Source organism: Choloepus didactylus, chromosome 13 (genome assembly GCF_015220235.1).
Source record: "Choloepus didactylus isolate mChoDid1 chromosome 13, mChoDid1.pri, whole genome shotgun sequence".
In the NCBI taxonomy this organism is placed as follows: domain Eukaryota; kingdom Metazoa; phylum Chordata; class Mammalia; order Pilosa; family Megalonychidae; genus Choloepus; species Choloepus didactylus.
The window spans coordinates 20,772,074-21,925,506 of record NC_051319.1 but is presented as its reverse complement, the minus strand read 5'-3'; the positions used below and the strand labels follow the sequence as shown (position 1 = coordinate 21,925,506).

The following is a 1,153,433-nucleotide window of genomic DNA, read 5'->3' as shown; positions in this document are numbered from 1 at the left end:
CTCTCTCTTTCCCTCTCTCTCTCTCTCTCTTCACCTAGTTTATAAAGAAAGGACTCTAGTAAAAGGATTAAGACCCACCCTGGGTCATGCCTTAACTGAAGTAACTGTATCAAAAGGCCCTACTTACAAGAGGTATACACCTACAGGAATGGATTAGCTTTAAGACCATGATTTTCTGGGGTACACACAGTTTCAAACCACCACACAGACTAACTCTTTACAACATAGAGGGTAGGACAAAAGTTGTTATCACTTTATGTGTCAATTCACAAATCTTTATATATGTTGTACAGTCACTAGCATTCCCAAGTAGAGAAAAAAGATGTGGTTTTGTCCAGATGATATACAGCACAACTAAAGCCTATTTCGTTTTTGATGTCTGACAAAGGTATTTCATACTTTAGCATTGACACATTTTCTATTATGTTTTTAGCCATTGTTAAATGAGTTAAGAAATTAAAAGTTCCCTTATAAATGGCTTTACTTTCATCACTTGGTTCCATGTTGCACTATTACTTTTCCATTTACACTACATTGCTTTTATTTCTCAAGTAAAAATACAGTTTCCACTTTTTACACAGTTGAGTTAGGTCTGAAACACATTCCACTCCACATCTTCAGACACAATTAGTAGATAATGTTTTTTATGTTATAGCTACTACTTTGATTTTTTTTTTTTTTTTTTAGTGTCTGTTGAAATGTGAAGACAATTGCAGTGATAACTATGCTTAAAAAGGAATTCTTGAAATCTTTCCTCTCTGTGTCTACCTTTATGATAGATAGAAAGGCTGAGAAATTTGATAATGGTTCTGATTTCTTTTTTTAATTCTCTGAATTTGAATACTGAGTTTTTACATTACAAGTAGTGAATATATAGCAGTGTAAGAATATTTTGGTCAGCCAGAAAACATCACTGATATCCTTTACTCTCAATCCAAATATTAATATGTAAGATCTCAATCGAATGAACCATTGCTCTGATTACTAATTGACCTTCAAACAGTGCATAAAAATTTTGATCCAGAGCTGCTTCAACATCAGCGAACAATTAAATACTTATAACTTGTAATTTGAGTGAGGAGAAATGTCAAGTTTAATTTTAAGGAGTCTAGTTTGATAGGACTTTTGACATCAATAAAAGAAATCTATAGAATAATTTCAACTTCTTTCACTCTTTGTCTGTATACTTCAAAAGAGGAAAATGTTCTTTCTACAAATTAGTTCTACTAACATTTTCATTGAAGACTAAATTATGCATCTATTTTACATATTCCTTTCTAATGTTTCCTTTCAAAAGTTCCTCCTTTCTCATTTGTTTTCCTGAATGACTTTAAGGTTATCTAGCTTTTCATAGCATTACGGTTTGGAATACATGGCTCTAATTGATATGTTATAAATGGCATATTTATGCATTCTCAGAATTTTAAATCTTAGAAGTTATCTCATCTTTATTTTATTGTCTGTTGCTATGTTTCTGCTTCCCAGTGCATAAACACATTTTGTTTATTTGTTTCTTCCCTCTGCTATCATGCTGATGGACCATGCAGTATGTTCAGAAAGAAATAAGCCTTATTACAGCTATTCTACTAGAGTATTCTGTGACTTACAAAAGCCAGGTAGATGAACCAAATTCAGATGTCTATGAATTACTACACATAGATGGTTTTATCGCACTTGAAGCTTTATTAAAATGCCCCTAATTAGCATCAGATAACTGAAAACATACAGTAAAATGAGTTTCCTAAACCTTCTGCACCATGGCACACAATGAGCTTCAATATCAGTTTATACTTTCTTTTCTCATTTGAACTCATAATTAACCTGAACAAGTTGACTAAAAAGGGGTAGTTCTAGTTCAGTCTTTCTCATGCTGTCCTCCTTAAAAGACTTCAATCCAGGGACACCTACTTCTTTCCTTATTATCATTATCACTCATCAATTAGGCTTTACTTACGCAGTTTCTCAATGTTTAGTTTTTGTAAACTGAGTCATTGATTTCTCTGAAAAAACATTGCTTCCTTTGAAAAAAATGTTTCATATACTCTTGCTTTGCCTATGTTAGTCCTAGAAGGGTTGAAGAATACTGATTCTCTTAATATATTTGAACCTGAGCTCTCTGGGCCTCTACCTTTCAGCATTCTCACTGCCACATTTGGTTACCTATCTTAGTGACAAATAGGACAATGTAAACTCCTTTTGAACTACCTTAACCACCAACCAGTGCCATTAACAGTAAGGTACTCAGGTCCCCAAATGATTTACCATTTTCTCAGAAGCAATAAGCAATAGGTATTAGCATTCAATTGTCTCTTTTCCCATATTTTGAAGGTTACATTTTAAACAGCTTTATTTATAAAAACTTAACTCCTTGCTTCTATATTGTGAACCTCTGTCATATATTTCTATAATTAGTTCAATTCAAATGTTATTTCCTCTTTATAATTTTTTTTCTAGATCTGAATGAATATTCTGAAGCAGTGGTTTTCCCATGTGAGCTGGAATAGGTCTTTGTGGGAGGATGTTAAAACATGCCTTGATGGGTGCCATCCCCAGTGTCTGATTCAGTAGGTTTAGTATGATGCCTGTGCCGGTTTGAATGTATTATATCCCCCAAAATGCCATTATCTTTGATGTAATCTTCTGTGGGCAGACATATCAGTGTTAACTAGATTGTAATTCTTTGAGTGTTTCCATGGAGATGCGACCCACCCAACTGTGGGTGATGACTCTAATTGGATAATTTCCATGGAGGTGTGGCCCCGCCCATTCAGCATGGGCCTTGATTAGTTTACTAGAGCACTAGATAAGCTCAGACAAAAGAAGCAAACTTGCCACAGCCAAGAGGGACACTCTGAAGAATGCACAGGAGCTGAGAGAGTAGCTACAGATGAGAGACAGTTTGAAGATGGCCGTTGAAAGCAGACTTTTGCTCCAGAGAAGTCAAGAGAGGAAAAATGCCTCAACAGGAACTACGAGTGACATTTTTGAGGAACTGCAGCCTAGAGAAGAACGTCCTGGGAGAAAGCCATTTTGAAACCATAATTCTGGAGCAGATGCCAGCCACGTGCCTTCCCAGCTAACAGAGGTTTTCCGGACACCGTTGGCCATTCTTCAGTGAAGGTACCCAATTGCTGACGACTTACCTTGGACACTTTGTGACCTTAAGACTGTAATTTTGTAACCAAATAAGCCCCCTTTATAAAAGCCGATCCATTCTGGTGTTTTGCATCCCCACAGCATTAGCAAACTAGAACAAGGCCCAAGAATTTACTTTTCTAACAAGTTTTCACATAATGGAGATGGCACTGGGCCAGGAACTACATTTTGAAAACCACAGCTCTAGACGAAAGACAAGAGAAAATTTCTACTAACATGTAATTAGATGCTTCTTCCTTATACTTACAAAACTTATTTTTCATACACTATAAATATTCATAGGCTCATAGGGCTAAAATTTATCTTAGATATTATGTTCTCTTATTTACTTGTTTTGAGTAAGAAAAATAAGAATGCTTAAGAATCCAATGACAATGTAGAGAATAAAAGGTTTCTTGACTCTCAGATAACTGAATTTTCCCCTAAATATACTCTATCTAGTTAATAATATGTAATGTAATAAGATATCAAATATATCAAACACCAATTTATTTTTTTATATTTTATTTTAGTTGCTTAAAACAGAACAAATCTATTCTCTTACAGTTCTGGAAATTGAAAGACAAAAATCAATTTCACTGGGCTAAAGTCAAGTTATCAACAGGATGGCTTCTCCTGGGGACTCCATGGAGAGAATCCATGTCCATGACTTTTCAGCTTCTAGTATCTGCCTGCAACAGTTATCTATTTTAATTACAATAACACTTTGTTTTTCCAGAGCTGTAGCAGGCAGTTTACTTAGCATTTGTTTAGAAATTTGTGTATCACTAAAACACAAGATTTATCATAACATTTAAAGTTTCAAGTGATAATAAAATTATGGAGGTTTACTACAATATCTTTATATAGATTTTTTTTTTTTTGCATGAAACGAAAGGGCACAGTAAAGTAAAATCACTGCACAGGGAGTCAAGAAACCAGAGTTCTACATTTGGCTTTCTTACTAATTGGTTGTGAAAGATAGTGGGTAATTAAATCCCCTTTCCTGCGCAGTTTCCTTTTTAGACCCTGCCATGAAGTACTGGATCAGAGGATATTAAATGCCTCAAACAAGCCCCAGGGAAACACTTCATCATGTTTTTTGCCCTATGTCTTTAACACAAAGCAACAATACTCAAATTATGTGAAGCTGTGTGGGTTGTGCCACTGCCAAAACGGAAGATGGACACTGCTTCAGAGTGTACAGAGCATTTGAATGGCAAAAAATAGATAAAATACAAATTAACTTGTCAAATGTTTCCTTTTAGAGTATGAATGCAATAGCCGCTTCCATAAAGAATTGTCATTTTGTAGATGTGCCCATTTTCTTGCCTTTCTTTTATGGTTCTAGAAGGACTAAAAATTAATGCAGCATTCTCAATGGAAAGAAGATGGCTAAAGAATATCGGGTGTTAAAATAATTCATACTATTCTTAAATTTGTGTGTATATATAATGTGCATGAAGAATGATACCCGTGTTTACATCAGTAACTGGGTGAATACTGAACACCAGAATTGGGAACAATTTTACTTTATATTTAATAAAACTAAATTCAGTTATGAAAATAACTTTAAAATCTCAGTATTACTTAAAATAAATTAAAATATTGTTAAGGGCAAGCTTAAGACTATCATTTATTTGATTGGCCTTTTGGTCCCAAATTAGAAACCTTATGTATTCTTAAGGTTATACATAACCTTGTGTGTGCATGTGTGTTTGTGTATGTGCCTGTGTGTCAGGTACAGGCATACCTTAGAGATGTTGCAGGTTCAGTTCCAGAATATCACAATAAAATAAATAGCATATAAAAGTGAGTCACACAAATTTTTTGGTTTCTCACTGCATATAAAAGTTATGTTTACACTATGCTGTGGTTTATTAAGTGCACAATAGTGTTATATCTTTATAGATATAAAGCAAGATATACAAATTAAAAATAACTTTATTGCTATAAAATGCTAACCAGGATCTGAGCCTTCAGTGGGTCATATTCCTTTTGGATGGTCTTGCCTCAAGGTCGACAGCTGCTGATTGATCAGGGTGGTGGTTGCTGAAGGTAGGTGTGGCTATGGAGATTTCTTAAATTACTACAACAGTGAAGTTTGCCACATTGACTGACTCTTCCTTTCATAAAAGATTTCTCTGTAGCATGTGATACTGTTTGATAGCATTTTATCCACAGTAGAGTTTCTTTCAAAACTGGAGTCAATCCTCACAAAACCTGTCATTGCTTTATCAACTAAGTTTATATAATATTCTAAATCTTTTGTTGTCATATCAACAATGTTCACAGCATCCATCTTCACAAAGAGCAGACTCCATCTCAAGAAACTCTTTGCTCATCCATAAGAAGCAAGTCCTCATCCATTCATGTTTTATCACGAGATTACAGCAATTCAGTCACATCTCCAGGCTCCACTTCTGATTTTAGTTCTCTTGCTATTTCCACCACAACTGCAGTTACTTCCTCCACTGGAGCCTTGAACCCCTCAAAGTCATCCATGAAGTTTGGATCAACTTCTGCCCAAATCCAGGTAATGTTGAGATTTTTACTTCCTTCCATGAATCAAGAATGTTCTTGATGGCATCTGGAATGGTAAATCCATCCTTTCCTGAAGAGGAATCACTCTCTATGGCAGCTATAGCCTTATGAAATATATTTCTTAAATAACAAGACTTGAATGAAAGTCTAAAGTATTCCTTGATCCATGGGCTACAGAGTGAATGTTGAGTTAGAAAACAGCATTCATCTCATTGTCCATCTCCATCAGAGCTCTTGGGTGACCAGGTGCTTTGCCAATGAGCAGTAATATTTTGAAAATATTGTTTTTCTGAGCAGCAGTTCTCAACAGTGGGCTTCGAATATTCAGTAAACCGTGTTATAAACAGATTGCTGTCATCCAGGCTTTGTTGTTCCATTTATAGAGCACAAGCAGAATAGACTAGCATAATTCTTAAGGGCCCTAGGATTTTCAGAATGGTAAATGAGCTAGCTTCACCAGCTGCATTAGCACATAACTAGAGTCAGCCTGTCCTTTGAAGTTTGAAGCCAGGTATTGACTTCTCCTCCCCAGCTATGAAAGTCTAGATGGCATCTTCTTCCAATAGAAAGCTGTTTCATCTACACTGGAAATCCATTGTTTATTGTAATCACCTTTATCAATTACCTTAACTAGATCTTCAGGGTAACTTTCTGCAGTTTCCAGAATCTGCATGGGACTCTTCCTCTCACTTGAACACTTAGAGGCCATTGTAGGGTTATTAATGGCCTAATTTTAATATTTATTTTGTCTCAGGGAATAGGAAGGCCAAGCAGAAGGAGAGAGATAGGGAATAGCCAGTAGGCAGAGCAGTTAGAACACACACAACGGTTATCAATTAAGTTCACTGTTTTATATAGGTGCGGTTCATGATGCCCTAAAACAAGTCTAATAGTAGCATCAGAGATCACTGATCACAGACCACCATAATAGATATAATAATAATGAAGAAGCATGAAATATTGTGAGAATTACCAAAATGTGACGCTTAGACAGGAAGTGAGCACATGCTATCGGAAAAATGGTACCCACAAATTTATTCATCATAGGATTGCCACAAACCTTCAATTTGTAGAAACCTCTGTATCTGTAAAGTTCAATAAAGTGAAGCACAATAAAACAAGGTATGCCTGTACAGCATTTAGTTTAAATTTGCTTCTAGGAGATACAGTCTCAGTTGTGCCTATAAAGATAATGTGGTAGGTTAAATTATGTAACCCAGTATTAAGACATGTTCTTAAACTTAATCCATTCCTGTGGGTACAAATCCACTGTAAATAAGAACTTTTGAAAATGTTATGCCTTAATCCTATTACTGGAGGCTTTGGGGAGAGAAAGACATGGGGAAGTCCCAGAAACTGGAAGTTAATGGAATTGGAAGAGACAGGAAAGAATATCAGTATGTGATGGGAGAGCAAGTAACTCAAGGATTGCTGGCCTGCAAGAATGCTACCAACTCCAGGAGGATGTATACCTCCTAGCACTGGAAACTGTGAGCCAATACATTTCTGTTATTAAGCCAACCCATGCTATGGTATTTGTCACTGCAGCTGCAGAACTAAGACAGATGGGACTAGGGGAATAATTCATTTATACACACAGTGTACTTTGTATCCTCTCAAATATGAAATATCTTAATGAATAAAACACCTATCAAATTTACCTCATAGGCACTCTCAGATACAAAATAGGAATGTCAACTAAATGGTGTTAAAGAAACTTGATTACATTTATCAAGATGCATAAGAAAATTCCCTGCAATGACTGACAATTCTTAGTCAAGAGAAAAATGTGAATTTTGTACACTGTAAATGATGCTCCTTGAATAGGAACTGTTGCTTGCTGTGAATAATATTATTAAAATAAAGCATAAAACAACAGATCTACATTTGGCTATCTTACTTAAAATAATTCTTCAGAGAAAAAAGAAATTTCTTTAAGAAAAAAATAGAGAAATATGTTATGAAATTAACCTCCCAATATAAAGTAAATACAGCAAGGAATTAAAAAAAAAAACATTTGTGTGACTATGGAAGAGAAGATTTTCATACAATAATTCTGAAACTATTTTCTATAGAAATACTATTTTTACCATTAAATATCAAGGTATATTCCTGATTTAAGAGAGATTTGAACAAAGGGTCAACATGCTCTTTTCAAATTTTCTTTATAATATCCCAGCATTGAAAATTTTGAAAGAAGTTCAGAAATATTGTATAATTCTTTAAGTAATATAAAAATTATATGATGAAATTGAAATATTTTGTTTTCTTTGATAATGAATTTGTCCTATATATGAACATTACAATGCTTGCATGTAAATTTATCAAATTAAAGATTTATTTCCAATCCAAGAAGTATTACCAATTTTGTTGATACCTCCAGTAGTCACTGCCTCAGCAGAGTGAAATTTTCCTACAATGACTCAAGAAAAGTTTTCTAATTTGGTAGTACACTCAACAGAGCACAATTTAAATGAAAAGCTTAATTATAACAACAGAAATAGTGATTTTTCTGAAATAAAAGGAAAAAAAAAACCTTAATTTAATGGGAAATATAAAACAGAAATATGAGCTATAGATGTCTTTATTTTATTACTCATTCAGACATCACTAGAATACCCAGACATGAGTTTTGTTTTTTTTTTTTTACTATTTTACCAAGTTTAATTCATATTAAAACCACAGATTTTCAAATACTTTTTGTCATTTGTAAATTATTTATCAAAGATGGAGGATAAAGTATATTTTACTTAAAATATCTGTGGATACTTAATAATTCTTACAGATTTTGAAATTGTATGGATCTCTACTCTTTGGCTGAAGATCCTGCCAGTCTTAGGAGCAGGGTCTGTCCCCATGCCTGTTTCCTCAGTAAGGAGGATGAGTTTGATTATCCCTGAGGACATGGTATAAAAGTTTCTACATTCAAAAAGAAAAGTTCTCATTACCTGTACATGTATATCTCTGCTTCTGCAACATAGCTTACTTATCTCTGTACAATTGCCATTTTCCCTGGTAGTCATGCAGTTAATTAAATAAAATGTAAGATTGCAGCTAATATATTTTTCCAAGGAAGATCATGGTTAAAAACTCTGATTTTCTGTCTTGACATTGTCTCTTTAACTAGACTAGAATTACCTTGGAATATTTTCTTTAAATCCTCTAAGTAGTCTCAAAGCATTTGTGTTTGACTTATTTCAGATTCAATAAGCCAAAACGTCTCCAGATTTCTGCCCAGTGTTAGGCCTGCTGGTGATGATTATATGTAGTAGAACAGATTATAATTTCACTTAAGTATTTTACTACAGACAATTAGGACAAATTTGAACTTTTGCAGCTCAGGGACAAACAAGCAAAAGGAATACTTAAATGGAGTGTTTTCTGTGAAAGACTGAGTCTCACTCTCTGCCTTCCAATTCTGGAAACAAGCAAATAATCGATGAGCCTCCCTTCTTTGTTCAAAGTAACTGTATTCTCTTGGGATGTATTTGCATAGTTTTACTATCAAGTGAATTGCAGGAATGAGCCATTTTCTTTGAGAATGTCATCAATAGAGAAATAAGTAACTTCTCATTGTGGAATAGCTTTAAAACTCTTCACACAAATGGAATTTTCTGATGTGCTGCCAAGAGCAGAATCCCCATATTAATAACACCCACTGAATGGATCCAGTAGTTGCAGATTTTTCTATTTTTATTATTTTTATTTTTAATGGCATTAAGAAAGTATAATTTTTTTTTATTTTTTCTTTAAGATCATTGAACTGTTTTGATGATTGAATTCACCAGCATGTTAGCCTCCACTCTTTTTGATATTCTATGAGACAGTGGAAGGGGCTTGTTGTCAATGTCCTATTGCTCAATTATGAAACAAAGCGAATGCTCTTTCCTGAGTATCTCAAGAACGAAATGGACTTATACACAGTAAACAAGGGTACAAGTCCTACTGGTATCAGTAGAATTTACATGCTAAAGAGAAATCACAGGTTGATTTTTTTCATCAGAGAACCTGTACTTTTGATTAATTCATTTTGAAAATAAGAAAACCGATACTGGTGCTAAAATGCTGAGTAGGTGCATTACTTAGGAAAAGGAAGCTTAAATTAAGAATTATGTCCACTGAAGAATCATATGAAGAGAGAGGTGAAAGAGAAAAGCATTTTTTAAAAGGTGAATTCATGTCTCACTTTATTGAATTACAATAAACTACATCACAAGTACAGGCAGACTCTCAGCATAAAAGTGATAACCTTCTAAATTCTGAAATTCAGCTTTACAAAACTACCTAGGAGAAAAGTTTTGGAGAGGAATATGGTCATCTTTCAATTAGTTCTTTCCATGGAATCACATAAAGTCTTATTTATTACCTTATTATTGCCTGTTTGGCCTGAAGCAACCTCCAAGAGAACAATTTCAGCTGATTTTTTTTTTCCTGTCATGTGCAAAGAGATAATGAAAGTCTCTTTTTCAGGCATGAAAATTACTATAGACTGCAGGGGTTTTTTGGCCTGAAAGAAATTAGGACTGGCTCAAATGAATTATAAGCTAGAAAAGTTACCATTACAATGGGCATCATCACTCAGGAATCTTTATTCAATTTATCAGTTTCTTTGCTTACACACCTTCAATATTCTAATATTAAGTTAGGCTTGCTGTAACTGACAACCAGCATTTTTCCCCATAGCCATTATCAGAATCATGTTCATTTTTTATTTGTTTGTTCCTTCTTTGCCCATACGTTCCAATAAAATGTAACTCAATGCCTCTCCATTCATATCTTTTCTAGGCACTTACCATACTGCCTGGCAATGAAATTTTGAATAAAGGGGCAAACAGCCCTGTAAATACTTGGGCGAAAATAATATTTTCTTTAATTTTCAACAATTTCATTATACTCTGATTCAAAAGCATCTTTTGCTTTGAGAAGCTGATTCTATAGTTTATTTTTGACACTATTCCTAGATCATATAGGCTTCTTTGTCTGAGTATTTACAATTAAACTGTTTCAAGACATTTTACAAGGGGAAATTCACTTGTCCTGGTACTGCATGATAATGAGTATACGATGGGGAGCATAGTTTGTTCCTGCTTAGCAAGACAATACCTCCTTTTATAGTGATGCAAGGGAGTGAAACATTAGAAATTTTTACATTTCTTTTGTTAGAATTTGGAATAGTGGGACCTTGGGAAGTTTTCATTTATAGAATGAAGCTTTTGTGTCCCACACAGATCAAGCATAAGTGGCATTAATCAATGATAACAGTACAACCCCAAACCACTAGTTGGATCTTCCACTTGAGAAAGAATTCTCTGTAATTCTTGTGACCACCAAGGTGAAACCCATACACCACTCTAATCAATTAGCTCATCCATTCCATTGGATATTCTTAACTTTATCCATAAACTCAGATAGGCAATTAAAGAGCTTTGGATTTGGGTTGTGCCACTTGGGCCTTTCATTTAATTGCTTTTATCAAATTGAGCAAAGGAAAACAACCATACAAACAATAGAATGCTGCTAAAATATATTAAGGTCATATATCCAAACAAAAAATTTATCTGCCCAATTTCTGACTAAACAAAATTGAAATTTAAAAAATACAATACTTCTTATTTTCATTCTTTTTGGAGTAAGGAAAATGTTCAAAAACTGATTGGGGTGATGAATGCACAACTATATGATGATACTGTGAACAGTGGATTGTGCACTGTGGATGATTGCATGGTATATGAATATATCTCAATAAAACTGAAATTTTTAAAAATACTTTATTTGTGTATGTGTACATGTTTGGAATGTTCAGAATTTAGAAACAGGCATAAATTCACAAAAATATAGACCGATTCCATCTGTTGCTAGGGTTGTTTGATTATCTGGGAGCTAACTACCATCATACTAGTTATGTTTAATCATTTTAAAAATTTGATGTAAGTCATTTGGCTTTGGCCCAAATGTTAGTGAACAAAAATTTAGGGCTTTAAAAGCCAAATTAAAGACTTTGTGCAAAGTCAATAATTTGGTAGAAAGAAATGATGCATGTAAAGATAGATCAGAAGGTTTCTTTCTGTAGACTATCCCTTTCTGCCCAATTATTCTGATTCCCAAAGATTGCCAGTATTTCTTTCTTCAGATATGAATCAGTAGATGAGATCATGATAGGAATTTTTTCACCAAGAATTTTTTTTTTATTTTAATAGCATTCCAGAGAGGCGTTGGTATGTAACTTAATACTACTACATGTTGAAAACCACTGAAAAATCACCTTATAAGACTTGACTTTTTATCATTGTGCCACAAAATATGATTTTTAAAGCTTTCAAGGTATGTAGCTGTCAGACTCTTCTGTTCTAAAGAATACTCCTTCAATGATCTTAGTCATGGCTTGTGATATTATATAATTTTATATAACCTATATTCAAGGGATCTTATGGATCACTGTAGTCTAAACCCTTTTGTTAATATCAATTTCACTGAGGTTCAGATAATTAAAGTAACTGGCCAAATTTTAGATAGATTTTACAGATGTGAAAAGAAAATCATTAGCCTTAATTTTGTAGCAGAATACTGCAACTCCATTCTTAGTTCTTATGGTATTATATTAATAAAACTGCATCTTATGTGCAAATCACAGATGTTATGCATATGTAATTAGAGCAATAGAAGGAATAATAGAGTGCTAGTCTCATTGACACAGGATTTACATTTTATATGTAGCAATTATTACTAATATATGAAAGGTATGCATGTAGAGGCTCTCTTCATTTTTGCTAGAATTAATGATGTTCAGTGTTTCTCTTTTGGGTGTCTCTGTTCTTTGAAAATTGAAAAACCCAGGAATGTAATTGAGAATGTCAGTAACTATTAAGAACACACAAATTGAAACATCATTTCTGGTAATAGATTAAGTAATTACAAGAAGTATAATTAAAGAAGTTAATAGATTAGAGGATTAAGGCCTGTATAAAGCATTTGAAACTAGAAACAAATTACATAGAACAACTCCCAGCATCAGTGCTGGTCTTATATGTCTAAGTACATTTTTCTTTTATTCCTTAGGCTTACTAGAGCCATTGCAATGAGGTTAAGGGACACTATGAACATGAACTTCATATATTTGTAAATTTTGTGTTAAAAATATATCATTTTATATTTAAACATTTTACATTTTTAAAATTTGAAATCAATATGTTATCTTGAAATGCCCAAAAATTAAAAAGAAATTCTATGTATAGAGACAGTGGAAAAGGTATGGTTAGAAGTTTAGCATCTGAAGGAAGCTTCAATAGGAAAAAAATAGTCAGCTGCAATAATAAATTGGGCATTGTATACACCGAGGTTCCAACATTCTTATCTCATTATGTTTAGTTGTTTAGAAAAATTATTGAAACAGTCTTTAGGTTTTGAACTTCATGTACAAAATAGAGAGGACATAATTTGGAAGTATGATGAAACTATATATAAAAATAACATGAAAAGTATAGAGAAGCAATTTATTCTACACACACACTCACACACAATTTAAAATAAAAAAAGAATACAGCATCAAATATATATAAATGAGATATAAATGAATGAACAAATAAATTTGTTCAAATTATTTATCAAATTAACCAAAGAAAAAAAATCTTTATAATTCCTAAGTGAAAACTTGAAATTTTAGGTAATTTCAACTTCCCCACAAGTAATTAGAAGTTTTTTAATTCAAATGTCAAGATGAACTGTTTTTTTTTTAATAATTCTATAAATTAATTTTGTTCCCGAGAAAGATTTTATTTTATAACAGGGAACTCTGAAAACAATGAACTCTGAAAACAATGCAGACAATGAAAGAAAATGAAAAATAAAGTGCTCTCTGATGAAAGGGTGGTATTTAAAACCACACTTTCTCTGACCTCTTGTCTTTCTAATGCATGTTGGCAAGTAGGGAAGCTCATTTAATAGCGTTTAAAATCTCTTTCTCACAAATACTACTGGTCATTTTTTTTTTTTTTCATTTTTCACTTTGCAAATACATTTGATACCAAATGCGTGCTGTAAAATGTGATAATAAAAGTGAAACTTCTAATGATAGTCTGTAATGGAGGTCATTGCTTCTAAGAAAATCTTTCACATTTTTAATCTTCCACTGTGAGTCCCCTGCTAAGTGACTTAACTAGTGCTAATACTTATCAATAAGTTGAATTACCTCAAGTTAATAGAGTTTTCTTGTATCTTTGTCCATTTATTTTCTGTATAAAAAAAAAAAAAAAACTTTTCTTCTAAACCAGGGGGAAGCACACACCATATTTCTTATTGTCTTTGCTTTCCTACTTTGGGAGTAAAGTGCATCATCAAGACTGGGATACTTACAAAGGTGTAAAGGGGAAGGAAGTGGCTTTCTAAAAAGAAAATAAACCTGGATGCCTGAAGGAAGGTTGCAGAAGAGCCCCTATCTTCTAGAACTCTTTCTTCCATATTCTCAGAATGCAAATTTGAGGAATGCAAACTGTTTCTTGATTAATCAGACATCCCCTCAAGAAATATTTAAAGCCATCCTTTACCACCATTACCAAATCATTAGAGAGGACTTACAATTCCCAAGCCTTTATCTAAAAGCCTTGGGCCACTTAAAGGTACTACTGAGAGTGAAAGTTTAGCATTAAAATATTCAGTCACAGATGGTAAATGGAATTTCCATTGTCTGCTGCATCCCAGACAAAGAGACTAAATCTTTCTCTTACATTTCTCTCCACATCTTTTAAACTATTTTTATTTTTTTGTCTTTATGGAGTTTATTTTGTTCAGCAGCAGTGTTAAATTTGAGCTACTGAAGAGATTGATACTTTCTCATTTTCTGAGGAGGGAAAGTGATAGATTGCCTTTGCAAACAAAGACACTGTTATTGTCTACAGTTCAGAATAGTCATGTTAGATTAAGCAGCATTCTGTTTTGGCCCCTTTATTAATTACAATGCTTCCTGCTGCTATGCTGATCCTTTTTTTTCCCCCTGATGGCTCTGCTTTGGAGAAAGAAGCACAGCTTCCTTCAAAGAAGCCCATCACAATGCGAGCAGCTCATTAACTTCAGCCTTCCTCCCAGTTTCCTATGACAGCCTGAAGAACCTTGCCTAACTAACTTTAGAGAGAGAGATAATAAAATTTTATTTCCCTTTCACAACAATTCAAAGGCAGTTTATCATGTTCCTTACTTCCAGAAAGAATTTTGAACAGAAGTAGAGGGACTCAGAACTTTTTTTTTTTATGTTCTGAATGTCACTAAATTGGAAGCTACTGTAAACGACCAACAGCTCCTTACATTTAGCAGTTTCCATATTTTAATTCAAAAGAAAAGTGCAGGCATGTTTATATATATATTTGCTTCAGAAAACAATGAAAATAAGTGCAATCCTCATAGCTGTCTTCCCAAATTCAAGTCTTTAGCTGTTTTTTATTGTTATTGTTTTTGTTTTTTGTTTTTTTGTTTTGTTTTCTTTTGTTTTTTTTGTTTGCTCACAGGCAGTAGAGTGTTTGCCTAACGTGGAACCCTTCAAATATCCCTCAGGTCTCTCAAATTCTAAAATTCCATCATCATAAATTCCTTCCATTAGATTGTCTTCCCAAGCATTTTCTCAAACCCTAAATATCTTTGAGTACATATCCTGGTGATTTAATGAATGCACTTGATTCAGTCTGCATAGGCTATATATTCTACAGTAACAGATAACCCCCAGAATCTCAGTGGCCAAACACCACAAAAATGCATTTCTCTTAAGCTACAAGTTCCATGTAGGCTGGCAGGGGTCTTTGCCCATCATGAACACAAAGGAACCAAGGCTGGTGGAGACTCTGTCTTTATGTGTCTCCTTAACAGCTGGAGCAGGAAAAGGAAGGCATTAGGTTGAACGCTGGCTTTTAAAATTTCTTCCTCGAAGTGACACATGTCATTTCTCACAAAGCCAAAGTAAGTCACATGACCATGCCTAACTTCAAAGGGCTGTCTGGTGGTTTGAAGTTGTATATGCCACAGAAAAACATGTTTTTAATTTCAGCCATTCCTGTAGGTGCAAACCCATTGTAAGTAGTACCTATTGATGAAGGTACTTCAGTTAAGGCATGACCCACCTGTGAAGTTGAAATGCTAAATAGCTTTACTAATACTTAAACTCCCATTTTACTCAGGAAACTACAAAGAAGAAACAAAAAGCAACTGAGGCAGGCTGACACGCTAAAGTTCTATTGCAGTGCTAATTAAGACCCCTGCCTCTATGGGAAAGAAGGAATTGTGATAAACAAGTCATGCTGACACCAGCAAGTCTGCTTATCTTCACCAGATAGATCCATTCCTACACAAACATTCTGCCTGGGCAGCTTTTGCAGATTCTTGGTACCCAAAGATGCCCTGCCCCAGACAACTCACATGGCTCATGTCCTCCTTGCCTCCCTGTCCCCATTCCACCATTCCCTTCTTGTTGTTCTAAGCAGGCAAATAAACTGTTTCCCTGCCACTTTGCTTTGAGCAGTAACTTTCTTTTAGTTCTGTTTCCATTTGTGCCACTTAGCTCAATGAACTTATTATGAACCTTGGCTTTCAGATTCTGTTTTCAACTTAACACACTTCATTCAAGACAGGTCTTAATGCTATTACTGGACTCCTTTATAAGAGAATGAATTGAGACATGAGAGAGAGAAAGCCACAGAGGGAACAGCCAGAAGCTGGACTTCAACAGAATCTGGAAAACAAGGGAGAGATTGGGAGACTTCTCCGTATATGTAACTTAGCATGTGACAGAGGAGCCAAGGATCAACAGCAGCTAGCCCCAGAATGCTGGTCTTTGGGAGGAAAGCATCACCTTCATGATGCCTTGATTTGGACTTTCTTTTAACCTCATTACCATAGCAAATAAATTGTTTGTTTAACCTGACTCATTTCATAGTATTTGCTTAAGCAGCCTAAGGAAACTAAAACAGGGTGGGAAAGTGCAATCTTACCCAAGAGAAGGCATGGAACACTTGTGAATAGTCCCAATGATCAGCAGCACACTCTTGTAAATTAGTTCATTATACCATGTTCCAGCTGACAGCTAGCTCATATGAGAGCTGGAAATTTCCATGAGAGGGTTAACAAAAAATCATGCTGTTGGAACTTAACTAACACTGAAAGCACAATGCAGTGAAAGAAGCAGATAATTTTCTAAATAATAAAATCTAATGCACTCTATCAATAGAAAATAATCTATTAATTAGTACTTAATAAATGCCACTTATGAGACTCTTTTAAACCATGGATTTCTTAAGAGGAAACACAGTAATTTTTGGTAATGAAATGGCTGGGAACTAGTGATCCACAATATTAGATTGACATACTCTAGGGACAGAGGCAGTGTCTACATGTCTCTGTGTTCCTAGTTGCTAAATTACAACTGACAATATTCATTGTAGGGCATAAAAATCATAATGTGCAAACTAAATGACCTGAGTTTAAGCCCTTACCTGATCAGTTAGTTACTGAGTAACTATGGACAAGTAATTACACTTTTTGCCTACTTGGTATCCATTTCTCTATCTTGTAAGAATACCACACTCTCCTCCTATTCTCTTTCCCTGAACTTGGAGGACTCCAACCCATTTACTCAGTCCATGTGAATCCACTGGGATTCCATCTCCCAGCTTCTGGTATGACACATATCTAAATATAGCCTATCCCCATGGTCACAGTGATTGGATCAAAGGTGGGTACCATATTCAAAGTTTTTCTTTTTTTTTTTTTTACAGAATTTGCATAGAAAGATATTATTTTGTTAATCAGTAGAATACAAGTTTTTTTTGAACATTGGTAAGAAAAGTTCTATTTTTAACTCATGGCTGCTGAGAGGATGTAAGTCTTTAGTGGTTGTCTGGCATATTGTCCATAATAGGGGAAAATCTGCCTGAGAAAGGAGCTGTTTTGATTCGGTTGAGCTGACAAAGTGCAATATACCAGAAATGGGTTGGCTTTCACAATGCAGATTTTTTAACTTACGCATTTACAGTTCTAAGGCCAAGAAAATGTCCATATCAAGGCATCAGCAAGATGATACCTGGACTATAACAACTGGCTACCTGAGAGCTTGGGCTCCTCTATCAGATGACAAGGCACATGGTAACGTCTGCTGGTCTGCCTCTCCTGGGTTTCATTACTTCCAGCTTCTGGCTTTGGTGGCTTCCTCTCTCAGCTTCTGCATATTTCCTTGTCTCTCAGCTCCTCTGTCTCTCTTAGCTTCTCTGGGGCTTTTTTCTGTTTGTTATCCTCTTATAAAGGACTCAGGTAAAAGGATTAAGACCCACCCTGGGACACGTCTCAATGAAAATAACCTAATCAAAAGGTTCCACCTAAAATAGGTCTATACCCACAGGAATGGATTAAAAGAACATGATCTTTTCTGTGGTAAATGACAGCTTCAAACCGTCACAGGAACCAACACAAAGGGAGAGAGAGGGAAAGAGAGAGAGAAAATAGACTGATGATGTTGTTTGAGCCCCACATGATTCAACTTTTAACTTTAGACTTTCAATTATAGAATCTAATTAAATTCCTTTTGATTTAACCTAGTTTGAATTGAGGTTTTTGAAACACCAAGCATCCTGGCAAACAAATCTTCCTGAGCCTGTTTCCACATTTATAAAATGAACTATTGTCATAATAATATGTGGATTTCCCTAAAATAACTCCAAAACTTTAAAAATGCTATATGCTGTAGGTTGTGGAAGATTATAAATTCTCTTTTAGAAATGTTGAGCTGAGATGTCTGTGGTGCACTTCAGCAGAAGTAAACCTTTCAGAGTTGGATAGCCTTGTCTGGATTCCAGGAAATATATACTGGAGGGAGATATAGATTTGAGAGTTATCAATGCAGAAATGGTAATCAAAGCTCAGGTGATAAATAAAAGTGCCCCTTCAGAGTTGAATATACTAAAGGCAGAAGAAGCAAATACTGCATATTTTAAATTTCCTAGAGCATCTACTGCAGTGGGGCTAGAGGCAGAGGTGTGTTTTGACTTAAGGTTGGCAAAAGAACAGAGTGGTCAGTTTATGCGGAACCTGGAGTGAGTTGCTAAGGAACTTATCATTTATCACTTGGACAAATAAAGGGGAGTCAATGAAGGGCTTCCAGAAAGACAAGATGGCATTATAACTTTTATTAAGATTACTCTTGTGGAAGAAAATAAGATGGACTATAAGTGGAAGTGAATGATGTCAGAGAAACTAATCGATTATTTCAATTCTTTAAACAAAAAATAACAAGGAGGTAAATTGAGGCAATGGCAGTGATAATTAAGATCAGAATAAGGCCTAGAGGTAGGCTGAGGAGAAAGATTCTATAGAATACATGATTAAAGATATTTAAGGACTGAGGAAGAGAAAGAATTTCAGTAAAAAGTTTTCATGACTAGAAAAATTGAAAGAATATTCACAATATGATCAATGGAGGCAATATAAAATGACAAATAAGTTTGGAGACACACCTCAGTTTTGAACATTGTCCTAGTTTGCTAATGCTGCGGAATGCAAAACACCAGAGACGGATTGGCTTTTATAAAAAGGAGGTTTATTTGGCTACACAGTTACAGTCTTAAGGCCATAAAGTGTCCAAGGTAACACATCAGTAATTGGGTACCTTCACTGGAGGATGGCCAATGGCGTCCGGAAAACCTCTGTTAGCTGGGAAGGCACGTGGCTGGCGTCTGCTCCAAAGTTCTGGTTTCAAAATGGCTTTCTCCCAGGACGTTCCTCTCTAGCAAGCTTGCTCCTCTTCAAAACATCACTCACAGCTGCACTGAGTTTCCTCCCCCCGAGTCAGCTCATTTATATAGCTCCACCAATAAAGGCCCACCCGGAATGGGCGGGGCCATGCCTCCATGGGAACATCTCATCAGAATCATTGCCCACAGCTGGGTGGGGCACATTCCAAGCAAATCCAACCATCACCAAAATGCCTGCCCCACAAGATTACAAAGACAATGGCATTTGGGGGACACAATACATTCAAACCGGCACAAACATGATGGTAGTCTCTGTGCCGGTTTGATGTATCATGTCCCGCAAAATGCCATTGTCTTTCATGCAATCCTGCATGGGCGGACATGTTAGTGTTGATTAGATTTTGGAATCCTTTGGGTGTTTCCATGGAGATGTGACTCAATCAACTGTGGACAAGACTTTTGGTTGGATAATTTCCATGGAGGTGTTGCCCCACCCATTCAGGGTGGGTCTGAATTAAATTACTGGAGCACTACATAAGACCAGACAGAAGAAGTGAGCTTGCTACAGCCAAGAGGGGCACTTTGAAGAATGCACAGAAGGTGAGAGAGGAGCTGCAGATGAGCGACAGTTTGAAGATGGCCGTTGAAAGCAGATTTTGCTCCGGAGAAGCTAAGAGAGGACAAACGCCCCAAGAGCAACCGAGAGTGACATTTTTGAGAAACTGCAGCCTAGAGAGGGATGTCCTGGGTGAAAGCCATTTTGAACCCAGAACTTTGGAGCAGATGCAAGCCATGTGCCTTCCCAGCTAACAGAGGTTTTCTGGACACCATTGGCCATCCTCCAGTGAAGGTACCTGATTGTTGATGTGTAATGTTGGACACTTTATGGCCTTAAGACTGTAACTGTGTAACCAAATAAACCCCCTTTTATAAAAGCCAATCCATTTCCGGTGTTTTGCATTCCAGTAGCATTAGCAAACTAGAACATATCCAAAGCCAAGAGAAGAATTTGGGGGGGTGAGGGAAGTGTAATTTGCCCTTAAATAGTTGTTAAAACCTGTGAAATAATCACAAAATCCAATGACATGGTATAAAATGAGAAGGACATCTAAAGATGGAACTGTTAAAAAGGTAAGGGCTCTGAGAAGATCGAAAATGAAAGAACACAAAGGTAGAAGGAGAAACAGAAGAGAGTTTGGATGCCCAAAAAAGAAGAGAATATCAAATATGAGATAGTAGCTGTTGTTTAAACATGCTGAAGAGAGTAATAACAGAAACAAATTGAGAAATATCATTTGAATTTGACATTTGTGAGGTTCCTGGCACATCTTCCAGGATAGTTTCAGTGAAATGATGGGAGATGGAATCATAAAACTTACCTTCTTGGATCCTCACAAAATCCAAATTAGTTTCTTTCAAAATCCCCATTTTACAGATAATGTTACTAATAAGGAGACTGAGAAGCTGGCCTTGGAATTCAGTCTTTCTTTCTTGTTTGGTACTTTTCCCTATAATCTTCAGGAAGAAGGACAAAGAAACAAAAGATGATTCACAGATTATAAGCTTTTCCTACTCTCAATTTTATCTTAAGCTTTTCCTGTCAATCAGGCTAATAATATAGGACTTGCCACACCCTAACAGGCAGGCCTACACCCACAAGATCACATATGCTCACTAATGTTGGCCTGAGAAGAAGTAGACATGATATGATTTTAATTAAGGAAAATTGGAAATTTCCTCTACTCCAAAGAGCATGCCACCTCTTTGTCCTTCTGTTACCCTTGGCAGGTGGTCAAGCAGGCTAAATATTCTAGAATTCTTTCCCTTAAGAATTATGACTCCAGAAGTTCCACAGTAAGTATGCATATGACATTTATAAGCAGAAATTAAATTCTTCTGAGTTAATAAGGACTTCATTTTAACAGCAAGCATTTTATGGACTACAGCAGAGGACAAACTAGTTTGAGGAAATGGTAAGGGGTAGAGAAAGTCTATAGCATCATAGGCTATATATATATAATGGAGGGTGATAAGAAACCCCTGAACTGAGGTCATTTGTTGTGATCACTTTGAGCTTGGTTCATGATCAAAGATGGTCAGGTCTTAGAGGAGATGCACTATAAGAAGGATTAGGCCAGTAGAAAATTGAGGGAAAGGTAGAAAATTGAAGAGAAGAAAAGAAGAATACAGAAAAATTTCCTGTCCAGGGTTGTGGTGGTTTGAAGCTGTTATGTACCCCAGAAAAGGCAATGTTCTTTTAAACCATTCCTGTGGGTGGGACCTTTTGATTAGGTTATTTCAATTGAAGAGTTGTTCCAAGGTAGGTCTTAATCCTTTTATTGGAGTCCTTTATAAGAAATGAAATTAAGAGAAGCTTATAGAGAAAAGACCCAGAGAAGCTAAGAGAGGACCCATAGAAGTTCAGAGAGGAAGCTGCAGGAACCAGAAGCTAAAAGCAACAAAACCCAGGAGCGAAGGACCAGCAGATGCCAGCCATGTGCCTTCCATGTGACAGAAGTGTCCCAGATGCCAGCAGCCTGTCTTCAGAGTCCAAGTACCATCTTGTTGATGCCTTGAAGTGGACATTTTCACTTCACAGTCTAAGAACTGTAAATTGTAGGTTAATAAATTGCCTTGTAAAAGCCAACCCCGTTCTGATATTTTGCATTCCAGCAGATTTAGCAAAATGAAACAAGGGTTTATACAATGAAGCTTCCTAAGGTTGGCCTGGATTCTGAATAAGGTAAAAATTGGAAAAATTCTCTGAGGACTAAACTTTAACAAATAAAGCGATGAAGGTCTTTTTCAGAGCATTAGTATGATTCTCAACTAAATTTATTCACTGTTTAGGGAAATTTCTTTGCAGTTTTAGTTAATTCTGCAAGTCAGTAAGAAAGGTTTTTACTTTTATAAATTGTGAGCATTTGTATCTTATTCTATAAGATACTGCTCAAATCTTAAGTCATCTTGAAATCCTCCTCTTACTCTTCTCTACCAGGGTGTTAAATGTCTTATTTTCTGGGCTCTAATAATAATCTGTGCATACCTCCTTCTTCACACCTACAACCCTCCATTGTAACCAATGATTATACTCTTTTCCTTTCCCACTAGAATATGAGCTCTTTGAGGACAGAATCTATGTTCCTTTCTCCATGTTTTTGTAGACATGACCACCTAAGCCTGGCTCAGAGGAAGGTTTATTGAATGTGTTACCCTCATTTCTACCATTCTCTTTTCTACATGTGATCACTAACCTATCAGTCAAATAGAAGGCTTAATTTTCCACTTCTCTTGCATCTATGTCCTCTGATGCTTTCCATAGCATAAGCCACCCCCACCACTAATAATAACCACCTGTTTTCATGTCGTAAATAATGGAATAGGTCGGCATCCCTTATCCACTGAGCTCTGAAGGGAATCTGGTGGAGCAGAGCCAAGATATTTTATCATGTCAACTTTAACAACATTGATACATTTTATATGCATTTACATATGCAATTCATATAAAAAATTCATTACTAAAAATAAATGTCAATCACAGAAGAGAAATATAATATAGGAGGAATTAAGTGGAGATTCTAACTAACTTGAACTTTTCCTTGTACCGAATAAGGGTAGAAGACTTAAGACAAGGGCCCTCACAAGAAGGATAAACCTTGTGGATTCTCCCTCCCTTAAGTTTCTATGCTTCTACGTAGGTATACCCATCTCTTCAAATCTCTGTCCAATAAAATACATCCATTTCCTTTAGGAAAATGTCTGCATGATCCACAGGAAAAAGTCTAGAGTCTGGCCTGAATCTTCATCCCCTGGAATTTGGCTGTATGGGAAATGATATCTCTCTCTACCTATCTCACAAATTCCAGTGAGTTTCCAGGCTGTGAGCAAGAAGAAAATGGGATCACAGACAGGTTCTAGTATAATTTTTTTCGCCAACAAAAGTCATGAGTCATTAATTTCTCTTCATGGAAAGTAATTCACTTTCTCCAAAATATATTGTGTTTGCCTCTGAACCATCACAATCTAATTCCATATTTAAAAAAAAAAAATGCTTTCTTCATTGACAAAATGCTGACGTGCTGTAACAGAAAAAGGAACATTACTGGGTTATTGTCTGCTGTTCCTGGGACTTCACTAATATTTAATGTCCACTTTATTTATTGGCTAATTTTATTTATCAAAATTGGTTCAATTAAATATTTAAATTTAGAATGTTACAATGATGTGAAAGCTGTTGCCACTTCTACCTACTGAGAATGAATGAATGAATGAATAAATAAATCTTGTATATTTTGGATGTATCTTATTATATGAAATGTCTTACATAATACATATATTCACTCTTCTTTACAATGGTAGCATAGAGTAGTGGTACATCTATAACTCACTTATTCTGTAAGTGCTCTGTTTCTAATAAAACCAGGCTTGATTCCTTACACATAATGATTCATTGGAAGGGGGCATTTATTACACATGCAAACATACTTGCTTGCTGGGATTAAGTAATTAAAAGGATGAAGCAGTTGTAATTGTTTGCATGCTAATTTACCGTGAACTCTTTCCCAGCCCTAGGGACCCAAAAGCTTTATATTTAATGTTTTAGTCCAGTGTAACAAATAATTTCAAAAATCATTAAGACTAAGAAGCATTTTTTTTCACTTCATTAACTTCTTCATATTTATTACCACCATCATTGTACCAACTCTTAACTATAAGACAGAAACTTAGAATTTATCATTGGCTCTTTGCTTTCTTTTTCCATGCCCATCATTTAGTCCTGCTGATCTTACTTTCTTAATGTCTCCAGTATGGGGAGCCTTTTTCATGATCACTGTCACTACTCACATCTGAATTATTATAGCGTACTTCCACTTTTTGCTTCCTTGCTTCCAATCTTACACATTTCAAGGCATTTTTCATACAATATAATGTCACTCAGTGTTCTGGTTTGCTAATGTTGCCCTTGTGCAAAATACCGGAAATGGATTGACTTTTATAAAGGTGATTTATTAGGTCACAAATCTACAGTTCTGAGGCCATAAAAGTAACAAAACTAAGGCATCAACAAGAGGATACCTTCACTGAAGAATGGCCAATGGCATGAGGAACACCTCTATCAGCTGAGAAGGCATGTGGTTGGCATCTGCGGTTCCTTTGCTCCTGGGTTGCATTTCAAAATGGCTTTCTCCAAAATGTCTCTGGGCTTTTCTCTCTTAGCTTCTTCAGCTCCTGCGCATCTAAACATCAGGGTCCTCTCTTAGCTTCTCCAGAGCAAACTCTGGGCTACCATCTCCAAACATCACCAAGCATCTCAAAGCATCAGCAAGCATCTCTCCAAAAGTCTCTCTCAGCTGCTCTAAGCTCCTTCTGTCTGTGAGCTCTTTTAGAGGACTCCAGATCTAAATACAACTCACCCTGAATGGGCAGGGTCCACATATCCATGGAAATAATTTAATCAAATGTTTCTACCCTGATCAACAGATTAATCAGTTTGCCCCCACAGGATTGCATTAAAGAATATGGCTACAATGTGATGGAATGAATGTATTTTTGCATCTAGAAAGAACATGTCTTTTTTGGGGTTCAGGGTGTGGAATGTGATGGTTTGGATATGTTATGTCCCCCAAAAAGTCATATTATGACTAGATTGCTTTGAAGAGACTGTTGGTAGAAATATGGACTCTAAAGATAGCTCTGATAAGGCCTTGAACAGAAATGTTGAATGTGTCATTGCAAACTGGGAGAAGGTGTTCCTTGTTTTAAAGTGGCAAAGAATTTTACAAAATTGAGTCCTGGTGTCAGATGGAAGGCAGAATTTGAAAACGATGAGCTGGGATACTTAGCTGAAAAGATTTTGAAACTGAATATGGAAAATGCAGCCTGGCTTCTCCTTGCAGCTTATAGTAAAATGTGAGAGGAAAGAGATAAGCTGAGAACTGAATTCTTGGGTACAAAGAAACCAGAAATTGATGGTCCGGGAAACTCTGAGTTACCAGAAAGTGAAACACCAGTGGCTACAGCCCCATATGCGGATTTAATGAAACCTGAAAACAGCCAGTCATTTCAGTACAAGCCAGGATTGGAGATGGAATTATTCAGAAAGAATTTGTGGAAAGTCCTGTCTGATGGTTTTGACCCTGTTCTAGTTTGCTAATGCTGCCGGAATGCAAAACACCAGAGATGGATTGGCTTTTATTTGGGGTTTATTTGGTTACACAGTTAGTCTTAAAGCCGTAAAGTGTCCAAGGTAACACATCAGCAATTGGATACCTTCACTGGAGGATGGCCAATGGTGTCCAGAAAACCTCTGTTAGCTGGGAATGCATGTGGCTAGCATCTGCTCCAAAGTTCTGGGTTCAAAATGACTTTCTCCCAGGACATCCCTCTCTAGGCTGCAGTTCTTCAAAAATATCACTCTTAGTTGCACTTGGTATATTTGTCCTCTCTCAGCTTCTCTGGACAAAAGTCTGCTTTCAATGGCTATCTTCAAACTGTCTCTCATCTGCAGCACCTGTGCTTTCTTCAAATTGTCCCTCTTGGCTTTAGTAGCTTGCTCCTTCCGTCTGATCTTATATAGTGCTCCAGTAATTTAATTCAGACCCACCCTGAATGGGTGGGGCCACACCTCCATGGAAATTATCCAATCAGAGTCATCACCCACAGTTGGGTGAGGCACGTCTCCACGGAAACACTCAAAGAATTCCAATCTAATCAGCGCTAAAATGTCTGCCCCACAAGATTGTCTGAAAGAATATGGCTTTTTCTAAGGGACATAATACATTCAAACCAGCACAGACCCCTGTATGTTACATGCCAAGTTAAAACATTTTTTGGAGGGGGAGGGATCTGTATAAAAGGAACCACTGCCAGTCTGAACTGGAGGGGACAGAAAAGGAACAGATTGAAGGAAAAGTTTCTTCAAAGACAGAATCATGGAAGTTGAGGTCTGGAATCAAGAAACCTCAGGCCAGGAGACTGGAGCTGCCCATGCATGTGGAAAGGGTAAATTTGCCCTGGAGGCAGAGGGTGAGCCTTCTGCCTCTATGCTCAGGAAGACTGCTGCCACCCCAGGCCTCAAGGAGGGTGGAACATATTCGCTGGAGACTGGGGCAAGTCTGGCCATCACCTCACTGTTCTGAAGGGGTTGAGTGTGTGCCCCAGAGATGGAAGAGTCAGGTGCTGTCCCAATGTTTGAGGATGGTAGGGCTGAGAAGAAACTTGTCTCCCTAATGCATGGATATGTTGGAGCACTTACTCTAGCACTTGGAGAGAAAGGCCCTTGGAAAGGGTTGGACTTCTGCTCTCTCATGCTCCAAGAATAAAATGTCATTCTGTAAATGACTCTCAGACTTTGAAATCTAATGAAGTTTGCCCTGTGGGTTTGAGGAATCGTTTTGGTCCTGTGAACCCTGTTTTCTTTTCAATTCCTCCCTATGACAATGGGAATGTTTATCATGACTGTCCCTTCTTTGTATATTGTCAGCAGATAACTTGTTCTAAATTTCAGAGTTCCACAGCCAGAGGGGAATTTTGCCTTAGGACAGACCAGGCCTGTAACTGATTTTGATAAGAGCTTGTACTTACCTACTGTTACTGAAATGATTTAGGCTTTTGTGATATTGTGATGGAATGAATGTATTTTATATGTGGAAAGAGCATGTCTTTTGGGGGCCCAGGGTGTGGAATGTGCCAGTTTGGATGTATTATGTCCCCCAAAAAGCCATATTTTTTAATGTATTCTTTTGGGAGCAGACTGGTTAGTCTGTTGATCAGGGTGGAAACATCTGATTATATTATTTCCATGGAGACGTGGACCCCACCCATTCAGGGTGGGTCTTAAATCACTGGAATCCGAGAGCTAACAGAGAGAAGGATCTCAGAGCAGCTGAGAGAAACTTGGAGAGATACCTGGGAGCTCCCAGATGCTTGCTGACACTTAGAGATGCTTGGAAATGCAGATTGAAGGATGTTTGGAAATGTTAAGTTAAGAGCTGAAGCCCAGAATTTGCCCTGGAGGAGCTAAGAGAAACCCAGAGACATTTGGAGAACACCATTTTGAAATGCAACCCGGGACTAAAAGGTGCCAGCCACATGCCTTCCCAGTTGACAGAGGGACCACATCTGAGCAACAAAGACATACTCAGGGGGAGAATCTTAGGCACAATTTTAGCCTCTCCTTTGCAGTAACGAGTTCCATAAGGGAAAGTGCCAAGATAGAGGGTTCTACATACCAAACTGCCAGTCCTCAATGTTTGTGAGAACATCAGCAACAACCCAGGTGAGGAAATCCAACACTTCTGCATTTCCCTCTGGCTCCTCAGGGGGACCCTGCATATAGATTTTTATTCTCTGCCAAAATTACTTTGGGATGTATCACTATTTCACACTAAACTGTACAAACCTACCAGGTCTCACTTCCTATTCAAAGTTCCATGTAATTATGGTATTTGAATATACTGTATGAGTTTAATTGTTTAGGAAATATAGATCCTGCACCAAATAAACATCTCCTCCTTTGGTCTCATATGTTAGCTGAAGTTTTTAAAACACAGTCAGTATTGTCCTTTACCCTTTTGGCCCCTGTCTTCATTCTTTCACCTCTGCTTAAGCATTAGACCCTTTAGAGCATGAGTGCTCTATATAATTCCACTGTAAATCACAGGTATTAACAGAAAAGTAGGTATTCAAAAAATGCTTATGGATGAATTAATGAGTTAAAGAATGAAGACATGAAGTGATTTCTTTTTTTAAATTTTTGTTGTAATTTATCAATGCTAAGTTGATGCAACATTTGTCTTAACCACTTTTAACATTCTTTCTCACTCTCACTAGATTTCCATGAAGATGATCTTATTTGAGGAAAACAGACCAGAAGAAAGTAGACAGAATTACCCTGATTCTATGATGCTTTCTAATATATTTTATATTGCTTTGAATTCATCCTTCCATATCCTGTGAAAATTCAAAACTTGTTCAAGATTTTTGTAAATTGCTGGGTGCCTGTATCCTTGGATCACCTCTACTCTTAAATGCCTCCTTCCCCTGCCTTAGAAATTATGTATGTTATATCACAATCCTAAGTGTTCTGTCTCTATTTCATTCTTTGTCAACAAAATGTAAAATTTAGGCATGATCTCAATTTTTTGAAAAAGTCCAGCCTCCTAGGATATTTGTGATAGAACAGATTTACTAAAGTTTGTTTTTGCATGTGTATATGTGTGTACTGTGGGGGGGGGAGGGCAGTGGTGAGGGGTGAGAAGAAGTTTTTTTTTAATTAACATGTAGAAGCAGATATTAAACACGTCCCTTGTCCAAGTTCCTTCAGCCATCCCTCCACTATAATATTTAATCTTCAACTCATTTCACTCCATTTCTTCTCCACATTTATTCTATTCTGTTAATTACCCAGGAAATTACAATTCTTTCTTTGTATTATGGAGAGTAATTAATCTTTTCCTAGTTCCTACTACTAAACTCTTTTTAGGACACCCTTGCACATATTGAAATCTACTGAGAAGTTCTGCAGAAGCTGGAGCTTTTCACTTAATAAAGTCCATCCTTGCATTAAGTTCAGGGTCAGAAATAGAGCACTAAAAATACCCTAGGTATTTTAGGCAAAGAGGGATTTAATACAGAAAACCAGATACTTCCAAAATCATTGGAAGGGATCAAGAAATGAGATCTAGGTTGAGCCTCAGGAAAGACTGAGAACTGTACAGAACTAATGTATCAGGGTAACATCTTAGAACACTGCTGGAATGAATCACTGAGATGTACTGCTTAGCTTTGGTCTTGGGGTCCTGGAGTTCCAGTTGGGAACAACTGTTGCCTATGGCATGTACCACAATTGTTTCTTGGCACATATGAGCTGGTAAATAGACACTGGAACCTGAAATCCTACTGCTGCTTTGCCTCAATTGCCTTTTAACACACAGGACAGGAACCAGAATTCTGCCACAATATCCTATCTTCACAATTTTGCTTGTAAGCAGAAAACAGACAATAGTAGAGAGATGAGAGTCCATTTTATTTCTACTATCCCAGATCACTTAAGAGCATCAAATTGGTGGTCAGTAATTAATACCTAGAACTGTCACCAAAAAGGAGATTTTTTTAAAGCTTTCTGGTATCTACGACACTAAAAGAAAGGTGAAATGGAAAATAACCAAACCAAACTACTGCTTCCATTGCTCAAATCCTTATATACCCTTCTACATTTCCTTAAACTTCTAACCCACAACCACGACAATAATAATATGCTACCACCTTAACTAAGATAGTATATATCATTTAAATAAAAACATTCACATTTCTCCAAAAAGTACTAAACTAAGTCCCCCAACAGTCACTTTATTTATGAATGATGTTCATTCCTCTTCTGTTTAGTCACAATCATGCCTTTATATACTATTACTTAAAGAATAAATTATTAGTTTAACTACCATAAACACACAGTATTTAAAACACAGGGGAGGTAAGTAATTTTAAATATACAAGAAGAGTTAAGGAAGGAAAGAAGCCAAACAAGGAAGGAAACAGAGCAAGGAAGAAACTGTTCAGTTGTTAGTGAAAGTCCTCATTTTTGTAAATGGTCTTGGGCATATAGCCCAGAGTTGGTATTTACAATGTGCTCATTCCCACCTCCTCTTTGTTGTTCCCTTCACCCACTGATCAAATTCCTTACATGACAGCTGATCTACTTCTTCATTCTTAAGAAGTATCAGCACTTGGTGTCCTGCCAGCACTAGACTGTGATAGTCTTCCTCAAAGATAGTCTTCTTGAAATTTATCACTGGTTGTAAACACATGAGAGGTTTCCCAGACAATCACTCAAGTCCCATACATAATCTTCTCTGCCCCCATTGTGTAGCAATAATCATATTTCTCTTTAATAATTAGAAGCAATCACCCCAGCCTAATTTTATCACCATTTTCCCCTGTGCTGTCAGAAGCATAAGGAACTCCAAATGGGCAGATCCAATAATTGTTGTGCCCCCCTTGAAACATCCTGCCTTTGAGTACCAAGATCTATAAACCGGAAAATCCCAAAGTCACAGAGACAGATCTCTTCTGTGAATAGATCATTAGGTATAATAGCATGAGGGAACACTCTCACATCCATCTAGAAACTGCAGGATCATTTATCTGCAGCACCTATTCTTATTGATATAATCTTTCTTACTTTGTTGCTGGTTGTAAAACCAATTACAGAAATTGCATGCATATTACCCCGGCAATTAAGCCACCACTTGTCTTCTAACACTCTAGAATTCATCAGGCCCATTGAAATAGGGATGCATATTTCAGTGGTGGCATCATCTACCTTCATCCCTGGCCTATAGAGGACAGACACTATGGTGCTATTTAAGGATGGGGGACTCCCTTCACCAGTGTATTTTTTCAATGTATTGGCAAAGCACATGACCTTCTTGGGTGGTAAATTGTTAGAGAGGTGCACTGCATTCTTAGCTCCCTAAATCTTTGAACTTTTTCATCTACATTAAACCTAGGAAGTTTTAGGATCTGAACTTCATTTAGCATAGGATTGGGTTCAAGTTTCAATTAACCTTCCAACCAATGACTCCCAGTTACTCTATTTTGACATTGAATCCAGATTTCTGGTAATCTCACCCATACCAATACAATAAACTGAACCTTATATTTATGTGCCTTTTCCCCTAGAATCCATTCCCATATACATTCCTCAGCATTCTGCCAATATATCGTACTCTTGCAATTCTTCAGGAGTTTAAGCCTTGCTTCTCTCATCATGCTTGAAGATCTGATTCTCTTTTAAAATGTGGAAGAAATGAAGCAAGGGAAGGGCATAAAGATAAATGGAGTTTCTTACAAGGTAGTCATGTCAGGTGTGATCACTAGAGGATGTCCATGCAAGGCAGGCCCAGCTTCATTATACTGGGCATGAGGAATGTGAGTGAGAGGCTGCTTCTGCTGGCAAGAGAGAGTCCACTGTTCTTGAAAGGTCAGACTATATATATTCACCTGAATCTACTCAAATATTTCCATTCCTTTCATTTCTCAGGGCTTCAGTCATTTCCAGTCAATGCACTAATTTTCATGCAAGAAACCTGGGAAGACTCTGAATTAAACTTATCTGATTGTCAGCTACATCAGTCTCTGTGACCACAGAGGTAAGAGATTATATTAATATAGGCATAGTAGCTCCTTGGCCCTCTGTGTATTTCTTGAGCTGAGAACTTAAAATCTGATCAAGCCAAACATTTCCATCCCATTCCACATTTCTTGTAAACATCATTCTCACTCTTAATGGTCTGTCGTAGCTGCCACTTGGTTCACCAATGCTTTCACTTTAATAGGCACTTCGTTCCAGGCAATCACATAAGATAAGTTAAAAAACTCATTAACCTTCTTAGGCCATGGACTTCCATTTTCTCATGAAAAGCAAATCAATATGGTCCCGTGAAGAGCAAAAGCTGCTAGGAATAATGTCTGGTATCAAACACAGAATAAATCAAGTTTTTCTACAGAAGGCATGAACCACTTTAAATATTTAAAGAGAGAGATTAATATTGGAGTTAAGTATTTACAAACACATAGAGTGGCTGGAAGATTGAGTTCTAGCCTGAGTTTCACACTGTCTACCACAACCCTTTCTAGGGTATATAGTTATTTTAGGAACAGGTCCCCTCCTCTTCTCCACCCCTCAGTTGCGTATTTTAACATTTCCAATTGTGACACATCACTTTCTGAAAGGTTGCTATTAAATTGATGTTGTCTTAGAGTCATGGAGATGTAGCATTTATCATCTAGTCATCACTTAATTTCTATTCTGTTCTCAGCAAGGCTGTCTTAAGCAGCATTCATCCTGGTTTCTCTAAGAGCCAGTTTGGTTAACTTCTCCATCCCAGCCACAGTCCTTAACTCTTTAGTCTTTAGATGATCTGTTTCCTCAGGCTTTCTCCATTCAGCCTCTTGTCAGATGTCTTTCCACATTTATATGAAAATAAAAATGGAAGAGTAATTCCTTAAAATCTCACCAAATACAAGAAGAGTTTCATTTTAATGTGGATAAATGCATAAAGTTAAATTTTAATCATAAAATATCAGGTGACTTTCATATACTTCTAAAGTCATACCCTATGAAAATTTAACTTCTCTAGCTAACACAAAATAAGTCATGTAAATCTCATTATATTAGGCTTTCAATTTTATTATAGGTTTCTGGTGTGAATATTGTTTTGCTATTATTTTAATGGCTGCTTCAAGTTATAAAAGGCAATGAAATGAAAGAGCTAAAACCCTATTTATTAAGATGATTAAATAGGCAGGGATATGAATGACAAATGCATGTAGAGAGTAAGTCATTAGGAAACACTACTTTGATCATGACCCTTCCTTATTCAGAAGCCTTCAGTGGATCCCATTATTTTGGGTATTTAGGAAAGAACCTGGATCTGTAGACAGAAGAACCAAGTTCAAACATTAAAAGCGCTACCACTGACAGGTCACAAAATTTCTATAACCTTCAAATTCCTCTTCAATAAAAATAGTAATAGAAATATCCAACTCTGAGTATGGTTATGAAGATTACATGCAACAATCATTGTTGTGGCTAACTGCATACATAGCTCAATAAGCTCAGTATACAGAGTATTTGTGTTCTCTTAGCCAGCTTATATTTTTAATACACACCCCCAAAAAGTGGAGAAGAGGAAAAGTAACTATTTGCTACCTATATGAGTAAGATACTTAATGCTGGTCAAATTTTATAAGAGGTGTATATTTATTGGAAAACATAATTTCCCTGTGATGTACTTTTTATTTGTACTTGCATTATGAACCAAAATTCTACAAACAATAAAGAGAGATCAAAGGACAGAGAGATAATGTTATTTTGAAATTTGCTTCTTGACATTGTTCCATTAATGAACAGGGTGAATCCCACAGCTTTAAAAGACTGACACAGGGACATCTCCTTTCTATGCAAATTTACTTCATGAAAGAAAGATCAGTATGGCTTTCCTATTGTGTAATAAATTTGTTAAGTGGAACAGAATGAAAATATCATAGCATTTCCCACAGACATAGGGCATGTAAATCAGCTTGCAAACTGAATGGGATCACTAAGAGTCATTTGAAAATGACTCCGAAATTAAAGGTTGGAAGACACGAATATGAAGTGATGGGTAGGGAATTAGTGCCATTATTCAAGTGCTATTACTCAAGAAAATGATACACTGATCCTCAGAAAGGCTCTGTGCCCAAACAGATCAGGTGCCTTTGATGTGGCTGGGTCTATAGTGCCTCTATATTGAGTTTGTAAGAGAGAATAACTTACATTAAATTATTTGATATTCACAGTCATCATATTTTAGAATTGTATTAAGAAATAATTGTGAACTACATTCAACCAACCAACTAAATTAATACTCTGAACCAAATCATTTTAGTGAATTTAATTTGAGGGTGGTGAGAGAAGGTAGGAATTATTTCTTAATTTCGTAACCCAAAAAGAAAGAATGCTCAGCCACTGGGTTTATCATTCTGCTAAAGCCAGATGCACAGGGTGCTGGAGTCAGGAGGGCCCCACAGTAAAGGGGTCATTGTATTTGACTCCAACTCTCAAGCTGAGGGTCCACCTCCTGACTTGAGTCAGATGACAAAAGAATGAAAGCCTGCCTCTGAGGTACTGCACCTCTGATTAAATGGGTGATAAAGCAGAGAAGAGCTAGAGGGACTGGCTTTTAGTCTAGGACAGTTGTTTACTATTTGTATTTAATTCATGGAATTTTTTTTTATTTGATCTTGGGGGTCACAGAGCCCAGTGACCTTTATTTACTCTGGCAGTAACTCTGGTAATAGAAACTCCCTTACTTGTGAGAGAGTCTGTTCAATAACCAGAACTTTCTAATTACTCAGAACCTTTTCTTTGTATATGATCTACTTTCATATCACATTTACTCAGTGATTATACTCAGATATGCACAATCACACACACACAAACACACACTTACTCTCAACTTATATCTATAGACTTTCAAATGAGTATAATTACTATGGTCTTTCTAACCCTCTTTTAGCCAAGCCAAACACTCTCGAAATTAGTGAAATGATTATTTCTTTTCCCCAAAACAACAGCAGCAATGGCAGCATAAAATATGACCAGGAATCCGTGCTGTGTTTGGTTTGCTACATATAATTCTCACAACCGCATCTTACAGATAAGGGAACTGAAGCACAGAGAGAGGCCAGCCACCTATCTAAGATCACACAACTGAGTATTTGTGCCAGGATTTATTTGCAGACATTCAATCTACAGGATTTATGGAGGCTGTGCTCTTAACTACTTTATTTTACTGGAAAAAAAAAATCACTTTCTTTCAAACTTTGCATTTTCCAAGCAGTTAACTCAAAATTTGAAGAAAGGAAAAGAAAAGATGAGTGGAAAGTCCTTAAAAAAGAAATTAGTAGGGAAATAAAACTGGTATACAAGAAATCAATAGATATGTGATATTTATCACTGAATCAGTATCTTATTAATGAAATCCCCCAAATTTAATTGAACTCAAAAGAACAGGATGAAATTTGGGGAAATATCCATCTAGGCAAGGTGTAAGGAAGTGATTAAATTTCCACATTTTTATTTATAATTAAGTACTTCAGTATCTTTTGAATCAATTTAAATTGGCGATACCTAGGACATACTCATTCACCAAAATTTTCAGCATATGGAGAAATCTACCAAAACTAAAAGAAAAATTGCATTACTCTTACAGATGAGATTAGCTTTATTAGCTTTTGACTTTAAGCCCCTGCAGACTTCTCAAATGGGTTCCTCATCTGGACTACAGACAGAGGAAATGTTCTCAATTCTGCCAAGGGATGGTATATAACTAGTACTATTCTAGATTCACAGTAGAGAAGTCCATTCACTGAAAACTATGTAGTGAATTCAGAGTGCCTCCTGTGGAGAAATAAATGCTCTTTTAGATCATTTTTGCCATGTGCCAATACTTAAAAATTCACAATCAAGGGTTTAATAATAGAATAAAAACCTAGATGTTAATCTAAGAGCAATTTTTGTATGCCAAGAGGAAATTCTACTTTTGTATTTGTGTTTTTCACCATTTTGCAAACCTTCTAAATGGCTTTCTATACAATTCTCTCCCTTTGGATGAATAGTCTCTGACTCAATGAGATATATGAGATATATGTAAAACAGTTCTGATCACAAGCTACAAACTCATGGTATAGACTAAAAATGGGTTTTAAAAATAACAAAAATAGAGGAGAATATGCTAGCTTTTTTTCCCTGATGAAATGTTATCCATTATTTCAGGCTTTTGACAGCCAATCTCTAATTATATTAGGTAACACTTCCGGGTGACTTAATATCTCTCATTTATAAATAAATATCTATGGAAGCTGCATTAATATTTTCACGTGGTCATCCCACTGTTGATTAAAAAGAAGCTATTAGTTTACCACAAGAAGCTCTCAACTGGTGATTCTACAAATTCTCATTGCCCTCTTGAGCCCTGTCTTCCCTAATACCATTAGTAGCACCAACATTCTGAATAATCATCTACAAGTTCCAAACTTGAGAGCTATATTTGCCTTTTGTCTTTCAATCATAATTCCCTACCATAATACCTCACCCATTTACACCAATCATGGCTTCATTAGAGCTTCTCCTCACTATTCCCACCCAGACCTACCCATTCCAAGTCCTTAAACAATTCACTTGCAGACTATTCTCATTGTTGCCTCAATGTTCTTCTGCATAACCAGTCAACTACATGTTCAAAAACCTGCAATAGAAAGCTCCACTGATTTTCTATTATTGAGAAGGACTGTGTTGATAATAAATAAGTTAAATGATGACAAAAACAATGTTTCAAATGTATCCACATTTTTCTGAATGCTATGAATTTTATTGTTTGTTAGTTACACTTATTTGTTGCTTCATCCTTTATTTCTTTGGTTTGTTATTTAAATTTTTTTCTTTTTCTCCAATTTCTTTATAAACATCAGTGGATTATATTTCTGTTATATTTCCCTAATACAGTTTGATGGGTGAGTAAATGCACAAATTCACCACAGATTTATCTGTGACTCAATTTCCTCATCTTAAAATAAGGATAACATTAATACCTATCTCACAGAATTATTTTAAGGATTAAATGAGTTAACACATTTTAAATATATTAAAACATATTAAAACAGTGCTGGTACATGATAAAGGTTCAATACATATTAGTTGTAATTATTATTATTTTATTTGCATAATTTTATTTGCATTTTTTGTAATTTACAGAAAAGTTGGGTTAGGCAGCTCTCTTGTTGTCCTTTCCTTGTGAGAACAATCAACAGCACACATGGATTTGAGCCATGAGTGGATCACTGGTTCTGGGAGATCTGTTGATCATAGTTAGGGATTCCAATTGTCTTTTGTGGTGGATTGAATTCTGTACCTCACTTTGGACATATTCTTGGTCTTGGTCTGCATTCTGGTGGGTATGGACCCAGTGTAAATAAGATTTCTTTAAGATATGACTCAAGTAAGGTATGGCCCAACTGAATCAGGTTGGGCTTTAATCCAGATTATTGAAGTGCTTTATAAACAAAGTGAAAGTCTGACACGAAGAGGGAAGCCATAGAGAGCACCCAGAAGCTGGAAGTCAGTAGAGAAAGGAGAAGATGCTGCCATGTGCATTGTCACGAGATAGAAAAGCCAAGGAACCCGAAGATTGCTGGCCAGCCAGAAGATACTAACACTGAGAGGAAGCAAGCCTTTTAAGCCTCTGAAACCATGAGCCAATAAATTCTGATTGTTAAGCCATCCCATTGTATGGTATTTGTTTCAGGATCTGAGATATTAAAACACCACTCCAGCATGTCTAACCCAGACATTGATTAGGGGTCTTACTTTTGTCAATTGAATTAACTGGAGATATAACTTAGCCCAGAGCGTAATCCACTGATCAGTGTCTGGATAGCACAAAAGAAGTAAAAGGATTTTCAATGTTGCCTAACATTGAATAAGTGAAGAATTTTGGAAATAGGATCATTTCTTTTATTTTTCCCTTTTGGCAAATTGTGCCAAGTTCCTGTGGAAAGATGAGCTCTAAAGAGATGATTCATATTTCATAACAACTGCCTTTACTTCCAGCCAAGATGGAGCAACAGGCACCAGATTTACCTCCTGCCTGAAACAACCAAGACATGGACAAATTGTATCAAACAGTAGTCTTCATGATACAGTACATCAGGCAACAAAGGATAGTGATTCCTGAGAGACAGTAAACAAACCAAGTGAGCTCTACAATTGCCCCAGTGATTTCCCTTTAAAGAGTTCCCAGGATATAGCACAAGGAGAGGGAACCCAAGTGGGGGCTGGTAGACTCCATGAATTAACAGAGCTGAGAGTCCATAGAGTACAAGCCTGAGAAAGTTCACAGTCAATGTACCTTAGAAAGAGCTTCATTCTGGAGATCTGAAAAGAATATTCAGCTGAGTACTGATCAGCACATGCTTGTGAGGAAACTACCCAAGGCAGAGGAGTAAGCTACCCAAACAATTATATATAATTGTGCCTGGCATCCACATAGACTGGAAACACCTATGATTCAGGGGATTAGGCAAAATACACAGAAAGAAAGGTCTTGTCTCAGTAGTGGGGAATAATTAGACCCAGATTGAGCATGATTTCTGTTCCAACTAACAGATTCTAAAAGCTAGAACTGAAAGGATCATACTGCCTCCAAATAACTTAGCTGTACCAGAGCAAAGCTACTTAATATTTATAGGAATGCAAAAACATACAGGACCCCAAAAGTAGAATTCACGATATATAACACTGACCAAAAATTACCAGGCATGTTAAAGAAGTAGGAAAGTACATCCATGATGAAGAAAAAAGTTGATCAAAAGTGAGCCAGAACTGACACCAATGTTAAAATTAGCAGACAAAGATATTAAAACAATTATAACTGTATTCCACATATATAAATATGTAATTGAAGATATAGAAAATATATAAAGAGACCTGACTTGAACTTCAAGAGATGATAGTTACAATTTGCAAGGTGAAAAATATGACAGATTAACAGTTGATTTAATAGTAAGAAGAAAAGATTTGTGAACTTGAACACATAGCAAGGAACAAGAAAAGGATATCTTATGTCACCACTTTTATTCAACATTGTAATGGAAGTAAGGTAAGTAAAACAAATTAAAGGCATGCAGATTAGAAAGGAAGAATTACAATTGCCTTTATTCACAGAAAACATGATATTCCATGTGGAAAAGGCACAAATAAGCTACTCAAATTAATAAGTGATTTTAGCAAGGTTAAAAGAAGACAAATACAAGATCAAAATAATATATCAGAGTTCTAAATACTAGCAATGAGCAATCAGAGATGGATATTAAGCAATTCTTTTTATAGTATTATGAAAAGTCTGAAATATTTGGATTTAAATCTGACCAAAGATGTGAAACACCTGTACATTGAAAACTATGAAACATTTCTGAGGAAAATTAAAGACTATGTAAACAAATGGAAAGATACACCAGGTTTATTGGCCAGAGGACTCAATATTATTAAGATGCCAATTCTCCCAAATTGAACTGTAGATTCAACACATTGCCATTTCCCAGAAGATTTTTAGGTAGAAATTGGCAAACCAATTCTAAAATTCATACAGAATTGCAAATGATTCTAAAATAGCCTAAATTTTTGAAAAATAAGTACATATTTAGGAAATTAACACTACCTGATGAGGACTTATTATAAAGTTACAATTATCAAGACAGTATGGTACTGATGCAAAGACAGTAAATGGAACAGAGTCATCCAGAGATAGTACCCCCCCAAATAATCAAATAATTTTGAAAATAATGCAAAATCAATTATTGACAAAAAATACTCTTGTCAAGAAATGATGCTATAAAAACTGGAAATCCAAATATCTGATAAAGAACTTGTATCTAGAATATATTAAGAACTCTCAAAACACAATAAGAAAAGAAGCAACCCAATTTTTTAAAAGACAAAAGGTTTGAACAACTATTTTACTGAAGAAGATATATGAAAGACCTATGAAAAGATGCTCCAAATCATTAGTCATCAGGGAAATTAACCACAATGAGATACTAGTACACACCTACTAGAATGGCTAAACTTTAAGACTGACCAAAGTCTTGGTGAGGAAACAGAAAACTAGAACCCTCATATACATTGGTGAGAATATAAAATGGTACAACCACTTTGGAAAACAGCTTGGCAGATTCTTGGAAAGTTAAACAAACACCTACCACATCACCCAGTCATTCCATTCTTATGCACTTATCCAAGAGAAATGAAAGCCTACGTCCATACAAAGATTTGAACACAAATACTCCTAGTAGCTTTATTTGTAATAGCCAAAAACTGGAAACCACACAAATGTCCATTAACAGGTGAATGAATCAACAAATTATTGATCATCTATACAATTGAATATTACTCAGCAATAAAAAAGAGTATCTATTGATACTTGCAACATAGATAAATATCACTTAGGTACTTATGAATTGAGCTCACATTTTAAATGCAATATTTGCATCTGTTGCAGGAGGAGGAATGAATATGGCTAATAACAGTTTGTGATGGATCTAATTTTATGACACTATAAGAAGAATTTTATGGAACGGTTTACCATCTCTCAAGTTTCATTCTTCTCTCTGAGCCCTTTTAATGCTTAATTCTTTTTCTTTACTTCTAATCATCCATTCCAATCCTAAGAACAGAGGACACCAATTTTTCTTCTTGTTTTCTAGTATCTCATAGTTCTCATTTTTCATTCCAAGTTCAGTTTTATTTATATTGCCTATAATGAAATTACATTCATGAAAAGAATGAAAACCTTAAGATTTATCTCATCATTTTGTGTTAAGCAGTCTGGTTATCAAGGACCACTTTTTGGATTCTAAAATTTTACTTTTTAAAAATTTGGAGCTAGGACCTAATGTTGTTCTTTAAGTGTCTTTTACAGTCTAATAATTCAGAACAACTCTTTGGGTTGTTCTTTTTACTGACCAAACCTAGCTGACAATGGTCTTCTCTTCTTTCTTTTTATAAGTATCAAAATCTAACCATTCTTATTCACTGAAAGTCTCCTTCGAGAAGAAAAAAAGGTACCACAGCATTCCTAATTTAAATTATATAAAAAAAGAAGAAACCTTGAGTTGATGTCCCCAAATATTCCACAGCCTAGGTTATCCTTTTCTAATTAAATGAAGGAAATAGTATAAATGCCACATGTAATACTGTTATTAAAGTGCCATTAATTTCAATACCTCTAGTGTCTTATTCAGAAGCATAACGATATCACCTTATATAATAGAAAGCAAATCTCTTACCACAGAAGAACTATATTCCATTAAGTTTGAAATGCCCTTATTTGTGTTTCTTTGGGTTTTAGCTCATTCCTCAGACTCAGTTAAAGGCTCTATTCAATTTCAAGCATCATCTATTATTATGAATGTTTTACCTGATACCAGGAGCAGAGGATCTGAGGTTCATGGTAGGTAGGAACTGCTGGAAATATAATGGAAAACTTGGAGCTTGGATCTTCAGAAGGGAGTGAAAGGAGTGGCTCATAACCCTAGACTGGGCAGCTACCAGACAGCATAAATGAAGGGGAATCAAAGGAATGGTATAATTCATGGGAAAATTGGGGTGAGAAACAAGGGAATGAAAGAGGGAAGAAAGGGGCAGATAAATGATGCAAAGTGTCCAACAGTAATTCCAAAGTCAAACTTCTGTTCTTTCACCATTTTTTCCCTCATATTTTTCCCCTTTATTAGAGAAGTTGTGGGTTTACAGAACAACAGTGCATAAAATGCAGTATTCCCAAATATCACCCTATTACTAATATCTTGCATTGGTGAGGAATACTTGTTATAATTGATGATAGCATATTTTTATAATTGTATTATTAATTATAATCTATGGCTTAAGATTCATTTTGTAGTGTACTTTCAAGGATTTTTTTAAATTTATTCTGTTACAATATAAGCAATGTCACATTTCCTTTAAAATCATATTCAGATATATATTTCATTGCTGTTAATTATTTTCACAATGGTGTAAAAATATCACTACCATCCATTACCAAAATATTTCCATCATTCCAAATAGGAACCCTGTAAATTTTTAGCTTTAACTTTCCCTTCTATATCACCACCCCATCCCCTGATAACCTTTATTCTAGATTCTGACTCTGTGAGTTTGCTTATTCTAATTATTTTAAATCAGTTAGATCATACAATATTAGTCCTTTTGTGTCTGGCTTATTTCACTCAAGATGATGTCTTTGAGATTCATCCATGGTATCGCATTTATCAGGACTTCATTCCTTTTTACAGCTGAATAATATTCCTTTTTACAGCTGAATGATTTGAGTTGTAAGCATAAACCACATTTTGTTTACCCATTCATCAGTTGATGGACACTTGTGTTGCTTCCATGTTTTGGCAATTGTGACTAATGCCACTATGAACATTGGTGTGCAAATATCTGTTTGAATCCCTGCTTTCATTATTTGGGGTATCTACCTAGGAGTAGGGATGCTGGGTCATATGGTAGTTCTGTACTTAGCTTTCTGAGAAACAGTCAAACTGTCTTCCACCATGGCTGCACCACTTTACATTCCCACTAGCAATAAATAAGGGTTCCTATTCTCTGTACCCTCTTCAACACTGGTTATTTTCCATTTTTAAAATATTAACCATTGTAATGGATGTGAAATGGTATATTGTGGTTTTGATTTTCATTTTCCTGATTGCTAATGATGCTGAACATCTTTTCATGTGCTTTCTGGCCATTTTCATTTCTTTAGAGAAACGTTTATTCAAGTCTTTGCCCATTTTTTAATTGGGTTGTGTGATGGTTAGGTTCATGTGTCATCTTGGCCAGGTGATAGTACCCAGCTGTCTGGTCAAGCAAGCACTGGCCTAACAATTGCTGTGAGGATGTTTGTGGCTGATTAATAAGCCAACAGGCTGGTTTATTAAATTATCAATTGGCTGCAGCTGTGACTGATGACTCACCAATGAGGGAATGCAGTTGGCTGGATTTAATCCAATTAATCAGTTGAAGACTTATAAGCTAGACAGATAGAGGACCTTCACTACTTCTTCGGCTGACCAGCAAAGCGTTTCCTGAGAAGTTCATCGAAGTTGCCAGTTCATTTCCTGAGGAGTTCATCTGACATCTTCCATGGAGTTGACAGTTTGCTGACTGCCCTACAGAATTTGGACTTGTGCATACCCACAGTTGTGTGAGTGTGGGGAGCCGCTTTCCGGGTTAAGGCCTGGTGGACACGCCGCGACCTGCTCTAGAGTAGCCCCCCGCCCATCGTTTGAGCCAAGATGGCGCCCGTATCCTGCTTCCGCATATGACGCATGAGGCAGTGGTTGCTGCTAGCCTATTGTACACGCTTACGTAGTGCCAGCACATTGGTTGTAACTGTTGTATATAAGAAATTGCCCGGGCTAGCCTCGGGGAGACAGCCCACAGGGAGCCGTGCCTGACGGCCGCATAGAGGTTGTTCTCCCACGGGGTGTAGGGCCTCGTGTGGAATATGTAACAGAGAAAGTTTTCTTCCTGGCTCCAGTAAAAGGCTTGCATTTACTGCCATTGTGTGCCTCAAGTGTCAGTTTGTCTGTGTCTCTCCCTCTTTCCCTCTGTTCTCCTTGCCGGCCGAGGACAGGACGCGTGGGACCGAGCGAGAAGGCGCGGGACATGTGAGTCACTTTTATAAATCTTACATTCATAGATACCTCTCATTGATTCTGTTTCCCTAGAGAACCCGAACTGATGCAGGCTGTTTACCTTTTTTGTTATTAACTTGAAGGATTACTTTATATTTTCTGGATATTAAACCTTTATTGGATATGCGGTTCATACCTATTTTCTCCCATTGTGTAGGTTGTCATTTTACTTTCATGATAAGGTCCTTTGAAGCACAAAAGTTTTTAATTTTGATAAAGTCCAATTCATCTATTTTTTTCTTTTGTTGCTGGTGCTTTGGGTGTAAATTCTAAGAAACCATTACCTCACTCAAGGTCCTAAAGATGCCTCCTACATTTTCCTCTAGGACTTTGATAGTTCTCTCTCTTGGATTTAGGTCTCTGATCCATTTTGAGTTGATTTTAGTATATGGGTTGAGGGAGGGGTCCATCTTCAGTTTTTTGCAAATGGAGATCCAGTTTTCACAGCATCATTTGTTGAAGAGACCATTCTTTCTGAAATGAGTGGTCTTTATCCCTTGTCAAAAATCAGTTGGCCATAAATGTGAGGGTAGATCTCTGAGCTCTCAATTCAATTCCATTGGTTTATATGATTGCCCTTGTGCCAGTACCGAGCTGTGTTTATTACTGTGACTTTGTTATAAGTTTTAAGATCAGAAAGTGTGAGTGCTCCAACTTCATTCTTCTTTTTCAAGATGCTTGTAGCTATTTGGAGCACTTATCCTTCCATATAGATTTGATGATTGGCTTTTACACTTCCGCAAAGAAGGTTATTGGAATTTTTGTTGGTATTGGATTGAATCTATAAATAACATTGGATAAAATTGACATCTTAATGATATACAGTCTTCTGATCATGAGCACAGAATGTCCTTCCATTTATTTAGGTCTTCTTTGATTTCTTTTAGGAGTGTTTTGTAATTTTCAGTGTATAAGTCCTTTACAACTTTGGTTGGATTTGGCCCTAGAGATTTGATTCTTTTAGTTGCTATTGTGAATGGAATGTTTCCCTTGATTTCTTCTGATTGTTTATTGCTTGTCAATATAAGCACTGCTGATTTGGGGGTATTGATCTTGTACCTGTCAATTTACTGAATTCATTTATTAGCTCTAGGCACTTTGATGTGGACTTTTCAGGATTTCCTTTTCCTAGGTTGATGTTTTACATCTTTCTTTCCAAATTTAATGCCTTTTATTTCTTTTCCTTGCCTAATTGCTTTGGCAAGAACTTACAGTACAATGTTGTATAACAATGGTGACAGTGGATATCCTCGTCTTATTACTGTTCTTAGAGTGAAAGCTTTCAGTCTTTCACCATTAAGTAGGATGTTAGCTGTGTTCTTTCATATGTGTCCTTTATCATGTTTAGGAAGTTTCTTTCCATATCTACTGTTCTAAATGTTTTTATCAAGAAGGGTGCTGGATTTTGTCAAATTGCTTTTCCGCATCAGTTGCAATGATCATGTGGTTTTTCTCCTTCATTGTGTCAATGGGGTGAATTACATTAATTGATTTTCTTATGTTGAATGAACCTTGCATACCAAGGATAAATCCTACTTGATCATGGTGTGTGATTCTTTTAATATGCTGTTGGATTTAGTATTTTGTTGAGGACTTGGCATCTATATTCGTAAGAGACATTGGTCTGTAGTTTTCTTGTGGGATCTTTATCTGGCTTTGGTATGAAGGTGATGTTGGCCTCATAGAATGAGTCAGGGAGTGTCCTTCCTTTTCAGTTTTTTCAAGTGCTTGAGCAGAATTGGAGTTAAGTCTTCCTGAAATGTTTGGTAGAATTCCCCTGTGAAGCCATCTGGTCCTGGATGTTTCTTTGTTTGGAGGTTACTGATTACTCATTAAATCTCTTTACTAGTAATTGTTTTGTTGAGATCTTTATTTCTTCTTGAATCAATGTAGGTAGTTTGTGTATTTCTAAGTTTTTATCCATTTTACCTAGTGTATCTAATTTATTGGCATGCAGTTGTTCATAGTATTCTCCTATAGTCTTTATTTCAGCGGTTTTGGTAGTAATGTCCCCATTTCATTTCTGATTTTCATTATTTGTATACCCTCCCTTTTCTTCTTTGTCATCCTAACTAAAAGTTTGTCAATTTTATTGATCTTTTCAAAGAAGCAACTTCAGGTTTTATTGATTCTCTCATTTGTATTTGTTTCTATTTTGTTTATGGCCACTCTAATTTTTGTTATTTCCTTCCATCTGCTTTCTTTTTCTAGTTCTTCTATTTTGATTTGGTGTTTTGATTTGAAGTATTTCTTCTTTTTAAATGTAAGCATTTAGAGCTATAAATTACCCCCTCAGCACTGCCTTTGCTGCATACCATAAGCTTTGGTATGTTGTATTATCATTTACATTCACCTTGATGTATTTCCTAATTTTGCTTGTTATTTCCACTTTAACCCATCATATGTTTAAGAATATGTTTATAACCTAGACAGTTCATTTGTTCATCCATTTATACATTTGCCAGATCTGAGTACTTACAACTGCCAGTTATACTATTCTTAGCATTCCTATCTATGGAATTAATTATCTAGTGAGGGGGCAGGTATTATGACCAAATAAATTACAAGTGTTATTCTGGAGGTGGGCCAAGTACTATGTAAGCTCAGAGAAGGAATTAATAAACTCTGGAACATTAAGGAAATGCTTGTAGAAAATGTGATATTTAATGTTAGTCTTAAGGGATCATTACAACCTTGTTAAGTGGAGAAAGGAGATATGTAGTATCCAGCCTAGCAATCCATGCATGTGGGAGAGACTAATCAGGCTCAGTGAACTTGCCATAAAATAAAGTCAGATATGTGGATTCTGTTATAGTTTTCACAGTCAAGCTAAATAGATATTTAAATAGGATAGATTTCTGGCCTTAAATACTATTAAAGTGCCTTGGCCTAAGATGTATAGTTAATCCTGTGGACATTAAATAGGATCAAAATCTATTAAAATGCTAAAACTTAACATTTAATGTACAATACAGCATTTAACATATTTTAATGTTCCCCATTTAAAGAGATCAAATATCTATATCTTTGTATGATGAAGGATTGCTCATAGTCAGGCAGGCATTTTCTACCCACAAATTGTGAAAGTAGATTCTTTACTAACACATTTTTATTATGTGGGATTCAAACTGTCTAGATTAATTTTGATTTTGCCAGTTGCCTAGATGTTTTAACTCAAGAAGAATGAGAAAAAATAAACATTTTTTAATAAATAATTTATATCCACAGAAATTGTTTAGTTATGGGAATTCAGTGTTTAAAGTTTAAAATAAAGTATTTTTGTTTATATCATATTTGTTTATATCTTAAATGTTCTCAACTTAACCAAAAGACAATTTGTTAGGTTTGCATTTGAAAAGTCCATTATTAAATACTCAAAAATTCCTAAACCTTCTCCCCTTCACTAGGAATTGGTTTGTTGGAAATTACAGGAGCAAATCTGGTACATGAATTCCGATTCTCAACCTTACATTGTCATGCCCCATTAACAACTTCAGAGAGTTCAATAAATTTTTTAAAATTAAGTTTTTGGAATACTTTTTTATACAAGTCAACCTGTCCCTCAAGCAGATCATTCCAATTATTCATGCAATTCAAAAATTGATCCTCTATGTTAGGGACAGGAAGAACATGAGAAACTTTTGCCATACTCTGAACTGAAACTATTTCTAAGTTCAAAAAGATTATAAATCTGCTCTCCCAATTATAGGATTTTTAGACTGAATTCTGTCTCTCTCTTCACTCACTTTAACTTTCTTTATTCCTTTTTGTATACTACATCCCTCTCTGTCTTAACAAACACACACACACTCACATGTACAATTAGGTTCTAATTTTAAATTATCTTCATTTTAGCCTTATTTATCTTCTAAAGCATGCATAATATATCTTAAATGCATGTATTTAATAGAATCTATGCTTACAGAATCATATAGTAAGACCCATATTTGACTTGAAGGCCGTTCTTATACTGGATGTTGGTGTTTCACATTTCCTCTGTTAAATGTCAGCACCATCCAAATTATTTCATATAAAAGTTTGACAGTGTTAACACTGAAAATATCAAAAACTAACAAAATCCAAAATATATTATGCATGAGGAGTTGAGCATTTGAAACTAGATTGATCCTAATTTTATCTGTACATGTATATTACACATATAATATATATTACAGTGGGAGGAAATGAAGTGGTGAAAGGAAAGGAAAATGTCTAAAATTCAGAAAATGATAAAAAAATTATTAGCCATGTGTGCTTGCGCTGGCTGTATTTCAAAACTCTTCTTGATAAATTTCAACTGCAGTGAATATAATGCTGTCTCCACATCTGCTTCCCTCCCTTCAAATGAACATGTCTGATTTTGCATTTAAAGACTGAAACAAGCTTCTGGCTTTAGTGGCTTCCTCTCTGAGCTCCTGTGGGTCCTCTCTGAGCTTCTCTGGGAGTTTTCTTTATGAGCTTCCTTTAATTTCATCTCTTTCAAAGGACCCCAGCAAGAGGACCAAGACCCATCCTGAATGAGGTGGGTCATATCTCAATTGAAATAACCTAATCAAAGGGCCCCACCCACAATAGGTCTACACCCACAGGAATGAATTAAAGACCATGGCCTTTTCTGAGGTACGTAACAGCTTCAAACCACCACACTGATTTTCATGTGTAAAGTGAAATGGCTATAGAATATTTAGAATACTTTACTATTAGCAATCTCCTAATAGTCAAGTATTTACTGTCTTTCTTCTTCCATCTCTCATCCTTAATACTTTTGGTCTAACCAGGCCTCTCATTTCTTTTATCCTTTGCTTTTTTTCTTCTTCTGGGAATTAATCTTTCTTCTACCAGCCATTGGCTAAAGTCCAATTTAGTTAATAAGAACATTTACTTTATGAAAATTCTAAATCATTACTCTCCTATTTCCAGGTTATTTTACACACAGCTCCATCAGTGGCCCAAATCGCACAGTTGGTAGGAAGAGGTAAAAAGTTCAAATTAAGAGGAAATTTTGTTTTTGTTAAAATGGAAACAATTTATTTTTAAAATATGCTTTCCTTTACCTGAACTTGCTCTAGCTCATTTGTTTTCCAGGTTTTATTTAATTTGCATATTTATTGGGCATAAAACATCCCTCCTTTTCTATCAAACCAATTAGGTTTTAGCAGTAAAATAAATAAAAAAATCAAAATACCAAGAGCAGATATGTCCTTATTTTAAGACCATTTAACTGTAATTAGTTGAAGTGGAAGAGAAGCAACAACTTTTATCCCCCAAACACATTTCACTCACTCTTTGGAGTTGACACCATGGTTCCTAGATTCCAAATCTGGAAAAAAAAATTCTCCCAGTATCCCCTGTAGGTAGTTTCTTTTAGAGAGGAAATAGTTTTTTCTTTTAAGATATAAACATTTCCTATTATAATATCTTGGGGTTGTTGAGCCAGTTGTTACAATGGTGTATCATGGGAACATAAGTTCAGGGTATGACAGAAACTTTTAGCAAATGATTTATTTATTACTTGCACAGCATGAAGAGTCCAAAAGAGCAGGGGAAGAAGTCCCATCATGGTTGGTGTCCCAAAACTTCTCCAGATTAGGGTAGGTAGATGGCAGCCCCACACACCTCATTTTGCACTGGAAAAGAGACGCGAATATATAGTTTGTCTTTTGTTTTTATCCACTTTGGGAAGAGAGAGCCCTGCCACAGAGATTTCCTGCCTTCATTAGCCTCTGAGGCTACTTGTTCCTAGCATCCAGGTTTAAGGTCTGGTCGGGACTTTTCATTAGACTTAACATCTCCCTCAGATTGTAGAATGAAAATTCTTGCACAATACAAGAGGAGACAGGAGTAAGCAAGGGCTGGGAGACAGCTGCTGAGCATGTGTGCATGACTTCCCCAGTAGAGGTGACTCAAGCATTCTCCGATTTATTCATGGATATGAAAGTATAAAAATCTGGGTGGAGAGAACTCAAGGTTAAAATTTCCTTCTCTCAGCTCTAATTATAGAAATAACTTCACTAAGTAACAAGTGAATACCATATTATTCCTCCAATCTAAACATTTAATATTTCCAAAAGAACATATATAAGAAGGAAACCAGAGTTATACATTTAACTCCAAGGCCCAAAAACTCTAATGCCAACCTAAACTTACAGGAAGGATAATAAACATACTTTTACTTACAGACTATCTTAATAACAAAAGCGGTTTATTATTGTCAACAATATAAACACAAAATGAGCCAGAATCTAAAATCTTTTTACTTACAGACTATCTTAATAACAAAAGCCATTATTATTGTCAACAATATAAATACAAAATGAGCGAGAATCTAAAATCTTTTGCTAATGGAAACTCTAGTCCCCCAAATAAAGACACCCAGCAGAACATCACTGGCTACACACATGCTGTCTGCTCAACTCTGTGAAGCATCAAGAATGCATCTGATTCCTATTTGTTATGCTAGAAATGTAGTACTCTAAACATTGTACTCATTACGGCCGCATGCTGTAGCTTAAATAATAGGTGAGAATCGTAACAAGGGGCTTGCTTTTCATAGACAATAGTAATTGCATGCTTCCTGCTGATACTCAATCTACATATTAACCATTCAAAATTACAGATCAACGTGTACTTCCTGGAAGGTTTTGATACCTGCTATTGTCATATTCCTGTCAGGAATAAAAAAGAAAACATCAACAAAACTCAATGGAAACAACTTCTCAGATGTTTGAGCTGCCATTCAATATTTCCCTACAGTTTCAGGAGAAAGAAATTATGGTAGAGCACAGCAATATTTTTTGAAGAAATACAAGAAGAAAAGAGAGTGAGAGGAAAGAAGTGAGAGGGAAAGAGGAAGAATCAAGGAAGGTAGGAAGGAAGGAAGAAAAGAAGGAATGAAAAGATAAAAATAAAAGAGTAGAGAAAACATATTATTACAATATTGTATCATAGTTGTAAAATATGCCACCTACTATCTACTACTATTTTAAAATATTCTCTCATCATTTAAAGGCCGTTAGTTTCTTTTGCTCCTTGATCATTTTTGATCAGCCATTGGCCATTAGAGAAAGGCTTAATTTTAGTAGCTTCTAATCCTATATATTTACACCTGTCACTGTAGTAACTGAGTTGCTGCCCATAAAATGTTCAGTTTTGAACCAGGATTTTCAACTGGGCATTAAGTCCCACTGAAGGCTTGACCAGGAGAAACAGATTCATCATTAAAAAGGAAAGTTATTTAACAACCACAGAAAATTGTCCAATTGCATCAACATTACAGCAAAGCACAGTAAAAGAAAAAGAAATAATAGATCTCTCAAATCGATGCTTAACTAATCCATTATTGTATTTTTTTTTTTTTTTTTTTTATTTGGAAAATAAAGACTGTCTTCAATCTCCTTACCTCCTTTTTATTCCCTCTTTACCCTCCCTTCTTTAATAAATTGTATAACCAGGGCCACTTCGCTCTCCTTGCCTCCTTCTCTAAGATTTTACATGTATTCTTAGTACAAATTTAGGAAGTACATGTTATCAAGAAATTTTCATTTTTAAATCATTTTTTAAAATTGCATTATGAAAGGCATTGTCTGTTCAAGGATTCCAGAGTTCAAGTTAGAGAAAGGGATGAATTTTAGGTACCCACATAACGTTCCTGTGCTTCCTGAATTCAGATCACAAAAGCAATCCCTTTCCAAGTGAGGGCCACTCATTCATCAGCTACACTCATGGAATTATGTTCCATATCTAGGCCTGTTCCTCAAAGCAGCAGGAAAAATCATCACTGATTCAAGTGCAGCAAAGGCTCAGTGAAGTTCTGTGGAGACCAGAAGAAGAACCCCAAAGAATATGAGGTGGGATGTTTATTACTGAGGTGCTTCATGTTTTACCTCCCTTCTACTACGAAAACACCAAAACCCTGCAGAATAGGGGTGTACCCAAAGCAAACCGGTGATGAGACAGTAAGAGGGAGACAGTCTTTCCTCATTAATCTAGTTGTAAGACAACCACAAGAAGATGCTTTGCAGGCAGCATCAAGGAAATGCCTCTCCAGGTTATTTTATGCACCTCCTTCATTTGGGCTCCAAACAGCAGAAATAATAGCCTTACTGTTAAAAATGATTTTACAAAAATCACCATTTAGCTTCTGTTCTAGTTTGCTAATGTTGCTGGAATGCAAAGGACCAGAAATAGATTGCTTTTATAAAGGGGGTTTATTTGGTTACACAGTTACAGTCTTCAGGCCATGAAATGTCCAAGGTAACACATCAACAATCGGGTACCTTCACTGGAGGATGGCCAATGGAGTCCGGAAAACCTCTGTTAGCTGGGAAGGCACGAGGCTGGTGACTGCTCCAAGTTCTGATTTCAAAATCGCTTTCTCCCAGGACGTTCCTCTCTAGGCTACGGCTCCACTTCAAAATGTCACTCTCAGTTGTTCTTGGGGTGTTTGTCATGTCTTAGCTTCTCTGGAGAAAGAGTCTGCTTTCAACAACCGTCTTCAAACTTTCTTTCATCTGCAGCTCCTCTCTCAGCTCCTGTGCGTTCTTCAAAGTGTCCTTCTTGGCTGTAGCAAGCTCTCTCCTTCTGTCTGAGCTTTTATAGGGCTCCAGTGAACTAATCAAGGCCCATGCTGAATGGGCAGGGCCACACTTCCATGGAAATTAATCAGAGTTATCACCTATAGTTGGGTGGCTCACATCTCCATGGAGACACTCAATTAAAGAATCACAATCTAATCAACACTAATACATCTGCCCACACAAGATTGCATCAAAGATAATGGTGTTTTGGGGGACATAATACACTCAAACCGGCACATCTTCTGTATCCCAAAAATCTTTTTTATGAAGAAAAAACTATATGGGAAGAAAGTATGCCTCACACTTTACTTAAGGGAGGCCTATATCAAACATACAGAAATCCATATAATCTGCTCATAGCAATTTTTCCTCAGAAAATTCACAGAATATGTTGCTGATTTTTCCCTTTATTGACAAAACCCATTTCTGAAAGAACTATGAAAGACTAAAATGTTTTCTAGAGTAGACTACCTGATTAGTTGCATTATATTTCCTCCCCACTTGGGAACTGCAGAAATCACATTCACCTCTACGAAATTGGAAGTGACGAAATGCTAGAATATTTATAGAATAACATGGGTCATCACCATTATATCCAAATATTTCAGTCACTATTACACATTATGTAAACCTCTGGAAAAGTAAGTGAACCTGAAAGATTTTTTCCTCTTTTACTGTGTACCAACAAGTGTATCATTAATATGTTAAGCTTTATAAATAAAGGAAATTTGACAAGTTAAAACATACCATAATCTTAATTAATAAGCTCAAAATAAACAGATACTATGTGATGTGTTGGATACAATGTCCGTGCCCTCAGGTTGCAGGATAAATAAGCAGATAAGCAAAATATTGACTTCCCTTTTTAAAGAATAAATTTGTGACAATCATATTGACAAGATTACAGGCACCATGGACTAAGTCATAGAAAATAATCATTTTCTTAAATGCTTACTTTTTTTTACATTTTTTATTGTGAAATATAACATATATACAGAAAAGTAATAACATTCAAAGTACACTTTAAGGTTTTTTTTGCTTACTTTTTAAAATGCAATTTTATTGAGATATAGTCACATACCATACAGTCATCCAAAGTGTACAGTCCATTGTTCAGAGTATCATCATATAGTTGTACATTCATCACCACAATGAATTTTTGAAACTTTTCATTACTCCAAAAAAATAAAAATAAAAATAAAAGTAAAAAAGAACACCCAAAACATCCCATCCTCCATTCCCCTATTATTCATTTGCTTTTTGTCCCCATTTTTCTACTCATCTGTCTATACACTGGATAAAGGGAGTGTGAGCCATGAGGTTTTCACAATCACATGGTCACACAGTGTAAGCTATATAATTATACAGTTGTCTTCAAGAATCAAGGCTACTAGATTTCAGTTCAACAGTTTCAGGTATTTCCTTCTAGCTATTCCAGTACACTAAAAACTAAAAAGGGATATCTATATAATGCATAAGAATAACCTCCAGAATAACCTCTCAGCTCCATTTGAAATCTCTAAGCCACTGAAATTTTATTTTGTTTCATTTCTCTTCGCCCTTTTGGTCAAGAAGATGTTCTCAATCCCACAATGCCAGGTCCAGGTTCATCCCCAGGAGTCATATCCCACATTGTCAGCGGGATTTATACCCCTGGGAGTCATTTCCCACATGGGGGGAAGGCAAATGTTTACTTTTTTTAATCTGTTTTCTGACATTCAAACAAATTCTCCAATTAGGAAATTATATTATGACATACCATTTTAGAATTGTTGCACAGGAAAGAAAAAGTTCTTTTCCCCTAATTATTCAAGTCTAACTCAATTATAAATTAATGATACTGAATTACTGAATACAACTAAATTTGGCATTTATTTTATTCTACTACAAATAATTGCCAGTTTTAGTTATATTTGAATGCATTTGCTTTAGCAATTTATTAAAATTTAATTTTAAATTAAAAATATGCATTCTTAATCTCTGCATGCTTTTGTTTCCTCCTTAAGGGAAACTTCTTTCTTGCATATTCAGGTCCAAAACTTTGCTATAGGAAGCTTTTTTTTCTTTTTTTTAACTTAGATTTAAACAAAGTTATCTAGCAGTTTAAAGGCAAATCTCATTAGACATTAAAACTATTCACCATGACTTTTTCTTGTCATAGCATATTACTTTTGTGATTCTTGATCATTTAAACAAAGAATCTCTGCTGTACTTTTGAAACAGTACCACTGGGGTTGTAAATAATGGTCAAAGGCAGAGCATATTGAATGAAAGAGAATCCAATTTCATATTTTTGTCCCAGATGGTTGTAGCAAGACCACATTTAAATTAAGGCAATTTCTTTTTCTACTCTGATGCACACAACCTTTTAAAATTACTGCAACACAGATTGGGTTCAATATGAATTGCAAATGACCTTTTTAAGGTTTAAACCATTGCTTATGTGTCTTAAGCCTCTGCAAAGTTTCTTAATAGCAAAACTTTTGTTTTCCAATGTTCTTTATGCTTGAATATTTGCATTCATATATTACTTTGCCTAATACTCACATGTACACATGAATATTTGTATTCATATATTACTTTGTATGAAGTATATCTAATACTCACATGTACACATGTGCATGTATTCCCTTTTAAGGGAATATCCAATACTCACATTTACACATGTGCATGTATTCCCTTTTAAAGACATAAGCATCAGGTTCATGGAATTAAACTATAAAATATTCTTTAGTGACTTTTAGGTGCCCAACTGAATCTTCAAATTCTGATGTCATCCCTAGAGGGTCTCTTCAGAAAATCACAGTTAGATATCAACAAAAACCAAAAAATGTAGATAGAAGCTGGTTAACATCTGCTGGATTAGAAGTAACAGGCAAACTCACATGCTTCAATTAGGATACAAGAGAAAATATGTATCTATTCTAGGCAGAACCAGAGAATACAAAGTTTGAAGAGCCAAAAGGAAGACATTCCCTCCTGTGGTAGGCTGAATTATGCACCCCACAAAAAATGTGTTCTTAATCTTAATCCATTCTTGTGGGTGTGAACTCATTGAAAATAGGAATGTTTAAAGGTGTTTTCTTTAGTTAAGGTGTGGATAACTGAGTCAGTATGCATCTTAATTCTATTACTGAAGGCTTACAGAGAAATCCACAAGGAGGAGCAGGAAGTCAGTGGGAACCCAGAAGAACAAGAGAGGACACTCCAATGTGACCCAAGGATTGTGGACCAGCCAGGGGGATCCCAGTCTTCCAGGCCCTGAAATCATGAGCCAATAAATTCCTGTTGTTAATCCAACCCATGGTGTGGTATTTGTCATAGCAGTCTGGAAAATGAAGACACCTCCTTCTAAGAACCAAAAATGAAAAGATATTTTTAAAAGTCATGTATAAATGACTGTAGGTACATGAAGTATAATATATATAAATGGTCTTTAATACTATCTTAATATCAAAGGGTCAAAGATAGAGTTTAAAATATATTTTCGCCAATTATAACTATTAATTAACCATGAGGACAGTTGTATAACCTTCATTTTTGTCATTTCCTCATCTGTAAAAGGGAAATAATAATGATACTTCTCTCACAGTGTTATTCTGAGGATTAAATGAGATAATATATATGAAATTCTTCTACCAGTGGTGACTACAATGTTTTAATATTATCAAGTATTTCCTCTATTTCCAGCAATGCCAGTTTTTTTATTGTTAATATTATATTAAATAAGGCAGTTGCAGTATAAATTAAAATATTTTTAAAACAGTGTAATTTCTGTATATCGAATGAAAACTTAGTATCCTATTTATGTGATGCTAAATAACAAAAAAAATGCACAAAACTTTTTAAATTAGATATTTTACGACAGGTCATCTTATTTTAATTTTATTTCCCTAATGGAGATTTAAAAAAAAATTAGTAATCTGACCATTTCTGTAAGTTGTAGTAGAGGAACTAGCAGAGTACAAAAAACTGGTATTGTTGGAAATAGAAGAAATACTTGATAATATTAAGAGAAAACATTGTACTCACCACTGATAGAAGAATTTCATATATGTTATCTCATTTAATCCTCACAATTACCCTGTGAGAGAAGTATCATTATTATTTCCCTTTTACAGATAAGGAAATGACAAAAATAAAGGTTATGCAACTGTCCTAATGGTTAATAACTGGCAGGGTAAGGATCTGAATTCTGGCATCCTAACTCAGAGCCCATGCTCTTCACCTCTACACCACATTCATCCTGAAAGCCAACATAGAAGGGGGGCTCAAAAGCACAAAAGTGGAGAGGGGCAAGGATACAGGCAAAGCTTTAGGCTTGGAAGGAAGAGGACAGTTGAGCTCTCCTTGGAAAGGAGATAAGAAATGATAAGTAATGATACATAGATATTATGAAAAGCTATGGAAGGGATGCTGATTGCTGTGGGTGATGAAAATATGGCAAATCAGGCAGAATGACTCCAATCATCCATGAGATTATTCTCTGAAAAATGAATAAAAAAGATTTAGAATCCAAGACCCCTGATTCCACACTTAATTACTGTCTGAAAAAATTTGAAATGGCTATGGTGGGGAATACAATAATGAGAAAGAAAGAAAAGAATACCTGGGAGGTACTTAGGATGTAGTTGGGGCCGATTAGCATGACACATAGTAAGTGCAATATGGATTCCTGTGTGACCCTCCAGCAACTCTTATCAGCGTTGAGGTGCTGTGGGTTGCTAGCTATAGATAATTTGAAATGTTCTAAATTTTTTAGGAATCAATGGTTTTGATAGTTTAAAAATAGGTTTTATTAATGCATGGTAATAAGAGGTATAAAGTTAGATCTTAGGGTCTGAATCTTTTAGAAAGAACTTGGAATCAAGATGCACAATTTGCTTTCAGTGTGAATGACACACAACCACATATTATAACAGACAGTAAAGAAGAAAGAGAAAACGGAGGTAAAAGGTTTATAGTCATGGAGGGAGATAGAGGGACACAATAGAACTTAAGGAAATGGTGATGCAGATGTAGGGAAGGCTGTGATGCTCACCTCTAATATTTAGAATCTGGCTCCATGATGTATATGAGACTTCAAAACAGTGAATCTTTGAGGTATCAAGAAGACAGAACAGAGATCTGGAATTGATTAACAGAGTTCTGCTCATTGTGCCTTCTCTTTTGTAAAGGTAAAGGCTATATGAGAAGGTGAAGCCCACCCCCCTACACCCTAACCCCCTTGAGAAAGGTTCTGTGATAAAGTGTTATTCTGGAAGACAGCATGGGTTTCAGATAAGGAAATGGTTTGGATAATGGGAAGAATAATTCTGGAAAAATGTTGTTCTCCTAGAAGGAGAGTTGAGGTGGAAAGAATTTGCTCATTTAGGAAAAGGAACACCTTCACTTATAACAGAGAAAAGTGATGGAGATGCTTATCAAGGAAGAAATGGTAGTTCAGGGAAAACAAGACAGGAAGTGTGCAAAAGGGCAGGTGTAGCCAATAGTGAACAAGTGCAAGTAGAGATGGGAAGTTGGCTGAAGACAGGAGAAAAACAGCTCAGTCAAAATTTGTTCATGGAAAAGATTTAAGGATGATTGATTTCCATTTAACTAAAATAATTTCAGTTAGAGAGGCAGAGAAAAGTGAAGGACAGCACTCTAGAAAGCTAGGTTACACTGGTCCTGGGACATAGCAAGTTACTTCAAGATACTTGAGTGGGAAGAAGAAAGGCAGCTCATAATAGTATTTTGAAAGTATTGTGAGCTACAGAACTTGACTTTCCTGCATTTCTAATGCATCAGAGAAGCAAGGCCTAGCAAATAATAATTTTGGAATTCTTTGAAATTATCATTCATATTCATTCATGTTTTAAATATTTTAGGTCTAAGGACCTAAGTGCAAGTTACTTCTGATATTTATGTTCTAAAAATTTCATTTGTCCCAAAAAATAGTCAGTGGCACTATACCCTATCATATGTGGTATCAGTAAATATCTGACCCCATTATGAAAAGGTTGCTACACAAATCCTTTTATAATCTTTCACCTCACACAGTATATAATCCTATTGGAAGTAGTTTCATACAACTACAAGGGAAATTTTACTTTGAGCAGCATTATTTCCACATTTTACTTACCTCTGTAAAACATCAAAGGAGGAATTTTTCATCATTGGTTCAATTTTGCTGTATGGGCTGTTTCTATGTTTGCCCCCAAGGCTCTTTAAAGATTTTTGTTCCATCTCTGCTGATTTTTTGAAATTCTGTGACTTCTGTCACCTAAGCCATGTCTACATGACAGCAGACAAATGCTTCAACAGGAATAATTGGTTTCTAGAGGAATGGAAGTCAGAATCTGATACCCAAACAATATCTTTAAAGCAGTTCTTTGCATTTGGAAGAATTTAAAGGATTTCTGGACAAATATTTTCTAGCATTTCGATAGTCAAACATATTATCTAACCTAACCATGAAGGTAAACCAGTGCCCTGCAGTGTTCCAGGCTTTCTGAATCTGCCCACACCTAACACTCCTCCCAGATCTACCTCTAGCACCTTTCTGGAGACACCTACTCCTCTTCCTCCCACTTCACATCTTTCTGTATGATCTCCAATGCTAAACTCTGCCTCAGAGCGTGAATTAACGTTTTAAATATAGTTAGTACGAACAAATACCATGAATTTTCCTTTATTTTGACAGGATTGAAATTGCTTTGGTGATTCATTAATCAGCTTATCAAGTATGGAGTGGGATAGTGAATAAACTAATTGAAAGTCAAGAAATAAAGCTTAATTGTTTAATGTCAAAAGCTCAGGGACAGATTTCAGGTAATTGCTAGGAAGCCTGTTCACATGAGTTTTTAAAATACAAGCACTTATCTAGGTTAAACTAAAGGTATTTTCTAATTATTTGAAAAGGGCTTCTCAGGCACACACTTCAAGTTGGATTAAATAAGACACTTAAATAAAACCATTTACCTGATTGTGAATAAAATTTTAATTGACATCTGGTACAAAATTAGAAAAGTTAAAACAAATTACATTTCTGTAAAAAGAAAAGAAATTGCATGGCTAGAAACACACATTAAAAACAAATTATGCCCTCAAAAGAAAGCAGTAACTATTACTTATTTTTAGGGTATAATTTGTTTTTAATATATGCTTTAGAGCAACTATTTATTTCAGCATTGGTAGAACATACAAAAATTATAATGTCTCTAAACTTTCAAACTGAGCAGAGAATTTTAAAAATTTTAGTCTCAATTTGGGGAGACTCTAATCTCTCTTAAAACACATAAAAATGGCCTACACCAGTGGAGGCAACTTTAAATACTTTGTTTTTGTTTTTCTTCAGTCATAAGTTTAGGAAATGATAACATATGCAGATGAACCTGGAGCACTTTAAGGGAGGAGCTTTAAAATGCAAAATCCTAAATGACTTCAATAGTTACTTCTATTGAGAATAACTTCCATATTATCTAGTTCTAGTTCAGATATATTTCTGCAAATTGGGTTTCACATTTTCAACTGTCATCTAGGCCTTCCCACCAAAATGTCTTGCCAGCACACTAATTTCAACAGGTCCTAAACTAAACTTTTAATACAGCTTTTCTCAAACCCAGCCTCCCACCCTCTTTGAGTCAACAAAGCAAGATGTAGAATTTACATAAATTATTATTCTTTTAATGTATATTTAAAACATGCATATTAAAATAGTAACTATTTCAGATATAGGTAAACAAATAACACATCAAATTCATGAAAGCAATTGCTATTAGCAGGGTGGCAAATAATGTGACCTTAGTTTTATTTTGTATTTCTTTATTTTGAGAAGATAAATTTGAAAAGATTAGTTCTCTATGTTAAGAATATACATGTTTAATATATTATGCAGTATATTTTTCTGCTTTTTAAAATCATTTCTTTGACAACTACATCAAAGAATAAATTAAGAAGAACAGAAAAAGGAACAGAAAGATGGGAAACTTGATCAATCCAGGAGAAAATTAATACACTAAGTATACAGCATAAACCCTGGACAGTGCTCCCCATGTCCCTACCAAGTTCTTTGTCTGTGGTATGTTGGCTTTTGACTGTTCTCACCATTCCCACTTCCCCCATTCTGTTTTCCAACCTCATTATCTCTGTTATGTGGACAATGGCATAAAGCCTTCCAATGGGTCACTCTGATTATAATCTCTTTTCAACCCAATGCAATTCTTACGGTCCCAGATTGCTCTTTTATACCTTTTTAAAGCCCGTATTACAAATGGAATGAACATTTTAATTGTAACACGATATTCAAGATTTTTGGTGATCTGGCACAGCCAAATTTAAATTCTTTCATCAAATTCTCCCACTCCCATCCTTTCAAAAATGCTACCATTGCTATCCATGCCCACCCTATTTCCTAATCTTTCTCTTCTTAGCCATCCAGCGTCCTCAAACTTGCATGCCCTGCCTTACATCTCCATATCACACAAACCACCCACTTTTTATGTTTTCAGGGTTTGATTTTCTACTCAAATCTCATCTTCTCTGTAGCATCTTTCCCAATTTCAAATAATAGAAGTAATATCTCTATCTTCTGTTTTATATTATAAATTAATCTATGTTTGGGGTTTATCAGTTTCTTCTTCATATCATTGTTAGTATGTTGAACTTACCTTTTTTTCCTAACATGTAAGAACTTGTTGAACAGTTTGCATACGTACATATTTACATATCCCCCAAAGTGCATAACACAGTCTATTGTACATTTAAGTAATACAATAAAATTACTAAATATATGTTAATTACTGAGAGGTGTTAGGAAATATTTCTGGATTCAGAAACATGTCATGCTTGTAATAATGCCCCTTCTCATGACAATTCAAATGACACATTGAGCTTTGTCACCAAGAGAGTTCACTTAGTAAATTCCCCTCAGTGGAACTTTTTAATCCTTTTCTGCTTATTGGTGTCAGGAAAGACCATCCTTATCAATTAATGGCAGTGAAATTGAAGGCAGAATGTGAGAAACTGTCAGCCCTTTTCTCCCAAGGGGCAATTTGGTCACCATGCAAATTTGCCCAGAATGCCCCTTTGAGACTAGACTACTCATCCCGATTTATGGTATGGCACAAATTTTTGCCACATCAAAAACCCTACCTGGTCACATGATGATTTTAGATACAAGTAGACAAATCAAATTTTTTCATAGTAATTATGCTAATCATTTCATCTTCTATCTAGTATCCTTACTAATTAAAAAAATTGATGTGTTGGGAATTAGGTTTTTGGTCTATGAGCAGAGAACAGTGAGAAGACCTACCAGTTGACTATCATCCTTTCTGCATGTATTAGAAGGGTAATTTCATTTAAGCAAGAGATCTCAGGTTCACAATCTGAGAAATAAAGCTGCACAATTCAGTTCATTTCTCTTCCAGGATAGTGTTAATAATTGCATCCAGGTAACATAAACAGCTTTGATTTTTGCATGGCACTATTTTGTGTGTGACCAATCTTTATCATCACAACAACACCATGAATGAGGTAGAGCGGAAGTGACATTGACAAATGAGGAAGTTCACAAAAAAGAGAGTTTGTCTGGCTTGCCTAAGTTCATTAGTTGCAGCAGGGTCAAAGGAGAAGACTGTCTGCTCACATCTAAACAACAATACTAGATTCCTCTTAGAACTTTGTTCTCTTTTCTTATTAGTATGCCAGCTTCAAAGCTGAGATCATTTTTATCTTAAGAACAGAGATTTTTTTAAACTTAAAAGCAGAAATTATTTTTTATCTCTGTGCATCCCCCAAAGCACTATCCACATAAAACTGTTCATTAATTTATTATGTTAAAGAGAACAGATACAACCAGTATCTTTCTCTCACATTATTCTTATTTGATTAGGGAAGATAAATGTGGCCCTGGGAGCTACCCCAGAAACCCAGTATCATCACTGACATTATTTCAAAAGTATTACAAAAAGGATTTCACAAATAAGCATATATAATTAAATAATTATTTTGTCTTTATAAAAAGGTAACATCTATTCATTACAGAAAAATATTTTTAATTATATATTTTACAAAATAAAATAGAAGTAATCATATATATAAAAGAAAATAAAACAAAATTTGGTTCACACTCTGCATACTACTTTTCTACATACTACCTTGCAGACCACTTTTTCACTTGCTCAGTTAATATTTTATAAGCATTTTCACACATTATTAATTATATTACAAAGAAAATATTTAAGGGCCCTATGGTGGGATGGAGTTATATAACCCAGAAAAAATATGTTCTTAAACTTAATCCATTCTTGTGGGTGTGGACCCTTGTAAATAGGACATTTTGATGAGGTTACTTTATGGAGAGAGTTGCTACATGGTGTGTTGTTGGAACACAGGCTCAGAAACAACAGAAACTTTTGGCAAATGGCTTCTTTATTACTTACCCATCACAAATGGTCCAAAAAAGCAGGGGAAGTGATCCCATCATAGCCAGTCTCCCTGAGGCGCCAAACTACTCAGGTCAGTGTCCATGGATGGCAGCTCCACCAGCCCCACTTCACATTGGGGAACAGAGACATTTTGTGCTGCCTGAGGCAGGTATTTATCCACCCCAGGGGGGTGGCAGCCCTGCCACTGAGCGTTTCCTGCCCTGAAAATCATCTGGGACTGCTTGTTTCCAGTTTTTGGGTGTAAAGGTCTGGTCAGGCCTTTTCATTGGACCTAAGGTCCCCCAGGTTGTGGAATGGAAACAGACAGAAACATCATTGCACAATAGAATAGGAGACAGGGGCTAGGCAAGAGGTGGGAGCTGGCTGCTGAGCATATGTCCGTGAATTCCCAAGCAGAGGCCAAAAATGACTCAGAAGCAAAAATTCAAAGTGATAAACAGTTATCAAACTGATGGCTGACCTGGGGCATTGTGTGTTGATCCCCAATAACATGAGCCTTCAATATAGCCCATGAGAGCCACATGGATATCAGAGAAAAAGGCTTTGGTTCCTATAATGTGAAGAATTTGAAATAAGCCCCTGATTAGAGCAGAATCTACTCAGTAAAAGGATAGTCTAGGGGAGAAAAAAAAAAAAAACTGCCCTTAAGGAAAAAACACAAGAAAATGTGATTGCCTTGGCCTTGGCACTAGGAAGAGGATAAAAATTCTCCAAAAATATTTGTAAACATAGACTGTTACTAACTCAGGTTTGTTCAAATTCACACTGCATCAAACACTTTTATCAAGAAAAAAAATTTTAAGCGACCGTATTTGACAATGCCCTCAGGTGCCTTACAGAAAGAAGCAGGTGAAAATCCTCTCTTGAGGAGACTTCCTCAACACAGGTTTAATGGAATATTTATAGATCAAGTGTAAACCAACATAAGCTAATGATGACAACAAATCACATGTTCTAAAAGCCATCTTGATGAAAAGTCAGCAGAAATAGCCATTGCTAAAATTGCTGTCCCCCACTCCAAGATTTCAAGAATTGGAAGCTTGAGATACAAAATGAAAAAGTTTGCCAATATTTTAAAATAATTAAGTGAAGTGATCAAAATGATAAAGAGCTTTAAAAGTTATGGAATAAAAGTCAAATTATAAATTAATAGGTAATTAAACATATGTTTGAAACAGCTCAAGTGACAATTAATGAACTATAAGGCCTGAAGACATTATACAGAAAAGTCTAAATACCAAAGCCTTAGAACATCTGAAAGATGGATTGTAAGACTTAGAGTGATAAAATCTAACAAATGAGGAAGGGGAAATAATTTAGAGATAATGGTTAAAAATTTTTAGAAGATAAGAAACATACACATTTTCAGACTCAACAAACACAATAGAACCACAAAGGGTAAGTTAAAATAAATGTACCTCTAGCTATATCACTGTAAAACTAAATACCAAAGGCCTAAGAGAAGATGTTCAAAGTGGCCAGAGGCAAAAGATAAATTAAGTAGAAAGAGTAGTTCTTAATAACAAAGAGTAGTTCTTAATAACAAAAACAGAAATGACAATGGAATAACCTATTCAAAATGCCAAGTGAAAATGTCCATTGACTGAGATTGATACAAAAAACAAAATTATCTTTCAAAAACAAAAGTGAAATCAAGGCAGTTTTAGTCATATAAGAACCTCAAAGAGTTTACCAGCAAAAAATCTCACTAAATAATTTTCAAAAATATGTTTTTCAAGGGTAAGAAAATGTTCAAAAGGAAGTTGTGACATTCCAGAAAAAAATGGCAAAGTAAAGAAATTGTAAGCATATGGATAATTCTGACCATATATTGACTACAGAAAAAAAGTTATAATAAAGTCTAATCTACTTAATTAAATAGAGGGGTGTTCTAGTTTCCTGGCTACTAAAACAAACACCAAATAATGTGTTGGCTTAACAAGAATTTATTGACTCGGTTTCAAAGGCTAGAAGGCTTGCTTCCTCCCAGGGTCAGTATCTTCTGACTGGCTGGCAATTTTGTGTTTCCTTGGCTTTTCTGTCACATGGCCATGCACATGGCTGTGTCTTCTCCTTTCTCTCCTGGATACTGTCGACATCTAGCTTCTGGCTGCTCCCCATGGCTTTTTTTTTTTTTTTTTTTTTTTTATAAGAAAAATATTATGAGGTTTATTGAAGGCCATTGAGTAATCTGAAAGTCATGACATGCTTTTGAATTGAAGTCTCAGTAATATAAAATGTCAATTATAACAAATCAATATATACATGTAACACAATTCCAGCTAGAATTTCAATGGAATTTTATATATATATATATATATATTCATTTTTATTGAGATTGTTCAGATACCATACAATTATCCAAAGATCCAAAGTGTACAATCACTTGCCCTCATACAGCTGTGCATCCATCACACTTAATTTTTGTTCAGTTTTTAGAAACTTTTCATTACTCCAGACAAGAAATAAAGTGAAAGATGAAAAAGGAAAAAAAGAAAAGGAAACTCTAATCCTCCCCTATCCTTAACCAACCCCCCGCAATTATTGACTCGTAGTATTGGTATAGTATATTTGTTACTGTTTATGAAAAAATGTTGAAATACTACTAACTGTAGTATATAGTTTGTAATAGGTATATAGTTATTCCCTATATGCCCCTCTATTATTAACTTCTAATTGTATTGTCATACATTTGTTCTGGTTCATGGAAGTGATTTCTAGTATTTGTACAGTTGATCATGGACATTGCCCACCATAGGATTCAGTTTTATACATTCCCATCTTTTGACCTCCAGCTTTCCTTCTGGTGACATATATGACTCTGAGCTTCCCCTTTCCACCTCATTCACACACCATTTGGCACTGTTAGTTATTTTCACATCTTGCTACCAACACCCCTGTTCATTTCCAAACATTTAAGTTCATCCTAATTGAACATTCTGCTCATACTAAGCAACCACTCCCCATTTTTAAGCCTTGTCCTATATCTTGGTACCTTATATTTCATGTCTATGAATTTACATATTATAATTAGTTCCTGTCAGTGAGACCCTGCAATAATTGTCCTTATGTGTCTGGCTTATTTCACTCAGTACATTGCCCTCGAGGTTTTATCATCAACCCATTTTTTTTTTTAATATGGTTTTGTTCACTCACCATAGATTCCATCTCAAGTAAATAATCGATGGTTCTTTGCATGGTCATACATTTATGTGTTCAGCACCTTCACCACTATCTATATAAGGGCATCTACATTTCTTCCACAAGGCAGGAGGGAGAGTCAAAGAAGGCAGAGAGGCAAAAGAAAGAGGAAAAAAAAATGACAGCTAGGAAGCAGCAAAAGGAAAAACAACCTTAAATCAAAGTAGAACAAAGAATCAGACAACACCACCAATGTCAAGTGTCCAACATGCCTCCCCCATCCCCCCCCTCTTATCTGCATTTACCTTAGTACATCACCTTTGTTACATTAAAGGAAGCATAATACAATGATTCTATTAGTTACAGTCTCTAGTTTATGCTGATTGCATCCCTCCCCCAATGCCTCCCCATTTTTAACACCTTGCAAGGTTGACATTTGCTTGTTCTTCCTCGTAAAAGAACACATTTGTACATTTTATCACAATTGTTGAATACTCTAGATTTCACCAAGTTACACAGTCCCAGTCTTTATCTTTCCTCCTTTCTTGTGGTGTCTCACATGCTCCCCACCTTCCTCTCTCAACCGTATTCATAGTTACCTTTGTTCAGTGTACTTGCATTGTTGTGCTACCATCTCCCAAAATTGTGTTCCAAACCACGCACTCCTGTCTTCTATCACCCTGTAGTGCTCCCTTTAGTATTTCCTGTAGGGCAGGTGTCTTGTTCACAAAGTCTCTCATATTGTCTGTTTGTCAGAAAATATTTTGAGCTCTCCCTCATATTTGAAGGACAGCTTTGCTGGATATAGGATTCTTGGTTGGTGGTTTTTCTCTTTCAGTATCTTAAATATATCACACCACTTCCTTCTTGCCTCCATGGTTTCTGCTGAGAGATCCGCACATAGTCTTATTAAGCTTCCTTTGTATGTAATGGATCGCTTTTCTCTTGCTGCTTTCAGGATTCTCTCTTTGTCTTTGACATTTGATAATCTGATTATTAAGTGTCTTGGCGTAGGCCTATTCATACCTCTTCTGTTTGGAGTATGCTGCGCTTCTTGGATCTGTAATTTTATGTCTTTCATAAGAGATGGGAAATTTTCATTAATTATTTCCTCTATTATTGCTTCTGCTCCCTTTCCCTTCTCTTATCCTTCTGGGACACCAATGATATGTACATTATTGTACTTTGTTTCATCCTTGAGTTCCCGGAGATGTTGCTCATATTTTTTCATTCTTTTCTCCATCTGCTCCTTTGTGTGTAGGCTTTCAGGTGTTTTGTTCTCCAGTTCCTGAGTGTTTTCTTCTGCCTCTTGAGATCTGCTGTTGTATGTTTCCATTGTGTCTTTCATCTCGTGTTGTGCCTTTCATTTCCATAGATTCTATGAGTTGTTTTTTTGAACTTTTGATTTCTGCTGTATATATGCCCAGTGATTCCTTTACAGCCTCTATCTCTTTTGCAATATCTTCTGTAAACTTTTTGAACTGATTTAGCATTAGTTGTTTAAATTCCTGTATCTCAGTTGAAGTGTACGTTTGTTCCTTTGACTGGGCCATAACTTTGTTTTTCTTAGTGTAGGTTGTAATTTTCTGTTGTCTAGGCATGGTTTCCTTGGTTATCCAAATCAGGTTTTCCCAGACCAGAACAGGCTCAGGTCCCAGAGTGAAGAAATATCCAGTATCTGGTTTCCTTGCGGGTGTATCTTAGAAAATTGCTCCACCCTTTGATGCCTCAGGTCACTGTGCTTTTCTGCCTAGCAGGTGATGCCTGTTATCCTATAATTCTTGACTGGTGTAAGGAGGTATGGCCCTGTTCCCCCAGGCTCTGGGGTCTCATTCTGAATGGAAAGGGCCCCACCCCTTTCCTCCTAGAGAAGACAGACCCCTCAGGTGGAGGTCATTAGCATTTCAATGGTCTCGCTCTCTGCTTGTGGTGTCTCCACCCTTCCCGGAGTCACAGCCCTGGAAACTGAAAATGACTGGGGCTTTCTCCACTGAGCCAAAAAAGAAACAGATAGTCCCCTTCAGACCCAGTCCAAGGCAACCCTCCAGCTCTCCCAGGTCAGTCGTCACCCAAAGCCTCTCTCTGTTTTTTGGGGATGCGTACCTGTAGTGAGCAGTTCACGCTCGCTACTTAAAACCCCAGTTGGAGCTCAGCTGAGCTGGGAGAGCTTCTCTCTGGCACCACGAGGCTTTGCAGAATGGGCTATGGGGGAGGGGGTCTCGCAACTTGGATCTGCAGGTTTTACTTACAGATTTTATGCTGTGTTCTCGGGCATTCCTCCCAATTCAGGTTGGTGTATGATGAATGGATGGTCTCGTTTGTCCCCCCGCAGTTATTCTGGATTATTTACTAGTTGTTTCTGGTTTTCTGTAGTTGTTCCAAGGGGACTACTTAGCTTCCACTCCTCTCTATGCCACCATCTTGCCTCTGGAATCTATATATTTTTTTATTTTTTTAAAATTGGATGAAGTGATTTTCATGAAATGACTTCAATATAAAAGAATGAACCACAAACATTAGCTGTTTCAGTTTCCTAGGCTGCTCAAGCAAACACCATGAAATGGGTTGGTTTAAGCAATGGGAATTTAATAGCTACGATTTTGATGTTAAAAGAAAGTCCAAATCAAGGCATCATCAAGTTGATGCTTTCTCCCTGAAGCCTGTGGCATTCTGGGGCAGGCTGCCCACAATCCTTGGCTCTTAGTTTGTCATATGGCAAGGCATATGGTGGCATGTCCTGGTGTCTCCCTTCTCTTGCAAGTTCTATTGATGTCAGCTTTTGGCTACTCCCTCTGTGGTTTTGTCCCCTCCCCATGGCTTTTTATTTTGCATCCAATTTCCTTTGCTTATCAGGACTTCAGCCATTTTAGATTAAGGCCCACCCTCATTCAGTTTGAGCACACCTCAACTAATGACAACTTCAACAGTCCTTTTACAAATGGGTTCACACCCATGGGACCAGGGGTTGGACCTGAACATACTTTTTGTGGGGAACATGATTCAGTCCCCAACAGAGGGGAAGATCAAACTTTGAAGTCCATTGAGCCCAATAACTGTTGATAATCAACTTTCATGAGACTCAGCTGAGGCTTCTTTGTAATCAAATCGGGCACGGCTTTGCTATATAAGGCACTCCTCTTCCTCTTGTTTGTGTGGATCATTGATTTCCATTTCCCAACCAGCTGTCATTGGGAAAAATCCTCCTGTAATTAAGTCCCTAATTAAAACTCATGGGTAACTTTTTGCCTGGTGTGTTTTTTTGGTCTGGGGTTGAGTCACACTGCAGCACCTCCCACAACTGTAAAAACTAAATACATATCTAGATAGATAGATAGATAGATTTATATATACAAAATGGTAACATATATAATATTATATTGCACATGGAAATAATTATATGTCTATATACACACCTTTAAAAACAATATACATATACTTGTATTTATTTTTATATACTATGTAGTATATTTATAGGATAGTATATGTGTATGTGTATATGTATGTATATATTTAGTTGTGGAGTAAAAGTTATGAGAAAACAGCCAAGGTAACCAGAACTTGAGGCCAAGAACAGGGAAAGGAGAATACTGAGGTGGGCCTTGCATTCTCCTTGGGTTCCCCCCCACCCCCTCTGGGGCAGCTGCCTATTTGAAGTAAGTGCATAAAGTCAGAAAGAAAAGAAGCAGTGACCTAGGCCTTTGTGCCAGTTTGAATGTATTATGTCCCCCAAACAGCTTTATCTTTGATGTAATCTTGTGTGGGCAGATGTTATCAGTGTTGATTACATTGTAATTCCTTGAGTGTTTCTTTGGAATGCATCCCACCCAACTGTGGGTGATGACTCTGATTGGATAATTTCCATGGAAGTGTTGCTCCACCCATTCGGGGTGGGTCTGAGTTGAGTCACTGGAGCCATATAAATGAGCTGACAAACAGAAGGAACTCAGTGCAGCTGTGAGCGGCATTTTGAAGAGGAGCTGCAGCCAAGAGGGACACTTTGAAGAAAGCACAGGAGCTGCAGATGAGAGACAGTTTGAAGACGGCCCTTGAAAGCAGACTCTTGCTCCAGAGAAGCTGAGAGAGGACAAATATCCCAAGTGCAACTAAGAGTGACATTTTTGAGGAACTGCAGCCTAGAGAGGATTGGCCTGGGAGAAAGCCATTTTGAAACCAGAACTTTGAAGCAGACGCCAGCCACGTGCCTTCCCAGCTAACAGAGGTTTACCGGACACCATTGGCCATCCTCCAGTGAAGGTACCCGATTGCTGATGTGTTACCTTGGACGCTTTATGGCCTTAAGACTGTAACTGTGTAACCAAATAAACCCCCTTTTATACAAGCCAATCCATCTCTGGTGTTTTGCATTCTGGCAGCATTAGCAAACTAGAACAGCCTTGCAGCAATATTTTCTGTCAGAGGTAATGGAAAAACTAGAGTTCAGAATTATTATGAATTTAGTATTTGAGAATAAAAACCTTGAGAATTTGTGTGCAATTTCCCTCTGAGACACTTATCAGTTTCTAAACAAAATAATAACTTAATAAAAGAACAGCAGAAATTAAAAGTGCACTTCCAAATAGCTAACAGTCAAAAAAGAAATAATAAAAATTAGAACATTCTTAAAATTGAACATAAATGAAAGCATTATGCATAAAACAGATGGGATACAGCTGAAATAGTACTTTAGAAGAAAACTATAATTTAAGTGCTTGTATTAGGAAAGATAGAAACTGAAAAATAATGACATAAGTAACCAACATAAAAAGTTTGGGGTTTGGGCAGAGAGGTATAAATCCAAAAAATGTGGAAGGAAATAATAGGGTTTAAATAAGAAATTAATGAAACTGAAAATAAAAATAAAATAGAATTAACACACTGAAGAATTTTCTCTGAAATGATGCATTGTATTGATTATGTGAATGCACTTCCCATCTGGAGCAGCGTATTGGACCAGAGTTATAGCTGCTATGCTCTGAAATCCATTGTGATGTTTGTACCAATGCCACCATTTCAACGGGCCCCTTCTAGTCAATGTCTAGGCACAGTAGGCTTATGAATGCAAGCCCATTTCTGGGAGGCACGGGATTCCTCTCACGGTGGACCTGAGCTCAAGAGTCCCCCAAAGGCTTTGCCATATCTTCTTTATACTGCACTACAGTCTAGCATGATCTCCTCCAACTTTCCCTTCTTTCCACTTTAACTTGGGATCAGACTTGTGTTGTCATCTGAGAGCTCTCTCCGTTTCACCAGCTCCCTCCCTATTTTCTCTTACACAGGCATTTCCCTTAATAAAATTCTTGTACATTTAATCCCATTTGGTGTCTGTTTCTTGTAGGACCCAGACTAATGTACAAATTAAATTTCTTTCAAAATTAACAACAAAAAAGAAAGAAAAGAAGGCATGAACAAGTAGTACTATGAATTAAGACATGATTGCAGATAAAGCAATCCACAATTTACTGAAACGTAAGAGAATTGTGGATAAATTTATACACATAAAATTGAAATTTAAGGCAAAATGGATAAATTACTAGAAAAATAAAACTTTCTAAAACTGACTTAAGGGAGGAAAAAAAAAGGCCTGGTTAGTTGTAAATAGTCAGGAAATCAAACAGTTTTAAGAATACTTGCTAAAATGAGAGAAAGAAAACAGAACTAATTTTACTGAGAGTTCTGTCAAACATTCAAGAGAAAGATAATTCCAATATTATAAAGAATATTCCAGACATATTTGAGGGATGATGGAAAAAAACTGAAAGCACATTTAAAGAGGTTAATATTATTTTGATGAGAAAACTAAACTAGAAAATAAAAGAGGAAAATTACAAATTACTTTCCCATGAACTAAAAGAGAATTGAAAGGAAATTCCTCCAACAGAAAGAAAAATGATTATTGATGGAAGAATCAAAATACAAGGGATAAAGATCACAGTAAGAAGGAAATACCAGGATAATTATAAATGGATCTTAGTTGTTTTGAATGAAAATAATAGTGATATATGTGGTGTGGGCTTTAATATATGGTAACAGAAACACAAAGGGCAGAATGGAAGTAAATTTAAGTGTTGCAAATTTCTTGCAGTGTTTACTAAGTGAAAAAGTACTAGTTGAAGGTAGATTTAGTAAATCAGGGATATATATTGTAATATCTAGTGTAACCATTAATATTGTAAGGTTGACAAATAATTTTTGTACCAATTAAAAAGAAAATAAAAAACAATGCAGTCAGTTGACCATGGCATAATGCCTTGAATAGCATTTAGATTTTTTTAAACTTATTTAAATGCTTCTTTTATTTATTTTTTTTTAGTCAAAGAATCTTTTCATATATCACTTTGGTGTATTCCTATCAAAGGACATGTAAGGAAAAAATGCCAGAAGGACTTGGTGTCAGCCCCTTGAGGTCTGCCTGTGCTACAGAGAGCCAACTTACTGGATGCTGGTCCTTGGTGGGGGTGGAGGACGTGCAGTATAAAGGCAAGGCCATTTCCAGGGACCTGGGACTAAGAGGCAACACCCCTCCAGAGCCCCCATTGGAGTGGACGAGGCCTTACTGACCTGCATTGCAGCTTGACTTCCACTTTTGTCCAATCATGCTTCCTTTTCTTCTGCTCACAGTTGTTGATCTCCATTAAACACCCTACCCCACCCCTAAACTCTGTCTCAGTATCTGCTTTCCAAGAATCCAACCTGAAACACCTTATTTATGTAATAAATATTCTTTCAATTGCATTGATCTTTTCCTTTTTTAAATTATTCAAGGACAGGTAATTTCTCATTTGTGTGGTCAAGTACCAATGTCTACCGTGTTTATTTTTTCCCTAATAGCATTGTCACTAAACAAACTTCTATGAACTTCTGCAAACCTTCATCTATATTTCTTGGTCCTCAATTTCTGGCAATTATATTCAAATAAAATGAATTAGGGCATGTGGCAAAGCATCTGAAGTTAATGATGCTCTTTGTGAAATGTCATGGCATATTTCTATATTTTATTTCATTACACAAGACAATTTTTCTCAGATATGACTATAACTGAGATAAACAGACCTATCTCAAAATATTATAATGCACATAATATTTCCAAGTGGCTTCAAAGATAATTTTCTTGCTACATCTCCATCTTTTTTTTTTTTCTCTTTAAATGACTGATAACAAACAAGACAAAGTATTTTGTAAAATATTTCTGGAATAAAAATAGATACTAATAAAATACAGCTTATTGATTTTAGTTTATCTTCTGTGAATTAAAGGGACAATTCCAGTATTATTCTATTTTTGTTCATGAACACTTGATTCCAGCATGGAAGATACCAATATCACATGGAGCATAATTTTAAGAATCACCCAAGTTTTACTCATTTTTCTCCCTAAGTCTTGTTCTTTCAAGGTCTACTATTTCTAGAGCAACTGTCTTGTATTGCCTGGGACTGAGGGGTTTCCTGGATTGGGAGACTTTCAGTGCTAACTCAGGGACAGTAGCAGACAAACAGGATGAGTTGGCCACTCTACAAACTCAACTCAGACCTTTATCTTTTCTTGCTTGATTTATTTACCAGTCATAATTTGTCTTGTCAAATAACCTCTAAACAGCCTCTAGGATAATCCTATCAAAGCTCAGGTCTCCATATCCCTTTGCTTACACATGTTAATGGAGCACTAATGCCCACAGGGTCAGGCATATTTTGGCACCTGAATGTTGTATGCATGGACCCTCCACAGTCTCACCCCTGCCTCATGTTCTGACCTTATTTCTGATCATTGAAGCTTCCCATTGCACACACTAGCAACATGTGATTTCTTGCAAGGCCCTGTGTGGTTTCATATTTCCCGTGGAGGCTTAGCTCACCAAATTCTCTTTGAAAAGAATACACCACCACCACTACCAACCCTCATTGCTTTCTCACCTGAAAAATTCCTTTCCTAACTTCAAGCTCAGACACCATCTTTGGAAAAAGCATTTACTGAATGCCACATTCCCATTCCCACCCTAGTCTCTCCTCTACAGTATCATAGAAGCATAAGCCAGCATTCAAAGAGTTAAATTAATGGATGGTATTCTTGTTGTGGAACATAGCAATGGAAAATATCTTAGCAAAGGTTTGACTTTCGTATCACAGAACAACTTCCTAACAACCTTAGCAAAGGTCTGAGTTCCATATCACAAAATGCGTCCCAACGTGTTTTTTAAAACAAAAATAAACCTCAGATCATGTTGCTAGTCCACCTTAGAGGAAGAGTTTTGATTATTCCCCTAACAATTTAGATTTAATTTTATATGCTATTTAGAATTAACTGTGCTACTATCTGATATTATAGTTATGTTTAGGCTTATTGGATTATTATTGCATATACAGAATTTATGATTTATAATTCCAATATAGTATACTTATTTACATGAACAATAGTATTTTAATCTTATATTAAACTACATGTATATATTCAATACATATATAAAGGGAATTTAAATTTTAAAAAATTATTCATGCAGTTTGGATCCAGCTTAATTATCTGTGTATTTTGTATGCCAGGGAATGTTAATTATTTATGCATCAGTGTCCCAGTTAACCTATAAGGTACGTCAGAAGTTTTCTCTGTATCTCCAATGTCTACAACACTATCTGGTTCATAGTATGCACTTAGTAACAACTATTGAACCAAATATCGGATAAACCACCGGGAAGCCACTTGCATTTATCCTGTATTCTGGTAAATTCTAATAATGTAGTCTAATACGCAATCCTAGGTTAAATTTATTGTTCTGGTTTGCTAAAGCTTCTGGAATGCTAAATACCAGAGATGGATTCGCTTTTATAAAGGGTATTTATTAGGATACAAATTTACAGTTCTAAGGCCATGAAAGTGTCCAAACTAAGGCATCAACAAGAGGACACTTTCACTGAAGAAAGGTAACTAGCGTCCAGAACACCTCTGTTAGCTGACAAGGCCCGTGGCTGGCATCTGCTTGTCCTTTGCTTCCGGGTTGCATTGCTCTCAGCTTCTGATTCCAGTGGCTTCTCTTTAAGTGCCTGTGGGTTCTCACTTAGCTTCTACAGGGCAAACTCTGGGCTTCAACTTTTAGCACAGCAACTCCAAATGTCTGGTTTCAACAGCTGTCTCCAAAATGTCTCCGGGCATTTTCTCTCTAAGCATCTCTCTGAGCTCTCTTCAAATGTCTCTACCTTTTATCCTCTCATAGAGGACACCATTAAACTAATTAAGACCCACCTGAATTGACAGGGTCACCTCTCTATGGAAATGATCTAATCAAAAAGTCCTATCCACAATTGAGTGGATCACATTTTCATGGAAACAACCTAATCAAAAGATCCCACCCAAAATAGGTCTGCACCTACAAGATTGGATTAAAAGAATATGGCTTTTCTGGGGTACATAACAGTTCAAACCAGCACATTTATCATCCTATGCATAGTTTACAATATTATACATAAATTTTTAATAATATGAGCTTTATCCTGGACCAATAAAAATAAATTTCTGTTTGTTCTCTGGGAAAGGCAGTCAAAATGTTTGCTTTTTATCATTTGCCAAATGAAATCAAGCAGTTTTTTTTTTTAAATTCCTGTTACTTTCAGTATGTGAAGATTTCTAGATCTATCTTCCTTTTGATAATGTCATAAGATCCTTTATTTTTTAAGAAAAAATGTTTAGTTTTTTTTTTGTTTGTTTGTTTGTTTGTTTTTTACTTTATACTGAATTAGGAAATAGGAAAATCTTTCAAAGCCAATGGATCATACAGCCACTTCATAGAGATTGCCTTGTCACAGGGCTTCATAGCTGCCTTTCCATTATTATGTATTCCCATTTACAATGCAGAGCTGAGTGTATATCACTTAGGCTCATATCATGTCAGAAATGACACTTAAAATAAGTGTCCAAACATTGGCAGTATGTATAGACTATTTCCAAGGTGAGAAAAGTGCTATATTTTGACCTATTTTTATCTAGCACACTCAAGAAGGGACAAAAAGTAAATATGGTCACACTTAAAAGGGTAGTTTCTAAGCTTAGTTGTATTATATAAAGTAGAAATCAAATATTAATAAAATAATTAAGATTTTATAAGGCATTATTACATACTTTGTATCATATTTTTTAAAAATTTTCAATTATAGGTAGTATTCAACAACAACTTCAATAATATACATCATTGACGACATGACATTAACCTGATGGTCTGGTTAATGTTTGCTCTCAATATAGTTCTCAAAAAACAACAACAAAAACTCCCTCTTTGAAACTTTGAAGAAATGTATATTTCAGAATAGTAAAATTGATACATAGCTCTGTGATTGTTTGAAGCTGTGTATATCCCAGACAAACATGTATTCTTAAATATACTTCATTCCTGTGGATTTTTTTAAAAACCCATTGTAAGTAGGACCTTTCATGGAAGCTATGTCAGTTCAAGTGTAACCAGGCTCACTTAGGGTGGGTCTTAATCCTATTATTCCTGGAGTCTTTTACAAACAGAAAGGAGAGAGAGAGAGAGAGAGAGAGAGAGAAGAAACAGAAGATTGCCAACAGCCAGTCTTCAGGAAGAAAGCATCATCCTGACGATGCCTTAATTTGGACATTTCCCCAGCCCCAAACCATGAGTGAATAAATTCCCATGATTTAAGTTCACCTCTTTCCTGGTATCTGCTGGAGCAGCCCAGGAAACTAAAACATGCTCATACATAAAATGATTTTTTTGTTGTTCTCCCCAAACATCACGCAACCTCTCAGATATTTATCTCCATTATATTTTAACTTGTTTGTATTAATTAATTTATGTATATATTTTGCAAAATAAATTTAAAATTTGATAGCTTTGATCTAATGATTGATATGAGTGCAACTGCATTAATTCATTCAACACATATATATGGTTAGCCAGAAACTTTAAGGAAGACTTTTTTTTTAAACCTGAATTTTTATCAAATGAAAATTATTTGGGGACAAGAAGCAATAAAAGAAGAAAAAGAAAATAGAAAAAATCAGAAGAATTTATAGTTAAGTAGAGGCATAATTTTATAGAGTTGAGATATAAATTCATTATTTATGCTGATTTTTTTATTTTTTTAAATTCAATTTTATTGAGATATATTCATATACCATACAATCATCCAAAGTGTACACAATCAATTGTTCATAGTACCATCATATAATTGTGCATTCATCACCCCAATCTATTTTTGAACATTTTTGTTGCACCAGGAAAAGTAAAAATAAGAATAAAAAGTAAAAGTAAAAAAGAACACCCAAATCATCCCACTATCCCACCCTATTTTTCATTTAGTTTTTGTCCCCATTTTTCTACTCATCTATCCACACACTCAATAACGGGAGTGTGATCCACAAGGCTTTCACAATCACACTGTCACCTCTTGTAAGCTACATTGCTATACAATCATCTTCAAGAGTCAAGGCTACAGGGTTGCAGTTTGATAGTTTCAAGTGTTTACTTCTAGCTATCTCAGTGCATAAACCTAAAAAGCATTATCTATATAGTGCATAAGAATGGCCACCAGAGTGACCTCTCGACTCCATTTGGAATCTCTCAGCCACTGAAACTTTATTTCATTTCATTTCGCATCCCCCTTTTGGACAAGAAGATGTTCTCAATCCCACAATGCTGAGTCCAGATTTATCCCCGAGAGTCATATCCTATGTTGCCAGGGAGATTTACACCCCTGGGAGTTGGGTCCCATGTAGGGGGGAGGGCAGTGATTTCACCTGCCAAGGTGGCTTAGTTAGAGAGAGAGGGCCACATCTGAGCAACAAAGAGGCACTCAAGGGGAGACTCTTAGGCACAATTACAAGCAGGTTTAGCCTTTCCTTTGCAGTAACAAGCTTCATAAGGACAAGACCCATGATAGAGGGCTTGGCACATCAAACCACCAGTCCTCAATGCTTGTGAGAACATCCGCAACAATCCAGGTGAGGAAGCCTGACACCTCTGCATTTACCCCCCAGCTCCTCAGGGGAACCCTGCACATATATTTTTTATTCTCTTTCCAAATTGGTTTGGGATGTGTCACTATTTCACACTTGCCTATGGAAACCTACCACGTCTCACTTTCTATTAAAAGTTCCATGTAATTATGGTATTTGAACAAACTGTATGAGTTAAACTGTTTAGGAAATATAGATCTTGCAGAAACTAAACATCTCTTCCTTTGGTCTCAAATGGAATTTGAAGTTTTAAAATGCATTCAATATTGTCCTTTCCCCTTTGGCCCGATTTGCCCTAGTCCTAATCACATCTGTTTCATTCATATCTCTAGTTGAAGTTTGGACTCTTTTATAGCATTTTTAAGAGTTGCTATATGTGCTAATACTGACATTCAAATCTGCTGAGTTCTAGCTCTGAGTTTCAGGTGTCACACAGATACCCAAAGTTCCAGGGATTGATCAGATTATGCACCAAGGGATCAGCATCTCGGAATCTGGAGATAACCATTACAATTCAGGAATAGATGTGACTGCTCTAAGACCTTACAATCTAGGGACCGTTACAATAGGCATTGCCCTGATAAGTTGTGCTCTAAGGCTGAATTCTGAGTTTACACACTGTAGATAGTCCATATTGGTGAGGCATTATAGTTTTTGCCTTTATTTCTGGCGTAGTTCACACCAAGTGCTGTCTACAGGATCCATTCACCTTGTTGGGTGTCTCATAGCTTCATTCCATCTCAAAGTTGTTCAATATTCCATTGTATGCACACACAACAGTTCACCGTTCTGTTCCTCAGTCAATATACCCCTAGGCCACCTCCACCCATTGCAAATCATGCATTTTTATGCTGATTTTAATTCTTCATTATTCTTGCTGTGCTGGTTTGAATGTATTATGTCCCCCAAAATGCCATCATCTTTGATATAGTCTCGTGTGGGCAGGAAATGTATTGGTGTTGATTGGGTTGGAGACTTTTGATTGGATGTTTTCATGGAGATTTGATCACTTAGCTGTGGGTGAGAACTTTCATTGGATAATTTCCATGGAGGTGTGGCCCCACCCATTCAGCATGGGCCTTGATTAGTTTACTGGAGCACTAGATAAGCTCAAAAGAAGGAATGAACTTGCTACAGCCAAGAGTGACACTTTGAAGAATGCACATGAACCAAGAGAGGAGCTGCAGATGAGAGACAGTTGAAGATGGCCATTGAAAGCAGACTCTTGCTCTGGAGAAGCTAAGAGAGGACAAACACCCCAAGAGCAACTGAGAGTGACATTTTAAAGAGGAGACGAGGCCTAGAGAAGAATGTCCTGGGAGAAAACCATTTTGAAACCAGAACTTCAGAGAAGATGTCAGCCACGTGCCTTCCCAGCTAACAGAGGTTTCTGGACACCATTGGCCACCCTCCAGGGAAGGTACCCGATTATTGATGCATTACTTTGGACACTTTATGGTCTTAAGACTGTAACTGTGTAACCAAATAAACCCCCTTTTATAAAAACCAATCCATCACTGGTGTTTTGCATTCTGGCAGCATTAGCAAACTGGAACATTTGCCCACCATTTACTCTGAGATTTTTCTTATTCATGATTATAGTCAAATCACCTGAGAGACTGGAAAACTCTATATGTATTTTAATGAATTGCTTCAGACATATCAAAGACATGGATAATAAAATATTGAGCCTACCATATGCTTAAGACGTAAAACATTAAAATTCATAGGTAGCCCTTAACAAACACATACCTCCTTGCCAGGTAAGTATAGTCATACTCTTTTCTAGGGTTTAAAATACCATAAGGGTGTGTTTCAGTTTGCTAAAGCTGCCAGAATGCAATATACCAGAAATGGATTGGTGTTTACAATGGGGTTTATTTGTTCAGAAATTTACAGTTCTAAGGCCATGAAAATGTCCCAGTTAAGGCATCAACAGGATGATACCTTCTCTGAGGAAAAGTCAATGGCATCTGGTGTTCCTCTGTCCATGGGGAGGTACCTGGCTAGCTTTTTGATCCCTCTTTCCAAGGTTTAGCTTCTGGTTTCAGTGACTTTCTTCAAAATGTCTCTGGGCTTCTGTCTCAGCTTCTCTCTTAGCTTCTCTCCAAAATGTCTCTGCATTTTATCCTCTCATAGAGGACTCCAAAAGGGTATTAAGACCCACCTTGAAAGGGAGAGGTCACATCTCCATGGATACAACCTAATCAACCATTCCCACCTACAATAGGTCTGTCCCCACAAGATTGGATAAAAAGAACATAGGCTTTTCAGGAGTACATAACAGAATAACAACCCCAAACCAGCACAGGGTGTAAAATATAGAGCAGCTGCTAAAATAAGTTTAGACCAAGAGGAGAAGGAAATTCTCTGACTTCTTTAGGAAAATAATGATACCTTTAATGTACATATATAATGACATTAGAAAAATACTTCTTTTATCTACATAAAAAGTCACCATGAGAAGTTTTGTAAGATTGAAATTAGTCTGTACATTTGCCATATTTCATTCTATCATGATTTTTAATCTTTCTCAGAGTATTCCCACCAAGTAACAGTTCAATTTCCCCAGAAAAAAAATTGGTGTCCAAATAGTTTATTAAAAATATAGTAAAATAAAGAAAAATTATTTAAAGTTTTATAAAGCAAACTGTAGGCTATCAATGTGTACTAGAATAGAAAGGACAAGGGATAGGAATCCTAATGCAAATGAACTTTATTCCCTATTTCTCTCTCTCCATGTAATTTAACCCAAGTGTTTTTTATAATTCCATTATTGATATTTCCCTAAACAGTATGCCATTTAAAGTCAAGATAATACCTTTTTCATGCATCTATTCATCATTAATATCATTATTATATTCATTAATCATTTACTATAACTATCTATTTTCTTATATAATATGCTTAAAATATGACCAATTCAAGCATAAAGGCATACTAAATGTGTATTACAGCATCATACTCAGGCTTCCACCAGTCACTGACAAAAATAGGTCTAGCCAGGTAAGGGAAAGCCCATTAGGGCAACCAAGACATTAACAAAGCTTTTACTAAGTAATAGCTTAAAGTGCAGATACCTGTTACACTTTCCAGCTTGTATTTGAGTAAGCAATGTCATATTGCACTTAAAGTGTTAAGCAGTATGCCGGTTTGAATGTATTATGTCCCCCAAATGCCATTATGTTTGATGTAGTCTTGTAGGGCAGATGTTTTGGTGCTGATTAGATTTGCTTGGAATGTGCCCCACCCAGCTGTGGGTGATGACTCTGATGAGATATTCCCATGGAAGCATGGCCCCACCCACTAATGGTGGGCCTTGATCAGTGGAGACATATAAATGAGCTGACTCAAAGAGAAGGAACTCAGTGCAGCTGTGAGTGATGTTTTGAAGAGGAGCAAGCTTGCTAGAGAGGAACAACCTGGGAGAAAGCCATTTTGAAACCAGAACTTTGGAGCAAATGCCAGCCACATGCCTTCCCAGCTAACAGAGGTTTTCCGGACACCATTGGCCATCCTCCAGTGAAGGTACCCGATTACTGATGTGTTACCTTGGACACTTTATGGCCTTAAGACTGTAAGTGTGTAGCCAAATAAACCCCCTTTATATAAAAGCCAATCCATCTCTGGTGTTTTGCATTCCGCAGCATTAGCCAACTAGAACAAGTAGTGTGAAGTATTTGTTTAAAGCTGTTATCAATTTGGCAGACTAAATGTCCCCTACTCTATTTAAATTTATGTTTCTGTTTATAAAATCAAATCATTATTGCCTACCTTTTCCTTGTCATACTTGCCAAAATTAAACACTAATCATCTATAAATGTATATTGCATATTGCAAAGGTTCTAAGAAAAACAACAAAGAAAACACCATGTAAAAACAAAGGGGTCTTTACAGTTTGATCAATTAAGTCAGTTATATTCTCTCACTTGGCCTGGGAAACCAACAGCATATATTTTTGAAGTTATATTGTAGCTAAACATCAAATAGTAACAGGCCATGAGTTATTGTGAATGTGCTTTTAAACTAAGGCATCTGGCAAATCTTGGACCTATGGATTTCACTTCTGCCTATATATTATCTTTTCTTAAGGACCACAGAATTCTCAAAATCAAGTTGCAATCAAATTAAGGACTAACTTCATACATAAAGTCAGTGAAACAAAGATACCAATGCCTTCCCTTTGTTTTCCTTTGGCAAATGTGCCATCAAAAAAAAGATCCAGTATCTTCTTTCACATTGACTCCCATGGCCCTGCTACCTTTAAGGCAGCCACACAACATTCAGAACTGTGGTGAGGGATATGCTGCCAAAAGTACAGAGGGCCTTGGCAGTAAAGAGCAACATTTTGCATATTTGTACTATGTACATCACAGTGACAGCTGCTGAGACAGATTTCAGTCCTTTACACTGCCCGTTATCCACGTATTTCTATACTTGGCACCCCTTTCAAGAATAGAAAATACCAGCTGTTCCTTCTGGCCACCATTGCAGTGCAGAGAATTGCTTCCTCCCCCAAAATAAATAAGTAAAAATAAGTTACAGTGACAGGTAAATCTAAGCTGAGATGAGCGATAACCAACAAAAAAAAGTTTCTATTTGCACTTCCAACTAGCACATCAATAGGTTTGGTTCACACTTTACCCAAAACATCGTGCTGCTCCTGATCTTTCCTGAAAATGCAACAGAACTCAAAAAAAAAAAAAAAAAAAAAAAAAGAAAACAAGAAAAAACACTAATGGCTTGGATGATGTGTTGTTTGAGTGTTTGGAGACATTTCAGCATGTTCCTTAAAGAATGCCAGAAAATGCCCAAATCTCATTGGTTTCACCCAACAGGTTTTCAAATAAACATGACTATTGCATAATAATTAAAATCAGGTTAAGGGGGAAAAAACCCCAGAATTTTTCAAGGAATGTGAGAATGACCTAGATACCTATGAGCACATAGGCCCTTTCTTATCAAACATAAACATAACATTGAAAAAAATAGAGGATAGCATCATGTTTGTTAAACCTTAAAATATTCCTCTATTATTTTTAAGGCCTCCAAAAATATTTGATAACCTTCCTGGTCTCCTTTTCACAAATATTATTTTTCATACTTTTTATCTTTCTGTTTAAAACAGAATCATAAATATATAAGCATAATATTGAAAAATCTATTCTTACTTAACTCTTACTGTGTCAGTAAAAGAAAAAAAAATTGTTAAAATTCCCAGTGATATTTTAAGTTCTATATTTTATGTACATAAGTTTTGCAATCATTTGGATAAAATTTCATAGGGAATATTCCAATATTTGTTCAAATTAAGTTAATAAACATTTTTAAACTTTCTCATTAATAATTATGTATGATTTTGGTAGGATGCTATTATGGGTTGAAGTATGTCCCCCAAAAAGTGAAATGCAAGTTTCAACCCCCAGTCCTGTAAATGTGGCCTTATTTGGAAATAGGCTCTTTGAAGATGTGATCAGTAAAATGAAGTCAAACTGGATTGGGGTGGGTCCTTATTCCAACGTGGCATGTCTTTATAAGAAAAGGAGAGGAGACAGTGGACAGACACAAGGGTCAAGGCTATGGGGGGACGGAGGAGGCAGAGTGATGCATCTACAAGCCAGAGAACTCCAAGGATGGCTGGCAATGACCACAAGCTTAGAAGAGACAAGGAAGGTTACTCCCCTGCAGGTTTCAAAGGGAGAAGGGAGCATGGCCCTGCTGACACCTTGTTTCAGACCTCTAGCCCCCAGAATTGTGAAACAATACATTTCTGTTATTTTAAGCCATCCAGTTTGTGGTTCTTACTTATTGCAGCTCTATGATACTAAGATAGACATTTATTATTAAATGTGATATAGCCGTGCATACAGTTTTAAATTCTAATTCCTTTTTTTCTGGTATGATAAATCATGACCAGAAGCCCACTTTTGTTAATGACCCAAGAGTTTACACTTCAAGAACTTGAAGGAAAGTTGTGTTGTGTTCTGTTTTCTTTTTGGTACAAAGCACTTTTCACACTGGTCCTGGTTTTTGCTCCAGAGGTTCTCTGTTGGAGTGAGCGGGCCTGTCTCTTAGAGGTATGTGATTGGCCACTTCTAAGAGTCGTTCTGGAGTCAGGACATCATGAAAATGTGTCTCTAGCCTATTGGTTGGGAATGTCCAACTAACCTTACTAAGTCTACATTCCTTTGTTTCCAGGTCAGAATCTGTGATTTGTCATGTTGTCCCTGGCTTTCCAAAACTTGCATTTTATGGTTTCTTTAATAATTACAGCTGTCTATTTAGCACCTAGTACATAATAGGTACATTACCAACATCATGTCTAAAAATTCATTACCACCCTGCATTTTACAGAAATAAGGCACAGAAACTCAGAACCTAACAGATTTGCCCTAGAACACTAGCTAGTAATTTTTAAACAAGGATTTGAATTCAGATCTACCTATTTGCACAAAGTGCATTTTTTTTAACTTCATTTCTTTGTCTTCCAGTTTATTATTATATTTTTTAATTCTAGATTTGGTGTGGAGGGGAAGGGATTAGGTTTAGGGGTTGTTTATTTTAGGAAACTTTAGCCATAATAGTAATAACTATTATTTATTAAAATGAATTAAAATATGTGCTTTTAAATGCTAGCTGTTCTCAGGGTTTATAAAAAGTTACCATTTTAATAACTAAGTTAGAAAAAAAAATCCTTCACCATAAAACTCTAGAAACAGAATTAATTATCTTCTGGTAAATCATATTTTAGCTATAATGATCTGTTCAATGTGGCAAAGCTGAGATCCAGCTTTACCTTTTTTTAAGTAGAGATTCTGCCTTAAAGGAAAATGGTGTGGAAGAATGTGTTTTTTCTTCAGTTTGAAAAATAGGAATAATCAATAGCCTTTTTCCCTTAAGGAAAATATAATTTGAGACCTAAATTTTTGGTGGGGAGCTTTTCCTGCATTGGTAACCCAAATCATACTTCCAAGTTTTTCTCTACTCAGAAGCTTCTTTCTATGCACATCTAATTCCCTGGGGATTATTGCCCAAAATCTTGGGCCTATTTAGGCCATTAAATCTCTGTGTGTGTGTGTTTTCATAAGGTAATTTTGGTCTTATTGTTTGATATGGATTTACACTCAACCACAAGATTTTTGAAGAAACATAACAGTATAGTATTAAAATCAGGTTAATGAATGCTTAATTAAAGTAGAAATTGTTTGAAACATCCTTTTGGATCAGTGTGAAGCTTCAACAATATCCAATCTCTCATTATCAAGGGTATTCCATATTAGAAAAGGTTTCCAATGCACATTTTCAGGGGCAGGTGAGGTAGATAAAATCACATGGCTGTCACACTAACACCAAATTTTGCCATTAATCCCCTTATGGAAAAATTAATGAGTGCATCAGTCCATGTAATTTTTTCAGAACAGAGCAAAATACCAGATATGATAGATTTCATCAAAGCAGAATCAGCAGGTAGTAGACAAAGTAGGCACAGTAACCAGGAGGGGAGTGAATTATAGGCTCCTGGCTTCCTTACACACTTGCTCTACTGATCACTGGCATTCAAGTATCTGGTATACCCCTTGGGTTGGAACACACACCCAAAATCAGTACAGGAATTTTAACTATGATTGGTGGAATCAAGGGAATAATGAAGGGTAATCCAGATCAAGAGTAAAGCATATCAAGACAATATCAACTGTATCTCCAAGTTAAAAATTTAAGAATATGAGACTTTTTATTACTCTTAATATTATTCAAAAACAGCTTCTGAGGTTTTCAGTCTTCTGGGCAAAAAAAATGTGGAGAATTATTTTCCTTAGGTGTATGCTTTATTTTGTCATAGATAATAAGTCACACAATGGATTTAATATGAATATTTGAAAACATAGATTTACTTATCTTCTATCTAAATATAAACAAATTCAAAATTTAATGCATGACAAAATAAAGCTGAAATTTGAAAATCTTGGACTAGATTTTCATTTCTCATTATTATATGTTAAATTTATCTGGTAAACTATTTATTTGTTGGTTTTCCTTTAAGGATGTGACTTAAAATCCAAAAAAAAAAGGGGGCTTTTGTTTGAATTTTCATCATCAACACTTGTATTACTACAGCCCAATTCACATGCCATGAACTTTCCATTGATTCAGTGATAGAAAGAAGATAGCTTGATTTTGTAAAGCTAGACGATTGAGCAGCAAAATAGCCATGCTCTAGCTCATGATTGCATCTGATGGAATCAGCAGTTAGAGAATAAGGAAATCAGACTATTTGTCAAAGGGCAGCCTCGAAATATTCACCTTTAGGCACCCTTAGATCACCATGTAAAGTCATTCCTATAAAAGGCCAGGTTTATGTCCTTGAGAGCAAACTATCTTTGGTTGTCTCTTACTACGGCATGCAGTGACATTATGAACTCACAACATGTTCATTAAGCTGCACATGTGGTTCATTTTAGAGGTTAATGTAGTAAGATTAAAGGCAGCCAAGGAAATAAAATGAAATCAAACAGTTTCAAGACCTTTGACTTACAATCTCATAATATAGTAGTGGAAAATCAAAGTGATTGTTATTCCTGTTTGGCATACATGCATATTTAATAGGAACATCTCTCCCCTTTATACATCAACACATTAATGGCTATTATTCACCAGCTAGTCTTATTTTAGCTTTTTAGCTTTACCTTGCTTACCTGATGACTTATTAACAAAAGAAAAAACTTGCTATACTTAGCTTCTAGGCATATACCTAAAGAAAGTGAAAACAGAGTCTCAAACATCAATGTTTCTAGCAGTATTATTCATAATAGCAAAAAGTAGAAACAACCAAAGTGTCCATCAACAAATACATGGATAAATAAAATGTAGTACATACATAAATGGAATTTTATTTGGCCATAGCAAAAATGAAGTTCTGAGACATACCACAACATGAAAAAACCTTGAAAACTTGACACTCAGTGAAATTTGCAAGACACATTAAGACAAATATCATGTGATATCACTTACAAGAGATGTCTAGAAATAGCAAATTCAAAGACAGAAAGTAGATTAGAGGGCCCCAGGGTATGGGCGAGGGGGTGTATGTTTGGTAGATATGGAGTATATGTAAATAAAATTCATTATTTTAAATGTTGGTATACTTGGAAAGTTTCAAACAATATTTTAAGTTAACTAAATTTGGGTTAACGTAACTAAAATATCAATGACATTGATTATATCTTGCCTATTCTAAGTAACTAAACATCCAAAATAGTAATGGAGCCAGTGAAAGCCAAAATGAAGTTAGTATTCATAGAAATCAGGCAAGAGTTCCTGTGCAAGTCAATAAGGCAAGGCAGATGGTGAGAAAACTAGGAAAACACGAATGGACTAGAAGTGAACAAGCACTTAAAGTTGCAATGTTATAGTGCAGCAGCAACTGGATTGACTGCTTTTGAAATCTATTGTGCATACAAGAGATTAATATTTGTCCTCAATTCTGTCTTCATATTATCTTACGTCGTGTGTCTTCATATTGATTTATACCCACTAAAATATATCTCAAATTAGAAAGTGGGAGGTCCAAAAAAGCATGCAGAGGTGCAATGGCGATTATGGAAGCCACAGATTGAATTGGCACATCCCTCAGTAACAGGAATTTGCAATTTTTTAATATAAAAATATACTTGAATATATGATGGATTACATGAAAAATTCCATGGAATTTTAAGGTAAGATCTTAAAACAACTTGTGCTTCTAGAGGACTCACAAATCACCTGGGATTAGTTTTAAATCTCCTTGCTATTAGTAATAGTTTGCAGGGGAATTTTTAGTACACAGTGTGCTGTTCACACTGTTTTGTTGTTGTTTGGTTGGTTGTATGTGTGTGTGTGTGTGTGTGTGTGTGTGTTTATGGGGGTGGTGCCTTGTTGTTTCTCTCAAAACTAAACTGCTGAATCCAAAAGTTTACTTTCAGTTGAACAAGTTTTACTTCAGAGTTCTTGAAGTGAGAAGTAAGAGCTACAGAATTCTGGAGAAGGTAGTAGTCAGACACCACGTGAGTTTAAGGGAAGGAGTATTAGGTTTTCAGCAGCAGCCACAGCAACCCATGAGTTCAAGATACAGAGGGAAAAAAAAAGGAACCCTACAAGCAGCAAACTCAGATGTTCATTCTCAGAGATCACCTTCAGTGAACTGGTCTTTACCCCTGCTACACTAATTTGCACATACAATTTGAGAAGAGGTGTCTTTGTGACATTACTGATTTTTAGGTGTTATTACTTTATTTTGTAGTAATTAAGGATTCTCACTCATTAGGTAAGGTACCTGGAGAAAAACTGAAAGCAGTGTGGCTTCACAATTAAAAAGCATGATCTGGTTGGAATATTAGCTACTGGCACTTTCTGGCTATGTGATTAAAGTTATTTAGTTTTTCTGAGCATCAACTTCTTCATTTACAAAATGAAGATATGTAATAGCTAACTCAATTTTCTAAGTGTTAAGTCAGAGGTTGTATGAAAAAGTGTTCAGCACAAGTCATGATATAGATATTCATACTAAGTGGTAGCCAATATCACTAAAGTATCCATATTATTAAGTAAAGGAATTATTATCATATCCAACACAGAATATTGATAACTACCTTTGCAACTCAACTTCAACACTTTATACTAACCAACTCTTCCTTTACATGGATTATTTAACCCAAAACCAAAGGTTAATAGTATATTATTAATATTATATTAATTCAAGGAGATAGGATGGTATATTAAAAATGGAAATGTAGTGGTTGTCAGGAGTACTGATTTGTAGCTCTGATTCAATCTGAACTATCCATTTAATCTTCAAGAAGTCAAAGACCTTCTCTGGATGAAGAAGGAGTTGGACAAGGTCAATAGCTCCTATCATGAAGAAGTGAGATGCCAAGAAGTTCATGAAGGTAGTAATGGATATTTAAAACTACTTTCAAACATGAAATGGAAACTGTAAATTTCCGTATGATTGGGATTACTAAACTGAGAAATAGTTGGTTATAAGCAATAATTGTAATTTATGTGGTAAACCAATTCTTTCAAAATATGAATTCCAGTATTCTTTTCACTATACCTTGTTATCTCTATATTATTATCCATATTTCTCATGCTTATTTGCTTAATTGTATGATTCAGCTCTGACTCATCCCCTCTACATTTTTCATAAATATCCATATTCCACATCGAAGCAACTGAGGATGTTGCCACATGCTGGGGAAAATATTTCATTGACAGACTCTGCTTCCAGATTATTGCAAATAAAACAAGGCAATCGTCTGGTAATTTTCCAGACAGATTTCTGATAAAGCCAAACTTGTGAATCTGTCAAATCAGATGTGCTACTATTTTAACTTGTATTCCAACCCCAAAGTATATTCCTACTCTTAGGACTTCAGAGTATGTACAAACACAGAGACTAAAGATTCAGGGAGTTGTTGGGATCACTAACTCTCAATAATGTGCAGTTATTTATTGATGAACTTCTGTCAACTTACATTCTACCAATTATTAGTGAAATTGCTCTTCAATGAAATTTATTATCCAATTCATTTTTTCTCTTTCAGTTTAATTTCTAATTCTCTTTCAGAATACTGTTTGGTCCCTTCAAGGGATGTTTTATGGCATATATATTCTGATTTACTGTCTTTGGGATTAGGTTTGCTTCCCACTTCAGTCTTTCTCCAGACAATGTAGAGATGGATGTTGTTGACAGTATGAAGTTGTATTCATTGCAGTAAATAGTACTTTTAGGACTCTGGAAGGGAAGCAGAACAATTGATTCATTCTTGCACCTACAAAATATGTTGATTAAATATACATGGTGCAGCTGCATGAGTGGAGAATATGAAATTTGGTAGAACTTGGTTTGAGATACACGGAACTGCAGAACTTAACAACAAAAAAATAAGGAGGCTTGTAAAGCTGTTAAATAATGCTAAAGATGTTGTTTGCAATGATAAAAGAAAAACAAGATTTTAAATGACATATTGAGATGTTAATACATAAGGTAAAAATCAAGAAAATCACTGGGCTCAAAATTCAAAGTGGGTGTAATGCCAGTTTGCCTTATAGCAATGTACGCAAGTGCTGCTACCTAACTTCAGCCCCCTACCCTTAGAAAATATCCTTTTATGGTCCTTACATTTCAATGTCTATTTGTTTGTTTTTTCTCTTAAAATGGAATAACTCCCCTTCCTTTTCTTCTCTTCACCCTCTCTGATTTTTCTTGTTAATTCATAACTTTTTCTGTCTTCCACAGGAACATCTTCTGATCTCTGCTAGAGTACTTCTCGGAGTATAATGCAATTATATTCATGAGTGTCTTTCTCCCTTATTTGACCATGAACTCCCCAAGAACCTGATGATGTCCTATTTATAACTACCTTCTATTCTCTCATTCTAACACCAAGCACAGGGTCTGGAATAAAAGGTCCTTCAGTAATATTAGTTTCTTTTTCTCCATAAGGGGAGAAAGTTGTGAATATTTCTCTTCCATAGAGATAGTTTATAAAATAATTCATATTATAATTTCCTATAATATATAAATACAAAAAGAGACAAATGAGTAGTTAGAGTCTGATGTTGGTGGCACTATCTGTTTTGCTTCTTGGCCTCAGTCTCCATTAAAATCCTGCTTTTTTTTTAATGTAATATCCAGTGGAACAACTTATAAAACACCCATAACATGATTTCCAGTCATAACCTTCAACTGAAGGCAGAATGCCCAGGATTTGCTGTGAATTAACAGTGAGTCAACTCAGTACTGTACCATCAGGGCACAAATTTTCAGGCCCTGATCAGAAAGACTTCTCAGAAATTCTACTTCCTTACTAAGAGGGAAAAATAAGAAAGAAGAAAATTTAAAATATATTAAAGTCTGGTGAATTGAGTGAGTGAATAGAGTTTAACCTTCTACAGGAAGATTTCTGGGAAAGCCAAATCTTATTTTAGAAAAGCTAACTTTCCTAGTAACATAGCAGAACAGAATCAAAACAGTTTAAATATCTTGGTTTAGACTACAGTACAGTTAATTTGATACTGTTTAAGAGTAATATATACTAATATATCAGTAGGGGCTTGTTTTACAGAAGTTCAAATGGATAGTGGAAAATAAACAACAGGAAAAAGTCAAAATATTTTAGAATGTTTCCAGCCTTTCTCCTTGCAACCTCTGAAGTAGACCTGATCTGATCTAACAGTTATGATGATGCCCAAATTTTATTGGAAATAAGCCTTAAATAATATATTTTTTCACTTTATTCCTATAATACACCATTGAAAATGCTGTCTGCTAAAAGCAGATGACAATAACATTATAAAAGAAAATAAGAATTTTGACCACTGAATTCTTTGTATATTTAACATTATAGTCTTTGCATTGTCTAAAAGACAATCAGACATACGAATTTTAAAATATATCCTTATCTATTTTCCCCCATGTCTTCTGCATAGAAATATTAATACCAATTGTTAATTGATAAATTTGGTTGTCACAAAAGAGCTTCCAATTCCTACAAAGCTGTTTCTGAAAAAAGTGACAGATACCACTTGGATTAATAATTGGGTGAGATGGAAATATTTACGACTCCAATTGTATATGTCTATAAATACATTTTCATTAAGATTTATTTACAAAAAGCTATATATTCTAATATCCAGAATTTTCTCATAGTCTACACACACAGACAATTTAGTTGAGGATGAATCTAAATTCATTTACGTTACCACTTATTTGGAAGTAAGCAGTTTAATTAAGCAAGATTGCTAAATATTTATGGTTTAGATTGCAAATTTGACTAGATTCAAACTTGCCTTTTTAAAATTAGTTGATTCATGAAGACAGAGCCATAATTTTGCTTGTAGACAAAAAAAATTTGTCTAAGCATAGAAAAGATTTAGTAATCAATAACTTGGCAAAAGAAAGCACATCCTTAGTGAAGGTGAAGCACAAAAGAAGATACATTTATGTGAAAGAATGACAATTCATAATTAAACGGTATTTCTAGTGGTATTAAAAAATTCTGAAAAAAGAAAGAATAAAATACTGTCGGGCAAAATGGGAGGTCCTTATGAGACCCATGAAAATTGAAAGGATAATTAAAAATAAATTTAATAAGTACAGCTCTGAAAGGTAAGTATGAATTCCCAATTTGTGGATTATAAAACAGGCTTTACTTCGTTAAACCACTATATCATGGTCAATATTTAACAAGTGAAAGGATCAGGATTTGAATCCAAGTCCTTCTAATGACAAAGTCCATTTTTTATGCTGTATATTCACACCTCTCCAATACATGGGTCCTGGCTAAAATATAGAACTTCCTGGAAAAAAAAATAGAATTCCCAGCTAACACGTGGAATTACCAAGAGAATATAAGAGGTACTACATGGGGAGGAATAGGCTGTGCAGACCAGAATGAACATTATCCGGATGGGATATAATACAGAGGTCATCCTACCTGAAATCAGGGGTGCATACTAGGGAGCAGTAGGTGTTAATTTTGATACAAAGGACAGATATGCTGCTGAATTTTTTTTAAATAATTTGTGTTTTTAAGTGTATCAGTAAAATATGCTTTAGTTTCTGTGCCTCCATGAAAGTAATACTTCCATTTTGTTTTTGGACTTTATAGTTTAAAATAGTTTCAGGAGATCCTCAAGCTGAAGACAATGGCTTGTGTGTGGTAAGCACCACCCAAAGATCCTCTACAAATGGTACAAACTAACTCCAAAAATAAGTTTTGAATTTGAATACATAAAAAAACTAAAATAAAATAAAATAAAAAGATTGCATAACAAAAAAAAACACCATAAACAAAATCCAAAATCAACTCACAAACAGGGAAAAAATATTTGTAACATATACTAGGAACAAAGGGCTGATATCCTTAGCATGGGAAGAACTCTTAAAAATTCAGGGCAAAATGCCAAAGCCCCAAAAGGAAAATGAGAAAGGCATGAACAGATCATTTATTTAAACAACAAAAAATGGTCTTCAACTGTATGAAAAACATGCAAGCTCACTCATAACTGCAGAAATGCAAATTAAAGCAACACTGAGATACTACTTCTCCCTTGCAAATTTCTTTTTAATTAAAAATATGACAATTTCACTGTCATTCATTATTGGTAAGACTGCAAATTGGCACAACCCTTCTAGAGGGAAATTTGGCAATATCTAACAAAATTATATATGACTTACCTGTCAACTCAGCAATCGCCCTTTAGGAATCTGTCCTAAAGATACAACGCCATCAATTCAAAGATACATATCCACAAAAATATTCACTGTAACATGAATACCAATTGCTAATTGATAAATTTGGTTGTCAACAAATTTATCATATTTTGTTAAATTTGATACAACGTAAATCAAATGTTTTATGATTTGAAAACATAAACAAACCCCTTAATATCATGCATTGAGAAGAGCCCAATATCATTATTGTGATATTTTTGCCAAAATTATATAGCCTCATTCCAACCATAAAGAAGCGTCAGACAACCCCAAATCAAGGGTCATTCTACAAATTAGATTATAAATACTCTTCAAAAGTGTCATGTCATAAAAGATGAGTAAAGACTATGGAACTGTGAGAGGCTGGAAATGACTAAGAAGAAATAATAACTAAATGAAATCTGGGATCCTTGACAGGATTCTGGGTTAGAAAAAGTTATTAAAAGAAAACCTGGTAAAATTTGAATAGGGCCTACAATTTAGTTAATAATATTGTAACAATGTAAACTTCCTATTCTTGATTATTTTATTATAGTTATGAAGGTGTTAAAATTAGTGGAAACAAAGCAGTTATAAAAGTGAATTCTGAAGTATGGCAATTTCTGTAAATCTAAAATTTCATAAAATTTAAAAAAAGTGAAAGAAAAAAAAACCTCCCAAAGTGATCATAATACCAGGTGTTACTGGCATAGAGCAAATGTTTTCTACAATGGCTCTCAATGACTCCCCCTCCCCCCATCTCCTGGTATTCTCTCCTTTGTGGAATCCCCTCCCTTGAACGTGTGCTAGACCTAGTGACTTGCTTCTAATGATTAGAAAAAGGCAGGAAAAAAAAAAAAAAAAAAAAAAAGAATGGGATGATACTTCCACTCCTGAGATTCTGAGATTAAGAAATAAAAGACTGTGACTTTAATCTTGCTGTTATCCTTTCTCTGGCTATCCTCACTTGCTCTGATGGAGAGGTCCACCTAGTAAGGAACAGCCTGCAAAGAAGGAATCCTCCCAACAAATAATGGGTGAGCCTAGAAGGGGATCCTGACCCAACTGAACTTTAAGATGACTGCAGCCTGGTGAAAAACCTTGGTTGCAGCCTTATGATTTCCTGCACCAAAATATCCATCTAAGCCATGACTGATACCCTACCCACAGAAACTGAGATAATAAATATGTTGTGTTAAGTTGTTAAGTTTTGGTGTAATTAGTTATGCAGCGATAGATAACTCAAAGAGTACCAATTAAAAAGAAACAAAGTAGGAATCTGAAGATTTTGAACCTGAATGTGAAGAATTTGCAGTGGGAGGATTAAAATAAACAACAGATTCCAAGGGGAAAACAGTAGCATTACTTTGAGTACAATTTCAAGAGTACCTGGAGGAAATTGAGAAAACAATATTCCAGTCTCTTTTTACTCCCATAGTTTAAAATGGATTCAACCAGACTCAAAGAAATTATTGTATATAATATACACTTTGTTATTTTAAACTATTAATGTTGGGGTCATATTTGAATGATCATCTGTTTTTACCATAATGAAAGAAAATGGATTTGGAGTCACACATGCTTAGATTTGAATACTGGTTTTGCGGTAAACAGTTTTCAATTTGATCCCAAAACAAAGAAGAAGGATGGAGAAAAAGAACCTCTTTTTAAAATCTTAATTTATTATATATTTCAAATTCAGTTTCTTGCATTTTTTTAAAAATTTGGTTCATTCTCTTTATTTCAATTTCGTGTTATCTCTAAAATGTCTAGATTGTTAGGATTCTACTTCTATCCTAGGTAATAATAATCTTTTCCAGGTTAGTTAAAGTTCTACATTATATACATGGAATCTCTATTATTAAATTACATCAAATAATGGATAAGCTAAGTCTTCATCAGAAAAATTAAGGGAAAATACCAAAACAAGCCAAACAGACAAATTTTCCACATAATATTCAGTCTTGCTGATCATCAGTTTTTTCTGTTTGTTGGAAAAATATGCTCCTAACTTGGGCTAACAATTTTATAGATACATCTTCTAGGATATTAGAGAAATAATGAGAGAGCACATGGCTGTATTAGCACAAAACTGCCCCCATTTTAGAAAGTCTTGCTGACAATAGGCATTTGTAAAGGGCGGGGGCGGGGGGGGGGAGATATAAAAATAGTATGCTTTACTCACCCTTCACTGTAAACCTTCTTGAAACTTTCTATCAAACTATAAACCTACCTTGAATCCTCTTATGGCACTCCACCCAGCATCAAATGTAATCCTTGAGAGTGTTCAGTATGACACAGAACACAGAATTGTGACTTTCAATCACAAAAATTAAGCCATAGCAAGGAATAGCTCCAATTTTAAACATTAATTTAAAAGTTAAGCTTCTTCTAAAATTAAATCAGCTGGCATTGGACTGCTTGAATAAATGCCAAACTTTTTCTTTAGTCATTCTGTGCTCTTTTTGCATAATACTATTTAATTGTCCACTAAAAACCAAAAATTTGCTGTTATTCACTCTTCCAAATTTAGCAAATATTTGATTTGCTTACACTTTTTTCATTTATTTTAGACTCTCCTCACTTTTTTTTTTTTTTTAATTTCTAGAAAAGGCCTCCACTGATCCCATTATCCCCATTATTTCAGGAGGAAATGCCCTGTAAGCACAACTTGTTCCAATCTTCTAATTACAGCTGATGAATTAGGTTTGGGGATGTGATCCAAACCCTAGCAAGGAGGTCGTTCCATGAGAATTTGAATTTGTTACTCAGAAAGTCAAGTGTGTCTCTCTCAGGGATTCTGGACTACAAAGTAGAACAGTAGCAATATGAAGACTTTCAAATCAAAGGGTCTGAATTTCTTTTCCTTCTTTATCAGTTCATAGATGTACAAGCATAGATTAATTATTAAGCTCTATATGTCTTAGTTTCCACAGGTGTAAACTGATGATAATAAAGTACTTATCTTGCTGGGCTCCTGTGAGGACTGCACAGGATAGAAGATGCCTGGCACTTAGTTCAATAAAATATGGGTACTATTGTTTGGTTTTGTTTCCTCAGCTACTCAAAGCAAATTCTCAAAGCAAATGAAATAGGTCAGGTTAAACAATTGGAATTTATTTGATCATGGTTTTTGAGCCTGGGAAAATGTCCAAATCAAGGCATTATCAAGACGATGCCTTCCTCCTGAAGACCGGCAGCCTGCCATCCTTGGTTCACCTGCCACGTGTTAAGGCACATGGCAGCATCTGGTGGTCTCTCCCTTCTTTTCTAAGTTCTTTGATTTCAACTTCTTGCTTCCCTGGCTTTCTTTCTTGCATGTCTGAAATGTATTCCATTTATGAAGGACTCCAGTAAAAGGATTAAAACCCATACTGATTGGACTGGACCACTCCTTAACTGAAGTAACCTCATCAAAATGTCCTACTCAAAATGGGTTTATACCCAATGGAATGGATTAAATTTAAGAACATGTTTTTCTGGGGTACATACAGCTTCAACCCCACCATGCTGTTATCCTTGTTTTATTGTTGCTTAGTTACTTTATGGACCAAAAATTAGAGAAAGCCTACCCACATTTAAGGACAAGAGAGTCAAGAAATCCCGAATGGCACTGAAGATGTTGCCTTCAGTTGTCTTTGATGTCTAATGAATTCTTCTCTTTGTTTCCCTGAGCCACTCCACTAATCCTATAATGGAATTTATTTTTGCTTAATTTATTTGAGATATATCTACTTTCAGGCAGAAGAGCTATACCTCACATGAGTATTGTACATATACTCACAATATTCTCTACATTATTTATTCATCTTTTATTACATTTTTATAGAAAAATAATGAATAGCTTGTGAATTCTTAGAAAGTTTTATCACATTTTAGTATGATTCAATTGAATTCACTGGTAACAGTTGTCTATGGCATTGTTTGAATGTTCCCTTTGATAGTAAATGTATATTTTATATTCAGACACCACAGTTACTTATCATTCCATCTACCTACCTTCAAATTTCATCCATTCAGTCTCAATGGAGCTGCTAATGAATGGACACTTGTGATGGTGAGTAATTATTTGGTAGCCTACATAATTTTAATAAACACATCATTTTGGACCTTTACCATCTGTCCTTTGCTCTAATTTTAGCTGTAAGAAGAGTATAATTCTGAATCATGTCACAGAATAAGGCACAAGTGACTTACATGCTTTGCATTTTCAATTAATGATTCCCATCTAGTATATTTTATTCATTTTTTTCAGAAGGAGAAAAAAAGAGCCTAAAATGGGAATGATCTCCAATGTCTCACAAAAAGGGCAGTGCTTGAATACTTTATTCAAAAAGTAGAATAAAAGGAGCAATTAATAATGATGATATAGATAGATTTTTAAAAATCAATCAAAATATGTTAATGGTAAAAACAAACAAAACCTTGTCACTAAAGAACATATATACTATGATATGTGTGTCACATATATATACATATATAACATATATACACATATATAATATACGCATATATAATATATACAAATATATAATATATACATAATATATATGCCTATATAATATATACATAATATATATGCCTATATAATATATACATATATATGCCTATATAATATATACATATATATGTATATATATTTATTCTGGGATCCTCCAAAACCTCATTCTGAGAAAAGGATTTGGGTACATGTAGTAAATTTAGAAGTTGTATTATTTATCTATTGTGCAACAAATTACTTAAAACTTAGCAGCTTTCAAAGCAAACATTTATTATCTCAAGCAGTTTCTGAGAGTCAGGAGTCCAGAAATGAATTAACTGGGCAGTTCTGATTCAGGGTTGCTCCTGAGAGTGTAGTCAAGTTGTCAGCCAGGACTTCAGTCCTCTAAAGGCTTGACTGACTGGAGGTCTGTGTCCAAGAGGACTCAAGCTATAGGCCGAAGGCGTCATTTCCCTGCTGTCTATTAGCAGGACATACCCTCATTTCTGCCACATTCTCTTCATTTGAACTGCATAACTCATTCCAGTCCACACTTAAGGGGAGAGAAATTAGATGCTACCTTTTGAAAGGAATATCAAAAACTGTGGGCATATTTTAAAAACCACTGCATTAATACAATGTAAGGAAACAGTGGTATGGGAATAGGAAAATGAGACATGAAATGGAAAGAATTCAAAACAGGATATGTTGATGTGCAGGGTAATAATCGTTGTAGGCAACTGGGCTCACTATCCCTTAGGGACCTCTGCGAGATGTGGAACATGTCTGTGTTAATTTGAGTACTCTGAGAAGCAGATCCTAAGTCATAGTGCAACACATTTACTGGGGGGAAATGCCTGTGAAAGATAAAGGGGAAGAAGCAAGAATAGACTGAGAAAGAATTTATCATGTAAAGCAGGATTATGAAAAGAGACTGAGAAGGAAGGAAATTTTAACAAGAAGAATCTCAAATGGCAGTGCAGTTCTAAGAGTTTCAGCCAGGTCAACTGGGAGTCTGTGAGCCAAAGATACCCATTGGAGGGTATTCCTCAAAATCCTGCAAAATGTGTGGACATTAGTACCCCACCATGCTCAATCATTCACTGGGAGAGGCCCTGGGGAAGTGTGTCTATCGTACAGATGCAGGGGTGAATCCAGAAAGGTAGCAGCTGGAGCTGTCAGTCGACTGCATCCTGAGATCTCCGCAGTATGTTTTCATGGATACTGCATCCACTCATTGCACTGCACAAATCTACTTCTCAATGCAGGTTCAAGGAATAGCTCCACCATTGTCCCCATAGTCCTCACTTCTTGAGAGGAAACTTGGAAGAGAGAGACTGGTGACACGAGCTACAGCACCCACCACTGCCACTGGTCTCAGGGTCATAGGTTTTATGCATCCTCTCTCTCTCCTCTACTATCCATTCTAAAATCCCTTCAGACTCAGCTATCACTTTGGTAGGTTTTAGTGGCTAACCTGGTGTTGTGATCCAACCTTTCATTCTTGAGGGGCTTAAGCCCTTTGCAATCATATGTGTCCCGGGCCAAGGTTGTTGTAAATGTCCATTCATAGTTCCAATGGGCATGAGGGTACCCAGAGGAGCCTAAGAGGAATACCTAGTTTCCACATTTATTTCTACAAAACCAGTTTTGTAAAAGCATGCCTACACCCTCCTGCTGACCATCAACAATTATTATGGTTGAGATGGTGACTTCTCTTTTCATGTGGGGTCCAAAGTGACCTGTAGCTTATAGTTTAATGGGTATCCTTGTCATGCCAATAGCAAAAGTGTACCTCCCCTGGGAACTAGGACCTCTAGCCTTGAAGAGCTTAGAGTTGTAGGAACAAGAAACACAAAGTGCCCTAGTAGATCACTGGGACTGAAGGTAAGTGGATCCACTCTTGCTTTCACTCTTTGGCTTCAAGATGCATATTTTCTTACTGTGGGGGTCATTTCTCTGACATTATACACACACACTCACACATACACACACACACATATATATATGTGCATATATATATATACACACATACATACATATGCACTGCACCCTGAAGGATGGCATTTTATCCCTTCAAAGTACTGCTTCCAAGCTGATACTTTAACCATGCCTTAAGAAGCCCATTCCAGGCCTCCATGATACTGACTGCTTCTGCATGGTGCAGTTCATGATAAGACCAATGGATATCATGGTCATGTGTCCATTTTCATACCTCCTTCATGATAAAATGGGTCTTGTGGTCAGATATTACATTGTGTGGGATTTTGCATCTCTGGATAAGGCATTTGTAAGCCTCTGGAGAATGGGGTGAGCAGAAAAGGCAAGTCTACATCTGGAGATGTCCTCTACCACTGTGAGGATGAACCTCTGGTACTCCAGGATAAAAGGGTGTGGAGTGAGTTGCTATAGAGTGTGTCATGAGAGCACAGGCTCAGGCACAACAGAAACTTTCAGCAAATGATCATGTTATTACTTACATAGCACAAATGGTCCAGAAAGGCAGGGAAACAGCTTCCATCCTGGCTGGTCTCCTGGGGAGGCCATCTGTTCCAATCAAGGTCGATGGATTGGCAGCTCTGCATGTCTCACATTGTGTCAGAGAGGAGACCAACCTGTGCTGCTTGAACGTTGATTTATACATCCCAGGGGGAGGGTGCCCTGCCAAGGGAGTTCTCACCTTAGAAACATTTGGAGCTACTTGTTTCAAGTTTCTGGGTTCAAGGTATGGTCAGGTCTTTTCATTAGGCCTAATATCTCCCCCAGTTTGTGGAATGGAAATAGATGGAAACAACTGCAAACAAATAGAAAAGAAGTTGAGTGGGAGGGGCTAAAGATGGGAGATGGCCACTGACAGTGTGTCTGTGACTTCTCCAGCAGTCCAACCCTCAGCCTTTCAACCAGGCATAGCCTCCTCCTTCACATTAGCCTTCACAACATAAGCCCTCCTTCCACCTCAGGCACAAAGGCAGACAGGTCGGGCATATAGGCCCATAGCTTTCAACAATATTGTCAGTAAAGGTTTGGGAAAACCATCAGCTACAGCTATGGTTCACCTATGCATACCATTACTCCAAGCAGGGCAATCAGGCCTGTCTGAAGTAATGGATGCATCCATGCCCTCCAACCCCCTGGGAGAGAGTTGAAGAGGTCCCACATAGAATCTGTTTGTATACTTTGCAGCCCATGGACTCTACTGGTGGATTTCAGTCACCTCCTGCTCCACTTCCACTGAGGTAAAATCTATGCATAGCAGGAGGTATGAGCACTAGCAATATGCCTCCTTGTTGAGCAAGGAGGAAAGCTTAAGGAAGTTCAAGTCTAAGTGGGATGATACCCTGATGTGGCTGAAAAGGAAAGTCTCAAGTTGGTGTCCTTGGTACCCCTTTCAGAGTCAATCCTCATCTTGATGGGAGTAAGGGTGAAACACGCAGCAAAGCCTGGGCTCCTCCCCAACCCTCATCTCCTCCCAGTGCTAGGAAGCAGAATAAGGTGTGTTTTCCTTCCAGGGAACTGTTGAGTTCAGCTTCTAGAGGACCCAAGTAAGGCAGACAGTTCAACCAGTAAGAAAGTGTCAGGGTGTAGACACTGAAGGTCCTTTATCAGTCAACCATTAGAATTTTCCACAATGCTGGCTGCCCGTGGGTGGTAGGTGGTGTGGAAGATTCACCTAATTCTGTAAGTCTGGGCTCATCATTGAATGAATTGCACAGTAAACTGGGGTTGTTAAAGAAGATGCCATCTGTGTATCAGAGGAGTGGAGCTGCTTTTCCAAGGTATTCTATGTATGGTGTGTCACATGACAAACTGGAAAGGGAAGGCCATAGCCTGAATAGGTGTCTACTGTGACAAAAGCATAGGACACACCTGAGTATGGCAGGAGTGGGCCAATGCAGTCCACTTGCCATGAGTGGCCTGATGCCACTCAAGCCAGATGAGGTCCCACTGGGAATTGCCCTTAAATGACCTCTATGGACTTTGGCTTGTGGTTGACATCAGTTACACTGGCATATGGCAGTCTGTGTTCCTGGGTCCATAATTTCATGGTGTAGGAATTTCCATGTCAAGTTCAGTGGTAGATCCCCCAGTGATGGAAGCAGTCATAGGAAATTAACCTATTTCATGGGTGTCACCAAGGGTAAATTCATTGTCTTCATCCACCAGGCAGATCTCATCCTCTGCCTCTCTCTCAGGAGGATCTCCAGCCTTGCCAGGCACAAAAACCAGCATGGTACATCCTTTATGCACTAGGTCATTCCAATGATATTCATTGTGATATGGCTCTTGCCATGTACATCAACATGGGTAACACAGATGGTGTCTATCCACACCCCCAGGAGTTTCCAAATGTCCCTTGCCACACTGGGGAACCTTTGATATTCCAATCACAATCCCTCCATGAACCTGACCAGACTGCTAAACCATTGGTTATGGCCCATGAGTTAGTAGCAGTTACATGGGAGTGTTGGATATCAATTTCTACAATGCATTCCCTAGCAGTAAACACAACCACAGGGGCAGCCAAAGGGTCATATGGTCCTACCCCCAAGGTAGCAGTAACCTACCATCCCCATACCCGTGTAGAAATCCCTAAACATCCAAACACTATTCGCTGCCCCCACCCCTCTGCATCTTCAGAATGATAGTGAAGTAGGTACATGTATCAAAAAAGCTCCATAAAGAGTGGTTCACTGCCCACAAATTGTTAATGCACTGGGGCATATGTCCTTCAGTCCCCAGGTGTCGATGTGACCCTTGTCCTCACCCCTAAGCCACTTTCAATTTATTCAAGTCTGGGTAAAAAGAGGCCCCTCCCAGGGTCCAGACTCCTCAGTCAGGGCCGAAGGAAAAAGCAGGAGATCTACAGGATTCTCCTCCTTCTCTATTGCCCATATTTGGGGATTGAAAAGAAGGGGGCAGGCAATGGCAGGTTGTTCCTGTTAAGCCTGTGACCCTCTTTCTAGTTTATAATTTTCCCAAAATTCTCTATTGGAGATCACATCTATTGTGTCCTTTTGAACCCTTTACTCTAGTAGCCACAAGAACATAGCTTAGCAAATGAGGACCCCAAGAGGAAAAAGTGACTGCCAACTCATCCTGCTGGTCTCAGGACTTACTGGGTTAACAGGCATGTGCTACTGCCTACTGACCTGGCTCCTTTGTCAATTACCACAGTGGCCACCTCCTGCTATGGGAGCCCTGGGGTGAGGAAAAGAAACAGCTTGTTGCCCCGCTCAGGGAGACCCTTTCTAATAAAATCATCAATGTACTCCCACGAAATGGGAACCTAGTGAGGGGCTAAATCCTTCCAGTAGGGGTGGAATATCTACATGCCAACACCTATGGCATGACAACGGCTTCCTCCTCATTACTCCAAGGCTTATTTGATATCAAGGGAGGTCACCCAGAATGGGGTATGCTCAGACTCCCTGAAGGATCCAGTCAAACAGAGGCTGGGGAGGAAGTGTCCCTGCAGTTGCACCATCAACTTCTCCCTCCCCATCACAACCCTAGCCCCACCCCTGCCTCCTCTTCCCTTAACTCCAACTGACTAAGAGTTTGTTGGAGGTTGGGGTTGGATGGTAGGCAGCTAAGACTACTTCATTTATTCTGGTTGATCAGGGTGGTAGTGGTTCCCTCATGGTGAAGTTGGGATAGCCATGAGAGGAGATCCTCTCCAGGCTTCTGTCCATACCTATCTTTCATATCTCACTTTCATTTTCACTTCTGGGTCCCTGTCATTGTTTCTAATAGTTTCCTAAATAATAGCTGACCTCACACTAATCAAAAAATCAGTCGGATGGCCTGAGTGTGGGTCTGCTGGTTCCAGAATGAAAACAGATAAAAGAAGCAACAAGCCAGGGGAGTGTGTGCTGGGTGGTGGAAGTCCCAACCTCATTGATTTCAGCATGGAACCAGCTAGCTGACTCCTTGACATTCATGGGGGGATTCTCCAAGTCCCATTTGATGGATATTTTTCCTCTTTGGAAAACTATCACTGAACTTAGTGATGCTGGTACATTTGTCATTACTGAATTACTGATGGTCTTGGTGTATTATCTGGGTCCTTCCATAGAACATACCTCTTTAATAGTCTTCTGACCTTACACAATATCTTCATTCTAGATTGCAAGCTTCCAATACCCTCTTTATTCTTCCTCTCCTGCCAACCAGGGCAACTAACACATATCCATTTTGCTCAACATGTACTATCATTCTCTCCAGTTTTCTAAGGGCCACCCTGGAAGTAATTTCAGTTAGCCCTTGAAGTCCTTGCCACAGTGTTAAATGCTATGTCCTGAGAAAATATCCCCAAGTCAATGAGTTTTTTTCTTATCCAGTTTTATATTACAGCTCTCTTGATCATACACTCTCAAAATCCAATCCCATCGGTACTCTACTTGGCTCCTGATAACACATGCAAGCTAATTCTTCAGTGGACATCTTTCAAATGCCTGAATCAACATATCTGCTCCAATGGGATATTCTCCACATGAAATTTTCAACAATTGGGCTACCACCTTGTGCCAGGGCCTATCTGTGCCCCATATATGACTCAGGATGACATCCTCTTTGCCCATTGGGTGATAAATTAGCCAGTCCCAAAATCTATCTTACGTCTTATTTTCACTAACCATTCCTGGCACTACCTGTGTTAGTTTTTATTTTCTGGAAAACAGCCAAAGTAGTACTGGGGAAAACGCCTGTGAAGAATAAAGGGGAAGAAATAGCAATTAGAAGTTAGAGTCTTCAGACATGATGTATGTCTGACATTTATAAAAGAAGAAGGGGATAGAGCAAAAAGTAAGGGTATAGGAGAGGGACAAGATGGCAGCATAGAGAAAAGTGGAAGCTAAGTAGTCCCCCTGGAACAATTACAAAAAACCAGACACAACTAGTAAATAATCCAGAATAACTGCAGGGGGACAAACAAGACCATCCACTCATCATACACCAACCTGAATTGGGAGGAATGCCCAAGAACACAGCATAAAATCTGTAAGTAAAACCTGCGGAACCAAGTCGTGGGACCCCCTCCCCCATAGCCCGAGCTGCAAAGCCTCGTGGTGCCAGAGAGAAGCTCTCTCCCAGCAAGCAAATATAGCTCAGCTGAGCTCCAACTGGGGTTTTAAGTAGCGAGTGTGAACTGCTCACTACAGATACGCATCCCCAAAAAACAGACAGAGGCTTTGGGTGACGACTGACCTTGGAGAGCCGGAGGGTCGCCTTGGACTGGGTCTGAAGGGGACTATCTGTTTCTTTTTTGGCTCAGTGGAGAAAGCCCCAGTCATTTTCAGTTTCCAGGGCTGTGAAGCGGAGAAGGGTGGAGACAGCACAAGCAGAGAGAGAGACCATTGAAATGCTAATGACCTCCACCTGGGGGTCTAGGAGGAAAGGGGTGGGGCCCTTTCCATTCAGAACCAGACCCCAGAGCCTGGGGGAACATGGCCATACCTCCTCACACCAGTCAAGAATTATAGGCTAACAGGCATCACCTGCTGGGCAGAAAAGCACAGTGACCTGAGGCATCACAGGGTGGAGCAATTTTCTAAGACACACCCTCAGGGAAACCAGATACTGAATATCTCTTCCCCCTGGGACCTGAGCCTGTTCTGGTCTGGGAAAACCTGATTTGGATAACCAAGGAAACCATGCCTAGACAACAGAAAATTATAACCTACACTAAGAAAAACAAAGTTATGGCCCAGTCAAAGGAACAAACGTACCCTTCAACTGAGTTACAGGAATTTAAACAACTAATGCTAAATCAAATCAAAAAGTTTAGAGAAGATATTGCAAAAGAGATAGAGGCTGTAAAGGAAGCACTGGGCATGTATACGGCAGAAATCAAAAGTTCAAAAAAACAACTAGTAGAATCTATGGAAATGAAAGGCACAACGCAAAAGATGAAAGACACAATGGAAACATACAACAGCAGATCTCAAGAGGCAGAAGAAAACACTCAGGAACTGGAGAACAAAACACCTGAAAGCCTACATAAAAAAAAAAAAAAAAAAGAAGAAGAAGGGGAAAGAAAGAGTCTTAGGCAGGAAGAGACTCAACAATCTTTGGCCAGACTGATAAGGAATCCTCCAGCTTTAGTTACCCTTTGGAGGGTATACCACATCTCACAGGCCACCACAATGTCTTATGTTCATTCCACCTGAGTTTTGAGGAAGCTGAGCTCTTCAACTTTTAACTCCCATCATTTTTAACCAAGGGCTCTTCTTGGGGTGTTGTGCCAGTTTGAATATATTGTGTCCCCCAAACACCATTATCTTTGATGTAATCTTGTGTGGGCAGACATTATCAGTGTTGATTAGATTGTAATTCTTCGAGTGTTTCTGTGGAGATGCGCCCCACCCAGCTGTGGGTGATGACTCTAATTGGATAATTTCCATGGAGTGTTGGCCCACCCATTGGGTGGGCCTTGATTAATGGAGCCATATAAATAAGCTGACGGGCAGAGGAAACTCAGTGCAGCTGTGAGTGATGTTTTGAAGAGGAGCTACAGCCAAAAGGGACACTTTGAAGAAAGCACAGGAGCTGCAGATGAGAGACAGTTTGAAGACGGTCATTGAAAGCAGACTCTTGCTCCAGAGAAGCTGAGAGAGGACAAATATCCCAAGTGCAACTGAGAGTGACATTTTTGAGGAACTGCAGCCTAGAGAGGACTGTCCTGGGAGAAAGCCATTTAGAACGCAGAACTTTGGAGCAGACGCCAGCCATGTGCCTTCCCAGCTAACAGAGGTTTTCCAGACACCACTGGCCATCCTCCAGTGAAGGTACCTGATTGCTGATGTGTTACCTTGGACACTTTATGGCCTTAAGACTGTAACTGTGTAACCAAATAAACCCCCTTTTATAAAAGCCAATCCATCTCTGGTATTTTGCATTCCAGCAGCATTATCAAACTAGAACAGGTGTTGATTTAGCAGCACTTCTAGCAGAAAGAAAGTTCCCAGGAATGGCAGCATGGGTAATTTCCAGGGAACATCATGGGCATGTGCCAGTGAAAATCTAAGGGATATTTGTGCGGTACCAACAATATTTCCTACAAATGCATATATATTAAAGATACTCTGAAACCTATATATATAAATATTAACAGTGATGATACCTGAGTCATTAGATTTTGGGTTTCTGTTTAATTTTTTAATATATATTTTTTGCTTCTCAGATACCCTTATATTTTTAATATAATTTAACTATACAAATTAGTATTAGTTGTCTTTAAAATGCTCTAGAGTAAAATGGAAACTCTTTACGATATATTGTTAATGAAAATCAGGAGAATACAAAGAGCATGGATTACATCCATGTAAAATATATTTAAGCAAATGTATAGGAAGGAATCCCACAAATGATAGTGATAGTTATGTTGGATGATTATGGTTATCATTTTCTTTTCATTATCACAAACTGAAAACTTCTTAGCACAGATAAACAAAGAAAGAATTTATATTAAAAAGTTTTCACATTTAGCAAATCTCAGATAAATCCATATCTCACACGTTCTCATCATTACCATTATCTTTAAACTCAAAAATTCAATTTGGAACTAGACTTGTCCAGTGAAATGTTTTAAAAATTGGTTATACTTTAAATTGCAATATTAACCCAAATCTCCACAAAATACTCACATTTGGAGAAAATCATAGAAAGAATTCAACTGAAATAGGGTAGTGTTGATGTTATTTATAAAACAACAACAACAAAAAAAAAACACTGTAGTAAACAGCAACTGAATTAGCATTTCAATAGTCACAGAAGAAAAACATCAATGCAGAATACTACAGAGGCAACCCTCCTGCAGAACACCGTGAAGGCTATTTCCACAGTAATCATATTTCTCTGCAGGAAGATGAAGTTAAACCCATTCCTCCTCTCATGCAAGACTCTGCTCCTTTTCTGTTAACAAGAAAGGGGGATGGGAGAGGGCACTGTGCTTCATGATGCTAAAAATAACAAGTGAAATAAAAGAGAATGAAAATCATCCCAGATGTAGATGGGAGACAATTCACATCAAAGGACAAAGCCTTGGCCGCCTACCAAGACTGAATCCCCAAAGAAGAATTTTGGACATATTTGACCTTTTCTTCCCACTTGACTTTGTTTTGGATTCTAACTTGACTAGAAGTTAGCTACCTTTCTTTGAGCTCTAGCTATTTTGCACTTAGTCCTAACCCCAGCTTACCTTCAGTTCCACACTGCTCTCCTAACAGCATTACCCCTGAAATCAACACTGCCTTTGTTTCTTTTTTCTCCTTTTTCACAAAGGTAAAAATAGAAGTATCTGCATTGTAAATTCTGTTACAATGTAACAGCTGTTTCATAGATTTCATTTTTATAAATTCAATTTGTTCTTTTATAAATTTCTTTTGTAAATATCTTTCTTGCCTTGACAATCTAACTATATTTGGAGAATTTTCCCTATTGTTTTTATTTTTTGGTTTGTTTGCTCTACTTTTGTTGTTTCCCTACACTGACATATTTATATATATATACTCCTATAGGTGATAGGCTTTCTTTTTTTTTTTTTGGTATTTGTTCTGTGCTTTATTATTATTATTTTAATTTTTTTATTTTTAAGTAGCTTCAGACATAATTACTTTTTTAATTACGGAAGAATACATATAGAATCTCACATTGGTCATCAGGGAGGGAAGAGATTTTGTTTTGTTTCACTTTTTATATCTAGCTTTGTGTTTTTGAGTATTCATATTGATTACATGTTACATTTCCTAATAAAGTTATTTTGATATAATACCATATCACAATGCACAGTGGTTAAAGATTAAATGACACAGTGTATGTAAAGCCAGTGCTTGGCATTGCTCAATAAAGAGTGTTTATTATTATCACCTTGCTATTGCTGATCTTAAAGGGTGAAGCTTGGCAAACCAATTTAAAGGGTTCATTCCTTTTATCAACTCAGAGTCCAAAGGTTTTCCAGGAGGTTGATCTTTATGGCAAATGTTGGCTCCCACCCTCACTTGTGATGAGACGCTGAGCCTTGGTGTCTTCATATTGTTGTGCCACCATCTCCCAAAATTGTGTTCCAAACCACGCACTCCTGTCTTCTATCACCCTGTAGTGCTCCCTTTAGTATTTCCTGTAGGGCAGGTGTCTTGTTCACAAAGTCTCTCATTGTCTATCAGAAAATATTTGAGCTCTCCCTCATATTTGAAGGATAGCTTTGTTGGATATAGGATTCTTGGTTGGTGGTTTTTCTCTTTCAGTATCTGAATTATATCACACCACTTCCTTCTTGCCTCCATGGTTTCTGCTGAGAGATCCGCACATAGTCTTATTAAGCTTCCTTTGTATGTAATGGATTGCTTTTCTCTTCTTGCTTTCAGGATTCTCTTTGTCTTTGACATTTGATAATCTGATTATTAAGTGTCTTGGTGTAGGCCTATTCAGATCTATTCTGTTTGGAGTATGCTGCGCTTCTTGGATCTGTAATTTTATGTCTTTCATAAGAGATGGGAAATTTCCATTAATTATTTCCTCTGTTATTTCTTCTGCCCCTTTTCTCTTCTCTTCTCCTTCTGGGACACCAATGATATGTACATTATTGAACTTTGTTTCATCCTTAAGTTCCCAGAGACGTTGCTCATATTTTTTCTGTCTTTTCTCCATCTGCTCCTTTGCATGTAAGCTTTCAGGTGTTTTGTTCTCCAGTTCCTGAGTGCTTTCTTCTGCCTTTTGAGATCTGCTGTTGTATGTTTCCATTGTGTCTTTCATCTCTTGTGTTGTGCCTTTCATTTCCATAGATTCTACTAGTTGTTTTTTTGAACTTTTGATTTCTACCTTATATCTGCCCAGTGTTTTCTTTACAGCCTCTATCTCTTTTGCAATATCTTCTCTAAACTTTTTGAATTGATTTAGCATTAGTTGTTTAAATTCCTGTATCTCAGTTGAAGTGTACATTTGTTCCTCTCACTGGGCCATAACTTTGTTTTTCTTAGTGTAGGTTGTAATTTTCTGTTGTCTAGGAATGGTGTCCTTTGTTATCCACATCAGGCTTTCCAAGACCAGAACAGGCCCAGGTCCCAGAGAGAAGAAATATTCAGTATCTTGTTTCCCTGAGGGTGTGTCTTAGAAAATTGCTCCACCCTGTGATGCCTCAGGTCACTGTGCTTTTCTGCCCAGCAGGTGGCGCCTGTTAGCCTATAATTCTTGACTGGTGTGAGGAGGTGTGGCCGTGTTCCCCCAGGCTCTGGGGTCTGTTTCTGAATGGAAAGGGCCCCACCCCTTTCCTCTTAGAGAAGATAGACCCCCTAAGGGGAGGTCATTAGCATTTCAATGGTCTCTCACTCTCTGCTTGTGCTGTCTCCACCCTTCTCTGAGTCACAGTCCTGGGAACTGGAAATGACTGGGGCTTTCTCCACTGAGCCAAAAAAGAAACAGATAGTCCCCTTCAGACCCAGTCCAAGCGACCCTCTGGCTCTCCAAGGTCAGTCGTCACCCAAAGCCTCTATCTGTTTTTGGGGGATTTGTACCTGTAGTGAGCAGTTCACACTCACTTCTTAAAACCCCCAGTTGGAGCTCAGTTGAGCTATATTTGCTTGCTGGGAGAAAGCTTCTCTCTGGCACCAGGAGGCTTTGCAGCTCGGGCTATGGGGGAGGGGGTCTCACGACTTGGATCTGCAGGTTTTACTTATAGATGTTATGCTGTGCTCTTGGGCATTCCTCCCATTCAGGTTGGTGTATGATGAGTGGATGGTCTCATTTGTCCCCCCGCAGTTATTCTGGATTATTTACTAGTTGTTTCTGGTTTTTTGTAGTTGTTCCAGGGGGACTACTTAGCTTCCACTCCTCTGCATGCCGCCATCTTCCCTCCTCCCTGTGCTTTATTTTTAAAAGGTTTAATAGTCCATACACTAAGTTCTAAGGCTCTCTGGAAGACTCCAGATATATTCTTAGGGATCCCTGAATATTCAATAATAAACCCTGAAGAAAATATTTTAAGTATACATTGCCTCATCTGAATGGCTAGGACCAAATATCCCTGCATTTTAGTGTTTATTATAGATTTGTGTTTACTATATAATTGAGTTGGCAATAGAACTACTTTATTACAAGTTAATGAGGAAAGAACAGAGTGGACACAATAACACAATTCATACCAAAAGAACAGTAAACACTGTCACTGCTCTACACATAAAATTGTTAGTAGAGTTTGAAATTGAAAATGTTATGGCAGTTTGGTTGGAAGGCTCTTTGCCTAAGATGCTAGTATTCACATCATGAAAGGCAATTCAGTTTCAGCAAAACAACATTATTTGTCAACCAAAATTGATATTATTAATTTGAATTTTATTGTATCTATAGTTTATATTTAATTTGTAAAATTGTTTGGCTTTATAATTTTGTGATAGTTATAAGCATTTGGGACATATATCTGGTTTTATTTTTCTAACATTTTAAGTTGCTTTGTAATTAAAATATTTTACGTCAATACTGTGGATTAAAGATTTTTTTTCTTCAAAAGTAATATGCATATTTTTCAAGTACACGAACACCAGACTAGGGCATTCCTATAACTGAAATATTCTGAATTCTCCAAGTGGAAATAAAGTAATGAATCCAGCAGTGCACACATGCAAATTTAAGATGTTTCCTTCTACTTTATAGGAAATCTGAGAACACAGATTTCTTGACCCTAATACCTCTTTCTGATATCTTGGGGACGCTGAAAGGCGTGAATTAGCTAGCTGTCTAGCTAGTCTCATAATATTTCCAGTTATTTTTGTCCTATTAATGACTGAGCTTGTACTTTCATCAATAATCCCTTTATTTCTATCATGATTTCAGATTATTTCCCAATAACCATTTCACATCCAATTTGTCTCTTATCCATTCACTTATCCAGTTACCTCCGTTTCTTTTCTTAAATATTGTTTGGTGATGAAATAGCCATACCTTAAAGATATTCATGTTTATTGTACTTATCCTCTGTTAAGGCTTCAAGGTTATCATATTGTTCATTCATAGCACTTAGAGAAACATTTTAGGGTATAATTGACCTCCATTGTTTTTCTGGAAAATCAAGAATAAAGAATTATTATTCTTCTAAAAAATATGCATTGATACATTAAATAATTATGCTATTTTCCAAATACTATAAGGTAAAGGATACATATCCTCTAATGAGGAAATAATATAAACAAATGGTAGCATTTTTTTTATTACCAGAATTGGATAAGAATGGCTTTGAAAGAGTAGATTAACACAAAATACTGCCATCATTGTAAACCCATTAGGTTCAGTCATGCAACAGAATACTACTGTTTCTTTTTTCAAAATATTTTCATCTTGAAAAGCACACCTCATTGAATTTTTCTTCATTAAACACAGAGCATACATCACTTTTAAAAAACTTCAGCATTGCTTGCTCTAAAAGTCATGTTTCAAAAATATAAAATTAAAATAGAAAAAAAATGGCATCATTACCTAAATCATTGGTATCAATGAATGATGCTTTTATTCTCATATTTCATAATCAATTTTTATTGGCACCAATGTAAAATTAAATTCAATGAACAAGCTTAGTGGCAAGAATCTTATCCATTTTAAAGCATTATTTCAAAAATGAGGTACATACATAAATGTAAAGTTGTCCCCAAACTAGAAATTCCTTAAAAAGGGACTAAATTATTTAAAAGGCAAAGTGGAAAATACAATCATGAAAATGAAAACTGTGAAACTTCTTAAGAAATACTGAAGTAGAGAGGCAGTAAATATTAGTACACATAAAAAAGATTTAAATATTTCTATGAAGAACTATATTTTTGTTTCACTCTATAGACATAACAGTAAAGCAAATAAATGATAATCTATTCAGTCCCATCAAGGCAAATCTCTACATCAATATGTTGTATAATAAGAACTCAATAAATGTTCTCAACTGCTTGAAAAATAACTAGATAATTGATATTTATAATAATGACCCGTAAAAGCTCCAAGAGCTTTAACTGTACTCCCTTTAACACAATGTTACTTTTGATGCTATAATTTTAATACTAAATATATTTTGTTGCATTTCTAATTATGTAAAAAAAGCATTAATATATAACAGATCTATACACTAAAATAATTGATTAGCCATTAACTCTTTTCCCCTAATAATTTCAGTTTACAATAATCTTACTTTATTTGCAAATCTGGGAAGGTAGATGGAAAATAATACTGCGTTACTGAGAAAACTGAAATTCCAAAGATCTGAATAATATATTTCCCAGGATTTCTTTTAAAAAAACTAGAATTTCTCCAATTTAGTCAGCATATATCCAGCTCCCATTATGTGCAAGAAATTATTTTCAGTGTTTTTAAGAATACAAACATGAATAAGGCAAGGTGTTTCCCTTCCAGAAGGTTGCTGAAAAATGAGTGCAACTACATGTTTAGATAAGAGCAGGTAAAACAAGGAATCTGTATCTGCCCTAGGTCTTTCTACACTACAATTTGCTCCTACTGCCTCCCAAGGTCACAGGGAGATTCTGTGAGTTTAAATTAATGTAATCTAAGTAAAATTTTACAGGACATTTGCAATTAATAATCCTTGGTGAGACTGAAAATTTCAGTTATCAAAAAAGAGAGAACAAATAGAGAACCAAATGGTAGAAAAACCAAATACATGGCACACAACAGATAATTACTGTAACTAGCTGTTAGTTCAGTTTGTTAGAATAAGCTGATGGGATCAAGGTCAAAGATAGACTCTTCCTTATATTCCAAAGCCAGACTGACACAGATGAATAACCTTGGCAAAGAGAACCATGTATGGCATGCCAGGCCGTCTTAACCCATCACTGATTGCTGAAACATAGAGCACATGCCCTATTACTTGTGTGCTGGAAATACCTTCAATTAAAACAGACATCACTTGCACATTGTGGTAAAAACAGAAGATTGCCATTGCCTTGTCAGAAAATAGAGAACTAAGAAATTCTGATGCACAATGAGAAGTAGCAGATAACATAAAAATGTCAGATATATATTTTTAGATTCTTGGATGTGGAAAATATCCATTCCATATAGGAAATAATTTGACATTGGTAGGCTAGACATCATGATTCTTTTCCCTTTTTTTTCTTTAGGTTGGTGAAAGGTAAAAAGATAAGAATATTTTGCTATCACATTTTCTTCAAGGAAATACAAAACAAGAATGACAATCAGATTCTGTGCCACTATGCTATTTCAAAAAACTTAGATACTTACCATTACTCTGTGCTTCTTTTGAAAACACTCTCATCTACTAATTATTAACACAAAGGTTACCATGGCACCTTTGGCAACAAGTCACATTTTCCTGTCTCTGGGAAACTGATCCACATTTTAACAGAAATGTTGGCACCTTCAATACAAATATTCTGCATATATCCATTTGCTCTTTCACAATTTTTCAAGGCAGCTATTTGCTGGTTTTATGCCTCAATTTTCTCCATACCGGTTTTTCTCTGTCTACATAACCACGATGTTCTAAGTAACATTTGTCTTCAAAATATAACCAAGGGAGAAATGAGTTATAATACAAAGGGGTGGAAAGGGTGCTAAATGAGACAGATGGAATAAATGACATTCTTCTTTCCATTTCTTTGCCACTATTACAAACAGAATAAAGGGACAGCCTACTATTTTGAAAAGCTACTATAACAATGATATCATCTTTTCAGTGATGAATACTTGATAAATTTGTGATATTTTCATAACTTTGCTTATATCTAATGGTATTACAGGCATAGATTTTTCTAGTGTTAACAATATAACTAATACACTTCAACTGACAATCCAGTGCATTCTTGAAAAAGAGAGACTGCTGAACATGGAGAAAGCCATAGAGAAAGCATTCTCAGAGGCTGTCTTTCAGAATCAGAAAAGGCTGTGATGTGTCATGTACAGAAGCCTAATGGTTTAGATCACTGCTGAAAATGCGTAATTACCACAGGAAGCATGATTCACCAAGAGTGGCGCAAAGCCCAAGAGAAGTATATGGTTATTTTTCAATATATACTCCCTAAAGCCCAAGATATGTATATGGTTATTTTTCAATATATACTCCCTAATTAACCATAACATAAGTGACAAATCCAGTTAGACTTTAGCAGTTGTTTTTTATTTCATAATAAAAGAATTGTCTCTCTTTCAAAACAATTTATGGTGGATATTAAACATGTTTAGTCAAATCATTATGGGCATATATAGTCAGTGATTTAAAATAATTTTTTCAAGAGATTCTTCATTTTAAGAGAAGAGAATTTAAATAGGGAATGCTGCTTATACTTCTTTCTAAAACTAACAGGAAAAGAAGGAAGGGAGGGAGAGAAGAAGGAAGAAAGGAAGGAAGAAAGGAAAGAAGGAAGGAAGGAAGGAAGGAAAGAAAGAAGGAAGGAGAGAGGGAAGGAGGGCAAGATAAGAGGGAAGGAGAAAGGAGGGAAGGAGAGAGTGAGGGAGGGACAGAAGAAAGAAAGCAAGTTTTAAAATCTTGTTTTCCCTGAGCCTATAAACCTCGCAAATAATGCAATTACATTTCAAAAGCCAAATAAAATGAAATAGATTGCCAGCAAACTTCATCCAATACACACAGTCAATATTCAGTTGCCAAAATGAATGCTAAAATCAGTAATGTTCAGGAATCTATTAAAAATCTCCTACCAAATCTCCTGCACCTGGGGAAACCAATGCATAGGATATTTCTTTATTTTCCTTTACTACCACTAAAAAACAAACTAAATTCTATTATTGAACAGAACATTTTACAGGACAATATAAAAATAAAATAGACACATGTTCTATCCTCATCCCAAGTGCTATCTGATTTTCCTTTGTTTTCATCTGGATAGAAGAATAATTTCAAATTTTTCCTCAAATAGAAAAGTTGAATAAGAAATAAATGAGAATCACAGAAAGACTAATTTTTTTCTAGTTTTTGCCATATATTTCACATCAAAGTTCTCTTGGTTCTCTGAAACTACATCTCAAATCTATAAAACAGTAATAACTGCAATTTTTATCTACTGCATACTTTCTACAATTTGCCCTCTTACCTTATAATTCTGCCAGTTATTTAGCCATATGTTCACACTACCTTCAAGGGAACATTCTGGCTTCACTATCTGAATTTCAGTCTTATTCCTGCTTTCTTTTGTTCTACCCACAATGGATTTTACTTTACCTGTGGCATTAATTATCCATTTAAGAGTCTTTTTTTTCTCTTTTGTTTTATTCATCTGAAATAATGATAGAAATTAAGTCATAACAAAGTAGTTGAAAATAACAGTTTTCCTTAAATTAGAGGGTGATAAAGTATATTTCTCATCTTTCCATGGGGTTTTCAGAATATGTTAAATGTTTTATAGTTCTCACAATATTAGCTGACCTAGTTACTACATTGGTCCAATTTTATACATGAGAAAATTGAAAACAAAGTAATGATATAATTAGTTTTAATTGCTCAGCTCCTAAAGTATGGAGCTGGGTACTAAAACCTGCCTGTGTGACTTCAGAATTTGAGATCATAGCACAATGTCTATTGCCCCCAACACTTAGAGTAATGAATGAGCTCATCTAATTGTGTGTCCCAACCAAACCAAACTCAAATGGTGGCATACAAGGATCATGCTTTCCTTCTCTTTGCACACCTGCCATGGTACTTGACTTCTGGTGTGCAAAGGTGTTCAAATGAATGAATGATTAGATGAATGATTCCAATATACTTACTTTTCACAGCAGCTAAATGCCTTCAGGAAGCTGCCTTTGCAGATTTTATCAGGCATATTTTAATACCTCCTAGATTATATGTTGCCTGTCTAGAGAACTTGTTTAAATACAAGTTTCACAAACACCTAAGGCTCAAACAATAGCAGCAAATGGCTCAGAGCAGTACTTGATATGTTACATCTCATCTCAACCTAGGGAATGGAAACTGACTTTTATTTCACAGTTTGTTTTATAAATTTGTATTATAATTTAAATGATCTTAAATATATTAAAGGCCACATTTTTATAAGCTAGGTGTTTATGTAGAGCCATAAGGGGTTAATTGAGCATAGACAACACACACTTGAGACTCCAAATTGAATAATTTGATTTGTAAACAGGTACTTAGTGTACAAGAAGCCATTACACACACAATTATCTATCCTCAATTAATTGTGTGCATCTCTAAGGAGTAACTTAAGAAAGTTTGTTTCAATTTACTGGCTATAAGGCCTGATATCCATAAACATTTATTTTACTTATGCTATAGCTTTCAATTTGGAAAAGTACATTGCTAACAGTGTTCATCATGTGCCTAGGAGGAAAAAGTTGGAATGTAAATAATCATAGACAGGTTTAAACCCCTCTTTTTCAATCACCTACCTTTCTCCCCACACACAAACACACATGTCCAGAAAGAACATCAAGTTCAGGCTTCTCACTAGAATGGCAAAGCATATAGTAAGCTGGAACCAAGGTAAAATACAATCTAGGCACTTGAAGATGACTCCAAAGCTGACATTTTAGGACTGCTTTTAGAGAGGGCTCTCCTGTCTCCCATCTCTTCAGTCATGAAAGTACATACCTCACTTAGTTATTAAGAGACCCCATTGCTGTCTACGCTTTCTGTTTGCCTAGGAATTTAGTCCCATTAACTAGTCCTTTTTCTTCTCATCGTCTTCCACCCTACCTCCTTAGTCATCTCCACCTTCTTCTTCTGCTTCTTCTCACACCCCCACTGTGTTAGGTTGAATTATGTACCCCCAAAACATATGTTCTTGGTTAGTCTGTGTTCCTGTGGGTGTGAGCCCATTGCAAATAGGATCTCCTGAAGATGTTGTTTTACTTAGGGTGTAGGTCAACTGAATGAGGGTGGGCCTTAATCTGATTATTGAAGTCTTTTATAAGCAGAAGAAATTCAGGCATAGTAAGGGAAAACCATACAGAGGAGCTGGAAGCGGGGAGTCAGCAGGAAACCAGAAAAGAAAGGAGAGAACACTGCCACATGATGGGAAACCAGGATGCCAGCCAGCCAGAAGGCTACCAGCCCTGGGAGGAAGCAAGCCTTCCAGCTTCCGAATGTGAGACAATAAATTCCCATTGTTTAAGCCAAACCACTGCATGGTATTTGTTGTAGCAGCTGGGAAATGAAAATATTCACAAAGTTGGCAATTATAATTTTGAAACAGCTAGGAGAAAGACCCCCATGGGCTACACAACCCTCCTAAGCAGGGGCTGGTCTTACTTATCTTTCTTTCCCCAGTTTTTAACTGAGTGACTGGCACATTCATAATAATCAGTGAATTATAGCTAAAAAAATGAATACTTTTTCATTTAAACATCAAAATGGCAATACTGTTCTTAAAGTTCTTTCAAAAGCTGCCAGTCTGTGCCTACTGCCTTTCCATTTGCTCTTCTATTTTCTTGTATTTTCACCTAATGTATGTGTATTCCACTTTTGACTCTGGATTATGACTAAATATCCATTGTCTATCTCAATCATATATTGAGTTAGGAAACTGTTAGAAGAGCTATGACCAAGAAATGCACAAATGCTATAGAATCCTTGAACAAATCAATATTAGATTTAATTCTTATAACAATGACTGTACTACTGATATCCTAAAGAGAATTATTTATTCATTCAACATTTTTTTTAAACATCTACCATGTTTTAAGCATTGCTGTAGATGCTGGGGAACCGAAAGTGAGCAAAATAGACAAACATTCCAGTTCACATAAAGCTTACATTCTAGTGGAATAGACAGAAAGCAAATCAAACAAGTATGCAAAATATGTATAACATTCTAGATAGAGTTGAGTGCTAAGGAGAAGGAAAAACAGTAACAAAGGGGGACTGAAATACTAGATATGCTGTTCAGAAAAGGCCTCACTGAGATGAATTTTGAGTAAAGACTTGAAGGGAGAAATGGAGATAATCATTCAGAAGCTGCAAGGAAGATAATTTCAGGAAAAGGGAACAGCATGTAGAGGACATGGGTGGGAGTCTACCAAACCTGCCCAAGGAAGTCGGTGTGGTTGGATCAGTGTGAGAGAGGGGGAGGTACTAGAATGTGATGCCGTGGAGGAAAAGAGTTGGGGGCAGTGGATGGTCTGTTGGACATAAGATTTTATTCTAAGTTATATGGGAAGTTTCCAGAGGGTTTGGAGTAGAGAGTCTCAACATGATCGATTTCTGCTATTGAATTCAGAATTGACTGCAGGAATGAAAAGGGCAGAAGCAGGAAGGACAGCTAGGAGGCCATTGCTCTTCCAGGTGGGAGATGATGGTGGACAGGATCAAGGTAAAGTCAGTGGCGGTAGGGTCACCAGGGGTAATGAGAATTTGTCAAGAGTTCTAGATATATTTTTAAATAAGACCTACCAGATTTCATGAAGAAGCTAATTTGGGATGTGAGAAAAGGAGAAGAATCAAGTCACTTGGGATCTTGGCCAGAGCAACTGGGAGAAGGCAGTCATCGTTGACATTGGAAGGACTCCAAGTGGAGCTGTTTTATAAAGTGTTAGTCAAGACTTTTTCAGAAGTAAGTCATGAGACAAGGACTTGTACACAAGTAATTTATTTGTGAAGTTCAAGTAACAATACTAGGAAAGTGAGGAGGTAAAATTAGAAGAAGGTTGGCATTTACAGTTTATCTATTAAGCCAGCTGCTAGAGGAATTGACTCATGCTTAATCCTGTAAGGAAACTCTGGAAAACAACATAATACATACCTGAGAATTATCCCAATTTAGCAATGAGGATGCAATGGTATTTATCAATTCTTAGAGTAGTGTTAATTCCTTAGCACTTTTGGCCTCCTAGAGGGTAAAGAGCCTTTATTCACTTGGGGAGAAAAGACTCCTCAGCCACAGAGATGCAGATATAGACAGTTGGAATTGGGAAGTGAGCCAGAGTTCTTAAATGAGTTTAAAGGAGTGAGTGGAGGGACGTGGGAGGGGCCATGGCACCATTTGCTACAAGGCACTGTAGGAGCTTGTACTGACCATATGAAGTTTGAGATTTCTACTAGTCATCCCATTAGAAATGTCAATAGGGAGTCTGAATTCCATGGGTGACTGCTAAGAAGAGAGTGAAAGCATTGCCAGCATGGCACAGTGAGGCCATTTTAACCCGAAGGACAGAAAAAAGAAAGAACTAAGAAAGTAGCCTCCTTGTATGGTATCTGAATTTGAGTCATAATGCATGGTGTTTAACTAAGGTAAATCAAAGTATTTATTCCACATTTACAAAATGAAATATCACTTTGGGCAGTAATCTCAAAAGGGCAAATTCTGTCATCTTTATTCAGGACTCAGAATTACAGCCATTAGTCCTCTCTCAATTGTCAAGCTTTAAATATTATAGCCCACAATCTCAAAATGATTTTGTTGAGTATTTATTTATTATTTTATTAGAAGGTCAGCTGTTTAAAAAATGGATTAATTATAAGGACTCGAGTAAAGTTGTACATAAATCCCTACCATCAATACTCATAAAAGCATGACAAGAAAAGAAGTCTGAAGCATTGCATGGATAACTAATTAAAAGTGAATCTTTCTCCAGAAGGGCTCAAAAGCCTTCATTTTCATGTAGTTGGAGAAGTGTCCACAGAATTATTTTGTAAATATCATTAAGGTAAGAATATTACTTTTAAGGATGGTTGAATGGGTTGAATTGTGTTTCTTCCGCCAAAGATATGTGAAGCCCTAATTCCCAGTGCCTGAGAATGTGACCTTATTTAGTAATAGGGTCAGTGCAGATGGAATTAGATAAAATGAGGTCATTCTAGGGGGGTCCTTAATGTAATATGACTGGTCCTTATAAGAAGGAGAGCAGACACATGACTGACACAGGGAAGAATGCCATGTGATGACAGAGGCAGACATTGAAGTGCTGCAACATCAAACCAAGTACAACCAAGGATTGTCACCAAACACCACAAGCCATGAGAGGCAAGGAGGGATTCTCCCCTGTAGGTTTCAGAAAGAGCTCGTGTCCCATAAATGTAGCTGTGCTAACAAACCAAAAGCAGATTGAAATCCAAAGTACATATAGCACTTGAAAGTCAATCCCACATGATTCTAGTGAGTGCTCAGTGCAATTTATTTGCTTGCTTAATTGCAAGCTGCCAATGCAACCAATAAACAATACCCATGTCAAGGACACAAAATACATTTAAAAGTGGAGGGTCTCAGAGTCTCTAAAGTCTCAGTTTGAGGGCTAATGGACTGTGGGCAATACCTACAAGGAGGGGTCTTGGGAGACAGGTCCAATGCAGTGTCCAGCCGAAGTTCCAAAGCTGTACAAGTAGCAGCAAGCTTCTTCTCAACGCAGCATGTGTTAGTTAGGGTTCTCTAGGGAAACAGAACCAACAGGAAATATCTGTAAATATGAGATTTCGTAAATGTCACACTACTGCGGGGATGCGCAGGTCCAAATTCCGTAGGGCAGGCAGTGAACTGGCAACTACAACAAAGGTGTTTGATGAGCTCCTCAGGAAACACTTGCTGGCTAGCCAAATAAGTGAAGATCCTATCTCTCTCTCTTCCTTAAAAATCTTCAACTGATTGGATTAAATCCAGCTGATTGAATTCTCTCATTATGGAAGACACACTCTGTTGATTTGATCAGTCATAGATGCAATCAATTGACTGAGGATTTAATAAACTAGCCTTCTGGTTTATTAACCAGCCACAAATGTCCTAGAGTAATGGTTAGGCCAGTGCTTGCTTGACCAGACACCTGGACACCATCACCTGGCCAAGTTGACACATGAACCTAACCATCACACAGCATAAGCATTGAAGCCAAGAGTCGGAGTGACCAGGTGTCCATCTGCTTCAATCTGACACTTGCAGAAAGGGCATCTGCACTAGGTTTTTATAAGAAGTTCCCATCTGGCTGGCATCAAGCCATTCCAAATCATTTGTTGTAATTTGAAGCTGTTACGTACCCCAGAAAAGGTCATGTTCTTTCAATCCATTCCTGTGGGTGTAGATCTATTGTGGGTAGGACTCTTTTGATTAGGTTATTTCATTTGAGATGTGACCCACTCATTCAAGGTGGGTCTTAATCCTTTTACTGGAGTACTTTATAAGAGGCTAAAACCCAAAGTGATAAAATTAAAAGAAGCTCAGAGAGAAAAGCCCTGGAGAAGCTGGACAGTTGGGTGGGGTGCATTTCCATGGAAATAACCTAACCCAAATGTTCCAACTTAATCCCCACTAATATCTGCCCCACAAGATAGCATCAAAGAATATGGCTTTTTCTGGGGGACATAATACATTCAAACCAGTACATTAATTGTGGTCAAAATTTTTACAAGTGTTGGGTTGTTTTCTCAACTTGTTTCAGTGTTTTTTGGGATTCAAGATCATTAATATCAATTCAGTACCCAATAGCACGGCCCTACCAATACCTTGATTTCAGACTTCTAGACTCCAGCACTTTGGGAAAATAAATTTCTGCTGTTTGAAGACAATGAGTTTTTAGGACTTTGTTATAATAGCCCTAAGAAATTAAAACAGTGGTCTTCCTAATTCTTCATGGAAAACAACGACAACAACAAAAACATTCCTAGAGTTAGAAAAAAATCTTCTGGAACTGAATATTCACAGGCACCAAAAATGTAACATATATTTAAGCTTACTCTATGCCATAGAAAACCTGCTTTTCCTTATGGATTACATTTCTATATCATGCCTATTACCATCCACTCAGTCTCTCAAACAAGCAAATAGGAAGGAAAGTTTCTCCCTTCCTTGTCTCCCTCAGTAAATGGCACAATCATCCATCCAATTACTATAGTCTAAAATCTAGGAGCTCTCTCATTTTCTCACATACAGTCCCTCAGTATGCCCTGTCAATTTGACCTCCAAAATGTATCCCCGTCTAAATCCAGAACATCTTCCTCTTTTTATTTGCACTGGCACCATCCTTGCCAAGTTACCGTCATCTTGGATAAATTGCTACAATATCCTCCTAATTTATCTCCTTGCTTTGGAGACTCCACCTCTTCTTTTTTAAAATGAAATCAGTTCATGTTGGACTCCCCTATTGCAACTCTCTAATGGCTTTCCACCACACAAGAATAAAGTCTAGTTTCTTACAAAACTCCACATAATCTGGCTCCTGGCTACCTCTCTGAAAGTCTGGCATAATTTCATAGCACTCTACCTTTTACTGTTGTGTTCATATACATTGGCATTTTTTTTTTTTTAACCTCTTTAGCACACTGGCCTCTACCCACCAGATGCTAGGTGTCCACTGCAGCCTCCCTCCCTAGTTTTGTTACTCAAAACTGCCTCCAGGTATTGCCAAATGTCCTTGGAAGGGTAAATGGCCTCCAGTTGAGAACCATTGCCCTAGAATGTACCTCACATATAATAGGTGTTTTATATTTTTTAATCAATAAATAAAACCTGCTTTATCCTAATTATTTTTATATTTAGAAACTGAGATATAAAGTCTCATATATTGTATATATATATATACCCACACAACCAACATGTGGGCACATAGCCAAGGCATGCTTGAAATCCAAGTCTCTCTGGCTACAGAGTTACAGCTCTTAAAGCTTGTAGTGGTTTGAAGCTGTATGTACCCCAGAAAAACATGTTCTTCAATTTTATCCATTCCTGTGGGTGTGGAACCACTGTAAGTAGGAACTTTTGATGAGGTTACTTCAGTTAAGGTGTGGACCACCTCCAACAAAATGGCTCTTAATGCTATCACTGGAGTCCTTTATAAGAGGAGTGAAATACAGATATATATAGAGAAAATGATAGGAAGCAAGAGCCTGGACATCGATAGAACCCAGAAGAGAAGGGAGAGACCAGGTGACACTGCCATGTACCTTGCCATGTGCCAGAGGAACCAAAGATTGCCAGAAGCCAGCCCCAGAACACCAGTCTTCAGGGAGAAAGCACCGCATTGACACCTTGATTTGGACTTTTTGTTATCCTCAAAATCATAGGCTAATAAATTCCCATTGTTAAGCCAACCCATTGCATAGCATTTGTTTGGGCAGTCTTAGGAAACTAAAGCAAAACCCATGCTATGACATCTCTAGAATCAGACTCTGAATTAACCCCTGCCTTACCATGATAATTTACACATAGCATCTTTCTTTGCATTAATCATGCTGTTTGCTAATTATTTGTTTCTGTATTCTTCTACCTCCCAAACTGAGATATGCCTGGGTGAAGGGGTAATAGCTTTCTCACTGATTTTTGGGCCTAACAGTCTTTAGCATAAAGGAACTGTTCAAAATATATTTGGTAAATTGAATTAGTGGTTATTCAACCAAGGATGCAGCTTCATTTCCAAAATCCACCATTTCGAAGATACACTGGTAAGGCATCTTTAAGTCTGGAGGGCTGTAAGAGTCATATTTCCTCTTATTCTTGTCAACAAATACAAAATTAGATTTTGGTTTATCAAACAGGTTAATTATTGACTAAAACATTTTGGCAACCTCAAAAAGTCATAACAAAGAAATGGTGTACAGGGTTCATTGTATTGGAATTGTAGAGAAGGAACATGGAATCCTGAAGGAAACCTCTAGATGAAGTGGGAACCCAGACAGGAGAAAAGTGCGCATAAAAGTGGGAGAACACACTTGTATAGCATTTAATACTCTATACTATAGCATATAATACTCTATACTATGTATGTATAGCATAGAATACTCTATATTATTTTATTGGTATGTCAGTCTCCCTGATGGCAGTGCTAGTAACTGCAAGGAAGTGACCATGCCTTATTCAATTGTATATGTCTGTTGCCTTGTACAATACTAGCCACTCCTTAGCTGTAGAATAAGTGTATATACCTGAACTGGAATGAAGTCCTGGAGTGGGAGGAGTAAGGGAGAAGAAAGTGGTCAGGAAAGTTTCTCGTAAGTTTTGTTTGAGGATGCCTCCAAGAATGAGGACTTAGCCGGATAACATATAGGAAATTTGCAATCAAAAAAGCATCACAATCCACGTGGTTACTAAGGGGACAGCCATAGTGTATGCTGGGAACTTAAAGCAGACTAATAAATAAATAGAGAGTAGCGAGAAACAAGGCTGGAAAGGTAGCAGGAATAAGATTACAGTCCTTGTAGGCTCTGTTATGGACCCTGGCTTTAATAATTTTGGTGAGAGTGGGTGACCAAGATTGCTTGTAGAATCTGATAAGAGCAGCATACCTTGTCAAAGAGGGGGAAATCTCATAAAAGTATTTTAACACAATTTCACATTCAATTTCAGGGGGTGTTCAGATCCCCTGAACCCCATTCTTGGACTGGGGTTAATATCCCATTCTAGAGTCCTTTGGAGCCATTGAAGGATTTTAATTGGTGTGGCAGTTTAAGTAATGTTTATATTAAACATATACATTGCCTTTGTCAATAGAATGCATGTGAGAAAGAATATTGAAGATACGAAGAACAGGCAGGAAATTATTCAAAAAGTCCAGAAATGATGAGAGAGGAAATGATGGATTTGAGAGCCATATTATTTATCCAATGACATCCTTAGGAAAAGTGATCCATTTTATGTGCAGAGGATGGAGAGAGGGTAGTAAATGTCTATCACCAGGTTACCAGCCTGTGTTCCTCATACACCCTGTTCCAGTTTGTTAAACTGCCAGATTGCAATATACCAGAAATGGATTGGCTTTTATAATGGGGGTTTATTAGTTTAGTAATTTACAGTTCTAAGGCCATGAAAATGTCCCATTAAGGCATCAAGAGGACAACAACACCTTATCTGAGGAAAGGCAGCTGGCATTCAGGGTCCCTTTGTCACACAGGGACGTACGTGGTGAGGTCTGCTAATCTCCCGACTTCTGGTTTCAAAATGGTTCTTTCAGCTCCTGTGGGTCCTCCTTGCTTCACCTCAGGGGGAAACCCTGGATTACACCTCTTAACTTCTCTGAGCTCTTTCCAAAGTATCTCTGCCTTTTATCCTCTCATAGAGGACTCCAGCAAGGGGATTAAGACTGACCTTGAATGCATGGGGTCACATCTCCATGGAAGCTACCTAATCAAAAGTCTCCACCCACAATATGTTTGCCCCAAAAAGATTGGATTAAAAGAACATAGCCTTTTCCAGGATACATGACAGATTCAAACCAGCACAGACCCCATTCCATTTTGACTTTCCTCTGGTCATCTTTAACCCTTATTACGGATGCACAGTAAATCACATGCTGTTATACATTATTTTGACTCCTCAAACAGTTTGAAAGTTTTTGAATAGAGAAATTATCTAGGCACTTAATAAATATCTTTTTTATGATTCAATATTTTATGACACAGAAAATAAAAAGAATATAATAAATCAATCCCATTATACCCAAGACCCAAATTCAACAAATATTAAGATTTTGCCACAGTTCCTTTATTCATCACTTTTTCTCTGGTTATTTGATGAAATGCTTCAGAGCAAATTCCAGACATCATGTCATTTCATTCCTATGCACTTCTGAAAAAAATACAAACATTTTCTTATTTAACCATGATGACATTATCACATCTTTAAAAATTAACAATAATAACTTTGAATCATCTCGTGCATATTCGGTGTTAAATTTCCTATTTGTTTCAAAAACATCAATTCATTCCAATCAGAATTTTAAAAGAGTAGACCACAATTGTCCTATAAAAAGTCTCACATTTTTGGTTTTTTTTTCCATTAGCTTCTTTGTAGTGTCATTTGAGATGTCCTTTACCTTAGTACTACTTAAAATGTGGATAGGAATCAGCACCATGGATTATAGCCTGAGAGCTTATTAGAAATGTGGAATTTTGGGTCATTCCCCAGACCTATATTAGAATCCACATTTTAACAAGATCCTCAGTTGATTTATATGCACATTCAAGTTTGGAAAGCTCTTTTTTCTATGTCCTGCATTTCCTGTAAATATAAGTTAGCTCTACATCTTGATTATATTGTTTGACAAAAGTGGTTCTCAACCTTGGCTGTATATTGGAAACCCCTGGGGAGATTTATAATCCCCTGAAGCATAGGTCTGGCCTCCAGGGATCTGATGTAATTGGTCTGACATGTAGCCTAGGAACTTTCTTTCTTTCTTTTTTTTTTTTAATTTTTAAAACTCCTCATGAAGCTCTGCTGTGTAGCCAAGGTTGAGAACCACTGTCATATCAGGAGAAACACAATGTTTGGTTGTCCCACTCCTAATGATGCTAAGAATTATAAGTGGTTTCAAATCGAGGGACAGCCAAATCCCTCCTTTGCAATGTTCCCCATCTACCATTGATTAAATGCAATGAATATTTTTTTAGTTGAATTGAATTTAGGATCTTAAGTCAGAAATGTATGAGGGCAGCCACCAAACTGATTTATTAGTTGTTCCCTTAGTGCCTTAAAGTGCTCATATTCTTTTCCCAAAATTCTTACTGTAATTACCAATGTATTTAGAAAATCAAAGTAAACATTTAAAACAAAGTTTGAAATACACATACAATTTGGATTACAGCTTATAGAAGAGTGCAATGTTTTAAAATACGGAGATGAAAATCGGCCTACTAAGAATATTAAAATGCAACATCTTTTTAACTTGCATGCTTCAGTTTTGCATTGTCTGTGACAATCTGACCTAATTTAAAAAATATATATATTTTACTTACCTTTACAAACTAGAAATTAAAGTAAAACATTTACTTTTATCTGTGGACTCTATATTGTGCAGTTTTAATTTCCTGAAGCAAAAGAGAAACTGTGAAAGACTTTACAAAGCAACCAAAACACTTTAGAGATTTGTTATTGAGAAACCTCACATCTGTTGTGCCTTCTTACCATATTCCCAGAACTTAATAATTAATGAAATAATAATAGCTCATTTTATTATTGTATCTCTTTATCTATTACAGTCTCTTTCCAGTGACTTATGTCACTTGATCCACCCAATAATTTATGGATTAGAGTCAGTATTATTATACCTTAGGAAATTGAGGACTGTTTGACTTACCCAAGCTTGTATACTTTGAGACTCATCTCACTAGTAAATCAAGAGTTTTGTAATGTGATTGGTGCATAGATGAAAGGAGCCAGGCTGATGGTAGTGCCAACTGTATTTATCTTTTTTACATTCAGAGACAAAAGCTATGCATAGCAAATATTCTCAGGACTCCCTATCTAAAGTTTCCATAAAGTGGAAAGAATCAAAATATAATCTATAGGGAAAGGACATATAAAACAACCTATGCACGAGAAGGTAGAAATGCATATATAGCCATATAATTCCTCAGGAAGAAAGAAAAAAGAAAGCAGAATGAGTGTGGGTTACAGGCTAGTACATGGTACTAAGTAATACAATTTAATGAAACCATAAATAAAAGCAGCATGACCTGTGGATGCAATTATCTCTGCCTTGGAATTCTAGAACATTACCTATTCTTAAGAAATACGGCTCACTTTCTTCTAATTGAATGAACCTGCATCACTGGAAATACTTCTCTGACAGTTATTCTGTTGAAGTCCCACTATCTTTGTCAGTTAACTGAAAGATGATCCTAGAAGAATCAATAAGGCAAGGAGAGCCATAGTATAGGAAAGGAAGCGTGATAAGGAAACAAAACAAATAAAATATAATGTCTATACATATTAGTAACTATTGGGCCAGGAGAAAATATAAACATTTTGAATACAATTTAGAAAGAATGTAATAACAACAAATTCTGACTGTTTTATTGCTCTGGATAGAGAGAACTTCAACTTAAGAAGTTTTCTGTCTCCATATGCTTCCCCAATAATTCCTTCTGTAATTTATAGGTCTTAAAATGATAGTTAGATTGACAGATCTATCTCCAGCCTTTAATCAAGAACTAAATGCAATTTAATTAAATTGAAATGATACTTAAAGAAAGTTAAACATGCCTTAAATATCAAAATAAATATATTAGTAAACAAGTATCAATTGTATAGGAAGACCTCTATGAGGGGTATTAACAAAGACAACTGAATAATGCAAATGTCTCAGGATCAGTGAAAAACAAATGCAGAAAAGCAACACTGGGTTCTATCTAGTGATAATGTATTATCTAGCTACCACAAGAATATACAAATTAAGATAATTCAGTAATTCAGGACCTTGTTAAAGTGTTGTATCATCATATATTTAATTAGTAGCTGGATAAAACAAACTATTTTAGGAAGATTTTTAAATTGCAGTTTGTAAAAGAGAAAAGTTAAAATTTAGACTTTGGTTCTGACAGACATTCTGCCTCTTATGTGTTGTAGGGGCATTAAGAGATTCATTTAACTTCTGTGGTCCTCGGTTTCTGCCACTGTTGAATAAGAAGGTTGGATTAGAACTGGATGATGCATTCACTTCTTTCCAGCTATTAAAAATGTCAAAATTGGTGACTGCAAGATTATAATTATGTTTCAAAAGTAAAAGTGCACTTCATTGTATTACAAGCAAATCCCCTATTGATGTTTCTCCCATTGATAAAATTTTTTTTAAACTGAAACACATATTCATAAGTTAATTTAAGAAATTCTGATCATTTTCCTGCTGTAACCAAGAGTAAAGAGTAAACAAATGATTACAGTTACTGAATCATTATATAGATGCTTTTTACTTTATGATATATTGTAGAATAACCAAAATAAATACCTGAAACTATAGAAACTCACTGAACTGTAACCCAGATGCCTTGATCTTTGATAATGATGCTTTATTATATAACTATATAATCTTTGCCTTGTGACTGTAAAGCTTCGTGAGAACTCATGACTGATTCTGCTTGTAACCATTTATCTTGTTTTACAGCTTTGAAGTCTCATGATCACGTAGACAATCAGTTAATGATGGAACTTGAGTCAATCTAGACTAACCCACCCCAATTCCTAAGCTATTTTATTAGACAAAGCTAGTCCTAACCAAAATTGGCCTGCCTGACATGTGGGGTAGCTGAAACCTTTACCTATAGGTGACCTATACCTCATCACAATGCTGAAAATCATGCCCATCATCTTGTTAAGGCCGTCATTTTCTTATATACGTTCTGTAACTAAGAATGTAATCAATCTGCACATGCTCAATAATTAGACTCTTTCTAACTTCATCATCTCAAGCCATTATACTCATTATCCTAAACCTGCCAGGTCTTTGAATACTGTAAAATTCTCAGACTTACTGCAGTTCAGGGAGATAGATTTAAAGCTCAAAGGCCTTCTGTTTTCCTTGCTTTGTGCTTTGCAGCAAAACTCTTTCTCCCTTTGAAACCCCGGTGCATAGATTGGCTGACATGCACATTGGGCAGAAAATCCCCATGTTGATTGGCATTACTGTTTTTTTTATATTTCAAATATGTTCCCAAATTGCTCTATTTGTCAACTAACAGCACACATAATTCATTTGTTCATTTAACAAATACTTATGAAGCAATGTCTATGTTCCAGGTTCTGTGCTGTGCACAGGGCATATGGTGATATACAAATAAACTGTATTCCCTGTTGCCTAGAACATAGACTAAGTAGAAGAAGCAGAGATTAAATAAAGAAAAATACAAAAATGTAGTTATGCATAGTAAGAACTGGTTAGAAGAAAAGAACAAGGTGCTTTGAGAAGTAATAATGGAGAGTCTCCTTTAGAGTTGGAGATGAGGGAAGGCCTACCTGACCAGGAGAAGAGACTTCCAGGCAGCCTAACTACAGGAACAAAGGAAGGCCTGAGGTGGGAAGATTGAGAAAGTGACAGCACAATGTGGCATAAGTGTGATGAAGAAAAAGAGGCAGCCAGAGTCTAGAAGGAAAGGCATCGGAAGGCATATAACAGAGTATTGTAAATCTCCTTCAGGGATCAGGGTGTTGCTGAGGGCAACTGAAAGTTATTAAAGGCTTTTAAGAAGGAGAGTGACAGAATATGATTTACATTTTACAAAGAACACTGTGGTTGGTGAAAGATTAGATAGATAAGGGGCAGGGCAATAGCAATGGTTAGAAAATACAGAAGAGCTTCAGGAAAGAGATATTCATGGCAATAGTAGAGTTGAAAATGGAAAAAAAAAACATTACTAATATTTAGGAGGTGATCATGCATTTACAGCGAAACCACCACGACTCCCCCCACCAAGTGTGGGGTTTTTGTTTCATTTTGTTTTTACCAGATTTATTCAATTCATGGGTGAAAGGATGAAGGAAGTGGAGAATAGAAGGCATTTAAGAGGATATTATAATGGATTATGAAATATAGGCGGAGTAAGGAGAACAGTAAAGGCAGGAGGGAACCGACAAAAAGTCATGGGATTGATCATGGACCAGCGGTCTCAAAAAGGTTGTAGAATTACAACATGGGTATGGAGCATTCTCTAGCCAGTGAACTGAAAGGATAAAATATGTGTTCAGAGAATAGATTATTTTACTGAGAGCTTTTAGAAATGGCCCATGACTCCCCTGTGGATGTCATCAAATAGTGAAAGTAATTGGAGAAAACTGGGCAACACAATCTTGTATGCATCAATGGATGAATAAATGTAACATGTTACTTATACCAGCGCATTCATAGCATAGTCTTTGTAGTTCAGTTATGTGCCCTATTGATACCTGAGCAATTTATAGAAATGTCATTTTTTCAGGAGATAGGCTTGGGACTTTTTAATAACATTGACATGTGATTTATATTAATTTTATGGCAACATCACATTACTGAAAAGATGTTAAAACCAGTATAAATTAGTGTTAATGCAGAATTATCTCAGAAATTTAATAACACCTTTCCAATGATCTTTTAAATCAAACAAGTTGTTAGCAAGATTCGCAATGTACTGGCCTATCATTTAAAAAAACACAAACAGTGTGTTTGAGTATTAAAGGGAAAAAACTTATGAAGTTTGAAAATATGATAAAATGTAATAATGTGTATAAGAAAAGCCTGACATTCAAAAGTTCAAAAGTCCCATTCCATAATGCAAATATGCTGACGTTTGTAAATGTAAATGCACAAGTTAGTATGTTGAAAATTGCAGTTCTTCTGCCCCTAATTTACCAACTCTGAAATATAAATATGTAACAATTATCTCTGACCACATTTTAGAATCTGCATTCATGCCAACCTTTAATATTTAAATATATTAATGTATTTAAATATATATGTGTGTATTTATGTACTATTTTTTTTTGTTTTCCATTTACTTTTTTTAAAATTCAGTTTTATTGAGATATATTCACATATCATATAGTCATCATGGTGTACAATCAGCTGTTCACAGTACCAGCATATAGTTGTGCATTCATTATGCCAATCTATTTTTTGAACATTTTCCTTATAACAGAAAAAGTAAAAATGAATAAAAAATAAAAAAGAACACCCAAATTATCCCCCCCACCCTATTTTTTATTTAGTTTTTGTTCCCATTTTTCTACTTATCCATCCATACACAGAATAAAGGGAGTATGATCCATAAGGCTTTCACAATCACACTGTCAACCTTTGTAAGCTACATTGTTATGCAATAATCTTTAAGAGTCAAGGCTACTGGGTTGCAATTTGATAGTTTCAGGTATTTACTGATAGCTATTCCAATTCATTAAAATCTAAAAAAGGTTATCTATATTGTGTGTAAAAGTGCCCACCAGAGTACCTCTCGGTTCCTTTTGGAATCTCTCAGCCACTGAAACTTTATTTTGTTTCATTTCGCATCCCCCTTTTGGTTAAGAAGATGTTCTCCCATCCCACGATGCCGGGTCTAGATTCCTCCCCAGAAGTCATTCCACGTTGCCAGGGAGGTTTTTACACCCCTGGGTGTCAGATCCCACATAGAGGGGAGGGCAGTGAGTTCACCTGCCAACTTGGGCTAGCTAGAGAGAGAGGGCCACATCTGAGCAATAAAGAGTATGTACTATATTTTTAGTGAAGTATATAGCTATACTAGTTGTGATTTGGTTGCTTCTGTAAAGATGTTCAAAAATGTAAGAAAACGATTATGTTTAATGTGAGACTAGACTTAAATTAGAATTGTATTTAATTTAAGAAAAGATTTTTTAATATCTTCTATGTGCAGATGTCTCGCAGTCTATTAAAGAGATATTTATTTAACTTAGTCATTTATTTCCTTTAGTCCTTTAGCATTTTTTAACTTGGACAAATGTAATCTTATGATGTTTATAGTGGTTCAATGACTTGCCTTTTAGTTTTGAACTAGGAAGGAATATTCAAGGTTTACATAAAATATGACTTACTTTTGTTAGAATGGTATTTTCTTATAAAATTAATGAATTATTCATAAAATGTATTTTAAAACACATTACAAAAATATTATAAAGATTGTCTATACTGAGAAAAAAACAATCATTTACCAATCTTCTGAGAAAGCAACTTTTTGGCATCCTTCCAAAAGCAACACAGATAAATCATGCACTCCTTTTGGTACAAGTAGGGGAGGGATCTTGAGAAAAACTTATGAGTGCTTTTATAACCTTATCTCTAGTCTGTGCTCTTCATTCTCCTCTTCCTTTATTCAAAATACCCGTGAACAATCAGCATCAGTGTCATCTTTTTCTAATAAATCTTTTTGGGCAACTCTAGCTCATTCAGAGTGGTCCTTCTTCTGTGTTCATAGATATTTCTGGACTCACTAAGCATGAAATATCATGTATTAAATTTCACATTTCAAAAATGTATCTCCTCATAGCTCACATTGTATTTCTATAATTAGATCAGAAATTTTCTATGGTGCCATGTATCATTTTTTGCTTCATCATGGTTTTCAGGATCAGTTTGATTGGGCTTGAACAACCATTCTGGGATAGCAATGAGCCCATTTTGCAGGTTCTCTTCCACTTCTTCCTCTCCCACTATAGTTCAGCTTTCACCTTTCCATTCAATTGGCTAGTACAACAGATTGAAGTATGTAAGAACAATAAAATACAAGAATCTAGTTGTTGAAAAATTCCACTTCGTATACAGGCCTTCACAAAGAGTACCTAAGGCAAGCCGTTTTTACACAAAACTTCCTGGTGGCTAGAATAACACACTGCGGCCACTGCTTCCTGCCCCAAACCTCCTTCCCCAGCTATATACATTCCAGTCCTTAAGAGGGCATAAAAACCCACCATTCACTTGTCCATTTGCTCAACACCATTCCTTCTCAATTCCCCCCCGATAGACCCCTAGGCCCAATCACCACTGGATCCTTCAGCTAAACAGATCCCTGGTTCCAATCACCCATCAGCTAAACCCTTGTCCATCTTTACCAAGCTAAACCCTTGTCCATCTTTATCAAGTCACCACCCCCAAAAGCAAAGCATAAATATAGCTCTCCCTTTGTCTCAAGTGGGCTGAAGCTTTTCTTCAGACCCCCACCATGCTGACGGTGCCTTTCCTTCCCACCCCCACCATGCTGCTGCGTGAATAAACCTTTCCTGCCTGAATGTCGGCTGGTCTCTATGCCCTCCATGACTGTGCACCCCAAAATTTCTAACACTAATAATTAACATTTTTGTTAGCATTTGTCATTTAGTTATTACAGCAACTTCATGAAGTGGGATTTTTAATTCTCATTTAAGGGATATGAAACCCGAGCCTTAGGTAATTAAGTATCCTACTTGAGGATACACTGCTAGTAAGTGGCAAAGAATGGATAGGGTCTAACCTCCTCAGCTAATTCTACTCCTAACCCTTTTCTATTGTCTCTCCAATTAGAACTAATTTCAGCAAAGAATTTCTCCTTTAATTCATAAAGGTCTGACAATGTTGCTTTAAATTCTTATCCGGACAGATCATGTGGAATAGGACATTTTCCTCCACCCCTAGGAGATGCTACATTTTTAAACAGGTTTCAGTTTTTAACTAGTTGCAATGACCTCTTCTCCAAATATACATGAAGTTCATCAAAATTCTTTGAAATTTAGATTTTTGCTTGAAGTTTTTGACTCTTTTAAAAGCTGTTAATAATATTTTAAAACTAAACCATATGATTTTATTATCAAGCAAGAACAAAATTATTGGCTTTAATTGTTCCAGATGTACTGTTGAAAAGATCATTAAAATATTTATATATAATTGATAACATTTAATTAAACTGTAGACATAACCTATGCCTTAGTCCTTCAAGTCTCACTCTATGTTCCTACGTATTCTCAGCTTTGGCAGATACTGCTCCTGTATTATCTATTCTCTCCTTCCAAAGGAACAGAATCTCTTAATTTTTATTTTGAAGAACACATTTCCCCAAACTCTCTGGCAGCTAGATGTGTTCATGTACTACAATCTGGACAATGAGTCATAAATAAAAGAAAGAGATATCCAGCAGTTTCCAGAAACCCATCTCCAGACACAGCTGGGTGCATCCATATTTCTGCTGCTGCCATTTTTGACCTGAGGCTAAGGTCATCCCCTGCAGTAATAGGGAGGCTTGAGTCCCTGACACTGGGATCTAGTTTACGTTCCCTACGACTGCTTATCTGACTTTTAATTAAGAAAAGAATAAATGTCTTTGTTTAAGCTCCTCTTATGTTGGATATTTAATTTAATTTATTTTTATTTTTTGTCACTTACAAACTGATTACCAGTGGCTTGTTTCAAAACTCGACAGGTGGACTGCTTGGTTTTGCAGGACTGTTTTAAAGCATTCAATTGCAGTTCATATTTTCTTAGGACTGGAATATTCTAGGTCTCTTCAGAATTCACAGGGTAGTAATTAGGATTCAGGCCTTCCTACATTAAAAAAATAAAATAAAATAAAGTGCTAAATTATAAGGTATCTTGATTATTAGATTAGAGACAATAAAAGAAAGTGAAAATTAAATGTAAAATCATGAGACATTAACTTTTCCTTATATGTATGCAATTCTAGCTGGTGAGTATAGAAGCAAGTGCCTTCACTGCAAGGAAAGGGTTTTATGTGGCTTTAAATTCTAAGCTCCCTATGAATTGAATGGGAATGTGATGAGAAGGCATCTGTTTAGCAACTTGCAGTTTGGGGAATATTCTTTAGGAATACACATTAGCATCAAAATGGTAATGTGCAAGATTGGAAGGATATTATAATGGTTTGCAAAGTCTCACCCTCTCTCCTTTAAGAACAAGAAGGCAGAACCAGAAGCCATCTGGCTTGGGAGCTGTTGGTTGTCTATGTTCTGATATTATGCTGCCTATTGCAAAGCAGAAAGAAAAGGAAAAGAAAGAGAGGTTCAAAGCCCGCTTAGTAAGGGGTTAGTACTGCCTCTTAAAAATGTTGCCATGAGTTCAGTGCTCTATTTGTGGAAGAGAAATGAAGACTAACAAAATCTGCTCAGTAAATGATAAAAATTAGGAAACCGAAAGTAAGGAAAAAAAACCTAGAGCAACAAGACAAGGGAAGTTGGCTTAAGGCTAAATCATAACTTCCCTTTCATAACATGAAATGTGTAAAAGCCATTTCTCAATATCACTATACGTAAAATGCCACTTACTAGCAAACTATACACTTACTATCAAAGGAAAATGTAACACGATGATAATGGGATGGTCTTGAAGTCTTCTGCACTTGGCATCCCGTAGGAACACCTCCAATTTTGAGCACTGGTTAACAAATTAGAATTACCTGGAATATTGGTGCTCATAAATGCACTGTTCTTCCCCACCCGGTCTGTTTATTCTGTGGGAGCAATGATTTTTTTTCTTGTTATTTATATAGTAAATACACTGGAAACTTTGGGGCAACTTCCCAAAAAATCTGATTTGCGGGTCAGCCTTTGGACTCATCTTCCTTGTGCTTTTGGTTTTAATCATAATATAATTCCATCCAGGTAGCTCTGGGTCACTCCCAACAGAATGAGTAAAAGCAGTTTCTTACCACTTGGGGGTCAGGCTGCATCTTAACATTTTAAATCATCATAACACATTTCAATGGGGATTTATTTACAGTTCACAGCGTGCAACCATTTGCATTATCTCAGTTGATCAGAGGCTGGTTTGCTCTCATGTGTCTTGCATTTAATAGGGACTCAGGAAGTATTTGTGGATTGATTAACTATATAATCTGCTTGCTAATGTGAGCAGTGAAATGTTCAGTAACCCTGGTTACGTAACTACCTCAGCTGTCTGGTCCATCATGACAATTTCCACAGGGAAACAGCCTCAGAGTGCAAACATTACATCCTTACTGAAAAGGGGGAGAGGTTGAGCCTGGCAATTAGATAAGGGTGTGGCTTTTCTGTGTTGTACAAAGACAAAAGTTGCTTTGTTTACCTGATGTACCACATTCTACATCTGCAGCCACTTTGAAGCCATGGTTCATCCCATTAATATCCCAGTCACAGTGATTTGTTCTTAGAACATTTTTCATCATGCTAAGCAATACTTAAGTGTGCTTTGGCAACAGATCACTTTTGGGTTTTGTTCCATAATGTTTTCATTAAATGTGTATGCTAAAAGACGAATGAGTCAGGGAATAGAATTTACCATTGAAAAATTGTAGCCAGGCAGGCTTCATAAATAATGCTTTGTTTCTGCTACTGATGTCAATCCAGCCAAGCTTTTCAATGCCTATCTTTGTTATTTTGAAAGCAGCAGTTGCTTGCATTGGAGCTTGCTCTCTGTCAGTCTTCCTTTTTGAAAGAAAACACAGTTAGAGAGATTATAGATGAAACCATTACCAAAGATCAAAATTATGTTGTTTTGTTTTTACAAGGGAAGAAGACCTCAAGATATGAATAAATGTGAAGTGGTATGAATTATAAATTTATTTACTGTTCCTATAGCAAGAAAAAAGGAAAGAAAACAAAAAAAAATAGAATTGTAAGCCAAGTGGAATTTTATTGTCACAAAATGCAGGAAATACATTAAAGGTATTTGTTTCTTAAAAAGGGAAAAAGTATTAGTGAGAACAAAAGTCCTTCATATGTCCTGAACCATTCATATGATTTATTCATAAGTTATCCATTAATAAAAACTCACAAACAATATGGGAAAATACATTAAGTAGCATGTGTTTAGTTCTTAAGGATGCCATATCATATCATCTCATCATGGGCCTGGGAATATACTCTTTAGCTAGTATGGTGGACATAACTTAAGGTGACCCCCAATGAGTGTCCTTGTACAATCCCTTTACCTGGAGTATGGGAAGAATCTGTGATCTGTTTCTAGCCAATGGAATTTGGCAGAAATCATGTATGTTTTGTTACATAAGATTCTCCTGCTGGCCTTGAAGAAGAAAACAGTCCTGTTGTGAACTGCCAATGGAGAGGGCCACATGTCAGGAACTGTGAGTGACTCTAGGATCTGAGGGTGGCCTACAGCCCACAGACACTAAGAAGCCAGAGCTGTCAGTCACACAGCTGCAAGAAAATGAATTCTACCACTAAACTGAACAGGTGTGAAAGAAGACTCTTCCCTAGTCAAACCTCCAGACGAGAACACAGTGTAGCTGATATCATGACTGTCACCTTCTGATACTTTGAGCAGAGGACCTAGTTAAACACATGCTGGAACTTTTAACCCACAGAATCTATGAGGCCATAGATGTATATATTTTTAAGCCCCTAAGTATGTGGGTGGAAATTTTCTAAAAAGCAACAGAAAATTGATACAATCAACGTCACCAAATTGAACAGAATTACAACTTTTGCAGTAGCTGTATAGCAATTCTACTATACAGCAGCAGAATTTGGTGAATGGTCTTTCCAGAGCAGACTGACTTCCTGCAGAGTAAATTAAATGGTAGTACCATTTTGAGAATAAAGAAGATAAATTCAAAGAAGTGGAATTACTAAATAGTTTTCAGCGAAGTGAAGATAAAAGTCTTGAGTTATAAATTATATATTAAATAATGATCATATAATGTTACTACTTTGAAAACTAGATTGATGTATTATAAAAATCTATATTATTAGAAAGGAGAAAATACACAAAAGCAACATGAACTGCTAGATGTTTGAAAAGCATGATTGAGTAAAATTAAAGGCAATGGGATCTTGAGACTAGATATGGATGCATAATAACTCAGAAATATTGAATTATCTTCAATATCCATTGTATAGGAAGGATTGAAAAAAAATCACTAAGCAAATATTCCCAGTTTTCAGAAAGGATAGATATTAAGCATATTGTTTTAAATTTTTCATGAAATAGAATTTGGTTAGATGTGGGAAAAACAAGCCTGTTGACAACAATATTTGCTAAAAATTGCAGAGCTGCTGACAAGGGTAAAGATTGTTAAGCCTGTTGAAATGAACAAATGAATCAGTTGCCATATATCTTAGGTGATATATAAACCTCCTTGGAGGAAGTGTTTTGGATAGAAACTTTCTAAAATTGACACAAATCTTTTTGGTAAAAAATTTCAAAGTATACTTAGAACAAATGGCCTTTAAATGAAAAATTTTCTTTAGTGGACATTTTTATGTTTCTCTATCTGTAAGAACACTCATGGATTTGAATAACCTTGCTGAACTTCTCTTCACAGTCTCCTTACTCCCACTCCCTGTCTTGATCTCATAATTTGTCCCATATTTTCTTAGCTATGTTATCTTGGATAAATTACCTCTCTCATGTCTCTTTTCTCAAGTACTTCATCTGTAAAATGGACTACATCTCACAGAGATGATATAAGGATAAAATAGAGTCATAAATACACAACTCTCAACTTTTTTAGCTCTTTTCTCCCATAAATATATAGGTTCAACTATTAGCCATGTTCTCCTCAAAGGGTCCAAATGTTTATCCCTAAAACTGTTTGCCACAGCAACTGTAGTTTTCTTTCAGGAATCTCCAAGAATAAAAGTTTTATTGTACCACAGTAAATTCAATAAAATGTGAACTCTCACATACTTTCAACACTGGCATGTTTCGCACTTTTCAACAATTATCTATAAGCCTACAGAAACTGCTGTTGACCTTCACTTGTACCTTAAATTTCGAGTTAAAGGTTTGGAAGGTCAACATTCTTTTATTTTTCCATCTCTTACATTTGGCCACATGAACTATTGAAGAGGTCTAAAAGTGGTAAAATAGCAGAGCAGTTTAAAGCATCTGATACTGTTCTGATGTGCCAAACTTTCACAAAGCCAACATACGAAAAACTGGATTTAGTTGAAAGGCTAACTGTATCACCTCTTCAAAGCGCTCACTGTCCTTCCCTCTCTCCCTTTCATTCTCTTAAACAAATGTTCTCATGAGTGTATCCTTTAGTCATATTTGGTTTTATTATAGTTCAAATTTTAATATTTTCCACTTTTATCAGAAAGCTGGTGACAACATGATTAGACAACAAAACATTTTTTTCCAAAAGGGTAAAGACAATTAGACTATCATCAACCAACTAAGCTGATTTTGAATAGAGAAGTTAATGTCCTATACCAGTGGAGAGTTTTATTATACAGATTCAGTTAATGAAATTAGGAACACACTTTTCCAAGATGTAATTCTGATTAGATAAAATCAGTGAAAATTATTGTTCTAATCTCATTGGATTTTCCTAAGACAGCCATCTCAAAATTCTAACAAAATGCCTCCAAATTCAGTTGGCACATGATTCCAGAATTTTTCCACAACCTTACCCCATGATTTTTGATTGGCTTTTGGTAGCTTTTATCTGGCTGGAAAGCTCTGACAATATAATTTCTGTAATATAGAAGAGGAAAGAAATATATAACATAGAAAACATCTTACTTTCATGTAATTTAGAAATAATTTGTTTATTTTCTCCTCTCAAATATGGTTTCTCTCATGTTGGATTTAGTCATGAAGTTGAAGCACAGACAAGGAATGACAGAGAATAAATTGCTCCATGTTTTGGACATGGCCATAATTTGGATGAGTAGGAAATGGACCACCCTAGAAATACTTAAAAGACTAGAATGAGAAGGGCAGTAACGGCCAGGCTCAAGTTCTGATTGGTGGTTCTACCTCCCCCAAATCAACTCTTTCTTCATTATTAGAATACTCAATCTATGAATTCATTTTTTCTATTTTGAGCCCATCTGTTTTCCTGGCATTGATTTTGCCTATCTTGTAGAAAATAAAACCATTTTTCCCTACAATATAAACATTTTAAAATTTGAAAACAATATTCAAGCTCCCTAAATTTTTTCTTCAACAGATCTTTTAACTCTTTTAACTATTCCTTTTCTGATATGCATTGTATTTTCTTTCGTATCTTGATTGGTTTTAAATTTTTCCCCTCATAAATCTACCTTGTTTCCCAGTTAAATGAGGAGAGAGGTTTGCGAAAAAGGGCAAGAAGAGGAGACAGAGGGAGAGAAAGACTTTGTGATCAGGGAGATGGAAAAAGAAATAGAAGATTAAGTCTCTTTTTAGTTTTGTATTTATTTGTAGTAAATATTACCCTTGAATTATATTGTTGGAGGAGAGTGGATGTGAATAACAGATTGCTATCTCACCCAAGGAAATAGAACAAAAAAATGAGAAAAAAAGGTAAGGAAAAAGGGAGATGAAAAGCAGATTTGGCAACGTGGAAGGGAATGGAGGAAATAAAAGAAAGCATGGCAGTCAAATAATAACACTCTTCATTTACTGAGGTTGGTCACTTATGTTCAGGTCACTTAATGTTCACAACAATCCTGCAAGCTCTGCATCTTTAATTTTGCAGATCAGGACACTGAGTCTTAGAGGATTAAATAACTTAAACATTACATATGCATCACATGGTGAAACCGGGATCTGCAAATTTAGCTGTCTGATCCCAATGTGCCAGACTGTCATCAGCAATTATAACATATTGTCTATTCCTGGACTCTTAAAATTTCTGATTTTCTCAAGAACTTTTTCTTGGATCTCATGATAAATACAGTTCATAATACATACAATTTCATCAGGAGTAAAGAAGCACATAGCTTCCAGGAATAACTGCCAAGGCACATTCATGAGTGTTTGACAATTCATGTAACCCTGGCTATACATTTACGTAGAGTAACAGCCCGGTTCTAAATTCTTAAGAATTTTAGTTTGATAAGCATTAATTCCTTTTCACACCTGAATGTATGCTCATCATTTTAGGGAAGAGAATAAAATTTTAATCAGCTGATAGACCTTAAAATGTTAGTAAATAAAACATAATGAGTTTCCTATAATTAACATTAAGACAACTTAAATGCTGTGGGCATTTCCTGGACATTCTGAAAATGTTAATTCTTCAAGTGAACCACAGGGCTAAATTAAAACACGCAATTGGAAATAGGCATTTTAGAAGTGCGTAATAAATTCGGCTTTTGAGATATACACTGTTATATCTGTATTAAGCAATGAAGTGTAGGTTTGCGGAAGATTTTAGATTTATGAAATGTCTATTAGTTGATAAGTGAATAACTGAAGATTTCATGGAGTTTTGACAAGCATCCAAGTCTTCTAGAAGTTATTAGAATTTTATCTCAAACCAAATAAATTTTTAGTTAAAAAAAAGAAAGACTGAATATCCTATGAGACTAAGATTTAGCATATAAATTGTGGTCTTACTCCCAGTTGGGAGGACAGATGCTTTTGGTTTTGGTAATCATTCATATACTCATTAACGCCTAAGTACCTATCATGTGACTAATAAAGCTCAGGCAATGGGGTTAGAGATATATAAATAAGACGTGGCCACTTCCTCTCAAATAGCTCACAAGCTCATAAGAGATATGGCCATGTGAAAATTAATTACACGTCTGAGAAATAAGGGCTAATAGAAGATACGGATAAAATGGAATCTGGAGGATGGCAGTTCTTGCCAGGAGTTGTGATTGAGGAAATGGCATTAGCCAGGAAACGCTTTTGAGAAGAAATGGCACTTCAGCAGGGTTTTGAGTATATTAGTTAAATAATTCAATTTTATCCAAATTCCTAACTCAAGAGCCCTTTGTTGTTTGGTGGTATTCTCAAAATAGACTCCACTCTTCCCCCAAATACTGCAGCGTGGCATTCTATGAAACACTTTAAAAGCTCTTTTGTTTTATTTTGTTTTTTAAATGGGATGACCTAATCTTTGCATTATTTTCCGTGGAAAAGCCATTGTTTTCTTGAAATGTGATGGTTTCTTTTTGTTAAATAGAGCCTCTGAGACAGGAGGCACGCCCAAGCCACAGAAGAGCACCCAAGAAATATCTGACCCTGAGATTTGTCCAGCAAGGAGCAAGTAATCAGTTTTCACCTTCACATGAAAGAAGCATTATGGCATGTCCCCACGTCTGTTGAGGCGTATTTAGCTTCCAGAACTACCCTGTGCTGCTCTTTCCTCTAAATGTTCATCTTTACTCCCTTCAGCCTCCCAAGTTTACAACCTTGTGTTTTGTCTCTTGAAGCTTGTTTCAGCTCAAGAGACTAATAGAATTTCACCTCTAATGCAGTTTCTGATTCCTATAAATTCAGTGAGACTGTCCTAGCTTTGTAGGCAGGACATGGACTTAATGCTGGAGGCTTGAACTTCCAGAATTTTTTTTTCTTTTATTTTTTGGCTGAAGGCACATTCAGAGCTGCCTTTAGCATAGACACAAATGGGACCCAGATTTAGAGTCTTCAGAATTATGCCCTTTAGTTTCACTTTTATTTCTCTGGAAAGGACACTGTAACCAAAACACATCTGCTTGAAAACTTTCTTAAAACTGTAAAGAAGGAGTCAGAAGAATTTCACTGTTTTCAGCATTTAATATAGTCAGAAGAATAAACCTATTAGCAGAATCCTGGAACTTGAGAACTTGATAAAATCCAATATCATCACTTCCAACCCTTTATTTTGTAAATGAAGAAACTGAGACTCAAAGAGTCTCCTTACCCAGATTTTTATTCAGTGTAATTTCTTTTATTTTTTTTAAAGTCAGCACCTCTATGTTCATATCATAATTCTCAACATTTCTTTGAATATGTTGACTTGTTATAATTCATATTTTTATCATAGAATTGGTATTATTTTCCCCTGAAAGCTCTTGAAGCTTTTTATTTATTGGCAAAACAAAACAAAACAAAACAAAAAATACACACACCAAAAAAAAAAAATAATGATTTTAAGGAGCAAATAGGATTTTTTGCCTTTTTATAATTAATTACTGAGTACATATCTATTTTACTCATAGACAGCTCATCAACAACAACTGCATGGTGAAAAATAGACAAATGCAAAATATTTAAAATCTGTAGATGCATCTTGCATGATAACTAAGCTCTACCCTCAGTAGTTTTTATTGGATGCCCAGGAGGAGTAAAGAATATGTTTCCTCAAGTCTTATTCCAAAATGGTTTGGAAGGAGCTCACTGAAATATGTGGAAAAAGAGAAAATAGCTTACTAAAATTCAGTACATGGAAAAAGAGAGAAAGAAAAGAGGAAAGCAGATTTCTGGGAAAAATGGAGCACAAAATACACAAAGTCAGGAATAAGACAATTTCACATAATACATGCCTCGACCTGTTGCTGTAGCTGAGAGCCACGTCTCCGAGATTCCTTTATTCCACTCTTTGTAACATTTACTCCATTCACCAGCAAAATCATATCAGATTGTAATGCAGTCCAACAAACAATATTCTTTGAATTCAGCCTTCTGCTATTTTATTGTTAATCAACTCTCTGGGGAAAAAAAATTTCCTTGTTCCCTTTACCTGTATGTCCTGCAGTTTTACTCACTTTTTAATATGGAAAAAGGAGAAATTTTCTTACTGAGTGGTGAAACTTATATAGAGAAAAAATTTACATTGCTCCCATAGGCAGTCAACAAAGAAAACTAAGAACAGCAGTTTATCAGAAATATTATCTGAGAAAAAGAATAGTATTAATTTATTTAAGAAATATAATGCCTCTGCATCAGTATGACTGCTCCAGCATGATTCTTTCTACTTTTTAAATTCCTAAAATCATTATATATTTTTTATGAGTAGATACCAACCAGAAGAACAAATTGACCAAATGGCAAAGTATTTCTTACTCTGGGAAGTGATGGAAAAAAATCAGATATCTCATATTTTATTTACTGAAGTCCATTTTCATAACTAGTGTTTATTAAATAGAAGTGTCCCATGCATAATGACAACTTCAGAGTGTTAACATCTTTTTGGTAAATATGATGATTTATCATTTGAAAATCCAGGAAAATGTGCTTTGTGCATATATTTTAAGTCTATTATAAAATAGATTGAATCTTTTTGATAATCCACCAACATCTTTGATGTTCATTACTAAAAACTGAATGTGTTCTTCACATTCCCTTCAGTAAGATCTATCTATACTATCTTGGAAATGGTACGTAACTGATAATTTTCATATAGAAAAGCACAATATTTCAGATCAATAAGATTAATTGGTTCATGGAAGGCCACATTCCATAACTACATGCCCTACACATTGGAAATATTTACATCCTTTTTCAAAAGTGGGAAAAAAAACGTGAGGAGAAAAATATACCAAATACAGAAGCACTTGAACATACTAAAATAAACTAGTTTTTCCACATTCTATACTAATCCATATATTAAGAAATTTTTAAAGAAGAGATTAACTTACTTCCTAAATATATTTTTAAATGTTAGAATTGCATTAATAAAAATGTAGAAGCAATTATACAGAAGCAAAAATATACAGAAGCATTCTCTTCCTAATCCCAAAATAATTCAATATATCAAATGTTTTGCTTCTAATTTATCCTCCATTTTGGTAACATTTTAAATTAGTAAAGTCCATATAAAAATATATTGCTACTAATGATTCAACTACAAATTTCATGTATTTGTGTATGGGGTGGGAGTGTTTCCAATATCAATGACAATTTAGGCCACATTCCTCATAGGCTATTACTTTGTGTTTAATGCTATGTGAGTACACATGCTTCAAGTTAACTAGTCAGAGCAGCAATCTGGTTTTGAATTAAAACAAATTGAAGACCTAGAACCTGTAGTACCAATGTTATTAGCATTTCTCTCTAAATAGGATAATTTCCTACTATTGTTTTCTGGGGTGGTCGGAAAAAAAATCCTAGAGAATATTCATTATCAGAATTTTCAGCAAAAGTACCAATGAAGTAATTTAAAAGTTAGACTCAGAGCCCTAGTACTAAATGCTACTTAAACATTTTATAAATAATTGCATCTTAATCTAAATTCTCTGAAATCTTTCTCATTTCCTCCTTTGACCTTGCTGCATAAAAGATGTTCAAAATTCTAAAATTACTTCAATTCCTTATAAAAAATTTGATATAAAATTTTGGCCTATATGTTTCTAGATTTTTATGCTTATTCTTTGTTATCATTTCCCCTTAAAAATCATAGCTTGGAAACATTTGGGAAGTCCTGACACCATAAGATATCTGATCATTACCTACGATCACCTGTGTGTGGTCCCAGTTAATAATGATCTTCAAGAATAAAGTTCTTGCTGGTGCTGTGAAACATTTTCACTGGCTTGGTGACATCATCAACCTTTCCTTTTTAGCCATCATTCACTTTATATAGTGTTATCTTGGTCTTTCATATGATAGGAACACTTAAGTTTATTCTCTAATTGAGTTTTATATTTAGCTTCTAATGTGAAGCATTTTTAAAGCTAGCTTATAAGCTAAAAGTTTATTGGAGAATGTGAAAATTGAAAAATATTATCAAAGAATAATGGCTTTCATATTAAATCAACATCAACTGGTTAAGATATCACTTAGTCCTTCTGAAAGGATATGCAGATAGGAAGAGGACCTAATTTATTTTTTATGAGAAACAGGAAAATGTGTCAGAAAGTGTGATTAAAATGTAACACTCTCCTATTAGTGAGACTGTGCATAATAGATGGGAGCTTGGAAAATAGGTGCTAGGTAATAACCCATGATGCATATGCTCTCTAATTTGCCATGCTCCATCATTTTCAAATTGTGATCACCCAAAGCAAAAATGGAACAGCTGTCATTAGTATCCAGTAGGTGGTGTGAAAAAAAAAAAAAGAATACATTTGACCTCAAGTTTGAGGAAAAAAGATGAAACTTTATAAGTTAAAGACTCAAACACATCACTGAGGAGGAAAAATTTTAAATGAAAATACAGACATAATTTACTTCTCAGAAATAAGACACATGATACTGAATGGATCCACAATATTACCAAATAACTATTTTTAATGCTGAGAAATTGAAAAATAACACTATACATTTAATCAGTAAACTAAGACACACTTCAGAAAATAAGAGAAGCTGATTCTTCTATTTCATATAAAATCTAAATTGTGTTCATGACACAATAAAAATACCAATTATTTTATAAGCATCATAGTAATAAAATATAGGTGTATTCATTCAACACATATTTATTATGTGTAACAAATTACCACAAACTTAGTAGCTTAAAAAAGCATCCATTTATTAATTCATGTTTTTCTAGGTCAGAAGGCCTGGCATGGCATGAATGGATTCTCTCCTTAGGGTCTAAAAGGCTTAAATATTGTTATTGACTTAACTGAGCGCTTTCCTGGAGGCTTTGGGGAAGAGTCTTCTTCAAGCTCATTCATATTGTTGACAGAATTCAGTTCCTTGCTTTTGTAGGACTGGTCCCAATTTCCTTACTGGTTATCACTTCTCTCAACTCCTAGAGGACACACTCAATTCTTTGTCATGTGGCTCCCTGTATCTCCAAATCAACAACAGATGTTCTCTTTAGTGTTAAATCCCTCTCACTCTTCAAATTTCTCAGACTTCCTCTGTCATCCTGTCTTTGAATTCTATACCCACATTTAAAGGACACATGGTTAAGTCAGGCCCACCCAGATTTAATCTCCCTATTTTAAGGTCAATTGATTTGGGACCTTAATTTCATCTGTAAAATCCCTTCACTTAAGTACTTAAATTAGAGTGTGATTGAATAACTGGAAGATGTATGAATACCAGGGGCCGGAAATGTTGGGAACCATAACAGAATTCTGCCCACTACAAGTGCCTTCTATGCTTAGTCCCTCTTCTGTGCAATAACAACAAAATAGTTATAGTCCCTCTGCTGTCATGAAATAGGAATATTTCAGTAAAGATAATTTTTCAAATGTAAAGTTAATTATAGTATACATTATTTTATACATTGTCAATAAATATAATGCAATTTTTAAAATTATATGTATTTAAAGATGATAATGGTAATGCAGAAAAATAAAACAGGAAACAGGCCAAAGGGGTTTGGAGGATAGCTGAAATTTTAAATAAGGTGTGAAGGGAGGCATAACTGAAAAGGTGACATTTGAATAACTACTTTGGCAGGTGACTGAGCAAGATGTGCAAATAACAGAAGCAAGAACATTCAAGAAAAGAGGGAATGCAAATACAAAGTTCCTGAGGCAGGAACATATCTAGGGTGTTTGAGATGCTCTAAGAAAAGTGGGGAGAACAGTCTAGTTGGCACAGACTGAATAAGGGTGAGGAAATTAAGAAATATGTTCATAGAAGATAAAGGGTTAGATGGTGGAGGTGAGGCAGAAAATTGGTTAAAACCTTGTAGGCAATTGAAAAGACTTTGGCTTTTATTCTGAGTGAAGAAAGTCATTGTAGGCTTTGAGCAAAGGAGTCGTAAGATTTGACTTAAGTTTTAGCAGGATCACTTTGGCTACTGGGTTAAGAATCAACTTTAAGAGAGGCAGGTTTAAAAAAGGGAGCCTGGTTCAGAGGATATCAAAATTATTAAAATGAAAGATGATGGCGACTCAGTCCACATTGGTAGCATTTGATGTCCTGTAAAGTAATTACATTATAGATAACATTTCTAATGAGGAGCAATAGGCTTTTGACCATGGGAATATGAGGTAAAAGGGCAAAATAAGAATCAAGAATGATTCCAAGGGCAACTGGAATGATGAAGTATTCAATTATTGAGAAGGAGATTTTATATAGGGAGTAGATTTTGGATTGGAGGAAAAACAGGACTTGAATCTTGGGCATATTTATTAGATATTTAACGAGAGAAAGGTAAGCATTAGCATATTTGAGCCTTGTTTGATATATAAGCTGTAGCTATAATTATCTTGTATCTTACCATTTTATTACTGGTATTTAAAGCCATGACACTAGATGAGATAACCAAGTGAATGAGCTCAGAGAGTACAAAAGGAAATATCAACAAAAGATGGCAAACGATTCTGAGAACTAATGACCAAGGAGGTAGGAAGAAAATCACAGTGTCATAGGTGCCAAATGAAACAGATGTTTCAAAGACAGGGCTATACTCTGTTGAATGCCCTTGATAGGTCAAGTAAGATGAGACATGTGAACCAACTATTGAATTTAGCCATGTGGTGAACAAAATTTACCTTAACAAAAATTTCAGCGTGGATGGAGTAAGCGAGAAGAGAAACTGAAGACAGCATATGGAGACAACTCTTTTTTGGGAGGGTTTTGCTGTGAAGGAAATCAGAGAGCTCGAGTATTATCTAGCAGAGAACCTGTTGTCAAACTGTTTGCTTACTTGCTTGTTTGTTTTTAAAGGGAGAAGCAACAGCATCTTGGTAAGATGATGAGAATGCTCTTCTAGAGTGTGGAAAACTGATGCTTTTGAAGAAATGGTATCCTGGAGTAGGTCATAGGGGATTGGATGTTATTCACAAGGGAATAATCTTGTTTTAACCTTGGTAGAACATGGAGAGTCCATCCATAGTAACAGGAGTGAAGGCAGAATGTATGGTACGCTGGTGTACCTTCAGAGGCTGGTAGCTGGGTCGATGTAGTAGGTGCTTGTTGGAATTTGTTTCTGATTGTTTCCATTTACTCAGTTAAATCATAGTATCAGTTAGTGTTATGAAGATTTAAAAAAAAAAAAAGTGTAGTATAGAAGAAAGAGCACACACCAAAGACTCGGAGGACTGGATTATCATATTGTACTGTCCTTAAATAACCCTGTGGTTACTTTGGATATCTGCAAAATATAAGGATTTAACCAATTATCTTCACATCTCTCCTCATGCTGTAACATTAATATTTAATAATAATATTTTTACTATCTTGTGTTTTAATTCTTAACGACAAGAAGAGTACATTTTACTTTTCTATGTTTGTCATATCAAGTTAATGAACAAGCAAGGTGAAACACAGAAAACTCCATCATTCCAGATGAAAGATGGTTTTCTAATGGGGACACTGCATTTCTATTGCAAATTGTCAGGACTGGTTTTATTTTTAACACAATGGCTATATAGGTCAATTCCTTCCCACTTATATCTACACAAAAAATTCTACAGAATCTTTGATACCATTATAAAACTTGCTTATCTAGAAATTAAAGAATTTAGATATCGAAGAGACCTTATATGTAATAGTCCAAGGCCTTCACTTCTCAAAGGAGGAAACTGAGGCTAGAGAAAATGAAGTAATTTGCCCTAGTGGCACAGCCACATCACCAGCAGACCAAAGAGGGCCCAGGTGTCCTGAATAACTAACAAGTGGTTTAGCATTATGCTGGGTGATAGACATTTATTCCTCAACTTAACTATGCATCTTTCTTTCTGGATTTGGATTATATTTCCTTATGGTTTAGAACCATAGTACTATATTCTGATAAACACTTTTCAAGTCTTTGCTAATTTAAATAATAAGATGGTTCTTCCACCCACTCAACAATCAACAAATATTTAATGTTTTGTCAACCCCTGTTTTAAAATTAAGGATATAACAATAAACTCAATTGATGATATCGTTGCTCTCATGGAGCTAAAATCTAATAATATAAAGTTATCCTCATTACAGGGATAGATTAAAATCTGTTCTCAAGGAACATTCTTACATCTGTCACTCGTTCCAAGTACACTGAGCAATCATCTAGGTACAGGGATAGAGAGAAGCATAAGTTGTTGTCCCTGCTCTCAAAGATCTGGTAACATATAGAAGCAGAAAGAATACAGAATGACAACTGCAGTTAACATTGATAAATGCTGGGACAGAAGTGTGCACAAAAGGAGAGATCGTAAGTAAGACTAAGAAGTCAAGCTCAGCTTTCTGTTGTAGCTGATTCCTGTACCTAACAGGATTAAAGATGTGCAAAGGAATTAACTTGCTAAATATAAGGAGGTACATGTCATTCCAAGTTGAGCTCAAAGCAAGAGAGAAGAAGGTACAAGGTAGGAAATGGAAGACTGTGGGGGAAGCAAGCAGACCAAGGAAAAGATGAAGATGGTAGGAGATAAAGTTGGAGAAGTACATCACTGAGTGCAAGTCTTGTGCATGTTTGAAGCAGAAATACAGTGGAGAAGGGACTACAAAGTTGATCAAGAAATTGTCAGCATCATCCAAGAGAGGATGAAGGCCTGTCAGTAGAGGGAAGGCAAGAGCTACCAGCAGAACTGTGCCAAGGAGCTGGAGCAGTTCACTCAGGTGGCAAAGGCCTACCACAACCGACCACTATCATGATCTGGGCACCCATTATTCTGCAGAACGATATTTTGGAAGGGCCTTTTAAAAAACTCTAAAAATAATGAAGCAAAGTATGCTGGCAGACAGAAAGGCTGCTCAAAAGGCCACTGCTGCCTGAGGCAGCTCAGAGACCCCTCCTGGAGACTTTTAGTGTATTCCTTAAAGACTAATGAAACCTAAAAAAAAAGAAAAGAAAAAGAAAAGGTAGCACAAGGGAGTTCTGTATATTAGGTTGTCTCTATGTACCAGGATGGTGCAAATCTCTTCCTATGCTAATTAATTTTCTTCCCAAAAATCCTATAATTCTTTTCAGTCAGTGATTTTAGCTCCATTTAACAATGGAGAAAAATGAGGTTCAGAGACTAACCCACCTACAGTACAATATACATGAGAGTTGAAACAAGGTCTTCCTAAATCAAAGGCAGAATTGTTAACTATTGCCCCCAAACATGTTTCAAATCTTACTTTCCATCATTGGTTTTTTGTTTTGCTTGCTTTTGCTTGTTTATTTACTTTTTACTAATGGTAAAGGAAAGCCCTTGAATGGTTTTAAGTAGAGGATTGACATGATTAAGAATATTTGAGGTTTTAAAAATTTTAAAGTAGCCTACCTATGCAATGGATTTAGAAAGAATGAATGGGTGGAAGAAGGCAATATTGGAGGCAGAATGATATTTTGGAAGGGCCTTTTAAAAAACTCTAAAAATAATGAAGGCCCAAATTTAAGTAATATAACCTGATATGGATAGAATTAGAATTGGACATGTTCAAGAAATACTAATGATGCTATATTGGCAAGTCTTAGTGTCTGAATGTGGCATGATGGAAAATGATAAGTGAATGAGTGTTCCGTTACTAACATTGTGAACACAGATGGCAAGCAAAATTATGGATTGGAGAGGGGAAGGGTATTACTAATTCAGATGTTCATTGTTTAAATTTGAGATCATTGTGGAGAAATCCAGAAGACAATTGGAAATATTAAGTTTGGAGATTAGGAGAGAATCTGAGCTGAATATGTAAATTGAAAATATTCTTCTTAAAACTTTTTCTTCTATTGACTTTAAATAGTAGACTTTTGTTTTATTCAGTTTGCAGTTTAAATATCATTTCATCACAGAGACTTTACCTGATCATTCACTCTAAAGTAGCTGTCAAATCCTAAGCAAGAACTGCCCAGCTGAGCCCATTCAATCCATAGAATCATGAGAAATAATAAAGTTTTAAGCCATTAAGTTTTGGGGTGGTTTATCATAGATAACCAGAGCATGGACTTTTTTAGCTACTATCTCAATTCAAGAATCTTTAACTGTTTCAACTTAAGGACCACTGTATAAATAGAGATTTTCCCATCAAACTCACTGTTTGTCTGGGACTCCAACCATTTTATTGGGTTTATGAGTTGGTTATCCTCTTATGTTAAGAAGGAACATCTATAAAATGTAACTATGAAAGGAAAAATAAAACTTTTTGGCAGAGACATATGTAGCTTTTGCTGGAGGGAGTAAAGGAGGGATATTAGCCTCTTGTGAAGTGAAATTCCCAGCTTCTGCAGCTTCTGGGAATGGGATATGTGTAGTTCTTATGCACTAGCAACAGGCAGCTAATTCAAATGATAGTTAGGCAGGGTAATAATTAGGGGGGTGTGCCGGTTTGAATGTATTGTGTCCCCCAAATGCCATTATCTTTGTGGTCTTGTGGGACAGACGTTTTGGTACTGGTTAGATTTGCTTGGAATGTGCCCCACCCAGCTGTGGGTGATGATTTTGATGAGATGTTCCCATGAAGGCATGGCCCCACCCATTCAGGATGGGCCTTGATCAGTGGAGCTATATAAATGAGCTGACTCAAAGAGAGGGAAGTGAGTGCAGCTGGGAGTGATGTTTTGAAGAGGAGCAAGCTTGCTAGAGAGGAATGTCCTGGGAGAAAGCCATTTTGAGGCCAGAGCTTTGGAGCAGATGCCAGCTGCCTTCCCAGCTAGCAGAGGTTTTCCGGACGCCATTGGCCATCCTCCGGTGAAGGTACCCGATTGCTGATGTGTTACCTTGGATGTTTTGTGGCCTTAAGACTGTAACTGTGTAGCTAAATAAACCCCCGTTTTATAAAAGCTGATCCATCTCTGGTGTTTTGCATTCTGCAGCATTAGCAAACTAGAACAGGGGGGCATATATCTTGATAATATGATCATTGTAGTGATAATTTAATTCCCATTTGCTCTTGAGCTGTCAGATAATGCTCTTCGTAGTCACCCTTTGATAGGTTCAACCATCAATCATTCATGTGCAAAGTGACCCTTTCTCTCTCCTTTTTTTTTGTGTGTGGCAATTTATTTGGACTCATCAGTGGGATCTAATAATCCTTTTCTTTCCTTTTTAGTTTTACTTTCCTTCCTCTGACTTCAATTGAATCTTAAGGAAATCGTCCTATTCTTTCCCATAGTGGCATTTTCTTCCTCTACCTACTCTTAAATCCCCCTCTCACCAATCAAAAATCCATAACTGTTGCTCTTTCAAAATAGATTTTGATGGCTATTGGTTCCATAGGCTGAATCAAACAGAAAATTAGCTTCCATTTGCTTCAGAGCAGACAGTAGCTAATCTTAAATTCTTCTAACACATCAAAGACAGGAAAACAGTTGTTTCTATATTAAAATGGTATAAACATTTATAACCTAGTATATAGTAAAAAATCATGAGGTAAATGACCATAAATAACTTAATTTTGTATTTTTTGTTATAACAAAAATAAAACCACCTTTTATTATAGGACCATAGAATCCACATTGAACCTTACTTTGTGGGAAAAGAGGAATTAACAGGTATTTAAATCAATGCCATAATTTCCTTACTTATAAAAAGCCTCAAATAAATTCAAGATAACTAATAAGTAAAGTGTAAAAGTTTTCCAGTTCTGGATGCTTAAATGAGTTAGAAAAACCAAGAGTTCTTAGTTAAAAAAGTTTCCTTCCAATTTATAATGAACACTTTAGCCTTAAGTAAAGTAAAATAGAAGGCTGAAGTCTGCCCTTACCTGTATTAGTAATGTGCAACTTTCTTCCCCTTTTCTTGTTGAATTTTTCTGAGTTTCCATTCACAAGTAGAATGTTTTGTTGGGTTTTCCAAGAGGGGATAATTCCGTAGCTGAAAAACAAATATTTCTTTCACCCCCTCTTGGTTGACATCATGAATTGGTTTGCTTGTTGTTAAAACAGCTACTGAATGAAAAAGGGTTCAGTGAAGGGCTAATGATGTTTTCTTGTTGGGATGTGAATGACAGCCTTCTAACCATTTTGTACCTTTACACAACACTAAATTAACCAGCTCAAAATTCAAGAATATTACATATCAAAGTGTGGTTTTGATTTATGAAATACTTTGCTGAAAGACTGAGTTAATCAAGATAGCTTTATATAAGATTCTGTCTACTCAGTGTTCATTTAGTACATTCAGGTCCAGGCCACATGATGATGTGATGGTTTGAAGATGTGTGTACCCCCAAAAAACATGTTCTTAAATCTAATCCATTCCTATGAGTGTGGACCATTGTAAGTAGGACCTTTTGATGAGGTTACTTCCATTAAGTTGTGGTTCACCTCAATGAGGATGGATCTTAAACCTTTTACTGTAATCCTCTACAAACAGGATGCACATGGAAAGAGAGAAAGAAAGCCGTAGAAACAAGAGCTGAAAACAATAAAACTTGGAAGAAAAGGGACAGACCAGCAGATGCCACCATGTGCCTTGCCATGGGGCAGAGAAGCCAAGGATCTCCAGCCACCAGTCTTCAGGAAGAGAGCATTGCCTTGATGATGCCTTGATTTGAATATTTTTCTCAGCCTCAAAACTATATTGTAAGCTAATAAATTTCTATTGTTTAAGCCCAACACATTTCATCTGCTGTATGCAGCCTAGGAAATGAAAACAGATGGTAAAGTCAAATGTAAGCTAAAATGGAATCAATTTCAATACAACCTTCTCTGTGAGCAAATTTTATTCAGTCCCTAAGATAACTTGACACCTAGTGGAGGCAACTTAAGACAAATACTATATATTAGTTTCAGGAAGAATGATTGTCAGGGAAAACTAAATGTAGTTAGAGAACCATATGGTCCCTTGTTAGAATTCACTACCACGTCTTTTAGACCTTACGTTTATGGTCTTTTAAAAAACCCTATATCACAAAGGTTTGTTACAAAAAAAACTTAGCTGTAGATGTTATAGGGAAATATTGAGAAAGTGGCAAGCCAAATCATGAGACTCTGGTATTCTCTTCTATTGAGAATTTACACAAAGTTAAACTTCTCATAGTTTCTGTATTGATCTGCACTAGAAGTGCATTTCTTTAATAATTTGGATTTGATTTTTAGATTAAAGTAATGGAATATTGTAAAATTTTATAAACCTGGGTGCCAGCCTTTTTCTCCTAGCACTTCTTACTGGAAATACTTTGTATTTGGGGCTGAATATTTCCAACTTGCTATTTTGTCTGTATAGATCCTGTGGAAACCTGAAATTCAGTAAAAATTAATAGGATTCTAGCAACAAAATCCTACCCCACATGTGGGCAACTAAATTATACCACCATTTTGGAATCAATGTAACTTGCATTAAGGCCAGAGGTGTTGGTGCATGTGGGATTTCTTCTTTTAAATATCTACTACTGTTAAAAGGTTGGGAAATGGTTGCTGGTATTAACACAAATCCCTACCAAAAAGCTCTAAGTCTTAATTTATTACTAATTAGTTGTGTGATTTTAGACCAGTCACTTATACTCTTTATGCTCCAGTTTCCTCATCTGTAACAAGAGGGAAGGATTTTAGATAATATCATTAATGTAGAAATCTCTTTTTTAAGTTATCAGCAAATATTCATTGTTCAATATTATTGAAGGCATTATATGAAAAAAAGCTATGTTGTTAAAATAAGCCCACACCAAAGAACATTAATTAATTTGTCTTAAGAACAGTCCTTACTCAACATCCTGTCCACCTCCATACTATTAGGCTCTGTGCCTGTTTTTTAGAATATGTCAATTTCTGTGAGCAATCTCCCCACAACTATCACATCTAATGACCTATCAACAGTTATCTTTAGAGTCTGTGTTAGTTTAAAAAAAGTGAAACCCCATGTAAGGTTTTCTGTCTGATACTGAAGTGGTTTCAATTACAAAATTTCCTTGTTGTTGCTTCTCCTTATCTGCTAACCACTTAACATCTGTTCTGCCATATTATTTGGCTCTACAACACCTTTGGATACCTTGATTCATAGGTTCTCTTTTTTGTGTGTCTCTATCTACACATCCAATTGTTTTGCACACAAGCTGAACATTACTCTTTAGACTTCTATTCTGAATTTAATTCTGCCATTATTTCAGTGTGATGTTCCTGAATTTTCTATAATTGTAATGCTATATTTTGAGTATAGGAATGGCATACATGAACATCCCTTTGGATCTCTGCACAATCAATTCCCTGACAAGAAGTTAGAATCTGTAGTCCTAGAAACAATCTTCAGTCTGAGACTCATTTTATAAAGTCCTGGCACACTAAAGTTTGTAGGATCTCATGCACCATTAGTTATTAATGTCCCCTTAGCATTGTTTATTATAAGCAAACTATGAATTTCAGTATAAAAAGTAGATTTTCAAGGCTTAAGTTTACAAGAAATTTCTTTAAGTTGGTTAGGTAGGCAAATGCTCTTATATTGATCTACATTTCTCCTATTAGAATACCTTAACTTAGGTCAATTTCCTAATATAGCTCCCTATACTCTGAATCCTTCCCTTTTTGCATGATTCCAATAAAACTTACTTCCTTATAAGGCACTGGAATGATCAGTCTAGTCCTCAAGATGCTCTCCACCTTCTTAGCCTATTTTTAAAGCAGCTTTCTTGAGGTATAATTGACATGCAATAAACTTCACATACTTAGTACGATAAATTCCAACATCTGAATACACTTGTGAAACCACCAAGATATTGAACATATCCATTACCCCTAAAATTTCCACTCCTTTGCAGTAGCTCCTTCTTGTATACCTTCCTTCACCCCCAGGCAATCACAAAGCTGCTTTCTAGCACTATAGATTAGCCTGCATTTTCTAGATGCACATAAAAATCATGTACTATTTTTCTGCCTCACTATTTTCACTGAAGTTATTTTGAGTTTGATCCATGTTTTTGCATTCACAATCTATTCCTAAGTGGTTTCTTACATATGAACTATCATGTTGGCCATATATATCCATTCATCCTGGGCTAGTGAATGAACACAAAAGCTCAATTCATGCCTATGGATGGCAATTAATTTTCCAGACATTGGGGCACTTGAACTTGAAGTACAAAGAGAAGTGCACAGTTAATGGCAGGAGCAATACATACAAGAAACATGGGAAGGAAGACAAGTTTTTCCTGAGTCCTCATATTGGCAAAGCAATAAGGTGAGGTCAATAATCTAGCTCATAACTCAAAGGCTTGGCACTTTGCCTTACTTCTCATGGATTCTTGAGGAATTTTGAAAGCCAGTCCTTCCATTGAAAATAAATGAAATATGTATTTTAATTCTTTCTTAGCTTAAATATAGGCTTAAAAATATTACTCAGGAGCAACTTGTTTCTTCTACTACTCTTCAAGTCATACTACAATGGTTAACTTATATATAGGGCCATATATTTCCTATGAAAAATCTTGCTGACTCATTTAGGACTAACAAAGTAATCATTTATATCTGTAGCTCTTGACCTGAGTTTTCATGGCTGCAGCTGTCTTGTATTTATAAAAATCTACATAACTTCTGCTCTCTATCAAAACTTATGAGTCAAAATTTTCTCTCCTTCCTTCTGCAATTCATATTTACTTTCACAAATATTTTGATGTCAAGAATGTCACCATTCTTCACACTTTTCTTTCCTTCCCTATTTTTCAGCCTGTCATCAAGTTTTGTCATTTTCTTTTTAAAATATCTTGTGAGTTTGTCTGTCCCCTCCATTTCCACCGACCACATTCAGTCTTGTGTTAGCTTAAGCCTAACCATTCCCATAGTCTCTAAACCACCAAAATCCAACCTCCTCATTCATCTACATATCCCCCAAACATAAGTTTATATATTATTTGTGTACCAAATTCACACAATGGCTCCCTACTCTTTCATACAGTGATTTAAAAATGTATTTTAGCCAAGGAAATCATTCTTCAAATTAAAGCTTATTTTGTTAACATAAAAAATCTAGTGGGCAAAGAGATAAATATGTATATGTCTTGACTAAATGCAAGAGTTCCAGAAATCCAGCTGCTTCTCTCTCAACAGTAGTCCCTGTCAGGGGTTCTACAGAACACAAGTAGTAATAATCTGCTACATTTTCTGCATCTTTTTAGGTCCAGGGGTTATATATAATTGGAAAATACAGTCTTAACCCTCAATTATTTCATAAAATGTTTGAGGAAACAAGTGTAATACACATGAAACTGTTAGCTAGCAAATTATGCATGCCTAAAAATTAATGAAACTGGGGCTCCAAACTACATGGACTTACTCATTACTTAATCATTTGATATCATTCAAAAGTTTCATGTCATAATGAATTACTAAATCACAGATAAAAAGCTAATATTCTAGGACATTAAAAGTGAGATATGTATGAGCTAGAGGAGTTTGGGAAGATTTAATCTACACATGTAACAGAGTATCTGATAGCTATGTTAGGTCATAAGTAAATATTATTTACTTATTGATGGGCCGATTGACAGACTGAATGATACATGTCTTGGGAAATTGATGAAACAACCTGTTGGGAGCAGTGTCAAGTAGTCAGAAAAGTATTAGAAAAGAAAAGAGGACTGCATACGAGAAAAATACATGGAAACAAAAGCAAAGGAATTACAATTGGTAACATCCATGTGTTCAAAATAAGTATAGCACCTAAAGCCATCCAAGGAAACAGAGTGTGTTCTATACATTTGGAAAATAATACAGAGTGACTGGAATGGTTCTGGTTTACAGAAGCTGATATTCATGTTTAAAAAATTACATGAATCTCAGCTCTAGAATAGATTTTCTGTTAAATATCATTCAATAGCTTTCCTTGACTTCAGAGTCTAGAAAAAATGTAAACAAGAATTACAAAAAAGAGAATGTACATTTGCACTGAACCTTAGGTTAAGCAAAGTTAAGTCTGTGGGACTTTTCTGTGTCATCACTGGGTTCATCACTAAAGCACATTGCAAATCTCCAAAAGGAAGTTGAAATACAGAACAATACAAAGTTAACCAACCATATCATCCATTTGGGGGAGGAAAATCTATTAATTGTTTAGTGTACTCAGAGAGGAACTTGGTGATCCTCTCAAAGAGCATCCACACAGTGTTGAGAATCCAAAGAAGCATTTTGACCGCTTTCTGAGATAGGCAACTCAGCCAAGCTGGCTGGCTGTAGCTTAATGTAGATACCAGACAAGGGCCTGAAACCAGCCCCATATATCTGTATTTTATAAATTGTACTTTATAACTGGTCTAACCCAGCTCTTGAAGGGCTCAGTTCAGTGCAGCCCCAAGACCAAAGAACACACTAGGCGAAGAGTCAGACATGAGTTTTATTAGGACTCACAAACAGAAGATTTTTCCCAGTGGTGGCTGTTCGATAGAGCTCTACAAAGGTGGGAGTGCAAGGGGAAGCTTGTAAAGGTTTAGGACAAAGACAGTCCATAGGCTGTGAGAACAGAGTTTTAGCAGGGTCTTATGACACAAGGATTTGGAGATTTGCTATCTGCAGTGATCAGGGGAGGGGAGTTTCAGTGCTTTAAAAGATAAGTGGTTTATGATACCATCTGTACATCTGTTCCTCCCTTGAGGAGGTCTGTTCACCCTAAACTTCTGTCCCAGTTATGCAAGCTGATAAGTGCTGTGGGGCCTCGTTCTGCATCAAGGAGGGGGAGCCTGGGCACTGGGTCCTCGCAATAACTTTTTCTTTCTATACAATTTTTTTTTAAGTTTCTCCTTTATTTCTTTAAAAATATTAATTACATTAAACTCCTAAAATATTTGAAGGTAAGTTTTGTCTTCTGCAGGTTCTGTTAAATGTAACTCATGGTGCCTTGTTTCCTTGTGAATTTTGTGATTATTCTTAGAAGTTTATCTGTGGGCATACTTTGAGGGATAGATTGAAGTATACTTTCCTTAAATAACATTTGCTTCTATCAGTCATCTTGACAACATAAATAGTCTATAGCTTCTTTAAAATTTTCATTTGAAAAATTTTAAACCACACAGCAAAATTACTTACAATGCAACTTTAAAAATAAGTGAGGAATGTGTGCATATAGTGCCATGGATTCATCTCCAAGATATATTATTAAGTAAAAATAGTAAAGTAAAAATATCAGAACAAGATGGGACAATTTGAAAATCAAACAGAATAATGATGCCTGAATTGAAATGCATCTAATATATGAAAACCTATACAATCATAATGATACCAAAAGTGTTTGTCACCATTGTAGGTTGCAAAAACACCAATTTTCTCCTCTGAAAATTTATAGAAGTCAGAGTCAGTATTTATTCTACCCTCTCAGTAGTACTTTATTCCAGGGTAATAAATTAGTCAATGAAGAAAGGTTCTTAATGAAGAATTTCAACTATTGAAAGTAAAAGAAATGATAGAATTAGAAAATCAACATTTTCAACCCTTAATGAAATAATCAGTCTATGCAATGAATTTTAGTGAAAATTAAACATTGTTTCATCTAGTCAATCAATCAATCACTAGCTTGTTAAATGTAACAATGTCATGTTGTTTATGTAAGAAAGTTGCTTTTCCATCATCAGAGATGGATACTAAAATATGTATGAGACAAATTATACAATGTCTGGACTTTACTTTTAGATTCCACTAAATCAAACAAACAAATTTGAGAACTTGAAATAAAGGTTAGAAAAATGGTAATAAATATTGAAGCTGGTAATAAGTGTACTTGTGTTTATTGTAGTCACAATTATTTTGTGTATGTTTGAAATTTGAAATTTTCTATAATAAAATATAAAAACCAGTTTTCCTTTATTCCCGGAACTGAGCTGAGTACTCAGTGAGCTCTCTTGACCCTCTAAGGATTTGGGGCATGTCTCTTCTCTCTTATGCCCTTCGTCCATTGGTTATATGCTCCCCTGACTACCCAAGTGACAGTTTTACTATGAGGCCCATTTCTAATAAACTCATGAATGTCTCTATCTTATAGTCTTTTTTTTTTTTCTTTCCTTCACTATAGATATATTCTATTGTGATTTACTATTCTCTAGGACTCCCAGTCATTTTTTTTTCTTAGTGTAACAAAAGCAGCAGCTCCTAGGATTATAGACTATTAACAATTAACTTTTACATGTACCTTAGTTGTTTAATATATGTGTTACATGTATTAAGACTTTAATGAAATATGTATAAATTGGTTTATTTACTATCATAATGAGTATAGAACACAACTAAAATAAACACCCTATTTTAAGTTAGTCAGTGAGTCTTATAAAAGTCAAATGCCAGGATCTTTTTTTTTTTAATTCCACAGTAAGAAATTGCTGACAAGTATTTGAGGTCATCTAAATCAAAGTCTACAGAAATGTGAGACAGTCACTAACTAAATAGAACATAATAGATTAATTGAAACCTACTTGAATTCTAGTAGCCTTTTGTACCCATCTCTTTATAGTTTTCCACTTTAATTTTCATAAGCAAAGATATTTGAAGATTCTTTGAAAATTTATTTCAAGCTAGGTTGAGGAATGGTTACAAACTGAAGTGTTTATTGCTGCTTATTTTAGACATAGGCATTTTCATCCAGAACTGCTTCACCTGTTTACACTGCCTAGTGCAGATAGTTTGGATATTTGCATATCTGTTTTGGATTAAAAACAGTGTTAAATCTTTGTAAGATGCTCTGTTAAATCAGGAGTTATATTGTTATTTTAAATCACTGTATAACATCCTTTATTGTATTTGAAAATACAAGCATTCCTTCCTGCTAATAGTCCATAAAATGGTTTATATTATTACAAAGCTACTTATTTCATTTGCAGACATAAAGCAAAATCAAATGAGTTAAGGAAATATCAAGTCTCTTATGTCAGCACTCTGACAATATTGATAACATTCAAAGACCCATTTTACTGACAGAGGAAATATCCCTTACAAATACAGTATGAGAGTGGTTTTTTCTTTGCTAAATTTTAAAAAGCATAGCAGAAAAGGCTTTTGAGAGGAATACAAACTTCTCACAAACTGAGAAGAACAAAAGAATATTGTGAAGAGTACTTCAGAAGTTAGAATGGATGCAGTTATGTTGGAGAAGCCCAGTGCTGATGCATATTTCTTCCACAGACGTGAAACACTGTAACTCATCCAAGTTCCCCCTCATAACGAATTTATAATAAATTCAAACAATGGAGGAACTTGAAGTAGTCTTCTGAGAAGAGCTATTAGAAATAGCTTTTCTTTGAAAGGTGAATGATTCCATGAGAATTCAAAAATATTGTTGTAATCTTCAGTCATGTGCTGCATTGATATTCAAGCATGTTTTGATCATTAAATATTTTAAAACAAATTGTGATTCACAGATCATCCTAAATCCATGACTTAGCCTTGATGTGATATTTGTAGCTAACCAAAAAAGAATACATGAGATTTATATAAAAAATTCAATGTCAGCCTAGACATAGAATTGGTCCAGGCTGGCAAACCTGTCCGAAATATAATTTTAGTTCAATATCAGATATGTTTTCAATTGATGTATAGCCTTGACCGAGTTTACAGAGAAACCATAAATAGTGTATTTCCAAGCACACTGCTTTATTGAAAATTACTTTTGGTATGATTAGAAGTCTCTAAAATCTATTTTATTGTATCTTAGTTTACATTTTAGATTATACATATGCAAAATGTTCAAATATTGAATCTAGTTATAATTAGACATAACCATAGTGCGAAAACAAAATTTTCCCTGAAGTATACAAAGGAATTTTAAAAGCATATTAGTATATGAAATTGGTCAATAAAATTAGCAAATTATATAAATGTTAATTCATAAACTTGAACTGGATGTATCTATTTCTAATATTATAGCCTAAAAACCAATTTAATATGAAGAAAATTGTACAAACAGTAGGGAATGTTTAAATGTTTAAAGCTATGCTTTAAATATTAATATCTTAATTCATGTCATTGTAAAAGAAAAGTAGAAGCAAGAGTAGGAATATACAGAAATAATAAAAATCTCCAAAAGAGAATGTAGTAAATAGAAAATGAATAACAACCCTCTTAATAATCATCTAATCTTTTTTCCTCAGTGTCATTTTTCTTCTTATTTATCTCCACCAACATAATTAGCTTTCTTTTCTCCAGGATTGATTCTCATTCCTTTACTTTTTTGTTTGTCTGTTATCATTATTAGAATTCTTATCAAGGGCTTCTGCTGTGCTAGTTGGTAACGGATGTATTTTTCTTAATCCTTACAATAATCCAATGAAGTCCAGATTGCAACTGCAATTTTACAAAATAGAAGCTAGGATTTAAAAAAGTTGAAAACTTACTCAAGAGCTCAAAGCCAATGTGCTGCAAAGTGGGGGTCATCTTTCACTCCAATGCCAATGCTTATTTATTCTAGTAGGCTGCCATTGCCTATGGACAGAGGATTTACTCGCTCACTCTAACTACATAATCATCTTTGGCAAGATTTTGCTTCATACATCTTGGCTTTTGTTTCCTTATCTGTTAAAAGAAAGTTGGATCGGATGAGTTTAGAAATTTCTTAGTGTTATAAAATATGTTAACATTCTGACTCTTTCCCAATTATTAATGTATGAGATTATTTAAATCTTTGCATAGCCTTGGTAGGGATTAACATTCTATATTTAATAGTTCATAGATTATCTGATCATTGTTAATAAGAGATTATTAGTGTTGTAATGGGCACTCAAGGTCACTCAAACCCTTTTTACGTTCACTCTCATCTCGCTATCAAAATCTGGTACTTGTATTCCCAAAAAGATGTTTTCCACCTTTAGATTATTTAGACAACTCTGATTTTTAGGAATACATTCTCTTCTGGGGAATTAAATCTGTTTCCCAGTAGTATTCACTCATTTATTCTGTTTTATGTAATGGGGCCATGCAAAAGGGATGTAATTTCTATTCCATTTGGCAGTCCTGAACATTTATTTTTTCGTGCTAAACAACTTGTTGAATATTCCTAGAGTAATACAGGTTCTAGATTTTCATCCTCCCATTTTTTTCCTTCTCTGAGGTGTTTTCAAATACCTGAAATCATTTTGACATGTGACTCCCAGAATTAAAAATGATATGCTTAGCCATAGTCAATAGCCCATTTATTTCAAGTGATATAAATGCAATGTTGCCAAGAACATTGCATCAGAGGAAAAACATAGACATTACCCTGAAAAGTTTAATATAATGGTATTCAGCTTGCATTTCAAAATAATTGCTAAAAAATTAGAAATTAGAATAAAGTCTAAGATATTATACCTGAGTCATAGCTTCAACACCAGGATGTTAAAATACCCAAAAATCTGTGTTCTGCTTCTTAAAAGGAAACTTTACCATTAGAATGCTCTCATTTATCTTCCTAATTATTAATATGCTGAAAACAGATGCCTAAACTTTGTAGTATAAAATTAAAACATTTAATCAGAGTAATTAATTTATCTATCATGTACTGTATCATCTTTTGTTTGAAAAATACTTTTGAAACACATTGCAGTATTATTAAATATATTATTTCATTTTGTTCAGAGTCTGAGATACACATTTTGAAAACAGAGTCAAAGAGAATTTAGACAAATCTTTGTGAATTGAATTTATAAAAATCATTTGCTGATGGCAAATCATGAACCAAATAATGGTTCAAAAGGAGATTTATATACAAATGATTAAGTTTCTATTTATATCACCTCCAACATATATTTTTTGCCTCAAATAAATGCTTATTTATAGCTCAATAGATTTTCTGGTGTTGCTCCAATTGTTAGTATTTTTATCCACTGGAGAATAAATTAAATGTTATTGTCTTAGTTGATCTTTGCTACTGAATCACACTACCTAAAAGAAAAACATGAATAAAAAAATTTCTAATCTAGTCTTTTCAATCATCTTAACATTAAAATCCAACCCATTGCGTTGTATTTTATCAAATCCCTAAGAATCAGCTTTTAAACCTGGCAAAATTATCTGAAAAAATAATCCATATTATATGGACAATTTAGAAATAACATAGCATGATATGGCTAAAAAAAAATCTATGCATTATTTTAGCTATTTTTTTCCTATAATATTGAAAAGTGTTATTATAAATTTTAAAGTCTGAAGAAAATTTGATAATTGAGACCTGGAAATGCAGAAATGGAAATAATCTTGGTAAATTCTATAGGAATAAACTCACTTTTCTAATTTTCTTTTTCTAATCCTGCATATATCTCAATACTTATTTTCCTAACCTTCTCACTGAAAATCATCCAGTTTTCAAATTTACTGAACATTCAGTAATTTTCCATTCCTTTGATACATGATGTAACTGTGCTCCACATATAATTTATTATTCTTGATTATTTTAACAAGATATTTCCTTACATTTGTATCAAGAACTTTGAGTTTATAGCCTGTATTTCCAAAATTAACTATTGTCTATTGAGCTTGTCTGAATGACTCCAAAAGACAGTTTTCTAAGATGATTTTCTTTTTTTTTTTTTTTAAGGGGAACTTAAAAGTCAGAAAATAGGTGGAGAGTAGGAAATGACATTTGTCTGAGACACCAAACCAGTTTACAGATATCCATAAAAGGACATGGAAATTGTGCTCCACTATGTAGTCTGCAAGAATACAAGAAGGTATGGGCATTAAATAAATAATTAGAATTAGAATAAATAATTGTAATGATTGAACAAATAGCAGTACATTCGATGTGAATTTTAAAATTCAATAAGATAATTTGTAGGAAATAGAGTCCATTAATGAAATTTGATGAAAATGTGACCAGTATATAGGTGATAAAGTTGAGAAAAACTTCATTAAAATCAGCTATCAATATAATAATGATGAATATATACTTAATGCACAGTCTCACAGATTGGAGATTCCTATTTAGCCCAATTGTAAAGCAAATCAAACCCTTTTCTATATGTCAAAACACTGCATTACCAGAGTAAAATGTAAATATATCATATTCTATGTTTAATGAAAGCTCTGCATATAGCACTATGGCTTGAAATTATATATAATCAACAATATTGATGGAAATTGTGAAAGAGGATATTTCAATTTTAGCTATGGTGAATTAGTTTAAATAAGACTAATCTTCCAGCAAAGAACAACTAGAAAAGCAAGAAAAAATATTAGAAACATCTGTTTGAAACTATGAGAGAGGCAATGGTAGAGAGAGTTAAGAGATCAGAATCCAAGAGAACAGAAAAGTTCAAAGCTATCAACCCAATATTCTAAGCCACTTGTCTCTCACCTCACCTTAGAGACATTCACCAATTTGCTATCTCTGACCCAAAGGCTAAGGATTTGATTAGAATTCTTATACATTGAATGGAACTAGAGAGACAAAATTAGAATTTTGGACTTGGCAAAGGGAAAGGGCCATGAAAAATATTTCAGGAAGATAGGAGTAGATCAGCCTTCATAAAGACAAAAGCATCACAATAGGAATAAGAGCTAGGAATAAGAGTGAACTGTAGCACAGAACTGTCTTCACAGAGACTGAAGCCAAGTCTTAAAGTAATTGGATTAGGATGATCTTTCAGCATAACTGCCTGCAAGAAACAAATAAAATCCTTTCCAGAGAAAATAATTATCAACCAAAGTCTTAAACTATTTCTACAATTTTTCAGACACAGCATGCTACATTCAAGCAAATATTATTGGACATACCAGGAGATGAGATGAAATGGCAGAAAGCCAAGATTTCAAATTGAAGAATAGAAACAAACCCACTGAAGCTGTAGATACTGGAGTTATCAGACATGAACTTTAAAATAACTGTGATTAATATATTTAAGACAATAGAGGACAAGATAAAGAAGTTCAATAGAGAACTGGAATCTAGAATTTTAAAAAAACTAATGTGAATTCTAGAATTGAAAAATAAAATAACTGAAATTAAGACCTAGATGAATGGACTTAATAGCAGCTTAACCTAGGCACATCATAGTGAAAGTGGTAAAACCAAACACAGAAATTCTTAAAAGTAGCCAGGGAATGAAACACACTAACTTCAAAGGAATAACAGTAATGCTGACTACAACCTTCTCAATAGAAAAGAAGGAAACCAGAAGGCAGTGGATTGACACTTTCAAAATTTTGAAAGAGAAAACTTCAAATTAGATTGTAAAACTAAGCTAAAATACTTCTCAAAAATGAAAAACAAGTATATTTTCAGAAAAAGAAAAACTGAGAAAATTACTAAACAAATTTCTTCAAGCAGAGAGAGCTGGTCCCAGATGCCAACATGGAAATAAAGGAAGGAATAGAGAGCAATGCAAAGGGTTAATATGCAGATAAATCTAAATGAATATTGACTGTATAAAGCAAAAACAACAACATTTTGCAGAGTGTAAAATATTATGTTGACTCCAAACAAAAATACATTGCAGAACCTAAGTATCTATCACTTGGCAATAGAAGTGAAATACAGTGGGTGTCAGGGCTCAGAAATACTGTAGAATATATCATTCAGTTAAAAGCAATGGACAAGATGCACATACAGGAATATAAATCATATAAAGACAGCTTTGAGTAAAAGGGAAAAAAAAAAAAAAAAACAAAAAACAGAATGAGTCCTAAACACTAGATTCAGGAAAAGGAAAAACACTAACATCCAATTGCAAAGTATATATTTTTAAGAATAGGTACATCTTCAAGGATGTAACACATTGGAATAGATCTCACTGGGAGGAGCAGAGCGGAAGTGGTGATCAGGGAAAACTGAGAAGAAAAAGGGAAAGACCGTCATTGTTAGACATCATCTGAATAACATTAATACTATTATATGAAAGAAAGAGAAAATTACAATGGAAACAACAAAGTATTTTAAACCAAATGTTAATGAAAGTGTTATTTCCTAAAATTTTCTGGGTTTAACTACTGAAAAATTTTTTAAAATGTAAAAATGTAGGATATGTATATATATGTACTCTTCATACAAAATTGTTTTAATAATTTTGCTAGAATTATTTCAAAGTCACAAAAGGTATTATCTGATTGGCACATAATGTAAATTTAACAATTCAAAGCATTCTGACATGCACTGCAAATCTTTCCAAAAGTAATTATGACATCACCAATACCATTGAGACTCATTTTTTGCATCCTCAGATCCATTTCCAAATTTTCTTTCCTACCTCAAGATCACTACTATCTCGGAACAAGGATGTATTCTTCTAGTCTATAATAAATGAATATGACTCTAATTCATTTATAACTCTTTTTCATTTCATTCATTTATAACTGTTTTTTCAAAATGTGTATATGTATTATATTGTATTATCTTTTCAAAACCTGCTTTCTGGCTCAATATCATCTTTGATGTTTACTCATTCTGAAGAAGTATCTCTGGTACTGTATTTTAAATATTTCCTTGTATTAATATTAATTAATAATAATCAATTTTTATTCCATTCCCAGTTAATTAACATTAAATTAAATTAAAAATTCTACTGGAAAAAAATATTGCAAAAGGATAGAAAGATAAAGATCTTGCATTATTTTGGAAGTAGAAAAGTACTAATTCATATATGCATGATCACTAGAGGATTAGTAATAGAAAAAATAAATTATGGGCAACTAGAAAAATAAAATAATAAAAATTCATGATTAATCCAAAGAAGACAAGAAAATTAAGCAATAACTATTTGTGGGACAAATGGATATAAAAGAGAGTAAATAAGTAGATTCCAACACAAATGTATTGGCAGTAGAATTAAATGTAAATGGAATAGCTATTCTAACTAAAAGACATGCATTAAAGATTGTCAGAATTACATATAGAAAAAGGATTACCATGCACTGCATGTAAGAACCATGCCTTAAACATACAGATACAGAAAACTTGAAATTAAAAGAATGGAAAATGATTTACCAAAAAAAACAAAGCAAGAGAGGGCTGGTGTATGTAATGAATTAAATAACAGAGATTTTCACACTTTAATGTAGCCTCAGCCTCTGCAAAGTCAGTAATAACATAAGGGAATTTTGCAGTCATAATCTGTCAACATATTAGAACCTGTAGTTAGATTCTTCAGTGACCACTTCTGACTCCTGTTTATACAAGAAAAGCAGCTTTTCACTCATGGTAACTGGGTTCATGTCCCCACAGAAGTCATATAAGGTCCCCAATCCCCACTCTTGCTAGACCAACTGCTATAGTCCCACCCCTGTAACACAAGAAAGGCACAGTCCCTAGGTCCACTGTGAGCTTTTGCCTCCCATCTGCTTGATTGAGCCTATGCTCCTGACATGTTTCCCTGCAACCCCATGAGGCCTGACCCTCCTCTCTGTCCCAGGACCTATGATCACTAACAAACTTTTCTTTCATATATCTCTGGCATCATCTGACTCTCTCTCGATATATAGTGTACTCTTCATACAAATTTATTTTAATAATAATTTTGCTAGAATTATTTCAAAGTCACAAAAGGTATTATCTGATTGGCACATAATGTAAATTTAACAATTCAAAGCATTCTGACATGCACTGCAAATCCTTCTAAAAATAATTGTGACATCACCAATACCATTGAGACTCATTTACATTATCATGTAGTTATACTAAAATCAGAAAAATGGACTTCAAAGTAAGAAGCATTACTAGAGATAAAGAATATTCCATAGTGATAAAATGTTCAATCCACTGAAGAGATATTATAATAATTCTAAATGTGTTGATACTGTATACATAGACTCAAAAATTTAAAGCAAAAACTGACATTAATAAAAGGAAAAATAGACAAATATATAATTATGGTGGGAAATTTTAACAAAATTTCTCAGTGTCTGACAGAAAGAAAAGACAAAAAATGAATCCATAAAAATACAGAATTTTTGAACGCAATTAAGAAACATGTTCTAATTTATATATGTTTACATATAAACATATAGTTTATATATATGTTTAATTTATATATATTATATATATTATATATAATATATAATTTATATATATGTTTATATATAAATTTCTATCCCATTTAATTGTGGAGCGATTGTCCAGTTGTCTAATGATTTGCAAATAGGGGGCAAATTGTGGGAGAGAAATATTTTTCTTTTTATTTTCCACTGGCCAGAATTTCTGTTTCCAGCCTGGTTCTCTTGGCCTTGTAGTCAGTACCTTTTTTGGACATGGTCAAGAGAGACCCCTGTCCTGGGTGCCACAATTTAGAAGAAGCCTCACTGACCTTCTCCTAGATGTTTCTCCTCATAGACGATGAATCTGCAAGATCAAGGTGAAATGCTACCTGGAGCTTGTGCCCTTCCCCACTCTCTGGACCATATTTAGGGTACCTGTAAATCCCTGCCCAAATGGTCCCAAGCCTCACTGCAAAGCCTGTAAGACTTCTTCTCTAGGTCTCACCACCCTCACAGAGTGGTGGCCCCAGCTGTATGCAGGAGGGGGAAAATGTAGACAGAACTTGCGTTTATGGGCTAAAGCATCTACAAATGTGTGCGTGTGTGCATCAGTTTCCTTGTGAAGAAGAAGGGAGCTGAAACTAGCAAGAAATGGTGGAAGCGGCCCGCTGGTGCAATGGGGGTAGAAGGCTGGCTCTCACCTTGACTCTAAGGTATACCCTGGAACTTCAAAAGCTTGAAAATTTTAAATTTAATTCTGGCCTTCCATGTCGTTATGAAATTATTATTATAATGATAAGACAAAACATTTAATAGTTTGTTAGCTTGATTTGTAATTTTAAATATTTAGATATAGTTTATCCATTTTTTAGCTATTGCTGCATAACAAAAAAAACAGTCTTAGTGGTTTATGCAACAAGTTTCATTATATCTCATAAATCTATGCATTTACTGAGCAGTTTGGCTGATCTAGGCCAAGATTTGCTGAATTTCTGTCCATGGTCAGCTAGCTGGTTGACTGGGGGCTGGCCAATTTAGAATAGTCCTAGCTGGCATGACTAAACTATGCTCCATGAGCCATCTCATCCTTCAGATGCCTACTTCCACCCCCACCCCCGCAAAAGAAGTGCAGACATGTGCAAGGTCTCTTGCAGCCTAGTCTCTATATTATTCCGTTTCATTATTTTAGCAAAAGCAAGTCACCAGTTCAGCCAGGATGCCAGTGGTGGGGGAATACAATATCACCTCTTAATGAAAGGAGCTACAAATTCACATTGTAGGGCTGAGAAACTAGGGAAGGGTGGAGAATTGGAGACATTTTTGTAATCAACCAACTATAGTCTGTGAGTCTCCATTTGTACTCTTGCCCCCGACCCTCATATGTCAGGGTAGTCTGATTATAATCAGTGGAAAATCCTCCCAGAATCTGCTAATAGGCTTATTGTCAGTTCTAGCCTTTGCTTTTTCCACTGGGATTCCTCTATTTTTTGTCTTTATGGTCATTTTAATAAAAGTTGAGTGTCTTTATCTAAAGCAACTAGTAATAGTTTATTTTAAACTAGGTAGCTATATCTGTTTGTTAAATATGAGAATCCAAGTACAATAAATAGAGGAACAACATATTTCTTGTATATTTTATATTATTAATAATTTTTAAACAGTTCCCTATTTCTATATTGATGTGGTTATACTGCTGTTAATGTACTTTAGAAGTAAATTTAATTTAAGTCATGCATAAATTTACCTTAGAACGCTTTCCATTCTTCTTGTGTTCTTACCAAACAGCTCTTTGATGTTAAGCTTCGAGAAATTCACTTTTTGTATTCGTAATGGACATAGTAGAGTAAAGGTCAACACAGGTGCTTTGCCGTAAGGGGATGCAGCCCAGGGGATCAGAGGTATAATTGAGTCTGAGAACACAAATCAGTGTCACAGCAGAAATTATTCCCAAGGTGGTGGTGTTATTACAAAGACACTTCCATTTAATAATCCTTTAACTTTATTTTCCAGTGTCAGTCAAATATGAAAGTAGATAAATAATGGAAAAGGAAATAGTAATGTGAGATGCAATAAAGCAGAAAATACAATCAACATTTCCTGCAGCCTAAGAAAATACATCTTCAGGAAGTCCTTAGAGTTCATTTAAACAAGTCCACGTTTTTGAAAATCTCCCAAGCTATTATTTAAAAATGTTTTCTTTCTTTCAAAAACCTTATCATCTGTTAGCTATAAAAGACTTTTAAATAATGTAGATCACTACCTTTTCAGAGACTAGTTTTATTTGACTATAAAATCTGAAGGGAAAGTTCAAATAGTAAACTTCTAATTGCAGTTTTTTCCCATCAATGTTCTATACTATATGAGATTAATCTTATCTTTTTTTATTGGAATATTTTAACAAATTGTATTTTACATAGTAAGTTGTTGGTGTTCAGGTGCAATAAAAAGACATTTGCATTTGCTTTAGTTTTTAAAAGACATTTACTATACCATAGTAAATGGATTTACTATTGTTGGAAATCTGTAAATCTAGTTTATGAATCTAGTAACTTTTAATTACAAATCTGGTATATTTTAATCACTCATTCTAATAAACTTTATAATATTTAAGGGATATTTATAACTTGATTAAGTGTAGTTACTTACACATTTAAACTATGTTTTTAAAGGAAGATATATTCAAATTACTTTTAGGTATTTATATACACTAAATAAGAAACAAAACATTCTCAAGTTTTTCAAAAATCTTTAGATATTTAAGAAATTATACTGCTGGATAGTATATCTTTTAAACTTTCCTAAATATTCATGTATTTTTAACAAATAACATTTTCTTTAATTTTTCAAATAAAATTGCAATCTATATTAATTAGTCAATTATGCACTTTAAAATTGGGGTTAAAAGTATAAACTGTTAAATACTTAACTATGCCAAATTCTCTTAAGTACTACAAACATACTTGTGTTTAATTATTTCTATGCTTGATTCTAAACCTTCTTACTTAACAAACTCACTGTGGAACAGTAAGAACATCCCAAGCAAACTGGACTCTCAGTCATAGCTGTCTCAGCTGTTATCAGCTAGAGAGCTGTTTGGCAGGGGGTTAATATTTGTACTGCTCTCTGTTCATTTTCTCTGTGCAAAGATTCCATATGATAACAAAGGGTTGATCTCACAGCTCACTTCCCTTGGAGTTGATTTACATATCACCTCATTTTCATTTGGATCTTCAACCTCATTCCTAGATTAATGGCTATCATTTTTTACTGATTGGTTAGACTTTTTAATATAAATATATATTTTTGGCTTTTAGGATATTATAATGCTTTCTTTTACTTTAAAGACTCTTTACCATTGTATACTTCTCATGCTTACATCATGCTTTCATATCGTTTTTGAACTCTTCTGCCTCATTTAATTACTTTCATATATATATATATTTTTTTTCCTATCTGATAAATTCATAATTTTTACAGATATTAAGATGACTTCCAATTGGATTTCACATGTATCTAGTGACTTCTGATTTTTGAGTCAAACTCCAAAGTCAAGCCATGTTGATAACAGTAACAAATATTTAGGCAGGGTTGCAGCTGAGCTTCAATTTCTATTTGGAGCTTGCTTGTTTAACAGGCACCCTCGCAAAGGATACTCTGCCAGAGATTAAAGTTGAATTTTTTTCCTCTTCACTGAAAGAATTTTCAGAAAACTATCTTGGAATCATTAATGCTAGCATGTCTTAGAATGGTGGAAAAGCAAAGGACATAATTAAATCCTTCGTATTTTGAAGGTCTAACATGAATATCTTTAAAACCTCTAGGTGCAGGTTGGGAATGGGGGTTGGAGAAGTGGAAACCTAGTGAGTAAATTCACGTCTGGGTCTTTTGAATGGGATGTTTCTGGAGGCAGCTGGTGCCTTTAGAGGTGACCGTTTGTGGTAACTAAAAAAAAAAATCTATGTATTAAAAGTTGCAACACTGGTTACGGTTGGGGAAGTTCCTTTGGCCAGTGGAGAATGACATTGTGTTCAAGGCATAGTGTTTAAGAGTCTGGTTAGTTATGCTGGACCATATGCTACACAGCAACACATTTTGGCATCAGAAACAATATCAAGGTAAGGCTGATCAGATTTCAGAGCTTACTTCATCTGTGGAAGTTGGAATGAGCACTTTGGAACTGTTAAAGCCATAAAAATATTTGAAAATTTAATGGAGTTCTGGGAGAGTTAATGGGTTCTTAAGCAACAAATCAGTAAAAATGAAAAGGAGGTAATCCTCTCTGCCTTAAATTTAACAATTCATAATCATTAGAATTTAATCTGAGAAACTACTATGTTCATATTCCCTAAATATCTATTTTCTTGAGGTGACATGAATCTTGGGAATAAAGCCTTCAAAGTTTTGTGATGTGGCCAGTGTGTCACAGAAGAAGGAAGATGATGACAAATAAAGTGCCTTCACCCATACAGATCCCAGAGATTAAGCTTGGCCAACCACTGTAAACAAAATAAGGTCCAGAGGGTGAAGAAACTTTTCAGGAAGGACCTTTTGAAATTCTGAGACAAGCAATGCAGAATCAGAACCTATGTGCCAACATATGATGCACAGTGGAAGCAGCCATTTTCCTCCACTCTGCCCCAGGTGTCAGCACAGTTGGAGCAGTTCAGGAGGCTGGCATGTCTACCTTAGGAGGGGAGGCATTGCACTGGTGGGACAGCACTGAACAGCACCAGCCACTGGCCTGGCCAGCAGAGCAATGTTGTGATGGAATGCAGAGCCCAAGCAGACTTCTTTCTGATTCTCATCAGACACATTCTAGGACACCCAGAAACAACTGGGAGAGATTTTGAAATGGACATTGATTCCCTGAAATTATGCAGAAAACAAGCCAGCAATATTTGGAAATTTATATTAACGTGACCTTACTCAGACCTATACAATGGGAGGCATAAGATATTCTGGTTACAAATTGATTATTGAATATGTATTCAGAATTCAAGATGTACTTGATACTTTTCAAGGTTAAATAAATGTTTTGTTGTGCTTTGACTTTTTAAACACAATTATTAAAAATTGATTTGAGGGGTCATATGTGAATAGTTCTCTATGTGTTCTACTCAGCGTCATGAATATTCCCAATGCTGCTCAATAAATGTTTGCTATACTGAGCTGGAATAAATCAGAAAGGTGAAATTAAAATCGGAGATTCCATGGGGAAAATTCCCATAGAGGAATTAAGGGAAAAGAAACAGGGTCTTCCAATAACAAACATTTGGGGGAGAATTTTCAGTTTTGTTTTTATAAGAAAAGAATGTTGTAAATTATATAGTCCTACTTACATTAAAGTATTGTTGGTATATGATGCCTAAATGATGCCTAAGGGTTGCATAATACCAACTAATGCTTGTTGAGTACTTGCCATATGCCAGGAACTTTCAAACCTCTCAACAACCCTGATGTAGGAATATTTTTATTTTATAAATCAAGATATTGAAGATCAGAGAAATTTAATAATTTGCTTAACATATCGTTAAGAACAGTGAAGAGTCTGAGATAAGCAAACCTGCTTGGCCTTTGCTCAGGAAGGGAACTTTGCCTTTATTTTGCTGTATGGTAAGCAATCCTACTCTTCCTTCTGAAGAGAGACTATCTCTGTATTCCAAGACTGGTCACTATACAAATATCCTTGAAAAGTTTGGAATAAAGACAGTCAGTGCTTCTACTTGCAGGATGTGCAGAAACAAGAGAGAATCATTGAGAATTGAGTTAGCTTCCTGAAATATCTACTCGTTATTTCTATACCATCTTGCCTTCTGGTGAAATTTCCCCAGGAGTATGCTACACCATCAGTCAATCTGATCAATACCCAGTTCTCAATAATGGAACTAGTATTTAAACATGGCTCTATGAGTATATACAAACGTATTGAATAAGTAAGGATCTAGTTTGGCACTAACCAGCAGAGAAAGTAACCCAGACTTTAAAGTTAAAGGGTTGAGAGGAATTAATTATGCAGAAAAAGAGAACAGAGTGACCTAGAAATCAGAAAGTTAGAGCTTCATTTCTTAATCTATAAAGATTTTCCCAGGAATTCTTAAGTATCTCTGTAAAATTCAAAACTATGTCTTAGTGTTACAGGTGAATTTGCTTGACAACTATAAATTGTGGCATATTCCTTTGGAAAAGATCTATTTCTTCATTCTACAAACATTTAGTTGTTGTTGCTCAGCCATTTAAAACTATCTACTCAGATATGAACTGAAGGGATTAAAAATTCTGGTTATTCATGCTAATCCCACTAATTACCCTAAATTTTTACTCTCTATCCTGAGACATAATTTTAGAAAGACATCAAAGCTTAGTGATTATATGTATGGATAATGGAATAAGACTACCTGAGTTTTAAATCTGAGGTCTACCACTCAATAACAGGGTTAAGCATTGTAATAACCCACACCACTGTATATAAGATAGAGGGAACTCAAGAAGATTGCCCCAAGAGAACAAACAGAAAGGACTGAGGTGACCAGGGCTGTGATGGTCCTTCATCCTCCAAGCTCTGCGTGCTGGTTTGAATCTATTATGTCCCCCACAAACCCCATGTTCTTTTTTATTATTATTCATTTTATTGAGATATAGTCACATACCACACAATCATACAAAACAAATAGTACATTCAACTGTTCACAGTACCATTACACAGTTGTACATTCATCACCAAAATCAATCCCCGACACCTTCATTACCACCCACACAAAAATAACAAGAGTAATAATTAAAGTGAAAAAGAGCAATTACAGTAAAAAAGAACACTGGGTGCCTTCATCTGTTTGTTTGTTTGTTTGTTTCCTTCCCCCATTTTTCTACTCATCCATCCATAAACTAGACAAAGGGGAGTGTGGTCCCTATGGCTTTCCCAATCCTATTGTCATCTCTCATAAGCTACATTTTTATACAGTCGTCTTCAAGATTCATGGATTCTGGGTTGTAGTTTGATAGTTTCAGGTATCTACCACCAGCTACCCCAATTCATTAGAACCTAAAAAGGGTTGTCTATATTCTGTGTTAAGAGTGCCCACCAGAGTGACCTCTTGGCTCGTTTTGGAATCTCTCTGCCACTGAAGCTTATTTCATTTCTTTTTATTTCCCCCTATTGGTCAAGAAGATGTTCTCCATCCCATGATGCCAGGTCTACATTCCTCCCCAGGAGTCATATTCCACGTTGCCAGGGAGATTCACTCCCCTGGGTTTCAGATCCCACGCAGGGGGGAGGGCAGTGATTTCACCTTTCAAGTTGGCTTAGCTAGAGAGAAAGGGCCACATCTGAGCAACAAAGAGGCATTCGGGAGGAGGCTCTTAGGCACAATTATAGGGAGGCCTAGCCTCTCCTTTGCAGCAACAGTCTTCCCAAGGGCAAATCCTGTGATAGAGGGCTCAACCCATCAAACCACCAGTCCCCTATGTCTGTGGTCATGTTAGCAACCATCGAGGTGGGGCAGGCCAATACCCCTGCATTCTCCAACAGCTCCTCAAGGGGGCTCTGCATATTTTTTTCCTTCTTATTTCTTTTTTAACTTTTTTTTTTAAATCAACTGTATAAAAAATAAAAAAATAATAATAAATTTAAAAAAACATACAATAAAAGAACATTTCAAAGAGACCATAACAAGGGAGTAAGAAAAAGACAACTAACCTAAGATAACTACTTTACTTCCAACATGTTCCTACTCTACCCCAAGAAAGTAACCTAAATATAGCAAGTTCTGTGAACTTGTTCCTATACCCATCAGAAATTAACAGACCATAGTCATTCCCGGGCATTCCCAGAATGTTAAATTTACCCACAATAGCTTATCTGTTCTTATTGGATTATCATTCCCCCTTCCTTAATTGCTCTCTATCACTAGTTCCCCTACATTCTGTATTATAAACCGTTTGTTTTACATTTTTCAAAGTTCACATTAGTGTAGCATATAATAGTTCTCTTTTTGTGCCTGGTTTATTTTGCTCAGCATTATGTCTTCAAGGTTCATCCATGTTGTCATATGTTTCACCACACCGTTCCTTCTTACTGCCGAATAGTATTCCATAGTGTGTATATACCACATTTTATTTATCCACGCATCTGTTGAAGGACGTTTGGGATGTTTCCATCTCTTGGCAATTGTGAATAATGCTGCTATGAACACTGGTGTGCAGGTATCTGTTGGTGTCACTGCTTTCCGATCTTCCGGGTATATACCAAGAAGTGCAATTGCTGGATCAAACAGTAACTCTATATCTAGTTTTCTAAGGAACTGCCAGACTGACTTCCAGAGTGGCTGAACCATTATACAGTCCCACCAACAATGCATAAGAGTTCCAATTTCTCCACATCCCCTCCAGCATTTGTAGTTTCCTGTTATGGCAGCCATTCTAATTGGTGTGAGATGGTATCTCATTGTGGTCTTAATTTGCATCTCTCTAATAGCTAGTGAAGTTGAACATTTTTTCATGTGTTTCTTGGCCATTTGTATTTCCTCTTCAGAGAACTGTCTTTACATATCTTTTGCCCATTTTATAATTGGGCTGTCTGTACTATTGTTATTGAGTTGTAGGATTTCTTTATATATGCAAGACATCAGTCTTATGTCAGATACATGGCTTCCAAAGATTTTTTCCCATTTAGTTGGCTGCCTCTTTACCTTTTTGACAAATTCCTTTGAGGTATAGAACTTCTAAGCTTGAGGAGTTCCCATTTATCTATTTTTTCTTTTGTTGCTTGTGCTTTGGGTGTAAAGTCTAGGAAATGGCCGCCTAATACAAAGTCTTGAAGATGTTTCCCTACATTATCTTCTAGGAGTTTTGTGGTACTTTCTTTTATATTGAGATCTTTGATCCATTTTGAGTTAATTTTTGTGTAGGGTGTGAGGTAGGAGTCCTCTTTCATTTTTTGGATATGGATATCCAACTCTAGCAGACCTATTTTTTGAAAAGAACATTATGACCCGGTTCAGTGACTTTGGGGGCCTTATCAAAGATCAGTCAGCCATAGATCTGGGGGTCTATCTCCGAACTCTCAATTCGATTCCATTGATCTGTATGTCTATCTTTGAGCCAGTACCATGCTGTTTTGACAACTGTGGCTTTATAATAAGCTTCAAAGTCAGGGAGTGGAAGTCCTCCCACTTCGTTTTTCTTATTTAGAGTGTCTTTAGCAATTTGAGGCATCTTCCCTTTCCAAATAAATTTGATTACTACCTTTTCCAAGTCTGCAAAGTAGGTTGTTGGAATTTTGATTGGGATTGCATTGAATCTGTAGATGAGTTTGGGTAGAATTGACATCTTAATGACATTTAGCCTTCCTATCCATGAACATGGAATATTTTTCCATCTTTTAAGGTCCCCTTCTATTTCTTTTAGTAGAGTTATGTAGTTTTCGTTGTATAGGTCTTTTGCATTCTTGGTTAAGTTTATTCGTAGGTACTTGATTTTTTTAGTTGCTATTGAAAATGGTATCTTTTTCTTGAGTGTCTCTTCAGTTTGTTCATTTCTAGCATATAGAAACATTACTGACTCATGTGCATTAATCTTGTATCCTGCTACTTTGCTAAATTTGTTTATTAGCTCTAGTAGCTGTATAATCGATTTCTCAGGCTTTTCCAGATATAAGATCATATCATCTGCAAACAATGACAGTTTTACTTCTTCCTTTCCAATTTGGATGCCTTTTATTTCTTTGTCTTGCTGGATTGCCCTGGCTAGCACTTTCAGCACAATGTTGAATAACAGTGGTGATAGCGGGCATCCTTGTCTTGTTCCTGATCTTAGAGGGAAGGCTTTCAGCCTCTCACCATTGAGTACTATGCTGGCTGTGGGTTTTTCATATATGCTCTTTATAATATTGAGGAAGTTTCCTTCAATTCCTACCTTTTGCAGTGTTTTTATCAAAAAGGGATGTTGGATTTTGTCGAATGTTTTTTCAGCATCTATTGAGATTATCATTTGATTTTTCTCTTTTGATTTGTTAATGCGTTGTAGTATTTTGATTGATTTTCTTATGTTGAACCATCCTTGCTTGCCTGGAATGAACCCCACTTGGTCATGGGGTATGATTTTTTTTTAATGTGTCTTCGGATTCTATTTGCAAGTATTTTGTTGAGGGTTTTTGCATCATTAGGGAGAAAGTTTGGTAGAATTCTCCTGTGAAGCCATCTGGCCCTGGGCATTTAGGTTGTTTCCAAGGAGATGTGACCCACCCAACTGTAGGTGAGACTTTTGATTATATGATTTCCATGGAGGTGTTACCCTGCCCATTCAAGGTGGGTCATTATTAGATCTCTAGGTTCCTTTAAAGAGAAGCTGAGAGAGACACTTTGGAGAGAAGCTAAGAGCCAACACAGACCCAGATGCTTGGAGATGCTGAGAGATGCAGGCAGAAGGATGTTTGGAGATGCTAAGCTAAGAAACAAAACCCAGAGTTTGCCCTGGAGAATCTAAGAGAGGACTCCCAGAAGCTTAGAGAGAAATGTCCTGGGAGAAAGAAGCAAGGATGTACAGGAGCTGAGAGAGAGGAGTGAAGACAGAAGCCCATGGACATTTTGGAGAAAGCCATTTTGAAACACAACCTGGGAGCAAAGGACCAGCACACACCAGCCATGTGCCTTTCCAGCTGACAGAGGTGTTCCAGAAGCCACCGGCTGTTCTTCAGTGAAGGTACCCTCTTGTTGATGCCTTAGTTTGGATACTTTTATGGCCTTAGAACTGTAAATTTGTAACCTAATAAATTCCCTTTACAAAAGCCAATCCATTTCTTGTGTGTTTCATAATGGCAGCAGCATTAGCAAACTGGAACACTGTTTACCTCCTCAAAGCTTATCTCTCAACCTTCATTGGCTCCTCTGCCCTTCACTGGCAACCTCCTGCTCAACAGAGAAAATCTCCTCCAATAGCTCCCGGCTTCCAAAGTAATTCTTTTCAACTGCATTGAACTGCCTCTTCATTGTCTAATGCAATACCAAAATGCACACCCAGTGGGAGCAGCTTCCTGTCCTGGTTGGTCTGTCATATCAAATATGGCACGATGATGTCATCATCTTTCATTGTCAGAGACACTGCCTGCGTGTTGGCCTCTACTTTCATCTTTAGTAACTCTCCTGGCAACAGCTGTTATGCTCTTTCCACCCATTCATTTAACGTTGGTTGTGTTTTACCAAGGGTAAATATCAAATATAAGGGAAAATACCACATATAAGGGAATAAACAAATAAAAAACAGAACTTTTCAGAATCCTGGAGTTAGAGATAATTATATCACGATCTCTTTAAAGCACAACAGAACAAAACAAAACAAAAACCTTCTCCAAATCTCTTGCTCTATTCTTTTTCATATTTCTAATTTTATGTTATCTTTTCTGTTCCTTAAATATATTTTCTTGTGATTTGACCATTTTATTAGTTTTCGTAAAAGAACCAGCTCATGACTTTTCTGTTCTGTATTTCTGCTTTCACATGTTGTAATTCCTTAATCTTGGCTTTTATCTTTCCACAGAGTTGCTCTTTTTTAATCTAACCATTCTAGAATAGACTTTTGGTTGTTGTTTAAGGTTGTAGCACAGTTCCCAGAGTATTTAAAAGGAAGACAACAATAAATAAATATAAGTATAATATAATATAAATATATTTAATATATTCACATTTGTTTATGTAATTAATATAATTATAATCTATATAAATATATTCACATATTTACTTAGTATAACTATAAAAATATAAATATATATTTACTTATGTATTCTTTAGAAATATATGTAGTTTCTAAGAATGACTAAGGAGAAAGATTTTAATGCCCTTAACAAGTTAATCCTGCTATTCCTACAAGGGCTAGGGTGGGATGGATTACACATGAGCAAACATTATGGAAGTTTAAGAGAACAAATTGAGAAAAAGAACTTTATCAGGGTGATTCAGAGGGGAAGCATTTCTTCTACTTCAAGGAGTTTTGGAAGATGTCAGTCTTCAGAGGCTTTGCCTCTCTGGAGTCAAACCTTAGGAGTTTTCTAAAGCTGACAGATTTCTGGGGTTCTGGGTGTGGAGAAGACTTTGCTCCCTGCAGGATAACCATTTAAATAGAATCAAACAATTTTCATCTTTGTCTCTTGGCCTTTTATAAAGCCTTTTATGAAAAAAGGGAATGTTCTCTGAACACAGCAAGTGTTCCTTAATTCTTTGGGGATTAGAAGAAGAAGAAGAGATACACTGTGTTTTTTTCAGTTTTCTAGGCATCTTGATTTGATCTGAAGTTTGATTTTAGGTTGTTTCATGTTTGATATATATTTTAAGTCAGTGAATACATACACTATTTATTTATGGTGTTCTGATTATTTTACTTACCATTGTGTGTGTGTGTATATATATGTATATATACATATGTGCATGTAAAATGTATATATTTTGATACAGTTGAGAATAAAATCTAAAATGAAACATGGATTGTCACAGAGAAGGGAGATGAAGCATGTTCCTCTCAATATTTTAAAATACCAATGGAAGGGGCAGATCAGTTTCTGAAATGATGTACACCCAGTGATATAGATCAAAAGTATTTTGTTTTACAACACAGTTCCTAAAGCAGGGATGAATTCTGAATACCATAATTTAAGTTTGGTAAAGTAGTTCTAACTTATACCAACTGTCCTTCATATAACAACTTTCTATCCATCCAGAGGGACAATTCTCTAGTGCCACAAATAAGAGACATGTGGAGATGACTTATAGCTGTGAAACTTATCATTGATACACAGAAACATGATGTGGAAAAGGAATATACTTCACCAGCCTCACAGTAAAGAAACGCTATTCCTCTTAACTGTTGGACAAAATGGGCTTAATTAAAGCAAATGAAACTTAGCTCAGCAGTCTTTGAGACAGCAGCCTTAGTGCAGCAACCTCTAGTAGCAGGGATTTCTTTGTTTGGGTTTGATGCAAAATAAACTTGTTTAGAAAAAATTCAAGTCACCTTCAGCCAAAGCAGCATTCTCTAGCCCCATTTCCTTGGACTAGGGAAGAAGTGGGCTACATATTCCTAAAAGGGAACACTATGAGAGCAATTTTAGGAAAAATGGCAGGAGTGGGGCATGGTGGAGTGGATTTTGGTTGCCTCTCCTCAAATATCAGCTATGAATGTGGCTGACACCAAGGATTTTCTGGACTTGTCTTTTATTCCATTCTATACACACATATTGGGAGAAAAAGGGAGCCGTCTATTTCTATATATCTTTACCTATATTTATATCTATTTTTTTTCCCTCTTCAGACATGGAAAAACAGACTATTCATAATTTAAGATACCTTTATATTAAAACAAAGTGATGTGGTATGGATAGTCCCCTAAAACCTTTAAGAAAATATTTTAAAGGATTCACAGTTCTGTAAGTTTCTGAAAGACTACCTCCTCGGAAATTTGGGTTCCCAAATTTTAATTCTGAAATTTATAAAGTCATACATATTCTTCAGAAAAGAAATGCAATGATGTAAAGGAGTACTATTGACAGTAAGGGGACAGTTAACCAAAAATTCTCAAGACTTTAAAAAAGCAGACATTTTAAAAAAGCAAAATTTCTGAAAAATACTGAACCTTAAGATAGGCAAGATAACTCTGAAATTCTTTTAAAAATAAATTTCTAATGTTTAAAAAGCAAATGAGAGACACTTTCTTTCTAACTTAAAAATGGAAATAGATTTTATTTATAATGCTTGAGCTCCTCTGTAGGGATGTCTTTTATGTTTTACAAAGTTAGGACCTTAAATCTTTATATTCCTTTAAGTTGCTAAGAACAAATGATTCCTCATGTAAAGAATAGCAGCTTCCATGATAACCTTTTAAAAGGTGAAGGTATATTATATTTTTAGGTGAAAATTCTATTTATCTTTTGTTATTTTCTTTTCAAATTCCCCTGATATTGTTTCTTGTCAATTAGATATCAGTTATTATCCAACTTGCTACTCATCCTTGTAATTTGAATAGTTGAACTTGGGGTTCCTCCCAGTTAATTAGAATCTGTCAAATGCACTGACATTTGTACTTGTGCATCAGTAATCTCTTTGCTATCATTAAGCCTACCCTCTATGTACAATCCACGCTTCTAATTCCTAGTGAGAAATAGCAAAGATTTAATGACCTCCCAGATCCTCAGGAAGGTACTCAGGGACTGTCATCAAAATTGCTTCTTCTGTAATTATTCAACATACTCTTTTTGCGTCCCTTGCATACTGCAAGCATTGTTATAGGGGTTCACAAGTGACTACAATAGAACCTCTGCTCTCCATTGACTAAAGAAGGAGACTGGAGTTATCATCATGAACTTCCAGACCTCCCCTCCACAACCATCCCACCAACAACCCTAACATGAACACATCCTGGGAAATTCAGACTTTTAAGGAATGAAAAGAAACACTATCCTTGAAAAAAATGGAGATCCCTGTCTCATGTTTATTTTTTTTTACAATCATCTTTAGAAATTGGCTTGAATAAGAAATAATTTAGCAAGTACTTATTTTGGCAAATAAAACTTGAGAAATATAAAAAAGAATTCAGTGGAAATCCTCCTCAACTTCTTTGCCCCCAGCTACCCACACAAAGGCAAATGGTATCCATCCAAATACAGAAGGATGTATCCTTCCAGAGTTATTTTGTGCATATACAAATAAATCCTTTTCCTTACACAAATCTGAGCATTGTGGTCTTAGTTTGCCACAGCAGGTATCATAAATACCACAAACTGGTTTGCTTAAACAAGCATTTTTGGCTCATGTTTTCAGAGGCCAATCAAGGCACTGGTAAGATGCTAGTGCTGGCTGGCAGCAGTCTTTGGGATTCCTCGGTTTGTATTTCTGCCTCATGTCACATGGCAATGGACTCTCCTTACAGGCTTTGTGACTTCCGGGTTCTCTTTATAAGGCTCCCAGTAATTCGAATTACTTGTTCAGTTCCCCACAACTTAACCAAAAATAACAACTTCAAGAGGTCCTAGTTATAATGGGTTCACACCCACAGAGAAATGGATTAAGATTAAGAACAGGTGTTGGTGAGGTACGTAATTCAACCTGTCACAGGCACGTCGGTCAGTTAGGCACCATACCAGTTTGCTAAGAGCTTCTTCAATCTTATTGCGTTGTGTCGGTACACCACAATTTATTTAATTAGTACTATATTGACAGGTATTCAAGTGTTTTGTTTTTGTCTTTTTACAATCTTTTGCTATTATGAATAATGCCAACAAATTAAGTGAAAATGCCTCATTTCACACATACACTAATATATCTGGAATTACTAAGTCAAAGAGTATGTGTACTTGCAATTTTGATAGATATTGTCAAATTGCCCTAAGGGGAGGCAGTGCTAATTTAAATTCCTGTCAGCAGTATATGAAAATTATTTTCTGCACACCCTAGGCCAAACAGTATATTACTAAATTATTTTATATTTGCAAATCATGAGTGAAACATGGGTGCAAAGTTTAGTTTTGATGTGCAGTTCTTTTATTAATCATGAGGTTGAACATCGATAATACGCTTTAGAACTATTGGTATTTCTTTGCCACTGAATTGCCTGTTTATATTTTGCCCATTTTTATTCTGTAGTTTGTCTTTTCTCACTGATTTGCAAATTTAGATACAGAAATCCAAATTTACCTAAGTGTAGTATATTAGGGATATTAGACCTTAGTATACAATATGAATTGTAAAATTTTTGTCAGTTTGTTCTTCTTTTTTGAGTTTGATTACGGTATGATCTTTGACATTTGTATCTGTCTGTATGTGTGACATATGTGTCTATATTTTGGTCAAATCTATCAATCAGTTATTTTTTGGGGTTCTGCATGCTGTGCCATTGTTAGAGAGGCCCTCCTGATTCTGATTTTATAAAGTAATTCTCTAGTGCTTTCTTATTGTACTTTCATGGTTTCATTACATTCAAATCTCTGAAATTTATTCATATGGTAGAAAGATACATCTACAGCTTCATTATTTCCAGATGGCTGCTGAGTTGTCCAGTGACAATACTAGGAAAAAGGCTTTTCTTCACACTCAGTTCTTGTATGTATGTGTGTCCATTTATGGACATTCACCCTGATATATTATGTATTCTTAAACCACAATTTCAATTACTGATAGTTTATGATTCAGTTTAATATTTGTAGAGTTATTGCCCTGTCACTACTCTTCTTTTTTCCAATTTCCCTATCTACTCTTGCTCATTGCTTACTTTAAATTTTAGAATTACCTTGTTTAGAACCAAAATGTATGGATACTACTTTTATTGATCTCATGTTAAACATAGAAATGGACTCAGAGAGTCTTGGTATCAATGATGTTGAGAATAGTATATGTTTTTCTAATTGTTTAAACCTTAATTTCCCAGGCTGCTTAAATCAGATACCATGGAATGGGTTGGGCTTATACAATAGACATTTATTAGCTTACAAATCATCATCAAAGTGATGTTTTCTTCCCAAAGACTGGCTGCTGGTGATCTTTGGCTCCTCTGCCACATAGCAAGGCACATGGTGGCATCTGCTAGTCTCTCCCTTCTCTTCTGGGTTTTGTTGCTTTCTGCTTCTGGCCTCTATGGCTTTTTCTCTCTTTGTCCAAATTTCATTTTCTTATAAAGGACTCCAGTAAGAGCATTAAGTCACATCAAGAATGAGGTAGCCTCATCAAAAGATCCCACTTATAATGGTTTTACACCTACAGGGATGGATTAGATTTGAAAACATGCTTTTCTAGGGTACATACTGCTTCAAACCACCACAAACATTTTTCTGTCTCCCATATTATCTTACTCCTAATCAAAACTCTGAGTAATTATTGTACAGATTTTTCCAAAACACAAAAATCAAATCACATCACTCCTTTTCTGTCATGGTTTGTCTTTATGTCCCCCAGTAAAAGCCATATTTTTAAATACAGTCTTGCAGGGGCAGACCTATTAGTGTTGATTAGATTGGAACGTTCTGATTATTTCCATGGAGATGTGACTAGTAACACCTTTGATTAGGATGTGAACTCTTGATGGGATTGTTTCCATGGAGGTGTGGCCCTGCCCATTCAGCTCTGGGTCTTGATTTAATTACTAGGGGCTTATAAAAGCTCAGAAACAGAAGGACTTCAGAGAAGCTGCAGCTTACAGAGACATTTTGAAGATGGCTATTGAAAGCTGATGCTGACATTTTGGAGAATGCCATTTTGAAATGCAACCTGAGAGCAAACAGACACCAGCCACATGCCTTCTGAGCTAACAGAGGTTTTCCAGATACTATTGGCCATCCTTCCGTGGAGGGACCTTATTGTTGACGTCATAGCTTTGAATACTTTTATGGCCTTAAGACTAACTTTGTAATCAAATAAACCCCTTGTTCTGGTATGCTAATGCTGCCACAATGCAAAACACCAGAAATGGATTCACTTTTATAAAATGGGGTTTATTTGGTTACACAGTTACAGTGTTAAGGCCATAAAGTGTCCAAGGTAACACATCAGCAATTGGGTACCTTCACTGGAGGATGGCCAATGGCATCCGGAAAACCTCTGTTAGCTGGGAAGGCACGTGGCTAGCATCTGCTCCAAAATTCTGGTTTCAAAATGGCTTTCTCCCAGGACGTTCCTCTCTAGGCTGCAGTTCCTCAAAAATGTCATTCTTAGTTGTACTTGGGGTATTTGTCCTCTCTTAGCTTCTTCAGAGCAAGAGTCTGCTTTCAGTGGCCTTCTTCAAACTTTCATCTGCAGCTCCTGTGCTTTCTCCAAAGTGTCCCTCTTGGCTGTAGCAAGCTCCCTCCTTCTGTCCGAGCTTATATACTGCTCCAGTAATCAAGTCCCATGCTGAATGGGTGGGGACACACCTTCATGGAAATTATCTCGTCAGAGTTATCACCTACAGTTGGGTGGGTCACATCTCCATGGAAACATTCAAAGGATTCCAATCTAATGAGAACTAAAATGTCTGCCCCACAAGATTGCATCAAAGAATATGGCTTTTTCTGGGGGACATAATACAGTCAAACCAGCAAACCCCCTATAAAAGTCAATCCATGTCTGATGTTTTGCAAAACAGCAGCATTAGCAAAACAGAACATTTTCTAAATACCACTAGTGACTTCCTTTTATTGCAGGGAAAACATCCAAACACCTCAGCATAGTATGCAGCACCCTTCAAAATCTGGTCCTAGTTTATCTTTGCCCCTCATCTTCCAAATATATTTTAAAAGCTTTACAATCTTGCTATGCTAGACAATTCATCATCCAATAGGTTCTCTTGCCATTTTTATTCTTTTAAGCCTCTTCTAATTTGGTTTCTTCTGGTATAAAGCCTCCTTCATCTTCAATGCCAGCAACCTTCTTCCCTTGATTTCCCAAAAAACCTTCAAAAATATAAATTCTCCTCTGTTACATTGCGTTATTTCCCAACCTTCTCCTCTCCTTCAAAACACACTCACCTATCTATGGAAAATGAAGCTGTCCCTTAAACATGTTTTAATAGTAATTTTTCCATACTTCTGTTATGGCTTTTATAAAAGTTTATCAACATAACATGTTTGCCTCAGAAGAAAATAATTTTCTGTGTTAAAATATGGTGAATATGAAGACAGACACAAAGCCCTGGACACCTGTTTCATCCCTAGTGCTTAGCACAGCACCTGGAAGAGAGTAAGTACTTGTTCTAGATTGCTAATGCAGCTGGAATGCAAAACACCAGAGATGGATTGGCTTTTATAAAAAGGGGGTTTATTTGGCTACACAGTTACAATCTTAAGGCCATAAAGTGTCCAAGGTAACACATCAGTAATCGGGTACCTTCACTGGAGGATGGCCAATGGCGTCCAGAAAACCTCTGTTAGCTGGGAAGGCACGTGGCTGGCATCTGCTCCAAAGTTCTGGTTTCAAAATGGCTTTCTCCCAGGACGTTCCTCTCTAGCAAGCTTGCTCCTCTTCAAAACATCACTCACAGCTGCATTGAGTTCCTTCTCTTTGAGTCAGCTCATTTATATGGCTCCACTGATCAAGGCTCACCCTGAATGTGTGGGGCCATGCCTCCATGGGAATATCTCATCAGAGTCATCACCCACAGCTGGGTCGGGCAGAGTCCAAGCAAATCTAATCAGCACCAAAACGTCTGCCCCACAAGACTACATCAAAGATAATGGCGTTTGGGGGACACAATACATTCAAACTGGCACAGTACTTATAAACATTGGTTTTTTAATTGGAAATGTCTTTAACAATAGGTGAAAATTGTAATGACTGAATAATAACAAAAAGTGTCTGCAACTCAAATTCAGAGGCCATTCAATGAGCATTAATAATATATTAAACTAAATATATATATGTATGTGTGTATATATATATAACTTTTGAGGACATAGGTAAATGCAGCCATTAACTGTTATATACAGATATGCAATGCTTTGTAAATTGTACTTGCAGACTACAGAGATAAAACTAAGTGCATTATGTTATACATGTGCGCTGCTAAATTTAAAATAAGTTTGTTTATAATTACTGAAGTAGACAACTATAATCTCCATTTTATTTATTTTACCAATTTGCCTGGAAACATTTTTAATAGTTTTTACAAACACAAACTTTGTAAAATTATCATGAATAATAAAGTGTGTGGAATCTGAATTAATGTGGCTTCCTTGCGTTATGGAATACTGTTGTGATGATTCATTTGAGTCACTACTACAGATACTAAATAAAGCAAGGTTATTTTTTTAGAGACAACAGCAATAATGAGTAACTTGAACACTCTGAAGATAAAATGTGCAGTCAAAATTGTGTCCTATGTTCATCTTGTGAACAATAATACTCCTAGAGCAGAATGGTATAAAAACCTATCAAGGTTCAACATGCTAAAAGTTCTATGACTGACTTAACTAACCCATGTTTTATTCTTGTAGTGACTGAGAAGCATGCTGATACCATTTTTCTTTCCAAAACAGTTTTATTCACTCACCTTACAATCCATCCAAAGTGTACAATCAATGGCTTTCAGTATGACATTATTTTTTTATGTTTCTCTTTTATAGTTTATTACCTAGTGCCTGGCATAGTGTACATTATAGTTGATGTTTAAAAATGGCATTTTAGCCAATCATATTTAATAACTTGCAATTTCGTCATATGAAATTCTATTTGGTAAGAAATTTTTGGCATGAGTACAATATCAGTTTTCTTCAACTTTGAGAGAAAATAATTCAGTACCTTCATGATCATGAAAAGATAGGTAGGAGCTCAAATGCAGTAACCAGACAAAACAAAACAAACATGCAGTAACCAGACAAAACAAAACAAACAGATTTTTTTCTATTTGTTGTTCCAAGGCTTTCATGCTCTCCAAGTGTATCTTCCAAATCCAGCAGCTAATGACCTGGACTGAGATAGAGCTGGCTCTTTCCAATTTCCTGTGGGAGTATAAAGAAATTATTGTAGGTTTTCCTTCTCTACTTGGGAAATTAAAATTTTCTTCTTTTATTGCATAAAAAGTGATGATTATTAGATTATTATACTTCAACTGGAGAAAGTTTTACATATGAAAACACTAAGGCTTTTTATGAAGTTGGCCCTGAAAGCAAAGACAGAAGCCCCTTACACCTCCCCAAACCAAAACCATAGCAAGGGCTTTGAAAGCCAAGAAGGCAGTGCTAAAAGGCATCCACAATAACAGAAAAAAAGAAGAGACTCCTACCTTCCAGAGGCCCAAGATGCTGCTGCGTCTCAGACGATAACTCAAATATTCTCGAAGAGCACCCCCGGAAGCAACAAGCTTGACCACTATGCCATCCTCAAGTTCCCCCTGACTGCTGAGCCAGCCATGAAGAAGATTGAAGGCAACAACACACTTGTGTTCATTGTGGATGTCAAAGCCAACAAGCACCAGATCAAAATGGCTGTGAAGAAGCTCTATGACATTGACACGGCCAAGGTCAACACCTTGATCAGGTCTGATGGAGCGAAGAAGGCATATATTCAAATGGCTCCTGACTATGATGCTTTGGATGTTGCCAACAGAATTAGGATCATCTAAATTGAGTCCAGTTGGCTAACTCTTAAATATGTTTTCTGACCATTAAAAAAAAACAGTGTAAAGTAATAATACACAAACTGATTAGTTTCTAATTGACATCTTAAATATTATTTTGTCAAAAAGGCAAAACACAGAAGAGGTGATAAAGGTGAAGTGACAGAGTGGAAAGGGGAGATGAAAGCAAGAGCTTTTAAAAATACGTTTAGATAAATATCCCCATAGAGGAAAAGAATGTCAAGTACACTAGGGGGAACTGAGAAAACTGTCTCCTATTCAAAAACCTGTTTTGTGTAAAAGATAAGTGCCCAATAAAGTTGGGCAGGCTCAAAAATTTCTAGAAAACAGTAAGTTAACATAATTGAGGGCCTCAGTGACAAGAACTGTGAAAAGCTTGGTGTTTTACTCTACTTGCAAACTAAAATGTTAGTATGTCACAATTTCATGAATGCCTGCAGAAGACATGAGATTCCTGGATCAGAGGCAAAAGACTTTATTACTCTTGGCACAGCAAGTAGCAAAAGCAGCAGTATATTTGGTGTCTGTTTCTGAAGTCAGAATTCCCACAGGTAATGTGAAGAGGGCCACACAGTGGGTTGCTTTATAGGAGAGGAACACTGAGTTAAAGACACTTGAATCTTTTATACTGAAGAGTAAGCCTGATTGCCCTTTGCCCCAGGAGAGAGGCACTATCTCTATCACCTGAGGCATTTTGCTACAAAAACAGCCTTGAAAATATATTGTGAAACATAGGCAGTCAGTGCTTCCTGTTGCAAGACATGTAGAAACTCATGAGCTCCATGGAAAATTGTCTTCCAGTCTTTAGTATTAGTGATTTTCTGTTGTAAAATATATTGGATTGTTTAACACTGAACTCTTACATATTGACTTTCTTGCAAAAATGTTACCACAGCACATTCAACTTTTGTTAAAGCTCTATATTTCCCTTTTATATTTATCTTGTTATGCAAAATAATAATTCTATGTCTGTATTGTTCTATATTCTATGTCTGCATTGTTTCTCGATTTTTTGTTCTTTTCCTCTTGTTCTTAGTTGATGAATGTGAACTTCTTCCTACTGGCTAGCATCCTAGATTTATTTATTCAGGTCAATTTGATTTTCTTTTTGTTTTAAAGGTAATAACTTTAAGGCCAGCTGAACACTTAATATTCCTGAACCCCTTCCCTTCATCACTTAACTTCTCATTGTGAGGAATTATATTCTCTGTGGTGAATAGACAATATAAGAGGTTTAAAAATTTTGCATAGATGCTCCTTAAAGTCTAAGGAAGCAGGTTAAGACAACAACAGTGAAATATTATTTAAAAAGTTCTACATATATATTATTTAAATCATACATTTCATTTGTAAAATTAAAAATGCACACACACACAAACACACACAGAGAAACTTATATAGAAACTCAGATGCATAGTAAAGTGGTTACAGGTTTGGAATCTGGAATCAGATTGTCTATGTTCCCACCCAGGATCTTCCACCAAGAACAGAGGAGCCTCTGCTTCCTCATTTGTAGAAATGGAGACAAGAGTGACACCATGCATACATCACAGGATTGCTGTGAAAATTAAATGAGAGAATAACACTGCCTTTAGTTTAGTGCATTGCTTAGATTAGATCTAGTAAATGCCCAATACTTATTAGTTATTACTTTAATGCAGAGTAATGCAGAAGAACTAGATTCTCAGTCACTTACTAGCAAGTTACATAGACTTTCTAGACTTCAGTATCTTAATATATAAAGTTAATAGTATTACAGGAGTTGATTTACATCCAACCTAACTCAAAGATTCTATTATTCTGGGGCTATAATCATATATGATCCTTGTTCTGAAATGTCACCATTATAGTTCAATCATGAACAACCAATACAAAACTATTTTAATTTTTATTATGGTTGTGATTATTATTATTCAGACAACTGTAATTATTATTCTGATTGCTAATACTTATTTAGCTCTTTCTTAATATTAGACAGTAGTACTTTGCAATCATCATCTCATTTCTTCCTCAGCAAAATTCCTGAGTGAAGAACTATTGTTATTTCTGTTTTACAAATGAGGAAGCTAAAGCTTATCTGGATGAAATGAATTGACTAAGTTCATACAATTGGAAAGCGAAAAGAAGGATGCCTGATGCATAAAGGAACAGAAATGCAATCAGAAAAATTAAGATAATTTGGATGGTGGGCATGGATTTTCAAATCAATATGCTCCATATACTGTAAATGATAAATTTCTGGATAAAATTCAATGTTTCTCAAAGACATGGATCTTTTATTTTGTTTTCCGGTTTCTGCCAGAACATCTATAAAAAGAATAGGCTCTCAATGAAAACATGTTGACTGAATAAATGAGCCAATCAGCCTATTGTCTTTGCATTATCTTCATAACATATTTGTATCTTTTTGTGGGACATGAGGAGTCTCAAGTCATAAGAGGACTGTATTAAAAAAATTATAAGCAAACATCTAACAGTGTGGAACAAGTTGCTACGTGGTGCATTGAGGGTGAACAGATTCAGGCACACAGAAACTTTCAGTAAATGACCACTTTACTACTTACACAGCACTAAGGGTCCAAAAGAGCAGGGGAAGAGATTCCATTATGACAGTCGCTGAGGAAGGCCAAACTGCTCTGGTCAGGGTTGGTGAAAGCATCTCCTCACGCCCCATTTCACATTGGAGAAGAGAACAAGTTTGTGTTGCTTGAGGTGGGTATTTATCCACACCAGAGGGAAGGTACCTTGCCACTGAAAGTTTCCAGCCCTGATAAGGATTTGGGGCCAAATGTTCCTGGTTTCCAGACTTAAGGTCTCCTCAGCCTTTTTATTAGACCTCACATCTCCCCTGAGTTGTGAAATGGAAAAAGATTGAAACATCATAGCACAACAGAAGAGGAGGCAAGGGGATGGGGGTAGGTGAGGGCTGGGAAATGGCTGCTGGACATGTGCCTGTGACTTCCCCAGCAAATGAGTAGCTATAGAGCATCCATATATTGATTTCAGAAGTTCTAGTGACAAGTTTTTTGCATAAAGGTCATTTTGGCACAGGATGGACAGCAATCATTGATTTCCTGTGTGAACATCAAGTGGTTGGCAGAAGATGTGCAAAGTGGAGATCAGCACTTAGGGCAGAATGTCAGGTAATCTTGCTAAAGACATACCATGTTCCGATGAACTGTTACAGACCTAGAATAATGTCAACAATATCCCCTGGAGTTAAAAATCTGGCAAAATTTAGATTATCTCTGTTCTGGGTAGAGGATTTTTTTTTATTTAATTTGAAGCGATGATTTCTAAATTGTCTCAAAACCTCGATTATATGTGCCTTTTTTTTCCCACTCAGGCTTATGAGGAAAAACATAAACACTTACCAAAATGAAATGATCACAAATCCAGTGTGGGTCATGTTGACATAATGTAATTTTCCTTCCAACTTTTTACATGAGGCATTGAAATGATGCCCAGATTTCCCAAAATCACAGAAACAATGTAGAATATCATCAGTATAGGACTAATATGCAGATAGTCAAACAAACACAGACCTTTCATCTGTTTAACCAAAAGCATATTATGCTAGTACATGAACTCATGTGTTGTTTTGCTTAAGCTGTTGTTACATTCTTTTCCAAAGCTTCATAAAGCATAAAACATAAAGCCAAGAGTAATATTGGAGCCAAAAATTCACTTATGATTTTCAGAAATGGTAGGATGCCAATCATTCTAATAATAGTGATATTAACTCCTACTTGCTGAGATCATAATTTGTGTCAGATACCATGATAATCATTTTTCATATGTCATTTTGATAACCTTCTTTGGAGGGGAAGAAACCACTGGGGATGTCAGGGGCAAGCCATCTTGTCCAACTCCCAGCCCTCCCAAACCCCTCCTTTTCTATTGTGTGCAGATGTTTTGATTATTTCCATTCTGCAGCCACAGGGAGATATTAAGTATAATGGAACAGCCTGACCATACCCTAAGCCCAAAATCAAAACCAGGAAAGAGAAGTTCTAGCTGCTTATCAGGGCAAGAACCCTCATAGGCAAGGCCTCCTGTCCGTGGGGTGGATAACTACCCTGTCCTCAGGCAGCATAGATTCATCTTTCCTTTCAGACAAGAAGTGGGGCGTGCAGAGCAGCCATCCACCAACCCTGGCTTAAGCATTTGACCTCCCCTGGTGACCAGACATGATGGGATCTCTTCCTTGCTCTTTTGGACCCTTTGTGCTGGTAAGTAATAAAGCAGTCATTTGCTGAAAGTTTCTTTGTGCCTGAGCCTGTGTACCCACAAATAACTATAGCAACTCATTCTGCAGAAACTGGTCTTTAAGGGATTAAATAACAGGCCAATGTCACTCAGTTCAGAAGTGTTTGAGCCATGATAAATGCCATTAAGTTCTGTGTGACTCCAATGCCTGTGTTCAGACAGTATCATGCGGCCTTCTATAAATTCATATACATTTCAATAAATATTATCACAAAGGTATTATGGGCCAGTTGTGGACCCTCCAAAACAGTCTTTATTGATTTGGTTTATCTAAGACCACCTCAGAATAATTTTTTATAGCCAAGCTTTCCAAACTGTGTTCTGCATTATACTCAATAGGATGTTAAGGGGCATTTCTGAAACGTAAATAAGTAAATTAATGTAAAAGTAAGTAAATAGATGAGATGCTATAATATTTTCCTTTTAAAATTATTATTAAATATATTTTTAAAAAGTCAAAACTTATTTTTATTCTTTATTTGTTATTAGGTCTTTAAGAATTGGTATGCCGTTAAAGCAAGCTAGGAAGTTATAAGTTACATATGATATCATACCTGAATACGAAGCCCTGTTGCTCCATTTGTATATCAATGTCAGGGAACATATCTAATTCTCAAGATCATATATATCATCTACTTAACGATTGTTGTTAATCTATGTTATATGCCTTAGGATTTCAACATCTATTTGTGACTTTTTTACTGATTGTTATATATTTAATGTTTATTTTATAGAAACTTATTCTTCATTGTTTCAAGGCACTAAGATGTTTTAAATGTGAAGTCTTTTGATTCTAAAACTATTTTAATCAACTATACAAATTTCAGAATATCTTAAGTAGAGGGATGGAAAATTATATCTTCTGGGGCTCAATAAATTGTAGGTAAACAGCCTAAGGTGAAATAATTAATGTCTTTGGAAACAATCTCTTTCAAGATCAATGTAAACAGGAAGCTTCTTTCTTCCTTTCTATTCTGATAGTGTACTCATGTGAAAAAGTTTCCTTGTATGCCACAATGAAAACAAAATATGTGAACAGTTTTAATGCAATCCCGAATTCAAAAATTCAAATGATTGCTGTGGTTGCTGTTATAAAACAGATATGCGATATAACTCAGAAACACTCCCTCAAAAGAATATTGTTTATATCTTGATTTTTTAAACCAAAAACATAAAATTTGTAATGTTTAAACTTATTTTGATACATTTTCCAAATTAAATAAAAATAGGTTAATTTAATTTCTATTTCTGCAGTCATAAAATTTACTCAAAGGCTTGGTCAGTTTTACATCAATTAATTTGTTTGACTCCATTTGCTGTCTAACTAAATGAAAATAGTATAATTCTCTCCTACCATTGTTCCTTCTGTATTTTGTAAGTTGAAAATGATCCAGGTTGCAATAACTTTGGGGAAGCCACTTATTTTGATAGGCAGAATGCTACAATGCCCTTTAAGATTAATGTCCCTGCTATTGTACATACCCAGCATAATCCAATTCCCTTGAGTTTGGGTGTGATCTGTCAACTTGGTGGTATATGGCTCCAATAATAAGTTTACTTGGCAAAGGTAAAGGAATCTTGCAGATGTAATTAAGGTCCCTAATAGCTGACCTTAAGTTAGTCAAAAGGAATATTATCCTGGATGGACCTCACCTCATCAAATGAGCCCCTTAAAACAATGTCTATAGGACAGAGATGGAAGAGCTAAGAGAGAGATGTGAGAAGCAGAGTGACTTTAATATTGGTCCTGTAGTAAATTGCCTAGTGTGACAGCCCAGGGCCAAGGCTCCCTCCTAAACAGGAATGAAGCTCCAAGCACATAGCAGCCTGCATGACCAGGACAAAGGTCAAAAAAGAAAACAGCCTCCCCAGAGGGAAAATGACATAATCATGGATATAAAAGGACAGGAGTGGAAAGGCACCGATTGTGTCTTAGTTGTAACATTAATATTAGTAAAACATCAGTTCTTTAGCCCCTTTAATGATTATACTAGAGACTCAATGTCCTCATACTATATGGAATGTCTCTGTTCTAAAATCACATACATATTGCCCCTTGTACCCCTGCCTCTTTGTGGAACACTATCCCTCTGGACCACCACCACCACCAGAGACTCTCTCATTTGTAAGTACTAATAAATCTATGTGTATTTCAGTGTCTGGCATGTTTTCTGTCTCACAGTGGCACTGACTCATGTACTTCAAGAATTTGGTTTGGGTCCAAACAATTGGTGAGCCAGCCAGGAGACTGAGATACAGCCAGTAGCAGTAGGAATGGGTCTGGGAAAGGACAACTCAGCAGGGGTGATCTTGGGTTGGTCTTCATCATCCGTGTGGTGAGCGCTGGCTGCCCTCCTGGATGGATGGGGACCACTGCGAAAATATGGGGATGCCCTGAAAATTCTGTCTGGATTGCTAACTGTTTTGCAACAGATAGGACAATTAAATTTTAGGAAAAAGAAAGGAGAACATTGAGTAGTGGTGGCTATAGCCCGGCCTCTTTTAGGACCCTTATATATGGCCACAGAGGCAGAACAGGCAGCAGAAACAAGAGTTCACCATCTAGAGGACAAATTAAAATTAGAAAGGGACACATGACTCACTCAAGCTGACATGAAAGGCACCATAACCAAGCACTTGTGTCATGTGGATAATCAATTAGAAATTTTAGCTTGTAGAGATGCTCAAGCTTGTGGTTGAAAATTACCCCAAGTTCAAGTCTGGAGAATACTAACTAATCCAGGGTGGAACCCAAAAGCTTGGGACCCCATAGTTTCTTCATCTGATGATGAAGAGGAGAAAAAGGAAGAAGTATGGGAAGTGAAGGAAGAGGAGCCACCCCAGCAGCTATGCTCTGTGCTACAGCAAAAATTAAAAACAGCCAAGGAGCGACCTAAAGGAGTAGACCCTCAAAATTTACAACCTCCTGAGCAGAAACTCCACATTACCATAAAAGTTTATACTGAAGCTGAATTAGGTGATCTCAGGCAGTGTTATAGGTAGAAAGCCAGAGAGTCATTACCTGACTGGATTTTACAATTATGGGACACAGTAGCCAAGGGCATAATATTAACTGGAATGGAGATAAGTAAGTTAGCTTCTATTATGACAAACTCATCCCTATACCAGCCTGTATGCTGCTCTAAATCATGAAGGAACATTATCTTTGTTAGCCTGGCTAGTAGCTGCATGCAAGGCTGCCTGGCCCAAGGAAGGAGATATCCCACACACTACTCACCATTGGCAATCTATGGAAGAACTGCAAGATGTTTTGTGGGGTCTTGGGATGGAACATGCAATATATTCTGAACATTTTGCAGGCCCCAACAATGAAACTTTTACAACTGGAATGAAAGACACCATTCTGCACACCACTCCTAATCATTTTAATGGACTCCTTATGTCCATTTTGAGTCCTCTAGTGGGACAACCCATTTTGAGTGCTGCTCAAGCTATAGCAGATCTCAGGGAATCAGAGTGGCTACAGAAAAAATGAGTGAAAGTGGTGGGAAAGACTTCCAGAACACATGACAACCCTTACTGGGTCTCACATAAGCAAATGTAGTCTGATCTAATTGCCACAGGGACAGAACTAGGAACCATAGATAAACAAACAAATATTGTTTTAGTTAAATTATGGAGTAAATTACCTAAAGACAAGAAATTTACTGAAACAAATCCCCAAATAATTGAAGGAGAAGATAAGATGACTACAAAAACCTCTTCCAAAACATGGGATATCCAATCCTCCACATCCCCAGATGAGGCTTGGTGTTCTAGTTTGCTAATGCTGCCAGAATGCAAAACACCAGAGATGGATTGGCTTCTATAAAAGGGGGTTTATTTGGTTATGCAGTTACAGTCTTAAGGCCATAAAGTGTCCAAGGTAAGTCATCAACAATAAGGTACCTTTACTGGAGAATGGCCAATGGTGTCTGGAAAACCTCTGTTAGCTGGGAAGGCACATGGCTGGCGTCTGCTCTGGAGTTCTGGGTTCAAAATGGCTTTCTCCCAGGATGTCCCTCTCTAGGCTGCAGTTCCTCAAAAGTGTCACTCTCAGTTGCTCTTGGGGCATTTGTCTACTCTTAGCTTCTCTGGAGCAAGAGTCTGCTTTCAATGGCCATCTTCAAACTGTCTCTCATCTGCAGTTACTTTCTCAGCTTCTGTGAATTCTTCAAAGTGTCCCTCTTGGCTGTAGCTCCTCTTCAAAATGTCACTGACAGCTGCACTGAATTCCTTCTGTTTGTCAGCTCATTTATATGGCTCCAGTAATTTAATTCAGACCCGCCCTGAATGGACAAGCCAACACCTCCATGGAAATTATCCAATCAGAGTCATCACCCACAGTTGGGGGGGGTGCATCTCCACAGAGACACTCAAAGAATTACAATCTAATCAACACTAATACATCTGCCCACACAAGATTATATCAAAGATAATGGTGTTTTAGGGACATAATACATTCAAACTGGCACACTTGGCAAGTCCCCTTTCCTTTCCCATAGGGGTGGAGTCAAGACACCCAGGTACAAGCAATAACTAGAGACCCCAGGAATCAGAGACCACATGTAGAATTAACTATTTATTGGTCCCTTACCAGCAAACGGTGTTAGCTCTAAAAAACACCTGAACTAAATGTGCTTTGATTTATGGAAGTGTAACCTGATTTAATGGACCTGTGCAGCCATAGCCAGCTAAGGGGAAAAACTATCAGAACCAAACAACATAATTTGATCTTATAAATTGAGAGATTGCCACCCCTCCCACCCTGGAATACACTGTATATGTTTCTTCTATACCTGAATATGTATTAGGAATTGATCATCTCTTAAATTCCACATTACAAACTACCATAATAGAATTCCACCTCCAGTGCAGAGTAGTGAAGCAGGTTCTAAGAGGGCAGATGAAACATCCCCCTGTAAAAGTACTGCAACCTTGGAGGACTTAAACTATTAACAAATACAAGTTCCCAGGGGGACTTCAAGAGAGTTTTGCAATCATTAAAGATCTAGAAAGAGTAGGAATATTAGTACCAATCAATAGCCCCTATAATAGCCCTGTGTGACCAGTTAGAAACCTGACAGAACCTGGAGCATGACAGTAAACTGCCATGAATTAAATAAAGTAATGCCACCTTTGTATGCAGCGGTTCCAAACATTGCCTTTTTACTATAAGAAATTAGCACTCATTTATGCCAATATCATTTTGTTTTAGATTTAGCTAATGCTTGCTGCAGTATTCCCTTAGATAAAGCAAGTCAACCAGCTTTTGCCTTCACCTAGTAAAGACAGCAGAGGACTTTCACCATGGTCCCACAAGGCTATATGTAGCCCAACCATTTGACATGGCCTAGTGGCAAAAGACTTAGCCAATTGGGAGAAACCAAAATTTGTTACTTTATTTCATTATATTGACGATATTATGTTAACTGGAGATTCTCTTTCAGAACTAAAAGAGATGTAGGAGACCTTACTATCCTATCTTGAGAGCTGGGGTTGGGAAATCAACTGTGACAGCCCACAAGGCCCTGGCTGCTCTGACAAATTCTTGGTTGATGTATGGTCAGGTAAGACAAAAACTATTCCTTCTGCAGAAATTGATGAAGTACAATGTTTTCTTTCACTGCATATGCCAAAACAATTAATTGTCTTTCTAAGACTATTAGAATATTGGAGATCTTTCATTCCCCATTTAGATCAAATATTAAAACCATTATATATGCTAATTAGAAAAGGATGCACTTGGGAATGGGATGACCCCAAGCTGGCTGCTTTTGAAAAAGCAAAAAATCAATAGTGCAGGCACGAGCACTAAAGTGGTGAGATACTGATTTATCCTGTAAATTGGAGGTAGCTAGCACTGACATTGGCTTCAGGTGGGGTTTGTGGCAAAGGTGACTTTCTAAATGTGTGCCCCTAGAGTTCTGGAGGTCACAGTTATGGAAGGGGCAGAATTAAGATACAGCACCTTAGAAAAGCAACTGTGCTGCATATAATGCTCTATTGCAAGTGGAAGGTGTGATGCAGAAATGCCCTGTCACCTTGAGGACTGCCCTCCTTATACAGGGGTGGATTACAGACATGACCAATAAGCCATGCTCTGGCAGTGTACAATTAAGTACCTTAACAAAGTGGAAAGCTTTTTTTGCAGCACAGTGTTTTCAATACCAGCCGTCTTAGTGCCAAGATGCCTGACATTTTAAGACCAGCATCATATGTAGAAGGTTCAATAGCCAAAATTGTCACACATACAATAGCTGTTGAACCACCCAATATAGAGGGCACAGGAACAATTACTGAGTCTGCTTGATACGCTGATGGATCCACTAGCAGGCAGCATCTCAAATGGACAGCTGTGGTGGTACAACCCAGTGCTGACACTCTATGGTATGAGGCTGGTCAATGGGCTGAATTAAAAGCCATATGGATGGTTATAGTGCATGAACCAGGAAATGCGCTATCTGTGCTGACAGCTGGGCTGTTTATGAAGGCCTCACCACCTGGATGGCAACCTGGAAACAAGAATAATGTACAGCCATAGGTCACTCATTAGGGGGATAAGAACTGTTGCAAGACATCTGGGATGGCTGCCTGTGATGAAACGTAACTGTCTATCATGTCCCTGCCCACACTTATAACATGCTACCCAGAAGCACTGAGGCAGACACCCTCACTTGGGTCTGAAGCCACACTGTTGAAGCCTGAGAAGTGGCTGAGTGATTTCATTGAAAGAGTGGGCACCAGGGTACCAAATCTTACAGCATTTAGTGTAGCAGTTCCAGCTACCCATCATGCGCTAACAAGTTATAGACACAACACAGGAGTGTCTGCCATGTTCCCTACAATGACCATACCAATTGCCCCACAAGATGGGACATATTGGCTGATCAAAGGCTCCAGTGACCCAGTAGCAAGTGGACTTCATCGGCCCCCTTCCACCCTAAGAAGGGGCAAAGTATGTATTCACCATGGTAAAAATTGGCATGGGACTTCTGTTAGCTTTTCTGGTGGGAAAAACTAAGCAACAAGCAACCATATGCTGCCTGGAAAAGTTAACCACCTTCTGTAACCCCACAGGTGCAGGCCATGTAGAAAGAATGAATGGCCTTTTAAAGGAACAGTTGAAAGATGATAGGAAATCCCTGTAACACTAGACTAAAAGGCTATAAAAGTTTAGCCCACCTAAACTCTACACTGCGGGCTGCAGACCCAGCTCCAGCTGAAATGCTAAAAGCAAGGCTGATGCAAGCACTAAGAATACAAATGAAAGGGCAGGTGCTTTATAGCCTATAAAGGGGAATAATAATAATTTATTGTTGCCTATGTCCCAGACCATACAAGTGGGGGGAAATGAGTTCCTTTGGCCTTGGTGTTGGCTTATACAGTCATGCTGGTAAGAAATCTTCAGCCGATGAGGAATAGGAGTCATCCAAAACATTGTAATATGGCTACAATTTATACCAAAAAAAGTATGTTAAAATTTTTATCACCAGTCTGGGGTCTCCAATTCACACGGGAATTTTATATATAACTATGTGTACCCTTCTTATGCCTAGACTAAAGATTGGTGTCATAGTTGAGGACTCTCAAGACTTATACAGGAGGATATCTGGTATTTAAAACCTCCTCACAATGTCCCTCTGCCTAGTACATTGCTATCTACTGATGGAACTCTTGCATGTATATTATTAGATCAACAGGATTTACTCCTTATTGTTTCCCACAATCATCTTTCTTTTTGCCTGTAGCACCCTAGTAAACACCTTTCTACAGTGGGCTTCAGCAGTAACTCATATCTATAATCAACCCCAATGCTGGGTTTGCAAAGACTTGACATCTTTGGATGCTATCAGCCTTCCCTGGACCATAACTCTTGCTAACTGGAGTAGGTGGAATTCCCTGTGACATGGCAGAACTCTGCACACCAACAAATCCAGAGTGAGACTTTCTCTTTTAAGACTAAAACCCAATTACCAACTTATAATGGGACTCCAGCACATAGCAGCCTGCATGACCAGGACAAAGTCAAAAAAGAAAACAACCTCCCCAGAGGTAATCATGGATGTAAAAGGACAGGATTGGAATGGCACTAATTGTATCTTAGTCTTAAACATTAATATTAATAAAACATCAGTTCTTAAGCCCCTTGTGAGGGAAAAAGTACATAAGTACTGGCCTATTCAGGATATACTGTACATGATGGAATAGGATGGCTGAAAGGAGAAGAGTTACCTTAGACCATAATGCCCCTGTCTGCATGGAATATCTTGGCAAAATACCTCCCACAGACACAGAGTATATGCTTCCCCTTTGGGGTGGCTATGGACCGCGGGCAATATGGACGGCCCTATTTACCTTATGATTGGACAGGATACTGCACATGGGGACAGCCTTATGTCCCTGCCACATTATATGATTCTTTACACACTTCTAGCAATTGGGAAATGGTTAAATGTAGATATCAAGTGAAGCATACCTCATGGTGTTTTTTTTACCCCTTAACTATTTTTGCCCCAGGGGAAGCCATTATGGTCACCAAAAAGCATGTAACAGCTTTAGCTAAACATATATCTCATGTGCTTAATGAACCTAGGTTGGCAATATCATTGCTAAATGATGAGACCACCCAATTACGGAAAGTAGGCTTACAAAATAGAATGGCTTTAGGCATTTTTACTGTGGTACAAGGCAGAACCTGTGCCCTTAGAAATATACAATGTTGTGTATATATTCCTGATCACTCACATAATATTTCACAAGATTTAAATCATATGCAAGAGCACGTTAACAGTATTGGCCAATTATCTACCAACCCCCTTGTTTTAATTCTCTTTCTCAGCCTTGCAGCATTGCTTTATAGGGTTATCTGCCCTGTGTGTTGGATTATTACTATTCTTTTGTCTTTCATATTGTAGCTGTGGCATATGGATGCAATGCCTGCCCTAGGGTCAATGCAATCTGTTATGTGGGGGTGGACTGTGGCGGCCCAGGGCCCAGGCCCTACCTAAATGGGAATGAAGACACAAGCATGTAGCAGCCAGCATGACAGGGACAAAAGCCAAGAAAGAAAACAACCTCCCCAGAGGGAAAAGAATGTAATGATGGATGTAAAGGGATGGGAGCAGAATGGCACTGATTGTATCTTTGTCTTAAACATTAATATTAATAGAACATCAGGTCTTAAGACCCTTTAATGATTATACTGGAGGCCCAATTTCCTCATACTATATGGAATGTTTTTGTTCTAAAATCATGCACATAGTGCCCCTTGTATCCCGACCCTCTACAGAGCACTACTCCTCTGGACCACTGCCAATGGAGACTCCCTTCTGTTCACAAGTCATAATAAATCTACCTCTACTTTAGTTCTTGGCATGTTTTCAGTCTCACAGCAGCATTGGCTTGTGCACTTCATGAACACGGTTTGGGCCCAAATAACTAGTTGTGGAGCATGTCACATAGCAGGGATCAGTGAGTGATCTAGAAGTGGAAGGCCTCACTCCTACAGCTGTAAGGAACTGAATTCCTCTAATAGTTATTGAGCTTAGAAGAGAATCCCAAGCTTTAGATGGGATCACAGCTCCAGCTGACATCTTGGTATCATCCTGGTAGACCATGGGCAAACACCTCACCCACAGATAGGTGATAATAAATAAATAAACATCTCACAGATGTGGAGATAATAAATTTACATTGATTTTAGCCACTTTCGCAGCAATTTGTTACAAAGCAATAGAAAGCTAACAGCTATCTACATGTACTTTTTTGTTCTAAACTAAGGGTCCATTTGTGTTTGTGTTGCATTATGGTAGATAAAAATAATTGCACCAGTGTTTACACTTCCTACAGCATTATTAAATAAAAATATTTTCACCTTTCAACACAACTCTTCCCAGATTCACACAGCAACATTAAATAATAGAAACTTTGTTAACTCCCAGTCAAACCCCAAAGCAACACAGAAAAAGAAAATGACCAATAATGACAGGAAGCCACCAATTAATCTTAGTTCACTATCTAGTAAGTTCAAATCATGTCCCAATTTTTCCCTGAGAGATTGAATTTATATTTTATTTCATTTCCAAGCTGTTCAAAAGATATGAAATATAATACCTTGAAATTATTCATTTCAAACAATCCCTTTAAACTGAACCAACCCAATCAAATGCCCTATAGCTTTCTTTGTGTAGAGATGATAGGCTACATATATATATATGGGGTAAATATGACTTATTTGCTATGCTGAGAAAAATTGTCCTTCAGTTTTTCCAAACATGATGATATCTGTGACTCACTCAAAAACATAATGAGGATTATTTTATGTACGATGATCTTATGTTCCAGGCATAATTTTTGAATTATGCCTAGCATGTCTCTCTAAGAAGATTCCTCTTTTAAAGTTGAGTTTTGAAAATCAAATATTATTTCTTCATTAATTTTAGGAAGAGCATTTCAGATGGAAAAATGGCCAGAAGATAATGTTTTCTGAAAAGTACAGCATGTACTTTGGTATAAATCTTTAAATAACATTAGGTAAGTCTGATGTTATAAGAAAATTATTTCCCCAAATTCTTATATAAAATTATCAAATATGAAATCACAATTTCAGACACAATACCTGGGGTTGAATAAAAGGCAGTTCTGCTCCAAAGCCCACATTCTTCCTATTACAATAAGCTATGGAGCTAGATGTGACCACTCTTGGAGTTGAGACTCATGGAATCTCCGTTAGACTCTAAGATCTATGAGACAATTAGAGTTAACTTGAACATTGTAAGTACTTGAATGAAAAACAGCATTTATGCCCTAATAGACCTTGCCTAGGACTGTTCCTGGCACTGTATATATACATATATGTGTGTATGTGTGTGTAAAATGAATGAATTGAACTTGGTAATATTAAATAGATAAGTACAACTTTCTCTTGTTTAATAACTTTAACTTTTTCTGGAAAACCATGCCTTTTAAATGGAAAAACCCTCAAGTGGAAAAAAAGTCTATTAATTTTAGCTCAATCTAAGACACTCAAGTACATTTCACAATGTCAACTAAACAATGAGAATACAACTCTATACATAATTAACAATTTAAACATAAACAAAGCATATTGGAATGCTTCAAACTATGCTCTGCTATGTCCTTAATATGCTTATTATAATTAAAAAGTATATTTGAGAAATTCTAACATCAAATTCATATTATTTGGAGATTCCCTGTGCTCCTTATGATTTCTGAAGCTATTGTCATTTTCTTAACTCTGAGGAGACAGAATGATTTGCAGTAGATATATGAATATAAAATGAAAAGAATGACAAGTTCCATACCAAACTTTCTAATGTGGAAACACTTCTTGAGTTTTCATCACATAAATATTTCACAGGCAATCAAGGAATTGAAGAAAGAATACCTCCTTGCTGGAGATCTGTTTGTTCAAATTTAAAGATGGTAAAGAGACTCTGAGGCTTTTATTTTCACCTTTTTCAAAATCTCAGAGTGTAAACCCATAAAACTATTTTTCTCCAGTGACTATGGATTAGACCTGGTAATATTTGATATTTTGCATTTTAGCTTTTTCTGTTTCAGCCCTTAGATCAGATTATGTTGCCTGGTTTGGTTTTGTATTATTCCAAGTCAGCCTGCCCTTGGGAAATGCTGGCTGCTCTCTAAGAGCACTGAATTGAGAGATGTTCTGAGAGAGGTTATGGGCTTCTCCAGGACCCTGATGCATACAATTGCTGGAGTTTCCACATGTAGTCATAGTGTCTGCTTAGGTGAAAGCGAAAAAATAAGTTCTCATGCACCAAAACTAAATGTTCACATATTTACTATAACACATTCTTTTTATTTCATTTCTTTGCTTCTGGGATAGTAATTGGAATCAAATGTCTTGTTTCTATAAAACTCTAAGCTCCATGAGATTCTAAGATCCATGAGACAATTAGAGTTAACTTGAATATTATAAGTACTTGAATGAAAAATACTATTTATGCTCTACTAGAACTTCCGTAGGACCGTTTCTGGAACTTAGTGTATATATGCATATGTGTGTGTATGTGTGTGTGTGTGTGTGTGTGTGCGTGTGTAAAATGAATGAATTGAACTTGATTTTTAATACTAAAAGAAAAAGTATATCTTTCTCTTGCTTAATGACTTTAACTTTTTCTGGAAAACCACATCTTTTTAATGCAAAAAAAAATCAAGTGGAAAAAAATCTGTTAATTTTAGCTCAAACTTAAGAAACCCAAGTACATTTCACAATGTCAACAGAACAATGAGAATACATCTCTAAACATAACTAACAATTTAAACATAAACAAACAGTGTTTACAAAGAAATATAGCATAAAAATGTTTCTTGTACTCACTAAGGAAAGAAGGTAAGAAGATACTGGGTTAAGAAAAAGTTCAGTTTGTTCCTTGAAAGGTGCATACTCCTTTCTGCACAATTTTTCCACCAATTGGGGCTCATGGTTACTGCGCATGCAAACTTCATGTAAAACAGAGTTGCAGCACAGAAAAATAATTGTATGGTAAAATAAAACCAAGCAAAGGGACACTGCAAAACATGTGACTAACAGAAATTGCTACCTCTTTTCACTCTTGCTTAGCCTAATTGTGCAAAGTAAGCCGTTTTGGGTTCATTCAAATCAAGCTCACAGCTTGAGTTTTGTTCTACATAATATTCTCTGATTAGAAACAGTAGGGTCAAGTTAATTGATGCATCTTATTTTTGCTTGAAATTATATTGTTGAAATATTACTTTACATAGATTATTTATTTGGGGTGTTTGGGATGGAAAAATTTATTATATTTAAAAAAAAATAATGTTTTTACCAAAAGATGGTATAACTTTTTAGTAATCATTATAGCAAATGGTGATTAACTGAACCATGATTTGAGACAAGTCTACTTAAACTAAAATAATAGAAAAATCTAAAATATTCATAATTTATTTTAATAAATTCTGCCTAGCAAGTAAAGATGATTAAAATTTAACTTATGCTGGCTGTTTTCACCAATATTATAGTACTTGCTTACAACTCAGTCTTGGATTTACCTCCTTCTAGCTCCTTGTTTTCAATGCCTGAAAGCCTTCTCACAGTTCTCTAAGACTGCAGTTCTAAATGCTTATTCTTTTCGGAGACAGAGGATATCAAAATGTGGTGTGGTGTTGGCTGCTTTGGTAGTAAAACCTTTTTTTAATAACTCCAATAAGTACCTCAGTGATGTTTCAAAAATTTCATATCTTTTCCCTGAGTAGCTCAAAAACTCTGAACACCAAAAAGCTGGTGTTCTCTTCTCTTCAGAAGAGACCATTCTGTCTGTTTCATCTGCAATGTGATTCTGGCATCCTTAATTGCTAATCAGTGCTCTACCTTAATCAGTAACATTTATATTGTATTAGCTTTTTTACTGATAGTCTGCCAAATATCTCTGAAATTGTATTTCCTTTTATTCCTCATAGGTTTTCTTAGAATGGTCAAACTTTTTTTCTTTAATTTTATGAGTACATACAAATTTCCCAAATGAACCAACAGTTTTTAAATGATCAGAATAAAATTGATAATTTCTTGACACCATCACTGGTATTACCAAGTGGTGGTTCTATCCAGCTTATGTTTTCTCTTTTGAGCCTACTTTCTATTTAGAAAGAATTTAGTTTGGTTGCCAGGGCCATCTACCTTATATTCATTTTATTAATTCATCTTCACTTAGTTTTCCATAAAAATCTTGATAATCATATTCATGTATCTGCAATCATGCAAACACAGACAGATGTAAAAGCTGCAAGTAACATGAGTTTTTCCTATCTGCTCAGCAAAATGATCAACCATATTTTATCAAATAAAATCTTAGGGACTTTTTTGATTTTTTAATGGTTATAATATCAGTTCCCACCAACTTCCCATCCCTATCCCATCCCTAACCCCAAAACTGGTTCATCCCTGGTTCAGAACCTATTTTTTATGGGTGAGGATGCTGAAAGGATGATTTCCAGAAAACTGATGATTTACTTAAATTAACACATGTGCCTTTGTGAATTGTCTCTCTTGTAAGCTGTTTGGAGAAAATGAGTACAGCATTTCACATCATTTACTCTGTGTAAGGTACAACACTAGGCACAGAAGGGAGGAATATAAGCATTACTCTTGGTTCACATGGGAGTTTCATTCAGCCTCCTCGAGTTCGCTACAGGGGATGAACGAGAGAGGTTTAGTGGAGGACTCTAGGACCAGAGTAGTTCTGAAAGCGTCTTCTTTTCTTTTTTTTTTTAAACATACTTACATAAGCTACCCATACATACTCATACATAAAAAATACATATCATGACTTAACTAGACATTATCAGGAGCATTTCTTCTTCAACCTCATGATTAAATCTCATTTTGCTACCTCTGATTCTACTCTTGGCATCTGGGAAAGAAGAGCAATGAAGAAGAAGATTCTAAAACTCTGCCTTGCATTCATCTTTCCATCAGGACACTCTCTGATGCAGAGAGCTAGTCACTTTCTTAGAAACCTGCACTACGAGGAAGGAAAAGGATTCTTCAAATCACTTCTCAACAACACAGAATGCAACCTCACTAGATTTCCACCTCCTGTTAAAGCACTATTTAGATATTATGCTGTTACTCCCCTAATCCTGATAAGAAGAACACAATTTTGCCTTTCCATATATAATACAAAATTCATTAATTTAGAGCTTATTTACTAATTCATTGAAGAATTAAAAATTGAATTCCCTGGGCTAACAACATTAACCAGACAAGTAAGGTCACAACTTTTATTAAACTTATGTTTTTGATGGTGAGGGGAAATGATTTTTTAAGTAAATGAATGAATAAACAAATAAAAATTAGCAAATAAATATATCAAATCATGGTGAGTGATTTATAGACACTTTAAACAAAATGATCGGAAATAATGCAACCAGATGGTTGCTTCAAGTTAGGCGGGGGGGAGAAGCATCTCTCAGAAGTGATATGTTAACTGAGCTGAATGATGACAAGAAGCCAGATTTTAAGTGTGTGGGAAAAATCATTCTAAGCAGAGGATGAGACCAGTGCAAAGACTCAAAGGTAGAATGTGCTTATTATCTCCTAGGAAAGGAAAGATAATTGTGTGCCTGGGGCCTAAAGGAGGAATAAGTTAAATGGGCAGTATGAGTTTGGAGAATGTAGCAGGTTGAACAGTAGCCCCCCAAAAAATATGTCCATATGCAAATCACTGAAACCTGTGAGTATTTCCTTTTTTGGAAAAAGGGTCTTTGCAAATATAATTAAGGTACAGATCTTGAAATGAGGTAATCCTGGATTACCCAGGTAGGTCTAAAATCCAATGACTAGCATCTTACAGAGAGAAACAGATGAGAAGATGGCACAAATGGAAGAGGAGAAGGCAATGTGACAACAGAGGCAGAGATTGGGGTGAGGTGGCCCCAAGCCAAGGAAGCCAAAGAATGCCAAAGCCACCAGAAGCTGCAGGAGACAAGGAAGGATTCTCCCTGAGAGCCTCCAGAGGGAGTGTGACCCTGCTGACTCCTTGATTTCATACTCCAGAACTATTGGAGATTTAATGTCTGTTCTCTTAAGCCACCCAGCTTGTGGTAATTTATTAAGACAGAGATAAGAAGGGAGAAGATAATTCAGAACATTGAAAAAAAGGATAAGGAGTTTGGAATTTTATCTATGTTTAAAATAAAACAATTGGGGACTTGCAAGGGGCAAGCAAGGTGAGTGATTTAGAGGATGAAGGGGGGTCCAGTTTTCATGGAGTCAGATTAATATAGTTATCAGTTTGTGCTTAGGCACTAGACTGATTTGGTTTGAATCTTGGCTTCTCAGTGTTTTAGCTCTATATCACTATGTGACATGGGGCAATGGATTTCAAACATCTATGCCTCAATCTTCCTCATCTAGTAAATTCTTGGAGGATAGGATTTTGAGAGGAAAAACTCATGGAGGATAGGGATATTGCATAAGCAACGTTTTTAGGAAGGCAATAGTGGATAGTGTATACCGAAACGTAGTATAACAGAAATGGGCTGGCTTTTAACAATGGGGATTTAGTAGTTTGCAAGCTTACAGTTCTGAGGCCATGAAAATGTCCAAATCAAGGTATCAATAGGTGATCTAATGATAGGTGATCCTGGACTCCTCTGTAAAATGGCAAGGCACATGGCAGCTTCTGCTGGTCCTTCTCTCTGGGGTTTCATTGGTTTCAGCTTCTGGCTGATCCATCTGTGGCTTTCCTTCTGAGCTTCTGTGTCTTTTTCTCTGGATTTCATCCTTTTATAAAGGATTAAGAGGATTAAGACTTATCCTGAATAAGATGGGTCACATCTCAAGTTAAGATCCTACTCACCAAAAGCTCCTACTTAGAATGTGTTCACACCCACAGGAATGGATTAGCTTTAAGAACATGATTTTCTGGGGTACATACAGCTTCAAACCATCATAGGTAGGATCCCAAACCCAGGTGAAATATTTGACCCAAGATAAGAAGAGTCATGTATAGGGACATTAGAAAAGACCAATGTGAATAATTCTGGTGTTTGTGTGGGAGATGATGAGGACATTGCTTCTTTTCCTGCAAGAGGGAGATGACATCCCTGCCAAACCCAAATCTGGGGAAAAAAACTCTCATTTCATCCAGTTACAAATACAATTTCTGTCATTAACTGCAGTCAAGATGGTCAACAATTTGCCAACCATGTCTTCATTACACCAGCTTCCAGAGATAAAATTGTCTTATTGACCATTCAAAGGAAAGCAACTATTTTCCACTTATTTGTGAAAGGTCTATAAGCCTTGGAAATGGAAGTTTTAGCCAAAACTTATTTGCCTGCAGTATGTGCTTATAAAAATTAAATTCTGAAATCACATGCAAATTACAAATCTTACTAATCCTCCAAACATCCATAACATACAAATTCATGGCAAATTTCCCTAAAGTTTACATGATCCAAAAATGACTGCAGTGCTTTATGAGAAGAATGTTTGGCTCCCATACAGTTGATGCTAAGAAGTTCCATTAGAGTGTATGGCACTTGATAAAATATTCTATTTCTAGTTCCCATATGTAAAAACTAGAACCTCTTATCTATAAAAATAGAGCAATTTTCAGCCACTGTATGGTCACAGAGAGGATAGGTAATCTTTAAGATCATAAACTTCCAAAGTCCTTGGAGTTTAAGCCTCATAGTTAGAACTGGCTGTTAAAAGAGAATATCCCAATTGAACCTAATATTCAGATAGCCAGAAAGCTTTTCTCTTTTCATTAGATTGCTTCCTCTTGCTGATGACTGGGGCCCAACTTAGATATTATGGAATTAAGAATGTGATATAAATTACCACCAGGAAATTTTCTGATGTCTCCTGGTCACACAAGATGATCAACACACTCCAAATTAATTTTGAGCTCCTGAATTTGGCTAATTCTTTTTATGTTAATAGAATAATTCCATATCTTACTAGCTTAATACTGTTAAGAAAAAGATATCAGTTCTCTGAAGAAAGGGTTTTAAAAACGAGATCCTATGCCACAGATTGTATGTCACAAGTCTCTAAATGAGCAACTCATGAGTCAAATAAAATATTTCCAGCAGATGGTTAGTTTATTTGACTCAGAGACCTATTCAGGTTAGCTAAAGGGAAGGAGATTATTGCAGAAATGTATTCAAAGAAATAAAGGAATTAGAATCTCACAGAAATTATGAATACCTAGGGTAATCAGGATGGGTGTCACACAGAAAGTGTTGTGAGTCCAAAGTACTCGAGTACATTAGGAACAAAAGATTATAATCTGCCTTTCCAAAGCCCTAGCATTAACCTGACTCAAATTTTTTGGTGGGTCGGCTGAGTTCTCCACACACTATCTAGAGGCTTCTTCACCCTTTATTATGTAGATATTTTAAATGTTTCATAGCTTGCTCCATTACTTCAATAAATGTTGACTGAATTACTCTTATAGACCAGGCATTGTACTTGGCAACAAACAGACCAATAAGGACTTTGCTTTCACAGAGCTTACCTTCTAGTGGAGGAAATAGATCTGTAATTCAAAACAAGTAAGATAAGTACAGATAGTGAACATTTCTAGGAAGAAAATAAATAAGGTCTTGTGATTAAATAATGACCCTAGTGGGGCAGGTCAGTGAATGAATGATGGAAATGAACAGAACTAGTTTAATACAGTGATTCAAAGTCAGTTATTCAGAGACTTGGTAAAAGAGTGTTCCAGGCAAAGGGTGTGAAGTGGAGAGTGTTTCGGTTTAATAGCCATAGCGATGGCTTAATCATCATCTCCAGCTCCTTCATAATTCATCCTGGCAAAGTACATTGACTGTTCAATCATTCTCCCACTAGTGGTGGACCATGTGCTAGCTGGCTGGCCTAGGGAGCCATACACTCTCATGCAAGTCCTTTATTGATTCTGTTGGTTACAGCTCCATACATAACTAGATTATGTGAAGGTAGGGACTTGTGTCTGTTTTGTTCACTGCTGTTATCTCCCCTGCCTAGAACAGTACTTAGCACATAGTAGGGACTCAAAAAAAAATACTTATGGAATGGAATTATTTAAGGAATGAACTATTAGAAAATGGGTGAATAGGGAGATGGACGAGGACTTTACCAATCTAAGTAGGAATAATGCACTAATATGTAACTCAAGAGCTTTCCCCTTGAGTTGGAGATATGCTTGAACTGTGTGGCTCTGTGGTTCAGTTTAATGTTAAAACTGTTGCTTATATTCACTTAGGTACACATACGTGAAGCCATGGGGACTGAAGAAAAATTATTAATATGTGATTCGTATTTATATATCCCAAAACATTGAATAGAGTGACTGTACTCAACTGATATTTAATAAATAACTGTCAAATAAATGACTGAATATGCATATACATTTTTGTTTCCTCAATTTTAATATTGACTTGGAAAAACTTGTAATATGGGCTTTTTCTCTATTAAAATTATGGAGAAAGTCTGAGATAGCTTAAGATTAGCTCCACAAAATATTTTCAACCATAGAACTAAACATGTTCACTTTTAGGATATTTTTCCCTCAAACAATAACTTTGGATGTAGCTTTCAGGACTTTTTGCAAAGTTCTGTGTCCTATGAAATGAAAAATTAATTATCTTCACAAATGTCACCCTTGGAAAAACATTCACAGAGCAGATGAACATTTAATTAGCTTTTAAAATATATTTCTAGCAATCTATTTTTTTATTCATTAATCAGTTAAAATAGTTTTTTTTTCAAATGTTACTCAAACCTCCACATAGTCAAATTCTGATGGCGGTATTTTTTCAGATTGAATCAGAAAGAGACATCTATTAAAAATACATGAGAAAACAACTTCCAACTCTAACAAACAAATCAGATTTTTCTTTGGTCAAATTGGTATAAGTTTCCTTTACAGAATCTGAAAACTTTAATTTGTAAATTGTGACAAATATGAAGCAACTTGTCCTTCATTTTCTGGAGACATGGATGCTAATTGGACTAATGATTTCTGGCATCTAATCACAAAAAAGTCTGGGACTAAATATGCTCCACTACAGCTACTGAGGGAGGCGACATGAGGTACACAAATAACAGCCTCTGTCTGAAATGACATCCTTATTTTCCAGACTGTTCAAACAGAGTAAATGCTTTGATATATGTTGCAGCTCCATGGAGGACACAGTAGCATGTTAACAGCTTCTGCAGAATTAAACTATGCCTAGAATGTGAAGCTCCCAGCAAATTGTTCTAGTGATAATTGAAAAGAAATCCATTCAATCATACACCCACTCACTCTACAAAGCTGTGTGGTATCCAGTCACTGTCAAGCACTGGTCTAGGTGCTGGCTGATTTAATTATATCAGAAAGGAAAAAAATTTTTTTTTGTTATGTAGAACAAAGCATAATGCAGTCATAAAGTTTTAATATAAATTAAAATAAACATGAATTTCCTAGGGTTGCCACAAACTGAGTGGCTTAAAACAACAGGAATGGATTCTCTCACTGTTCAAGGTAGCAAATATTTCACTTCGGAATTTCGAAGGCATTGCTTCATTGTCTTCTAGTTTCCACAATAGTTATTGAAAAATCTGAAGTCACTCTGAGTCTGATATTTGTTCAACATCTGACTGTTTTTCTTCTCTGAGAACTTCTCTTTGATCCTGGTAAACTAAAAGCCACAGTGATTTGTGTTTTGTGAGGCTCTATTTTTAGCTACTATCCTGAGCAGGATATTTTGCATTTGCCATTTATAATGACCAGCTTGGCACATAAGCCCTGCCCTGTGTTCCCTGCCCCAGAGAAAGGATCCTGGTTTTTAGACTAAATGAGATAATAGGGGGAAATCTTAACAGATAGTAAGGAACAGAGATTCTTATTTGTCTCTAATCCACCATTCATTTCTAATTCTCTTGTCGCTTGGGATACTTACAAAGGATGCAAAATGGCAGCAAACAATTCCAGATTTTCTGATGCTGCATGAAGTCCAGACAATAGTACATGTTGTCATCCTTAATGTAGATTGCAAAAAAAATGGTCATTATTCTTTACTGCTCCCATAAGGAGGCAGAGTCTATTTCCCCAACCTTTGAATCTGATCAGAGCAGAAGAATGTGGTGGAAATGACCATGTACTAGTTCTGAGGCCTAGATTCTTTTCATTCTCTTTAGAATCATGCCCCTGTCACTGTGAACAAAACCAGAGCTGAACTGCTAAAGGATGAGAAATACATGACCAGTAGCCCCTGTCCACACCAGTCAAAGCTAACCAAACCCCAGAGACAGAGCTGCATAACTTCCTGAACCTGGGCTGGAAAATAAAAGTGTTCCTCATTTGTAATTTCCCAAATTGATAAAAGATTCTCAAAGCAAAGAAGATTTGGGGACAATCCCTATATCAAGGTTGGACTGTATCACTCAACAAGTTTGAAAGAATTCAGATGTGTCTATTAGACCTTCTCCACTAGACAAAAGGGTTTCTAAGAGTCTTAAGGATGTTCCACAGCAGCTTAATATGCCCAACCAAAGAAGAAAGAATTGTGGGTATGGCTTTTGGGGAACAAAATCCATGTAATCAAATTAACTGGAAACCATAAAGTGTTTAAGAGAATTACACTAACAAAAACACTGCCTTCATGGATGAAAGGGGACCGAGATAGTTCAAAATGAGAAAAGACTATAGACACCTATCTTTCTTTGAGCAGGAACCAAACAGAAAAATCCTCAAAAAGTATATTTTCCAAAATCCAGTCTTCAGAAGAAGCCAAGGACTGTGGAAATAGAAGGACACATAAAAGGGCAGAGTTAAATCCATGGAGAAACAATGAACTGCGGAGTGATTTCCAGGGAGCAGATCCAGGTCCCACTCAGGAAGCATTCCCTGTTCCTAAGCCTGAAACATTTGCCTCACTGAGGTTCAGAATCAGCATGGAGAGGCACCTGCTATGTTCTTTCTGTTTTTTCTCCCAAAGGGGAATGTTCATGTAGTTTTTATATTCCTGTCTCACAATTGTCTGTTGGAAGTGTACAAGGAAGATAATTTGCCTTTCATAGTCCTTCATAGCTCACAGGAGCAAAACGAGGTATGTCCAAATAGCTGCATCTAGAACTGGTATAGATTACAAATTCCTGGCCTTCAAGCCTGATGCCACATTTGGATGAGATTTGAGGGGATCTGGGATGGGAGTAGCATATATTGCATTGAAAGGGATGTAAGCAGTGTAGGCACAATATTTTGAATTTGCCTATTGTAACTCCCAGGTTGGCACAATAAGATTTGCCCCGCGCTCTAATAAGTGGACACCCATAATACTGGAAAACATTCTGGTTCTTAGTCTTATAAGATAATAAGAAGGAATCTGCAGACAATAAGGAACAGTGTTCCTTCCTCACTCTTATGCCATTTGTGTGCCCCCCAAATTTGAAAATGACAGCAGATGATTCTGGATTTTCTGATGCTCCATGAAGTCCAATCAGTGACTTATGTCCCCCTCTTTTAACACATATTAGGAATTGGAGCTATTATAAAACCCACCAATATCAGCCACTGTGTTGAGATAGGAGCCATTTTGAGAGTGAGCTCCTAATTCTACAGTAGCCCCATAAATGTTCTAATGTGTGGGTCCTTGTAATCAGAGACATGATCCTGATTCTAAGTCTTAGGGAGATAAAGGGAAGAATCTAGCAGATAATAAGGAAAAAATGCTTATCATTTCTCTTAAACAACTATTCTCTGGATTGTAAATGGGAGAGTGAGGAAGAGAAAGTATTTGAAATATACCTTCTAAAACAGTAACAGTGTCCAGAAGCATACAGGGGTGAAGGTGCTTGAGATACTCCAGCCTGCATTTCACCACCAGGACTACACACCCATTTTGTTTTCAATCATTGCTATTATTTTCCTAGTAGTAAAACTATGTTTAGGGTTGCATATGTATTGCCTCATTTAATCTTCACAGCCACACTCTGAGGTAAGTACTATTATTTGCACCATTTTAAAAATGAAAACTCTGAGTCTAGGGAACTGACTGACCCAGTCTTGCTGTTAGTAAAGATCAGGGTCCTTACTGATATGCTCCTACATGACATAAAAAAATCATGCTATTAAAATTATGATCTGCTTTTATTTTATATTTTTTATCTTTTGTTTGATGAAAGATGCTAAAAGGTTTGAGAATCACTGGATTACTAATTATAGATACTCTAACATGATTTTCATTGTAAGTTGATTCAAGATAATCAGTTTATTTTAAAAATACACAATTTTTAGAAATATTTTGAAAGTATTTACCCATATGACATTATTTTTTCATAACATGGCATATTTTAACATTTAGCATGTAGAACATACCACCAGAAACTAGCTCTTAAAGGGGAAAATACATATTATAGGTATACAAATTATATATATAAATATATACATACATACATATTTATTGGCATGACCACAGATATTTAAATATTACTTTATACCAACTAAAGTAGCTAATAGCTAGTTTATAAATACATAAATGTGTCAAAACAAAATCCTCCTCCTAAATTTTGAAGTACAGAATCCCAACCTTCTAGTACCAAAATACCTTGCAACATCATTTTTTTTTATTTACTCTAAACTGCTGATAAAGGAAAAACAAATGGTGATACTGCTTCCATGTCAGTGAAATAAAAATAAAAGTGCTAAGTTAACACACAAAATTGCTAGATATAGAAAGACATTTTGTTCTTGACTTAAATCTGAGGTACAGCTGGCATTTCTGTATAGGATAATATATTTCTGGGTTTAGTATTAATGGAAAACATTTAAAATTTAATTTGCCAAAAATATTTTAGGGATAAAACCTTAAAGGAGGATGAAATAAATGATAAAGCATATTCTTAGTGGGCATCAGGCCATCTTAGTTATCTCCTACTATTCAAGGCTTAGCTACCTCATTAAATCACCTAGAATAAATCATTTACACTTTGTCATAGATTTCATGACTTTGAGCATGTAATTTGTGTTATGTCATATTTAGGTAGATATTAATTTAAAATGTAAATATTGATTTTTTTAATTAGAGGAAAAGTCTAATAAATAGTAAAAATACTGAGCTGATTTTGAGATACATATTCTCATACACTTTTCATTCTCTGTGCATTTATTTGCTGTGTCATGACTCAGAGAAAAAATGATCATAGTCAAAAAATGATCATCTGCAGAAAATTATTACATGAGCTCCCTGGGCCCTGGTCAACAACTATGAGCTCAAGTCTCTGATCTCAGGGATCCCCTGGGGGTATTCCACCCCTACCATCTGCCAAATCAGGAAACCTCTTCCTTTCTTTCTCATTTCTCAGGGACCCCTCTTTTAGGAACATTGTTATGTGCAACTTAATATAGAGTGTATAATGTTATTAATAATACTATTGCTTTATATCAAATGTTTATACTCTTTGAAAACACTGTAACACATATTGGGATATTATATTTGTAAATAGAGTATCTTTGAGTTAAACTTTTTGGTAAGTTCATCATTTATTTCTTGAATACCAAATGAATTTTCTCCTTTGTAACCTGAAAATGACTTCATATTCCTGAATCTTTGTAATAGTATGTAACTTCTCTGAAATGATATATTAAGAGCAAGCAATCTAAAAAGAAAAAAAAAAAATGATCATTCATAGTCTCCAGAATTCTTCCTAGAAGATAAGGCATCTATCAGACTGCAGAGTTATGCCTTCAGCTAGAATAATCCCAAGGGCTTTTAAATTCTCGAAGTTTTCAGTCAAAAATTGCAATGATAATGATAAAAATAGTGGTAATGATAACACTGATACTAATAAAGAGCATTATAAGTAAGGGATATTTAGAGTAGAAATAGGTAGTACATTCTAGCTCTCTTTTGTAGCAAGTAATGTAACCAAGACCAAGGTGGTTATTTTGTTCACATGTTTGACATAGAGTGTTTGAGGTTGACTTTTTCTTATCTTTCTTTCTAAATTTTGTGTTACTGCTTTTTACAGTTATATTAAAAATTGTGCACCCTGTTGTGCTCACCTTGAATTCTAACATTTCCATGTTATAGTTACAATGACATTGTATGAGAAACAAAATCCTGTGAGGAATTTAATACTAATGACATAGTCAAAATAATATACTCTTTTACTAAGATGCTGATAATACAATTCAAGCACTGATAATTCATCATGTTTTGTCATGTATGGTTTTTAATGAATTTTACTTTGTATTTGTACTGAGGATTTTTCATTGCCAGGGATATGAGACTTAGCAATCCAAAAACCCATCTAAGACTTTGTTTTCCACTGTTGTGTTACCTAGTAAGCACCTAGCCTATTTAGGAATTATTTTGGTTGATAGGAAAAAATGCCCATTTTAGAGAAAATGAGTCATTAATACAGCTTAAGATCCCTGCTAAACATGTGGGGAATACAGCATGGCTATCAAAATTTCTGACTAACTCTACATGGCTGGACTACAAACTGCCATTATGCTTTGTAAAATTAGGTGTTAACTAAGTTATAGATCTAACAATAGTCACAGATCACAAAAGCTTTTGTTTTAAACTGATTCGACTCCAATTTTTAAAACAACCACATTCAATTCTTTAAACACATGAAAAGCAATACACCTTCATTACTATCACAAGCTCCATATTTTCTGAATTCTTACTGTAAGCAAGATGAAATCAGTACATGTACTTATTTCACCCTTCCTTCACACTGTTTATGATGCCAGGCCCATAAAGGTAAAAACAGTATTCAGGAAAATGCCTAGAGCAGCAGAAGTGAACCATAGTACACTATCAAGGACATCCAGTTACTTTCTAGGGACCCACTATTGAATGTAAAATGAAAGTTACTGAATTTTTTTCAGTCTTGTGCATCTCATGTTTTGATGTTTGATGGGTGATATCATAACCTTGAAAAATCCCTCAACTATAGCAAATCTTTTTAATGTGGCCCTTTGGTGAGTAGGAAATTAACAAATGGAGTTTATTTCTCATGCTCAAATGCTTCAGAGTAAGATACACATTCAAACACATTTGACTCTTGGTAAGTTTATACTGATGCTAGGCTTGCTACTTGTTGCCCTGGATTGCTTACTTCTCACAGTAGTGTTAAAACCATCACTCCTCATTTCCTGGGGGAAAATATCTTCGTTCTGTCACTCTCAAACAGTTGAGGAGTAACACGTAAAACCAGTTCAGAAAAAAAAATGCTGAGGACAATTATTAAAAAAATCAATTGTTACGAAAAACACCTATAACTTCCTTTAAAAAGAAGATGAAAAATAATCAGAACTGTGTCTAGATCAAATTTCAAACATTAGTCAATACTCATGACCTATCTGCCTAATGTGGAAAATACTAAAACTTAGCCAAACCAGTCTTGCCTTTCACTAACTACTCATTGGCTACTTAAGTCCTTTTAGCTTAAGGAGTTTAATGATTATCATTGGCAAGGAGTTATTCCTTTGAGAGCTAAGAATTATCCTAAAAATATTTAGCAAAATAAGCAACAAATGTAGACAAACCCCTTTGTTCTAATTGATTGAGCATAAAATGTCAGATTTTCCCCTGTGCCAAAGTCTAGTACTGTTTCAAGTGCTTAGAGATGCACATCAACTCTTTCAGGTCACTTGGGTATAATTTAGTTCACTATGCCAGTGATGATTTAGGAGGAATTACAAACCGTTACCTGGAAGTTAAAAAGACCTTTGTTCCTATGGGCCACCTTTGTGCCAGCCCTATAGATAATTCTCTTTAGTTAAAATAAACTATTTCATAACAAAGATAAATCATTGGTATCATATGCCTCACAAATTATGATATAAATGATTCTCTAACATTTGTACTACAGGTAAACTACAGGGTATGTTGTTGTAGATGTAAATGAAAAATGTCTAGTGTTTGGAGGCACAGAATTGTGAAAAATCTAGGTCTATTTATTATTTTAGTATTGTTGGAAATTTTGAATCATTAGATCTTTCCAGCATTATGTGACATAATATTTCTAGACTTTTAGAAATTATGCCATTCATTTTAGCAAAATAAAAATGCACAACAATGTGTATGGTTCCAGGGTCAGGTAATAGGCACTCATATTCCCATTGAGCCTGTCTTTGAAATCCCTTTTCATAGTCAAATAAATCATTAAGTTCTTGCTACCTGTAGACAGAAAGTCATTACATTATGAGGTATATATTTGGCTAGATGATTTTTTGCTTTGTTTCATTGGATTTGGATTTTACCAATTGCATCTTAATGATGTGGTAATGACCAGATCTGAGAAGCATAAACATTAATCTCAGGATAAAAGCTTGAGCTATCTATTTATTTTAGCTATAATTCCATGGATTAAATGAATTAAGGCTGATAAATCCTTGATTCATTCATAAATCTATGGATGCTGATGAATATCCTCATACTCTTAAAATTACATCTTACAGGTTTACCCTCAGACAATTTATTGGCATGCCTCAAAAATCAGTCTGATCCACTATTGCTTTTCTCTACTAAAAGAACCACTGAAGTTATTTCTTTTCTTAGCAAAGAATATTTGGAAATTAGGAGAATTCATAGAAAATGCTAAGTATTGAGATACAATGTTAAATGTATTTCAAAGTGAGAATCAAAATAATAAATATGCAACTGAGAAGACACATTCTATATTAAAATTCTTCAAAGACAAAGAGCTGCTTCTAATATCATGACATTATTATTCAGCAGCCACTAATATAAAAAGAGCCAGCTTGTCTGCAAGTGCAATGATTGGGAAAACTCTCTTCCTCCTCACTCCCTCTTCCATGTCATCCTTCTCCTCATTTCTGTAATCAGGTTGATGCCACATAATTTACCAAGTCAAAAATTATTCTTGATTCCTCTGTCTCTGTCACCAAAGTCAGACTTAGCAATTGTCCCCTAGTTTTACTAGTTCTGACAATTTTATCTCCTAAATATTTCTTTAATCTTTTCTCACCCTTCATCACTACTATCACTGTCCTTGTTCAGGTTTAAACATCCCTGGACTATTTCAACACTCTCCTAACCACCTGGTCTCCCTGCTTCTAGTCTAATCCTCTCAAATTGCTCTCCAATACTGTAGTTGATGTGGCCTATTTTAAATGAAAATCATCTGCTTAAAACCCTTCATTGGGTCCTATTTTCTACAGGAAGAATTTCAAGCTATCTTGTATAACACATTAACCTATCTTGACCTAGGTCTTTTCTTTCTCTTCAGACATAACATTATTCTTCTCTGCCTGAACGTCATGAAATAACAGCACTAAGCTGCTTCTAGTTCCGCAACCACATTATGTTGTTTTCTGTATTCAGGGCTCTTCAGATGGAGTTCCCTATGATGGGAATGCACTTAACCCTACTCTTCAACTTGATAATTCCTATGTGAGTTTTTGTTTGTTTTTAAGATTCAAGTCACATATGTCTGTCACTGACTCTTTCCATTATTTAATAACTATTCATATATGTGTTCTCTTCCTCATAGCATCTTATGTGTCCTTGGTTCCCTGGAACTTAACATAGTGACTAGAATTAAAAAAAAAAAAAAATCAATATATTCTCATGAATGAATGGTAAAATTCAAAGGAGTCTATCAATTTCAGAATGTTTAATCATGTTAAAAGAATATTGAATAACTCCACTTAATCCTTATAATTCAACCAGACCTTCCTTCAGCCATCTGTTGAAATGCCAAAATGGAACTCAACAATTATCATAAATCATTTAAAGCAATTTAAAATGTGGCCATCCTATGATGGTGAATGAAATATATTCCAAGCATGTGTCACAAGTTTATCTACTTACGCGTGAGAGCATGATATTTTGTGCACTAAAATGCAACTCCCCTTAACTACTACAGATATTTTCAGGGTTAAGAAAAGGGGTGGAAGCAAAGATTCCCACCACCTCTCAGTGAACAAGTGGTATATTGCTAGATTCCTTTTAAACCCAATATCAGAATATATGTGTTTTTATGTTTAAAAAAATGGTTCTACTTTAATCTTTGTTATGAGAAAGAAAATTACCATATGCATTGAATTTGTAGCTTTAATATTGAACATTTTCTTTTGATCTTGTTTTCTTTATTGACAGGTAAACTCTTTCCAAGCCACGCTTTAACATACAAGTATTTATATATTTGAAGTCCAGTCATACATTCACTTTATAGTCAGTATTATTTTCAACTTACACAGTCTGTCAATTCTCTGATCTCATCTCTGCCTCTCTCCTGTGACTCAGTAATGTGTAAAAGAAAATGCAATATTTGCTAAGTGCTTTTGAATATATCTTCTAGAAAACTGCATTTTTTTTATAGCCAAGGCCTTGCCTTTTCAGATCTTAAAGGTAGTAGAGCTTCCATTAATAGAAAAATGAGGGTTACATAAATTCTTCCTACCACTGAACTGCTCAAATCCTATTCAAGTTAAATAGCTCTCCAACAAGAAGTTAATATGTCAGCTGAAATGTCAGCAAGACACAGCTTCAGCACAGAGCCTTTCTTTTCTGTTCACAGAATACCCTGTGGTGAAAAGTGTTGATGTTAGAAAGGAAAATTTGTTTTGATTCAAAGAAGAACGCTAAATTCATACGGGCTTTCTCTCCTTATTGTTGAGTTGTCCTTTGTAGGAAATATGAATTGAAAGTCAAAGAACTATACTCTATTCTCAGCTATGTCATAGTCTCATTGCTTTAGGTTATAAGAAGTTACCAAACCAATTATATCTCTGTTTTTCCACAAGTACAAATAGAGGCATTAATTTTACCCATAAATAACTGGACAGAATCAGTTTAAAAGTGTTGTCTTTTATTAAATTTCTATTTCAGGAGGGTAAAGAGTGTCCCACTGGACTGCAGGATTTAAAGCAGTGGTCAGCAATATTTCACTTGTTCAGTATTTGGGTCTAGAGGTCAATCTGGAAGAATATAAATCTGAATGTGGCATTGTCTCTGCCCTCTACAAGTTCACAGTCTAAGGAAAGATAAATGCACAGTAAGCACCAGTGAACACCACTGAGACAGGAAGACCATCTCAAAGAACTGGGAACAGTCCAACATGACTATACTACAAAGACAACTGGGTTGTGTAAGAGTTGAGGCTGGAAGTTTGAAGGAGTCGATGTGCACGTGTTCTTGTACGTCAGGCTAAGAGAGTTTGTTTGGGAGTAGTGGGCATAAATTTGGAAAGGTACTTTAAGTCTGGATTATGGAGAGCCTTGAATGACAACCTAAAGGGTTTGGACTTTTCCCTATGCGAAGCAGGATGCATATCATGATAAATTTATATGAGAAAGATTCATCATGGGATGACTGGAAAATGTGGATAATGACAGCAGGTAGCTTAACTAATATGATTACAACAATCTGATGTGGTACCTTCACATGAAGAAGGAAATGAAGTGTTAGCAATGAGAGGTAGTATGAATAGGATTTAATGATTGGCTGGAAAAGGGTCAAAGAGAAATTAAGTAAAATTTCTGAAAGATATACATTAATGGATGGCCTGGAATTATGTCTTGAAAAATGCCTATACTTAAGTGGTATATTAGAAAGATGTGAGCCTAATTAAAGTGATAGAGAAACTTCATAGGGCTGGCAGAGGAGCTAAAATGAAAAGGATGACAAAGACCAAGGAAACTGTCTTCCAAACAACTCATCCTCTCCCCAGTAAGTTTCTCTCCATCTCCAGGACTCAGTTCAAGAATCACCTCTAAGGAGCCTTTTTTGAATGCCTCACAGAAGCAATTGTTCAACTGTTTTGTGCCAAAATTCTACATTTGTCTATGTCTAGTGTGTGTCTATAAAGCACTAATTTCATTCTACTGCCATGTATATTTTCATGCCAGTTGCATATACTATGCTGTGTAGTCTTAAAAGCTGCCTCAATTTCTCAGAGAAACAGTCAGAAGATGAGGAAAATCACTGGAAGAATTCATACAAACATATAGTCTTTGAGGTTGAGGAAATAAATGGATTGGAGAGAAGCTTATGGCTGCCAACCAGGTTTTTATGCTAGGAATCAGTAAGAGGAAATATTGAGTAGCATGAGTAGCAGGCACAGAGTAGATTATGTGATTTTCTACAATCATAGTCAGATGGCAAGGACTAATCAAATATAGTTCCAGGGAATAATTCAAAGTTGAAATGCGGTGGTTAAAATTATGTGCAGAGAGAATTTCCAGGGAAGATGGCAGAGTAGGGAGCTCTAGGATATACTTCTCCTTCAACACAGCTAATGGGCAGGCAGAAACTGTGTGAAATAACTGTTCTGGGGCTCCAAAGGCCCAGGAAGCACTGTATAGCATCTGGGGAACAGTGGGAGGAACAGGTTGAGAAACTGCAGAAAACAACTGTGGGTTGCTTCCATTGCAGCAGCTTCCAGCACCTACTCCCCACTCCCCGCCCTCCTCTTCAGGTGAGCTGCCTCAGGGCCCAGTCCTTGGCTAGCTGCTGTGGAGGAGAGGAACATGGAAGTCCTCTTCCCCAAGAGCAGGGAGGGGTACAGCTGAGCACTGATCATGGCTTTTGATTGGCAATTCAGATCACAGGATCAAAGCTCTGAGCTGCTGTTTCAACCTGCCACGAACAGGGATGGCTGCAGCCATTGTTTCAACACCATCCCAATAGGGCAGAGGCAGAGGAGATTTAAAGATGCAGGGCCTCCTTAGGGCTATGGGGAACAGCTTTCTGAATGGCTCCATCTTCTGGGCAGGCCAAGAAAGCAGAGCTTCAGGGAGTAGTCAAAAAGGCTTTTGGCATCTTTCCTGACTCTCCCGAGGGCTCTTTGGAGCTGGTCTGTGATCCCTTTGTGGGTCCCTAGCACTGTTTTCTCTGGAAAATACTGACTTGGGAAAGTTCTCACCTGGGTGACCTGCTTTTCAGAATTTGCCCTCCAGGCAAAAGAAGCTAGCGGTAACTAGAGGAGAGTAAAAAACAAAATTATAAAGGCAAAACAAAAACAACCAGAACAGTTCAAGATTCCCAGAGATGGAACAGAGGAAAGGAAGCTTTCCCCTGGGGAAGAAACAATTGTACAAATAGTACAATCCTAAAAATTGTACTGACTCCAGGCCAGGCTTCCTTCTTCAACAGGTGTGTGTCACACTCTCGCTCCCTCTTTTTGCCACCATCTTGGTTCTGTGTTCACCACACAAAATGCCCTGTGAAGCCACAGAAACCACACCTGCTACAGAGCAGGAGTTGCCACAGCCCCAGGCTGAGACAGGTCTGGAAAAGAATCTGACTGTGATGAATCAGTACCAGAGCTGGAGGAATAGGATTCTACACAAGTAACCACACACCAGGCACAGATGGCAGCAGCAGCTGAAATTGATGAAGAACCAGTCAGTAAAGCGAAACAAATTCAGAGTGAAAAGAAGGCACTGAAGGCTATGTCCAAACTGGGTCTTCAACAGGTTACAGGGGTTACTAGCATCACTATCTGGAAATCTGAGAATATCCTCTTTGTCATCACAAAGCTAGATATCTATAAGAGCCCAGCTTCAGATACCTACATAGTTTTTGGAGAAGCCAAGATTGAGCATTTATCTCAACAAGCACAACTAGCAGCAGAGAAATTAAAAGTACAAGGTGAAGCTGTCTCAAGCATTCAAGAAAACAGACAGACTCCAACTGCACAAAGGGAGAGTGAAGAGGAAGAGGTTGATGAAAAAGGTGTGGAAGTTAAGGACATAGAATTGGTCATGTCACAAGCAAATGTGTCAAGAACAAAGGCAGTCCAAGCCCTGAAGAATAACAGTAATGATACTGTAAATGCTGTTATGAAATTAACAATGTAACCATCTGAAAATGAGGACTTTTTTGGTGTTTCAAAGACTAACCGGCAGCCTGGTTTGAAATTTGTATTGTTTCAATCATTAATAAATTTATGGCTTCTTTTTGGATGAAAAAAAAAAATTGTACCTCATATCCAGGGCACCAATCAGATGAAAAAAGAGCTGAAAAAATTTTATCATTCAAAAACAGGCAACTCTAAAGGTCTAGAATAAGTTGAGCAAAGTGTTCAAAAGCAAGAAGCTTTAACACAAAACCAACAAATTAAAACTTTAGAGGAAAAACAGAATTTTCAAAAAATTATCCGAAATATTAAAACAAACCTCCTAAATCAGTTCAAGGAGATGTAGCAAATGTGGCTAAAGAGATAAAGGATATTAAGAAGACATTGGGTGAGCATAAATAAGAATTTGAAAGTTGCGCCAGTCTGAATGTATTATGTCCTCCCAAATGCCATTATCTTTGATGTAATCTTGTGTGGGTGGACCTATCAGTGTTAATTAGATTGTAATTATTTGAGTGTTTCCATGGAGATGCGCCTCACCCAACTGTGGGTGATGACTCTGATTGGATAATTTCCATGAAGGTGTTGGCTCACCCATTCAGGGTGGGTCTGAATTAAATTACTGGAGCACTATATAAGATCAGAAAGGAGCAAGCAGGGACAGCCAAGAGGGACACTTTGAAGAACGCACAGAAGCTAAGAGAGGAGCTGCAGATGAGAGACAGTTTGAAGATGGCCATTGAAAGCAGACTTTTGCTCTGGAGAAGCTAAGAGAGGACAAACACCCCAAGAGCAACCCCAAGAGGGTGACACTTTTGAGGAACTGCAGCCTAGAGAGGAACGTCCTGGGTGAAAGCCAGTTTGAAACCAGAACTTTGGAGCAGACACCAGCCACGTGCCTTCCCAGCTAACAGAGGTTCTTCGGACACCATTGGCCATCCTCCAGTGAAGGTACCCGATTGCTGATATGTTACCTTGGACACTTTATGGCCTTAAGACTGTGACTGTGTAACCAAATAAACCCCCTTTTATAAAAGCCAATCCATCTCTAATGTTTTGCTTACCGGCAGCATTAGCAAACTAGAACAAAAGTATAAAAAGTAACATAGAGGAGGCTCTAAGATGGCAGCATAGAGAGGAGTGGAAGCTAGTTAGTCCCCCGGAACAACTAATAAATAATGGGGAACAACTAGTAAATAATCCAGAATAATTGCACGGGGACAAACATGCCTGTCCACTCATCATACACCAACTTGAATTGGGAGGAATGTCTGAGATTGCAGCATAAAATCTGTAAGTAAAAACTGCAGATCCAAGCTAGGAGCCCCTTCCCCCCATGGCCCAAGCTGCAAAGCCCTGTGGTGCTAGAGAGCAGCTCTCTCTGAGCAAGTGAATACAGCTCAGCTAAGCTCCAAATGAGGTTTTAATTAACTGCTCAATACAAGCTATGAATCCCCAACAAGCAGACAGAGGCTTTGGGTGAAGACTGACCTTGGAAAGCCAGAGGATGGCCATGGACTGGCCCTGAAGGGGGCTTCCTGTCCTTGTTTTGGCTCAGTGGAGAAAGCCTCAGCAGTATTCGGTTCCCAGTGCTCTGACCCAGAAAAGGGTGGAGCTATCACAGGCAGAGAGAGACCATTGAAATGCTAAGGACCTCTCCCTATGGGGTCTATCTTCCCTAAGAGGAAAGAGGTGGGGCCCAGCTCTACTACCTGCCTTCCATTCAGAGCCAGATCCCAGAGCCTGGGGGAAAATAGCCACAGGCCACACCCCCTTACACTAGTCTGGAGTTACAGGCTGACAGGTACCACCTGCTGGGCAGAAAAACACAGTGACCTGAGGCCTCATAGGGTGTACCAATTTTCTAAGACACACCCTCAGGGAAACTGGATACTGAATTTTTCTTCCTTCTGGGACTGGAGCCCGTTTTGGTCTGGGAAAACCTGATTGGGTAACCAAGGATACCATGCCTAGACAATAGAAAACTACAACATACACTAAGAAAAAAAAGTTATGGCCCAGTCATAGTAACAAACTTACACTTCAACTGAGATTCAGGAATTTAAACAACTAATACTAAGTCAATATTAATACTAAAAAGTTTAGGGAAGATATGGCAAAAGAGATGAACCATATAATGAAAACACTGGGCATACATAAGGTAGAAATTGAAAGTGTGAAAAACCAACTGGCAGAATCTATGGAAATGAAAGGCATAACACAAGAGATGAAAGACATAATGGAAACATAACAGCAGATCTCAAGAGGCAGAATAAAACACTCAGGAACTGGAGAACAAGGCACCTGAAAGCCTACACACAAAAGAACAGCTAGAGAAAAGAATGGAAAAATATGAGCAACATCTCTAGGAACTTAAGGACAAAAAGAAAAGCAGGAATGTACATGTCATTGGTATCCCAGAAGAAGAGAGGGGGAAAGGGGCAGAAGTAATAATAGAGGAAATAATGAAAATTTCCCATCTTTTATGAAAGACATAAAATTATGGCTCCAAGAAGTGCAGCATACCCCAAACAGAATAGATCTGAATAAGCCTACACCAAGACACTTAATAGTCAGATTATCAAATGTCAAAGATAGAGAGAGAATCCTGAAAGCAGCAAGAGAAAAGTGATCCATCACATTCAAAGGAAGCTTGATAGGACTACTGTGCCAGTTTGAGTGTACTGTGTCCCCCAAATGCCATTATCTTTGTGGTCTTGTGTGGGGCAGAAGTTTTGGTGCTGGTTGGATTTGCTTGGAATGTGCCCCACCCAGCTGTGGGAGATGATTCTGATGAGATGTTCCCATGGAGGCGTGGCCCCGCCCATTTGGGGTGGGCCTTGATTGGTGGAGCTATATAAATGAGCTATCTTGGGGGGAGAAAACTGAGTGCAGCTGGGAGTAATGTTTTGAAGAGAAGCAAGCTTGCTAGAAAGGAACGTCCTGGGAGAAAGCCGTTTTGAGGCCGGAGCTTTGGAGCAGACGCCAGCTGCCTTCCTAGCTAACAGAGGTTTTCCGGACATCACTGGCCGTCCTCTGGTGAAGGTACCCGATTGCTGAGGTGTTACCTTGGATGCTTTGTGGCCTTAAGACTGTAATTGTTTAGTGAAATAAACCCCCGTTTTATAAAAGCCTATCCATCTCTGGTGTTTTGCATTCTCCAGCATTAGCAAACTAAGACAGATTTTGGTACCAGAGAAGTGGGGTGCTTTTGCTGCTGTGTTTGCCAATACCAAACATGTTGGAACGGCTTTTCAAATGGATAAGGGGAAGACTCTGGAAGAATTGTGAGGAGCTTGATAGAAAAGGCCAAAACTGCTTTAAAGAGACTGTTTGTGGAAATATGGACTCTAAAGATACTTCTGATGAGGACTTGAGCAGAAATGATGAATGTGTTGTTGCAAACTGGAAGAAAGGTGATCCTTGTTTTAAAGTGGCACAAAATTTGGCAAAATTGAGTCCTGGTCTCAGATGGAAGGAAGAATCTGGAAGCAATGACCTGGAATACTTAGCTGAGGAGATCTCCAGACTACATGTGGAGGACATATCCTGGCTTCTCCTTGCAGCTTATAGTAAAATGCAAGCAGAGAGAGATAAACTTAGAACTGAACTCTTGGGTTCAAAGAAACCAGAAGTTGATGGCTTGGAAAATTACAGGCTTCCAGGGGGTGGAATCCCAGAAGCTACAGCCCAACGTGAGGATGGAACCAAACGTGGAAGCCAGCCGCCATTTCAGTACAAGCCAAGATTGGAAAAGGAGTTAAGCAGAAAGGATTTGTGGAAAGTCCTATTGTCTGATGGCTTTGACCCCTGCATGCTTCATGCAAAGCCAACAGAATTTTTGAGAGTTCTTTATAGACAGAGCCATTGCCAGTCTGGACTGAAGGAGACAGACAAGGAAAAAATTAAAGGAAAAATCTCTTCAAAGACAGACCCATGGAGGTTGAGGTCTGGAGTCAGGAGGTCTCGGGCTGGGAGAGTGGAGCAGCCCACATGCATGGAAAGGGTGAGTTTGCCCTAGAGGTCGAGGGCGGGCTTTCCGCCTCGATGCTCTGGTAGAGTTTTGCCACCTCAGGTCCCAAAGAGGGTGGAGCACATTCCCAGGGAATTGAGGAGAGCCTGGCTGCCACCACACTGTTCTGAAGGGGTTGAGCATGTGCCCCGGAGATGGAAGGGAATCCGGGAGCTGCCCCAAGGTTTTAGGAGGGTGGAGCCGAGAAGGTGGTCTCCCCAATGTGTGGAAATGTTGGAGCACTCACCTAAGTGTTTGGAGAGGAACGGGCTGCTGAAAAGGCCCTTGGGAAGGGTTAGGCTCCCACTCTCTCAAGCCCCAAGGATGCAACATTGTTCTGTAAATGACTCTTGGACTTTGAAATCTAATGGAGTTTGTCCTGCAGGTTTTAAGAACTGTTTTGCTCCTGTTAACCCTGTTTTCCTTACTGTTTCTCCTTATGGCAATGGGAATGTTTATCCTATGAATGTCCCTCCTTTGTATATTGGAAGCATATAACTTGTTCTAAATCCACAGATCCAAAGCTAAAGGAAAAGTATGCCTTAGGACTGACCACGCCTAAATTGATTTTGATGGGATTTTGTACTTAACTTTTGTTACTGAAATGATTTGAGTTTTTGTGGTATTGTGAATGTATTTTGTATTTGGAAAGATAATGTCATTTTGGGTTCCAGGGGGTGGAATGTGCCGGTTTGAGTGTATTGTGTCCCCCAAATGCCATTATCTTTGTGGTCTTGTGTGGGGCAGAAGTTTTGATGCTGGTTGGATTTGCTTGGAATGTGCCCCACCCAGCTGTGGGAGATGATTCTGATGAGATGTTCCCATGGAGGCATGGCCCCGCCCATTTGGGGTGGGCCTTGATCGGTGGAGCTATATAAATGAGCTAACTTGGGGGGAGAAAACTGAGTGCAGCTGGGAGTAATGTTTTGAAGAGAAGCAAGCTTGCTAGAAAGGAACATCCTGGGAGAAAGCCGTTTTGAGGCCGGAGCTTTGGAGCAGACGCCAGCTGCCTTCCTAGCTAACAGAGGTTTTCCGGACACCACTGGCCGTCCTCCGGTGAAGGTACCCGATTGCTGAGGTGTTACCTTGGATGCTTCGTGGCCTTAAGACTGTAATTGTTTAGTGAAATAAATCCCCGTTTTATAAAAGCCTATCCATCTCTGGTGTTTTGCATTCTCCAGCATTAGCAAACTAAGACAACTACATACGGATTTCTCAATAAAAACTGTGGAGACAAGAAGGAAGTGGTGCAATATATTTAAGATATTGAAAGAGAAAAACCACTAACCAACAATCCTATATCTGGCAAAACTGTCTTTCAAATATGAGGAGAGCTTAAAATATTCTCTGACAAACAGACAATGACAGAGTTTGTAAATAAGATACCTGCTCTATAGGTGTCTTACTGCAGACAGAAAGGAAAAGACAGGAGTGAGAGGTGTGGAAAACAATTTTGGGAGATAGTAGCATAGCAATGTCAGTACACTGAACAAAGATGACTGTGAGTAGAGTTGAAAGAGGAAGGTTAGGACCATGTGGGACACTAGAACAAAAGATGAAAGATAAAGACTGGGACTGTATAACTCAGGGAAATCTGGGGTGCTCAATTATTGCAATAAAAGGTACAAATATGTTTTTACATGAGGGAAAACAAATGAATATCAACACTGCAAGGTGTTAAAAATAGGATGGTATTGGGGGGAAAATACAATCAATGCAAACTAGAGACTATAATTAACAGAAACATTGTATTATGCATCCTTTAATATTACAAAGGCAATATACCAAGCTAAATGCATTTGGAGGGGGATAGGGAAAGGGTATGGGACTCCTGGCATTGGTGATGTTGTCTGACTCTTTATTCTACTTTAGGTTGATGCTATCCTTCCTTTTGTTGATTTCTAGCTATCATGTTTTTTTTTCTCTCTCTCTTACTCTTTTCTTTTTCCTTTGTCTCTCTGCCTTCTTTGACTCTTCCTCCTTCTTTGTGGAAGAAATGGAGATGTCCTTATATAGATAATGGTGATGGTGCTGAATACATAAATACATGACTAGACTATACAGGGAACCAACGATTGTTTACTTAGGATGGAATGTATGGTGTGTGAACAAAACCATCTTGAAAAAAAATGGGTTGATAAAGAAACCTTGAGTGCACTATATTGAGTGAAATAAGACAGAAACATAAAGGCAAATATTGCAGGGTCTCACTGACATGAACTAATTATAATATGTAGACTCATAGACATGAAATATAAGTCACCAGGATATAGAATGAGGCTAAAGAATGGGGAGCAGTTGTTTATTCTGAGCTGAATGTTCAACTAGGGTGAACTTAAACATTTGGAAATGGACGGGGTGATAGTAGCATATTATGAGAATAACCAACAGTGCTGAAATGTGTGTGAAGGTGGTGGAAAGGGTAAGCTCAGAGTCATGTATGTCACCAGAAGGAAAGTTGGAGGTAAAAAGAAGGAAATGTACAAAACAGTGAGTCTTGTGGTGGACAATGTCTGTGATTAACTGTACAAATATTAGAAATCTTTCTCATGAACTGGAAAAAATGTATGACACTGTAACTAGAAGTTAACAGTAGGGAGGCATATAGGAAAAAAATATATATTGTTGCAAGCTATATACTACAGTTAGGAGTATTTTAACATTCTTTCATCAACAATAACAAAAGTACTATACCAAAACTATGAATCAATAATGGAAGGGGGGTGGTTAGAGATATGGGAGGATTTGAGTTTCCTTTTTTTTTTTTTCTTTATTTCTTTTCTGGAGTAATGAAAATGTTCTAAAAATTGAAAAAAATGTGGTGATGGATGCACAGCTGTATGATGGTGCCATGGGCAACTGATTGTACACTTTGGTTCTTTGGATAGTTGCATAGTATGTGAACAATCTCAATAAATAACTAAATAAATAAAAGAAAGAAAGAAAGAAAGAAAGACAACAGAAATTGTGGGAATGAAAGGCACAATAGAAGAGATTAAAAATACACTAGAGAGGGGGCTGGGCAAGATGGCAGAGTGGTGAGGTGTGTGTTTTAATTACTCCTTTGGGGTAACTGGTAGATAGGCAGGAACTGTGTGGAAAAGATACCTCAGAGGAATCTGAGGTTGGACACAGTTATACAACAGCCATGAGCATGTGGAGCAGATGAGAGCAGCGAAATCTGTAAGTTCTCATGGCCAGGGGGTCCACATCTCTCCCTGTCAGGCACAACAGACTGTGTTGCAACTGGTTTCCTAAGGGAGGGGGGGCATCAGTGGTGGGAACAAGGAGGGAGAACTGTAGTTGCAGAAATGATTAACAGTCTCAGAGTGCTGAACAAAAACCCCAAACATAGATAAACTGAGACCAGACACTGGAGAATCTGGGAGCAGTCAGCTCAGTGGAGAGGAGATAGAGCTAGCAAAAAAAAAAAAAAAACCAACAAAAAAACAAACAAAAAAAAACCAGAGACTTTTGGAGTTGGAGGTAAACATAATACAGAGAAGGGCTGGGCTCAAACAGAACCAGGCACATATGCAAACCCAGGGGGCCAGGGCCCTTCTCTGATTTTTTTTTTTTTCCACCTTAATTGCTCCCCAACTCCTTGTCTTTTTGCATTTCAGTAGCCCAGCAGAACTGCAAGAACTGAATTAAAGCATTTTTCTTTAAATAGTTTATACTGGGCATTTGTTCTTTTTTCTTTTTTTTTATCTTTTTCTTTTTTTAAAAAATAACTATTCTAAGTAGCCCATTACAGAAAGCCTCAAAGGCTTGCAATTTGGGCCCAGGCAAGAGCAGAGCTAAAATAGCTCTGAGAGACAAAACAATAAGTCTAGTGGGGAAGACAATTCGACAAAGACTGTAATTTTTCCAAGAGAAGGGGGGCATGGTCCAGCTCCAGTGGCAGCCCTGCTTTGGGGAACTTAGACCCCAGGGGCTGGAATTCAGAAACCAACTTCAGCCAGCCATGCCCCCAGCAGGGTCAGGGTCTCCAGGAGAACTAAAGGCTCCATACCTCCTTACACTAGTAAGGGAGCTGCAGACTGACAAGTGCTACCTGCTGGACAGAATAGGAAAAACACAGAATCTAGAGGCCTCACAGGAGGGTCACATTCTCAAGGAAACTCCATACCCTCCCCCTGAGACCTGGGCATCTCTGGACTGGGAAAACTTGACTGGGGTTTACCATATCTAAAGAGACCATCACACAAAAAGGCTTCATAAAGACAGAGCAAGAAACAGAAAAGCAAGAGGTGAAAAACTCCTGTCAACTAAATAGAATCTGAGTTAGAGGCCTAGAATAAGCTGAACTGAACACCAAAGGTTAGAGAACAAAGGCAACCAACAAAGAAACCCTAGGTAAAAGAGTGAAAACGAGCTCCAGAATAAACTAATCAAGAAAGTCAGATGCCTAGAGAGCCTAAGACAGTGAGCCATACTGGGAAACACAAAAATATGGACCAGCCAAAGGAACAAACTAATAGTTCAACCAAGATACAGGAGCTGAGGCAACTAATGCTAAACCAATTCAATGAATGGAAAGAAGATCAAACAAATCTCCTAAATCAATTCAAAAATCAAGTTAATGAACTGAGGGAAGATACAGCAAAACAGATTAAGGATATAAGGAAGACTTTGGATGAGCATAAAGAAGAATGCATAAACTTGAAAAAACAAATGGCAGAACTTATGGGAAAGAAGGGCATTGTGATGGTTAGATTCATGTGTCAATTTGGCCAGGCGATGGTACCCAGGTGTCTGGTCAAGCAAGCACTGGCCTAACCCATACTGCAAGGACATTTGTGGCTGGTTAATAAACTAGAAGGCAGGTTTATTAAAACATCAGTCAATTGGCTGCAGCTGTGACTGATTACATCAACAAAGTGTGTGTCTTCCACAATGAGAGAATGCAATCAGCTGGATTTAATCCAATCAGTTGAAGACTTTTAAGCAAGGCAGATAGAGGACCTTCACTTCTTCTTTGGCTGACCAGTGAAGCATTTCCTGAGGAACTCATAAAAGTTGCCAATTCATTGTTGCCTGAGGAGTTCATTGAACACGTTCATCAGAGTTTACAGTTTGCTGCCTAAGGAGTTCACCAAACATCTTCATTGGAGTTGCCAGTGTGCTGCCTGCCCTATGGAATTTGGACTCATGCATGCCCACAGTTGCATGAGATACTTTATTTGTTCTTACTGGAATAGACACATACTCTGGATATGGGTTTGCCTTCCCTGCATGAAATGCTTCTGCCAAAATTACCATCCATGGACTTACAGAATGCATTATCCACCATCATGGTATTCCACATAGCATTGCTTCTGACCAAGGAACTCACTTCACAGCAAATGAAGTGAGGGAATGGGCACATGCTCATGGAATTATCTGGTTTTACCATGTTCCCCATCATCCAGAGACAGATGGGTTGATAGAACAGTGGAATGGCCTGTTATGGACTCAACTACAGCACCAACTAGGTAGCAATACCTTGCAGGGCTGGGGCAGTTTTCTCCAGGAGGCTGTGTAGGCTCTGAATCAGCATTCACTCTATGGTGCTGTTTCTGCCATAGCCAGGATTCATGGTCCAGGAATCAAGGGGTGGAAACAGGAGTGGCACCACTCACTATCACTCCTAGTGATCCACTAGGAAAATTTTTGCTTCCTTTCCCTGCAAGCTTAAGCTTTGCTGGTCTACAAGTCTTAGTTCCAAAAGGAGGGGTGCTTTCACTAGGAAACACAGCAATAATTCCATTAAACTGGAAGTTAAGACTGCCACCTGGCCACTTTGGTCTTCCTATGCCTCTGAATCAACAGACAAGGAAGGGGATTCCTGTACTGGCTGGGGTGATTGATCCTGACTATCAAGGGGAAATAGCACTACAACTACACAGTGGAGGTAAAGAAGAGTTTTCCTAGAATACAAGAGATCTCCTAGTGCGTCTCTTAGTACTATCATGCCCTGTGATTAAAGTCAATGGAAAACTGCAACAGCCCAATCCAGGCAGGACTACCAATGGCCAAGAAACTTCAGGAATGAAGGTTTGGGTCACCCCACCAGGCAAAGAACCACAGCCAGCTGAAGTGCTTGCTGAGGGTAAAAGGAAGATGGAATGGGTAGTGGAAGAAGGTAATGATAAATACGAACTATGGCCATGTGACCAGTTACAGAAATAAGGACTATGATGGCATGAAAATTTCCTCCTTGTTTTGTTACAAGTATGTTTGTATTTGTCTGTAAAGCAAATATCTTTGCTTTCTTCTCTGTCTTATTCCCCTATCAGATGACATAAGCTATATTGTTCATTTTGTAGTATTTAAGTTAAAGGAAATCAATTTTAAGAGTTAATGTTACCCAAGGACTTGCACCCTATTCTGGAGAGATTTAGTGCATTTCTGGTTGTATGCAGGACAGCGGAGTATTGTTAGGTGAAATATATGTGTGTTATTGTTCTTTATTTAGAGATAAAATATGGCCTAAGGTGATGTGTACAATTGCCAAGTTGACAAGGGGTGGACTGTGATGGTTTGGTTCATGTGTCAACTTGGCCAGGTGATGGTACCCAGGTGTCTGGTCAAGCAAGCACTGGCCTAACCCTTACTGCAAGGACATTTGTGGCTGGCTAATAAACCAGAAGGCCGGTTTATTAAATCATCAGTCAATTGGCTGCAGCTGTGACTGATTACATCAACAAAGGGCATACTTTTCACAATAAGAGAATGCAATCAGCTGGATTTAATCCAATCAGTTGAAGACTTTTAAGCAAGGCAGATAGAGGACCTTCACTTCTTCTTTGGCTGACCAGTGAAGCATTTCCTGAGGAACTCATCAAGTTGCCAGTTCATTGCCTGAGGCATTCATTGAAAATGTTCATCAGAGTTGCCAGTTTGCTGCTTGAGGAGTTCATCAAACATCTTCATTGGAGTTGCCAGTGTGCTGCCTGCCCTATGGAATTTGGACTCATGCATACCCACAGTTGCATGAGATACTTTTATAAATCTTATATTTATAGATATCTCTTGTTGATTCTGTTTCCCTAGAGAACCCTAATAAAACTATATGCTGTCTACAAGAAACTCACCTTAGACACAAGGACAAAAATAGGCTGAAAGTGAAGGATTGGAAAAAGATATTTCATGCAAACAGCAAAAGAAAAAAAATGAGAGTACCTCTATTAGTATCAGACAAGCTAGACTTCAAAAGTAAAACAATTAAAAGAGACAGAGAAGGATGTATCTATTAATAAAAGGGCCAATTCATCAAGAGAACATAACAATCATAAATATTTATGCAAGCCAGAGTGCCCCAAAATTCATGAGGCGAACACTGAGAAGTAGATGTCTCTACAATAATAGTTGGAAACTTCAATACACTGCTCTCATCAATGGATCGAACATCTAGATGAGGATCAATAAGGAAATGGAAATGTTGAATTGTATGATAAATGACCTAGACTTGACAGGTATTTATAGAACACTACAGCCCACAACAGCAGGATACACATTTTTCTCAAGTGCTCATGGAACGTTCTGTAGGACAGACCACATGTTGGGTCACAAAGCAAGTCTCAACAAATTTTAAAATATTGATATTATAAGAAACACTTTCTTGGATCATAATGGAATGAAGTTGAAAATAAATAACACAAATATAAGAAGGCTAGAAAGCCAGTGGGGAAAGGAAGAAGTTACAAGAGAAATTAGTACATACCTTGAAGAAAATGACAATGAAATCACAATATATCAAGATTTATGGGATGCAGCAAAGGTGGTGCTGAGAGGGAAATGAATTGCCTTAAAACCCTATATTAAAAGAGAAAAATTGAGGAATTAACTGTTCACCAGGAGGAACTAGAGAAAGAACAGCAAACTAACCCCAAAGCAAAGAGAAGGAAAGAAATAACAAAGATTAGAACAGAAATAAATGAAATTGAGAACAAGAAAACAATAGAGAGAATCAACAAAACCAGACATTGGCTCTTTGAGAAAATCAACAAAATTAATGGACCCCTAGCCAGGCTAACCAAAAAAAAAAAAAAAAAAAAACAGAGAGAGAGAGAGAGATCAGATGCAAATAAATGCAATCAGAAACAGGAAAGGAAACATAACTAATGATCCTGCAGAAATAAAGTAGATAATGAGATGATATTAAGAGGAACTATATGTTAATAAACTAGACAACTTAGATGAAATGGACAACTTCCTAGAAAAGCATAAACAGCCAAAGTGACTTGAGAAGAAATAGATGACCTCAGCAAGCCAAACACAAGTAGAGAGATTGCGTCAGTAATCAAAAAGCTCCCAGAAAAGAAAAGCCCAAGACCAGATGGCTTCACATGTGAATTCTACCAAGCATTCAAGAAAGAATTAGTACTAATCCTGCTAAACTCTTCAAAAAAACTTGAAGAGGAGGGAAAACTACTCAACTCATTCTATGAAGCCAACATCACCCTAATACCAAAATAAGACAAAGATACTACAAAAAAAGAAAATTATAGACCAATCTCTTTAATGAATAGAGATGCAAAATCCTCAACAAAACATTCACAAATTGAATCCATCAGCACATTAAAAGAATTATACACCATGACCAGGTGAGGTTCATTCCAGGTATGCAAGGCTGGTTCAACACAAGAAAATCAATTAATATAATATACCACATTGATAAATCAAAGCAGAAAAATCACATGATCATCTTGATCAATGCAGAAAAGGCACTTAACAAAATTCAACATCCTTTCTTTATGAAAACACTTCAAAGGACAGGCATAGAAGGGAATTTTCTCAATATGATAAATGCAATATATGAAAAATCCACAGCTACCATCATACTCAATGGGGAGAGACTGAAAGCTTTCCCTCTAAGATCAGGAACACGTCAGGGATGCCAACCATCACCATTGTTATTCATCATTGGGCTGGAAGTTCTAGCTAGAGCAATTAGGCAAGAAAAAAAAATAAAGTCATCCAAATTGGAGAGGAAGAAGTAAAACTTTCACTCTTTGCAGATAACATGATTCTATATGTAGAAAACCAGAAAAATCTACAGCAAAGCTATTAGAGCTAATCAATGAATACAGCAAAGTGGCAGCCTACAAGATCAACATGCAAAAATCTGTAGTGTTCTTATACACAAGTAATGTGCAACAAGAGGAAGAAATCAAGAAAAAATTTCCATTTATAACAGCAACCAAAAGAATCAAGTCTTTAGTAATAAACTTAACAAAGACCACAAAAGACCTATACAAAGAAAACTACATGAAACTGCTAAAAGAAATCAAAAAGGACTAAAACCTGTAAGAACATACTGTGTTCATGGGTTGGAAGACTAAATATAAATAAGATGCCAATTCTACCTAAACTGATTTATAGATTCAATGTATACCAATTAAAATCCCAACAACTTACTTTTCAGAAATAGAAAAACCAATAGCCAAATTTATTTGGAAGGGCAAAGTGCCCCAAATAGCCAAAAATATCTTGAGAAAGAGGAACAAAGTGGGAGGTCTCACACTACCTGACTTTGAAGCATACTACAAAGCTACAATGCTCAAAACAGCATGGTACTGGCATAAGAATAGATATACCAACCATTGGAATCAAATTGAGTATCCATAAACAGACTTTTACATCTAAGGACAACTGATCTTTGATAAAGCAGTCAAGCCAAAGCAACTGGGACAAAGCAGCCTCTTCAATAAATGGTGTTTGGAGAACTGGATATCCATTTCCAAAAGAATGAAAGAGGACCCCTCATACAAAAATTAACTCAAAATGTATCAAATACCTAAACACTAGTGCTAAGACCGTAAGACTCTTAGAAGAAAATGTAGGGCAATTTCTTTAAGATCTCATGATAGGATGTGGTTTCCTAGACCTTACACCCAAAACACGAGTAACCAAAGAACAAAGAGACAAATGGGATCTCCTCAAAATTAACACTTTTGTAAAACAGGCTTTGTTAGAAAGGTAAAAAGGCAGCCTATAGATGGGGAGACAATATTTGGAAACCACACATCAGATAAGGGTTTAATATCCTGAATATATATAGCGATCCTACAACTCACCAACAGAAAGACAAACAACCCAATTTAAAAATGGGCAAAAGACATGAACAGACACTTTTCTCAAGAGGAAATACAAATGGCTCAAAAACATATGAAAAAACATTCAACTTCTCTGGCTACTAGGGAAATGCAAATCAAAACCACAATGAGATATCATCTCACACCTACCAGAATGGCCATTATCCAAAAAACAGAAAATTACAAGTGCTGGGGAGGATGTGGTGAAAGAGGAACACTTATGCACTGTTGTTGGGAATGTAGAATGCTGCAACGACTCTGGAAGACAGTGTGGCAGTTCCTCAGAAAGCTAAGTATAGATTTGCTGTATGACCCAGCTATTCCATTACTAATTATATACTCAGAAGAACTGAAAGTTAAGACATGAAAAGACATTTGCAAACTGAGGTTTATTCCAGCATTATTCACAATAGCCAAGAGACGGAAACAGCCAAATGTCCATCAATGGACAAGTGGATAAACAAACTGTGGTACATACATGTATCGAATATTACACAACTGTAAGACAGAACAAAGACACAGAACATATAATAATGTGGATGAACCTTGAGGACATTATGTTGAGTGAAGTTAGCCAGAAACAAAGGGACAAATACTGTATGGTCTCACTAATATGAGGTAACATTAAAGAAGAAATTTTGAGAGTTAAAATCTGATAACACTCGCTACCAGGAGATAGAAAGAGGGTAGAAATCAGGTATTTGATGATGAAGAACTACTTTAGCAGGATTGATTGCATAGATCCAGAAATAGATAGCATAACACTGCATGATGGTAGCACAATATTGTAACTACACTGAACAAAGATGCCCATAAGTAAAGCTAAAAGAGATGGGCTAGGGGCATGAATGTCACCTGAGGTAAAGATAGAAGATGAAGACTAGGACTGTTTAACTTAGTAAAAACTGAAGTGGTAAATGATTGTGACTACATGTACAAACATAAAACTGTTCTTGCATGTGGGAAAATGAATGTCAACCATGCAGAGTGTTGGAAAGGGTATGGGATTGGGGAAAAACTATAATCAAAGCCAATTGGAGTCTGTGGTCAACAGTTACAAAGTAATATGCTTCCATTAAATGTAATAAAGGCAATATACCAAAGCTAAATGTGTATGAGAGGGGGATACAAGGGAGGGATACGGGATTCTTGGTAGTGGTGTTTTCTAACCCTACTATCATATTGTATTGTATGGTATTTTATTTTTGTTTTTACTATTTGTTAAAAAAAAAAAAGCTTTTTTTCATAGTAATCAATATGTTCAAGTGCTGACTGTGATGGTAAATGCACAACTGTATGATGACACCATGAACAACTGATTGTACACTGTGGATAACTATATATTATGTGAATATAGCTCTATAAATTTGTATGAAAAGATATAAACAGGTATAGAAGTCCTGGTGAAAACATGGAGAGAGGAATGTACATATTTACTGTTGGTTAGAAGGAAGAATGTTATAGCCTTTCTGGAAGACAGTGGGGCCACATGAAGCTAAGTATGTGGGTGCCTTAAGGTCCTGCAACCTCATTGGGGGCATTTACTTGGAGGATCTGAGAGCAGGGATATTAATGGACATTTGCACACTGATGTTTATGGAGAGAGTGTGCATGATCTGCAAAGGGTGAAGGTTGCCTAAGGGTACACCGACTGAGAAACAAAATGGTGAATGGTTGTGTGTGCATACAATGGAATACTGAGCAACTTTGTGATGGAGTGAAGCTGTGAGACATGCAACAAGGTGAATGGAACCTGTAGACAACATTTTGAGTGAGCTATGCCAGAAACAAAGGCTAACACTATAATGCCTCACCAATATGGAATAACTATAATGTGTAAACTCAGAATTGAACCTTAGAGCACAGCTTATCAAGGGGATGCTTATTGTAAAAGTCCCTAGATTGTAAGCTCTTACAACAGTCACATCTATTCCTGAATTGTAATGCTTATCTCTAGATTCCAGGATGCTGATCCCTTTGTGCATAACCTGATTGATCCCTGGAATGTTGGGTATCTGTGTGACACCTGAAACTCAGAGCTAGAACTCAGCAGATACGAATGTCAGTATTAGCACATATAGCAACTGTTAAAAAAGCTGAAAAAGAATCCAGACTTCAACTAGAGATATGAATGAAGCAGATGTGTTTAGGAGTAGGACAAACTGGGCCAAAGGGTAAAGGGCAATACTGACTGCACTTTAAAACTTGAAATTCCATGTGAAACCAAGATGTTTAGTTGGTGCAACATCTATATTTCCTAAGCAATTTAACTCATACAGTTTTTTCAAATACCATAATACATGAAACTTTTAATAGGAAGAGAGACCTGGTAGGTTTGCACAGGTCAGAGTGAGATACAGACACATCCCAAACTAATTTGGACAGAGAATAAAAATATATATGCAGGGACCCTTGAGGAGCTGGGGGAAAATGCAGAGGTGTTGGGCTTCCTCACCTGGATTGTTGCTGATGTTCTCACAAACATTGAGGACTGGTGGTTTGATGTGCCGAGCCCTCTATCACAGGACTTGCCCTTATGAAGCTCCTTACTGCAAAGGAGAGGCTAAACCTACTTATAATTGTACCTAAGAGTCTCCCCCTGAGAACCTCTTTGTTGCTCAGATGTGACCCTCTCTCTCTAGTTAAGCCAACTCAGCAGGTGAACTCACTGCCCCCCCCCCATCTGGGATCTGACTCCCAGGGGTGCAAATCTCCCTGGCAACCTGGGATATGACTCCTGTGGGTGAATCTGGACCTCACATTGTGGGACTGAGAACATCTTCTTGACCAAAAGAGGGGTGCAAAATGAAATGAAATAAAGTTTCAGTTGCAGAGAGATTCCAAATGGAGCTGAGAGGACACTCTGGTGGGCATTCATATGCACTTAGATAGATAATCCTTTTTAGGTTTTAATCCATTTGGAATAGCTAGAAGTAAATACCTGAAACTATCAAACTGCAACCCAGTAGCCTTGACTCTTAAAAATGATTGTATAGCAATGTAGCTTATGAGGGGTGACAGTGTGATTGTGAAAGCCTTGTGGATCACACTCCCTTTATCCACTGTATGGATAGATGAGTAGAAAATGGGGACAAAAAACTAAATGAAATATAGGGGAAGAGGGGGGATGATTTGGGAGTTCTTTTTTACTTGTTTTTTTTTATTCTTCACTTTTTCTGGTACAACGCAAATGTTCAAAAATAGATTGGGGTAATGAATGCACAACTATATGATCATACTGTGAACAACTGATTGTACACTTTGGATGACTGTATGGAATTTGAATATATCTTAATAAAGTTGAATTAAAAAATTCACTAGAAGCTTTTATGTACCCCAGAAAAAGCGATGTTCTTTTGGTCCATTTCTGTAGATGTGGACCTATTGTGGGTAGGACCTTATGATTAGGTTATTTCAATTGAGCTGTGACTTACCTCATTCAAGGTGGGTCCTAATCCTCTGAATGGAGACCTTTATAAGAGGACAAAACAGATACAGAGGCTAACAGATGAAATTAAGAGAAACTCATAGAGAAAAGCCCCAGAGAAGCTAAGAGAGGACCTGTAGAAACTCAGATATGAAGTGACTGGAACAAGAAGCTGAAATCAATGAAACCCTTGAGTAAAAGACTAGCAGACTCTGGCCATGTGCCATCCCATGTGACAGAGATGTTCCAGATGCCAGCAGCCTGTCTTCAGAGTCAGGGATTCATCCTGTTGCTGTCTTGAGTTGAAAATTTTCATGGACTAAGAACTGGAAATTGTAAGTTTAAATCCACATTGTAAAAGCCAACTCATTTCTGGTATATTACATTACAACAGTGTTAGCAAACCAAAACAGGCATACTAACAGCAGATTTCACCAGGCAGAAGAAAGAATCAGTGAAGTAGAAGACAGGATAATCAAAATCTCACAGACCAAAGAAAAGATAGAGAAAAGAATGGGGAAAAAATTGAGCAAGTTAACAGGCATTTAAATGACAGCAAGATTTTCCCAAATATATGCATCATGGGTGCCCCTGAAGGAGAGGAGAAGGGAAAGGTGGCAGAATGAATATTTGAGAAAATAATGGCTGAAAATTTCTGAAATCTTATGAAAGATACATATATATATACATGTATATGTATATATATACATTTCCAAGAAGCACAGCATAAATAAATCCTAATATATCTATTCTGACACAAATACTAGTCAGAATGTCAAATGCCAAAGATAAAGAGAAAATCTTGAAAACAGTAGGAGAAAAACAATTCATCACATACAAGAGAACCAAAATAAGTTTAAGATCCTATTTCTCATCAGAAACCATGGAGGTGAGAAGGCAGTGTTATGATATATTTAAAGTAGTGAAAGAGAAAAATTGCCAGCCAAAAATTCTTTATCCAGCAAAACTGTCTTTCAAAAATGAAGGAGAGTTTAAAATAAATGGAAATCAAGGGAGTTCATCAACTTTTTTAACCCAACAAGAAATACTAAAGGAGTTTGCAGGCTGAAAGGAAAAAGACAGGGGAGAGAGGCTACTACTTTGTAGTAGAGTATAGAAATGAAGGTTATCAGTGAAAGTAACTAAAAGGGTAAAAAGGGACAACAATAAGATACCACAGATAAAAACCAGAGGATAAAATTGTTGAAGTAAGTACTGTCTTTACAATAATAACATTGACTGTAAATGGAATAAACTACCCATCATAGATACAGATTGGCAGAATGGATTAAAAAATATGCTCTCATTATATACTGTCTACAAGAAGCCCACCTTAGACCCACAGATACAAAAAGGTTGAAAATGAATGGCTGGAAAGAGACAGTACAAGCAAACAGTAACTATAAAAAGAGCTGAGATAGCCATACTAATATCGGACAAAATAGACTTTTAATGCAAAACTGTTATAAGAGACAAAGAAGATATTATATATTAATGAAAGAGGCAATCCACCAAGAAAAAATAAAAATCATAAATATTTATGTATGCTGGTTTGTATATATTGTGTAAACCCAGAAAAAGCCATATTCTTTGATACAATCTTGTGGGGGCAGATGTATTTGTGTTGATTAGGTTGGAACCTATTGGTTCTCTGTTTCCATGGAGATGTGACTCAATCAAATGTGGGTGAGACCTTTCATTGGATTATTTCTATGGGGGTGTTGCCCCACCCATTCAGGGTGGGTCTTTATTAGATCACTGGAGTGCTTTAAAAAGAGCCACACAGGCCCAGTCTCAGAGTAGCTATGAGTGACATCTTGGAGAGCAACTGAAAGTGACAATTTGAAGAGGAGCTGCAGCAAAGAGAGGACAAAATGCCCCAGGAGCAACATTTTGGAGAAGGCCATTTTGAAATGCACCCAGAAAGCAAGTGGAAGCCAGCCATGTGCCTTCCCAGCTAACAGAATTTTTCTGGGCACCATTGGCCATCCTGCAGGGAAGGTACCCGATTGTTGATGCTTTACCTTGGACACTTTATGGCCTTAAGACTGTAACTGTGTAACCAAATAAACCCCCTTTATAAAAGTCAATCCATTCCTGGTATTTTGCATAATGGGCAGCATTAGCAAACTGGAACAGATTTTGGTACCAGAGAAGTAGGGTGCTGCTGAGCTTGCAAATACCAAACATGTTGGAACAGCTTCTTAAATGGATAAGGGGAAGATTCTGAAAGAATTTTAAGGAGCTTGACAGAAAAGGCCTAGACTGCTTTGAAAAGACCCTTGATAGAAATATGGACTCTAACGATACTTCTGACGAGGCCTTGAGCAGAAATGATGAATATGTTGTTGCAAACTGGAAGGAAGGCAATCTTTGTTTTAAGGTGGCAGAGAATTTGGCAAAACTGTGTCCTGGTGTTGGATGGAAGGCAGAATTTGAAAACAACAAGCTGGGATACTTAGCTGAAGAGATTTCAACACTAAATATTGAAAGTGTGGCCTGGTTTCTCCTTGCAGCTTTTAGTAAAATGTGAGAGGAGAGAGATAAACTTAGAACTGAACTCTTGACTACAAAGAAACCAGAAACTGATAGGTCAGAAAATTCTGAGCTTCCAACAAGTGAGACCCCAGAAGCTAAAGTCCCATGTGAGGATTTAACCAAACATGGAACCCAACTGCCATTTCAGTACAAGCCAAGATTGGAGTTGTCCAGAAAGGATTTGTGGAAAAGTCCTATTGTCTGAAGGTTTTGACCCTTGTAAACTTCATGCCAAGCCAATAAGATTTTTATGAAATCTGTATAAATGGAGACACTGCCAGTCTGGACTGGAGGAGGTGGAAAAGGAACAAAGTGAAGGAAAAATTTCTTCAAAGACAGAGTCATGGAGATTGAGGACTGGAGTCAAGAGGTCTTGGGCAGGGAGAACCGAGTGGCCTACACACATGGAAACAGTGAGTTTGCCCCAGAGGCAGAGTATGGGTCTTCCAATTGGATGCTCAGAAGAGTGCTGCCACCCCAGGCCTCAGAGAGGGTGGAGCACATTCTCTGGGTATTGGGGAGATCCTGGCCATCACCCCACTGTTCAGAGAGGGCAGAGCCTTTGCCCCAGAGAAGCAGAGTCCAGGTGGCACCCCGATGTTTGAGGACGGTGGGGCTGATAAAAATGTGGTCTCCCCAGTGTGTGGATATATTGGAGCACTCACCCCAGCATTTGGAGAGAAAAGGGCTGCTGTGAAGGCCTTTGAAAAGGGTGGCACAGCCACTCTCTCAAGCCAGAAGGATAAAACATCATTCTATAAATGGCTCTCAGACTTTGAAATCTAATGGAGTTTGCCCTACAGGTTTTAGGAACTGTTTTGTTCCTGTTAACCCAGTTTTCCCTCAGCAATGGGAATGTTTATCCTATGACTGGCCCTCCTTTGTATATTGGAAGCAGATAAGTTGTTCTAAGTTTCACAGGTCCACCGGTAGAAGAATTTTGCCTTAGGACAGACCATGTGTGTAACTGATTTTGATGGGATCTTGTACTTAACTATTGTTATTGAAACAACTTATGTTTTTCTGATATTGTGATGGGATGAATGTACTTTGTATATGTAAAGATCATGTCATTTTGGGGTCCAGGGGGTGGAATGTTCCAGTTTGGATGCATTATGGCCCCCAAAATGGCATTATCTTTATGCAGTCTTGTGGAGGCAGACATATTAGTGTTGATTAGGTTGGAACCTATTGGTTCAGCGTTTCCATGGAGATGTGACTCAATCAACTGTGGGTGAGACCTTTCATTAGATTATTTTCACAGAGGTGTTGCCCCACCCATTCAGGGTAGGGTTTTTATTATATCACTGGAGTACTTTAAAAAGAGTTATACAGGCCCAGATGAAGAGCAACTGAGAGTGACATTTTGAAGAGCAGCTGCAGCAAAGAGAGGACAAAATGCCTCAAGAGCAACACTTTGGAGAACACCATTTTGAACTGCAATCTGGGAGCAAGTAGATGCCAGCCACATGCCTTCCCAGCTAACAGAGGATTTCTAGATGCCAATGTCCTTTTTCCAGTGAAGATACCCTCTGTTGATGCCTTACCTTGGACACTTTGTAACCAAATCCCCTTTATAAAAGTCAGTCCATTTCTGGTATTTTGCAAAAGGGTAGCGTTAGCAAACCAGATCAGTACCTAACCATGATGCCCCAAAATACATGAGGCAAACACTGACAACACTGAAGGGAGAAATAGATCTCTCTACAATAATAGTTGGAGATTTCAATACACCACTCTCATCAATAGATATGACATCTAGACAGGGAATCAATAAGAAAATAGAGAACTTGAATAATATGATAAATAAACTTGAATAATATGATAAATGAACCAGCCTAACAGACATAAACAAACATTGCACCCCAAAACAGCAGGATATATAGTCTTCTCAAGTGTTCGTGGATCATTCTCCAGAGTAGACCAGATGTTGGATCACAAAACTAGCTTCAATAAATTTAAAAAGATTGAAATTATACAAAGCACTTCCTCGGACAATAATGGAATGAGGCTGGAAATTAATAACAGGTTGAGAACTGGAAAATTCACAAAAGTGTAGAAGTTAAACAACACATTCTTAAGCAATCAGTGAGTCAAAGAAGAAATTTCAAGAAGAATCAGTAAATATCTTGAGACAATTGAAAACAAGAACACAACATATCAAAACTTATGGGATGTAGTGAAGGCAATGCTGAGAGGGAAATGTATACCCCTACATGCCTACATTTACAAAGCAAAAAGGGCTAAAACAATAAACCAACTTCACACCTGGAGGGACTAGAGAAAGAACAGCAAACTAATCCCAAAGCAAGCAGAAGGAAAGAAATAACAAAGATTAAAGCAGAAATAAATGAAATTAAGAACAAAAAACAAAACAATAGAAGCAATCAACAAAACCAAAAGTTGATCCTTTGAGAAGAACAACAAAACTGGCAAACACTTAGCTAGACTGACAAAGAAAAAAAGAAGAGATGCAAATAAATAATATCAGAAATGATTGGGGGGACAGTATTACTGACCCCTCAGAAATAAAAAAAAAGATCATAAGAAGATACTATGAACAACTGTATGCTAACAAACTAGACAACTTAGATAAAATGGACAATTTTCTAGAAACACATTAACAACCTACTCTGTCTCCAAAAGAAAGAGAAGACCTCAAGATACCAATTACAAGTAAAGAGGAAGAAACAGTCATCAAAAACCTCCCAACATAGAAAAGCCCAGTACCAGATGACCTCACAGGTGAATTTTACCGATCATTCTAAGAAGAATTAATACCAATCCTGCTTAAACCCTACCAAAAAGTTGAAGAGTTGGGAATGTTATCTAACTCATTCCATGAAGACAGCCTTACCCTAACCCCAAAGCCAGATAAAGATACTACATGAAAGGAAAATTACAGACCAATATCTCTAATAAATATAGATTCAAAATCCTCAACAAAATACTTGCAAATCAAATCCAACTGCACACTAAAAAAATTATACACCATGGTCAAGTGGGCTTTATCCCAGTTATGCAAGGGTGGTTCAACATGAGAAAATTAATTAATGTAATACACCACATTTACAAATCAAAGTAGAAGAACCACATGATCATCTTGATTGATACGGAAGAAGCATCTGACAAAACCCAGCATCCTTTCTTAATAAAAGCACTTAGAAAGATAGGACCAGATGGAAACTTTCTCAACATGATAAAGGGCATCTATGAAAAACCCATAGTTAACATTGTACTCAATGGTGAAAAATGGCAAGTTTTTCCATTAAGATCAGGAAAAAGACAAGGATGCTCACTGTCACTATTGTTATTCCACATTGTGCTAGAAGTTCTAGCTAAAGCAATTAATTAGGCAAGAAAAAGAAATAAAAGGAATCCAAATTGGAAAGGAAGAAGTAAAATTTTACAATTTGCAGATGATATGATCATGTATAACTAGAAAGCCCCAAAAAATCTACAACAAAGCTACTAGAGCTAATAAACAAGTTCAGCAAATTGACTGATACAAGATTTAACATGCAAAAATCTGTAGTGTTTCTATATATTAGTAATGAACTATCTGAGGAGGAAATCAGGAAAAAAAATTCTATTTACAATAGCAACTAAAAGAATCAAGTATCTAGAATAAATTTAACCAAGGATTAAAGGACATGTATTGAGAAAATTACAAAACATTGCTAAAAAATATCAAAAAAAGAGCTAAATATATGGAAGGACATACCATGTTCATGGATTGGAAGACTAAATATCATTAAGGTGTCAATTCTACCCAAATTGATTTACAGATTCAATGCAATCCCAATCAAAATTCCAGCAGTCTACTTTGCAGAAATGGAAAAGCCAATTATCAAATTTATTTGGAAGGGCAAGATGCCCCAAATAGTTAAAAACATAAAAACATCTTGAGAAAGAAAAACAAAGTTGGAGAACTCATACATCCTGAAATTAAAGCATATTACAAAGGTACAGTGGTCAAAACAGCATAGTACTGATAGATTAGATAGATAGATAGATAGATAGATAGATAGATAGATAGATAGATAGATAGATAGATTAACCAATAGAATAGAATTGAAATTCAGAAATAGACCCTCACATCTATGGTCAGTTGGTATCTTACAAGACTGCCAAGTCCAATCAACTGGGACAGAATAGTCTCTTCAACAAATGGTGTTGGATATCCATATGCAAAAGAGTGAAAGAGGATCCCTAGTTCACATCTTATACAAGAAGTAACTCAAAATTGATCATAGACCTAAATATAAGAACCAGGACCATCAAACTCCTAGAAGAAAATGTAGGCAAGCATCTTCAAGATATTGTGGTTGGCAATGGTTTCTTAGACTTTACACCTATGACTTTTCTGTAAACCTACAACTTCTCTAATTAAAAAATAACAATAATTTAAAAGAAAATTTATGCTAAGTGAAAGAAACCAGACACAAAGTACTACATATTGTATGATTCCATTTATGTAAAATGTAAATATAAATAAATTTATAGAGACAGAATTATATTAGTGGTTATGTAGGGCTGGGGAAGGATAGAAGGATTGAGAAGAGATTGCTAAAGGGTATAGGGTTTTCCTTTTTGGAATAATGAAAATGTTCTAAAATTGATTGTGGCGATGAATACACAACTCCATGACTATACGAAAAGCCATTGATTGTAAACCTGAGATGGATTGTACAGTATCTGAATATATCTCAATAAAACTGCTTTAATAAAAAGAACAGGCAGAGAAATAAGGCATGCTAATTATAGAGGAAGGGATATTTCTCCTCTGAAACAATACAAGCAATAACAGTGGAGCAACATCTATAAAGTATTGAAAGATTACTCCTATCAGCCTAGAATTCTATACCCATAGAAAATATTTTTCAGAAATAGTGGCAAAATAAAGACTTTTACAGACATAAAGAAATCAGGTTCATGCAGGAAGTTAGAGATAACAATACATAAGTCCCTGGTCAAGGATATCTGGGTGGTTAGGGCTCAAGAACAACCAGAAGAGAATTTGTGATCTTGGTAAAGTCAGGTGAGAAGTGGTATTAAATGACTGGGTACTCCACTGAGTCTAAAGAGTATATTCATAGTTGGGACTAGTCAGAGAATTGACAGGTGTGGAGGCTGTGGCTGGAGAGAGGGAATATCAAGGGTAAAGTCTTGAGGGTAAAACAATGATGGGTAACAAGATCCAGAATGAGGCAATGTTAGTTGAAGACTGATGTGCAATAAAGCTGCATCCCATCAGGCTATGCTGTGGATGCTGAAGTCCACTCATGTCAGAATGGCATCCAAGGTTGCTCCATGCATAACTGCCATGTGTTTCACAATTTCTTCTTTCCTCTTTTGCCATCACCATTCTTATTGCACAGACTCATTCACAATGTGTTCTGCAGCCTCAGAAAAGAAAAGGGAGGGGATTCTCAGTAGAGAACAAGAACTAACTTCTAAAAGAGGTGATTCCCAGTGCAAATTACAAAAGCCAAAAAAGACTGGCAAGCTCAGGCTTTATCTAGATGACATCAGGTATCTCCAGTAAATGATGATATTCAAAGTCAGGCAGGTAGCCATAATGATATTCTACTTTTCCATCCATTTGGAACAGAACCCAAGCCAGCATCTAGAGATATGGATGATAGTGGCCAGTACTGAGGGTTAGGTATTAATAAGGGCAAAGCAGGTGACTCAAGGTGTCAAGCAATCTGTGTTTATGAATAGTACACCAATTCTCAATATGGTGAAGGAGTATAAATCACAATATCAAAGCAAACTACTTGGCAAATTTAGAAAGCATCAGAGGGAAAGATAAAAGCAAAGAAAGAGCAGGAGTGTCTATGTTCACTATACATCACCATATAATTTCAAATTCCGTCTAGCAGTGAGTCTGATTCTACTACATGACAGGTTGCCTCGGCCAGGATTGACAGCCTTCATGCTACAACTGAATAGAATTAGGAAAAAGTACAAATTTACCCTGTAGGAGGCAGAATAATAATCCCTTAAATCTGCTCATACACTAATCCTCAGAACCTACGAATATGTTATATTACATGGCAAAGGGGAATTAAGGTCGGTAGATAGAATTAAGTTTATAATTAACTGACTCAAAATGGAGAGATTACCTTGGTTTATCCAGAAGAACTAAAGATAACTACAAGGGTCTTTCAAAGTGGAAGAGGATGGTGAAAGAGGAGTCAGTCAGAGAAGGAGAAGTGATGATGGAAGCAGAGGTTAGAGTGATTCAATGTGAAAATGACTCACCTCTTCATTGCTGGCTTTAAAGATGGAAGAGGGCCACAAGCCAGGGTTTCCAGGCAGCATTTAGAAGCTGTAAAAGGCAAGGGAATGGATTCTTCCCTAGAGTCTTTAGAAAGAAACTCTTACCTTGATTTTTGTCTAGTAAGACTCACGTAGACTTCTAACCTCTAGTGCTAGATGGCTATAAATTTGTTTTAAGACCCTAAGTTTTGTACAGATGCAATTGGAAACTGATGCAGACACTGCCAATTCAACAAAATTCCAGTTTCCTTGGTACACTGATCAAACCTATTTGATAAAAAGGAAGTAGTTTGGTGCAGTGGAAATAGTACTGGACTTGGAGTTAACAAAACTTGACTCCAGCCTTGGCTTTTACAAAATAACCAGCTGCACAGACTTGGGTGAGCAACTTACTTCCCTCTGATATAAACCTAAGTGTGAGATTAGATGATATCTTGCAGCTATAAATAACTATAAGTAAATGTCTGAGCACATTACAACAGACTTGAATTATTACACAATTCTCTTTTATCATATGTAATCATCCCTTAATTTTTTTTTTATTTTTAATGCAATTTTATTGAGATATAATCACATAACATACAATCATTCAAAGTGTACATTCGGTTGTTAATAGTATTGTCATATAGTTGTGCATTTATCACCACAATAAAAGTCTGAACATTTTCATTATCCAAAAAATAAAATAAAGATTAAAATAAAAAAGACCAACCCAAACATCCCATTCCCTTCTTCCCCTCCATTATTCATTTACCTTTTTTTTTTTAGCCAATTTATTTTTGACAAGACTGCAAAGTCCACTCAATTTCCCCTTAAATTTTGAGTTTTCTAAGAGAATGTGCTATCCCCCCAAAATAATGGATTTCTATATAGAGAATTCTAGGGAGTTGTTATTCAATGGAATAAAGAATTTCAGGCAACTGTGAAAAGGAACATGAGATAAGGACCTTCTTGACCTTTCTAAAATAGTAAACAGATGGACATTTAACCTATTAGTATTGCTAACTATGGTCATCCCCTGTTGAAATGGGAAGGTACTAGAGAGACTCATTCTTCATAAGGAACTCACCCTCATCCATCTTAAGACAGCATGCTCCCTAGATGACCTCCCTAATTTGACCATTGGCTGCTTACTACTCTCTATGTCACAACTCATTTGTACAGGGATGCTCACCTGATTCAAAGAGCTGAATTTGTAACTCAGTGAATCGAGTTTGTCTTTGTTAGGCCTTTGAACCAAAGGCTATATAAAAGCTTCCGCTGAGGTACTTGTGGGCCACTTGTGAGTAAAGCCAAAGGAGTCAGTCTAGAGAGAAAGTAGAGGAAGCAGATGAGCAGTGGTAAGAACACATGAAAGAACAGCTACTGAGGCATTAGAGAGAGATTGAGAGAGAAAGAGAGAATATGAATGAATGGCAACTTACCTGACCCTAGCCCCTGGGAGGTTTAGCTGCATTTCCTATTTCTGGGTAATAACATATGTATCTGTCAAATATCTCCCTCTTTTTGCTTGAACTAGCTTGTGTTGCTTCTTTAACTTGCAATCAAATAATCTCTACCTGCTACAATCTGCATTCACCTATTCAGCCCTGATTTCCTATACCGATACCAAACTATTTAATAGAGCTCCATTTTAAATGATATGTCATTTAATGAGCAGAACACCTAATTATGAGTTAATGGCTCCTCAAGTATATAAATTAATAAGAATTTTCATTCAGGGCATTGGTGTTACAGATTGAAATATGTGCTTTAAGAGTTTTTTCTTCTCTCTTCTTGTTTCCTGTTTACCATTTCCCATTGAGAAATCTAAGTAGGTATGGGAGAGACATTAGTATTAGTTATTAGGGATTTAACCCTGCTTAGGAAAAAACAAGTAATGCCTTGCCTACTAAAGTCTTAGCTTTGCAAGTCCTTTTTATATTAAAAAAAAAAAACAGAAAACTTTTCTTATAGACTTCTGAGGGTTATTTTGTTTATATCAAAAAATGATGAATGGGGATTTTTACCCTAAGATATAGCTAAGTATTCTTTATTTAAGAGAAGTATACAGCCTTGATTTTTGCATCATATTCAAATAGACGAATGGCTTAAGCATTAATATTCTCTCTTGGTTTATAAGAGATACATGTCAATTACTATTCTACCCAGGGATTCTTTCATTGCCTTAGGTATAAATATACAAAATCTCAGAAAAGGTGGAATTTATTGATGTATTACTAGTGTTGTGGCTGTGACAGCTTGTCATATGCTTTCCAAAGAAAGTCATTAGCCAAATGGAAATTTAGGTCAGCTAACATTTCTGGATGATATTTAGAAAATCAATGAAATTATTGAAAATGTTCTTCATATTTCATCATGCAAATGTCAAACTCTATTCCTCATTCATTTGTTTACAGTCATACTCCCAAACTTACCTGAGTATGCAACTAGTCAAGAGCTGTCATTATAAAGCTTTACTCTCCCCTGTAGTTCTGATTTTCAACAACTGAGGTAAATCACTTTATCATTTGTCTTTGAATACACTTTTTTTCACACACACACAAATTAATATTTATGCATATGACATAAACATCACAGAAATTAAATATATGAAAATATAAGTACTTATAACTTTAAGGAAAATGCACCATCTTTGCAGCACAATGAGTGAAGATAAAGTGGCAGAAGTACCAGGAGCCCCAGATTGCCTTGCATCTTCATCAGGGTGTTCAAATAGCTAAGGATGCTCAGCAATAAGAAAGAACTGAATCAGCACAGGTGGAAAAAAAGAAGTTAAGAGATATCAAATGGACAAGAAAAGTAATCAAAGTAAATTTTAAGAAATTTTGTTGAAGGTTGTGTGCAATGCTTCATGCTTTATAATAGTCCTCAAGAAAATCTGCATTAAAGAGTCACTATAATCTTCATAGTTTTTAGAGTTAGGACTGTTTTTCCTTTGGATGTATCACCATGCTGTATTGGCCTTAGTGCATGTTTTAGTTTCCTAGGCTGCTCAAACAAATACCATGAAATGGGTCAGGTTAAACAATGGGAATTTATTTGCTCATGGTTTTGAAGCTAAAATAAAGTCCAAATCAAAATGCCATCAAGGCAATACTTTCTTCCCAAAGACTGTGGAGTTCTGGGGTTGGCTGCCAGCAATCCTTGGCTCTTCTGTCACATGGCCAGACACATAGATGCATCTGCTGGTCTCTGCTTTCTCTTCCAGGTTCCACTGAATTTCAGCTTCTTACTTACTGTGGCTTTCTGTCTCTCTGCCTGAATTTCATTTCATCTATAAAGGACTCCAGTAAGATGATTAAGACCCATCCTGATTAGGCTGGACCATACTTTAACCGAAGTAACCTCATCAAAAGGTCCTAGTTACAATGGGTTCACAACTACAGGAATGAGTTAAACTTAAGAACATGCTTTTCTGAGATACATACAAATTCCACACCATCACAGTGCAAGAAAAAGATGACAGTATCATTTAAGATACTTCGATATGTATATTTGCACATATTAATATATTTGAATACCTTAATATGTCAAAATGGTTTTATGTACCTTATTTTTAAGGAAAAAGAATAATTAATAAAATTATGTGAATATTAAAGACATGTTTTATCAGTTCTTTTGAAGTATGGCCTAGAATCATAAAAATACTTTTGGATTAATTGAATACCTCTGTAAATGATCTTTGCGACAGTCTGAATTTTGTTTGTGTGATCTCTTCATTTCCAATGATCTTGTCTCCTTTCCTCAGTCAAATCATTCCCATGATTAGGCTCTAGAACTTATTAATAATCACATCCATTCATAATCTCAATTTTAAACATCCAATTTCCATTTATCAACCTTTTCTTTTTAGCTCACTCCCTCTTGTATTCTGATTCCAATAATTATTTGACTCCATAGAATCCTCCAAGCATACATCCTTATATCTGTTCATTATCCCCTGACCCCATCTTTTCCTCAACCTCCTCCTTACTTGCTTAGATTCCACAACAATATTTGTTATTACTTATCTATATAGTTCCTCCAGTCTTTTCCTTTCCTCCCTCCATCACATTCATTTAGGAAAACCCTTAACATAATTTAATCTAAATTTGTATCACACATATGCTTGTATAAATACATAAAAACACACTCAGAGTCAATTTATGACCACAAAACTTAGGTAGATCTTTGGTACTGCTTGTCAATCCTACTACTCTCTCCTAAATGACATTATACCTTCTCTAATGTCCTCAAACCACTGGTAATGTTTCCTCTCCACACTCACGATTGATTATCTTAATTCATAATTCAGAAAGAAAATGGAAGTGCTAAGAAGAGACAGTTTTTAGCATTGCATCATCATATCATTTACATACAATGCCTTCCAACTCCTCCCTCTACAATGCAAGTCTTATGAAAGTAGTCTGTTCCATTTTGTTTTGTTCATGTTGTTTCTTACGGAGTCCCCAGCATCCAGAACAATAAAAGACATACAGCAGCCCATAAATGAAAGAAGGAAAGAATTATTATATATTTAACACCTTCACGACAATGGTACTATGTTATAACATCTGATATTTCAGTCTTTTTTCATCTTTTAAGGAAGTAGAACACCACCAGCATATGATACTTCTCTACCAAAATTTATGGAATATGGACATGTTTGAGTTTTCAGAATATTTAGCCTAAGTTACTCCAATAATATAACTAAAAGCAGATTTAATTATACTCTGCCCATCTTAACAAAGGTTTTTTCCTACTAATAGTTTAAGAGATTAGCAAAACATGAAAGTTGTCCTTCAATTATTCATAAAATTTTGAGAACTGCATTCTCTTAGAATTCCATCTTATTTAAGTTCAATAATTATATTTGTTTGCAATTGATTTTGAAGGAAATATTCCCTTTTCCAAAAACTGGCTGTATTTTTTCATTGGTCTTTCTTACACTATGGTCTGTAAAGTCTTTTTAGCAATAGACAAATAAACATAAAAGCACACTGAATGAATTGCATTTAACACAAGTATTTTGTCCCCCAGAGTTCATCTTCCTCCTTATGGCCTCCTTTTTCCTCTGTTTGTCCATATTTTTTCCAGATTCAAGAGGCATAAATGGAAGCTCACAAGTCACAAAACCTGTCCAGATTCCCAAATTCAAGCCTGATTCCATAAGTAAGGGCTTAAAGATATTTGATAGTCTTTAAACTTTTGTTGTGAACATCATAACACAAGATTAAACTTCTGTAGTTGATTTCTTTGGTTAGTACACTTCCTTTTCTCTGTACTTGACAGTTTCTGGTTGTGATTTCATTCTCTATTAAATTCATTGATGAAAAAGTCCTAAACAGAACAATCTCTGAGATTGTCTTTACATTTATTGACATAATTGTTCAGCAGATTTGACTCCTTAACAATTGCCAATTTTTTTGTTTTCCTTATCCATTCACAGTTCATAATGTAACAAAACAAATGACATGTTTCTTTGCACATAAAACTAAAGTCAAAGATGCACGTTCTTAAGAAACATACTAAACCAAGGTATGCATATACGTATATGTATATGCATTTGAGGACAAAATGAATTCCTGAAAACCTTGTCAAAAAGTGATATCCATAAAGTAGTTCGTATTTTCTCCAATAACAATATCGTATTTGAAAGTTTTGTATCCAAGGCACTGGTTTAAATCACAGTCATAACCAACAATGGTAAAAGTGTTAAAAGCAGAGGATATGCTGTAGTTCTGCTGGCTAAAGCAATATAGGATGTGTCTTTTTCCTTTTCCACGTAATAGTCATTCACATATTTGAAAGGAACTAAAATGTGCCCTCACCTGAGTATACTTTTCTCCAAATTAAAAATCCTTATATCCTTTCTATGCTGTTTCTTTCACATGCTAAGGTCTTACTCATCCTAAAAGGTCTAGACCAATATTGGCATCTTGTTAAAGTCCTTAAATTGCTCACCTCAAAAAAATAAAAGGTAATAATGGACACTTCAGTACTTTAACCTATACAGCCCTAAACTAGATTTTGTCCCCTTCTGACTTGTGCCACAATTCAAGATATCTTTGTGGCCACATCCAGCATGAGATCCTCCAGGAAGAGATTGCATCTCCTCATCTTTGTTCAGGGCTTAATAGGATATCAAGGGAACATAATAGTAGTGTGTTCAGCATTGCGCTTTAAATTGAATCCAGTTAAGTTCAAGTATATTTCCAGATTAATGAAGCTGAAAGATTGACTTTAATAGAAGAAGACATCTTAGCTCAGGTCTAGTTCTGACATTTTTACATAAGTTTATTACTGTTATAAGACTTTCTTAAAATTAGCATTTTGGGATTTTCAATTATTTCTTCTTAATTTTATAAGGAACATATATTCATTGTATCTACAATTTAGAAATACAGATGAGCAAAAAGAAAAAAAAAATGAATCTACCTGAAATGCTACCTCCCAAAGGTAACTACTATTAACTTCTGGAGTGTATCTTTCCAGATATTGTTTCCAAGGTAGTTTCCTCATATGGTTCTCAGTGGAGAGAATGAAAGAAATGTGACCAGGTCAAAATAGTTAAAGGCAAACTGTGGTCAATTAAAATAATACTATTACTATCTAGGTGACGGAATGGGGAGTGGATTTTTAAAATTCAATGAATCTTAATTTTATCTTGTCTCCTACCACGGTTTTCCATTGATTATATGTCGCAGTGAAAACAGAGCCAGCTCAAGATTTTAATTTACTTTTATATTGCTCTTACTGTTATTCAAAAGCTCAATTAGAGATATTGAATGATTTGACAAAATGTCTTTAAATTTAAATTATAAAGGTAATTTAATCATGCTATCTATTATCAATGTCATAAAAATAATCATATTTATACTTCTCACTTTCAGAATTACTATATTATTTAAATAAGAAGACTCAATAGAGTTAAAACTAATAAAAATCATTTTTGTTTTTTTATCTAAGATGTTTAACTATTTTACATTTTTCAGATTCTGTGTATAAAATATAACTTACTTATAGTTTTAAATTTTGTCAAGGCTCTAGGATACATATTACCTCATCGTTAATATGATTGAATGTTATGTATTTCAGTAAAGTTACTAATTTCTTTCTCCATTGATTCACCTGGGTAATCTATGGATACCCAATTGCTAATATCTAAAGAATGTGCTTTCATGGAATGTAGGGAATTGCTTGGTATTGAACTGAAATCATTATTGTGGAAACTTTATATTTTATTTTTCAAATTTCTTGACCATTTTGCATTCCTTTCATCTCAGAGATAATAAGCAAGCTTAATTTTCCACTGATCTTGTGCCATATATTTACACCTGTTTTTGTTCCAAGGCTTTCATTCACTTCTCACAAATGCTCTCCTCAGGAGCACCATCTTTTTAGAGGGAAGAGTCCTTGAGTTGGAATGAAACTTTGTAGGTCTATTTCTCCTTATCATCAAGGAGTAATAAAACAACTTCATAAAAACAAAAGAAAAGAAATGAAGGTAGATTGCAAAGTGCTGAGGAAAGAATGCACAGTGACAAAATGGGTACAAAAAAATTTGGATCAGGATTTGGAAGGGTTTATTTACAATGAGAATAGTTACAAAGTTGGCAGCAGGTTCTGGGGAATGATGGCTGAGCTGTCAGCACTCCTACCCCAGACAGGTTGAGAGGATAGAACAGTTACAGGAACCCAGATGGTTGCATAGAGCAGGCTGTCCTAAAAGGAACTGTGACCTTTAGTCAAAGGACATAGCCAGCCTGAGGTGACTTCTCAGGGAGAAAGTTGGGGGAATAAACATTCCACTCCCACTCTCCTGTTTCCCTCTCATCTCCTCTTGGCTAACTTAAGCAACTCGTAAAGCCTTGGGAACCAGTTGATGTAATCCATTCATGGTGGAGAAGGATGATGACTAGATCTCGAGGGCAAACAAAATAACCAGAACAATTGGTAAACATAAGAAAAGCATGCAACCAGCAAGCAACCAGTCATGGATGGAGGAGGAGTCAGAAATTATAGGAGATTGAAGAAAAAGCGGAGAAAGAAAATAGTTGAGGAAGCAAAGATCAAGAGTCAGAAACTGCAGGATAAATGACAAATATAAGTCCAAAACAATCAAAGAAATAAGGAAAATTTATGTGTGTTTATACACACACACACACACACACACATACACTCACACATACTGAGTGTAACATTTTAACAAAACCCACAGACTTAACTTCTACTGCACTTTATATGGGCCTGTGTCAGACCATTCCTAATTTCTTTCTTCAATTATTTTATTTATGAAATCAGGTTGTGTCCTCTACTAAACCTTAGGTTTATCTAGGGTAGGATCTAGAGCTTTCATTAAACAAATATAGTGAATAACTAGGATATATACAAGCACTGATATGGAACAAAAACAAATAGGACAGGTACCTGATCTCTAAAAGTTAAAAATATCCTGAAGGAATACAATATGTAAAATTTTTATAATTCAAATTATTCTGGCTAAGCACCATATGATAAAAACAAAATCCTTAGGGAATAGAGGAGAGAAAAAATAATTTTAATAGATAAGGTGAAAGAGATTTCATGGAGAAGCCACTATTTAAGATTTGCCTTTAAAAACAGGCAAGGTTTCAAATGATAGAGAATAGGGTAGGCACATTTTAGACAGAAGGATTAGCAAAGAAGGAGCAAAGTCAAGGAAATATAAAAATAGATAATGTGGGCATGATGATAAAGTACAATATAATTAACATAGAATGCATATGTAGAGGATGTGGTATGGACTTCACATTGCTTACCCGATATTCAGCCTCAGTTTCTTCCTTACTAACAGAGCTCTGATTTTATTTGTGGTGGAAATACTTCTGAGTTTAAAACAATATTTCCCCACCAGCTTGCAGATAGAGGTGGCCCTGTGATTACGTTCTGGACAAAGATGCTGGGTAAGCTACAGGCAAATGTTCTTTAAAAGGAGGCTGACATCTAGGAGGTATTTCTGTCCTTTGCCTTTTCCTTTCTTCCTGCCTGGAATACAAATGTGAAGGGTGGAGCTTCAGCTGCTGTCTTGTGACCATGAGGTGATAAGTGTATCCTATGGAAGGCTAAGTGGAAGAATGGAAGGATCCTGAATCCTGATGATACTATGGAGCTATTCTACCAGCCCTGCACTGTTTATTTCCAGATGTCACAGAATATTTTTGTATATTTTTAAGTCTCTGTTTTGTTCCCATAGATGATGCAATTCAACTGATAGCTATTGAAAAGGGGTAATTTATATCGAATTATACAGTACTTAACTCAGTTTTATATATATTGTAAATACTAATGGTGTTTTAAATGATATTTATCAAATGCATGAATTAATAGTGGGCCTCCCATAAAACCTGAAAAGCAAGGTGAAAAAAAGAATAAGATGGGATTAAATTTATTCCACAAGGAATATATTAAGTAAAACTAAGAACCTTTAGTTACATCCCTATTGTTCTAAGGTAATATAGAGAAAAGAAGCTACTACATTCTAGGTATTTATATTAGAAATAAAGGTAGAGGCTGGATGGACCTCTACCATTGGTCCATTTCTTATGACATTTCTTATACTACCTTTATGCTATGTTACTAAGATGATAATTCATCTCATTTTTAAAGGCCTGTAACACTCCCTTGTTTAATTCATTTCAATGTTTAATGTCAGGATTTCTTTACATCTAACTCATATCCATTGTACTGTTCTAGTACATAGAGAATAATGTGTGCCTGTTCTCTGAATTAGATTATCAACAGAAGCCAAAGTTATATTTACTTTCTTTAAAAAACAACCTAACATGGTGGAATATTCAGCTGATCTGATATGACTGAAATATAATTTCTCCTAAACATGTTTAAAGAGCATAGGAAGTGATCAGAAGAGGAGAGTGAATTATTTTGATGATCAATTGGTACAGTGTCCCTCTAGTCTCTTCTTTTACTGTCATTCTTGAATCCTTATCATGAAGAAACTTATGTACTAACATAACACAATTTGGCATATAATGAGTCTAAAATGGGAATGTGACCTATTACAAAAAAATTTCAGATATTTACCAACTTAATCTTGCAACTTTATACTATTGACAACTTTTAAAAATTTGATATATTGAAACAGATATATTTTTATTTTTCTTATATACATATTCACATACATAAAGTATATAAATGCAATCATATGAACTCAATGATTTATTCAGACAGCACATATTAAATTCCTTCAAATGTGGGGAACTATAGTAGGTATTATGCTTGATGTAAACTAAAAAGCAGGTGTGATTCAGTGTAGTTTTCAGAATATTTGGAGCAATTTCAAAAAACACTGAAATATACCTGAGAACTCAAACGACCATATTTACAAATGTAATATGCTAAAAAAACAAGTCCTAATTTTGCCTGTAAGAGTGGAAGGCTAACACATACACAAAAATCATTCTACTGCATTAGTGCAGAGCCTGGCATAAAGTTACTTATTAATTAGGCATTAATTTTATTTTCCGTTGGTACCTAATTCATTTCAAATTGCAAATAGCAAGTGATGATAAGGCTTAATCTTTCTAAAACATTTGTTTTATCATTTCACTTCCCTGATCAATTGCTTATTTGATTATTCCTTTCTGTTCTAAAATCAAAGTGTTTTGGTCAGACTCCATAGTTGTTCATATTCCGATTCCTCTCTAGCTATGAAACATGATCTCTACTTTGCCCAACATTTGTCCTCCAATTCTGCTTCTTTGATGGTTTCATGAATGTTATGCTTATTTTCACTTCTCTATGATTTTCACTTCTACACATTTATTCATGCTATTTCTGGTAACTGAAATGCTTTTTTCCTTATAGAACCCATGTATCAAATACACATGCCAACCACAGTTTCCACCCCTGTTGGTGGGCCTTTTTAAATTATCACAATCCCAACAAACTCTTCCACTGTGTACTCAATATTTTACTTGAAATCATCACCATAAAATTATTGATCTTTAAGGACATTAAAGTAGTTTTGGGAAGAGGAGAAAAATAGATTAAATAATTAACGTATTACTGAGTATGATTTTGTAAAACCTCATGATTTGGAAGAAATGAATGAGATACTGACACATTCATTCACTCATCAAATATTGATTGAGAACTTATTTGTGTCAGTCACTACTCTAGATGCTTGGAATTAAAATATCTGTGGGGTGGAAAATCTAATTCCTGCCTGTGTAACACCTAAATCAAATGGAGAGACAGATGTTAAAGAGTAAATAAGAAAATGAATAAATCATCTAGGATGTTACAAATGAGAATTGCTATGGAAAAAAGAGTAAAGTAGGGCATGATGTTTGAGCAGTTAATAGGTATTACCAATAAAAGTGGTAATGGAATAAAGAACTCTTTTGAAGAATTGGGCTATAAAGGCAAAAGGAGAAAAGGGCCATGAAATAGAAAGGATACCAACTCCAGAAAGGTTCTATTAGTTGTTTGTTTGCTTTTAAAGAAGCAAAACAACTGAAAATATATATATATATGGTACTCTCAACTGTTGTCAGTTTTGAGCAGAAACAGGAAACCATGGATGAACAGGAGAACAGTGGGAGCAAGAGACCATATCTACTCCAGTGCTGACACACTTGAATAAATGACTATTTGAGATTGCTTTGAGATAAAGCAAATCATGAGAATCCCACCTTAAACTGTTTGAAGAACGCTTGTCCATACTTGGAAATTCTAGGTTTTTCCTTCTTTCTTACGTGATAAAAGATTAATACAAGACAATGTACAAAAATAATGAAAGGAATGAACCTATGTATCATTAATTTGGTTAGTTGGTTTCAGAGAACTCATGGAAGGTGATAGGGAGCTACAAGGGCAACTTGCATCACTCAAAGTGAAGATTTTGAAGACTTAAACACCTAGAAGCTGTGAGATAAATGGAAAGTCAAAACCAACTTCCTTGACTGTGCTGAATAATGTGAACAAAAGTTTGCCTGGAATGAACTCATGTGACACTTGAGTCACTGTGATGACTGAGGATCATGACTCTCAGTGGCGAGGGTCCTGAGACTAATATCTGGATGTGTTGACCCATCAGCCAAAGGGCACTAAGTCCCAGAGCTTAGAATCTAGGTATAAATGTATTTCCTTAAAAAAAAAAAATGTAATAAATTCCTCAACCATGGCTGGAAAACCAGGGCCCACTGAAACGCTAATGAGAGATAACATGAACAATTACACATATTGTTAAAAGATCAATCAGCAATGAATATTTCTGCAATTTGAGAGAAAAATTCAAATCAAATATAATAAATACATTAATCTCTTTCTGAAAGCTGAAAGGATGCTTACATCTGTATAATTTTAAAAAGGAAGCCTACATGGAGAGAAAAAAAGAAAAGAACACATTGTTCTTAACTCAGAACGGGAATCAACAAGACTACAGTGTATTGTAATTGTTGCCATCAGACCGACTTGAGAACCAGTTCTGACTCTGCCACTTTGCTAGCTTTAAGACATTGAGTGAATTAATTGGGCTCTCAGAGCCTCGTCTTAAAGACTTTAATAGTAATTGTAAAATATGTTTGAGTGAGAATTTAATGCAGGTAAAATGAACTAGCTTTGTCCTTGACATAAAATAAATTACTGGTGTTGGCATTGTATACGTATTGATACTGGTGTTGGTTTTGGTATTATTGTTATTGATCCTGGTGCTGGTATTGGTATTTGCATTTATGATGGTCTTAATGCTCACATTGGTGTTGATGTTGTGTTGGAATTGGTGCAGTTTGAGTATTAGTATTGGACTGGTTCTGGTGTTGGTACTGGTGTTGGACTTAATGCTTGTATTGGTATTGGTGTAGTACTGGTGATGCTGTTGTTCTTGGTCCCAGTATTGCTGGTGGTACTTGTGCTGTACAGGTGTTGGTGTTGGTTTGGTGTTGGCATTGACATCACAACAAGATGCAGTCTGAAAGCAATTATTACAGTAAAAGGAAAAGAAGAATTTGGTCCCAATGTTAGTCATCTGTGAGGAATGGAACCTACTGAAATACTAAGAAATATTCATCTACAATAACTTGGATGATGAAAAGCTTTCCAATTAAAGAGAAAAGAAAACCCCCAAAGTCTGGCAATAAAACAGTATCAGGGTCTTACACAGATATAAAGCTGCCTAATAGGTCAGGATGGCAAGTGTAAGCATTAAAATACCTATTTGAAAGGATCACAGTATAGGTTAAGTGAAATGCATATCTACAATAATTCATGGTGCATAGTAGAGAGCTTAGAATTATTTCCCCATCAATCTTCTCTTGCCTCTACAGATTCATCTGGGTTTTTTTAATCCCCACCTAGTTGTAAAGAACGGAACCAACTACAACCATTTTCATCTCTGATGATTTCATTTCTGTGGAAATAAGATTTTATTCATCCGCTTAAAACTTAAATGAAGTCAATATAAATGCATAAAGAATATAAAAAATTCTGAAGTCAAGATGATTTTAAATAGTTCTTTTTATACCCAGGAATAATCGCATAATAGGTGCAGTCAGGAGAACTGACTCCAGAAAACCTTCATTCATTCTCCTGTCCTTCATCTAAAAAGTAAAAACATCTTTTAAATTTAAAGTACCTTAAAACAAATTTGAAAGACACAGGACAAAAAAAAATGCTAATACTCAAAGATAACTTTTGATTTTGTAAAAATATGGACTTTATGGCTGATATGTTTAGAAATTAGGAAAACAAGCTAATGGAAGAGAAATTTAATGGATGCATTAATTTACTCCTGAAAACTGAATAGAGGATTATGATTGTGTAGTTCTTAGAAGACAGCCAAAAGGCAAAAAATAAAGACTGAGGTCGTATCTTTGTCTAATATGGAATGAAGCATTGACAATTTTTACAACATAATTGATGTAAAAGTTCTGACTACCAAGATTACCAGGACTATTTCATATTTTCCAGTTTCATTACATTCATTTACCTTTGTATCTATACAGCTATAGTTTTAAATAGATCTTTAAATTAATTGTTTATACCTACATCACCATCTGGATTACAGGCTTGGGCAGAGACCATGAATTGTTCATCTTTTACTCACTCAAGTGCTTAGAAAATAGCTGTTTTTGATATATATTTTTAACTGAACTGAATTGTGCTGATTCATTATGAAAACAAGCTTGAATTGGTCAACTTTTCCTTTTGTTATAATAATTTAGGCATAAATCCTATGACTTCTTTTTTCAATTTATATGGATTGTTTTTATAAATAGAATATAGTAAGAAAAATGCTTTTTTGTCAACTATGAAACAGAGAAAAATGGGATAACTTGTGTAGTGGGTTTTGTGCCAGGTTTTAAATAAAAGAAGACAGTTCGTTTGCTTAGAGTATAGGAAGTCGATTTTTGTTTATTTTGCTTGAATAAGGGAGACAACTGGAATAATATTTGGAAATGCAATAAAGATGATAATAAATACAGGATGTAGAAAATGTCTGTCTTAATGAAAAGTAAGATATATTCGGGGAAATAATTGAATGGTTTCATTCGGGACTGTGAGGCCAGCTCAAAATAACAGGACAAAGAAACGAAAGTTCAGTGATCACTAGAACTTGCCCCTGTTCCTAACAAGAATACAAGGAGTAAAAGGTATGGGAAAGTGCAAATAGCTAATGTTGACAATATCCTTATACCTACTTATACTAGTGAATTTTAGAGGTGTGGCAGTCAAGGATAAAGAGATCTTGAAACAGTGTGTGAAATCCTGGGTTCATGAACTACTTTTCCTGGAATTGCCAGTAGGACATTAAATTTTGGAATAACTGTGTTACTAAACCTATCGTTCATAAGGCTCATGAAGAGTGTCATACGCAAGTAAACTACAAAAGAAAGCAATCAGTAGTTGCATCCTCTCTCTCTCTCGCTCTCCCCCCCCCCCCACACACACACACATGCACACACTTTGGGGATAGATTTAAGGCTCCTAGATTAGGTCCTTAAGAAAATATATAATAATCATGTACTTGATACTGCCTACAAATCAAGGAGATAACTTTTAATCCATAGCTCATGTTCTTACCCAAGTTCTAATCAATTTGATAGCTTGGTAAGTATAAATATGAAGTAAGACATTGGATAAACTATTTCTCTCATACTTTATGTTACTCAGTCTTGTGAAACCTAGAAATTGTGTAGGCTTTCTAGTTTATGCTAAATAAATGCTATGTCTGATCTGATCTGACACAGAACAGCCCTGGAATTAAAGTCTTACTTTGGAAAACAGATATTGCAGACATTCTCTCTAGATACATCCATCTCCTCATTTCCCTATACCCCCGTATCCTAGACCAGAAGGACACACTTTTTAAGTTAAGATGTTAATAAAAGGCAAAAAAAAAGTCTTTTGCATTGCTGTTCTCACAGTGATACATTAATGCTTCAGATGGGCACTCAGTCTCCTTTCTGTTTGATTATTTTTTTACACTACATATCAAATAGTGCATCCTTTGTTCACATCTTTGAAAATAAGATTCCACCAGAATTCAAATTTCCCTCATCTATAAAAGAATTATATATGCATTTTCCAGCTTTTTAAATAATTTTTAAAAAGTTATTAGAGTATTTTTAGAATAGCTCTAGATTTACAGAAATATTGAGCAGATAGGACAGAGTTCCCCCTACCTTCATTCTCTTGGTGCTAATGTAAATAGTATTGTGTTTTTAATTTCAAATTCCAATTGTTAACTGATGGCATATTGGAACTCAGATTTTTTTATATGAACCTTATATCCTGCAACCTTGCTATAATTAGTTCAAGAGATTTTTTTTTATAGCTTCTTTGAGATTTTCTAGTTGGAAATTCAAGCCATCTACAAAGATTCTTTTATTTCTTCCTTCCCAAGATGTATACATTTAATTTCCTATTCTTTTTTTATTGCATTAGATAGGACTCCCAGTACAATGTTGAATAGGAGTGGTGAGACGGGACATCCTTGTCTTGTTCCACATCTTAGTGGGAAAGCATACAGTTTCTCTCCATTATGTATGAGGTTACCTATAGTTTTTTGTAGATGTTCTTTATCGAGTTGAGGGAGTTTCCCTCTATTGCTAGTTTGATGAGAGTTTTTAAATATGAATGGGTATTGGATTTGGTCAAACATTTTTGTTATGATTTCTTATCTTTATTGATGTGATGGACTACATTAATTGATTTCAAACGTTGAACCAGTCTTCCCACTTGATTAAATCCTACTTGGAAAAGTGTATAAATGATTTCATCATTATTGGATTTGTTGTGCTAATATCTTGTTGACGACTTTTTCATATAGGTTCATGAGAGCTATTGGTCTGTAGTTTTTCTTTCCTGTAATGTCTTTACCTGGTTGTGGTATTAGAATAATGCTAATACAGTTAGGTAATAAATGTTCTTTCTGCTTCTATTTTTCTGGAAGATATGTGTATCATTTCTTCCTTGAATGTTTGGTAGAATTCACCAGTGAAACAATCTGTACTTGCTACTTTGTTTTTTGGAAAATTATTAATTATTGATTCAATTTCTTTAATGCATATAGGCCTATTCAGATTATCTCTATGTTTCTTGTATGAGTTTTAGTAGTTCATGTCTTTCTAGGAATTGGTCTATTTCATCTAAGTCATCAAACTTGTGGGCATAGATTTTTTCATAATATTCCCCTGTTAGTCCATAAGGTCAGTAGTGGTAACCTCTCTTTCACTTCTTATATTCTTTTCTCATTTCTTCTTATTCTTCTGGTTTTTTTGTTTGTTTGTTTGTTTGTTTTTTAGCCTAGCTAAAAAATTTATAAATTTATCAGTTTTAGTGATCTTTCAAAGAATCAGGTTTTGGATTCATTGATTTTCTCTATTGTTTTCCTGTTTTCAAATACTTTGTCTCCTATCCCTGCTTGAAACATGAGGGAACTTTTCTTCAATATTTATTGTGAGAACTTGATGGGATTCCTGGACTAAAACCCATGAAAGTGTGGAGATCCCTAAGACTGGTCCCTCAGTAGTTTTAAATTCTCAAGCTTGTCCACATTCAACCTCTTCAATTAATCAAAACTGATCTGGATTGTGATTCTCTGTATTTGCCTTTCTCTCCAGGTTATGGGGTAGTGGTTTGCCCTGTGACCTCAATTCTCTAACAGATGAGAGAAAATTCATTGATTTTCAATGCATTCAGCTTTTTTATCTGAAGATAGGAGTGACAACTTATAAGACCTTTATATGTCAGCATTGACATTATAAAACATAGAAGTCTCGATGCTGTTTTTAAAAAGTATTTGGAAGTGTTTAGAGTCTAATGTATGCCAACATTTAAAGCTAGTAATACAAATTAGTCTGGAAAAAGTAAAGTATATAATAGTTGTGTTTAAAACCAATGTATCTTGCTTGAGAAATATATGAGAACACTTTCATTGTACTTCAAAATTCATAATATTTCTTCCACTTTCTTACTATGCAAATATGTCTAAGTGAAACCTACACATTTTGGTCATAACAAGTTAAACCCTGTAAGACATGTTTTGCTGATTGGTTGGAATAGCTAGCTAATAATCTTTATAATAAATCATGTGGTCTCTTCTGCAGCCTAGGACATTTACAGTGAAAGAATCTGCATGCTTCTATAGAAAGGAATGAAGACATCCCTGAAATGAAGGACTTTTTTCCCCCTACTTTATGCCACTTACTCAATCTGGAAGTTTATTTATGCAATCCTGACTCCTTCCATTACAATTGTTTACGCTTAGACTCATGCACTGGGTTATAAGTGCTTTGAGGTCAGGAATAAGACTCTTTATCATCAGTGTCTCATTCATCACATCAAGCATATGTATTTAACCATAAACATAGTATCAGGAAACCTTGAAAGGTTCCAAAGCCATGACCTCCCATATTTCTAAAGAAAAAATAGAATGGTTAGAGCATAATCAAATTGTCCAAGTACAATATATGGTATCAACAAAACAGCAAATACAATGGTGTGTGTTAGAAGGTTGATTTCTTCTCACTCCCTACCAGTCCATTATATTTTATATACAAGTTGTATTTTTATTGCCATATTTAAAAAATCTAGTATAATTATCTTGATTGGCTCCAGACTCAGAAGAAGAAGAAGAGGTGTTATTTGTTGACTTCTAAAATCTCAACAATAAGCAACATCTGGAACAGCAGTAGTCAGTTTGTTTGTGGGTAATATCTTAAAGAAAGGTATTTATTTTTAATTTCTCTTTGAGAGAAGTAACAGACATAACAGCTTTTTTATAGAAATTGCTATTTTGGATATTTAATTTAAATGTAACTTTGCATACGGCCATTAAGTTCTAATCATATACATATTTTGTATTTTAGGTGTATTGACATCATTAACTTTTTATCTCCAAACATTTCAGGCTATACTAAATGATGCTTAGTCTTTTAAGTGGGTCCTAGGAGCTAATGAGAAATAAGCTCCTACCTCTGATGTGACATCCCTGGGGGAATCCCTCTTCCAGATCCTTTGTGCAAGCCCTTTCCATTAAGGTGTTTAGGCTTCATCTAAATATTTGCTCATCAGAGAGGCTAGCCCTGACAGTGCAATGTTAACTAGCTTTCCAGTTTCTCTAACTAACCAGTGAGTTGCTACTCATCCTTCATAAATCATGACTAATGATTATGAGCCCCAATCCTTTTCTTTATAAGGGAAAAGTAACTGGTTTTAAGCAGCAAATTATCAATGAAAAACATTGTGCATTCCATGAGAAGAGATTTGTCCCCCAAGAATTATCTCCTTCCTTCTCTTGTACCATGTATTTCATGATAGGAATAGCTCTTGGTGCTAGCTATACAAATGATTAAGACAAATCAACTCCTTGACTACTGTGCCTATTTGTATGTATTATGTCCCCCAGAAAAAGCCATCTTCTTTAAAGCAGTTTTGTAGAGGCAGATGTATTAGTGTTGATTATGTTGGAATCTATTGCTTGAGTGTTTCCATAGAGATGTGACTCAGTCAACTGTGGATAATAGCTTTGATTGGATAATTTCCATGGAGGTGTTACCCCACCCATTCAGGGTGTGTCTTAATTAAATCACTGGAGCCATATAAAACAGCTGACAAACAGAAGGAAGAGAGAACTGCAGCTGAGAGACGCATTTTGATGACAGCCATTGGAATCTGACACTAACATTTTGGAGAACACCATTTTGGAAACACAACCTGGGAGCAAGCAGACAGTAGCCACGTGCCTTCCCAGCTAACAGAGGTCTTCTGGACACCAATGGCCTTTCTCCAGTGAAGGTACAATGTTGCTGATGCCTTACCTTGGACACTTTATGGCCTTATGACTGTAAGTTTGTAACCAAATAATCCCCCTTAATAAAAGCCTATCCATTTCTGGTATTTTGCATGATGGCAGCATTAGCAAACCAGAACAATTACCTAAAGTTATATTCTAAAGGAGTAAGAGAAACCTAACAAAGGAAAGAAAAGCATCTTTGGTTTGGGGATTAAAAATTGGGGAAAAGAAAAATCTGAATACTTTTTCCTTTCCTTTTTAAAAATCCTCTCAATCTAATATGTGTTTACATAGCATATTAAGAGTTAGGAGTTCTTATTATCAATCTGTATGGGTGGAAGAAGAGTGGATGAGCTTCCCCCTCCCTTGGTTTCAGCTAACTCACAAAACATGTTCGGAGAATATGGGAAGCATACCTCTGAGGTGTAATTAGAGTTTGAAAACAATGAGTTCTGGAGTTTTTTTTTAGCTCGACTATTGGGCAGAAGTCATAGAAACTCTGGAAAGTAAAAATGGCTTCCTTTTACTTCACTGAAAAGGTACAAGAAATTTATGACTGATATAAAGAATCAAAAAAGAGAAGCTTTGCATTTAAGTATGTTATAATGTTAGAAAAAGCTAAAAGCAGTTTGAATTAAACATTTCAATGAATTCAATTATATTTCTGAGATATTATGGCAATATAATTTTTAAAAAAGGGGTAATTTTGTGATCATTTATTTGAATTAAAATAGCTAATTCAGATTAAAATCCAATCATTTCCAAGTTAAGTTTAAAATGTATAGTTTGATTCACTTTCCAATCCAGACCATATTATGATAACTAGAATAATTCTGTCTATGATTTTCTAATAGTTGACCCATTCAACCATTTTTCAGATATACTGCCATTGGATATTTTTTCCCACCAAAGACTTGAGGGTATATTTCAAGGGGTTGGTTTAGTTGCAGATAGCTAAGTTTAGAGTAGGTTCTTTAGAGTCAAATGTGCTTATTTCCTGGGGTATGCAAGAAAATAAGTTCAGGAAAAAAATAGTAGAACTTTTAGGGATATTTATTATCTAAATAAAATGTCTATTCTGGGTATCTTTAAAATTGAAAAAAAAAAAGTATGCCTTAATTGTAAACAGAACTAATTACTGTATTTTCTGGAATCTTAACAGAAGATACCTTCCTTGTACTTTGTGTATAGAAGATAATAGAGTATTTGCATAAATGATGCCTGTAGATGCTGGCAAGCATGTTTATGGATATCTCTAAAGCAGCCATGTGGTGCCCATTCTTCAGTTTTCTAGATTATGTATCACAATTGTGGCATCAGCAATAGTAACAGGGAATCCTCTGATTTCTCAATCCAAAAATCTTAATTTTTTTCCATTATCCAACTTACAGTGTGTCCAGGGACAGGAATGACAATACTAACAGTTTCTTATTCCAGCATAATTCCAGTGGTGGAATCAGGGGTAGGAGCTCCCAAGTAGATGAGTTCTGGAATGTTCTGGCAATTATGCTACATTTAAACATCATTTTTAAAGCTTGTTTGGGCCCAGCCTGAGTTCATGCAGAGCACGGGCTGGTGTTGCCACGAAACCACAAAACATTCGAGGCACAGAAGTAGACATAGATTTAATAGGACTTATGCACAGGAGAGATTCTCTGGTGGTGGCTGGTCTGGGAAATTAGTGCTCTGCAAGGGACAGGGGGATGCAAGGAACAATATATGATTTTAGGAAAGACATTCCATATAGTTTTGAGGACATTGTTCCTCTAGTATAATCATTAAAGGGGCCTAAGACCTGATGTTTTAATAATATTAATGTTTAAGACTAAGATACCATCAGTGCCATCTTACATCTGTGATTATCTTCTTCCCCCTCCAGGGAAACTGTTTACTTTCTTGACCTTTGTCTTTGGCTAAAACAGGTCTGCTATGTGCTGCTTAGGAGGGGGCTTGGGCCCTGGCCTACTACAAAGCTCCTATCTTATTCTTTTCCTGTTTGTAATACTAAAATTCTTCTTTTGCTTACACTGAACCCTGATTGACTACCAACAGCAAAAGTAAGCTCAAATTATTTTCTTGTAAATTTTGCAAGGTGTGATTATAGTTAAAGAAAGTTCATTTGCATAGATGTTTAATACATATTTATTGTATGGATAACTATTGATTAGGTGTTTTATACATAAATGGAGAAAAGTAGAAAAGGTACATAAATGTAGGGTAAAAGGGTAAAAAGGATGTATGCAAACAGAAAAGAAATAAGATAAACATTCTAGGAAAAACCTTCTGGTAAAGCATACATCATAAATCAAGCCCCTGACATTATCTGCCAACAACAGAAAGAAAAAATAATATACACCCACATCATTCTCCTTAATAGATAAATGGCTTCCTATTTTGGAAAGTAAATATATCTTTTTCCTGAAAGATTATTTTGAAAGCCTGAATTGCTTTTTCATGTAACAAAAACCCAACCATCTATCACTAAAAATATTAAAAAAATTTAGTCATGTAGTAGTTTTTGGCTTATTAGTTATTTATATACTCTCCATGACCTCCCATATGCTAGAGGTTATCAAGTGCAATCAGTCTCTCTTTTAAGTGGTCAACTTAAGTATAGCCCTGGTATGGAAACCTGGTATGGAAAACCTACAAGACAAACTCAAGCATTTAAATTGAATTATCTAGTCTGGATTGCTTCATTAGAAGGAAAATGGTGTGATTTGTGCAGAGATAGTCATTATGGATATAACAGCCTCTGAAGTGTCTCATTCCGTATGGGGCTGGGACAGGCCTGGTAAGCAGATAGTGTTGGTGCATGGATGGTCTACACAAGGACATCATGCAAATTGATGCAGGACACAGCAGAGATTTAAGCATTTATTCCAGCCCCAAGCAGTTTCTGATCTAGAGAAACAAGTAACTCTGACACAAGGAAAAATGCAATAGAGAAATAATCTGACATGAAAGAGATTTTATATTCTGCTTCTAACAAGGAATTGGAGCAATCTTACTTCCCTAAATATCTTGGGTTGAAAATCTGCAACAGGAATGTTTAAATATTTTAAGTCTCCACCCCTTTTGAAAATTGAATGAAAGTTATGAACTCTCTTCTCCAGGAAAATGCATACACACGTAACATTTAATACCACTTTGGAGAATACTAGGATGCTCTGAAGTCCAAACTTGGATTCCAACTAAATCATTTTAAGAATAATGGTCAATAGCATTTGTTTCTGGTTTACAACACTTCAGTATGTAAATCAATTATCCACACTGTACATAGAATAATATGAGAGAATCCTAATGCTACCGGATATTCCGCAAGCATGCCCAGACAATAGTGAATCCTCTGGATCTTTACTGATATGCACCAGGTAGGAGAGTCAAGGACCACTTTGGATTCCAGGGGAGATAATGGACATAAAGAGGTTTCTTTATTTGCTCCTGAGATTTCAACCCAATTTCATAGAGAAAACGAAAGAAAAGCACTCTCTCTGACCTAAAGTTGCTCTCAATTATTTTCATAAGGAATGATACAAAGCGATTTTTACACCATTGATTGTGGTAGCAAAATATTGGAAACAAACTAAACTTCTTCAGGATACAGTAAATATATATATATATATATACACATACACAGATACATATATACATATATATATATATACACACACATATATATATATGGTAGAGTTACAAGTATCTATATGGATAACTCTTTTTAAAAAATGAGCATACAAAGAACTGAAAAGGAATAGCTACAATATTATACCTTCAACGTATATTTTAATGACATACAAAAAACTCTATATTATTATTTATGCATAAATAATAGTGAAAGCACAAAAATATGCATATTGCATAGAATGTTAAACATCTACTTCAGGACAGTTTCTACTATAGAAAAAAACAGAAAAGAAAAGATATTATCAGGGAAGGGTAGAAAAAGGATGTCAATTTAACTATAATGTTTTATTTCTTAAATTGGGTGAAGGATAGATGGATGTTTCTTTTATTACACATAATTATTATATATAAATTATGTCATCATAAATGAATACTCTTAAGAGGATGCATTTATCTTTTTTTTAATTGGATATTCTCATTGACACATCTAATAAACATTTTGTGTGATGTAAGTATAGCTAAAAAATCTTGATTTTACACAGAACCGTTCATTGAAACAAACACAAATTTGGTAAGTTTTTGTTTTTTAAGTAATAAAATCAGCAGATTTACTTTCACTTTTATTGCATTCCCTGAAAATTGTCAAGTGGCAATAAACTTTGAAGGATGGCAAACTTTTGAACATTAATATTGACTTATTATCAACAAAATTGTACCATATCATTGCTATGATACACTTCACTATATAGGTTATAACTGTGCATCAGATAAAAACAAACTGAGCAGATATGATTTTCTGAAGTTTAAAATGAACAACAGAAATGTAAACTAAATTTAGGCGATAAAGGAAAGAAAGATTGAGTGATTTCTAAAAGTTAGAAAAAATAATAGTGAAAAATTTTAAATGTGACTTTCATTCTGGATAAGATGGAATAGTCTATAGTAGGCAAACATTTCCACCAAGAAAAGTTAGAAAATTAGAATAAAATTCATAAGGCAAATATTTGAAGCTAGAGCTTCTGAAGCAGCCAGAACCTTAGCCAAAACTAATGTAACCTTTACAGTCTATGTTCTGTTTTTCCCTATGAGGCATTTGTCAATTGTTAAGTTGCTCAGGCTGAGGGGCTGGAAGCTAGGCAGAAGGTGTGCCTTCTTAGAGGTGGTAAAATGTCACCAGGGTAAGAAGACAAACTCGGATTTTGACCTTGCTGTAAGCAAGGACTTAAAGACCTAAGATCCCAGAAAAAAGAGAGAGAGAGAGAAATAAGCAAGGTTTTCCAGTCAAGGCATTTTGCCATATTTTTATCCTTTCTATTGTCTTCCTTTTGTGCATTTCCATGTTTCCATCTGGAATTATTTTCTTTCTCCCTGATATTTCTTATAATACAAGTCTGCTGATGGCAACAATTCTTTCAATTATTATTTGGCTAGAATGTCTTCGTTTTGCCCTCACTTTGAATTTTGATGATCCAAAGAAAAATTATGAAGCCCTATCACATGAAAAATATTTCCAGATTAAAATCCATATGTACAATAATACACATGTGGGAGGGAAGAGTAGCGTTAGAGTGTAATGAGCCCCAAGCATCATCAAGGGCTGTGCTGTCCAATAAAGTAGCCACAGGTGGCTATTTGAATTTTGATTGTTTAAAATAATATTAAATATTTATGTCCTTAGTCACTCTAGTCACCAGTGCTTAATAGTCACATGTGTGTAGTGGCTACCATATGGGACAGCACAAATATGGAACATTTACATCATCATAGAAAATTCTATTGGGCAGCACTAGTCTATGATATGATAAAAGTAAAATAATATATATTAGACACTAATCAATCAAAAATGCATTTTTATCTCTACTATGAGCAAAAAAAGAATATCAAAAATAGGTACAAGTAATAAACTTATAGAAAGCAAAATAATAAATATTTTTAGAGCTTCACTAATCAAAAAGACTGCACAAAATGAAAGAAAAGAGAACATAGACTAGATAAGTCATCTAGAAAACAAATAGTAATATGACAGATAAAACTAAAATGTAGATCAATTTTCTTAAATATAAATGGACTGCAATCGCTTTATGTCATTTTATGACACTTTACCAAATAAATATTTAATTGACCAAATTACGTATATAAGTGACCAAAAAAATCACATGAAAAGATTCTTAAAATCATTAGTCTTTAAGGGAAACATAAATTAAAATCATAGTGAAATGCCACTGCATCCCCTCAGAATGGACTAAAATTAAAAAGTCTGACAATACCAAGTGTCAGTGGTATTGTGGTAAAGCTGAAAGGCTCCTAAATTATAAATGTAATATAGTACAGCCACTTTGTAAAACAATTTGACAATGTGTTAAAATTTAAACATAGATTTACCATATGATCTAGTGATTCAACTCCTAGATATCTAGCTAGAAAAAAATTTTTAAAAAGATGTCCACTCAATTTCTTATATGAAAGTGCACAGAGTAGCATTATTCACAATAGACAAAAATTGGAAACAACTCAAAAGACTGTCAGCTAATGAATAGATTCAGGAAATGTAATATATGCATACAATATAGAGGAACAAACTATTGATGTATGCTATAACATGTAAGAACCTCAAAACATGTTAAGCAAAAGAAGCCAGAAACAAAACACTATATTGCATGATCCTATTTATATGAAATTTCTAGAAAAGGCAAAAATACAGAGACAGAACCTAAATCAGTGGTTGTCTATGGGAGTACAAAATAACTACTTAGGGTGTAGAAGGGTTCTGAACTGTATTGTAGTAATGGCTGCCCAATTGCATAAATTTCCTAAAACTCATTAACTTCTGCTCTTAAAATGGATAATTCTTTTGTATGTTAATTATACTTCAGTGAAGCTGTTTATAAGATAGTACTTGATGAAATAATCTGATTAAATACAAAAATTCTCCATTTGGACTTTTTAAAATTTGCTGCTTACAGTAGAAACCTCTTAAATATACAGACACAATGGAGGAAGATAAACCAGGAAGATATTTCTAAATTAATATTCAACTAAAAATATGGCTTAAAAATAGAAAGCAGACATTGACATAAATTGAATTGAAATAAGAAAGACATAGCAAAATTGTAAAACACTTTAATACACTTCTCTCAGTAATTGGTAGAATAATCAGATAAAACAGTAAGAAAGAGGAAGGAAACAATATCTTAGCAACGATTAAATATGTGATTTAATTGACCTATATATAGCACTGAATTTTAAAATGGAAGAATATACATTCTTTTTTGGAACCCATGAAATTAACCCAAACTGATCATAAACATCATATATCAAGTCTCAACAAATTTCATAATATTGAAGTAATTCAGATATGTTTTCTGACTATAGTGGTATTAAACAAACAGACAAAATAAATGAGGACCACCAGAAAACCATCACATTTGGAAATTAAGTAATATAATTCCAAAGATTCTACAAGTGAAAAATGAAATCACAATGTTAATTAGATGATATTTTTAAATTAAATTATTAAAAATATGATAGATCAATGTTGCTGAAACTGTGGTTGGAAGGAAATTTCTGGCATTAAAAAATACATTAAAAAAGAAAAAATATAGGCTGAAAATGCATTTCAAGAGGAAAAGACCAACAAATTAAACTCAAAAAACATAGAAGGAATGATAAAAAGATAAAGAATTTAGTATGAATAGAAAATATTTTTACCATTAAAAAAATCAATAAATCCAAAAGTTAGAAAAAAGACAGAAAGTTAATAAAACTGAATGAATATAAATGAGAATATTACTAAAATCCTATAGACTTTAAAGAGATACTTAGAATAGATTATAAACAACTTTATGAAAATAATTTTGGAACTTTGGATGAAAAATAAATTCTTAGAAAAATTTAATTTACCAAAACTGAAATAAGAACAAAACGAAAATTGGAATTGTCTTATATCTATTAAGGAACTTAAATTTGTAAATAAAACCCTTTCCAAAAATAAGTCTCCAGATTTAGTTGACTTGAACAGTGAATTCTTCTAATTTTTTTCAACAAGAAGTAACACCAATTTTACACAAAAATGTCCTGCAAATGGAAATTTGAGAAAGCTTTCCAAACTGTTTTGTGGGTAGCAAAACTTTAATACTGTAACCAGACATTGACATTAAAAATGGGAAATTATAGCTCAATGTGCTTCACGAAAATATATCAAAAAGTCCTAAACAAAGGGAATTAGGTTACATATTATTAAAAGGATAATATATAGAGGCTGAATTTATTACAGGAAAGCAAGATTTGTTTGAAATTAAAAAACTAAACAGTATGAAAATTATAAATGTAATTCACAATATCAATAATAAAATAAAGAAGAAAATCACATGATAATCCCAACAGATGCAGAACAAGCATTTAAAAAAATTCACGTTGTAAAGAAATCATTTCTCTCTGAATTTAAAGTTTATGATGAAGTTATAGTAGTAAGATGGGGTAGGAATGGTGCCAAGAGAGAAAGTTTTCAAGTGGCGCAGAATAAAGGCTCTGGAAACACATTTAAACATGTGAAATCATTCATTCTGTGACATATGCAGTACAGTGGGGAATTGATGGTCTCTTCTATAAGGTCTGCTGGGCAAATAGGTAACTAGATGACATCTCCATAAGAATCTTGACCCCTTTACCTCACATTATAGAAAAAATAAATCCCAGATGAACTATATATCTAAATACGAAAGGTAAAATATAAACATCTAGGTTAAAAATGATGGTGAGATGTCAAGGGCACTGGAAGAGGATGAGGTTTCCTGGGTCGGAGACAAAGAAATTTATTGTTCATGACACAGCAAGTGTCCTGAGCTTCATGTTTCTTTGTTCTTGACTCCCTTGTTGCTGCAGGAGCAACACCATCAGCCCAGATGGATGCTGCACATGAAAATTTAGGAATGCTGAGTTTGGGGAACCTACCACTTTATAGCAAGCAGAAAAAAAAAAACAGCTTCTTGTTCTACAGGGAGATATTACTTCATTCTTCAGGGTTACATGCAGCAAACACAACCCTGAGAAATGGTCTGGTTAAAGAGCTGTCAGGACCTTGTATTCTTGGAACACCCAGCAAGAAGTGTCGGAGCATGAGGAACCATAGAGTGTGTTTAATCTCGACCCTTTACCTAACTGCACATAGAAAATAAATTCCAGTTGGATTTTAGATCTAAATGTCAATGCTAAAATAAAAACTTTGAGAAGAAAAAATATTAAATATTTTCAGGATGTTGGGGTAGGCAAAGATTTTTAAATGGCATGCAATAAACTAAATATAAAGGAAAAGATTGATGAATTGGACTTTTTTAAAATTAAGAGCTTTATTCATTATAAGACTCCCAAAAGGGAAGGGAAATGCAACCGCACACTCAGAAGAGATATTTACTACAGAAATGCCCAACAGATAACTCATAGGCAGAATACATAAAAACTATAAATCAATAAGAAAAGTCACATAATAAAATAGAAAAATAATCACTAGAAAATGAGCCATTAAAAAAAAAAAACATGACTTGAATAATCACTTCATAAAAAAGGCTATACAAATGTCCAAGAAACAAATGAAAAGGTATTTAGTCTATTTGACAGGAAATTACAAAGTAAAACAATGACATTCTGCTACTTATTTTCCAAAATGAATAAAATTAATTAACGACTAATGTAAAGGCTGACACTACCAGTATTGGAGGGTTTATGGAGCAACAGATCTCATACACTGCTATAGGAAGTGCAAACCCTTTGAAAAACTACTTGGTAGTATCTACTAAAGTAAAACCTAATTTTTTTTATTTACCTAGTAACCCTAGGTATATATTTCTAGGTATAGCCCCAAAGTCTCCTAGGTATACACTTGTTGGTATAAACCCAATAGTCCAAAGTATATACTCTTAGGTTTATATCCATCTATAGATGCACTAAAAGAAATGTACAAGATTACTGATAAAGCACCATTTTATAATAACCAAAGAAACTAGAAATAGCTAAATATTAATAAATAAATGATAGTGTCTTTGTATAACGAATTCTACTCAGTGCTGGGGAAGTCTCAGACACATTCAGCAGCATCTCCCAGCCCTCCTCTACACCCCACCCCTGCCTCCATTTCTATTGTGAAACAATGTTTCATTCTGTTTCCATTCCATAACCTGGGGGAAATATTAAGTCTAATGAAAAGGTCCAATCATATCTTGAACTGGGAACAAGCAGCCCCATATTCTTATCAGGGCAGGAATTGTCACTTGCAGGACCCCTTCTCCCTTTATTGTATAAATACCTCACCCATAGCAGCACAGATTTGTCTCTCCCGTCCAACATGGAGTGGAGGCTGCAGAGCTGTGGTTCACTAACCCTGACCCAAGCAGCTGGCCTCTGTTAGAGACCAGCAATGACAGGATCTCTTCCCCTGCTCTTTTGGACCATTTTTGCTGTGTAAGAATAAAGCAGTCTGGCCAGCAGTACTAGTGAGGTTTTTTGTAAAACACCCTGATTTAGGATTCATTTGATGTTAGGGGTTATGAGTTTGGGGAGGAAAAGCCGGTTTGAATGTATTATGTCCCCCAAAACACCATTATCTTTGATGTAATCTTGTGTGGGCAGACATATCAGTGTTGATTAGATTGTAATTCTTTGAGTGTTTCCATGGAGATGTGCCCCACCCAACTGTGGGTGATGAATTTGATTGGATAATTTCCATGGGGGTGTTACCCCAGCCATTCAGGGTGGGTCTAAATTAAATCACTGGAGCCGTATAAATAAGCTGGAAAACAGAAGGAGCTCAGTGCAGCTGAGAGTGACATTTTGAAGAGGAGCTACAGCCAAAAGGGACACTTTGAAGAATGCACAGAAGCTGAGAGAGTAGCTACAGATGAGAGGCAGTTTGAAAATGGCTGTTGAAAGCAGACTCTTGCTCCGGGAAAGCTAAGAGAGGACAAACACCCGAAGAGCAACTGAGAGTGACATTTTTGAGGAACTGCAGCCTAGAGAGGAACGTCCTGGGTGAAAGCCATTTTGAAACCAGATCTTTGGAGCAGACACCAGCCATGTGCCTTCCCAGATAAAAGCAGTTTTCGAGACACCATTGGCCATCCTCCACAGAAGGTACCGAATTGTTGATGACTTACCTTGGACATTTTATGGCCTTAAGATTGTAACTTTGTAACCAAATAAAACCCCTTTATAAAAGCCAAAAAAAAAAAAAAAAGAAAAGAAAAAGAATAAAGCAGTCATTTGCTGAATGTTTCTGTAGTACCTGAGCTTGTGTTCCCACAGCACACCATGTAGCAACTTGATCTGCATCCGGCAATTCAAATGAGTAAAATACAGCCATGTGTAACATGAATTAACCTCACAAACATTATACTGGGAAAAAAAAAAAAAACATACTATATAATTCTATTTACATAAATTCAAAAAGGCAAAAGCTATTTGATAGTGAAAGAAATCAGAATAAGAAGTACTTGGGGGTGGATGGTTGTGCCATTATCTTTGATGCAATCTTGTGTGGGCAGATGTATGAGTGTTGATTAGACTGTAATTCTTTGCGTGTTTCCATGGAGATGCCACCCACCCAACTGTGGGTGATGACTCTGATTGGATAGTTTCTGTGGAGGTGTGGCCCCACCATTCAGCATGGGCCTTGATTAGTTTAGTAGAGCACTATATAAGCTCAGACCAAAGGAGCGAGCTTGCCACAGCTAAGGACACTTTGCAGAACACACAGGAGCTGAGAGAGGTGCTTCAGCTTACAGAGACATTTTGGAGCTGGCCTTTGAAAGTAGACTTTAGCTCTGGAGAAGCTGAAGTGAGGACAAAAACCACCAAGAGCAACTAAGAGTGACATTTTTGAGGAGCTCAAGCCTAGGGAGGAATGTCCTGGGAGAAAGCCATTTTGAAACCAGAACTCCAGAGCAGATGTCAGCCATGTGCCTTCCCAGCTGACAGAGGTTTTCCGGATGCCATTGGCCATCCTCCAGTGAAGGTACTCAATTGTTGATGTGTTATCTTGGACACTTTATGGCCTTAAGACTGTAACTGTGTAACCAAATAAACCCCCTTTATAAAAGCCAATCCATTTCTGGTGTTTTGCATTCCAGCAACATTAGCAAACTCGAACAGTAGTCTTTGAGGTTGTGATAATCTTCCATGTCTTAGTCTGGGTAGTGTTTATCCAGGTATTGTTCAGTTTGTGAGAAGTGAGATGTCCAAATACACTTGTGTTGTTTTCTGCATAAGTGTTATACTAAAAATGAGATGAATGTAAACTTTGTAAAGGTTAAGAGTCAAAAGAAATACTACATTGAGAGTATATTTATGATTGTCTGATTAAAGTCCATGGTTTAGCTTAGGGTTCACTGTGTACTGTAGGTGAATGGATTTTTTTTTAAATTTCATTCTGTTACCATATATACAATCTAACATTTCCCCCTTTTAGTCACATTCAGTCATATATTCCAATGCTGTTAATTGCATTCACAATTTTGTGCAATCATCACCACCATCCCTTACCAAAACATTTCCATCATACAGAACAGGAACCCTGTACAGTTTAAGCCTTAACTTCCTATTCCCTATATCCCCATCCTGTCACCTGTAACCTATATTCTAGATTCTGGCTCTATGAGTTTGCTTATTCTAATAATTACAAATCAGGGGGATCTTACAGTAAGTGTCCTGTGTGGCTGATTTCACTCAACATGATGTCTCCAAGGTTCATCCATGTTGTCACAGTATCAGGACTTCATTCCTTTTTAGGGCTGAATAATATTCCATTGTATTTTTAACCATTTGTCAGTTGATGGACACTTGGGCTGCTTCCACCTCTTGGCAATTGTGACTAATGCTGCTATGAGCATTGGTGTGTAAGTCCCTGCTTTCAGTTCTTTTGGGTATATGCCAAGTTGTGGGACTGCCATGTAGGTTACATGGTAGCTTTTTGGAGTGATATTAAATTTTTTATTAACTTTATTTTATGTGATATTTTTATACTTAGCTTTCTGAGGAACCACCAAATTGTCTTCCACAGTGGCTGCACCATTTTACGTTGCCACCAGCAACAATTGAGTGTTCCTATTTCTTTACATTCTCACCAACACTTGCTATTTTCCATTTTTAAATAGCAGCCATTTTAATGGGTGTGAAGTGCTGTCTCGTAGTTTTGATTTGCATTTCCATGAAAATGCATGTTGAGCATACTTTCTTTGTTTTCTGGCCATTTGTATATCTTCTTTGGAAAGATGTTTTTTCAAGTCTCTTGCCCATTTTATAAAATGAGTTGTTTCTTTTTGTTATGAAGTTGAAGGATTTCTTTATGTATTCTTGATATTAGACCTTTATTGGATATGTAGTTTCCAAATATTTTCTCCCATTGAGTAGGTTGTATTTTCACTTCTGTGATAAATCCATTTATCTTTTTTTTTTTTTTTTTTATGCTTGTGCTTTGGGTGCAAAGTCTAAGAACACAAGGTCCTAAGGATGATTCCATTTTGAGTTGATTTTTGTTTATGGCATGAGGTAGAGGTTGAGGTTCTCCTTTTTTTTTTTTTTAACTTTGCAAATGGAGGTCCAGTTCCCCTGGAACCACTTGTTGAAGAGACTATTCTTTCCCAATTGAATTGTCTTTGCCCTCTTTTCAAAGTCAGTTGGCCATAAATGCAAGGGGTGATTTCTGAGCTCACAATTTTATTTAATTGGTCTATATGTCTTTCCTTATGCCAGTACCATGCTGTTTTGATTACTGTGGTTTTGTAATAAGTTTTAAGATTGGGAAGTATGTGTCCCTCAACTTAATTCTTCTTTATCAGGATGGCTTTATGTATTTGGGGACCTTTATGCTTCTGTTTAAATTTGGTTATTGGCTTTTCCGTTTCTGCAAAGAAAGTTGTTGGAATTTTGATTGGGCTTGCATTGAATCTATAAATTGCTTTGGGTAGTCTTGAAATCTTAACAATATTCAGTCTTCCAAACCATGAACATGGAATGTCCTTCCATTTATTTAGGTCTTCTTTGATTTCTTTTAGCAGTGTTTTGTAGTTTCCTGTGTACAAATACTTTACAACCTTGGTTAGATTTCTTCCTAGATATTTGATCCTTTAGTTGCCATTGTAAATGGAATTTTTTTCTTGATTTCTTTTTCTGATTGTTCATTGCTTGTGTATAGAAACACTACTGATTTGAGGGTATTGATCTGGTACCCCACCACTTTGCTGAATTCATTTATTAGCTCTAGGAGCTTTATTGTGGAGTTTTCAGGTGTTTCTGTATATAACGTCATATCAACTGCAAATGGGGAAAGTTTTACTTCTTCCTTTCCAATCTGCATGTCTTTTATTTCTTTTTCTTGTCTAATTGCTCTGGCAAGAACTTCTATTGCAATGTTGAATAATGGAAGTGACAGTTCCATCTGTCATCCTTATCTTGGATCTCTGAAAAAGCTTTCAATCATTCACCATTAAGTAGAATGTTAGCTGTGGGCTTTTCACATATGCACTTTATCATGCTGAGGAAGTTCCATTCTTCTTAGTGTTTTTATTAAGAAGCGGTGCTGGGTTTTGTCAAATGCCCTTCCTGTGTCAATTGAGATGATCATATCTTTTTTTCCTTCATTCTGTTAATATGTTGCATTACATGAATTGACTTTCTTTTGTTGGACCCACTTGCATAGTAGGGATAAATCCCACTTTATCATGGTGTGTAATTCTTTTAATATGCTCTTGGATTCAGTTTGCTAGGATTTTGTTAAGGATTTTTGCACCCATATTCATAAGAGATATTGGTTTGTAGACCAATATCTTGAGTCAATGTAGGTAGCTTGTGTGTTTCCAAGAATTTGCACCTTTCATCTAGGTTATCTAATTGATTGACATACTGTTGTTCATGGTGTCCTTTGTTTACTTCAGCAGTGTTGGTAGTAATGTCCCCCTTTTCATTTCTGATGTTTAATTTCCACATATTTGTGAAGTTCCGATTTATCCATCTGTAACTGATTTCTAGTTTCATTCCATTGGGGTTAGAGAATATATATTGTATGATTTCCAGTATTTTTTAATTTATTGAGAACTTGTTTTGTGACCTAACGTGCTGTATCGTCAAGAATGATCCATATGTACTGAAGAAGAATGTGCATTCTGTTTTTGTTGGGTGTAGTGTTCTATATACATCTTTAGGTCTGGTTTCTTTAGAGTCTCATTCAAGACTTGTATTTCAATATTGATCTTCTAACTAGATTTTCTATCCATTATTAAGAGTGGTATATTCAAGTCTCCTACTATTAATATAAAACCATAAGTTTTCCCTTGAAATCTGTCACTATTTGCTTCAAATATTTTGGGGACTCTGCTGTTAGATGCATATATACTTATAATTATTATGTCTTCTTGAATTGTTCCTTTTATCAAAATATAATGACCATCTTTGTCCCTTGTGACTATATTCTACTTAAAGTCTATTTTATTTGATATTAGTGTAGCTACCATAGCTCTTTTTTGGTTACTACTTGCAAGGTATATATTTTTCCATCTTGTCACCCTCAACCTACTTGGATCTTGGAATTTCAGGTGAATCTCTTGCAGACAGCATATAGTTGGATCATGCTTTTTTATCCATTCTGCTGATCTCTGCCATTTGACTGGACAGTTTAATCCATTTAAATTTGAAGTCACTACTGATAATACAGGACTTTCTTCTGCCAATTTTCTACTTAGCCTTTGTGAGTCTTACACCCTTTTTTTTGTTCCTTACTTCCATTAACTTCTATTTTTATATTTATTTGTTTTTGTGCGTGTTGTACCATATTGAGTGACTTCTCATTTCTATCTGATTATATTTTCATTGTGATTACTGTGAGGTGAAAGTTTAACATAGTAAATACAGAATAATCATATTTGATTTGATACCAACTTAACTTCAGTTGCTTGCACATATACTTTTCTTATACCCCTCTTTCCCCCACTTTTTGTTCTGGTTACCATGTAAATCTTTGTACACTGTATGTCCCAAAACATAGATTTATCATTACTTTTTATACATTTGCATTTTAGCACCTGTAAGAAGTAAGAAGTGATGTTACATACCAAACAATACACTGGCCAGGTGCTGGATATCTCAGTGGCCTGCAGCAAGAGTGCTCTTCCCTGGGTGCTGTCAGTGTTCTGTCCTTCAGAGTTTCAAAGTAGTTATTTCAGATAGTTCTTTCCTGTTTAATATTTATTGCAGTGGAAGGACTGAGTTCTGAAGCTCCTTAGTCAGTCATCTTCCTAGAATTCTCTCTGGTAATTCCTTCTTACGCTGATGTTAGATATACCCATGTAACTTGCTTTGGCCAATGGGAAAAATAGCAAATTTGCAACAGATGAAGGCTTACCAAAGCAATTGTGCACTGTTACTTCCTTTTTTATTCATCTATGTAGCCTGCTGGAAGATGAGGTAATTGGCTCAGAACCAAATCACCCCAGTTGTCCCAGGTGAGGATAGTCTAGGCCAGTAGACTGCAATATGGAAGGGCCCAAGCAAGATCAACAGAGATTTCTAGCAGACACTCTTCTGACCACAGACCCATGAGTGAGTCCAGTTGAGGCCATTGGAAAACCTGGCTGACCTGCATAGTTAAGCTAAAGAAATTCTGATTTTTCTAAGCCACAAATGTTGGAGATAGTTTGTTATGCAGCACTATCTTTGCATTAGGCAACTGATTCACCACTGTACACTTCGAAGATTCTGATTGCCCTAAACAGGCAGAATGAGAGAAATGCCTCAGAGAAATTAGCCATTCAGGTTTCCTAACATGAAGAAATTCCCATGTTTGTGTAATCCTCACTTTGTAGAAAGATACCAGGTATACCCTCCAACTTTAGATTGGTATCAAATTATAACCTCAAATTTGTAACATCAAAATATTGCTTACTGCCTCTATTCCATTGAATTCAAAGTGGAAAATGTTAATCTTATTGCATTTGAACACATAACACAAAACTTTTAGTTACTTGTCTCATTCCCAATTATATCCCAGCAATTTCTTCTTCCCAGGACTGCTTCATATATGGCTTCCTACACTCATACTATTCCCCCTCTTCTTCTGACTCGTTTACACCGGTGGACTTTTTCTTTGGACTTCAGCTTACTCACCACCTCCCAGAATTCCTTCCTGGCTTAGCTAATTAGTAAAGAGTTCTCATTTCACCATGTACTTTTCCTTTACAGCACACATCACATGGGTCAATTTAACCCTTATTTGTGTAATTCTTAGGTTAACTATTGGACTTTACCTAGATTTTGAGCACTATGAAAGCAGAAATGCTATGTATTTTTGCTTGCCATTTTGTTCTACCATGTAATATAATACCTAGCCCACAATAGGCAGTCAAAAAATATTTGATGACAATGAATAAATTCATAAAACCCATATCTCTTGTTCATGTAAAAATTGATGAAGAAATAAAATTGAATGATGTATATGCATTTATTTACATAATTATTTATTCTCTATCATTCTTCCATAGCAAAAAGAATATATTTAATTTTACAAAAAAGCAAAATGAATAAAAAATAAACAAAATATCTAGAAAAGTTGAGCAAAGCTGTGCAAATGAAGAAAAGACAAAATTTTGAGGGCTTGAGTTATATTATTATAAAGATTATTTATATTTTTTGAAAACCAATATATTCCACATCAATAATAGCTGAAAATAAAAATATTGCAAAGTAAAATCCATTTTAGCCTCATTTAAGTGGTAATTTAGTAATGCAATGTTACAATAGTCACATTACATTTTAATACCATATGTAATCATTTGAGTTCATTGGTTGATATCAAAACAAAGTTTTCAAAGCAAAATTATACCATTCAATGTTGATATGCATTCCCTTCCACTTGTAGTTTAATTAGATTTTTAATAGAAAATCAAAGTGGCGAGTTGGAATAATTATGTGTCTTATGTAAACAACTAAATCATCCTCAATATTGTTCAAAATAATAGTTAGAAATGTAAAGTAGTGAAATGATATTAATTTCAATATAACTTTTTACACTTTGGTGTTATAATCTAGTAGAATCTAAAATATATTGTGATGTCATGTTAGATTTGTGTAATAATGTTTTTCTGCAACTGGTTGACTTAATCTTGCTTATTAGAAGACATGATATCTACTCATCAATATCATTATGAAATATTCTGAGCTTATAATATCAAGTTCAAAGCATATAATACTTAATAATTGCTACCATTTCATAATTACCTTTGATATGTCTGTATTCTGCTATTACCTTATGGTATGTGGAAAATAGATATTATTAACCACATTTTACAACTGAGACTCAGAAAGGCAAAATAAACCTACATAAGGGTACATCAGCAATAAGTGGTTTTATAAGGATTTTAATCTGTTCACTTTTTATTTCAAAACTTATTCTACTTTGACCACACACCACATTATCCACCAAAAAGACTGCAACTATGAGTGAAAACATGTGTACATGTTATCATAAAATGGATTTGGAAAACATACCCTTCATTAATTGGTTATTAACTGAAATTATTCTACTATAAAAAGAAATTGACCCTTAATATTTATTAATCAATTGTAATTAATTCCATATTATACAGTTTCTTCCTATTTGCTCTTCAGAAGTACTCTATAAAATATATGCCTAGTAAATTTATACCTATTTAACATTGAGAAAACAGTGATTCATAATAGTTAGGTGATTTATCCCATGATCACATCAGTTATTGAGTTAGTGCATAGCAGAATGGGGATTTGGTTTTGTGTAAGTTTTTTTTCATTATTTCCCCAAAAAGGACCTGTTTGGTAACAAGTCTCCTTGGATTATCTTATTTCTTCAGATCTTGCAAGCAGAGGAATTGCTTATCTTTGTTCTAGACTATCTTTTCAAAAATGTTTGTATAGTAAACAGCATTGGAAGATAAATAAAATATCCTTTTGAACAACCGTCAGGCATGCTTACTGCCCATTATAAGATTTGGGTTCCCTAAGCTCAGGGTTCCTTTCCTGTAATGCAGCCCATTGAGTGTGCTCCCATCCATCTGGGCTGATTGGTGTAACACCTGTGTGACTTGGGAACAAGGGGGAACTAATGCAAACATGCTGATGCTCATGCTGCTTGCTGTGCTATCATAAATTTTTTGTTTCTGACCCAGGTGTCTTGTGTCTTCTATGGGCATCTGTGAACAGTGGCTAGCCTACTTGCTAGCTTTCAAGCAGGGTAAAATTTCAGGCCTCTCACAGTTCCTGACGGGACCAAATATGATATGAAATTAATCATGCAAATCTATATATGGAATTTTATTATTTCAGAGATTTTATATCAACCTTACTGCTAAGCTAGTCTTTATAAAATAAAAATTTAAAGGACATTCTATTAATAGTGACAGTTGTTAATCAAAGTAGGATGTTGTTTTTGCAGTTGATTTGAGTGTCAAAATAATCTGCCAATTTAGCAGAATCATTGTAAAAGAATTTCATGTAAGTGCTGCTTAAATATAAAATTGCTAACTTTAGTTTTCACTGATACATCCATGGCAAAGAAATTATAAATAATGGCTTGTTGACAAGACACAAATATGAAAAGGTGGGATCCATAAATTTTTTATATGATATTAGGCATATTGATTCATCTCCCTACTTATATTCCTATAAGGATTAAATAAAGGAAAATGTTGCAATTGTCTTCAATATGTCTTTAAAAACTGAGAGTACAGCAGCCCTATATACTTGTTCTGTATGCAGGCATTTCACTACACAGAAAACACAATGAATTGAAGTGATTGTGTCATTTATTCATTCATTAATATCAGTTCAACAGCTTTTACATGCCAAGCACTACACCAGATGCTGGAGATACAAAGGTGATTAAGGCACAGACCCCTGTCTTTAAAGAACTCCCAGCCCAATAATGAAACCATAAAGACTCATTTAAACATATTGTTAGAGGCGCAGTAAAGAAACATCTGATGTATAATGTGGTCAAGCATAATTATGAAGATTGCATGCTAACCCTAGTTACATTCTGTTGTTGTTATTGCTGTTGCTGATTTTCTTTTTGAAAAAGGAATTGCTTAGATGATTTTACCTAATGTAAAGATCTCAAGTAAACTTTCTATTTTGAAATCAATGAAATATAAGCAATGTTTGTCTTGTTATAATAGTCATTTTCTAAATAGAAAATAATGTATCTATATCAGAGGATTTTAATATTAAAATGATAAAAGTAAATTTAAAATAACACAAAATCAGGCTGTGAAACATCAAGGACAGAATTATATAGACTAGAATGAATAAACAGGGAGGAAAGCATTCTGGCTCGAGAGGGGTTGTGTGTTATAGAGCAGGCATGGATTGGGCTGTAAAGGAAGATTGCTTGGAAATCTAATGATGGTTAAACTGTATGCTGGAGCCAGTGGAAACTTTGATCAGGAACAGTGGACACTTTTGGGAGGAAAGACACCAGATGTTTAGAGAATGAAGAGAGAATGCAAATGCCTGGAGGGAAGAGACTTCATCTTATCTTTTTATGGCTACAGCCCAGTATCATGCCAACAACGAATCATGGTCTTGAGAAATTGCTTGAAATATCAAAAATAATTATATATAGTCAATAGCAGAATTCACAAGGTGTCGTCCCTGTATTAACATCATTAGCATCTGCTGGGAACATGTTAGAAATGTAAATTTTCAAGCCCTGTCACCGACTTACTGAATCAAAAACTCTGAGTTTGCCACCCAGCAATTTGTGTTTTAACCAGCTCTGAGGTGATTCTATGGCACTGTAAAGGGAAGGAACAACTGGTCTAGAGAAAGGTGAACAAATGGAAAATATTAGGATAATTTGCTGGATATGCTTAACAATAAATTCGAAATACTTATTGAAGTAAAATATCGTGAAAAGTAGAAGTCAGGCAACAAAGGGGAAAAGTGGCATGTAATGCAACACACCTGAGAATTTAAGCCTCAATTATCTGCCTATTTAGTTCTTAGAGATAGGTATAACTTTCAAAATATGTAGGTAGATCTATTTTATTTAAAGCAGAAATAAAATGAAAATTTCAATGAGACTTTAACTTTTACTATAATAACGTATAAAATTTTAAGCTCTTTTGGGGAGCAGCCTGTTAAATTAAGGGGCACAATTATATTGCTTATCTACACAATCCCTGAATTTTATTCAGCACTTATGGGCCTATCCTGGAACATTAAGACTTCCTTTGATGTCATGAATATCTTAATCACAATCTCATTAAATCGTTAATATCCCACAGAAAGAACCTATAGGAGTGTCATTTATTGGGTATACATGGATATGCCCAATCACAAATTCATCTTGTCTAAGACCTTCACTTTTTTTTTTCAGAACAAAAATTATAAATTTAATATCTATCCAAATGACAAGTCACATACACTGTATATATATTTAGATAGAAAGATTCTATTTCTATGAATTTTTTTAATTAAATTCAGTTTTATTGAAATATATTCACATACCATACAATCATCTATGGTGTACAATCAACTGTTCACAGTACAATCATATAGTTATGCATTCATCACCACAATCTATTTCTGAATAAGATCTTCACTTTTTAAATCTGCCTTTATTCTCCTTGCCATTGTGAATTTTTCTTTCTCCCTATGATCAAATACACTACTGTATTTATTTGGTTAAGAACTTTACATTAATTATATCACCACCTCTAAAGGAAAGGTGTGCTATTTCTACTCCTTTATCCCTGATCGTGCATAAAATACAAAATAAAACTTGTTTGTGAACTATAATCAACCAGTTCCATTACCTAAAATGAGTCCCCATATTACAGTTTGTGTTCTGGCCATGAATAGTTCTATATCCCCAGCCCATCTTTCCTGAAATCCAAAATAACACCGGCTATTACCTTGAAAAGGGGAAAATTGAAATGCTCTAAATGTAGATTTTTGTTTACTTTTCTTATTATGAAGATTAAACTGAGTTAGGCTGCTGAATGTGAAATATAAAACCAATGACAGTAAAACACATTTAGGAGAAATTCCAACAATTTATAATATGCTTGTAGAGACCACTGATTTTAACAAGGGTGAATATAAATCAAGACAGAAATAAAATATTTGTCTGGAAAGAGAAGGCTCACATGCCTTCTAACAGTAGGCAATCAATAAAAATGCTTTGAAAGCATGAATTAAGAAATTAAGAATTACAAAATTAAGATGAATTAAGTAATAGACTTCTCAATGGGTGTATGCTGAGGCAGATATGCTCCTATAAACTACAAGGAAAAGATTTTCTTTTATGTAATTACATTTCATTTTTAACAGTTTTGCATGCATATATCATAAAGAATCAAATATATATGTATAAATATATCAAATATATATATATATATATCACTCATGATGAAAGACAAGAGCCCTATGTTGCCACTCCCCCTACTCCCCATCTTCCCTGGTCAATTGTTATTTCCCACTGACCAGTATATTTAAACTTTTTATGTATTTGTCATTTTCCTCCATATCTCTATGGAAAATAATATGTATATATTACTATTTTTTTTTAGTTTTTCAATTTAGAGTTGTCCTATCTCCATTAGAAAAAACAAGAATTTAGCTCTTTGACCACCACTTCCGTTCTCACACAGCATTTTTACACATTCTTCCTTTCTTTCTAGCATCCTAATAATCAAAATTCTGATTATATCAATAGTTAGTGTTTATATTATTGAGATTATTTAAATGTTCATCCTAGCAGAGCCTCATTTTGGTGAAGCATATCTTCTTACAAATTTTTTTAAAAAGAGTCTATAGCAGATAAATTTTGAGACCAAGAATGTTCAGAAAATAACTTTATTACAACTTCATACCTATTGATAATTTAGCTAAGAATAGAATTCTAAGTGGTAAACCATTTTTCCTCATTACTTTTCAAAGGGATTTTTCCTTTGTCTTCTAGTTTTACATTATTGCTGTTGAGATGATGTGTCTTCGTGTGAGTCTAGTTCTTGAAGCAATTTGAATACGGCTTGTTCTGAAGATTTGGAAACATTTCTTGAATTTCTCCTTAATGATTTCCTTCTCTCCCTTTTTCTTCTCCTTCTGGAACTTATTTATTTAGATATTGGACCACTGAACTAGTTCTTTCTCTACTAATATTATATTGTGGTGTCTTTTGCTCTACTTTCTAGGAGATTTCCTATCAGCCCTTCTATTATATTTTTCCTTTTTTCCTATCATAGTTCATTGCTTTTATTTATTTATTTTTTCTTCATGTTCTTTATTTTATATAGCATTGTCTTCTTGTTTTATGGCTGGAATAACTCCCTTTATCTTTTGAGGAAAATAAATACATGCTTTGGGCAGTTTTATTTTCTCTGCATTTTCTCTGTTTCTAAAACATTGCTTTATCTGTATATTATCTTGGTCTCTATCTCTCATTTGAGAAGTTTTCCTCTCACATAATAATCTTTCAGTGGTCCCTCATATTTATAAGCTAATTAAGAGTGGGCTCCTACAAATCTGATTAAAAGTTCTGGGACTTTGTTTACAGCTTACCAATAAAGGCTTCCCCACAGAGTGTTGGAATGCAATTTAACTTGGAGGCCTTATATTTTGAATCTTTAGATATTTTCTTTTATGTTAGATTAGATTAGATTCTCCAAATATACTCTGCCTGGAGATATATAATTCTCTCTCTGTGTCTCTCTCTCTCTCCCTCTCTCTCTCCCCCCACCCTCTCTCTATGTGTATGTATATATTCATATATATATTCTATATAATCTTTATCTCTATCTATACCTCTCTACCTATTATCTATCTATAATTCTATATATACTCTATATAATTCAAACTGCTAGGTTTTAGGAAGCTGATGAGAGATGTCTTAATATATATGAACTTTTCACTCTGTTTTTAACCTAGTGTATTTACTATTAATTATTACTAATATTCCTTTAGGCAGAGGCCTTCAATTTTACCTTCTCCAGAGAAAAGTCTTTGTCCAGTGAGGAAGAGGACATAGTGTGGATATTTTGGGGTTTCTCACAAAATTTGCAATTGATTATTATTTGATTCCAACCCATTCTACCTTGCCAAAAGCTACATCCCCAGTTTTTTAAGACATGCCTATCTGTTTTTTATGCATTTTTTATTTGAACTTTTAACATATATACATAACAGTGATAATTTCAAAGTATGATTTAACAAGTAGTTAGAGAGCAAATTTTAAAGAAATGTTATGGGTACATTTCCACAATTTCAGTTATTTCCATTATTGTTAAATATAACATATATACAAAAAGTGTTAACTTTCAATGTACAGCTCAACAAAGCAGTTTTAATAGGTAATTTAAAAAAATGTTTATGGTCACAGTTCCACAGTTTTAGTTCTTTCCTTATTGTGAAAGATAGGATATATACAGAAAGGTGCTAACTTTCAAAGCACAATTCAACAAGCAAATTTCAAAGAATGTTATAGATTACAGTTCCACCATTTCAGTTATTTCCTTCTAACTATTCTAATACCCTAGCATCTAAAAATATATATGTAAATATGTTTATATAAAATTTCAGTATTTGTAATCCTTTGTTAAATCCTATCTTGTCTGTTGCTACACCTTCCTCTCATTTAATCACTTTCTCGATCTTTAGGGGTGTCTAGGCAGTGACTACCCTAAATTTTTCATATTGAAAGGGGCTGCATCTGATTGTTTTTCTTAAAGAGGCTGTTGCCTCTGGATTTTAGGACCTGTCTGGCATAGGTGCACTCTAGTGTATTTAAGTTCTGAGACATAAAACTTAGTGAGACAATCTTTTATAGAATCTCAAATAGGGACCTAGGTATTTTGAAACTACTGTTGGTAAGGGCATGGCTTACTGTGGCCATTTGGGATATCTAGCTGGAGCTTGCTTAAGAGAAACCTCCAGGATTGTCTCTCAACTCTATTTGAGATCTCTTAGCCACTGTAACCTTGTTTTGTTACCTTTCTTTTCCCTCTTTTAGTCAAATAGGCATTTTCAGTTCCTCCATGCTTATTCCTGGGAGTCGTGTCCCACATTGCCAGGGAGACTCATTCCCCTGGGAGTCTTGTCCCACTTGGTGGGTTGGTTAATGAATTTATTTGCCAAGTGGAGCTTAGAGACAGAAAGGCCACATCTGAGTAACAAAAGAGGTTCTCTAGAGATGCCTCTTAGACATAATTATAGGAAGGTTTAGTCTCCCATTTACAGCCCTAAGTTTCACAAGAGCAAGCCTCAAGTAGAGGGCCTGATTTTTAAGTAGTGGATTCCTAATTTCACACAGCATGTATTCTGTCCCAAGATAAACAGTTTATCACATTATCTTCCCTTAGTTGTATAGTCATCATCACTCTCAATTTTTTAAAAATATCATTATATTATCAGCTGCTAATTATTCATCCCTAGTATTAGTGGAATGCTGGTAAGATATTAAATATAGTCTATAATATGTAATGGGTAGTTTTTCCCTATGCAACATGATTGTTAACTCTTTGTACCAGTGCCAGTGCCATACTTTAGAAGTATATCATGCTAACATTTATATTCGTAGTGCTACTCTGTGGGTTACATGTCTTTAAACAATCACTTTTGAACCTATTCACCTTCAGTGTGGCACTGATACGTATAATCCCTTTAATGAACCATAACGCCATCCTTCGATTTCCATACCATTTAAGTTCACCCACATTATCATGTTTGTACACGTTAGATTATAATTCCCCTTCAATAGTGTCTGTCTATCTCTAAGTCCCCTATATTCTACATAATAAGACACTTATTTTACATTGTTCACAGAATTCACATCAGTGGTAACATACAAAATCTCTCCTTTTGTGTCGGCTTATTTCACTCAGCATTATGTCTTCGAGGTTCATCCATGTTGTCATATGTTTCAAGACCTCATTCCTTCTTACTGCCGCATAGTATTCCATCATGACATTCCTTCTTATGGCTGTATGATATTCCATTGAATGTATATACCACATTTTGTTTATTCTCTCATCTGTTGAAGGACACTTGGATTGTTTCCAACTCTCGGCAATTGTGAACAATGCCACTATGAACATTGGTGTGCAAATGTCTGTTCATGTGACTGTTTTCAGATCTTCTGGGTATATACCAAAAAGTGAAATTGCCAAGTCATAGGGTAACTCAATATCTAATTTTCTGAGGAATTGCCAAACTGTTTTCCACAATGGCTGTCACATTATACAGTCCCACCAGCAATGAATAAGAGTTCCAATTTATCCACATCATCTCCAGCATCTGTAGTTTCCTGTTTAATGGCAGCCATTCTGATTGGTGTAAGATGATATCTCATTTGGTCTTGATTTGCATTTTCCCAATAGCTAGTGAATATGAACATTTTTTCTTGTGTTTTTTAGTCATTTGTATTTCCTCTTCAGAGAAATGTCTTTTCATATCTTTTGCCCATTTTGTAATTGAGCTGTTTGTACTATTGTTGTCAAGTTGTAGGATTTCTTTATATATGCAAGATGTCAGCCCCTTATCAGATACATGATTTCAAATATTTTCTCCCATTGTGTTGGCTGGCTCTTCACCTTTTTGACAAAGCCCTTTTAGGTACAGAAGCTTTTGATTGTGAGGAGTTCCCATTTATCTATTTTTTAATTTCCTTGCTTATGCTTTGGGTTCAAGGACTAAGAAGCTACCTCCTAATAATAGGTCTTGAAGATGTTTCCCTACATTAGCTTCTAGGAGTTTTATGGTACTGTCTCTTATATTTAGGTCTTTGATTGACTTTCAGTTAACTTTTGTGTATCATGTGAGGAAGGGGTCCTCTTTCATTCTTTTGGACATGGATATTCAGTTCTCCCAGCCCTATTTCTTGAAGAGACTTTCTGTCCCACATCAGTAGATTTGGGGGCCTTTAAAAAAATTAGTTGACTGTAGATCTGGGGGTCTATTTCCAAACTCTCAATTTGATTCCACTGATCAATATGTCTATCTTTGTGCCAGTACCATGCTATTTTGACTACTGTGGCTTTATAGCAGGCTTCAAAGTCTTTTATAGAATGTTTTTAGCAATTTAAGGCCCCCTTCCAAATAAATTTGATAACTAGCTTTTCCTAGTCTGCAAGGTAGGTTGTTGGAATTTTGAATGGAATTGCATTGATTCTGCAGATCAGTTTGGGTAGGATTGACATCTTAATGACATTTAGCTTTCCTATCCATGAACATGAAATATCTTTCCATCTCTTTAAGTCCCTTTTTATTTCTTTTAGGAAAGTTATGTAATTTTCTGGGTTGAGGTTTTTTACATCCTTGCTCATATTTATTCCTAGGTACTTGATTTTTTTAGTTGCTCTTGTGAATTGAATTTTTTTCTTGAGTGTCTCTTCAGTTAGGTCATTACTAGTGTATAGGAACATTAGTGACTTTTGCACATTAATCTTGTATCCTGCCACTTTGCTGAATTTGTTTATTAGCTCAAGTAACCATGTCATCAATTTCTCAGGATTTTTGAAACATATGATCAAATCCTCTGCAAATAATGACAGTTTCACTTCTTCCTTTCTAATTTGGATGCCTTTTATTTCTTTGTCTTGCCAGACTGCTCTGGCTAAAACTTCTAGCACAATGTTGAATAATAGTGACAACAATGGGCATCCTAGTTTTTGTTCCCAATCTTAGGGGGAAGGCTTTCAGTCTCTCACCATTGAGTACCATGCTAGCTGTTGGTTTTTCATATATGCCCTTTATCATATTGAGGAAGTTTCCTTCAATTCCTACCTTTTGAAGTGATTTTATCAAAAAAGGATGCTGAATTTTGTCAAATGCTTTTTCAGCATCTTTTGAGATGATCATTGATTTTTCCCTCTCAATTTGTTAATGTGTTGTATTACATTGATTGATTTTCTTATGTTGAACCATGCTTGCATGCCTGGGATGAATCCCACTTGATTGTGGTGTATGATTTTTTTTTAATGTGTCTTTGGATTTGATTTGCAAGTATTTTGTTGAGAATTTTTGCATCTATATTCATTTGGGAGATTGGCCTGTAATTTTCCTTTCTTGTAGCATCTTTATCCGGTTTTGGTATTAGAGTGATGTTAGCTTCATAAAATGAGTTAGGTAGTGTTCCATTTTCTTCAATATTTGAGCATGAATGGTGTCAGTTCTTTTTGGAAAGTTTGGTAGAATTCCCCTGGGAAGCCAACTGGCCCTGGGCTTTTATTTTTAGGAAGCTTTTGATGACTGATTGGGTCTCTTTACTTGTGATTGGTTTGCTGAAGTCTTCTGTTTGTTCTCTGGTCAGTCTAGGCTGTTCATGTGTTTCCAGGAAATTATCCATTTCCTTTCCTCTACATTGTCTAGTTTGTTGGTATACAGTTGTTCATAGTACCTTCTGATGATTTTTTTAAATTTCTTCGGGATCCACAGTAATGACCCCTTCTCATTTATGATTTTGTTTATTTGGGTCTACTCTCATTTTGACTTTGTCATTCTAGCTAAAGGTTTGTCAGTCTTATTGATCTTATCAAAGAATCAACTTTTGGATTTATTCATTCTTTTTTTTTATTCTTCATATCACCTATTTCTGCTTTAATCTTTGTTATTTTTTTCTTCTACTTGCTTTAGGGTTAGTTTTCTGATCATCCTCTAGCTTCTTCATTGTTCTGTTAGTTCTTTTATTTTAGCTCTTTCTTCCTTTTTAATGTATGCATTAAGAGCTATAAATTTCCCTCTTAGAACTGCCTTCACTGCATCCCATACATTTTGATCTGCTGTGTCCTTGTTTTCAGTCATCTCAAGATAGTTAGCAATTTCTTTTGCAATTTCTTCTTTGACCCACTGATTGTTTAAGAGTGTGTTGTTTAATCTCCACATATTTGGGAATGTTCTGATTCTCCGATGGTTTTTGATTTCTAGTTGCATTCCATTGTGGTCAGAGAATGTGCTTTGAATAATTACAATCTTTTTAAATTTATGCTCCAGCATATGATCTATGCTGGAGAATGTTCCATGAGCACTAAAGAAGAATGCATATCCTGGTAATTTGAGGTGTAACACTCTCTATATGTCTGTTAAGTCTAATTCATTTATCACATTGTTTAAGTTCCCAATTTCTTTATTGGTCCTCTATCTGGTTGTTCTAGAGAAGAGACTGTGGTATTGAAGTCTCTCATGATTATTGTAGAAATGTCTATTGCTTCCTTCAGTTTTGCCAATGTTTGTCTCATAGTTTGGAGCATGTTGAGTGGGTGCATAAACATCTATGATTGTTATTTCTTCATGGTGAATTGTCTCTTTTATTAGTACATAGTGTCCTTCTTTGTCTCTTATGATACCTTTGCATTTAAAGTCTTTTTTATCTGAAATTAATATTGTTACCCCTGCTTTCTTTTGGCTGTAGCTTATGTGAAATATTTTTTTTCTCATTCTTTCACTTTTGATCTCTTTGTGTCACTGGATCTAAGATGAGTCTATTTTAAGCAGCACATTGCGATTCACAATTTATAATCCATTCTGTAATCTATATCTTTAAATTGGGGACTTTAATACATTCACATTCAATGTTATTACTGTGAGGCAGTTCTTGAATCAGCAATCTTATCCTTTGGTTTTTATTTGTCAGATCTATTTTTTCACCCTTTCTCTTTATTTCCTTTAAGTTACCCTTACTAATACTCTTCCATTCTGTGCCCTTCTCCAGGAATCGCTCTCCTTTCTTTTTTTCTCAGCTGGTAGGGCTCCCTTTAGTATTTCTTGTAGGTTACATCTTTTGTTAACAAATTCTCTAAGCATTTGTTTGTCTGTGAAAGTTTTGAAGGAGGGTTTTTCTGGATAAAGAATTCTTGTCTGGCAATTTTTCTCTTTCAGGATTTTGAATATGTCATATCACTGCCTTCTTGCCTCCATGGTGCCCACTGAGTGGTCAGTACTTAGTCTTATGTCATTTCCCTTGTATGTGGTGAGTTGCTTCTCTCTTGCTGCTTCCAGAACTTTCTCCTCTTCAACATCTGACAATCTGATCAGAATGTATCTCAGAGTGTGTTTACTTGGAATTATTCTATTTGAAATTTGTTCCGCATCTTTGATTTACATATTTATGTTGTTTAGAAGGGTTGGGAAGTTTTCCCCAACAATGTCTTTGAATATGCTTCCTAGCCCTTTACTCTTCTCTTCACCTTCTGAACAGCTTTGATTCTTATATTTGCATGCTTCATGTTGTTCATCATTTTCCTGAGATCCATTTCCTTTTTTTCCACCTTTTTTTTTTTTTTTTTTTTTTTTTTTTGCTTTCCATTGCCCTGTCCTCAAATTTGCTAATTCTTTCCTCTGCCTGTTCCTGGGGCAGCAGGTGGACTACTCTGGGGCTGTGGAACTGTGTGTCTCACCTTCCAACTCAAATGCACTGCAGCCCCTGTCTGCCTTGCACCCATGAGTCCCTGGAGTTGGGAGGGCTCCTGGCACTTCCATATAGCACCCTCATCTCTCAGCTGTGCACACTGCAGGCTTCCATGGAGGAAGAGTGGTTGTGGTCACAAGCCTGCCGAATCTTGAGTTCCCTCATGTGGGCTCTTGGCCATGGGGCCGTGAAGGGTTATCCCTCCAGCCAACTCTGAGATGGATGAACAGGGCCTGGCAAGCTAGCTCCTTCCAAATTCATTATTTTACAGTTCTGGAGGGCAGAAGTACCAAATGGATTAAATTCAACATTTCAGCAGGGCTGCATTCCTATGGGATGCCCTTGAAGATAAACTGTTTACTTGCTTTTCCCAGCTTCTTAAGACTGCTTCCAGTCCTTGGATTATTGCCATCTTTCTACATCTTCGAAGCCAGCAACAGGAGGTTGACTCCATTTCAAGCAACAATCTTGCTGATTTGCCAAAGTCACATCTGCCTCCAATTCGTTTTTTACCATCACCTGGGTAACCCAGAATAATGTCCTTACTGTAAGATATGAATTCATAACCTTAATTCAATTTCCAAACCTTAAATCACCTTTGCTATGCAATGTATCATATTCCCAGGTTCCAGGGTTAGGACATAAACATCTTTGGGGAACCACTATTGCCTACCACACTGTGTAACAAGCAACTACAAAATCTCAATGGGTTAAAAAGCACACACTTATGTCTGGTTCATACATACCACAATTGGCTGGGGTTTGGTTAATGTAAACTGGGTTGATTATTCTTGGCTATACACTTCAGGTTGAGTTGAGCTCTGCTTTACATGTCAGTTAAGTCCCATAGCCAAGCCCAACATCTAGAATAGAGAAGTATGTCCTAACAAGATGGTGGGTTGAGATGGATTGGGTATTTGCTGACAAATAGTCTAATCTACCACACTTATTATGTAGGGAGTTTCAGAACTTGGAAATGAACACCTAAAAACTACTCATTCCACACATAAGACTCCTATTCAAAATCTTAGTGTCAATTATATGCTGTAGCTATAAGTTTTTGCTATAAGTTTAAAACTTTTAAAACAAGTCATCAAGTTAAAAGCACTTTTAATGAAGAGTTATCAAGGTTCCTATCAATCACCATGCACAGGAACCCTTTTAGCTCTCTTTTAAGGATATGAAAAAGATAAAATCCATAAATAGATTCATAACCAAAGTATAGTTTTAAGTGGTCAGACTCCTGAGAAATTCTTCTATTTTTAGAAAGATTGTAAAGCTGTGTTCACTTATGGGGATAATGGACTCTTAAACAAATGTTGAAATAGAAGTATGATGCTTGGGTCTATACAATATTTGGAAGTCAAGATTACCCATACTGAATATTTGTTTCTGTAGTCCATTTCATCGAAGACCATACTACAATTGTCTAGTTTGAACTACCTCTTAAATCCTGAAATATTCTAATATTTTTATTTCTGCATAGAAAATCCAAAGTAACTGTTAGAGAATGACTGTAAGGAATAAACATCTAAACTAAAGGGTTAAGATTACATTTTTTTGAAGGTTGAATCTGACCTGGTCTTCTGAGTTGTATGAATTGTGTTTCATTAGCTACTGAAAGTTATAGCTTATAATTTTTGTCAGTCATTATTCATTTGAGCTGTTTACCGATATTACTGCTCAGTGATATAAAAACCCAGGATAAGTGATGGTTTTGCCATCTTCACAGAATCTAAACAAGCATTTGATAACATTAGTGAGGTTTCTTGGAAAAAAATAAAGCACTTTGATGAGAAGTTTTATTGGGCATATCCAATCTACAATTTAGATAATGATTTGAAACTTTTAAATCTAAATGCTTTTTATTTTATTGCCATTAAGTAAGCACAAACTTCTGTAATTATACTTTTTTGCATTTGTAAATCTGGAAAGAATCACAAACTTACAGAAAAGTTGCAAGTGCAATACAAAGAACTCTTTCTTTTTCTGAACCATTTCAGCATAGGCATGCTGCTACCCCCTCCTCCAAAGACACCATTCTTACTTGGCTTGGGCTGTGTTCTAGTTTGCTAATGCTGCCAGAATGCAAAACACCAGAGACAGATCAGCTTTTATAAAAGGGGGTTTGTTTGGTTACACAGTTACAGTCTTAAGGCCATAAAGTGTCCAGGTAACACATCAGCAATTGGGTACCTTCACTGGAAGATGGCCAGTGGCATCCGGAAAACCTCTGTTAGCTGGGAAGGCATGTGGCTGGCATCTGCCCCAAATTTCTGGTTTCAAAATGGCTTTCTCCCAGGACATTCCTCTCTAGGCTGCAGTTCCTCAAAAATGTCACTCTTAGTTGCACTTGGCTTCTATGGAGAAAAAGTCTGCTTAGCACTCTCTTAGCTTCTATGGAGAAAAAGTCTGCTTTCAACAGCTGTCTTCAAACTGTCTCTCATCTGCAGCTCCTGTGCTTTCTTTGAAGTGTCCTTGGCTGTAGCTCCTCTTCAAAACATCACTCACAGCTGCACTGAGGTCCCCCTGTCCATCAGCTCATTTATATGGCTCCAGTGACTCAACTTAGACCCACCCCTAATGGGTGGTGCCACACCTCCATGGAAATTATCCAGTCAGAGTCATCACCAACAGCTGGGTGGGGCGCATCTCTACAGAAACACTCAAAGAATTACAATTTAATCAACACTGATAACGTCTGCACACACAAGATTACATCAAAGATAATGGCATTTGGGCAACACAATATACTCGAACTGGCACAGGCTGTGACTCCCCATGCCATGTTGCCCCTCCACACTGATGTCAACATTGCTCCATCCACTGAATGGATTCAGAACAGAATTACCCAGGAAAGGAAGGGAAAGGAATGGCTGTAATGATTGTGGATTTCTTTTGTGGATTTCTTTTGTGGCCAGGTTGGTTAAGGAATGCATACAGTGTGGTTAGGAACAGAATCATACTGAGGGATCTTGGAAAGCATTACTCCAGAAAAATGCAATTCAAAATACATTTGCTTTGCTTTAAGTAACTGAATACTCAGCTCTGAGATTTCTTACATAAAATATGTTGAATCTCACCAATATCAAAATTATTTACAGCAGAACTTTCACATCTTAAAGTTTGGCTGCTCTGTATTTTTATATCATTATATTTGGCAAAAGTGTAAAATTGATAAAGTTGGTATAACAATTTAAGCTATTTTAAATGCATTTTCCACTTAACCCATGTCTGTAAATCTGAAGATAATTTTCATATATATTGCAATTACTAATTTTGCTTACTCATGTATATTTTGTTTTTCTTAATTTCACAGACTATTTTATTTTAAATGACAAATTTTAAAAGATGGTAGGCCTCAAAGCAAAAATAAATACACTGGAACAATGAGAGCCTTTTTCAATATAAAAATATTTCCATCTTCATTTCTGGAAGAAGTGCTCTATTTCTTTAATATCAAGGGGAAAGGAATAAGCCATGCTATTAGTGCTAAGTGCATTTTCTACAAGTAAACCAAAAAGTGCTTTTGTGAATCAATATGCTCTAAAAACTATTTTAAAACCTATCCAGAGGGGAAATCATTTTCAAAGTCATAGGACAGTGGAAGATGATGGGTGCTGGAAGGTTTCTCTTTCTCTCTATTCAGGATGCCCCTGTGTTCTCTCAGCCTGGACATAAATGAGTTAGATACATGGACCATGCAAGGGAAAAACGACAGCTCAGTAATCCTGAGACAGAGAGTATGGCCATGGAAAATGCTGCAGTGGTGGAATAATATTTGGCTTTCCCTTAATCTCTTCCAGACTTTTCTATGAGATTTTCCCACTGCGGTGTAAGTGTTACATTTTAAAAGTAATTTTGTCCTACTTTTTACTCTGATTCTTCTCCAGTAATATATCTCCATGTCACTATTTTGATAGTACATTTATTTTAATAATAAATTTTTCTCAATTTTTTTTCCCAGAGGCAATCATGTAATATATGTTGCTTTGCCTGAGCAAACTGTGCATTTCAATATTTTTGTTTATGTTACAGGAAGGACAGAAAGGGGGAACCAACCACTTTGGTTCAGAATTATGCAATTATTAAGAAGTTGGATTATAAATATTTAGATTTAGTCATTATCCTCTGATGGCTCATTCAACAGCCCAATGTTAATTGTATAACTGCATTGTCCCACATGACTGAAATGCATTAGCCCCAGGAACAGAGTGATAAATGAGACCACGGTTGGGCCTTAGAGATATTCAGAGCCTAGTGGGCACATTCATAAAGCAGTCTTCAAAATGTTTGGAAAATTGAGAGTTAAAGTCATTCTGTCATGTTCCGTTAATATCCATGGGAAGAGAATATTCCCTCAAAAATAAGTAAACTGTGAGAGTCATTGCACCTATAAAACAGTCACTAAATATTAAAAAGTTTCTGTGATTCATTGAAAACAGACGTAGGAATCAACATGTCATGGTTCAAATCATAAAGGATCTAGAATCATCAAAAAGGTAGGTTATAAATTCTACCACTCTGAACTCCTTCACCTTAACCTATATTACATTTTAGCTTTCAAAGAGGTAGAGAATTAATAAAATACATGATGATAGGAACCTAGCTCATTCTAAGTCTCTTCTGTTTCCTAATTGAGGAGGTTTTTAAGTATCTGATTTAATAGGATAATTGCCTTCACCCTTCACTTTCCTTTTTCTTTTCCTTTGTAAATATCCTGTACAATTGTCTGAAATAATGGTATAGCTCGTTATGTTTTATTCACTCAAAAACATGGGCTAGATGTATCCCTTCAACAAGTAATAAAACTATCCTCATTCCACTTGATTGATGGATAGGCTCTTTTTCACTTTTGTTATTGTGCCTCTCAGTAGAGTTAAATGTTTATTGTGTCCTTGTAAAAATCAGTAAATTCTGGATTGATTTTCAACTATTATACTTTCTTATGCCCTATTATATAATATACAAAGATTAAAGAAATGTATCATTTATCAATTGCTATGTAAAAAACCACTCCAACTCTAAATGACCTAAAAGAGCAACAATGTACCATTGCTCATAATTCTGTGGATTGTTGGTTGGGCAGTTCCTTGGCTGGTTTTGCCTAGGCTCATTCATCTAGCTGCATTTAGTTGGAGCATGGCTGGGCCAGTCCAAAAGACTTCAACCACATGCCTGGCAGTTGATACCACCTGTGACCTGGGCCACCTTGTTTTTACCTCACTTGGTCTCTGTTTTAGTTTTCCTGGGTTGCTCAAGCAAATACCGTGCAATGGGGTGGTTTAAACAATGGGAATTTACTAGCTCATGGCTTTGATTTTAAGAGAAAGTCCAAATCAAGTTGTCACCAAAGGTTTTCTTCACAAAGACTGCTGTTCTGGGATTGGCTGCCAGCTGTCCTTAGTTGGCTCCTCTGTCACATGACAATGCACATGGCAGCCTCTCTTGCCCTCTCCTTTCTCTTCCAGGTTCTGATGAGTTTCAACCTCTTACATGCCATGTCTATCTTTCATCCCACTTAGGGCCTCTAGAAGTAGGATGAAGACCCAACCTGAGCCACACCTTAACTGAAGTAAACTCATCAAAAAGTCTTACTTATAATGGGTTCACACATACAATAATGGATAAGTTTAAGAACATGTTTTTCTGGGTCTATACAGCTCCAAACCATTACAGACTCTGCCTTAGTTTGCCAGGCTGCTATGACAAATACCACAAAATGAGTTGGCTTAAACAACAGAAATTTATTGTCTCTTAGATTTGGAGGCTAGAAGTTCAACATCATGGAATTTGCAGGCCATTTCTCTCCAAAGTCTGTAGCATGCTGCTGGTGACTCAGTCTCTGCCTCTGTCACATGGCCATCTGTCTCTTCTGGTTTTTATTCTTCTTGCTCAGTCATCCCCATAAAAAGATTCCTATTGTGAGGGATTAGGGCCCACCCTCATTCAGTTTGGCATCACCTTAACAAATAACATGTTCAAAGATCTTAATTACAAATGATTTCATACCCACAGGATGGGGGTTACAGTTTGCACATATATTTTGTGGGGGACATGATTCAGTCACCAAAAGCCTCTCATCCTCAATTAGGCTAAACTAAGATTCTTCACAACATAGTAGTCTCAGGGTTCCAAAAGGGAGAGAGCAGATGCTCTTTTGTGACCTAGGATCCAGAAATTACACAGTACCTCTTTTGACACATTCTACTGACCAACAGAAGAATCAACACAAGCCCAGGCCCAATGGGGTAAAGAAATAGATTCCACATCATGATGGGTTCAATAGTAATTACATTTTTCAAAAGGGCATGAATAGACATCATCAACATGGAGATGAAAACAGTTCCTGAAAACTTCTCTCCAGACATTCAATGAAAAAAACAACAATTCTGGATTGTTTGACATTCTCAAAGAGGATATAGACTGAAGAAGGACCTCTTTAGCAAATGCTAAATTGAAGAAAGAGAAGAATACCAGGTAGGAATCTTCTGTCTCAGACCGGCCAATCCTTTCCCCTCCACCTCACTCGGCCTGATGTGGGAAAGCACAGAATTAGCAGGTGGGACCCCTCCCACCATGGACACAGAATACAAAATCTCTCACAGCAGTGAGACATACCCCCACCATTTGAAGACCCAGGGGACAGGGGAGGACATCTCAAGGCCCAGATCAGTGAGGGACAAAGAGTCTGAGAACATGTGGACAGGCACTGTGTTTCTAGTCCTGGGTCTGAAAGCCCCTTCCCCAACCCCTTGAAGGAATCATCAGCTTTATTTTGGGGGAAGACTGGGGGACAGAGCCAATCTGACAACTGGCCAGAGAAAGAAACAAAGAAAAGATAGAGATCAAAGACAACCAACAAGAAACCCTAGATAAAGAGAGAAAACAACCTCAAGGATAAACTAAACAAGAAAATCAGATGCCTGGAGAGCAAAAAATCATGAGCCACACCAGGAAACATGACAATATGGCCTAGTCAAAGGAACAAACTAACACTTCAACTGAGATTCAGGAGTTGAAAAAACTAACTGAAGATGTTCAAACAAATCTTCTAAATGAAATCAATGAGTTGAAAGAAACTGTGACAGAAGAGATGAAAGATATAAAGAAGACACTGGGTGACCATGAGGAAAAATCCATAAACTTGAAAAAACAGATGGCAGAACTTAAGGGAATGAAAGGCACGATAGAAGAGATGAAAAACACAATGGAGACATACAACAGCAGACTTGGGGAGGCAGAAGAAAGGATCAATGAATTAGAAGACAGGATATGAAATCCTACACACAAAAGAACATATAGGGAAAAGAATGAGAAAAGATGAACAAGGACTCAGGGAACTGAATAACAACATGAAGTGCATGAATATACATGTCATAGGTGTCCTAGAAGGAGAAGAGAAGGGAAAGGGGGCAGAAAGAATAAGAGAAAATAATCAATTAAAATTTCCCAACTCTTCTGAAAGACATAAAATTACAAGTCCAAGAAGTGCAGCATACCCCAAACAGAATTGATCCAAATAGACCAACTCCAAAATCTTACTAATCAGATTTGCAAATGTCAAAGACAAAGAGAGAATTCTGAAAGCAGCAAGAGAAAAGCAATCCATTACATACAAGGGAAGATCGATAAGACTAAATGTGGATCTCTCAGCAGAAACCATGGAGGAGAGATGGCAATGATATGATATATTCAAGATCCTGGAAGAGAAAAACTGCCAACCAAGAATCCTATATCTGGAAAAACTGTCCTTCAAAAATGAGGGAGAGTTTAAAATATTTACATATAAACACATACTGAGAGAGTTCATGAACAGGAGACCTTCTCTACAAGAAATACTAAAGGGAGTGCTACAGACAGATAGGAAAAGACAGAAGAGAGAGATTTGGAGAAAAGTATAGAAATGAAGATATTATCAGACAGAAAGAGGGTATAGATTGGGCATTTGATGCTGAAGGAGTATAGAATGTTCAAGAGGACTGATTATATAGATCCAGAAATGGATAGCACAATATTGTATGATGGTAGCACAGTATTGTATGTACACTGAACAAAAATGACTGTGAGTATGGTTGATAGAGGAAGGTTAGGGGTAGGTATGACACCACAAGGAAAGACAGAAGACAAAGACTGGAACTGTATAACTTAGTGAAACCTAGAGTGGTCAATGAGTGTGATTAAGTATGCAAATAAAAGAACGGTTTTACATGTGGGAGAACAAATGAATGTCAGCTTTGCAAGGTGTTGAAAATGGGATGGTATTGGGGAAAAAATACAACAATGCAAACCAGAGTCTATAGTTAACAGTAGCATTGTATTATGCTTCCTATAATTGTAACAAAGGCAATACACCAGAGCTAAATGTCTGTAAGGGAGGATATAAAGGAGAGGTATGGGACTTTTCACATTGGTGGTGTCTAAACTTTTTATTTTATTTTATTTTATTTTATTTTATTTTATTATTTTATTTTTTCTTTTATTTATTTTTTTAGTCATCTTTTTTTTCTTTTTTCTCCCTTCTTCTTTCTTTCAGAAGTAATGGACATGTCCTCATAAAAGATTGTGGTGGTGAATGCATAACTATGTGATTATGCCAGAAGCAGTGTTTTAAAACTTCAACTTCTGTGTGAGACCGAAGTAAAAGATGTTATTTTCTGTAGCACACTACAGAATTGAACTTGTATGCCATTTTACTCAAACCCCATAATTACATGGAACTTTGAATAGGAAGTGAGATCTGGTTGGTTTGTACATGTTACTGTGAAGCCCCAATGCATCCCAGAGTAATTTTGGCAGAGAATAAAAATGTATTTGCAAAGCCCCCTTGAGGGACTGGGGAAAAATGTGGAAATATTAAACTTCTCCACCTGTGGAATTACCAATATTCTCACAAGCATTGGGGACTACCAATTTAGAAGGCTGAGCTCTTGATCTTGGGACTTGACCTCATGAAGCTTGTTCCTGCAAAGGAGAGGCTAAGCCTACTTATAATTGAGCCTAAGGGTCACCTGCAGAGAACCTCTTTTGTTGCTCAGATGTGGCCTTTCTCTAAGCCAACTCTGCAGGTGAATTCACTGTCCTTCCTCCATACATGGGATGACTCCCAGGGGTGTAAATCTCCCTGGCAACATGGTATATGACTCCTGGGGATGAACCTGGATCTGGCATCAAGGGATTGAGAAAGCCTTCTTGACCAAAAGGAAGAGAAATAAAATAAAATAAACTTTCAATGGCTGAAAGATTTCAAATGGAGTTGAGAGGACATTCTGGAGGTTATTCTTATGCATTATATAGATACCCATTTTTAGTTTTTAGGTATTGGAATAGCAAAAAGGAGATACCTGAAGCTGCTGAACTGCAACCCAGTAGCCTTGATTCTGGAAGACGATTGTATAACCATGTAGCTTACACTGTGTGACCGTGTGATTGTGAAAACCTTGTGGCTCACACTCCCTTTATCCAGTGTATGGACAGATGAGTAGAAAAATGGAGACAAGACATAAATGAAAAATAGGAAAGGATGGGGGAGGTGGGATGTTTGGGGTCTTCTTTTTTTACTTTAATTTTTATTCTTATTCTTTTTTTTTGTGGTAATGAAAATGTTCAAAACTTAATTTTAGTGATGAACGTCCAACTATATAATGGTACTGTGAACAATTGATTGTACACTTTGGATGGCTGTATGGTATGTGAATATATCTCAGCAAAATTGAATTTAAAAAGGGGGGGGGCATGAACAAAGGGAGGAATTATTCCTTTAGTGGTAGTATGAAAACTCCATTATAGCATAGAATAATCATTTAATTCCAGGTGTGAAAATAACTTTGGACATATAAAAAAATGGAAATCATATGATTTGAATACCTAGGTAGGATACGTTGAACTATAGATTTAATGTGCACATTTAAGACTAGAATGTTTATTTGTCAAAGTCAGTGCTTACATATATCAATTAAAATGCTGATACCAAACAAATTATTTTTTAGAAACAGTGAACATATCATGAAGTCATAGAATCCATTAAAGGAAAGCTCCCTGAATTCAGGGAACTATATGTTCTATTGTTGTTTGTTTTGTTTTGGTGTTTTGATTTTGAAACCACTACATTCTAAGCACCAAGCAACTTGACACATGTATGAATTGAATTGGCTCAATAAATACAGTAGGCCTTTCTGTTTGTTGTGATATTTTTTGTTGTTGTTTTGCTTTGTTTTCTGTTTGTTTGTTTCTTTGCAGTTGGCTTGCTTGCAACTCACTTGTTTTATTAATGGAGATACTGAAGCCCAGAGAACTTAAATTAATAACCCAGGTTTAGACATTTCAAGTACAACAACAATTTTATCTCTTTCTTAAAATGTTTCCCATATGGGGAAATGTTATGTCCATAATTTCCATCTACAATACATTACTGACCACTTACCTCTTTTATGTAATAAAGTGACACAAGAGATATACCCTTAGTTAAATAAGCAATATGTGTGAAGATTTTTATAAAAGACATATAATAAATACTCAATTATTTTGTTTTTATATTTATTACTGTTACCATTTTTACACCATTATTTTCATTGACAAGTAGACTTTCCATAGAAATAATACAATTAATTAAACAAGCATATACTAAAATTTTGGTTCATTATATTTCCCTTTCCTAAATCCAGTCATAACTGTGGAGAATTTCTCATTCTGTTCAATAACATAACTGCAAAACACATGTTCACACATACATATGCTCAACCCATATACATATACATAAAGACATGCATTTGATTTAATATTGGCAGTGCCACTGCAGAAGAATGATAGAAGAAATTAATTAAAATCTCATAATTGCTTTACTCTATTCAATTTTAGGACATAACTGTTACTTTAATTGTAACACAATATCAGGATAAATGTCTACAAGGACCATAATTTTAAAGTTCATTGAACATGCATACATAAAGCTATTTAATTACATCCAAATCCTAATCAATAGTTTTTTAAAAATACACACTAAAAAGCATCATATTTTATCATTGGAAATTACTTTTAATCTCAGAGTAAAGAAAATTTCAAACTTCACCTCATCTAAATATCTTTTTCAAAACTGTACTTTGTCATGTTTGCCCTGGGATAATCTAGATAAGGAAATTTTTCATATTTTAGGGAAGTGACGGAACATGTTTAAATATATCAATCTTTTCATATAGTGTTGTGTCACTGAGAACTCACCATCTCCTTAGCAACTTTAGACAGTTCTGAATATTAAAATATTCTTCCTATTACTTGGCTGAAATCTGTTTTCTGGTAACTTCCACTATTTCTCATCGAAGCATTTCCTAGAATAATCTATCCACAATAGAACCCACTTCTCTCTCCATTTCATCAAATAGTCTTGGAGCCAGTGATAACCACTGGTGTGTAGTGATTTTGCAAAACCTGATGATGAAACCTCATTATGGTCCATGGACTGTTAGATGTGCCTTTTGCTCTGAGCATCAAACTTTAAAGGTCTCTCTGAGGTTTTGACCTACTTCCTTGATTCTAAGGGGGGGATATATACACCCCTGAGGTGTAGCTTGGGCCTGAGAGAAATTACCACATTTATATGCTCAACTTTTACTACCCAAGAGGAAATCTTAAAATAGCTTCCTCTCAAGGAATAGTTTATCTCCAGGTAATCTTAGCTATCTCTTAATAAAAATCTCCTTTGAAAGTGGGTTATTATTAATTTTATGTGTATTTTAAAATAAAACAGTGAAGTATACGTTTTATATAAACCATTTTGTTTAATTAAAAATAATAAATTAAGCTTCCTTAAGCCTAAGAGGAAATGCTCACATAGCACAATTCCTAGAATGAACAAGGTTAGATATTCACTTTGGAAATTAAGACAAAAATATGGTTGACAGAATTCGTTTGTCCTCTCATTTTTATATTGACTAATAAAACTTCCCTCCCATTGTAATATAAAATTAGATTCCAGATAACTAAATAGAGTAAACATGGAAGTAAGATTCAGTTTCTTGAGTTTTGAATGAGATTTTCCTGAACAGCCATCTAAAATAGAATACTGAAGGTACCCCTTCATCAATATTCCTAAGAGCATGAAAGGTTACTCAGTTTTAGTGCTGAGAAATATAGTATGATAAGAATGGAAAAGGATCAACAGGCCAGTCTGAACAAAACCTGGTGTATACTAGGCTCTTCATATGTATTATGTCCAAAACTTCCAAGCCTCACAGTACTTTTATGTCGATCTTATTTCTCCATTTTAAAAAATGAAGAAAGTGAGGCTCAGAGAGTTTAAAGTACCCAAGGTTAAATCCTTAATACATTATGAAAAAATCAGGTTGTTTGACCCAAATTCTACACCCTTTCCTTGAAACCACAAGCCAAATCATTATTTACCCAAACCCACATGAAGCAAAATCCAATGGTACTGTGCTCATTTGTGGTTGCTGTATCAGTATAGCATAACAGCAAAAGCAAAGGACTGTGAGTCAAGTGAATTACCCATACATAAGCTATAGGATTTCAGGTATTTCACTTCACATCATGGTATCCAGTTTTTGTTGTTCATGAAATACAAGGTTTACACTAGAGGATCAGTAAGGCTTATTCTAGATTTCAGGTTTTTAATTCTCTCACACTTTTTTTTTTTTTTTTTTTTTTTTTTTTTTTTTTTTTTTTTTTCAAAGTTCACATTAGTGGTAGCATATAATATTTCTCTTTTTGTGCCTGGCTTATTTCGCTCAGCATTATGTCTTCAAGGTTCATCCATGTTGTCATATGTTTCACCAGATCGTTCCTTCTTACTGCCGCGTAGTATTCCATCGTGTGTATATACCACATTTTATTTATCCACTCATGTGTTGAAGGACATTTGGGTTGTTTCCATCTCTTGGCAATTGTGAATAATGCTGCTATGAACATTGGCGTGCAGATATCTGTTCGTGTCACTGCTTTCCGATCTTCCGGGTATATACCGAGGAGTGCAATCGCTGGATCGAATGGTAGCTCTATATCTAGTTTTCTAAGGAACTGCCAGACTGACTTCTAGAGTGGCTGAACCATTATACAGTCCCACCAACAATGAATAAGAGTTCCAATTTCTCCACATCCCCTCCAGCATTTGTAGTTTCCTGTTTGTTTAATGGCAGCCATTCTAACCGGTGTTAGATGGTATCTCATTGTGGTCTTAATTTGCATCTCTCTAATAGCTAGTGAAGCTGAACATTTTTTCATGTGTTTCTTGGCCATTTGTATTTCCTCTTCAGAGAACTGTCTTTTCATATCTTTTGCCCATTTTATAATTGGGCTGTCTGTACTATTGTCATTGAGTTGTAGGATTTCTTTGTATATGCAAGATATCAGTCTTTTGTCAGATACATGGTTTCCAAAAATTTTTTCCCATTGAGTTGGCTGCCTCTTTACCTTTTTGAGAAATTCCTTTGAGGTGCAGAAACTTCTAAGCTTGAGGAGTTCCCATTTATCTATTTTCTCTTTTGTTGCTTGTGCTTTGGGTGTAAAGTCTAGGAAGTGGCCTCCTAATACAAGGTCTTGAAGATGTTTTCCTACATTATCTTCTAGGAGTTTTATGGTACTTTCTTTTATATTGAGATCTTTGGTCCATTTTGAGTTAATTTTTGTGTAGGGGGTGAGGTAGGGGTCCTCTTTCATTCTTTTGGATATGGATATCCAACTCTCCCAGCCCCATTTGTTGAAAAGACCATTATGGCTCAGTTCAGTGACTTTGGGGGCCTTATCAAAGATCAGTCGGCCATAGATCTGAGGGTCTATCTCTGAATTCTCAATTCGATTCCATTGATCTATATGTCTATCTTTGTGCCAGTACCATGCTGTCTTGGCAACTGTGGCTTTATAATAAGCTTCAAAGTCAGGGAGTGTAAGTCCTCCCACTTCGTTTTTCTTTTTTAGAGTGTCTTTAGCAATTCGAGGCATCTTCCCTTTCCAAATAAATTTGATAACTAGCTTTTCCAAGTCTGCAAAGTAGGTTGTTGGAATTTTGATTGGGATTGCATTGAATCTGTAGATGAGTTTGGGTAGAATTGACATCTTAATGACATTTAGCCTTCCTATCCATGAACATGGAATATTTTTCCATCTTTTAAGGTCCCCTTCTATTTCTTTTAGTAGAGTTATGTAGTTTTCTTTGTATAGGTCTTTTACATCTTTGGTTAAGTTGATTCCTAGGTACTTGATTTTTTTAGTTGCTATTGAAAATGGTATCTTTTTCTTGAGTGTCTCTTCAGTTTGTTCATTTCTAGCATATAGAAACATTACTGACTTATGTGCATTAATCTTGTATCCCGCTACTTTGCTAAATTTGTTTATTAGCTCTAGTAGGTGTATCGTTGATTTCTCAGGGTTTTCTAGATATAAGATCATATCATCTGCAAACAATGACAGTTTTACTTCTTCTTTTCCAATTTGGATGCCTTTTATTTCTTTGTCTTGCCGGATTGCCCTGGCTAGCACTTCCAGCACAATGTTGAATAACAGTGGTGACAGCGGGCATCCTTGTCTTGTTCCTGATCTTAGAGGGAAGGCTTTCAGTCTCTCACCATTGAGTACTATGCTGGCTGTGGGTTTTTCATATATGCTCTTTATCATGTTGAGGAAGTTTCCTTCAATTCCTACCTTTTGAAGTGTTTTTATCAAAAAGGGATGTTGGATTTTGTCAAATGCTTTTTCAGCATCTATTGAGATGATCAATTGATTTTTCCCTTTCGAGTTTTTAATGTGTTGTAATACATTGATTGTTTTTCTGATGTTGAACCATCCTTGCATGCCTGGAATGAACCCCACTTGGTCATGGTGTATGATTTTTTTAATGTGTCTTTGGATTCGATTTGCAAGTATTTTGTTGAGGATTTTTGCATCTATATTCATTAGGGAGATTGGCCGGTAGTTTTCCTTTTTTGTAGCATCTTTGCCTGGTTTTGGTATTAGATTGATGTTAGCTTCATAAAATGAGTTAGGTAGTGTTCCATTTTTTTCAATGTTTTGAAAGAGTTTGAGTAAGATTGGTGTCAGTTCTTTCTGGAAAGTTTGGTAGAATTCCCCTGTGAAGCCATCTGGCCCTGGGCATTTATTTGTGGGAAGATTTTTGATGACTGATTGGATCTCTTTGCTTGTGATGGGTTGGTTGAGGTCTTCTATTTCTTCTCTGGTCAGTCTAGGTTGTTCATATGTTTCCAGGAAATTGTCCATTTCTTCTACATTATCCAGTTTGTTGCCATACAGTTGTTCATAATATCCTCTTATAATTTTTTTAATTTCTTCAGGATCTGCAGTTATGTCACCTTTTTCATTCATTATTTTGTTTATATGGGTCTTCTCTCTTTTTGATTTTGTCAGTCTAGCTAGGGGCTTGTCAATCTTGTTGATCTTCTCAAAGAACCAACTTTTGGTGATATTTATCCTTTCTATTGTTTTTTTGTTCTCTATGTCATTTATTTCTGCTTTAATCCTTGTTATTTCTTTTCTTCTACTTGGTTTAGGATTGGTTTGCTGTTCATTTTCTAGCTTCTTCAGTTGATCCATTAGTTCTTTGATTTTGGCTCTTTCTTCCTTTTTAATATATGCGTTTAGTGCTATAAATTTCCCCCTTAGCACTGCTTTTGCTGCATCCCATAGGTTTTGGTATGTTGTGTTCTCATTTTCATTCGTCTCTATATATTTAGCAATTTCTCTTGCTATTTCTTCTTTAACCCACTGATTGTTTAGGAGTGTGTTGTTTAACCTCCAGGTATTTGTGAATTTTCTAAGTCTCTGATGGTTATTGACTTCTAATTGTATTCCATTGTGGTCAGAGAATGTGCTTTGAATAATTTCAATCTTTTTAAATTTATTGAGGCTTGTTTTATGTCCCAGCATATGATCTATTCTGGAGAAAGTTCCGTGAGCACTAGAAAAGTATGTGTATCCTGGTGATTTGGGATGTAATGTCCTGTAGATGTCTGTTAAATCTAATTCATTTATCAGATTGTTTAGGTTTTCAATTTCCTTATTGGTCTTCTGTCTGGTTGATCTATCTATAGGAGAGAGTGATGTGTTGAAGTCTCCCACAATTATTGTGGAAACATCAATTGCTTCCTTTAGTTTTGCCAATGTTTCTCTCATGTATTTTGTGGCACCTTGATTGGGTGCATAGACATTTACGATTGTTATTTCTTCTTGCTGAATTGCCCCTTTTATTAGTATGTAGTGGCCTTCTTTGTCTCTCAAAACATCCCTGCATTTGAAGTCTATTTTATCTGAGATTAATATTGCTACACCTGCTTTCTTTTGGCTGTAGCTTGCATGAAATATTTTTTTCCATCCTTTCACTTTCAATTTCTTTGTGTCCCTGTGTCTAAGATGAGTCTCTTGTATGCAACATATTGATGGTTCATTTTTTTTGATCCATTCTGCGAATCTATATCTTTTAATTGGGGAGTTTAATCCATTTACATTCAACGTTAAAACCGTGAAGGCATTTCTTGAATCGGCCATCTTATCCTTTGGATTATGTTTGCCATATTTTTCCCTCTCTCTATTAATATCCTTTATTGTACCCATACCGAATCTCTTTAGTACTGAACCTTTCTCCAAGTCTCTCTGTCCTGTCTTTGTTTCTCTGTCTGTAGGGCTCCCTTTAGTATCTCCAGTAGGGCAGGTCTCTTGTTAGCAAATTCTCTCAGCATTTCTTTGTCTGTGAAAAATTTAAGCTCTCCCTCAAATTTGAAGGAGAGCTTTGCTGGATAAAGTATTCTTGGCTGGAAATTCCTCTCTCTCAGAATTTTAAATATATCGTGCCATTGCCTTCTCGCCTCCATGGTGGCTGCTGAGTAGTCACTACTTAGTCTTATGCTGTTTCCTTTGTATGTGGTGAATTGCTTTTCTCTTGCTGCTTTCAGAACTTGCTCCTTCTCTTCTATGTTTGACAGTGTGATCAGTATATGTCTCGGAGTGGGTTTTTTTGGATTTATTCTATTTGGAGTTCGCTGAGCATTTATGATTTGTGTATTTATGTTGTTTAGAAGATTTGGGAAGTTTTCCCCAACAATTTCTTTGAATACTCTTCCTAGACCTTTACCCTTTTCTTCCCCTTCTGGGACACCAATGAGTCTTATATTCGGACGCTTCATATTATCTATCATATCCCTGAGGTCCATTTCGAGTTTTTCAATTTTTTTCCCCATTCTTTCTTTTATGCTTTCATTTTCCATTCTGTCATCTTCCAGGTCACTGATTCGTTGTTCAACTTCCTCTAGTCTTGTACTATGAGTGTCCAGAATCTTTTTAATTTGGTCAACAGTTTCTTTAATTTCCATAAGATCATCCATTTTTTTATTTAGTCTTGCAATGTCTTCTTTATGCTCTTCTAGGGTCTTCTTGATTTCCTTCATATCCCGTACTAGGGTCTCATTGTTCATCTTTAGTTCTTTGAGTAGCTGCTCTAGGTGTGTCTCTTCTGGTCTTTTGATTTGGGTGCTTGGGCTTGGGTTATCCATATCGTCTGGTTTTTTCATATGCTTTATAATTTTCTGTTGTTTTTGGCCTCGTGGCATTTGCTGTCCTTGATAGGGTTCTTTTAGGGTTTGTAGACCAGTTGAAGTCCTTATCTCTAATTTATCAGATCTACAGCTTCGTGGAGTACACTTTCTCTAACTAACCAGCAGGTGGCGTCCACGAGCCACCTGTTCTCCACAAGCCAGATCTCCCCTGCTTAGCCTTTTTGGTGAGTGGGGGAGTGAGTCTTGTGGGGCCCAATTGGTGTCCCAAGCTTGCGTGTGTAGTTGGTGTTGCCTGCCCTGTATGTGGGGCGTGTTTCTGGGCAGTCGGGGAGGGGGGGTGGCCCTAACAATCAAATCTCCCTGATGATCCTAGAGTTTTAAAGCTACTGCAATAGTCTAATCCTTCAGTTCAGTCCTGCCACAGTTTGTCTCTGCCACTGACCCACAAGTCTTTGGTATTGGCGTATGGCTCCTGAGACTTGCGAGTGGGCCCCTCTTCCAGGCTGTGCACCCCGGGTCCTCTGTTGAGGGATGACTGTGCTATGTCACAGGTGAGTGCCGTCCCCCCAGGGCAGTTCTGGGCTGCTGGGCTGTGTTGGGAGGCTCCCAGTCTGCTCAAATGATGGCTGAATGGGGCTCTGTTAATTCACACTGCTCCCCCTTCCCAGCTCTGGGACATTCAGCTGAGGTTGCAGGGAAGGCTAATGTCCACGCCCAGTTTTGTGGTGTGTGCCTGTTATTTGAAGCACTTCCGTCACACTGGGTTGTCTGGGGCAGCTCTGGGCTATGGGGCTGGCGATGGGCAGGAGTGTTTCCTGTCCACCAGGATGGTGGCTGTGAGCGGACACCCCCCTTTTCTTGGGAAGTTGTGTTGTTTAGTGAATTTTCTCAGCCACTGGATTATTGCCTTTTGTCTCAGAGCTCTCTTATTTCTGCTCTTGACTTGACGTGCCCAAATTTCAATTCTTTGAAGCTTTCTGTATTGAGCTTCTTAGAGTAATTGTTTTAGAAAAAGCAAAAAGGATTTAAAAAAAAAAAAAAAAAAAAAAAAAAAAAAAAAAAAAAAACGGCCCTCCTCAGAGATCTAATGGGTTATTGAAATGCTAATAGACAAAGCAACCAGGGCCATTAAGGAAAGGTGCCCTGGGCAGAGAGATCAGCCTTGCTTCGGGATTTGCATATGCGCCTCAAGGCCTGATCTCCGCCCTTCCCCTTTCTGTGTTCACCAGAACTCCAAAAATCCTCTGCTTTTACTTTGGAGCTTCTCGTGTTGTTTTCCTTCTATGCCCGTCTCCTCTCTGCTGGGCTGGCTGCTCTCAGAGTCTCTGGTGTCTGGCCTCAGTCTATCTATGGTTGGAGTTTGAATCAGTAGAATGAGTTTCCAATGAGAGCAGCCACTGCAATTCTCCCTTCTCCTTCCTGGAGCTGACAGACCCTCCTCCCCCGGGACTGAGCCTGGCAGGGAGGGGCGCGGGTCCCCTGGCCGCAAAAACTTACAGATTTCGCTGATCTCAGCAGTTCCACGTTTTCATGAGTGTTGTATGAAGTATGCCCAAAGTCAGATTGCTCTGTGGTGTCCAGTCCACGCAGTTCCTGGCTTTTTACCTACTTTCCTGGAGGAGTAACTAAAACATACAGCTCACCAGTCTGCCATCTTGCCCCGCCTCCTTTTTAAATCTCTCACACTTCTTTTTAAGTTATATTTTCTTTTCAAGTCCAGTGTTATTTGTATTTAGGTAGTTGTACTTACTTTATGTCAGTCATTATAAATATTTGGAAATGTGGCAGGTTTTACTCTGCAAGACATTGGCACTATGCAATAAAACTTTCATAGCCTTCTTATACTTATGTCAAGCATTATATTTCAAAGTGAGCGATGTGATTCAAGGTCTTTTGATGCTAGTAAGTCTCTTATTTGGAAATCACAAGGTCTTTTGGCTCATTTATGCAGTTAAGTTTATGAAATATAAAAGCAAGGTTCTATTTGATATGTTTTTTTTTTTTCATTAATTCAATGGTTTTGTCATTGTTTTAGTTTCCTGGCTGCTAAAACAAATAGCATGCAATGAGTTGGCTTAAATGATGGGAATTTATTGACTCACATTTTGGAGGCTAAGATAAGTCCAAAATCAAGGTGTCATCAAACAAAGCTTTTTCCCAGAAGAGTGTGGCATTCCGGATTTGGCTGCTGCTGATTCTTGGTCCTTGGCTTTTCTGTCACATGGCAATGCATTTGGTGGCCTTTCCTTGCTTCTGGCTTCTCCTTTCTCTTCTGGATTCCATTGACTTCAAGCTTCTGGGCTACTCCCTCTAGCTTTCTTGCTGTCTGTGACATTCTCTGCAAGACCTTCAGTAATAGGATTAAGATGCATCCTGATTCAGCCGGGCCACACCTTAACTGAAATAACCTCATTGAAAGGTCTTATTTACAAGGGTCCACACCCACAGGATTGGATTAAGTTTAAGAACAAGTTTTTCTGAGGTACATAGCTCTAAGCCACCACAGTAATTGAAGAGAAAAGAGATGATATTTGGTTAAAACCAACAATATAACAAAGTAACTGAAGACTAAAAAAGAAAAGTTTGGGATGTTCCCATACAATGTGTGTGTTTACTCACATATGTATTCAAGCACATACATGCAAATACATTTTTATTTTTGAGACCGAAATGCCGTATTTTGCATATATTTTCAAAGAAATAAAGGCCAAATTATACTTATTCTAACACCAATTTATTTGTCATTGAAATTGTCTTTTACAGTGGAAAGTGAGGATATTTTCCAGTCCCTTTTCCTATTGTTTGTTTTTAAATTTCAACTGTCTCATTTTATAAAATAGAAAATATAGCTAAGCAAAGAGAAAATTGCCTTCAACCCCATAATATAGATATAAACAACTATTTAATCTCTTGGTATATTTCCTTTCAAACTTTCTCTAAGCATTTATGTATATAAATATGATCATACGTTGTATACTGTTTGGATATCCTCCTTTATTTTGTGCAATATTTTGCATAAATGCAAATTATAATTTTCAATGCCACCAAATATATTTTCAATGTGGATATAAGAAAATGTATACAACTAATTCATTATTATCATTTAGGGGTTTTTCTATTATTTGATATTAAAAACAGTGTGAAATAAACATGTATAAATCCATTTTGCTTATCTATTTTTTCCATACGATATGGTTCAAGAAGTGAATTAATTAGAAGTGTTGAAAATTTTTTGAAGTTTTGATATATACTGTTAAATTGTCTTACAGCTTTTTATTATTTTATATTTGTGTTTATTTCCCAGCACTTTTCCCAATACTGAAATTTCTTCTTTAAATAACATTTGAATATTTTGACCACTTAGTTAACATTTTATCTGTATGTTCATACAAAGCATACATTTATATGTTACAAATGTTTTAAAGATGAAGCTCCATATCCCATAGTACATACTGATTTTGCTACTTTTTTGGACCACCTGAAAACCATTTTGCCTTCTCCTTTATTATCTTTAAGTTTCCTTTTAGTGGACCATCTCTGCTTTCAGGCCATGTGCCTTGGTGGAGCTGATTCTGTACCCTATTTCAGGGGTGCATATGTGACCCAGGTCTCAATCATCCAGTGCTTTCTGCTTTCTCATTAACTGAGATTGGTTCAGGGATGGGAATGTGCCTCCATTTGAGGCACTGATAATCAAAATTATGGACTTTTATCTAAATTAATGGAAGATGTTGTTTGCATACATACTAAAACCCAGATGACATAAGGCTGAAGCCTCTGTAGCTGCATTTCCACCAGGCTGGAACATGCCTATTCAAGTGAAGGCAACACAGAGGCAGGCAGAACCAAAAGATGGAGAAAAAGTCAATGTGGGTAAAAGATCTTTGATCCCCTGAATCCAGCCATGCCTGCATTCTGTAAAATCCTTGGATTCTAATCACATAAACAATAATTTCCCATTTGAGTTGAGTGTTTGGTAAACTGCAAGTTAGAGAGACCAAAGCTGGATGACACATGATCAAATAAATTTTTGAAGCTTCAATAATTCAGTCTCATCAACTTTTTCAGTTATAGATTCATTTCTGAGTCTTTCAGAAATTTGTTTCCTTTTCTATATATAATCTACACCCCCAACTATTTTATAGAAACACATAGTATGTTACTCACAACCTTCTCATCTATGGACTCTAAAACATTTATATTTTACTCCCGGTAAAAACATACAAACAATCAACAACAATGACAACAACAAAACCTACAATGTTTGTTGTTAAGCTACATTATTGTAAGTTATTCTCATTGTACCATAGTCCTAATTATCTTCAAATATTACAGGTCCTGAACTCCCCCTTCTCCACCCAAATCCCAGGCTGTGAGATTTTAAAGGGCAGGTTGTGATCCTTATATTCCTTTGTCTTTTCCCCAGAGTCTTGCCTTTAACAAAATAGGAATTCATTTTAAAATATGCTAATGAGTTGGAAACAGCTATTTAATGACAAAAGAAAGTAGCAAAAGAGGACCTTTTCATAGGATAGCTGATAGCTACAGGAGTCTACAAATTCATATTTAAGATAAAATAAATTTGCTGCAAACATCTGCAGACCACTTTGGCAACACCATCTCAAAGATTAGCAACATCATGCTTCTAAACAATCATGCATAGCATAAACTGTAAAATATGGAGAGATAATCAGAGAACTATACTAGTTTAATTATTTTATTCACTTGACGTTTAATTTCAAAAGTATACTGCTTTTCCTTATATTTAAAAATAGAAAATCCAAATTATTTTACTAGAAGCCTTGGTGTATTCTTCACATTAAAATGAATAAATGAACCAGTTCAAACAAATAATTAGTGAAATATGTTATTCTATGTCTAAAAAGAGTTTCATTTCTCTGCTCGACATATACTTTAGGTAGAACAGAAAGGAAGTCTTTATTACAAGGACAGAGGGAATTGTACAATAAATCATGCAAGCTTCAGATTATCATTTGTTTCATCAAGATTTAGCACAAATAAAGTAGAAAACTGACAGGCTTATGAAGATGTACAGAAATACTGTATGACTGATGCTAGAGTCAAATGACTGGCATAAAAATAAGCCCTAAATAACAGGAGGTTTGCATGAACAAAAGTGGGATTCTATTACATGAAACTTTTATATTATTTTGTGATTTACATGTTGAGCATTTTTTTATTATTGTTAAATAAAATAGTTTCATAACTGGAAGATATATTTCAAAAACAATATATGGGTTGTTTAAATTTTAAAAATTTAGAACTTAATTTAAAAAGATATCTTAAAGATAATCTTTGCTAATATTCTGAGGAAAACCTCAGGATTTTTCTTCTGTGAACAAAAGCTAATTTTTACAAAATTCACATCATAATATACATAATTTTAAAAATTGCTTTTTTGTTCACTGAATCATGATTATTCTTCTGTATCAGTGAATATTTTCTATGATATAATATTATGGATCATATGTATTTCATTGCTGGGTATACCATTATTTAATTGATCAATTGAATACTTACATATATTAATTACATAGAGAACCTGTGAGCTTTAGTTAACTGTTAGAAGCAAAAATGTAGTGATTAAAAGGGTAAAGTTTCCATCTCTCCATAATAAGACTTGCATTTGCTCAACTCTGCCAAGTAGTTTGCATGATTTACTCGATGTCCACCTTGAACCAGAAATTCTAGACACAGTTCTACCATTCCTTCCTCAATGGTTTGCAGAAAGTTCAGATTACCCCAAATTACTGAGCCAATGACTGATTTCTTCTGGGAAAGGACAGAGCAATTTTTCAGATTTATCTAAGTTCTCATTAGAAGTGGATTTACTTGATGCTGAAGAAGCTTAAATTTCAAGGCCTCTCATTTGCACCAGCCACTTCCAAGGCCCTGGGATAAACCTGATGTGTTCACAATGGTTATATGCTTTGAAGATATATGTCTGGATCTAAGTGGGTTCTAATATCTGTTGAGTTCAAGTGGCTGTGTAGTCCTGCCAGACAGCACAATGGGTGTACATGTCGAATAGTGGGAGCATATGCTGGTAAATGTATTTGGGACTAAGAATTTACTAGACTATTTGGACTGTGGATTGCACAGTGGCAGTAGTAAAGGAAAGTATATCTTAGCATTTCATAGGCCTTTAATTCACTGGCTTTGAAGAACTGCTGAGCATAATGTCTGAGAATAGTATATGATAAATTAATATTAGTGGGATGCCTGAATGAGTAGATAAATGAAATGTCTAATGATTAGATTTCATTACTAAGAAGGACATTAACTGAGGGTGAGAATCAGCCCAAACTGCCTGAAAAAGTTTCAGCAGAGCTCAGAAGAAATGAGGAGGAAAATAGTAATAAGTGACAGAGTAGCTGGTAATGCTTATCATGGACCAAACTCTGTATTAGAGCAAAATTCAATGTTGAACTGATCAGACAGACTGATTGGAAAACTGAATTTGTAAAAATGCTATTAGGCAGTGTTCCAAATAAGGAAAATAGGAGATAATGTTTAAATCCTTTTCGTTGAGCTGTTTATCTTTCTTGAGAGGTTTAAGTCAATACAAAAGCCACCCCACAAAAAAAAAAAAAAAACACAAACAAAACTCCTTATTCATCCTAAGAAATATATATATATAGAACCTTTGACCACTCTTCTTGAGAAAATCAAACTTCATGTGACATAAATTATACTAGACAACTGTTCTGGTTTGCTAAAGCTGCCATTATACAAAACACCAGAAACAGATTAGCTTTAATAAGTGGGATTTATTAGGTTACAAATTTATAGTTCTATGGCCATAAAAATGTCCAAACTAAAGCATCTTCATTGAAGAAAGGCCAGTGGCATCTGGAGAAACTCTGTCAACTGGGAAGGCATGTAGCTGGCATCTGCTGGTCCTTTACTCCCAGTTTCTGGTTTCAAAATGTCTTTCTCCAAAATGTCTCTGGGTTTCTGTCTCTCTTAGCTTCTCTCTCTCAGCTCCTGTGCATTCTTGTTTGTTCTCCCAGGGCATTTCTCTCTAAGCATCTGGGGGTCCTCTCTCAGCTTCTCAGGGCTTCATCTCTTAGCTTAGTATCTCCAAACATCTCTCTGACTGCATCTCTAAGCATCTGGGTCTGTGTCAGCTCTTGCTCTCTTAAGGACTCCAGTAAACTAATGAAGAGCCACCTTGAATGCACAGGGTCAAACCTCCACGGAAATAATCTAATCAAAAGATCTCACCCACAGTTGGGTGGGTCACATCTCCATGGAAACAACCTAATCAAAAGACCCCACCCACAAAAAGTCTGCACCCACCAGAGTGGGTCACAAGAACATACTCTTTTCCTGGGGTACACAACAGTCTCAAACCGGCACAACAACCAATCCTCATGCATGCAAGAATTCTTGATAAAGGTTTACTCTTTTTAGAATGAAGTTTCATGAGGACAGAGTAATTAATAAAACCTAAGTCTTCAGAATGCTAATAGAAAGCAGACAGTACACAGGTCTTCTATTTTTGTTAAGTTCCAAAATTCATGTGTTGTGGATGTATTATGGAGCCTGTTGTCTCTGCTTCTCACAACAGGCTGTCCAGGTATTTAGCCTCCTGACTTTTGCTGTATTCCACTTGCAGCCTTCCTAGGACCATCACACTTCCCCTCCCCAGCTCTCCAACTTCTCCCATTCTAATGTCTACTCTGAGCTCCAGGTACCTGGGAATTACCAGTTTTTCATCAGGACATCCTTAGAGAGGAATGTTTCTCACTGTCTTTCCTGGGAAGATGTTGATGAATTTTTTCCCTTCTTTCTTTTCTACTTACCCTGCTTTTCGTAAGAAGAGACAAAAATCAACCTAGAAATTAACTTCCTTTGTTAGACCTCTTAGATACAAAATTACTTAAATGGTCTTAAGAAGAGGCTCACTATTCTTTTCACGGATTTATACCAAAAGGTTTAATAGATCTTCCTCTGCAAATCCAGGTATTTAGGAAATTCCTGCTTTTGGCAGAGGCAAACCTCCTTATAATGTGCTTCTGTAGATTGCTCATGTTTACACAAATCTGGTACTGTAGATAGACTAAATAGCTACCAGAAGTTCATACCATTGAGAGTAAGCTGGAAGTACTAGACAACACAACTAGGAAGTAAATAAAATCAGATAAAATACAAATAGATAGATAGATAGAGAAGTAGAAAAGGGAAAAGTAAAAAAAAAATCATTTTAGCATATGGGATTATTTGCAAGAAAAAAAGAAACAAACAGAAAGCAACAAAGCAAAAGAACTCAAAGAAAAACTGGCAAAACCAAAAGAAGTTTTGAAGGGTGATAAGTTATATAACCCAATAGCTTTCTAATTTATTGAATTGAGTCACTTAGAAAACATAATGGTAAAAACAAACAAACAAAAAAAACAGAATTCCTCTCAATACAAACAAAAAGCACATAGTATTTTGAATAAACACAATGATAGGGAGAGAGAGGGAAGGTCCAGAAATCTTTTTAAAAAGGACAGTTAAGAAATTATAGGTGGAAGGAAATACTATGTTTGAGATCAAATAAAATAATCCTATAGCTTCCATCTTTGGGAGCTATTTTCTCATTTATCTTCATAATTAAAGTGAACCTATTACATTTCAATAGTATATAATTTAATTTTTTAAAAAGGCATCTAAGTTCAACAGCTAGTAAGATTTTGAAGAACAGTTTCTTAACCTAATAGATATTAAAATTGCTTTAGAAATTCATAAAAATCAAACCATGTGGCCTTGGTGCCAGAAAAGAGAGGGGAAATGGAATAGTATGCAAAGTCTCAAGTTTATATAAAAATTAATATTTGATAATGGTGATGTTTTAAATTAGTGGAATTTTAAAGTATTTGGTTCAGGTGAAAAATAACTTTGACATGGCTGCAGGAAGAAACCATATAAGAAAAACATTTTTAATGCCTAAAAACTCAAAATAAAATAAGAATTCTATTAGAACATTTGCAGCTTGAAAAACATTTCAAGGAATAGTCATTTTTAGTTGCTTATCTACGAAGGGATTATGATGACTATTTCCTTTCTGCTTCATACTATGGGCTAGATGGGAGGTGTGGTCACTGTCAGAAAGTTATTTTTAATTCATGGATTTGTTTACTGAGGCTTGAATGATCTTAGAAATTAGGAAACAACAATACTCTGTTGGTTACTCTACGCTGTGTGTTAGTTGGTGATTATTGCTCCCATGGGAAGGACTGCTCAGGCAGTGACTGCAAGGAGCAGTGATTTAAGGTCAGTGTTAGCTACTTCCTCCACAAGACTCTCTTTTAGGACAAAGGTGCCATCTGAGATTAAAAAGGAAATCTGTTTTAGGGCATGAAAAGGGATTTCACAGAACTAATTAGACACAAAAGGGCCGTCCACCTCCCTTGTTAGGGAAATGAGCTCTTCAGAGAATTTGTAAGCTTATTGTTCTGCATTTGAACAAATAAAAATTAAAAATTTGAAAGGCCAAAGAAACATAAAATCAATAATAAACATGTAACTACAGTAAAATATAAAGCAGATGAAACAAAGAAAATTTTTGCTGTGGTTAAAAATATACAGAGCAAATGGCCTAGCAACTCCTTAAAATGAAGTGGCTAAAAGTTGTGGATGCACTTAAATTATAAAAAGCAAGACTCTTCTAAGGGGAAAACTTCCTGATATTTCCATTCTTTGGCCAAGGTCCCTAGGCAGTCTTGGACAGAATTGAGTCATCGGCTCAGGCCACAGCCCAGAATGACACATTATTTAATAGGGGAAAGGAAAATGTTAAAATAATACACAGTTCTTTTCAGCTGATGCTGAGTCAGATCATCACATGCAAAACTAGAAACATTTCCATCCCTCACCCTAGATGTTATTATGATGCCTTTTGCTTAAATACAAGACTATAAAATAGTTTACATATAAATATCCCTGTTAATTTTATTAAAAAATAGCCAAATGCAATTTAAAAACTTTTTGGCAGGAGTATATTTTGATGGCAAACTCCTTTCCAAATTGAATATCTAAGGGATCTTCTAAATTAATTAATTAATCTTCTAAATTATTCATATAGAAAACACATTTAGGAAGGTCGTCTCCGTAATAAAAGGGTGAATGAAAATTCAGTTGAATAGAAAATTATTTTTTAAAATTTTATTTGCTAATGATTGTGAAGGTCCATATTGTAATGGATTTACACTATACAATTAACAAGTTTTCAGTTAAAAATGTCCATTTAATTATATTTAAGATCACAAATTGCTTTTCAAACAGGTTTGTTCCAGTTTGCTAATGCTGCCGGAATGCAAAACACCAGAAATGGACTGGCTTTTACAAAAGTGGGTTTATTTGCTTAAAAAGTTACAGTCTTAAGGCCATAAAGTGCCCATCAACAAAGTGTACCTTCACTGGAGAAAAGCCATAGGCATCCAGAAAACCTCTGTTAGCTGGGAAGGCACGTGGCTGGTGTCTGCTCGCTTCCAGGTTGAGTTTCAAAATGACGTTCTCCAAAATGTCTGCATCAGCTTCCAACAGCCATCTTCAAAATGTCTGTTTCAGCTCCAGCTAGCTATGATCTCCTTCTGTCTGGGCTTATATAGTGCTCCAGTAACCTAAACAAGGCCAATGCTGAGTGGGCTGGGCCACACCTCCATGGAAATTACCCAATCTATTATCACCCAAGTTGGGTGGGTCACATCTCTATGGACACTGAACCAGTAGGTTCCAACCCAATCTATACTAATATATTTGCCCCCACAAGAATGCATTAAAGAATATGACTTTTTCTGGGGGACATAAATACACAAACCAGCACAGGGCTGTATCTTTATATAGACTTTTAAGAAAAAATAATTTTGTGAGCTGAACCTGTTGTTTGTTCATTCTTACAAACATTAAGTCAAGATGTTATAATTTTCTTCATACTGATGACCATGATATTTCTTTCATCTTCCCAATTTTAATATATATATATATTACTTTTGTGAAGAAATCTTCAAGTGTAAAACATTTAATCAGATATTTATATTACGCAAATATTTATATTATACAATCAACAATTTATATTATGATAATTTAAGGCAGATAACAATTCTGATATGAGGCATGCATAAAACTTTGCTTTAATCAAATAATTAAAATTACTACATATGTTAGGGAAAATATGCTAAGACCATGTGTTCTAAAGAGAGTAGGAATACAATCTATATCAATAGTGAACACATGAAATTAAATATTATTCTGTTTGAAGAAAAAACATATATTAAATTTCATTTCAAAATATCACATATTAAAATATATTCCATTGAATTCTTAATCTCTTTATATATATTTTTTATAAAACAGCGATTTGAGAGCAATTTTTTTAAACACAGATTTCTCTTTCTAAATTGCAACCCATTTTGGAATCAAGAACGTCTAAGAGGGTCTTATATATTCGTTTTTCTTGAAATTTATTTATGGATGGCACAGACTTTTTTCTTTAGGTTGCATTTAGTTTGTTATGTGGTCCAATTACTATCCTTGATGTATCAATCCAGAAGTCATATTGCAATGTTATATTTTTTAAAAATAATGCTCTCAGTTTTCAGCAGTGTTATAAATGGAGAAAAAGAGAGGAAAATACCAATGAAAATTAGATTGAGTGAAATTGTCCAAGATTGTCTTATGGATCGTCATAATCTGAGTTTTTCCCCCCAGTTAACCGTATATTTAAATTGTTACTTCCATGGTGGGCATGAAAGATGATGTTATAGTCTTGTTTCAAATCAGGAGACACTGAGCTCCAGTTTTCTGTTAAATATAACCTCCAAGTTTAGGGCTCCCAATCCTGCCAAATCTTTATAAGCTTCTCTTTCTTTCCTGCTAAAAAAACCTATTTTTTTTTCCATTATCCTACCTTGTACATTTATAAACAATTCCTTTCTACTCTAACATTAGTGTCTACGCTCCTTGTTCTAGTTTGCTAATGCTGCCAGAATGCAAAACACCAGAGATGGATTGGCTTTTATAAAGGGGGTTTATTGGTTACACAGTTACAGTCTTAAGGCCATAAAGTGTCCAAGGTAATACATCAGTAATCTAGTACCTTCACTGGAGGATGGCCAGTGGTGTCCGGAAACCTCTGTTAGCTGGGAAGGCATGTGGCTGGCATCTGCTCCAAAGTTCTGTTTTCAAAATGGCTTTCTCCCAGGATGTTCCTCTCTAGGCTGCAGTTCCTCAAAAATGTCATTCTTAGTTGCACTTGGGGTATTTGTCCTCTCTTAGCTTCTCTGGAGCAAGAGTCTGCTTCCAACGGCCGTCTTCAAGCTGTCTCTCATCTGCAGCTCCTGTGTTTTCTTCAAAGTGTCCCTCTTGGCTGTAGCTCCTCTTCAAAATGTCACTCATAGCTGCACTGAGTTCCCTCTGCCCATCAGCTCATTTATATGGCTCCACTGATCAAGGCCCACCCTAATGGGTGGGGCCACACCTCCATGGAAATATCTCATCCGAGTTATTACCTACAGTTGGGTGGGGTGCATTTCCATGCAAATCTATTCAGCACCAAAACGTCTGCCCCACAGGACTGCATCAAAGAATATGGCTTTTTCTGGGGGACATAATACATTCAAACCAGCACACTCCTTAAAGTTCATTTTCCAGCAGATGCTGACATGTCAAAATGTTTAGAGGGCAGCTATAGTGCCTGCAATGGACCCAGGAGAGCAAGAGGACATGGGCAGTGCTCAAAAAGGGTCACTGGAGCGGCTGCATTAGAGTCAGGGACAAGACAAGTGTATCCATTCCTTTAACATTTATGTGGTACCATTTCCCATAATTCGATGGGGAAAAAAAAAAGTAGTATGAAAATTTGAAAAGGGATGTCAAAACTAATATTATTTTCAGATGGTATAATCATATATTACATATTCAGATATCCCAAAGAATCAACTGAAAAAAAAATATAAGCAGTAAAAGACTTTGATAAAGTGGGTAAACATTAGTGTACACCACAAACTCACACATATACAAATTAATGGCCTATTTATAAACATAACACAACCAGTTACAAAATATAATGGGGATAAAACTGCATTTAGGTAGGCACAGGAAAAATGAAATATTTAAGTAGAAACTTAAGAAGAACATAAAAGACAACTTAGATACATAGTAATACAAGCATTATTAATAAGTTGATTCTCTCTTTCAAGTTGACAAACTCATTATAAAGTTCATAAGGGAAAAATAAGTATGTGAAAATAGCCAGGGAATTTTTTTTTTAGAAAAGAAGAGGAATGAAGGTATACTACCTTAGGATCTATAAAACACACTTAAAAATCAACATTTATGACTAAATAAACCAAAAGAACAGTCTATAAAAGCAAGCAGTAGAGTCGAATATATAGGAGAAACGAGTATGTGATTAAGGTGGTCAGTCATGTCAGTGAGAAAGCCGTGAATTATTTAACAAATGGTTTTGTTATAACTCATTTTTTTCTGAGGAAAAAAGATCCATACTACCATTTTACAAAAAAATAAATTTCAGTGGGATAAGAATTATAAACGCATACATGAAAACATATTTATTATAAGAAAATATGTTTGTAAACTCAGAATGTTAAGAGCCTATTTTAGCAAAAGCAGAAAACCAAGAAATCATAAAGCAAAAATGGATAAAATTCATCATCCAAAATACAAAATATTTAACACAGTAAAATCAAACAAAACAACCGTAAACTAAGATTAGGACAAATACCAGGTGGATAAACAACTTGACATCAATATGATACAAAATGGGCTATTTCTTTAATATATACAGAACTCCTACAATTCATTAAGGACAGGTCACCAATCTAATAGGAAAAAAAAAAAGAGTACACAATATGAAATGCCAGGTCACATAAATGAGATAGAAATTATTTTTAAATATGTGAAAAGTTGATCAAACCCACTCAGAGAAATACAAAACCATGAGATACTATTATGTTTCATATAGTAATACTTTTCCTCTATCACATTTATGAGATCTAAAAATGCTAACACATTTTATTGATCAGGATGTAGGGAGATAAGCTCTCTGATGTGCTACAGGAGGAAGAATAAATTCTGTTATAAATGGCAATTTGGCAATATCTATCACAATTTTAAATGCAAATGCCCTCTGACCAACAATGTCACCTCAAATAATTTATTCTACTGAAATTATCTTGCATATATGTGCAAAAATATGTATTCATTCCTGCATTATTTGCTATAGCAACTCAAATGTCCATCAAAAGGGATTTACAGAACACAAATGCTATGGAATACTATGCAGCCCTTGAAACAATTTCAGAAATTTAGTTTTTGCATGTGAAAAAGGCTATATGTATAATGGCTTATAATTTAGTAACATCTGTTAAAACTATGTATGTAAATTCATACACACGTGTCAATATACCAGTATATAATTATATATGTATGTGTATATATATGCTTATATACACATAGAATATCTTTTGTATATACATAGAAAAATACCCAAGCAATAGCTACTAGCAACCAGTGGTTGTCTCAGAGGAGTTAGCCCTGTGAAAGGAGAAAATCTCATTAGGAGGGAAACTTTTATTTCCCTGTTACATTTTCTTGTAGCTTTTGAAATCTTATTATGTGCATATATCAATTATTAAAAATATTTTAAGAAGCTAAAAACTAATTTACTGGAATGGGTTAAGCAGAAACAGAGGCATGTTTAAAGAACACTGAAGGTATAGAATTAGAAGCACCAGAAGTTTCTCTTACCAGGGTCAGACTGATGGCATGCTCTTGCTAATTGACCCTGCATATCTTCTGGAAACAGAACCCATCAGAGAATCAAGCAGGGAAATGCTGGGAACTAAGGATTTGGTATAAAACTTGTAGTTTTAAAAATTAATTCTCCTTAGTATTCATAGTGAGGAGACTGAAGAAGTTTAGAACATAACACTCACCTATGTCTATGACATGCAGTTACCTAAGTAGCAAGAACTATTTATAATTCTTTGGTAGAATAAGGCTATTGCCAATGAAACAGTTACAGAAAAAGGAAAAACATGGTGATTCTAAGAAATGATGGTTCTGGGGTGCTGGAATAATTTGAGGAGGTTTTGTGGGGGGGTTGGTGGGAATTCAGCTAGTAGGATTTTTTAAAGGGCCTTTGGGGATAACAGAGGGCTGGGGGAAAGAATTGCGTGCTGTTTTGGGGGAACAAGGAAAAACTGTTATGAGTTATGCTAATATTTTAGAGAATTTAAATATGTGCTTAGGACTCTACAATAAAGCAGCATATATTCTTACATGATAAATCAAGAAGGTCGGAGAGAATGAAGACTATACTACAAAATGACAATTAAATCTATAGCTAGTTAAGTAAAAAATATAAATAAATAACATAAGTTAGAACACTGTCTAAAGGGGCACTGTAACATAAAGGTTACTGAAATCACTCTTGGAATCAGAACAGGGCTCAGATGCCGGCCCCATACCTTACTACCACCGGGATTTTGGGTGAATTACTTGAGTGTCTTGACCGTTGGTTACCTCGCTTTTAAAATGGAAGTAATATTTACCTCATAAAGGTTTTTGGGATGAGTTATTGAAACAATGCATGTAGAAATGCATGACTGCTTAGTGAGCTGCGGACTCTCAATTACTACTGGCCACAGTTATTGTGGGCTCTGGAATCAGAGGGCTTAGGTGCAATTGTTGGCTTCAATATTTACACTGTGAGACCTTGGGCAAGTCACCTAACCACCCAGTGCCTTATTCCTACTCTGCAAAAAGGGGATAATAATAGTGACTTATGTGACAGTCTTCTACTGCAGCATAAAAATTACCACTATTTTGCAGTTTAAAACAATGCCAATTTATTAGCTCACAGGCTTGGTTGCCTTTTCTGACTTGGGTGTCACAAGGCCTGAAATCAAAGTTTTAATCTATAGGTATTTTGGATATTAAAGAAAACAAAGTTTTTAAAATGCAAAATGAATTTTTAAAACACAAAATGATAAAAATATTAATGATAGTGACTGCAATTTGATTCCGTAATCTAATACTCTTCCTATATTCATTTTATTTCTAAATACTATTCAGTAATTAGAGATAATAAGGAATGCTGAATTTGGTGTTATCCAGATCATTTAATTGGTGGCGGGTGGGGTGGAGGTCAGATATAATCAGCTATTGAGAAAAATTCTTTTGTAATTCTGCCCAAGATTATTTTCTTCTTCATCATCATCATCACCATTAATGTGTGCCCAGTTCTGTGCTAATCTTTTGGAGTATCGCAACTTTCCAGCATGAGTTCATGACTCACTATTCATAACTATTAAAGCATGTCCTATTTCTGAAACCAAACTCCTAGCCAGTAAGAATTCTTGAGAACCAGTAAACTTTCCACAGTCCCTTTTCTTTTTCAGCTATTTGTTTTGCTGATACTTTATTCTGCTTTGTTTTAAGGCAACATTTCCCAAACTATTTTCCTTGTAGCACTAAATTTACAATAATATTAAGAAGTATTCTGGGAAAAAGCTTGTCATAATAATAAATTTTTAAAAGTTTGCAAAATGTTATATTAAACATTGTTGGGAAAGTTTCTTAACCACAAGACCTTTCAAAGTTTTTAATAGCCAGCATTCAACATAAATTTCCAGGAGGCTGCCCTAAAATGTGGTAATTCCCAAATTTATTTGACCATGGAACTTTTGTTTTCCAGAAAGCTATTAACAGCTAGGGGAAAATAAGGCCTATACAAAACAATTTGGGAAGCACTGTCTTCAAGAGATGTATGGACTCATTTTTGGTACTTTAAGCATATATTTGAAGAAGCTATAAAACTGTAAACTGAATCACATGTGGCTATCAAAGGTCTCTTAATACTTTATGTGAGGTAGAAAATTCAGAACAGCGTGTTGTCTTTTACTTCTGTTTTTCTTTTTAAATCTATTTCTTGTGGTCTTTGAACATTGTTTATATTTCACATCTGAAGAAGGGCTATATATGAATTTAATAAGTGTGAAATGAGTCCTGTAAATGTAAATTAGGTAAAGTGTCTGGAATCTTCAGAATTAAAATCTTATTGGTAGATGATCATTATCAATAAGTGTGGGAAAAGACGGGATGACTGTGCAAAAGGAGTTATAGGTCCAAGACTATGTATCAAATGTAACCTGCAGCATCTTTCAAAACTTGTCTACCAGGTAATACAGAATGGCATTTACTTCACCTCTCCAGTTATTTTGGCATAGAATATGCATTTCAATGTAGTATTATGCCCTCTGGAGTTTTAAAAAAAGTCGTTCCTTAAATTAAAGTAAAGATAAGACATATACTGCTAGTAACAAATACTATTGCCAAAGAATTATTTAACTTTCTAACATGCTATTAAGACCATATGCTATCAAAAAATTGAAAGCAGGAAACTAAACAAAATTCTTAAATCAATCCCCAATTCTTCCTTAAATTCCTTGTCACAGAGAGACTGGTTTCTGATTTTACACTTTTGGGATTTAATACTATTCCTTAAAAATAATACCTTATAACTCAAGTTAGACATCTCATTTCAAAGTTAAAAAGGTACTTTATGATGAACATGTTGGAATATGACTGGTCTGGTGCATACTTTAAAAATTAAGTAATAGCGTTGTACCAGACAGCTGGGATTTGATTGTTTGAGGCTGCTTTGCTATAGCTCTGGACAATGACGTTTTATTCTAACATCTGTGATTTAAGCATAAAAGTAGACAGCAAATAAATGATTCACCCACTTCCCTTTAACAAAGTGATTTTATATACATACATATATATCCTCATACTAAATGCGGAATCTGAAAAATCTAGTTGTGAAAGTTATGTTTTTTTGGACAGTTGTACAATACCTTAACTTTTCACTAGCAACATGCAATATTATTTTTCCAATTACTTTACATCTGTGAACTCACTTCACATTCCAAAGGAAGGGCAGAAGTTGAAGAGTAAAGGACACAAGGAGGCAAAGTGAAATGAAGTTGCATGGCTAATTGTTTTTATCCTTTCTTTGATAAATCCTTCTTTTAGCTACTTGCCTTCAGTGATATTTTCTTCAATTTCTCAATGTCTGTGCTTCTGTCTCTCTTCTCACCTCTCTATTTAGGAGGAAAAAACAAAAAAAGAGCTTTGCTTCATTTTGGTACCTGCAACGGCCAGAACTGAATCCATGTACAGTAAACAGTCATTCTAACTAAGAAACAGAGAAGAAAGCACTATTGTAAACCCCGTGATGTATTTTTGGTTCAACGACTTTCACAGCAAAAAAAAAAAAGCAGCAATACCAGTCCATTTATTGTTTTTTGATGGGTAGCAGAAAAATTTGATCCACCTTAGTGATCCTTCAAGAACCTGTCCTTGCCTTCTATTTTCTTGCACGGTCCCCCAAATACGCCCCATTATTTCTCATCTGTTCAACGGGATGCTGAGCTTTTCTCCACGTCTTCTACTCGCGTGCCCTATGCCTTCATCCCTTTGCCCCTGTGAACAAACGAGCCCACAACCCTCCCCTCTCAGCCCCAGAGCTACTGAAGTGCAGACAGAACAGCAGAACAGCCTGTCTTTACTGATTAGAGTCTGGCTGCTGACTAGGTTGCATTTCTTGAGAAATTCGCAATAGTTCACTTTTCAGGGCTGTGCTTTTCACGCAGCATCCTTGGTGCCCCAAGAGCCACTTTTCAAAATCTCTTAACTTCTTTTCCTGGCTATACTGAGACGGAACTTCAGGGGAATCCTTAACGTGGTTAATTATGAAGTCAGTGCTGAAAACCAAGAGAATCTCAGACACCAAGAATTCCTCCCCCCCCTCCCCGTTAACTCCAGAGTCGCCAGCGTGTGTGTGGAAGGCACAGGCAATCTAGGAACTTCCGAGGCGGTGGCAGGTGCCGGGTGTGGTTGCTGTTGTCTTCTTTTTCTCTCCCAGCTGAAGGAGGTACCTCAGAGAGAGAAAGAAGGAAAATGGAGGGGGAGACCGGGAGGAGGGAGTAAGAGGGAGGGCGGGGGACGGGCGGGCGCCGGGGGAGAGGGGAGCGCGCCTGCGAAGCTAGGGCTCACACGCACGCCGCCTCTGTTTGTACACAGTGCGCTCCTGGCCGCTCGCTCGCTCCCCGCCTGCTCACGCTTCATTGTTCTCCAAGTCAGAAGCCCCGCAGCCGCGGTGGCGAGTGCAGTGCGAGGCGAGAGCGCCAGCCACCCGCCGGTCCGCCCGCGCCGGTGACCCGGAGCCTCCGCGGGAACCCGCGCCCCGCCCCGCCGGCCGCGCCCGCCGCACCCGCCGCGCCCGGACCCACCCGCAGTGGAGGGCTGAGCCCGCAGGCGGCTACCCGGAGCTCGCCCACCTCCGTGCTCCAGAGCTCAGGCAAAAGAGGAGGAAAGATTCCTCTCTTTGGTCACCACTCTATCTCGCCCTCTCCAAGAATTTGTTTAAAGAAGCGCTGCGGGAAGAAGACATCTTCTTGAATTCTCTAGTCGGGGCGGGGTCTGCTGCTGCTCCACGGTGCCACCTCGGCGACACTACCCTCCGCGCTGCCCGCGCCTTCCCTTGCCCAGCCGGGGTCACGTCCGGGAGACGGGATGATGAAGCGCTTGGTGGCCACCTGGCTCCTGGTCGGGCTCAGCCTTGGTGTCCCCCAGTTCGGCAAAGGTGAGTCGGCAGGACCCGGGTTGTCGAGTGGGGGGTGGATGGGGAGTTCCCCTGGGAAATGTCGCGCGGGGGGCGGCGGCGATCCCCTGGGTGCGCCAGGGGTGGCGAGCTCCGCGGGCGGCACGGAGGAGGCGGCATGCCCTGGGGACCCCTGGAAAGTGCCTGCAAAGTCAGAGTGGAGTGCGCGGGGCCGAGGGGGGAGGAGAGTACAAGTATCCGAGGTCGAGGAAAGAGGTAGGTGGAGGGGAGACGGGGAACGGACCGAGCTCTTGGGAACCGTTACTCCGAGGTTCCTTCGGCCACAGATCTTTCCAGGGCAATACCACCTATGTCCGCCGCGGGCGCCGGGCGGAGGTTTCCTGGGGGTCCTAGAGGGGAAAGCGTGTGCGCCCGGGACGTCATCTAGTTAGTGCGGGCGGAGGCTGGAGCCGCAGAGCCGTCGGCCCCCCGGGGCGCGGTGCTCTGGTGCCGCGTCGCGGCTGAGAGGTTCGTAAGCGCCGGTAGGCGCTAGAAATTTTGGCTAGGTGAAGTGGAAACCTGACTAGCAGTTGGCTTTCTCCCGTCTCTCCAAGTGGGGTGCAAAACAGTGATTACACAAACATCCAAGGAACCCCCTGTCTCCTCTACCCCAAGGGCCTCCTGGCTTTGCTCGGCTCTCCCTCCGGGTACGAGCATAACTCTTGTTAACAGAGAATCGCGCCGTGTTCGGCAAACCTCGTGCCCCCTCCCAGGAACGGAAAGTTGTGAGAGCTGGCCTGGTCTTGCTTTCTGTGACTTGCATGAAATAGATAAGCTGGCCTTCAAAAAAAAAAAACAAAAAAAAAAACACAAGACTTCAGCGAAGCTCCTGCTGAGTTATACAGCTGACTTCCAGGTCCTTGCGAGCTGTGGTTTGGAAATACAAGCCCAGCTCCAGGCCGGGGTCTCCAGGCGGTTTGGGACTGAAGTTTGCGGAGGGTAAGGGCAGGGAGAGCGGCTTTGGCTCTGGGAGGTCGCATAACCGGGAACTGCGCCCCTCTGGCGGTCGAGGATGCTTGCTCTATAAACGAACCTTGTGGATAATAAAACCCTCCGCAGGCTGCTTCGGGTGGAAAGCAGAGTGCACTCAGGGTTTAAAATGCTGTGTCTCTACAAAAGGGTGGTTGGATTAATAATACGTTGACTCGAATCCACTTTAAATTAGACACTGCCTGAATATTCTACACCATCCATCCAATGCACCTACATCCATTTGTCTTAGAGGAACACGTGGACCCTTGGGCGACTGTTTGCCCCAAGAAGCTCGGTGGTGTTAGCCAGAAGCCTTAGCTGCCCTCCCAGCAGAGATCCATCACCGCCCATGTCCTCGCCCTCCCTTCCCTCTCACCCCCAGAGTGTGGCTATTTTCCTCAGTGCGTAGGCGTGTGTGTAGGTGTGTGCCTCGCCTGCATTTACGAAGTGCCCTTCCAGTTATCAGGCAGAAGCAGCCACTACACTGAAGGTTAAGGAATGGTAGTGACTCTGTAGTTACTCGATTGAGTCCCCCAGCGATATGAAAAACACCGTGCTCCCACCGCAGATATTTTTCCTTTCTCTCTCTTTTTTTTTTCCCAGTCTGGATTCCTTCTGCACTTTGATCCTTAGTAGAAAGGGAAGGGGGAGAACTGCAGGCACTCCCTTCTCCTCCTCTCTTCCCCGCCTACGTTCCCACCCCAAACAAGAAAACACGCACTCACCCACTCATACGCACCTACACAGTGCCACTGCCGCCACCATCTACCCCCGCGCGGAGGTGGAGGGCGGCGCGGGTGGAGGAAGAGAAAGTGCATCTAGCGTCTGTGGCGGCTCTTGGCCACGCTAGGTCTGGTTGCAATGCCCGTTGAGTGCCCGCTTGTCGCAGCCAGGAGCTCAGCCTCCAAAAGATACCCGCGCTTGGAATACAGTTTACTCCGCCAGGCAGGCCAAGAATGGAGATGTTCGCCTGGCTTTCCATTCCGATCCTCCTATACTATGCTCTTGTGGCACTGTGCTCCATATTCTTTAGTAGATTCCTTCCTTTTCAGCCAGCCTGTTCAGGAGAGGGAAAGAGGGCTTTAGGGAAAAAAAGCGGACCGTTTTGCGTTAGCTCTTTTTGTCAAATTTACACCTCTGTAATTTATCCTCCCTCAGCCCTCCAGAAGGCAGAGTGCAGCTTGCCAGACAGCTCCAAACAATTAAACTTTGAACAAACTTATTGAAGCTAATGTTAACACTGAGAATTTTCCTTGCACACCAACCCACACACACACATACCAAGCCCCAGACATTTATCTACTGTATATCTTTAAGAAATTGTGTTTTTCCACTTACGTGTGGGTTGCAATTTACGAGTATTAACGCCTGAGATTTGATAAGGAGATGTAACTCCTTTTATTAGACTTTTTTTATTTTTAAAATTAAACCAATGGATCAGTCAGAGTGAATGCTTTATTAACTCTTCAATTATTCATCGTTACGGGTTGCTTCAAAAAATCCAATAACATGCATACAGTTGCGGCAAGCACATGACATCTTATGCAATCTGTCCCTATGCCTGCAGTTTGTGCCTGAAGTCTTTAAGCAAATGGCACTGTCTAAAAATGTCTAGACATGTCCTAAATACTGTGAATCATTGGCATTTTCATTTGCTTTTTTATATCAGTGATTTTTAGTTACTTCTGCATGAGGATAAATTAATACCTGAACAGCCTTACTCCAGATAATAACACTATGTTTCCATAGCAATATTTATGTTGAAATAGGTTTCCATGTTTAGGAAAAAAATATTACACATTGGTGTCTTCATTACTTAATATGACCATGAATCATATACTTTAAAATAAGTGGTAACTTCAGATACCAGGTGAAACATTTAAAAATAATTTTGAATTATAGAATTAAAATAATAACTAAGTGAAGATAAGGTATCCTGATATGACATTTGATACTAATGCAAAATTGTGACCATATCACAGCACTGCCATGATACAATATGTTTTTTCTCTGGTTCTGACAAAAAGTTTTCTAACTATTCGTGAAACGTTTCCTTAGACCTGAAATATATTTTATTTTAAATGCATATGCTTTGGGAAAAGCATTTATAATAATAAAAAAAGTGTAGAAAATGAAAATAGTCTTTTTTTTTTCCATCTTTGTTCTGAAGTTGCAAAGATCTCCAAAGCAAAGCAGATGTATTTAAGTTCTGAACTATTTTCTAAATTAAAACTCAGTGTTTTAATCAAATACCTTGATATCAATGTTCATATTAAACATGTATTCAACTTCTAGGGCATTTTTAATAAATAAATAAATATTACAATGAGGTTTGCCTTTATCACTATTTATGTTTTCCTTCTCACAAAATTATAGTAACATAAAGTGAAGCAGTAAAATACACACAGTTAAATAAAATAGCATGCTACTTCATGCCATTACCAACTCTGAGTTTGAGAAGTTTTCAAGAGTCTAAATTGGATGTCTAAACTCTTTATTTCACTGATGTTAACTAAGATAAGGATTTTAATGAGAGGTAGTTTTATTTTTAAAAACTTTTGTCTTCTGAAGGCTTCTGAATAATGAGATGGCTTGTATATATTTTCATTTGTGTACAATTTTAAAAACCTGCTTCATTTGTTGTTTACTGAATGCACTTGCAGGTGCAATAGCTGTATGATTTATGATGTAGCAGGTTCATTGAATCCTTGCCAAAAAAACAATGCAGACTTCAGAACTCATTCAAGCCAGAAGTAAATCAGAGCTAGTAGGTGCTGAGAAAAAAAAAATACAAATTTTGCAAATATGTAATTAGTGCTGGACTTCTATCACAACTAATCAGTTTGCTCTTTATATAGTTAGGTTTCTTTCCTAAGTAGTTTAAAAACTGACATCATTATGGAAAAAAGTAGTAGAAAACCAAATAAAAACCAGACTATTCACTTTATTTAATTCTCTGTGTTTTAAGGAAGACATCTAGCATGCTGCTTTTTCATCATTGCCTTCATAATGATAGTAATAACTTTCGGTTTAATCAAGGCAAACATGTATTTATAGGCAAAAAGTAAAATGACTGCCCCAGTAAAATGGAGTAATTATTAAATATGATCCCATGGTTTCCTATGCAATAATTGTCACTGAAAATATAAAAGGCTTTGATTTGAGACAATTGTTGAAGGCAGATGTCAACTGGAATCAACTGTGCCCTCACCAGCAGGTGTTAGGATAATCAATGGGGATCACTTAAAGGACAGATGGAAAAAAAATTAAAAAAAAAGTATATACTAATAAATGCAAATAAAGTGACTTTATAATCTGTTTGAAATTGACGTTGTTAGCTTTCAGTGCTCCCTTAAGAAAAAGAGGAAGGATGAGTTGTAAGGACCTACTGTTTGTACCTTAGGATTTTAGCTTGGAAACAGTTGCTTTAAGTGCCCAAACAGGTGCTCATCTAAGTCAAACCATTATTTTTCAGGGGCCTACTGAGTACCTTCCAACGGAAATGCACATAGAGCTATGAAGTGATTGCAGTAAAAAAAAAATATTTTGAGAATATTAGCAGATTTTATAAGCTTACTCTCCATACCAACCACAGGTTTTATAAATACAACTTCTGATATACTGATTTTCATGGATATGTACATTCAGCTAAGTATTTGTACACACCTCTCACACTTTGAGGGAGATGACTGCTTATCCTTTTCCTTCACGATGGTAAAAGTCTGTGTTTCCTGGAAATTGTAAGTTTCTAAAGAACATGCTAAAATAAGTTGTGTGGCCACGAGAGAATAAATGACGTGATAAATAAAGCTTTGTTATTACCCGTTTCAGCCAGATATTAATCTTTATATACGTGCCTATCAGGTATCAACAACTGTCAATGACTTGACATCACATTTTTTTTAACTGACCTTTAACAGATAACTTTTCCTCTTAAATTAGTTATAGTATCTGTGGATATAGCCTTTAAAACCGTGTTTCAGATTTACTGTACACCCTTTGCACAGGTTGTCAGTTTTTTATCTAGTCTCTGGCATTGTGCCAACTGGTCTATCTCCAGTGGCATCTTTTCTGTGTCAGAGTCCTCCTAAAATAAAAAACATCCCTTTCCTTCTCTCCCTTTCTCTCTTCTTCCCTCCCTCCCTCCTTTTCCTACCTCTTTTGCTCTTTCTTTCTCCCACCATTCTCTCTCTCTCTCCCTGTCTCATTTGGATAAAGGATGCCCAAATCTTAGTTGGATAACAAATAAGGCACAACATCCGCTATAAAATTGGTATGGCATTCTGTCATCATGATTAAAAGGTTTCAAATTTACAAAATTGTGAAATTTGCAATTTATCTTGCTGTTGGGGGGAAAAAAGATGACAATGTGGAACTTCTACCTCCCAAATGCTAAGGTTTAAAACATAAATGAAAATGAATTGGGATCTAAATTACAGACAGACTCAAGGGGCTTACACCTTGATTTGATCAAAACGCCCTGCCTAGAACTATCAAGAATGCAATAATTTATATCCACCTGCTTTTTTAGAGAAGTTACTTGCCTTGCAGCTTTATCCACGTGGAACATATCTGGGAACCTGAGACAAAGCATCAAAAACTTTTGACCATCCAACATAGATTTATATTTAGGCCTTACATTATGTATTATAGAAAATTCTATTTTTCTTGGCTTTCTGGTTCCCGAGCCCTCTGTAAACTGGATCCAGAAAGTGAAAGACAGACGAGATAGTAGGTCAGGCTTACAGAGCAAATAAAACATGGCAGCTATTAGACAAAGAGGAGACTGAAAATGTATATGCAAAAGACAGTGATACTTTATGGTGTAAAAAACTGGAGACATTTAGTAGAAAGGTCTGAAGTTTAAAGGTCTGACGGCATCACTGAAGGCCTGAAGGAGACATAATTGTGATAATTGATGCTAATGATGTCATATGATAGAAAAAGACCCACTGCAATATATTAAACTTTTTCTGGATACAAAGGCAGTGAATTGTGTACATTACTTTAAAAAGATTTCATCAAAACTGTTTAATGTTAAAAAGATATGCTTAATGGGTCAGATACCTGAAGAATGTATTTACTTGAAAACCTTTATTCCCATCATACTAAAGTTGTTATGTATTTTTGTTGAATTTTTTCTTAAGTAATGAATGAGGGTATTACAAAGCACAGAACTCTATTTTGTATAAAAGTAGGCATCGGAATGCAGATAAAATGTCCCTCAATTATTTGGTTATATTTTAGGAAGAAACTTACTGCTTTTTTTGTTTTAAAATATGTACCGCTACAGTGATAATAACTTGGTGGGATTTGTTCAACAGAAGATGTATAGTGGATGGAGTAGAATGGAGCATTTAAGTACAAGAATTTAGGTGAAGGCTTTTCAAGCACTAAAACAGTTTTGAATGTAATAACTATGTCTAAAGAAGATTGACTCTGCATCTTAGCTTTGCTTTTCCTGTTTTCTAAAACAGGTCAGTATCAAACTGATTGACCTCTTTTTAACATAATTAAATATTGTATAACATTTCATAAATGGGAAGTTCAAGGTTTTAATTTAATATGAAAATGTGCTTGATTTGAAGGTAATCTCTATACGGGGTTTGGTCACCACGGGGTCTGTAAGGTTTTGCTTGGTATTTGATAAAGCGGTTTATTTTAGGAATGCAGAATAATCCTTTAAATCCTTTCTAGTACTTAGGTCAGGGTGACCATCTACATTTTACTGATACTAGAGATTATGGGATCCAGGGTAGAACAGGCTCATGATGTTTGCATAAGAGAGACTAGAACTGTCACGTGGGAACACTGAAGAATATTTCTATTTGAAATGCATTAATTCCTCTCTGTAATGTAGAGCAGCTTCCCTCCTATGAGCATGATGAGTCTTCTGTCTGTGCTCACATCTGTGATGTTCTTCTCCCCTCCTGTTTTTCTCTCCAAAAGCTACTTGAACTTTAGTTTTGTCCACAGTATGCTTTCCTGTTTATTTATCTTTTTCTTTCCATAGTTTAACTCTTGTGGTATAAATGGTAACATTTTTGAAATTCTGCTGATAGACGGAAAAAGAAATTACCCTTTGAAATGCTTGAGTATTTATTTGCCGACTTCTTGTTTCATAATTTGTGCTTTTTACAGAGTAGGGCTCAGAACAATGCTAGGGAAACCAAAACAAATGTAGACAACAGCAAGGACGACAACAATAGCAAAATGCTCAAAACAGGTACTCAATATATATTAAATGGAAGGAGTGATTTCCTGCCACCACATTATCATGTTCCCTAAGGAGTACTTCCGTATTTTAAATAGCAGCATCACACTTATGTAAAAATTGGGTCAAAAGTTGTTTCAGGAACTTGAAAAGCTTTGTTTTTCACTTTCTTACATAACCGTTTCTTATACTCTGTCTTGCAGAATGAGCCTACTTTGAAAGTAGTTCTCAACAACCATGCAAGAGCATCATTAAAAATATAAGGTTAATGTAAAGGCAAGTTATAGAGTGTTTTCTATGTTTGTTATGAATCTTCGATTAAACAAAAGCCACCTTTAAGAGACAGATTCCTTTGTTAGATACAAGGTTCTGACATGTCTTGCTAACTTGAATTTTGATCTAGAAATGGTAAGTGTTCAGGCACTATTCTGTTCTTTTCTCAGGGCCTGCCGTGATGTCAGGTTAAGTATCCTGCTAGAGAAGGTAATGGTTCTCAGTACCATGAATATTTTTTAAATTCTCACAACTCTATAAGGCAGATACTCACATCTGAATGAGGAAAAGGAGACTTGAGAGTGGCTTCCCAAGTTCACACAGCTACTAAGTGGAAGGTTAGAGTTAGAATCTAAATAGTTTGAATCCAGAGCCTGCTATCTTAGCTAGTAAACCATGCTGTCTCAATGGTTGACCCATTCTGTATAGCATGGAGATGCATTGCAAAATATTATTATTTGTAAAACATACATCGTATGTAACCATATTTAACTGGTAGTTATTTTAAAAAGGGTAAGTCATATTTATTCTCCTAATTTCAGAAATTAGGTTGTTGACATGTAGTACCTGTTTTCTTTTCACATTCAGACATAAAGGTTGGAGTAAGATCTGTTTGGTCAGAGTTTAATTTGTCTTTCAATGCATCACTAACAAGAATCATCAAAGTAGGAGGAAGAAGAACACTTGTGAAGTGATTCAAAATGCATTTCCTTCAAAATCTTGCCATTCAGTTTGATTGCAACATGAGTTTTATTTTTCTAGGATTACGCTGCTCTCTACAATGTTCCATTGTTATTCAGTAAGATATGTTAGAGCCTTGCCTTTTTGAAAACTATTCCAAACCTCTTCTCAGTCCAACACTAACAATTTCTTTCTTGCCATCAGCATATAACACCTCTTTTCCTCTTTGGAGCCCATTACTAATCTTTATGACATCCTGAACATCTTCAAAGGCTTCAGAACCTTCTTTCTTCTCTAACATTTGTCCCCTCTAAAAGCTTGAACATTTGTGCTTGTGACCTTTTTGACATTCATTCTGGTATTAAACTCACTGGAAGTTCCCAACACAAATGATCATAATCTCTACTTTTTAGGTAACCACTGACAATGCTGTTCATTAAATTTCTCATCATGTGAAATTGCTCAGCTTCCTGCCTGTTCTAGTTTGCTAATGCTGTGGAATGCAAAACACCAGAGATGGATTGGCTTTTATAAAAAGGGGGTTTATTTGGCTACACAGTTACAGTCTTAAGGCCATAAAGTGTCCAAGGTAACACATCAGTAATCGGGTACCTTCACTGGAGGATGGCCAATGGCGTCCGGAAAACCTCTGTTAGCTGGGAAGGCACGTGGCTGGCGTCTGCTCCAAAGTTCTGGTTTCAAAATGGCTTTCTCCCAGGACGTTCCTCTCTAGCAAGCTTGCTCCTCTTCAAAACGTCACTCACAGCTGCACCGAGTTCCTTCTCCTTGAGTCAGCTCATTTATATGGCTCCACTGATCAAGGCCCACCCTAAATGGGTGGGGCCATGCCTCCATGGAAATATCCAATCAGTTATCACCCACGGCTGGGTGGGGCGCATCTCCAAAGAAACACTCAAGGAAATCTAATCAAAACTGATAACGTCTGCCCACACAAGTTTACATCAAAGAATGTGGCTTTTTCTGGGGGACATAATACATTCAAACCAGCACACTGTCCTTTACATTTTCTCAGCTTTGCCGTTTCTTACCAGAATTTTCTCTTTCTTCCTTTCCTCATTCACCCTTTACACCCACATTTGTCACTAGTCTAATTTCCAAGCCCTCTTCAATTATCTCTTCTTTCCAAACCTGGTGTCCATGGCTATCCATTTCAAGAATCCTCAGCCCTGGATGCTCTCACTATTTTTGCTTTATTAACTCCTAAACTAAGGTGCTTCCAATCCTAATAAAATTGGAATGGTGTTAAAAGTTGGTAGGATCAATAAATTGGAAATCCAGGTAGGGTTGAAAGGTTGTTTAAATTGGGATCTAAAGGGAATGAGCTAGAAGGAGAAAGAGTGATGGTTTGAGGAATAAGATTATGGAAGCATTGTCGTAATTATACTGTAATTATAATGATTGGGAAGTATAAAATTTGGTATATGGCCCTAGGAGTTATGACTGAGGGACAGTGAAAGACAAAAATCACTGGAAATGTGAATCAAGGCACTGAATGGTCAAGTGTTGAAAAAAAATCATCTATGTGGGTATTGAAATCAAAATGTTTTGCCTGGAGAAATGTTGCAGAGAATGACAATAACCTAGGATCAGAAATCCTCAAGAAATGTGGGGATGTGATATGGAAATCTGGAGATAACCAAGATGAGGAGGGGCAGTACCGCTAGAGATCTGTGACATGAAATTAAAACTGGGTGTTTGCCTGAAACGCAGAACTAGAGCTTGGCAGATATGAATATCAGTATTAACACATACAGCAACTGTTAAAAAAAAAAAAAAAAAAAAAAAAAAAAGCTGAAGTAAAGCCCACAGACTTCAATTAGAGAGATGAATGAAGCAGATCTGGTTAAGACTAGAGCAAATCGGGCTGAAGGGTAAAGGTTGAAACTGACTGTTCAAACTTCAACTTCCATGTGAGACCAAGGGAAGAAATGTTTATTTGGTGTAGAATCTATGTCTTCTAAATAATATAACTTCCACAGTCTGTTCAAATGCTACAATTACATGGAACTTTGAATAGGAAGTAAGCTATGGTAGCTCTGTATAGATTAGAATGAAATAGCAACACATCCTAAAGTAATTTGGGTGGAGAATGAAAATATATATTTGGGGCCCTCCTGAGGAGCTGGGGGAGGATGCAGAGGTGTTGGACTTCCTCACCTGGATTGTTGCTGATGTTCTCACAAACATTGGGGACTGACAGCTTGATGTGCTGAGCCCTCTGTCTAGGGGCTGGCCCCTATGAAGCTTGTTGCTGCAAGGAGAGGCTCTACCTGCTTATAATTGTGCCTAAGAGTCTCCCCCTGAGTGCCTCTTTGTTGCTCAGATGTGGCCTCTCTCTCTAACTAAGCCACCTTGGCAAGTGATCTCACTACCCTCGCCCCTAGGTGGGGTCTGAGTCCCAGGGCTGTAAATCTCCCTGGCAATGCAGGATATGACTCCCGGGGATGAATCTGGACCCAGCATTGTGGGATTGAGAACATCTTGACCAAAAAGGTGATGCAAAATGAAATGAAATAAAGCTTCAGTGGCTGAGAGATTTCAAATGGAGTCAAGAGGTCACTCTGGTGGACATTCTTATGCACAATGTAGATAACACTTTTTAGGTTTTAATATATCAGAAGAGCTAGAAGTAAATACCTGAAACTACTGAATTCCACGCAGTAGCCTTGACTCTTGAAGATGATTGTATAACAATGTAGCTTCCAAGGGTGACAGTGTGATTGTGAAAACCTTGTGGATCGCACTCCCTTTATCCAGTATATGGATGAATGAGTAGAAAAACGGGGACAAAACCTAAATGAAAAATAGGGTGGGATGGGGGGTTGTGATTTGGATGTTCTTTTTTTATTTTTATTTTTTATTCTTATTCTGATTCTTTCTGGTGTAAGGAAAATGTTCAAAAATAGATTGGGGTGATGAATGCACAACTATAAGATGGTTCTGTGAATAGTTGATTGTATACCAAGGATGATAGTAACATATCTCAATAAAACAGAATGAAAAAACAAAAACAACTGGGTGTTTGTAGAGAGGAAGGTGGGAGAATGTTTGGGAAGTGGCATTGACATCTTCAGGCTTAGAAGTTATGGGAGAGATAACAGCATCCAATTAAGAAGGCTACAGGTAAGCAGTGACCTGGAGGCAAGTTGATTTCCTCTAGAGCAGGATGACAGATAACATATTGCAGTTGCAGGCATCATTCTCTTTGATAGTCCTCATCCTACATTGAGATCAAAATAATAATTAAGTATATAAAATTTGTTTTCATGTATTGCTTATTTGAACCTCACAGTAACCTGTCGAGTTACTATTATCCTTATGCACAGCAAGACTGAAAATAGAATTGGTGATCAGCACTCAAAACTAGGTCTCAAGGATGCAAGGCCAAGGATCTTTTCACTGAAGCCCAATTCTAAAAAGACACCCCAAATCCATTGAAGGTCCATTGAAGGATCCCTTCTACATGTGAAGAACAGCTGGAAGATAGGAGAGTTTCTGTAATTTTCCCTGACCTCCTTTGTCCTTTTCAGAGAGTGTTTATATATTTTGAGGTCTACATAGTTTAGGTTACCATGAAGTTCTAATATGTCTGCTTGGTGGGTTTAATTCTTGCTATCTTTGAATCATTTGGGCAAATGGCTCTTACTGGAAAACAGTTAACATTATTACAAGGGGTGGCTATTTTTTCTTTTGAATATACTCATAATTGTGCAACCTTGTGCACAGCTAAAGAATTCTTTTTCCTCAAATTTACATGTTTCAAATATTTGTAAACCATAATGTTTCTTCTTTAGTTCCTGACATGCTGAAGTCATACATATTTTATCCTGTAATCTGTCCTTATAAACCATTTCTTTCATCATTTTACTTGTTTCATTTGGAATCCATCCAAGTAGACTACATATTTATTCAACAGGCTTGCGAAAGCCTCAACAGAGAATTCCAGGGATGTGCTGCACTAAAATAATGCCACACACATTAGACTGTATCTTCTAATTTTGCAAACACATTCTTAATTTTTAATCTGTTTGTTTGCTAGTTATTTTATTTTTCTATCAGGTCACTTTTTTTTCCAGAGAATTCTTAGCTACATCATGAATTGTTTTTTCCATAATTTTATTTTGTGTTTTCCTTCACTGGAATTTTCCTTTAATTTTTCTTTATACATTTAGCTTAATCATTATTGTTATTATCTTATGGTGTATTCTCTGCCAAAACGTATCTCAGAATAACCTGACTTCGTTTCTTGCCAATTACGTTATTTATTGCTACTTTTATGTTATGTACAAATTGGCTAAATAATAATACAATGCACAGATTCCTGTCGTTTCCTTTTTCATATTTATTATCTTTTTGGGTCTTTAATTTGTTTGTTAGCTTCTGGAAATTATCTGTGTCACCTTTTCCTCTATTTCTGTGTATATTTCTAGCTATTTCCTTCTATGTATTACCATTTTTCTGCTCTCAGCACCCTGTTCAGCTTAAACTACTCCTCATTACAGAATCTCTCTCTGATTGCCTTCTCTAGGTAAGCCCTGAACACAAACACATGCACACTGTATCCCCTTGCCATTGTTCTCTATCATCCATCCTTTTATTAATTATAGCACTTTTCAAAAATTGTTAATTGCATAATTTGCTTATTGATTTCCTATCTTGTTTTCAGTAGACTATAAGCCCAATGAGGACAGAGAGTACAGAAAGCATACATTTGTTTTGTTCCCTAATGTATAACCTACTCCAAGCATTGTGCCTTACACATAGTCGGCACTCAGTGAATATTTGGTGGCTGATTTTGTGCAGGAATGAATGTAACCAAGAGAAACAACCTGCTTGTATATAAATCTTTTTCAGGTTAAAAAATGTTTTCCTTTGGTAGACCTATTAACTCATTCAATAAATTGTTATTTACTTGATTCACCGATACATTGACTCATGAATCATGTCACAAGTGATACATTTTTAAAAAGCAATAAATACTTTAGTAGCGGCAAACTAAGAGCTGACTAAATAAATGACCCACTTGCTTCCATAGCTGTCTAAGTTATGAACACTTTAAAAGGGAGAATCAGGTTTTACCTTAAATTATCAAATCACAATAAAATAGCCATAATTGTATATGGGAAATATGCAGTAAGCTTTAAACAATCGTTTTATTACCACTGGTTGACAAGAAAAAATATGTGTAACAAAATCAAAGCATAGGTGGTGTATTTAATTGTCAGGTGGAGATGCTGCAGGTAGCCCTTTGATCTGCTAATTGCCCTGGCAAGCACTCCCATAAGATCCACCAGCAATCACTTTCTTCCAACCATACCTTCTTTCCTCTCTACCACCATGCCTCTATACCTGCTGAACCCAAATGTATTTGGCAGAGGGGAAAATACGTCAGCTGAGAACCTTCTAAAGTGCTCTGTTTAGAGCTGTTTATGTAAAGACAGTTTGTAAGTCAGGGCAAACTGCTCTTTAGCTCTCTTTGGACAACTATCCTTCTCCTTTTCTTGAAGGCCCCAGTGATTCTAAAACAATTTTATGCTTGTGACTGTAGTAATTGTGTGATTTCTTCCTCTAGTTTGAAATCTCTAAATACAGCATTTATTTTTAAATAGGTGTGTAATGGAAAAGGATTGTGTAGAGTGAAAATTGAACCATGTAATGTTTTGCTCTTTTCTGTGTGATTTAAAAGAACTTTTGGTAATTATTGGTTTTTTGGAGGGGATGCTTATTCATAATTATTTTAAAGTTTTAATTATTTTTTGAACCTATAAGCTAGTATATATGCATTGAAGAAAGTTATAATGGTGACCTTCGGTGTCTGTGTTTAGAGCTTGCTTCAGTAAATACATATCTCAAAGTAATATTTTAACCGTCAAATGGATCATACCATGTAGTTTTATCATTTATTTATTAAAAATCTTTTTACTGAGTGCAGATAGATGCCAAGAACTGTTCATGGTGCTGGAATTACAACATTGAACAAAGCATGAAAATCCTTGCTTATGTAGAACTTACTTTCTAATGAAGGAAGGTAGAGACTGACTAAACAAAGTAAATTATCTAGTAGGCTAAAAGGAGGGGCAAAGGGGTTTCAGGGATGAATTTCAATTTTATTTAGTGTGCCCAAGTGCAGCCTCACTGTTCAAAAACATTAAAGAGATAGGTATGTGTTGTAAGCATGTTATCTCAAATTTTATTTGTTTTTACATTGTATTTATTATGTTTGTTATGCAAAGGTTAAAATAAATTTATTTAGTAAAATATAACCATCTTTCCCATTATTATTTCTGCGTTTGGCATCATATTTAAGTGTGTAAGAATTGCACTTTGTTTTTCCCACCAAATTGTTACCTCTGAGTCCAAAGACCACATACCACAACTCTTAGGAAATGAAACATTTATCATATACTAAATTCTTTGACATATTTGTATCATTTCAGGGACTTCACTAAGCTGCTTCTCCATCAGTGTGATAGTAGAACACTGTAAAAGTTACTGTAAATTTGTAATATGTTTGCATTATCATGTGCATTTATTTAGAGATACAGCTGAATATGATTTGCCAATATTTTGTTTGGATGTTTGCATCTATATTCTTAAGTGATATTTTATATTTTATCAGGTTTGCTATCGGGGAAATGCTAGATTTGTAGAATTAATTGGGAAGCTTCTCTTCCCTGGCACACTTTGAATAATCTAAGAGTTTTCTGTTTCTTGAAGTTTAGAAATGACTCACCTACCAAGCAGTCTGATCTCTGGTGTGTAATTTTGTGAATTCTATTTCTAGAGTTTTCCATAATTAAAAGAACACTTCCTTTTAATCTCTTATCCATTTTGATAACTTATTTCTGATACAATAGTACATTTTAATGAACATTTTCTAATTTCTTAGCATATATTTGTATGTAGCATTAAAATAATGTTTGTGAAGAGTTACATATTTATAGCATAGTGTGAAAGAAAAATATATACTACTTAAACAGATTACAGGAATTGTAAACAGTATGATTACTACAAAGTAAAAATGTAAACTTAAGAGGAGATAAAGCTCCCTTCAAGAGTCAGAGTTTTCATCTTGATCAGATTACTAACTTTAGTTTCCTCCTTTGTAAAATGGGAATAATAGAACTTGACTCATAGGGTTATTGTGAGGATTTAAGGAGATAATACAAGTTAAATGCATAGAACAATGTCTATAGGTCATGATGGCTATGACAAAGATAATTATGATGACCGTGTGGTATCTTCAGTGCTGTAGCCAGCGTTTGGCACACACTGTGTTAAAAAAGTAATCAATAAACGAACAGAATTCCAATAAATTGTTTCCTTATTTAGCTAATATTTTACTCTTTGATGCAATATTTATCAAGAAGACTTCAGTCTTCTAACTAAGCTATAGCTTTCTGGCATATTGGTGTAATATGTTGGTAAAGAAAACGGTCTTTGGAATCATATAGAATGGGAGTCGGATCCGGCTGAAACCTTTACAGTTTACTTATCTAGCCTATTTCCTCATCTGTAGAGGATGGATACAGCAATACCAATTTAATATAAGTCCTCAATTATTTAGCTACTATTATTTCTTAATTGTTGTTGTGACCGTTTCTGTAAAGGGGAGGCATTCCAAAGGAAGATGTACAGGGACGGCGTGGGAACCAGGATTGATCTGACAAAATTGGCTAGCAAAGTTTAGTAGACCTTGAATTTAAGTTAAATATGTTTTGTTTATTTTCTGGCTTTAAATTCTTGACTTTCCAGATTATTTAACTGACTGTGACAGAATATACTTCAGTGTCTCCTAATTCACCAGGACATCTATATTTCCTTGTTTCTTTTACATTCTTCTCACCTAGCTTCATTTACTTTCTACTCTAAACATGCACTGTAAGTTGTGTCTTGATTTATAACCTATAATAGAAACTTTAAAATATCTTGGGTTATTTTTATTTCCTGTTTTGCTTTTAGAGATCTTAATTGTAAATGTGGTATGTAAGGAAGTTTGAAAAATAATTGGATTATATCCTTGCTGTAGAGCTAAGTTCCTGTGCAACAGACCTAGATTTTAAAATGACGGTGGCCTTTAGCATGGGAGTGTTTTGTAACCTACTTATTCATGATTTATGGCTTCTGTGGTCAGTACTTGGTCTTCAGAAAATACTTTATGTTTCCTACCCTTTAGCAGTTCAAATTTATTTTTTTTTTATTTCCAAAAAATGGATAAAAATTAAAGAATTTAGCATCTTGGAGGCAACTTTAATTAGACCTGTATGTTGGGCTAAATATTTTTAAATAAAAGAATTCTGTGCTCACATTTTAAAGAATTTACTTTTCTACCAAAAAAAAAAAAAAAAAATCATCTTCTTTTAAGAGAAGACCATTTAGGTTAAATACAACATGTAAATATACAAACATGTTTTGAGGATTAATGTGGTTCTACTTGCCTTCCTAGAATGATACTAATATAAATCAGACAGACTTCCTGATATATGGACACTTAATTTGAAAAAGCAACAGAGAGAATCAAATGGTTCAGATGAGTTAAGAAATAGACTTTAAACATTTGTTATAGAAGATTGCCATCTCAATTTCTGCTATTTCCACTGTAACATTTATTACTAAAATTAGCTGATTTAACACAGTTAAAACCCTTGAGACTCAACAAGTAAATACAATATTTATGGGTTATTTCCAAATCATGACACAATTGAAAATACTCTGAGTATGACATGAACGCCTCCATCAAGGAGCGATTGTAATGTTCAGATTTAGAATTATCTCTCTGTTTTAAAATCAGCTAACTAGCAATCATAATTCCATCTGCCAGCTCCTCTGTACTATGCAATGTAACATATTCTTGTGTGTCACACCCATGGGCGAAGATCATAGGGGACCAAAATTCTACCTACCTCAGTTGCTTATGTACACAACCTGATATTGGTATAGGCAACTGTAATATGTATCTGTTTAACAGTTTCCAAAGCAGTGTGGCTTAGCTTAGATATCAGAATGCTTAACCTTAGTTCTACCAAGTATTAAATTTGTACTTTGGGCAAGTACCAACTTCTGAGCCTTAGTTTCCTTATGTGGTATCTTAGTTTTCTAACTTCTAAAACAAATACCATACAACGGGTTGGCCTAAACAATGGGAATTTATTGGGTCATGATTTTGAGGCTAGGAGAAGTCCAAAATTGAGGTGTCAGCAAGTCAATACTTTCTCATCAAGACTGTGATGATCTAGGGCCACCTGCTGGCGATCCTTGGGTCTATGGCGTTTCCAGTCACATGGCAATGCACATGACTGCATCTTCTTTCTCTTCCTGGTTCTGTTGACTTCCAGCTCTTCCTGTAGCTTTTTCCCTATAAAGCCTCCAATAATAGGATTAAGGCTCCATGTCATTCTGTTGAGCCACATCTTAACTAAAAATAACATCTTCAAAGGTTTTATTTACAATGGGTTCACACCTTTAAGAATGGATTAAGATTAAGAACATGTTTGTTTTATTTCCCCCCTGGGGTATATACTTCAATCTACCACTTTTGGCAAAAATAGAGTTAATAATCTCTATACTACTAGTCTTTTGAGTTTATTTTAATGATAGAAAGAAAAATTAGGTAATATGTAATGATTTTGGAACCTAAAAACTGCTGTACAGGTTGAATGTTTTTTGTGCTTATTTCTAATTCTTACTTTGTTTTGTATGCCTTTATTGAATCCGGTAGTATTGGAAGTAGTGAAAATTCTGAATTTATTATGAGATCTTCCCTTTTTTTGTCTTTGTAGATTTAACTGAACATATCCCAATGCCATGAAAATTTTGATTACAATTGTTCGGAAAAGGAATACATGCGCATTAAGAAATGAAGATAGATTTGACGTGTAGGTAGTAGTTGAACTGTGAGAACTTAACTGTGATGATAAGACTTATGGACAACTCTTATATATGAAAATGGGTATATCTGATGTCCCCAAATTTACATGATTTTGTCCTTTTCCATCTCAAGTTCAGATCATAGAAGTGGCTAGCTTAGAAAATTCTACCCCACCTCCATGCAAATGTAAAATGTTAATAAGTTAAATTATTCTTTCACCATCCTGAAAAAATAGGTTCTACTAAAGGAATCAGGGTCATCTCTCCTGCTATATTCCTGCATCCCCAAACTCTGACTTCTTCTTGTCCTAATGCCTGTCCACAAAGATGAGTTTAACTCAAATTTCCTAAATTAAAGCACCAATGATAATAATTAAAATATTTAAAAAGTAATACAGCATTGTTTCCGAAGAAATACACTTTTTACATTTAAAAACCTCAATTTCAAAAAAAATGTGTGGACAAAAACTAATTTTTGATTTGGCAGTTTCTTTATAATACCTCTTGATGCAAGAATTATGATAGCTTGGATTCCAACTTCAAAATTCAATGACATGATTGGGACTTTTCCCCTTTGGTAACTGTAAATACATACATACAATAATTAAAGAATTAAAATAAATTGGAAGAATAAATACATTAATTAAATTATCTTTTTAGCAGTAGAGTTTGAATGGTGATTGCTTTAAAAAACTAAATATATTTGAAAGTCAATTTTGCAAATAGGAAAACCAAAATATGTGCAAAATTATTGCCCATTTCAATCTTTGGGAATTGGCATAGATCAACTTGAAGCAATATTTTTTTTGATTATTTGTAAGGGGATTATTTGTTTTGCTTTATATTCTCCATGATTCAAGAGTACCTTGAAATATTTAAAATGTTATTGCTAATAATAGCTGCCATTGCAAACCTATTTAGAATTGGAGGTTTCAGTTTACTGATTTAACTTTAACTGGGAATATGTTGTAAATTAAGTGAATTGACTTTGTGATAATATGAGGCATGAAGAAATCTTCTAGGATTGATTGTTTGTGAAGCCAATTACTATGAACAAAGCCTAGAATATGATCCCAGGCAACTAGAACATAGAGACTTTAACAGTGACTTTTCTGGTTAGCTTACATTGGAATATCAGTCAGAAAGTATGCATTCTACTATGTAACTTCATTATAGAAAAGTTAATATTTAGGTCTTTTGGCAATATTAGGAATGTAAACCACCACTCTAACATTTAATAGGAGGAAATCATACTTATACAATGTAGTTTGGATAGACCATTGCATTTGGTTCAATCCATCTTAGGAAGACACTATGAAGATGATACAATTTATAATTTAGGGCTTATACGATGGTTCAGTAGTTCCCTGACTCCTACACCAGGAAATTAAAGCAAAATGAATTGATGAATCATTTGGTTGCATTCGGGAGTTTAAACACTGTCAGTTCTTTTGTTGGAGTGATAATAAAAGTGTATAGTGAAACAAAATGTATTGTTGCTGTGTACTTTTAAAGCTGCTAATTCAGAAATTAAAATTGGACCTACTTCAGGAAACATATTAATACATGTTTATAATTAAAACTGTTTCTTTGACAATAGTGCTCTTCTGGGAAGTTGGCTTACGCATATCCTACATTAAATTCATTTTGTTACATACCTATATAAGCTTGACCTTGTAGGGTGTTACTTAGACTGCAGCTGTGATGCCATATATAGAAAACACATGTGTAACCACAGAGTATTTATGATTTCCAGTTTAGGGTATTAGCCTCTTGTTTTGGGATGGTCAAAGTGATACTTTTGGTTAGTGAAAATTGTTGATACGCTTGGAAGAATAAAAATGATAATATAATTTTTAAAAGAGGCATAATTGGTCTCCAAAAATATATATTAGCTTAAATGCTTAGTTCAATGTGTTTTCAAAATTGTATTTATCCATCTAATCACTACCTAAAACAAGAAATAGGAAATTACCATACTGCTAGAAAATTCTTCTCTGCTGTTTCCAATCAAATCCTATCCATCCCTTCTTCACTCCCCAACAACTGCTTTCTGATTTCTATGATCGTATATCAAATTTGCTTATTCATATGATATAGAGTGTGTGTGTGTGCATCTGTGTGATTTTGAGATTTATCCTTCTTGTTACACATATCATGAGTTTATTCTTTTTTGTTACTTAGTAGTATTCCATTCAGATATACCAGTCGACGGGCATTTGGGTTGTTTTTGTTTGCAGTTTTTAGCTATTCTATGAAAAATCTTATAGAAGTCTATTTTTACCTTAATTGACACAGGAGTTCATGCCTTTCAGTAAATACCTAGAAATGGAATTGTTGAGTCATAGGTAAGATAGACGATCTTGATGAATTGCTTATGGTGACTCTTTGCATATAGGACATACTTGATAGACAAATTGAATTCTTATAAAATCATTTTATTAATATATTATAACTTGGAAGGCAGCACTGTTAGAAAAAAATCAGCATTTTAAATAATGACCTTCTTAAAAACTGAAATAACTGTTAAGAATATGGTAGTTTCCAGAAAAATAAACTGAGATTCATGGCAATCTGACCTGTTAAAAGCTGAAATGACAGAGCCTTTAAATCAGAGGAATATAGTTCATGGAATCAGAGAAATTTAGAATACCTCCAATCACTTTATTCTCCTAGAAATGAATATTGTGCTGTCATCACCTTGGATAGGTAAGTACCTCTTCTTTTTTAAAGCTATTGATAGTTATAGTTATTCCTAGCTTTTTACAGAAGTGTGAGATTCATAGGGCAAGAAGACATTGTACAGAGGCTTTATCATATTTTAGAAGTTTAAAGAATATAAATATGTGTATGTATGTATGTGTGCATGTGTGTATGTATTGGTGGCCTTATTCTAGAAAGGTGATATCACCAGAAAGGCTTTTCTTTGACTGAATCTCTTTCTTATCACGTATAAACCATGTCCAGACTAATACCATTTTCTTTTAAACAAGTTAAGCAAATACTATCAAATGCCTGTCTTTTTTTTTTTTTTTTTATTCCTACTGTTTTAAAACATAAATGGCAGGTAAAGAAAATGCAAAATTGACTTGGGAAAGTTGACCAAAGCTATACTGAGAAACAAGATATTTACTCATTCCTGGCACCTGTTCAACATGTTAAAAATATTTAATATGTTAATATGGTGCCTAGAACATTTTAAGAATAAAATATTCCTAAAAGCAGCTTGCTATATAATTGTCAGGCATTCCTCAGGTAAATTATTTTCTGCTATTTAATAAGAGAATTAAACACTCTACTGGGTTATTGGAAAAGGATTTGCATTCTTCTAGCTTGAAAGACTATTATTAGCAGTATATTTATACTTACGGTCTCCTCCCATGATTTGAATATGCCACATATGATTACAGTGAAATGGAATCAAAATTTCCTAAAGTACTACCTTCTGCCATGATAATCTGTGATACGATTTCTCAAATCTACACAATTTCTACTGTGAAATTTGCTTAGGTTCTTTTTCTTTTTAGTGTTTACTAAGTTTCTCATTTAGGTAATTACCACTCTGGAGGTTATAACCTAATGCATTACTCATTCCTTCTTCACTAATCTAATAGGAAATGACCGATAAAGGGCATTCAATTTATCTACTCACTTTATATTAAGAGATGTTTTTTGGGGCAGTGAATTTATTCCCAGGCTTCAAACACCTTGGCCTTTAATTTATCAAACTTCAATCTGTAAGTAAATTAGCTGGGTTCTGGCGGAATTAATTGAACTCATGGAAGGCTGTACAAATAGTCGTCCCTATATTTTTTCACTTATTTCTGTAAGGTCCAGACTGTTGGAAAACAGATTCTGAATTACTCAGCTATGCGTGCAACACCTACTCTTTGCCTCATAAAATCTCTCTTTCTTATTTCCTCTATTAACCCTCTTTCTGCTTTCTCTTATTTTTCTTTCCAGCTTGTATATCCTTTGCCCTTTAACCACTCTCCTGTGAGTTTTCAACTGCCCTGAGCCATTGCCTTGAGCTGCTCCCACCTTGATAGAAGTCCAGGCTTGGATACGTAGTCTTTAAGTTACAGAAACGTGGGTTGGTTAATACATTGAAAACAGATTCGTCTGCTACGGAGAGATATATAATTCACAAACATATAATATCAGAATATCAATTTGTAATTCCATAATGGTAATTGTAACCACTGGAGATACAAAAATAGATGTAAGGCTTCTGGTTAGTTCATTTCCTCCTTGTTGATCATGAAGTCAGACAATAGGAGGGAGTTTGTTGAGTGGCTTGAATGTTTAGTAATTGGAAGCTAAAATGACTTCCTTACAGCAGGAATTCACCTGCCCCCAGGATCTCTTTGTGCTGCAGTTCCTGTTCTGGTCAGTGCTTGGATGGGCCATGCCAAAGTTATAACCTCTTTACCTCTCAGGTTTTGGTGCTTACTTTCCCATTAACCTATTTTTTTTTTTTTTTTGTTAGATATAATACATTCTCTTAATTTTAAGCCAATTCTTGCTGGCTTGGATGGCAGTCTTTTCTATTGGTTGGGATTTTAGAAATTAACTATGAGAGGACAATTTTATTTTTCAGATTTCCAAATCCCTAGGAGATTCCCAGCCTTAAAATTCCAAACTCAGTATGCATAAAACATATAACTAGAAAGCTATAACATTAAATTTTAAGTTTGAGGTTTGTTGCTTACTTCAGAAATAAAATTGCATGTTTAGAAATGCAATTCGTGCTTTTATATTTAATGATGACCAGTCTATCATATTAAATAATTTTATCTAATTAAATGCTTATCTGATCAAATTTTGGACATAAGTTGGGCAGTTAAGATTATTTAGGTGACATTCATCCAAATACTTGTTATGTTGAGTATAGCTGCGATGTACATTTTATGATAATACTATAAATACAGAAATGCTAGTAATGTTTTAATCAATCAAACGGTGGATTTAAAATTTTTTATTCCTTGTGGTGATTTGGAGTGGTATGTACCCCAGACAAACATGGACTTAAAGTTAATCCTTTCCTGTGGGTTTAAACTTGTTGTAAGTAGGATCTTTAGATGAGGCTATTTCAGTTAAGATGTGACCCTCCTCATTCAGAATGGGCCTTAAACCTATTATTGGAGTACTTTATAAATGGAATGAAGAGAAAGGGAGAGGGAGAGGGAAAGGGAGAGGGAAGAGGAAAGAGAGAGAGAGAGAGAGAGAGGAAACCATGGAAGCTAGAAGCTAAAATCATTGAAACCTGGAAGAGAAGGGAGAGACCAGCTGCCATGTGCCATGTGGCAGAGGAGCCAAGGTTTGCCGGTAGCTGATCTTTGGTGGAAAAGCATCGCCTGAATGATGACTTGATTTGGATATTTTCTTGGCTTCAAAACTGTAGGCTAATAAATTCCCAAGTTTAAGCCAATCCATTACATATTATTTGCTGGAGCAGCCTAGGAAACTAAAACATTCCTAATATTGACATCATTTTATACCACAGGGTATAAAATGTTGATCTTAATATGTATGGGACAAAGCAGCAATAACAGTTTTTAATAAAATATTTTGGTCTGCTAAAGCTGCCAGAATGCAATATACAGGAATGGGTTGGCTTTTACAATGGAGATTTATTAGTGTACAAATTTACAGTTCTAAGGCCTTGAAAATGTCCAAATTAAGGCGTCAACAAGAAGACACCTTCTCTGAAGAGAGGCTGCTGGAACCAGTGTTCCTCTGTCAGATAGCAAGGCACATGGCCGGCATCTGCTGGTCCTTTGCCCCTGGATCTCGTTCCTTTCAATTCCTGGTTCCAGTGGCCTCCTCTTTGAGCTTCTGTGGGTGTTTCTCTCTGAGCTCTCTCCAGATGTTTCTCTGTGGGCTCTTTGGGCTTTTCCTGTCTTTTATCCTCATAAAGATCTCCAGTAAAGGATTAAGACCTACCTTGAATTAGGTGGGTCACATCTCCATGGTATGTCTGCCCCACAGTATGTCTGCACCCACAAGAAAGGATTAAAAGAATATGGCCTTTCTGGGGTACATAAGAGCTTCAAACCAGTACATAAACAAATCCTAATTTCCATAGCCACAGGAGTGTTATCCTTCAATGTAAGCACGCAGAGTGGTTTATGCTTTTTTTCATAAATGATAACAGAAGGGCTCAAAGGGTATTTTAAACATTTTTTGGAACTGCCTCTAAAGCCAAAAGATAGAAATGAGTGCTTTTTCATGTCATAGAAACTTCTATTCCCAAACTGTTTACTCAGCTTCATCTTTAATTCACTCTGTTTGACCCTCAGAGATGTTTTACTCCTTCGAAGACTCATATATAACATCAGATGATCAATATTTGCTACCATTTAGGTTCTTCAAAGTATTACAACACAGTATATGAAAGCAATTCATAAATGGAACTTCTTGAAGTTTCAGAGCAACTTCGTTCACCTGCTTCACGTCACTTTTGTCTAGATATTCATAATTATGATCAGCACTTTTCTAAGAGGGTTATAGTTTATATATGGGAATGGAAACTGCCTCATTTAGGGATGAAGGAGAGGAGAAGATGCATTAAATTGTTAGAGAAGACCAGATATATTTCTAGAATGCACAGTCTTCACTTCTAATGCATTCACTTGAACTGGCCTCAAAAAACAAAAATGAGATTCCAGGGTACACCATATTGGCTGTGCAGCATACATTTTGGCTGTGGGGAGGATTCTTGTGGTTATTCTGAGTTTTCCTTGTGAATTCTGCTTTCTTGTGGCTACCACCACCGATTTAGGAGCCCTGAAGAGAAAGAAATGGGATGTAGTACTCTGCCAGTGTTTCTAGTGATTCTACACTTCCATTTTGTTCACAGGAAGAAGCAGGATTAGAAGAGAATGTATTTGGACTCCCTGGGGCTATAATTAAAATGGTAAAAGACATCAGAAGGATTGTTCTCTCAAGGTCCTAAAGGCTAAATAAATGGCACTTGAAGAATCAAAACATTTAATCATTGATATAATGAGAATTAGAAGAAAATGAGTCTGGTTGGTTAGATCTAAGATTATATGAGAGAGGAAATAACTACACTGCAGTTATTTGAATGTGGAAGGAAGAATAATCATGCCCCAAAGGTGTCCACATCCTAATCCCCTGAGCCGGGGAATATTTTAGTTTACATGGTATGCCGGTTTGTAAATATTATGTCCTCCAGAAAAAGCCATATTCTTTAACGCAATCTTGTGGGGGCAGATTGATTAATCTTTTCGATTAGGGTGTGATGTCTTGATTGAATGTTTCCATGAGATTTGGCCCCATCCATTTGGCATGAGTCTTGATTGGTTTACTGGTGTCCTTCAAAAAGAGCCACCCATGCCCAGATGCTCGCTGACGCTGATACTTCGAGATACTGGAGATGCAAACAGAAGGATGTTTAGCTAAGAGATGAAGCCCAGAGTTTGCCCAGGATATGTTAAGATAGGACCCCCAGACTCTCAGAGAGAAAATTCCTGGGAGAAAGAACCAAGAACGCACAGGAGGTGAGAGAGGAGCTGGAACACAACCTGAGATCAACAGACACCAGCCATGTGCCTTCTCGGCTAACAGAGGTTTTCCAGGTGCCCCCAGCCATCCTTTAATGAAGGTATCATCTTGTTGATGCTTTAGTTTGGACACTTTTAAGGCCTTAGAACTGTAAATATGTAACTTAATAAATCCCCTTTATAAAAGCCGATCCATTTCTGGTATTTTGCATAACAGCAGCATTAGCAAACTGGAACACATGGCAAAAGGGATTTTGCAGATGTGGTTTAATTAAGGATCTTGAGAACGGAAGATTATCCTGGACTATCAGGTGTGTCCAATGTAATTAAAAGGATCCTCATAGGTAAAGGAGACAGGTGATTTAGAGAAGGAGCTGTGGCAATGGAATGAGGTGAGAGTGATATGAATATGATGACATCTTAACTGGACATTACTGGCTTTGTCAATGGAAGGGTTCATGAGCCAAGGAAGGAGAGTGGCCTTTAGCAAGGAAAAGGCAAGAAAACAGATTCTCTCTTGGAGTCTTCAGAAGGGAATGCAGCTCTGCCAACACCTTGGTTTTATCCAAGTCAGGACCATTTTGGACTCTTGACTTCCAGAACTCTAAGATAAAATTTATATGGTTTAACCCACATAAATATTATAGTAGCAGTAGGAAACTAATACACTAATGAAGAACACTTTTCCCTCTTACATAACTCCACTCACCCCCTCCTTGAGAACATCTTGCTTTTGCATCCTGAGTCTTGGGGGTAAGATTATTTTTGCATGATTTTTTATGTACTAGATTAAGATTTATAAGACATACATAGAGTTAATGTATCTAAAATAAAAACTATATTAAAGAAAAATGAGATTATGTGTATATTTATAAAATCATTTAAACTCATGAATGCATTTAAATAGTAGTGGAGATCTGGATTACTATTTTGTACCAAAAGCTGGTTTCAAATTTTAATATGAAATTATGCTTTCCAACACTTGTTTAACATTATTAAGAGATGAACCTTAAAAGGTGTCTATATAATTTTACAGTACTAAATATTACTACAGATAAATGGGCCATCTGCTCTGATTTGGAAGTATTATATTATAGATCTTTACATCCAAACATCATTTTAGCAGAATTTGATAGGTGGTTTTAATGTGGCACTTAAAAAATACGAGGCAAACATGAACCTGGAGGTAGTACAATGAGATAAAATGTCTTATAAAGAAAGGAAGAAAATTAACTCATAAAATGCATATAAGATATAAAACAGAATTCTATATACATATGTTTTGAGTGTATTTCAATTATATATATCTGGGAAATTATATTACATGCATGTGACCAAATTGATTTTATTTTAAAAAAATGCCTTTTTAAATGATAGTTATTTAACTGTCATCAATTGGCCAGTGAATTTATTATTATTTTTAACTACATCACTGATAGAGGTTGTTTCCTTTCCTTTCCCCCAGGCACTGTCACTGTCGAAAGGGTAAGATAAGGGGCACCAATATGGCTTCCTCCATGTTGCTGTGCACTCTTCCTATTTAAGGATTGGGGATCTGCCTTCCCATCCAGTGACATCAAATCAGACTAGACCAGGATATGGCTTTTATTATGGACCTGTGTTCTACTTGACCTTATTTCATTTGGTCCTCACTGGAATCACAGCTGACTTATCTATAAAAAGCATAGAATTATGAGCTTTTACCAGGAAGAAAAAGTTCTTAGTAGAAGAAAATAGTAAATAATAAAGGGGCAACTAATAAAATCCGTTTTCATCTTAATAGTACTCTCTAATGAACTTGATTGGGCTGAACCTGTATGCTGAACTTTTGTTGATTATTTTTTTAACCAATGATCAGATTTAGTAAATATGGAAAAATACAAAATAAACACAGATGCTAACCCACAGTCACTGGGCTTCAAATAACAATGATACAAATGGCAGCAAATTAAGAGAAGTCCTTGGAATAACTGATGACTACCTATAAAATTATTTTTGAAAAATGACTTTTATCATAGTGCTGTCAGAGTCATTCCTGAAGTGAAAAATGTCCTCTATGTTATCATACAATTTTTTTTTTTGAAAAAGTAACCGAAAATCCCTCCCTCTCCAAATAGCCCTTGATTAATTCTTTGTTCTGAGCACTAGAGCAATTATAAGTTAATTTTGTTAAGTTTAAGATGAAAAAAATTTACTTCCATAGTTTTTTTGTTCATCTCAAACATAGTTTTACTACAATACTGAGATATTTTGGTACTGCTTAATTAGATTCATTTAAATTTCTTTATCTGGGAATTAATTATCCTTGGATAAGAGACTTTCTGTAAACACACCCCCATTTTATGGATGAGAAAGCTTTAGCTTGGTAAATTTAAGTTATTTACCCAAGATCACACATTAAATGTTTCTTCAGAATGGAAGCTCTTCCCTGTCACCTACCTGACTCCCTGTCAGTTTCTGATACTTGCTGGGAAATACCAGTGTGGACACCATACTGAATGGTTGACGTAGAAATACCCTCCATTTTGATAGATAGCCATAGCTATTCTTATTGATTGGTTGGTGCCCATGTTTGATCAGTTGTTAGATTTAGTGACTAGCAACCTTGACACAACTGCCTTTCAGACATATCCTGTCTGAGTTTTCCAGGCTGCTATGTCAAAGGGTTGACTTGAACAACAGGAAATTATTGGCTCATGGCTTCAGAGGCCTGAAGTCCAAATCAAGGCACCTTGGCAAGACCATGCTTTTCTCCCAGGTCAGTAGTGCTCTGGCTGCCAGCAGTCCTTGTTTTCCTTGGCTTTCCTTTCACTTGATGATGTCCTTCCCTTTCTCTTCCATGTTCCATTGACTTCTAGCTTCTGGAACCTCCCCATGACCTTCTCTTTAAGGCCTCCGATAATAAGATTAAGATCCACTTAGAATCTGTTCGCCATACCTAACTAAAAATAACACCTTCAAAATGTTCTATTTCTAGTGGGTTCACACTCACAGACATGGGATTAAGATTAAGAGATTTTTCTTCTTGGGTACATAACTCAATCTAACATACTACCCATGACTTGCCTGATGCAAAAGTCTGCTCTCCCTGCTTTATATACCAGTGCTGTCATTGCACGCCCTTCAGGGAAACAGAACTAACCTATTGTTAGTGTGAGAGTGAAGGTAGGTGTTTCTTTAGATTCACCTCTATTATTCACGTTAGAGTTTTCTAAATTTCACTAAATCTTGAATATTTGAGTCAAGGAAACCTGGAGATCATTTTAGATCAAATCCAGTCCTCATTTTGCAGGTCAGGAAATTTACATTTGACAATTGTTAAATGTTAAATATAACTGAAAGTTCACTCTGGAGTAAACAATATAAAATTTACACCTAACAGCACTGCTATTAGGTAAGTAGTATCTCCATTTCATGGATGGAGAAAATCAGAGCTTCAGTGAGTTTCCCAGGTTCATCCAGCTAATCAGCGGCAAATCTGGACATGAACCCTGAAAAGCTTTTAAGACTGAAAGCTTTGTTTGTTAGACTGTATACTTCCTACAGAGATGAAAAATGGCAGCACGGATAGCTCAAGTTCAGACAGCTGTTTAGCAGCATACCTGGAGCCAATACTCAGTGTTTATTAAAAAGAGATCTTAAAACAATGCCAAAGATTGTACACAGATTTTGAAATAAATAATATTTCAAAACAAGAATGCTGCTGTAGGCTTATTGTCTCAACAATTTTGAGAAGAGTCAAGGGAATAAAAATGTGCAGACACCACTAATTAGGAGCATGCTATTTCCCAGGACCTCCTGTCCTTTGATATACATTTTTTTATTACCCTAAGAACTTAGTTAGAAGTTAAAGAAAAGAAAAAAAAAAAGACTTTATTGCCATAAAAGGCTAATGCTGCACTGTCCAATAGACAGTTGCGACTGGCCATACATGGCTATTGATTATTTGAAATGTGGCTAATTCTAATTCATAAGTGCTATGAGTGTAAAATAAACACTGGATTTCAAAGGCTTAGTACAAAAAAAAAAAAAAAAGAAAGTAAAATAGCTCATTAATAATTTTTATATAGATTACATTTTAAAATAATATTTTAAATAATTTAAATATATTGATTGCATCTGTAAATGATAGTTAAATAAATTGTATAATTAAAATTAATTTACCTGTTTCTTTTTCCTTTTCTTTTTTTTAATGTGATTACTAGAAACTTTAAATTTACATATATGGCACACATTATATTTCTTTTGAATAGCTCTGGGCTGTGGTATGAGATAGCACAGGGAATATTCAAATCATAAGAGGAAAAACATCTATTCATGGAGGACTTCTTTGTGCAAACTTAAAGGATGTATAATATGGCTGCCCTTTAAAGACAATTTTGGTTCACTAATATTTAAAAACTAGTTAATAGTATACTATTGTTGTCTTAGTTTGCTAGGACTGCTGTAACAAAGTACCACAAACTGGGTGGCTTAAAACAACAGAAACGTCTTGCTCTGGTTTGCTAAAGCTGGTATACCAGAAATGGATTGGCTTTTACAATGGGGGTTTATTATTTCACAAATTTACAGTTCTAAGGCCATGAAAATGTCCAAATTAAGGCATCAACAGGCAGATATCTTCTCTGAGGAAAAGCCAATGGCATCTGGGTTTTTTTGTAACATGGGAAGGCACATGGCCAGCGTCTGGTGGGCCTCTCCCAGGTTTAGCTTCTGGTTTCCATTGCTTTCTCAAAAATATCTCTGGGCTTCTGTCTTAGCTTCAGCCTCTCAGTTCTTGTGCATCCTTGCCTGTTTCTCCCATGGCATTTCTTTCTAAGCATTTGGTGGTTCTCTCTTAGATTCTTTGGGGAAAGCGCTATATTTCATCTCTTGGCTTCTCTCCTGGTTGTGGTTTCAACAGCTGTCTCCAAAATGTCTCTGGGTATTTTCTCTCTAAGTGTCTTGGTCTGTGTAAACTCTCTTAAGGACTTCAGTAAACTAATTAAGACCCACCCTGAATAGGCAGAGTCACATCTCCATGGAAATAATCTAAGCAAAAGGTCCCACCCACAATAGGTCAGCCCCCCTCCAAGATTGGATTAAAAGAACATGGTGGTGGGGCAAGATGGTGGATTGGTGAGGTGTATGTTTTAGTTACTCCTCCAGGGAAGTAGGTAGAAAGGCAGAAACTGCGTGGACTGGACACTGCAGAGCAATCTGACTTTGGGCATACTTCATACAACACTCATGAAAATGTGGAACTGCTGAGATCAGCGAAATCTGTAAGTTTTTGTGGCCAGGAGACCTGCGCCCCTCCCTGCCAGGCTCAGTCCAGTGGGAGGAGGGGCTGTCAGCTCCGGGAAGGAGAAGGGAGAACTGCAGTGGCAGCTTTATCGGAAACTCATTCTACTGATCCAGACTCCAACCATAGATAGACTGAGACCAGACACCAGAGAATCTGAGAGCAGCCAGCCCAGCAGAGAGGAGATAGGCATAGCAAAAAAACAGCAAGACAAACTCAAAAATAAAAGCAAATGCTTTTTGGAGTTCTGGTGAACATAGAAAGGGGAAGAGCAGAGCTCAGGCCTGCAGGCTCATGTGCAAAACCCGAAGAAAAACTGATCTCTCTGCCCCCTGGATCTTTCCTTAATAGCCCTAATTGCTTTGTCTCTTAGCATTTCAATAATGCATTAGATCTGCCCAGAGGGCCCCTTTTTTTTTTTTTTAATCTTTTTTTCATTTTCTAAAACAATTAACTCTAAGAAGCCCAATACAGAAAGCCTCAAAGACTTGCAATTTGGGCAGGTCAAGACAAGAGCAGAACTGAGAGCTCTGAGACAAAAGGCAATAATCCAGTGGCTGAGAAAATTCACTAAACACCACAACTTCCCAAGAAAAGGGGAGCGTCTTCTCACAGCCATCATCCTGGTGGACAGGAAACACTCCTGCCCGTCACTGGCCCCATAGCCCAGAGCTGCCCCAGACAACCGAATGTGATGGAAGTGCTTACAATAACACGCATACACCACAAAACTGGGTGTGGACATTAGCCTTCCCTGCACCCTCATCTGGTTGTCCCAGAATTGGGAAGGTGGAGCAGTGGGAATTAACAAGCCCCATTCAGACATCATTTCAGCAGACTGGGAGCCTCCTTACACAAACTGGCAGCCCAGAACCACCCTGGGGGGACGGCACTCACCTGTGACATAGCACAGTCATCCCTCAACAGAGGACCAGGGGGTGCAAGGCCTGGAGGAGGGACCCACTCACAAGTCTCAGGGGCCACACGCGAATACCAAGGACTTGTGGGTCACTGGCAGAGACAAACTGTGGCAGGACTGAACTGACAGATTAGGCTATTGCAGCAGCTTTAAAACTCCGGGAACACCAGGGAGATTTGGTTGTTAGAGCCGCCCCCCTCCCTGACCACCTAGACACATGCCCCTTATACAGGGCGGGCAACACCAACTACACACGCAAGCTTGGTACACCAACTGGACCCCACAAGACTTACTCCCTCACTCACCATAGAGGCAAAGTGGGGGAGAACTGGCTTGAGGGGAACAGGTGGCTCGCAGACACCACCTGCTGGTTAGTCACAGAAAGTGTACTCCACGAAGCTGTAGACCTGACAAATTAGAGATAAGGATTTCAATTGGTCTGCAAATCCTAAAAGAACCCTACCAAGTTAAGCAAATGTCAAGAGGCCAAAAACAACAGAAAATTTTAAAGCACATGAAAAAACCAGACGATATGGATAACCCAAGCCCAAGCACCCAAATCAAAAGATCAGAAGAAATACAGTACTTAGAGCAACTAATTAAAGAACTAAAGATGAACGATGAGACCATGGCATGGGATATAAAGGACATCAAGAAGAGCATGGAACAGGATATAAAGGACATCAAGAAGACCCTAGAAGAGCATAAAGAAGACATTGCAAGACTAAATAAAAAAAAATAGATGATCTTATGGAAATTAAAGAAACCGTTGACCAAATTAAAACGATTGTGGATACTCATAGTACAAGACTAGAGGAAGTTGAACAACAAATCAGTGACCTGGAAGATGACAGAATGGAAAATGAAAGCATAAAAGAAAGAATGGGGAAAAAAATCAAAAAAACCAAAATGGACCTCAGGGATATAATAGATAATATAAAATGTCCAAATATAAGACTCATTGGTGTTCCAGAAGGAGAAGAAAAGGGTAAAGGTCTAGGAAGAGTATTCAAAGAAATTGTTGGGGAAAACTTCCCAAATCTTCTAAACACCGTAAATACACAAATCATAAATGCCCAGCGAACTCCAAATAGAATAAATCGAAATAAACTCACTCTGAGACATATTCTGATCACACTGTCAAATATGGAAGAGAAGGAGCAAGTACTGAAAGCAGCAAGAGAACAGCAATTCACCACATACAAAGGAAACAGCATAAGACTAAGTAGTGACTACTCAGCAGCCACCATGGAGGCGAGAAGGAAGTGGCATGACATATTTAAAATTCTGAGGGAGAAAAATTTCTAACCAAGAATACTTTATCCAGCAAAGCTCTCCTTCAAATTTGAGGGAGAGCTTAAATTTTTCACAGACAAACAAATGCTGAGAGAATTTGCTAACGAGACCTGCCCTACTGGAGATACTAAAGGGAGCCCTACAGACAGAGAAACAAAGAAAGGAAAGAGAGACATGGAGAAAGGTTCAGTACTCAAGAGATTCGGTATGGGTACATTAAAGGATATTAATAGAAAGAGGGAAAAATATATATGACAAACATAAACCAAAGGATAAGATGGCTGATCCAAGAAATGCCTTCATGGTTATAACGTTGAATGTAAATGGATTAAACTCACCAATTAAAAAGTATAGATTTGCAGAATGGATCAAAAATTGTACCATCAATATGCTGCGTAAAAGAGACTCAGCCACAGAGACACAAAGAAATTGAAAGTGAAAGGATGGAAAAAAATATTTCATGCAAGCTACAGCCAAAAGAAAGCAGGTGTAGCAATATTAATCTCAGATAAAATAGACTTTAAATGCAGGGATGTTTTGAGAGACAAAGAAGGTCACTACATACTAATAAAAGGGGCAATTCAATAAGAAGAAATAACAATCATACATGTTTATGCACCCAATCAAGGTGCCACAAAATACATGAGAGAAACATTGGCAAAACTAAAGGAAGCAATTGATATTTCCACAATAATTGTGGGAGACTTTAACTCATCACTCTCTCCTGTAGATAGATCAACCAGACAGAAGACCAATAAAGAAATTGAAAACCTAAACAATCTGATAAATGAATTGGATTTAACAGATATATATAGTACATTACATCCCAAATCACCAGGATACACACACTTCTCTAGTGCTCACGAGACTTTCTCCAGAATAGATCATATGCTGGGACATAAAACAAGGCTCAATAAATTTAAACTGATGGAAATTATTCAAAGCACATTCTCTGACCACAATGGAATACAGTTAGAAGTCAATAACTGTAAGAGACTTAGAAAATTCACAAATACCTGGAGGTTAAACAACACACTCCTAAACAATCAGTGGGTTAAAGAAGAAATAGCAAGAGAAATTGCTAAATATATAGAGATGAATGAAAATGAGAACACAGCATACCAAAACCTATGGGATGCAGCAAAAGCAGTACTGAGGGGGAAATTTATAGCACTAAACGCATATATTAAAAAGGAAGAAAGAGCCAAAATCAAAGAACTAATGGACCAACTGAAAAAGCTAGAAAATGAACAGCAAACCAATCCTAAACCAAGTACAAGAAAAGAAATTACAAGGATTAAAGCTGAAATAAATGACATAGAAAACAAAAAAAACAACAGAGAGGATAAACAACACCAAAAGTTGGTTCTTTGAGAAGATCAATAAGATTGACAAGCCCCTAGCTAGACTGACAAGATCAGAAAGAGAGAAGACCCATATAAACAAAATAATGAATGAAAAAGGTGACATTACTACAGATCCCGAGGAAATTAAAAAAATTATAAGAGGGTACTATGAACAACTGTATGGCAACAAACTGAATAATGTAGAGAAAATGGACAATTTCCTGGAAACATATGAACAACGTAGACTGACCAGAGAAGAAACAGAAGACCTCAACCAACCAATCACAATCAAAGAGATCCAGTCAGTTATCAAGCAAAAAGCTTCCCACAAATAAATGCCCAGGGCCAGATGGCTTCACAGGAGAATTCTACCAAACTTTCCAAAAAGAATTGACACCAATCTTAATTAAACTCTTTCAAAACATTGAAGAAAATGGAACACTACCTAACTCATTTTATGAAGCTAACATCAATCTAATACCAAAACCAGGCAAAGATGCTACAAAAAAAAGAAAACTACTGGCCAATCTCCCTAATGAATACAGCTGCAAAAATTCTCAACAAAATACTTGGAAATTGAATCCAAAGACACATTAAAAAAATCATACACCATGACCAAGTGGGGTTCATTCCAGGCATGCAAGCATGGTTCAACATAAGAAAATCAATCAATGTATTCCAACACATTAAGAAATCAAAAGGGAAAAATCAAATGATCATCTCAATAGATGCTGAAAAAGCATTCGACAAAATCCAACATCCGTTTTTGATAAAAACACTTCAAAAGGTAGGAATTGAAGGAAACTTCCTCAATATGATAAAAAGCATACATGAAAAACCCACAGCCAGCATAGTACTCAATGGTGAGAGACTGAAAGCCTTCCCCCTAAGATCAGGAACAAGACAAGGATGCCCGCTATCACCACTGTTATTCAATATTGTGCTAGAAGTGCTAGCCAGGGCAATCCGGCAAGACAAAGAAATAAAAAGCATCCAAATTGGAAAGGAAGAAGTAAAACTGTCATTGTTTGCAGATGATATGATCTTATATCTAGAAAACCCTGAGAAATCGATGATACAGCTACTAGAGCTAATAAACAAATTTAGCAAAGTAGCAGGATACAAGATTAATGCACATGAGTCAGTAATGTTTCTATACGCTAGAAATGAACAAACTGAAGAGACACTCAAGAAAAAGATACCATTTTCAGTAGCAACTAAAAAAAATCAAGTACCTAGGAATAAACTTAACCAAAGATGTAAAAGACCTATACAAAGAAAACTATATAACTCTACTAAAAGAAATAGAAGGGGACCTTAAAAGATGGAAAAATATTCCATGTTCATGGATAGGAAGGCTAAATGTCATTAAGATGTCAATTCTACCCAAACTCATCTACAGATTCAATGCAATCCCAATCAAAATTCCATCAACCTACTTTGCAGACTTGGAAAAGCTAGTAATCAAATTTATTTGGAAAGGGAAGATGCCTCGAATTGCTAAAGACACTCTAAAAAAGAAAAACCAAGTGGGAGGACTTACACTCCCTGACTTGGAAGCTTATTATAAAGCCACAGTTGTCAAAACAACATGGTACTGACACAAAGATAGACATATAGATCAATGGAATTGAATTCAGAATTTGGAGATAGACCCCCAGATATATGGCCTACTGATCTTTGATAAGGCCCCCAAAGTCCCTGAACTGGGTCATAATGGTCTTTTCAACAAATGGGGCTGGGAGAGTTGGATATCCATAGCCAAAAGAATGAAAGAGGACCCCTACCTCACCCCCTACACAAAAATTAACTCAAAATGGACCAAAGATCTCAATATAAAGAAAGCACCATAAAACTCCTAGAAGATAATGTAGGTAAACATCTTCAAGACCTTGTATTAGATGGCCACTTCCTAGACTTTACACCCAAAGCACAAGCAACAAAAGAAAAAATAGATAAATGCGAACTCCTCAAGCTTAGAAGTTTCTGTACCTCAAAGGAATTTCTCAAGAAAGGTAAAGAGGCAGCCAACTCAATGGGAAAAAATGTTTGGAAACCATGTATCTGAGAAAAGACTGATATCTTGCATATATAAAGAAATCCTACAACTCAGTGACGATAGTACAGACAGGCCAATTATAAAATGGGCAAAAGATATGAAAAGACAGTTCTCTGAAGAGGAAATACAAATGGCCAAGAAACACATGAAAAAATGTTTAGCTTCACTAGCTATTAGAGAGATGCAAATTAAGACCACAATGAGATACCATCTCACACCAATCAGAATGGCTGCCATTAAACAAACAGGAAACTACAAATGCTGGAGGGGATGTAGAGAAATCGGAACTCTTATTCATTGTTGGTGGGACTGTATAATGGTTCAGCCACTCTGGAAGTCAGTCTGGCAGTTCCTTAGAAAACTAGATATAGAGTTACCCTTCGATCCAGCGATTGCACTTCTTGGTACGTACCCGGAAGATCGGAGAGCAGTGACACGAACAGATATCTGCCCGCCAATGTTCATAGCAGTGTTATTCACAACTGCCAAGAGATGGAAACAACCCAAGTGTCCTTCAACAGATGAGTGGATAAATAAAATGTGGTATATACACACGATGGAATACTACGCGGCAGTAAGAAGGAACGATGTTGTGAAACATATGACAACATGGATGAACCTTGAAGACATAATGCTGAGCGAAATAAGCCAGGCACAAAAAGAGAACTATTATATGCTACCACTAATGTGAACTTTGAAAAATGTAAAACAAATGGTTTATGATGTAGAATGTAGAGGAACTAGCAATAGAGAGCAATTAAGGAAGGGGGAACAATAATCCAAGAAGAACAGATAAGCTATCATGGGTAAATCTAATGTTCTAGTAATGCTCAGGAATGACTATGGTCTATTAATTTCTGATGGGTATAGTAGGAACAAGTTCACAGAAATGTTGCTATGTTAGGTTACTTTCTTGGGGTAGAGTACGAACACGTTGGAAGTAAAGTAGTTATCTTAGGTTAGTTGTCTTTTTTTTACTCCCTTGTTATGATCTCTTTGAAATGTTCTTTTATTGTATGTTTTTTTTTTTTTTTTTGTATTCTTTTTAAATTTTTTTTTATTTTTCATACAGTTGATTCAGAAAAGAAAAAAAAGTTTAAAAAAAAAAAAACAAGGAAAAAAATATGCAGAGCCCCCTTGAGGAGCTGGTGGAGAATGCAGGGGTATTGGCCTGCCCTACCTCGATGGTTGCTAACATGCCCACAGACATAGGGGACTTGTGGGTTGATGGATTGAGCCCTCTACCACGGAATTTGCCCTTGGGAAAACTGTTGTTGCAAAGGAGAGGCTAGGCCTCCCTATAATTGTGCCTAAGAGCCTCCTCCCGAATGCCTCTTTGTTGCTCAGATGTGGCCCCCTCTCTCTAGCTAAGCCAACTTGAAAGGTGAAATCACTGCCCTCCCCCCTACGTGGGATCAGACACCCAGGGGAGTGAATCTCCCTGGCAACGTGGAATATGACTCCCAGGGTGGAATGTAGACCTGGCATCGTGGGATGGAGAACATCTTCTTGACCAAAAGGGGGATGTGAAAGGAAATGAAATAAGCTTCAGTGGCAGAGAGATTCCGAAAGGAGCCGAGAGGTCACTCTGGTGGGCACTGTTATGCTCAATTTAGACAACCCTTTTTAGGTTCTAAAGAATTGGGGTAGCTGCTGGTGGATACCTGAAACTATCACACTACAAAAACTATCAAACTATAACCCAGAACTCATGAATCTTGAAGACAATTGTACAAAAATGTGGCTTATGAGAGGGGACAGTGGGATTGGGAGGGGGGGGGCATCGGGATCACACTCCCGTTTGTCTAGTTTGTGGATGGATGAGTGGAAAGGTGGGGGAAGGAAACAAACAAACAAACAGAGAAGGGTGCCCAGTGTTCTTTTTTACTTTAGTTGCTCTTTTCCACTTTAATTATTATTCTGGTTATTTTTGTGTGTGTGGTAATGAGGGTGTCGGGGATTGATTTTGGTAATGAATGTACAACTATGTAATGGTACTGTGAACAATCAGATGTATGATGTTTTGTATGACTGCGTGGTATGTGAATATATCTCAATAAAATGAATTAATAAAAAGCGAAAAAAAAAAAAGGAACGTGGTATTTTCTGGGGTACATAATAGATTCAAACCAGCACATTTGTTTTTTCACAGTTCTGGAGACTAGATATCTGAAATCACAAGATGGCCATGCTTCCTCTAAAGTCTGTTAGGGAAAATCTATCCCAGGCCTCTCTCCTGGAGTCTGGCAGTAGTTAGCAGGCAATCCATAACATTCTCTGCCTCAGTTATCATGTAGTGCTCTCCTCATGTCTATCTGTGTCCAATTCTTCCCTTTTAGTAAGGACACCTATCATACTGGAGTAGGGTCTCCTCTAATCCAGTTTGGCCTATTTTAACTAATAACATCCTCAAAGAAGCTATTTCCAAATAAGGTGACATTTCAATGACCAAGGGTTAGAGCTTGAAAATGTCTTTTTGGGGGGCACAATTCAGCTCCTAACAATTATTTTGGTAGCGTCTTTTTAAGACTAAGCCTTATTAATCACTTCTGGAAAGTTGGATAAATGATTGGCCTATAATTTAAGTATATAAAAGTTTGAGAAGATTAAATTTAGTTATATCCACATAGTTTTTTTTTTGTCTTTTAAGTGGACACAAAACCAGTGCATGCTTTTTCACCTCAATAGGGCATCTAAGATGAAAGAATGCTTAACCTAACTAGTAAATAAAGAAATGCAAGTGAAAATTATATGAAATAGGCTTTAGTCATTGTAAATAAGGCAAAATTAAGAGTTAAGAGTAATCTAATGATATCCTGGGTATGGATTGCTAGAGGGAGGGTAAATTGGTTCAAATATTCTGGTGGGAAAATTGACAGTTGGCATAAGAATTTAAGGAATTTAATATAAGAGCTAAACGTGAGGCACTATATTGAGAGATAAATAATCAAGGGATAACTTAATGTAGTGGGTAATAGCACTAACTCTGGAGTTAGGCTGCCTAGGTTAGAAACCAGGATCTTCCATTTATTACCTTTGTGACCCTGGGCTATTTATTTAGCTTCTCTGTGCCTCAGTTTCCTTGTCTGTAAAATAGAGGTATGAATAGTATCTATGCTACAGAGTTGTTATGAGGATTAAATAAGTTAATATTGCCAATGTTTTTGGAACAGCGAATGACATACATATATTAAATTATATATATTTTGTAGTTGACCAAAATATATTTACATATTAAAAAGTTCATAATATCGTATGCAATATAAAAATTGAAAGTGATTAGTTAAATGAACAATGATCTATCCATGCTATGCAGTCATCAAAATAATGTGAGTTATATTTATTGATGTGGAAGTGTCGATGGTATATGAACAGAGCAAAGGAGGTCATATAACAATGTAAATATGTAGTAGTATTCTATTTTATTTTATGTAGCTGCACAGAAAAATGACTGGAAATATGGGTGATCGTGATTCTATTTGAAAATGGAATTTTGCTTTATAAAATTTGCTTGTTTTTATTTTTCCAAATGATCTTGAATTATATTTGTTATCAAAAATAGATTTAAAAATGTAAGTCCCAAATATTAAGTCTTTTCTTCAATAATGAATGTGTACTCTTTGAGTCAACAGACGGTTAAGTACATTACTACTGTTACTTTTAGCATAAGAGGGTTAGCTGATTATTCTAATTACTAGATCAATTCATTATGGTCCACCCTAACCTGTAGCTCTGGGAACAAGTAAGGTCAGGCAGTGCCAGGGAACATAGGTAGAAGGACTGTAACTAACTGGATTTGTCTAGACTGTGAGTTTCCCACAACACAAGGCTACAGATATAACTCTTGTACTGTTGCTTCAAGATGTGTGCTTGGGAAAGCAAGAAGTTATTCTGTATAAAAAAGGTGGTAGCAGAACATGTTTCTAAATTTGGCAATAGAAGTTAACAAGAATATGACTTAGCTCTTAAAAAGACTGCTATAGTATATGGAAAGGAGAAAAGAGAAAGGGGTTATTATAGAGTTGAAATGTTGAACTTTAATGTGTAGGCATCATTAGGATTAGGGGTGGTGGCTGTGGTATTTCTTAACTAGGACTCAAATTGTTTCCGTTTGTTAAAATGATTGAACAGAAGTGTTGTAATTTCCATAATCTAAAAGATAATGAAATATGATTTTTATTTAATGAAACATGAAAGATATTTCAAGTGTAACATTACTAGAAAAACACTAGTTTGAAATATGAGTTTTGCAGTGGTACTTTAAATGCTTTGAAAACATTAGGATACTTATGCCTGCAACAGACATTGAAGACCTTCTTTGTGTTGGTGAATTTTCTGGGTACCAGGGCCAAAGAGGAAAACTTAACACATTGAACAAATCATTAAATTTCTGCATCTTTAATCCAAGCAGCCATGCATCCCAAATTCACAATTACTTTTTGTGTGGATAGTTGTGGAGTTTTTTTGTTGTTGTTGTGTGTTTGTGTTTGTTTTTGTTCTTTGCCACATAGGAATGTAGCAAATGATGAAAGAGGAAAGGGAAATCAGATGACAGATTTTAAATTTGGTAAAACCAAACACAGAGAAACAGAGAGAGAGAGGGGGGCAGGGGAAGGGTTTGAATAAGCTATTGTTGCATACTAAGAATTTTTTATAATAGCACAGGATAAGTGGAATGGAGAGAGGCAAGATAGACATAGAAGACACTGTCAGTGCCCCACTCATTTTCCTCAGGCCCTGCCATTTGGGCTACTCAGAATGACATCCAGAAGCCACACCATTTCTATGATCAAAGGCTTTTTGTGGAACTGGTAGCGTGGAAATGCTGGGCTGGGAAATTAACACTGCTGAAGATTAGCCCTTAGGCAATTACTGCAGGGAGTTGGTGTTTATGAACCCCCAGCTACCTTGCTTGGAGTGATATAAGTCTCTGAAGTGTATTTACCACCTTTTCCATAATTGTTCTCCATAGAATTAAGCTCCAGTCACCCTCTGTGGGAGCTTAGTAATCACTCTTTATAGGTGCCTTTCCTTCCCTAGATCACTGATCCGCTTTGTGGTCTGTATCTGGGGGACCTGAATGAGACAACAGGATACTGACAGGAGATGAGGAAGGTCTTTAATTCATTCAAGATAGTTGTGCCCACCTTCTATGTCTTTATAATATCGATGTGGGTAAAATTCTGAATGTCTCTTGCAAAGAGAAGTAATTCAGTTAATTAGACCTTTCTATGTAGAAGCAACTGTGACGGACCCTGCAAAGGCCAAAACTAGTGAGATAATAGCTGCCTTCAAGGAAATTGCAGTTTAATATTGGTAGATGTGAATATAAAGTTAATTATGGGGATGCTAGTATAATACATGAAACCAAATTTAAAAATAAATCCTGTTAGATTTTATACTTTAATCACTATGACTTTAAATTTTCTCCAAAACTAATCTTAATCCAACCCTGCCTTTTGTAGTGAATAGATTGCATCTGAGAATAGGGGAAAAAATCCAAACATGGTTATGTATTTTTATGTAAGGAAGATCAATAGAAAAGACACACCTGCATTTAGTTTCTATAATTAATTATGTAGGCACAATGCATTATAAAAAAATTAAATGTAAGGGTTACTGGAAATGTCATTAGCTATTCCCAAATGGAGCACATTTCTTTCCCCATATACATTTTCAGTATATGTCCTCTGCTTCATGATGAGATCTGTAAATTATTTAGAGCAGTGTTAGATGAGTAACTCTTCCGATAAGAGAACAAATGCAAATAGAGCTTTTATTTGACCAGACAATTTACTCTTTTCCTTCCGCTCATATAGTTAATGCTGCATAGGACAGAATGTTTGGACAAAGGCATACTGTGTTACAACCTCTGGTCACCTAAATTTATACAGATGAAGAAGCCAGCGCTCACCTGTGCTGCTTAAGTCCCAGACCTAGGGCTTAGAAGGCTTAATATACTACAGAAATTTCTCAATGTGTTTTTGTCAGCAATCTTTGCATGCAAAGGACAGAAAACCAGCTTAAAAGTAGCACAGGTGAAAAAGGGATTGCATCATCTCATGTAATTGAAATGTTCCGGGCTTCAGACATCAGAATCTAGCCCAGACTAGATTCAAGGGCTTAAAATAACATCAGGACTCAGTCTTGCTCTATCCCTTGGTTTTGTGTTGGTTTCATTCTCAAGCAAGCTATCCCTATAGAGAAGCAAGATGGTTATCAGTGGCTCTAGACGTACATCTGATTAGCTTCAAGCCTAGTAGAAACACTATAAGCTTTGCCTCTAAAGAGTTTCACCAGATTCCTGCAATGAATATCACTGGTTCTGATTTTCCTGGTTCATCTTATCATCCCTGAACTAATCACTGTAGCCAGGACTGAGTTACCCTTATAGCCCCTTAAATCATGTGGACTGGTTGGAGGGGTGTTCCTCAAGGAACATCAGGGAACTAGCAAGGAATATCAGAGAACTAGTAAGGAATACCACGGAGCTATTAACATAAGAAAAGGAGTGAAGGGAAAGCAAGCAAATCCAAAATGTCTACTATACTCATCTTATCATGAAAAGACCATGACAAGCAGAATCAAACTGGCAAGACTGCAAGTTCAAAGAAATAGAACAGAGATCAGTAAACTATGGCTCTTAGACCACATCTGGCCCCAACCTGTCTTTGTAAATAAAGTTTTATTGAAACACTGCCAAACCCATTCATTTATATATTGTCTCTGGCTGCTTTTGCACTAAGACAGAACTGAGTGTTCTCAAGTGAGACTGTATGGCCCTCACGCCGTATTTACCTATTTACCATCTGCCCTTTATTGAGAAAGTCCACTGACCCCTGAAATAGAGGTTTGAGAGAAAAATAATGGAATAAATAAGTGCACTTTAAAGGAGTCCATAAAATTTTTTTAAGTATTAGTTTTTAAGATAACAACAGTAACAAAACAGTTGTGTATATTTTGAACCTGTTCTTGTAGGCGAGTTTTTGGAATCACTTGCCTCAGTAGTTCAGGAAACATTGCTGGAGTTACTTAGGGATCTGCTGAGTCAGGTTATCCCAAATGTTTTATGTTACTCAGTCTGTACCTATTTTTAGAGTTTTGAATCAGCCTTTTCTAGCCTTTTTTAGCCTTTACTGGCACTTGACTGTGTTTCATTTTTTGAAAATTTTAGCAAAATGCTTGGTTAATTGTCTCAGCTTTTTATAAATTATCACAGTGCATAAAGATGCTTTTTTTTCCCTGCCTCTGTCATCTACACATATAAATTAATAATGGAACATAAACACATCATTTCTTTCTGCACTACCTGATTCCCACCCAATTGAAGAGCAATGCATAATGACAGGATCTTTTCTTTTTAAGGAGCCCTGTTAAACCATGAATAGGAGAGCTCAGATTTTAGATATGTTATTATTCAGTCATACAGCCACAGTATCTCAAAAGCTAGAATTTGGCAATGTAGTAATTGGAGAGCTATTTCTATGCTTTATTTGAGTCCTTAAACAAGCTGAACTTAAGTGAGCTTTTAAATTGGGAGAGTAATTGGCTTTTCCATGTTCTTTTTTGTTTGTTTCTTATTGCTCTCTCTCTTCTCTTTCCCAAGAAACTGCACCAGGAATAATAGATAATTTGAAAAGAATATTTGGGTAATTTTCTGTATTAGTTTCCTAGGGCTATTCTAACAGAATACCATAAACTGAGTGGCTAAAAAACATCAGAAATCTATTCTTTCACAGTTCTGGATGCTAGAAGCCCAGATCAAGGTGTTAGCAGGGCCATTCTCCCTCCAGATACTGTAGGGGGAATCCTTCCTTCTTCTGGTGGATCCAAGCATTGCTTGGCTTGTGGGAGCATAACTCCAATCTCTGCCTCTATTTATGTGGCCCTCTCCTCTTTTGCATCTTCTTTTCATCTGTGTCCCATTAAGACGCTTGCCACTATGTTTAGGGCCCACCTGGATAATCCAAGATAATCTTATCTATCTTCAAGTCCTTAACTTAATTACATCCACAAAGCCTCTTTTCTGAATTAAGGTTACATTCACAAGTTCCAGGGTTTAGGGTGTGGACTTTTGGGGTGTCACTGTTTAACCTACTACATTCCCCATCATTATTCATTTTGTAGTAGGTGAGCTCCGATGACATGTCCTTGGTAGAATATGTTTCAGATGCTTCTAATCTGTAGTGTTTCAGCTTCCTATGGCAAGCTAACTGGTGGCATGCATTACCCAATAATATAATTATAGAAAGACTCAAGTGGTTAGGTATTTCCTCTGGTGAAATGGGAGAAGTTGCAAAACAGATTTATACTATAGAGCTTAATGAATTATATCTGTGTGAGCCAAGAATAGGAGCCACAGGAAAAGATGAGAGAATAATAACTTAGTCCTTCAAATGTTTGTGTGAAAATATATAATCCTCTTAAAATGCTTTGTAAGCAATTACAGGAGGTTTTAGAATTGCACTGCCAGTTTGCCTTAAGTATAAGTAATAGAACTGATTGGTTGAAAATGATATTATAATTTTGAAACAACATGAAATGTTTAAATCAAGAACCTTAGCATTTGACACAGTAAATGATTTATTATTGTCTAGGGCAGCTCTGTTCATTAGGAATTTAACTCAAGCCACGTACATACTTCAAAATTTTTGGTGTCAACATTAAAACATGTTAAAAGGTAGATGAAATTGATTTTAATCATTTTAACATAGCATGTCAAAATGATCGTTGAAACATTTAACAATATAAAATTATTAATGACGTATACTGTATTCTTTGTTTTATTATAAGTATTTGTAATCTGGTGTATATTTTACACTAATACTACATCTCAATTTAGATGCTAAATTTTACTCAGAAATACTTTATTTTAATTTATATTTCATGAAATTTGCAGTTGAAAATGGAGGTTCACAGACCCAAGTGTTATAAATACATTAAATATTTTTCTAACAGCTAAATGGATTATTAGATTTTAAATTAAATTTAAAATTAATTAAAGTGAACTGAGGTTAAAAATTCAGTACTTCAGTCTCACCAGCCATGTTTCACATGCTCAATAGCCACATGTGGCTGGTGGTTACCAAATTAGAGAGTACGGGTGTAGAAGTTTAATCAGTCATATATGTCAACATTTTCAAATACTTGCTTATAAAAACCAAATATATAAAATGGTATTTATAGTGTGCCAATTGTAATAAAATAAATAAAAATGAATCTCTATAGTAAAAATTGGCTAGTAGATATTGGTAAGGGTGTTTTTATTTCTGCTAACTCCAGGTCACCTTTTTTCCAAGCAGTAGCTTTCTTCCATGGTTACAGAACCTCTGCTACCACAGGTGCTTGCTTTCAGAGATAGCAATTTAAAAAACAGAATTCCTTTTATTGGAGGAACATTTTGCTGAAGTGTATTTTCCTCTTTCTCCAAATATTAAAGGTATAGCTGTTTCATGTCAGAAGCCTGGTGGGACTTCAGTTTCATGCTCTGCCTGAACCTTGGCTGCAGTGTGACTCTTCTGTATTGGAGGCAGGAGCAGCTGGGCTTTTATGACCAACCCTACAGCATTTCCGGCGGGTGCGAAGTAGCCCCTACTTTTTTCCCAGATTCTATTCCAAGTCAGAGGATTCTGTTGACTACAAGTTAGAGTGAAACCAAAGCCCACAGAAATCAGTCTCAATTCTACATCTTCTGTGGATACATCAGCAGACATAAATTTATGGTTATTTGCAGTATATACTCAGTCCATGTAGAATACTCAGTCTATGTGGAATATTCCTTAATGTTTGTTTGGTTTAGGTTAGTTTTCTGAGGTCCTATAATAGGAAGAAGTTCCCACGGAGATATTTGATGGCTTGTTAATTCTCATGAGTTTCTAAAAATTAAAGTAAATCCAAGGATAATTTCTGCCCCAGGATAGATGAGCTGTCCCACCTTAAAATAGATAAAATAGACGTATTATTTCTCCCCTAAAAAAGAAAAAGCAATTCATTAACATCATAGCATGAATGCCAAGCAACTATTTGTATTTCAGGTTAAAAGGACTTAAAGACTCAACCCACTGTCACAGCAGTTCAGTAACATAGCCAAGGACAGAAGTTATGCCAAGAAGATTTTTTTTTCATATTTAATTGAACTGAGAGCTTGGCTAGTGTTAATAAAAGGAAGACAAGTAAATTTCCAGGTGCTCAAATTTCATCATATAAAAGTTTCCTACTGTGCTGGTTTGAATCTGTTATGTATCCCATAAAAGACTATGTTTTTTAATCCACTCTTGTGGGGGCAGACCTATTGTGGGTGGGACCTTTTGGTTAGGATGTTTCCATGGAGATGTGACCCACCCACCCAGTTGTGGGTGGGACCTTTTGATTAGATTGTTTCCATGGAGATGTGTTTACTGGAGTCCTTAAGAGAACAGAGAGCAGCTAAGAGAGAGACAGAAGCCCAGAGACATTTTGGAGAAAGCCATTTTGAAACCAGAGCCCAGGAGAAGAAGGACTAGCAGACATCACCATTGCCTTCCCATGTGACAGAGGAACCCTAGATGCTATCGGCCTTTCCTCAGAGAAGGCATCTACCTCTTGATGCCTTAATTTGGACATCTGCGTGGCCTCAGAACTGTAAATTTGCAACCTAATAAATCCCCATTGTTAAAAGCCAGTCCATTTCTGTATTTTGGATTTCAGCAGCTTTAGCAAACTGGAACACCTACTAATAAAAAAAAAATTGTATTACCAGACAAAGAAGTTGCACATCTCAAGTTTTAAATGGGCCAAATTTAAATGAACTTCAGCATCATCCCTTTCAGGTTCTTTCTAAAGAAAATACAGGATAGGCAAAATTTTATTTTTCCTTGCTAATTAGCCATTGAAAATTTCAAAATGTAGGAAAATCTGATTATGGATCATGCACATTTTAGGGAATAAAATTACTCATAAGAAAGTGGGAAGTTAATTGGACAGGTAATTAAGAGAAGTTATTCTATTTCTGAGTTTTTCTATCAACACCATGCTTAGAATGTTAAGGTGTTGTGTGTAAAAAGAAATGGCCTCTCAACAGCTGAGATGGTCAAGGAAAATTCTCCTTTGTTATAAGAAGATGTACTATCAAAATTTGAAAGGGAACTTGTTACAAATGTGAGGATTGATAATTTCTAAATTTTCTTCAATCTCTAGAAGTTTGTGAATCTCTGATGTAAGGGGAAAACAGTGAAAAATGAGAAAAAACATTATAGCAAATAGCTTGATTTTAGGTTAGTAGTGAACTTAAACTGAGATGTAATACTGAACAATCACAAAGGCAGAACAATCTATCATGCAAACATTGACTTGCTGCTCTGTGTTCAAAGAAAAGATGAAAGAAATGCTGCTTATATTTTAGTTCTAGGAAACTGAGTAATAGTGGTCCATAAATCTTAATGGTAAAATTTATTTCAAAGGAAACGATAATTAATTTACCCATCAGAGCCAAAGCAGGGCACAGGGTGACTGTAAGTTTTCCTAATTCAAAGAAGGGGAGAAAGGCTGTTATTTTTGGCCAATACACAAGGGTGCATAAGAAATAAAACACATGCATTGATTATGCATTTAGTGTGCATTGAGCTTCCAGGGAGAAAGAAGCGGTACTAAAATAATATTTGTTCTGTATTCCTGGTTAAGAGAGGTGGACATTTAGATATGCAGAAGGTATATTATACTGGATGCTCTGCTGGGATTTTTCATATATAACATAACTGTTTGCCAGTGGCAAACAGAAGGAAATCTTCAAAACTCCTTCGTCCACTAACAAGTTAACTTTTAACAAGTAATTAGTTGAAATGTGGCCAATTTTCTGGTTTACCCCATTTCAGGTTAAATTAGTTTGTTCCAGTCATCAAATATTTTTTTAGCGTCTAGTCACCAAAGGATTTGATGTGATTGTGTGAACATCTTGACCCATCAAACAGTAAAATGAGTAGTAGAAGGAGTTCAAACTTATTTGACAAAACCGTACAGCAATATTTAACAAAACCTTTTAGAAATATTAGGAAAACTTGTCTTTACTGTCAACCTGAAAGAATTTTTGCTTTTCCTTTGTTTCTGTGGACAGTTCTAAATTTAATTATTGTAATTTTTTTTAATAGTCAACTACTGTAAAAAAAAAAAAAAAACAAACCTGCTCATTCAGCTGGAATGTAAAGTCCATCAGAGTAAATATTTTTGTTTTTTTTTGTTGGTCTAAAACATTGCATATCCAATATTTGCTGAAACATATATTGAGTACCTACTACTGTGTGAAAAATGTTGATCTATATGGAAAAATAGAAGAAAAATTTATATATTGCGTAAGTATATGTGAGAACTTATTTTAGAAAAATGATTTGTTCTGGTCTCAATCCTGATGGATTTATTGGGGAAGATAAACAGTAATCAGATTGTGAATGCAAACTGAAAAGGTAATGTAATGGGTACTTTGAGAGTAGAGTCTCATGTTGGGGGAGGCAATAAGGCAGTTTTTAGGGAAGTCTTCTATGAGTTGACTTTTGAACTGAGCCCTGGAGTTCACTTAATGGGGGTGGGGTCAGTGGTGGTGTTAGTATTGGTGGGGGGAGGGTGTGGGGGTTGGATGATGAACTGAAGAGAGCACCAGACAGAGCCCTGTCGCAGGAGGAAATAATGCTGCCTTTGAGAAACTGAAAGAAAGTTGTGAGACCAGGGAAGATACCTAAGCAGGAGAGTGTTGAAATTTGATGGAGAATAGTGTAGGGGCCAAATCATCCCCTCCAGGCCATTTGATCTCTGTTTCGCTTGGAATGGAAAGACTGGAAAGTTTTATATAACAATTGGGTAGGTATGTATAGATGCGTATGCATACACAGCGATTCACAATGGGAATGCTGTTAAAATGGAAACACTCTAGGTATTCTCCATGAATCTGAAATCCAGAGACATGCATTTTACTAGTAATAGAGAGTTCTGCTGTGTATAAATAATAATGTCCTCTTTGTGCAATTCCACATTAGTAATAATAATAGCTAATAATTATAAATTGTCAATCACCATTCTAATTATTTTACATATTTTACCTCATTTAAACCTCACATCATCCGAATGATTATCCTCACTTTAGAGGTAAGGGAACTGAAGTACTTCTAGGCTAAATAACTTTCCCATGGTAAAACAGGTTTAAGTGACAGAGCTGCCTAATTCCAGAGTCAGTGCTCTGGACCACTAATGGGAAAAAAAAAAAAAAATATATATATATATATATATATATATATATATATATATATATATATAGTTATGTAAAAATTTTTTTTATATTTGTGAAGACCATGATATTATAAGTTTAGTGAAATGCATTGTTCATAATACTTGGGAATCAGAAGTAAGTCTTCTTTTTTAAGAGACAGTAACAGTGCCTATGATAAGTTATTGAACAAAAACAAAAAGGGAAATAAAAACAAAGCAACAAACATAAAAACAAAAAAGATTCCTTCAGTAGTCTAGAATATTATAAAATTTAATATTTATGTACTTCGGAAAATCAATTATTAATAAAAGTGTGTTTATCCTTTTAGACTAAAACAGGTTTCTCTTTTGGATGCTGTATTTTCCCGTTTTCTTCTAGACTTACAGAAAGTCAAATCAGTTTTTTTCAAAAAAGCTAAAGTAAAAGTGGAATTCAATCATTAAGTATATTTCAACAGATTAAGACTACTTGAAAAACAAATCTTTAGGATAGCCTGTCCCTCATTCCTTACCTTTCTTAAATTATTAATTTTATCATCTTTCATCAAAGTTAGAAGTCAATCAAATTGCTGATATCTTTAAGATGTGTTTTAGACAGCATTATGAGTCTGTGCTAGGAATAAAATTAAGTACTGTGTAATCAGACACTGGTGATTGTTAAAAGCATTAAATATGATGTCACACAAACAAAAAAATAGTCCTAATATTTTAAAGCACACTGTATCTCAGGGAATAAGTTAATCAACTATGTACGTGAATAGAAAAATACCCTTATGTATGCTAATTTAAGATTTGAGCCAATCTGTAGGCAGAGATAAAGCAGTCAGGAAAAGGGAGAGAAAATATATATATCAATGGGACAAGTAATAGAATGCCTGAGAAGAGGCTATAGAAGAAAAAGTTAGTGTATCTCCTTAAAACATAAAATAATAATAATGATACTGATAGTACTAAAATAATTTATATAGTGCTTACTATGTGCCAAGTTCTGGTTCTGCATGTATTAACTCATTTAGTACTCACAACAACCCTATCAGGTAGAGGCTGTCATTATACTATTGCTATTATAGCAATAATGATCTAGAGCACAGAGAAGCTAAGTAAATTTCCTAATATCACACAGGTGAAGAATGAGAGTTGGTCCCAGATAACCTGGCTCCAGAGTTTTTGCTTTTAACCATGATGATCTGTGGCCTCTTGTACAGTCTGGGTCCTTGACAGTCATATTTATAGTCTCCCTAGCACCAACCACAGTGGCTAGCACATAGAAGAGCAAGGGAGAAGATAAGGGAGGGTGAGGGAGGTATAGGGAGCTACGGGACCAAGCTATGTGACTTGTACTGTTCAGTGAAAGGGAGAGGGTGAGATTATAGTTCTATAGTAAAAATGAAATATTTGTACCATTATAAAAAAAGAAACCATTGTTCTGATTATGATTCATCATTTACCATGACCAAAAATAGTTATGGAAATTATTGAAGGTCACCTTGAATATAGTCATTTAATCATAAATTTTTAAGTAAGTAAAATAAGACCTATACGGTGCCAAAAAAAAAAAAAAAGAAAAAGCATTTTTATTTTTTGCTATATCTGAATGACTATGTGTGCATATATGTGTGTGTGTGTGTGTGTGTGTGTGTGTGTGTGTATGTGTGTGTATATATATACATATATATACTCTAGAGCCCTGCCCTGGATGTGGATTATTTTGTTCTAGTTTCGGAAATACCACATCCTCAAGAAGCACTATATATATATAAAATTGGTATTAATTTTAGTCACACTCTGCCTTTAAAGATACTGGTAAAACTGCCTTGAATGCTTTACTTCTAGTTCATTCTACTCTGCAGATTCTTCGAAATATTCCCTTCTCTCGGGAGTCTTCCCTAACTCTTTCCCCATTTCTCCACCTCTTTCCCAAGGCAAATGCCCCTTTCTTTATGAATAATTAATCCCACTTTATTGTATTTATTTGTTTACTGTTTGTGGCAGGGGGAGGGATGCATTTGATTGTGGACACTGAGTTAATGGACTGGCCCATAGTTTCTTTATATCCTTGGGTTCTTTTATAAGGGATGATTCAATATAGATGTTCCTCAGATGTTTCCAAATGATTGGCAGTATTTAATATATTCAGTGTCTAGGTTAGGGCTTGCTTTTCAGTACAAATAAATAAGATAAAATAAAATAAATAATATGATTGAAATTGGAGGATGAAATAATCCTGGTAAAAAGAGAGGGAAAGAAAGAAAGGAGTTTCCAGTGACAAGAGGGCAGGAATGGGAATAAAGAATAGGTCTGGACAAACAGGGATGAATTAAACATGCAGTGTGGATACAAAGCCCTTGCCAGAGGAAGGGGAGGGGAAACATAACATTTGAAAGTTGTTAATGCATTCACAGAGATAGAATAAACAAGAAATTTCAGACAAAACATTTTGAGTATATGTTTTGAGCTATGCAAGGAGAAAATAGAAACAACATAACAGACCAAGGGTTCTCATCATGGAACCTAAGAGCAGTTAAAAATTTACCATAAATTGTTTAGTGAAATAAATTATTGTTATAGGCAATTAGAAATTATAAGGGAAATGGAGATTTTTAAAATAATATCTTGATTCTGATTAGAGTTGCCTAATTGGTAATAAATGGAATAAGAAAACTGTAAGTTGCACTCTTAGTTTGCTCTCTAATGCACTATTTCTGTTAGTAAGTTGCACAAAAGATCGATCCCTTGCATTGATTGTATATGAGAATGATAAGATGAAAAAAGATAAGAAAAAAAAAAGAACATGAGTAAGGGAAACTGGTACAAGGCACTAACACCTTAAAAGATGCCCAATTTCAGAGGGTGCTGTCCAGGAGGGAAGACACAGGCTAATCAACCTCCCTGAGAACAACATCATCCCTGAGTCCAGGGTTAGGATTTATCTGGAGTCACATTGCTCTGGCGGCTGGGTTAACAGGATACTTCAGATCTAGTGAGGCAGGTAAGACCAGCGTTATGTCTGCATATTTACATATCCCGACTTTTTGCATACTCAATTTCCCACCCTACTCTATCCCTGTTATATTTTCTCCCACTTAGGATGATTTTTGTCATGAATTTAACTTTTAAAATTTATTAATCACTAACCAAGAAGTTCTTCATTTTTTCAACTGATTTGTTGTTCATAAAGTGTCACATCATTTACCTCTACATTTTAAAGACTGAGTTGTTACTGTCCTTGCAAGTGAAGTGATTTTGTATGATAGATAGTTTGTGTATTATAAAATGGTTAGCATTTTTTGTATAAGTATATCCACTAAGTCCAGTTAAGCAGATTCTGTAGGTAAAATGTCCCCAAACTGCCTCCCCCTAAAGTAACTGGAAGTGAGTCATGTTATTATAACGATAAGTGCTGCCTGGATAAGGGCTTATTTTATGCATTAGGAACTGTGCTTAGATATTTGCATGTATCTTCTCATTAATCTTCACAACTTCTCTCCAGGGCAGATCACATTATTATTTACGTTTGTCTGAAGAGGCAGCTGAGACTTAGAGAAGACAAACACTTTTGTTCCCAACCATATAGTAAGTGGGAGAACCACATCAGACTTTTATGACGAACCCAATCTGTTAACCACCATGCTGTACTGGAAAACCAGACTTAAATGATTGAAATGATCACCTGATTTTATGTTAGGCCAGAGGGTGCTTAATGTCTGCAAAGCCCTTGTGTATTGAGGCTCTGGAAGGTGGACTACTTTGTGCTTATGGAGGCAATAGCTGCTGTGCACCAGAAAAACATGTTCTTCAATTTAAATCCATTCCTGTGGGTGTGAACCCATTGCAAGTAGGACCTTTTGCTGAGGTTACTTCAGTTAAGGTTCAGCTCACCTCAGGATGGGTCTAAATCCTATTACTGGAGTCCTTTATAAATAGAGTGAAATTCAGACAGAAAGACCCAGGAAGAAAGAAGCTGAAATCAATAGAACCCAGAAGAGAAGGAAAAGACCAGGAGACGCCACCATGTGCCTTGCCATGTAACAAGCTAAGAACCTAAAATCGCCAGCAGCCAGTCCCAGAACATCACAGTCTCTGGGACGAAAGCATCACCTTGATGACATGTTGATTTGGACTTTTTTCCAGACTCGAACCATGAGAGAATAAATTCCCATTATTTAACCCAACCCATTGCATGGTATTTTCTTGAGCAGCCTAGGAAACTAAAACAGCTGCTAAAGTCCAGGCTTTGATTACAAAGCAGGGTTTTCCCCAAGGAACTCTTTTCCCACAGGGCCTTTCTCAGTCACCGCTTCTTATACTGACTACCTCACAGGAGCAGAAACCTGCTGGTATCTGCAATTAGGAAGGGCCAATTGGGGACACTTCTTTTTAGGAAATTATAGGAACTCTTCTCAATTTTTTATAACTGAGAGAATGATAAGTTAAAATTATACAATGAAGAGTAATGAAAATTACTTTATATTTAATTTTTATTTAATTTATCTCACTTAGAATTATTTTATGCTCTTCTGCTCTGGAGAACAGAGCTGGAAAGGATATGAGTCCTCTGGCCCAAATTCAGTTTAAACTTTTATTGCACTAAAAAGCATGTGAAACAAATGTTCAAGAGTGGCTAGAATATTTAACAGAAATGTTATTTGTTGAAGGAGGTTTTAAATGAAGAGATGGTTTTAGAGAAGCATATAGAAGATGACATTTGAGGTATAAGATACATAAAGAATAATATTCATGGGTTTGAGGGTGGCTAATGAAAATAGCAGGTTGTTATGGTGATGGTGAGACTTTCAGCTAAATGAGTGCAGGAACCAGGATTGTTTCTGCCACTTTGGCCCAACAACATGCCTGGCAATAATATTCACTCAATAAATATCTATTGAATCAGTCAATATATATTTATCTCTGAAAAAGAGGATAGGACATTGAAAGCCAAAGATTCTAAAGACACAATGAAGTAGGGCACATTGGCAACACATTTTGTATGGAGAGGGTTTGACTGAGTTTAAAATGAAGAAGATAGTAGAACTCCCTTTCTTGAACTTTAAGAAAAATCTTTACTTTTTTGTTGTTGCGATATTTGAAGAATAAAATATTTCATTCATCCCGCATGCCTCCTGTGCTGGGGCCTCACTCTTACATGAAGAGATTCAGCATGAAAGAAATTCAGTGTCTACTGTTTTTCTGGGAGGGAAGAAACATAAGATTTAATTATTGTGTTTTCTAATCATGGACCTTACCCCATTTCCCCAAGTGCTGAAAGATTACATCCTTGGTGTCTTTGGTTTCTCTATCTTTCAAAGGCAGCACTTCAGAAATTCTTTCCAAATATGAACCCTGAATATAAGTTACTGATTTTTGTTGATGAAATTTTGATGAAAGAGTTGTTGTCCAATATTATTTTCCTATTGAGAATGTTATAGGAAGAAATATAATATGTGGATATATTTATGTATAATAAGTTACACTTTATTAATTTACTTTATGGCCTTGTGGTTCATTTAATAAATGAGGAATAAATGCTTCCAAGATTAAAAGCAAAAAACAAAAATCATACTTCTAGTATGAGGGCATTTTATGCTCTAAAAAAATCTATAGTCTCCAATTATTTTTTTATTGATACAGGAATTTACCTTTCAATACCAGTGACTCTTCTATTATGTTTGTGCTTTTGATTTTTTTGTTTGTTGCTTGTCAAGAAAACAATAACTAGTCACTTTATTTTTGTGTTTACTTTGTGTCTGTTTCAGTTTCCTAGTATGCTTATTCTAAAATATTTCTCAATGAAATTTAATTTTATACCCATAAAAACCTTTCTTTTTTCTTCCCTAGGAAGCTATGCATTTTCTTTTTATTATCTAATTCACTATACATAAATTTCAGTTTGCATACTCAAGTAATATATTATTTAGTGATAGTCTAATATTTATAATTACTTCATTATGAACTTTTTATTGTTTCTGAATATATATAATAATTTACCTTCAAAAATCCCCATATAAATAGTACTTAGTGGTCTGAATAAACAATATATTTGTTTCATGCTTCCTTTATAAACAGATGAGGCTTTAAGAGTACTATACATGTTACCTCTTAATATATCTATCCAACTATATTATTAACTTGTTACTATAAAACGAACCAAATAAAATATGTGCTTGTGAGTATAATTGTTATTTGAGAACTGGCTTAATTTTCATTCAAGTAACTTTTAGTCTTAATTTTCTCTATGTAAAACTGTTGTGAGCTGCTCTCAACCCTGATTTCAAATAGCAAATTAAGTTAATTTTCAAGTGGAGACAAATTATGGAGTTTAAACAAGTAAAGGCTTAGTTGTTAAGTACTTTACTTCTTTTAACTGCAGCTTTTGATGATTAGCTGTATTGTTAGCAACTTGAATACAGGAAATGAACTATAATTTATTCATTCACAACCAAAAGTAAGGAGAGGCATCAAACTTCCCAGTCATACAAAGATCAGCAGGAATTTACACCTGGGCTTTGGTATTGTTTTTTTAAACCACATTCATGTGTACAATTCAATGTGTTAATTACATTCATAATGCTGTCTTACCATCACCACCGTTCATTACCATAACATTTCCATTCCCCAAAACAAACTTTGAAACAGTTAATCATTATTGCCCCTTTCCCTACCTCCACCCTGGCCCTGGTACTCTGCATTCTACTTTCTGACACTATGAATTTGCATATTCTAGTTATATTAGTGAGAACATACAGTATTTGTTATTTTGTGTCTGGCTTATTTCACGCAACATGATGTCTTCAGCGTTCAACCATGTTGTTACATGTATCAGAACTTCCTTTTTATGGCTGTGTAGTATTCCATTGTATGTTTATACCACATTTTGTTTATCCATTCATCTGTTGATGGACACTTGGGTTGCTTCCACCTTTTAGCAATTGTGAATAATGCTGCTGTGAACATCAGTGTGCAAATATCTGTTGAGTCCCTGCTTTCTGTTCTTTTGAGTATATACCTTGAAGTGGGATTGCCTGGCTATATGGTAATTCTATACTTAACTTTCTAAGGAGCTGCTATATGATTTTCCATTGCAGCTGCATCGTTTGACATTCCCACCAAAAACGAACAAGTATTGCTTCATCTCCACCTCCTCTCCAACACTTCTTATTTTCTGATTTTTAAAAAAATAATAGCCATTCTAGTGGGTGTTAAGTGGTATCTCAATGTGGTAATTCTGTCTTCATTTTTTGAGTATTGTTTTTTGTTTTTGTTTTTGTTTTGCTTTTTGCTTTTCATAGATTCTGTTTTCTTAATGTCCATGCTCTTTGTTTTCTCCACTTAATTTTCATTCATATATATGTCTATGTCTGTCTATTCATCTATCATCTATCTATGAAATATCCATGAGATAACCCAATTATCTCTAATCTCAATGCAGTAAAAAAGAAGTAGGCTGTCAGGCTTTGCTCCCATTCTGTGATATATTGCTGAAATTTTCAAGGTGAACTTCACATAGGAAGCTCTTTGTGTCTTTCACAGCTTTTGGGGAAACAGTGGGGTTATCTTTTGAAGGTGTGTCTCTGCCATCAATTTTTGAGCGAATCAATGATAACCACTCATAATGCTAATAGAACACTTGCCCTGAACCCTCCTTTTGCAGGACCTTATGTCTTTGCCAGTTGAAATCCTGGCATATCTTCTATGCATGAAAGGACAGGGATCTTGTTAAGTCCAGGAAGGACAACAGTTGCTTGATCTCATGAAATATCTTGCATTTAAAGTCATGGTTCTATAATCAGAACTTTCTCTTGAAGTCTTTGAAGTGGCTTTCATCTGAGTTAGGAAGTCATCCATTATAGTACACAGTTTACTTTATTTTCCTAGAATGAGTTTGGTTCTAGATTTCTTCTTTTATTAGTCAGATAATATTCCTCCACAGATTGGATGGAGAGATTTTCAGTGAGTTTTCTAATGATGAATGTATCCCTCATTCATAACATGTTTACCAACTTGTCCCTAACTGTAGCAGAGAGTAACTCAATAATTCTTTGAGCTCATATAAGTTGTTTACTTTTTTCCCATCAAGTATTTATCAAGATCCCATTGTATTCCAGTCCTGAATATGTGTGGGAGAAGTTAGAAAGAATATAAATGAATAGCCCTAGTCCCCAAGTAGATCCTACTGTTGAAGGAAAAATAAAATACAGAGAAAAATTTATTTAACTGCTTTTAAAGAAATCCTCTGAAGATAAATATCTGTGAGGAAACAAAATGAAATAAAACAACATAGAAGTTGCTGTAAGGGATGGAATGCCAACCCCTTCCTGACCCATTTTTCTTTGGCTTACAGTATTCTAGGAGCATAAAACCAATTGTGCTCTTTATTGCTTTTAGCTGAAGGTGTCTCTGTCACCCAGGGGGGTAAGCTGCACCAAAGGCATGTGTGCAGCCCTGCAGGAAACTTCTTAGTGGCCCTGTCTACTTAAAAGACACGTAGAACTGAGAGGCTGCATTACAAATAAAATAGAAAGGACCAAGGAATTTTTTTCTGATAAATTATCTCTATATTGTAACTGTTGACAACATTTTTTATGTCTGTACTTTCATCTAGATAATGTTTTTATTGACCCTACTTATTAAAGATTAAGGAATACAGCTGAGTATAAGGAAGCATTCTTTTAATAAGGATGGTATTTTAAAAATTTGTCCTTTTCACTTTGTCCTGCTTGGAATGGACATGACTCTATAAAATATGAATCTTTATTTTTAAAATAAGAGGTAGGGTATAAGTTTGAGAGTTATAATTGTATTACTTCTGCCATAATAAGTGCATGAACTGAAAACTTAATTCCATTTGCATTTTTTAGGAAGACTTCTTTGACTTTATGGAGAAGAAAATGTGTACACATAGGACAATATAGAGCATACTAGATAAAACATTGACTTTAACCTTCCCGAGACTTTCTTGTTTATTTTAGTACATGAACATATATACAATGAGTTGTAGCTCTCAGGAAATGTTTTTGTCTATTCAGGGTAGTGTTCACTACAGACTAACTTTATCTACCTATTTGTCTTACTCTTGCTTGTTTATTGCCATCAGAATGAAAGCAGAATGTACTTTTTTACATTTTTGAGCTCCAAGCATTATAGACCAGTTTCAGAACTCTTAGAAGTTGCTAAACCTTTTCTGTGCCCAGAGTGGAAAAAGCAACTAGTTACTTCAGGAAAAAAAAAAACTGGTAGCAGTCCCAGAATCACAGTCTTTCTTACTATGTATGTGGGAGAAGTTAGAACTTCTCCCACACACTAACTCATTTATATGTCACTCACATTTGGGATTCACTATTTATTTGAAGTTTAATATTAGACTTAATAGCCATTTATAATATTGTGCTCATGGAAAATTATGTGCTTACTTTCTAATGAATAATTTTAGATATTTTAAATATTTAGATAATTCGATTTTTGGATATTTTAATTAGATATTTGAAAATCAATCCAATGAATTTGGAACTCTGAAATAGAATTGCTTCTACAAATCTGAAAATACCCTGTATGATAGCCTGTATAACCTTAGGCTTGTCACCTCATAATTCTAAGCCTTTTTTTTTCTTTTGTGTGAAGGGGCTGCTACTACCTCTTCTCATTCAGCACTACAGTTGTGAATAGTATATGTGAGATGCTTTGAAAAATGTTAATTGTTAGGAGTTTGTCTCTCCTAGCATTTTAAAAATTATTTTGCCATTATTATTATAATGGTGGTAAGTGGCGATTATTGGAAGGTATTGCCTAAGAATTCATGCAGTAAAATAAAGAAGCAAAATAATACCAATAATAATTTATTAAGTATTAATTGTATCTTGAGGCAGCAACAGAACATCTAACACAGAGATAGAGCCTAGCAGTTTACATAAAAGGTGGTATAATCAGTATGCTAATATCCAAGAAAATTACATAAATTAATAATGTGATACAGTGTTATAGATTGTAGTCAGATGAGTTCTGCAACTCTGAGAAGCCTTCATTGTAGGCACTGTATAAAAGCTTAGTAAGACATCTAAAGGGCAATGTCTTTACATTTATAAATCAGGAAATAGAGTTTTAGAGGAAAACATCAGCACAACATACAATGGACATTGCCCAACGTTGACTTCACATTGCCTCACTTTGCCTTTCTTCCTTATGCTATGGGATTTTGATGACATTCAGCTAGTGAATATGGTTGTTAGGTTTTTCAACAAAGCAGTTGCAGTGGAAGAGGAAAGAAAATAATTTTTCCTTTTTATGCTTTTTTTCCTGTTTAGTTATTGAGAAAAAAAAGAAGAAAAACTGAATAGCAATTGTCCTGTTCTGAAAGCAGATATACTCTTGAGTTTATTATAAGAAAGAAATGTACAGAATAGGAGTACTTAGCATAAAATCATTTAGTATGCAGATAATGAGGTTTCATAACTAGTGAAAGGCTGCTTTTCAGCTTTGGGACGACTGAGGGTTCTGTGGAAAGAACTGTAGTTCTTTCAGAAAGTGATCTCTTTCACAAGGGTCACACAGACAGCACAGTTGAGAGTTCCCTGAGGAAAATTTCAAGTATTTGTAAGAAACTTTACAAGCATCGGCCTCTTCTCCTTTCGCCAGATGAAATAATCTTACAGATGCAGTAAGAGGTAATATGAAGCACCGACAGTTACTTAAATTTTACTTCATTCAGGATACTGCACTTGTTTTACTGATGGCATGATATGAGGCATTTTACCTCAGCAAAATCCTGGTGTTCTTTGAACTGAAGAAATTTGCCATTTTCTGCACTGAAGCAGAGACAGAGTAAGGAGATAGAACTTTGTATTTCTGTAGAGTGATTTACAATACACATGAGGAGACTCTAAGCATATAGGAATCATCTATCCATTTCAGAAATATTTGATTCAAGTTTCAGATATCAAAAGTCACCTAAAGCATTTGTTGCTAGATGAATTACACCACTCAGTGTGGAAATGTAAAGGTTTTTTCACTTGAGGATATTAAGCTCATTCTTTTATGGTAATAACCATATCTTTGTAGAGAAAGTAGAATAGTTATGGGGTGTGTGTGAGGGTGGGGAGAGTTGGGTGGTAATGGTGGGCAGGATTTTCTGTATGGCCAGTATCACCATGTTATAAATGTTCGCCAAGTATTATATCCTTGAATAGAGTTCATCTCAAGACACGGCTTTAAAAACAAGTTCTATGTATAGAATTTCTAGTCCAATAGAAAAGGATTACTGAGAAAGTCTGAAATGTTTAAGTTGCACATGAGCACATGACATAGTTCTACAGTTATGTTTCAGCAGATTTTCCATGTACCCTGTCCTTTTTTTTTTATCCCATTTTTTGGCTCTCTTCTCACTCTAAAGCAAAAGGAAATATTGCTTATAAAGAACATTAATAAATGTTATTGAAGTGGTAAACTTCATCCTGGAAAGAAATTCTGCTTGAGAAAGGTCCACTTGTTTATTTAATGAGTAGCTACAGACTACTTCCCGTGTGCTAGGAGGACCTCCACACTCTACCCCATTTGATAGTGAGGTTGGTAACTGCTGTGCTCTCAATGGACGACCTAGAAAGAAACCCAGCTTTCTCGATCTTGGGAGTGAGTGGAAAGAGATAAAATAATTTTTAGAAACTGTGTGTCCATGAGAATTCCTAATCATACTCCTTCTTCAGGAGGAATTGTGACCACCATTCACACTAATTGCATGGCTTTAAAATCTCCAAACCTTAGATGTAACATTAAATGGTCTTGAGAAGTTGGTGTCCCGTGGTGTGACTGAAGCAAATGTAAAACCTCTTTGTAGGAAAAAAATGAAATGCACGATTGTAAGTGTTCTTGAAGAGAAAAGCTCCAAAGAATATCAATTCAGAGACAGGCAAACAAAAGACATTAATATAGGGAGAAATAAGCCACTATGAAATAAGTTTAAAAAATGCCAAATCAAGTTTGTAAAGACTGTACATAATAGTTTCATATAAAATATAAAATAAGTATCTTCAATCTCTTTAAACAAAAAGAGATGTTGAAAAGTATGACAAAAATTGACCAGTTAAATATTAAACAGAACTAAAATGAACTTCCAGAAATGAAGGATATAATACTTAAATATAAAAAAATGGATCCATTTAAAGTGAAAAGTTGAAAAATAGACAATTAAAAAAGTGGTTAAGGGAACAGGATGATTTGTCTAAAGAAATTACCTGGATTGCATCACAGAGGTGAAAATGTTAAAAGAGAAGATAAGGAGAATGAAAGATAAATAAGTTGTAAAATAATATAAAATAATGGCTAATTGGACTTTTAGAAGGAGAGAATATGGGAAATGGTAGAGAAACAATATTCAAAGCAACAGTAACTGGATTTATTTCTAGAAATAATGAAAGATTTGGCAAACTCAAGGAAACAACAGCAGAATATATACAGAGGTATCCACATTTAGATATTGTATAGCTAAACTACAGAATGCTAGAGACAGAGATCTTACAGGTAGCCGGAGAGAAAATACACATGACCAACAAGCAATAAAGATTAGACTGACACCTAACTTTTTAATACCAATGTTGGAAGACAGAAGACATTGAACCATATTTTCCAAGATCTAAGAATATTTACCACCTAGTTTTTTTATCCTGTAAAATTACTCTTCAAGAGTCAAGCAAAATAAAGATATTTTAGAAAAACAAAAACAGAGAATTCTGCACCAACAGATAAACACTAGAGGAACTTCTAAATTATGTAGTTCTAGAAGAAAGGAAATAATCCTGGAAGGTAAGTTTGCAAAAGAATGAGAAAATAAAAAGGTAAACATAGAACAGTCTAATAAAATGCTGGTGGCATAAAATCATAACAGAAATTGACAATTTTATTTTTTTCAGGTTAGAAAAATCAAGCTAGTACTAAATCCCTGAACACAAATTGCACTTAATACTGTGGTGGCTGACAGAGTTAATGATTTAAAGATCTTTATATTATTCTGGAAAAGGATAAAGATATTGATATACCTAATACATTGAGTAAATTATGGAAGCTCAAATTTATGGTCTAACAACTAAAAGTAAAGAAATAGAAACATATATCCAAAACGGGGCAGTGGATGGAATAAGGAGGGAAAAATAATCTTGGTCTAACAAAAGAAATTAAAAGGGGAAAAAAAAGAATATATTTTCCACTTAAAGTAGGACAAATAAGAAGAAAGAGTCCAAACAGTGTCAGTAATCTCAGTCAATATGAATGAACTCTGTAGTACAAAGACAAAGATTGTAAAATGGGATAATAAAACAAAATATTTAAAGGAGAAGCACCCAAAATATAAGGATACAGAAATGTTGAAAGAAAAGAAGGGAAAAATACAGTAGACAAAGAGCAAAATGAAGCAATTTCTTATTAGACAAAATAGACCTAAGGAAATAAGCATAACTAGATATTAAGAGGGTTATTAAATACTGATAGAATGTTTAAATTCTTTGTAACATGTAAGATCTAAACTGTCAACTAATAATAATTTTAAGATACACCAAGGCAAAATTAAACAAGGATAAGTTGACAAATCAACTCTTGAGGCAGATTTTAACCCTTGTTTTCCAGTAATTGATATATTATTCAGGCAAACAATTAGTTAAGTATAGGGACAATATAAGTAAATAGGAACAATATAAACTTAATCTAAAGGTTACTTACAACCATTGTAGTCAGCATATGGAGAATATGTATTACTTTTAAGGATACAACAAGATAACCACACTTGTCCACATTCTAGGTTATAAAATAAGTCTCAACATATTTCAGAGAATCAGCATTATGAGATTATATTTTTGGAACATAGCAACAACTTTAGCTAAAAATCTATGATAGATAACAAGGAATCTCATTATGCTTGGAAAAATATAAAACAATACATTTCTAAAAGCCCGTGAGTCCATATTGTATGTCAGGGCATGTGGGAAGGTGTGCATGTCAGCACTTACTCTATGTTTGTGTGTATTTCTTTATTTGAAGACATGCAACACTTGGAAAATACTCAGTGTTTATCTCTAGGTATATAGATACATGTCCATGTATATGTTTCCTTTTGTTTGCAACTATTAAAGCAAAGAAACAAACTCAGAGTAGTTCTTTTGGATATAAATTCCAAGCCACCCATGGTTTTTTAGTATGTTCTGTACATAGTCACCAGAGAACACCAGTGTCAGCTATCTGTATTTGCCTATTAGCTGTGATGATTTAAATTATCAAGTCAGCATGTGCTATCCCCTGCAAGAAAAATATCATAGGATGAGCAAGTGATTCTAGGAGAAGGAAAAGCCTTTTTTTTTTTTTTTTTTTAAACTACATGGGCAATACAGGTCTCTATGAGAAGCAGGGAGTTTATTTTGGGGACATCAGTCACTTTGAGGGGTGCCATGTACAGTGATATGCATAATCACAATACTGTTGGGTGGCATTTTCAATAGACACTACTAAAACATAGAAAGCTTCAGGCTATCTGCTGCTGGCAACAACTGTTTAACGGTCAGTTAAATCTGTGATAATGGTTAGACATGGCTGAGTTTATAAAATTGTTAAATATTTTTAGAAAAAACTTGTGAATGAAAATGAATCCAAGTGTTTCATGTGAAGATGTTGAGCCATTTCTGTCATGCATTCCTGTCTCATGGCAGAACATTTTGAAGATTAAAAAATGAAGTCATCAAAATGCTTAAAAAAAGCTGATGAATCAAAGAAGTAATGCAGAAATTACATAAAATGTTTTCAAAGAGTAATAGTGAAAATACTATACAACCATCTGGGGGATGCATGTAAAACAACAATTAGAGGGAAATATATAGCATTTAGAGTAAATATTAAGAAAGAATAAAACTGAAAATTATCTAAGCATTTTACTTAAGTTAGACTAAAAAAATATATATATCCAAGCAGAGTAGAAGTCAGGAATAATAAGAAAAGAACAAAAATTAATAAAATAAAAACCAAAAATGTAAAGAGGAACAAATGGCTGATAGTTGGTTCTTTGAAATTTCTAAGAAAAGATGTTAAAACCTCTTTCAAGATTCATCAAAATCAAAGAGGGAGGGCCCTAATAAACATTATTAGGAGGAAAAGGTTGGGCATAACTTCAGAAAGTACAGAGAATAAAAATAAAATGAACAAATTCTTAGAAAAATACAATTGCCGAAATCCATTGAGGAAGAAATAGAAAATTTGAATAGTATTCAAACTGTTACAAAGAATTAGAGGGAAATGTATAGCTTGTAGAGGAATCATCCTAAAAGAGAAAATGTTTGATCTTATTTTATGAAGCTGGTGTAAGTGTTGATAATTCTATTAGTGAGGGTTCTCAAGAGAAACAGAACTGACAGGAGATATCAGTAAAATTATGAGATTTTTTATAAGAATTGTCTCATGTGACTGTACAGATAAGCAAGTTAAAACTCCATAGGGCATGCCATAAGCTAGGAACTCCAATGAAGGTTTTTGATCTGTACTTCAGGAGAAGCTGGCTGGCTGAAGTAGACCTGGAAATTCTCTCTTATGACTGCTGAAATCATCGCTTGTCCTTTTAAAGCATTTAACTAATTGGATAAGACATTCCTCATTGTTGAAGGCATCTACTCAGGTGAATGTAGATACAGTCAGTGATAGATGCAGTCAACTTACTGATGATTTAAGTCCATGAAATGTCCTCACAGTAACAATCAAGCCAGTGCCTGCTTGATCAAACAACTGGATACCAACACCTGGCCAAGTTGACACATGAACTTAAACTTAACCCTCACCTTACCCAAACCTGAAAAGAACAGTTGGAGAAAAAGAAATTACACACTAGTATCACTCATTAAAAAAAAAAAAATCAAGACTCCTCAACAATATTTAACAAGTTAAAGTAATGTTGGAAAAACAACATAACCAAAGTCAGTTTATTCCATGAATACAATCTGGTTCAAATTTTCTAAATCAATTCCCTGTGTTAACATGTTAAAAAGACAGATAAAAACATCAAAGTAGTTGTAGAAAATAATTTAATGACATTGAATAACCATTCATGACAAAAATTCTTAGCAAACTAGGTATAAAAAGGAATTACCTTAATTTCATTAGAGTTCTCTACCACAAACCTTCAGCAAAATTCTTACTTATAAAAAATAGTGCAATTGCATGGTTTTTTTTTTGTTTGTTTGTTTGTTTTCCTTTTGGCATCCCTGTGTGGAAGAAACTTAGGTAGAAGTTCTTTCTTTTCTTTTCTTTTTCTCCTATGTTTGTTATAAGATGGCTAAGAATCAGAACAGTTGTAGCAGTCTGAGGCTTAGGTTGCTTTTCCTGCTTGTGTTATCAGTAGGGAGGAACGGATCTGCTCAGAGGCAATCAGTATTGCATAGGGCAGTAAAATGATATTGTAGTACGAGAATTCGAGTATCTCGTTTGTGATTCAGCCTTGAATTAGCTATGAGATCTTCATTAAGCTAAGTTTCCGTATCTGATCAAGGAGGCTTCCAGTCAGGTAGCATTTAACATCCCTTTCCCTGGGTGGAGCAACCAGCCATACTTCTCAAACCACAGTAATTATATAGATTCCCAGGGTTCTCATTAATATGAAGGTACAGATTATTGGGGTATGGGGTGGAGTCTCAGGTTCTGGCTTTCTAACAAGCTTTCTTTAATGCCAATGCTTCTGATCAACATATTTTTAAGTAGCACATTCTAAATAGTAAAATATGTTAAAACTATTCTTAGAATAGTTTATTTAATCAGTACATGTTATTTATTGAACTTAAAAAGAGATTCAACTTCTGGTCAAACAAAATGGTGGTATATGCCAATCCAGGGTTTCATTCCCCCATATAATCTTTAAACATGTAGCAAAAACTGGCAGATCCATCTTCCTCAAAACTCTGGAAAATAGTTAAAGGGCTGTAGTATCTGGGCAGTGCTACACCAAGAAAACTCAGGTTTAAAAGCCATAGGAGAAGTGTGTGGCTCTGTTGCTGACCTCTCTCCCTTCACCTCCCCAGTTGTTGTGGAGCCAACTTGTGTTCCTACTGTGGGTCCCTGGTCCTGTTCCAGAGGGTGTAGAGTAACCCCTATGTGCTATTGGGGTGCCTGTATGTTGGTACCACTCTATCGGCTGGCAACATAAAGACTGAATCAGGAAACTCATCTCAGTTTCACCCTCCCAGTACTTGTATTGCAGGCAGAAGCAGCTTGCAGACAGCTAAAGCAGTGTAAGAAACGGTTAAGTAAGAGGATCTTCTGGCAAAGAATGACAGGCTTTAAGAAATGCAATAAAGCACAGGAGAAGAAGGAAAAGTCTATTACATAGGGAAAAGGGAGGACACTCAGATTCCTGTAAATGAGGAATTCCTGAGGCCATGAGTGAAGACAAGCCCAGGACGAGACACAGGCTCAGAGAATAGGGAGAGGATTCTGCACTTAACTTTCACCCTGAGATGATCTTTTTGATAGGTGGGCTAAACTTTGAAGGTAATCACCAGCCACCTCAAAGCCAATTTGCAAAGAGTGTGAAAGATGCTATTTGTATTTATTTGTTTTGTCAATTCTTGACACTTATGGAAATCTCAGTCATATCACCAGATTGATAAAAATTTAAAGAACAGGCAGCTCAGGGATTAAATCCCAGAGTTTACATGTTAAAATGTACAGTGTTCAACAACACGTTAAAAGACAAAGAATAGGAAATGATGATCCATGCAAATGAACAAGATAAAAATTCAAAAACCATCAATAAAGAAGACTAGACTTTAGACATGCCTGACAAAGTCTTTTTAGAAAATGACCTTCAGTATGCTCAAGGAGATAAAGGAAAGCATGAAGAAAGAACCAAAGGATATCAGGAAAATGATGAATGAACAATATGAGAATCTCAATAAAGAGCTAGAAATATTTAAAATGAACCAAAAAGAAATACAGGGTTTGAAGAACACAGTAACTGAAATGAAAAATTCCCTAGAGAGTTTCAACAGCAGAAGAAAGACTCAAGGAACTTAAGGTGAGACAATAGAAAGTGTTGAGGCCGAGTAACAGAAGGAAAAAAGAATGAAAAAAAAATAATCAAAAACTGAATGGAGCCTAAGACGGCTGTGGAACACCATCAAGCATACCAGTATATGCACTGTGGAAGCCCCAGAAGGATTAGAAAGAGAGAAAGGGGCAGAAGGAATATTCAAAGAAATAATGACAGAACTTCCCAAATTGAATGACATGATGTACACATTCAAAAAGACTTTTGAACCCCAAATATGATAAGCTTGACACTAACCATGCCCAGACACCTATTAGTAAAATTGTCAAATAAGGAGGACAGGGAAAGAATTCTGAAAGCTGCAAAGAAAAGCAACATAACAGGGAACCGCAATAAGATTAAGTGCTGATTTCTCATCAGAAACCATGCAGGCAAGAACAGTGGGAAAAAATATTGAAAGTGCTGAAAGAAAATAATTGCCTTCCAAGAATTTTATATCCTGTGAGTCCTCCTTTCAAAAATGATGGAGAGATTAAGACATTCCAAGGTAAACAGAAGCTGACGGTCAATGTCACCACTAGATCTGGTCCACAAAGAATGCTAAGGAAAGTCCTTCAGACTGAAGGAAAGGATATTAGTAGATTATTTAAAGAAATAAAGACCTCCTGTAAGAGTAACCATTTGGTAATTATAAGTGCCAGTTCTATTGTATTGTATTTTTAGTTTGTAACTCCACTTTTTACTTCTTACAGGTTCTAAAATGCAAAAGCATAAAAATAACAATAAATCTATGGTTTTGAGCATATAATATATAATGATGTAATTTGTAACAAGTACAACAAAATGGGGGGGCAGAGGGATATAGGAGCAGTGTATGTGTGCTATTGAAATTAAATTGGTGTCAAATAAAATGTGATTGTTATGGATTTAGTATGTTAAAAGTAAGCTCCATGGTAACCACAAAGAAAATATATGAATAATGTATATATAGAGAAATGATAAGGGGCTCAAAATGGTAGAATACAAAAAATCAAATAAATATGAAAGTAGGCATTACTGCAAGAATTGAGGGACATAAAAGGTATAAGACTCACAAAGACAAATTAGCAAAATGGCCGAAGAAAGTTATGTATTATCATTAGTTACTTTAAATTGAAATGGATTAAATGCTCCAGTCAAAAGATAGAGATTGACTGAATGCATAAAAAAAGCACCCAACTATATGCTATTAATACAAGACTCACCTTAAATTCAGACACAAGTAATTGAAAGTGCAAGTATTAAAAAAAAAAAATAAGCCTTGTAAATAGTAACCAAAAGAGAGCCAATTTAGCTCTACTAATGTCAGCTAAAATAGATTTTAAGTCAAAAACAGTATAAGGGACAAAATTGGTCATCATGTATTGATAAAGGGGTTAACACAACAAGAAGATGTAACAATTATAAATATGTATGGATCTAAGGGCAGAGCCCCAAAAATACACGAAGCAAATATTGACAGATCTAAAGGGAGAAATAGGCAGTTCTACATTAATAGTAGGAAAGGTCAATATACCATTTTCAATAATGGATAGAACTTCTAGATGGAAGATCACTAAGGGAATGGAAGACAAAAATGATGGTATAAACCAACAGTCCTAACAGACATTTATAGAACAGTTCACCAAACAGCAGCAGGATACATATTCTTCTCCAGTTCATATGGTTCATTCTCCAGGATAAATCATATGTTAGTTCAGAGAACAAGTGTCAATAAATAAAAAATTTTGAAATCATACAAAGGAATGGTGCTAGAAATCAATAACAGAGGAAGAATTAGAAAATTCACAAATATATGTAAATTAAACAACACACTCTTAAATAACCCTTGGGTCAAAGAGAAATTACCAAGGAAATTAGGAGATATCTTAGGGTGAATTAAAACAAAAACATGACATATGAAAATTATGGGATTCAGCAAAGATAATGCTGAGAGGGAAATGTATAACTCTAAATGCTTGCATTAAAAAATAAGGAAGATCTCAGATTAGAGATCTAACCTCACAACCAAAGATCTAGAAAAAGAAGGTCAAAGTAATCCAAAGGCAGGAAGAATGAAAGAAATAACAAATATTAAAGCAGATATAAATGAAATAGAGAATTTCCAAAAACAACAAGAGAACCAACAAAATCAAAAGTTGGTTATTTGAAAAGATCAATAAAATAAAGTAGCTTTAACTAGACTGACAAAGAAAAAAAGAGAGAGGACATAAATAACTAAAATCAGATATGGTAGAGGGATTTACTACCAGTCCCACATGTTTTAGTTTCCAGATAAGACAATTCCATACAGACTATTGGCTTAAACAATGGGAATTTATTGGTTCATGTTTTTGAGACAAGAAGTCCAAAGCTGAGGCATCTCCCCAAACCTGTGGAATTCCAGGACTGGCTGCCAGAGATCCTTAGACCTTGGCTTCTCTATCACATGGCACTGCACATGGTGATGTCTTCTTTTTCTTTCAGGTTCAGTTGAATTCCATCTTTTGACTGCTTCCTGTGGCTTCACTTTGCTTTCAATTTCTTTTGCTTAAAAGGACTTCAGCCATACTGGGTTAAGGCCCACCCTCATTCAGTTTGGCCACACCTTAACTAATAACATCTTCAAAGGCCCTGTTCACAAATATGTTCACACCCACAGGACCAGTAGTTAGAATCTGAAAATGCCTTTTGTGGGGGACATGATTCGATCCCCAACATCACAGAAATAAAAAGGTTTATAAAAGGATATCATGAAAAGCTGTACACTAACAAATCAGAGAATCTAAATGAAATGGAAAAATTCCTAGAAACACACAAACTTCCTACACTGACTCAAGAAGAAATAGAAGATCTCAAGAGACCAATAAGAAGGAAAGAGATTGAGTCAGTAATTAAAACCTCCAAAATAAGAGAAACTCAGAATAAGATGGATTTATTGGTTAATTTTACCAATCATTTCAAGAAGAATTAATACCAATCCTGCTCAGATTCTTCCAAAATATTGAAGAGGTGGGAGTAGTTCCTATCTCATTCTATGAGGCCAAGATCATCCTAACACCAAAGTCCGATAAATAAACCACAACAAAAGAAAATTACAGACCAATATTCTTTATGAACATAGTTGTAAAACCCCTCAACAAAATACTAGAAAATCAAAACCAGCAGTACATTAAAAGAATTATAAACCACAATCAAATGAGATTTATCCCAGATATACAAGGGCAGTTCAACACAAGAAAATCAGTTAAGGTAATAAACCAAATGAATAAAGCATAGGGGGAAAAAAACAAAACAAAACATGGTCATCTCGATACGGAAAAGGCATTTGACAAAATAGAAATACCTGTATGACATGGCAATCCCAGTTCTCGGTATATACACAGAAGAATTGAAATCAGGGACTTGAATAGATATTTGCACATTGATGTTCATAGCAGCATTATTCACAATTGCCCAACGATGGAAGCAACCTAAGTGTCCATCAACAGATGAATGAATAAACAAAATGTTGTATATATACATATAAAATAGAATATTATTCAGATGTAAAAAGTAATGAAGTTCTGATACATGAGGCAACATGGATGAACTTTGAAGATATTGTGTTGAATGAAATAAGCCAGACGCAAAAAGACAAATATTGTGTGATCTCAATCATATGAACTAATTATAATATGCAAATACTTAGAGTCAGAAACTAGAATACCGGTAACCAGAGCCCAGGGTCAGGTGGGTAACGGGGAGTTAATTTTTAATTGATATGGGGTTTCTGTTTGGGGTTTTGATGGAAAAGATTTGATAATGGATGGTGGTAATGGTAAAACAATATTGTAAATGTAATTAAAACCACTGAATTGTACATTTGAAAGTGGTTAAAATGGGATATTATCTGTTGTCTACACATTACCAGGACAAAAGCAAAACAAACAAATCCCATAGAACTGTACAACACAAAGAGTGAACCCTAATATAAGCTATGGACTATGGTTAATATAATTTTAACAGTATCACTTCATCAGTTCTAACAATGGTACCATACTAATGCAAAGTGTTAATACTAGGGACAACTGTGTGTTTAAGAGGGATTTATGGGAACTCTGTATATTCTTCATTAGCTTTCTGCAAATTGTCACCTTCTCTAATTTAAATAAATAGAGTCAATATATAAAACATCAGTTGCAAGCAAGTTTTCCAGAAGCATTAGTTAAGTTAAACTACTTTAATTAGCTCTTTGGTATAGTTCATCTCACAGATACACTGAAATCAGTGAAATGTTCTCTAGGTTTTGTGTGTATGTGTTTTTTAATTCTAACATGAAGCATGAAAAGCGATGTCATGGTATTTTGAAAACAAGTAAATGAAAAATTCTGGACTTAGTGGCTCTACAACTGATTGATTCTGGTTTATGTTATCTAAATCTCAGTTTCTTCATCTGAAATTTCAGAGGTGAATGAACTGTGTAATTTTGCTAGCTTGCTCCAGCTCTAAGCTGATATGATTATAGAAATTTCATAAATCTGTGAGTTTTGAGGTAGCTCACTTAGGAATCTTCAAGTCACACATAAGCTAGGCAGCAAAGTACAGAGTTGAGTTTAGGCAATTATCTCATTTAGGAGTATACTAAATATTTTCAGTTGAATCATCATTATTGGATACCTTAGAACAGTAACTTCATTAGAAAGAGATCAGTTCACTTTTAATCTTTGCAGTCATAGCTATAAATTCTGTTAAATCAGAATGTGAAGAAAATAAAAAACTTCAATAGGAAAATAACGTATTTAGTAATATCACATCACACTGAATTATCCTGTTTCTAAAACTACCATAAAATAATAAAATCCCATAGATACTTATACCTTAAATCAAGTTGTTTTAACTAGTTGAAATAATGGGGATAACATTATTATTTTCTTGACATTTCTTTTTTCTTGAAGTTTATTCATTTAAATATTTTAAAGCATACATACTTATTAAATTAGAAGTGGATTTTGAAGTTTACTGTCTTGAAGAATTTGCAAAAATACATAATCTATACTGTTTTATTTGGAAGTATATAATATTATTTCATGCATCTTAAATATTTCACATTATAAAACAGAGGAGCTATACTGGAAAAGATTAAATGATAACAGTTTATCTTCAGAATTCTTTGGAAAGAAGATGGATGTTCTTTCCTCCAATGGTAAATTCGTCTAATAATTTTAGCATGGTAAAATTTATGAAATTTAAGTAACATTTTAACTTATATTTCTAAATATCTGTATTAATATGATTCTCCATAACCTAAAGTAGACTTTTCTTTCCATTCATTTATAAAATGAAAGTCAAATGCTAAATTAAAAAGAGAAAGAAATAAAGTAAATTGAGCATGAAGATAAAGCAGACGTTTCTGACACTGAAAAGACCTAACAGAGTGAATCAAAGTTATGATGGAAGAGATTTGTCATTGGGATCACTTATTGCAGTTCCTACCCCCTTCTCCATGACCTGTGCATCTCAGAACTTCATATTCTAATGTGAACTCCTTTCTGTTTCCCACTGTGGCCTTCCATTTCTTTCTCAACCTCCTGTCCTCACTAAATATTACCTGCCTTATGTTCTCTTTATTTTTAATATATGGATCTTTTTTAAGTATCTGTAATTTGGCTAAAAATTTGGAAGAGCCTTAGAAGGTTTAAAAAATACTGGTGCCTGGGACCTACCCCAAGAGATTTTTATTTGATTGGTCTGTGTTATGGCTTGGACATCAGGAATTTTTAAAAGCTTTCCAGGTCACTGATGAGTAATTGAGAACCACTGAAGTGTACCAGGAAGTCTATCTGGGTCTTTGCAATCTCAGTCTAGTTTAATGCTCAAATTAACTCTTCTGGGTAGGTATTATGTATACTGAATCTCAGAATGTAAAACAACCAGCCTAAGGTTATTACCACTAGTACATGGTAGCTACAGTATTCTATACATATTTTCCATTATTTTAGGCTTGCTTCTATCTTTTACTTTTGAAGTAGGCCTAGGCTTGTGGTATGTGATCTCTTCTTAATGTACTGAAGTATTGTTTTATCAATACTTGTGATTGTTTGAAACTGTATTACCCCAGAAAAACATTTATTAATTCATTTATTAGTAAAAATATTAATCCATTCCTGTGGAGCTCGTTGTAAGAGGTTTTGTTGAATTTACTTCAGTTAAGGTGTGACCCACCTCAGTCAAGATGGGTTTTAATCCTATTACTGGAGTCCTTTATAAGCAAAGTGAAATTCAGACAGAGAGAAAGGCATGGAAACAAGAAGCTGAAATTCAATGGAATCCAAAAGAGAACGGAGAGGCCAGGAGAGGCCACAAGAGGCCACCACGTGCACTGGAGTCAAGGACCAAGAATACCAGTAACTGCTCCAGAACACCAATTTTCAGGAAGAAAACAATGCTTTGATGATGCCTTGATTTCGACTTTCTTTTAGTCTCAAAATCATGAGAGAATAAATTCCCATTGTTTAACCGGACCCATTTCATCGTTATTTGCTTAAACAGCCTAGGAAACTAAAACAACACTCTTCATAAAATGTTTAAGAAAAGATATTTATTTATGTATAAAACTCTTTGCATCTATAAAGGTAGAATGAGTTAAAGTATTTGTCCCCTGAATATAATGTGAATCTGCAATGGTCTATTTGAATTTAAATTAGTGTGTTGTCTTTTTAACCTTACCAGTAGTGACAAAATAGTTATTTGTTAGTGGCTCTATTTCACTTAGTGATAAGAAACTTTTATCTTCCCTTATTTAATTTTAGTGTTTATTTAAATATATGCACATATTTGCAATATTTTGGATCCTGTCATAAAAACCAGACCTTTTCTATCATTAATTCACATAATTTAATGGCAGAAGCAAAATGTCACTCAAAACATTTGCTGTCAGAACATTGTTAAATTTAGTTAAGGTATTTAATATTACATTTGATATTTATTTTTAATTATTAATTGTTGTCCTCTCATCCTAGATGCTAAAATTGATGTTAATATTTAAATTGTCCATTTGTTGACGAGACTTTCTAAAGAAGAGCACTTTGATGGAGTAGTTCATGTACAGTAACAACAAAATTTATAATAACAAAATAATCTAATTACAAAAAGGATCCATCTTACCAAGAGTGTTAATATGCTCAATAGAAAATACATTAAATGGTGGAAGAATAAACTGTTACCACCTCGTTGGGAAGCTGTTTGCCATTATCTACTAAAGCTAATGTATGTTAAATAATTAACTGAATAAACAAACATATGCAGTTCAAAAGATATGATGTTTATAGTGGAATTAGTCATTGTATTCAAAAACTGGAAAGAATCTAAATGTCCGTAAACAATAGAAAAGATAAAATGGTGTCTTATCAAAGGAATAGTATACAGAACAATGAAGAAAAATACTACTACATGCAACAATATGGATGAATCTCACAGATATAATGTTGAATGGGAGAAACCAAAACAAAAGAATGCGTTACATTTCTATGAAATCCAGGAGCAGGCAAAACAAATCTGTGATGAAGGTGGTCAGAGAGTGGTTACTTTTAGGGGGTGGTTAATGATTCGGTGAGAGCACAAAAAAGCATGCTGGAGTGTTGAAAATGACCTATATTTTGACCTGAATGGTCATAAAAGTGCAGACCTATGTGAATATTCTTGGAACTTCACACTCTTGATTTGTGCACTTTATCGTATACAAGTTATACCTCCATCAAACTACATCATGTATAATTGTGAATGTGTCTGTGTGTATTTGTTTTTAAATTTTTATCTAATGGGACAGAGGTTCTGAATAAGCAAAACCTTAGATCAGAGCAGATATTTTTATAAGAATAAAGAAAAATTGTGACCTCAGAAGATTTCGAATCAGTATGCTGTATAGCTATGTCAGTCACCTTGGTGTTTAGATAATCTACTTTTCAACCTTTGTCTTCTGGGGAGCAATACAGTTAAGTTTTAAAAAATATTGATTTCTGTGAATTCTCCAAACGATTTTAAATTGCAGTCATAACATAGAGGAAAATGAACATACTATTCTTAGACTGTATGGTAACACATAATGACAGCTGGCTTGAAAACTTTACATTATCATAATGCGATTTTCTCCATGTTAAACAAAATGTATTTGCTTTCTCTCATACTGCTTTGTATAAGTTACCACCATTAATCTGATTTCTTATCTGACTGTATTATCATTTTCATCTTGCTCAACAATAACTATTAAGTTCTACTCTCACCCAAGAAGTGTTTTCTGAATGTCTAGATTTCAAGGTTCAAATATTTTCTTTGCCAAGAAAATTATTTAGAGTTATTTATGAGTATCTTTGCAAAGTGTGTGGTCTTGGTGTCAGGATTCAGTTATTCATTTCCCATGAAAATCTTTCTTAATAGAGGTTTCCTATTTCAAATGTGTAAGACGTCTCTGGAATTGAGGGGAAACAATGAGATCATAGAATGATAGTATGGTAAGTTTAAAAGGCTGAGGAAAAACATTTATCACTATCAAATAAGTACAAATCATTGACTTGAGAAACAAACAAAAAGTCATAATTTTTTTAAAAAATTAAGATTTCATGTAAATAGACAGGAAAGGGTAAAAGAGGAAAAATCTTTTAGGCGATACTAATCTTTTAGGGTATATTAATCTGCAACATAATTATGCTACCTTAGTTTGAGCTAAGGTTGAAAATTATGTTGTCAGTGTGTAGTACCAGACTCGTATTTGATGAATGGAAATATAAACACATTGTTTTTAAGTCTTATATCTTTATATAAACTATGAAAGAGATTTAGTTGACAAAAATACGAATATAACACCTTTTGTATGTCCTATAAAAATCACTTGGCTCACATAAATGATCATTAACTAATTTTCATGTGTCCAAATGAAACAACTGAGTGACTGGTGATATAATTTTGCCCACTTGCAAGATCAACCGGTTATATTGAATCTCTTGAGGGAACTTTATTTGAAAAATATGTTATACTGCTGGAAAAAGTAGTATCAATATAATTTCTAAAAATCACTACCAAATAGTGAGAAATAGTATAATGTTAGACCAACAGATTGTCTTTGTAACAATATTATCTAAAAATATAATTATTAAGTTTTGCATCTACTATTATGAGTCGTCTTATTCTGATAGACTATCAAAGATTATTAGTGTTTTATAAAATCTGAATCCTAAATTAAATTTACTTTTTATCTTATTTCAATATATCTTGAATATTGCTCACCATAATATAAAGAGTCCTACATTTAACTTTATACTTGGTTAAGGAAATAAATATTCTTCCCAATGAAATTGAATTAACTTGGAATACAATAGAAACAGGTACCCATCCTATAAAATCAATTGCAAAGAAAGTAGTCACTACTTTAGACTTACCTGCAGCTGATTAGGAGAAGACTTTATTTGGGGAGCTAGCACAAGAAACATTAGAAATATTCATTTATACAAGTCATCCTAAGCTTTGCATTTCCAAACCATATGCTTTGAAATCACTCCTCTCTCTGTCCAGACTGGGCCATTTATTTGTAACATAGGACTGAAGGCAAAGAAGCCTCTTATCCTCTTAGCTGCTAGGTGATATTGATTCTACATCCCAATAGTCTCTTAAATTCCTCTCCTCTTCTTTCCTATGTCCACTCTTTTCATTTCTCATTGAGCATTGTAAGTGATCCCGAAGTTGTCTCCCTGCCTTCAGCTTCCTCTGCCTCCAGTATTTCTTTCACACTGTTTGCCAAGATTGTTGTTCTAAAATACAGATCTAATCATGATTCATTCATATTTTATTAACAGGTTTAAGGATAATGCAAGAATCCTACAAAGCTCTGCTTGATCTGGCTCCAAGCTACCTTTCTGATTTCACTTTCTACCTTAGCCCCTCTTTACAAACCCAAATTAGCCTTTATTTTTCTCCTAATTCTTTCACCTCTTCACTGATCTGTGCAGTAGGGACCAACCTTTTTTTTATATACTGCACATTCTTATTTCTCTTCCTAGATTTTTTATCTCTCTCTCCTTACAGGGTTTCGTCAAGTTCAGCTTTGCCCTGTGCTTTTTTTCCCCTCTAATAGCTCCCTCAGAGAGTTCATTTGCCCTCAGAGCTTCAACTGCCACCTCTGTACTTCTGGTATTACCTCCATCTAGTAAAAGCAGCTTCAGCTGCTGGCATAACCTTTCTAAAACATAAGTTTTCTAAAACGTAAGTTTTGACAAGTTATTTTCCTTTTCAAGAATTTACAGTGATTTTTTATTGCTCATTTATATAGATGGATAAACCTAGATTAAATGCTCATTAAAAAATAATAACTGCAGCATAAACAGCGTTCCTGCAAATGACCTCTTCATTTTTGAAGAGCTCTTTTATTTTTATGGTGTCTCTTTATTTTTCCACATCCAAACCACAAAAGCACCCCCTTCTCTATCCCATGGTATTAATTTTCACTTATATGCCTTTTCTTTTTGGTCTGTCTTCTTAGAACATCCTTCCCCCATTTTCCATTAACTTGTGGACTTCATTTAACTCAAGATCTAGCACTGGATTCACTTCTTCCACAAAACCTTCTTTAACTAACCCCACTTCTCTCCTGTCACTTGGGATTGATTTGATATCTTTATTTTGTTAAAATTGCTTTTACTTCTTTTGGTTCCTTAATGATACCTCCCAAACTAGATCATATCTCTTATGATCATGTCTCTTATGATCATGTTGTCTACGTATTTTGTATCTGTAGCACCTTGTACACAGGAGATGGACACTTAGTTGATGCTTACTGAAGAATAGCTGAATAATAGCTAACTCGTATTGGGTATTGAACACTTACTACATGTCAAATTTTACTACATTTTACAGATATCATCTCAGATATTTCTCTCTGAATGAGTACTATGATTACTCTCATTTTGCAGATAGGAAAACCAAGGCACAGGGAGGTATAGTAGCTTGTCCACGGTCATATAACTGGTGAGTAGTGAAGCTGGGTTTTGGAGTCTGTACACACATACAATCATTAATTCGATTTGGACAAAGTGACTTGAAATGACTACAGAAGATGATGTTTCTGGTTAAATCTTCTCAGGAAGTGACTTATTTAGAGAACATGCTTTATAATCCTTAAATTTTACCACAAACTTGTTACCACAAAATAATAAAGCAGAAGAACTGGGCAAGAATTGCTTTCACTGGAAACTGATTTGTTTTGTGTTTGACATGATGACTTAGGACTAACTTACTGACTAAGGTCTTAAACGTTACTGATTCATCAGAGTGGTATTGGTCAGGTGAGAATTATAGATAATTTTACTATTTATAATTTTACATTTATAATTCCAGATCTAAAGGAAGATACTTTTGAGTTCATGGAAAGTGGGAGATGAGGGTAAAAGCATTATTAATTATAAAAATAATATTTATAAGTATAGTGTCTGTGGTGGATTGAATTATGTACTCCAATTTAGACATATTGTTGGTCTTGATTCACATTCTTGTGTGTGTGCACCTATTGTAAATAGGATCTTTTGAAGATATTACTTTATTTAAGGTGTGGACCAGCTGAATGAGGTTGGGCTTTAATCCAGATGACTGGAGTCCTCTAGAAGCAGAAGAATTTTAAACATATAGAGAGAAAGCTATGGGGAGAAACCAGAAGCTGGAAGTCAGCAGAAACTTGTGAGAGAAAGGAGAGGACATCAGCATTTGTTAAGGAGGCCCGGAGTCCAAGGATCACTGGCCAGCCAGAATACTACCAGCCCTGCAGGGAAGCAAGCTTTGTTTCTTGCCAACACCTTGATTTGGACTTCTGGCCTCAGAAATGCTGGGCCCTTATGTTCCGATTGTTTAAGCCAACCCATTGTGTGGTACTTGTCGCAGCAGCTTAAGAAAACTAAGACAGTGTCATCAATGAATTGTGCTCTAATTTTAGAAATATATTATAAGCACTAGACTTTAATTAATTCACATTATCATTTCCAAAATTAACCAAATTTCATGACTTTGATGGAATATAATCCAAATGCACCAGTAGGCCGTTTGCTGGTATGATTAAGTACTACGCCTATATTCTGAAGCCGATGACCTTTTCAAGGAAAGTTGATTCCAATACTTCTCTGAACAGAGAAAGAAAGGTAAGGAGAAAAGATTTTACTTGTGCTTGGTGACTATTTCTGGGATAATCTCTTGGGTGTCCTTTGAAGATTTAGTCAGAAAAAGCAGAAAGTTAGGCAGAAAGCAACATATTTCCCCCCCCAAAAGGAACCAATTCTATTCCATAAATAAATTGAAAAAGGAATTTGTTCAAATTCACAGGTCAGAGAATCTTGGGGACATGAGATGAAAGTAAACAAAAGACACACACATGAATCTTATGTATATTGAAGTTAATTTTTAACTAATGGGTGATAGAAGTCAGAGTTTGGAATTGGGTAACATAGCACCAACTCAAACTCTGTTAGAGCCTTAGATAGACCTTGCTTTATATAGCTAGTGGATTATAGCTTATATCTATAAAGGCTTCTGGGACCAAGGTCAACAGCACTAATATGAACCTTTGGGAGTGATTAAACAAAAATTGGTAAGAGCTAATATTTATAGAACAAATGATGCACAAGGTAGGCACAGAAAATAGTTACAAGGTAGTCCAAAGAAACAGTTTTACCCTCTGGAAAGGAGGAGGTAGTTAATATAATTGTTCATATATGCACCCATGGGGAAATCATTGAAATTAAAAAAAAAAAAATGTTACTAGCATTTAAATGTACCTTTTGTATTCTGAAGCAGTTATGAAGTCTGAATTACTTAACTATGGTTAAAGCCCTGGAATTGTTAATTCTACTTTTATTTTATCATTGGCTGCTTAATTTTGTTCACCTCCTTAAAATAGTAAGAGTTGTTTTATTTTGTTAGTTTATTCCAAAATGTTTGCAATTTTAAAACTGTCTAATACATTGGTTTGCCCTCCTAAGAGCTTTAAAAATATTTTAGTTACATAAATTACATTAAAATATTATTTTGCTCTCTCTGAGATTATTTTGATAAGGTAATTTGTATTTAGTTTTCATTATAGAGATCCCTGTTTTTGAATAAATTTCTCAAATGTCATCACATACAAAATATGGGATTTATTTTTGCGTTTAAAAAAGTGATAGTTATCACCATCCCTAAGATTTCCTGACTTGCATTCACTGGCTGTATTGTATGACTGCTTATAATTTATACTAAAATAAATTTTCAAAGGTTTAGTCGTAAAGACATAAAGACCATTAATGTATTTCAAGTGTGCCTTATCCCAAGGCAGTATGTATCATTTACCAGATTCTCAATATGATATTCAGAACATAATTTCACCTTGCACACTTAATTGATATTTGTAACAACATGTTCTAAGGTTGGGCTTCAAAATCTCATTTAGTATGCATAAACTAAGAACTTTTTCTCTGGCATCCTTGTGTCAACCCCACTAACGCAAGAACAGTGGAATAGAGGCTGCTTGTTCAGAAGTACAACATGCAAGCTGGCATTCAGCATTTTGTGGTCTGTCATGCATGTCAGTTAAATGACAGAAACACCCCAGATGTTGTATAACACCTTGAGAAAGCTCCACACTCCAACTAACACAATTTTGGTGCACCCTAGGTGACTTTGAGTAGAAAGTCCTAAGTTTGACATTCTTGTCAGTTCATTGACATATACCTCAAAAGGCCATCATTCTTGTATTATGTTAAAACCCAATATTGTGTTACCAATTTAGATTCTACCTAGAAAATATCCCTGTTACTCAATGGGGAAAACATTAAGAATGAGCTATATTATTTACTGAAGTATCTACTTCTGTGTATCCTTGGATTTTTAATATTATAGCAGATTTTTCAAAAAGCAGTTAGGATCATGGATATTAAATAAATTATGGTTTGTCTATGCCAATGAATAAATTACTCTGTATTCATTAAAAGCAATCTGATAGATTTTTATTAGTTGACATGGAACGATGTCCAAGATGTATTACTGAGAGGAAAAGCTAGTTGCAAAATGGTGTAAATAGCATGATCTTCTTTACCTCAGAACATGTTCATGCATGCACACACACAACGCAGAAACAATTACTGTTCAAGTGCTTTCCTCTGGAAGGTGAGATTGAAAAATTGGAGGAATAGAAGAGGGAAACTGCAGTAGTCATTAAATACTTCTCTGTACTATTAAAATCTTAACTCTAATTTTGAACTATTAATTTTTAGAGTAGAAATAGTCAATGAAAAGAAAATATTCTTTTCACACAGTATAATGACTGTTTACCATGTGCTCAGATCTTTATTAATCACCAAATGAGTTTGGGAAAGCAGACTAGCACACATGAAATTAGAGTGCAATTACTAACCCATACATGGAATATCAGTGGATTAGAAATGCAGAGAAGGAAGAAAACAGAAGACTAAAACACTTCTAAAACTGAGATCACCATGTTTGTGGACATATTTAGGAATGTTTAGGACAGCAAGGCTAGGATGAGTAGTGTCATTGTGTTGACAGGTATGATGGTGGTTCAAGTTCTCTGGTTCTCTTAGTGTTTTACAGGCAAATGGAATGCTATGACCATGAAGTGACAGTACATATTCCAAATGCACTACAGCTGTCTCTTAGATATCACATATCATGAAAAGAAATGGGAATGGTGGGTTATAACTAAATAGTTAAGAAAGAAGGAAGGGGAGGCGGGGCAAGATGGCAGACTGGTGAGCTGTATGTTTTAGTTACTCCTCCAGGAAAGTAGGTAGAAAGCCAGAAACTGCGTGGACTGGACACCACAGAGCAACCTGACTTTGGGCATACTTCATACAACACTCATGAAAATGTGGAACTGCTAAGATCAGCGAAATCTGTAAGTTTTTGCAGCCAGGGGACCCGCGCCCCTCCCTGCCAGGCTCAGTCCCATGGGAGGAGGGGCTGTCAGCTCCGGGAAGGAGAAGGGAGAACTTCAGTGGCAGCCCTTATCCGAAACTCATTCTACTGATCCAAACTCCAACCATAGATAGACTGAAACCAGACACCAGAGAATCTGAGAGCAGCCAGCCCAGCAGAGAGGAGACAGACATAGAAAAAAACAGCACGAAAAACTCCAAAATAAAAGCAGAGGATCTTTGGAGTTCTGGTGAACATAGAAAGGGGAAGGGCAGAGCTCAGGCCCTCAGGCTCATATGCAAATCCTGAAGAAAAGCTGATCTCTCTGCCCTGTGGACCTTTCCTTTATGGCCCTAATTGCTTTGTCTCTTAGCATTTCAATAACCCATTAGATCTGTGAGAAGGGCCCTTTTTTTTTTTTTTTAATCCTTTTTTCTTTTTCTAAAACAATTACTCTAAGAAGCCCAATACAGAAAGCTTCAAAGACTTGCAATTTGGGCAGGTTAAGACAAGAGCAGAACAAAGAGAGCTCTGAGACAAAAGGCAATAATCCAGTGGCTGAGAAATTTCACTAAACACCACAACTTCCCAAGAAAAGGGGGGTGTCTGCTCACAGCCATCATCCTGGTGGACAGGAAACACTCCTGCCCATCACCAGCCCCATAGCCCAGAGCTGCCCCACACAACCCAGTGTGACGGAAGTGCTTCAAATAACAGGCACACTCCACAAAACTGGGCATGGACATTAGCCTTCCCTGTAACCTCAGCTGATTGTCCCAGAGTTGGGAAGGTGGAGCAGTGTGAATTAACAAAGCCCCATTCAGCCATCATTTCAGCAGAATGGGAGCCTCCCTACACAGCCCAACAGCCCAGAACCACCCTGGGGGGACGGCACTCACCTGTGACATAGCACAGTCATCCCTCAGCAGAGGACCAGGGGGTGCACGGCCTGGAAGAGGGACCCACTTGCAAGTCTCAGGAGCCATACACCAATACCAAGGACTTGTGGGTCAGTGGCAGAGACAAACTGTGGCAGGACTGAACTGAAGGATTAGACTATTGCAGCAGCTTTAAACCTCCAGGATCACCAGGGAGATTTGATTGTTAGAGCCACCCCCACTCCCTGACTGCCCAGAAACACGCCCAATATACAGGGCGGGCAACACCAACTACACACGCAAGCTTGGTACACCAATTGGACCCCACAAGACTCACTCCCCCACTCACCACAAAGGCAAAGCAGGGGAGAACTGGCTTGTGGAGAACAGGTGGCTCGTGGACGCCACCTGCTGATTAGTTAGAGAAAGTGTACTCCACGAAGCTGTAGACCTGACAAATTAGAGATAAGGACTTCAGTTGGTCTACACATCCTAAAAGAACCCGATCAAGTTCAGCAAATGCCAAGAGGCCAAAAACAACAGAAAATTATAAAGCATATGAAAAAACCAGATGATATGGCTAACACAAGCCCAAGCACCCAAATCAAAAGATCAGAGGAGACACAGCACCTAGAGCAGCTACTCAAAGAACTAAAGATGAACAATGAGACCATAGTACAGAATACAAAGGATATCAAGAAGACCCTAGAAGAGCATAAAGAAGACATTGCAAGACTAAATAAAAAAATAGATGATCTTATGGAAATTAAAGAAACTGCTGACCAAATTAAAAAGATTCTAGGCACTCATAGTACAAGACTAGAGGAAGTTGAACAACGAATCAGTGACCTAGAAGATGACAGAATGGAAAATGAAAGTATAAAAGAAAGAATGGGGAAAAAAATTGAAAAAATCGAAATGGACCTCAGGGATATGATAGATAATATAAAACATCCTAATATAAGACTCATTAGTGTTCCAGAAGGGGAAGAAAAGGGTAAAGGTCTAGGAAGAGTATTCAAAGAAATTGTTGGGGAAAACTTCCCAAATCTTCTAAGCAACATAAATACACAAATCATAAAAGCTCAGAGAACTCCAAATAGAATAAATCCCAATAAACGCACTCCGAGACATATTCTCATCACACTGTCAAACACGGAAGAGAAGGAGCAAGTTCTGAAAGCAGCAAGAGAAAAGCAATTCATCACATACAAAGGAAACAGCATAAGACTAAGTAGTGACTACTCAGCAGCCACCATGGAGGCGAGAAGGCAGTGGCATGATGTATTTAAAATTCTGAGTGAGAAAAATTTCCAACCAAGAATACTTTATCCAGCAAAGCTCTCCTTCAAATTTGAGGGAGAGCTTAAATTTTTCACAGACAAACAAATGCTGAGAATTTGCTAAGAAGAGACCTGCCCTACTGGAGATACTAAAGGGAGCCCTACAGACAGAGAAACAAAGACAGGACAGAGAGACTTGGAGAAAGGTTCAGTACTAAAGAGATTTGGCATGGGTACAATAAAGGATATTAATAGAGAGAGGGGAAAAATATATATGACAAACATAAACCAAAGGATAAGATGGCTGATTCAAGAAATGCCTTCACGGTTATAACGTTGAATGTAAATGGATTAAACTCCCCAATTAAAAGATACAGATTCGCAGAATGGATCAAAAAAAATGACCCATCAATATGTAGCATACAAGAGACTCATCTTAGACACAGGGACACAAAGAAATTGAAAGTGAAAGGATGGAAAAAAATATTTCATGTCAGCTACAGCCAAAAGAAAGCAGGTGTAGCAATATTAATCTCAGATAAAATAGACTTTAAATGCAGGGATGTTGTGAGAGACAAAAAAGGACACTACATACTAATAAAAGGGGCAATTCAACAAGAAGAAATAACAATCGTAAATGTCTGTTCACCCAATCAAGGTGCCACAAAATACATGAGAGAAACACTGGTAAAACTAAAGGAAGCAATCGATGTTTCCACAATAATTGTGGGAGACTTCAACACATCACTCTCTCCTATAGATAGATCAACCAGACAGAGGACCAATAAGGAAATTGAAAACCTAAACAATCTGATAAATGAATTAGATTTAACAGACATATACAGAACATTACATCCCAAATCAGCAGGATACACAGACTTTTCTAGTGCTCATGGAACTTTCTCCAGAATAGATCATATGCTGGGACATAAAACAAGCCTCAGTAAATTTAAAAAGATTGAAATTATTCAAAGCACATTCTCTGACCACAATGGAATACAATTAGAAGTCAATAACCATCAGAGACTTAGAAAATTCACAAATACCTGGAGGTTAAACAACACACTCCTAAACAATCAGTGGGTTAAAGAAGAAATAGCAAGAGAAATTGCTAAATATATACAGATGAATGAAAATGAGAACACAACATACCAAAACCTATGGGATGCAGCAAAAGCAGTGCTGAGGGGGAAATTTATAGCACTAAACACATATATTAAAAAGGAAGAAAGAGCCAAAATCAAAGAACTAATGGATCAACTGAAGAAGCTAGAAAATGAACAGCAAACCAATCTTGAACCAAGTAGAAGAAAAGAAATAACAAGGATTAAAGCAGAAATAAATGACATAGAGAACATAAACACAATAGAGAGGATAAATATTACCAAAAGTTGGTTCTTTGAGAAGATCAACAAGATTGACAAGCCCCTAGCTAGACTGACAAAATCAGAAAGAGAGAAGACCCATATAAACAAAATAATGAATGAAAAAGGTGACATAACTGCAGATCCTGAAGAAATTAAAAAATTATAAGAGGATACTATGAACAACTGTATGGCAACAAACTGGAGAATGTAGAGGAAATGGACAATTTCCTGGAAACATATGAACAACCTAGACTGACCAGAGAAGAAATAGAAGACCTCAACCAACCCATCACAAGCAAAGAGATCCAATCAGTCATCAAAAATCTTCCCACAAATAAATGCCTAGGGCCAGATGGCTTCACAGGGGAATTCTACCAAACTTTCCAGAAAGAACTGACACCAATCTTACTCAAACTCTTTCAAAACATTGAAGAAAATGGAACACTACCTAACTCATTTTATGAAGCTAACATCAATCTAATACCAAAACCAGGCAAAGATGCTACAAAAAAGGAAAACTACCAGCCAATCTCCCTAATGAATATAGATGCAAAAATCCTCAACAAAATACTTGCAAATCGAATCCAAAGACACATTAAAAAAATCATACACCATGACCAAGTGGGGTTCATTCCAGGCATGCAAGGATGGTTCAACATAAGAAAATCAATCAATGTATTACAACACATTAAAAATTCAAAAGGGAAAAATCAAATGATCATCTCAATAGATGCTGAAAAAGCATTTGACAAAATCCAACATCCGTTTTTGATAAAAACACTTCAAAAGGTAGGAATTGAAGGAAAGTTTCTCAGTATGATAAAGAGCATATATGAAAAACCCATAGCCAGCATAGTACTCAATGGTGAGAGACTGAAAGCCTTCCCTCTAAGATCAGGAACAAGACAAGGATGCCCGCTATCACCACTGTTATTCAACATTGTGCTGGAAGTGCTAGCCAGGGCAATCCGGCAAGACAAAGAAATAAAAGGCATCCAAATTGGAAAAGAAGAAGTAAAACTGTCATTGTTTGCAGATGATATGATCTTATATCTGGAAAACCCTGAGAAATCGACGATACAGCTATTAGAGCTAATAAACAAATTTAGCAAAATAGCAGGATACAAGATTAATGTGCATAAGTCAGTAATGTTTCTATGTGCTAGAAATGAACAAACTGAAGAGACACTCAAGAAAACGATACCATTTTCAATAGCAACTCAAAAAAATCAAGTACCTAGGAATAAACTTAACCAAAGATGTAAAAGACCTATACAAAGAAAACTACGTAACTCTACTAAAAGAAATAGAAGTGGACCTTAAAAGATGGAAAAATATTCCATGTTCATGGATAGGAAGGCTAAATGTCATTAAGATGTCAATTCTACCCAAACTCATCTACAGATTCAATGGAATCCCAATCAAAATTCCAACAACCTACTTTGGAGACTTGGAAAAGCTAGTTATCAAATTTATTTGGAAAGGGAAGATGCCTCGAATTTCTAAAGACACTCTAAAAAAAAAAAATGAAGTGGGAGGACTTACACTCCCTGACTTTGAAGCTTATTATAAAGCCACAGTTGTCAAAACAGCATGGTACTGGCACAAAGATAGACATATAGATCAATGGAATCGAATTGAGAATTCGGAGATAGACCCTCAGATCTATGGCCGACTGATCTTTCATAAGGCCCCCAAAGTCACTGAACCGAGTCATAATGGTCTATTCAACAAACGGGGCTGGGAGAGTTGGATATCCATATCCAGAAGAATGAAAGAGGACCCCTACCTCACACCCTACACAAAAATTAACTCAAAATGGACCAAAGATCTCAATATAAAAGAAAGTACCAGAAAACTCCTAGAAGATAATGTAGGAAAACATCTTCAAGACCTTGTATTAGGCGGCCACTTCCTAGACTTCACACCCAAAGCACAAGCAACAAAAGAAAAAATAGATAAATGGGAACTCCTCAAGCTTAGAAGTTTCTGCACCTCAAAGGAATTTCTCAAAAAGGTAAAGAGGCAGCCAACTCTATGGAAAAAATTTTTGGAAACCATGTATCTGACAAAAGACTGATATCTTGCATATATAAAGAAATCCTACAACTCAATGACAGTAGTACAGACAGCCCAATTATAAAATGGGCAAAAGATATGAAGAGACAGTTCTTTGAAGAGGAAATACAAATGGCCAAGAAACACATGAAAAAATGTTCAGCTTCACTAGCTGTTAGAGAGATGCAAATTAAGACCACAATGAGATACCATCTAACACCGGTTAGAATGGCTGCCATTAAACAAACAGGAAACTACAAATGCTGGAGGGGATGTGGAGAAATTGGAACTCTTATTCATTGTTGGTGGGACTGTATAATGGTTCAGCCACTCTGGAAGTCAGTCTGGCAGTTCCTTAGAAAACTAGAAATAGAGTTACCATTCGATCCAACGATTGCACTTCTCGGTATATACCCGGAAGATCGGAAAGTAGTTACACAAACAGATATCTGCACGCCAATGTTCATAGCAGCGTTATTCACAATTGCCAAGAGATGGAAACAACCCAAATGTCCTTCAACAGATGAGTGGATAAATAAAATGTGGTATATACACACGATGGAATACTACACGGCAGTAAGAAGGAACGACCTCGTGAAACATATGACAACATGGATGAACCTTGAAGACATAATGCTGAGCGAAATAAGCCAGGCACAGAAAGAGAAATATTATATGCTAACACTAATGTGAACTTTGAAAAATGTAAAACGAATGGTTTATAATGTAGAATGTAGGGGAACTAGCAATAGAGAGCAATTAAGGAAGGGGGAACAGTAATCCAAGAAGAACAGATATGCTATTTAATGTTGTGGGGATGCCCAGGAATGACTATGGTCTGTTAATTTCTGATGGATATAGTAGGAACAAGTTCACAGAAATGTTGCTATATTACGTAACTTTCTTGGGGTAAAGTAGGAACAGGTTGGAAGTAAAGCAGTTATGTTAGGTTAGTTGTCTTTTTCTTACTCCCTTCTTATGGTCTCTTTGAAATGTTCTTTTATTGTATGTTTTTCTTTTCTTTTTTTTTTTTTAATTTTTTTTTCCATACAGTTGATTTAAAAAGGAAAAAAAGGTAAAAAAAAAAAAAGAAAAAAAAAAAGGAAAAAAATATGTATTGCCCCCTTGAGGAGCCTGTGGAGAATGCAGGGGTATTGGCCTACCCCACCTCCATGGTTGCTAACATGACCACAGACATAGGGAACTGGTGGTTTGATGGGTTGAGCCCTCTACCACGGAATTTACCCTTGGGAAGATGGTTGCTGCAAAGGAGAGGCTAGGCCTCCCTATAATTGTGCCTAAGAGCCTCCTCCCGAATGCCTCTTTGTTGCTCAGATGTGGCCCTCTCTCTCTAGCTAAGCCGACTTGAAAGGTGAAATCACTGCCCTCCCCCCCTACGTGGGATCAGATATCCAGGGGAGTGAATCTCCCTGGCAACGTGGAATATGACTCCCCGGGAGGAATGTAGACCTGTCATCGTGGGACGGAGAACATCTTCTTGACCAAAAGGGGGATGTGAAAGGAAATGAAATAAGCTTCAGTGGCAGAGAGAATCCAAAAGGAGCCGAGAGGTCACTCTGGTGGGCACTCTTACGCACACTTTAGACAACCCTTTTTAGGTTCTAAAGAATTGGGGTAGCTGGTGGTGGATACCTGAAACTATCAAGCTACAACCCAGAACCCATGAGTCTTGAAGACAATTGTATAAAAATGTAGCGTATGAGGGGTGACAGTGGGATTGGGAAAACCATAAGGACCACACTCCCCTTTGTCTAGTTTATGGATGGATGAGTAGAAAAATAGGGGAAGGAAACAAACAAAGAAACAGACAAAGGTACCCAGTGTTCTTTTTTACTTCAATTGCTCTTTTTCACTTTAATTATTATTCTTCTTATTTTTGTGTGTGTGCTAATTAAGGTGTCAGGGATTGATTTAGGTGATGAATGTACAACTACGTAATGGTACTGTGAACAATCGAATGTACGATTTGTTTTGTATGACTGCATGGTATGTGAATATATCTCAATAAAATGAAGATTAAAAAAAAAAAAAAAAAAAAAAGAAGGAAGGAAGGAAGTGGATTCCAGAAAGAAAATGAGAGACCACTTCTTGGACCAAGTGCAAGTGCACAGGTTCATCCTAATGTCTCACAAAGTCATATACTTGGGTCATGGCCAGTGGCCCAAAGATGCATGCTAGGCAATTTAGTGATACTTTTTCTTATTCAGCTGGATGTAAGGGAACAGCTTGCTTCCAAATATCCACAGTAGGGCCAACAAGTTATACAACTGCAGCTGGTACTGTTCATATCTTTATGCATGGTACCCCTGGAGTGGTATAGTTACAACCTATGAAGGTTTTCCACAAGAAGGTCTGGATGACTGGATTGGAGAATTGCATCAACAAGAAAAAAAAATAGTATCACAATGTCTTTCATTTGCTTGTAGAGATGCCATGGCTCATACCACAAACCACAGTGGAGAAAGCTCTGCTAAGCACCAAGTATAACTTTTTTATTGAATAAAGTAAATTAATCTGTAATTAAATTATTCAGCTTCACTCAGAGAACCTAAGATGAGGCACTGAAATGGGGACAATAGAGACCACTGTTTTGAGGCTATAAACAAAGAAACTGGATAAGCTAAACAACTTAAGTAGTGTACTTCATTTTTAAGTTTAAGAGAGAACTGAATATATTTGAAAGCTGAAGGGGAGAAGTACATTGTAAGACAATAATTAAACATGCTGGAGATGATAACTGCAGCTATGTCAAGGAATGAGACCTAGAGTGCAGATGGAGGGATTCTCTTTAGATAGCTCTTTGAGATAGCTCAATTAGGAGTTTCTTAACTATATCGTGAGCAAAGCATTTAATAGGTGCTGAATAAAATATTCCTACCCTGAGTAAAGATAAACGATATTTGTTAGGTTTCTGACCAATGGTATCAGTCTTCTCCATAAATTTTGGGGATTGGCCATCTTCTACTTTGATTGAGTTGCTTAGTTTTTAATACTGCCCTGTGACTTCAAAATCACCAGCGGGGACGATGACAATATTACCTAAAAGGTAAAAAATGTGATAGAGATAGATTACCTGGGAAAGACTTGAAAAACTACATTTCATGGATATTTTTGGGAAGTGAGGATAATTCCATACTTCTGTAGGTTACAAGGGTTCCATTTAAAAGAAAGTGTGATTTGGACCTTTTTTTTTTTAAAAAAAAATCATGTGTGGTTATTAATGTACTAATGTAAGCTGCCAAAAAACTTGGTTAAACATTGAAATGGAATTGGTTAAAAAATAAAATAAAGGTTCTAAGTTTAATACTAATTGTCTCAGGAAGTTACCAATAAGATTTATAATTGCACTAAAAGACTGATTTTTAAGACAAATATATATGAAAATAGATTCTCTATGTAGTCAGTACTCTTTTATGAGAAAATATTTGTACCAACATTTTTTTTGGTTTTCTAATGCTGCATTTGGCAACTATCTCAAGTGTTAGGGTAAGATGATTCTTAACTTCCTGTGTTTTACACTACTTTGATAATCAATGGACATTATGGAACCGCTAGTCATTTAATATACCCACATATCTGAACTCAGGTTAAGAAATCCTTAAGATTCCTATTTCTTTTTATCATCATCATCTTCTTGTTTGCTTTGGGCCAATGAGTGCTAAAGAATTACTCAGATACACTTTGAAAGGCACTCCTAGCAAAAATCATCACAAGAGGAAGTGTTTTGTTCTTGCTGATTTTTTTTAAAGTTAGAATTTATTTGATTAATGATTGCTTCACAAAGTCATAAGTCAAAATGGCCTGCAACTCAATGATTTACAGTTGCAGTTTCATTCTTCTCTGTAAGTATGACTGCCTTTTGTCAAAATAACGATAATTGTGATTTATATAACAAGATGGAGGCTGACACATTTTAGCAAGGAAGGATCTGACCAGTCTATTTCTATCTTTGGCCTGCCATAGCAAGCACATATTAAGGCTTACAAGAGTAAAAATATACCATACCACATACGGCTTGATTTAACAGGATTATTTTGAGATAGGCAATTCTAAAATGTATCGTGTCATATTAACTATCTCTTATAGTTCATGCTGTTGGATTCATTTTGCTTCATGAGTTTACATTTTGACTCTTACTTCTGATTCCATATGATTCTATAAAATATCTGAAATATTTTATGAGACGTGTGTGTGTGTGTGTGTAATTGGCTTGGAGTCAGCATACCTGGTTTCTAGTTCTAGTCAGGGTTCTACCCACTTATCTATAGGAAAGAAATATTGCAATATAATAACTGTATGAACATAGTATGTTACATAATCTTTGTCTATTTGCTGATATATGAATATCAGATAAAACAATTTACCTGAGACTCTAGTTGTGTTTGTTTGATATAACACATAAAATTACTTTGTAAATAGTGAAATATTATTCAAATGATTATTATTTACATTCATTCTTGACAAATATTTCTTATGCATATCTCTCTGCTATTTGTTAGAATATACACTTCATTTTCTGTATACTCATAAACAGTTAATTGTATATTATAGTCATTTAATTCAAGAAACAAAATAATTTCCTTAGATCATAAAACACTATTGTTAAGAGTTTTTAGGTACAAGATTGCATCAGTGATATGGGGTGTGGTAGACAAAATAATGGTCCCAAAGATTTCCACATCCTAATTTCCAGAACCTTTGTTGCTTTACCTACTGTTTCAGTTTGCCAGGCTACTATGGCAACACACAATGAGTTGGCTTAAACAAGAGGAATTTATTGGCTAATGGTTTTGAGGCTAGAAGCAGTCCAAAATCAAGATATTGTCTAGGTTTGCTTTCTTCCCGATTGTGTAGCATTCTGGTGTTGGCTGCTGGCAATCCTTGGGGTTCCTTGACTTGTATCTCTACTACCTGCCACATGATGATGTCCTCTCCCTTGTGGCTTCTGTGACTCTGGGATTCTCTTTATAAGGCCTTTAGCAGTATGGATTAGGACCTACCCTGATTCGGTTGGCCACCCTTAACTAAAAATAATACTCAAAAGACCATATTTACAATGGGTTCATATCCACAGAGATATGGATTAAAATTAAGAACATGTGTTTGTTGGTATATATAATATAGCGTACATTTTAGTGAACTCCAGACATGTAATCATATCCTCTTACCTCCTCAAGTGGTTAACAAAATATTCTGAATTAAGTTGACCCCCACAATATTTCATGTCTCAGTACAGGCTCATTTGTTTTCCAGATATTTGTTAAATACTTCATACTAGTTATGGCTTTACTCTTTGCTAGAGATTTAAATGTTAATCAGTTAGCAGCTTGCAAATGAGGCTGTATGAGGTGGTCTAGAGAGAATGTAGTAGGAGAGTGAAGAAGTAGGCACAGAAATGAACCCTATGGTACCCCAAAACAAAACACTTAGAATCAGCATTCAATGAGACAGGTGAGGAAGCCGGAGGATGGTGGTGGCTAAGAAAGAAGAGTGTTTTCAAGGGGGATGAAGAGGTTAATTTTGGTTCAGTATGACAGCAGGGCAAAGATGTGGAAATTATATATGATCTTGGCAAGAGTAGTTTCCGTAGAGTTCTGCAGCCAATTGAGTGGGTTAAAGAGCTTCTTTTAGGTGTCTTGATATTAAATATCAACCTAAACTCTACTTTCATTTCAAATTTAAGTGGCATAAAAGAAAATACTAACTTGTTGTATTAGTTTTTTTTCAGTTTAAAAAATACATTAAGTTTTCTCAAAACAAGAACTAAATACATTGTGCTTTTCAGATGCAGATATGGTTCTATTTTAATTTCAAGATGTGCATCTAATGTTTGTTGAGTATGTCAATCTCCTGGGTCCTGTGGGAAATACAGAATCGAATGGACTTATTATGGAATATAAATTTTATCTACAAAATCACTAAAATACCCAACTAAAAGTGAACATTGATACAACAGTCACAAGCTGCCTACTTAGCTAATCTGAACTTCACTGCCTGGAGCTCCTTGCATGCAGAGAGCTGGAAGAGAAGGTGAGTGCCCCGAGGGAAGGAAGGAGGGAAAGCGTTTACTCTCTTTTCTGTAACTACCAAATGCTTATTATAGTTGGGATAAAGAAAGCAACTACCATGTATAAATTGCCTACTGTGTGTCAATTACAAGGTTTGTTGCTTTTTATGTAGTATGAACTTATCCTTATAACAAATTGAGGTAGTAATTCTAATTATCCCCATTTTACAAACAAAGAAACAGAGGGTAGAAGAGGTAAAATAACTTTGCAAGTTTTGCCTAGATAGAAAGTGCTATAATCCAACTCTTAAATAAAGTTTTACTAACTTTTGCCTCAGGCCTATAATAATAGGCATTTCCCCATGTGATTGCTGACAAACAGAATCACTGTTCATTAGATGGAGAGCAAGTCTTTGGGCATTCAAACTGTTTCTATTATAATATTGTAAATGGTGTTTATATAGCAGCTAAGCAGTTAATTCAACCCAAGTTTTTGTGTAATAAGCAAATGGCAGTAAATACCAGTCTGTTTTATTGTGTTGTAAGTAATTTAGGAAAATTTTGCAGTTGTGCCTTTTTAGATTAATATATTTAAATTCAAGAACCATATCCTTAATTATTACTTTTATTGCTATTTTAAAAATGAAGCAATCAACTCTGATTATAGCTTTCAGAAATTAGTCATTAAATTTAGGAAAAGTCAGTGAGGTTTGCTTTTCCCCACATTAATTCATTGTTGGATATTCAAAAAAATATTTAAAGTCTTAATTCATTTAATCTTTATGATGGGTATGCTTGAATGCTCCACTATTTTGATGACAATCTTTCCTGTTGCTTTAATAATAATTGTCAAAATTTTTATTGTGAGTAGAGAGCTCCCTGAAAAATATTATTGTCTGAATTCTTTAGATTTTTTCCCTGTGGTTCACATTTTTAAAAAAAGATTGTTGGCATTTAACTTTATTGGGGTGGGGGTGAAAGTCTTCCTTCAAATACATGGCAATCAAATATACAGGTTAAAATGCACAAATGCACATGCACAGATTGAAATCTAAAGAGGTTGTCATTTTTAAAAGTTCCATATACAAAATATTTTCCTTTAATTTCCCTGTTTTATGATGTGTGACGTAAGAAGAAAAATTTTTCCATTTTCTCATGAATGTTGAGTCTTTGCCTTTTCTTTTCCGAACACTATTTTTGTATTGAAATCCCTGCATAACAATTATGGGAAACTAAATGAATAATCCAGATAAACTTATACCTTATTGAAATGTATAAATATTAAAATACGTTATGCTATAATATACATTTCATCAGTTTACTGGCACACTTTAATTTTGTCATTGCTCAGTTTAGTGATGTAATACCTTGGAAATGGGGCTTCTTCTGTCTAGATCCTAGAGTCAGCATGTACTTGGGCAAGTTACTTATCTTCAGGATTCTGAGGATGATATTGGTGCTTAATTCATGATGGTATTTAGAGAGAGAATGCACATAATATGTTACTGCAGTGCCTTATATACAGTAAGTACTCAGTGAAGATTAGTCATTACATGATGGCTAATAAATTCCCTAATCGGAAAATCCAAATGGCTCTTTAAAATGCTTTCAGATAATATGAATGGATTCTGGTTTGTATTTATTTTTTAAGATATTGGAATCTCTTTAATTGGTGTATTACTTGAGTGAGATATGAATGTGTGTGTGTATGGATGGATGGTTACAGCTGCCAAGAGGCTAAAATCTGGTAATATGTTTATTTCAATACCTTTTATTTACGATGAAAATTTTTGGGGCATTTATGGCTAGTTGAACTTTCTCAAAGTATTTCCATTTGTATGATGACTTACTTTATGGTCATAATGGTAATGTGCACTTTTTAGAAGGAATCTATTATTTTGCAGTATGTAAGTTTGACTGACTTTTCTTTGTATGTGGCCATACTTCATATAATTCATATAAACACTTTCAGATGGAATATACAATATTGTTCAGTTTTTTAACAATTACAAAGGAAGATGTATATGTTTGTCTATACAAATATATTAACTTTTGGTTGTGAAAAAAATACAAACAGAAAAGTGAATAAAAAATAAATACACATTTTAATGAACTATTCTAAAGAGAAAATTCATGTGGCCATCAACTGGTCATGAAAGCTCTAGTCCAAATGTATTGTTTCTGGTGTTTCTTTCTAGTCACAGCACACACTCCCTGTCCCCCACCCCTCACTTCCACGCCTTCCCACAGCTGCAAAGGAAAACACTAACTTCAATTTTATGTTAATCATTGCTTGTTTTACCATATCACCACTTGAAAATGTGTCTCTAGTTTTTGAATGTTTCCTTTATGTAAAGACGTCTGGGATGCTTGTGGATTGGACTTAACAGGTTCATTTTTCCCTTTGTATATCTCTATGTGGGTAAATCTAACTTTGGAAACAAGTGTTATAGTTTGCTAATGCTGCCAGAATGCAAAACACCAAAGATGGATTGGCTTTTATAAAAGGGGGTTTATTTGGTTACACAGTTACAGTCTTAAGTCCATAAAGTGTCCAAGGTAACACATCAGCAGTTGGGTACCTTCACTGGAGGATGGCTAATGGTGTCGGGAAAACCATTAGGCACATGGCTAGCGTCTGCTCCAAAGTTCTGGTTTCAAAATGGCTTTCTCCCAAGACGTTCCTCTCTAGGCTGCAGTTCCTCTCAAAAATGTCACTCTTAGTTACTCTTGAGGTGTTTGTCCTCTCTTAGCTTCTCCAGAGCAAGAGTCTGCTTTCAACTGCCATCTTCAAACTGCCTCTAGTCTGCAGTTGTTCTCTCAGCTCCTGTGTATTCTTCAAAGTGTCCCTCTTGGCTGTAGTTTCTCTTCAAAATGTCACTCTCAGCTGCACTGAGTTCCTTCTGTTTGTCAGCTCCTTTATATGGCTCCAGTGATTTAATTTAGACCCACCCTGAATGGGTGGGGTAACACCTCCATGGAAATTATCCAATCAGAGTCATCACCCACAGTTGGGTGGGGCGCATCTCCACAGAAACACTCAAAGAATTACAATCTAATCAGCACTGATATGTCTGCCCACATAAGATTACATCAAAGATAATGGCACTTTGGGGGACATAATACATTCAAACTGGCACAACAAGTGTTAGTAGAGCCACTTGCAAACTGAGCCTGTAGCATAGTGGTTAAAAACACGTAGTCCAAATGAAGCCAGAGAATGTGGGTTCAAATGTTGACTTTGCCTCAGTAAACTTGAGAAAGTTATTGAATATCTCTGTACTTCAGGTTCCTTACCTGTAAAATAGGGTGATAATAGTGTTAGAACATGGGATTGTTATAAAAATTAAAAATTAAATTAATTTGCATTTGCAAAGTCCTATGTGTTTATTAAATAGATGTATGAGAACTTGGAATCATGTTTTTAGCAATAACTCTTTATTCAATATATTCCCATAAGTGACTTATGTCAGATATATACCTTAGTCTGTGAAACCACTGAAGTGTATAGTCTGTTTTAATTGTGGGATATTTGTAAATCTCAAAAAATGGGGGGGGGGTGCAATTACAGAATTCTTCATCTTTTCACCTTCAGCCATTAACAGTAAACATTGAGAGCATCTTTTCTGCCAAGGAAAGTTTGTATCAATCTGTGCTATGCTCTTGTCTTGTTTCTTCTGCATAGAGCTAAGAGAACTAAACAAAAGGGCATTTATAACGAGCAAATGCTCTCCTGGCTCCAGAATCCTATATTGTATTCAGCATGGGATAGATTCCTGAAATTCTGAGTGTGTCGTGATATTTTATTCTGAAAACAAGCTTTACAAGTTGAGTATCATAAGCTTGAGATTTTTTTCTAAATGATATGATCAGCATTACAGGTATTCAAAGTCTTTGGTAGACATGTGAGAGAGAACAGGGTGTAACAGGAAGATGACAAGCCCTGGGTATCATGATACAATATTTCTGAGTCTGTTTTCAATAGCAGTAATAGATTAGTAAGACACTTAACTGGTACAGTCTGTCTAAATTCACTTGCAGTTGTGACATTTTATGATTTAGGTCAAAATGTTTATATAAAAATATAAATGTATATTAGCCCAAGAAATGAGCATTCTTATAATAATTTATTATAGGTATCAGTTCTGTGAGGAGTGGGAAAATTAAGCTGTTCCTTTTAAAAAATAATTTTAATTATCCAATTCCTGAATACAGGTCTTTGTTTTCTTTTTAATTTTTTTTAATAATCATTTTGGGTAACACTAAAAAAGTAACTTTGTCTTCAGTGGCCCTCTCCAATCCCTGTTTTTGTTTGTTAAAGTTTGAATTGTATTGTAGAGTAGCACTGTCCAATAGAACTTTCTGTGTTGATGGAAATGCTCTATTATTGCACTTTCCAATGCAGTAGCTACTAGCCACATGATTATTGAGCATTGAAAATGTGCTCAATGTGACTGAAGAACTGAATTTGTAATTTTATTGAACTTTGATTTAAATTTATATTGCCACTGTTGGCTAGCACTACTGCTTTGGAGTATGCAGTTTTTTCCTTTTGAACTGTATCTGGACATACCAATGGTATAATATGTGTGGCAGAGGGGAATCTGTAAAAATTTAATTAAATGCTCTCTACATTTTCTCAATTGTTTAGCTATGTGAAGGGTATTATGTTGATGTGTATATTTGATATTGAATGTTCTAACTTTTTGGTTGACTGTCTTTATCTCTTGAAATCATTTTATAGATTTTTGTCTAGAATTCTATTTGGTGACATTTATATTATTGCTCTTTTAAAGTAGCCTGTCTTTGTTATATATGCCATCATATTATTTTCTGTCTTTCAGGGCTGTTTTGCTTTAAATGGACCTCTTAAAAGGGCGTATAGCTGGAGTTTCAAAAATCCAATTGATAACCTCAGTCTTTTTAAAAGTGAGATTAATCTGCAATTCAAGTGTTCTTCAACTATATTTGAGCAAGCCAGTTGTGTGTGTGTGTATATGCACACACAGTTATGTGTGTGAATATATTGAAAATGTTTAAATGCTTCTATCACCTGGCTAACATTCTCAGACATATAATGAAAATCAATTTAGTAAGGAGAAACAGTAAGTCTTAATTGATTTAACCAAATACAGAGCTATGAGCTTTTTTCACTCTTCATTTCAATTCTACAAGGAGCTATTGAATATCTTGTATGATTCTAAATATCACATAATTTCACTGTTGGGCAGATATTACCTTGAATTTTTTCTGGCATCATATATTGAAATTTTAAATTAGGTTATCAGATAGATTGTGCTATAAGCAAGCTCTCCTGGTTGTTATGCTCCATTATGGGGGATATTTTTAGTTTAAATGTTACAGTCACAATAAAGCCAAAATACAAGAGTTTAATGGGCAGCACATTCAAGGATTGAACCTCAGCATAGATATTAAATGAACATAGACATTCAATATTTTAAATATTAGACATGATGCATGTCTTTATGGGAGTCCAGGGGCACCAGCATCTGAGCTGGAGATTTGTGTATAGGCTGAACACTTAGAGGGAATAAGGGAAGAAGAGTTGGGTAGGGGGAGGGGTTGATCATGCTGTGGTTGTAGATGATATTTCAACTGGTATCTTGTGCAGTTTTGAAGCTGGGCCGGTACTTCCAAGTTTTATAGAATTGAGGCAAAGGGGCTGTGCTTTGTACTCCAGTGTTGACCAGTCACTGGATGTGGACCGTTGCCAGGGAGACGTGCAGTTTTACAAGAGGCAGCTAATTTCTGGGCCGGGGCAGTTCCTAGGGAGGAACTAATGTGTGAGCCATCAGCCGCCAACACTCCTGGTTGGGAAAGTGAGTGCTTTATTCCTAAGGGGTTCTGAGAGGCCTACCTCAACATCCTTCTAAGTAATATACTTAGAAGGTAGGAAGAGTTTGATTTTAATCCTTCTTGTTTGGTGCAGGGCATTAAAATCATACCACTTAAGACTGACAGCCAGGAAGTTTCTGCAGAAAGAGTATATAAGTCATTGTTTAATGTTTTCGTTTCCTCAGCACATTTTCGTGTTTAAGGAGCTCCTTAATTTAAAATTAGAAGTGGCTGAGATCATTATTAACAACTTTTGTTAACTTGTTTGTTTCTGGTAAGCAAATCAAACCAGAAAGAACATCTAGAGAGATTAGCCAGAGGGAGGGAAGGATAAAAGGGAGCGAGAGGTTTCAAGAAGGAAAGCCTTCTAAGAAACACAGTCATCAACCAAGTCGTTTGCTACCAGAAAGTCAGGTAAGATAAGGACTGAGTAATACCCACTAGATTCACAGCAAATCTGTAAATGAGGAACTGGGGAGAGTCCACAGCTTGCAATGACTGAAGAAGTGAGTGTATCAATCATAGTGGGGAGGAAGTGCATTTGACAATTTGAGCATGAGTCAGTGCTGATAGGAAGAGCTCCTGAAGACAAACAGAAGGAACAGGAGAATCAGCAGATAACAGATCTCCCACCATTGAGGAAAGTGTGAGTTCTGGAAAGAAGACATGGTACAGCTCTTTAACTGATTAATCTCTTTTATTATTTAAAGGAAGAAAAATTTAAACAAGCACTCTTATTGTTGATGTGTCATTGAAAGCTTGGGTATTCAGACAAAGCAACAAAATATTAAATGTGTAATATTAAGTACAAAAATTATAGCTTATATTGTGGAACTTATTCTATTTATCTATTCATTATATGACCAGCTCCATTTAGAAAACTAGAGGATGGAAACTGTTTAATGTAGCAGATTGCCTGGAAAAAACAAAAACATTTTTGAAATGTAGCTTTTCAGGTTAAGGGGGGAATGCTTTAGTGACACTCCCCAAGCCTTAATATGCATTTCCTGATGCTAAACTCTTTACAACATTTCATTCACTCATTTATTTAATCATTCAAATTTAATTCAATAAATAATGTAGAACGCCTATTATATGTAGACCCTATTCTAAGAAGTGGGTATAGCAATAAAAATCCCTTAAAAAAATCTGTACCCTTGTGGTGATTCATTCTAGTTGGGGAGAGAGACAATAAACAAAATATTTAAGTGGAATTTGTAGCACGTTATCTGATGATGAGTATTAGGGAGAAAGTGCCAGCATTCTGGGGCAGGGGAACTTGCAATTTTAAGTCAGGAGAGGCCTTCCTGAGAATGTAATATCTGAGTAAAGACCTACTCAGAGCAGGGTTCAAGAACTTCTCATGTCTGGAATGAGAAGAGGGAAGTGTTTGGGGTGCAAAGATGCTGAGGAGAATGCATGGCTGAATATTTGAGAAATAACAAGGGAGCCCATGTGATAGAGCAAAATGAGCAATGGACAGAATAGTGGGAGATGAGGTCAGAGAGATAACAAGAGGTCCGACCAGGTAGGGCTTTCTAGCCAGTTTACTGACTTTGGCTTTTCCTCTGAAAGAGATGAGAAGCCACTGGAGTATAGTGGATATGTAGTTTGTAGGTTTTAATCCAGTCTAAGCAAATTGATGCTGGCATCTAATTCACTTGGCTGCAGCGTATGTTATACCCTTTGTTAAATGTTTTGAATATCAGTTTCCAATGAGAGTGTTGAGCAGAGGACTAATGTAATCTGACTTACGACGGTCTTGCTGACATGGCAGACATGTTGAGAAGATACTGAAGGGGATAAAAAGTGGAAGCAGAGAAATGAGTTAGGAAGTTATTGTAATAATCTAGGTGAATGATGATTGTGGATTCACTCAGAAGTTAGTAATGAAAGTGTGGTCAAATTCTAGTTGAAGATGGAGCTGACAGGAACTGCTGACAAAGAGTATGTGGGTTATGAGATAAAAGTAGCAAGCCACAAATACCTCAAGCTTTTGGCCAGAGTTGACATTAACTGAGATGAGAAAGCCAGCAGGAGAGGTGATCAAGGTATTGGCCATGTTAAATTTTAGATGTCTATTAGTCACCTAAGTGAGTTTGCAATTGTAAATCTGAAGTTTTAGGGGATATATCAGGTTGCAGATATAGAATTAGCAGTCATCAGTCTCTAAATGGTATATAAAGCCAGGAGACTGGATAAAATCACAAAAGGAATGAATACAGATGGAAATGACACGAAAGTCCATGGACTGAGTCCTGTAGCACTCTAAGAGTTAGGGAGTAAGAGGAAGAGCCTGCTAAGAAGGAATGGCCAGAGAAGTAGGAGGAAAACCAGGGGAAAGAAGTGTACTAAAAATCAAGTAAAGAAAATATTTTAAGGAAGAAGCAGTAAGATGAGGATTAGGAATTGACATTTGCATTAAGCAATATTTTAATTTCAAAACATTCATTCTGCTTTTCCATATGACCATGCCAAAATCAAGCCTATAAATGCACACTTCTGTGGAACTGAAATACTTGCATTTTAATCCCGACTTTTCATCAAACTTGAATAATTTTATTGATTAACTTCAAAATTCAACTGGAATTCCAAACAGCATTAGCAATCAGTTTGGCAAATATTTAAATTGTGATTTGACCTCCGAATTCAATACCCCAACTTTCAGAATACTGAAAAAGCAGCATTATTGTTTTTTCATATTTTGTTCAACTCAGTTGTGTTAACGATGACTTCAATATATGCCACAGAGGAGGCCAGCATCTTTGGAAGTCAAACATCCATGTATTATAGTTTCATTAGTAATTTTTTTTTTCTTTTAAAATAATTTCACACAACTTGTTACTACCAGAGAAATCTGTTAGGAGGTTATTGCCAGAATCCAAGATCAAGACAATATTGATAAAACTTTAAGGACTGCGTATCAGCTGTTACTGCCAGATTTATTGATGACTAGTCTTTTTTATACTTTAAGAGTGTTTTTGTATTCTGTTTTCCACTAATAAATCTTCTGTTCTTTCATTTGGACATCTTTTTTTTAAATTCTGTTAAACTCATTATTTTGTAAAGGATCAGCATATTTTACTTTGGAAATTAGATTATTATATTTATCTTAGAAATAAGGCAAGTGAATAAACATAGACTTACATATGCAGAACTCTACAGTTTATAAAGCCTGTGCATATATTATACCATTTAACAATATTATACGAATCATCACTATCCCCACAGTCTCTTTTCTTTTTACGAGGCTGCCTTGCACACTCATCACCAGGGTTATTCTTCACAGACATCTTAGGTAGTGGGTTGCTCTCAGAAGAGCACCAATAGAATGTCAATAAAACATGAAGTAGAGTATTCTTAAAATACTCTCCAGTCTTCTCCACAGCCTGACTGAGACATTGTGGCTAGCTCCAAGGGTGGACCCTTAGGAAGTTGAGGAGGGGGTGCATTTACTGCCAAATCCTGAGTTTTCAAAGGTCAGCTTGAAGCGCCAGTGGGAAGAGCAGGTCTTCACAGGCTGCCCTGCAGGGGATACTGAACCCTGAACAGCTGAGGATCAGCCTAATTGATTTTATGCTGAAGTTTCAGGGCCCTGTTTTATAAGGGTAGGAGAAAAACCATGTGTACAGAAAGCACTGTATCTGAAGCCTTCAGAAAGAACAAATAAACACTACTTCATTCCATGTTTCCTATTGTCCTATTTAACCTTATAAATTATGAAATCTACCAAAAAAGCCATTGAGTCTCCCTTACATAATGAAGTTATATGAATATATGTTGTTATGTATTTCTGGCTTAAGGTTAAAAAAAAAAAAGAAAGCATGTGTTCTGGAATATTATGCTAAATATATTGATTTTGATCCATAGTGTGGCTGAATTCTATTACTATAGTCTTGATAAGGCCTTAAGGATGCATATCAGCCTGTACTGCAAGATTTATTGCTGACTGTTGTTTTTTATACTTTAAATAGTGTTGTAACTGATTGTACACTGTGGGTGAGTGTATGGTATGTTTGAATATGTCTCAATAAAATTGAATTTAAAAAAATAAAATAAAAAAATAGTGTTGTAAATGTTCTATTTTCCATTAATAAATCTTCTGTTCTTTCATTTGGACACCTTTTTTCTTTCTTTTAAATAAGTGGTAGACACTTTTATTCCCTGCCATCCATTTCCTCTAAAAGTATGATGGGGTGGTGAAGAGGTGAGCAGCAAGCTAAAACATCCATCGCTTTTTTTGTGAAAATACATGATATTATAAATTCGAAAACATTTGCAAAATCTTTACCTGCTCTGCACCAGTCAAGATGGCAGAGTGAGAAACTTCAGGGCTCTTTCCCCACACAGGAGCTTTGAACAACCAAGAACTGGCAGAAACGTCTTTCTCAAAGCTCTAGGAAACAGTTAAAGGACTATAGATGGTGGGCACCAAATCAAGAGAAAAGCTACGTTAAAGGAGTATTCTCTCCTGATGCCCTGGTTGGCCTCTCTGTCACCCCTCACTAGCTCAGTGCAGACTAGACCCACATTCCCAGTGTGGATTCGTGATCCTGGTTCTGGAGGGAACAGAGTAAACCTTGTGCACATACTGGAAGTGTGTATGTCTGTCCCAACCTATCTAGTGGTTTCCTCAGGGACTTGTCCCAGAATTTGCCCTGTGTTTAGAATGCAGCACAGAGAACTCTGCTAGAGAGCACCGTGAGAGAGCAATCAAGTTTTGGCTCCCTGGGGCAACGGATTGCTGTCTGTGGGACATATAGTGCAGTGTCCAGGACCAGAAGGAAAATGTTTCCAGGGAAGAGGCTACGTTTGTATTTGCATAAATGGGGGAATTTCTAGGGCAGCACACATATGCCCAAGACGAGATGCATGCACAGTAACAGCAGGGAGGTCCTGATGCTTTGGTCTGGAGCTTTCTCTCGGAGCCTTCTCTGAACTCATTGTATGGATAAGCTGTGAAAGAAGACACTTTAACAGGACAATCTGCCAAGACTGGGAAAGTGTTTTCTCTTTTTCCTTCTAATTTGTTTGTATGTGTGTGTGTGTGTGTGTGTGTGTGTGTGTGTGTGTGTGTTAGCTCCTGACTTTCAAGGAAGGTTCTGTCATAACACTAACTGGATATAAGCTTAAGGAACAGATGCTTCAGAGTCTAAATTCCAGTGATAACATTAAAATATCAAAATGTCCACGTTCCAAAACACTGATTAAAAAACATACAGAGAAACAAGAAGTGATGGTTCTGGGCAAAGGAGTAGATTAAAGCACTAGAAATCATTAATGAGGAGGATCAGACCTAAGACATTACAGACAAAGACTTTTAAAAAATTATCTTAAATATGCTCAAAGATCTACAAGAAAACAGGGACAAAGCACAAAAGAAAATCAGGAATAATGACAGAGGCACACAGAGAATATAAATAGAAAGACAGAAGTTATGAACAGGAACCAAAACAGCTGAAGTCCGCAGGACCAAAAATTAAAAATTTCCTGGAGGAGTTCAACAGCAGATTGAAGCCTGCAAAAGAAAGAAACAGTGAACTTAAAGATAACACAATGGAAATCATCTAGTTTGAGGAGCAGAAAAAAGAAAGAATAAAGAAAAGTGAACAGAGCCTGAGGAACCTGTGGGACACCATCAAATGTACCAGTATACACATTTTGGGAATCGTAGAAGGAGAAGAAAGAGAGAAAGAGCACAGAAAAATAATGACTGAAGAATTCCCACATTTAGCAAAAGACCTGAATATATACATCCAAGATGCTCAATGAAATTCAAATAGAACCATAATGCACCATGTTCTAATCAAACTGTTGAATGCCAAAAATAGAGAGCTCTGAAAGCAACATTATAGAAGCAATATGTCCCATACAAAGGAGCCTCTATAAGATTAAGTGCTGATTTCTCATTGGAAACCATGGAGTCAAGAATGCAAGGGATGATATATTTAAAAGTGTGAAAAGCAAAATATTGCCAACTGAGAATTCTATATGTGGCAAAATGATCTTTCAAAATGAGGCTTAGACATTCCCAGAAAAACGAAAATCTGAGGGAGTTCCTCACCACTAGATTGGCCCTACAGCAGATACTAAAGAGAGTTCTGCAGGTTGAAAGGAAAGGACAATAGGCAATAGATCAAAAGTGCATGAAGAAATAAAATCTCCAGTAAGGGTAACAACATGGGTAAATATAAATGCCAGTACTATTGTATTTTTTGTTTGCAACACCACTTTTTATTTCCTATAGAATCTAAAAGGCAATTGCATAAAATGTAATGATAAAGCGGTGATTTTGGACTCAAAATGTATAAACATGCAATTGGTGACAAGAACTACATAAGGGGGGTGTGGAACATAAGAACATATTTTTTTGTATGCTATTTAAGTAAAGTTGGATTCAAAGCAAATGAGATTTTTATAGATTTAGGATGCAAAATTTAAGCCCCAGGATACTCACGAAGAAAATATCAAAGCATGTGCACACTCATAGAGACAGAAAAAAGAGTACAGGTTACCAGGGAAGGAGGGCAGGAGCAATGGGGAGTTAATGCAAAGTGAGTGTAGGGTTTCTTTTTGAGGCAAAGGGAAAGTTTTATTAATGGGTGGTGTTGAGGCTAATGTAACATTATGTATGTGAGTAATCACACATTTACTGAATGTATGTTTAGGAGGGTTTGGAATGGGAAGATTTATGTTGTAAGCATGTTTCCATGACTGAGAAGGGGAGGAGGGAGGGAGGGAGGGAGAGAGGGAAGGGAGAGAGGTGGGGAGAGAGATTGGGATGTAAAAAAAATAAGAACATAGAATGTGAGCTTTATATCAACATTAAGTTTCTTGAGCTTGATAACTGCACTTAAAGTGATTACATAAGTGAATATTCTTGTTTGTATGAAATGTACATTGAAGTGTCACGTTTCCAAGGAGTAAGATGTATTTGACCTGCCTTCCAATGTTCAGAAAATAGATAGGTGATGATAGATAGATAGATAGATAGATAGATAGATAGATAGATAGATAGATATAGGTAGTTAGGTAGATAGGTAGGTAGGTAAGAAAAGAAGGAAGGGAGAGAGGGAGGGAGGAAGGAAAGAGGGAAGGAAGGGAGGGAGGGAGGGAGGGAGGAAGGGGCAGGTTGGTAACATGTTAAATTGGTGGATCTCTGTACCTGGGGATGGGGGTTAGAGTATGCTGGAGTTCTCTGTATAGGGTTTGTATTATTTTTGCAACTGTCCTGTAAGTTTGAAATTATTCCAAAATAAAAAGTTAAAAAAAAAAAAAATCTCTAACTGCTATCTACTGCCTATGCTATTCTTAGGAGAACTTTGTGCACAAAGTAAAGCTTGAGAATATTTATGCAGTCTGACTAGAGAGTTCACAGTAAGCCTAGAGCTAAAGCAAGAATTTAAAGATACAGGACAAGAGTTTCATCTTAGATAAATCCATGAAAAAATTCCCATTGAATTATATAGGTTGTGATTCTGCTGCCAGCAATTATACTCAAACAGGTAAAAAGAAATGTATGTATAATATATTTTCAAATCTGTGCTCTGTGTGTCTCCCCATTTCCATGTAAAGTACTGGCACTGAAATTAATCAGTGCCACTCGATCCCTGATACGACTGACAGAACAGTCACCCTGACACCTTTCCTGTAAAGGCTATCTGCGGCCTTCCGCAGTCCATCACTTGCCTTCATTAAACCCATGATGAAAGCAGCGGCTATCACTGAAAGCTCAGTAATGCATACCAAGTGGGTCAAAACATCTTAGTAGCTACATGTGGAATTTATTTTCGGCAGCCTAGAAGTCTCAGTCTAACACAAGCTTATATTTCTTTATTAAGGTTTCCTTTTATGGATGTATTTTGTCTCAAGTAATATGAACAAAATTTTTTTATAACATTGTAAAGAGAAAGTGTTTTGGTTCATTCAGTGGTCATTTATTATATGCCTACAATGGGCCAGGAACTGCGTGCTCAAGGCATGGTCCCTGTTTTTTAACCAGTAACCGTTGGTTAGAGGTCATTCACTTCCAGTTGGCTTGAGATCAGCAAATCCAAAAAGAGGAAAAGTTTCATTTGAAGGCTAAATAAATAATGTAATTCAAACACACACACTGTTATTTTTGAAAGGTGTATGGGCATTATTGGGATTAGATTATTTTTAATATGGACTACTTAATTAATGGTAGCATTTTGTCATGTTTTTTTTAAATCAATGAACATTAAAAATACAACTCATTAGTGAGACTTCATGAATTTTTGACATTTAAAAGAGGTTACCACGGGATGCAGGAGTGGAAAGAGGGAGTATATCTTTTGTGGACATGGAGTGTTTTAAATAAAATATTTAAAAGGGGAGGAGACTACTTATTAAAAAATTTTCAAATTCACTGCTATATAGATTTATGTATATAATTTAAATATACTCTAATCATAGACTGTTTAACACAGATTTTACTTCTGTGTTTCTTTGGAAACATTCTTGTAGATATAAATTTTTTGTGACAGTTGTTTGGTTTGTTAAAATAAATTTCGGCACATCCCGGAGATTTCTCTGTTACACAGAATGTCACTGAAAATAATAGTTTTTATAGATTTTTTTCCCATTGTCTTCTGGATGACAACTGATCCTCAGCTACAAATAAAAAAATAGGTCTTTCAGGAAGGAAGGGGACAGTGTTTTCTTTGTTATACTGAAAACAAAGGCAGCATTACAAAAATAAGCTTCAGTATCTATTTCCTGTCTTGTTCTTGTGCAACTGGGTGAGTGCTGGTGCCTGTCACTGGACACTCAGAAAGAGCCAGATTCGGGGGTTGTTGGTGAGAGCATACATTTAATTTTGGACATAATAAATTTGCAGTGCTGTAGAGACATATGAAGTGAGGTGAGGTGTCTAGCTGGCAAAGAAGACAATGAAAAAATGGCCTGAGAAGTAGGACTACAACTAGGAATAGCTTTTAGCATAGAAAGCAAAGTAAATGGTATTTCCAGAAGACGGGATGCTCACAGGTGCTGAATGATAATGAAAGATTGAGAACGATTTGAGAATTACAGGTAGTTACATATGTCCAGAAGTGTGGGCAGGAACTTATATATAGTTCTAAATAGTTGAGATTTTTATTTTAAAGACTCTGCTGTACCATGGCTGGATTTTAACCTGCAGAGTGGTTTCCATTTATATGGTCTTTTAAGAAAAACCTAGGGTCATGCTTAGCTTTAAAAATAGGAGTCCTCAAAGATACCTCAGTAAAACCAGAGCATTATCTTAGTCTGTTCTTATGGAATAAAAGTGAAGTTAGGGTGAGGGAATTTGTGTTTTTATAAAGAGAGCAGTCAGGCATGATCACGGTGGCTTCCGAATCTCTTAGAAAGTAAACACGAATATTTAACTGATCTTATAATTCCTATGATTATCACCAGGTTATGATTAGTCAATCATCAGTCATTTATCAAATGTCCACATGACATTTCATTGTAAAGAAACTAGTCTTGTTTAGTGGATGTATATAGTCAGTTCTTTACTACATTTTTTTTATACTCGGTTTGCCTTTATTAAGGAATACTGAATATACCAGCCCAATGCAAACTTTTACCATCTTTCTTGCTTTCACATGACATATTTTTTAAAAAAATAAAGAATGGACACAATTTATTTGTACATTTTCATCTTCTCTACCTGAAATTTGATAATGTAAATACCAAAAATAAATTCATTGATAAAATATAATCGATTGGACACTTTTTCAAAAAGTGTTTATGGAGCAGACTGAAAATATATAGTGGGGAGGCAGTCATTGAATATTAACCTGCCAATTTCCCCAATTTAAATAGAAGAACACTGAAAAGTAATTAGGAACGTGCAAATTAAAAAAGTGATATGATATTACACCTATCAGATTTGCAGAGAATATAAAGCCTGAGTGTACTGAGTGTTGGTGAGGCTGTGGGGCAATATGGAAACTCTCACACACTGGTGGTTGGAAATAGAAACAGGCACCACAGCTTAATAGAGTGATTCGAGAATACTTTAGTAAATAGCATATCATTTGACCCAGCAGCTCCACGTCTAGTTATATATCTTAAAGAAATTTTTGCATAGTACAAGAGATACATACTAAAATGTAACAGGTAACAACTGGAAAAACTTATCCCAAATATCCATCAGCAGGGCAATGGGTAAATAAATTGAGATACATTTATTCAGTAGAATGCTATAAAGCAATTAAAATGTATACATTTGAATTTTGTGGGTAAACATGGATAAATTTCAACTTTTAAGAAAAAGTTCACACTTTTAAAGTAAAACATGGGAACATTCAGTATGATACTGTATGTAAAGTTTAAAGAGGAAACTAAACCTCTAGATTTGTAGGGATACATAATTATGTTGTAAAAGTATAAATCATGTATTAGGACAACCATAAAAACTATATTATGGTTTCCTCTGCAGAAGGAAGCAAGGGAAAGAAAGGGAATCAAGGAAGAGTGCACACGGAGTTCTGACCATGTCCTTAATGCTTTGCTTCTTTCAAAAAACAAGTGAAACTAAAGAGGAAAATGCAGTAGTTTGGCAAAGTTAGGTTGTAGATACCTGGGTGTTCATTATATTATTCTCTGTACTTCCCCATATTCTTGAGATATTTCATAATTTGAATGAAAATATTCAAACTACCTGAGTTTATTATTAGTAGGGCCAGGATTAGAGGGCATCTGGTTGTCAGAAGAGAACAAGCTGGAGTCGTGAACACACAATCACCCATGTAGAAAAAGTCAAAGTGTGCATTTACATTCCCATACTGTGAACACAGATGTCACCCACACACTCTAGTAACAGCTAACATTTTTAAGCATTGATTAGATACTTCGCTGAGAGCTTTAGCTGGATTATGGCATTAGAGTAAGATGAAAACATGAGTCACATGTATAAGTGAGATGTGAAATGTGTGATGGTGCACTGCCCATTACTGAAAGGAAATGTGGGTTACAAACGGCAACCATCCTCTATTTGTAGTCAAATTCTCTTTCTACTTTAAGCTGGTTTATATGGTAGTCTAGGCAAAAAAAAAAATCAGAAATAATATACTAGATGAAATATCAGAAATCTTGAAAGGCAGATTTCAGTTCTGTTCATCAAAGTAAAGCTAAGAAATAATCTGAATTGAATCAGAATGGGCTGATAAGAAAAGGGTCATATGTTACTCTTCAGGAAACATACCAAATCCCTTAAATAGTACTTACAAAGTTAACTGCTGATAATAAATGGTCATTTAGTGAACAATTAATATGTGCCAAATACTGTTCTAAAGGCTTTGCAAGCATAGACTCATTTAACTCTCACAAACACCCTGCGAATTAGGTGCTAATATTATTCTCCTTCACAGAAGAGAACACCGAAGCACAGATCTTAAAAGATTTTCCTAGGGTCACAAAACTAGTCTGTAGTGAAAATAGAATTCTAAGGCTCATATATATAACCACAATGCAATGCTGACAGTTGTAGTGTGGAAAAGTGATAGAAAAAAACATATTTGCAAATAATAGCTTGCAAGCGAAGAAAAGACAATATCATCCCTTAATGGCCATAATAGAAAAAAGTATACAGACAAGTAGAAAAACAATGAACAGAAAACATGGTAGAGAAGCTGGATAGTTAGAATGTCCTAGTAAAATAGCAGCCACCATTAATTGAATGCCTGCTGGATACTCATTATCTTGTTTTATGACACCCATTTCAAGGAGATGGAACTGAACCCTAGAGAGATTAATTCATGCATGCCAGGTTATACATTGGTTTGGTGTAGGCTGCATTTGAACATAGGTCTGTGGACCCCAGATCCATGTCTTTGTATCACCCCACATACTGTTCAGGCATTCTTGTTCCTCACTGTGTCTGGGATCGCTGTGAGTTGCTATTATTTCACTTTACAATTTTAAACGACACCCTTTACTACTCAGGACAGGAAGGAAAGAAGAAGGCAGAAAGTGTCATGAGTTTCAGGGTACCCCATGTTTAGGGGCACCACAAAGAAACAATTATTTGCTAGGCATTTTGTAGAGACAGTGAAGATGCAACAACTTTACATTGTGCCTTAGCCTCACTCAGCCATTGCCCTTCAGTGATATAAGTGAAGTGGGAAGATGAAAAGCAACGTGACCAAGTGTCAAGCATCATAAGGCAAAGGAAATGTTCAGATTTCAGTCTTCTAGTAAACTGGACAGTTTCAATTCCTGAGCAGGAAACCAAAACCTGGGATTAATTACTGGGGTGTATCAGTCCACTAGCAGCAAAGGAAAGCCTATTTTAGCACAGAATTCCTGGGTGTCAGGGGAGAATGACAGCAGTAGGTATATTATAAAAGTGAAGACTAAGAGGAAATAAAGACATTGGTAAGCAAAACAACAGTTTTGTAATGAGAGATAGAAAAGTGTCAGCAAAGAGGATTGCAAAGAGGGCAGGAGAAATATCTTAAGGATGCTTCAGCACTGGGCACTGGGTTGCAATAGGAACAAGAAGAACCAGATATAGTCATAGGGAAGGACAAAACTCTTTTTAGACCAAGGCTTCCATCCAAATTAGAATCTGAGAGGCAGTTTCACTAACGGCAAAGTGCTCTGAAAATAAGCTTTGTCTCCAAATAAAAAAGGAACAGTTTTAAGATATGTGCTGTATATCATAACCTGTTCATACAGTAGCAGTCATTGTAGGCTTGGTAGCATTCAGTGATGTTAATCTCTGTAATTACCATCATATACATATAAAATCCATATATTATATAGATTACAGTGTTTATGCTAAACTCTAAGGCATGGCTCCTAAGTAAAATGTAAGAAAAAAGGTTTTAGCAGGTCAGTGGAATGCTGGAGAAACATCTCAAAGAAGACTATAGGTTTTCCTTTATTGATAGGGATTGCTAATAGTTAAGACTATTTTTTTATGTATTTACTCAATATGTATTTAAATTGTTTCTTCTCTCAGGAGGGAGTTGAACTTAATAACCTTATTATTTGTTATTAATAACAAATTACAAGTTATTAATAGCTTAATAACCTTTAGTCTCGCTGTCATTTGAACAATTTTTCATAATTAAAAGGAGAAGGAAGAAGGGAATTCATAACCATTGAGTACCGAGTAAGTGGCAGGCATTGTGCTTGCAGCTCTACATGCATTATCCTGTTACACCATTTAAGCCTCTCCATGTAAGAATTAAGAAACTGAGGCAGGAAGGGTTTTTCCAAGGTGACAAAGCTAGTAAGTACACCTAGGATGCAGAAAGAGGACAATCTGGCTAAAGGTTATATCCCTTAGACCACAGGACATTATCCTTTGCATGTTTTCAAGGACAATGGGAAGGAACAATTGTTAACCACCCCCTGTTGAAGAGACAGGATGGGGCTATCTCTGCTCCTCCAGAAGCTGATCTGGAGAGGAATTAGCAGAGCCTCATTTAAAAGCACCTGAGCAGGCAAATATGTTATGCACTGACACTCGGCATTGTTCTTTTTCTTCCCATGAAGACTTCTGTTCTCTTAGAGATAGAAGTAACAGTGACTCCTCTATACTCATGGCTCCTTTCCTCAGTGCTGGGGACCATCAGACAATCTTTCCTGTCTCTTACACCTGACAGAGAATGGGGCACAAAATGTTGATCTGTGTTTTAAAAAATGTCAAAGAGAAGATCACAATTTTCAGCCATTACTGCATAAGGAAGTACAAAGAAAACAACTTTGAGGAAGTTATTTTACCCATCGGGTTCTGTAGAATTTCTGATATTTTTTTGAGTTCCTACTTTGTGCCAGATTTGGTGCTAATGGCACAGAGACAAATAGACTCAGTCTATATGCTCAAATCCATATACTATATTTAGTAACAGAGATAATAATTTAAATGAATTAATGAAAAATGCTATGAAACACAAGTGAGACACAAACCCTTTACATTATTGTGCCCGTTTGAATGTATTATGTCCCCCCAAATGCCATTATCTTTGATGTAATCTTCTGTGGGCAGACCTATCAGTGTTAATTAGATTGTAATTCTTTGAGTGTTTCCATGGAGATGTGCCCCACCCAGCTGTGGGTGATGACTCTGATTGGATAATTTCCATGGAGGTATTGGCCTGCCCATTCAGGGTGGATCTAAATTAAATCACTGGAGCCATATAAATGAGCTGACAAACAGAAGGAACTCAGTGCAGTTGAGAGTGACATTTTGAAGAGGAGCTACAGCCAAGAGCGAAACTTTGAAGAATGCAAAGAAGCTGAGAGAGGAGCTGCAGATGAGAGACAGTTTGAAGATGGCCGTTGAAAGCACACTTTTGCTCTGGAGAAGCTAAGAGAGGACAAATACCCCAAGTGTAACTAAGAGGGACATTTTTGAGGAACTGCAGCCTTTTTCCTGGGAGAAAGACATTTTGAAACCACAACTTTGGAGCAGACGCCGGCCACGTGCCTTCCCAGCTAACAGAGGTTTTCCGGACACCACTGGCCATTCTCCAGTGAAGGTACCTGATTGCTGATGTGTTACCTTGGACACTTTATGGCCTTAAGACTGTAACTGTGTAACCAAATAAAACCCCATTTATAAAAGCCAATCCGTCTCTAGTGTTTTGCATTCTGGCAGCATTAGCAAACTAGAACAATTATGCTTCTATTTTTTTGCACACGTTGCTAAAATTCCTCTCCTTTTCCATTTTCTCTTGTATTTGTAAACTGATTTATCCTTAAATCCTTCTCAGATAGCCCTTTTTCCATACAGCTTTTCCATGTATAAGAGAGAGACTAGACCATGTTATTGATATGGATTTTGAGAGATAAATGTAACTACTTTGAGTTATTTGAGGAAAATATGGTAAACACAGATAGTCATTATTAGAATACTTGTCACACAGATGGAAACATGTAAAGTTTAAGTCTTCAGAGATAGTACTTCAGTTATTGTACTAAAAGAAGGGCATACATTATTCCCAAAATTACATTATTATATGAATTAATTTTCAAAGTAAGGAGCTCAATTTTGTGCATTAAAACTGAATTCTACACATAAAAAAGAAAGTTTTAATTTGTTTTTTATTGAAATGATGTTTTTAGGAGAATAAAATATTTAAGAAAATATTTCATGAGCTTCTCATGTAAATGTTAAAAAGTATATCTGTGACATTATAAATTATTTCACTATATAAGGCACAGAATAGGTGCTTTAAAATATATGCTGAGTGAACGAGTGAAAAAATGATGGCAGTCATACTGAACTATTTTAGGAAAAGTTAAAATGTTGAGAATTGCACAGTATAAGAAATTTTTCAAATACTGATCTTAAAATATTTGTAGATACATATTTGAATATGAAGATCAATGAGCGGTAATATTTTTATGAATAAGTGCAATTACTCACGTAACATAATATAGCAAATAATGAAATTTTAATTAAGCAAAAAATGACACTTCAGCTTTTTAATTTTTAAAGTAGTTAACTTTATGTAAAGGTTGCATTTTATGGACTACTGGTGTTAATGGTTCGAGATTAGAGATTATTGATAACAAAGTAATAATTATTAGGTAATATGTTTAAAAAGTTTAAATGTTTAAGATGCCTAATTCAGTTTATTTATTATTAGAATGAGCTATTAAAACTAATATTACTTGACCTGAAAATAAAGTCAAGAGGTATATTATAAAAGTGAAGACTAAGAGGAAATAAAGACATTGGTAAGGAAAACAAATAGATAAAAGAGCAAAGAAATTAGCGTTGACAGGCTCTGAAGGAAAGGATTAAAAAATTAGAAAACAGCAATTAAAGCACAGTTAGAGATTAAGTACTTAGAAAATTTAACAACCAGTACTGACAATTCTGAAAATACATCTTGAATTTTTGTTGAAAATCCATACACAAGAAAATGTAAATATTTTCTAAAACTCATCTGACTATAAATTTAGACACACATTCACATTCTAGTCTTCTAAAATTGGGTAGGAACTGGAGATACATGTTTCCCAAATGGGGAATCCCTTTGTGACTTAGTTCCACATTCAAATGCATACCAATAAGCAGTCAACAAAAGACATGACCTGAAATGCAATGAGATGGCAAAGTACCAGTCCATAAAGGTCCAAACAGGTGTGCAAGATGGAAAACAGTGTATGATTCCAGGCTGCCCTTGAAATACTCAGGGCAGTAAGGAAGCACCATACATGAATACTCATGTATGAAAAATGCAAACTAGGAAACCTCCCTGCAGCAAATATATACGGCAATGTATAAAAAGTAGTTCAGTCATGCCATAATGAGGCCCTGAACTAGTGTTAATAGTTTTGTTTGACAAGAAAAATGTTGATGCTTAAGATTTACTTTTGCATTTTACCTATCAGATCTTTATTTTTGAGCATGCATCTGTCAAAATCATTCACTTCCTTCCTCTAGGGACTCAGTTAATATATTTATCCAGTAGTTTCAATCCTCTTATATCCACTGTCTGTGAATAATGTTACTTCTTTAATCATTTATTTGAGCTACAAGTATTCTAGATTATTACTGCTGTGATTCTTCAGATTGCCTTAGAACTGCAATTGAAGAATTTCGCAGAGCATGCTTTTAAGATCTAACACAGATATTACATATTCAAACCAATTTAGTTGGGAATATGAGAAGACATTCAATGGGAATTCGATTTGTAAATAAAACTTACAAATTACAAATTATACATAATTGAGAGTGATTTGTAAGAATATGTTGATACATTTTACATAGATCCCTCTGATTTCTTTCCTGTGCTGCTAAATAAAAGAACAGACCATTTTAAATGAGAGTGGTTAAGGCAGGAAATAAAAAAACTGATGCTAAATTTTTTCAATAACTATTTTGCACATTTGACCAAAACAAAGCTCTGTGGATAAACTGGAAAATGAATTGTGTTATAGTCTCATTATTGTGGCTTAGCAGATATAGAAGTAGTATGAGGCTTGACTCATTGAAACTGAGTTCTTCTCTCTCATTAATGATAAAGCCTCTGTTTTTAACTTCTGAAATAAGAATAACCATGGAGTAGTGATGTGGCACAATTGGAAAAAATAACAAATAAAGAAATGGCTGGTCTAGGGATCAGGCAATTAAGATTCCAATCCAAAATATGCCACCATCTAACTGGGTGACAAGTCACTACATTTGCAGATCTCCCTTGACTCATTTAAAAAGCAGGGGAGATAGATTATATAGTCTCTTAGGTCATCTCTATCTCTGAAATTTGATGAATCTATTCTATATTAAATTAAAGGGTTATTTTTTAAGATTTAAAATAAAATATACATTTGTGAGCATATGCTGAAAGAATTAGATTCCTATAAAAATAATGAATTCTTTATTATTATCACTCTGGTGACTACTGTGTTCTCAAGTTCTCTTGCTCTCTCTTACCTTCTCTCTCTCTCTCTCTTGATTTTTGGTTGGTTTTAATTGATCTACAGTGTTTCCAAAACTTCAATCAACAAGGATTTTTTGACAACTAGGATTTTGTACTGCCACTATTATTAAATAAGAATGATTTATTTAATATTTTGTTTAAATTGACTCACATTTCACTTAAATAAAATTAGCAATGCTTCCCATAAAGTGGATTTTATGCTGATTTAATTTTTCTAATTCAAAATAAAAATACATTATTTCATGCACTGCTTAAAATCCTCTCTTAAAATTTGGGAAAATTGGGCTAGAATATTATTCTGTGATGAATGTGGAGAGGTTAAATATTGAGGTGTAAAAATAATATTAAAATATTTAAGGATGTTCAAACACAAATATCACTCTTTGAATCAGAACCTTTGCAGTATGAGGAAAAGCAGGCAAGCATCAGGAAAAAAAAAAAAAAAGAAGCAGCAGTTGTACAAAGACAACGGAAAAATAGGTCAAAACATCACCAGCTGGTGCCAGGCTCTTGGCCTAATTTTGATTATAACACATAGTATGGGTTGTACACACTGGGAACAATTTTAACTAATATTGGAGTCATAACCAAGAATAATTGTGCTTGTGTGAAAAAGGTGGCTTCACCGTTCCCCATATTATAATGACATGGAAATATGAGGAGATGGTTGTGTAGATCTATTTAAGGGCATATAAGAAGGCAGGACCATGGGACTACCGGGGAGATATAGTGACAACCTATGTAGTAAGATGCTTAATAGAAACCTGAATGGGGTAAAATTAGGAAACAAAGAAAGGCAAGCCTTAGAGTTTGCACAACTAACAGCAAATGTGTGTTTGAGAGCTTTAGGGAACTGTGGCCATGTTGTGTTTCTCACCATTCAGATAGATTTTATATTTGTATTTATTTAATACTTGAGTAAGACTTATTATGTGTTTTATGAATACTAGTTCACAACCTTACCAGGTAAGTACTATTATTCTCTGCATTTAATATTTATGGAAACTGAAGCCCCAAGGGGTTATGGAACTTATGGAACATGGGAAAATAGATTTGAACCCATGAGTCTGGCTAGGTTCGTCATTGTCATATTTGTGTTGCTCTGGCTGTCCCACCAGTGGCCCTGATTGTTCTGAAAAGAGACTCTTGTTTGGCAGAGTGATTGACTGAGGAATTTGGACTTAAGGCCATTAGCACAAGACATTCCCCTAAAGATAGGAATAAGACTAGGAATGCTGGCAGTACACATTTAGGGACAATATGTGGTGAGGGGAAAATTTCCTAGTGTCCTGGGAGAGAAACTTCCTAACTTAATAGAGAGTGCTTATCAGAGATGCTTTCTCTTGTTCTGGATATTGTGTTTGTAGTTTTAAATCCTGGTACCACTTTGGTCTCTTGGGCACTATTAGAGAAACCTTTCTGAAACCTAACCAGGTACTGGAGACAAGCAACGCCAAGAGAACAGGGGAGAAACCAAGCCTGAGCCATTGGCCACTCTGAAGCCACCCACTTCTGAACTTCTAGAATTAATACATTAAAAAAAATACAACATAAACACAATGTAGTAATTGGATGATCCATTTCCTTTAGAAAATAATAATCAAGACATCCACAGTATCCAACTTTCAGACAAGAAAGTAATGTGTTAGGTTTCATGTTTGCTAAAATAGTGTTTTTTCCATAGTGTTGTTTTAAAGAGGTGTTCCTGTACCTATTACCACTTCTTTCTAAATGTTCAAATTCATATTGTTTCAAACTTAACATAGAATGAGAGACAGTTCAGTCACTTAGAACATGGAATTGATCAGTCTGGGGTTTGACTCTTGCCTTGACCTTTTACGAGTTGTGTTCATTTTGGCAAGTTTGTTAACCTGTTAAGTCTCAGTTTCCTTGCTGGTGAAATGCTGATAATAATGCTGACTGTGTATGTTTATTTTGCATATTAAATAAGATAATATACATAAAGTCACTTGATACATGCCGTACATAGAAAATGTCCAATAAATATACTTATTACTGTAAATAAATCTTTGAAAAGTAAATGAAAACTGTCTTTGAATTGAAAGGGATTTCAGAATATGTTTCCGTTTTGATCTTTATAACCGTTCTGGGGAGGTTGGCGGAGTAGTTATAATTATCATTTCTATTTTACACATTAGGAAAATGAAGTTCAAGAAATTATGTAGATTTAGGGAAAATCTATCCAAGTGGTAACTAGAAGATTGTGAATTCAACTTTGTCATCTGCTGCCTGATTTTTTTAATTACTTCTCCACCCTTATAGAAAAGTTCTACATTTAGATTCAAAATGAAAAGAATTATATCTTCCCTTTCCACCTCAAAACATAAAGAAGTTTCATGAAAGCCTTTGAAAACTACAAAGACTAATCTAAGTGTGTAGTGTTTTCATTGCCATAGACGTTCATGCTTTTTGAGCTTTGACTTGCTGCCCTTAGGCCGATATAAATTCCTTTGGAAGTGTTCTGATGTTTTCTTTTTTAATTCTAGCATAAAACAGTTTTAAAAAAATCAAAATCAAGAAGAAGAAAAGCTCCAAGAAAATCTTCTGAGAAAATGATAGTAGAAGAGTATACTCAAATATGAATCATACCCCAATTGAGGATGTGGTCTGTAACTCCTTAGACTGCTGTGAGTTATGCCTTCCTTCCTAAGGAATTTCTATAATGACCCTGGAAATGCATCTAGATTTTATCATGCCAATAAAGTTACTAAAATTGAATTCTGTTCCCCATAGGATGAGAATGCATCTGATTTAGTAATTAAGAAATTACTTTAAAAAGCATGAGATAATTTCATTAATCGAAGTGAAAAACTTGATAAGGGGTTTTAAATGAATGTAAAATAGATTTTCTTTTTCCAGAGGTAAACTAAATCTCAGTAGCTTACAAGCTTAGGCCATGTCAGCAACTAGGGGCTTCACGGGGAAATTCAAAGGCACATATATCATTCATAAGGGATCCTCTAAACATCGGCTTTAGTTTTCCTTCTGTAATAAACTAAGACGCTTCTTTGTCTTAAATGACAGTTAAAGGAGCATTCTAATTCTGTATCCAATTCTTCATTAAAGTGCACATTATGTGATATTTTCAAATACAGTCAATTTTACCCATTTTTCTTCCTTTAGAAAGACTGAGAGAAGTTGGCTTTTAAATGGGAGTTGGCTTTTTATTGGCTAGAGAAAATTTGAAGAATAAATTGGGTAGACCAGCACTGTGCCATAGGTTTGTGGTGTAATTCACATCAGTGAACCCAGTGCTTTGAATCTAGTAGTAGCACAATACTTTTCTCTGAATTAATTGATGGATGACTACGACTCTTCATAGGTTTTGGCTATATAAGTGATTGAGACCACTACTTATGTTTCTATTCCATAATATTTTCATTTCTGCTTACTCTGTAGATGTCTCTCCATTCTTTCTGTTAGGTTTTAGAACAGAATAAGAAATCAGAATACATGGTGTTGAAAACAAGTGACATTAGTTTTTAGTTTTGGAAACTTGAGCATTACTTAAGCTCTTTTTTTAAATTAACATATTTTTACCACTAAAATGCTGATAATAATAATGTCCCTGTCATATGGTTGTTACAAAATTTACATGAGCTAATATCTATAGTTCTCAGAATTGGCATATAATAAGTGCTTAATAGATAGCTTTTATAGTTGTTGTTAGAATTACTATTTAACTTTGGAAATTAAATAAAATTATGTAACTGCACAAAAATAAGCATTTAAACTTGCTGGATAAGTATCCATCAAAATTACAATCATATTAAATTAAGTTAGGCATTAATTTTGTTAAGAGATGTTGTTTTAAGTTGATGAAGGACACTGTATCAGGTAAACAAACAATATTAGCATGCTTGCTGACAAATATCTGGGTATACTCAGGCCGGCACATGACTTGAACAGCATGCTAGAACTTGATAGTTGACACTTCCAGTGCATCTATGATGAGAACAAACTGTGATCACTGAGATCACAATTTTAGTAGCTCTTGTGTTAAGTAAACATTAAGTATTCATGACTTGTCGTGACACTCACTTACCTCTGTTTCTTTCAATTCAGCCTTGGTTGTTGTCATTTCTACTTCTGCTTAGATGCTAATTGAATTTTTAAATGTTGTGGTTATTTAATTATGTTTTGGTCTTAATAGAAAAATGCAGTTCATGTAATTGAAAAAATTATTAGAAGATGAAGATAAATCTGATGAAGAATATTTTTAAATACCTATGACCTCCCTCACTGCTAGAGAGAGCCACTCTTCACCCCTTTGTATGTATCCCTGTAGCTTTCTCCCCCTCTCTAACTCTGGAGAGAAGTGGGGGTGGGAAAGTGGGAGTGGGGAGAGAAAGAGAGAGAGAGAGAGAGAAAGAGAGAGAGAGAGAAATCCTAGAGTACATGCTGTTTTTTCATTTATCAATAGGTTTGACAGGATCCAGCAGCCCTCACTCTTTGGTCCCATGCTTACAAATTCTAATAAGCTCCTGAAAAGAGTTACCCCAAACTCAAACTCAATGTCAGGGTAGGGATGGAGGGCCAGGATGGTAGGCGAGGCTGTCTGGTGACTCTTTCATGTCTGCTGATATCTGATATGTCTCTTGTGTTTCCTAATCCTAGGTTTGGGAAAATTGCCAACAGTTCATACTAACTTGGAGGCCACACTCAGAATAGAATTAGAGCTTTAAGAACCCTCAAATTGTGTATTTTTTTGATCCATCATGCTATCAAACAAATTATACTTTATTCTTTTTTTCCTAGGTGGCAAGAATTCAGAGTTGATCATATTAGAACCAACATTGTAAATGGCTCCTATTAAGGAGGAACAGAAATCATATGTACATATTGCTTACAATAATGTAAAGTAATTTGGAAATAGTCCAATACTACCAACTATTGCAAAAAAATGATATACTATCAGTGGCATTCTAATTTGGGATAATATTTTGAATGGATATTAGGTGATGCTAATAAAATTTTTGAGGCACATTTCTACTTCTGTGGTTGTATTCCTAATACAGTTGATACCTTAGGAAATCAATATATCAATAAGGAAAAGTTCACAAAGATATTTGTGCAAGAATGATTGTTGCATACTAGTTTGTAATAGGAAAAAAAATGTAATCTCCTAAATGCCCCAGTGATGTGGAACTGCAAATAAATTATGGTGTTTTCACATACGTGGATACCATGCATTTGCTAAGTAGAATGAAGGGGCTTTCTGCTCACAGTCTCCAAGGTATATTGTAAAGCAAAACAGCAAGACATGAAACAGTGCTCACTTTATATTTGTGTAAATTATACATAAAAGGCAGTATTTATGTATAAATTTTCACAAAAGAATTAACAGTAGTTACTTCTAGGATGAGGAAATGAAAAGCAGGGTAAAGATGGATATTTAAAGTTCTTGTATAAACCTTTTTACCTTAAAAAAAGTTGACTTTTTTAATGCAATTTTATTGAAATATATTCACATACCATACCATTATCCAAAGTGTACAATCACTTGCTCGCAGTATCATCACATAGTTGTGCATTAATCACCACAGTCAATTTATTGAACATTTCATTACTCCAAAAAATAAGAATAAAAATAAAATGAAAGTAAAAAAAGAACACCCAAAACATCTCATACCCCCCCATTATTCATTTACTTTTTTCCCCCTTTTTCCTACTCATTTGTCCATACACTGGGTAAAGGGATAGTGAGCCACAAGGTTTTCACAATCACACAGTCACACCGTATAAGCTATGTAGTTATACAACTGTCTTCAAGAATCAAGGATATAGGATTGCAGTTCATCAGTTTCAGTATTTCCTTCTAGCTATTCTGGTACACTGAAAGCTAAAAAGGGGTATCTATATAATGTATAAGAATAACCTCCAGAATGACCACTTGACTCCATTTGGGATCTCTCAGCCACTGAAACTATTTTGTTTAATTTCTGTTCCCCCTTTTGGTCAGGAAGGTTTTCCCAATCCCACGATGCCAGGTCCAGGCTCATCCCCGGTAGTCATGTCCCACATTGCTAGGGAGATTTACACCCCTGGGAGTCCTGTCCACATAGGGGAAGGGCAGTGAGTTTACCAGTCGAGTGGGGTTAGAGAGACAGGCCACATCTGAGCAAAAGGTTCTCTGGGGGTGACTCTTAGACACCATTATAAGTAGGCTTAGCCTCTCCTTTGTAGTTAACAGACTTCATAAGGGCGAGCCCCAAGATCAAGGACTTGGCCTACTACAATGGTAGCCCCCCCAATGCTTGCAAGAATATCAGAAATTCCCCAGATGGGGAAGTTTTATATTTCCACATTTTCCCCCAGGCCCTCAAGGGGGCTTTGCAAATACTTTTTATTCTCTGTCCAAATTACTCTGCGATGTATTGGGGTTTCACACTAACCTGTACAAACCAAACAGATCTCACCCCCTATTCAAGGTTCCATGTAATTAATGGTGTTTGAATAAACTGACCATACAAATTAAATTATATAACATCCTACAGAAAGTGTAGATTTTACACCAAATAAACATCTCTTCCTTTGGTCTCACACAGAAGTTGAGGTTTTAAAACAGTATCATCCTTTTTCCTCTAGTCTTGTTTACCTTAGTTCTAATCAAATTCATTTCAGTCATGTCTCTAATTGAAGTCTTGATCTCTTTTTCAGCTTTTTTTTTTAAACATTTGCTGTATGGGGTAATGCTGACATTCACAGCTGCCGAACTCCGGCTCTGAGTCTCAGGTATCACACAGATACCCGAAGTTACAGGGACTGACCAGCTCAGCATCTCAGAATTTAGAGATAACATTATTACAAATCATGAATAGATGTGACTGCTATAAGAGCTTACAATCTAGGAACCTTTACCATAAGCCTTCCCCTGACAATCAGTGCTCTCAGATTCAATTCTCAAAGTTTGCACTTTAGAGTTAATCCATATTAGTGAGGCATTATAATGTTTGTCTTTTCGATTCTAGCTTGTTTCACTCAGCATATGGTCCTCAAGATCCATTCACCTAGGTGCGTACCTCACAACTTCATTTCTTCTTGCCACTGCTCAGTATTCCATTGTATGTATACACCACAGTTCACCATTCTGTTTATCAGTCGATGTACCCTTAGGCCACCTCCATCCATTGTGAATCATGAATATGGCTGCCATAAACACTAGTGTGCAATGTCCACTTATGTCCCCGCTCTCAGTTCTTCCAAGTATATACCCAGTAATGTGGTTGCAGGACCATATGGCAACCACATAATTAGCTTCCTGTGGAACCATCACACTGCCTTCCAGGTGGGCTGCACCATTCTACTTCCCTACCAGCAAGGAGTAGGTAAATCCCTCTCTCCACATTTTCTCCAGCACTTGTATCCCCCCGTTTATATTTTTAACAGTTTTATTCACACACCATACAATCCACCCTAAGTAAACAATCAGTGGTTCCCAGTATAATCACATGATTATGCATTCACCACCACAATATATATGAGGACATTTCCATCTCTTCCCCATAGAAAGAGGAAAAGGAGAAAAAAAATGAAGAATAAAAATACAACAATAGAAGAAAAATAAAAATAAAATACAGTGAAAAGGTCAGACAACATCACCACCACCAAGAATCCCATGTCACTCCCTTATAACCTCTCTTATAGACATTTAGCTTTGGTACATTGCCTTTGTTACAATTAATGGAAGCATCTTCCAATGTTAAAAGTTAACTATAGACTCTGGTTTGCATTGATTGTATTTTTCCCCTATACTATCCAATTTTCAGCACCTTGCAATGTTGACATTTTTTTGTTCTTCTTCATTTAAAAACGTTCTTATATTTATACATCTAATCATCATCATTGACCACTTTAGGTTTTGCTAAGTTACACAATCCCAGTCTTTATCTTCTGTCTTTCCATCTAGTGTCATACCTGCCCTTAGCCCTCCTCTTTCAACCATACTCACACTCATCTTTGTTCATAGTACTTACAATATTGTGTTGCCATCACACACTATTATGCTATCCATTCCATTTCTAGATCTATATAATCAATCCTGTTGAACCTTCTGTACTCCTTCAGCATCAAATGCCCGATTTCTAACCTCTTTCTATTTCCTGATAACCTGTGTTCTCAACTCTCAAATTTTGCTCATCAATGTTAGTTCATATTAGTGAGACCATACAGTATCCATCCTTTTATTTCTGGCTAATTTCACTAGTATGTGATTTCTACTGTCTACCATTTTGTGTTTTAGATTTTATGTGTGATATCTTATTTTATTTTTTCCCCTCTCTCTCTCTTTACCCTTATGGATAGTCTTCATTTCTCCACTCTTCTCCAAACTCTCTCTCCTGAATTTTCCTATTTGCCTGTAGTGTTCCCTTTAGTATTTCTTGTAGAGCAGGTATCTTGTTCACAAATTCTCTGAGTGTCCATTAGTCTGAAAATATTTTAAACTCTCCCTCATTTTTGAAGGACAGTTTTGCTGGATATAGAATTCTTGTTTTGCAGTTTTTCTATTTCAGTATCTTATATATATCATACCATTTTCTTCTTGCCTCCATGGTTTCTACTGGAAAATCTGCACATAGTTTTATCGAGCTTCCTTTGTATCTGATGGATCACTGTTTGCTTGCTGCTTTCAGAATTCTCTCTTTGTCTTTGCCATTTAAAAATCTGATTATTAAGTGTCTTGGAGTCAGTCTATTGGATCTATTCTGTTTGGGATGTGCTGCACTTCTTGGATCTGTAATTTTATGTGTTTCATAACAGATGAAAAATTTTCAGTGATTATTTCCTCCATTATTCTTTCTGCCCCTTTTCCCTTCTCTTCTCCTCTGGGACACACATGACATGGATATTCATGTGCTTCATGTTGTCATTCAGTTCCCTGAGACCCTACTCATATTTTCCTATTCTTTTCCCTATCTGTTGTTTTATTTGTGGGATTTCAGCTGTCCTGTCCTCCAGTTCATAAATCCTTTCTTCTGCCTCTTCAAATCTCCTGTTGTATGTCTCCACTGTGTTTTTCATCTCTTCTATTGTCTTTCATTCCCATAAGTTCTGCCAATTGTTTTTTGAAACTTTTGAGTTCTTCCTAATGTTTGCCTAATGTCTTCTTTATATCCTTCATCTCTTTTTTCATATCTTCCCTCAACTCATTGATTTGGTTTTTGAATCGATTTTGGATGTTTGTTTGATTAATAATTAGTTGTTTCAATTTCTGTATCTCTGTTGAAGTGTAAGTTTGCTCCTTTGACTGGGTCATATCTTTGTTTCTCCTAGTGTGATTTGTAATTTTTTGTTGTCTAGTCTTCTGGTTTCCTTGATCACCCCAATCAGATTTTCCCAGACCAGATGGGCTCAGATCTCAGGAGGAGGCTGTATTCAGTATCAAGTTTCCCTCAGGGTGAGACCCAGGAGACTGTCAGACTTTCCTGTGAGGCCTCTAGACTCTGTGCTTTTCCTATCCTTCCCAGCAGGTAGTGCTTGCCAGCTACTCACCAGTGTAAAGAGGCGCGGTGTATTTAATTATCAGTGGACCCTGTCCTGGTCAGGGACCAAGGGTGCAGAAACCAAACTTAGGCTTCTTCTGTTCGCTCCCCACCCAAGGCCCTGGGGTCTGAGTTCTCTGAGGGAGGGCTGCCACTTTAACTGGGCTCTACCCATCCCCTTTCTTAGGGAAGATAAGCCCTTCAGGGAATTGTCTCTTACACTTGAGTTTTTCCTTTGACTCTGTGACTATCTTAAATCCACCCTTGAATGGGTTAGTGCTGACAATTGAAACCTCTTAGGCTTTCTCTAATAAGCTACTTAGAATGAGAGAGAGAGAGAGAAAAAAAAAGGAAAAAGGCAAGAAGTCCCCTTTTCAGAGCCAGTACCCAGCCCTTTAATTCACCAGCAAAAACTGGAGTTACCCAGTTCTGCATGCCCCTTTTCTTGGGACACAGCCCTTTTAAAGTATTATGAACTCAGCAGATTCCAAAAGCCTCTGTTTTGATTTATTTATGTATTTTTTTTTTCCATCAACACTGCCTCCTCTCTGTCAGGACAAACCTCTGTGTTCCTTTCCTGCTTGCTTCATATTTATTTGTGCTTGTAGCAGGTATTCAGTAGTCCAGATTTGTTAATTAAAACCACAATTGGAGCTTGGTTGAGCTACATTCCCTTGCTCCTAGCAGGAACTGCTTTTTCCAACAGTGAATTTTGCAACTCAGCCTGCCATGGTGGGGGAGGGGCACCAGCTCCACAGTTTGGAGAGCTTTGCTTACAATTCTGTGCTGCGATCTCAGCTGTTCCACCCATTCCTGACTGGTGTACGATGGTGTCTGATCATGGATGCCCCCCCATCAGTTGTTCTAGACTATTTTCTAGTTGTTCCTGGCTATTTACTAGTTGCTCTAGGGGACTAACTAAATTCCACACTTTCCTATACTGCCATCTTGCCCTCCCTCACCTGGTGACTTTACTTTTAGTTTTAAAAAATTGATTAAAATGAATAGTGTTAAATAGAGGAAGGTTTTATGTGATATAATTCAGTTTGATAGTGATTATGCTGACGGATAGGATTATAAAGAATTTGTGTTTTCTGCTGTCTCTATTTCTATATTATTTGAACTATTTATAATGAACAGGCACTATTTTTAGATTTTAAAAAATGTTAAATTTTAAAAGGGGACAGTTTCAAAAAGCGAGAAATAGGATAGATTCTTAAGTTATCTGCAAGTTCCAAATCCTGTGACTATAGGTAGTTTTCTTAAATTTACCTAACTAGTAAAAGTGCTTGGATCATATTAGGTGCTCAAGGAAATATGTGTTATTATGTTATTGTTATCTTAGATCAGCTTAGTCTGCATTGCAGACTAATTAGGCTAATAACAGCACAGCCAGTCTCTATCAAATAAGGATTACCTGACAGAAGTAGACCATGTCATTGGAATGATTTTGGTGTCAGTATTTGAAATGGTCACTGTATTATTTTAACTCTGAACACTCTTATTAACCTGTTTTAAATTTTCAATGATGAAGCATTTTACTCTTGTGTAAGGTGAGTATAATCCCATCTTTCTAAACATAACATTGATGTAGGGAATTTTTTTGTTTGCACAGGGAGTATGCACAACTGGCTGTTGTTTGAAGTATCTTTCATAATTGAAAAAAAGCCACCATAGCCTCATAGTCCAGAAATTGTTCATTATTACTGCTAATAATTCTATTTTAGTGAGTCATTGGTAAACATCCGCCATTCAATAGGATTGCTATAGAGGGACATTCAACTCTTCCTAGCCAAATTGCTACTGAGGTGCTATTACAGACTTCCAAAACCTCTACTGTAAGAGTGTAATCACTTTCATATGGTCATTTACTGTCATTTTTATATTTCTTGATAAGAGAGCATATACATAAGTACCTTCAAATGTATATACATTTATTCCACAGATGTATAGCAAAACTGTGCTGGACTAGGTATTGTTCTAGGACTTGCCATACTTCAGTCAAACAGTGGTTCATATGTTGTGGTCATCTACAACATTTTCCAAGTAAGATTGGGAGTGATACTGTTTCTAGGGAATTATCTAATTATCTTATCTGTAACATTAAGAAATCAATATATCAATATAGTATATTTTTGCAACATAGTCTATTCCAATATCTGACCTGATCTCAGACTCCTGCTGTTGCTTTTTCTGTGATAGCAATGAATCCTTGCCTACACTCAGGGAAGAAATTGTCATACATTGCCGTGTTAATTGCAGACTGGAACATGGAAGGAAGGAAGGCCATTTTGTCAGGAAGGTAGATATGCAAATCATGGGCGGATTGTTCCAAAAGGCAGAACTTATACAAAGCGTTTGGAGAGTAAGCAATACACGACAAAACTAAAGAATAGGCAACTAGGCAGATGATGTAAAGAACTCAAAGAAAATGAGGGAGAAAAGGTTAATGGGAATGAGGTAAACCATGTCAACATGCATGGTTTGTTGCATCTGAAATCATGCCACCTGTGTGTGAGCCCCACTTTTGCTGTTTGTTATTCTATGCCTTTGGGAAATTTCTGCACATTTCAGTTTTTCCAAAGGAAAAGTTTCTTATAAGGATATTTCGAGGATTAAATGAGAAAATACTCATAGAATACAGGCATACCTTGGAGATACTGCTAATTTGGTTCCAGACCACCACAATAAAGTGAATGTCACACAAATGTTTGGGTTTCCCAGTACATGTGAAAGTTATGCTTAAATTATACTGTAGGCCATTAAAGGTGTTTAATAGCATTACATCAAAAAAAAGTGTTCATATCTTAATTGAAAATTACTTTATTGCTAAAAAATTCTCATCATCATCTTGTTACTTCACCTTGCATTTTTATTTTATGGAGATGGCTTCTTTCCTTAAACCTTAAGAAACAACCTCTGCTAGCTCCAAACTTTTCTTCTGCAGCTTCCTTACCTCTCTCAGCCTTTGTAGAATTGAAGAGTTAAGACCTTGCTCTGGATTAAGTTTTGCCTTAAGGGAATGTTGTGGCTGGTTTGATCTTCTATCCAGACCACTAAAACTTTCTCAATATCAGCAGTAAGGCTGTTTCACTTTCTTATCATTCATGTGTTAACTGGAGTAGCATTTTAACTTCCTTCAAGAACTTTTCCTTTGTGTTCACCTCTTGCCTAACCGTTTGGCACAAGAGGTCTAGCTTTTGGCCTATTCCTGTTTTTGACATGCCTTTCTCACTAAGCTTAATCATTCATAGCTTTTGAAAGATGTGCAAGCAACTCTTCCTTTCACTTGAACACTTAGAGGTCATTGCACAGTTATTAATTGGCCTAATTTCAATATTGTTATGTCTCAGGCCCAAGGAGAGGGAGAGAGACAGGGAACTGATGGTCAGTGGAGCAGTGAGAAGACACACAACAATTATTAAGTTTGCCATCTTCCATGGGTGTGGTTCGTGGTGCCCCAAAACAATTACATAGTAACATCAAAGTTCACTGAACACAGGTCACCTTAAAAGATATAATAAAAATGGAAAAGTTTGAAATATGGTGAGAATTACCAAAATGTGACACAGGGACACAAAGTGAGCACATGCAGTTGGAAAAATGGTGCTAATAGATTTGCTCAATGCAGGTTTCCCACAAAGCTTCAATTTGTAAAAATGCAGTATTTGTGAAGTACAATAAAGCAAAGTCCAATAAAATTGAGGTATGTCTCTACTTAGCATAATGTTTGACACATAGTTAAAGCACAACAATATTAACTATTATTATAAAGTAATGAGATATTCTAAATTTTAACCTATTTAGCTAGATAATGCAATTGATGAACCCAAGTGTAGATGAAATTTGGAAACTTAAGCAGGTAATCGGTATCAGAAAAAAAATCCAGATACAGTTTATATGATATCAGGCCTAAGGTTAGTTATGGGCTCAATATCTTTTTTTGCTCCCTAACTCTGGGAGCATGATATCCCCATGAGTATTAGTGTCTCACCAAGACAGTTCTGTCTGAACAGAATTTCCTGGGGCTTAGCAAAGGGTTTATGAAATTTGAAGCCGCGCACCCCAGATGATTCTGACAAGTACCCCATATCCACTGCTTATTTGATAATGACTGAAAAAAATTGTGTAAACACTAACTCAACCAATGGTAACAGAAAAAAAAAAAAAAAAGTCAAAGCCTCACCCATGACAATGGTGCTGGGTTCAGAGAATTGGGCTACAGTTGCATAAAACCCTCTTCTTTTCAGGATTGTTCTAGGCACTGGAGAGAAGCTGGTGGGTCAAATGCCCTGTGAGGACAGGGGGAGTGCAGAAATTGAATACCAGATAAGGCCTTCCAGTATGTCACTCAGTGCCAAAGTGAGACTGTTTTTAGGAGAGAAGCAGTGGGGTTTTTGATGCATTCAGATTCTCAAAGAGTTGTCCATTTCTGTGCTTAACAGTTTCCTTTTAGCAAGTCATATTTCTACTTGGTAGGGCAGATGGGTAACAAGTTCTACTTCTTAAGTTTACCCTGGTCTATTTAGTATAAAAGCACTAACATTTGCAATAGAGTTTCATTAAGGCAACCAGAACTCCTGAAGAAAGGAAATTTTGTTCCCTATAGAGATGCAAATTGTATTAACAACAATAAACTAATATCTGTTGAAAACGAAGATGGTAGAACACCCACAGTTTCTGACTTCCACTGAGCTGATTGCTCAGCTGTCTTTCCTTGTCAGAAACTCCCTTACATTAGGAAAACACGTTGGCTGTATAGCCCTTAAGTTTCAAAAACATATTCCATGTTTGTTAAAAGAATTAAAGAGCTCATTCGTTCCCATGTTTATCAGTAAGCATCTCTGCAAAGGGGGCTCTTTCAAAATGATTCATGTTTATGATCTCTATGACTGTTTTGGCTGTGGATAAAAAGATTTAGATTCTGAAATTTTAGGGATAATCTGGAAATAGGGCCTTCAGCAACTGTTTTATGAAGTGTGGTTTTCATGCCAAAATATTGCTTTAAAAGGTGAAAATGAATTTTTTTAATACAAAATTTAACAAAGATCTGAATCTTAGTTTTAAAATATGACTTATATTCCATTAATTAACTACGTATCTATTGGTTATTTTCAGTTGGAAAAGTACCAGTTTTAATTTTTGTGGTATGTTAGTTTTCTCCAGGCTCTAAATAGATAAACATATAGAGGAAGGTTTGGTGACACAGTGTTTAAACATATTATGTAATGAAATGATTGACTACTTAGAAAACCCTGGCAATGAGTACTTGGGCTCCACTTTAAAGAGTAAAAGATATTCCTTCAGCTTTTTGTATGCTGTAACTTCAAATCATTCTACTGCTGTCTTAAATGACAACTTTTTAACAAACTTCTAAATAAAACAAAATTAGGCTTTGGCAATTTTTTGTAATTTTAGCATGACATATCTCTTCTGCCTGGAAAATTGATAAAATGGGTTATCTGGTAATTAACAAAATGTCCTGCTCTTCCTTTGAGTCATTATGTTTAAGAAATCATGAAGTTACTTGACTTGTTTTGGACTCATTTTCCATGGAAGTTATTTTTATATTGTGGCTGACCAGCTTTACATTTAGTAAAGCCAGAACTCATGATTTAAACAAAAGGAAATTATGAAACTTCCTCATTTGGACATGGCACTGAATTTCATCTTCTTTCTATCACCTGATTGTTTTTATAAAGTCAATATGAGTTTGTGTTCTTGACAAGGACTGATGGGCTAAGTGTTACTATCTGGATGCACTGCATTATTTATGTACAGCAGCCAAATCCTATTTTAGTTTATCCTTTGCTGTCAACTAAAGAACTGCAGTATGCTCTGAAAGAACAATTCACCAGGTTTGTAATTTTTATATAATCATCAAAATGAGAGCATAAAATTCAACAAGCTCTCTTATGCCTTTTCCAGGAAGTCAGAAACTGTCTTGTGTCATTTACTTGTTTGCTCTGTTGACACTCACCATACGTATGTGGTATAACCTCTAGCCTGGATCCAGCAGTCTACTACATACAGGCATGTGCCTCAGCTGTTATCTCCAACTGGAAACATGGTTGGATACGTGGTGCCACTATGAATTCTTGTCTCCAAATTCAACTGGGCCCTAAGTGCTTTCCCTCATTCTTTTTACTGTTTCTCCAGACAGCAACCTCCAATTTTCTGCAGTTGTGTGTTACCTTCTACTCTTCACAAATCATTAACACCATCACATCCTGAGCAGCCTACGACACAAAGAAAACAGAAAACACCAGATTGGAAATCTCTTTATTTTTGTAACAGAGTCTGCAGACATGCAGGCATCCATGTTAACCCAACCCTCCTGTTAACATTGGTCTCCGTTTTCATGTATCAAAGGCAAATACTTCCACGTGGATTCTGAGGTCCATCTTCATATTTTTTCAGATTCTACCTTTGCAATTCACCCCTCCCCCTTTTTTTGACCATGTCTTTAACGCTTTCTTTTCTAATTAGCAGTGTCTCATCATCACCAAAATACTATCACTTTTCTGCCATTTTAAATATGTTTTATACACTCTCCTTCCCACCCCTTTTTTATTTTTATTTCAATAGCATTTATCCAGTACTTTCTATGTGTTGAAAACTTTGTTAAGCTTGTAATGTGTTAATTCATTTGATTTTTACTAGTAACCATTTCACAAACACAGAAGTTGAGAAAAACTTGTCAAAATCATACAGTTAGTGCATGGCATAGAAGGATTGCAGATCTGGCCTGCCTGATTCTGGTTTTTAATCACTGTGTAAGTTAGGGTTCTCTGGAGAAATAAAATTGTAAATATTAGATTTTTTATAGGAATTGGCTCACATGACCATGGGGATTGGCAAATCTGAATTCTGTACAGCAAGCTGCAAGTTGGAAACTTGACACTGGTGAAGTTAATTCCCCAGAAGGTGGCTGGATGAAGTAGAGATAGAAATTCTTTTTTCTGACTTCCAAAACCCTCAGTTCTTACTTTAAGACCTCCAACTGATGGGTTGAGACTTCTCTCTTTGTTAAGGACAATCTCTATTCTGGATGGTAGAGTCAATCAGTCATAGATGCAATCAACTGACTAATGATGTAAATCCATCTATGAAAATACCAATCAGTAACAGTCAGGCCAGTACTTGCTTGACCAAACAACTGGACACCATAAGCCAGCCAAGTTGACACATGAAATTAACCATCACAATCACAGTGGTATTTCCCATATAAAACACCTTAATGCTTTAGTCAAACTCCTGGAAGAATCGTTTAGAGTCATTAGTTGAAGTTCTCTACCCCTTTTATTCTTGGATTGCAGCAGGCTGGCATCCACCCCACCACTTCCGTGAATGCACTGTCATCCAGGTCACCTTTCCTAAAGCAAATCAACACTTCTGGATCCATGCTCTCTTTTTTAAAATGTTAGTGTTTCTCAGGATTTATTGATCCATATATAAAACACTTTTTAGGCACTGACTATGTGTTCAGCACCATCTTAGGCAAAAGGGAGAATTTGGTAAGTTGAAATGATTCCACCAACAGAGAGTTTACAGTCTAGGAACCCATGTCCACTTTAACCCTTTCCATATACTCTTCACATAATTTTTTCTTCATCTCAATGTTTTAAATGATCAACTCGATGCTAATTTTCCATCTTCACCCCAAATCTTTCTTCCCAGGTTCAAATCTATAAAACCAAATTCTTGCTAAGCTTCTCTATATGTGGATCTCCACAGGCACTTTAAGCATTTCCAAAACTGAATTTATCACCCCTTTCATCATTATCACCAAACCTGTTCCTTAGTATGTTTTCTATTAAAATGAAAGGAATAGGCTTTTTATGAATTTTCAAATATGTGTTTCATTGTTGGCTTTCCTTGTACCATCACATCCCGTCAAACACCAAGCCTCCTGAAATGTTCTGGATTCTACTTCTCTAGATTACCATTGTAGCTCTTCCAATCTGGGCCAGTATTCCCTGACAGGAAAACTTTCACAGCTTCTTAACTGGTCTGTCATACTCAGATTTTGCCTCCTTGCAGTTCATTGTCTATGCTGAAGCCCGGGTGAATTATCTGATGTCCAAATCATGTCACTCTCCTGCTTAGTAGTACCCTTAAATAGTTGTCCTTTATGCTCAAGAATGTCCAAACTCTTTAAAGGTATCTAAAAAGGTACCGTTTATCCTGGCCACTGCCTACCTCTTCAGTTTTGTCTCTTGCTACATCTCTGTTTACACTTGTCTCTCTAGTTAAACTGAGCTTCTTCCTGTTTCTCAAGCATATGCTCTGCCTCTGGTCCTAGAATTTGCATGTGTCGTCCCCTCAAATTTCTTGGCCCATTGCATTGGCTATTTGGTTTCACTGATCTTCTGCTCTCAAATTGGATATCACGTGCTCTGGGAAGTCCCGCCTGACTCAGAGTTCTGAATTTAGTGGTTCCCCTTTTATTCTCCCTTGGCATAGCTGCAACATGTAGTGGTTACTGCTTGTTGACTTACCTGTATCTCATGTTTGACTCTGTGAGAACAGGTGTTTGTCATGGGCCCCATTGTATGCACAGCAGCGATCACATGCAGTGGCTTATAGATGGACTTCAGTAAATATTAACTGAATGACTGGATATTCTTCATAGGTGGAAATAATATCATCAAAAGTACTTGAGAAATCTATAAGGTTGAATTTTCTGGTAATTTCTAAAATTTCAGCTAATTATTTTAATAAGGGTTCACTCTATGTTCATATTAAATAGCAGCTACCCTATTCTACCCAACATGGTGAGTGCCTGTATTTTTGATGTGCCAGATCTAGCTTCCTGAAAATGAACTATTTTTTTCATACTTCATAGGGAACTAAGAAAGCAAGTTAGCCACATGATACCTTCTCTCATTTGCCCTCTTCCCAATTGAAGGCAGAAAAATAAAAACTAACCTTCTCCCTTCCTCTTTTCATTCTCCTCTTATTTTCTCCTATTCCTTTCCCTTATTTAATAAATTGGATGAACTTTAAAATATACTGAGGACTGAGTCCCACTGCCAGTGATTCTGATTTAATTGGTCTAGGCATCAGGAATTTGAAAAGCTCCCCAAATGATTCTAATATGCAGCAAAGTTTGAGAATCACTGGATTAGATCATCTCTAATGTCGCTTTCAATTCTAAAAACTCTAGGTTCTGTTATTTTAAGGGACTCTCCAGAGTGTTTTAAAATACAAGTATGCCAAAAGATTTTCTTTTAAGATGTTAAAGCCCAAAATATTTTTGTCTTTTTATGCAATCTACCTTGATTGAAGCTGTAGGTTATAGGGTCTAAAATTCTGATAGTCAACACTCAATGAGTGTTGCTGATTCTCTTCTGATTCTAATTCTCTTCAGTCCAGTATGCCCTTAGCCTTTTAAAAGTTATCTAAAATGGAAAATACCTTTAAAAATAGTGGGACAAACTCTTGGCTAACAACTGACAGATGCCCTGTTTTAAATTAGCATCAGCACAGTTCTGAATGGTCTAAGGAGTTCATTTATAAGTTGTGTATTGTCTATGGCTGAATATGACTATTTTAAAGCCACACGGAAACCAAAGTACAGATCTGGATCGTCTTTTATTGTAAGGATGTCCATTGATTTACCAGTGAAATGGCAGATCCTAACAATGCCAACAAACTTACTCCTATTGGCATTTTTATCTTCTTATTTCATTCTCTGTTTCTAATTGTAGGATGGTCTGTGATAGCAACCAAAATTTGTTTTTAAAGCACATACAAAGCTAAGAATCAGCTCAAATCTCTTTTGAAATTTAAATGAGCCACCTTGTGAGCTTCAGGTTGTGAGAGAAGGCTTTAAAATCAGAATGTATGCATCAAACTCATTAGAATGTACAACAAATGAGATTTCAGTATTTGACACAAATGGTCTCTCAAGAAGCACCAAAGTAAATCATGAGGCCTATTGTTGATTCAAAAATTGACGATTTATTTTTTTTCTGCACAATTTCACAAGCAGTAAGTCATAAGGGTGGTTAACATTTTCTGTGAGTTTTATCATTTTGAGTATGCAAATTCTCATGAACTTTATCTCACTTTAATTAGAGTTGTTGCTCATTTGTGTTCTGGGTTGGCTCATTTTGCCAAGTACTCTGTTTAAAAATTCTGGTTCAAAATTCTGACATGTAGAATTGAAGACAAAGCTTTTATTTTTTTTTTCATATGTTTAAATGAAACAATAAGAGTATAACTGCCAACTTTAATGGGAGAGCAATAAATTGAAGACAAGATTGTAATGCACTTTGTTGTGATTGTAGAAGATGAATTTAAATGGTCTCTGTTTTATTTCACCTATAAATATGGATTGTAATGCTCTATGTTTAGTTTGTGAAGATATTGAAAAAATTAAATAACATATCCTGTTAATGAAGTAACATGCTTGAGTGATTTGTCACCACTTTTTTGTTTTAAATCTGTATACAAACTTGTTACAGAAATAGTAGGACAAGGATGAAGGCTCAGACATATTCTAAGAGGCTGCCAGCACTAGTAGAGGAGCAGAGAAAATGGAGAAGCATGCATTCATCCAAATAAATTATTAATATATTTACATTAGTACATAAATGCATGAATATACTCATAGTACTAAGTAAATATGCAAATATATGTAAAAAATAACAGTATAAAAATCTGTAATTACACTCACATGTAAAGGAAAATAGAACAGTACGATTTCCCAGTCCTGATGGATCAACATCAGTAGATGGTTGATCCATATAAAGAAAAAAGTTTAGCGAAAATGTCCTTGATTTTCATGAAGACAGAATCAGACATGGGGCTTAAAATAATAAAATCAGCTCCTATTAAAATTATATTGCTGACAAAAAATAATTTGTGTCAGTTTGTTACTGTATATCAGTTACACTGGTCTCTTTTCTATTCTTTGAACTCGTCATTCTCTTCCCTGTCTTTAGGGTTTCACACTTGCTTTTAACATAGCTGGTTCAAGCTCATTCTTCAAATTTCAGCTCAAGTGACACCTCCTCAGGGAGGCCTTGCTTGACTGTCTGTCTATAGTAACCAGTTCTGTTCACTTTCTCACCAGCCTTTTCTTCCCCCTCCTTTAATGGTTTTTATTATAGTGGGAAGCTACCTTACTTATTTACTTATGAGTTTTTCATTATATATTTCCTCTGTGATTATTCAGCTCTAAGAAGGCAGGAACCACATGTGTCTTCATCTTGGCTATAAATACACCCAGTGTAGACTCTAGGGTATCAGATATGGTACGTGGCACATGAATGGTTGATGAATGAAACAGCAATTCTCTGACTGTGAATTGGAGATAGTCACGAACATATAAAGAAAACTGAGCACATGAACCACATGAAAATTTGTGTGTCAATGAGAGTTGTCCTGTCCACCTCTCTCCCAGAGTAGTGGCAACATAGAGTGTTCTCCTTTTCATGGCATTAGAAGTTGTGGACTGAGTTCACAGTAAAAGCACAACTACAGCCATAAATATACAGTTTAGTGGTTTTATTTATTTATTCTTTTTTTTTTTTTTTTTGCATTGTCCTCTGTAATGCTACACTATATTCTATAGGTGCATACACACTTTGCTATCTAGGTTAAAAGATCATGGGTTGCAAATTGATAATGAAGTGAAATAAGACAGACCCGAATCACCTTGAACATGAGGTGACTGGCAACAGGTAAAGAGTGAGAAGAATAAAGCCAACACTGAATGCATGCAGAATCGTCCCAGTCTGATCAGAACCCTGGAGAGTGGGTGGAAAGATCAGGCAAACAGGAAGTTGAATTTAGCCTGCAGTGATTTCTTGCCCCTGGGAAAAATAATTGCTTCATTCTATTGCCAAAAGGCAAATTGGCATCAGCTTAATTTGCCTGGGTGTGCCATAAAATGCAGATGGAATCATAAAACATAGTTGGATTCAGATTAAACACATCTGTCCTAATATAAAGCAGGTGAAGCCAGCCAGCTAGGAAACATCACAATATAGCTTCACACAGATTACAATATTCAGAGGTATATTTCAGAAGCCTGCTGACAATAGAATACAGGACTGTGAAATCTTGTACTATTCCATTTTCCTTTATTGGGCCTGCCTTCTTATACTGGCTACCCTCTTAGTTTTAAAAGACTGTACCAACAGATCCACTGGGAAAAACACAAACAGACAACACATTTCCAAAAACATTGATTTCAAGTCCAGGAGTCTATTACATTTTAATCAGGGTTTCTTACTTGAGCTGACAGTTTCTCAGATTAATTAAAATGTTCACAATGCATTTTAATTGCACATGAAACTCCAGCCAGAGAGAGATGTTTCTACTTGGATCAGCCCACATTTGTACCACCCACTGAAATAACGGGTGTTTAGTGAAAATAATAGACTAAGATTTGATGATTCTGATCAAGGTAACCATATAACTTACCCAAACCAGGACACTTCTGAGAGTTGAAAAGGGGTTGTTGAACCCATAGAGGTGCAACACTCCAGTGTCCTTTCAAGAAACAACATGCTGTTCAGCTGCAAGGAATGTAGTTTGCTGATAGCCTCTATTTTCTGTGCTTTCAGGATCCGACTTTAGCTCAGACTAAATGTTCGATGATGGAACATGGTGAGGGCACTAGTGAGTACCTGGTTATTTCTGCCCCAGGAAGATTCCCCTAAAGGGTCTTCTTTGCTCTGAAGTTGGATTGGCTAAGATTTGTCAGATCTGCATCATATACTGAGGCCCTCCCCACTTAACCCTGCTTCTACCTCACTTCTTTTTACAGGTGTCATACTTGCATCATAGGCTGAAGGCTTCCCCTACCCAATTTTGCTTCATCCTCATTTTGTGATTCACAGGCATTACTTCTCAATAAACATCTTGCACCCTCAACTTTGTCTTAGCATCTGCTCCCTGGGCAACCTATGTGACTCAGGGATGCTACTACTTTTGGGACAATAGGTTTAAAGCAGGACCTCTCATCACCTTAATTATGTCAGGTGGACCTCCTCTGCTTTGCTTTCTGCTAGCATTGTCTACCTAACACGTTTACATATGGGTGCCTTTAGTAATCTCTGGCAGACTGGAGTTGAATAAATTGAATATTTATACTATATTGAAAAGGATGCAGCATGAACTTCCTTCTTTTTTGTATTAAAGAATCTTCTTTCTTTGTCCTCAATTATTTGTTGGTGTGTAAAAAACCTCCCCTCCCTTCCTTTTCCCCACTTCTTTCTAAAGATTCTCCCTGGAATACCTCATTCACATCCATAATTACCAATCTATGTTGTAGCAAAACCTCTGCAATTTCATACCTGCTTCTTCCATAGCTTATTGGGCATTTTCACTTTGGATGTCCCACAGACCTCTCAATCAGTCCCACAGATTAATTGGCAACTCAGTTGTAAAGGCAGGAATTTTAGAAACCAATCCAGGTTTCTTGCTCTCCCTTAACCCCAACATTAATTTGGTCACAGCGTCATCTTGATTTTACTGTGTTAACCTTGGTCAAATCTATTAATCTCTTTTCTACCTTTCAAAAAAGACACTGAGAGTAAATATCGAAGGGGATAAAATAAAAGATGAGCATTCACAAATTTGATAGTATATTAGAAATATGTAGACATAAGTGAAAAAAAAAAGAACAAAAAGTGCAAGTACAGGAGAGAAAAGACAGGCCAGCTAAACAACAGCGGGCATCTATGAGAGATAACGAGAGGAGAACTGATAAGCCTGTGTCATTTTGGTCACAGAAGCATTATATGACTGGCACATACACCTGGTAGAAAATTAACTACATTTAATATTATCAACTAGAAAGGGCTGCACTGGTGCCAAGAAAAGTTTCCTTAGGACACCCCACATTCCCCATAATCACAGGATAATCAAAGAGACCAGAAATTCAGACCTCACATGGCCCTGGGGTTATCAAGACTGTAAGTTCATGTCAGTAAATATCCTATTAAAAAAATTGGGTATAGGGGAGAGAGGGACCTGAATGACATGATTTTGATTTTCGATAAATGTGTAAAATCCAAGCCTCTATGTTTGAGAACCTCTTGGGTACTGTCTTCACTTATGCCTTTCCTTTCTCCCATGGGCATTGCTTCTGTCAGTGTAAATAAATCAGTATAAGTGTGCATAATTTGCCTTGCTCTGTTGATATTGCTGCACCAGTAGATCCTGATCTGGGAGATGTAGAGCTTTTTTTTTTTTTTATAGTATAGACACAGCATAAAAAGCAATGTTTAGGGGTTAATGCTCATCTTTATGCAAAATATGGAGCTAATAGAGACTATGCCTTTGGTCTGACTATATAGAACTGTGCTTCTTTGCTCACACACAAGACAGAGGAGCATGATCTTAAGTGTCACTTGGTGATTGACTCCATCTATAAAACTTTAGCAATAATACCATTGCTCTAGAAAATTACCGGGGGTAGGGGTAGTGATGGTGGGGAACTTTTTGTTTCTTATTCATTACTTCGTATTTATATACTGGATTGGAATTAAATGGTGCTTCCATTGCTTTCTCTGTCTATACCTAACTTTGAGGAGGGTCAAGAAAATGCTCCTCATTATCTTGCTGAGACTACTGCAAAATTTTCATGCCTGGTGCTTTTGACCTTAGCCTTGCCTCCCTCCATTTGTTCGGGCACACTGCTGCCTAAATGATTGTTCTAAATACAAATGTGGTTATTACTTTCCCATGCTTATAGTCCTTTTATGATTTTCCAGTGCTTAAAGATAAAATCCAAGAATCTTGGCACAGCCTACAAGGCCCTTATTTATATGACCTTGCTACCTTTTTTACCTTTCCTTGTGGAAATCTGTGTTCTAGCACTAGTGGGCTGCTTGAAGTTCCTAGAATGAACCATAATCTTTTTCATTTGTGCATGTTTTTCCCTTTGCCTGGATGGTTGAGCCTGTAACCCTTCCTTTTCTCCATCACCTGGACAGCTCTTAATCCTTTTGGAAGTGTCTGTTGACCCTGTAATTTGGATCATGCATGCTAATCACAGCTCTTAAAACTATGCAGTGCATTTGTTCCTGCATTTTAATTTTTGTCTCTCATGCTAGGCATTATACTTCTTGATGGTAAAGACTGTGTCTATTATTTCTATATGTTCAGCACTTTGTTCAGTGTCTGACATACATAAGCACTCAATTAATGGCAGGGTAGATGGAAAAGTAGATAGGTCAATGGAAGGGTAGTTGGTGGCTGGCTGGCTAGATATATAAAGAGATAGAAAGAGAGGAAGTCTGTAGAGATATCTTTCTCCAGTCATCACCTCCCCCTTCAAATATACTCATAGATTGCTGCCAGAGCTGTCTTCCTATGGTATAGGTCTAACCATGTCAAAACTTTAAAACCACAGTTAACTTTCAGTGGTGCCTCCTCTTATAAATAAGTGTGACTTTTTAATCTTTCCTGATCTGACATATCAAGACTTTCTTCTGCCATTCCCAACAAAGCACTCCATGGCCCAACCATACTAAATTCTTTGGTAATCCAAAGGCACATTCATTCATTCATTCATTCATTCTTAAGGCTATCCTTCCTAAAATCTCTTCCAGTGCTAACAGAGTGTTTCTATCCATCATCTTATATGGCTAAGTAAATATAAAATTGACAAAAATCTTAACCACTATTTTCATTTTTCTAACTTCCTATTTAGGAAGTTTCCTTTTAAATTGTATAGACTCTTATCAATCAGATTTAAATCCTCTCTAGGTAATAAAGCCACACCCATTATTCCACCTAAAGCATGCTTTTCACTCTACACTTAGCACTACTTGGGCATGTCAGTCTGCTGTGGAACAACACATTAAGATTTCTAGAAGCCTTCTATAGAACTGAAAGGGTCTTTTATGCCCCACCTTAATTCTCTGAGATGTTTTCACAGAGTCTGATAGCTATATCTTTGATTTGGTCTTTATGTTGAGACCATGTCTTTCTGCCAAAGCCCTGGATTTGATCTTTCACTTGAGAGGCTGGTGTTGGTTAACAGGTTTATTTTTCAGCACAAGTCCCTCTAAACTCCTTCTCTTTGTTTTTAAAGTGACTGGTTCTTTATTTAGCACATCTCCTTTTTGTAGTACCTTATCATGTACAACTATGAAGAGCCGACTGGTACTCAAAACATTCTGCCTAGACATCTCACTCCTTATATCCAAAAGCTGCTCAATTGCATTTTGTCTCCCAAGTTACCTCAGATGACAGCTTTATCAATTGCTTCTTTCTGCTTAACATGGGTAGTCATTTTTCTAGCCTTCCATAGCCATTCCTTCACTGATTTTCCAGATTTCTTCTGAGTACCAAGGCCAAGGCTACATATTTTAGGTCTTTGTTATGGCAGCAATTTATTTCTCTGTAGCAGTTTATTCTCTTATCCTTCCATGTTTCTCTCATCTCTCTCAAGCAGGATAGCCTGAATTTACTCTCATGGCTGTGGCAGAAAGGAAATAGAAATGTGCAAGTGCTTTTACAAGACCCACCTGGCTTCAAGTCAGCTAACATCCTTTTGGGCAAAGCAAGTCACATGGGCAAGCCCAGATTCTAGGGCTCCAGAATTAAACTCCACCCCTTTACTGGGAGGAGTTACAAAGTTGAAGAGCAAAGTGTGTGGATACAGAGAGGCTGTTTATTGGAGTAATTTATGAAACCAGTCTATCACAAATATTTAGGCTAATGTTCTCTAACAAATTAGACTATTTCATTTGCATATAAGGAAACTCAAATTGAATTAAAGTCCTTCAATATGCAATGTTTGAATTATAAAGTTAAATTTTTAGCATATTATATACCATTTTTTCTTAAAGTATATGGTTTCAAATGGGTTTTGAATATCTTATACATAAATCTAGATAGTATCGTTATGCTGCCTAAAGAAGATTAAAGGGGTATGTAAAACATGTTTCAGTGCCCAAGACAAAAAAAAAAAAAAGTCAATCTCTCTTTCTTATTCCTTAGGTGATATTTGTGATCCCAATCCATGTAAAAATGGAGGTATATGTGTGTCAGGATTGGCTGATGATTCCTTTTCCTGTGAGTGTCCAGATGGCTTCACAGACCCCAACTGTTCTAGTGTTGTGGAGGTTGGTAAGTGCAAGATTTAAACATTTTGGTAGTTATTCAATTTGTTTTCATGTATGACTGACAAATTTGGCTGAGGTGCAGTCTGAGGATTGCTGTATATTGCTAATTAATTTATTGCATTGTAGGACTATAAATTTTTCTAATGTTTAGGTTTTATTTCAAGTATATTTTTATTAATTATATTTTCAAATAAATCATTTTCCACATTTTTAGTGCTTAATACTATTCTTAAAAACACTACAAATAATACTTGATCATACTAAATGTCTTATATTTCTAATATTAATATAAATTTAGATTACTATTTTCACTGCAAAATAATTCCCATGTGGATTTATTCAAGTTAAATAGTCACTATATATGAAATATGATTTATTTTAGGGACTGCTAATATCCATCATTATTTTATAGCTGTTCTAATGATTACTTTTCTAACAATATAAACATAAATATATAAAAGAAGACAATATTCCAACTGCAATGATCTTCAAAGTCTTTCCAAAAACTCTTCTATGCAAAAATCAACCAATGATTATATTTGATTTTTTTTCATCTGCAAAGTACTTTATTGGTATGTACAGTTATGGATCCAGGGTAAATTGCATAATTTCCAAATAGCTCCCTTTTAAGGAAATCGCTGTACTTTAAAATAATTTAGTATTATGTAAACTTGAACAAAGATTTTCTCTCTGATTAAAGCTAATACCATTATTAAGTTTGAAATTTTACCATGTTTGTTTACATCAGTGTCAAGAAGAGAGTAAAATGGACAATAGGTGTTCAGTAAAAGAAAACGAAACGTGTTTTGGTGAAAGTTTTATCAACCAGCATAAACCTTGAAAAATTCAGGCGATTTCAAGAGCTTTTGAAAACTAGTTTGGAAGAAGAAAATCAATAGTGTCTGTAATTTATGGGATCGGTTTAGGTTAGTCATAATTATGTCCAGGGCATTTAACCTAGTTCCTTATGCATAGTAGGAGGCCAGTAACTATTTGTTGAATAAATGAAAGAATGATTAAATAAAACCATTTACTTGCTATTTTTGGCCACTAGTTTTTGGATTTTAGTGTGCTTTCCTTTTTGAATGTGTTTTTCTTACTTTTTTTTTTTTTTTTTACATTGCATTAGTATACATGCATTATTTCTGAAAGAGTTAATTATATTACTCCTGAAAAGTTAATTTAATTCATTTCAAAGGCTTTTATTAACTTGCTGATATTTTAGGGGGGTTGATACAGTGTCATAAAAATAAAACTGGTTTATCTCCTTTGACCCAGTCTCCAAATATGTACAGTTGATTTTCAGGGCTTAATATGAGAATGACATCCTGAGGAAAGTCTGTATCTCTGAAGAAAATTATAGTCATAAATATTCCTAACAGGAATATATGAGTAGAATAAAAATGTAGTGTTTTATTTTAGATCCACTAACCCGAAATTGGCAGTGCCTTCGAATTGTAGCATGTGATGTTTTTCTCACTACTTTGCAAGGGTCAAATGTGGAATCCAAGAAACAAATGTATTTCAAATAATTAGGAAATGAGTATCTAAACAGATTTTTAAGTAAATACTTAAATACTTACAGTACTTTTAACAAAATATAGTTTTAAACATTAATTCAGCATTCATCATTTTATCAGAAGGAAGCTCACTGCCTTATTCCAGTTAGTTCAATGAGACTTTAGGAAATCACATGCTTTTAGAATTAAATTACAGTCAGATTCACTATTTTATTTTAGCAAACATCTCTGATATTTGAACTGGAGTTGTTATACTACGTTATCTGAGGATCTGTGTTTTTATGATATGTTTCATGTATCCCACCCTTCCATGAAGTTTATTTAGGGGGACTTGGAAGAAATATATCCATTTTATATTTGCTTTATCCTTTAGCATAACATGTTAGTAACACTAATTCTGATATCACATATTGATTCTATAATAGTAAAGTAATAGAAAACCAGTGCCCTAAAAGTTTAAAATGTCCAGAGTTTCTTTTTTTTTTATCTTCATTTTATTGAGATATATTCACATACCATGCAGTCATACAAAACAAATCGTACTTTTGATTGTTTACAGTACCATTACATAGTTGTACATTCATCACCTAAATCCAGAGTTTCTTAAATATAACTTTCTATATTTGGAAATAATACTTTTAAAATATTAAAAAATAGACAGCTGTTTTCAAATAGATATCTCTTTAGGGAAAACCCTTACCTTACCTGCTACCTTTGTCTCAACTCCATATTTTCTTACATTTAATAAGGGCATCGTGAATATTTACTGAATTAAAAACACTTAGTAACAATGCCTTTAATACATAGCCTACCTTCCCTTTGGTTTTTACATATTTTTAAAACTAATTAAGTTGGGAAAAAATATTTGTAACATTAAACATTAACTACTGTCCTGTCTTTTTGGTTTAAAAAAATAAACTACTTTCCTGGAATATTTTTCTTGTAAGATAATTGTTTCGCTGCTGTTAGGACCAGTATAAAAAGCACAAAGTGTACATGAATTTTATACAAAAAAATCTATAGGTGTTTTAAAGTGATATCGTAAAAGAGAAAAGAGGTTTTGAGTTGTCACCATAGCTGTGTTTTTACTTACATGTTAGTCCTTCCCCCCAAAGATGGAGATATGTCTGAGGCTTCCTCTAACCTTTTCAAACCATATAAATTTTGTGATTATATGTAGATCTAATTTTCTTTATTCTTAATTTCCAAAGCAAAGTAAATAGACTTACCTATATTTGCTTAAAAAAAGTTGTGTTTTGATTTGAATTTTAAAAATTATTTTTATCCCATTCATGCTACAGTCAAACATGCTCTCCTTCTTACAGCACATCTGGAATAGAGAATTTCAAGTGCATATTATTCTTAGAGATAAAAAACCTCTTCATGATTTTACTCCAAACCTCATTACTTTGCAGTAACTTTGTTCTAAGTTCTTGATGGTATTTATTTAAAAAGTCCAATTTTGTACTTTTAATCTGCCCTTGTGAAGCATTTAATGTCCAATAAGCACAGAACACTTTCCTGCATTCGCAGTCAATCCTCACATCACTTACATTCCAGTGTTGCATGTGGAAGCTTGGAGAAATTGACTTGCTCAGGTTTGTGCACTTCATTCTCTGGACAATGCTGCTTTTCCTTGAACTTCTTTCTGTCTATTCCAATATCTGTCTTTACCCCCTCTCTTTTTCTCTCTGTCTCCCTCATTTACATTGACACGTCAATGTTCTCAGCCTCTTAGAATTTTTGACTCACTGCTCGTACCCATAAAAGGCAATAGGAAAACATCTTTCCTCAGCAAAGGAAAGGAAAAAACCCTATTTCATACCTTCAGATTTGAAGCTGTCAGTCATATTAGCCAATGTTTGCACAGATGTGCACTGGACACTGAATTTCTCTCCAGAGGATTCATAGAGAAACTACCATGTGTCTAAGCCTCAAATTATTTCCCAATTATGTACTGATATTCCTGGATGGCATCATATAATTAGGAGTCAAATGTTAACAATTTACTTCCTACATACATTCTCTATTATCAGTGAATATTCTAGAGTTCATACATGGAAATCATGCTCTGTGGGATAATTCTACTGTATGCTATCAGAACAATCCAGTAAACCAGTGACATTACAAACATTTGCAACTCAAATACACAGCATATTAATGTACCTAAGGGGAACAAAATAGGCCAGCATAGGTTTTTTTCCCCATTATTTTGAATGAAAGCTTAGTTTTCAGTCATTCATTTTTAAATTATTATTAACTATTCTTTTTTAATGCAATTTTATTGAGAATATTCACACACTGTATAATCCATCCAAAGTATACATTCAGTGTCTTACAGTATTATCATATGGTTGTGCATTCATTGCCACAATCAATTTTGGAACATTTTAATTACTCCAAAATAAAGAAACAGGGTTTTCACAATCACAATAAAAGCTGTATAGTTAAACAGTCATCATCAAGAATCAAGGCTACTGGGTTATAGTTCAACTGTTTCAGGCATTTCCTTCTAGCTATCCTAATACACTAGAAACTGAAAGAAATAGCTGTAAAATGCATAAGAATAATCTCCAGAATGACCTCTTTACTCTGTTTGAAATCTCTTAGCCACTGAAAGTTTATTTTATTCCATTTCTTTCTACCCTTTTGGTCAAGAAGACATTTTCAATCTCACACTGCCAGGACCAGGCTCATCCCTAGGAGTCAAATACCATGTTTCCAGGTGGAACTATACCCCTGGGAGTCATGACCCATGTACGGGGGAGGGCAGTGAGTTTACTTGCAGAGTTGGCTTAGAGAGGGAGGCCACACTGAGCAACAGAAGAGGTTCTCTGGGGTGATTCTTAGGCACAATCATAAGTAGGATTAGCTTCTCCTTTGCAAGAATAAGTTTCCTAAGGCAAGCCCCAAGATCAAGGGCTTGTTCAGTCATTCTTAAACAAATATTTATTGAGTATTGTTGTAGTTTGCTAATACTGCAGAATGCAAAACACCAGAGATGGATAGACTTTTATAAAAAGTGGGTTTATTTCGCTACACAGTTACAGTCTTAAGGCCATAAAGCATCCAAGGTAACACCTCAGCAATCGGGTACCTTCACCGGAGGATGGCCAATAGCGTCCGGAAAACCTCTGTTAGCTAGGAAGGCAGCTGGTGTCTTCTCCAAAGCTCCGGCCTCAAAACAGCTTTCTCCCAGGACGTTCCTCTCTAGCAAGCTTGCTCCTCTTCAAAACATCACTCCCAGCTGCACTCAGTTCCTTCTCTTTGAGTCAGCTCATTTATATAGCCCCACTGATCAAGGCCCACCCTGAATGGGCAGGGCCAAGCCTCCATGAGAACATCTCATCAGAATCATTACCCACAGCTGGGTGGGGCACATTCCAAGCAAATCTAACCAGCACCAAAAGCTCTGCCCCACAAGACCACAAAGATAATGGCATTTGGGGGACCCAATACATTCAAACCAGCACAAGTATCTATTAAGTAATCTTACCTTGGTGCTGGAGATGCAATGGTAAACAAATTCACAGAACTTTCAGTCTAGCTGGGAAGGCAGATACTAAATAAATAGATAAATATAATAGAAGATGTGTAAAGAACCGTGAGAATATAAAGCACGTGCTCTATCTTAGTCTGGGTGTCAGGGAATGTTTCCCACCTGAAAAAAAAATCTAAACACAATTCTAGAAAATAATTGTAATTTAGTAGGAGGAAAGCTAAAAGTAAAAGACGGGAGATGAGAAAAATCACAGAGAATTCCCTGAACTGAAGTTCAGTATGTTCGAGTTAAAAGAGGATAGGCATGACGCCCAGCAGTAAGGGTAGGGAGGGCAACAAAGGGCATATTTTGCAGAACCTTATATAATGTTTCAAGGAATTGGACTTTATACCAAAGCAATGAAGATTTGTCCTTATTGTTCAGTGTAGCTGTAATATAGAAAATGAATTTAAATAGAGGAAGGCTCTAGGTAGGGGATAATTTGAAAGATGCTGGAACTTTCAGACCAGACGTTACGTTGGCTGGGTCAGGGTAGTGACAAAGGGGATGGAGACAAGTAGGGAGTCAGTAAACATTTTGAGAAATAGTATAGACAATTTTTGATTGCTATGAGAGTATTGAGAACAAGAGCTTGGAGAGAGGGAGGAGTAAAAGAAAAGCACCCTAGTTTCTGGCCTGAGTATCTGGGTGTCATTGAGACAGAGTATGTAAACTGAGGATATACAGGCTTGGAAGGCAAAAAAAAAAAAAAAAAAAAAAATGAGTTCAGGATTTCACATATTGAATTTGGAGAATTTGTTAGACACATGCTTGTACCTAAGAAGTCAAGCATGAGGTGGAAGCATGAGTTTAAAATTCACAGTTACCACATATGGTTATTGAGTAGTTGAATCTGCCCAGAAACAGAAAAATTTGTGAAGAGAGTTCCTAGAAGTCTGTTTTATGCCCACCACTTTCTTGGTACTGAGGGAATAGCAATTAAAAAAAAAAAAGACCTTGCCTTCGTGGATCTACTATTCAATTGAGGAAACAGACAATAATGAGTAAAAGCTACACTTCTACAGTTAACATAATAAAAAGTTCTGTATAAAAAAATAAAGCTGAGTATGAGATAAGGAAATAAGCGGTATATTTTTGGATAGGACTATTAGGAAAGACTGAGAAGCTGGTGTATGAACAGAGAGTAGAACTTAGAAAAACTTCATTGTGTAGGGATAGAAAGAGGATAATAGTTAAAAGGGGAATTTGGGTCAAGGGAGGTTTTCCCTAAAATGGAAGACTTTGCAGTATTATGATGCAGAAATATTACATTAAACCTAAGCTTGTGTTTTAGTAAGAATAAGCTATTTTAGATTCTCAGAGAAATTTCAACAATATTTGACATACATTCAACTGATTAAAACTATCAGTTTGAAAACAAAATACGGAAACAGTGGAATTTGAACAGTGATATATAATCCATCATTACTATTGGAAAAATAATTTAAGGTTCCTGTGTTATTGAGAATAGTTCAGTACTTTTATCCAAGGATAACAAAGTCAATGTTTCATTTCATTTATAATTTCTCCTTTATTATCCCCTCTATAGTTGCCCTGACTTCTTACCAGGCTTTCTCCTTTAGGAAAAAAAATACATGACGGCGTTTTATCCAGTTCTACCCTCTCCTAGTCTATCTATTGTATCTCATTCAAACCTATTTTCCTTTGGTAATTGGTAGCTCTTTTCTAACATGAATTCACATTCTATCAAATTTGTGACCTTCATATCCCCTACTAATCTGTTCTACTGCTTCCATTTCATTATGGGACACTGGTTACATTTACTCCAGGAAACATAAAGACTGCCCTGCAAGTTAAAAAAAAAAAAAAAAAAAAAAAGCAAATTGCACTGAATATTTTCCTTTATGAATAGCCATATTTTTCTACCCCAAAGATCCCTTCTATATTCTATTTTTCTTTTAGAAGGTGTTCCCTCTCAGAATATCAAGTTGTGTAGCAGAGGCGAACTCTGTAGAAAAGACTTCTTGTGAGAGATCATGAAATATCAGGCTGTTAGCTTTATGTAGATCTCTGGGGTGGTATGAGGCTATTTTTAGATTCCTGAACTTCGGTTACCAGTGAGGGATTTGGTAAATTTCAGTTAAATTATTCACATAGTAGATAAAATTATGTTTAGCTGTCAGGGTTTTTTGTTTTTTGTTTTTTCTTAAGATTACTTTTTGGACCAAGAAAGGAGAGTTCATGATTGAATCCCTCTAGAAATTATTATAATGACAGCTATTCTGCTGAACTAAAATGATTTCTCAAAAGCTGCTGGCCATGGATGATTGCTAAGAAATTTCCTAGTCAAGTAGTGTCAAAGGGATTTATTTTCAGAGTTGGCTATACTTAATTCTCTAATAATAAGAAGGATTGAATTATGTTTATACAAATAATTAGAATTATACAGTTAAGATGACAGAGTTAATAATTTAAAAAAAAATTGTGTTTAATTTTTTTGCTTTTTGGGTATACAATTTTAATAATATAATTTATAAGCTCATTAGCACATTGATTTAAAATATTTCTACTTTATTTTTAACTACAATGATTAGAATTTGTTCACTTGCAACCAAATCCTAGCAATTTATATATTAACTTCATAAAAAAAGTAGAATTGCAAAGAACCTTGGAAATTACTAAGTACAGAAACCCCAATATGCCCAGTCCAAGGACCATGGCCTGTTTGGGGTAAAGCTTTTGTTTGTAAGAAAAGGCAACATAGCACATTAAGAAGAAAATTGTTGTATCCTATTTTAGTCACTGACTTTTTCTCTGAGAGTATGCACGTCTTATCAACTGGAGATTGTTTTAGTTTCCTCATTGCTAAAGCTAACACCATGCATTGGGTTGGCTTTAACAACAGGAATTTGTTGGCTCATGGTTTTGAGGCTAGGGGAAGTGCAAATCAAGGCATCATTAAGGTGATGCTTTCTTCCAGAAGACTGGCATTCTGGGACTGGCTGACAGTGAACCTTGGTCCTTGGCTCTGCTGTCACATGGCAATGCACATGAAAGCCTCTCCTGGCTTCTCTCTTCATTTCCAGGTTCTTTTGACTTTCAGCTTCTGGTCACTCCCCCTGTGGTTTTGGCTCTGTCTGTGTCCTTCCCTTTAAGATCTTCAGTAATAGGATTAAGATCTATCCTGGGCCACACTTAACTGAAGTAACCTCATCAAAAGGTATTATTTACAAGGGTTCACCCTCATAGGAATGAATTGAGTTTAAGAATTTTTTTTTTTTTTTTTTTCTGGTGCACATAGCTCCAAATCACCACAGGGATATATCCTTTTGTGTATAAAGTAATAGTGGATGTGTATCAGTATGCTTTTTCTGTGTAACAAATCATTATAGCATTTTGTGGATTTAACAACCATTTACTTTGCTCACAACTCTCTAAGTCAGCTAAGTGGTTTTTCTGGTCTAGGACATCTTGCCAGATCTTTACTGGACTGACCTCTGTGTTTGCAGTCTTTGGGTAGGTAGACTTGCACAGAGTAAAGGTAAGATGGCCTGGCTGGGGCGGTTAGTCTTTTATAGACTAAGCTTCCTAACACAGTGGCAGTTTCAGAGGTCCCAAGAACAGTAAGAAAGATCATCCCCCAGTGTACAAGCACTTTTCAGATCTCAGCTGGTGTCACAATACATAACACTACTTTCGATGGGATGGTCTGCAATTGCAAGTTGCGAGGGTAAGGATGCAAGGAGGGAACGAATCTATGGCCAGTTTTACAGTCTACCATAGGATGTGGTTTGATTGCTTTTCCTTTCATTTTACTTTTAAAAGAGCTCTTATTGGAAATGCAAAAAGTTAATAAACATGTATGTTTGTAGAAACTTATTTTTATGTGATTGGCTGTGAAAACACAAATTTTAGTAATGGTGATTTTATATACACCCCTCTAATTGTTATTCTCTATAAGGGAGGAAAATGTTTAAAAAAGTCTTAAGAAAGGAAAAACTTGATTATTTTCTGTTTATTTTAGAAAAATATACTTAATATTTAAATCAGAAAAGTGAAAATGGAAAATGGCAATAAATTGTCCTTTCGTTCAAATTCCAAATGGAGTTGCATGAAGTTGGGTGTGGCACTGACAAAATTTACAATTCTGCATATTTATAAAAATGAAAAATACTCGTTTATAAAATAGATCACAGTGGCAAATTTAGCATTGAACTGTGGGAAAATTTTCTCTTCCAAGTTGAGACCTTTCATGGAACAGAGTTCTACAGGATTCTCAGAAATGAATTGTAAAATATTTAAAACATGCCCAACAATCTGTAAAACTCCCCATCCTGCTACCTGGTTTTCTCTTCATTGATTTCAGCATGAATTTATTTCTTTATTCTAATTATACCTATTGTTTGTTTCCTTTTCATTGAGTTAATTACATACCAATCTATGGTATCCTGAATAGAGCATATCATTAAAATAAACATTAATTTTTAAGTACTCATGACGAGTCATTAAAATTTTATCATAACAACGAAATTGATGTGTTGCTAGAGAATGAGCAAAATGTTCTTCCCATGATTGCAAGAGAAACAAACTAGAAAAAGAAACAAATGATTTTCTCTGGTTGATTTACTGAATGTCAATTAGAAGGAAGATGAACAGTGCTTAGACTGCTTTTGTCTTGGGTATATAGCCAGCTATGTTTAAAATTTACATTTTATGTGTAATTTATTGATATCTTCATAAAAACTGTAACATAAAAATTTGGGAAATAGAAAGAAAAAGAAGAAAACACAAAATACAACCTTACAATCCTGAGATAATTGCACAGTTTGTATATACTTGTAGTCTTTTTTCTATGATTAGCTATGTTCACCAATCTATCTGTATATGCATATATAGCCATAGCCATATAGAGTAATATAGAGTGATAGAAATTTAAGTTGAATCTTTATACATAATTGAGAATGTGTGTGTGTGTGTGTGTTTGTATCTATATATATGCATGAAACTTATAGTATTTATAAATTATATTTTTTGATCATCGGTTTTAGTTTTTTTTAAGGGTATAACATTTATTTAACATTAGCATCTTTTCACTTCATTAAAAATTCTTTCCCAAGATCATTTAAAAATTTCATCATTTATCATCATTTATTAAACCATTCCCTATTTTGGGGCATTTCAGTTGTACATAAATTTCCCCTATTATAAACATTTTGATAACACTATTACAACTAAATTTTGTGTACATTCACTACTGTCTCCTGAAACTAAATTCTTTTAAAAGTAAATGTCTGAGATATGGCTTATTTGAGAAGCTTTATTATCATAAGGGTTGTATAAGAAAGCCTAAACAGTTGTATATTGATGGATTTATAATGAAAAGGAAGCTTAATAGACTTAGGTCCACTTAATCATAGTACTGCAGATTTAGGATTATATGATTTGCACATATAGGAGGCAAAAAAAAAAAATACTTGGAGAGCAATAGAAGAGTACATTATCTCATCAAATATATTTAAAAAATAACATGAAGACTATATCCCCTTATGGTAACTGGAGCTGTGATATGATAAAGAAAGCCAAAGAAAGTATGTTAAGTGTAGGAAGTGAGAAAACAATATCATTCAGTTGGAAAGTGAAAGGATATTGGATGAAAGACAGAGGCATGTGTTCTCACCTCTCCTCCTACCATCATATCACAGAAGAGAAGAAGGTGTAGCAATCAGAATTCATTGAAAATAAGTATTGTAATAGTTTATAATTAATTTCTTGAAACTATTAGAAACAACTTCTGTAGCATCTACCATTAGGAAATTAGATAAGTTAATTAATCAACACATGTTATTGGCACCTATTTTGTGCTAGAATCATGCTGGATGTTGTGAGGAAATCCTAGAGTTAAGCAAAAACATGGTTGAACTGAAATACAAGGCATGGATCCCTTCTCAAGGAGCTTAAAGTATATGTTATTGTGTGTGTAGGTTTATTTGGTTCCATGGTCTAGAAGACATAGGAAACTTGGGTGACATCTCAAGGTAACTTTGTACTATAAGACAATTTATTGTCCAACATATATCAAAGTATTTATGTGAAAGCAAGTGCTGTAATCCATATTACTTAAAGTGCTGTGGTGACACATTTTTTAAATGAGTCATATGATGAGAGAGAACTTGGGCAGAATCCTTTTCAGAAGATACTTAATTTTACCCTTGGAAAGGATAAAATTCACTGAGTTATAATTAATAAAGTATATAATGGGCAGCATCAGCATTTATACTCTTTCCTTTATGTTAATCGAGGCTTGGAAAGTAAAGTAAGGAGGATATAATTTCAGTTTCTCAGCAAAATACTAATTGAGAGAACCAAGATAAGGATATCTGGTTTTAAAGTACTAATCCTTTGAAAATACAACAAATTTCAAATTAGAATTATCACCTTCTTTACAGAATATTTTGATAAATCCCTACAATGTCTTTATCTGGCAGAGTTTTAATTGAGAAATCAGATCCCAAGTTCTTGATCCAAAAGCTAGGGAATCACTGGATACAGAATGTACTACTTTTATTATCTACATAGTAGCTACCAAACATTTTCAAGAACAAGACATAGGTTGCATGTCAACCCAGCTCTCTTTCAATCAGTGGCGTGGCTCACCAGGAAATGGATAAATTGGGGTGCATGGCAGAACAACCTCTGGCCCTTAAGGTTATATTTCATTAATTATTCAACTACAGAGGTCAAGCTGTGTTACTCTCCACAATAATTTCTTGACCCAAAACATCTTGGAAAGGCTCACCTCACAACTAGCTGTGCCAGTTGCCAGATCATCAGGCAATGAACATTGAAGGGGGTGGTACAGATCATATTTTATACAATTTAACATGAGCCATAAAATGCCAAGGGTGTGATTTCCTATAATAGTGCCTTACAATTTTCAACTATATTATTCATTAAAATGCAAATATATATTACACTTGTAATAACACTGTGAAATAAATAAGCGAGCTGATACCAATACCAAAGTTAAATGGGAAAAGGGATTCTGTGATAAATATAATGACAAGACCAAGGCATAGATTCCAGCTCAATGGTATTAGGTGTTAAACTTGAGATCTTTGTACCATGCTTCTTCCACAAGTGCTTGTATTCAGGTTAAGCTGTGCCTGTCATAATTTGAGGATGGATACTTTGAATTAATGAGAGAACTGGGACATTAATAATAATAATATTAATAATAATAACTTTAATTCTAGTGTTCATTCACAGTTGCAGTGTGCTTTCTTGGAATTCATTAGTAGGTAGATATTTGATGGAGCACTTTTTCTCTAAGAGTGCATCGCTATGGTATTGCAGTGAAGAAGCCAGCCAGGCTGGCTGGGTTCAAATCTAAGCTCATCTATATACTATCTCTGTGACATTGGGCAAGTTGCTTAACCTCTCTGTGCCTTGATTTCCTAATCTGTAAAATGGTGATAACAGTAACAACTTGAAAGATTTTATCTAAATTATAATTAATTAATAATTAATTAAGTTATGTGTGTGTATATATCTTAGAAAAGTGACTGGCTTATAAGTGCTAAGTATATTAAATAAGTAAATATTGAGTAAATACTTAGACCTTATGGACAAAAAGCTATATGCAGAAATCAAGCATCCAGGTCCCTGAATATTCAGTCATTAGTAACATTATTGAAATGTCCAATAAATCTTGACCTATTATTTTTATGTCAGGATTTTTTCTGCTTGTGCTTGAATATGCGAACTGGGAGCAATTTAGCTGTCAGCTTTTAATTACACAAAAGAATTTCTTTCCTTTAACATATAATTTGACAAATCACCTCAGTCAGTATGGGAAAAAGAGAACCCTATGTTTTGTTATTCTAAAATTATGAGTAATATAAGTAATGCTTGCATAATTAGGAATTGGTCTTTTAGGAATATAGCTTTTCTTACACTTAGAGCAAATAAGTTATGGATTGATTTTTCTTTATAAGATTCAAAATGGGAATCCTGTAAAGGTATAATAAATACCAAGTTGGAATTTATGAAAACATACTAATATTAGGTTCTTACATATGCTATATCAACAGTAAGCTCTTTGTGACTTTGCATAAAGATATAATCACAGAGTAGAAAAGATCAATGCCATCTTTCATTTAACAAACATTTATTGAGCATTCCTGGGAAGTTTTTCCTGACCTCCAGGAGTGATGGACCCTTTCTCTATGACCCCAAGATAAAGAGCCTGCCCTCCAGATATTTACATCAAGAAAGAGTTGCCAGACACTCATCAGTAGTCATTACAAAATACAGAAAGTTATAATCATCAGGGAGTTGAAAAGTAATAAGGGTTTCAGGAGGAGAAAATACTGCTTCTAGTTTTGGGGATCAGATCCTCTAGTGATCTGAGATGGCTTTTGAGATAAGCTGGGAGGGAAGTACAGTTCACCAGTAGAAATTGGTGACGTGTTCTCAGCGGATGGGAACACTTCAAGAAAAAGCTAAAAGATGATGAAAAGCACAAAGATAGGAAACTTGGAAAACTTCTGGAAGAATTGGCCTTAATAGTTGCGTAGATTTTAAGATGTCTACAGGAAGGATTGGGAGCAAACCTGGGAAGGCAGTTTGGACCTAGAGTATGTAGAGCCACTAGTCATCTCTTTGAACTGTTCCATTAACATAGTTCTCAATATTGTCACGAAAATTATCCCAGGCACATGAGTCTGTAACCTCTCTTGATAATAGATAATTGAAACATACAATCATTATAAAAACAAAACAACACGTAACTCTCAACTTCATAGTATTTTGGAAAATTTTAAGTACTATCTTAGGCATCTCTTTTTTTGTATTTATTATTTTTTTCTAAGCACAATTTTATTTGATATATATTCACATACCATATAATCCATCCAAAGTATACATTCAGTGGCTAACAGTGCCATCGTACATTCATGACCACAATCAATTTTAGAACACTTTCATTACTCCAAACTAAAGAAAAAAAGAAAAATAAAAAAGAACCCCGAAATCATTCCATACCCCTTATAACCCCCCTCCACTATTTATTCATTTTTTTTTAATATATTATTACACATCTTCCCATACATTGGCTGAAGGGAGTGTCAGTCACAAGGTTTTCATAATCACAAGTTACCTGATGAAAGCTATATGGTTATATAATCATCATCAAGAATCAAGGCTACTGAATTACAGTTCAGCTGTTTCAGGTATTTCCTTCTAGCTATTCCAATACACTAAAAACTAAAAAGGGCTATCTATATAGTGCATAAGAATAACCTCCAGAATGACTTCTCAACTTCATTTAAAATTCCTCAGCCACTGAAACTATTTTGTTTCATTCCTCTTCCCCCTTTTGGTCAAGAAGGCATTCTTCAATCCGACAGTACCAGGGCAAGGCTCATCCCTGGGAGTCATGTCCCCCGTAGGGGGAGGGTAATGAGTTTATTTGCGGAGTTGGCTTAGAGAGAGAGAGGACACATTTGAGCAACAAAAGAGGCTCTCTGGGGGCATAATTATAAGTAGACTTAGCTTCTCCTTTGCAGGAATGCATTTTTCCTAAGGCAAGCCTCAAGATGAGGGCTTGACTTATTAAATTGGGAGTCCCTAATGCTTGCAAGAATATCAGGAATTCTCCAGGTGGGGAAGTGTAATATTTCCATGTTTTCCCACACTCCCTCAAAGGGACTTTGCAAATATTTTTTTATTATTTTAGGCATCACTTTTGAGGTTTAAATTGTTTAAATTGTACTATCTTTTTCTATTACAGTTTTATTCTGTCTCCTCTATTTTTTTCAATTCATTAATTATTTTTATTGTTTTCTGTAGGGCTTGGTCTAAGAGGCAATCAGTTTGCAAAGAAGTGAGTTTGACTCATTGACTGAAATTAGTTCTAATTTCTAATCTAGAATTTCTAACCAGAAATTAACTGTTGGAAGCAAAAAACACACAAGTTTAAAGACAGTTTTAAGGCGACTGTTCTATATCTAGAAATTTCATGTGGCAGAAGGAGAATCCCCTGAGAAGCCACAAAATATTCATGCTCACTTAGATAGGCACCTAGTCATGGACACCAAAAAACACAGTTGCCATGACAACAAGTGTTTGTTCTTCCTATCTGTGGACTTTTGTCAACTATATATGAAATACATGCACTCTAGATTCTATGCTAGAGGTGAAAGTAAAAGATTTGAATGATACTTTGACGGCTTTACTTGGTTTCATAGTTCTTTCCAAATGCTAAGATTCTTTTAACATTGCTCACAAATCAGTCATATTCTCTCACGCCTCCCACCCCAGCATCACCTCCTCAGCCCATGCCTCCTGTTTGTTTCCCTGACCAATCTTGTGATCTGGCAGGAAGGAGATAAGATTTGTAGTCCCAGTGCTTTTGGAATTGGTCTGTAAGCAGAGTTAGAGGAGGAAGGGAGAGGGAATGAATTCTTTACTATTTTAGTAGCTAATACAGTGCTGGATTGTTAATTGTAGCATAGCCCTCTAAATCAGGCAGGTAATAATCCCATTAGATTTTGTGCTAGCTAGATTATATCTGGAATACTGTTTTCATTCTTGCTGCTATGTTTTAAAAGACCTTGACAAATTTAAGTTTATCCAGAGGAGGTTAATAAAAATGGTGACCAGGTTGTCTACCATAATATATCAACTTAAGTGGGAATGTTTTCTCAGTTAAGAGATTTATGGGGATATGACAGCTGTCTTCAAACATTTTATTGGCTGACATGTCAAGGAAAAAGCCACATTAATCCATTGTTTTCCAGAGGCTAGCTCTGGGGGTGAGACGTGCTGTTTTCCTTTGTGAGATGTGAGTTCTCCACAACTAGAAGTTTTGAAGCAGTATCTAGATTTTGGGTTGGCAGTTGGACTAAGTAACTGGTTTGTACTTTACATATGATTTGAAAAAGTTGATTACATCCTGTTTTCTGAAAAGTCTGTTTCCTACACTGTTTCTTGAATGTTTTGCAAGACTGGGAGTTAAGAGAACTTTCACAATTTGAAAAGAACCTTCAATGCAAGAAGAATGGGGCTTGGGCCTTCCCTGAATAGCCGTTGCACCTTTATTCAGTTTCATTGTCTTAAAGTTAGACCTCTCTGCTTCTAATCAGTTGAGTTCTTTAAAGACATTCCAATTAAGGAAAAATTTAGCCTAGGGAGACAAGTTTGGAAGATAGGGAAATTACATTGTCAGTGTCATTTGATTAACACTTGAGTGTGGACACACTGACTATTTTCTTTTAAAGAAAGTACTAATGATTCCGAAAAGAAAGCATTTAATTTTAGCTACTATTTTAACAGGCAGGAAAAAAAATCCTCTATAGTAGTCATTAACTCACTGCTGAGTAAGTCAGCCTTACATTCGATTGGCTGAGCTCTGTATAGGCAAGCAGAGGCTGCGTTTTATCTCTTACAGTTGGTGTCCTTGGGATGAGTTCATATACGTGTAAATAATGATTTCCCTTGACCAAAGAGAAACAGGTCCAACTGAAGTAACTTACCTCTTTTCAAGTTTTAACAGTCAGCAATTTTTTTTTAATTTAATTTAAAAAAATGCATGGATCTATATTTTGGGCACCCATAGTTTCAAAATCATCATAAAATTTCTGAATTCCAGTTTGGAATATAGACATTAAAAACAGTGATATTTTAGTAAAAGGCATTTCACAAAACTCAAAAATGGTAAAAAATGTCATGTTTTAAATAACTGTAACCATATTGAATACACATACACACACACACACACCCATGTATTATCTGCCAAGATTCTGTAATGAAGTAATTTCTCTATCTTCAATTAGTCACCATATTATTTAAAAATAAATATTGAAGATTTATATCATCTATATCCCAGAAAGAGCAGAATATCCAATATTCAACCATAAGCATCTGTTCCAATCCAGCTCAGCTGCAAGACCAAAGAACATGCTAGGCACGGAGTTAAACATGAGTTTAATGGAACTTACAGACAGGAGAGATGGTTCCATGGTAGTTTGCTGGGAAAGATGGAAGTTAGTGCTCCACAAAGAGAGGGGATATCACGGGTGGTTTATAAGGGCTAGGACAAAGACATTCCATAGGGTGTGAGAACAGTTTTGGTAGGGTCTTGTGATACAGGATTATGGAGATTTATTATCAGCAGTGATCAGGAGAGGGAAGTTTTAATGCTTTGTTTACAATACCATTTGTGTGTTTCCTCCCCTCTCCCTGCCCTACTTGGGGAGGTCTGATGATCTTTAACATCTCTCCGGGTTAAGTAGATAGCTATGTGAAATAACTCACTTTCACTGTGGAGAGGAGGGGGTCCGGGCCTTGGGTACCCTCAGCATCCCTATTGCCATGGGGGTGATGAGAAGGGAACTCTAAGGCTTCATTCACCTGCTGAGGCACACAGCTTAGCCATTTCTTTGTCTCTGTGTCTTGTGCTGTTTGGACATGGGGCTTTGGAAGTTTTGCTTATTATCTATTAGTGGTATCTATTGCAAAAGAGTAACTTTCACAGGAAGAAAGCATAAATATAGTCTTATCTTATTTATTTAAGAAGTATGTTATTAAAGACGGCCCGATAGTCTAAAAGAGGATCACTTAACAGCCTTATTTGCAAAAAGTGAATATTTTGTATTGTGTTTAGGACCATGGGTTCCTATTTAATGAAATTACTTGATAATTTATTTTTGTGTCAAGTTTCTACCATTATTCAAATAGGATTGGATTATTCATTGAAACATTATTTACAAGAGAGAAACCCTGGAATCTGTCCAATATTATTCAATAGAGACTTAGTTAAATAAATTATGGTGCATCCATGTAAAGAAACACTATGAAGTACTGTCTGTATTCACTGATTTATTGAGAAAGAAAAAATATGTGCAATACATTATGAAAACAGCAAGCCATAGAATAACCTGGATTCTAAAATCCTGTTTTTATTTATTATATTATAAACATATATTTATTAATTCCTATATATATTCTGATGCTTAAATAAATTTACATAAAATTCGGTTTCTGGGGAGATTTGTTTGTAATTTAGATGATTTAATAAATATATTTTCACTTTCTAATACAACCCTTAACCCATTCTATGAATTCGTTTTCTTTTTTCTTTTTCTTTTCTTTCTTTCTTTTTTTTTTTTTTGGCTAACTAAATTATCAAGTCTTCTGGCATTAACATTTTATGTGCAATGATTCTGTGGTTTCCTTACGTGGATCGCTCTCACTAAGATCTGTGCCAATTTTGCTGATCTATGTGTCTATTAATTTCTAGTTTTTTTGTTATTTTGGCTTAACAGATTTGGTTTTTTAGATTGGCTCATTTGTCCAGACTCATGGAAATGAATTAAGGTTGAAGTGAGCAGTTTCCCACACACAAATAAGGCAAGAATCCGTAAAAGATGAGCCTGATGGTATTAGCTTTCCTATTAAACGCTGAAAAGCAAAATAAGATGGGTTCTGGGGCCACCTGAAATGCTTATGTGGTGAGCAGGTAATCTCAGCTTCGTGGCTTTGCTCTTTACATTTAATAGCATTCCACTGCAGAATTATTCCCCCGCTTCCTATCCTATATTAAATTTTCAAAATGACTATGACTTAATTTTATTGAAAATTGATAATCTGGGGAATCATTTAACTCTGATTTACTTGATCTCCCATGAGCTGCTGCTTTGTATTTTCCCATGAATTTTCTTAGAATACCTTATGTTTAATTTCAAATCCTCATTTTACATGGCTTACATTCACATAAAAACACCATTAAATTTTTACTGCTCTTCATTTTGTCATCTCTAATTTGGACAGCTTTCCAAAAATATTTACTAAGTACCAATAATGTAATCTGTACAAAATTACAACATAACTACTGCTCTCAAAAGAAGCATAATAACCAGCTTGGGAAACAAGACTGGAAAATATTATGTGCCATTTTGTTTAGTTCTGACATTAGGTAATAGTTTAAAAGCCAGCATGAGGTGTATGGGTAAGAATAGTTACATAAATCTGGAGTCCAGAATAAATGCTAAAGAATTGAGATTGGTGAAATTTGAATTCAATCACAAGGATGGAATGAATGTGGTAAGGGAGGGACGACACACTGAATAAACAAAGGATATCTAAAGGCAATTAAACAGACACCTGAAATATTGAATTATATTTCTTCACAAGTCCCTTTGTGATGAAAAATCACCTAGCTTAAATACCTTTACTGCTTCCTTCAAGTAGGAAAAATGTATTCCAATGATGTCACCAAATTCTGTTTAATACGAGCTGGGGTATGAATGTAGATGACTAGACTTCTACTACTTCACAGCTTCCCAATACTCTGGCTTAGTTTTACAAAACCAGTATTTTTTTGTATTTTTGTATGTTATTTTCACTCAGTGGCAAAGGTGAAATCAAAGCTTTCATTCATTCTTTATAATTTTCCCCATTTTTTCCTCTTTCTAAAATTGAGACAATCACAAATGCACTGCTAATTGCTTGTTAATATGATTCATTGTATAAATTGCTCATAGTTATACTTGTGATCTTGCATCACTACCAAACATAGAAAGTGCGTTTTGTGTTTCTATTATGATAAATATATTTATTAATAAACTATAATTGGATGCTTGTTGAGTTAGGTTAAAAATTACAGATTTAATTTTTCATGAGCTGAACAAATGGCTATTAGAGCTACCACTCTTTTTACTGACCATTATTCTTTTTCATCTTGCCCCAAGAAAAAAATGTATGATTCATACAACTAAAACAAAACATCGATGAAGATGAAAGATTTTCTTTTTGATAAATCTAGTAATAAAGCATAATGAAGCAGGATGAGCTTTATAGAATAGGCTGGAGGATTGTGTTAAAAATCTGCCCATCTTTTTGTTATTAATTTTGGCTAATATTTATTAGTCAATACATTGTTGTAGGCACTATTCTAAGACTGGAGATATAATGGCAAAAACACTCATGCACACACATAAAACAAAAAACCCACCAAACATTCCTTGCCCTCATGTAACTTCTAATCTAATGGGACTAATAAATGCACAAATATATACCTATGTACTACATGTATACATAAAGTTTATGTTATATAGCTATATCTTATATGTTATATATCATATATCTTAAATACATGCTATCCTACACATCTGACATTGGAGTTACAATACATGTAAAAGACTGATAGTATAGAAAAGAACTTGCAAGTCTCTGGACATTTTCTAGGCAAATGGAATATTAGGTGTTTCTTACTTTGTCCTGAATACTCTGAGATTCTGATTGTATAAAACTGACTATGTAATATGCTATCTAATATCTGTGGCCAGGAAGGACTAACACTCATTTTCATAACTTCACAAGGAATAAGTTGGTAATACCAACTTTTAAGCCCTGAGGCATGCCACATTGAGACATAGGTTGAGAACAAACAAACAAAACAAAAATCTGTCTATGAAGGTGTTTATTCTATAAATACTTCTGAAGCCAACTCTGAATTCTATTTTAACAACTGGGTTAACAAATTATCAAATGATAGTTTACTCATCTCTGGTTTAGTAATGTGATTCTCTTTCTCTCTCTCTCTCACACACACACACACACACACACACTTAAAGGATTTATCGTCTGGGTAGACATGAGTAATCATGCATAAATTTCATTATTGTTATTTTTAGGTCATTGCAGTTGAATAAAAACATTTTAAAATATTGTCAGAATACAAGAATACATATTTCCTGTTGCTGTGCATTATGGAAGTAATGAATTACATAAATCAATATATGTTTGAGATGCATATTTGATCCACCATTAACTAAATTTATGATACAGCAAGCAAAATGATCAATAAGCCAGTATAAACTAAGTAGCATCATATGTAAAATAGATTTTAATATGATAAGTATATTTTGTATCATATATGATCTTTTCTTATTTGATGGTGAGTCACACAAGGATACACATTTTTTTGACAGGGTAGAATTTACAAGTTATAACATTTTACTTAAAACACCTGAGGATAAGAGAAGCAAAACCAGAAGATACTAGAATTGTTGAACCCACATAAAGAGACTCAAGTCTGCAGTGAAGGAATATGTGCATTTTAATATCACATGAACATCAGGGTAATATATAGTTCATCCGGCTTGGGTGGTGATTCTACTTCCCAGTTGATGCTTTTGGATACAGGAGAAAGAGAGGTAGGAGAAGGGAAGGAATGGAAGGGGGTTGTGCATGATGCCCTCTTTTCCCTTTTCCCCACCACCACCCCACTTCATGAACATGCACAATGCTGGATTTTCCTGAAGGATAAAAACAAAACAAAACCAAAACAGTGAATCAATTTAAAAATCAAGGGAATGGGTTTGTTGCATGAAAGTGTGGTGGATAGCTCTGTGGCAAAAAGAAAGCACCGAGTCTCAGCTGCCCTCGCAAAACACAGTCTGAGGCTGTATACACTTCTGGTCTCACCTGCCTCACAGGTAATTAATTCCTTAAGCATTCTAATATATTTTAAAAGGTAACAACAAGACTGGTCAGGGGTGTGGCAGAATGCTATTTAGCTGCAGTAAGAGAAAGCCTAGCAAACTGGATAAGCAATAAAGAGGATGCATTTTCCCTCAGAACTGGAAGTGCAGAAGTAGATATATCAAAGGAGGTGTCATCTTCCCCCAAGGCATTGATGTAGGTACCCGAATAAACCTGAAGACTTTGCAAGAGAAAGAACATTAAAAGCTGGTGAAGCAACCACAGTATACATTACAAAGGGTTTCCTATAAGCCCGCTAATCTGTTGTTGCGGTTCCAACAACTGGACCCATGAATCTTTTCCAGTGGAGCGAATTTTGATAGAGAGAGAGAGCCATAGTTCTCAGCATTTAATGTTCATAGCAATCACCTGTGTAACTTAAAAAAACAAAACAAAACAAAAAAAACATATAAACCTGGGCTAACACCCAAAGTTCACATTCATTAGATCTGGGCATTTTAACAAACACCCAGGGTGATTCTGTTTTCGGTGATGGGAACACCAACTTCACTAAATTCTATCAGATATATTCCTTTATTGTCTTCTTTTGCCACCATCACCATAATTTCAGCACATACTTCTACACACTGACCAGGTAGAGCAACACATATTTGTTTGTTGGTTTATTTATTTTTGTTTTGTTGGTGCTGTGCTTCTTTATAAATCTTTTCATTGTCGTAACATATATAACTCAGAATTTCCCATTTTAACTACTTTCAAGTGTCAATTCCATAGTATTAATTACATTCACAATATTGTGAGTCACCAACATCCATTACCCAAGCTTTGTCATCACCTTTAGCAGAAATAAGTTCCTCCCACCCCACCCCCAGCTCTTGGTAACCTATAATCTACTTCTGTCTCTATGAATTTGCATATTCTAAGTATTTCATATACGGGAAATCATACAATTTTTTGTTCTTTTATGTCTGGATTTTTTCATTCATTATGAGGTATTCAGGGTTCATCTATATCTTAGCATGTATCAGAATTTCATTCCTTTTTATAGCTGAATAATATTCCACTGTGTTGTGTGTGTGTGTGTGTGTGTGTAGCATATATATATCACATTTTGTTTATCCATTTATCTGCTGATGAACATTTGGGTTGCTCCTGCCTTTGGGCTGCTTTGAATAATGCTGCTATGAACTTCGGTGTGCGTGTATCTGTTTGAGTCCCTGTTTTCAGTTCTTTTGGTTATATACCTAGAAGTGAGATTGGCTGGTCATATTACCATATGGAACTGCCAAACTGTTTTCCACAGTGGCTGCACCATTTTACAAACATACAATCAACAATGTTGGAACAAGTGTTCCAATTTATCTGCATTCTCACTTACGCTTATTTTTGTTGTTGTTTTTAGCATTAGCTTAGCTAAATTCTGTCTCAGATATATTTCTTTATTGTTTTCCTTTCCCACTATCGCTGTAATTTCAGCACATATTCCTTCATACTGCTCAGGAAGAGCAAGAGAAAGTTATTTGTCAGTTTGTTTATTTTTGCTTTGCTTGTTGTATGCGTTATTAAAAATTATTTCCAATGTCGAAGGAACCTGCATGTGACACAGACACAGATATTTTGTTATTCATAAAGATTTGCTGATTTCATGAATTCTAAGAAGCAAATAGCAGGAAGAGTGAGAAATCATTTGGGTATTATGACAGCACCTCGTGTGATATCTGTGTCACTGAGAAGTCAATAAATAGGCCACTGTTACCCATTTTGAAGCTTATTTTACTTCTGGGGCTCTAGCTGCTGCTTGTTAATAGTTAATGATGCTTCGTTTGATAATGCACTTAGCTTACAAAGTTATCTTTGCCACAGAGATAGCTAGCTCTTATCAATCCTAACTCTTCTATTGGAGCCTGTGTGTGTATTTTAATAGTATAAATATTGGCTGGTGACGTTACTTATTACAAGGAAGCACCATTAAGGAGATGTTGTGTAGAAATGGAACTCTTCCATCTCATAGTTTCTTTTGTGACTTGAGTTCAAACACATAAAATTACCAGCCTTAAATGCAAGGTTTTTTTCTTTTCTATTTGGAATTTCCATATTTTTACTAACAATCACCTCTCTAAGTCAGCATTTCTGCAAGTGCCTATGCTATTTTCCTTAAAGGGAATTCCTGGAAACTACTAACAGTTTTCCTCTTTGAACATTTTATGATATATTTTGGACATGATAAAGCAGCAAAGAGCTTTTTAAATATTTATGTTCCCCACGCTATGCATGCCAGCTGTTTGTTTGCTCTCTCCATTTCTTTATGTGCCAAGGAGACAAGCCAAAGTGTGTGAGAGGAAAGTACTGTCAGGACACAAAGTAAGCTTGTCTAATGTGTACTCTGTGCAGATGTAGCCTTAACGGAAAAGAGGAGAAACCACTCCCTGGTTAAACAGTGATACCTTGATTAAGGGGTCAGTTGGGAACAAAGCTCCTTTATAAGCAATTCAGCTGTGTTAATTTTTATTTTAAAACATCATGAATCAAGTGAAATAGCACTGGCTTGTGTCATATAATTCAACAATAATATTCTGGGTAGACTGCGCTTGTACACAGAGCAGAAATTCCTCCACACACAGTGTGTTTCTTTAAGTATAAAGGTGGATATGTGGATTCTAGGCAAGACTGTAAAGCTACTTTGAAAGGCTGTTTTTTTTTCTTTCTCTCAACCTCTATTTTCTCAGCCCCACATTTACACAGCAGTAGGTTATTGCCTTCAGAGTCTTGCTGCTCTCAATTCTTCCCCTTCAAACAGGAATTAAAATGATTCACACTTTTATGAGTTACAATTAGTTACCTTATGTTGACATTATTTAGTGATCTCAGTCCTGGCTACATGTTAGTGCAATGTAAAGAGATTCTGATTTAATTGGTTTGAGGTGGGGCTCAGAAGTTGGCATTTTAATGTGCATCCAGGGTTGTGAAGTTGTATTTTCATAGAGTGGTTTCCTTCTTATAATACCTGTATTTATTCTTGTATGTTCTGCAGAAGATTCATGTTAAAACCACTTGGGGTCATTTTTAAAATGCGTTGTTCTGTGTCCTCACTATTTAACTACTGAATCTTGTTGCATGTCGTTCATGGGAGTGAATGTGTGTGTGTGTGTGTGAATGTGTGTGTGTGTGACAGAGAGAGAATGAATGGGGTGTGGAATCGTGGAATCTTCATGTTTAACCAACACCCAAAGTAATTCCAAGTCACTCTAAAGTTTGCAAACCACTAACTTAAATGTCAAGTGTCACTTCTACTTCATGGAACACTATTTTTGACCATTGAAAATGTCTCTTGTTTCCTCTTTGCTTATAGAAAATTCCCATGAAGTAGTGATGTTGGTAAACCTATATGTTATATACAATTTATATTTTAAACAATGTTGTTTAAATAATTTCAACTAGAGTTTATTAGAGTCAATCTTTTTTTGCACATGGAATGGAAAATCAAATCTAGATGCTAGAATTGTCTTTCCCATTAAATACAGATTTTAAAGTATAAGAGCATACAATATTTAATGTAAATGAAGTACCCATAATATTATCTAATGACAGATTCTTAAAGCATATGCACAATTATAAGTTAGGAACTTATAGTCAATGTTTGGAAATGTGAAACATTTTTATGTTCAATCTCAATCTTTCTCTTTCTTTCTCTCTCCCTCCCCTCCAATCTTATCTCCTTCCTGTCCCCACTTTGCTTCTTTTCCTTGGATTATAGCATCAGATGAAGAAGAGCCAACATCAGCAGGTAAATTTCCTATGTCGTAAAAATTATTCTTATGTAATTTAATGCTCTTGATAATGAACATACTATTAACCTTTCCAAGTACATGTTTCTAGTTTCAACCAGAAAACTGGTACAGGTTTATTTATTTACTTTTTTATTTCTTGAGCTCACTATGATATGGTAGTCTAAAATGATGTTAGTTAAGAGTTTCAAATAAAAAGTAAATGAATTGTTAAAGAGGAAAACATAGCACATTTAACTCTATGATGTTTAGATCTCTTTAGAGTAGATGAGTATATAGAGAAAAATCTTCAGTTGCCTATCAGAAAATAAAAATAACTTATTAGTAAGCAGAGAAGATGTTAAAATAACCTTAGAAAGTGAAAATTATACCAAAAATGATTCTATTGCACTTAAATAGAGTTTACTTTCAGTTACAATTACACTTCCTTGGGAAAAAAAAATCATTCTTTTGCAATGGCCTTGAAAATGGCAATATAGCAAAGTGTGGCAAAGGCAAGGGGTGTAAGAGTTTAGGACATTTAAACATTTATAGGATAGGGAAAATTGAGAAATGAGTGCATTGAGAAGAATGCAGAAAAAATAAAATGAAATCCTCAAAAAGGAGGAAAATGGTAAAATACACTTTTAGAAATATAACTCTCTGTATCAGTCAGGGTTCTCCAGAGAAACAGAACCAATATACAGATATACACACTAAGAGATTTATTTTAAGGAATTGGCTCATGTGATTATGAGGGCTGACAAGTCTAAAATTTGTAGGGCAGGCTGGCAGGCTGGAAACTCAGACAGGAACTGATATTATAGTCTTGAGGCAGAATTTCTTCCTCTCCAGGAGACATCAGTGTTTGCTCTTAAGGCCTTCAGTTGATTGGATGAGAACCACCCACATTATGGAGTCTAGTCTCCTTTACTTAAAGTCAACATCTATAAAATACCTTTGCAGTAACATCTAGGCTAGCCTTTGACCCATCAACTGGGCACCATAGCCTAGCCCCTTTGCCACATAAAATTATGAGAATACTTCATTATCAAATATATAACCAGCTCCAAACATGATATTCATTTTAAATTGAAGGATAAAGATTATGTTATTGCCTTGAATACTTATTTTGTGTAAAAAAATATTTTTACAGTTATAACTTAATGATACTAAACTGGCAACATGACATTGTTTCTCATCCACTTAATAGATATTTATCAAGAAAAGGCTTCAGCCTGAACTAAGTACTATAAAGAGTGTATATATAGAGAAGGCATGGTATTTTCAACGTGGCTTCATGGACAATGGGATGGGTCAAAGAGAAATTCAGGAGCCTAATGACCAGATACACCTTTAAGAATACAGCAGGGAAGCACAGCTGATTTGAGTGGCAATTAATAAAAGACCCAGACTAGAAGATTGGCAGCATCGAGTAATAGGGGTCAAGCCCTGAGATGCAGGGGCTGTCTGAAGACAAAAGACCAGACTTCAGCTCTAAATGGATTTGCAAGTAATAGAGGCAAGGAGTTAATCCCGAGAGATAAGGCCAGGAAAGTTACTGAAACTAATGGGTGAAATGGGATTGGTTATGAGGGAAGGGGGAGCTATAGCCCAGTTGGTGGAATTTGAGTACAAGGTTGAGGTCTATTGAATCCATAGACAATTTATTTCAACTGGCCCATGACTCTTAGATTCCTACCCCACTCCCCCACATGGGGCAAGGATTTTTCCAAAAGAGTAAATTCGAAAGATAAATGATTTGGTGGAAGAAAACAAAACAGACATCTTGCAAATGTATTTGCAAAAGTATATATAAATGCCATTTCCATATTGCATGATAACTCATCATAACTATAACTGTTTTTTGGTAACGGAATCACAGATTCAAATAAAACTCTCAATTGATGTTTCATTTTCATAGTATTGTCAGATAGCTCATAACCTGATTTGGATAGGAACTGCATATCCTTTTCTCCCACTCCAGTTACTATTGTGTATCCTATTTTTAGGAGTAACTCTACAGAGCTGCTTAAAGATTGTCTGTATTTCTCAACTTTAGTTCAATTTTCTCTTTGCCTGGGTATCAAATCTTGCCAACTCCCATGTTTTTCTTGCTCAGTTCTGTCTCATTCTTCCTATACATTTTCATCCCTGCTATAGCCACAGTTTGCTACATTATCATTTTCAGGGCCATTGCAAAATAATTATTATTTTTCCCCATGAATATTAATTGTAACCTAATGTAAACCCTATTTAAGTGCAATATAACCATTTCTTAGTGCAATTTTCACATTCTAAAGTTATTTTAATAACTTGTTTGCTTACCAATCAGTTCTTTTGCATTTCTTATATGCAACTGGACATTTTTTTCTCTAAACACTCATTTTACTCTAAATTAATATAATAGAGTTTATATTATGTCTTTAAAACACTTTTGCTATGAAATATGAGCAGATATTTTAGTTTGTATTTTACATGGATGTTTTAGAGTCATGGAACAAATGTACTTTTAAGGAATATTTTAATTAATTAATTTTGTGTATAAATTATATTAACATTGAGGTAATTTGTAGTGTAATAAAGAAAACTCTACTTTTATGCATACTGCTAATGGAAACCAAATGTTTTCCTTTTAATTTTATCAAAGTACATATCAAAGAGTGTTAGAGTGTAGTTGTATTAAAACTTTTGATAAAATAATATGAGATTTTTAAAAAAATCAGTTTCACACACAAAAGAATGCATGTGGAAAATGGATTGCCATTTTTGAGTTCTTTTTGTCAAATCTTTTCTTAATGAGTTAGATATTTATTATTCTGTTCATGTGTGCTTTTCAGTAATATTTTTTACATGTGTATCCATTGCTTAATACTGTTTTCCACAATGTATTTTAATGCCATTGATACTCTTTTTGCTTTCATCTCCTTCCATCTCAATTGCATTTTGGCAGAATGATCATTTCCAAGCTCAGACTAATTTTGTGTTATTCCTCTAATTTATCTTTCTTTCTTGGTATTTCTCCATTCTGTTTAAATTATCAATGAAATGCAATCTTCTGTTTCTTTTACTTTGTCTTTCATATGCTCCCACAGTATATATTTATCAGGTTCATACTTTTTCTTCAGATTCACAGCACAATTTGGGCAGTACCTACTTCAAAAATATATATATATATATTTTATATATATATATATATATAATTTCTTTAAAATATCTTAAATAAATACTTTAATTTCTTTAAATTAAATAATTTTAGTGCTTCTCATGGGAAATCTGCCACTCTTCACACTGTGATAATAGAAGGAATAATAAATAACTGTTTTTTGTTTGTTTGTTTTGCTGCCAGTCACAGGCTTCAAAATATCAGTTGTAAATGTATGAACTATGAATTTAAAATGATTATTTTTTAACAAATATACACATGATGTGTCTAAATGTGCAGGTCTATAGTGGATACAACTACTGAATAATATTATTTATTAAATTTTTGCAGTGTATGGATGTTATTTAAGAAATCTAGGTTGTTTTCATTCCACAGGTACACAGAACTGTATTAATTATAGCATTCTGAATACTCTTATTGTTCAGAACTAGTTTTAAAGAAAATAATGTTTTTTTCCTCATCTCAAATAGCATACTGTAAAAGGAACATTAATACAGATAACAGAATTTTGAAATAATTAATGAGATATGAGATAGCATTTTACTTATAATGCTACAAATTGATACAGGTGTTTCTCTTTACAACAGAGAATATTTAATTTACCTTATATTAGAGTTACTATAAGACTTCCATCATTAAAACAAAGAAGTTATCCTTCCACTCTGTTCTCATATAACTGTTTATAATATTCTTACATTTAAAAAAATCATAGTCTGCCTTTAGTTATTTTTCCATATATGGCTAAATTCTTTATATGAATCTCTGTATTGTCTTGCAAATAGCAAGTGCTTAATAAGTGGTTTTGAAGTTGATTTGTAGAAAGAATGCATACTACATCAAATCTACATTAGCGAATATATATGCCCCCTACTTGAATATGGAGCAACCACTGCATATTCATTTTCAGCTCAGAATGTTCTGATGGGTTGCATTAGCCTAAAGGAACATGTTTTGTAGCATCTGAGTTATGATGGCTTTTTCACTTAACACCTGCTTCTATAACTACTGAGAGCTTCTTTTTATTTATCCTAGTTGAATCTTAAGTTCAAGCATTTAAACATGCTATTTCATTGAGTATAAAAACAAATCTATGAACTATACAAGAAAGTTCTTCCAGCTAGTTTATAATATTCTAAGATACAATTACAAACTAATGAGATTCTTGTCTTTAAAATACCCATAACAGATACTGTACCTCCAAATGAGAACAATCACCTTTACAGGTGATATATTTAAACTATTGTACTATTACTCAAATAATTTTTGGAACCTCTTGAAATTTCCTTCAGAATCTTTTTAGGGATTGCAACAACAATTATTCCTTTATAATCTTAAATAGAACAGTACTACCATATTCATTTGACTTGTGATAAATATACCTTCAAAAACAAAGATTTGCGACCATTACGTATGTGTATTTCTGTATGTTTTGCTAATTATTAAATACAGATAAGTTTACACCTTTGAAACTTTTGAAAATCATTTGAATATATGATATCCTGTATTTTTAAAAGGTGTTCACATTATAATAAAGTTAAATTGCATTAAATGATACTTTTATTAAGTTAAATTCAGTGACTGCTTCTCCCATGTTGCGCAAATTCTATTTTTATTTATCTTTTATTTAAATTTATAATGGGAATTGAAAACATCATCATGGGACCTGCTCTATGAATTACAATGATGGTGGTTGTTTCATAAACTGATTATACAATACTTTTTTCTATATCCTTAAAAAAATTAAATCTTATCACCATTAGAAAATTACAATAAATAAGTAATGTATGTAAAATATGCTAATAACCATATGGTATATCATGTCAAGTTTATTCTCATGTCAATTTCAGTCTTATTAACTATTCTTTTACATTTCTAGAAATGTAACTTCTTTATAATTTGATAAAATAATTATAAGAATTAAAGCATGGCTAGAAATGGAACTTACTTTTGAATGGGATCAAAAACAGTCAGACCTGGACAGAGTAGACATCCTGTAGCTATACAATCAATCAGTGGTCAAAATTAGTCCAACCAGTTTGTTGCTTTCTTCATACCATCTCAAATACAAGGCTTGAATTTTATTATTTTATTTTTTTCTTCTTCCCCCTAAGGGAAGATTTTTACTTGCCTTAATTTTTGCTTTTTCAAATAAGTAAAGAGAGGTATCAAGTTTGGATTTTATGAAAGTGTTGTTAACACTGGATTAAGTAATATAATAAAGAGAAATAAGGTAGGAAAAATGAATTTGCAGGTGAATATAAAAGGTAGAATATTTTGGGCAATCAGTAACTATATTAAAACACCAAATTATAAAGGCCATATTTTTCTTTCCATGTTTAAAAAGTTGGTTTTTCATAATCTACTCATATGTAAAACTTCATATGTGACTTCTTAACACTTGACCCCATTTTGTTGTGATGCTGGATGTTACTGCCTAGTCTTGATAATACAATAGAATTGTTGTAAATTCTGGGATGTCCATCAGAGATGAAGGCAATGGTGACCAACCCAGGAGGCTTCAATATTTTTACCAGTCCCTTCTAAATATTTTAATCATTTAATCTCTTTAATCTTTTAAATTAAAGTTTGGCCGTTGAGGACGTACATCTAAGGACATTACTAACTTGCACATATTTAAAGGTTAATAATATGATAGAATACTGAGGAGCACTAGTTAATGATTTGAATCTATAGTTTTATATTAGCATTCAAAATATGTTATATAGACAGTCTTCCTTCAGCAGAGGACCTAGGAGGCCATGGCTTGGAAGAAGGACCCATTCACAAGTTCCAGGGAACATACACCAATACTAAGGACTTGTGAGTCAGCAGCAGAAACAAACTGTGGCGAGACTGAACTGAAATATTAGACTACCGCAACAGCTGGGAGATTTCATTATTAAAGCCGTGCTCCCTCCCTAACCACTCAGACATATGCCCCATATTCAAGACTGGCAGCACCAACTACACTTGGTGCACCAATTGGACCCCACAAGATTCACACCCTCACTCACCACAAAGACAAAGTTGGGGAGAACTGGCTTTAGGGGAATAGGTGGCTCGTGGATGCCATCTGCTAGTTAGGTACAGACAGTGTACGCCATGAAGCTGTAGATCTGACAAAATAGAGATAAGGGTTTTAATCAGTCTACAAATCCTAAAAGAACCCTATCAAGTTAAGCAAATGCCAAGAGGCCAAAAACAACAGAAAATTTTAAAGCGTATGAAAAAGCCAGATAATATGGATAACCCAAGCTCAAGCAGCCAAATAAAAAGATCAGAGGAGACACAGTACTTGGAGCAATTAATCAAAGAACTAAAGATGAACAATAAGACCATGGAATAGGATATAAAGGACGTGAAGAAGAGCATGGCACAGGATATTAAGGACATAAAGAAGACCCTAGAAGAGCATAAAGAAGAAATTGCAAGAGTAAATAAAAAAATAGGCAATCTTATGGAAATTAAAGAAACTGTTGACCAAATTAAAAAGATTCTGGGTACTCATAGTACAAGACTAGAGGAAGTTGAACAATGAATCAGTGACCTGGAAGATGACAGAATGGAAAATGAAAGAACAAAAGAAAGAATGGGGAAAAATAATCGAAAAATTGAAATGGACCTCCAGGATATGATAGATAATATAAAACGTCCAAATATAAGACTCATTGGTGTTCCAGAAGGGGAAGAGAAGGGTAAAGGTCTAGGAAGACTATCAAAGAAATTGTTGGGGAAAACTTCCCAAATCTTCTAAATACCATAAATACACAAATCATAAATGCCCAGCAGACTCGAAATAGAATAAATCAGAATAAACCCATTCCGAGACATATTCTGATGACACTGTCAAATACAGAAGAGAAGGAGCAAGTTCTGAAAGCAGCAAGAGAAAAGCAATTCACCACATACAAAGGAGAGATCATAAGACTAAGTAGTGACTACGCAGCAGCCACCATGGAGGCAAGAAGGCAGCGGCATGACATATTTAAAATTCTGAGAGAGAAATCTTGGAAACCAACAATTCTTTATACAGCAAAGCTCTCCTTCAAATTTGTGGGAGAGCTTAAATTTTTCACAGACAAATAAATGCTGAGAGAATTTGCTAACAGGAGACCTGCCCTACTTGAGATACTCAAGGGAGCCCTACCGACAGAGAAACAAAGGAGAGAGAGAGATGGACAAAGGTTCAGTACTAAAGAAATTCAGTATGGGTACGTTAAAGGACATTGAGAGAGAGAGGGGAAAAATATATCTGACAAACATAAACCAAAGGATAAGATGGCTGATTCAAGAAATGCCTTCACAGTAATAACATTGAATGTAAATGGATTAAACTCCCCAATTAAAAGATACAGATTGGCAGAATGGATCAAAAAAAAAGAACCACCAATATGTTGCATACAGGAGACTCATCTTAGACACAGGGGCACAAAGAAATTGAAAGTGAAAGAATGGAAAAAAATATTTCATGCAAGCTGCAGCCAAAAGAAAGAAGGAGTAACAATATTAATCTCAGATAAAATAGACTTTAAACGCAAGGATATTAAGAGAGACAAAGAAGGCCACTACATGCTAATAAAAGGGATAATTCAACAAGAAGAAATAACAATCATAAATGTTTATGCAAACAATCATGGTGCCACAAAATACATGAGCCAAACACTGGAAAACTAAAGGAAACAATTGATGTTTCCACAATAACTGTGGGAGACTTTAACACATCACTCTCTCCTATAGATAGATCAACCAGGTGGGAGACCAATAAGGAAAGTGAAACCTAAACAATCTGATAAATGAATTGGATTTAACAGACATATATAGAACATTACATCCCAAATCACCAGGATACACATTCTTCTCTAGTGCTCACGGAACTTTCTCCAAAATAGATCATATGCTGGGACATAAAACAAACCTCAATAAATTTAAAAAAATTGAAGTTATTCAAAATACATTCTCTGACCACAATGGAATACAATTAGAAGTCAATAACCATCAGAGACAGAAAATTCACAAATACCTGGAGGTTAAACAACACACTCCTAAACAATCAGTGGGTTAAAGAAGAAATAGCAAGAGAAATTGCTAAATACATAGAGATGAATGAAAATGAGAACACAACACATCAAAACCTATGGGATGCAGCAAAAGCGGTACTGGGGGGGGGAATTTATAGCACTAAATGCATACATCAAAAATGAAGAAAGACCTAGAATCAAAGAACTAATGGAGAAACTGAAGAAGCTAGAAAACGAACAGCAAACCAATCCTAAACCAAGTAGAAGAAAAACAGAAATACATGACATAGGAAACAAAAACACAATAGAGAGAATAACACCAAAAGTTAGTTCTTTGACAAGATCAACAAGATTGACAACCTCCAAGCTAGACTGACAAAATCAAAAAGAGAGAAGACCCATATAAACAAAATAATGAATGAGGGAGGCGACATTACTGCAGATCCCAAAGAAATTTAAAAAATTATAAGAGGATACTAAGGACAACTATATGCCAACAAACTGCATAATGTAGAGGAAATGGACAGTTTCCTGGAAACATGTGAACAACCTAGAGTGACCAGAGAAGAAACAGAAGACCTCAACCAACCCATCACAAGCAAAGAGATCCAATCAGTCATCAAAAAGCTTCCCACAACTAAATGCCCAGGGCCAGATGTCTTCACAAGGGAATTCTACCAAACTTTCCAAAAAGAACTGACACCAATCTTACTTGAACTCTTTCAAAACATCAAAGAAAATGGAACACTACCTAACACATTTTATGAAGCTAACATCAATCTAATACCAAAACCAGGCAAAGAGCTACAAAAAAGGAGAACTACAGGCCAATCTCCCTAAAGAATATAGATGCAAAAATTCTCAACAAAATACTTGCAAATTGAATCCAAAGACACATTAAAAAAATCATACACTGTGACCAAGTGGGGTTCATTCCAGGCATGCAAGGATGGTTCAACATAAGAAAATCAATGTATTACAACACATTAACAAATCAAAAGAGAAAAATCAAATGATCATCTCAATAGATGCTGAAAAGGCATTCAACAAAATCTAACATCCCTTTTTGATAAAAACACTTCAAAAGATAGGAATTGAAGGAAACTTCCTCAATATGATAAAGAGCATGTATGAAAAACCCACAGCCAGCATAGTACTCAATGGTGAGAGACTGAAAGCCTTCCTTCTAAGATCAGGAATGAGACAAGGATGCCCACTGTCACCACTGTTATTCAACATTGTGCTAGAAGTACTAGCCAGTGCAATATGGCAAGACAAAGAAAAGGCATCCAAATTGGAAAGGAAGAAGTAAAACTGTCATTATTTGATCTTATATCTGGAAAAGCTTGAGAAATCGATGACACAGCTACTCAAGCTGATAAACAAATTTAGCAAAGTAGCTGGATAGATTAATGCATATAAGTCAGTAAGATTTCTATATGCTAGAAATGAACAAATTGAAGAGACACTCAAGAAAAAGATACCATTTTCAGTAGCAACTAAAAAAATCAAATACCTAGGAATAAACTTAACCAAAGTTGTAAAAGACCTATACCAAGAAAACTACATAACTGTACTTAAAGATGGAAAAATATTCTGTGTTCATGGATAAGAAAGCTAAATGTCATTAAGATGTCAATTCTACCCAAACTCATCTACAGATTCAATGCAATCCCAATCAAAATTCCAACAACCTACTTTGCAGGCTTGGAAAAGCTAGTTATCAAATTTGTTTGGAAAAAAAAGATGCCTCAAGTTGCTAAAAACACTCTAAAAAAGAAAAACGACATGGGAGGACTTATACTCCCTGACTTTGAAGCTTATTGTAAAGCCACAGTAGTCAAAACAGCATGGTACTGGAACAAAGATAGACATATTGATCAATGGAATCAAATTGAAAATTTGGAGATAGAACCCCAGATCTACGACCAACTGATCTTTGATAAGGCCCCAAAGCCACTGAACTGGGACATAACAGTCTTTTCAACAAATGGGGCTGGGAGAGTTGGATATCCATTTCAAAAGAATGAAAGAGGACCCCTACTTCACAAAAATTAGCTCAAAGTGGATCAAAGATCTCAATATAAAAGACAGTACCATAAAGCTCCTAGAAGATAATATAGAGAAACATCTTCAAGACCTTGTATTAGGCGGCCACTTCCTACACTTTACATCCAAAGCACAAGCAACAAAAGAAAAAATAGATAAATGGGAGTTCCTCAAGCTTAGACATTTTTGTACCTCAAAGGAATTTGTCAAAAAGGTGAAGAGGCAGCCAACTCAATGCGAAAAATTTTTGGAAACAATGTATCTGACAAAAGACTGATATCTTGCATATATAAAGAAATCCTACAACTCAATGACAATAGTACAGACAGCCCAATTATAAAATGGGCAAAAGATATGAAAAGACAGTTCTCTGAAGAGGAAATACAAATGGCCAAGAAACACATGAAAAAATGCTCAGCCTCACTAGCTATTAGAGAGATGCAAATTAAGACCACAACGAGATACCATCTCACACCCATTAGAATGGCTGCTGTTAAACAAACAGGAAACTTCAAATGCTAGAGGATGTGGAGAAGTTAGAACACTTATTTATTGTTGATGGGACTGTCTAATGGTTCAGCCACTCTGGAAGTCAGTCTGGCAATTCCTTAGAAAACTAGATACAGAGTTACCCTTCGATCCAACAATTGCACTTCTCTGTACATACCCGGAAGACCTGAGAGCAGTGACATGAATAGATATCTGCACGCCAGTGTTCTTAGCAGCATTATTCACAATTGCCAAGAGATGGAGACAACCTAAGTGTCCTTCAGCAGATGAGTGGATAAATAAAATGTGGTATATACACACGATGGAATACTACATGGCAGTAAGAAGAAACGATGTTGTGAAACATATGACAACATGGATGAACCTTGAAGACATAATGCTGAGCTAAATAAGCCAGGCACAAAAAGAGAAATATTATATGCTACCACTAATGTGAACATTGAAAAATGTAAAATAAATGGTTTATAATGTAGAATGTAGGGAAACTAGTGATAGAGAGCAATTAATGAAGGGTGAACGATAATCCTATAAGAACAGATAAGCAATCTGGGTAAATTTAACATTCTGGGAATGCCCAGGAATGACTATGGTTTGTTAATTTTTGGTGGGTATGGTAGGAACAAGTTCACAGAAATGTTGCTATATTAGGTTATTTTCTTGGGGTAGAGTAGGAACATGTTAGAAATGAAGTAAGTTATCTTAGGCTATTTGTCTTTTTCTTACTCACTTGTTATGGTTTGTTTGAAATGTTTTTTTTATTGTATGTTTTTTAAAAATTTTTTTTTGATGTAGTTAAATTAAAAAAAAGAGTATTATTAAAAAAAAAAATGAAAAAAATATGCAGGGGTGCCTTGAGGAGCTGGTGGAGAATACAGGGGTGTTGGGCTTCCCCACCTTGATGGATGCTGATGTGCTCACAGAGGTAGGGGACTGGTGGTTTGATGGGCTGAGCCCTCTACCACAGTACTTGCCCTTGGCAAGACTGTGGCTGCAAAGGAGAGGCTAGACCTGCCTATAATTGTGCCTAAGAGCCTGCTCCAGAATGCTTCTTTGTTGCTCAGATGTGGCCCTCTCTCTCTAGCTAAGCCAACTTGAAAGGTGAAATTGCTGCCCTCCCCGCTACATGGGATCTGATACCCAGGGGAGTGAATCTACCTGGCAACATGGAATATAACTCCTGGGAAGGAATCTAGACCCGGCATCATGGGATGGAGAACATCTTTTTGACCAAAAGAGGGATGTAAAAGGAAATGAAATAAGCTTCAGTTGCAGAGAGATTCCGGGAGGTCATTCTGGTGGGCACTCTTACGCACAATATAGACAACCCTTTTTAGGTTCTAATGAATTGGAATAGCTAGCAGTAAATACCTGAAACTATCAAACTATAACCCAGTGTCCATGAATCTTGAAGACGATTGTTTAAAAATGTAGCTTATGAGGGGTGACAATGTGATTGGGAAAGCTATATGGACCACACTCCCCTTTGTCCAGTGTAAGGATGGATGAATAGAAAAATGGGGGCAAAAAAAAAAAAAAAAAAAAAAAAGGGCACACAGGGTTCTTTTCTTTACTTCAATTGTTCTTTTTCACTTTAATTTTTTTATTATTATTTGTGTGTGTGTGGTAATGAAAATGTTCAAAAATTAATTTTGGTGATGAACACACAACTATATAATGCTACTGGTGAACAACTGAATGTACACTTTGTATGACTGGATGGCATGTGAATATATCTAAATAAAAATGAATTTAAAAAATAGGTTATATATTCTATATAGCTACACACAGGACACTGAGTGATTAGATATTATGCCCTAACACAAAATATTTAATTTTAGTTCTACAAAAACATTACTTCCTTTTACAGTGAATTTTTAACTATGCTACATATTTCTTTTAGATCTCTTTCTCATTTTCTTGTAGGGTTTAATTCTGTGTAGTAGTCTGTGCTCAATTATTCCATAGCCCATGCATTTTGAAAAGGAATGCATCTTAACACATTATTCCCTAAAGAACAAGAGATGCTTTTGCATTCTGATGTTAATACATTATTTCCTTGGGGTCTGAAATAGTGCTTCCACCTTACATTTATTATAAATTTTCTCCTATTTTTGTTCAGAAATTTGTGTTTTTCCCTCTAGTGCCTAGAACAATTTTACTAATTATTTTGTCAAGTATATTCATGTTCATAAATATATGCCAAGCAGACTTAAATATTAAAACCTAATATATGAAAACCAAAAAGTTTATTGCTACAATATCTAGAAAAAAACAAAACAAAACAGAAAAAAGCCCTTGTTTATGGATTCTCAGTGGAATAGGAAAGAAATCACTTTTACTGAAGATTTTTTCATATTTTTATTAAGATACATTTCACTGTAATATAGAAGGGAGCTTAGGAGATTGTATATTCCATATCTTTTTTTAAGCAAGGTTAAGAAGTAAGCCATTAAGGGAAAAGAATATGCATGCATCTTTATTTATGTATCTATAAAATCCATCATCTTTTCCCAAAACTGTAAAACTGGACTCAAAAGAAAGATAAAATCATAAGCTCCTATTGTCAAGAAATACTTAAAATAACTAAAATTCCTCATGGTACACTTTGAAGCTACCATTCCTTCACTGGTATATTTTAATATCTAGTAATGCATGCATTCAAAAATAGTTATTGTTTATTGTATGATATACAACTTTTAGTTGTAAGTAACAGAAAGGCTAATTTAATCTTGCTTCATCACTGAACATGAGGGAATTGATTGACCCAAAGAACCGAGAATGGGTGTTTCAATGATGTCGCTAAAAATGTGTATTGTTCTTGTTTGTTTTTCCTTCCCCATCTTTCTGCTCTGCTTTCTGCGGTTAAGATTTATCTTCATCTTATAGCTGATTTCCCTGAGGTTGTGACATGTCTGTTGGCTTGTAGCTATTGCTGTATGCATCTCTATCCATGTCCAGAGGGCATGTCCAGCCTTCAACACAAGAGCCCTGAGATCTGTTCTGATTTGACAGGTCTAGATCCCTTCTTCCATCCCTGAAACAATCAGCCAATCAAGACCCTCTCCTGGAAAGAGGGGTTGATTTAGCTTTTTCTGAAGATCCTGGGCTGTGTGGCTGATGGGTGACTATATGACCAAATATCAGGGTACTCTTAGAGAGAAAGAGGAAAATGGAGTAGGCAGATGATCAATAAAGCCTACTGGAAGTGACCCTTACATCACTACTTTGTGTTCTTAGCTATTCCCCTACACCTTGATACATTTTTCATATTATTTTATAAAAATTCTAGTGAGACCCTGAAAATCTTGTCTGTTGAGAAATAAACTTGGAACATATCTCAGTAGTATTCAAGTCTATATTCATATTTGGAGTGTTAACATTTTGACTTTTAAAATCTCAGCTTCATTTTATAACCTTTATTTCTATCTCATGTGCATAAACATAGTTTCATGCTTGTCCAGATTGTGCATATGCATTATCTCTACTGAACTGAACTTTTCTTTTTGAACTTCAATAATCTGTTTATACAGAAACTACTAAATTTAGTAAGGTAAATTTAAGGCCTGTTTCTTAGGTATTACTGGAATACATCTCTTATCCCACATTTCAAAAGTGATAGTCATGTTGAATTACATTGTCCAGAACATTCCTAAGGGTGTTAAATAATGTTGTTAATTAGACTACCTCAGGATAATATTATCTTATAATCTTTTTTCATGAACCTACAGCAAAAGCACGATGATTATATGTTTAAAAACTTAGAGAATGGCCATTCAAATTTAGTCAAATTTTTAAACTTGGAAAAAATAAGTGACTTAATCTTCGTACATATATTGCTGCAACATTAAAAAATTCAACCTTATAAAACTCTGAATCACCTCTGACATAATCTTCAAAGATAACAATAGAGGTGCAGCTCAAACATTGATTATAGAAACTTCCTGATTTTCTTTCAGTTAGTATTACCTAGATTTTGTGCTGTTTACTTGATAGAATGCAAGGAGGAAAATTAAAAAGTAAATCCTAATAAATGTTGAGATTCGAGTTCTAAAAAAAGCATTTAATTAAAAAAAAAACAATGAAGGTATATAAATGGAAAAGGAGAGAGAAAAAAATCATGTAAAGGCAAAATACTTTATTTTCCAAAAAGTCGTTCTTTTCCCCAGAGGAACTAGATCAAGTATTTTTTTTTCAATATTTAATAATGGTGAATCTTGCCCCACTGTGTATGCGCAATTAGACCTAGAGGCTAATGAATTACTAATCCTCCCCACCTTGGATTAGTCTTTAATGCCACATCAAATTGTTTGAGTCATTTCTTTTTTTCCTATCCTAAACTCCATCTGAAAGTTTAAAGCAAATACAGCACTGAGAATAGTTAATTTAATATTTTGGAGATTTTTGGGCCAGGGAAGGCATTAAGTTTTCTGGTCCATGATGGATAGAAGACAACCCCATGCAACTGCAGGCCTGTAGGTGCTTGTATCTTCAGATGGCTGTCTCCTTCCTGTAAAGTGTATTCCTTCTACTGGTTTAATTTTTCTCATCTATAACATTTAAGGATTATAGTGCCCACTTTACAGGTTTGCAGTAAGGAACAAACATGTTCCTTTGTGATGTTCAACCTATAGTAAGTAAAGGGACTCTGTGAGTTACTATTTATACTGTTGTTGTCATCGTTGTTGTGACTATTCTAGTTTGCTAATGCTGCCAGAATGCAAAACACCAGAGATGGATTGGCTTTTATAAAGGGGGTTTATTTGGTTACACAGTTACAGTCTTAAGGCCATAAAGTGTCCAAGGTAACACATCAACAATCAAGTACCTTCACTGGAGCATGGCCAATGGTGTCTGAAAAACCTTTGTTAGCTGGAAAGGCACGTGGCTGGCGTCTGCTCCAAAGTTCTGGTTTCAAAATGGCTTTCTCCTAGGACATTCCTCTCTAGGTTGCAGTTTCTCAAAAATGTCACTCTTAGTTGCATTTGGGATATTTGTCCTCTCTCAGTTTCTCTGGAGCAAGAGTCTGCTTTCAACGGCCGTCTTCAAACTGTCTCTCATCTGCAGCTCCTTTGCTTTCTTCAAAGTGTCCCTCTTGGCTGTAGCTCCTTTTCAAAACACCACTCACAGCTGCACTGAGTTCCCTCTGTCCTTCAGCTCATTTATATGGCCCCAGTGACTCAACTTAGACCCTCCCCGAATGGGTGGAACAACACCTCCATGGAAATTATCCAATCAGAGTCATCACCCACAGCTGGGTGGGGTGCATTCCAAAGAAACACTCAAAGAATTACAATCTAATCACCACTGATAAAGTCTGCCCACACAAGATTACATTAAAGATAATGGCTTTTGGGGGACACAATATATTTAAACTGGCACATTCCACCCCCTGTGCCCCAAAATGACATTATCTCTCCAAATACAGAATACATTCATCCCATCACAATATCACAAAAACTTAAATCATTTCAGTAACAAAAGTTAAGTACAGGATCCCATCAAAATCAATTACAGGCGTGGTCAGTCCCAAAGCATAATTCTGCTTTAGCTGTGGATCTGTGAACTTAGAACAAGTCATGTGCTTCTAATATCCAAAGAAGGGACATTCATAGGATAAACATTCCCATTGCCATAAGGAGAGACTGAAGGGAAAACAGGGTTAACAGGACCAAAACAGTTCCTAAAACCCTCAGGACAAACTACATTAGATTTCAAAGTCTGAGTCATTTACAGAATGGCATTGCATCCTTGGGGCTTGAGAGAGCGGGAGTCTAACCCTTCCTAAGGGCCTTTGTGGCAGCCCTTTCCTCTCCAGAGACTTGGGTGAGTGCTCCAACATATCCACACATTGGAGAGACCACCACCTTCTCATCCCCACCCTCCTCAAACATTGGGACAGCACCCGGATTCCCTTCCATCTCTGGGGCACATGCTCAACCCCTTCAGAACAGTGTGGTGGCAGCTAGGATCTCCCCAATTCCCTGGGAATGTGCTCCACACTCTTTGAGGCCTGGGGTGGCAAAATTCTTCCAGAACATTGAGGTGGAAGGCCCACCCTCGACCTCCAGGGCAAACTCACCCTTTCCACGTGTGTGGGCCACTCCACTCTCCCAGTCCAAGGCCTCTTGACTCCAGACCTCAATCTCCATGGATCTGTGTTTGAAGAAAATTTTCCTTCAGTTTGTTCCTTGTTTGTCTCCTCCAGTCCAGACCAGCAGCATCTTTGTCTATAAAGATCTCACAAAAATTCTGTTGGCTTCGCATGAAGCACACAGGGGTCAAAGCTGTCAGACAATAGGACTTTCCACAAATCCTTTCTGCTTAACTCCTTTCCAATCTTGGCTTGTACTAAATGGTGGCTGGCTTCCATGTTTGGTTACATCCTCACATTGGGCTGTAGCTTCTGGGATTCCACCCTCTGGAAGCCCATAATTTTCCAAGCCATCAGCTTTTGGTTTCTTTGAACCCAAGAGTTCAGTTCTAAGTTTATCTCTCTCCGCTCGCATTTTACTATAAGCTGCAAGGAGAAGCCAGGGTACATCCTCCACACGTAGTCTGGAGATCGTCTCAGCTAAGTATTCCAGGTTGTCACTTTCAAATTCTTCCTTCCATCTGACACCAGGACTCAATTTTGCCAAATTCTGTGCCACTTTAAAACAAGGATCACCTTCCTTCCAGTTCACAAAAACAGTCATCATTTCTGCTCAAGGCCTCTTCAAAAGTATCTTTAGAGTCCATCTTTCCATAAACAATCTCTTGAGAGCAGTTTAGGCCTCTTCTATCAAGCTCCTCACAATTCTTCCAGAATCTTCCCCTTATCCATTTAAAAAGCCATTCCAACATGTTTGGTATTTGCAAACTCAGCAGCAAAAGCACCCCACTTTCTGGTACCAAAATCTATTCTAGTTTGCTAATGCTACCAGAATGCAAAACACCAGAAATGGATTGACTTTTATAAAGGGGGTTTATTTGGTTACACAGTTACAGTCTTAAGGCCATAAAGTGTCCAAGGTAACACATCAGCAATCAAGTACCTTCACTGGAGGATGGCCAATGGTGTCTGAAAAACCTCTGTTAGCTGGGAAGGCACGTGGCTGGCGTCTGCTCCAAAGTTCTGGTTTCAAAATGGCTTTCTCCCAGGACGTAACTCTCTAGGTTGCAGTTTCTCAAAAATGTCACTCTTAGTTGCATTTGGGATATTTGTCCTCTCTCAGTTTCTCTGGAGCAAGAGTCTGCTTTCAACGGCCGTCTTCAAACTGTCTCTCATCTGCAGCTCCTTTGCTTCCTTCAAAGTGTCCCTCTTGGCTGTAGCTCCTCTTCAAAATATCACTTACGCTGCACTGAGTTCCCTTTGTCCTTCAGCTCATTTATATGGCTCCAGTGACTCAACTTAGACCCACCCTGAATGGGCAGAACAACACCTCTATGGAAATTATCCAACAGAGTCATCACCCGCAGCTGGGTGGGGTGCATTCCAAAGAAATACTCAAAAAATTACAATCTAATCAACACTGATAATGTCTGCCCACACAAGATGACATTAAAGATAATGGCTTTTGGGGGACACAATATATTGAAACTGGCACAGTGATCATATTATTATTATTGCTATTATTGTGATTTTGATTGTGACCAAGTAGTCTGTGTATAGTATTAATTTAATTATCACAATTAAACTAAGTTATATAAGATTATATATATTCCTATTTAAAGAGGAGGAAACCAAATGTAAAGCATGTAAACATATATACCCAGGGCTATATAATAAGCAAATACCAAAACCATGATTAAAATTCAAGTTTTCCTGGCAAAGAAAAAAAAGTGCTTATTCTGCTGTAACAAAGTCTGGCTTTTTATTCACTCATAATAAGTTTCAATAGCATGTATTTCTTTCAGTTATAAAAGTTATACAGAGTTATTCAAGTTTTTTGTTATGTTTGCATACTTTATGAAGTGTTACATAATAGCATGTGCAAATTTTATGTATTATTTTAAATGGCTAATTATCTGATTGCTATAGTGATTTTTGCTATAGTGATTTATGGACGTTGTAGAAATTTTTGAAAAGAATAAGATAAGAAATGAAAATCTCCTTGAATCCCATCATCCATATGGCATGTTTGCATTTTTTTTTTTCTTATTCTTCTTTAATCCAGCACCCCCTATAGTCTTTTCCATCTTTGTGGCTCAAGTCAAGTTCCTTAATATCAACTTCACTGACATTCTCTACATCTGGTTTTCACCAAATCTGTTAGCTCCATCTTCAAAATATATGCAAAATCTGATCACTTCTTGCCATCATCTCTGCCGCCACCCTGGTCCAAGGCACTGTTTTCTCACAGCTGGGTCTTTACTGCAGTCGCCTCCTTGATGTTCTCCCTGCTGGTGTCCTGTCCCCCTCTGCAGTTCGTTCTCAACAGAACAGCCAGCATGAACTTTTACAGTGCTAGGTGGATCCAGGCACTCTTTTGCTCCAGACCTTCCTAGCTCTGATCTAATTCTCCAGTAGCTCTTATGTAACTCCAGTAGATTCAAGATAGAAAGTACGTGATCCACACCTTTCTCCATTACCTCTCTGGCTTCATTTCCCACCATTCCCTCTTTTGTCTTCCTTTTCTATAAAACAAAAACAAACCCAAGTCCACTGGCACATTCCTGTCTTAGGCAGGGCTTTGCACCCACAAAGACATCACCTCATGGGCTTCTTCTGCAGGAATCTGCATAATTAACTAACCCGCTTATGTCCTTCCTATTTTGAGTCAAAAGATGCCTTTTCAGAGAGCTGTTCTCTGGCCAAATTAACTTAAATGTTCAAACCCTTCTCCAGCTTATCATGAACCAATGTTTGCTTTAATTTTTATTAACATCTGTCTGTAACACCCTGCTTAGGTAACTTGTTTATTGTCTGTCCAGGTTGAATTTAAATTCTCTGGTGGTTGGGAAATTTTTTATCTATTTTATTCATTCCTGAATCCCCAGCTGCTAGATCAAGTGCCTGGTACATGGTAGGCCCTTAATAAATATTTGTTATATGATCGAACTAATGAATAAATGATTCAGAGTTCTTATGCATACAATGTTATAAAGAGGGATGATGATAGATATAGTTTTCAATTTAAATAATAAATAATTAAAATGTTAGCCCTAATAATTTGATAAGAATTTTTAAAATGCTTTAAAGTATTACTTACTTTCCTTGGTGGAGAATAAGGCCATTGCATTGATCTTTTTGTTTGTTTTGGTTTGGTTTGGTTTGGTTTGGTTTTGGTTTTTGGTGCAGTGGAATAAAATACTTTTTCTTCCAACATGATATCCTAACAATGTCAAATCTTTAGCCATTGTTAGTAATTACTGAAATGAAACCTTAGCTTCCCTTAAGTCGCTCCCTACATAATGTCAAATATCATCTAGCATCTCTCATTCAGCTGATAGACATCTTCAAGTAATTTTATATTCAATATTATATGGAAGTAGATTTTGTAAGTCTTTGATTAGTATAATATATTTTATAATAAAATAAACTGTGCCAGGATATTCTTGGGTCATAATTTTGTTAGAGTTATTTATCTGAAGCAGATAATTCAACTGCTAGAATTCACAAAGCTATAGAAATAAGACCCACATTAATACAGCTGTTTTTCTGCTTTTGTAGACTTAAATTTAAGTGAGAATGTATCAGATTTTTTTCCAATTAAACAAGGCATTACAATATTGTTAATTGTTTTGAAAGCTTAATAGAGGCTTTTAAAATACAATGAATAATCTAGCTCCCAATCATTAAAAGAAAGACAAAAACTACTATACATATCAGCCAATCACTTATATCTTTAGATGTCCCTCAAAAGGACATTATAATAACTTTCCAAGACTGTGACATTCTAAAATGATCTCATCCCATGCTTTAGTGTTAAAAATACCTTGGGAAAAACTGTGTGCAAGTTTTAAGCTACTGTTAAAAACATAGTTAAAATAAGACTAATTAGAAAATGAATGGGTAGGATTTTTTTTCAGGTAACATTTTAACATTCTGCATCTTTACCTAAACACAGTAAGTTTTACTGTAAGTTTTCTTTAAAAAATTCTCATTGAACATTCTGATCCATGCTGAGTACTCACACTATGCCAATTCCAAGTCTGATATTCTCCAGCCAAAATGCTCAAGCAAGTTGTCTAATTTTTAAGATTTCTGATAACTTATGGGGCTATAGAAGAGGGAGATTAGCATATTTTGGAACTACCTTGCATTTTCAGACTTTGATTTTTCTGTCTACTTTTTTAATATCATCAGATTTCTCTAGTGCTCCCTGACACTTGGGTGAGTGGGGGAGGTTGAGAGATAAAACTACTGATTTACTCCTAATTTTATTCTTATTCTGGAAATGAGCAAGCCATTAAAAACTGGTCCCTTATGGCATTCTTCTGTTCCACTCCCTGAAACCCATGGCTGCTTTTTAAGACCCCATCACCCATCATACCCATGTTCAATCTCCCTGGGAAACAGAACAGTCTCCTCTATTCCAAGTTATACATTCTGTACTCAGTCTCACTTAAACACCTTAATTCATATTTGTCTGTCTAGAGCATGCTAATCTGTTACCTGTCACAGAAAATATTCCTACCGGCTACACAAGTTGGGATTGAGAAAAAGAAAAGTCAGTGTGGGTTACAGCAGACAGGAGAGGTGGAACCTGAGATGTGTGTAAAAGGGTGAGTAGGTTTTGGAGATACGAAAGGGAAAGGAGAGCGTGCTATAGCAGACAGATATGAATTAAAGCGTCTTAAGGGAGTGGAATGAAAGAATGCCTTAAGCACCCAGTTTTTAACAGTTCTCTCATTTCCAGAATAAAAAGTGGCCTATTCTTCATGAGATCACAGGATCTCTGCTGTTGCCTTCAAAATAAATCATGTTTCTGTTAGTATGATAGAAGTGTGGAATACAGGTCTGGGAGGCAATAATTTCTATAGCTGGAGGGACTTCAATTCCTTTCTTATGTATGTGCAGTTGAATTGTTTCTCCACCTGACTGGGGAGAGTAACTGTGACTCATTGTCCTATTGCATTTCTGGCAATGCTGAAGACATAGTCAAGAATTAATACTTGTTTGTGATTGTTAAATAAATACCATTAAAAGAAAAATTATCCTTGGGATCATAGCAAAAAAAAAAAAAAAAAAAAAAAACGAGAGAAATCAAGAGATCACAGTTCTTTTCAAATGCACAAAACAGGTGAACTATTTTATAGTACCCTTATGGGGAAGACCACATCCTATTCAATATTTCTATGTTGTGGTTCTGTCAGTCGCATTTATTGGTTTATAAAATCTTGTAATTATTTTGTCTACAGATAAAGTAGATATGCTAAATAAAGGTAAGATAAATTAGATTGACATTTTCTGGACCTGAAGTTTACAAGCATATCAGTGTAAGTTGAAAAGAATCACAAGAGTGGGTAGAATATTTATTCTTGCACCTTGGATTTTTTGCATTTTGTGGATTAAAAAACGGCCATAAAAATATAATGATGAAATAGTAGTTTATTCAGTAAAGCAGCACAGTTACCATAAATATAGCCTACAAATATTTTCAACATCTCAGCCAATACAGTTTCATAATGATGGGGCTAAATTTGAATTTAGTGGCAGCTCTGCATATTCTAAGAAATGAGTTTTGGGCAAAAATTAGACAAATTAGACAGCACCTATAATAATGTATATATTTAAAGAACATTTGGAGAGTTGAAAAAACCCAGATAAGCAATATTAGATGCACATTATAAGGTAATTCCCTTTACTTTAAAGAAGCCAAAGTGATACTCACAAATTTCTTCTTAAATATTTTAACATAATTTATAATTACTTGATATACATGTTCTCAGACTTTAATGCTGAATTCACTAATTTGTAAAAGTATAGAAATTAAAAGCAGAGCTCCACTGTATAGAATCTAAAATGCATTTATTGTATCCAGTTTGCATCGAGTAATCCAGAATTACAAAATGTGAAATTCAACCTTACGTTATTGTCATTGCAGTTTTATCATTTATTGCCAGATAAAATCAGCTCAATGTGTGTCATGTGGTTTCAGCAGAGAGCAAATATTTACGGTGGCAAATGAGAACTATCTCTTGCCCAAACACATGCTAGCAATTTGGAGTCAAAGCTTAGACTTACTGTAATGAATACAGGAACTTGTAACCTATTACTATTTATAATTTTATTAACATGCTGGTTTTTACATATACATCTTTTTGTCAAACCAGTTTTTTTTTTTTTAACACTTGGAAAATTTCCTTGCATAGGGATGATGGTAAAGAGTGAATTAGAATGTGCATAGATACAGGTCTAAGCTCTTTCCCGATTCAGATAACAAGAGCCAAGTGTCTCACTGTGAAGTGGAAATGACCCCCGGGAAATCATCTTGTTGGGTAACCTGAGGGATAGAGCAGAAAATATCAGTAGATTGCTGTAAAAAATGTGTCAAGAAAACATTTTAACGGAATTTCTTCCACTTTATTTACCAGTAAACTGGATACTCAATAAATACGTGTTATTCTATTGCTCAGTGCTGCAGCACTGCCAAATCCTCTATGCCATGATTAATGGAAGTTGAGAAAAGCCTTACCGTTCACCATCTGTCATTAAAAAGTCAAGTTCTTCAAGGGGACTCCAATACTTAATAACATTTTTAATGCTATGGCTATTGCACATTTCGTAGTACCTCTGTGGAATAGATACAGAGTCTTTTAGAATGACATATCCAAACTCATTATTTTTATTGTTCCTTGTCAGATTACTGCCCATTCTTATTTTTGTTTGTTATGTAAATACTTCTAGCTTATTTCATGTATTTTGGGGCTGTCTAAAATCCTTCCTGGAACAAAGTGTGGCCAAGATAGATACAGACTTAGATACTTATGTGGAAAGTTATTATTTTAATCATCAAGGCTACTTACAGTATACATTGCATTTAAAAATAGTATAAAAGTGATACTTTTCTGTTAGGTCATGCAGCCATTTGTTGATAGTTGACCTTAGGCCAATTAACGTAGCCTTATAAATGAGCACAATAGAAAAGAAAATTTTAAGAATTATTTTGAGATCACTAATATGATACTTCAAAGATGAGCAGAAGACTCTGACATAGCAGTCTAAGGAGACCACTGAATTTCTGAATTAACTGCAACTCACGCAAATGAGTGATGGACAGGTTGTATCCTAGAGACAGACAATAATTGGCAGAAAGTTAAAGCTGGAAGTTCAGTAGAGATGCGTGCAAATTTTAAAATAGAACTGAAGAAAAGGAAAAAATTCAGCTAAATAAAGAATGGACTGAATATCAAATATGTGAAACTTGGTTGTAAAATATTTTAATTATCTTGATTACAAAAATTCTGTTTTATTTTTACCAACATTTTGATGAATAAAAGGAAATAATATTTGTATGAAATATAAACATGGTAGACAATGTTTAAAATGTTTTAATTTTAGTGTCTATTGGGTTCTATATTGTTAATTTCAAAAGATATACTGTGGGTGTTATTCCTGAAATACATGAGGGTGAATTTGGCTAACAGGGTTATGTCAGTGTGTATTTTCTGCTTGGAAAACTAATAATAACTTTGAAAAGGAGTATTTTAAATCATTTTCATAAGGTTGGTAATTAGGTTTATTCATTAGTGTCCAATAAATGTTGTAAACATTCTTCACTTATGTAGAATTGTGTTTGATATTTTACTTTCTCTAGCAATTTTGGAATAAAAGTACTGAAAGTACAAGGTAATAAAAGTGAAGCTCCCTGGGTAATAAACAGGTAAATAAAAGCTGTTTTCTAATGGTAGAATTCAAGTATCTGTGAGAATCATTGCTCATATCTAAGGAGTTGGCAAGAGCACATAAAACTCAAAATTTTAAAAAGAAAACAGAATGTAATTCTGAATGAGTGGCTTTCCTACTTAGAATTTGCCTATTTTCTGAGATAATTTGAAAAATGTATTTTTTCTCTTAAGATATGTGAAAGAAGTATTATTTTATTCCTTAGAGAAATATTGACTCCTTTTATAAATAAAACATATTGTCATGTTATGAGTCTAGAAGCGCGACGAGCCCTTGACCTAAAGTTCTTAACTGCCACTTTTGAGATTATAACTTTTAATTCTGTTATAGATTTTACAAGAGTAACTCACTTATGTGACCTTTCAATTAAAGTATTGGAAGGCATTCTAATTTAGGATTTCCCCTAAAGAATACTTTGAATATTCATTCAATTCAGAGGTTCCCATGCATCTCATTAAGCCTTATGACCCACCAGCAACATGTGCTGTAAGCACACAAAAATCAGTGCTGCGATTCAAATTCCTTTTGAGAGCTATTTATGGAATTAATTTACCTGTATGATTTAGACTTGTCAGAGGGTTCATTCAACATCTGTTGGGTCATCTTTGCTAGAGGTTTTTTATGTAAAGATGCAAAAAATATTCCTAAGGGTAGTGTTTGCTTAATTCTCTAGATTTTAATTTAGGCAAACATGAGGTGTAATGCTCATAAAACAGTCCAGTTTTGAGATGTGTCCAGCTTAATATCCTGCCAAATACTAATGTATTAAAAGCTGAGTACTTTACATATGTCTCTAACTTGTTAACCATTTTGAGGCAGAATTCAGTAGTTTGAAGATGGGGGATCTAGTTAGTTTCCTCTGCAATATTCAACATAAATGATAATCCATTCCTTCTTGACATTTCTCCCTTCCTTGACCTCAGTGATCTCTGTCAGTTGGCTCTAAAAGTCTCTATTCCTCTTAAGTGTCATCTTTCCATTACCTGCTCCTTGGAAATCATCTTCACTGTTTCCTTGCCCCTCTTCTCTGTAATCTCTCCCAGGCTTCTGTTTGTTCCTGGTTAATATTCTTAAATCAGGGCAGTTAACCCTCTTTGCACCTTATTCTCTCAGTGAAATAGGAATGGTTACTGGAGATATTTTATATAAAATACTTAGCAGAATGACTGGCTTATAGTGTATGTGAGACCCCTTTCCCTTCTCCCTTTTCTCTGCAGGCCTGGTCTTTCTCTTGAATATCAGACCTCCATTTCAGACATCAGCTAGACACATTTAATGATGTATGTGCAAAAGTGAACATTCTTCACTTTTTCCCTCTTCCTCATGTATATCCTCTCTCAATACATGGCATTACCAATCTCTCTGTCAGGGCATGAAACATCCAAGTCGCCTTCAATTCCACTCTCTTCTTCAACGTTACCTTCTCTGACACTGATTTGGTTCTTGCTTTGCAATATACCCAAGTCTGCCCCCCACTGTGTACTACTGAATGACATCCTGTAGTCCTAAAATTCCGTATTTTCACAAATTTTCATAGCCCTTTACTGTTTACAAAATGTTATGAAATTCTTTCATCAGATTGCCGTTACTGTTTTATTGCTGAATCTGTCAGAATGAACTTGGTTATGCCTCAGGAACAAGCTACACCCAGATGTTAGTGGCTTAACACACAAAAACGTTCTTACTCGTAGTTCAAGGTCAGTATGGGTCATTAGGGAGTCTCTGCTCATTGTAGACACTCAGGAACCCAGGCTAGCACTTGCTTCCATGATCACCAAAGCAATAGGGAACAAACATGGGTAATCACACTGTTTCTTAAAACTTCCATTAGAAATGGCACACATTACTTCTCCATGCACTGTTGGCCATGCACATGACCACTCCTAACTAGAAAAGGAGTGATAAAGAGCAATCCTATATCATATGCCTGTGAGGAGAATTTGAATGTTTGTGAACAGACTTAATGAATATAACCCAGGCAACTACAAGTACTGCCTAAATGATTTTCTTGCCCACATTAACCTTTCCGTTCCTCAAACCCTTTACCACAACATTCTCCATCAAAATCCTACAATTTTAAAAAAAGTTCATCTACTTCTTTCAATGCCTAACATTGTGTATACCGTGTTTTCTTTAGTTGTAGCATGAACTGTTTTTTGCATATAATAGAATTCCATGTAATTTCAACACATAACTACATTGCTTTCATATTTTTAATTTTATATGGCAATATTCTATTCTACTGTCTAGCTATATTACATTGTAGATTGCTTAACCATTCTTCAACTCATGGGCATTTGGTTTATGTCAGGTTTTTCCACTCTTAGTCTATACAACATTTTTAGGAATGTTGACTAATTAGAGTTGAGCCAATTCAAAGAATCAGTCTTACACGAATCAAGAATCTTACCCAATATCAAAGTTTACTAATAATTTCAGTGACATAAACATTACAAAGTCAAGAGGCACAGGCAAAGCATGGAGAGTTCTGGGACATTGAAGACAGCTCCCCCAGTCCTTCTTTCCTGCATTGGACACACATTCTCACCAAAATGATGGATGAGGCCTGCAAATATGATATGTGGGTTACCATACATACAGGGAGTGTTTAAGTTATGAATTATCTTGATATAGTTGTATCTTATATGACATATTCTATGTAGCCATATCTTACAAATCCGTAGATTGTAGGTTTGTTTAACATAAACAGTTCTAAACTGGATACATCCTGCTAAAACCATCCATAGGTAAGAATCCTCCTAGCAAATATTTGCTAGCAGGCTTGGTTATCAACATGTTTACAAGGAACTGAGCTGCTTTGGAGCATGTCTCCGATAACAGGAGAGAAATAGATCATAAACCAGCTGTTTAACTGCTTTCTCCCCAAGATTCAAGTGATATATATTTGGGAATTAGCATTCATATCCCAGATTATTTCTTTGAGATTTAAGATACAAGAAATTAAATTTTCTCATTACCAAAACACATTCTTTTAAAATTTTATGAAATATCCAGCTCTACCCTGACCCATGCCTGAGTGATTTTAGCTTAATTACATTACTATGAAAGTAGGTATGCTTATCTATATGTAATTGCTTGATAAATAATTTTCTCAGCTTTCTTGTAAAGATGAATTTTAGTGGAAATTAAATGAACTTGACAATTTGTCACTGTCTGTTTTTCTCCATGTGAGACAAGTCTAGTTTCTTTCCCATTTCGCCAGTACTCTCCAAGGAAACTGTTTTCTTACTTTCAGTGCCTACATAATTAGTAATACCTCTTTGTTGCTAACATTGGCCTAATTTGGACCTAGGAATTTTGTTTGTTTGTTTCTTTAAAAATGAGTTTCAATTCCATTAGAATAATTTTATGACTAACCACTTCAGCATTGTAAGACAAGAGTAATGTATCAGAAAACTGTGTAACAAGTTTAATAACTTGCATGTGTCCTCTGAAAATATACTTCTAATTCTAGATCTGATATCACATCAAATATCATTACTTAACTCTGTAATAATTCAAGATGATGCAGTAATTCTTCTTTATGTAAATTATGGTTTCCTCTTTTGAACCTAGTGGTATTATTCTCCAGTGGGGAGAAACCATGGTATATTTACTTCAGTTACTGATCAATATTAATTAATTTTTTACATCTAAATTTAGTTTACTGAAAATAAATATGCTTCATTGCTTATCTGTGGTTAAGACCTTTACATATAGTCTTGATCAATATCTGAGAAAATTTGAACTCATTGGACAGATTGGTTAATTAATGCTCTGCTTTTTTTGAAAATAATTTTACAGATGCCTTTCAGTTCACATATTAATCATGTGATATTTATAGTTCATAAATTAAATAAATTCATTCAAGAAGATAACCCCCCGTATGTAATCCTGATAGCAATAACTTGGGTTTCACTAATCCTTCAGCCTCTGGGAGACTTGTACCAATTTACTATTGGAAATTCAAAATTCTTTACATTTGGGAAGGACTGGTTTCACCACTTGTTTTGGTTGCTCTTAGCTCTGTCATCCACCCTTATTCACTTTGAAGTTGGTCACAGGGTGAATTTCTAGGCCTCCAGCTTTCCACCATATGCTGCTACTAATAAAGTTCTGGACTTGGCTGAGATGTGACAGAATATGTATTTCCTTTTACTGCCCATCACTAAAGTCTCTTAAGTCCCACTGACACAAAAGGTTTGTGTCTTGAAAATTTTACTGGGGATTTGAGGCTATCAGTTTCTTTTCATTCTTTAGCCTTTAGTTTCCAATGATAATTACTCCAAGACATTTTAACCAAGTACACAATGTTGGACTAAACATTCCCCCTATGTTCTCCCAGAGCTCTGTGTACTTCTCATGCCTTTTCACTTATTTCATTGTATTGAAATTACCTATTTACTTGTCTGTAATCTTCCTTGGAATATAAGATTCTTGAGGCCACTGTATTTTGATATTGTTCACTGTACCCAGTACCTGGCACATAGCAGGTGCTTAATGAATTTCCGATGGATGAATGATGTTGTGAAGTTTGAAGTGTCTGTAGAATAAACTAGACTTGTTGCCCATGAGAAACAAAACTAAACTATTCTTGGTCTCAGAGTCCAGGGTGTTGCTCCTTGGGTTCTAGATAAAATTCCTTACAGTTAATAAAACTGTTTTTTTTTTTTTTCCTAAAGTCTTTTTATGTGGGTCAATGAGATAACACCAAAATGGAGTCCTGTAAATGCACTTCTATATTTTCAAAATGATCCTATGTACATGGCTAACGCTAAATCCAGATTTTGATCAGTGTTGAGTAAAAGTAAGTTTATGGTTCTACTCCCTTATGAGTACTTAGAAAACTTGGCTGCTTAAATTCAAAGTCATATTTAGTCAACAAAGATGTACTGAGTATGTCACTGCCAAGCACTTTTCAGCAAACATGGGGTGTATCAGTGAACAAAACAAAGTTCTATGCCTCATGGAGCTTACATTCAACAGACAGAGATAGACAATAAACAATGAAAAAAAAAAACCACCAAAGCAAAACAAAAACCAATCTCATAATACATGAATAAATTACGTGTTATGTTTGAAGTTAGCAAATGCTATTAGGAAACAAAGATCACAGTAAAGGAGATGCAGGAATAGTGGGTACAGGTTGTGGTTTACAATTTTAAATAAGATGTTTCAAGTAAACATCGAGAAGGTGAGTTTGAGCAAAAGTTTGATGGAATTGAAAGAATTAGAACTGCCTAGGTAGAGGGAACAGACACGCAGAGTTCCTGAAGTGGGATCGTGACTGGCGTGTTCAAGGAAGAGGAAGCTGTGTATAATCAAATCATTTCACTTTATCACAATGTATTATCAATAAATCATTTATCATGGGCATTCTGTGATTCCCAGCTTTATGGTCACACAGCATTTTGAAAGTGGAGCCAACCGTGTTTGCTGATGAGTTAGATGTGGGGTAAATGCATCCACAATCATGAGCTCCAAGACACAAGGACAGGGGTAGGAATGACATCCTTTTGTGAAACTTGAGAGGCTGAACAAGCACAGGTGTCTGAATCAAAGACTGCAATTTTTAGCCCAGATGTGGACTGAGGTAGCTCCTGGGGGAAGAGCTAAGATTCTTCTTGAGAATTCTCAGATTCCCCTCTAGCACAGAGATCAAGGATAATTTGGAGCCCTCACTTCTATGACATAAGCATGGTCAAAGTTATTTTACCCTGAAAAATATTAAAGCAAGATTAATAGAATTCTACTATAGTCATGGGAGACAAGCTTCAGTCTGCCACGTTTATCCTTCAATACCCAACTTAGAGACGTTTGTGCTGCTTACCAATCTCACTTTAGAATTCAACCACATCCTGCCTTTCAAAGTACCATGTTGTCCAGTACAATGATGTAAGGATATTGTTTAGCTGCTTCTTTGAAAATTCTGTGTCTGTGTATTTACAACAATCAATAATCTGTTCACTTCATTGTGGGTGACATAATTCAATTAGAATCAAAAATTATTTATAGGCTTTTTGAAGGAAAAAAAAATCACACTAAAAGTTCTCCTACATTGACCTAGTGGCAGACCAACTTTTTATCACTTCCAGTAAATTATACTGATTTTAAAGAACCACAGTTCAGACCTATGATATTTAAATAGCATGTTGGTGATAATAACTTTTCTAATTATTTATTTAAGATAATCATTTATTGACTAAAGGCCTCTTTAATATATATAATTTCTCTGTACTCTAACAACATTTAATTCAATAGAAATTGTATTGCAAATAAGGAGTAACAGGGAGAAATAACCTGACGAATTCTGTAGCAAAGGTTTGAACCTTACCTTTTTGTCCATCCAGATGGTGACATCTTGATCATTTTAATCAGCTTACTTTTTTTGGATTATGGAGATTAAATCACAGTGCAGTCAAACCTGGATTATTGCCACTTATTTTCATGACTATAAGACTATATGCTACGTAGTATTAAATTTGGTGTCATAGTCTAAAGAGTGTTTTTTATTTTATTTTATTTTTATCATTTTGATCAAGCTGTGGAGGGCTTAAGCTACAAATAACTTGTGAAGGAAACCTTGCCCTTTTATGAACTATAGTCAATCTTTAACTACATTCACCACAAAATTGTCAGCAGGAACGATATCTTTTATGGGGAATGTGGTGATTACCATAGCTCCATATAAAAATTGCCCATCTTTATTCATGTGATTAATGTAACATAGGATTTGCAAATTTAAAAGTGTAATGCTAGGGAAGTAGAAATAAAGATTTTTATAGCAATGTAAATCTGTGCTGCATACATTTGATACTTTCTCTCATGGGTTAGAAAGTGAATTGTTTTTAATAGCTCAACATTTTTAATTGGGTTTGCAATGATAATAAATTATTATGCATGTTTTTAAGTGGATTTCCAAACTTCAAATATTTAACTATCTAGTACATTTTCATTTCAGCTAAGAAGCATATAGACAAGTATGCTTGTCTTTGCATAAAGCGTGATATTATTTTTTTATAAATGACTTTTCATTTTTTCTCCCACGCTGCATATTCCTGGAGGCAAATCTTTGTAGAGCCATTTTCATCCCAATGGTGAAGTAGTTTAAAACTTGCTTTTTTTTTTTTTAGTTAGAATGATCTTACAGAAATTGCTTTTAGAAATATGGCCAAATAACAGAATTTCTACAGTTAGGAAATCGAGGGTACCGTACTGAGTGTAGCACCAGAGAGACAGATCATAGAATAACAGTAACAACAACAACAACAAAAACATAAATAGCCAAAAATATTTTAAGAAAATCTGGAAAAAATGTATATTTCCTTGATGTATTCTTTTTCTGACCTTTTTTTGTTCATTTTAGTCAAATATCACCCTCTTTATATTCCATCTTTTTACTTTTGCCTCTTATTCTGAAGGAATAGAAATGGCTGAAAATTTCACTCTTCTTTTAGAAGAAAAAAGGTCTTGGCAGTTTCTCCAAATTGACTTTCCTTTAGTTATGTGAAAGTGACCCTCTCGATAAACAAACACTAGAAAATCCTTTTGATATAAAATAATGTCACTTAAAGGAGAATATCTCCCTAAAGTGCATTGCCAGTACATTCAGTCCATGAAGTTGTGAAGATTTTCATCTATATGTCATGTGCTAGGAGTTAAAGAGCGCACTATAAAACAAATACAAATCAGAATCCCATACCTCCAAGAGTTTAAAATCTATTCTGAATGTTAAGATATATATATATCTTAAACACTTCATTAAGAATCCAAAGCAGCATGTTTTTAAGTTCCACAATAATACTGTCTGTGCTTTGCTCTTTTTATTTTTTTTTCCTTCCTCTCTGGCTGCTGTCTTCAATAGACCCATTGCAATCTCTCCCTGGCCATTAGATGATGAAATTCTTTGGATCCTTGATCCTGAGTTCTTCTTTTTCATATTCATGTAGTATTTCTCATCGATTAGTAGGCAACCACTTCAATACCCAAGAATTACCAATTATGCACCCAAAAGCCACCATTTATATCTGAAGGCCACACTCTCTTCTGCCAACTTGACAGTTCTACTGAATAACATATCCAAAGGCTTACTCATGATCTTCCCTTCCATTCCAGGTCCTTCTCTCTATATCTACCAACCTACCTCTCTAACCCAGGCTCCCTATCACACTTAACCTGGACTGGTGTGATGCCTTCTAACCATCTACCTGTATCTACTTTGGTCCTCTCCAACTTACTCTCCGTACAGCAAAATATCTCTCTTTTTTAAAAAATTGTTACTTTTTAAAAATTTTTACAAACACTTCATTATCTTTAAAAAATGAAATTCCAGTCCTATTATCCTATTGCTTACAACATGTCAGTATATCCCATAAAGCTGTTTTTTCTTCTTTACAGGGCTTTTTTGAGTTTCTGCCTGCTCTTGCCGTTGTCTCCTCTCTGTCTTTGCTGTGTCCACTCCCACTACACTTGGCCTTCATGCAGACCCTTATTCTTTCCCTGTACCTCCTTCCACAAAACCTCTGCCTGAAATACTCACCCTCACAGTTTTAGCTTTTACTTGTTTTTGGTTTTAGCTTTTACTTGTTTTTCAACTACTAGCTTAAGCATCTTTCCCTCAGGGAACCTCTTCTGTATAGGATCTCCAGGGCACAGTGCACATTTCCTTCATGGCACTTTAAGTTAAACATCTGAATTTGTTCATGTGGTTATTTGATTAGTGTCAGTTTCCCCTACCAGACTGAAATTATAAGAGGACAGAGAAAGTATCTGTTTTGCTCATATTTATAGCTCTAGCATTTTGTTCTGTTACTGGAACACATAGGAGCTCTAAATATGTATGGAATGATTAAGTTATTTGATGAATGAATGAAGACATAAAAGCACATAACAGAGAGTAATAGAAAATTTGTTGAAGGGAATAAGTAAAAAAGGGAAGATTTGATGGAGGATATTAAACTGGGGTAGATTCAGAAGGAAAGGGAGATTTGGAGGTGACAACAGGATGAAGAAAGGCATTCGGAGCTGGGGAATCACATGAGCAGAATCCTGGGAATAGAAATGATCTTCTTTAAGTGACAGAATAATATCTTAACTAGAAAAGAGTTTTGGTTCATTTGCATAAATAATGGAAGTAAGATTGACTAAACAAGATCAGTCTGAACTTAGGGATTTTAACTATTGGAAGAAGGACCCAACAGAAGCTTCTGGTTGGACTTGTGTGTGGGATGGCTGTGGGGTGATGTATCAGAGAAGGAGATCAGTTAGGAGACTGTCCCAATAAAATATTTAACTGAGTGTATCATTAAATATTCATTTGGGACATAAAACAGTTTAATGTTTTGCAATTGTTGTTTATGAGAGAAAAGCTTTAAAATAACAAAAACAAAATATTTTGACACATTAGAGGCTGCTTGGTGTTACTCTGTGGAAGTATTTGTAAAAGCTTCATGTTAAAGGCTATACTGTAAATGCCCTCAATGCAGATCAGGATGATAAAGCTTCTCCAATATTTTGTTTGTTCCAAAATTCTTCCTTAGTTTGCTTATATACTTTGATACACATAATGGGATAATAGAAACTGCAAGCTAATACCAACTGCTTCATAACCCTTTATTGGGGATTGAATCATGTCTCCCACACAAGGCATGCTCAGGTTCCAACCCTTGGTCCAGTGGGTGTAAACCCATTTGTGGATAGGCCTTTTTAAGATGTTGTTGATTAAGGTATGACCAAACTGAATGAGGGTGGACCTTAATGAAGTGTAGCTGAAGTCTTTATAAGCAAAAGAAATTGGGCACAAGGGAGACAAGGCACGGGGAGCAGCCAGAAGCTAGAAGTCAACAGAACCTGGAAAAGAAAGAGAAAATGCCACCATATGCATTACCATGTGATGGAAAAACCAAGGAATCCCAATATGGCCTGCCAGATAGAAGATTCCCACCCCAGGAGAAAGGAAGCCTTCTAGCCTCTGAAACTCTAAGCCAATGAATTCCTGTTGTTAAGCCAAACTATTATATAGTTTGTTTGTTTTTTTAGCAGCTGGGAAACTAAAGCAGTTTTTGGTACTAGAAAGAGGAGTACTGCTATGACAAATATCCAAAAATGTGGAAATGGCTGTGGAATTGAGTAATGGATAGAGGCTGGAAGGATTGTGAGGTGTTTGGTAGAAAAATCCTAGATTGCTTTGAAGTCACAGTAGGTAAAAAAAAATGGATGTTAAATGCATTTCCAGTGAGGACTTGGAAGGAAATGATGAATGTATTATTGTAAACTGGAAGAAAGGTGATCCTTGTTGTAAAGTGACAAAGAACTTGGCAAAATTGTGTTCTGATGTTAGATTGAAAATGGAACTTGTAAGCAATGAACTCTATCCTATTCCTGTGCCACCATTGTGCATTGGAAGCAGATAACTTGTTTCCTAGGTTTCACAGATCCATCAAGCAGAAAAATTTTGCCCCAGAATGGACCACATCCCTAGCTGATTTTGATGAGACTTTGTACTTAGCATTGTTACTGAAGTGACTTAAGGCTTTTGGGATGTTGTGATAGAATGAATGTATTTTGCATGTGGGAAGAACATGTCTTTTCAGGGTCTAGAGGCAGACTGTTGGGAATTGAACCATGCCTCCCACAAAGGATGTTTTCAGGTCCCAAACCCTGGTCCTGTAGGCATGAACCAATTCATAAATAGTAACTTTGCAGATGTTACTAGTTAAGGTGTGTCCAAACGAAATGAAGTTGGGCCTAATCCAGTGTGGCTAAAGTCCTTGTAAGCAAAGGAAATCAGACAAAGAAGGAGAGAAGGTACAGGAAGCAGCCAAAAGTTGGAAGTCAACAGAACTGGGAAGAGAAAGAAGATGCCATCATGTGCATTACCATGTGAAGGAAAAGCCAAGGAATCCCAAGATTGCTGATCAGCCAGAAGATACCAACCTGTGGGAGGAAGCAACACTTCCAGCCTCAGAAACCATAAGTCGATAAATTCTTGTTGTTAAGCCAACCTATTGTATGGTATTTGTCTTAGTAGGGTAACTAAAATACACTCCTATCTTCTACTTCACATAGATTGAATATGATTGAAAGGAAAAAATGAAAAATAATTGTTCCTCTTTTGCTTCTATTTTTGTTGTTTTTTTAATTATTATTTTGGTTTGCTTTGGTAACCTTTTCAGTGTTTGGGCAAGCAATTCCTAAGCTTTCATCCAGTGATTAAGAAGCAGTCATTATATACTCTGTTTGACATGGTCATTACTTAATGCTCACTTAACAAAATTCTACAAGACCAAATTATCACAGTGGGTAAAGGAACAGATGGCCAGCTGGCCAGAATCCATGCCTGCTTTGTTTTATGTTTTCTCAAGTCTGCCACAAAGAAGCCACATGCAAGACCTGAAAAGGCAATTCAAACAATAACTCGCCTGTCCAGCTGTGCCTCCAATGCTGTCAGCTATGACGTCTGGGTAGGCACTGTTCCCATCTGAGTGCAGCTGGAATTTCTCCTAGCAGTATCTCTCTGCTTCACGATTAAGATGGCAGTCACAGAGAACAGAGTCCAAAAGTAAAAATAGAAATTCTTTCCCCCACCTCCTGTCACTGCCTTCGGTATCAAAATCACTACAGTAGATTTTAAGAGGAAGAGCTACAGCTTTGTGGAAACAGTGCACCTGTTTTTAACATCTGTTTGTTTGTGATTATAGGATTATCCACAATCTGATATTTTACAAACTGCTACAGTGTTCAACAATGAAAATTGGAGTTGGCCCCAGGTTTAAAATGGTGGTTGAAACCTGCGAAGTGTGAATTAGAAAGGGCTACAAATGAAAATGCATCCAGTCTCTAAATTTTAGGTTTTTGTTTTACATCATGATTAGTAGTTTGGATTATATGTTGAAATTCCTAAAACTAATAATAACTTTCTGTCAGAATCATATTTACAAATAATTCATATTTATGAAACAATGTCAAAGTATCTAGCCCCTTATCAACTCCATCAGAGATACAAAAAATATTAGGTGTAAGGATTCCTATGCATAAGTAGTTTTTAATCTAGTCAGGGTGACAAAAGAGAACCAGGAAATAATTAGAGAGTGAAGCAATGTACACGAAGATGCTAACCTCACTGCAAATTCAGTAGGAGCCGGAAAAGGTGAAGAGCTGTCAGAGAAAGATTGATGAAGAACATGGAAATTTTGTAGCTGCTTGGAGACACCATGTGAAACAGGGAGATTGCTTGATGCTCCTGAAACCGGGGCTCAGATATTTGGTTATAGTAAGACACACAGAAAACATTGGTCTCTGTTCTGTCTTTAATCTGTGCCCCGTTTTGTTGACATGTAGAAGAGGAAACAAACCTTAGTGGCTAGTGACAAACTTAAACAGTACCTTACCTTTTTGTGTCACCTGCTGACGTGTATTCTCAAGATTGAATTGAATTTTGCAATGAATGGCATGTGAGTCCCAACAGGTGTTCTTTTAAAACAAGTGATTTGCATAGTTTCGCTTGGAAACAACACTAATTAAAGAGGGGTTCTTTTAGGAAGCGGAGAGAAATTGTAATGATTGTAGAGAGGTAAAAAAAAGCTTATTTTCTACAATTACTAGAAGCAGAAAGATTTTTTTTTAGATTGATCAAAAATGATGGAATTTCATTTTTATCTATTACCTTGGATTACATGCATGGTTTCTGAAGTTGAATAGGAGTTTTCACATGGAAACTATTGCTCTTATTCTAATGGCCATCTGAAAATAAAAATATGATGTAGATTGTCATGATGATGCATCCTTTCATCATCCATGTTTCTCTTAGATTGTAGGAATGTTTATCCCATTGATCCAAGATTTCAAGGTGCCCTGGGTCTTAAATAACAATAATCTAATTTCATATAGCATTTATTAATTTATAAAAGGCTTCTATATATGTGCTTTACTGTTCATAGGTATATTAGGTCCAGTTTTGTTTTCTTAGTCTTAGAAAGAAAAGCAAGGGGCAACCTTCTTGCATCCAATGCACATTATTGTTCTGTTAACAATAATATCACACAGTCAGCAAATATGATTGCCTGACTAAAAGCTATCCCGAAATAGCATGCTTTGGAGGACAAAAAAATATTGCATTTGCAGTATGACTACAGAGTAATAAGATGGGTTTCTATTCAGGTAATGTAACAATCTGAGCTGAGAATTTCTATTATGCAATGATGGTTTTGGAAGCTTGCTCTGGTGACAGTATGTAGGGTTGGACAGGGGAAAGAATGGGAGACTGTACTTCAAAATAGGCCCAACTCTAGCAATACTGGTGCTTTGGAAAAAATGATAGATGCCTTTGTATGTTTTATTAATCTTTTAAAAAAGTCTTAGTAATGTCTAAATGATAATTATTTGTGTGGGGGTTGGAAGAGGAGATATCAACTATTGCGACACAAACAATTACATGTGTTTATAGAAATAACACCTGGAAAGTTTCTCAGAAGGTTGGCTGACTCCCTGAAAAACACATTGCCATGAGCAAGCCCAACTCTTAACTGTAAAGTTTGAGTGGATAAAGATCAATCCCAGGAAATCTTCATTCTTTCTCCCACACTTCCTTTATCTTGCAGTGTCCAGTCTTCCTTGGCACCACTTTGGTACCCATTTATGGACTTTTCTTAGGCACTACTCCAAGTCTAGACTGTTCTCTTGATCTCCAAATACCATCACAACTTAACTAACACTGTTTTATGATCAAGTCTAGTGACATTAATTTTAGCTAAGGTGTTAACTGCTAATAAATATGAATGCCTTTCCTGCCAACCCTAACAATAAAATTGGACTTTTATTTCCTTAAACAAATCCATTGCCATAAGAAGCACTCTTGCTAGCCATTGGTCATCTCAGTGCCTTGCTGTAGACAGTTGTATATAAAGAGTTCAGTATTAATTCTTGAGGAGAAAGTTCTTAAGTAGGCATTGAAAAATATTCTCTATTTAGCCCCAGAATTCAGTTTGCATAGTCTACCCAAATGCTTTTATGTTTAAAGAAAAAACCTGTGAAATTTGCTGATTCTCCCCTAAAATAGAATGTTTTCAACTTTGTTATGGTATAGTTTACCTCTCAATGTACAAAATACCTGTAGATAATTTTTGTCTTCAAATGGCTGAATATTGCACCTTTGCATTTAAAAAGGAGGAGGAGGAGAAATAACTGATGTAAGAAATGTTTTGAAAGCATCAATCATGTGAGGGTTCCCAGAATAATTCCCTTTTTTCCGCTAGTTTTAAAATAGGGTAGCAATGGCTCAAAATGACAACTGACAAAATGTTCAAATGTTATTAAATGTAAAGGCATCATATAAAAGAATGTCAATGTGTTTTTAAGACCAAAAATTGTTTGAACTTTGGGGTCATAACTATGCCTATTTTATTATACTGCTAGAACAAGTGGTGAAACTATTGACATTTCCTTATTACGTTATATAAAATATGCATTCATTTTTAATATCTGCCATTGTGTTTGGAGTATATTTGTAAAATCTACCAAGTCTGTGAACATGTTATCACAGTAGAGTGTTTACTTCTTAATAATCTGCTTCCACACTATAAGGAATTCATGGTTTGAGGCAGAGTATTTAAATGCATGAGAAGTTAACCATGTTACACATACGGAAATAACTTCCACTCTCTACTATTGGAATTGTGAGGGGGTAAATACAGAAAAGTAACAAACTGTATAGATCTATTGTGTGAGCAGTTAATCTTGTTGACATGCTTATATGAGCGTGCATAAAAATGCCTGGGAAGCATGCTGTTGAATTCCGCTGTTCATTAATATTGATCGTATGCTGTCCCCATTGTGTTAGGAGCTACTTAAAGATTACCTACAAAAATATTATAGCATTATCGATTTAAAAATCCCTGAAGCTTCTTCTGTCTTAAAAGTCAACTTATGCTTTCATTGTTAAGTTAATATTACCAGACAATATTTTCTAATCAAATTGGATTTTCACAAATATTAATCAGAACTAAAGGTTGTAGCTCCTAATCCATATACGTCTCTATACCTGTAATGAGAAAAGAAGAAAAATTCTCTTCAGGACACCTTTGAAGTGGAAAGGAATTGAGATTGCCCTTGTCTGTTTTATTTTGGGTCTTACAACCTCAAAATAGTTGAGCAATACCTATTTGTTTTCACACTTTGCTCTGCCATTAAATTGTTTTGAAACTGCATAGAAGTTATGTATATATAATCTGCACTGACATTTCCCAGAGAGGATTTGAGATGCCTCAAATATACCAAAATTTTGGCTGCAGAAGTTTATTTGTGGTAAAGGATAGCCATTGAAATTACCTTTTAAAAGTGAGGTGCAAAAACTGGATGAACTAAGTATTTTCTTGTGCTGTGAGCTTACTCTTCCAGCTCTTGACAATTTTAATTCTATTTAAAGCATTTATCACAAATTACTAGCAGGGTTCCCAGCACATAATAGGTACCTAATGAATAAATCTTATGTACCCTGAAATAAGGGGGAAAAATCTCTTTAGGGGGCAGAATCAATTTTTTTTCTTATCCTCACCTTACAAGCAACATTATATACTATAGGGGAGGATTATTAATTAGTTTACCAAGACATTAAAATAATATTTTCAGTTTCAAAATAGAGAAAAATATTGGATGGTGAAAAACACAAAGACAACCAAGAGCTTCTCAGGTTCTCTAATTCTGATATGATTAGCACTTATCACTTAGAACAAGAAATTTGGAAACTATAGATATATGTTTTAATTGTTGCTACTTAACATCAAGCACAAATTTTTGGCAACAAAACAGATTTTGTGAGTTGAGACCTTGTTATGTTACCTTTATACCAAATTGAATTCTGATTATTTCATCTTACTCATGCTTTAAGTAAACTTCCTGATTTACACAGAAATTGTCAAATTAGAAGATTAAAATACTTGATATGATATATAAAGTTGCATTTTTTTCTTTATTTTATATTTGCCAAAGAATTAAGGCACATATAATCATTTATGCAAAAGTATGCATTCTAATAGTCTGTTATTTACGCTCAATGTTATAACTTTTTGGAGGTTAAATCAGAGACAAAAACATTGGAACTTGATTATGAATTTAAAGGACCTGAAGCTTAAAAGGTATAGAAAAGTTAACAGAAAGTATCCAAATTAATTTTTGAGTAAAAAGCCAAAAGATATTGATGTCTCATAAACCTAAATCTAGTAGAGGGCTTAGGCAATATATATAATTATTATTACTTGTCACTGCAACATCCTTGTCTACTCAAAATGTATTACATGCTTACTGTGTGCCAACCATGACTCTTCCCATGAAGAATTTACAGTCTATAAGAGTAAAGCAACACAGGACCGCTCATTTCAACACTCTATCATGAATATTCCAAAAGAGTATGTGCAAAGCACTTAATGTCAGTCCCACAGTATAATAATAACAAAATAATATTTGGGAAATGCTCATGTCTGGCAGTTGATTTCAAATGCAATTGAAATGAAATAGACTGTCTATCAGTATTCATAGTTTCTAACATTCCCTTACCCATTTGCTGAAAATACTCTGAAATATTTTCATTTTGGGAGACTTGGAGAGCTGTATTATTTATAAGAATATGCTTAGTGATTTCATGCAGATTCTGTTTACATCTTTTAAGACAAACATATTCCTATTCGTGGCAGGAAGGCTTAGTGGAAAGGGCGAAGATTTTGTAGTCAGGCAGAGTTGTGTTACAATTCTGGTTTTCACAGCTAGATAAATTACTTAACCTCTCTGGTCTGTTTTCTTGCCTCCGAAACATAGATATGTTCTTATAAAGCATTAAGGTTAGCATTTAAGACAGTCTAGAAGGGTTAAATCCTTGCTCCATTTTGCTTCATCTCATCCCCATGCTTTAAGTGAAAATTATTGAATTTCTTGGAGTAAGGAAAATAGCAGCAGCCACAACTTCTGTAACAGGGAATCTTTTTCTGAAGCCAAATGTTAGCTGAGGTCATGCTGTCTTTTGGAGTGTACATAAAATGAGCTCCAGCTTACTGACTCACATCTTGTGGGAACCCCAGAGCCCACACCACGATTTCTGGACAGGCTTCACCTGTGCCCTCAGGAAATACCTAGAATGCCTCTAACTTAAGACACCCTGATCACCTCTGGCTTCAGCTTCGTATATCCACAGGATTCTTGAACATCTTGGTCATCATGTGCTGTAACATTGCTCCCCTTCTGTCAGGATGAGAACAGCCCTTTCCCCTTGATTTCCCCAAATACCCTAAACTTACAGTTTTGTGTGTTTAACAGGCTTTAGTGTGGATCTGGGTGTTCGCACAGCAGCTGTGCCAACAACTTAAGCCTGAATTTTGGGCATCACAGTTTCTTACTAGCTACCTTTCTTTATATAGTACAGCCTCCAGACCATTGCTTGCATCTCCTCTCTCTCGGAAAACTTCCATTCTGTTTTTTTTGTTGTTGTTGTTGTTAACAGAGCCAGTCATTCCAAGCTCATTTTTGTCCTTGTTGTTCAAAGTGTCTTCCCTCAATGGCCTTCCTCAGAATCACTGCTTTAAGTGCTCCCCAAAACTGAGAGATCTTACTTTTTCATTCTTTTTATATTCCTCCCTCACCTATCTCTGTAAATGGAAGGGAACATGCACAAGATTTATTTTCTCTCTAATTTCCATTAGCAACGCTTTTGAGGGGGCAGAAATAGCTGCACCAATTTTGGTTTTAATAACTATTTTTTTCCACCCAGGTACTATTCCTTAACCTGATTTTACCTCATATTAGTTTTTTTATTCTTAAAAAAAAAAGCATCACTGTAGTCTTATTAGTTTTTGTTTCATCATCTGCAAAACTGAAAGATAGGATTTGATGATCTCCATGGCCGCCTTTAAAAAATCATGTAATTTTATGACTGTATTTATATGTATACTTTCATTAGCAATTATATGCATGGCTATCAAGTATCAGTTTATGAAAAACCTAAGTTTTTTTTTTTTTTTGAAGTATACTGATGACCCAAAACTCTAACATCACTTTTATTTCATTCTCCTCTCCCCAATTAGTTGATTCGCTAAGGAGGGAAGACTTTGAACTAAAGATTCTTAGTTTGAGGTCTAAATGTGTCACTCACTAAATGTATAATTTGAGGAACATTACCTAACTTTTCTGTACTTCAGTTTTTTTCATCTATAAAAGATAATGATATTGACAACAGCTTCACCAAGTTGTGAGGAATAAATGAAACTATTTATATGAAAAGTTTGTGAATTTTAAAGCACTATCAAATGTTAATTAATTTGGGAGGAGGGGAGAAGTGGAAAATGAGAAAGGAAAAGGAGAGATGGATTCTGTAGCATGATTTGCATCACTTAGCAGTGGAGTAAAAGGATTCAAGTTTCCCCAACACTGGTTTTGGTCTGGCACCTTCTACGTGGACTCAAACACCAGGAAAATATCAACTCTAGAGTAGGTGTTGGTTAGTTTAATTGACATGTTTTACACAACACTGAACTGTCTACTTAGATAATTTTAATTAGTGTGGATATATCTGTGGGAAACCATATTTCCCTGATTTCTTTTCACTTTTGAAAGCCAGCCTTATCAGGAAGTAAATATCCAGGCACTAGAGGCTTGCAGCATTTTTTATCAGTTCCATCTGTATCTTTACTAGACCCTACAACCATTGAATTGCATGAAATTATTATTTTTTTATGTTAGAGAAGTTGTAGGTTTATAAAAATATCATGCATAAAGCATATAAAATCAGAGTTCCCATATACCATCTTCATATTAACATCTTTCATCAATGACTAATTTGTTATATTTCATGAAAGAACATTTTTATAATGTGCTATTAACTCTAGTCCAACAGTAGGATTCATTTTGTTGGATAGTGCTCTGTTTTTTCTTTTAATTTTTATTCTAGTAACATATATATGATCTAAAATTTCCCCTTTTAACTACATTCATATATATAATTTAGTGCTGATAATTACACTCACAGTGTTGTATTACCATCACCAACATCGATTTCCAAAACTTTACAAGGAATCCAATAGGAATTCTGTACAATTTAAGCATTTATTCCCAATTCCTTACTTCCAACCCAGCTCTTGGTAAAGTATACTCTAGATTCTGACCCTATGAGTTTGCTTATTCTAATTGTTTCATATCAGTGAAATCATACAATATTTATCCTTTTGTCTCTGACTTATTTCACTCAACATGATGACTTTAAGGTACCTCCAGGTTGTGCATGAATCAGAGCTTCATTCCTTTTTAAGGATGAATAATATTCCATTGTATGTTGATGGCACTTGGGTTGCTTCCACCTTTTAGCAGTTATGAATAATGCTGCTCTGAACATCGGCATGCAAATATTTTGAGTCCCTGCTTTCAATTCTTATAGGTGTAGACCTAGAAGTGGGATCGCTAGGTCATATGGTAATTCTATGCTTAGCTTTCTGAGGAACTGCTAAACTATTTTCCACAATGGCTGCACCATTTTGCATTCCTGCTAGCAATGCATTCATTAGGACCCCTGTTTCTCTGTGTACTCTCCAATATTTGTGATTGTCTTGTGTTTTTTTTTTAATAATTGCCATTCTAGTGGATGTGAAATGGTATTTCATTGTGATTTTGATTGACATTCTCCTAATAGCTAATGTGATGGAACATCTTTTTATGTGCTTTTTAATCATTTGTATATCCTCTTTGGAGAAATGTCTACTCGAGTCATTTGTCCATTTTTCAATTGAGTTGTTTGTCTTTCTACTTTTCATAGGATTTCTTTATGCATTCTGGATATTAAGCTGCTATTGGAGATGTGGTTTCCAAATATTTTCTCCTGTTGAGTAGGTTGTTTTCCACTTTCATAATAAGTCTTTTGATGCACAAAAGTTTTTAGTTTTGATGAGGTCCCTTTTACCTATTTTTTCTTTTGTTGCTTGTGCTTTGGGTGTAAAGTTTAAGAAACCATTGCCTAACACAAGATCCTTAAGATACTTCCTTTTGTTTTCTTCCAGAAGTCTTGTAGTCCTTGTTTTTATATTTAGGTTATTGATCCATTTTTAGTTAATTCTTGCAAATGATGTGAAATACAGTGTCCTCCTTCATTCTTTTGCATATGGATATCCAGTTCTCCCAGCGCCATTTGTTGAAGAGACTCTTCTTACCTAATTGAGTAGACTTAACAAAAATCAATTGGCCATAGTTGTGAGAGTCTATTTCTGAACTCTCAATTAGATTCCATTGGTCTATATAGCTGTCCTTGTGCCATTACCATGATGTTTTGACCACTGTAGTTTTGCAATAAGCTTTAAAGTCAGGAAGTGTGAGTCCTCTGACTTCATTCTTCTTTTTCAAGATTGGCTATTTGGGTCCCTTTACACTTCCAAATAAATGTGACAATTTTTTTTTTCCATTTCTGTAGGTATGCTGTTGGAATTTTGATTAGGATTGTATTGAATTTGTGAATTATTTTTGGAAGAATTGACATCCTGATAATATTTAGTCTTCCAATCCATGAACACAGAATGTCTTTCCATTTATTTAGGTCTTTTTTGATTACTTTAAAGAAGTTTTATAGTTATCCATGTGTAAGTCTTTTAAATCCTCGGTTAGATTTATTCTCGGATATTTTATTCTTTTAGTTGCTATTGTAAATGGAATTTTTTTCTTGATTTCCTCCTCAGATTGCTCATTACTACTGGATAGAAATGCTACTGAGATTTGCGTGTTGATTTGATACCCCTTCACTTTGTTGAGTTTGTTTATTAGCTCTAGAAGCTTTGTTGTCACTTTTTTGGGGATTTTATATGTATATGATCATTTCCTATGCAAATAGTGAAAGCTTTACTTCTTCCTTTCCAATTTGGATGCTTTTTATTCTTTTTCTTGCTTTATTGCTCTGGCGAGAACTTCCAGTACAATGCTGAATAACAGTGGTGACAGTAGGCATCCTTGTCTTGTTCCAGATCATAGAGGGAAAGCTTCAGTCTTTCAAATTGAGTATGATGTTAGCTGTGGATTTTTCATATATCCCCTTTATCGTGTTGAATAAATTTCCTTCTATTCCTATTTTAATAAATGTTCCTGTCAAGAAAGGATGCTGGATTTTGTCAAATACCTTTTCTGCATCAACTGAGATGATCATATTGTTTTGTTAATGTGGTGTATTGTTTTAATTGATTTTCTTATGTTGAACCACTCTTGCATACTTGGGATAAATCCCACATGGTGCATAAGCTTTTCATGTGCTGTTGGATTAGATTTGCAAGTATTTTGTTGAGGATTTTTGCATGTATATTCATTAGCATAATTGGTCTGTAGTTTTCTTTTCTTGTGTCTTTATCTGGCTTTGGCTTTAGAATGATGTTGTCCACATAGAATGAGTTAGGTAATGTTCCCTCCTCTTCAAGTTTTTGGAAGTATTTAAGCAGAATTTTTATTCATTCTTCTTGAATTTACCTGTGAAGCCATCTGGTCCTGAACTTTTCTTTGTTGGGAGGTTTTTGATGAATGATTCAATCTCTCACAATTGATCTGTTGAGATCTTTTATTTCTTTTAGAACCAGTGTAGGCTGTTCATGTGTTTCTAGGAATTTGTCCATTACATCTAAGTTGTCTAATTTGTTGGCACACAGTTGTTCACAGTATCCTCTTATGATCCTTTTTAATTCTGTGGGGTCAATAGTAATGTCCCCCCATCATTTCTTATTTTATTCATTTGTATCTTCTCTCTCTCTCTTTTTTTTTGTCAGTCTAGCTAAGGGTTTGCCAATTTTATTGATTGTTTCAAAGAACCACCTTATGGTTTTGTTAATTCTCTATTGTCTTTATTCCCTGTTTCATTTATTTCCACTCTAATCTTTGTTATTTCTCTCTTTCTGCTTCCTTGGGGTTTAGTTTGCTGTTCTTTCTCTGTTTCCTCCAGGTGTGCAAAAAGTTCTTATATTTTTCTTCTGTTTTATTGTAAGCATCTAGCACTATAACTTTCCAGCACAGTCCTGCTTCCACTGCATCCCATAAGTTTTAACATGTTGTGTTATAACTTTCATTGTCTCAAGATATTTACTGATTTCCTTTGCAGTTTCTTCTTTGACCCACTGATTTTTTATGAGTGTGTTGTTTAGCCTCCATATATTTTTGGATTTTCTAGTTCTCTGTCTGTTATTGATTTCCAGCTTCATTCTGTTATGATCAGAAAAAGGGTTTTGTATAATTTCAGTCTTTTAAAATTTATTGAGAAATTTTGTGACACAAAATGTAGTCTATCCTGGAGAAGGATCCATGTGCACTTGAGAAGAATATGTATCCTGCTCTTTTGGGGTGCAACGTTTTGTATATGTCTGCTAAGTCTAGTTAATTTATATATATTATTCAAGCTCCTGTTGCCTTATGATCTTAGGATTGATTTTTATGTATTATTGAGGGTGGTGCATTGAAGTTTCCAACTGTTATTGATGAGGTGTCTATTTCTTCCTTCCATTTTGCTAGTGTTTGCCCCATATATTTTTCATCACTGTGGTTAGGTGCATACATATTTATGACTGTTATTTCTTCTTGGTAATTTGACCGTTTTATTAATATGTAGTTTCCTTTTTAAATTAATATGTAATGTCTTCCAACAGTGTTTTATTTAAAATCTATTTTGTCTGATACTAATATGGCTACCCAGCTCTTTTTTGATTACTATTTGCATGGGTTATCTTTTTCCATCCTTTCACTTTCAACCTCTCCGTGTTTTTGGGTCTAAGGTGAGTCTGCTGTAATCAATCTATAGTTGAATTGTGCTGTTTCATCCATTCTGCCAATCTGTGTCTTTTGATTTGGGAATTTAATCCATTAACATCCAGTGTTACTGCTATAAATGCTGTACTTACTTCAGCCATTTTGTCCTTTGGTTTTATATATCATATCTTTTTTGCCTCTCTTTTCTTTTGTTGCAGCCTCTTCTTTTCTGTATAGGTGATCATTTGTGATGTATCTGACTGATCCCTTCTCATTTCTGTTTCTGTATATTTTAAAAATTCTTTCTTTGTGGTTACCCTGGGGTTTGTATTATACAACCTGCTTCTATAACCTACTAATTTGAAAAGATAACAACTTAGCTTCAATTGCATGAATGTTCTCTGCTCCCATAACACAACATTTCCCCCGTGTATATTGCTTTTTTGCCCCACCTGACCTCTTTATATTTTTGCATGCCCGTTATCAGGAACTATGACATTTTCCTGTTATATTGTATACTGACTCTTATAGGAATTAAAAAGTGGTTACATACTGAGGATACAGTATTATTGGGTTTTGCATTTACCCTTTTAGCTACCTTTTCCAAATGTCTTCTCTTCTTGACACTACTCTAAGGCACTCTCTCCTGCCTTTTAATTTCAACCTGCAGAACTCCATTTAGTATTTCTTGAAGGATGGGTCTTTTGTGGATGAACTCTCTTGGTTTCTGCTTATCTGTGAATGTTTTAAACTCTCCTTATTTTTGGAGGTCGGTTTGGTTGGAAAAGAATTTGGGGCTAGAAGTTTTTCTATTTCAGTACCTTAAATTTATCATACTACTGCCTTCTCACCTCCATGGTTTCTGATGAGAAATTGGCACTAAGCTTTATGGAGGATCCCTTGTATGTGACAAATCACTTTTCTCTTGCTGCTTGCAGAATTCTTTCTTCATCTTTGAAATTTGCTATTTTGATTAGTTTGTGTCTCAGAGTAAGTCAATTATGGTTTATTCTGTTTGCAGTATATTGTGCTTCTTGAACGTATACATTTGTCTTTCATAAAAGTTGGGAAATTTTCGGCTATTATTTCCTCAAATAATCTTTCTGACCCTTTTCCCTTCTCTTCTTCTTCTAGGACATCCATAATGCCTAAGTTTTTACACTTCATGCTGTCACTAAATTTTTACTGACATTGCCCAATTTTTTTCCATTCTTTTCTCTAGCTCTTCTTCTGACTGTATGATTTCAGTTGTACTCTCTTCTGACTCACTGATTCTTTCTTGTGCCTGTTCATATCTGCTGATGGTTACCTCTAGTGTATTTTTAATCTATATTATTGTGCCTTTCATCCCCACAATTTCTGTTATACTTCTTTTTAAACTTCAAATTCTTCTTTATGATTACATACTGATTCATAATATCCATTAGCTCTATGTCCACCATTAGTTTTTTTTTTTTTTTCCTATCCATAATTTCCTTCATTTCCTTGAACTGATTTAGGAAATATATTTGAATTTCTTTGATTAGTTGTTCCAAATTCTGTGTCTCCTCTGAAGTCTTAATTTGTTTTCTTGACTGAGCCATATCTTCCTGTTTTTTAGTATAGCTTGTAATTTTTTGCTGATGTCTTAGTATCTGATTATTTTGATGTATTAACTGTTGCTCAGTTTCTCCTTTGTGTCTAGGGTTTTCTTGTTGACTGGCTTTGTGTTTAGGCTCTTCTTTGATACTTGGTCCAACTTACTCTGGAACTTTAGAGTAGTCTATATTTAACTGATCAGTTTTTCTCAGCTCCTCTGCACATGATTCTTTCCTTGAATATGTGGTATAATTTTTAAGATTGCCCTTTTTGTGTGCAATTGTTTTACCTCCAGGTGAATGCTTGCTTTCCTCTTTTCCTTCTCCAGGAATCTTGATCTATTCTGTTGGCTTTTATGCAGAATTTTCTCCCCAGCACTTATGATTTGTTTAAATTCTTACTCTCACTTAAGGTCATCTTTCCACTACACCTTTCAGTTTTGAGACCTGTCTTGTCTTCAAGGAAAATCTGAGTTCCACACATCCATTGGTTGTCACAGGTACCAACCACTCTGTTTGAAGTTACTTTCTCAAAGCTTAAACATGACTATCTGCCTTTCGTCTCTATGTTTGCAACTTTTGGTGAGCTACTACTTTTATTTTTTATTTATTTTATTTTATTTATTTATTTTTGGATGAAAATCCATCACTGTTTTTATTTTTATTTTTTTTAAATCTTCATTTTATTGAGATATATTCACATACCATGCAGTCATACAAAACAAATCATACATTCGATTGTTCACAGTACCATTACATAGTTGTACATTCATCACCCAAATCAATCCCTGACATCTTCATTAGCACACACACAAAAATAACAAGAATAATAATTAAAGTGAAAAAGAGCAATTAAAGTAAAAAAGAACACTGGATACGTTTGTTTGTCTGTTTGTTTGTTTGTTTCCTTCCCCCACCCCTCTACTCATCCATCCATAAACTAGACAAAGGGGAGCGTGGTCCTTATGGTTTTCCCAATCCCATTGTCACCCCTCATAAGCTACATTTTTATACAATTGTCTTCGAGATTCATGGGTTCTGGGTTGTAGTTTGATAGTTTGATAGCATCTACCACCAGCTACGCCAATTCTTTAGAACCTAAAAAGGGTTGTCTAAATTGTGCGTAAGAGTGCCCACCAGAGTGACCTCTCAGCTCCTTTTGGAATCTCTCTGCCACTGAAGCTTATTTCATTTCCTTTCACCTCCTCCTTTTGGTCCAGAAGATGTTCTCCATCCCATAATGCTGGGTCTACATTCCTCCCCAGGAGTCATATTCCGTGTTGCCAGGGAGATTCACTCCCCTGGGTATCTGATCCCACGTAGGGGGGAGGGCAGTGATTTCACCTTTCAAGTTGGCTTAGCTAGAGAGAGAGGGCCACATCTGAGCAACAAAGAGGCGTTCGGGAGGAGGCTCTTAGGCACAATTATAGGGAGGCCTAGCCTCTCCTTTGCAGCAACAGTCTTCCCAAGGGTAAATCCTGTGGTAGAGGGCTCAACCCATCAAACCACCAGTCCCCTATGTCTGTAGTCATGTTAGCAACCATCGAAGTGGGGCAGACCAATACCCCTGCATTCTCCAACAGCTCCTCAAGGGGACTCTGCATATTTTTTTCCTTCTTATTTCTTTTTTTAACTTTTTTTTTTAAATCAACTGTATGAAAAATAAAAAAAAAAATTTAAAAAAAAAAATACAATAAAAGAACATTTCAAAGATACCATAACAAGGGAGTAAGAAAAAGACAACTAACCTGAGGTAACTTCTTTACTTCCAACATGTTCCTACTCTACCCCAAGAAAGTTACCTAATATGGCAACATTTCTGTGAACTTGTTCCTACTATACCTATCAGAAATTAACAGACCGTAGTCATTCCTAGGCATTCCCAGAACGTTAAATTTACCCATGATAGCTTATCTGTTCTTCTTGGATTATTGTTCCCCCTTCCTTAATTGCTCTCTATTGATAGTTCCCCTACATTCTACATTATAAACCAATTGTTTTACGTTTTTCAAAATTCACATTAGTGGTAGCATATAATAGTTCTCTTTTTGTGCCTGGCTTATTTTGCTCAGCATTATGTCTTCAAGGTTCATCCATGTTGTCATATGTTTCATGAGATCGTTCCTTCTTACTGCCGTGTAGTATTCCATTGCGTGTATGTACCACATTTTATTTATCCACTCATCTGTTGAAGGACATTTGGGTTGTTTCCATCTCTTGGCAATTGTGAATAATGCTGCTATGAACATTGGGATGCAGATATCTGTTCATGTCACTGCTTTCCGATCTCCCAGGTATATACCGAGAAGTGCAATCGCTGGATCGAACGGTAACTCTATATCTAATTTTCTAAGGAACTGCCAGACTGACTTCCAGAGTGGCTGAACCATTATACAGTCCCACCAACAATGAATAAGAGTTCCAATTTCTCCACATCTCCCTCCAGCATTTGCAGTTTCTGTTGTTTAATGGCAGCCATTCTAACGGGTGTGAGATGTATCTCATTGTGGTCTTAATTTGATTCTCTAATAGCTAGTGAGCTGAACATTTTTTCATGGTGTTTCTTGGCCATTTGTATTTCCTCTTCAGAGAACTGTCTTTTCAATCTTTTTGCCCATTTTTATAATTGGGCTGTTTGTACTACTGTCATTGAGTTGTAGGATTTCTTTATATATGCAAGATATCAGTCTTTTGTCAGATACATGGTTTCCAAAAATTTTTTCCCATTGAGTTGGCTGCCTCTTTACCTTTTTGAGAAATTCCTTTGAGGTACAGAAACTTATAAGCTTGAGGAGTTCCCATTTATCTATTTTTTCTTTTGTTGCTTGTGCTTTGGGTGTAAAGTCTAGGAAGTGGCCGCCTAATAAAAGGTCTTGAAGATGTTTTCCTACATTATCTTCTAGGAGTTTTATGGTACTTTCTTTTATATTGAGATCTTTGGTCCATTTTGAGTTAATTTTTGTGTAGGGTGTGAGGTAGGGGTCCTCTTTCATTCTTTTGGATATGGATATCCAACTATCCCAGCCCCTTTTGTTGAAAAGACCATTATGACCCAGTTCAGTGACTTTGGGGGCCTTATCAAAGATCAGTTGGCCATAGATCTGGGGTCTATCTCTGAATTCTCAATTCTATTCCATTGATCTATATGTCTGTCTTTGTGCCAGTACCGTGCTGTTTTGACAACTGTGGCTTTATAATAAGCTTCAAAGTCAGGGAGTGTAAGTCCTCCCACTTCGTTTTTCTTTTTTAGAGTGTCTTTAGCAATTCAAGGCATCTTCCCTTTCCAAATAAATTTGATAACTAGCTTTTCCAAGTCTGCAAAGTAGGTTGTTGGAATTTTGATTGGGATTGCATTGAATCTGTAGATGAGTTTGGGTAGAATTGACATCTTAATGACATTTGAGCTACTACTTTTAGACTGGCAAAATTGTGTTTCTCCAGAGATATACCCTACCATGAATTCTTAAGTAGTCTATAAAATATTGCAAATAACTGTCTGCTTCATCTAATCATCTGCAAGTATATGCTATTTACATCAGCAGGGGACAAAAGATATTCAGAGCTCATTACTGCAGAAATTGTCATTTGGAATTACTTTGAAAACATACAGAACATGGACACCTTGGAGTCTCTAACATTTATTTAGTGCTAATATTTTTTGAGGTGCTGCTCTGGGTATTTTATATATATGAACTTTTATCATCTGTATCATAACCATTTGACATAGATCCTATTATTATTGACATCTAACAGAAGAGGAAACTGAGGCACAGAGAAGCTAAACAATTTCCCAACACCACATGACTAGAAGGTGGTTTAAACAGGGTTTAAACCCAGGTCATTGGTCTCCGGAGCTTACACTCAGCCATTCATTCTCTGTATCACTAATATCCAAAACACTTTTTCTAAAAAATTGTTAAGAATTTAGGCACTGTGATGGCACAATGTCTAGTTTTCAGCCTATGTATCTTGCAACAATATTTTTTATTTTTTCCTTCTGTTTTTCAGGTCCCTGCATTCCTAATCCATGCCATAATGGAGGAATTTGTGAAATAAGTGAAGCATACAGAGGGGACACATTCATAGGCTATGTTTGTAAATGCCCCCGAGGATTTAATGGGATTCACTGTCAGCACAGTAAGTTAATTATGGTCATCATGCTTTTATTATTATTTATTGCAAAGTATACAAGTCATTATTGTTGTTTTCAGTAGAATCAGTATCTTCCAGCAGCAGAGAGCCTTGGCAGTTGGCTAATTTTGCTTCTCTCCCACTGAATACACAAAATCACCTGCTGATGACTCCTAGCTTGTGTTTGACTCCTATCAGTAGCATGGTAGGCTAAATAATCTTCTAGTCAGCTCTTTTCATTATATTGTTCATCCATACTCACAAAATGTTGTTTTATAATAAACTGACTTCTGTCTGTGTCTTTCAAACTTGTTCTGAAGCTTCATTCTTCATGCTTCCCAGAAATTATTCTGGTGACTATGTTCAGACACAATCTGAAGAAAAGAAAGGAAAAAAAAAGAAAAGCAAATAAATTAAAATGTCCTACCCTGCTCTTATCTATAAGCCAGTCACCTCCTCCTTACTTGTTGGCATTTTTAATGTGAAAATATTTGAAGTATTAAGTAGGTATCTGCACTTCTCTCTTTTATTCTCATTCTTATTTAGCTTGGAAATTTAAGCAGAGTAGACCCACTGGTGAAGATTTCTTCTTAGAAGCGTGGTTGATCATAATTGCTATACCAGTGGTGTACGTACTTAATTATTGGAAGAGTTCAGTGGGCAGAGCCTATGGTAGATTAGAGCTGTAGGGAGGGCGCTCACACAGCCATCTTGATGGGGGATGGGATATTGATCAGAGGAAGGGGAACAGCCCATTTTAGGGAGAATGGGGAGGGAACATATGAGCCATGAACACCTGAGTGATGGTTAAGAGAATGGTGTTAAGAATGAGTGAGGCAAAGCTGGGTATGTCAGCCAGAGCCAGATTTCTACCCATCCGCAAAATATATAGAGTGCCTCCTAGCTCTGAGAATTTGGAGGCATTTGTATATTTCTGGAGACTTGCCATAGCCAGGAACTTGTTGAATTTCTGTGGAAGCCTGATACGGGACATAGATAGTTGTACCTTACAACTGACACCGAAGTGCTTGTAACTGTTTCTAAGTTCGTATCACCAGTGATGAAATAAGAGGCTACTTGTTTTCTAAGAGGTGCTGAGGCTGATTTTCTCTAACCGTAGCATCAACATTCAGATTTTACATGTGAACTCCCTGAAATAGCCCTGGAAAGACAGAGAAGGTAACCCAGCATCTTGGCTGCCTTGAAATCTACTTAATCCTTTGAAGAGGATGTCACTAAGTTTTGCTTTCTCACTTACCAAAAATTTGTGATTTGGTTTCAGCAACCAATGCCCTGAGGGAGAAGAGAGCCTTGCCACCCCACTTCAACACCTCATTTCTGAGCTGCTTATGTACAGTGCACACATTTACAGAGTTATCCCCCTCTGAAATGAGAGCATAATTTACATGATGGGATATTTACCAATGTTCAGAGATAGTCCTTGACCCGAGGTCATGTCATCCTAAGTTTCCCTTTTCTATGGTATAGGGCTCCAGGGACAGAGTGGGAGAGATGAGAGTATACAAAGCAGATTCTTAGTGTTGTAAATCTTTAAAACATTTATAAGGAAAGTATGTGGAAGGCCTGTATAAACCTCTCATACCACGTAAGTATTTCATATTTTTTTAACCTTCCCACCAGGACCTGTTGCTGAGTCAGTGTGAAGTTGGGGCTGGCCGTTAAACCACAGGTTGGGAGAATCCAGGTCTAAATTCCAAGCAGTAATGTCCGTGTAACTGCACAAAATTCTTTTCACATAACTGGGCTTTTTTGTTGTTGTTGTTCATATTCTGATCAGTGTGATGTCAGTTACCTTAAGGGCCTTGACGTCCAGTTAAGGCATCAAATATAATTTGTTTTTTTCCAGTGTAAATGAGGTTTCTCTGCCTCTGACTCCCACACCGGCTGGATAAGAATTGTTTCAAGAGAACCAGCAGGTTCAGGGAACTAGATCAAATAATTCTTAACCCCATTCACCACAGTGGAAAATCTAAGGCTTTTCTCCTGTAGTCTTACACCATGCTCAAATAAGCTCATAAATTCACATAATTGCATTGAAACCTAAGGTTCGTTTTGAAGCACAAAGAAACCTTCCCCCATTACTGTATCCAACCCCCCACAAGACCTTAAACCCAAGCTAAGAATTGCAGAGTGAAGCAAGAGGCTGAGAGATTTAATTCAGAACTGCGACTTTTTGGTTCAAACCACCTGGGCCCATTCTCTGGTGTGTATCATTATCAAAGACAATGAAAAGGTAGGAAAAATGCCTGTATTTGGAATCAGAGGCATGGATTTGAGTTCTGACCTTTCTAGTTATTGGAAGAATGACCTTGGGCTAGTCACTTGACCTGGCAATGATTGAAGACATAAAATGAGGGAACTGAATTAGAAATAGATGGTCTTTGGTTCATACCAGCTTGGAGAGTATTTATGACTAAATGGATAGCTTGCTCACTGTACAAAGGTTATCAAGCCTTCCTCTTTATAGATGAAATTGAAAAGGATTATATATTGGGGAAGCAGATTTAGACATGATAAGAGACTTGAGAGCTCCTTCAGATAGGAGAAACAGAAAAGCATCTCTATAATCCCTTGCATGTACTACTAGGTATTTAGGTTTTTCAGTGGTAAAAATTTGATGGTCCAGTTATGCTCTAGAACCTTGCTACTCAAAGCATGGTCATGCATCATCATCACTTGGAAGCTTATTGGAAATGCAGATTATCAGGTGCCACATGAGACCTGCTGAATCAGATTCTCTGTATTTCAGAATATTCCCCACATGATTCCCACATGCATTGGCGTTTGAAAACTATTGCACAAGACTTCCAGTAAGCAAATATGATCATTTCATAGATTAAGATAGCAAAGCCTACAGTTACATAACAATAAATTATAAGCAAAATATTCGTTATGGTTTTTGCAAATCAATAAAAGAAAGAAACACAAAAATATAATATGAACATTTCATTTGGAAAAAATAATTGAAAAAATTCTTCAGATGCCATATTTTAAGGGGTTATTAATTGTAGTTCTATATGAGAGAATGCTAATTAAATATGTTTTGGAATGTGGCCAGACATTAAGGAACTTCCAGTTTCATGATACAGAAATGACAATAATATAGTCAATAAGATTAGTTTAACTATTATTTTGTCATTATACTAGTAATCAGAAAAATTATTTCCAATGCCAGCATTACCATTACCTACATATGCTTTTTATGGCCGTGAAAGTAACATGAGATTATGACTTTATAAAATAGCAATGATCAGCATTGGATTTTATGCAGAAGGTCCAAATTATACATGTTTTCAAATTTCCATAGATTACTGTGAAGGATTTTATGCATATAATGTAAATTATAGGATGGGTTGAGCACCAAAATTGTCTAGATGTTAGACATTTGAAAGGCATTTTTAAACAAACAGTTTTCTGCTGGAAGTAGTTCACTTTGAGCTGCATAGAAGTAATCGTATGTTATTTGTTGCCCTAGTAACGAATCTAATGCCTTAGGCAAGGACTATTTCTTCATACCCAGAAATCTTTGCCAGTCTTCCCACTGAAGGCCTTCTTCCTTGCCTGTATACAGCTCTGCTGCTTTTGATTTCTTTTTAAGAACAAATTTTCTGAATTCCTATCCCACAAGGAAGGAGGATGGATCTAGGAATCCCCCAAACCCCACAAGAAAAAGGACTGGTTTAAAGAAATGTCCCATGTTATTAGCTTAGCTCCAGAAAAAATATTCTCTAGTCCTTTCTCCCACTAATTTAGTTGAACAAAAAAAGAGAGTATTTAAAATGTGCCTCTTCACATATATTGCTAACTATTGTAAACCAGTTTAATCTTAGTTTTATATCATTGATTAATGGATTCATACATTCAACAAGTATCTATTGAGGCCATGAGTCATTTTACTTTTGTCACTTAAAGTTTAACTTTGCTAGGCAATAGTCAATGATATTGTTTTGATGATAATCGTTACTTGTGTTAATCATGTATTTATCACTTACTTGCTGTCTGTGGTAGGTGGTGCCCTGGGTTTAGTTAACATCACCCTGATGATCCTTAGGCTTACCAAGCTTGAGAACCACTGGTTTAAAGAATGAACACTTACCTTCAATATTTTTCTCAATCTCCAAATTACACCAGAGGAGGAAGTATGCTGTTAAGGCAAGAATCTTGGAATAGACCTCACTTTCAGTGCACGTCTATCTTGATCCATTGATGAAGGGTCAGTTGGCACTAACTGGTTCTACACCTCAGGTTTTTCAACTCAGTTTCGCAAACACTGAGAACTTTGCACTGTGTTATTGCTGGAAATATCTTACCTGTAAAATTAATTATCCTTTGGCATGATTTCCTACATTGAGTATTTGTGAGGAGGAGATGAGATGATTCAGAACATGCTTTACAAGTTGTAAAGGGCTAGATATGTTGAGTGGATTATTACCATTAAACTATAACGAAGTTTCCTATTGGTCTTGAAATTTTCCCTTCCTTTAAAATTATTTTAATTGTAACTTTTTAAGAATTTTGCTTGTGAGGATAAAGGGAAGGCCAGTATGGGGCTTGGTGCTTTTCTATAAGAAGTCCTCTCTTAACACTCTTAATTTTTATAGACAATTATTATTTTTAGCTGCTCTTTCTAATTTTACCTTGATGCCCTTTATTATTTTAGCTTTTCTACTAGAGGATCAATTTGCCCTAATAAAGAATTCATTAAAAAATGTGTGGAAACTTTACCAGCATTATTACTGACACCTGCACACTATATAACTACATTGACTAAGACCTCCAAAAAAGTTTTCTGACTGTGGACTGAGAATTCAAATTTTCCTTTTTACTGATGATTTTGCAAGTCAATATGTGCCACCTTGATTCTGTTAGCCAAAGGTTCTCAAACATGGCATACATATCAGTCACACCAAGGCCTGTTAAATGTATAGATTCCTTTAACATAGAGGAATTCCTCTTCTATAGAGATTCCAAATTATTAAACTTAGTTTTGGATGCAGGTCTGCCTTTTTAACAAGTATCTAGTGAAACTGATCCAGATGGTCCTAGAACTCTGGTTCTCAACCTTGGTTGCACATTAGAATCACCCAGGGAGCTGTAAAGAACACTGATGCCTGGCTCCCACTGCAGAGATTCTGATTTAATTGGTCCGGGGTATGGTCTAAGCATTAGGAGTTTAAAATCTCCTTAGATGATTCTAATGTGCAACCAAGGTTGGAATCAGCATTCTAGAACCATATAGTGAAGAATTACAGTGCCTTAAAAAACCTAAGCTGAGAAATGCTCAAAGAGAAACCAAGTTTAGGATAAATATAATCCCAGTGAATTTATATTTTCACGACCTTATTGAATTTTGTCATCCAACCTTTGCTAAATAAAACATAAATCATCTTACAGCAAGAACCTCTGAATAACTGAAAGAATCAGGCCAGATGAAGATATTAATTTACTGTTCTTGAAACATATTATCCCTTTTCTATCTGCAGTAGCCAGAGTTCCAAGGCATTTTTATTACCTTGTTTTCCTTATTTGGTTGGGGCCTCCCAAAGAGCGTATATATATAATAGATATTTGCACAGAAGCACTATTCAAATACAGACACAACTTTGTGATCCATGCAAAGAAACACTGAGATTCTCACAAACTCAAAATATTTGAAAATTGATACTTTAAATAACAGTAAAATATTCACATTCTTTTTTTTTTCTGTTACTTTAAGAAAGAAATTTGTTGTTGAGCAAAACAACAAACTTTGAATAGGTACGTGTTAAACGATTATATTCACAGAGTTGGTGTTTTTATACTAATAGTTCTGAGCTTCTGGAATGGATCCATTCATGATTTTATAAATGATCTCTCCAGTAATAAAGATAGTACCACAGATGCACTTTATAAAAAATATTTTTTGGATATAACCCGAATTTTCCAGACCTCCCACTATATGATGATAATGACATTGATTTCCAAATTACAATGGCTCATTCTCACTACAGGTTTCCCCAGTCAAGTCAGGAAATCATTTATTTATTTATACATTTAACAAATCTTTATTGAAATCTTGCTTAACTATTTCATGAGGTCATCACATGCTTAGTTACAAGTACTGACTCCCTCCTTGTCTGCTGGTTCTACCTGGAGCATACTGAGCATGGCCAGGCTACTCTGTCTTCTGCTGGTTTCCACCCAGGGCTACAACTGCACATCATCTGAGCTAACATTAGGGCAGATCTACTTATTTTAAAAATGTTGGGTTCTGCTTTGTTCCTTGGAGCCAAAAGTCATGTAGTTCTTTGCAGACCCTCACAAATCCCTGTATGAACACAGTTGCTCCCTATTCCTGCCCTAAATGCTCTCTGACTAAGGACTCAGTGATAACTCAGGCTTGCTGAGGGCCAGGTGACATGGGCACATGTCTCTTATTCTCATTTCTACCATCTTTCCCACGGAACTGTTTTTTTTTAAAAACTCACTTCTCCTCAATCAGTTCTAGAAGTGAATGCATCTGTGCACATGGAAGGAAATCTCCAGAAGAACCCGAAGCTTACTCTTCCAACAGATACATATTAACTTTCTACTCTGTGCCAAGCACTGCTCTGCATACAGCAATGAACTCAAATAGACCAAGTTCTGATATCAGAAGGCTTTTATTCTAATGGGGAAAAGAAAAATAAAAAATATGATGCATGCATTTAGCACACAGCCCAGAGATTGTACTAATCTTTGGCATTTATTCTAGAAAAACAAAAAACTTAGGTTCACACGAAAAGCTGTTCATGAATGTTCTCAGCAGCTTTATTTGCAAACACCCAAAACTGGAATCAGTCCAGATGTCCTTCAACAGGTGAATGGTTAAACAAACTGTGGAACATACACACCATGGCATACTACTCAACAGTGAAAAGGAAGGAGCTGTTGATACATGCAGCAACTTGGGTGAGCTTTCAGGAAACGATGCTCAGTGGGAAAAAAAAAAAATCCTAAGAGCACATACTGTATGATTCCATTTATACAGCATTTTTGAAATGTTGTTAACAGAGCCAGTCATTCCAAGCTCATTTTTGTCCTTGTTGTTCAAAGTGTCTTCCCTCAATGGCCTTCCTCAGAATCACTGCTTTAAGTGCTCCCCAAAACTGACAGAGGTCTTACTTTTTTTCAGAAATAGAGGACAGATTAGTGGTTTCAAGGATTTGGGATGGGGAAGGGAGGTAAGTGTGGTTATAAAACAGCATATGAGGGATCCTTGTGCTGTTGGAACCATTCAGTAAGTTGACTCTGGTGCTAGATAAAAGTGTATAGAGTTAAATATGTAAATACAAATGGGAGTACATCAAACTAAGAAAATTTGAATTAGTGATGTATATATCAGTATTGATATATTGGTTGTGATATTGTACTATAGGCTTGCAAAATGCTATCATTGGGGAAAATTGGAAAAAGTATACATATATCTCTTTGTATTCTTTTTTTTTAGAATTCATGTAATCTACAATTATCTCAATAAATATCTCAATTAAAAAATAACACAGTAATTTATTATGTAATATCAAGTATTGACTCATAAGGATAAGAACTAGGGAGTGGAGGTGCGAGAGTGGTATTTTAGAACCTGGCCAAATGAGAACACGAGTGACATTTCGGCACAGTTGTGAATGAAGTCAGGGCACCACCTGTGTGAATCAGCGAGCCCTAAGATACACATGTGCTTGGATTGGTGAATGGAACCAAGTGAGTGAGGAGGAGAGGGCCTGAGTGGGAATCAAGAGCCAGATCATGTAGGGCTTTATAAGCCACAGAGAGGACTTTTAATTTTATTGTACTTATGGAAGGAACCTTTGCAGGGTGGAGAACAAGGGAATCCGTCAACTGATTTCTGTCTGAAGAATGACTCTGTCTGCTGGTGAATAGGCTCTGTTGGGTGCAAGAATGGAACCTGTAAGATGATGGTGGTTTGGACTGAGGTGGTAATGGGAACTGGGGAGTGGCTGAACAGTGTTCAGTTTTAGAAAATATTTTGAAGTGGATTACACTAGTATCATAAATATTTGTTTTTTGCTCATGGATTTCAGTAACATTATAAATGTTTCTTTTTTACTTCTTGTCATAGACTTGGGTGGTATAATATATTTTATAATTTTCAGTTTGCCATTTGTTTTCATTTTCAACAGCATCATTAGGATAGAATCTAGAATTTTAAAGATAAATGCATACACACAAGCATATGCATATTTATGATATTATTTAAGATATTGAATTTTCAAGATTTTTTAGGATCCATAAAATTACTTGCCTTGTTTGTTACTTCATCTTTCAGGTTTGCTGGCTCATAATAGTGTAATACAGTATATTTTAGAGAAAACATTATAACATGATATGTAAAGTAAGAGTAATATAATTACAGGCTAAAATACAACAATGATTTTGAAAGAGTATGTAATTTACATTTTAATAGGACAGATAGGAATCACAATTGCATTGAGTGTGTACTTACTAACATCAGCCTTTAGAAAGCAACTTGATTGGTTTTGCTCTCACAATTCCTGATTGATTTACAATCATGCCCATAAGTTTAGAGAAATTTAAGGCTGTGTATCCTTTGGAAATAAGTTGGTCTTAGATAAACAGATACTTATTTTATAAGGTACATCTGAAATGAAAACATTTCTAAATGAGATTTCCTTTCCCCTGGACCACCTGAAAAAGGCTTTCTTAATGATAAGTAAAGAGATTGCTCCTGAGTTGCTCTAAATAAGATGAGTTTAGTTTATGTGAAAAATGAGGCAGGATTGTTTGCAGGTTTGAGCACTTATCTGTAGAAGAGACCCAAACTTCAATTCCTACTGTTCTATTAACAAGTCATATCAACTTGTGTTAATGTTTATTCTAAGCATTTGTTTCCTCTTCTTTAAGATGGATATAGCTGGGGCCCTTTGCCTACTCTTAGGTAAGGCTGGGGATGCTGAGGCAATTTAATATATTTGTGAAAGTGTTTCGTACAGTTAGAAGTTTGTTACATTCATAAGCTGCCATTTTTATTTCTATGATTCATTTTCAAAATACTCTTTAATCATGAAAGAAGAAATTAGTACTGAAACAGTGATTTTATCTGAGCTAATCATGCAGCAGAGAAAATGGGAAAACTAAAAGCCTCAATTTAAAAAGCAAACTTCTGTAATTTGAGAGTGTACACCTCAGTTGCTGGGGGGAGAGAGAGATGGACAGGGAGAGAGAGAGAGAGGAAGAGAGAGAGAGAGAGAGAGAGAGAGAGAGAGACTCTATTAATGCTATTTTTCCAGTTTTCTGCTTGCCAACAAAGCCCCTTAAAAGAGTTATGCTCTGTGATTAGTTTAAGAATGTATCTAGATTCCAATCTCCTTACCACCTCTGCTTCTTCCCCAAGGCACCATTACCAACTCACTCTGATATACCACTTAAACTTCTTTTGTCTGTATACTTTTCCCTAATCTATTCTAAAAACCATAACCAGAGTGATCTTTTTAAAATATTAATCTTATTAGGTCATTTCTGTGATCGAAACCCTCCAATGGCTTCCTGGCCCATGTGGAGTAAAAATCTAAAGTTTTGTAGTGACCACCAAAGCCTTCCTTACATGTTCTCTTCCCTACTATCTCTCTTACCTGACCTTCAACTGCTTTCCATAGTTCTTCTACTTTGGTTACTTTGTTTTCCTTGTTGTCTCCAAACATGCCAAGCCTGCTTCCAGGCTGGGACTTTGCATTTGTGCTCATTTACCTAGCTCACTCTTCCCTAGGTAAACACGAAGCTCTCCCTTTCTTTTACTTATTCCAGCTTTGCTCATGTGTTAATATTCCAGGGTGGCCTTCTATGACATGGTTCTATGATTTAAGACATCGTTTGAATTTTATAAGGGCAGGGACTTGATTTGTTTGCTTTTGCTGTGTTCCCTATGACTTAACTGTGCCTAGGTCAACATAGTAGGCACTCAATAAATACTGGTTGAATAAATAAATGAATGTGTGGACCATTTGTCTGTTAATCAATTCTTAAATGCATTATTCACTTACCCCATGTCTCCTATAATGTTGAACTCTGCAGAAGTCACGAAAGAACTCTAATGGTATATACGATCAAGAAGTTTGTGGAGTAGCTTATGGAGTAACATGGAAAAAAAGTCTGCTTCATCTGACAAGAGCTCTGTGGCCAAACAAGTTTGAGAACACTCTACATTATCTCCTCCTTTTGGAGACTGTCAGTGCTCATCAGATTATTGAAGGCTCTGAGGAGCCCTGCAATTTAAAAAGAATGATAGATAAATTTTTTTAGACAAGAAATTTGTAAAGCTTGTTTAAAATTGTTCAACTCAATTGCCTAGAAGAAATGGGTGTGGGAGTGACATCAGAAGCTCAGATGGAGAGTTTTATTGTTAGGCAAAAGAGAAGACCGATGAAAACAAAGTGAGCTGGAGACACAGGACATATGGGTGTTATTGTCAGAAGAAGGGTAAGTATGAAGGAGGCAAGAGTGTGGTGAGATTGAAGTTAATGTGCAGGGTTTGTTCGTATCTACACATATACATGTTTCAATGCAGATATAAATGAGAAGGAACACTCACCCATGCATACTGTCTGAAAGCATTTATTCAGCACTTACGAATGTCCCCAGAGATAGTGGTTATATTTTTGTTGCCCTGCATGTGGTGACTTCTTTGTCTGAGAGATGGAGTGATAAGAGGTATGTTCCATCAAGATTACCTAGAGAGCCATTTGCCACTTTCACTCTGTGCCATTATTTGTGGTTTCTAGTCAGCGTGCTGTTTTTCTTAGAGTCACTTCTCTTCATATTCCTTCTCACCAGCTCAGTCTGACGTCTGCTGCCTTATCCCAGTTGTGTATGCCTTAATGCTGCATCTTTTTAGAGTGAGCTGAAGGCTTCTGTGAGCTACATTCTCAAAGCTGAGACAATGAGTCCTTTGAGAATAATATTGTAAGCCAGAAGCTAGAAGCACTTAGAAAGGAGCGAAGCACAGGAGTTATCCTTTTGAGAGAAAGAGGTTCTCAGAACCCATAGTCACATGAAAAAGGTAAGCACAGTAGAAGGTGGTTCTGTCACAGATCAGATGACTCTGAATATGTGGCCCTCTCAGAACTGTGCAGGTCATGTAATTGCTTTCTTTATAGAATACTATACATCATTTGGTAGAAGAAAGTTACATGGAACTAATAAATGCAATGATCTTGCATTTGTCTTCCATATAAATTGTAAAGTCCTTAGGGCAAGAACCTAGCTGTGTGTTTCCTTTCTATTCTGCATCACTACCAGCACAGTTAGGAATGTCAGCTCCATAATCTGAAACTAATCTGCCAAAATCTGACCATGACCTAACTCCCCTACTTCATTGCCCATTTTCCTTTTATATGCCAAATGCTTCTGCAAAGTGAGCAACTTGCCATTCATTCTTTGCATTCTGTGATTTCCCATCACACTGCCGTTGCTGATATACTTTTCAGGTGTCCAGGAAGCCCTCTCCTTTATCCCTCTACCAGCCAGGCCCAGGTGCTCCATGAGCATTTACATGATTCCCACCTTTTCCTCCACAAAAAATGCCCCCCTCCACTTTCTACCTTGTATGATGTTCCTCTTCTTCCTTTACCTCTCCTTCTCCTCCTCCTCCTCCTTTTTGTCTTCTTCTTCTTCTTCTTCTTCCTCTTTTTGTATTACATTTGTGTGTTTCTCATCTCCCCAGGTAGCTTAAGTATAATTTCTGTCTGAATCATCCTTAATTTGCAATCATAACCTAGAATTCTGCTTGCCCATAGGAGGCAAAATATATTTATATATTTGATAAATGAATGAATGAATGAGTAGTAAGAGCTCACTAAACAAGTGATTATTGTTTGATTACCAAAATAGAAACCTAGAGAAAGCCATGGTGAATTGCAATGGAGATAATTGGGATTGTCTTGTTTCTTGTACCAGAACTTCTGGGAGTACTTGCCATTTCTTGGCAGGATCATGTATCTGTTTTACTTGTCTACAAGGCCCTGTCACATAGTTGGTAAATATTAAATATATATTTGTTGAATGAATGAAGGAAGGAGAGGATATCTGTCATCAGTGTACTATTGTACATTTTATGTAACTCAGGGAAGCATATGTTCCTCTTTTCTGAGGTACTGGGATGAATCATGTTATTGGATAATGAGAACTATAAATGCTATTTTGCTTGTCTGACAGAGACAAACTTAACATTCAAGTTCAGTAGGTATCCTATCCTAGGTTCCTATTTCAATTATTCCTCCCATTTCTCCTTATGGTTTGGATATCTATTTTTATTTTTAACAATTTTAATATATAAGGATTTCACTGCAGGCTATATCACCTGTATTGTGGAATAAGCAGGGTATGTATTAAAAATAAATAATTATTTCAAAGTCTTCCCAGATGGCTCTGCATATGTAATGAGAAGATCATAGCGCAGCATGTACAGCAGTAAAGTCAATTCCCTTATGACCAGCTTCAGAGTTCCAAGTCAGCCTTCTTAGAGGCAGGGCAATTATCTCAAATTTCTGAGGAGCTATGCATAAATGATTCACCATCTCTGAATAGAGTAGTCAAGGGATCCCACTTAGAACTTGATAAGGCATTATTTTGGTGACAATATAGCTAGCATTTTCCAGAATCACTTTCTATGTCTTCCTTTAGGATGCAGCTCATTAACACTGTATTTTATCTGCAGCTCTATGTGGATTTTTTTCCCTAAAATTTGTAGTGTGCATTTTTCTTCTATGAAAAATGCCATAACATGGATGCTAATACATTACTGCCAAAATTATCCTAAATTATGTAGGTGAAATGACTTAGGGTGGCTGATTGTTGTTTATCTCTGGATACACTGGTTGATCTTTTAAGTCTTGTTAGATAAGTCCCTGGAATACCAATAACTTTCTTATTTTAAAAGTCATTTAAGGCATCTAGTACGTTTTTGCATTGATGGTCTTATATATTAAAAACTAAACAAATGTGAAATTGTCTTTTTTCCTTGGGGGTAGTTTAATTTTTAATGGGCTCTGTTCTTTTAATTGGAATTTTAAACTCTTAGGAACAATAACTTATTTCAATTTCTTTTTTAAATGTAGTTCTTATAAAAGTATAAATGGCATTTTTAACTGAGAACACAGTCTTATTCTTTCCTCTTCAGAGCTATTTGAATTGAAGAAAAATATTTATTGGCAGCAATCTTGCTGCTAAAGTTTATGGCCTGCCACTCTCAAATGGCTCAGAGAATATATTCAAAATGAACCTCCTGGTCATTTTCTGTTTTTCAGGGACTTTGGACATGACTTGTTTTTGTCATTTGAAAATAGAGTTACTCTTTGAGGTTTAAATTTCTTGCCCAAATTTGATTCCTTAAGGTTTCTCAATTACAAAACTCAAGAGCCTTGTTGGATTTTAAAAGCAAATCATCATTCCCTCTCCCACCCTACCCCCATATACTTGATATTAGTAAATTATTTACTGAAAAGGAAAAAAAGAGACCTTGGGGATATCAGAAAGAAAAAAAACACTGAGTATTCCATACCTTCCTGGTGAGGTCTAAGGGCAGGAGGCTGAACCTGAGCTGCCCCTGCCTGATACAGAGCAAGGGTAGGGGACTGCTTTGCAAATGAACTGCACCTCCAGGATATGGCAGGGAAAGAATGTGAGTGGATTTCCTGTGGGCCAGATGTTGACTGTCAAAACTAAGCTGCTGTATTATCTTAGGAGAGACTGGAAAAGCTGACTCTCTCCTAAGATAATAGTGGGTCACCAGATAATGGTGGATCCCCAGAGTGATGAGCCACTGGGGTCACCAATGCCACATTTCAAACTTACCTTCAAACAGTTACTCTGACACTAGAGAGGTCAAAACACAACTAGAAGGTGGTAGATGAATTGGAATGAGACAGGAAAAAATAACCCTATTTCCCTTCCTAGTACTTCTCTTGGGACCTTCTGGGAAGGGGCCTTCTCCCAGGTCTCACTTTAGAGACTCTGCTCTGGCCTTCCTTTGGCATCTTGCCTTCCAATTGGGCAAGGAGTCCCTGAGCACAAGGCATCATGCCTACAGGACTCATATTCCCCCTTCTAGAATCCTCTACCCAAATGGCACCCACTATTCTTCCATGGCCTATGTGGGCTCCTTCTCTATGTTTTCTCCATATCTGTGTTTGTGATGGGGTTTCCATAGACAAGGGTGGTTGGGAGCCACTCCACCCAGTGCCCTCACTTTATTTCATGGAAATCTGAGGTATCAGAGTTCTAAACCAAGCCTAGTCTTCCACATTGTTAGAAAGGCAGGAGAATAGAACATACTTTATTTAATTATTTATTAGCTTTATAACTTAAATATTTAGATATACAAGGGGGCTGCTTTGCTCTTTTCACACAGGCCCCGCTTCATCACCACTGCAATTTTTCCAGCCTAAGTAAGGTACACCTAAGCTGGGGAGGAGAAGCTCCAAGTTGTATGTGATTATGGTTGTTCAGCAGCTACAAGACTGGACATTTTTTGTAGATAAAATATAAATGACTGTTTACTAACTGAAAGTATAGGGGATTTATTGTAATTAACTAAAAATAACCAGGGAAATGATGGAAGCTGCTTTGAGGGTTGAGGGTTGGGGAAAAACAAATCTCTAGTATTTGATAAAGGAAGTTTTTGTTTTGTTTTAAATCTTATATACTAGGGAACTCTTTTTTGCTAATGAGGAACCGAATGTCCATTTTTTTGGTTTTGGTGAATCATTCCCTTATAATCACCCTATGATCTTACTCTCTGTCAAAGATACACAGGCCCAAGTACAGGATTAGTGATACCAAACCCAGTTTTAAAAAAGGAAATCTGATGTAAAGCTAAACTTCAATTTTTCCCTCTTAAGTTGGGAATTCTTATTTAAATCAAAGGGATTTAAATGAGATAAATCTAATTCCATCAACCATTAATTATTCTCTAGGATTATTTTATGCTGAAAAATCAATAGAATATATTTGAAATCCCCAGATCCACCTCTGAGATACTTTGCTTACTGAGTGGTTGTTTTCATACTGGGGCTAATATACCCCAGAAGATTGCAAGATACAATCATCTTAGAGGTGAGAAGAAAATAAGAGATCTTATTGTTACATTTCTTAGTTTCTTAAAAATTTCATGTTAAATTATACTAATATGTATCAGTTGGATTGAGTGAGACACCACTCTGGGTTTACTTGTCAAGTCACCAGTACTGAGGTTCTGAGGGAAGAGTAGGGGTTCTACAAGGCAGTGTACTTTCAGCAATGTGACTCCTTCTGCCATCTATTTTTAATTAAATTAACCCTCACTAAACTCACAGATGGCCTCTAAAGATTTCTGAAGAGGCAACTTGAGATTGAAGAAAACACCAATAATGCAAGCAGAGACGAAAATGACAGCTAGTGTTTCTTCTTCTAGTAAAAGCTAAGCACAAAATTTAATGAGATAAAAGAGTGATGAACTAATCATACCTGGCAAGAGATTGGCCCCTAAAATTGGAATTATCAACAGAGGGTAAGATTTACATCCACCATTATTATTGATGAACTCTGCCAGAGTGAATAGTATGCTTTGGGATATTAGCTACTGAGAGGATGAAGCCATCACAATTAGGATGATACTATGAAAAGTGTTTATTGCAACTTTATCTAATACTTTAAAAAGTTATATTTTTTATATACATTTTGTAATATGCAAAATATATTCATTTAGTAATACTTGCATGAAATTTGTAAATTCTTAACTGTACCTTTATTGGAGTACATTCTACAATTAAATTTTTACTTTCAAGAATACGTAATCAAGAGTTTAAAGACCATGGTTAGAGAGATTAGAGAGTATTAAACTTTTTGAAAGAAAAAAAAATACACTTACAACATAGGAGCTCATGTTCAAGCTTTCACAAGCTTGAACTTGTGAGAGTAATCAACAAATGAATGACTTAGTATATTTCCTCTGCTTCTTTGTAACCAGAAAGATACCAATTGTAGTCTACTTCAAACTACTGAAACAATATAAAACCTCAACCTTAGGGATTTATGAAGCCCTAGGAGAAACACCTGTAACAATGTCTGTGCCTTGGCTTTGATACAGTGATTTAAGATGAGCTTACTCATATACTGTTTATTTACAATGGAGGGTTAGTTGTCTTTTAACTTTTTTGTTAATGGAAGTTTCTGACCATTATTTTGTATTGCAGATGAGCAGAAAGTGGATCTCTAGAGATGCCTGTGGCTAAAATGTTTCCACTTGGTTGTACATGAACAGGCAATGGGGATACCATTAAAATGTAATAAAAATGTACATTGTTCTTTTTATTGTTCTGTTTGTTCCTGTGTTATAGGCATCACAAGGGATGATTTCATGGTTATTATATTTAATGAGTTTGGGGAGACATAAAATGACTGCAGTTATTTGAGAGAGTAGGATACTATTATTAGATCAATACCCTTTATATAAGAATGGAACTGAAATGCAGAAGCGTGGAATGGCAGAATTGAGTTCCTTGACCCGGCAGTTTCAAAATTTAAGGTAAACATCCTGTTACAGAAAATGAGAAAATTCATCACAAATACCTTTTATTTTTTTTTATTTTTTATTTTTTTATAAGTAAGAGTTTCCCCAAATATTATAGGATAGATTTCCAGGACATAAAGATGACATTTTTATATTTATGTATTATTCTATTTTTAACTATCTAATTTCACCATGTAATTGAGACATAAACTGTAAATAGGTGCAAAGCTTACTTTATAATAAGGTGGTAGTACACACTGCATAACTACGGAGTATAAATATATCTTGTATGTGCTGGAAACACTTTAAAATTATTTTTTGATAATTGATGTATTTCTGTGTTGGTGTTCTGAGTCCTCTTTTATCTCCAAGGTATTCTATTCTGTAGCATAATCTGGAGAGCATTTCTGAGAAAAACCTGACATGGTTAGATATGTAAGAATGCAGCTGAATTTCTATGTGTTTTGCTGGTGGGAATTAGAGAAATTATTTTCCCAGTGTTCACTTTAATTTCCTTCTGTGCAGATGCTATTCTTTAAAATATCAGTGTAGTGTTTGTTCACTTTTAGAGTTAAGAAGTAAATTGGTAAAACCCTTACAGCTACCTGTTTTTATGAATTTCCAGATAAAAGTGCTTGACTCTGTCCAATATATTGATAGATTTATAAACTAAACAGATTTCAATTTACTGTTACTTTTAGTCACTAAGACATCTGGTGTTACAGATGTATTCGCTTTCATCTTTCTTCATATGTAATTGAACTGTGCTGTGCCTAACAGTTTTGTCTGATACTATTTTAATACTTTAATTATATGCAGCGTGCAATTTCATTATAGCAACACTTCTTTGTTTGGTAATATATTCTAGCTGTCATTGTCTAGAAAATTTCAAAAACATCCTCTTTTATTTGGCACCAAAATATGCAATATTCCAAGACCGAGGTATTATTTTATCTCTTCTGAATATGTATACATTTAGTACCTTAGGTATTTAGCTATATGCTGTTGTCTTTAATTTGTAACACATTTCTATAAGAAGTAATTACAAGGGAAAAACAAATTTGCCAACAGGAGTTCAGCAGAATTAAAAATACTCATCACCTTCTTCTATATCATTGTCTCCATAGACTTCCTTACAAAAATCATGCAGATTGGCAAGTCTGCCACTGTGAGGCACACTGAGTTATATTAAATGGGAAGAATGGAAAGAGTTCAGAAATAGATTTTGACAAAATATAGCAAAAGACATTGTAATTTTAAAAATTACATTGAATGTGCAGAATGAGAACATTCAAGAAAATAGAATTTGACTAAATATTGTGAGAAACTGCATATATAAATTACTAATATTGAAAAAAGTAATATTTGGGTTTCCCACAACCCGCAACTCCTTTCTTCATTTTTATTCCTTAAAGCATACTTTGGATATTGTTTATTAGGCTCCTCAATTCGCATTTGGAATGTATGTAAAACTGCTTCAGAATTGATGATATAAACAAATTTCTCACTTCATTTTAAAGAACAAAAGTGTCATATTGAGATTCTTGGCAATTATTCTTGAACTTTGTGATGGAAAGAAGATGGCAAAAGAAATATTCTTAGAATTTTATTATAGATTCTGCTGTCCTTATTCTGCTCTCCTTTCTTCTTCTGAGGAGACTTATAGAAAAATAATTCTAGATCATGGTTAATTTCTGACATGAAAAATTTGATGAGGCTGGACTTGGAGAAGGATGTGGCCCAACTGTGTTTAAATTCTTGCCTTTTCCTCTGACTCTAGGATGTGAGCTGATGATAGTCTGGTCTGGTGTTTTAAATGAGTATATGTTAGAGCAAGATTTTTTTCTAGTAGAAGGTCTCATATAGGGACTGAATAATGATACAAATTTAAAAATGAATAGCTTCTCCTTAAGCTTGCCTGAACAAGCTCTGGGACCAAGCTGATTTCTCTCTCAGGAAATATGCTCTCCTGCAGCTTTACTGAGCAGTCAGAAGAAATTATTTTATGTCTGTGACTGCCACCCTCCCCAGAGGGCCATCTTTATGTCAAGGGACTGCTGTGAATGGAGATTGGTTTCCAAATGCTAAAAGAGCTTCTTCATTAACAACCTTGGCATAAATAGTGAACATTTTACAACATTTTCCTAGTGGATTGTCTCCTTATTAATACCTAAATATATATATTTATATATAAATTTATATATACACCCATATGTAAATGTATGAATAAATAATATATATAAATTTATAAATAAATAATATCCATATACCTGTTTCTTGCAATTTCATTGATATTTAGTCACATACCATACAATCATCCAAAGTGTATAGTTGTTCACAGTATCATCATATAGTTGTGCATTCATCAACACAATTTTTGAACATTCTCATAACTCCAAAAAAAAATAATAATAATAAAAAGTAAAAGTAAAAAAGAACATCCAAAACAACCCATCTCCCCATCCCCCCCTATTATTCATTTACTTTTTGTCCCCATTTTTCTAGTCATCTGTCCATATACTGTATAAAGGAAGTGTGAGCCACAAGGCTTTCTATAATCACACGGCCACACCATAGAAGCTAAATAGTTATACACTCATCTACCAGAAACAAGGCTACTGGGTTGCAGTTCAGCAGTTTCAGGGATTTCCTTCTAGCTACTCTAATACTCTAAAAACTAAAAAGGGAGGGATATCTATAAAAGGCATAAGAATAACCTCCAGAATGACCTCCGGACTTCATTTGGAATCTCTCAGCGACTAAAACTTTATTTTGTTTCATTTCACTTCCCCCTTCTGGTCAAGAAGATTTTCTTAATCCCACAATGCTGGGTCCAGGCTCATCCCTGGGAGTCAAGCACCGCATTGCTAGGGAGATTTACACTCCTGGGAGTCAGTATACACATTTAAATCTAGCCTTTCAAAGATGGCAAATGGAGCATACATATTTATCACCCCTTTTCGCTCAAACTAAACTGAAGTGACCAAGAAGATTAAATAAAGTAAAGAAAAAACTAAGTCTTAAAAACTCTGCAAATAGTGATATGGACTATTAGCAGACCAGTGTTTTGTTTTGTTTTCATATTTTATCATGAAGAAATATGGGAATGACTCATGTTGATAAAGGTACCCTAGACCCTACAACTGTGATCTGGAAAAGGCTGAAATGGACATGGGGCTATTCTCAAAGTGGAGAAAGTCCAAGCTAGGAGTCAGCTGAGACAGAGCAATGAGTAGTCAGAAACCAGGTTAGTTAATAAGAACTCATTTTGGAATAGCTGCCCCAGTTGTCCTTCCCCTCCCTATCCTTCCTGCATTCAAAACACAATTTCCAAGGTTAAAACTGGAAGATTGTTTTCCAAAGAAATGTACAAGTTTGTTCTTGGGGGGCTTGGTTCCTAATGCAGAAGTTGGCATCAATGAATAAAGTCCTCTTTATTTTACAAGATGGGGGTGGCCTTACTGCTGCCTCCGTACTTATGTCCCCCATACTTAGGAGGTTGCAGTCAGCCCTCCAATGCAGGAGAGAAGCCTGCTGGTTAAGAGAAATGTATGAAACAACTGAGAAAACTACAGCATTTGAGTATATTAAGCAGTCTAGGCTTTTATTCATAAAATGCTCACCAGACATTTGATGTAAACAACAGAAAAGAGAAGGATCGAACTGAACACATAGAATAACTGATGCAAGAAGAAGCAGGGATGCCTCATGGAACAGAGAGGCATTTTAAAAATATCTGATTAGAGACTTAAAGAAAATATATTCATAAACAAAAAAGGAGTTTGAAAAAGAGTTCGTGGATATGAAAAATATTATTGGAAGAATAAAAAATGCATTGGAAGATAGTCAGAAAAATATTTTAAAACAGTTACAAATATAAAGAAATGGAAAATATGAGATATATGTTTAACAAACGTGGAGAATAAATTTAAGAAATTCAGTATAAGACTCGTTTTGTAGTTCCAGAGAGAACAAAGAAATTGGAGGCAATAAAAAAGTATCTTTTTATATTGAGATGAATTAATGAATACCAACACACATCCAGATAAATTCTAATGAAGTAAATGTAAAAAAAAAAACGGCACACATCCAGACAAATTCTAATGAAGTCTGGATAAAGAGAAAATAAAAGAATCTCTAAGAGAGGTACAAGAGGTTAACTGTAAAGAACCAAAAATTATATTGGCTTCAGACTTCTCAGATAACAACCATATATATTAGGAGGCAAATTTAAATTTCTTGGGATACATGAATTTGAGCTTAGATTTCTATTACCAGCCAAATTACATCCTCGTGTAGGGATAATTAATAAGACAAAGGCTCAAAGTAATATTTTCTTACTCCTTTTGAAGATGTTTTATGGGAATTGTGAAGTGGATTTGAAAAAAATGAAACATAGTATCCAAGAAACAGTAGGATAAGCCCAAGAGAGCAAGGAAAGAAATCCCAGGATGTAGGTTGTGGCAGGCCCAGAAAGTAATCAGCTCAACTTAGAATAGGAAATTAGAGGGCTCCAAGAGAATGTCTTCAAGAAACATGGAACAAATTTCATTGAAATATTGAAAGATCTTGATCCTATGATGAATAAATTTATACTTTCTTCTCTCAACAAGAAACTCAATTAGATATTCAGGGAAAAAAAAGGGAAAAGAGGGAAAAAACGCTCTATATATTAAGCATCCGATTGTGGTTTTAAGCAACTGATAGAATATAACAAAAGGAAATTCATTTGACCTTGATGCTAGCTAGAACAGCTTCCTTAGTGTGACACATCTTCAGTGAAGAACAATGACATTTTTCTCTACAGATCTAATCATGCTATTTGGCTTTAAGGTGAATAATACTTATATAATCATGTTGTAAATACTCTTCATTTTCTGTATTTGCAAGCAACTATAGAGAAAATATTGTAGAATTAGTGTGCCAATGGCATTATGGCCCCAAGTTTTCACCCTTCCCTGTATCCTCATCCTTTGTCATATGACTTGGGAATTCTTCCTATAAAAGGAGAATATATTTCTCACCCCTTGACTTTGATTCTGGGTATGTGGCTCGGCTTGGCCTGTTGAATGAAACAAAATGGCAGTGAGCTGGTTCTGAGCCTAAGCCTGAAGTGGCTTTGCCTGTTTTGTTTATTGTTTTGAGCTTCTGTTATCACCAACGCGGAGGTGCAAAGGAGAATGGTTGCCTCCTCAGCTTAGGCCCCAGGATGATCACAGCGACAGTTACGAGCTCATACCTCAGCCAGGAGCCAAGTCCAGCAGGATCTTTAGTTCAGAGTAAATCAATAAGCAGATAGACAGGTGAGAGATAAATCAGAAAATCAGTACATAAATAAATAAATGCAAATAAAAATAAGGTGCCAGTCATATTTAACTATCCATAATTATAATAACCTTTTCTTTCCAAAACATATTAATTTAGTATAATTTATTGATAGTACCTATAGAGTGTTCTACTGATTAGAAAAATATACTTGGACATTCAGGAAAATAGTCTTTCTTAGATATCAGTCTTGCTTTACCTCTACACGACTTAACCAAAATTTTTTAAAATATTGCAGCACCTTGGTAGTGGATTCTTCGTTGGGAAAATAGTATAATATCACCTCAAAGATAATGCTGTGACCCATTTAGTTGAGACTACATAAGCTTTCCTTAATACTCTGAAACATGAGAGAAGGAGTTTTAATAAAGTATAAGAAAGTAAGATGTTGCATAAATTCAAATCATTATACTCAGGGCCAAATTAATTGACCAAATTAAGTGGATGGGGTTACACATACCTACTATTTACTGATATTCATCCAAATTCTCAAGTCTTTGGATTTTATTAAAAGAAACTATAAACTTTTTCTACATTAATCTTATAATAGCATAACACAGCATTACAGATTCTAATAAAACCCATTCCTCTCTGACAGAATAGGACCATTTGTTAAAGCGCTTGTTATAGAAATAGCCAATTATTTTAATCAGGTTCATTGGAGATAATGGAAGTTGTTGCCCTGAAGGCTTACTTTTACAATGTGAAATTATGTGGTAAGTAATTAATGGAATTGAGATTTCAACCTTAGATTATATTAAAGGAAGTTGATACTGAAAATCTACTTTTTAATATATATACTAATTTTAAAGGCATAACTCTCATATAGTAGCAGAAGCAAAGAGAGCTGGAGAAAATTATTCCTATATGGAAATTACCATCATCTTGAATAGATCACAAGAGAACAGGAAATATACACATTGAGAAGGTTTTTTAAAACTTGCCTCAGAAAAATTTCTGAGAAAGAAGAACTATCAGGTAAGGTGTGGATAACACAATGGTTAAAGTTGAATGTGATTCAGATTTCTGATTGTCAATCATATCACAAATAAATTCAATCTGAAACCAAAATAGTAGAACAGTAGAAAATTTACAATATGTTACTTTCCCTTTCTTTCATCTTCAAGGCTTTCTACAAAGCCTTTTTTGAATGATGAAATATCCCGCAAAGCAGGAGAAAAACTACCTTGGAAAAATTAGAATTTTTTTCATTTGTCATAAATATGGTTCCTTCTGTTAGTATATTTTATTTAACTATGTAGTCTTTCCAAATAAGAGCTGCCTCCCTTCACTTGGGCTACCTGGTTCTCACTTCATGGTATGAGTATTTAAAAAAAAAATCACGGCTGTGAATTTGAGAAGGCTAATATTCTTCGTTAATTTTATGTGCCTGCTATTGCCATACAGGGTGTGTGCATGTGTGCACATGTGTGTGTACTTCTAAGTTAACAGCCCCACCAATAAATTCAAAGAATCTTAACATGGCCACTTCTTTTGTTGTTGTTTTTTTTTAGATCTTTAAAGTACAATTGATACACAATAAATTACACATTTTACAAATATGTGTGATCTGTTATGACATAATCATACATCTTTTAAACCTCATCTTAATCAAGATAGTGAACATTTCCATCACCCTCAGAAGATTCTTCCTGTCCCATTGTGATAGCTCCCTCTTCTGCCCCCCACAACCCCATCCCAGACAAACACTGATCTGCTTTTTCTCACTGTAAATTAGTAGATTAGTTTGCATTTTCTAGAAATTTATATAAATAAGAATCATGCGATATGTACTCTTTATTGTCTTGTTTCTTTCACTCTGCATAAATATTTTGAGATTCCTCCTGGTTGTTGCTTGTATCAATAGTTCATTTAGATTGCTGAGTAGTTCTTCATAGTATGGATATACTACGATTTACGATTTTGTTTATCCATTCATTTGTTGACCTACCCTTGATTTGTTTCCAGTTTTGGGCTGTAACAAATAAAGCTGCTGTGAACATTCATACAATATTTGTATGGGTATATGCTTTCATTTTTCTGGGGTGAATACTGAGGAGTGGAATGGCTAAATCAGATGATAGGTGTATGACAAACTGTTAAATAACACTAACAATCTGTTTTCCAAAATGATTGCTATTTACCTTCCTACCAGTGGGGTATGAGACATCCAGGTCCTCCAAATCCTAACCAACATTTGGCATGGTCAGGTTTTTTATTGTAGACAATTAGTGTAGTGACCTTATTTTGGTTTTATTTGCATTTTTCTAATGATGATTGATCTTGGTCATCTTTACATATGTTTATTTGCTATTTTTATATGCTCTGGGGAAGTGTCTGTTCAAATCATTGACCGTTTTTTTTAATTAGTTGTTCGTTTTCTTCCTATCGAGTTTTGAGAATTCTTTATATCTTCTGGATATAATTGCTAATCCGATACTGGATTTGCAAGTATATTCTCCCAAATCTGTGGCATGCGTTTTCATTCTCTTTACCTTTTCTTTGAAGAGCAGAAGTTTTTAAATTTGATAAAGTGCAATTGATCAATTTTTAATGGCTTAGCTCAGGCTTTTGATGTTGTATCTAAGGAGTCTTTGTCTAAGCCAAGTCCCAAAGATTTTTCCTATAATTTTTTTCTAGAAATTTCATTGTTTGAGGTTTTGCTTTAAGGTCTGTGATCTCTTTTGAGTTAAGTTTTGCCTGTGATGTGAGGTATGACTCTCGCTGATTCCTTCCTTCCTTCCTCCCTCCCTCCCTCCCTTCCTTCCTTCCTTACTTTTGCATATGGATACCAAACTGTTTTAGCATTGTTCACTGAAAACACTATGTTTCTCCACAGAATTACTTTTACATCTTTTGCCATTATGATGTGTCTTTGTTTAGTTTTCTTCACGTTTTTTTGTGCTTGGGATTGATTGAGCTGTTGGTTCTTTGGGTTTATACTTTTTATCAAATCTCAAAAACTTTTGCGCATTATGTCTTCAAATATTTTTCTAAACCCGACCCCCCTTCAGGGACTCCAATTACTTGTATTTTAAGCTGCATATATGTGTCCCACAACTCACTGATGCTCTGTTATTTTTTTTTTTCTGTGTTTTACTTTGTATAGTTTCTGTTGTTATGCTTTCAGGTTCACTTATCTTTTCTTCTGAATTGTTTAGCCTGCTAATAATACATTCCAGTGTCTTTTTCATCTCACATATTGTGGTGTTCACCTCTAGAAGTTCAATTGTGGTCTTTTTCTTATGTTTTCCATATCTCTAACATTTTCAGTTTATGCAATTAAGTTATAACAACTGTTTTAATGTTATTGTCTGCTAATCCTAATATCTGGCTGGTTTTGATTGGTTGTTTTTCTCTTTATCATGGATCGTATTTTCCTGCTTTTTTTTGCATGCCCGTTAATCTGAATTGGATGCCAGACATTATGTTCTAGTGTGCTAATGCTGCCAGATTGCAAAACACCAGAAATGGATTGGCTTTTATAAAGGGGGTTTATTTGGTTACACAGTTACAGTCTTAAGGCCATGAAGTGTCCATGGTAACACATCAACAATTGGGTACCTTCTCTGGATGATGGCCAATGGCATCCAGAAAACCTCTGTTAGCTGGGAAGGCATGTGGCCGGCGTCTGCTCTAAGTTCTGGTTTCAAATGGCTTTCTCCCAGGACATTCCTCTCTAGGCTGCAGCTCCTCTTCAAAATGCCACTCTCAGTTGCTCTTGGGGCGTTCGTCCTCTCTTCGCTTCTCTGGAGCAAGAGTCTGCTTTCAATGGCATCTTCAACTGTCTCTCACTTCTCAGCTCATGTGCATTCTTCAAAGTGTCCCTCTTGACTGTAGCAAGCTCACTGCTTCTGTCTGAGCTTATATAATGCTCCAGTAAACTCATCAAGGCCCATGCTGAATGGGTGGGGCCTCCACAGAAACTATCCAATCGGAGTCATCACCCACAGTTGAGTGGGGCGCATCTCCATGGAAGCAATCTAATCCAAATGTTCCAACTTAGTCAACACTAATATGTCCGCCCTCACAAGATTGCATCGAAGAACCTGGCTTTTTCTGGGGGACATAATATATACAAACTGGTATACATTATTAATTTTACTTGAGTGCTAGATATTTTTTTCAATCTTATATATATTCTTAACCTTAGTTCTCCCACACTGTTAAGTTACTTGGAAACAGTTAGTTCCTTCTGGATCTTGCTTGTAAGATTTTTTTAGGCACTACCAATGAGGCATTTAATGCAGGGCAAATTATTCACTGCTACTGAAGCAAGACCCTTCTGTGCATTCTATCCAATGTTCCATAAATTAGGAGATTTCCCAGTCCTACTGGTGGGAACTGACAGTTTTCCTGGCTCTGAGTGAGCTCTAACTATTGCTCTCTTTAGTCAGTTCAAGTGGTTTTTCCCCAGTAAACTACTAGTAAACTACCCATGGTAGTTTCCTTCTATGAATGTGGTAAGCTCCTGAATACTTAAGGGGGAGAGGGTTACTCCAATGTTCAGGACATGGTCTGCACCTCTCTGGGCTCTTTCTCCTTTTAGGTCTGTTCCTTTCTGGTGTGCTATCCTACAAACTCTAGCCCCCTGTGTCTCCCCAGACTCTCAGTTCCCTCTCTTTAACTCAGAGAGTTTTCCCAACTCCTCTTAAATTCTCCCTCTAGGTGCTGCCACCTGGAATCTCTCTCAAGGCAGTAAGCTAGAGATATTGTAGGGTTCACCTTGTTTGTGGCCATTGCTCAGAGATAGTTTGTTTTCTTAATGTCCAGTGTCTTGAAATTGTTATTTCATATAGTTTGTCTGTTTCATTTCAAGATGGGGTAGGAGAATGTTACAGGCTGGAGGGAAATCTGATCTCTGTTACTATATCTTGTCCAAAAAGAGTTTCCTTGAATCCCAACATTATCACTTTTAATGAAAAAAAGACACCAATCAGACATACTTAACAATAAATGTAGGAGAAAAAATAAAGTAATGGCTTGCAGGCAGCATTTCCATGGCACTGAGTAGTGAGTTGGTTGCTTGAAGCAGTTTCTTCCATGGTGGCCTTGAGGGTGGCAGATGTTTGTGGTTCTAGCTTTGCCAGGAATCCATGAAACCTCCCTTAATTATGTGGACAAGATTCTGGAATGAGGGAAATCTAGCCACATAGCTCTTTCACCTTGATGGGGACTGAAACCTCTAAGAAGTTAAAAGGGAGTGTTCTCTGTATCTAACAGCCATAATTTATATCTGTCATCTATAGTTCTCAGTGATTTATCGGTCAAAATTTAAGGAAAGTTAAGTGCCAGTTTTAAAAAAAAATAGTAAAGGTCATCATCATAGAAATGTATTAAGAATATCTATTGACTAATTCTATTCAGTAGATGAAAATGTCCATGGGCTTTGCAATTATGGGATAAATACAGCCTTTCATTCCTCTCCAAGGCACTATTGCTCTTCAACAGAATATTTATGAAAATTCTACCCATGTATTTACTCTGATGGTAACTGAAAAAGTAAATGTTCCATGTAGAAAATGCCTCATTAGAAATTTACCTACATTTCTTTCTGCCACAAAACCAGGAAACATTCTACAGCACAATATAAATATGGCCTACACCATATTATAAAATTATAGAGAATTGTTTTTATGGTCTTTAAAGTTTACAAGTTATTTTCCCATAAATTACCTCATTTGAACCTCATAGTAACTTCAGAAGTAAAATAAAATCCAACAATTTGGGACATCATTTTTGTTTAATTATGCCTATTAATGTTTCAAATATAGCAAAATATAGGACCTGGCAGTCATTGCTATTTTATTTTCTGAGTCTAAGTGTATTTATATGCGGGAGTTGATTTAAAAAGCTCTTTTTAAGAAATTATATACAAAATATAACTATGTATCAGTTACTGTTATTTAAATGTAAAACAAAACTCCATTGTTCACATGCTTTCAGTGGTTCATCATTTTAGTATAAGTTAATGTCTGTGTTAAAAAAAACAAGGTCATTGAAGAGAAAAATGTATTAAGTGTCCTATTGAATAACTCCACTTGGTGAATTGAAGGTTTTAATTTATTTCCTTAAAAGCTTCTCTTGATAAAACATATCTTAAAGAGACATATTGGTGTGAAGTCTCTCTAATTATAACTTGCATGTGAAGGGAAATAAGTGTCGTTACTTGCAAGTTTTATGTAGTTTGTGTTTTCAAAAATATTATGAATGAAATTGCTGTAAGGAGTGCAAATTGGAAAACCACTTTAAAATAAATTTGGGATTAACTACTTAAGTTGACGAGATGTATTCTTATGACCAAGCAATTCCCCTCCTAGGTAGACCCATAAATATTCAGTATATTTACACGTCAAGAGTTAAGTGAAAACTGTTCACTGAGACTTTGGTTCTAGCAACAACACAAACACCATTAATGATAGAAAGGATAAGGCATTGTGGTATATTTTACCATAAAATACCTTAGAGCAATGAAAATGAACTCTCTTTAGCCATCCACAACAAACGGATGAATGGCAAAAAAAAAAAAACAGCCACAAAGAAAAGAGCACATACTGAATGATGTCATTTGTTTTTTGTTTTGTTTTTTACTTTAGAGTTCAAATGTAGGAGAAAATAAAAGATAATGTTTAGAAATGAATATTTAAGTGGTAAAATGATAAATTATACAAAGAGTGAGGGTGTGATTGCATAATAAGCAGGGGATCTGTTTCCTTTGTGAAGATGGGGGTGGCAATGATCTGGCTTTTGACCTGGGCAGTTGTTACACAGGTGGTCTCTTTACAACAATTCATTTCACTTTGCTTTAAAAGAAATCTTTATTTTTTAAACGCATTTCTTTCATTCGAATGTAAAGTTAAAAGGATTGTGTAAAAGAATATATTTCCAAAGAAATCAATTCCTACATAGACAAGCAGTTGTGGATTTAAAGAATGAAATTAGAACAAATGCTTATTAAACCCAAATCTCTTAATACCTTAAGAAAAATTACTCATTACTCAGAGGAATAAAGGAATCAGGAAAAAGTGTTCCAAGCTACGAGTTTATTCTGGTAAATTTTGACCTAGAAGAGAGATGCTCATTTAGTAGGTGATTAGAGATCAAGGACCAGGCATTTATTCCATTGTCTGTTCTCCGCAGAACATAGAAAAGTACCTTGAAGACAAGTATGAAGTGGTATTGAAGAGAGAGTACTAACATTTCCTGGATGGCAATAAAGCATACTGGTCAATACCATAGGTTCTTGAGACAGATTATCTGGTTTTAATCCCGGCTCTATCACCTATCAGCTGTGTGACTTGGGGAAAGTCATTTACATTTTCAATGTCTAGATTTCTTCATCTGTAAAAGAGTTATAATAATAGTAGCTAGCTTGTGGGGCATATTAATATGTATTAAAACACTCAGAACAGTGCTTGGCACATGGTAAGGAATCTAGAAGTAGGTGGATGTGCTAATTGTTATCAATCAGCTGTCATCCTGAAAGTGCCAATGGCCATGCTTGTACTATTGAAGCTTGCACAGAAATAAAATCTAAAGTTATGAACCACTTTGCAGAAGGCAAGCAACAAATTTTAGTTTGAACAAAAGCCCGAGGAAGAGTCTTTTGTCATTAATGATTTTCCACTGTAGGTAGTTTTCCCTGAGGTCTGCTGAATATACAAAACTGAAAGCATGTCCATAAGCTGAAAATTCAAGTGCTTATGGAAAAGAAAGGAAAGAGAATATGGGGAAATCATATTTTAATTGACAGTAGATAATGCTTGTAGATAAAATACACAATGCCCAGGTAAATTTTAATTTTAGATAAATAACTTTTTTAGTATAAGCATGCCCTCAATATTGCATGGGCATCCTGTATTTTTATTTGGTAAATCTGGTAACCCTGAATAGTAGTAGTTTGGAATGTGTGTTTTTCAAACCGAGCCAAATGTTTAAAGTTACATGGCCATAGCTATAATGTTGTGTAATCTGAGTGACAGGGACTCACCATAAATTTCCCTTCTGACTTTTGGAAGTATTCTCTAAAATGTTGGAAATAATGAAATTCTGGAGTATGTTATTGAGGTATCTAAAACATAGATCTATGCAAACACATGTCATTTATGCACTTCTTGAATCCTCTATTAATTCCCTAGATCCAAGAAATATTTAGTAACCACTATTTCCATCCCCTCCAACCTCCCCAGATCCTGTACAATTCTACCTTGACTTAGTTGGCTACCCATCACAAATACCACACAAGGGGTTGTTTTATAAAAATGGAAATCTATTGACTCGCAGTTTCAAGGCTAAATGAAGTCCAAAATAAAGATATCAGAAAGGTCTGCTTTTTCCCCAAGTCTGTTCATTCTGGTGCTTACTGCTGGTGATCACTGGGGTTCCTTTGCTTCTATATCTGCCTCTTTTCACTTGGCAATGTCCTCGCCTTCTTCCTTCTGTGGCTTTTAAGTTTTCTTTATAAGGCCTCCAGACTCTGCATTAAGGCCTACCCTGTTTCAGTTACCATATCTTAACCAAACATAATATCTTCCAAAGGTTCAGTTTACAATGGGTTCACATCCACATGGGCTGGATTAAGATTAAGAACCTTTGTTTGTTGGGGCACGTAATTCAACCTGCCACATCCCTGTTATTTTGTATTCCTTCCCACTTTAACATATCTGAAAAACTCCCATTCATCCTTTGAGTACCACCTGAATATCGCCTCCGTTAAGCAATGTTTCACAGCTTCTCCAGGCAGTCACTACTTCTATAATCAGAGCACATTTTATACCTAGTGCTATTGTAGCACGTATTTCACTATCTTTTATATTAATAACCACTCTCATGAGTAGAAGGTGAGATCTCTTAAAGCAGTAATTATCCTTGCTCATGATGTGTTTTAGACCCTGATTCATAGAGATGCTCAAAAGATTTTTAAGAGTGAATGAGTAAATGAGTAAGTGAATGGGTGGGTGAAAACAACCATATAAATCATAGCTATGCTTCCAATGTGAATCTCGTTTTACCTACGCATTTATGGGTTTCTGATGACTCACTATCGAAGAAATACAAAAGAACTCGTCATCAGTGTTGAACACTAAAACTAGTGACCACTAAAACTAGTAAACAGGTAGGCTAATTTAATATGCAGTTGACAGAACAAAGTAGTTAATTTTGAATAAAGCATCATGAACCTGGAAAAATATATAAAGTAGGAAACGAGAAAATACATGATTTACATATTTGGAGCAAAGAACTATGGGACAATGAGGAGTCACTCTCAGATCTATAGGCTGCTGCTGTGGAGAATAATGAAATGCATATTAATTTGGAAAACTAGCTTTAAAACTTGATAGTCAATTATTTATAACTCCAGATGATAGAGTAGCATTTTTTTCCTAGTCTGCTATACTCTTACTCTAAAACTCCAAATTTCCTAGCCTGCTATACTTATTTATTTTTATGATATTTTTATTTTTGGATTTCCTTTGAGAAAGTATGTATTCTGTTGTATCACTTGCTTCTCTGAACTGTAACTGATTATTTATTTCCTTATATGTTTGCTACTATGTAAGAACTTGAGAAAAGTCAGGCACCACAGCACATTAATGTTTGAATTCTTTGTGCCTGGCACAGAATTAACTATGGATGGATGGATGGATGGATGGATGGATGGATGGGTAGAATGGAATGGTAAATGGTTGGATAGTTATATAGATGGATGGGTAACTCCATACACAGAGGTTCTACTCATTGTCAACCTGGCAACTTTTTAGAATCAGCTGCCTTTTTACCACCCAAGGCCATTTAAATAAGAATCTCTAGGTGTAAAGCTTTGCATTGGGATATTTTCAGATCTCTAATTTTTGAAAGCACAACTGCTCTAACTCCCATTTTTTTCCTTAATATACAACCCCTTTGGAAAAGACTGAAACCCCTGCCCCAATCAAGTGACTCATTATTACATAACATATTTGATGATTCCCCACGTCTGAGATATTCCTAGCTCTTTCTTACCAATCAAAAATTTCTTATTTCAGGGCAAGTTATTGTGCTGCATGCCCTGAGATGATTTGCCCTTTGGTGAAAATTTTCGCTGAGGGAGACATCTGTTCTTTTTAGCTTCTACTGTATATTTTTTATGTAGCTTTTATTTATGATTTTTTTTCAAGTTCCTAAATATTTGAGCTATAGAGACATAGCTCCCTCTTTATTACCACTCCTTCAACCTCCCTCCCACTTCCCCTGGCTTTGGCTTTATAAGTTCCATGGGATAGCTGCCTTATCTTACTGGCCAAATATCTGATTAAAGGCAAATAAAGCTTTACTGGAAAAATTTTATGTGGAAACATCCCAGAGAATTGGACTCTGTCTGATTAGTAGTAGCAAAGGTATTTGCATCTAAATTGGGATCTCAAAACAAATGATAGGATGCTAGGATAGAGATGGGCCAAGAATAAGACTCTTGTTACAAAGTGGTGATAACTAAATACCACTTGAATTTGAGGCTTTTTTTTTTTTTAAACTATTGTTCTTGGTTCATAAAATTTATAAATAAATTATTATAAAAGATTTGTGTGTGATATGCTGTCACTGAGTAATGCTGATTTTAATTTGCTACTTCAAAATAAATAACCAGTAATAAAGCATAAGACCAAATTATAAGGGAGTTCAGTACACAAGATTAATAATATATACAATTGGTCAGAAATGACTGGGGGAAATCCTCTAGATAATTCTGATTATGACAATTAAATTCAATATCTTAGTGGGTGGGAGAATAGAACTCCTAGAAATTCATCAACTTAATCGGTCTTAAAAGGGAAATTGAAAGAACATCGGTTTCAGATACTAAAAAAAATATTTAAAGGTCAAATTTTAAAAGGCAGTCATTCACAGGAGGTCTGGAGAATATTTAATAACGCATGGAAAGCCCAAAAAAGATGTGGTGTTAAGAATCACAAATAGCAGGTTCTTGAAAATAAGCTCTTTCCTGGCTAATCAGCAGTGAATAACAATATTGTGGGGAAGGAAAGCCAGCCCAAGGGAAATGAATAGGGAGTAATGAAAGTACGTCTTTGCAAAGAAAAAAGAAAAAAGGACTTTATGGTGGTGTTCTTTTACTATATCAAAATGAGATTGCTCTACCAGAGAATCAGTGTTTCTCCTTGATGTTCATAGGGCCTGGATGTACTTGGGGATGAAAAGAGATAGATTCATGATTGAATTAAGTTGTCTGTCTTTGTTTAGATAGATTTCAGTCCCCAGACAGATTGGATGTTCCTATTGTAAATGGTGGTCAGTGTTCAAAATGTTCTAAAGCAAAATTGGCAAAGTAAATGCAGCTAAACTGCCAGGACCAGATGGCATCTACCTGAGAAGTTCTGAGTGAACTCAAGTATGAAATTGGGACACTGATGGCCCAAGTGTGCAACCTGCTATCGTTCCTACTCTGCAGTTTCCAAGTGTAAACCAGTTCAAAAATACCTACATACATAAAGTCTCCAGAGGAGGCTAGATTCCAGAAATCTCCATTTCTTCTATGGCCAGTGGGTGGAGACTATAATGAATTACAGAATTGCTGAATATTTAAACATAATTGTCTGGGAAGAAGCAACATAGCTTCTATGGGAAGAAATTATGTCTAGACTATCCATTGTTCTTTGAAGACCCAAATAAGGAACTAGTAAATATAACTGAGATTTTCAAAAACTCTTTGACAACCTGCTATTCCAAAGGCAGTTTCAGGGGCTTTCAGACAATAATTTGAACAATGACACATCTGATAAAGATCCAAGAAAAAGGATAATAGGAGTAACTGAACACTCTTCGGATATATATGAGGTGAAGTCCCTCAAGGAGGAGTACCCAGAATGATCTTAACAAATACATGCGTTTGTTGATTACTGGAGGGGAATTACTAGCAAGAATAGTGACATCTCCAGAGTGTGCATGCGTTAACATTATTTTTGTTGGCTAAAATCAAGCCAAAGAGCTTAGGCTACCAAGGCACCTTTACAAGTCAGCAGAGAATGAGTTTAATGGGGCATAACGCCTTTAAAGATAGAGTCCAAGTTGAGCAAGTAAAATGAGCGAGTCTGTGTAAATAGTTACTACAGGGGCAAGTACCTGGGAATCCTTGTAGATGACTTATTTGGTTCAACATGCAGTTGTGACCAACTCTTCATCCTCTCCATGTCTTCCCCTCTTCATTTCCTTTCTTTCTTCACAAAAACAAAATAAACAAACAAAAACCTTCAGAAAACAAGAAGGAGTCATGACTCCACATCTGGAATTCTATATCTGAGGCTCTGGTCATTGAGCGCTCAGTCATGCTAGCAAGTGGACAGCAAAGTTTTGTTTTCACAGTGAGGACACAGGACCCAGTTGGGTGCCTTGCTTATAAAACTGAATTCCAGATGAGGCTGTCTATAAAACAGTTCTCAACAGGCAGTCATAGAAGCAAAGACCTCAAAAAAATGATATAGCCATTATTATTATAAATGAACAATAAAAATGACCAAATGTGGAAATTCCTATTTTATTTGGGGACTTTTGTGTCAAATTTTTCTAGTTATGAAAACATCTGGTATATTTTAAATAGAAATGAACTGTTTTTCTGGAAATGACAATGTCATGATTTGTGACAAAGAGAAATGCATGTGATTTATTACAAAGATTTAATTTTCATTTCATTATGTTATATTCTTTGAACATTTATATCTAGTCCTTAATTGAACATGATTTATACAAATTGAGTTTGTTTTCCGTGTAGATTGCTTTAAATGTTAATCACAGTGCAAATAGCCTTTCCCTGCTGAAAGAACTCCTGCATTATACTAATATATAAACACTTCCATGTAATTTGCATGCTAGATATGTACATATGCAGAAATGGCTTATTTTGTTATTAAATGTAAATTTAAGTATCCTACATTAAAGAACATGGTGCCAATTGAAATAATTTTATGTTTTTAATCAATTTAGATTAAGGTTGTTTAAAAAAATAAATAAAAATGCACATTAAACAATGAAAAGGTCACTCTTAATCACAAATTGAGCATGGCTTTAAAGCATTTTCACCTCAGCAAGTGCAATTCCAATTCATTCCACCTAATATTAACCTCTGGGCAAAGGTGTTAAATGTTTTTCTAGGAATCAGATGTTCTTAATTATAGCTTACTTTGTTGATTGATGTGGATCTGACCTAATGAACAGAGTTCGAAAGGTTTAAAGGTTGATTTGTCTCAATTAGATTCATATTCACATATTTTAAACACTATTTATTGTGTAAACACTTGGGAGACTTAATGAAGCACAGAACAACAGTACCAGCATATCTTTAATAATATGCATAATAATCTTGATTGTTCTCACATTGCTGGCTATGAAAATGTCCTTTCAACATTTCAAAGCAGTAAAAGCTAGGTTTGCTTTTATTCATGATATATTTCAATGTTAAAATAAGACAATTCATAGAACCTCTTACCTGAAAATTAAAATATATGTTGAGCTTACTGTCATCACATCATGTGCGGGTCTCTGTCCTGCCTTTTTTTTTTTTTTTCCTTCGTTTCTCAAGTGTGTCCCACACATGATTTCACTAGGCCTTTCTGAAGTACCAGGGTGCAGAGGATACCCTCCCACCCTGCTTCGAGTCTGCTAAGCCAAAATATAAAGCACAATTCCCTCAGCTAGCACTCAGTGCTCATCATAATCTAGTCCCTGTGGACATCCCCAGCCTTGGATCCCAGCAACCCCAGTCATGAACCATCTTCTCCAGATAAACTGGGCTACTCATGTACCTGCACACACCATCATACCATGAGCATTTCTCTTCTAAGTTATGATTCATTCTGGTCTCCTGCTTGCAAATACATCACCATCTCTATCCCATAGTCATTAATCTTACCTTCCCTTCAAGTCCAAGATCAAATTATTGTATTCTCCTTCCTTCCTTCCTTCCTTCCTTCCTTCCTTCCTTCTTTTCTCCCTTCCTTCCTCCTTTTCTCCCTTCCTTCCTTCCTTTCTTCCTTCTTTCCTTCCTTCTTTCCTTCCTTCCTTCCTCTCTCTCTTTCATTTTGGAGAATTTCACTGTCAAATATTCGAGGATTTGTCATATACTACTGAATACAGCTCCTTTTTTGAGATTATCAGTTTCTGATTTTATCCTGTTATTCGGCATTATAAAATCTGCAAATTATTTAAATTCTTCTGAAGACAGTCATGAGTTGTCTTTACTCTCAATCTATGACAGCTGACCAGAAACCAGAAAAGGTATCTATTCCAAGAAAGTCATCACCTGCCTAAGGAAATTTGGACCAAACTCCCTACAGTGAACTTAGAATGAGAGGGGTGAAGATGTTGCTTACAAGGCAGAAATTGAAAGAAAGGGCAAAATTATCTTCTAGGATTTTTCCCTTGTGTGGTCTTTAGTAAGTAGGTTAAGGATAATATTGCTTTAAGCACCATGATAACCTAGAACTTCAGAAATACCTTTCGATAGCTTGTAATGTATCAGAAAACACATTACAGATTAGAAATAAAGTGTTTTTTTGTTGTTTGTTTGTTTGTTTGTTTTTGTTAGATTAGGAAACATTGGACCCTAATTGTCTTCCAAATACAGAACGGCATTTGTAGGGGATACAAAGAATAGTGCAGTGGAGTCACTGCACTTCTGAAGCTTACAGTGAATTAGGTGAAAGAGCAAAAGGTGCACGAACAAGCATGTTCTAAGTAATGCCATTTAGATCTGTAAGAAGACAAAAAAAATCAAACAAACAGAATTGTAGGAATAAGAGCAGAGAGTGAGTTGGATTTGAGTAGATGTCAGTCAGGGAAAGAAGGAAATGGGGAGTGGTGTGTGTTTGCCAGCTACTTTACTAGCTCCCACAGAACCTAGCATGGTGCTGTGCTTTGAGGGAATGATTTGTATATATCAGTGATTAATATTTAACTGAATTAGCCATTATTTATTTTTTGTTGAAAATCGTTTTCATTTTCTCTGTTGTCAATAATTAATATGGAAATTAGTATGATTTGCTGAATGTTTTGTATTTCATATGATTTTGCATCAGGTATAATAACACTATATCAAAGTAAGTCCTTTACTCATCCCAACTTTAGAAACCCTCGAATGAAATTAGGAAGTGATCATCATTTGCATTTATTATACTTTGCAGTAATGAGCTTCAGCTATTAACTCTAATTTGCTTCTCATCGCATTCATCAAAGGCAAACTATTTAGAAACTAAAACATCACTGTCAGTTAGAATTTTAATGAATTAAGATGAAATGAGACAGTGTTAATTGGCAGTTGTTGCTGCAGGGGAGGTTCCTAGATCTTATAAGTGATACCGGTTCATCTCTCTATCAGGGTCAATTTGTTTGATTTAATTATATAGATACAACTGAATATTTTCCTAAACTATTCATATTTATTTTCAGAGTCTTAGAGTGGCTTAGTACTCTTGGTCTTTCATCTGGATTCTCAGTTCTGTTTGAACTTGGTTTAATTTGATTGTTAACAAGGTGTTGCTTTTAAGCAGCATTCGTATTATTGACTGAACACATACACACAAGCAATAGTGTTTTTTAAACCTTGATTTATTTAAAATGTCTATAACCTTTAAATATCAAATCAATTTTTTCAGCAAGAATTCTCTTTCTCTGTTCTTTCTGCTTTTCTCAGACATAAATGAATGTGAAGCTGAACCTTGCAAAAATGGTGGAATATGTACAGACCTTATTGCTAACTATTCCTGTGAGTGTCCAGGTGAATTTATGGGACGGAATTGTCAATACAGTAAGTATTCATTTTATATATGTATATATATAATTATATATATAATTTACATTTATTATGTAATCTGGACTCAAATCAATGTCCTTTGCTTTCAGAGTTCATACTATGTTGAAATGACAGCTTTCATGTTTGCTGTTGTCATTGTTATTGATGTCCACAGAATCTCCAGGATATGTCTGAGTGTACCATATGCATAAGACAGGCTGTCTACATATTGTGACCTGAAGGCAGTGGCAGCAGTTCCCAGAGACATGAGTACATATATCCATGAATCCCATTTTGGCTTCTGAATATATGCATGACCTAAATTTCTATCACCAGATATTCTGGTTCCAACAATAAGTTCAGGGCACTTTAACCAGATAGCCTCTAGCATGCAAAATGTAAAGATAAAAGAAGATCCATTTTGGCCTACCCATTAGCAAGAATTTTACACATTATTTATTTATCTTATTGGAAGCTTAAGACACTAGGGTATTCATTTGATGGATCAACTGAGAGGAAAATTTGCCTGAAGTCTTTCAAAGAGGCAGAAAGCACCCTGCCCCCATACTAAGGAAAAAAAATAATAACCTAGGAAAAAAGATAGTAACAAGATTAGAGTCAATGGGATGAAGCCTAAATTGGTCCCAAACACATGTTAATGAGAATAGTAATGATACAACTTTACAGTTCTTGGGCAACTTTTAGAAATTTCATAGTTCTAATGCTTTAATGAATGTTATAACATTCAGTGTGTAGATACAGATGCAAAATCAGATGTAGAAATTGAGACAAAAATGTAATGTGGTTTGCCCAAGATCTCATAGATAACTAGTGACAGAGCAGAATTATAAAAGAACACAGGTCTTCTGATTCCCAGCTCAGTGCATTTTCCTCTAAATTAAGATGCTTCCTCAGACAGAGATGAACAAGAAAAACATGAACTCATAGTATGCCGTCCCCCACCACACACTAACCCTTCCTTTTTAATCAAAATAACAATTTTATTCTTTAGTTTCCCTCTCTTCCTTCCCCTTTGATCATAATGATTTATGAAATAAAACAGGGGAGATAATTGAAGAATTTATTTGGGTTATGCATATAAACAAAATAATTATCAACTATGGGGATGTTAATACCCTTCTTCCTCATAAATTTCATTAAAATAATGGAATTCTTAATATCAAAGAAATACCTTGGATAGGAATGTAAACATTCTAGACTTAAAAATGATCGAAGAGAGGAGGAGGGGCAAGATAGTGGCATAGAGAGGAGTGGAATTTAGTTATTCCTCTGGAACACCTAATGAACAAGCAGGAACAAGTAGCAAATAATGTGGAATAACTGCTGGGGGACAGCCGTGACTGTCCACACATCCTACACCAACCGGGATTGGGAGAAATGCCTGAGATCGCAGCATAAAATCTGTAAGTAAAAACTGTGGAACTCTGCCAGGAGCCCCCACCACCCATGGCAGGCTTAGCTGCAAAACCTCACTGTGGCAGAAAGCAGCACTCTCCCAGCAAACGAATATAGCTCAGCCAAGCTCTAACTGGGGTTTTAATTAACAAATGTGGACTGCTGAATACAAGCTACAAACCCCCAACAAGCAGACAGAGGCTTGAGTGATGATTGACCTTACAGAACCAGAAGTTGCATCTGTCCCTGGAGGGGGAGCCCAAAAGACCAAGCGCTACCTCTGGCCAATGAGTGAAACTGGGGAGCTGTGTACTGGCTCTAAAAGGGGGCTTTCTGTACCTTTTTGTCTCTCAACCTGAGGGGTTCAGTGGAGAGAGCTGGAGCCATTTTCAGTTTGCAGTGCTCTGACCCAGAGAGGAGTGGAGATAACAGAGTCAGAGAGACAGCAATTCAAATGCAGATGATAACTCCCTGAGGAGTGTGTCCTCCCTAAGAGTAAAGAGATAAGGCCGAGCTTTCCCTTCAGAACCAGACCCCAGAGCCTGGGTGAAAACAGCCAAAACAGAAACTGAAGAGGCCACACCTCCTTATACCAGTCAGGAGTGACAGGCTGACAGGTGCCACCTGCTGGGCAGGTTAGGAAAAGCACAGTGACTGGAAACCTTATAGGCGAGTCTGTCATTCTTCTAGGATACACCCTGAATAATACCCCATTCTGAGACCTGAACCCATTCTGGTCTGGGGTAGCCAAGGAAACCAGGTGTCTGGACAACAGAAAACTACAATCTATACTAGGAAAAATGAAGATATGGCCCAGTCAAAGGGACAAACACCTTAATCAAGATACAGTTGAGATACTGTTTCACTTTGATGAAACAATCTATTACAGATTTTCAAAAAAAATATGCTAAATCAAATCAAAAACTAAATCAATGGTTCAGGGAAGATATAAAAAAAACAGATGAATGCTGTAAAGAAAACACTGGGCGAACATAAGGTGGAAATCGAAAGTTTGAAAAAACAACTGGCAGAATCTATGGAAATGAAAGCACAACACAACAGATGAAAAACACAATGGAGACATACAACAGCAGATCTCAAGAGGCAGAAGAAAATACTCAGGAACTGGAGAACAAGACCCCTGAAATCCTACACACACAAGAAAAGATAGGGAAAGAATGCAAAAATATAAGCAACATCTCAGGGAATTGAATGACAACATGAAGCATGTGAATATCCATGTAATGGGTGTCCCAGAAGGAGAAGAGACAGGAAAAGGGGCAGAAACAATAATAGAGGAAATAATCAATGAAAATTTCCCATCTCTTAGGAAAGACATAACATTACAGATCCAAGAAGCTCAGTGTACCCCAAACAGAATATATACCAAGACACTTAATCAGAGTATCAGATGTCAAAGACAAAGAGAGAATCCTGAAAGCAGCAAGAGAAAAGTGATCCATCACATACAAAAGAAGCTTGATAAGACTGTGCGGATTTCTCAGTAGAAACCATGGAGGCAAGGAGGAAGTGGGGTGATATATTTAAGATACTGAAAGAGAAAAACTGCCAACCAAGAATCTTATATCCAGCAAAACTGCCCTTCAAATATGAAGGAGAGTTTAAAATATTCTCTGAAAAACAGACAATGAGAGAGTTTGTGAACAAGATTATCTACTCTACAGGAAATACTAAAGGGAGCACTGCAGACAGATAGGAAAAGACAGGAGTGAGAGGTTTGGAACACAATTTTGGGTGATAATAGCACAGCAATATAAGTATGCTAGATAAAGATGACTGTGAGTATGATTGAAAGAGAAAGGTTAGTAGCATGTGGGACACCAGAACGAAAGCAGAAAGATAAAGACTGGACTGTATAACTCAGGGAAACCTAGACTGCTCAACAATTGTGATAAAATGTACAAATATGTTTTTACACGAGGGAGAACAAATGAATGTCAGCCTTGTAAGGTGTGAAAAATAGGGTGGTATTGGGGAAAAAATACAATCAATGCAAACTATAAACTATAATTAACAGAAACATTTTATTGTGCTTCTTTTAATGTAACAAAGGCACTATACCAACGTTAAATGCCTATAAGAGGGGGACATAAGGGAGGGGTGTGGAACTCTTGGCATTGGTGATGTTGTCTGACTCTTTTATTCTACTTTAGGTTAACTCTATCTTTCCTTTTGTTGCTTTTTAGCTGTCATGTTTTTTTTTTTGTTTTTTCTTTCTTTTCTTTTTCTTTTGTCTCTCAACCTTCTTTGACTCTTCCTCCTTCTTCATGGAAGAAATGGAGATGTCCTTATATAGATAGTGATGATGGTGGTGAACACATAAATATATGACTATACAGGAAACCATTGATTGTTTACTTAGGAGGAAAAGTATGGTAGGTGAACAAAACCATCTTTTAAAAAAAAAAAAAAAAGAGGATTGACAAAGAAACCTTGAGGGCACTACATTGAGTGAAATAAGTCAGACACATAAGGACAAATATTGCAGGGTCTCACTGATATGAACTAATTATAATATGTAAACTAGTAGAAATGAAATATAAGTTACCAGGATATAGAACAAGGTTGAAGAATGGGGAGCAGTTACTTATTATGAGCAGAATGTTCAACTAGGTTGAACTTAAGTGTTTGGAAATGAGCAGAGGTGATGGTAGCATGTTATTGTGAGAATAACTAAGAGTGCTGAATGGTATGTGAATGTGGTAGAAAGGGGAAGCTTAGAGTCATGTATGTCACCAGAAGGAAAGCTGGAGGTTAAAAGATGAGAATGTGTAAAACTGTGAATCTTGTGGTGGGCAATCTCTGTGATTAACTGTACAAATATTAGCAATCTCTTTCATGATGAACTAGAAGAAAAGTATGACACTATAACTAGAAGTTAATATTGGAGGGGTTTACAAGGAAAATAGAGGGGTTTACAAGGAAAAAATATACCTATTGCAATCTACGTACTACAGTTAGTAATATTTAACTACGTTACTATGTTAAAATATTACTAACTGTAGTACGTAGATTGCAATAGGTATGTTTCTTTCATCAATAGTAGCAAATATACTATACCAATACTACAAGTCAATAATGGGGGGAGTGGCTAGGGATATGGGAGGATTTGAGTTTTCTTTTTTTTGTCTTTATTACTTTTCTGGAATAATGAAAATGTTCTAAAAATTGAAAAAAAAATAATTTTGGTGATGGATGCGCAACTGTATGATGATACCATGGGCAACTGACTGTGCACTTTGGATCTTTGGATAATTGTATGGTATGTGAGCAATCTTAATACAATTAAACTTAAAAAAAAAAATAATTGAAGAGGGACATTCAGTGTGAATTGATGGAAGAAGCTGCATGGCATGGATGGACAGAAGGAAACGGCAGGTCAAGGAAGCCCATAGACCAGATGGCCAAATAGACCAACAGCAGCCCAACCTAACCTAGCAAACTTCCTAGAAAATATTTAGTTGACTACCCACTAAGTTAATTCAAACTCAGGTTAGCTGGTCTTTGACCTACATGCTACCGCTATAGTGGCAGCCCCAGGCACATCCCCCTCATCCTTCCTTTCTTTGGTTCATTGTACATGAAGGTGGCTGCACAATCAGCACTGAAATTTTTCTCTAAGTGAACCCATTATTATTAAGATGAAGAACAAAAACTTATGCCAGTGAATATATTTGACCTTCTTACAGCAACAACAGAGATCTGGTGTCAGGATAGAAGACCACCTAGAAAGTGCTGGAACTTAGGCAGGGCTTAAAGCAGTGCTTGGAAGAGAGTCACGTCCAGGCAGAATAAGGCTGCCTCTGGTCCATGGGAGCCCTGGCCAGGGAAGGAATTGGAGGACAAGACCTGTCCATTATCCTAGAAGAGCTGGTGGGGTGGGGCATGCCATGAGAACTCTGCTTAGGGATGGGTGTCACTCAGAGATGACCAAATCTCAGCTCCCGAAATAAGCTTGGTAAGTGTTGTCTGGGTTTGTGGATATCCTTGGAGAGGAGACTTCGAGTGTGGAGATACGGGGCATGGTGAAATTGATCAGTTGGGGATGAGGGGACACAAGCTTAATGCCATGGATGAGAAAGAGAAGATGTTGCCCCTCTGTGCAGACCAAGGAGAAACTGGACAGCCAGTTTGCATGCATACATGTTGAAACTGAAAGGATACCTGGATGTGAGCTAGATATTGAAATCAGTGACTGAAGCCTGCACATCCTCCCATCAGACACTTTTGCTCTTGAGAAGAAGCCCTATTGATTATTGAAGGACCCATAAAATAGGCTGTGAATTTAATTACCACCAGTTTATGCAGTTTTCTAAATCAGATTTTGATATTGTCTTTAATGAAACCCTTTGTTTTTCTTTTACTTGGTTATCTATCTATCTATCTATACATATATTTATATATATTCAGACTTCTCTTTGAGCATAAACGTGATAACAAGGTGGCTAGAATACCATCTTCACACCTCTACCCACCTACACCCAGCCTGTTACGTGCTCTGACATTCTAGCACTTTCTCTGTTCATCACTTGCCCCCAAAAAGGGGTCAAATAGAGTCACTTGGGGTACGTTCTGGAATCTGTTTCAGTTGGGATGTTTGTTTTATTTTATGAAATTGCAAGGGCTTATAATAAACTAAAGATCCTTAGTCTCCCTATTGTCTAGTTTTCTGGGGATATGGTTCTTCTCTACATACTTTTCAGTGGCATCTTAGAATTTTTAGAATATTTAGAGTAAGAAAATTTATTCTGCCACATTGGCAATTTAATGTTGCATTGGTAATTTAAAGTATTCACTTGGCCACAGGGGCACGTGGCAGCAACTGCAGGTTACAGGTGGTACCAGCTCTAATATAATTAAAGTGAGGACCTTGGGAGTGGATAACAGGTAGATTATAACCATTGTGCTGTCTTCCACCTTGGAGGAGAATTATAAACTTTTCTCTGGGATTTGTATCATATCCCAAAGGGGTACCATTGGGTCAGCTTATACCTCAATAATGGCAGGGATGCCATCTGTTTGGACAGATACTTCAGAAAAGAAAAGAAGGGAGAACGGTAGTGACTAACTTCCGGGAGAGGTCAGAGGACATCCTTATTGAAATGCTATTTTCCCTATGTTCAAATCCAAGTGGTGTTCAGTCCAAATCAGTCTTGGGCTTTTGCCCTCATATTTGCTTGACTTGTCCCACTTTCTTCTAGTTCGCTAATGCTGCTGCAATGCAGAACAGCAGTGATGGATTGGCTTTTATAAAAGAGGTTTATTTGGTTACACATTTACAGTCTTAAGGCCATAAAGTGTCCAAGGTAACACATCAGCAATTGGGTATCTTCACTGGAGGATGGCCAATGGTGTCTGGAAAACCTCTGTTAGCTGGGAAGGCACGTGGCTGGTGTCAGCTCCAAAGTTCTGGTTTCAAAATGGCTGTCTCCTGCAGTTCCTCAAAAATGTCACTCTTAGTTGTACTTGAGGTATTTGTCCTCTCTTAGCTTCTCCGGAGCAAGAGCCTGTTTCAACGGCCGTCTTCAAACTCTCTCTCATCTGCAGTTCCTGTGCTTTCTTCAAAGTGTCCCTCTTGGCTGTAGCAGCTTGCTCCTTCTGTCTGATCTTATATAGTGCTTCAGTAATTTAATTCAGACCCACCCAATGGGCGGGCCAACACCTCCATGGAAATTATCCAATCAGAATCATCACCCACAGTTGGGTGGGGCACATCTCCATGGAAACACTCAAAGAATTACAATCTAATTAACACTGATAGGTCCACCCACACAAGATTATACCAAAGATAATGGCGTTTGGGGGTACATAATACATTCAAACTGGCACAAAGGGTAGTTAAACTTAATGCACATTCTGTCAGTTTTAGTGGAATTTTATATTTCTGTTGTATTTTAACAAAAAATCTTTCTCAACTCCACCCAAAATAATACATTATAGAAGATATTGCAAGGGAAAAGAATTGACTAAAACAAATTTTTGCATAGGAATGTAAATATTAAAAAAATAGACTCAGGAAATATTTACAATTAACAAGGAAGACAAATATTATATTTCAATTCAATAAAATACAACAAAAGAAAAACAGCAAGAGCTTGAACAGAATCTTCCCACAAAAGAAGTAAATAATTTAATATTTATCTTACTACAGGCATATGCAAAGTCATATGTTGCTTTTATAATCAGAAAGTAATCATTCTATTTTAAAAATGAACACTTAATGAGAGAGCACTAGATATGTAAAAACTAAAGAATGGACTGAATGTGCATCTCCCTCTGTCTCTTTTTCTCCCCTTGTATCTCTAAAATCTCTCATTTCCTGAGTGAAAAGTGGAAGATGAATAGCAGAAACAAATAAAAAGAGAAAAACAGAAGAGGATGAAATTCTGGAGAGGAGTAAAGTCTAGCTGGCAAACAAAGAATATGGAGAAGAAAATGGAAAGGGAAGGGAAAGAGATGAAAGCTGTTAAACTAGGGCTTCATGCTACACATGAGTCTCCATATGAGGCTCTGGCTTACACACACACACACACATTCCGAAAGCAATTTGTCCTTAATCATGGGGAGAAAATCATAAAGGTTGTTATATGAATGTTAGCTTCTGGATAGGCCTTCCCTGCCTCTCTAACTAGAAATTGAACTCTGGCCTCTTTAACTAGAATTTTAACTCTTATCCCAACACACAGAAACATACACTAACCCTGTTCTCTGCTTTACTTTTTTTTTCCCCTTGGCATTAATCACTAAGATATTTTATTTTTACTTTCATACATTGTTTATTGGCTGTTTCTCCATTGAATATGAACTCCAAGGGGGCACAGTTTTTATGGTTGTAATCACAATTGAAAGAACAGTGCTGGCACATAGTAAGTGCTCAATAAATGTTTGCTGAACTGATGGATGCACCTAGCACTTGGAGTGCCTTAAGCAAAGGGATGATACCTTATTTTTCTCAGTGCTCTCAGCTGCTATCAAGTTGTTTTTCCACCTGCTATTCCATTTTTTAAGCAGCTTTCTAATGCACTCTTTGCCAGTATGTTAAAATAAAATCTGCCATTTTAGTTGGTACTTGCAGTAAATTGAGCTATGAACCCCAGAAAAAAAAAAACATGTTGATAATCTTAATCCATATTCCCATGGGTTTGAACCCATTGTATAAAGGACCTGTTGAAGATGTTATTTTTAGTTTACATTTGAGCCAAAGGAAGGATAATGGGCACTGATCCAGATTACTATAGTTCTTAGAAATTTGGACATTAGTGAGAGGAAGCCAGGAGGAGGAGCAAGAAGCTGAAAGTCAGTGGGAACCTGAAAGAGAAAGGAGAGAATGTTAACCTACGATGGGAGAGCCGAAGAATCAGCACCGTGGACTGCCAGCAGTCAGCACCAGAATGTGATATGGGGGAGAAAGCAAGACTTGCTTACACCCTAATTTTGGACTTTTCTTAACCTCAAAACCATAAGCCAATAAGTTCCCATTGTTTAAGAAAACCCACTGTGTGGCATTTGTTAGAGCAGCCAGGAAAACTAAGATGGTACTTAATAAATGTTGATTGCAACTAAAGATATTTTTCTTTGACTTGATAAAATATTTTATAACTCTTTATTGCAATGGGGTTATGCAAATTGATTTAAAATAAGAGAACCTGTTTCTCCATTTAGACCACTTTTGCATGCGGGTATCTTGAAAATTTATCTTAGATCACATTTATTTTTCATCCATTTTAAATAATCAACAGGTACATATGAATGCTGTGATCTGACCAACTACTACAACTGAAGAGCCTTGAAAATATAAAACCAGTAATTCTTGAGGTCTTATTTTTCACTGTGTAAACAGTCATCAATAAGATTTCCTCTTCTCAGATCTTAACATTTCTCTGCCTTTCCCTCATTTTTACCTGTCTTTCAATTTTAAGCAATATACTAATACTGTCTTTGCCATTATGACAAAATGAAATGTATTGAATATTAGATTAATGACAAACCATATTTTGAAAACCTGTGGGATATTTAGGCTTGATTATTTTTTAATTTTAATTGAAGTTACTTCTGATCGATATATAAAAATCATTTAGATGGCCCCATAATATTCATTATAGCGTTAAGACAATTCTTCTAATTCAAGTTCTGATTTAGAACTCTTGTTGTTTTTAAATGATATAAGTGCAAGTATTCAAGCAGCCATTTTCTTAAACAGCTTGAAAGGAAAATAATGATGAACTGGAATGAGAAATCTATTTTCAAAGGTACATATACTCCTTGCCATGCACATTTAACAGAACATGGTATTTAAACTAGAGTAAGTGCAATAGAAATTGTCACCACTGTAGTTAACTAATATAAAAATAACTAGGATTGTTTTCATTTATTGGGCTACGTGGCCCACAGTGGCCATGTACATTTCCCTCCTGGGTGTTTAAATGTAACATGATTAAATTTCAGGAATGGCACTCAAGTTCACTTTCATTGTTGACACTATTTCTGAAAATTAATATAGTTACCTAGGGAACTCTTATAGTGCAGCATCCCCAACCTATTATGCCAAAAAGAATTAAGACTTGGATGGTTTCAGAGGATTTTATTAAAAACAAAACCCAGAATCTTTAACTGAGTGAAAAAATGATGTTTCCAAGTGTTAAAATTATCCAGGTCTTTTTTTTTTTTTCATTTAATAAAATAATATAGAAATAAAGAAATTCTGTAGCCCTTCATTTTAAGAAGCGTATAAATATAGTATATTTATAATATATTCAGGATAAAAGGTGATGAAATATGAATACTTCTTGGAAACTGTAAATTAATATTTCATTGTCTTCATTTTTTGACCAGTTATAACTCTTTAAGCCTTCATTAATTGTGCCAGTTTGAATGTATTGTGTCCCCCAAATGCCATTATCTTTGTGGTCTTGTGGGACAGACGTTTTGGTGCTGGTTAGATTTGCTTGGAATGTGCCCCACCCAGCTGTGGGTGGTGACTTTGGTGGGATACTCCCATGGAGGTGTGACCCCACCCATTCAGGGTGGGCCTTGATCAGTGGAGCCATATAAAACATGCTGACTCAAAGAGACTGAACGGAGTGCAGCTGTGAGTGACGTTTTGAAGAAGAGCAAGCTTGCTAGAGAAGAATGTCCTGGGAGAAAGCCATTTTGAAACCAGAACTTTGGAGCAGACGCCAGCCACGTGCCTTCCCAGCTAACAGAGGTTTTCCGGACGCCATTTGCCATCCTGCAGTGAAGGTACTTGATTACTGATGTGTTACCTTGGACACTTTATGGCCTTAAGACTGTAACTGTATAGCCAAATAAACCCCCTTTTTATAAAAGCCAGTCCATCTCTGGTGTTTTGCATTCTGCAACATTAGCAAACTAGAACATTAATGATGAGGCACATCTGTCCTGCACTTACAGTACATCCAGTTTATATATAAAGTGCCTAGTCAAATAACTAGGTCAGCAAACATTATAAACAAATACACACATAAATAAATAGATAACATGATTTTTTAGTTATTTGAAACTAGTATTTCCAAATAAACACTATCACATACACCCACATATATATCTATTTAATATATCTAAGTATCTATCATCTATCTATCTATCTATCTCCTTTATATATACATATTCTTTTAATATGTTTGTGCTGACCAAGAACACTTGTATAAGTGCAGGCTTATGCAGTGAAAACTGCAAAAATAATGTATAGATAAATAAATAATGTATTTGTATTTTTAATTGCTTAATACTAACTACAAACATCTGTTCTTACTCAGTTTTGTTAAATTATGTCTTAATATTGTCACCTACTAATTGTTGTTTGATAAAGTTGATTTTAATTTAGACTTTTAATTTCCCATGTGCCAAGAACTGGCTTAAGTACTTTAAATATTTACTTGTTTGATCCTCTTAACTCTTTGTAGGAGGTACTGTTTATTCCTGGTTCCGTTTTACAGAGGAAACTGAGCTACTGAGTGATTAAATAATTTGCCCAAGCTCACGTGGCTAGGAAACTTCGGAGCCTGGTTTTGATCCCAGGCATTGCATGCCAAACCCCCCTGGGGTAAAAGGAACACTGTTACATTGCACCCACTAAGAGCATTTGATGAGAGGCAGCAGAGTAATGGGAAATATCACAGGCTTTGCATTCAAGGAGAACTGGGGTTTAAACCCTGGCTTTCTCTTTTATAACTACATATCCTGGACAAGTTAGTTGCTCTCTCTGTCTCAGATTCCTCCTCTGTAAATGGAATAATGCTATTTGGTTTATGTCGATGAACAGATTAAAATTAATAGCACATAATTCCCCAGTAAACTACCTAGATCATTAAATGATATAAACAAAAAATAACAACAACAAACAAATAGGCCTACGATTTTGAGTTATTTGAAAAACCAATACCAGTATATCCCGCCTTTTCTTCTGCTATAATTTTGTGTAATTTGAAATTGTATTATATACTCAAACAACTTACCTATCCTGGTAGGCTGAGTATATATATATGTACTAGAGAACAATTTGTGTAACAGTTAGCTATATTGCCCTGCATACCATGTTTTACAAGTACATAGATTCAGGAAATCCTCTGGCATTAATATAATTTTCAGTAAATAAATATTACTAATCCATCCAAAACCACTGTAGAAGATAGGCGTCACTGTGGTTTTTGGAAAAATGTGACATCATAATATGTACTTCAGAACCACAAACACCTAATTTGATTTCTCTTTCTGTGTTTTTATGTTTGCAATGATTGTGAACCATTGCCAGTTATTTGATCAAGAGTTTTAGTGCATGGCCAACAGAAACTAACAATAGAATGAATAATTCCAGTATTTTCTTATTCTATATAGATGGTTAAAGATTATAATTTTCCACTATAAAACACCAAAATCTTATTGCTCTCTGTCCAGCTATGGCATAGATACATAAAATAAGATACCAAGACGTTCTGATATAACAAAGGAGTTTCTGAAATAAGAGGTATTTATAAGGAAGTGAAAATGAGAATTAAAGTACACTAAGTTTAATAAGAAAATTACATAAGTCCAGTGTTATAAAATAGTAAGTGTATTCAATTGTGATCAAATAACTAGCCATGAATATTTATTGAATTTTTCTTAACATAACCATGTCCTAAGTTTTTAGAACATGTATGAATGATTTAACTGATTCACCAAATTATATTAAGCAGACACTACCTTCTAAAGCTGAGGCAACAATCGTAATTAAAATAGATTCAGTTCCTACCTTCATGGAGTATGCAGATTGTGGGAAAGAAAAAACAGTAATTATGTAGTATGTAGTCATAAAGCCTGATGAGGGCCATGAAGAAAAGGAGTTATGGCCGGGGCAATAGTTCTGATTTGCAGGTATAGGGCAGTGACATTTGAGCTGAGACCAGAAGAATGTGTAGTGGTTACCTAAGCAAAAAGGGGAGGATGGTGGAGATGAGAATGTTCCAAAGAAAGGGACAACATGAACTCAAAGATTAACAGACCCTTTATCCTTGAGAATTTTAATTATTTAATGGGTGAGTGAAAATTGCTGTTTTAACCTTATGTGGTGGCATTTTCAGGATGATCATTTATGTTTCAGGCTTTGTCAATATGTGATCATGAAATTTCATTTTGGGGTCATGACTAGTACCTGGCTTGTAATATTTATATGTTCAAAATGCATCTTATAAAGTATATTCTTGTGGAGTCATAACAGATTTTTGAAGCACCAAAATAGACTTTTAACTTTTGTAAATGTAGCAATAAATCAAAGAGAAACAAATACAAATAACCATTTAACTCTAACCCTAGTAATATTCCAGATAAAAAAAAATCTGTTCTGTTTTAGAAATTTGGAATGGAGAAATTTAGCAATGATTTTTGTTTTTGAAAGCATTTTAGAATACTCTACTTGAAATGCATTAAATAGGAATTATTCCAGACATTCAAATATCCAGGAGAAGGACAGTTTACCTAAGGCTGGTACCATTTGTGGACATAAAAGAGAAAAAAAATAAATAAATTGTCTCTCAGTTGATGAAAGTATTATATTCAGGATTAATTTTATGATATTAAATCCAAGGTACAGATTATTTAAAATATATCCATGCGTATATAGAGAGAGATAAGTAGAAATAACCATAACCATAAATACTTGAACAGAGATAATTATGCTTACTTAATTCCTCACAGTCTCTTAAAAGCCGTGACAATAAGTTTAAGAAAACAGAATGGTGTGCAAGTATATTAATGGCCCTTGAGAAAAGAAGCGATTCCAGCATTAGTGCAGGATGAAGTCTTTGCAACAACAAACACAAAAAGTTGACTCAATGACAAAACCAAATTGGATTTTCTGTGTCTGACATAGAAGTTCTGTCCTCACTCAGTTGCCTCTGGGTTTATTTTTCCAAATGTTGACCAACAGTTTTATACAGACATATCACACTTTGAAAGTTCACTTCTGTACCTTAAAGTGGTAATGTAGTAAAGGATGGAAAAATATCTAGAAAATGCACAAATAGTCCCCCAAGAACTTGTTAAATATCTTTCTAACAAATTGAATCAGGTTCTTGTTACCTGACTGTTTTATATTTGATGGCAAATAATTACTGAAATATCCAGTAAGACCTTCTTGATTTTCAAATTATTTCAACATTCCTATTATATGCTAAGCTGTATTTGTTCAAGGATTATAATTTCATGCTGTTTATTCTCCAGGCTCAAATTCACTGTAATATCTCCCAGTTCAAAGATACAGAAAGATGATGGGGAGAGTTTGGGGAAAGTATAATTTGATTTAGTGTTCATAAAATTTAGATCTGTAGTGTATGATTGAAAAACACTGAATTTTTCTCAGACTGAAAATATCAATCATTTCAACCATCATCTCTAACCTTCACCCTCCAAAAAGAGGATAGAACTCAAATAGTTTTACATATAAAACATATAAAAACGAATATCTCTCCTTAAGCAAACCACTAGAAATTAACTCATGAGATTTGAAAGTTGGAACATAGTTAAAATGTAATTTGTGGACCAGTCATAATCCTCTTCCCATGTTTACATCGTATTCTTGGCTGCTCAGGTAAAATTTGGGGTCAGTGTGAGGCTGAAATGGTTATTTCATAATGTAGAAATTATAGGCACAATAATTTATCTTGTGATAAAGCTGTGATAAAAGCCTTTTTCAGATAGAAGAAAGGAAAGAATGTAGAAGTTCCCTGATCTTTTACTGAAATGTGCACAATTTTCCAAATGATGGCATGATGTCCTGACCTCCCGAGGGTTACAAATGGCTATAATAAAATTTTACTGATGGCCATGGAGCTGAGTTTGGTGATGGCGGCAACAACTGGTAGGATTCTAACCACCATCTTCAACCAAATCAGCACACTTAGGAGTGATCATTTCCAGCAGCACAGAAGACGAAAAACCAAGTATATGTTTTGGGTTTCATCTTCAAAATAACCTTCGTTAACTGAAGGATAGGGACACAGCAGCCTTCCTTCATGTATAGGCATATTGAATTTGAAGTGCAGTTGGGACATCTGGTGAGGAAGTACAGCTAGTTATTTAAATGAAGATGGAAGCTCAGAGAAGCATTGGTAACAAGATTTAGATTTGGGGGTCACATGAGAATGACACAGTGGTAAGATCGGATGTCATTGCCAAGAAGGAGAGTAGAGAGTATGTAAGATTGCTGAGGATAGAATTTAAAGGAGGTAAAGGAGACATTTTACTAAAAAAAGGTAGAAAAAGAAAAGAAGTGTAATCAGAGAAATAGAAGGAGAACTTAGACTTAGAGAGGCCAAGGAAAACTTTTCTTGAATAGGAGCCTGTCAAGGAAATGAAGGTTTAAGAAAAGGCTTTTAATTTGGAGGATCCGGCCATTAATGGCCCTTACATAACTATAGTGGGAGGTAAGTGAGAATACCAGATTGTAAGTGTTCCAGATTGAGCAGGAGATAAGAAATGGTAGCCACACACCCTGCCCCCAGGCTAATGCACACTCTGCTTGGAGTATATCTTACACCCTAAAGAACCATTAAGGTGGCCATGGATCTAAAAATGAATTTCATAATAGTTACCTTAATAGCTTTATCTGGTCAATAATATACATTTCTTTAAAGCTCTAAAGGGAATGGACACATAAAGTACCCAACTTAAAAATAAATTGGACCTGAGGAATATGCTTCTATAAAAAGAAGTAGAGTCAGTTCAAAGTCAGTAAATCGAGTACTAAAATTCAAGGAAAGCAGGAGCAGGGACAGAAAATAAACTGTTCTGACAAGAAAAATGGATAGAACTATAGTTATATAAGGAAGACTATAAATACTCAGCACTATTATCTAACTGCGAAACACCAAGAAATTGAAACCGCAGCTCTTAACTCACAGAAATCTGAAGATGTTTGTGGTGGTTTGTTCAAAATAAAATTAACTTTATTTTTTTTCTAGTACACTCGTGAAGACACAATTTTTAAACTTCCATAACAAGACAGTTTGGCATATAAATATTGCCTTATATCTACTTTGCAGTAACTTAGTAATGTCATTTCCTTTCCCCTTAGAATTATTTCTGGATTCTACCATTGTTAATAGTTCTCACCGTAACAGAATATGAACACTTTCCACAGGGATTAATATAAAGACATTATCAGTCTGACCTTTTAATGCAAAGGTTTTTAACCTAGGGTACAGTGCCCTCAGAGATGAAAATAGAATTCAGGGTGTTTGTGACCGATAATGAGTAAATAAAAATCATTATCTATTTTTTGTATCACATCTTTATTTTTTCATTTGGCTACCTGAAATTTAGAATTTCCTTCAATTACAAATGTAGGTAACAGCCTATTCTAATTTTCATGGTTCCTCTGACTTTGACAATAAAGAAACCGTAGATATTTTCATATCACATTATACTTTTCACAAATTTCTGTGATCACCACTTTGAAATTCTAGTAGACCTGCCACGCGCTCTTGTTATTTTCATTGTTAACAGATGAGAACATATATTACTGTATCACAAATTCTTAAAATATTTTGATAATTACTTTGTATTTCTGTGTATTTTCCTTCTATGCATTACAAGGCATTTTTCTGAGAAGGGGCACTAGGCTTCACCAGATGGTCAGAAGGGTCAATAGCATAGAAAACGTTCAGAATCCTGAGTTAATGGTTATTGGTTTTAGAAGATATTTTTTCCCAATACAATGTAGATTTGGCTTTTGGAGTTAAGAACTATCTAAGAGTCACTTTCATTGAACGGCCTTTCCAGCTCTACGTACAAAACTATCTAAGTAAAATAGCAGATGATGCTATTAAGCCATCTTTTTGTCGTGTTTACAAACATTCTAGTAGCAAAGTTGAGCTTTTATTGAGCCCATTCCTGCTTTTCAACAATACTGCAGATTTTAAAAGTTTGTAACCCAGTAAAGAGATGATGTATTCAAAGTTGCCTGTATTATGGAAACCGAACCCATATTTAAAAGATAAGGGAGAAGAGGTAAATTAAATAATATTCCCCAGGCTCGCTACTTGAGATTGAGTACATTCAGCCTGCCTTTTACGAGGATCTTTTCAATTTGCTTAAAACCAATTATTATCAATGTAAAAGTTCATACTTAATTTACTTCTTTCGTTTGCCAGTACCTTTTACAAAGTTACATTGGAAGAATGCAGTTGGTATATGAATTAGCCAAGAGGTGAGAGTCATCCAGAATCATAGAATGATATCCAAAGTACTGGAGATTTCTTGGCACCTGGAAAAAGCAAAGAATGCCAATGTATTAGCTTGGAGATATTTTTAGTTATTGTGTACATCAATTTCAAAGCATCCAGGTACTGTCATTAAAGAAAATTAATCCCCTTTTTTGAATTTAGTTCTTTTCTTATGTGACAGTATACTTGCACCTAGAGTTATTATAAACTGTGTATGCTTCCCAGACCCATATGAGTCAATCATTTATCTGGACTTCTTTCTTTTTTTCCTGCAATTTTACTGTGATATATTCACATACCAGATAATCATCCAAAGTGTACAATCAATGGTTCATCTTATAGTTGTGCATTCATCACCACAATCAATTTTTGAACATTTTCATTACACCAAAAATAAAAATAAAAATAAAAAAAGAATGCCCAAAGCATCCCATCACCCCTCTCCTCCCCTATTATGTGTTTAATTTTTGCCTTTGTTCTCTTACTTATCTGTTCATACACTGGATAAAGGGAGTGTGAGTTGCAAGGTTTTTTGCAATTACATAGTCACACCTAAAGAGCTATATAGTTACACAGTCATCTTCAAGAATCAAGGCTACTGGGTTACAGTTCAACAGTTTCAGGTATTTTCTTCTAGCTATTCCAATACACCAAAAACTATAAAAGGATATCTGTATAATGCATAAGAATAACCTCCAGAATGATCTCTTGACTCCGTTTGAAATCTCCTAGCCACTGAAACTATATGTTGTTTCGTTTCTCTTCCCCCTTTTGGTCCAAGAAGGCTTTCTCAATCCCAGAATGCAAGATCCAGGCTCATCCCTGGGAGTCATGTCCCATGTTGCCAGGGAGACTTACAGGGAGGGTACATAATAGACAGCGTCCTTATTTTACTTACAGTTTCAATTCTGACTCTCAAGTCATGGTGGCATTTCCTTCTGTATCTTTAATCTTCTCTTTTTGCTTATAAATGGCCAATGTTTGGTGTTCCTTTATTTGTGAGAGAGAGAGAGAGAGAAACTGTAATGGCCCAGTTCATTTCATGGCAATCCTCTATATAGACTACCTGCCCCTGGGCAGGTATTCGTATCTTATCCAATCAGTTGTGTCTGAGGGACAAAATCACTTGGTACAAAATATGGCTCCAAGGTTGCATGGTTGTCCTGGCAGAGAAGGTTCTTTTAGAAGGGACATATGAGCATGACTGGACACAGTTCACTTTAGAGCCTTCCCAGTTGAGGAAAATAAGACACATACATATTCAAAGATGCCTTGTAATGACAGGCAGTGAGGTTACTGAATGAGTACTAGAGATTTTAAACCCTAGTGAAGGTCAAAGAAAGAAAACACCTTCACCAGGGTAAATCTAGGAAGGGTCCATTAAAGATGTGAGATTTGGCCAGAACTTGAAGAGAGAATATGATTTCCTATGGCAGAAAAGAGGTAAAATTAGAAAAATGATGTAAGCAGAGGTGCTGAGGCAAGAAAATGGAAAAACAAAACAAAACAACAAAACACTAAGGATAGAATGGAGGTAATTGAACCAACCATTTTGGAAAATGTATCTGTAGGAAGTCAATAAATGCCAGGAGGTCAATTAATGCCAGGAGGGAAATACGAATTTTTTTTCCTGTGGATAGTGGAAAGTTTTTGAGCAATAGAGTAAAATGGTAAAAGGAAAGCTTTGAGAAGTATTATCTAACAGATGTGTGACTAGAAAAATGGATTAATTGGTAGATCCTTAACTAGTACAGTAGCATAGAGAAGGGAAGGGAAAGGAACTAGTTAAATGTAACTCTGAAGCTTTAAGCCTAGTGTACTGGGAATACATGATCAACATTTATGAGAATGGGAACATGATTTTGGAAGAGAAGATAATAGTCCAATTTAAAACATGTTGAGTATAAGTTACAATTGTATTGCATTCATTCAGGATTTATTAAGAATGCAACATGTAGGAAATTTTGCTGGGCTTTGTAATTGCCCTAATTTATTAAAAAATAGACATTTACAAATTAGATTTTAAACTATATGTGCAGTTAATTTTAACTGTTTTAGTAGATACTTAACATGTAACATCTCTGACATTTTTTGAACTCTTCTTTGCTGCTGCCCATTACCTGGTATATAGTCGGAAAATATAATTAAATCTTAATAGTTGCTTAAGTAAATTTATTGAGTAACTAAGCTCATCTAAAACAATATTGCATTATACGTTCCAAAGATGAGTATTTATCTTTATATTATCAATGTCACATCATTACTTGTAAATTGAGAGTTGACAAATGTAATGTGTTCCTGGCCCCCTGGCCCTGAATCCCCTCACTGTTGAATCAACTTAATCTCCACCTGTAAATACAGCCCCAGACTCTAGGATCAACCCTGGACATGGTATAGAACCATTTATAGTCAATCTTCCTTTTGATCTTGATTTTAGTATCACAGATCTCAGCACCTGGGTTACTCTTTATAACCCAGTTCCCTTTCTGTGTTCTTTTCTTAGTAACCCAGTCAAGTCCCGATAGATGAGTTTTCCTCCCTGACTCCTTGTCCTTCCAATCTTGGTTAAATGTCTTAATGGGTAACCCCAAGTCCACATGTAGCTGAGTCCTGGACACTGGATGTTGAATCTACATGAGGCTAGTTTTCTGCACCCTGACAGTTTACCTGCCACTTGCCACACCTCTGCTTGGCTAGGTATCTTGGCCATTCAATTCAAGTTTAAACTAGATAATCAGTTATACCTTTTTTTTTCCCTTTCAGGCAAATATTCTGATATGCTTTCTATATTCTAGAAATGTTGAGTTATAGCCTATTCTAGGTACTTGTCTGGGTTTTGTTCCTGTTCCATTTATAACATGCAGTATACAAGTCTCAGCTTTCCAACATCACTTCCCCATTAAATTTCATTACATCTCCTTTTAGGGCTATAGACTTATTTCAATTTTTATATCTTTTATTCAACAAATGTATTTTGGACACATGATAGTCAAGATAGTGCTCAATTTGACGTAGAATACAAAACCATATACGATGTAATGTACAATTTAAAAGAAAACACAAGACTACAACTTATTACAGTATTAACTACTTATTAAGTGGTATATTATTGCCATTAACCAACTTCATATAAGAATTCCATAAAGAATTTTAAGACCCCTGAGCTGATAAAGAAGTGATCTTCTTAAAGTTCAAGTTGACCATCCAACCTATTGAATACCTGCACTGATTTCCCAGTGTCCTCTAGATAAAGTTCCACCTTCTTATCCCAACATGAGCAAAGCACTGTGGTCCATGCCTCCTGCCATACTGCCCTTCACACCCTACTGCCCCCACTTCCCACTATGTCCCCCACCCCCACCCTGTGCAGGACATTTCTTATTTGCCAAACTGAACCCCTGCAGTTCCTCTCAAAAACCTATGATGCTGCTTATCTGCAGGCAATGCTTGTGCTATTTCCTCTGCCTCGGGTACCCACTCCCCAGTCACTCTACTGTCACATGATTCAGTGATCCCTATTCATCATTAGGATGTTTCCATCTGAAATGTTCCCTGACCTTCCAAGTTGGTTTAGATAATGCTCTCTGCTCCCTTTACTGGGTGATATAGTTCCATCATCTTCCACTAATGTCTTGTGGTAAGTGTGATATCTCTTCTAGATTATAAGTTCCTTGAGTCCAACAAACATGTTTTATTAACCATGGCACCTCCAGTATTCAGGAGAGGGACTGATACATAATACAGTATCCTCAGAGATGCTACAGGTTTGGTTCCAGACCACCACAAGAAAGTGAGTATCACAATAAAAGGAGTCACAGGAATTTCTTGTTTTCCCAGTGCATATAAAATTTCTGTTTACCCTATACTGTAGTTCATTAAGCGTGCAATAACATTATGTCTAAAAAAATCAATGTACGTACTTTAATTAAAATGTGACACGGAGACATCAAATGAACACATGCTGTTGGGAAAATGTTGCCTACTAATGCATGCCACACCTACAATTTGTAAAAAACACAATATCTGTGAAGCGCAATAAAGCAAAGCATGATAAAACAAAGTATGCCTGTATGTACTTTAGTATATAATTGTTGAAAGAGTGGTTTTGAAAGTTCAAGTCTGTGATGTTTTATATCTGCTATGTTAGGTGACAATTAGAAATGATGAATTTAAATATATCTAATAAAATTCCTCTATTATAACAACATTTTCATGTGAGGTGACTTCTTTCAAGGAATATTAAATAATCCAATGGACTGTACAGGAAAAGGTCACTTATAACATAAAAATGAAGTCATTTAACTTAGTGTACCTGAGAAGGAAAAACAATTCATTTAGTGTTTCTCAACTCTTCTTCCTGGCAAAGGAAAATACCAGCTTTTTATACACATTTAACCTTTAGAGTAGTTGGTGGATTTTATGTAGAAACTTAGATGAGTTCATTCATTATGCTTAATACTGCAAAAGCCCCCCAAAGAACCATTAACTGTATCCATTTGGTGTTTCTTCTAATCATAAAAAGGAATATTATTTTTTATTTGTATTGGTAGCCTGAAAATCTTACAAGGTAATATATAAAATTCTGTACAAAAAAAATGCATAAACAAATATAATGGGAAAAAATCATTCTTCAGGTTTCCTGTTCCTAATATGACTTAAAAGAAGGAATTTTGTAGTTCTGGTTTAATTGAAGAAAATAGCAAGGCATCAGTTGAAAAAGTATTTCATACATCACCATGGAAATAAGATTCAGTCTGGGGTTTGTAGTTTGGTATTGCTGGAAGATAAATTTCATATAGCCAGGAGGACAGTCTTAGTTTTCTGAGCAATTAGAAAAAATATATAACCAGAAGAATGAAATGGTCAGATTTCAGAAAGTTTATTCTGAATTCAGGGTGCAGAATCAATAAGGGAGACTAAGTCTAGGAGCAGGGGACAGTTGTAAAGGCAGTGCAATGGCCGTGGTGGCTGGATTTGAAAATAAAGTACAAATGTGAAAATTTTTTACACAGTAAAATTAGCCACAGGATTTAATACCTAATAAAACTGATACAGTTTATGTACAGATTAATTTCAAATTGCTATTCTGAAGTGTTTTCTGGACAAAAACTTCCAAATCAATTATTTTAAGTTCACTCTTTCATAAACCATGTAGATAAACAGCAATGAAGCAAAGAAGCTGGAGGGGTTAGACCCAGATTCTGAGGGGTTGCTCGTTATCTCCACCTCTTTAGAGAACTTTACAGATGACTGTCACTATAAATTACTGTGCAATGTAATTCTAAATGATGAAGACAACTGGATTTATTCATGAGATTTTAATAGGCCCATTTCCATTGGCTCTGTCACTTGTTTGTTCTTGGTGGCAAGCGTTCTACTAAAATTATAGATTTCTCAGGAAAACAGTTGTTCTTCATTCATTATTCTTTTACTGATCATCTTTCCTGTATTTTGTAGCATAGTGTTTACTATATTTATCCCTTAACAGTGTTCAAAGATTGACTAAAAAGATCACACTTATGGCTTACATATGACAAACAGCCATGTGTAAAGGCATTTACCTATAGGTTCACATGGTTACATTATCTTTACTTTCTTATGCTATTGATATAGTCTCAGTAGAAGAAAATTTCCAGTAAGATTGATGTTTGAATATATCAAAAGAGTGAAACTAATAGAAAGATGTGTTAAGAACTTTTAAGTTTACTTATCACTAAAAATGGAATTTTTAGTCACGGACAAGTAATTAGTAATAACAAAGAAAAACAAATAGGTTTCCTTAGCTAATTCACATGGATTTCTTATATTTCAAAATCAGATAATAAGGGTTAGCTAAGTGCAAAGGGGCATTTCATGGTTTTTCTTTCAATACATTTTCTTTATGTCCTTGGAAATCTGAAAGAATTAATATTAAGATTCTGCTAACATTGATTGGACATATAGTCATGATGAAGCAGAAGATGATATTGCTGAAGATATGGGAAATAAGTATTATTCAGTTCGAGGGGAAATGGATTGTTACTGTACTCTCAGTTATGGACTTGAGGAAATGAGATTTCTTTGGTTACAAAATTGCCAGCAGCCAAGACTTCATGTTCATTTATCCTAAACCTAGAATTACTCAGATATTAAATTGGGGGGGAAAAAAAAAAAACTTGATTAGAAAAGTGCTTTTAAGAGTTATAAACTGGTTTATCAAAGTATTAATATGACACTTTTCCATAGGAGATCCCGTTTTTTATGACAATGAAGAATACCTGCCAGACACAAACCTACTTTAAAAGGAGATTATTTAATTAGTTATTTTTATTTCCAGTGAATCTGGCAATATACTTTAGGGAGTCATTTAGTTTTCATTCATTACAAGAAACTACAGTTTATATTTTCCTCAGGCAAAAAGTTTTATCTGACAATTTGAATGCTCTGATGACAGAAATATCTGATGATGAAGAATGGTATCAAGGAGATGCCAAACGACATAACACTTGAGTCATTTTCAGTAGCTGCTCATGATGAATAATTGTGCTTACCATGTATTGTTTCTAGCCAATGTAACAAAACTAGTAAGGATGGTATTATTCTCCCTGTAACAAGAGATTAATACCACAATTCCCATGCTTTGTCATACGTTAGTATCACCCCAGGATCTCTAAAATATGGAGATGCCTGGCTCCCACCCTCTGGCATTCTGATTTAATTGATAGGAGATATAACATGACATTGGGACATTTAAAACTTTCCCAGGTGATCCTAATGTGCAGCAAAATTTGGAAACCACTGGATTAATTTGGAACCTCAGAAAGATTAAGTGAAGTGCCTAAGGTCATTTTCTGGTAAGCAGTGGTGTCAAAATTCAAACACAACTCCCTCCAACTTAAAAACGTGGAATCTGCAGAGAAGGACACACCTCTTTGTTCAGGGCTCTGTTCAAAGTAGAGATTTTTATAACAGCCTTTGCCTTTATGCCTGAACCAAAATTGCAATGAAGAGCAGTTTTGATGAACTGATAGAAAATTTGCCAAGAGCCAATATGATGCTTTACACACATCACAAGTCACCGATACATTAACTTCATTGATACCTTAATTATGTCCCAAATAAATGACTTGCATTTGTAAATTGTATGATTTTACAAAAATCATGCAACTTTAAGACCTAATATAAAATGATTGGTTCAGTTTTCTTTTTATCTGTGCTGTTTGGGTTTAGCTAAGTAGATAAATTTTCAAAGTAAAAATGGTCAACTAATGAAATATTTTCTTGCCAATATAAGGTAAAATTTATATCCCAGATCCTTTTTGTGTATTTTTATGCAAATTTATATTTTCTTTATATGAAGAACAGTGACTATATCCTGTTGCTGTATCCTAGTAACTATTAAGTTAGAAAACAACTGGTTTTACTATTTTTGAAGCATTCGGCTAAAGACAAGGATTTCTAAGAAAATCAAGTAACTGTTCTTCCCTAATTCATACAGGGATTTTTAGAAATGAAATTAATTTCTCCATCTCCATTTGGGGATAATGACTATGCATTGTTGTGTTCATGACTTGATAGTCCCCATTTGATTCCTGGTTAACCCTATAACCTCCATGATAGGGTGATGAGCTATTCAATATGAGTAAAATGATAAGATGGGAGTTTCTGGAGATCCTACTCTTGTGCATAATTCCAAAATAAAAGGGAACATTAAATTCTCTTTTAAGAAAAAGCGTATGGAAAAGCAGGAAATTCTAGTTTTGATCATTTTTTAAAAATTTGCCACTTTATAATGGGCAGGCATAGGATTATTTGTAGTTTAAGACTTTGTATGTATGGCTCATATTCTTAAATGTCTATAAAAAAGTACAACTAGTTATTTAATCATCTAGGCTGAATTATATAATATTGCCCTTTTTCTAAATTAAAAATAGTTGAATGTCAGCATTTTTATATGGCTCAACAGTAAAAGGCAAATTAAAAAGTAGATATAGCTTCAAATTTATTTGTATGATTCACATGCGTAAATAACAGTCACTGATATGAAGCATATACAACTACTACAAAAAAGAATTATGATTTGCTGTTTAATGGCATGCTGTTTCAGCACAGTGTAAGTAACAATAATGTAATCTGCTGAAACATCTCAGAAAATAGCAATTTATCCCATTCTGGATGTTTTATTGGGCATAGCAAATATTCCATATTCATTTAAGCAGATGAAGATTTGAATCCCAATTTAAACTTTATAAATATTTTACTCATCTTAAATGTGTGTGTATTATTAGCTAGTACTGACACAAGTTTTAGAGGTTTTTTTCCTACACATATTGCCTAGCAAAAATAAGTACTTAATCTGGATACACATAATATCAGGGCCTACTTTATTATTATAAATAATAAATTTGAAAAGGAACAATCATCGTAGGCAGATCACATTCATCGTATTATAAAACAACTAGCATGAATCTCTACTGAATGAGAGAGAAAATATGAAAAGCTGGCTTAGCTTCTACAGGTTTGTAATAAAATTGTTACTCTATTAAATTCTCCTAGAATGTTCTTTCTATAAAATCAGTAAAGCATTCTTTGTTTTAGTAGCTCTTCATTTGTTATGTTTAAGGTTCTATGGGGAATTTTCCCTTTCAGGGTTACCAAATCCATTGCAAATGCAGTATGCAAAACCTTTTTAGTACTTTCTTCTGTAGGGATGTTTGATTAGTAAATGCATGGTATCAAGAATTCATCCTCTGTCTCAGCTCTCAAATGGAAATGCTGGCAAAAGATTTTTTTTTTTTTTTTTAAACAAAAGAGGTAAAATAACAGAGCTGAGGTGTGACTTAATAATTCTTTAAAGACTTAAAATAATTTTAAGTCTGCACAGTGCATAAGGGTGTTACCTCTATCATCTAGTTGACAAACATTTCCTTATATTTTTAAGAATGAATGCATAATATAGATTTCTCTAGAATTCAAATGAATGAATCATCTACTAAGACCTCCAGGCTCCATTCTGCTCTCTGTTCTTTGTTCCATTGATTTTCCAAAGTATGCTACCATTGCAGAGGACTGATTATGCTATACCTTATCTTTTGAATCAACTTCCTATTTAATCTCTTGAATCTCCTTTGACCTCCAGAACCCCAAGACTTCATATTTCACTAGCGAAGAAAAGAATAACCATGTTGTTCAGGAAAAAAATGGCTAGATAGCTGATAATTGTCTGCATCTGACATGACAATAATATTGCTTTATAACGAAATCAGTGGCAATGCCTTGTGGTACTTATCCTGATATCTGTTTACCAGAAATCTTAAAATATATCAATAACTTAAGTGCATGGAAATGTGTCTTCTGCACAGCAGAGTTAGAATATTTACACTTGTTAATGACACATGTTTCTTGAAGCAGTTGAATCCCACTGTTAGCATCTTACCATTGCTATCATACCTCATTTTGGCTTTTTCCTGAGTAGGTGTAAGTTTTGTCAGAAGGCAAGAATAGGTATGCATCTGCAGGTTTTTCAATTGCAGGTTTTTGGCTATGCAGACAAATATTTTGTCAAACCATGTTGTTATCTCCATAGTTGGTAGAAGATGAATTGTGCAGTTTAACTGAAAACCTGAGTACAAGTTACTAAAATCTTCCTTGGCTGCAAAAGTGCATTCAGCAATTGAAAAGCCCATATGCTTTTCTCTTTTGAGAGAATGCATCTTAAGCAAGTTAAAATGCACTCTTCTGTTGTTCTACAGCAAAGCTATTTACTGTGATAGGATGATACTCTTACTAGATTTTGTTAACTTTTGTGAATTATTTCACTGTCTGTTGACCTTTGAATATTAGAGTACATAGGCCTATTTTATTTAAATACCAATGTCATTCTGCATCACAGATCAGTTTTGGGAATTATTAATGGACAATTTCCTATAATAATGTAGCTTATTCATAGTTAAATTTTTCTGCATTCAAAACAATCAATTTAAACTGATGATATATCATAATTGACTTGAGTTAACATACAATATGAAAAAAAGCATAATCACATTTTACAAGAAAATAGCTAGATGGCTGATAATTGTGTTTGCAATTTTATGAATGTGAATGGTTTTCATTTGAAACATGATATTCTTCCTATTCCCAAGAATTGAATCTTGCATAATTTCAAGCATTCCTGCTTACCAAGAAACTATTTCTGATTTTAATACCCACCAAGTATGATGAGCTCTTAGAGTGATCATATCTACACTCAGAAGATTAATTTAATTCCAAAAAAGTAAGAAAAGTAATTCAAACAAGCTATGATTAGTTTAAATTACTTTAACTCACAATGTTGAGAAGTGCCAGTTTGTAAGGCACTGTGCTAAGTGTTTTGGGAAATTAAATAAATCAAAAGACATAGTTTCTAACTTCAAGAAACTTTTTAGCTAGGAGAAAAAATATACAGAAATAGTTGCTTTTTCCTCATTTATCTGGGACACCATGTGAGCTTTCTGGTATGGAAATATAATAGAATATAGTTCCTAATAAAATGGGGAAAATGTTTTAAGGGCCACACATCAGACAATCAGAGTCTTCAGGATTATGCAGAGACAGCATTTATCTAAGCAGCACATCTGATGCAAAAAAAATAGCCTTTCCTCTAAGATGCACAAACATTATATGTACAACCCAATAATTTTAACTAATTTTTGAAAATGATTATGCAGTTACCAGTTTCCCTAACAAGGAAATTGTACCTTTGCGTGCAATTTGTGCCCTGCTATAAAGAATCAGTCTCTAGGTGTAGGGAAAAAAAAAAATTTGCCGAATAGGACTTTCACTCTAAGCCATTTGCAGGTGATTATTCCCAGTGCTGTGACCAGAGGCTGACACCCAGAGGGTGCTGCTCAGGAATCTGTGGACGAGTCCCTCAGGGAAAAGCTGCATCATGCATGAATGGCTTCACATGTTCGCACAATGCCTTGGGAGCCCCCTGCCTTCACCCCCTGTAACCTCCTGCCAAACCAGTGCCTTCAGGCCCTGTCTGTGAGATCAGACTTTTCTTAAACTTCCATCCCCATTCCATCCTTTCCTCTCTTTCCTCTGAAACAACTTCCTTAAACCAGAAAAAAAAATGATAGCCTTGAGAGAAATCAGAGCAAATGTGTCAGAGCTTAGGTGACATGACTCACTAGCAAAATGTCTTCAGGGCCCCCTTTAACCCCCAGGGTACAGTGTGAGGAATAGTGTCCTTATCCTCTCTCACCAATTTAGAGTCTGGTCTCAAGACAACTCTTAAAACAAACGCTAGGAATAAAGGAAAGGCTGTGGTGCAAGTGGCACAGAGGGAAGCCTATGCTTGAATCAGCATTAATTTCTGCAGTATTGGAGGTCATCAGTAATCCATTCGGCAGTGCTTCTGTTCAGCACAATTATCATGCTATGCTAAGCACAGCAGAGGACTCACACTCCTGTAAGAAGATGAGATGCTTGGGAAAAGGGAGGACTGAAGATGTTTAAGGGAGATTTGTTTCTTACATGGCTTTAATTTGAAATCCTTTCATTCTAAAGATGTCTGGGTATTGAGATAGAGCAAACGAAAGCAGTACATTCTTGTTTCAGATGCAGCCGTGCATCTCACTTATTTGAAAGACTTAATCAGCACACTCAGGAACAAGATGTGAGACATCTTGAGGTGCTGCTTACTTGTCAGCTGCAAGATGAATAAAATGCATATGCCATTCTTTGCCCCACTCCAGAGAATGAGTTTGCAAAGTGAGGACTTTCCTTGGAAGCTATTTTGTTCACATTTGACTTGGCAAACGCAGAATCGCATCTGTGGAGGGCACTTGAGGCTTTCCCCAGCTGGCCCAGCTGCTCTTGCTCTACCTGCCAGGTGACATTGTTCACTTGCTCAGTGCTAGCCCGGATAGCAGGGCCTCAAGTCGGAAGGCATTTCCAGTCCACTCACACAACTCAATGTGCTTGTTTTAACTGATCATGTAAGTGATGTCTAAAAGCCTCTGGTAGTCCTGTTGATTGGACTCATTAAATTTAGGATTATTGTTAAACCTGGCAGAAGCAAGCCCAATACCAGAGATGCATAAACATGCATCTAGCAGCCAGGAAATGTAAAGTACCGTATTTTGCTATGGTGTTCTACTGCCATATTCAGCACTAATCTAACTGCCACTATGCTTGCTGTAGGAATAACAATGGACACTTTCAAAAACAACTACCAATTTAAAAAAAAGTACCTTTGTGGCAAATAGGTGATCAAGAAGCAATTTGCTTCCCTAGCAGTCCATTTTAATCATTAGTAAAGTGCCAATTCAAGGCTATTTATGTTATCAGTTACCTTTGAAACTCAGATATTACATTTCCCCCCTCCACCCGGCATCTGATCCTCACTAGCTCTGCTAAATATACTAAATCTTTTACATATTCCTCTTCTCCATCCCTCCTTCAGACCGGCATCATTTTCACCAGAACAATTGTAGTAGCTTGCTTTTTGTCCATAGTCTTGTTTCATTCTAAGTCTCCCCTCTGTGTAACAGCAGGAATGATCTATACTAAATGAAATGTGGCCATGTTGGAATCCTTCAGAAACTCACCGTAACTTATAGAATCAAGTATGTAACGAGCTCTTCAGCAGAATAATCTAGGGTCTCATTAGCTCTCCACCCCATCCCTTGGCCATCCCCCAATCAATCTGTCTTATTCTAGCAGTACTGAACTGCCTCTACTTCCTTAATCACACCTGATCATACTGTCTCCTGCCTCTGTGCCTTCCAGAATGCCTTTCCTTTCTTCTTTACTATACTAGTACCTACTCTTTTCTAGGAAAACCTTCCCTGACCCCAGGCATGGCTAATATTCCCTCCTCGCTTTTCCCATTGAATCCTGTGCATCAAACGTCACAGCATTTGCCATAATATATTAAACATTTATATTTCTGCATGTATCTCCCCCACCTGACTGAAAGCTCTTTGAGGAAACCAGTGACTACATAACATGGTAGCTGTCCCCTGCTTCTCAATCAGAGATTAATTTAATGTCACTCCTCAGAAAGGCCTTCTCTGCTCACCTAACACACCTTCACTTTGTTCAGCCTTCTTTTCTTCATAGAACTTACTAATTTATTTGTATTTTGTTTATTTAAGTATTTGTTTATCATTTGTCTCCACACTACAATATGAACTCATTGAGACAGAGACTTTTTCTGCCTTGTTCACCCCTGTATTGTCACTGCCTAGAAAAGTGTCTGACACATAGTAGCCCTTCAATAAGTATGTATTAGAGAATGGAGGATGGATGGGCGGGCACATAATAAGAAGTCAGTACTTTGGTTGGGACTGCTTTAGTCTTCATTAGTTTTTGTAACTGTTGAATTTAATAAGACATTGGAGAAGACGATAGCATAGGCAAAAGAAAATTGGATTTTGAACCTTGTGTTAAGATGACATCCATTTGATTGTGGTTCAAATGATTATTGAAGAAAAGCCCCTGTTGTGACAACTTTCTAGTATGAAATAAGGTATAGGGCTCAGCATCGCTTATTAGTTTACTGTTTAGGGTAAAAAACAAACAACACTCAGCACATGTTTACTGAGCTCTTCCTGTGTATAAGTCACTATGAGCATCTGATGTTGCAACTGTGGAAAAGATCCAGTGCCTGTTCCAATGGGGCTAAAAAACCAGGATCATTACCTCAATTGGGGTTCTCTAGAGAGAAGCATGCAAGTTATTTTACAGAACCAGGCTCATTAATTTAAAAACATTTCATAGTCACAAAGATAAAGCATTTTTAACATTTTATTCCCTCACAACTGGTGAATTAGTTGTCATCACAACCTCAGTTTTAAAAATGAGGAAAATAGAAGATCACTATCTGGTCGGAAAGTAAGCTGAGTGAGCTTCTCCAGTTGACCACATGTAGTGTGTGAATGAATATTATAAATACAAATTTTTAAAAGTATGTTTACTGCACAGTGAACCCTAAGGTAAACCATGGACTATAGTTAATAGTAAAATTATTAAAATGTGCTTTCATCAGTTGCAACAAATGTATCACACCAATGCAAGGTATATGGGAATCCTGTAGTTTATGCATGATTGTTCTGTAAACCCACAATTCACTAATAAAGGAAAAAAAAATGTGGAATTGAGGATTGGGGTAGGAAATACTTGTGACATGACATTATAGCAATGTGATAGCTCTTTTGAAAATACTTTATAAGCTGTAAATTTATGTATAAATATAGCACATCAATATACTTTTTTTTGAATTATGATTTTTTTCCTGAATGAATGAATGAATGTGCATGACAAATGAGGACATGATAAAAATTGGGAGCCTAGTGGATTAGCCTTACGGCAGAGTGAGCTACACAAATATGTTTTAAATATCAATTCATTGGTCTTGGGTTTATATGATAATGCATGCTACAGTTCACAGCCAATGTGTTTACTGATATGTTAAATAATAAGGAGAGATTGGGAGGTAAAGGGCACTGGTGAAATAGACTTATTGAATATTGTGGTATGAGACCTAACCTCTCTCTTAAAACAGTTACAAAATCTGTGAGGATTTCCAGTTCTGCATGAGGTCTTGGAAACACACAACTAAATTGCACAGAGTTCTTTCTAAGGCTGTTGTGCAGTTTAATTAATCAAGTCTGGCACTCTGCTCTGCCAGTCTACTTACTTACTCCTGCCTGTTCCATTTTTTCCATCCAAACATTACACAAATCTAGGACAATGATCCTTGAGACTACTTTCATGGTAATATCCTTTAAAAGACTCCTGCAGTTCTTTAAAATCGTACAGAGTGTAATCACAAAAGTTTCTTAGCACTTTCATGAAACCTGTGAAGATCTCAAAGTTTAAAAATGGAAAGCAAAACACGAATCCAAAGAACCAACATCCGAGTTTTTCAATGTTAGGTTTTTTATAATGTGATGTATTATCTACAGCTTCTAATGCTACAGTTCTAAAAATTAATGGCTTTTTAATTCAGTGACTACGAAGGGATATAATAAACTTTCATAAAGTGTTAAACAGCTCTAACTACATGTTTTAAAAATTCTCGTCTATATTTAACTCATTAATCATCAGTCTCAAAGGTGTAATTTTTACTGAATTTGTCATCTTTCCAAATAAAGTCTGGTTAAGATCATTACTTACCAATATATTGCCATCCTTTAAAAATGTTTAAAGGTTTTAAAGCTATTAAGAAAATAGTAGTAGTGTGCTTAGGACAACTTATTTTCTGAGCATGAAATAGGAAAAGAAACATGTTTATGACCTAATAAAAAAAATAGTTGCCAATCAGAAATATTTTCCTAACTTTTAAAAAATATAGTAACCTAACTGTGGAATTCTTCCTTTCATATTTTCAAACTATTTGAGCATAACAATTAATTACTAACAAACATTGGATTTCAATAAGACTTAAAATCCCAAATGTGCTTGGGTTTATATGATAATGCATTCTACAGTTCAGTCAATTGCCAATCAAGTTGACTTGGTGAGCTCTTATATTTTCAGGAATTCTGATAAATTATTGTAATATATTTTATAATAGAGTGATCATATTCACCATATAAATCAAAATTGGTAAAAAGTTGAATATAGTATATGAAATAATTAAATTCAGAAAATCAGGTATTACTTTTCATATCATAATCCCATTTACTCTGAATTTTCAAAAGTGAATTTGAAATAAAATGTAATTTCTGGTGAAATTTTACAAAATAATTAGAAAGTTTATATATATAGTTTTTATATATTTAGCAATTATATATGTGTATATGTAGTATTTACATATATATAAATTTAGTTGGGTTGATCTCCATTTCTAATTTAAAATACTGAACACATTTAGTATCTGAGAACATGTTATTTGAGAATGGAGTGCTTTAATCTTAGATTTTAAATTTTTATTAAAAATTTTTATTGTTTCAATGTCACAAATATAAAGAAAAATAAAAGAAGAATGTAAAAATGTAATTTCAAAATCTGTATGTAGAGTTGTGAATTTTTAACTAAAATTACTAGAAGGATAAATATATTGATATCTTGGTTTACTGAGTGGTATACATACTGTTATGTATAACGTTGTCGGAGAGTCTATTTGCTGTCTTTATAAAAATAATGTATCTGTATTAATTTTCTATAATTTATAAGATATCGCAAGTTATAATAATATTTTAAATGCTAACAGATTTACCCGTTGCCCTATTTGTGGAAGTATAACTGATGGGGATTATAACAATTTATGTTAAAAATGCCTAAGGTAGAGAGAAATGCTGATAATTTTAAAATGTTCATGACACAAAACTCAGATGTGTGCTACTCAAGAAATATTGGATCCACTGATAACTTATTGAGGGCTTACTATTTGTGAGGCACCAAAAGAATCTCTGGGAATATAAAATATAAGCTAGGCATTTTAAGAGCACTACACTCTGGTTGGCCAAAAGGTAACAGTACATAATATAAAATCATAATGCAGAAGGGAAGCTATCTGGGACATTCAAAGGAAGGAGTGTCATGAGGAGCAAGAGATATTTTCCTTAGCGTAGTGATCAATACTAGATCTATAAAAATAGGTGGAGTTTAAATAGCATGGTGGTACAAATTAAAATCATTTTTATAATGTCTACCATCAGATCTAAGTCAAAATTTAAAAATGGATTATTTCTAATACATTCACATTTTTCCTGATTTGTTCCCAGAATGCTCGGGCCCACTAGGAATTGAAGGTGGAATCATATCAAACCAGCAAATCACAGCTTCATCTACCCACCGAGCTCTTTTCGGACTCCAAAAGTGGTATCCCTACTATGCACGCCTTAATAAGAAGGGGCTCATAAATGCCTGGACAGCTGCAGAAAATGACAGATGGCCATGGATTCAGGTAACAGACAGTGATGGGGCAAGGGAATTGCCAAGGACTGGCCATAGTCATTTAAGGAAGGTGACAAGTGAGAACCCAGAATGACTTATGGTCACAGAGGAAGGGGTGATATAATTGAGCTAAAATTGGCTTTAAAATCTGAAACTGTGAGAAATGTGTACATTCCATTGGAAAAGTACGTTAAAGGTATAAAAGTGTTAAAATTCTTGGGATATAAATACCAGTATTTTAAGATGCATATCAGAGAAGCAGGTTTTTTATATGCCATCTGTTCATTAGCATTGTGTTAACATTTAGCAGTAACTTTTAACACTTCAAGAAAATAAAAATTCTATCAATTCCTTCTCTGTTCTGCATAATGCAAATATAAAATATACAATGGGTTACGACAACAGTATCTCAAATGTCTTCAGCACCTTCTTTCAGGATATGAGGATGTTTAAATTCGTAGTCTTTTATTTATTCTTGTCAGCCAGCTATTTTGTTTTAACAGAAGAAAACAAGGTACACCAAGACATTAAGTGATTTCTCAAAGATGGCATGGATAATAGTAATGCCAATACCTTATTTTTATTCACTTAAATACTTTCTGAGCACTTAGCTGTAGCAAAACACTGAACTCTAGATATTAGAAAGAACAAAAATGATCAAAACATGATTTCTGTGAAAGATTATACTTCTCTTGGGTGGTGAGGGTGGCACATTAATAACTTTCTAAAAAGGTGAAAAGAGAAGAAAAACCCAGTACAGTGTAGGGTCAGAGAAGAAATAATTACCATGAGAAAACCTCATGAGGAAGACAGTTTTGATCATTTTCTTTGAACATGAATTTTAATAAGGAATAGGTGCTGAGGAAATGACAGACAGAATCAAACATGCTAGGGATAAATCTGTGGAACATCATGTAGAAAATCACAACTTGTATATAGGGTGCTGGAGGAATGTATTCAAAATATATGATTTTGTGGCCAGTTCATGATTTGCCTTATGATTCATACCTCAAGGTTTGGCCTTATTCCATACCAGTGCAGAGTTATTACAGAATTTTGAAGGGAATGGACTCTTAGTTTAGGTGGCTGAGCTATTCTGTCAGCTAAGAGGTAATTTTTTATCATGGAAATTCCTGTCCTTAATGGCCTGCATTACTAGGTCCAAAGTATGGGAGATGTTTTACAGACATTTAATAGAAAGGGAAACTGACTTACATCCAAGTAGCATGAATTCCAAGCTTTAGAAACCAGACCCAAAATCTACTTCACAAACTTCTGCTCAGGTTTCTTATGAATTCTTATATCTCCTATACACATTTTTTGTCTATATAGCTCCATGTAGTTACCTGATATTTTTGTTTTATGAATTCATGTTTGCATACATTGCAGAAATTGCTTTAAAAATTACATGTGACTTGTCAAAATTCTAGGCTTGTGTGCAAGGAAAATTCTAGATAATGGAAATGGCACATTAATACAGTATTGATCACATATTAATGAAGATCCCATTAAGCTTTAAAATAGATACTGTACAACAAAAAATGCTTATATTCTGTTTGCTAAAAATCATTTCAGATATTTTTAAGGCACTCTAGTCAACTATTTTGAAATGCATTTTTGAATTGCTATCATGATAAAATTTTTGAAATTAAGATTCATAGCAGAAATTGCAGAACAATGGAGAAATGATGTCACCTGTTGCATCAGGGTTTCTATTTGGCAAATTATATTTAGAAGCTTCAGTCATTTCCATGCTTTGCAGCATTCAGTCTAAGGAACAAACTTTTATGAATATTGCATAACCTCATTTTTCTCTTAACTTTGTCCCTGTGTATTTCCTACTTAACACAAATGATCATCTTGCCTTTCAAAGTATCATCTTTAAGTTGCCTTTCATCCCAGTGATTAAAAGTAGAAATTGCCTCAGTGGAATAGGTCAGTGCACAGCTCTTAGAGGAATTTAGTTCAATATGATGTTATCACTTTAAGGAGAGTAATTAAATACTTTTATTTTCAAGGGCAGTGGGATGGTTATTAATATTATTTTATTTTCATCTGACAATTATAATGAACTTCCAGAGAAAACCAGCAAAAGCAAATAAAAAAAGGGTTTCAAATATAGGAAGAAATCTCATATATAATGGGAGGAAAACAGCATATCTCACCACTGTTATTCAATAAATAACTTATTAGTGATTGTATTTCAAGGTATATGTTTTGTTGTATTCTTATTTCCTTAGTTATTTTTTTTTTAAAGAAAACCTGTATTTCTTTAAGAAAATAAACTCCTATCTAAGAAGTTCTTGGGAGTCTAATCATGTCCCAAACTTTCTGTGTTTGAGCATTCCTTATTAATTTCCATTTTCATTTAATTCTTTTATTTATATTCAGTCCTTCAAATGAAATGTTTGAGTACTTTGCTTAAACTCACTTATAATGAGAACAGCATTCCCCTAATTTTTCAGGTGTATGACACATATGTACTAATTAGTATTCAATTTCATTTTCTTCCTTATCTTGATGAAATGAAAATTAAAATCCATTGTAATTTTACATGTTCAGCATGCAGTTATTCATATCACCACAATGCTGTTAATTGGTTCTGAATTTAAAGGGTTAGTATGGTAAATTCAGTTAAACAGGGACCTTTTTCTCTTTTTTCAAGTTTTTCTGACCTTTATTTCTTCAACTAGGCTTTTTTCCAGCCTTTCAATAACCGCCACATTAAACACTGCTGAGTTCATTAGCAACCTAGAATATTAGTTACTCTTTGTGACTGATGTGTTAGAAATAGCAACTTTGGACATGTTGGGAATATGTCTCAGTTTACTTCATACAAAAATATAAAAGCTTATTAAAGCATTCTGGTTTCTTTGCTAACTGACTAAGTTCAGTCAGAATGAACCATTGTCACTTACTTTAAAAGATAATTATTTTCTATTTCCTGTGTATTTTTATTTCTTAATAGCTATATGGAGTAACATTTTAATTTTACTGCTTTTGTTTTAATTTGAGGTGATTTTGTTTTCTGTATCAGTTTACTTCATACAAAAATATAAAAGCTTATTAAAGCATTCTGGTTTCTTTGCTAACTGACTAAGTTCAGTCAGAATGAACCATTGTCACTTACTTTAAAAGATAATTATTTTCTATTTCCTGTGTATTTTTATTTCTTAATAGCTATATGGAGTAACATTTTAATTTTACTGCTTTTGTTTTAATTTGAGGTGATTTTGTTTTCTGTATCAGTTTACTTCATACAAAAATATAAAAGCTTATTAAAGCATTCTGGTTTCTTTGCTAACTGACTAAGTTCAGTCAGAATGAACCATTGTCACTTACTTTAAAAGATAATTATTTTCTATTTCCTGTGTATTTTTATTTCTTAATAGCTATATGGAGTAACATTTTAATTTTACTGCTTTTGTTTTAATTTGAGGTGATTTTGTTTTCTGTATATGCATTCTTTCTAGAATTTCTATAATTGGGTTTCCAGCCAATTACATTGGATTAATTTATTTATCCATTCAACAAATACATACTGAATATCTACTCTGTAGTCTATTTTTATTTAGATCTTTTATTATACTAAAACTATATTTGCATAATATTTATAGAATACCAGAATAGAGAAATCCTCATTTTACTGTATCTTACATAGCTCATATTATTACATGCTGATATATTTGATGTGTATGATAAAGAATAATACTGAGGCAAGGCCATAATTTTTCTTTGAATATTAATTTACTAGTAATTGTTTCAACACTAGTGTTTTATCACTGGGTAAAGTCAGTTTTGATCTCTCTTTTAAATAGTTATCCTTTTATAAAATGTGGATACTATCTTAATATGTTTCTTTCTGTATACCACAGAGTTGGGGGATGGGTTAGCAAGGAAGAGATAGTTATTTTTCAAACTTTAATGTGCACAGGAATAACCTAGGGCACTTGGTAAAAATAAAAATTCTGGATTGCCCCCACAGACCTACCGTGGATCACCTTCTGTCCTCACTGCAAAAACAAGTATCAGAAGCTTAGATATGTGCTGCCTGAGTTAACTTTCAAAAGAAAGGAAGGAGGGAGAGTAGAAAGGAAGGGAGAGAGGCAGGGAGCGAGGCCGGGAGGGAAAGAGAAAAACACTTTTGCTTGATGATCTGAGGACTTGGTTGTTGGAACTGCAGATAGTGATGACTCCAGTGGTTGGAGGAAGAGGGGAACAGTAAAGAAACAGAGGAAGGATAGTGGGCAACAGGTGACCCAGGGAAAGTCTCTGAGCTGGAGGGAACAGAACTACGTTCTGTGTCCTAGACAGAAGTGGGTGCTAGCTTTAGCAGCACTTTATAAGTAAGCATTGCTCATCACTCATGAAATAGTGAAGTATTTTCCCAAGTTTATGTTCCTAAATGACTACTCGATTCTTTTCTGTTACAAAATTTAAAATATTCGAAAGCAAAACAATCTGACTTCTGCACTTTAAACAAACTAACAGTGTGGAGTACATGGGCCAAAAGAGACTTCTGTGAGGGCAAATAATGTTACAAATTCACATTTCTGGAGTAAAAATTAAAAACCCAAAACTTTATGAACACTGGAACCGAGAATGCTACAAAAAATAGAGTAATCATTTATTTTATTTCAAAAGGGTGTATATAATTATGTGTGTGGAAACTTTTTTGGTACTAACAGAAACCTGATGCTTCTTGTGATACCAGAATAATTTTTAAAAGCCAAGAATTTAAGTATTTTTTTCCTTTTTCTAGTTATTTTCTAACTACAGAACCTGAATCACATAGAATCCAATCCATCTTTACTACTTCCTTATTCAGGTAGAAAATAATTTAGCCTGTTTTTCCTGTAAAAACAAATAAACAAAAAAACATATTCCCAAATACACCATGATCCATAAACACCTCTCTAAGGCTAATTACTCCTGGACATTAGTATTTTGCTTCTTCTAAGTATCTTCTGTTTTTAATCATGAGCACTAATCCCAAATAACCATTTTCATTTAAGTTGTTTATTAGAAGTGCATTAAAACAAATGTTACTTCTTTATTAAAAAAAAAGACACTTAGCTTGAGGTAAAAATGACGATGTTTCTGTACTGAAAAATAATTTATTTGATCTCTTAATTATTTGGTCATTTACCACATTTATACTAATACATATTGCTTGGTTATTACCTTTAAAGCATGTGTTTTGCACCTTGACTCCAAACTCTATGAGCTATGGATATGGATAACTGTATAGCAGGCATTCTGTAATTTAGAAGAAGCTGTGTCTGGAGTCTCTTTTTTTTTTTTTGCTCCTGAGCTGCTTCCTCCCCCTCTTTCGGCACCTAAGGCCTCACTGACCTGAATTTCTTGCCTTTCCTCAAATGCATCAAGCTGTTTCCCCGCTGCTGTGCTTGGGCATATGCCCTGCCTAGTTAATCTATTGTTTATATGTCAGTCTTCTTTAGATTCAGCTCCATTATTCTCTTCTCTATAAGTGGTTCCTGGAAGCCCTGCTTCTTATCTCTAAGGATAAAATTGATTAGACTATCCTTTCTTTCCAACTCTGCCCATTATATATTCTAGTCATAGCAGCTCAAATACTTTTACAGTCATTATTTACCTTTCTCTCTCTCTCTCTACTAGACCATAAGCAACTTGAGAGCAGGAATTACAACTGATTTATGTCTATTCCATAGTGCCTAGAACAAAATAACTGTGGGATAGATGCAAATGCTTACCTCATAGAAGACTGGGGAATGTTGAATGAAATAGATGGCAAAGATATAGCATTTGCCTTAACATGGACATGAAAATTATTATTTACTAAGTGGTACTGAGAACACCTAAAACAATTCAGTTCACATTCTCTGTGTTCAGCTGTTATATACTTGCATTTGAATTGTGCCTTCTACACACAACCCCATTGGTACCATAAGTAGTACATCCAACCATTAGAGAAAGAATGTGCCACCCATTCAGAGATAGACGAATCATACTTCTGTAAATTCCAATGACCCATACTTAACTCCATAATTACTGCAAGCCACTTTTATAAGCCTTATTAACAGGACATTGTTAAAATCTGCAGTGTTTCCCAGGAAGACCAAAATTTGTGTCTTACCATGTCCAATTTATATTTTGTTCCTGAAATGTTAAAATTAAATGTTTAATTTACCTTCCTGCATATTGTTATAATATTTTATAATAATTACTTGACAAGGGATTTGGAAACTAGGCAAGGCCATTTTTAAAGTAAACATATCACCTCTCTTAAAGATTGATTTACTTTAGTGAAAGCATTTGAAATACTAATCTCTCTCTAGTTTATGCAATTTGTAATTTTATACCCTTACAAAAAATTAAAAACATATAAACTATACCTTACTGCTATTAATAAAATATAAAGAGTTACAGAGAATTACTTTAGCACAATTTTAACATCTATTAAACTTTTAGTGGATAATTTAGGAACCCACCCTTGTAGGAAAGACATTTTCACTATGCTTGCTATACATTTTGGCCATGAAGAAACCATTTCTAATTTGACTTCTGTATTTACAATGGTTAATATTCTAAGTGCCTTGTCTATTTAGTCTCTATTGCTGCATGCATATTACCAGGTTAATTTTCTAGTTTTGAAATACCACTGGAGTGAAATGGAGTGTCGCAGCCCATGAGGGCCATGCCAGTCCAGAGGCCAAAGAAGACAACAAGCATTTTCTGATACATGAACTTTTATTCAGGGCTTACTTACAGGGTGAGAAGTCATGGAGAGATCATGACGGCTCTCTCAGGCCAGGCAGACATCGCATTCACAGGGAAGTCGACCGAACGATGCAAAGAGGACAGAAAGCCTTTTATAAGGGTTTAAGACAAAGGCCTTCCTAAGGGTGGAGGGAGCATAAATGCAGGAATAGTTCACTCTGACCTGGGGGATGGTGCAGGAAAGACTAGAATAACACTTGAACAATTATATTTGAATAATTATATTTTGCTCTTTTTGTGAGACAAAGAGCCTCTCACTTCCTGCCTGCTTCCCATAAAGTTACATTTTAAGGTCAATTTACTCTTTTTCTCTTTACTGGCTTACAAAGATAATAGGTTAAATATTAACTGCCTAGGTCATGCAGACTGCTGTGCACCAAAGATCTGCAGGCCTGTTTTGCTCAGGCCATGGGTTGCCACAATCCACTCCTACACAAGTTTGCATTGACCATAGGACAGACTTTACATCCATAATTCACAACAACAATACAATAAACAACATAGTAATAATACACTGATACACAGAGATAATAAACCTATAGCAAGTGGTGCTATGGCCAGGTTAATGAGTTTTGCCATTTAGCACAAGTACTGCCTGGGCCAAAATAGCTAAAGGATAACAGTACCAGGCATTCTGCTTTATTCTATATCTATTTTTTACCATTTTTTCAACCTTGATCACAGAAATAAATTTCCCTTTCCATCAACTTTCTGCAACTTTTTATATTCATTCAGGTTTTGTTCCATATCCCCTATTTTTTTATTCTGATACAACCAGTCATTTAGGAAAAAACAACTTCCTTTGCCTTCAATAATAATAATAATAAAAAGACACCCCTCATACCCTCTACATTCAAGTCATCAAAATAATTTTGGAAATTGTTCTTAAGCATTTCACAACATATTACCAATAACATTACACTTGTTAGTCATTGCATTATTGAAATAGTAACACTTTTTTTTAACAAGAATTAACAACACATGTAAGCATTAAATTGGACAGCTGAGTGGTTTAACAGTATATATAAATTGAGTCTTCATAGTAGATAGAAGGGTTCCAGGTGAGGGAGTTTTAAATACCATGTTTTCTCCCCCTGCAGGGAGCCCTTCAGTGTCAGAACCACAGTTAGTTTCCTATGTAATTCTAATACCCATGGGCTCAGGATTCTCAATCAGCATGGCTGCATGGGCCAGAACCAGAGCCAATTGACCTTATTTTCCCCAATTTCTAGTGTTTGTGGCACAGGCAAGAGAGAATTATTATCCTTGCCCCACTGTGGCTTGAAGGCAGCCGGCCCCTTTGGCGTTAATGCTGATACAGTCTTCAAGTCCACTATTTCTATCATCCTTTAAGTGTTTAGCCATATCCACGGCAGTGAAGGCATATTTTGTCCCTTTAGACAGAGGAAAGGGGCCAATATAGTTTACTCTCCACCAGGTGACAGGAATCTGGTGTCCTCGGTGCCCAGTCTTCCGGCACAGCCATTCCATCACTTCATGCGTCATTGGTGTTAGGCTGTAGAATTTCACTAGGGCATCTGCTTCTATGTTACCTGGTAATGAATTGGTGTTATGGGCAGAGACATGAAAAATGGTTACCTTACATTTGTGGCAGGCAGTCAGACGTCTTTCCACCAGATGGTGTCAGTACTGGGCTGGACAGTCACGGCTGTCCAGGTAGCAGATTGCCCATGTGCCAATCCATGCAGAGCCGGGTGTATTTCCTTGTCCGTCAATGGTGGGCATGGGAGGAGCCACCTCAGGAGGATCAACAGGAAACAGGACATGCTGCTCTTTCATGTAGGAGGCCAGTCCTAAAATTTCACGCATCTTTGTACTCAAAGAGCCATTGTTAAAAATGCCACATCATAGGAGGTAGACTTTCCACTCTGTCAGTGTGCTCACCTGAGCACTCCCCGAATAGGGCTCATTTATAGTGTCTCATATCTGCATATCTATATGGCTATGGTCTTCTGTAAAGTCACTGGGCACCTGAGTTAGACCTTCAGTACTTGCAACAGAGGATTACAAACTATGCACAACTGCTCTTTTAAAGGACTATATCTGAGTTCTGTGTTCTTCCATAGTTGGGACCAGAATCTAACAGGTGCACATTTAGCTTGTTGTCTTTGACACAAACCCCACCCAGAGCCAATATTGGTACTGGCCACATCCAAATCACAGGGTATATCGGGGTCCACCCCCCTTAAAGCCTGTGCTTGTGCGATAGTTCACTTAGTTTTTTTAAACACAGCCTGCCATGGAAAATCTCATTCCCACTCTTTTCCTTTTCTAATTAGGGTATACAAAGGTTTTAAAATTCATACTACATAGAGTATAAACACTTTACAATAACTTAACAAACCAAGAAAAGCCATCAACTGTTCAAAAGTAAGCAATGTGGAATAACTTTGCATTTTAACAACAACAGCTGAAGGAATAAATAACCTTAGTTTTACCCAACCAGACAATACCCAAGAACTTGATAAAGTAGTCAGGCTCTTCTGGAGGTTTCCACATTTGAAGGTATCCTTGTGGAAGCACAGCAAATGTCCACTGTTGTTTTCCCCACGTGAAGCCTAAGACAGGTTGACTGGAAAAATTCTAAAAATATTCTAAAGAACATTTTAGCAAGGTTTAACACAAAGTTAAACAGGAGCAACCAGTTTGCTAATGGCTCTCTAAGTTCGCTAATGGCTCTCTAAGTAGTATGATATTGGTTACTAATATCTCTTAATTCCGCTGGGGAAAACTCCCAGGATGAAATGAGCACCTTCTGATTAGAAGCTGCTGCTATTGCCTCACCTTCCTCCCTCCCTCCATGGGGATCAGGGTGCTGAACTTCCTCTGCTTTAACCCTTTGTTGGACCAGAGGTCGCGTATGCCTACTTTCCTAAGTATCAATTTCCCAGTCAGACAGGGGCTCATCATCTTGTGATGAGGAATCAACAGGGTCTCACACTTTACAGTCCGAGTCAGGGGAAGCCAGGATACGCCTAACTTGCCCTTTGGGCAGCTTATGCCCTCTTAATCTAGTGTGTTGGTATGCCAATATTTCTAAACATTTATCCAGAGCCTCTTTCAATTCCGCTTGTGCTAGCCTCATATCCTTTTCTAGCTTTAATTTACCTCCCAGATGGCTTATAGCCACCTTTGCTGCTAAAGCTTCCTCAGTAGCAGCGCATACAGCCTCTAGCAATGGCCAGCCCACCGCAGCCACAATCTGATGGCCCTTTTTTTCTTTCTGAATCTCCAGTGGTCCTGTGGCCTGACACAGGATGGCTATTTGTCCAGCCAGAGAGTTATAAACATTTCCATACCCCCTCAGCAGATTCCACTCATCTAGGAGGGTAGCCACCCCTCCCCACATAGACATCCATTCCACTGGGAGGGTGGGCAGCCTTTCCCACATAGATGTCACAGGCCTCCCCGGTATCCCGCCTGGGGCCTTCTCCTTTCCCCTCCCCAAGTTCAGTCATCAGTGCCCAGAACTTCCTCAGTCTCTGGCTGGTGGCTATTTGATTCTCCAGGCTGGCTCTGCCAATTGTTGCAGCCTGTGAGGGCCATGCCAGTCCAAAGGCCAAAGAAGACAACGAGCATTTTCTGATACATGAACTTTTATTCGGGTTTTACTTACAGGGTGAGAAGTCATGGAGAGATCATGACGGCTCTCTCAGGCCAGGCAGACATCGCATTCACAGGGAATTTGACCGAGTGATGCAAAGAGGACAGAAAGTCTTTTATAAGGGTTTAAGACAAAGGCTTTCCTAAGGGTGCGGGGAGCACAGATGCAAGAATAGGTCACTCTGACCTGGGGGGTGGTGCAGGAAGGACTAGAATAACACTTGAACAATTATATTTTGCTCTTTTTGTGAGACTAAGAGCCTCTCACTTCCTGCCTGCTTCCCATAAAGTTACATTTTAGGGTCAATTTACTCTTCTTTCTCTTTACTGGCTTTCAAAGATAATAGGTTAAACATTAGCTGCCTAGGTCATGCAGACTGCTGTGCACCAAAGATCTGCAGGCCTGTTTTGCTCAGGCCATGGGTTGCCACATGGAGATAATTTGAATCAATTGAAAATAACAACTTGTTATAGTCATGGGCAAAAATAAAGCATTCAAAGTTTAGAATCTCTGGTTTATCAATCTATCTTGATCACATTCATGGAAAATCTGCTTCCCTCTCCATATCTCTTCGCATGACCTTGTAGGCCGCCTCTGGGCTAAATATCCTCATTTCTAGCACTTAGGACTAAAGGAAGCAGCATTCTGAATTCCTCTCATCTGTCAGAGTTCCAAATTCTAATTTGTCTCCTCTATTGCTAAATGTCCTCTTCGGTACTCCCCTGCAAATCTGAATCCAGTTTCAACCAAAAGTATCAAACCTGCTTACGAGACTTGCCGATGGGAAATGCTGATGATGCATCAAGGTCAGCTGCTGCCTCCAATTCAACAGGTATAGTCACAATAGGCCTGCAGCAGTGTCTTCTGAAAAACAGAGAGTGTTTATTGGCAGTCTGTCCCGGGTCCCTAGAGGTAAGAAATGCAGAGAAAGAGAGAGAAAAGAGAGATTCTGAGCTAAAGGTTTGATTGTCTCTTTATGTTTATCTTCTGGGAACTAGTGGGATTACTATTTGGATTGGGCTAAAGGAAACCCTTATTTCTACAGTAGTCACTGAACAAATTTGTTCTACTCCGACGCCTCACTGAAAACCTCCTTGTGTTGAAAAATGACCAAGTACCAAGCCACCTGGCTTGATTCTAAAAGCTTTATTTTCTCGAGGCAGCCATTAATTTTGGAACTATTTCCATTTGGGGGAATTCGTTTTTGTCTAAAACTGACTGTAGTTAGACTTAAATGTAGAAATAAGTGACTATATTCACTTAGGTTAGAAATGAGTCTCCTTATCCACAGTACTATGTATTAGCTTTAAGATGATCTAACTGTTCATACTATGTGCTGTTTCAATGGTGTTACGTGCTTTGACTAGGTGCTTCTATGTAATTGGTACCTCATTATTTAGGTGGGATAATCTGGGCATAGAGAGCTAAGTGAATTGTCCACAGTCACTTAACTAGTAACATGGGTGGGATTCAAACCCAGAGAACTGGTGTGAGATACCAGCACTTAATCATTCTTAACCACTTCCCTCTTCTTTCCTTTACGGCTCTTGGTAGTTACTTTAACTGTTTTATTTTATTTTGTGTGCTAGTGTTGGGTATTGAAGAGTCTTGAATTTTCTTAAGGCTTTATAAAGTGACTATACTGCCCTATAAAACTTCTAATTATTCTTAAGCAGGCAGTTCACCTATAACCTGGGGCAGTGATTCTCAAGCTTCAACTACATGAAAATACCTGGAGAGCTTTTTTAAACATGTGGAGACTCAGGCCCCAGACCTTAGAGTTTCTGAATTAGTAGGTTGGGGTTAGGATCCAGGCACCCCAGGTGGATTTTGATATTGGTGATCCTGAGAAAAAAGTAGTAATCACTACCCTAATGGAGCTCACAGTGTAGTGAGAGAAATATATTCCACCTTGGTGGCTTCCTCTTTTTATTATTAGAAGCAATTTAATAAAATAAATTAAGATGTTGATGGAGAGCATTAAATGTGCTTCAAAATGAGACATCACTGTGAAACATTTTAAAGTAATGGATGGCAACATGATATTGCAAATCCAAGACCTAACTACTAAAGCTGCCTTGGTGATGTTTTATTATTAACTTGCCTGAATTAGTGTCTTCCTTAAGTGGAATCCACATTCCTCCATGAACTGGAAATGTTAATGCTTAATTGTTTCCAAAGGATTTTTCCCTGCAACATGAGGCTTTCCAAAATTAAGTGATAATTAAAGAGTAAAAGGGTTGTAAAAAATATCTACATCCCTATAAGACTAGGCTTTGAATAGTTGTTAAGTCCTAAGCCAGGTCTTAGGAATCTTTAAAGAAGAAATTCTTATTTTCTGTGCAAGCAAAAGATATGAAAATATCAAAAAGACTTTTACATCTTAATGGTTAAAGGTGAGTTTAGCATTTTGGCATTCACCCATTATCTTTGAGAATACTATTAAGGAAGTTATTCCAGACATAGGGAATAGAATGAACAAAGTCACAAAGGAGATGGAGAAAGTTCAATGCACATCAGTGACTGGCCATATATACCGAAGAGTTGGGTATATAAAGAGGGACTAGGAGAAAAAAACATCTGGAAAGATAAAGAGACACCAGGTGTGCAAATATATCAGTGTTAGGCTAAGGGAGCGCCTGATAGTTATTAAAGAGTTGTCAAGAGGGTTTGACACTGTGAGAGCTACAGTTTAGGAAGATGACATGTCAGTGGCATGTGTTACGAATACCCAGCACAATGTCTCGCACTTAGGAGGCATTTGGTACATTTTCATTGAATAAATGTTCAATTGTGCATTAGGCTGAGGACAGTCTAGGAGCAGGGACACTGGTTAGGAGACTTCACCGCTAACTGCTCAAAGAAAGATATAAAGTGGGCCTGAATCAGACTTGCAGTGTTGCAATAAAATTAAAAGACAGAATGTTAGGAGGTCTTGAGGGGACAGCATTCACCACTAATTGAATTGTGTATGGGGGGAGAGAAAGGAGGCAAAAGAAGAAAAACTAAACACAGTTTCATGGTTTTGAGCTTGTGCATGATGGTGGGACCATAACAGAAATATGGAAATCAGGAAAAGGAGTTGGCATGTTTAGAAAATAATGAATTTAGTTTGAGTCATAATTTTGATTTACTTGGAAGAAATCTGGGTAACAATGGCCAACATAAAATGGGTAAAGCAGGTTTGCTGCTCTGTAAAGAAAGTAGGCATGGATTTAAAGATATGGTGAAATCTACTTAGAGGTGAAGGTACAACTGAGGGAGCAATGAGAACAGTATCTTCCCATAGTGGTGAATGTTTCATTTCTTCCTATTTCCATTTTCATCAAAGCAGTTTATAAGACAATCACTTCCCCAGGAGCATCATTGTGTAGAACCATCAGGAAGCGATGAACTGAATTTTTAAGTTTCTGAAGAATGTGTCCATTCTACCTTAGGACCCTTTCAGAATATTTCATTTTTATATAATACATTGGTTATATTTTCTCCACATGTTTGTTTTTAATGCTGTTATTGTTGCTGCTGCTGCTTTCCTCAGAATTAATATATTTAATTAAAATAGTCACTGTTTCAGCCTAATTTTGGTTTATTTTGTTGTGATTTGGGTTCTTGAAAAAAAGTAATTAAGGTCTCCTTTTTTCCACAAATGGGTTCTCAGATTTCTTGCTTCTGATATATATTTAATGCTTCAATAGTTTTGAGGCATTTTTTCTCTTAAATTCGTAATATAAAAGCTATTTTTTTCATTACTCTAATTTAAAGAATTACGTTAAACTCATGTCTCTTGTTTTATTACTATCATCGGGGCTGGTAAAAGACAAAGTACTGAGTTTCGGCAGTAGATATAATTTTTTTCTATTCTACTTTCATCCTAAGTCAGTATTTTTACATAACAACAGCTTTCAAGAAGCTCTTAAAACGAAATGTGATTATCTCACTGAACAAAACAACAAATAAGACATTTTAATATAATTGCCAATGGATTTTAGCTTTTCTTTTCTTAGGAGCATTAACCCAGATTTGGAAAAATGTACATAAATTTAAAAGAGTACATTAGCTAATGTATTTTTAGAATGTTTTTCTTAGTTTCACATCTGCAGTGGATTAGCTAAAGCGTTTTTGGAGAAGCTTCTCTTTGCAGAGGGCTGTTGAGGCAGTAGACAGTTTTCTACGCCCATGTGGAGCTTATTTGAGTAGATAAAACACTTCACATTCTCTTATGTGGAGTACTTCTGCTTCACTGTATAGAAGTTTGAGGAAAAAAAATGATTTAATTCAGTGAACATTTGTTGAACCCTTAGACATGCTATGGGGAGCTGTGGAGAATTTACTCTGAATACTAACCACATGGGATCTCTTGAAGAGCTGTTCTGCTTTCCTACACTTAAAATAAAATATCTTCCAAAGTGACCATCAATTCCATTTAACTTCATTCATTCATTTATTCATTATATTCAGTAAGCGTTTCCCAAGTGTCATCTCCGGTCTAGATGCCCTTTCTTCACAGAAGCCTTCTAACACCACCCCTCACGCCAGACTAGATGAAGTTCTCCTCATATATGTTTTTATTGCTCCTTGTTCTTTCCTTATATAGCACTTATCAAAGCTTGTAATTAAAGACTATATGGGAGGTTATTTTATTCGGTAAGCTCCATGTGGTTAGGGGCACTGCCTATTTACTCATTCTTGTATTCTCACCAAGTGTAATGACTAAACCTTTAATAAATAAGTATGAATTATGATGCTATCATAATTCTTTTGATATCCCCAAGGCCTAGGACGTATTTTCTTTGCTCAATAAGGATTTGTTAAACAAATTCCTAACTAGTGTGAAGATAAGGCACATAACATGTTCTCTGAGTGTTTAAATCTAGTTTAAATTTATGATACATGTTTACATATGTAGAATATTCTATGGTGAAGCAATACAGTAATCAAGATATGTGGTTCTAGAATCAGCCAATGACTATGTCATTTTGGACAAAGTTACTTCACCGCTGTAAGATACAGCTTCTTTATTTATAAATTGGGGACAAATAGAGTGGCCTCTTTGAGTTGTTGTGAGGATTATATTATGGATATTTAGTTACATAATTGACCATACAGCAAGTGATTAATAAATGTACATTCTCACTCATTCAGCAAATGTTTATTGAGATTGTATCTGAGACGTTAAACTCTCCCCCAACTAAGCATGTTTCTCTCCAGAATAAAAAACTATATCTCCTAACTTCTATTCCAGTATGAGTGGCCATGTGACTTATAAATGGCCAATGGCATGTAAGTACAAATGTGATATGGCAGTTTGCGGGAACCTTCCTTAAGGGACAGCACCCATATGCCTTTTGTCCCTTCTTCATCCCTGCCTCCATCCTGCTGCCAGGATCTCAGAGGATGCCACCATCTTGGGCCAGGAGATTGTAGTTACAAAGAAAGGGCAAAGAGATAGAAGTTGCTTGAGGTCCTGACATATCAGCCTCTTTTCCTAGTCACACACAATGAGGAGAAGTCAATTTCTCTTTATTTAAGATATTATTAGTTTGGCGGGCTCCTGTCACTCACAACCAAACCAAATTGTTAACTGATAATAGTCTGAAAAATAACATATTTAGTTACTAGATGCAAGGTGGAATGTGCTAGTGCCATAATAACAATATTTCAATGTGAAATACAAGCACAGAGAAGCCACTTAAAATGAGGCTTGAATGGCAGATAGGTTTTCAATTTGCTGCAGTAGGTGAGAGGATCCTTCCAGGTGCATGAATGTAGCAAGAGAAGAAATTACCCTTTTGTCAAGCCTGACCAGCCCCCTCACAATGCCTGAGCCCAGCAGGTGCTCTCCCTCCTGGGCCTGTGCTCTTGCTGACGTATTAGTCTGGATGGACCATTCAGTCCTGGGACCACTACCTCAGGCAGGCCGCCTAACCTTCCCAAGCCTTGGTTTCCTGTCTCCGGGCAGAATAAATTGCTATTTTCTCTGTATGTCCAAGGTAAGTTGTTTGTCCCTTTATTTGCCATTTATAACATTCTGCCTTGTATTGCAGTTAGTTGTTTGTGTCTTTCTTCCTCTTTAGAGTACATGTAACAAGCACAAATAATTTACTATCTTTATATTTCCTACTGTGTCTGTCATAGTGTTGTAGACTGTGGACATGCACGAAATACTGAACAAATTAAATTCATTTAGTGAAGACAATATGCAGGCATAAACACACATGTGATAATAGTAGAAGATGTCTCTGGGGAAATAAGTTGTGATGACCCTGTAGGCATTTGTGACTGCCAAAGTACATAATGTTTATGTTTTAATTTGGTAGACGGGGAAACCACTGAAGTTTTAAAACAGAGACATCAGAATGGAGAAAATCTTCAGTTCAATCTGAAAACAAGAAAGTCAAATGTTATTTAGTTCACTTAATTATGAATGTCCTACTAACATAATAATAGTATTTTGTCTTCAAAAAATTGACATTAGTTTTAAATTGTTTTTTTTAATTAGAGAATTTGTAGATTAACCAAAAAATCATGCATGAGGTACAGAGTTACTGTGTACCCTCCCTCATGCACAGTTTTCCCTATTATTAATGCTTTGGGTTAGTGTGATACCTCTATTACAATTGATGAAACAATATTATAATTATACTACTAAGTATGGTCCATAGTTTACATTACAGTTCATCGTTCGTGACATAGAGTTCCATGGCTTTTCTTTTTTTTCAAATTTTTTTCTATTAACAGATATACAACCTAAAATTTCCCCCTTTTAACCATACATTTCTGCTTTTCCATTATTCTAAAAAGAAACTCTGTACCAATTAAGCATCAACTCCTACCCCATTCCCAGGGTCCATGGTAACCCATATTCTAGTTTCTGACTCTATGAATTTGCTTATTCTAATTATTTCTTATGAGTGCGATCATACAATATTTGTCCCTTTGTATCTGGCTTATTTCACTCATGCATCAGAACTTCATTGCTTTTCACAGATGAATAATATTCCATAGTATGTTTACCCCTACATCTGTTCAAGAACACTTGGGTTGCTTCCATCTTTTGGCAATTGTAAAAAGTGCTGCTGTGAACTTTGGTGTACAAATATCTGTTCAAGTCTCTGATTTCAATTATTTTGGGTCTATACCTAGAAGTGGGATGGCAGGATCATATGCTAATTCCATACTTAACATTCTGAGGAAGCACCAAACTACTTTTCCATTCCCACCAATGAACAAGTGTTCCTATTTCTCCAGGTTCTCTCCAACACTTTGGTGTGAGAGACAGTATAGGAGTGTAGTTCATTGTAGTTTTAATTTGCATTTCTCTAATGGCTAATGATGTTGAGCATCTTTTCATGGCTTTTTGGCCATTTGTATATCTACTTTGGAGAAATGTCTATTCAAGTCTTTTGTCTATTTGTTAATCGAGTTTTTTATCTTTATGTTGTTGAGCTGTAGACTCTCTTTCTATATTCTGGACAATAAACCCTTATTGGATATATGTTTTCCAAAGATTCTCTTCTATTCTGTGGGTTGTCCGTTTACTTTCATGAAGTCCTTTCGTGCACAAAAGTTTTTAATTTTGCTGAAGTACATCACTTTTTAAATTATATAGGTCTTAGAATTTGTGGGCTACAATTTTTGAATGAAAATATGTGAAATGTAGAAATACTTCTATCCACTTTTCATAAAATTAACTGCAAAACTGGGGCTTTGGATGTGATTTTTCTGTGAATAAATCTAATCAGTGGTGAGTATGAAGTAGTCTATATTCACTAAAAATAACTTGTCTTCTAAATTCAGGTCACACTCTAATGAAATTCAAAAAATGAAGAAATAATATTCTCCCTTTTAAAAATAATTTCTTCTTTCAGGTTTAGAAAATGCCAAATAAAACTTTTTTAGTTATTTATTTGGGGGGGGGGTAGAAATAAAACTTTTTGAAAGATACTACCTATAAGATTTTTTTTTAATAAATTTTATTTTGAAATAAATTCAAACTTACAGGAACTGTTGCAAAAACAGTACAAACCCCATACATAGAACTCCATCATACCCCGACCCCCCTCCCCCAATACCCCAATCCACCACCTTTAACATCCTGTCATATCACCATTTCTTTCTTTCTCTCTCCCTCCCTCCCTCCCTTCCTATCTGTCATCCATCATCTATTGCTCTGTCCTCTGAACATATAAGAGCAAGCTGCACACATCTTTGAACAAACAATATAATCTGCATATACCTTTCCCATGGACAAGAACATTCTTTTATGCAATCCCATTAAGCGCAGCTAAGAAGTTCAAGAAATTCAATATTGATACAAAGCTTACATCGTATATTTCCTTTTTTTTTTCTTATGTCTCATCTGTGTCCCTTTGAGCCTCCTCTCCTCCAACCTCAGATCTCATCCAGGATCATCCTTGGCATTTAATTGTCATCTATTTAGACTGTCTTTTTTTTTCAATTGTGGAAACATATATATAGCCTAAATCTTCCCATTCCACCCCCTCCCTAGCATTCCATTAGTGGGATTAATCACATTTAGAATGTTGCAGTGCTATCACCTTCCCACCATCCATTTCTAGAAGTTTCTCTTCACCCCAAACAGAAACCCTACACTCATTTCTTAACTCCCCATTGCCCCTTCCCCCACTTGTTGTAACCCATACTCTACTTTTCATCTCTATGGTCATATTCTCTGATACTTTCTTTGTGTTTACCATGAGGCTTCAATTTAATGTCTTAAATCTATAACAATCTTGTTTTTCTTTGATACCAACTTAGCTTCAATAGGACACATAAACTATGTTCCTATACTCCCTCATTCCCTCACTTTTATGTAGTTCTTGTCAAAAATTACATATTTTACTTGAGTCCAAAACCACTGATTTATCATTGCAGTTTATGTATTTTAGATCCTGTAGGAAGTAAATAGTGGAGTTACAAAACAAAAATACAGTAGTATTGGTATTTATATTTACCATGTGATCTTTACTGGAAATCTTTATTTCTTCATGTGGTTTCAGTCAATTGTTTAGTGTCCCTTCCTTTCAGCCTGCTCAACTCCCTTTAGCATTTCTTATAGGACTGATCTACTGGTGGTGAAGTCCCTCAGCTTTTGATTATCTGGGAATGTTTTCATCTCCCCCTCATTTGTGAATTCTCCAAGTCTCTGATGGTTATTGACTTCTATTTGTATTCCATTGTGGTCAGAGAATGTGTTTTGAACAAATTCATTTTTTTTTTTTTTAAGTTATTGAGGCTTGTTTTTATGTCCCAGCATATGGTCCATTCTGGAGAAAGATCCATGATCACTAGAGAAGAATGTGTGTCCCAGTGACCTAGGATGTAATATTCTATATGTGTCTATTAAAATTCTCTCTATCTCTCTCTTCTTTCCTTGTTTAACTGTTGGTAGGGCTACCTTTAGTATCCGAAGTAGAGCAGGTCTTTTATTAGCAAAATCTCTCAGCATTTGTTTGTCTGTGAAAAATTTAAGCTCTCCCTCAAATTTGAAGGAGAGTTTTGCTGAATAAAGGATTCTTGGTTGGAAATTTTTCTCTCTCAGAATTTTAAATATGTCATGCCACCACCTCCTCGCCTCCATGGTGGCCGCTGAGTAGTCACTACTTAGTCTTATGTTGTTTCCTTTGTATGTGGTGAATTGCTTTTCTCTTTCTGCTTTCAGAACTTGCTCCTTCTCTTCAGTATTTGACAGTCTGATCAGAATATGTCTTGGAGTGGGTTTATTTGGATTTATTCTATTTGGAGTTCGCTGGGCATTTATGCTTTGTGTATTTATATTGTGTAAAAGTTTTGGGAAGTTTTCCCCAACAATTTCTTTGAATACTCTTTCTAGACCTTTACCCTTCTCTTCCCCTTCTGGGACACCAATGAGTCTTAAATTTGGACGTTTTATTTTATCTATCCTATCCCTGAGATCCATTTCGATTTTTTCAATTTTTTTCCCCATTCTTTCTTTTGTTCTTTCATTTCTGTTCTGTGGTCCTCAAGGAGGCTGAGTTGTTGTTCAGCTTCCTCTAATCTTGTATTATGAGTATCCAGAGTCTTTTTAATTTGGCCAACAGTTTCTTTAATTTCCACAAGATTTTCTATTTTTTAATTAACTTGCAATTTCTTCTTTATGCTCTTCTAGGGTCTTCTTGATGTTCTTTATATCCTGTGCCATGCTCTCGGTGCCTGTCTGTAGTTCTTTGATTAATTGCGCCAAGTCTTCTGAACTTTTGATTTGGGTGTTTGGGTTTGGGTTCTCCATATTGTCTGGTTTTATCATATGCTTTAAGATTTTCTGTTGTTTTTGGCCTCTTGGCATTTGCTTTACTTGATCCCTAATTTGTCAGAACTGCAGCTTGGTAGCGTACACTTTCTCTAACTAACCAGCAGATGGCATCCTTGAGTCACCTATTCCCCTCAAGTCAGTTCTCCCCAACTTTTCCTTTGTGGTGTGTGAGGATCTGATTCTTGTGGGGTTCAGTTGGTGCACTAAATTTGGGTTTGTTGATGGTGCTGTCCACCCTGAATGTGGGACGTGTGTCTGGGTGGTTAGGAAGGCAGGGCGGCTTTAATAATCAAACTTCCCAGATGTTCCCGGAGACTTAAGGCAGTTGCAAGAGTCTAAGCCTTCATTTCAGCCTTGCCACAGATTGTCTCTGCCGCTGACCCACAAGTCCTTGGTATTGGCATAGGTTCCCTGGGATTTCTGAGTGGTTCCCCCTTCCCAGCTGTGCTCTTCCAGGACCTCTGCAGAGGGAGGGCCGCGCCATATCACAAGTGCGCGCTGGCCCGCCAGGGATGCCCTGGGCCACCAGGCCATGCAGGGACGCTCCCAGCCCACTTCAAAGATGGTTGAATGGGACACGTTAGCTTTCCCCTTTTCGCACAGCTCCACCCTCCCAGCTCCGGGACAATCAGCCGTAGGTGCATTAAAGGCCACTGACCACGGCCAATACTGTGGCATGTGTGCAGTGCTGCGGGAAAGACTCCCTGTCACACTGGGTTTTTTGGCACAGCTCTGGGCTGTGCGTCCAGCCCTGGGCAGTAGTGTCCGCAGCCCGCTAGGGAGATGGCTGCAAGGGGTGCGGTTTTTTTCTCCTTTTGGCTCCCCTCTGTTCCCCTGGTCTCGAGACAATCAGCAGTGGGTGTGGGAAGGGGTATCCTCCACGCCAGACACAGAGGCGTTAGCCCAGCCCACTTCCACCATGCTTTACTGTGCGGCTCTCCCCGTCGTATCTGCAGCTGCTCCCAGGCTTTTTTTTTTTTTTTTTTTTAAAGAACTAGTCCATCTCCAAACGCCAGCCCACTGTTTCCCCACTCCGCAGCACGGCCGCTGGACTTTCAGCTGGCTCACTCACTCGTTTCAGAATGCAGGCTCCTGGTTTCACCAAATGCACTTCCTTGTGGATTTAGCAGACCTTGTCTGCCTGGTGCTGTGCTGGAACTGGTGTTCTGGGTCACTTTCTGGTTTTTATCTAGTATTTTTCATGGAGGTGTTTTTTTGCCCTGTCTCACCTAGCCACCATCTTAGGTTCTCCTACCTATGAGTTTTAAAGGTTTCCTAACCACCACCATCATTTTAGTAAAATTATTTTTTTAAATGATGAGATATAACCTATATACTTCAACATAAATTTCAAATAATTTAATTTTTTGCTACACAGAATTGTTTGTTAGTGGTGAAACCATGTTTCTTTCAAAACATAAAAATATTATCTTTGTACTATGCTAAGGAGTTATGAGTTGATGTTGGATAAGAGTGCTGTGTGGGGAGAAGTAGTTTTTCTGTGGTTGTTTCTGCTCTTTGTGTATTCTTTCCTTACATCTGAGAGAGCAAAAATGACCCAAATTCCCTATTAACCTTCTTTGCTTGGCTCATTTAGAAGGCCAGCATTGTCCAATTTATTTCTTGGGGTTAAAATAAAAAGCATGTGAAATAATGAATCATGTCTATAAAAGCACTTTGAAAAATAAAGTTAATTAAAGAAATAGAATCTAGTGGGCCTCATCAGTGTCTATCTGACTCTTTCTACCTGCTGTCCATTTCCCGTCTAAATTTGTAAATGAGAACTTCAGTTTTCTTCTTCCCTGGAAAGGAATAATAATTATAGCAAACAATTATTCCTTCAGGGTGCTAGCCATCTAGCACCTAAATCACCCCCTCCAATATACAGACAACCCTGTGAGTTGGAGGGCATTGTTACTTCCACTGTATAAATGGAAAAAATGCTCAATGGTCCAGAAACTTGCCTAAGGTCATATTAACTAGTATAGTGACAGAGCCGGGTTACTAACCTGGGTTTCCAGATGACAAACCCTTTGCTCTTAGGTACCGCAATCTGCTTCAGCCCAGGGAAAACAGAACTTCCATCTCTCCTCCTTCTCATATCCCTTGGTTTGGTTGAGGCAGTATTTTAGGTCTTGGTGGTCATCTTTTTCCTTGATAATCTAAAAGGAGGGACCCTCTCTACACCCTGGGAGCATGTGCAGCAGAGCTCCTGATTCTGGTCCTTTGCTTCTCCTTGCTCACGGCCTCTCATCTCCCCATCTTTGTCATAACAACACTATTCTTTAAAATGCCTTATGACGAGAAGCTCCAACCTCACTAAGTTCACTCACAGACACTCGTTTGTTGTAAAAACTCTGACTTGAAATTTCAGGATGTCTCTGCTTATTAAGATATTCAAAGTGTTAAAAGAGTTTAGGGTAATTTACCTGCATTTTTTATTTAAAAAAAATAATTCAGTATTTAGGTACAGTATCTATAATACCCATAGAAATGCAATGCAAATTAAAAATGCTCAGTATAGAAATATGTAAGCAGGTGGAAGGATTAAAAGATTGTTTGCTTTTTAAAGCATCCTTTGTTTTAGACTGCAATCAATCTTTTGTATCAGATGGCATTTTAAAAGACTATGAAATATTGCCAGTGTGCATCAGATTTTGTACTTCATATTAAAAATTCACTGCCAGCATCTCTGAAATTTTGTAATCTCATTAACCCAGCTAATAGCATTCCTGACATCTACCTTTGAGTCTAAAATAGCAACTTAGTAACAAGGAGGAACAACCAAGCAGTATTTAGTTTGTATGTTTATGCAAATTATTTGAAACATAAAGTTAACTTCTCAAGAAAAACCATGAAATGTAAGTCATGTTTGTTTGTTATTGTTCAGAGCATATGCTAATCTATTTCACTGTGGCAGTGTAATTTAATTCCTAAATTATATTTATTTAAATTCATTTTTGAAACACAGATGTAAGAATGTACTTATTTAGATTAAAATAAAGCCAGAAGAATAAAGAATATTTAACACTAAGCTACTATTTGATAATAGCTACTGCATATGTGTTCCAGAGGCTTCCACTCCTTCTGTTTAGCCTTCATTTCTCTTTTTGGTTAATTCATTCATATTCCACAGTGCTAGAAAATAGTATCCTAGAAAGCTTGCTACCTTTTGTGATAGAGCATATGTTTGCTTTGCTTTACGATCTTCTTAATTTCTTAAGCCCATTTTCCAGCTCCTCTTTTTCCTTCTGTGCATTAAAATGAAAAGTGTCACAGTTTTCAGTTTCCAAGAAGTACCTTTTAGGTTTTTATGATGTGATATTTGTTTCTGTCTTGATGTTTAGTTGATCTCAAGTCAGCATTTAAAATTTCAGGACACTTTAACTGCCAGTTACCAATAACATCTTCATAAATGGAAAGGCATAGAGTATTCTCACAACAAAACTTGGAAACTTTTTAGTTGACAATGTGGTCAAGTGCCTGCTCTAAATAAAATACTGAACTAAAGTAAGATGAACAAACAGAGTGGGGGATACTGCACTGGAGTCTCCCTGCTAATCCTTCCCATCCTAGATAGAGGATGAGCAGTTTTTTACCCATGTTTTATCCTTGAACTTTTCTTCTAATGACCTACATGATCCAAAACTTCCCCTTTCAACCACATTCACACACATAATTCAGTGCTGGTAATTACACTCTAAATTATGCGCTGCCATCACCACTATCCATTTGCATATATTTTAAATCAACCTAATTAGAAATTCTGCACAAATTAAGCATCAGCCCCTCCATTTCTAACCCCATTCTATCTCCTGGTAACATATTGTCCAGATTCTCACTCTATGAGTTTGCTTATTATAATTAATTAATATCAGTGAAATCAAACAATATTTGTCCTTTGGTTTCTGGCTTATTTCACTCAATATAATGTCCTCAGGGTTCATCTATGTTGTCCCAGGTATCAGGACATCATTCCTTTTTATAGCTAAGTAATAGTCCTTCATATGTATATACCACATTTGTTATCCATTCACCAGTTGATGGGCATCTTTTGGCAATTGTTAATAATGCCGCTTTGAACATTGATGCACAAATGTCTTTTCATGTCTCAGCTTTCAGTTCTTCTGGGTACATACCTATTAGTGGAATTGACAGAACATACGGCAACTCTATAGTTAACTTCCTGAGGAACCACCTATTTTCCCCAGCAGCTGCACCATTTTACTTTCCCACCAGCAGTGAATGAGTATTCCTATTTCTCCATATTCCTACCAACAATCGTAATTTTTTATTTTTTAAATAGTGGCCATTCTAGGGGGTGTAAAATGATATCTCAATGTGTTTTTCTTTTAAATACAATTTTATTTAGATATATTCACGCACCATATAATCCATCTAAAGTATATACCGGTGGCTAACAGATTCATCATATAGTTGTGCATTCATTGCCACAATTTTAGAACATTTTCATTACTCCAAAATAAAGAAAAAAATAAAAAAAGAACACCAAAATATACCATACCCCTTATTCCCCCATATTATTTACAGATTTTTTTTTACTTCATTTTATTACTCATCTGCCCATACACTGGGTACAGGGAGTGTCAGTTGCAAGGTTTTCACATTCGCATGGTCCCATGATAAGAGCTATATAGTTATACAATCATCATCAAGAATTAAGCCTACTGGATTACAGTTCGAAAGATTCAGGTATTACCTTCTAGCTATTCTAATACACTGGAAACTAAAAAGGAATATCTATATAATGCATATGAATAATCTCCAGAATGACCTCTTGACTCTATTTGAAATCTCTTAGCCACAGAAACTTTATTTTGTTCCATTTATTTTCCCTGTTTTGGTCAAGAAGGCATTCTCAATCCCACAATTCCAGGGTTAGGCTCATCCCTGGGAGTCATGTCCCACATTTCCAGGGAGACTTACACCCCGCAAGTATGTCCTATGTAGTGGGAAGGGTAGTGAGTTTATTTGCAGAGTTGGCTGAGAGAGAGAGGCCACATCTGAGCAACAAAAGTAGTTCTCTGGGGATGACTCTTAGGCATAATTATAAGTAGGCTTAGCTTCTCCTTTGCAAGAATAAGTTTCATAAGGGCAAGCCCCAAGATTGAGGGCTTGACTTATTAAATTGGGAGTCCCTAATGCTTTTAAGAATATGAGGAATTCCCCAGGTGGGGAAGTTTAATAGTTACACATTTTCCCCCAGTCCCTCAAGGATACTTTGCAAATATTTTTTTATTCTCTGCCCAAAATACTCTGAGATGTGTTGGGGTATTACATTAACCTATACAGAATAACAAGATCTCATTCCCTATTCTAAGTTCCATGTATTTATGTTGTTTAAATAATACAGGTTAAATTAGATACTATGCTACAAAGAATATAATTTTTTTTTACCAAATACACATCTCCTACATAACAGTTAAAACTTGGGAATAGATATGACTGCTGTAAGAGCTTGAAATCTAGGAACCTTTATAATAAGCCTTATTGAACATTCTGTACTCCTGCATCATTGATTGCCCAATCTCTACCCATCCGTGTTCTATCCCATGATAACCTATGCTCTTTAATTCAATTCTCAGCATTTGCTTATTGTAGTTAGTTTATATTACTGAGACCTTAAAATATTTGTCCTTTCATTTCTGGCTTATTTCACTCAACATTATGTCCTCAGGGCTCATTCACCTGGTTTCATGCCTCATAACTTCATTCTTTGTCGCAGCCACTCAGTATTCCATTGCATGTATACACCACCATTTGTCCTTCCGTTCACCTTTCGATGTACATTTAGGCCACCTCCATCTCATTGTGGTTTTGTTTTTTAATGTCTCTAATGACTAGTGATGTTGAGTATCTTATCATGTGCTTTTGGCCATTTGTATTTCCTATTTGGAAAAATTTCTTTTCAGGTATTTTGCTCATTTTTTAATTAGGTTGCTTGTCTTTCTATTGTTGAGTTGTAAGATTTCTCAATATATTCTGTATATTAAACTCTTACTATATATGTGGTTTCTGAATATTTTCTCATTGTGTAGGCTGCCTTTCACTTTCTTGACAAAGCCCTTTGAAGCACAAAAGATTATAATTTTGAGACGATCCCATTTATGTATTTTTTTATTTCATTGCTTGTGATTTGGATGTAAAGTCTAAAAACCATAGCCCACCACAAGATCTTGAAGATGCTTCCCTACATTTTCTTCTAGGGGTTTATAGTCCTGGTTCTTATATTTATGTCTTTGACTCATTTTTAGTTAACTTTTGTGTAAGGTGTAAGATAGGGATACTCTTTCATTCTTTTGGTTATAGATATCCAGTTTTATCAGCACTGTTTGTTGAAAAGATTATTCTGTCCCAGTTGGGTGGACTGGGCAGCCTTGTCAAATATCAATTGGCCAATGTGAAGGTCTATTTCTAAACTCTGAATTAGATTGTCTTGGTCAATATGTCTATCTTTATGCCAGTACCATGTTATTTGGACCACTGTAACTTTGTAATATGCTTTAAAGTCAGAAAGTGTGAGTCCTTCAAATTCATTCTTCTTTTGCAGGATGTTTTTGGCTATTTGGGTTCCCTTACCCTCCCAAATAGATTTGAATTGGTTTTTCCATTTCTGTGTAATAGGCTGTTGAATTTTGATAGGGATTGGATTGAATCTGTAAATCACTTTGGGTAAAACTGACGTGTTGACAATACTTAGTCTTCCAGTTTATGAACACAGAATGTCCTTCCATTTATTCAGGTCTTCTTTGACTTCTTTTAGCAATGTTTTGTTAGTTTTCTGTGTACAAGTCCTTTATACCCTTGGTTAAATTCATTCCTATATATTTGATCCTTTTAGTTGCCATTTTAAATGGAAGTTTATCCTTGATTCCTCCTCTGATTGCTCATTTCTAGTGTATAGAAACACTACTGATTTTTGCATGTCAATCTTGTATCTGGCCACTTTACTGAACTCATGAAGTTCTAGAAACTTCATTGTAGATTTTTTCAGGACTTTTTACATGTATAGGACCATGTCATTTTCAAATAGTGAAAATGTTACTTTTTTCTTTCCAATTTGGATGCCTTTTATTTATTTTTCTTTCCTAACTGCACTAGCTAGAACTTCTAGCTCAATGTTGAATAACACTGGTGACAGTGGGCATCCTTTTCTTGTTCCAGATCATTGAGGGAAAGCTTTCAGTCTTTCACTATTGAGTATGAGGTTAGCTGTGGGCTTTTCATATATGCCCTTTATCATTTGAGGAAATTCCCTTCTATTCCTATCTTTTGAAGTGTTTTTATCAAGAAAGGTTGCTGGATTTTTTTCAAATGCCTTTTCTGCATCAATTGAAATGATCATGTGGTTTTTCTTCTATTTGTTAATGTGGTGTATTACATTATTGATTTTCTTGTGTTGAACCACCCTTGCATCCCTGGGATGAAAACCACTTGATCGTGATAAATAATTCTTCTAATATGCTGTTGGATTTGATTTGCAAGTATTTTTTTGAGAATTTTTGCATCTATATTCATTAGAGAAATTGGTCTGCAACTTTCTTTTCTTTTAGTATCTTCATCTGACTTTGGTTTAGGATGATATTGGCTTCATACAATGAGTTAGGTAGGGTTCCAATTCTTTGGGAGAGTTTGAGCAAGATTGGTGTTAATTCTTCCTGGAATGATTGATAGAATTTGCCTGTGAAGCCATCTGGTCCTGAGCTTTCTAGGGAGGTTTTTGATGACTGATTTTAATCTCTTTATTTTAATTAATCTGTTGAGGTGTTTTATTTCTTCTAGAGTCAGTGTAGGTTGTGTATTTTTAGGAATTTGTCCATTTCATCTAGGTTATCTAATTTGTTGGCATACAGTTATTCATAGTATCCTCTTTTGATCCCTTTTAATTCTGTGGGGTCAGTAGTAATGTCACCCCTCTCATTTCTGATTTTATTTCTTTGCATCTTCTTTTTTTTTTTTTTTTTTCTGTCAGTCTGGTAAAGATTTGTCAATTTTATTGATTTTTCTCAAAGAACCAATTTTTGCTTTTGTTAATTCTATTGTTTTTAATTCATATTTTTATTTATTTCTGCTCTAATCTTTGTTATTTCTTTACTTGTGCTTGTTTTGGGATTCGTTTGCTCTTATTTTTCTGGTTCCTCCAGGTATGCAGGTAGGTCATTGATTTTAGCTTTTTATTCTTTGCTAATGTAGGCATTTAGGGCTACATTAATTTCCCTCACAGCACTGCCTTTACTGCATCTCATAAATTTCAATATGTTGTGTTCTCGTTTTCACTCGTCTCAAGATATTTACTGATTTCTTTTGCAATTTCTTGTTTGACTCACTGATTATTATGGTTTGTGTCATTTAACTTCTATGTATTTGTGAATTTTCTAGTTCTCCACCTGTATTGATTTCCAGTGTCGTTGCATTATGGTCAGAAAAAGTGCTTTGTATAATTTCAATCTTTATAAATTTATTGTGACTAGTTTTGTGACCCAACATATGGTCTATCTTAGGGAATGATCTATGGGCACTTGAGAAGAATGCATCCTACTCTCTTGGTTTGGGGTGGAAAGTTCTGTATATGTCTGTTAAATCTATGTCATTTATCATATTATTCAAGTTCTCTGTTTCTTTGATCCTCTGTCTAGTTCTATCTATTGATGATACTGGTGTATTGAAATATCCATCTATTATTGTAGAGGTGTCTATGTCTCCCTTCAGTTTTGCCAGTGTTTGCTTCATGTATTTTGGGGCACCCTGGTTAGGTGCATAAATATTTATGATTGTTTTTCTTCTTGGTTAATTTCCCATTTTACTCATATATAGGTCCTTCTTTGTCTCTTATAACAGCTTTGCCTTTAAAGTCTGTTTTGTCCAAAATTGGTATATCTGCCTCAGTTCGTTTTTGGTTATTGTGTGTGTGTAGAATAACTTAGGAATAATTTAGGAGATTTGTTTGAACACCATTAATTAGTTGTTCCTAATTCTGTGTCTCCTGTGAAGTTTTAGTTTGTTCTTTTGACTGGACCATATCTACCTGTTTCTTAGTACAGTTTGTAATTTTTTACTGATGTCTAGGCATCTGATTATCTTGATGAGTTTAATCTGAAGTTCAGTTTCTCTCTCTTCCCCAGGGTTTTATTGTTCATTGGTTTTGTGTAAAAGCTCTTCCTTGACATTTGGTTCAACTTATTCTAGACCTTTGTAATTGCCCATGTATAACTGATCATATTTGTTTAGCTCTTCATCTGATTCTTGCCCTGAGTATGCAGTACAATTTTTAAGATTACACTGTTTGTTCAATAGTTTCACCACCAGAGAAAGCTTCCTTTCCTCTCTTCCTTCTCCAGGAATCTTGATCTGTTCTGTTTGCTTTTATTTTGCCTCTATAGTTTTCCTTATTTATCTTTCATTGCCTCTTGCTGCTTTTGCCTGGAGAGCAAATTCTGGGAGGAGGATCACCCTGGAGAGAACTTTTCCAAGTCAGTATTTCTCAGTCAAAACAGGACCAGGGACCCATGAAGGGGACACAGACTAGTTCCAAAGAGCCTTAGGGAAAGTGTCAGGAAAGACACCAAAATCCCTTTTTGATGCACTTTCTAGGCCTGCGTGGCAGACAGGGCTCTTCAGCAAACGGTTCCCTGCAGCTCTAAGGAGGGCTGCCTCTTTAAACCTCCACTTCCTTCACTCCTTTCAAGGTGTTATTGAAACTGTGGCCTGGTAGTCCTTGTCCAGGGAAGGCTAAAACAGCAGTTCAGAGCTAGGACTCAGCAATTTAAATTCACCAATGAAAAACCATGATCAATACTTGACTGTGTGTCCCCCTTCTTGGGGAAGAGGCCTTCCACATTCCTCAACATCCTCAGAAGCCAGGGACTGGACCCAAGGCAGCTAGCCTCAAGAGTGGGGGATACACACTGGCAGTTGCTGCAGAGTGAGTTACTCATAGTTTGGTTTGTTTCTCAGCCTCTTTTGTCCCACTCTTCTCTGTGTGCTCTGCAGTGCTCTCTGGCCTCTGGAGCCCCAGAACAGTTGTTTCAGACAGTTTCTTCCTGTCCACTAGCTGTTATTGGAGGAGTAGTGAGTCCTGGAGTTTGTTACTCCACCATATTCCCCAGAAGTTCTCTTAGCAGTCTTTTTGTTTTTGTTTTTGTTTTTGCTTTCAGCACTTAAATATGCCATCCCACTGCCATCTTGCCTCCATGATTTCCAATGAGAAATTGGTATGAATCTTGATAGTCTCCTGTATACGTGACATGTTGCTTCTCTATTGCTGCTTTCAGAATTCTTTCTTTACCTTTGCCATTTAAACGTTTGATTATAATATATCTTGGTGGGTATCTATTTGGGTTTGTCTTGTCTGGAGTTAACTGAGGTTTCTGGATGTGTATGTTCATGTCTTTCATCAAATTTGGAAAGTTATCAGTGATTATTTCTTTGAAAATTCTGTCTACCCCTTTCTCTCTTCCTTCTCCTTCTGGAACTCCCACCTTGTGTTTATTGGTATGCTTGATCTATTTCACTGATTCCTCTGGTTCTGTTTAATTTTCCTCATTCTTTCTTTCTTCTGCTTCTCAGGCAGGATGATTTCAATTGTCTTATCTCCATATTCACTGATTCTTTCTGTTGCCAACTCCAATTTTCTGTTGAACCCCTCAAGGGAGTTTTTAATTTCTATTATGGTCATCTTAAGCTCTGTTTGGTTCCCTTTTATAATTTCCATCTCACTGTTGATATTTTCTTTGTGTTCATCTGTCATTTTCCTTATTTCCTTTAGTTCTTTGTGAATGTTTTTCTTTAGCTCTTTGAGCTATTTAGGTCCATTTTTTAAAGTATGTTTCTGGTATGTCCAGGTCTGATCATCTGTATTGATTGTTTCCAATGCTTTAATTTTATCCCTTGCCTGAGCCATTGCTTCCTGTTTCTTTGTATGTTTTCTAATATTTTGTTGAAACCTGGACATTTTGATATTTTAATGTGTTATCCCTGGTATTTAGACTCTGGGCCATTTGTTCCTTGAGCTTGTAATCAGTTAGGACAGAGCTTTCCTTGAGTGCCAGGAGCTAACAAGAGAGAGATAGGGAGGGAGGGGGAGAGGGAGGGCGAGAGAGAGAGAGAGAGAGAGAGAGAGAGAGAGAGAGAACCACTTTCCTTTTCCCAGTGTTTGCAATGCTCTCCTTCAGGGCTTATTCATACAATGAAAATAGAGAATAGCTCAAACCCAAAGCCTATGGGCTGCCCTGATTCTTTTTGTTTATGTGTCTTGTCTTGGGGAAGCACATGTGTCCCTGGGAATTCCCTCATTTACATGGTTCTGAATGTCCCCTCTTCTCCAGGAAACAGTTTCCTCATGACCCTGGGGTCTACACTGTATATCCTACAGTCATCAATCACTGGCCTAGGCAGCAACATGACTACTCCCCAAGCATTCTGTAGGAGAGCTTATTGACCTGCTTTCTGGGTGCAGGGCAAGTTCTGGGACAGTGAGTGGCCTCAGGCCTCCACTAGACAGATTGTGCCAGACATACATGTTCCCTGTCTGAGCACAAGGGTTACTTTGCTCCCTCCAGAACTGAACTGCAACCAGCAACCTGCTCTGGGAGTGTGGGCTGGCTCTGTGCTGAGCCAGGGAAGAGTGGGGCGAGGGCCCATCCTCTGTTACTGTTTCTAGGTAGGTTTTTTCTTGATTAGGCACTTGCCCTGTTACTACAGTCCTTTACCTGTTCTTCCAGTTCTTGCTGGTTGTTTAAAACTTCGTGAGGGACAGAGGCCTGCATCCAACATATCTTTTTGGAGGACACAGTTCAACCCATTATAGCTGCAAAACATGAAATGAAAAGTTTTGCAATCTGAAATACATTGTTGTGTTTTGACTAAAATAAGTTCAGAAGTACTCAGGTTGGGCTTAAATTTGAACTTTCTATCCTATGCAAAATATTGTTACTTTCATCATGAATTTTAAGTTTTTATTACCTGAAAGTATAATTGAATTTCTGATATGTTTGAGGCAAATTAGCTAATGATTGATTCATATCCAGGAAAAATATGCAAAATCTAAAAATCAAGAACATGTGGATTAAATGTATACCTCAGAGTATAAAACATGAATTATGAGATTTCTAGGCTGTCTTAATATATAACATTACATCTAACTTAATATACAAGCCAAAGTATTTTAACATAGTGGCTATATTAGAAGGGAGAAAAGCACAATACAGTGGGAGCTCTTCAGGAAAAGGTGGAATTTTGGAGGAAGCCATGTTTTTTCAGGCCACACTCTGGAACAACTAATAGATCACACCCCTGTGGTGTACTGCTTCTGCTGCTTGCTGTTTATTGAATGGGCTGTTTCACTCTGAATGCAAGTTTTACCAGGTGCAAGGAGTCATAAAGTGCTTATGGTTTTTATGTCTGTGCATATGTGTTTATTTCCCATCTTTTCTGAAGAAGACTATTAAGTCAGTTGAACGTATCAGTGGCAGATCAGCATTCAGAACAGTGAAGGATACTTTAGAGGCCTGCCTATCGAGAGCTGTCAGATCTAGTAGTTGGTTGGTTAATCAAAACTACTGATTATAAGAAAGAAGCATTTAAGTTCTGTCTTTTTTTAGATGAACCACACCCATCATGCATTACTGCTACCTCAGTTTTTGTCTCTTTACTTAAACATATTGGAGGTATTCAAGCAGCAAATCCTAGATACTAATCATTATTCCCAATGTTGTAGGTTTTTTTCAGTAATTTCTCTTTTCAAGATTTTTCAAAGATTTTTAATGTTTTCATAGGGGAAAAAACACCACTCTCCTTCCCCAGCCACATTTTATCGATTATGAGTTGTTTAATTAAATTATGTAGTTAGAATAACAAGCAAAACTTGAAAACAACGCCTTGGGGAACAAAGACAGCTGACTCAGTTAGTGGGCAATTCAGCTGGCACAAACAGAAGACAGTGTGCCTAGCAGAGGCAGACAATTGCCCAGCTTTCCAGGATATGTAGAGTAGTGTGTAGAACAGTGGGCAAAAGCTGTCAGTTGATCGGGTTGTTGTAGTATAGAAGTGGTTTAAGAAAGATTCTACAGCTAGCAACTAGGCCAGTGACATCAAGACTATGAGCTATGGAGCTATGGAGTGTTTGGCTGGGCTACTCTTTCATCCTGAGACACGTCAAAGGCATTCCTTTTTGAGCACGTGCATGAAGCTTCCCACCATCCAGTCCTTCCTCCACAGAAAGTGCCAGCAATGTATTTGAGACATTTATCTAGCCTGATATGATAACATGAAAGAACAGGAGAGTTCCACGTCCCTGTAATTTTTAACTGGAAGCTATTCAGGATAATGCTCCTGCCTTTATTTATTTTTCATCCTCCTAAGTGACATCTTTACAATCCAAATCATGGAGGCGATATTGAGAGCTGGCTGGGAGGCTCAAGATTTCTTATATCACACAAAACAAATGATTATTTATTCTGTTTGCCTGAGGTTTGTTTGCATTGCCTGCTCCCAACTGAAGCCCTTCCTAGAAAGATTGTCTTCACTCTGACCTGTGGAAGAGGAGAGAAGTAACTGTCTTGTTTACAAATTGCAAAATTATCTGGAACTCGCAAATAAATATCTATACTCACATAATTCCAGAGCTTTGATGTTAGGAAAAAGATGTATTCATGTTTTCTTGCCTTACCGTGAGAGTTAGAAAATAAAATAAAATCTTTTCTGTTAAGATAAAATTATCATGAATTATGAGAATTTACAGTTTTCTTAGATGTTCTAATTTACTTGAACCACACTTATTCTTTGTAAAAAATCATTCAAAAATAATGTTATTAATTCAATAGAAGGACGGCATTGATGCTCAAAGCAAATAATCAGTTCCTGAAATAGAAAGGTGGTTATAGCTGGTGTTTTCCTAGGCATTGTGCTTTTCTTTCAGTTTAAGCATGAATGTGTGTTTTTAACATACAGCAACAGCAAATTGTCTCATTATATTTTTAGCAATTCTGGTAATGAAATATATACCACTCGTTCTATCTTACAGATTGTTTTATTACTTAATCTTTCACCTGAAATTTTTTAATTTATATAATAATCCACAAGAAAAAGAAAAAATAATACTTCTGAAAATCCCTGTTCACTAGCACTTAATAGTCCATTTAAACACATTACCTGGCTGTTGTGCATATTATGAAAACATACTTGTATGCATATCGGTTATTATAGAGTATCATTTTAAGTCCTGTATATTTATATAGTTGTAATATGCTACCTAATCTTTAAATCTGCATTTTTGTATAGCAACTCCTAAACTACTGCTTGTATGTGTGCCTCAATAATCAATAAATAAATGAGCTCTAATTGTTTGATATGACATGATTTTCTAAGACTGAGAAATTCATGAATCAGACATTTATCTTTCATCCTAATCGATCTTCAAATAGCAATGCTTCCCAGAGTTTATTCAGAAAGGAAGTATTTCCTCTCCCACTTCCCAAGTATTAATTTTTTTTAAAAAATGAATGCTTCCTTTTCAATGAAATAAAATAAAGAAAGTAGGTCCTCTTTGCAAAATATGTTTGTTTTTATTTTACGTTTGGTTGATTTTTATGTAGTAATAACAACCGCCAGTCAGACCCACACTTGAATGCACCATTTAAGTATATCACAACTTCTGGTAACAAGCTCCAAGTAAAGAAAAGCAATTAGTCATTCATAAAGCTAACTCCTAAAGCTGATTGTTTCCTTAAATAGGAGCTTTTGTCTAAATTACTATAAATAGCTTTAAGTATGTTAGTGCATAATAAGTATGTTTGAAGTGCTGATGTCCAGTATTTTATACCAGGGAACTATTCTCCAAAAACACATTTCTAAGTAATGGTACTAATATATCAGATGGCCATACTTAAATAAATCACTCTTCTTGAGACTAAAGGGGGAAATTGGAGGAACCCAGGATTCTTTCCGTCTGTCAGGATGTCACATGCCAGCACTGATTTGAGGATATGCCTCCTTAGTTAATGGGACATTGCCATCATTGCCCTATTCAAGGTGTCTTCCTATTTAATATTAAATTATTACGCATTCTACACCTTCCTTCCTAGTCCTCCTTGTTTATGGGAACCCACTATTAGAGTTGATATGTAGCCTTTTATTTCATCTACCCTATGTTTATTTAGACCAGTGAATTGTTAGAAAGTACATACCCGTCTTTGCTAAATAAAAAATTCTGCAATAAATGTGTGTGCATTTCTCCTTAAAAACTTATGCAAAACTTTCTTTTTTGGGGGGTGGAGGTGGGTGTGGGAGAGTGAATACCCAGGAATAGGATTGCCTAATTTTATCAAGAATTAACAGATTGAAATGATTATGCTATTTTACACTGCCACCATTAGCAGAATTCTTTGCCAATACTTGATATCGTCTGACATTTTTGCTTTGCCATTTTGTTAACTAAGTTTCTGTCTCCTTATTTGATTTACATTTCTCTAATTAAAGTGAAAGTTTAGCCATTGCAGATATTTTTCCAAAATTTTTTCAATTTCTTGCTCCCTTTTCTATTGATTTCCTAGTCTCTCCTGTGTGTGTATGTATATGTGTGATTTATTTAAAAACAAAAAACAAAAAAAAAACTCTATATTTCAGATCCACAGTTCCGAACTGAAAGTTCAGTTCACAGATCCCTTTCAGGAGATGGGGATCCCCAAAGCCCTTTTAGGAGGCCCACAAGGCCAAAACTGTTTTTATAATAATTCTAAGATGTTATTTTCCATTTTCATGGTCTTTACACTTGCACAGATGTCACAAAACATTGGTGAGTAAAGCTGCTGGTAATCTTAGCACAAACCAAGGCAGTGTTACTGAACTGTACTAGTAATCATTGTATTCATCTCCATCATACATGTGTGAGAGAGAAAAAAAAGCCAATTTCTTTCAAGAATGTCCTTCATGAAAGAGTAAAAATACTTAACTTTAATAAATGTCAACATTTGGTGATTGTCTTTAATATTCAGTTTGATTAAATGGGAAGTTCACATGAAGCACTTCTGTGGCATGAGGTGTGATAATAGCCTCAAGGGAAAGCACTTGTGCAATAGTAGGGGTTGCAAGCTGAACTATCGAACTATCCTTTTTTTTTTTTTGGAACATTGTTTACTTCACAAATGACTGACAGACAAATTGTGGATATTCATAACTGGATATTTGGTAGAGATTTTCTTGAAAATGAACAAAGTAATCTCAAGAAAAACAACTTTACGGTATTTGTTGCTGGTGATAAAATTCAAATTTTCAAGCAAAACTTAGAATTTTGGAAGCCTTGTAACTGCCATTGTGAATTTGATACCTTTGCAAATGTTAAAGACTTTTCTAATGAAATTGGTGATATTGATTAATGTGACTTCTTAATATTGTTTGTATAATGAAATGTGCCATCATTTGGAGACTCTGTATAACTCAATGAACAAATATTTTCCAAATGACCACTGCATGATGGTATAAAACCATACATGGGTAAATGATCCATTCAAAGTATAAGATATAGCAATGAATTTTCACAGTAATTTGTTAACATCGTCTGCCAATATTGGCAATCTCTGTATTCCATCCTATTGCCTTCTTGAATGGTTCTATAATCCTATCTTCTTCTCTAATTTATCCTTGAATTCTATCTCTTTGCTACTGAACCCAACCCACTGGAAACTTTGTTTAAACAATTATATTTTTCATGCCCAATAACTTTAATTGGTTCTATGTCCCGGCCGGCGGGACGTTCAACGGAAGCTCCAAATCCTGTGAGGGAGGAATGGTATGGGACAAGAGACACGAGGAATGACAGCAAGACAGGTTTCTGATCAAGCTGCAAAAACTTTATTGAAGAGGCAGGGTATATATACCCTAAGGTAGAGGGAGTGGCTAGTACGAATGGGTGGCGGCCTAGGATTGGCTGCTGCTGTTGCTAGGGCGGATGGCAGATGTAAGGCTAGCACAGGATTGGTAGGTGCTGTTGCCGGGTAGAAGGCAGGTAGTAAAGCTAGCACCCTAGATGTGAATCTTAGGCGCAAACGGCTATCACTTCCATAGAAGGCTGAGGGCAACTTAAACTGTTGTTACATTAGCCCCAGCTGTTATGTTGCATATCTCCAGCATCGCTGAGGGTGGATTTTATACATGCTACCTTAATCGTCCCCAACATCTCCTCCCTTTGTTTTTCAAAAGGATGGAGGAAGAATGCTGATCGAGCACTCTTTTGGCATTAACCTGCTGGGGGAAATAGAGGCCTCATTCCCCAAGTTGTTTGTGGCTCTGTTTTTCTGGGGAGGGGAGTTTTTGGCAGAGCAAAACCCCTATGCAAATGAGGCATATTTCTCAAGGAGCTCGAAAATGGCCTTTAGTTGCTTTGGCCCTCCTTTGCAGTGCTTTGCCTCGCACCCAGCGGTACCAATCATAGCATACGCTAGAAGCATACTTTCGAGTTATATGCTGCTCCCGTAGGAGGGGGTTTCTTACCCGTAAGGGTGGGTAGCAGTCAGATGATCTGGATCCAAACCCTGGTCAGCGAGGTGAAGCCGGTGATAATGCACTTGAATAGGCTTGCTTAGGGCAGAGTCAATTTGATCCTTAACTAGCTGTATTATTCTTTTTATGGCCCAAGGAGCAAAAGATATTATAAGGATTATGGTTATTAAGGGGCCTAATATAGGAAGGAGGTAAGGGAGGATTCCATTAAGTCCCCAGGAGATACCCCCTTGGGTTTCTCGCTCACGTTTGCGATTTTCAATTCCTTCCCTAAGTTTGGTCATGGAATCCTTAACTATGCCAGAATGGTCAGCGTAAAAGCAACATTCCTCACCTAGCGCAGCACAAAGCCCTCCTTGCTTAAGGAAAAGCAGATCTAAGCCTCTCCTGTTTTGGAGAACAACCTCCGATAGGGACGTAAGGGATTTTTCAAGATGGGTAATGGAGGTTTCAATGCGGGCTAATCTTCATCTATAGCAGCTCTTAGGTGGGAGAAGCCTTGGTTTTGGAGAACGATAGAGGCAATTCCGGTGCCTAGGCCAGTAATACCTAAAAGAGAAGCAATAGTAACAACCGTAACAAGTTCTCTTTTCTTTCTTAGCATGGCTGGAGACTGCGCAACCAAATGGTGATAAAGGTCTTCCTCTGTATGAAAGAGGACATGGGGTAACACAGCCACTAAGAGGCACATTTCCCCTGTTTCAGTTAGGGCTTTTGCTGATACGCAAGGAGTAAGCCCCGTAGAAGAGCACAGCCATTTTGCCCCTGTCGGGGGGGATATAGAATTTACCAGGCGATGGAAAGGACGACTGTGCACAGACTGTTTTTAAGGAGGCAGAAATATTACCAATACAATGCCCAGAGTGAAGAACGGATTGCATATGTGAGACCGATTTTTCTTGCATTCCAAGGGCATTGGGAAGGATTGTCTTCATTAGAAGTATTAAATGTAACATTAAGAGCTATAGCATCATAATAAGGAGGCTTGGCAGAGAAACACAGCCAACAACTACGAGTAAAATTAGGCTGGGAGGAGTTTAGAGAGAAAAAGGTAGCTTGGAGTAGTGGCCAAAGCGGGCTGTCAAATGATATGGACGGGCTTGAGGACGACAATATTGGAATGCTAATAAAAGGGGGGAGTAGTGGGGTGAATTTTGGAAAGATTTGTACTGGGCGTGCTCGGGATAGGAAGGGTAGCTGGAGGCGCGAGCACTACATTTGGTCCAATGGCAGAAGGTTTTTGCTGTACTGCTTCCTTCTTTATTAGAATAAGGCTTCCTGGGTCGGTTGATGAAAATAAGTAGATTCTAAAGCCCCATGTCCGACCGTTTAACCAAGAGTTATCAGTGGGGAGTTGTACGGTGAGATTTAATTTTTCACAATTTGAGTCACCAAATGTAGATAAGGTGGTGCGTTTACCGAGTGTGCAGCCAAGGGGGGACCATTTTAAAGTTAGGTAGTGATCAGGGGCGGAAGGTTTCCAATTAGTGGCTAATGTTTCACACCCCCAGTATGCACAATAGTACTGGTTGGGAGTATTGCAATATTGTTTTCTGGGGTTGGAGGCCGGGCACATGTAATATTGGGCTTTGTTAAGGCATGGTGTGCCGTCTGAACATTTAATTAGATCACTGGCATAAACAAGGAAGGAGGGGGCATCCTGCTGTAATTTGGGTTTGTATAACTGTGGAATCTTCCCATCGTGCTAAGGTCCATTTCCAAGGCTGATGGGGGTTGGAGTTGCCGAAGGTGGCATGCACACTTTGCAGGAGAAAATATAAGGCGGCAACTTTAAATGGCAGTAGGCATAACAAAGCCATACTAATAGAGGCTATAGGTTCTTCCCTATTAAGGGAGACAAGCTAGCAAAGTAATACACCCTACAATGCACAAATATGCTATAGCAAGCAGGAATCTTTCTAACAGATTCCAATCTTTTGGGGGCAACAGTTGCTAATCCGGCTGCAAACAGCAAAGCCAGAAGACCAATTAAGAAAAGCCAATAGTAATTCAAGTGGTAAGTCATGTGATTAGTGATGGAATAAACCTGTAAGCAGGACTTCTTTCCACTTCTGGTTGTGTGCGGACTGGCTGTCTCCGGATGGGTTATAGCAGGAGTTATTGATGCACTGAAAGAGAAAAGAAAGACATTTTTCTCAGGGAGAGGCTTCTACCCTGGAAAGGTTATTATTAAGAGGAGGGGAAGGAAGTGTCTCAGGGGTTTGTTTCGGCAATGAAGAATTAATATGTTTTATCAGCCGTTCTGGAAGCCAGCGAGGACCTTCCCTCTTTTGATCATATATGCAAGCAGAGCCTCGTCCCCAAATAATCACGGGGTCAGGCCCATTCCATTCTGACGTTAAGGGGTCACGCCACATAACAGTGGCTTGTTGCGTTTGCGTTCTGGGATGCCAATGTCTGTCAGCTGCAGATTGTCCTTCATCATCCAGAGTTAGGAAGTTAAGAACAAAAAGAGCGTGATGTAAAAGGTCTCGAGGTCGTTGTTTGGTGAGATTGAGAGTGCTTTCGGCTAAACGGCACAGGGCATTTTTTTAAGGTGCGATGTGCTCGTTCTACCATTCCTTGCCCCTGGGGGTTATACGGTATTCCCGTGATATGCTTAATTTGTAATTGTTGACAGAAGGTTTGAAAATTTTTTCCAGTATATCCAGGCCCATTGTCTGTTTTAATGATTTTAGGTTGGCCTAAAGTAGCGAAGCAATGTAGTAAATGAGAAATAACATGCTTCGAAGCTTCTCCTGTTTGCAAGCTAGCTTGAGAAATGGCCAGGTTGCTTACAATTATAGCATGTTGGAGGCTTTGCTTGTGCCGCGAAATTTTTATGCTGCACTGCAAAATTTTGAAGAGCGGCGCCAATAGCTATTCCAAGGGTTTGAGTGGGCCCGATGCCAGAACAGAGCTTTATGTAATTATTAAGGCTAGTATTACGAAAGGGACGGATTGCTGCTTGGCAGGCAGCGTTAGCATTTTCATAGGCCAGGTGTTTAATAAAATCACTTTCGCTTTCGCTAGCCCCAAATAAGCGCTCAGCCATGTTTTGCAGGTGGCTAAGGAAATCAGTATATGGCTCATCAGGCCCCTGTCTTAATTTAGCAAGAGAGGCAGTGGCGGCGCCCTTTTGCGGAAGTTTTTTCCATGCTCTAAGCGCGGCCGTTTGTATTTTCGCTAAGAGACCTGGGGGGAATTGAGCCTGCTTATCACTTTGATGGTAGGGACTTTGACCTAAAAATTTATTTAAGGTCCAAGTTTTAGAAGTGGCCTTACGGGCATTGCGGGTGGCATACTTTTTACAATGCTCCTCATAATCAGATTTCCATAACAGGAAATCACCGCCAGACAAGGCAGCTCTAGCTAGCTGGAACCAATCATTAGGAATAAGTTCCTTTTCACTAAGGCTTTCCAGCAGGGCGAGCGTGAAGGGAGCGGTAGCGCCATAATCACTCACTGCCTTTTTTAATTTCTCTAGATATGTTAGACTAAGATTTTTTATATTTAGCAGTTGAGGTGGAACTAGCTTCCTCCTGCTCTCCTTCGCTAGAGTCGGGGGAATCTGATTTATTACTCTCCTCGCTATCGCTACCAGAATCGCCATTTTTGGAACCCGCGACACCATGTTGAGAACCGGCAGAGCCATTTTGGGAGCCGGCGACGCCATTTTGAGAATCTCGAGTCTGACTACGCGTAACCGGAAAAGCATAGGCGCGGCGAGTACAATGGAGGCGCGATGAGCGGGCATTTTCTGGAAGCGAAAGGGCTGCAATGCTTTGAGTTGGCCGACCGGAGGTCAGCGAGCAGATCGGCGGTATGCTGCCGCTCCTGTTTAAAAGTTTCTCTAAAAGTATCGGCGTGTAGCCGGAGATTTTCTGTGGCTTCTTCTAAAGCATGAAACTGAGATAAGGGCATGACTGGATAAAAATGAGAATATGGTTTGAAAAAATCGGGTGCATAAGGGGGTGGCCGAAACGGAGGAAGGGAGTTGTTTTCTAAAGAGGGAGAAATTTTAACCTCCGGTTCCTCCAAAGTGGGAGAAATTTTAGCCTTTGGTTTGATTTCATACTGATCGGGTGACAAACTGACTTGACTGGTTGGGGTATTTGGCCTATCCCTGTTAGAATTTTCGTTTAAAGGATATTCAGGCATGTTAATAATTACTGAGCCGCATGCTGAGCAGGGCGAGAGTGCTCTCTCAAAGCTTCCTCTCCTAATTTACAGAGGTTTTGAACGTCTGGAGCTTAGAGTGGACTTTTAAAATTTCATTAATTAGGTTCCAATAAGAAAAGGCAGTAACCGGGACCTTTTCAGGACCAAAGGTTCGAAAATAATCTTTTAAACAATCTCCAACTCTTAGCCAGCACTGGTGATCTATAGTACCTTCTTGAGGGAACCAAGGGCAGGTTTGTAACAGGAAAATTAAAAAAGCGCGTGAGATCTTTTTTCTTTACTCGTGTTCCTCGTGCCTTGAGTGATTGCTTAACTTGACTAACATATAATTCGTGTTGGGAAATTCCTTGTCCCATGATAAGGGTGGGGGGGGCTTACCTTTTGTTGCTTTCTTTTCTTCTTCTTCTTTCCTTTCGCCGGCACTGATCGACTGGCGAACGGATCTGTCTCGCGAGCGCGCTTCCCCGCGGTGATCCCTGGTGTGGTTTTCTTTCTTTCTTTGACTGCTGAACGGATCTGTCTCGCGACCGAGTTTATTCGCGGCGATCCCGGGTGCGGTGAGTGTGAGGTACCTCTCTCCTTGAGTGCGGCGTTCCGTCTCTCACAGAACTTCGAGCCCCACGTTGGGCGCCAGTTTGTCCCGGCCGGCGGGACGTTCAACGGAAGCTCCAAATCCTGTGAGGGAGGAATGGTATGGGACAAGAGACACGAGGAATGACAGCAAGACAGGTTTCTGATCAAGCTGCAAAACTTTATTGAAGAGGCAGGGTATATATACCCTAAGGTAGAGGGAGTGGCTAGTACGAATGGGTGGCGGCCTAGGATTGGCTGCTGCTGTTGCTAGGGCGGATGGCAGATGTAAGGCTAGCACAGGATTGGTAGGATGCTGTTGCCGGGGTAGAAGGCAGGTAGTAAAGCTAGCACCCTAGATGTGAATCTTAGGCGCAAACGGCTATCACTTCCATAGAAGGCTGAGGGCAACTTAAACTGTTGTTACATTAGCCCCAGCTGTTATGTTGCATATCTCCAGCATCGCTGAGGGTGGATTTTATACATGCTACCTTAATCGTCCCCAACAGGTTCTCATTTATATACTTGTTCCCATCTTATGTTTCAAAACCCTTCTTTATCTTTCCAGTGATTTTTTAAATTTTAACATCTTCATCTGTTTACTCTATTATCCATTTCTAGTATGAGTTCTGTTTTTTGTCTTTTAATCATAGTGGGTGCTTGCATACCTCGGAGAGTTTGTTGTTAATATCTTGGCTGGTGATATACCTGGAGAGAAGGGTGAAACCCATGCAGGCCTGATACTCCAGGAGGATAGAGTCGATGTAGAAAATAGAATGTCTCATGACAGAGTTGTAATCTGTACTCGACCCTACACTCTCCTCTGACCAAACAGCCTGCCTTACTAGGGCCTCCATCTCTCTAGTTTACCTCCTTAGTCCATAGACCAGGGATGTGCAATGCACAGGATAAAACCCTCTGGGCTGTTGCTTATCATACATGCTCTCCATTCTGATGGCCTTGTTAAAGGCTTCTTACATTCCAGCCTGGCAGTGGGCTGGAAGTGGGCAGATAAGGAAGAGCCAGACAAGTAAATGAGAAAGAAAAATGGCATACCTAAAAAGTTCCTCCCAATTCTGACTCCAACCATTGATCCTTGAAGTTCAACTTCACCCACCCAAAATTACCCAAATATACACTGGGATCTCCATAATTTCTTGTGTTACATATTGATAAATCCCAGTGCCTGCCCAGCAACCATCTGGAGCATCCCTAGTGCTGGATTCAGGGGAGAGGACCAGTAGCCTGTGCTACTTGCTATATGGTCAGGAACCCATTGATTTTCCATTTTCCCCTCATGTTAAAACTAGTGGTTAGATTTACAAACACACACACACACATTCTTAGACACAAAACACAACACCTCTAAATGTCTCATCAGTACATACCTTTAGAAGTTGTTTCCAAACTTCTGTTCATGTGGTTATTATGATTATCAGCTCTTATAAATACAGTTTCCCTCTCCAAATCCAAATTGCTTAACATTAAATGGTTAAGGGCAGAAGACAGAAAAGAAATGTACCTTTCATTTCAAAAGCTAAAACTAAAAATCAAACCAAAAAGTAAATTTTCTGAGAGTTTTCCGGGTGGCAGGTGTTAAAAGTTTTGCATGCATTATATTATCTTCACATGTAATAATTCTATTAATACCCTTTTTCAAGGGAGAAAATTGAATTTCAGAAAGCTTAGACAAATTGTCCAAGGTTTTATACATGTATGTGTGTGTGTGTGTGTGTGTGTGTGTGTGTGTGTGAAGTCGCAAGAACCAGAAATGAAACCCAAGCCAATCATTTCCTGCTTTCTGCCTGCCTTACTTATCATAGGTTCTGGACTTTCCAGATCCAGATTATGCTTCTTCGTATTTATATTCATGCAGGGAACACAGTTCATTCAAAACACCTTAGAATACACTTCTGCTTTTTTTTTTCTTTTTTAAAGGCCACATAGTATACCTGCCACACAGTGGGAAATTATTTCTCTGGTACTGGATAAGTAAATTAAAGCATTTCGTTATATATATCCAAACATCCATCAAGCTCACAGAGTCATTTAGGAGTTTCTGCTGCACGTGGTCACTTCCCAGTAGAGCTGTTATGAAGGGTCTGGGATGGCTCCTATAAGCAAAGTAAACCTAAGGTCTCCTTTTAGCTACTGTTATTTTACAAGAGATCACAAAGTAATGTAGGAACAGGATTAGAGGGAATTACTTTTCACAGGTGTTTTGGTGGAGATCTTCCTAAAATAATGCTATAGCTTTCTACCAAGGTTAGTTTATTTCTTACAACAATGTAGATTCCTGGTTTAGATTTGAGTATGACCATGATGGTGAAATCTTAGCCCATTTGTATTGAATTCTTTATTATCCAAGCTTAATTGAACTAGAGACATGAGAACTCAAAAGTCTAAAATCTAAGAGATATTGTTAATAATTAAAGAATTTATATTCTATATCATTTTGTGGTTTTTATCTTCTCCTTAATGAAAACAACACTGATTTTTTAGTTACAAATGCTTATTAAAAGTAGATTTGACCCAGGTTGGGTGCTGCTTTATGCTTGGAGTTCTATCTCTCTGATATACATTCAGAGCTTCTAAATACTAGGGCAAAAGTAATCTTTTAACACATAATTTTATAATGCTTTAGAGAGAAATATGAACTCAAATTTTTATTTTTTGATTCTGTTATACCTCTACAATTCAAGGTCTAGAAAATTAGCCTACAACTCATCTGCCAAAGCTCTAGTAGAGATAATTTGGCTGTCTGCAAGAGGTATAAACAAGATAATTGAAGCAAGATAAAAGATAATTGAAAGGGGAATGTTTAGCAATATCAAATGTGGAACTTTGCTTCCAAAAGGGAGGAAATGTGATTCAAAATGTCCACTGTTTTTGTTATATATAGTTGGAAGTTTAGGCTATAAAGAGTCTCAGATTTAAAAAAAAAAAGAATGAAAAAAATATAATATGTAAGATACTGAAAGAATATTTGCCTTCCATAACAATTTGCTAGTTTACTTTAACGTACTGAAATAGAATATCTTTCAGTAGTTGCCTATTCCAGATTACACAGGCAAAATTCAAAAATCAATCTTTATAGGACTAATTGAGATACATGTTAGAGTAGTAATTAAAATTTACCTTCACAAGGAATATTTTCTTATTTGAGCTTCCAACAAAAATGGGACTGAAAATGTATTCATGTCAGTGATTATTTTGATGTCTGAGCATTGAAATGAGAAAAGCAAAACTGGATATCTAAGTCAACTCACCCAGCATTGTTGAGGAAAAAGGGACCATGGATAATATAACTAAATTAAAACCAAAAATGGTATTTATAAGGTCAGCATTGGCAAGAAAGAAAGAGGGAAATTGTCACCAATCAGAGGCTGAGGACCTCCTTCCCTTGCCTCCAGTTCTTTAACTCATCAAAACTCCAGGCTTCCTTCAAAAAAAAAGGGGGGGTGGGGGGTGGAGGGGTGGGGAGTGGTACTTAACCTTATAGTGTATTTATTAAAATCTCTGTCAAAATATTAAACAAGCAGTTTCCTCAGCACTAAGACTAAGAACTTAGATCTTGCAAACATATGATAAATATTATATTCTCCTTTTTATGGCCAATACATATCTTGCTTTAATTCCAGGAAAAATATAGAGTAAGCTTTGAGCGCAGGTCTTCATCCAGGTAGAAGCATTCAGTGCCTCAAATTGCTTTAAATTAATGGTTATTATAAAAATGCTAAGGTGAAAATTAGCAAATGACTTGAGGCAATCAAAAGAGAAAAAGAAAAAAATGGACAAATAACCTTACTGTTTAGTTTTGCTAAGTTTAAAATAAGATGTTTATATTGCAGATATTGAACTCACAGGTGTATCTAACCTGTTTCAAGGAGAAGAAATTACATTATCTATTGAGGAATTTTAAAACGCAATTTTCGTTGCCACTAAATCAGTTTTTAGAATAAATATATCCTTTAAAAAAAAAATCCAGGCTTTCTTTATAAATGAGTAAAACCAAGAATTTCCTTGTGAGCAGCAGTTTGAGAGGGACCTCATGGTATTCAAAAAAGAAAGCTCGGAAGGAAAGGAATAGCGGACCTTGCAAAACTTCCAAAAGCCTATTTGAAAAGGGAACTGACTACCTGCAGGATTCAGGATTGCCTATAATTCATTTAAGATCTATCAATCCAGGGGAATAAAACATTATCAAACTTTAATGAATCTGGAGTGAATAAAGCTTTAAACATTGTTTTCTTTCTTCCACTTTTTAAAAATTTTTGAATTTGCAAAATGAATTTATTTGATTCGAGGAAGGACTGGTTTCCTCATGAGCATCCTTTGCCTTTTTAATGTTAACTTTCAGGATCACATCAGAGAGTAGAAAACCCCAATCACTTATATGAATCTAAAGGTTTTCTGTTTCCCTTTGGAAAATTTCTCTGACTTATTGACATAATGTTATAGTAGAAGACATTTTCATTTTTTCTGGTTTGTATTGTTGGAGAGGGGAGCTTTATAGAAATTTGTCAAGAACATTGAAATGGTACTCTTCTACTGAGTCTAAGATTTTTATAGATATCATAAAGGCATTTTACAATAAATGGAACAATTCTTAATGTTTATGATATGAGAAAGCATTTTTTCTTACATTGTAGCATTTAACTTAAATCTATGTTAAGTTCCAAAAGAGGAACTATATTTACATATGAGAAGACTATTAAAAACTTTATACAGGACCATTCTCCTGCAGCAAAATATTGTAGGATGATTTGGAATGGGGAGAAAATGTGGAGAGAAATTACCAGTTAGAAAGATTCCATATAATAAAATGAAGAGAAAGGCAAGTATTTGATGAAAAACCTATGTTCCACAATGACCATAGTGTATTCTCACGTAACCTGTAGTAGAGACTACACATAGAAAGTTCCAGAAACTGAAGATACTTGTTGTCTTTTTGTTTTTGTCATTCTCGTTGTCATTGCCTTTACTCTTTAATCATTCTAGCATTCAAGGACTCAGTGAGATTTTCATGTGTATTTTAAATGGAAATTTCTTGAAGCCTAAATCAGTGTAACAACACTGAGGTTATTTTGACAAGAACATATTTCCATTTTTCAGTTTACTAATTCATATCTCTGTGCCATAAGTAACCAAATGCTTTCTATAACAAATTACATTTTTCAGACATAATTCACTTTTCAAAACCTGTTCACAAATACTGACCTAAAATGCATATACCACTATAGAAAGAGATTGTGAAGCTAAACATGTTATAAGCCCATTTTAAAAATATTTCTCTGAAAAAAATGTGTGAATAAATTATTAGCTTTTTGTATTATTTTGAAGTCTTTAGTGATAAATAAAAATGTTCCATTCCTAAAAATATATATTGTCCTTATTATTCTGAAAGCAATGAGTTTATTGTTGATTGTGACTTGTCACCTCAGATAAATCTGCAAAGAAAGATGCGAGTTACTGGTGTGATTACTCAAGGAGCCAAGAGGATTGGAAGCCCAGAATATATAAAATCCTACAAAATTGCCTATAGTAATGATGGAAAGACTTGGGCAATGTACAAAGTGAAAGGCACCAATGAAGACATGGTGAGACTAACTTGACCTACTTAATTTAAAATTAAAATCCAATTGTTAATCATTGATTTTTAAATGCCTACTGAGTCTTCAGCAGAAGCCTTATTTTGTTGAAAATAAATTCATGATAGCTTTTCTTATTGGGTGATTGGGGTGAAGGGATAAGGAATTTTTCCAAGTTACAAAGGTATGGTGATCACCATTTAAGAATTCTGAGATTTTAATTGATGGTCCTTAAATACTTTGTCACAAAGATAGCATGGGCTTGTGATAACAGTTATTTTTTAACAGTCAGATTTCAACTTCATTTTATTACTTTAATAGATGAAATAACCACTTATCAAAACTATCTTAAAAACAAAAAAAGATACAGGTGATAGAAAAGATGTGCTTGATATTTTTATAAAATTTTATATATGGAAAAATGTTATTTATTATTTAGCAGAATGAAATATTTTAGAAGAAATGGATGTAGTATTCGTCTCCTTTGCCTCTTCATATGACATTACCAATTCTTTTAATATTTCTTCTCAAACATTTTATTTTAAAAATTATAGGACTGAAGATTATCCCATTTAAAACTGAACCTTTGACTAAACTCTAATAAATTTTATGAAAGCTTTTTAATTACCTTCTTATATGAATTTAAATAATGATTTTTGATAAACAGGTTATATAAAAGGTAGAACAAGAGTAAAATTTAAAAGAATTAAACACTATACCTTTTAGCACTGAAATTTTCGAGTTCAACATAATTTGTCACTATTACATGAAGAGTTATGGATCTTGTAACCAATGATCTGGAACTGGCTGATAAGAAGGAATCTTGATGAGTTGGACCCTAAATCATAAATCTGACAGTAGCATCAGAAAGACTGAGTCTTCGGGAAGCAGTAGTGAAGACTGACTTGTACCTACCAAGACTACTATAAATACTAAGTCACAAAATGCAGATTATGCTGAAGTCTTTAAGGTGCCTATTTCTCAAAAAAAGAGAGAAATACTCCTTGGATCTGGAGGCCTGGCATTAAAAATTTACAAGACCATCATAATACAGTATAGATTATAACACAGGCCACAGCGGCTTCTAGCTGTTATGAAAATTTTATCTATGGGTTTTTCCATTCACTGCTAATGGCAAGACACTTCCCAAATGCTCTAGGCTCCCAGATGTTTCACTTCAAGCCTTGAAGGATTATGTTGGTTAGGGTACAGGGCCAATATATGAAAATAAGTACAGAAGCTGTTGCAATTAATAGTTTGAAACTCTGTATTATCACTTTGCACAGGTGTTCCGTGGAAATGTTGACAATAACACACCCTATGCTAACTCTTTCACACCTCCAATTAAAGCTCAGTATGTAAGACTCTATCCCCAAGTTTGTCGAAGGCACTGCACTTTAAGAATGGAACTGCTTGGCTGTGAGTTATCAGGTGAGTCTCATGTTATCAATTTCCATACCGTCTTTAAAGAAAACAAAAGTGCATTTGTATATAGCCTGCTACCAAACTGAAAATTTTCAGCACTCAAAAATACTCATTTCTGCTACAAAATATCTAGGGCATGGTTCCATGTGAAACTATGGGTGTTTGTATGTAGGGTAAACAATTTCTAAAACATGCTACAGAATAGTATTAAAGTAGAAGAAGCAATTTTTTTTGAGGTTTTGAGTGGTAAAGAAGGTAAAACTCTTGTCAAATTTAAATGCCATTGTTTTTAATACTAACAATGATTGATGTTTTGTGAAAAAGTTTCAGTTAAAACTGGAATCTGCCTGATCTCATAAAGTAGAATGTAAGTTTAGGCTATATGGTATAGAAAAGGAAGCTCTGTCCATCTACCATAAGACTTGGATTTTTTTTTTAGGTTCTATGAAACATATAAATTTATCGTTCTTCCCAAGGGAGCGATATTCTAATATCAAAATTGCTACCATAAATTCATTCTTGTATCATTCTTAGCTAGTGACCTGTTTATCATAAGATCAGTGGTTACCCAACTCAAGGATAATCTTTCAAAAGATTCTGAGTTAAATAATTCTTGTCCTCCAGGAACATCAATATTAGACATAAAGGTGAATATTTTATGTGTGGAGATCTCACAGTGGTCCCGTTTCAGTATAGCTAAACAAAATAGAAAATCTTATCTAGGCATTTTACTATTTATTTTTGGTATTGTCCTTTTATATCTGGCATCAAAATTTACAAACTACCTTTACTACAGTGGCCTGAAATTATTTTATTCAAACAATTTTGAAGAAAACTAAAAATCCATGTGTAATCATCTCTTTCAGCATACCTCAAAGCATGAAAAGACCTTCACCAAATTTACCACAAATACCATTTAGTTAAAAATGCATACCTGCAAATAGACAACTCTGAGCTGTTTATTCATTCAAGAGGCTGCTTGTAATTTAAAATGCATACTTATACCTGTTTCCCTTCTTAGTTTTATTTATGATGCCAAGAAACGGGAGGATTTTTAAGCAAGTAAAAGTTGCCATTAAAAACAACCAGTTTTTAAAATAAGCCCATTGCATTTAAAGGAACAAGAATGACTTGGTTAGACAGATGAACCTAGTTTAAGAGTCACAGTTTCATGTTATATGTGGGTGTCCTTTATGAGGCAACCAGCATACAGTTTTAGTACCATTAATTTTCCTAAATGAGATGTTTTCCCTATTTTGGTCATTCAGACTGGTTTATTGACTACCAGTAAATCTCAGCAGAATTATTACTGTACACTGTTTGTATTGCATGTCACTATATCACCACAGGCCTGCATCATCCCTAAGCCATCCTTCACAAAGCAATCAAGAGGATGCCGCAATATGATGAGGTCTGCTGCAAGCCCTGTGGTTTTTAGTTACTTAACATCACCTTCCCCAATTTTTCAATCTTTTGACTTATGAGAGTCAGTCACTAATACATGGCACAGTTAGACCCCTAAGGTGTGAATATATGTTACCTTTGCATTTGACAAGAGGTTACACCTGACATTTTACAAATTTTATTTTCTGAAAAACAGAAGCAGTGCCTGATCTCCTAGCCCCACAACTGATTTTGAACTTGCATGCAGACAGTAATATCTCTTGGTAGATGCTTATAAAAGCTATGGCACTTAACTATAGAAATAATCAACTTCGTTATTAAAACTTCATTTGGTTCAGTTGCCATACACAGCAGTAAAAGAGTTAGTTAATTTATATGGATGAAATCGTATGAACGAGAAGGGAGATATGTGGTGTGAGGCAAATTGGCAGAGAGGTTAGCTATAACATTTGGAAATAAATAGTAATATAACTTACCAAACTATTTCCCATAATCCAGTGCAGCGCTATAAAGCCCCAGGTTGCCTTATTGTATTCAATAAACTGTTATAAGATCCCTCAGCCTGCCTAGAAGATCAGTAGTTAATCTTCCCAAACACTTAAAAAGAAAGCCTGCTAAATTCTCTGAAAGAGATACGATTAAAGATGTTTAGAATGAAATAGATCATGACCATTATAAGAAGAGGAATACTCATTCTTTCACTGAACAAATAATTACTCAGCCCCTCCTCTGGGGTAAGTACTGGAAAGCAGAGTGGGTATGAATTCTATGACTAAGCAGAAATGATCAAAGTAAAAGCATTTCTTTTTTGTCGATTATTTCTAATGCTAGGTTATATCACAAAAGGAGGAAAACAACTACTTTTCCTTTTCCCTTGTATCTTTCTCAAAACAAGAAAAAATTTAAAAGGGTAGAGGGGGCAAAGAGGAAACAGAGGATCACATCAGAAGCCTGCATATTACCTTAGAACTGCGTGAAGAGAAATGGCATGCTGTTAAGACTTAGAACTTACCAAATGCTTGGATTTTGTTACGGTATTTTCCTCATTCAGAATTTACATATAAGTTTTAGAGCTATCTTCATCACAAGGCTTAGGGTATATTTCTCCTACCCCTAAATCCCAACAAGACGTGTGCTAACACCCAACAAGAGTTGTGCTGAGACATACAATTGGCTAACCCTGCATTTGTCATGTTTGCATGAGAAAGACATTTCCTGGAAGATTAATGTGAATGCAGTTATTGAGGAACCCCAGGAAGGAAGAAGTGATCTGTCTGACCAGGATGGAGAGCAATAACTTGTAGTCAAGAATTATTTATCAATGAAGAGTTCTAAACCCCCTCTTTTAGTAGCCTGGACTTAAAATGACCTAGTTTTAGAAACTTCACCCCATCATAGGATACACTTTATACTGACTGATGAACACTTAACATTCCTATCAGTTATGATGAGTTTTACAGAAATATTAAATACTATTTACAGAGACATTAAAAATAGCTAACACTTACTGAATGCTATCTAGTTGCCAGCACTGTTTCTTTTTTTTTTTTAAATCTTCATTTTATTGAGATATATTCACATACCACGCAGTCATACAAAACAAATCGTACTTTCGATTGTTCACAGTACCATTACATAGTTGTACATTCATCACCTAAATCAATCCCTGACACCTTCATTAGCATACACAGAAAAATAACAAGAATAATAATTAGAGGCCAGCACTGTTTCTAAGTACCTATGTTTATTAACTAATTTCTTAGAGCACTTCTATGAAGTCATTTTAATTATTATCACCATTTTATGGATGAGAAAACTGATGCACAAAGCAGTTGAATAACAAGTTCAAGGCCATGAAACAAATAAATGGAGAACCAGTAGAGTACAAGGAGAAGTCATTGGTTGGCTAAGTTTCTTTTATTCTGTGTGTTCTTGATGATCAAAGTTGCCATGTTTTGTTTCCTGGCCAAAATGTAACAGTTGTATATATGGAAGACCCAATTACTGAATGATGTGATAATAGAGTCATCTTTTCTTTTATGACCATGGTGAATGGCATTTTGTCACAGTTACAATTCAATACTGGAAAATACTGTGAATTTATATGTATACACATGCGCACACATATGCTTACATGTAATTTATTAAGAACAGGCAAACTCAAATTTTGCACCTTATCAAACCTGAAAATATACATGGTAGATTTGAGAGTTCTTCAAGCAATATCCAAGACTCGAGGTTATTGACTGTGATTTAAATATAAGATTTTATAAAAAGTATTTTTCTAATAATGATTTGGGCTAGAATTAGCTTATTTCCTTCTGTGATCTTACCTAGTAGTCTAAATTCTACACCAGCACAGTACCTGGCACATAGTATACACTAAGTAAATATTGGCTTCCTACCTCTCAGAAGAAGCCCTATTGATGCTGTAATAATCAGGGAATAAAGATGAACAGACATTTCTTAGGAAAAAAATCTGTCCATTTTAGAATATAACGGGAGCAGTTCGTAAAAATGATTTTGTATTGAGGGAATTTTCATTTGAAATATTATGGAAACAAATAAAAGACAACCAAATATACTTTATGAGAAAATGACCTATTTTTAAAGACACAATGAAACTGTTGAAAATCAGGGAGCAGTCATAAGACTACCGGTAATGAGACAAGAGAGCATTTCAGCATTGTTTTCATTTTGCAAAATCATCTATCACAGAAAGTAGTTTGATTGTTTGTCTTCTTTTCAATTTTTCCAGAATATATCAGGCAAAATAACCTGAATGGCTATCTTGTTTTTCAGTTTTGTTTCAGATTTATTTCTGATTATAGCCTTTTTAAAAAAAATTTAGATGCTTTCTCTTTGGGAGAATGAATAACATTATGTTTAATCTTCTTTTACCTATCCAAAATGAATGCAGAGAATTTCCAGGATAATAAATTATTTTTCTCATGGAGTCTTTTTCATTTTCTTTCAGGCTGTTCTGAGCCTCTGGGAATGAAATCAGGGCATATCCAAGACTATCAGATCACTGCCTCCAGCATCTTCAGAACTCTCAACATGGACATGTTTACCTGGGAACCAAGGAAAGCTCGGCTGGACAAGCAAGGCAAAGTGAATGCCTGGACCTCTGGCCACAATGACCAGTCACAGTGGTTACAGGTACTATTTTCAAAAACTCTTTCTCCACCCACCCCTCCTTCCTGGGTAGATTTCCTGTTGGTTAGGTAACTGTCAAAGTCGTCAACTTCATGCTAATTTAAATGTGCCTTCCTCATTGGCTTGGCTAAATTGGAAAATATAGAAATTTCTTATGAAGCCACACCCATCATTATTTGTACGCTGATGCTGCTATCAGATTGATATGACAGACTGTACTGAATCACACTATGTATTGGTCATTTTGGTTGATTATGAGAACATTTGTGTATGAGAAAATTTGCATTTTCATTCTCACCTGCTGTAAGGCTTTGTGTCAATATTGGTTTTGAAAGTGTCACAGCAGGGATCCCAAAGGTATTGGAATCATCCCTTCACCTGCAAATTGTTTACATAAAATCATGATTCGTGATTTTTTAGCTTTTATCTGGGGTTGCTAAGCAATGTAGCAATTTGATTACTTTCTCATAACAGAACTTGATCATAGAAGGAAAGCACAGATACTGTTGCAGAGTCTATTTATCATTTTCAAATGAACAAAATAAGGTTAGAGTCAATGCTTTTCAAAACAATCTTGTTGAAATGCACTTATTTGTGGAGTACTTTTGAAGTCTGTGCAAATTTGTTTATGTCTTCTGTGGCAAAGACAAGTAAGACAGCTTGATTCCATAATGATGCCACTGCATTTGCAAGGTATGAATTATACCTTTATTGATTTTTATGCTGTACACATGAGACTCAAAACTGTGGTAATTCATTGTATTTCTGGAAATTGTGAAAATAATTAAAATAGAAAATTCAACCCTTGTCAAACTAGATTTCCTATATCCCTTTTCAGTCTTTACTTGACCTTATTTTACCTTATTTTAACAGTATTCACATTTTTATTCACATTTAAAAAAAACATTTACTTCTTTCTTTACTTACCCTTAGCATGCTATTTGGATCATTACTGAGCTCTTTCATTAGCTACCACACGTTATTGAATTACATGTCTTTCTCCTATTATTATTCTACGAACTCTTTGAAGGTAGGGAGTGTACGTTCTTTTTCATATGATGCTGGCAGCCAGCATGATGTCTCTGTCTTGTATTTGGCAGTGTTTATGCAATTAAATCATTCACTGAACATGTATTTATTGAGCACCTGTAAAGCACCATATGCCATAATGAATAGTAATACCAAGAGAGTGAGCAATATATTCTTCATGCTCTTTGGACATTACCTCCTTCTTAAAACATTCCTTTTATTTGGCTCCAGTGATACCATACTCTCCTTGTTTCCCTCCTACCTCTTGATTGATGCTTCCCAATGTCTTTTCCAGGCCACCTTTCCTCTGCCTGTTATCTTCTAGCACACCTCTTTCACCATCCATATGCTCACACTGATTTAGCAAATACTGGCAATTATTAAAAATTGATTATTAAAAAAATGATGCAATTACTCTAAAATCATTTCACTTCTCACCATCCCCACTGCTATGTCTATGATCTAGGCTATCATCCCCTGTCACCTGACTTTGGCAGAAGCTTCCTAAACAGCTTTCCTTTTTCTGGTCTTACCCACTACAAATCAATTTCCCTAAATGTAGCCAGTGTGTTTGTTTGTTTTTTTCTAAAATGCACATGTAATTATCTTACTCTCTTGTTTAAAATCTTTCAGTGACTCCCTATTAGCATCAGGATGAAGTGCAGATTCCTTAATATAGTCTAAGAGTGCATGATTTGGCTCCCTTTTTACTCTTACTGCACTCTTTTAAATTTCCTTCAGTTTCTCAAACCAAATACTACCTCTCACTTCTCATTCCTTTATAAATGCCCTCTTCCTAGAGGAAAGCAAGGGAAAGAGAGCCTCTGCCCTCAGCATCACCAGCCTTCAATTGGTTAAATGCTTCAGAGACCATTTGGACGTACCTTCCTCTGGGAAAGTTTTGCTGCCAACTCCATGCCACCCCACATCTGGCTTAAGTTCTCTCCCGATGCTACTATGTCATCTGTAATTTCGTCACTGTAGCATTATCACACTGTATTGGAAACTGTGTCTTCATGCCAGATCATTTGCTCCAGGAAGTCTGGGAACACTTATGTCTTGCTGACTGCTCTATCTCCAGTGCTTTGCTAAATATCTGTCCCCAGACCTGGTATATGGTAGCATTCAATAAAAATTCATTGAATGAATGAATGGATGGTTTAGTTATAAGTATAATACAAATTATTGATTTGTGCCTATTCAGCAAATATAATTGTGATCCCTGATTTCAGAGGCCAACTGCTGCATATCCTTAAAATTTTAAACAACATCTGAAAATGACATCTAAAGTCTAATATCAAAAAGCTGGTGTTTTTAATAGAGGAAATGAATTTTATAATACATATCCTTCATGAGGTTTTCAAGTTGTTGATTTGAAGAAACCATGGAAAATCGCCTTTCCATTTGTTAGGGTTGTCATTGGCAAAATTGATTTTGTGGTTGTTGTGTAATATTTTTTAAATTGTAAGTATTCCTGTCATATGTCAGATTGACCAGGTATAACTAATATTACTTTTCAGTCATAATGACATGTGGAATTAGACAAAATATTTTACACCCCATAGGAAATTCAGACAAGCTGGTAGATTCTAGAAACATCCACATAAAGAGATTGCCAATAGCAAATTCCTTTAGAGAGATAAAAATAAATGTTTTTACATGAGTAAGAGTGTAATCTTTGGTGGAAACCTCCATCCATCACTTTGTTAAAGATGGCTTTTCAACTGTCTTCTTAAAGGCACTTGCATGCTGAAATTGATTCATTCTGTTAATGACAGACTTTCTGTCAATTCAAGGACCAGTTCTACCACTGTATGTCTATTTTCTGTTGTGTCAAAACATATTCAGAATCTCCAAGGCAAGGTAAATTGGCATCTTTCCTTCAATTTTTCTCTTCTCTGACATCATGCCTTAGAATTGTGACTATTTTTAGAGCTTTCCTCTCAAAAGAATATAATATGTTCAACTATGCATTGTTATGCTTGCTAGTGTTTTTGAAAATAATATTAACATGAATAGAGACATGTAAGATTATATAAATATATGTGTGTGTGTGTGTGTGTGTGTGTGTGTGTGTGTGTGTGTGTGTGTGTATGACAGTGAGATTAACAGTGAGTGGAATGATGATGTTTTGGAGTTGTTGATACAGAGGTCAATTTTTATCCTCAGCTGAGGCTTCTGAATTTATAAACTTTAGCTGTATTTTTAACAAAAATACATCAATTCTGAGCTATTGCTCTTCAGAGAAGCAACCATGTCTTTCATTTAAATTCCCTTCCTTCATTATCAATCTCCTGCTAATTGATTTTTAAGAAATTTTTCTTATATACTATACATGTGACCCTCTGATACATAAAGTTTTATTTCAGTTTAATAGGTCTGTGTAACATAATCAGGTAATATTTGGAAATACAATTTTTATAGATGAAGCCAAGAAAACACCTCTATTCCATTAGGAATAATTTGGTGTTTTAGGAATTCTTAGGTTTTCTTTTAGAAATTCTTAGGTATTCCAGTATTGTTTTAACAATTTATTCTTATTACTCTAATTTTTCTTACAGTTTTTTCTATAAGATCAAAATTTCTAGTCCCTCTCAGTCAAAGGTTCTTGTGTTATTGTTTAGAAGTGATCATGCCTAACTGATTAACTTCCTTAAGCTATTGTTAATTATGAAATCATTATATTATCCCCATATAAACATGACAGAAATACATTAGATCTGCCTTGTCCTAAGTGAAAGAATTCTCAGACTCTTGATAGAATGTTATTGCATTCACTCTAATGCATATCATGCTGCCTAAAACTTCAAATTTCAACCAAAGTGTTAAGCAAGCCCTATTAATGTATTCTTCAAAAACCTCCCAAAAGATAAATAGCAGTTCTGCCCTTCAAAAAATCTCTATACCACTTTGAAAGATCCTTGATTTGTAGTTGGACACTTCTGACACATGACTGGGCTAGATTTTAATCCCTGCTCTTAAAAATGAAGTGGCCTTTGACTCACTGGGATTTTTAAAGATGAGATATTTATCTCCTGTGGTTGGCATCTAAACAAAGGAGTCAGATTTCTAAGAAGGATTAAGTAAGACTAATGACAGAACAGAGTAAGCACACATCAGGTGCTACGCAGATAGCTTCCTTCTTTCTCTTTCAGGTAGGTGCTTTGTGTGAACTTGGGAGGGCATGATATGATGGCACCACTTATGATCAAGAATGAAAATATGCATACATATTCTATTTCATCCAAAAGAGAATTTCCAATAGTACTATTAAATCTTATATCATTAGACCAGTTGCAAACTGTAAAGAGTATTGGTAAGTTATTGTAAATTGGTATTGGCAAACAAAATATTTGAAATGGTTTTCTCTAGATAGCATCAGATTTTTCAAATTCTTTGTCTATGAGCAGTAATAATAAATACTGACAACTTAAAATGATAAGTATATCATTTGACAATTCCCTTTTAATTTATGCTGATTCAACAAACTGAGATTCAGCAGGGAATTGAGGTATTTAATTATGTATTCTATCAAGAGAATAACTGATAATAATCTTATAAATTGTGAATAAATATAGTGATTTGTATGGGGGATGGAACTCAACAAGGATCACTCAGAAGTAACTTGTATTGATTAAAACTTTAAGAATAAGGCATCACAAATGCTCTTGTTCTGAATGAAATGTAGAAGCAATCATTGCCTTATTGGTAGTGACTAAGAACTAAAGAAAATAGATAATTCATTGTCTATAATTGAATCTAATAAAAGGTTTTCAGATTTCATAAAAGGTAGTGTAATATAAATGACTCACAGGAAGGAAAATGTCACAGTGTCACCTAGGAAATGACCTTTTGATCTATTTCATGAGACATTTGCTAAGTTAAGGCAGTCTGTATGGTATTTCAACCAAATCAGTAGAATTAATAGAGTTGTTTGACTGTACATTTTAGTGCTGACCTTTGTCACAATTGTATCTAACCCTTCACAGCTTCACTCAAATACTAAATTTGTGGAAATATATAAGAAAGGAATTGAATTTAAGCTTTTAAATTAAATAAGCCTTATTTAATTAATTCATTTCAGTTTTTAAAAGGGAGTATTCTAGCCGTAGAATTCACAACTTCTTGAAAGCCAGTTACTTCTCTTGCCTTCTGGACAATTTATTTACAAGTGTGCTGAAGGAAAAGTTTTTAAGGATCAAATGACCTCTAGGCTTCTGGGAAACATTTGGCAATATGAAGGAATATTTGGATTTCCAATTCACCATTCCAATATTTCATATATAGTAAATACTAAGCCTGCATGAAAGGTTCATCTGTAAAGCAACTCTGAAGATATGAATCAATGAAATTTATTTTGTGCATGATTGTGAAACAGCTTCTGTTTTTTCATAACATTGATACATTTTGAAGTCTAGGAAATGAATCAAATGATGCCCATATTGGCTCAGATTATAAATCATCTTTAGAATTTTTGTAATTTTACAACGTCTAACACTACTTAATTTAAGCCATTATTAAGCACAAATATACTAGCATTTATGTATAGCAGCTCATGAAAAATACAGAAAGTAATAAGCAATAACTTCTAATGGGGGTGGGAAGGAGTGAATTAGGTTCAGGATGTAGGGTGCAGTATCGAAAAGCAAATCCCAGGTAACACAGAAAAATTGGATGGGGGTAAAAGGGCCTTTGTGATTAGGAGATTATTTTAAACGACTTCATAATTTTTTAAATGCTAGTAAATATTTTTCAGATTCCCGTTATGAGAAAATACAGTGCCACGTGCAAGGAACCGAAAGTCATATTCGGCACTGTGTCTGCCTGCTTATGTGATTACTGATGCTTTAATTGCACGGGTTCAGCATTCCAAAAGCAATAAACAGAAGTGTGGGAAGTTGGATGCTTCTGCTTAGAAATGGTAGTTGAAAACATTGAGAATGTATATGCACAGCAGGCCCGTTCATGTTTTTATGATAATGAGAATTAAATGATTTCTGGTGCCTTTGTTTACAAATGAACTTTAATTTGTTCCATATTAGTTATCTTTTTATTAATGAAATACAGTTATAAGAATGGTTACCATTCTCCTCTAAATAAATGGGCTGAAAATACGGCAATGAGGATAATTTAGAACTTGGGAATACTTTTCAAATAAGATGAGCATTTGTAAAGACTTGCAAATGAAATGTGAATCCATTTTAATCAGTGACCTCATTTTGTCATTAAAGCAGCCCTCTTAGTTGAGCTAAGTAGTGTTTGTTTTGTAATGAGGCTACTGAGAGTCAGAAAGGCTCGCTAAAGATGACACAGCCAGTAAGTGGTGGATGGGGATCTGCATGCAGTCAAGAAGTTCACCTGAGTCTTTTTACCACATTATTTTGTAAGCCCATTTAGTGAGTAAGATGTGACTCCTTTTTTTAGGGGATATTTGTTGGATTAGGAGGCCCATCCAGCACCCAGTCCTGACAAGCACTGCCTTGGCCACTTACCCGGTCATGGATGGTGGCACATGGTACTTCTTGGGTCCAGCTTGCCCTCTCTCCTTGTGGTTCCACATTTTTTAAATTGTGTACCCCTTATAGTGTTTCTGAACATCAAATACTTACACACACACATTTTTTAAGTACTGGGGAAATTTTAACTACTTTTTTTTTTTAAGTTTAAAATAAAACAAATAGGAAACAGGACTGGAAATTCTAACATTCTCTTCCCACCACCCGATGGCATGTCTGCTGTTCACACACCACATTTTAGAGAATACTGCTGTGTGCTACACTCCTACCTCAGTTGCTTTGGCTTATCCTGGACACCTTTGCAGTTTTTCTTCAAAGCCCACCATTCTGTAATGAGTAGGTAATTAAATTTTTGTTTACAATCATGATTATAGGCATCTCTCACTTATGAAATATTTACTTGCCAGCTAATGTCTGCATAAAATAAATCTCTTTGTAGCAAATATTGTATTTGCCTTCTCTTTAATGACAAAATTCTAAGGGGAAACATTCCTCAGAGAAGTGACTTTTAAACCTCTAGTGTCTTTGTTGTATGCTACGAACACACTATCCTATTACTGTAGGTCACTAGCACAGGTGTCTCAGAGAAGGTGTAAGTCTCCCTAGCCCTGTCCTTTTCTGTATTAACATTTGTTGTGAATCTCCACTGAGATCCTTTACATATGACTAAGGACACATTTGTCTATTTGTAGTTTCCAGTAGTTCTGGCTTTAGTTTATGTTCCAGAAGAAAAACAAATATAAAATTCATTTGGCTGCAGCAGGATGTGACCTCAGTATCAAAGCAAACCAGTTTTGACTTCTGAACTCACTGTTAGATTCCTTGCCTTGGGTCTACCAAAAAAATCCAGAAGCTGCTCCCTCCACTTGACCTGCCCTCTTATTTCTGTGGGTTCTCGATGCCCTTCTGACTGCCCTCTTCTCCACATGAGCTTTTCTGGGTCCTTGTTGCTTAGTTTACTTACTCCTTGGCCTTGCAGTCCAGCTCCAGCTTGCCCTCTGAATGTTAATTGCCTGTTAACCCTCAGCCCACCTTCATCTCTGTGAAAGTTCCAGACTCTGTCCTGGCCCTCAGTTGACCACCGGATGCCACCTTGACCACTGACTTCACAGTACACCTGAGTCCAGCTTTCCATCACAGCTCACTCTGATCCTGGGCTCTCTACCAACCCTAGTTGCCTTGGTTCTTGGTTCTTATCTTGAATATAAAACCACTATACTGACACTCAAAATTTCTTTTTTTTTTCCAGATGCTTCTTTTCTTCAGATAGTTCCACTGCTAGAACTGGGCCCCACTGACCCCAGACCCAGTATTTCTGAAAAGATCCCATCTTCTTTAATCTGATTATAAACCAATACAATTAGGATAATACATCCACACCTTCATCCTGAAAATGCAGTACCATAAAACACATCAGGTTCCCTTTCTCTCCAATGTTACATTTTATCAGCATTTCCCAAAATGCACTCTTTAAAACACTGCTTCCATAAAGTTCTCTGAAAGAAAAGAGAAGTTCTTTGCTAAAATGTGAGAAATGTTATACCCTTTTCTCTGCTTTTTCTGAATTTGTATGCATACTAACATACCAAGACTCTACAGAATCCTATAGGAAAAAAAATACTTAACTTTGTTTTACTTGACGATTTCCAGACTTATTTGATCACAGAGTGCTTTTATAGAATAATCAGTGTAATGTTCCCAGGAACCAATTTAGAAAATTCTGTAATAATTAAATTGATTTTCTATAGGACTTCATTATTTTCAAATGGATTTTCTAGTAATTTTTTCACTCAAAAAATAAGAAGACCAAAATTTAAAGAGTTAATATGACTTAACCCTGTAAATGGCAGAACCAGATCAAAAAATCCAGTTTCTGCTTTCCTTCGAATGTCATTTTTCCATGGCTGTTTGCATCTAGCATTGTATAGAATAGGGACTAACCTTAACAGTCTTTTTATGTCTCTCAGCTTGTTTTTTTCAGAATAGCAAATAGCATGCAAAATATATGTTTGTAAGCATTGTTTTCCAATTCAGTGCAGTCTTCAGTTTTTATTATAGGCCTACTCAATAGAACAAACAATTCCATCAATTACTATGTTCCATATCTGTACAAACCAAGCAGTTAAAAATGCCTAAAAGCATTAAAAACATAGTTTTCATTTCATCTTCAGAAAGAATGGTACACATGACCTAAAGTTATCCCAGAGGTACCTGAATAGTCAACTCATATCATGAGTAAAATGGGGCATAAACATTTACTGTTTTAACGGAGTTTTACCTGCTAAGAAACAGTTCCTATATGCTAAAGGGCTTGGCTAGAATGGTTTACAACAGTACATAAATATGTGTTTGTCGCTCATGGTAAAATTGCCTCATTTGTTAAAAATTGTTTTTGATAATTTTGTTTAAAACTGTTTCCTTCTGGCTTAAAAATGACAGAGGATCGTCATTAAAACTTGTCTTTAAATACTTAAACTGTAGACGTTTGTTCTGCAAATATTCACATACTTTGTCTTTGCCTTCTTTATGTTCTCAGTGTAAAGATCTCTTTCTGTGCCAATGAGAGACTATTGTAACTGAGACGCATCAAACTCTAATGTAGAATTTGTACTACGATATTCGCTGTTTAACATTAAAATAGGACACTAAATATAGCAATAGACATGTTGCTGTTTCCTACTATTAAGCAACAGGAACTGTGAACGATGAAAGCATCATAATCTTGCAAAAATGTTCTTCTCAGGTTTTCTTCATTTAACAAGTAAGACTATAGTAAATAATAAGATTTCTGTTGTCCCATATATTTTCTCTTCTATAGACCCAAAACCTTGTGAATCAGCAAATTTTCAAAGGAGTTGGGTGTGGGGAACATGTGTCTACTTTCATTCAGCTGATTAAGTTCATCTGCACATTTATACATTTTTCTTTTATGCTACTAAAAATTGATTAAAAGCTGTCCATCCTAGAGTTATCCAGTATAAGAAAGAGGAGATATTTAGCTACAGTCATTCCAATTAGTATCTATTTTCATGATGCTTTGTTCTATAGTTTTATAGTAAAATGTAGAATAAAATTTTATAGTAATTACATTCAACATTTATTAATCACCTTTGTAGAGTTGTGTGTAATTATTATTCCATTGTATATGCCATATAATTAACAGAAACAAAAATGGTTAAGAGGACTTAAAGTAAATGAATACAATTAAAGCAAGAGTAATTAAATAGCTATTATCCAAGTTAACTCTAAGTTCCTTTTCTCCCCTCTTCTGAAATCCTACCACATATTAGAGGCTCAGCTCCAGTTTCTTTCAAGAGAAGCACTGTAGAGTTTTAATCCTCAGAAGCATAGGATTTGATTGTTCTTTGTGAGTACCACAGGACCCATCTGTTCTGTAAGGCGTATGCCTGATCCCATATATACAAGGTAATGGATCTAAGAGTGCTTCGGAATGTAACACCATATATATGTATGTTTTCTACATCTGCCTCAAAGATCTATAAAGAGAAATAGGGGAAACTCTAAAAATAAAACAGCTTTAAAGCCTTCATTGGGAAAAGGCACAGCCCAGATGCTTGTATCTCTTGCATGTTGGTGTTGAAGAATTTTTCTTAAAGTATAGTTTGGAGACCTCCTACATTGGAACCACCTGGCATGGACTGGCTGGAAGTGCAGATTCCCAGATTCCATCCCCAGAGATTCTGATGCTGTTAGGTCTGGGTTGGGCACAGAAATTTGCATTAGTGGACAAGATCTTGAGATGTGTGTGCAAATTGAAGCTTGAAAAAAGAAGGATTGGTTGTTTATGGCTTGACTGACAAAGATACTCGTTTAGAGAGAACCATTTTATGGAAATTGCTTAGATATATCAAGTTGAAAATGATTTGAGTACAACTCTGCATTTTAACAATGGAGTGTCAGGATATTACAAATTAAAGAAATATCATGGTACCAGTGTGAAAACTTTTTTTTTCTAAATTCATTTTTATTGAGATGTATTCACATACCATGCAGTCATACAAAGAAAAGCATACATTCATTCATTTACAGTACCATTATATAGTTGTACATTCATCACCAAAATTAATTTTTGACATTTTCATTACCACACATACAAAAATAATAAGAATAAAAATAAAATAAGAATAAAAATTAAAGTGAAAAAGAACAATTAAAGTAAAAAGAACACTGGGTGCCTTTTTTTTTTTCCTTCCCCCATTTTTCTACTCATCCATCCCTAAACTTAGATAAAGGGGAGTGTGGTCCATATGGCTTTCCCAATCACAAGGTCACCCCTCACAAGCTACATTTTTATACAATCACCTTCAAGATTCATGGGTTCTGGTTTGTAGTTTGATATTTTCAGGTATTTACTGCTAGCTGTTCCAATTCATTACAACCTAAAAAGCATTGTCTGTATTGTGCATAAGAGTGCCCACCAGAGTGACCTCTGGGCTCCTTTTGGAATCTCTCTGCCACTGACACTTATTTCATTTCCTTTCACATCCCCTTTTGGTCAAGACAGTGTGCAAACTTTTAAAACCTGGGCTTATTTTGATCTCACTTTCATGTAATGAATCCCCCTGAAACCAAACCAAATCTTCTGTTTCTCCTCTGTAGGAATATCAAAGGTATAGATATAGAATCGATCTAAAATCTGTGAGAAAGAGTATTTGTATTGATTTTTGTATCTCCACTATGTCTGGTTATGAGCCCTATATATAGCATAAAATTCCAGTATATAAATTATGGAGTTAAAATAATTAAAGATTTTTGTCAATTAGCCCTTGATATGTGTGGCACAATAATGGATATAATCTCAATTTATGATGTATCGCTTGAAGAGATGAAAGGTCTTCAGTAAATATGGAGTATTGTTTACTGTTATTCTCTAATGAAGAGGCCCTGCTTAAAGTAGGTGCTTGATGCATGTTGAAAGTTTTGTTGAATAATGTCTTCAAAAATTGTCAGTCCATTTGTGGTTCATAGGGTAATTTTGAGTTAACTAATTGTTTGTTAAGTATTTTAGTTTGCTCAGCTGCTCAAAGCAGATACCATGAAATGTGTTGCCTTTAACAATGGGAATTTACTGGCTTGCAAGTTTACAGTTCTGAGGCTAGGAAAAATGTCCAAGGCATCATCAAGGCAATGCTTTCTCCCCAAAGACTGGCTGCTGGTGATCCTTGACTCTTCTGACATATGGCAAGGTGTGTGGCAGTGTCCACTGGTCTCTCCCTTCTCTTCCAGGTTTCATTGTTTCAGCTTCTTCCTTCCATGGCACAATCAGTCTCCCTTTATCTCTCTCTTTCTCTCTCTCTCTCTGTCTCTCTCTCTCTCCCCAACCTATCCTCCCCCACCCCACCCCAGCCCCACCTCCTGTTTATAAAAGAGGCCAGTAAGAGGATTAAAATCCAGCCTGGACCACACCTAATCTGAAGTAACCTCATCAAGAGGTCCTATTTAAAATAGATTTACACCCACAGGAATGGATTAGCTTTAAGTATATGATTTTCTGGGGTGTGTACAGTTCCAAACCACCACCGTAAGTGACAGTATATCATAACAGGATAGTGGAATCTAAAGCAGAATATCTGGGTTCAGACCCCTTCTTTGCCACTAACTAGTTACGTGACTATGGGCAAGTTACTTCACCTATTAGTGTCTCAATATTCTCATTTTCAATGTATAGATGATAGTTTCTATCATATAGGGTTCTGTTAAAGATTAAATGAATTAATATGTAAAGTGCTAAAAAATAATGACTTTGAAAATGCTAGTTACTATTATTTGATTATTCAGAATTATCCAGTCCCCAATGAACCAAAAACAGCATTTCCTTTCATTGAGGGTTCCCAGATAAAAATTAAAGATATCTGATAAATAACGAGTTATATTTTAGCATAACTGTGTCCTAGATATTACAGAGGATATACTTATACTAAAAAAAAGTTTATTGTTTACCTGAAATTCAAACTTAACTGGGCATCCTGTATTTGCTAAATCTGGCAATCATATCTCACTCCATCTTGTACGCCTTCTGTCCCCTTGTATATCTCATTGACTGAATTATGATGCAGATACAATGACGATTTTTAGTCAATGTATAATGATTTGAATAGATTGCTGATCTGTAATTGTTTTAAAATGTACATCTATTCCAGACAAGTAGATCTTGGAAAGCCCAATCATTTATTAAACCCAAGCAAATATGCTTAAATTGACCTCACTTCAAAATTATTAAATGCTGTTTATGCTGGAGAAAGGGAAGCTATTTTTTTATTCTGGCTGTTCTGTGCTTAGTACATTGCTAAGGAAATGATTAGACCTTTGGGTCCTCACATAGAGCCATTTGATAAATTCTGAAAGTCAGTCTCTCTCAAAAGACAACATTTTCCATCACAGGAATGGGTTAAAGTTGACAGAAATGTCCCTGTGTGACTCTTAATGTCATTTGATATCTTGTGTCTGTGGTTGGTACATATTGCCACTGGATGGCAAATAAGATCCTCAATTTTTTTTAATTCACTTTTATTGAGATACATTTTCAAACCCTACAGTCATCCACAGTGTATAATCAGTTGTTCATAGTACCATTATATAGTTGTACATTCATCACCACAATCAATTTTTGAACACTTTCAGTACCACACACAAAAAAGAATAAGAATAAAAAGCTAAAGTAAAAAGGAATACCCAAAACTTCACATACCCCCAACCCTCTCTATTATTCATTTACTTTTTGTCCTCATTTTTCTACTCATCTGTCCATACACAGGATAAAGGGAGTGGGAGCCACAAGGTTTTCACAATCACATGGTCACACAGTGTAAGCTATATAGGTCATACAGTCATCTTCAAGAATCAAGGCTATTGGGTTGTGGTTCAACGGTTTCAGGTATTTCCTTCCAGCTATTCCAATACACTAAAAACTAAAAAGGGATATCTGTATAATGCATAAGAATAACCTCCAGAATGACCTCTTGACTCTATTTGAAATCCCTCAGCCACTTAAACTTTTTTTTCATTTCATTTCTTTTCCCCCTTTTGGTCCAAGAATGCTTTCTCAATCCCACAATGCCAGGCCAAGCTCATCCCCATGAATCATGTCTCACATTGCCAAGGAGGTATTTACATCCCTGGGAGTCATGTCCCATGTAGGGGTTTACCTGCAGAGTTGGCTTAAAGAAAGAGGCCACATCTGAGCAACAAAAGAGGTTCTCTGGGGGTAGCTCTGAGGCACAATTTTGAGTAGGCTTAGCCTCTCCTTTGCAGGAACAAACTTCATAAGGGCAAGCCCCAAGATCGAAGGTTCAGCCTTCTAAATTGGTAATCCCCAATGCTTGTAAGAATATCATTAATTCCCCAAGTGGGGAAGTTTAATATTTCCACATTTTCCCCCAGTGCCTCATGGGGGCTTTGCAAATACAGTTTTATTCTCTGCGCAAACTACTCTGGGATGTATCAGGGCTTCACACTAACCTGTACAAACCAACCAGATTTCATTCCCTATTCAAAGTTCCATGTAATTATGGTGTTTGAATGTACTGACCATACAAGTTAAAGTATATAGTGTGTTACAAAAAGTATAGATTTTGCAGCAGATAAACATCTCTTCCTTTGGTCTCACATAGAAGTTACAGTTTTAAAACACTGTCAATGTCATCCTTTACCCTTTAGTCTGAGTTACCTTAGACCTAACAAAGTCTATTTTGTTCATATCTCTAACTGAAGTCTGAATGCTTTTTTCAGACTCCTTAACATTTGCTGTATGGGATAATGCTGACATTCATAGCCATCAGACTTGGGCTCTAGGTCTCAGGTATCACACAGATACGGAAAGTTCCAGGGACTGACTAGGTTATAAGCAAAGAGTTCAGCATCGCAGAATTTAGAAATAGCCATTACAACTCAGGAATAGATGTAACTGCTAAGAGCTTACAATCAAGCCTTCCCCCAATAACATAAGCTCTCAGGTTCAATTCTCAGAGTTTGCATATTATGGTTAATCCATATTAGTGATGCATTATAATGTTTTGCTTTTCATTGCTGGTTTATTTTATTCAACATACTGTCCTCAATGTCCATTCACCTCACAACTTTATTCCTTCTTGTAACAGCTCAATATTCCATTGTATGTATGCACCACAGTTCGCCATTCTGTTCATCAGCTGATGGCCTTAGGCCACCTCCATCCACTACGAATCATGAATACTGCCACCATAAACCCCACTGGGCAAATGTCCATTTGTGTCCCTCCTTTCAGTTCTTCCAAATATTTACCTACTAACAGGGTTGCAGGACCATATGGCAACCCAATGCTTAGCTTCCTGTGGAACCACCATACTGCCTTACAGATGGGCTGCACCATTCTACTTCCCACCAAAGGTTATTAGGTACATCCCTTTCTCCACATTTTATCCAGCTCTTATATCCCTAGTTTATTTTTTATATGGTTTTATTCACACACCATACATTCCAAACTAAGTAAACAATCAATAGTTCCCTGTATAATAACATAGTTATGCATTCATCACCACTATTTATATGAGGACATTTCCATTTCTTCCACAAAGAAAGAGGAAGAGGTGAAGAAAAAAGAAAAAAAGAAAAAAAATGACAACTAAAAAGCAACAAAAGGAAAAATAAAATTAAAATAAAATACAATAAGAAGTTAGACAACAACACCAACACTAAGAATCCTAATACCCCTCCCTTATATCCCCCTCTTATAGACATTTAGCTTTGGTATATTGCCTTTGTCACAATTAATGGAAGCATATTACAGTGTTACTGTTAAATATAGACTCTAGTTTGCATTGATTGCATTTTCCCCCAATACAATCCCATTTTTAACACTTTGAAAAGTTGACATTCATTTGTTCTTCCTCATGTAAAAACATACTTATATTGTACATTTAATCACAGTCATTGACCTCTCTAGGTTTCACTAAGTTATACCATCCCAGTCTTTATCTTCTATCTTTCCATCTGATGTCCTACATGCCCCTCGCAGTCATCTTTGTTCAGTATACTAATACTGTGCTACAATCACCCAATATTGTGCTATCCATTTGATCTATACAATCAATCCTGTTGAACATTCTGTACTCCTTCAGCATCAAATGCCCAATCTTTACCCTCTTTCTATCTCCTGGTATCTTCATTTCTACACTTTTCTCCACACCGCTCTCTCCTGTCTTTTCCTATCTGTCTGTTGCTCTCCTTTTAGCATTTGTTGTAGAGGAGGTATCTTGTTCACAAACTCTCTCAATGTCTCCTCATCTGTAATTATTTTAAACTCGTCCTCACTTTTGAAGGACAGTTTTGCCATATATAAGATTCTGGGTTGGCAGTTTTTGTCTTTCAGTATCTTGGATGTATCATACCACTGCCTTCTTGCTTCCATGGTTTCTGCTGAGAAATCTGCACTTAGTCTTATTGAGCTTCCCTTGGGTATAATGGATTGCTTTTCTCTTGATGCTTTCAGAATTCTCTCTTTGTCTTTGACATTTGACAATCTGATTAGTAAGTGTCTTGGAGTAAGTCTATTTGGATCACTTCTATTTTGGGTTGCTGCACTTCTTGGACCTGCAATTTTATGTCTTTCATAAGAGTTGGGAAATTTTCATTATTTCCTCTATTATTATTTCACACCTTTTCCCTTTTTGTCCCCTTCTGGGACACCTATAACACATATTCATACACTTCATGTTATCATTCATTTCCCTGAGCCCCTGCTCATATTTTTCCATTCTTTTCCCTATCTGTTCTTTTGTGTGTAGGATTTCAGATGTCTTGTCCTCTAGTTCAGTAATCCTTTCTTCTGCCTCTCCAAGTCTGCTGTTTTATGTCTCCATTGTGTTTTTCATCTCTTCCATTGTGCCTTTCATTCCCGTAAGTTCTACCATTTGCTTTTTCAAGCTTACAAATTCTTCCTTATGGTCATCCAGTGTCTCCTTTATATCCTTCATCTCTTTTGTCACATTTTTTTCAACTCAATTTGATTTAGAAGATTTGTTTGAACATCTTTAATTAGTTGTTTGAACTCTTGAAGCTCAGTTGAGGTGTCACTTAATTCCTTTGATTGAGCCATATTCTTTGTGTTTCCTAGTGTGGCTTGTGATTTTCTGCTATCTAGGCATCTGATTCTCTCGATTAGTTCATTCTGGAGGTTGTTTTCTCTCTTTATCTTGGGTTATCTTGTTGGTTTTCTTTGATATGTATATTTCTTTTTTTCTCTCCCTGGCCAGTTGTCAGACTGGCTCTGCTGCCCAATCTTCCCCCCAAATCAGGCACCCATCATGGCCTGCCACAGGAATGGGAGGTAGGAACTGGCACCCCAGCAAGTTCACTGTGTGTGGTAAAATAGATCTACTGGCTTCCAGTGGTACAGTTTTCTGCTGGTCTGAAAAACCTGGGTTTGTTTTAGAGCCTTGCTTTGACAGTTGGGTGTCTATATTTCTCAGCCAAATCCAGGCTGGATTTCTGTGCAGGACATGTAGACCAGCTAACTCCTGTGGTCCTAATAAAGAAGCTGAAGCATCTTTTTAAAAGGGTTTCATTTCCTTGCACTTTCTGGACTGTCCAGCATATGGCATTGTTCAGTAACTTAATCATCCTCAGAGGTGGCTTTGCCTCTGAGCATGGACTGCATTTACACAGGTGAACTGAAACTTCATGATTCCTATGCCCTCATTTTCCTGGCCAAAATCTGGCACGATGTGGGGCTCCACCTGTGGCAAAGTACCCACTTAGCTGACCCAGTACTCCAGCCATCCCTAAGGCAAGGGAATGGCTGCTAGCTGCTGCTTCCCTCAATGGTGAGAAGTCTCTGTCCATGTTTTCTCAGTCTCTTTGTCCCTCACTGACCTGGGCCTTGAAATGTCCTCCCCTGTCCACTGGGTCTTCAAACAGTGGGGGTATGTCTCACTGCTGTGACAGATTTTAAAATCTGTGTCCCTGGTGGGAGAGGTCCCGTCTACTGATTCTGTGCCTTTCCCACACTGAGACCAAGTGAGGGGGAGGGAAGAGGACCAGCTTGTCTGGGACAGAAGATTCCTATCTGATATTTCTTCTCTTTCTTCTGCATCTGCAGGGTCCTTCTCCAGTCTATATCCTCCTCCAGAGTTTCAAACAATTCAGAATTTTTTTTTTTCATTGAATCTCTGGAGAGGAGTTTTCAGTAGCTGTTTGCATCACCATGTTGATCCCTCAATTTTTTTTTTTAACTCAGTGGATTCATTTTATAAAAAGATATAGTCTTTAGGACCTCAACTCAAATCTTGACCCCCTTACCTACTAGCTGTGTAGCTTTTGGGATGGTATATTATCCCTAAGCATCAGTTTCTTCATCTGGGAAATGTAGTAAATGCCCACTTCACAAGACTGTTTTGAGGTTGCATGAAATCATATATATAGAACATTCTGCATGGTGCCTAGAATGGTGTAAGTGTTCCATGTGAATTATCTTCACTGTGTCTTGCTCAGCATTAATACAGAAACTCTAGACATTAGCAGTAGTGGAGCTAATTTTGATCCCAAATCCTTTATGGAACTAAAGGAGGAAATGCGGCCTTGTGGATGCTGCTTCAAGTCTACTTCATGCCCTAGCTTTGAATCTGATTATTTCGTATATTCCAAAAGCAGTCTAGACTCCTGAATTATTCCACAACAGATCTATTTAGCTATTGGTTTTAAAATGCTGGAACCCCACCACAACCACCACCACTTCAGAGACTGTAATTGTTTTGTATTCCCAGCTTTTATTCCCTTTGGAGAGCTAGCCCAGTCGAACCAGGTATTTGTAATAGGAACTGCCACTGTAGTCACACACACACACACCCCTGACCCCTGCTCAGCTCCTCAGTGTCAAGTCCAGAACTTCTATGACATAGAGGTTTAGAGGAGGCAGTCTGGTTGGAATTGTTACAGGAGAGGTGGAGGCAGGGGTTGAGGACTTTCCTTTAAGCTGCATTTGTAGAGCAAGCACACCATAACTTATGACAAAATTATTATTTGGAGACGCTTTTGGGGGAGTTGAGGCAGGAACCCAAAACTCCCAGCCCTCTGTTCCTCGGAGCCACAACTTTGCCCTCAGGTATGAAATTGGGACACATATGGCTGGGTGCAAACTGACCCAATCTGCCACATGAAGAGAGCTATTCTGAGAACACACAAAGAGAAGAGAATCTGAGCACCCTTGGCTGTTTCTGAGTTTGTTATCATATTAATGGACAAATTTTTTTTTCCATTGCCCAGGCCACATTAACCAACAGAAGGTGGAAGATGACAAACATTAAAAAAAAAAAAATTATGGTAAAAGACTTCAAGTTTTAGAAGTCTATCCACTGATTGTTTGGAGGTTATTTTATTTACTTATTATTATTTTTTTGGGGGGTATGTTTGGCCCTGGGGGTCCTGGGAACATAGTGATAGAATCACAGTATTTTGCCTATTGTTCAGCTCTTGAGAAAAATGCCACTGGATAATACAGCACTTGGAAATTTCTATATAAGTAATTTCATGAATTAAAATGCTAATAAGGTTTAAATATAGAACATATAGAATGTCTTTAGGAAATTTTATTCTTCAGTGTTTTTAATATTCTAAAATGTGTTTATATGAAGCATAAATAGATTCCTCTCCATGGTAGATTTTTAATGGATCAAATAAATGCAAATAGTATTAGAGAAATCTATCTTATTTTTAAATATTTGTTTTATAATTTTGAAAAGTATACCTACTTTTTAATATCTCCAAAATAACAGTGACCAGTAACTTATCATGTACAAAAGTCAAATAAACCAGGCTTTTTATTTTTCTACCAGTTACCCAAAAGCACATCAAATCACAAAGAAAATTGGGAGGTGAGTAATATTACTAAACTTGCCAATGAATGCTAATTAGGAGACAGTTGTATCCAAGACCTTCAAGTTTCAGTCACAGAAGCCCTATAGCTGTTATGAAACAGTGCTATTAATGAGACAAGAAATGAAAACATCCGTATCTCTGTATGTTAAGTTCTAGAGTTTGTGTTTTACATAGAGACTTAATTGCAAAAGTTTAGACTACTGACTACTTAATCTAGCCAATGATTGTATGATAAATGATACTTATTGAAGAGATCAAGTATGGCAGATTATATTGTTGTTCAAAATACTCACTGCCCTTCCCTGCAGTTCCTCTTTCTGAAAGAGGATAAACTTCCCACCCCACTGACTTCATGCTTGGCCATGTGTCTGACCTTGGCCAATGAATGAGAGCAAAAGCGATGCTTCACTCTGCTGAGTGGAAGACTTTGAAAATGGAAAAAAAGAAGAAAAAAAACAGACGGTAATACCATGTTTACTTTACAAAAGTAGGCACAGGAGCATGGTGTCATCATCATCTGACAGCTATGGCAGTTTAATGTGACCAAAACATGATCAGCCAGCAAATTCTTTAAATATCTTAAAGCCAGAAGGTATAGAATGTATAAAATAAGCATAAGAATACTAAGTTATATGCTTGTTCTAAATTTTAAATTATTTAATGCAGGTGTAATGCTTAGCATAGAACCTTGTACATGGCAAACCCTAATTAACAAGTTAATGGTTAGGAGAATAATGATGGCGATAATTATAGAAATGCTATCCTGGACCTTCTCAGAAAGAAATATTTGTCAGTGAAGTGGAATTGATAGGAAACAGGTGGGGTAGGAAAGCAAACACTTTATAGTGTTAATGATAACAACTGTCCATAATGAGTTAGCTTTGCCAGGAATGCTTTGATGGAGTTTACAGACTGTTAACAGTGGAGTGGATTCAAACTTGACTCAGATTTTCGTGATGGCACTGGATGCGTTTTTAACTTTTGATTTTAATGGCTTCAGGAGGGCATATGGCCTCTCACTTACCACAATCTACCACTCCCTTATACCTCCCTGATCCAGCATTGTCATTCTGATACGTTATGCAGGATGACCAAAAAACTTTTTAATTGTTTTCAGTTTAGTTGAGGAAGAGATGGGTCCCCTGCTTTAGGTCAGTCTTCATATATACACAGAGAAAGCAAAGGTCCTAAACTTGAAATTTGCTTCTGTTTTGTCTGTCATGTTTCAAAACATGGGGCATAGGGAGAGAGGCCAAGTGGCTGAAGAGCTATGGTTGAAGGTGAGAGGGATGGGAACAGAAGAGTTGCAGAGTCTTTCCCACCTTAGACATTGACTAAGCAACTCCAATTGAGAAAGAAAGCAAAGAATGATAAACAAAACTTAAAGAACCAGCAAAACATAGTTAATGGCAAGAAAAAATTGCGCCCCCCAACTCAGGTACCAACAAAGAATGGACCTAATGATTAGAATACCATTAATAGAATTTTATATTTGAAGCAGATGACTAATAGAGAAATAGTCACAGGGGAGAAGACCTTATCCATGAAACTATGGTCCTAGGAGCCAGGAATTGTTCCAGGCTGAGGAATGACACAGGAGTTGATCAGCAGAGCTAGACTGACACAGGGAACTATTATGTGGAGACAGAATAGGAACCCAGTAGTGAGAAAGTAGGAACAGCACAGCCTCAGAAGAAGATTGAACTTGGAGCCTACAGGCCCACAAGGTATGCATGGGCAAATTGCTCCTTCTGAACTGACCAGTGGTTCTAGGGCATAGCTTGGTAAGCAGACACTGGGATGCTTTTTAGCCCTCTCTCACCCTCTCAGCTGGATAACTTTGAGTGACATACAACCTATACAGCCGTACACTGCAGCCCTGGGCTTATCCAGTGTGAGGCCCATCAGGTGGAAAGACAAGCAGGGCAGATACCTCCTGCTTCAAGTCAGGCTAGGTCTATTTTTTCACGAGATGGAGCTCAGTTACAAGATCTGAGGAAAGCAGGGTCCTGTAAGTTTGGCCAAGCCTTCATATTCTCTGTCAAAGGCATTGGTCTTTTACTGATAAACAGACTAAACATCAGAAGGAGAAAGATATAGTTTGATATGAGTGAAGAGACTGTTAGCACCCAAGCAGCTCTAAACAAGGAAAGTTTTCCCATAGATTAAGGTTTTACAGTTTTGCAGTTGTGTTGTATTAAAATCCTTGAGTCCTCAGTGGCTTTTGAAATCACTCCCATATCAGTGCTGTCTGTAGGATTCCTTAAAATTCCTAGCTAAGTGTTTTTTTGTTGTTGTTTTGTTTTGTTTTGTTTTGTTTGGCCTGGGCAATAATGCTTTGGACTTCAGAAAATGTGTTAAAATGTGGTTATTTAGAAAGTTTCACCTTAAAATCTACAAAGCAACATTCCTGTATGGTTGCACTACTAACATTTTGTAAGCCCCTGGTCAGTTGACCTGCCTTATCAGAAGTCTACTTTCCATATTTTCAAGGAAGAGGGGATATCATCACATAAATGGCTATAAAATATCTGTCTTTATTATTGATACCTGGCCGGCATCCAGAGAGAGAAACTACCTTACCTACAGTTGTGCATAGCTGATCCAGATAAGGAACCCAGAATGATCCTCTGTAGAGAGAAGCATGCCTTTGATTGCAATGATTCTGCACGTACCAACCTCAAGAACCACACACTTTGTATTCCCTGTTGCCGTCACTAGGAGGGCAGGTCTCCTCGGTATTTAACATAATCATCCACAATCTTCAATTCAGGTTTCTTAGGTGATAGTGGTCACTGGTTCTCATTTCAATAATTTTCATCATGCCCCCTGTGAGAAGTTTTTAACCAAATGCACACATTTTTTTTCAGTATAACTCAGTATGTCTCTCTCTCTCTCATTCAATGGATATGTATTGAATGATTCCAGGTCTAGAGTCTGGAGACACAGAGGTAAAGAAGAAAGACAAGGTTCTTGACCATAAAAAGTTATTAATCCATAATAGCCAAGCAATAAACAAGAAATAAAATAAAAGACAAATGAGTATACTAAGAATATAGAAGGTTCTACTAGAACATATGACAGAAAGACCTGATTTAGTCTGGGGATCAGGGAAAGCCATCCTGAGAAAGTGGAATATAAACAGAAACCCAAAATATGAACAGGAGTTAGTTGTACTTGCAAGGAGGAGTAGATAGGTGGAGCAAAAAGAATGTGTCAGAGAAAATAGCATGTGCAGTTCTGGGGATAAAAGAAAACTTGGCATGTTTGAGAAACTAAAAGAAGTTCCATTTCTAACAATTTGCTAAAACTTTTGATACATTAACCAAGATATTCTCTGCATATCATTGTATGTGAAGTAATAGCATAACAGTCAGATGGCACTTAGAATGTTTAATAGAATATTTGTGCTAATGAATGACCCCATTCAAGAAGCATTCACATAAATACTTATTATGAATTAAGTGAATCTAATGTTAAGGGATCATCATCATTTTAAAAATGTAACTGGTTTTATGTTTTAATCTTCTAGCTAAGAAAAGTTAAAAATATGTAATTTAATATTAAAGCTGAAAAGTATCTGCAATCAGATTTTGAAAGAAGGGAAGGAAGATTATGCTCCTACCGTGAGCAAGCGGAATTATTCAAGAGAATCTTTGCTAAGATATAGTCATTATACCAACATGAGGCTGAACTTTGCTCCCTGTTGTCTCCAAAATTGCATATAATCAAGAAAAAAAGCTTTATTTATTCAGGTATTCCCATGAATTATTTTTGCCTGGAGCTAGTATTAATGAGAATTCAGTTTAATTATTCCCAAAGGCATATTGGTGTGAGAAATTCATTTTAATTCCATAAACCTGGTTTAAGCAACATCACTATGGTCTTACAACCTATGATAAAATGCAACAACACAGAAAAATAAAAAACAAATCAGCATAAAAATCTGTCTTCCCAAAGTCCAAGTCATGAGGGGAGGTCACCCAGGTCTACAGGACTTAAACTATGGAAATTGACGTCAGTGATGCGGCCAGCCTGGCCAAGCTAAAAAAAGCTTTTGGCTTCCAATGGTTTCTTGACTGGGGAGGTGGTAAAATACCAGATTAGGATACAATTACTAGGGTTTGAATTCTAGCTCTGCTTTTTACTATTATTATTAGCTGTGAAGCAAATGAATTCACCATCTCAGTGTTTCTCATTTTCAAAATGGGACCAACCTTACCTCAAAGGATTATTGTGGAGCACAAAGGAGATGGCATCCATGAAAGTTCTAACCCACTGCCTGGTGCATAAATAACAAGTGAGCATTCCCTCTTGAACTTTACCCCACATGGATACAGTTGGCAAAATTATAGCAAGGGCCATCCTAGACTGGTTGAAGGCAGATGTGTTTGGTCTGGTACCTGTCCCATGTAGAGATGAGCATGGCATGGTGATTATTTTTGGGATCATAGTCATTAGCATGAAGGAGGCCTAGCCTATGACCTGATAAAGGTTCTCTGCATCACTTCTAGAATGACCTGTTTGCTAATTCACATGCAGAAATGTAGAACAAATAAAAAGCACAGACCATATATCCTTCAATCTTTGAGAAAACTAAAGCTTCGTTTATTTTTTTTAATTGAATATGTGAAATGAGAAACAAGTGCCATTCTTTTCTCAATGAAATGATTGCATCTAATTTTGTTGTGTGCATCTGTGTTTGTGTTTAATGGCAAGTGTAATTATGCACCTGTGATATGCAGCTCTTCTAATTTTAGTAAAATTGATTAAACTATTTAGAAAATACATAACAAATTACTCTTTTAAAATGAGTAAATTTGAACACTGAAGGCTTTTGTACTATCTATCAAATTGTTGGTCTTCTAATTACATCCAGTAGCTGCACACAGATTTTGTGTCCAACAGTGCAGCCTGGATTCTTTCCAGAAGCTTGCCGTGCTTTATGCTAGATTGAGAATGGCTGCAAGCCAGCCGGGGCCTTCTTTTCCCTCCTCCAAGAGTTTTCCTTCCAAAGAGGACCGTGCTGGGAAGGAGGGAACCTTTGTTCTTGTGCCAAAAGGATAGTTGTAAGAGTTAAGAGAATAGACCCTTTTTGTCTGGACTACCATGTTAAAATATAAAATCACAATACACCTCAGAATCCAGATCACCAAATTAGTATATACTGCAGAGAGTGCAACTGTCCAGATGTAACTGTAGCTCACAGGAAAGCATACCAGAACTCTAAAAACGCACCAGAGTCTTTATATTTTTCCTAACCTTATTTCCTTTATTACATGCTACTTGTTAATATTTTAATATTTTTGAATTACTTGTATGTTGTAGGCAGCCTTCAGTCACTTTTGAAATAAACGGGAGAACAAAAAATTTTAAAAAAGAAAAAGAAACTACAGAAAAGTTGAAGAAAGCAAGTTATTGATTCCTATTGGGCAAGTGATTAGATTTTTCATTTGCCGAGTTGTTTTTTGTTCAGGAAATAATCAAGTTGAAATTAATCAAAATAGCAAAAGGGACAAACTGTGCAACTTGTAGGTGGTAAAGACCAAAGTACAGGAGACAGGAGCCGAGGTCTCCAGGGAGGTTTTCTCCCCTGGATTCAAGGGATCAGAGAAGCCAATTATTGAAAACAGAGCCAGAGGCGGAAATTCCTGGAACTCCTTAATGGGTCGCCCTGCTGTGGCTGATAACCCACAAGACTTGAAATTATAACCCTTGGACCAACCAAGGAACAGTTCAAATATGAGGGGGTGTTGGGCTCTACCATATCAGGTGGCCTGAGTTTCCTGGAGAGCACGTCCAAGGCCAGACCTCAAAGAGTCACCCAGCACACTGAGCATTGCTGAATGTTGCACCCACACGTCTTCTTGACCACTTAACCAGTTGTCTTAGATCCCATCAAAATATTTTATTTTTCATAGGAGAAATATAGCAGCATATAGTTGGCAGGAAATGGTGTCATGTGTAGGGCTTATTTTAAAAATTCCCATTAATAGTCATTGTATCACAAAGCAGCAGTGGTCAAAGGTCACTTTATTATTGTTTTTTTTTAATCATTTTTTGAAATGTTCCTGGGTGTTTCAGAAAAGTGCTTGGAAATATAAGTTTTCTTTTCAAATTATTCTTGGTTTTAATAAAATTTTGCTTTGTCTACATAAGCTGTATGATGCAGAAATTTAAAGCAAATATTTCAAAAACCGGATGCTGAAAAACTCTTCATTTTTTAAAAGAAATATAGAGACTCAATTTCTTCTTACATTTGCTCAGTGTTACAGATCCTAATCCAAGTTTTAATTCTTATTTCTCCTGTGGGAACCTATTTTGCATGCACAATTCTCAAGTTACTCAGAAGTTCCAGTTGTTAAATAAGATTCATTGGTTCTATTTTATGAAAAAGACTAATTTTAAAATAAGTGCTAACATTAAAATTAGTAAATGCTTTTTCTCTTTGTTTGGATTTTTAAGGAAATGCCATATAGATTTGATGTAAAGGCCAAGAGTATTTTAAAGGTTATTCCAGTGGATAACAAGAATAGCCTTTTTAATTGTGTTCAATATGGAAAAAAAATGTTAATTGATCTTGTTGGATTGATCCTCTTAAAGCTTTTTGGTTTAGTTAAACACTAGTTGTTTTTAAGCTATTGCACATGTTGCACTTTGCTAAAGCTGCCGGAATGCAATATACCAGAAATGGGTTGACTTTTAATAATGGGGATTTATTAAGTTACAAGTTACAATTCTAAGGCTGTGAAATGTCTCAGTTAAGGTAATAAGAGGAGGATACCTTCTCTGAAGAAAGGCCAGTGGCATCTGGGGTTCCTCTGTCACATGGGAAAGCACATGGTGGCATCTGCTGGCACTTCTCTTCTAGGTTCTGGTTTCAAAATTGCTCTCTCTAAGATGTCTCTGGGCATTTCTCTCTTAGCTTCTCTGTGGGTCTGTCTTGCTTCTCCTGGGACATTTTCTTTCTAAAATCTCTCTCTCCATGAGCTCTCTTAAAGGACTCCAGTAAAGGATTAAAGACCCATCTTGAATGGGTAGGGTGACATCTCCATGGAAACAATCTAATCAAAAGGTCCCACCCATAATAGATCTGCTCCCACAAGATTAGATTAAAAGAACATAGGGTTTTCTGGGATACATAATAGATTCAAACCAGCACAGCAGTTAAACTTTATTTTTAATTAAACAGGAAAAAAAGCATTTAGCAATCCTACATGAATTATTTTCTGATAAGCTCTTTTGTAAGAATAAGAAAATACTGATTTTTCTGTATCTCAAGAACAAGTATGCTTTTCAAATACTACTTTGCACTTTTCTCTATTATGGTTCACAGGGCATATTAACTAACTTCAACAAGGTTTTGTGCTAATAAATCCAGCAAATATGAAATTATAACAGAAACTCCTCTATACTAATTTAAATTCTTAAAAAGTCTATTGTATTATCTTCGGTTAAAGCTTGACTAGCAGTAATAAGTTGAATTACCAATTAAGTCATGTCCCAAAAAAAAAAAATTGTATCCAGACTTTTGTCTAAAAATGCAGCTTCCTGAAATAAAAATTATTATCCATTGCCTTCTTTATAATTGCAAAATTCCTTAATGTGAAAACATTCAGTTAAAACATGAAAAAAAAATGCATCAAACAAATGGTCTTCTGGTGTTTCACATATTAAAAAAATCATCGAGCTAACCAGCGACAGGGTATTGTTGGGTGAGGAGATATGGAAGAACAAGCACAATGGTTGCAGTCAGTGAGAAGATCAGAGAAAGGAACAGTTGGGAGGTGCAAGCTGCTAATGCTCCGGAGGCTCTGGCTGCTCCCCAGTCATTGGGTCACCTGTGTTTCTGCTACAATAAAATCAGAATTAGTATCCTCATGTTCCTTTCTGGAGATAAACTGAATTGGAAACAGAAAATGCTGCCTAATTCCTGGTAAAGCCAAAACCCAGAAGCTGAAAATCCACAGCATTGCATAATCTGTCAAAGGCTTCAAGACACATGTTTAAATTGATATGCTTTAAACACTCCTATATTATGAATATATAAATACAACCATAGGAATAAACAAAAATCCAATATAAATGCTCTTGTGCTGTTTATCTTAACCCAGCTATATCTTGGAAAATTGCTTTGCTTAGTAGATAAGATATTTTTAGAACAACTGATGAAACTGTTCCTCAAGGAAAGCCATTTAATTTCACTTCTAATGTTTGTGAAGTAGAAGTTACAAAGTTGAATTTAAAAAATTAAATTGTGGATAAATGGTTTGAATTTTGTGAGAAATGTGATTCATTTTTTTAAAAATGAATACTACTATGTTTGTACAAATATGCAAATATATGTATAATTATGAAGTATGTCACATATCAGATTTGAGAAAACACTTCTGAACTAAAAACAAATGAACAAACAAAAACCAAAAGACGAAACCCCAAAAACCTCTATACCACCAACTGGGTGTCCGTTGCATGCATTTCTTTTCCTATTTATTGTGTTACGGCTTTGGAAAGGGACTTTAAGGTCATCCAGACCAAAATCAGACATGTTCAAAATCCTTTCAACATAATATTTTTAGATATATGATCACTGAACATACACCTAGATTCCCTTGACAGGGAGCTCCATGTGTTGCTAGATTATTCTAATGTTAGAATATCCTTTCTTAAATTAAACTTCTCTGAGAGTCTAGCCACTTTCTAACCTTTACATGCCTCCTAGCAAACTCATTTGTCTTTCTCTGGGTGCAGTTTTTAAAAATAGCTCTTTTAAAATGTGGTCCTCAGAACTGAATACAGTGTTCTACAGATGTTCTAATCAGTATGGAGTGAGATGGGCAGAGTGCCCTGTGAGGGTGTTCCTGGCTCTGACTTTGTAGACACAAACTTGAATTTACGCAGCCTAGCACTGTGAAAGGTTTTCTGGTCATTGTTTCAGTCTTATCGCACTTATAGAGTATACTGCCATTTTTGAAATGAAAGGGATGAAAGAAGTTATTGCCTGTTATTTGTACAACCCTACTTAAAGGTTTAAGATTTGCCTTCTCTAACTGCAGGATACCAAAACAATGTTCAAAGAAATACCTTGTGATAAAGATCGCCTAAGTCTTAGGAGACTTGGTAAAAGCATTAAAGTAGCTTTGTATTTCTATGTTTTTATTTCTATTATCATTCATTAAATATAAATATATTAATCTACACTTAGGACTTCAATAAGTTGGACCTTATTTTCTCAAATTTAAAATCGTATGTAAGCAATATTATATATGCATATATATTCAAATATTCATTGTGTGAATATATGTAAATATATATGAGTATGTATGCATAAATATATAAATCTACACTTAGGACTTCAATACAGTTGGACCTTATTTACTCAAATTTAAAATTATAGGTAAGCAATATTATATATGCATATACAGTCAAATATTCAATGTGAATATATATGTGTATATATATGTATGAGTATGTATATATTTATGTGTGTGACTATTGAAAGCCTTTGGAAATTTTTTTGAAGTTTAAAATTTTCCAATAAATTGTCCATTAATTTTATATATTTTCATATATCCATTCTCATCTCATGTATTTTCATAATTCTATCTTTTCACCCACCATCAAAAGATAATTCTCATCCCATTTACTTCTTCAACTTCTCCATCACTCCTAATTCTCTTTCCTTCCAATGGTGGCTACAATCTCCTTCAAATTCTGTCTCCATCAGTTATCATGTGTCATGCCCAGATGGAAATAGCACTTGCTTGAGCAATAATTCAAATGTATTTTGCCAACCTAGTGTGCTTACATTAACACCAGAGTTTTTTTTAGCACATATTATACTTGGTGAAGAGACCAATAACTAACATAATTAAGTTGATTTCTTTTTGCATAACTTTGTTATGACACCAGCCAAGGTAGACTGAAAATAATTAATTCTACAATATATTTAATTGTCGTTTCCTAAGCAATTAACAAAAATGTGTGTGTATTAAAATAATGACCTCAGTGTAATCCTGTTATTAACTTCATTGTCTACTCATTAGGAAATTGATGGCATTTGTCCATATTAGGCTAAGCAAACATTCAGTCCTCATTTTGTCCAGAATATGTTAAAATTCATTATTGTCTTTCTTTCTGTGGTCATTTTCTTATATGATATATGTTCTGGTTTGCTAATGCTGCTGTTTTGCAAAACACCAGAAATGGATTGGCTTTTATAAAGAGGGTTTATTTGGTTACAGAATTTACAGTCTGAAGGCCATGAAAATGTCCAAACAAAGGCATCAACAGTAGGGTCCCTTCACTGAAGAACACCGATGGCATCTGGAAAACCTCTGTGAGCTGGGAAGGCATGTGTCTGGCATCTGCTTGCTTCTAGGTTGTGTTTTAAAATGGCTTTCTCCCAGGATGTTTCTCTCTAGGTGTCTGGGGGTATTCTCTTAGTTTTTCCCAGGTAAACTTTAGAGTAGCAAAAGTCTACTTCCAATGGCTGTCTTCAAAAATATCTCTCTTGGCTGCAGCTAAAATCGGGGGTCCACAACTCCAAGCATGTGTGAGCATCAGAGTCAGCAAGTATCTGGGTCTGTGCCAGCATTTTTAAAGGACTCCAGTGATTAAATCAAGACCCATGCTGGATGGGCGGGGCCACACCTCCATGGAAATAATTCAATCAGTTATCACCTGCAGTTGGGTGGGTCACATCTCCATGGAAACAATCCAAATACTCCAACCTAATCAACACTAATACGTCTGCCCCCACAAGATTTCATTAAAGAACATGGTGTTTTGGGGGCACATAATACATCCAAGCCGTCACAATGTATATTTACCTAATGCCTACTATGTACTGTGCTAGGCATTTTACATACAGTATTTCATACCATTTTCAGGATAGTCTTTTAAAGTAAGTTTTGGAAACTGACTATCAGATAGATTAAATAACTTACCCAAGGCCGCAAGGTTAATATGAGATAGAATCAAGGTTTAAGTTTACATCCATCTGATTCTAAATTATTTTGCCCTTTCCATTATGTCTCACTACATATTCAGAAAACAAGATTTCGGCACCACTGAAAGATTTTTAAGTCAAGGAGTGGCGTGGTTAGATTTGCGCACCAGCTTGGTTACTCTGGCAGCTGTGTGAAGGATGGACCTGAGGGAGGAGACACTAGGCAGGAGAACCAGTTAGGCAAATCCTGCAAAGGCGGGTAGGAGATAATAAGCACCTGAGTGTAACAGGGGCAGTAGGAATAGGCAGAGGAAAATGGGAGAAGGAGGTAAGATAAAAATGGAAGTCCTGCAGAACCAGCTGGATATGAGGCTAATTGCTACCTTCAAGATATAGTTGCCAAGAAAGGAGATCTTAATTTGAAGAAAGAACATGTAAGACTATTCTTGGGCACTAGGATTCATGTAAGACATTGTAGTAGAAATAGCCAAGAGTCAGTCTAAAGTGATTAAAATTATGTCTGCAGTTCAGGAAAGAGCAAGCTAGGATTAAAAAGTTATTAACAAATAACTTCAGTGAGAATTAAATTCCTCAAGGAGAATGGATAATATGAAAGAAAACAGGTCAACAGTGGGGGTCCTCAATGCAATAGTGTCTTCATAATCTATCACTTTTATTCCACCCCAGTTCCTATTTTCCTGGTTCAGAATCTTATTATATCTGCAATAGCCTGGAGACTAATTTCACTGTCATCAGTTTTTTACTACTTCCTTCTTTTCACCCCATTTCCCACTCTCCATCACGATCTAATATGCACTTGATTAATTTTCTCATGGATCAGAGTTCCTAGACTCCCTTTTGAAGCTTTATAAACCTACCTTTACAAATTTACATTCCACTTCTAACTCATAGACATTTTACATCTAATCAAATTAGACAGAAGTAGCCCTAGGAATTTCCTTCTCCATGTTTGGTTTATGCTGTACCTTCCACCAGGAGAACCAACTACTCCATGAAAACTTCCCTGATAACCAAGATAGGAGCAAAGTTCCCTTCTTTGAACTCTTACAGTATGTATTTGAACATTGATACGTTTAAGTTCAGCATATGTTTTGAACACTTGTGTACCACACATTTTTCCAGGGGAATAAATACAAATGAGATGTAGACACTACCTTTACCAGCAGAACTTTCATTTATAGATACTCTTGTAGTAATGAACACATGCTATTGTCTACGATAACATCTCTATGATAATGTCTTTATATTGTACATAGCATAAACCAACATAGTCGAAGTTAGGCTCAGAGAATACCAGAGCTAAATGAAGCAAGACGGTCATACATGAGTCATTTTGGACCTAATAAGGATCAGACCCAGTTCTATTTTTCATTTAATACCTTAGCAGACAACACGATAGAATAGCTGTAGCTACTTAACTGTTTTGAAGACAAGCATTCGAAGATGTTTTTTTTTTCTAATTCATAATAAAATTTATTAGAAGTAAACAAATAAAAATATAGTTGTCTGTGTCTAAAACTGAAAATAATAAAATTTGTATTGACTATAATATTAATGTAATAATCAAATCTTTTTGACAAAGTGAAATCAATAAATTTAAGTCAGGAAAATTGGACATTGTAAAAATGACCACAAAAGACTCATAGTGGCAGATAAGATGGTATAATTTAATATGACAAAAAAAGATGGATGAATTGCGTCTTTGCTTTAAAATTGATTTAGAGAAGAATTGACCCAATAAAATCACTTTAAGGGAATAAAAAAAGAAGAAAGGATACGTTTTCTCTGAAAAGAAAATTGATTAAAGAATTAAATGGCTCAATGTAATTTGCCTCAGAATATGCTTTCTTATGAAAGCATCGACATTAGTGTAATTCTGATGAAATATTTGTATTCAAAACATGTAAGGTCAAAACAGAAATCTAAGATTCTCCCAGAGTGGTGCATTTCAAAATTTAGCGGGCATATGAATCACTTGGGTATCTTGTTAAAATGCAAATTCCAAGTCAGTACATCTTAGAGTGAGGTCAAGACCCTGCATTTCTAACCAACGCATAGATGATGCCAATGTTTGAGTGAAATGGCAGTAGGTGCAAGGGTCACACAGTAACATCAGGGCTGCAAAGGTCCACTTCAGAATATGTATGATTTTAGAGAAGCCCCGAAAGGTATACTCTTCCATGTCATTATATTATATATTATAATGATGCCATGTATTTGTCAATTTATGACACTTACATTATGGCTTTCACATAATTTAACTTATATTCTCTTAACAAGCATATGAGGTCTGAAGCATGGTCACTATAGAGAAAATACTAGAAAAGAAACTGAGGGGCTAGCGAGGAAATACTATAGGGATCAAAGCTGAGATTCAGAGAGGTTGAGTTGCTTGTCTAAATTCACTTCAGCAAACACCCTTCTGGAGCAGTCTTGTGCTAGGTAAAGTGACTTTACCCCAACCCAAGAATGAATACTGAATAGTTTGAGTCCATCAGGGTAAACCCATCCCAAGCAATTAGTTTAAGGGTGGTAATGTGACCCATTTCTTACCAATCAGACAGTGTGATAATTCCACTTAAGGGCTTCTGGGAAAGGTTTCCTTGCAAATACTGGGACTCACATTATTATCTTCTTTAGATAAATACGGTTTTGCTAAATACTGAATGTTAATGTTGTTGAATTGGCATGTAATGCCTGAAATTAAAGCAGCCATCTTGGAATATTGAAGGAAGATATTTGGAGAGATAAAATCTATATTCTGAAGTCATTGGAATGAAAAAGGTGGAAAGAACTTGTGTCTTTGAGGATGCTAATGAGCCCCTGAATTAACCAACCCTTGAGCTACCCTAGTTTAAGACTTCATGTTATATAAAATAATAAATTTCACTAATTTTTAATGCACTGTGAGTTGCATTTTTCTGTTACTTAATGCCCAAAGCATCACATAACTAGGAAGTAGCAGGGTCATAATTGAAACCTAAATATTCTGACTCCCTGTTCAGGGCTATTTCTTCATGCTCCAGGCTTTAGCATGCTGCCTTATGTCACATCTCCCCTGCAACAGAGTAAACTCCAAGAGGACCAGGGTCTGGACATATACAGATATATTCTGAAAAATGCCTGGCCCAGGGCTTTTTATATAGTAAGTGCAAAGCAAATAGCCGTTAAATGAATCAGAAATTCATGTATTAATAGAAGGAAAGAGCAAATGAGACACTTGATGCTAGGGGAAGTTTATTAAAACATTTTACTTTGCACTGCTAAATGTTTAATTTTGAGAAAGGCTATTAGGAGATGTCAAAGGACTATATTTTAAAAGTGATTGAAAATTAACAAAGGATATTTTCCAGAAAATAAAAAAATCAATACATCTTTGAGAGGTTCTGCTTAATCATAACATGCTGGGGTCGGGCCAATTGTAGAGCTAGAAATTTTGCATTGCCCTTGAGAAGATTTGCCCGGTGTAAACACCAAGCTAATCTGTTCTGAAATAATCGCTAAATTCTGGTAATTGGGTTCTAGTCCATCATTAATGGCTCAGAGCAAATAAAACTTTAATGCACCACATATAAATGAAAGCATTAAAATTAATTATTCAAATTCAATCTGCTTTCCAGCTTTACAGAGAGATGTAAGCTTAAATTGAGCAGTTCTTTTGTGCCATTTGAACTTTAATCTTGCAAGTGATTTAAATATTGAAATGATTTTGTGGGGCTTGTATGTGTGTGTGGTTGATAATGGGATAATTTGCCATTTTGCCCTATGTCAGTTAGCAGTTTGGTCCACAGTGTACAACAGAGAAAAAAAGCCTGATGAGACAGGTTAATGGGAACCTTGACACTCAGCACTTTTTGAAAAGAACCCATCTCTTCAGCTTCGTATTTGAATACGATCTAAGTAACCAAATATGCATTTTTTTTGCATTTACACTAAGCATGCTATTATAAGATGTGTAGGGTAATCTGCAGGCAAATACCCTCTGTATTTAAATTTCCTGTGTAGTTTTGATATTGTAAATGAGTAGAAATATTTCTGCCATAATATCTTGTGATACTGATTATGATTGCAAAGGACAATATGTTATGATACAGTACAATGTTGACAGTAAATTTGTGCTTCCCAGTATTTATTTGCTTTTGAAAGCATATAAGATTAAAATCAACTTAAAGATTTTGCAATAGGTACTTTGTGTTATACTCCATAGATGATTTTTGCATGATATAAATAATATAAATAATACCCACAATTTACTAGGTAGGTCTTAGAATGTAAAGAATGCCTTTGTCACTCATTTCCTTTGCTAATTATTAAAATAATAATTTTATTTTCTTTATTCCAAATAAGTCATTTTTTCTTTAAAGTATTTCTTTTCTATCTGACAATTTTTCTCCATGACTAATTTTTAATCTTTTTTACAAATGCAAATCACTTTTTTCTCTTTCCCACATACAAGTAGAAAGTGTTGCCATTTGTATGTCTATAACCTTTTCTTTTAGTAAGGAAATGCAGAGCAGAATTAGAAAAACAATTCTCTAATATAACTATGATCTGAAGGGAGAAATGATGTATGTATATATTTATACCTTTTCCTTTAAATATTACTGTTCTTTCTGAGTGAGGCAGCTAGCTAAATAAATAAGTCAATCACTGGGATAGATATCCCCAAGGACGATCTGTGTGTATGTGTGTGTGTGTGTAACTGACATGTTACATTCCATTGCAAAGTCATCCATATTGAAGGTCAAAATTTATTTAAAAGGGAGTGACCACTTTAACATGGTAAAAAAAAAAAAAAAAACCCTCAAAGTTAAGGCAATGTGAAGAAAGATTGATTATTAAGTAGTCAATAAATATGTTCCCTTGATTAGAAATCTAAATGTACCCCCTCTGGACTTATCTCAACAGCTGCCATTTGGATTGCTAGATTGTAAAAGAAATGAGTTTTACTTGACATTTTATTCCTTAATTCAGGCAACCATCTCTGGAGAAATGACCCATAAGAAAGCAATCTTCTTAATCCATATTTCCTTTGGGTGAATATGTGGGAGTCATTCCCAATCCATCCAAGTCGCCTAAATTATTAAAGCAATTAGTGGTAGCTGAATATAAGGCTCAAATGAGGGTAAAATCCATTTTTAACCCCTAGGAAATGCCTCTCTATATGTATCCCAGTAAAAGGGATATTATATGTACTAAAATAGCATTTTACAAAGCGTGGCTTTAGATTGCTAATGTTAGAGGAATTAAATGACATTTTAAAAGGAAAGCAGTTTTTTGTGATTTTTTTTGCACAAAGGTAAATCTACATTTTAATGCACTGATATTCATTATGAATATTTGGGAAGGGGCTACAAATTACATCTTTCCCCACACTGATTTGGTCATGGGTCCATTTGGTTGTAGAGCACTTTTGCAAGATGAGTGCCCTGTGAAGTAACAGTTCAGTACTGACAGCCCCAGGATTCCCTTATCAGGAAGCTAGAATAAAATTAGGACACATGTCTCAGCAACTCAGTAGCTGAACCAAGGAATCAGCTAGAACCAGCATGGTTAGCCTACTTTGAGATTCTTACTCAAATTTATGTTGCTAAGAAATAGGTTGGAAACAGATCTTGCTTATCCAACCCTTCCCATGCAATTACTTGAAAGCCCAAGAACAGTGAGTTAGGCTCCCTGTATTATTTCCCTCTTCTACATTTCAGGAGTGAATGATATAGTCTTTGCAATATGTGCAAAGTTCCCCTTTGCCTCTTGGGGATTTGAGGTTTTGTAATGCCAGAATTGATGACTTCCTAAGAGCAGTAGAGAAAGGCCGCATAAGAGCTCACAAGTTCCCTGAATAGGGAAATTTATGACCTTCCCAAATTTTTCCAACTGAAGACAGGGAGGATTGTCACAGGAGTAAGGGGAGCCAGGTACAGATGGCACTTTATGACCCTTAAAAGTAGAACAAGATTGAGTGTGAGGGCAAGTGTGAGAGTGAGGACAGTGGTGGAGAGAAGATTTATTGAGCACTTTATTTGTGCTCCTTAGGCATTCCTTTAGACAGTGTTAAGCCTGTGGAGATAAGAGGAAACAAAACTTCCTTCCTGTCATTAAGGCAATTATCTGACTGGGGATACACAAGTTAAGCAATTAGATGACCATGGAAGATATTATACGTCTCATACATGCTACATAATTCAGATGATAAGTGCCATAGAATGTCAAAGAAGGGAAATCGCCAACCACCAAGGTATACTGGAAGTATCAGGAAGGTTTCTTAATGATCAGTTCTTTATGAACCTCATCAAGGATTTAGAAGATTGTCCAATAAAACAAGCATGATGTTGAGTGCAAAGGTTGCAGAGAAGTTTCAGATGTGAGGGACACACATCCATATGTAGTCAGCATTTATGCTTAGAAATACACAAAGCAATGTAAATTAGCATATACCAGTTGCATATTGTATACTTCAGAGTATCATGGCCACAAGAGTTCCAAGAAGAAAGGAGGGAGATTTATTTGGACATAGAAGAAGAGTAGGGCCAATATATGCACAAATAGATCAATGATTTTTTCTCCCATCATTCCTCCGTCATATGATGTTCGAAGAAAGGTGGCATCCATGATGACTCAGGGTAGAATAAAACAAGCCTTCTTTGAGAAAGTGTTATTTATTCCTCTGGGTTTATATAAAACCTTTCCTGGAAGTGACATAATTTATGATCAGCATTAACAGATGACAGAATAAGTAGCTGTTGAAAAGAAAACAACAGAATGAATTCACTTTGTAATATTTGTAATTTATATCATATTGCCAAAGAGTACAAACTATCATTTTCGCCATCATATTTCATTATATATTTCCTGTCCAGTGAATGTGGTCCTATCCCACATGTGTTAACATATTCATGGAAAAACATAATAAAAAAAAAAATCTGCACTGTTCTGCCACTATGTGTTTCTATTCCTAAACTGTTAAGATAAACCGTGGACTTAGAAATGATTTTGGTCCTCACACAATTTTACAAGAATAGATATAACTGACTATAAAAGATGCTTCTAAATTCTTAATAAAAGCTCAAGATAGGGTGAGCCTACTAAAGTCACAGAGTTTGGGTTACACATTCAGAAAGTGAGACTGTCTTTAAAATGAATAAAAATAATAATAAGCCCTCTCATTGACTGAACCTTTCTTTGTACTATACTGAATAGCAAATGGAAGGATAGTCTCATCCATGGCAAAGCCCTATATAGCAGCCAGGTACGTTGCCAGTATAATAATAATACCTTATATTTATACAGCAATTTAGATTTTACAGAAGGAAATATAAATCCTAAGAAAAGACTAGGGTGGGAGTGAGGGCAAACATGAAAGTGAGGACATGAGTAGAGATTTATTTAGCATTTTCTGCATTGATCCTCACAAAAACCCTGGGAAAGATGTAGAGCAGGTCTTGCCCTCACTGCTTGGTACATGAGGAAACTGAGACAGGTCCAAGATAACAGAGCTACTAAGTAGCAAAGGGTTAACCTGGGTCTTCTGACCCCAACATCCACTACCCCACTCACTACCCCACACTGCCTGCAGATAACCAATCTACGTGGAAACTGCACTCGGCAGGACTGGGCTGGCAACTTGTTTCCATGTAAAGCAAGTTTCTGAATAACTTGAAGCAGGCTTGAGGGAATAAACGGCCTGGTGGAAAGAGCATGGACTTTTGAACAGGAAGGTCTTGGTATGAATTCAACTTCTTCCACAAAATAGTTGTGACTCTAGATAGCCAAATTAATCTCACTGCAGTACATTTACCTTATCTCTTTAATTAAAAAATAAAATATCCAATAACTCCTTCACAGGATTTTGAGAAGAATGAATTTGATTCATTGTATATGACAAGAGTTTAAATCATATCCAGCTCTTCTTGTTGGTTCTCTCTACAGCCCACACCTATCTTCACTCACACTTTGACTTCCATAACAGCAAATGGGTAGCCTTCAGCAAGATTGTGGAATCCAAATGGAAGAAATAACTTTACCAGAAGGTGGATAACATATGTCCAGATAGCAAAGACTAAAGAGCCCATGCCTTTACAGTAATAAAGTCAAAGCTTTTCTTCTGTTTTAAATTTTCTTCTTCCCCAACATAATATTTTAAATCCCATAGCATCTTGTATTTCTACCTTTCTTTAAGCCAAGTGTTAAAAGGTCTATTTATCTTCCTTACAACATAGTAGGCTTCAGAAGTTCAGAGAATCTGGCCTAGTGAGGTGAAGCATAAAACAAATTAGACCAGAATTCAAGGGACCTCAGTTTCAGTCTTAGCCTGGCAATATATAAAAGAGTCTTAGTCAAGTTCTCCAGTTGCTTTATATTTTAAATAAGAAAGTCGGACAAACAGTCCAAGACCATTTCAGCTCTAATAACCTTATGATTTTTAAATCATCTGTGATCTCTTAATACAAGGCCTTTATACTCAATTAATACTTGTTGAACTAGGTGAATTATAGCATCTGTCAAATATGAAATACAATAGGGTATATTAATTCATAACATTAATTTTCACACAGTTCACAGCATTGGGTCAGAATGAAGCTTTAGAGGAAAAAAGGAAGAAATGAGGTGAGCTTTATTAGAGCTAACCAGTGTTTTGGTATGCATGAAGATAAACTAGACTTACTCTGAACTTTGGTAAACGTTCCTCTTTGGCTAGAAATCTCATCATACACCATTTAGAGAAAATTTGCTTTATGTACTGTAACACTTACGGTAAGAAACAGATCTACAAGGTGACAGAGGTATAGAAGAAATTCAGTTCTCTAGAAAAGCTGTAATTCTAAGTGGAAACTCTCAGGGCTCTTGCCACAGTGTTAACATTTACTTCATGCTATTCACGTGAGGCTTCTTAGAGCCTTCTTAGCCAGGACAAGGTTTTTTTGATACATTCCATACGTTTTTAATGCTCATGAAGAACATGTTTTTTTCACTCTATTTCAGTACCAGATGGCCATGTTCTTATATATGTACTCTTGTGATAATTTCTTACTATAAATCAATAGTATATATTCTTGTCTGATTTCATCCAGCCAAGTGATTTTCTTACTACAATACTGAAATTTTTGTTGGAAAAATATACATATTTTGAGGGAAATTTTTTATTCTTTTTCTTTTCTTATTATTTTCATTTCAGGAATAAAATATTTTTATTTAATTGACTCCAAGTTCTTATTTTCAATATTTAAAAAATGGGAGAGCTATTCCAAGGAAAGAAACTTATCAATAAATTCTAGAAGGAAAGTGCTGTTCTCTGCACAAAATAATGACCTGAGAATTAGAGTCTAGCATTTCAGTCCCAGTGTTGCCACCTAATACGTAATAATCTGCTCATTCCCCCCTTTAGACTAGGTGACTTTTATCATTTATCCAGCTCTAAAGTGCCATCGTATTATTATGATGTAGCTGCCTTTTGCTTCATTTACAAGTAGTATTTTCCAATTCCTGGATAGCTATGCTTACAAAACAGTCCCTAACTATCCCCTATCAGGTCCCAAGTGTACTACACACCAAAACCACTCCTCAGCTCATCAAAGTGTCTTGGAGTATTTAGGGGCTCATTCATCTATAAAAGAAGAGCAGTTTATTTCAAAATCACCAGAGAAGCAAGTCAACAAAACTGGTCTCTGGTATAGAGTAACGGTGCTCTGTCCAACCTACTTCTGTGTTTAGCTAAAATGCAGGTCACATCAATTCCTGGTATTATTTGATTATCAGCTTTACTTACCTGCTCTTCAGTCAGCCAGGAACCACAAAAGAGTGACTTTAAGACCCAGAAAATAATTTCCTTAATTATTTAATTAGTAGTTCTTTCATTTTTTCCTATTTTATTTCGGGTTAAAGTGGCTTTCCAGCATTTCATTTCACATTGCAAATCATTAGAAAGTCTGTAATTTTAATCACAAATGTGATCAAAGACTTTATAAAAGTGACTTAAGAGCAGTAGACAACAGATATGGCAGTTCAGTTCCACACTCTTAGAAGAAGTTGAGTGGTTCACAGTGTGTGTAGTTTCTGACAACGTCATTTGCCACTGGTTTCTGTTTATCACTCAAGCTTACCAAACAAACGATAAAGTCAGTGGCATAGGACTCCTTCATATTTATACAATGCTAGCTCCAAAATATAGCACATTGAAAGATATTTTAAAGCATAGTGATGTTGAAATTTTCCTTAATTAAATAAAATATTAATATCACCATACCTAGTAGATTTACAGAGCTTGTTCAATTATTAGGGTTCTGGATTTTAAAGTTTGGAAAATCAAATATGATATGAGTATATGCAGAATAATTCTAAGTTAAATATGTCCCATTAAAAAGCAAAACAAACCAAAAAAATTACTTTCAAATTATCTACAGATTAATCTAAAGTAACATAATTGTATTGGCCAATTTTTCAACTGAATTAAACAGTTTTTTGGCATTTTGTTAATTGAACTTAAGATTTAACACTAGGAAAGAGGTTTGATATACAAAATGCTTTCTCTTCTGATAGGTACATTTATATGCCTTGCATCATTCAACTTGTGTTGAACATGTACTTTAAACTTGAATAGGAACATCTACTTAGACATACTACTTTCTGCACTGCCCTATACCAGCCTTTAGAACTGTGCTTACCACATAGTTGACCCTCAGTAAATATTTGTAAAATGAATGAAGGAATGAATGAATGAATGAATGATGTGTAACTCTCATATTCCTGAACTTTTCTTGACTTAACATATTAACAATCACCATCCACCAAGAAGGAATCTATTCACGGCAGCTGAATATTTCTGAGGCCTTTTAAAATTTTTTGAAAAGTTTCAGTCTTCACAATCAGGGAGCTCTTTAAAAACCTAAATTATCAGCCTTTCCAGCTAGCTGTCATACCCTTGCTCTAAATCACAAACCACAGGACTGGAATTTCCTAATAGAATTGCCCTTTTGTGATGAATAATACCCCATATTGTTTTTAGATTAGAGGTTTGAAATTTGCTTTTTGAATTGGCTTATTCTATCTTATACTTATATATGAGAACATTTAAAAATGTGAGATGCACTATTTTAGCTTCTGTTTCTAGAAATAAAATAAGCACAGTAGGTTAAAAATCCTCCCTTTAAAGCTTGCAAAGGGTTTCTTATTATTTAAAAATTGTATTTGTAAAACAATTTAAAACATCTTTTAATTCTTTAAATCTGCTTGCAATATGTTCCTTTAATTAGGAGGGAACTAGTAAGATTGGAAGTGCACATTTTATCTCAACAGTAAAATCATCATATAAATGGTAATGCACCAAATAGATTTAATATATTCAGTTAGACTTGTGTAAAATGAAAGCTATTTGTAGGGCATTAAATTTGACTTCTTCATTCAGAAAAAAAAAAAAAGTTTAAATCATATCTGAGAGGATTTGGAATGTTTATTACAATTTTAATCCCTTTGAATGATTTAGGGTAATCATAATTTGCAAATAAACCTAAAACTATTGAGAATAGCAAATTGAGAAAGAACCTTTGTTTAGAGTTGCAAATGAAATGTTTCCTATTCAGTGAGAATCTAGTCTACATGGCACAAAATCTACTAATTTACTGGTACACTCAGTATTAAGTGGTCATTAATTCAGATACCACTGGACTGTATTTCTGATGTGAGCCTGAGCATTGTTTTAAATGAGAACAGTTTGTTTTATTGAATCAATCTTTGTTGCTTGAATTCACAGTGAGGTCAGTTTCCTGACCCTAGTACTATGCTCCTGACCGGTGACAGACACGCAGAAATTAGCCAACTGCAGTGACAGGCAGAATGCTAGGATTTCCATATAAATTATCTTTGATCTGTACAACAGCCATGAAAAATAGGTGTAATCATTACTATTTACAAGTTAAAGGGGGAAAAAAAAACAGGTTTAAAAGATTAGTAACTTGCTGATATCACGTGGTTGGCTTGTTAAAGGCAGACTTAGTCACACCAGTCCAAGTCCCAGTTTGTCTAACTTCAAATCACATTCTGTTTCCACTATCTGGAAATTCTGACTCTTTGGGGAATGCTACCTGCCAGTCCTTCCTTTTTCAGATCTGGTCTGGAAAGTTGGTATGCTTAATAACCGTTTATTCAATAAACACTTTACTGAGTTCATTCCATTTGCCAGACATCATGCTAAGCACTGGGAATAGAAGACTAAGATCAAATCCATGCTCTCATGGAATTTAGATTCTAGTGGAGAAGATAACAATAAATAATTTAAAACAGTTTTAACAAAAAAGTGCTAGAAAGTAAACCAAAGCAGGGTAAAATTGGTAAGTGTGTGTGTGTTGTATGTATGTGTGTGTATGTCCTGTGTGTGTGTGAGCATACACATGCACATGAAAGTGGGGTGCTATTTTAGATAGAAGGTTGCTATTTAGATAGTCAGAGGTCTATCTGAAAACTTGTCGTTAATATAGAAATTTGAATGAAGTGAGAAAAATCAAGCCAAGCAAACTTCTAGGGAGAAGGGCAGAAGTCAGGGCACTAAGACAAGAATAAACTTGGTGTATTAGAGAAAAAGGCAGAGGGCCACTGTGTCTGGAGCAGCATGAGAAAGCCAGAGATACATTGTAGATGAAGTTGGAGTGGTGGGCAGGACCCAGATTATACAAGACCACTGGCTTGGAGTTGGAGGCTGAGCAAGGAGGGAGTCACTCGAACCCATCAATATTTAAAAAAAAATTATGTTGGCATCTATGAAAAGAATTAACTAGATAAGGGTAAGAGTAGAGGCATCAAGATCAGTTAGGATCACTTTAGAGAATATTACAATACTCATTTGAGAAATGAGAAAGGATTTTGGACTTAGGTGACAGCAATGGGGATAAGGAGAAATGGACAGAATCATGATAAATTTTGAAGGTGGAGCAACAAGATTTGGTAGAATGACTGTATGGTTTAAGGGCAAAGAGAAATCAAATGTGATTTCTAGGTTTTTAGCCAATGACTGGTATATAAGGGAGATTAGAGAAAGATCAGACTTGGGGTTCTGTGGGTTTATGATGGACAGTGATGTAACAGCAAAGAAGAGTACAGACACCGATATGATATTTTATTATTGGTAAAGGATATGGAAACTAAAGGAGATGCTATATAAAGTGACAGGTAGCACAGCATGCTGCAGTCAGAGTTTTGACTTCTCTAGGGTCCCAAATTTCTCACTGGGACATAAATGATCCCTCTCACACTGAGATCTGAGGTGGAGCCATTTTTATGGTGGCTTGCTGTATCCCATCATACATATGACCTCCCAACCTGCTCAAGACACTCTTGGTACATGCTTACTCACTAGGGGGGTGGGGTGAGTATTTGAAAATGGATAAAGTCAAGCTCTATTTCCTGGAAGCATCCCTCAGCAGACCCAGGCTTCACACCAGTCTGAGATGCTCTCCTCCTGTAGAAGAGATTGCAGATTGAACATAAATGCAAACTGCCTACGAGACAGCCATTTATAAAACACCCAGTGCTAGCAGAGGCCAGATGTATTCAATCTACAAAGACCATCATAGAATTCATAATATAATGAAATATATTTTAAGTTTGAAAAAGAATAATTAATTGAGAGAACTCCTATGCATTGTAAATTCTGAAGCAATAACAGTATACGGTATGTGAATATTAAATACCCATGAAAAACTAGGCAAGAATATAATAGGAACTATATCTTACAACTAAACATTAGAGACTTTATTGGGAATAGAATGTGTACTGGAAAGACACCCTGGAAAACACGGCACAGAAAAGAGGACAAAGCTAGAGAAAATTAGCAGCTTTGCATATTATAAGTGGAAAGTACAAGCAAAATGTTACAAAGAATCATATAATTTGAGTAGAAAGTATCATTGTTATACAGTCTCCAAACTACTGATTAAGAATTTTACATGAGGCAATTGTAGGAAAAATGGTATCTTGATGCAAACAATGCTCAGAAAGAGGCATTGTACTACTAAGAAAGAGAAAGACACTGGAAAGACACTGGAAGTTTGGAAGTTAAACATTATACTTCAAACTCACTAGAGCCTGTAAAGTTAAGTATTTGATGAGTTCATGAGAGGCGGTTACCTCCCTGTTATAAGCAGGAGCCTTGCATCTGCCAGACTCTACTTTAGATCTCCGTTCAGCCTCCTGCTGCCCATGTGACTTCTGCAAGTTGCTTAATCTCGCTGAGTTCGATTTCTGGCTTTGTTCCTAACCGGATAATTATGCCTGTGCTATTGCATTGTTGCCAGTGAAAAACACAAAGAACTTGGCCAAGAACTTGGCCCTGTGCCTTGACTGGTGATGATGATGGTCTGCCATCTGAGCCAGGGGCAGGGACATGGAGTGGAAGGAAAGAAGGACTGCATGTGGTATCAGATGACCTTCCTGCCTGGTCAATGGAAAGTTCTTTCCCACAACCTAAAATACTTCAAATGTCTGATTACGGCCGCAGTTTTCAGCAATTCTTAGAGACCTGCCACTCTCCAACCATCTAATTCCCCTTTAGAAAGGGTTGCACTTTTTATAAAGGCTTGCTTTGAGGTTTGTTTGGCAAAAGACTCATGACAGTGTTCTTTACTCGTGACATTTCTCAATGTCATTAATCTTACAAGTTCTTAATTCAAATGTTAGGCTCATTAAATTAAACATTAATCTACCTGGAATTTTGTTTAATTGCCTGGCAATAATGTCAGCATGCTCAAGTTATTTCTATAGACGATCGTATCACAAATAGATGGCGACTTCAATTAGTTAAAGATATTTGTTCTTCAAAACAAAGGATTACAAAGGCCCAGGGAATGAAAATGCCATCTCATCACATTGCAGACTGGATTGTCCAAGTTTGGAACAATCTGATACCACTGATACCATCTTTCTTGGCCCCGTGGTAAAATGATCTTCAGGTTAATGATGATCACTTCCAGAGTTTCCCAGTTATGATGTTTGTATAATGGGTAACAACTGAGAAATGAGAAATAAGTCTCATTAAGCAGAATTTTATAAAGAAAACAGCTGTCTTTATTTTGCCCATTCTGAGCAAAAGTTTAAACTGAAACAAACAAACAACCCGGGTGAGCCCAGCAAGTTCAGAAATATATATTTGACAATTCTTTGCAACGTGGGAATCCATTAAGGTACCCCCTCTCTCCCCTTCCATTATAGTCCACTAGCTGCTCATTATCTTCACATTTTCACTTCCCTCTCACCTTCCTCTCACTCTTGTGCCATGTCACTTCTTTGAAACTGCTTTCAGCAAAATCACATCGGCAATAAAGATTTTACATTTGACATTGTTAAAAAGCTCCTCTTCTTTATTAATTTATTCTTTTTGTCCTGGCCCTCTGGCTCATCTTTCTTCGTATGTTTTTAGGGCTGCTCTTCTTCTGCCCATCAAAGGATGACATTGCCCAATTCTCCTTCTTCTGCTTTACTTTCCATCCAAGTACATGTTCTCCCTGTGTGACATAATCCACTCTTAATACTTTGTTGCTAACACCATGTTTGTTGATGACTCACAAACATATAGCTCGAGATCTGTATATTCATCTGCTGGTAGATGTCACCACTTGGACATTCTATAGAAATTTCAAACTCAACATGTTCAACAAGGTGCTTGCCTTTTATCTCCAAATTCAATCCTTATTTTCAGCAGTTGGTCCCACCAACATGCCAATGCCCAAGCCAGAAATAGGATTTCATCCTTGATTCTTCCTTATCCCTCACCAATACCTTTTCAGCCCCTTGTATTCCATTACTCACCAACTTCTTTCAATTTCTTCATGTTACTGTTCCTTATATTTGCATACTTCTTTCCATCCTCAGTGCTGCTGTCTGGTTTAGGTCACTGTCCTTTATCCCTTAAGTACTTCAGTAGGTTCTTCAGTGGTCTCCCTGCCTCAGTGTTTGCTCTCTTCCAACTGTTTCTTCATTCAGCAGCTTCAGTGATCTTGCTAAAATACAAAGTTGAGTCTACCAATCTTTACCCTGTGGAAAGTACACATTCTTTAAATAACATTATCTGTCTTTATCCACACTCTTCACATTTTTCCTGCCTCATTTCAAGACACCATTTATATTATTCTCTGCCCTCCAGCCAAACTACCCAGCTACTACCTGCAGTTCCCAATCAGGACAAGTTCTTCTAGCCTCCAGCCCTTTTCCCATGTTGATCTCTGCCTGGAAGGCCATCTCCGACCCCCATCTCTTGTCTGCTTCCAACTTGTCTTCCTCAGCAGTGCTTCTCAAGTTTTAATACACATACAGATCACCTGGGTATCTTGTTCAAAGACAGATTTGATTCAGTGGGTTTGGGGAGGGGCCCAAGATGCTTATTTCTAGCAATTACTTCTAGATGATGTTGATGCTAATGGTCCGTGGACAACATTTTGACTGGAAGCTCTAGAACTCAGTTCATATGTCACCCACTCTGGAAAGACTTGCCTGACCTCCGAAGGTTGGAAAACTACTTTCATTGTACCATGTGAAGAATTCCCCCTCATCATAGCTCTCATGACCCTGTGAGGTTATTGCCTGTTTATAGTAATGTTACATGATAATGCCCTTGGTCTAATTGACTGAGGCTGTCGTCATTCCCCTTGGTATACCCAGTGCCCAGTCAATGTCCAATAACCCATTCCTGATCCTCTGCAGTCCTAAACTGAAATTGCTCCATGTCATCACTGTTGATACGTCTGCTTCTTACACAAAAGACAACTTTGAGGTACATGAGGTAAATTTTACCACCTGCCATGCTGGCTCTCAGTTTGAGAATACTCACGTTCTCTATTGTGTGTGTGTTTTGGGCACCATCAGTGTCTGCTGCTGCTCTGGCAGCCATGTTCTCTCCGTGGTTCTATATTCTTCCACACATTGGGATGGGGCAAGGGGTACTTTAATTTCCTTTTAGTCGGCGTGGATTCTTTTTGTTTGAACATCAAACTGAGAAATATAACTATAATTGTCCAGAAATATAAGCACAATGAAAATTCTCATTCAGCTCTATAGTTGCAACTTTACCATTTAATCACTTTGTGTCCAATATTATTATAAAGATTGCACTTGTCCAATGGCACTTATGTAATATATTGGCTGACATGCCTTTAGGAACAACTAAATTTAATCATAAACACCTTGCTCTCATTTCATCTAGATTATTCATTTCAAAATGTCTTCAGATTTACCAGGGATCATTAAATTTGACTGGCGAAATGAAAGAAACTTAAGATTACTCATAAACAGGTCAGGGAAATATATGAGCATAGTAGCTATACTTTATGCTTCCTAATTGATCAATTACGGAAGCCAAGATAAATTTAGGGTACACATTGTCTTAGCTCATTACAGATAAAAATACATCTGTCAAGGACATAATCAGACTCATAGCCTTGCTTTTAAGGTAGGAGGGAGAATACGCCTTCATAAAAGTTAAAGCATTTTCTGTTCTCACTTGGAAATTTTGAGCAAGAGAGGAATAGGCAGATGAATAAAACATGGTAATAGAATGTAATAAAGTAGAAATTGAGACATATCCACTAAGAAAGATGGCAGATAGCACACAGATTTCACTGACCATTAAAATGACTCATCAGGCAAGTTTATGATATTTTTAATCCCTAAAGTAATTATGCGATAAGTCTTACTGAGTTTCGATTTTATTAAAATTTTTAAGGGTATATGAAAATAGATTAAAGTTTCAGCTTCCTATATTTGACACTCATTTTTAGCCTGTAACAGCTCCACAATTTTAATGACTATTGCCAGGTAATTCTACTCTTTAGACTGATGTAGAAATAGCTTCTCAAATGACTCGTCAGTTGTATTCCTGGTACTAGTACAGAGGCACTATAGAAAGTGACATTAGTGACATAAATGCCTTGCCTTACCTCCTCGCCTTTCTCACCTGAGACAAATGTTTATATACAAATGTAGGGACTCCCAAACAGGGTCCTGCAAACCCAGAAGTGTTAGCAGACCAGAAAAGCAGGAGGAGGGCTGGAAGGTTTGTAGGGTATTATGGATTCCTAACATACTACGTGTTGTCTCCAAGCTGGAAAAAAAAAAAGTATATTGGTATTTGTATGAGCAGTTACATAAAAATATGTTTAAAAGTGTCACTGAATTTTTAAGAGCTTATTTGGTACTTATGTTTTTTATTAATGAATAGATAGTAAAGGTAAAACTACTGCAATAAGGGAGGAGAAAAGGAAACCCAAAATATATATCTAGCTATCTTTCCTAGCTATTCCAAAAGCTCAAGCAATAGAAGAGAAAATGTCTTTAATATACTAACAATCTAGAGAAATACATATAGGGGAGAAAGAAGTGAAAAAAAAATGATAAGGTTAGGAATTATGGAATGAAAAGTTTTGCACATAATATTTCCTAATTTGTCCTAATTTTAAGAAAGTAATTCCTATGAGAGATATGTTTCCTTGAAAAACAAAGTGAAAGATGTTTTTTATTCTGCACAAAATTTAGGTGGAAATATATCCAATATATCCAGGTTTTCTCTCTGGGCAAGAGTAATTTGGAAAGAACTAAGCAATATGGTGTTGGTAAACTGTTTCTCTCTGATAAAATGCCAGCCAAAAAAGAGATTCTATAATAATTACCAAACTCTAAATTTAAAACTTTTATTCAGAACATTCTTTCCTTCAGACATTATAGGAAAAAAATTATTAAATCGGTGTTTTTAATGTAATTTACTTTTATGTTTGCGTATAGAGGAAAAAAATGGAACTTTTAAAATAAGTTTGTTTTTTTTTTTGTTTTTTCTAAATAAAAACTGCTATACAATATTCTAAAATGGTGGGATAATTGAAATGGGAGAAAAAGGCCTTGTAAAATTTTTCCCAGTCTATTTCTGTAAGTTAACACTTTCAAATACTCTTCCAAAAAGTAACTTGTTAAAGTAATCAAAATCCCTTCTGCTTCACTTAGTCTACTAACTGTATAAGTACAGCATGCATGTAATTATTGAAAAATAATTTAGTTATCTGGGAGTGCCTTATAAGTTAGTTTAATACCCCTAGTTCTATGGGATGATCTAAACACTGTATCATAAAGGATGCATAGAATATTTAAATGCAAAAGTGATGGAGATATATAAATAATTTGCAAGATTTCCAACTATAGCCTAATTTAACCATTTTATAACTTATTAACACATCCCTCTTCCGGGGTCTGAACAAGTTGTGGAAGACTTTAGGGAGAGGAGTGGTCAAAAACTTCAGGGCAAGAGGAAGGATGGTACATATGGGCAACAATAGAGTGGGTCACAAACATTTTAAATTGGTGGTTTTCTAAACTCTAAGAGCCCCAGGATTGCCTTGTAGGTCTTAGGTGGGACGTGAATGCTGCAGGGAAGAGGGGAGGACTCAGCAAATGAATTTGGGGCTGCCTGGCCCCTCCTCAGTCCAGCCAGAGGGGTCCCTCCTTTACATTTTGCACATTTAGGTTCCATGGAAAATTGTGCTTACAAAAACAGGTCATAACTCAAAAATGTTTGAAGAACACTGGCTTAGAATTAAGAGGGAAGTCTTATGGTAGGTAAACCAGGGAATTCACTAGTTATTTTCTGAAGGTTCTCTCCCATCCTCCCATAATGTGGTTAAAGAATGTCATTTATAGAGTGAAAGGAAAGAAGGAAGATAAGGCAAAAGGGTACATACCTAGGGCTTCTAATCAGGTGATGGAGAAGAATACGAGGGTTTTGTAAATAAAGCAGCACTTTGACCCATTGCCTTGATTTTGTTTTATACATAGAATTTATTTAAAATTCCAAATAGTATTAAGGAGGCTGTGAAATTCTTAATTATGAAGTTTCCTGGAACATATGGTCTAAATCAACCTTATAAATGCCAAATCAGTGTTTTGCTTTTACCAGTGTGGGCTAAGTCTTGATTTTAAATCTAAACAATTTATAAAATGGACCTCTGAAAGCAGTTACACTCTACTCATTCTTTGCTGTTATGAACCAACCTGGAATTACACAAAGTCTACCTTTAAGTGCTTTTATAGTACAGTCTGGGAATTGCTGCCTAAAAATGCAGTGCTGTGACAACTAGCACTTATTATTTGCCATCATTCTTGCATCATTGAGTCCCACGGTGTTGCTGAAGCTTTAGGAAAACTTCAAAGGTAGACTAATAGATTGCTGAGCATAAACTGAAAATTATCTGATTCCACCGATTTTGTCAAATGTGGATGACACTGAAGCAAGGCATGTGTGTCTCCCATGCACCAGCAGATATGAAAATGCTCAGGTTCTGACCTAGGGAACTTTGGGAAGTTAGGTGCCATTCACCAGGAGAGCAGGGGAAAGAACAGGGAAGAAATCCCATGTTCTGTCTGTAATAAGGGTGGCAGAGAGTCAAAGTCCCTAACAAAATCCTGCCAAAACCTAAAAGATGCTGTGACTGTGTGTGCGATTACACACCATCCCGATATCCCTCACCCCCACCCCTGCACCTGCTCCTAGTGCCATCCATGTCAGGTTATCCAGATACTATATCCCCTGTGCTGCATAAGCCCTGGGCAAGATTAACTGGCAATGAATGGCCTAGAGACTACAATCATATGTGCAGTTTTGAGAGCTTGAATGTGTTAATGCTCATAAGGTTCATATGAAGTTAAATAAAAGTGAGAAAATAAGAGGTGTGATCAAAGAAGAAAAACATGTTGTTGGATGAAATTTGGAAGCAGATGGTGAATCGATGAAGCAGATACAGTAAGATAGAGTGATTGGTTACCAGAAAGTACATCTAGCTTTTTTCTGATTAAAAAAAGATTTAACTACTTCATTGTACTTTTGTCCTTAATAAAAGGGACTTTTATGGTGTCAAACCTCCCTATTTATGTCATTATAAAAAAAATAGGGTTTCTTGCAGTTCAACTGAGTAAGGAAAGGAAGTGGGAGTAGGCCAGTTGACATAGGGATTCTAAACAAATCTGTGAAAAATGCAAACATGCAATACAGGGATGACACTTAAAAAGCAAGCAACAGCAACATAAATGTTTAATAGGAAGAAAAGTGGCAGAATCTGAGAAATACAGGAAAAATTGAAATAACTTTGCATTCTAAAGGTATGCTGTGCAGCAGTGCTTTTTATTCTATTCACAACTACAGGTCTTTTACTCTGTAAGTAATGCAGCTCACTCCTATGTTATCCATTCCTCATGCTGCCCTGCTCCCTTTACTTCACCTTATATCCTCTCTCCCTCTCTCCATTACTTGACTTCAGTCTACTCATTTCACCAAGCATCCTTCTGACTTCCTCCTGTTACCTGGTGTATTAGTTTTCTGATGCTGCATACAAATCACCGCAAACTAGAACAACACATATTTATTATATCACAGTTTCTGTGGGTTATGAGTCCAGGCAGAGCTTACCTAGGGCCTCTGCCCAGCATCTCAGAAGACTGCAGTCACCCCACCCTTGAAGATGTTGGCTAGGCTGTCTTCTCATCTGGAAGCATGACTGAGGAGGAGGACACTTTCAAGCCCATTCAGGTTGTTGGCAGAATTCATTTACTTGTTGCTATGTAGGGGCTCAGCCTTTTTGCTGGCTGCTGGCTGGAGTCTGCCCTCATGTCCTAGGGGCCACCTCCAGTTCCTAGAGGTTACCCACAGTTTCTTGCTAAGTGGGATTCTCATCATGGTCACTATCTTCATCAAGCCAGCTAGGAGACACTCTAGTTCCTGTCTACTGAGGCAGAGTCTTACATAATGTAACATAATTGCAGGAGTGACATCCCATTACCTTTGCCATATTCTGTTGACTAAAAGCAAGTCAAAGGTGCTGCCCACACTGAGGGAAGATTATACAATGGTGTAGACACCAGGGAGTTAGAGATCGTGGGGGCCACCCTCAACTTTGGTCCAACGCCACTTAAAGGATCCATTTATCTCTGTAGCCAACTTGTTTCCTCACTTCCTTTGTGTCAGCTTTCATTCAAAGGACTGACCCTAAACACGTTCTACATTGACACCAAAAGAACCATCAGAAATGCTTTAGCTCTCATTTCTCAAAAAATAAGAGCAATACATATTTCAAAACAGCATCAGCAAAGAAAAAAATCAGAATATTTTTCTGACCAAGATGCCTGTTTATCAGGGAATCTCTCTTCTATAGGGCTGTTAGCAAAACCTCACATTTGGGCAGTGGAACCGAGGCAGCCCTGTCACATGGGGGGCAGAGAGGAAATCAGCGGGATGCCAGATCTTCATCTAATGGGACTAATCTTTTCTTGCATTTGGAAGAGCAGATGGGGAGGAGCTGCCGCTGCTTTCTACTTAGCATTTGTTAAAATGAAGCAGGAATTATATTTCCCTATAAGCTTAGTTCCTGGAGCTTATGTATCCAAGGAAGAACTATTATTTCACTGCTAGGGATTTGTTCAATTATCCTGAACCACAGGAAAGCTAAAGTAAGCAATCTGAAGTTTACTTTGTAACCCTACAAGTCAATGTTGGGAACAAAAGTCATAATATTTGATTTTGTTTTTCCCTAAAATCATTTTTTAATTGCTTAAAAATATTCCCTGTCACAGGGCTCTCAATTTGAAAGGCTGGCCAATTGTACAAGTGGTGGTATTTGTTCTTCATTTGCAATTAAAAAGTGTCATCCTTAGTGGTCTTTACTTAGCTGCTGTTGCTGTTTCTTACACTTTTACATTGGACTTTAAATTAGTATCATTTTTTTTTTCCTGAGATGCCTAAGAACTCAGTTTATATTGCTCTTTAGGAAGATACATGTTTTTGGCTAAATATAATTATTTTTAAATATATTTTAATGTAGCATTTTACCTTTACAGAAATATGTTCATGTCTATCTCATTTGACCCTGAGAACAACTGCATAAAGAGGTCAAAGAGAGTTGCTGTGATGCCCACTGTTCTGCTTTGCTAATGGTGCCATTATGCCAAATTCCAGAAATGGATTGGCTTTTATAAAGGGGATTTATTTGGTTACAAAGCTACAGTCTGAAGGCCATGAAAATGTCCAAATTAAGGCATCAACACAAGTATACCTTTACCGAAGGAAAGCCAATGGCATCTGGAAAACCTCTGTTAGCTGCGAAGGCACGTGGCTGGCATCTGCTGATCCCAGGTTGTGTTCCAGCTCTTCTCTCAGATCCTGTGTGTTCTTCAAAATGTTGCTCTTGGGGCGTTCTGTCCTCTCTTAGCTTCTCCAGAGCATAATCTGGGCTAGCATAAGTCTACTTTTAATGGCTATCTCCAAAATGTCTCTCAGTTGCTCTCCAAAATGTCACTCACAACTGCTTTCTAAAATGTCACTCTCAGCTGCGCTGAGCTTGTTTGTGAGTTCTTTTATAGGGTTTCAGTGATTAAATCAAGATCCACCCTTAATGGGAAGGGCCACACCTCCATGTAAATAATCTAATCAAAGGTATTACCCACAGTTGGGGGGGTCATGTCTCCATGGAAACAATCAAAGGATTCCAACCTAATCAACACTAATATGTATGCCCCTGCAAGATTCCATCAAAGAACGTGGCGTTTTGGGGGACACAATACATCCAAACTGGCATACCTACTTTATGGGTGAAGAAACGGGCTCAGAGAAGATGCATGATTTCCAGAGATACACAGCTAATGAATGTCCGAGGTGCCATTAAATCCACTTCTCCCAGCTCTTCTGCTCACCTTTCTGGCTAGATGAGCTTTGTGCAAAATGGGATAGATGTCAAATCTAGAGAGAATTATTAAAGAAGGGTTGTTTTCCTCTTATACTTACAGGAGCAAGATTTAACTGATCTTTTTTTTAAAATTGACATATGAAAAGGTATTTAAATTGTATAAATATAAAACTAACTGATTTGCATTTGCCTTTTTATAAGAAGTTGTCTCAGCCAGCAAAGTATGATTAGTTCCCTTTTATATGTCAGTAGGTTTAGTAATTATGCATTATTTTATTGAGCAGTCTGATAAGCATATAAATCATTAGAAATGTCAACACATAAATGTTGATTTTGGCTGCCTTCATGCTGAGTTACTTTTCTCCTTATGCTATGAGAAGGAACTTAAAAAGATACCTTTCTGATCAACTTGCTCTGGATTTGAAATTGTGATATCTGAATAGTGTCATTTTCAATAAATGGGAAAAAGCAAGTTGCAAATAAGTGCATGCCATGTAGTCTGAAGACAGTACTGTATCTACAAGAATTCTGTAGTCATCTACTTGTGTTTCAGTTGGTGCTGCACCCAGTTTCTATTTTGTTTTCTAGTAGAAATTGATTACATTACAACAAATGTCATTTGAGCTCTCTCTTAATAATATGTATGTATAAATAGATTCATTTATTCCTTGATAACACCTTTAAATTGAATTTTTAACCCAAAGGACTATAAAAAAGAATTTTTTACATTATCCTTCTCAGATTCTAGTTGAATATATAATTATTCCTCTGCAGAGACTATAACGACAATGCAGAGGCTTGGACACAAGTGATGAGTCTGCATATACTGAACATATATATGGATAATAAGGCAAAAGTTGCAGTGACCATTTAAAAGATTAAGCTGTAAGAAGGAAACATTGTTTGAAATACACGTCTCAGATAAACACTGGATCTGCACTTTTCAGAAATGGAAAATTGATTTTTGTAGATGCATTTTTATAACACACCTAAGAGGAGCTTTAGGAAATTTCTCCCTGGTATTTCTCCAGAAATGCCAGTGAAATTTTGCTGCATATATTGACAAATAGTAAATATTAAAAAGTCAGGATACTAATATCACTAGAAATTAAATATAGAATTCTATTTGCTAGTCTGGTGAAGTCAAGCAATTTAAATTTATAGCATACTATATAAATGCATGCTACTTTTAAAAAATTTTACTGAAATGCAAACCAGACTCACAAATTATGTAATTGTAAAAGACTTTTATTATTTGACACTGAAGCAAGAAGAAACCAGTCCATCTGCAAATTGATAGCTGGAGTCTACCCAAATTTAGAGATAAACATAAGAAAATTCAAAAACAGAAGCATAGTCCAGAAAATATGCCTGGACAAGTCTAATGATCACATTTAACAGACAGAGGACCTAGGGTCCAGAGAGGTTGAAGGATTTCTTCAAGCAAAATACATGGTGGAAACTTAATTACCTGTACTTTAAAAGTAGAACATTTAAGTCAAAATCAAATTCCAAAGATGATAAATTCCTTAACTCCCAAGTATGGCCAATTAATGAGAAAAGCCCTTCACAATTTAGCTCAAACCTTCCATTCTAGCCTCCTTCTCCTAAGGTTCTTCTCCCCTGTACCCCAGCCACGTGGAAATTCTCATTCTTTTCCAAATACATAAAGCCCACTCAAGATACCATACTTTTGCAAGTGCTCCTTTCCTGGTCTGGAAGGCCCTTCCATCTTTTCTTCACTGTCCCACTCCTAAAACTTCCCCATTCTGGTTCGCCAGTGCTCTGCTGACTCTCCACACTCTGCCAAGACTTTGTCCCTATGCCTGAAATGGCTCAACCATTTGTACAGTAATCTTTGTACTCAGGGGTCTTTTTCTCCTACCATACCAGAGCCCCTCAAGGAGGATTTTAGTAACTTGGGAGCCTAGCACACAGTAGGCCCTCAATGAGTATTTGATTGATGTTTGGATAAATAGTTTATAAAAGCAGATTAAACAGAAATTAACATGCAGCACAGGGAATTAGAGAGATTTTCAAATTGAAAAGAACATCAAAAGTCTAAATCATGTGTTATAGATCAAATTGTGCCCCTACTCCCCCATCCCCACCCCAAAAAAGATATGTTGAAGTCCTACTCTCCAGAATGATATCTTATTTGGAAACAAAGTTGTTACAGATGGAATTAGACAAGTTAAAATGATGTCAACTGGAGTGGGGTGGGAGGTAATCTTAATCCAATACGACTATGTCTTCATAAGAAGAGGAAATTTGGACACAGACTAGAAGAGAGATAAAAGAGAGAAAGAGAGATAAGCTGGCCATGTGACAGAAGCAGAAATCAAATTATGCCACAAGCTTATGCCAGAACCCCACAGGCATCAAAGAAAGCATGGCCATGCCAACACCTTGGTTACAGATTTCTAGCCTCCAGAACTGTGAGACAATAAATTTCTTCTATGTTAAGGCACCTGGATTGTGTTATTTTGTTACAGCATCCCTAGGAAACTAAGACACTGGGCCTCTCATTTTATAAGTGAAGTTCAGAGAGGTCGATTAACATGCTTAAGGTCACCAAGCTAATTCAAGATTTAAATCAATTTTCTCTAATTTTAGCTCTATAAGTCATATGCTGGAAGGCATTTACTATACATCTTGGTTATTTGGAATTTTACCAATATATGAAAATGTAAGAATTTTTGTAAGTGAAGTATTGGGGAGTATTTGATGACTGAGCTCTTCTATACAAGCCATTGTTTGTAGTTTTTATTATTGCAGTAATTTGCTAATTATATCCTTTTTATTTTTTAGATCAAATGAAATGGTACTAACATTTTACATGCTCATTTTAAAGCAGGGCCCTTAGCCTCTCCTTTGCTTCTCTCAGTAAGCATTACTTGTGTTTGCCAGATTTGCATGTTCTGCATTGCAACCCCATACTTTCTAACTATAAAAGTTTATGTTTTACTGCTATGTGTGTTTTAAATGACTCTAGAAAGTAAAAGATGCATTTAATCCAACATCTGGGTGACCCCAAAACAAGTTAGATCTTCAGAATTTGAATAACAATACAAACCTATTAACACAGTTTTGGAAAGCAGATTTAAAATTGCATGAATTAATTACTGAATTTCTAAATGATGACTTTAAAAATACCAGCTAGGTAAAATACATAAATCAACCAACAAAAGAGTCCAGGAAGACATAAAATCAAAGCCTGTTTTATTAACAACAACAGCAAAAAAAATTATAGGTTTTAAAATTTTATCTTAACTGACTTGCGACAGGCAGGATGTAAGGTTGACAGCAATAGGCCTGCTTGGGTTGTGCAGCCAGGTTTAAGGCTAAGGTTACCTTTCTAGCCAGATCAACATCAAACTAAGCCACCAGCTTCCAAGAGCACTTGAATCACCCGTGGAAAACATCAGATCTTTGCACATCGAATGCTCTGACAACTAGTCCTGCTATCCTTGTACAAAAGTTGCAGCACCAGCAGATGATGAAGTAGACCACCAAGCTTCTTTTTGTTACCAAGTAGATATAATGTCACTGTCAACAAAACAGAGCGTACATAGTGCTTCTTCATAGTATCGCTACCAGTTGATATCACGCTAAGGAAATCAGCTTTGCCTAGATGGGGGATCCTTCTTGGGTAGCCAGTGTTTGAAAGAGCTGTGCCACTGGTAAGTGATTAACACCTTTACACACTGAACTGATACTGAGAACTGAGATGTCCTCTTTGTAAATGAGGAATAGACAACATAATCTTGAAGAACTCCATGGTGTTGTAGACCAGAGGAATATTGTATGTGTACAATGGACTGAGAGACAGACAAATTAATCTCGTTGAAAGGATTTTTGATCTTTTGTTTCTATTTACCAGTATTGGCCAGCGTTTTGCTGGCTTAGGTTGTTACCTTTTTCTGGTTCCTTACTCTATTCTATTCTAATGGGTCCCAGAAATCCATCTCCCGATCCCCTATCAGAATCAGAAAGTGAGGAGGAGGAAAATGCTAGCTACCTAAATGAGAGTTCTGGGGAAGAGTGGGATTCCTCGGAAGAAGAGGATCCCGTGGTGCCAGACTTAACACCTTCTGAGAGTCTTGCCTGGCAGGTTAAGTGCCTTTTAGAATATTCTACAACTTGGGAAACTTTACATCCTAACTCCCGGTTATATCATGCTAAACTGTTGGATCCAAGCACACCAGTCCATATACTTCGAGAAATAGGTCTAAGACTCCCATTGCTCCCATTGTATACCCAAACTGGAGCCAATTCCTGAATACCACCCCCACCCCACCCCCAGCCTCTTGTGGAGTCCCACCTTTTGAAAAGTCACTTACAAGCCCTAGCCAGCTCATTGGAAATTATGCCACTCTAAATGGAGCACTGTAATTTGCTACCAGACAGGTCATCCCCATAACTGAATACCTAAAGCAGACCCCTAATTCTTGTGTTTCTGGTTGTTTCTGTGGCTAGCTAACTAAAACCATTAAAGAAACAGCTTTCACTGAACCCATCAACACTACCTACTCCTACACTGACTTCCAAAAGGCAGTCAACAACTCCTAACTGCATCACTATAAAGATCCACCATTTGCTCTGATACCTCTCAGAGCTAATTGACAAAAGGGTACAAAGATAATCATTACATAGTCCCAGTTGAGAAACTAATGCCTTTTCAATGAAACTATCATCCCCTGACAAGCCAGATTTACAGAGTATTGAATATATATACCCAAGGGTCTCATAACTCATCTATGAAAAAATGTACATTTTGGGCATCCCCCTTCCTTTGACAGATGCAGTGAGAAAAATGAGAGTTTCAGTGGAGAATTATTTGGAAGGGTCCATGTTACAGAAGATAAGTTGACTCTTCTCCACCTCTTGCCCCCTATTTACTCCACCTATCTGAATGGACTCCTAACTAGATACCCAATTACTAATGGGAAGGAAAAAAGTATGCCATCACCCTTCAGACCAGCCATTATGGAAAATTGGCCACCCACAATAAAAAATTTCAGAACATACTCTGCTCCAGCATGTATTGCTAGAGAGTTGGTTGGATTAGATTGAACAACTGGCCAAAGGAAAATGGTGAGAAAATGGGTTCCAAGGGTTGGGGGGTGCTATTTTCAAACCTAGCCTGTACTACTCCAGACCTATTACGGTAGCTGCAGTTACAGCATGAACATTCTATATCATAGGCTTCCACTAGGGAGTCTCTGCTGCATTGATGTAGAAGACTGTTCCTTAGGATTAAACAGACAACTACTATTCTATAGTGAGTGTTTCCTGCATCTTGTCACCCAGACTTTGTCAAGAACAAATCAAACACATTTCAAAAAACCAATAGGATAGGAATAAGAGCAGTTATGCTTCCAGTATTAACTTCTAATGGATTTAAATATTTCATCTGTATAACCTTTCCTGGAGCAGAGTTTATGTACTTTTCACATCAATTGCAAACGTTTCAGGACCCTTTGTAACTTTAAAGAACCTAACCATAAAAAATAACCTAATAAAATCTGAAGTTGAGTTTAAAAAAATTTATCTTAACCAATAAATGAGTTTAAGAACAAAAGTAAGCAAGAAAGTTTAGAACAGAGAGTGTAGAGTCCTTTTTTATTACTTGGGTGTATAAAATTCATCCATTTCCCAAAGCTTTCTGGGCACTGAACCAGCATACAGACTCAACAATTAAATTCAATTAAATCCTGTCACTAAACACCTGCATTTCATATTCACAACCAAGAGCAATGAAGAGAAGAGACTCTTTAAGGAATATTTTGTCCAACCAAAAGAATGCCTAACATATTTCCTAGCAGATATGCCATACTGGGATGTGCTAACCTATAGAAATCATTATGACAGAACACAGAACTAGTGCAATGCCCTATTTTGGTATGAAAGATTTTAGTTATATTTATTTCTGACTGTTTTTCTCTGAAGCAAGCAAGTGTGTGAGAGTATCTACAAACACCCACTTGAAAAAACCTACTCCACTCCCCTAGATTCTTACTTTTACTCAGGCTGGGATAGAAGAAGAGAGATTAAGGGAATGTTTGAGGAGAGAATCAAGGGAATGTAAAAACTGTAGAAACCACAATTTTTCAGTTTGTGTGTGTGTAAGAGAGAGAGAGAGAGAGAAAGAGAGGTATGAGTTATCCTTGCTTAGTGCTACAGCATATCACCGATGCAGGTAAACCCTACTCCAATCTCTTCTTCACCGCCATAGCCAGTCTGTCACAGAAAGAAGCTGTCTGGATGTGAATGGGTAGCATTTTGCCAGGGACAGGTGGAGGAACAGACACCATCTGGTACAGCCCACTTTCAGGACTGTCAGCTCTTCAGTGATCCGGATGGAATTCACCAGCGTAATCACCTCTCTGGCTTCCTGCCTCTGCCTACTCCCAACCCCCACAGTTGAAAGTACTAGATCCATGCTTGTGGGTCCAAACTCTGGAATTAACCTTTCTCCAAGACAGTGGACATTTAACACCCTGTCATATGAATCTGGGCCAGGCATTGTTAGAATTGCTACTGACCCTCTCTCTCCCCATATGTGGTTTTTAATTGCTGAATTCTTGACTTACACCTTTGGACCATACCCCTACATGATTCACCAGTTGGTTCACTGCATGATATTGCATCCTTTTCCAAATTTAGCGTCACCAAACTTCCCTAAGAAAACAATCCAACCACTGAGGGGACATAGTCTTATGCCCATGCTCCTGCTCCATGACACAGGTGTGTGTCTACCTGCTTGCAAATTGCCTTTAATTTTCTGCCAGATTTCTCCAAAACCATTGTGAGGCCCCTTGTAACACTCTCTCTTTCACAAACACTCTACTTCCTACAACTCCCCTTGTTGGACTTCTCCATTATCTGCAACTTTCTGCAGCAGCGTGCCTGTCTTTTGTTACTCTCAGGATCCTTGAAATTCCATCAGCCACTCTTAATAGCATAGCTCCCAAGACATTCTGAGTGCAGTTGCCCTGAGTTAACATCCCTTCTTCATTCCTACAACTGTTCTGCCTCTGGTCTAGCTTCTTCAGCCATTGCTGAGTACAGGTTTGCATAGTCTACCTTCTTAGAAGAAAGAATTTAGACCATACTGCTCTCCTTAGTCTCCTGATTCTGACACTTACTTGGCAACAGGATGTTGGTCTTTATATTCTTCTAGCTTCCTCTACTTGTCCCCAGATCTTTATCTGCCCATGTCTGATCTCGACTTGTTAACCCCCTCTTATTCATAAGAGCTGTCATTGGCTGTCAGTTTGGCACTCCTTATCTTGATTTAAGCTCTGATTAAGTTGAATGAACACTGCAAAAAAAGAAAGCTCTGTCCCTCCACCTGTCAGTTTGTCCTTGAGTTTTCCATTCTCATTACTATTCATTGAATCTGGAGACCTCAATCACATTCTGCATTACCCACAAAACACTGAAGTATTCTCACTTAAATCTAATCTTTACCTGCCAAAGTTTATACTGCCCAACTCTGCGAACCCTCAGTGCCATGGAGTATAAATTCCACAAAGTTCTTAATGTTCCATCTTAGAACTTTTTCTTCACTCAAACATTTCTTTATAAATTTTCATTGCTGCTTTTTCATGAAAGAAAGTTGGCCCTGTTATATTTTCAAAACAAACCCCAACCTGTGCTCCTGACACAATCTCTTTCTGTCTTATTTGTCCATCCATCTAATAATAAGCATGTGTGCTGATTTGAATCTGTTATGTCCCCCACAAAAGCCATGTTCTTTAATGCAATCTTGTGGGGGCAGACTTATTAGTCTTTTGATTAGGATGGAACTTTTTTAAGTATTTCCATGGAGATGTGACTCACCCAACTGTGGGTGAGACCTTTGATTATTTCCATGGAGGTTTGACCCCACTCATTCAGGGTGGTTCTTGTTTAGTTCACTGGAGTACTTAAGAGAGCTCGAGAGCCAACCCAGATGCTAATGCTTGGAGATGCTTGGAGATACAGACAGAAGGATGTTTGGAGATGCTAAGCTAAGAGATAAAGCCTAGAATTTGCCCCAGAGAAGCTAAGAGAGGACTCCCAGATGCTTAGAGAAACACCCAGGAGAACCAAGCAGAGGGCTGAGAGAAGCTAAGAGAGACAGAAGCCCATAGACATTTTGGAGAAAGTCATTTCAAAACCAGAACCCAGGAACAAAGGACCAGGAGGCACCAGTCACATGCCTTCCCAGCTGACAGAGGTGTTCTGTACATCATTGGTCTTTCTTCAGAGAAGGTATCCTCTTGTTGATGCCTTATTTTGGACACTTCTATGGCCTTAGAACTGTAAAATTTTAACCTAATAAATCCCTTTTAAAAGCCAATCCATTTCTGGTATTTTCCCTAATGGCAGCTTTAGCAAACCAGAACAGCATGTTTCTGAATCATGTTATATATGCAGACCTTGTAATGAGCCTTGAAAACACAAAGATGACTAAAGCATGATTAGCACATTCAAGGATCTCACAGTTTAGCAGAGAACATATGATTGTAAACAGATTACTGCAAGCACAATGTGACATATCTTATAACTGATGAATATGTAATAGAGAGTTTAGAATGATAGTTGGAAGCAAGGGTTCTAGAATCTGACTAGGACCCATACCAGTTAATATAGTTCTTTTAAAGCAATTAGGAAAAGGTTTCCTCCTCACAGCAACTGAATTACACAGAAATGTCTCCTTTGGGAGAGACAAATAAGGAAAAGGGTTCTATTTCTTCTAGGCTGCTGTAGGCACTCAAGGGTGTACCACTTGGGAACTAGAACACAGGTTAAATTTGTTGTGCGCCAACCACCAAGTAAGCTTTTATAAGGTATAACCTGAATTGCTAAGCACAATGGCCATACATCAGATCAACCTGGTGGAAACTCTTGATTCTGTTACCTAAAGGCTAGGCTTCCTCAAATTGTAAAATTGGACAGTAGTAACTAGCTCAGGGGTTTTTGTTTTTTGAGTGATAACAGGAGATTTCAAAATTCTCTAATACATATACATACTTATACCATTTCCCGGTGTCAAATAAACACTCAAAAAAATTACTGCTATTGCTATCCTAGAAATGAAAAGGAGAAAAAGGTGAACTCTACGTCAAAGAGGATGCCAGAGAAGGCTTCCTCATATCTTCAAGTGAGAGTTAATGTTCTCATGGAGAAAAAAGGAGCAAACACACAGAAAGCAGCTAAAATTAACAGGATATTTCTTTTTTTTTAATGTAATTTTATTGAAATACATTCACATACCATACAATCATCAAAAGTGTACAACAACTGCTCACAGAGGAAATTTCTTTTCCAGTAAAGACTGGAACTGGAGGAAATTGGAGAGACTTGGCACAGAATAATTGAGGAAATGAGAAGACACTGTTTAATGCCTAAGCCCTTTTAAATTTGAATATCAAATATAGATGTATTTATTTTGATGTATTAATTGACATTAACTTTGGCTGCATTCAATAATGAAATAATAAAAACAGAACAAAATTTTTGAGTGTTTAGTGGTGTATTAGCTAGGGAAGGAGGGGTAAAGATGTTGGGAAGTCAATAAATATTTTTAAATCACATTCACTACATTTTGCTCTGTAGTACATGAGTGCATGGTTTTCAAAAAAAAGTTATAAATGATAAAATTTATGTGAAATAACATAGTTATACCCCATTCATATTTAATTTCCATGCCAGATGTCTTAGTTTGCCAGCGATGTTATAACAAATACCACAGAATGGTGGGCTTAAAAAAAAAGAAATTCATTGTCTCACAGTTTTGGAGCTAGAAGTCCAAATTCACAGTGTTGGCAGGATCGCACTTTCTGAAGTCTGTAGCATTCTGGTGGTGGCTTGCCAGCACTCCGTGCTCAAACACTGCTTCTCTCATAGGGCCATCTCTCTCCCCATCTGTCTCCTCTGTCTCCCACTTCTGTGTCCAAATTTCCCCTGTCTATAAGGACTCAGGCACATTGGATTAAGGCCCACCCTGATTTAGCTTGGCTTCATCTTAGCCAATACAATCTCCAAATACCCTATTTACAAATGAATTCTTTTGGAGGACAGGGGTTTAGGACTTGAACATAATCTTTGTATGGGACAGAATTCAGTCCATACCAACAGAACACATCTATCAGTCATTACTGAAAGCCTAGTTTAGCAATACAATTCATGAAATATTACAGATTTCATTGTTAGTTCATTTGCATGATATTGTCTTGTTTGTTTTAGACCAAAGTTAGCAGAAACATGAAAGAAGTTATGCAAAAAATTTCGGGTAACAGATGGCTAAAGTCTTCCTTTAAAATTTATGGCTCAATGTTAATGGTTTGGCTGTAGTCATAAAAAAGAAATCATCTAAAATGCAAAAATAAAAAAAAATTAGAGTTTGATTTTAAACATTTAAGTACAGTGGCTTGTTTTAGGCCTAGAGCTACAATGTTTTGGTAGGTAATATTTCTTTTTAAAGACAGTAAGAAGTTGCCCAATTATCAAATATTTGCATTCTCAGAATTAACATGTTTTTAGGTTGTACAGCAAAACTAAATATATTAATGTCAGTGTTTCCAGAGAAAATTAGACAAGCATCTTAAATGACTTTATTCCCCAACACACACCTACATCTTTAAAAACAAATACGTGGATCATTTGACTACCTCTCCAGGAGTTCACATATGCTGTACAAAATTAAATATTTCCAAATTTAACATAAGATAACCTTGTGCCAAGCTGATTCAAATATTATATATATATATATATAGATCTATCTCTCTATCCTTAGCCAGTACTACACTGTCTAGATTACTGAAACATTGTAGTAAGTCTTGAAATCAAGAAGCATGAGTCCTCTAAATTATTCTTCTTTCTCAAGATTATTTCAGCTATTCTGAGTCCCTTGAGTTTCCATATGAATTTTTGGATCAACTTGTCAATTTCTTTAAAAAAGCCAGTTGGGATTTTGGTAGAGATTGCATTGAATTTGTTTATCAATTTGGGCAGTATTGCCAACTTAACGATATTAAGTCTTTTGATCTGTGAATATAGAATACCTTTCCATTTATTTAACTAACTTCTTTCAACAAATCTTTTATAATTTTCAGTGTACAAGTCTTGTACTTCTTGTATTTTATTTTTCTTAATTACTTTTTTGGATTGATCATTGCATGTGTATAGAAATACATTTGATTTTATGTTGATTTTGAATCTTGCAAACTTGCTGAACACGTTTATTAGATCTAATGGTTTTTTACTGGATTCCTAAGGTTTTTCTATATATAATACTATATCAACTGCAAATAGAAATAGTTTTACTTCTTTTTTTCCAACCTGTATGCCTTTTATTTCAATTCTTTACCAATTGCCATCTTCCATCATAATTTCACAATAAATGAACAATATTGTAAAAATTGTTGTCTTAGCCAATGCTCCCTATAAAACAACACCTCAACCAAAGTTAACACTTCGGGGTGGTACAATCCCAGATCAGCAATAGTGAAGGGCTAAGAGAAATTATAAAAACAAATAAAAAGATTGTGCTTACTTGAGCTGACCACAGCTTCACAAGAGGTTACTTCACAGACAGTTGCCCTGTTTCTTAGGTCTCCATAGAAGCCCTATGGTCCCAATATGCCATAGTGTCATTGGTTGGGGTGAGATATGGGAAAGGAGAAAATTTATCTGCTGACTTTTTCCAATCTCCTCTCTTTCCATGGTCAGAGTCTACCAACAGCCATTGCCTTCTTTATATTCATGGGGTTTGTTCCAACATAACATCACAACTATTAGCTTCTATATTTTCTTCTCAAAAAATATTTGGAGATGGAAGAAGATGGCAGCATAGAGAGGAGTGGAAGCTAGTCAGTCCCCTTGGAACAACTAATAAACAACCAGGAACAACTAGTAAATAATCTGGAATAACTTCAGGAGGACAGAAGTGACTGTCCACTCATCATACACCAACCTGAATTGGGAGGAATGCCCTAAAATGCAGCATAAAATCTGTAAGTGAAAACCACAGATCCGAGCCAGGAGCCCCCTCTCCCCACATCCTGAACTGCAAAGCCTTGCGATGCTAGAGAGCAGCACTCTCTGATCAAGTGAATATACCTCAGCTGAGCTCCAACTGAGGTTTTAATTAGCAAGCTATGAATCCCCAATAAGCAGACAGAGGCTTTTGGTGCCGACTGACCTTGGAGAGCTGGAGGACCTCTCTGGGAGGGAGGGGAAGCCCAGAGGACCAGGTGCTATCTCTGACCAATGCGTGAAACTGAGGGGGGCCACAGACTGACCCTGTAGGGGGTCTTTCTGTCCCTTTTTTGGCTCAGTGGACAAAGTGTCAGCCATTTTCAATTCCCAGCACTCAGCCCCAGACAAGGGTAGAGATAGCAGAGTCAGAGATGATTCAAATACAAATGACCTCTGGGGAGAGGTATATCTTCCCTAAGAGGAAAGAGGAAAGAGGCAGTACCAAGCCCTACTACCTGCCTTCCATTCAGAACAAGAACCCAGAGCCCAGGGGAAAACAGCCATGGGTCACATCTCTTACACCAGTCAGGAGTGACAGGATGACAGGCACCACCTGCTGGGAAGAAAAGCACAGTGACTTGAGGCGTTATAGGATTTACCAATCTTCTAAGACACACCCTCAAAGAGACCTGAAACTTTTGTCTTCTTCCAAAACCTGAGCCCATTCTGGTCTAGGAAAACCTGATTGGGGTAACCAAGGAGACCAGATGCCCAGACAACAGAAAACTACAACCTACACTAAGAAGAATGAAGTTATGGCCCAGTCAAAGGACAAACTTAAACTTAACTGAGATACAGGAATTTAATAACTAGTGTTGGATCAATTCAGAAAGTTTAGGGAGGATACGGCAAAAGAGATAAAGTGTATAATGAAAACACTGGGCATACGTAAGGTAGAAATAGAAGGTTTAAAAAAACAACTGACAGAATCTGTGGAAATGGAAGGCACAACCCAAGAGATGAAGGATACAATGGAGACATACAACAGCAGATCTCAAGAGGCAGAGGAAAACACTCAGGAACTGGAGAACAAGGCATCTGAAAACCTATGCAAAAAAGAACAGATACAGAAAAGAATGGAAAAATATGAGCAACATCTCCAGGAACTTAAGGACAAAACAAAATGCAGGAATGTATGTATCAGTGGTGTCTCAGAAGGAGAAGAGAAGGGAAAAGGGGCAGAAGTAATAATAGAGGAAATAATCAATGAAAATTTCCCATCTCTTATGAAAGACATAAAATTGCAGATCCAAGAAGTGCAGCATACCCCAAACAGAATAGATCCGAATAGGCCTATGCCAAGACACTTAATAATCAGATTATCAAACGTCAAAAAGAAAATCCTGAAAGTAACAAGAGAAAATCAATGCATCACATACAAAGGAAGCTTGATAAGACTATGTGCTGATTTCTCAGTAGAAACCGTGGAGGCAAGAAGGAAGTGGGGTGATATATTTAAGATACTTAAAGAGAAAAACCACTGACCACGAATCCTATATCCGGCAAAACTGTCCTTCAAATATGAGGGAAAGCTTAAAATAGTCTCTGACAAACAGACAATTACAGAGTTTGTGAACAAGATACCTGCTCTACAGGAAACACTAAAGGGAGCACTACAGACAGAAAGGAAAAGACAGGAGTGAGAGGTTTGGAGCACAGTATTGGGAGATAGTAGCACAGCAATGTAAATACACTGAACAGAGATGACTGTGAGCATGGTTGAAAGAGGAAGGTTAGGACTATGTGGGACATCAGAACGAAAGAGGAAAGATAAAGACTGGGACCATATAACTCAGTGAAACCTAGGATGCTCAACAATTGTGATAAAAGGTACAAATATGTTTTTACAAGAGGTAGAACAAATGAATGTCAACATTGCAAGGTGTTAAAAATGGGGTGGGATTGGAAAAATGCAACCAATGCAAACTAGAGACTATAGTTAAAAGAAACATTGTATTATGCTTCCTTTAATATAACATAAGCAATATACCAAATCTAAATGCATAAGGGGAGGGGGGCATAGGGGAAGGATATGGGACTGCTGGCATTGGTGATGTTGTCTGACTCTTTATTCTACTTTAGTTTAATGCTATCTTCCCTTTTGTTGCTTCGCAGCTGTCATGTTTTGTTTTTGTTTTTTCTCTCTCTTGATTTTTTTCTTTTTCTTTTGTCTCTCTACCTTCTTTGACTCTTCCTCCTCCTTTGTGGTAGAAATGGAGATGTCCTTATACAGATGGAGGCAATAGTGGTGAATACATAAATATGTGACTATACGTATCCCTATACAGGGAACCATCGATTGTTTACTTACAATGGAATGTATGGTGTGTGAGCAAAACCATCTTAAAAAAAAATGGGTTGATGAAGAAACCTCGAGGGCACTATATTGAGTGAAATAAGACTGACACATAAAGACAAATATTGCAAGGTCTAACTGATATGAACTAATTATAATATGTAATCTCATAGACAAGAAATGTATGTTATCAGGATATAGAATGAGACTCAAGAATGGGTAGCGGTTGCTTATTTTTTTTTTTTTTTTACTTTCAATATATTTTTATTAAAAACTAATGATTTCACACAAATAACACCAGTTCAGTTATTTTGAAGGAAAAAAAAGAGAACTTTTTATTACATCATATGTACCTCAGAGAAAACTGAAGTATTCTAAACTTGATATAAAGTACTGCATTATGGGTACATTTCATTAACTTTATTGAAAAATTAGTAAACTTCTTTGGAGTATGGAGTATGACAACTATTTTAAATGAATAAAAATTTTTTTGCCAATCAACATAAATGAAGAGATGGAGTGCCACTAACAAATTTTAAAGTGTTTAAGGAAATGTAATTGAGGCCTATAAGGCACAATACATCAGGAAGGGTTTCCTTCAGCTGTACTTGTTTCCAGGGTGCTATTCATCTAAGGAACTCAAAGGGCTTTAAAAAGTATTTGTTCAACAATGTATGTATGCTCCTTAAGGTAAGTAATTGCATTATTTTCATGTTACATATGAATACACAACTAAGGCACCAAGCCATTTAAAGTGACTTGAATTAGATTATCATAGCAAATCATAAGAGTGTAGATTAAGCCAAACCATATTCTTTTTTTTTTATTTTTTTTAATCTTCATTTTATTGAGATATATTCACATACCATGCAGTCATACAAAACAAATCGTACATTCAGTTGTTCACAGTACCATTACATAGTTGTACATTCATCACCTAAATCAATCGCTGACACCTTCATTAGCACACACAAAAATAACAAGAATAATAATTAAAGTGAAAAAGAGCAATTGAAGTAAAAAAGAACACTGGCTACCTTTGTCTGTTTGTTTGTTTGTTTCCTTCATCTATTTTTCTACTCATCCATCCATAAACTAGACAAAGTGGAATGTGGTCCTTATGGCTTTCCCAATCCCCTTGTCACCCCTCATAAGCTACATTTTTATACAATTGTCTTCGAGATTCATGGGTTCTGGGTTGTAGTTTCATAGTTTCAGGTATCCACCACCAGCTACCCCAATTCTTTAGAACCTAAAAAGGGTTGTCTAAAGTGTGCGTAAGAGTGCCCACCAGAGTGACCTCTCGGCTCCTTTTGGAATCTCTCTGCCACTGACGCTTATTTCATTTCTTTTCACATCCCCCTTTGGGTCAAGAAGATGTTCTCCGTCCCACGATGCCAGGTGTACATTCCTCCCCGGGAGTCATATTCCACGTTGCCAGGGAGATTCACTCCCCTGGGTGTCTGATCCCATGTAGGGGGGAGGGCAGTGATTTCACCTTTCAAGTTGGTTTAGCTAGATAGAGAGGGCCACATCTGAGCAACAAAGAGGCATTCGGGAGGAGGCTCTTAGGCACAATTATAGGGAGGCCTAGCCTCTCCTTTACAGCAACCGTCTTCCCAAGGGTAAAACCTGTGGTAGAGGGCTCAACCCATCAAACCACCAGTCCCCTATGTCTGTGGTCATCTTAGCAACCATCGAGGTGGGGTAGGCCAATACCCCTGCATTCTCCACAGGCTCCTCAAGGGGGCACTACATATTTTTTTCCTTGTTTTTCTTTTTTTTTTTTAACTTTCCTTTCTCTTTTAAATCAACTGTATGAAAAAAAAAAAAAAAAAAAAAAAAAACATACAATAAAAGAACATTTCAAAGAGACCATAACAAGGGAGTAAGAAAAAGACAACTAACCTAAGATAATTGCTTTACTTCCAACCTGTTCCTACTTTACCCTAAGAAAGTTACCTAATATAGCAACATTTCTGTGAACTTGTTCCTACTATATCCATCAGAAATTAACAGACCATAGTCATTCCTGGGCATCCCCAGAATGTTAAATAGCTTATCTGTTCTTCTTGGATTACTGTTCCCCCTTCCTTAATTGCTCTGTATTGCTAGTTCCCCTACATTCTACATTATAAACCATTTGTTTTACATTTTTCAAAGTTCACATTAGTGGTAGCATATAATATTTCTCTTTCTGTGCCTGGCTTATTTCGCTCAGCATTATGTCTTCAAGGTTCATCCATATTGTCATATGTTTCACGAGATCGTTCCTTCTTACTGCCGTGTAGTATTCCATCGTGTGTATATACCACATTTTATTTATCCACTCATCTGTTGAAGGACATTTGGGTTGTTTCCATCTCTTGGCAATTGTGAATAATACTACTATAAACATTGGCGTGCAGATACCTGTTCGTGTCACTGCTTTCCGATCTTCCGGGTATATACCGAGAAGTGCAATCGTTGGATCGAACGGTAACTCTATATCTAGTTTTCTAAGGAACTGCCAGACTGACTTCCAGAGTGGCTGTACCATTATACAATCCCACCAACAATGAATAAGAGTTCCAATTTCTCCACATCCCCTCCAGCATTTGTAGTTTCCTGTTTGATTAATGGCAGCCATTCTAATCGGTGTGAGATGGTATCTCATTGTGGTCTTAATTTGCATCTCTCTAATAGCTAGTGAAGCTGAACATTTTTTCATGTGTTTCTTGGCCATTTGTATTTCCTCTTCAGAGAACTGTCTTTTCATATCTTTTGCCCATTTTATAATTGGGCTGTCTGTGCTACTGTCATTGAGTTGTAGGATTTCTTTTTATATGCAAGATATCAGTCTTTTGTCAGATACACGGTTTCCAAAAATTTTTTCCCATTGAGTTGGCTGCCTCTTTACCTTTTTGAGAAATTCCTTTGAGGTGCAAAAACTTCTAAGCTTGAGGAGTTCCCATTTATCTATTTTCTCTTTTGTTGCTTGTGCTTTGGGTGTAAAGTCTAGGAAGTGGCCACCTAATACAAGGTCTTGAAGATGTTTTCCTACATTGTCTTATAGGAGTTTTATGGTGCTTTCTTTTATATTAAGATCTTTCGTCCATTTTGAGTAATTTTTGTGTTGGGTGTGAGGTAGGGGTCCTCTTTCATTCTTTTGGATATGGATATCCAACTCTCCCAGCCCCATTTGTTGAAAAGACCATTATGACTCAGTTCAGTGACTTTGGGGGCCTTATCAAAGATCAGTCGGCCATAGATCTGAGGGTCTATCTCTGAATTCTCAATTCGATTCCATTGAACTATATGTCTATCTTTGTGCCAGTACCATGCTGTTTTGACAACTGTGCCTTTATAATAAGCTTCAAAGTCAGGGAGTGTAAGACCTCCCACTTCGTTTTTCTTTTTTAGAGTGTCTTTAGCAATTCGAGGCATCTTCCCTTTCCAAATAAATTTGATAACTAGCTTTTCCAAGTCTGCAAAGTAGGTTGTTGGAATTTTGATTGGGATTGCATTGAATCTGTAGATGAGTTTGGGTAGAATTGACATCTTAATGACATTTAGCCTTCCTATCCATGAACATGGAATATTTTTCCATCTTTTAAGATCCCCTTCTATTTCTTTTAGTAGAGTTGTGTAGTTTTCTTTGTATAGGTCTTTTACATCTTTGGTTAAGTTTATTCCTAGGTTGTTGATTTTTTTAGTTGCTATTGAAAATGGTATCTTTTTCTTGAGTGTCTCTTCAATTTGTTCATTTCTAGCATATAGAAACATTACTGACTTATGTGCATTAATCTTGTGTCCCGCTAATTTGCGAAATTTGTTTATTAGCTCTAGTAGCTGTATCGTCGATTTCTCAGGGTTTTCCAGATATAAGAGCATATCATCTGCAAACAATGACAGTTTTACTTCTTCTTTTCCAATTTGGATGCCTTTTATTTCTTTGTCTTGCCGGATTGCCCTGGCTAGCACTTCCAGCACAATGTTGAATAACAGTGGTGACAGCGGGCATCCTTGTCTTGTTCCTGATCTTAGAGGGAAGGCTTTCACCATTGAGTACTATGCTGGCTGTGGGTTTTTCATATATGCTCTTTATCATGTTGAGGAAGTTTCCTTCAATTCCTACCTTTTGAAGTGTTTTTATCAAAAACGGATGTTGGATTTTGTCAAATGCTTTTTCAGCATCTATTGAGATGATCAATTGATTTTTCCCTTTTGACTTGTTAATGTGTTGTAATACATTGATTGATTTTCTTATGTTGAACCATCCTTTCATGCCTGGAATGAACCCCACTTGGTCATGGTGTATGATTTTTTTAATGTGTCTTTGGATTCGATTTGCAAGTATTTTGTTGAGGATTTTTGCATCTATATTCATTAGGGAGATTGGCCGGTAGTTTTCCTTTTTTGTAGCATCTTTGCCTGGTTTTGGTATTAGATTGATGTTAGCTTCATAGAATGAGTTAGGTAGTGTTCCGTTTTCTTCAATGTTTTGAAAGAGTTTAAGTAAGATTGGTGTCAGTTCTTTCTGGAAAGTTTGGTAGAATTCCCCTGTGAAGCCATCTGGCCCTGGGCATTTATTTGTGGGAAGATTTTTGATGACTGATTGGATCTCTTTGCTTGTGATGGGTTGGTTGAGGTCTTCTATTTCTTCTCTGGTCAGTCTAGGTTGTTCATATGTTTCCAGGAAATTGTCCATTTCCTCTACATTATCCAGTTTGTTGCCATACAGTTGTTCATAGTATCCTCTTATAATTTTTTTAATTTCTTCAGGATCTGCAGTTATGTCACCTTTTTCATTCATTATTTTCTTTATATGGGTCTTCTCTCTTTTTGATTTTGTCAGTGTAGCTAGGGGCTTGTCAATCTTGTTGATCTTCTCAAAGAACCAACTTTTGGTGATATTTATCCTCTCTATTGTTTTTTTGTTCTCTATGTCATTTAGTTCTACTTTAATCCTTGTTATTTCTTTTCTTCTACTTGGTTTCAGATTGGTTTGCTGTTCATTTTCTAGCTTCTTCAGTTGATCCATTAGTTCTTTGATTTTGGCCCTTTCTTCCTTTTTAATATAAGCATTTAGTACTATAAATTTCTCCCTTAGCACTGCTTTTGCTGCATCCCATAGGTTTTGGTATGTTGTGTTCTCATTTTCATTCGTCTCTATATATTTAGCAATTTCTCTTGCTATTTCTTCTTTAACCCACTGATTGTTTAGGAGTGTGTTGTTTAACCTCCATGTTTTTGTGAATTTTCTAAGTCTCTGATGATTATTGACTTCTAATTGTATTCCATTGTGGTCAGAGAATGTGCTTTGAATAATTTCAATCTTTTTAAATTTATTGAGGCTTGTTTTATATCCCAGCATATGATCTATTCTGGAGAAAGTTCCGTGAGCACTAGAAAAGTATGTGTATGCTGGTGATTTGGGATGTAATGTCCTGTATATGTCAGTTAAGTCTAATTCATTTATCAGATTGTTTAGGTTTTCAATTTCTTTATTGGTCTTCCATCTGGTTGATCTATCTATAGGAGAGAGTGATGTGTTGAAGTCTCCCACAATTATTGTGGAAACATCAATTGCTTCCTTTAGTTTTGCCAGTGTTTCTCTCATGTATTTTGTGGCACCTTGATTGGGTGCATAGACATTTACGATTGTTATTTCTTCTTGTTGGATTGCCCCTTTTCTTAGTATGTAGTAGCCTTCTTTGTCTCTCAAAACATCCCTGCATTTAAAGTCTATTTTATCTGAGATTAATATTGCTACACCTGCTTTCTTTTGGCTGTAGCTTGCATGAAATATTTTTTTTCCATTCTTTCACTTTCAGTTTCTTTGTGTCCCTGTGTCTAAGATGAGTCTCTTGTATGCAACATATTGATGGTTCATTTTTTCTGATCCATTCTGCTAATCTATATCTTTAAATTGGGGAGTTTAATCCATTTACATTCAACGTTATAACTGTGAAGGCATTTCTTGAATCAGCCATCTTATCCTTCAGTTTATGTTTGTCATATTTTTCCCCTCTCTCTATTACTATCCTTAATTGTACCCATACCGAATCTCTTTAGTACTGAACCTTTCTCCAAGTCTCTCTGTCCTTTCTTTGTTTCTCTGTCTGTAGGGCTCCCTTTAGTATCTCCAGTAGGGCAGGTCTCTTGTTAGCAAATTCTCTCAGCATTTGTTTGTCTGTGAAAAATTTAAGCTCTCCCTCAAATTTGAAGGAGAGCTTTGCTGGATAAAGTATTCTTGGTTGGAAATTTTTCTCACTCAGAATTTTAAATATATCATGCCACTGCCTTTTCGCCTCCTTGGTGGCTGCTGAGTAGTCACTACTTAGTCTTATGCTGTTTCCTTTGTATGTGGTGAATTGCTTTTCTCTTGCTGCTTTCAGAACTTGCTCCTTCTCTTCCGTGTTTGACAGTGTGATCAGAGTATGTCTCGGAGTGGGTTTATTGGGATTTATTCTATTTGGAGTTCGCTGAGCATTTATGATTTGTGTATTTATGTTGTTTAGAAGATTTGGGAAGTTTTCCCCAACAATTTCTTTGAATACTCTTCCTAGACCTTTACCCTTTTCTTCCCCTTCTGGAACACCAATGAGTCTTATATTCGGATGTTTTATATTATCTATCATATCCCTGAGGTCCATTTCGATTTTTTCAATTTTTTTCCCCGTTCTTTCTTTTATGCTTTCATTTTCCATTCTGTCATCTTCCAGGTCACTGATTCGTTGTTCAACTTCCTCTAGTCTTGTACTATGAGTGTCCAGAATCTTTTTAATTTGGTCAACAGTTTCTTTAATTTCCATAAGATCATCTATTTTTTTATTTAGTCTTGCAATGTCTTCTTTATGCTCTTCTAGGGTCTTCTTGATATCCTTTGTATCCCGTACTATGGTCTCATTGTTCATCTTTAGTTCTTTGAGTAGCTGCTCTAGGTGCTGTGTCTCTTCTGATCTTTTGATTTGGGTGCTTGGGCTTGGGTTGTCCATATCTTCTGGTTTTTTCATATGCTTTATAATTTTCTGTTGTTTTTGGCCTCTTGGCATTTGCTGAACTTGATATGGTTCTTTTAGGATTTGTAGACCAATTGAAGTCCTTATCTCTAATTTATCAGATTTATCTCTAATTTATCAGATCTACAGCTTCGTGGAGTACACTTTCTCTACCTAACCAGCAGGTGGCGTCCACAAGCCACCTGTTCTCCACAAGCCAGTTCTCCCCTGCTTAGCCTTTGTGGTGAGTGGGGAAGTGAGTCTTGTGGGGCCCAATTGGTGTACCAAGCTTGCGTGTGTAGTTGGTGTTGCCCGCCCTGTATATGGGGTGTGTCTGGGCAGTCAGGGAGGGGGGGTGGCTCTAACAATCAAATCTCCCTGGTGATCCTGGAGTTTTAAAGCTGCTGCAATAGTCTAATCCTTCAGTTCAGTCCTGCCACAGTTTGTCTTTGCCACTGACCCACAAGTCCTTGGTATTGGCGTATGGCTCCTGAGTCTTGCAAGTGGGCCCCTCTTCCAGGCTGTGCACCCCCTGGTCCTCTGTTGAGGGATGACTGTGCTATGTCACAGGTAAGTACCATCCCCCCAGGGCAGTTCTGGGCTGCTGGGCTGTGTAGGGAGGCTCCCAGTCTGCTGAAATGATGGCTGAATGGGGCTTTGTTAATTCACACTGCTCCACCTTCCCAACTCTGGGACAATCAGCTGAGGTTGCAGGGAAGGCTAATGTCCACGCCCAGTTTTGTGGTGTGTGCCTGTTATTTGAAGCACTTCTGTCACACTGGGTTGTCTGGGGCAGCTCTGGGCTATGGGGCTGGCGATGGGCAGGAGTGTTTCCTGTCCACCAGGATGATGGCTGTGAGCAGACACCCCCCTTTTTTTGTGAAGTTGTGGTGTTTAGTGAATTTTCTCAGCCACTGGATTATTGCCTTTTGTCTCAGAGCTCTCTTAGTTCTGCTCTTGTCTTGACCTGCCCAAATTGCAAGTGTTTGAAGCTTTCTGTATTGGGCTTCTTAGAGTAATTGTTTTAGAAAAAGAACAAAGGATTAAAAAAAAGGGCCCTCCTCAGAGATCTAATGGGTTATTGAAATGCTAAGAGACAAAGCAATTAGGGCCATTAAGGAAAGGTCCACAGGGCAGAGAGATCAGCTTTTCTTCAGGATTTGCATATGAGCCTCAGGGCCTGAGCTCTGCCCTTCCCCTTTCTATGTTCACCAGAACTCCAAAAATCCTCCGCTTTTATTTTGGAGTTTTCCGTGTTGTTTTTTTCTATGCCTGTCTCCTCTCTGCTGGGCTGGCTGCTCTCAGATTCTCTGGTGTCTGGTCTCAGTCTATCTATGGTTGGAGTTTGGATCAGTAGAATGAGTTTCCGATAAGGGCTGCCACTGCAGTTCTCCCTTCTCCTTCCCGGAGCTGACAGCCCCTCCTCCCACGGGACTGAGCCTGGCAGGGAGGGGTGCAGCTCCCCTGGCCGCAAAAACTTACAGATTTCGCTGATCTCAGCAGTTCGATATTTTCATGAGTGTTGTATGAAGTATGCCCAAAGTCAGATTGCTCTGTGGTGTCCAGTCCACGCAGTTCCTGGCTTTCTACCTACTTTCCTGGAGGAGTAACTAAAACATACAGCTCACCAGTCCACCATCTTGCCCCGCCTCTCCCAAACCATCAGCAGTTGCTTATTATGAGCAGAATGTTCAACTAGGGGAACTTAAATGTTTGGAAACTGACAGAGGTGACAGTAGCATGTTATTTTAAGAATAACTAATAGTGCTGAATGGTGTGTTAAGGTGGTGGAAAGGGGAAGCTCAAAGTCACATCTGTCACCAGAAGGAAAGTTGGAGGTTAAAAGATGGGAATGTATACAACAGTGAATCTTGTGGTGGACAACGTCCATGATTAACTGTACAAATATTAGAAATCTCTCTCATGAACTAGAACAAATGTATGACAATATAACTAGAAGTTAATAATAGAGGGGCATATAGGAAAAATATATATACCTATCGCAAACTACGTACTACAGTTAGTAGTGTTTTAACATTCTTTCATCAACATTAACAAATGTACTATACCAATACTATGAATCAATAATGGAGGGGGTGGTGGTTAAGGGTATGGGAGGATTAGAGTTTCCTTTTTTTTGTCTTTATTTCTTTTCTGGAGTAATGAAAATGTTCTAAAAATTGAAAAAAAATTAACTGTGGCAATGGATGCACAGCTGTTTGATGGTACCATGGGCAATTGATTGTACTTGGATCTTTGAATAATTGTATGGTATATGAACGATCTCAATAAAAAAAATATTTAAAGTTTTTATTTTCACATTTAAGGAATTTAGTCCATTGGAATTTATTTTGGCAATGGTAGGAAGTAGCAACCAAATAGTTTTTTTTATATAAATAACCTATTTCTCTAGCATCATTTATTGGATTCCCTTCCACTGATTTGCACTGCCATCTCTATCTTGTAACAAACCCCCAGAAGATTCTGTTTCTCTTCTCTGTTTTGCTATGACTGCCTGCTTGTCTACCCTGATAACAGTATTACTGTTTAATGACTAAAACTTTGCTTGAAATCTTGGTGCTAGGTGATACTGGCCCCTCCCACCCCTCCCCATCACCACCACCAGCCACTCCTCTAATTGCTTTTTTCTTGGCCCTTCATTTTTTTCACATAGATTTTCAGATCACTTTAGCTTATCCTCCAAAACCCTGTAGGAATTTTGGTTGAATTTACGAGTTAATTGGAGCAAATGAACATCATTTTTATATTGAGGCTTCCCAATTATGAAATATGGTATGTATTTTCATTTATTTAAGTGTTCTAAGATTTTCAGAGTGTTAAAATTGTTGAGATTTTTTTCAAACAGGACTTGAATCTCTGCATGGAAACTTATTCTAAGGCACCCTTATAAGATGTGTTGCTATAGTGATTTTTTAGCTACATTTTCTAATTGGATGAGGCTAGTGAATAGAAATGCTATTGATTTTCGCATAATGACTTTGAACCTAGCAACCTTGGTAAACTATCTTATTCACTATAAAAGTTTGTTGAGTTTTCCTTTTCAATCATATCATCTGGTCATAACACTTTGGTTTCTCCCATTCCAATTTGTATGCTTCTTGTTTTTCCCCTTCCTATTGTACAATCTAAAATCTTCAGTACAGTGTTGAATATAAGGGATGAAAAGAACATGATACCTAGTGTCTGCTTTTAAAGGAAATTCTTTTAGAATTTCACCCCACGTACAAGGTTTGCTCTAAATGTGGAATAAGATACATTTTATCCATTTAAGGATATCTTTTATTATTTTTATTATTTTTTAGGAGTTGTGTCTTTGAAAAGACTAAAAAACAGACAATCCCCTGGCAAGACAGAAGATTAAAATATTCACAATGAAAAATTGGGCAGAAATAGAAAATAGTAGGAAAAAATTACAGAAGTCTTTATGCCAGTAAATTTAGTGTATGTAAAATAGACATGGTTATAGTTAAATATACATTTCCAAATTTGACTAAAAAAAATAGAAAACCTATACAGTTGAGAAAAATCATGGGGGTAGGGTCAAGGAAAAAGGAAAGAAAGAAAAAGAAAGGGACGAGAAGATAAGAGGAGAGGGGAGAGAAGAAGAGAAGAGAAGGGGGGGAGGGGAGGGACCCTCCATAGACCTGAATCAGACTTTACGGCCTCCAAGGAACATATACTCTTTATGTTACACAAACTATACTACAGATGACAAAGACAGGAAAGATTCACAAACTCTTTTTATGAAACCTGGTTTTCTGGTACAAATACTGGACAAGAAGAGTACAAGAAAAGGATATTATTGGGAATCCCACTTATGAACATAGATGCAGAAGTTTTAAATAGAATTTTGGCAAATAGGATCCATCAAAGTTTAGAATACATTTTCTAATCAAGGAGAATTTATATCAGGAATGCACAAGAAGTTTAAACTCAGAAAAATTAATTAATGTAAGTCACGATGTTAAGAAAATAAGGGTGACGGATGTGGGTGGTTATCTTTCTTGTGGAAGTGGAAATTGGAAAATCATTTTGGAAAATTGTTTCGCTTTGTCCTATAAAGTTGCACATTCACATTCTACAACCAAAAATTTCCACGCCTAGGTGCATATTCAAGAGAAAATTTTGAGTGTGGATACCAGGAAGTAAGTACAAGAATGTTCATAACACACTTTTTAAAAGTCTAACCTGAGAACAACCAAATACCCATGACAGGAAAACGGATAAATCTATTGTCATATATACACACACTGGAACTTTACACAGCAGTAAAAATAAATGAACTATAGAACTATAAACAAACATATAGATGACTCTCAGTAATATAATATTGAGTAAAAAACAAGCCCTAGAAAATGACTATTGTTATGACACTTTTTATAATAAAATTTAAAAACTAATATTATAGGATGTTATTTAAGGGTACACTCATTTCTGATACCACTATATTTTTAAAAATGAAAAGAAGTAATGAATGTAGGACTGTGTCACCTTGGCTGAGGAAACAGAAGGACGGAGTAGGAGATGTGCACATCAGCATTGTCAGAGTAATAGTTCTGGGTTGGGTGTTAATTTTAATTAATTAATTAATGGAGAAATCCACATGATCATCCCACTATAAACAGAAATATAATTTTTAAAAAGCCAACACCAATTCATGATTTAAAATTGTTGTAGCAAATAAAAAATGGAACAGAAAGTCCTTAATCTAACAAAATACATCTACAACAATGCTATGTCAAAAAGCATGTAGTTCAGAAACGTTAGATACATTCCCTTTAATAATGTGTTTTTATTGTTGAATTATTTTTAATTATTTTTTTCTATCTTGAAAATACAACCACATAAACTGTGACCTGAAAGTTTTCAAAAGAATGTTATTTTAGAATTGCTCTTTACATCTTACCTTTCAGTCTCCCCCTACTGTGGTATTTCTTGTTCCTAAAACATATCTTCTATATGATGGTTTATGTCACCTTATATTACTTTTTAAACAAAGCCATTACTGTACAAATTAGTCGGAGGCAAAGCATCACAAGGCCACATTTGTCAGAAAAGTGGACGTTTTAAAAGGCAGTAAGTTATAGGTATGACCTCTATTTGAATGTGGCCTTCAAGGGAGTCCTTGAAGAGTCGTTTGTGTTGTTCCCATAGAAATTCTTTCACATACGGAAGTCAAAGCTTATATGTTGCTTCTTAAACTAATAGATCAGCATTTTGTGAAATGTACCAGATCTCTCCTTGTTGGGAAAGATATGCCAAAATAACCTCTTTAGGTTATTTAGCCACAGGCTCCAGACACATCCTCATTGACAACTCACATCTGTGAGTTGTCAATGAGGAGGAACATTTTTATCTTCACTTTTGTCTTTGTTTCCTTGCTAATTGGTTCCACTGTAAAATAATTTTCTAGAATTGTGCTTTTAGTATCATTCTATATAATAATTTTTACTTGATTGCTCTTCGGTGTAAATCAGTGTTTAAATATCTTTTAAAAAATCCTTGCATTTCCGAACCCTTAAAGACTTATAGTATTATAAATGGGAATTATACCTCTATTTTCTGTTTATTTCACTTTTTTTTTTAAGTTGTGTTTAAAATGACAACAGCCTTGTACCTGAAGCCCCAGATGGGATATCAAAAACAATTATTTCAAAGATGTTCCACCAATGGAGATGCCTCATGAAATTCTTCATTTAAGTGTGCAAGTGAACCACTCAGTGAAGTAAGCTGCAACTTGGGGATTTTTTAAAATCCTGAATACATATGCAAAAATAATAATAATAAGTTTAATATAATGAGTTTGTCTCAAGTGATTTATTAAGTCCATACCTAATGTAAGGCTGTGGCTTATGAGCTATTTTACAGTAATGGAAAATAAAGTGCATGAATAGTTTTAAAGTTAAAGAATGTGATTTTAAAAATATGAGACTGTTTTAAGCTGACTGCACAAAAATGTTAGCTCTTATGTAAGTTCTGAAGCAAGCATGTATACGAAAGCCCCTTAACTATAGTGCCATTTCTCATAAGAAAGGATGAGCATCTTATTGTTCACATGCAATCAAGAAAAACATATTTTATGAAAGTTATATTCCTTATATTCAAGAAGCCATAGCATTGTTACTGTCAGGTGTATACCTTTCTTTTTTTCATTTTTCTTCCTTCTTGTCTGTGTGTGTGTGTGTGTGTGTGTGTAGTTCTTCATCAATACATCCAGGATATTGTGTGGTATGCTCATTAGATAGTATTCAGATTTTATCTGAATGAAATACCTGCACCCAGTTTTACAGTCTATCCCTTAATATACTCAAAAGAGCTTGAACACTATTGAGGAGAATAAGTGGGGCAATAGATTATTAGGACCTAAAGAGGAAGCTTGACAAGTTGGAGTATCAAGTGTTCAACAGCAGCTCTGTATTTCCCCTGAGAACAAAACAAATGGAAATTAGCATCAGTAACAGGAGGAGGATATAGAGAAGATATTTATAACAAATAAATTAATATAAATAAATAAAGCATGTTGATTTTATGGATATTTGATTTAAAAAATCTCTAATCATGGCATTTAGTGAGGCTCTTTAAGACTATGATGATAATTTGTGGTGACTGTAGTACTGATGAGCTAAATAGCCCTGAAAGATCCAATGGAGCCTGAGTCGTCCTTAAATGTAATGCTGACAGTGTTTCTCGCCATGCATTTGAATGGAAATAATTTGTATTACTTTTATCCTTACCATATGCACATTCTGTCCTTTGGACGAAAGATTTTAAAACAAACAAAAAGTCTTCCTTTGGGGCAGCCTGCTTTCTGTGTCAGTGGCTCTTAACCCCCAAATCCACAGGCATTTCCATTCCTGCTGAGCCGTCTCCCTCCCTTCTTCCCGCCAGCTCTCCAGAGCTCTGTGAGGATCGGACAATCTGGGCTGTTTTTCAACTGCTGACATTGATGGTACATTGCCCCAAGGCAATTTGAAGCATTTACCTCATGCCTGATTTTAAAGACATGCCCTTTCCCACTTTGTTTTGTAAGGATAAGGAAAAATAAGTTTCATTTAGGGTTTTTTGTGTCATTGTTTTTGTTGCTATTTTAGCCCAAGAATCAATCACCAGAAAACATGCATATATTCAATTAAGACTGAAATCTAGAATTAAGGCCTGCACCATGTGATGAAAGAAAATGGTGGTTTTACAAAGTGTGGGAATGGCAAAGGTTTATATCAATATAAAATGCATAGCTCCTCCAGCAAGCAATTTACAAAAATAAATGTTGTGTATTCTGCTAAGTCCCTACCTTTCAAGGGCCGCTTAATATTTAGAATGCACAATGTGATTTGCTGTTTCAGTATACTTTAACTGTGGATGTTTTATTTTTAGAGTTCCTGTCATTTATATTTATTTGTCATATTTGTGTATAGATGTTTTGTGTTTGTACGTCAGTCTCTAAAAGGATTATATGAAATATAAACATCTTTGATAAAATTGCATTCAGAAAAGTAATTTTCTAAGATATATTCAAATACGTTTTTTCAGGTGTGAACAATCAACCCATTTCTGGTTCTAAGTGCAAATTTGATTGCCAGTTTGCTAAATCTTTAACTTTATGAAAGATGCTGACCCCATGCCTACCTAGGCTCAGTAATTACACAGTGTGCTATGGAAAAGCACTAAATACCAATCTATTTCAATTCCTCTTCCAAAGTATATTAATGTTTTCTAAATTACATGTAAATTAGTTACTGGTAATTTTCTTTGTTTTCTACTTCATTTGGGGTTTGTCTCTGTTGTAATTAAAGTATCTAAATACTATTTATTGGATATCATCATGCTCTGTGATCAAAGACTTTTATTAAATATCAATTAACCAATTTATAATGACCCCATCAATTACAGACTAAATCAATTAGCTACCCCTCCCCCCAAATTTTTATTCATGGAATAAGTCAAAGTTCCCAGCCTCATCAAAATCAGACTTGAAAGGCAGATAAAGAAGATATGTTAATTCTACTGTCTCAGGGTGATCTTATTTTCAATGAACTCAGCAGAAAGTCACTTTCAATACCCAACAAGAAAAGTATGATTCTTTTCTCTAAGAGTTTTCGAAGCTTCATATTCTTCTTCAAACATGTTATTGTTTCTGAAATAGGAATTGGAAAAATTGGGTGATAACTAACTTATTAACTTAATGTCAATTTTAGTTCCTTTTAACTACAATTCTTTGAGAATCATTTGGCAAAACAGTTTTAAAAACAACGTTTAGATTCATTACTATTAACTTATCAACTCAATGTATTTATTAATAAAAGTTATAATTTTGGTTGTTTATATATTTTTAAGTTCTTTGAATAAGGAGATAATATGATAGGTGGACTTTTATTTAAAACTATTTTCACACCTGGAGGTTTAACGTAACCTTGTTGAATCTTCTCAGGTATTTTCTTGAGAACACATTCCTCCGGAGCTGATAAAGCAGACCTGATTTTAAGTGTTTCCTATTTTGAGTTTATGAGGCAATCACATAATTTTAAATCATTCAACCCCTGAATCGTGACTGCTGCAGCCTTTGATCTCCTTTCCATCATCCCTACAGTACACCCATGAATATATAAGCTTCAGGATGTCAGCTGGTGACTCTCCAGTCTCTGGCCAGAGTGTCCGTAACTACAGTGTGGGACTTTGACATCTGAAGCAGAACAGCAGTGGCCAAGAACCAGAGCCTGCTCCGTGGCCTAGGGAGCCTGGTGTTCACTGCGCTATAACCAGAAACCACATGCTCTGGCCAGAGTAGCTTTACCTTCCAACACCCCATCACACCCATCTACAAACACACATTAGATTCATGTTAGCTCATTAAATATGAAATCATTCATTCAACCATATTTACTGAAACACGTAGTATATGCCAGGTGCATGGTAAACAACATAGACCAAGTTGTCTGCCCCTGTGATTCTTACATTTTAACAAGAGAAGATTGACAAGGAACCTAATAAAGAAGCAAATTATAATATAATATGTAATATATGTTTTATTTATGTTTTTGTATATATTTTATATGTTTTTCTATTTTATATATGCATTTTATTTATAAATATATATTTAGATACCATAAATAAATAATAAAATATAATATGTTGAAACATGTTAAGTGCTATGGGGAAAAACAATAGAGCAGGGTAAGAGGAAGAAAATGATAAAGTAGAAGTAAACAAAAGGGCGTTCAGTTATTCAAGCACAACCTCCATTGAAAAAATGACAGAAGAGGCTCCTCCTTCAGACCAGCAGAACTTACTGCTTAAATGTCTGCTAGGTGTTGGTAAGGAGGCTGAGGCAGTGTTCACATCTCAGGGTCTGAAAGAGAATTCTGGCAACAGCCTGCTAGATGGTGAGGGACAACGGGTAATGTGTGCTGCCACAACCAGGACCGTTCTCTCTCTATTCCAGCTGAGTAAAGGAGAGGAAACAGGGCAACGTGGGCCTACTTTGAAATATGCAGCACAAAAATAAACAGGGATTATTCTAAAGATATGAATGAAACTATAAATGTTGAAAATTTGCTAGAGAAGTAACAGATTTATAGAATGGATAAGAATATATTCTCTAAATGAAATAAGAAGAATAATTTGATAGAGAGGATGAAATCAATGCTGAGATGATGGAGGTATTTTAAATAATAACAAAATATCATTAATAGGAAAATTAAGAAGCAAAGAGCCCATCTTTGGATAAACTGACTTCTAGATTGAGACATCAAAAGAAGCAAAGGCAATATTTTAAAATATAATACAAAAATGTATTTTTGATCACTCACCTACCCGCACCCACCAAGAAAAAAGATTCTGCTGCATGAATGGACCCACTTTGTTTTACCAAAAGCAATAAAAAGAGGCCCTCCCCAAAATACATCCCAGTATATATATATATATATGTATATACACACACACACATACACACACACACACATATATATATATATATATATATATATATATTTTTTTTTTTTTTTTAATTTCAAAGATTAACAAACATACCTTGTAACTGTCAGCCTGGTAGGGGGAAGAGAAATTAGGAATAAATGGCTTATTCAGCAAGTAGTGTTGAGAAAGTTACATTGTTATGAAAATAAAGTTTGATCTTTATGTCACATTGTAATACACAAAATCAAATGGTTTAGACATTAACAAAAAGGAAGACTTAAAAATAAAACCCAGAGGAAATTGTAGGAGAACATTTATATAATTTTTAACTGATCAAATTAAAGAGAAGGTCTTTTTATAATACAGAAAACTATGCAGTCACAAGAGTGACTGATAGATTTGAGTGCAGGAAACTTAAAAGCTTACATGTCAAAAATAAAATTGACATAGAAAATTAAGAAACATTTTCAACAAATACAACAGATGTCAAATATTGTTACTATAGAAATAATCCTTGAAAGCCAATAAGAAAATTTCTAACCAATAGGAAAATAAAGGACATCAAATACAATATGTGTATTATGAGCAAGAACAATTAGAAAAATGTAAATTAAATGTCACATAATGCCATTAAATGTAAATTAAATGAAAATAAATGTCATTTTTCAAATTGTCAAGAATGTAAAATTGTATAAATTCCAGGACTGGTGAGTATGCAGAGAAGTGCAGAGAAGGCATTAACATATACTACAAGTAGAAGTTTATAATCTTTCTGGAGCCAAATGAAACAATATATATCACATTTTAAATGGCAGGTCCCTCATTCCGTTAAGGAAACAATTGCACAAGTGAGCAAAGATAGATATACAAGGAAGTTCAATTCTGTTTTGTTTCTGATGAAACAGAAGATTAGGTAAATAATTTTCATATCTATTCATGCAACCATAATAATCTATTATACAGCCATTTCAAATTATTATTATTATTTACTTGCATGTGATAATATGGATAAGTGAAAAAAATGCAAATTTCAAAGCAGCATGTATACTATGAGCTCTTTTTTACGAAGATGTGTGGGAACAGAAACTGTGTGAAAATATGATTATCGTGAGGTTAACATTGCATAATATAGTACTATATAATATAGCAACATTATAGCTAATTTTAACTGTATTTCTTATGTATCTTTGCACCATCTGAATCATTCATAGTAAACATTTATTATATTTATTATCAAGAAAAAAACCCTATTTTTTATCTTTAAAATCATATCCTTTGACCGAGTAACGTAATTCTGTGAAATTATCCTATAGAAATAAAGAAATATGGACACAGTGACAAGCTTAGTATTTTATAAGGGAATTAATTTTAATAGAAAAATTGAGCACAGACAGATGGAGTAAATGTTGTATAGCATTTGAATTATTGTGGTAAATCTTTAAAATGACTTGTTAGGACATGAGCCTTCAAAACTAGTTTTATGATATAGGAAATTTCTGGTGAGATATGAAGAAAATAATTTAACTACATGACCTGCAAATGTGTACAAAAACTGTAAGCCAACATCTGTTAACCAATGCATAGATTGAAATTCATTGATTGTATCTGATGGTGAGTTGTTTTATTTTAATCTTTAATGTTCTCTGTTTTGCTGAAATTTTCTACAATATAGTATGTGTCACTTTTATAATTAGAAAGATATTTAAAATGAAAAATATAAAAATACAAAATGTTCGGTAATCAAGCTACCTTCCTTCTCAGTTAAAATATGCAACTGAACTACTTGCATCAGTCTAAATAAACCCTTTATAAAAGTTAATAGTCGTGAGCTGACAGTTCAGTTTGACATATGGCATCATTCATTTTATAATTGCAGGTAACTGTTAAGTACTGAATTATCCCAGTTTTGAATCCAGGTCAGCTGATGCCTGGCTACTTTCGAATGTGGACAGTGTGCTAAGTACCCTACAAAACACACTCTTGAGCATTCACCTGCCCTTAGAAAGAAACTTGTGTATGATAAACACCACATACGTGTTATATATGGTTTTATATGTGAAAGGCACACCATAAAACATTAATATTCAAAAACTTGCCTCTACCCTTTGATAGGTCATTTTATGCTTTGATTTTTTTTTTTGTTTTTCATTTCATATTTTTGTTTTTGTTTTCCTTTCATATTTTTAATTTTAATATGGAAAAAGCATTTACTATATTAAGTGCTTTTTTAAAAATATTGTTGCAAATTTAAAATGTTTTTAATTAAGAGTGGTATATAATAATAAGTGCTGGATCATACATATTCTCAGGGCTTCACAGTATCTAAAGGATTCTGAACCTTTGTTCTTTGTGCTTCTAGATCAAATCAGATAGAGGGGCTAAATAGTAATTCATAATAAGTTAATATCAACTAAGTAGCCTCCAAATATGGACTAAAATTGTAGCTAACTTCTGATAACCAACAATATTGGTAAGATGTCATGTACAATTAATTATGTGCCTTTAATATAACTAGGATGATATACAGTTGTTTTCAGGTAATGGTAAAGTAAAAAATTCTTTACTGGATATAAAATTTTATCCAAGTAATCCTGTGACTTGATTTTTAAATACTTATAGCTTCAACAATATTTCTGTTTAATGAGTTAATTTGACTCAACAATATTTCTGTTTCATGAGTTAATTTGACAGAGTTCCATGAGCATTATAAAATATATAATCCAAAATAACTGGTATAATATACAAGCTAAAACTAGAGCATTTTAGTTGTAACCAAGTGACACATTTCTGTGATAAGTCTCTTTGGTCTCTTTGTTCACTTTTCTTGCACAACTATTTATCTGTATCACTTTTCATTTTCCTCACCCCTTCAAGACTGTCTCCATGAAAACCAAGTTACTTTCCCAGACTGCCCTATCTTCTTCCAGGCAGCCATCTGTCAGGGTGCTATGCAGATGTCTGAAATGTAGTTTATCTCAACCTTTCTCAAACAAATGCTCTCAGTTTTTCTATGCTGTTTTTCTAAGTTAGGCGCCCTTTTTAAAAATATTTATACTTGGCTAAAACATGACAGGAGGTTTTACAGCAAAAAAAGTCTTATTCCCTCATAACTTGCATGCAAAACTTGTTTATTTGTTATTCTAGACTCCCTCCCTAAGTGTCCCCCCTTTGTGCACTCTTATAATTAGGGTGAAATCAACCATTCCATAAAATTTAGCATCTAATTTTCTCTTCTAATATTATTTTAGAACCATTTCCCTGTTGCTATATAATCTTAATTTAAATGATGATGCATGATGAGCCATAAAATTTGTTATATTCTTTACAGTTAAACATTTCACCCATAAATGAGAATTTCAATTTTTCAATTTTTCAGTTTTTCCCTTCTTTAAGTAAATGTGAAATATCATTATTTACATCCTGAGAAAGAGACAAAAATATACCATGATCCAGAAGTTGCTTCTAGAACAATTTGACCACCCTGTTTCCCGGTTTCTCTATTGATGTTTCTGAGGAGGTGCTCTTTAACAGAAATATTGTTGAAGCTAATATTAGTATTTAAAAATCAAGTTGTAGGATAACTTGGATAAAACTTTGGATTCCATTCCCTAGATTTATTTTGCTTTACTGTTAAAGCTTTATATAGAATCTATGTTCTATATATTGTACACACTTAATAAATAGTAACTAATCTAATCTTCATAAAATCCCAAGGGAATTATTATCCACATTTTTAAGATTAAGAGATTGAGACTTAGAGAAAGTAGCTTGCCCAAAATGCTGTAACTAGTAAGATCAGAGTCAGTTCAAGAACCCAGACCATTCAGTACCGCTAGAGCAGGCTGCCTCACACAGTCACATTCCTTGAGGTTGGAAAGCATATCTAGCTATTTGCCTTCCCCAGTAAAAATTAACAGTCATCACTATAACATAAGATCCTTGACCAGTAATGTTAACCAACATAGAGAAACTAGAGAAAATCAGCTAGCTTGTGTATTCTGCTATGACACATAATGGCACCCTTAGCCATGGGTTGATTCTTGTCTGTAGAACATACTGGAGAAGTAATTTCAGCTCAATCCAGCAAAACCTTACTGAGGGTCTGTTACATATAAGGAATGTCTAATACAGACCCAGACAATTGTACAGGGCACTAAGCCAAATGTCTATCCATGTGGCATCTCACTGCCCTAAATAACCTGCTCTAATTGAGCCAAACCCTAGGAGGTGAGAGTCTAAAACAGCAGAAGGTATTTTATCCAGTGTGGTTGCAGCTCAACTTTCAACCAAAAGATCTACAAGAGGGCAGAGTGGTTCTAGCCAGAGGCAAGCATGAAGTCCACAGGAGGAGTTTTCTGAGAACCTCCTGCATACTGCTCACTGAGGTTACAAGGCCCCCTGAGTGTGTTTTAGGGTCAGTTCTGTACATGCCCTATTTGAGCAACCTTATGTTAAGGGTGAGTTGCTGATTATTTTTGTACTGAAAGAAAGTTTGCTTAGGCTTGGTATTCTAATTTTAATGTAGCAAATTTTAGGACAAAATCCAGCTTGAAACAAATTGCTGACTATTTCACCAGAGAAGCTAACTTACCTGGAACAAAAAAGAAAAACATTCCTAGATTTGGAAAAAAAAAAAAAAAAAAATGCTGGAGAAGGGGAGCAGTTAGAGTAGGAGAAAAACACATCTGTTGGAAAGAGCCAAGACACACAACTTAACAAGAAAATGTCTCCACCCAGCAGGAAACCCAGCTAACTTTAAGAAACACCACAGAGGAGATGCTGGAAGCCTCCACATTGCATCATTTGAGCTGAGGACTTATAGAAGGTTAGGGCGTGAAGAACCCAGCCCTGGGGCTGTTCCTATCCTTGGGGACGCTCTTTGAGTTTCCTGTGTGTTTACAGCCTTGTGATGGCAGCACAGTGTCTCAGAATTCTGTAAAGTTTTATTGTTGTTGTTGCTATGGTTTAGCCATTTATTGAATGTCAGCAACATTAAGAATTCTTTGAAGAACAATGGCTTTGCCCAGGTGTCTCTATGCAATTAGATTTGCATTTAGGACAACACAAGCAATCCATATTTTTAAGCCCAGACAGCTGAAGAACAGAGAGGAAATTCATGATAAAAGACAGGGCTCTCCAGGTATTGTAAATCCAGAATTGTTTTTGTTTGGGGCTTACAGTTGCTGTCAGTTTGATGAGTGTGGTGAGAAGGCTATGAGGTTCTTTAGAAATTTCTGAAGTAGTCACAGGAAATGGGAAAATCACTAAGTGAAAATGTGATCCTTGTTATTCCTTTATGCTAAGAATCAGTGTGTATGATAGCCTGGTGAATCAGAAAAAATACAGATTGAATCTAAGATCCTTCATTTTCTAACTGTCTATCGTTGGACCATACACCAAGTTATGTCACCCTTCTAGATGTCTGTTACCTCATCTGTAAAGTGGAGATAATATCCTACCTCACAAGGTTGTTGTGAGGATTAAATGAATAAATACAAGAAAACACTTAGTACACTGTGAAGCATCAACTGTTACCTTCCCAGGATACCGTAATTTTCTCATCCTGTATTGCTGTTGGGCACAGGATCCTATTTTAATATTTTTAGCTGCTATAATATATGTTTGGAAGATAGCAAAAACAAAAGGCTACTTTGTGTTTTCTGATAAACTTTCTGAAATGTTTTAATGAAGCATCAAAAGTATACTTCTATCTTAATCCATTGTCTAATTGGAGCCAAAAATCTTTAACACATGTTGCAAAAAGTACATGTGATTTTAAAAATACATAAATATTCCCAAGTGGTGTCACACTGGGAACTTTTTTCACATCTTTGTTGATTGGCATCTATGTCGGTAAATATGGTCTTAATGCTAAGCATTATTCCAAACTCTCTCTTGTCCTTCATGTCCTTTATCTGACCCATGACTGCCTATTTTGGGGTATCTTACATCTCACAAGATGGAGGACCTGAAGAGGAAACAAGAGGCCATAGTGGTTGTAAGTCACCAAGGTCACACATGGGATCATGACAGTTAAAGATGATAAGATCAAGGATGTAGCAAGGCACTTAGTCATAGGAAGTAGGTGGCTATTGTAAAGGAAAGAGGAAACTGTGGCTAAAGGAACATAAATAAAGCAAAGGATAAATGCCTCACAAAAGTTGTCCACATGGAAAACAAGGTTTCCTAGAATGTTTTAATTAGCATTATAAGATGTCAGAAAAGATGCATGAATGAATTAGAAAACAAAGAGGGAAATGTTTGAACTATTCAATGTTATGTATTCTCCTTATATGAAAATCATCCATATCATTTGCATTTCAAATTAATTTTGATGAATTTAGTGCTCAATAAATCATCATAGTTCATGTGCCATCTAAGTACATAGATATTTTTAATCATTTTTTTAATTGTAGAATATAACGCGTATACATAGAAGAGGTAACTTTCCAAGTGCAACTTCACATCATGAACACAGGTCCCACAGTCAGGTGAACAAATTTTTAATCCTCCTTCACTTTTGAAGGATACATGACAACAATTTTTGGAATTGTAGCCTTCTGAATGAGGATTTTTATTGGACAATGAATATGATTGCTCTGTTATCTATTACTGAATATATTGAAATTCATGCAACCAGGGTTGATTATTATTTAATGTCTGATGTGTAACATCTAATATTTTTGTTACTGACATGTGTATAGCCACAACAATTTTTATTTTTATTATTATTGTTAAGTTGGCCAGTAAAATGTTAAATTGAGCTATAAGCACAAGCTCTGAGAGATAATGATTAATCTCAAGAAGTTCAGCTTTGCCAGTTCAATGCTATTTCAGTGACACAAAACTGCACAGCTAGTTGCATCAGTTTAACATAAAATCTGTTGATGGACTGAAGTGACTATCATCTTTTTAATAAAATGGTGAAAAAGGTTATTCAACAGGGCTTGAACTAAGTTTACCCAGTGGCAAAAACAAAATTATGAGCCAATGATAGACTCAGCCATGTTTCAAAATACAAATAATCAGATTTGGCTTTAACACGTATGTTTCTTAATCTCCTGAATTCCAAGGAGTTACAAAATTATGATGGGTTTTATTGCTACATTTGAATTATGTCTTTTCCTTATATTAGGTGGATCTTCTTGTCCCTACCAAAGTGACTGGGATCATCACACAAGGAGCTAAAGATTTTGGTCATGTACAGTTTGTAGGTTCCTACAAACTAGCTTACAGCAATGATGGAGAACACTGGACTGTATATCAGGATGAAAAGCAAAGAAAAGACAAGGTAAGTCATCCAGATGGTTGATATAAGTATCCAAGTTCTAATGAATGAGCTGCCAATATATCTCTACTGAAAACAGTGACTACATATACAGAAATATATATTCTAAAAAAATGCTTTGAAGAATTAGCTCTCAAAGGGGCTTGCAGTCAAATTTATAATGAGCAACCTATAGAAAGACAGACTGCTTTACCAATAATATTTCCCATATTATAAATTATATCAGATGTAAATATGTAAGATTAAGCTTATATTTCATAACTCAAATAAATGCTTGAATAATTTATCTTAGAGCATGTATAATGTAGTTATTGTATGAACACTTGCTACTATTATTTTATTAGTAAAATTAATTTTTGACGATAGAAAATAATGTGTTCTTTGGAGAAAAAAGTTCAGAGTTTAAAGCATTTTGCATTTTCTTGACTATTTTGACAATTGGGAACTTCAGAAACAATCAAATTTTGACTGTTATACTAGCTAATCAAAATTAAAAAACAGTATGTTTGCTCAGTTTCCTTGATTTTATTTTAATTAATAAATCAGTTAATTTTTTTGGCCTGTGTAATCTGTGTTGTACCATTACAACAATAGATATATATTAATGCAAACTCTTCTACACTGTATATTTTCTAATTGTTTGTCTAAAAATTGTTAGCATTTTGAACAACCTTTCATAGAATGTACTTGTCTTAATTTCTGTGGGTCCCCAGGGGACAGAAAGCACTTAGGGGTAATTTCAATGGTAATTTGGATCAGATGTAAAAATTACGACTTCAGATCAATGAAATTGAATTAAGCATTGCTTGAAATCTTTGTGCAAAGAACTCTACCTTTCTGAAGACATCAACAGAATCAACATCTCATAGCTCAAGGATTTGGGGGAAATATAAGAAACCCTGTCTTGCAGGTTAAGTATTTTTGAATTAGGAATGACTTGTTCCATTTTATCTAGCCCTTTCATTCCTTTACTGTTATTGTATTGTTAACCCATAGAGATGTTGGGAATCTGTTTCTCTCAAGTATTGTAAAGGAAGAGAATTTATAAATTTACCTGGAAAGACTAAACCTGTATTAGCTACTTCACTGAGTCAAAAGAGTACAAATTCAGTTCACTCAAAATTCATTTAGAGGAAACATGTTTTTAGGTTTGTATTATAAAAGTCAAACCCGTTTACATTTTCGCATCTCAGAAGAAACCCATCTGACATCTCAGGATACATATATTCAATATCCCCTAACAGACACATTTTATATCTTAACATTTCAGAGACTGATTTATATTACAATGGCACAGTTGAATTGGAAGTTCTTTTCCCAGAACGACATAAACTAACAACATGTTTTGAAATCAGTGGTGTCTTAGATTGAATGATTATAGGATATTTTGTAGTTCTGTCTTCAGATTAATTCCATGAGCTACAGACAAACATCCATCATAATTTATTGCAAGTAACTATTTCAGTATTTAGAGTAGACACTCTGATGCATACAGTGTGTTCAGTATGTTTCATAAGATGACATTTTTTCCAATTTTACAAAACTTCATAAATTATACAGCTCTTGAATTTTACTTTAGGACAGATAAATACTTTCATCCATTATCTATGTGTGATATATATATGATAGTGAAATTCTCGTTTAGGCTAATTTGGGGAAGAACTGTAATGAAAAATATGGTTAAACTATTGAAGTGGTGAATATTGCTTTATCTTCTCCATTTACTTTAAACACATGACTTAATGTTTATGTCAGTAATTTTTAAATTTTATCCTTAATTGTTACATATTTTCATAATGATACATTCTTTATCTCTATCTCAAAAAAAGTATGTAAATTTCTGTGTCAAGTTTGTCAGGTTGGATGCTGATGTGTTCAGGTTTTTTTTTTTTTTATCCTTTTTGAACTTCTGTCTATTGGACTATCAATTACTAAGAGGGGAGTGTGGAATTCTCCAGCTATAATTGTGAAACTGTCCATTTCTCCTTACAGTTCCATCAGTGTTTGTTTCTTGTATTTTGAGCTTTGTTATTAGGTGCACAAACATTTAGGATTGTGATATCTCTTGATTAAATAGACATTATGACATGAACTTCTTTATCCTCATTAATATTTGTTCTGAAATTTACTTTGATATTAATAGAGGTAGTCCAGCTTTATTCTGATTACTGTGATCTTGGTGTATGTTTTTCTAGCCTTCTTCTTTTAACTGATTTATGCTTTATGTTTGAAATGAATTTCTTATAGACAGCATTTATTGGGTCTTGCTTTTTCCAGTCTCACAATCTATGCCTTTTAATTTGGGATGTTTATACCATTTATATTTAAAATGAGTATTGAATTAATTAATTTAAATCTAGCACCTTGCTGTTTATTTTCTATTTGTCATATTAGTTCTTTTTTCTCTATTTTTCTGCTTTATTTTTGCATTAATTCAACCTTTTCATGATTCAGTTTTATCCCTTTTGCTGGTTTATAGCAATTACTTGTTTTGTTATTTTAGTGTTTGTTTTAGGATTTGTAGTTTGCATTTTAAACTTATCAAAGTGTACCTTGAAGTGTTAAGATACCTTTTCACGTGTGGCATAGAAACATTATAGTATACTTAATTTTCTCCCTTCCCAGCCTCTTTGTGTTATTGTTGTCATACATTTCACCTTTATATATGCTGTAAATGTCACATTATGTTAGTATTTTTTGTTCAAACATTCAATTATTGTTTAAAGAAATTTAAATAATCTTTTCTCTTTGCATGTCATTTTGGATAGTTTTTATTGCTATGTCTTGAAGTTTACTAATTTTTTTCTACAATGCGTAATCACCATTAATTCCATCCAGTGCATTTTTCATGTCAGACACTGTAGTTTTCATCAACAAAAGTTTTATTTGCATGGTTTTTTTGTCTTCATTGTCTCTACTTAACTTTTTAACCTATGGAATATAGTTTTAATAACTGTTTGAATGCCCTTGTCTGCTAATTCTAACATCTGTGTCAGTCTGTATCAGTTTTAACTGATTGATTTATCTACCCATTGTGGATTATATTATTCTGTTTCTTCACATGCCTCTGATTTTTTATTGGATGCTAGACATTCTAAATTTTACCTTTTTGGAAGGTGGATATTTTTGTCTTCCTATAATTAGTCTTCAGCTTTGTTCTGACTTACAGTTAAGTTATTTAGAAATAGTTGACTCTTCTAGGTCTTGTTTTTTATGTTTGTTAAGTGGGACTGGAAGAGTGTTCAGTCTAAGGCTAATTGTTTCCACTACTCTATTAAGTGCCCATGAATCTTGAGGGTTTTCAATATGGTTGGTGGAAACAGGCCCTCTTGATGGTCTGTGTGAGTGACCCAGCCCTGTAACCTCCAATCCTTTCAGGTCTTCTTTTCTCTGCCTTGTATAGTATCCTCACACATATAAGGTGATCAGTACTCACCTGAATACACAAGGGGAGCTCTTTCCAGAGATTCATAATCCTCACAGGTCTTGTTTTATGAACTCTCAATGCCTTGGTCTCCCCAGAGTGCAGCGTGTCTTCTCAGTTGAGGGTGTCAGCGAAACTCCACCTGGGTCTCCTTTCTCTGAGCTGCTGGAAACTAATTATCAGGCTCACCTCATTTATTTTCTGTCTCTAAGGATTTCTGTCCTTTGTTGCCAGATGTCCAGTATCTTGAAAAGTGCTGTTTCATGCATTTTGCATGTTTTTTTGCCCTTGTTTTAGGCAGGAGGGTAAATCTAGTTTCTGTTTCTCCTTCTTGCCCAGAAGCATACATGTCAGAAACTTTAAATGAAGGGTATGGGTAATACAGGATAATAATTAAATCATAGTTGTTGCAAGCATTCCCAGATTTTTAGATTAGGACAGATGCCACCATTTACTAACTGCATGACCTTAAAGAAGCTCTTTAACTTATCTAAACTCACTATCTTCCATCAAATAGAAATAATAACAATATATATCTCATAGGTTTGTTGTGAAGCCTTTATGGGGCAATATATGTGAATTAATTACCACAGTGTTTGGCACATTGGAAGCTCTCATCAAAGATTAGCTATTGTAATTACTATTATTAAAATTACATTTTTTAGAGCAAAATTAGATGATCCGCAAGTCCTAGGATTCTGGAAACCTAGAACAAAAGATCAAATGAATATAGAGTCCCAGAAACTTGGCACCCTGAGCAAAAGCAAAACAGATTATAGGTTTTCTGCTTGAGGTGATGAAACAGTTTGGGCAGTTGATGCTGGTGATGGTACCACGGTTTTGGGAATGTAATCAGTACCACCAAATTGTACGCGCAAATATTGTTAAAATGGGAAATTGAGTTGTATTCATGTCACTACAATAAAAAGTTTAAAAAATAGATTATAGCTGTTAATCCATGTACTTAAGAGCCATATTTTTTAAAACACGGTTCTGACATTCCTAAAATAATTCTTATTACATAGAAATTGGCTCCGACTAGGAAAGTTGGAAAATTGTGAAGATAAATTGATACATGCTTTTTAGAGAAAAGAACATAGGCCAGAAGTCTCAAGTGAAACAACAAATTACAGTGATAGTATCCAATTTCAAATTTATTGAAAAATTAAACCATTTTAATATTATGAACATAGGACAATTGGCTAAACTCAGCCAATTTAACCAGTGATGTTTAAATTAAATGTAGCCAGTTTGTTTATAATGTCATAGTTCATAAGGTACTATTAAGAAAAGCCTTAGACAAGTTTACTTCTTTTTAATGGAGGAGATAACTGTCACTACATTCTTTCATCCAAATAAATATAATGAATAAATTGAATGTTTCAGTGCAGAACATGTATCCGTGAGATATTTTTTTAAGGCACATTTCAAAAGGAAATACAAACAAAGATTTCTAATTCTTTTCTTGTGTCCTCTGTTTTTATTGACTGCTTGGTTTAATAGATTTTGGGCATGTTGGTGTGGAAGTCTGATGTAGATCCAGAAAAAAGATTACTACCGAAAAAAAAAAAAAAAAAAAAAAACTCAAAATAATAGCAGTTTTCCAGATTTTACTATAATTGGTGTAAATGAAATTCTTAAAATGTATGAATGCTCTTTCTGTCTTTCATTAGCCATAAGTGACTAAGCTGCAGGAAAACATTGCCATGAAAAAAATTGTAATGTACCTAGGAGTATCTGAATATGTCAAATACATCAAAGCCAATTTAAAAATGTGAATGTCTTTTTTCTTCATGAAGATATCAGTTTCTCACTACCCTTCCAGAGCTTTCACAAGAATTATAATTTTCTTAAATATTATGATTATTTATCAAAATTTTAAATCTTTTATAAGTGAGCTATACAATTAGGATGTAATCACAGTATTACTGTGGAAATGACATAATGATGATAATGTCTAATTAAAATCCATGCATTCTTATTTTTCCTTTTCTAGTCTACAATGTTTTCTAACATTTAACTAACTTTTGTATTTCTCTACAACGTGGATCAAATATATTTCTGACTTGAAAGTCAAATGTTCCTTTACTCGTGTGGAAGTTACGTTTGTTTTATACTGTTGGAACTGTTTCTTTGCTGAATTTAGCAGGAAAGCTGTACACTTTTGACAGAGGTTTTTAGTATTTAATTTTTCAGATTGTAAGCTAAAACAATAATACATTTTGGAAGACTACTTATGTGGAAAGATTAGAAATGAAACAGGTTTTTCTCATTCAATATTCACCCTGAGTTTACCACCATAGAAACTTTCTTCTCTGGGGAATAAAGAAGCTGTTAATATTCTATTTCATCTCCCTCCCTTAAATTATGCAAGTTCTTTAAAAACACAAGACAAAAAAAACTTTACCCAAGATCTTCCATAAACGAAAATCAGAAATCCTCTTTCTGATCAGACTTGTGTTGTCCTTAAAGATGAATGCCACATATTCATCATGAAATATTCTGTAACACCTTGGTGAGTTCTCTAATTCTTTGGTCCCCAAAACTGACAGATCATAGCACTTATGAGGGAGGGGTCTTGTTGAAAATACAGATTTCTTTTCCCTGTTTCAAACCTCTGGGGATGACTTGGGAAACAGTTTACAAGGCCCCAGGAGATTTGAATGATTAGCAAGTGTGGGAAAAGACAACTCTAATTAAAGCCAAAACCAAAATTAAGTCTTTTGAAAGCAAGTATGGCTTTATGCTTTTCTAGTCAGAACATAATTTTTATATTACAATTCTTCAGTATGTTGGTTGACATCTATTGGTCAGTGGAAGTCAGTCGAAACAGTTTCTCCAAAAATGAGTTTAGATTCTAATAAGTTTGCTGATTCCCTTTTGAAGACCAAAGCAAAACGTTTATTAGCCTTAAACAAATCTTAAATTGAAATTATAATTTTCAATAGTTAGGAACACAGATTAGATGGGAGAGCTTTATTTATGAGATCTATGATATAAATATATATATGATATTTATTGTCATTCAAGCTTGTGTTCAGCAGGCATTTATCGTTGCCAAGCACTATATGGGAAAATAATCTGAATATAACACAATGTCTCAAAGAGCTCCGAATTCTAATAAGGTGCTCAAGAAACATGGAAAAACTTGAAGTCAGCTTTGTTTGAAGAATTAAATGTTATCTATATTATCTGATTAAAAAAAAAATACAACTCTGGGAAAGAGGTGGCACATAGATCATGGCAGTTTCATTAAAGCCCCAGACCCTCCATAAAAAGAAAGGGGCCCCTGGTCCTGTCTCTCTACCTCCTTCCCTTTTTTGACATCAGTGTGAACAGTAGACGCACCACGAATCCTCATTACTAACACTGTCACAGCCTGCACTGGAGGATGTATTCAAATCCAACAGTAATTGCAGATGCCACAGATCCTCCGGTCATTCATGCTGAAGTTGGCACTTTGAGGGAAGTGAAATTAAATTTGAATGTTTAAAGCCTGGAAAAGCCAGCTCACTGCTGAGGCAGAGGTCAGATGAGATGTCAGTGCAGTCATCAATAGCCATGGGATTCTTTTGAAATTTGATCTGGGTAACAAATTTAGAACCGGAAGAATCCCTCAGGAGATAAATAAAGTGGAATCCTCTGTGGTGATCAGCAAGGAGGATGATAGCATCGGGAAAACAGAAGGAAGGGCATGAACTAATCTTTCAAAGTGGAGTAGCCACATGCTTCTGAACAAAAGGATCAAAGACGGTGTCTTGGTACAGCATGGGGACTTAGTCTCATCCACTCATTTCAAATAAGGCAGAGAGGGAGAAAAAAGAAGCTACTTTTCTGAAAGCAATTTCCAAGAACTAATTGACTTTATACAAAACACTTGGATTCAAAAATAGCAAGTGAATTGTGCCCCTACATGATAGAGATTCAAATGTAGTCACAGTGTTATACTTAGGTTTGTGGGGAAATGTCTAAATTGGAACTAAAGTTAAGGAGACAAAGATATAGTTTCAGCATTGTCCAAAAATAAGGACAGTGTTATTTAAATAAACACCATGTGGTATCAACTGTCACTTAGAATTTAATCTGCTTCTGCCTTGTCATAAATCAATATTATAGGTTCTGACTAGGTTATGCATTGGTGTGAAGCATACAGAACTGTCTATATTAAAATAAAGATGGGTGTTATTCAAATTTTGAATTTAGGAAACGTGTCCAATAATGTTTCTATTTTGGCAGAATGTAAAGTTCAGTGATAAACTTATCCTTTTTTATTTAAAATTATATTAAATTGTCCTGTTCAAGAGTGGATAGAAGGAGATAGTAGTTAATGTCATAGTTCCATTTCTTATGCAGTGAAAACTACATGAGATTAAGGGATTTAAAAAATAGAAAAGCATGCAGTTTGGGGCCTAATGTGTTAATTAAGACTGAATGAAGGCTGGTAACAGGCTGAGAGAAACTATGTAGTGAAAATATGAAAATAAGGAAGAAAGATTATTTCCATAATCTAAAATATACTAGTTGTCAAATTCAATGCAGTTCTATAATTCCTTATGTAGCTCTTATGAGTTATATGCTGTTGCCAAAAGTACAATGGGATGCCTGCAAATTTTGCTAAGATTTCTGACCAAGACGGCCATAATTCAGGAAATATCTAAGTTCAGAAGAGTTAATTTAACAAAGTGGTTTGCAGAGCAGACCTAGATCTGCCTACTGGATTGGGAACACAACCCAGTTGGACAACTTTGAATTAGAAAAGTAGCATGTGGTCACCAATGAGTATGGTGGCAACAGTTGTTAAGGCACACAGAGAACATGATGGGGACCCACTTATCAGAATCAGTTGTGAACTAAGGGCTTGGTATCAGAAACAAAGCAGTAGGCTGGATGTACATCCAGAGGGAAATAGAGCTGGAAAAGCCGCAAAGAAGGCTGTGTTTCCATTTCCATGTTTAACATAAGCTCCAAGTATCCTGCTTACCCAAAAAGGATGTCTGTCCCTGAACCTTAGTTAAAGTCCAGTGTAAGATCAGGAAAGGAAGGGGAGGAGCAGGAAATGGGGCTTATGAGATAGAGGTGAGCGGGGAGAGGGTCATTAACTTCTATAAATATGATTGTAGAATCAAATGACTAGCTAGATGCTGAAAAGGAAAAGACAAGCTAGAATTACAAACTAGCCACAGGAACAGCCAGAAGCCATTTTATCTTAAGTAATTAATTAATTTTAAGAAGCCATGCACCATATTTGGAACCATCACTAGAAAGTTAGTTGTCCTTCTTCAAGGCTGGATTTTGAAGTTGCAAAGAAAAGTTTATAAATATTATTTCACATTCTACAGTATTAAAGACTGGCAATATAAAATATACAGTTATTTTTGGCCAATGAGGCATTTAATTTTCTTAAGATGGCTTTTGGATTTTTTAACCTTCTTCATTTAAAAATAAAGAAAATAACAGAGTGCTTAACAAGGAGATGCCATCAGGTAGAAAAAAACAAGCAAACATCAGGAACATAATCAATAAAACTCAGCAGTTTTTGTGTGGGTTGAGGGCAGGGAAGATGAAGAACTTCTTGCCACCATGACTCGTATTTAGTGACAGATAACATCCCAGCACAGATGCTATGAAACATCATTCACAATATGTTTAGGGAGAAAGGAGAAAATAATATACAGTAATAAAATACTGAGGAATGAATATATGTATGTTCTTTTTGTTAACTATGTTCTGTCCTGAAAACAGAATTTCTTTATTTTCAGGGAATTTGATAAACTACCTTAAATTTTGAAACCATATAGTTTTTCTAATTATCAGTTGTTTTTTTGAACTAATCAAAAATAGGTGGGAAAAACAGAATGGGAAGGTAAGTGTTAAAATATTCAGTGTTCCTATTTGGAATGATGGAAATGTTTTAGAAACGGATGTGGTGATGGTAGCACAACATTGTGAATGCAATTAACAGCACTGAGACATATATCTGAATATCATTAAAGGGGGAAATGTTAGGTTGTATATATGGTAACAGAATAAAAATTAAAAAAAAAATCTTTGGAACTACACATCAAAAACTGTGAACCATAAGTTAAACCATGGACTTTAATTAATAGTACAATTTCAAAATGTGATCTCATCAGTTGTAACAAATGTTCCACACCAATGGAAGATGTTGGTGGTGGAGTGGTATATGGGAATCCGGTATTTTATGCATGATTGTTCTGTAAACCCACAACTTCACTAACAATAATTAAAAAAAAAAAAAAAACAGAAGAAATGTTACAGGGCACTGTTATAGAAGTAAAATATTCATAAATAAAAATAATTAAAATATTATTTTACATGCTTTATAGCTTGAAATTCCCTAATTCTTAAAATGTCTAAAAACTTCAACTTTACTAATTTTTATCTTCCTAATAATCCATCACTCATCAGAAATCAATAAAAGTGCTCTCACTGAAAATTCTGAATATTACATGCTTACATTTGTTGTATATATTAGTAGACATTAATGTATAATAACAATATTCCATGATAGAAAAGACTTGTTCATTCTTTAATTTGCATCAAGCTTGCACTACTGCTATGAGGATCTTCAAGTGTCACCCTAACTGTCTGTGACCCTATGCATTAATTTAAAATGTTATCATCTAAAAAATATTGATCGGGGTTAGGTATCTAATAAAATTTTAATAACAGTTTCTAAAAATTCGAATATGTTAATGTTCATTAAAAAACAATGATGAGCCTAATGAAAGCAGGAGAATTTAGCTGAAAAAATTATTAGAATTTTATTAGAAAAAATGCAGAGTCCCATTTAATGTAACTCTGCTCATTATCATTCCTACTCTGAAAATGAGCTGTTGATCAGTCTTAAGCATGGCAGAAACCATGTCATTGTTTTAATTGTTGGAAACATGCATATTCTGTTGACTAGAACACAGCAAAAAATATGAGCCCATTAATTTCTAAATAATCACCAGAAAACTAACATTTGACTGTTTAATATAGTAAATTTTTGATAAAAATCAATCCTCAAGAATATTAGTTCTACATAGTACATACATCAATTTTATTTCTCAACCATCAGCTGCAACATGTTGCATAATTAAAATGTTCTCCTTTAATACTTTCAAAGTGACTTAAAATGTTCCGATCTTTTCTTACTTTTTAATAGTTTATATCTGAAGAAGACTGAAAGATATCTATTACAATTGCATTGTATGGGAAACTATAAAAAGAAATTATGCATCTGCCACACCCTATAAAATGACCATTTGGCAGTGATTTTCAGTGACTCTTCATACACTTCCTTTTGTCGGATCTCAATGAGAAAACACATTAATATGTATAGAGCATTTGTAGGACAAACACATCTGTACTGAGCCCCACCTTGGGGCATTATTAAAGAGTCCACACATTTTTTATCAGCATAAAACTTCTGGTGTCATTTGAGATGCAAAACTGATTAAAAGATAACCACCAAAAAAGATGAATCCAGTGATTATACCTGCATGAATGTGTATTCTCAGTTTTTCTGAAGTTGTGAACAGATGACTAAACCCTAGAAGACTGAGCATGAGGAACTAATTTCCTGATTTCTAATAAAGCTAGAAATTAATTTTGTACAAACAAATGAAATGTTTAATAGTTAATAGTAAGTAATGGAAGGTATTTCTCTTAAGTGCATGGGGAAAAAATGCTATTTTTACATAGCCATACTGCAGTTTTGAATCCTGTATTTTGTTAGTACATCAAAATCTATAAGCAATGGAAAAGGTGACTTTTTGCTTTTGATATCAAATTTATTTTAATGTTCAATGTACCCTCAGATTCATTCAGAGATTAACACTCAGGTTTCCACTCGGAACAAAGCAGAGTTTGCACCTTCCGCATTTAGAAGGATTCCCTTTGCTGTTCTTTTAGAGTTGCCAGTTTTAGCAATTAAAATGAAGGATGCTCAGTTAGTTTAAATTTCAGATAGACAATGAATAATATTTTAGTAAAAACTATTTCCCACATATTTTATTTAGCAACCTGATCTCCATTAAAGATTTCCCAGATTTTCCAACTGGAACAGATGGTTTGTTTACTGAACATATTCAGAAGGAAGAATAGAGAAAAAAAAGTAGGTCCGCCTCTGTACCTTGGTACACACACACGCCCTGCTTCAGCGATGATAGTTCACCTGGCCACCTCCTCATCCATCTCCAGGATTATCTTCTCCCACTCCCTAACATCCTCTCCTCCTCAACACCAGTCTGGCTTAGAAGACACAGCCCTGAATGTTTAAATCATGTCCATGCTTATTCGGAAGCTTTATACTAAGTCATTTCTGACTTGGGTAGGGTGAAACTCTGCAGAGAGATGTGGAGCAAAGTAAAGGTTCCTAATGTAGAGCAGGAATTGCCAAAGACACACATTTCTCACAAAATATGCCACATCTTTTAGAAATCTACCATGAAGGAGTAGAAGCAGGCTACAGATTGTTCTGATGAAATGGAAAATGCTGGGTATAATTTAGGAGGAGATCTTAGAGATGAGCATTCAATTGCACTTCAATAGAAAAGCAGTTTGTTCTGTGCTTTTATAGAAAAGTGGAAAGGAGTATATACATTTCTGATGTTAGACTGAAAAGAAACAATTAGAAGGCCTTGTTTCTGACTACCTCTAGTAGTATCTCCTGGAAATATCTTTGAAAAGCAGCCAATTTTCAAATTACATTTTTTTCTGTACAAATATTTCTTATGGCAGTCAGAAGCTGAGTGCTAGAAGGCAGATAGTTTAAATAGATAGCCACAGTTTAGAATGGCATATTTTATGTTTCATAAATCTTTATAGGCAATCATCCTATGTGATATATTTCCTCGAATATTCTTGTTACTTAAGAAGACTTTCTTCGTAAAAGAAGTTAAATATGGTGGTGTGTCCTAACGACTGACTTTTAGACTTTAGCATTCTAAATGCCAGCAAGTTTAAGGAAAGGAAAATAATGGTCAACAAAGTTAGAACCTTTTACTTTGATTTTTCTGTAGGTCTTTTTCCCAGGGTCAAGACCTTTTGGCTTGCTACTCTCTAGCTACTTGGGGCCCAGAGTTATGTAAGACAAAAGTTCACGGAAGGAATGGTGTTGGCTACTTTGTCCCCAATCCCTTTCCCCTCTCAGTTGGCTAGACTGGTCTTAGCAATTCCTTAGCTCAACTTGTCACTTGCACAGTACACTAAGGAATCAAAAATATCACCTATGCCAGTTTGCCCATAAAGGAAAGGTTGGTATTAATGTGAACAGTTGCATCCCTTAATTTCATACCTCTTTGGGATCACTGTTTGAATTTCCTAGGCTGCTTAAAGCAAATTATCATGAAATGGTTCAGTTTAAATAATAGGAATTCACCTATGGTTAGAGTCTGGGAACATGTCCAAATCAAAGCATTATCATGGCAATGCTTTCTTTCCCAAGAGACTGACTGCCATCATACTTGTCCCTCTGACACTTTGTAAGTAACAGTGTAGTGTCCTTCTGGTCTCCTTCCTTATCTTATGAGTTAATTGCTGTCAGTTCTTGCTTACCATCGTGTACTCTCTCTCTAAGAAAGAAGAAAAAAAGAGAGAAAGAGAAAGAACGGAGGAGAGAAAGGAAAAAACAGGAGAAAGGGGAGGAGGGAGAGAGAGAGAGAGAGGAGCGATCTCGCTCTCTTCTCTCTCTCTCTTTCTTTCTCTGTGTCTCTCTCTCCCTCCCTCCTTCCCTCTCCCTTCCTTTCTCCCTTCCTTCCCCTCCCTCCCTCCCTCCCTCCTTCCCCTCTCTCCCTCTCTCTCTCTCCACCCCCCCATATTCATTCCAATTCATTCCATTTATAAAGGACTACAGTAAGAGGATTAAGACCCATCCTGAATGAGGTGGGTCACACCTTACTGAGGTAGCCTGGTCAAAAGGTCCTACTTACAATGGGAATGGATTAAATTTAAGAGCATGTCTTTCTGGAATACACACAGCTTCAAACCACCAGTCTCATAGTTCTATCAGAGGACAGAGTTAAACGTTCTCAAAAATACTCTCAGGGCTGTGCCAACTCCTTTATGATCCAAGAAAGAATGAATTTTAGAACGCTACCGCAGCTCTCTTTCCCAGTCAGGAATTAAATATTGTCCAAACAGTTTTCTTATCAATTAAGGAAAACCAGGGAGAATGCATGACAATTTGAAATGCAACACAGGGCCAGAAATGGGACCCTTTATTGTGAAAGTAGAAAGCAAATGCATAACATGTTTGCATTGCTTTTGTTTTGTTTTATTTCATTTTGGGGCCAGTTATTACTGAAATCTCCCAATAGTGCATTTTGGAAAACCAATGCCAACAGAAAGATCAATAGTGTGCAAATTATTCCTCAAGAATTCTAGATAAAAATAAAACTTGTAGTTCAGTAAAATATTTCCTGGAATATAATCAGAGTTTTATGTACACTGGGAGCTTGAAGCAAAGCTAAAGCAGTTCAGTGAAATTCAGGATTTCCTGAAGCCAACCTCCTACATTTTGTACATAATTGCAAAAGGGAAAAAACTTTAAAGCCCCAAGAATTCTCCTGAGAGCAAAAATGGGAGTGGATATACTTTTCCCAGAGAATCCATAAATTCAGTTTAATGGTTAAAAATTATTCATGCACTGGTGGAAGAAAGCCTGTGGAACTTGTCCCCATGTTTTTTCTTTTCACTTCTCCCATTAAGCAAAAATGTTCTATAACTGGATCTTTGAAGTTAAACCTTTGAATAGGCAGTTTGAAAGCCTCACATAATTTCAGCAAGGGATCTTGGAAGGCAAAGAAATCTCTGAAGGAACCAGAGTCCAGAATTTTAAAAAGGTTTATGGAACAAAACAACTCTTTGAAAAGAACACAGATAAAAATTGGTATCCAATATGAAATAGGGTATGGAATTATTTATGAGTGTCACCAAGCTCAATAGCCTTCTGAAAACCTAACTCCAGTTTCTCAGGTGATTTCAAATTAATCCTGCATAGATGGCTGAGGTAATATCCCCAAAGAACTCATAAACTTCTGCAGAAATAGTATTAAAGAAAAACAGAACAATAGAGATTTTGAAGTGTTATGAAACACAACGGGTAACACCAGTTATTTGATATGTTTGTAAGGCTTATGTCCCTAAGAATAAATATTATACAAAAGTTAAAAATGAGATCAAGTTGTTCTCACAAACATTGGGGACTGACGGCTTGATATGCTGAGCCTTCTGACTTGGGGCTTGCCCCTATGAAGCTCGTTACTGCAAAAGAGAAGTTAAACCTGCTTATAATTGTGTCTGAGAGTCTCCCCCTGAGTGCCTCTTTGTTGCTGAGATGTGGCCCCCTCTCTCTCTCTAACTAAGCCACCTCGGCAGGTGATCTCGCTGCCCTCCCCGCTACGTGGGACCTGACTCCCAGTAGTGTAAATCTTCCTGGCAATGCAGTTCATGACTCCTGAGGGATAAATCTGGACTTAGCATCGTGGGATTGAGAATATCTTCTTGACCAAAAGAGGGATGTGAGATGAAATGAAATAAAGCTTCTGTGGCTGAGAGATTTCAAATGGAGTTGAGAGATCACTCTAGTGGACATTCTTACACATTATATAGATAACACTTCTTAGGTTTTAATGTACTGGAATAGCTAGAAGTAAATACCTGAAACTATCAAAGTCCAACCCAGTAGCCTTAACTCTTGAAGATGATTGTATAACAATGCAGATTACAAGGGGTGACAGTGTAATTGTGAAAACCTTGTGGATTGCACTCTCTTTATCCAGTGAATGGATGGATGAGTAGAAAAATGCAGACAAAAACTAAATGAAAAATAGGGTGGGATGGGTGGATGATTTGGGTGTTCTTTTTTATTTTATTTTATTTATTCTTATTCTGTTTCTTCTGCAAGGAAAAAGTTCAAAAATAGATTGGGGTGATGAATGCACACTATATGATGGTACTGTGAACAGTTGATTGTACACCATGGATGATTATATGGTATGTGAATATATCTCAATAAAACTGAATTTAAAACAAATGAGATCAAGTAAAATAAAAGTAGAGGGTTTAGACAGCTTACCCAATGGTCACAATAAATATATAACCATGTCATGATTTATTGAAAGAATTAGAAAAGAGAATGGGTTCATAATTAATTTTAGAGCCTGAATATCTGTCACAGACTTGTGCATGATGTTGGGAAGGTTTACACACAGTCCTTTCAGACATTGGAGGTCCTTTTCGGAACCATCGATGTTACAAATATCAAAAAGTCCTATGTGAAAACTTTAGGTTCTTCAACACCAATTACTCATTGCAAAATTTAGGAGACCCAAAGACCACCATCACTCCCTGCACCAGTAGCAGTTCAGGGTCCCAAGACTACCCTCAGGTTTGATAGTTCATTAGCAGGATTCACTGAAAGTTGTTGAACTCGCAGTTAAACTTTATTACAGGGAGGGTAGGCAGAGAGGCATGGTGCCATGTCCAGGTGAGTTCCAAGAGCAAGCTTCTAGTTGTCCTCTCCCAGTGGAGTCATGGACAGTGCTGATTTATGCCAGCAACTGTGTGTGAAAATATGCATAGAGTATTGCCATCCAGGGACGCTCCCCTGCACCTTGGTGTCCAGAGATTTTATTAGGTCTTAATTATGTAGATGTAGTTGACCACCCACATGGCTGAACTTATCCCCAGCACCTCCAGAGATGGAGCTGATAGCGTGATCCAAATTCCCCACTGTAAATCACATTGTTAACATAAACTGTCTGGCCTGGTCTAGGCCCCCAGTTAAAAAAAGACACTCTCATCAAGCAGGATATTCCAAGGGCTTGGAAGTTTCCTCCCAGGAGCCAAGGACAAAGCTCAGCCTCTCTTGGTTAATGCTTTACTGCACACTCCTATTTCACCAAGTTCTGTGAACATTGCACTGCTTACTGGAATCAGGTATGTCTGTGAATACTGTGTCTGTACTAAATTTTGACACATCCTGAACTATATGAAAGAGACATTCATTAGAGAAAAGGTTCACTAGTCATCAGTTTGCTTCAAGATAGCACACACAGGCAGACTTGACATTAAGGTGTGTCTTTATATATCTTACTGGATACAAAATAAGTCAATCACCTCCTTTCAAAAATGTCAAACAAATAGACTCATTATCTGATATGTTATAGCTAGTGGTTGGTATGAAAACAAGCCTCTTTGCATTTGATATCTTACTTGTGGATTACATACATTCTATTTTCATAAATAGAGACATATAACCCTTTCACTCTCTGTGGCTTCACATCAAAGAAATCCTATGTACCTATGTATACCTTTTGGTTGAATTTCTTCTCCTTTGATTTATACACAGAATTGTTCACTTGTGGAGGTGTTGTTTTGATTGGCTGCGGCCTTATTTATCTTCAGCTTTGGAGGGCCAGTTCTACTCAAGACGTACCCAGATCGAAGACCCTGTGGAGCTTCCTGTTCCTCTGCCAATGAGGACTTTTGCTGTAGCATTGTCAGAATATTCTAAAGTGAAGGCCGATCTCCCAGCTCATTCTTCTGCAGGATAATGATCAGTGTAGACTCTTGTTACCACAATCTACTACCACTAACAAAAGCTTGTTTCTTTTTTTTGGTGCATGTCTTAGAATGTGATTCTCAGTATGCACTATTTTCCAAAGGACTTTTCCTAGAATATTGGAATTCACCTGGAAACTAGTTTCTTGTTTCCCTATTATAGCTAAAAGAATGTGTTTGTATTTAAACTAATTTTGTTACACAGTGCCATTGGTTTAGTGGAATTGATTGTGGAGAAAGCCATCATAATAATATAGCAGCCGTTCAATCATGAAATGGTTTCAGGATGCTGGTAAACTTTCCTAGAAAATTGACATTTCTGAGTCTATGGCTAGAGTCTATGTCTGCTAAAAGAATCAAACTTTTGGCTTCAGACTTTTTGTTTCAAACTTTTTATATTCAATCACCAACAGAATTTTCATACATGAAAACTTCCAATAAGAATTTTTAAAATATGATGTAAGTTCATACTCTTAACTGAAACCTAAAAAAAAAAAAAAAAAAAAAAAAAAAAATTATCCATATGTTTGAAGATAACTTTTTAAAATTTTTAATAAAAGGTTTTTAATTTTGGCATGTTCCAATATGGGACAATGTAGAACATAAATTAAGTTGCAGATTAGCCTAAAACATAATTAACAAGCTACTCAAAGAATTAGAAACAACTTAAGTCTCTCTTATAGACATCATATTTATATGAAAATATTACATCTAATTTCATTTGTGAATACTAATTCTGTGAAAATTGTTTCATAAGATTTTAAATCACTTAAAACATTGATTCAAGTTACAACTCTGACGTTTTGACACTCCAAAAGTTTAAGTAATCCTGAGACTAAGTATATAAAAATGAATTTTTAATGCTTAACCATAAATTTGTAAGCATAAGTCCTATATGTCACCCACAAATATAAGATTTTATATCATATACTATATAATATACTTATGAAGTAGATATTTAAATCCTAATGTCCATAAAATTTCTGCTATTTTTCAAACAGACAATAATTTTAACTAGGAATTACTATTTAGAAAATGCCATGAATTGGGATAAATAAAATAAAACTGAAATGAAATTGGGATAAATATAAATTTTGACATTCATAATATTTCCATTATACTAGAAAAAAAAAATGGGTGAAATTCTGGCTTGAGAGATTTTGTGAAAGATTCCAGAACTTATTTAACTATAAGATCAATCAACCATGACCCAAAATGGAATGTAACAGTAATGAATGTTAACCTTAGACTACACTGATAGAAGTATTATATCCACAACAAAGGCACACTCTGTATTTTGAGTTGTTTAAATCGTAACTACATGCTATGTCCTAACAAACACCACAATTTAATCAAGTTATAGTTAAACCAGAGAGTATACAATGGAATGCAACCAATGTGATGACGAGTCTGAAAATCGTCTCATATGAGGAATTTTTTAAGAAACCAGGTGTTTTGAACTTAAGAGATTTTTAGAGGATTGCATTGATATGTTTAAAAATGCTTTTCCTTTAATGAGCTATACCTGCTCAATGCTCACTGAGAAACAGTAGTAGGAAGTTAGAGACAATATTGCAGTCTTAATAAAGAGAAGACTTCCAAACTGTCTAACTATAAAATGCTTCCCATGGTTAGGCTGCAGGTTCTATATCAGGAATGTTAGAGAAGGAAGTCAGTGCTAGCAGATTTCTGAGTTCTTTTCCAAGTCTTGGTTTAACCCACACACATAAACACACACACATTCCTAGGAAAATGGATTTTACCCTTAAGGATATCAGGTCAGTGTACAGATGTAATCAGTAAAGCCAGAATTATGTATGACACCATTTACAAGGAAAATGCAAACAACAAAGGAAGCATTAGAAACCTTTGTTCGACTCTTGTATTTCCACTATATGGAATCTCCAATATGGTGCCAGTCGCCACTGATCAGAAAATAGTGAATTCTAGAGGGGGGCAACCAAAAGGCCAGTGAGATGAAGTAATGGTCACTTGAGCCCTTGCTAAAGTACTGGGACTCTTTAGCTTGGAGAAATTCAGAGGAGCTATATAAAAATGCTTAAAACCTCTTGCTGTTTGGATGGTATATACACAAATTCCAAAAGGTTGGAACAATAGCATTCTCTTTAAACTTTTAGTGAGTTAAGTTTAGGACAAATTTTAAAGGTACGTTGCCACAAACCAGATGATTTTCCAAAGAAATGATGTGGGAAATAACTCCCAAAAGGATTTTTGAACGTTTGTGAAAGTTATGGTCATAACCCATGACTGCCCAGAGAAGCTGAGAAATGCCCCGTCTCTCTGCCTACTGTCATGGAGGGTGGATCATGCCTTTTCCCGTGGTTCTTGGCAATCTCCCATTGATGCCCTCCACCCTGTTTTAAATAGACCAGGCTCCTTAACCAACAAACACAGGCCTCATCTTACAAAGAATGTAAAAATGTTGCTGGAAGTCTGAAATTATTTTATCAGATATTCTCTCCAAGTTGAGATTTGAATCCTTGCTAGACTCTGATTTGCATTAACTTGTATCACAGGAGAGTTGACAATAGAAAATGGAATCCAAGATATCAGCTATGGAAGATAGCCTAATTTAGGTAGTTGGATTTCTTTCTTTCTTTTATCTTCTCTTAGATTATAATTATGGAACCTCTCCAAAGTACCTTGAGTGACTTTTCCTTGAACACATATATGTTGGGGAAAAGCCTGGGAGAGCCCTAAGAATGATCATGTTTAAATGCATCAGCAAACTTGTCATCAGCTAATTAGCTAAGCTTCCTCCCCAAACTGAAACTTGTGCCTATTTTTTTTTTCTAAAACCTTCTAAATCAAACTGCTTCTTTCTTAAATACAACATTTCACCTTCTATATGGAGAGTTAGAGTTCTCCATCAGTCTTTTTAGATTCTGATTTCAAACAAGGTGCTTATTACTGTAGGGTATGCATAGAAAGCACTTTGTCAGAAATCTTACAGATTTTATAAAGTTAACTAAAAATACTAAGTTTTCAAAACTTAAATGGCCTTTTTAAAAAACTTTGTTTTTCAAAAAATTAAAAAACAATTGAACAATAAAAACATTTCAAACAAAACCAAAACAAAGGAATAAGGAAAACAAATAACCTCAAATAACTACATTGCCTTTTTAAACAAGGTCTTCCTAGAGTTTGAGATGAGAAAACAGTGTATGTGCCACATGTTTGCACAGCAAGAACAAGATGTCAAGCTAGAATTACCAATCATGTGCCTTTTGTTTTGTGCTGTGTCATTACTGAGAGACCTCTGAAAATAAAATACATGTACAGTACTTGTATATTGTAGTTTGGGTGATTCCAGTGTAAATTTTGGCTATTTTTCTCTGGTCATTATTCTTTTTAAAATTATCCTAGCTGTTTTATGAAACTTCATTAATTTTTTTTAATGAGTACCCAAGTATCTATGACGTTCACACATTAAATCAGAAACATCACTGTTGTTTGCAATTTCAGAGTTAATGTAGTTTCTCCATGCATATCCTCCATTGTAAGAAAAAAGGAAAACTAATAATTCTACTAATTCTTTTTGCATTGATAGTTCCTTATTGAAATCTGTGCTGGAGACCAGCAACTTAAAAGAAAATTATTTCTCCCTGTGTTTCCTTCCCAAGATGAAGTGATATAACAATACATTTTGGACTGTGATAGATCTTGCTATGACAGTTAATGAATTTAAACCCTACTATCTCAAAGATATACATTAAGTTCTCTAGCAGGGCTACAAAATTGGATTTTAGATTCTATATTAAATTATATCACAATCTCAGTGAAGCATTTGAATCCAAATAGTGTCAGAGACACGATAGCACAGACTCTCTTATTTCCTGCTTTTGCAATGACAATTTCTCTCAAGATTTTCAGTATTTATGTAGTATGTCCTGTGCATGTGTGCTTTTGCTAACAGAGACACTGTTACTTAGTCATGTATTTCAATCCAGAGTCAGTTCCTTGGTTAATGCAGGCTTAGACCGATGCTGAAGATAAAATTTGGCTTGAATGAACATGGTTTAAGATATGCCAGGATGAGTTCGAGACTTGAAATGGCTTGGTATTTTCTTTTTCACCAAATATTTACTTAGACATATAGCCTTTGAGAAAAAAATGTGTGTCAAGAAGAAAAATGATTCTACCACCAGATGGGAATAGCAATTTGCATTTGCCCTCAACTGCAAATAATCTTTCCATGGAACTAGTAGAAAGATTACCTCATCTTGTCTGTTGTCTCTATTAATAAGTGCCACACTGTCTGAAGCTTTAAGGGAGAATATCTTTCATTTTTCTGTTTCCAGAGGATCTTTTGCGATCATATGAGACTGAACCAACTTATATTAGAAAACCATTTTTGAAATATTCCCTTTAATTTCAGAGTGTTCAAAGATATGGAGTAAGTTTTCTATCATCTAATGATGGAGGTTCTTTTTCTTTTTCTTTTTCTTTTGGGAATTTTATTTTCTGGTCTCCCTTTGACCATGTAGTTGTGTTTTGATCTCAAACAAGAAAGAAAGTTATCTTCCAACTATAAGATGCCTCATAAATTTAAAAGGGAAAACATTGAAGGGATTTTTTTCTCTACTTTAATTGAGCTAAAACAAAAATGTAAATGTAAATATAAAATAGTTACAGACTACCTTAATAAATATTCAAAATCTATAAGATGAAAATGAAAAAGTCTTCAGGCAAAGACTAAGTATTATAAATACATCAATTGCCCCTAAAATAATTTTTATTTTAATACATTTCCTCTCAGGGTCCTAGTGTTTTGATGTTGTTTTTTATTTGTCTGAAGCAGGTACTTGTTAAAGCTATCATAAAGATCAACTGGGGAAAATTTTCATAAAAAAGCTGAAAAAAACTCAAAAGAATAAAGGGGATTAGACATGTGATGTAAAAATGTCAGAACATTATAAGTTACAGTCATCACAATAGTGTGACAAGGATCCAGAAATTAACAGATAGAGAAGAAAAGAAAAATTGTAGTGTAAAATCATCACTGATTGGGTTGTCTCTCTTCAAGATGGGTTAGTTGTGTTCTCTGTGTGAGAAGTGAGCAAGGACATTGCAATAGAAACTGTTAGTGCTCACCAAATAGCCATGCTTCTCTACATTTGTCAGCCTCCTTTGCAGTTGGGCTTAAGTCATATAATTAAAGTCAATGGAATGTAGACAAAAGTGATGTAAGCTGCTTCCATACCTTGTTCCTTAAAAACATTCTACACATAAGCTGCAGCCAGACCTGGGCGGCAGCACAAGTCTTATTAGGTCACATGGAGAGCGTCGGTAGAAAGGCTCAAAACATGGTGAGGGGAGGGTGGGGATATGAAAAGCCCCCTCCCCAAGGACTCCCTCCATCTTAAAATGACCTAAATTTCTTTAATTCTTAAGAAATAAAAATTGGAGCCCTATATTTCATACCATGATGTACTTTTTTCTAGATTTGCTGCGTGTTGATTTGTGTGTGTGTGTTTAAGATTTTTCTATTTTAATCATAAGAAATACTGAGAAAGGATAGAGTATTTGTTGCATACTAAAAAAAAAAAAAAAAAAAAAAAACTGGTTCTTGTGCTGGTGAAGGTTTGCAGGTTTGCACTTAAGTGAAATTGTTTGCCACATGCCTCACACATGCATGGTTTCTCTCTGGGATTTGTTCCTTGGTGCTCAGCCAAGTGCAAAATGTCTTTCAATATTGGGACACACATGCCACAGGGCTGTGTCTTCTGAGTGTAAGGATCTGGCTGGGGAGTCCTGACCTGTGACACTCCTTCTTCAGAAGGCACCTCCTCATCCTCTGCTCCATGCCAACCACCAGGCAAGGCCACAAGTGCAAGGTTCTCCAGCATCACATCATGGTACAGGCATCTCTGAGCTTCATCAAGGAGCCCCCACTCTTCCCAGTAGAAGTAGATGGCCACATCCTCAAAGGTCACGCTGCCCTTACTGTCCTGGAAAAGATGTTCAACATTGTTAGCCAAATGCAAATCAAAACCACAATGAGATATCATTTCACACCCACTAGAATTTTTTATTAAAAAAAAAAAAAAAAAAAACACAGAAAATAACAAGTGTTGGAAAGAATGTGGAGAAACAGGAACACTCCTTCATTATTGATGGGAATATAAAATGGAACAGCCATTGTGAAAACCCATTAGGCCGTTCCTCAGGAGGTACAGAATTACCATATGACCCAGCAATCCCACTTCTAGTTCTATACCCAAACAAAGAAAAAGCAGGGACTTGAACAGACATTTGCACACCAATATTCATAGCAGAATTATTCACAATTGCCAAAAAATGGAAGAAACCCAAGTGTCCATCAACAGATGGAGGGAAAAACAAACTGTGGTATATGCATGCAATGGGATATTATTCAACCACAAAAAGGAATGAACTTCTGATACATGCAACGACATGGGGATGAACCTTGAAGACATCATCTTAAGTGAAATAAGCTAGACACTAAAGGACAAATATTGTATGACGTCTGTGATATGAAATAATTAGACTCTGGAAATTCAAGGAGTTGGAAGCTAGAATACAGGTTACTGGGGGCCAAATTGGGGTAGGAATTGGGGAATTAATGCTTCACTGACAGAGAATTTCTGTTTGGGGTGATGGGATAGTTTTGGTAATGGATGGGGGTAACGGTAGCATAACATTAATTAACACCACTGAATTGTATATTTGAATGTAGTTAGAAGAGGAAATCTTAAGTTGGGTATATGTTACCAGAATAAAAAAAAAAAAAACATAAAACTGTACAACACAGTGAACTCTAATGTAAACTATGGACTACAGCTAATACCATACTTAATATAAACATTGCTTCATCAATTGTAACAAAGGTACCACACTAATGCAAAGTGTTAATAATAGGAAAAGCTATGTTGGAGGGGGTGTACATGGGTATTCTGTATTTTCTGCATCATTCTTCTCTAAACCTACAAATTCTTTAATCAAACAATTTTTTTAATTAAAAAAAAATCATCTTACACAATCTGCTTACCCTTTTTCCCCTTGTCTCAGTGAATGTGGAGACCAAATATGCCAGAGGATGGCTATAATTTGCAAGTTTTGTGTATATACAAGTCACTCTTTGGAAGAGAGCAACTTCAAGCAAGCTGCTAGACCAACATCAGGCTGCAATAAAAGCAAAAAATCACCATTGGTTGCATTAAAGAAAAGAAAAAAAAAACACTGGCATATAGACATATAAAAATGATAATCATTATCTTGTCTTAGGCAACTGATTCTTATTTAACTCTTTAGACTGAATAGTAATTAACAATTTAATAAAAATTTGGTCATTAACAAGAAGTTATAATATATTTTAAAGAAGATGAAGAATAGCTGTCCATTCTCAGGTTTGGGGAAAATTCTGCAAACAAAAAATTAATAAAAAGAATTCCAAAAGGAAAGAGGGCTAAATGATTGATATTCTTTCCTCTTCTTTGTTAGGTTTTCCAGGGCAATTTTGACAATGACACCCACAGGAAAAACGTCATCGACCCTCCCATCTATGCACGGCACTTGAGAATCCTCCCTTGGTCTTGGTACGGGAGGATCACGCTGCGGTCAGAGCTGCTGGGCTGCACAGAGGAGGAGTGAGGAGACCCCACATCCCACAACCCTCCTCTCTACTTCCCTAAAATCTGTAGGAAAATGGATGGAATTTTTTCATGGGAAAGTGCTCAATTTATGGTAGGCCGCTGTCTTTTTAAGGAGGTCTAAGCCTGCCTTTTTCAACGGCTTAATTTTGTTTTTATTGTTTAAGCTTCTTCAGTAACGTCACATTAACTGTGAATTACTTTTCTCATTGTTTTCTGAATTTTTCACTCTGGTTGAAATATATTGGGGAAAGAAAGTAGCATTCTTTGCATAGCAAGGGTAAAAAGAAATCTTTTAGTTAGCAAATAAAAACAAGGATTGATAAAGCTTTTGAAATCAATACTCAACTAATTCTTATAAAAGGAACACTGCAATGTTAGCAATAAGTTTTTTCTTCCCCTTCTGTAATGACTCTGCTTTATCCTAATTGTTTCTCTGTGCCTACCAAACACTGACAGTGTTTATTAAAAAATCTTGAAGAAGAATCTGTAACATGCAGTACTAATTGATATTATAATCCTCCTTTTATTTTTTGTAATTGAAGCTTATGTGGGGTTTATCCCCCCTTTTGGTTCTATTCTATATTCTTTATATTGTATATTGCCTGAATAAGTCTATATGCTTTCTAGTTTTATTTCTTCCTACTATTTACCTAAAAGAAGTATCATATTTTGTTTTGCTTTTTTAAATATATGGAACATGATTAACAGTGGGTTGATCTGTATTTAATATTAGTAGATTAAATCTGCAATTTTATTTTTGATGAAGGCTGTAACTATGTCATTTAAAATACTTCCTTTATAAAGAACCCTATACTATCATTTTGCAAAATAATAAACAGCAAGTAATATGTATTATATCCTTTTAAGCCTAAATTTTAGCCGTTGTTTTGATGATTTTGACATGACCTTATGTTTTCTTTAAAAGTAATAGTTGTGAATTCTTTGTTTTTTAAAAATACTTTTAGTAGCCAAATATAACTGTTTTGCTGGATAACTCAGTCAGACTTACTCATCATTTCTTTGTTCATCTCTGCATTTCCTGTGAAACTAAAATTTTATTGAGATTTGCCAACAGGTGGTGGTTTCCCAGGAAAGCACATTGTGAAGTTATTTGTGAGAAAAAATATTTACTGATGACAGAGTAGTAAACCATTTCCAAGATGAAAATTGATTTCTATTTATTTTACTTCAAAGGTCCTAAAAAAATAAGCAATTATCAAAACAATTTGTTATTGATAATGGAAGTTTCATTGACATGTCTCTCAAATTAAAGTTCATGCTGCTTCTGCAAAAGTCCTCAACATCTAATTTATATGCTTTACGAGTATTTATTTTATAAGGCTTAGACACAGAATTATCAGAGTTTTAAATTAAGGGTCCTGGAAAAGAAGGTCTGGTGTTTGTACAAAATTTTGAGGTCTTGTGCAACACTGCTAAAGTTTTTTTTTTTCCTGTATTATTTGTGTGCATAACAAAAGCCACTAGACTGTTACTGTCTTGTCTATCCATGTGTTAACAGCATTGCTTAATGATGTATATACGGAATGGTCTTCAATAATAATGAAGAATTTAAAGAGGAAGTCAATCATAATGACGTCTCTTAATAAAAGCAAAATTAGTTGGTCTAAGAGGACTGGCTGGCCATATGTTTGTCCTATGCCCATGAGTTTTCTACATCAGATTCTTATCATATAATTGTTGGTTTGAAGCATCTGAAATGGTGATCAGTTTTCAGCATCTTTCAAAACCAAAATTATTTCCTCAATATTGCCTTTTTTTTGGTAACTTTAAAATTAGAAACTTTAAAGGTTTTAATCTGCTAATTTTTATAACAATGTTACAAATTATTCCTTAGGTCCCAAAATATATACACATTAAATGTCTAGCAAATAGTCCTTATATCTTTTAAAGTTTATAACCACATACTATGTCATCAAATTCCTAGCATTTTTTCCTTTGTAGATCTCGCACAATTCTTCATTCTTAATAGAGTATGCATCAAAAATTATAAGTAATGTTTTGTCAAGATTTACTTTTTAAAAATTGTTCATGGCTTCATATGATGTTTTGAATTTTTTTGCTATTGATAGCTTTTTTAAAAAAAATATTTTCCAAGTGAGTTGGTTAAAATTAGATTTGTAATCTTTTAGAAATACTTTGAAATTACTTATTCTTGCTTGTGCATTGTCTAACTGTTCTTTGTGCTCTTCACCAACATGGCAGATCCAGTGGGATTTCTATTTGTCCTGTGATACCCAAAATTGATGACAACAGAGGGTTTCCCACATTTGGAAATGTGGAAAAATATTGTGAAGTAGACTGTAGCTTTTGTGTCCTTTATATCAATGACTCAAACTGAAGCAAATTTATTCTATTTAAATTCACACAAAAATAAATAAAATCTCATAAGCAGAACACACAGTAGAATCACCTAGTCTTCATCACAATGAATCACTATAATATGTTAATTTTATGATCTATGAAATTAAAGACCCAAGCATCTCCATTTATCTACATCCTATTAAAAGCATTGATCATAAGCACTAATTCTAATTTTAAGGTTGACTTTCTCTTTCTGAATGACTTCGTAGGGATCAGTGTGAATTTTGAAGACTTGGGGTGCTAATGATTGTATCTTTGCTAGTCAACAAATTACAAAATATAATACTCAATGCTTCTGGCATCTGATGTGTCAGCAAGTACAGAAATAACTGAGACACAAATAACCTTTGCAAACTTTCAAGCTGTGTATTATTCTGATGTTGTTTTTTTTTCTTCTTTGTATATAGACTTAAATCATGTAGGATGTTGTAAAATCAGTACACTCTTGTCTAGTCTTCAAACTTAAAATAAAACTTTTGAAAATCTGGTATACTTTTGAAGCTGTTGTAATTAAACACAATTGTAAGGATACACAAATTGTCAGAATGCAAATGCCCACTGCTCTTGACAACATGATAGGCTTATTCTTTTCCATGCACAGAAGAAATAAGCAGATACTAGAAAAAAATAGGAATTATAATACCATCCACATATGAATTTATACCAGTTTTACTGACCTTTCAAAAATCATTAAAATGTGTACATTCTTCCTATTCCTTTTAGCTGTGGAAATTTCCCTGGATTACAATAATCCAAAGTAATTTCTTTTTCCTCATGTGTATTTAAAATGTTGTGTTCCAGGACTGATCTGCCCATTATTAATCAAATGTTATCGCTATTGTTTCTGTCTTTGCACTTCATAATGCTCAGAAACCTAATGAAGAGATCAATCCAGAGAAAGCAATAATACAGTATTAGTAATATATGTATCTGTGTAACCTCAGCTATTGTTTAAGGAAAATCATAACACTTAGCTTCTTCATAAACCCTGTTTCTGACTCTCTGAACATCACTGGTGAAGCATTAAGTCTGTGTACTTCCCACTTTTTAGGTCTTAAGATTCAAAAAATTTAGGAAAGAAAATTAAGATATTGAATGCTTCTCGTTTAATTGAGCTTTGGTAAATCTATGATAGTTCCCAGTACAAGCTTATTATGCTTTATGTATTCATACAAGATCCTATTTAACTGTATTTTAATGTAAATAGTTCAGTGGGGTTCCATTATTTGCCTTATTTTTTTACACATGCAGAAATAGAAACAAATGTAATTTTATTAGATAAAAGTAATTATACATATATTTTTTTCAATATGATCAATAAAAATGATTGCAATATCTATACAGGGTAAAAATTCACTATGACAGCAGAATAATTACTCAGCAGAAAATTTTCAACTATGAGGCTTTTTTATATTACTGATTCAAGAATAAGTAATAGATATATATAGAATTCAAAGGGAAATATCTGAATTCTGATATTCTGAAACTTGCTTTTGTTCTTTAATTGCATTAAGAATAACTCCATAAATGGAAAATATTCTCCCTATGTAACCTAAAATTTAAAAATATCTACCATTTCAGCATTGAGAAATACTAATATTTTTTGATAGAAGGCCAATACTCTCTATCCCTGATTTCAAAGTCTAATTAAAAAAATATATTAACAATTCATTTAGTATAATATTTCTTTTGAAAAAAATGTTGAGATGCAAAAGGGTCCATTTACCTGAGCACCCTTTTTATCCAAGCAGATAAAATGGTAGATTAAACCACTTCACCATGTGAGAAATGTCTGATCTACCCTGAAACAGAATGCTTTGTCATTTGTCTTTACAATGAAGAAGACTATATAGTGTAAGTAGCATTTTTTCTATTGATTTTGAAGGGGGAAATAAGATTCCCTGATTCTACTGCAATAAATGCCTGTATTTCATATTGGATGTTTCTACATTGCCACAAAATAAAGTATTTTCCACAGTAAGAAAGTGGCACTCATTCCAAGACTTATTTTTATTAGATGAATTTGGTAGCAGTAATAGGAAAACATTTTTGGAAAAGGCTCCTCATTTAGTTGTTTTTGCATATCTTGGCAGAAGTTAATTCAGTCATTTGAAAACTCTAATGCTGTGGAAATGTGGTGTAGACACATCAGCAAATGGTCACCATATTACATGATTAAGTATTGTATATGGTGATTGCCTCTGATTTAATTTTATTGTGATCTTCTCAAAGACATGAACCACATTCTTCCATATTTATGTAAAGTTCCCATAGTGCTTATCACACCATCCACATATAAATATCATAGTAATGATGAGTTGCTGCATAAGTTCAATCTGCTGCCACCTGTAAAGAAAGTGGTGGCAGTAAGACTGATGGTGCCTTCAAACAATACATCCCCCATGGCCAATATGGAAACAGCTTAGAGATAACCTACGGAAGCATCAGACCAAAACACTGGACAGAATTAAAGCGAAGAGAGCCGAGGGAAGACTGCATGCATGTTAGGAAAAGAGAGAAGGGATATTTTCAGTGGTAACTAATTAAATGGCAAATTAAACATGGATTCACATGTATTTTATAATTGTTCCAGTTTTTAGTGGTTCCATAGCAGCCTTGTAAAGAAAATGTAATGAAAGGCTTTGCCTTTCAGGAAGAGAACCACAGCAGACCAGTGGCTCTGGTGGACATAATCAGCACAGGGCTCTTCAATGCCAGTGGCATTTTCTGCCTGGGTCCAGGAGGAGGAATTGAACAAAGAAGTTAAGAATGGCATGTCCCAAAGGAAGCAGTAAATAATCAGTCTCAAGCATTTACTTAGGTTCTCAAGTTCCTTAGGTAATAATATAGAGAAATGTCATGGGGTATGTGTGTGTTTGTGTGTGTGTGCATGTGTGTTTAAATACTCTCAAACTTACAGGACAGTTAAAAAACAAAACAAACCCCATTCAGAGAGCTCCAACATACCCTCATCCTCCCAGATACCCAGATCCACCAATTTTAACACTGCCACATTTGCCACATCATTCTATCAAAGAATCCTATGAATCTGTCTAGCTATCATCTATCTGTCACCTGTCTATTTTGCAATCCATTTTCTGAACACTTAAGTGTAGGTTGCATACATCATGCTCCCTGAACACTTAATACTGCCATGAATGTTTCCTATGAACGAGAATACCCACTTATGAAACCACATTAAGTGCAATTATCAAGTTCAAGAAATTTAATATTGATATAAAGCTTGCAGTCTGTTTTCCAATTTTTTCGTATGCCCCAATAATGTTCCTTTGGAGCCTTTTCTCTTCCCTTGTTCAATCCCATCCAGGATCACATACGGCATTTAATTTGTAGTCTCTTTAGTTTCTATTTCTCTCTCTCTTTTTTTAAATTATGGAAGCATGTATACAATGTAAATTTCTTATCTCAACCACTCCCAAGCATACCATTCAGTGGGGTTAATCATAACCCCAGCACCTTCCGTTATTAAAACTTTCCCAATTCCCCAAAGAGAAACCCTACACCTACTCTGTACTAAATCTCCATTCCTCTTTTATCCTGCCCCTGGCAACCTGTACTCTAATTTTTGTTTCTATGAGCTTACATAGTCTCCAATATATCCTTTGTAGTTACCATGGGTCTTAAATTTAACATCCCAATCTATAACAATCTTGTTTGCTCGATACCAACTTAATTTCTATAGTATACACAGACTATGTTGCTAAACCTCTCCATACCCTCACCTTTGTTTTGTTCTTGTAAAGATTACATTGTTATATATTACGTCTGATTTATCGTTAAATTTTCTGTATTTGCCTTTTGATCCTGTGGGAAGTAAAAAGTGTAGTTACAAACCAAAAATTCAATAGTACTGGCATTTTAACCCTTGTTGTTACCCCCACAGAGATCTTTATTTCTTTGTGTGGTTTCAGTCTATTGTCTATTGTCCTTTCCTTTCAACTTGCAGAACTCTCTTTAGCATCTCTTGTAGGACTGGTCTAGAGGTGATGAACCCCCTCAGCTTTTGTTTATCTGGGAATGTCTTAATCATTCTCTTAAAAGACAGTTTTGCCAGTTATAGAATTCTTAGTTGGCAAATTTTGCACTTTAAGTATGTCATTCTCCTGCCTTCTTACCTCCATGGTTACCAATGAGCAAACAGCACTTAATCTTATTCAGGCTCTCTTATATATAACACTTTGCTTCTCTCTTGTGGCATTCAGAATTCTCTACCTTTGGCATTTGACTATAATATATTTCAGTGTGCTTCTATTTGGGTTTATCCTCTATTAATTCTTTAAGCATCTTGGATGAGTATCTTTATATCTTTTGTTAAATTTGGGAAGTTCTCAGCTATTATTTCTCTGAGTATTCTTTCTGTTCCTTTCTTTTTTTCTTCTCCTTCTGGGATTCCCACAAATGGTATCCTTATGGCACCCCACAGCTTCTTCAGATTCTGTTCACTTTTCTTCATTCTTTCTTCTTTCTGCTCCTCAGACCAGATCATTTCAATTGTCTTATCTTCAAGTTCAGTGATACTTTCTTTTGATAGCTCCAATCTTCTTTTGAATGCTTCTAGGGTTCAATCTTCTTTTGAACCCCTCTAGGATTACTGTGGTCTTAAGCTATGTTTGGTTCCTTTTCATAATTTCCATCTCTCTTTATAATCTCTTTGTATTCATCCATCAATTTCCTGATTTCTTTACTACTTTGCCCATGTTTTCCTTAGTTCTTTGAGCATATTTTGGACCATATTTTCAAGTCTTTGTCTGGTATGTCCCAGGTCTGATCCTCCTCACTGTTGTTTTCTCTTCTCCTTTCCTTGGGCCCTCACTTCCTGTTTATTTGTGGTTCTCTAATCTTTTGTTGAAACCTGGACATTTAGATATTTTAGTGTGTTGTCATTGGAATTTAGACTCTAAGGCACCAGTTCCATAAGTTTGTATCCAGCTACTGTTATGACAGAGTTTTCCTTGAATGCCAGGAACTAACAAAAACAAAAAAAAAAAAAAAAGAAAGAAAGAAAAAAAGATTCTTTCCCAGTCTTTGCAGATTGACTTGGGTGAGTGCTTTCCTTCAAGACTTATCCATTAATAAGTTTGGAGAACAGTTTGAGGCCAAAGTGTAGGGCTCTCCCTGATCCTTTCTGCATGTGTCTCTTGTCTTAGGCAAGCACATATGGCCCTGGGAATTCCCCCACTCACATGGTTCTGAATGTTCCCTTTTCCTTAGGAAACAGTTTCCTCACAGTCTGGTTACAGCACTGTTATGTCTTACAGTCAGCAATCACAGGAAGCACAACTTGATTGCTCCCCCACAACCTTCTTTAGGAGGGTTCTGTAAGCTGCATTCTACACACAGGGCAATTTCTGGGACTATGAGCCTGTGACAAGAGTCTTGGTTCAGTCCCTCAGACCACCACCAGAGAGAGAAGTGTCCAAATGTGATCCCAGTACGTGCATGAGGATCACCCAGCTCCCTCTGGAGCAGGAACCCAGACGGAGAGCTGAGGCTGGCTCCGTGTGGAGCCAGTGAGGGGCAGGGTATGCGGCCAGGGAGCCATAAGATCCTACTACTTTTAAGCTGCCTTTTTCTTGATTTGGCATGCTCCCTGTTGCTGCAATCCTTTAAATATTTTCTGGAGCTTTGAGAAAGATGCTTCTGCCAGTTCTTACTGGTTGTTCAAAGCTTCTGTGGGAAGATGGAGCCCTGAAGCTTCTCACTCCACCATCTTAACTGGGGCAGGGCCTGCATTTTTTCTTTTTTTAACAGCAGAAGTACCCTTACAAGAAACTTGTTTTGAGTGACATAAATACCTTGATAAGCTGCTTAGGATGTGGCCCAAAACTCCAGAGACATGTTTAAATAATAGTAAAAAAAAAAAAATGTTTTTCACAGTGCCAGTGGAGAGAATTTGGTGGATCGGAACCAGTATTTTCTTTTTATAATTAAACACACTAGGAGAGGAGAGGGGAGGGGATGGGAGCAGAGGAGAGAGAAGGGGAGAATAGAGAAGAAAAAAGGAGAGTAAAGAAGAAAAATATGAGTCCATTATAAAATTCTTTAGTACAATTTTTACTTCACTTATATTGGTATATCTGTGTGTTGTTGATCACAATGTAAACTGTTTTTCTCACTCAGAGACACAGTCATAAAAGTCTGAAAGCCACCACTGTAATATAGTCACTGAACTGCTTTCTAAACAGGGTGATGTCTAGTTTTGTGTACCAGGTGGCCAATGCAAGTTTAGAGTCAAAGTTGGATAGATCCTGTCAATAGAAGACTTGCGAAGGCTTGGTAGGGAGAGAGAAGAGGTGAGGTGTTGGAAGCCTGAGAGGCTTTATTAGGAGAGAGAACGAAGATACTAAAACTCAGTCAAGTGATTTTTTTTTGCTCTCCTCCCCATAAAATACTCCAATAAAATAACAGCTTCTTCCCATAACATTTCATTGTTGGGTCTGCTGGGGGGAAGATGCATCAAATGCTGAATATGGCTTGAAGGTGGGCTTGAAATATGAGCCAACCTGCCTGGTGGAGGGTGGGGAAGAGGAAGGCCTGCCACTTTGGGTTAAATGTAATGCAGATCCATGACTTTTTAAATGGATTTTTCTACAGTCACTTCTGGTTTACAAATCCATAATCTGATTACCCTCCACACTCTTAGTATAACCTCCTATCCCTAATTTTGAGAAATTCATACCAGTATTTCCTTAAGAGTTTTCCTACCTAAGCCTAATATCACATATACTTATGCCTCCAAATTGTAGCATTAAGCAGTAATTTTGGTCCTATAAAATATTAAAATATGCTTTCAGTTTTCCCAGAGATATAAATAAAACCTAATTTCTTTCATAAATAATACACTGAAAAAACTAATATATTAGTTTTAAGAAAATATTAAAATTAACCAACTGTTTAAAATCATTCTTTTTAGCAAAATTTAAGCATTTATTTTGTGCCAGCTATGATGTGAGGTTCTGAAATTACAGTCATAAAAATAATCTGACTTTCAGGAGCTCACAGACTAGAGGGTGGGGATGGAAGTAGACAAAAAAGCAAACAATTATGATAGGTGCTATGACAAAAACCTGCTCAACCTTCCAGGAAGACATAGAACAAAGTCCTGTACATCAGTCAATGAGGTAAGTCAGGTAAGGCACTCTGGAGGAAGTGACACCCAAGGTGTACACAAACCGTCAAATTTAATATTCATGATTCCTAAACCATCCACTTTATCATTCATGGCAACCTTTACCATTCAAGGCCTCTTTGCAAGAGGAGAAAAAGCCTAAAGAGGAAAAAGTTAAGAGATTTTTCTAGTTTGTGGGGCTATGCTATGATTTGTACTTAGATCCTATGACACCATCTCAACCCACTCCCTGCAAGCTCAATACTCATTTTCTACTTCTAAGTCAAAGGGCACTGAAAACATGCCTCATTATAAACCAGTACAGGAACAAGAAGGATTTGCCTCTGGCCAAGCTGTCACTAACTCTTTATTGTGCAATTTCTCAAATTGCTCTAAATAACTTAATAAGTCAGTATTAACTAATAACATATTTAAAATAATAATCACATGAATATATGAAGAAAAATCTACAAATGACTGAAAAGCTAATGAAGTACTTAAAATATATGATGTCATTATTTCCTAAAAAGTGACTATTAAACCCAAGATGTCAGGGTATCTGATATTCAAAGACACAGTAACATGTACTATTTCTGTGTGGCAAACATGAAATCATTAATGCAATAATCAAAATTACTCATATTTAAGAAAATTTTTAAAATAGTGCTCCACAGATAAGGGAAACTACAAGCATTTCCAGTTTTTAAAAAGAATTTCAAATAATGAAGAAAAAGTGTCTAAAACCATGCATTGAGTTCTAGTTCCCTACATTTACATATTAGCATACTTTTGACCAGGAGAGAAACTTAACAGTGAATAATATCTTAGAAAACAACGTGTGTGTGTAAACAAAATTTATTAGCCAACTTCTTAGATAAATGAATGGAATTGTCTTTCCATTCCCTGGTGAATTTTCAAATAGTAGAACTAGCAGCTCATGAGTGATGAATAACCCTGTGCAACCATATGTAGTCAGTAAATTAAATTTCTATAACTTGATTTAAATAGTCAGTTTTCTGTTAATTTTTTTTATCAATAAACCAGAATAAGCTGAAAGAATCTTAGAGGAATTAAGGACTTTAAACAATGGGATGTATTTGTTTAAATGCTTAATTCCTTTGATTATACTCATTCAACATCTAAATATGTTCAAGAAAGATGGCATAACCTAAGTAAGTCTTTAACAATCCTAAAGGCCAATGAGTTTTATCCCTTATATTTGAATTGTATCTTTGCTGAATTTAAATCCATATATTTCCCTAAAATCAGAAAACTGGTAGTTATGGTCTTTGTATGATAATTCTATTCTTGTCCTTTCTAGAGAAAAAAAAATTATTTGCCCCTTCATCAGTCTACAATTATTTGTATTTTTTAACCTACTGAATGTTTTTAATAATCTTCTAAAAATGTAAAACATCAAAGTAGATAAGGCATGCTGAATGTGGTGAAAACGTTATTTGACAGTTGTTAACTTGTTTATCCTTTATTAAGCTTATTTACCAAAAGCCCCCGTAAGGTTGATGGATGTTCAAGCTGTAGTCCACTGTGAGTATCTCATCACCTCTAGTGCATTTCTGCATATTAAATTGTACCAGGTCATGGTTTGAGCAAACATCCTTTTACATCTCAAGCACGTTGTCACATATGTATTCCTACTTCTTTTTTCAGCCATTTCTACAGTAAATAACAATTTGAAACCTGTCCTTCAGGCACTCTTCTTCTAAGAAATTTATTGAGTGTCTACTAAAGGCAAAACAAAAGGACCCAGGAAAATATTAAAGATTTATGTCAACGGCAGCCAGGTATGATTGAGCAGGTTGTGCTTTGAGCAAAGTAGCTAGGCCAGGGGACAAGTGAGCAGGCTGAAATTCAGACTCTTCCCATTTGACAAGCAAAATTTCTGAGGAAAGTCTGTCTGTGGGTAGTTCCTTTGTGTTTATCATCATCCCAGAGGAAGACCTTTTTCTATCTAGTGTCTCATGCACTGCAGAGAGATGCCTGTTTAGTTCCAATGTCAACTGCTTTTACCAAAGGCAATCTTCCAATATAGAACACTTTCAATATTTTATAGCTTTGCAACAAAGTTAGCATATTCTGAAAGCTTCCTGCCTGACTAAAATCCTAAGTATACAAGTGAAAATTCCAACACTTGCTTCCATCTTCTCTCCACCAACTGTGCTATGGATTGCAAGTTGTACCTAAAAGGAGTATAAAGTTTCTCTCTTAATCTTCCCCTTATTCTAGTCTTTTAAAAATGGCTGGAACAATTATAGTAAGGATGTATCATTGGTGCATTTATATGTTGGATTTAAAAGAAAAAGAAAACAACTTCTACAATCTCCTTTAGTCATTCAATTAATTTTTATGAAGTAGCTACTCAGTTGCTGGGCTCTGGGGACCTAGCAAACAAATAGACATACTGGGTGAACACAGAGGTTTTGCATATATTGATGGTGAAATTTTGGACAGGAAAGGCAGAGCAAGATGCTGATGCAAACTGCTCCCCTAAATGGAAAAAAAATCTTTTGTTGCTTCGACAGCTTTACATAAGTGCCTAAGACTTTTGTTTTTTTTTCTTTTAAAAGCAATTTTATTGATATGTATTCACACACCATATAGTACATACAAAGTATACAATCACAGTATCATCATATAGTTGTGTATTTGCCACAATTAATTTTAGAACATTTTATTACTCCAAAATAAAGAAAAATGAATATAGAAAAGAACACCCAAAACATTCCTTATCCCCCCTATTATTTATATATTTTTGTCTTTATTTTATTACTCATCTACCCATACACAGCATAAAGAGAGTGTCAATCACAAAGTTTTCACAATCACATAGTCACAGGATAAAAGGTATACAATTATCATCAAGAATGAAGTCTAGTGGATTACAGTTCAACAGATTCAGGTATTTCCTTCTAGCTATTTTTATGCACCAGAAACTAAAAAGGAATATCTATATAATGCATACAAATAATCTCCAGAATGACCTCTTGACTCTATTTGAAATCTCTTAGCCACTGAAGCTTTCTTTTATTTCATTTCTTTTCCCTCTTTTAGTCAGGAAGGCATTCTCAATCCTATTGTGCCAGGGCCAGGCTCATCTTGGGATTCATGCCCCACATTGCCAGGAAGACTTTCACCCCTGGGAGCCATGTCTCACATAGGGGGCAGGGTAGTGAGTTTATTTGCAGAGTTGGCTAGGAAAGAGAGATCACATCTGAGCAACAAAAGAGGTTCTCTGGGGGAGACTCGCAAGCATAATTATAAGTAGGTTTAGCGTCTCCTTTGCAGGAATAAGTTTCATAAGGGCAAGCCGCAAGATTTAGGGCTTGACTTATTAAATTGGGAGTCCCTAATGTTTGTGAGAATATCAGGAATTACCCAGGTTGGGAAGTTTAATAGTTCCACATTTTTCCCAAGTCCCTCAAGAAGACTTTGAAAATACGTTTTTTATTTTCTGCCCCAAATTCTCTGGAATATATCAGATATTATATCAACCTGTACAGAATAACAAGATCTCATTCCCTATTCTAAGTTCCATATAAGTATGTTGTTTAAATAAACTGACTATACAAGTTAAATTAGATAGTGTGTTACAGAGAATATAAATTTTGTACCAAAGAAACATCTCCTAAGTAACAGTTAAAACTCAGGAATAGATGCGACTGCTATAAGAGCTTGCAATCTAGGAACCTTTACAATAAGCCTTATTGAACATTCTGTACTCTTGCATCATCGATTGCCCAATCTCTGCCCACATTCCATCCCCTGATAAGCAATCTCATGCAATTCTCAGAATTTGTTTACTATAGTTAGCTCATATTAGTGAGGCCTTACAATATTTGTTCTTTTGTTTCTTGCTTATTCATACTCAACTTAATGTCCTCAAGTTTCATTTGCCTAGTTCATGCCTCACAACTTCATTCCTTCTTGAAGTCACTCAATATTCCATTAAATGTATACACCAGAGTTTGCCCTTTCATTCATCCATCAATGTACTCTTAGGCCACCTGCATCCATTGCAAATCATGAATACTGCCACCATAAACAGCTGTTTGCAAATGCTTATTCATGTCCCTGCTCTCAGTTCTTCCAAGTATATACCAAATAACAGTATTGTGGGATCATAAGGCAAATCTGTACATAGCCTTCTATGGAACCACTACACTACCCCCCAGAAGGGCTGCACCATTCTACTTCCCTACCAAGAGTGAATAGGTATATCTCTCTCTCCACATCTTCTCTAGCACTTTCATCTTTCTGTTTATTTTTTAAATGGTTTTGTTGATGCACCATACAATCCATTCTAAGTAAACAGTCAATAGCTCCTGGTATAATCATGTAGTTATGCATTCACCACCAAATCTATAGGAGAACATTTCCATTTCTTATGCAAAGAAAGAAGTAGAGGAAAAAATTAAATAAAGAATGTAAACAATTAGAAAGGAGAAACAATGACAAGAATCTCATACCCTGCCCTTATATTCCCCTCTACTGACATTTAGCTTTGGTATATTGTCTTTATTACAATTAATGGAATATTACAATGTAACTGTAACTATAGACCCTAGTTTGCATTGATTTTTGTATTTTTTCCCATATAGCATCCCATTTTCAACACCTTGCAATGTTGACATCACTTGTTCTCCCTTATGTAAAAACTTTCTTATATTTGTACATTTAATCATCATCATTGTCCGCTCTAGGTTTGCTAAGTTATACAGTTCCAGTTTTTACCCTCTATCTTTCCTTCTGGTAACATATATGCCCCTCACCTTCCTCTTTCAATCATACTCACACTCAGCTTTGTTCATTATACTTACAATATTGTGCTATCAGATAGTACTGTGCTATCCATTTCTGGATCTTTACAATCAATCTTGTTGAACATTCTGTGCTCCTTCAGCATCAAATGCCCAATCTCTACCTTCTTTCTACCTCCTCATAAACTGTGTTCTTCACTTTAACTCTCAGAGTTTACTCATTATATTTATTTCATATTAGTGAGACCACACAGTATTTGTCCTTTTGTTTCTGACAAATTTTGTTCAACATAATGTGCTCAAGGTTCATTCACATTGTTTCATGCATAATATACCACCGTATGTTTTTACCACAATTTGTTTATCCACTTATCCATTGATAAACACCTGCGCTGTTTCCATCTCTTAGCAATTGTGAATAAAGCCATTACAAACATTGGTGTACAAATGTCTATTCATGTCCCTGCCTTCAGTTCCTCCAAGTATATACTTAGTAATGGGATTGCTGGATCATACAGCAATCCTATACTTTGCTTCCTGAAGAACTGCAAGACTGTCTTCCAGAGTGATTGCACCATTCTACATTCCCCTCAACAGTGAATAAGTGTACCTCTTTCTCCACATCCCCTCCAACACTTACAGTTTTCTGATTTTTTTTTTATAATGGCCATTCTAATATGTGTGAGATGATAGCTCATTGTGGTTTTGATTGGAATTTCCCTAATAGCTAGTGAAGTTGAGCATCTTTTCATATGTATTTGAACCACTTGTGTTTCCTCTTTGGAAAAGTATTGTCCATGTCTTTTGCCCATTTTTTAATTGGGCTATTTGACTTTTTGTTGTTGGGTTGTTGTATCTGTTTATATATTCTGGATATTAAACCCATATCTGATATGTGGTTTCCAAATATTGTCTCTCATTCCATAGGCTGCCTTTTTACTTCTCTAACAAAGTCCTTTGATGTGCAAAAGTATTCATTCAATTTTGAGGAGATCGAATTTGTCTGTTTCTCACACTTTGCTTACATTTTGGGTGTAAGGTCTAGGAAGCCACCTCCTATCACAAGATCCTTGAACTATTTCCCTGCATTTTCTTCTAAAAGTTTTATGGTCTTAGCTCTAATGTTTAGGTCTTTGATCCATTTTGAGTTAATTTTTGTATAAGATGTGAGATAGGGGTCCTCTTTCATTCTTCAGGATATGGATATCCAGTCCTCCAAACCATATTTGTTGCAGAGGCTGCTCTGTCCCAGTTGAGACAACTTGATTGTCTTTTCAAGAATCAATTCTCCATAGATGAGAGGATCTATTTCTGAACACTCAATTTGATTCCATTGGTCAGTGTACCTATCTTTAAGCCAGTACCATGCTGTTTTGACCACTGTAGCTTAATAACATGCTTTAAAGACAGGTAGTATGAGACCTCCCACTTCACTTTTCTTTATCAAGATATTTTTAGCTATTCAGGGCACCCTGCACTTCCAAACAAATTTGGTTATTGGTTTTTCTATTTCTATAAAGTAAATTGTTGGGATTTTATTGATATTGCATTGAATTGATAAATTAATTTTGGTAGAATTGACATCGTAACTATATTTAGTCTTCCATTCCATGAACATGGTATGTCCTTCCATTTATTTAAATATTCCTTGATTTCTTTTAGCAACTTTTTGGAGTTTTCTGTGTATAGGTCTTTTATGTCCTTGGTTACATTTATTCCTAAATATTTGATTTTTTTGGTTGCTATTATAAATGGATTTTTTTTTCTTGATTTCCTCCTAAGATCCTTACTAGTGTATGGAAACACTACTGATTTCTGTATGTTGATCTTGTATCCTGCCACTTTACTATACTCATTTATTAGCTATAGAAGCTTTGCTGTAGATTTTTTGGGATTTTCTACATATAGGGTCATGTCATCTGCAGACAAAGTTTTACTTCTTCTTTTCCAATTTGGATGCATTTTATTTATTTTATTGCCTAATTGCTTTAGCTAGAACTTCCAGCACAATGTTGAATAACAATGGTGACAATAGGCATCCTTGTCTTTTTCCTAATCTTACAGGAAAATTGTCAATAATGCCGCTATAAACATCAGCATACCCCACTGAGTATGATGTTAGCTGTGGGTTTTTCATATATTCCCTTTATCATGTTGAGGAAATTTTCCTCTATTCCTATCCTTTGAAGTGTTTTCATCAAGAAAGAATGTTGAATTTTGCCATATGTCTTCCCTGCATCAATCAAGATTATCCTCTATTTTTCCCCTTTTATTTATTGATGTGGTGTATTACATTAATTGATTTTCTTGTGCTGAACCAGCCTTGCATACTTGGAATAAAACCCACTTGGTCATCGTGTATAATTCTTTTAATGCACTGCTGGATTCCTTGTCTTGCATTTAGTTGAGTATTTTTGGATTCATATTCATTAACAAGATTGGTCTGTAATTTTCTTTTCTTGTAGTATCTTTGGTTTTGGTATTAGGGTGATTTTGGCTTCATAGAATGAGTTAGGTAGCTTTGCCTCCTCTTCAATTTTTTTGAAAAGTTTGGGTAGGTTTGGTAATAATTCTTTCCTGAAAGCTTGGTAGAATTCACATGTGAAGCCATTTGGTCCTGGACTTTTCTTTTTATGTGAGGTGTTTGATGACATTTAATATCTTTAGTTTTGATCAGTTTGTTGTGGTCTTCTGTTTCTTCTTGAGTCAGTGTTGGTTGTTCATGCTTTTCTGGGAAGTTGTCCATTTCATCTAAGTTGTCTAGTTTGTTATCATATAGTTGTGCATAGTATCCTCTTATTATTTCCTTTATCTCTTTGGGTCAGTAGTTATGCCCCCCTCTGATTTCTGATTTTACTTATTTGCATCTCTCCTTTTTAACTTGTCAGTCCAACTGTCCATCAATTTTACTGATTTTCTCAAAGAATAAACTTCTGGTTTTATAGATTCTGTTGTTTTCATGTTCTCAATTTCATTTATTTTTGCTCTACTCTTTGTTGTTTCTTTCTTTCTGTTTGCTTTGGGGTTAGTTTTCTGTTCCTTCTCTAGTTCCTCCAGGTAAGCAGTTAAGACTTCTATTTTTGCTCTTTCTTCTTTTTTATTACAGGCATTTAGGGCAATAAATTTCCCACACAGCACTGCCTTTGCTGCATCCCTTAAGTTTTGATATGTTGTGTTCTCATTTTCATTTGCCTTGAGATATTTACTGATTTCTCTTGTAATTTCTTCCTTGACCCACTGGTTGCCAAAGAGTGTGTTGTTTAGCCTCCATCTTTAGTGAATTTTTCAGGCTTCCTCCTCTTTATTTATTTCCAACTTCATTCCATTATGATCTGAGAAAGTGTTTTGTCTAATTTCCATCTTTTAAGTTTATTGAGATTCGCATTATTACCCAAGTCTATCCTTAGAATGATCCATGAACACTTGAGAAAAATGTGTATCCTGCTGTTGTGGAATGCCATGTTCTATGAATGTCTATGTCTAGTTCATTTTTCATATTATTCAAAATTTCTGTTTCCTTACTATTGATGAGAGTACTGTATTGAAATCTCCAACTATTATTGTAGTGGTGTCTACTTCTCCCTTCAGTGTTGTCAGTGTTTGTCTCGTGTTTTGGGACACTCTGGCTTGATGCAAAAATATTTATGAGTGTTATGCCTTCTTGATGAATTGTCCCTTTTATTAATACATAGTGTCCTTTATATCTTTTAATTGCTTTACAGTTGAAGTCCAGTTTGTCTGATATTACTATTGCTACCCCCACTCTTTTCTGGTTGTTGTTTGTGTAAAATATCTTTTTCCAGCATTTCATTTTCAACCTATTTTTGTCCTTGAGTCTAAAATGTGTCTCTTGTACACAGCATATAGACGGATCCTGATTTTTAATCAATTCTGCCACTCTATGTCTTTTGATTGGGGGGTTTAATCATTAACAATTAATGTTATTACTGTAAAGGTGGCAATTTCTTCTACTATTTTGCCTTTTGGATTTTATGTGTCATATCTTACTTTTTTTCTCTTTTTACCCTTACTGATAATCTTCATTTCTATACCCTTCTCCAAACCTCTCTGTCCTGTCTTTTCTTATCTGCCTGTAATGCCCCCTTTAGAATTTCTTGTAGAGCTGATCTCTTGTCCACAAACTCTCTCAATGTCTGTTTGTCTGAAAATATTTTTTGCTCTCCTTCATATTTGAAGGACGGTTTTGCCAGATATAGAATTCTTGGTTGGCAGTTTTTCTCTTTCTGTTTCTTAAGTATATCATACCACTGTCTTTTCACCTCCATGGATTTCTGCCAAGAAATCCATAATAGTCTTATCCAGCTTCCCTTGTATATGGTGGATTGCTTTGCTCTTGTTGCTTTCAGAATTCTCTCTTTTTATTTTACATTGGGCAATCTGATTAATAAGTGTCTTGAAGTAAGTCTATTTGGATCTATTCTGTTTGGGGTATGCTGTGCTCCTTGGATCTGTAATTTTATGTCTTTCATAAGAGTTGGGAAATTTTCAGTGATTATTTCTTCCATTATTCTTTCTGTCCTTATCCCCTTCTCTTCTCCTTCTGGGACACCCACAAAATGTATATTTTTGTGCTTCATGTTGTCACTCAATTTCCTGAGACCCTGTCCATATTTTCCCTATCTGCTCTTTTGTGTGCAAGATTCCAGAAATCATATCATCTAGGTCACTAATCCTTTCTTCTGCCTCATCAAATCTGATGTTGTAAGTCTCCATTGTGTTTTTTCATCTTTTTCATCTCTTCTATTATGCCCTGCATTCCTTTAAGTTATGCTATTTGTTTTTTCAAGCTTTTGAGTTTTACTGCATGGTAACTCAGTGTCTTCTTATACTTTTTAACTTTTTTGCCACATTTTCCTTCAACTCTATTTGATTTAGAAGATTTGTTTGAACATCTTTAATTAGTTGTTTCAACAGCTGTACCTCAGTTGAGGTGTTGGTTTGTTCCTTTGACTGAGCCATATCTTATGCTTCCTGGTGTGACTCTTGACTTTTTGCTGGTGTCTAGGCATCTGATTTCCTTGGTTTGTTTATTCTGGAGGTCATTGTCTCTCTTTTACCTAGGGTTTTCTTGTTGGCTGGCTTTGTTCTATATCTGTTCTTTGACATTCAGTTCAACTTATTCTCAACCTCTAGCATAGCTTCTGTTTAATTGACTGGAATTTTTCAGCTCTTGTTTTTCTGGTTCTTGCCCTGCTTATATGAAAGTTTGTTTTTGAGGAGGGTGGCCCCAGATAGTATGGACCCCAGTGAGATCTCTCCAGACAAGACAGGCCAAGGACTCAGGAAGAGGGTGTAATCAGGATCAGGGTTGCCTGGGGATGAGACCCACCAGAGTGCCAGTCTTTCCTGTGAAGCCTCTTGATTCTGTGCTTTTTCTATCCTGCCCAACAGGTGGCACTTATCAGCCCAGAGCACCCCACAGGTGTAAAGTGGTACAGTGCCTTTAATTCTCAGCAGACCCTGTATCTGCCAGGATGCATTTGAGACTGAGGCTGAGGCAGAGGGCAGGCTTAAACTGTTTCTGTTTTCCCATCCCTGGGGTCTAAATTCTCTGAATGAGAGCTGCTGTTTGTGCCAGGCCTTGCCACCCCCTTTCTTGGGGAAGGTATTCCTTTCAGGGAAGTTTCTCCTTCACCTGACTAGTTACTTTGTCTCTCAGATATTCCACCCTTGCCTGAGGCAGTGCTGACAACTAAAAAAAATTGGTGCTTTCTTTATAAATTCTGTGCTGTGATCTCAGCCCTTTCACCCATTCCAGACTGGTGTACAATGTGTGTCTGATCATGGACTGCCCGCAAACAGTGTTCAGACAGTTCTTGGCTTTTTACTAGCTGCCCTGGAGAATGGATGAAATTCCACACCTCCCTAAATTGTTATCTTGCCCCACCTCCTAGACCTTTGTTTTTGACCCCTCCTAAAGAAAATGTTTGCAGGTGATAAAATATTGAATCTGCCAAGATCTGTTTTTCTCATGCTATCTGTAAAATGCTTGAGTTACTTTTTCCTTCAAAGAATATTTATTGGAATATTTTAACCACAAATTCATTCAGGAATGCAAATGAAATAGAATATATATACAAATGTGTTATAGTTTATTGTCTATATCCCACATTACCAAAATTAAAAAGGATTGAAAGAGCACTATATTCTTGCAAACTTAAATTGAGAAGGGATGTACAGCAATTTTCATTAGAACCCTCCCCTAAGTTAATGAGAGATGAGAGTCAGTGATTAATATCCTAAAGGAATTCTGAAGATACTAAAAACATGTCCCTTAAGTTAGCTTCTGATTTGAGTTTACTTACACTTCACAATCATGTGGAAATAAAAGCCACGGTTTCCCTGTACAAGTCATAATTCTCACTGTTGGCATGTCCTTTGGTGTTTTCAGGATTTATGTAGCACTGCCTAAATAAAAATGTAATTGGCCCCATCACAAAACCGAGTCCTGAAATTATAACTATAGCTCAACTGAAATTTACTTTACTGTTAAGAACATTTATCAGAATAGATTCATTTCAATGGAGTGGTTTCAGTATTATGAGCTAACTTTTAATAAAAGTAGTAATCCTTTTGAGACTCATATTCTTACCTCTGCTACCTATTTCATTTCCAAAAAAAAGAGAGTTAGCTATTCGCAAGTTCAAACATTCTGACATTATTCAAAGACTAGAAATATATAAACTCTAATGTTATTAGGTATTCTGGTGTTTTAAATTGTAAAATCTATTGGAAAACCTAAATCTCCCAGTATATCCTGAGGGGCTGCACAAGGTGTCCTACAGGACTCAGCAGCACCTGTTGACAAGAATTGAATTCTTTCCTTTTATAGATATTTGCTCCTTAGGTTTATAAACCAAGACATCTCTGTGTATAAAGAATTAGTATCATTACTATTGTCAATTTATGAGCCTTGGTTTTGTTTTTTCCCTCTCTCAAAGAGAAATCTCAAGTTTTAGATTGAGACAGACCCAGATACAAATCCTGTCATCCAGTTCTCATGTCATTTTACCTCTGGAAAGTCCCTTGTCTTTACTGTACCTCATTTCCTTCTTATCAAAATTGGCATAATAATGTCTGTCATATATATATGTAAAACCTGACTTTGACCCTGACATTCATAATAGGTACTCACTGAATACCAGTTTTTTGTTTTTTTTTTTTTATTTTGTAATTTTTGGTTTTGACACTGTGTCAGGCATGATTTTTGCAGATGACAAACTTAGGTATACAAAAATGTTGTCATCTTTATATTCCACCAAATGGAGAGGGGGTGTAATTTAGTCATTCATCATGCACTTCGGTGATTTTTAAGTTATTTTAGAATTAAATTAAGATTTGCTTGCTTCCTTCTCCCAGACTTTCAGCCTGGGGTTGAGCCTAAGCTTCAAGGTATATAGAAGTTCATGTAAGTCAGTGAGAGAGTGGATGCCCACTTCTTGGATGTATCTGAGATCTGAATCATCCTCTCCTGTGGATGGAAACTCTACTGCCATCCATGATGGTGGCCTAGTCTCCATCAGGCCATTTACCATCAGAAACTGCTGCCCTTTACCATGAGCCCCCACACAGCTGACTTTGCCCGAGCTGACCCTGGGCCCTTCTTTGGGTGACTGGGAAAATTCACTGGAATACAAGCTGAATCATAGCCTTATGCAGATATCTATTCGCTGTAAATATCCGTTGAATGATGGAAGGAGGGAATGAACATTCTTCTGAGATTCTCTGTATGGAAGAAGAATAGAGTTGTCCTCACACCCCCTCTGCACCCTGCTCAGCCTCCTCCACTCTAGGGTATCCAAGACACAGTGGCATAAACACATCTAGGAAGCTGCCAGAATTCTTGACTGATAGTGGGTCACAAGTTCCTTCAGCTCTTGATCGAAGTCCCCGGAACCACCAAGAGGAAACAGGTAGCTTGTATAGACCCTTCACAGATACAGAACTATTCTTCCCCTCCAACCACTCTTTCCCTCCCAAGCTTGTGGGGGTGGGGGTGGGTAGGGTATGGTGTAGAGGAAGTAATGCACTCAGCAAGGTCTCTTCCCAAAATATTTCTGTGGAACGCCTAGAATATGGCTTTTCTGTTTTAAAGTAAAAAGTAAAGAATTTGGAAAAGGAAACAAACAAATATATGAGGTCCTTGGGGGAAGGGAAATATCAATTGATAATTCATATATCATTTAGCCACATTCCTAAGCAAAGGTGTGTTATTACATGTCTCTGATCTTAGTGTCCTTATCAGGAAAATGAAGTGTTTGAGTAACTTGCAGATAAATAAGGACTTCACATTCAGGAAATGGTATTAAATTAAAGTACAGTGAATAATGACACAAGATATATTTTTGTTTCTTTATTTGAGATCCTTTAAGGAAATTGGCAGTAATTCTCTATTTAGTAACTGTGTAAGAGTAAGTTGTTCAGAAAATATGAGAATTCTCAGGAATTGCATTCTGCAGGAAAAGAATACTATGAGAATATACTATGAGAATTTATTTGTGTTTACTGAAACAGATTATTTGCCATTTTATAGTTACAATTTAATGTGGTAGGAATTGATGAATAAATGAGATAAACTAAAAGAAGTAAAAAAACATTGTGACCTTTAAGAGTATTTCCATAAATTTTCCTTTGATTGTGGTGTCCCTTTTTCCCTGTGTTTATCTGTTTCTCTCCCCCAACCCACCCTCTCTTTCTCTATCTTCCTTTCTCATCCTCTCCTTCCTCCTGTACTCACCTTTGATATTGAACTTTTTCACCTGAATATTCAGTGATATCTAGTTAGACCAAAAACATCAAATAACACTTGTAATTGTTTAACTCATCTAAAACCATAAGTCTCCAAATTCACTACCTTTTTAGCGTAGAAAACATGTCTTGAAAGGAGTCGCTAATGTGCCTTAAATATACACTTGTTTCCTGATGTGGGTAGAATTTTAACATATTCAGAAAAGATGTATGCAGATTTTACTTCAGTCCACAAGTCTGGAATAGCCTGTTGCACACAGACTTCCTTCAATCCAGTTTGTCCCAGTTGCAGACAACCACAGCTTTCAATGAGCCATTCATAGCGCTGTGGGGAGTGTTCATTGTGGCGGCATCTTTCTAACGTTTGCAGTGCCAGAGTCATGCCAAACATAACTTTCAGGCACAGCCATCATTTACATGCCTGCCAGTCATTTTGCCAAGTGGAAGACTATCACTTACCCTAATGGAACGGTTTTCTAGAAACCGTCTTTGTGAGAAAATGTAGACCAGTGTTACCAAAGTGGAGCTATAGAGAAGTGCAGCATTTATGATGGAATTCTCTCCCAATGATCTGTGGGAGGAAAAAAGCTAAACCTTGTATCTTACACTTACCCTTTTTCATCTTCATTTTACCAAAGTACAATTGGGACGTATTGGAAATAGAAAGCTGTCATATTTGAAGCTCTAAATAATGTTGTCTTTTGGACAAGAATTGTAGATAATGTTTATATATAAATGCAAATAAATTATTTAAGACACTCCATTCCAAGTAATTTTAGATAATAGAATTTTAATATGGTATCAGTACGGTAAATTCAACTCACCCTTTAAGAGCAGAATCCCTGGAACCTCAGATCTCTTTTTTTTCACTCCTTTCTGGTTCAAAGCAGTAAATGCAAGAGTTCTTATATGCACCCACACTTTTATCCTTTTCTCCCATCTTGTGGCATCTGCCATTTCCTCCCTCATTCTCAAAACTAATAACCTAGTCTTTTTCTTTAGTATCATTGCAACTGCTACTAGTCTCTGCTCCAACAAACCCTGTACTGGTGCCAAAAATTAGAAACATGTTTTGTTCCTCACCTACCTCTGTTACTCCATTGGTTGACTATCCCACCCTGTGGCTAATCTCAGGTAAGGTTCAATCTCACCCAAGATTCCAGAAAGCTATGCCTGGGTGTAGCTGGAGTGAGGCTCACTACATCTACTCAAAATTCACCTCCCTATCCAAACGTCAGGCATGCTCTCATGCCTACCTCCTTTCAAATCCTGCCCATTCTTTTTTCTACTGGGGAAGTTATTTTTTCTACCCAGTAAGCCACCTAGAGGGAAGGGTGGCCTTTGGGGCCCTTACATGCTGGGAATATTAGTCCTGCAAATCCATACCCAATACATGCCTTGCCTTGTCTTTCTCCTGAGGTTTCCATGGACTCTCACTCAAGTAGCTCCCCCAAATGGTCTTATGCATTAATACAGATCTGAATTGGGAATGGATTAACAGTTTTAGCCATTGTTCAGGAATTCTTGCTACACTATGGATTGTTGCTGGAAGGAATGGAAAACATAAAGAGGTTGAAATTGTACCTTGAAGAAACTAGCAAGAGAGTCTCTCCCTTTTAGATCTCCATATTATATCACACATGTTGAGAGATGTCTATTGGGCAAGGCCTAATTCCGGCAGTCATCACAGTGCTTTGTCTTGACAGATTGTATCAAGAACCTTGTAAGAGGCTGCAAGAATATATGGGGGTGGAGAAGGGTGTTGGGGCAATAACCCCATCAGGGGTGGTGTTAGGTTCTAGGATTTGAAAAGAGCCACACAGACTAGTTTCCTAGGGTTACCTCAACAAAATACCACATGCAAGGTGGCTTAAAACAACAGAAATTTATTGTCTCGCAGTTCTGGGGCTAGAACTCTAATATCAAGATGTTGGCCATGATCACTCTGAAGCCTGTAAGGGAGGCATTTTCCTGGCCTCTTTCTAGCTTCTGGTACTTTGTAAGCAATCTTTGGTGCTCCTTGGCTTGCAGCTTCACCACTTGAATCTCTGCTTCCCCCATCACATGGCATTCTGTCCTCTATCTGGCTGTGTCTTCTCTTCTTATGAGGGCAACTGTCAAATTGGATTAGGGGCCCACCCTAATCCAGTATGACCTCATCTTAAGGTAAATAATTACATCTGCAATGACCCCTTTCTCCACATAAGGTCAGATTCAGAGGTTTTGGGAGTTAGGACTTTGTTTCAGTTTGCTAAAGCTCTCAAAAAAGCAATGCACTAGAAATAAATTGGCTTTTACAATGGGGATTCTATTAGTTCAAAATTTTACAGTTGTAAGGGATGAAAATGTCCCATTTAAGGCATCAACAGGGCAATACTTTCTTCAAGAAAGGTTGATGGCATCTGGGGTTCCTCTGTCACATGGGAAGGCACATGGCCAGTGTCTGCTGGTCCTCTTCCAGGTTTTGCTTCGGTTTCCATGGCTTTGTGCAAAATGTCTCTGGGCTTCTGTCTTAGCCTCTCTCTTTGCTTCTCCCAGGGGCAAACTCTGGATTATGTATCTTAGTTTCTCTCAGCTCTGAACTCTCTCTAAAATGTCTCTGCCTTTTATCCTCTCATAGAGGACTCCAGCAAGTGAATTAAGACGCACCTTGAATGGGGAGGATCACATCTCCATGGAAACAACCTAATCAAAAGGTCCCACTCACAATAGGTCTGCACCCACAAGATTGGATTTAAGAGAACATGGCTTTTCTGGAGTACATAATAGATCCAAATCAGCACAGACTTCAACATATGGTTTGAGAGATTTCCATTGAACCCATACGCATCGTCACAGTGATATTAAAACTTCATATTTTGGGGTAGGGGAAACTAATTTGTAGAGGATTGCAAACAATAGGAAACGAGGCTATGAAAAAATCTTCACTGCTGAGGTACATTTGGGGCAGGGTGGGGGGAGCTGTGCAGGGAAGAGAGATATCCTGAAGTGGGAAAGGGACTATCAGAATCCTTTGGTGAGGAGGGTGGACCTAAGAAGTGTATGTTTAATATGAGCAGGTAAGAGTTTAAATATGTTTGAGAGATGCCAGCTATAGTATTTCATTAGTGGGGCTTTCTGTGGCCCTACACACATGGGTCTTAGTCTCCAAAATGTTTTATTCTGGGAGCTCCCCAACTGAATTTTGACACCAACACCGCCACCATGTCCAGTGCCTGTATGTGGAGCAATAAAATTTCCCACTGAAAGCAATGATATTCTTTATCCTATCTATTCTGCTCCTCTGCAACATTTTCTTCTCTTAAAATATTCCTTAGGGTAGGGGTCAGCCACCTACAGCTAATGAAACCAGTTCTTGCTGGGAAATCTGTGTGTATATGTGTGTGTGTGTGTGTGTGTGTGTGTGTATCTCCTGCACTAGTATCACTTAGTGGAGTAAACTCCTTACATTCCTTCAAAAAATCAGAGCAGACTGTCATTTAGTTCAGAGAAAGGCTTGGGGTGTAATGCTAAAACTCCTGTTGGCGATCTTTTGGTTTGTAATATGTTTTGACCCAGTGAGCATTTTTTCTCTGCCTGGGTAACCTTAGCCTTATCACTCAGCAGGAGCCAGCTGCCTTCCTTCAGGTGACATTCTGGCAGACACAACTGACAGCACTGTACCTTCCTATCACACACTTATCTAGACTTCCTTGGAGTGAGGAAGTTTTCTCGGGCTATTTACTCTCGGAGGCAGAGGAAAAGTCTTTGCTTCAAAGATTGAGCTGCTGTTTCCTGTAGTCAGACCCACACAGACTAGAAGAGGAGATTGAAGAACGAGATTCCTTCCTGCTCAACGTTAAATAGTGACATGCGTTTTTCATTCTAAAGGCAGACAAGCCAGTGTGTTTCGTTGCAATATCTACACATTAATGTAGCTGTAAGTGGATTTAGAAGTGAGGGGTAGATTGAAAGCACTACCTTGTGACTCTGCATGAATTTGACTGGTTTAGTCAAGTTTGTTCTAGTGTGTGGAACCACAGCTATAAACAGGCCTTTCATAGAGCATAGAGTGTGTGTTCATTGTGGCAGCATATTTTGCTTAAAATCTTTTAAATTATGCCATGAAGAATTTGGGCATCTATCCACTTCAAACCTTAGCGCTGTCTCAGGGGTGGCCAGCATAGAGCTCTTGTGCCAAAAATGGTGTGTGGGTTAATTTCAGATCCCATCTCAGCCCCACCATATTTATGATTTTATTCACCACCACCTACAAAAACCCAACCGTGCTAGTCCTCTCCCACCTTCACAAGAATCAACATAATAGAACCTCTTTCTTTTTCTGAATTCAATCTAGAGGCACTACTCAGACATCAGTGTATATTCTACTAATTCAACACTCTATCAGATCATAGAAAGAGATATTAGATTCTTGACATTCTCTTTTTATAAGGTCACCAATCCCTTCAATATGACATGATTTTTGAAATGGTCCATTGACTCGGGCTCTGTAAGAGGTCAGGGAAAAGGAGTGGTAATTGACAAATAATGTTCCAGAAAATAATAATGGATAGCTCTAACATTTATTGCACTTACTGTGTGCCAGCATTAAAAGAAGACCTCATATATTTATCTCATTTAATTCTTCCAACAGGCCTACGAGGTAGACAGTAATCTTATCTCCATGAGGAAACTAAAGCACAGCAACTTTAAGTATCCTGCTATTGTGGAATGGAACCAGACTATGAACCCACAAAATCTGACCTCCAAACTTGGGTTCTTAACCACTATGTTTATCCAACATTCTTCCATTCATTCATTAAACACTCTTCATTTCATACTGTACTAAGTTTATTCAGAATTTGAAGAAAAGGGAAACAACAAATATTGTATCATTGGTTTCATTTCAAAATGTATTTTCAAAATCAATTTGTAATCTTAGAAGTACAGTATTATTTGCCCCACTGTCTCCTGGTTTCATAAAACTTTAGATTTCATAACATTCCATTCCATAGACTTTTTTCCTAGGGCTTGATAATCTCAGAGCAGAATGGTATTTTTTAATCGAAATTTGAAAATGCTAAAACTTAAAACATTTGCAAATGTTGAAGACTGAAGAGATGAAGCAAGTCTTTGTCTAAGGCAAAGTGCTGAGCATGGAATCGAGCAGATTAAACCAAAATCACTGGCTGTGACTTCTTGCACTCAGCAATGAATGGGCCTGCTGCGGGGAGATATGTCAGGAAGCAGTAGTGTGGAAGGGCAGCTATTGACTAAGACAGAGGACATCTCCACATCCAGAGAAAACAAGACATTCCTGTTCTCGGAGGCTACACTGGGCCAATTCCTTCCTATCCCTTACAGGGCTAATCTTTACGTTTCCTCCTTATCTTTCAAAGTTTTAGAAATACACAATAATGACTGTAGCCTGTCAGGGACTGTTTTTCCAGCTTGAATCCAGTAACCATGGGCATCTGCTCCATGCTGTTTGATTTCCTGGTTCCCCCGCAAGTGCTGATTGACTCTTGTGGCAGGGTCCACAGCCCAAAGGCTGGCAAGCAATTAATTTCAGCCACAATAAGCTCTGAAAATTAAACCCAAAGAATCTGAAACTCAACAATGCCTTTTTAATATTGGCACTTTGTTTTGCTGGTAGTTACTTACGTTTCCTGCAGTGGGGGGGCTTCCTTCCTCTTTGACCAGGAACTGATGGGGAAGAAACTTTTAAGTCCTCTGCTGTGTCTTAAGAAGACAAACAAACAACAACACAAAAACCGCAATCAGCAATTCTTGAGTGAAAGCAATGTGTCATACGTAAAGTTTATCTGAGAAGAAGATCCCAAAGCCTCCTTCAGACATCTGGTGCTGACTGACATATGTTTGTTGAATTGTTCATTCATTCGGTCACTCATTTATTCATTCATCTAGTCCTAGAGTGCTTCATGTGCTCCAGACTCTGTTCTGGGTTGTGGGGTTACAGATTTGAGCAAGAGAAGCAGGGTCCTAACTCTCATAGTCCTCATTTCAGTGCTCGAGATAGAAAATAGCAAGTACATAAATAAACCAGAAAATCTGCTGAATACCATGAAAAAAGTAAAAGAAGGAAATGTGGAAGTGTATCTGGAGTGGGAAGGATTCTTCAGATAGATTAGCCAGGGAAAGCCCTTTGAGTCGGTGACACTTGAGATGAAAAGTGAAAGAGAGGAAGAAGTCAGACATGCAATGATCTGGTGGCAGAGCACTCCAGGAAGAGGCTATCTCATGTGCAAAGGCCCTGGGGTGTCATGTTCCATGGACAGAAACTAAGCCTATGTGTCTGGAATGTAGTTAATAATGGGGAGAGGAAGAAGAATTACACAGAGAGATAGGCAGGGACCATAGTAAGGAGTGTTTCAAGAGCCATAAGAAGGCACCAGAAAGCTTTAAATGAGAAGTGATTTATCTGGTTAATATTTTTAAGGGATCTCCCCCAGTAACTGAGTAGATATTGGATACGGAAGCAAGAGTGGAGCCTGAGATCGGGAGTGGGGAGTTTATGCTTAACTTGTACAGATTTTCTATACAGGCTGATGGTAAAAGTTTGGAGATGGATGGTGGTGATGGTAGCACATCATTGTGAGTGTAGTCAACAGCACTGAACTGTAAAGATGAATGTGGTAAAAAAAGGAAACTTTAGGATGTATATGTTACTAGAGTAAAAATTGAAGGATAAAACATAAGACTGTACAACACAGTGAACCCTATTGTAGATGAAGGTCTATAGTTAATAGTACAAAAATGTTCTTTCATGAGTTATAATAAATGTATAGTTATTAATAATTAATAGTTAATACTATTTCAATAATCTTTCATCAATTATAACAAATGTAACTACTGTTTAAAAAAGTAATGCAATCATAAAAAGTGCTATCAACAATTATAACAAATGTTCCACACCAATGCAAGGTGTTGGCAGTGGGGTGGGGTATGGGAATCCTGCAGTTTATGCATAATTGTTCTGTAAACCCACAACTTATCTAATTAAAAAGATAATAATAATAAAGAGAGGAGTCTGGGAGTCCAGTACAGTAGTTCAGGTGAAAAAGACTGTGCATTGGACTGGAATTTTAGCAGGGGACAAGAAGAGAGAGATATTGGAAGTAGAGGCTACAGAACTTGCTGATTAAATGTGAATTGTGAAGGTAAGTGAAGAATCAAAAATGATTCCTCAATTTAGGACTCAGCAAATAGGTGGGTAGTAATAATGTAACCTGAAATGAGAAACAACAGGGGAGGAATAATTTGGTATTTAAATATATTTTAAACTTTCATTATTTAAATCTCCTGGTGGAAGTATCAAGGAGGCAGTTGGTATGAAAGTCTGAAGCTCAGGGAGAGGCCTGGGCAGGAGATGTGTATTTGGAAGTCTTGTACACAGAGACTTTCAAGGTCATGTGATTACTACAGAGAATTGCCTAAGAAAAGAATATAGACAGAAAAGAGAGGAGACCCAGGGGCTTCTTATTCAACATTTTATTCACTGTGATTCTGAATATTTTTTCTCCCATACTTGAACATAGCCAGTAATGTTCTTTTCTGTATCTGCAATTTTTTTTTATTCTCATCCCCAGGTATTATCCATGGACAAAGTCATGTTAAGAATGACTGAGCTGGAAGACCTGGATCAAAATAAGAGCTCTGCAACTTCCTTGCTCTGTGCCCTTTGACAAAATACTCTTTGTAAGCCTTGTTTTCCTCTCTTTTAAAATAGGGGTAATAATGATACCAATAATATATGATTGTCATAATATATGAAAAAAAGCATATAAACCATATAGCATAGAGAAAAGGTTCAATAAATATTGTTATTACTATTAGTCCTAGATGGTCTCAGCCTAAAGATTTTAACTATTTTGTAGATTTGCCAAGATAATTTGGATATTTAACCCTATTCTGTAACCTATTGGAGATCTAAAATTTTAATTTCATGCTCACATTTCCATTAATTAAGTAAATAATGAAATTCAAGGAATATCATCTTCTCTTATCTCCAATCTCCGCTTCTCTTAGTTTGCCCGAGCTGCCGTCACAAATGCCACACAATGGGTTGGCTTAAACAACAGGATTTTATTGGCTCACAGTTGTGAGGCTAGAAAAGGTCCAAAATGGAGATATTGACAAGGTGATGCTTTCTCTCAAGACTGTAATATTCTGGTGCTGGCTGCAGGCAGTACCTGGGGTTCCTTGGCTTGTGTCTCTGCTTCCTGTCACATGGCAATGCTGTCTTCCTTCTGGTTTCCATGACTTGCCTGTTCTCTTTATAAGGCCTCCAGTAATCTAGATTAAGACATTCTCATTCAGTTGGGCCACAATTTAACTAAAAATAGCATCTTCAATCACCCTATTTACCATATGTTTACAACCATGGTATGCAGATTAAGATAAAGAATATGTGTTGAGGTACATTAAACCTACCACACTGTTTATCCTTCTCTTTTTTTTTAGCATTTATTTGACAGTCATTTGTCTACTTGTCTCTCTTTGTCACTAGATTTTTGAAAGTAGGGGCTGTAATTTATTAAAAATTTTATACCCACTACCTTGAACAATATAAATACATGTTTAATAAGTATGGGTTGATTGCATTAATCAAGGAATGAAAAATACATATGGCCATATTCCATGAAGAATAGTGACTCTGGAAACATGTAGTCCAAAATGGTTAATGCTGTCAGTTGTCAAAAGCCATTCTGTTGAAAAGAATGCAAAGCACCGCTAAACCTCCATTGCACATCTCTTTGCTAACAGATCCTGAATTTTATCCAGGTTTCTGCTCCTCAGGAAAGATAGTTTCCTTAGTTTCACATCCATCCTGACTATCTACTGTTCACTTTGCTTATGGTGAGACTGAGGGTGGACAGGAGTATAGTCTATCCCTGGCTAAGAATATGTAATGAAATAATCAAGGACATTTCCTCAAAGTGTTTGATGACTAGTGAGGGAGATGAACTCAAATTTTAATGCAAGAAACTAATGGAATGTGATTCAGTCACACACATAATATACTCTGGGAGCTCTGAGCAAGAATAAATTAAGCCTGCCAGGGAAAATTTTGTGGCAAGAAGTCTGGGAAAGCAGCACAGAGGTGGTAACATAAGAGCTAGACTCGGTGGGTGAATGGGAAGTTGTTGCTGTCGTTTCAAATGGAGAGAAGCAGTCTAAGAAGAGGGAACAGCATATATAGAGGCACCAAATGAAGGTATATTTGGTGAAAAGAAAGGACTACTGTGGCTACAAGAGTGGATGCTGAAAAGACCAATCATGAACCTGGTTCATGTTTTCATAAGGTGTACAAACTTAGCATTAAGTAATGGAAAGCCAATGAAGACTTTCAAATAAAACACTTTAGAATATAGGCTTTACTGCTACAATAAAGGCAGAAATAATAGTGGCTTAAACAATATAAAAGTCTACCCTCTCTCATTAACATTCTGGAAGTAAGCAGCTAAGGGCTGATAGGACAGCATCATCGTGTCAGAATCTCAGACTCTTTCAATCTTGTTGCTCTGCCATCTTAAAACACATAGCCTAAGGCTGTTCTTGCTCCCAACATATGGTGGCTTGAAACTGTATGTGCCCCAGAAAAACATGTTCTTAAATCTAATCCATTCCTGTGGGTGTGAACCCATTGTAAGGGCCTTTTGATGAAGTTACTTCAGTTAAGGTGTGTCTCACCTAAATCAGGATTGGTCTTAATCATATTGCTAGAGTCCTTTATAAGTGAAGTGGAATTCAGCTGGACAGAGAGAAACCCACAGAAGCAAGAAGATGAAATTCAACAGACCCAGAAGAGAATGGAGAGCCCAGGATGCTATTTGCCTCACCATGAGACAAACTAAGGACGAAAGATCACCAGCAGCCAGACCCAGAATGCCACAGTCTTTGGGAAAAAAAAAAACATTGCCTTGATTTGGACTCTTTCCCAGCCTCAAACCATGAGGGAGTAAATCCCCATTGTTTAACTCGACCCATTTCATGGCATTTGCTTGAGCAGCCTAAGAAACTAAAACACAACACACACAAGCATTCAAGTCAGCAGGAAAAGGAGAAAGGGTAAAAGGAGTACATATGCCTTTCCTTTCAAAGTCCATAAACAAAAACTTTCCCCCATCAATTCTTTGCATATTGTTAGGTGAAATCTAGTCACCTGGACACAACTAGCTACAAGGGGCTCAGGGAATGTAGTTTGGGCTAAAAAGTCTGTTACATTGAAGAAGGGGAGAATGCTATTAGGAAAAGAGCTGGCAGTCTTTGCCTTACAAGAAAAATGACATTACCATAACTGTGTTTGAGGAACATGCTTTGAGAAAAAAAAAAATGAGTAAAGAGTCTGGAAGGAAGGAGGAGATCAATTAGTAGAATATAAATTAAGCAGCTGGACATGGGCTGATGAGCTGAATTAATCAATGAGTGGAATTAACAAAGAGGGAGACAATGTTCTAGGCCATAGATCTGAAAGATTGGAAAGCTGGCTTATCCAGCACTGAGGGAAGTATCACAAAAGCACGGCTTCTGTCTACTTTACTAAATTGCTCCACTGAGCAGCAGCCCAAGAACAGCCACTTCAGACAATCCTCTTTTGTGACCCAATATTACCTTATGCTCTCTTCTGGTCACTGACATCCCAGTTGCTGTTTCTCTTTGCTCAGTATCACAGTGCCCTCCTGAGCCCACAGCAGCACACGGGTCTCAGGTTTGCTGGAAGAGCATGTTGAAGAGAGGTGGTAATTAGTAGTAGGATCTTTATGCACCATTTGCCTTTGGGGCACTTCACTCTACAGGGTGATTCTAGTCAAATCATTACCAACATCTTTTTCTTTTATTTTTCAGACTGACCAACACAATACACTGTGAATTATGAACTCGAACTCATTTTGTTCGTATTCTTTAGTCTACAGAGGGAAAAGCATAATCTTTGTCCAGCTGTCTGATTCCCAAGATCTAAATTAAGCACATATTTTCATGTTTTGCTTCTAACATGATTTGGCTACAAGTCAAGAATTCTTTCCCCCTCTTGGTGTGCATAAAAATAAGAATTTAGAAAACAGTTATATTAAAAGTGCTATATGCTTTCACATAACTTTTCAAATCCTCAGTGCATATTTTTATAACCAGTGTGCTTGCATTCATAATTAAGTAGATTATTTTGTGATTGTACACAGAAATCAATCTTATTCGAACATCTAATATCGCCAAATATAGAATCTGCCACTCAACAATGACTTCTATCTTGGCTAGAGCTTAACCTCTCTCAAATAAACATTTCCTGCTGTAGTTATTTCTAAAGTAAACTGCACTCGTGCGGCTCAAAGGGCTTTTGTATCTCTAAGCCACTATTGAAGCTCTTCCCTGTGCCTAGAGTATGTCACCTCACTTTCTTCCTTTAGAAAACTCCTACTCATCCTCAAAGGCCTTTCCTAAAAGTCACCATATCATTATATGGGGCCAATTCAATGTACAGGAAGATTGGGTAAATATAATGTTTAGCCTTACAGTTCCTTCAATTCCTCATCCATAATGACTTTCATCTTTCTATCAATTTGTGGTGATTAGGTTATATCATGGAAACCAAGAACCAAACAAAAATCTCAGAAGCCTAACACGAGAGACATTTTCTCACTTGCACTGTGTCCACTGTAGGTCTGGGCAACCATCCCAAGCAGTGGCTCTCCATAATCAGAGAACCAGGCTGCCTCTCCTCTCAACCAGAGCCTTCTCCACTCTACTGTGGCAGGGCAAGAGAGGACTGGAGAGCTGAGCTCCAAGTATTAATTATTTTGACACAGAAACGTCATATGTCACATCTCTTATTTCATTGGCCAACATAATCTGATGGCCATTTCCAAGCGGTCAGTAGATTTATCCCTCTGCAGTGATTAGTCTTATGTGTTAACTTTGATAGGCTATCGTAGCCAGTCATTTAATCAAACACTAACCTAGGAGTTGCCGTGAAGGTATTTTGCAGATGTGGTTAACATCTACAATCAATTGACTTTAAGTAAAGGAGATTACATTCAATAACGTAGGCATGCTTCATCTGATCAGTTGAAAGCCTTAAACACAGAGATTGAGGTTTCCCAAGGAAGAGAAATTCTGCCTCAATACTGCAGCATAAAGCTGTCTGAATTTCCAGCCTGCCCTACAAATTTCAGACTTGAGAAACCTTATAATCATGTGAGCCAGTTTCTTAAAATAAATCTCTTAATACATGTGTGTGTGTGAGTGCATTTGTGTGTGTGTATGTGTATATCTTATTGATTCTGCTTCTCTATAAAACCCTGACTGATGCACCCTTCATGTATACAGAAGTTCAGAACTAGAGATTGGTGAACACTATATCTACTATAGCTTCATTTAAGTATGCGATCCCATTTCCAAGACCTTGTCATATATCAAGATATAGTTCTTCTTTGATATTTTAAACTTGAATATCCCACTCTCTAACCACGATCTCTTATTTATCAGGACCTCTCACTTCTCTGCTCTCATACCATCATTCTTTATTTTCATTCAGAACTTCGTTCCCTAGACTGAAGAAGCTCATTCTGTCCAAGTTAGTCTACTTCACCAGCATCCTCGATCTCCCAAACAAATACATATTGAGAGCCTGGACATAGTGATAAAAATATTCATCGTATGATTGAATAAATGATCCGCAACCCCCTATTTTACCACATGCTTCCAACACACTGATCCTACAAATCTGTAACCATAAACCAAACTAAGAAGTTCAATCCTGTATCACCACCGTAGGAGAGAGTTGCAGTTCTATGCAGGTTACTGCCACAACAAAGTCTCCCCCTCCAAGACCGCATGGACCCCTAATGCAATGTTGTTAAGTAATCTTTTTGCCTTTCCTTGGATAGCTCCCTCTCCCGTGCCTCACAGTGGTGTTCTATATCTAAACCTTTACCACTTTCCTTCCTCCATGAGTCCCATTCATATCCAGGATCCCCTCACTGAGAACAGGTGGAACTAAGGTTGCTCTGGCTCTCTGCCACCCTCCCCCAGCTCCATCTGAGCCCTACAATTTCAGCCTTCCTCCTCTTCACTCTCAGAAGCAGATCTATTCCTCTTGGCCAAGAGGATAAACACCTTCCTCTCTGCACTCCTCTATGTCGTTATCATTTGCTTTCTATCTATTTTTCCTCTCTCCTGATCTTAAACTTCTTGGTGTTATAAAGTGAAAGATATGGTTTTTAATATTACTACATTTATTAATTCTATGACATTGGAAAAAAAGAATACTTATTTCTATGCCTCAGTTTCCCTACATGATAAATAGGAATAATAATAATTATACATTCATTATTGATTTCATATAGGGTAAGATACAATAGCACAGGTAGACATGTTTTTTACCCTCTGGACTCATTAGTAATCACTTATACACCTAACTATTGTTGGGTCACAAACTACCCCAAATGTAATGAGGTAAAATTACAGCCATTTTAATATGCTTTTAGATTCCATGGGTCAAGAATTTGAACAGGGTACATCAAGGAAGGCCTATTTCTGCCTCACAGTGTAGACGCTGCAGGTGGGAATGCTAAAATGACTGGGTTACTTCCAGGGCTGGAGGATTCACTTCCTAGATGGCTTCTTCACTCATGTGCCTGGCATCTTGGCTGGAATGGCTGGAAAGCCGGGGTTTTTGGAACAGTTGGCAGGAGAACCTCCACATGGCCTCTCCAGCATGGTGGCTATGGGTAGTTGGACTTCTTAAATGATGGTTCAGTGTTTCAGCAGCACAAGGCAGAAGCCATATGGCATTTTTCCATCTAGTCTCAGAAGTCAGATAACATGAGTTTGGCCAAACTCTATTAGTTGAAACAGTCAAAGCCCCAGATTCAAGGGGATGGAACATCTCAAGAATGTCAACTAATCTGTGACTGGCTCTGTTTTGAAACTGCTACCCCCACCAGTCAGTGAAAAACATTCTAAGAACTCCTCTATGTACTTATCTTCAACAACAGCCCTGTGAGGTGGGCTTCATTAGCTTTGGATGAATAAACAGAGGCTGCCAAAGATCAAACAATTAGCTAGTGACCAAACCTGAATTTTAAAACCCTTCCTATTAGGCCAAACAGAGGTGAATCTACCTTCTCCTCCTACAGTCTCTTGTCTCTCTGCTGAATTCCCTCCAATCTTAAACACAAAAACAAAACATTGCTATACTCCACCTGCTAGTCAGTGTCTGTGTGTGTATGTGTGCATAAGAGAGAGACAGAAAGAGACAACACTTTCAGTACCAAGTTTTGGGAAAGAGTTATATAGATTATAATATCTATTCCTGTGTTTCTCAACTGAGTCCTAAAGTAATGTTAAACTGGCCTCTGCCTCTATCAGTCTTCTAACATTGCCAATGACCAAATGATCATCAAATCCAGCCTCTAAGTATTTAATAGATTTGTCTAGTCCCTTCATAGACTTTGCTCATAGTTTTTCATTTACTGAATGATTATGTCATCCTCAGGCTTCTCATTCATTAATTGGACACATATTTATTGACTGTACTATTGTGTCTACAATGTTTTAAGTGACAGCGATACTGGTATTCAAGAGACAGTTACTCTTGCCTTGATTGAGTTTAAAATCTAGTGGAATATTATTATATTACTTATGACAGAATATTGCTATTGTTGTGTTTAAATTGTCTCGGGTATTTAGCCTAGCCTTTGATAATAGATTTCATTTTTTATGGTAGCTTGGGTGTTACACTGACCTTTTTTTCCCCAAATGCAAGTAATGTGGTTTGGTAAATACACTTACTACCTCAATAATGCACTAACCTTTGTGAATACCAAGTAAATGGAATAAGGATGATTATAGCACAGTAAAAAGAAGTCAAGTGTTTAGAATGATAAATTGAGTCCACTGAGCTCTTTTAAATAGTAACAGCACAATCTAATCAGGAGACGTGACTTCAAATCTTCACTTTAAATCAAATAACCACATAAGCTTTAGCAGTTTAAAAACATTCCATTTTTACTCACTGTACAAATAGGGATTCTGAGTTTCTGAGGAGTTTCTCCAATTCACCAGATCATTTTGAATGCAAATTGAATATAAAAAATAAAATAAATTTTTAAAAATCATAGTATTCAGTTTCTTTCACATCTTGTCTTATCATTAACAGAAATGGAATATATTCTATTTAAAATCATTAAACCACTTGCATTAATCTAATTTTTTCATAAATAAAATCATTGTATAACCACAGGAGAAGGGTCTATTGACACTCTAGCTTTCAGTCAAAGCAAATTTAATTCTAAAGGGCACATTCTCTAAATATTTCCTACAAATTAAATACAGACTTTTATGAACCAAAGCAAACAAATGGAGCATCTGATGTGAGCAAAAATAATCTGTAAACTGAGATTTGACCAAAGGGTGTGTGCAGTATATACCTATAAATACCGAGTGGAGAATATGAACTGCAAAATCAAATAAACTTACTGTGACTGAACAAAGTTGCATGAAGACTTACACAAAGACAGTTTAGATGTTCTTAAACACTGAGCTACCTTTGCCTGGGGAGTTGACCACAAATGTTTTCCATTTAGCTACAAAAAAATGTGGGTGCGTGTGTGTGTGTATTTCTAGGGGTACAGAGAGGGTCAATTAGAAGGAAAAAACAAGAAATCATCCAATGAAAGTGGTGGATTTATTTCCCTGTTAGAAGAACAGCTGAAACAAAAATTGCAAAATCTCTAAAAGACAACTTATTACTGTCCCTATTTCATAAATGGCAACGAAGCATGACAGGGGAAAGACCTGATGAAGATCACGCAGCTTATCAGTGCTGGAAAGGGAATTGAATTCGGATCACCTAACCATGAGCCCAAGATTTTATCCTTACACTAACACTTGTACATTTTGAAAAATGCAATAAGAGAAAGCCCTAAAGCTCACTGAACTAAAGTCAACGGCTGTTCTACAGTCATTAGTTTAATGAGAAAATGTTACATTTCATAGGAAGTCTGTTTTCAACTTTCAAATAAATTTCCAGAAACCAGGCCTTCAGGCTTCATCCTTCCTCGCTCCACAGGGTGAAATAGAATGTCCCTGCGCCTGCCAGAAACAAAGCCCGGCCCCAATGACTTCTTGGGGACTGGCCTCCATTCTGCCTTAAGATGATCAACTATCCTTGAGAATGAGCAAGATTCTCATACCAGCACGCAGCAACAAGTCTACTTTGGAAACTAACTTTATGTATGACCTCTGGAAACTAAATGAACATATTACAGACACAAATTTGAAATTAAAAATATATTCCTAGGGATTCAAAAAGATATATTCAGAAAAGTTATAAATTGTAGACACTTAACAACAGGAAGACATTTTTGACATATAGCTTAGGTTTAGCCCAGGAGATTAGATTTACTGAGATATCTAGTCTCATTTCCTTGGCATGGGGAATTTGTCTGTGAATTCTAAAAAATGGTAAACTTCTTAGTGAAATGAAATAAAGTTTTGATTTAGTTTATTTCATATAATAATGTGTCCGTATAAGGCCAAAATAAACATTTCAGCATTTCTGTTGGCTCATCTTCAAGTTGCCAATGGTTTTGATTTAACTTCACTTTGCTGGTCTGTGCAGTTATTTCAACACATTAAAACAGTTTTCATCACATCTTCAACAATTCCTTTCACAAACATATATTTAGCAAATGTATGTGTGCAAAAAATGTACAGACATTACTCCTGCCCACTGGAAGTTACACTCTACCAAAGAAATTGATATATATAAGAATCATAACTTTTTAAAACAGAGTGTAATTATTTCTCTGGAAAGCTATAAATTAATTTATTTTTAAAGTTACTATTGTTCAATCCATTCTACTTGTTTTCATATGATTAATTTCCCATGTTTAAACTAAAAACTGGCTTATAATTTATATGAACTCTTAACAATTCAAGGTTTTGCCCTTTTGATTCAGTTCACAACATGGACAACATATCCAGTCTAACTCTTGAAAATCTCACTTTCAGTAGCCAAATAAATGGTTTCATTTTAAATAAAGCACACATCTAGGTAGAAATCATTATACTGTTTACTCCTGAACATTTTCTCTGTGTTATTTCTCAGCTTGGAACTTGAGTAGATGAAAATGACAGAGGGAGACTTTCACCCTGTATTTGATAACCTGGGATCTTTTGAATATAAAACTCCCTGTTCAATCAGAAAGGGCAAGTTTTCAACATTACGGTAATCACTGCTAATGTAATGCCATATTTTTTCCTATGGTGTTTACTATTATGTACAGATTGCCACAGTCTTCAAAATACAATGCACTGCTATTTCCTTTGATAATATGATTTTAGGGCAGGCTAAATTAAATCAGTAGATATCAGAGATCTTAATTTCCTCATTCTGTAAACATTATGAGACTTATAAACCCACATTAAAAAGTCAATACAGTATTACAACAATATCACTACATGATTTAATATTTCCTTCAGTTCAGTTGTGCAACTCTCAGTGAAATTATAAAAATGGAATGTGTTTTATTAATATGTATGTGGAACCAATAAAGCTGCTTAAATCATTCTTAGAATTTGAGGTAGTACCTTAACACAGCAGTGAGCATCTTGCTTCAACAGTATGAGTGCTCACCACTCCTACATGAAAATAATAAAATGCAAGGATCAAAAGCTCCAATTTTATAAGAGTCTGTTAGTTTTTAAATGTCTGTTGGATCTTTTGTTGGTTTTTCAGGGTGCAGACCTAAGGCTTCCTCCTAGCCCATTAATTTCTTTTTCAATATGGTTCATTTACCTAACGAAGAAAAATAACATAATATAACAATGAACTGATGAAGGTTTCCCACTGAGCAGTGCAAGTTCAGTTTGCGTTTCTGGTAAAATCCTTTTTATTTTAAATATTCATAAAACATTAAGGAATGTTTTAGGCTGTGCTAATTGATTATTCAAAACCTACATTTGCCAACTGGTGTTTTTATACCTTCAGGCTTAAGTGAAAATGAGACAAGAAGTCCCAGATGGAATTTTCCTGATGCTGTTATTATATTTTTAATGTAAATTATTGTTACCGACATTTATGAACAAAGCCTAAAACATTAATTTGTAGTGTTATAAAAAGTTGCTTTTAATGTTAGTTACCTTGCAACATAATGTAATATATCTATTTACCTGAAAATTCTCCTTCTCTATGGCTGACGTTGACCATTTAATTACAAGTAAATCCCATTATCACTGTGGAAACATTTTGCATACAATGAAATTGTATAACCCCTCAACTCTTTATCTTGCTTAGTGGGGTCAGCTAGAATTGGCAAGAAGACTCTTGCATACAGTAAGAAAATATTTAATAGACAATGATTACATGCTAGGCAATGGGGATATTTTAAAGAAAAGAAAGATGTAGTCAATGCCCTCAAGGGATCAGCAGCTGGATGCAGGACTGACTACATAATTTGCTGGCCCCATGCCAGATTAAAATGTAGGGCCTCTTGTTGAAAAAATTAGCAAGAACTTCCAGACATGACAGCAAAGCATTAGATCAAGTGTTGCTTCCTTCTGAGCACAGAGCTCTGTATAACTGCATAGTTTGTATGAATATCAACGTGGGCACTTTTTAAGGGGATATCACAGAATGGGGGTTGGAAACAATACCTTTAAAATCTCTTTCAACCTTAGGATACCAGACACATCAAGGTTCTAAGAAGTCTAGGCAGGAGAAATAAAACAAATATAGCAAGACATTCATAACAAAATGGGAGCTCTCTTAAGATACCTTGTCTTAATTTCCCAGCTGCTTTGACAAATATGACACAACATGTTGTCTTAAACAATGTGAATTTATTGGCTCACAGTTTGGAAGCTAACAGAAGTAAAAATTGAGGCCTCAACCCAGGCAATCTTTCTCCCCAAAGAATGTGGTGTCTGGGGCTGGTGCATGGAAACCTTGGATCCTTGGCTTTTCTGTCACATGGCAAAACACATGTTGAGATCTTCTTTCTCTTCTGATTCCATTCACTCTGGCTCTGGCACCTCCCCATGGCTTTCTCTTTTCTAAGGCCTCTAGTAATAAGATTGAGACCCATCCTGATTCAGTTGGATACACCTTAACTAAATAACATCCTCAAAAGTTCCTTTTTTGTAAATCTAAAACTGTTTTAAAATAAAAAGATTATTAAAAACAAAACAGAAAAAAACCTTTTGTAGTAGGTTGAATTATGTACCCTAACAAACACATGTTCTTAATCTTCATTCATGTTCCTGTGGGTGTGAACCCATTTGTAAATAGGACCTTTAGAAGACGCTATTTTTACTTAAGGTATCGTGAACTGAACCAAGGTAGGCCTTGATCTGAATTACTGGAGGCCGTATAAAGAAAACCAGTAAGTCACAGAAGCACAAGAGGCGAGGACATTGCCACATGATAAGAAGCAGAAATACAAGCTAAGGAACACCAAGGATTGCTGGAAGCCAGCACCAGAATGCCATCACCCCTGGGAGAAAGCAGGTCTTAACCAACATCATGATTTGGACTTGTGGCCTCTGAAACCATGAGCCAAAAAATACTTACTGTTTAAGCAAACCAGTGTCTGGTATTTGTGATAGCAGCTCTGGCCAACTAAGACATCCTGCTTCCATAGCCAATTTCAAGCTACCAACTTGACATCATTAAATATGGGGTTGGACAGAGATGTGTATGCAATCAGCTCTCAAAATGATAAGAGGAGGCTCAAACATTGGAGCAGGACCAGCATGTAAAATGCATTGGCCCCAGTACTGCCATGCTGGAGGCACTAAGAGTAGCCTCTAAATGTTGGAGATAATCTTCAGAGCCTGTAACTTACAGTATATAAATTAAAGGTCATCCCTGTTACCTGTTCATCAAGATTCAGTCCATAGTTCTTCTGGCTTTTCCTTAGAAACATTTGGAGAATTCATCACAGGATCCTGCAGCTTGAAAGCAACTTCACCAGCCAGTGTTTATCCAGCACCCCCAAAATAATATCAACCAAAGCACTTGCTGAAAATAATGATAAAAATTATTGGACCCTACACAGAACTGCTCAATCAGTGATTCCAGAGAAGCTTAGAAGTCTCAGAAAATTCTCGTCTTTAAGTAAGATTGGAAAATGCTGATCAGCTCAATCTCCTGTCCAGTGAGGAATCTCCCTTACAATATATTTAACATGTGTTCTGGTTTGCTGGAGTTACCATTATGCAAAATACCAGACATGGATTGGCTTTTAGAAAGGGGATTTATTAGGTTACAAATTTACAGTTCTAAGGCCAAAAAAAGTGTCCACACTAAGGCATTAATAAGAGGATACCTTCACTAAAGAACGACTGATGGCATCTGGAATACCTCTATCAGATAGGAAGGGACATGGCTGGTGTCTGCTGGTTGTTCCCGTGTTGCATTTCAAAATGGCTTTCTCCAAAATGTCTCTGGGCTTCTGTCTTCACTCCTCTTTCTCAGATCCTGTGTGTCCTTGCTTCTTTCTCCCAGGGCATTTCTCTATAAGCATCTGGGGGGTGGGGGCTCTCTTAGCTTCTCCAGGGCAAACTCTGGGCTTCACCTCTTAGCTTAGAATTCCAAATGTCCTTCTGTCTGCATCTCCAAGCATCTCCAAGCATCAGCTTCTGTGTCGGCTCTTGAGTTCTCTTAAGTACTCCAGTGAACTAATCAAGTCCTATCCAGAATGGGCGGGGTCCACACCCCAATGGAAATAATTTAATCAAAGTTCTCACCCACAATTGGGTGAATCACATCTCCACAGAAACAATCAAAAGGCTGGCCTAAGGGTACACTGACTGAGGAACACAATGGTAAACTGTGGTGTATGTATACAATGAAATATTGAGCAACTATGAGAAGGAGTGAAGCTGTGAGACACACAATGAGGTGAATGGATCTTGTAGACAGCATGTTGAGTGAAGTATGCCAGAAACCAAGGCAAACAGTATAATGTCTCACCAATATGGACTAACTACAATGTGTAAACTCAGAATTAAATCTTAGAGCACAGCCTAACAGGGAAATGATTATTGTAATGGTCCCTAGATTGCAAGCTCTCACAGCAGTCAAATCTATTCCTGAATTGTAATGGCTATCTCCAAACTCTGAGATGCTGATCCCTTAATGTATAACCTGATTGGTCTCTGGAACATTGAGTATCTGTGTTACACCTGAAACTCAGAGCTAGAGCTCGGCAGATATGAATATCAGTATTAACACATACAGCAACTGTTTAAAAAAAAAAAAAAAACTGAAATAGAGCCCAGACTTCGATTAGACATATGAATAAAGCAGAGCTGGTTAATACTAGAGCAAATTGGGCCAAAGGGTAAAGGTTGAAACTGACTGTGTTCAAACTTCAACTCCCATGTGAGACCAAGGGAAGAGATGTTTATTTGGTGTAGGATCTATATTTTCTAAACAATATAACTTCTCCAGTCTATTTGTTCAAACACTACAATTACATGGAACTTTGAATAGGAATGAGCTATAGTAGGTCTGTATAGATGAGAATGAAATAGCAATACATCCTAAAGTAATTTGAGTGGGGAATAAAAATATATATTCGCCCCCCTCCCTGAAGAGCTGAGGGAGAATGCAAAGGTGTTGGACTTCCTCACCTGGATTGTTGCTGATGTTCTCACAAACACTGGGGACTGATGGCTTGATGTGCTGAGCCTTCTGTCTTGGGACTGGCCCCTATGAAGCTTGTTGCTGCAAGGAGAAGCTCAACCTGCTTACAATTGTGCCTAAGAGTCTCCTCCTGAGTGCCTCTTTGTTGCTCAGATGTGGCCTCTCTCTAACTAAGTCAACTTGGCGGATGATCTTGCTGCCCTCCCCGCTACATGGGACCTGACTCCCAGGGGTGTAAATCTCCCTGGAAATGCAGGATATAACGCCTGGGGATGAATCTGGACCTGGCATCATGGAATTGAGAACATCTTCTTAACCAGAAGGGGGATGCAAAATGAAACAAAATAAAGCTTAAGTGGCTGAGAGATTTCAAATGGAGTCGAGAGGTCGCTCTGCTGGACATTCTTGTGCACTATATAGATAACACTTTTTAGGTTTAAACGTATTGGAGTGGCTGCAAGTAAATACTTGAAACTACCATACTCCAGCCCAGTAGCCTTGACTCTTGAGGATGATTGTGTAATAATGTAGCTTACAAGGGGTGATAGTGTGATTGTGAAGACCCTGTGGATTGCACTCCCTTTGTCCAGTGTGTGGATGGATGAGTGGAAAAATGGGGACAAAACCTAGATGAAGAATAAGGTGGGATGGGGGCAGTGATTTGGGTGATCTTTTTTTTATTTTTATTTTTTATTCTGATTCTGACTCTTTCTGGTGTAAGGAAAATGTTCAGGGAAGGATTGAGGTGATGAATGCAGAACTATGGGATGGTGCTGTGAACAACTGATTATGCACTGTGGATGACTGTATGGTGTGTGAATACATCTCACTAAAACTGAATTAAAAAAAAAAAACTTGTGAGGAAAACACAGCCAGTCCACACAGACCTGTAGCAGTCCTCCTCTTAAATCAATGCATATTTTTGGTATGGATTATTCTGGGCCTGGATTGCCACTGTGTTTACACCATTTAACTTCCAGATTAGCAGTAGCACAACATGGTCCTATCAGGACCCAACTTCTTTCTCTAAGACTTGTTTTAAGGAGAAAATCATTTATGGTGAGTAGAAATGATGACCCAAGAATCATGCCTTGGAAAAAACAGAAAGAAAGAAAGAAAGAGAGAGGGATATATTATTATAATTCTCCCTTGTCAAACAGTATGCTTGAAGAAAGAACTGTTTTTTTTGTAAAAGCGAGTTCATTCACCTGATGTCAGAATCTTCTTTTTTATAGTTGGCTCTCTACCACACTTTCCTGCCATTAATAGAGAATTCTAATTATGAAGCAGGTATACTTCATTCACATTCCTAATAAAGCAATATTTGCCAAAAAAAAAAAAAGGTTCCACCCTAATCAAAAGAGTAATAATAAGTCTGCCCCCACAAGATTGCATTAAAGAATACGGCTTTTGTGGGGGCGCATAATAGATTCAAACCAGAACAACATGTAGTTAGCTGATTTTTCTACCTTGATCTTAAAACTTCTACCAATGAAGATGGTCAACAGTATAGGACTGTGGACAAACTTGGTTCAATTTCTTCCTCTATTACACACCAGCCATGTGACTTGGAGAAATTCACTTAGCCTGTTTGAGTCTTAGTCTCCTCATCTGCAAAATGGAAGTAATAATAGCAACTCCATGGAGTTGTTTTGCTGAACAAACAAACGCCACATATAATGCAACTAGCACAGGCCTGGCACAAAATGAGCACTCAGTATTTGGCAGCTAATACAATTTAGATGATGATTTTCAACCTTGGCTGCATATAAGCATCACCTGGGAGGTTTTTTGTTTTGTTTTGTTTTGTTTTACATTTTATTTTGAAATAAATTCAAAGTTATAGGAACAGTTGCAAAAACAATACAAACCCCATACACAGAACTCCAGCATTCCCTGACCCCCCCACCGATACCCCGATCCACTAACCTTAACATGTTGTCACATCACTATTTCTTTCCCTCCCTCCCTCGCTCCCTATCTATCATCCATCATCTATTGCTCTGTCTTCTGAACATGAGAGCTAGCTGCACCCATCCTTGAACAGACACTATAATTCACATATACAATTCCCATGAACAAGAACATTCTTTTATGCAATCCCATTAAGCGCAGCTAAGAAGTGCAAGAGATTCAACAATGATACAAAGCTTACATTCTATATTTCCTTTTCCTTATGTCTCAACTGTGTCCCTTTGAGCCTCCTGTCCTCCATCCTCAGATCCCATCCAGGGTCATCCTTGGCATTCAGTTGTCATCTATTTAGACTGTCTTTTTTTTTTTTTTTTTTTTTTCAATTGTGGAAACACATATATAGCCTAAATCTTCCCATTCCACCCCCTCCTTAGCATTCCATTAGTGGGATTAATCACCTTTAGAATGTTGTAATGCTCTTTCCCACCATCCATTATTAGAAATTTCCCTTCACCTCAAACAGCAACCTTACACTCATTTCTTAACTCCCCATTGCCCCTTCCCCCATTTCTCTTAACCCATACTCTGCTTTTCATCTCTATGGTCATATTCTCTGATAATTTCTTTCTGTTTACTGTGGGGCTTGAAATTAAACTCTTAAATCCATAACAATCTTGTTTTTCTTTGATACCAACTTAATTTCAATAGGACACATAAACTATGTACCTATACTCCTCCATTCCCCCACCTTTATATAGTTCTTGTCAAAAATTACATATTTTACATTGAGTTCAAAACCACTGATTTGTCATTAGAGTTTGTGTATTTTATATCATGTAGGAAGTAAATAGCGGAGTTACAATTCAAAAATTATTGAATTCTATTTGTATTCCATTGTGGTCAGAGATTGTGCTTCGAATATGTTCAATTGTGTGTTTTTTTTTTTTTTTTTTTAATTTATTGAGTCTTGTTTTATGTCCCAGCATACGGTCCATTCTGGAGAAAGATCCGTGATCACTAGAGAAAAATGAGTGTCCTGGTGATTTGGGATGCAAGGTTCTATATATGTCTGTTAAAATTCTCTATATCTCTTTCTCCTTTCTCTGTTTCTCTGTTGGAAAGGCTCCCTTTAGTATCTGAAATAGGGCAGGTCTTTTATTGGCAAACTCTCTCAGCATTTGTTTGTGAAAAATTTAAGCTCTCCCTCAAATTTGAAGGAGAGTTTTGCTGGATAAAGTATTCTTGGTTGGAAATTTTTCTCTCTCAGAGTTTTAAATATGTCATGCCACTGCCTTCTCACCTCCATGGTGACTGCTGAGTAGTCACAACTTAGTCTTATGTTGTTTCCTTTGTATGTGGTGAATTGCTTTTCTCTTGCTGCTTTCAGAGCTTGCTCCTTCTCTTCAGTATTTGAGAGCCTGATCAGAATATGTCTTGGAGTGGGTTTATTTGGATTTATTTTATTTGGAGTTCACTGGGCATTTATGCTTTGTGTATTTATATTGTGTAGAAGGTTTGGGAAGTTTTCCCCAACAACTTCTTTGAATACTCTTTCTAGACCTTTACCCTTCTTTTCCCCTTCTGGGACTCCAGTGAGTCTTAAATTTGGACGTTTTATTTTATCTATCATATCCCTGAGATCCTTTTCAAGTTTTTCAATTTTTTTCTCCATTCTTTCTTTTGTTCTTTCATTCTGTGTTCTGTGGACCTCTAGGACCCTGAGTTGTTGTTCACCTTCCTCTAATCTTGTATTATGAGTATCCAGAGTCTTTTTAATTTGGCCAACAATTTCTTTTATTTCCATAAGATCTTCTATTTTTTTTATTTAATATTGCAATTTCTTCTTCATGTTCTTCTAGGGTTTTCTTTGTGTCCTTTTTATCCTGTTCCATGGTCTTTTTCACGTCTTTTATATCCTGTGCCATGTTTTCATTCCTCGATTGTGATTGTTTGATTAATTGTGCCAAGTACTGTGTCTCTTCTGATATTTTGATTTGGGTGTTTGGGATCAGGTTCTCCATATCGTCTGGTTTTATCATATGTGTTAAGATTTTCTGTTGTTTTTGGCCTCTTGGCATTTGCTTTGCTTGATAGGGTTCTTTCAAGTTGTAAAAAAAAAAAAATACCAATCTATTTTTTCAGAAATACAAGTTGGTAGCATACACTTTCTCCAAGTAACCAGCAGATGGTGTCTGCGAGTCACCTATACCCCTCAAGTCAGTTCTCCCCAACTCTGTCTCTGTAGCGTGTGGGGAAATGATTTTTGTGGGGTTCAGTTGGTGAACTCAGTTTGGGTTTGTTGTTGGAGCTGTCCACCCTGAATGTGGGGTGTGTGTCTGGGTGGTCAGGGAGGCAGGGCCTCTTTAATATTCAAACCTCCCAGGTGTTCCTGGAGATTGAAGGCTGTTGCAAGAGTCTAAACCTTCATTTCAGTTTTCCCCCAGATTTTGTCTGTTGCTGACTCACAAAGCACTGGCATTGATGTAGCATCCCTGGGTTTTCTGAGTGGGCCCCCCTTCTCAGCTGTGATCTTCCAGGACCTCTGCTGAGGGAAGGCTGTGCTACATCACTAGTGCCCATCATCCCTCAAGGGAAGCCCCAGGCTGTTGGGCCGTGCAGGGGTGCTCTCTGCCTGATGCAAAGATTAGCCTATAATTCTTGACTGGTGTAAGTTCTGAATGGAAGGCAGGTAGTAGAATTGGGCCCCACCCCTTTCCTCTTAAAGAAGATAGATGCTGTAGGGGGAGGTCATTAGCGTTTCAATGGTCTCTCTCTGCCTGTGCCACACCCCTGTCTGGGTCACAGAACTGGGAACTGAAAATGGCAGAGGCTTTCTCCACTGAGTTGAAAAAGGAACAGAGCTAGTCTAAGGTGACCCTCTGGCTCTCCAAGGTGAGTTGTCACCCAAAGCCTCTGTCTACTTGTTGGGGATTCCTACCTCGTAGAGAGCAGTTCACACTCAATAATTAAAACCCCAATTGGAGCTCAGCTGAGCTATATTCGCTCACTGGGAGAAAGCTTCTATCTGGCACCACCAGGCTTTGTTGCTTGGGCTGTGGGGGAGGGGCCTCCCGATTTGGATCTGCAGTTTTTACTTACAGATTTTATGCTGTGATCTCGGGCAATCCTCCCAATTCAGGCTGGTGTATGATGAGTAGATGTTCACGTCTGTCCCCCTGCAGTTATTCCGGATTATTTACTAGTTGTTTCTGGTTTTTCTTAGTTGTTCCAGGGGGACTACTTAGCTTCTACTCCTCTCTATGCTGCCATCTTAGATCTTTATCCACCTGGGAAGTTTTTAAAATCTCTGTGGTTGGGACCCAGGCATCAATATTTTATGTGACCCCAGGTTATTTCAGTGTGCAGCTAATGTTGAGGAACACTGAATAACCAGTTAACAAATCTACAAGGCTGCACAGTTCAGTAGCTGAGTAGCTATAATTATAACGTATTTCTTTTTAAAGAGGCACAGCCATAACAATCATCATTAGTATTATCAACAAGCATGTTTTAAGCACCCACTGTGTGCAAGACAATAAAGGCCTCTTTTCCAGAAGCTCTTTGAAGCACCAGGAAAGATGTTTACTTGGATAACCTCTTTGCTTAAGCAGCTTGGGTATTTTCTCTTGTTTATGGTTTCAGATTGTTAGATGACTTCTTGTCAATCTGTGTGCTCTATGGTGAGTTGCCAGCTGAGCTTCATCTCCAGAGAAATCACTGAACATAGCTTTGCTCTGATGCAGGTAGCTATGAGAAGGAGGCAAACATTCCGAGTAATTAGAAGGAATGAGGGGAGAGTGGGGCTCCCTTAGGAAAGTTTCCTGTCAGAGCCAATGGAAGCAGTTATTCCAATGAAACAGGGCTCCAGATAACCAAGCAGGAACCCTCCTCCTGTTTGACAAGTGATGAAGGTCCAAAAGGAGCAATTCCATTTAACACCATTAACACACAGTTTTTGATCAAAGGCATTATTCTAATTTCACCTGTCCCTAGATCTTGAGAAGTTCAAGACATGGTCTGTGGTGAATCTGCATGGCAATCATCATTACATTTAAATGGAAATTAAGATGTTTTATTTCTATCAGTTTTACTCAAAGAGTGCCTCTGCTTCTGCTCGTGCTCAACCCTCTGTGAATAAGTGGATTGAAAACTTGTTTCATTTTTCAAATCCTTTTATAACATCAGACTTGGAATCAAAAGTCAACCTGCCATTATTGTTTTAAGTTAGAGTGATAGTAATTATGTTGATCGAAAATTCCCCACAAACTATTTCATCTTAAGAAACACAGGTTTCACACTTTTGATGTCTGACATAGCTGTCAATCCATATACAGAAGACACTAAAAGGATAAATTACTTCAGTAACTCCTTCAAAAAGTTATTGATTCAAAGATATATCTGTTGAGATCCTGCCTTCAAAGGAGAAAGGACCTGGTGCATTCACGGAGTAAATAAATACTTCACAGGTCAGTAGCACTTTTATTTCCAGAGGCCTCTAAGAACCTGGGCTTTTTACAAAAGTGTCACCATGTTTAACTGCCCAGTTATTATGCAGTGATTATTTTCTTTTATTTTGTTTCATGAACTTTGTTTTCCAAAATAAGCAATAGATTTTTCACCCTTTCTAGAAGAAAATAAAATGTATAGCATAGAGAAATACTCAGGAAGTTTCATAGATTTTGATTTGAACAATGTTTGCAGGGACAAATCAAAAGATAACAATAGGAATTTTGAGAATGTAGAAATCATTTTTATCACTAACAAAAATCAAGGGATGGAATGGGGGAAAGAAGGTAGCAGCAAGCTTTAGTGCCCTGATTTGTTCACATTTCATAACAGGGGATCAATAGATACTATTTAAGGCTGATGAATCAAGTAACACAATTCAAGTACATTATTTAAAGTCATAGATGTATGCTTTGTTTTCATTAAAATTTTTAAAAATAGCTTCAATGCACAATTTACTGATTCCACTGAAGTCTGTCTTCCAGAGTTAATCTATATCTACATATATTATAATACATATAATGCATAGATTACATGTATAATACATTGAACATTATAAAAATTATATATTCATACATGCATGTACATGCACACCCACACACACACAAATGTTCCGAAATATGCAAGCATGTACATACATCATTTAAGCTACAAGGCACATGAGGAAAATTCATGTATTAATGTTGAAGCCCCATTCCAAAGGCTAGTTGGCTATCCTGGTGGGCAGAATCTCCACAAGTCTTTTTCTTCCATTTCCCTCAAATTTACTCTATACCCATATTTTACTTGTTGGTAGTAATCCTGTTTCCAAAATGAAAATAGCAGATACATGGAACTCAAATCTTAGAGAATATCAATTCTACTGCTATATTTAGTGATATATATTTAGGTAGTTGTTAAATGAAATAATGAACATATATCCTGAGAAAAATGTGACAAGATTGACATTAAAAACAAAACAGAGAGATTCCTAAAAGATGGTGGCATGGAGAGGAGTGGAAACTAGTTAGCCTCCCTGGAAAAACTAACAAACAACCAGGAACAACTAGTAAATAATCCAGACAAACATAACACCGTGACCGTCTACTCATCATACACCAACCTGAATTGGGAGGAATGCCAGAGATTGCAGCATAAAATCTGTAAGTAAAAACTGCAGATCCAAGCTGGGAGTCCCCCCCCCACCAGCCCAAGCTGCAAAGCCTTGTGGAGCTAGAGAACAGCTCTCTCTGAGCAAGCAAATACAGCTCAGCTGAGCTCCAAGTGGAGTTTTAATTAACAAGCATGGACTGCTTGATATGAATCCCCAACAAGCAGACAGAGGCTTTGGGTGAAGACTGACCTTGGAGAGCTGGAGGGTGGCTGCAGACTGGCCCTGAAGGGGGCTTTCTGTCCCTGTTTTGGCTCAGTGGTGAAAACCTCAGCCATTTTCAGTTCCTAGTGCTCTGACCCAGACAAGGGTAGAGATAGCACAGGCAGAGAGAGACCATTGAAATGCTAATGACCTCTCCCTATGGGGGTCTATCTTCCATAAGAGGAAAGGGGTGGGGCCCACCTCTACTACCCACCTTCCATTCAGAACCAGACCCCAGAGCCTGTGGGAAAATAGCCAAAGGCCACACCTCCTTATACCAGTCTGGAGTTACAGGCTGACAGTCACCACCTGCAGGGCAGAAAAGTACAGTGACCCGAGGCCTCACAGGGTGTACTAATTTTCTAAGACACACCTTCAGGGAAATTGGATACTGAATAGTTCTTCCTTCTGGGACCGGAGCCCGCTTTGGTCTGGGAAAACCTGATTGGGGTAACCAAGGAAACCATGCCTAGAAAACTACAACCTACACTAAGAAATGAAGTCACGGCTCAGTCAAAGGAACAAAATTACACTTCAACTGAGATGCAGGAATTTAAACAACTAATACTAAGTCAATTCAAAACGTTTAGGGAAGATATGGCAAAAAAAGATGAACCGTATAATGAAAACACTGGGTGTACATAGGTAGAAATTGAAAGTTCAAAAAACCAACTGGCAGAACCTATGGAAATGAAAGGCACAATACAAGAGATGAAAGACACAATGGAAACATACAATAGCAGATCTCGAGAGGCAGAAGAAAACCGTCAGGAACTGGAGAACAAGGCACCCAAAAACCTAGACCCAAAAGAACAGATAGAGAAAAGAATGGAAAAATACAAGCAACGTCTCTGGGAAATTAAGGACCAAATGAAAAGCAGCAACGTACATGTCATTGGTGTCCCAGAAGGAGAAGAGAGGAGAAAAGGGGCAGAAGCAATAACAGAGGAAATAATCAATGAAAATTTCCCATGTCTTACGAAAGGCATAAAATGACAGATCCAAGAAGCACAGTGTACCCCAAACAGAATAAATCTTAATAGGCCTATGCCTATAATCAGATTATCAAACATCAAAGATAAAGAGAGAATCCTGAAACCATCAAGAAAAAAGCCATCCATCACATACTAAGGAAGCTTGATAAGACCATGTGCGGATTTCTCAATAGAAACTACGGAGGCAAGAAGGAAGTGGGGTGATATATTTAAGATACTGAAAGAGGAAAACCACCAACCAAGAATCCTATGTCTGGCAAAACTGTCCTTCAAATATGAGGGAGAGCTTAAAACATTCTCTGACAAATATACAATGACAGAGTGTGAACAAGATACCTGCTCTACAAGAAACACTAAAGGAAGCACTGCAGACAAAAAGGAAAAGACAGGAGTGAGAGATTTGGAACACAATATTGGGAGATAGTAGCACAGCAATGTAAGTGCACTGAACAAAGGTGACTGTGAGTATGGTTGAAAGAGGAAAGTTGGGACCATGCGGGACACCAGAACAAAAGACAAAGGATAAAGACTGGGACTGTGTAACTCGGGGAAACCTAGGGTGCTCAATGATTGTAATAAAAGGTACAAATCTGTTTTTACATGAGGTAGAACAAATGAATGTCAACATTGCAAAGTGTTAAAAATAGGGTGGGATTGGGAGGAAATACAATCAATGCAAACTAGAGACTGTAATTAACGGAAACATTGTATTATGCTTCCTTTAATATAACAAAGGCAATATACCAAAGCTAAATGCATATGGGGGTGGGAGGGAATAGGGGGAGGATATGGGACTCTTGGCATTGGTGATGTTGTCTGACTCTTTATTCTACTTTAGGTTAATGCTATCTTTCCTTTTGTTGCTTTCTAGCTGTCATGTATTTTTGTTGGTGGTGGTGGTGGTGCTTTTTTTCTCTCTCTCTTTCTCTTTTCTTTTTCTTTTGTCTCTCTGACTTCTTTGACTCTTCCTCCTTCTTTGTGGAAGAAATGGAGATGTTTTTATATAGATAGTGGCAATGGAGCTGAATACACAAATACGTAACTATACAGGGAATCAACGATAGTTTACTTTGGATGGAATGTATGGTGTGTGAACAAAACCATCTTAATAGAAAGGGGTTGAAGAAATCTTAAGGGTGCTATACTAAGTGAAATAAGACAAACACATAAAGGCAAATATTGCAGGATCTCACTGATATGACTAATTATAATATGTAAACTCATAGACATGAAATATAAGTTACCAGGATATAGAATGAGGCTAAAGAATGGGGAGCAATTGCTTATTATGAGCAGAGAGTTCAACTAGGGTGAACTTAAACATTTGGAAATGGACGGGGTGATGGTAGCATGTTGTGAGAATAACTAACAGTGCTGAAAGGTGTGTGAAGGTGGTGGAAAGAGTAAGCTCAGAGTCTTTTATGTTACCAGAAGGAAAGTTGGAGGTTAAAAGATGGGAATGTATAAAGCAGTGAATTTTGTGTTGGACAATGTCCATGATTAACTATACAAATATTAGAAATCTCACAAACTAGAACAAATGTATGACACTATAACTAGAAGTTAATAATAGAGAGGCATATAGGAAAAAATATATATACCTTTTGCAAACTATATACTACAGTTAGTAGTATTTTGACATTCTTTCATCAACAGTAACAAATGCACTATACCAAAACTATGAATCAGTAATGGGGGGGGGGGGGGTAGGGGTATGGGAGGATTTGAGTTTCCTTTTTTTGTTCTTATTTCTTTTCTGGAGTAATGAAAATGTTCTAAAAATTGAAAAAAAAATTGTATTGATGGATGCACAGCTCTATGATGATATCATGGACAACTGATTGTATGTACATTTTGGATCTTTGGATAGTTGTATGGTATGTGAACAGTCTCAATAAAATATATATATATATATAAATGAAACAGAAATAAATGCCTTAATAATACATCAATATAACATTTCATCTTCCACTCCGGTTGTTTTATGATTTGTAATTCATAATGTTAATAAACTAGTATATCATTAGCTTTAAAATTAAATTAAAATTAAAATTCATAAAGAAAGATACCTCTAGGGATCATGAAGAGGTCAAAATAAAGGTATAATTAACTACAAAGTAAAAGGGCATCCCCATAATTATAGCATTATATCAAGAATAATTTTTCTATGAGTGTACATTTTTAAAACTCACTGTTGTATTTAAAAACATACCTCTTTAAATAAATGGTATGGGATAAGAATAAATAACAAATATTCAGAACACAAAGGATAGCCTGTAAAGGTAGAGTAATAAACTGATCTAATTCTATATATAGCTAAAAAGTTACCAATTAGAGCAAGTGAATTACAAAATGTCTCAAAAGTTATTTTGGAGTGATAACTGCAAGGTCCGGTGGATCAAGCTTGCCATTCTCTGAGATTAAAAGTCATGACATTCATTCCCCAAGTTCCTGCACTTTAAATTGAGCTTGGGAATTTGAGGCCAGTTTCCAGGTGATAATTAGAAATATTTGCCAATTTATTGCACCAGGGTGCTCACCTGTTTGTTATATTTTTTCTACTCCTTCTGCTCATGTCATAGGGCTGGCTCTCCACTGTAACTTACATTCCTGCTCTTCCTTTCCAAGGACTTATTTTATAATATTGGTTTTTTTGGATGATTTTAAAAGACTACTGGTGAAGAGAAACTAAGATGGTGGCTAGCTGAGACAGGGCAAAGGGACACCTCCATGAGAAACACTAGATAAGGACCAGAGAGTGACCCAGAATACTGGTTACAGCGATGCGCCAGCTGGATGAAATCTGCTAGTTCCCAGGGGCTGTATACTTGGTGAAACAGGGGGTCTTCATTCTGAAACAAGTGAGTAAGCTGGCTGGAAGTTCCACAGCCATGCAGTGATCTGAGGAAGCCAGGGTTTGGCATCTGGAGACCGACGGGCTCTTTTAATAAAAAAAAATAATAAAAGGGAAAAACCCAGGAGTGGCTGCAGCTGCAATTCTGGGAACCATGAAGTAAAACACAACAAGAGGGGGCTGGGCCAGCCTCTCAGTGTCTGGCCTGGAAGATAGCCCACTGCAGATATCCCTGGGGCCGGGGGAACAGAGGGAAGAGCCAGAAGCTGAAAGAAACCCCACAGCTAGCAGCTTGCTCCCGGGAGGGCTGGATAAACTCCTGCTCGGGGCCGTGCCCATGGCCCAGAACCCCGCCAGTTGTCCCAGAGCTGGGAAGGAAGAACTGTGCAAGGAGGGGGGTGTGGAGATGCCCCGTTCGGCCATTTTTGCATAAGGCTGAAAGCAAGCTGGCACGGCCCGGCAGCCCGGGGCTTCCCTTGAGGGACGGCGCGCACTGGTGACATAGCATGGCATTCCCTTGGCAGAGGTCCTGGAGGATCGCAGCTGGGCAGAGGGACCTGCTCGGAGAACCCAGGGGCACTATGCCAAGTCTGGTAGTTTGTGGGACAGTGAGAGAGAGGGGCTGGAGCTGAAATGAAATGAAGGCTTGGACTCTTGCGGTGGCCTTGAATCTCCGGGAACCAGGGGGATTTGAATATTGAGGCTGTCCTTCCTCCCTGGCCACCCATACAAACACACCGCATTCTGGGCGGAGGGCTCTAGCAACACACCCAGGCTGAGTTTTCCGGCTGGACCCCACAAGAATCATTTCCCCACACACTGCGGGGACAAGGTGGAGAACTGACTTGAGAGGTATAGGTGACTCACAGACGCCATCTGCTGGTTAGTTAGAGAAAGTGTACGTCACCAAACTGTGTTTCTGAAAAATTAGATAGGTTTTTTTTTACAAATTGAAAGAACCCTGTCGAGCAGAGCAAATGCCAAGAGGCCAAAAACAACAGAAAATCTCACTGCATGTGATAAAACCAGATGATATGGAGAATCCAACTCCAAATACACAAATCAAGTTATCAGAAGAAACAAAGTTCCTCGCAGAATTAATCAAAGAAACACAATCGAGGAACGAAAACATGGCAAAGGATTTAAAGGACATCAAGAAGACCATGGCCCAAGATATAAGCGACATAAAGAAGACCCTAGAAGAGCATAAAGCCAACATTGCAAGAGTAAATAAAAAAATAGAAGTTCTTATGGAAATAAAAGAAACTGTTGGCCAAATTAAAAAGACTCTGGATATTCACAATACAAGACTAGAGGAAGCTGAACAACATCTCAGTGTCCTAGAAGTCCACAGAACAGAAAATGAAAGAACAAAAGAAAGAATGGAGAAAAAAATCGAAAAAATCAAAATGGATCTCAGGGAAATGATAGATAAAATAAAATGTCCAAACTTAAGACTCATTGGAGTCCCAGAAGGGGAAGAGAAGGGTAAAGGTCTACACAATCTAAATACACAAAGCATAAATGCCCAGTGAACTTCAAATAGAATAAATCCAAATAAACCCACTCCAAGACATATTGTGATCAGACTGTCAAATACTGAAGAGAAGGAGCAAGTTCTGAAAGCAGCAAGAGAAAAGCAATTCACCACATACAAAGCAAACAACATAAGTCTAAGTTGTGACTACTCAGCGGCCACCATGGAGGTGAGAAGGCAGTGGCATGACATATTTAAAATTCTGAGAGAGAAAAATTGCCAACCAAGAATACTTTATCCAGCAAAACTCTCCTTCAGATTTGAGGGAGAGCTTAAATTTTTCACAGACAAACAAATGCTGAGAGACTTTGCCAATAAAAGACCTGCCCTACTTCAGATTCTAAAGGGAACCCTGCCAACAGAGAAACAACAGAAAAGAGAAAGAGATATAGAGAATTTTAACAGAAGTATATAGTGCCTTACATCCCAAAGCACCAGGACACTCATTTTTCTCTAGTGATCATGGATCTTTCTCCAGAAGGGACCATAAGCTGGGACATAAAACAAGCCTCAATAAATTAAAAACAATAAAATAATAAAATAATTGAATATACTCAAAGCACATTCTCCAGCCACAATGGAATACAAATGGAAGTCAATAATTTTTGAACTGTAACTCCACTGTTTACTTCCTGCAGGATATAAATTACACAAACTCTAATGACAAATCAGTAGTTTTGAACTCAATGTAAAATATGTAGTTTTAGACAACTATATAAAGGTGGGGGAATCGAGGAGTATAGGAACATAGTTTATGTGTCCTATTGAAGTGAAGGTGGTATCAAAGAAAAACAAGATTGATATGGATTTAAGAGGTTAATTTTAAGCCCCACAGCAAACACAAAGAAATTATCAGAGAATATAGCCATAGAGATGAAATGTAGAGTTTCGGTTAAGAGAAATGGGGGAAGGGGCAATGGGGAGTTAAGAAATGAGTGTGGCGTTGCTGTTTGAGGTGAAGGGAAATTTCTAATAATGGATGGTGGGAAAGAGCATTACAACATTCTAAATGTGACTAATCCCACTAATGGAATGCTAGGGAGGGGGTGGAATGGGAAGATTTAGGCTGTGTATATGTTTCCACAACTGAAAATAAAAATAAAAATAAAAAAAAGACAGTCTAAATAGATGATGATTGAATGCCAAGGATGAACTTGGATGGGATTGGAGGATAGAGGACAGGTGGCTCAAAGGGACACAGTTGAGACATAAGATAAAGGAAATATAGAATGTAAGCTTTGTATCATTGTTGAATCTCTTGTACTTCATAGCTGCGCTTAATGGGATTGCATAAAAGAATGTTCTTGTTCATGGGAATTGTATATGTGAATTATAGTGTATGTTCAAGGATGTGTGCACCTAGCTCTCATATGTTCAGAAGACAGAGCAATAGATGATGGATGATAGATAGGGAGGGAGGGAAAGAAATAGCGATGTGACAGCATGTTAAGGTTGGTGGATTGAGCTATCGGGGGAGGGGAGTCAGGGTATGATGGAAATCTGTGTATGGGGTTAGTATTGTTTTTGCAACTGTTTCTATAACTTTAAATTTATTCCAAAATCAAAAAAAAAAATAAAAAAAATTAAAAAAAAGACTACTGGTACATTACTCCTTAAATCCCTAATATATGACCAATTAAAAGACTACTAATCCTTTATTCTGCATGTAAAAATATTACTTCTAAAATCAAGACAGATTTTTTCAAAAGTTACAAAAGAAAGAGCTTATACTTCTTAATTCAGCCCATTTGCACCCTACACCCACATTGGGCTGGCACAGCACTGGGCTCTATAGACAGAAAAAATTCTACTTACAAGAAACCTTATATCTAGTTGGGGATCCAAATAAGTAAACAACAAAATTGAGATCTGATATGATAACAGCAACACTAGAATTCTGTTCAGGGTATCATGAAGCAGAGAGAATGATTTGCTCTGTCTGGGAGGGTTTCCTATCTTAATTTATCTCTACAGTAAATTTTAAAGAATGAAAACTGGTTCAGAACAGTGCAAGAAATGAAAGTGAATTCAAAGAAAAAGGAGAGATGAACCATGACTGTGTGTTCAGGGAACCTATAAAAGGTTCTGCAATAATAAAATGTAACAATAGAGCATCCAGTGGGGGTGTGATGTGGAGCCTGAGGCTGGAGAAATACCCAGGGGTGAGACACTTAAGGCCCTCAACTCAATTTTGCAGTGCTTGAACTTGCAGAGATGAGGAGCCAGTGAAGGACTTCAAGCATAAGACATATTTTTCGGATCAATCACTCTAGCAGCCAGCGGCAGGAGATTTGGAGGTGTAGATTTGAGTAATGGCAGACTATTATTATTATTATACTTGAAGAGGTATTCAAGTAGGTCAGGCAATGCTCCCACATCATGGGAAAAAACAATGACGTTGGTAATGAAACGCAAAAGATGGGTCACAAAGTATTAAAGAGGTAAAAATAGTTAACTGGATATAGGTGTTAATTTTACTAAGAACAAAAATTTAAAGTTTTAGCCAGTTCAGAAGTGTTCAGCTCTGTGATTCATTACTCTCAAGTGTTCATTGTTTTCCCACAGCCATCGTGTGCTGTGCTGGTTTTTGGTGAAAGAAGCACTAAAAGCAAATCCAAGGTAAGGATGGGTCCAAAAAACTGATAGAGATTCCGCTTATAAGTTTCAACAAGGCCCTAAAATTGTGTGCCAACTAGTGTGCATGTACATATTTCTGAGCGAATCCATAGCTTCTATCAAATTCTCAAGGGGTCTATGATAAAAAAAGATTGAAAATCACTACTCTGTAAGCAAGCTATTTCCAAGTCTGGTCTATTCTCATTCAAAATGCCTCAAACCAATCTTTGAATTTCTACTGCCATTCATCACTTTGTGATTAGACTAAAATTTTTAAAGGACTACAAATTGCATGTCTTTAAATCAGTTGTTTTTGCTTGCAAAGCTGAGTACGTTGAGACTAGACCTCAAATATTTCTGAAGATTCGATAGGAGGAAGCAAATTTCAACTAGTCATTATAACACTACCAAGAATTTGCCTCCTGTAAGTTGATGAGTAAAAGAAGTAATTTGACTTTGAAGCAAATTTATTTGCCTGGAAGGAATCACTTTCATGAGCCTTCTTGCTCAGATACCCACTTACTGAATTTGGGTTATTCTAGACTTTGGAGATGCAATCTAATGGAACATACTTCCTGGGGCGGGAGCTTGGAGTGGAGGGTAAGATGTTCTTTTCGCCAATGTGAAAAACTGTTTAAAGATTCCGTGTGGGGAGAGTGGGTAAACTCCTGTATTTTCCACCTTATTTAGTGATACTTTTTGATACACTCCACTTTGTCTGGGCATAATCTCATCACAACAGTCTTCACACATATTCTCATGTTAATCCTTTCTTAGACTGAGTTCCTTGAGGGCAAGGACTGTAGATTTTTGCTCATCTCTGGAACCTTACTGAATTGTCTTGCACATTGTTAGGAACAGTGAAAAAGTATGTTGAGTGAATGAATAAGTGCTTAGAAATGAAAATATTTCACTAAAGTATAGCAGAGAAATCTGAATGAGGAAGAAAGGGGTGCAGTCCCACTGGATATTAGAAAGTACGAATTTGTGAGCTTCCAGGATTTTCCTAAGAATCCTTTTCAGACCTAGGTCAATTTTCCCATTTCCTGTTTGCTGTAGGAGGTCTTTGAAACAAAGATCCTCAAAGTGGTTGCTTTGATTCAAGATTCCTTTTGGAGAGCTCAGGTTTTAAGCCACATTTGCAAACGAAGCCATTTTATTATAAAGAAAACAAGTTCTTGAGTGAGAGTTGTTAAAAACTGAAATGGTAACTAGGAAAATTGTTCTGATAGTTCCTTTAAACGCAGAATACTATTTTTAATCTGTTTTGGTTAACTAGAGTTTAATCCTGTCTGATGCCGCAGTTTCCTCTCAGGTTCTCCCAAGGCCTCTGATGCTGTGGGTACAGAGATTTCTTTCCAGCCTTACACTAAGATGACTAGTGTAACTCTGAACCAGAATTCTCTTCTTTTGAAAAAAGAATATGTAGCCACACACATATCATGATACCATTCCACACAAATCACTAAATTAACAATATCAAGATATTCCAGACACTGGAACAGGTTCTTGAAAATGAGACTTGGTGGGAATTATCAAGGCTTTCTCAATCAGCATCTTTGCTTCACCGACTCACATGCAGGAAGACATAAAATGATTACCATTATACCTAAAATGAATATGAAAGGGAAATGTCTTCAACATGAGGGAGAATGCTAGAAAAAATCAATCTAAGGAAATGAGGTGCCTTGACAACACAATCCCACGATTCTTGTAATGAGATAGCATTTGAAGACCATTGGCAATGTTCAAAGTTTTTGCCCTTCATCAGTCTCTGCCAAGGGGCATAGCTATAAAAATTGAATTATAAAGCTACATAGAACAGAGAGGGACAGCCTCCGGAAACTGCTTACTGGTGCATGGTGAATCAACTTAAAAATAGAGAATTTTAGAAAATGTTAGAGAATATTGGAAATGTGCCGTTGTGGTTTTAAGAAAGGAAACACTCAGAGACATTAGAGAAAGCAGAGATTTTCCTGCATTATTTTATAAAATATCAGGTAAAAGCCAGGAATTTCAAGAAGTAAGAATATCCATTTTGTTAAATTGTACTCTGTTAAAAACATTGCCACAATTTCTTGAGGGCAGGGAGTAACTCTCTATATCTCTGATCATCTCAGAGTTAAAATATCTTGCATAGGAGACATCTGTTGGTTTTTAACTATGTGAATAAATTAAGAACCAATAGTTCAAAGCAAAGTAGAAGCTGATAAAGACAATATTTGAAATATGTAATGAAACGAAATGACTCTCACATTAAAATGCTACAATTTTATACTACTACTGCAAAAGTAACATTCATCCAATGAATATTCTCTATAGGGTAAAACCTATATCAAGCAAAGAGGCAAGTTTACCATGAGATAATGAAGCATAATTTTAGGACCTTCTTACTTGTATAGGCCCCTTCTATAGTCCTTGGAGGCATTCTAGCAATATGTTCACATGGTTCTTTGTGTTTTTTATATTTACAAACATAAGATGCTTTACACCTAATTGCTTATCTCTTTCTACTACTACCTCCTCTCAGTCTCACTTCCTTTCGTGTATGGTGGCATTGGAGAGGTCATGGGGATTTGAGGGAGGTTAAGGAGAGGTTGAGCAAAATCTGTTTAGTTTGAATTTAATGAGATACATAGTTCCTGTTGTTTCCATAGATTAAGTTATTGATTAAGTTATTTAAATGTGATTAAGTTATCGCTGGCTATCCCAGTGTAGGAGTGGCTTTAAGGACCACCTTTACCCCTAACTAGGCCATTCACCCAGTTTCATGACATGTAGGTGCAGGGTCAGAGGTCAAATCATGATTTGGTTTGTACTCTAATGCCTGGCACCGTAAGTATGGAGGTAGTGGAAGAGAAAGGAGCTTTGAAATGAATTGGACCAGAGGAAGCTCTTCCAAATCATATAATTCACATATCCAAGACATTTGATAGAAGTTTTCCTAAACTTGACAGAAATCCTAAAAACGTACATGACATTATGAATAGAGAGCTGTGAAGCTGAAAGAAACATTTCTAAATCTCCAATAACAAAAAGCAATCTTCAATTAACCATTTGAAAAAAGACTGAACTCTAGTCACTGTAAAAGGCAATATCAGAAAATTATTATCCTATGGAGAGATGATCTAGGAGTCGGCAGCTCCCAAAAAAGTAGAAAAACATTTATAGAGGAAGTTAATAAAATACTAATTTTTAATTTTGCATATTTGTGGTATTTGATGGGTTTTTTATATATCTAATTTGATTTATATTTTCATTCTAAACATACTTTATATTCACATTTGAATCTAATTGTGTATTTTTGGTATTGTAGTCATTTTCTTAAAGAGGGCCACCAAATTTGCATATGCTTTAGGACTTGTAAAATCTAAATCAAGCCCTAACTAGCAACACTAATCAGATTACTTGTTGGAAATTAGTTATTGATAAGATAATAAAGGCTTTGCTTGTGTCATGTGACAAAGTCAGAATTAGAAAAACATTATCATAGCTATATGGGAAGGGGTCTAATAATTAGAGATTCTCTTTGAGAGACTGCATTGTCTTAATCAATTTAATATTGAAAAAATTGTTTAAAATGTTCTAAGACCAAGAATGAATATTTTAGGGCTTGTTTCAGACTGGTAGCTCAATGTCTGCCACCGAATAGGTGCCCAATAAATTGTTATTGAGCAAATCAATGATTGTATTTACACCTCTGACAAATTTTTATTTCAGAATGATTATCTTCAGAATACCAATGAGAAGCCTGAGATGCAGAATGTTTGCCCAATTGTACTCAAATAACAAGCGTCAGGACAGGATTCAAAATTCCAAAATCTGCAGGTTTTCATCTCTGTTGACGACATCCAACTACAGTAAATAAAACCTCCAACCCACTTCAACATAAGCTATTTCAGAAGAACTCACTTAACACGAACAGACAAAAAATTATTTTTGCAAAGCATTTTAATTAATGCCAATTTGTTTCAAATGCCATTAGAGTTGAGAGTAGCAGGATGCCTAAGTGGTTACAGCATTATACTCATGTGGAAATATACTTGTCTAATTTAAATTTTATTGACTTGAAGACTTTAAATTTGAAAACAAAAACATTTCTAACCATCTGAATTTTCCTTTCACCTAGAAAAACATTTATACAATTGACACAGAGTCGACACTTCGATCAATTAAATCCTACATTTTCATATCACTAGTCCCTGTCAGAAGTCCTTTACTAGGCTCAAATGACCATTTACTTTCTACCAAATAGCAGACATTAGTAGGATTGACTCACTTAGCCAAGTATGTGCAATTGTTGAAGGAAAAGGGCATCCATGTGGACAAGGTAACAGCCTTTTTTTTAAAGCAGTTTTATTGAGATACGTTCACATACCATATAATCCATCCAAGGTGTACAATAGATAGCTTTTAGCATAATCACAAAGTTGTGCATTCATCACCACAATCAATTTTAGAACATTTAATTACTCCAAAAAGAAAAACCCCAGAGTAGCAGTCACCTCTCAATCCCCCATCCTTCCCCAGCCCTATGTGACCAACTAATCTAATTCTGTTTCTATAGATTTATTATATTTAAAGAATGCTAAAATATTTCTGTTAACTATTGTCCATATTTTTCAATAGGTGTATCTTTCCTATATACCATTCTATTATTAACACCTTGTAATAGTGACACATGGTTGTTATAGTCCATGAAAGAACATTCTTATATTTGTACTCTTCACCACAGATATCATCTACCACCGGATAACTGCCTATTCTGTAGAACTTTGATCATGCCTGACATCTTATAAAAATTCAAAAAGAGTTCAGAATTTTTGAAATAGAAGTTGACATCGGTTTCCTGTTTTTTCTTAAAAGGGAAACAAAAATGCAAGGAAATCCCCTACCAAAGGGCACTAATTATTTATTTGAAAATGCTTGTTCCAAACACTGCAATGAAGTCCCCGAATATGTGCCACCAATAATTTCATATGTTGAAAGGGAAAGGGGGTGTCTTTTCTAATCTTGCTTATGATATGTAAGTTCCTTGTCTTAAGGTTATTTAGGATCAAAAGAGCATTGAAAGAAGTTTCTTAAAGAACACAACCCTTTTTAAGTGCAGCTCTGCTAACAGAGAGAGGCAGCCTTACGGAGCACAGCTAAGACAAGGAAAACGGCTGCTGAACCACTCAGAGAAGAGGTAGCAAAGGGGATGCTAGCCCTCCAATTTGCCAACCATGCAGCTTGTGTATTTACTCAGCTATGCATTGGTTTTCAGGTCTGAGTTTTAGGAAGGAACTGAAAAATTCAAGGGTTGGAACAGATGTTCCTTATCTCGAAGGCTCTGCCCAGATGCTGCCACTTGAGGAAACAAGCAGCAATTCAGCAAGAATGGGAAGTCGAGGGTTTGATGTGGGGCCGTAAAATGCTTGTTAATCTCAGATTCTTGTCCTTGTAAATTGTGCTGATGCCAAATCCCATCAATCTTTGAGCATTCACCCAACAGACACTGCTGCTAATAGCACCAAAACCTCTGCAACAAGAGGTTCAAATTTATGAAGCTCACACCTCTGATAAGGAACAAGTTTAACCCTCTTGGTATGTAGTGGTGGTGGCGTTGGTGATGGTTGGATGGGGTGGTTTGTCAATGTATTTAATAGTTCATTTGATTTTAGTTATACAGAAAATGAAAGAGAAAACTGTTTATTTTTATTCTTTGTCCCTGTGAGAGACAAGACTTACTTTTGTCCTGTCCAGGGGGATAAATGGTTTCTATCCTCTGATAAGGGGTTGAATGAGCAAGATAAAAAGTAGGAAAAGTGATAAGCCAAAGAGATGTTTTATAACAGTGTCTGACTGTCCATGGAGAAAGCAGAGCAAAGAGGGGGGTATCAATGAACTGAAGAATCTGGAGAACTTCTGCACAAGAAGAGTCTCTCTGTCCTTAGGTTCCATAGCTTCTGTCAGTCCCCTTGGGTTCCTTCCAATATTTTTCCTCCCCTCGATGCCCCCTTCCAAATCATCAGATATTACAATCCAAAATTTTTTTTAATTTAATCTGGATTTTTTGCTGCTAAGACTGTCATGTCAGATTCTTAGCTTATTGAAACATGTGTACATCTGCACTCCATGTGGTGGATACTGTGGCTGGATCATTCAGCAATCCTTCTAACCCTCTTCTAGCTTGCCTTCCTGTCTGCAGTAGCTTGAGGGCTAAAACCTAGATTTCCCAGACTCCTTTGCAGCTAGGATTCCAGACATAATTTAGGTTCTGCCAATCAAATGCACTCCTAGAGGCTCTAAATCTAAATTTGGCTACATAGGAGAGTGGCAGCATGTATTACGTACATGTTTGTGATGCAGATAGTTACATAGGCTGTATGGGGCAGAAGTTGACAGCTGTGTCAGTATCTTTTTGATTCAACAGATTCTTGAAGAATCATCTGTTCCCTTTGCAGTCAAGCTCTGCTGTACAGTTTGAGAAGCCACTGGTGTCTGTTTTATCTGCTCCACCAATGATTGTGTGGAAAGTAATTCATCCCTTGAATTTAAATCAGCTAGAATGGATTTTATTTTCTGCAACTAAGACCCTGACCAATACATTCTCACTCCATTTCACTGTGGGACATAGAAGCAAGGAAAGAGAAAAAAGTCAATGCTGTGGAAAAGAAACAAGTCTATTTAAATGTACTTTTCTCTCTTAGATACTCTATGCTGATGAGAAATTTACTAGGGGATAAATCCATATAACTCTGGGTCTCACCGTCTTAATTCCTAAACTAGATTGTGCTAAATTCATAAAAATCTATCATTCAAGCTACTGGGTCACACTGATTCAGAGAAATATTTTATCCTAAAATATTATATGTTGATGTAGACCACAATTTAGTGGACTTTTACAAAAGTGGTCCTCTCAGGACACAGATTGTTAGAAGTGCTGCTGGATTTGGTTTTCCCATACTCCAAAATAATATTTTTGTATTCTCGGTCACTTTTAGGCTTGGGTTAAGAGTCTTAGGAGTTTGCTCACTGAAGTATAGTAGAAGATGTTCTGTTTAAGGAACTATACAACATACTATTTTCTTCAGAATGATCCTACATTATTGAGTTTCTTTTCTGGAATATAAAAAAGCATCTGCCACACAAAAAATTTTATTATATAGAACAAAAGAAAAGTAATTCAGAAATCTTAACTTAGAATTACCCTCTGTACACAGATTCTCATTAACCATGTGGTGGCTTGGAGCTATGTACCCCAGAAAATCATACTCTTTAACTTAACCCATTCTTGTGGGTATGAATCCTTATAAATATGACCCTTTGATGAGGTTATTTCAATTAAGGTGTGGCCCAACTGAATCAAGATGGGTCTTAATCCTATTACTGGAGGTCTCTTAGAGAAGGCACATGGCGCAGCCAGAACCTGGAAGTCAACAGAAATGAGAAGCCAGAGGAGGCCACAAAGTACACTGCTATGTGATAAAAAGCCAAGGACCAAAGATCACTGGCAACCAGCTCAGAATGCCACAGATTCTGGGAGAAAGCATTTCCTTGATGACATCTCAATTTTGGACTTCTCCTAGACTCAAAATCATGAGCCCATAAATCCCCATGGTTTAAGCCAATCTATCACATGATATTTGCTTTAGCAGCCAGAAAACTAAAACAATCACCCAGTGAGGCTTATACAAGAAGAGTCAGGCAAGTTACTGTGCTTATTAAATTCTCACTGCCTGGGTTTTCTCATTCTCTTCAACATATGATCCATTCTAACTTAAAACTGTGATTCTGGTACATACTGATATGAAGTGAAGAAAGATAGTTAATATATAATCAGAGTGTTCCAAACTCCCTGAATAGCAAAATTGCCAAAAATGAGGATAAACTTTAAATTCTGAAAAAATTAAAACAGAGGAATGCAAATAGTATTTTCCCCTTATGAAGAATATAAGATAATTGCAAACACATTGAAAAATCTATTTTCAACCTGTCCCCATATATACTGAGAAACATAAAATAGTATTTAATAGGCCAACAAAAATGACTGGGATCTCTGAAAATGAACCTTTCAAAGAGCATCTTTTGAGATTGTATAAGAACACATTTGAAATAAAAAATAAATGGATCAGACACAGTTTCTCTGAGTATGTTTTATTAGCTGACAGGTTGTCCATCAAATAGTCTGAGCATACTGAAGGAAATCATGAAGTGAATGAAAATAGAGTCCTAAAAGAGCCTTTTGAGAACAATATGAGGAAATAAGTGTATAGGAAATCATCATCCAAATAGATTATAAAATTGAAAAAGGAGAGGTCTGCAATGAGATTTTTTTTTAAAGTAAATTTTTGGAGGTGAGTATAAGGTCAAATTGTTCTGATCCATGTTAAAACAACTTTATTTTTAAGTAACCCTATGGTCAGCAAAGACTCTATGTGAGGTTCTGTGCTGAACAATTATCAACACAGCATGATATTAATCACCATAACAAATGCATCGCTGATTGCTTACCATGTTCTGGGCTCTGTTAGGTGCTACAGGCATATAATCTGACTTAATCTTCCCAATGATCACAAGAGATAGGTGTAATCATTATCTCCACTTTGTATCTGAGAGAGTTAAGAGGAAGAGAGTTTAAGGAAATTACTGACAGTCCTACAAGTAGAAAGGGGACTTGAACCCCAGGTTTTCTGCTCCAAATTTGGTACTCTTATCCTCTCTACTACATTGTTTCCCAAATTTTCCATAGCTTTATCATTAAAACTAAAGCTATGTTGTACCAAATAGACACATTCACCTATGTGACTGTCCTTAGGTCTGGATAGAGAAACATGTCCAAACACCAAACAAGTAAGAACTGAATTGGGCATCCATAAATTTATCAGGATATGAAGATGCAAAATAAAAACCAACCAACCAAACCCAACTTTTAGATGAATCTAGTTTAAGAAAAGGAGAAAAAAAGGTGCTTGATGGCTCAATGGCCCAGGTAACCAAGAAGTCCAGGTGTCAGGTGCATTTCAAGTCCAGCTGGATGCAGAGGTTCCGGAAATAACACCAGGCACTAAGTCCTCCTCCGACTCAGCTCCAAGTTTCTGCCTTGGCTCCAATCACAGACAAGCTCTTCCTGGAGGTAACAAGAGGGTAGAAGCATCTTCAGTCACTCAACTTTTCAAGTTTGGATCAAGCTGGAAAAGGGGGACATTTCTTCCTGATTACTTGGCAGAAATATTGGGAGTAGCGTTGTTTGAATTGAATCACATGGAGACCATCAGTGTGTCCAGGTTGGGTGAGTTCGGCTGAGGACTCACACTGCCCCCTGGAATCAGTGAGTGGGGCTTACTATGCCACAAGAGCCAGGAATAATAGGAGGGCGATTCCCAAACAAAACCCAGGGGTTGCCACCATAAGGAAAAAAATGGATGCTTGATAGTCATAAAACCATATTGATCAAATATCCACTCTTGTAACAACAAACAACAGGCAAGGCACCAAACAATTCTCTAGGCCTCAATTTCTTCATCTCTGAGATGAAGAAGTTGAACTAGATGATTTCTAATAATATAATTCCATCCTGAAGTTCTGTGGGAAATTCCAAATAATGAACATTATTCTTTGGCAAACCTTCATCTCTGTACCTGACTTCCTCTTCCATTTAAGTTCTGCCCACCAGGTTCTTGGCCCTTTCATATTTTTCCCAGGTTACCCCAGGTCCTCCTCAAACCAAGTTTCCTGACAGCACCATGTATACCATCTAGACTTCTCTCAGCCCTTAACCCTTACCTTCTTCCAAACTGATCTTCTCATATGCCTCTTCTAGGTAATTTGTAAATACATGTGTGGATGTGCATGTGGGGTTGATATATCTAGCACATAGCAGCTTCAAACAGCACTTTAAATGAAAATGTGTTATCATAAGTGCCTTTCGGTTATTGAGTTACCACTCCCTGCTCACATGTTTGCATTTGATCAAGGCTGCCTGTGGACAATGGCTTAACTCCAGGATGAACTCTATTCAGGAATTCGCAGTGAGCATGTTTCATGACATTCAAATGCAGTCTCTTACTCTGTCTATAGGGAAAAGAAGTCCTTCTAGTTATGCAGTATTAAAACCTACCCCCCAAAGTGTCAGATTAACATGAAGTTCTATGGGTCAGTAAGTTCTATGTGGGCAAAGATTCCATCTTGTTCATCTTTACATATCCTAATGCCTACCACATAGTCAAAATCTAATTAGTGTGGGATAAATGCTGTAGCCTACTGTCCTGGAATTGTCAACTATAGAGTGAACCTAGAAAGCAGCTTTAAAGTTTTTGTAATTTAGAATCCAATTGTTCATTCATTCGATAAATTTTTTTAATACTTACCACATGACAGACTGTGTTCTAGTACTAAAGTTACAACAGTGAACAAAACAGACAAAATCCTGTTCTCATAGAGCTTGCATTCCACAGAGAACATATCAATAATTAAATGCTGAAATGTCCAGGAGTAATAAGCTCTAGAAGGGAAAGGGCACGGAGCTCTAGAAGGGCATGGAGCTCTAGAAGGGAAAGGGCACGGAGCTCTAGAAGGGAAAGCTCTAGAAGGGAAAGGGCACGGAGAGGGACGGAGAGAGTGTGGGTTTAGAAAGGGTGTCCAAAGTTGCTTCTCTAATGAGGGGACTCTGGAGCAGACACTTTTTCTCTGGTCCTCCCTGTACAAAACAGGAAAGTTTGCTTGTTGTGTGTCACATGGGAAGCTCGACACTAGCTAAAGTCACAGTAGAGTTAGACAGTATCTGAATTCCTCCAAATTCCAGTCACTGATTCTTTTGTAATTACTGATAAAGAGTGTCAAAACGAGATGTATTATAGTTATAGAATGAATAAAACTCATTTTCAGAGAAATTTAGGATGAAAGAACCAATGAAAGTGTGTCAAAAAGGTAATGATCCTTGCGGCAGCAGGCTGATTGCAGCTCTGCTCTGCTGGGGAGGTTAGTCTGGGATGTCAGTCAGGCATCGGAACTGGTCAGGGATGTTCTCAAGGCCTTGCTGCCGTGGGGCATTTGCTGTAGATACAAATGTATGTTCTCTCCTTATTATTATTCATAACAGCCCCCAACAGACTCCTATAAAGCAAAACATCATTCACTAAGCTCAGAATCCATGAACTTAAAATATGGTTCTTCACTCATGTGTCACCAATTACCACTGAACTAACTAAAATGTATTTATAAACCATTATTCCATAGAGGTTGCCTCAGACCTTTCTAGGAGATGCTTTCCCAGGAAGTAATGCCATTATAAAATTTTAAAGAGAAACTTGAAAACCAAGTAGTGGATAATTTTTCCTTTCCTATTAAAATGTCACAGAAAATTCTGAAAAATAAAAAAAAATTCCAAGCACTTTGCAGTGAGGTATTTTTTTTAATTTTTCATTTATGAAATTATGATATATATATTCACAAAACTTATTTTTAAATACTATATAAGATGAAGGGTCCAGATGTAATGACCTATAAGATTCACTGCAACTCTTAAGTTCTGTGATCCTGTTTGAATTAGGTTTTTGTTTAAAAAAAAGGAGATTAAAAATTATAAAGTTAAATGTGAGTGCTCAGTATAAGTAAATAAAAGATGATATTGATGGGCAGGGATCTAGTTTTCAAGTTCTCTCATTTAAAGTGAAAGAAAAATAGCATTATAATGAATATTCAAAACATATTTTGAATCATTGATATAAATGAAAAGATGTTATAGCCAAATTATTTATATTTCTATTGCATTAAATAAATTGACCCCAAAGATGTGAATATATGCACGGAAATGGAAAACTAGAGTTACTAGCCAGATAATTCAGGCCAAATAAAAATACAGTTAATTATCTAGCTTCTTTAACTAGGAGGAATTATTGGCCTGAATTATATGGATAATTTCTCTAATTCCACCTTTAAAATTTATGTGATTGTATTTATGTGTCATGTTTGCATGGTGTATGTATATATGTGTGTGTATGTCTATATATTATGTATGTGTGTATATATGTTTATACACATATAGGCCAATTGGGTTTCTTAGCCCTATGTGTGTTTTAACCAATGAATACTTTTGGTGTGCAGTAAATACTGCCAAAATGTCATTACAGATATTAAACCAATACTCTATTGAGCTTTTTTCTTAGCTCTCTTTTCCAAAGAAATTCAAGATATAATACATTAAGAAGCATCAGAACTAGCAATGATTATTCATTTGTTTCTTACAATAATGACCAGGACTATCCCTAGGCTTGAATTGCTTTCCTTCACTTTAAAGTGTTCTTCGAATTTACAAAACCTCATCATAATTCTGTATGTGTGTATAATGTTTGGGCATTTATTAAGGGAAAATGGCCCATGCCATGAGACAAAAAAGGGCCCTGTTCACCTAGAGAAAAAATTATTACCAGTACCTGAAATCTAGCTAAGAGTAAAAGAAACATTTTATATGGACCACATGGGCTCGAAGATTGTCCTGGGAAATATTATTGAGGATTTTAGCAACATGTTGAGACAGAGGCAAAGAGTAAGGCAATATGTACAGCAGCATAAAATTATATTATGTATGTGCTGAACCATAAGAGTTTTATGGGGAAAAATGCATATGGAGACAATAAAAAAAGAAGAAGGGAAGTAGGGATGTGAACTGGGGCATGGGGAATAATTCAAATGAAAGGAGGTTTTATCACCTAGACATGGGAAACCTAAGGAAATCTATGGGAACAGAATGGCAAACAAATGGCCCAAATATACCTAAAGCAGAAATAGACTTGATTCTGTACACTCTATTAACATCTGAATATTGCAAAATTATAAATCTGTCAAAAGTATTTGCAATTCCAGAGGATTTACAGTAAAGGGAAATATTGAACTTAAAGTCAGAATTCAAGCACAGAAAAGTACATGCCATCAAAGCTACTTAATATAACATTGAACTAAGCCAATGGTGGGCCAGAATATCAACTACCAAGACAAGTAGAAACCTATTAAGTACAATATCCATTTTTAATTCAGAATTTTTCAGATGACTTTTATTGAATATCAAAGCAATGATGATATTTAATTATAGCTACCAATAATTGAGCTCCTATCAGATTCTAGGCAACATTCTATGTAATTGTAAAACCCTCCCTATAATTATAAACAATACAGTTCAGTGATTATGCATAATATTTTTTGAAAATCAGACTGCCAAAATCCCAATCCTGGCTCTATAATTTGATAGCTAGGTGCTCTTGAATATTGCATAACTTTTTTTAATGTCAGTTTTTCACCCATCAATCTAATTGTCTTGCAACATACTTCAAAGACTTGTCGTAAGGATGAAATGTAAAAATATGGTCCTTAGTACAGGGATAGTGAGAAGAATAAAGCCATCAGTAAATGGTTAATACTATTATCAGTAATTTTTCCATCAATTTATGAGGTAGAAATTATTATTCCCATATTACAATTCAGCTAGTAAGAGATAAACTGAGGAATGAGACCCAAATTTGGCTCCAATGCCTAAATGTATTTTTTTTGCAAACATGAAACTACATAATTTACAGAATTTGAGCTTATTATACTATTATCAATTGTATTTGGCCATTCACTTACAAAGTTTTAATGCATTTATATCTTGACTCCATACAGTAAAGTAATAAAATTGGAAATAGTTTAGATTTCATATTTCATAAGATTGTCCAAAACTTGCTCTTCCTCTCTGCCATCCTCAGCCTTACCATTCCCGGTTTCCTTGGGGAGCCCAAGGCCAGGCGATGGCTCCACAGCTCTCAAAAGCCATTCCCTAAATGGGCTCTGGCTCCTTCTGCACCTCTCAACTGAATGTTGCTTCTCAGCCACATCCCATCCAAGGACTGAGATTCCTAGTTCTTCCCCATGGAGCCTGGGCCATTCTACTGCTTGTTGAATACATGAGAGGTTTTCCTACCTGCTATCCTTTACAACTACCCCTAACAAGAATTAAAATGACATTGCTACATTTTCATAGTAATCATATCAAAATCATGGCTGCCAGTTAATGAATACTTAACAGGTACTCTACTACATGTTTTACAAGTAAGTTCAATTTTCCCTGTTTCCCAGATATGGAAACTGACACTCAGGGAGATTTACTAATTTGCTCAGGATAACTAAACTAGTACATGACGGAGTTGAGTTAACTCAGAGCTCTTTCTCTCCTAACTGTAAATGCAATCATTGTTCTACATTTTTGAAGTACACATTATAGTACTTCAATCCCCATTTTACTGTGAGGAAACTGAGGGGTTAATTAACCTACTACAGATAGACTCCAGGTGTTTCTTTCAACTCCTGACCAGTCCTTTTTCCTTCTACTTGTTGTATTCCTTTAATTGTATTTCCTTTTCACCACACTCACATCCTCTCCCAGACTAAATTGGAGGAAATGCCTCTTGCACTTACTGAATTAAGCCTATAGTGACTTGGTTAGACCAGCACACTCCATTATCACCTGCCTATGTCACTGGTCCCCTGACTTTTCTGGTGCAGACATAAAAGGATTAGCAGGAAAGCCTGGATGGGTCATTCCCTGAAATCTGACCTGATGCTGGAAAGATGCTTTAGCAATGGGAAACTCTATACAGAATCTTGTTCCATCAAATCCTGCAAAGTGTATCCCAAATCCCTACAGACCCCAGGGCAGGTTAAACTTGCATTGGAAAAAGCTGTGAACCTCTAAAAGCAAGTTATGCATCCAAGTACGTAGTTGTCACATGGTGGGACATTGTCAATAAAAGGAACAAATTAATATTAACCAGACTCATAAGTATACTGAATGTCAGAGGATTCCATAATACAGAGTCAAAAATGTTATATATAAGTAATTGAAGATTCCAGAGAAAGAGAGAAAAAAAAGTACCACATAGGCCTTTGGACCAGCAATCAAAATGTAACCACACACTCTGAAATAAACAATTTTGAAAATAGAACAGCATTCCTTGAAAATGTTTACTCACCCTACTAACAGACGTGTGCAATAAGAAAAGAATTTTCCTGTTTGGTCAGCTCTAGAAGAACATGATAGGAGAGCACAGAATAGTGTGTGAATCAAATCCATTTTTTTAAAAATTAAGTGAAGTAGAACTTTCCACAAGCACAAATTAATGTAAATCTAGTATTTCTAGAACTCTGACCTTTGAAAGTACACTTGCATAGTCAGATTTCCCTAACACAGTGCATGTTTACAATATCTTTTATTTAAATCGATATCTTCTACGCATGAGCAGAGAAAGGAAAAGAGAAAGGCCAACAGCAAATAAAGAGAACCCAAATGATTTAGCTCAGCAGAGTGGAATAATGAGTCAAGCTCTCCCTAGCCTCCAAGTCACTCTGTGATATTTGGCTAGACACTTATGGAAGTTTATTAGCTATTTCAAGTCATTAAGATGCTATGTTGTGCACTTCCATAGTCAACTTACTCTCCTAGGCATCCAAGTTGCTACTGGGGAATGACTGCAGCAGTGAGGTGAATAAACTGCTTGATTAATTTATGGCTTGATTGCAACATTAGGTAATGGGTAGGCTTAATTTTCAAGGAGGGAACACATCAGATGTGTGTTGGATGTGTGTGAAATGAACTGAAGCATTGGGTTGCTAGTACAGAATGAAAAAAATATTTGTTAGTATCCTCCAAATATAATAGCATATGTAGAAAGATTCTGAATCATATCAAGTTATATAGTATGTTTGGGGGTACTACTAATAAAGATTCTACTGAAATAGTAAAGCCTTGTCAGCTTTAACTACAAATCAAAAAAGTTACATATGTGCAACATGTAGTTCAAAGAAGAGTCTTAAAATCATCATATTTTGCCCATTTTTAGGTAAGGAATTTTATGGTTTGAAGTCAATTGAATCACAATTTCAGATCTATTTGGAACCTCTATCTTGTATTGACCTTTGGAAGATAAATGCTCAAGGAAGTTGGTGGTTGTTTGGAGGATGTTAGATGAGAAAAGAATCAGTGTCAGGGGCATGGCCTGGGTTTTAAGTATCAGTAGTGTCCATTCTCAGGTCCATGTATACTATTTATTGAAGCCATGGTACACATCCCCATGTTCTTTTCCCAGCAGATGTCCTGCTCCATCAACCTGACTACCCTCATATCATCGACGGGGCTTCCAGTGTCCTGTTCGCTCCCTGAATTTTCCCAAGTGAAACACTGTGATGAAGTGAATTATCTGGATAACAAACCATGCAATTGCCAGTTTACTTTTTTCCTACCATTAACCAAGTCATTAAGCATGGTTGAGTCTAGCCCAAGAAAAAAATATTTAAATTTTTAAACAACTTGTCAAGAATAAGCAACTTCTGCTTGCAAATTGATGTCAATGTGACAATACGAATTTTTAAGGAAGTCCTTAATGCTATAGATTTTACCCGAATAATCACAAACATATTATACTTGCTTATAGTGTATTGGAGGTGAACTTACCTTAATGTTTCATACTGAGTGCTAGAGGAAAAATTTCTTATCAACTAAGACCAATCTTAGTAGTAAGCATTTTCATAGTCTATTGTATGTCAGGTACTGTTCTAAGCACTTTGGTTTTATTAATTTAATTAATCCTTTCAATTCTATAAGCTAGTATGTATGATTATCTCCATTTCACAGTTAAGAAAAGTGAGGCATAGAGAGGCTAAGGAATTTGTTCAAGGTCATACAACTAGTGAATGTCAGACCAGGTATTCAAACTTAGGCAGCACATCATCAAGCCCAGGCTCCTAACCACTACACAATGAATCTTGCAGTGTCCTTGCTTCTTAAACTTTTTACCTATGGCACATGAAGAAAATGACCACATTTGAACAGCAGACTGGGATAAAAGGATGAGGCTGCTTGTGATCAGAAATACCAACCCAGGGCTTCCTCCTGGCCACCCCAAGGATTGATCTCAATAGCTCTTCATAATTTTATGCAATTCCAGGCACACAAGTGTGCCTTAGCAGAGTGGTTGAGAAGCTATGACATAATTCTCTGTAACCAACTATTACAGACAGTTTCCCAGTGCAGACACAGAATCTGAAATATTCCACTTAAATATTCTACCAATTTTAGAAATTGGAGATAACATACAAAGGAGTAGAAGCAGAATGAAGAGGATGAATTCATATGCTGACAAGGTCAATGAGGGCATGGGTTAACTATGTTTTCTTGACTCAGAAGATCATTTTAAGCAAATCACACACATTTGTGAATGCCCTAAAAGTGGACAATTATGTACAGACACATCTTAAGTGCATATTAAGTTAATTTCTTTTAATACTTACCTGAAGAGTTTTTGTATGAAATCAAAGACATTCCCTGTTACACAGATGATCTTTGGCAGGTACAGTTCTGATATCCATTAGCATTGTGGGTGCATCACAGATAACAGGAAAAGACCTATGTAGATGTTCTAGTTTGCTAATGCTGCTGGAATGCAAAACACCAGAAATGGATTGGCTTTTATAAAAGGGGGGTTATTTGGTTACACAGTTACAGCCTTAAGGCCATAAAGTGTCCAAGGTAATGCATTAACAGTTGGGTACCTTCACGGGAGGATGGCCAATGGCATCTGGAAAATCTCTGTTAGCTGGAAAGGCATGTGGCTGGCGTCTGCTCCAAAGCTCCGGTATCAAGATGGCTTTCTCCCAGGACAATCCTCTCTAGGCTGCAGTTCCTCAAAAATGTCACTCTTAGTCTCTCTTGGGGTGTTTGTCCTCTCTTAGCTTCTCCGGAGCAAGAGTCTGCTTTCAATGGTCATCTTCAAACTGTCTCTCATCTGCAGCTACTCTCTCAGCTTCTGTGCATTCTTCAAAGTGTCCCTCTTGGCTGTAGCTCCTCTTCAAAATGTCACTCTCAGCTGCACTGAGTTCCTTCTGCTTGTCAGCTCATTTATATGGCTCCAGTGATTTAATTTAGATCTACCATGAATGGGTGGGGTAACACCTCCATGGAAATTATCCAATCAGAGTCATCACCCACAACTGGGTGGGGCGCATCTCCACAGAAACACTCAAAGAATTAAAATCTAATCAACACTGATATGTCTGCCCAGACAAGATTACATCAAAGATAAAGGCATTTGGGGGGACATAATACATTGAAACCGGCACAATGGACATCTGCTATAAATTCTTAATTTATTTATCTATGGATACAGAATAAAGCAGTTGCAAGTGACATTATAGAATACACTACAAGAGTAGTATAATTTAGTGTGTTTTTTATTCTTCCCTACTGGGCTTTCAGTGGACTATTTAAAAATATTTTTGTTCCTGATGCAACTTTAGCATGAACAAGAAGACTTTGTCATCTACAAGGAGAAAGCACTGTCATGTGCCCAGGTGCCTTTGAACAATACCTGCTTCTCAAATTTCTTAATGTCATAGAAAGTCCATATCCCAAAGTTATTATAGCACTCTTAAAGTTTATTTATTTCTGAATTAACACAGTTATATGTCCATATTTCTTACACATATTAATTTAAGTCTGTATTATGGAGATAAATCAAATATTATAGTGTTTTATTCACATCTTTATTCATTAATATTACTTGAGCATCTTCAAAATGTGGCATTACTCAAGGTACTGGAAATGCAAAGTGGAATAGGATATGGTCTGCTCCTAACAAAGCTTGCAGTCCAGTGGGAAGATGCATGTTACAGATACTGTGATGGGTGCTGATGGGAACAAAATACTGGATGTGGCGTAGATGATGGAGGCTATGAACACGGGGACTGTTACAACTTCCACTGTTTACTATAGCTGGTGAGAAAATTTCAATAAAGAGGGGCATAGAAATTGGGCTCTGATGCATGAGTAGGTAGAGATTTTTCAGGCAAGCAATATTAGGAGAAGCATTCCAAATAAAAGGATTAGTGCCATGAAATGAAAGTGTTTTCAGGAAATGATGCACAATTCACTGGAGTTAGGGAATAGGATTGGCACATGAAAGGGTGAGGTAAAGAAGAGAGATACACTCTCTGAAGTAAGCCAGAGAGGACCCAGAGAGGAAGCAGATTTTGCAATGTCTTCCTTGCCCCAACCCATTCTAATGGTTTGTTTTTGACCCAAGGCTACTATTCTCATTTTTAAAATTTGCTATTATGAGATCAAGCTTTCTAGAGAAGATGATAGAGTAGGGAGCTCCAGGACTCAGTCGTTCCACCAAAACAACTATTAAATCAGAAGTTTAAAATATACAAGATGCAAAAACAGTACAAGACAAAGAAACAGGAAATGATGGCCCATCCAAAGGAAGACAACAAAAATACAGAAGACAATGGAGAAGACAAAAGTGTAGACATACAAACAAAATCTTTTAAAAAATTGTCTTAAAAATGCTTAAGGAGATGAAAGAAAGTACAGAGAAATAACCACAGGATGTCAGGAAAACTATGACTGAACAATGTGGAAGTCTAAGTAAAGAGATAGAAATTATATAAAAGAACCAAACAGAACTACTGTAGTTGAAGACCACAATAACTGAAATGAAAAATATCCAGGAGGGTTTCAAGAGCAGAATGGAGCTGGCAGAAGAAAGAATCAGTGACATTGAAGACAAGACACTTGAAATGAGTCAGGTGGAGTTGTAGAAAGAAAAAATAAATATTGAAAGTGAAAATACCCTAAGCCAGGTATGGGACCAAATCAAGTGCACCAATATAAGCATTATAGGAGTCTCAGGAGGACAAGAAAGAGAGAAAGGGGCAGAAGGAATAGTCAAAGAAATATAGACAGAGAACTTCCCAAATTTAGCAAAAGATGTGAATATACACATCCAAGAAGCTCAGAGAACACTAAGCATGATAAACATGAAGAAAAATACACCCCATCATATATTGATTGCACTATCAAATGCAAAGGACAAGGAGAGAGTTCTGAAAGCTGTGAGAGAAAAGCAATGTGTAACATACAAGGGAATGCCAATAAGATTGAGTGCTGATTTCTCATCAGAAACCATGGAGGCAAGAAGGCAGTGGGTTGAAATACTTGAAGTGCTAAAGAAAAACAACTGCCAGCCAAGAATTTCTTATCCAGTGAGACTCAAAACTGAAGGAGAGATTAAGATATTCTCAGATAAGCAAAAGCAAAGGGATTGTATCACTAATAGACCTGCCTACCAGGAGTGCTAAAGGGAGTTTTTCAGATTGAAACAAAAGTACATTAAATAGTGGTTCAAAGCAGTATAAAGACATAAAAACCTGTGGTAGGGTTGAACCTAAGATGGCAGATAGGAGAGACAGGGCAAAAAAATGCCTCCATGAAAAATACTAGATAGGGCCAGAAAGTGACCCAGAACACTAGTTCCAGCGATGCACCAGATGGACAATGTCTGCTAAATCCACAGGGACCATGAACTTGGTGAAACTGGGAGTCTGCATTCTGAAATGAGTGAGTGAGCCTACTGAATGTCCAGCAACCACACTGTGTGTGGGGAAACCATGGGTTGGCATTTGGAGGTGGACTAGTTCTTTTTTAAAAAACCCCAAAGTAGCTGCAGATATGGCAGCGACAACCACACAGTGAAGTGTGGCAGAAAAGGGCTGTGCGAATGCCTCAATATCTGGCATGGAAGATAGCCTTTTGTGCACTCACTGCTAGTTGTATTGGAGCAAGGAGGGCAGAGATGAGCCAAGAGGGGGAAAAAACCACACCCCTTGCCGCCATCTTCCTGGCGTGCTGGGAACGCTCCTGCCCGGTGCAGGCGCCACGGCCCAGAGCCACACCAAGGGACCCAGTGTGATGGGAAGTGTTTCCGGCAACACACGCACATGCCACAATATCGGCTGCGGACAATAGCCTTTCGCGCACCCAGAGCTAATTGTCCCAGAGCTGGGAAGGCAGAGCTGTGCAAAAAGGAGGAAACTAACATGCCCCATTCAGCCATCTTTACAGCAGGATGGGAACACCCCTGCATGGCCTGGTGGTCCAGGGCTTCCCTTGAGGGACAGTGCACACAGTCTTCCCTCAGCAAAGGCCCTAGAAGGGCACAACTGGGAAGAGGAACCCACTAGGAAATCCCAGGGACCCTATGCCAATACCAATGACTTGTGGGTCAAAAGCAGAGACAATCTATGGTGAGACTGAAATGAAGGTTTAGACTCTTGAAACAGCCTTAAATCTCCAGGAACACCTGGGAGGTTTGATTATTAAAGCTGCCCTGCCTCCCTAACCACTCAGACACATGCCCCACATTCAGGGTGGACAGCAACAAAAACACACCTAAACTTGGTGCACCAATTGGACCCCACAAGAACCAGATCCCCACACACCACAAAGACAAAGTTGGGGAGAACTGACTTGAGGGGAATAGGTGACTCGCAGATGCAATCTGCTGGTTAGTTATAGAAAGTGTACACCACCAAGCTGTAGATCTGACAAATTAGAGATTGGAGTATGAATAATCCTTCATATCCCAAAAGAACCCTATAAAGTAAAGCAAATGCCTAGAGCCCAAAAACAACAGAAAATTTTAAAGCATATGAAAAAACCAGATGATATGGATAACCCAAACCCAAACACCCAAATCAAAAGATCAGAGGAGACAGTACTTGAAGCAATTAATCAAAGAACTAAAGACAAACAACAAGAGCATGGCACAGGATATAAATGACATGCAGAAGACCCGAGAAGAGCACAAAGAAGGAATTGCAAGAGTAAATAAAAAAATAGATGATCTTATGGAAATAAAAGAAACTGATGACCAAATTAAAAAGATTCTGGATACTCATAGTACATGACTAGAGGAAGCTGAACAATGACTCAGCAACCTCAAGAACCACAGAATGGAAAATGAAAGAACAAAAGAAAGAATGGGGAAAAAATCAAAAAAATTGAAATGGGTCTCAGGGATATGATAGATAAAATAAAACGTCCAAATTTAAGAATCATTGGTGTCCCAGAAGGGGAAGAGAAGGGGAAAGGTCTAGAAAGAGTATTCAAAGAAATTGTTGGGGAAAACTTCCCCAACTTTCTACACAATATAAATACACAAAGCATAAATGCCCAGCGAATTCCAAATAGAATAAATCCAAATAAACCCACTCCAAGACATATTGTGATCAGACTGTCAAATACTGAAGAGAAGGAGCAAGTTCTGAAAGCAGAAAGAGAAAAGCAATTCACCACATACAAAGGAAACAACATAAGACTAAGTAGTGACTACTCAGTGGCCACCATGGAGGTGAGAGCAGTGGCATGACATATTTAAAATTCTGAGAGAGAAAAGTCTCCAACCAAGAATACTTTATCCAGCAAAACTCTCCTGCAAATCTGAGGCAGAGCTTAAATTTTTCACAGACAAACAAATGCTGAGAGATTTTACTAATAAAAGACCTGCCCTACTTCAGATACTAAAGGGAGCCCTACTGACAGAGAAACAAAGAAAGAAGGGAGGGATATAGAGAAATTTAACAGACATATTTAGAACATTACATCCCAAATCACCAGGATACACATTCTTCTCTAGTGATCACGGAACTTTCTGCAGAATAGACCATAGGCTGGAACATAAAACAAGTGTCAATAAATTTTTAAAAATTTAAATTATTCCAAGCACATTCTCTGACCACAATGGAATACAAATAGAAGTCAATAATCATCAGAGACCCAGAAAATTCACAAACACCTGGAGGGTAAAAATGAAGGGGAGATGAAAACATTCCTGGATAATCAAAAGCTGAGGGACTTCATCACCAGTAGATCAGTTCTATAAGAAATGCTAAAGGGAATTGTACAGGCTGAAAGGAAGGGACACCAAGCAATTGACTGAAACCACATGAAGAAATAAAGATTTCCAGTAAAGATCACATGGTAAATATAAATACCAATACTACTGTATTTTTGATTTGTAACTCCACTATTTACTTCCTACAGGATCTAAAATACATAGTGTAATGATGAATCAGTGGTTTTGGACTCAAGGTAAAATATGTAATTTTTGACAAGAACTACATAAAGGTGGGGGAATGGAGGGGTATAGGAACATAGTTTATATGCCCTATTGAAATTAAGTTGGTATCAAAGAAAATCAAGATTGTTATAGACTTAAGATGTTAAATTTAAGCCCCATGGTAAACACAAAGAAAGTATCAGAGAATATGACCATAGAGATGAAAAGTAGAGTATGGGTTATGAGAAGTGGGGGAAGAGGCAATGGGTTGTTAATAAGAAATGAGTGTAGGGTTTCTGTAAGGGGTGAGGGGAAATTTCTAGTAATGGATAGTGGGAAGGTGATGGCATTGCAACATTGTGAATGTGATTAATCCCACTAAATGGAATGCTTGGGAAGGATTGCAATGGGAAGATTTATGCTGTATATGTTTCCACAGTTGAAAAAAAAGACAGTCTAAATAGATAATGACAATTAAATGCCATAGATGATCCTGGATGAGATCTAAGAATAGAGGAGAAAAGGCTCAAAAGGACACAATTGGGACATAAGAAAAGAATGAAATATAGAATGTAAGCTTTACATCAATGTTAAATTTCTTGAACTTCTTAACTACACTTAATGTGATTACATAAATGAATATTCTTGTTCATAGGAAATGTATATGTGAATTATATTATTTGTTCAATGATGTGTGCAACTTGCTCTCATATGTTCAGAAGACAGAGCAATAGATGATGGATGATAGACAGGGAGGAAGGGAGGGAGGGAAGGAAAGAAAGGAATGGTAAAGTGACAAAATATTAAAGTTGGTAGATCGGGGTATCAGGGGAGGGGAGTTAGGGTATGCTGGAGTTCTGTGTATGGGGTTTGTATTATTTTTGCAACTGTTACTGCAAGTTTGAATTTATTTCAAGATAAAAATTAATTTTAAAAAATCACCATATAGGATCAGAAAAAAAAAAAAAACCTGTGGTAAATGTAACCATTTGGTAATTATTAATGCCAGTATTATTGTAGTGTATTGTTTGGTATATAGCTCCTCTTCTTACTTCCTAAAGTTGCTAAAATGCATAAAAAGTAGTGATAAATCTAAGTTTTGGACATACAACATGTGTACAATGTACAAAGTTATAAGTGGTACCAAGTACAAAAAATGGTGGGGGGACAGTGAGGTATAAGAAAAGTATATGCGCATGCTTTGAATTTAAGCTGGTATCAAACCAAATATATCTTATTAAATGTTAAATTTTAACTCCATGGCAACAAGGAAAATAGATGAAATGTATATCCAGATAGAAATGAGAAGGCACTCAATATGGGAGAACACAAAAAAAGCAAATAAATATAAAAGTAAGCTTTAATGGAAGTGAGAACCAGAAAGGCATGAGGCTTACAAAAGCTAAACAGCAAAATGGCAGAAGTAGTGACTTTAAATATAAATGGATTAAACTCTGAAGGCAAAAGGTAGAGACTGGCAGAATGGATTAAAAAAAAAAAACACATGATCCAACTATGTGCTGTCTGCAAGAGACTCACATTAAAGTCAAAGATACAAGTAGCTTGACAGTGAAAAGATGGAAAAATGATACCATGGAAGTAGTAAACAAAAGAGAGCTGGGGAGACTATACTAATATTTGATAAAATAAACTGTAAGTCAAAAACAGTTATGAGGGACAAAAATCGTCACTATATACTGATAAAAGGGACAATTCAACAGAAAGATGTAATAATTATAAATATATATTCACCTAATAGCAGAGCCTCAAAATATAAGAAGCAAATACTGACAAATTTGAAAGGAGAAATTGAAAGTTCTAAATTAATAGCAGGAGACTTTAATGCATTGCTCTCAATAATGAATAGAACATATAATCAGGAGATCAATAAGCAAGTATAGTACTTGAACAATACAGTTAATTAGAACTAAAAGACATATAGAACAATGTACCCAATGAAAAAACAATGCACATTCTTCTCAAGTGTACATGGATCATTCTCCAGGATAGACCATATAATGGGTCACAAAATGAGTCTCAATAAATTCAAAAATATTGAAATCATTCAATGTATATCCTCTGGCCACAACAGAATGAAGCTAGAAAACAATAACAGAGGGAGAAATGGAAAATTCACAAATATGTTGAAATTAAACAACATACTCTTAAACAACCAATGGGTTAAATTGTACATCAGAAGTGAAATTGAGAAATATCTTGAGGCAAATTAAAATGAAAAGACAACATACCAAAGCTTATGGGATGCAGCAAAGGCAATGCTTAGAGGGAAATGTATAGCTCTTATACTTGCATTACAAAAAGAAAAAAGACTTCAAATCAGAGACCTAACCTAAAAACAGGAAGAACTAGAAAAAGAAGGGCAAACTAAATCCAAAGTGAGCAGAAGGAAGGAAATAATAAAGATGAGAGTAGAGATAAGTGAAACAGAAAAAAATAACAATTAGATCAACAAAACCGAAAGTTGGTTCTTTGAAAAGATCAATGAAATCATCAAACCTTTAGCTAGACTGATAAAGAAAAAACGAGAGAGGATACAAATAACTAAAATCAGAAATGAAAAGGAGGATACCACTACCAAAGAAAAAGGACTATAGGAGGATATCTTGTACTATTATATGCCAATAAATTAGATAATCTAGATGAAATGGACAAAATCTTAGAAACACACAAACTACCCATATTATCTCAAGAAGGAATAGAAGATCTGAATAAAGCAATTACCAGTAGAGATTGAGTCAGTAAACAAATACCTCCTAACAAAGAAAAGCCCAGGACCAGATGGTTTCTACCATCTGAGATTCTACCAATCATTCCAAGAGGACTTAACTCCAATACTGCTCAAACTCTTCCAAAAAATTGAAGCAGAGGGAACACTCTCTAACTCATTCTATGAGTCAAAATCACCCTGATACCAAAGCCAGATAAAGATACCACAAGAAAAGAAAACTATAGGCCAATACCTTTTATGAATATAGAGGCAAAAACCTTCAACAAAATACTAGCAAACTGAATACAACAGCACATAAAAAGAATTATAAACCATGATCAAGTGGGACTGATTCCTGGTATGCAAGACTGGTTCAACATAAGAAAATCAATTAATGTAATACACCACATTAACAGAATGAAGGGAATAAAACACATGATCATCTCAAATTGATGCATAAAGGGCATTTGACAAAATCCAGCACCCTTTTCCTTGATTAAAAAAAAAATTAGAACACAAGATTTAAAAGGAAATTTCTTCAACATGATAAAGGACATATATGAAAAGCCCACAGCTAACATCATATTAATGGTGAAAGACTGGAAGCCTTCTGTCCAAGAACAGGAACAAGACAAGGAGGCTCAGTGTCACCAGTTATTCAGCATTGCAGTGGAAGTTCTTGACAGAACAATTAGGCAAGAAAAAGAAATAAAAAGCATCCAAATTGGAAAGGAAGAAGTAAAACTTTCCCTATTAGCAGATGATGTGATTCTATATACAGAAAATCTGGAAAATCCAATACAACATTGCTGGTGCTAGTAAATGAATTCAGCAAAGTGGAAGAGTACCAGATCAACACCCCCAAATCAGTAGTTTTTCTATACATAAGCAATGAACAATTGGAAGAAGAAATCATGAAAAAAATCCATTTACAATAGTAACTAATAGAATCAAATACGTAAGAATAAATCTACCTAAGAATGTAGAGACTTGTACACAGAAAACTAAAAAACATTGCTAAAATAAATTAAAGACCTAAATGAATGGAAGGACATTCCATGTTTATGGATTGGAAGACTCAATAACTTTAAGATGGTAATCACTCAAAGCAATTTATGGATTCAATGCAATCCCAATCAATATTCCAACAAACTTCTTTGCATATGTTTCAGTTTGTTAAAGCTGCTAGAATGCAAAATACTAGAAATGAAATGGATTTTACAATGGGGATTTATTAGCTTAAATTTATAGTTCTAAGGCTGTCTAAAAGGTACAAATTAAGTCATCAACAGTATGATCCCTTCTCTGAAGAAGGGTTGCCAGTATCTGGAACACCTCTGTCACATTGGAAGGCACATGGCCAGTGTCTGCTGATCCTTCTCTCCTGGGTTTCATTGCTTTCATCTTCCAGCTTCACTGGCTTCCTTTCTGAGATTCTGTGGTTCCTCTCTTAGCTTCTCCAGGACTTTTCTCTATAAGCTTCTTGCAATTTCATCTCTTAGTTTCTCTGGAGCTTCTTTGAGCTCTCTGGAATTTTTCTGTCTTTTATCTTCTCATAAAGGACTCCAGTAAAAGGATTAAGACCCACCTTCGATGGGGTGGGTCACATCTCAGTTGAAATAAGCTAACCAAGAATTCCCATCTACAACAGGTCTGCACCAACAGGAGTGGATTAAAGAGCACAGCCTTTTCTGGGGTACATAACAATTTCAAACCACCACAGGATAAATGGAAAAGCTAATCATCAAATTTACGTGGAAGGTTAAGGGGCCCCAAATAGCTAAAGCCATCTTGAAATAGAAGAATGAAGTTGGAGGACTCACATTTCCCTATCTTATTACAAAGCCACAGTAATCAAAACAGTATGGTACTAGAACAAAGACAGTCATATAGACAAGTGTAATAGAATTGAGAGCTCAGAAATCAGTCTTCGCATTTATGGCCAACTGATTTTTGACAAGGTGGTAAAGATCACTTAATTGGGAAAGAGTAGTCTTTTCAACAAATGGTGTTGGGAAAACTGCATCTACATTAGCAATAAAAGAAGGAGGACCCCTACCTCACACCATATACATAAATCATCTCAAAATGGATCAAAGACTTAAATATAAGAGCTACATCTATCAAACTCCTAGAAGAAAATGTAGGGAAGCATCTTCAAGACATTGTGTCTAGGCAATAGTTTCCTAGACTTTATACAGAAAGCACAAGCAAAAAAAGAAAAAGTAGATAAATGAGACCTAATCAAAATAAAAAAAAAAATCTTTTGTTCCTCAAAGAGTTTTATCATGAAAGTAAAATGACAACCTATACCATGGGAGAAAATATTTGGAAACCACGTATCTGAGAAAGGATTAATAACCAGAATATATAAAGAAATCCTACAACTTAACAACAAAAAGATAAACAACCAATTTAAAAATGAGCAAAGGACATCTCTCCTAAGAAGACATCAAATGTCCAGAAAGCATATGGAAAGATGCTGGACATCATTAGCTGTCAGGGAAATGCAAATCAAAACCACAATGAGATGGCATTATAATGGCTGCCATTTAAAAAATGAAAAATAACAAGTGTTGGAGAGGATGCAGAGAAATAGAAACACTCATTCATTGCTAGTGGCAATGTAAAATGGTTCAACTTCTGTGGAAGACAATTTGGCAGTTCCTCAGAAATCTAAGTATACAACCAACTTATGACCCAGCAATCCCACTACTACTAGGTATATACCCCAAAGAATTGAAAGCAGGGTATTGAACAGATATTTGCACACACATGTTCATAGTGACATTATTCACAATTGCCAAAAAATGGAAGCAACCAAGTGTCCATCAACCGATGAATGGATAAATAAAATGGTATATACATATAATAATAATGGAATATTATTCAGGTGTAAAAAGGAATGAAGTCCCAATATATGTGACAGCATGGATGAACCTTGAAGATGTCACATTGAGTGAAATAAGCCAATGCAAAGGGACAAATATTGTATGATCTCATTATTTGAAACAATTAGAATAAGCAGAATCATAGAGTCAGAATTTAGAACATAGGTTAACAGGGGATAGGTGGGGATAGAGAATAGGAAGTTAAGACTTAAAATGTGCATGGTTCCTATCTGGAATGATGAAAATGTTTTGGTAATGGATGGTGGTGGTGGTAGCACAACATTGTGAAAGCAAGTAACAGCACTGAAACATATATATGAATATTATTAAAAGGAGAAATGTTAGACCGCATATATGGTAATAGAATGAAATTTCTTAAAAAATCCATGGAACTACACTACACAAATAGTGAATCCTAAATTAAACCATGGACTTTAATTAATAGTACAATTATGAAGACGTGGTATCATCAATTGTAACAAATGCTCCATACAAATGCAAGTTGTTGTTGGCGGGATGGTATATGGGAATCCTGTATTTTATGCATGATTGTTCTCTAAATCCACAGCTTTTCAAATAAAAAATATTTTCAATTGCTATTATGGAATAGCCTTCCTTTTCTACTTCATGGACTTATCTCTTCAACATCTTAAATATTAACATTTCAAATAAATCAATTATTAATCTTTGTAAACTATAATGCTATCTCAGTAACTGGAATATATCTATACTATACATCCTAGGCTCCCTGCTTAATCCTGAATTGCCTAAATTTCTTCAATATTTTCCAGGAGTTGTACTTCATTTCTGTACCTGTAGCAAATACTGTGGACTTACAGTTTTTCCCTCAGAGGTCAGGAATTCAGTCAAATTGTGTAGATTCAGTTTTACCTAAGTTACATTACATTGGATAAATCTAAGTGTAGAAAAACATCAGCTGTGGAATATATAGGATGGAAATAAAGAGTTTTAAAGTCCTCAGTATGCTACAAATTCCCTAAACTGATTCTGCACTTTCAGCTTCAAAATAATAATTCTTAACCTGATCTACTACCTACACGAGTTACTGTGGGTATTCTCCTTGGGACTATAAACGCTATATTTCCTGAATTGGTTAAAGCTGATTTCTAGGTTTCCAGTCTCATGGAATGCTAGCAGGTATGAATTTAAAAATTCTGAGTCAAGAATTTGTCTTAACAGTACGCTTATTCCAACTCTTACATGAGTTCCTTTAAAAGAAAGAAAAATAAAACTGCATGGTTCATTAAAAATTTTCCCCATAAACTAAGTATAGAATTATGCAAGAGCTTCCTTTGAATAGCTGAAGATCATTAAAATTAATATGCATAAATCTATATATACACACCTTCCATTGTGCATGTGTACCTATACACATGTGCATACATGCACATACTGACATATAGACATTCCTTGCTTGTTAACACCTTTTCCAGAAATGCATTTAACAGTAGTGAGAGTTTGGGGAATCTAAATCAATTAGAGGGAGAGAATTTTAGGTAATAGGTAAGATAATGATATGTGCTTGGATGTCTTCCCACCACTCTCAAGAATATCTCTGGAAAAGAAGAAAAAAATAAAATGGAGAAAAGCCTCTACCATATGTAAACTAGTAAGTGCATCATCAAAAATCAGAAGCTCTGAGGAATTTCTTCAAGACAGAGCACAGGCAAGACTGTGCTAAAGAAGATGTCCTTCAAAAATTCAGTTTGTCTGAGAAATAGTTGTGGAAGAATTTAGAAATATCCCATATAGTCCCATTTACACAGAGTTGGAGTACAGGGAGAGAAAGGAGGTTAGCGTAGACCAGATGGTCATACAACGTAGGCTCTCAGTGTTTATAGGACTTTTATTCAGGGTAGGCAGCCACAGGGGAGAAAAATCAGCAAAATAGGGACTTATTTGAAGAACAGATTGCTGTCAAAAAGAGAAAACCTAATTGAACAACTTTCCTTATGAAGTGAGCAGCTACAAAAAGCAGATTATCATTATGTTTGGCAGTGGTGTATGTAGCATGTTTGATAACTGGAGTAGAGCATTTTAAAAATCTTTCTCCTCTATATGAAAATAATAATCATGTAATAATCAATAATTGTCATTGTTTTCTTGATTCATTTTTCATTTTAAACAATTATCAACATAAAAAATAAATTTTATTTAAAATTATATTTGTCAAATTTAATAAAATATTTTATGAATGAACTAAAATTTGCACTTATCAAACAAAAATACTCCACCTTGCTGCCCACACTCTGTTACACTCTTTTAAATTTTAAATACAAATAAAAACTCTGGGTGATCACATAGACAGACTTGAAATAACTACAGGTCTGTTTATTCATTTTTATTACTCTGTTTAAATGCAGGAATGTGTAGTCCTACCTGGGTGGGAAACACAAGTACCCTGAGCCAGAATTATTACAATTGCTAGCACATGGTGATAATAAATATCTGACTGACTTTTAGTTGACCTTATTACTCTTTTTCAAGTCTCTATGGACAATGCACCTCATCATCACCTGCACTAATGAAGAGAGTGAACAGTAGATTGGGTTCTCCATAAAGTTGTTTTAGTGAAATAAAAGACAGACTCAGGAAATCAATCCACAACTTAGAAGAGAAAGACAAAAAGATTAAAGTAATGCAACGAAATATGTTAGAGGTAGAGGAAAAACTCAGAAAATCCAACCTATAATAGGCATCCCAGGAAAAAGAAAAAAAATGCTTTTTAAGAAATCACAAAATCAATAATAAATAGAATTTTAAAAATTAAGTCAAAGAAAGACCTCATTTATTAAAGAGATTTGGCAAACATAAGATGTAAATAATGAAAAGAAACAATGTTGTAACATATCCTTGTTATGACTCAAATTTCACAAAACAGAAGTACAGGAAACTGCTCTGCTATCACACAGGAAAGTGGATCACCTACAAAAAAATACAAAAATCAAATTGGATTTACATATCTCCTTTCCAACAGTAATGCCAGAAGATAATCAAGCACTGTCTATTGAGTTTTAAGAAAGAATAAACAAGAAATTTAACCCAAGATTTATTTATCCATCCTTGATTTTGTTCATGTGAAAAGCTTTAAAGATATTTTCAGACATTCAGGTGGTCAAAAAAATATATCACCCTTGCACCCTTTCTGAAAATAACCATTCGATATTGTGTTCCAACTCACAAAAGAATGAATAAGAATCAAAATAGAGCAAGCATGAAAGTGATTGCTAATAATAACAAACTGAGAAGTGGAAGCAGAGAAGGGAAACTAAAGTAAAGCCAAATTTTCATCTAACATACTTCTAACTACTGCTTCACTCTTCACATTGAATTTTAAAGAAAAACAGTCCAAATAATTTTTTAATCTCAAGTACAACTAGTAAAAAATATATATAGCACATACAACTTCCAAATCATGGAGGCAAGCAAAAATCTTTGACTTCAAAAGATAGACCCATAAGTATGAATGGAAGGGTAGGATGGAATAACAAATAAACATTAAAAAGTCACAAAGTGGTGCAATGGTAGTAAGTCCAAATGCATCAGATATGATGATTAATGTAAATAGGTGATGCTTCCTATTAAAAGGCAAAGACTTTTATTAAATCTAGGTTTAATAAAAAAATCCGAACATGTATTTCAGGTGTCAGGTGATATTACACTCTTACACTCTCTTATGAGATTAAAAACAAACAAATAAGTGCTCTGTGATGGTTAGAAGCTGTAAGCACCCTAGAAAAGATCTCGTTCTTAAATTTAATCCATTCCTGTGGGTGTGGACCATTGTAAGTAGGATCTTTTGGTGAGTAGGACCTTAACTAAGTTAAGATGTGACCCACCTCATTCAGGGGGGGCCTTAATTCTCTTACTGGAGACCTTTATGAGAGAAGCTGAGAGAAAAAAGCCAGAGAAACTGAGAGAGGAAGCCATTGAATCAGAAGCTGGAAAGCAATGAAACCAGAAGAAAAGGAACAACGGATGTCATATGGCAGTGGAGCTGAGGATTGCCGGTAGCTGGTCTATGGGGAGAAAGCATTGCCTGTTAATGCCTTGATTTGGACATTTTCACAGCCTCAGAATTGTAAGCTTGTAAGTTAATAAAAATCCCCATTGTAAAAGTCAACCCATTTATGGTATATTGCATTTATGCAACTTTAGCAAATTAAAACAGATTTTGGTATCAGAAGAGTGGGGTGCTGAGATTGCAAAGAACAAAATGCTGGAACAGCTTTACAAATGGGTAAGGGGAAGATTCTGGAAGAACTGTGATGTGCTTTATAGAAAAGGCCTAGATAGCTTTAGAGAGACTGTTGGCAGAAATATGGGTGCTAAAGGTAGTTTTGAGGGGGTCGTAGACAGAAATGATGAATGTGCCATTGCTGACTGGCAGAGAATTTGGCAAAATTGAGTCCTGATATTGGATGGAAGGCAGAATTTGAAAGTGATAAGCTTGGATATTTAGCTGATGAAATTTCCAAACTAAATGTGGAAAGTGCAGCCTGGCTTCTTGCAGCTTATAGTAAACTGCAAGAGGAAAGGCATACACTGAGAGAGAAAAGCCAGAGAAGCTGAGAGAGAAAGATACACAGAAAAGAGAGAGAAACCACAAAAACAATGAGGAAGCCACTGGAGCCAGAAGCTGGAAGCCATGGAACCTGGCAGAAAAGGGAGAGATCAGCAGACATCACCATGTGCCTTGAGGATCTCCAGTAGCCCTTCTTCTGGGAGAAAACATCATCTGTTAACGCCTTGATATGGACATGTAAGTTACTAAATCCCCTTTGTAAAAGCCAACCCATTTCTGGTATATTGCATTTTGGCAACTTTAACAAACTAAAACAGGCTCACTGTACTATCCCTTATTTCTTTAACATCAATGCTCTGAGGCAGTGTGTTCCTATGATTATTCCTGGGCTCAAGGTCTGTTACTTCCTGAACTCTAAATCTCATTTACATCTAACCTCCTACCTCTCCAGCTTGCTCCTGTCCCTTTATGAGATTTCCCTACCTCAGCTCCCTTGACAAGCAGTGGTGTTTCTTGCAAGCATCATGGATACAAGCTTTGGGACCATAGAAAGGTGCTACTAAATTACCCTGATGCATAGGCTTCTTTCATTCTCAAACCTCCATACTCATCTCCAGACCTTTCATATGTCTGAGGATGCTTCATCATGTCCTTGCAGAAAACTCAATAACCCTTCCTTTATCCAGCAGAGGAGTTTATCTGGCTTTTGAACCACAAATAGGCTTCTACCTTACCTTTGCTTTTCCAAAGTCTTATTAATACCACTACTCAAATAGCCCTTCTACTCGGGGTCTCACCCTTTAGCAGCCCAGAAGAATGGGCTTTGAAATGTCACTATTCGTTTTTCCTCTCCTATAAGTTTATGTAAATACAAGGGAGATAGATTTTATTTTTCCATGAATATAAATTATGCTACCACCTGTTCGCATACCCTCCCCCAGCTCCTCAAGATAGATGCTGTTTCAGTCAATTTGGACTTTAAATTGTATTTTCCTCAATTTTAAAAATCTGCTTACATAAGAAACATTTAAAATAAATTTAGATAAATGATTCGAAATAAATGAGTGAGCAAAGACTTAGGGAAATGCAAACAAAAAGAAAGCAGTGATAGTGATATCGACCCCAAAAAGAAACAAATTCAAGGGAAAATATTAAATGAAATAGAAATTCATTATTTTATAATGCTGATGTGTACAGTTCTTTTAAAAATATGCAACAATCCTTAAACTTTATATGACACATAATGAAATATGAACACAAATGGAGTTAAACTGTCAAAAATATAAGAAATTTACAAAACCACAGTTAAGGGGAGACTAATATATCTCTCATACATTTCTCTGGCTTTAAGAAAATAAAAAAATATATATTTTATATTGTTTTCCAACTCAGCAAAGGATGAATAGGAATTAAAACAGAACAAGAGTGAAAGTGATTGTTAATGATAACAAAATAAAAAGTGTCAGGGAAGAGGAGAGGGAAAACATAGAAAATTGGAAAACAGAATTAACAATGATACTGCTACAAAAAAGAAAATCATATTCTTTTAGGCATCCATGAAGAACTTAAGGGGAAGCCTCATTTAATTTTTATAAAGATAGAAACCATACAGTGTCATAAAAATAATGCAATAAAAGTAGAAACTAATATAATTCCAATAAAAGTCCTAATAGAGTTCTCTTTTGAATTTATCAATATGATTTTCCAGTATATCTAGAAAGACAAATGATTGACAAAACTCAAAAAATAATTTTATAAGAATATTAAAAAGAGCAACACACTGTACTTGCTATATAAATATATTATGAAAGAGAAATAACTAAAGAGTTGCACTGTCCTAGATACAGAATACATCCAACCCCTCAAAAACCAAGTGTGCATACAAATAGTATATATATGAAAGTGTCATTTCCTATCAGAGATCATAGGATGGATTTATTGTTTATTGTATTATTCAACAAAGCATCTTAAAGAACTGAGTCACTATTTTACACTACAAAATATATTACTGATGGATTATAACATTAAATTTAGAGAGTAGGGGAATATGATCTCACTGTTGGCTTTGGAAAATGCTAGAAATAGGATAGAATAGTATTAAATTTTTAAATTTCTATTTAACCCAAAATTTCAGAGGCAAAACAACAGGTAAATGATAAACTATGTAAAAATATCTGCAATGCATGTGACAAGAAGTTAATGCCCTTAACATTGAAGTTTTTTGTTTTTTTAATGGGCAAGAAAAAAAAATGCATGCTCTTCAGATAAAAATGGGGGTGGGAAGAGGATCATTAAAGGATAGTAAGAGGCAGCCTAGAAGAGCAGAAATTGAAATAGCCCATAAACACATCAAGATTATCAGCCTCACTGCTAGTCAAAGTAATATGAATTGAAACATCAATCAGTTATAGTAACAGGTCTATCAAATTAACCAGCATTTTTGTTTTGTTCTATTTTAAGATAAACTCCAGTGTTGGCATAGCTGTTGGGAAATGTCTACTCTCTTACTCTGCTGGTGGGAGTGTAGATAGTAATAACTTTATACAGTTGTTACTGTAGAAGTATTAAAAGCCTTAGAAGTTTTTCATACAGTTTAGCCCGTAATTCACCTTTTTCTAAACATAATTTTATTGAGATATATTCACACACCATACGATCCATCCAAAGTATATTATCAATAGTTCACAGTATCATCACATATTTGTGTATTCATCACCATGATCATTTTTAGAACATTTGCATTACTTCAGAAAAAGAAATAAAAAGAAAAAAGAAGACCCCAAATATCCCATACCCCTTACTCCTTCTTATTGATCACTAGTATTGCACTTTACTCATTTTTTAATTTAAAATTACTTTATTTATCAAATAAAAAAACATTTCCAAACAAACAAAATAAACCAAAGCAATGAGAAAAACAAATATCCTGAAATAATTTTAATCCTTACAATAAAAGTAGGTTAACTAAGACAGTATAGTATCGTCAGAAATAGATATATAGATCTGTGGAACAGAGCAAGATATCTAGAGATAGATCAATACAAACACAGGCAACTGATTTTTTTTTTTTCTATATAGTTATACAATCATTATCAAAGATCAAGACTACTGGATTACAATTCAGCAACTTCAGGTATTTCCTTCGGGCTATTCTAAGACCCTAGACACTAAAAAGAAATATTTGTATGATGAGTTACTATTGGCAGTAATTTGTTAAATCCAAATTTCTCAGTTAACCTCCTTCCTCATTCAATCTTTCAATCTTCAAGGCTATCTGGGCAATGACCATTTTAAGTTCTTAGTGCTAGAAAGGGGTGCTGACATTACAGGGTAGAGGCATGAAACTGGTTGATGTTCTTGTAGAGACTGGTACCTCTGGATCTCAGAGCTTATCTGGCATAGGACCAATCTGGAGGCCTTAAGTTCCAAAAAAAAAAACTTACTAAAAAGAAAACTTTTATGGAAACTTAGGTAGAGCCCAGTGCACTCCCTAGGGTTTTCAGGAATACTGTTGGTTGGGACTTGGCATACTGTGGTAGTTTGCAATATCTGGATAAAGCTTGCATAAGGAGAACCCCCAGGATGACCTCTCAACTCTATTTGACATCTCTTAGCCACTGAAACTTTATTTTGTTCCATTTATTTTCCCCTTTTTGGTCCAGAATGCATTTTCAATCCCATAATGCCAGGGCCAGGCTCACCCTGGGAGTCATGTCCCACATTGCCAGGGAAACATACAACCCTGGGAGTCATGCTCCATGTAGGGGGGACTGTAGCGAGTTTATTTGCAGAGTTGACTTAAACAGAGAGGCCACATTTGATCAACAAAAGAGGTTCTTGGGATGATTGTTAGTCATAATTACATGCAGGGCTAGCTTTGCCATTGTAGAAATAAGTTTCATAAAGGTGAGCCTCAAGACTGAGGGCTTGGCTTAATCAATTGTGAGTTCCTAGTGCCCGAGAGAATATCAGGATTTCCCCAGGTGGGAAAGTTCAATAGTTCCACATTTTTCCCCAGTCCCTCATGTAGACTTGGCAAATACTTCTTTATTTCCTGCCCAAAATATTCTGGAATTTGGGTATTACATTAACCAGTACAGAATAATAGGCTCTCATTCTCTTTTCTAGGTCCCGTGTATTTGGGTAGTTTAAGTAAACAGACCAGACAGATTAAATTAGATAATGTGCTACAGAAAATTTAAATTTTGGAGCAAATAAACAACTTTTCCTTTGGTCTTACACAGAAGTTGAAGGTTTAAAATATAGACAATATCATCCTTTATCCTGTATTCTGATTTACCTGAGTCCTAACCGTGTCTGTTCCATTCATATCTCTAATTGGAGCCTGATCTCTGATTCAGCTTTGTTAACAATTGCTGTATGGAGTAAAGCTGTCTTTCAGAACTGCAGAATTCTAACTCTGAGTCTAAGGTTTCATACAGATACTAAATGTTTCAGGGGACTACCAGGCTACACACACACAGTACAGCATCTCAGAATTTAGAAATAACTGTCAAAACTGATGTAACTGCTGTAAGAGTTTACAATCTAGAAACCCTTACAATGAGCTTATTTGAACATTCTGTGTTCCTTGATCATTGATTGCCGATTCTCTGTTCACTTTCTATCCTCTGATAACCTGTACACTCGAATTCAATTCTCAGAGTTTGCTCATTATAGTTAGTTTATATTAGTGACACCATACATTATTTGTCCTTTTGTTTCTGGTTCATTTCACTCAACATAACGTCCTCAAGGTTCATTCAGCTGATTGCATGCCACATGACTTCATTCCTTCCTGCAGCCGCTCAGTATTCCACTGTATGTATACACCATGATTCCCCCTTCAGTTCATCAGTCAATGTACCCTTAGGCCACCTCCATCCATCACAAATTCTTAACGCCTCCATAAACATTAGTGTGCAAATGCTTATTTGTGTCCCTGCTTTCAGTTCTTCCAAGTCTTTGTCTAATAACAAGGTTGCAGAATCATGTGGCAACCCTATACTTGGCCTCCTATGGACCACCACACTGCCCTCCAGAGGGGCTGCACCATTTTACTTCTCCACCAACAGTTAATAGGTATATCTCACCCTTCATCTTTTCTCCAGCACTTGTATCTTTCTGTTTATTTTTTAACAGTTTTATTCACACACCATGCAATCCATCCTCAGTGTGCAATCAGTGGTTCCCAGTATAATCACATAGTTATGCATTCACCACCATAATATATATAAGAACATTTCCATTTCTTCCACAAAGAAAGAAAAAGAACAGAAAAGAGAAAAAGAGGAACAACAACACAACAGAATCCCGTAACCCTCCCTTAAATCCCCCTCTTATTTACACTTAGCTTTGGTAAATTGCTTTTGTTACAATTAATGAAAGAATACTACAATGTTACTGTTAACCATAGACCCTAGCTTGCATTAATTGTATTTTTCCATATGCCATCCCATTTTTAACACCTTGCAATGGTGACATTCAATTGTTCTCCCACATGTGAAAACTTTCTTATAATTGTACTTTTAATCTCCATCCTTGTCCACTCTAGGTTTTGCTATGTTACACAGTTGCAGTTTTTATCCTCTATCTTTCCTTCTGGTGTCATACATACCTCTAGCTTCCCCCTTTCAACCATACTCACATTCAGCTTTTTTCATTCTACTTACAATGTTGTGCAACCATCACATAGTATTGTGCTATCCATTTCTGGATTTTTAAAATCAATCCTGTTGCACATTCTATACTCCTTCTGCATCAAGTACACAAACTCTAACCTCTTTCTATCTCCTGATAAACTGTGTTCTCAACCTTAACTCTCAGAGTTTGCTCATTATAGTTAGGACATCTTAGTGAGCCCATACAGTATTTGTCATTTTGTTTCTGGCTTATTTCACTCAACATAAGGTCCTCAAGGTTCATCCATGTTATTGCATGCTTCATAACTTTATTCTCTTATAGCTAAGTAATATTCCATTGTATGTATAAACCACACTTTGTTTATTCACTCTTCTGTTGACAGACATTTGGGCTATTTCCATTCCTTAGAAATCATGAATAATGCCACTATAAACATCAGTGCACAAATGTCCATTCACGTACCTGCTTTCAGTTCCTCTGGATGTATACCTAGTAATAGGATTGCTGGATCATATGGCAATTCTACAATTTGCTTCCTGAGGAACAGCCAAATGGCCTTCCAAGGCAGTTGTGCCATTTTACATTCCCACCAACAGTGAATGAGTAGACCTATTTCTTCACATCCTCTCCAGCACTTGTAGTTTTCTGATTTTTCATTAGTGGTCATTCTAGTATGTGTTAGATGATATCTCATTGTGGTTTTGATTTGCATTTCCCTACTAACAAGTGAAGTTGAGCATCTTTTCATATGCTTTTGAGTCATTTGTATGTCATCTTTGGAAAAGTGTCTATCCATGTCTTTTGCCTATTTTTCAATTGGGTTGTTTGTCTTTTTGTTGTTGAATTGTTGTATCTCTTTATATATTCTCAATATTAAACCTTTATGTGATACGTGGTTTCCAAATATTGTCTCCCTTGTGTAGGCTGCCTTTCTACTTTCCTGACCAAGTCCTTTGATGTGAAATGGGTTCAATTTTGAGGAGATCCCACTTATCTATTTCTTCTTTCATTGCTCACACTTCGGGTGTGAGGTCTAAGAAACCACTTCTTATCTCAAGATCATTAAGTTATCTCCCTGCATTTTCTTACAAATATTTTATGGTCTTAGCTCTAATGTTTAGGTCTTTGATCCATTTTGAGTTCATTTTTGTATAAGGTGTGAGATAGGGGTCCTCTTTCATTCTTTTGGATATGAATATCCAGTTCTCCAAGCACCATTTGTTGAAGGGGCTGCTCTATCCAGTTGAGTCAATTGACCACCTTATCAAAGATCAATTTTCTGTACATGAGGGATCCACTTCTGAACACTCAATTCTATTTCCATTGCCAGAACATCTATCTTTATGCCAGTAACATGCTGTTTTGACCATTTCAGCTTTGTAATATGCTTTAAAGTCAGGTAGTGTGTGAGATATCTCACTTCTTTTTCTTTCTCAAGATATTTTTAGCTGTTCATGGCAGCCTGACCTTCCATATACATTTGATTATTGGTTTTTCTCTTTCTGCAAAGTAAGTTGTTGGGATTTTAATTGGCATTGCATTGAATCTATAAATCAATTTGGGTAGTATTAACATCTTAACTATGTTTAGTCATCCAATCCATGGGTATGTTTTTCCATTTATTTAGGTCTTCCTTCATTACTTTTAGCAATATTTTATAGTTTTCTCTCTATAGGTCTTTATGCCCTTGGTTAGATTTATTCCTAAATATTTTATTCTTTTGTTTGCTATTGTAAGTGGATTTTATTTTCTTGATTTCCTCCTCAGATTGCTTCTTATTAGTGTATAGAAACGCTACTGATTTTTGCATGTTGGTCTTGTATGCTGCCACTTTGTTGTACTCCTTTATTAGCTGCAGTAGTTTTGCTGTAGATTTTTGGGGATTTTCTGCATATAGGACCATGTCATCTGCAACCAGTGAAAGTTTTACTTCTTCCAGTAATTCCACTTTCAAATATAAATAATTAAATGTAAAAGGGGAAAATCAGAAACAGTCTAAATAACTAAAAACAGTGTTGTTTAAGTAAATGATGACATGATAAAATTCATAGTACAGAAGGGATATTAATAGCATAATAAAAAGTTCAGGGTCATTTTACATTGAAAAAATATCTAAAGAATGATCTGATTTTGCCAAAGCAAAAATAGAGTGTGTTACCAATGGCAAGATGGTGGGAGTGGTCCTCCTTAGAGCAGTGGAATATTTTATCATTGACATTGCTTCAAATGTGGACTTGTGGTGATAATAAAAAGCAGATCCACTAATGGTTTTATTATTGTTCTTAAATTCTCTACAGACGATGGATCTCTTACTAGCCTAAACTCAGGGTGGGCCTCTCCCGCCACACTCCTCGACCTGGGTATGGCTCTGAAAAAGTATTCATTTGACTAACAGCCTAGAAGGAAGATTTTTAAATGTTAACAATGGTCATTTCTATGAGCTTATGGGCATTTAAAATTTTTTTATTTTTATTTTTTGTATTTTCAACCTGCTTTTACAATGAATGTTTATTTTTTTTTAAAAAAGGAAGAAAACATATAACTTTAAACTTTTTAATGTAGTCAAAAGTTATTATACTAATATTTTGATCATAGAGATGCATTGAAAAAAAACAAAAATTCATAAATACACTCTTTCCTCCCCAAATCCAGAGTTTGGTGCATCACTTGCTGGGTTATGTGGCAGTCCTCTGTCAAACTGAGTTTCTGGGAGTCTTCCCTGGCCCAGCCTAGTTATCTTCTGCCTTGTTATGATAGTACATCCCAGTTCTGCTCCAGCCCCATCCCAGAACTTTCATGCTTCTTGCTAAAAGTGTTTAATATTTTTATATCTTGGCTTCAACCTTTACCATCAGTCAATGCCATCCAAAAATCTCTAAAATATTATCTTTGCAAAGGAATATGACTTGTCACAAGGAGAGAGAGAGGGCTGAAGAAGAGGTGGAAGGAGTTGTAGTGCTCAATGACCAGTGACAGCCATTCAACTCTTCATCCTACTTTTGATTGGCCCTTTAACCAATCTGTTGGGAAGAATGGCCTTGGGTTAGTTTGTGTGTGCTGTATGGTCCATTCTGTCTTTCTTTTGAGGTACTAGTAAACAGGGGTTGAATATACAGTAATTCTTCAAATTGCAAAGATTACATCCTTGAAGAAAAATTCTGGTTTTCAAGAAGATAAAAGTTATAGGAACTTCCAAAGCAAACCAAATGCAGTAAAACATTAAAATTCTGTTCCTTGATGTTAAAAACCTGAATCAGTCTTTGAACTCTTCAAGAAAATCTGCATGCTCCATTGGAAAGTACAAAGGCAAAACCTCTCCCACATCTTCTATTATGCACAGTATTTCTTTTTAAAGCTTTTCAACACTCCTTTGGTTTTTTATATCTTTTTGTTTAATCTTTTGTTCTTGCATTTTCCCAGACCCAGTTTTGTAAGTCTCAGCAAAAGGCATATGCCTAAGTGGAAACTTACCCAGTTTGTCCAAAGGATAGAAACTCAAAGGTTCCTCACACTGTTGCCCACATGGCTTGGAAGATATAAGAACTACCTTTGTGATGTTAGCTTGTTTAGGAAACCAAAGGGAAGCGCACACATGCATAAATGCAACAGATCTTAATAATAAAGTCTTGTCTCTTCTCAACCCAACCAAACTCACCTTCCCTCAACTTACCTGACCATGCTATAATATTCAGAGTATAAACAATACAGTCTGAATATCTTTTGAAAGTCTTTCTAAGATACCATCACTTGTCTATTATACCTAGAGGGTAGACAAACAATTGCCTTTAATTATTCCCTCTCCCCTTTATTTATATTTATATATTACATATAATTGTGAATTCACTATTCTTTTAAAGACAAAGACAAACAGAATGTTCTGTGGTAAAATACTTTATCTTTCACTAAAGAATGTGTGTTGGTTCTTACCTTTGAATATGATCTGGAAATTCACTTCAAACTGAAGTACTGCCGTGAGAACAAAAACACCTGGGAACTAGTCTTGGCTCCACTAATGAGCAACCTCTGCAAGTCATTGCCCCTCTCTGGCCTAGGTTTCCTCTTAGGGAAAACAAAGGGTTAGATCAGAGACTGAATCTGGGGCCCCTTATAGTGTAAAAATCAAAGCATCTCTGAGTTCATCTTTAAAAAATTAAATCTTGCTGGGAAGAATTGCTGTCTACATCCCTCAGCACAGCTTCTCCTTATAACTCATTCCAAACTAGAAATAGTTCTTCTCTCAGGCCCATAAGGAACTCAGATTAAAGCATACTTGCAGTGTCTCACAAACATTGGTTAAAATGTGGGGCCTTCAACAAATCTACTATAGAAACAAAAACTACATGTGATGTCAAGCAGAGACAAAACAAACTAATTAAGGCTTTTCTGAAAGAGCTAATAACATATATCCAGCATTCATTATGTAATTTAACATACTCTTCCTCCCTGATATTTTAAGGAACATTGGAATATATGAGTACAGACTTTCAGATGGAATATTCTATCACTCATTCCCAGTCCTCTCTCTCCAACCACAAAGATTTCTAGACCATCTAAAATCTGATTGCCTCTTTCTTTCTGGCACATTCAATAAGGGGTGGCTGAGTGTCTAGAACTGAGACTTTAGCTTTAGACAGGATTGTTGGGAGCTGGGTCTTGCTATTCTGACTGAACTCAAAATCAGAGACACCCTGGGCCAGTAAAAGAAATGTTGGTACATTTCTAGGCAATTGGTGACTGGGCTTAAGGACCAAAACATCCGAACAACTTGATTGGAGCCATTTTTTGCGTGTGATAACTTTTGGTTGATTAATGAATGAATATGTCATCATTTATCCTCTTTGAAGATGCAGCTGTGAGGCGAGAAAGCATACAGGCACATCCTGTTTTAGCAAAGAACTTTGCTTTCTCTTCAACTGCTTCTCCATCTCAGTCCTAAAAGAACAACTCCAGTGAGGAGCCTGATGCCTAATTTCCAAGACCATTAAAGAAGATTGAAGGTCTCCATTTTAACTCTTATTTTGCTTAATGTTATCCCTAAATTGGAAGTATTTCATACACTTCTAAAAAGGGCAACTTTGTTTCTAAAAATGCCCATTTAATAAGAAACAGTTTTCTTGGGTTGCTTCTTCAAAACCCCCTTCCCAGTCTTCATGCCTCTTGCCTTTGGACATTTTACAAATAAGTGGCCTCCTGGTTGAGGTAATTGGGAGAGTACCTCCTGAATCACTGTGTATTAAATTTTAGTTAAATATACTAAATTAGATATTTCAATTTAAGATGAGAGTATGTTTTAAAGTCATACACCTACCAAGGTGCAGTGTTTCCAACACAAGGGCAAATTTAGTTACAGGTATGATGAAAACCACATGTACTCTCATTGGGAAGGTTTATAACGTAAAATAAGTAAATACAACCTTGGCTTGAAAGGTCCCTGCTCATATTAATTAATGATCATTATTTTAAAAGATCACAAAATAGCAATTATCTATCAAAGATATAGTCCTAGATATTGCCTATGGCTGGCTGGATAGATCTTTTTGTCATAATGTAGGATTTGGTCAGCCATCAATTGCTCATTTCAAGTGGCCTAAAATTTATTGAATTTCTGAAATCAGAGTTTTTTGAAGTTTAATAAGAGAACACTGTGACTCATCAGGAGATTGTAACATTTGGCTTGAGATGCACTCATTCAGGGCTGAATTAAAAAAAAAAAAATTCTGTTAAGAACTGAGATGTTGCTATTCGTCTTAATAATTAGTCTATGCCAAAGTGGCTTAAAAATAGCTATGAAAAACAGAATTCCCTTTCATATCTTGGGTTTCATACATGCTACATCACATCACATTATAAATCTGGCTTGTTAGTGAATATGTGATTCTCAAATTCCACGAAAACAGAAAAAAAAGGAGATTAATAAAGCAAAACACCCCTCAGTCTTTTTAGAAGGAAACATTCAGAATGAATCATTCTTATTACTAATGTTTTTCCTTGTTCCACAGAGCTGGAAATGGTGGCCATATAACCCACAAGACGGATATGAGTGGAAACTGTAAGATTTTCAAAGCAGCTGTAAATTAGAAAGAAAGTAAAATTAAATACGCTTTAAAAAAGTACAAGATGGAAAGGGCAAAGAATGCCATTTTGTCAAAATTTCTGCTGGCGTTTCTGATCTTATAGCCGTCATTACTTCTGTCAAAACTTCCTAAAACCTAGCCTTCACCAATTTCTAATCTTTAACCTAAAATCAAGAGCTGTAGAAGTAAACAAGTAAAGAGAGAAACTAAGATTAGGAGGAAATACAAAGGGAATGATAAAGAATCTAAACAAATGCACCATTTCATTTTTTAATATAGAACTTTCAAACCTAAACTTGTTCTTTAAAATGCAATGACTGACTACAGGGAAAAAAATAAATCTTTGTTACAGATAAACACTTAGAATTTTGAAAAACAAAACAAAACATTAGTCTATAACAGTGGTTCTCAAAGTGTGTTCCATGAGCCAGCAGTATTAGCATCACCTGAAAACTTATTAGAAAGACAAATTCTTAGGCCCACTCCAGACCAATGAATTAGAAATATCTAAGGATGGGTCAATGATCAGTGTTTTAACAAATTCTCCAAGTGATCATGATGCACACTACAGTGTGAGAATCACTTGTCTATAGGAAATACCTGAACTTCTTCCAATGAATAATGAAATGTTCCTTAGGTCCTACATGTGTTCATCAAAATGCCAAAGTAGTGACTCCATATACAAATGTTACAGGATTGGATTTGTGTAAACAAGGGTAAACATTATTTAATCTGCAAAAAATTGTTCATTTGTGATATTTGGCCAGTCCCAATGTGGACACTGAATTATAGAGTGAGCTCACTGGCCAGAAAAAAACCACCAGAGCAACAATAAAATGACTAATACTTATCAAGCATGTACTATAAGCCAGGGATAGTTCTAAGTGTTTTCCATTTACAAAATCATTGAATCCTCACAACCCCATTATATCTCCCATTTCACAAATGAGGAAACTGAAAGAGAAAAAGGACAATTTGCACACAATTCCACAGCTAGTAAAGTGGATGGCCATTTTCCCTGTAATACCTTTTATATTTACACTTTTTATTTTGAAATAATTTTAAACTTAGAGGAAAGTTGAAACATAAAACAAAAATAATACACAGAACTCTAATATACCCCTTACCCAGATTTCCAGATTTACCAACTTTTAATATTTTGTTACATTTGTTCCATCATTCTTCCTATCATCTAGCTAGCTACTTATCATCTATTTGTCTATATCCAATTTTCTTAACCCTTGAGGGTAGGTTGTTGCATATATCATGCTCCTTTACCATTTAATACTTCCATATATATTCTCTGGGATATATTTTCTTACCTCCAAGCAATGAGAAAATATGATATGCATTACACATTCAAAATTGCTAGTCTCTAATTTCTAATATGAAAGTCAGTCATAAAATTGCTCAAGTGTAATTAGATAACACTGATGAGAATACCTTTAGAACAAACCAGATAAAGAACATTGAATCTATTATATGTAGTGCATATATTACCTTTCCCTAACTGGTTGTTGCTAAACTGGTTGTGAACCCACAGACCTAACTTCTGCCTCAATGGCAAAATCAGCCTTCAAATAGAGTCCTCCAGGTTCACTTTCAGACTGAGCAGACAGACGTCGACTGGAGAACCTGCTCCTCAGAAAGTCATGAGCCTTTTCTGCCACTGCAGGGTCAGTAGAGAGGAGAAAACAACAAAGCCAAACCTGCAAGGTGGCACAGCTCACTCACTCCTGCAAATTCCCCAACCAACTGGAGACTCATTTCTGTAATTTTGTTTTTTTCCTTTGAGGATAAAGTCATTTAAATTTTGCAGTTTCCCACCCACATACTTACACCTTATGCTTAGTAGATGGTCTTACATTTGGTGTTAAGTAATGAATCCGTAAAATAATTTTTTTTCTTTTTCAAGTTATCACACAAAAATTCAGAAAGATAACAAAACAGAATAGGAAGCTAACCTGGTTTCTTCACAAGTTCCCTTAGCACTAGACTCTGTGGCCACTTTAATAATTAATTATTAAAGACATATAATATGTATCTCTCTGAGTAACTCTCATTTAAACATCAATAACACTCTGCTTATTCACTTCCCTGCTATCAAAGAAAACTTGCATCACACCTGTATACGTTAGTCTTTTCTAGCAGTAGATTTGTATATTTATCTGTGTGCCCGTACATCACCTGTGTTCTGAGCAAAGGTTTTCTGTCATCCATTCAGGATCTTAAAAAAAAACAAAACTGGTATTTTTAATAATGAAAGACATGCTCCAAAAGAACACAATTAGGAGAGTGTTTTCTAAACAGTACTACATAATTTTATTTATAAATATTGAGTGAATGAGAAAGAATATAAATTCAGCCTGACTGTAGATTTAATCTTGAATGGCTTATAGCGATGAGGTGATAGGAAAACTAACTCCCACAAATGCTAGCTATAATCCAATAGTGTGCTAGGAGTGAATTATTTGTTTAAGCCTTTGTAAATATGACACTTTGCTTCTTAGAGTGAAAACTAGTCATGAATAATCTAAACATCTTGATGAAAAATTCTTATAATTCAAAAGCCCAAATAAATTACTCAAGTACAAAGAGAATTCTACTTTTTGTTAAGCTTCCAGACACAGGAGGAACAAAAACAAAAACACCTGAAAGCCAAATAACATTTTCTATACTCTCTAGCTGTAGAGTGCTGTAGAGGGAAACATCACTGAAAAATAAACCCCTACGTAAGGGATTTCTGAAAATGTTCCTCATATGAGCACTTAAGATCCACAGGTCTCTAGAATAAAAAGACTTGTTCAAACAGTAAATCATTTTTCATAAAGATGATTAGATAATTTGTCAATCTAATTCCTCTATTACAGGATATTTGCTTTAAATTAGCACTTACTGAGTGTCTCCTATAATGAAACTATGCAGAGACTCCAAGAGGAGAAAGAAGATAATTTCTTTTTTCTTTCATCATAATTAGTGAGTACCTACTAGACACCAGACCCTGTTCTAGGTGCCCAGAATTTGGTGGTGAATCAAAAAGACCACAATCTCTGCCTCAGAGAATATATATTTTAATAGGAGGAATAGGCAATGCACAAGATAAATAGCAAAGAAAAGTGCTACAAGGAAAAAGCAAGAAAAGGAGCTAGTGAGTAGTGGGAGGCAACTGTGTGTATGTGTGTGGTGGTTGGAGGGGAGTTGGTTTCTCACTCAAAGACAGTGAAGGCAGTGAAGGGAGAACCCATAAGGATGTCTGAGGGAAAATCGTTCCAGGGAGAGGGAACAGTGAGTATAAAGGCTCAGAGGCAAGAGTGTGCTGAAGTGTGAGAATAAGACTGAAGACCCTGTGGCTGGAACAGAGTAAGGAAGAGAAAGGGTAATGTGAGGTAAGGACAGAGAGGTAAAAAGGGACAGATCACCTAAAGCCTTATTATAGGTCATTGTAAGGACTCTGACTTTTATTCTGAGTGAGATGAGGAGTCATTGTAGGAGTTTGAGTAAAGGTGGGAGATGCTCTAACTTAGGTTTCTGAATGTTCGTTCACAGACTCATGAAGAAAACAGACACATAACAAGTACCTACACCACCCAAAAATATGAGCAATCACAGATAGATATGTAGTTAACTAATACATTCTGAGTACTTACAATGTGTCAGGCCTTTCAAAAATGTTATTTCACAAATGTGAACAGTCAACCTATTCCATATTTTAATTGAAGGATTGGAAACTTGGAGAGTTTAAGCAAATAGTCCAATGTCACACAGCCAGGGTATGAATTCTGACTCCTCAGAATGGAACTTTGTGCTTTTTGACCTCCTCAAATCTCCAGGAGAATGCAATGGAGGGACAGATTCACTCCCCCTGGGAAACTGAAGAAGGCTCCACAGAGAAGGTATTCCACTGTTACTGCTATCCAACTTAATTGCAACTTGAAGAATAAGTAATTTTCCTGGGAGAGAATGGCATCAAAGTCATTTCAAGCAAAGGAAAGCCTGGTGTGTTCAGGGAAATATTGTATATGGCTGCAGCTTGGGAGCCTACAACTGAGGCCTGGTATGATACAAAACAAGTAGGTTTAACAGGTAACTGACCCAAGAAAAATATTTTCCTCTTTTCTGAGGTGATTTTTTCCCTATAACTGAGCAAAAGTAAGAAAACCCCACTAAAAATGTTGCTTGTAGACAATAACTATGTGTATAATTATATATTCACTATCTATCCATTAGGGCTTTGAATTATGCCCCCTTCAAAAGACATGTTCAGGTCCCAACCCCTGGTTCTGTGCGTGTGCACCCATTTGTAAACAGGACCTTTGGAGCTGCTATTAGTTAAAGTGTGCCCAAACTGAAGGAGGGTGGGCCTTAATCCAATATGGCTGAAATCCTTATAAGCAAAGGAAATTGGATGTGTGACAGAAAACCATGGGAAGGAGTAGGAAGTCAACAGAATCCAGAAGAGACAGGAGAAGACATTTTCATGTGCATTGCCATGTAATGGGAAAGTCAAGGAACCCCAAAGATTACTGGCCAGCCAGAAGATACAGACTCCAGGGAGGAAGCAAGCCATCTAGCCTCCAAGACCGTGAGCCCATAAAGTCCCATGGTATTTGCTTTAGCAGGAAGGAAACTAAAACACTCTTTTTGCCCACAGACAACAAGTTGTCTGAAGGCAGGAACCTGCTGTCTTTTTAACTCTTGCTTCCAAGCTCTGAACCCTAAGCCTGCAATAAGTGCTCAAGAACTATTTGTTGAAAGAACGTTTACATTATTTAAGAGACCTGGTTTACACGTGTTTTCAGTAGAAGCATACCCTCTCCTTTTGCAAGTTCAAGTCAAGAAGCAGGTGTGAAAGGAATCTATGCAAAGCCAGGAGCCCTGCCCTTCTACCCTCTGAGGAAAAGGTGGCATTCATCAGCTAGTTGTACTAGTTAAACTCCCTCAGTCTAGATGTCAGAGACTCAGTAGATGCCTGTTTACAACTCTTGGAGCAGAGTTCCCACAGGTTCTATGAACTTCTTATCTAAGAAGGAAGAATTAACTCAACCAGAAAATGAACAGACTTTGTCATTAATCCCTGGCAGGGTGAAAGCGAATGGGACATGCCCTCATTGCCACGTCTTGCTTATCTGCAGTAGTACCAATGATGTCATGCAGGAGACAATGTAGGGATGAAACAAGTTCCTGTTCCCATAGACCAAGCATCTGAAAGAAAACAACACACTTCTGGAGGAGGAAGTTATGCCTGATTAATCTAGAGTGATATGAGGGCGTCAAGTAAGCATGGATAAAGTGGAACCATTGATATACTATCCATTTCAAAATTGTATCAAGACATCAAAAAGGACATTGTCAGTTGTTTCAAATGATGTTTATAAAATGAGATTAATTGGATGGAAGGCTGAATTCTAAAGGATTGGAAAGTGAAATAAACATAGAAATCAAAGGGTAGGACGAAAATTTTCTATATGAAAAAGTGTAAACTGTGCTGCTCCATGAAAACCATCTTAGGAAAATTCTTAATTGGAATATTTTTTATGTTTTGTAGATTCCAGAAAATAATTATTTATATAAATTGACTTCTTAAGGCCCATGAATTGTCCCAAATTTAAAATCAAAATATGTATTTTTATTGAAAACTGAATTAACCTAGTGGCTAAGAGGAATTAGAGTTTTGTGTCAAAAATGCCACAGTACCATTCTCAATTCCACAAGTTACAAAATAAGTGATGTTTGAAATTAACTTGACCTTTCTGGTACATCAATGTCCTCATTTATAAATATGGCTGTAAAAATGACCCTCATGGTTTTCCAGTACAGGTTATATGAGATAATGTGCTTAAGATACTTAGCATATCCTTGCTACATAAGACACTCTAAATAAACGGTCATGATTATTATTATCACTATATTTTTAATCAAATTTTCAAAGGACTGCATCACTCCAAAAACAAAATCAGAAGTAAGAACCATTGATATGGCACAAGAAATCTCAAAGTTTGGTCTGTGGAATCCCTAATCCCTAAGGCCATTTCAGTTTTACCAAGAGGTAAAAACTATTTCTACAATAATACTAAAGTTATTCGTTTTTCATTGTGTTGACATTTGATGCTGTAAAAAATTGCAGACAAAACTGCTGATGCCTTAGCTCAAATCAGAGTAGTGCCAGCAAGTATACTAGTCATTGTATTCTTTACTGCCACACTTACAGTTTGAAAAAAAAACAGCTAGTTTTACATAAGATCCTTGATGAATAACACACACTGATTTTATTTATTAAGGCTCCTTGAGTACACACCTTTTTAATATTCTGTGTTACTAAACAGGAAATATGCATAAAGCACTTCTGCTTACAGAAGTGTGATAGTAGCCTCATGGAAAAGAACTTACAGAAATTTTTGTGTGTGTGGAATGGCATTTTTATTGGAAAGAATAAATGAAAGACAAATTATGGTTATACAGACTTTGTATTTGGCAGATAATGTGTAGCAATTGAATGAAGAAAACCTGTCAGTTCAAGAAAACAACTAACAATATTTGTGGCAAATGATAAAATATTATTTCCAAATGTAATTGCATCCACCGCTGTGAATTTGAGAACATACCAAAATTTGAAGACGTTTCTGATGGGTTGTTTAGGATATTAATACATATGATTTTTTTAACATTGCAAAGTGAAATATGTCAGCATGACCTCCTAACTCAGTGAACTGATATTTTACAAGAGACTAATGTTTGATGTTACAAAGTCATATATAGGTAACAGATTCATTCTAAGTGCAAGATAGACATGGATTTTAATAAAACAGAGTATAAATAGCTCATTGTTATGATTTAAGATTCCACATTGTGACTAACCTTTGATAAGCTACTTTGTGTCAAGTTTTTGTGTGGTAATAAAGAATATCTATACTTACCTAGAAAAGCTATTAAAATGCTCCTTCCTTTTCCAGCTACATATCTCTATGAAGCCAGATGTCCATTATTTACTTCAACCAACAACATATGGCAACAAGTTGAATACATAAGCAGGTATGAGTATCTCATTGTCTTCTAATTAAGCTGGACATTAACAAGATTTGCAAAACTTTGAAATAATGCCACTCTTCTCATTAGTTTGTTTCTGTTTTATAAAATATTATTTTTTTAAAAAATAATTTACTTTAATATATAATAGTATGATTGTCATTTTTCTTGTGGGTATTTGTTTATTAAAATCATTATTTTTAATAAAGTGATAACTAAATGTCCTTGAAGTGTCCCGGTTTTCATTTCTAATATGGTAAAAATGATGGCCACCACCCATACAAACAAAAGATTTTTAGGGTGTTCGTAACTTTTAAGATTGCTAAGCAATCTTGAGAACAAAATGTTTGATAACTGCTGTTCTAGAACATGGAGATTTCACTGCATATCTCTGCGGTCTGCCAATGCCATTAAACTCTTCCAATAAAATCTCAATCCTGGATATAAAATTTGTAAGAACATGTCCCAAATGTTGTTAGGTGATATTCTGGTTTGCTAACACTGCTGCTATGCAAAACACCAAAAATGGATTGGCTTTTATACAGGGGATTTATTAGGTTACAAATTCACAGTTCTAAGGCCATAAATGTGCACAAACTATGGTTTCAACATGAGGATATCTTCACTGAAGGAAGCCGGATATCGTCTGGAACACCTCTGTCAGCTGGGAAGGCACATAGCTGGTGTCTGCTCGTCCTTTGCTCCCGGGTTGTGTTTCAAAATGGCGGTGTCCAAAATGTCCGTGGGCTTCTGTCTCTCTTAGCTTCTCTCAGCTCTCTGCTTAGTTCACCTGAGATGTTTCTCTCTAAGCATCTGGGAGTCCTTTTTTAGTTTCTCTGGGGCAAACTCTGAGTTTCAGGGTTTAGTTTAACATCTCCAAACATCTTTCTGTCTGCATCTCCAAGCATCTCCAAGCATCTGTGTCTGTGTTTGCTCTTAGCTTCTTCCAGGGGCAAACTCTGAATTACATATCTTAGCTTCTCTCCAAAACATCTCTCTTAAAGGACTCCAGTAAACTAATCAAGACCCATCCTGAATGGGTTCACACCTCCATGGAAATAACACAATCAGAATTCCCACCCACAATTGGGTGGGTCACATCTCCATGGAAACAACTTAATCAAAAGGTCCCACCCAACACAATTGGATCAAAAAGATCATGACTCTTCTGGGGTCCATAACAACTTCAAACAAGCACAGGGGATAAAATTGCAAATAAACTTTATCAAGAACAAATATAAGAACAAAATTCAAAATACATTTATAAGTAGAAGGGTTATGATTATCAGTTTGGATGTGGGAAAGGAATCATAGCATTTTTAAAGACATCGATTGAATTATAATAAAAAAGATTTAAATAATATATTGCCTTTTCATAAGTACTTTTAATATACATTTTCAATTAACCTTCAAAAGAGTGTCTGAATTACATTATAGGTATTATATTTCTATTATTATTATTATTATTATTTGTATTTGTATTTGTATTTCATGAGGATGAAAACTAAGGAGTGGACAAGTCACTCACAAAGCTAGTCAGATGTGCAGACAGGATGCACTACAAAACTCATACCAAAATACAGAAAAAGTCAAAATATAAGCAATTAAAATCATTCCTAGGAAGAGGCATTACAATCAGCACTTATAGTTTTGTGTTGAAGTGAATCTCAGGACATATGGCTTATGACAGCAATTTTTATCTTAATAGATAATAAGATGGATTGACACTAGATTATTGGGTTTTAAAATTCTGTGTGTGTTCCTTAGACTTTTCTATGGCTGTGTGTTTCAGTTTGCTAACGCTGCCAAAATGCAATATACCAGAAATGGACTGGCTTTTAACAATGGGGATTTATTAGGTTACAAGTTACAATCTTAAAGGCACGAAAATGTCCCAATTAAGGCATCAACAGGATAATACCTGGACTCTGAAGACAGGCTGCTCTCATCCAGGGTTCCTCTGTCTGATAGCAAGGCACATGGCTGGCTTCTGCTGCTCCTTCACTCCTGGGTTTCATTGCTTTCAACTTCGGTTCCAGTGTCCTCCTCTCTGAGCTTTTGTGGGTCCTCTCTTAGCATCTCCAGGGTTTTTCTCTTCAGCTCTCTGGGTGTTTCTCTCTGAGCTCTCTCGGCTTTTGTCTGTCTTTTATTCTCTTCATAGAGGACTCCAGTAAAAGGATTAAGACCCAACTTGAATGGGCTGGGTCACATCTCAACTGAAATAACCTAACCAAAAGTTCCCACCCACAATAGGTCTGCACTCACACAAATGAATTAAAAGAGCATGGCCTTTTCTGGGGTACAGAACAGCTTCAAACCAGCACACTAGGGTTCTAATCAGTCTCCAGCACCCTAATCCTGAAGCCCACTCTAGAGACAGCTACTACATGTACATTTCTCCCTCAGAAACCAAGTATTTGCTAATTGGTTACTAAAGGTTAGAAATAAGATTTAATAGATGAAAGTAGTTGTTTTCCAATTACCACTGTGAATGTTAGAAATTGGCCTTAATTGGTTAAATTAAAGGTATTCAATGCACTTAGATTGGCGAAGGTTATTTCTGAGACATTCCCCATTGCCAATCCAAATCTTGGGAGCAGCAGTTGAGTTCAAAGCCTTACATTGTTACGTGAGGTGATCTGAAGAGGAAGAAAATTCTGCCTCTGGAATCTTGGATCTACTTTGAGTGATGATTTATCCAATCTGATAAAGCTTGGATAGCTCCTAAAAGGAGGAGAGATTAAAGGAGTTGTATGAAATATTTGCCTGCTTCCTAATGAATGTAGGTTTGATTAATGGGAAGGATTTGTTTGAGTGGCTATGATTAGCCACCTAAAAGAACTTAAAAGTCCAAACCAAATTGGCAAAGGTTAATTTTCAGGAGTGCTCTATTTGATTTCTTAGTGCTTTAGATTTCCTGAAGCACATTTAACTATAGCCTCAGTTGTGTGTGTGCAGGACTTTTTTTCTTGACAACATGATATCACACCCAAATGCCTGATTCATTTTAGATCATAGAAAATTGAACTTAATAGAATTTAACTGGAAAAGAAAACATGACCAAGGGCTAAATCAATACTATCTTCTGCTTCTATAACTGTCTTCTACAGTTAACCATTTAAAACTTTGGAAATAAATTAATTAATTGAAATTTTAAACATCTAAGCACTCCCTTTAAAATAAATCATATGATAAATAAGCATCTCCACCACAGTGAGATGTCAATTTTATTGATTTTCCTTAACATATTGCCTAATAGATCAAGCATCATTGAAAGCTAGGCAAGCCTGAAAGTGGGCTATTTATTTGCATATATTCCTGAGTCTTAAGTGTCTGCAAAGAGAACAAGGATGGTGTCAAGGCTTCCTGAGAACTTGTCTCTACTCAGTCAGATAACTTGAAGGCCAGATGAGCATGGGCCATGCTCGAGCCTTGCCACATTCCTTTTTGTACTTTTATTTCCTTGTTCCAATGCTTTACATAGAAAAAATTCAGATTCGCATTACAGTCATATTTCATAGAAATTCCTCTGCTTTCCTCAGTGAATTCATTTATTTATAGAACAGGTATAGCTTGTAATACAAACACATATTTGCACTTTAAGTAATTTTATCCACTTCAAAAGCATTCTATGGGAGATTATAGCCAATGATAGTCATGCAACTTTAAAGTATTTTCTAAAATGTGTTCAGATATACCTTGACATCTTTTCATACCATTGAATTAAAAAAGTAGATTCTTAGGTGAATACATGAGAATCACTGATATTACAAATAAATATGATAACATTTTTCTTCTAGATGCCAAGATAGGTAATACTGTTTGATTATACTGCCCTGAAAATGAATTTTAATCTGCAATTACATAATGGTAATTCTTAACAAAACTGATTGTTGCAGTTGAAAAGCAGAATGTCAAGTCCAGAGTGTGCATGTGTACAGATTTGTAAAGAAAAGGGGCTTTATTGCAAACTTGTTCCAAAATTGTCAAACAGGTGTGTAATGAAAACACATCTGCTCAACAAAAGGAAAAGACCAGGTTTGAGAAAAGAATTAGCAAGGAAGCATTAGTTTAAAAAGTTCTTTTATAATTAAACTGTATTGCAAATGAAGTGGATCTTTTCCCAAACATGCTATTCATAGCATTCGTAATCATCAAATAGCAGGCACTTCTGGTGGAGCTGGGAGTAGATCTGCAATAAGTAATAAAGAATAAAGCAGAGGGGGGGGGTCAAATTGGAGATGAGGTGGCACTTGTGTTATTTCCCGATATCAAATACCAAGAAAACAACAATTTTTAGGATGAGCTTAAAAAAAAGTTTAAAAATTAAGGTGACTCTTTGGGTGTCTTTCCTTAAACGGTGGAGAGAAAAGTTTGAAAGAGCTTTCTTTGATTTTCTTTGATTTAGGGGGGTCTTCATTTAAAATTGATTTGACCTGGTCAAATACCAGCTCATCAGTGAGTTTTTTTCTCAAAACATACATGTATATGTACACATAAATATGTCTGTATATGTATATTTATACATATATGTATATTGAGAGGAAAACTCATTAGCAAGGTATATGTGTGTATATATGTGAGGATCCAGGGCCTCAGCCCCTCCTCCATTTTCAGTGCACACATTGAGGTGGCTACATGAGGTCAACAAACTGCACCCCCAGTGGGTAGAAGGAAGAATTTGTCCTCAAAACAGTAAAACTCCCCTCTTCTGATCACTGTTAATACCCAAATCTCACCAGACCCTGCTGAAATTCTGTTGTCACATCCAAGTCTTTATAAGCCATCCCCTTGGCACTCATCTCTCTCTTTTCTGCAGCAGCAACTGTGAGACTATCATCTCCTGCCAGTAAGTTCTGATTAAACCCACGTCCGCTTCCATGCCTGGTGTATTCTTCAGTCTTGGGGCTAAGCTGGAATGGAACAATATATATAACCCCAGTCACAATCTTGCAGTCCCATTGTCTTTCTTTGCCATCATCTAACATACCATATATTCCCTTGCTTGTCTCTTAATTGCCTATCTTCTGCAACTAAAATATAAGCCTTTTGAGAATAGAAGTTTTATCTCTTTAGTCCTCTGCTATGTCCCTAGAGCCTCAAACAGTACCTGGCACAGAACAGAAACCCATAAAAACTTTGTTTAATAATGAATCAATCAACCATGACCCTTTTTTTAAGCACTAAAAGAATATTATAAATATCTATCCAGTATGTGTTTGTATACTTCTGTTTGGGTAAAAAGGATTCTTTTGAGTCCATGATTCCATAAAATATCTATGTTTCTTTTAAGAACATTCCACAGATGATTAGAATATTTTTGTAAATAACAATATTTTTGTCTTTCTTGAACAGCACTATAATCATTTAAAAAAATTTTACTTTTAGTTTATAAATCTGTATTTGGACATTACTTATTATTTATTACTCTTTCACCACTCTGCATATAGGTAGTAAAAGTGTTCTGTAAATCTTTGTAAATGAGCCTAGTTAACACCTTTCCCAAGCAGCATTCTTCTCTTTGAATATAGCTAGCTTTGATACTATCAATTCCAAAGAAGGAAGAAAAGGAGGGAGGGAGGGAGGCTCTCTAATGACATTATAGAACATAGTCTTATTTTTTCCCATCAAATCTTTCCAATAATTGGATATTAAAGAAAAAAAGCAAGGCACAGAAAAAATAATTGATAATTGAGTTCCATGTGTTCAGCAAGCCCAAACTCCAAGAGCAGAACGAAATCTTAAGAATGCAATGCCAATCAATCACGTTACCCTCTTATTTAAAACCCTGCAGTAGCTTCCCATTGATTTTAACATAAAGAACAGCATCCTCAACACTGCCTAAAATACCCAACTGGTCTGGCCCATGCCTGTCTCCATAGCCTCATTGATTATCACTCACTCAAACAGCTCAAGCGGGCTAAAATGCCCTCTCTCAACTTCTAAATTCTCTAAATTCTCCTTCCAAATGTCAGGCCTTCAATCATACTTTCTATCCATAAAGCTCTTCTCCATCCTTCTCCTTCAGATTAACACTACTCATCTTCAGACATCAGCTCAGAGGCCCCTTTCTCTGGAAGTTAGCCTTACTTCCTCACTCTAGGGCAGATTCCTTTGTTATACACTCGTGTAGAATCTTGTTTCTTTCTTTTGTTCTTTTTTTTTTTTTAAAGTACGCATCTCCATTTGTAACTATACATTCATTTGCAATTACATCTGATTAATACCTGTCTCCCCAACTAGGCTGCAATTTCCAGGAGAGCAGAGACATCATTTTGGCTCACCATTATTTCCCTAGTTCAAGAACAGTGCCTGGCACATGTAATAAGAGGTCACTAATACTTGCTGAGTAAATGAAAATGTATCATTTTGTTGCTTCATTTCTCTCGTTAATGGAAGTTAACTCCTATTTTAAAATAATTTTGCTTAATAAAGCAATAATTAAGGTATGGAAATTGTGTTTGTGGTCTTTCCTTATTGATATACAAATGGGTAGTTAAAGGGCATTAAATGCAGAGGGAAGGCCAAACACTGACAAGTATCAACATCGGGGCCTTCTTACCTGTTTTGAGTACCTGTGAGTCCCATCTAATGTTAGGTCACTCTTTTCCATACGGAGTAGAGAATGCATAGCCTATCATGAAAGGATGCTATATTAGTCTTTTCTCTCATCATCAAGACAGCAAAATGTAGTAATAATAAAATAATGAGTAATAATGAAATCAATAAAAGGGAAAAATTGGAGAAGGTGAAAATGAAGCACCCAGACCCTGCTGAACATTTCCAGGAAAATAAATGTTTAGTTACTCCATGGTGAGAATGCCATGTTTTGTGATGTGAAATGTGTCGTGCCTCACAGCACTGAAGTTATGAGCGATCAGTCAGTAAGCAAAGAGTAACATCATCCATTAACCAAAGCAAGGAAATGACACAAAGATGATAAATGAAGTGTCTCTTCAGAAATGGAAAAAAATGAGTGATGACCTCAGATATTAAAATCGATCCAGCTTCTCCCTGGGGTTCCTGAAAAGATTTTACATTTAAGTTTTCTCACTTGATTTCTCCCATAGTGTTACATGGATTCGAGCCCAGAAAATGCCCCATTAGTTTCTTTGGTACAAAATCGAATCTACAAAAATGATTAGAATATACAAAGAAAAGACACTGGGTGCTGGCCAAGGTTTGTATCCTATACCTTTTATTGAAGAGCTGTGTGACCTTGATAAAACAGCTCAACCTCTCAAGTCTTACTTACATGTAGTATAGAATTTAAGTGAAAAATTTATAGAACAATGATTGTTACAGTGTCTAACACACTGGAGAAGACACATGTTAATTTTTCCTTTCACCTTTTTTTATGTGATTGAGTGTGTGTGTGTGTGTGTGTGTGTGAAATGAAGATATGAATCTCTACCCCCTCAACTGCATGAAATTCCTCAAAAGGGATACAGTATTTCATTCCATAATTTTCATTAGAAATTAACATACAAATATTTCCTCAGAGGAGTGACGCAGACTATAATGATAAGACTTAAAAGATTTCAAGGAGACCTCACACTGACAGTAAATTTTGACAGGGTTAGAAGCTGACAGTAGTGAATGCTGAAAGGTGGTGGCAAGCATCTCTACCCCTGGGAAAACAAGCTTACAGGGATGTACTTTGGGCCTCTTTCATGTTTGAGAACACTTATGCATATGAGGAGTGGTTCCTATCTCTGGGAACTGCACCATAAAAAGCCCATCTAATTATAAAACGACAACTGGAATATATTTGAATACTAGTGTTTAAAACACTAAGAGCAATGACAGATCCAGATTAATGTAACAATCTTTGCTTGTTTTTGACCATGTTTCTATGATGTTTTTTCACTTTTTTTAACTTTATTTATGTAAAAATTAAAAAACAACAAAAAACCCCCAGAACATTTCAAACAAAACAAAGGATTAAGAAAAACAAATAAGCTAAAATAATTACCTTACTTCCAACATGTTCCTACCATACCCCAAGAAAATTGACAAACCGTAATCCAACAAAGGCATAGGAAAAACAAATAATATGAGGTAATTTTTGTTTGCTTGTTTACTTAGCAGTCAGCATGGAAACCTATCTTTAAAAAGTATCCATAGAATATGGAGACATCCTGGACACTTCATATAACCTTATACTTAATGATAATAACCCTTTACTAAGGATCACAGTACAGATGGTAGATGCAATTAAAGGAGGATGCAGTGTGTCTGGCAATCTCACTTAGTCTGATATTGATAAAATAATAATCCAATGAAAATGACTTTCTGTGTTTAGAGGAGTATTCTGGCATATTTCTAGATGGAAAATTAAATAATAGTATTTTATTCTCTATCTAATATCAGTTCCCAGCATACCTGTCCTTCTCAACACCCTTCAAGCCCAGTTTTCCTTGTTTTCAATGAACTTTTATTTTTCTACTCTTTTTCCTCAATCAAGAAAGTGTAAGATGGAAATTAAATCTAGGGTTCTGCTGGGTGTGTATGAGTGTGTGTAATTGGGCTACATTTGACAGGCCAATGGAAAACACAGAGATCAGTTAAAAGGGGTAAAAAATGAGGTATTCATTGACATTCCAGAGAGAGCCAGGAATTGGAGAAAAGGAAAGAGATCGATATTCTGGTCAAGAAGAGAATTGTGTTTGCAATCACTTAGGTCATCTCCCCGTAGCCTTTCTCCTGAGTGGTATGGACTAGAAGATGATTCACACTCCCAGGGCCTTTCACATCCATGTCTTAAATACACTTGTATCAGTCAGGGTTCTCAAGAGAAACAGAATCAATAGGATATATGTGTGTGTGTGTGCATAATAGATATACATAATACATTATATATATATATGTATATAAAGAGTTTAAGGAATTGGCTCACGCGAGTGTGGGTGATAGCAAGTCAGAAATATGTAGGGCAGATATGTGGAAATCCCAGCAGAATTTCTTCTCAGGAAACCTCAGTTTTTTTGCTCTTAAGGCCTCACCTGATTGGATGAGGCCCACCCTCATCATGGCGAGTAATCTCCTGTACTCAAAGTCAAATGATTATAGATGCTAATCACATCTGCAAATACCTTCAAAGCCACATCTAGGGTAATGTTTGAATAAAGGGCTGGACATCAAAACCTAGCCAAGCTGACAACTAAAATTAACCCTGACAATGCTACTGGGATTCTGACACTTTTGGTTTCAGATCCCTTCCTTTCCTCCACCAAATAATGTTCCTCTGATTCTTGTAACAATTCAAGAACCCTTTCATGATTTTGAAGCCCAAACTCATCAAGAGTCACCGTCCTAATTCTGATGGAATTGAGAAATTGCCACAAGACACAGAGGAAGGGAGAAAAAGGAAAGATAATTACAGTGAAATCCAGGATCTGCGCCCTGGTGCACCACTCTAGCATGGATTGTAACTGCTGATTCCCAGTATCACTTTGAACTTACATACCTTCTACTGCCCCCTTGAATGGGTCCAAGGAAGATTTTCTTCTTAATATTAAAGAGTGAAAAAAGAGTAGCCAGAGTCCAATGTGCCCTTTAGTATTTAAGCCTCCCAACTACACAAGGCATGAAAATATAAAATAAGAGATTTACAAGAGGCTCCTAAAAGTAATTTAGTTCCAACCTCTGCTTCTATATAAAGCCATGTTGAAATTTTAAAAATAAACAAATGAAATCTTGCCTAAAAATCTTCTGACAACCATATAACACTGTTTTCCTCAATAAAACATTCCAGAGTTAGAATTAGAAAGTTTTTCCTAATATGTAATTCAAGTTTGGCTGCAATTTATGATGCTTTCTTTTTCTGTCCTGTTTCACTATTTTTTCATATTAATTTTCTTCCTATACTTAGATATTTGTGCATATCTGTGTAACTTCTGCTTTATTTTAAAGATATTTAAGGGCTTTTTACCTCAGTTATGAAGTTAAAAATGCTTATGATTGCCCATTCACTTTTGATGTTTAAATTAGAACTACAAATTTAATCTTTATAAACATACTGCATGTACTGTATATTTGGGTGGTTTGCAGTACCAAGGAGGGTAAAGAGGAAAATTCTTGAGGTAAAAGCTTATCCTGTGGCTTTGGTTCCTTTGATTCAGCTTTCACAACTATTTTGTGTCACAATCTAACTTCCCTGTTGAGTATTCTACTTGAAACTAAACCTGTGGGGGAAAAATACCTCTTAATTAAATGTGGAAAGTAGAGAATGAGGGAGGAAAATATACAAAAGACTTCTTATGTGCTTCTAACCACTTGCTCCAGGGATATTTCTGAAAACAGAAAATAAGTCTACATGCTCAAAAATGCAGCCAGTCAGCCAGGACTTTGCTGAGTTGCACACATTGGGTCTGTTTCCACAGCCAAGCTGAGGCAGCTTTGGCCACTCAGTCTGGGCTTGGGCCACTCTGGCCCGTGGCCTGGTCAACCAGAAACTGCCGTGGAGCTGGGGCTCTCAAGCAGTCTTGCTGCCTCCCCAGAACTCTGCTCTACAAGTAAAAACTCTAATAGGATTCCCTGAGAAATGCTAGATCCAATCATCAGGTATGCCCTACAGAGAGCTTGCTTTGTGTAATTGCTGACTCCACATTAATCTGGTTGGTTACTTTGACTCAAATCCCCAGTAACGCTCAGGAGAAAACATGAAAATCATCAGTTTTCCATAATTACTGAGATATTCTTGTTCTTCTGACTTTGGGCAACCCTTCAAAGTGCCATCTCACCCTTATTCCCAAACCACCCCACTGTCTTTTATCTACTTCTATAACTGGATTTTTGGCAGTAGAGGAGATTGTGAGTGACAACATGCATGTAACTAAAGTAATTTAGCGGCAAGAGCCAGCTTAGGTCTCACGGGACTGATAACTTAAAGTGGTGGTTCCAAGTGTTGTAAAACTGCCATGAAGTGGAGATTTGGCAACTCGTAGGTCAATTGGATAATTGCTAACCAACAGATCAGATCATCCAGGTCAGTCATATTTCCAGCTGGGACCTGAATTATTTAATCTGGCTGCCCACAGTGACCAGATTAACTAAAGAACTGCCAGGCCAGGCTGTTTAAATATGGGGTCTGTAAATGTTAAATAGTAAGAAAAGAAATCACACACATTGCAGATGGTAGGGAATTTAATTCCGTGCCACCAGATTCTTCATGTAGAGTGTTCTCTGGTAATTTAGAAGAGTGGTGTCCTGCAGGTGCTTTCCTTGTAGATGCAGTAGACTGCACAGTAATGCACTGCCTCGATTCCAGAGTATGTATAATACGTTGTCCCTTGGCAGCTTTCGCTCCAGGAGGAAATCCATAATGGAAACTGACCAGCTGCAGATCTGATTTTTTTGTTGGGGGGAGGGGGGTGAATGAAAATTAGTTTAGTTTTTTGCATATTATTTTCCCTTGTGGAACAACAATTTGAATATGCGCCATTGGTTTGCTCTTCCCCCCAATCCCCCACCCAAGGGAAAATTAGTATAGAGCATGGATCCTAAAATAGATTATACTTCTGGATTTATTGTTAACTAGGGCTCATATTTAATTCCCTAGACTTGCAGAGAAGAAACTAAAAAGGGTTAAACTGAGTGTAAAATCTAATTAGAATTTTTACACTTTCCCCCTACCCAAAATAGAGACTTGAAGATTTATGCTACCCAATTACAGTATCTTTTCATATTCAAAGAAAGGATGAAAGAGCAGTTATCTAAAATATCATTCAAGGTCAGCAAATACCACTGTTTTTGACTATTTAAATTTGTATCCAGCTTTGTACTTATTCTCCCTCCCCCATATTCTGGGTTCCTTTTCTCAGGACTGATATCACTACTGTACAGATCCAGACCAATCTCGGAGCAATGGAAACCCTCAATATTCTGAGCAGATAACCCTCTTCAGGATTGATAAAGTCTCAGTCTGTGTCCCAACATAGTGCCCTGTTCATTTCTAGCATGCTGGAGAGACAGATAGCAGTCAACAGAAAAAAACCCTTTTGTTCACCAACGATGCAGTAGAAAAATAGTTTTCTCATATAAAAAAGAAATATGTATTTGTGGCATGCTGTAAAGAAAACTCTAATCCAAGGCATGAGGGGAAAAAAAAAGAGAAAACAGCCACAGGCATGTATCTATTTCTTCCCCCTTGCTTTTCATTTTTTCTTTTTCTGTTTTTCCCTCAGACAGTGGGTAATTGAGACATTTCCTGCTATAGGCCTTCATTATAGTCCATAAATGTTTTATGGATTGTTCTTTAAAAAACGTTTCCTCTAAAGCTTGAACTTGAGCAAGGCCATCACTAAAAAAAAAAAAAGAAAAAGCAACATTGACATCTGCTGAAATGTTAATTTCTCTGAAAGTACAGAAAGCATTAACACAGACTTTCTCTTGCTAAACAAATACTTAAATTTTTGAAAGAACACCAAAAGATTTTCATTCAAAGATTCTATTATTATAGCCCTGACTTTGCTGAAAATTTTTTCATAACCACTTATTCTCAACTTATGGCTTCAAAACTATTATACATATTTTATACACTAGTATAACTCACGTAAATTGGCAACATCAGACATGATACTTTCTTAAAAATTGGAGGACAGTATTTTCTCACAGCAAAAAGTTTCTTTACAGATATGCAAAGGGGCTTTGAAATTGATCTAGTTACTTAATAGTAAACTAATGAAAGCGAGAAGAGTGAAACAAGTGAAAAATATGTCTTCCCATTATCCACCCCACAAAGTAGGTAGAATTCTACATAGTATAGTTTTAGTTCTATAACTCCATACTATTCAGTGATTTTTAACATCCATAGAAAATGCTAGACCCTAAGCAAAATGCAACTTTCACATTTCCCTTTTAATATATCACCAACATTGAATCTCCATTTGCAAAAAAAAGAGAGGACCCCTACCTCACACCATGAACAAAAAATCAACTCAAAATGAATCAAAGACCTAAATGTAAGAACTACATCTATCAAAATTCTACAGGAAAACATAGAGAAGCATCCTCAGGACCATGTGTTGGAGAACGGTTTCTTAGACTTTATACCCAAAGCACAAGCCAACAAAAGAAAAAAATAGACAAATTAGACTCCATCAAAATTTAAAACTTTTGTGCCTGAAAGGACTTTATCATGAAAGTAAAATGACAACCTACACAATGTGAGAAAATATTTGGAAACCACATATCTGATAAAGGATTAATATCCAGAATACATAAGGGAAACCTACAACTTAACAGCAAAAAGATAAACAACCTAATTTTTGAATGGGCAAAATAGGTGAATAAGACATGTCTCCAAATGGCCAGAAAGCTCATTAAAAGATGCTCAACATCAGTAGCCATCAGGGAAATTCATATCAAATACACAATGAGATACCATTTCACACCCATTAGAATGACTGCTATTTAAAAAAAAAAATGGAAAATAACAAGTGTTGCAGAGGATGCAGAGAAATAGGAACACGCATTCATTGCTGGTGGGAATGTACAATGGTGCAGACACTGTGGAAGATAGTTTGGCCAGTCCTCAGGAAGCTATGTATAGAATTGCCATATGATCTGGCAATCCTGCTTCTAGGTATACACCCAAAATAATTCAAAGTGGGGACTTGAACAGATATTTGCACACTGATGTTCACAGCAGCATTATTCACAATTGCCAAAAGAGGGAAGCATGATTTAATTTAGGGTTAACTGTTTGTGTAATAGATTTACATAGATTTTTAAAAAAATTTTATTCTACCATATATCCAACCTAACATTTCCATTTTTAACCATATTAAAATATATATTTCAGTGCTGTTAATTACAGTCACAATGTTATGCTACCATCACCACCATCTATCACTAAAACATTTCCATCATTCCAAAAAGGAACTCTATACATTTAAGATTTAACTCCGTATTCTCTATTCCCACCCTATTCTCTGATACCCTATATTCTACATTCTGACTCTGAGTTTGCTTTTCCTAATTATTTCATATCAGTGAGATCATACAATACCTGTCCTTTTGTATTTGGCTTATTTCACTCAACATGATGTCTTCAAGGCTCATCCGTGTTGTCACATATATCGGGACTTACTTCCTTTTTATGCCTGGATAATATTTCATTGTATGTGATCAGAAAGAATACGTATTGTGTAGTAAAAATGGACAGGCATCAAGGTTAGTCATGGAAGGACTTAAATTGCTAAATGAAGAAGAGTTATGCCTATCACCTATACTTTGAAAGGAAAAGGAAGAGAGAACAAGAACAGAGAAAAGCAGAATCCATGAAATGACTTTCATTCTCTTAACCATAACAAATTATCAGAAACTTGGTAGCTTTAAATAGCATTGATTTATTGTCTCACAATTTCCAAAGGCCAGGAGTCTAGCAGGATTGTTGGTGTCTCTGCTTAGAGTCTCACAGGCTGAAATCAAGGTGTTGGCTTGGTTTCTTTCTTGAGACTCTGGGGGAAAAAAATCTACTTCCATGCTTATTCAGGCTATTGGCAGAATTCAGTTCCTTGAATTTGCAGGATGGGTCTCTGCTTTCTCTTGCTGACCATCAGCTGAGGGCTGTTCTTAGCTTCTAGAAAGGCTGCCCTCATTCCTTGGCCCATGGTCCCCACCTCCATCTCCAAATGTGGGTTGGGTCCTTCACATGCTGCATCCCTCTGATTCCAATTAGAAAGGTTCACTTTTTTCAGGTCTTATGTGATTAGATTGGATGCCAATGGATAATATCCTCATTTCAATATCCGTAACTTTAATCATGTTTGAAAATTCCCTTTGCCCCATAATGTAAAATATTTATTAGTTTCAGGGATTTGGGAGAAAACATCTTTGGGGAGGGGCATTGGGCATTATTCAGAGTAAGTCATGGGTAAGCAAGAACATTTTAGAAATCAGAGGAAGTAGTTCTAAGAGTTTTGGTCAAAGCTGCATTATGTTAACTGAACAATGGGACTTTACATATGGAAATGAATTATAATGGGAAAAAAGTACATCAAATGAAGTAAACAATAATTAAGAATGGAGCCATGTGTGGAGAATCCCACATTGGGGAAGAATCTGGAAGAAGTTTGGAAAAGAGTTTTGATGTAGACCAAGAATGGTATCAACCAAGGGGAAGAATATGGCAGCTACAAAAGAAGTATGAGAGAGATCATCCGGATATCGTAGACTTATTGCTACTTCTGATGATGCAGGTGAAAATAGGCGTTAAGTAATAACTCATGTAGTTTTTCACCCAAGATGTCTCATCTAGATGGCGTGGCATTGCTGCTTAAAAGGAAGACCTGTATACTTGGAAATGTTCTCTGAGAAAAGGCAGGTGTTCACTCTCCTGGTGCTCTGTGTAGGAGTTCAGGGCAATCTAGTCAGTCTGTAACTTTTATTCTGTTCCCTGCCCTTATCAGTCCAGATGTGCAATCTACTCGTTGCCCTCGATGGTCTAGGTCTTGGATCCTACACTCTGTCCTTGTCAGTGTAGCCCTCGGATTCCACTCCCTTCCCTAATCAATCTAGACCTTTGATTCAACTCCCTGCTCTTGTTATCACTTTAGAGGATAGGCCAGTCCAGGGAAAGTACACAGAGTGACAACACTTTATATCCCAATGGCTGGAGTCAAGGTTGAAACACTATATTAAGAGTCCCATGAAGCCTCTTGGAAACAATGAATTTAGCAGTACATTTTATTTTTCTCCTTCCATCTACTTAGCTTCTCAGTTTTTTCTTTTTATATCTATCTTTTGTTCCTAGGTCATTCTTAGTATATTAAGTTTTTATTTTGTTTAGCTGTTATCTTGAGAATGAATTTTGAATTTATATTACAAATGTTTACAGTTACTGCTATGTATCTCTATCAGTAATAGTATTGCCAGGCTTTTAATAAAACTATTTTCTACTCTTCAGTTCTTAGTTTGATAGACATGATATATCAGTATATGTTATATCAATCTGTGCCAGAAGTGAGAATAATAGAAGATCTAAAACATTTATTTTCTGAAAATCATTTTGCAGTGCTAATATTTAATCAGGCTCTAAATAAGGGTGCTTTTTTCCCAGCAACTGTTAGATTCACCTTTTCCTCACCATACAAATTTTATGCTTCCACTTTAGACTGAAATACTCAGGCTTTGATTTCTGTGTTACTCTTCAAACTTGCTCCCCATCCCCAGTTCCTATTAATTTCTGGCAGTCCTGCATGCTAGTTCCAATCCACCTTCCTAAAACATTTTTGCCATGCCATTGTCTTATCTGTGACCCTATTAAAGCATCCTGATGCATGTCAGTCCTTCTTGGATTAACTTCTTCACTTTTTCCCCTAATTGAATCCTCACATTTATGTTAACACCAAACTCAAGTTATATCTTTTTCCTAAAGATGTCTTCTCCTGATGACACCTGGTGGCCTATTTTCTCCTTGTCTCCATTCATTCTATCATCTTCATCATGGACATTAACCTGGATTATATATGTTTTATGCTCTCTTCTCTCTGTTTCTGTATCTTATTTCTTCTGTGATATTTTAAGTTTTCTTTAGGGCAGTGGTTGCTTCTTCTACTTTTATGGCTCCCTGTGTACTTGGCATGATGTTAGGTATGCTGTGAGGACCTAAAAGTAATTCTTTGTCCATTGAGTAACTAATAAAAAATTTTTTTGCTAGATGATTAAATTAAATATTCTAATTTAACTAAATTTTTGAACACTAAAAATAAAAACGTGTGCATGCTTTAAAAATAAAACTGAACAAAAGAAACAAAATAGAAATGAAAGATTTCCATAGCCTCCCATTTCCCATAGTAAACTCTGTTAGTAATTGCTTGTATATATGTAAAGAAAAAGAAATAATTCTTTTACTTATAGCACATTATCTAGAAAAATTATTATTCACCTGTATAGAGATAAAATATATAGGAATCAGAGGCAGGAAGAGATGGCAGCATAGGGAGGTGTGAAATCTAGTTAGTCCCTTAAAGCAACTAGTAAATAGCCAGGAAAAACTAGTAAATAGTCTGGAACAACAGTTTGGGGGACATCCATGACCAGACACACATCATACACCAGTCCAGAAGGGGTGAAATGGCTGAGATTGCAGGATAGAACTGTAAGTAAAGCCCCCAAACTGTGGAGCTGGTGCCCCTCCTCTACTGGTATGGCAGGCTGAGTTGGAATACTTTACTGTGGAAAAAAGAAGTAGTGTCTGCTGGGAGCAACAGAAGGTAGCTCAACCAAGCTACAATAGCAGTGTAACAAATTTGGACTACTGAATACAAGCTACAAGCACAGATAAACTTGGAGCAAGCAGGAAAGGAATGCTTAGGTCTCTCCTGGCAGAGAGGAGGCAGGGCTGATGGCAAAAAATAAATTAATAAAAACAGAAGATTTTGGAGTTGGCTGAGCTCAGAATACTGGAAAAGAGCTATGTCCCAAGAAAAGGGGCACATAGAACAGAGTACCAATCCCAGCTGACTGGCAAAACTGGGGGGTTGCTGGCCCTGAAAAGGGGATTTCTTTCTTTCTTTCTTTTTTTTTTTCTCTCATTCTAAATAGCTCATTAGAGAAAGCCTTGGGCATTTTCAATTGTCAGCATTGACACAGGCAAGGGTAGAATTAAGATAGACGGACAAAGGAAGAAGTCAAGTGAAGGAGATAATTCCCTAAAGGGCTTATCTTCCCTAATAAAAGGGGGAAGAGGGGCCCAGCTCAAGTGGCAGCCCTCCTTCAGGGAATTCAGAACCCAGGGCCTGGAGGAAAAAAAAAAAACAGTTTAAGTTTGGCTTCTGATTCACCCTTTGTCCCTGGCAGGGACAGGGTCTGCTGATAATTAAAGACAGCACACCTCTTTATTCCAGTGAGGAGCTTCAGGCTGACAAGGATCACCTACTAGGCAGAATAGGAAAAGTATGGGGTGTAGAGGGCTCACGGGAAAGTCTGGAAATCTTCTGGGTCTCATTCTCAGGGAAATGTGATATTATTATACCCTCCACCTGAGACCTGGGCCCATCTGGTCTGGGAAAATCTGATTGGGGTAATCAAGGAAACCATATGCCTAGACAACAAAAAATTATGAGTCACACTAGGAAAAATGAAAATATGGCCCAGTCAAAGGAACAAACTTACACTACAAATGAGATACAGGATTTGAAACAACTAATTAAAGATGTTCAAACAAATATGCTAAATCAATTCAAAAAGCAAATCAACAAGTTGAGGGTGGATATGACAAAAAGAGATGAAGGATATAAAGAAGACATTGGGAGAATATAAGGGAGATCTCAAAAGTTTGAAAAACCAGTGGCAGAAGTTATGGGAATGGAAGGCAAAATAGAACAGATGAAAAACACAATGGAAACATAAAACAGCAGATGTGAAGAGGCAGAAGAAAGGATTCATGAACTAGAGGACAGTACATCTGAAATTCTACCCACAAAAGAACAGATAAACAAAAGAATGGAAAAATATGAGTAGGGTCTCAAAGAATGAATAACAACATGAAGTGCACAAATATGCATGTCATGGTTGTCCCAGAAGAAGAGAAAGGGGACAGAAAGAATAATGGAGGAAATAATCATTGAAAATTTCCCACCTCTTATGAAAGACATAAAACTACAGATTCAAGAAGTGTAAAGTATCCCAAACAGAATAGATCCAATAGACCTACTCCAAGACACTTAATAATCAGATTATCAAATGTCAAAGACAAAGAGAGAATTCTGCAAGCAGCAAGAGAAAAGCGATCCATCACATACAAGGGAAGCTCGATAAGACTATGTGCAGATTTCTCAGTAGAAACCACGGAGGTGAAAGGCTATGGTATGATATATTTAAGATACTGAAAGAGAAAAACTGCCAACCAAAAATTCTATATCTGGCAAAAATGTCCTTCAAAAATGAGGGAGAGTTTAAAATATTTTCAAACAGACACTGAGAGAGTTTGTGAACAAAACACCTGCTCTACAAGAAATACTAAAGGGAGAACTACAGGCAGATAGGAAAAGACAGGAGAAAGAAGTTTGGAGAAGTGTGTAGAAATGAAGACTCTCAGTAAGAGTGAAAAGAGAGAGAAAAAATAAAATAAAATAAGATAAGATATGACATATAAAATCTAAAAGGCAAAATGGTAGACAGTAGACATTAAGTTGAGTGAAATTAGCCAGAAGCAAAAGGATGGATACTGTATCATCTCACTAATATGAACTAACATTGATGAGTGAACTTCAAGAGTTAAAGTTGAGAACAAAGGTTATCAAGAGATAGAATGAGGTTAGAGATAAGGCATTTAATGCTGAAGGACTACAGAAGGTTCAACAAGATTGATTGCATGGATCCAGAAATGGATAGCACAATACAATGTGATGGTACCTCAATATTGTAAGTACTCTGAACAAAGATGAGTGTGAGAACAGTTGAAAGAGGAAGATTAGGGCACGTATGCCACCAGAAGGAAAAACAGAAGATAAAGACTGGGATTGTATAACTTAGCGAAACCTAGAGTAGTCAATGATGGTGATTAAATGTATAAAAATAAGAATATTTTTGCAAGAGGGAGAACAAATGAATGTCAACATTGCAAGGTGTTGAAAATTGGATGGTATGGGGGAAAAATACAATCAATGAAAATTAGAGTCTATAGTTAACAGTAACATTGTAATATGCTTTTGTTAATTGTAACAAAGGCAATATACCAAAGATAAATGTCTACAGAAGGGGGGATAAAAGCGAGTGGTATGGGAGTCTTGGTGTTGTTGTTGTCTGACCTTTTCTTTTTATTATATTTTATTTTATTTTATTTTATTTTATTTTTATTTTCCTTCTATCTTTTATTTTTTATTCTTCATTTTTTTCTCCTTTTCCTCTTTCTTTGTGGAAGAAATGGATATATCCTCATATAGTTAGTGGTGCTGAATGCATTACTATGGGATTATACCAGAAATCATTGATTGTTTACTTAGGATAGATTGTATGGTGTGTGCATAAAACTGTTTAAAAAAATAAACATAGGGATACAAGTGCTGGACAAAATGTGGAGAGACATATGTACCTATCCCTATTGGTGGAGAAATAGAATGTTGCATCCCATCTGGAAGTCAGGGTGGTGGTTCCACTGGATGCTAAGAATGGGTTTGCCATATGTCCTGCAACCTGTTATTGGGAATATACTTGGAAGAACTGAGAGCAAGGACACGAATGGACATTTGAACACTGGTGTTTATGCTAGCAGTACTCACTATTTTCCATGGATGGAGGTGGCCTAAGGGTACATTGACTGATAAGCAGAATGGTGAACTGGTGTATGACGTACAATGGAATATTGAGCGGTGACAAGAAGGAATGAAGTTGCAAGGTATGCAAACTAGGTGAATGGACCTTGAGGACAGTATGTTGAGTGAAATAAGCCAGAATCAAAAAGGCAACATTATAATGCCTCACTAATATGGACTAACTATAATGTGCAAACTCTGATAATTGAATCTGAGAGCATAGGTGATCAGGGAAAGACTTATTGTAAAGGTTCCTAGATTGTAAACTTTTACAGCAGTCACATCCATTCATGATTTCTATATTATTTCTAAATTCTGAGATGCTGAGCTATTTGTGTATAACCTAGTCTGAGCTGTTTGTATATAATCTGGTCAGTCCCTGGAACTTCTGGTATGTGTGTGATACCTGACACCCAGAGCCAGAGTTCAGCAGCTGTGAATGTCAGCATTACTCCATACAGCAACTGTTAAAAAAGCTGAAAAAGAGATAAGACTTCAATTAGAGATATGATTGAAATGGACATGGTTGGGACTAAGGTAATTCAGACTAACAGGTAAAGGATGATATTGACTGTGTTTTAAAATTTCAATTTCTATGTGAGACCAAAGGAAGAGATGTTTATGTGGTGCAAAATCTGTATTTTTCTGTAGCACACTAGCTAATTTAACTTGTGTGGTCAGTTTATTCAACCACCATAATTACATGGAACTTTGAATAGGGGGTGAGTTCTGGTTGGTTTTTACAGGTTAGCATGAAGCCCCAATACATCCCCAAGTAATTTGGGCAGAAAATGAAAAGTAAAGCCCCCTTAAGGGACTGGGGAAAATGTGGAAATACTAAACTTCCCCACTTGGGGAATCCCTGATATTCTTGCAAGCACTGGGGACTACCAGTTTAGTAGACTGAGCCCTAGATCTTGGAGCTTGCCCTTATGAGGCTTGTTACTGCAAAGGATAGGCTAAGCCTATTTACAATTGTGCCTAAGAGTCACCCCCAGAGAACCTTTTGTTGCTCAGATGTGGCCTCTAAGCCATCCCAGCAGGTAAACTCACTGCCCTTCCACCTACGTGGGACCTGACTCCCAGGACAGTAAATCTTCCTGGCAACATGGGACATGACTCCAAGGGATGAGCCTGGACCTGTCATCATGGGATTGAGAAAGCCTACTGTACCAAAATGGGGGAGAGAAATGAAACAAAATAAAGTTCCAGTGGCTGAGATATCTCAAATAGAGTTGAGGGTCATTTTGGAGATTATTCTTATGCATTATACAGATATCCTTTTTTAGTTTTTAATGTATTAGAAAAGCTAGAAGGAAATACTTGAATCTTGTTGAACTGCAATCCAGTATCCTTGATTCTTGAAGACAATCCTGTAACGATATAGCTTACACGATACAACCATGTGATTGTGAAAACCTAGTGGCTCACACTCCCTTTAACCAGTGTTTGGATAGATGAGTAGAAAAATGGGGACAAAAAGTAAATGAATAATACGGAAGTGAGGAGGAGTATGGGATGCTTTGGATGTTCTTTTTTTACTTTTATTTTTATTTTTATTCTTGTTTTTATTTTTACTTTTTGGAGTAATGAAAATGTTTAGAAGATTGATTGTGGTGATGAATGCACAGTTATGTGATGATACTGTGAAAAACTGTGTACTTTAGATGTTGTATGGTATGTGACTATATCTCAATAAAATGGCATTTAAAATATATATATATATATAGGAATCACATGGTATACACTGTTCTGTATCTTTTCTTCACTTGATATGGCTTGACTATTTTTCCTTGTCTGTACTTTTGGTTATATTTTTATGGTTATATATCATTTCATTGTATAAATGTGCCATGTTATATTTCCTATTCATGGATATTGAAGCTCCTTCTAGTTCTTTGTTATTACAAGCAAACCTGAAAAAAATTAAATAAGAAGCATACATTTCAAGCAAACATCAGTCTTAACAGATCCTCTATATAGGCCAAATGTTTCCCCATTCCCTTATCAGGTGTCTAAGTAAACCCTCCTTTTCCCAACCCCAACAATTACATTTTCCTTGAAGAGAAGGGCTGGAGAAAGAGAGTGGGAGACTCCTAATTCAACACCAAGTTTTGTCAATAAGTGATTGAAGTTTGGTTAAAAGTTCAATTAATGAAAGGAAATACTGTATTTTGGGTTCAGTGATAAAAATAAATTGACTTAATATTTGCACACCTGACTTTTGTGACTGAAAATTTCATCCATGCAATACTATTTTGTTTAGGATTGTGGAAGGGAGTGAGGAAGTCATGAGGATATTTGGAGGAAGAAAGTTCCAGGCACAGGCACAAAGCAAATACAAAGGCTCCAGGGTGAAAGCATGTCTGAAGTGTTGGAGAAACAGTTGCAAAGTCAGTGTGGTTAAAGCAGAGTGAGGAAGTGGGAAAGGGGTATGAAATGAAGTCAGAGAGGCTATGCAGGGTCTTGTAAGCCATTTAAAAGTTTTGCCTTTTTCCTGAGTGAAATGGGAAAACACTGGAGGGTTTAAAGCTGCAAGTAACTTAATCTAACTTCCATTTAGTAGAGTCACCTGCAGTTTTGAGAATACATTTTGAATATGTTGAAATGGGGCAAGGGAGCAGAGAGACTTGTTAGGAGGCTGTGCAGCAATCCAAGTGAGAATGATTGTAGTGATGGAGTGTGAAAACTGAGCCACATTTGTAAGGGAAAAGACAGGACACTGGCACGGGGATGGACAGTGAAGAATTGATAGGATCAATAAACATAGATCCCAGTAGACAAAGAACTGGGGGTGACAAGGAATTAGAGGGAATGAGTGAGAAAAGTCAGAACTGGGTGGACTGAGAATGGGATGCTTGAATTTGACATTACTGAGCAGCTGCAGCTATTGAAGATGACAAGATCTAGATTTCAGCTACAATATGGGAAAAGAGCAATGAGGTAAAGCAAGGTCATTGAAGCAGAGGAAGGTGAGGAACGGAGAGGCCAGGGCAATGAAAAGTTCATCAACATGAATATTGATATCACCCCCCAAAAATTATTGGAGTGAGGTTAAAGAACATGATAGTAAACAGGAACTGAAAATCTTCAAGAAATGATGGGGAGGGATTCGGATTCCTGTAGAGGACTGTAACAAGGAGAGCTACAGGCATGGAGTCTGATGGCAATACTTATTCAACAGTTAAAAATTTATTTATTGAGAAATTATTCTTATATCTCACTCAGAATATTTAAGGAATGCCACATAACATAGTTGAGGGTGGTGGTTACAAAAACTGACTCCTGGAACCAGACAGCCTGGGTTCAGATGTCATCTGCTATTTACTGGCTGGGTGACTTGAAGCAATATATACTATCTCATCAGTAAATTGGAGATGATGAAAGTAGCTCCCTCACAAGGTTGAGACAATCTATATCAAGTGCATAGGCCAGTGCCTGGTGCAGAATAAGTGCTGTGTGAGTGCTGGCCATTAATAATGTCACATTCTTCACTTGGGTATCTCAGGGTGTGTCAAGGAAATCGTCACTGTATACACTGAAGTTGGTTGGCGTGTAAGTTGGTTGAGAGCAATCTGTCAGTGCCTCTATACAGCAATTCTATTTCTGGGTATTTATCCTTTAGCTATATTGCCCACTTATAAAATAACATATATACAAAGATATTCTTGATATATAATTTATAATAGTAAGAAATTGGGGAACTTATACAACCATAGAATGCATTGTATTCAGCTGTTGAAAAGAAGGCATTTGCTTCCTTATATACTGATGGAAAATTCTCTAGGATATATTGTTAGGTGAAAAAAAATCAAGTGTAGCATACCGTATATACTTTGGCACATTTGATTTGCCATACATAGGTATTACTCTGTGTGTGTCTGTGTAAATGAATGTAATATTTTTTGGAAGTTACACACTGGTTAACACTGGTTGCCTCTCAAGAAGAAAACTGGGTGACTAGGAACAGAGATAGAAGCAGACTTGGTTTTACCTTTATATTCTGTGGTAGCTTTTATATTTTGTACTATGTATATATTCAAAAGTAAATTTAAAAAAAGTCTGTATATCAAAACTTCAATATCTTATTAAGTGCAAATCAGTTGAGCAAGTATTTCTTGACTACCTCATTATATGTGCATGACCATGGTAGATGCTACAGAGGAGTCTGAAGAAATCTAAAACATTAATCTTGCCTCTCAAGGTACTTTTTGGGGAGGCATATTGCATCCACCTGAATAATTAAAGAATAATATCTAAAGTGGAAAATTGAACATAGTCAAAGCTTCTAAACAGGATAAGAGGCTAACAACATTGTTTCTACTGGGGTCCCTCTAATTGGAAACTAGATCTGAATGTACATTTAACTTATTCAGGATGGCTCAAGAAAAGTATCACTCTCTATATATCTGTTTTGTTTAGAAAAAAAGAAAAAGAATCTCAAAATTATCTTTTCACATTCCAGCAATAGAAGAGTGATAGACATACCTTAACTCAACTGCTTTCTAGTATCACTGCAACTAAAATCTCTACTTAAAACTGAATTGAGCATGAGATGCCTGAGCAGCTCAGGACACTGCAATAAAATGTTAGCAAACGGCACTATAATCCATGGCTGTTGATGAGTATGTAGTAGGTTAGTGTTTCCAACACACCTTACGGTCATGACACAGAATGAAAAGAAAATAAGAAAGAAGAAGAAGTAATTGAAATTCTGAGAGGAGACATTGAGAACTACCTACAAATAGAAACTGACCTTTTTTTCTCTTATCCTTAATCCCCCTGAGACGTTTTGGAAGAGCCGGGCTCTTCTCTGTGCTACAGGGTATAGCTGGTATGTGAGCAGAGCACAATCTCTAATCCAATCCCAAATATAAAATTAACTTAAAAATTGACTTTCTGCTTCAGTTTGTTTGCTCATAAGTTACAAAGCACTGATATATATTTGAGGAAAATGAAGGCAATCGGCTCAATGTCATTTAACTGAGGAAAATAGCTGCTTTGTGAAACAGACATTTTTTGAGAAACCTCTAACCTCATTATCCCTCCAACCTTAGCCCCACCTTCCCTCTAAGTCATACATTGGGGAGAATGTTCTGTATTGAGCAATTCTGTACCAGACCAGTGCCCTTCTACCAGGGAAAAGTATTTTCATGCGAGATGGATGCCAAAGAAATACATGCAGTCTGAGGCTACTCCTGGAGCCCGCCCTTGCCTAGAGATGGCACCTGTGGTCTGGAAAGTCCTGGAGACATCGATTGAAGTAATTCAAGGACTGTTTTGGGTTCATTCTAGGGCAGACCCAAGGACTAGGGTTGGTCCAATAGTCTTGGGCCAACTTTATGCCATTTGCAAGTTAAAATCAAAACTGACCTGGTTTCTCAGGAGTCTGTAAAAATTCCCAACCATTGCCCTGCCCTGAGAGCAAGTGTTCTACACTCAGCATATTTTCATAAGCAATGAGAGTCAGACCTGGAAGTAGTTTGAGAGTGTACCCCAACACAGCAAGGAAGGTCAGGAACTGATACAGAAAATGCCCCAACATTTGGGGGATGGGTGTAACCTTTAAAATACGAGTGAGCTTCAGACTCCATTCCTATTTGTCAGATCTACCTGACAAACTTTTTAGCCAAGTCTTTGACCTGCACTCAAAATCCTTGCTAAAACCGGGGTCTGGCTTATTCCAACCAAAATGACAGCTAACCTAATTTCTTCATATAGTTCCCGAAAGCCCCTTTCTGCTCAGACAGCCTTCAAACAATGAGCACTGCAACACTGACTTGGATATATTTAAAATTTTTATACACTTTTAGAGTTGCTCATTTGAGCTGTTGTTCTGCCCAGGACATCTAGCTCTGCTAGATTCATCCCCCTAACTCAGAGCTCCCAGAAAACCTCATAGCAAAGAAAGCACTGGTTAGAATACTTGATTGGAAACATACCTTGACTGAACGTTTGCTGGGGGCTTAGGACTAAACAGGCTCGCAAACATTCATCCATGCCATCTCAGACATGCTGAAACCAAACGGCCTTTAAAGAAAAAAAAAGAATGTAACCACAGATCCATCTTGACAAACGTCACCTTTAGGGAAACACTCTCCTCCTCAGTCCATGTGTATAATTCTAAGAGTGACTAGAAATAGTATGCTTTTTGGTATCTACAGGAAGGGCACACTTTTATTCTTTTAAAAAAATGACAAAAGGAATCCTTCTTCTCCTTGGGTTTTCTAAATCAGGTTCTAGAAATTGACAGAGCCTGACATGTACTCCTCTTCCCCAAGTCCCACTACACTGCTTCCAGAAGGTCATCAGAGAAGGAGCAAAGCTGAAACATGCAAAAGCATTGCAGTTTTTAAAGACTGTCAGATGTGTGATTGAGGATGCAGCTAACTCAGTTTCTTGAAACAGTAAATAAATAGAGGCCAGGTGCCCTACGTTAATATAGTTCCCAAGGGGGCCTTGGTTCCAAGGGCATAGATTATGCCCTGGAGAGGCTCAGTGAAATAAAAACAAGTAGCAGAAACCAGGCTATCAGTCAATGAGTTCCCACTCTGCTTTGTGCTGAAAGATGTGTCAAATGTGTTCCCTGTCTTCAGGGAGGCCACAATCTAGTTGTGGAGGTAATATGAAGACCAGAGAGATATATGAAAAAAAGTACCAAACAATGAGTAATTGTCTGTTTTCATCTGAGGCGAGGGAAAGCCGGGTTCCCCAGAGAAGGCTTCCTAAGAGAAGGATCTTGTCCAGGACCCTGGAGGGCAGGAAGTAGGACAGGTGAAGGGACAGAAACAGAATGACCAGCCTGGAGATGGGACCCACATGGTGTGTTCGTGGGCTGTAGAGAGACCAGAACAACGTGTGCACACCATCTGTGTCGTGGTAATAATGTCAAAATATCACTTCCAGATTATGCAAAACAGAAGGAAGAGAATATTGACCTAATGAATAAATATAAATGAAAAAAAGATATGATTCATTTTTCCTTATTCTCCCCCAATGTATCCATGAAAATTGCTTTAGATGGTTAGAAGTATTAAGCTGGAGATAGTACTTTGAAAGAAACAAATACTTTCTAATGATTCTCATTATTTCATGTACTTCTTGCCCATATTTAACATAAACCTTTTTTCTGTTGTTGGCCAGATTACTTAAATTCTTTCCTGTCCTTCCAATTATTGAATTACTAACCTGACATTACAACCCAATACCTTTTCCTGTATTAAATGGATAAAGAGTGCAATGGACTGAAAGGACAGTATCAGGATCACATTAGACTTAGGAAAAGAAATGAAGCAAAAGAGGAAAAGGGAGACAGTTCTACGCAATGAAACCTTGTGTAATATTTAAGATAGAATATAGATACAGGTTGTTTATAGACTCCTGTCTGCCACTGATAAGACATATGACCTTAATAAGATGGGAGCAATGACAATATTTAAATACGTCTAGTAAGTTACAGATGAGGTAAAGGAAGACATAGTAAATATTTTGAACACAGGTATCATTTTGGCATTTATACGTTCCTTTTTCATAAATATAGGATTGTATTTTTCTACAAAAGTGTAATGCCCAAACTTACTCTTTCCCTTTTAATTAAAATTGATTTTCCCCTTGCAGAAAAATGTTAGGTAAAATTTGAAATTAATGAATAAAGAATGTATATGTATGGTCTCTTTGAAATGTTCTTTAAAAAAAAAAAAAAAAAAAAAGAATGTATATGACTTTTGAACAGTCACTGGGAGCTGAGGCCATCTGGCTGAGTAATTCACAGCCCACCTGAGACTTGTTCCTCTAACTGTGCATTGCTCACTGGTTTTGTGCTTCTTGACAAAGATCATATGAGAAATTAGCAGTCTTCTGACCAATTGGCAAGGTCCTGTTACCTAGCACTGCTTACTGAAAACGTAAATGTAAAGTATTTCCCTTGTCCTTCAGGGACTCTCATCTGAGCTGCTTCTCTGTCAGAATCTGCGAATGAGTACACCAATGGCAACGCCCTGAGCTCACCAAGGATGAATGGCCTGCCAGGATCACCCTTCCCAACCACCATCGGAGAGACACCAGCCACCTGCCTGTCCTGAAATAGGCAGAACAGATCCACATCCAGCCAAGTTACCCAAAATTCAAATGGAAAATCCAAAATGACAACTACTTTTTTTTCAGAAGCAACTCATCACAAATAAGACTTTATTTTGTCTGAATTTTAAACAGATTCTTGGACTGGTGGCTCATAACCATCAGCTCATTCCACTTGAATACCCACTCATCTCCAGTTGCTTTTCCAGAACTACTACCTTCACCATGAAGCTCCATGAGTTTTCCCAATTCAAACTTGGGCTTCTTCAGCATTTTTACTTTTCTAACAAACTCATCATGGAGAGGATAGATAGATTGGCAAGACTTAAAATACTTTTAATAGAAGCCTAAAATGTTTATGAAAACAAGCAGAAAGTTCCACTCACACAGACCCACGGACCACGTTGGAAGACAGCTGATGGGAACCTCCTACCTATTCACAAATAGACACTATAGGCCCTTAATTATATAAGTACAAGAATGAGAGATTGAGAGTTATCAACAGCAGTCTGAAGAGAAGGAAAGAGCATGGGCGTGGGCCAGACAAACCTGGGGTCTAACAGTCTCCACCCACCTGGGCAAGTCACCTGACCTGTCTGAGGTTCAGAGTCCACACACACAAAACAGGATAATAACTCCACATCTCTAGGTTGTTTTGACAATTACAGATAATACATTTAAAGAAAGCACCACTCAGAAAGCCCTAAAGAAATTATAACTACTATTGTTATCCTACTGTTGGCAGTGGTCATATCATTTCTCCTTTTATCATTGACACATCACAGGGAAATCAGAAGTGAAGATTCATGATTTGCTGCACTTTCGAGATCCACAATTCTACCGGCTTTGGAACCAGGGATCTCTTTTTGCAGTAGCATCTCTTTTTTTGCAGTTAGTACTAGACTTTTTCCTGGCACAGAGCATATTTTCCTTTTTATGGAAGTGAATACAATATTACAAAGATGCGTTTAATCAGAAACAGGCCATCTAAGCTAGAAACATCTCCTCAATAGGAAATAAAATGCTACGGCTCCATCATTTTGCCACGAGGGCAACATGCAGGGAAATGCTTTTGCACACTCCTTGTCTAATCAGTTTTATTCTTTTCATAGTCACAGGTAATGGGGGTTGTAAATGGCTAATAAAGTGAAAGATGTTTTGAATTGCATTACTAAGCGATAGCAGCATTATTTCATAAATGAATAGTGCTACCCATATTCATATAATTTACAATCGAGGTGTTATTTGGGGAAAGCTTTGGTGTCAGATTTGCATTTAAACACCTGCATTAGTGGTCAGATATGCAAAATCCCATAAAGACAAACAGCTCTGCAATAGGCACACAGATGAGAGTATTGTGGCCCACTTTAAGCAGACACGATGCTGTAATCATGAAGAAGCTTTCTGGAGTCACCTCCTTCATAGCTTACCTAAATTTTCCTAACTTCTTTTTCAAAAGCAGTCACATCTAAATGATCCATGCTCAGTAGCAGAGTCTCTTGCGCCTTTAGAATTTCCTTTCCTTTTAATTTTATCTCTAGGTAAAATTATTATTATTGTTATCACTCTGATTACTATTTACTTTTAGAGCAATTTTTTAAAAATACAACAATAAATGATATAAGGCAACATGGTATGTAAGAAGACTGAATATCTATATTGCAAATTATAAATCTATATTTCTGAACTAATGAAACCTTCCAAATTAGTAGCTATTTATTGTTTTATCATTTGGTGGTGTTGGTAATGTTGATGGAAGTGGTGATGGTAATAGGTATGTGTGTGTATGGGTGTGTGTATTTGTGCCTATAAGGAGTAGGGGAAGAAAGCGATGACATGGGAAGAGAAGGAAATAGGGAAAGCCTTAGACCATCAAAGAGGTCAAAATTGTTAGTCTGATGACAGTTGTTGAATGAAGCATAACTTAATGAAACAGTTAAAGAAATACAAAATGGGCTATATCTCTAAGTGCATATTTTATTTCTCATTCATTTATTCAACCAGTGCTTATTCAGCTCCTACTATGTGCCCAACACTTTGTTAAGTCTGCACACATTGAGTCTGCATGGTACAGGGTCCTTTCCCAAAAGGATAAGTCTGGGGTTGGGGAAACTTAGGAGCTACAGAGAAGTCAAGTGCACTCTAGGATCATAAATAGAATAAAAGGTTTTAATAGAACTATATTCAAGGTATCACTGGCAAGCAAAGGAAGAAACCTCTAACTTAGCTAGTGGAGAGAGTGTCAGAAAAATGTAGCATTTGCACAGTTTCTTGGAAGATGAATAAATGACATCCAAGAGTGGATGAGAGGAACAAGGGCATTTTGAGAAGAGGAAATAGCACAGACTGAAGGAGCTCTGTGAAGTATGAGACCACATGAAACTTCAGAAAATTACAAATGGTTTACATCTGGAGCATGTACATATGACAAGAAGTGATTAAAAAATAAATAGGGAAAGGGCCCACTGAAACAAATAAGCAAAAAGAGAGCATTCTATACAGAAAAACAGGTATAGTAAAGAAAAATAATTGGTTGGCTGGTGTGGTTAGATCATTAGCATATGAAGAGCTTAAATGGTGAGAGAGGACCATAATAGCACAAAGAAAAGATGTCACAGACCTGAATGCAGATAGGGGTTAATGAATAAAAGCAGCCAAGAATGGAACATCTGGAAATGGTGGGGATGATGGCAAGCTGGAGAGCACACACCCCACATTTAATGGGATAGTGCTAGTCGCATCAAGCCAAATGTTGCTATACTTGAATACAGTCACAGGATTGCCTGATCTCTTGAGATACAAAGAAAAGCAAGGAATCCACATTTTTATGTGCATTCTTCCAAGGCAGCAAATATTGGCAATGGGTGAAAAAATATTTTTTTAAAAAGCTAAACAACATAAAAACTTTCCATACCAAAAAAGAAGACTGTAAGGCCCCAGGTCTGGGCCATGCTTTCCTATTTCATGTCCTCAGTTCTCATCCATCACTGTGCAGACAGGAGATTCTTGGTGGACACGCTATTGAAAGACTAAGAGTTTTAGTACACCAGGATCATGTGAAAAGTGATTTGATGCAGAAGATAAAGAAGAGTAAATTCATGAAACTCCACACCTAATTCAAATATCAGGGCAGCGAAATATAATTTGGGTTTAATAGGATGCCAGCAACTCAGGCCAGAAATGTCTGGAAAATAAAACACAATATTAACTAAATTAAGATTTTTTTTCCCCAGGAAGACAAGTCTATTGCATTTTACTATTTGTCAAATTATAAACTATATAACTGTTTCAAATGGTCAGTCAACTGCACTGTTTGAAGCCAAAGAAACTAAATGTTTTTCATTAATTTTCATTGTCTTTCAAGTGGATATTTTTCTTTCAAATGTTTTGGTTTGCTGGAGAAGGCTGAACCATTCCAGGGTCCACAGCAGTTATCCCCTCTGACTGCCAACCTGCAGGCAAAACTTGCTAGGGGTAACTCCTCAGTTCAGCTTCAAGTTCTCAGAAGCTGTTCCTGGAAACACTAGTCTTAGTCTAAGTTTTTCTAGCACATAATGATGTCACGGATCATTTTGCTTTTTAAATGAAATTCCAATGTTTAAAATTCAAGGTAGCATACATGTCCTGGCAGACAATTGTCACCTTTCTCCAGAGGTAACAGCAAAGTTGATAAAAAAGCATTTGTTAACATTGTATAAATGCAAAAAAGATTTATAGAAGACAGTGCATTAGTATGCCAAATGGTGTAGTGGGTACCTCAGAGCAGTAAAAGTATAGATGAGGTTTTCTTTTATTGTGCTTTTTCTTTGTGCCTTTTTATTTTGTATTTTCAGAAATTCATGCAATGACTAGTTGTTATTACTTGTTATTATGAAGAAGAAGATAAATTAAAGAGAAGAAATGGTTTGTAAAAATAAATACTGGTTTAATGTATGAAAATGGAAGAAAGGACATTTGGTGATGGCCCCACTCAGGTGAAAGTAAGAAGAGAGAAATGCAAAAGGTTGCTCTTTATTCCTGAAGAGAATAATAGATAAAAATGAGTGAATGTCTACATTTATAAATACCCTTCATTTGTTCTTTTGATATTTCCTTCCAGTTCCCCCATACAGCAAGCAGTTATAAAACTTTAAAGTGAAAAGAACCTGTCTTCCTTTATTCAGGGGTAACAAAAAAAGAGAGACTAGGCAAAGAATCCCAAGAGTAACTTTAGATAATATGAAACTGAAAATAAAAATAACCCTAGGAAAGGGGAAAAAATGGAAAAGCAAAGTATTTTATAACATAATGATAGATTAGCCTTAAACTTGGGAACTTGGGCTATAGCAACAGTGAGAAGGGCAACTGTGAACTATTTTGGGGCACTGGAAAATAGCATTCAAGTGAAAACTATGAAATTGTCTTGTTCAACAACACTGTCAGTAATAACAGCAATAAAAATGAAAGAATAAGCAACCAAAATTATGCTACAGTCAGTGAATCTGAAAAATTAGGAAGTAAGAAGTAGAGAAGCCCTTAGTTCCTTTGGGCAATATGGATATCTGGTTATTAATACTAGTGTTCCTTTGAGAAGGTGAGTAACTCAAATAGGCTACAGAGAGACTTGCTAAGAAATATAAAGGATTGGGAATAAAACTTGATTTCTTTAAAAACTGAAAATGATGCTTCTGTTACTCCCACTAGCTAAATAGTTCCTTAGTGTGCCTAATGCAGTGATAAATAGTGCTAAGTGTGTTACCACTTTAGTGTTCCTATTGCTATTAATAATAACCCTCCAAGGAGAAATCAAGATATCATACAAAAGCCCCTGTTACCTAAATTTGAATGTTAAATTGAGTCAGATCTTTTCAACTGCCTAAACTACACTTTGAGAAGTATAACATTTGGGACATTAGGATAACATCAAGGACAGGTTGATACTCCAGGGCATGGCATTCCAGCCGTCTGGAAGAATTAAGGGAACAATTTAAACATTGGGAGAATCTGGCTCATTATGAAAATACTAGCTAGAATAAAAAATACAATGTGTGCATCAGTCAGCAAGTCCTTTATTCTCTCTTGGCCATGCACTTGTAATAAAGCATACCTGTAAGTTCTCTTTTCCTTGATATTTGCAGTACCTACTGATATAGCATCATATGTCTGTGTAATTAATACGTTCTTCATCCTGTCTTCCAACCTACTAATGGTTTTTAAGAATTTTAAATGAACAGGATTAGACATAACATCACACCCAGTTGTACACCATATGTAAGTTCTCCCAAGTGCTGTCTGTTGTTATCTTTATTCCGATCCAGGATATAAGAACAAAAAACGTCTGCATGCATCTCAAAGGTCAGATAATCCATTTCTCTTATTTTAACTGATGAGGGAGTTAAGGCCAAGTGAGGTTAAGTGATCTTTAAAAGACCATTTATTACTCAGAATATTCACTGCAGGATCCTAGACTAGCCATTAAGCATTTCTTCTGCAGTTACTCCATCTCCAGTCTGAAGAAAATAATGATATATGCAAGGAAATTGGGAAGAAAAAATATTTGTGAAGTAAAGTTTTTAGAAACTTTTCTAGTAATGCCACAAAAATAATGGCATCCATGTACTGGAAATATAAAGAATTTGCACCTTAAGTAGGAATTTGCAAACTCAAATGCTTTTAGGGCCAGGCAAATTACACAAATGAGTGAAATGGATTGTAAGACAATAGAGAGGGTAGTGGATTGTACCCAACTGTAATGACTAGGTCTCTTCCAAAAATATTTCAATTCCAAAAAAATAAGAAAAGGCACAGTGAGTTTCAAACCAATTTCAACCCAAAGCCATCAATTTGTGATATTTTAAATCACACAGGATGGACTGAATTATCCAATAATTCAGATATTTTTAATTCACTTTAAAAAACAAAATAGAAATTGATGTTTGCTTCGTGCCATACACAAAAATAGTTCCAAATATTTAAAAACTACAAGCATTTAATTCAATATGGTGCCAGAAATTTATTCTTTGATGTACTCCCTCTGATCCAAATACAGGGGAATAAAATATAGAAAGAAAAATCCAAAATGGCATAACTAGGATCAGAAACAAAATAAAACTCTTCCTGAATCAGAAACACAAAAGTAACTCAAGACACTGAGTAGGGTCTGAAGTTATTGATCATCTGTGCTCTGAGACAGGGGACCCCAGTCTGGCCATTGCTTAAAGCTACAGGCAGGAAAAGAGTTTCTGACCTGGACTCCTTGCCATGAAAAGAAGCTTTAAAAAAAAGCAGCAGCAAAAAATCTACTCCCAATCATTTCCTGGGGTCACTGCTTTTTTTTTTTGAGGAGTGGGAAGTAAATGGACACACATAAAGTGTGGGGTCAAGTGTTATATTAAGCCACATGTAGGACAGTCACCAAATTTTCAATATCTTACAACACCCCTGCAGGGCAGAAGATTTGAACCATAATTTTAAGACTTAGTTCTGTTTTGGGAGGCTAGGTGGAAGGAGCCTTAAAATTACAAGACAGAGATAGAAACTAGAAAACAGAGAATGTCTTAATGTATTTCAAAGAATCCATATCATACAGATTTTGCTGTAAAACCACAAGGCAAATAAATTGGACAGGAAGGAATAAAAATATATGTAAACATAAGCATACTTACATACACAAGCACACATACACACACATTAAAACCTTAAAATATACTCTCAAATAGGTATAAGACAAAGAGGAAACTACAACAGAAATTTTATGAAATATCAGAAGCAAATGACAATGAAAATATTACAGAACAAAATGTATGGGATCTAGTCACTGGTGTTCAAGGATGGAAATATATAACCTCAAATGCATCTATTTTTAAAGGAAAGGACTTTAAAACTAAATGAGTTAAACATTTAACTCAAGAACCTAGGAAAAATAAAACAAAGTAAATCTAAAGAAAGTAGAAGCAGGAAAATAATGAAGTCAGGATCAGTTATTAGTGAAATAGAAAATGAAGAAACAAAGGAAAGGATCATTAAAATCAAAACCTGGTTTGTTAAAAAGGCAAATAAAATAAAGAAACATCTAGTAAGACTAAATAAACTAAAGAAAAAGATATCAACATCATTAAGAATTAATAAAAGCATACCTGCAGATATAAAGCACATTTTAAAAACCAAATTTCTAAGCCAATCTAACACAAAGATAGATGTTAAAATCCTAGATAGGTTATCTAAATGATTAAAGTTGTGTATAAAATAATACATCTTGACCTAATTTTGTTTATTGCATGAATGCAAAAACTATTATACTGATGAAAAGATAAAAGGGAAAAGCACATGATCATAACACAGATGGAGGGAAAAAAGCATTTCATAAAATTCAACACATAATTTTTAAAAAAACATATTTAGAAAACAACTGCAGATGGTAATTTCACCCTTGGATTGTAGCTCTTAACTAATGCCATATAACACAAGAAAAATAAATGTAAGATTAAGATTGCAAATAAAGGAACAAAATTATACATATCGGCTACCTGTCTGATTCTGTACATAGAAATTCCAAGAGAATCTACATTAAATTATTTGAACTAAAAGGATATTTCACAAAGTATGCAGGATATAAGGCCAAACAAAATTATTAAGGTTCCTATACAACCAATAATAACCTATTAGAAATGCAATAGAAAAAAATTAAATCCATTACAGAAAGCAACAACAAAATTACCATGTAGCCAGAAATAAACCTAAGAAAAAATGGAAGGATTTTTGGAGGGAATAATACATTACTGGCACATAAAAGCACACTTGCATAAATGAGGATATATGAGATATATTCATGGATGAAAAGGCTTAATATTGCTAAGATGCCAATTCTCCCCATGATTTTTAATTCTATACACACAACCATTGTTTGAATTCCATGAGGACCCATGTGAAGCCTTAAGTTTTTTTAAGTAGACTTAGCAAATAAGTCTATATTAGCCAGATTTCATCCAAAATGTCTTGTATTTCCTCCTGACTTATTTGCTTCTGCTGGTTCTGAATTGTGACTATCCATTCACAATTCTAATTCTGTTATTCTGCCACCTGGCTTTGGGGATTTTAGTTCTGATCCATGGTAAATGGCCTTGGCTGCTCCTGAGCTCTGTTCTTACCTTTGAGCCTAGGTTATTCCTCCAGAGTTTCTCCTGAACCAAGCCCTGAAGCACTGCTGGTTTGCAATTGCTTCATTCTGTCTCACAACCAGTACATGCCCATATCCACTGAATGACTCCTTAGTTAGTTTTATTTCTCTGTTTTACATCCAAAAGCTTTAGGGAAAATTTTTTGGAAATGCATAAATGTTTCAGTTTTGCTAACATGTGTTTCATTATGGGTGTGCCACTGTCCATGATGCTGTACCCTGGAAATGAGATTTTTCAGGCCAAAATGATGACTCACTGAGCCACCGTTTCTAGAAGTCTAGTCATTTCTGCCTAGGGGATTGGTCACTCTCAGGAAGTAATGAATAGGTTACCAAAAGGGAAGCTAAAGCTCCGAATGAATTGAAGTCTTGTGAGACTTTGTGTGAGTTTGATGAGTCAAAGCCATTTTTTTTTTTAAGAAAAATAACCTTGGGTAATTTTCAACATGAAAAATTCTGATCTTTCTGAATAAAAAGCAACAGACCAAGCTGGTTTTAAAATTTTTTATTAGAAGGAAACTGGAAAATTATTGCAATATATTAAGTTATTTTAAAAATACATTGGACATATGAAGCTGTAACTATTTTAATAAAAAAAAAGCAGATGAAATAATTTGTTTACTTAGAGATGCACTCTGACTTTTTTTTTGGCATTACTTTATTAGATGGGAACAAATGAATCAAGTATTGAATGCATACTATAGCATCTTCCTCAAAAGAATACATAAAAATAATCTTATTTTCTCTAGCTAAGCCAACTTGGCAGGTGAAATCACTGCCCTCCCCGCTACATGGGATCAGACACCCAGGGGAGTGAATCTCCCTGGCAACATGGAATATGACTCTGGGGAGGAATCTAGACCCGGCATCATGGGATGGAGAACAGCTTCTTGACCAAAAGGGGGACGTGAAAACAAATGAAATAAGCTTCAGTGGCAGAGAGATTCCAAAAGGAGCCGAGAGGTCACTCTGTGGGCACTCTTACGCACAATATAGACAACCCTTTTTAGGTTTTAATGAATTGGGGTAGCTGGCGGTGGATACCTGAAACTATCAGACTACAACCCAGAACCCATGAATCTTGAAGACGATTGTATAAAAATGTAGCTTATGAGGGGTGACAATGTGATTGGGAAAGCCATATGGACCACACTCCCAAACTTTGTCTAGTTTATGGATGGATGAGTAGAAAAATGGGGGAAGGAAAGAAACAAACAAAGGCACCCAGTGTTCTTTTTTACTTTAATTGCTCTTTTTCACTTTAATTATTATTCTTGTTATTTTTGTGTGTGTGGTAATGAAGGTGTCAGGGATTGATTTTGGTGATGAATGCACAACTATGTAATAGTACTGTGAACAATCTAATGTACGATTTGTTTTGTATGACTGCATGGTATATGAATATATCTCAATAAAATGAATAAAAAAATCTTATGCATAATACACTAGTTTTGTAAGTTCAAGGAAAGTAATAAAATAATTTGATAACTACATTTAAGATTATTGCATAAGTGATTATTCTTGTCCGTGGAAATGTACATGGAAGTATCATGTGTTCAAGGAGTATTATGTGTGCAACCTGCTCTCAAATGTTCAGAAAATAGATAGGATAGATAGATAGGTAGATAGATACATAGATAGATAGATAGAAAGGAAGAAAGAATGATATGGCAAATGTGGCAAAATGTTAAAATTGATGAATCTGGGTATCTAGGGTATGTTGGAGTTCTCCTTATGCAGCTTGTATTATTTTTACAACTGTCCTATAAATTTGAAATTATTTCAAACTAAAAAGTTTAAAAAAATAATAAATAAACCAGGAGGTTTTGTTTTCTCAATGTGCAGTGATTTTATTTCTGTCACAATGTCAACTCCACAGGCAATCAGACATATTGAGACAATCTTTCCTATCTTTTAAAGATGATTTTGTCCATTTTAGATCTACAGTCATTCTTTTCAGTTAGCTGGTTAATATCATGAGTTTATTAATATCATTATCAACAGAAATGAAGTGCTGGGGAGGAGTAATTGTCTGTCTGCCACCTTTGATTACTTAATTTTTGCATGATAAAGATGACCCTGAATACAATAGTCTGAAAGCATAGGATTTCCACAACAATGTTATTTACTACTTAGCCCCCACTAGGATGTGGTGGGACCATAGCAAGATTGATTCCTTCAACAAATGAATGCCTGCCATGCATCCAGCACTCTCCTAAGCAGGAGATAGGATTGCCAGTCAAACATCTTTAGCTGTAGTAAAAGCCTGCTTTGTGCTCATACCGTTGAACCAAAGATGGTCCTGTCAGTATCAGGAACTTCTGGTGAAGAAGGCATAACCATTCATTCATTTGATCAACAAGCATAGATTATCTATTATTAGGCACTCAAACAGGTACTGGGGATATACCAGTGGAAGGAGTGGTAGAGACAGAATTCCTATTTTATAGAGCTCAAAATCTAATAGGGGAGAAAAATAAGTAAAATACATGGTTGATGGTAGACAATTCTCTGTGGAACGCTCAAGTTTCTGAACATCTTGTGAGCAGAAGCACTGATTACTTTTGTTCTGGACCATCTTTTTAAGGATATTTATATAGCAAAGAGCCTTGAAAGGTTATCTCCCTCTAGAGCAAGGTCAGTTTCACTTAAAGCCTAGGTAGACAGAGTGTCTCCCTCTAGAGCAAAGGGCAGGGATGCTTACTAACCAGTATGATAAAGATGTCTTCCTCCAAAGCAAAGGGCAGGCATAACTGTTGTCCATTATAAAAGATTCCGGTACCCTAAACTCAGGGTATTTCTCCTATTACATACCTACTGTATGTTCAGTGTCACTTGACTCTTCACCTTGCACCGTGGAAAGTGGGACTTCAGGAATGGGCACTGATTACTCCTATTGTTGTGAGTAATGAAGTCCTTTGTTTCTGACCCATGAGTGTCCTGTCTGGATCATCCACAGAACTCTTCCCGACTAACTTGTTAGTTTGTAGGTAGGCTAAAATCTTAGACCCTTCACAGTTCTTAACAACAGTACATTAGTAATTGGTACATCCTAAGGAGAAAGATAAAACAGAGAAGGGGTTAAGAAGTTGAGAGTGATTAATATTTTTTGACATTTTGGCCAGGGATAAAAAGAAAAGGAGTGAGCCATATGGATTTCAGAATAGAGAGCATCCCATCCCGATGTAAATGGTTGGAGGGAATTGAGTGAAGAAGAGAATGGAAGAAGGTGAGTTTACAGAAATAACAGGTGTGGCTCATGTAAGGCATGGTAGACTTAGAAAAGCCTTGGCTTTTAGTGAAATGGGAAGTCAGTTTAAGGTTTTCAGGAGAGGAGTGACACATTCTGGCATCTGGTATGAAAATAACTCAAAGGAGATGAGGGTAAAAGGAAGGAGCCATGAGACTAAAAGATGGGAGAGAAGCAGGAATGTATAGCCTGAATTGGAGCATTTCCCAAGGTTAGAAGGAGAGGTAAAAGAGTAGTGTTCTTTGGATAAAAGAAATTTCTCTTTTTTGTATTTAAAACTCTAACTAGTGTGCTAATTTTCTTGGTAGCATTCTTCTTTAATTCATTGAACTATAATTCTTTAACCCTAATTAGTGCTAAGAATCCATTAGGCAATAAAAAGTTTCCTCCCTAGTTACAGAGGAACACATGCCCTGCACGTGAAATTGAGAAAAAATTAATTTTGATTACTCCACATTAGACTCAATTGATAACTTGCAACAGGCAGTGAGCAGTTTAATGTTTTCTGATGCATTAGACTGAGTTTTTTTCCTAATAAGGCAAGTCAGTTCATAAACACTTCTCTCCAGAGAAAGGTTTTACTTATTATTTAAGAAAGCAAAAGTCATTGCTAGGAAGAAGATGGTGATAAGTGCCCAAATCACTGTTTTCCAGGAATCATTCCTTTCTAAGCCGGTCAACATTCTTGAGGTGGTTCCTTAGCACTTCACATAATGCTGCTGAAATTCTAGAGGGTTTGTTAACAAAAACAAATAAGAGAATATCATTACATTCTTCTCACAGTGAAATTTTCATGAATGGCATTGGTCATAAGAATTAAGGGTGGAGATAGGGTCTCCGCCTAGCTCCAAGAAAAGAGTAACTTGATAGTTTTTGGGACAGCACACTAACAAATTTTACTACCATTGGAATAATTTGGCCTCAGACTCGCTTTCATTGTAGCAAACCTCTGGTCATTATTTCATGGGGAAGGTGCTGGGGAAGTCACTAACCCACTGGGAAGCCATCTCCCAACCCCTGCTCACACCCCTTCTTCATGCAGATGTTTTGATATGTTTCCATTTCATAGCCGGGAGAGATGTTAGGTCTAATGGAACCTCCTGACCATACCTTGAACCTCAAACCAGAGCCAAGCAGCCCCAGCTGCTTATCAGGGCAGGAAACCTGCACAAAGTTTGCTTGATACAACATGCTTTTTGTTCAGTGGCAGGGCCCCCACCCCCTGGGGTATAAATCCACACTTTCAGGCAGTGTGGACGTCTCTCCTCTCCTGCACAAATCAAGGCATGCAGAGATGCCATCCACCAACCATGACCTGACAGTGGGCTTTCCCAGGACACTGCCAATGTTGGGATCTCTTTCCCTGCTTTTGTGGAGCCTTTGTGCTGTGCAAGTAATAAAGCAGTCATTTGCCGAAAGTCTCTGTTGTGCCTGAGCTGTGTTCTGACAACACGCTCTGTAGCAAGTCACTCCACAGAAAGTGGCACATTATCCACACCCGCCCCTAACCCAAAAATAACCTGACATTTTCTAAAAGTTAAATTGGCTTAGGTAAATTTGTAACCCAAATAATGGTAATTCTCCCACTGGACATTTGAAATCAGGCCAGGAAGAGATGGTAGCAAGCTGTCAAAAATGAGGTTTTAAGAGAGATAGGTCATTTAGCACCTCTCTAATTGTTAGTCTGCCAATTTTGCCAATGCACTGAGCTCCTACTGGGACAAGTACTGTGGCTCACATATCTTTATTCCCTCAAAGCTTTATACAGCACCTTGCACTGAACATTTGAATACTTGTAAAGAAGTAGGGGAGGAATAAATATACAAAAGTTTATATATGTTTTGGTTCATCAATTTGTTAAACATGAGAAAATGTTCTAAACTCAAAAGAGGACTGAAGAAAAAGGAAGAGTATTGTATGAAAAGCACTGACAATAAGAAATAGACAGATATTAGACCACAGGAGCCTTGGAAATTCTAATATTATTATACTCCCTCATCTCCTTAATACCTTCTTCTCTCCTCATGATTCTTTCTCTCACCCATAAAGATAATGAGCTTGATCTTAAAACCGTTGTCCTTAAGGAGGCCCATAAGAAAACATATCATCTGTGAGACTCATCTATGCTTATTTAGGCAAATAAGGCAGGCTTGGTTATGTGAAATCTATTAAAAGAGATTAACTTATTTCCATAAATATTTATTTGCATAAAACTGTAAGGCAATATCTGGATTATATTTTCAATTTTATACACACATTTTAAAATCTGATAGTCTGTGCTTTATTTTTCCTCAAATACAATGGAATATTTTAGCTTTGATTGAGTACATCTTGTAGTGAATCTGTTCTGAGGTTATATATTTCAATCTCCTTATTGACTGAATAAATTGAAAAACAAGGAACACACAATCGCAATGTGAATTTTATATCATGAATCAAACTATAGCAAAACTAGACTAGTTTTCCATGCAGAATAGAAACTCAGGAGGATAGTAAAGAAATCCATTTTGTCATTTTAATTTTTAAGTGTTGGTATACTGTGAGCTTTGATCATAATGCCAAGAGGGTGGGAGTGGGAGTAATTCTGTTGACCTTTTAACAAACCAGCTATGTTTGATATGAATTTACATTTATATTTCCAGATGCATAACATTTATGAACCAAAAAAGAAATTAGCTCATACCTGGAATGCTAATTTTTTTTGAAAATGCACATGATCCCAAAATGTCCATCAACTAAGAGGTACACAACATGCTTAATACAAACTTGACTTTTGTGTAATCTGTTCAGACTACTACACTATGTACCTCAGGGACTTTGCTTACATATTCTAGAATGTTATTTAACCTAAAAGTAAATAAAACTCTCTAAAGGTGAGTACAGAGGCTGCATTCTGAGGATCAGGGCTTACTTTGTTCTTGGGTGCAACTCAATCCACAGAAAGATTATTCACACACACTCTTAGGCCCCAGCTGCACCCCCTCCACCAGGTATGTGTGCATGCAAAATGGCTTCTCTGTAAAACAGGAGAGCCTAGAAAGGAGGAACAGTACGTTCAGTCATTCTTCAACCACTGGGTAAAAAGTTCACATTCAGCCCGAGTTTAAGAACCTCAGTCCCTATTCTATACGGCTGTGAAAACCAGAGGTAGGTGGGTGAAAGAAAATTCTTGCTTTAAATTTTTGAGATTTCCTTGTAATAAAAATTATTAACCTGATGCTTCAACTTATGTTTCAGACAGGAGCAGTCTCTTGTCAGTTTAGAATCTGTTTTCGAAGGATAACTGGCCTAATAAGCCTACACAAACTATTAAAATGTTAATGCAGAGTTGAAATGAAACAAAAAAGTACATTTGTATGTTATATTGGACAGTGATTTTATATGCAAGGAATGAGAATGAAAAGTACTTTTACTGCAAAACCTGATCTAAAGGGACCTCATTGTAGCATACAATTATGGGATAATATTTATAGAACTCCAAATTAGGAATACCAGAATATATGATCTGATAAGTATGCAGAAGGAAAATAGGCTAGATATTATAAATCAAGGTTTCTCAACCTCAGCGCTTCTGATATTTTGGGTTGCATAATTCTTTGTTGTAGAGGCTATCCTGTGCATTGTAGTATGCGCCACGGTATCAACTAGCCTCTATGTATTTGGTGCCAGTAGTGCCACGCTCTCCCCCAGTTGTGACAATCAAAATTGACTACAGACATTGCAAAATGGCCTCTGGGAGTGGCGGGCTAAAATACCCCCTGATTGAGAACCACTGTTTTAGATCAAGATAGTTCTACACAATTCTGAACATAATGGTTACTAGCCATTTAATTCTAAAAATTAAAAAGCAATGCAAGTGTTTTACAAACACAGTACTACAGCTATGTGTAACTCTTGAGAATGTTAGTCATGGTTAATTAGCTATCTATTGCTCAAATTTTACCCAATGTGATTTAGGAAATGGTGTCATGTTTATAAAGTTGGATTTTTGTTTTTACATACCTCTCCTTATTGCCTAATATTGTTCTGTATAAATAAATCTTAGTTTTTTAAAAAGAGATGTTTCTTCAACTTTCCACCTAGGCTTATGTGGAAAATGAAATTCTAATAAGATTTTGCTTCTTATCCAATTCTCTGAAACCATCAATAACTTTAGACTTTGAAACTGCAGCTGCTGTTGTTTCAAAAACAAAAGTAACTTTCTAAAAATGTTGCTTTCCTAGAACAAAGGAAAATAATCAATATTGCATTACATGCACACTATTCTATGTATTTTGAGTTCAATTTCTATCTTCTCATTTTGTCTTTTTGTTGCTGTTGTTTAATTTCTAGGCTTCTGTTTGATGCCTTTTAAGACCCAGAAATTCCCTCCTAAACTCTCCCTTCCTTTGCACATCAGGAACCAGTACAATTTAATGAAAAGTAAAGCATGAGTAGTGGGGGTGGGGGTGGGGATGATTAAGAATTAAGTCTTGTAACATCAAGATTTTGTTTCAGCACAGAGTTGGAGAAGTGAGAAAAAAGTGCTCCCACACCCATCCTCTGCCTGACACCCACCAGAGCCTGCCCAAAATCCTGTCTTTGAGATCTCCTAGAATAAAATAGCACAAGAGAGAGGCTGGTAAGTTGTCTGCAATTACTCACAAATCAGATCCCTAATAAAAATCCTATCCTGAACATTTCTTGTAATTTTCTCATAAGGAAATTCAGGTATTGCCAAGACATTACTGAAGTATTCATTATACTGAGCCTGCCTTTTCTCTAAGTATAGGAAGAAAAGGCTAGGATTCCTCAAGTTTATACCTTCATGGCTGACCATGAGATAGAAGGCCTGAGAGCATAGAACGTGCAATTCTCCTGTACTCATAAACTTTGCAACTTACAGATGTTTCATAGGCAGAGCTAAAGTTGTTCAGTTCTGCACAGAATCAACAGAGGTCTTCAGCAGCTGTGCACTGTCATTTTATCATTGGCTCATTCGTGCTGTGTATGTTGTAGTCATGCTTGATGATAATAATTAATCCTATCATTTATGATTTATGAGTAATCTGTAGGAGTATTAAAAGCACTGGTAAATCAAGTTGCTCTCCTGTTTAAACCCTGCACTGCCATCCCATTGTACTTAACACGGGAGTTCTTAAAACTCCTCATCCTGACCTACAAAGATCTGTGAAGTCTGCCCTCCCCACCCCGAAACTACTTCTCCAGCTTTGACTTGATTTCTCTCCCCTCTGTTCACATTGTCCATCTTTCAGTTCCTGAAATGCAATTCCTCCCCTAGCAACAAGCTATTGCCTCTGCCTAAATGGGTCTCTCCCCTCCCTGCCAATAAACTCCTACACATCCTTTAGAATTCACTGCAGTTTACACAGACTTATTTAAATTAAAGCCCTCTATGATACTGCCTGGTAGCAGAGAACACTTTAAGACCCTTACCTGATTGCAATTTTGTAATACATTTGCAATTCTTTGATAATGTTCATGGCCCCAGTAGACTTAAAAATACCCAAGGACAAGATTGTATCTGTGCTCACCATAGCACCTTTCCACTTCTGGCCTCGGTTCCTCACAACAAATAAGTACTCAATAAATAGTAGCTGAATAAATAAATATTGCTGTTGAAACTTCAAAGAAAAAAAAGCACTGGTAAGAAGACACATATTTTTTTGAAAATAAAAGGAAAACTAATAAAATAATTGAAAGCGGTGGAAAATGATGACAGTTGGGTAAGGGATAAATGATTTTAAATCAGGAACAATATGGAAAGACAAAGAATAAACAATACAGCATGTTTGGATGCATTATGTCTCCCAAAACACCATTATCTTTGATGCAGTCTTGTGTGGGCAGGAAAGTATTGGTATTGATTGGGTTGGAGGCTTTTGATTGGATGTTTCCATGGAGATGTGATCACTCAACTGTGGGCAAGATCTTTCATTGGATGATTTCCATGGAGGTGTGGTCCCGCCTATTCACCATGGCCTTGATTAGTTTACTGGAGCACTGTATAAGCTCAGACAGAAGGAGGGAGCTCGCTGCAGCCAGGGGAGACACTTTGAAGAATGCACGGAAGCTGAGAGAGGAGCTGAAGCTTACAGAGACATTTTGGAGACTTTTGCTCCAGAGAAGCTAAGAGAGGACAAATGCCCCAAGAGCAATTGAGAGTGACATTTTGGAGAAAAGCTGAAGCCTAGGGAGGAACATCCTGGGAGAAAGCCATTTTGAAAAGAAAACTTGGAGCAGACGCCAGCCCCGTGCCTTCCTAGCTAACAGAGGTTTTCTGGATGCCTTTGGCCATCCTCCAGTGAAGGTACCTGATTGTTGATGCATTACCTTGGGCATTTTATGGCCTTAAGACTGCAACTGTGCAACCAAGTAAACTGCCTTTATAAAAGCCAATCTATTTCTGGTGTTTTACATCCCAGCAGCATTAGCAAACTGGAACACAGCATGAGGACATTACTGCTTCTATGCAATCCTCCTAATGAGTATGATGCAAAATTGGTGGTTAAATTTTTTCTCATTCAGAAATATATTTCGGTGCTGTAAATTACATTAGTTTTGCACTACCATCACCACCATCCGTTACCTGAACTTTTCCATATCCCAAATAGAAACTTTCTGCAATTTAATCGTTAACTACTATTCCCTATCTGGTCAGCAATATTTTAGTTTCTGATTCTATAAATTTGCTTATTATAATTATTTCATGTAAGTGAGATCATACAATATTTGTCCTTTTGGATCAGGCTTATTTCACTCAACATGATGTCTTCAGGCTTCATCCATGTTATTGAATGCATTAGGACTTCATTCCTCTATATGGCAGAATAATATTCCATTGTGCATATATGCCACATTTTGTTCATGCATTAGTCATTTGATTGACATTTGGGTTTCTTCCATCTTCTGGCAAGTGTGAATAATGCCACTGTGAACATCAATGTGCAAATGTCTGTTCAAGTCTCTGCTTTCAATTATTTGGAGTATATATCTAGAAGTGGGATTATGGGGTCATGTGGTAATTCTATATTTAACTTTTTGAGGAAATGCCAAACTATCTTCCACAGTGGCTGATTTTACATCACCACCAACAATGAATGAGCGTACCTATTTCTCCACATCCTCTCCAACATTTGTAGTTTTCCACTTTTTTTTTTTTAATTGTAGCCACTTTAGTGAGTATGAAATGGTATCTCATTGTGATTTTGATTGGAATTTCACTAATGGCTAATGATGTTGAGCATCTTTTCATGGCTTCCTGGCCATTTGTGTATCTTCTTTGGAGAGATGGCTATTCAAGTTTTTTGCCCATTTTTAAATTGGGTTGTTTATCTTTTTATTGTTAAGTTGCAGGATCTCTTTATATATTTTGGATATTAAACCCTTATATTGGATATGTAGTTTCTATATTTTCTGCCATTGTGCAGATTGTCATTTTACTTCCATGACAAAGTGCTTTGATGCACAACAGTTTTAATTTTGATGAGGGCTCATTTATCTATTTTTCATTCTGTTGTCTGTGCTTTGGTATAAAACCTAGGAAACCATTGCCTAACACAGGTCCTGAAGATGCTTCCCTATGTTTTCTTCCAAGAGTTTTATAACTCTGGTTCTTATATTTAGGTCAATGATGAATTTTGAGTTGATTTTTGTATATGGTGTGAAGGGTCCATCTTCATTCTTTTGCATATAGACATCCAGTTTTCTCAGCATTATTTGTTGAAGAAACTATTAAACTATTCTTTCCCAAATGAGCAGACTTGGCATGCTTGTCAAATTTAGTTGGCCATATATGTGAGGGTTGATTTGTGAACTCCGAAGTCAATTCCATTGCTCTTTTTTCTTTCCTTAAGCTTGTACCATGCTGATTTGATTAGTGTGGCTTTCTAATAAGTTTTACATTTTTGCAAAGAAAGCTATTGGAATTTTGATCAGAATGGCATTGAATTAGTAAATTGCTTTGGGTAGAACTGATATCTTAACAATACTTAGTCTTCCAATCCATGAAAATACAATGTCCTTCCATTTATTTAGATCTTCTTTTCTTTCTTTTAGCAATATTCTTTAGTTTTCTGTGTACGAGTCTTTACACCTTGATTAGGTTTATGCCTACTTATTTGATTCTTTTAGTTGCTATTGTAAATGGATTTTTTTTTTTTATTTCTTTAGGTTTTTCAATGCTAGTGTATAGAAACACTACTGGTTTTTGCATGTTGATCTGGTACCCTGTCACTTTGCTAAATTCATTTATTAGCTCTAGTAACTTTGTTGTGGATTTTTCAGAATTTCCTTTATATAAAATCATGTCATCTACAAATAGGGAAAGTTTTACTTGTTCCTTTCCAATTTGGATGGCTGTATTTCCTTTTCTTTCTTAATTGTTCTGGCTAGAACTTCCAGAAAATGTTTAATAACAGCAGTAACAGTGGGCATCTTTGTCTTATTTCTCAAAAAGGGAAAGCTTTCAGTCTTTCACCATTAAGTATGATGTTGGCTGTGAGTTTTTCATATATGTCCTTTATCATGTTGAAAAAGTTTCCTTATATTCCTAGTTTCCTAATGTTCGTTAATATAGCTATCACAGCTGTTTTTTTTGTTGTTGTTGGTTTTTTTTTGTTTTGTTACTATTTGCATGTTTGTTTGTTTGTTTTTATCCCATCGTTTTCAAACTACTTATGTCTTTGGCTTTAAAATGAGTCTCTTGTAAACAGCATATAGTTAGGTCATGCTTTTTTTATCCATTCTGTGGATGTTTGCCCATTGACTGGAGAATTTAATCCATTTACATTTAAAGTAACTACTGATAATGCTGAGCTTTCTTCTGTGATTCGCTATTTAATCTTTGCAAGTCTTTTACCTATTTTGGCCCCCAATACATCCATTAATGCCTATTTCATATTTATTTGATTCTTTGTATTATACCATTTGAGACCCTCCTCATTTCTTTCTTGATATGTTTTTCATGTATTTTCCCATGGTAACCATGGGGTTAAAATTTAACATCCTAAATATATGACTATCATTTTTTATTTGATTCCAACTTGACTTCAATTCCTATACCCCTTCACCCCCCACCTATTTTTGTCCTTTAACAAATTATATCTTTGTATATCACATGCCCCAAACCATAGATTTATCATTACTTTTTATGCATTTGCATTTTAGTGCTTATAAGAAGTAAGAAGTGGATTTACACACCAAAAAATGCAATACAATAATACTTGCATTTATAATTACTCAAATGGTTACCTTTATGTTGCTTTGAACTACTGCCTAGTGTCCTTTCCTTTCAGTCCAAAGAACTCTGTTTAGCATGTCATGTAGGGAAGGTCTAGTGGTAATGAACTCCCTCAGTCTTTGTTTATCTAAGAATGTCATTATCTCTCCCTCATACTTGAAAGAAAGTCTTGTCAGATTTAAATTCATGGCTGATAATTGTTTTCTCTCAGCATTTTAAGTATTTCAACCCACTATCTCTTTGTTTCCATGGTTTCTGATGAGCAATCTGCACTTAATCTAATTGGAACTTCCTTGTACATAACATGTTGCTTTTCTGTTGCAGCTCTCAGAACTCTCTCCTTGTCCTTGGCATTAAACAGTTTGACCACCATATGTCTGGGCATATTTCTCTTCAAGTTTATCTTAGTTGGTACTTGATGGACTTCTTGGATGTGCATATTCATGTCTTTTGTCAAGTTTGGGAAGTTTTCTGTCTTTATTTCTTTAAATATTCTTTCTGTTCCTTTCTCTTCTACTACTCCCTCTGAAACTCTCATAACACATATGTTGGTGTTCTTGATAATATCCCATAGGTCTCTTAGGCTATTTTCACTTTTCTAATTCATTTTTCTGTCTGGTCCTCAGCCTGACTCATTTCAATTGTCTTGTCTTCAAGTTCACTGGTTGTTTCTTCTGCCATCTCCAATCTGCTGCTGAAAGACTCTAGGGAATTTTTCATTTCAGTTACTGGGTCTTCAAAGTCCAGTAGTTCTGTTTGGTTCCTTTTTAGATATCTATCTCTTTACTGAGATTCTCATATTCTTCATTCATTGTTTTCCTGATATCATTTAGTTCTGTCTCTGGATTTTCCTTCATTTTCTTGGGCATATTGAAGACCATATTTTTAAAGCTTTTTCCAGTGCATCCACAGCCTGGTTTTCTTTGTCAATGTTTGCTGGATTGTTATCTTTTCGCTTTGGATGGGCCACCATTTCCTGTTTCTTTGTTTGTCCTGTAATCTTTGTTGCACACTGTACATTTTAATATTTTAAACACTGAATGTGCAATTCAGTCCCTAAGATGCCTGATTCTTGAGTTTGTATCCAACTAGTCACATGAAAGAAAATTTCTTGAGTGACAGGAGCTAACAAAACCAAACAAATCAATAAAAAAATTACCTTTTATTATCTTTGCAGATTGTCTTTGCTTTGGCTTGTACTCTCCTTTCAAGGTCAGCTCGGGGCAAATGTAAACTGCAGGATCCTCACAGTCTTTCCTGGACCTGTGTCTTATCCTGGGCTTGTGCCTGCTAGTGGCCTTGGGAGTTCCCCTGCTTACAGGAATTTGAATGCTCCCTCTTCTTCCACTGCAGGACTTGAAACATGTAAACCTTGGACCCAGGCTGCCCAACTCAGTTGTTTCTTATACTGTTTTTGCTGCTGCATTTACCTGGAAGGCAAATCCTAAGAGACGGGTGCACACCTGAGAAGTGCTTCCCAGGTCAGTCTTTCCCAGCTGGAACAAGGTCAGGCATCCACAAAGGAAGTACTAGCAGGGCTCCAAACTGCGCTGGCAATGGGAAGAGGCAGGGGTCAGGGAGGGTGCCAGGAGCTTCTCCTGTAACTCTTTGAAGCTGTGTTTTGATTTGATTTGCACTTTCCCAGTAAATGCAGACTTTTACCTGTTTTTCCATAGTTTAGAGGAACCATAAGGTCTTTAGGTCTTCTCTGCTGCTTTTTCCCAGGACAGAGTGAGTGGATCAATGGCCACCCTCAGGGTCAAGCCCCGGTGATATGAAGCAGCTATTCAAAAGCAGTTATCAGTGATCATACTGCACACCCCTGGATCTTGGAAACTAGGTCCTTATATCCCACTCTGATGCCACAAGCTGGGCCAGGGACTGAGGTTGAGGATTTCACTGCTGCCTGCCATGAAGCTGGGAGATGAGCAACAGTAGCTGCTGTGTGGAGAGTGCAATTCACTGATATTTATTTGAGATTTCCCAGCCCCTTGCTCTTGTTCTTGCATGGATGCTGCACAGTATTCTACTAAGTTCTGGAGTTTCAAAATAGTAGATTCAGACAGCTCCTGCCAGTTAAATTGTGATTCTGATGGAAAGACTGATTCCTGAAGCTTCCTACTCCTCCTTCTTCCCACAATTTTGATTGTTGAAATGAAAAAAAAAAAAAACAATACAAACTTTTCAGCATTAACATCAGATGTCTGTTAGCCTAATGTTAATTCAGGAAAAGGTCTCAGAGTTTGCATAATTTTCTTTGGACCTAACAATGAATATACTTAAACATAGTCTTTGAAACATAACCTGTTCTTTAAAAACTTTTGTATTAGTTTTGCTATAAATGTCTTCAACTCCTTCTCACAGTTTGAACTGACATCTTGAACACAATTTTATTCTTGGGAAAGAAAAGAACAAAGTTTTTACTGTTGATTTCTTTGTTTTGTTTTGTTTTGTTTAGAGACCCAATGTGCTTTCAAAGTCAAAAGGGAGCTAAAGAGAGATATGATTGATAATAATCAGTAATTCGTCTGCACCCTGGATTCTCAGATTCCTTTAATAGTAGGTATACATGACTAACTATGTAAGCTCAGAATTTTCAAGTCATTAGTGTTAAAGAAAAAGGATCAACTAAAGAGAATACTTGTCAAAACTTATTTATTCTGCTGCATTGTCTTAATGTGTCTGACCCCTATATCCGTGTACAGGGACACACTTACATTCAGATTAGCATGTACTCACACACATTTCATCTTCATGTTCAGTATTCTTTGGTTTACTGTTTGGAAATTGTAGTTAAAACAAATGAAGCATAGATTACAGTTGTCATTTATAAAATTCTTTCTCATTTGCAAAATGACTTCTCTTTCATTGTTATAACCCATCTTTATCGCAAGTTATTGCCAAATATTTATTTGCCAAATTATACAGATTTTTATCTCTGAAATGACTTTATAATTTTTTCTTTACTTTACTTCAAGTATTCATTTCCAGAATTATTTCACTTGCCCCTAACTCAAGGTCCACATTTATCATTGCCCACTTCTTCCCTACATTTAGGTGTCACTTCATTTCAATACACACAGCACCAATCATACATTTTTCCACTAAAATACATGAACGGCTTCCAACTGCTTAATGGCATAAAATAATTCACCATGTTCCTTGTCAAGGCTGCTAACAATATGCCCTTTGCTTTATCTCTCCTATTACTCCAACTGAATTCCTCAATTCTGCCTAGAGTTTCTCTGTTCACCAGATAAACAGAACACTTTGAATACCCAAGCAGTCCCTGCACTTTCCTGTTTTTGTATATGCTATCCTGCTTGGAATTCCCTTGTGACCTATTTCCACCTATCAAAACATTATACATATTTCTAAATCTATTTCAAATTTCTTGTCAATTTTCCCAATTCCTCCCCAGAAGATGTGACCACTCCCTGATTTTGAGGTGGCCACACTCTGTAGAACTTTCTTTGTACTCTTTTATGGCATAACCCTACTCACTTCACCTTGCATTATAGTCTGTGCCCACTGGCTAGTGCCCTAGGTCAGACCATGAGCTTCTGGAATGTAGAAACTTTAGTTTACTCATCTTTGTGTCTTCCACCGTGCCTGCTACCTAAGAGGCACTTTATGAATATTTGCAAAATTAAAAATTAAGTAATAAAAAGTGTGGTCAGGAACTTGAAAAATCATGTAAGTATTCATTCATTCATTCGAGAAATTATTGTTGAATATATATATATATACATATATATATGTGTGTCACTTGTCAGAAGCTCTCCTGTGATATATTACATTTAGCATTGAAGGTCTCCCCAGATTGAAGCAATTAATGTTTTATGTATTTGCCAATAATAGACAAAAATAAGCCAAATCTACTTGTTTTAAAAGAATGATCAATTAACAACATAGTTTTCAACAACAAATCTGGCAGATATAATTTTTCAAAATGTTAAAATATGTTAATGAAATTAAATCTCCCTGTATATTAGTTTAAGCTTTATCTCTGCATAAAATACCATGGTATAGGGCTGTAAGCTTCCACCTACTAGGGTATGCTTGATGCAAAATAAACACATAGCTCACAGCTGACAGCTGACAGCTTTGTATGATTACTATTGTGGAAAAACCATAAAATTAGATATGTTAGCTCTGTAACACACTAGGTAATGGTGAGTTTATGCTAAATGACAGTAGGAATGCAAGTAGGAATAGATCTTCTTTGCAAAAATCATCAGATCATTGAACTCTATTTTTTACTGGCATATGTTTGACTTACTTGAAATTAAATTATTGGGCATCAAAAATTGATATAGTCATATATATGCACCCAAACATACATATACCTACAAGAAAATTTTTATAAACTTAAGTTTTTTGGAGATTGACTGCTGCATGAAATAAAGACTGGTCTGTGAGTTCCAGGCTCAGTTGTGCTATTCATTAGCAGCGTAATCTTGGTCAAGTCAATGAACTTTTCTAGATTTAATTTAATTTAATGAGGTGAAAAATCACATTATCAAATTAGCTTTGAGAAACTTCTGCTTCTGGCCAAGATGAAGTAACAGAAACCAGAGTTACCCTCCTGCCTGCAACATCCCCAACCCTCAAGGAAAATTATGTGAAGCAATGGACGTTGGTACACTGGTCATCAGGGAAAGAAAAAAGTGATCCCTGAGGACGGAACTCAAATAAGGTGATCCTTATGATTGCCTCCAGCTAAAATCCTCAAGAGAGTTTCCAGATGGCAATAAAGGGAAGGGGAACGTAGGTTGAGATTAGTGGATTCCCTGAGTTGAGAGATAGAGTTGAGGATCTAACAAGACCAATGAGCTATAGTTCTCACTGGCCAGTGCAAGAGAAAAGAGAGGTGCACAGAGTAAGAACCCTGGAGATCTGCCGAGGGTCCTCCTTGAGTATTCAGCAGAGTGAGATCAGTACATGCATGTGAGGAAATTACCCAAGGCTAGGGACAGGGAAGGATACAAGGAAACAGTTCCTGCAACTCATAAAAGACCCAGAATAGAGCCTGTTTCCACCAGCCAGACTGGAAAACCTCATAATTGACAAGGCATTGGGTCTATTACTCAGACACTAGCATGCTAGAGGGGTCTTGCTTCAATAGTGACAAATAATTAACCTTATATTAAACACACATCTGGTTCCACTTAATAAATCTTAAAAAACAAGATCTGAAAGGGACAAACTGCATCCCAGAAAAAACACTAAGAGTATTTATAAGAATACAAAAATATCCAGCAGCCAACAAGGTAAAATTGATAATGTCTGGCATACAGCCAAAGATTAGCAGGCATACAAAGAACCAGGAATGAGGAGAAAAATTAATCAATAGAATCTGTCCCAGATATAGAAATATCAAAGTACATTAAAATAGTTATTATAACTGCATTTTGTGTGTTTTTAAAAATTGAGTAAATACTTGGCAGATACAAAAATACCCAAATATTATTTCTGGAGATGAAAACTACAGTGTTAGTGATGAAAAATATACTGGATGTAATTAATGGCAAATTAACCACTGCATGCAAAGGAAGCAGAATAAAAGAAGAGAACATAAATAAATAAATAAATGAAACTAAAGCTGGTTCTTTGGAAGGTTAAATAAAATTGATAGACCTCTAGTTAGACTAGTTAGAAAAAACAGAAGACAAAATTACCATTATTAAAAACGAGAGAGATGACATCACCACAGATTCAATACGTGTTAAAAGAACAAAAGGCAATATTATGAACAACTTCATGCAAATAATTCTGACAGCTGAGATAAAATGGACAAATTTTATGAAAGATAGGAACTGCCTGGGCTGGCACATGAAGAAATTAATAACCAGAATATCTCTGTATCTATTCTGGAAACTAAATTTGTAGTTAAATCCTTCATACAAAGAAAACTCCAGATCCAAATGACTTCTCTGGCGAATTCTACAGAATATGTAAGAAGAAATATCAATTCCACATTAATTCTTTATGAAGATTGAAGAGGAGGGACTATGTTCCAACTCATTCTGAGGCCGGTATTACTCTGGAACCAAAACCAAAGATGTTACCAAACAAAACAAAACAAAAATCTAGAGAGGGATATCCTTCATGAACATAGATGCAAAAATTTAAACAATATCTTAGCAAACTAAATTCAACAATAATAAAAGAATGAAAATACATCACAACAAAATGGAGCTTATCCTAAGAATCAAGGTTGATTTAAAAGTCAAAAATCAATTACATAATTTGCCATAGTTTTTCACAAACTTAAATAATTTTTTAAAAAGTGACAATTCAGTTGATGCAATTCACCATAATTCACCACAAACTAAATTTTAAAACCACATGGTATCTCAATTGATGCAGAAAAACATTTGAAAAAAAAATCCAACATCTATGCCTAATGAAAACTCTCAACAATATTGGAAGAGAAGGGAACTTCTATAACCTGATAAAGTGTAGCCACAAAACACTTACAACTAATATCATACCTAATAGCAAAAGACCAAATGTTTTTCCCATGAGAACAGGACCAAAACAAGGATGTTCACTCTCCCCACTTATATTCACATTGTGTCAGTTGTTCTAGTCATTGGCATGAGGAAAGAAGAAAGAAAGAAAGAAAGAAAGAAAGAAAGAAAGAAAGAAAGAAAGAAAGAAAGAAAGAAAGAAAGAAAGAAAGAAGAAAGAAAAAGAAAGAAAGAAAGAAAGAGAAGGAAAGAAAGAAGGAAAGAAGGCAAAGGAAAGAAAGAAAGAAAGAGAAAGAAAGAAAGAAAAGGAAGAATAGAAGTCATCTAGAAAGGAAAAAGAAATAGAAGAATAGAAGTCATCTAGAAAGGAAAGCAAGAAGTAAAATTCTCTGTCACAGACAACATGATCATCTATGTAGAAAATCTAATGAAATCTACCCCAAAGCTATTAGAGTTAATCAGTGGGACTAGTCAAGTGGCAAGCTATAAGACCAATGTTCAAAAATCAGTTGTGCTTCTATGTATTAGCAACAGTACTAGATATTTAAATTTTAAAAAACACCATTTACAATAGCAGGAATATGTGAAGGACCTGTATTTTGAAAACACAAAACATTGCTGGGAGAAATTAGAAAAGACATCAATAGGCAGAGATATATTTCATTCATGGATTAAATTACTCAATATTTTAAAGATGTAATTCTCCTCAAATAGATCCACAGATTCAATGTATTCTCAGTCAAAATCCCAGCAGGGATGTTTATAAAACTGACATGTTGACTCTAAGATTCATATGGAAATGCAAAGGACCTAGAATAGGCAAAATAATTTTAAAAAGAAGAACACTGTTGAAGAGCTAACATTTTCTGCTTTCAAGAGTTATTATAAAGCTACGGTAATCAATACAGTCGGTATTGGTGTACATATGGACAAACAGATCAGTGTGACAGAGCAGATAGTCCAGAAATAGACCCACACATACAGGGACAACTGGTTTACAACAAAGTTGTGAAGCTGGAGAAAGGATAGATTTTTTCAACAAATTATGGCTGTAACAATTGGATATATAAAATCATGAATTGTGCTTCCTAACTGACAACATACATAAAAATTAACTCATAGACTTACATGTAAAAACTTAAAACTTTTAGAGGAAATGATAGGAGAAAATCTATATGATAGCCTTGGATTAGGCAACAGTCTCTCAGACATCAAAGCATCATCCATAAAATAAAGATAAATGATAAAAGATTCTACTCTCCAAATGATATTCTTATGAGAATAAAAAGAAAAACCATATGCTACAAGAAAAATTTGCAAAATATATTTCTGATAAAAGCCTTTATCAAAAATATATGTTTTTATAGGAATGGATGTTGGATTCTGTCAAATGCTTTTTCTGCCAATTGCAATATCACATGGTTCTTAATAGAACCCTTGAAATGCAATTATAAGAAAACAAATAACCCAATAAAAAATGGAAAAAACTATTTAAACCGACACTTCTCCAAAGAAGATATATGAATGGCAAATAAGCATATGAAAATATGTTAAATACCATTAGTTAATAGAGAAATGTAAATTAAAACCAACATGAAATACCGTTTTACATACTTACCTTAATTTGCCAGGGCTGCTAAAGCAAAGCACCACAGACGGGTTGGCTTTAAAAATGGGAATTTACTACCTCACAATTTTGAAGGCTAGTGGTCCAAAATCCAGGTATCAGCAGGCCATGCTTTCTCTGTAGTCTGTGGCATTCTAGTGGTGGCTTTCTGGCAATTAGTCTCTGTCTCCATCACATGGATATTTGTCTCCTTTGGTCCCCTCCTGTGGCTTCTAACTTCTCTGTCCTAAATTCCTTTGCTTATATGATTCCAGTTACATTGGATTAAAGCCGACCCTGATTCAATTTGGCCTCATTTTACTAGGATCTCTGAAGATCCTACTTACAACAGGGGGTTAGGATTTGAACATTCCTTACGCGGACATGATTCAGTCCCCAACAACACCTAATATAATGTCTATAATTAAAACTACTGACCATACCGAGTGTTGACAGGGGTGTGGAGGAACCAGATCTCTCATTCACTACTGACAGGAATGTAAAATAATCAGTCACTTTGGAAAACAGTTTGGCAGTTTCATAAAAAGTTAAACATGAACTTACAATATGATCCAGTCATTCAATTCCTAAATATTTACCCAAGAAAAATAAAAATGTATTCCCATACAAGGACATGTACATTATTTGTAATAGCCCTAAACTAGAAACAACTCAAGTATTCATCATCAGATAAATATATAAACAATTTATGGTATATTCACACACTGGAATAATATTCATCAATAAAAAAGAATAAACTATTAATATACGCTACAACATGGATGAATCTCAAAACAATTAGGCTGAGTAAGAGAAGTCAAACAAAAAAAAAAACAGTACACACTGAATGATTGCATTTATATAAAACCTTAGGAAATGCAAACAAATCTATAGTGACAGAAAGCAGGTCAGGGTTGCCTGGAGGTGGCGGCCCAGCTCAGATCGATGGGGGTGGGCTTACAAAGGGAAACTAGGAAACTTCTGGGAGTTATGGATATGTTCACTGCCTTGATTGTGGTGATGATTTCATGGGTGTAGACTATAGCAAATCTTTTCAATTGTATATTTTAAATATATGCATTTAAATATGTCCATTTTACCTCAATAAAGTTGTTTTTAAAAAATTGCCTTTGAAACCCTATTAATTTGCCCCTAAACTATAATAAACATGTTTCTGTTTAGGCACCCAGTACAGGCATTTTTATGCAGAATAAATATGAGAACTGTTTTGGTTTGCTTAAGCTGCCAAAATGCCATCATATACCAGAAATGGATTGGCTTTTACAATGTGGGTTTATTAGTTCACAAATTCACAGTTGTAAGGCCATGAAAATGTCCCGGTTATGGCATCAACAGGACTATACCTTCTCTGAAGAAAGGCCAATGGCATCTGGGGTTCCTCTATCACATGGGAAGGCACGAGGCTGGAGTCTGCTGATTCTCTTGTGGGTTTAGCTTCCTGTTTCCATGGCTTTCTCCAAAATATCTCTGGGTTTCTGCCTTGGCTTCTCTCTTAGCTTCTCTGAGCTCTCTCCAAAATGTCTCTGCCTTTTATCCTCTCATAGAAGACTCCAGCAAGGGGACATCTCCATGGAAACAACCTAATCAGAAGATTCCACCTACAATAGGCTTGCCCCCATCAGATTGGATTAAGAGAACATGCTTCTCTGGGGTACATAATAGATTCAAACCAGCACAAGAACTAACAGAATAGACTTAGAAAGAACAAAATGTAATTGCTTATGCAGGTATTGGGACATTCAAACTATTTTCCTTCTAATCCCTAGGACAAATGTACAGGTAGGTTGAATATTCCAGGGCATTCTTCTTGTGTGCAGGGTTTACTCCATTCTGTTATAATATTAAAACTACACAGTTGAGGGCATGTTACTGGATACATTTCTTGTTGTACAATGTAATAGAATCACACCAAATTTTGCTGTCTGTTGGCATGAATCAAAAGTGTTTCTATGATATTCCATGTCATTTCTACCTATTCTATCACTTTCTGGATGCTGGAATATAAAAATCAACTTCTTCCCTAAAGGTCTGCAAAGTCTAGTGGGAAGTTCAGCATGTAAAAATGTATATCTCTGTTATTATGGCTATATAGCAGCAATTGATTTTGCATAGGGATAGAGGGTTGGGTCAAGTTTTACAGAGAAGAAAAAATTGGAACTGTGACTAGAAATATATGTAGATATTTTCCTAAAAGGGAAGAAAAGAAGATTATTTCAGAAATAAGTACCACCCTTAATCAGAAACATCTTCAAAAGTAATGAAGTAGAGGTTCCAAAAACTCCTCTAGCCCCTGAAATGTTTAAACTGCCATCACCAACCCCTGTTCTGACTACCACATTGTAGAGATTTTACAGTCATTAACCTCACTTTGTCTTGGCATTAGCTTTGCAAAATGGGTAGCATTATCCCTGTCCTGTAGATTAGGATATGTTTAACCACTTTAGGCTATGGTACAATGTGGTCTTAACGCTTTACAGCAATAGGGTTTATTCCTGCTCACATTGCAAGTCCATTGTGGATCAGCTGTGGCTCTACCTCGTGTCTCCTTTGGTATTTCCAGACCAAGACTGAAGGAACCACCTTTACCTGGGACAAAGCAATCTCATGGTAGAGGAGAAGACCAGTAGTGGAACCACAAGATGTCCCTTAAAGCTTCTGTTCACATTATAATGGCTATGCCCAGTCACACGGCCAAGGCTGATGTACCTGCGGCTGGAAATCTAATTCTGACAGGGAAAGGTACCATGAGACACACAGTTACAGGAAGGGTTATGTCATTCTCTCCCCATGAGGGGTAGCAAATATTTGGAAACTCAGGGAACTAAGGCTCAAAAATGTTTGTGTAACTTTCAGGTCACATAGCTAGGGAGTGACTGAGACAGGATTCAAAACCATGTTTGTTTGTTGTCAAAACATAGGCTCTTTATAACTAACTGTCCCTCTCATGAGTTGCAAAGGAGCAAGACAGTTCAAAATTAATCTTAAGTAGTAGATAATGTCCTTATGAGGGAAAAGAGAATCTAAATATCGTGTGTGTGTGTGCTTGCACACGTGCATGTGTATGAAGTAGAAAAAGAGACAAAGACATATGAAACACAGAAAGAGCTAAAGACAGATGTGAGCTGAAGAGAAATGAAGGCATGGATTGATAGCTGTCTTCCCTCAGTTCTACAGCTATAGGAGAGCAGAAATTATTAATTTCTCCATGAATTGATCATTCCTGACCTCTGAATAAGAAAAAATATAAATAAGCATCTGAGAAGTCAGGCCATATATCACATGGCATTTACAATTGCCCTAAGGAACAAGCATTACACTAAGTCCTCTTGGGAGACCCCAATCAGGCTGTGACCCATATGAAATTATGTGAGAACTCGTGCAACCCAAACATCAATGGTTTGGCCCTACAAGGGCAACTTCAGATGCCTGGCTATTGGGAAGGTATCTCTCCACACAAATTAATATCACCAAATGTCAATTGCTATCAGTGTCTGCAAACTCTGATACACCGTCCCTCTGTCAAGTGTCTCTGCTTCCTATTCAGCCATGAGCAGATCATCTTGCCCTTCTGGGTTTATTTGCCTGCAATCCATTAGCACACACATAGCTCGATATTAAAATGGATGGAAATGCAACCTACTTGCCTACTTGCCTGAAGCTTGATGTAAAATCAATGGAAGAAGGAAGACTTCAATAGTCACTTGCGTCCCAGTCGTTCTTTTCTGCCCTTGGAATGGCTTTGACAGAATGTAACTTGCCCCAAGTCAAACTTCTTTGAGGTATTTGCTCTGAAATCATTGCAAGTAAATACATGAGGGAAGCTATATATAACAAAGAGGCAACAATTATTTGGCATTCTAAGCATAATGAAACCAATAGGTTTCTATCTTTTTAAAGGAATGCTGTCACTTTAAATTTGCACTTAAGGCATATTTTAAGAAGCCAGATAGTTGCTAAAGGTATCTAGGGAAAACTGGCAAAAACTGTTAATAAATAAATCTGTCTTACATTATATAGAATAAGTGAAGCATGAGTTGGCATAGGTCAGGAAACAGAAAAGACATAAGAAACAAAATTTTATTTTAAAATTCTTAGCTTGAGTGTAGTTGTGTCCAGGGCTGAGAGTTCAAATACTCTATGGGCATAGCTGGTGAACTATGGGGAAATCTATTTGCATGGAAGTCTAATGGGATTCCTGGGAAATAACTCAGCCATATCTATTCCTGAGGTTCAGAATACTCTGTACCTGGAACGGTGCAGGGGCCTGACAGATGCGTATCAGGGGAGACGAAGAGGAGGGTGGGAGGTGTGCTGACAGTGAGTGTGTCCCCGAGAAGACAGCAGCACTCACAGTAAGTTTGACCCAAAAAGAAAACACTGCAACATATGTTTGTATCAATAGAGCAAGGGGGCTTTAAGTGTAAAATGAAAAGTGTAGTTTTGCAGTGGCAGATGCTGTTGAGGTCCTGCTCCATTTTCCTCGGCCCTTCTCTGTGTTTGACAGCCACGGTGGACATTCCCATACATGCTGGCAGCATCTCCTCTCAGGAGCTGCATCTGTCTCTCTGCTTCTCTGACTTAGGGCTTTCTCCAGAGCCATGGGAGTTTGTTCAGATATGCAAGGTAGTCTCCCCAAATGCTGAGGATTTAACACCCCAGGGGCACCCCTGAACAAATGAGTGATGGTAGCCAGTGGTTAAATACCCCAGCTTCTTAGATGCTCAGTAGGACATTTCTGAGATGTATTCTACCCTATACCTCAGACAGCCCCTAGCAAGATTGAGCCCCAGGTCACCCATATTAGCAACCAGCTCATTAATGTACCTTTATTGATGCTTCTTCCTTACTTCTACCTCTCTCTTTGTCTATTCCATTGTTGGTGCCTCCTGGAAGTAATTTGCAAACATACTATCTGCTCCCAAGTCATTGTTTCAGAGTCTGTTTTTGAGGAGCCCAAACTAAGACATTCAATGAACTCAATGTTGAATTGGGTCCAAATAACTCAACTTTTAGATTCTATTAAAAGAGAACTTTTCCCTCACTCCACCAGACTATCTTAAAGCTTTGGCACCATGGAGATTAAGGTGGTCAATGGCAGAAAAATGTGTGCCCTGACAGAGCAGTGAGAGGTAGCAGAGTCCTGGCAAAGCAGCTCTGAAGAGGGGTGAAGTCCAGCAGGGGTACAGAATGGAAGCAGCCCTTGCCATCCCTTCAGCTTGACAGGTGCCACTTAAAGAGGCCAGCTGGGGTCCGTGCAACAGTGAGGAGTAGTGGTGGGGGGTGGCAGGAGCAGATCCCTCTCAGGGAGGTCCCTTTCTCAGGAGGACAGTAAAAAATAGGAATGTTACTGTGATTTTATTTTTACTCATATGTTGCTTGTTATTGGTCATTTTGACAGTATAATATAGGGAGAAGTAATATCTGACACAGAAATGAAACTTGTTATTGATCAAGGCACTTATGGTCATTTCTTTTCTGCTGTCAAGTTTTAGGAAACAAGAGTCAGAGCAGAGCCCAGATGCATAAAGGGAGAATTAAAAATGATGAAGAACCACCCAATGCGTGGTTCAAGGAATAGAAGAGTCACTGAGATGATTCCCCAAACTGAGATATTTTAGCCAAAACTGAAGCTCTTGGTGAGTGGATGATTCCAAAGCTAATGTAAGAAATAAAAGCAGTAGTTTAAAGGAGATCTGTGTAATAATTAAAACACCTAAAAGTAGTAAATTGAGCAACCAGGATATAGGTTAGAGATTCCATTTGAGGGGGAAGGGGGACATTGCATGCTCAGATTTAGGAATTGTTCAATTTTGCTTAATAAAACAGGAACCCAGAAGCCATAAAGGAAATAAGAAAGATATTTCATTATATTAAATAAAACATTTGTAGACAAAATACTTCCTTAAAATATTAAAATACAAAAAAATGCACTGGAAAATATTTGAATGCATAAAATAGTTGGCATTAATAATATATAAAGAGTTTCTACAAGGCAATAAGCAAAATATAAGTTCCTAATTTTTAAATGGAGAAAGGAGATAAGGATCTGACTAGACACTTCACAGAATAAGAAATCCTAGTGGTCAATAAACATGAAGATACCATCTTCTCCATGGCCCTTTATCCTTTCTGCCCTCTGCTCTACATCTTTCTTCTTCTTTATCATGGGCTCTGGCCTGAGCTATAATTTGTTGCCCCCTAATGCTTACTTCAGGTCCTGCTTGCAAGGTTGGATATTAAAAAAAAATCCTCTTCCTGGTCTAGCCTCAGGAAGAAAGCCACAAAACTCACTCTAAGATTGATAGCATATTACAGCTTAACTCCAGTTACTTATTAGTCAACTAACTTTTCTCTACCTGCTTCTAAGCATAATTTCTATGTTATGCAAAAAGAATTTTTATCTTTTTTTATAGATATATAAAGATATATTTTATATCTTTTGTATCTTTCTCCTGCCCTATCAAAATAAATATTGATACTGCCTAAATATCAAAATCCCTAGACCACTAGAAATTTTACTAAATGCATATTCTAATTTCATGACAGTTATAAATAAATTTAAGCAATAAATTATTTTATTTTCTATCTTTTCCTTTATTCCTATATTATTATTGCTATCATCATCATTAATCTACTTGATGTGACAATAATAGAAGAGAATATGTTAAAGACACACATTATGACTGTCATTTGGTCAATTTTTTGAGCATTTAAAACACTTTATTGCACGTATTTCATGTATTTTATTTAACGATTCAACATTCATGGCTGTGATATTTTCACTGTCGACATTTAATACTTTTTAAAAAAAATCCATCCTCCTGTATTATGATTTTTGCACTGTATTTTTCTGATGTCAACATTGACAACTCACTGTCCTTCTCTTTTCATTTGCCTGGCATATCTTCTGCCCATTCCTTGTTGTTTTAGGCTTCCAATTTCTGAGGAACTTATTAGTTTTAACAGTGCTGTCACAGTCTCTAAAAAGATTTGCAAATCTCAACAGTGGGTAAAACTAGGTCTCTTTTGTTGTACAGGGGATCCAGTTGTTCATAAAGGGTAGGGTGGTGGTGGTGGGATGGAAGCTGTCTGCTTTGCTGAGTGCAGTGCTGGTAGTCACTGAAACTGTAGACAGTCATTTAATAACTATATGATCTTGAGCAGGCTTTTTCAATGCCTCAGCCTCAAGAACCTCCTCTTTAAAATGAAGATGATGACAATACACACAGTTGATTCTCATTAATAATAGTTTTGTTTGATAAAGTCCCTGAGAACATTGTGCATTAGTGAATACTGAACCATTGTTCCAAGAGGAAATACAGGGTTAGGTTCCTGTGAACCTCTTCACTTTGTGTGTGTCTCTGTTTAAAGGCAACTTATTTAATATATATTGTTGTTTCATTAACACGGAACTCATGGCCAACAGCACTGTAACTCATGCCTGAATGAAGCTTACATAATATGTGTATTTTTTCCATAAGGTTTATTGGAGCCTTCTTGCACTTAGGAACACTAGATAGCACTTTGCACAAAGCATGGGAGCCATTTTAAACATTGAAATCACCAATAAAAAGCAAGAGACCAAGAAAAAAGCAATGTAAAAAAACATGGCACCAAGAGATTGGGCAATCAACAATTAAGGAGTACAGACTGTTCAAATAAGGCTCATTGTGAAGGTTCCTAGATTGTAAACTCTTACTGCAGTCACATCTATTTCTGAGTTTTAATTGTTATTTATAAGTTCGGAGATGCTGTGCTGTTTGTTTATAACCTGGTAGTTCCCTGGAACATTGGATATCTGTGACACCCAAGACTCAATGTTAGAGTTCTGCAGCTCTGAAAGTCAGCATTACTCCATACAGCAACTGTTAAAGAGATCAGACTTCAGTTAGAGATATGAATGAAATTGACCTGGTTAGGACTAAGGTAAATCAGAATGCAGGGTAAAGGAGATATTGTCTGTATTTTAAAAGTTCCATGTGAGACTAAAGGAAGAGATGTTTATTTGGTCCACAATTTAAATTTTCTTTAGCGTACTAATTTAACCTATCTGGCCAGTTTATTTAAACAACATAACTACATGGAACCTGGAATAGGGAATGAGATCTTATTATTCGGTACAGCTTAATGTAATGCCTGAGTATTTGGGGCAGAAAATAAAAAAAGTATTTACAAAATCTACATGGCGGAAAATGGGGAACTATTAAATTTCCCCACCTGGAAAATTCCTGATATTCTCTCAAGCATTAGGGACTCCCAATTTAATAAGCCAAGCCCTCTACCTTGAGGGTTGCCCTTATGAAACTTATTTCTGCAATGGCAAAGCTAGGCTTGCTTGTAATTCTGCCTAAGAGTCACCCCCAGGGAGCTGCTTTTGTTACTCAGATATGGTGCTTTTGTTGCTCAGATGTGGCCTCTCCTCAAGCCAACTCCGCAAATAAATTCACTACCCTACCCACTATGTGGGACACAGCTCCCAGTTGTGTAAGTCTCCCTGGCAACATGGGACATGACTCCCAGGGGTGAGCCTGGCTCTGGCAGTGTGAGATTGAGAATGCCTTCTTGACCAAAAGGGGGAAAAGAAATGGAACAAATAAAGTTTCAGTGGCTAAAAGATTTCAAATGGAGTCAAGGGGTCATTCTGGAGGTTACTTTTATGCAAGTTTTAGCCAGATTTTGCAAACTACCACAGTATGCCAAGCCCCAACCATCAGTATTCCTGAAAACCCTAGGGAGTACCCTGGGCTCTATCTAAGTCTCTATAAAAGTTTTTTCTTAGTAAGTTTATTTTTTCAGAAACCTGAAGCCTCCAAATTGATCCCATGCCAGATAAGCCCTGAAACCCAGAGGTACTAGTCTCTCCGAGAACATTAACCAGTTTCATGCTTGTACTCCATAAGGTCAACACCCCTTTCCAGCATGAAGATGTTAAAATTGTCATTGCCTAGATATCCCTGATGATTGAGAGAATGATCAAATGAGAGGGAGGAGGTGTAACTGAGAAATTGGGATTTAACAAATGACTGTGACTACTGATCATTAAATAGATATTTCTTTTTAGTGTCTAGTGTTTTAGAATAGACAGAAGGAAATACCTGAAGAAGTTGTTAAGCTGTAATCCAGTAACCCTGATCTTTGAAAATGATTGTATAACTTTATAGCAAAATATATATATATATATATATATATATATAAAGTCAGTTGCTCAGGTTTGTATGGATCTACTTCTGGATGTGTTGCTCTATTCCACTGATCTATGTGTCTATCTCTGACAGTAGTACACTGTCTTAGTTAACCTACCTCTATTGTAAGTCTTAAAATTGGGTAGAGCACAATACTAGTGGTCAATAAAGGGGTGGGTAAGGGGTATGGGATGTATAGGGTTTTCTTGTTTCTTTTTATTCCTTTTTCTGGAATAATGCAAATGTTCTAAAAATGATCATGGTAATGAATGTACATCTATGTGATGAACCATTGACTATATACTTTGGATGGATTGTATGGTATGTGAATATATCTCAATAAAATTACATTTTAAAAACAACAACAAAAAGCATGGCATTAAATATACTGCAAAAAGGACACATTGACCGTAGGAGAGCTGAAATAGAGGAAGAGTGTTGTCTTCTTCAACCTGGGCTGGGAATCTGCAGGTTAGACAACTGAAAATTTGCTGCTCTGCATGTGATCACAAATGACTACAATAGTACCCCTAGTATTGATTTTTGGGTTGCAAATAAATTTTAATGAGTAGGGGAATTATCATAGTTAATTTGCAAATCCAGAATTCATAAATGAGGATCAACTGTACTTTCTAAGACTGTTAAGAGGATTTTACTAGGATAATACATATAAAATGCTTAGAACAGCTTCTGGCACATTGAAAGCACTCAAAAACTATAAGCTATTGCCATTATTCCTAATGTCACTCATAGGACTATATTTGCTCCATGCCAGCTGTTTCCAAGTTTTTCTTCATCTCCAGAGCCTAGCACTGGACTTTTAGGAGTATCCATGAGACGTGAGAGCCGCAAATGCCAGTAGGAACATGAGACCTTTGTTTTTTTAAGATTTACCTCAGCAGAAAATGTTGTGTTTGGCATGGTAAAAATACATTTTCTCACAAGGTAGAAAAGTATATGGAAATAGACCACCCCAGTCCTCCTCCAGCCTCTCTTCACAGGGCAAATTCTGTAACTAGTTTCTTCTGCATCCTTTCAGAAGCATTCAGTATGCCCTTAAAAATAAGAAAACCAACAAGAAACATAGACAGTAATGGCAGTGTGTTCCACCTTTACAAACTGTTCTGCACTTAAAAATATCTCTTGCATATGATACAGGTTTTGTCTACCATTAATTCACCATCATTTATTTAATCAGTCATCTATTGATGGACATTTAAGAAATTCCCTTTTTCATTTATCAAAAAAATAAAGACAATGAATATCTTTTTACATGTGGATTGATTTTCTACAGGATAAATTCTTAGAAGTAGAATAGCTGAGCCAAGAGTACATGCACATTTAATTTTGGTAAATATTTCCAAACTGCCCACTATAGAAGTTGTACCTATTTACATCCCCCCAACAAATATATAAAGGTAAAATACTGTTTTTCCCACACCATTACTCTCATAATGTATTAGCAAACCTCTTTATTTTTGCCAATCTGATAGCTGGAAACAGTATTTCATTATAGTTTTAATTTACTTTTCTTTCATGAAGAATGAGACTGGTCACCATCATCTAAAAATCATGTTAATGAGATGATATATGTGAATGTGCCAGTCCCTGCTTACCTGTAGGTTTTGAAACTCTGTTGTTGGCAGCCAGAAACTTGTGTAGTTTTTCTACTTGTTCATCAAAGAAATATTTTAAAAAGCAATAGTGTAGGTTTCATTAGCCTAATCTTTTTTGTTTCTTTTATTTCATGCTTCTTACCAATTCGATAACATCTCTAAATTGCAGCAACTGCAAAAGTTCTCAGGAAGTCTTTTACACTTCTATTAATTTTCTTTTCTGTGAAAACTATACTAAGAAAATGTAAAAAAAGGAAATCCTTTTCTGCTTGCCTACAGCAATTTAAAGCCCAATAATGAATGGTTAGCTGGGAGAGCAAGTCTCCCAAAGCAAGGGAAATAGGATGATTAAGTTCTGTATTTTAAATTAGGAATATCTATCCAAATATATAAGCAATCAGATACCCATTTATGCAGAAGTAATAGAGCTAAAGATTAATTCATTCATTACAAAGGAATCAAATATAAAAATGCAACTTTTCCCAAAGAATAGAAGTTTCTTTAAAGAAAAGTATGATGATTTCATTATAGTATTTTCCATGTTATTTTCTCTGCTCAGGAATAAGTATAAATAAATAGGCATACGTTTAGACAAAGAAAGGACAATATATTTTCAGTTCAAAAACTAAACCATTAAATGTCAACAAATCCAAATATGATTGTTCACATGCATTATGTTTTAGGGCGGTGAGCGGCCCTCAAATGAGACGGTAATTATGAGTTGATATTTTTATTTAAACTCTAAAATTCACATAGCTTTTCTAAAAGCTCTCTTGTCCTACTTCTTTGCTTAGTTATAAAAGTTGCAGTGATAATACCTGAATCAGTGAGTTGTGCTGAACAATTTTATTGGTACATTAAACTGGTAAACAGTATATTTCCCCCAATGTTTTCTGTTTCCTATAATTGTATCACTTTCTCTATTAAACAGGTCCTGGTTTAATCTGATTTTTCCATAATGAATCATCCTAACCTTATACTGGAATTTCTATAGAAATTAAGAATTACACACTTTAGAACAAGTATCTGAAGATTACAGTGAGGAATGAATTTTGCTATTAGTAAGGAGAATTAATATTTCATCAAGTTATTATATTGATTACTGTATTTACATATAGCTAAATGGAAAAAATTTGTTTAAAAAATTTTATTCAATGTTAATGAAGCCTAACAAGGACACAAGTTAATCAGTGAATAGTGCAAGGGGCCAATTTCTTTACCAAATCTCTGGATATCTTCCCCTTCTTACTCCAAAAGCATTTTGTGGCAAACAACATGTAATGAGAGTTAGATTTTCTTTTCCTCTTTAATTTTGATCCAACACAATTTTACCGATAATTACTCACCCTCTTTTGCAAAGCAAAGCAATTAACACTGGTGAAGCTAATGTTTGAGGCAGTGTCTGCCCAGAATCTTCACCTTCTTGTGGAAACAGCCCTTCTCCTCCATACACCTGGTTAACTTAAGAGTCATATTCAACATGAACCTTCCTAATCCTTGGTCACAGAGGTGGGTACGTGACCCAAGCTATTTTTGGACTTGGAATCAAAGAAATGCTCAGGTCACTCTCTCCAAGTAATTGAACTTATAAGGTGTAAAGCTGGGGAGCTGTCAATGTCAATGGAAGATTAGAGGCAAGAAACAGAGAAACAGTTACTTATGACAAATGCCAAAAGGTCAGAGCGAGCTAAGGGAATCGGGAGCCCACAATCCACTTCATTTTCGGCTGAATGAGTCAGAGAAGGCTTACAGAGGTAGTGGCATTTGAGCTCGGCCTTACCAGATGGGTGAGACTTGTACATTCATATGAATGAGGATGCTTTGGTGCAATTTTGGAAGTTTCTCAGTTTTCCCTACTGGGGACCTGATTTCTAAATAACAGAACAGTTATTTGGATTTATGTATAAGAATGAATATATGAGAGGCGGGGCAAGATGGCGGACTGGTGAGCTGTATGTTTTAGTTCTTTCTCCAGGAAAGTAGGTAGAAAGCCAGGAACTGTGTGACCTGGACACCACAGAGCAATCTGACTTTGGGCATACTTCATACAACACTCATGAAAACGTGGAACTGCTGAGATCAGCGAAATCTGTAAGTTTTTGTGGCCAGGGGACCCGCACCCCTCCCTGCCAGGCTCAGTCCCGTGGGAGGAGGGGCTGTCAGCTCCGGGAAGGAGAAGGGAGAATTGCAGTGGCAGCCCTTATCGGAAACTCATTCTACTGATACAAACTCCAACCATAGATAAACTGAGACCAGACACCAGAGAATCTGAGAGCAGCCAGCCCAGCAGAGAGGAGACAGGCATAGAAAAAAACAACATGAAAAACTCCAAAATAAAAGCGGAGGATTTTTGGAGTTCTGGTGAACATAGAAAGGGGAAGGGCAGAGCTCAGGCCCTGAGGCTCATATGCAAATCCCGAAGAAAAGCTGATCTCTCTGCCCTGTGGACCTTTCCTTAATGGCCCTAATTGCTTTGTCTCTTAGCATTTCAATAACGCATTAGATCTCTGAGGAGGGCCCTTTTTTTTTTTTTTAATCCTTTGTTCTTTTTCTAAAACAATTACTCTAAGAAGCCCAATACAGAAAGCTTCAAAGACTTGCTATTTGGGCAGGTCAAGTCAAGAGCAGAACTAGGAGAGCTCTGAGACAAAAGGCAATAATCCAGTGGCTGAGAAAATTCACTAAACACCACAACTTCCCAAGAAAAGGGGGGTGTCCACTCACAGCCATCATCCTGGTGGACAGGAAACACTCCTGCCCATCGCCAGCCCCATAGCCCAGAGCTACCCCAGACAACCCAGTGTGATGGAAGTGCTTCAAATAACAGGCACACACCACAAAACTGGGCGTGGACAGTAGCCTTCCCTGCAACCTCAGCTGATTGTCCCAGAGTTGGGAAGGTGGAGCAGTGTGAATTAACAAAGCCCCATTCAGCCATCATTTCAGCAGACTGGGAGCCTCTCTACACAGCCCAGCAGCCCAGAACTGCCCTGGGGGAATGGCACTCACCTGTGACACAGCACAGTCATCCCTCAACAGAGGACCCGGGGTGCACAGCCTGGAAGAGGGGCCCACTTGCAAGTCTCAGGAGCCATACGCCAATACCAAGGACTTGTGGGTCAGTGGCAGAGACAAACTGTGGCAGGACTGAACTGAAGGATTAGACTATTGCAGCAGCTTTAAAACTCTAGGATCACCAGGGAGATTTGATTGTTAGAGCCACCCCCCCTCCCTGACTGCCCAGAAACACGCCCCATATACAGGGCAGGCAACACCAACTACACACGCAAGCTTGGTACACCAATTGGACCCCACAAGACTCACTCCCCCGCTCACCAAAAAGGCTAAGCAGGGGAGAACTGGCTTGTGGAGAATAGGTGGCTCGTGGATACCACCTGCTGGTTAGTTAGAGAAAGTGTACTCCATGAAGCTATAGATCTGATAAATTAGAGATAAGGACTTCAATTGGTCTACAAATCCTAAAAGAACCTTATCAAGTTCAGCAAATGCCAAGAGGCCAAAAACAACAGAAAATTCTAAAGCATATGAAAAAACCAGACGCCATGAATAACCCAAGCCCAAGCACCCAAATCAAAAGATCAGAAGAGACACAGCACCTAGAGCAGCTACTCAAAGAACTAAAGATGAACAATGAGACCATAGTATGGGAGATAAAGGAAATCAAGAAGACCCTAGAAGAGCATAAAGAAGACATTGCAAGACTAAATAAAAAAAATGGATGATCTTATGGAAATTAAAGAAACTGTTGACCAAATTAAAAAGATTCTGGACACTCATAGCACAAGACTAGAGGAAGTTGAACAATGAATCAGTGACCTGGAAGATGACAGAATGGAAAATGAAAGCATAAAAGAAAGAATGGGGAAAAAATTGAAAAAATCGAAATGGACCTCAGGGATATGATGGATAATATGAAACGTCCAAATATAAGACTCATTGGTGTCCCAGAAGGGGAAGAAAAGGGTAAAGGTCTAGGAAGAGTATTCAAAGAAATTGTTGGGGAAAACTTCCCAAATCATCTAAACAACATAAATACACAAATCATAAATGCTCAGCGAACTCCAAATAGAATAAATCCAAATAAACCCACTCCGAGACATATTCTGATCACACTGTGAAACACAGAAGAGAAGGAACAAGTTCTGAAAGCAGCAAGAGAAAAGCAATTCACCACATACAAAGGAAACAGCAAAAGACTAAGTAGTGACTACCCAGCAGGCACCATGGAGGTGAGAAGACAGTGGTACGATATATTTAAAATTCTGAGTGAGAAAAATTTCCAGCCAAGAATACTTTATCCAGCAAAGCTCTCCTTCAAATTTGAGGGAGAGCTTAAATTTTTCACAGACAAACAAATGCTGAGAGAATTTGCTAACAAGAGACCTGCCCTACTGGACATACTAAAGGGAGCCCTACAGACAGAGAAACAAAGACAGGACAGAGAGACTTGGAGAAAGGTTCAGTACTAAAAAGATTCGGTATGGGTACAATAAAGGATATTAATAGACAGAGGGGAAAAATATGACAAACATAAACCAAAGGATAAGATGGCTGATTCAAGAAATGCCTTCACCGTTATAACGTTGAATGTAAATGGATTAAACTCCCCAATTAAAAGGTATAGATTCGCAGAATGGATCAAAAAAAAATGAACCATCAATATGTTACATACAAGAGACTCATCTTAGATACAGGGACACAAAGAAACTGAAAGTGAAAGGATGGAAAAAAATATTTCATGCAAGCTACAGCCAAAAGAAAGCAGGTGTAGCAATATTAATCTCAGATAAAATAGACTTTAAATGCAGGAATGTTTTGAGAGACAAAGAAGGCCACTACATACTAATAAAAGGGGCAATTCAACAAGAAGAAATAACAATCGTAAATGTCTATGCACCCAATCAAGGTGCCACAAAATACATGAGAGAAACACTGGCAAAACTAAAGGAAGCAATTGATGTTTCCACAATAATTGTGGGAGACTTCAACACATCACTCTCTCCTATACATAGATCAACCAGACAGAAGACCAATAAGGAAATTGAAAACCTAAACAATCTGATAAATGAATTAGATTTAACAGACATATACAGGACATTACATCCCAAATCACCAGGATACACATACTTTTCTAGTGCTCATGGAACTTTCTCCAGAATAGATCATATGCTGGGACATAAAACAAGCCTCAATAAATTTAAAAAGATTGAAATTATTCAAAGCACATTCTCTGACCACAATGGAATACAATTAAAGTCAATAACCATCAGAGACTTAGAAAATTCACAAATACCTGGAAGTTAAACAACACACTCCTAAACAATCAGTGGGTTAAAGAAGAAATAGCAAGAGAAATTGCTAAATATATAGAGACAAATGAAAATGAGAACACAACATACCAAAACCTATGGGATGCAGCAAAAGCAGTGCAAAGGGGGAAATTTGTAGCACTAAACACATATATTAAAAAGGAAGAAAGAGCCAAAATCAAAGAACTAATGGATCAACTGAAGAAGCTAGAAAATGAACAACAAACCAATCTTAAACCAAGTAGAAGAAAAGAAATAACAAGGATTAAAGCAGAAATAAATGACATAGAGAACAAAAAAACAATAGAGAGGGTAAATAACAACAAAAGTTGGTTCTTTGAGAAGATCAACAAGATTGACAAGCCCCTAGCTAGACTGACAAAATCAAAACGAGAGAAGACCCATATAAACAAAATAATGAATGAAAAAGGTGACATAACTACAGATCCTGAAGAAATTAAAAAAATTATAAGAGGATATTATGAACAACTGTATGGCAACAAACTGGATAATGTAGAAGAAATGGACAATTTCCTGGAAACATATGAACAACCTAGACTGACCAGAGAAGAAATAGAAGACCTCAATCAACCCATCACAAGCAAAGAGATCCAATCAGTCATCAAAAATCTTCCCACAAATAAATGCCCAGGGCCAGACGGCTTCACAGGGGAATTCTACCAAACTTTCCAGAAAGAACTGACACCAATCTTACTCAAACTCTTTCAAAACATTGAAGAAAATGGAACACTACCTAACTCATTTTATGAAGCTAACATCAATCTAATACCAAAACCAGGCAAAGATGCTACAAAAAAGGAAAACTACCGGCCAATCTCCCTAACGAATATAGATGCAAAAATCCTCAACAAAATACTTGCAAATCGAATCCAAAGACACATTAAAAAAATTATACACCATGACTAAGTGGGGTTCATTCCAGGCATGCAAGGATGGTTCAACATAAGAAACTCAATCAATGTATTACAACACATTAACAAGTCAAAAGGGAAAAATCAATTGATCATCTCAATAGATGCTGAAAAAGCATTTGACAAAATCCAACATCCCTTTTTGATAAAAACACTTCAAAAGGTAGGAATTGAAGGAAACTTCCTCAACATGATAAAGAGCATATATGAAAAACACACAGCCAGCATAGTACTCAATGGTGAGAGACTGAAAGCCTTCCCTCTAAGATCAGGAACAAGACAAGGATGCCCGCTGTCACCACTGTTATTCAACATTGTGCTGGAAGTGCTAGCCAGGGCAATCTGGCAAGACAAAGAAATAAAAGGCACCCAAATTGGAAAAGAAGAAGTAAAACTGTCATTGTTTGCAGATGATATGATCTTATATCTAGAAAACCCTGAGAAATCAACGATACACCTACTAGAGCTAACAAACAAATTTAGCAAAGTAGCGGGATACAAGGTTAATGCACATAAGTCAGTAATGTTTCTATATGCTAGAAGTGAACAAACTGAAGAGACACTCAAGAAAAAGATACCATTTTCAATAGCAACTAAAAAAATCAAGTACCTAGGAATAAACTTAACCAAAGATGTAAAAGACCTATACAAAGAAAACTACATAACTCTACTAAAAGAAATAGAAGGGGACCTTAAAAGATGGAAAAATATTCCATGTTCATGGATACGAAGGCTAAATGTCATTAAGATGTCAATTCTACCCAAACTCATCTACAGATTCAATGCAATCCCAATCAAAATTCCAACAACCTACTTTGCAGACTTGGAAAAGCTAGTTATCAAATTTATTTGGAAAGGGAAGATGCCTCGATTTGCTAAAGACACTCTAAAAAAGAAAAACGAAGTGGGAGGACTTACACTCCCTGACTTTGAAGCTTATTATAAAGCCACAGTTGCCAAAACAGCATGGTACTGGCACAAAGATAGACATATAGATCAATAGAATCGAATTGAGAATTCAGAGATAGACCCTCAGATCTATGGCTGACTGATCTTTGATAAGGCCCCCAAAGTCACTGAACTGAGTCATAATGGTCTTTTCAACAAATGGGGCTGGGAGAGTTGGATATCCATATCCAAAAGAATGAAAGAGGACCCCTACCTCACCCCCTACACAAAAATTAACTCAAAATGGACCAAAGATCTCAATATAAAAGAAAGTACCATAAAACTCCTAGAAGATAATGTAGGAAAACATCTTCAAGAACTTGTATTAGGCGGCCACTTCCTAGACTTTACACCCAAAGCACAAGCAACAAAAGAAAAAATAGATAAATGGGAACTCCTCAAGCTTAGAAGTTTCTGCACCTCAAAGGAATTTCTCAAAAAGGTAAAGAGGCAGCCAACTCAATGGGAAAAAATTTTTGGAAACCATGTATCTGACAAAAGACTGATATCTTGCATATATAAAGAAATCCTACAACTCAATGAAAATAGTACACACAGCACAATTATAAAATGGGCAAAAGATATGAAAAGACAGTTCTCTGAAGAGGAAATACAAATGGCCAAGAAACACATGAAAAAATGTTCAGCTTCACTAGCTATTAGAGAGATGCAAATTAAGACCACAATGAGATACCATCTAACACCGATTACAATGGCTGCCATTAAAAAAAAAGGGAAACTACAAATGCTGGAGAGGATGTGGAGAAATTGGAACTCTTATTCATTGTTGGTGGGACTGTATAATGGTTCAGCCACTCTGGAAGTCAGTCTGGAAGTTCCTTAGAAAACTAGATATAGAGTTACCATTCGATCCAGCGATTGCACTTCTCGGTATATACCCGGAAGATCGGAAAGCAGTGACATGAACAGATATCTGCACACCAATGTTCATAGCAGCATTATTCACAATTGCCAAGAGATGGAAACAACCCAAATGTCCTTCAACAGATGAGTGGATAAATAAAATGTGTTATATACACACAATGGAATACTACACGGCAGTAAGAAGGAACGATCTCGTGAAACATATGACATGGATGAACCTTGAAGACATAATGCTGAGCGAAATAAGCCAGGCACAAAAAGAGAAATATTATATGCTACCACTAATGTGAACTTTGAAAAATGTAAAACAAATGGTTTATAATGTAGAATGTAGGGGAACTAGCAATAGAGAGCAATTAAGGAAGGGGGAACAATAATCCAAGGAGAACAGATAAGCTATTTAACGTTCTGGGGATGCCCAGAAATGACTATGGTCTGTTAATTTCTGATGGATATAGTAGGAACAAGTTCACAGAAATGTTGCTATATTAGGTAACTTTCTTGGGGTAAAGTAGGAACATGTTGGAAGTTAAGCAGTTATCTTAGGTTAGTTGTCTTTTTCTTACTCCCTTGTTATGGTCTCTTTGAAATGTTCTTTTATTGTATGTTTGTTTTCTTTTTAACTATTTTTTCATACAGTTGATTTAAAAAAGAAGGGAAAGTTAAAAAAAAATAAAAAAAAAAAAAAGAAAAACAAGGAAAAAAAGATGTAGTGCCCCCTTGAGGAGCCTGTGGAGAATGCAGGGGTATTGGGCTACCCCACCTCGATGGTTGCTAATGTGACCACAGACATAGGGGACTGGTGGTTTGATGGGTTGAGCCCTCTACCATAGGTTTTACCCTTGGGAAGACGGTTGCTGCAAAGGAGAGGCTAGGCCTCCCTATGGTTGTGCCTAAGAGCCTTCTCCCGAATGCCTCTTTGTTGCTCAGATGTGGCCCTCTCTCTCTGGTTAAGCCAACTTGAAAGGTGAAATCACTGCCCTCCCCTCTACGTGGGATCGGACACCCAGGGGAGTGAATCTCCCTGGCAATGTGGAATATGACTCCCGGGGAGGAATGTAGACCTGGCATCGTGGGACAGAGAACATCTTCTTGACCAAAAGGGGGATGTGAAAGGAAATGAAATAAGCTTCAGTGGCAGAGAGAATCCAAAAGGAGCCGAGAGGTCACTCTGGTGGGCACTCTTACGCACAATTTAGACAATCCTTTTTAGGTTCTAAAGAATTGGGGTAGCTGGTGGTGGATACCTGAAACTATCAAACTGCAACCCAGAACCCATGAATCTCGAAGACAGTTGTATAAAAATGTAGCTTATGAGGCGGGGCAAGATGGCAGACTGGTGAGCTGTATGTTTTAGTTACTCCTCCAGGAAAGTAGGTAAAAAGCCAGGAACTGCGTGGACTGGACACCACAGAGCAATCTGTCTTTGGGCATACTTCATACAACACTCATGAAAACGTGGAACTGCTGAGATCAGCGAAATCTGTAAGTTTTTGCGGCCAGGGGACCTGCGCCCCTCCCTGCCAGGCTCAGTCCCGGGGGAGGAGGGGCTGTCAGCTCCGGGAAGGAGAAGGGAGAATTGCAGTGGCTGGTCTTATCAGAAACTCATTCTACTGATTCAAACTCCAACCATAGATAGACTGAGACCAGACACCAGAGACTCTGAGAGCAGCCAGCCCAGCAGAGAGGAGACAGGCATAGAAAAAAAACAACACGAAAAACTCCAAAATAAAAGCAGAGGATTTTTGGAGTTCTGGTGAGCACAGAAAGGGGAAGGGCGGAGATCAGGCCTTGAGGCGCATATTCAAATCCCGAAGCAAAGCTGATCTCTCTGCCCTGTGCACCTTTCCTTAATGGCCCTGGTTGCTTTGTCTATTAGCATTTCAATAACCCATTAGATCTCTGAGGAGGGCCGTTTTTTTTTTTTTTTTTTAAATCCTTTTTGCTTTTTCTAAAACAATTACTCTAAGAAGCTCAATACAGAAAGCTTCAAAGAATTGAAATTTGGGCACGTCAAGTCAAGAGCAGAACTAAGAGAGCTCTGAGACAAAAGGCAATAATCCAGTGGCTGAGAAAATTCACTAAACAACACAACTTCCCAAGAAAAGGGGGGTGTCCGCTCACAGCCACCATCCTGGTGGACAGGAAACACTCCTGCCCATCGCCAGCCCCATAGCCCAGAGCTGCCCCAGACAACCCAGTGTGACGGAAGTGCTTCAAATAACAGGCACACACCACAAAACTGGGCATGGACAATAGCCTTCCCTGCAACCTCAGCTGAATGTCCCAGAGCTGGGAAGGGGGAGCAGTGTGAATTAACAGAGCCCCATTCAGCCATCATTTGAGCAGACTGGGAGCCTCCCAACACAGCCCAGCAGCCCAGAACTGCCCTGGGGGGACGGCACTCACCTGTGACATAGCACAGTCATCCCTCAACAGAGGACCCGGGGTGCACAGCCTGGAAGAGGGGCCCACTTGCAAGTCTCAGGAGCCATACGCCAATACCAAAGACTTGTGGGTCAGTGGCAGAGACAAACTGTGGCAGGACTGAACTGAAGGATTTGACTATTGCAGTAGCTTTAAAACTCTAGGATCTCTTTGTTGCTCAGATGTGGCCCTCTCTCTCTGGCTAAGCCAACTTGAAAGGTGAAATCACTGCCCTCCCCCCTACGTGGGATCAGACACCCAGGGAAGTGAATCTCCCTGGCAACGTGGAATATGACTCCCGGGGAGGAATGTAGACCCGGCATCGTGGGATGGAGAACATCTTCTTGACCAAAAGGGGGATGTGAAAGGAAATGAAATAAGCTTCAGTGGCAGAGAGATTCCAAAACTAGCCGAGAGATCACTCTGGTGGGCACTCTTACGCACACTTTAGACAACCTTTTTTAGGTTCTAAAGAATTGGGGTAGCTGGTGGTGGATACCTGAAACTATTAAACTACAACCCAGAACCCATGAATCTCGAAGACAGTTGTACAAAAATGTAGCTTATGAGGGGTGACAGTGGGATTGGGAAAGCCATAAGGACCAAACTCCACTTTGTCTAGTTTATGGATGGATGTGTAGAAAAGTAGGGGAAGCAAACAAACAGACAAAGGTACCCAGTGTTCTTTTTTACTTCAATTGCTCTTTTTCACTCTAATTATTATTCTTGTTATTTTTGTGTGTGTGCTAATGAAGGTGTCAGGGATTGATTTAGGTGATGAATGTACAACTATGTAATGGTACTGTAAACAATCGAAAGTACAATTTGTTTTGTATGACTGCGTGGTATGTGAACATATCTCAATAAAATGATGATTAAAAAAAAAAAAATGTAGCTTATGAGGGGTGACAATGGGATTGGGAAAGCCATAAGGACCACACTCCACTTTGTCAGTTTATGGATGGATGAGTAGAAAAATAGGGGAAGGAAACAAACAGACAAAGGTACCCAGTGTTCTTTTTTACTTCAATTGCTCTTTTTCACTTTAATTATTATTCTTGTTATTTTTGTGTGTGTGCTAATGAAGGTGTCAGGGATTGATTTAGGTGCTGAATGTACAACTATGTAATGGTACTGTGAACAATCGAATGTACAATTTGTTTTGTATGACTGCGTGGTATGTGGATATATCTGAATAAAATGAATATTAAAAAAAAAAAAAAAAAAGAATGAATATATATCCATGCACATAAACATAGGTATAAAGATTCATGAATAAAGTAAAGATGATTAAGGTTGTTTTTAATAACAAAAACAAATGTGAACAAAACCAATTATTCATTAATCAGTGCTGGCTAAATAATAAGGATGAATTCAAAGAATGAGTATTAGGCAGTTGATAAAAAGGATAAAGTAATGAAATATGTCCATAGTATATTTGTTTGGAAATTTCACAAATCAATTAACAGCATATAAGTATTGTTTGTATAAAAACAATTTGCACAGCCATAAATATATGTGATAAGCATGTATCTGTATATATACATACAGAAGAATTGTTAATAATAGCTCATCTTATGCATAGAAGGCTGAAGGCTTCATGAAAATTATATTCCTAACACTTAGATATATTTTGAAATTTTTTAAAGCATGCATTACCTTTAGTTTTTTTTTTAGCTTTTATCTTCATAAAAGTTATACCTAACACAGTTTAGACTGAATAGGTCTTGTTTTAAAAACAGCATGACTCTAATCTTCACATATGCCACCACTTCTTGATTTCCAGAGGCAACTACTTTCAAATCTTTCAACAGCTTTTTTCTAGGAATTTCCATTAATCTGAGTAGTTTTCCTAAATTGCTTCTTCTTGATCTTTCCATTTTATGCACTGTTGACTTTCCACCATGAAGATGAGGCTCCCAACACCTACATACACACTTCCCATCTTTGATCCACCCAAAATCATTCAACCATAAGTTTTGTTAGATCAATGCTCATTTTTCATTTGTAGTTTACTATTCATATGCTATGATTAGTTTTCCTTTCCTGAACACTTTTCTTTTGCCTTGTTGTTAAGAAACATCCTATTTTTATATGATTTGTTTCCTAATAACTTATTATTTACCTCAATAAAATTGGATAGAAGGCAGTACAATACCAATTTAAGGTAATTCTGATAAGCTTTTTAACTCAGCCTCTGTTCTGGAACTCAGGAAACAGAGTTTAAAATGCCTACTCTGATAAATATTGAATAATCAAATCCTGATTCATGGAATCAATATACAATGAAAGGTTTTCTTTCTCCTTTGAAGTAAACAAAATAAGAGAGCCCATAAAATAAAACAAAAATGTGAACATCTGTGAGACCCAAACATCCACCTTTCACAAGTTTTCATTGTATCCACTAAATCTGAGATATCTGATAAAATTAATGAATAACTACAAGTCTATGACTCATAAATTATTATAAAAAGATACAAATTTCAGGAAGAAATGTAGGTAATTCTGCTTACAACTAAGAACCCTGCCATCTGTCGCAACACTGTAACTTCTTTTCCAACATATTATTTGAGGGAATTTAAGAACAAGTTTTTAAATCTCCTTGTTTGGAAAGAATTCTTACAGTTGTTTTCATCTCAACGAAAAATGCTATATTAAGTGGTCCACAAATATTTTCCATATATGAGCCTTTACTAAATGCCTCAGATATCAAAGGAGTAGCTTTCTAATGTAACATTTATCTATTGTCATTCAAGCAGAGATCTCTTACTAACTGGGTCATTGAAACACAGTGGGGGCTAGAAAAGGTTAGGGGTTCTGCCTGGTATACATACCAGGAAGGTCCATCTCAGGAGGGAATGCAGCTCAAAATCCAGGGATTTTCATAGAGGCTCCCATCAGTTGGCATTCGGTTATATTGAATAACCTAAATAGGTTATATAAGAATAAACATCAAGATGTATAACCAGTGCAAACCAACACCGATAGAGGTAAAAAGGCAATTTCCACAAAACATTCTCTTTACCCAAGATTAAAATAGGCAAACCTTCTTCGGGATTATCTCAACAAAAACAGAGGATTTACAATAGAATCTGCTGGGCTACATTCTCCCTTCAAAAAATATTCCACTTACCCTTTCGGGGGCACACAAAAACCTCTTGGGAAGAAAATGGTTTGCACAATTGGGAATCAAGTCCAAGGCCATCTTGATATTTAAATAACTGACTGGTCACAAGATTCCCCAAGTTACTCTCAAAGGCAATGTAAAACTGTGGTTCTGGAGTCCGAGAGACTTGTGTTCAAATCCTAGACCTGCCACTTACTAGCTGAATGTATTTAGGGAGATCAAGTACCCTCTTGTGTGTAAAACAGGAAAGAAATATTAGGTAGAATTCCTTTACTGTAAATACCAGAAAACCTACTAAAATTGGCTTAAGCAAAATTAATAATTATTGGCTAATATAATTTATTGGCTCTGCTTTCCCTTAGGTTGACTACATTTGCAGGAAGATTCTTCCCATGGAGTAGCAAAGATGGTGCCTTGCCATTTCAGATATACAACTCCCCAATCTAGCAAGTCCAGAAAAAATGGCAGGGTGTCTCTCCCCTAAGAGTAGTATGAATCTCCAACACAGATTCCAGTTGGCTTTGCTTGAGTCCTGTTACCATTCTTGGAACAATAACTTTGGACCATGGGATCAGATAGATATTGGCTGATCTATGTCATGTGGAGGTGAAGGCACAATTATAGACAGCACCACCAGAATTATATGAAATGATTATTTCAGAAGGAAGAAGCCAAAGACAAGTTAAAGAGTTGCACATGTCCACAGCATGATGTGTTCATACCTATTTTACAGAGTTACCATGACGGATATGTGTTACGACTTCAGAAAAGTACCTGACAAAGTGACTCTCAGTGATAAGCCATTTGGATCCAGACAATTTCACCTATTTACTTGAAAGTTGTTTTTGCTTTTTGCTCACTAATACTTCAAGCATTTAATCAGAAACCATTTCTTTCATTTCAAAGCACATGGTAAACAAGATCAGTTAAAGCTAGAACTTTCAAAGAAATAATCAGAAGTTCAAAAACAAAATCTGGAAATCTTAGCAATCAAAATACAGATAGCAAGCAATATACTGAAATGCTTACAAAGTCACACACTACAAAGAACAGAAAATTGGCCCATTTTAGGCTAGAGAGCTACAGAGAAGGAGCCATCTTTAACCTCCACTTGAATGGCTGAGACAGTGACCATAAACAACCATAGAAATGATTTCAGACATGGTGTGTTATAAAAATGCCATGTGGAGTCCTGAAAATGAAATCTAAATCTTAAAACTTTTATGTTCCTCCTCTTTCAGCAAATATCTTAAGATCCAAAAATAGAGACAGTGGTATTTTGTCTAATGATTATTATAAAGTTCAACTATTTTAACCCAGATACATTTACCTTTGAGGGTCCCACTTATAAATATATAAGATGACGTCTATCAAATGACTGGAATTAAGTATGTTGTAGGTGACTATGATATAATTCAAGGGCTGACCTAAATCTATATTTGTTTGCTACAGGTAAGGATCTGGTTAGTTATATCTTAACTAAATAAATGTTGGGTTATATCGACTGCAATCCCCTGGGAAGAGATAGGGAAGAAGGACATATCTATAGGAAATATAATGACAGCAGAAGTTCAGTAGTTCAGTTAGGCTGGAAAAGAGAGCACAAAAAGAGGATATGGGAAATATGCATGGAATAATTTCATGAATATCTATTGAAAGCAATTTATAAAAATTTGGATTATAGTATTTCTTCTTATAGACAAATCAATAAGAATTATTTTAAAGGGAAGATTCTATAATCTTTGCAACTCTCGGATGGCTGTAACTCAATGCTGCTTTCAATATATGAAAAGACCAAAATTACCTCACATTTTAAAACAAAGCACTTTTTCTATCAGCAACCGCATCATTTCTTGCTCATGTTACATTTTTGAGAAAGAATAGTACAAGTACTGCAAATCATATGAACTGCTTTTTAAAACATGAATTTCATGTATTCTTTTAAAATTAATTTCTTGCTGAAATTTAAGCATGTGGCCTTTTTTTCCCAAGTAGTTGCTTTCATTGTACTGGTTTTCTTCCTGCCAGCTTCCAATCCTTGCCTTCAAAAGCTGAAAAGGAGCCTGCAATGAGTTGTCAATGCACCTCACTCTGGGGTGGGGGGAGGGGAGCGGATCAATTCCCAGGCCAAAGGTGACCACACTATATCTTTCTGGGGAGAATCTTTTCCTTAGTTTTGTTGGCCACTGTCTTAGTTTGCTAATGCTGCAGAATGCAAAACACCAGAGATGGATAGGCTTTTATAAAACAGGGTTTTATTTCACTACACAGTTACAGTCTTAAGGCCACAAAGCATCTGAGGTAACACCTCAGCAATCGGGTACCTTCACCGGAGGATGGCCAATGGCGTCCGGAAAACCTCTGCTAGCTAGGAAGGCAGCTGGCGTCTGCTCCAAAGCTCCGGCCTCAAAACGGCTTTCTCCCAGGATGCTCATCTCTAGCAAGCTTGCTCTTCTTCAACACATTACTCCCAGCTGCACTCCGTTTCCTACCCCCGTCAGCTCATTTATATAGCTCTACGGATCAAGGCCCACCCTGAATGGGCGGGTCTCCAGCAAGCTTGCTCCACCTCAAAATGCCACTCACAGCTGCACTCACTGAGTTCCCTCTCTCTGAGTCAGCTCATTTATATAGCTCCACTGATCAAGGCCCACCCTGAATGGGCGGGGCCACGCCTCCATGGGAACATCTCATCAGAATCATCACCCACAGCTAGGCGGAGCACATTCCAAGCAAATCCAACCAGCACCAAAATTTCTGCCCCACAGAAGACCACAAAGATAATGGCATTTGGGGGACACAATACACTCAAACCGGCACAGCCACTGACTTGGCTATGTATTACTTTTAGCCATGGAAACATCTTTAAAGCTGTATAGATTACAATAGAATATCTTCTTTTGGGGCCAACAATGACCTCAGACAGTTTTAAAGTGGCAGTTTTGCATGTGGTCATACCAGGAGGAAACGTGTTCTGTAGATTTCCCGAGACTGACTTTTTTATGCCTGATGATATTTTTTTACCAAAGATAGAGTCCTAGAGCTCTAAAGACCCCCAGCTCCCAGAGTATTAAAATAATAATAGACTAAACCCCACACTGACATCACAAGTGGAAGAAAAAACTGAATACATCTATCATTAAGAAAAATTCAGTCCCTATTATTTAGGTAGCAATTTTGAATAATAACTTTCAGAATCACTCAGCACTCATGGAAAGAAGAAAGGTGAAAAGTTTTATGATAGATGGTACAATCTCCAGATAATGATCTGGATATTATATTATATATTGAACCTACTGATTAACTGTGGAAAATACAAATAAACACTTAACTCTCAAGTAGCATACAGTCTAACTAGGGGCAAAGCGTATTAACAGATATAAAGCAACAAAGCACCAAAAATTGATAAATATCAAAAAGTGTTATAAAAACTCACTGTTGAGTTCAAAAGGCAGAATATATCATTTCAAGTTGTGAGACACTTATGAAGCGAGTGGATTTAAGTTGAGCCTTAAAGGATGGGTAGAATTTTGATAGGGAAATGTGTTGACAACCTCTAGAGCAGGGAGAAGTGAGTGCTCAGAGACATGGAGGAAAAACTACATTAAAGAAATCATAATTAGTTTACATGAACTGAAGCGGGAGGTTTGTGTAAGAAAAGCAGATCTGTGCAAAAGGTATATAAAAAGCAAATTGTGTGAGGCCACAAATAAAGTACAAAGGGATTTAATCTTAAAGGCAAGGGAGGTTAACCTTAAACAAGATTGATGTGTGTGGGTTGAGCTAGACGAGGCCGAGACTGAAAGCGTGGTGAGCATAAACTAATCTTTGTGTGGCCCTTTCAGTCTATGTAATCAATCTCACAGCGGATGGAGCCAGCAGGATATCAGTGGGAATGGAAAGGAAAGGATGGATGCAGGATGCATCACAAAGGAATGTCTGATTAGTGGAGAGGATATCAGAATCTCTGAGGCTGGGTGGCTGGAAGAGTGGTGATACAGTAACAGGGCTGTGAACATCAAAGGGGTGGGTGTTTTGTTTAAGGAGAAAGAGCCTATATTCAATCTAAAAAAATGAGTTTTGTGCTGATGTCCAGCCAGTAGCCCAGAAGAAATATATTGGGCGTCTGCCTCCGTAGAGTTAATAGGTGAAGCCATAGAGAAAAGACCCCCATGGACTGGACCTAAGGAAGAAAACTAAGAAACCTATACCCAATGTCAGGAGAGCAAGTTAGAGGGAGGGGAGGCAGCAATTAAGAAAGAAGCTAGATGGAAAAGAAGTGGAGAGACGGAGAGAAGAACAGGACAGTGAGCTGCAACACAAATCAAGGGCTGAGGGAGTTTTCAGAAAGGCAGAGCTCTTTTTTGGAGCCAGCACATGTTCAGGACACAAAGTCTCCATTGCATGCTAAGCTTACAGGGGCAGAGTCTGCCCCACAGGCTCAGCTCAGTGGGTGTCCAGGTGGGCAAATAAATTCTTGGGGTATAATTTAGACCCGTTTTTTTGCTCCAATAAAGCTACAATCTCCAATTGTCTTTTTCTGAAATAACACTAACATTTTGATCTCAATAACTAAAGAGGAAAATGGGAAGGAAAGTAGGACGAAAGAAAGGAAGGAGTATTAAATAATGTAAAATGCTGTAGAAAGGCTACACAGAATGAGGATTGTCGCTTGCAAAAGAAGAAATAAGATTTTCTAAGAGGAAGAAGAGATACACTGTCTTCTTTAAGCGCAGTCGTTTTAGTAGTTCAAAGGTCGCTGTTGCTGGTATTATAACAACAGAAAGGGAATGAATTTTAGGATTTCCCACAGCCAATACACTGAATTTAACATTGCAGACATCATTAACTGTCATGGTGGCCTTTAATTTACTTCATAAAATATGTATCTGCAGTAAATTAGCCAAAATTGTTATAATTTTTGTAGCATGGATTTTGTTTAAGTGAAAAGTAAGGGAGCCTTAACCAATACTTAAAAGAAAGTGTTCCCTTTTTTTTTTTAATATAGAAGAACTATAATGACTTGAGTAGCCAAATTTTTGCCCAGTGAAAATAAATAAACGCCAGCAGCTTCCTAATTGAATAGGCATACTGTTGTATTTTTAGATAAATTCTGAAGAATTCCAGGACTTGAAATTGAACTGTTCAGTCTCTTTCCCCCATATGTCCTCATTATTAAATAATTAAAACCTCAATTCCTCTTTGAGGAACATTTAACACCATCTTTCTCTCTTTCTTCAAATAATAAACATGGCCGCTAAATCAACCATAGACTCATAAAGCTAAAAGAAATCTCAATATCATCAAGTCTTAGCATCAGAATAAAGAACATTACCTAGCCAATTTAATCAAAGACACACATTTCAATAGTTTACAAAATAACTTCAGGTTTTTCAATATGTATTGGATTGGCAATGAGCTGCCAAGTCAGTTATTACCATGTGGGCTTATTCCTAGAGTTCCCCTGATAACACAATTTCTATGCTTACAATAAAGGGTCTGAGAGATTTCCTAAATCATGATTTTTAAAAATTAAATTAATGCATTCATACGTAAATTAACAAGGAAGCATACCTATGCTGGTTAGAATTAGGTTTGGCTGTAACAACCGAATCCCAAAAGAACAGTGCCTCATACAATCCTTTATTTCTCTCATGTTTTTCAACACATCTAGAGGTGTGTAGCCCAGACAATTAGGGCAGCTCTGCTCCCAGGCTTTCTCCACCTTTTGTTTCACTTTGTGGGTTCTCCATTCCAAGGTCTCCTAATGTTCTAAGATGACTGACTCACATTACATTTGTCCAAATAGAATTTGTTTCGAATACTCGATATTATAAATAGCTCTGTTATGAATTCATTTACTTTTGTTTGTATCTCCTAGTTTTCCTCAAAATAAATCCTTTGTCCCAAAGGTCATTTGGGGGGTGGGGGGTGGGGTCTACGGAATTATACCCACAACAGTAACATATAGTAGTACCTTTTTTGCCAATATATGCCCTTGACAAAATTGAGTGTACCATTCTCTAAATTATTTGATGGGTGAAAATGTTTTCTGGCAATTTTAATTTCTACTTCTTTTTTCATAATGACCTTGGTTACTCATATTTCTTCTCTTGCAAATTGTCCTGATGTTCTTTCCAATAATTTGTTTGAGGATGGATGAGAAAATCATATGGATGCACTTTGTATATTATAAAAGGCTCTATAAATATGAGCCTCTCAAAGACTTATTAATACTAAGGAAGTTTTCCCTTTCTACTTCTAAGATCATGGGTCATATCAACTGAGCTATCATATGTAGCAGTGCTTTAAAAACTTGATATACTTTATATATAAAATCCATGATTGTTTTGGGAGATACTCAAAATTGTCATAGTTTGCTGACTAATTGATGTATGGAAGCTGAGAGGAAAAGAAGGTGTGAAATCAGTTATTCTTACTGTCATTACTTCACTCATATCACTTCTTTGCATTGACGTGGATCAGGGCCATATAGAGAAACTGAGGTTTTCTATTAAGATCTAAAGAGGGCGGGGCAAGATGGCAGACTGGTGAGCTGTATGTTTTAGTTACTCCTCCAGGAAAGTAGGTAGAAAGCCAGGAACTGCGTGGACTGGACACCACAGAGCAATCTGACTTTGGGCATACTTCATACAACACTCATGAAAACGTGGAACTGCTGAGATCAGCGAAATCTGTAAGTTTTTGCGGCCAGGGGACCCGCACCCCTCCCTGCCAGGCTCAGTCCCGTGGGAGGAGGGGCTGTCAGCTCCGGGAAGGAGAAGGGAGAACTGCAGTGGCAGCCCTTATCGGAAACTCATTCTGCTGATCCAAACTCCAACCATAGATAGACGGAGACCAGACACCAGAGAATCTGAGAGCAGCCAGCCCAGCACAGAGGAGACAGGCATAGAAAAAAAAACAACACGAAAAACTCCAAAACAAAAGCGGAGGATTTTTGGAGTTCTGGTGAACATAGAAGGGGGAAGGGCAGAGCTCAGGCCCGAACTCAGGCCCTGAGGCGCATATGCAAATCCCAAAGAAAAGCTGATCTCTCTGCCCTGTGGACCTTTCTTTAATGGCCCTGGTTGCTTTGTCTCTTAGCATTTCAATAACCCATTAGATCTCTGAGGAGGGCCCTTTTTTTTTTTTTTTTTTAATCCTTTTTTCTTTTTCTAAAACAATTACTCTAAGAAGCCCAATAGAGAAAGCTTCAAAGACTTGCAATTTGGGCAGGTCAAGTCAAGAACAGAACTAGGAGAGCTCTGAGACAAAACGCAATAATCCAGTGGCTGAGAAAATTCACTAAACACCACAACTTCCCAAGAAAAGGGGGGTGTCCGCTCACAGCCATCATCCTGGTGGACAGGAAACACTCCTGCCCATCGCCAGCCCCATAGCCCAGAACTGCCCCAGACAACCCAGTGTGACGGAAGTGCTTCAAATAACAGGCACACACCACAAAACTGGGCGTGGACATTAGCCTTCCCTGCAACCTCAGCTGATTGTCCCAGAGTTGGGAATGTAGAGCAGTGTGAATTAACAAAGCCCCATTCAGCCATCAATTCAGGAGACTGGGAGCCTCCCTACACAGCCCAGCAGCCCAGAACTGCCCTGGGGGGACGGCACTCAACTGAGACATAGCACAGTCATCCCTCAACAGAGGACCCGGGGTGCACAGCCTGGAAGAGGGGCCCACTTGCAAGTCTCAGGAGCCATACGCCAATACCAAGGACTTGTGGGTCAGTGGCAGAGACAAACTGTGGCAGGACTGAACTGAAGGATTAGACTATTGCAGCAGCTTTAAAACTCTAGGATCACCAGGGAGATTTGATTGTTAGAGCCACCCCCCCTCCCTGATGCCAAGAAACACGCCCCATACACAGGGCAGGCAACACCAACTACACACGCAAGCTTGGTACACCAATTGGACCCCACAAGACTCACTCCCCCACTCACCAAAAAGGCTAAGCAGGGGAGAACTGGCTTGTGGAGAACAGGTGGCTCGTGGACACCACCTGCTGGTTAGTTATAGAAAGTGTACGCCACGAAGCTGTAGATCTGATAAATTAGAGATAAGGACTTCAATTGGTCTACAAATCCTAAAAGAACCCTATCAAGTTCAGCAAATGCCAAGAGGCCAAAAACAACAGAAAATTATAAAGCATATGAGAAAACCAGACGATATGGATAACACAAGCCCAAGCACCCAAATCAAAAGATCAGAAGAGACACAGCACCTAGAGCAGCTACTCAAAGAACTAAAGATGAACAGTGAGACCATAGTACAGGAGACAAAGGAAATCAAGAAGACCCTAGAAGAGCATAAAGAAGACATTGCAAGACTAAATAAAAAAATGGATGATCTTATGGAAATTAAAGAAACTGTTGACCAAATTAAAAAGATTCTGGACACTCATAGTACAAGACTAGAGGAAGCTGAACAACGAATCAGTGACCTCGAAGATGACAGAATGGAAAATGAAAGCATAAAAGAAAGAATGGGGAAAAAAATTGAAAAAATCGAAATGGACCTCAGGGATATGATAGATAATATGAAACGTCCAAATATAAGACTCATTGGTGTCCCAGAAGGGGAAGAAAAGGGTAAAGGTCTAGGAAGAGTATTCAAAGAAATTGTTGGGAAAAACTTCCCAAATCTTCTAAACAACATAAATACACAAATCATAAATGCTCAGCGAACCCCAAATAGAATAAATCCAAATAAACCCACTCCGAGACATATACTGATCACACTGTCAAACACAGAAGAGAAGGAGAAAGTTCTGAAAGCAGCAAGAGAAAAACAATTCACCACATACAAAGGAAACAGCATAAGACTAAGTAGTGACTACTCAGCAGCCACCATGGAGGCGAGAAGGCAGTGGCACGATATATTTAAAATTCTGAGTGAGAAAAATTTCCAGCCAAGAATACTTTATCCAGCAAAGCTCTCCTTCAAATTTGAGGGAGAGCTTAAATTTTTCACAGACAAACAAATGCTGAGAGAATTTGCTCACAAGAGACCTGCCCTACTGGAGATACTAAAGGGAGCCCTACAGACAGAGAAACAAAGAAAGGACAGAGAGACTTGGAGAAAGGTTCAGTACTAAAGAGATTCGGTATGGGTACAATAAAGGATATTAATAGACAGAGGGGAAAAATATGACAAACATAAACCAAAGGATAATATGGCTGATTCAAGAAATGCCTTCACGGTTATAACGTTGAATGTAAATGGATTAAACTCCCCAATTAAAAGATATAGATTCGCAGAATGGATCAAAAAAAATGAACCATCAATATGTTGCATACAAGAGACTCATCTTAGACACAGGGACACAAAGAAACTGAAAGTGAAAGGATGGAAAAAAAATATTTCATGCAAGCTACAGCCAAAAGAAAGCAGGTGTAGCAATATTAATCTCAGACAAAATAGACTTCAAATGCAGGGATGTTTTGAGAGACAAAGAAGGCCACTACGTACTAATAAAAGGGGCAATTCAGCAAGAAGAAATAACAATCGTAAATGTCTATGCACCCAACCAAGGTGCCACAAAATACATGAGAGAAACACTGGCAAAACTAAAGGAAACAACTGATGTTTCCACAATAATTGTGGGAGACTTCAACACATCACTTTCTCCTATACATAGATCAACCAGACAGAAGACCAATAAGGAAATTGAAAACCTAAACAATCTGATAAATGAATTAGATTTAACAGACATATACAGGACATTACATCCCAAATCACCAGGATACACATACTTTTCTAGTGCTCACGGAACTTTCTCCAGAATAGATCATATGCTGGGACATAAAACAAGCCTCAATAAATTTAAAAAGATTGAAATTATTCAAAGCACATTCTCTGACCACAATGGAATACAATTAGAAGTCAATAACCATCAGAGACTTAGAAAATTCACAAATACCTGGAGGTTAAACAACACACTCCTAAACAATCAGTGGGTTAAAGAAGAAATAGCAAGAGAAATTGCTAAATATATAGAGACGAATGAAAATGAGAACACAACATACCAAAACCTATGGGATGCAGCAAAAGCAGTGCTAAGGGGGAAATTTATAGCACTAAACGCATAAAAAGGAAGAAAGAGCCAAAATCAAAGAACTAATGGGTCAACTGAAGAAGCTAGAAAATGAACAGCAAACCAATCCTAAACCAAGTAGAAGAAAAGAAATAACAAGGATTAAAGCAGAAATAAATGACATAGAGAACAAAAAAAACAATAGAGAGGATAAATATCACCAAAAGTTGGTTCTTTGAGAAGATCAACAAGATTGACAAGCCCCTAGCTAGACTGACAAAATCAAAAAGAGAGAAGACCCATATAAACAAAATAATGAATGAAAAAGGTGACATAAATGCAGATCCTGAAGAAATTAAAAAAATTATAAGAGGATACTATGAACAACTGTATGGCAACAAACTGGATAATGTAGAGGAAATGGACAATTTCCTGGAAACATATGAACAACCTAGACTGACCAGAGAAGAAATAGAAGACCTCAACTAACCCATCACAAGCAAAGAGATCCAATCAGTCATCAAAAATCTTCCCACAAATAAATGCCCAGGGCCAGATGGCTTCACAGGGGAGTTCTACCAAACTTTCCAGAAAGAACTGACACCAATCTTACTCAAACTCTTTCAAAACATTGAAGAAAATGGAACACTACCTAACTCATTTTATGAAGATAACATCAATCTAATACCAAAACCAGGCAAAGATGCTACAAAAAGGAAAACTACCGGCCAATCTCCCTAATGAATATAGATGCAAAAATCCTCAACAAAATACTTGCAAATCGAATCCAAAGACACATTAAAAAAATCATACACCATGACCAAGTGGGGTTTATTCCAGGCATGCAAGGATGGTTCAACATAAGAAAATCAATCAATGTATTACAACACACTAACAAGTCAAAAGGGAAAAATCAATTGATCATCTCAATAGATGCTGAAAAAGCATTTGACAAAATCCAACATCCCTTTTTGATAAAAACACTTCAAAAGGTAGGAATTGAAGGAAACTTCCTCAACATGATAAAGAGCATATGTGAAAAACCCACAGCCAGCACAGTACTCAATGGTGAGAGACTGAAAGCCTGCCCTCTAAGATCAGGAACAAGACAAGGATGCCCGCTGTCACCACTGTTATTCAACATTGTGCTGGAAGTGCTAGCCAGGGCAATCCAGCAAGACAAAGAAATAAAAGGCATCCAAATTGGAAAAGAAGAAGTAAAACTGTCATTGTTTGCAGATGATATGATCTTATATCTAGAAAACCCTGAGAAATCAACGATACAGCTACTAGAGCTAATAAACAAATTTAGCAAAGTAGCGGGATACAAGGTTAATGCACATAAGTCAGTAATGTTTCTATATGCTAGAAACGAACAAACTGAAGAGACACTCAAGAAAAAGATACCATTTTCAATAGCAACTAAAAAAATCAGGTACCGAGGAATAAACTTAACCAAAGATGTAAAAGACCTATACAAAGAAAACTACATAACTCTACTAAAAGAAATAGAAGGAGACCTTAAAAGATGGAAAAATATTCCATGTTCATGGATAGGAAGACTAAATGTCATTAAGATGTCAATTCTACCCAAACTCATCTACAGATTCAATGCAATCCCAATCAAAATTCCAACAACCTACTTTGCAGACTTGGAAAAGCTAGTTATCAAATTTTTTGGAAAGGGAAGATGCCTCGAATTGCTAAAGACACTCTAAAAAAAAAAAAAGGAAGTGGGAGGACTTACACTCCCTGACTTTGAAGCTTATTATAAAGCCACAGTTGCCAAAACAGCATGGCACTGGCACAAAGATAGACATATAGATCAATGGAATCAAATTGAGAATTCAGAGATAGACCCTCAGATCTATGGCCGACTGATCTTTGATAAGGCCCCCAAAGTCACTGAACTGAGTCATAATGGTCTTTTCAACAAATGGGGCTGGGAGAGTTGGATATCCATATCCAAAAGAATGAAAGAGGACCCCTACCTCACCCCCTACACAAAAATTAACTCAAAATGGACCAAAGATCTCAATATAAAAGAAAGTACCATAAAACTCCTAGAAGATAATGTAGGAAAACATCTTCAAGACCTTGTATTAGGCGGCCACTTCCTAGACTTTACACCCAAAGCACAAGCAACAAAAGAGAAAATAGATAAATGGGAACTCCTCAAGCTTAAAAGTTTCTGCACCTCAAAGGAATTTCTCAAAAAGGTAAAGAGGCAGCCAACTCAATGGGAAAAAATTTTTGGAAACCATGTATCTGACAAAAGACTGATATCTTGCATATATAAAGAAATCCTACAACTCAATGACAATAGTACAGACAGCCCAATTATAAAATGGGCAAAAGATATGAAAAGACAGTTCTCTGAAGAGGAAATACAAATGGCCAAGAAACACATGAAAAAATGTTCAGCTTCACTAGCTATTAGAGAGATGCAAATTAAGACCACAGTGAGATACCATCTAACACCGGTTAGAATGGCTGCCATTAAACAAACAGGAAACTACAAATGCTGGAGGGGATGTGGAGAAATTGGAACTCTTATTCATTGTTGGTGGAACTGTATAATGGTTCAGCCACTCTGGAAGTCAGTCTGGCAGTTCCTTAGAAAACTAGATATAGAGTTACCATTCGATCCAGCGATTGCACTTCTCGGTATATACCCGGAAGATCGGAAAGCAGTGACACGAACAGATATCTGCACGCCAATGTTCATAGCAGCATTATTCACAATTGCCAAGAGATGGAAACAACCCAAATGTCCTTCAACAGATGAGTGGATAAATAAAATGTGGTATATACACACGATGGAATACTACACGGCAGTAAGAAGGAACGATCTCGTGAAACATATGACAACATGGATGAACCTTGAAGACATAATGCTGAGCGAAATAAGCCAGGCACAAAAAGAGAAATATTATATGCTACCACTAATGTGAACTTTGAAAAATGTAAAACAAATGGTTTATAATGTAGAATGTAGGGGAACTAGCAATAGAGAGCAATTAAGGAAGGGGGAACAATAATCCAAGAAGAACAGATAAGCTATTTAATGTTCTGGGGATGCCCAGGAATGACTATGGTCTGTTAATTTCTGATGGATATAGTAGAACAAGTTCACAGAAATGTTGCTATATTAGGTAACTTTCTTGGGGTAAAGTAGGAACATGTTGGAAGTTAAGCAGTTATCTTAGGTTAGTTGTCTTTTTCTTACTCCCTTGTTATGGTCTCTTTGAAATGTTCTTTTATTGTATGTTTGTTTTCTTTTTAACTTTTTTTTCATACAGTTGATTTAAAAAAGAAGGGAAAGTTAAAAAAAAAAAAAAAGAAAAAGAAAAACAAGGAAAAAAAAAAGATGTAGTGCCCCCTTGAGGAGTCTGTGGAGAATGCAGGGGTATTCGCCTACCCCACCTCCATGGTTGCTAACATGACCACAGACATAGGGGACTGGTGGTTTGATGGGTTGAGCCCTCTACCACAGGTTTTACCCTTGGGAAGACGGTTGCTGCAAAGGAGAGGCTAGGCCTCCCTATGGTTGTGCCTAAGAGCCTCCTCCCGAATGCCTCTTTGTTGCTCAGATGTGGCCCTGTCTCTCTAGCTAAGCCAACTTGAAAGGTGAAATCACTGCCCTCCCCCCTACGTGGGATCAGACACCCAGGGGAGTGAATCTCCCTGGCAACGTGGAATATGACTCCCGGGGAGGAATGTAGACCTGGCATCGTGGGACGGAGAACATCTTCTTGACCAAAAGGGGGATGTGAAACGAAATGAAATAAGCTTCAGTGGCAGAGAGATTCCAAAAGGAGCCGAGAGGTCACTCTGGTGGGCACTCTTATGCACACTTTAGACAACCCTTTTTAGGTTCTAAAGAATTGGGGTAGCTGGTGGTGGATACCTGAAACTATCAAACTACAACCCAGAACCCATGAATCTCGAAGACAGTTGTATAAAAATGTAGCTTATGAGGGGTGACAATGGGATTGGGAAAGCCATAAGGACCACACTCCACTTTGTCTAGTTTATGGATGGATGAGTAGAAAAATAGGGGAAGGAAACAAACAGACAAAGGTACCCAGTGTTCTTTTTTACTTCAATTGCTCTTTTTCACTCTAATTATTATTCTTGTTATTTTTGTGTGTGTGCTACTGAAGGTGTCAGGGATTGATTTGGGTGATGAATGTACCACTATGTAATGGTACTGTAAACAATCGAAAGTACGATTTGTTTTGTATGACTGCGTGGTATGTGAATATATCTCAATAAAATGAAGATTAAAAAAAAAAAAAGGAATACTGTGAAAAAAAAAAGCAAACAATAAAAAAACATTTCAAACAAACAAACAAACAAAAAATGTAGCTTATGAGGGGTGACAATGGGATTGGGAAAGCCATAAGGACCATACTCCACTTTGTCTAGTTTATGGATGGATGAGTAGAAAAATAGGGGAAGGAAACAAACAGACAAAGGTACCCAGTGTTCTTTTTTACTTCAATTGTTCTTTTTCACTCTAATTATTATTCTTGTTATTTTTGTGTGTGTGCTAATGAAGGTGTCAGGGATTGATTTAGGTGATGAATGTACAACCATGTAATGGTACTGTAAACAATCGAAAGTACGATTTGTTTTGCATGACTGCGTGGTATGTGAATATATCTCAATAAAATGAAGATTAAAAAAAATAATAAAATAAATAAAAACCTCAAAAAAAAAAAAAAAGATCTAAAGAAAATCACCATTAGCAGGAGGAATAACAGATTTGTAAAACACTAAAATTTGAAGAAGAAATAGGGCTAACTTCTAGACTTCAAAGAAAAATATCACTATGGGTTTTGAACCTGACTTCTACTTTCTTCTAAAAGAAAACAGAAACTATGATGCAGGAATTCCCATCATTTCTCTCCCACTCCTTAAGTTATCTAAATCTAAACACATCCTTATTTGCCTTCTTCTTCAATTATGGTATGTAATATTCCTCTATACATTCCAAGTTTATGTTTATTCATAGCCACAGCTGCAACTAATCCATGTGCTTCTGTCTCTCAATTATACCTCCAGCTAAATCTCCACACAGAACAGATGACCCACATTCACTTCAAACTAGACCAAAGTTCATCAATATTTTTCTACAGCTCAGTGTTTCTTAAACAAACACATTATACACTAACCCTTTGCCAAAAACAAAACATCTTTTTTTGACAATCACCATTTCAAATGTTAGCATAATATTCATGTTAACAGGATATGCAAATATGGGACACAAAGAAAAGAGGCAATAGTAATATTGTTACTTTACCATATTTATAAATTTTAATATATTCTTATTATGCTGGTTATTTCAAAGTAGTATGAAGTTTGTACATTTAAATTATATGTGATCTTATCAGAATTTGAACTAATCTGTTAGACATGCTATTATTATTTTGAAGCATGATTTATGTTTTGTATTACTTTTGTCATGGTTGACGGTTATCTTGTGGGGCTTGGTGAGATATACATGCAAAAGAAATTAAAAAGAAAAAGATATTTACTAAATAATCCCAATATCAAATATGCTTCACAGGAAATAAAATGAACACGTTTTTCCAAAAATGAATATTCTTAAATAAATCATAATTATTTTTCTGGAGAAGAGTTCTACATAATTTAGTCCTTGGCTACTGAAAGTTATGTGTTCCTGTCTAGAAATGATGAAGTGTTTCCAAAATATCTTTGAAATGATACAATGCACAGCACAATTCTGCAGTTGAAAGGCAGTTCTTTATGCAGTTGAGAAAAACAAGCATAATGATTCAAGTGCCATCTATAGGAAATTTTAAAGTATGGTAGGAAATTTTGCAGAGTGATTGATAAATAACCTTTAGATAATATATTTCTTATGCAGAATAGGTTATACCTTCGAAATTTAATTCTGAAATGATTAAAAACTTCTCCTGCCAGGTAATCCATGGGCCTTTAATTCTAACCTCTCAGGCTATCACTGCTGGCTTCACCAACCGACTGACTGTCTGCAACTCTGGGCCACCACAGTGACTGAGTCTAGTTGAACATCTGAGGCATTGGTTGCAGTAGTTTCATGCTGAGGTTATGTTATGAAGATTACTGTTGACAGCTGTGATTGTTGTTTGCAATTATCTATTTTCCTAATAGGTGGTCCCTTTGCTGCTGCAACTTCTAAGCAATCATCTCCAAAGTTGCCATCTTTTTCCTCAGTTTTTTTAAAATTGAAGAAGCTGTAGGTTTAAGGAAAATCATGCATGAAATACGGAGTTTCCATATACCACCCTACCATTAACACCCTTCATTAAGGGGGTACATTTGTTTCAATTCATGAAAGAACATTTTTATAATTGTACTCTTAACCATAGTCCATGGTTTATATTAGGGTTCACTGTGTGCAGTCCTATGTTTTTTGTTTTTTTTATTTTAGTAACATGTATACAACCTAAAATTTCCCCTTTTAACCATATTCAAACATATAATTCAGTGCTGTTAATTATGTTCACAATGTTGTGCTAAATCACCACCATCTATTATCAAAACTTTTCCATCAACCCAAATAGGAACTGTTGCCTTGTTTTAAAGCTCTGATACTCAAGACTGATCCTTCTCCCACTTTCTTCTTCTTCTTTAGAAAAAAATATGCTTAATGACTACAAATGCCAAATACGTATGTGCTTGAGTTTGCTGCCATACAATACGTGAAATGGAGTATGGAGATTATTGCTAAGTGTTTAAATAAAATAACTGTTTTGATAGTAAACTGTGAAAAGACCAGGATTATTGTAAGTTATATTTTGACTAAAAATTCTGATTGGAAGAGGCTGCCATTGTGAATCTATATCTAATATAGATATATCTAATCTATATCTAATCCTGGCAGAGAAGCAATTATTCATTAGCAATGTTTACCCTCATTGAGTGGTTCAAAGCCACTCTTCTGGGCTAATAAATTCTAGGCAAATCTGATTGTAATTGGGAGTATTACATTATCTGCTTAATAAATCACTTTTTAAATACATCAGTAAGCAGTGCAATGTATACACATATAAATTAACTTTAATCTACACTGCAGTAATCTTTTGTAAGCATTTGAAATAGGTTAAGGAGAAGTCCATAATCCAAAAACATGCCTAAATATTTCAAATAGTTTATCAAAAGCTTTACAAGAAATTTTGTTAATGGCATAGGAAATCTTAGCAATAATTTTTCATTGCTAAAATGATTAGTTTCTGAGATTTATGATTGGCTAGAAAGAGTCTGTGAGCATAAACGAAGAAGGCATAAAAATTCAACAAACCCAAATTAGGGGCCACTTGAGATTTATGGTTCCAAAGACCATGGGCAACTACTCTTCAAAGAAGACTCTATCATCTGACTCATCTAAATCTTGGCTGATCTGGCTATCAAAACATTGTTGCACTGACTTCAAGAGAAATCTTTCACACAAGTTTGTTGGCAGGGCTAAGGACAGAGAGGATGAAGTTTCCAGAAGTTACAAGACCAGACTAAATGACTGTATTTGTCCCTAATTGCTAATAAATGTTTGTACATTAGGCAGAATTGGGAGGGGTATATAGGCTAAGACTTACTTTCACCTTAAAATTTCACCTGATAGCATGAAGGTGGGAAAGAGACATGTAATCCCATACCTATCTCTAGCCATCTGAGGCAACTATATTGGTGACCAGTCAAATTGGCTTAGCTCAGTTTCCAAAGGAGGTTACTACCCTGTGATGGTTTAGGTTGGGTCAGCTTGGCCAGGTGATGGTGTCCAGGTGTCTGGTCAAGCAAGCACTGGCCTAACAGTTGCTGCAGGACATTTGTGGCTGGTTAATAAATCAGAAAGCTGGTTTATTAAATCTTCAGTCAGTCGACCGCATCAGCAAAGGCCGGGTCTTCTGCAATGAAAGAATTCAATCAGCTGGATTTCATCCAATTAGTTGAAAACTTTTAAAGGAGAGAGAGAGGACCTTCATTTCTTCTTTGGCTAGCCAGTGAAGCATTTCCTGAGAAGTTTTTCGAGCACCTTCATTGGAGTTGCCAGTTCTCTGCCTGCCTTACAGAATTTGGACTTGTGCATCCCCACAATTGTTTGAGACATCTTTATAAAATCTTATATTTATAGATATTTCTTGTTGATTCTGTTTCCCTAGAGAATACTAATACACACCCCATCTACCTCCTTTCCTTTTTAGCCTTTCTCTCAGATACCTTCTATAATAGTGTTTTGTTGAAAATTATCTTCTCCACCATTCTTCTCTATATTAGTTCCTTCTACTTTTTCTCCATAGCATTTAAGGAGGTATTTTAATGGAATATATTTTAAATGAAGTAATGACAAATCTATGGATTTAAACCCATAGAATTTATAGTCACTTAAGTCTACATAAGTGTCCCAATAGGTTAAAGCATGTCCATTATTTCTTAGAGGCTAAAAGGCCAATGCCCTATCATTTGTCAGTTATTTGGGCCACTTGAGGAAGAAAAAAACACATCTGTTCTAGGACAAACAGTTTTGGAAAATCAACTTTGAGCTGCTAACAAATTAAAAAGTAGCCTTCCTTTTGGTGCCAACACAGTCTTGCTATTAGCCCAATAACTTTACTGATAGCAAAATAGAATGACAAACACTTTACTTTAATGGCATGGCACAAGATGAGTATGGATTCTGCATTTAATTACTCCAGATTTGTCTATGAAGGAAGATATTATGTGTAGATGGGTAATTAATTGTGAAATCTTTATTTTCCCAGCCTTCACCATATAATCATTGGACAGGTTAACAAATCAAGAATCTCTGTCACAATTGGTCCAGTCCCAGCAATGATGAAGCAGCTTATCTCTGACCAGTTCTCCCACAGAATACAATTAAGAACTTTTGACAAATTTAAAAAAAAGCACAACTTTTTTGAAAGCACTAGAGAGGGACCAAAAGCAAGCAGAAACTGAAGAAGGGAACTGCACTGGATGATACCCATATTATACGGCTTCTCCGCAAGGGATGGTTTCAGTAGCACAGTAATTATCAACTAAAACCCAAGCAAAAAGTGGTAGGCTTTTGGGATGAGGTGTCAGAAGACAGCGTTCAATTAAAGTTATACAATTTTATTTACATATTAAGAAAATTGTAAGTATATATAAGTTTATCATATTAAGTGGAATTATTTAGTACTCAGGAGGATGATCTTTTTATTCTGGATCCCATTTTATTTTCAGACAATTGAAGTATTTAAGGTGACTATCAAACCTATTAATTTATACCAGCTTAAAGTATTTGAAGGTGTTTATTAATTTAGCTTGACATGGTACCAAATACTATTCCAAAGTTACTTGAAAGTGATGGTTAAACATTTCTAGACTTAAAAAGTATAATAGTAAGATTTGTAAGCCAAAAATAAATGCTTAAGAAGAACTACATTTTTTAATTTTTAACTTTAATAAATTGAATTCTAATTGTTGAAGCCAAAAATAAACCTCTGGATAGTTTTTATTTGCCAAAGAAAAAGAAAAAAAAAACAGAAGAAGAATCCTTGAAGATAAGAAAAATCTATCGGGTTTGAGAAAAGAGCATGAGTACTACAAAGGTGGGTGCAGGATAGAGGTTCAAAGTTCAGGCAGGGTCAGGAGATCTGAAGGATCCGAGGAGCCAGAGGAAAGAACAAAAGAAGAAACCAAACACAGCAACAGCAGGAAGGATTTTGGCAACCACTGAAGTAACCCTTTGTTTCACCCAGGAAATGCGTATACGCACATATCTATACATCTACTTTTTTAAAAGTAGGGCAGTAGCCAGCCTTTTCTTCCTTTCCAAGAAGCCAGAATGTGGGGATACTGCAGTCACCCAGATCCAAGGATGAGGGACAAAAGGAAAAACTTCACGGAGTAAACTGATGAAACCCTTATCAAAATCCATTCTTAGAAATCAACCACAGCTGTTTCACTGCAGCGTGTTAAGCAGAGTTTGGATCGTGACATGTACTATATTGTGTTAAGTGAATAATACCCACATTTGATTTATGCAACCTGCTATTAGATTACTCTTTCCCCAAAATACCAGAATTTCCAGAGCCAATTTAATGTGCATTTGTACAGACCATCTTATCCCTCATTCCCGATGAGCGGTACAACTACTTTTCCTTTGCTGTGTGATTTCTGATTTTGCTTTTTATTTCTAATGCTCCTGCACATAGAAATACACACAACCTGTTGTAGTTATGCGCGTGTTTTTTTAAAGGCCCTCCTAAATTCTTTTGGGAAGAGAAGCCCCCTCATTATTAATTAAAAATTGAAGGATATTATCTAATGTTCTCAAACATTTTCTTTCCCTGCAACCTTGGGTATGTGACATGGGATGGGCGGTATGGATTCTGGAGAAGCCTAGATGTGATTCTAATACATCTCTTCACTCCATCTCCTTGAGAGTAACAAGTATAAACAGTAACTTAATAGAGGGTGATGACAAGCCATTTAGGCAACAAGCTTTTAAGCAAACATATTCTTACAAAATAGTATATAATTGCATTTCAGTTATGAAGTATTCTTAATGCAAAGTGAGTAAGCGCTTGGACCAGAGCCAAAATGATGGATTTAAGCCCAGGTGCTACCACTTACTGGGTGTATGACATTAACCAAATTCCTGAAACCCTTGTGCCTTCATTTTGCCATTCTGTAAAACAAGGAAAATAATAACAGTATCAGCTTAAAAGCCTTGTGAAGATTAAATGGGTCAGTACCAGAAAAAAAAAAAAAAAAAAAAAAAAGAGGAAGAAGGAGAATTCAATAAGTATAAGCTGTTATTGTTGTGGTGGCAGTAGTGTTAAATGATCATTTGGACTATTTTTAATTATTTATATGCTTGGAAATAGTAAAATGCATCTTTAGCATCTATTCTACAATCCAGATATTTAGCATTTTTAACCAATTTTACTGCAATTTCCCTCCCCACTAATTAGCCCACATTAGTATATCTGAATTACTCACCAGAAGAACAATTTAGTAGTAATCCTTTGAAGGATTAAATTCCTAAACCCTAACTTCCTCTAAAAATAGCATTTTCAGGTGAAACTGAAACAACCATAACTTCTAATCCAATATTCTGCCTACATCCAACCAAAGTGTTTCTCAAGGGAGCATGAGATGGGCAGGGCAGAGGCAGAGAGAGCCGCTCAGAGATGGTGAGATAATAATTAAATCAGAATCATCATGAGGAGCTTTCTCAAAATATCCCTGTCTCTCTCATTAACTTCTTCTGAAGAGTTGTGCCTGGGAAACTTTGGGAACTGTTGAAAAACCTCCCCAGATAGGTCTGATATGCAATTTCTTCCATGTCTTTCTGCTTTTTTCATAAAATTGTACCTTAAGTATTCCCCTGCCAGACCCATTGGCTGCCAAAGTACATTGGCTTCCACTTCTCAATGAATGTCAGGCACAGTGATTTAGAGATTTTCTAGTAATTAAACCAGTTACCTCCTTATCCTCCAAGTATATGAACCAATTTATTTTGCAAAAGAGAAATATTTTTAAATGAATCAGATGGTATGTGATATTTCACACCATTTTGGTTTTAGAAATATGTTTTTGAATAGCTTTAACTTATTTCATCTTATGGTCAGTCTTCCCTTTTCAGATGTATTGTTCTGGAGAAATAATTTGAAAGAAAAGTGCATTGGCTATATTAATATATCAGAATTATAACGATTCACAAAGGAATAGAAAAGAGCAAAAAATACATGGACAAATGAATATTAACTGGGGCATAGAAAGGAAACTATAAACTGTTCAATGTAACAAATAATTTACAAAATTAATTTTGAGAAAATAGGTGTAAATACAATAGCTCATATATAGAATCAGCAAAACCTGCTGGTACTATTTCACAAGAACTGCCATTAAATTTTTTGGAAACTTGCTGGCTAGTGGTTAAACCATTGGTAGCCTGAAATTGACTACGGTGGGAGTATGTAAATCAGGATTTTGTCCTGGAGAGCTAGTTGTTAAACATTTACCAGCATATCACCATATAAAATGCATTTATACATTATGTGAGGTTTTAATGATAAACAGGCTATTATGTAAACACCATATCCATTCTCAGTTCATCCCAGTTCATACATACAGAATTCTCTATTTGAAAAACCAGAAGGAAAAACCTAAATGAAAGGCATATTGACCTGTTAGGTTCATTTTTATTTTGAAGTAGCAACTTATCATCATAGTCCTCCTATGAAGAGATGCAGACATACCAAAGCTTTTCTACATCTTAACTTCTACATCTGTAGATTTTTTGCATAAACAAACTCCTATATGTTTGAATGTCAGTGTAGTATATAGTACCAGAGTATCCTCTAAGTCAATGATTCTTAAATAGCAATGGATCTAGGAATTACTTGCATCTATTATAAAGAGTCACATTCTTGAATCTCACACTCATAGACAAAGCGATACTGTAAATTCAAAGTAGAATCCGGGACTTTGACATTTTATAACACTTCAGGTGCCCCCATTGCAATTGGTTCTGGGCCAACACCTCTGAAGCACTATGGTAAGGGAGGGTACAAGGAGGTGGTAGAGTATCTGCAGGCATTTGGTCACTTTGCCAAAAATTACTTTGAGCCTTCCAACTCGAAGGAGCAGTATTTGTTCAATCTCTCAAGGCCATGCTTATATCTCAATATCCACCTCTTTTAGGAGGCCTGGTCAAATTAACTCATCCTCCAATTTATCCAGATAATTCAATCCCAACACTTTTCTCCTCCACAGTATATATTTTACTTACTAACTGATAGCCCTGGATAACCACTGTGGCTTTCTTGGCTAGGGATCAGAATTTTGTGTCCCACTTCTGGGTAAAATCAGAGTTTTGCTGGGTTGGGACTTCCCCGAAGATCACACAAAATCTCTCCGAGTATGATTCCCAGTTTGCAGTCTTTTTCTCAGAGCTCCTCAGAAGTACTCAACAAGAAACTTAAAGGCTTTTGAATATACTGCCCCAAGGAGTAAATAAAGAATTTAATCACCATTAATCCTTGGTTAAAATTTGCCAAGGGCTCTTAAGAACTCAAGATAGTAGCTGACCAAGCTAATCTCTTTGTATTTTTTTTTTTTTTTTTTGGTTCTGACATAAGACCGAGAGGCCGTTCATAACTGGTACTAGACCAGTATTTCTCAGAGGCATTGTTTTCTATGAATCATTCATTCAGTTAAAATAAATGACTATATGTATTGGTCACTATCCTAGGTACTTCCAAAATGTTATTTTGCAAGTGATTTCTAACATACATGCATTCAGTAATATAATATTTCTAATTTTCAATGTCTATTTATCCCTTCACACACACATACCTCTGAACTTAGTGTAATCTTCCAGTTGTTTCCCCAGGGACCTCTTCCTCTCCCAAACCTGCACAGGTATGTGCAGAAACATATGTGTAGAAACACCTAGTGCAGAAACATAAAGTCTGAGAACAATGCAAGGGAGAGAGATTTGGAGGCTTATGGCAGAGGAAGTGTTTCCATGGGCAGTCTATAGAAGCAAGCAGTAAGAAGTGAAAATATGGGAAACAACCATGTGGAAATGAGAAGATAAGTGGAGAAACCACAAGGTCCTGAAGTTAGCTTTCCTGGAAGCTAATTCAGTGTGTGGTGGTTCCCTTTTGAAGACCATCCCCTCAAGTGGTCAGCTGGTTGTCCATGTTTCTTTTCATTTCCATTGACTGTGGCCCAGATCATAGACAGAAGCCCACTGTGCTGTCCTAGCCTTCTCTATCCACTTCTCAATCTGCTACCTGCTGACAACCTACAGGCAGAATGTCCCAGATACTTGGAAGCTTCCAAAAGAGAGAGCAAGGAGCTTAGAAAACTTGTGAGTTGAAGATGGTGTGAACAGAAAGCCTCACCCCTGACCAAGAGTATGTGGCTAAAAAATATACTGCTTTTGGACAAATAGCAGAAAAGTATCCTCAGTGAGTGAACCAAAAGGGTCCACTCTCAATGGAGAAATCACAGAAAGATGCCTCCTCTGGGCAGATGAATTTTAAAAAGGCACAAGATTACAAAGTAGACCAACAGAGACTGCAATTCAGAGCACAACTGTACAGAGGCACTCAGCCTACCTGCCTAAGGTGGGACTAGACAGAATCAGGTTGAAATTGCTCAAGTCTTTCCATACTGGAGGCCCCTTGCATGGCTAATTTGTATCCCTCAAGACTCAATTCAGGCATTACTTTGCCTTACCTGACTTGATCTGTACTCTGTTCCCCAAAATATCTTTAAGTGCTTCTGTCCTAATACTAACGTAAAATTATTTTACTGAAATTACCTGTTTGTGTGTTTATTTCTCCCTCTAAACTGTAAGCTCATCAAAGACAGAAACCACATCCCACTGATCTTGAATCTTCCAGCACCTAGCACAATGCACACCACACACTAAATCTTAATAAATGTTTAACTATCTACCCCTTACAAAGCCATGGCATATTTACAATAGCATTTGCTTCTCTGTTAAACACTTCTAAATAGAAGAGGAAAGCTAATGGGGCAGAGAGTTTAGTAGCAAACACTCCACCAGATAGATTCAGTGAAGAACCTTTTATAATTAGGCAAGTATAAATGGTAGTATTTTGAATTATTAATGAACACTACCTCTCCTTTAACCTAAGCACATACATGGGTAGATTCTTAAAAATAAACTCCTCCAACCTTAATCCATTTTGTGAAGTCATGTATTTTGTGTATTATTTAGAAATATTATGGAAGATACCAGCTAACTAGCTAGTGATTACTTTAACATCTATGTTGATAATGTACATGAAGGGTCTGATAATTTTTTTCTTAAATTGCCATCAGAACAATTGGTGGGAGATATTTGCAATTATGGTGACAATTTTCTGCATATTAAAATTTCAGATTTATACTTTAGAATACAATAGTCAGTAAAGGAAGTATTTGAAAAAGTTGTTATCACTAATTGTTCCAAAAAGATATGTTAAGCATTCCTAATGATAGCATAATTTATGACCTCAAGAACTGCTAGAGTCTATAAAGCTACAGATACGTAGAACCTAAGACTGTTCTGACATTTTCATAGTGTTTTCAGTTGTGTAAGTCACCATTTACATCAAAAGGTAATAAAGCATAAAAGCTGTGTGGTGGTGTGGCAGTGGTTTCATAAAACTGCCTCAACAATGAAATATAGTAATATATTTTTGATATATAGTAATATATGTTTGATAGCATGTCTTTCTCAGATGTTATCTAAATGCAACTTTCAAAACCCTGTGGGAAAAGATAGTACATTTTAATCTTATGGGAAAACTACAGTAAGTTCTGTATTCATTAATTGATTTTCTGTGTGCTTGGTCAATGTGATAGCCAATGATAATCTAAACTTAAATTTTTTAAACTTGTCTTTGATTTTTGTCTTCATAAACTTAGGGCAGAAAGTAAAAATACAAGTATGTTAACAAAAATTTAGCCATAAGGATAATCATCAGAGTATTGCTTATATAAGAAAAATGGGAAACACCAAACATGTCCTAAAATAGAACATAGGTTAAATCAATTATGATACAGCCATACGTGAAATATGTAATATACTATGTATCTGTAAATCAAGTGCTGCAAAAAATAACCTATTATTTTAAAGGGATGTTGAAATTTGATTGCTCAGTTCAAAGGGTCAATTTAAGAATGTATATATCATAAACCTTGAAAATGCAAAAAAAAAAAAAAAACATAATATACTGAAGAAAAATAAGAAGAAGTTGATTGGTAGCAAGTAGGAAAGTGTATATGCATTGACTTCCCAATCTTTTATAATACCTATTCAATAGATACTGTCTAAAGTTAAAGTTTTTTGAATGGTGTTGTTTAAAAGATAGTTCATTTTTTTTAGAAGCTGTCAGCAAAATTACGCATGGACAAACTTCATTTTAAAGAGCTCTTTTTATTAATCCTGCACTGAAATATTACTTATTTTAACTGATTTTTTTTTCCTGATCTTTGTAATTGAATCCGAGGTAACATTGTACTGGTATGTAGCTCTGCAAGACTTGCTAAAGCATTGGTCATAAAGCAATTAAACAGACCAAGAGTGAAACAATTAAATACATTCACTGCAATCATATGCAGAAAATACAAAGCTTCAAATTGGCTGTGATTGAAGAGTTTAAGGAGGAAGCAAGACTTGAGGTCCCAAAAGGTTGGAAGTGTGAGGACAGAGAGGTTTGAAAACTATGTAAATAAGAGTATAGGGCACCTAGAAATAGGTCTGCTAGGGTGAGTCAAATGTCACTGCCTTTCACTAAAGTAAGAAATGCCTAGATTCACTGATTGTGCTCTAGTTTGGGATGGAGTTAAAAGAAATTGTCCACAGAGTATCAGTGAAAGAGTACAGATGAAGGGAAGGGAAATCCATGAACTAATCTGATAAATACATGGCAACAAAGCCTAGTACATTTGCAATGCAAAGAAAAATGAATGAAACAGGCTGGCTCAAGCTAAGCGTTAATGTCAGGCAGTAGGGGGGAGTATAAATGGAAAGTTAAATTGATGTTAGATTATCAAGAACACTGAACACTGAGTAGAATAGTAGACTAACATGTATGGATAACCACTGATGGTTCCTAAGACAGACTTTAGAAAGATTTTAAAATTGTTGAGTAAATTTGAAGTACAAAAGAAGGAGGGCGAAAACAACCTCTCTTAACTACATTCAAGGCAGAGTGTTCAATAATTTCTCATTTAATATCAACAACAGCCCAATGAGGACTTGTTCTAGTTTGTCCTATGCTGCAGAATGCAAAACACCAGAGATGGATAGGCTTTTATAAAACGGGGGTTTATTTCACTACACAATTACAGTCTTAAGGCCACAAAGCGTCCAAGGTAACACATCAGCAATCGGGTACCCTCACCGGAGGATGGCCAATGGCCTCCGGAAAACCTCTGTTAGCTAGGAAGGCAGCTGGCATCTGCTCCAAAGCTCCGGCCTCAAAACGGCTTTCTCCCAGGACGTTCCTCTCTAGCAAGCTTGCTTCTCTTCAAAACATCACTCCCAGCTGCACTCTCTTTCTTCCCCCCGAGTCAGCTCATTTATATAGCTCCACCGATAAGGGCCCACCCTGAATGGGCGGGGCCACACCTCCATGGGAACATTTCATCAGAATCATTGCCCACAGCTGGGTGGGGCACATTCCAAGCAAATCCAACCATCACCAAAACTTCTGCCCCACACAAGACTACAAAGATAATGGCATTTGGGGGACACAATACACTCAAACTGGCACAGGACTATATTACAATTTTTATGTTACAGGTGAGGAAATTAGGCTTCAGAGATGTTAAGTAACACATTTGCCCAAGATCTGAAAGAAAAGAGACCATTAAAAAACTGTTCAAGAGGTGGACTTCTGCAATGGTTGAATAAAGACCTCCAAAAATATGCTCCTCCCTAAAAGCAACAGGAACACTGGCAAAAATTGTCAAAATCTATAGCTTCAGGATGCTGGAAATTAACCAAAGACTTGCAGAAATCCAAGTAGCATTTATTCAAGCAAACCAGCTAAATATTTGAGAATTCTGAGTTTTGTGATGTTTTTGACGTTTAACTTGTTCTATTCCCATCCCACTCTCTCCCCAATTCTGCAGTAGCCTTGCAAATCAGCAGCCTTTCAACAATAGTAACTGTGAAAACCAGCAGCCCTAGCAGGTACTGGAGGAAGCAAACTGGGTTTGGAACTCCCAAAAAAGTCCTATTCCTAGAGAATGGTCACTATTTTTCCCATATGTCTGCTCCCTGAAAAATTCCTATTTGCAGGGTTTATACATTATTAACTTCACCCAATGCTCACTCTTTGGGAAAAGTCTTATATTCAGGATGTTTGTCAAAAACTATCAACTAAAATTATTTGACCCTGCAGTTGCCGAGGTGGCAATACCAGTTGTTGCAGACAAGAGACTGTCCAAAACACTTAAAAGGAAGATTTGGGGAATTAGATGTCCATAAGGGGTCTTTGGAAACCTCTGACATATTCCTGGAATCCAGAAGGTGAAATACATGTGCAGAGATACGGACATCCCCAGGAAAGGCATGGAAAGACCCTTATCTCTCACCTCTGGATGACACTGAGGTCCTGAATAAAGAAGAAGTGAAGACTGAGGCAGTTCCTAAACTTCTAAAGGACTGAAGATATGCCCAAACACACATAGAGCCCCTTGGGGGGAAAGTAGACTTATTAGTGCAATGCAAGGCAATTAAGGGAATCTCCATGTAATCATTCACTGATCATTAAGTTAACTGAGCAGAGACTTCAGTGGCTACACATGACAGAAAATGCAGGATAAGTCCAGCAAAGTCACTAAATAAACAAACAACAGTGGCAGCCACAACAACAAACAGCAACAACATCAAAACCTGGAGTGGAGGCAATCTGATTTCCAAAGATGTCAAACTACACTATTTAAAATGTCTGGTTTTCAACAAAATCTACAAGACACATAGAGAAACAGGAAAGTATGGCACATACATGGGGGGGGGGGAAGCAGTAATAGAAACTGCCCCTAAGGAAGCACAGATGTAATTCCTAGACAAAATTTTGAAATCACCTGTTATAAATCAGTGCAAAAACAAAAGGAAACCATGTCTAAAGAACTGAAGGAAAAAATAAAAGATCAATGTATCACCAAATAGAGAATATCAACAAAAAGACAGAAATTCTTGAAAAGATCCAAATAGATTTCTGGAGTTGAAAAGCACAATAACTGAAATTAATAGTAATCTGCCAGCACATTCCTTCCCTTTTGTCCTGAGCATATGTTAACCTTCACAGCGACTGTTTGGCTAAGTGTGTGCATTTTATGGCCCCTGCCAACCCTGCTGTTGTATCTGTTCCTGGAGGGGAGGGAGTGGGATCCTTCACTTGCATCACAAGAGGGGTGCATTTATATCATTGTTCTGCATCAGCTATGGATCAAGACCCTTGGCTATGGGGACCAATGTGCACTATTGAAGCTGACCTTGCTCGATCTCTTCTCTGTGGAAGTCAAGTGTTGTTCCACCCTGACACCTGCAACCCATGTGGTGGGATTCCTCCCCTGGAGGTGGTACCGCTGTCTCCATGACCAGACTAAACAACAAAAATCACACGATCACCTTGATGGGGCAGAAAAAGCATTTGACAAAATCCAATACCCTTTGATGAAAGACACTTAGAAAACTAGGAATAGAAAGGAACTTCCTCAACCTGATAAAAGGTACATACAAAAACCCAAAAGCTAACATCATTCATCATGGTAAAAGACTGAATACTTTCCCTTAAGTTCAGGAACAAGACAGGGGTATCTTTTTTAGCCACTTTAACTCAACCTTGCAGTCTCTGTGAAGGTTGTACTGGAGGTTCTAGCCAGGGTAATTAGGCAAGAAAAAGAAATAAAAGTCATCCAAATTTGAAAGGAAGAAGTAAAATCATTTCTATTAGATGATGTCATATTTACAAAATCCTAAATAATCCAAAATTTGTTAGAATGAATAGACAGATTCAGCAAGGTTACAGAATACAAGATCAAAAAGCAAAAATCAGTTGAATTTCCATGCACTAGAAATGAACAATCTGAAAATGAAAAAAATAATCCAGTTTATAATAACATCAAAATAAAGTCCTTTGGAATAAATTTAGCAAGAAATTCAAGAATTGTACATGAGAACTGCAAATCATTCTTAAAGGAAATTAATGAAGATCTAAATAAATTGGAAGGTATCCTGGGTCTATGACTGGGACGCAGAATATTGCTAAAATAGGAATACTATGCAAATTAATCTACAGATTCAATGTAATCACTATAAAAATCCCAGCTGCATGAGTAATAAAATAGAGGCTTAAATAAATAAATAGATAATAGGGGTGATAAGTAGTATGGGATGCTTTGGATGTTCTTTTTGTTTTCATTTTTCATTTTCATTTTTTTCATTTTTTATTTTATTTTATTTATTTATTATATATTTATTTATTTACTTTTGGAGTAATGAAAGTGTTCTAAAGTTGATTGTGGTGAAGAATGCATAGCTATGTGGTGATACTGTGTGCCATTGATTGCATTCCTTGGATGGATTATATGGTGTGTGAATATATCTCAGTAAAATTGCATTTACAAAAAGCAACCACTTACTGCTACTAATATAATTACATATATTTTGGGAGTATGGTAAATGAATAAAATAAAATAGATTCTCACACAATAAGAGCAAAATTCATTAGCCTTTCTCATAGTTAAAGTGTCTTATTCATAAAATAAAATTCAACCATAAAAAAACATAAATCCCAGCTCCCCCCTTCCAAAAAAAATCTCAGTTGCCTTTTTTTAGAAATTGACAAGCTGATTCAAAAATTCATACAAAAATGCAAGGGACCCAGAAGACCCAAAACAATCCTTGAAAAGAAGACCAGAGATAGAAGACTTGCATTTTCTGATTTCAAAACTTTTTACAAGTCCACACTGATCAAAACACTAAGTACTGGCATAAGAATAAACATATATATCAAAGGAATAGAATCGAGAACCAGAAATAAACCCTTGTATTTACGGCTAATTGATCTTCAAAATGTAGGTCAAGACAATTTAATGGGGAAAGAATAATCTTTTCAACAAAATGGTGCTGGAACAGCTGGATATCCACAGGCAAAAGAAGAATTTGAACTCCTACCTCATACCAATATAAAAATAAACTCACAGCAACTAAAAGAACCAAATGCCTAGTAATTTAACCAAGGATGGAAAAGGCTTATACACAGAAAACTATAAAACATTACTAAAAGAAATCAAAGAAAACCTAAATAAATGGAAGGACATTCTATGCACATGGACTGGAAGACTAAATATCCTTAAGATGTCAATTCTACCCAAACTAATTTACAGATTTAACACAATTACAATCAAAATTCCAACAGCCTAGTTGTAGAAAAGGAAAAGCCAATTATAAAATTTATTTAGAAGGGTAAGAGGCACCAAATAGACAAAAACATCTTGAAAAAGAAGAATGAAGTTGGAGGAATCACACTTCTTGACTTTAATGCATATTACAAAGCTACAGTAGTCAAAACAACATAGCACTGTCATAAAGATAGATAGACATATTGACCAATGGAATTGAACTGAGAGTTCAGAAATAGACCTCACATCTATGGTCAATTGATATTTGAAAAGGCTACTAAGTCTACTGAACTGAGAAAGAATACTCTCTTCAACAAATGGTGCTGGGAGAACTGGAAATCCTTATGCAAAAGAATGAAAAAGGATCCCTATCTCACACCTTATATAAAAATTGACATGAAATGGATCAAAGACCTAAGTATAAGCACCAGGACCATAAAATTCCTAGAAGAAAATGTAGGGAAGCATCTTCAAGATCTTGCGATAGGCAATGGTTTCTTAGACTTCACACCCAAAGCACAAGCAATGAAAGAAAAAATAGATAAATGGGACCTCCTCAAAATTAAAAACTTTTGTGCTTCAAATACTTTGTAAAAAAATAAAAAAGTAAAAAGGCAATCTACTCAATGGGAGGAAATATTTGCTAACTGCATATCTAGTAAGGGTTTAATAGCCAGAATATAAAAGAAATCCTACAACTCAACAATAAAAGGACAAACAACACCATTTAAAAATGGGCAAAATACTTGACTAGACATTTTTCCAAGGAGGAAATAGAAATGGCTAAAAGCACTTGAAAAGATGTTCAACATCACTAGCTATTACAGAATTGCAATTCAAAACAAAATGAGATATCATTTCACACCTACTAGAATGGCTACTATTAAAAAATCAGAAAACTGCAAGTGTTGGAGAGGATATGAGGAAATAGGAACACTCATTCACTGATGGTGGGAATGTAAAATGGTGTAGTCACTATGGAAGGCAGTTTGGCAGTTCCTCAGATGGCTGAGTATAGAATTTCTATATGACCTGGCAATCTACTACTAGGTTTATACCAAGAAGAACTGAAAGCAGGGACTCAAACAGACATTCGCACATAAATTTTCCTAGCAGCGTTATTCACAATTGCCGAAAGATGGAAGCAACACAAATTTCCATAAACTGATGAATGAATAAACAAAATTTGGTATAATATGATGAAATATTATTCAGTTGTAAGTAGGAATGAAGTCTTGATTCATGTGACAGCATGGTTTAATCTTGAGGACATTATGTTGAGTGAAATAAGCCAGATGCAAAAGGATAAATACTGTATGATCTCACTGACAAGAGCTAATTAAAATAAGCAAACTCATAAAGTTATAATCTAAAATATAGGTTACCAGGGGATAGAATGGGTATAGAGAATAGAGAGCTTATGCTTAATTGTGCAGAATTTCTATTTAGGTTGACTGTAAATGTTTGGAAATGAATGGCGGTGATGGTAGCACATTATTATTAGTGCAATTAACAGTGCTGAATGAATGTGGTTGAAAAGGGAAGTTTTTGGTTGTGTATGTTACCAAAAGGAAAGTTAGGAGACAAAACATGGGAGTGTATAACACCATGAACCCTGTTGTGGATGATGGACTGTGGTTAATGGTACAAATATAAAAATTCTCCTTCATGAATTACAACAAATGTAAGACACTATAACAAGGTGCTATATGGAAAAAATACACCTAATGTAAAGTATGGTCTATAGTTAAAATTGATATTTTAATATTCTTTCATCAATTGTAACAAAGATACCACACCATTGCAAAGTGTCAGCAGTAGAGGGGTATAGGGGAATGTTAATTTTTACATGAATTTTCTGTAAACCTACAACTCATCTAATTTAAAAGAAATACAATAATTTTTTTAAAAAAATCATTATGTTAAATTGAAGAAACCAGACACAAAGTGCTACTTGGTATATGATTCCATTTATATAAAATGTAAATATAAATACTTTTATTGAGACAGAATTAGATTAGTGGTTATGTGGGGCTGGAGAATGACAGAGGGATTGAGAAAGGGGTATGAGGTTTTCTTTTTTTGGAGTAATTAAAATGTTCTAAAATTGATTGTGGTGATGAAAGCACGACTCTGTGATTATACTAAAAGCCATTAATTGTACACTTTGGCTGGATTAGATGGTATGTGAATATATCGCAATAAAACTGCTTTTAAAAAAACACTGTACAATAGCCTCTAAGTATTCAAGTGAGAGGAGGAATAGCACATCTTTTACTTTAAATCAAAACTAGAAATGATTAAGCTTAGTGTGGAAGGCATGTTGAAAGCCAAAATGGGCCATAAGATATCTCAGTTAGCTGGATAACTAAGTAATGAATGCAAGAGAAAAAATCTTGAAGGAAATGAAAAGTGCTACTCTAGAGAATACACAGATGATAAGGAAGTGAAATAGCCTTATTGCTGATATGGAGAAAGTTTTATTAGTCTGGATAGAAGATCAAACCAGCCACAACATTCCCTTAACCCAAAGCCTCATTGAGAGCAGAGTCCTCAATTGAAGAGAGTTACTCTTAAATTATGTGAAGGCTCAGAGAGGTGAGGAAACTGCAGAAGAAAAATTTGAAGCTAGCAGATGTTGGTTAATGAGGTTTAAGGAAAGAAGAAGCCATCTCTACAACATAAAAGTGCAATGTGAAACAGCAAATGCGATAGAGAAGTTGCAGTAAGTTATCCGTATCTAGCTAAGATAATTGATGAAGGTGGCTTCACTAAAGAACAAATTTTCAGTGTAGATCAAACAGTCTTCTATTGGAATAAGATTTTCATAGCTAGAGAGAAGTCAATGCCTGGCTTCAAAGCATCAAAGGATAAGCTGACTTTCTCATTAGGGGCTAATGTAGCAGGTGACTGTAAGTTGAAGCCATTGCTCATTTATTATTCCAAAAATCCCAGGGCTCTTAAGAATTATGCTAAATCTATAAATGGAAAAACAGAGCCTAGATGATAGCATATCTGTTTACAACATGATTTACTGAAGATTTTAAGCCCACTGGTGAGACCTATGGCTCAAAAGAAAGATTCCTTTCAAAATATCACTGCTTATTGACAATTCAACCGGTCACCCAAGATCTCTGATGGAGAGATACAATGAGATGAATGTTGTTTTCATGCCTGCTAACACATCACCCATTCTGAAGCCCATGGATAAAGGAGTCATGTTGACTTTCAAGTCTTATTATTTAAAAAATACACTTTGTAAGCTTAAGCAGCCATAGATGGTGATTCTTCTGATGGATCTGGACAAAGTTAATTGAAAACCTTCTGGAAAGGATTCACCACTTTAGATGCCATTGAGAACGTTCTTGATTCATGGGAGGAGGTCAAAATATCAATGTTAACAGATGTTTGGAAGAAGTGATTCCAACCCTCATGGATGGCTTTGAAGGGTTCAAGACTTCAGTGGAGGAAGTAACTGCAGATGTGGTGGAAATAGCAAGAGAACTAGAATTAGAAGTGAAGCCTGAATATGTATCTGAATTGCTGCAATCTCATGATAAAACTTGAATGGATGAAGAATTGCTTCTTATGGATAAGCAAAGAAAGTGTTTTTTTGAGATGGAATCTACTCCTGGTGAAGACACCTTGAACATTGTTGAAGTGACAACAAAGGATTTAGAATATTTTATCAACTTAGTTGATAAAAAAGTGGCAGGGTTTGGAAGATTGACTCCAAATTTGAAAGAAGTTCTACTGAGGTAAAATGCCATAAAGCAGCATCACATGCTAGAGAGAAATCTTTCATGAAAGGAAAAGTCTATAGATGTGGCAAACTTCATTGCTGTCGTATTTTAAGAAATTGCCACAGTCACCCCAACTCTCAGCAGCCACCATCCTGATTAGTCAGCAGCCATCAACACTGAGGTAAGACCTTCCACCAGCAAAAAATATTATGACTTGCTGAAGGCTTGGATGATGTTTAGCCTTTTTTTAGCAATAAAGTATTTTTTTAACTAAGGTAAAAAAAAAAAAAAAAAAATAACTCTATAATGGATTATAGACCTAAATATTGGGACTAAAATTATAAAACATTGGAATCAAACTTTGTGACCTTTGGTTAGGCAATTATATGTATATAATAAGTTGGATAAACTGAATTTTACCAAAATTGAAAACACTTGTGCCTCAAAGGACAATCAAGAAAGTGAAAAGACAACCCATGGAATGGGAGAAAATATTTGTGAATCATATATTACTGCCTCCAGAATATGCAAAGAGCTCAATGATAAAAAGACAAATAACCTAATTTAAAAATAAACAAAAGATCTGAATAGACATTTCTCCTAAGAAGATATACAAATGGCCAATATGCTCAGGAAAATATGTGGCCAGGTTCTCTGCTCAAGGTATCACAAGGCTGAAATCAAAGTGTCAGCCAGGCTCTTGGGAAAAATTTGCTTCCTAGCTCCTTGTTGTTGAAGAATTCAGCTCCTTGCAGTTGTTTGACTGCGGTCCCCATTTTCTTGCTGGCTTTCAAGCTGGGGCTGCCTTCATCTCCAAGAGACCTCCTTCATTCCTTAGCACAGGGTGTCCTTCATCTTCAAGCCAGCAACAGCACATCAAATATTTTTTTGTGTTTTGAACCTCTAACTTCCTCTCCCGTGACACACTAGGGGAAACTCTCTGCTTTTAAAAGGCTCATGTGGTTAAGTCAAGTCCACTGGATAATCTCCCTCTCTGAGATCAACTGATTTGGGATGTTAATTACATTGCACAATTCCTTCACAGCAGGATATGGATTAATGTCTCATTGGATATTTGGGGGAAGGTATGTTTATACCAAAGGTCAGGAATCTTGGAAGGTGGGGCATCTTAGAATTCTGCCTGCCACAATACCCTTTCAACAACTGGGTAAACTGTGATAACATTTATAAACTGTGTGGTTTACAAATATATGCTGAACTGCTTGGTGGGTATGCAAAGATAGTTGATCATTGCTGGAGTATATTGTGTGTGCTGTAGAGCCTAGCAGGAATTGAGCATGGCCAGAGAAAAGTGTGAGGTGGAGGAAGACAAGTGAAGCTGGACAGACAGATAAAGAGCAAACCTGTTATGCCAAATTAAAGAGACTGAACTTTGTTTTGTAGGCTATCGGTAGCCAGGAAAACAACATAATCAGATTTCCTTAGGTTACTCTGTAACCTGACTGCCTCTGAAGTCAGTGCTCTTGAACAAGTGATTTAACCACTCATCTGTAAAATGGGGATAATAAGGAAATCTATTGTATGGGGTTATCTTGGGAATTAAAAGAATTAATATGGGTAAAGTACTTAGAATAGTACCTGGTATGTACTAAGTGCTATTTAAGGATTTGTCATCATTATTAATATTAAAAGGACAAAAATGCATAATGGAGAGCATTTAGGAGGTTGCTGAAATAATGAAGACATGATGAAAGCAGTGGCAGTAAAGACTCAGAAATTTCTATTAAATTAAGAAATATTAGGCAATAAATTTTACTGGACTTTGTTCAACGTGAGGGATGATGCAAGAGTAGTTGAGAATGATTCCTAAGCTTTCTGGCAGGAATGGGCAGATGGTGATTCCATAAGTTGAAGCCAGAACTAAGGAGAAGGAACATATTTGGGGTGGGGCTGGTTTGGGTGGAGATATTTGCTTAGGACATACAGTTGAACATATGTCTGGAATCTGGAGATGCAGATTTAGGAGTGATTGACATATAGGTGGTAGATATATGATATCATCTAAAAAGGATATGTAAAAAGAAAAGAGTAATGGACCAAAGATTTAATCTTAGAAAGCTTTAATGTATGGGAGAAAAGGAGAAATCTCCAAAACAGTAAAAGGAGTGGTGGTCAGAGATTAATGAGAAAAAGGAGAAAAAATCATCACAAAAACCAAGGAAGTAGATAATTTTAAGAACATGAATTGTGGGCAATGATCTCCAAAGCAGCATATAGGAATAAAGAGTTTCCATTGGCTTTAGAGTTAATGCTAAAGATGTCATCAGTATCCCCGATGAGAACAGTTAAGCGGGTGAGGCAGAAACCAGACCACAGTGGTTGAGAAGTAAAGAGGGCTGCTGAAGTAAAGAAGCTACTTTTAGAAGATTCTAGAGAAAATACTGAAACAGTGACAGTTTAGACATAAAAAAGACAAAAGATATGTCTTAAAGTAATGTACAAGAAGAAAGTTCAAAAGGCAGATAATTAATCAGTCTGCCCAGCATGGCTTGTTTGTAAAGTAAATTATCAACATAGTACTTAAAATTCTCTGTGATTGCAACTCAAAGCATTTCTCTAATGACTTAGCATTAACTTCATGTGAAACATAAACCATCTCTATGATTCAAATATTTTAGGAGAAAGGCAGTCTCAATAAAATAATCACTTTTGCCAGAGATCAAAAGTTTCCTTTTCCACAATATTTGTGCCAGTGAGACAGATATCTCCTGATGCAACCTGGAACCCTCAGGGGTTTTCTTTGTATGATTACCCATATGGTAATGCCTAGAAGGTGTCAAGACTGTTATCTCCATATACATTTCAAAAATTTCTCTGTCATTTTTAACTCCAGGATCATTCCAGTCAGATCAAGTTTGGGACCTGTTCCCCTAAGAACAGATTGGGAACATGGTACTGGACCATAACTGTCACATAACCTGGCAGTCAGGAACTTTTATTATCCTCATTTTATAGCAGATGAAATTGACACTTCGATGAAATAACTTGCCAAAAGATACAACAAAGGATGGGGAGCGGCCAGATTTGGATATAAACAGTCACAATTATACACTACGGCTGGTTTAGTGTTTCGATTCTCCTTCACATACACACCATTCATTTATTTGATGGAGGAACATTTTGGTTAAGGAAACATGTAGAAGTTGACTCAAATTCTTGATGATTCAGGAGACTGAAGATCTATTATGAGAATGACTCATGTCTATTATTTTCCTTTCTTCTTTTTTGATCCTTGCCTTCTAGCCACTGTGGAACATGTCATCACCTTTATCACAGAAAAATCAGAAAGTGAAAAAAATGAATTCAAAACCAGAAAGTCAGCCTTAAGTAAAATCATTACACAAGTGAACTCTGTGCCCTGCCCCCACAACCACTCCTTTGTCATGCTTCTCTAACAAGTTCTTGCTTTGATATCCTTTGGGTTCTTCAGCAACTTCCTTCCTCATCTCCATGTCTGTCCTGTCAATCACCACTCACCAAACTCTAGCCCTGTTATCCTACTCATTCCATAATCAAAATGCATCTGTAAAATTTACTTGTTCCAAAGAATCCCTCCATGCTTCAGGAATATTTCTGCTTCCTTCCTAGTTTTTTGTTTTTTTTTTTTAACTTTGCATAAATATTCCAATAGATACATTGCTTGATCTCTTCCCTTCTGCAAAGTGAGAGTAAGTTTTATCATTACTTGCAGCTTAATGGATCTTTTCATAGGCATTTGTTTCTCATTTAAATATTCAGATGAAAAATCTCCACCTATTCAACAAAAGGATATCATGTCATCTTACTCATCAAAGGGTAATCTTTCATATAGTAAACTCTAATTAGTACTGCCCCATAAAGGAGATACTATGACACTTTGTTTTTACAACTACCAACATAAATAAGTTTTAAATGGGCCTCCAAGAAACACTTTTAACAACAACAACAACAAAGCCAACTCCAATGATGGGGCTTCTAAAGACTGTGGCAGCCAGGTGAGAGCTATTTTGGAATAGGCAGACCTCTCTCAGTCCCACAAATTATACCTCCAATGTTGCCTCCCACTCTGTTTAGATGTAGGATCATCCCACCACAAAACAATTCAATAGCATTTCTTATTAATAGACCTGGATGAAGGTTTGTGAGAAGAAATGTGTAAATTAGGGTAGGAAAACATGCTTCTCTCAAGTGTCAATACCATTCAAAGATTCATTTATGGACAACATGGATATGAAAACCAATTTTAGTTATGGAGGTTTCTGCCCTTTTTAATTATTTTTTACTTTTACTTTTAAATAAAACTTCCTTAAAAATTTTTGTCAATTATTTGTCGATCACTTATTATGTGTCAGGACCTAAAATAAAGCAGTGAATAAAATGGACTTTGTTCCTGCCCTAGGATTGCTTAAACTCTACCAAGGAAGAGAGATATGAAACAAGTAGTAAAAACATATATAAAGGAGTTCAGGATGCTTAAGGAATATGTAACAGGGACACTGAAGTTTTGGTTCTTAAGAGGAAAAATTTAGATATCATTTACTTCCATATCTATTACAGTTTGAGTAGCATGTAATTCCTCATATGAAAAATGTCGTAATAAATTAAATGGGAGAGAACAAGAACTTGATTGAGGACATTTTCTGATTCTTGTTTATATTTAACTGCAACCTTAATTACTAAAAATGGTTAGAAATTGGCAGGTGGTAATCTTATATATTATAAACATAGCGTTTTAATCCAGTTTAAAATATAATTTTGTGGAGACTTAAATTCAAAGACAGCATAGCAAAAGTCCTTCAATATCTTCACAGATCAAGTGGGTTGTTTTACCCAAAACATATTCTTTAAACCTAAATACAAACAAAAATTATTACAACCCTTTTTACCAATGTGCCGGCAAACACCTCCTACAAGGAGAGAATCATATGATGTCTCTGAGAAAAACCAACAAAAAGTTACCCAGCAGGGCTACTAGGGCTCTAAATTACTGCACCAAGAATCGAAGATTCACAGGTATAAACCTTTCCTTGAAAGAACACATGTGCTGCTATGGAACAGAAATACACAAAGACCTTTATAGAGAATGATTTTACCAATATACGAAGTAGAAGTCCAACTAATTCTGTGTCCCCAAACTACAAAAAGGTATTGTAATACAGTCTTTTCTACTTCTTGTCATAGAACAAAAGTATCTATATGTTTTTAACAGAGTACCAATCACTCACATAGACTCCAAAGTGTAACAATGGTGAGTAATACAAATAGCTCCAATAATTGCTAATGAATATTTTGATTCATTAGTATAGCTTAATAATCAAGCTAGATGATATATTAAAGATTAAAATGAAATTGCTATTATTTTCTTTTATTACTCAATCATTTATGGCAGCCCAATGCATGCTTTGTGATAAAATCTTTCATTTTGAAATGAAAACAACAAAAATCTGAATGAAAATAATCATCCTTACAAATCAATAAACCTGTATTGTATAAAATTACTCTCTTTATTCCTACAGGTCAAATAAGGAAAAGAAAGTAGAGTGCATATGCAGGCCTATTATTTTTTTTATTCTTTGATAATAAGAGCCTGTAGAAAGAATAAAGGCATTAAACTTAAGCATTTTATTATTTAAGAGTCTTCTTTTTTTCTCTAAGCCCTAAGGAAAAAAAGATATCTTTTTAAAGTCATAACTTTGAAGGATCAGTGTGACAAAACATGCTTGAAATACAATTGTTTAAAAAAAATGGTGGTAGAAAGAAGTCATTATCACAATCATAGTTAACATTTATAAGCATCACACTATGACATAGATATTTTGCATTGAAATGAAAATTAATATTGCTATGAGCGATAAAATCGCTTTAAATTATGAAGTTGATTAAAGAATAATTCATGATTTTAATAGTGAAATTACAAAAGAGAAAATAATACCATCATTAGCAAAGACTGAAAGAAGGTTAATAATTGAATATCAGTAGTAGTGAAGTAGCCTGCACGATAATCCACTAGGAAGAAATGAGGTTTACACTTTACACTTATCAGAGGGCAGGAATAAATTCCTAATACATTGAGTTATTGTACTTCAAACTTTTATTTATCCCTTCTGTTTCTGCTGAGCTATATTTAAGATAGGTAATACACTAGAACATATTTTGAACTAAAAAATAGGTATTAAAAATTCCAAGATTTGTAATTTTTTGTGTGTTTTCTGTGATTGCTACGATTACAAATGTCCATTCAGGTGGGATCTCACAAAAACTCACCGCCAGCTTCTTAAATTATTTAGTGGCATTAAAAAGGGAAACTGAGTAAGGCAATGCACACATTTTAGGGTTTTCTCAAGATTTTCCAGTCAAGGGAGAGGACACCTGAACAGGGGCTTTTTGCCAAATTTCCTTCTTCAAATAACACTAAGCCTTAATAGATGCAAGAAAATCCACAATGTGATCACCCCGTAACACAAAATTTTCAAGAATATTTTTTGCTCTGCAAATATTTGTCTCTTATTGTACAAGTCCAGATGCCCAGGACAGGAGCATAGTGACTGTCTGAAATTGTAGTACAAAATTCCATTCTGCAGAGACCTATTTGTTTAAGAAACTTCCATAGATATTAATTTAGGTAATCAAATAATATATTCTAGGAGTGGCCAGAGTCTGATGAAAAACTGTATTCAATCAACTTGACCCAAAAGTAGTTTCCACTGCCTCCAAACAGCTTAATTCAAAGAGTAAAGAATGCTATTCAGGCTAAGTGTAGTAAAGCAGTGTAGATTTTAACATCTAGGCCACAAAACCAAATATGGCACATGTCAGGTTTCCAGAGCTCAGCTATCCGGCTGTTCTTGTTCAAAAAGCTTTTGATGAGGGAAGCACTATGTTGAAAACCATGACAGAATGAAACATTATGAGGGTGCAAAAATGGACCTCTGTGAAGGAGATCTAAAGGTCAGGGAAGCCAATCAGGATGCTACCATGAAAGAGGTGTTCAAATAAGACAGGGACACTCGAAATGAAAAAGAGAAGAAAGGTGCACGAAACATTTCAGACCTTTTCTAGAGTCACCAGAATCCTGGCCTGGTAATTTCCAACTAGTAGGAAAGATGGAGCAGCAGTCTGGTGAGCTTCAGCAATAAGATGCAGAAGAGAGAAACTGATGGAGAAATTGTGAATCCCTAAAGGACTGAAGGTCATAAAAATGAGTGAAGCCAGGTCCCAAATCAATGCATATGGCTATTTTTTTTTAAAGAAGATAAGCCTGAAAAGTCCAACTAGACATTACTTTCCAGTTCCTTCTTCCTGTTAACATGCTTCCTTCATGGCTTTGATGTGATTCAATGCAACAAACTTTTCCCTTTCACTACATGTACAAGACACTATGCTTGGAGTGGGGGGTGGGAGGCAGCATTGGAAGATAAAGCATGGATTGGACATGAACCGGCAATGTGCTCATGGTATAATGAGACAGGGAGATAATGAACTCAAAGGAAGGAATAATTAATTCCTAGCTATCTTCAAGAAGAAATACATCACAATTGCATACTGAATACTCCACCATAGGTGGCTGGGAAAAATCACAGACTTATGTTGGGAGACCTGAGTGAATGGGACAATGCTCCTTCATCTCTCTAGACATCAGCTTACTTACCTGGATATAAAGGATTGAGTAGATGATAGTTAGCTTACTTTTAATTCTAAAAAATGTTATGCTTCTGTTTAAATGTTGCTGGAAGGGGGATAAAAGAGAGTAGGGTGCATAAATAAGGAAAAACTTCATAGAGATCTCAGATTCGAGCGTTAAAATCCTTTCAATGTATGAACCGAGAGATAGTTACCCCAACTTTGCAACATTTCAGAATTTTTCATATTTCCAAATGACTTACCATTAAATTTTTTTAAAATTACAACAGATATCTGCACCAACAAGTATTATCTAGTTGAAATTTAGGGCAGGATTACTGAAGAATTTGTATGTGTTCAGCAATGAGCCTAAGAGCAATTAAACCCAAAATGAGAAATCCTTCCTCTATTTCTTTTCTTTGTTTACTGATAGACCCTTTCTTTGTTTATTGATAGACCCTTCCAGTTTAGCCTTTTGTGCCTTAATTTAGCTATATATTGAAACAACTAGGTTGTGATTAGGAAAAAAAAAATCTGCAGATTTCCTATTTACGGGAGACTCAATGGACTGGGTTAGTCAGTGAAAGGAAGTCTTCAGGATAAAAGCATGTAAGGCTATTTCCACACACTGTTCAAAGGCACCCTCCAAGATCCTTTTACTTCCTCAGTGCTTAAAATAAATCACAAGTGAGATTTTTGATGACCTCAAAACAAAACAAAAAAGGGTATTTATATATAGATATATAGACATAGATACCTTGGCTATTCTTATAAATTCTACTTAGTTCCCACCTAAAACTGGGATATTCAGAAGAGAATTAACTCTGTATTTCTGGAGACATTTGGGGAAAAACAGATTTTACCTATGAAGTTTAGCATAGACATATGTAAAAATTCAAGAATATTCAAATGTGGCTCTTTGCAAACCACTTTTATCAAAATTTACTAAGAAGCATGTTTGTTCTAAATATTTATATTTATATTTTCTTCTGTTCTTCTAATAGAACTGTCCCTAAGCTTGGCACTTTACTAACCACTCCCTTTGAAATTGTTCTTCATGGACTTCTGATACAGCATATTCCTGTCTTTCTCTCTACCTTTCTGGCAATTCTAGATTGTCTTCCTCACATCCAAGGAATCACACCCTACGCTTCAAGCTTTCCTGAGAAGCCTTGCCCTATGCCAAACTTGACACATTAGCTAATTTACCCATTTTACCCTAAGAAGGACTGTATATAAATCACACCAGCCAAATTAGTCTTGCTATCATTTTCTCTGAAGTTTATAAGAAAACAGAATGAGAAGAAAATATAACAAAGGCTACATCGACTGATAGTTATAATTGGTTAAAATTTAAAAGAACTATATAAACATAAGCAAAAAGAATCAATATTCAAGTGACTGATATTGTAATTCTAAGGCAATAATCCTATTTTATCATTAAACTCAACCTAGTTTTCTAAAAGAGTAAAACATTTTACCTTCCTTGATTATCTTTTATACAATCACTCATCAGCCAAGCATGGAAGGAAAATATGCATTATGTTTCTTTTAATTCTGTGAGATCAATAACAATGATACAAATTATTAGTCAACCTTTGATGATTTATTATTTATGCTACTGGCTGTTAGATGCAAAATACTCTGAACCAGCTGGTTCAATAACTAGGTGTCCTCAGTTTTTATTTTCTCTTCCAAATATAAAGAATCTCATCATCATCTTCAACAATAGCAATAAACATCTTTGATCAGCTTCTAACAGCAAGGTTCTGTGCTAGAAACAGAAACTGCAGGGAGTATGCAGTGAGGTTGATAAAAGGACAAGATATTTAAAAATACAATAAAAAATAAGGTGCTATAAAAATGGCAGATAGGTGCTCTTAACCATAATAAGGAGGGGAGCGGGGGTGCGGGTTCCTAATATTAGGGCAATCAGACAGCATGACAAAGGAGATGTGACTGTAATAGGGCCTTACTGCAAAATAAGAAGAACATAGCTAATGGTGAAACATAGATTGGTTTATTGAAAAAAGTAAAGTAAGAGAATGCGCATTTGGGGGGAAAAATACATTAAGGGAATACAGATTACAAAAAAGGTGATGTGAAACCAAAACCAATCCAACAGACAAGCAGGGAAACATGCAGGCACTTATCAGGAGTTGAGGATATTTAATCAACTGTATGATATTCATATGGCCCCACCAGCTTCTAGAATAGCTCGGCTCTTAACATTTGAACAATTTATTGCCTAATTATTTAGTTTGCCCTTTTGAAGAGTCTGTCTGCAGCACACTTTCTGAGAGTGAGAGTAAGAAAAAGTGGGCCCTTGCAAATCCCCCACCTTGCATTGGAAGCAAGATAATCTTTTATGAAATGCTTTTGTGACCATTTAGAATATTGAATTTGTACTTTAACCATCGAGTTCAGCGGAAATATAGCCAGTGGGAAGAACTTAATTATAAATGATGTCTTTCTCCTGGTTATGCCTGCAATCCCAAGAGATGCTTTAATGAAGCTTTGAGCCCTCGGACAGGAAAGGTCAAATGACTTTCCTCCCACCTGGTACCTGAAAGTGCAGATAGCTGCACCTTTATCCTAGCAGATGTTCAACGAGGTACAGTATTAGCCTGAGGCAAAAATTCCAGAAAACCAGAGCTCATAGAGAGGCAGTTCTCTGGAATTTGGGGAATAATATAGTAATCTCTTTCTGAGTTTTAAGAGGAGATGAATTTAGATAATCTTCATTTGAATATAAATGTATATTTCATTAGAGGTGTATTATGCCAGGAGGAATAACATTCTACTTGGGGATTTATTACCGATTAAAGATTCATGGTATTTTAAATCAATATTTTTAAAATGTTGAAAATGTTCTTGCAATATTTGCACTATGCACATATTTAAATCTGTTTTAGGTTAAACCACATGAAATTGCTTTTTTGGTAGGTCAAAAATAGTCAAATATTGGCATTTGGTTCAACCTAATAATCAAATTTTCTCACAATTAGCAAAAGAATGCAAAGTTACAATGTATAATACCATTTTGACCCATTTTGCACTCTTAAAAAAATGCTTTTGCATTATGCTAGACAAGATCTTGTTAAAATGTGTTGATTGCTGGGTGTGCGTCTGTGTGTGTACATGCACAAGCCATTAGCTCTAAGTTTGTGCCTGCTTTTCCAGAGCTAGCCTTGGTTTTTCAACTTTGATTTTTAGGGCTTTGTATCTCTAGCACCAGCCAGGTAATTTCAGCTAGAACATGACATGAACTTTAACCATATGAGTCATTTTAAAAGTCAATATTGAAGAAAATGTTTGTTTTTTTCTTGAACCTTAAAAAATCTGACTTCCCTGTCTTCTCCAAATTTATAAAAAGGAAAAAGAAAACCTTGAAAAATATGCACTGGAAAATATGAGTTTCCACATGAATTACTAATGTTAAATAATTAAAGGGAATCTCCATATACAGAATTTTTTTTTTTTTTTTGAAAAGGCATTTGGGTCTTCTAATATGCTTCCCCCCCCCACACACACACATACACAACTTACACCTTTATGAAATATTTAGTCATGAAAATGGATCATATTTATTAACTTAAATGATTTTTTTTAACCAATGCTTCTTATAATGCCTCTGCCCTGGTGCAAAATTATGACTAGTCAAAGTAATGCATACCTCTATAAAGCACTATTTAGCTGACTATTAACTACACACAAAAGCCTTTTTAAAAGATTCAAAACTAATCCAACGTGCATGTCAATTAAGTCTGAATTACACTTAAAACATGCTATTGACAGGTCAAATACTTGTGATTAAAAATACTGTGGATCTTTTAACAAAAGACTAGGAACTAGGAACTTGGGAGGAGAAGTTGGAAATAAGGGTGAGGAAGAATTGACAGGATAATCCTTGTCTAAAGCAGTAGAGGAAAGCAGCTGCCATTATTTTTGGGAGCCTATCTCAATTGTTGGGGAGAAAAAAAAATCTAGTGTAAACTCATGGTGGTGTGACTAAATCGCAAAATAGATTGCGATAATTTCTGAATCACATGCATTAAATGTAAGTTTGGAATTGTGGCCCTGCTGGAATAACTGTATAGAGCAGACACAAAATAAGGACACAAGTGCCTTCCGACGCAAGCAAATCTGATTTACTCCCCCAAGCAGCCCTCAGAAATTAGGTTTTTAAGCTAAGATAACAAACACAATTCAAATGATCTTGATATAATCCCAAACCCACACACCACCAGCCTCACCACCTTTGTGGCACTTCAATGTAAAAATTATAGATTCGTCTTTAAGCCTAATTTCTTCTATGTTCCATAAAATGCACCCCACCCTGAAGATTCACAGGAAATAGCATAAAAACTCTTTTCAGAGTTGAAAGGCAGAGATGCATCTTATTTGAATTGGCAGTTAGTGTGGGGACATACATAACAGCTGTCTCAGTAGCCACTAAACTAACGGCATAAAATTGCAAAACCTTTAGCTGCTTGTTCCCTGGTGGAGAAACAGAAAAAAAAAAAAAAAGATGACGAGAGGAGCCTCGCCCAGGTTTTGGAATTCCAAGAAAGGTGTTGAATTGCTTGTTGGAGGATTCATTTTGAATTATTTCATGTAAAACTCTCATTTAAAGTGGTTTGTCTTTGGAATAAAATTTTTCTCCAGGAGGGACGTGTTAATTTACCAAAGGCCCGAATGGCCAAGGGGAGCCTGGTTGCAAGAAAGGATGAAATTCATCAGGGAAAGGCGGGAAGAAGTCTTTTTTTTTTCCCCCTAAGATCTTTCCCGCCTCTGTCTGGAGTCAAAAAAGGAGGCGGTGCCCGCCGCGGCTTAAGCTTTATCTCTGAGACAATAGCGCCGCTCGCCGCCGCTTGCGCGACTTAGACAGCACGACCCTGCCCCACCGATTCTCCTGCTCCACAGGTCCCCCTCCTGTCCCGCGCCCCTGCTGCACCCGTCCCCTTGCCTCACTACCTCATCGACCTCTCAAGTCTCCCCGCTCCACCCGAGCCCCTGCCGGAGCGGCCAGCGGCCACGAAGAACCCACCCTCCTGCCTGCACCTCTCAGGGGCCAACAGTCGAGAGGCCGAGCGCGGCCGCGAGCGCTTGGACGCCTCCCAGCGCCGCGCGCGCACCGTGCTCTGCGCCCCCTGGCTCTCCGGCGGGCCTGCCTGGGTCTCGTCTCCTTCCTGGCAATGGGCCCCTCGGGCTTATTTGCTTGTCCTCAGTCCCCCGGCCAGCCCCGCTCCCTCCTCCCGGCCCTCCTCCCGGCTGCTTCAACAGCCGTTTGCTTCCTGCGGTATGTTTCTTTTTTTCCCCCGCTAGGCTCCATCAAAGGTGGCTCTGTTATTGAAATATGAAGCCATTTCCTCTCCAAAACCCTTGGTTACTCAAGGCGGGAATCAATGGACTTATATACTCTCCCCGGAGTTATAAATAAATGTCTGTTTGTTCAGGAGGCGTTTTCCCATGTGTCCCAGCATCTTCCCCAGTGGTTATTTTAGGGGCGTATATGTGTGTGTGCGCGTGTGTGTGTGTGTGTGTGCACGCGCTCGCGCCCTGTGCCCATCTGGTTCTAATCCTGGTATGGATCCATAACCAAACCCCACCATCCCGTCTCCCCCTCGCATTCCTCACTCTATAAATAAGTCCAGGTTCTTTGAGCTCTGTCATCCAGGGAGACAATAGTAGTTTGTTGACGGAGATTGAAACCTAAATGTCGACACTGAGCTCAGTAAACAAGAAAACATGCTTCTAGCAATTTGGGTGGAAGGCATCTCCAGATTAGGAAGCTTTATCTCCCTCGATCTATATGGGAGAGGGGGAAGGCGGGAAAGGGAGGATCACTCCTACCCTTGGATTTTTCTTTTAAACGGAGGCTAAAAAACAAGACGAAAACTGAATGTCCTGGTGAGTCTGCCTCACACCCCTGCCCCAACAGATCATTTCACAGACCCCTTGGCCTCATCCATTCCGGACAGACCGAGAAGTGCTGAGGGTGCAGGAGGTGCGGTGTGGGTGGGAGCTTGTGGTTGCAGTAGCCTCTTTTCCTGAACTCCACAGCGGGATACTCCGGGATCTGAGCAGAGGGGAAAGTCATCTAAGAGGCTGCTGTTTTACAAGGTCTGGGCACAGCGCTGCCCCTCCTTTCCTCCCTGAAGTTTGCATGAAGTGCACGTTAGGCTGTAATTAGGGGATCTGGGAGGAGAACTTTCCTTGTGACGCTTTGCTTTTCTTCTGCTCTTGGTGAGAAAGTGCCTCCTTCTTCCCAGGATCAGGACCTCTGCCATCCAGCGCCACAAAGAGACATTCTGCACACACTCACACACACCCACACTCACACACACCCACACACACACTCGCCCAGAGACAAACTTAAGGTGAGGGGAAAGAGCGCTAGCTTCACTTGATCTCCAGCTTCCAACCTCAGCAGAACTTGAGAGCATCTGAACTTCTGGATTTCAGGACAAGGTAAAACTTCCATAATTTTCTCTTTCCCTCGTGGGTCATACCTTGGTGCCTTCAGCATTTCAGAGAACAATACATATCATGATGTATGTATACATTAGATCAAATTTTCTTATTATTTTCTTTAATTTTTAATTGGGTGTAACATGACATCTCTATTTTTTTTTTAAGATTTGTATTGTCAGATAAAATATTGTATTGCAATCAACAGGTTCAGTGTAAAATTGGGGAAAGGATTAACTCTAGTGTCCTGACTTTTGATGGTGCTACTATAAATCTGGTCGTTCACAGTTTCCAAATGGTGACTTTTCCATTTGTATTTCAACAAGCATTTTTGTAGTACCTGAAATTAAAAAAAAAGAAAAATAGTATAGGCTGAAGGAAGAGCTGAGGAATGGGAATGTCCATTCCAGATTTACGAGTTTTGTTTTAGGGAATTTATAGCTTTATGTGAAATGAAAGTTACTGTAGCCATAGGTAATACCTATTAGATTAACAATCTTTGAGATGTTACCACTTCTGGTCCAGGCTTCTCAGCTAATTATGGACTTAACACCATACAATGAGATGCATTTCATAAATAGAATAATGCTGACAGATAATCGTAATGCCCTGAAGAAGTTTTTTAAAGTGACAGTTCCTAAGATCACTTTTAAAAGTGACTTAAAGGAATTATTTGTATGTTGAGACTGTTCACTACCAAAAGCAAATCTGAATTCCTTAGGCTTAAATGAAGTTGTTTTCCTCCATTGAATATGACTGTTGTATTTAAAACAAGATAGTTTATTATTTTGAAAAAAAGTTATTTTATTTTCATTTATCACTGGAAAAATACACAGAGTGCCCAGTACATTTGGGAATTTTTAGGATGGAAAGTGTTCCTGTACATATTCCAGTGTGATGTCATAAAATCAAACATACTGGCTGGCTCCTTGGAAGTTAACGGTTCTTAAGAAATAAAGCCTGTGAATTAATTTCTAAGTAAAATGTAATATTTATTCATTACAAATGTAGTTTCTGGTAACCATTTCTATTTGATTATTTCAGCGTACAAAATTTTCGGTAATTTTATACACACTTCAGTGACTTTAGTATTCTAATGGAGTCATAAAATGGGAATAGTGTTTTGCCAAAAATATATCATGGTAGTTCTCTTTGGATAACTTTTACTGTGATATTTCATACTCCTTACATCAGATCCTAACTTCAGTTCCATTTATTTCTATGAATAAAATGTTTTTTCCTTCCATTCAGTAAAAAAGAATGTACAGCGAAGCATTTAAGCTTTAGTCTCTGGTCAGTTTTGTATTATTGGTTCTTAATAATTTAATTGTTTCAGGTAAGAGAATGAGTGCATTTTTTAAAAACCTCTGCACTAAACTGGAAACAGCTTAAAATGAGAAAACTAGATAAGGAGAAGTAATTTTGCTTAAAGCTATTTAGATGAGCAAGAGGAAATCAACAACCTTAAGAAATCACTGATCCTCAGAAAATACCCATAGGCCAATATACCGCGCAGAAGAATCTAGTGGACCTGGGCTTTCTGTGAGAACCAGGAAAGAGGGAGAACATAGTGTTCTTATGAAATGAGCCACTTATTTTCAGCAAGGTCCTGTCTCTCAAAGGAATGGCTGACACTGTAATTTAGAAGTACTGAAGAGACTTTCACAGAGAAGAATCAATTCTTTATATCCCTAGTGGTTTCACTTCCTTTCCTTCCTTTGGGAGCAGGTAACACATCCAGGATAAATACATTCAGAGTATACAGAAAGATACTTTATGAGTAGACAGTCTACTAAACAGTCCTGTCTTTTAGGTTCTTGGGTGTGGAATATTAGTATTTTCTGAGCAGTTGAAGAAGTCTTTAGAAAGATGAACAAGAGTCATATTCAGAAAATGTCTCCCTTCTTCAGGAAGTACTCATTTTCTTTTCATTTCCTTTTGCTCCATACTTGTTTTATTTCCCAGGTTATCTTTTTTAAGATAATGACATTCTACCTATTTAAACCCAACAAAATGCAAAGCAAATCTGAAAATCACTTTTATATTATCTTCTGTTGCATCTAATTAATTTTTACCACAGCTTTCCCCTATTATTAGTAACCATAGTACTTGGACTATAGCATTTAGTATACTTTGTCATTTAAAGGCAACAAAATGCTCTTGGGAGAAAGTGAGGAGGGGTGGAGGCCTGAATATACTTCAGATTTTAATCAATAGTGTTTAAGAAGGATTAGAGGAAACAGCTGGTTAAACAAATATTAGGTGTAGAGTGGATGCGATGGTATAAATTAATAATGCAGTTCTTTATTTACACTATGAATGAGAGGGTCTGTGGCGTTACATGGGTGAACCACGGTCCTTGGGCGCCACCTAGTGGATGAGTCAACGAAGGCTTTCTCACCGGATGCTCACTAAAAAAAATTGCCTCTCATTCAATAGTCTTTTCTTGAACACTAACTGCTAAAGGCCAGACCTTGTGGTAGGTGCTGGGATTAGAAAATGTAGCGAGTGACTTTTATATAATTTCAATACTAAGGCACCACTTAACAGTTTATTAAGTTATTAAATTCCCAGTGGTTGCATTTATAATCAGTTGACTCTTGAGTTGGGTGGATGCTGTCAACTCTCTCCTTCCATGAGGACACACTTTATTAACTGCACCTCACTTCTAATATAGGATGTGTTTTTACAGTGGTGTCTTGACTTAGTTCAAGGAAGGGTAGAGAGAGTTTGAACATCTTGAATCACTGTTCCTAGATTTGAAATAAATAAATTTCTATAATATTTGTTGTTACTAAGTTTATATGGGTAAATAAGTAGTAGCCTAAAAGGTTAGCAAACAGATACTAGCACATAATAGTAGATATTCTTTAGATTTGTTTTCATTAAATGGGAAAGGACAGAAGTAAAAATTGCTTTTGGGTAATGAGGGATATTTTACAAAATGTGGCTCTCAAATTCTAATAATTAGCATGTGAAGCAACTTCATCTCGATCTATTATTTATATGCAGTTTTGAAGCAGGAAACTTGCTTCCATTAAAGTGTCATAGTAGGAAAAAAACACTAGACAAGAACAAATACATGGAAACTACTCTTTGAAAGAAGCATTAGGATATCATAGAAGATTAATCCATCGGAATATTGTACTGAGAGATTTGAAAAACTTTTCTCTGGTTGATAAATGAATTACTACTCCAGTTGGCTCTGTGCATGATTTATGAATTCATAGCAAACATGTTCAGGCTGAAGCAAGAGCACGTCTTCATTAATCAAGACAAGTTCTGAAATACAGATTGTAAGGTAAAATGCCTCAGTATAGAATAGAAAAAAAAATGATTAATTTGTTACTTGCTGAACTCTAGAGGTGTAATCAACTGCTGGCTTGGAATGGAAGTTTCCTGTTTAGGGGACTTTGGTTTTGTGTAAGGCAGGGAGACCTACACAGTGAAGGAATGAGAGTTCTTTTCCAATTAATGCCACAAAATTACAACCCATATTGGTCAGAGATGATGTCTGGAATCAACACCATCAATCATGTAAATTAAGACGTATTATCTTAATTCTTATTTCCAATAGCTCATTATCCTCCAGAAACAAAACATTTTGTTAACGATTTTGTCCGATCATCCTGTGATTTAAATGAGTCATATTCTCCTTCTAATGGGAGTGCCAGTGAGAGATTACATAAAAATCTGGGGCCCAGAAAGTAAAAATTTAGTCATGGATTGGAAAGCTATGTTACAAAAAGATTTAATGGTTTCAGAGAGCTTAACACTAGACAGGAACAAACTCTACGGAGGGAACCAGCCGCACCCTGAAATGGTCTGATATTGTTGGGTTGCTGGTGGCTCTTGATTGTAAGGTAGAAGCTCCAGTTATGGAGACATGCAGGAGAACTGCTGGCATTGAAGAGTTCTCGGCTGTGTTCCTCAGACAGCCCCAGGATTTGTTTTAAATATCAGGGGGTGATGCCTAAGATGGGGGTATTACTAGGCTAGGAGGTTGTTTATTAAAACAAACAAAAACCTCACAGAGTAAATACAACTTAGAAAATTTACCGAAGTTCTGAGTCTTGATACAGTCTTCTAAAAGTCACAGCAATTTTCCCCTTCTGTTCAACCCAACTTCACCCAAACTGGGCACAATACACTTCACTGATTACCAAATTCTAATTAGAGTAAATAATATCCAATTACATGATCTAATACTCAAATTATTTTTATGGTAAATTGCAAGGTTTCTTAAACTTTTCACAAAAGTGTTGTGGATAACGTCTTGGATTATTCTCATCCAAAATATGTGTATTTTTCTCATTTTGATCTCTTATTTTGAATTGGGGGGGTCACCTCATTTGCTCATTGAATTAGATTCCTAGGGTTGCAGTAACAAATTACAACAAACCGAGCAGCTTAAGACAACAGAAATTTATTCTTTCGGTTGTGAAGGTGGTAAGTCCAAAATCAAGGTGGCAGCAGGACTGATTCCTTCGGGAGGATCTGAGGGACCATTTCGTGATTCTCTCCTAGCTTCTCTTTGTTGCAGTTAATCTTTGGCGTACCTTGACTTGTAGCTGCATCACCTCCTTCTCTGCCTCTCTCATCACATGGCCTCCTTCCCTAAGTATCTCTTCTAGGTCTCTGAATCCAAATCTCCCCCTCATAGAAGACAAGTGCCATTGGATTTAGGGCCTATTTTAATCCACTACGACCTAATCTTAACTTGATTGCATTTGCAAAGACCCTATTTCCAAATGGAGTCACATTCACTTCTACCTGGGTGTCCTAGTTTGCTAATGCTGTGGAATGCAAAACACCAGAGATGGATAGGCTTTTATAAAACAGGGGTTTATTTCACTACACAGTTACAGTCTTAAGGCCACAAAGCGTCCAAGGTAACACCTCAGCAATCGGGTACTTTCACCAGAGGATGGCCAATGGTGTCCGGAAAACCTCTGCTAGCTAGGAAGGCAGCTGGCGTCTGCTCCAAAACTCTGGCCTCAAAACGGCTTTCTCCCAGGACGTTCCTCTCCAGCAAGCTTGCTTCTCTTCAAAACATCACTCCCAGCTGCACTCTCTTTCTCCCCCCCCCCAGTCAGCTCATTTATATAGCTCCACCGATCAAGGCCCACCCTGAATGGGCGGGGCCACGCCTCCATGAGAACATCTCATCGGAATCATTGCCCACAGCTGGGTGGGGCACATTCCAAGCAAATCTAACCAGCACCAAAACGTCTGTCCCACAAGACCACAAAGATAATGGCATTTGGGGGACACAATACATTCGAACCAGCACACTGGGGTTAGGACTTTAACATAGCTTTGGAGAGGACACAATTCAACTGACAACCCTCATTTCTTCATTCGTTTATCCACTCAACAAAAATTTATTGAGTGCTTGCCATTTGCCAGGCACATGCTGGACCGCTCAGTTATACCATGAAAGTCCATTCTAAAAAATATTCAGAAAAGTCTAAATTGATGGCAATGGACTTGAAATATTGCAAGATCCTGCGACAACAACAACCAAAAAATTCCAGTCTCGTAGTTTTAATTTAAAGGACATTTTGAGAATGCACCTTTTAAAATCATTTTCCCATGTTTGCCATTTCCTAGCTGAAGGGATTAGGAGCTTGTTTTGTGGTGCTGTGGGCACAGCTGGGCCTGGTGGGGGGAGGGCAATTCTGACACTCCAGAAACCCAGGGAGCTAGGATTCCAATAATCCATCTAGTTGGACAGACAGGAAAAGCAGAAATTCATTTGCACACAATTGCTGCCCAACAGTTTGCAACTAAAGTTCAGATTGCACAAGGATGGTTTAGTGCTCACTCTTTGCACCTGGCTTGGTGTTAGGCATCGCATAGTGATTGCACCCCAGGAATTCACAAGCTAGAGGAGGAGACAGATGGACACACATAATGAATCACTAGTAAACTTTGCTAAGTAAGTGAAGTTTGCCTTCCTAATTTCCCGGGTGTCCTTCCCCTTTCCACCCCTCTCTAGTTCAAAAACTGAGATACCTCCTACTCTCCACCCTTCACCTTGGAGGATCTGATAATTCTCTGGTTTACTGACTGCTTGACTGACTGATTACACTTTAGTGTGAATGAATGTAACTTCGTACACTTACATTTCAAACCTTTAATTTCTGTTATGTAAATGTTTTGTTTTCTGTAAAAAGAATTTCAAACATCTGACAACCTTCCCATCCTTACACCCAAGGGTATGATTAAACCCGTTTTGGTCCTCTAATGTCTTCAATCTGTCAGTTATCCCCACTCCACTTGTGAGATGTGTGGAATTCCCTGAAGGCCTGTTTCCAGAAACTGGCTTTTTTTAGGGAACCTGATCAACCTGTCCTTCTACCCTCCCCCCAGGGCTTGACCCAGACCATCTCTTCCCTCCCCATGCCCCAAGGAAAAACCAAAGCCCATTCATTTTGAACCCTTCTGTTCACTTGGCCATAACCTACATTCCACATCTCCCTGAGCCCTTCATCACAGTGCTTGGTTTGTTGCCCCTGGACAAGTGTCCATAGCTGCTTCTGTTCTATTAGTTTGAGCCATTGTGCCACCCTAAATATCCAGGTGTAAAGGGAGGGAGCAGTGAAAATGCACAGATTTAGTCCAAGATCTCCTCAAAGTAAAGGGGCTTAAAGGAAAAGAAAGGGATATGAATAAAGGAAGCACAGAAATTAGCCATCACGTTGAAAATATGAGGCAAAGCCAACGTATTTTAAAAATAGATGCTCAGGTACTTAACTGTATTAGTTTCAGAGAAATTTCAATATTGATGCTGATTATAGGTGTTGGAGAACCACCTTTGCAAAATAAAGTAACACTAATCGTAGGGATATGGGAGGATTTGAGTTTTCTTTTTCATCTTTATTTCTTTTCTGGGGTAATGAAAATGTTCTAAAAATTGAAAAAAAAAAAATAATTGTAGTGATGGATGCACAGCTTATGATGGTACCATGGGCAATTGATTGTGCACTTTGGATCTTTGGATAATTGTATGGTATGTGGACAATCTTAATAAAATTAAATTTTAAAAAATAAAGTAACACTAATCAGAGCCACTTGTTTATATTCCTTCCCATTTTATGCTTAATTAATATACAGCATAATGACAGTCATGTTTTATTAAGTGTTTCAGATTAATTTATATAAATTTTCTCCAAGTAGACCCTTTTGATTATACCACTATAGTTCAGTGTTTCTGTAAGATACTGACTGGTCTTGCAATATAAAGATGTGCTTGCCACTTTTTAAATGGTTAGGACTGATTTAGAAAGTTGGTTTCTTTCCCCTGTGTTCCCTGCAGCCTGGAGGAGAGGAATGGTTAGCCTGAATTATACACTGATGTGGGGGTTTTGCAGCCTGACACCCAGTAGGTGCCCTATAAGTACTAACCATTGTTGCCGTGGTAGCCTGGGGTTCAGGGGTCCCCTTGCCTTCTATCTTGAGTGTCTGCATTTCAGATGCCTGAACACCTCCCAATTCTTATTTGAAATTGGATCCTGACCCCCCAGACTTTCTTAAATTAATTATCTGGTGAATGGATTATTTGATCAATCTAATGGTTCATCAAGACATGTAACTTTTATTTTGGAGACATTTCTTCAATCTAATTGTCCCTTTACCACCGCCTTAACTCAGGTTCTCATCTCCCTTCTAGACTAGGCTACTTTCCTAATTGGTCTCCTAGTCTCTGTCTCATCCCATTCTATTGTAAAATCCAACACATGGCGTCACCCAAACTATCAAAAAACTGACCATATTGTGCCCCATCTGAAAAATCTTGAGTGGCTCACAACTTGCCTATAGGTTCAAGCCTAGATGTTATAATGTGACACAAAAAGCCCTTCAAATCCCGGCCTCCTGCCTACCTTTTCATGTCCTCTTTCATGGTAACTTCTCAAGTCATGCCAGACTTCTTATATTTGCCCAAAGAACCTTGCAATTTTCCCAAATGAGTGCCTTCTTCATGTTGTTTCCTTTGTGTCAAATGCTCTATTCTCCTTCTTTCCCACCAATTCTTACTCAAGTGCCAGCTCAGATGTCACTTCCTTTGTATAACCTTTTATATAATTTGGGATTGCTTTGAGTTTCATGTGACAGGAACTCAACTACAGTGACTTAAACAATTAGGAGTTCTTTATCCAGAGAAAAGCAAAGCAGAGCTGGTACATTGGCTGCATAATTTCATCAAAGACCAAGGTCCCTTCCATTTCACCCTCATGAGGGTAAGATGACTGCCAATATTGCAATATTACTTTTCCATTCCAGGATGCAGACAAGTAACAGTGAAAGGCAAAAATTAAAGAGGCATGCCTGTACTGACAATTTAGTGGGCTGAGTCCTTGATCTGGGGGCTTTCTCTTGTGAGGCTTGTTGCTGCAAGGGAGAGGCTAAGCCTACTTATAATTGTGCCTGGGAGTCCACCCCCCTCCCCCAAGAGCCTCTTTGTTTCTCAGATGTGGCCCCCTCTCTCTCTAAGCCCACTCAGTGGGTGAACTCACTGCCTACCCCCCTAGGTGGGACATAACTCCCAGGGATGTGAATCCCCCTGGCAACATGGGAAATGACTCCTGGAAATGAACCTGAACCCAGCATTGTGGGATTGAGAGGGTCTTCTTGACCAAAAGGGAGAAAAGAGATGAAAGAAAATAAAGTTTCAGTGGCTGAGAGATTTCAAATGGTGTCGAGAGGTCACTCTGGAGGGTACTATTATGTGCTATATAGATATCCCTTTTTAGTTTTTAGTGTGTTGGAATGGCTAGAGGGAAATACCTGAAGCTGTCGAACTGCAACCCAGTGACTTTGATTCTTGAAGATGATTGTATAACTATGTAGTTTGCACAGTGTGACTGTGTGGTTGTGAAATCCTTGTGGCTCATTCTTCCTTTACTCAGTGTATGGACAGATGAGTGGAAAAATGAGGACAAAAGTTAGATGAAGAATAGGGTGGGATGGAGGGGATGGAAAGATTTAGGTGTTCTTTTTTGCTTTTATTTTTAGTTTGGATTGAGAAAAAGGTTCAAAAATTGATTATGGTGATGAATGCACAACTATATGATGGTGCTGTGAGTAACTGATTGTACACTGTGGGTGACTATAGGGTGTGTGAACATATCTCAATTAAACTGTATTTTAAAATAAGTAAATGAACAATGGGGGAAGGAGGAAAATGGGGTGTTTTGAATGTTCTTTTTTATTTTTATCTTTATTTTATTTTTTGGAGTAATGAAAATGTTCAAAGTTTGATTGTGTTGATGAATGCACAACTATACGACAATACTGTGAACAACTGATTGTACACTTTGAATGATTGTATCTCAATCAAATTGCGTTAAAAAAAAGAGGCATGCCTCTTTAAAAGATATCCTAGATGCTCCACCTAACAGTCAATGCATATGGCTGGCGAGAATTAGATTATTTTGCCAGGGAGTTTGGGGAGGTGAGTATGTTTAACTGGCACTTTGCTACTTATAGCAAAACACCATAAGTTTTTTTGCATTTTCATGGAGAAACTGTATTATCAACTCAGTGTCAAGTGCCTAACAGTGCCTGGACCACAGTAAGTAACACTAAATGTATACTGAATTAATCAAATGAAAGAATATCTAAATATAGTCTTCATACCACAATAAGCTTATCTTTCTTGACTCTTTTATGAATGTTTCATTGCAATTTTTAAATAATCTGTTTATATTAGTTATAGAATATTTCATATTAACATTAGCAGTTTTATACCAAAATCATCTGAAATTCATGTAAAAACAACTAGTGAATACTGTTTAATGATAATGGCCCAAACTATGACTCTTGTGTAAAGTTCAGTTTTTTTTGGATAAAGTTACCAAATATGTTGTTTAATTTTCTATAGAATGTCTTTAGTGAAATAACATGTCAAATTTTTTTATCCTATAGAGTACTGTCTTTCTAAATTGAAAGCAGTCATTCAAAAGAAAGTAGGGCTTAAAAACCAAGGCTTAAAAAGCAAGATTCAGATTAAAACAAATCAACTTTAGAATTTAAAAATATAATGATAATTTTTAGGTCTTTGTTTCCTCTAGTTGCTGAAAGCATTCTTTAAGGGCAAGGATGTTATGTCTTTTCAATATTCTCTTTCCACCGCTTATCACAGTGCCTGGCCTGTCAATAAGTGGGAAAATGTCAGGGAGATGTGTTAGATGGCTAAGAAACAGCCTATCCTTGGGTAAAGCTCATTTAAACTTTCTGTTTTATGGAATAGGATCTTAGATGCTCTTTCATTTCAAGTTTGTGTCCATTCCAATCTCACTGAACAATAATTTTAATCTGGTTGGAATTTATTTTTATAATTAGAAAAGCATCAATAATTATTCATTTTCAGTGGGCCACAGAAGGGCATAAGTATGTTGGATGCTTTAGGCTGCAAACAAGAATATTAATTAAACTGTCTTTAAAAATAAATGTTCATTGACATCATAGCAAGACATCTAGAGGAAGTTGGTTCCAGTTTGTTTATTTCAGCAACAAAATGGTGTCAGGGATCATGTTGTAAATCTCGGAAACTCTCTTAGTCTTTCTCTTTTGATCTCAAGATCATTGTCACAGCTTCAAGAATTATGCCCTCCTTGATAAAGTCCAAAGGCAGAAAGGAAGGGGAAATATTTTTTTCCAGTTGCTCTCTCTTGTAAACAATGAGGAAAATCTGTCTAGAAACCACCAATAGACTTCTTCATGTACCTTATTTGCCAGGTCATGTATCCATCTCTAAACCAATCACTGGCAAAGCTAAAGAGGGTACTAACTGTGTGGCTCAGATCAACTATTCAGATATTCAATACCTGAATAAAATCAAGTTCTGTTAAAAGGAAGAGGTAGAAATCTCTGCTAGATAGACACCCAAATTACAAATTAATCCTCCCAAAGAAGACAACTAAGGAAGTTGAAAAAGCTAGACAACTAGTTATTATAGAGAAGTACATTGAAATGAGCCCAAATTTTAATACCACATTTCCCCCTCAAGGTGTTACTGATTCTGAAGTGGAGACTGAAGTCTTACATAGCTGAATAGATAAAAATCTGAGTTCAGAGCCCATCAAGTAGGAAAGCTGCACAAATACCCCAGGCTATGCCCCAGGAATATGGTGCAGTAGAAAAGAACAGTCATCAAAAGATAAACTCCCAGCCTCCAATCATCTTAACCTTTGATTGGATTAAGGTTATTTGCCCTCATTTTGAATGCCTTCCAGAAGCAAAAGTAAATTCTGTTTAAAGGAAGAAAACTCAAAATATCTCTACATCTTTTATATACAATGCCTGGCAGTCCATCCAAAATTACTGAGTATACCAGGAGTCAGGATCAAATGAAGGGAAAAAAAAAAAGAAACCAAGATAATAAACAGAAAATAGAAACAGACCAATAGGAAATCTAAATATTAGATTATCAGACACAAACTTTATATGATTAATACATTTAAGAAATTAGATGTTAATAGAGAGAATTTTAGTAGAGAACTTGAAACAACAAAAACAATTCAAATGGGGATTCTAGAACTGAAAAGTACAATAACTAAAATTAAGAAGTCAACAGATGGGCTTAAGAAAAGTGTGAACACATCAAGAGATGATTAGTCAACTGGAAAATAGGTCTAGAAAAGAAGTCTGGAACATGAGACAAAAAAGGAGGAAAAATACTGAAAAAAATGTGAAAGAAATATGGACATTGGTTTTCTGTAGGGGAAATGACAGCAAATGGGGCAGTAATAACCTTCTAAGAAATAATGGCCCTTAACTGTCCAAAGAGAGTCATCAAGCCACAAATTCAAGAAGTACTAGAAAGCCCAAACAGATTAAATACACAACAAACACACATGCTCACTTACACACACACACACATAGTAAAATTGTTGACAAAGACAAACAGAGAGAGAGAGAGAGAGAGAGAGAGAGGAATGTTAAAAGCTTCTGGAAACAAAAAGACCCCAGTGTGCTGGTTTGAATCTATTATGTCCCTCACAAAAGCATGTTTTTTAATGCAGTCTTGTGGGGGCAGACTTATTAGTCTTTTGATTAGGGTGGGTCCTTTTGATTGAATATTTCCATGGAGATGTGACTCACCCAAGTGTGGGTGAGAACTTTGATTAAATTATTTCCAGGGAGGTGTGGGCCCTGCCCATTCAGGGTGGGTCTTTGATTAGTTCTCTGGAGTACTTAAGAGAGCTCAAAAGCCAACACAGATGCTGATGCTTGGAGATGCTTGGAGATGCAGACAGAAAAACATTTGGAAATGCCAAGCTAAGAGATGAAGCCCAGAGTTTGCCCTGGAGAAGCTAATAGAGGACCCCCAAATGCTTAGAGAGAGAGAGACATCCTGGGAGAACAAGCAAAGATGCACAGGAGATTAGAGAGAAAAGCTAAGAGAGATAGAAGCCCAAGCAAGGATGCACAGAGGCTGAGAGACACATTTTGGTGAAAGCCATTTTGAATCACAACCCAGGAGCAAAGGACCAGCAGAGGCCAGCCATGTGCCTTCCCAGCTGACAGAGGTGTTCCAAATGCCATCAGCCTTTCCTCAGTGAATGTATCCTCTTGTTAATGCCTTAGTTTGGACACTTTTATGACCTTAGAACTGTAAATTTGTAACCGAATAAATCCCCTTTATAAGAGCCAATCCATTTCTGGTATTTTGCATAATGGCAGCATTAGCAAACAGGAACACCCAGATAGATGAACAAGTATCAAAATTACCTAGTTGGAAAATTTGCTTTTCTTTACAATTTAGGAAATGCCAAAAATCATTTGATTGGCCCAGCTATGTTCTGGGTGGCTCTTCTGCCCTGGACTAACTTAAAGTCCTCAAGCTGGACGGATAGCCATTTGCCTAGCTCCCAGAAGGGACTGGATTGAGACAAATGTTAGTGGTGACAAAGTTCCTGCAATCTGTTTTCAGATGCTGTAGAGTCCTATTGCTACTGAGACAAACTTCTGAAAGTAGCTTGGGACATTCATATCCATTATTAATCACTATATAATGTTATTTTAAATTACAAGGTGGAAATAAATATAATGATCGAGGAGCTTATTATTTATACAGGATGTTTTACAATGCTATAACTATTCCTTTAAGACACTGAAAGGCAGGTCTTGGTAGCCAAAGTAAATACTGACTTATCACAGGGATTCTGATAATTGAAATCTCCAGAATATCCATCTTCTCTTCCCAAGCATTCATATAGTTTTATTCTAATTCTTTGCTCACGCACTCCTCTCAGGCAGGAATCCCTTTCCACTTTATCCCTACCACCTAAAACATGACTTATGCTAGGGTCATTAAGCTAACATTTGTAACATTTGCTCCAGACAACCTTGTATTGTCCTGTTGGCTGAAATTAGTCACTTCTTTCTAAGTTCTTTCTTAATAATTTACCTGTACCATCATTACCTTCCTTTGCTCACTTTTCTGTTCTGTACTATAATTAGTTCCTGAAATAGCATGCTTTTCCTTATTTATTACCTCCTTGTTATTAGATTGCTTTATCCCTCTTTCTGGCCCTCAGAGTCCTGAATTGAATAGTTTGATTTAGGATCAGAGAGTTCAAAGGGACCCAATTGGTTCCAATGCCCCACCCTTACAGGAATCCCTTGTGTAATATAATTAACAGATGTTGTTGTCCTCCTTCAACACCTGCAGTTACAGAAAGTACTCTGTATTTCACACACCATTCATTTCACTTTTGGATGACTCTTATTAGAGAGTTCTTCCTGGTGTTGTACAAAATTGGCTTCCCCATACCTTCTGTCCATTTGTCCAAGTTTTGACCTGTGAAGCTACATGGAACATCCCCATTTCAAATTTGGGCAATATATTTCTAAATGGAAAACATTATGTTTTCTTCTGTAAAATTTAGTTGTTTGGGGCACATTGTTCCACTCTGTATAGATATTTATTTCTTTTGGCTTCCAAGCTACATTGCAGTTACTCTTAGCATGAGTTTTATAGCTCATGTACAGGCTTTGAGCATTAAAACTTTAAGACAAAAAGAACCTGATGTATTTTAACATGACTTGAAAGCAAAATTCTTGATTTATAGTGCTAAAAGAATTATATAAATGAATAAGATTATGTCCTTGTCAGAGGAAAGGTCTCCTTTTATTAAACAAATAGCTAGGGCACCAGAGAAATGGAAAATAAATGTCAATACAGAAGTGAAAACCTTTATTCTGAAAACAGAAGGCATTGATCTCCTGCAATCTTTAAGGGTGACTTTATTTCATTACATGTGTTACTATTTCAAATTAATCTTTAGAGTGCAGCATGAGAAGGGCCCTGTACCATTATTAAATATCTGCATCCTTATACTGTGCCTGATACAAAAGAATGATGCCTAGTTTTGTATTATAGCTATTATTAACTGCCCAAAAGGTAAAACAAAATAATTTGAATATTTTGAGATGTTTACAGGGAAATACCAAATTACTATGATTAGTGTAAAGCAAAATGTGATTTGTATTACTTCACATTTTTTGCAAAAATGCATTATTCTCCTCTGCCTATACCTCCTTGCCCTGATTCCAGGTGACAATATCCCTGCTAAGGATGAGAGATGAAAAATATGTTCCTCCTGCATTATAATATTCCAAATTTGGAATGATGTTGGATGTTGTCATAAGGTCAGTAATTGCTACTCAAACCACAGCTGGGGAGAGGATGCCTTAGGATTGAGTCATCTTCAATACTTGGATGCCATGTGTTCCAGTTTGTTAATGCTGCCATTTTGCAAAATACCAGAAATGGATTGGCTCTTATAAAGAGGGGTTAAAGTGTCCAAGGTAAGGCACCAACAATAGGGTACCTTCACTGGAGAAAGGCCATTGGCATCCGGAAAGCCTACGTTAGCTGGGAAGCACATGGCTGGCGTCTGCTTGCTCCCAGGTTGTGTTTCAAAATGGGTTCTCCAAAATGTCAGCATCAGTTTTCAATGTCCATCTTCAAAATGTCTGTCTCAGCTATAGCAAGTGTCTGGGCCCGTGTGGCTCTTTTTAAGGTGCCCCAGTAAATCAATCAAGACCCACCCTGAAGGGGCGGGGCCACACCTCCATGGAAATAATTCAATTAGAGTTATCACCTACAGTTGAGTGGGCCACATCTCCATGGAAATAACTTAATCCCCAGATTCCAACCTAATCAGCACTAATACGTCTGCCCCCACAAGACTGCATCAAAGAACATGACGTTTTGGAGGACATAATACATCCAAACAGGCACACCATGCTTCCCACTTTTTTTTGAATATTGGTTTCAATGCGGTGTAGTAGTTAAGTTTAAAATAAAGCATCTGTTTCAACCTATCAAAGGAAAAGGTGGAATTTCAGAATTGTGTTCTTAATATTGGAATCGACCTGTAGGTTTGATTATGGTCCTATTATATCTACATTTTAATTCATTGTTTATTAAGCCTATTATCCTAAACCAGACAACAAGACTTGATTAAATATATTAAATATACCAGGCACCAGTTTTTCTTTGTTTTACACATTTCATTTATGTACCAGGAGGTTTCCATGAATTACAAATCTGAATATTGGGTATGTGTGTGAATAGTATAGGCAATTAAAGTTTGAATGGATGGTGAAATATCTTCTTTCATCTGTGCCCTGAAATGAAATTGAAAGAGGTCTAAGCACACTTTAAAATGCCTAACAATGTAGTAACTGCCTGTGAAGTTTACGTTTGGTATATAATTGCTTTTGCATTCTGGGTGATTCTTATGATCTTAATTAAACAAGATTGCTCAGGAGCAGAGCATCTCTCTACACAACCTCTGGAGTTTCTTTTAGAAATTAAACAAAGACATCCTGAGCTTTAATAATTTACCATCTGAATTCTACATCTGCCCCTTAAGAACACCCAGAGAAGTATCAACAGGCTCCATGTAAATTGTCCTTATAATATTAAGAGTCACAATGAGGTTTTAGTAAAAGTTTTGGACACACTTTAAAAAAATTCATTCAGTAGTTTAGTGATGGAAAGCTCTAATGCATTGAATAGTTTACATTTGTTTGACTCTTTCATGGTTTTAAAAACTCAGCTTTTTTTTAACATACTCTTTGAATGACAAAGTTTACTTTTTCCTGATACAGTATTCACTTTTTTTCTTTATCCTTCTTTTTTTTTTTTTGGCATCACCGGTAGATAATTTATACACCACAGTGAATTTGGTTATTCATACATACAACATTTTACATAGAAATTAAAATTTTAACAAGTTTTTTAAGTTTTTGAAATAGTATATTCTGTATTAAAGTATCATATTTCCCCATGCCCAAGAGATGCAATTCCTTAAATGGAATGAACATCATGTACAAGTTATTGCTTTAGAAGAATTTGGGGGAAACATTTTATATCCATGGTGATGATTTTAAAATTTGGGATATTTTGATTATTTTAGAATTTGTGCTAAAATAAACTCTGGATTTGAATCCCAATTCAGATTTTACTATGTAACAGCTATGTATTTTAGGCAAATTACTTAAGTTCTGAGTTTCTTTTATCTATAAAACAGAAACAATGATAGTATTTTCCTCATAGTGTTTGTGGTTCTGAGAATTTACTAAGATAATACATGTAAAGCAGCATAGAAAGTAATAAAAATTGGCAATTATTAATATGATTTTCATAAGCTACTATTAGGTGGAAATATATGTGAACATTTACATAATAATGGGAGAAGAAATCATAGAGGAGTATATTGATAAATTTAGTTACAAAAAAATTTCAAATTTCTCTACATAAAAATGCAATAAATCAAATTTAAAGGAAAAATGTCAACATTGTGGTGGATTGAATTGTGTACCCCACTTTGGACATGTTCTTGATCTTGGCCCACATGCGTCTGAGTGTGAACCCATTGTAAATAGTATCTCTTGAAACTGTTACTTCAGTTAAGGTGTGGCCCAAGTGAATCAGTTTGGGCTTTAATTTGGATTACTGGAGTCTCTTGTAAGCAGAATGAAATTCAGACACGGAGGGAGAAAGACATAAGAAGAAGCTGGACACAGACATAGGGGACTGGTGGTTTGATGGACTGAGCCCTCTACCATGGGACTTGCCCTTAGGAAGACTGTTGCTGCAAAGGAGAGGCTAGGCCTGCCTATAGTTGTGCCGAAGAGCCTCCTCCCAAATGCCTCTTTGTTGCTTAGATGTGGCCCTCTCTCTCTAGCTAAGCCAACTTGACAGGTGAAATCACTGCCCTACCCCCCCTACATGGGATCTGATACCCAGGGGAGTAAATCTCCCTGGCAACATGGAATATGACTCCCAGGGAGGAATCTAGATCCAGCATCGTGGGAAGGAGAGCATCTTCTTGACCTAAAAGGGATGTGAAATGAAATGAAATAAGCTTCAGTGACAGAGAGATTCCAAAAGGAGCCGAGAGGTCACTCTGGTGGGCACTCTTAACCACAACATGTATAACCCCTTTTTAGGTTCCAATGAATTGGAATAGCTAGCAGTGAATACCTGAAACTATCAAACTACAACCCAGAACCCTTGAATCTTTGAAGACAATTGTATAAAAATGTAGCTTATGAGAAGTGACAATGTGATTGGGAAAGCCATATGGACCACACTCCCCTTTGTCCAGTGTATGGATGGATGAGTAGAAAAATGGGGGCAAAAAAAAAAAGGCACCCAGTGTTCTTTTTTACTTTAACTGTTCTTTTTCACTTTGATTTTTATTCTTATTATTTTTGTGTGTGTGTTAATGAAAATGTCCAAAAATTTATTTTGGTGATGAATGCACAACTGTATAATGTACTGTGAACAGTTGAATGTACGCTTTGTATGACTGCGTGGTATGTGAATATATCTCAATAAAATTGAATTTAAAAAAAAAGAAGAAGAAGCTGGAAGTCAATGGAACCCAGTGGAGAAAGAAGACATCACCATGTGAATTATGTGACAGAAAAGCCAAGGACCACCAGCCAGCCCCAGAATGCCTCAGTCTTTGGGGAGAAAGCATCATTTTTCAGATGTCTTGATTTCATATTTGTCCTAGCCTCAAAACTGTGAGACAATAAATTTCTGTTGTTTAAGCCAAGTCATTTTATGGTAATTGTTCTAGCAGCTGGGAAACGAAGACAAACATAAACTGACAAAAACTAGTACCCCCAATACGCAAAGTGTTCTTAAAATTTAATAACAGATTTTCAACCAGAATGTAAGAAAATTCAAGGGGAAAAGTAGTCTTTTCATTAAATGTTGCTGGGACAACAGGATAACTACATAGAAAAGAATGAAGTTGGATCCTGTACAAGTTTGGATATATTATGTCCCCCAGAAAAAGCCATATTATTTAATGCAATCATGTGTTGGCAGATTAATTAATCTTTTTGATTAGGGTATGACCCCTTGATTAAATGTTTCCATGGAGATTTGGCCCTGTGCATTCAGGGTGGGTCTTGATTAGTTTACTGGAGTCCTTTAAAAAGAGCCACACAGGCCCAGATATTTGCTGACACTGATGCTTGTACATGCTTGGAGATGCAGACAGAAGGACATTTAGCTAAGAGATGAAGCTCAGAGTTTTCCCCAGGATATGCTAAGACAGGACCTGCAGGTGCTTAGAGGGATACATCCTGGGAGGATGAACCAAGAATCCATAGGAGCTTAGAAAGGAGCTGGAATGCAACCTGGGATCAGCAGACACCAGCCTTGCACCTTCCCAGCTAACAAAGGTTTTCCAGACACTATTGGCCATCCTTCCGTGAAGGCATCATCTGTTGATGCCTTAGTTTGGACACTTTTATGGCCTTAGAACACAGAACTTAGAATTTGTAACTTAATAAATCCCCTTTATAAAAGCCAATCTAAAACAAACAAACAAAAAAAAAAAAAAACAGAAAAAAAAGAAAGAAAAGAAAAAAACAAAAACTAAAAAAAGAAAGAAAGAAAAAAAAGCCAATCCATGTCTGGTATTTTGCGTAACAGCAGCATTAGCAAACTGGAACAGATCCTTATCTCAAACCATACACAAAAATTAATTCAAAACAGATCAAAGATCTCAATGTAGGAGCTAAAACTGTAAAATTATTATTAGAGATTTATCTATAGCAATATAATAGCAATTTTTGTCTTATTAATAAAACAATAAAAGTACTTAAATATCCAAAAATAGGTTTTTAAAAATAATTTTGGCAGGCACATGCAATAGTGCCTCATGCAGGCATTAAAAATGATGTAGAAGAGAAATAAAAATGGAAAGATGCCCATCATATATTCAACTAAAACCCAAGTTTTTAAAAAAGGATATAATTTTCAGCTTCACTAGCTATTAGAGAGATGCAAATTAAAACCACAATGAGATACCATCTAACACCGGTTAGAATGGCTGCCATTAAACAAACAGGAAACTACAAATGCTGGAGGGGATGTGGAGAAATTGGAACACTTATTCATTGTTGGTGGGACTGTATAATGGTTCAGCCACTCTGGAAGTCAGTCTGGCAGTTCCTTAGAAAACTAGATATAGAGCTACCATTTGATTCAGCGATTGCACTTCTCAGTATATACCCGGAAGATTGGAAAGCAGTGACACGAACAGATATCTGCACGCCAATGTTCATAGCAGCGTTATTCACAATTGCCAAGAGATGGAAACAACCCAAATGTCCTTCAACAGATGAGTGGATAAATAAAATGTGGTATATACACACGATGGAATACTACGCGGCAGTAAGAAGGAACGATCTGGTGAAACATATGACAACATGGATGAACCTTGAAGACATAATGCTGAGCGAAATAAGCCAGGCACAAAAAGAGAAATATTATATGCTACCACTAATGTGAACTTTGAAAAATGTAAAACAAATGGTTTATAATGTAGAATGTAGGGGAACTAGCAGTAGAGAGCAATTAAGGAAGGGGGAACAATAATCCAAGAAGAACAGATAAGCTATTTAACGTTCTGGGGATGCCCAGAAATGACTATGGTCTGTTAAATTCTGATGGATATAGTAGGAACAAGTTCACAGAAATGTTGCTATATTATGTAACTTTCTTGGGGTAAAGTAGGAACATGTTGGAAGTTAAGCAGTTATCTTAGGTTAGTTGTCTTTTTCTTACTCCCTTGTTATGGTCTCTTTGAAATGTTCTTTTATTGTATGTTTGTTTTCTTTTTAACTTTTTTTTTCATACAGTTGATTTAAAAAAAGAAGGGAAAGTTAAAAAAAAAAAAAAGAAAGAAAGAAAAACAAGGAAAAAAAAAAAAGATGTAGTGCCCCCTTGAGGAGCCTGTGGAGAGTGCAGGGGTATTCGCCTACCCCACCTCCATGGTTGCTAACATGACCACAGACATAGGGGACTGGTGATTTGATGGGTTGAGCCCTCTACCATAAGTTTTACCCTTGGGAAGACAGTTGCTGCAAAGGAGAGGCTAGGCCTCCCTATATTTGTGCCTAAGAGTCTCCTCCTGAATGCCTCTTTGTTGCTCAGATGTGGCCCTCTCTCTCTGGCTAAGCCAACTTGAAAGGTGAAATCACTGCCCTCCCCCCTACGTGGGATCAGACACCCAGGGGAGTGAATCTCCCTGGCAACGTAGAATATGACTCCCGGGGAGGAATGTAGACCCGGCATCGTGGGACGGAGAACATCTTCTTGACCAAAAGGGGGATGTGAAAGGAAATGAAATAAGCTTCAGTGGCAGAGAGATTCCAAAACGAGCCGAGAGGTCACTCTGGAGTGCGGGTTGCTGGTGCTGAGTTCCGACTTGGCGGGCCGGGGCCAGGGGACCTGGCCAGCCCCTGGGGAGGGTAGTGGGCACGGGCAGTATTACCCTCCACAGCCCCCCGGGCCTGAGAAAGTGGAGCCGGCCACAGGCCCCATCTCCCCCACCCAAAATACAACCGTTAAGGGAAGCTTGCCAGAGAAAACCGCCCCCCTTATCTTGCCCGCCACCCCCGTTGCCAGAGCAACTCCCGCCACCGCCAGTGCGCATGCACCGTTGCCAGAGCAACTCCCGCCCCTTTTTCAAATGACCTCCGCGCCCTCTCAGAACCAATCCTAGGCTTTATCCCCTCAGCATTGCCATGTAAGGACCCCACACCCCTAACACCGACCCCGCCCTCTATGCCACCCTATATAACTTGTGCTCACCCCTAAATAAACACTTTTGGTTCAACCCTCCTGAAGAGAGATTGTCTCGCGTTCCTCTCTCGCCGCCCTCCACACCTTGCACGCCTCCGCCGGGGACTCGGCCAAGTCCCCCGCCTCACCCTCCCCTCCGGGAAGAGCCGCCGCTGGTACCCCTCAAGCAACGCCGACCGCAGAGGGTTCCGTGGGTGCCCGCCCCTAGCTGCGACCGCACTGGAGGGCACTCTTACGCACACTTTAGACAACCCTTTTTAGGTTCTAAAGAATTGGGGTAGCTGGTGGTGGATACCTGAAACTATCAAACTACAACCCAGAACCCATGAATCTCGAAGACAGTTGTATAAAAATGTAGCTTATGAGGGGTGACAATGGGATTGGGAAAGCCATAAGGACCACACTCCACTTTGTCTAGTTTATGGATGGATGAGTAGAAAAATAGGGGAAGGAAACAAACAGACAAAGGTAGCCAGTGTTCTTTTTTACTTCAATTGCTCTTTTTCACTCTAATTATTATTCTTGTTATTTTTGTGTGTGTGCTAATGAAGGTGTCAGGGATTGATTTGGGTGATGAATGTACAACTATGTAATGGTACTGTAAACAATCGAAAGTACGATTTGTTTTGTATGACTGCGTGGTATGTGAATATATCTCAATAAAATAAAAAATAAAAAAAAAAAGGATATAATTTCTTCCATTTCAGTGAATAAAGAGAACATTCACACTTAGCAAAAATATTTGAATGAATATACCCCAAAACATACAAAAAAAAAAGATAATCTCTGGAGGAACATTGGATGATTATACATTTTTTTAATAACTTTATTGAGGTACCATTGACATATACTGAATATACATGTTGAAAGTGTATGTTTTGATATATGTACACATCTGTGAAACCATCACCACAATCAAGATAATAAATACATTCATAACTAAAAGTTTCCTGGTATCCCTTTTGTTAACATCCCCCCTGCCCCTTTCCCTTGTTCCAGGCAAGTACTGATTTGCTTTCTATCACTATAGAATTAGTTTGCATTTTCTAGAATTTTATATAACTGAAATTATTAGTATGTGCTTTTTTAAAAATCTGGCTTTTTTTGCTCAGCATAATTATTTTGTGTTGTGTATATCAATAGTTCATTCTTTTTATTCTTAATAGTATTACAGCTTATGGATATACCATAATTTTCTTTATCCATACACCTGTTGATGGACATTTGGGTTCTTTGCAGTTTTGGATCATTACAAATAAATCTTCTGTGAATGTTCATGTACAAGTCTTAGTATGGATTTATGTTTTCTTTCTCTTGAGTAGTGGATAAGCTGAGTTATATGGTAGGTGATATTTAAATTTTTATTCAATAAACTGCCAAATAATTTCCAAAGTAGTTGTACCATTTTACATTCTCTCCAGCAGTGTATGAGCATTCTAATTGTTCTGCATCCACTCCTAATTTGGCATTTTCTTTTTTAATTTTAGACATTTTAATAGGTGTGTAGTGGTGTCTCACTGTACTTTTAGTTTGCATTTCACTACTAACTAATGATGTTGAGAACCTTTTAATGTGCTTATTCGCCATCTGTGTATCTTCTTTGGTGACATGTCTATTCAAATCTCTTGTTGCATTTGTATTAGTTTTTTTCCCCCATTATTGGTTTGTATGTGTTCTTTATATATTCTAGATACAAATATCTTATCAGATATATAATTTGTAAATATTTTCTTCCAGTCTGTAGTTTCATTTTCAAGCTCTTAACAGTGTCATTTTTTTATTATATTTTGAAATATTTTCAAACTTTCAGGACAGTTTCAAAAATAGTACAAACCCCATACAGAGAGTTCCAACATACCCATATCCCCTTCAGATAACCAGATCCACCAGTTTTAACCTTTTGCCGTATTTGCCATACCATTTCAACATTTTGCCATATTTGCCATATCCGTCTACAAGTCCATCCATCAATCTATCCGTCTATCTATCCATCCATTTTCTGAACACTTGAGTATAGGTTATCTGCATCATGCTCATTGAATACTTAATACTTTCATATGTGGTTCCTAAGGCCGAGGATATTCACTTATGTTACCAACTTAAGTGCAGTTATCAAGTTCAAGAAATTTGACATTGATGTAAACCTTACAGTCTATATTCCAATTTATTTATATGTCCCTTGTAAGATCGTATATCACATTTAGTTGTCATTGTCATTGTCTCTTTAGTTGCTCTTTTTTTTCAATCATGGGGATTGTCACAAATTACATATCTATGCATTTTGAGTCACAGCCACTTCTTTAACATTACATTTAAGGCATTGACCTTTTAGATTCTATAGGAAGTAAAAAATGGAGTTACGAACCAAAAATACAATAGTACTGGCATTTATATTTACTCACTTGTTACCCTTACTGGAGATTTATTTCTTCATGTGGCTTTGATATACTATCAGCCACATGAACTCTCTTTAGCATCTCTTATGGGACCAGTCTACTAGTGAGGAACTCCCTCCATTTTTGCTCATCTGAGGGTATCTTAATCTGTCCTTCATTTTTAAGTCAGTTTTCTGGATATAGAATTCTTGGCTAGAAGGTTTCTTTGTTGTTGTTTTTGTTTTCATCACTTTAAATATATCATCCTACTGACTTCTTGCCTCTTTGTTTCCAATGGGAAACCAAGAGAATCTTACTGAGGCTCTCTTGTACACAGCAAGTTGCTTCTCTCTTGCAGCTTTCAGAATTTTCTCTTTATACCTGACATTTGTCATTTTGATTATAATATATTGTGGTGTGGATCTATTTGGATTTACCCAATTTTGTGTTTGTCTAGTATCTTTGGATGTGTATATTCATGTTTTTAATTAAATTTGGAGAGTTTTCAGCTCTTATTTCTTTGAGTATTCTCTCTGCCCTTTTCTCTCCTTCTACTCATTGTGGGACCCTCATAATGTGTATCTTGGTAAATATGTTTGATGGAATCCAACAGATTCCTTAGGCTCTGATCATTTTTCTTCACTCTTTCTTATTTCTGTTCCTCAGAATGGTTGACTCAATTGCCTTATCTTTACGTCCATTGATTCTTTCTTCTGCCAGCTCCATTCTGCTGCTGAACCCCTCTTGGGAATTTTAAATTTCTGTTATTATAGTATTCAGTTCCTTTTGGTTCTTTTTCATGATTTCCATTTATTTATTAATATTCTCTTTGTGTTCACCTGTCATTTTCCTGGTTTCCTTTAGTTTCTTGTGCATGTTTTCCTTTCCTCTTTGAGCATATTTAGGAACATTTTTAAGAAAATCTTTGTCTGGTATGTACCAGGTCTAGTTCTCATTGATGGTTTCTACTGTTTTAATCATCCCCTTTGCCTGGGCCATTGCTTCCTGGATCTTTGTATGTTTGGTAGTCTTTGTGTTATCACTGGAATTTAGACCCTGAGGCATCTGTTCCTTAAGCTTATATCTAGCTAGTGTTGTCACAAATCTTTCCTTTAAAGCCAGGGACTAACAACAACAAAAAAAGATGAAGAAAAAGAAAACACCTCTCCCAATCTTTGCAGATTGACCTGTGTGACTTATGCATACATGAGTTTTGAGTTTAGATAATAGCTCCAGGCCAAAGGATAGGGTCTGTGCCAGTTTGAATGTATTATGTCACCCAAAATGCCATTATCGTTGATGTAATCTTCTGTGGGCAAACGTATCAGTGTTGATGAGATTGTAATTCTTTGAGGGTCTCTGTGGAGATGTGCCCCACCCAACTGTGGGTGATGACTCTGACTGGATAATTTCCATGGAGTTTTACCCCACCCATTCAGAGTGGGTCTAAATTAAATCACTGGAGCCATATAAATGAGCTGACAAACAGAAGGAACTCAGTGCAGCTGAGAGTGACGTTTTGAAGAGAAGCTACAGCCAAGAGGGCACTTTGAAGAATGCAGTGGAACTGAGAGAGGAGCTTCAGCTTACAGAGACATTTTGGAGATGGCCTTTGAAAGCAGACTTTTGCTCCGGAGAAGCTAAGAGAGGAAAAATACCCCAAGAGCAACTAAGAGTGACATCTTTGAGGAGCTGAAGCCTAGAGAGGAACGTCCTGGGAGAAAGCCATTTTGAAACCAGAACTTTGGAGCAGATGCCAGCCACGTGCCTTCCCAGATAACAGAGGATTTCCGGACACCATTGGCCATCCTCCAGTGCAGGTACCCAACTGCTGGCGCATTACCTTGGACACTGTATGGCCTTAAGACTATAACTGTGTAACCAAATAAACCCCCTTTTATAAAAGCCAATCCATTTCTGGTGTTTTGCATTCTGGCAGCATTAGCAAACTAGAACAGGGCACAAGCATCTTGTTTTGGGCATGCACATGTGGCCCTAGGAATTCCCCTGTTTATGAAGCTATGAATGTCCCCTCTTACCTGGAAACATTTTCCTCATTGTCTTGGAGACTGCACTGTATGTCCTACAGCCAGCAACCCCCTGCCCCAATCAGCTACAACTTGACTACTCTCCCACAGCATTCTTTAGGAGAGCTCTGTGAGCTTCCTTCTGCATGTTCTAAGAAATCTTTGCATAACCCAATGCCCCAGATATTTTATCCTGTATTTAATTGGGAATTTTTATAGTTTAAGGTTTTATGTTTAAGACTATAATTCATTTTGAGTTAGCTTTTTGTATGTGATGTGAGGTAATTATTGAAGTTCACATTTGTTTTGGTTGGTTTGGTTTTTTTGCATATGGCTATCCAAGTTTTCCAGCACCATTTGTGGAACAGACTTTCCTTTTCACTGAGTTGCCTTGCGTCTTTGTTGGAAATCAATTGACCATATATGTATGATTCTGATTCTCAATTCTATATTCTGTTTCTTTGATCTATTTGTCTATCTCAATTACAATATCACACTGTCTTAGATGCTGGAACTTTGTAATAAATCTTGAAGACGGGTAGCACAAGTCTTCTAACTTTGTTCTTCCTTGTCTAAGTTCTTCTGGCTATTTTAGCTTATTTACATTTCCATGTGGGTTTTAGAATCACCTTGTCAATTTCCACCAAAATGTGTGCTAAAGATTTTGAATGGAAATCCATTGAATCTATAGATCAATTTGGGGAGAATTGACATCTTAACAATACTGAGTCTTCTGATGTGTAAACCCAGCCTATTTCTCTATTTAGTTAGCTCTCCTTTAATTTATCTCAGCAATGTTTCATATTTTCATTGTAAAGTTTTTGTCTGATTTCTCCCTAAGTATTTCATATTTTGATGCTATTGTAAATGGTATTTTTTAAATTTCAATTTTTGATTTTTCATTGCTAGTATGTATAAGAGGAATTAATATTTTAAAATTGATCTTGTATCCTGTAGCATTTCTACACCCAGTGTTTAATTATAGTGGCCTTTTTGTAGATACCATTTGATTTTCTATGTAGAAATCATGTTGCCTGCTAATAAAGAGAATTTTCATGTACTTCTTCCTTTCCACCCTGACACCTTCTGTACCTTCTTCTTGCCTTAATACATTGTCTAGAAACCTACAGTACAATATTGAATATAAGTGGCAAGAGCAGGCATTCTTGCTTTGTTTTTGCTCTTAGGCATAAAGAACTCAGTCTTTCACCAATAAGTATATTGTTATTTGTAGTTGGTATATACTCTGTATCAGATTGAGGGAGTTCCCTTCTGTTTCTATTTGTATTAGAAATTGATTTTGGATTTTTTTTTTCAAATGTTTTTCCTGCATCTGTTGCGATATTTATATATATTGTGAAATATATTGATTGATATTTTAATGTAAAACCAACGTTCCATCCCTGGGATAAACCCCTTTTGGTCATGAGGTATAATCCATTTTATATATTGTTGGATTATATTTGCTAAAACTTGGTAAGAATTTTTCATCTGTATTCAGGAGGTTTATTCATCTGTAGTTTTTCCTTTTTTGTAATGCCTACATCTGGTATTTGAGTTGTGCTGGCCTCAAAGAATTGAGGAGTCTTCTCTCCTGTTCAGTTTTCTCAAAGCGTTTATGTAAAATTGGTATTATTTCTTCTTCAAATATTTGGTAGAATTCACCAGTGAAGCAATCTAGGCCTAGAATTTTTGTATTTTTGTGGAAATTTTTTAAACCACATATTAAATATCTTTAGGGATATAGAACTATTTAGGTTGTTTGTCTCTTTGGGAGTGAGCTTCAATAATTTGTATCTTTCAAGGAATTTGTCCATTTCATTTAATTCATTGAATTTAATAGAATAAAGTTGTTCATATTTTGGTAGTTATGTTACCCATCTCATTCATGATGTTGATAATTAGTGTCTTCTCTCTTTTTTCAGATCAACCTGGATAGAGGTTTATCAATTTTATTGATGTTTTCCAAGAACCATCTTTTGTTTTCATTAATTTCCTCTATTTTTTCTGTTTTCATTGATTTCTGCTCAGATCTTTATTATTTTCTTTCTTCTGCTTATTTTGAATTCCATATGCTTTCCTTTTTCTAGTTCCTTAAGGTTGAATCTGAGGTCATTGATTTAAGGTCTTTCTTGTTTTCTGATTTTAGTTACTTATGGCTATACATTTTTGTTAAGTACCTCAGAAATATTGATATGCTGTGTTTTTACTATCATCCAGTTAAAATAGTTTTTAATTTCCCATTTGATTTCCTCTTTGAGACTTGGGTTACTTAGAAGTTTTTAATTAGTTTCCGAGTATATGGAGATTTTCCATGTATCTTTTTGGTTGCTTATTTCTAATTTAATTCCATTGTGATCAAAGAACATATTTTCATGATTTGAGTCCTTTTACTTTTATTGAAAATTGTTTTATGGCTCAGGATATAGTTTATCTTGATAAATGGTTGTTATGTACTTGAAAAGAATGTGTGTTCTGCTGTTTTGGGGTGGAGTGTTCTATAAATACCATTTAGATCAAGTTGGTTTATAGTATTCAAGTCTTCTATTTGCTCTCTGATTTTCTGTCTACTCTTTCTACTAATTATTGATAGGAAAGTGTTCCCATTTCTCCTTGCAGTTCTATGAACTTTTGCTTTCATGTATTTTGAAACTCTATTATTAGGTGAACAAGCTTTTAAAACTGTAGCGTCCTCTTGGTAATTTCACCCCTCTAGCATTATTAAATGACCCTTTTTATCCCTGATTTTTGTTCTGAAATCTGCTTTGTCTGGTTTTGATATAGTTTCTCCAGTTTCCTTTTGTTTAGTGTTAGAATGGTATCTCTTTTTACATTCTTTTATTTTTCATCTATTCAGGTTTTTATATTTAAAGTGAGTTGTAGGCAACATATAGTTGAGTTTTGCTTCTTAATTCAGTCTGACTATGTCTGCCTTTTAATTGATGCCCAATATCTTGATTGTTGTGTTTTAATATTTTCTTTGTTTGGTGTTTTGTGTTGTTTTTTTTTTTTAAGGTGTTTTAGACAAAAAGGCAAATCCTGTCCCTCTCATTCAATCTTGATCAGAAGCAGCAGTCCTGGATGATTTTATTTTCATATTTTGCTTTTCTTCATTTTCTTGTTTCTCTGAAATACCACACACAGACATACATAAATTATGATTAAAAAAATATGACTTTTTAAAATGAAGTAGACAAGATAATATTAAAGGACTATATTTTGGTAACTAATTTTATTAACATGTCTGAATATTTGATGAATAGTTATCTATATATTTTTCAACTTTTTTATCAACATCCAGTTAATAAATAAAATGTCCTATGGTATCTATGCAAACAGCATTAACTCAGCTCTAAGTATAAATTTTTCATTTTCTAGGTTCCAATAGTTTCAATTTTTTTTTCATTGAAATCTTTAATTCCCATTTACAGATGTTTCTCCCATAAAAAATAGCTAACGAGAATTCCATGGTTCAAATATTCCACTTTGAATAACTTCTTACGCTTTCCCAAATTTATAAATTCATCACACAACTGAAAACATGCTTCTACATCTGTAACTTTGGCATTTATAGTCTCCTTGGGTGGCTCATTTTTTTTTTTCTGAAATTTCCAAACCTCAGATTATGAAGCAATCTTGCAGAAAAAGGTATCAGAGATTCTTAATTATTCTTTGGCTTTGGTTGTTCTAGCAGAAAAAAGGACTAGGGCATTTTCAAAATTTAAGATAGTCCTTTGCATTCTATCCAGCACAAACAGATATGGCAGAATACTGTGCCAGGAATATGTCCCATGCAGCCTTTCTTTTTAAGGAAGCTGAAGATTGCTTCCTCAATTAGTTGAAACTTCTGGGTGGTCTTTTTAAAAAATAGCTCTTTGAAGAAAGCAGTGAACCAATAATACTGTAAATGCAAAATAACATTAGTCTATTAGCTTTGAAGCTAAGAAGGAATGACTAGCAAGCAATTCAGTGTTTTTTGTTTGTTCATATAGAATTTCTTAACTCTGAGTTTTAAGAGGAAAAAAAATCTATATAAAGTCAATGAAAGAATTTTTTAAAGATGTTTTGTATACATTTGGGCATACAATTAACCAAGTTTAATTTTGTGTGTGTGTGTGTGTGTATAAACTACATGGTTTATTTAGTTTTATATGTCAATAGATGCATACACATACACACTCCATCATCTTTATTGAAATCAGTATATAATAAGTTTAAAATATCTGGGTATGTGTAGCAAACAAAGAACTGTCTCCATTTCTAAGAAAATCAGTCCATTATTTATCCTTAGTCTCCACATTTGATTCTACTTTCAGGTTGGAAACTGTTCTTAGCATTGTCAAATATTGTCCCCCAGTGCATCTTGCCAAAAGCAAAATAGTGAAGTAACTGAAGTTACTTTTGTAGACACACCATTACCTAACAGAATCCCCTCTCTCCCTTTCACTCTTCTTAACTGAGCAATGGGAAAAAAAATATGTTTCAAATGTGAAGCTTTTTATTTTCCCTAAAACTGTACTTTTAGGCAGCTATGCCCTCCTGGGAAACATAGAACAGACTGGCAATATTAGTAATCTTCATTACTCAAGTGTCCATAACAGATTTTTCATTGCTAAACTGTCAGTTTGAAAGAAAAAGCAGTGACCATTTAAGCACTCAGAATGTTCTATTTTGGCCTTGACCAAATCCACTGGTTCCCCAGGCCTCCACCTCCTCCAAGAGGAAAAATAGTCAAATTAATTTTACCATGAATTGAGAAAATCTCCTACAAACAGGGGCCTAGTGATTAGGATTGATTGGCAGTGGGCTGAGAAAATTTAAATAAGGTAGGCTAAGCGCCTATTGTAGACTCTGCAAATCTTCCAGGCAAGTTCATTCTAAATGACGTATTTGTCTGTGTAAAAACAATTCTTGTGCTAAAAACTGTAGCTAAGCCTGAGCATAGAACATTGCATGTAAATTCCCCACAGTGCTTCTCATCAGATATTGGCCAAATGGGCATTGGTTGATGAATGACTATCGCTACTGCCCTCAGCTTAGTTTTCTTGGCTTATGGCTCTATTAGTGGGATTATCAGTAGTCATTCTCACTGTGCATCAGCAGAGGGTGATAGAAGTTCCCTGTTTCTGTCCACAATTGCCCTGAATGCACCATTTTCTAGTGTAATAGTCTCCCCAGACTAAATTAATGCCTCCCCCTAAATAAGCTTTCCTCAAATACCCATTCTCCAAACTAAAAAAATAGAACCAAAGCTGCATTTGGCAAATACAAGCTCAGGAAATTATCCAAAATTGTCGATGCCCACAAAAGAGGTCAACATCCATTTGCTTTTCATGTGCATTTAATTATTGGAGAAGATTTGATTTGGCAATCATGTTAGTATTTTAGAGCAGCTTCGTTTTACAACTGGAAATGAGAACTTCTCAAAGTGGGGACAGTGCCAGTGAACTCAGGCCAGATCCACTGTGTGTATTGAAAAGTTTAACTTGTGAAGAGAACTAAATAAAGAATGGCAGGAACCATGCAGCTGCATAGGATAAGGTAGCCTGGTGCCTCTGAAGAGGCAGCCAGGGTGGATGGGGTCCCTGGGATGACTTCTGGAACCAAATATTTCTCTCATTGCCTGAAATATTCACTATGGAAGGTAGTCCTTTGACTTAAAGGCATTGTTAAAGAAGCAAGAGATTATCAAAGACTAAGGACAAAGGAAGTGTTGATTTTGATGGGAGAGAGGATCAGAATGGGATTGACACTCAGGTCAAGACAGTAGGTCTGAGTAAGGAATCTGGAAATGTAGGTCCCCAGAAAGCTAGAATGCCCCAGACACCAGGATTCTGAGGAGAGAAAAAGAAGAATGAAGACAAAGGAAGGAATGCAGAGAACATGAAAGCAAACTTACATTATCTCACTTGGCCTATTCTGTGACTTAAAAATTATTCTCAATGGACTGTTTGTACCTCAAGAAACCCAACAGGAAAAACAGTATTTTGGTGTTTCAGTAGAAAAGTGGCAACTAGGAATGCTCTGTATAAATCCATGCATTTCCAGAGTGTAGATATTCTAGCATCAAAAGAACAATAATAAAAGTGCTCATTCATCTTCCTGATGCTTTCTCTTTTTTCTTTTTTCCTCCTTTCAGTTAAATAGATTAAGGAGTAGGATGTGCTACAAACACTAGAATTGACAAATAAAACGTGTAAAAATAATCATGAGGTCGTTTTTTGGACTATATACTGGAGATACAAAGATTAATCATGCAATGTGAACATGGCTGTGATCGAGGCAGTTTCATCCTAGTTGGTGAGGTTGACAATCAAATGACTTTAGTGTGACACCAAGTGCAAATCATTAGGATTTAAGAAGATCATTCCAGGTTTGGATTCCATACTGGTGAGAGCTATTTGGTATATGGATTGCATTTTATATTTTTGTCCCTAAAATATTATTTAATGAATGACTTGAATATGATACCCGCAAATAATTATTTATTCTGCCTATGCATAAGGATAAACAGAAATTTATACCTTTGCTCAGATGGTTATTTTGCAAAGACCTTCCTAACCTATCATTAGAAAAATGCAAATTGTAGTTAAGAGGCTCCTAACTTAGTGCAGTGCATTTCTTCTCCGTAGGAGGAACAGCAGATGCATCCTTAGGCCGTTCACTATATCCTGATAGATTATTTTCCATTTGTGCAGGTTGTTTTTTAAAAAAAGATTTTGACTCGAAGAGATCATTGAAGTTAATGATTCAGATGAAATCATTTTCTTTTCCTGTGTTTTTTGCTTTGTAACCACCAGTTGTCTTTACACCAATTTTGTTATATACATCTCATTATTTTATAAAGCATTGAATATTTTGTTTTATATTTCAAAATACTTGTCACCCTAACTTTCAAGCAACCAAAGTTTTCCTCTTAATTTCCTTTTTATTTGTTGTTAACAATGGCATTTTTACAGAATGCAATTACTCCCTTCAAAATCAGGAATGAAAAAACAACACACCCTTCCAGATGTGGAGAAAATAAACTTTATCCGGCCCTTGAACTCCATTAAACTTTAATGACCTTCTTTTATTTTCTGTCACTTTGCACCCCACCTGCTTTATCTTTATCTCCTTCTACCCCTTGGCCCATCAGTGTAGATTCAGGAAGTTTTCTTAAGTTCACTTGCTGTCTCCAAAATGGTGAGGGTGGGAGATGACTGTAGGAGGTGAAGCATATGCTTATATTTGCACTGGATTTGATGCATTACATTTTTAGTGAACATGAGCAGAATGAAGAGGTGGCATAGTTGCTTCTGAGTTATCTCATTACTAGAAATTACCATCTAAAGTCCAACGGCATTGAAATTTCTTACTTCATTGCTACTGTTATATTGCCAATTCAGGTAAGAATTACGATTTGTGGATTTCACTGCCTGTGACTGTAATGCTGCCAGAATGCAAAACACCAGAAATGAATTGGCTTTTATAAAAGGGGGTTTATTTGGTTACAAAATTACAGTCTTAAGGCCATAAAGTGTCCATCAACAAAGGGTACCTTAACTGGGGGATGGCCAATGGTGTCTGGAAAATCTCTGTTAGCTGGAAAGGCACGTGGCTGGCATCTGCTCCAAAGTTCTGGTTTCAAAATGGCTTTCTCCCAGGACGTTCTTCTCTAGGCTGCAGTTCCTCAAAAATGTCACTCTTAGTTGCTCTTGGAGCGTTTTTCCTCTCTCAGCTTCTCCGGAGCAAAAGTCTGCTTTCAACAGCCGTCTTCAAACTATCTCTCATCTGCAGCTCCTCTCTTCTCAGTTCCTGTGCATTCTTCAAAGTGTCCCTCTTGGCTGTAGCTCCTCTTCAATATGCCACTCTCAGCTGTACTGAGTTCCTTCTGTTTGTCAGCACATTTATATGGGTCCAGTGATTTAATTTAGACCCACCCTGAATGGGTGGGGTAACACCTCCATGGAAATTATCAATCAGAGTCATCACCCACAGTTGGGTGGGGTGCATCTCTATGGAAACATGCAAAGAATTACAATCTCATCAACACTGATACATCTGCCCACACAAGATTACATCAAAGATAATGGTGTTTGGGGGGAAATAATACATTCAGACCGGTATAGTGACTGTCAGCCAAGCCAAGGGAGATTTCCGTGAATCTGTCAGGGAAGGAGAAGCAGAGTCCAGAAAGCCTCACTAAAGGGGATTATACATGCCAAACTGTTTTTGCTCCTTCTTCTGCCTTTTTACCACCAACAACAGCTGCTTCATTTTTAATGTGTCATACATTTCCCTATGTGGGACAGAGGCCACAAAGAGCATAGTCCTTAAGCAAATACTAAATTAGCAGGTAGAGGGGGTAAAAGGGGTTTGGCCTCAAGTCTTACTCTTTCTTTTCCTTTCTTTTATTTTTGGCTGGCCATATTTTGCATCTCTAATTTTTATTTTTACTCTGTCATTGATGGTAGTTCAGTATCAAACAATATGAAGACTGCCAGGGCACAGAAATGAAATAACAAATGATGAAAACTCAATTCCACTCCCACTAAGACTTATTGCTTATATGTTTATTTTCCACCAATGTGAGACTATTTTATCAATCAGATGGACTGGGAACAGGTAGTGGAGGTGATGTACAATTATTAACGACAAGAACTCATGTAAATGCCTTAAAAGCTTATAGGCTTATATGCTTTATGTTCTCCTGCAGATAGACTTCAAGGACTTGTTTGGAAATACTTGCAGAAAAGTGGAGGTAGTCATATGGTCTTGGCCAAAATGGTCCTTCTCCATCAGAGTAGATTATGCCCTTCAAATGAGCAGGTATCCTTGGAAGATTTGTTGAGGCATGGACAAGCCAGAAAGAGTCATCCCAATCAACACAAAAAATGGAGCAAATGAAATTATCTAGTGACTACTCTAGTTAACTCCAACTAACCTCAGCTCACCTCACAGCCAGTTGTATTTGGAACCACAGAAATGCCTGTCTGCTTTATTCACTTATTGAACACTCACTGAGAACTCACTACATGCTAGGAGTGTATACACTTCTATGCTCCTTGTCTTCAGGAGGTTTGCACTTTTGAAACATTAACAATGAATCAAATAGCTTTAGGTTCTTCATTACTTTAATAATTTTTTGACTGCTTGGACTTGGGACTCTCCCTAATATTTCACAAAATTATGGTCAAGTTTGAAATGAAAAAGACCTTGGAGAACTTTGTATTGATAACTCTAACGGTGAGAACTTGGAACCAAATCAAAAGGGAGGATCTGTCAGAGTATTTTTGTGGCATGTAGGACTCTGAAAAACTTTTAAGATTTAGGTATATCTAATTTCCCTACTTCCTAAGATAGTACTGCCCATATATTTTTTTGTATTGCCCTCATGTATGATATTAAACTCTGGATCAATGGCAAACCTAATACTTATATAACATAAAAGTTTTAAATGCCATGGTTCTTTATGAAAGAAAGTTATATATTACATACATTTCCTGGAGTCTAGAGTAGTCAGTTCTAACTGACAGACTAAACTTCAATGCCTATAAAGAAGGTTGGTTAAATGATTTTGTTTCTGTTTTCAGTTGAACAAATTTTTCAAGGAAGATGTAAATAAGAACAGTTTAATTTTAAATGCTTAAAAAATACTTTCAGTGATCATGATTACTTAAAAACATATTAGAGTGACATCTTGGGTTGTATCTTTTTTTTAATACAGTTTTATTGGGATATCACACATCCTTTAGTCATTCACAGTGTACAATCAATTATTCAAAGCACTATCATACAGTTATGCATTCATCACCAGAATCAATTTTTGAAACTTTTCCTTACTCCAAAATAAAAATAAAAGCAAAAAAGAACACCCACCCTATTATTTATCTAACTTTTGTCCCCATTTTTCCACTCATCTGTCCATATAATGCATAAGTGGAATGAGAGCCACAAGGTTTTCAAAATCACCCAGTCACACTGTGCAAGTTACATAGTTATACAATCGTCTTTAAGAATCAAGGTCACTGGGTTGCAGTCAGACAGCTTCAGGTATTTCCCTGTAGCCATTCCAACACAGTAAAGACTAAAAAGTGATATCTATATAGCGATATCTATAGTGATATCTGTAAGAATATCCTCCAGAATGACCTTTCGGCTCCATTTGAAATCTCTCAGCCACTGAAACCTTATTTTGTTTCATCTCTCTTCCCGCTTTCGGTCAAGAAAATTTTCTCAATCCCACAGTGCTGGGTCCAGGCTCATCACCAGGAGTCATTTCCCACGTTGCCAGGGGGATTCACACCCCTGGGTGTTATGCCCCACATAGAGGGGAGGGAAGCGAATTCACCTGCCTAGTGGGCTTAGAGAGAGAGGGGGCCACATCTGAGCAACAAAGAGGCTCTCTGGAGGAGACGTTTAGGCACGATTATAAGTAGGCTTCGCCACTCCTTTACAGCAACAAGCCTCACAAGGGAAAGCCCCCAGATCGAGGGCTCGACTCACCAAATTGGCAGTCCTCAATGTTTGCAAGAAAATCAGCAATAACCCAGGTGGGGAAGTCCACCACATCCACATTTCTCCCCAGTTCTTCTGTGGGACCCTGCAAATACACTTTTACTCTCTACCCATATCACTCTGGGATGTATCAGGATTTCACCCCAGCCTGTACAAACTCACCCAATTCCACTTTCCATTCAGAGCTCCATGCACCTATGGTGTTCAAACAAACTGATCACACAAATTAAATTATTTAGTGTGCTACAGAAAATATAGATCCTGCACCAAATAAACATGTCCTCCCTTGGTCTTGCACAAAAGTTGTAGTTTTAAAACCCAGTCAGTATCATCCTTTACCATTTGGCTTGATTTGCCCTAGTCCTAACCAGATCCACTTCATTCATATCTCTAATTAAAGTCTGAACTATTTTTCAGCTTTTTCAACAGTTGCCATATGGAATAATATTGACATTCATAGCTGCCCAGCTTTAGCTCCAAGTCTCAGGGGTCACACAGATACCCAAAGTTCCAGAGACTGACTAGGTTATACACAAGGAGCTCAGCATCTCAAAATTTAGATATAACTATTCAACTCAGGAATAGATGTGACTGCTGTAAGAACTTACAATCTAGGGACCATTACAATAAGCGTTCTCCTGATAAGCCATGCTCAAAGATTCAATTCTCAGAGTTTACACATTATAGTTAGTCCATTTTAGAGAGACATTATAATGTTTGTCCTCTCATTTCTGGCATACTTCACTCAAAATGCTGTACTCGAGATCCATTCACCTAGTTGCATGTCTCACAACTTAATTCCTTTCTTATAGCCGCTCAATATTCTACTGTATGCACACACCACAGTTCACCATTCTGTTCATCAGTCGATGTACCCTTAGGCCATCTCCATCCATTGCAAATTGTGAATACTGCTGCTCTAAACACTGGTTTGCAAATGTCTAGGTTGTATCTTGCATTTCAAAACCAGTTTGGAAACTCAGTTTAATCAGCTTTGCAGTCAATATTTGACAAGTTAATTGGAGAATATTGCATTTTTCCTTTTTATGCTGTGTAGACACTGCCTTTTTGACTGGAATAGGTTTTGTTATTCATAAGCCAATGAACTGGATTCCGCTGAGATCATATTTTGATCTAAATTTGGACCAATAGTAAACATGCTTCAGGGTCTTGGACGATATCTTAAATGTGACGGTATCAAGAGGAGAGGAGTGAGGAAGTTTCTGCTGCTAATGACCATTAATTTAATTGATTTATTTTTATTTTTGTCATGGCAGTGTTTACTACCAGATTAACTCAGTAAATCATTGATCATAGGACTTTTAGTTGTATTTAGTCAAAAGTCAGAATTGACATATATTTAAATCTTTCCATACCTTCTTAAAGTCTGATCACCATTGAAAATATAAGTGAGTTGTCTGATTCTTGTTTTGTCAATGTTCTGGTTTAGATATATTATGGCCCCCAAAATGAAATTATCTTTGATGCAATCTTGTGGAGGCAGATGTATTAGTGTTGATTAGGTTGGAACCTTTGGATTAGGCTGTTGCCATGGAGCTGTGACCCACCCAACTGTAGGTGGTGACTGATTAGATAATTTCCATGGAGGTGTTGCCCTGCCCGTTCAGCATGGGCCTTGAATAGTTTACTAGAGCCCTATAAAAGAGCACAAACAGAAGGAACTCAGAGCTGCAGCTGAGAGACATTTTGAAGACAGCTGTCGAAGGCTGATATTTTGAGAACACCATTTTGAATTGCAACCTGGGAGCAAGCAGACACCAGCCACATGCCTTCCCAGCTAACAGAGGTTTTCCGGATGCCAATGGCCTTTCTCCAGTGAAGGCACCCTATTGTTGATGCCTTACCTTGGGCAGTTTATGGCCTTAAGACTTTAACTTTGTATCCAAATAAACTCCTTTTATAAAAGCCAATCCATTTCTGGTATTTTGCAAAACGGCAGCATTAGCAAACCAGAACAGTCAACTAATTTAGAATTTTGTGTGGGCTATAGTGGTGAACTTAGCATTGGTTTTGCATTATGTGGACAATATGTTACCATCAGATCTATGATGCCATCAAACTGTCTTGTAGAAGATTTGCAGTTGTATTTTAGATCCAGTGTTAATGTAATGATTAGCTGAGAGTTGTTAACAATTTGAACCCCTAAAGAGAGGTTATAATTTTAAATGAAATGAAGTCCTAAAATACTGTTTTGCTGGCTAAATTAGAAATACTTTCAGAAAGTAATTTAGTAGAAAGTAATGTTATGATGAATTTTCTATCCATATGAATCCTACTTCTAGGTATCTTATTTTACAAACTTTTATTTCAATTCATAAAGCTTGTAACTAAGAGGTTTGTATTCATTTAGCTGTATGCATATAAGCTAGAATCTTAACTTGATTTTATGTAACCTACATTTGAAACAATTTTAAAACATCTCTATTGCATTCATATTTGCAGTTTAAAATATGAAGAGGAGAGCTAGTTTCCATGTATCTTAAAATCATGTAAAAGATTAATAAAAACGGAAGTCATTTTATTTTATTTGCTTTTGTCTGTTTGGAATTTGTATTTGAAAGTTAGGTAACAATGAGACAGTAATCTAGGCTCTCAAATAGTCCTTTACAATGTTTCAGAAAAATGAAACTTTTCACTGTACATCTTTGGTGAAAAGGTGCCTTCCAATCTCTTTTAAATTGCTTTAAAATGTTATTTAAATTGTAATTCATCAGAGAAGAACTCATGTCTACTTTTGTAGCTTTTTTATTTGGTGCCAAATTCCTTGTCAACCAGTCTTCTAAAACCATTTACTACTACAGATAATGACAATAAATCATTTCATTTTCTACCTTAAGAAAAAAAATTTTTCAAAATTTACTTTCATATTATTCAATATAATGCTTTGTTGTTGATGCTGCTGATATTTTTGTACATGGAATCAATGAAGACTGAATCTATAAAATTATAATATCCTATTAAAGTATGCCTAGTAACCTTGCTCTTTATAGAAAAAGAATATGCTTATTCACTCTTTAGAGAATAATTTTCATTCTTTCTCTTTTTTTTGTTTTAAACCCTAACAGGTGTACAAGCTTTTCTTGTTTGTTTCTTAAGAAATTATTCTAGGCCGAAAACAAGGAAAATTTTATTGAAATTTAATATAGTCAAAATTACCTCTAGCATGTAGACTTATTATTTCCATAATTTGACAATTACTATAATACCAATATAGCATGACAGCATTTAGCATATTAAACTACAAAGAAATTATAGCCTGAAAAGTTGCAGCATTGTGAATTTATATTCTTGCACATTTAATTGTCTTTTAAGAATTGTTCATGAGATGATTTGATTTTCAATTATTTTCTTCTTGTGTAGTGATCAAAAATGACTGTTTTCTTCTACATTATATGAAAGTTGCATTTTAATGGCATCACAATGTAATATTTAGATTACCTATTATCTAGTTTTTAATGTTCTGTGATAAAATTGTAATATTTTTAGGGCTGCAAAAATAGGAAAAGTTCCCTAAAGATAAACAAAGGAGTTTATTTTCTTTTAATATCACCATCATCAACAACATATGTTGCTTAACATGCATTTTTTGTTTTCCTCCATTAACAACTATCTGACTGAGAAGCAAACTATTAATTATGGAGGACATGCCCTCTGAAAACCTAGAAAGTTCATGTAATTGAAAAACTTTTGAGTAGATAGTGAGAGTCCTGCAGATAGGGTATAGAAAGAACTCATGGTAACAGGCCAAAGCTACTGTAGTAACTGCTACAGTACTTAAGGGTTTTGAGACCATGAGTCTCCTTGTTTATCTATTATGCCATTTTTTCTTTGACAGACCATGAACTATCCACTAGAGTTAGAACTAGAATATTGGAAATTCCAGCAGGTCTGGAATTTTCAACTGCATGAACTGGAAGAGAGTCTTGCTGGCACCCGTGTATATGCACAAGGGGAAAAAATCACATTTTAAATACATAATGTCAGAATGAACTGTTGTTTCTATATACATACACCATGCTATCCCTGTGATGCAGCTTCACATGCAGCAGGCATTAAGAATACACGGTGACAAGAAAATCCATTTTTACTTTAGTAGTAATTCATATTCTTTCCTTCTTATCACATGATTGGGTTTTGATAACTGCCTGTCCACTGACATTGCTGCATTTGAAGGGATTCCTGGTTAAAGAGGACACATTATAAGATTGGAGAGGCACAGATGACTCTGCCCAAAGTTGCATATGACTATCTTCTGCCCCAATCTCCCAATCTTCTCAGAATGGAGAAATGAGTCAAATAAGATGCAAAGGAAATATATAATCATACTTTTATTGTATCTGTTAATTCCATCCCCAACCTCAACGTGAACTGGTAGGAGAATAAAATTCCAACTGAAGGAGTAGCATGCAAATAAACTTTGAATGAAATGCCCACAACTTTTAAGTGTCACTTCAGAAAAAAAATGAGGGCTTCACAGAGTTTGTGACCTGGGAGTGTCAGAATCATGTTAGATGTTCTTGACTTGTTTATTCTTTCAGCAATGTCAGACTGCTAGTTACTCAGAAATAAGAAAGTGTGGTCTTCACACTTGCTAGTATGTTTATGCACTGCTTTTCCCAGGTATTCTATAAAAGTTTGTAGAATGGTACACTACAAAGTGTGTGCTTTTATTCAGATATGACTTTTATGTTCATTTTAGAAAATCAATAAACGAACAAGCAAAACCACTGCAGGACCCATTCATAAAGCTGGTTTGGGAAAAACCTAACCCTTGCCTCAAGGATTATATAAAGCATGTTCAGATGGACCAATGAGCAATTTGTACAAATGCACTTTAAGTGAAGAGTTGCTGAGTTTGTCCCAACCTTGTTAATATTCTCTAAGAGAGAGCTGACTGAGAACAAGCAGTAAAAGCAGTAAGTGAATCAAATTGCTCCTTAAAAACAAGTATTTTTAATATCATATCTTTAAAAAAATTTTTTAATGCAGCTTATTTTGAGAGTTATGAGGAGCCTAAGTTCAACTTCTCTTGCCTGGCATAAATCTATGACTCACTGAGACTTCTGAGATCCCTAATTAGGAAAGAAAGCACAAGTAAATAGTGGAAATATCCACAACTAAGTGATGCTCAATAAAGTGGTCATTTAAAAATGAGTTGCTCTATACCTAAGTTGTTTCTATATAAGAGGCTAAAGTGTATTTGGACCTTCATTTAGCAATAACTACAAGTAGTAAGAAGTCCAATAAATACTAAATTGAAATATGTGTCTTTTATTGCTCAAATCTATTTGGTATATATTGCTCACATAAAAATCTGGGAAATCCATAAACCTCTTGCTCATTTCTCTTACTGTTTCTGTCACTGAACCCTTTTCCTCCATACCCTGCCACACCTTTGCAAGAAAAAGATTATGTTTAAGCTATATAAGTAAAATCTTGTTCTTAGAGCAGCCATCTAAAAGAAGTTCAGGGATCTGGGGAGTGCAAAACAGTATATGTTTTGTTGTTGGCATCTTCATTTCCTCAAACTTATTCACTCTTTATTACTCCTTTGCTACTTCTCTATTGCCCTTTTCCTTAATTTGTTTCTTCCTCTTATTTTTGAATGATGTTTTCTTCCTCTTTATTTCTCCTTCTTAATATCCCCCTATGCCTTCCTCCTGTTTGCTACTCCATTCCCACTCACTTTCCACCCTTTCACAATGGGCCTGTAAGTGTAACCCTGTTGCCTACAGAGAGGCAATGGGCCCTGAGGCTATGATTAGAGGTGTGCTAAAGTACTTAGAGTCCAGAGCCAGTCTTGGAACTTTCTGAGACTATTTCAGTAAAACGACAGTCATCCCAAATTTACAGAAAATGAATCATTGCAAATAATCCCTGTTACTGACAAATATATTTTTTAATTATTTATCATTTCTGGTTGTAAATTTTTTCTAAACTGGTTACACATTTTTCTGCCTTTTGAATTCTTAAAAATTTGGCAACATTACAAAAGTTTGTAAAAAAGAGAAAAGAGAAAAAACCACCCATCTGCCTATTACTTTAAAAAAATAGCTAGGATGTTTGCATCTATTGATTTCCAGTATTTTAAAATAATATTACAATTAAAATCACATGTGCATTGTAGGAAAAATAAAGAAAGAAATGAAGAAAAGTGGAAAGAAGAAATATGAACATGGGCACAGCATCATTTTTGTGGGTTTGCAGACTCTTCTGAAGCCCAATTATAGATGCAAAATACACTATACCTGATAATCTTTAAAGCTTAGTCCAGTGGTTCTCAAATTTAAGCATGCATCAGCATCACCTGGGAACATGTTAGAAATACAAATTCTCAGGCCTCAACCCCAGAGTGTGTGATACATTAGAGATTTTGCATTTCTAACAAGTTTTAAGTGATGGTGATACTGCTGGACCATGCTTTGGTTTGACTCATGAACTTATTTCAAATAGATTTATAAGAGGGCTTACAACCTGCTTATTATATGGTGTTGCACCCCATGAGGGCTTTGCCAGTCCAGAGGCCAAAGAAGACACCAGGCATTGTCTGATAAGTGAACTTTTATTCAGGACTTACCAACAAGATGAGAAGTCATGAAGAGATCATGATGGCTCTCTCAGGCTGGGCAGGCATCGCGTTCACAGGGAAGTTGACTGCGCTATGCAAAGAGGACAGCAAGCCACTTATAAGGGTTTGAGACAAAGACATTCCTGAGGGTACAAGGACAGGAAAAGTCTTGACTGGGGAGGGGAGGGGTGATCTATAGATAACCACAAGAGTGTTAACATTTGGGAGCCAGGAAGCAGGTAGACTAGATTAACATTTGATGGCGGGAGGTCTGGGGTACACTTACATCTTGCTCTTTAGTGAGACCAACAGTTTCTCGCCTTCTACTTACTTCCCACTTCACATTTTAAAGCTACATTTTAAGGTTAATTTGCCGTTTTTCTCTTTACTGGCTTACAAAGACTATAGGTTAATATTAGCTGCCTAGGTCACACAAACTGCTGTGCACCAAGTTCCATAGGCCTGTTCTGTTCAGGCCACAGGCTGCCACAATCCACCCCCACACAACAGTTTGTTTTGACCATAGGACAGACTTTCTGTCCATAATTCACAACAATACAATAAACAACGTAGTATTAATATACTGGTACAGAGAGATAATAAACCTGTTAGCAAGTGGCACTATGGCCAAGTTAATGAGTTCCACCATTTAGACAAGAGGATCATTAGATAAATGATCACTACTTTGCATGCGATTTTGTATATGATCAAGAGTGTGGGTTACATTTTGTCAATTGCCAGGCACATACATACAATACTGAATATTAATTAGAGCACAAACACTGCCTGGGGCTAAAATAGCTAAAGGATAAAACTACCAGGCAGTCTGCTTTATTCTATATCTGGTTTTTACCATTTTCTAACTTTGACCATTGTGAGGTTTCATCATTAAGCAGTGATATCGATAGTTTTTATCATTTTTCAACCTTGACCACAGAAATAAATTTCCTTTTCCACCAACTTTCTTCAACTTTCTATATTTATTCAGGTTTTGTTCCATATCCTTTCTTTTTCTTCATTCTGAAACAACCAGTCATTTAGGACAAAACTACCTGCTTTTTCCTTCAACAAAAAACATCCCTCATACCCTCTACTTTCAAGTCACCAAAACAATTCTGGAAATTGTTCTTAAGCAAACATTTCACAACATATTATTACCATTAAAATTAAACTTGTTAGAATAAAGCTAAATACTCAAAAGCATTTTAGTTAATGCATTATTGAAATAGTAATATACTTTTTTTTAACAAGAATTAACAACATATGTAAGCATTAAATTGGACAGCTGAGTGGTTTAACAATATATAAGCCAAGTCTTCATTAGTAGATAGAAGAGTTCCAGGTGAGGGTGTTTTAAATACCGTATTTTCTCCCCCTGCAGGGAGCCCTGCAGGGTCAGATTTACAGTTAGTTTCCTATGTAATTCTAATACCAATGGGCTTCGGATTCTCAACCATTGTGGCTGTATGGGCCAGAACCAGAGCCAATTGACCTTATTTTCCCCGAATTCTAGTGTTTGTGGCACAGGCAAGAGAAAGTTATTATCATTACCCTGTTGAGGCTCGAAGGCAGCCAGCCCCTTTATCTAAATTTATAAAGCCTGCATGGGCCCAGCAGTTACCAAGTACACCAGTGGAAGCTGGCCACTTTGGGTCTGGAGTTAATGCTGATACAGTCATGAAGTTTCTATCATCCTTTAAGTGTTCTAAGCTATGTATGGTAGCTCGTTAATTGGCTTTTCCCACTGGGAAGGCCCAGCAGCAATACTGTAGCTGTATCCATGGAGGTGGAGACATATTTTGCCCCTTTGGACAGAGAAAGGGGGCCAATATAGCCTACTTGCCACCAGGTGACAGGGATCTGGTGTCCTCGGTGCCTGGTTTTCCTGTGCAGCCATTCAGCCACTTCATGCATCATTGGTTTTAGGCTGCAGAATTTTGCTAGGGTATCGGCTTCTATGTTACCTGGTAATGAATTGATTTTGTGGGCAGAGACATGAAAGACGGTTACCTTACATGTGTGGCAAGGAGTCCAGATGTCTTCCCACTAGATGGCATCAGTACTGGGCTGGACAGTCACGGTCGTCTGGGTATCAGGTTGCCCATGTGCCAATCCATGCAAAGTCAAGTATGTTTCCTTGTCTATCAACAGTGGGCATGGGAGGAGCCACCTCAGGAGGATCGAGAGGAAGCAGGGCATGCTGCTCTTCCACACAGAAGACCAGTCCTAAAATTTCATGCATCTCTGTACTTAAAGAGACGTTGTTAAAAATGCCACATTGTAGGAGGTAGACTTTCCATTTTGTCAGCGTGCTCACCTGAGCACTCCCCAAATATGGCTTGTTTATAGTATCCCTTATCCACATATCTTTATGGGCATGGTCTTCTGAAAGGTCACTGGGCACCTTTGAGTTAGGCCTTTAACTTAGAGCAGAGCATTATAAGCTGTGCACAATTGCTCTTTTAAAAGGCTATATCTGAGTTCTGTGCCCTTCCATAGTTAGGACCAGAATCTAATAGGTACACATTTAGCTTGTTGCTTTTGCCACAAACCCCACCCAAAGCCAATATTGGCACTGGCCACATCCAAATCACAGGGTACATCAGGGTCCAGCCTCCTTAAAGCCTGTGCTTGTGCAATAGTTTGCTTAGTCTTTTTAAACACAGCCTGCCATGGAAGATCACATTCCCACACTTTTCCTTTTCTAATTAGGATATACAAAGGTTTTAAAATTCATACTAAATAGAGTATAAAAACTTTCCAATAACTTAATAAACCAAGAAAAGCTATTAAGTGTTCAGAAGTAAGCAATGAGGGGTAATTTTGTATTTTAACAACAACGACTGAAGGAATAGCCTACCAAGAAATTGATAGAGTAGTCAGGCTCTTCTGGAGATTTCCATATTTGAAGGTGTCCTTGTGGAAGCACAGCAAATGTTCATTGTTGTTTTCCTCATGGGAAGCCTAACAGGTTGACTGGAAGAATCTAAAAATATGCTAAATAACATATTAGCAAGGTTTAACACAAAGTTAAATTGGCTTAATTGAGTACTCATATTTTGCAACAAGGCAGCATTCACTTCCCTGCAACCCCACTGCAGCAGGGTTGATTGAAAGAATCTAGAGGAATGCTAAAGAAGGCATTAGCGCATAAATGTCACTTTTTTAGGAAAAAAAGTGACAGATTATTTCAAAGGTGTTTGTGATTTCCAAAACAGGAGCAGCTGCATGTACCATAATGTACAGGATACATTTAATGTACAACATTAATGCACTTTCAAGGTGCAACTACTGGTCTCAGAGCTGAACCATGTGGGAGATGACTAATCATGAGGTGAGGCAATATGCACTACAAGTCAGAGACCAGCTTTGTGTTCTTCCAATATTTTTCTTAACAGTTGTACTAAATAGCTCATTTTACAGAACATTGGGCAGAGCTGGCACTGAACAATTATTTGCAAATTTGAACAAATTAGTATATATTAAATGCATGTTTGTATTGTTCATATTTATTTGTATGAATCTATATATAGGAACTAATGGTAGTGAATCATTTTATAACAGGTGTGCTTACCTATTAAAAATGAGGAGTATTAAAAAGATCATTCTATTGGTGTTAAGGAGTGATTTGAAATTTTCAACCTCTAACTGTAAATAAAAATTGCTGGACCACCCAAAAAAAAAAAGAAGGCATTAGCAAGATCTAACACAAAATGAAACAGGCCTAACTTCTTGCTAATATCTTGGAGCAATGTGGTGATGTTCGGCACAGCTGCAAACAAAGGAGGGGTTACCTTATTTATCTGTCCGTAATTAATAGTCATTTTCCAAGAGCCATCAGACCTCTTTACCAGTGGGGTGGAGGACTCTCTTCATGTATCAAGTGTTTGAGCAGCCCTTTCTTCCAACGTTTTAATGCCTAGCTTAACAAACCTTTACATCTTAGGTAATTTACTCCACAGTTTACGGGGTGAATCCTCTTCAAGCAGCCACACTACTTTGCATTGCTTTACCAGCCGATTAAAAAGTGAGTGGGTTTCCACCTTAGCGCCCAGTGAGGAGGCTGCCACAGGGAAGGGTGAGTGGAGATTGTGGCCAGTTTGTTTATTTCATGCCAGACAAGCAACGTGCTATCCAAGACGCTATCCCATAGCCATAGCAACCAGTTCCCTAATGACTCCTAGGTTTTTGTTGATATTGATTACTAATATCTCTTAATTTGGCTGGAGAAAACTCCTGGGATGAAATGAGCACCTTTTGATTAGAGGCTGCTGCTACTGCCCTGCCCTCTTACTTTCTTGGGAGATCAGGGTGTTGAACTTCCTCTGTTTTAACCCTTTGTTGGACAGGAGGTCGAACATCCTTACTTTCCTTATTATTAATTTCCCAGTGAGACATGGGCTCACCATCTTTTGATGAGGAATCAACAGGGTCCCACACTTTAGGGTCTCAGTTAGGGGAAGCCAGGATATGCCTAACTTGCCCTTTGGGCAGCTTGTGCCCTCTTACTCTAGTGTGCTGGCATGCCAGTATTTCTAAACTTTTATCCAGAGCATCTTTCAATTCTGCTTGTGCTAGCCTCATATCTTTTTCTAGCTTTAATTTACCCCCCAGTTGGCTTACAGCCACCTTTGCTGCTAAAACTTCCTCAGTAGCAGCACGTACAACCTCTGACAATGGCCAGCCCACCGCAGCCACAATCTGGTGGCCCTCTTTTTTTCTTTCTCAATCCCCAGTGCCCCTGTGGCCTGCTGCAGGATGGCTACTAATCCCACTGGAGACTGCAAGCACCTTCGTACTCCCTTGGCAGGTCCCATCTATCCTGGAAGGTAGCCACTCCTCCCCACACTGAAGTTCCAGGCCACCCCGGTATCCCTCCCGGGGCCAATGCTCCTGCGAGCTGCTACAGGATGGCTATTTGTCCAGCCAGAGAGTTATAAACATTTCCATACTCTCCTGGCAGATTCCATTCATCTAGGAGGGTAGCCACCCCTCTCCACATAGACATTCATTTATCCAGGAGGGTGGGCACCCCTCCCAACATAGATGTCACAGGCCTCCCCGGTATCCCACCCGGGGACTTCTCCTTTCCCTTCCCCAAGTTCATGTTATCAATGCCTGGTATTTCTTTAGTCTCCATGCTGGCAGATATTTGATTCCCCTGGCTGGTTTTGCCAATTGTTGCGGCCCATGAGGGCTTTGCCAGCCCAGAGGCCAAAGAAGACACCGGGCATTGTCTGATACGTGATGGCTCTCTTAGGCCGGGCAGGCATCACAATTGCAGGGAAGTTGACCACGTGATTAAAAAGAGGACAACAAGCCAGTTATATGGGTTTGAGACAAAGACATTCCTGAGGGTACAAGCACTGGAAAAGTTTTGACTGAGGGGGAGGGGTGAGCGATAGATAACCACAAGTGTTAACATTTGGGAGCCAGGAAGCAGGTAGACTGGATTAACATTTGATGGCAGGAGGTCTGGGGTACACTTACATCTTGCTCTTTTGTGAGACCAACAGTTTCTCACCTTCTTACTACCCACTTCACATTTTAAAGTTACATTTTAAGGTTAATTTACCCTTTTTCTCTTTGCTGGCTTACAAAGACGATAGGTTAAACCTTAGCTGCCTAGGTCAAGCCAACTGCTGTGCACCAAGGTCCGTAGGCCTGTTCTGTTCAGGCCAGGGGCTGCCACAGATGAAAATATATTTGTTTGCCTGGTTTTTTGTGTTTTTTTTTTTTGCATTTACAATAAAAACAATCACATTGCAGGTGGTCACACTAGATTGATGATCATACCTTAGTTTGTGTAGTTTTAAAACTTTTTCAAAAACACTTCTCACCCTGGCAAGAAGTTGTCATTATTGCTATTTTGTAGGTGAATAAATTGAGATTTGATGCACTATTTATAAGACCAGGAGTAGAAAGAACTCCTGTTTTCTTCCTTCTGGTCCAGGATTTCTCCAATTTACCAAGCTGCCAAAGTATCAAACCAAGGTCAAGGAAGCAATAGAATGAACAGAGCCAGATTACAGGGTCACAGTGATGAGAAGTGTATGGCTGGTCATCAAATTGAGGGCCTCAGAAAAGCTTTTTAGCCATTTCACAGAACAATGCAAGTAGCTTGTACTTTCACAGAACAATACAAGAAGACAGGGAAAATGCTATGTTCACCTTGAAGTTTATACAGACTCACTCCCTGAGGAGGCTTCTAGTTGTATAGTTGAAGAAAGATCTTTTTTTTTTCAGTCATGGCTTCTCTCAGCAGCCTTGGGTATATTCCAGGCTGTTCTGACTTCTGTCCTGCTTTGCATAGTAAATCCAGGGCTTAGTTAGACATCACCTTCTTAGCACTGGCAATTATCTCTCCACACAGGAGTGAACAGTTCAAAGGCATCATTACTCTGAGTCCTTTGGCCATCATCTAGCCAGTAGTGTGACTTCTATCTTTCACATACCTGTAAAGCCAAAAGAAAAAGCAAAACCTGCTGCCACCACTACCAACAAAACAGTTCAGGAGCCAACAAAAGGTTACCATTTATTTTATTTTGCCAAGTAAGAATTAAAACACTATAATCAATAGGTCTGCAAATTAATAGTTCCATGAAATAGAAGCCATGTTAACAGCAAAAAGGTAAGAAAAATTACTTCAGAAAAAAGGCTAGTTCCTGAAATTGAATTAATTTAGCCTAATGAAAAGCACATGGTTGCAATCCTACCAGTTTTCCCCTACTTCACTGCACCACTGCCCAGCATTTAGGAAGCACCAATCATGGCCCTTCTTCCGCCTTTATCTAGAACAGACAAATTATATCAAGGAGGAGAAGATTCAGTCTATTCAAAAATAATTTGGTCAAAGGAAATTCTGTAGTTTCTTGGCACATTCAATTTCTAGCAACCTTAGTATTGAGGCTCATAATTTTTAAACTAAATTTCACATGCTAAATTCAAACCTGGTTTATTTCATTATGTCCTCAGTGGAGGAAAAAAGTAACTCTTCACCATCTTCCATATAAGAACAGATTTATGCTTCTAAACATTGGTAATTGGGTCTTTTACTGTATTAACTGTTTCCTGCATGTATAATTTTCCATTCATTCTTCCTCTCTGCACAGACATACAGTTCTGGGTGCTGGGCATGCAGTGAGGACAGCACTCAGTCTTTGAACTTAAACATCTCGAGTGCTAACCAAGGTTTAATAATTGCTATGCCCAGCATGGGATGGGTCAGAGGAGGCATTCTAGCTTATGTGAAGTCTTGAAAGAGTTGGTACAGAGTAGATGGACCCCAGTAATGGTGACTGAAAGTTCAGGCTCTGGGTCAGCCTGCTCAGATGCCCGTCTCCTTGCTTTACATGCTGGGTGTCCTTGGGATAGTTATTCACCATTCTAAGACCCTGTTTCCTCAACTGTACAGCAGGTATAATAATATATCTGCCTCACTTGAGTTGTTATAAGGAATAACAATGAAATGGATGACACTTCAATTTTTTATTTCAATTTATGTGCCTGGCATGGAATAATAGTGCAGGAAATATGTTAGTTTTCAAGGCACAGAAAATAGCATGCATAGCTTACACTTGGCTTCATTTCCCCATTACCGAAAACAGTAATTTTAACATAGTAAGTGCTCGAGGAATAGTAATTGGCCACCTTGATGTTAGGCTGTTGGTACTAGTGTATCTGTGTTTCTATTAAACTATTATAATTTTGCTTTGAGTATAGTAGTTTGCTTCCAAATAGGGTTCAATGGTCACCAAAGGAGAATTATAAAATTATGTCCCTATCACATGTCTTTGGCTAAGAACATTGACATTTCAGTTTGTACTTGATTTGAAGCTAGCTGTGACTTCATGGAATTGAGTATTTGTAGCCTATAAAAAGAGACCATTAATTTTTTTGGACTGCACGTGAATTGAGAGTATTAATTCAGGGGCTGACAGTAGCTGGCTCTTGTCTCCCAAGTTCCCTAAATTTCACTCATAGCAAAACCAGAACAACTTTACCAAAGATCCTCAGAAAAGAAGTCATTACAAATGAAAATAACCAGGAGTCAGATTCATTCACTTGTTTGACACACTTCTGTTGACCATCTACTCTTCCTGAGGCCTCCTTCTCCACTGGGGATACCAAGACCCTGGCACAGCCCTTGTCCTCCAGAGCTTAGTGTAGTTTGCAGCATCTCATGTTGGACTTGTGGTTTGCTCTAACACCAAAAGATTGTGTCTGCAAAGATTGGTTTTCTAATTTCACCTGTGTTGGTGAGATGGTTGTTCTGCTGCCAGGGTAGCAAAGATAACTTGCACTCTGCCCACCTGGATTGCATCAATGCCAGTGTGGGGTACTATTTTAGTTTCTTAGGCTGCTGAATGCAGATGCCATGAAATGGGTTGGCTTAAAAAATGGGAATTTATTCGCTTACAGTTTGAGGCTGAGCAAATGTCCAAATCAAGGGTATGCTTTCTTCCTGAAGACCAGTGGCCGGTGATCCTTGGCTCCTCTGCCACATGGCAGAGCATGTGTTGGCATCTGTCAGTCTCTCCCTTCTCTTCCACGTTTTGTTGCTTTCAGCTTCTTGCTTCTGTGGCTTTCTTTTTGTCTCTCTGTATTCATTCCATGTATAAAGGACTCCAGACATTGGGTTAAGACTCAACTTAAATAAGGTAGGCCACACTTGAACTGAAGTAGTCTCATCAAAATATCCTACTTATGATGGGTTCACACCCTCAGGAATGGATTAGGTTTAAGAACATGTTTTTCTGGGGGTACATACAGCTTCAAGCCACCATAGATACTCATGAAGTGTTCACTGATATATGCCTCTGTTCTAGTCACAAATCACTGAAGTTGTGTAATATCCTTGACTTTTGTAACTTTAAGACAGTGTGTGTACATGGTGTACATGTACATGTGCTTGCTGACCCCTGCATCCACCGAGTCAGTGTTCATGGCATCCGTATAACAGCAAGGATGCAACCATGCTAAGAAAATTGCCATCTGGTTGATTTCTCGTACGTCTAGTCTTCTAAAGTGAAAAACCTGTGTTTCTGATTACATGTAACATGAGATGGTGTTTTAATTTCATTGCTTGTTCAAGTTAAAGATCCTAAATTTAAAAAGAAACCAAACAGTTAATAGATTAAGTTTTTCTTTTGGAAAATAAGTACAACTCAAAGCAGGTGTTGCTCTTGTTTGAAATCAAATCCAAACTTTGTCACTTGCTACATATGTGACTTTCAGCAAGGAAATTTTCTGGATCCGTAACAATGGAAATGCTTGTTTTATTCAATTGTTATAAGGACTGCAAGAGCCATTGTATACAAAATGCTTTGCGCAGTACTTGGCAAATAGTAGACATTCAGTTAAAAGAAACTACTGCAATTATTATTTCTTTTCCCTTTAAGAATGTTTGCTTTTTAAAACTCAGCCCTTGGACCACTTAATATCTTAATTTAACAGATTGAGCTCTTAATGGTATAATTTTGAATGCCATGGTATGGAATTGAGGAAGATATACAGATATGTGTTACATATGCATATGTGTGATATATTTTAGTTAGAAATGAATGAAAATTGGTTTGACTGCAGTGGTAGAAAGCACAACTCTAACCTAGATTGTATGCATCTGTCTGTCTATCTATCTGTCCATCCATCTATCTACAGCTCCCTATAAATTATACTGTAGATGACCACACTACTGTGGAAAATTGGTCCAACAAATTCTCTGCTTTTGCTCATGTAGAGAGCACCCCACACCTCTGTGCTGGGTTGCCATAATCATCAGCTGTTTGGTGTTTGTATATATACATGTCCCAGGGATATTCTAAATTCCAAATGGTCACCTTTACTATTTTTGTTCTCCCAAAGCACAGTTCTGTTCTTAAAATAAGTAAATGATTATTTGTTAACAATATCCCTATATACAGAAGTCAGTGACAATAAAAATAATCATTTTGGAAAAATCCACAGAGGTACAATCAAGGGAATTTCTGAAAATAAGATTAAGTGTAAATGAAGTAAAATTCTAAGCTAATACTCTTGGCTTCCTGGAAAAGTAAGTTTCTCACTTTGCTATTCAACCATCCTCTTTCTGTGATGTAATGAAGAAGGAAAAAAGATTTAAAACAAACATGGAAGACTGAAGCCATAGCATCACAGCAATGGCATTTTTGGAGAAAAAATCACGGAGAGATATTTAGGTCCCAGAAGAGACTTGGGGAATTTCTTGAGTAAATGCATTAGGCTCAGGAGTTGAGGCCCTCCTGGACCAACCTCCAGGAACAGACTCGCAGAGTCTTTAATAAGTATTCCTGGGAGTTAGGCTTTCCTGGAAAAAACAAATTAGTGTGAGAAGCCAGTACTGTGCAATTTCTGTTTTAAAAATAGCCAAGTATTGTTAAGGCTGCTGTGTGCATGAGAGAAAAAGCCAGTGCCCTTGTTAATATTTGCCTCAGCTTCCACATTAAAACAGAGGAGCTACACTGAGATTCTTGCCTGGTAAACACTGCAAAGGTTATCAGGTTTGTATCACTTGGAATCACTTTGTGATCCATTCCTGGATCTTCCAGTGACAAAGTTTGGGGGGATGTGTCCCCTTTTTTCAAGTAGGTCTTGCAAAAAAGAACAGCCAGTGATGGTTCCGCCTCTTTCATTGAGGACCAGGGCTGCGCCTGCCTGTTTATTTCAGCTATTCATTTGCCTAATTGCCCTGCGAGGCTGGCAGGGACGTTCCCTGCAGCCGCGGCTCTGCTGACTGCAGAGACCCTACCTGGGACTCTAAATTGGTGCGTCAGCGTTTTAGGTAGAAATGAATGAAAAATCAATCAGGGAGACTGCAGTGATAGCATGCACAACTCTAACCTAATTTGTGCATAATTTTCAACTACACTTCATAGACCCAAGCAGTGTTTTAAGATGGTAAGTGAATCTGTAAACAAATGTGTTGTTTCTACTTAATGAAGCTTTTTTTTTTTTTTTTGAGTGCTCTTTTCTATTTGAAACAAGCAAATCTAAACTGCCTAGGAAGCCACATGTGAAATGAATGATGATGTCACATTTCATGCAAATATTCTTTATTTGTCTGGTTTAAGATTCAATTCCTAATTAGACTGGGTGATAAATATTCATATATGGGCATATAAAATTGTTGTTTTATTAATTTGTTCTCCAAATTCAGAAGGTTTAATTTTTTTAAAAGTGTATTTACTTCTTTGACATATCTCTTTGTAACTTGCTATAACTATCTACATCCAAACTACTATAATTTAAATTTCTAAATGTACAATTCTGCAAAGATAGAGTTAAACTCTGTTTGTCTTCTGTCTGCTGGCTACTTGTACTAGATCAGGGGAACTGGAATTGTTCAAAACTGCAGTCTTCAGCTCTCAAAGACAGCTACAGTAACTTTCTGAACAGATTGGGTTAAATATTTTTACAGACCCATTATATGATGATAAGGCGGTAATAAGTTGTGCAGTGCAACACTCCAAAGGGTTCCAAATCTCACAAGCCTTTTTGTTTGTGATGCTCTCACAGTGAAGAAGATTCTTTGAGCTATAAAGATGAAGAGTCTACTTCTTCTGGTGCTGATTTCAGTCTGCTGGGCTGATGATCGTTCGGACAACTATACTCTAGATCATGGTCGAGTTGTTCACATCCAAGGTAAGAAAACACAAGTTCTCTTTGGAAAGTCAAATTAATTTCAAGCTACTTCAAATTGAGATGCTGGGTTAGTGCTTCTTAATTTTAGTTCTGATACATAGACTTCTTTCCCTTCCTGCTAATTGGTGGGCATGTTCTCTGGATTTTGAATGTTATTGCATTACAGTAAAGAACTGGGGATGAAGTTGAAAGGCTTAACTATCCAGCTGCAATGAGTTGATGCCAATTGTTCCAGGCTTTTTAGTGTAGTTGTTACCTGCTAAGTAGAATGGAGTACAGAAAGTTTACTGAAATGTATTTTGGGGGAGGAAGAGATATAGAGTAAAACTTCGGAGGTAAGATTATTCTATCAGACTGTTCCACCATTTAAGAAAAACAATGTAAATAAAATGAGAGTCAGACAAGCTACAGCTCAGGAAAAAGTAGTTCATTCCATTATAATCTCCTTCAGAAAAGCTTTAGTTTCCATAGACCAATACATTGCCTCTGCATATTTCTGTTCAGCTCAGCTGAATCCTAAGGCTGAAAGCTGTGGTAGGCTTTGAGGCTGCAGTACAATGCAGCTGTTTCCTCAGTCCCAGCTTCAGATGAGGGACTTCCTGCGTTAAAAAGACTTGTGCAATAAGAGAGAGCTTTAAAGGAGTTGTAGTCTCTCTCCTTGCCTGTATGATGAATAATTAAAAACAAGAATGGCAAAATTTAACAGTTTAAACATGTGGTGATATTAATTTTAGATGAACTCAATTTGGGTTACCAGAGGCAGTATAAGTTCTCTAAGAGGCATAAAACATCAAATGATATCTTCAAGGTCAAAAGTGTTATCTCAGAAAACTGCATTCACTGTTGAAAAGTATGACTTGTGAAGGTAAATCAATAGTGTAAGTCTGGCTAGAAGTGTTTTACTGTATGTATTCTGACTACCAAAATAGTATTTTAAATTTGACTATGTCTAGCTATATTAGACACATCTTTTTCAGTCCTGTTTGCTTCCAACAGCTATATTTTTTTCACTGCTGCGCGGTGAAAGGAATTATGTAATCATAACTTCTCGTCGGCAAGCTGCTGACTCACCTGTTTCCTTTAATGTGTATAGTGTAATCAAAGCTGTTTCCCAAACAAAAACAATGTAATATTTACATATAGAGATTTCTGGTAAGGAATAACATCCTTTTAACTAGTAGTCACAGAATTCAATTCACCCAAACTGGTAATACCTAGTCATTATTAACAATAGCCGTTTAGGTTCCATATAAAATAAACTTTAGCTGTGGTTTCAAGTTAGTAGTAGACAGGTACCCAAGTTATATCATAAACTGTATGCAAACCATTTAGTCTAAATTGCACCCACGGTATGGCAATATTATTTTAAAACTGTGCTAGCATTTTAAAAATCACTCCTGGTGAGCCTATAAGTCTGACACAAGTTTTCTCATCAAGGAAAACTTCTATTGCCCCAGCCTTCCCATCCCTTTTGCTCTATCCAAATGTCGTGCATAGGAAATTTCTGATCCAGCATATCAAAAGTATCCAGATTATTTGCATTCATTCGTTGTCCAATTTTTTAAAAAATGGCTGATAGTCTACTTTGTTTTGACTGTAAATTCATATTCTTAGAAAGTATAAGCTTGCCTTGAAGAATTGCTTGGAGCCTTGTAGTAGAACTACAAGGCCTATATTTGGTTTATGGAAGTTAACACTGAAATAAGATTTGGGTTGTAGTATGTTATTAAATCCATAAGAGAAATTGTTTATAAAATTCCCCAAATACTTGTCCTTGTTACTAACCGCCCCCCCAACCATGGAAAAAAAATTTCCTTTTCCTTTACAATAGCATTCAGACTGAATTTTCATATCCCTCTGCCCTTCAGAGAAACCGCTCTGAGAGAGCATGCCATAATTTCACTTGTCTTTTACAAAGCAAAAATAAACCATGTAGCACAGAAATAATAAAGCAGATATGCTTCATTACCTTCTTGAAATACTGAGCTATTTTCTCACATTTAAAAACTTTTATTTATCAGACATGGCCCAGAAGGAATTTAAGGGGGCTTAAACATAAAATTTTATAAGAATTTTTGCTGTCAGATGGTTAAACAGCAATGTGACTCTCAGATTCCTTAATTGTACTGATTAGCAGTGTGAGCTCTCCTCAGTGACAGACTGCTCAAAATTCACATTACTGTGAAACACATTTTCTCTCCAATTTTTCGCTAAATTTGCATTTTGTACTCTAAGTTCCCCAGGCCTACTTAATACCAGGAGAATAGTGCATGCCAGTCTCCAATTATCTTTGGCCACCTTGATACAGATGCTCTCCATTTTGATAAATCCATTCTTGAATCTCATGCATAAGAGTTACTTAATTATTTTTCTAAAGACTTCCTCATAATTTTGGCAGGAGAGGTTCTGTAGAGAGTTATAGGCACAAAAGATTTCTTCTGGCTAAGTTAAAAAAAAAAAAAAAGAAGAAGAAAGGCAGATGACTAGTAAAGAAAACAGCAAGTAAATGCCCCACTGTAAAGTGTTTCTAGTAAAGAACATTTTTCTGGTGGTGACAAAGGGAACTGTCCCAGCTTCCCATGGAGAAAGGCATAGTTGTAGATAAAATTGAGCATGTACTAATCCATTGCCTTTCTTTTTTTATTGAATTAATTTTGTTTCATTTGAAAGCAAATTTCACTTTTCCATGGAAACTGCTAAAAATGTGCAATCAAGATTCAGTTTGCTTATCATATAACATCCTCAGTTCTGGCGAGAGTAATTTTCTCAAATACTTCATACAGGAAGAAGAGCTGGTTTCTCTACAACACTCCCAACTAATGAATTATAGTCTTCATTTCATGATGTGTTTATTCAAACAACTTCTAAGTCTTTGGAAACTGAGACCATTAAGAAGAATTTTATATGGAGTACCACATCACACACAAGCACAACTTTAAAAAATATTTGGCTCAGGTCCAAAGACTCTGTGTATACTTTCAATTACCAGTAGAAATTCAGAGATACGAATACATAACTTTATAAAAGATATTTTACATAGACAGCAGAGAAAGTTTGTGACCATTTGCCTATCCACCAAAGTAAAAAACAACAGTTATACTAACCACATGACTGCTTGACATAATCAACATCATAGTACAAGCTTTCTGGGTCTGGTGCTCAAGTAGACGTCTTCTAATGACAAGTTCAAGAATCTTTCCCTTAATGCCACTTACTAGCTTTTGAACATGGACAATATACTTAATCTCTTTAGTCTCAGTCACCTCATCTATAAAAGTGGGACTAACCAGTGCTTATTCCATGAAGCTTTGTAAGAATTAAATAAGATATGTGGAAAGTGCTTAGTACAATGCCTGGCACTCAACAAGGTCCCAAAAGATGATTAGCTGATATTTATTTCCTCACTGCAATGAAAAACTAGTGTTTAAGTAGAAAAGAGAACACAAATGCTGACTGATGGAAAAAGCTCATGCTTCTTAAAGTGCATTTGCTAAGAGAACCATAGTTCACTGAAGTAAACATTTTATAAGTTGATTCCACAAGAGTGTTAAGATCAAAGGTCAAACATCACCTGATTTACTTTTATTTTCTTTGTAAGTACAAATAGAAGTTTCCCAAACCTACCTAACATTTCCCTTAATATATTTACTGTATGAACACCCATAAGCTACTTTATATTTTTGAAAAGAATAATAAAAGGAAATTTCAGAAGTGAAAATTTTTTCCTTCTGTTTTATAAAATGTATTGCCACCTTTCTCAAAAGATAAAACAATTGGATGTTTATGAAGGAATTGTCAGAAGTTCATCTCTATAGGGTTGAAAAGCTAATGTATGTCTAGAATCCTTGGCAAAAGTGGACGTTCCCCATTCAGTGTTGTCTATTCCTCCTGTTTGTGCTCCAAATACCACCTCTGTTCTGCTTAGCACGTGTTACTCTTTGCTAACCTGCCCGTCATCAGATTGTCAGCTTTGTAAAACACAGCTATCTAGTAGGTCCTGGCACATAGTAGGTGCTTAATATGTTTTCGTTGAATGTAAATGAACACGTGAGTGAGTGCAGTGAGATATGTCCAAATTACCACTATCGTAATGAGCGTTTCTTAAATGCTTGCATCCATAACATTTATCGGGTCATGACACATTGTATGGGCTTCAATAACGTTAACTGCAGGACTGCTTTCATTTTTTAATGCCAGCATAAGCCAAATCATAGTTTACAGGGTTTTAGAATTTATAAGGGCTTTATTGTAGATCATCTAGATCAATCTCCCATTGTACAAATGAGAAATCGAGGCCCAAATACTTTAAGTTGCTTGAGCCAGGTTACATGGCTGATAAGGGGCAGTTTCCTTGGCCAATTTCTTTCTCTCCTTCAAATCTGTGCTCATTTCTCACCTTCTTAATGAACCCACCCAGACGAGGACATTCTGAGACCCCTCTGGCTTGTACATCCCTCTCCCTCTTCTCCTTTTCTCAGTAGCGCTAGGTATCTACTTCATTTATGTAATGGTGTGCTGTCCATCTCTCCCATGAGAATGTACGTGGGCTTCACAAGAGCAGGGATCTTTGTCCAAAGTATTCCAGGCACCTAGATTGGTGCCCAGCACATAGTGAGTGATGAATATGTACTTGTTGAATAATTTCAGGACCAAATCCAGGTATTTTTCCTAATCAAATCCTAGGCCTGTGAGTCCAAATCTCAGAGAAATCTTTTCAATTGGCAGAACAAGAGCAAACAGATGAGGAAGAGGATTATAATTTGGGGTAGCAATTCTGTTTATTCATTTGTGGGGCTCCCGCACTGCATGCAGCATCTTACACCCATGGAGTCCACCAGAGGCAGGATGCAGCAATCTTCCTAGTGGGTCTATGCAGCTTTGAAGAATATTGGATTTATATTTGGTCACTGCAATGCTATCCTGTTCCTTATGTAATATCTGCAGAGTTGGGATCTAGTGGTGCAGTGAGTGGATCAAAAAGAGTGAAGTGATTTTAATAGTGTATGATCATAAGCCATCTCTGAACCAAAGCTTAATAGAACTAAAAAAGTGCTATTCCAACTTAATCTTCTCTCAAATTCATTTGAACTCTCTGGGTCTTTTAGGAAAGTTAATATAGAAACTGTTAATAATTCTACCTAGAAATTAATAGGTGTGAAATAGAGACTTCATTATTCATCATGGAATTATAAAAATCAGCAACATCATCAAAACTGGATGACCAATTCTAAAATCTCTTATCAATTTACCCTAGGGCATTAAGCCAAATATGACAATAAAAATCTATTACATTAAACACGGACTTACCATTGAATCAAGCTATGAATATCACTATATGAATATAATAAATGAGTCCAAAAGAAAAGAAGGAAAATGTAGATAGACACATACATATATATGTGAAAAAATACTCATTTATTGCACACATACGTATATACTCATAGACAACTTATTTATTCAACAAACGTGTTGCGCACATACTAAATACAGTCATTGGGGATACAAAGATAAACAAAACACATGGTCTCTGCCTTCATGAAGCCCATTGTCTAGTAAGGGAGACAGTATTTCTATGAATATAGAAATATTGACTGTTATAACTGCTATGAAGGAAAAGTACAGGATGCTATGGAGAGAAGATAACATTACATATTATTTTCATTTAAACAGAAGTATTCAAAAATAAGTTTCTTTAAGTTATGGATATAAATCAAACACAGTGATCTTTTTTCAACTATGGAGTTTCTATACTACACATGCACATTTGCATAGTTATACACACACACAATGGTTATAAATAGAAAATCAATGCATGAAATGGTTATAGATTGATATACAATTTCTATACCCCTTAATCTGTATTTGGAAATACGTGTTTTCGTACTAACTTTGCTTCTGTCAAGATAATTGCTAGCCCAAATCCTAATCCTCTTTGCATTTGTGTGTCCTTCTGAGAAAATCTACTCATTCAAGGAATTTTTAAACATCAACCTCCTTGGTGCAAATCACTGGATTATACTCTGTGGAAGGACAAACTATCTCCTCAGTGAACTTACTGACAATATTATTGGGGCAATAAATACGACAACGAATAAAAAAGTATTCAGTTAAGGTAGAAATATAGATAAAAGTATAGTGGATTACCAAAAAAAAAAAAAAAAAAAAAATAGAGATCTTATTATCTAGAACTTTGTGTCTATACCAACTGAGGATTTTATCACTTAGTAGATTTAAACCCCTAAAAATACATCTTACAAATATCTCTAAACTCAGTATTGAAAATGTTGAATTCTATGTTATTCTGTAAAGTATCTATTAAAATAATATAATTTTATCATTTTTTTCAGGTATATAAACCTATACTTAATAATCTTTTCAGGTAGCAACAAATTCACACTGAACAGCCATTGCTTCTCTATTCCATCCTGAGTGCTGAATTCAGCAAACCATGCGAGAAGCCAATGATAATTTGGAAACTGTCCAAAACCCAGAAATATCCATTAAATAGTGAAGCTTTTCCTTTGGTTGCAGCTCTGCGAGAACCAATGTTGACTTAGCTAAAGCACTGACCTGTGGTTTAATGGCTTGGTGTTAAAATAGTTTCAACATATGTTTCTCTGATTTCAACAAATATCAAGAAAGAATAGATTTATATTGCTTTATTGGTTCAGCCCTTTAGTTTGTTTTAAATGGAAAACGGAAAATTACTGTTGTAGTAGAGTCTTTTGGGATACAAAAGTCTATCAAATATGCTACAAAGAGTATTCAATTTAGAGGGTATCAAACTAATAGTTCAAGGGAGGGCTTTTTTATACAAATGTTTTTATTTCAAAATGAAGATATTGAAAGAATAAGAAATCTAAAAGTTATATAAAACTACTTTAAAACTGGTTTATATATTTTATGTTTTGTATTTTACATTGCCACAATGTTGTAGTATCAGGCAAGTGTGCCTCAAGAACAATTGTGAAATAGTCATTCAAAATGGCAACCATTTTAACTTTGGTTTAATTTAAAATGCTAGTTATTTGACTTCATTTCTTAGGCAGTGATATCACATGTGTACCACATATATATATAAGCTCTAAATAATATGCTTTTACATGCTCCAGGACTGTACTGTACTGTGCATTTAATAGAACAAGTTAAACAGTAATTCTCCCTACCTTTTTCAAATACCGTCCACTCAAAAGGGTCATTGATACTATGGACAAAACACAGAAAGGGAATAATGTATATCAATCATGTAGGAAACAAAGTGTGTTAGAACAGTGGCTTTTCTATGGGCAAGTGTGTAGATCAGGTGAAGGTGGTGGCAAAAAAGTTTCATCTTCTTTCTAAATAGTTATTGAATTTTTAAAATTAAACACCATTAAAAGCATACTCTTTGAAGTGAGGGAATTTCCTCTTTTAGACAATTCTATTTTTAAGGGTGCTTGCTTTACCTCTTTGCTTTGGCTTATTCCTGGAAAGCAATGAATTTATTTGTCTATTTGGCTTAGTATTGCTAAATGGTAGAGAAAGCACAGGTGAAAGAAAGGACATGTAAGTTAAAAGTATGCATGTTTCCTTATAAGTTAAAACAAATTTCTTATTTTCTTAGTTCTAGATAACTATATTTGTTCAAAATGGTTGTATGATTATATATGACTAATATTAATGTAGCTAAAAAATAATGAACACTTTCACCCAGGTTTTGTTTTAAAAATAGAGAGGTAAATATTAAAGTTTCTTCCCTAGTATTATGTGCATCATGAATAATTACTTCTTACTTTCTCTTGAAAGGTGTCATAAATTATGCTGAAAAATTTTAAATCTCCAAGAATCTGCATATTATTATTTTTAGGTCCTCACTTTGCTTTGTCATTTATCATGCAATGGTTAACAAAGGGATTTAATTAGCATAAAATACTAAGAACCTGGATGGGTGCACATAAACAGAATACCTTGTTTTAAAACATGCATAAAATAACAGGGTTTTTTTGCCCATGTTTATAGACTACTCACATATTTAAATCAAAGTGTGCTCCAAAACCAGGCCTCTTGAACTTCAGCCTCATTGCTTATAACTATTTGACCTGCATAAATGAATGAATGCATGAAAAGCTAATTAACATATAAATAATAAATATCAAAGTGTTTTTAAGGGAAGAAAGATGATGTGAGAGCGAGTATCCATGACTTTGGGAAGAATTTTAAATGGGAGTAAGGGAAGACCTCTTAAAGCAGCTGGTGATCAGGCTGAAACCTGAATAATGAGCAGGAGCCCATCATGTCAAAAACCAAGGGCATGCCTTGTGGAAGAAATGTAGATGCCCTTATATAGATAGTGGTGAAGGTGGTGAACACATAAATATGTGACCATACAGAGAACCATCGATTGCTTACTTAGGATGGAATGCATGGTGTGTGAACAAAGCCATCTTAAGAAAAAAATGGGTTGATGACAAAACCTCAAGGGCAATATACTCAGTGAAATAAGCCAGACACATAAGGACAAATATTGCAGGGTCTCACTGATAAGAACTAATTATAATATGTAAACTCATAGACATGAAATATAAGGTACCAAAATACAGGACGAGGCTTAAGAATGGGGAGCGGTTGCTTAGTATGAGAAGAATGTTCAACTAGGATGAACTTAAATGTTTGGAAATGAACAGAGGTGTTAGTAGCAAGATGTGAGAATAACTAACAGTGCCGAAGGTGCGTGAACGAAGTGGAAAGGGGAAGCTCAGAGTCATGTATGTCACCAGAAGGAAAGTTGGAGGTCAAAAGATGGGAATATATAAAACTGAATCCTATGGTAGGCAATGTCCATGATTAACTGTACAAATATTAGAAAACTCTTCCATGAACCAGAACAAATGCATGACAATACAACTAGAAGTTAATAATAGAAGGGCATATAGGGAAGAAATATATACCTATTGCAAACTATATACTATGGTTAGTAGTATTTCAACATTCTTTCACAAACGGTAACAAATGTACTATACCAACACTACGAGTCAACAATTGAGGGGGTTTGGTTAGGGATACGAGAAGATTCGAGTTTCCTTTTCTTTATTTTTTTCTTTTTCTTTTTTTTTTTTTTTTTCTTTTTTCATCTTTCACTTTATTTCTTGTCTGGAGTAATGAAAAGATTCTAAATTTAAACAAAAATTAAGTGTGGTGATGGATGCACAGCTGTAAGAGGGTAACAGGGGCAACTGATTGTACACTTTGGATCTTTGGATAATAGTATGGTATCTGAACAATCCCAATAAAAATTAAAAAAACAAACAAAAAAAAACGAAGGGCAGAACATTCCAGGGTGAAAGAATGGAAAATGCAGAGTCTCTGAGATCAGAAAAAAGGTGGTGCTTTCAAACCAGAAATGAGCCAAAGGAGCTGCAACATGACAACAGAAGAGCTGTGGTTTAAGATGAAGAAAAGAATTGAAAGCAGGAACTAGAACAGATATTTGCACACCAATGCTCATAGCAGCATTATTCACAATTGCCAAAAGGTGGAACCAACCCAAATATCCATCAACAGATGAATGGATAAACAAACTATGGTGTATGTATGGATATATATATACATACACACACATACATGCACACAACACACACATACACATAACGGATATTATTCAGTCACACAAAGGAATAAAATTCTGAGGCATGCTACAACATGCATGAACCTTGAAGACATCATATTGAGTGAAATAAGTCAGACACAAAAGGACAAATATTGTATGATCTCACTTATATGAAATAAGCAGAAAAAGCAAATTCATAAAGTTGGAAACTGGAATACAGGTACCAAGGGCTGGGTGAGGGTAGGGAATAGGGACTTGATGTTTAATTGGTACGGAGTTTCTGTTTTGGGTGATAGAAAATTTTGGCAATGGATGATGGCTATGTAGGCACAGCGTTGGAAATTTATTTAACACCATTGAAATGTATATTTGAAAGTGGGTAAAATGGGAAATTTTAGGTTGTATATAAGTTACCAGAAAAAAAAAAACATAGAACTGTATAACTCAAAGAGTGATCCCTAAGGCAAATTATGGTTTATAGTATAATTACAATAATAGTATAACAGTATAATAGTATAATACATACTTATATATGTTAATGGTTATATTATAATAGTTAATAGCATAGTTAATAGCATAGTTACTATACTATAGCATACAATAATTATATAGTTATAGTATATAATTGTATAACATATTACGTATATAATTATAATAATATATATAATTTATAATAATAAAGTATTAATAATAAAATTATAGATACTAGTATAATTATAATTATAGTTAGTAGTATAATAATAATAATGTTTCCTCACTTGTAACAAAGGTGCCACAATAATGCAAAATGTTCATAACAGTGAAAGCTGTCTATGTGAAAGGTGGTATATGGAAACTTTACTGTCTTCGTGATTTTTCTGTAAACCTACAAATGCTCCAATTAAAAAAAACAAGAAACAGATGAGGTTGGAGAGGTAGGCAGGTGACAGACCATATAGTTCTTTATATGTGGGTCAGAGTAGAGAGTTCAGATTTACTCTAAGAAGGTTGAAAATGGGTTTTGAGCAAGAAGGTAACATGATATGATTTGCATTTCTAAAAACCCATGTGTATAGTAGATCAGATTGGGCCAAGAATAAAGGTGAAAAGACTCATTAAGAGTCTCGTTCGTTAGTCGATGTGGGAAATCATGGTGGCATGGAGTGAACCAATTTGGGAAATGAAAAAGGGAGTTAGAGATGGCAGCACTTGCTGATAGATTGGAAGTAGAGATTAAGGGAAAGAGACACATCCAACACAGCTTCAAAATTTTGGCTTGAGCAAATGAATGGATGGTAGAAGCATAAACGAAATTTAGGAAGGTTAGGGGAAGAACAGGTTTGGGCAGGGGAGGGAGGACATTCAATATGTGATCAGGAGGTAGGTGGATTTACTAGTTCGGAGTTCAGGAGAGAGTACGGTGCTGGAAAGTTTTGGAATCATAAGCACCGCAGTGGTATTTATACCCAGGTGACTAGATGAAATAACCCAGAGAGGGGAGTACGTAGATGGAAGGAAGACAGTGGCCCTGGTCTGACCGCTGAAGACCTTCCACCCTTACAGGTGGGTAAAGGAAGATGCCAACTTCACAAATTTGCTTCCCAGACACTGAATCTTGATCACTGATCTCTGATGTGTGATGTGTGGGAATTCTTTTTTTGTCCCCCTCAAATGATTTTTTTTTAATCTAAATTAGTTGCATGCATTTAAAGGTAGGAGTTTTTTACATTAAAATGTGCATTTCTAGCTTCTGTTGAAAAATCCAGACCTATTTTTCAGCCTGCTTACCCACAGGAAGCATCAGTGGGAGGCAGTATCAGCTGCTCCTTTAGAATGGGGTGTACGCTCCCCAACAATGAGACAGTCCTTTCCACTCCCTATTGTTGTCATGCCCCTTGGTACTCCCTTCACTTCACTTGCCCCTGCCCACTGGCCATTAGGGTGTTACTGACCTTTTCTTTTTGTTTCAGCACCAAACTTAATATCTGGCACATTACAAGCTAACAATTCATTTTAGTTTATTTAGTAAAGAGTCAAAGGTCCTCTTTTTTTTTTTTTTTTTTTTAAATCTTCATTTTACTGAGATATATTCACATACCACGCAGTCATACAAAACAAATCGTACTTTCGATTGTTTACAGTACCATTACATAGTGGTACATTCATCACCCAAATCAATCCCTGACACCTTCATTAGCACACACACAGAAATAACAAGAATAATAATTAGAGTGAAAAAGAGCAATTGAAGTAAAAAAGAACACTGGGTACCTTTGTCTGTTTGTTTCCTTTCCCTATTTTTCTACTCATCCATCCCTAAACTAGACAAAGTGGAGTGTGGTCCTTATGGCTTTCCCAATCCCATTGTCACCCCTCATAAGCTACATTTTTATACAACTGTCTTCGAGATTCATGGGTTCTGGGTTGTAGTTTGATAGTTTCAGGTATCCACCACCAGCTACCCCAATTCTTTAGAACCTAAAAAGGGTTGTCTAAAGTGTGCATAAGATTGCACACCAGAGTGACCTCTCGGCTCCTTTTGGAATCTCTCTGCCACTGAAGCTTATTTCATTTCCTTTCACATCCCCCTTTTGGTCAAGAAGATGTTCTCCGTCCCACGATGACAGGTCTACATTCCTCCCCGGGAGTCGTATTCCACGTTGCCAGGGAGATTCACTCCCCTGGGTGTCTGATCAAAGGTCCTCTTTTATCCCTTTTTTGCATTCAGGATTGACCCTGTGACAGTATTATCTTGATGTCTTCAATACTAAGCGAAGACATTAGCCATGTCAATGTGCAAATCCAGCGATGCAGCCTCAAGAGTGTCCTTTCTGCAAATTACAAATAACTTGACCTTAGACTTCACCACAAACTGGAAGTGGTCTGAGCAGAGACGAGTAGATTTCAGTTCCACCCCTTTACCATATAAAGGCACATTTCCAATGGTTAAGGAGTATGTGGTTAATTACAGCCTAATGAAGAAATGACTCATGCTCATGTCTTCGTTCCTCCTTACCTTCCACATAAGCCTCTATTACAGTTAAAATCCTAGAAAGTATGTTTATATTAAGAATGTCATTCACCATGTTAGAAAAATGTCAAATCTAGTTTCTCTTTTATTTCTCTATAATGTGCTCCCTAATCTCTCTTTAACCATAATATTTTGATTTGTTTTTTTCTAAGCTTAAAATAATAGGAATTAAATGCTGTTATTTTATCCATAAATATTTTAATAATATGAATAGATTTAAATTCTGAAAATTATTGACCAGGAACGACAATTCTAAGTTAACAAAGACCCTATGATTGTCTCTAGTTACAGGACTAATTATATCTGACTTTTTATTAATAGTAATAAATTTAGGATTAACATTCCAAAACCACTTACCATGTGTGATGCACAATAGAAAGCACATTGCCTGGGTTGTCTCATTTAGTCCCTCACACAGCACTGTACAGTTGAAAGGTGGTTATCCTCCTCCACATTGAGAGAGATTAAGCAGCTGGCCCCAGGTCACACAGTGATTAAGTGGGAAAGCTGAGATTTGAACTCAGGCTGGTTCTTGTGCTCCTAACCCATACATGATCCAGACATCCTCCCTCTAAGCCTTTTCTTAGCACCTTTTGGGTAAAGCAATGCATAAAAATGGCCCCCTTTTTATTCCATTCAACTGATATAACTATGAGAAGAAATCAAATTACTATTAAAAATATGTTTGGTCTGGACTTGGGCCTCTGAGAATCTCTTCCCACAGGCCAACAGGTGATTCTTAGCAGGAATCTGAAGAGTAAGGTGGGGACAGCAGCTGCAAATACACACATTCCACACCTACCCCCAAATAAAGATCGTCTGGAACCCCAAAGAAGAAGTTGGAGTATATATAGCCACACACTGTATATAAATATATTTTGTAAGGTTTTTAGGATTCCTTAGTTCTGAAATGCTCTCCTGCCCTGTTAAGAGTCCCTGGGTTAGGAGAATCACCAAAAATTACTGAGATGTGAGTCTCCTGAACAAATATGTACTAGAAACTGAAATCTAAACGAGGATAATGGAGAAGATAGAAGTCCTTTCTCCTACCTGGCACCCTTTGGATGCTCAGTAAATGTTTGTTAGTAAGAACCAGGATTTACTGAGCACTCACTGTATGACTGGCCGTGAATCAAGTTCTTCACGTGCATTATTACCTCATTTAATCCTCACGAGAACCCTGGGAAGAAGGTGGCTTAGCTTCATTCTACTGATGAGGAAACTAAGGCACAGAAAGGATAAATGACAATGTAAGAGTTATAGTCTGTCCGGCGCTTCTCCGCCCCGCCTCGAGTCCTCGGTCGGCCGGCGATGGGGACCAGAGAGATAAGGGGAGAGAGGGTGCGGACAACGTCTTACCCGGAGCACTTGTGATCACTCAGGACTCGCGGTGGTAAAGCAGATAAACTTTTAATGGGACTAGGCAATCATCATCTTTACAGGTTCCACCCGGGGCGAGACACCTCGGGGGAGAACAACCTCGATGCGGCCGTCAGGTACGGCTCCTTGTGGGCTGTCTCCCCGAGCTTTGCCCGGGAACTTTCTTATAAACCTTGCGTGTATCCAATGGGCTAACGCCACGCACACAAGCATGATTGGTGAATACAGCGGGTGGTTACATACATCAGAAGCCGGAAGCAGGATGTGGGCGCCATCTTGGCACCACTCGATGGGCAGGGGGAACTCAAGGGCAGGCTGCAGCTTGTCTACTAGGCCAAATCCGGAAGGTGGCTGCTCACATCTCCCCCTTTTTTGTTTTTTATGCCCCAGTGTCTCCAGTGATGAATGTGCTCCCGTGGACCAAGATGGCCCACAACGTATTTTTTGGTGCTTTGGGGAGTCTGGACTAGGTCCCGGCCATACCAAGGTGGGACCTCTGGCACCGACCAGAATGCTCACTTCATATAGAGACCGGAGAACCCGTGAGCCGGAAACCACGTGGCCCTCCTTGCAGTACTCAGTCTCGCAACTGGGGGACAGGAGGATTAGGAGAAGGTAGCCAGTGCCGAGGGCGTCACTAGGAGCCTCTGTGCAAACGCCAAGGGTCCCGTCTGGCCACAACTAGGACTCTGCGTAAGAGGTCCACCTGAGACAAAAATTAGGGCCACTGGTACCGAATGTTTATATACGAGATTTTTTCATATACTTAGCTGCGAACCTTACCCCCGAATGCCCAGCTTCGAGTGGTTGGGATGGGTGCTGGGCAGAGGGACTATAGTTATCAGGAGGGTTACAGGCAGAGGACATGGCCATCATGGCGGTAACACGTAATTGCTGTTGTCTTTGAAACAAACGCTCCAGCAAACTCTTAACAATGATCAAACCTACTAATAACCCCACAGCAAGAAGAACCCAGTTGGTCAGATTAGGCCAAGAGAACCAGGAGGGAAAAAAGGTCAATATTCCTGGCCCTCTTCCCGGTCTGCTGGGGAGTGGTCGACACCGTCGACATCATTTGACCGCTCATCACGCGAGTTGAGGACTGGATCCAACAGGTCACGTTGGGGGTTTAACGACCCGTCAGGCTGCAGTTCTTTGGTGTTCTCAGGCGACTGCACGGTTCTCACCAATCTCTCCGGTACCCACACTGGTTGGCGTCCTGGTTCCTGGGGAAAGACACAAACAGAGCCTCTGGCCCAGCTGAGCACTGGGTCAGGACCTTTCCATTGCCCCGACAGAACATCCCTCCAACGGACCAGGCCTCTATGCGGAGGACCTGGGGTGGTATGTTGTAGGGCAGGCGTCATGGTTGATGCGTTTTCATTTAAATAATTGTATGTAAATAGGGCGGCAGACAACTGGGCCCTGGGGGACAGACCATGACCTATTCCCTCCTTTTGCTTTTGCAATAGTTCTTTAATGGTCCTATGCGCTCTCTCGATGACACCCTGCCCCTGAGGGTTGTATGGGATGCCGTGTTTTAGGTTAACTTCCATAACATCACAAAACTTTTGAAAAGCTTTGCTAACGTAAGCCGGGCCGTTGTCTGTCTTAAAGCAAATTTTGAGGCATCCTCAGGGTGAAGTGGGATAGAAAAGAAGCAATCTCTAATGTCTATGACAACAACAGGCCACTGCTCCGGCAGAGTTGAGAGAAGGGGCAACCCCATCTGGACAGGTCCTAGAGGCTCCATGCAACTATTTATGGCCCTCAAATCATGTAAAAGCCTCCACGCACCTGATTTCTTTTTGATGACGAAGATAGGGGTGTTCCAGGGTGACGTGGAAGGGACGATGTGCCCCCTCTCCAACTGATCTGACACCAAAGCATGCAATGCTGAAAGTTTTTCCTGAGGTAAGGGCCACTGAGGTACCCAGACTGGAGCCTTAACTTTCCATGTTAACTTTATAGGTGTAGGCGGGTATGCACCCTCAGTGGCCCCTAGGAAAAACCCAGGCCTTGTCTACCGGGGTTAGAGTCAGCCTGAATGGGCTTCACGCGCCCTTGCAAGGAGGCTCCCAGCCCCCTGCCCGGGACATATCCCATTCTATTCAGCAACTGTTTAGAAGTTGGAGAGTAACCAGTGGTTAAAGTCACGTCCATTTGAGCTAGAATATCTCTTCCCCATAACGAAACAGGCAGGGCCAGCACATAAGGCTGAAAACTGCCTTGATGCCCTTCCTCATCCTCCCAATGGAGAGTAATGGCGCTCACCATGGGCGCTGAGATTTGGCCGATCCCTCTGATGGTGTCTTCCGCTTGGTTCGTTGGCCAAGCGGGGGGCCAATCTTGCTGTCTTATAATCGACCTATCGGCTCCAGTATCTAACAGACCTAGGAAGGCTCGGCCTTGTACTTTAAGAGTCAGCATGGGTCGAGACTCTAGGGACATCTGAAGACCCTCAAAAACTTCTCCGGAGGACCCAAATCTTTTATTCCCCCTCTGTCCTGGCTTGCTTGGAAAGACTGAATGCAGGCTGGGCAAGAGCAGAAGCTGTGCCAACCTATCGCCCTCTGCAATGACCAGAGTGCCCTGCAGAGACTGCACCATAACCTGGACATTACCCGTGAAATCTGAGTCTACAACACCTGGCACAATTGTTAATCCTCTTAACGCTATGGATGCTCTCCCTAATATAAGCCCCACGGTTCCTACTGGAAGGGGCCCCCTGAAAGAGGTCCCCACCAATTGGACTCCCATAGCTGGGGTTAGCACGAGCCCGGAGGTGGCACGGAGGTCCAATCCTGCTGATCCGGGAGATGCGCGGGTCTGGATGGGGGCCGCATCGTCCGTTGGTGTGTTTGGGGGCCCACCGCAAGGGTGGACCCCCCCTGCCCGTTTTTTGAATCTTGCTCAGGACGACCAGAAAGGCGTACTCCTTGCGCATTGAAGACTGACTTACAGTCCTCGGCGCGGTGAGGCCCCTTGTGGCAGCGGCCACACAGCCTAGTGACTGCACGTGGCCCGCGGAGGTGCTGAACGGCAGGCGGTTGATCTTTATTGGGGCAGTCTCTCTTAAAATGCCCAGACTGGCCACAGCCATAGCATCTTTTTGGCTTTACCTCTAAAGCTCTGGGGTCCTTTGTGTTTACTTGTAAGGAGCTGGCTAACATAGCAGCCAGCCCCGCATTAGTTAACGGGCTGCCAGCGTCCCTGCAAAGCCGAACCCACTCTGTCAAGCTCTTTCCCTTATTCTGTGCCAGGATAACCTTGCACTCCTTATTGCATTGCTCAAAAATCATCTGCTTAACCACAGTTTCTGCAACCATTGGATCTGAGAAAATCCTCTCAGCCGCAGTCTGCATTTTCGCTACAAAATCTACAAAAGGTTCTGTGGGACCCTGGTGTATGCCGCTAAGCGAAGCCTGCGCCTCTCCTTCCCCTGTCAATTTTTTCCAAGCCCCTATGAAACAGCGAAAAATTTGGGCATAAACCTCCTGGGGGTATCCTGTCTGATTCTGGGCGTGAGCACCTTTCCCTAAAAGCATATCCGCATTCCACCCGCCGTGCCTTGCCACAGCGTTTCTTGCGGCTTGTTCCTCAGCTAACTCCTCAAACCACGCCTTCCAATCGATAAACCTGCCAGGAGGCAAGCAAGAGCGAGCCAGCTGAAGGATATCTGCAGGTGTATGATTTAGGGCGGAGAGGTTTTCAACCATATTCAGGGTGTAAGGGGCGTTAGGGCCGTACTGATGGACAGCTTGCCTCAGCTCCTTCAAGAGCTTGTAATCATAGGGTTCATGATTACGAGCTTGCTGATTGATAATGACTGGGAACATCTCGGAGGCTGGTTCGGGTTCATTGAGCAGCGGTCGGTAGCCGCCAAGAACGCCAAAAGGTCTGAATGTGGTAAAAGGGCTCCACCTCCAAAAATGCCTCCTATTGGGTGAAGGGTGCGGAGGGTCCGCGTAGTCGGGTGGGGATTCTGGGCATTGCGCGGGAAGGTTAGGGTATGTACTCGGCATGTCCGCCAGAGGGAGCCCTCTATAAGGGCCCTTTACGGAACCGCTGAAACCATCCACCGGATGCAGGTGCATCCTCTGAGGCGCAGCAGCCGTTGCTGGTGGGGCGGAGGGCCGCGTGGGTGAGACAGGAGGCCCCTCTAGGTCAATCAGCGGAGGCGCTTCCGGCCCTTCATCTGCCTCACTTTCAGATTCTGAGTCAGAATTATCAGAACTAGCACTCGACTCCGGCGGCTTGCCCTTATGGGAGCCCTCCGCAGATGAAACAGACTGAGCCTCTTGGAGTGCATGTCGCGCCTGCAACAAGGCGGTAGGCGTAGTTAGGCCTGTGGCTGATTCTAACTCAAGTACTGCACGAACAGTCTCCCATATAAGGACTAGAATCGGGTCCAAACAGACACCCGTTTGGCGCGCTCGGTCTATATCACGACCAAGTTTCATCCAAGAGGGCAGATTAAGGCTGCCAGAACAAGGAAACCAGGGGGCAAAAGTGGCCACATCATCAAAAAATCGCTGGAGAGAGCTTCTCTTAACTGAGATACCCCACTGTTTCAAAAGGGTCTTTAAGGGGGTTAGTAGGGGTGAACTCCCGGACTGCCCCATGCTTGCAGCCGGCACTGTCTTGTAATCGCTCGGAGAGCTCTTCCGAGTCCCCGGGGCTACCTGAACGCCCACGGGCCCTAGTCCTCGTATGGAAAGGGGGTGCTTACCTTCTCGCGGTGATCAGTCGCGGAGGTCAAACCACGGATCCCGGGAGCACGTCTCCGTCGGGGCGAGGGGAACGCAAATGAGGTTGCGGGTTCGAAGTTCCCCGTACGGGCCACCACTTGTCCGGCGCTTCTCCGCCCCGCCTCGAGTCCTCGGTCGGCCGGCGATGGGGACCAGAGAGATAAGGGGAGAGAGGGTGCGGACAACGTCTTACCCGGAGCACTTGTGATCACTCAGGACTCGCGGTGGTAAAGCAGATAAACTTTTAATGGGACTAGGCAATCATCATCTTTACAGGTTCCACCCGGGGCGAGACACCTCGGGGGAGAACAACCTCGATGCGGCCGTCAGGTACGGCTCCTTGTGGGCTGTCTCCCCGAGCTTTGCCCGGGAACTTTCTTATAAACCTTGCGTGTATCCAATGGGCTAACGCCACGCACACAAGCATGATTGGTGAATACAGCGGGTGGTTACATACATCAGAAGCCGGAAGCAGGATGTGGGCGCCATCTTGGCACCACTCGATGGGCAGGGGGAACTCAAGGGCAGGCTGCAGCTTGTCTACTAGGCCAAATCCGGAAGGTGGCTGCTCACAATAGTCCATATTCTTAACCAATAAGCTACAACTGTTGAGAAAATAAATGAGATAATTAATGTGGAAAGACAGAAGCCTACCAAATATTTTATCAGAGAAACAGAGCTAAACCTCCTCATCACACTTTACTTCTTCCTGGTAGGAAAAGGTAAAGAAAAGGGAATTGAGAAGAGGCCCAGTATTTCTCAGGATATTAAAAAATTTCACATCTTCATCTCAGAACAATGATTTTTAAACTGTGTTCAGTTGCCCCCCTATAGTTCTTTGGAGGTTCTTGACCGCATTTCAAGCAAAGGTCACCTTTTTTTTTTTTTAATATTCATTTTATTGAGATATAGTCACATACCACACAGTCATACAAAACAAATCGTACATTCGATTGTTCACAGTACCATTACATAGTTGTACATTCATCACCTAAATCAATCCCTGACACCTTCATTAGCACACACACAAAAATAATAAGAATAATAATTAAAGTGAAAAAGAGCAATTGAAGTAAAAAAGAACACTGGGTACCTTTGTCTGTTTGTTTGTTTGTTTCCTTCCCCTATTCTTCTACTTATCCATCCATAAACTAGACAAAGTGGAGTGTGGTCCTTATGGCTTTCCCAATCCCATTGTCACCCCTCATAAGCTACATTTTTATACAATTGTCTTCGAGACTCATGGGTTCTGGGTTGTAGTTTGATAGTTTCAGGTATCCACCACCAGCTACCCCAATTCTTTAGAACCTAAAAAGGGTTGTCTAAAGTGTGCGTAAGAGTGCCCACCAGAGTGACCTCTCGGCTCCTTTTGGAATCTCTCTGCCACTGAAGCTTATTTCATTTCCTTTCACATCCCCCTTTTGGTCAAGAAGATGTTCTCCGTCCCACGATGACAGGTCTACATTCCTCCCCGGGAGTCGTATTCCACGTTGCCAGGGAGATTCACTCCCCTGGGTGTCTGATCCCACGTAGTGGGGAGGGCAGTGATTTCACCGCGAAGGTCACCTTTTATCTGCTTTACATGGCAAGAGTTTGTCTAAGATATCTTTTGGGGTTGGGGGGATCAAATGTCCCTGAAAAAAAAGTTTTTTTATATTGCCATAGTTCAACCTCCAGACTGTAAAACAGTGAGAGCATTTACCCTTACTTTTTCCTATGAATCTTGAAAATGAAAATAACATGGTATTCATTTATGATCAGCATTACCCAAAACAAAAGTGTATTTTGATATCATGCAATTTCCCATCACAGAATTAATTTAACTCTAAGGAAGAGGAGGTAGATGGAGATAGTCACTATCTAAGCTCTACAGTACACCTCATCAGAAAAATGCAGGTCTCCACAGGAAGAACACACACCATTTGAAGAAATCATAAAAACACAATTCTGGGCAATTTGTTTTAGCTGCAGATTTTTAGGAAATAGCAGGGGCACAAAGACTGCACGGTGGTTGGAGAGAAGTTTGCCCTGGTGGGGATGAGGGATGGGATGGAAGGAGTGTCATCTTGAAGCTTGTGAGCCAAAGAAGCAGGGTCACAGAGGGTGAAAACCAGCAGCCATCACTTTTAATCAAAGGGCAATCTTAACATCAGCACTAGGCTTTTCCTTTTGAGTTCAAAACCTGATAAGAATCAGTGCCTTTGACAACAGCATCTTTAAGGAATAGGAAAAGTGAGATAAAACTTTCATCTTTAAAGACGTTTAGAGACAGCATTTTTATTAGCAAATCAATTAGGTCTTCTGCAATTCCAACAATAAACTGCAATCATTGCTACCACCTTCTTGTTTTTCTTTCCAGAGATATTCTGGACAAGTTTTTGTTTATTTTTAAATTAAATTCTCTCAACTATTTTCTTTATTTTCCTACCATTTTTATCTAGTTTGTGCGTAGGTGATACATTCACAGGTTCAAAATTCAAAAAGTATGGCAGTGTACACAGTGAAAATCTCCCAAGCGTTCTTCTGCCAGATACTTATCTCACCTTGCCACAGGCAACCAATGTTGTTAGTTTCTTGGGTGTCTTGTGAATCTTTTCCAGTATATTTTAGGCAAAAATACATATTTCTTTTTAACTTACACAAATAGTTAAGAAGCACACACACCCTTACATATCTGTAGATGAGAGACTGAACTCCAGATGAAAGCAAAGATGAGTAAGGGACAACTCCAAGGTTTCAAACCTAAATCAAGTAGCTGAGGGAATAGAGAAGCCTGAGATGATTGTTAAAGTTTCTTTACTGTCCCCTTCAGGTCTCTACTTCTTCAGGTGCCGAGTCATAGAGAAGAGGCTCAGAATCCTTTGCATTCAGGAATAGCCAGGGAAGCAGGCTAAACCTTCCTATCTGACAAATGGAAAGTACTAGGCTATCAAAAAAAACAGTAAAAACTGGACGGATGGAGAGGGGGAATGTTGGGGAATGAATTCACTAGACGCATCAGAATTGTGACCAAACAGTAGGAGTGTCTGACTCCAGGTGAGCTGTTCCAGGAAAAAATAAATTCATTCCAGTCAGGAAGAGACAAAATAATAATAAATAGTTAAGGTTAATGAGTAAAGTACTTTTAAAAACTTTCCTAAATTGTGTATCCTACACAAATATAATGAGTAATAAGAAGCAATAAAAGACAAAGCACCTGAATTATGTATTCTATTTAAATATTGTCTTTAATATGTATATTTACTATTTTTATAAAGTTTTTAATTTTAGAGCTATAACATGATGTAAGGCAAGCTCAGGTATCCATGTCTATAGCCATAGGTAAGCACAAGCTTTGTGCAGCACTAATTTACTTCTATATTTCAGCCAACACACATTTAATTTGCATGCCAGGCACTAAATTAAGAAATGGTCTAGGGACACAGGTGGATTTTTTTTCAATAGACTGATAAGTGTCTGTGCTTACAGTGATAAGGATACAAATTCATCCTAGTTGCTCATTGTCCCGCAGTTTTTGGCTACCTTAAGGGATATAACAGCTTCCAAAGTGATAGTCTTACACATTCAAACCTATCAAAGTACTAACACATGTTACAGACTAAGGAAATATTTTTAAAATCTTCTGGGTTTTTTTTTTCAAATGACTCATCATGAAGCTGACAATTGAGTCTATGCCTACTGGCTTATAATGTCAGAAAGGAATTAGCTTAGACCTTTCAAATAAGCATGTGCTGGTCTGTGATGAGTTTTCACTAGTTTTCAATAGAATATGAAATTTTTAAATTATGTCATGTGCTGTTGGTAAAGCTAAATATAATTGGGGTTTTTGGTTTTGTTTTGTTTTTGTTTTTTTTTCTTTTTAATTATGTAATTATGTCTTTCCCTGTACTTTTGGTTTTTAAATGTCCTTATAAAAGAAATATGGTAGAAATTGCTTTTGAGTGTGTTTTTTTTGTTTTTGTTTTTGTTTTGGTTGGGGGGGCTGCATTGTTTTTAATGTCTTTATTTGTACCTTATTTAGCGGTCTTAAATAGATTCCCCAGTTTTAAAAATTGTATTGTTGTAGGAAATCCAGGAGTCTAATGGCTACTTATCTGCTTATCAGAAGAGAAGTTAACCAAAACTAAGACTGGTTATTTTGTACAATCCACAATTCATTTTAAAAATACAAATTTCAACCCACAGCACCTTTTCTTTCCTTCTGTCACCTCTATTTCTTTGGCTTCAAACTGTCAAAAGTAATTACACTTCCAGCAGAACTAAGAACAATAGTTAACAGTCTGATCATATTTTTAAATTTTCTGCCATCGTCTTGGCTCCATTGTTTAAAAGACTTTATCTAAGTTACATAGAAAGTACAAAGATTTGTTATTTGGTCACGCCATTGCTTTCGACATTTAGTGAATGACGTCCTCCAGATTTCACAGCAGAGTTTGTAAAATAATGAGGCCCCAAGTGGTTCAGTGAGTCCCCTTGGTGTTCTCACCATGCCCTGCTGTTTCCCCTGGAGACAACTATGGTCTTGGAAGGGCTTCAGGCCCTTCAAGTCACGGTCATTGGCCTTCCTAATAGAAATATGACCTTTTGTACTTACAAATTACACTTTTAAAAATTTAGTCTCCACTGGACATCTATAATTTTCCCAATTAACCATGTATTTTGAACACACAAACTTATTTAAGGACACGATCAACAGAGCCTTCAGGAGCATACTGAAGTGTCTTTGAAAGGGAAAAGGAAAATAAGCACAGGCATTATTTGTTCTTTTTCATATTTTTTAAGAAAGGAAAACAAGCAATACTCATTCTGATGATCAAGGTTTATTTTTATCCTTTGCATTTTATTTGCACTATTTACCAAACAGTTTTTTATTTAAACATTAATTTCAAGCTGATCCAGGTTTTTAAATCCAATGAACAGATCGAAGACTTCTTTGAGGAAAAACTGTGCAAAGTTTGTCACAGCACTCCTGGTTACTCTTCCTGCTGTCTTTGTCTCCCCTCTCCAGCTTAGTGTGTATTCTGGCTGATCCTTAGGACAACAACCTGTGATAGCAAGCCTGGTAGGAATCTTAAGCTCATGTTCTCATGAGGTAGACTTGCAAGAGTCAAAGAGCTGAGCCTTAGGCGGGGCCTGCAATGGAATCCAGAGCTGCTGATCCACTGCTCTTTCACCTACATCTCACCTGTTCTGCAACAGGTCACTCCATCCAGCAATGTTCAGTGCTCTACTATTTGCAGTGTACATCTTCTAAAAACAAACAAACAAACAAAAAAACATGTTCAGGTCAATGAACATTAACGGTCCGTAGTCACTAAATGTGTTACGCAAATCTCTTAAGGTTCTTTGAATTCCAGCCAGGGACTTTGGAATCTTTTACCTCAATCCTCTACTGCCTCCTACCCCCAAAAAAAGAAAGAATAATGGTATGATTGTACACATTCTGGCAGTCTTTTGGCAAAAATTGCTCCATGAGAATCAGTGGACTTTTAGTGTCTGCTGAATTCTCAACATTATACCATAAAACACATATTCTGTTCATAATACTGGATACCTAAAAACATCAGAACCCTTCACTTCTAAAATATTGCAAGACAGTTTAGAATTAACCACACACACAAATTAGAAATCTCAATCACTTGTACAAGGATTTTTTAATGCATTTTTTGAGATAAACTCACACACCATATAATCCATCCAAAGTATACGATCAATGGCTCACAGTGTCATCCTATAGTTGTGCATTCACCACCACAATCAATTTTAGAACATTTTTATTACTCCAAAATAAAGAAAAAAATTAAAATGAGCACCCAAACCATCACATTCCCCTTATCCCCCCCTACTATTAATGTATTTTTTGTCATTATTTTATTAGTTATCTGCCCATGCACTGGGTAAAGGGAATGTCAGTCACCAGGTTTTCACTATCACACAGTCACATGATAAAAGCTACATAGTTATATGATCATCTCCAAGAACCAAGACTACTGAATTGCAGTTCAACAGTTTCAGATATTTCCTTCTAGCTATTCTAATATACTAGAAACTAAAAAGGGATATCTATATAATGCATAAGAATAACCTCCAGACTGACCTCTTGATTCTCTTTGGGATCTCTCAGCCACTGAAACTTTATTTTGTTTCTTTTCCCCCTTTTGGTCAAGACAGCATTCTCAATCCAACAATGCTAGGGCCAGGCTCATCCCTAGGAGTCCTGTCCCTTGTTGCCAGGGAGACTTACACCCCTGGGAGTCTTGTCCCATATGGGGGTGGGGAGAGTAGTGAGTTTATTTGCAGAGTTGGCTGAGTGAAAGAGGCCACATCTGAGCAACAAAAGAGGTTCTCTGGAGCTGACTCTTAGTCATAATTATAAGTAGGTATAACTTCTCCTTTGCGGGAAGAAGTTTCAGAAGAGCAAGCCCCAAGATTGAGGTCTTGACTTCTTAAATTAGGATTCCCTAAATTAGTAATTCCTCAGGTGAGGAAGTTTACTATTTCCACATTTTTCCCCAGTCCCTCAAGGGAACTTTGCAAATTCTTTTTTATTTCCTGCCCAGAATACTCTGGGGTGCATCAGGGTATCACCTTAACCTGTACAGAATAACAAGATCTCATTCCCTATCCTAGGTTCCATTCAACCATGTTATTTAAATAAACTGACCATACAGGTTATATTGGAAAGTGTGCTACAGAGCATATAAATTTTGTACCAAATAAACATCTCTTTACTAACAGTCAAAACTCAGGAATAGATGTGACTGCTGTAAGAGTTTATAGTCTACGAACCTTTACAATAAGCCTCACTGAACACTCTGCACTCCTGCGTTGTTGATTGCCCAATCTCTGTCCATGTTCTATCCCCTGATTATACAAGGGTTTTGATGTTTGCTTTAACTCTTTAATTTAAAAAACATTCAGACCTTTTATTTATTCTGGACTACCCTATGATTACACTAAACCACATGATAATTTTGGAGTCTACTATATAGCACAGGTGGCATTTTATATATTTATTTTTTTACTCCACAAGGTTCAAAAATTCATAAATAAGTAAAACTATGGAAGGCTAAAATATCAGGCAGTACCATATTTGAGAAATACTGTGGAAAATCTATACAGTAGGAACAGTCATAAAAGAAAAGCTTTTCATGCAAATTAGCATCTCACAGCTTTATTTAGCAATTCATGAGTTGGGAAGCATCCCATTCAGAAAGGAGATGGAGCTCTGCTGAAGGAGGGGGAGAGAGGAAGCTCATATAGGGCAAATGAGGAAGCAAGTGAGAACATGTTCTGATTGACATTGTTTCCCTTTTACATAGTGGGAGACAGTGGGGATGTCTTCCAACATGGAGAGCAGATGTACATTGATTAGTACAGTATGCTTTTTCATTCTCATAAGCTGCTTCTGCTAGACCAAGAAGCTATTTTTTATAGCTGTAGGGTGTTCCATTTTATTTTACTTAATAATTAGCAGTGAATTGCACACTTACTTTGGTCAGTCATTATTTGAAGTGCTTTGTGTGTTTTAGGTCCACTATATGTGATAGGTAATCCTAACCCCAATTCACATATAAGGAAATTGGGGCTTAGAGGTTCCACAACTTGCCCAAGGCTACAAGAGCTAGTAAATGCAGAGGTGAGTTTAGACCTAGGTCTACAACACATTAAAGCCCTTTTTCGTAACCACTAACTTCCCCTATCCCAGTGCATCATGGCATTGGTTTTGACTTTAAACTAAACAACTTGAAAGAATCATGAAATTGAGACTTCTTCGAGATCTGTGTCATGTCTATACTTATCTCCCAGCATGTGAAGGCCCAGCTCAGGTGTCCTTCCAAAGCACTAACCCTCAGACATTGCTGAACAGTCAACAGCACCTTTTCCTCCTTCCAGAAAGAAGACTCCAGAGATCTTTAGATAGAACCTGGACACAGTCATTGGGGAGGTTATACGGAGAAAATTATAGGTAGGGGAGTGTTGGATAGAATTATCTTTCATCTGAGATTCTATTGTCCTAACTAAGAAGATAAAGCATAGCTTTTAAAGAAAATATTTAATGAGCTGGATTTGTGAGTCATTTTAATTAAATACTAAATGACATCATTTTCCTCTTGTTTCATTATCTAATCAAAGGATGATTTGATGGCTTGGTTAAACTCTTTAGGCTCTGAGGATTGGGCTGAGGTATAAATGAATGCTATGTTCATTTTTAAACATTAATTCTGGTTTCTATGTGATAGAAATAGAACCTCTGTGTCTGTTTTTGGAAATTTTTTAAAAATCTGAATCCTATGCATCCTTTAAATAACTAAGTTTGGAGATCTGTGTGGAGGTCAGTGGCCACTCCTCCTGGGGATTTGTGCCTGAAATGATCCAGGGCCGAGGACTATGCAGTACCTAATGGCCTCAGGCAGGTGGGACTGCAGCGCTGCAGGAAAGGCAGATTTGGCAGCGTCTGAAAGGCGAGTATAGACAAGAAGGTATATGTGTCCAGGAGTTTTTGTATCGCTTCCTCATTTTCAAATCCTGCACATCCTCAAAAGACCTTGCCAAGGTCAAAAGCACAATGTGCTAACCAGAGGAAACCCCATGGAAAAAAAAAAAAAGATCTGAAAATAACAGCTGGCTCTCTAGAAAACGGCAGCCCTGCTGACTTGGCAGACTTGGAACCCTGTGGTGCTCTCTGGAAGGAAGTCAAGTCCTTGGACAGGAAGGCAGGAATTAAAAAAAAAAAAAAGGCAAGGAAGCAAAAGAGGCAAATGAGAAGAGACTGTAAAACAAGGCATAGCAGAAGGCAAGGACAGGAAGTACAATGAGATTTAAGAGAATAAAGATGCAAATCTCTGGTTAATCAGAAAATAGGTGTAGCTTAGGATACACTTTTAACGTTCAAATTTTGAAGAATGTATTTCAAAATCTTCTGGAGTTTGTTGAAATTTTTTACCAAAAATTCCTTCCTGATGTTTAGATTTTGCATGAAAATAGAATAGATACACGTTGCTCAAAACGCATGATGTATATTCAGTTTATATTTTAATAGAAACTACAAATGTAAGGTTATTCTGAGATCTTTGGCAGAACAGCACAATGAAAGCAAATTATGTAATACTTTTCCTATGAACAAAATATAGGCTTATTGTATTGGAAAGTCCTCCTGGGAAGAGATAAATCTATCTACCTAGGAATTTTTTGGTTTATTTTGATAAAATTATCATGTAAATCTACCACTTCTTTTGGCCTTGATTCTGAATAATGGACCATATTTTTTTTGACATTTAAATGTAGAAGAAAAATGAAACTAGAAAAATATAGAATTTATTAAATTTATTATGGAATCATGAAATTTCAGGTGACTGTGGAATCTTTTTTTTTTTCTCTTTTTTAGAGTAAGCAGATAGAAAGTTTATTGAATACACATGTGAGAAGACATGCAGGCACTCTCTTAAGAAAACAGGGGTAAAGAGGCCCTGGCAATGTGGGGCAATTTGCTTTAATAGATTAGCTTCACTTACTCCCCCCACTTTCTTGTTCAGCGCTCTTCCTCCTACCCTCCCTTCTCTCCACGGCAGTGCCTGGTGGCAGATAGTGCATTTGGGTGGGTCAGTTGGTTCCACTCTTCTCCATAGATGACTCACTCAGGTGAGGGTCTTTGGTGCCCAGGTACTTTTTTTTTTCCTAATTTTTTAAACTTTTTTTTTTTTGCAAGACTTTCAAACTTACAAGACAGTTGCAAAAATAATACAAACCCCAAACAGAGAACGCCAACATGCCCCCACCTCCCCCAGATTTTGCCATCTTTGCTATATCATCCTATCTTTCATTTATTTGTCCGTTTTCTGAACATTTGAGAGGTTACCCACATCACACCCCTTAAACACATAATACTTCCATGTATATTTTCTATGAACAAGGATATTCACTTATGTAATCACCTTAAGTGCAGTTACCAAATTCAAGAAATTTTACATTGATATGAAGCTTACAATCTATATTCCTAGTTTTTCTTATGCCCCAATAATGTCCTTTTGAGCCTTTTCCCCAGGTGCTTTTATATTGCTGCTCTTCTCAGACATTTTTCTTCTTGAGATCTGACTGCTTCTGGGAATTTGCCCTCTGTTTGGCCAAGCCACCACCCTAATTCCAACACTATCTCATTTCCCCCTTAGAGATTTTCTAGCTCCCTTAATCTTAAGAGAATTTGGGCCAATGGTCCGTCTTCTGTAATTACTTCAAGCTGTCAGTGGGTTGCAGGCCCTACTTGTGGGAGCATAGAAGTCCCTGGCTATGCTGTTGAAGGTGGCTGGTTAACGTGGGGAAGAGAAGTGTAGGCTCTGGCCAGGAGAAGTGTGTTGTGAAAAGCTTTTAATCTGAAAGAAACTGGGTGAGAAATTGTGCCCACAGTCTGAATAGAAACAGGAGCAGGATGGAGCTCACGGTATTTTTTAGAGTTTTTAGGAGCACTGTTGGTCGGGGCTTGGTATCCTACGATGCAAGGGCCAGGCTCATCCTTGGGAGTTATGTTTCACGTTGCTAGGGAGAGCTTACATCCCTGAAAGTCACATCCCATATAGGGAGAAAGATAGTTAGGTTTTTGGAGAGTTTAGCTAAGAGAGAGAGCACATTTGAGTGACAGAAGTTCTTTGGGGGTGACTCAGGCATTAATTATAAAGAACAGCATAAGGGCAAGCTTTAAAATTAAGGGCTTGACTTATTTAATTGGGAGCCCTTTATTGCTTAAGAGAATAGTAGAAATTCCCCAGGTGAGTGAAGTTTAATAGTTTCACATTTTTTTCTAGTCCTTTAAGGGACTTCGCAAATACTTTTTATTTTCTGATTAAGATTTCATTCTGTATTCTAGGTTCCATGTCAAATAAACCTGAATTAGGTTGTTTTTATGATCTGTAACTTTTTAAGAATAACTAAAACCATGACTAACAACATCTAACATCACACAGATCAGTATTAGGCTATAATATGGACTATGAGAACATTTTTAAGTTTTTAGGAATTTTATACAATTTTTAAATATATTACAAATTTTAGTTTAACGGAAGGATAGAAAATTATGGTAATACTTCCTAAACACTTTCTATGTAATAAATTATTTTAGCACCTCACTTTTACAAAGTGAAAGAACAAATCCTTTGTAACAATTTTCCTTTAAGAGTGAGACTTGTCTTCTGAAATAAAGGATGATAAGGTTAACATAAATGTTAACAAGGATATTATCCTAAATGATAAAATTTTTATCATTTAGAGTACTCAGATGGTTAAGAAAAACTTTTTTATAACTTTTAATAATAGCAGACTAACAATTATTTTAACAAGATTTACTTTGCAAACTTTCCACAACTTTTTATATCCATCTAGGGCTTGTAGTTAGCAATGACAACAAACAAAATTCACTTCAACATTAGGAATATGTTAAGTCACAAAATTAACACCTTGTAAGATTGTGTTCTGAGGCAGTTGGAGGTCAGTAAGGTTTGCTGCTAAGGCATTCATGAAGATATGGGGATTCTTTTGAAACCCCAAGTGAGCTGGGCAGGAATCTTATTGTTAGGTCCCTGCCATTCAAAAGCAAATAGGTTATTGAGAGTTAGGGTGAAGAGGGATACAAAAAAAAAATGCATCTTTACGATCTAGGACTGAGAACCTGAATGCAGACAGAGGCTACTCAGCCTGGGATGCCTTCATCCCATATCATAGGGTTTATTTGCTTAAGGATCTCCTTTGGGATGCCAAGAGGCTTCCATTTAGTAGGGGCCTCAGGGCAAACAGGGGGATAAACACTGTCTGGGTCTACTAGTCTTAAGGTGGCCCCCAGGGAGTGAAGATCTCTCCCTAGAAGGGGGGTGGAGCATTCAGGGTCAATGAGAAATTGATAGGACACTAGAATGTCTCCAAGCTTACAAAACAGAGGAGTAGTGAAGGCTCTAGTTTTGGCTTTACTGTCAACTCCCACAACTAGTTTGGAGGTAGGTCCAGAGTGGCAGTTTAGGACAGAGTAAATGGCTCCTGTATTAATTTAAAAATTAATCTTACCTGCCACTTCGAGTGTCACCCAAGGCTCTGCTAGGTTGATGGTTAGATGTGGAGTTAGCGGAGCCATAACTGGCCTCAGTCATCGTCAGTCCTTTTTATTTGCTCTAGGGACTATCCCGTCCCCTCCTTCAGGAGACAGTGCAGTCCCTGGGCCCAGTGGTCATATTAGTGGCACCTGCGGCAAGGCCCCGGTGGGTCTTGAGGTCGAGGGTCATCTCGAGGTTTCTGGCACTCTCTCTGCCAATGGCCCTCTGACCCCCAGTTGAAGCAAGACCCCTGAGGCTTGGAGCCACAATTCAGGTGACCTCGAGGGGGAAGGGCACTTTTAACAGCAACTGTAGTAAGTTGAGCCTGTTCTCTGTTTTCCTGCTTACCTCTTTGCCTTCTCCTCTTTGGCCTTTTCTCAATTATGAAAGACAGAAAAGGCAGTTTTTTAACAGGCTTTTAGTGGGAGTTTGCAGGCCTGTGGAGAGCCTTTGCAGCTTTTTCTGAATATCAGGGCTAATGAAATGAGTGCCCAGCAAAAATCTGACTTTTCCAGGAATCTGGGCTTACATCAACTAGCATACTTCTTAAGAGCTTCTACAACCTCCCCTGGAACAGGGCTGGATTTTCCCCTTTCTCTTGAGTGATCTCCTTCAGCTTATTACAGTTAACTGACTTGGTGGTACATTTTCTTATGCCTTTTCGCAAACAGGTTTTAAAAGGGGATCATTAAGAAGATCTTCTCCTCTAACAGAAATCGAAACTTGGGATAAGGATAACATAAGCAACAAGTCCCTCTCCGGTTCTTGTCTTGATAGAGAGCCATAAACTTCTGTCATAGGGAATTTCTGACTACTCTTCCTGTCTTTTACACACTGGAGGATGGTATGGCAATTGTAAGTCCCCTTGGAGAGCTATGCTTCCCCATCTTTTAGCTTATATTGACTACTGGCATTTCCTGTTTTCTCTGGAAAAGGAACTAGAAAAGCCTCAATAGCACCATTGTGACCACATGGCATCTAAGGCATGCCGAGCTGGGTGTTTCCCTCTCCACCGGCCCAATCTCTTGGGAACACGGGGACTAAAGTTGCTGGGCATTCCCAGGACACCTTTCCTGAGAGATGTCTGGACCTAGCTTCTGGGGGTTCCCTGGGCCTCACTCTGAAGAATTCCAGGACATTGCTCTCGAAGAGTCCTTCCTCTCTGCCGGCCCAATCTCTTGGGAACAGGGGGAGTAAAGTTCCTGGGTGTCCCCAGGACGTTCCTCCCCAGGAGACATCTAGACCTATGTTCCTGAGGTGGGGGCACTCACCCCACCTGAGAAAAGTCTTAGGACAACACTCCCGGGAATACCTTTGTCCTCTAAGTTCCCTGTTTCTTGAGGGCTAAAAGCCAGCATGCCCCAGAAGAAGGGGAGCTTTTTATTTGGCCGCAAAGGGTCTCAATAGAGACTAATGGGTTAAGGCCTTGAGAGAAGACACTCCCATTGGAATAAACCAGAGGTGACTTCCTAAAATGTTAAAGAGTATATACCTTATTTGCCACAAAAATCTTTAGCCGAGAATCGTGTGTTACAAAAAAAAAAAAAATGGGATGTCTCAGAAGGCATTGAAAGTCAGACAGAGGAGAAAGAAGACTCTCATGGAGACAGAGGAGAGGACCTCTGTGGAAGAGGTGAAAAGAGGAACAGATCCAGCAAGAGGAAAGTCTGAGGAACCAGGAAATCAGAAGGCAGGCGAGGATCAAGAGGTAGTCCCCAGAGGGGAAGAAAGGGGAGAGTGTGGGGAAGTCTCAGAGAACCAAGGAGAGAGACAGAGAGGAAAATGGGGGGACTTAATTTGGCTCCCATTGAACTCCTGCTTGACACGGTGAGAAGCCTGTCTGAGGGGTGCTATCACCCACTGCCCTGAGCCTCCTTGGATCTGCATGACATGGGTACAGTCTCCTGCCACATCTGAGGAGGGAACCAGAGGCTCAGAGTGGACCAAGTTTATGTCCTGGGGATGATGGATCAGAGTCCTTAGATTCCTAGAGACATAGAATCGCATGAGGACATAGGAGAGGATAGCAATGAGCCAAGGGAGAAGAAAAAGTGAGAGCACGCAGCCATGCCTCCCCATCAATAGCCATATCCAGAGAAGTGTCTCCTGGACAACTTGCCAAAATATGTTGCCAGGTTTGCTTCTAGGTTCTTGGCCATGACACAAGAAAGAATTCAAGGACACAGCACAGCACAGAGTAAGAAAACAGACAGTTGATTGAATATGCATGTGACAGGACATGCCGGCACTCTCATAAGAAACGAGGGGTGAGAGGCTAGAGGTCAACCAAGGAATCTTGCATCCAAAATTCCTTGATTATAAAACACATCCTTCCTTCATTCAACAGTGTAAAAGAAGTGACAACTTTATAGATGGCCTATAGGTATTAGAGGTACCTTTCTGTATGGCTACACAACATGGAGAAGCTCATTACCCAAAGCTGTTCTTTGTCAGGTATTCTGTGTATGTGGCATATTTTATTTTACAAAAATAATTGAAAGCACATTCATGGTTATTTTCTCTGTGTTCTTTTTAATTACAGCAGAAAATGGCCCCCGTCTACTTGTGGAAGCAGAACAAGCCAAGGCGTTCTCACACAGAGGTGGCAATGTTACACTGCCATGTAAATTTTATCGAGACCCTACAGCCTTTGGCTCAGGAATCCACAAAATCCGAATTAAGTGGACCAAGCTAACTTCAGATTACCTCAAGGAAGTGGATGTTTTTGTTTCCATGGGATACCACAAGAAAACCTATGGAGGCTACCAGGGTAGAGTGTTTCTGAAGGGAGGCAGTGACAACGATGCTTCTCTGGTAATCACAGACCTCACCCTAGAGGATTATGGGAGATATAAGTGTGAGGTGATTGAAGGACTAGAAGATGATACCGCTGTGGTAACATTAGATTTACAAGGTAAGTATCTAGAAGTCCTGTTTAAGTTGTAAATAATAATCATTGCTCTTTTTTTTTTTCACAAGGGATAATGTCTAGTGGTTACCATAGTGATGATGTGAGAAACCAAATGTTCATGCATAGCATGTTTTTCTTTTATATTTTTCAGTATGTCTATGATTCCAGCCTTCATATTTGAAATGCACACACAATGGCTATGCACAAAATCAAAGCTATTTGCAGCTAGCAGAAACATGCGGTAGAACTGAATTAACAATATTCAGAAATTGCTTTATGTTATTCAAAATTAAATACCATTCCATGGTTATTGAAAAATTCAGATTGGATGCTTTTTTATTATGCATCTAAAATTATCTCAGTTTCAAAATAATGGCAAGTTTTTTAAAAGACATCTATTAACTAAAATGCATGTAATTTTATTCAGTAAAATGATTGTGAAAACTTGATTTAACAAAAAAGTGACCTTTAGATTTATTTAAATATTTTTGTAAAGAACTAATAAAAAAATAGCTAAGAACCTCATAGACATTCAATACCAAATGGTCAAGGCATTTTGGGATAAGGGGAATTTTATTTCTTAAGTGTGTAATACCCTCACTAAGTCCCAAAATATAACTGTGTACAAATTTATACAATAAAAAGGCTCTTCCCATCCTTGCCTTCCCTTTGCCTGGTGTCCATCCTCTATGCATTCCCCCCATAGGGCGACTCCTCTCCTTAGTTTCTCATGTATCTCAAAACATCTTATTTTCACTAAATTCAGCATTACTTTACACTGAAGTTTGAATTTTGACTGTATCAATAGAATACTTCATTTCCCTATGTAAATAAAACTTTGCGTGCATTTTCTAGAACCTCCTTTCACATCCAAGGACATCCTGTGACTTTTTGAAAAATATCTATTTGGTCCACTATCACATCACTGAAGATGTGACTTTCACCACCTGTGTAGAGATTTATTTGTTTTATAAACCTAATGAATTGTGTGGTATTGAAATTATATTTCTGTGACTTTTCCTTGTCTCTCTTGGTTGTAGTTCTTGACTCTTGATTGCTTGTCACCTTGTGCTTTTAGTTTTTATTGATTCACATTAATATCCATGAATGCTGGTATTATTCAGGATGGAAAAAGTAGTCAGCTTAAAGAAGATCATTAAATATTCATTGAGAGCTGAGTTCCTTAATGGAAGGAGCATCAGGTGATGGACAGAGCCTTGAGCTAGTAGTGTGAAGGGGCTTGGGTTAGTCCCATCTCTTCCAGTACAAGTTTTGTAACTTATACCAGTTTCTATCCTTGCTGAACCTTGGCTTCCTCATCTATGAAATAAGAGGTTGAGCTGTATTATCTGTTAAGTTAATTTTTCTTCTAAAAGTCTATATTTATATACCACACTATTTTCTACACCTAATACATTTGTATGCCATATGTACTATTTCCCCATATTTAGCTTAAAATAAAATTTTGCCTAAATAGAAACCAGTATGTCTTACCAGAAATAGAAGGCAATCATAACAATAAATATAAACAATGAATATAAGAATTTCTAAATTCTAACTAGTTATCACTGCTTGCTGATGGCTTTGAGCATGAAGCCTTTCCTCCCTTTGTTTGAATGGAAGATTTAGTCTGCGCTGGAGAGGATAATGTACTCTAGGGTCAAACTGAGATTTCTTTCAGGACACAATTAGAGGTGCGGAAGTGGAGCTATAAAAATGAGTAACTTCTCCTGATTTGGTCCTGCACTATCCCAAACCTCCATGCTTCTCATGTTTTAGAAACATTTCCCTACCATACAACACTTATGCCCATGAACCAAGTGAATGTGGTCAAAGAAACCTACATAATTGATAAATATTTTCACAAGTGTCGTTTTAGTTACCATGGGATACCAAGAGCTCCTAGTCTGGATTCTTTTCATTCAACAAGCTTATAGTCCATTAAAAATTCTAAGACACTTTAATGATATAAGGCAGAATTTGGTAAAAATATGTGGGTACAAAAGTTGCTACAATCATATAGATTATTTATTTTGCTCACTTTCAGTAATCCCACTTTTACAGATGAGGCCCCCAAAAGCACCCTTTCCAGGGTAACAGCTATAAGAGCTAGAGCTGCAATTTGATACCAAGGGTGTCATTTTAAAGTATTCATCTTTAAAAAAAAAATTCCAAAAAAAATTTTTAAGACATGGACACAATACCCACATTCTGTGGGGGCCACAGGAAGGAGAAATTCTCTGTTTGCAGGGAAGAAGAGAGGCTTCAGAAAGGCAGCAGCATTTGGCAGCTCCAGCCTTCAGAAGATTCTACAAGTCTGACATGGGGACTGTCCTTTGGCCTTACTGCATTCATTGTCGTGCCCACAGTGGCTGTTCAGTTCCGTTCATTACAGATAATGTTTTTCCATCTATCTTGTGTGCCTAGAGGGTAGACATGGTCACTAACCAGAGGACCTGTCTTGAAAATGACTGACTCACCTTTGGAGATGCGATTGACACACAATGATCCAGTTCTGAACAACTCAAGAATAGATACTACTGCAAGAATAAGATCAAAGGTCAACTTTATCCTACGCCCTCTTCCTTCACTCCTCAGCTATCATGTTCCCATAGCACCTTATAAAGACTTCCATTATAGCTCTAATCACATTTACAGTCTTGTCTGTCTCCCCCTGCAGTCGAGTGCCAAGAACAAAGTCAGTGCTCAGTAAATGGTTTACAAATGAGTTAATGTTTCATAAAAGGATTTAAACATTCAAATACAAAAACATGTGCACAGGGGACATGCAAAGCATATTCATGGCAAAGACAATCTGGATGAAAGATGAACCTGGTCCTATCAAAAGGTAAAGAACATGAAAAAGCAGGAGGGTGGTCATCATAGGTTTGAGGGAGAAACCCCTTGAAGGCAAAAATGCAGACAACAGATGCCTCAGTGAACCTTCTAGGCTGAGTGGTTTAAGGCTCAGCTTGGCAAATAAGGTGGGAAAAAATTTTTTAACTTTTTATTAATGACACTTTCAAACATTTGGAAAAGTGGAAAGAACAGTATGATGAATCCCCGTTTACCATCATCTGGCTTCAGAACTTATCATGATATAGCCAATCTTATTTTATCTTGCTTTATTTATTCCCTCCACTGTCATCCCCACTGGATATATATACTTCAGTATGAAATAAGAATTCATCTTTAAAAACAAAATTACAAAAAAAAAATTTCAAGACATGGACACAATATCATCATAGAATGAAATTTTTATGGACCTTGATTGCTACCTGAAGGATGAACATCACAAGTGGCTTGACAATCTTCACCTAGTCTGGGATGTGCATTCAAGGGGCAGCAGATTATACGCATAAGAGTTTGAAGGTTATGGTAACCACATGTGGCTAAGCAGATACTTTGTGGTGAACACTGATTAGCTCTTGGCCCAGTTTCTGATCTTTTTACATTATCAATCACATTTTTGCATGTGACCATCTACCAACCAGGAAAGTTTCCCCAAGCTCCCTATCAATCTTCTAACAGGCAAAAATAAGGACAGGAAAGCACATTGCTTTGACTATTGTGATTAAGTGCTTTTTCAACTGTAATTTTACATCTTCTAGAATTATATTGGTCCTTTAATAATGAGATTAAGTGCTATGTTCTCCAAAGGATTTTACCAACTGGAAAAAAAAATCATTCTTCAAGATGCTAAAGTTTTATGGTTTGCATTTATATTGCAAGCTCTACTCTATCTTAGATACAGATCCTTTGAGGAAAGAGGCCACACCTGTATCCTAGAACAAACACCAAGCACAGTGCCTTGCTCTTAGTTGTGACTTAAGAAATGTTTGTTGATTCACACTGACAAAAAAAATTTGTCAAGCCTATGAAAGGCTGATGACCTTGTGAGTTGGAATTAGCTGAGGTCACAATTTTTTTATGTAGATCTTTGACAGGGTAAGGCCTTCTGCTTGCTACCAATTACCGACATTGCTAGAAACAGCACCTATCAAGAAACAAATCTCATATGGAAATAACAAGGAGACCATCGCTAGAACTTCAGTGAGTAGCCTAGGCTACAGAATTCACCTCTGTAATCAACAAAGATATAAATAATACTATGATGAACAAGATTTTAATTTGTATTCATATATTCCAGTCTTCCCATTGGTACTGGTTTTCTGTTGATGAAAATGGGGCCGAATATACAAAAATATAGTCTGAGAACTTTCAGAAATAGAATAATTTCAGGTTTGTATCTTGTACTGAAAGTCACTATCAGGTACTAAGGAAGGTAAATTTATACCATATGATCTCTGCCTTTTTATTACTAGAAACATTAACTTTATGGAGTTATTGAAACTTACTTTAACTTTTTTATGGACCAGTGAATGAAAACCCTTCATATGTCTAAGAAATTGATATTTGTGACAAATAGGATGATTGGAGCTGTGCGATTATAAATCTTACCAAATGTGTCTTTGAAACATATTTCAACTTACTAAACTCCTCACATCTTTTCATATTATTCTTTCCCATGTGCTGTATTATCCTTAATAATCCCCTTTGTAGTCATGCATACCAGCCTTTCATGGAAAAATGAAGTGCTTCTGATTACATTTTGACAAATAAGTATAATGGAGAAATGAGTCAGATATTACTTGGAAAATAATCATACACCCTTCTTTCTCACCCATAAAAGTTTGACTTTTCTTATTTTTGTTAGGCTGGATAAAAGCAATCATTTGTTCCATAATTCAGCTATAAGAACTGCAAGTTTTCCCACAGAGCCAAGAAGATTACAGTCTTTGCTGGTGAAATCTCATCTAGCTGGAAAGCAAAATAAATAAACAAAAGACTTAACAAACATACCATTCCAGGAATCCCCCTGCTTGTAATAAACATCTCATCATTGAAATGTGTGCACCAAATGGGTAGAATACAGTGAAACTTTTGAAACTTTGGCTGACTAAAACATAGAAGTTGACCTTGATTTACTTGGAATGTGTTCTTTCCAGCATCTTCAAACATTAAAATTTGTTAAGTAAATATTTTAAGTAAATATAACAGTAAGTTGACCATTTTTTCTTATGATTTGAAGATACTAGATCTCTGATGTAAGTTTTCACTTTAAGACTTTAAGAAATGATTAATGAAATTAGGTTAAATTTGAAAGGAACTAAAAAATGTATTTATGCCAGATTAGAAGTGAATCAATCGTATTTGAGTAACATTCAATGGTTAATCAAGGACAAATTACTAAAATAAAGATTTTTCCTAGTCCCCATGAGAGTGCACAAAATACACTATAGTGAATTTAAACCTGAAACTTTTTCTGGTCTTTAAAATTATTATAAATTAGATTGTCTTACATTCTCCACTGTTTCCATTCTTCAGCCACTTGGGAAATGGAAGTCAAACCAAATGGTTTCTAACTTTCTCTCTTCAGATTGAGATGCTTTGAGATTTTCTCTCACTTTTGAGGTCAAGCTACCAAGGAAATCTCACTGGATAAATGAAATATTTTACTTTTTTATTGGCATTACTGGGATTACGGGGGAAAGAGGATGAAAGGCACAGTGGCCAAGGAACACCAGAATATTTCCTTCCCAGTGCTAACTACTTCTTAGTCAGATGCCTGGACATAAACCTTCTTGGATAAAACAATCTCCAGGCTGGCTTGCTCTCCCCTTCACCGCGGCAGGGGTCAGTGGCAACCAAGAGAGTCTTTTCCTCCTTCCTTTTGGCTCTGATTCAGCTTATAGATCCTTCAGCCAAGAACCTGAGAAGGCAGGGTGAGATCAGGAAGCCTCCCTGGATCTCTGCCTGTAGCAGAGGGTGCCAGCTGGACTGCCTTAGAGGGTAAAACATGTCCTACAGAGGCCTTTGGGGGAGAGACTTGATTTAAGGCAATTGAAAGTTCTTGTAGAGTCTTCCAGGACTACTTATAAAAGAAAAGTATTTTGCCTAGTACTTGTAATGCTATTAGTGAATTGTAAATTCATCTTGAGCAGGATCTGCAGTCTTATAAAGTAGCACATGTGATGATATAACTGACCAAATTACTGTGTCAGTGGGACAATTTTTAGCATTCCATTTGCTAAAATACTAATTATTTCTAATTATATTCAAGAAATTCAAGACAAAGTCTTGAATAATCACTCTAAATTAGTTGTCTTTTAGCAACTGTGGGAGAGGCATTTGACACAGTGGTCCTTCTTAAAGTCCAGCAAATGATACAATTTTGGTTGTTTTTGAGGTAATTCTTATCTTTCAAAGAAATTGTGCAGAATGCTGTGAGACAGCTCAAGCTTCTCCTTTGATTATTTGACCAAAAGAATCGAAAATTGAATACATTTGTAATTTAGAAGCCAGAAGTAAATTAGAAAAATAACTATGTAAAAGAAAAGCCCAGTTTTTCTACCATGGATGAAAGTTAGGGCCTTTAGCCTTAAAATGGCTGTCATTTCACATGACATTGAATCATTAGCCACAAGTAAAGGTACTACAAAACCAGAATAGTTTGATCAATTAAGAAAGGAAACAAAAAAATATTTTAAGTGCTCTTTAAAAGTCACTGCATGTCCCTAGGCAAAGCTAAGTACCAAATCACACTGCTCACCTTTGGTGAGGGCTTTTGCCCACAAGGAACACATAAAAGCTGGCCTATAGCTACATATGAATCCATTTTTGGCATGTTTCTTTATATACTTGAAAGACCTTATAAAAGTAATGACTAGAAAGACATCATGAATTTTGACAAGTACTTTGTCTCCTAATAATTCTACATCCCCTACTACCCTTAGTATCCAATACTGACTTTTTCTCAGTTGGAAAAAGTGCTCAGAGTAAACTGTTACAGGGTAAGCAACCCATTAACAAAAGGTAAGTTCTTAAGAGGGTTATTGGGAAAATACATTTTCAGGAAAGAGAATTTTAAGACTTCAACTGAACTGTTAGCAAAAGAAGTAAATCTCTGGAGTTATCAAACCAAACAGCTGATCATGAGATGCTGGGAGCCAAGAGGCTGTTTGAGGAAGGGGACCGTAAGACACTATTGCAAGTTGACCGTAAGCTGCTACTTTATCTGATGGACATTGTATTATTTGTTTTCCATTCAAGTGGGATTTGCATGCAGTTGTTACTTTCAGTGCCACTAATGACCCCTTGCCATCTCCTTCCAACAGGTGTGGTATTCCCTTACTTTCCCCGACTGGGACGATACAATCTCAATTTTCACGAGGCGCAGCAGGCTTGTCTGGACCAGGATGCTGTCATTGCCTCCTTCGACCAGCTGTATGATGCCTGGCGCGGCGGCCTGGACTGGTGCAATGCCGGCTGGCTCAGCGATGGGTCTGTGCAGTATCCCATCACGAAGCCGAGGGAGCCCTGCGGCGGCCAGAACACAGTGCCCGGTGTCAGGAACTACGGGTTTTGGGATAAAGATAAAAGCAGATACGATGTTTTCTGTTTTACATCCAACTTCAATGGTAAGATATCAGCTGTACTGCTGTCTTTCCCATCTCAGAGACAAATTTGTACTATGACGTTACACTTGGCTTTTAATCTTATTTACTTTAAAAAAGATTAAGCTTTGAAGTATCATTCTATTTGAAAAGATGTAAAGAGTTCTTTGTCAAAGTTTTTTAAAAATATCCACTTAAATCAAGCAAAAGTGCACATCTTCGCTCTTCATAGGTTTTAACTGCATCCCATTTTTTATTATGAAATAGCTTAAGCTGTCACTTTGTATGTGGTCTGTTTCTTACTGACAAAGATGTTCCTACCCCACGGTTTGCACGCCCCAGGAATATGGATTTCTCAATTGAAGCAAGGGAGGCTTCTTTATCACTCATGCTGTGTCTTTCTAAATTATGTCAAAATTATTCATAGATGATCAGCAAAATTCAAGATAAAGAGGGGAGAGAGTAAACAATTAAGAAGAAATAACATTGGGGGTGATTGTTCATAAGTGAGGAGGAAAGTGAAAAAGACGATCGGTGATTTACTAAGAAGTGAGAGCAGAAGAAAAGAGGTTGCAGTTGGATCAGTGTTGATGACAGATTCATTGCATTCTACATAATGCCCAACCCTTTTCTTGCCCCATCTGGAACCAGCTACATAATTTTATGGGGCCAGTATGAAAGGAAAACATGGAGCCCTTTGTTCAAAGATAATTTTATGATGGTGACAGCAGAGCATTTAACCAAGCACAGAACACTTCTAAGTGTGGGGCCCTTTCCAATTGCAAGGGTAACACACCCATGAAATCAGTCTTGGTCCCATCATTTTATATTTTAGGTACCTGGTGGCATGATTGGGGGTAATAGATCAGGGTTGGCATACTTTTCCTTTAAAGGGCCAGATAGTAAATACTTTTTTGGCTTTGAGGACCATCTTGTGTCTGTGCAAACTACTCAACTCTGCCATTGTAGTGCAAAAACAGCCATGGACAATTCTTACAAGAATGAATATGAATATTTTCTGATACACTTTATTTAGAAATACAGACAACAGGCCAGATTTAACTCATGTGCCATAGTTTGCCAATCTCTAATAAATGATAAAACCAACACCTAGTTAATGTACTAATGACCGCTACAATTTTCTCCAAATTATATCACCTCAATTTAGAAAGAACTAGCAAGCATTCACTTATACCTCAATAATCTGTATTTAAATGTGGGGAAGGGGGATATCATTTCACAATATGTAATCAGGTAAGTTGGTCTCATCCTCTTCTACCTGAAACTAACATGCCTGAGAAAACCTTCAGCATGTGTCACTTCAGTCAGTTGATATCATATTTTATACGTTGAAGGAATCTTATTAATTAACACATTTAATAAGTGGTTGAGACTAACTTACTCTTTCTAGTGAAATCAAGAAATGGTCAGGGCTCAAAACAGATGGAAGTTGAAAATAATAAATAATTTCATCCCTCTTGCTAGTGGGTGCACAGAGACTGACTACATTCTAAGTGCGTGTTATTTATGGCAAGTGACTTCCTGTATTTTTTGCATTTTCATACTGTAGTCTTTGAATGAGAATAATGTCTTATTGATACCTGTAATGAAAAGGATTTGCGAGCTTTTGATTTTTTTTAAACGGACTTTCATGTCAGGAATGTTTTTTGATCCTTTCACATTCAAATTTTGCCGCTCCAGAAACTTGTGCTTCGGCTTCAGTCTTGCTACAGCTAGAATTTAAATAGCTCTTGCTTTTAACGTGGAATTCTGTCTTCCCTAGTGGCACAGAATGGCTCTTTTAGTCACTAATTAGCTAACAAACTACATCTGCCATTTCCCTTTTCTCTTTAAAGCTATAAAAGGGCATGTCTGAACACATATTAAGGGGCAAGGAAAAAAATGATTTACTGAAGCTCAGCCTGGCGGAAGTGAAGGGGGTTGGGGGGCGGGAGCGTCTACATTCAATTGACAATCCCATGTTTCAAAAATTTCACAGACGTTGCTCTGTATCCCCCTTCTCCTTTGAGAAACACTTCCGTGTGGGACTCGTTCCATCCCTGTGTAGCTCAATTTCAGAAAGGTCCATTGACGCTCTCTCCTTCTCTCCGCAGGCCGTTTTTACTACCTAATTCATCCCTCTAAGCTGACCTATGACGAAGCGGTGCAAGCTTGTCTTAATGATGGTGCTCAGATTGCAAAAGTGGGCCAGATATTCGCTGCTTGGAAACTTCTCGGCTACGACCGCTGCGATGCGGGCTGGTTGGCGGATGGCAGCGTCCGCTACCCGATCTCGAGACCAAGAAGGCGCTGCAGTCCCAGCGAGGCTGCAGTGCGCTTCGCGGGTTTCCCAGACAAAAAGCATAAGCTGTATGGTGTCTACTGCTTCAGAGCATACAACTGAGTGTGCCCCTAGAGCACGTCATTTCTAAAGTCATTAAGAACATGTGAAAGGTGTTTTTTTTCAATATGAACTCATGCAAGTTACCAAAACTGTGATAACCCTTTTTTTTACTTACTGTAAAGAGTCATTTTCATAAAGACCAATTCATTCATTTGTTTTTGTAAAGCTATCATTCAATATATATTATAAATTAATATAATTTTAAGGGAGGCACTACATCAGGAGGCTTTAGAGCCAAACTCTAAAACTACATCATCCCAACAAATTATCCTTTCAGGAATGGGGCATGCAATAGCTTGAGGATTGCTCGGATCAAATGAAGGAAAGTAAAGCTACTCAGCGCAGCGGCTTCCACAAGCACAAATTTTACACATTTCTACAATTTTGAAATGCACTACAATAAACAAATTAGAGCAACAGATTTGAAATACAGGCTTCTTTACATAAACTGAGACTCTGAGCAGATGCACAAACTCAGTTTCACAAGGGAACAATCTATGCTTTTCTAAAAGTTAGCATTTCAAGTCTCCAATAGACAGAACGTTTTACTCTTTAAAATCCTGTCTTTTTGAAAAAAGAAAAAAAACACACAAAAAAACATGAACTCCAATGCATAGTAGCAAGCACAGTTAACTCCATTTATGCGAAGTATGAAACTTAAATAAGAAGAATAACATTTAACCAACAAGAAAATCCTACCTTCTTCTAATTAAAATTGCACATGTCTGAGAAGAATTGCTTTATCTTTTGAGTAGCTTTACTGAGTTTATTTAAATTCTACAGGCCGTTTGCTAAGCAGCATTTAGCGTCTACTCAGGGCAGTTATATAGATAAACTGCTGGACAGAAAAATTATAAAATTTAGCAGCTTGATTTTATGTTAGCCTATGAAATGTTATTGTCCTATAAAAGTAACTTTAAACTATTTAATATTTCTTTCTTATTTACATTACCTGAAAAAACTTTAAATCATAAAAGGAATGAATAATTATACACTTGCATAACCAAGAAATAAAGCCCCAAATTTCAAAATTCTTTTTATGCCTATTTGTATATACACTAGAAAGTCTAACTGGTGCCAGTGTTAGGGGAAAAAGTTGACAATTTAGTTTTAAACCTTCCCCCAAAATAGAAAATGTAGTCAATGATTAGGTTTGCTGGTCATCATTAGGCTTAAGTGAAATGCTGAAGCTGTCATCAAAGAGTTTACACTAAAATCTTCAGGGCTTTATATGAAAGGTTAAGTCCAGCTTCAGAGATACAACTTTCCACATTAGCAGCTCCAATCTTATATAAAGCTCTGTTTTCGTATAGTTTTCTATGACTGTTGGGATCCCACAGGGACCAATATTTGTATTCAAATTACATTTCATGGTTTCCTATTGTTTCACAATGAGTTCTAATAGATGGGATTTAGTATAATAATCTAAATAAGACATAGCTGGTATGCTTTCATGAATGTTTTTATGTAGATTTTCCTCCCATGAACCTAAGTAAATAAATCTGTTTCCTGAATTAATTGTGTTGCATTTTAAAGCTCTGTAATAATTCTAATAAATTTACTCTATAAATGTAGAGCTATGTGTGGAAGATACAGAATAATTGGAAGTCCCTGAAACCATTACTACGTTCAGATATTATCTAGACAAAATACTGTAAATAAATGTAGATCATTTCTTTCATCGAAAGTATATCTGGAAATTTTCAGATGCTTTAATATTAAAAATTGGCAATGCATGCACATTTTTAAGTTAGGTTGGGTAAGCATATTGTACTAAAATATGAATCCAAAGAGACTGGGAGATTTAACTCAAACACTGCTGGTATAAGTAAATGTGTACTTACAAATAAAAAAGATCTGAATGGGTTAGGATCAGATTAATATACTATTTAGAGGAGAATATCTCCAAAATAGTGATTCTAACACCTCAAGTATGGGTGTTAGGTCATTGAAGCAAATCTATACTTGAAGGATTATTATCTATGTTACAAGAATCTTATTGAAAGTGCAAGTGGGAAGAAATTTATATTGCAGCAGGTATGTAACTTTCAGTTATTGCTGCAGAACTCTACCTTTACAATGTTACGCATAGTAGCATTTCTTAACTTTTGCATACTTACTAGTATAGGAATTGGTGCTGATTAAAATCTCTGGAGCGATTGTTAGCTCATTAAAATCTATACCAACTGCATACCATTTTTTCAATCTTGTAAAAAGAGTCTTAACACAGTGAATACTGTGGGCAGAATTTTACCTTATGATTTTGCCCAAGGGATCGGAATCCCCATACCCTTTGGACTCCTACTTGAATAAGGGGTCTTTTTAATGTTCTCCTTTTGCTGTTTTTCCACTCTATGTCCATTTTCCTACTCCATTCCCCAAGGCATCTTATAGTGAATGTCTGAAAGAGAACGTGTCATAGTGTAATTCTTAACAGATTCTTAACAGAAAGTTGGTACAGCACTGGCTAATTCAGAAGTTGCTCCTCTGACTTGGGTTCCTAGGATATCAGAGGGATGAAATGGGAGGCTGGGATAGGAAATCTTGTTTTGATATTTTGTCCATTGTTAATGCTTGTGATCCATACAAGGACAAAGCTTATCTGCAAATCTCACTTAGAGGCCTGCATTTGAAAACCCAAACAAAAATGAATGATTCATATAAAAACAGTATAAGAATGAAATCGAGTCATCACAGTAGCACTGGAAGCATCTTTTAATGACTGCTGCCATATTTTACCACAGTGATTTCTAGTCAAATATGGTATCTGTAAATTGAAACTTTCTCTCATAGAAAGGGGGCTGGTACCTGTTAAAGTTTTATTTTGTGCAGTTATATAGTCGCTTATTATTTTGGCAATTAAAACTACACTCAAAGGAGATTCCATTTGGTTGCTGGCAGCCATACTGGATTTCCTGATTTCAGTGCTCCAAAGTATATGGTGGCCTTCATGGAGCAGCTTACCACTAAGGAGGAGAGGATTAAAGGGAATTACTTATCAGTGTTCAGCATAGAATGCATGGAGAAAGAACAGTGGATAACTGACATGTTTTGTTGAGAAGTTAACTGTATCATAGCTCACTACTGCCAGAGCAGCAACAGTGTACAACAAAAGAAATGAAAAATACAAAAGTCATTAAACCACCTGATTAATAGAAAATCAATACTTAAAGTCATTTAATACATACTGAGTACAAATCTGAGCAAAAGAACCAATCTGTATTACCAAAAAAAAAAAAAAAAAATTGTTTTCATTTTTCTGTAAGAGACAATGAACTGGTAAACAACATTAAAAGTCAATTTTGTGCTACCACAGTATCTTTTGATTCTTCTGAGTTGTAGCATCTTAGCTATTATTATGCTTTGTGTTCAACTTGTATATACATTCTTTCAAGAAGAGACATTTAATCCATTCTTGTTCTTATGCGTTTGAATTCAAGTTATAAATACATAGCAATTTCCATTTCCTGGTATTTTTGCACACTAAAAAAAAATAAAAGGAGTTTATGGTGTTGCTAAAACAGCGATTGTCCTATCTCAAATATCTATTGGCATTTTTCTCTTTCTATGCAATTCAAACCACAGTTTATTTTGCTCAGGAGTTTAACAGTCCCAGAAGTCTGTGGCGTTACTGATTATATTAATGTGCCTGAGATACTTTATGACTTCAATTATGAGTACTTAAAAAAAAAGAAAAGTCTTTATTTCATAGTTAAGGCCTGCTTCTGGCACTTTACCACTCCAATGAACAGAACATGTTTTGTAGTATTTCTATCCTTACCTTAAAATTCCAACATGGAAAATAGATTCTGGATTTTCCAAATATGTAAAAATCAATTTTTGGGTGCAAGGGTCTATTGATGGTGCAATGATTTGAGTGGAATCACACCTAGATGAGTTTGAGTCAATGACACTCAAACAGAAAGGTGAACTTTTAAATTTTCCCTGCTCTTATTTGGGATACAGTGAACAGTCTTGTAGAAGAAAAAGGTCCAATGGTAATACGGAATTAAATTACCTTTTAGAGTTTGTGTTCTCACACAAATGAAAGACAGCATCTTCACTTTTGCCAGCAATGTATTCTATTATAAAGATGTATTATCATAGCCTGGTCACATATAAAACCTGCTTGGTCCTGATATCAAGAGGTCTTAGGAAGTTTGAGGAATATCTGTTGATTTAATCTCTATTTTCATTTCCAAAACATACAAATAACAAAAATCGACTGAATGAACCCAAAGTGTTTCTTGACTTAAATCAAGAATCCATAGCAGTGGTCTCACTACAGCCAATGACCTACAAACCTTCTTAATTTGATGTTATCAGAAGTCTAGAAATGCTAGACTTCTTGGTGACAGCAATTTCCAAGACAAAAGAGGACAAGGCATAAGAAGTTGTTGTTGTTGTTGTTTTTAAAAAATAGCTATACTATTTATATATATATACACCAAAAAATTTAGATATATATATTTATCTAAAAAAATTTAGATATATATATATTAGATATATATATAAATATATATATATATACACCAAAAAATTTAAAATATATGTTTGAAGTAAATATGCTGTATTCTGACTTAATTTTGAAAAATGCATCCAAATGCCTGGCAAGTAATAGGTGCAACAATGCTAGTTGATAAGACAATTAAATTAGAAAAAGTTCACAATATTCCAATACTAAGATCATTGAAATAGTATCTAGTGTCTAGACCAATAGCTTTCAAGCTTTTTGACTGTGACTCAAAACAAGAAATACATTTTTCATCAAGACCATACATATATACACATATGTACATATATATGAAAAAGTTTTTTAATCCATGTGATGTACTCTTATTTTCTATTCTATTCTTTTTAATTTAAAAAATCAAGGCCATGATTTATTATATTTATTTCATCATCAATTAATAGATGACAACCCATAGTTTGAAAAATACTGATCTATATGGTACCAAAATTATTGGGGCTATGAAAGACAGAATTTTCAATAATGATAAAGAGAAAAAGCGGTAATTTACTGATAGCCTATTAGATTCAGCTACATATGTTATTTCTGTCATTTACTAACAATCTCATGAACTACATATTTGTATTCACATTTATAGATGAATAAACTTAGGCTCAGAGAAATTACCTTGCTTCAAGTTGCTTAGCAAATTGGTGTTAGAAGTCAGATTAGAACATAGATGCATCAGTGCTTTTCCCAGACTATTTTGTTGTATCTTTTTACAGAAAGAAAAAAATCAAATGCATAGTAAATTTTTATTCAAAAGGCAACTCTCCAATTAAAACTCTATCTCCAGTAATTTGAATAACTCAGTTTGGGGGCTTATGCAATTCCTCTCATTGTCTGCACATGCTGTCTCTTAAGCAGTTATTTTATAATGCTTAAATTAAAACAAGTTAAACTGTTTAGATGTGATGCCCTTAGTTCCCTACCAAGTGGCAAGGCTTAATACTATGACTATTCGTGAGCAAAATGGACCCTGTCGATGGAGAGAGTACATGTAAGGAGAGAGTACGCACGAAAGCTAAAGGATTATTGGAGAGTACAAGGTGAAATAAGATGAACTAAGAAGAAACTGACACCCCAAGGGTAAGAAAACGATACTTCCTTGATTTCATGGCCCCTCCATTAAGGATTATTTAGAGGCACAATTGAAGGTGGCAGTCTTCTCTTTTCAGTAGGTAGCTATTCAGGATGCTGAAAGCAGGCTACATCCTCCTTACTTTGGAAACTTCCTGCACCCTTTTTTTTTTCCACTAAAAGAAGCAAACAAAGCTATTCTATATTTCTGGGCAATGAATTTCCATCACCTACATAGCCACTTGGGATAATTCCATGTTTTGTGAAATCAGCCAATTTCCCTTTTCAGTTTATCTCTGCTACTCTCTTGTCCACTGAAGTTGTTCAGAGACAGGTACCTCAGCTATTAAAACATTTAGTTGGCATCTGACGCAACCTGAGCTCCGTTTCTTCAGGAGAGTACCCCCCCCTGCCCCCCATCCACTTCCACCCCCAGGTAAAAGGAAAGCACCGATCCTTCCTCATATAACAATGAAGCTATTAATTTTATCAACAAATGTAAGATTCTTGGATGACATAAGTGTTCCAAGAATGTCCTATCTCTATATTTATCTTTCTAAGAAAAGGCCCAATTTCCAGCTCTTCATACTGCTTAAAATATCTATTAAAAAATCTTTCTCCTTTTGATTTCTGTCAATGAAAATTCTGCCTGCCAAACTCACATGTATTTAGATGGCATCAAAAGATAAAATGTGAGTGAATTTAAGGTTTTAGAGACTTTGAAAGGCCCATCTTTGAAGGGGCTAAGAATCCTGCATGTGAATCTAAAAGCAGAGCGGCAGAACGGCTCATTTATTATTCTGGTAAATAAACACATTCACATGTAATGATCGCTGTGAGCCCAGAGAAAGATAAATAAAGTCCTTTGTGGGTCTTCCTGTGCTTGAGCCAAACTGAACATTCGTACTCCATAGGAAGATGCTTGCTCTTGTGATGAAAGCCAAATTTTAAGGAGCTGAGAAGTGAATTTTTAATCTTTAATTCTATTCTTTAAATAGAAAGAATGCTTTATGAAAGGCAACCTTTCCTTTCGATGTACATGAAAATTCAGTAATCTTAAAGCAGTTGTACTCAGCTTTGTTGTTCATATTGGAATCACCTGGAGAGCTTTAAAAAAAACACTGAGACCTGGGTCCCTTCCCCGGAGATTATGATCAAAGGTGCCCCTTGGCATCAGAAGTTTTCAAACCCAACTTCAATTATTTATTTTAAGATGCAGCCAAGGGCTGAGAACTACTGGTCTTCACAAATTGGGAGGGTGGGGGGGGGGGGGTTAGGTGGGCGTGGGGTGGGTGGCAAACAGTCTATTGCTCTAGAATTAGGTTGGTATTTAAAGTTACAATTAAAAATACTTTTTTCAAAATCATATAATGATCTGAATTAAAAATTGAACTTAGAATATTCTTCAAGCATAACTATTTAATTCCTTTGATTTATTCTTTCTCTTCTTGTTATAGTTCTCATTATATTAGTAAATCTGTACCTGGTAAGCTGTTTATCTACCTGC

The 1,153,433-nt window shown here is 36.3% G+C and overlaps 2 protein-coding genes and 2 pseudogenes across 4 annotated transcripts; all 4 read left to right on the top strand.

The window, feature by feature from the left end:
• The first annotated feature begins 226,425 nt into the window (after positions 1–226,425).
• On the top strand, positions 226,426–227,069 carry LOC119508375 (annotated as a pseudogene).
• A 112,294-nt stretch (positions 227,070–339,363) lies between these two features.
• EDIL3 (EGF like repeats and discoidin domains 3) lies at positions 339,364–808,690 on the top strand. Of its 2 annotated transcripts, XM_037801475.1 has the most exons (11): positions 339,364–339,925; positions 483,925–484,053; positions 509,332–509,361; positions 562,235–562,363; positions 599,923–600,036; positions 633,875–634,056; positions 682,438–682,593; positions 683,871–684,015; positions 688,391–688,575; positions 781,033–781,188; positions 805,667–808,690. In XM_037801475.1, exons 1-11 carry the CDS (start codon positions 339,856–339,858, stop codon positions 805,814–805,816), a joined length of 1,446 nt encoding a protein of 481 aa, XP_037657403.1. In that variant the 5' UTR covers positions 339,364–339,855; the 3' UTR covers positions 805,817–808,690. The 2 variants fall into 2 exon arrangements, with proteins under 2 accessions (XP_037657403.1, XP_037657404.1); XM_037801476.1 differs by lacking the exon at positions 509,332–509,361.
• On the top strand, positions 746,515–747,238 carry LOC119508049 (annotated as a pseudogene).
• A 239,656-nt stretch (positions 808,691–1,048,346) lies between the features above and the next one.
• Positions 1,048,347–1,149,595, top strand: HAPLN1 (hyaluronan and proteoglycan link protein 1). Of its 2 annotated transcripts, none has more exons than XM_037801505.1 (5): positions 1,048,347–1,048,478; positions 1,102,638–1,102,763; positions 1,136,107–1,136,478; positions 1,143,654–1,143,956; positions 1,146,047–1,149,595. In XM_037801505.1, exons 2-5 carry the CDS (start codon positions 1,102,664–1,102,666, stop codon positions 1,146,334–1,146,336), a joined length of 1,065 nt encoding a protein of 354 aa, XP_037657433.1. In that variant the 5' UTR covers positions 1,048,347–1,048,478; positions 1,102,638–1,102,663; the 3' UTR covers positions 1,146,337–1,149,595. The 2 variants fall into 2 exon arrangements, with proteins under 2 accessions (XP_037657433.1, XP_037657434.1); XM_037801506.1 differs by lacking the exon at positions 1,048,347–1,048,478 and adding an exon at positions 1,101,871–1,102,019.
• The last annotated feature ends 3,838 nt before the right edge of the window (positions 1,149,596–1,153,433 follow it).

Excerpts from the sequence above, each read along its gene's own strand:
- EDIL3 (XM_037801475.1), top strand. The coding sequence starts at position 339,856 with ATGATGAAGCGCTTGGTGGCCACCTGGCTCCTGGTCGGGCTCAGCCTT. Across the intron at positions 339,926-483,924 it reads TGTCCCCCAGTTCGGCAAAG|GTGATATTTGTGATCCCAAT; the intron begins GTGAGTCGGCAG and ends CTTATTCCTTAG. Across the intron at positions 781,189-805,666 it reads AAAAGCAAAGAAAAGACAAG|GTTTTCCAGGGCAATTTTGA; the intron begins GTAAGTCATCCA and ends CTTCTTTGTTAG.
- HAPLN1 (XM_037801505.1), top strand. The coding sequence starts at position 1,102,664 with ATGAAGAGTCTACTTCTTCTGGTGCTGATTTCAGTCTGCTGGGCTGAT. Across the intron at positions 1,102,764-1,136,106 it reads TCGAGTTGTTCACATCCAAG|CAGAAAATGGCCCCCGTCTA; the intron begins GTAAGAAAACAC and ends TTTTAATTACAG. Across the intron at positions 1,143,957-1,146,046 it reads TTTTACATCCAACTTCAATG|GCCGTTTTTACTACCTAATT; the intron begins GTAAGATATCAG and ends TTCTCTCCGCAG.